Raw genomic sequence first — 1,103,455 nt, forward strand, 5'->3', positions numbered from 1 at the left:
AGAGAGCGAGCGCGAGGCGGAGGAGAGAGAGAGAGCGAGCGCGAGGCGGAGGAGAGAGAGAGAGAGAGAGAGCGCGAGGCGGAGGAGAGAGAGAGAGAGCGAGCGCGAGGCGGAGGAGAGAGAGAGAGCGAGCGCGAGGCGGAGGAGAGAGAGAGAGCGAGCGCGAGGCGGAGGAGAGAGAGAGAGCGAGCGCGAGACGGAGGAGAGAGAGAGAGAGAGAGAGAGAGAGAGCGAGCGCGAGGGCGCGAGGCGGAGGAGAGAGAGAGAGAGAGAGCGAGCGCGATGCGGAGGAGAGAGAGAGAGCGAGCGCAAGGCGGAGGAGAGAGAGAGAGAGAGAGAGAGAGAGAGCGAGCGCGAGGCGGATGAGAGAGAGAGAGAGAGAGAGAGAGAGTGAGCGCGAGGCGGAGGAGAGAGAGAGAGAGAGAGAGCGAGCGCGAGGCGGAGGAGAGAGAGAGAGAGAGAGAGAGCGAGCGCGAGGCGGAGGAGAGAGAGAGAGAGAGAGAGAGAGAGAGAGAGAGCGAGCGCGAGGCGGAGGAGAGAGAGAGAGCGACCGCGAGGCGGAGGGAGAGAGAGAGAGAGCGAGCGCGAGGCGGAGGAGAGAGAGAGCGAGCGCGAGGCGGAGGAGGAGAGAGCGAGTGCGAGGCGGAGGAGAGAGAGAGAGAGAGAGAGAGCGAGCGCGAGGCGGAGGAGAGAGAGAGAGCGAGCGCGAGGCGGAGGAGAGAGAGAGAGCGAGCGCGAGGAGAGAGAGAGCGAGCGCGAGGCGGAGGAGAGAGAGAGAGCGAGCGCGAGGAGAGAGAGAGAGCGAGCGCGAGGAGAGAGAGAGAGCGAGCGCGAGGCGGAGGAGAGAGAGCGAGCGCGAGGCGGAGGAGAGAGAGAGAGCGCGAGGCGGAGGAGAGAGAGCGAGCGCGAGGGTGAGGAGAGAGAACGAGCGCGAGGCGGAGGAGAGAGAGAGAGAGAGCGAGCGCGAGGCGGAGGAGAGAGAGCGAGCGCGAGGCGGAGGAGAGAGAGCGAGCGCGAGGCGGAGGAGAGAGAGCGAGCGCGAGGTGGAGGAGAGCGAGCGAGCGCGAGGAGAGAGAGAGAGAGAGCGCGAGGCGGAGGAGGAGAGAGAGAGAGAGAGAGAGAGAGAGAGAGCGCGAGGCGGAGGAGAGAGAGAGAGTGAGTGCGAGGCAGAGGAGAAAGAGAGAGTGAGAGAGTGAGAGAGTGAGAGAGTGAGAGAGTGAGAGAGTGAGAGAGTGAGAGAGTGAGAGAGTGAGAGAGTGCGAGGCGGAGGAGAGAGAGTGAGTGCGAGGCGGAGGAGAGAGAGTGAGTGCGAGGCGGAGGAGAGAGAGAGAGAGAGAGTTAGTGCGAGGCGGAGGAGAGAGAGTGAGTGCGAGGCGGAGGAGAGAGAGAGAGAGGCGGAGGAGAGAGAGAGAGAGAGAGAGAGAGAGAGAGTGTGAGTGCGAGGCGGAGGAGAGAGAGAGAGTGTGAGCGCGAAGCGGAGGAGGAAGAGAGAGAGGAAAGAGCGCAAGGCGGAGGAGAGAGAGAGAGAGAGAGAGAGAGAGAGTGTGCGAGGCGGAGGAGAGAGAGAGAGAGAGAGAGAGAGAGCGCACGAGGCAGAGGAGAGAGAGAGAGCGCGCACGAGGCGAGAGAGGAGGAAGAGGAAGAAGAAGAAGAGTTGAGAGAGCGCGCGAGGGGCGGGAAAGAGAGAGAAAGAGAGAGGGCACGAGGCGGAGGTGGAGATGGGAGAGAGAGAGAGAGTACGAGGCGGAGGAGAAAGAGGGAGGGAAAGAGAGAGAGAGAGAGCGCGCGCAAGGCGGAGGAGGCAGAGAGCGCGCGCAAGAGGCGAGAGAGGGGTGGAGGTGGAGTAGAGAAAGAGAGAGCGAACGAGGTGGAGGAGAAAGAGGGAGGTAGAGGTAGAGAGAGAGAGCGCGCGAGAGAGAGAGCGCGCGAGAGAGAGAGGCGGAGGAGAGAGCGAGGCGGAGGGGAGAGAGAGAGAGGGGCAGAGGGAGAGAGCGAGGCGGAAGAGAGAGAGAGAGAGAGACCGAGACCAAGGAGAAGCGGAGGCGAGAGAGAGCGAGAGCGTGTGAGGGGAAGAGGGAGTGCGTGTGGCGGAGGGGCGTGAGAGCGTGTGAGGCGGAGGGGAGGAGAAGAGAGAAAGCGGCGGAGGGGGAGGGGAGTTAGAGAGATAGCGATAGATAGAATGTGTGTGGTGAGGGAGGAGAGGGAGAATGTGTGGTGGGGGAGTGTGTGTGTGTGTCTGTTGGGGAGGGAGAGGGGGAGAGAGGGAGGACTGGGGAGGGGGAGGAGAGGGAGTGGTGGAGGGGTTTGAGGGGGAGAGCGAGAGAGAGGGTGGGGAGGGGCGGAGAGAGAGAGGAGGAGGAGAAGACGACGACGAGAGGGTTGAAGGATGAGGAGAGGAGGAGAGAGTGTTGAGGAGGAGGAGGAGCTTGGAGCATGTCAGAGTGGGGGGGTGTTGAGAGGGAGAGCGGGATGAGGGGGGAAATCTTCATTACATGCTTTTATGAGAAAGACATAATCCTTCATTGCCCAAATAGCGACAGGAAGACTAAGCAATTATCTCTCCCTTTGCTTTGAAGTTTAAACTGGGACAAAGAAAAAAATATCAAAAAGGTATTATCACAATCGTTCACAATAGTTAAAACTGTCAATCAAAAAAGGATTCAAAGATGTATGTGGGTGTGCTTGTGTCTGGAGGCTCTTAAGATATTGCACTGGACAGTACTGTACAACAATCTGATATTCAAACTTCCTCTAAGAGTTGGATTAAAGGTTTTAAAAATATTGTGTTGCAGATTTAAAGAGAACCAAATGGGTCTGATTTTCCCCTTGGGTATAATAATATAACATCAGTATAACTAATGGTGTGCAAAAATTTGCAATTTTACATTTGCTACATAAATAATGGTACTTTTATTTATCCAGTGCTCTCGTGCCACTTCAAACCAATCGTTGACTCACTGTACTGGAAATGAATGGCATCAGAATTTTGAGAGCTAGGTAAGTTGTCATTCCTAATGAATATGAATGTTATTTTTGAAACTGAGACTTAAAGTATATTAACTTCTCAGCTGAAAAGAGCAGTTTTCTTGAATGTTACATTATGCACAAAGAGAAAATGACTATTTTTAGTTTGATGTTTATTAAAACATCCTTCCCCACTTCCTCAGGTACTCTGGGTTTGTATTCAGTACCAACACATCCCAACTTCAGTGTTTATGTCCTGCTTGGGGAAGGAGTGGCACAAAAGGTTCTTTTGCAAAGGGGAATTCGGACTCATTGTCTACATTATTAAATTCTGAAAGTTCTGTTGATAAACTGGAATTTGTTTGACTCCTATTACCAAGATCTTGTATATATAGATTTGTGGAGCTACAATAAGAACACCTTTAGAATTCAGTTGACATCTTGTGGATATGACCTTCAACAGCAAAATAATGCCTTGGCAATACTCCATTCAGTACATCTGATAAGTTGGCTTAGAACTAGATGTGCTCTGAGGAAATCTATCGTAAAATTATAGCGTTTAAAAATCAAATCTGTCAGCATTGGTGAAATGTTAGGCATGGCAATTGTTATGGGCCATTGAAAGGGTACAAATTTAAGATAAAAGAATTGAAGGAGGTCTTTAGATTTTTTTTTTACAGAGGGTGGTTAAATGTGAAATTCTATGTGAAATTAATTAATTTTAACAGGAATTGGATAGAATTAGAAACTATTATAGTGTGTAGGGACTAAGCAGCAAATTGAGATGAGATGAATTGTAGAAAAGAACACTAGTGCAGACTTGATTGTTTGGAAAGCCTGTTGCGGTGCTGGAGCATTCAATGGGCCCAAATTTCCCCAGCCGCCTAAAGCGACGTAGTTCGCTGTGGTACGCCGATTTTGTGGGGCAAAAAACGCGCCGAAAATTTACCTTTTTAATTTGTCCGCTCCTTCATTGTTCTGGTCCCGTGGCGTGGCGCTGCAAAGCCTGCTGGGGGATGGAGCTTCGGCCGCGCTTGCTCTGCGCAGCCGGCAGAGGGACGGGGCTTGGGCCCAGCATCGTCTCGAGTGCCGGCAGAGGGACGCATGTCTGTTTCAACGTGCGCACGTACGCAATGGAGTCGGAAGCTTGGCAATCGGCCAATTAAAGGGAGAGCATCCTCAGTGCCTCAGCATTATTGGCAATGGACCATATAATGGTAGGGTGTGAATAGTGATTTTTGGGTGGCTGAGGGAGTGGAAAGGACTGCTGCATAGATGCAAGAAAGGTGAGAACTGTGATTTTTCAAGATAACCTGAGTGTAAGTCCAATACACCAATGATGCAAGAGCGTGCAACAAGAACAAAGAATTTCCTCCACGAGGAAGTGGAGAAACTAGTCACTGTCATTGAGGACAAATGGCTGGATATCAGTAAGAGTGGACCCACAAAAGTTCCACTCAAAGAAATAAGAAGACAATGGAACCAAGTTGCAGAAGAATACTCTGCAGGGGTGAATACCGCAAGACCTGGAAGCCAGTGCAGGATGTTGGTCAAGTAGTGAGTGTAAGTAATATCTTCATCTTTAAATGGAATTGCAATTGTAAATGTGACCATCTGTATATGTCCCACCCATCAGAAGCACACCATGTGTGAAAAGTTATATTTTCATCTTTGCAGAAGAAATTGTCCCACAACAAAAGGGAAAGATTTAGAACAGGAGGAGGGCCGCCAAATCTGCACCAACTATCACCCCTGGAACAGAGGGTTGCTGCCTTGCAGAAAAAGAATCAGTTCTGCACAAGCTGGACCCACACACGAGGGTGAGGGTGAGTCATTAAAATGCATCGTCACCCTTCAAATCAACCTGCTGACTGGCTTGCTACGCGTGAGACTACTCATGCACCCATCCTGTCCCCTCCTGTGCTGCTAACCATTTGACTGTTCTGTTGTATTTTGCAGAAGATGACGACAATCCAGAAGATCCAGATGCGTGCTCTCCAGACCAAGGCGGGTGAGGGGAGAAGGGGTCCATGGAAAGTGTTCACAGGAGAATGCTGATCGTGATATGGATCAGTCCATGGTACAGGGCATCACACTGCCAGAAACCTCCATGAGCTCCGTGGCGACATTCCATGGTTTCACACCTTCCGAGGTTGCGGGTCCCAGTGGCGGTGGTGAAATGCATGTTGGAACACCCAGTGTCCCACTGTCCCAGCCTGCGCCTCGCACTGGAGGGGTGCCACTAGGCAGACCCACGGCGAGGGGAAGGAGAAGCCGACCAGTCTCTCCTGAGATGCAGCCTTCAGCAGATGTTAATCAGGTTATGTCATTGGGTGAGGAGACCAATGCCCTTACAAGATCACTCATGACGACCGTCAGTGGGGTGCATGATGAGGTGGTGACACTGTCGGGAGAAATATCAGCACTGAGATGGGAACTGAGGGCGGGCATTTCAGAGAGTGTGCAAACGAAGGCAGATGCCATGAGGGAGCTAGCTCCTACAATAAGGGCACAAAGGCCGGATACTCAAATGCCACTCTCACTTCAATCCACGCACCAGCCACCGGTGAGACCCAAGCCCGGCCCCCTCCTCACCACCATCACCGACCCTATGAGGAAGTGCACTTTCCCCGAGATGTGGGTGAGGGGTGCAGCTTTTCTTTGCTGTTGTTGTTATTGAATTGCATTGTAAACGTTCCAATAAAAGATATTTTGCATTAAGACTGAATCATGTTCCATTATCACCACACAACATTTAGGAACAACTGTTTAAAAAAAAACATTCCTCACCCCTACAGTATGCTTGCCTGCTGCCTCTAGCCAAAGGGCTAGCAGATGCATTCTGCAGTTGACAAGGCAGGACTGCTCTATTTTCAGTAGCTGATTTATCTTTCCTTTATTTTTGATGATGTGAAGATGTTGTGCTAAAGATGTTGTGATGTGCTGATGCTGTAAAGATGTTTAGTGCTTTAGAATCCTCTAACTCACCACCCCCCCCCCCCTCCCCCACCCATCCCCAATCTCTGGCTACCTGTGCTGATTTCGTAAATGTAGGTAAGGTTTTTCTGTGCCTATAAAAGTGGCCACATATACTGGCCTAAGTTAGTTTGGAGTAACTTTTAGCTGGCCAAATTTGCTTCTATGGCCAAAAGAGACGTAAGTGGCTGGTAACGCCCCCTTTTGGAGAAAAAAACTAAACAAAAAAAAACTTAACTGACTTACACTGGAGCAAGTTAAATGGGGGAATTTGCAATTTTTAAGTTACTCCAAAAAAAGCTGGGCAACTCCTGGGGAAATTTGAGTCCTATGATTCTAAAGGTGCCAGATTGCAAACGTTTGGAGCTGTGTTGTCTTTTTAAGAGTGACATGCATTAAATGTAAGTTTTTAATAGTGTAATGTAACACTTCTAATGAGGTCCAGTCTAGTAGATGTTGTCTTCATTGTGATTAAAATCTGGCAGGCAACAAAGTACTGATGCTGTGTGTGATTTCTTATGAAAAAATTAGCTGCACACTAAAGGCTGACTGGTATTAAAAACTTACATTTTAATGCATGTCACTCTTAAAAAGAAAACACAGCTCCAAATGTTTGCCATCTCTGTCACCTTAGAATCATAAAATGCTACAGCACGGCAACAGGCTATTCAACCAATCAAGTCTCCTGAAATACATTCTCTAAATCTGAATTTTAGCATAAGTGATGGTTACCTTTATTTTGTGCAGTTGTTTCTCCTAAGAGTGAGGCCACAGTTTTACTTGCTTCATCTACAGCAATGTGGATTTTAGGCTCAATGCTGGGTGCCATGTCTCTGGCCCTTACTTTTACAAGCACCCTAGTGCCATCCCAGACTAGGTCCAAAGTTGCAGAACCATTGATGTACTGCTTGACGCTCAAGTTGAGATTTGTTCTCCACACTTGATCCATTATCAATAATATGTTCTTTCATCTCCAAAGCACCTCCATCCCTACCTTTTTCCCACTGAAACCAAAATCCATGCCTGCTTCATTTGAGGATTAACCTGCTAATCACCCTACCTTCACATTCCACCAACTACAACTGAGTCATAACATCTAAGTTTATGTTTCCTCCCTCTCTCCCATCCTTGCCTTGCTTCACTGGCTCTCATCCCAGTGAGTTGATTTTCAGATCCTCAACGATCACTCGCCACGGTTTCCACTCCATCTATCACATCATTGGTGGATGCTTTTCCAGCTATTTTGGAATCGCCACCTTACATCCCTCTATCTTGACACCCTCTCTTTCAAAAGTTTCCCCCAAAACACTTTGTTTAACCCATGTTCTGTGTACCCTTGTCAGCTCCTACTTGGTGTCCACATTTTCAACACCCTGTTTGAGGCATCGTTCTGTAAATGAGAAATGTAAATTGTTTTTTGTTGCTGTATGTTTATAATTTTACTTGGCTCCTTTCTGCCACAGTACATTTTCCCAATCAAGAGGAAAAAAAGTGCAAGTCTAATCACACCAGATGAGTGATGTCCACCAACAAATAATGCACCTGGTCGGCAATGAGTGCTTGCTTCATATCTCCATCATCATCATCATAGGCAGTCCCTCAAGTACCTTGCTGCCACACCAAAAAGGGATGAGTTCACAGGTGTTTCAATGAAGGACCTAATATTCCAGGTCCCAAACTACATTTTGAAAGGTGGAAAATGCTTGTGCATAGATTTTTTTTTTAACGTGTGGTGGCCATTGCACATAAACCTCCACACAGGCTTGACAGAGCTAGGTCTTGTTCCAGTGCCAAGGATTAACCAGGATGACTGGAGACCAGCTCTGCTGCATGGACCACAGTGTGGGTTGGTCCTGTTGGGCCTACACCTCTTCTGGACCCCGAACTCACGCTTCGTGATTGGTTAATAACAAACATATGTATATTTTTTACTAAAAATGTGTTGGCAGAAAAGCATACAAGTTGTGCATTATCTTATAACAATTCTTGGAACTAATATCCTCACAGATGTGGAGATGCAAACTCCAATGGACAGCTGCTAAGAGTTGCCTCCAGTATTCATAAAATGGCTCCCTCACACCGAGGCCAAAGTGTAGCCCTCCCCTCCCCTCCCCCTCCCCGGTACAGATCAGGTAAAAAGTGCAGAGCAGCTGTGGAACCTGTGGGGCAGTAGCAGTTACCCAGCGAGCCATTGGGGGAGCTAGAGTGGGAGTATACTGTTGTCTCTTTTGGTGTGTCTCCCCAAATCCCTCAACCCCACCCACCTTCTTCCCAAATCATAGAATCATAGAAATTTGCAACACGAAAGGAGGCCATTTCGGCTCATCATGTCCACTCCGGCTGACCAGGAGCTATCCAGCCTAATTCAACTTTCCAGCTCTTGGTCCGTAGTCCTGTAGGTTACAGCACTTTAAGTTCATATCCAAGTATCTTTTAAATGTGGTGAGGGTTTCTGCCTCTACCACCCATGATCACCTCATCGGCGGGCCCAGGCACGGCGGAGGAGCAGAAAGGTCGTAGCAGAGGTGCGGCAAATGAGGGTACGGGGCCCAGGCGAGCCGACACTGCGATATATGTGCGCACTAGGTCCGTGCAGCAGGCGTCCTGGTTAACCCTTGCCACTGGATAAAGGCCTAGCTCTGTCCAGCCCATGTGGTGGCTGATGTGCAATGGTCATCACACATTAAAAAAATCCATGCACAGGCATCTTCCACCCCTGGAGTTCAGGACTGGAATATCGGGTCCTTCATTGAAACATCTGTAAACTTATCCCTTTTGGCGTGGAAGCAAGTCATCCTTGTTCGAGGGACTGCCTATGATGATGTTGACAGCATGGAAGAAGGCCATTCGGCCCGTCAAGATGGGCCGGCTCTCTGCAAGAGCACTTCAGCCAGTCCTTTCCCCGTAGCCCTGCAAATTTGCGTCTTTCAGGTACTTATCTAATTCCCTCTTGAAAGCCGTGATTGAATCTACCTCCACCACCCTTTCAGGCAGTATATTCCAGATCCTAACCACTCGCTGCGTAAACATTTTTTTTCTTATGTTGCCTTTGCTTCTTTTGCCAATCACCTTAAATCTGTGCCCTCTGTTTCTTGACCCTTCTGCCAATGAGAACATTTTCTCTCTATCTACTCTGTCCAGACCCTCATGATTTTAAACACCTCTATCAAATCTCTCAATCTTCTCTGTTCTAAGGAGAATAACCCCAGCTTTTCCAGTCTATCCATGTAACTGAAGTCCCTAATCCCTGGAATCATTCTCGTAAATATTTTCTGCATCCTCTCTAAGGCCTTCACATCCTTCCTAAAGTGTGGTGCCCAGAATTGGACGCAATATTCCAGTTGAGGCTGAACCAGTGTTTTATACAGGTTCATTATTTCCACGCTTTTGTACTGTATACCTCTAGTCATGAAGCCCAGGATTCCATAAGCCTTTCTTAACTGCTTTCTCAACCTGTCCTGCCACCATCAACGATTTACGCATATATACCCCCAGGTTACTTTGTTCATGCACCCCCTTTAGGATTGTAACCTTTGGCTTATATTTCCTCTCATTTGTTCTACCAAAATGTTCCACTTTGCACTTTTCTGCATTAAGTTTCTTCTGCCATATGTCTGCCCATTCCGCCAGCCTGTCCATGTCCTCTTGAAGTCTATCACTATCCTCCTCGCTGTTCACTATACTTCCAATTTTGTGTCATCTGCAAATTTTGAAATTATGCCTTCTACACCCACATCCAAATCATTAATATATATCAACAAAAGCAGTGGTCCCAGAACCGATCCCTGGGGAAGACCACAGTATACCTTCCTCCAGTCCAAAAAACAACCATTCACCACTACTCTCTGTTTCCTATGACTTAGCCAATTTCATGTCCATGCTGCCACAGTCCCTTTTATTCCATGAGCTTTAACTTTTCTGGCAAGCCTATTATGTGGCACTTTGTTGAACGCCTTTTCGAAATGCATGTACATCACGTCAACCGCATCAACCCTCTGTGATCTCATCAAAAAAACTCGGATCAAGTTGGTGAAACACAATTTGCCTTTAACAAATCTGTGTTGGCTTTCCTTAATTAATCCACACTTGTCCAAGTGACTGTTAATTTTGTCCCTAATTATTGTTTCTAAAAGCTTACCCACTATCGAAGTTAAACTGACTGGCCTATAGTTGCTGGGTTTATCTTTACATCCTTTTTTGAACAAGGGTGTAACATTTGCAATTCTCCAGTCCTCTCGCTCCACACCTGTTTCTAAGCAGGATTGGAAGATTATGGCCAACACCTCCGGGATTTCTTCCTTCATTTCTCTCAGCATCTTAGGATCCATCCCATCTGGTTCTGGTGACTATACATATAATGGCCTAGAATTTGCAGTCAATGATGAAGCAAAGGCGTTCACCGCTGGCCCTGAAGAAAGCTGCCCATCTCTGTGGTGAGAAGTTTGTCTTTTTCGAAGCGCAAGTGATTCCAGTGCAATGTAGTGGTGATTCTCTAGTGCGATCTGCTGTGATAGCAACAAGCTGTCTAGGCACCCAATCACATTGCAGAATTCTCACAGATTGGGAACTAGGAAATGAGAATCTGCTTTTAGCCCAACTTTTAAAAATATCTTAGAGAACAAAACACAGATCGCGACTCTCACATGGGGATAAGGGAGAACCTGAAATATAATGAACAAACTTAAAAGTTTCTTAAAAATTGTCATCTTTATTAAAATCGATAAATTTGACACTCCACAAATTAGTTTTTCAGGGCCATAGCGTTTGTTTCCCCTAATCCAACAAGGCCTAACACTTAATGGGGTATTTCACCACACTATTACCTCAGGAAAGCCAAGTTTTTGTCAGTTTTGTTGATTACACCAATTGCCATCTATGGAGGGTGGCGGGGGTGCAGGTAGTTCAGCGCAGCCAGTGTTGGCCCAGTGAATGACTGACTGCAACTTCAGGGTTTAGGCATTTAGATATGCAGGCGTAACAATCTGAAGTTATAGGGCTGGGATGAGGTACGACAAGGTGAATTTAGGGAGCTTAGGAGTTATATTAAAAAGTAGGACCTCAAACGTAGTAATCTCAGTGCCACGTGCTAGTCAGAGTAGGAATCGCAGGATAGCTCAGATGAATATGTGGCGTGAGGAGTGGTGCAGAAGGGAGAGATTCAAATTCCTGGGACATTGGAGCCGGTTCTGGGGGAGGTGGGACAAGTACAAACTGGACGGTCTGCACCTGGGCAGGACCGGAACCAATGTCCTAGGGGGGAGTGTTTGCTAGTGCTGTTGCGGAGTGGTTAAACTAATATGGCAGGGGGATGGGAATCTATGCAAGAAGACAGAGGGAAGTAGAATGGGGGCAGAAGCAAAAGATAGAAAGAAAAAAAGTAAAAGTGGAGGGCAGGGAAACCCAAGGCTAAAACCAAAAAGGACCACATTACAGCAAAATTCTAAAGGGGCAAAGTGTGTTAAAAAGACAAGCCTAAAGGCTTTGTGCCTCAATGCGAAGAGTATTTGTAATAAGGTGGACAAATTAATTGCACAGGCAGCAATTAATGAATATGATATAATTGGCATCACGGAGACATGGCTCCAGGGTGACCAAGGCTGGGAACTCAACATCCAGGGGTATTCAACATTAGGAAGGATAGACAGAAAGGAAAAGGAGGTGGGGTAGAGTTGCTGTTTAAGGAGGAAATTAACGCAATAGTAAGGAAGGACATTAGCTTGGATGATTTGGAATCGGTATGGGTGGAGCTGCGGAATACTAAAGGACAGAAAACGCTAGTGAGAATTGTGTGCAGACCACCAACAGAGGTTGGGGACAGCATCAAACAAGAAATTAGGGATGCGTGCAATAAAGGTACAGCAGTTATCATGGGTGACTTTAATCTACATATAGATTGGGCTAACGAAACTGGTAGCAATACGGTGGAGGAGGATTTCCTGGAGTGTATTAAGGATGGTTTTCTAGACTAATATATCGAGGAACCAACAAGAGGGCTGGCCATCCTAGACTGGGTGATGTGTAATGAGAGAGGACTAATTAGCAATCTTGTGCGAGGCCCCTTGGGGAAGAGTGACCATAATATGGTAGAATTCTTTATTAAGATGGAGAGTGACAGTCAATTCAGAGACTAGGGTCCTGAACTTAAGGAAAGGTAACTTCGATGGTATGGGACATGAATTGGCTAGAATAGATTGGCAAATGATACTTAAAGGGTTGACAGTGGATAGGCAATGGCAAACATTTAAAGATCACATGGATGAACTTCAACAATTGTACATCCCTGTTTGGAGTAAAAATAAAACGGGGAAGGTGGCTCAACCGTGGCTAATAAGGGAAATTAAGGATAGTGTTAAATCCAAGGAAGAGTCATATACATTGGCCAGAAAAAACAGCAACCTGAGGACTGCAAGAAATTTAGAATTCAGCAGAGGAAGACAAAGGGTTTAATTAGGTGGGGGAAAATAGAGTGTGAGAGAAAGCTTGCGGGGAACATAAAAACTGACTGCAAAAGCTTCTATAGATATGTGAAGACAAACGTAGGTTCCTTGCAGTCAGATTCAGGTGAATTTATAATGGGGAACAAAGAAATGGCAGACCAATTGAACAAATACTTTGGTTCTGTCTTCACGAAGGAAGACACAAATAACCTTCCAGAAATACAAGGGGACTGAGGGTCGAGTGAGAAGGAGAAACTGAAGGAAATCCTTATTAGGTGGAAAATTGTGTTAGGGAAATTGATGGGATTGAAGGCCGATAAATCCCCGGTGCCTGATAGTCTGCATCCCAGAGTACTTAAGGAAGTGGCCCTAGAAATAGTGGATGCATTGGTGATCATTTTCCGATTATCTTCATCTATCGACTCTGGATCAGTTCCTATGGACTGGATGGTAGCTAATGTAACACCACTGTTTAAAAAAGGAGGAAGAGAGAAAACGGGTAATTATAGACCGGTTAGCCTGACATCAGTCATGGGGAAAATGTTGGAATCAATTATTAAAGATGAAATAACAGCGCATTTGGAAAGCAGTGACAGGATCGGTCCAAGTCAGCATGGATTTATGAAAGGGAAATCATGCTTGACAAATCTTCTGGAATTTTTTGAGGATGTAACTAGGATGTATTTGGACTTTCAAAAGGCCTTTGACAAGGTCCCACACAAGAGATTGGTGTGCAAAATTAAAGCAAGTGGTATTGGGGGTAATGTACTGATGTGGATAGAGAACTGGTTGGCAGACAGGAAACTGAGAGTTGGGATAAATGGGTCCTTTTCAGAATGGCAGTCAGTGACTAGTGGGGTGCCGCAGGGCTCAGTGCTGGGACCCCAGCTCTTTACAATATACATTAACAATTTAGATGAAGGAATTGAGTGTGAAATCTCCAAGTTTGCAGGTGACACTAAGCTAAGTGGCAGTGTGAGCTGTGAGGAGGACGCTAAGAGGCTGCAGGGTGACTTGGACAGGTTAGGTGAGTGAGCAAATGCATGGCAGATGCAGTATAATGTGGATAAATGTTAGGTTATCCACTTTGGGGGCAAAAACACGAAGGCAGAATATTATCTGAATGGCAGCAGATTAGGAAAAGGGGAGGTGCAACGAGACCTGGGTGTCATGGTACATCAGTCATTGAAAGTTGACATGCATGTTCAGCAGGCGGTGAAGAAGGCAAATGGTATGTTGGCCTTCATAGCTAGGGGATTTGAGTATAGAGCAGGGAGGTCTTACTGCAGTTGTATAGGGCCTTGGTGAGGCCTCACCTGGAATATTGTGTTCAGTTTTGGTCTCCTAATCTGAGGAAGGACGTTCTTGCTATTGAGGGAGTGCAGCAAAGGTTCACCAGACTGATTCCTGGGATGGCAGGACTGACATATGAGGAAAGACTGGATCGACTGGGCCTGTATTCACTGGAGATGAGAAAGGTGAGAGGGGATCTCATAGAATCATATAAAATTCTGATGGGACTGGACAGGTTAGATGCAGGAAGAATGTTCCCGATGTTGAAAGTCCAGAACCAGAGGACACAGTCTAAGGATAAGGGGTAAGCCATTTCGGACAGAGATGAGGAGAAACTTCTTCACTCAGAGAGTTGTTAACCTGTGGAGTTCTCTATCGCAGAGAGTTGTTGATGCCAGTTCATTGATATATTCAAGTGGGAGTGAGATGTGGCCCTTACGGCTAAAGGGATCAAGGGGTATGGAGAGAAAGCAGGAAAGGGGTACTGAGGTGAATGATCAGCCATGATCTTATTGAATGGTGGTGCAGGCTCAAAGGGCCGAATGGCCTACTCCTGCACCTATTTATCTGTATTTCTATGGATTTTCAGCCTTGCTCATTTTGGTGCAGTAATGGTGGCAGAGCGGTAAAGTTTGCGCCTCAGTCAGCAAAATTCGGCAAAAAATGAGGTCCCATGATCGGGGTGCAAAATCAGGCGTTGCACAAGGAACTTTTTGCGCCCCAGCCGAAAATTGTGGCATTAAAAAAATTTTTAAAAAGTCTTGTTGATTTGAGGAACTTCAATGTTGCACAGTGCCCTGCAACATAATGTTGTGTCTGGTTTTATTTTGGTGGGGGGAATTTTTGTTACTTTGTTGCAGTAAAATTTATGATTCATCCTTTGCCATTGGTGTCTTGTGTATCATTCCAACGTTCACAGAGATGTGCCATTATGGGGCCACATAGCATGTCTAGTATTAGCTCCATCCCTCAGTTTCCTTGATTTAGGAGGATGGTCCATTACGAGCTGGTGACGTGCGCGTGTTGGTCCGGCAGCATCTCCACACTGCCTCCCCCGTGGATGGGGTGGTTATCAAATGGGGACCTTGCCTGGCTCCTCTTCATCGTCCTCCTCCTCCTGAGGTGGGCCTGCAATCTCGACTGGCAAAGCCTGCTCCCTCATGATGGCCAAGTTGTGCAAGATGCAGCACACCACAATGAATTCGGATACCTGTTGAGGGTAGTATTGAAGGCTGCCTCCAGAATGGTCCAGGCATCGGTCTGCCTGCAGGAGATAGCATAACTCTGACAGCACTTTCTTTCGCAGATGCAGCCTTCTCACACACTGCTCATCAGAGAGCTGGAGCTCTGAGCGTTGGTGCTTGTAAACCCGTGGGTGGTAAGCTTTCCTCCCCAGACATCTTTGGCCTCTCCTCGTCCGTGGGCCAACATGGCCTAGAGCCCTTCATCTAGCTTGATGCCGCCTGGCAATACTAGTAATGCCCCCATTAAATTCGCTCACTAAAGTTGTAAGGGCACTGTAATGGCAGATAAAAATGCCGTTTGCAAGGCTGAGCTTCACGCAGTGTGCTGTGCGCAACCGTTGCAGTCAATGTGACCTGCAATGTAGGAGCCTCATCCTTCCATTTAAATATGATGCCAATATCGCCTGCTGCACCCTGGGACGTTTCCTAGGGTGGGTGTTAAATGAGTTATTGGGACTGAATTTTGCATCCGGGGTGGTAGCGGAGTGTTGAACGATGATTGACGTCATGATCTCAGTGAAACTAGAGGGCGGGACGGTAAGTTTATGTGCCGCTGCAAGCCATGAGCTGAATTTGCCGGCAGGGTGGTAGTAGCTGGATGCTTGGCGTTGCGCCTAGAAACACCATTCCGGGCCGCAAACAGAAGCACAACCGAGCCGAAAATCCAGCCCATGGTCTGTTTCAAAGGGGTAATAACAGCGAACACTGTTAGTTCGTCGTTATTGGGCTGGAATTTACGATGGGCAATATGTTAAATTATTGTTTGAAACTTGTCATTTTACTGTGTAATTCAAAGTTTGACTAAAGAGTAAAACTGGTTGCAATCTTGAAAAACTTCTATTCATAATTCAGTACCTACTCATGTATTTTCAGGGATTCCAAGGTAATATCAAAATAGGAGATAGAGTTAATTCCTTAGAATACCAAAGGAAGTTACTAAGGGATATTGATGAGGTTGGGAAATGGGCTTAAAAAGTGGCAAATACAAAGAACTGCTTGAAATATACATTTTTTCATTAGCACATTGTAGATTATGGGATAATATGCTTGAAGTGTTCAAAATTCTGAAAGGATGGGTAGGGTAGATTGAAGCAGACTTGTTCCAGTAGTTGGGTCTAGAACGAGAAGCCATAGATATAAGGTTAAATGTGAGAAATTTGGGGCAGGAGAAACATTTTTACACACAATATTGTGAGGATGTGGAACTATGTCAACATTTAAAATTAGATCGTCTGGGTGGATGAAGGAAAAGGGGTTGAAAAGATCTGGAAATAGGGTGGGTAAATGTGGTTAGAACTATTTGCTCGATTGGAGGTTTCGCAGCAACATGGACTGATTAGGCCGAATGGCCTGTTTCTGAGCTGTAATTTCAACGCATAAGGTTTGCCATGTTCCTGAAAATTTGTCATGTATTTTTCTCTAGTGATGACGGGAAAGTTGTGGGAACATTGACATTCTTGAACTTTCAAATGTTTACTCCGTACACTCAAATTCACATTGTAGTTTTAAAATACTGTTTGAATCTCTGTTAGCCTGTTACATCATGCACTTTACAGTATTACAGTGGAAAATGTTGACATTTCTTATGACTCGATTTAAAATTACAATTGTAGCACAAATGTATTATTTGCGATTAGGTACAAGCTGTTGTATAACATAACTGGATTTATTTGGTTAAGAAAGAGGATGTCAACTGAAGGTATAGGAGTGCAGTATTTCATGAATGTTTAGCTTCCACATTTTTGATCCTAAGAAATCTAGTTATAATCCCACTATGTACTACTATTGTCTGCTGTAAGAATTGTGATTACTTGTTTTAAGCTTAATAACTAACTTTTCTCTAATCTGTATTTTTTTTAACTTGAGATCATAACATCTATTTGTTTCTGTTCCTGCAGTTGGCCAAGAACTCTGATTTTGACTTAAGAGAATACTGCTATACCTATCGTAATGATCCCCATAGGTCTCTACTAATGTTTGATGATGTTTGTTTGGTATGGCTACTGCTGATGAATCCTATATGGACGGGCAAATTGGGAGTTTTGTGTCCTATCTGCTCGGCATAGTGGAAAAATGGACTGGCTTGGAAATCCTAGAAGGCTCCTTGAATTACCTGGACTACCTCCTGTGGGTCTTCACTCCCCTCATCATCGTCTTCATTCTGCCATTGTTTCTTATTCTGTTCCTGTACCTTTCCATTCTTTTTCTGCACGTGTACAAAAGAAAGAGAGAGCTGAAAGAGGCTTATTCGAATAATGTTTGGGATGGCGCTCGGAAGACTTTGGCAACTCTGTGGGATGGACATGCAACTATATGGCATGGTAAGCAGTTGTCATTTTTAATATAATTGGTATGTTGCTATCCTAACTAAAATGTTGGTAGAAATACTTTATAAGGAGTGAACTTGACCTTGTACATGTCGAATGTTATAATCTGGAGAACTTATTTTGTATGCAATGAGATGATTCTGAAGTTATGATAAGCTAGTTTATGTTCAGTAAAATATTTTCTATTAATCTTGAAATATATTGACCACATTAGGTGTTAATATCTTGAGTTCAGAACATAAGAATATAACAATGTTTGGCAGTTAGAAAGGTTTGTGCCTAACAAGCCCAACTTTCTGATCTCATTACCATTACTTGTCTTCTTGTCAATGCTTTCCCCTTGAAAGCATTTACACTTTGTTTAAATGACCTGCCTTAGTATCTTATTCCAGAAAGCCAATTTTGCTTTTTATTTCAAAAATACTCCTTCTGAATTCCTTCGTTAGTCTGAATTTCTTAACTTTCAATTTTCATCCAGTGTTTGAATTGTTTTGCCTGCATCACCGTTTTCCGTTTCCTTTTGTATTTCAAAAATGTTGATTGGGTTAACTGGAAGTCCCCTCTTTTTCAAAGGAAAATAAATAACTTGCCTGATGTTCCCTCATTGACTGGAGGTATCCACAGTAGTCCAGATGGAATCTGACCAATTCTTTGTATTCAACAATCCTTCTGCTAATGCAACCCAATGCCTTATTTTGTTTTTTAATTTGCAGCTAAACACTGGGCTGACAGTTTCAGAGAATAATCCACAATAACCCAGAAGCTTTTCCTGATCAGATCACTGTACAACTCTTCCATTTAACACATGTTCCTTGCTCTTTCTCGAATGCTAACAGTTATCCAAATTGAATCATTTGCAACCTACTGGCCAATTATTAAAAAATCCCAATCCTTCTGAATTTGGTTGTATTTTTTAAATATTTAGTGCGTACTTTTTTGGTATGATTAGCAACTTGGAGGGGCATTCATCTATCATTAAAAATACAAGCAGTCCCAGAATTGAACCATGAAGTGCTCTGCTGTAACCTCTTTGTAGCTTTAAAAGTTTCCTGTTTTTAAGCCAATTATCTATATGCCATATTTTAACTCCTGTTCCAGAACTCCTTGTGCTTAATTGTCGAAGATGCTCTTTTAAATGAGATTATAAATGTGAGATTCTGTGTGTGTTCAGGCGGATTCCATGACACTGTTCAAAGAACAATGAATTCTCCCAGTGTCTTGACCAACATTCATCCATAAAGCAGCACCGTCAAGAGATTAGTCATTTATCTCATTTTATGTGCAAATTTGCTACTACTTTGTGACTACATTGCAAAAGCGCAATTATTTTCCTTAACTAGTCTTTAATCATTGATGTGAAGCATTGTCAAAAACTTTCTGAAAGTTTAATGTAAATCAAATGCAGTTACTTTGTATATGATGCAAGTGAAAAACATCAACAAGCTAGTTAAGTATCACCTCACTGCCTGAAAATATGCTGTTTATTCTTCAGCTCGGACACTGAATCCACTGGAGGTCTGTTTTCCCACGAGCAAAAGTCTAAAGGGAATTGTGCCAAATGTGTACAGTGACATGCTGTTCAACATTAATTTTGAGACTAGTTCAGTCTGCTAGCTTGTTTCACGATGACGTGTAACTATTAGGATTAGTAAGAATTCAGATTGTAACTAAAGTATGTTTATGTAACAGGTACATTAAGTGAAGAATTGACTTACAAACATGTCTCATTGTAGGTAATTGCAAATATGGCTGTGATTAGCTGACCCAATGTCTACAGATTAACGACTTGTATTTATATTGTGTCTCAACATAGCAACATTTCAAAGTACTTTACAAATAGATATAGGAAAAATGGAAGCCAGGCTGGAAGGGAGTGGTGACTGAAAGCTTGGTCAAAGAGGTGGGTCCTGGGAAAGTTTTTAAAGTCAGAGAGGTTTCGGAGGCAGTTACAAAGAATAGGGACAAGGCAGCTGAAAGCTCTGCCACAATCGTGGGGCAAATTGGATGTGGGGGCGGGAGGGAGGGGGGAGGAAAGAGATGCTGCAGTGCACAAAATGCTGAAGTCAGAGGGCTGAAGGTACCTGTATATGAGTCTTGAGGAAAGTGGAGATATAGGCCCCAAGTTTCGACATGATTTGCCCCTGATTTTTAGGAGCAACTGGTGTAGAACGGAGTATCTTAGAAATCTGAATTCTCGTCATTTAGTTTGCTCCAGTTCTAGTCAGTTAGAACAGTTTCACTTTAGAACAGAATTTTTTTTCCAAAAGGGGGCGTGTCCGGCCACTTAAGCCTGTTTTCAAAGTTTCGGCAGTGAAAACTTAGTCCAAACTAACTTAGAATGGAGTAAGTGAAGATTTTTGTAAGCTCGAAAAAACCTTGTCTACACTTTAGAAAATCAGGCGTAGGTTACAAATCAGGCGTAGGGAATGGTGGGGAGAGGGTTTAAAGGGAAGTTTACAAACATTAAACACTTCAGTTTTACAAATAAAGAGCCATCATCAATAATAAATGATAAATACATCAATAAATCAAGCAATAAATCAATCAAAAAAATTAATAAGAAATAATTTTTTTTTTTAATCAATAAATAAAACATTTTCCACTTACCGACTGCAGCACCGGGAGCCCTCCAACAGTGTGCTGGGATGCCCCCCCAGTGTGTCTCTGTTAGTGTCTCTATCTCTCTGTCTGTCTGTGTGTGTCTCTCACTCTCTGTCAGTGTCTGTGTTTCTGACAGCGAGGGGAGGGGGAGGAGGGGGATAGAGGGAGAGAGGGGGGGAGCAGAGGGAGGGATGGGGAGAGGGGGGAGAAGGAGGAGATGGGGGGGGAGGGAAAGGAGATGGGGGGGAGGGAAAGGAGATGGGGGGGAGGGAAAGGAGATTGGGGGGGGGAAGGAGAAGGGGGAGGGGGGAAAGGAGAAGGGGGAGGAGGCTGAATGAGCCTGGCCCGAGACTTCGGGCATGGCTCGTCCCCAGCACCAGATTTACAGGTAGGTGGCGTTGGGTCGGGTCGGGGGGAGCGCGGGTCGGTGGGGTGTGGGAGGGAGGGAGGTTTGGTTCGGGTCGGGGGGGGGGAAGGGAGGTCAGGGAGGGAGGGAGGGAGAGGGAGGTCAGGTCGAGGGGAGGGAGGTCAGGTCGGATCCAGTCCGGGGGGATGGGGGGGGGGAGCGCGGGTCGGTGTCGGTTCCGGTCCGGAGGCGGGGGCGGGGGGGGAAGCGGGAAACGGGAGTCAGGTCGGTGTCGGGTCCGGTCCGGAGGCGGGGGAGGGGGGGAGCGGGAGTCGGGTCGGGTCCAGGGAGGGGGGGAAGCGGGAGTCGGTGTGTCGGGGTCGGGTTCGGTCCAGGGGCGGGGGAAGTGGGAGTAGTGTCGGGTCCGGTCCGGAAGCGGGAGTCAGGTCGGGTCGGGAGGAAGCAGGAGCTGGCCGTGGGAGGAGCCTTATTCACGAAGACCCAGTGAGGCCATTCGGCCAGGGCTAGGGGCTGCGTGCTTCGGCACCTCCCACACAGTTTTGGGCGCCTGGAGCTTACTGCACATGCGCGCCCACTGTAGCGCGCATGTGCAGAGGTCCCGGCACTGTTTTCAGCGCAGGGACCTGGCTCCGCCCCCTACAGCTCGTGCTGCGCTGCGCCGAGGGCCAGAGGACCTGCAGGGAGCTGGAGAATCTGGAGGTTTTTTTTAGGCGCACTTTGTGGCGCGAAAAACGGGCGTCCAGGTCGGGACTGCGCCGTTCTAGGCGCGGCTCGAAACTTGGGCCCATAGGGTGGAGTAAGGACACAGGGGAATTTATAAAGGAGGGTAAGGATTTTAAATGTGATATGGAGAATCTATCCGTGGCCCCCTCCTATTTCTCATCTATATGCTGCTCCTTGGCGACATCATCTGAAAACACGTCGTCAGTTTCCACATGTACGCTGACGACACCCAGCTCTACCTCACCACCACTTCTCTCAATCCCTCCATGGTCTCTAAATTGTCAGACTGCTTATCTGACATCCAGTACTGGATGAGCAGAAATTTTTTCCAATTAAATATTGGGAAGACTGAAGCCATTATCTTTGGTCCCCACCACAAACTACGTTCCCTAACTACTGACTCCATCCCTCTCCCCAACTTCTGTCTGAGGCTGAACCAGACTGTTCGCAACCTAGGTGTCATATTTGACCCTGAAATGAGCTTCCAACCACATATCTGCAGCATAACTAGATCGCCAATTTCCAGCTCTGTAACATCGCCCGTCTCCACCCTTGCCTCAGCACATCCGCTGCTGAAGCCCTCATCCATGCCTTTGTTACTTGGCTGGCCTCCCACATTCTACCCTAAGTAAATTGGAGGTGATCCAAAACTCGGCTGGCCGTGTCCTAACTCGGACCAAGTCCTGCTCACCCCTGTGCTCGCTGACTTACATTGTCTCCCGGTTAAGCAACGCCCCGATTTTAAAATGCTCATCCTTGTTTACAAATCCCTCCATGGCTTTGCCCCTCCCTATCTCTGTAATCTCCTTCAGCCTCACAACCCCCCCCGAGATGTCTACGTTCTCTAATTCTGCCCTCTTGAGCATTCCTGATTATAACTGCTCAACTATTGGTGGCTGTGCCTCCAGCTGCCTAGGCCCAAGCTCTGGACCTCCCTCCCTAAACCTATCCACCTCTCTATCTCTCTTTCCTCCTTTAATATGCTCCTTAAAACCTACCTCTTTGCCCAAGCTTTTGGTCATCTGTAATTTCTTTTAATGTGGCTCGGTGTCAAATTTCTTTGTTTTCTTATAACATTCCTGTGAAGCGCCTTGGGATGTTTTACTACGTTAAAGGCGCTATATAAATACAAGTTGATAGGGAGCCACTGTAGGTTAGCAAGGACGAGAAAGTGGGACTTGGTATGGCGCAGAGTTTTGGACAAGTTGGTGTTTATGGAGGGTGGACGATAAGAGACCAGCAAAGAGAACATTGGAGAAATCAAATCTGGAGATGACAAAGGCATGTATAAGGGATTCCGCAGCAGAGGGGCAATGTTGTGGTGATGGAAGTAAGCATTCTTAATACAGGATTTAAAGCTCATCTCAGCACAGGACACCAATTACAGAAAGTTTGGTTCAGCCTGAGAAAGTGACTCGGGAGGGGGACAGCATCAGAGGTAGTGAGGTGGAGTTTATGGTGGGTCTGAAGATAGTGGTGTGTTTTTTTTCCTGATGTTTAGCTGGAGAAAGTTGTTACGCATCCATGACTTGATGTTGAAAAGACATTCGGATAGCTTGGAGATGGTCAAGAGAAGTGGAGGAAATGTAGAAAGGCTGGGTCCATCTATCCATTGGCTTCTGCGTGGTCCTAACTCGAGTATCGCATATGAGATTCTTGACCCACTTACTAGAGAAGAGTAGTTGAGTTGGTTTTCGATTCCTATCTTTGGATAATCTTCTAGGTACACTGAAACCAAGGTTAAATACAACTACCTGCCCTTTATGATTGCACCTATTGGACACAAATACCCCTGCTGGACATCAATCCAGCATTCAGAGCTAATGTTCAGGCCTCTGCTTGTCAGGGCTGCCTAGATTGGGGCCTGAACCCAACCCTTCTAACTCAGGCAGTAATACTACCACTGAGCCAGTGGTCACTTCCTTCCGAGCACTAGAACTGTGTTGTATGTCAGCCACGTCCAGTGGGGAGCGAAAGGCTTGGTAGTAGGAAGGTCCAGGTGGAAAGTCTTGGCAGCAGGAAGGTCGATCTGGAAGGTGGTGAGGAGCAGACATGGTAGGGAGATGGGCAGGGGCCCAGGTAGCTGCCCTTGCAGCATGGGTTTTAATCTTACTGTGGCAATTATAGAGGAATCTCGCTGCTGTCAACCACTGGGAAAGTCATCACAAGAATCCTACTTAATCACCATCTCGCTGTGGCTGAAGAGCTCCTCCCAGAGTCACAATGTGGATTCTGTCTACTAAGGGGTACAACAGACATGTTCTTCACCGCGAGACAACTACAAGAGAAATGCAGGGAACAGCACCAACCCTTGTACGTGGCCGCCTTTGACACTGTCAACCGTGAGGGACTATGGAGTGTCGTCCTCCGTTTTGGTTGCCCCCAAAAGTTTGTCACTATCCTCCGCCTGCTCCACGACGACATGCAAGCCATGATCCTGACCAACGGATCCACCACAGACCCAATCCACGTCTGGACCGGGGTCAAGCAGGGCTGCGTTATCGCACAAACTCTCTTCTTGATCTTCCGTGCTGCAATGCTCCATCTCACGCAACAAGCTCCCTGCTGGAGTGGAACTAAACTATAGAACCAATGGGAACCTGTTCAACCTTCATCGCCTCCAGGCTAGATCCAAGGTTGTCCCATCCTCTGTCATCGAACTACAGTACACGGACGACGCTTGCATCTGCGCACATTCAGAGGCCGAACTCCAGCCATCATCAACATTTTCACAGAGGCGTACGAAAGCATGGGCCTTACACTAAACATCCATAAGACAAAGGTCCTCCACCAACCTGATCCCGCCACACAGCACTGCCCCCAGTCATCAAAATCCACGGCATGGCCTTGGACAGTGTGGACCATTTTCCATATCTTGGAAGCCTATTATCAGCAAGGGCTGACATTGATGACGATGCCAGCGCACTTCGGTCGCCTGAGGAAGTGTGTTTGAAGACCAGGACCTCAAATCTGGCACCATGCTTATGGCCTACAGGGCAGTAGTGATACCCGCCCTCCTATATGGCTCAGAGACGAAGTACCACCAGCGCTGCCTCGTCAAGATCCTGCAAATCCTCTGAGGATAGACGCACCAACATCAGTGTTCTCGCTCAGGCCGACGTCCCCAGCATCGAAGCACAGACCACACGCGACTAGCTCCAGTAGGCAGGCCACATCGTCGACGTGCCTGACATGAGACTCCCTAAGCAAGCGCTCTACTCTAAAGTCCTACACGGCAAGCGAGCCCCAGGTGGGCAGAGGAAACGTTTCCAGGACATCCTCAAAGCGTCCTTCTTAAAGTGCAACATCCCCACTGGTACCTGGAAATCCCTGGCCCAAGACCACCCAAAGTGGAGGAAGAGCACCCGGGAGGGCACTGAGCACCTCGCGTCTCGTCGCCAAGAGCATGCAGAAATCAAGCGCAGACAGCAGAAGGGGCGTGTGGCAAACCAGACTCCCCACCCACCCTTTCCTTCAACCACTGTGTGCCCCCACCTGTTAGAGACTGTAATTCCCGCATTGGACTGTACAGTCATCTGAGAGCTCACTTTGAGTGGAAACAAGGCTTGAATCCAAAATTGGCTGAGGCAGGAAGCAAAGGGACTGGAAGGATGTTTCCAGTGGGGAGCCACAGGGCTCAGTACTGGTTCCCTTGCTTTTTGTGGTATACATCAATAATCTAGACTTGGATATAGGGGGTATGGTTAAGAAGTTTGCAGATGATACAAAAATAGGCTGTATGGTTGATAATGAAAAAGAAAGCTGCAGACTGCAGGAAGATATCAATCAACTGGTCAGGTGGGCAGAACAGTGGCAATGGAATTTACCCAGAGAAGTGTGAGGTAATGCATTTGGGGAAGGCTAACAAGGAAAGGGAATACACATTAAATGGTACATTGAGAAGTGTAGAGGAACAAAGGGACCTGGGAGTGCATGTCCACAGATCCCTGAAGATAGCAGGCCAGATGGATAAGGTGGTTAAGAAGGCATACGGAATACTTACTTTTATTAGCCGAGGCATAGAATACAAGAGCATGTGAGTTATGCTTGAACTATATAAAACACTGTTCAGGCCACAGCTAGAATACTGCGTGCAATTCTGGTCACTGCATTACAGGAAGGACTGTGGTTGGGAAAATGTTGGAGTCCAATATTAAAGAAGCAGTAGCAGGACATTTGGAAAAGCAAAATTCGGTCAGGCAGAGTCAGCATGGATTTATGAAGGGGAAGTCAAGTTTGACAAATTTGCTGGAATTCTTTGAGAATGTAACAAACAGGGTGGATAAAGGGGAACCAGTAGATGTGGTGTATTTGGACTTCCAGAAGGCATTTGACAAGGTGCCACATAAAAGGTTACTGCACAAGATAAAAGTTCACGGGGTTGGGGGTAATATATTAGCATGGATAGAGAATTCGCTAACTAACAGAAAACAGAGAGTCGGGATAAATGGTTCATTCTCTGGTTGGCAATCAGTAACTAGTGGGGTGCCGCAGGGATCAGTGCTGGGACCCCAACTATTTACAATCTATATTAACAACTTGAAGAAGGGACTGAGTGTAACGTAGCCAAGTTTGCTGACGATACAACGATTGGAGGAAACGCAATGTGTGAGGAGGACACAAAAAATCTGCAAAAGGACATAGACAGGCTAAGTGAGTGGGCAAAAATTTGGCAGATGGAGTATAATGTTGGAAAGTGTGAGGGCATGCACTTTGGCAGAAAAAAAAATCAAAGAGCAAGTTATTATTTAAATGAAGAAAGATTGCAAAGTGCTGCAGTACAGCGGGACCTGGGGGTACTTGTGCAAGAAACACAAAAGGATATTATGCAGGTGATCAGGAAGGCCAATGGAATCTTGACCTTTATTGCAAAGGGGATGGAATATAAAAGCAGGAAAGTCTTGCTACAGCTATACAGGGTATCGGTGAGGCCACACCTGGAATACTGCGTGCAGTTTTGGTTTCCATGTTTACGAAAGGATATACTTTGGAGGCAGTTCAGAGAAGGTTCACTAGGTTGATTCCGGGGATGAGGGGGTTGACTTATGAGGAAAGGTTGAGGAGGTTGGGCCTCTACTCATTGGAATTCAGAAGAATGAGAGGTGATCTTATCGAAATGTATAAGATTATGAGGGGGCTTGACAAGGTGGATGCAGAGCGGATGTTTCCACTGATGGGGGAGACTAGAACTAGTGGGCATGATCTTAGAATAAGGGGACGCCCATTTAAAACAGAGATGAGGAGAAATTTCTTCTCTGAGGGTTGTAAATCTGTGGAATTCGCTGCCACAGAGCTGTGGAAGCTGGGACATTGAATAAATTTAATACAGAAATAGACAGTTTCTTAAATGATAAGGGGTTAGCCAAACTGGAAGCAATACAGTGGAGGAGGATTTCCTGGAGTGCATAAGGGATGGTTTTCTAGACCAATATGTCGAGGAACCAACTAGGGGGGAGGCCATCTTAGACTGGGTGTTGTGTAATGAGAGAGGATTAATTAGCAATCTCATTGTGCGAGGCCCCTTGGGGAAGAGTGACCATAATATGGTGGAATTCTGCATTAGGATGGAGAATGATACAGTTAATTCAGAGACCATGGTCCAGAACTTAAAGAAGGGTAACTTTAAAGGTATGAGGCGTGAATTGGCTAGGATAGATTGGCGAATGATACTTAAGGGGTTGACTGTGGATGGGCAATGGCAGACATTTAGAGACCGCATGGATGAATTACAACAATTGTACATTCCTGTCTGGCGTAAAAATAAAAAAGGGAAGGTGGCTCAACCGTGGCTATCAAGGGAAATCAGGGATAGTATTAAAGCCAAGGAAGTGGCATACAAATTGGCCAGAAATAGCAGCGATCCTGGGGACTGGGAGAAATTTAGAACTCAGCAGAAGAGGACAAAGGGTTTGATTAGGGCAGGGAAAATGGAGTACGAGAAGAAGCTTGCAGGGAACATTAAGGCGGATTGCAAAAGTTTCTATAGGTATGTAAAGAGAAAAAGGTTAGTAAAGACAAACGTGGGTCCCCTGCAGTCAGAATCAGGGGAAGTCATAACGGGGAACAAAGAAATGGCAGACCAATTGAACAAGTACTTTGGTTCAGTATTCACTAAGGAGGACACAAACAACCTTCCGGATATAAAAGGGGTCAGAGGGTCTAGTAAGGAGGAGGAACTGGGGGAAATCTTTATTAGTCGGGAAATTGTGTTGGGGAAATTGATGGGATTGAAGGCCGATAAATCCCCAGGGCCTCATGGACTGCATCCCAGAGTACTTAAGGAGGTGGCCTTGGAAATAGCGGATGCATTGACAGTCATTTTCCAACATTCCATTGACTCTGGATCAGTTCCTATCGAGTGGAGGGTAGCCAATGTAACCACACTTTTTAAAAAAGGAGGGAGAGAGAAAACAGGGGATTATAGACCGGTCAGCCTTACCTCAGTAGTGGGTAAAATGATGGAATCAATTATTAAGGATGTCATAGCAGCGCATTTGGAAAATGGTGACATGATAGGTCCAAGTCAGCATGGATTTGTGAAAGGGAAATCATGCTTGACAAATCTTCTGGAATTTTTTGAGGATGTTTCCAGTAAAGTGGACAAAGGAGAACCAGTTGATGTGGTATATTTGGACTTTCAAAGGCTTTCGACAAGGTCCCACACAAGAGATTAATGTGCAAAGTTAAAGCACATGGGATTGGGGGTAGTGTGCTGACGTGGATTGAGAACTGGTTGTCAGACAGGAAGCAAAGAGTAGGAGTAAATGGGGACTTTTCAGAATGGCAGGCAGTGACTAGGGGGCCCCAGCTGTTTACATTGTACATTAATGATTTAGACGAGGGGATTAAATGTAGTATCTCCAAATTTGCGGATGACACTAAGTTGGGTGGCAGTGTGAGCTGCAAGGAGGATGCTATGAGGCTGCAGAGTGACTTGGATAGGTTAGGTGAGTGGGCAAATGCATGGCAGATGAAGTATAATGTGGATAAATGTGAGGTTATCCACTTTGGTGGTAAAAACAGAGAGACAGACTATTATCTGAATGGTGACAGATTAGGAAAAGGGAAGGTACAACGAGACCTGGGTGTCATGGTACATCAGTCATTGAAGGTTGGCATGCAGGTACAGCAGGCGGTTAAGAAAGCAAATGGCATGTTGGCCTTCATAGCGAGGGGATTTGAGTACAGGGGCAGGGAGGTGTTGCTACAGTTGTACAGGGCCTTGGTGAGGCCACACCTGGAGTATTGTGTACAGTTTTGGTCTCCTAACTTGAGGAAGGACGTTCTTGCTATTGAGGGAGTGAGCGAAGATTCACCAGACTGATTCCCGGGATGGTGGGACTGACCTATCAAGAAAGACTGGATCAACTGGGCTTGTATTCACTGGAGTTCAGAAGAATGAGAGGGGACCTCATAGAAACGTTTAAAATTCTGACGGGTTTAGACAGGTTAGATGCAGGAAGAATGTTCCCGATGTTGGGGAAGTCCAGAACCAGGGGTCACAGTCTAAGGATAAGGGGTAAGCCATTTAGGACCGAGATGAGGAGAGACTTCTTCACCCAGAGAGTGGTGAACCTGTGGAATTCTCTACCACAGAGAGTAGTTGAGGCCAATTCACTAAATATATTCAAAAGGGAGTTAGATGAAGTCCTTACTACTCGGGGGATCAAGGGGTATGGCGAGAAAGCAGGAAGGGGGTACTGAAGTTTCATGTTCAGCCATGAACTCATTAAATGGCGGTGCAGGCTAGAAGGGCTGAATGGCCTGCTCCTGCACCTATTTTCTATGTTTCTATGTTATGGGGATCGGGGGGGGAAGTGGAGCTGAGTCCATGATCAGATCAGCCATGATGTTATTGAATGGCGGAGCAGGCTCGAGGGGCTGTATGGCCTACTCCTGTTCCTATTTATGTTGTGTTCTTATGTGATTGCACTGGAGACGGTACAGAGCAGATTTCCGAGGATGTTGCCGGGAGTGGAGCATCTTAGCTATGAGGACAGATTGCATAGGCTGGGTTTGTTTTCGTTGGAACAGAGGAGGCTGAGGGGAGACCTTATTGAGGTGTATAAAATTATGAGAGGCCTAGCTATAGTGGATAGAAAGAGCCTATTTCCCTTAGCAGAAGGGGCATAAATTTAAAGTAATTGATAGAAGGTTTAGAGAGGATTTGAGGGGAAATTTCTTCACGTAGTGGGTTGTGGGGGGTCTGAAACTCACTGCCTGAACAGGTGGTAGAGGCAGAAACCCTCACCGCATTTAAGTAATACTTGGATGTGCACTTGAAGTGCCACAACCTGCAGGGTTACGGACCTAGAACTGGAAAGTGGGATTAGGCTGGATAGCTAGCCAATTGTTGGCCGGTGCAGACACGAAAGGCGGAAAAGGCCTCCTCCTGTGCTGTAAACGTCTATGATTCCTCGATTTCGAGGGACTGCCTGTGATGATGATTTTGTCTCCACTCACTGGGGCTTGGATACTTCACCTTCTGGCTTATAGGCAGGAATGCTGCCACTAATTCCAAAAACTCACTCGTATAGCTTAGTATTGTAAGTGTGGAAGCTGACTCTATGCTTGCGGATTATACTAAAGGGCAGTATGTAGATAAGGAAGAGAGGGTGGGGTGTGAGGATAAATCCTTGGGGTCATCTGGAGGTGACAGTGGGGAAGGGGAGAGAAGTCAATGTTGGAAATGCACTGGCTTTGATCGGATAGATAGAAATTGACCTATCAAGGGCAGTCCCATGGAGGGAGACAGTGGCAGAGAGGCTTAGAGGAGGATGGCATATTGAACACTGGAAAGGAGAGGAGGAAGCACTCGCCATAGTGACCGTGAATATCATTCATAACTTGAGCCGGGCCATTTTCAATGCTGCAAGGGCAGAAGCTGTACTGTAGAAATTCAAGCAGGGAGCAGTAGTAAAAATGGATACTAAGCTGGGAGGTGGTCACACATCTAACAACCTAGGGTAGGATGATAGTGGGAGAAAAGAGATAGGTAATTTTTTTTTAGGGGAAGCTGATAGTTCTGACAGTACGCGAGGAAAGGGAACCATTGACACTGTTAGCTAGTCTGGGAGCCATAACAGTGTGCTGTTTAGACTGAAGTTGAGTGGTGAGTGGATTGAGGGAGCAATGTGGATCTTATGGATAAAATGTGTTTGCTAGAACAGCGAGAATAGTTGGGAATCTGCAAGAGATGGGATTCCTGAACTAAAATGGTTGGAAGACTCTGGAGGTAGAGATTAGTCGGCAGAAAGAATCAGCTGTATTTCTTTTGTATTACTTATTCAAATAAAAGGCCTAAAGATGATCTTGGAGTTAAAGAAATTTATGAGCTCCTCACATTTGACATTTGAGTAGACAGGTTCGGGGAGTGCAGTTGGTCATGGGAAAAGGAGCCTCGGATTATCCTTGCACTCTCGGATGATCCTCGCGTTGTTTTGGCTGAAGAGAGTGAAGCATGAAAATGCTTGATGTGACCAAATTGGACCTAGCGATTAGATCAGTTGTGACAGGCCATGTTTGCATTTGTGCCTCTTTGATTTATGGGAGAAATACTTTGTTGCAGCATGGAAACAGGCCATTTAGCGCAACCAGTCATGTTGGTGTTTATCCTCCATGTATAAATAGTTCTTAGCACGTTTACCCACTCTGATTCCATTTCTTTTCAACTCCTTTTCCTTCACTTATCCAGTCTAATATTGAATGTTGACATAATTAACACCTCATGCACTAACCCTGTATATGAATTCTACATCCTCACAATTGAAGCCGGGAAAGCAACTAGTAGGAGAGAGTTATTGATTTGCTGGAGATGACATGAATGGCAGAGGCAAGGGAGCAATTAAGCAGGCCATCCGTTGCAGAAGTGATTTAATGGGAGGAGGTGAGGGACTTGAGAATTTGTGAAAGAATTGGGGGAAAGCTTTTTCCATGAGTGATTGGTGACCACATGCATTTAGACAGAATCTTTTAAGTAATAAAGAAAAGTACCACGGCATTTCACAACTGGAACCAAAAAGAAATGGATCCCAAACCAAGGCAGTCTAGTTGAAAGGTGGGTTTTGAGAAATTTTTAAAGAGAAGTGGATAGGTGGCAGGGTTTAGGGAGAGTGGGACCAAGGAAGTTGAAGGCTCAGCTGCCAGTGGTGGGATGAAGGGGGAAACACCCAAGTTCAGGGTCATAGGACAGAAGAATTTGGAGGAAACGAGCTGTATATTCAAAAAAACAGCTATTGAGCAACCTAACATGGCCAGAATCAACAAGAATTGTAAAATGAGTGGTGCTGAAACTCTGAAAATGTAATTGAGATTTTTGACATGTTGGTATTAAAAGGATTTTAATAGTATTAACTCTCCGGGTCCCCTTTTATTGTGAACAACATCTATTATAAATTGCAAGCTATTAAAAGTCAGCGGGCTCAATTTTCCCCAAAGCATTTTTTTGGCGTACTTGAAGAGCGATGCCCGATTTTTGGGTGCCTAAGTATGCCAAAAGAGAAGATTCTAAGTTTCCCCATTGGATTTCTTCATTTTGGCGAGGCCTAACCCGACCTTTAGTTTTGGGGATGGAGATGGTAACCAGGGACACAATGCAAGCTGAAGCACACAGGCAGCTCCCAACATATTAAAAGAATTGAAAAACACATAGCAGCAACTTACCTCCAACTCCGTCTCTGTCTGCCTCTCTCTCTCTCTGTCTCTCTCTCTCTTCCCCTCTCTCTCTCAACTTAGGCCAAAAAGAGCAGCCTGCTCAAAAACAATGGCGCAAATCACTGGGGAGAATTGAGCCCAGTGTGTTTAATGGACTTGTACACAATTCAATTCAACAATCCCACTCAGGTACTTCCTTCAGACATATGCAAACAACCTCCTTATTAAATTATAAATCACCTAATATTTGACTGTTTTCTTGGAAGATTAAGGATGATTTTGTCCACATTGTCTCATAATCTGACTAATTTCAGGAACTTGGCATATCTGCAAGAGCATGTTCAGTAATTTCAAATTATTTCAGAAAATAAACTGGTTTGGTTCCCAAAGACCAGAACGCAATGAAACAACAAATTTTATTTCTTGAACTTAATCGAGTAATCAAGCAAACTTCAATCTTGTCCGCACAAAGACCCATAATGTTCAGTTCTACAAATGGCCAACTGCCATATGTATTCAATACCCTGTTAATAAACTTGTGCTGGTTGCATCTATCGGCCTGTACCATCATTTATTAAATGTGAAAGGGAATAAGTATTTTCATATTCATTCAAGTGATAGGGTTTTGTAATTCACTTAGCAAAACGTAAATGTTTTCTATGGAAAGGAACAGACCACTGAAGACTTGATAGATAATGGCAGATCTGGAAATGAACGTACAGTAGGTACTGTTTTCTTGATTTGCTTGGCAAGTTTAGACAAGTAGAAATTATAAATCGTAAAATAATACAAGTTGAATTGAAGTAGTAATAGCAATCTATAATTAAAGCAATATAATGTACAGAATATAAATTGTACAGTGGCTCATTTTCCTTGTCAAAGTAATGACATTAATGTACTCAGACATCAATACACAATCCAATGTAATTGTATTTTAAATTACTGTCTGAAGTCTCCATTAATGCTTATCTGCTACTGCTAGCTTGACATATATAACTTAAAGTTCTGCTGCATTTATTGCCCAGATCAAAACAATTTTGTAAACTATTATTTTAAGGACTTAAATGCCTTCTTATACAGTCTACAAAAAACTATATAAGCATAAGGAGCTTTTAAGGAGCTCTTTCATAGTGCGCAACAAAAATATATTCCAGTGAAAAAGAAGGGCGGCAAGAGAAGGGATAACCAAGGAAATAAAGGAAAGTATCAAATCAAAGACCAATGCGTATAAGGTGGCCAAGGTTAGTGGGAAACTAGAGGATTGGTAAAATTTTAAGCAACAGCAAAGAATGACTAAAAAAGCAATAAAGAAAGGGAAGATAGATTACGAAGGTAAACTTGCGCAAAACATAAAAACAGATAGTAAAAGCTTTTACAGATATATAAAACGGAAAAGAGTGACTAAAGTAAATGTTGGTCCCTTGGAAGATGAAAAGGGGGATTTAATAATGGGAAATGTGGAAATGGCTGAGACCTTAAACAATTATTTTGCTTCCGTCTTCACAGTGGAAGACACAAAAACCATGCTAAAATTTGCAGGCCACAGGAATGTGGGAAGGGAGGACCTTGAGACAATCACTATCACTCGGGGGGTAGTGCTGGACAGGCTAATGAGACTGAAGGTAGACAAGTCCCCTGGTCCTGATGAAATGCATCCCAGGGTATTAAAAGAGATGGCGGAAGTTATAGCAGATGCATTCGTTATAATCTACCGAAATTCTCTGGACTCTGGGGAGGTACCAGCGGATTGGAAAGCAGCTAATGTAACGCCTCTGTTTAAAAAAAGGGGGCAGGCAAAAGACAGGTAACTATAGGCCAGTTAGTTTAACATCTGTAGTGGGGAAAATGCTTGAAACTATCATCAAGGAAGCAATAGTGGGACATCTAGATAGGAATAGTGCAATCAAGCAGACGCAGCATGGATTCATGAAGGGGAAATCTTATTTAACTAATTTACTGGAATTCTTTGAGGATATAACGAGCATGCCCTTCTCTTGCCGCCCTTCTTTTTCACTGGAATATATTTTTGTTGCGCACTATGAAAGAGCTCCTTAAAAGCTACTTATGCTTTTATAGTTTTTTGTAGACTGTATAAGAAGGCATTTAAGTCCTTAAAATAATAGTATTAAGGATGTCATAGCAGTGCATTTGGAAAGAGGTAATATGATAGGTCCAAGTCAGCATGGATTTGTGAAAGGGAAATCATGCTTGACAAATCTTCTGGAATTTTTTGAGGATGTTTCCAGTAGAGTGGACAAGGGAGAACCAGTTGATGTGGTATATTTGGACTTTCAGAAGGCTTTCGACAAGGTCCCACACAAGAGATTAATGTGCAAAGTTAAAGCACATGGGATTGGGGGTAGTGTGCTGACATGGATTGAGAACTGGTTGTCAGACAGGAAGCAAAGAGTAGGAGTAAATGGGGACTTTTCAGAATGGCAGGCAGTGACTAGTGGGATACCGCAAGGTTCTGTGCTGGGGCCCCAGCTGTTTACACTGTACATTAATGATTTAGACGAGGGGATTAAATGTAGTATCTCCAAATTTGCGGATGACACTAAGTTGGGTGGCAGTGTGAGCTGCAAGGAGGATTCTATGAGGCTGCAGAGCGACTTGGATAGGTTAGGTGAGTGGGCAAATGCATGGCAGATGAAGTATAATGTGGATAAATGTGAGGTTATCCACTTTGGTGGTAAAAACAGAGAGACAGACTATTATCTGAATGGTGACAGATTAGGAAAAGGGGAGGTGCAAAGAGACCTGGGTGTCATGGTACATCAGTCATTGAAGGTTGGCATGCAGGTGCAGCAGGCGGTTAAGAAAGCAAATGGCATGTTGGCCTTCATAGCGAGGGGATTTGAGTACAAGGGCAGGGAGGTGTTGCTACAATTGTACAGGGCCTTGGTGAGGCCACACCTGGAGTATTGTGTACAGTTTTGGTCTCCTAACCTGAGGAAGGACATTCTTGCTATTGAGGGAGTGCAGCGAAGGTTCACCAGACTGATTCCCGGGATGGCGGGACTGACCTATCAAGAAAGACTGGATCAACTGGGCTTGTATTCACTGGAGTTCAGAAGAATGAGAGGGGACCTCATAGAAACGTTCAACATTCTGACGGGGTTAGACAGGTTAGATGCAGGAAGAATGTTCCCAATGTTGGGGAAGTCCAGAACCAGGGGACACAGTCTAAGGATAAGGGGGAAGCTATTTAGGACCGAGATGAGGAGGAATTTCTTCACCCAGAGAGTGGTGAACCTGTGGAATTCTCTACCACAGAAAGTTGTTGAGGCCAATTCACTAAATATATTCAAAAAGGAGTTAGATGAAGTCCTTACTACTAGGGGAATCAAGGGGTATGGTGAGAAAGCAGGAATGGGGTACTGAAGTTGCATGTTCAGCCATGAACTCATTGAATGGCGGTGCAGGCTAGAAGGGCCGAATGGCCTACTCCTGCACCTATTTTCTATGTTTCTATGGTGGATAGAGGTGTACCGATGGATGTGGTATATTTAGATTTCCAAAAGGCATTCGATAAGGTGCCACACAAAAGGTTACTACAGAAGATAAAGGTACGCGGAGTCAGAGGAAATGTATTAGCATGGAAAGAGAATTGGCTGGCGAACAGAAAGCAGAGAGTCGGGATAAATGGGTCCTTTTCCGGTTGGAAATCAGTGGTTAGCGGTGTGCCAGGGATCAGTGCTGGGACCACAACTGTTTACAATATACATAGATGACCTAGAAGAGGGGACAGAGTGTAGTGCAACAAAATTTGCAGATGACACTAAGATTAGTGGGAAAGCGGGTTGTGTGGAGGACTCAGAGAGGCTGCAAGGAGATTTGGATAAGTTAAGCGAATGGGCTAAGGTTTGGCAGATGGAATACAATGTTGGAAAATGTGAGGTCATCCACCTTGGGGAAAAAAAACAGTAAAAGGGAATATTATTTGAATGGGGAGAAATTACAACATGCTGTGGTGCAGAGGGACCTGGGGGTCCTTGTGCATGAAACTCTGAATCCCAAAAGGTTAGTTTGCAGGTGCAGCAGGTAATCAGGAAGGTGAATGGAATGTTGGCCTTCATTGCGAGAGGGATAGAGTACAAAAGCAGGGAGGTCTTGCTGCAACTGTATAAGGTATTGGTAAGGCCGCACCTGGAGTACTGCATGCAGTTTTGGTCACCTTACTTAAGGAAGGATATACTAGCTTTGGAAGGGGTACAGAGACGATTCACTAGGCTGATTCCAGAAATGAGGGGGTTACCTTATGATGATAGATTGAGTAGACTGGGTCTTTACTCCTTGGAGTTCAGAAGGATGAGGGGTGATCTTATGGAAACATTTAAAATCATGAAAGGGATAGATAAGATAGAGGCAGAGAGATTGTTTCCATTGGTGGGGGAGACTAGAATTAGGGGGCACAGCCTCAAAATACGGAGGAGCCAATTTAAAACCGAGTTGAGAAAGAATTTCTTCTCCCAGAGGGTTGTGAATCTGTGGAATTCTCTGCCCAAGGAAGCAGTTGAGGCTAGCTCATTGAATGTTTTCAAGTCAAAGATAGATAGATATTTAACCAATAAGGGAATTAAGGGTTACGGGGAGAGGGCGGGTAAGTGGAGCTGAGTCCACGATCAGATCAGCCATGATCTTATTGAATGGCGGAGCAGGCTCGAGGGGCTAGATGGCCTACTCCTGTTCCTAATTCTTATGTTCTTATGTTCTTCTAATTAAACCGACTTTATCCTCCCTTGCCATAAAATACATACATTCTTTAGTATTAGGCTAACTCTGTTCCTCTTTCCTCAGGTTATGAAGTTCATGGATTGGAAAAGATTCCTAATGCGGGGCCCGCTCTGATTGTTTATTACCATGGGGCCATACCTGTAGACTATTACTATTTTTTAGCTAAAGTAATTATCCAGAAAGGAAGAACCTGCCACTCTGTAGCTGACCATTTTCTTTTTAAGTTACCAGGTATATTTTACTTTATTTCTGCACATTCTTGCTGGGATAATATGTTCTGCAAAACAGGTCATAATATCAAATTTTAATGATGCAGGCTTTACAAAAATTGAAATTACATAGGAAGTACCAATTGTCTGAAGTATATATATTATGACAATTTCCTGTTGTAAATATTTTAGAAAATCTGTAAAAGATAATGTTATGGAATGAGATTGCAGATAGCATAGATAGCCTCGTTAAATAAATTCAAATATTTTGTCTCTCTCCCATTTTAAATACTTTTGAAGCAAAGTAACAAGCAAAATGGCTGTATGGATCAAACATGTAAATATTGTCATCCCAAAAATTTGTGAAATATTAACTCGAGTTTAGTTTGAGCATGATCTGAAGAAAATTTCAGTTAACTTAAACTGTAGACTTAAGTGACAGGTTAAAATTTAACAATGAGTCTATCTCTTTAAAAAGGTTGAAATGTAAAGTGCTGTAGAACTCATATTCACAAAATTGTGTGTCGGGGCTTGTTCACTTTCCAACCCTCCATGCCACAATTTTATCCAAAATATGGAGTCAGTGGGAAAAAAAAAGCTGTCCATGATGTGTATTTTGTGTAAGAGCAGATGCACCGTTCTTCAGTCTCTCTTCTCTTTTGTACTGACTCAGCACATCAAAATTTAATACTGTCTTTGGGGGAGAGCCATTGCTGGGAACTGAAACATTAAACAAAAGTATGAGAGGTGAATTGTGTGCAGGTACAGATTTAGAAAGTGTGAAGTTGGTAGAACGGAAGAAATGAGAGAACAAGTAAACAAAGATTTGGAGATTATAATGCTTTTCCACGAGGGAGAAATCCTTGCATAAACTCTGCAAAACTGATTGACACCAGAGTATGTGTGCACTTTGTAAAAGACTGAAGGAAGACTTTTACTAATCTTTCACCTTGGTGTTGATAACATTGTGCGTGTGTATCTGTGCACATGTGTGCATGGGGATGCAAGAGTGAAAACAATGTTTTTCATCTGTTATATTGCTATGGGTAGTACTGAACTGAAACCAATCCATGAACTTTTCCTTTGTGTCATACTGACAACAGGAATGTTTTACAAGAATGTTACACTAAACAGTTATATCTTCAGCTGAAGAGGATTAAAAAAAATGCTTTTACCAGTTTAAAACTGGATATGTTGGTCTTCAAATGTACAAACATAAGCAATTTATGTATGATACTGATAATCTTTGAATGCTATTGTAAATTATATTGGAAGAGAATGGAAGGATTGGTTCATCATTCTAGAGAAATTCTAGACTATGCCCCCTAGTTCTAGATCATTCTAGATATTAGGAGAGTCACATTATTGAAAATCAAGCGATATGAGGTGAAACAGCAGTTGATCCGAATATTAATGCTATAGAAGGTAGAATTGTGAAAATATGTTGGTTTATCAGCAATACAGCGTGGAATTTCCTGGAATTTTCCGGCATATGCCGAAACATCAGTAATTGCGAATTTCTTCGATGGTTTGCACTGCTTTCAAGATACGTCTGCTGAAGTCCTCTTTTACTCATTTACATAGCTCCTCCCCCATATATCTGAACATAAGAACTAGGAGCAGGAGTAGGCCATACAGCCCCTTGAGTCCACTCTACCATTCAATAAGATGATGGCTGATCTGATCTTGGCCTTAACTTCACTTTCCTGCCTATTCCCCATAGCCCTTGATTCCCTATAGTTAAAGAATCTGTCTATTTCAGCCTTGAATATATTCAGTGACTCAGCCTCCACAGCTCTCTCGGGTAGAGAATTCCAAAGATTCTCATCTCCGTCTTAAAATGGGCGATCCCTTATTCTGAAACTATACCCCCTGGTTCTTGACTCTCCAGCCAGGGGAAACAGCCTCTCAGCATCTACCCTGTCAATCCCCTTCAGATTCTTTTATATTTCAATGAGATCACCTCTCGTTCTTCTATGATACAAAGCTAGATGGGAATGTAAGTTGTGAGGAGGATGCAAAGAGGTTTCAAGGGGATATAGACAGGCTAAGTGAGTGGGAACATGGCAAATTGAATATAAAGTGGAGAAATGTGAAGTTATCTACTCTGGTAGGAAAAGTAGAATATTTTTTAAATGGTGAGATTGGGAAATGTTGGTGTTCAGAGAGACCTGGGTGTTCTTGTACACGAATCACTGAAAGTTAACATGTAGGTACAGAAAGCAAATGGTATGTTGGCCTTTATTTACAAGAAGATTTGCGTATAAGAGTAAAGACGTCTTATTGCAATTATATAGGGCACACTGGAGTATTGTGTACAGTTTTGGTCTCCTGACCTAAGGAAGGATATACTTGCCATAGAGGGAGCACAACAAAGGTTCACCAGACTGATTCCTGGGATGGGGGAATTGTCCTATGAGGAGAGATTGAGAAGACTAGGCCTATATTCTCTAGAGTTTAGAAGAATGAGATGTGATCTCATTGAAACGTACAAAATTCTTACAGGGCTTGACCGGGTAGATGCAGGGAGGATGTTTCCTCTGGCTGGGGAGTCTAGAACCAGGCGTCACAGTTTCCAAATAAGGGGTCGACCATGTAGGACTGAGATGAGGAGACATTTCTTCACTGAGGGTGGTGAATCTTTGGAATTTTCTACCCCAGAGGGCTGTGGGGGCTCAGTCATTGAGTATAAATGGATATTAAGGGAATCAAGGCATATGTGGATAGTGTAGGAAAGTGGAGTTGAGATAAAAGATCAGCCATGATTTTATTGAATGGCGTGGAGCAGGCTCGAGGGGCCGAATGGCCTACTCCTATTTTTTATGTTCTAAGCACCAGAGAGTATAGGTCCAATCTACTCGATTTAAAATTTACACTTTCTGTGGCTTGAATGTTCTTTCTATAGCCGGTCCCCCAAGGTCGTGAAAGATGCTGTATAAATGCAAGTCTTTCTTTCTATAAGGTATTCCAACTGACCTAACTCATGTTTTGTACAAATTTATTAGTACTTTTATACTCATGTGCTTTTTATGGCTTTATCTATCTGCAGCTGTACTTTCAGATAATTATATTTTGTTTCTGTTTCTATTTGCTCCATCTCATCCCTTCATAATTTCAAGCATGGTTATCAAATCATTCCATAATCTCCATTGATTTAACAAGCAGTCTTTGTATTATATTTCCTTGTACCAGATAATTTCAGTGATCACTGGCCACTTCCCAATGACAACAAAGAGGGGAGTCCATTACCTCCTGTATATGGGGAGAGAAGTCATTTGCCTTTGAGGATCACCCCTCCTTCTCCCCACCATAGGATGCAGGAATTTAAGCAGCTGGCACAGGCCTGAAATCTATTGGGTGGATAGACAGCAAAATTGGCAGAGCTGTGAGAGCAGTCTCCAATCCATAATCACACTTCGATCAAGTATGTTGTGTTGGCAGATAAATAATTATTTTTTAATTACCTTTTCAATGTAGTTGAATTATTATACTATTGTCTGTCTTTGAAGTTTAAACAAACTCAAACTATTGTGCCCAGAAATTATGGCCCCAAGTTTCCACATGATTTGCTCCTGATTTTTAGGAGCAACTGGTGTAGAACGGAGTATCTTAGAAATCTGAATTCTCGTCATTTAGTTTGCTCCAGTTCTAGTCAGTTAGAACAGTTTCACTTTGGAACAGAATTTTTTTTTCAAAAGGGGGCGTGTCCGGCCACTTACGCCTGTTTTCAAAGTTTCGTCAGTGAAAACTTACTCCAAACTAACTTAGAATGGAGTAAGTGAAGATTTTTGTACGCTCGAAAAAACCTTGTCTACACTTTAGAAAATCAGACGTAGGTTACAAATCAGGCATAGGGAATGGTGGGGAGGGGGGTTTAAAGGGAAGTTTACAAACATTAAACACTTCAGTTTTACAAATAAAGAGCCATCATCAATAATAAATGATAAATACATCAATAAATCAAGCAATAAATCAATCAAAATAAATTAAGAAATAATTTTTCTTTAAAAAAAAAATCAATAAATAAAACATTTTCTACTTACCGATTGCAGCACTGGGAGCCCTCCAACAGCGTGCTGGGATGCCCCCCCCCTCCCCCCCCCACCAGTGTGTCTCTGTCAGTGTCTCTATCTCTCTGTCTGTCTGTGTGTGTCTCTCATTCTCTGTCTGTCAGTGTCTGTGTTTCTGACAGCGAGGGGGGGGAGCAGAGAGAGGGATGGGGGAGAAGGGGGAGGGATGGGGGAGAAGGGGATAAAGGGGAGATGGGGGGGGGAAGGAGATGGGGGGGGAGTCGGGTCGGGTCCAGTCGGGGGTGGGGGGAGCGGGAGTCGGGTCGGGTCCAGTCGCGGTGGGGGGTGACGGGCGGGAGTCAGGTCCGGGGGTGGGGGGGGTTGGGGGCGTAGTGGGAGTCAGGTCGATGTCGGGTCGGGTCCGGTCCGGAGGCGGGAAGCGGGAAGCGGGAGTCGGGTCGGGAGGAAGCAGGAGCTGGCCGTGGGAGGAGCCTTATTCACGCAGCCCCAGTGAGGCCATTCGGCCAGGGCTAGGGGCTGCGTGCTTCGGGCCCCTCCCACACAGTTTCGGGCGCCTGGAGCTACTGCACTTGCGTGCCCACTGTAGCGCGCATGTGCAGAGGTCCCGGCACTGTTTTCAGTGCAGGGACCTGGCTCCGCCCCCTACAGCTCCTGCTGCGCTGCGCCGAGGGCCAGAGGACCTGCAGGGAGGTGGAGAATACGGAGGGTTTTTTTAGGCGCACTTTGTGGCGCGAAAAACGGGTGTCCAGGTCGGGACTGCGCCGTTCTAGGCGCGGCTCGAAACTTGGGCCCATTGTCTCTAGAGATTGTATCTTAACAGGTCATACTGGTCAGAAACATCTATTTTTAGATAGTTATAAAGATGTACTATGGTTGACTGATATCTGAAAAACATTATTATCCATTTCATTATACCGTTGAAATATAGGGATGCCGATGTTTTGCCTAAAAGTTTTAGGAGTTTTACGTTGGGATAGCACTGTCAAAAGTAGATGTGCAATTCTGCGATCAGATGTAGAGAATGCAGCCGCTGGAGTTCTAGTGTTACTAGAATGCACTTTTTTTTGCAAGTGGTTATTGTGAATTGCTTTTGTGTTAGTTGCCTCCTGTGCTGTCCCATTAAACACTGCTGCATGTCAGTTCACAAGTAAATGAGCTTTTTGATTCTAGTTCATAGACCCACATTTTATTTTAAATCTCCTGGGGAAAATAGTGGTTTGGCCCCAGCTGGAGTATTGTCTAATTCTGGGCACCACACTTTCTCTCCCTCTCTCTTAGGCAGTCCCTCAGAGTCGAGGATGACTTGCTTCCACACTAAAAATGAGTTCTCAGGTGACTGAGACCTACAGTCTGTCACAGGTGGGGCAGACGGTGGTTGAAGGAATGGGTGAGGTGCCTGGGTTGCTGAACGCTCCTTCCACTGTAGACGCTTGGCTTCTGCTTGTCCTAGGCGAAGAGACTCGGTGTTCAGCGCCTTCCCGGATGCTTTTCCTCCACTTTGAGCGGTCTTGAGCCAGGGATTCCCAGGTGTCAATGGGGATGTTGCACTTTTTCAAGGAGGCTTTGAGGGTGTCCTTGGAGCTTTTCCTCTGCCCACCTGGGGCTCGCTTGCCGTGTTGAAGCTCTAAGTAGAGCGCTTGTTTTGCGAGTCTCGTGTCAGACATGTGGACGATGTGGCCCGTCCAACAGAGCTGATCGAGTGTGGTCAATGCTTTGATGCTGGAGATGTTGGCCTGAGTGAGAAACCCAACGTTGCGCCTTTCCTGCCAATGAATCTGCAGGATCTTGCGGAGGTGGCATTGGTGGTACTTCTCCAGTGTTTTGAGGTGCCTGCTGTACATAGTCCATGTCTCTGAGTCATATAGGAGGGCAGGTATCACTACTGCTCTGTAGACCATGAGCTTGGTTTGAGGTCCTGGTCTTCAAACACACTCTTCCTCAAGCGACCGAAGGCTGCACTGGCACACTGAAGACAGTACTGGACCTCGTTGTCTATGTCTGCCCTTGTTGACAGTCCCAACCTCTGTCGTCAAACTACAGTACGTGGACGAAGCTTGCGTCTGCGCACACTCAGAGACTGAGCCCCAAGTCATAGACAACATGTTCACTGAGGCATACGAAAGCATGGGCCTTACACTAAACATCCGTAAGACAAAGGTCCTCCACCAACCTGATCCGCCACACAGCACTCTTTCTCCCCCCCCCCCCCCCCCCCCCCCAAAATCAGCAAGATCCACTGCACGGCCCTGGACAATGTGGACCACTTTCCATATCTTGGGAGCCTATTAGCAAGGGCAGACATGAACGACAAGGTTCAACACTGCCTCCAGTGCACCACCGCAGCCTTCGGCCACCTGAGGATGAGAGTGTTCGAAGATCAGGCCCTCAAAACTGCCACCAAACTCATGGTCTACAGGGCTGTAGTGATACCCGCCCTCCTGTATGGCTGAGAGACGTGGACCATATACAGTAGACACCTCAAATTGCTGGAGAAATACCACCAACGATGTCTCCGCAAGATCCTGCAAATTCCCTGGGAAGACAGACGCACTAACGTTAACGCCCTCGATCAGGCTAACATCCCCAGCATTAAAGCACTGACCATACTCAACCAGCTCCGCTGGGCAGGCCACATTATTCACATGCCTGACACAAGACTCCCAAACCAAGCGCTCTGTTCTGAACTCCTACACGGCAAGCGAGCCCCAGGTGGGCAGAGGAAACGTTTCCTTGATAAAATGCTACATCCCCACCAACACCTGGGCGCCCCTGGCCAAAGACCACCCCAAGTGGAGGAAGAGCATCCGTGAGGGCGCTGAGCATCTAGAGTCTCGTCGCCAAGAGCATGCAGAGAACAAGCGCAGGCAGCGGAAGGAGCGTACGGCTACCAGTCCCACCCACCCTTTCCTTCAACGATTGTGTCCCACCTGCGACAGAGACTGTAATTCCCTTATTGGACTATTCAGTCACCGAAGGACTCACTTTTAGAGTGGAAGCAAGTCTTCCTCAATTTCGAGGGACTGCTTATGATGATGTTGACAACAGGCTCCCGAGGTCGTGGATTTTGATAACTGGGGGGGGGCAGTGTTGTGTGGCGGGGGCAGGTTGGTAGAGGACCTTTATCTTACGGATGTTTAGTGTAAGGCCCATGCTCTCGTAAACCTTGGTGAAGGTGTTGACGATGGCTTGGAGTTCGGCCTCCGAGGAAGGATGTGAAGGCTTTGGAAAGGGGACAGAAGAGATTTACTAGAATGGTTCCAGGGATGAGGGAATACAGTTACGTGGGTAGACTCGAGAACCTGGGATTTCCTTGGAGCAGAGAAGGCTAAGAGGAGATTTGATAGAGGTGTTTAAAATCTTGAAGGGTTTAGATAGAGTTAGTAAAATGAAACTGTTTCCAATGGCTGAAGGGTCAATAATGAGAAGGCACAGATTTAAGGTGATTGACAAGAACCATAGGTGAAATGATGGGAAACTTTTTTAGCAACGATGGTTAGGATTTAGAATGCATTGCCTGATAGGGCGGTGGGTATAAAGCCAATAGTAGCCTTCAAAAGGGAATCGAATAAATACTTGAAGGAGAAAAAAATTGCAGGGATATGGGGAAAAAGAGGAGTGGGGGCGAGTGGAACTAACCTGATTGTTCTTCGAAAGAGCCTGTGTGGACTTGATTGGCTGAATGGACTCCTTCTGTGCTGTACTATTCTATGATTCTATAAATGGGAAAGATACCCTGTGCGCATCATGTTGTAATAAAACCATACTTGTACACACACGATTGATGGGTAATTAAAAACAGAAAATGCTGGAAATACTCAGCAGGTCAGACAGCATCTGTGGAGAAAGAAACAGATTTAACATTTCAAGTCGATGACCTTTCATCAGAACCGTGGGTGCCCAGGCTGCAAATTGGCCTTGTCTAAGAGCAGGAACATCAGATTAAAATATAAATTGGAGAGGTTGGCACACGTGCATGCCAGTCTCCCAAGGCTCACACTGTAAGTTAGAACTAGCTTACAATTTCTTAAATTTATAAATTTCCAAACCCATAGATCGCCAATATTTTATTTCAAAATCTGTTACCAAGTGCCTAGTCACATCCAAACTGATTAGGGTGTATTTACTTTTCATGAAGATCTTCTGAACTTATTTTATTTCATAGAAATTTTTCGAGTTGAGTAATAAACAATCTTTCATTCTATTTAGAAAATGTCCTTCACTTAGATGAAATGTCCTTGATCTAAGTAACTCCACATTAGCCTGTGGGGTTAGTAACAAACATCAGAACCAATGTTACATCCTGAAAGTACCCATTTTTTGTCTTCTACAGAAGCAGCGATTAGCACAGCATTTGCAATTTGTGTTATAAATTGAGCCGATCTTGAACTTGAGATGTTTATGCCACACAATCTCTCAGTCCATTGTACAGTGGCAGTTGCTATTGAGAATAAGTTGTTTTAATCTGGGACAGATGCTGCCCATGTCGAGATGTGTCTCCTCTCTGCAGCATCTGGGTGGGATATTTGAGAATGGCTGTGCATTCTTGCAATAAGTCTTTGCACAATCTTTTTATACACAATCTTATTGCAACATATAAAGGATTTTGTGATCTGCTATTTTCACCAGTAAATAATGTGTGTAATAATTGAAGGAAGAAAGCGTAGTACCACCATCAGTTGGCCAATTGATCGACTCTTCCTTTTCACCTTTTGATTCCATGGCTGTTGCTATGCTCTCTGACATTAAGTCTTGGACGAGCCAGATCATTCTTTAGCACTGACCAGACAAAAGACATCTAGTTCACTTCCCATCAGCAACTTTACACCTCACATGCTTATTCCACTTTCCACACTGCTGCTATTGCTGCTTCAGATTAACCAGACAGGTGCACAGACTCCGTAACCTGTCAGTTTTGAGCTGAGTATTAAATCATGTATGTTGGCAAGATGGTTTAGTTCCATCTCTGGAGCATCATCCCATTGCCACTGAAATCCTCATCCAAACCTTTGTGACTTTGAGAGTTGATTTCTCGAATGCTTTCATTACTGGCCTCTTCAGCTCCATCCTACAAATAAAATATGCAAAACTCTGGTGTACATCCTGTCCTTCATATTCCCCACCCTATTTGTGTTGATCTCCACTGGCTCCCTGACTGACAAACGATCAACTTTAAAACCTGGCCCATGTGATCCCAGGTGTGCTTGCGAACCACATGCGCCCTGGGATATGTGGGCCTCTACGCATGTAGATCGATCTTCACCTTACCAGTACAATTTTCTACAGCCTTGGATAACAGCACTCCAACTTGAACTTCGACTGTTGCCCTTCCACTGTATCATTGATGCAGAGTCACCAGTCACCACTTGTCTTATACTGCGGAATTTCCTTCTTAAAAGTCTTCTCCTTGCCGCGCTTCACCCACTTTCCACAATCTCCTTAAAAATTATCCTTTTGATGATGCCTTTGGTTACTTCCCCTTAATGAATTCCTGCTCGATAACCACCACTCCCCCTGTAAAATACTTTAGGATGTTTTGTTGCTGAAAGATACTTGGATAAATGTAAATTGTAAGGTTGAGCTAAATTTTTGTAGGATATACATAATGTCTAATATCAAGGTAGGTGTTGGTGGCTGGCTTCAAATGAAGCAAGAATGTTATGTAATTAATAAGCAGTAAATCAATAAATAGAAGAGCTCAGGTTAGAGTAGGTCAAATGTAGTTACTTTTGGCAGCCTAATCGGTGTTATACATTTAACTCTTATTTGCGACTAGAATTTGCGGTCAGAGGCTTTCCGTGGGCAGAAGCCTCTGACCAGCAGAAAATCTACGCACTTACCTTCTGCTTCGGGATCCACAGAGACTCGCGCTCCTGGGCCTCTGTGCATACATGCGTAGAGGCCCACGTATCCCAGGGCGCATGTGATTCGCAAGCACACCTGGGATCACATGGGCCATCTCAACCAATGAAAGAAGGGAATCCTCATTCATGCTTATGGGGATTCTGTATGCAAGTATGAATGGGGATCACACAAAAAATACATTTAGCATAACAAATAAATTAAAAGAATACATTACATATTTAAAATTAATTGAAATACAATATAATTAAACATTTAAAGCAAAAATTTTACCAGGCGTAAGAATTTCACGGGCATTCGCTGGGCAGAAGTTGAGCAAATAGCGCAACTCTCCACCCACGGAGACCCTTTTTCCAGGGATGCAGGTGATCTGTCAAGAAAATTCTTGACGGATCACAAGTTCCAGGTTTTAGCGCATGCCTAAACCCAGAACTTGTGCGGCCCTTACGGGCGCATACGCACCCGTAGGGGCCACAAATTACGGCCCTGTAATATTCGGTCAATACTATAAGATTTTGTGATGTCTTTAATTTTTTTTCACATTTGTCACTGCTCTTTTTGGTAGTTAATAGTACACAGGTTTCTAAATTTCTTTTTCAGGCTTTAAATTATTGTTGGAAGTTTTTAGTGTTATGCATGGTCCACAAGAGGAGTGTGTCAAAGCTTTGAAAAATGGTCACTTGTTGGCCATCTCACCAGGTGGAGTCCGTGAAGCACTCTTTAGTGACGAGACATATAACCTCTTTTGGAGTGGTCGGAAGGGATTCGCTCAAGTGGCAATTGATGCTCAAGTGGTGAGTATAGTTAAGCTATGAATTTTTTCTTTAGAGAATGTATCATTTACTTCAGTCTGTATTTTGTGTCTGTCTTTATACTTGAAAAATGTTCTTCCCCCAAAGGAAATCCCTCATAACTACTTATGTTTGCTGCTATCCTTTCTAGCCAAGAGGTGTAGCTTCCATTGTAGCTTCCATTGCCATGGTGATTGCCAAGCAGAGTGGTTACAGGTGCCAGTCCAGATACTTAAGCACAAAAATCTAGGCTGACACTCCAGTGCAGTTCTGAAGGAGGTGCTGTCTTCTGGATGAGACGTTAAACCAAATGGACGTAAAAGATCCCATGGCACTATTTCAAAGAAGAGCATGAAAGTGTGACTGCTGTATTCAAGAGTTAACTGCAAATACCTTTTCATGTACTACTGTTAATTTAAAATTAATTTTTACTCATTCAGCAAAATTAGTAGTATGAATTGAGCAATTTTAATAAAACAGCAGATGTGATTGTGTTTGCATTTCAATTTGAATTAACAATTTGAAGAAACTTTAAACTAGTAGACTGTAATTTAATCAATGTAGATACATTTTAGAAAGATTCTGTTTTAGTTGTAATTTCCGATGTCCTGGACAATATTTATCCCTCAATCAACACTACAAAAAAAATTTATTTGGTCATTATCACATTGCTGTTTGTGAGAGCTTGCTGTGCACAAATTGGCTGCTGCATTCCCTACATTACAACAGTGACTACACTTCAAAAGTAAAGTGCTTGGAATGTCCTGAGGTCGTGAAAGGTGCTATATAAATGCAAGTCTTTATTTTGTAACATGAAAATGCAGTTTTAAATAATCTGTGGTCCCCATCTCAATTAATTTGTGGCCAGTGGTGCAGCATAGTCAGTGGTAGAAAATGAGCTTGCATTGGTGATTCTCCAATTACGGGTTTTAATCAGTCTCAGTCTTCTTATTAAGGGGGACCAACCAGTAAGAATCTAATTTGAATTACATCAGCAAAGCCCAGAGAAATTATTGCCTATCCTTTCTCTCAATTGGGGAATGGCATGTGGCACAGAGGACTAAATAGTGAAAACTGACTGGTAAAAGTGCTTACAGCAAGAAAAATATCTTTGTGAAAGTATCATTTTGTATCAAATGACTTGGAAGATTGGGACTGAGTGTAACGTAGCCAAGTTTGCTGACGATACAAAGATGGGAGGAAAAGCAATGTGCGAGGAGGACACACAAAACCAGTAGATGTGGTGTATTTGGACTTCCAGAAGGCATTTGACAAGGTGCCACACAAAAGGTTACTGCACAAGATAATAGTTCACGGGGATGGGGGTAATATATTAGCATGGATAAAAGATTGGCTAACAAGCAGAAAACAGAGTCGGGATAAATGGTTCATTCTTTGGTTAGCAATCAGTAACTAGTGGGGTGCCACAGGGATCAGTGCTGGGACTCCAACTATTTACAATCTATATTAACGACTTGGAAGAAGGGACTGAGTGTAACGTAGCCAAGTTTGCTGACAATACAAAGATGGGAGGAAAAGCAATTTGTGAGGAGGACATAAAAAAGCTGCAAAAAGACAAAGACAGGCTAAGTGAGTGAACAAAATTTGGCAGATGGAGTATAATGTTCGAAAGTGTGAGATCATGCACTTTGGCAGAAAAAAAATCAAAGAGTAAGTTATTATTTAAATGGAGAAAGATTGCAAAGTGCCGCAGTACAGCGGGACCTGGGGTTACTTGTGCATGAAACGCAAAAGTATGCAGGTACAGCAAGTGATCAGGAAGGCCACTGGTATCTTGGCCTTTATTGCAAATGGGATGGAGTATAAAAGCGGGGAAGTTTTGCTACAGCTATATAAGGTATTGGTGAGGCCACATCTGGAATACTGCATGCAGTTTTGGTTTCCATATTTACGAAAGGATGTACTTGCTTTGGAGGCAGTTCAGAGAAGGTTCACTAGGTTGATTCCGGTGATGAGGGGGTTGACTTATGAGGAAAGGTTGAGTAGGTTGGGCCTCTACTCATTGGAATTCAGAAGAATGATGTGTGATCTTATCGAAACGTATAAGATTATGAGGGGGCTTTACAAGGTGATGCAGAGAGGATGTTTCCACTGATGGGGGAGACTAGAACTAGAGGGCATAATCTTAGAATAAGGGGCCGCCCATTTAAAACTGAGATGAGGAGAAATTTCTAGTCTGAGGGTTGTAAATCTGTGGAATTCGCTGCCTCAGAGAGCTATAAAAGTTGGGACATTGAATAAATTTAAGACAGAAATAGACAGTTTCCTAAACGATAAGGGGTTATGGGGAGCGGGGGAGAAGTGGAGCTGAGTCCATGATCAGATCAGCCATGATCTTATTGAATGGCGGAGCAGGCTCGAGCGGGTCCTATGGCCTACTCCTGTTCCTATTTCTTATGTTCTTATGTTTATCTACATTATACTGCATCTGCCATTTGTTCTTATGAGTGATTTCTGTTACGTGGATAGACTGAAGAAGTGGATGTTCTCCTTAGGGCAGGGAAGGCTAAGAGGAGATGTGATCGAGGCGTTTAAAATCATGAAGCCTTTAAATAGAGTAAATAAAGAGAAACTGTTTCCAATGGCTGAAGGGTCGATAACAAGAGGGCACAGATTTAAGGTGATTGACAAAAGAACCAGAGGCCACATGAGGAAAAACTTTATTATGCAATAAGTGGTTAGGATTTGGAATGCACTGCTTGATAGGGTGGTGGAACCTGACGACTCCCAGTGATCCAGAGACACAGAATGTTCACAGCGCCTGGTCTGCACTCAAGACCTCCATAAATAGCACCTGTGAAGAGATGCTTGGTCACTCGACCAGGAAACGTCAAGACTGATTCGACAAGAACGATCAGGAGAGCCAAGAGCTAATGAGCCGCAAGTGCAAGGCATTCTTGAACTGGAAACACCAACACAACTCGAGAGCAAGAAAGCAGCTCTATAGACGTCTGAAGGCCGAGGCCCAACAAAAAAGTCCTGACCGAAAGAACAGATCGTGGGTGGAGAAAGAGCAGGAGATCCAGCAACTAACTGACAACCACGACGTGCATGGATTCTTTAGCGCAGTCAAGACCACCTATGGCCCAAGCACCCAAGGTCCTACCCCACTGAAGGCCAAGAACAGAGAGGTACTCATAAAGCACAGAGGGGCAGTCAGTGCCCACTGGAAGGAGCACTTCAAAAATCTCCTTAACCGAGACTCTGTCTTCGACGTGAGTGTCCTCGACTCCATCCCGCAGCATGCTACCCGCCACCACCTCAGCACAACCCCAGCCCGGCATGAGGTTAAAAATGCCATCCGACAGCTGAAGAACAACAAGGGCTCAGGAGCAGATGGAATCTCCACCGAAGCACTAAAGCAGGGCGGAGAAGCACTATTGGCGAGAATACATGAACTCATTTATCTTATTTGAAATGAGGAGAGCATGCCAGGCGATCTCAAACGTTGTAATCGTGACCATCTTCAAGAAAGGTGACAAGTCCGATTGCGGTAATTACAGAGGAGTTTGCCTGCTGTCTGCCACAGGGAAAGTCATTGCAAGAATCCACCTCAATCACCTTTTTCCCAGTGGCTGAAGAGCTCCTCCCAGAATCGCAATGCGGATTCCACCCACTAAGGGGCCCAATGGACATGATCTTCACCACACGTCAAATTCAAGGGAAATGCAGTGAACAGCACTAACCTATGTACATGGCCTTTGACTGCACAAAGGCCTTCGACACTGTCAACCGTGAGGGATTATGGAGTGTTCTCAAATTCGGCTGCCCTCAAATGTTTGTCACCATCCTCCGCCTGCTTCACAAGGACATGCAAGCCGTGATCCTGACCAACAGATCCACTACAGATCCAATTCACGTATGACCGCGATCAAGCAAGGCTGTGTCATCGCACCAACACTCTTCTCAAGCTTCCTTAGTGCAATGCTCCATCTCGCCCTCAGTAAACTCCCCGCTGGAGTGGAGCTAATCTACAGAACAAATGGGAAATTGTTCAACTTCAGTCACCTACAGTCCAGATACAAGGTCATCCCATCCTCTGTCATTGCATTACAGTATGCAGACGACACTTACGTCTGCACACACTCTGAGGTCGAACTCCAAACCATCATCAACACCTTCACTGAAGCGTACAAGAGCATGGGCCTTGCACTAAATATCCGTAAAACAAGGGTCTTCTACAACCTGTCCCTGCCACATAATACTGCCTCCCTGATTATCAAAATCCACGACGAGGCCTTGGACAACGTGGACCATTTTCCATACCTCGGGAGCCGACTGTCAACATGGGCAGACGACGATGACAAAGTCCAACACCACCTTCAATGTGCCAGTGCAGCCTTCGGTCACCTGAGGAAGGGAGTGTTTGAAGACCAGGACCTCAAACCCAGTGATACCTGCCCTCCTATATGCTTCAGAGACATGGACCATGTACAGCAGGCACCTCAAAGCACTGGAGAAGTACCACCAACGCTGCCTCTGCAAGATCCTGCAAATCCATTGGCAGGATAGGCACACCAACGTTGGTGATCTCGCTCAGGCCAACATCCCCAGCATCGAAGCATTGACCACGCTCGATCAGCTCTGATGGATGGGCCACATCATCCACATGCCCGATTCAAGACTCCCAAAACGAGCGCTGTACTAGGAGCTCCGACACGGCAAGCAAGCCCCAGGCGGGCAGAGGAAACGCTTCAAGAATACCCTCAAAGCCTCCTTGGAAAAAGTGCAACATCCCTACCGACACCTGGGAATCCCTAGCCCAAGACCGCTCAAAATGGAGGAAAAGCATCCGGGAAGGCGCCTAACACACGGAAGTCAAACGCAAACAGCGGAAAGAGCGCACGACAACCCAAGCGCCCCACCCACCCGTCCCTTCAACCATCATCAGTCACCTGAGAACTAAGTGGAAGCAAATCATCCTCGACTCCGAGGGACTGCTTAAGAGAAGGTGGATACAGATTCAATAGTAGCCTCCAAAAGGAAATTGGATATATACTTGAAGGAGAAAAAATTGCGGGGATGTGGGGAAAGAGCAGGGGAGTGGTACTAAGTGGATTGCTATTCAAAAAAGCTGGTGCAGACTCACTGGGCCAAGAGACCTCCTTATGAGCTGTACTATTCTTTGATTCTATTATAATGTTATTTGCCACTTTAATGTAAAAAGGAAAGACTTGCATTTATATTGCACCTTTCATGACCTCAGGATGTCCTGAAGCGCCAATGAAATACAAAGAAAGACTTGCATTTATACTAATGTATTAATATGTGATCCTGTGAAGATGTATATGGTTGGATGACAAGACATTGAAGGGCTGGAGGGCATCGCTCCAAAGGGACATGATTTCAGTTAGACAGGGCAAAGGATCACGGGTATTCGGGACAGGATCTTCTACTCGCAGTTAGAAACATAGAAACATAGGAAATAGGTGCAGGAGTAGGCCATTCGGCCCTTCGAGCCTGCACCGGCATTCAATATGATTATGGTTGATCATGCAACTTCAGTACCTCACTCCCGCCTTCTCTCCATACCCCCTGATCCCCTTAGCCGTAAGGGCCACATCTGACTCCCTCTTGAATATATCCAACGAACTAGACTCAACAACTTTCTGTGGTAGAGAATTCCGCAGGCTCACCACTCTCTGGGTGAAAAAGTTTCTCCTCATCTCGGTCCTATATGGCTTACCCCTTATCCTTCGACTGTGAGCCTTGGTTCTGGACTTCCCCAACATCGGGAACATTCTTTCTGGATCTAACATGTCCAATCCCGTCATAATTTTATATGTTTCGATGAGATCCCCTCTCATTCTTCTAAATTCCAGTGAGTATAAGCCTAGCCGATCCAGTCTTTCTTCATATGTCAATCCTGCCATCCTGGGAATTAGTCTGGTGAACCTTCGCTGCACTCCCTCAATAGCAAGCACGTCCTTCCTCAGATTAGGAGACCAAAACTGCACACAATACTCAAGGTGTGGTCTCACCAAGGCCTGTACAATTGCAGTAAGACCTCCCTGCTCCTATACTCAAATCCTCTTGCTATGAAGGCCAGCATGCCATTTGCTTTCCTTACTGTCTGCTGTACCTGCATGCCTACATTCAGTGACTGATGTACCATGACACCAGGTCTCGTTGCACCTCCCCTTTTACTAATCTGTCACCATTCAGATAATCTGTCTTCCTGTTTTTGCCACCAAAGTGGATAACCTCACATTTATCCACATTATACTGCATCTGCATGCATTTGCCCATTCATCTAACCTGTCCAAGTCACCCTGCAGCATCTTGGCATCCTCCTCACGGCTCACACTGCCACCCAGCTTAGTGTCATCTGCAAACTTGGAGATATTACATTCAATTCCTTCGTCCAAATCATTAATGTATATTGTAAATAGCTGGGGTCACAGCACTGAACCTTGCGGCACCCCACTAGTCACTGCCTACCATTCTGAAAAAGACCCGTTTATTCCCACTCTTTGCTTCCTGTCTGCCAACCAGTTCTTTATCCACGTCAATACATTACCCCCAATATCATGTGCTTTAATTTTGCACACTAATCTCTTGTGTGGGACCTTGTCAAAAGCCTTTTGAAAGTCCAAATACACCACATCCACTGGTTCTCCCTTAGCCACTCTACCAGTTACATCCTCAAAAAACTCGAAGATTTGTCAACCAAGATTTCCCTTTCATAAATCCATGCTAAGTTGGACCGATCCTGTCACTGCTTTCCAAATGCGCTGCTATTACATCTTTAATAATTGATTCCAGCATTTTCCCCACCACCGATGTCAGGCTATCCGGTCTATAATTCCTTGTTTTCTCTCTCCCTCCATTTTTAAAAAGTGGGGTTACATGAGCTACCCTCCAATCCATAGGTACTGATCTTGAGTCCATGGAATTTTGGAAAATGACCACCAATGCATCTACTATTTCTAGGGCCACTTCCTTAAGTACTCTGGGATGCAGACTATCAGGCCCTGGGGATTTATTGGCCTTCAGTCCCATCAGTTTCCCGAACACCATTTCCTGACTAATAAGGATTTTCCTCAGTTCCTCCTCGCTAGATCCTCGGTCCCCTAGTATTTTCGGGAGTTTATTCGTGTCTTCCTTAGTGAAGACAGAACCAAAGAATTGGTTCAATTGGTCTGCCATTTTCTTGTTCCCCATTATGAATTCACCTGATTCTGACTGCAAGGGACCTACATTAGTCTTCACTAATCTTTTTCTATTTACATATCTATAGAAGCTTTTGCAGTCAGTTTTTATGTTCCCTGCAAGCTTACTCTCATACTCTTATTTTCCCCCTCCTAATTAAACCCTTAGTCCTCCTCTGCTGAATTCTAAATTTCTCCCAGTCCTCAGGTTTGCTGCTTTTTCTGGCCAATTTATATGCCTCTTCCTTGGATTTAACACTATCCGTAATTTCCCTTGTTAGCTACGATTGAGCCACCTATCCTGTTTTATTTTTACCCCAGACAGGGATGTACAATAGTTGTAATTCATCCATGTGATCTTTAAATGTCTGCCATTGCTTATCCACTGTCAACCCTTTAAGTATCATTCGTCTGTCTATCCTAGCCAAATCCCACCTCATACCATCGAAGTTTCCTTAAGTTCAGGACCCTAGTCTCTGAATTAACTGTGTCGCTCTCCATCTTAATGAAGAATTCTACCATATTATGGTCACTATTCCCCAAGGGGCCACGCATGACCAGATTGCTAATTAATCCTCTCTTGTTACACAAGACCTAGTCTAGGATGGCCTGCTCTCTAGTTGGTTCCTCGACATATTGGTCTAGAAAACTATCCCTTATACACGCCAGGAAATCCACCTCCACAGTATTGCTACCAGTTTGGTTAGCCCAATCAATATGTAGGTTACAGTCACCCATGATAACTGCGGTACCTTTATTGCACGCGTCCCTAATTTCCTGTTTGATGACATCCCTAACCTCCCTACTACTGTTTGGTGGTCTGTACACAACTCCCACTTACGTTTTCTGCCCTTTGGTGTTTTGCAGCTCTACCCATTTAGATTCCACATCATCCAAGCTAATGTCCATCCTTACTATTGCGTTAACCTCCTCTTTAACCATTAACGCTACCCCACCTCCTTTTCCTTCCTGTCTATCCTTCCTGAATATTGAATACCCCTGGATGTTGAGTTCCAAGCCTTTCTTTATCCTGGAGCCATGTCTCTGTAATCCCAATTACATCATAACTGTTAACAGCTATCTGCGCAGTTAATTCGTCCACTTATTACGAAAGCTCCTCGCATTGAGACACAGAGCTTTCAGGCTTGTTTTTTTTAACACTCTTTGCCCTTTCAGACTTATGTTGTAATGTGGGCCTTTTTGATTTTTGCCCTTGATATCTCTGCCCTCCACTCTTGCTTTTCTCCTTCCTACCTTTTGCTTCTGCCCCTTTTTTACTTCCTGCTGCCTCCCTGCATAGATTCCCATCCCCCTGCCATATTAGTTTAAACCCTCCCCAACAGCACTAGCAAACACCCCGCCTAGGACATAGGTTTCGGTCCTGCCTAGGTGCAGACTGCCCGGTTTGTACTGGTCCCAACTCCCCCAGAACCGTTTCTAATGCCCCAGGAATTTGAATCCCTCTCTTCTGCACCATTCCTCAAGCCACGTATTCATCAAGCCACGTATTCATCTGAACTATCCTGCAATTCCTACTCTGAGTAGCACGTGGTACTAGTAGCAATCCTGAAATTACTACCTTTGAGGTCCTACTTTTTAATTTAACTCCTAGCTCCCTAAATTCAGCTTGTAGGACCTCATCCCATTTTTTTTTACCTATATCGTTGGTACCTATATGCACCATGACAGCTGGCTGTGATCCCCCTCCCCCTCCAGAATGCCCTGCAGCCGCTCCGAGACATCCTTGACCCTTGCACCAGGGAGGCTACATATCATCCTGGAGTCTCGGTTGAAAGGGTTGTACTTCACATCAGGTTGTACTGCACACTAAGCAGCAATAAGATTCAGAGACTGGTCATAACTTGTGAGCTCCGAGCTAAATAAAAGGGCATGAAGAAATTAAGTCCACCAGCATGCCACTCTCCCAAAACCCCTCAGCGTAATTCCAGCAGGAAGGGATGCATTTGTACCTTCACTATGATTTTATGCCAGTCTTCCCCTATTTTGATGCTTATGAAGGTAATGAGGATCTTTTTCCTTACTACTTCAGATTCTCCACTGTTATCTGGTGATTTAAGTCCCACTCCCAGGCCTCCTTTAGACTTTAGGTTGTTTGCTGATGTGCTAGTGAATAGATTGTATTGGTTGGAGGGGAATTCTTTATTTGAAAGAACCAGGGAATGGGACTAACTGGATTGCTCTTTGAAAGAGCTGGCACAGACTCAATGGGTCAAATGGCTTCCTTCTGTGCTGGATCATTCTATGATTCTATAAAAGTCTGTGGGTAAGTATAATGAATGGCTAGCATCATTTGTTCACAACTGACCACAATATCGACAATGTTCTTAGTACTGATATATAATGAGATTTTTCATGATTAAACTATGAAGAATTACCCATTTTCTAACTCTGAAAACTGCTAATGTTCTGTGTTTTGTACTCTGAGGTACTGTTCTAAGTAACTCCCAAGTTCTAAAGAATCTGATTGGCATGCAATTATAATAAGAGTTTTGACTAGGCTCAATATCTGGAATCCCCCGATTGAAAAAGTCAGCAGACATGTTGGCTACTGGATAAAATTCACATTCTCTCCGCTTTTTTTATTTTGGCAATTTTAAAAATCAGGCCGATTGATTTTTGTTAACATTTTGTTTTAACACCGTTATAATCAGTGATGCAATATGATCGCATTACCAATCATGCCATCATGGACCATTAACTAAGCTATTAAATTATCTTGCAATACCACTTGCCAGACACCAGTATTGTTTTTAAAACTTTGAATTTATGAAGGAGGTGATCTTCATATTATTCCAAATGGACAGTTTTGCAAAGGACATTTAGCTTGAAATAATGTTTCAAAGAACCCTGAGAACGGGATATGAGCAAAATTTTAAATGGGAATTTTTGTAATAATAGAACAAATTTGGGAAGCTGCCATGCTGCAAGCGTTCATCGGTTGGGGACAGAGTTTACAAGTTTCCAATACATGTTTACAACATCTGAAACAGATTGCTGAAGCCAAATTAAGCTCATGATCTGGGGTAGATCTGGGATCGTCATTTTGCAATTTCCTGCAATTTTAAAGCGGCCTGTGAACTTGTCAGATTTATATTGAGCTCAGACATGGAGCTAAGTCTTTGCCGGGTCGTCCGTCAAATTAATATATTTATAGGAATATAGGTTCCAATTGCAGGATACAATAAATCATCAACTATTCCCATTGTGTAAATTTACTCTTGCCCTGCTCGTAATGTGCCTCCGAACTTAGTATCATTTGCAAACATGGAGGTACAACTCTCTATTCCTTCATCTAAGTCATTGATAAATATGGTGAAAAACTGAGGCCCCATTGAAAATCCCTGGGGAACACAACTGGTCACAGCCCGACAGAGTACATTCTCTTTATCCTTACTTGGTCTCGTACTTCCTAACCAATTACCAACCCATATCACAAAGTTACCTTCAATGCCTTCTGGAAGTCCATATAGACAACATCCATAGACACTTTCCTATCCATCATGTTAGTTACCTCCTTAAAAGATTCAATTAAATTAGTAGACATGATCTACCCTTCACAAATCCATGAAGGCACGACTGCTGATTAAAGTTGGGGATGCGCAAGTGGCCAGAATTGGAAGACTGCAGAGATCTGAGGACTGTGGGGCTGGAGGAGGTTACTGTGATGTGGAGGGGCGAGGCCATGGCGGGATTTTGAAAACTAGGATTAGAATTTTTAAATCGAGGTGTTGCCAATAGTGAGTCTCATCATATTGAACTTGTTCACGTGCTCAGTAACTCTGTTCCTGACAAACACCAAAAATTCAGTTCCCAAGCCAACGACTCCACCCCTCTCCCTGGCAATTATCTGAGGCTGAACCAGACTGTTCACAACCTTGGTGTCATATTTGACCCTTAGATGAGCTTCCGACCACAAATCCGCTCCAGCACCAAGGCATCGACTTCCACCTCCATAACATCACCCTGTCTCTGTCCCTGCCTCAGCTCATCTGCTGAAATACACATCCATGCCTTTGTTACCTCTAAATGGGACTATTCCAATGCTCTCCTGGCCAACCTCCCATCATCCACCCTCCATAAACTTGAACACATCCAAAACTCTGTTGTCCGTATTCTAACTCACACCATCATCCCTGTACTTGCTGACGTACATTGGCTCCCGGTCTGGCAACACCTCAATTTAAAAATTCTAATTGTTTTCAAAATTCCTCCATGGCCTCGCCTCTCATCACTCTAACCTCCTCCAGTCCTACAATCCTCAGATCTCTGCGGTCTTCCAATTCTGGCCACTTGCGCATCCCCAACTTTAATCGGTAGCCATGCCTTCAGCTGCCTGGACCTTAAGCTCTGAAATTCCCTCCCTAATCCTCTCTGCCTTGCTACCCCTCCTCCTCCTTTAGGATGCTCTTTAAAGCTCTTTGACCAAGCTTTTGGTCTTCTGTTCTAATTACCTTATGTGGCTTGGTGTCAAATTTTGTTATCATTTTTGTAAAGTACCCTGGGATATTTTACTACGTTAAAGATGCTATATAAATGGAAGTCGATAATGATTGATTCCATTAGCTTCCCCACAACTGATTTTAAACTGACAGGTGTGGTGTTTCCTGCTTTATCCCTCCTACCCTTCTTAAATAATGGAGTGACATTTGCAAGTTTTCAATCCAAAGGCACAATTCCTGAATCCAGATGATTAATGCATCACAATTTATTCGCCTATTTATTTTACAACCTTGGGATGGATCCTGGAGATTTGTGTATTTTAAGTACCATTATTTTGTCCATTCTCATTTCTTGTATTAAATTCACTATGCTCCTTCCCTTTTAGGTTCCATTGTACAACTGTGTTACAGGGTTCCTGTGTCGTGGGCACTTGACCCGTCAGTGATTCAGCTTGGGAATTCCAATTGGTTACTACCAAGCTTTAGTGTATCATTAGCCGAATCAATCATACATAATGGGCCAAAAATTGGGGCATCTCCAGGTATGATGTGCGCACGCACCCGAAGAGGCCTCGCAAATGCCGGCTCTCGGTGCGCAATGCGCATGCGCCAAGAACCGGCTTTTGCGATCTGTCAAAATTCCCTTTGACAGATCGCATGCATCCCCGCAGGAAAGACATTCGTGGGCAGTGAATGTCCTTCAAACTCTTACGCCTGTTAAAAGCAGGTGTATAGCTTACTTTTACCAATGCAAGAGTTTTAAACATATAAATTAAATGGTATTACTTATTTTTGTTAAAAACCCTGTCTCTGAAGGTAAGTTAATTTTTAACATTAAAACATTGTTTTTTAAATTTCAAGAAAATACATTTTTTTCAAACATTTAATTTCATGCAGTTTCTATCAATTTTAAAAAAGTAGTGTTTTTTTAATTTATATTTGTGTTTTATTTGATTTTAGGTGTGTTCTCATTGATTGTGAATGATAATACATAATGATTAGGGGCCCAGGCCCATGTGATTCCAGGATATGATGCGATCCTGGAAGACATGTTCCCATACACTGGACTGCAAAACTAGGCCCCCGAGCGCAATCCTACGTTCCTCCGGGATATCACCAGATATTTTCATTGTTAAAATTTTGGTCGGAGGCATTCGTCCACAGGAAGCCTCTGACCACAATTTCTCCCCCCCGCCCCGGCCCCCAGTATATTCAAGCAACATTTGATAATCAAGGCTGGTATTGCCGGGTCCAAGTCTCTGGACAACAACGCAGCATGGTCAGTCTTGTTCAAATCTGCTGTATTTCATTCTGTTCATACTCTGTCATTTATACCCCCTTTCTTTATGGTTCTTTGGAGCATGCCTACTTTTGCATCAGCCGAAATGCATTGGCCCCACTCACTCTAGTTTCAACCAGTCATTATCTTACACAGACTACTGTGTCCTTGCTTGTGTAGATTTAGATATGACCCCTCTCTAATCAACTGTCAAAGCATGTAATTAAAAAGTTAACAGTTAACCTAGTTAAGTCTATCTAACGGTTAATGAGGTATCGTACATATCCTGATGGGCTCCACTTTGTCCAGATTCAACCATCTAACAGTATAAAGGTTACCTAACAACTTATATTTTATCTTCCACTTCTATGTGAAAATGGATACATTGGCTAGGATTTTGTGGTCAGCAGCAAACAAACAGCGCTAGCCATTCATTATACTTACACTTGCCTACAGACTTTCCGTGGGCTTTTGCACTGGAAGTTGCGGATATTAGACATCAAAAACAGCACAGCACCCTCTACATGCAAGTAATGATGTGTCTCCTTAACCAATCAGATTGAAGAAAACCTTGCTGAGACATGCAGAGTCTGAACCAGGAAGTGTCAATTAGAATATTTTATTCACTGCCAAATTATGTACAGAAAGCAAAATAAAGAGAGGAAACAATGGGATAAAGGCAAAGAAAAAGTTAGACACACAATTATTTTAAAAATATATCTTTTTTAAAGTCTCCAACAATAATTAAAATCTGAAGGAATGAGACTCCACACTTGTAAAAGTTAATTTTCAGTGCCAGAGAGGTTGTTTGGCAGTAATTAAGACTAATCACGATGTTAAAATTTCACTTACACATGCATGGACAAGCCCTAACTTTTTCTGGCGTGTTTAGTGGGCAAATACCCCAACTTCACGCCATTGCATGTATTTGAATGCTGAGTCTCAACGAAATACCGGTGTAGCAAAGCTTCTGGAGGGGCAGGGCAACTCGGACAACAACTTCCTAATTTCCGCGTTTAACTGCACATGTGCGGACGCTGGAAGTTGATGTCCGATTTACTCAATAATAGTGAGTGCCGATAGCCTCACCGTTATTTCTACTGTAAAATCCAGACTAAAGTGTTAATTTAACAAGTCTACCATTTCCTTATTGTTCATTACAGTTTCACCTACATCTGTCTTTAATGGGCCCACATTCCCCTTTCTCACACTCTCAATATATTTTCAAATTTTTTACTGTTGGCTTTGATATCACTTGCACATTTCTTTATGCACCTCATGACTTTCTCTGTATACCTTTGTTGCTTTTTCTAGCTTTCCCAGTCTGCTGGATTTCCACTTTTTCTTGCATTTGTGCAAGTATTTTCTTTTAACTTGATACAGTCTCTTAGCTGGTTAGGCATCAGCTGGAGTATTGTGTCTAATTCTGGGCATCACACTTTAGGATGGATGTCAGTGCCTTGGAGTGGGAATAGAGATTATTAAAATGGTACCAGGACTGAGGAACTTGAGTTATGTGGAGAGACTGGAGAAGCTGGGTTTGTTCTCATTGGCGGTTAAGAGGAGAATTGACAAGTGTTCAAAATCATGAATGGTTTTGATGGAGTAAATAAGGAGAAATTGTTTACAGTGCCAGAGGGGCAGTAACCAGCGAACACAGATTTAAGGTAATTGGCAAAAGAACCAGAGGGGCGATGAGAATTTTTTTTCTATGCAGCGAATTATTACGATCTGGAAAACGCTGCCTGAAAGAGTAGTGGAAGCAGATTCAGTCGTAACTTTCAAAAGGGAATTGGATATGTATTTGAAACGGAAAGTTTTACATATCTATGGGGAAAGAGCAGGAAAGTGCGAATCATTGGGTGGCTCTTTCAAAGAGCTGGCACAGGGATGATGGGAAAATTGCCTTCTGTGCTGTATGATTCTATGATCTCATTTGATGACCATGGTTGCTGAACTACACAAGTAATGTCTTTGCCATTTAGGGGTATGTGTTGCTTTTGTATTGTACCAAATAATTCTTTGAATATTTCCCAATTTGTTGTACCCATTAACAGCTTAGCCCAGTTTACTGTGGTCAATTCATTTCTCATCCTTTAAAAATTTGCCTTACTTAAATTTAATAACTTGATTTGTGAATCTTGCATCTCCCTCTCAAACCTAATATAAAATTCAATCATAATGGCCCTGAAATTCCGGTTGGAGGCTTCCTTCAGATGAAAGCCTTCGGACCCGCAAGTTTTCTACGAATGTACCTGGTGGTCCCAGAGGTGCCTTTGATTCCGGTCGGAGGCCTTCTTTCCACGTGCATCGCAGCACTCCCCTGTCTTCGAGGTACCCAAGCGTAAGCTGGAGTCACATGGGCCTGGACAACCAATCACGGTGCAGTATTCTCATTGATAGTAATGGGAAGTTCCCACTACTATCAATGAGAAAACCCCCTAAAACAGCCAAACACAACATAATAAATAATAAAAAAACCTTATATTTAAAATTAATTGAAATTAAATTAAATGTTTTAGAAACTTTTAAATGTTTTAAAATGTTTGAGGGTTAAAAATAAACTTGCCTGAATGGACAGGATTTTTAAGATTAAAAATTAGTGATAACATTTAATTTTTACATTTTAAAACTCTTACACTGTTAAAAGTAGGCTATGCACCTGCTTTCACCAGGTATAAAAGTTCCAAGGACATTCCCTGGACAAAATCTCACCCGCGCGAATGTCCTTGCTGTGGGGATGTGGAAGATCTGTCGAGATATCTTGACAGATCAGAAACGCCGATTTTCGGCACATGCGCATTGCATTCTGTGCTGAAAACCGGCTTTTGCAGGGCCGGAATTTTACGGCCATTATGTTCACTGTGCGCAAGATTGTTACTCTCAGATTGTTAACTAATTTTGGTTTGTTACTTATCACAACATCTAGTATAGCCCATACCATGTCGGTTCTGAAACCTAATGGCCTGGAAATTGCGGCCTCCTCGGGTCCGTACGGAGTTTCTACGGACCCGGGAATGCATAGGAAAAGCCGGTTTTCAGCACACAATGTGCATGCGCTGAAAAACAGCTTTTCCGATCTGTCAAATTACTGGCTTGACAGATCCTCCACATATCAGGAGCGAGGACATTTGCAAGGGCAAGATTGCGGAATTTACCCATGTTGGGGTAAAAAGAAGTCTTCTCTTCCTCAAGGTAGACTCCCTGATATAAGGAATCGACACCCGCCCTCTCGTATATCGACCAAGGAATCACTCAGACGAAACCTCGGTTAACCGGTTTTTATTCAAGCATGCTAGGGAAGGGTTCCGATGAACACTTCCCTGATCAGAGGTTTTACAATTACAATTATACAGTTTTTTGAGGTGTGCAACCCGCCTACAAAACCACCGATTGACCTACTGCTATCAGCGAAGTTACATTGATTTGTTGACCCTTATCAGACTGCCTCTGAGTGGTTCTTCCCCACCTGTCCATCTCCCATCACACGTCGCCCTTCTGAAATATGTTATTCGGTGGTGTCAACTTTACACACAATCTGAAACATGTGTCAGATCAATTCACTACCTTCAGTATCCACTTTAGTGACCATTTTTTATACCCTTACAATCCCCCCTAATGACCTGTGGCTATATGCCCAAGATAGGCCATTTCCCAATTAATTCCTCATGGGTGAGCCTCTAGGGTTGTCCTTTCGCTTGGGTAGCGCTACTTCCCGAACTGCAGGATCCACCTGTTGGCTTTCCCATTAAGGTTATACTAGATAAGTCCTTTCTGCTGGACTGTCTATATTCCCTTTATTCAATGTTTTAACTATAGTTCAGGCTATGTCCTGCCTGTTATGTCGGTTACACCTTTTACAGCTAACAGTAGCAAGGTGACCAGTGTGATCCCTTGCACTACAACCACTACATTGAGTCCAGCATAGTTCATGTACCAAGCTATCTAGCCAACATTTTCTCAGTGTTTGAATTATCCCCCGCCTGGGGTATCCTCTATTTCTTCCATCTTTCCTGATCTTCCCCCACTTGGGGTCTTCTCTATGTTGCTTCAGATATTCTCTTTCATTGTGTTCAATTCACTGCTCCAGTCGAGTTTGTTCCTCATTCAGTTCGGGTATCGGTTTTCCTTGCAGCCCGATGGCCTTCTCATACCCTTCTCGGATAGTGTCTATCATTGTCTCATTGATGTTTTCCTCTTTCAGTTCAGGGTTTATAACGTATCCATGTGTCTTGTCAAGCGGGGTAAAGCAGATGTCAGTATTCATGGTGGCGCATTTGGCCATATCCACAGTCGTCTTTGATCATTCGTAGTGGATCTCAACATGAAACAACTTGGTTATTTTTATAACAATCATCTATGCTGAGACTCTTAGTACTGTTGCTCTCTTCAATTGCATATCTGGATTGTCATGATACTGCACACAAGTTTGATTTCTTATATCCTCTTATTTGTTTGGTATAGGGGATCTCCCTTTGTCACATCATACTGTGGTATAGATTTAAATGTCCGGTTACACATCTGACCTTTGGGACCCAAACATGACACTTTCTCTGCACCTCACTTGCATGAGTCATGTTTTGTCCAAGGTCCAGTTGGTAAATACATCAAATGTTATCCAATCCGGCATCTTTCCATTTTGAAGTTCTAGGTTATACATAAGAACATAGAAATAGGAACAGTAGGAACAGGCGTAGGTCATACGGCCCCTTGAGCCTAATCCGCCATTCAATAAGATCATGGCTGATCTCATCACAGACTCACCTCCACTTCCCTGCCCATTCCCCATAATCCCTTATCTCCTTATCGTTTAAGAAATTGTCTATTTCTGTCTTAAATTTATTCAATGTCCCAGCTTCCACAGCTCTCTGAGGCAGCGAATTCCCCAGATTTACAACCCTCAGAAGAAATTTCTCCTCATCGGTTTAAATGGCGACCCCTTATTCTAAGATCATGCCCTCTGGTTCTAGTCTTCCCCTAATATGTCTTTACTATACAGTATAAATGCACATGAGGCCCATACTTGAGAAAAGGTCACTCTATGACGAGTAACCTTTATTAGCCAGCACTGAACTGATGAAGGTGGGTGGAGCTTCCCCTTTTTTACCTGAAAGTCCAGGTTAGGAGTGTCTCCCACAAGTTCACCACCTAGTGGTCAATGTTCTCATGGTATACAGCTTAGGTCAGTTTATACATGGGTTACAATGATAGTTGAATACATTACATCACCTTACCTTCCCCCCCCCCCCCCCCCCCCAAAGTCTTATTGGGATCACAGGTTAAGTCTCTCTGGTGGTTTGTGCTCCCTTGTAGAGCACCTGAGTTGGGGCTCCGGTTGTTGGGCACTGGCCTGAGTGTCTGCTGTTTGCGGTGCCTCAGGCCTGTCCGGACTGCCCACAGTGATTGGGCTCTCCTCCGCTTGGTTCCGGTGTTCGGTCACCTGTGGAGGAGTGAACTCTACATCGTGTTCTTCCTCTGCTTCTATTGGGTTGCTGAACCTCCATTTTGTTTGATCCACGTGTTTGCGGCAGATTTGTCCATTGGTAATTTTAACTGCCAGAATCCTGATCCACTGTTTGGCAAATACAGTGCCTGCGAGCCATTTAGGCCTTGCAGCGTAGTTGAGGAACAAGACAGGGTCATTGACATCAATACATCGCGTCCTCGCATTCCCGTCATGGTAGTCACATTGTGACTGGGGTCTGCTCTCAACAATTTCTTTCATGGTGGGGTGTATAAGGGATAACCTGGTTTTGAGCGTCCTTTTCATTAGCAGCTCTGCGGGTGAGCGAGTGCGGTCGGGATCTTTTGGCCAACAGGAGGCGTGATAAGCGGCTTTGTAGGAAACCCCCATGGATTCTGAGCATCCCCTGTTTGATTATCTGCACTGCTCGTTCCTCCTGGCCGTTTGAGGCCGGCTTGAACGGTGCCGTTCTGACATGGTTGATACCATTTCCTGCCATGAAGTCCTGGAATTCAATGCTTGTAAAGCACAGGCCATTGTCGCTGACCAAGACGTCCGGTAGACCATGGGCGGCGAACATTGCCCGTAGACTTTCTACCGTGGCAGAGGATGTGCTTGAATTGAGAATGTCACACTCGATCATTTGGAGTAGGCGTCTACTACCATCAAAAACATTTTTCCCATGAAAGGACCTGCGTAGTCCACATGGATGCATGACCATGGCTTGGTGGGCCAGGACCAGGGACTAAGGGGGGCTTCCCTGGGTGCATTGCTCAGCTGGGCATACGTGTTGCACCTGCGAACACAAAGTTCCAGATCTGCATCTATCCCTGGCCACCAAACGTATGACCTGGCAATTGCCTTCATCGTGACAATGCCCGGGTGCTCATTGTGGAGTTCTCTGATGAACATCTCTCTGCCCATCTGGGGCGTGACTACTCGGTTTCCCCATAGTAGGTAATCGGCCTGAATCGAGAGTTAATCCTTGCGCCTGTGAAATGGTTTGAATTCCTCAGGGCATGCCCCGTACGTGGCTGCCCAGTCCCCATTCAGGACACATTTCTTGACTAAAGACAGTAGCGGGTTTCTATTTGTCCAGACTTTGATCTGACGGGCTGTCATGGGTGAGCCTTCGCTTTCGAAAGCTTCAACAGGCATGACCATCTCAGCAACATGCTCGATTGCCCCCTCGGTGGTGGCTAGTGGGAGCCTGCTGAGTGCATCGGCGCAGTTTTCAGTGCCCGGTCTGTGCCGAATTGTGTAGTCATAGGCTGGCTAACGCAAGTGCCCAGCTCTGTGTGCGGGCCAATGCATTTGCATTTGTGGCCTTGTCGGCCAAAAGGGACATTAGGGATTTGTGATCTGTCTCCAATTCAAATTTCTTGCCAAACAGGTACGGGTGCATTTTTTTTTTACAGCATATACACATGCAAGCGCTTCCTTTTCTACCATCCCGTAGCCCCGTTCTGCCTGGGACAGACTTCTGGAGGCATAAGCTACCGGCTGTAACTGACCCTTGGCATTAACATGCTGCAACACACACCTGACCCCATAGGATGACGCATCGCACGTTTCTTACATGGGTCATATAGATTGTTGGAGCAAAACAAATTGTGTGCTCTATCAAAAGCCCTTTCCTGGCTGTTGCCCCAGGCCCATTCGCGACATTTGCCTAGGAGCACGTGTAGCGGCTCTTAACAGCATGCTCAATTTGTGAAGAAAGTTATCAAAATAGTTCAGGAGCCCCAGGAATGAATGCAGCTCCGTCGTGTTAGGGGTCTGGGTGTTCTCTGGATCGCTTCTGTTTTGGACGCAGTAGGTTGCTGCTACCCTCATCCCCAGGAATTCTACCTCTGGAGCCTCCAAAACAAGTATATCCTTTCGTAAATATGGAAACCAAAACTGCATGCAGTACTTCAGGTGTAGCCTCATCAATACCCTGTACAGCTGGCACAAGACTTCCCTTCTCCTGATACTCCATGTCCTTTGCAATTAAGGCCAAGATTCCATTGGCTTTCCTGATCACTTGCTGTACCTGCATACTAACCTTTTGTATTTCATGCAATAAGTACCCCCAGGTCCTGCTGTACTGTGGCACTTTGCAATCTTTCTCCACTTAAAAATAACTTGCTCTTTGATTTTTTTCTGCCAAAGTATATTATACTGCAAATGCCAAATTTTTGCCCACTCACTTAGTCTGTCTATATTCCTTTGCAGATTTTTTGTGTCCTCCTCACATATTGCTTCTTCCATCTTTGTAGCATCAGCAAACTTGGCTATGTTACACTCAGTCCCTTCTTCCAAGTCGTTAACATAGATTGTTAATAGGTGGGGTCCCAGCACTGATCCCTGCGGCACTCCACTAGTTACTGGTTGCCAACCAGAGAATGAACCATTTATCCCAACTCTCTGTTTTCTGTTGTTAGCCAATCCTCTATCCATGCTAATATATTACCCCCAACCCCATGCTTTTATGTGGCACCTTGTCAAATGCCTTCTGGAAGTCCAAATACACCACATCCACTGGTTTCCCTTTATCCACCCTTTTTGTTACATCCTCAGAGAATTCCAGCAAATTTGTCAAACATGACTTCCCCTTAATAAATCCATGCTGACTCTACCTGACCGAATTTTGCTTTTCCAACTGTCCTGCTACTGCTTTAATAATGAACTCCAACATCTTCCTAACCACAGATGTTAGGCTAACTGGTCTATAGTTTTCTGCTTTTGTCTGCATCTTTTTTTAAATAGAGGCATTACATTTGCAGTTTTCCAATCTGCTGGGACCTCCCCAGAATCCAGGGAATTTTGCTAAATTACAACCAATGCATCCATTATCCCTGACGCTACTTCTCTTAATACCCTAGGATGCAAGCCATCAGGTCCAGGGGATTTATCTGCCTTTAGTCCCATTATCTTACTGATTATCACCTCCTTAGTGATTGTGATTGTGTTAAGTTCACAATGTTTCACATGTTTCCTTCCGCAGGCCCGATTATACATGCTCCGACCTGGGCTTCCCTGGCTAGTGTACCTGTCTCCGCCACTCCCTTGGCTGCCTCGTTTGCTCATTTCTTAACAATATCTTCATGTTTTATTGGCCCTCCTCCTGAAGTCATGTATCCCTGTCTACTCCAGGCTATCATATAATCATGCACTTCTCCAAAAGCATACCGACTGTCTGTATAGATGTTTTCTCTTTTTCCTTTAGCCATCCTCAGAGCCTCAGTGAGAGCCACTAATTCAGCCACTTGAGCCGATAGGCCCCCTTCTAGCCGTCCTTCCCTTCTAACCTGTCTGCTGCTATCTACCACTGCCCATCCCGTCTGTGGTGTCCCGTTGATATAGCGCCGAGACCCGTCTACGTATAGATCCATGTCTGCCTCCTCAAGCGGGGTTTCACTAGCCTGACTACGTCCCTGTCAGGCTACACTGATGCTCCTCTCCCTGTATAATGATCCACTCTGCAGGGTTGTTACAGTTATCTTTTATTGTTACCGTCCTGTTGCAGTAAGAGCATTGCTTCCCACCTAGCTCTTCTTGCGTCGAATACTGTTTTTATCCTTCCTGTGTTAAGCACTTCTACTAAGGTATTCTGGGTACGTAGGATAACGTGTCCCGACATTACTATGCCACTGGCCTATGCCTGGCCCCATGTAATTGAGTCACCACTGCGTTATGATCTTTACTGTGGTATGTATAGATGTGGAAGGGCCTATTCTGGTCGGGTAATCCTAGGGCTGGAGCACTTTACAAATGCCGTTTCCTGATCAGGGCCCCAGTTTACTGGCTCTTGGGAGGGTTTCCTCCCTTTGACCAGGTCCTGTATAGGTTGGACCATCTCGGCATATTCGGGAATAAAATTTTGGCAGTAGTTGAATAGCCCTAGTACCTGCCTGACCCCTTTCACGGTCCCTGTCCTTGAGCATTTGTCTTTTCCCTTGTGTTATGATGTATTCTCGATATGTTACTTCACTCTTTCCATATTAAAGATTACACATTTTTTAAAATTCTTTATAATTCTTACAATTTTATTTTCCTTCTGGCACGTGGGAAAACAGTCACTTCCAATTCAGAAACCCAAATTAATAATGTCCAGTATTTTTTAAATTCCATGCAGCGATACTAAAGTTGTTTGGTGAACTAAATAAAACAGCTGTCAGTGGAAAGGGTTAACTCCTTTGCAGGTTTGTAAGAAGGCCTGATGTCATTACGTGATTTCGCGTAATTCTTTTTTAAAACCTTTTCCCAATATTAGAATACGGCATTAATTTTAAAAAGGTTTTCAAACCCGAAATTTAAATCTCCTTTACTGAAGTAGAAACTTTCCCGTGATTTAAAATAGCATTTTCCAAAACAACCAAATGGCAAAAATCATCAACATAGTGTCTTTTATCTCTTTTCCAATGTGGTGAAGGTTTCATATTCATACTTTGAAAAGAGACCGGAATTTCACCGTGGCCATGATGGAAGTCCGGTTTGCATTGGTTAATTACCCTCAATAATCCAATTAAACCAATATCTTTTTCATAGCCAATATAAAACAGTTACGTCATTTTGCATCGTTAATTTAAATTACATAAGACAATCGCAAATTTTTCTTACTCCAATTAAACGTTCAATTTGTTTTTCTTTTAGCAATTGTAGCTTCAAGGTTGCATGTTTTATCTTTTGTTAAACAACCCATCCTGTGTGCATTTCATTTTCTGTAAATAATCCAATTAACTCTGCATCTGCGTTTCTAACTTAATAATCTTTTGATGGCCTTCCTCCAATCTATCGTTAAACATTTTTGTTTTCTCTTTCTCGGCACAAAAGCTGCAGCTTCTATGTCGGTTTTAACTTGTAAGTTTTTTTGGGGGATTATTTTCACATTCTTTCCTGCTAGCATTTATACTCAAGACCCTTGTGGTCCATATCTCAGATTCCCCCTGGTCTTCATTTCATCCCACCTGCCAGTTTTTCCTAACGATCCTGGGGTTGGCACCCACCGTCCCTTTAGGTTGTATTCTTTCTTGTGTGCGCTGTGCACGATCAATACAGGCTTCTCCCTGTTATTACCGTATCACCGTCACACTTCAGGACACACACCTATCCTACCTTGGTTTCCGTCCTTTCATGGCTCGCTATAACTTAATTATCCAGATTACCCCCTCTTAGTTCTTTATGCAGATTACCTCCTTCCCCGTCAATGCTACAGTTCTGCAGGTTGTACAAAAAAGCATACTCACTGCAATATCAGCAGCCACATCCTGGGATCGGAGTGTCTGCACCCTTCTCGCAGGGCCAAATGTTGGGGTAAAAAGAAGATTTCTCTTCCTCAAGGTGGTCTGCCTGATATAAGGAATCGACACCCGCCCTCTCGTATAGCGACCACGGAATCACTCAGACGAAACCTCGGATAACCGGTTTTTATTCAAGCATGCTTGGAAAGGGTTCCGATGAACACTTCCCGATCAGAGGTTTTACAATTACAATTATACAGTTTTTCGAGGTGTGTGACCCTCCTACAAAACCACCGATTGGCCTCCTGCTATCAGTGAAGTTACATTGATTTGTTGACCCTTATCAGACTGGCTGAGTGGTTCTTCTCCACCTGTTCATCTCCCATCACATGTCACTCTTCTGGAATGTGCTATTCAATGGTGTCAACTTTGCCTCAGTTCCTCATGACGTGTTGATTAACTTTGTTTTCCAGGATGGTGCCTCCTTATCCCTCTTCCAAGAACTCTAATCAAAACTACCAGTCAATACCAGCCTGTTCCCATGCTGCTATAATCTATGTTCCCAAATATTTTACTGTCCTTGTTCTGTACTGAATATGTAAGTTTCCATGAGTCTGTACTAAGGTTAATACAACGGATGGTTCATTAACTATCAAGCCTTCTTAAAACCCATTCAAGCAAGTGTATAAGTGTGCTTTACATACAATCTGGACCATGTGTCAGATCAATTCACTACCTTCAGTATCCACTTTAGTGACCATTTTTTAATCCCCTTACAATGCATATCTTGCCCAGCAAATGCCCTCAAAGCTCTTGCACCTGATAAAAGCAGGCACATAGCCTAATTTTATAGGTATGAGTTTTAAAACACACAAAAACATTGTTAAATAAAATGTTAAAAACATGTTATTGTTAAAAACCCTCCCCACTACGGTAAGTTTATTTTAAACTATATTTCAAAAAACTTTTTTAAAAATCGGAAAAATATATATTTTTTAAATACATAAATAACTAATTAATTTAAATTAATAAAAATATGTTGTGCATTTTTTCTATCTTTTATTATTGGTTATTAGTGTTTGGGGGGGGGTTCTCAGTCATCATAATGGGAACTCCAACTTACAGAGTTCCCATTATTATGAATGAGAATATACTGCACCTGATTGGCTGCCCAGAGCCATGTGACTCCAGCTCCAGGCCTGCGCACGTCCTGACGTGCACGCGCTGCGACGTGCAGTCAGGAGAGGCCTCCGGACCGGGATCTCATGTAGCATCTTTTTTCTAAAATATATTCGAACGCCCACGGGAAGGAGAAACCGAGATTTCTGGGCCGTTGTTCTCGAAGACTTTCCCAAATACATTCTAGAAATTTATTGACTTTACTACTGGAGCTATTCTGCTTTTTCCAGTCTGTGAAAGTTCAAATCTCCCATTATAACTACATTGTTTTTGCTACATGTTTTCCTGATCTCTGTATTTATACATCCCTCCCACTACAGCACTACTGTCAGGAGGTCTGTTGACAATTCCCACCAGCATCCCTTGTTTTAGTTCTACCCAGTCTTCCTTACTGACATCTTTTCTTTATACTGCTGTAATTCATCTACAAATCCCACACAGTCTTACCCCCTATCTCTGCAACATTCTTGAGTCCTTTATCCCCTCACAAGTGCATCCTTCCTTCTTTCCATCCCTCACCACCACTAGTGACACAACGTAAGCTGCATCGGATCTACTCACTGGAGCTTATTATCTAAGCAACTCTGGTTCTTCACTTTTAAAAAAAAAACTTTTCAGAAGTCTTTCTTTTCATCAAGCTTTCAGTCACTCCTCCTAAGCTCTTCCTTTCTGGCTTGATCTTAGTTGACTTTAAAAACACTAAAATGCAATTGTGTATATAATTAATAGTCTTGCATCTGCAAGGCAACTATTTAAAGTTAGTTGGGAGCCACCTAACAGCGAAACAATCAAATTGCTCTGATTTTCTTCAAATCCTTTGAGCAGCAATGTTGTTTTCTCAGGCACCCCAGTACATATACCTAAAAATTAAATTTATACCAAAATAAGTCGACTAAAATTATATATTTATGGAAAAGAAACACTAAACCTACCTATAAAGTTCGATAAATTTATGTTACTGATGCTTCCAAGAAGTTTTCACTGCAAGCCCTGCCCTTCATCGGCCTGGCGCCTTTATTCTGCTAAGTTCCGAGAAGTTCTAGCTTCTTTTGATAAATTGTGTGTGTGTGTGAGACAGATGTACATTATGGGTGTTATAATGTCACCCCTCTTTTGTGGAACTGTAGTACGTAGAGTGCAGTACAACTACTTCTATCGCAATACTACAACTAGGCAGCACACATGCAAATAATATTGAAGTACTAACAGCAGGAAAAAAGCATGTATTTCATTAAAATTCTGCTCTCCGATGCGCTGTTGAAAATAGTTTTTTATTTTGGTTGCTGAGGGGTCTGATGGCAGCATCCGGGTCAGCAGAGAGGTTTTTTTAATGCTGAGCTCAGACATTGCTGCCAGAATCAGTCAGTCAGACCTGGGCTATCATCTATTTTGTGATGCAAGCTTATGCCAAGAAGTTCTATAAATTCACCATGGTTTGGGATCCTGTTATAGTGATTAATTTGTCCAGCAGTCCAAATGATCACTAACCAATTCATCATTATGTCAAAAGGTGTCAGTTTCCAATGCATGCTGGTAATCTCATGATTAATTTTGTATATGGTACATTTAAGCAGCAGATATTGTACTATATCTCCTCTGATATAGTACAATAAGAGAATGTTAATACTGCATCTTGAATTTTGTTCCATTCTTGGCTCTTGAAGGTATCCATTTAGGTACAAAATAATTCGATGAATCATTATTTTACAGCATTATTTGTGTTAATTGGTTAAACCGTATATTCCTAAAAGATTTTATGATCTGTAATATGCTTTTGTAAAAGGTTTTAAATGGTTCCTTTTGTTTTCCATCTTTAGCCCATTATTCCTATGTTTACACGGAATATTCGAGAAGGATTTAGGACATTTGGATGTTTTGGTAAGTAACGTCTTCGCTCCTGCTGTCGATCTAAATTGTATTTACGTAGAGGACACTAACAATATTCCAACAGTGGATAGTCAAGGGGCTATAGGGGAGAAAGAACTTAATACAATCACAATCACTAATGAGGCGGTACTCAGTAAGATAATGGGACTTAAAGGCAGATAAATCTCCTGCACCTGATGGCTTGCATCCTAAGGTCTTAAGAGAAGTAGCGGCAGGGATATTGGATGCATTGGTTGTAATTTACCAAAATTCCCTGGATTCTGGGGAGGTCCCAGCAGATTGGAAAGCTGCAAATGTAATGCCCCTATTCAAAAAAGGAGGCAGAGAAAAAACAAAACTATAGAAACATAGAAAATAGGTGCAGGAGTAGGCCATTCGGCCCTTCGAGCCTGCACCCCATTCAATGAGTTCATGGCTGAACATGCAACTTCAGTACCCCATTCCTGCTTTCTCGCCATACCCCTTGATCCCCCTAGTAGTAAGGACTACATCTAACTCCTTTTTGAATATATTTAGTGAATTGGCCTCAACAACTTCCTGTGGTAGAGAATTCCACAGGTTCACCACTCTCTGGATGAAGAAGTTTCTCCTTATCTCGGTCCTAAATGGCTTACCCCTATAGACCAGTTAGCCTAACATCTGTGGTTGGGAAAATGTTGGAGTCCATTATTAAAGAAGCAGTAACAGGACATTTGGAAAAGCAAAATTTGGTCAGCTTTATGAAGGGGAAGTCACATTTGACAAATTTGCTGGAGTTCTTTGAGGATGTAACGAACAGGGTAGATAAAGAGGAACCAGTGGATGTGGTGTATTTGGACTTCCAGAACGCATTTGACAAGGTGCCACACAAAAGGTTACTGCACAAGATAAATGTTCACGGGATTGGGGTTAATATATTAGCATGGATAGAAGATTGGCTAACAAACAGAGAGTCGGGATAAATGGTTCATTCTCTGGTTGGCATTCAGTAACGAGTGGGGTGCCGCAGGGATCGGTGCTGGGTCCCCTACTATTTACAATCTATGTTAACGACTTGGAAGAAGGGACTGCGTGTAACATAGCCACGTTTGCTTTTCCTCCCATCTTTGTATTGTCAGCAATGTGTAAGGAGGACGTAAAAAAGCTGCAAAAGGACACAGACAGGCGAAGTGAGTGGGCAAAAATTTGGCAGATGGAGTATAATGTTGCAAAGTGTGAGGTCATGCACTTTGGCAGAAAAAAATCTAAGAGCAAGTTATTATTTAAATGGAGAAAGATTGCAAAGTGCTGCAGTACAACGGGACCTGGGGTACTTGTGCATAAAACACAGAAGGATATTATGCAGGTACAGCAAGTGATCAGGCAGGCCAATGGAATCTTGGCCTTTATTGCAAAGGGTATGGAGTATAAAAGCAGGGAAGTCTTGTTACAGCTGTACAGGGTATTGGTGAAGCCACACCTAGAATACTGTGTGCAGTTTTGGTTTCCATACTTACGAAAGGATATGCTTGCTTTGGAGGCAATTCAGAGAAGGTTCACTCGGTTGATTCTGGGGATGAAGGTGTTGACTTATGAGGAAACGTTGTGTAGGTTGGGCCTCTACTCATTGGAATTCAGAAGAATGAGAGGTGATCTTATCGAAATGTATAAGATTATGAAGGGCCTTGACAAGGTGGATGCAGAGCGGATGTTTCCACTGGTGGGGGAGACTAGAACCAGAGGGCATGATCTTAGAATAAGGGGCCACCCATTTAGAACTGAGATGAGGAGAAATTTCTTCTCTCAGAGGGTTGTGAATCTATGGAATTCGCTGCCTCAGAGAGCTGTGGAAGCTGGGACATTCAATAAATTTAAGACAGAAATAGACAGTTTCTTAAACGATAAGGGGTTATGGGGAGCGGGCAGGGAAGTGGAGCTGAGTCCATGATCAGATCAGCCATGATCTTATTGAATGGCGGAGCTGGCTCGAGCGGCCGTATGGCCTACTCCTGCTCCTATTTCTTATGTTCTTATGTATTTTTGAATGTATTTAATGTGCAATTCAGCTATTAGCTGTGTACTTTACAGTTTAAGTACACAGGGGGATTAGGAAAAGGGGAGGTGCAACAAGACCTGGGTGTCATGGTACATCAGTTATTGAAAGTTGGCATGCAGGTCGAACAGGCGGTGAAGAAGGCAAATGGCATGCTGGCCTTCATAGCGAAAGGATTTGAGTATAGGAGTCGGGAGGTCTTACTGCAGTTGTACTGGGCCTTGGTGAGGCCACACCTTGAATATTGTGTTCAGTTTTGGTCTCCTAATCTAAGGAAGGACTGTCTTGCTCTTGAGGGAGTGCAGCGAAGGTTCATCAGACTGATTCCTGGGATGGCAGGACTGACATATGAAGAAAGATTGGATCGACTAGGCTTATATTCACTGGAATTTAGAAGAATAAGAGGGGATCACATAGAAACATGTAAAATTCTGATGGGATTGGACAATTTAGATGCAGGAAGAATGTTCCCGATGTTGGGGAAGTCCAGAACCAGGGGTCACAGTCTAAGGATAAGGGGTAAGCCATTTAGGACCGAGATAAGGTGAAACTTCTTCACTCAGAATTGTGAACCTGTGGAATTCTCCACCACAGAAAGTTGTTGAGGCCAGTTCGTTAGATATATTCAAAAGAGAGTTAGATGTGGCCCTTATGGCTAAAGGAATCAAGGGGTATGGAGAGAATGGGGTACTGAAGGTGCATGATCAGCCATGATCATTTTGAATGGTGGTGCAGGTTCGAAGGGCTGAATGTTCTACTCCTGCACCTATTTTCTGTGTTTCTATGTTTCTATGTTCCACCATATTAATGTTTTGATGATTTATTCACATTGACGTGCTCTTTATACTTGAATATCATCGTGGAACAATTAACTCATTTCCCATTTACTTGCATTTAATTTTAATCCAGTTCCATTATCTAGTGGTGTGCCCAGTATTTTACATAACACATGACCAGCAGTGCAGTGACATTTGACAAAAAAGAACAACATTTGCAGCAGTATTAGTATCCAGTGTGGCAAAGCAACCATAAATATTACTGATTTAGTAGTTTTCTTAACTTAACACAACAATTTGGTTGATATAGATCTTTAGATCTAGTTGAAAGTAACCTGTTTAATTTAAAGAATTATTAACCATTCTCTCAAGATGTGTTAATAGTTTCATTATTCAAATTGTAATGTATGCCTGTATGACAATCTAGTGGCTTACCTGGTTGAATGTTGTGTACAGTGTTTTAACCTGCAGCATAACTTTGTATTTTTAATCTTCAACAGGTATATGTAGATGGTTGTACGACAAATTTAGGTGGCCATTTGTTCCTATTTATGGAGGTTTTCCTGTACAGTTTTGCACCTATTTGGGAGATCCTATTCCTTATGATCCCAATATTACTGCTGCTGAGCTGGCTGAAAAGGTAACTTATTTCCCTCTTACAGTGTGTTATACAATTGGGCACATCGTCATTTTGAGAAAAAATCTACAACATTTCCAAAATAGCCATTTTTGAATCCCCACTATCTCTATCCTGAAGACAAATACTTGATGAACTTCACAGCTAAGTGGCAAGATGCTATGACTTGTACCTGCAGTCTTCATGAGTGCAGTGAGTTCCTAATTTGTGCTTAGTAATTGAGATCCCAAGTAGACCCAAGTGCTTCCCACAAGCAGAGGGAAACTGCAGAGGGTCCATCTGCATTCTTGTCACACAGTGCCCAAAGACCAGTTGGTGATTAAAATAGGCAAATTAGTGTAGGAAGACTACCTGTACCCCATAGTTTACTGTGGGCAGACATCATAAATTGGGCAGAAAGACTATTTTTAAATAGATGGGAGGGGGGGATTGAAGAATTTGCATAAAACTAAGTACTTGCCCAAATATGTATCGAAACAGGTGGACTGAAAACTGTAATATGCTTATAGCACATCAGCTCAGGTGATTTGTAATGCACTCACATAATGTTATCTTTTCATCTTTCTAGGCAAAGCAAGCTGTGCAGGGCTTAATAGACAAACACCAAAAAATACCAGGAAATATACTACGGGCCCTTTTAGAACGTTTTCACTGAAGCCAAAAAAATGAATGACTACACTTTTGAGAACACATTTTAGTGAAAACTTTTTTACAAACATTTTCTTTTCATTCTCAAGTATCTATATCTATACAAATACTGAATAATGCCTCCTGTTATACATTAAAATTATTTTGTTGAAAAAAGTCTTTTGCACCAGTATTAATGTCCTTGCCTGATTTCCTAAGTTTAGTACTGAATGTGGCATAGCATGTTGGATTGCCATTATGCAGTGTCATAAAGTGGAGAGACGCAGGTTCAATTGCCCCTTTCCATTACGTTCTTGATCTCCATGTGATATTGTGAAGAGACACTGAGCAAAGACTAGACGCCTCCCTTTGGCTACCGAGGATAGGTTGCCATGAGTCCTGGCGCCATATACCTTTAGAAGTTGGCTGGGGAATAGCATTGGCGGAGTACTGGGAACAAATCTGCCACTGGAGATAGGTGGCTTAGCATGATCTGTGTATGGGGGAAAGATGAGGATGAAATAGATCCATTTTATACAATCTGGAGGGAAAAAAACTCTAAAGAGAACAAAACTCGTGCTAAAAACTGTACACCAGATGAAGTACTGGAAATTTTTGAAAATCAGTCTATCAGAACATACTCGTGTAACTTGCATTCTCTGCCATTTTTTATTTTTTAATTAGATGGTCATCTGCTCACCTATACGTTGCCCATTAGTGTAGCTCATGCACTACATAACATCTCAGTAAAATAAACAGTCCTCTCCCAATAGTATGCTGTGTAGCAGGTGGTGAGGGCTGTAGTTCTCATTGGTTTGGGACATGTTTGCATACCAATTCAAGACCTTCCCTAAAGTTGAGTCCAACCATCTGTTTGCATATATTGGGAATGCTCAAGGCAATTACTAGTGATGGAAAAAAAACTCTTCCGTTTATCTTGGCCTGTTTTAATGAGTTATAATCTGTGTAACTTAAGTCAGCTCCCAATCTGAGTTTAAAGGATTTTGTACTGCCTCTGCATTTCCAGGGTATACAGTGAATCCAGTATAGCCTCAAAGTTGTGGAAACAAACACAAAATTGCAATCTATTTGCAAAAGTTACTGTATATTGAAGGTTGCAATTACTGTTAATTTTGGAATTAAATCTGGAAGCATTCTGATCAATTTGGGAAATTGTGCTACATATTTTAAGCTTTTAGAGGAAAAGGGAAGATTGGCACAAAGTAATTATATCTGTGTTCCAGACACATCAGTTCATTTATCATGGCTATCCTGATTATGTTTAAATATGAATAGAAGAGAATATTGAAAATTGCAGTGTTTGATTTTTTTTATACAGTTGATTTAAGAACATGTTGGAATTCTGGTTGTAGTCGGGATATATCTAAAATCATCAAAAAGAAAACGTGAACAAGATACATAAATGGCATTCATTCTAACTAAATTCTTTGGCACAAATATTACACTAATCAGTCTATTTAATTTATAAAATGTATTTAATTAAATGTGATAACTGGCCTTCTAGATCCTCCAACTTGTGCTCGCCTCAGCGTTGGTGGCTGTGCCTTCAGCCGTCTGGGCACCACAATCCGTAATTCCCTTGTTAAACCACTCCACATCTCCTTTAAGGCCCTCCGTAAAACCCACCTCTTTGATCAAGCTTTTGGTCATCCCTTCTAATATCTCCTTTGCTTCAGCGTCCATTTATGTTTGATTATGCCTTGGTGAATCAGCTTGCGACATTTTTCTACATAATGTAAATGCAAGTTGTTGTAGACGTCTGAGCTGCATTCAGGGTAAGGGCTAGAGGTATATCAGCATATTCAAGCTGAAGAATTAGGTGTTGTGCAAGGGGATATAGAAAATACAGGTTTATCCAACAAATAGGCACCAGAATGAGTTATTAGAATATAGGGTACTTGTATTCAAAACTATATCTGCCTAAATGTCCAGTTAATAATTGTTAAAGCAAATGAAGCAGTCATGAGATGGATCATTTTCATCAGCACTTATAATTTAATGACCAGATACTGTCAAAAAAATATATTGTCTGAATCAAATGGATGCTCCCATCTTTACGCCATAACTGGAACCACCATCTACCATTTTAACTTGCGTTGTCCTCCAACCATGCTTGACAACCTTGACTCATTTCTGCTGAAAATAATCCTCCAAAGCACACACAAGGATACAAATATTGTTTGGTCCTTAAACCTTCAATTTAAAAAAAGTGTTCAAATTAATCTGTGTTAACAGATCCTTCCTCTCCTCCATACCTACTTCTCAACCCAAAACACTAGATTGTAAAATTCTTTGATCTTTCAATCCTGCCATACCTCCATTAGCCAGAATAACCACAGTACATTTCATGTACATCTCCAAAATGTTTAGTAATATTTTAAACTCCGTATGCAATTTTTTAAGCAGAATACTTAAAGGGAACAGAGTAATTGTAGTTTCTGTTATCCTTGTGAGAGAGACCTACATAATTCACTCAAACTGCCATTGCCCTTATTCAGATCAAGCTTTTTTTTGTCTGTGCTGTCTAATGTCTCCATTCATGTCAATCAGGGTCACAGACACAAAAAATCTGTGAAAAGTGGCCAAAATCGGGGACACTTTGTTTTACAATGGGTCCCCAGGATTTTTCAAATTGTCCACTAATAGTTATTTTTGTACTGCAACTTGTGTTTCTTGTCAGTTAATGCCACTTTGTGGTGTCCACAAATACAGGTAGAAACGGAAGGATTTTTGATTGGAGTGCGCAATTTTTTTTCATTAGGGCATTTTCTTTACATGGATAGATTAACACATTGTATTTTAGTGGTACAGGTGCAGCGCCCGAATTCGGGACTGAGGGTGTTCCATATTCTGTGTTTTTCCGGACTTTGGAACGTTTTTCTGACGTCACGAATCCTGAAACACCGAGCCCAGGTTCGGGTATTTCTGGATTTCAGAACATCAAAGGGGGGTGGGGTGCTCGCCAAGGAGTTGTTCAGGTGGGGCCTGAGGTCTAGCAGCGGCCGGGCAAGGGGAGGCGAGGCCCGAGGTCGGGCAGCGGCAGCACCTCGAGGTCGGCGGGTCCGGATTCAGGAACATTTTACGGATTCCAGATGACCCTGCCACTAATTGGTCTGGATTCCGGAACTCCTGATTTTGGATGCTACACCTGTACGTATTTTAGCCTTAGCCCATACACCATCAACATGTACAAAGTGTGAAAAGCAGAATTTAAGGAATTTGGCTTCATTTATTATCTCCACTGGCCAGCTCTTGTAACTTGAAAAATGTCTTCGAGGATACTATAGTCCCCAGAAAGTTTAAAAATTCAGAACTGATAGAAATACTTAAAAAAAAAAATAGCATCTTTTACGACATTAGGTGTCCCAAAGCACTGCACAATTAATTACTTTTGAAGTAATGTAGCCAATATGTACACAGCAAGGTCCCACAAACAGCAAACGAGATAAATACCCTATTAATCTGTTTTTGGAAGTGTTGAGAGTGATAAGTGTTGAGAGGGATAAATATTGTGCAGAACACAGGAACTCCTCTGATCCTTTTAGAATAGTGCTAATGGAATATTTTACATCCACTTGAGCAGGCAGATGGGGGCTGGGTTTAACATCTCATCTAAAACAGCACTGCCGATAGTGCAGCACTCCTTTAGTAGTACACTGAATTGTCAGCATCAAGTTAATGGAGTGGGGCTTAAACCTACAACCTCCTGACTCAGAGGTGAGAGTGCTACAGCTAAGCCAAGCTGTTACTTAGAAATTGACCTGCAAAATTGGGGGATTCCAATTGAATTCAAATAGTTACGGGGTATGGCTTTGCTAATTTTCAACTTTGGGAGGATAGATTGAAAAAACGTTACGAACGTTTTTTTAATCCTAATATCATTAATTCTTGTGAAGATATGTTTGAATCAGTTCCTAGGGCCTGAAATTGGTGGACATATCATCCGCCGACATACTGCCCAAAATCGCGAAATTCATCAAAAAATACCTACATACTGCCCAGTGGAAAATTCATCAGCGACATACCGCTGGGTAGTATGCATACCGTCCGCCCATGCACATCACCTACATACCCACCCAAAATTGCAAAATTCACCACTTACCACCGACATACCGCCGACCCTGCAGAGACTGCCCTGGAAAAGGTGGTTTTAAGTTGATCTTCTGTCGGCGATATGCATCTTTACCTGTGAAAGTATTTTTATCTCTCTCCTCCCAGTCTCTCCCACCCCGGTCTCTTCCCCCCCCACAGCGATCTCCCCCACCCGCCCCCTCCCCCACGGTGATCTCCCCACGGCGATCTCACCCCCTCCTCCACAGCGATCTCTTTCCCCCCCCCCCCCCACAGCGATCTCTTCCCCCCCCCCCCCCACAGCGATCTCTTCCCCCCCCCCACAGCGATCTCTTCCCACCCCCCCCACAGCGATCTCTTTCCCCCCCCCCCACAGCGATCTCTTTCCCCCCCCCCCACAGCGATCTCTTTCCCCCACCCCACAGCGATCTCTTCCCCCCCTCCCACAGCGATCTCCCCCTCCCCCACAGCGATCTCCCCCACAGCGATCTCCCCCTCAGCGATGTCCCGCCCCCTCCCCCACAGCGATGTCCCGCCCCCTCCCCCACAGCGATGTCCCGCCCCCTCCCCCACAGCGATGTCCCGCCCCCTCCCCCACAGCGATGTCCCGCCCCCTCCCCCACAACGATGTCCCGCTCCCTCCCCCACAGCGATGTCCCGCCCCCTCCCCCACAGCGATGTCCCGCCCCCTCCCCCACGGCGATCTCCCCCCCCTCCCCCACGGCGATCTCCCCCCCTCCCCCACGGCGATCTCCCCCCCTCCCCCACGGCGATCTCCCCCCCTCCCCCACGGCGATCTCACCCCCTCCCCCACGGCGATCTCCCCCCCCCCCCCCCACGGCGATCTCCCCCCCCCCTCCCCCACGGCGATCTCCCCCCCCCCCCCCCACGGCGATCTCCCCCCCCCTCCCCCACGGCGATCTCACCCCCTCCCCCACGGCGATCTCCCCCCCCCCCCCCACGGCGATCTCCCCCCCCCCTCCCCCACGGCGATCTCCCCCCCCCTCCCCCACGGCGATCTCCCCCCCCTCCCCCACGGCGATCTCCCCCCCTCCCCCACGGCGATCTCCCCCCCTCCCCCACGGCGATCTCCCCCACGGCGATCTCCCCCCCTCCCCCACGGCGATCTCCCCCTCCCCCACGGCGATCTCCCCCCCCCCCCCCACGGCGATCTCCCCCCCCTCCCCCACGGCGATCTCCCCCCCCCTCCCCCACGGCGATCTCCCCCCCCTCCCCCACGGCGATCTCCCCCCCCTCCCCCACGGCGATCTCCCCCCCCTCCCCCACGGCGATCTCCCCCCCCCCCCCCACGGCAATCTCCCCCCCCTCCCCCACGGCGATCTCCCCCCCCCTCCCCCACGGCGATCTCCCCCCCCCTCCCCCACGGCGATCTCCCCCCCCTCCCCCACGGCGATCTCCCCCCCCCCCCCCACGGCGATCTCCCCCCCCCTCCCCCACGGCGATCTCCCCCCCCCCCCCCACGGCGATCTCCCCCCCCCTCCCCCACGGCGATCTCCCCCCCCCCCCCCACGGCGATCTCCCCCCCCCCCCCCACGGCGATCTCCCCCCCCCCCCCCACGGCGATCTCCCCCCCCCTCCCCCACGGCGATCTCCCCCCCCCTCCCCCATGGCGATCTCCCCCCCCTCCCCCACGGCGATCTCCCCCCCCTCCCCCACGGCGATCTCCCCCCCCTCCCCCACGGCGATCTCCCCCCCCCCCCCCACGGCAATCTCCCCCCCTCCCCCACGGCGATCTCCCCCCCCCTCCCCCACGGCGATCTCCCCCCCCTCCCCCACGGCGATCTCCCCCCCTCCCCCACGGCGATCTCCCCCCCTCCCCCACGGCGATCTCCCCCCCCTCCCCCACGGCGATCTCACCCCCTCCCCCACGGCGATCTCCCCCCCTCCCCCACGGCGATCTCCCCCCCTCCCCCACGGCGATCTCACCCCCTCCCCCACGGCGATCTCACCCTTCCCCCACGGCGATCTCACCCCCCCCTCCCCCACGGCGATCTCACCCCCCCCCATGCCGATCTCCTCCCCTTCCCCCCCCCCCACACAGCGATCTCCTCCCCCCTCTCACCCACACACGGCGATCTCCCCCCCTCCCCCACACAGCGATCTCCCCCCCTCCCCCACACAGCGATCGTCTCCTCCCCCCTCTCCCCCACTACTTTCTCTTCCCCCCCCCCCCCCCAGAGCGTTCTGTTTCCCCCCCCCACCCCCAGTGTTCTCTTCGCTACCCCCTCCACAGTGTTCTCTTCTCCCCCACCCCCCCCCCCCCCACTCACGGCCATCTCTCTCCTACCACCCCCCCCCTCACACACACAGCGATCTCCCCCGCCCCCCACAGCAATCTCTTTCCCCCCCCCACAGTGTTCTCTTCTCAACCCCCCCCCCCACACGGTTCTCTTCTGCCCCCCGCCCCCACATCGTTCTCTTCCTGCCCCCACAGCATTCTCTTCTCTTACCCCCCCACCCCCACAGCGTTCTCTTCTCTTCTCTACCCCCCCACACAGTATTCTCTCCCCCTCCCCACAGCGATTTCTCCCCCCCCCCCCCCCCACATCTCTCCACCTACTACACTCGGCTCAACATATCACCGAGAAAAAAGTGCCAAAAATCGCGCGCAATCCGTCACGGCGGTATGAAACGACATACCACCGAGAAATGGGCGAACCATCAGTTTTGACCAATTTCGGCTCCCATGTATTTAAAGGTGAAGAATGATAGTTAAGAGTTGCTCTTCTAATAGACAAGAAGTCTGCTAAAATATAATCAGTAAATTTAGCACCGATCAATTCTGGTTTAAAGGGCATTTGCAGTTTCTAATTTTTTTTCAATTCACATTTGACTTATTTTACTTATCGTTTCCATCTACCTTCCCTTTATATATAATCCATGCAATTTTTAAGATGTAAAAAACATACCATCTCTCGCAATGCTTTGGTATAATTGGCAACAGGAAGGTTTTTTCAAGACTGAATCACATTGTCTACTTTTACAAACTAGTAGTAGTTATTTGTCGGTGTGCTCGAATAATCAGTGGAGATATTTCAATGCTGTAGAATAGTCCAGTTTTGGTTGTTGTGCTTACAGAAAAGAGAGACAGTGAAAGTCCAAAGAATGATGGTTGGAAATAGACCTAGATAATTAAATTATAGTCTAAATAATTAACCTATTTCCAAAGCTGAAATTCCACATGACTGAATTTTAAAATCATTTTCCTAGCACATAATCTTTCGGTGTCAGAAAGTAAGCATGAAAAGAATGGCCACTAGCTTTAGTGAATACAGCAAGTTTATTTCTGGTATTGCTGCCAGTTGTGCAAGATTCACACATCAGGAGCTAGCAGCACCAGCACAATACAAAAGAGTGACCCGTATGCTGGTTTTCACTGCACTCCCTGTTCTCAAAAGCTCAGCTTCAAAGACACAGTGCTTTCTATTCTTTCTATACCTTCTGTTATCAGAATTTCTGATGTTACTGTGAGTATTCCTTTTTGGAAATTGAGTGGATGTTACACAATCCACTGTTACCGTCCTGGGAAAATTAATACATTTAAAAGTTGAACATTTGAGCAATATCAGTATAATGTTCCATGTGAGCAAATCCTGCATATAGATGAATCAAAACATTCCACATCTATCAATCACTGATTCAGTGATGCTGGTAATTCTTTTACCAAGCAGTTAATTGAATTATTTAAAGCTTGAATGTATTTGTGTGATGTTTTATAGTGTTTGTGTGCAGCATATAAAATACTCCTGCATTCAACATTTTCATGTTCTGATGATGGAACATGGACTAAATTAAATGTGAACCTTTTTCTTCATTAATTTGTCAGTTATGTCAGTGTATATCGACCTGTGTATTCTGTTTGCTATAATAGTCCATTGATTGGTTTTAAATAAAAATCAAAAGGTATGTTTATAAATATTTTATATAAAATAACAAGATGGTCTGGAATGGATTACTCAGGTGAACATGAACAGAAGTTGGATTTGAGCTTAGGAATCCAAACCTACTCTGGATGACGTATGTTTTTGTATTATATTCTGGATGTTGATTATGTATGTATTTTAAACCTTTTTCCTACTGAAGTTTAAATGTCAATTATTATAACAGTATCACTTAATTGTACAGGAGAGGTTTTTCCATGTTTCCTCCTAGACTATCAAAATGTCATTTTAAAACAAATTTGTGGTGATTTCTGTGTGTTTTAAATCTTTGGCTATTTCAGGATTGTGTCTTTATCATCCTGTTTCTTTTAGCAAGGTTTCACCTTATTTCCTTTAATACTTTGCTTGTAATTGTGTTCGTGGTGAAAACTATTTTAAATCTTGTCCTAAAACACAAAAAAAAGTATTTTGTTTACCTATTTATACTATTTGTAGTTGAGTGGTTCATGGTAGAAATACATTTTAATTGGTTCATTTGGCAGTGCAAGTGCCAACTTCTGCTATCTGTAATGTGCTGTTTAAGTGCCAAGGATGTCCTCACCTCCCCATTGAAATATAACTTTACTGTACATGATGTCTTTTTCGGGGGCTTTGTACAGGATGGTATAAAAATTAAAATTCACTAGCCATGTCCTTCAAAAAGAACAGATTTTATTTTAGCATCCATTTTGTTCGAGTGTTCCTGAATATTTATCTTTGATTTTAAAGTGTGTTGACCCCATTGAGAGAATTGCTAGCCTGGTAAAAAGGAACCTAAGTCAAAATAACAATTATGACAGCATCCTGAGTTACTAACTGATTCAAGATCCTTAATGCAGTCATTTTTGTATGCCAGTTTCCGATTGTCTTTCAGAACTTACTGGCCCTGAAATTCTGGTCGGAGGCAATTGCCTCTGACCGGAGAATTTTTCCAAAAGTACCTGGTGGTACCGGAGGAGCGAGAGATTCCGTTGGGGTGGCCTTCTCTTCCCGTGCTCCTGTCCTCCAGGTTCCCACGCAGAAGGTGCAGTCACATGTGACTGCTCAACCAATCAGGTAAAGTATTTTCAATTAATAGCACTGGGAACTCCGTATCTACGAGTTCTCAAACTATTAATTGAGGAAAAAAAACCCAAGCACAGTAACACCAATTGAAAAATAAAAAAACACACCTCACATAATTAAAATGAATTGAAATTAAAGTTAATAAATGGCGTAGAACTTCCACTTTCTCCTTCCTGCGGGCGTTCGACTAGATTTTAGAAAAAAAATGCACATCTACCTGAAGCTGCTGCGCCCACTTGAGTTTGCGATCCACAGGCCTCCTCTCCCTGCGAGTCACAGCGCGTGCACGTAGGGACGTGTACCCGGTCACCCAATCACAGGTAAGTATTTTCTCATTCATAATAGGAACTCTGTAAGTTGGAGTTCCCATTATTAGGAATGAGGAACCCCCCCCCTCCAAACACCCAAAGCTACATATTTAAGATTCATTTACACTACATATTTAAGATTCATTTAATGTCTTATAAAAAATATATATATTTTCCCGATGTTTTTTAAAAGTTTTTTTAATTATGCCTTAAAATAAACTTACTGTAGTGGGGAGGGTTTTAACAATAAATATGTTTTGATAACTTTATTTTAATATGTTTGTGTGTTTTAAAACAATTGTGCCTGTAAAAGTAGGCTATGCGCCTGCTTTTTCAGGCGCAAGATATTTGAGGACATTTGCTGGACAAGATATGGATAAATACTGCAATCTTGCCCTTGCAAATGTCCTCGCGCCCGGGATCTGGAATATCTGTCAAGCTCCAGCTTGACAGATCGGAAAAGCTGGTTTTCAGTGCATGCGCATTGTGTGCTGAAAACCGGCTTTTCCGTTGCCTTCCCGGGTTCATAGAAGCTCTATATGCGGGGAGGCCGGAATTTCTGGGCCACTATTTTGACTCTCCCTCCCAACCCCCCAACAAAAATGGGCATAAAAGGTAGTGCTAATTGTAATTAATTTAACAGTGCTTTTTAAAGAGATGCTAATGCAACTCCCTTTTAAAGTAATTAAAGTATGCCACTGTTCAACATTATATCAAAGTAATTTATGTTTTTAAAAAGTGAAAATGTGGCAAATTATTTGCTAACTAAAATATCCCGAAGACAAATAAAATTTCTTTAATAATTAAAAGGTAGCAATATTAGTTTGCAGTTTAATTATTAAAACCTTGGGCTTAACTGAAGAGATCAGTACACACCAGAGGTTTGAAGCAATGCATATTTTGGAGTTTAGTGGAAGAGTCACTAGGATGTGAAATTTGTCATTAATTACAATCTTGGGATTTGCTTTGTTTTTTTTTGGATTGGACTAATGAGCATGCATATGAAAACGCTATTGGAAGTTATTCCCAATAGTCAGTTTTAAAGTGGCTTCATTTGCCCTCAGTATGCCACCTATTAATGAAACAGACAGACCAATATGGTCCCAGATGTGATCCTCAGTCTTTGCTTAATTACCTGATCTCAGCTGGACCAAATGTTATGGATGATAGAATTGGCATCAGTGGCCCCTCCCCCAACAGCCGAGCTAGGAAAGTGGGGAAAGGAAAAGAATCATTGAAGGTGCTTATTTCTTATCCAGTAACCCCACTTGCAAAATATGTGGACTACATGTACCTATGAAGACTGCCTCCTGGTTAAGTAGTCTGATATTCAATGTCTAGGCACAAACTTAGATTGGCCACCAGAGGGTTGCCATTATAGGTAGAATTGTACCTCCCCATGGGACACCACCTTTAGGAGAGGAATAAAGAAACTGGACAGGTTGGGGCTATGTTGTGAGGGGCACCAAGCTTCACGTCCAATGTGAAGGATCCAATATTTTGCCAGTTTCTGCAAAATGTTTCAGACAGCAGGAGTTTATACTTGTATTGTTGGCACAATGGTATTAGCACAAGCTTTGTCAAGCTAAGATTATTTAATTTTTACCAAAGAGAAAGAATGTTAATGTGGCACTTGTACCATTCAGGGACTGGGTTGTATACAAAGTAAAATGTATTAAATCCAAAATGATTAATTTTGAAGCCTTCACTACTGTGAAGTGAATGTGTTTTTTCCCTGCTTTTTTAGAAAGTGTCATGATGTGAAAACTTTTATGGATTTACCAATGTGCTGGGATGATGGGAATTGAGGCAATCCAAAAAAAAGTGAAGGAAGTTGCCCTCCCAAGGCTGCACAAGCTATTGGCATCAGAGTTTAGACTTGCATATAACAAATGGCCACTTGACTGAATAGGACAAAACAGTATGTCAGCAAGGGTTGGTGTGTGAAGTAATACAGTACCACAATGTTGGTCACTATGCCATTGTTTTTAACAACCAATTTTCATGTGATTGGCTGGACAGTTCATAAATTGGAAAGCAATTCGGCTACCTTGATTATTAAGAGTGATTTTATGGAGTCTGAATGGGGAGGGTTTTCTATTGAAATGGCGATGTCTTGCGATAAAAAAATTTCCAAACATCTGAAGAAGGCAATTCATCTCACTTTTTTTCCATTCAGAATTTGTTTTTGTACGATATTTGTATTGAATATCTAAAGTTTAATGTGTATAGGTACTGTGTGACTAATGCAATTTTAAAATTCTGTGTGAATCCAGTGCATTCTAACTGAACAAACATCTAAGACAACTTTAATGATTTTATATCACTCCTCACATAAAATAATGTATCTGAGACATTAGATAACATTGAAAACATCAGTTTTGTTGGAGTATAGAGTTTTTTTGAACTGCCATTGCAATGAATGTGAAAAATATTTTAATATGTTTACCTTGGTAAGTTAGAGTAATATTTTAATTTATCTACAATTGGCACCCTATTTAAATTGTCTGTCATATAAAAGTTCATCCATCAGCCTTTCAGCAAAACAGTATTTTATCAGTATGAAAATTTTCTACTGGTATGGCAAAGGAAATAGTTTAGATCATCTGATACTGACTGTAGCCTGAATTCCATCTTGAGCAATACAAGATACGTGTATGGTGACATGCAGCCACTGTACTGACCACCTGCTCCCCTATCAGTAGGCTTCAGAGCTTTGTACTCTGTGGCAGGAATTGAAGATTAATATCTCATTCATATTAACGAGCCATTTTGTGACTAGCACTTTAAAGTAACCAGACATGCACAAATCTTACCATACATTGTGAGTGCAAGGTTATTTTTATGACTTTTCCATTTGAGCCAGGAGTTTCCCAATATTGGGAGAAGGTCTGTATTTGTCAGCAACAGCAGGAGTGAATTTCTGGCTTGAATGGACAGGTAGAGAGGTCAGCAGTTTCAGCCAGCCCAATTTGGTGGAACTGGTGCAAGTGCTTCTGCCAGCAACCATTTACCCTTGCTGTTAGAGGTATCCATTGAAGCTCTCAAACAGTGCTGATAGTGGCACTGTTCATATATTAGTATCTGATGGCGCATTACTGTTTGAGGCAGCCATGTACTATTGGCGTATAAAACTAGCATAGTTGTAATGATATGTGTTTCTGCCTCAGAACTCAGATACATTCCTGTCATTAATCACACCAACTTCCCCCCATTACCAACTGCTCAAACTAGGCTTGTATAATTTTTGTTCTACTGATTCTTCAACCATGACAAAAAAATGTACACAAAATTGCCAGAGCATGGGTTCAAAATTTAAGTCTGTGAAAAGCCACTGCTATCCGTGAGCTTCATTTTGATTTAAATTTTGGGACAGTGTAAATGCTGGGCACCAATGACTGTGACCTTTAGATTGGCCAGTCCTATCTAGATTGCAAGCAGTTTAAGTGGCATGTGATGTCACAACACTGTCATCTGTTTTGTGCAGTTTTATTATTCAGTACTGAATGTCTGCTGTGGTGAAATGGAAGTGGACATTGTGACCTCACTAATGTGAATACAACTTTGCACAGTGATGCATAACTTAATTGTTTAAAATTAACTGTTACTGGTCTTTTGTATTGATGTTTAGAAATGTTTTTAGTTGATTAAGTACTTGATTTAATGATTTTAATGGCAAAATTCATTTGATCATCGTAAAATACAGCTTACTTTGCAATTTTTAAAGATGCTTGTTTTTACTTACAACATTCCAATAAAATTTGATTTTTAGCTGTCAATTCTTACAAGTTTCTGATTGCTGAAAAGATTATTCACATAACTTTGTTGTTGGGTATTTGTCTGTGCTGTGTACTATTCGCCAACCAATGCAATCAGGTGATCTGCTCCCAGACCCTACAAATGGAGTGGTGAAGAACAGACTAGGAGCATCTTAAAGGTAGAGAGGCTTAGAGCAATTAAAAAGGGGACCAAATTGAAGAGCAGCAAGGGATGGTCTCAATCTTATGAAAGAAGTTCATGAACTACTCGCACTTGTTGGAGGTGAGGGTGAAGGAGGCAGGGGAGAGGGGTTTAAGGAGTTGGTTGATAGTGCAGAAAAGAAGCCGGATATTATCTTTGCATTTCAGGATGATACTGGAGTAGTGAGCAGTTTTGGCATGAGGAAAGCAAACCCCAATAGTGCTTGCTATGGTCCAGCCAGATCTGGAAATGGTTAAACCAGTTGTGTGCTATAAACGTTCAAATCTACATCCCGTTGACTTAAGGGAGCAAAGATGGGGGCTGTACCAAAGCGAGCAACCAGGATGTGTGAGAATGTAGAATCATAGAAATTTACAGCACAGAATGAGGCCATTTCGGCCCATCGTGTCCGTACCGGCCAATAAGAGGCTTTCCAGCCTAATCCTGCTTTCCAGCTCTAGGTCCGTAGCCCTGCCAATTACAGCACTTCAAGTGCACATCCAAGTACATTTTAAATGTGAGGATTTCTGCCTCTACTATCCTTTCAGGCAGAGAGTTCTAGACCCCACAACCCTCTGGGTGAAGAAATTTCCCCTCAAATCCCCTCTAAATCTAACAATTATTTTAAATTTATGCCCCCTGGTTGTTGACCACTCTGCTAAGGGAAATAGGCCCTTTTAATCCACTATATCTCGGCCCCTCATAATTTTTTACACCTCAATGAGGTCTCCCCTCAGCCTCCTCTGTTCCAAAGAAAACAAACCCAGCCTATCCAATCTGTCCTCACAGCTAAGAGTCTCCACTCCCGGCAACATCCTCGTAAATCTCCTCTGTACCCTCTCCAGTGCAATCAAGTCCTTCCTATAATGCGGTGACCAGAACTGCACGCAGCACTCTAGCTGTGGCCTACCTAGTGTTTTATACAGTTTAAGCATAACCCCCCCCTGCTCGTGTATTCTATACCTCGGCTAATAAAGGCAAGCATTCTGTATGCCACCTTATCTACCTGGCCTGCTGCCTTCAGGGATCTGTAGACATGCACTCCAAGGTTCCTTTGTTTCTCTATATTTCAGTGCCCTACGATTTAATGTGTATTCCCTTTCCTTGTTAGCCTTCTCCAAATGCATTCCCTCACACTTCTCCGGATTGAATTCCACTAGCCACTGTTCTGCCCACCTGACCAGTTGATTGATATCTTCCTGCAGTCCGCAGCTTTCTTCATTATCAACCACACAGCCGATTTTAGTATCGTCTGAAAACTTCTTAATCATACCCCCGATATTCAAGTCTAGATCATTGATGTATACCACAAAAAGCAAGGGACCTAGTGCTGAGCCCTGCGGAACCCCACTGGAAACAGCCTTGCTGTCACAAAAACACCTATCAACTGTTACCCTCTGCTTCCTGCCTCTGAGCCAATTTTGGATCCAACTTGCCACTTTGCCCTGGATCCCATGGGCTTTTATTTTTGTGACCGGTCTGCTATGTGGGACCTTATCAAAAGCCTTGCTAAAATCCATATACATAATATCAAATACACTACCCTCATCAACCCTCCTTGTTACTGCCTCAAAAAATTCAATCAAGTTATTCAGACATGATCTTCCCTTAACAAATCCATGCTGATTGTCCTTGATTAATCCGTGTCTTTCGAAATGAAGATTTATCCTGTCCTTCAGAATTCTTTCCAAAAATTTTCCCACCACCAAGGTTAGGCTGACTGGCTTGTAATTACTCGGTCTATCCCTTTCTCCCTTTTTAAACAAAGGTACCACGTTAGCAGTTCTCCAGTCCTCCGGCACCACACCTGAAGCCAGAGAGGATTGGAAAATGATGGTCAGAGCCTCTGCTATTTCCTCTTTTGCTTCGCTTAACAGTCTTGGATACATTTCATCCGGGCCTGGGGACTTATTCACTTTCAAAGCTGCTCGACCCCTTAATACCTCCTCTCTCACTGTTTATTTCATCTAATATTTCACACTCCTCCTCCCAGATAGCAATGTCCGCATCAACCCTCTCTTTTGTGAAAACAGACACAAAGTATTCATTAAGAACCATACCCACGTCTCCTGTCTCCAGACACAGATTACCCTCATGGTCTCTAATAGACCCTATCTTTTAGTTATCCTCTTGCTCTTAATATATTTATAAAACATCTTTGGGTTTTTCTTGATTTTACTTGCCAAGGATTTTTCATGCTCTCTCTTTGCTTTCTTAATATATTTTTAATTTCACCCCTGCTCTTTCTATACTCTCCTAGAGATTCTGCAGTATTTAGCCCGCAGTATCCGTCGTAAGCCTCCCTTTTTTTCTTTAGCCTACTCTGTATGTCCCTCGACATCCAGGGGGCTCTAGATTTGTTAGTCCCACCCTTTTTCTTTAAGGGCACATATTTGGTCTGAACCCTCCGAATCTCCTCCTTGAATGCCTCCCACTGCTCTGACACTGATTTACCATCAAGTAGTTGTTTCCAGTCCACTATGGCCAAATCACCTCTCACTTAGAAAAATTGGCTTTTCTCTAATTTAGAACTTTTATTCCTGGTCTATCATTGTCCTTTTCCATAACTACCTTAAATCTAACTGAATTATGGTCACTAGCATCTAAATGCTCTCCCACTGATACCCCTTCAACATGCCCAGCTTCATTCCCTAAAACTTAAGTCCAGAACCACCCCCTGCCGCGTTGGGCTTGCTACATACTGGATAAATAAGTTCTGAATGCATTTTAGGAATTCCGCACCCTCTATACCCTCACACTAATTTTATCCCAGTTAATATTGGGGTAGTTGAAATCCCAGACTATTACTGCTCTATAGTTTTTGCACTTCAGAAATTTGCCTACATATTTGCTCTTCTAGCTCCCTCTTACTGGGGGTCTATAGTACACTCCCAGAAGTGTGATCGTCCCTTTTTTGTTTTTCAGTTCGGTATTGATTAAAGAAACTATTACATCTATTACATATGTTTGATGCTCCCTCTAACATATCATCCCTCCTCTCTCCCATCTGAAAATCCTGTAACCAGGAATGTTGAGCTGCCATACCTGCCCCTCTTTTAGCCATGTCTCTAATAGCTATAATATCATACTCCCAAGTGTCTACCTGTGCTCTCAGCTCATCTGCCTTATTCGCTATACTCCTTGCATTGAAGTATATACCACTTAGTACAACCAAACCTCCTTGCTGACTACTTTTTAGACCTTGTTTCCTCTGTCCTTTAAATTCACTTTCTACATTTTTGCTTTCCAATTCCAGCTTTACTTCCCTCCCTACTGAATCTATTCTCAAGTTCCCATCCCCCTGCCAGGCTAGTTTAAACCCTTCCCAACATTCCCAACAGCATTAGCAACCCCCCCCCCCCCCCCCCCACCATCTCGCGAGCATATTGGTCCCGGCTCTGTTGTGGTGCAACCCATCCGGCTTGTACAGGTCCCACCTCCCCCCAGAAACCCTCCAATGCTTCAGGAATCTAAAGCACTCCCTCCTGCACCATCTCTCCAGCCACACATTCATCTGCTCGAATCTCCTATTTCTTTATTCACTAGCTCGAGGTACCTTGAATAATCTGGAGATTACTACCTCAAGGTACCATGAATAATCCAGAGATTACTACCTTTGTGGTTCTGCTTTTTATCTCTTCTAGCTCCCTAAACTCTACCTGCAGGACTTCATCCCTCTTTCTACCTATGTCATTGGTACCGATATGAACCACGACCTCTGGCTGTTCATCCTTTCCCCCCAAAATGTCTTGCAGCCGCTCGGTGACATCCTTGACCCTGGTACCAGGGAAGCAACATACCATCCTGGAGTCATGTCTGTGCCCGCAGAAATGCCAGTCTGCTCCCCTGACTATTGAATAACCTACCACTATAACTCTTCCATTCTTCTTCCTTTCCTCTCTTTCCCCCCCCCCGCCCTTTGGTGGACTTGGCTCTGGCTGCACTCCATAGAGGCACCATCACCCTCACCAGTACTCAGAAGAGAATACCCGCTGGAGAGTGAGATGGATTCAGGCTGGAAACCCGGAGCTCGAGCTGCAGTGGCTGGTGACACTTCTTGCACATATGATCGTCCAGGTTACGCAAAGCGTCCAGGACTTGCCACAGGGCACGAGATGTGCATTCCACAGGACTGAGCTGCCATGCTTCTATTTAATGGACTAAGATCTAACCCAGCAGAAATAAACTTTAAAAAAAAAACACCAACTTCTCACCAATCCGTTCTTTCCATCTATTTTATAGCAGAAATAAACTTAAAACTTAAATATATAATGGGTTTTACTGGGGACAAAGGCATTAAATTGGTAGGTGAGTGTGTGATTGATCGGTAGTTGCAGACGTAATGTGAATGGAGGACCAAAGTCTAGACAGTTGGGAGTTTGAAAGTGCCACTAAGCGACTTGGGGTAGTTTTTTCCCCCCCCCCAGGGCTTGGACGCAGAAAGAAGTGAGAAGGGGATGCGAGTGGTGAGAGATAAAAGCAAGTAATCAGAGATGACCTTGTCAGTGATTGAGATGACAGGAATAGAAAAATCTTTGCTTTTCACAATGTTACCCAATCTGAAAAGGAATGATTTCAAAAAGGAAAGAGAAGAAAGACTCATCTAATGAAGAATTGCTTCTGGATTAAAATCAATTTAATAAGGAAGAAAATGGGGACATGTGTCTTTTCAAATAAATAGCCTGACCATGAAATTATTTGGGAAAAACAGAAGATGTTGGAATTGCACAAAAGGCCAGTCAGCATCGTAAAGGGAAAGATGTTATGGTTTTAGTTGGGATACTTCATCTACCCTTATTGGTTTTGGGTGTAAACTCAAAATATTAACCACTCGTTATTAGATGCTGATAAACCTGTAGTCTATTTGGAGTGTTCAATTTCAAATTTCTAGCATTCATTTTTTATCTACTTATAATTAATAATTGTGCCATTATTATAGAAATAATTGCTGTTGAAGAAATATAGTTAACCATTGACATTGCAATACAAATGATTTCTAGTCACGTAACAAACCCAAGGGTGCTTAATATGTTTCAACTCTGGCTTAAAATGTTATTGTCACAAATTTTGAAAATAATTTACATATATTTGTGATTCCATAATTTATATAAATATGTAAGAATGAAAAAGCCAGGAACTCGAGACACATTGACATCACTTTAATTACAGATAATGTCTTAACTAAATTAGTGTAATTTTGCTGGTTCCAATATATAACATCTGTTTGTACCCACCGGCCTATCAAGTGCCCCACTTTGGGATGCATGGACATAAAAAGCATCGCTGAGAATTGCAGCAGCAGCAGCATACACACCAGATCTACAGAAAACCATACTCATAATCACACCCCAACTCCCAGCCCAAATTCGATGATAGATTTTTGTTAAACAAGGGAATTAAGGGTCACGGGACCAAGGTGGGTGGATGAAGTTAAACAGATCAGCCATGATTTAAATGAATGGCTGAACATGCTTGAGGGGCTGAATGGCCTACTCTTGTAACTATGTTCCAAAGCCTTCAATGCAAATTGAAAGGTATGGTCTCCCTGTTAATTCTCACAGAAGAATAATCAGAACATACACAAGGCTGTAACAACAGATGCCATGACAAGTGCTTTAAGCAGAAAAGGGCTGAAGAGTTTATTGATAACATCTATTTAAAGGAACGTTTTCTCTGGCGTAAGTTAACCAGTTCACTCAGTTTGTATTTTCTCCTACTGTTCAGTTTTGATGGTGTCCAGCATCAAGGGACCTTGCTGAACATTGAGGTAGGAAAACAAATAACTTCAGATTTGGATTTAATGCAAATATCTTGTATCAAAATTCATTGGGATAGGTTTTTTCACCACCACGATTTTTATGGTGGATCTGGGAAGGCTGGAAATGTAAAACAGCTTGGGGAGGCACTCGGCTGCATTGCTGCCTGCCTGTGAGCCTGCTGTGACCCAAAAAACCGCGCTGGCCCATATAGATAGGTGTTCTCTAACAAAATGAAAGAAACACAGCCTTTGCTCCATTTTCTGACATTTGCATTTGGTTGAGCTCTGGCAACCAGCAGTCAGCAGAGAGGGCATTGGATCTTGCCTGTGAAAGCTCTCTAAAAATGCAGCCCTTCAGAGGCCTCATCAAGTACGAGGAAGATTCTCCCTTACCTTTTGAAAACATATTTAGCAGGCAACACACTGGCCACAACTTTTTTGCTGCAGCAGTAGGTCCCTGGGAGCATCTCATGGGCAGTCAAAAGTGTCCACCCACCTCACTTCTAATGGTACAACCGCCAAACGGAAACCTTAGTCCAATAGCTGAATTTTGGTTATTTAGATTACACAGTAATACACCATGCATGTTCAGGAGCCCCAGAAAGTAAATTGCTGCCTCTTACAGATAGCAGAAAGTTAGGGAAAAGTACAGTCACATTATTAACTTTTTGTTGAATAAAACTCACTTGGCCATTACCACATGTTTGAGTCTGATTAGAAGAACCCCTAAAACCATAGATTTAACTAGGATTCAACTGTCAGAGAAAAATAGCTTTGAAACCAAAAATTACAAATCAATTTCTATTTTCTATATATTTTACCCATTGTCTCTTTGGAAGTCCAATTTTCTCTGCTGTGAAACAGAAGCAATTAATCTTACCTTTCTTTTAACCTTTGAAACAGTAAGAGCCTGTAACCTGCAACATACAGCTTTGGAAAATGATTGCAATTTTTTCCAACTGAGGTGGATCCTGCATTTTACAAATTGTATTCAACAAAGAGTGGAGGCCAATTTTGCAATTAATTTTCCAGAAGGAGAGACTGACAGGAAATCATTTTTGGCAGCGATTGAGAATCAGGAGTGAATGGATTTCAATTGAAAGGTTCTGGACAGCTGATTTTCAATGAAGATAATGAGATTATTGAAGGAAATAAAGTATGATAAATTATCTTCAATTTTATTCACTATGGTTGTATGGCTCAACATTGATGAATGACCTATGATACAGCTTTTAACTTTACATTTATCATGTTTATGAGAAAGTGAAAAAGAATCTTAAAATCCATTGTCTATGAATTCATAAACTATGCAGTAAATGATTGAGAAAACTTGGAAAAAATCTAATTTTAAGAGAATTAACACATCTGCATCATGAGGACAACACTGATACATTTGACTATTTCAGTTCTGTGTAATGGTAAGCATTTTAAGATGGTTAGTGCACTGTTACAAAATAGTAATGCATAGGTTCACAAATGTAATTGATCACATGGAGGGATAAGGAAAGTCAGAGATGAAAAAAGCACATTCAGCTTATTAGATCTCATTCCTCATTTCTTTCAGCAGAAAATAGTCTTCATCTTGATCTCCATCGGGAGTGATGGCTAGATACTACTCCATAGCAATAGAAGAACAATTCACTAGGAGTGAGTCAACCAAAGTTATTATATGAATTTCCTTTTTGCTGGTTATAGAATGGCTTGGGGCAAGTTGCATACCTGTTGTTTTGAAAATGGTGCATGGCCATGGAGGAGGAAAGCCCAAAGAGACAAAGGAAAGTGATTACTCTCCTGAGTAAACTGCAATACACTCTAGTAAATTAAAAATTGTACAATTTATCATTCAACTGCAGGACTGAAAATTATAAAATTGGAGGTTCAAAATACCTTACAGGATTGAAGGACATCGTATAATCTAGATAATATGGCTATACCTGCCAGATAAAGGTAAATATATGCCACATAGATATATCTAAACCTCTCTGCTTTTCTACCTCTCTCGCCTTTAAGGCGCTCCTTAAAACCAAGCTTTTGGTCACCTGTCCTAATATCTACATCGCCCGTCTCCGGCCTTGCCTCAGCTCATCCGCTGCTAAAGCCCTCATCCATGCCTTTGTTACCTCTAGACTTGACTATTGCACTGCACTCCTGGATGGCCTCCCATATTCTACCCTATGTAAACTAGAGGTGATCCAAAACTCAGCTGCCCATATCCTAACTTGCACCAAGTCCCGCTCACCCATCACCCTATGCTCGCTGACCTGCATTGGCTTCCACAGTTAAGCAATGCCTTGATTTCAAAATTCTCATCCTTATTTTCAAGTCACACCATGGCCTTGCCCCTCCCCTCTCTGTAATTGAGTGTAATATCTCCAAGTTTGCAGATGACACTAAGCTGGGTGGTGGTGTGAGCTGTGAGGAGGATGCTAAGAGGCTGCAGGGTGACTTGGACAGGTTAGGTGAGTGGGCAAATGCATGGCAGATGCAGTATAATGTGGATAAATGTGAGGTTATCCACTTTAGTGGCAAAAACACGAAGGCAGAATATTATCTGAATGGCGGCAGATTAGGAAAAGGGGAGGTGCAACGAGACCTGGGTGTCATGATACATCAGTCGTTGAAAGTTGGCATGCAGGTACAGCAGGCGGTGAAGAAGGCAAATGGTACATTGGCCGTCATAGCTAGGGGATTTGAGTATAGGAGCAGGGAGTTGTACAGGGCCTTGGTGAGGCCTCACCTGGAATATTATGTTCAGTTTTGGTCTCCTAATCTGAGGAAGGACGTTCTTGCTGTTGAGGGAGTGCAGCGAAGGTTCACCAGGCTGATCTCCGGGATGGCGGGACTGACATATGAGGAGAGACTGGATCGACTGGGCCTGTATTCACTTGAGTTTAGAAGGATGAGAGGGGATCTCCTAGAAACATAAAATTCCGGCGGGATTGGACAGGTTAGATGCAGGAAGAATGTTCCCGATGTTGGGGAAGTCCAGAACCAGGGGATACAGTCTAAGGATAAGGGGTAGGCCATTTAGGAATGAGATGAGGAGAAACTTCTTCAGAGAATTGTTAACCTGTGGAATTCTCTACCGCAGAGAGTTGTTGATGGCAGTTCATTGGATATATTCAAAATGGAGTTAGATATGGCCCTTACAGCTAAAGGGATCAAGGGGTATGGAGAGAAAGCAGGAAAGGAATACTGAGGTGAATGATCAGCCATGATCTTATTGAATGGTGGTGCAGGTTCGAAGGGCCGATTGGCCTACTCCTGCGCCTATTTTCTAAGTTTCTATGTTTCTATATAATCTCCTCCAGCCCCCCGCCCCCCGAGATGTCTGCGCTCCTCTAATTCTGCCCTCTTGAGCATCCCTGATTATAATCACTCAACCATTGGTGGCCGTGCCTTCTGTTGCCTCGGCCCCAAACTTTGGAGCTCCCTGCCTAAACCTCTCCACCTCTCTACCTCTCTTTTCTCCTTCACAACACTCCTTAAGACATACCTATTTGACCAAGCTTTTGGTCACCTACGCAAATTTCTACTTATGCAGTTTGGTGTCAAATTTTCTATCATAATACTCCTGTGAAGTGCCTTGGGACGTTGCACTGCATTTAAGGCGCTATATAAATACAAGTTGTTGTTATTATCTCCTTATTGGGCTTGGTGTCAAATTATATTTGATAACACTCCTTTGAAGTGCCTTGGGACATTTTACTATGTTAAAGGTGCTTTTTAAATGCAAGTTGTTATTACTGTTGAGATATGAACCAACTAATCCAGCTCCATCTACAAATGCACAAGGTAGATTTATCCAGGAGCAGCGGATCCAAGAGGAACAGATAACATCTCGACAGATTGAGGTTCATCACCCCAACGTCCCAGAAGTCAACACGATCATCACAGGAAAAGACGATACAACCAGATCAACTAAACTGCTCCCAAGGATGAAGTTGTATGAGTTCCGGAAATATTGCTAACTACCAACATATAGGGCCCGAAATTGATCGACATACTGCCCGCTACGCGCTGAAAAATACAAGTTTTGTCAAAAAACAGATACATACTGCGAGATATATCATTGACATACCGCCGAGCGGTATGCACATCATCCGCCATGTAGAACTGCCCGCATACCGCCCAAAAAGTGAAAGTTTCCTGACATACCACCGACATACTACCGGAGCTGCATACCATCCTGGATAAGATGGTTTTACTTGATCTTAAGTGGGCGGTAGTGTTCGGTGCCGCTATTTTGAAATTGGGAACAGTCAGCAAAAGCAGCACCTAAGTATTTCAGAGGTGAACAATGACATTACAGTGTGACTTACAGTGGGAAACGTATTTATATTGGTACTGAGTACATTATTAAGATAGAAGGCATTTGAGTTAACATTTTTTTGATTGTAAAATCATTTGAGTTTATCTCAGGATAGTTGAGATTCTGGAGATTTAAAAAGAATGGGGCCTGTACTAACCTTAGCCTATATAGCTGACTACCTGTCTAATGCAGGATCCAGATGGGAGAAGGTTTATTGAGCAGAATTATTAGGGTAATGGAGGAGGTCGCAGATTGATGAGGAGGAGGAGGCCTTGCCCCCAAAGGATTTTCAGGGAGAAGCGCTCATACTTGGACCTGACCAATTGACAGTGCGTTCGAAGGCTGCGCTTCCAAAAAGAGATGATCAATGAGATTTTCGAGCTCATTAAGGCAGACCTGCAGCCCAGTACCACCAACATTACTGCACTCTCTGTCGAGGGGAAGGTGGCCGCGGCACTTTCCTTTTATGCATGCAGCTCTTTTCAGGCATCAGCTGGGGACATGTGCTATATTTTTCAGTACGCTACTCATCGCTGCATTCAACAGCTAACCGAAGAACTGTATGCACGCCGGATGGAATTTATAAACTTCCCAATGACCAGGGAGGCTTAGAATGAGAGGGCTTTGGGTTTTGCACGCATTGCCGGCATCCCCAAGGTGCTGTTGACTGTACCCATATTGCCCTCCGAGCACCATTGCAGGAGGTGGAGGTGTACCAAAACTGTAAGGGATTTCACTCCCTCAATGTGCAGCTCCTCTGCGTCCATATGCAGCGCATCATGGCAGCGAATGCCTATTTTCCAGGGAGCATCCATGATGCGCACATCTTGCGTGAGAGCACTGTGCCTGACCTGTTGAAGTCTGAGCCACAAGGTAAATGCTGGATGCTGGAGGACAAAGGGTACGGCCTCGCCACCTGGCTCTTGACCCCCCCTGCGGAACCCTCAGTCAGAAGCCGAGCAACGATATAATAAGAGCCATATAGCCACACGTAATATTATCGAAAAGACAATTGGAGTGCTGAAGCAGTGCTTTCAATGCTTGTACCACTCGGGAGGCAGGCTACAATACCACCCTGAGCAGGTTGCTCAGTTCATAGTGATGTGCTGCATGTTGCACAATTTAGCAATTATGCAGGGACAGGAATTGACACAGGGGACTGCGGGACCACCTGAGGAGAGAGTGCAGGAGATGGAGGAGGAAGAAGAGAAAAATGAGGGGGACGAGCTTCCAGATGAACCTATGGCATCATCTCTCTCCCCCCACCCACTCCCCCCAACACCACAACGGAGGGCTCATGGAGCGTATACCACTGCAAAATTGTTATGTCAGCAGCTCATAAATGAAACCTTGGCTTGAATGTGGAGAGCTGCATTTGATCTTTTCCTGCACAGTGTGTGGGTCCCTGATGGCTGTTACCCCAAAAGTTTGACATTTTACAAGAGTGCTTAAATTCATTTGAAATGTTTATGTAAAAAATGTAAAAAATATAGAACAATTGTAAAACTTTGTAAAACTAAAACTATAACTTTGAAAAACTTTAACAACTTTAACAACTTGAAATAAACTTTTAAAAATCAAACTTCAACTATTTTAAATTAACAATGAACAATTGACTATACAACAAAGCACCCTTTACTGTACACGACCTCGACCGCGTACTCCAACACCCTTCGGACTCACCCTCCCTTTCTTACTCCCACCCTTCCTTTTCCCACTGCTCCTGAGCCCAGACCTCCCTGTGGTGGTACCAAGCCGGCATGCAGCAGTGCACCCAGAGTGCTGTTGCTGTCATTGGGGGTGAGACATTGCAGGCGCAATGAATGGGGCCTCAGGAGAAGCTCGTGATCCAGAAGGTACAGCTTCAGGGCTGGAAGTTGCTGTCGGCTCCTCATCCTCAGGTGCTGTTGACCCGACTACCATGGCACGGGGGTATTCCGTGCCATATCCCGATCCCGACGATTGCTACATAGCATAGACAGAGTCGGTGGTTCACTCCATCGCGGTGATCAGAAGCGACATATCCTCCGACTGCCGTTCTGATAGCGCCACAATATTTCCGGTTATTGTAGCCATGGTCTTGAGCAGCTCTTGACCTATGTCGACACTGGCCTGTGATAGATGCACCATGTCCTGGTACGCGCCTATCTGTCTTGCAGCAATGGACCTTTGCTGCACCAACCTCCGTCGCTGCAGCAAAAGTGCTGCAATGCTGCGGGTGCATTGCTGCACACCGCTTGGTCCCGCAGAATCCGAGGAGGCATGGGGGAATCCCCTGAATATAGAGTCGGTGGTGGAGGATGTTCCAGCTGGCCCAGATGTAACTGTTATCTCCTCCTCCATCTCCACCCCCACCTCCACTGGCTCCAGGATCAGCTTCTCTTCCTCTTCATCATCTCTGGCAGGGGTGACGTCGGAAGAGGGCTGGGTGACGCCAGAGTTGGAGGCAGTGGGTCTCTCGTCGGATCTCTCTGCGGAGGTCTGATCTGAATCCTCCAAGTCTGGAAGTACAAAACAATATTTAAAAGTGCTTGGCACCAGGGGAGGGGTCAGGGTTACATGAGTACATGAGTACAGTGACGTAGCGCAGTCTCACTTAAATGTCCACCACTGCTGCATTACTGTATAACATATCGCAGACAGACAATACATATATACATATATATATGCATTGCGTTACATGCTCCCAACATTGCAGTACAATAAACTTACTTTACATCACACGAGGCCAACATTTCAGTTACAGTTACATTACATGACATTTCACGATTGCAACACAGACCGGGAATTGTATTGAACTGACCGTCCTGTGTGGGTGGGTGAGCTCCAGTGGTGACACGGTTGCTATCCCGACCAGCGATAGGGCTCGGATCTCAATCTGCATCAAGGGTTCTTGCGTTGGGGGTCCTCCCCCGTACGCCACTGATCCGCTGCTATTGCAGATGTCTTCTTCTTCAGAAAGTAAAATAAATGAAAGTAAAAATCTTCAATCCATTTAACATCACAGACACAAAGGTTCACATACACACACAGACACATACACAGATGCACACACTGGGTTGATCCTCTTGTCATTGCCTGAAAGCATAAATACATCACTGTAATCTTGGGATAAATAACATCATCCATATGACACTGAACCTACATTTACATGGTACATGGCACATGGGGGGTGCATAAATAAAATCATTACTTACTCTTGCTACCCTCACCAGGTCGTTCCACCTCTTACGACACCTTTCTCCAGTGCGTACCATTGTACTTGGGAAGGAGACAGCCTCCCCGATCTTGCCCCATATTTTGTTGTACAGCTTTGTGGGGGTTTTCCATGACCACCCTTTGTTATGTCAGTGCATCTCTCCGTGATGTTCACTAGCAGGGCAGGTAGTTCCATTTCATCAAAGGCAGGCGCCCTTAACCTCCCATCCTTCCCGATATTCCTGCGCTTAGACTTCTTTTTTAACATTTCCATTATATTTATATTTATTATATTTATTATACAATTTTTTATTTATAAAATATGTATTTTATTATTGATCTTGTATTATTATTATTTGTTATTAATATAATTTGTCTCTGGAATTTCTGATGAAAACACTGACCCTCGAATACTTTGCTGCTCCTGCTCACTGCTTCTCCCTCGACTCCCAAAATCGTGGGGAAAAAGCATACAAGAACATATGAACATAAGAAATAGGAGCAGGAGTAGGCCATTTGCCCCTCGAGCCTGCTCCAACATTTAATAAGATCATGGCTGATCTGATCAGAGACGCAGCTCCACTTCCCTGCCGCTGCCCATAACCCTTTACTCCCTTATCGCTCAAAAATCTGTCTATCTCCGCCTTAAATATATTCAATAACCCAGACTCCACAGCTCTCTGGGGCAGAGAATGCCACAGATTTACAACCCTCTGAGAGAAGAAATTCCTCCTCATTTCAGTTTTAAATGTCCCTTAGTTTTAATTTCCCTATGAGTGGAAATATCCTCTCTGCAGCCACCTCGTCGAGCTCCCACATTCTCTTATACATTTCGATAAGATCACCCCTCATTCTTCTGAACTCCAATGTGTATAGGCCCAACCTACTCAACCTATCTTCATAAGTCAACACCTCATCTCTGGAATCAACCTAGTGAACCTTCTCTGAACAGCCTCCAATGCAAGTATATCCTTCCTTAAATATGGAGACCAAAACTGTACGCAGTACTCTAGGTGTGGCCTTACCAATACCCTGTACAGTTGTAGCAGGACTTCTCTGCTTTTATACTCTATCCCCCTTGCAATAAAGGCCAACATTCCATTTGCCTTCCTGATTACTTGCTGTACCTGCATACTAACCTTTTGTGTTTCATGCACAAGGATCCACAGGCCCCTCTGTACTGCAGCACTTTGCAATTTTTCTCCATTTAAATTATAATTTGCTTTTCTACTTTTTTTCTGCCAAAGTGGATCACCTCAAATTTTCCTACATTATACTCCATCTGCCAAATTTTTCTTCACTCTCTTAGCCTGTCTATATCCGTTTGCAGATTTTTTGTGTCCTCCTCACAATTTGCTTTCCCAAACATCTTTGTATCATCAGCAAAGTTGGCTACTTTACACTTGGTCCCTTCATCCAAATCATTAATATAGATTGTAAATAATTGAGGCCCCAGCACCGATCCCTGCGGCACCCCACTAGTCACTGCCAACCGGAAAATAACTCAGTTATCCCGACTCTGTTTTCTGTTAGTCAATCCTCTATCCATGCTAATATATTGCCCCCAACCACATGAACTTTTATCTTGTGCAGTAACCTTTCATGTGGCACCTTATCGAATGCCTTCTGGAAATACAAATACACCACCTCTACTGGTTGCCCCTTATCCACCCTGCTCGTTACATCCTCAAAGAATTCTAGCAAATTTGTCAAACATGATTTCCCTTTCGTAAAACCATGCTGACTCTGCTTGATTGAATTAAGCTTTTCCAAATTACTTTCATAATCTATCTTCCCTCTCTTTATCATTTTTTTAGTCGTTCTTTGCTGGCTTTTAAAAGTTTCCCAATCCTCTGGCCTCCCACTAGTCTTGGCCACGTTGTATGCCCTTGTCTTCAATTTGATACCATCCCTTCTTTCCTTAGTTAGCCATGGATAGTTATCACTTCTCTTACAGTCTTTCCTTCTCATTGGGATATATTTTTGTTGCGAGTTATGAAATATCTCCTTTAATGTCTGCCACTGCTCATCAACCATCCCATACTTTAATCTATTTTCCCAGTCCACTTTAGCCCTCATACCTTTGTGGTCTCCTTTGTTTAAGCTTAGGACACTGGTTTGAGAACCAACTTTCTCACCCTCCAACTGAATTTGAAATTCAATCATGTAATGGTCACTCATTCCTAGAGGATCCTTTACTACAAGATCATTTATTATTCCTGTCTCATTAACAGTACCAGATCTAAGATAGCTTGCTCCCTGGTTGGTTCTGCAACGTACTGTTCAAGGAAACTATCCCAGATACAATCTATGTACTCTTCCTCAAGGCTACCCTGGCCAATTTGCTTTGTCCAATCAATATGAAGGTTAAAATCGCCCATGATTATTGCTGTTCCTTTATTACAAGCCTCCTTTGGGAGTCTTGTGTTGGGCACGCGCTCTACTTGGAACTACTGCACGGCAAGCGAGCCCCAGGTGGGCAAAGGAAACGTTTCAAGGACACCCTCAAAGTCTCCTCGATAAAGTGCAACATCCCCACCGCCACCTGGGAATCTCTGGCCAAAGACCGTCCTAAGTGGAGGAAGAGCATCCGGAAGGGCACTGAGCACCTCGAGTCTCGTCGCCGAGAGCATGCAGAAAACAAGCGCAGGCAGCGGAAGGAGCGTGCGGCAAACCAGACTCTCCAGTCACCCTTTCCTTCAACGACTGTCTGTCCCATCTGTGACAGAGACTGTAATTCCCATATTGGACCGTATAGTCACCTGAGAACTCATTTTTAGAGTGAAAGCAAGTCTTCCTTCATTTCGAAGGACTGCCTATGATGATGACAAGCCTCCATTATTTCTTGATTTATACTCAGTCCAACATTCTAGGTACTGTTAGCGGGCCTATAGACTACGCCCACCAGTTACTTTTTACCTTTATTATTCCTTATCTCCACCAAAATTGATTCAACATCTTGATCCTCTGAGCCAATATCGTTTCTCACTAATGCACCGATCTTATAGCAACACAGAAAATAGGAGCAGTAGGCCATTCAATATGATCATGGCTGATCCTCTCTCTCAACACCATATTCCCGCTTTTTCCCCATACCCCTTGATGCCTTTTGTTTCTAGAAATCTATCTATCTCCCTCTTAAATATAGTCAGTAACTTGGCCTCCACAGTCTTCTGTGGTAGAGAATTCCATAGGTTTACCACCCTCTGAGTGAAAAAATTTCTCCTCATCTCGGTCCTAAATTTCCTACCCCGTATCCTGAGACTGTGACTCCTTGTTCTAGACTTCCCAGCCAGGAGAAACATCCTCCCCGCATCCAGTCTATGCAACCCAATCAGAATTTTATACATTTCAATGAGATCCCCTCTCATTCTTCTAAACTCTAGTGAATATAAGCCTAGTCGATGCAGTCTTTCTACATATGTCAGTCCTGCCATCCCAGGAATCAGTCTGGTGAATATTTGCTGCACTCCCTCAATAGCAAGAATATTTTCCCTCAGATTAGGAGACCAAAACTGCACACAATACTCAAGGTGTGGTCTCACCAAAGCCCTGTACAACTGCAGCAAGACCTCCCTGCTCCTATACTTAAATCCTCTCGCAATGAAGGCCAACATGCCATTTGCTTTCTTAACTGCCTGCTGTACCTGCATGCCTACTTTCAATGACTGATGTACCATAACACACAGGTCTCGTTGCATCTCCCCTTTTACTAATCTGTCACCATTCAGATAATAATCTGCCTTCCTGTTTTTGCCACCAAAGTGGATAACCTCGCACTTATCCACATTAAACTGCATCTGCGTATAGATTGGGCTAACCAAACTGGTAGCAATACTGTGGAGGAGGATTTTCTGGATTGTATAAGGGATGGTTTTCTGGACCAATATGCCGAGGAACCAACTAGAGAGCAGGCCATCCTAGACTGGGTCTTGTGTAATGAGAGAGGATTAATTAGCAATCTTGTCGTGCAAGGCCCCTTGGAGAAGAGTGACCATAATATGGTAGAATTCTTCATTAAGATGGAGAGTGACACAGTTAATTCAAAAACTAAGGTCCTGAACTTAAAGAAAGGTAATTTCGATGGTATGAGACGTGAATTGGCTAGGATAGACTGGCGAATGACAATTAAAGGGTTGACGGTAGTGGCAGGCAATGGCAGACATTTACAAATCACATGGATGAACTACAACAATTGTACATCCCTGTCTGCCGTAAAAATAAAACGGGGCAGGTCGCTCAACCGTGGCTAACAAGGGAAATTTGGGATAGTGTTAAATCCAAAGAAGAGGCATATAAATTGGCCAGAATAAGCAGCAAACCTGAGGACTGAGAGAAATTTAGAATTCGGCAGAGGAGGGCTAAGGGTTTAATTTGAAGGGGGAAAATAGACTACGAGAGTAAGCTTGCAGGGAACATAAAAACTGACTGCAAAAGCTTCTATAGATATGTGAAGAGGAAAAGATTAGTGAAGACTAATGTAGGTCCCTTGCAGTCAGAATCAGGTGAATTCATAATGGGGAGCAAGGAAATGGCAGACCAATTGAACAAATACTTTGGTTCTGTCTTGACTAAGGAAGACCTCCCGAAAATACTAGGGGACCGAGGATCTAGCGAGAAGGAGGAACTGAGGGAAATCCTTATTAGTCAGGAAATGGTGCAAGGGAAATTGATGGGATTGAAGGCCGATAAATCCTCAGGGCCTGATAGTCTGCATCCCAGAGTACTTAAGGAAGTAGCCCTAGAAATAGTAGATGCAATGGTGGGTATTTTCCAACATTCCTTGGACTCTGGATCAGTTCCTTTGGATTGGAGGGTAGTTAATGTAACCCCACTTTTTAAAAAAGGAAGGAGAGCGAAAACAGGGAATTATAGACCGGTTAGCTTGACATCGGTAGTTGAGAAAATGCTAGAATCAATTATTAAAGATGTAAGAGCAGCGCATTTGGAAAGCAGTGACATGATCGGTCCAAGTCAGCATGGATTTATGAAAGGGAAATCATGCTTGACAAATCTTCTAGAATTTTTTGAGGATGTAACTAGTAGAGTGGATAAGGGAGAACCAGTGGATGTTGTGTATTTAGACTTTCAAAAGGCTTTTGACAAGGTCCCACACAAGAGATTGGTATGCAAAATTAAGGCACATGGTATTGGGGGTAATGTATTGACATGGATTGAGAACTGGTTGGCAGACAGGAAGTAAAGAGTGGGAATAAACGGGTCCTTTTTCAGAATGGCAAGCAGTGACTAGTGAGGTACCGCAGGGTTCAGTTCTAAGACCCCAACTATTTACATTCTATATTAACGACTTGGAAGACAGGATTGAGTGTAATGTAGCCAAGTTTACTGACGATACAAAGATGGGAGAAAAGCAATGTGTGAGGAGGACACAAAAAATCTGCAAAAGGACATAGGCAGGCTAAGTGAGTGGGCAAAAATTTGGCAGATGGAGTATAATGTTGGAATGTGTGAGGTCATGCACTTTGGCAGTAAAAATCAAAGAGCAAGTTATTATTTAAATGGAAAAAGATTGCAAAGTGCCGCAGTATAGCGGGACCGGGGGTACTTGTGCATGAAACACAAAAGGATAGTATGCAGCTTCCGCAAGTGATCAGGAACGCCAATGGAATCTTGGCCTTTATTGCAAAGGGGATGGAGCATAAAAGCCGGGAAGTCTTGCTACAGCTATATAAGGTATTGGTAAGGCCACACCTGGAATACTGTGTGCAGTTTTGGTTTCCATATTTACGAAACTATATACTTGCTTTGGAGGCGGTTTAGAGAAGGTTCACTAGGTTGATTCCGGTGATGAGGGAGTTGACTTATGAGGAAAGGCTGAGTAGGTTGGGTCTCTACTCATTGGAATTCAGAAGAATGAGAGGTGATGCAGAGAGGATGTTTCCACTGGTGGGGTAGACTAGAACTAGAGGGCACGATCTTAGAATAAGGGGCCGCCTATTTAAAACAGAGATGAGGAGAAATTTCTTCTCTCAGAGAGTTGTAAATCTATTGAATTTGCTGCCTCAGAGAGCTGTGGAAGCTGGGACAGTGAATAAATTTAAGACAGAAATAGACAGTTTCTTAAATGATAAGGGGATAAGGGGTTATGGGGAGCGGGCGGGGAAATGGAGCTGAGTTCATGATCGGATCAGCCATGATCTTATTGAATGGCGGAGCAGGCTCGAGGGGTCGTATGGCCTACTACTGTTCCTATTCCTTATGTTCTTATATTATTCCATTTGCCTTCCAAACTGCTTGCTGCACCTGCATGTTTGCTTTCAATGACTGGTGTACAAGGACACCCAGGTCCTTCTGTACATCGACACTTCCCAAGCCATCACCATTTAAATAATACTTTGTCCTTACGTTTTTCCTACCAAAGTGGATAACTTCACATTTATCCATGTTATACTGCATCTGCCATGTGTTTGCCCACTCACTCAACCTATCTAAATCACCTTGTAGCGTCTTTGCATCCTCCTCACAACACACAATCCCACCTAGTTTTGTTTTGTGAATAGCTAGGGCCCAAGCACTGATCCATGTGGTACTCCACTAGTCACTGCCCGCCACCCCGAAAAAGACCCATTTATTCCTACTCTCTGTTTCCTGTCAGTTAACCAATTTTCAATCCATGCCAATACATTACCCCCAATCCTATGTGCTTTAATTTTGCACGCTAACCTCTTACGTGGGACTTTATCAAAGGCCTTCTGAAAATCCAAATACACTACATCCACTGGTTCTTCCTTATCTATTCTATTAGTTATATCCTCAAAAAACTCCAGTAGGTTTGTCAAACATGATTTTCCTTTCATACATCCATGCTGACTTTGTTTAATCCCATTGATATTATCTAAGTGTGCCATTATCACATCCTTTATAATAGACTCCAGCATTTTCCCTACTACTGATGCCAGGCTAACCGGTCTGTAGTTCCCCGTTTTCTCTCTCTCTCCTTTTTTAAATAGTGGGGTTACATTTGCCACCCTCCAATCTGCAGGAACTGTTCCATAATGTATAGAATTTTGGAAGATGACAACCAATGCATCTACTATTTCCATGGCAACCTCTTTTAGTACTCTGGGATGCAGATCATCTGGCCCTGGGGATTTATCTGCCTTCAGTCCCATTAGTTTCTCCAGAACTATTTTCTTACTAATAATCATTTCCTTTAATTCCTTTTGCTCACTGGACGCTTGGTTCCCTAGCATTTCTGGGACGTTATTTGTGTCCTCTTCCGTGAAGACGGAACCAAAGTATTTATTTAATTGATCTGCCTTGTTCCCCATTACAAATTCTCCCATTTCTGTCTGTAAAGGACCTACATTTGTCTTCACTAAACTTTTGCAGTCGGTTTTTATGTTACTTGCAAGTTTATTCTCATACTCTATTTTCCCCCTCTTAATCAATCTCTTGGCCCTTTTTTGTTGAATTCTAAACTGCTCCCAATCCTCAAGCTTGGCAACTTTGTATAACTCCTCTTTGAATCTAATACTATCCTTAATTTCTTTTGTTAGCCATGGTTGGGCCACTTTTGCTTTTGTGTTTTTATGCCAGAAAGGAATGTATAACTGTTGCAATTCATGCATTCGTTCCTTAAATATTAGCCATTGCCTATCCACCATCATGCCTTTTAATGAATCTTCCCAATTGATCATAGCCAATTCATTCCTAATACCTTTGTAGTTTCCTTTGTTTAGATTTAGGACCCTAGTTTCGTATTGGACTACTTCACTTTCCATCTTAATAAAGATTTCAATCATGTTATGGTCACTCTTCCCTAAAGGACCCCGCACTACAAGACTATTAATTAATCTCTTCTCATTACACAATACCCAATCTAGGATAGCCTGTTCCCTAGTAGGCTCCTCAACATACTGGTCTAAAAAACCATCTCGTACACACTCCAGGACTTCATCTACCACAGTATTATTACTAATTTGGTTTGGCTAGTCTATATGTAGATTAAAGTCACCTACGATTATTGTAGTACTATTGCTGTACGTTTCTCTAATTTCCTGTTTGATGCCATCCCTCACACTACCACTACTATTTGGAGGCCGATAGACAACTCCCACCAATGTTTTCTGCCCCTTGGTGCTCCTTAGCTCCACCCAGACTGAATCCACACCTTGATTTTCTGAGCCAATATCCTTTCTCACTATTGCTCTGATTTACTCTCTACAGCCACCAGAGCACTCATCACCTGGAGTCCCAAGGGATTCCATAATCCCTTGGGAGCACAGGTATTTAAGGAGGCTTCACAGGTTGGAGAGGCACTCTGGAGACCTGCAATAAAAGACTAAGGTCACATTTTACTTTGAGCTCAGTGTTCAGTTTGACTCTTTCTCCATATACAACAACTGGTGATGAGATACAGATAGCGAACCCAAAGATGCAGAGAACAGTGGGCATCCTGCAGAAATTCTTGGAGGGAGATGATTGGGAAACTTTTGTGGAGCGACTCGACCAATACTTCGTGGCCAACGAGCTAGATGGGGAAGAGAACGCTGCCAAACGAAGAGCGATCCTCCTCACTGTCTGTGGGGCACCAACATATGGCCTCATGAAGAATCTGCTCACTCCAGCGAAAACCACGGAGAAATCGTACGATGATTTGTGCACACTGGTCCGAGAGCATTTGAACCCGAAGGAAACCGTTCTGATGGCGAGGTACCGGTTCTACACCTACAAAAGGTCTGAAGGCCAGGAAATGGTGAGTTATGTCGCCGAGCTGACGCCTTGCAGGACATTGCGAATTTGAAGGACATTTGGAGCACATGCTCAGAGACTTTTTTGTACTTGGCATTGGCCACGAAACCATACTTCACAAACTTTTGACTGTAGAGACCCCAACATTGAGTAAGGCCATAGTGATAGCCCATGCATTCATTGCCACCAGTGACAATACGAAGCAAATCTCTCAGCACACAAGTGCTGCTACAAGTACTGTGAACAATACTTGTTTTCGAATCGTAACGTACAGGGCAGGTCACACGTACCTGAAACTACACGTCCGCAGGTGTCTCAGAGTCCACCATTAATGGTGATGAATGCAAGACCATTAACACCTTGTTGGTGCTGCGGGGGTGATCACAGTTTCCATTCACGCCGATTCAAAGAGTATGTTTGCAAGGGCTGTGGAACAATGGGACACCTCCAATGAGTGTGCAGGCAAACTACAAAGCCTACTAAACCTGCCAACTACCATGTTGCAGAGGAGGACAAATCCACGGAGGATCACGACGAACCAGAGGCTCAGATCGAGGAGGCAGAGGTACTTACGGTGCACACATTCACCACGAATTGTCCCCCGATAATGCTGAATAGTGAACGAAATGGAGTCATGGTGTCAATGGAGCTGGACACGGGCGCGAGCCAGTCCACCATGGGCAAAAAGACTTTCGAAAGGTTGTGGTGCAACAAGGCCTCAAAGCCAGTCTTAACTCCAGTTCGCACGAACTTACACGAATGAACTGATTTCTGTAATCGGCAGTGCTACCGTAAAGGTTTCCTACGATGGAGCGGTGCACAAGCTACCACTCTGGATGGTACCGGACGATAGTCCCACGCTGCTCGGCAGGAGCTGGCTGGGAAAGAAATGCTGGAACTGGGACACTTCGTGCTATCGGCCGCTGCCGACACTTCGTGTGCCCAGGTCTTAAACAAATTTCCTTCACTGTTCGAACCAAGCATCGGAAATTCCAAGGAGCAAAAGTGCAGATCCACCTAATTCCGGGAGCGCAACCCATCCATCACAAGGCGAGAGCAGTACCGTACATGATGAGAGAAAGGGTAGCGATCGAGCTAGGCTGGCTGCAAAAAGAGGTCATCATTTCCCCGATCGAGTTCAATGACTGGACCAGTCATATCATCCCAGTCCTCAAGGGAGACGGTATCGTCAGAATCTGTGGCGATTACAAAGTAACTATCAATCGTTTCTCCCTGCAGGACCAATACCCACTACCAAAGGCCGACGACCTCTTTGCAACGCTGGCAGGAGGAAAGACTTTCATGAAGCTGGATCTGACTTCAGCCTACATGATGCAGGTATTGGAGGAATCATTGAAAGCTCTCACCTGCATCAACACGCACAAAGGTCTTTTTGTTTATAACAGATGCCCATTTTGAATCCGATTGGCGGCGACGATATTCCAGAGAAACATGGAAAGCTTACTGATGCCGATCCCGCACACCGTGGCCTTCCAGGACAAAATCTTGGTCACAGGTTGGAACACAGCCGAGCATCTGTAGAACCTGGAGGAGGTTCTTAGTCGACTCAACCGTGTGGGGCTCATGTTAAAGCACTCGAAGTGTGTTTTCCTGGCGCCTGAAGTGGAGTTCCTTCGAAGGAGGATTGCGGCGGATGGCATGAGGCCCACCATCGCGAAGACGGAGGCGATCGAGAACGCACCGAGGCCACAGAACGTGCGGTCGTTTCTGGGACTCCTGAACTACTTTGTTAACTTCTTACTGGCTCTCAGCACACTGTTAGAACTACTGCATGTCTTACTATGAAAAGTGGACGAATGGGTTTGGGGCAAAAGCCAAGAAAATGCCTTTGTAAAAGCGAGAAAATTGTTATGCTCAAACAAATTGCTTGTGTTGTATGATCCATGTCAGCATTTGGTACTAGCATGTGATGCGTCATCATATGGCGTTGGGTGTGTATTGCAACAAGTTAATGATTTAGGGAAACTGCAATCGGTTGCTTTAGCATCCAGTAGTCTGTGTAAGGCTGAGAGAGCCTACAGCATGATTGAGAAAGAAGCCTTCTGTGGGGCAATCGAGTAGTGGTCCCCACGAAGGGCAGAGACACCTTCGTCAATGACCTCCACAGTACCCACCCAGGCATCATAATGATGAAAGCGATAGCCAGATCCCATGTGTGGTGGCTTGGTATCGATGCGGACTTAGAGTCCTGCGTTCACAGATGTAATACATGCTCGCAGTTAAGAAATGCACCCAGTGATGCTCCGCTATGTTTATGGTCTTGGCCCCCCCAAACCATGGTCTATGGTACACGTCGACTATGCAGGCCTGTTCTTGGGTAAAATATTCCTTGTGGTTGTAGACGCGTACTCCAAATGGATTGAATGTGAGATAATGTCAGCTAGTACGTCCGCTGCCACCACTGAAAGCCTGCGGGCCATGTTTGCCACACACGGCCTACCCGATGTCCTGTTTTACCAGTGTTGAGTTCAAAGAATTCATGACCCGTAACGGGATCAAACATTTCACATCTGCCCTGTTTAAACCAACGTCCAATGGTCAGCCAGAGAGAGCAGTGCAAACCATCAAGCAAGGCTTGAAGAGGGTAACTGAAAGCCCACTGCAGACTCGCCTATCCCGAGTCCTGCTTAGCTACCGCATGAGACCCCACTCACTCACTGGGATCTCACCTGCTGAACTGCTCATGAAAAGAGCACTCAAGACAAGGCTCTCGTTAGTTCACCCTGATCTACATGAACAAGTAGAGAGCAGGCGGCTTCAACAAAGTGCATACCATGATAGCGCAAATGTGTCATGCGAGATTGAAATCAATGATCCTGTATTTGTATTTGTATTAAATTATAGACAAGGTCCCAAGTGGCTTCCCGGCACTGTCGTGGCCAAAGAGGGGAGCAGGGTGTTTCAGGTCAAACTTTCAAATGGACTCATTCACCGGAAACACTTGGACCCCAAATCAAACTCAGATTCACGGACTATCCTGAGCAACCCACCTTGGACCCTACCTTTTTTGATCCCCCAACATACACACCAGTGGCAACCAGCACCACGGTTGACCACGAAGCAGAACCCATCATCCACAGCGGCCCAGCAGGGCCCAACACACCAAGCAGCCCAGCAAGACCAGCTGCACAGCAGCCCAGCAAGGGCCCAACAAATGATTCAACAACACCAGCTTTCACACCGAGACGATCAGCCAGGGTAAGAAGGGCCCCAGATTGACTCACATTGTAAATAGTTACACTATTGACTTTGGGGGGGGGGAGTGTTGTTATATATGTAAACTTGTACTTACTCTGTACAGCCACCAGAGGGCTCATCCCCTGGAGTCCCAGGGGATCCTATAATCCTTTGGGAGCACAGGTACTTAAGGAGGCTTCACAGGTTGGAGACGCACTCTGGAGACCTGTAGTAAAAGACTACGGTCACACTTTACTTTGAGCTCACAGTGTTCAGTCTGACTCTTTCTCCATACACAACACTGACCACGTGTCAATTCTAAAGTATTTAATCTAGAGGGTGTGGCTGCCTCCTGGAGCAAAAGGTCCAGGTAACTTTCTCCCTCCCTGATGTCTCACAATGTCTGTAGCTCGGACTCCAGCTCCTCAACTCAGAACTGAAGTTTGTCGAGACGCAGACACTTATCGCAGATGTAGTCGCCCTGGACCAAAATGTCCAGAAGCTCCCACATATTGCAGCAGCAACACATCTCCTGTTTTCCCATTATTTTATTTAATTTATTAGTTTAGCGTTAATCAAGTATTTACCCTATATAGTTTATTAAATTAGTTAAACAAATAAAGGTTCGTTTTCAGTATTTAGTTATATGCTATATGTTAATTTAAAAGAAAAACTTAGCCCACAATCACTACCAATCACTTACCTGCCTTACCTGTGATGTCACACAGCAGAGTTCTCCTCACCCGGAGCCGTGTGATCTCCTGGGCGAGGCACAGAACCAGCTAAAAGCCCAGATCAATTGGGGAAAAAATCTGGGAAAATTCCTCTCCGACCCAACCAAGCAATCGAAACTAGTCCAGGAGATCACACTGGCCGTATGCTGTGGTCTGCTGTAGCTTTTATTCCCACTCTTGAACCTCGGTCTGCTCCCGCTCAGGTATGCTACCACTCTGCAGAAAAAGTTAGGAAAAATAAGGCAAAGCAACACCTCCCACCCCCACTTCACCAAACTCTCCCACTTACCAAACTTGTTTTCTCACTCTGAGCTGATGCACTCCTTTATTAACAGAGCTATCCCACCTCCTTTTCCTTTCTGTCTGTCCTTTCAAATTCTCAAATACCCCTGAATATTTTAGTTGCCAGTCCTGGTCACCTTGCAACAATATCTATGTAATGATCATACCCATTTGTATCTATTTGTGCCTCCAATTCATCTATGTTGTTATGAATGCTTTGTGCGTTCAGATATAGAGCTTCTAATTTTTTTTTTTTTTTCCCATTTTCTTCCTGCTTTGACCCCACTTTTTGATTCACCTTTATGTTTATACATTCTGTCCCTTCCTGGCACACTCTGGTTTTCATTTCCCCCAGTGCTACCCTGCTTTATTGCCTTCCCCTTGTTCTTTGACTTTTTACATTTTCACTCACCTGAATCCTCCCCCCACTAATTAGTTTAAAGCCCTCTCCACAGCCCTAGTTATTCGATTCGCCAGGATCCTAGACCCAGCACGGTCTAAGTGGAGCCTGTCCCAACGGAACTGCTCCCTCTTACACCAGTACTGGTGCCAGTGTCCCACGGACCAAAACCCATTTCTCCCACACCAGTCTTTCAGCCATGTGTTTAACTCTCTGATCTTATTTACCCTATTCAAACTTGCTTGTGGCTCGGGTAGTAATCCAGAGATTATTATCTTTGTGGTTCTGCTTTTTAATTTGGCCCCTTGCTGCTCATACTACCTCAGCAGAATCTCCTTCTTTGTCCTATCTATGTCATTGGTACCCACATGGACTACGACAACTGGATTTTCCCCCTCACACTCCAAGTTTCTCTCCAGCCCTGAGGAGATGTCTTTAACCCTGGCATCGGGCAGGCAACACAGCTTTCGGGACTCACGCTCTCGGTTGCAGAGAACCGTATCTATTCCCCTAATGATACTTTCCCCTACATGTTTCTTTTTACTCCCTCTACTTGAATGGCCTCCTGTACCATGGTGCTGTGGTCAGTTTGCTCATCCTCCCTGCAGTTCCTGCTCTCGTCCACACAGGGAGTAAGAGCTTCGAACCTGTTGGACAAGAGCAAGGACCGAGGCTCCTCCATCACTCCATCATGAGTCCCCATACCTTCCTCACTCATAGTCACACCCTCCTGTCCCTGACCACAGATCAAATTTGAATAAATTACTCTAATTGGTGTGTCTAGCTCCTGGATCGCGGAGTCCAGGTAACTCTCTCCCTCCCTGATGCTCGGATTCCAGCTCATCAACACGGAGCCGAAGTTCTTCGAGCTGCAGATGTGGTCTCCATGGGCCTCAATGGGGTCAACCAGCTCCCACAAGCAACAGCAGAAACACATCGCCTTTGCTGCCATCTCTAATGTATTTAATTAATTAGATTTAGTTTTTAGTTATTAATCCCGGCCTCTAATCGAAGGCCCTTAATTTAAAGCAAGAAATGAGAGAGAAAAACTCACCGACCAATCACTTCCCTGCTTTCCTGTGACATTGAATGTTGTTGCCCTGTCTGCCTTTGTCACCCTCTCTTACCTGCTCACGCTGCTCCCTGTGCTGGGGCTGGGCTGCACACTCTTTTATGCTCTGCAGTTGCTCAGGTGTTCCCTCCTTGGTCGGGGTGTCGGCACTGTGTGATGAGGCTGCGCTGCTTTATGTAAAAAAATGGCGAAAAAAAAAATTCGCGCATGCGCAGTGCAGTGCCACACCGTCCATCGACAAGAAAGTCGATCATGATCGACTATAATGCTGCACACTGCCCGCTGCACACCGCTCGCATACCGCTGAAAAAATGTTGCGGAAACTAGCGGTGTTCGGTCTCGGCAGTACTCCGGCAGTTTTAAACCACACACCGCCGGAATACTGCCGAGCAATGGGTGGACCATACATCCTGATGAACTTCAGGCCCATAGACTCTATTCAGTAGACTAGCTATCTAATGCTGTTAATTCATCAGCTATCAAAGGAGTCTAATCCTAACTCACTCTCACCAATTTATATCAGTCTCCAACACTGATTTTAGCTGCAAATTGATAATCAGCACGCTGTTAATGTGAATCACTGTGATACAATTGAAAATTTGTATAACCCGTTATTCATTTTTAATCCAATCTACTAATTATTTGCATACTCAAAAATCCCTGGATTCTGGGGCGGTCCCAGCAGATTGGAAAACTGTAAATATAATGCCATTATTTAAAAAAAGGAGGCAGACAAAAAGCAGGAAACTATAGAAACATAGAAAATAGGTGCAGGAGCAGGCTATTCGGCCCTTCGAGCCTGCACCACCGTTCAATATGATCATGGCTGATCATGCAACTTCAGTACCCAACTCCTGCTTTCAGTCATTGGGAAAATACTGGAGTCCATTATTAAGGAAGCAGTAGCAGGGCATTTGGAAAAGCATAATTCAATTAAGCAGAGTCAGCTTGGTTTTATGAAAGAGAAATCATGTTTGACAAATTTGCTGGAGTTCTTTGAGGATATAACGAGCAGGGTGGATAAGAGGGAACCAGTGGATTTCTAGAAGGCATTCGATAAGGTGCCACATAAAAGGTTACTGCACAAGATAAAAGTTTACGGGGTTGGGGGCAATATATTAGCATGGATAGTGGATTGGCTAACTAACAGAAAACAGAGAGTTGGGATAAATGGGTAATTTTCCAATTGGTAAACAGTAACTAGTGGGGTGCCGCAGGGATCGGTGCTGGGCCCTCAACTATTTACAATCTATATTAATGACTTGGATGAAGGGACCGAGTGTAATGTTGCCAAGTTTGCTGATGATACAAAGATGGGTGGGAAAGCAAATTGTGAGAAGGACACAAAAAATCTGCAAAGGGATATAGACAGGCTAAGTGAGTGGGCAAAAATTTGGCAGATGGAGTATAATGTGGGAAAATGTGGCTTTGGCAGAAAAAATAGAAAAGCAAATTATAATTTAAATGGAGAAAAATTGCAAAGTGTTGCAGTACAGAGGGACCTGGGGGTCCTTGTGCATGAAACACAAAAAGTTAGTTTGCAGGTACAGCAAGTAATCAGGAAGGCAAATGGAATGTTGGCCTTTATTGCAAGGGGGATAGAGTATAAAAGCAGGGAAGTCCTGCTACAACTGTACAGGGTATTGGTGAGGCCACACCTTGAGCACTGCATACAGTTTTGCTCTCCGTATTTAAGGAAGGATATACTTGCATTGGAGGCTGTTCAGAGAAGGTTCACTAGGTTGATTCCGGAGATGAGGGGGTTCACTTATAAATATAGGTTGAGTAGGTTGGGCCTATACACATTGAAGTTCAGAAAAATGAGAGGTGATCTTATCAAAACATATAAGATAATGAGGGGGCTAGAGAAGGTGGATGCAGAGAAGATATTTCCAATCATAGCAGAAATTAAAACTAGGGGACATAGTCTCAAAATAAGGGGCCACCCATTTAAAACTGAGATGAGGAGGAATTTCTTCTCTCAGAGGATTGTAAATCGATGGAATTCTATGCCCCAGAGAGCTGTGCAGACTGGGTCATTGAATATATTTAAGGCGGAGATAGACAGATTTTTGAGCGATAAGGGAATAAAGGGTTATGGGGTGCGGGCAGGGAAGTGGAGCTGAGTCGAAGATCAGATCAGCCATGATCTTATTAAATGGTGGAGCAGGCTCGAGGGGCCAGGTTGCCTATTCCTGCTCCTATTTCTTATGTTCTTAACTGCTGCTAATTATCATTCTGAGATTAATAAACAATTCTTGTCTGTGCCCTCAAAAAATGTAAATACTGGAATCGGTACCCCAAATATTTATCAAGGCACCAGATGAGTCTTCAATCCCTTTACCTTAACACTTCATCAAGGAAGTATTTGGGGTTTACCACCCAGCTTACGCCTTGGAGTGAATGCTGCCTAGATTCAGTTCAGTAAACATTCTTCCTCTGTAACCTCTCGTTCTTTCTCTCTGTTGGAGATGCACTTTTTGCCTTTTACAGAGATCTCCTTTTACATACACTTGAAAAATACTGCCAAAAATTAGTGAATGAAAGCAAACCCTTATATATTTTCAAAGATACCTCCTCAATTCAATTGACCTATCTGAGTGACATGTCTTTGAGGAGTTCACCTCTTTGGTATCAATAACCTAACATAATTTACATTTGTTATCCTAATGACCTTACATTAATGATGCATCAGTACATACCAGGTGATAATTTCACTCCCTTGATTTTCAGTCTCTTCTTAACAATAGGGTCTTTTTTGCTATTTCAAGTAAGGAGTGCCACGCTTGTATCTATTACCAAGCTATCTCAGGGTCTGTGGCCTTGGTGTTTTATGCTTTTCTAGTTTCTGGCAGAATGCCTTGTTTCATATGGATATTCAGTTTTTAGCCTTTTGCTTTCCCATAGTGTAGTCTTCTACTGATTCTATTTTGAGGACACATTTAAGACAATTTTCAGGATAATTTGTCTACCTACACCAAATGCTTCCTGTTTATAAATAAAACACACACAACCCAAGAAATATTACATTCAAATTATATTATTTATATTGTACTTGTCTTAATTCAGGTGTAGAGAGTATTGCTATAAAAAGAAAAAAGAAAGGACTTTCACAGCCACTTACTTTTGAAGTGTAGTCACTATTGTAATGTAAAAAACACAGCAGACAATTTGTACACGGCAAGCTCAGACAAACAGTAATAAGATAATGAGCAGATAATCTGGCCAACTCCTCTGCTCTTTGAATAGTGCCATTGAATTTTAGCTAGAAATTCACCGACTTTGCAACTGTTTTTTGGTGCTATTTCACCATATTTGATGAAAAACCGGTCAGCGGAAATTTCAGTGACGTTTTGCAGTGGTGGTTTTCAAATACCGCTCGGGAGAGGAGCGCCGCCGTGCGAGATCCGAAATAGCATTTTCACCAAAAATGTAGCTTTCTGCACACCTGTATTTTGCACAAAAAATACCAACATGTACAAAGCTGCGTGTAGCCCTTGGAGCAGCGGTAAGCATGAAGACCTGCAAAAAAGGTAAGTTAAAGTTTTTATTTTTTAATTCTTTTTCAGTGATTCGATAGATAAGTATCTTGTAAATGTTTTGTGAATTTTGTTTTTCCAATTTTTTTTTTTAGGTGCTTTTCCGCCCTCCCAAGGCCCAACTCGCAGTGGTATTGGCTTCAGACTACAGCTGGCGAGGATTACGCCATGAATCTTCATGTATCGCTGATTTTTACCGCTGCACAAATTAAAGCTTGAATTTCTGGCCTGATACCAAAGCGATATTAATAATTTTGGCGAAAAAATACCGTTTTCACTGAGAACCGAATTTCTAGCCCATATATATGTTCAGCTGAGAGGGCAGTTTAACATCTCATCCAAAAAAATCACAGTGCAGCATTCCCTCAGTGCAGCACTGGAGTGTCAGCCTAGATTTTGTGCGTGGCTCTGTAATATATATATAAAACCAAAATTTAGGAATCCTTGATTATTCACCAATTTATATCGTTCACTGGAGTGTGAGGAATGCCTTTCGTTTTGGTGGATAATAGAGTTTCCACTACAGAACAATTATATGTAGACTACTGTAATTTTTACTACAGAATAAAAAAAAACTATGGAAACAAAACTGGATGAATTGCAGAAAAAGAAAATCATACAATTTGGAATAGCTAATAAGTTCAATATTGCTCAATAATTCTAAAACAGTATGGGATAGCAATTTTGCCTTTAATAATTACAAACTAAATAGGGGAACATTTAAAATCATTAATTCTGCTACATTTGACAAATGAATAAAAACAGTATTTAAAATATGCTGCCTTACTTTAGAACAATTTTCAAAGATTCAAATGTCCAGGTCACAAAGGTAGCTAGGAGTGGTGTGTTGCATATGAATTTATCCAACAAATTGTGTATTCAGATATCAGTGCATGACAGGTCATTTCAAACTATGGCAATTTAGCAGATTAAACGGAGTAATGCTGGAGGAGAAAAAATCTCATTAGGTTTATTTGGTAGCAATAGTATTGGCAATCCTTCACAATGTCCCAGCTTCATGAATCAGGTTAACGATGCATTAATACTCAGAAATACCGGGTGGCAAATTCAAGACCCATCCAAAGAGAAAATGTTACCACAGCACCAATTGTCATGATACACAATTGCATTGAGCACCAATGTAGATACAAATACTTAAACAAATATTAAAGTGGCTGCAGTTAGTGATTCTAGCAGAGACCATGTCAACATTAAGGATAGGTGAAATAAGTGGCTGAAGAAAAAGGGAATAAAGGGATACAGAAACAAAGCAAGCATATGAGATTAGGACTATTGCTCGTATGGGAAATAAAAGCCAACAGGAGTTGTTTAGGTAAAGTGGCTTGTTTCTGTGGTAATTTCTCTGTAATTCGATGCAAGAAGCATGGGATGAAACACAGTGATAATGGTGCTCTCGGCTCATAAGGGGCCAGCAGGTAGTGGCCAGCGGTCCAGCATTGTTGAATGCTGTTCTGGAGTTGTCTCGGATACAGACCTTACTGGACTACTTTCCAACAGATATTGAACACGTGGTTTGTGTTTGGCAGTCACTTGCCTTGATTTTAACTTAACATTAGAAGGTTAATTTGGCTGCACTGTAATCTGCAGTTGGTCAGGGAGCAGCATCAGTGAAGACTTTAATTACACGAGCAAAGCTGCAGTAGGAGTATCTTTCATGAATGCTGGCACAGCTGCTATGAGGCTTTGAGACTACCAAGGTGCAGTCACGTCTGCCTTCAATTCACTTGGAGGAAGATTACAACCTTGTGAGAAAAATTCTGAAAATTCAGATGCGCAGTGCACTATGTCCAGACAGATGAGTGGGACTGTAAGGAAATGCCACCCAGTAATGGCATGCCTGGAGTTGCAAAGGAGCAGCTGGTTCCCACTCATGTCAGTGACAGTTCTGTGCTATTACATTTTCCTGCACAAGTGACTATGGGAACTCCCTTCAAAAGCTATGAGACAAGTGGTGACTCAAACAAAGGAGACTCCTAAAATGGATGCAGTTTTATCAGAGTTAGTCACTGATAGAGTTATCAAGCCTTCTGTATCTAAGACAGCTTATGGTAGACTCCTTCCATGGCTAAGGAAAGTCTTAAGGTTAGGACATATACATAAGTTACATCAGATGTTCACTACTTACAAAGCATGCCAGAAAAACTACTGATGCAATTTGCAGTTTATCATTGTTTTGAGAGAAAATTTGGCAATGTTCTAAAAGAAAAGATGACAGAATGTACACTGTCACCAGCAAAAACTACTCAGGCAAAGCAACTCGCAGACACACCTGCAGGTAGCGCTGGCTGCAGTGGCTGATCTAATGCTTGTGGCTGCTGTGCACCAAAGATCTCTTGGTTTCCATGTTGTACAGCTGCTCCTTAGATGACTCTGTCCATATCAATTTTGTGCTGCATACTCTCAATTTTTCAAACTTCTCTGGGCATACTGTAAGAACTTACAGATTGATCGATGTTGTGTACATAAATAAACAGACTAACTGGAACATGAGTAATGTAACTAACTGTGTGCTTTATAACAACATCCAAAATGGTGTCCCAAAACCAGCATGAACCAGAATGTTTACAGCAACTGTGAATAGCTCCCGCAGGGTCCTAATGCCTGTCTAGTGGGCTGTAACAAACAAATAGAGTATGAACACAACATAATTCCTCCATTTTGAAAATATAGTCTATGAACAGACAAAGTCTTTGAGGTAGCCAGGCCATGTTCTGATACGCTGAGACCAGCGTGTGGAGCTTGCGGTGTTTGATCGAGGTTTTCGGTTGGGAAACAGAACGGTGCCTCTGTTCCATCCTGCTGGTCTGTGGCCTGTGAATTGGGATCAGTCTACAAGCATTCCATCGAGTTCCATCATTGAGCTCATAGATGTGAGGGCTGAACTTTCGCCCGATCTGTTTTGGAGGCGAAAGTGAAGATACGAGCTTATGACTATAGTTTGGGCGCTTAACTCTGACCCAATCTCCATTCTTCAGTTGGGGCTTTTGAGCGCGTTGTTTTGTGTCAGTGTACGACTTTGCTTTTCGTTGATGTTCCGAAATCTGGGATGCGAGTGCGGTTATCTTCACGCTAGGTTTGGTTGGGGGTTTGAGAATGTCCAGTAGCCAGCGAAGATTCCACCCAATCATGAGCTCAGCGGGTGTCTTCCCCGTTAGCGAGTGCTTTGTCGAATGGTATGTGCGGAGAATGGTTTGAACCGCTTCGTCAAATGTTTGGCCTGCTGCGAGGTTGGCTTTCAAACCCTCTTTGATGCCATGGTTAAATCGCTCAACACCTCCGTTGCTTTGAGGATTGTACTGAGCAGTAAAGCAATGCTCAATAGCATGGCGAGTGAGGAAATCCGTGAACTGGTCGGACACAAACTGTGGTCCCTTGTCAGTGATTATGACCTCTGGGAAGCCTCACTTTGTGAACCTACACTGCAGAATATTGATGATCGTTGATGAGGTCACTGATTTATGGCCATTTGGAATGCAGGTCATGTACTACAACAAGGAACCGCTAGTAATGTGGAGCTGCTTCAACTGGACCGAAGATATCCAACTGAAGTTGTTGCCATGGTCTTTGTGGCCATGGAATGGGCTTCATTGGCGCTGGTCAGATGTTTGTGGCCTTTTCGCTCAGACTGCATGCTTTGCAGTGTGAGACAAACTCCTCGATGTGAGTGTCAATCCCAGGCCACCACGCTGAATCGCGACATCTCTGCTTCTTGAGGACAATGCCAGGGTGAACATGGTGTGCCAATGAGAGAACACGCTGTTGAAGCGACTTGGGAATTACTGCTCTATCACCATGAGCCAGGCAACCATTGTTCCAAACGGAAAATTTATTGCGATGTCTGTGAAAGGTTTTCAGCTCATCCGGAATTTGCTTAGGCCACTCAGTCTGGAGGAAGTGGCTCACGTGCTGGAGCATAGCATCACACTGTGATTCGGTTTTGAGTTCGTCTCAGGAGACAAGGTTTCTGATGGACTGAGTAATGATCGACGTGTCATATGTGTCGCCATCTGTGAACAAGTCACCACCAGAGTCCGAAGCAGGTGTCGAGCGGCTGAACATGTCAGCTATGTGGTTGTGACTGTACATCAAAATTATACTGATGAAGGCGATCTGGCCATTGGCTGATTCGTAGTGGTCTGGGACTGCCTATGATGATGATGACGATGATGATGATGATGAGTGGTCTGTGCACAGACCCACTTGTAGCGAGTAGCGTAGTTACTGCTTGGCTCCATACGGAGGGTAAATTTCCTGTCATAGAGGTAGATGTGCCAGTGCTCACATTTGTAGATGCAAGCGAGTGCTTCATGTTCCTCTGTAGAGTATTTATGTTCTGCAGACGAGAGCATGCGCGTGGCGAAGGTTATTGGACGTTCCAGGCCGTCAATCCATTGCGAGAGCACAGCACCCATGGCGCTGCCTGATGCATCCATGGTGACGTACGTAGTGGCATTCGGATCAAAGTGTGCGAGGATAGGAGGGGATGTGATTTTCTCCTTAAGCGTGGTGAATGCCTGAGCCTGGGAATCTGTCCATTCCCAAGGATGTCCTTGCGAAGCAACTTGCGAAGTGGTTCAGCAATGTGTCCGCGTAGTGCGGGACGAACTTCAGATAGAAGTTGCAAGTGCCGAGGAATGATGAAAGTTCTTTGATGTTGGTAGCCTCCTGCATTCGCTGCATCGTATCAATGTTGTCAAGCGTCGGCTTGACACCTTGAGCTGTGACTCTGTAGCCCAGAAAGTTTATTTCTCCAGCAGCGAATGTACACCTATTGGCATTAAGTGTAATGTTATGTGTAGCAAATCTAGCCATAACTGTGTGAAGTCGCTAGTCATGTTCTTCCATTGTCTGTCCACGAACGACGATAGCATCAAGCCGATTGAGGGTTTGAATATGCCTGCTATTGAAGCAGCCAAATATGCCTGCTAGCATAGTAGTGACAATCTATTGAAATGCACTTGGTGCAGAAGATAATCTGTAGGGCATGCTTCAATACTGATACAGACTATCATGTGTCGTGACTGCCATGAGCAGTTTGCTGTCCTTCACTAGGGGTATTTGCATATCGAGTAACTGTGGCGCATATCGAGTTTCTTGAAAACTATTGAGCCGTGGAATTCTGAAGACAGTTCGTTGATGGTAGGAAGAGGGCACTTGTCAGGGATGATGGCCTTTTTGACCTCTTTCAGTTCGATGCATAGACGGATCTCCCCATATTTACGCCAAGCAATGACTAAGTTCGAGATCTAGGGTGAAGAGTCGATGCTCTCAATGATTCCCTAAGATTCGAGTCGCGTTAATTCTGCGGATACTTGGTTGCAAACCGCGAATGGGAGACAGCAAAGTTGCTGCGTAACCGGTTTGATGGAAGGGTCAATGCGGGGACAATGGCAGAATTTTGTTGTCACTCCAAACCCTGTGCTTGTCAAAGTCCACCATGTACACAGGTGTGCCCGCTGGGTCGTAAACTTTGAACCCAAGCTTGTCAAAAAGGTTAACAACCATTAAGCTTTGTTTCTTCGTGACATAAAAGGAAAGGTTCTCCAATGTTATGTCCTTGTAGTATATAGGGACAGATATGACCCCAAGTAGCTCAATTTTGGAGTCACAGTACTCATGTAGAGTGGAAGTTGCGGGCTGCAGTTGACAGTGCGTGAAGTGGGTTTTGTACACAGCCTTGCTCAAAATGGAGACTTTGGCTCCAAGATCAATGAGGAGGCAGCAGTGCATGCCGTCAATGTTTATATCATACTCCTTGAATTTAGCCGAACTGATGTGCGAAAAGTCACTGACGGTGTAAACCATACTGGGTTCATCACTATCGGGGTTGTCCACATGTCGCGATGAGCGACAGACACTAGCAAAATGGTTCATTTTACCACATGTAGCGCGTTTCTTCCCACATGCAGCGCAGTTAGGACTCTTTACTGAGTGTGATTTGTCCCCACAGTTAAAGCAGTAGGAGTTAGGCCCGTGATCTGCAGTGGGTGGCTTATTACTAGCCCTGGATCTCTGCTGTGATTTCCACTTTGGACGAATGCCTTGCACATGGGCTGTCACTGACGTCTGCTGCATCAGGGAAGCAGGGGAGCTGATCGCTTTTGAATCAGAAATGCTGATTCGATTTGGATGGCCAAATTAGTTGCTTTATCCAATGTCATTTTGTCATGCTCCATTTGCAAGCGTTCCCAAATGCAGGGGAATGCTGTTTTCTCAATAATTTGATCCATGATCATTTCCTCTGTAAGTGTTCCAAAGTTACACATAGCGGCTAGTTCAGTTAATGAAATGATGTACTGTTTGATTGGTTCACCATTCCCTTGCCCCCTTTGATGAAATTTGTATCTCTCCATCATGATACTTTTATTTGGCCCAAAATATTTCTCTAGGGCGCTTACCGCTTTGTCGTAGTACTCCGCGTCTTCGATTTGGCCAAAGATGCATTGGTCTTCGGTGCTGAGGCAGTGGATAAGTATTGCACGGTGGCAAGCTGGTGTAACCCACTCGCCGTGATATACGTAGAAAAGTTTTTTATCCCTCTCGGCCCCGGAATTGGAAGGTCCCTGGGTGTGGAGAGGAAAGGCGGGGGGGGGTGGGGGGGGGGTAGAGAGGTTAATTTGATTCATCCTTGTCACCAAATTATGTGTGTACGTAAATAAACAGACTAACTGAAACAGGAAACATAGAAACATAGAAAATAGGTGCAGGAGTAGGCCGTTCGGCCCTTCGAGCCTGCACCACCATTCAATATGATCATGGCTGATCATGCAACTTCAGTACCTCATTCCTGCTTTCTCTCCATACCCCTTGAGCCCTTTAGCTCTAAGGGCCACATCAAACTCCCTCTTGAATATATCGAACAAACTGACCTCACCAACTTTCTTTGGTAGGGAATTCCACAGGTTCACAATTCTCTGAGTGAAGAAGTTTCTCCTCATCTCGGTCCTAAATGGCTTACCCCTTATCCTTAGACTGTGACCCCTGGTTCTGGACTTCCCCAACATCAGGAACATTCTTCCTGCATCTAACCTGTCCAATCCCGTCAGAATTTTATATGATTCTATGAGATCCCCTCTCATTCTTCTAAAATTCCAGTGAATTTAAGCCTAGTCGATCCAGTCTTTCTTCATATGTCAATCCTGCCATCCCAGGAATCAGTTTGGTGAACCTTCACTGCATTCCCTCAATGGCAAGAATGTTCTTCCTCGGATTAGGAGACCAAAACTGTACACAATATTCCAGGTGTGGTCTCACCAAGGCCCTGTACAACTGCAGTAAGACCTCCCTGCTCCTATACTCAAATCCTCTCGCTATGAAGGCCAACATGACATTTGCCTTCTTCACCACCTGCTGTACCTGCAAGCCAACTTTCAATGAGTGATGTACCATGATACCCAGGTCTCATTGCACCTCCCCTTTTCCTAATCTGTCACCATTCAGATAATATTCTGCCTCCCTGTTTTTGTCCCCAAAGTGGATAACCTCACATTTATCTACATTATACTGAATCTGCCATGCATTTGCCCACTCACCTAACCTGTCCAAGTCACCCTGCAGCCTCTTAGCAAACTCTTCACAGCTCACACTGCCACCCAGCTTAGTGTCATCTGCAAACTTGGAGATATTACATTCAATTCCTTCATCCAAATCATTAATGTATATTGTAAATAGCTGGAGTCCCAGCACTGAACCTTGCGGTACCCCACTAGTCACTGCCTGCCATTCTGAAAAGGACCCGTTTATTTCTACTCTTTGCTTCCTGTCTGCCAACCAATTCTCTATCCACGTCAATACATTATCCCCAATACAATGTGCATTAATTTTGCACACTAATCTCTTGTGTGGGACCTTGTCAAAAGCCTTTTGAAAGTCCAAATACACCACATCCACTGGTTCTCCCATGTCCGTTCTACTAGTTACATCCTCAACAAATCTAGAAGAATTGTCAAGCATGATTTCCCTTTCATAAATCCATGCTGACTTGTACCGATCCTGTCACTGCTTTCCAAATGCGCTATTACGTCTTTAATAATTGATTCCAACATTTTCCCCACTACCGATGTCAGGCTAACCAGTATATAATTCCCTGTTTTCTCTCTCCCTCCTTTTTTAAAAAGTGGGGTTACATTAGCTACCCTCCAATCCATAGGAACTGATCCAGAGTCTATAGAATGTTGGAAAATGACCACCAATGCATCCACTATTTCTAGGGCCACTTCCTTAAGTATTCTGGGATGTAGACTATCAGGCCCTGGGGATTTATCGGCCTTCAATCCCATCAATTTCCCTAACACAATTTCCTGACTAATAAGGATTTCCTTCAGTTTCTCCTTCTCGCTAGACCCTCAGTCCCCTAGTATTTCTGGAAGGTTATTTGTGTCTTTCTTAATGAAAACAGAACCAAAGTATTTGTTCAATTGGTCTGCCATTACTTTGTTCCCCATTATAAATTCACCTGATTCTGACTGCAAGGGACCTACATTTGTTTTCACTAATCATTTTCTCTTCACATACCGACTTTTGCAGTCAGTTTTTATGTTCCCTGCAAACTTACTCTCGTACTCTATTTTCCCCTCCTAATTAAACTCATAGTCCTCCTTTGCTGAATTCTAAATTTCTCCCAGTCCTCAGGTTTGTTGCTTTTTCTGGTCAATTTATATGCCTCTTCTTTGGATTTAACACTATCCCTAATTTCCCTTGTTAGCCACGGTTGAGTCACCTTCCCATTTTTATTTTTACGCCAGACAGGGATGTACAATTGTTGAAGTTCATCCATGTGATCTTTAAATGCCTGCCATTGCCTATCCACTGCTAGTCTATCCTAGCCAATTCACGTCTCATACCATTGAAGTTACCTTTCCTTAAGTTCAGGACCCTAGTCTCTGAATTAACTGTGTCACTTTCCACCTTAATGAAGAATTCTACCATATTATGATCACTCTTCCCCAAGGGGCCTCACACAACAAGATTGGCAATTAATCCTCTCTCATTGCACAAGACCCAGTCTAGGATGGTCAGCTCTCTAGTTGGTTCCTCTACATATTGGTCGAGAAAACCACTCCAGGAAATCCTTCTCCACCGTATTGCTACCAGTTTGGTTAGCTCAATCTATATGTAGATTAAAGTCACCCATGATAACTGCTGTACCTTTATTGCACACATCCCTAATTTCCTGTTTGATGCCATCCCCAACCTCACTATCACTGTTTGGTGGTCTGTATACAACTCCTACTAGCATTTTCTGCCCTTTGGTGTTCCGCAGCTCTACCCATACAGATTCCACATCATCCAAGCTAATGTCATTCCTTACTTTTGCGTTAATCTCTTCAACCAGCCACCCTACCCCACCTCCTTTTCCTTCCTTTCTGTCTACCCTTCCTGAATATTGAATCCCCTGGATGTTGAGTTCTCAGCCTTGGTCACCCTGGAGCCATGTCTCCATAATCCCAATTATATCATATCCGTTAACAGCTATCTGCGCAGTTAATTTATCCATCTTATTACGAATGCTCCTCGCATTGAGACACAGAGCCTTCAGGGAGCCTTGTTTTTTTAACACTCTTTGTCCTTTTAGAATTATGACGTAATGTGGCCCTTTTTGATTTTTGCCTTTGATTTCTCTGCTCTCCACATTTCCTTATCTCCTTTCTACCTTTTGCTTCTGCCCCCATTTTACTTCCATCTCTCTTCCTGCATAGATTCCCATCCCCCTGCCATATTAGTTTAAACCCTCCCCAAAAGCACTAGCAACCACTCCCCCCAGGACATTGGTTCCGGTCCTGCCCAGATGCAGTTTGTACTGGCCCCACCTCCTCCAGAAACGGTTCCAATGTCCCAGGAATTTGTATCCCTCCCTTTGCACCATTCCTCAAGCCACGTATTCATCTTAACTATACTGCTATTTCTACTCTGACTTGCATGTGGCACTGGTAGAAATCCTGAGATTCCTACCTTTGAGGTTCTACTTTTTAATTTAACTCCTAACTCCCTAAATTCAGCTTGTAGGACCTCATTCCGTTTTTTTACCTATATCGTTGGTACCTATATATACGACAACTGGCTGTTCACCCTCCCCCTCCAGAATGCCCTGCAGCCGCTATGAGACATCCTTGACCGTTGCACCAGGGAGGCAACATACCATCCTGGAGTCTCGATTGCGGCCGCAGAAACGCCTATCTATTCCCCTTACAATAGAATCCCCTATCACTATAGCTCTCCCACTCTTTTTCCTGCCCTCCTGTGTAGCAGAGCCACCCATGATGCCATGAACTTGGCTGCTGCTGCCTTCCTCTGATGAGCCATATCCCCCAACAATACCCAAAACGGTGTATCTGTTTTGGAAGGAGATGACCGCAGGGGACCCCTAACATACCTTTCTTCCACTGCTTTGCCTGATGGTCACCCATTCCCTATCTGCCTGAGTAACCTTTACCTGCGGCGTGACCAACTCATTAAACGTGCTATTCACGACATCCTCAGCATCGCGGATGCTCCAGAGTGAATCCATGCGCAGCTCCAGTGCCGCAATGCAGTCTGTCAGGAGTTGCAGCTGGACGCACTTCCTGCACACATAGCAGTCCGGGACACTGGGAGCATCTCAGACTTCCCACATAGCACAGGAGGAGCATGACACAGGTCTGGGCTCTCCTGCCATGACGTAACCCTTAAATTAACTTAATTTGTCAACAATGTCAAAGGTTACCGACTGATAAGGAAATAAAAAGAAAAAGAAAAAGATTAAATACTCACCAATCCACCAGCCAATCACTTACCCGCTTGGCTGTGACGTCACACTTTGATTTCTTTTTACTTTTTTGTTTTACCTTCGGCCTCTGCACATGCTGGCCCCCGACGATCTGCCGCTGCTTCCAGTTGCTGCCGCTGCGCTGTGTAGTCCCGTGCCGCTCCTCTCGCGAGGCTGGCCCTCGATGTAACTAACTGTGAGCTTTATAGCAACACCCAAAATGGTGTCCCAAAACCAGCATGAACCAAAATGTTTACAGCAATGGTGAATAGCTCCCACAGGGACCTAATGCCTGTCTAGTGAGCTATAACAAACAAATAGAGTATGAACACAACAACCGAAGCAAATGAAGTGTTACTTCTGCACCACAAGTATCTGCTTAACAAAAGATCTGGACTGCCCTTGTGCATTTGTGCATTTACTCCCTGGAGTAGCGGAGTTATGCAGAAGTATCACCAGCCATGGCTGCACTATATAGTTCATATCATCACCTACCCTACGTCTCTTTCAAAGAGTTGTCATGTTTGCCTCAAAATAAAAGTATCATGTGCACACCTTGGGAACCGTGCATTGCATATAAATGTGATCATTTATGTTGGTTTACTGGCCCAGATTTTCCAGTCAGCAATGAAGGCACTTTGCAAGCCTTTCATAAGAATATAAAAGCATAAGAAATAGGAGCAGGAGTAGGCCGTAAGGCCCCTCGAGCCTGCTCCGCCATTCAATAAGATCATGGCTGATCTGATCATGGACTCAGCTCCAACTCCCTGCCTGCTCCCCATAACCCCTTATCCCCTTATCATTTAAGAAACTGTCAATTTCTGTCTTAAATTTATTTAATGTCCCAGCTTCCACAGCTCTCTGATATATTCAAGAGGGAGTTAGATATAGCCCTTATGGTTAAGGAGTTCAAGGGGTATGGAGAGAAAGCAGGAAAGGGGTACTGAAGGAATGATCAGCCATGATCTTATTGATGGCAATGCAGGCTTGAAGGGCCGAATGGCCTACTCCTGCACGTATTTTCTATGTTTCTATGAAGCGAATTCCACAGATTCACAACCCTCTGAGAGAAGAAATTTCTTCTCATCTCAGTTCTAAATGGGTGGCCCCTTATTCTAAGATCATGCCCTCTAGTTCTAGTCTCCCCCACCAGTGGAAACATCCTCTCTGCATCCACCTTGTCAAGCCCCGTCATGATCTTACACGTTTCGATAAGATCACCTCTCATTTTTCTGAATTCCAATGAGTAGAGGCCCAACCTACTCAACCTTTCCTCATAAGTCATCCCCCTCATCCCTGGGATCAACCTAGTGAACCTTCTCTGAACTGCCTCCACAGCAAGTATAACCTTTTGTAATTATGGAAACTAAAAATGCACACAGTATTCCAGGTGTGGCCTCACCAATACCCTGTACAGCTGCAACAGAATGACCCTGCTTTTATACTCCATCCCCTTTGCAATAAAGGCCTTTGCATGCCAGACAGGAGACTCCCAAAGCAAGCGCTCTACTCGGAACTCCTTCACGGCAAACGAGTCAAAGATGGGCAGAGGAAATTTTACAGGGACACCCTCAAAGCCTCCCTGAAAAAGTGCAACATCCCCACTGACACCTGAGAGTCTCTGGCCAAAGGCCGCCCTGAATGGAGTAAGTGCATCCGGGAGGGCCTTTCATTACGCTTACAGCTGCCCATAGACTTTTCGTGGGCTTTTCATCAGCTGCTTACGGTAATTGAGATCCTTTTCAGCATGACACTCTCTAAAGGGGATCTGTGGCGTGTGTGAACAGGTCAAGCAACAGCCTGTCTCCTCAACCAATAAGATTGAAGAATCCTCAATGAGACACACAGATTGTAAACCTGGGAGAGGCTGAAAGCATTGATGATGACATATAAGAACATAAGAAGTAGGAGCAGGAACAGGCCATATGGCCTTTCTAGCCTGTTCTGCCATTTAATACGATCATGGCTGATCCGATCATGGATTAAGCTCCATCATCATCAGAGGCAGTCCCTTGGAATTGAGGAAGACTTGCTTCCACTTTTAAAATGAGTCTTTAGATGACTGAACAATTCAATATGAGAACCACGGTCCCTGTCACAGGTGGGACAGATAGTCGTTGAGGGAAAGGGTGGGTGGGACATATTTGCCAAACGCTCTTTCCGCTGCCTCCGCTTGATTTCTGCATGCTCTCGGCGATCAGACCCGAGGTGCTCAGCGCCCTCCCGGATGCACTTCCTCCACTTAGGGCGGTCTTTGGCCAGCGACTCCCAGGTGTCAATGGGGATGCTGCACTTTTTCAGGAAGGCTTTGAGGATGTCCCTGTAATGTTTCCTCTGCCCACTTTTGGCTCGTTTTACGTGAAGGAATTCTGAGTAGAGCGCTTGCTTTGGGAGTCTCGTGTCTGGCATGCGAATGATGTTGCCTGCCCAGCGGAGCTGATCAAGTGTGGTCAGTGCTTCAATGCTGGGGATGTTGGCCTAGTCAAGGACGCTAATGTTGGTGCGTCTGTCCTCGCAGGGGATTTGTAGGATCTTGCGGAGGCATCATTGGTGGTATTTTTCCAGCGACTTGATTTCTCCATGGACTCAGGTCCACTTCCCTGCCCGCTCTCCATAACCCCTTATTCGCTTATCGATTAAGAAACTGTCTATCTCTCTCTTAAATTTATTCAATGTCCCAGCTTCCAGAGCTCTCTGAGGCAGCAAATTCCACAGATTTACAATCCTTAGAGAGAAGAAATTCCTCCTCATCTCAGTTTCAAATGGGCGGCCCCTTATTCTAAGATTATGCCCCCTAGTTCTAGTCTCCCCTATCAGTGGAAACATGCTCTCTCCATCCACCTGTCAAGCCCCCTCATAATCTTGTACGTTTCGATTAGATCACCTCTCTTTCGTCTGACTTCCAATGAGTAGAGGCCCAACCTACTCAACCTTTCTTCATAAGTCAACCGCCTCATTACTGGAATCAACCTAGTGAACCTTCTCTGAACTGCCTCCAAAGCAAGTATCTCATTTCGTAAATATGGAAACCAAAACTGCACGCAGTATTCCAGGTGTGGCCTCACCAATACCCTGTATAGCTGTAGCAAGGCTTCCCTGCTTTTATACTCCATCCCCTTTGCAATAAAGGCCAAGATTCCATTGGCCTTCCTGATCACTTGCTGTACCTGCATACTAACCTTATGTGTTTCATGCACAAGTACCCCCAGGTCCTGCTGTACTGCAGCACTTTGCAATCTTTCTCCATTTAAATAATAACTTACTCTTTGATTTTTTTTCTGCCAAAGTGCATGACCTCACACTTTCCAACATTATACTCCATCTGCCAAATATTTGCCCACTCACTTAGCCTGTCTATGTCCTTTTGCAGATTTTTTGTGTCCTCCTCACACATTGCTTTTCCTCCTATCTTTGTATAATCAGCAAACGTGGCTACGTTACACTTGGTCCTTTCTTCATAGTCATTAATATAGATTGTAAATAGTTGGGGTCCCCGCACTGATCCCTGCAGCACCCCACTAGTTACTGATTGCCAACCCGAGAATGAACCATTTATCCAGACTCTCTGTTTTCTGTTAGTTAGCCAATCCTCTATCCATGCTAATATATTACCCCCAACCCCATGAACTTTTATCTTGTGCAGTAACCTTGTCAAATGCCTTCTGGAAGTCCAAATACACCACATCCACTGGTTCCCCTTTATCCACCCTGTTCGTTACATAAGAACATAAGAAATAGGAACAGGAGTAGGCCATACGACCCCTCGAGCCTGCTCCGCCATTCAATAAGATCATGGTTGATCTGATCATGCACTCAGCTCCACTTCCCTGCCCACTCTCCATAACCCCTTATCCCCTTACCGTTTAAGAAAATGTCTATTTCTGTCTTAAATTTATTCAATGTCCCAGCTTCCACAGCTCTCTGAGGCAGCGAATTCCATCGTTTTCAACCCTCTGAGAGAAGAAATTTCTCCTCATATCTGTTTTAAATGGGTGGCCCATTATTCTAAGATCATTACCTCTAGTCCTCGTCTCCCCATCAGTGGAAACATCCTTTCTGCATCCACCCTGTCAAGCCCCCTCATAATCTTACACGTTTCGATAAGATCACCTCTCATTCTTCTGAATTCCAATGAGTAGAGGCCCAACCTACTCAACCTTTCCTCATAAGTCAACCCCCTCATCTCCGGAATCAACCTAGTGAACCTTCTTTGAACTGCCTCCAAAGCAAGTATATCCTTTCATAAATATGGAAACCAAACTGCAGGCAGTATTCCAGGTGTGGCCTCACCAATACCTTATATAGCTATAGCAAGACTTCCCTGTTTTTATACTCCATCCCCTTTGCAATAAAGACCAAGATATCATTTGCCTTCATGATCACTTGCTGTACCTGCATACTATCCTTTTGTGTTTCATGCACGAGTACCACTAGGTCCCGCTGTACTGCGGCACTTTGGAATCTTTCTCCATTTAAATAATAACTTGCTCTTTGATTTTTTTCTGCCAAAGCGCATGACCTCACACTTTCCGACATTATACTCCATCTGCCAAATTTTTTCCCACTCACTTAGCCTGTCTATGTCCTTTTGCAGATTTTTTGTGTCCTCCTCACACATTGCTTTTCCACCCATCTTTGTATCGTCAGCAAACGTGGCTACGTTACACTCAGTCCCTTCTTCCAGGTCGTTAACATAGATTGTAAATAGTTGGGGTCCCCGCACTGATCCCTGTGGCACCCCACGAGTTACTGGTTGCTAACCAGAGAATGAATCTTTTATCCTGACTCTCTGTTCTTTGTTAGTTAGCCAATCCTCTATCCATGCTAATATATTACCCCCAACCCCGTGAATTTTTATCTTGTGCACTACCCTTTTACGTGGCACCTTGTCTAATGACTTCTGAAAGGCGAATGGAATGTTGGCCTTCATTGCGAGAGGGATGGAGTACAAAAGCAGGGAGGTCCTGCTGCAACTGTATAGGGTATTGGTGAGGCCGCACCTGGAGTACTGCGTGCAGTTTTTGGTCACCTTACTTAAGGAAGGATATACTGGCTCTGGGGGGGGTACAGAGACGATTCACTCGGCTGATTCCGGAGATGAGGGGGGTTACCTTATGATGATAGATTGAGTAGACTGGGTCTTTACTCGTTAGAGTTCAGAAGGATGAGGGGTGATCTTATGGAAACATTTAAAATAATGAAAGGGATAGACAAACTAGAGATAGAGAGGTTGTTTCCACTGGTCGGGGAGACTAGAACTAGGGGGCACAGCCTCAAAATACGGGGGAGCCAATTTAAAACCAAGTTGAGAAGGAATTTCTTCTCCCAGAGGATTGTGAATCTGTGGAATTCTCTGCCCAAGGAAGCAGTTGAGGCTAGCTCATTGAATGTATTCAAGTCAGAGATAGATTGATTTTTAACCAATAAGGGAATTAAGGGTTACGGGGAGCGGGCGGGTAAGTGGAGCTGAGTCCACGGCCAGATCAGCCATGATCTTGTTGAATGGCGGAGCAGGCTTGAGGGGCTAGATGGCCTACTCCTGTTCCTAATTCTTATGTAAGTCCAAATACACCACATCCACTGGTTCCCCTTTATCCACTCTGTTCGTTACATCCTCAAAGAATTCCAGCAAATTTGTCAAACATGACTTCCCCTTCATAAATCCATGCTGATTGCCTGACCGAATTTTGCTTTTCCGAATGTCCTGCTACTGCTTCTTTAATAATGGACTCCAACATTTTCCCAACCACAGATGTTAGGCTAATTGGTCTATAATTTCTTGCTTTTTGTCTGCCTCCTTTTTTAAATAGGGGTGTTACATTTGCAGTTTTCCAATCTCCTGGGACCTCCTCAGAATCCAAGGAATTTTGGTAAATTACAACCAATGCATCCACAATCCCTGACGTTACTTCTCTTAAGACCCTAGGGTGCAAGCCATCCGTCCAAACAGGTTCCCATCCCCCTGCCAAGCTAGTTTAAACCCTCCCCAACAGCACTAGCAAACCCTCCCCCCGCAAGGATATTGGTCCCGGCTCTGTTGAGGTGCAACCGGTCCGACTTGTACAGGTCCCACCTCCCCCAGAAGCACTCCCAATGCCTCAGGAAACTAAAGCCCTCCCTCCTGCACCATCTCTCCAGCCACGTATTCATCTGCTATATCCTCCTATTTCTGAACTTTCTGTAGCTCGTGGCACTGGGAGTAATCCGGAGATTACTCCCTTTGAGGTCCTGCTTTTTAATCTCTCTTCTAGCTTTCTAAACTCTGCCTGCAACACCTGAGCCCTCTTCCTACCTATGTCATTGGTACCGATGTGGACCACGACCTCCGACTGTTCACTCTCTTCCCCCAGAATGCCCTGCAGCTGCTCAGTGACATCCTTGACCCTGGCACCAGGGAGGCAACATACCATCCTGGAGTCACGTCTGCGGCCACTGAAACGCCTGTCTGCTCCCCTTACTATTGAATCACCTACCACTATAGCTCTTCTTCTACTTCCCCCCCTCTGTGCAGCTGAGACACCCGTGGTGCCATGGACTTGGCTCTTGCTGCACTCCCCAGAGCCACCATCACCCTCACCGATACTCAGCACAGAATACCGGTTGGAGAGCGAGATGGACTCAGTGGACTTCTGCACTATCTGCCTAGTCCTCCTCTTATGTCCAGGGGTGACCCACTCCCTCTCTGCCTGCACACTCTTAAGCTGTGGGGTGACTGCCTCTAGAAACGTGCTATCCACATTGCTCTCAGTCTCACGGATGCATCGCAGGGACCCCAGCTTTAGCTCAAGCTCCAAAACACGGAGCTCGAGTTGGTGCAGCTGGAGACACCTCCTGCACACATGGTCACCTCGGCTGCACAAAGAATTCCAGCAAATTTGTCAAACATGACTTCCCCTTCATAAATCCATGCTGACTCTGCCTGACTGAATTATGCTTTTCCAAATGTTCTGCTATTGCTTCTTTAATAATGGACTCCAACATTTTCCCAACCACAGATGTTAGGCTAACTGGTCTATACTTTCCTACTTTTTATCTGCCTCCTTTTTTAAATAGGGGTGTTACATTTGCAGTTTTCGCCCCAGAATCCAGGGAATTTTGGTAAATTACAACCAATGCATCCACAATCCCTGCCGCTAATTCTTTTAAGACCCTAGGATGCAAGCCATCAGGGGATTTATCTGCCTTTAGTCCCATTATCTTACTGAATACCACCTTCTTAGTGATTGTGTTAAGTTCCTCCCCCCTATAGTCTCTTGACTATCCACTGTTGGGATATTGTTAGTGTCCCCTACCGTAAAGACTGATACAAAATATTTGTTCAGAGTTTCTGCCATCACCATGTTCCCCATTACTAATTCCCCGGTCTCGTCCTCTAAGGGACCAACATTTACTTTAGCTACTCTTTTCCTTTTCATATACCTAAAGAAACTCTTGCTATCTGTTTTTATATCTTGTGCTAGTTTACTTTCATATTCTATCTTCCCTTTCTTAATCATTTTTTTAGTCATTCTTGGCTGGCTTTTAAAAGCTTCCTAATCTTCTGTCCTCCCACTAGTTTTGACCACTTTGTATGCCCTTGTTTTTAATTGGATACCGTCCTTCATTTCATTTACACCCTTTCCTTCTCACTGGAATATATTTTTCTTGAGAGTTGTGAAATGTCTCCTTAAATGTGCTCGACGCTTCATTGGCCGTCCTACACTTTAATCTATTATCCCAGTCCACTTTAGCCAACTCTACCCTCATATCTTCATAGTCTCCTTTATTTAAACTTAGTATGCTGGTTTGAGATCCAACTTTCTCACCCTCCATCTGAATTTGAAATTCAACCATGTTATGTTCACTCATTCCAAGGGGATCCTTTATTAGGAGATTGTTTATTAATCCTGTCTCATAACACAGGACCAGAGCCTGCCCCTGGTTGGTTCCGTTACATACTGCTCAAGGAACCCGTCCCTTATGCAATCTATGAACTCTTTCTCAAGGCTACCCTGACCAATCAACATGGAGGTTAAAATCACCCATGATTATTGCTGTTTTTGCAAGCCCCCACTATGCTCAAACCTAATCCTTCTTTTTACATCCTACTTCCCCCTCATCAAAGATAACGAAGAACTACCAGCAGCGCAGCCTGTGCAGCAAAACGTAGGAGAGTGATGGAGAAGAAGAGACATGGTCATTCGATCTGACACTCCCAGGCACCAGCTCAGAAAATGGCAATTATCGTACTTTAGAGGGTAGAGGCGGGATCTGCATGTGTGAGTCACCGGGCATGAGTGGCTGCAGCCAGGTTAGGGCGAAAGGATAACGCAGGTGCCAGCTCCCCAGAGGACGAGTTCGCACATGAGTTTTGCTGCACAGGATTCAGATGAGGACTTCAATGGGGCGGCCTTCAGAAAAAGAGTGATGGCATGCTCACAAAAATCCTTGCTTCAATGGCAGGTCTGCCAGAGAGCCTCTTGTCAGTGTCAAGCAGCATGAAGGGACCCGGCTCCAACAATGCACAGGGCTTTGCGTGGAATTTGGAGCCCATGATTTTCAGGGTGGAAGTGATGGGCAACTCCATTAGAGCACTTGCAGACCCAACCAGGATGCTGGGTGTGATGGGCGATGTCGCAGCTTCCATTGCAGCACAAGCAGAAGCGACCTAATGTCTGAGTGCTGCAGCGGAAGCTCAGGATGCTCTCCTGCTGGCTCAGCTTGCTGCTATGCATGCTCAGACTGCTGCCATCATGACTGGGTTTATGAGTCTAGAAAGGGGCTTGCAGGGTCTCACAGCAGTCCAGCAATCTGTTCTTCAACCGATGGCTAGGAATGCTGTTGCTTGCCCTGTTCACTCATTTCCCATATCTCCTCTAGAAGATGCCCCTCTGAAATGGCTCCACAATTACTGCAAGTTGCTGCACAAAAGCCCACTATAAGGCCTCAATTTTGGCCGAGCCCGTTTTTCGGCACAGTTACCGGAGTTGCGTCGCTTATCTACGTTCCGAGGCGCGCCGAAAAATGTTGTTGCTACTTTGGCCGCTGTCCATCCTCTCCACTGCAGTTGCGCAGCATGGCCAGTCGAGCCTGGGGTGGAGCTAGCGTTCTGCGCCGAAAACTGTACTGGGATGTCTGCACATGCGCAGTGGAGTCCGCTGGTGATGTCCGCGCATGAGCAGTAGCACTGCGAGTCTGCAACAACAGTAGGTCTCTCTCCGTTTCAGAGCGTGGCAATGTTCTTCCTCCCTGTGTTGCTCGGCTCCTTCAGGTAAAGTTCTCTGCATTTATTCTGCCTCCTTTGTTGGGCTAGGGGTGGGCAGAAAAGAGTTATGAGGTTGATCTTTAGTGTCAGGGGTCTGAGTTGTGAGGAAACACTTGAGAAACAGGCTTTTCAACTTGGTGGTGATTTTAGCGAGATAAAGAAGATTATAAATAATAGAAAATGTAAATCCAGAATATTACTTTAAAATAAATTGGAAACATAAGACAAGGGGACACGGGTTCAAACTGGTAAAAGTTAACTTTTTGATTGCCATCAAAGTTCTTCGCACAGTGCGTGATCAACACATGGAATTAGACTCCCAGGCATAGTGGTGGAGGTGAAAAGTCTGGGTGGCAGACAGAGCACAATCAGTTCTCCTGCCCGCCCCTAGCCCTTACCGATTGGCCTCCTGGTGTGATCGATCTCTTAGAAATCACCGGCAGGCAGGAGCACTAAAAGATCGATCGCACCGGGAAGCCACTCGGCCGGGGCTCGGGGGCGGGCAGGAGAATTGATTTTGCTCCTGCCTATTTCTTATTCAATTGTTAGTACTTTTTGTTTGCAAGGTTTGGTGGTTTGTAAGGCTTGGTGGTTTAGGTGCAGGCAGATCCTCTACGCTTCCCGCCCCTATCCCAGGCCGAATGGCCTCCAATGTACCGACCTGCCCGATTTCTTTAACTCTCCATAAGGGTTTTCTGAAGTGGCCACATACGCTGGCCTAAGTAGAAATGGAGTAACTATGAGCTGGCCAAAGTTGCCTAAATGGGCAGAACTGGCATAGGTGGCTGGTAATGCCCCCTTTTGAGAAAAAAAAACTAACCTAAAAAATTGTAACTAACTCAGTTACGCTGGTGCAAATTGATTGGTGAAAATGGGGATTTTTAAGTTACGCCAGAAAAACCAAGTTACTCCAAAAAAAATAGAGCAACTCCTGGCCAAAATTGAGCCCTAAGTCTCTGGGCAACTGTAGGTGTAATGAACGGCAAGTGATATTTGTTCTCCGTTGATTCCAACATTCGGGAAACTTAGCAAACTGAAAAATATATTGCCCTTGATTCTGACTTGTGCATTTATGGTCGTTTAATTTAGGTCAGTTTGGCCTCATTAGTATCAGGTGCTACTCAATGTTTGTTTCTTTGACCTTTCCTGAAAATGCCAATACAATTCACATGCTTCAAAGCAATTGTTTAGAGAAAGACAGGTGTTACTCTAGTTAGCACAGAATTTAAAACAAGCTGGCACACAAGTAAATGGTATTAAATTAAGAGTAATGGTTAGTAATACTTATGGTTAGTAATACTTATTTATATTTTGGCCATTTGGCTTCTGGGAGAACTTAAAGATGAATTTTTGTTAAATAAAAATGATTAACAGCACAGCTATCCGCTATAGCAATTTTGTTGAAGATAAGTTACTGATGACAGATAACTATTTAATGAACAATTAATGGAGTTTCAGATTCCATCTGATACAGTTTGACTTATTGTCTATGGAGTGAACCGAATTGGCTGAAGACTGGCTTCTGTGATGGTGGGAACCTCAGAAGGAGGCTGATATGGATATTCACTGATATTCACTTTAATATCTATGTCCCTTTGTAACTTCATGCTCCCATCTACGCATTTTACTGTGCCTCCTAATGTTGTCATCTGCAAACTTGGATTTATCTCAGTCATTTATGTATATGGTGAAAAGTTGAGCCACCAGTGCAGATCATCACCAAGAGTGGTTCGGTAGCACCACTACTGACCGAGTTGGCCGAGTCCTGAAGGACATATCTACCATTCTGGGCCCATAGCAGGTGGTGAAAGAAACAACACAAGGGAAAAACCTACTTGACCTTGTCCTCACCAATCTACCTGTCGCAGTTGCATCTGTCCATGACAACATTGGTAACAGCAACCACCGCTCAGTCATTGTGGAAACTAAGTCATGTCTTCACACCGAGAACACCATCCATCGTGTTGTGTGGTTTTACCACCGTGCTAAATGGGATAGATTCAGAACAGATCTAGCAGCTCAAAACTGGGCATCCATGAGGCGCTGTGAGCTATCAGCAGCAGCAGAATTGTACTCATGGTCCGGCATATCCCTCACTCTCCCATTACCATCAAGCTAGGGGACCAACCTTGGTTCAACGATGAGTATAGAAGAGCATGCCAGGAGCAGCACCAGGCATACCTAAAATGAGGTGCCAAACCAGTGAAGCTGCAACACAGGACTACATGCATGCTAAAAAGTGGAAGCAGCATGCTATAGACAAGGCTAAGCGATCCCACATACAAAGGATCAGATTAAAGCTCTGTAGTCCTGCCACATCCAGTTGTGAATGGTGGTGGACCATTAAACAACTAACAGGAGAAGGAGGCTCCATAAATATCGCCATCCTCAATGATGGTGGAGTCCTGCACGTGATTGCAAAAGATAAGACTGAAGCATTTATAACCATCTTCAGCCAGAAGTGCCGAGTGGATGATCCATATCAGCCTCCTCCTGAGGTTCCCACCATCACAGAAGCCAGTCCTCAGCCAATTCAGTTCACTCCATGTGATATCAAGAAAAGGCTGAGTGCACTGGATACAGCAAAGGCTATGGGCCCCGACAACATTCCGGCTGTCGTGCTGAAGACTTGTGCTCCAGAACTAGCTGCGCATTTAGCCAAGCTGTTCCAATACAGCTACAACACTGGCATCTATCAGACAATGTGGAAAACTGCCCAGGTATGTCCTCTCCACAAAAAGCAGGACAAATCCAATCTGGCCAATTATCAGCCCATTAGTCTACTCTCAATCATCAGCAAAGTGATCGAAGGTGTCGTCAACAATGCTATCAAGAGGCACTTATTCACCAATAACCTGCTCACTGATGCCCAGTTTGGGTTCTGCCAGGACCACTCGGCCCCAGACCTTATTACAGCCTTGGTCCAAACATGGACAAAAGAGCTGAATTCCAGAGCTGAGGTGAGAGTGACTGCCCTTGACATTAAGGCAGATTTGACCAAGTGTGGCACCAAGGAGCCCTAGTAAAACTAAAGTCAATGGGAATCAGGAGGAAAAAGTTCCACTGGCTGGAGTCAAACCTCGCACAAAGGAAGATGGTTGTGGTTGTTGGAGGTCAATCATCACAGCCCAGGACATCAGGAGTTCCTCAGGGCAGTGTCCTAGGCTCAACCATCTTCAGCTGCTTCATCAATGACCTTCCCTCCATCAGAAGGTCAGAAGTGGGGATGTTTGCTGAAGACTGCACAGTGTTCAGTTCCATTCGCAATTCCTCAGATAATGGAGCAGTCCATGCCCTCATGTAACAAGATCTGGACGACATTCAGGCTTGGGCTGATAAGTGGCAAGTAACATTCGTGCCACACAAGTGCCAGGCAATGACTATCTCCAACAAGCGAGAGTCTAACCACCACCCCATGATATTCAATGGCATTACCATTGCCGGGTCCCCCACCATCAACATCCTTAGGGTCACCATTGACCGGAAACTTAACTGGACCAGCCACATAAATACTGTGGCAACAAGAGCAGGTCAGAGACTGGATATTCTGCGACGAGTGTCTCACCTCCTGACTCCCCAAAGCCTTTCCACCATCTACAAGGCACAAGTCAGGAGTGTGATGGAATACTCTCCACTTGCCTGGATGAGTGCAGCCCCAACAACACTCAAGAAGCTCGACACCATCCTGGACAAAGCAGCCTGCTTGATTGGCAGCCCATCCACCACCTTAAACATTCACTCCCTCCATCACCAATGTACCGTGGCTGCAGTGTGTACCAGCTACAAGATGCACTGCAGTAACTCACCCCGGCTTCTTCGGCAGCACCTCCCAAACCCGCGACCGATACCACCTAGAAGCACAAGGGTAGCAGGTGCATGGGAATACCACCACCTCCATGTTGCCCTCTAAGTCACACACCATCCTCACTTGGAAGCATATCGCCGTTGCTTCATCATCGCTGGGTCAAAATCCTGGAACTCTCGCCCTTACAGCACTGTGGGAGTACCTTCATCATAAGGACTGCAGCGGTTCAAGAAGGTGGCTCACCACAACCTTCTCAAGGGCAATTAGGGATGGGCAATAAATGCTGACATTGCCAGCAATGCCCACATCCCAGGAATTAATTTTTTTTTAAATCCCTGTGATTTGTCACATCCTGTCATTAAATTCTACTGTGGTGTAATGCTGCAACCCGGTTCCTACCTCCCAACCCATATCACAAGGTTACTTCCAGTAATGTGCACTTTTATTTTTGCTAATAATATCTTGTATTGAACTTCATTAAATGCCTTCCAGAAATCCATACGGACAATATCCATGCACTCCCCCATCCACCATGTAAGTGACTTACTCAAAAGAATCAACTAGATTGGCCAGATATAACCTACCCGTCACAAATCCATGCTAACTTTCTTTGATCAGCTCATATTTGCCCAAGTGCTCAGTCACACTGTCTCTGACAGTAGATTGCAAGGGTATGGTATTATAGTGCTTATGTTACTGGGCTAGTAATCGAGAGGCCTGGACTAACAATACGAAGACTAGAGTTCATATCCCACCACGGCAGCTAGTATCAGTAATGGTGACCATGGGCTAGAATTTCCAAACAATCCACCCAAAATATCGCTAAGATTCCCAAAATTATCGCCGGCGAAAAATTCCTCCCCAAAAAGAAATAAATCCGGCCAGCGAAAAACATGGGCATTCCACCCCGATTCTCGGTGAAAAAATGGAATCTTGGGCCGATTGGGCAGTTCTTAAAGAAAATGACCGATAATTAATAAATTTACTAAAAATTTACACCGAGGCTGTGGGTTGGGCCTAGGAGGAGAAAAACACAAAAAATATATATTTTAAATGTTATGTATGTAAACTTTATAATAGTGTAAGACTTGCTACCAGGGGGAGCACCTGTTGGAGACCCAAGGGTCATCTGCACACTTAGTGCAAGCAAGTATAAAAGGTTGTCTGCTATGCTGATTCTTCACTCTGGAGTTAGATTAAAGAGACCAAGGTCACATCAGTTTGAGCATACAGCACAGTCTTGTGGAGTTATTCTGAACATACCAATTGGCGACGAGTAACAGATCATGAACTTTCACGCGGTTATGACTGCCGTTGGTATTCTTGAAAGATTTGTTGAGGGTGATGATTGGGAAGCCTTCGTTGAGCATCTTGACCAGTACTTCGTGGCCAATGAGCTGGATATGGACAGTAATGCGGTCAAGCGCAGGGCGATTCTCCTCACCGTTTGTGGGTCCACGATATATGGCCTCATCAAAAATCTGCCAGCACCAACGAAACCAACGGAGAAGACATATGAAGAGTTGTGCACGCTGGTTCGGGAACACCTCAAGCTGAAGGAGAGCATCTTGATGGCCAGGTATCGCTTTTATACGCACCACCGCTCTAAGGGCCAGGACGTGGCAAACTATGTCGCCGACCTAAGATGCCTTGCAGGACCATGCGAATTTGCCAGATTTTTGGGGGAAATATTGCGGGACTTTTTCGCGCTTGGAATCGGCCATGAGGTCATTCTTCGCAAACTGCTGTCAGCCGAATCCCTAGATCTGAGCATGGCCATCACGATAGCACAGGCTTTCAAGTCCATGAACAATAATACTAAGCAGATATCTTCTCAGCATCAAAGCTCACCGGCAAGTATTGTTTAAATAACGCCTTCAGCATGCAGAACTGTACATGGCAGGGCCAACACGCCGGCAGAGGCCAGACTTAGGATGACTCAGAGTCCGCCATGGGGCGTGAATGCTAATCCATTAACACCATGTTGGCGCTGCGGGGGTAATCATAGAGCCCATCAATGTCGATTCAAGCATTACGTGTGCAAAGGCTGCGGAACAATGGGGCACCTCCAGCAAATGTGCTGGCAGAGTTGGCAGAAGATGACCGATCCGGGGCGGATCACGCTGAACGCTGAGAGAGGCAACTCAACCCGAGGCTGAAGAGGAAGTGTATGAGGTACACACCTTCACCACCAAAAACCCTCTGATAATATTGAAAGTCATATTAAACGGCATTCCAGTTTCCATGGAATCGGACACGGGGGCGAGTCAGTCAAGTATGAGCCAGAAGGCTTTTGAGAAACTGTGGGGCAACAAGGCACAAAGGCCAAAACTAAGCCCAATTCATACAAAGCTGCGCACTTACACCAAAGAGCTCATACCAGTCATTGGCAGTGTGACAGTGAAGGTATCGTACGATGGAGCTGTGCATGATTTATCACTATGGATTGTACCAGGCGATGGCCCAAGCTGTTCGGCAGTAGCTGGCTAGGAAAGATCCGATGGAACTGGGACGACATCAAAGCGCTGTCTTCGGTGGATGTCGCTTCGTGGGCTCAAGTGCTAAACAAATTTCCGTCGCTATTTGAGCCAGGCATCGGCAACTTCACAGGCGCCAAAGTGCAGATCCATCTAGTCCCTAATACATGGTCCATTCATCACAAGGCCCGAGTGGTTCCATATATGACGCGGGAGAAAGTTGAGATCGAACTGGACAGACTTCAATGAGAGGGAATTATATTGCCAGTCGAGTTCAACGAGTGGGCCAGTCCAATTGTTCCGGTGTTGAAAAGCAATGGCAAGGTCAGAATCTGTGGAGACTACAAAGTAACGATCAACCGAGTCTCGTTACAGGACCTGTACCCCCTACCCAAAGCGGAGGACCTGTTCACAACGTTAACAGGGGGGAAGTCGTTCACCAAGGATCTAATATCTGCTTGCATGACACAGGAGCTGGCTGAATCTTCAAAAAGATTGACATGCATCAACATACACAAAGGTCTGTTCATATATCACAGATGCCCTTTAGGGATTCACTCGCTTGCTGCCATCTTCCAGAGGAACATGGAGAGTCTGCTGAAATCGGTTCCGTGCACCGTTGTGTTCCAAGACGACATCATGATCACTGGTCGTGACACCACCGAACACTTGCACAACCTGGAAGAGGTTCTAAAGCGACTGGACAGAGTGGGTCTCAGGCTGAAATGCTCCAAGTGTGTTTTCCTGGTGCCAGAGGTCGAATTTTTGGGGAGAAAGATTGCGGCAGACGGCATCAGACCCACGGACTCTAAGACGGAGGCCATCAAGAATGCACCCAGACCACAGAATGTGTTCGTTCCTGGGACTCCTCAACTATTTTGGTAACTTTCTACCCAGGTTGAGCACTTTGCTGGAACCTTTGCATTTATTGCTACGTAAGGGTGATGACTGGGTTTGGGGTAAATCTCAAGAGACAGCCTTTAATAAGGCCAGAAACCTGCTATGTTCTAACAAGTTACTTGTATGGTATGACCCGTGTAAACGTTTAGAACTAGCTTGTGATGCATCTTTGTACGGGGTCACTTGTGCGTTACAGCAAGCCAATGTGTCAGGCAAACTGCAACCAGTTGCATTTGCGTCCAGAAGTTTCTCTAAGGCTGAAAGAGTCTACAGTATGGTTGAAAAAGAAGTATAAGCATGTGTATACGGGATTAATAAAATGCACCAGTACCTATTTGGACTCCGGTTCGAGCTCGAAACCGACCACAAACCGCTCACTTTGCTGTTTTCAGAAAGCAAAGGTATTAACACCAATGCTTCGTCCCGCATCCAAAGATAGGCACTAACATTATCTGTGTATGACTATGTAATCCGCCACAGACCAGGCACTGAAAACTGTGTTGATGCCCTCAGTTGGCTGCCATTGCCCACCACCAGGGTGGAAATGGTGCAACCCGCAGACTTGCTTCTTGTAATGGATGCTTTTGAGAGTGAGGGGTCACTCATCATGGCTTACCAGATCAGGACCTGGACTAGCCAGGACCCTGTGCTGTCACTAGTAAAAAAAACCGTGTCCTTAATGGGAGCTGGTCAGCTGTTCCCAGAGAAATGCAAGACGAAATTAAGCCGTTTTACCGACGCAAGGATGAAATGTCCATCCAATCGGATTATCTGCTATGGGGGAATCGCGTGGTTTTGCCAAAAAAAGGCAGGGAAACGTTTATACACGACCTACACAGTACCCACCCAGGCATAATTATGTTGAAGGCTATCGCCAGGTTGCACGTTTGGTGGCCCAGCAGTGACTTGGAATTGGAGTCATGCGTACACCAATATAACACTTGCTCACAGTTGAGCAATGCACCAAGAGAGGCCCCACTGAGTCTGTGGTCATGACCCTCCAAAACGTGGTCCAGGGGCCACGTAGATTTCGCTGGCCCCTTTCTAGGAAAGATGTTCCTAGTAGCAGTGGACGCTTACTCCAAATAGATTAAATGTGTAATAATGTCATCATGTACGTCCACTGCCACCATTGAATGCCTCCGGGCCATGTTCACCACCCATGGTTTGCCTGACGTCCTTGTTAGTGACAATGGACCACGTTTCACCAGCTCGGAATTCAACGAGTTCATGACCCGCAATGGCATCAAGCATGTCAGGTCTGCCCTGTTTAAGCCGCATCCAAGCCGAACGGGTAGTCCAAACTATCAAACAGAGCTTGAAACACATGGACGGTTCCCTGCAGACCCGGTTATCTCGGATTCTACTCAGCTACCGGACGCGATCCCACTCGCTTACCGGGGCTCCCACTGCAGAATTGTTAATGAAGAGAGCACTCAAAAATAGGCTCTCCTTAGTCCACCCGGATCTCAATGATCATGTAGAAACCCGGCGTCACCGGCATAACATGTAACACGATCGCGCGGCTGTATCACGTGACATTGAGGTTAATGACTCTGTAATTGTTCTTAATTACGGTCATGATCCCAAATGGGTTGCTGGCACTGTTTTAGCCAACGAGGGGAATAGAGTGTTTGTTGTCAAACTTCTGAATGAACAAATGTGCAGAATGCATTTGGATCAGACCAAACTGCGATTCACTGACAACCAAGAACAGTTTGAAGAGGACATTACCATCATTGATCCACCAACACACACACAACCAGCAATCGACCTCACGGTCAATCACGAGGATGAACCCACCACGCCCGACAGTCCAATCAGACCACTGCGCTGCAGTGCAGCAATGATCCAACCAACTCATCCATGCCAGGACTTCAACTCAGGTGATCAACCCGGGAACGCAGAGCCCCAGATTGCCTCAACTTATAAATAACTTGTATCTAAGACTTTGGCGGGGAGTGATGTTATGTATGTAAACATTATAATAGTGTAAGACTTGCCACCGGGGGGAGCACCTGTTGGAGACCCAAGGGTCACCTGCACACCTCGTGCAAGGGAGTATAAAAGGTTGTCTGCCATGCTGATTCTTCACTCTGGGGTTAGATTAAAGAGACCAAGGTCACATCAGTTTGAGCTTACAGCATAGTCTTGTGGAGTTATTCTGAACATAATAAAAAACATAAAATAAAAAATCATAAAAACATTCTCAGGACCCTTTTCACTTAAATCACTACAAGAAAATGTAAAAATAATTAGCAAAAAACCAATTACTTACCTTTTCTTGCAGGGCTACTTACCTACCGCCCAGCTGCGCCGATTCTTGTAGGCGTTTATTTTTCAACTTACCTATGGGTCATCGCTGAGCCAAAAATCACGACATGGTGATCTATGGACAGTGCCCACCAGTGGTCCGTTCCCCAACGGTACATCGAAACCGTCGGAGGAACTCAGCTGGGGAATTTTTCGCCGACCCGGTTCTCGCCCAAAACGGCCAATGCTGCCGAGAAACCGGGTGGTGAAGCATTGGAAATTCTAGCCCTGTGAAATTACCAGATTGTCATTTGGTTCATTAATGCCCTTTAGGGAAGGCAATCTACCGTATTTACCTGGTTAGGCCTATATGTGACTCCAGACCCACAGCAATGTGGTTGACGCTTAACTGCCCGCTGAAGTGGCCTAGCAAGCCACTCAGTCATACTAAACCACTACAAAGAAGAAAATCGGATGCACCACCCAACATCGACCTAGACACCAGATACGACAAAGGCACACCCAGCCCAGTCAACCCTGCAAAGACCTCTTCACTAACATCTGTGGACTTGTCTCAAAATTGAGAGAGCTGTTTCACAGACTAGTTAAACAGCAGCCTGACATAGTCATACTTTCAGCCAACTTTCCCAAACTCCTCCATCACCATCCTGGGGTTGTCCTGTCCCACCAGCAGGACAGACCCACCAGAGGTGGTGGCACAGTGGTATACAGTCTGGAGGGATTGGCCTGGGAGTACTGAACATTGACTCTAGTCAAACGTGGGCAAGGAAACCTCCTGCTGATTACCACCCACCGCCTTCCCTCAGCTGATGAATGGAAGAGGCTGGAAGAGGCACTGAGGGTAGCAAGGGCACAGAATGTACTCTAGGTGGAGGACTTCAATGTCCATCACAAGAGTGGCTCGGTAGCACCACTACTGACCAACCGAGCTAGCCAAGTCCTGAAGGACATAACTGCCAGACTGGGCCTACGGCAGGTGGTGAGAGAACCAACATGAGGGAAAAAGCTATTTGACCTCATCCTCACCCATCTATCTGTCGTGGATGCATATGTCCATGTCAGCATTGTAGTCATTGCGGAGACAAAGTCCCATCTTCACACTGAGGGCACTCTTCATGTTGTGTGTCATTGTGCTAAATGGGATAGATTCGGAACAGATCTAACAGCTCAAAACTGGGCGTTGTGGGCCATCAGCAGCAGAATTTTCACCACAATCTGTAACCTCATGGCCCAGCACATCCCTCACTCTACCATTACCATCAAGCCAGGGGACCAATCCTGGTTCAATAAGGAGTGTAAAAGAGCATGGCAGGAGCAGCAACAGGCATACTTAAAAATGAAGTGCCAAACTACAAGATAGAACTGCATACATGCTAAACAGTGGAAACAGAGCTAAGCGATCCCACAACCAAGGGATTAGATCAAAGCTCTGCAATCCTGCCACATCCAGTCATGAATGGTGGTAAACAATTAAACAAATAGAGGGAGGAGGAGGCTGCAGGAGCATCCCCAACCTCAAAGATAGTGGAGCCCAACACGAGTGCAAAAGGCAAGGCTAAAACATTTGCAACCATCTTCAGGTTGAGGGAGTGATCCATCTTGGACTCCTCTTGAGGTCTCCACCATCACAGAATTCAGTCTTCAGCCAATTCGAGTCACTCCACGTGATAGCAAGAAACGGCTGAGTGCACTGGATACAGCAAAGGCTATGGGCCCCGACTACATGCTGGCTGTCATGCTGGAGACTTGTGCTCCACAACTAATTGCGCCTCTAGCCAAGCTGTTCCAGTACAGCTACAACACTGGCATCTATCCGACAATCCAATCCGACCAATTACTGCCCCATCAGACTACTCTCAATCATCAGCAAAGTGTGGAAGGTGTCGTCGACAGTGCTATCAAGCGGCACTTACTCAATAATAACCTGCTCACCGATGCTCAGTATGGATTCCGCCAGGACCACTCAGCTCCAGACCTCATTACAGCCTTGGTCCAAACAAGCTGAATTCCAGAGGTGAGGTGAGAGTGACTGCCCTTGGCATCAAGGAGCCCTACTAAAGTTGAAGTCAATAGGAATCGGGGGAGAACACTCCGCTGACTGGAGTCATACCTACAAAGGAAGATGGTTGTGGTTGTTGCTTGCTGACCTACATTGGCTCCCGGTCCAGCAATGCCTTGATTTTAAAATTCTATCCTTGTTTTCAAATCCCTCCATGGCCTTATCCCTCACTATCTCTGTAACCTCCTCCAGCTCTACAATCTTCCAAGATCTCCAAGCTCCTCAAATTCTGGCCTCCATCTCCAATTTTCGCTCCCCCTCCCCCAAAATAAGAGGGAACATTGCCCCCTGCCCTAGCCCTGACTTTGCATCTTTCTCTAGTTTTCCCCCTATCACCCCTCATGCCCTCTCCAAGCTCGTTTTCATTCACTGCCTGCTTTCTTGACCGTATTCCCACTAAACTGCTGAACACCCAACTTCTGTTCCTGGCCCCCATGCTAACTGATGTTGTAAATGGTTCCCTCTCCTCAGGTACTGTTCCCCTCTCAAATGTGTCTTCTCAAAAAACACACCTTGACCCCTCTGTCCTTGTAAATTACCACCCCATCTCCAAATTTCCTTAGCTCTCCAAAGTCCTCGAATGTGTTGTCACCTCCCAAATAATGCCCATCTTTCCCGCAACTCCATATTTGAACCTTTCCAATCAGATTTCCAGTCCTGCCACAGCACTGACGCGACACTAATTAAAGCCACAAATGATATTCTCTGTGACTGGGTCTGTGACCATGGTGCACAATGCTTCCTCATCCTTCTCAACCTATTTTGCATAATTGACAACACCATCCTGCTCCAATGTCTCTCCTCCATTATCCAGCTGAGTGGGATTGTCCTGGCCTGGTATGTCTCTTACCTATCCAGGCGCAGCTAGCAAATTTCCTGCAATGCCTTCTTTCACTGCCCTGACACCATTGCCTCTGGAGGCCCGCAAGATCTATCCTTGGCCACTTCCTAGTTCTTATTTACATTATGTCCCTCAGCGATATAATCCACAAGTATGCTGACGATACCCAGCACCCTGTCAACACAACCTCTCTCGATCCCTCCATAGCCTCTGTGTTATCAGATGGCTTACCTGACATCCAGTGTTGGATGAGCAGAAATTTTCTCTGATTAAAAATTGAGAAGACCAAAGGCATTGTCTTTGGCCCACACCGTAAAATCTGTTCCCAAGCCATTGATTCCAACCCCCTTGTTGGGCCATTGCCTGAGACTGAACCAAACTGCTCGGAACCTCGGCATTCTATTAGACCCTTAGCTGAGCTTCCTACCCCATATCCTTGCCATCACAAAAACCACCTACTTCTACCTCCGTAGCATCCTCCATCTCCATCCTGCCTTAGCCCATCTGTTGCTGAAGCCCTCATCCATACCTCTGTTACCTCCAGACTTGACTATTGCAATGCTTTCCTGTCTGGCTCATCCAAAACTCTGCTGCCCATATCCTAACTCAAACTGAACCCCATTCACCCTTGACCCCTCTGCTCGCTGTCCTACATTAGCATCTGATCCACCAATGCCTTGTTTTCAAAATTCTCATCCTCATGTTCAAATTGCTCCATGGTCTCATCCCTCCCAATCTCTTTAATCTCCTCCAGCCCTACAACCTGCCAAAAACTTGGTGTTCCACCAACTTTAGACTCTTATATTCCCTTGAATATAGAAGGTTAAGGGGTGATCTAATTAAGGTGTTTAAGATTGCTACAAGATTTGATAGGATAGAGAAAAACAATTTCCTCTGGTGGGAGAGTTCAGAACAAGAGAACATAACCTTAAAGTTAGAGCTAGTTCGTTCAGGGATGATGCCGGAAAGTACTTCTTCACACAAAGGGTAATGTAAATCTGACACTCTCTCCCCAAAAAGCTGTTGAGGCTAGGTCAATTGAAAATTTCAAAATTGAGATAGATAGACTTTTAAGTATGAGTATTAAGGGTTACGGAACAAAGGCTGGTAGATAGAGTTAAGATACAGATCAGCCATGATCGAATTGAATGGCAGAACAGGCTTGAAGGGCTGAATGGCCGACTCCTGTTCCTATGTTTCTTCGTATGTTTGTACATGCCCCGCTTCCTCTGCACAACCATTGGCGGTCGTGCCTTCAGCCATCAAGACCCTAAGCTCTGGCAATCCCCCCCTAAACCTCTCCACCATTCCATCTTTCCCTGTCCTCCTTTAAAATGCTCCTCAAGACTGAACTCTTTGGCAAAACATATAGTCACCTCATACCTCCTTTTTTAATTTGGTGTCAATTTTTGTCTGACTTTGTTCCTGTAAATCGCCTTGGGCCATTTTACTGTGTTAATGGCGCTATATAAATGCAAATTGTAATTAAACAGGGTTATTAAATTGTGAGCAGTAAAAGGAATAAAACCCCAGTTTCATTTTTTATTTTAGTTCCTGTGGCTCTGTGCAGTGTTATCAAGATATTAATTTGTAATTGTGCAAAAGAAACAGTTTTTATCTTGAAACTTGGACAAGCTGGTAAAGTGATGATGTACGACCTCACTCACTAACTTCCACTGGAGTGAAGAGATGTGTAATGAAGGTATAAACATGTGCTAAAATTCCTGGTTACTTCAGTAATTTTTAAAATCCAATGAAATTTGATTTGGATTATGTCACTTTGTATAGATCAGTTACCAATACTTCTTTCAGAAATGTAGCTTTAAAAAACTCAACATTTGAAAATAACTTATTATCTACATGCCACAAATTTAAGCTAAGAGAATGTGGTTCTGCAAAAGCATTGTACTTGGTTAATCTTTAAAACTATGGCTGCGATTTCGCCGCCCATGGCTAGTTGGGCACGGCCAGCATTAATGCCGTGTGGAAAAGTGTTGTGTATGCAAAAACTCAATAGACTGAATACTGTAAACCCCGAACAGGTACAAACCTGGCTCTACTTTATTGGGGCCCAAAGTGATTACATTACAAGATGGCTGGCCTTTTATACCTCGGCCGCACACACGTGCGCATGGCCCAATGACCTCCGACAGTGGCGCCACCTGGTGGCTAGTAAACCCAAACATACATACATGACAATATCCCCCTTTAAGATATTAGTAATGGTCTTTTTACAAATTGAGACGGTCCAGGGCTTTCCGCTCCCGTGTTGAACGTTTAAATTCAACTCCAGCCTTGGGCGAGTGTTCTGAGTCTGTTATGACTGGGGGCTGGGTAGCCGATCTGATGGGAGTGGCAATGACCACGTCAAGGATTGAAAGTCCAGATTCATTGACCATGTCAGTGATTGAAAGTCTAGATTCATTGATGACAGCGGAGTCTTCTGATGACTGAGGGTAGGTTGGTTGGTCACTGATAGTGTTGTCCTCAGATTGTTCCAGTTCATCCGTGTGCCGTAGCTTTATCTGATCGACATGTTTCCTGCATGTCTGCCCATCCTTGAGTTTAACGATAAACACTCTGTTACCCTCCTTGGCTGTAACAGTACCGGTGATCCATTTAGGACCTTGACCATAATTCAATACATACACAGGATCATTGATAGAAATGTCGCATGACACGGTAGCACGATCATGATACCATTACTGACTTTGATGTCTGTATTCCACACGATTATTCAAGTCAGGGTGTACAAGAGAGAACCTGGTCTTGAGACCTCTCTTCATCAATAGTTCAGCAGGGGAGACCCCGGTAAGCGTATGGGGCCTTGTCCTGTAAATAAGCAATATGTATGACAAGTGAGTTTGCAGTGAACCTTGAGTTACACATTTCATACTCTGCTTGATGGTTTGGACTGCATGCTCTGCTTGTCCATTGGATGCAAGTTTGAATGGTGCTGACCTCACATGTTTGATACCATTGAGTTTCATGAACTCTTGAAACTCCATACTGGTGAAGCAAGATCCGTTGTCGCTAACAATGATGTCAGGCAGACCATGCATAGCAAACATGACACAAAGGCTCTCAATGGTAGCTGTGGATGTGCTAGATGATATGATTGTACATTCTATCCACTTCGAATAAGCATTCACCACAACTAAGAACATCTTTCCCAGGAAGGGATCTGCAAAGTCGATGTGGATCCTGGACAATGGTTTAGATGGCCATAACCACAGACTCAGTGGCGATTCTGCTGGTGCTTTACTAAGCTGCATGCAAGTGTTGCACTGATGCACACATGATTCCAGATCAGAGTCAATTCCAGGCCACCATACATGCGACCTGGCAATGGCTTTCATCATGACAATACCCGGATGCGTGCTATGTAGCTCATGCATTAATTTGTCTCTCCCTTTCTTGGGCATAACAACACCCCCACAGTACACAATCTGATTCAATGGATAGTTCATCTTTGCGATGGATGTTGGTCTCTTCACACATTTGCTTAGGTATGGCAGACCAATCACCACTGAGGACACAACACTTCACAACCGATAATATCGGGTCCTGGCTGGTCCAGGTCTTAACTTGTTGGGCAGTGACAGGGGTTCCTTCACTTTCAAAAGCATCCATAATCAACAGTAGGTCTGCCAGTTGTGGCGTTTCCACCTCTGGTGTGGGCAACGACAGACGGCTCAATGCATCGGCACAATTCTCAGTGCCAGCTCAATGGCGAATGACATAATCATAGGCAGATAATGTCAGCTCCCACCTCTGGATGTGGGACGATGCATTGGTATTGATACCTTTGTTTTCCGAAAGCAATGAAATGAGTGGCTTATGATCTGTTTCCAGTTCAAAGCAAAGACCAAACAGGTACTGATGCATCTTTTTAACCCCATACACACAGGCTAGTGTTTCTTTCTCTACCATGCTGTAGGTTCTTTCCGCCTTTGACAAACTTTTTGAAGCATATACAACAGGTTATAATTTGCTTGACTCATTAGCTTGTTGGAGCACGCAACCAACACCATATGATGAAGCATCACAGGCCAATAGTAGATGCTTACACGGATCATAATGTACCAGCAGCTTGTTAGAGCAAAGCAGCTTAGTAGCTTTCTCAAAAGCTCTATCTTGAGACGCACCCCAAATCCAGTTGTCGCCTTTTCTTAGCAGCATGTGCACTGGCTCTAATAAGGTGCTCAATCTAGGTAAGAAATTACCGAAGTAGTTGAGTAGACCAAGGAACGAACGCAGCTCCTTCACATTCTGAGGCTTGGGTGCATTTTTGATGGCCTTGGTTTTCGAGTCTGTAGGCCTGATACCGTCAGCAGCAATTTTCCTCCCCAGGAATTCGCACTTCGAGCATTTCAATCTGAGTCCCACTTTGTCCAGATGATGTAGAACCTCTTCCAGGTTGTTCAGGTGTTTGGCAAAGTCACGACCTGTGACCAGTATGTCATCTTGGAACACGACGGTTCTGGGGACGGATTTCAGTTGAATCTCCATGTTCCTCTGAAATATGGTTGCAGCCGGGCGAATTCCAAAAGGGCACCTGTTGTAGATAAACAGTCTTTTGAGTGTTGATGCAGGTGAGTTTCTTCGACGTGTCGACCAGCTCCTGTGTCATGTAGGCTGACGTCAAATCCAGTTTTGCGAATGACTTCCCCCCCGACTAGCGTTGCAAACAGGTCATCAGCCTTCAGTAACTGGTATTGATCCTGTTTTGAAACTCGGTTGATCGTAACCTTGTAGTCTCCACAAAACCTTGACAGTGCCATCACTTTTCAACACAGGAAAAATGGGGCTGGCCCTTTCGTTAAATTTGACCGGTGATATGATTCCTTCACGCTGGAGTCTGTCCAGTTTGATTTTGACTTTCACCCTCATCATGTACGGAACTGCCCGAGCTTTATGATGGACGGATCTTGCATCCAAGTCCACGTGGATCTGCACCTTGGTTCCCGTGAAATTGCCGATGCCTGGTTCAAACAGCAATGGGAACTTGCTCAGCACTTAGCACATGGTATATCCTCCTCCGACGACAACGCTTTGATCTCGTTCCAGTTCCATTTGATTTTTTCTAACCAGTTCCTGCTGAACAGCGTTGGACCATTGCCTGGAACAATCCATAACGGTAAATCGTGAACCGCACCATCATATGACACTTTAATTGTGGCACTGCCAATCACCGTTATGAGTTCTTTAGTGTAAGTACACAACTTGGCATTGACTGGACTCAGCTTAGGCCTCACAGCCTTAGTATCCCACAGCCTGTCGAATGTCCTCTGGCTCATTATTGATGGACACGGGTGCGAGTCAAATTCCATCGACAGTGGCATACTATTACATTATCGGTCCATACACTTCCTCCTCTGGTATCTCGGATTGCATATACGGATCCGCGCTAGACTGGTCATCATCCTCCATGTGGTGTGTCGCAGCACGCTTGCTCAGCTGCGGACACATGCGCTGGAGATGCCCCACTCTTGAACAGCCTTTACAAATATACTGTTTAAACTGACACTGATGATGCCGATGATTTCCCCCACAATGCCAACATGGTGATATTGGATTCATTCCCATTGGCGGACTTTGGGCAGCCACAGATTTTTCGTACGCAGTCGGGTAGGCCTTGCCATGTGCCGCTCTACCGAATGCCAAATCAACCAGCAGTGCTGATTTAAGTAATACAGTTGCAAAGGCTGTCTGAGAGTGGGACATCTCCAGCGCAAGTGTCCGCAGATGAGCAAGCATGCTGTGACACACCACGTGGAGGATGATGGTCAGACTAGCATGGATCCGGATACGCAATCCGAGATACCAGAGGAGGAAGTGTATGGACTATACTCATTCCTAACTAAGAGCAAACCGATAATGATCAACGTGAAATTTAATGGGGTGTCGGTATCGATGGAACTGGACAGGGGGGCGAGTCAATGGATAATGAGCCAGAGGGCATTTGACAAGCTGTGGGATACTAAGGCTGAGAGGCCCAGGCTGAGTCCAGTCAATACCAAGTTGCACACGTATACAAAGAACTCATAACGGTGATTGGCAATGCCACAATGAAAGTGTCATATGATAGCACGGTTCACGAGTTACCACTATGGATTGTCCCAGGCAATGGCCCAACGCTGTTCAGCAGGAACTGGCTTGAAAAAATCAGATGTGACTGGAATGACATGAAGACATTATCGTCGTTGGAAGATACATGTGCCCAAGTAATGAGCAAGTTTCTCTCGCTGTTCGAACCAGGCATTGGCAACTTCATGGGAGGCAAGGTGCAGATCCACGTGGACTCGGATGCAAGACCCGTCCATCATAAAGCTCGGGCAGTTCCGTATATGATGAGGGAGAAGATTGAAATCGAACCAGACAGACTCGAGCGTGAAGGGATCATATCACCGGTTGAATTTAATGAATGGGCCAGCCCCATTGTTCCTGTGCTGAAAAGTGATGGCACAGTCAGAATCTGTGGCGACCACAAGGCTACAATCAACAGGGTTTTGAAACAGGATCAGTACCTGTTACCGAAGGCTGATGACTTGTTTGTAATGCCAGCCGGGGGGAAGTCTTTCATTAAACTGGACTTGACGTCGGCCTACATGACACAGGAGCTGGTCGAGACATCGAAGAGACTTATGTGCATTAACACGCATAAAGGACTGTTTATTTATCACAAGTGCCCTTTTGGAATTCATTCGGCTGCAGCAATATTTCAGAGGAACATGGAGAGTCTACTGAAGTCCATTCCCAGAACCGTCGTGTTCCAAGATGACATCCTGATCACAGGTCGTGACTCCGAGGAACATCTGAACAACCTGGAAGAGGTTCTACATTGTCTGGACAAAGTGGGACTCAGATTGAAACGCTCGAAGTGCGTCTTCATGGCATCAGAGGTCGAATTCCTGGGTAGGAAAATTGCTACTGACAGCATCAGGCCCACAGACACGAAAACCAAGGCCATCAAGAATGCACCCAAGCCACAGAATGTGACGGAGCTGCATTCATTCCTGGGTCTACTCAACTATTTCGGTAAATTCCTACCTAAATTGAGCACCTTATTAGAACCACTGCACATGTGCTAAGAAAAGGAGACAACTGGGTGTGGGGTGCCTCTCAAGACAGAGCTTTTGAGAAAGCCACTAATCTGCTTTGCTCAAACAAGCTGCTGGTACATTATGACCCATGTAAACGTTTAGTATTGGCCTGTGATGCTTCGTCATATTGAATTGGTTGCGTACTCGAACAAGCTAATGAGTCGGGTAAACTTCAATCAGTCGCATATGCTTCAAAACGTTTGTCTAAAGCGGAAAGAGCCTACAGCATGGTAGAGAAAGAAGCACTAGCCTGTGTGTATGGGGTTAAAAAGATGTATCAGTACCTGTTTGGTCTTCCATTTGAACTGGAGACAGATCACAAGCCGCTCATTTCACTGTTCTCTGAAAACAAAGTTATCAATACCAATGCTTCATCCCACATCCAGAGGTGGGCGCTGACATTATCCGCTTATGATTATGTCATTCACCATAGACCTGGCACCGAGAATTGTGCCGATGCTTTGAGCCATCTGCCGTTGCCCACACCGGAGGTGGAAACGCCAAAACCGGCGGACCTATTGTTAGTTATGGATGCTTTTGAGTGAAGGAACCCCTGTCACGGCTCAACAAGTTAAGACCTGGACCAGCCAGGACCCGATTTTATCGGTGATGAAGAGTTGCATTCTCAAAGGTGATTGGATGGCCATACTCAAGCAAATGTGCAAGGAAACCAAACCTTACATTTGTAGCAAAGATGAACTGTCTATTCAGTTGGATTGTATACTGTGGGGCAATCGTGTTGTTATGCCCAAGAAAGGGAGAGACAAATTTGTGCGTGAGTTGCATAGCACACATCCCAGCATTGTAATGATGAAAGCCAACGCCAGGTCTCATGTATGGTGGCCGGGAATTGACTCCGAGCTGGAATCATGTGTGCATGCAGCTCAGCAAAGCACCAGAAGAATCGCCACTGAGTTTGTGGTTGTGGCCGTCCAAACCATGGTCCTGGATCCACTTAGACTTTGCAGGTCCCTTCCTGGGGAAAATGTTTTTAGTTGTGGTGGATGCATATTCGAAGTGGATAGAGTGTATAATCATGTCATCCAGCACATCCACAGCTACCATTGACAATCTCAGTGTCATGTTCGTGACACATGGTCTGCCTGACATCATTGTTAGCGACAACGGATCGTGCTTCACCAGTCAGGAGTTTCAAGAGTTCATGAAACTCAATGGTCTCAAAATGTAAGGTCAGCACTGTTCAAACCTGCATCTAATGGGCAAGCAGAACATGCTGTCCAAATCATAAAGCAGAGTATGAAGCGAGTAAGGGTTACTGCAGACCTGCCTGTCATGCATACTGCTTAGTTACAGGACAAGACCACACATGCTTACCAGGGTCTTGCCTGCTGAACTAATGATGAAGAGAGGTCTTAAGACCAAACTATCTCTTATACACCCTGACTTGAATAAGCATGTTGAATATAGAAGACAAAGTCAGCAAGGGTATCACGAACGCGCAGCTGTGTTACACGATATTTTTGTAAATGATCCTGTATATGTTCTGAATTATGGTCAGGGTCCCAAGTGGATCAGTGTTACTGTCATGGCCGAGGAGGGCAACAGAGTATTTATTGTCAAGCTCAAAAATGGGCAAACATTCAGGAAACATATGGATCAAACAAAGCTACGGCACACAGACGAACCGGAATAGTCAGAGGAAGAGACAATTGACAACCAAGCAACCCTACCCCCAGTCATCAGTGGTCATCAGTGAATCAGGACTTTCAATCGCTGACATAAGAACAAAAGAATTAGGAACAGGAGTAGGTCATCTAGCACCTCGACCCTGCTCCGCCACTCAACCGCTGATCTGGCCGTGGACTCAGCTCCACTTACCCGCCCGCTCCCCATAACCCTTAATTCCCTTATTGGTTAAAAATCTAAATATCTGTGATTTGAATACATTCAATGAGCTAGCCTCAACTGCTTCCCTGGGCAGAGAATTCCTCAGATTCACAACCCTCTGGGAGAAGAAATTCCTTCTCAACTCAGTTTTAAATTGGCTCCCCCGTATTTTGAGGCTATGCCCCCTAGTTCTAGTCTCCCCGACCAGTGGAAACAACCTCTCTGCCTCTATCTTGTCTATCCCTTTCATTAATTTAAATATTTCTATAAGATCACCCCTCATCCTTCTGAACTCCAACGAGTAAAGACCCAGTCTACTCAATCTATCATGATAAGGCAACCCCCTCATCTCCGGAATCAGCCTAGTGAATCGTCTCTGTACCCCCTCCAAGGCTAGTATATCCTTCCTTAAGTAAGGTGACCAAAACTGCACGCAGTACTCCAGGTGCGGCCTCACCAATACCCTGTACAGTTGCAGCAGGGCCTCCCTGCTTTTGTACTCCATCCCTCTCGCAATGAAGGCCAACATTCCATTCGCCTTCCTGATTACCTGCTGCACCTGCAAACTAACTTTTTGGGATTCATGCACAAGGACCCCCAGGTCCCTCTGCACCACAGCATGTTGTAATTTCTCCCCATTCAAATAATATTCCCTTTTACTGTTTGTTTCCAAGGTGGATGACCTCACATTTTCTGACATTGTATTCCATCTGCCAAACCTTAGCTCATTTGCTTAACCTATCTAAATCTCTTTGCAGCCTCTCTGTGTCCTCTACACAACCCACTTTCCCACTAATCTTTGTGCCATCTGCAAATTTTGTTACACAACACTCTGTCCCCTCTTCCAGGTCATCCATGTATATTGTAAACAGTTGTGGTCCCAGCACCGATCCCTGTGGCACACCACTAACCACCGATTTCCAACCCGAAAAGGACCCATTTATCCCAACTCTCTGCTTTCTGTTAGCCAGCCAATTCTCTGTCCATGCTAATACATTTCCTCTGACTCCGCGTACCTCTATCTTCTGCAGTAGCCTTTTGTGTGGCACCTTATCGAATGCCTTTTGGAAATCTAAATATACCACATCCATCGGTACACCTCTATCCACCATGCTCGTTATATCCTCAAAGAATTCCAATAAATTAGTTAAACATGATTTCCCCTTCATGAATCCATGTTGCATCTGCTTGATTGCACTATTCCTATCTAGATGTCCCGCTATTTCTTCCTTAATGATAGCTTCAAGCATTTTCCCCACTACAGATGTTAAACTAACCGGCCTATAGTTACCTGCCTTTTGTCTGCCCCCTTTTTAAAACAGAGGCGTTACATTAGCTGCTTTCCAATCCGATGGTACCTCCCCAGAGTCCAGAGAATTTTGGTAGATTATAACGAATGCATCTGCTATAACTTCCGCCATCTCTTTTAATACCCTGGGATGCATTTCATCAGGACCAAGGGACTTGTCTACCTTGACGTCCATTAGCCTGTTCAGCACTACCCCCCCTAGTGATAATGATTGTCTCCAAGTCCTCCCTTCCCACATTCCCGTGACCAGCAATTTTTGGCATGGTTTTTGTGTCTTCCACTGTGAAGACCGAAGCAAAATAATTGTTTAAGGTCTCAGCCATTTCCACATTTCCCATTATTAAATCCCCCTTCTCATCTTCTAAGGGACCAACATTTACTTTAGTCACTCTTTTACGTTTTATATATCGGTAAAAGCTTTTACTATCTGTTTTTATGTTTTGCGCAAGTTTACTTTCATAATCTATCTTTCCTTTCTTTATTGCTTTCTTAGTCATTCTTTGCTGTCGTTTAAAATTTTCCCAATCTTCTAGTTTCCCACTAACATTGGCCACCTTATACGCATTGGTTTTTAATTTGATACTCTCCTTTATTTCCTTGGTTATCCACGGCTGGTTATCCCTTCTCTTACCGCCCTTCTTTTTCACTGGAATATATTTTTGTTGAGCACTATGAAAGAGCTCCTTAAAAGTCCTCCACTGTTCCTCAATTGTGCCACCGTTTAGTCTGTGTTCCCAGTCTACTTTCGCCAACTCTGCCCTCATCCCACTGTAGTCCCCTTTGTTTAAGCATAGTATGCTCGTTTGAGACACTACTTCCTCACCCTCAATCTGTATTCAAATTCAACCATACTGTGTTCAATGAAAATGGACTTTCAATCCCTGACATGGCCATTGCCACTCCCACCAGGTCAGCCACCCAACCATCAGTCACAACATACTCTGAACACTCACCTAAAGCTGGAGTTGAACTGAGACGGTCAACCCAGGAATGTAAAACACCGAACCGTCTCAATTTGTAAAAGACTGTGTTAATATCTTAGAGGTGGGTATTGTCATGTATGTGCTTTTGGGATCACTAGCCACTATATGGCCTCACTGTTGGAAACCAGTGGGCTGCACGTACGTGTGTGCAGCCCAAGTATAAAAGGCCAGTCATTTTGTATATGAGTCACTTTGAGCCTTAATAAAGCAGAGCCGAGGTTATACCTCTTGAAGTTAAACAGTATTCAATCTAACAGTTATTGCGTACACAACAGTAACATTGTAAGTGTCTGCTTTTAACTCTCTTAAGTCGCATTCAACTACCTTCTAACTATCTTAATTAACTGGCCTGCCGTTTGCTGTCGGGTCTGTGATCCACACGCATTCCTGACAGGTCAGAAACTCAGACAGAGATGGGTTTAGAGCAGGATCCTGACGTGCTGTCAATCTCGGCCATTTTGAATGCGGGCCCGCCTCCAAATTCGCACTCGCAGGGCTGGGAAGATTCCGGCCTATAAGTATGAAGTTAAAGTGTGAATACAGCTGTAAAATCCACAGTGCCAACTGACTCCTTCCGCAACATATAATTAAGCAACATAGCTCTGTAGTCATGGGATACCAGCTTGTGCATTGGCGAACTGAGGTTGAAGTGCAGCAGATAGAGCAGCACATAACATTTTAAGCTCAATTGAATATTCAGGTCTCTGCGGATAAGTTTAGATTGGTCAGTTTCTTATGCCATTATTATATTTTTTCAATTGTCGGGTACATTGATCTCTAAAATACAAAGAATAGGATCTGTGTGGTGGTGAAATTCTAGTTCTATTACATAGATATTGCTGTAAACGTTTTTTACCTGACAAAATTGTTCATGTTTATAAACAAATGTGAATTCAATGTATTAACAAATATTTGAATAAGCAAATTGAATATCATATTATAATACCATGGCTCAGTGGTAGCCAAGGGCTCAAGCCCCACTCCAGTGACTTGAGCACATAATCTAGGCTGACACTTCAGTGCTGAGTACTGAGGGAGTGCTGCACTGTTGGAGGTGCTGGCTTTTGGATGAGGTGTTAAAGCAAAGCTCTTCTCAGGTGGCCGTAAATGATCTCATGTGTAGGGATACAGATGTTCCAGTGATTTGTGAACCTGGACAGTAGGAAGTCTAAGAAAGTCACACTACTTTGTTCTTTAGTTAATCAAAAGTTATATTTAATGATTTAACAATCCACACAAGCTTAAAGCAATGCATACGACCTTAACCAAGACTTTAAGTATCAAGGCAGTAGAGTGATCAGTTCTCTTCACTCTAGAGATCTTTCTCCTGGTTGGACGTCCTCCTCTAGGCAAAGCTTCTTCAGGCTCCCTCAACTGCAGTGCCGCACCTGCCACAATGTCTCATTTTGATATGGTTCTTGCTTGGGGTGTGAGTAAAGGTTAATGGAAGTCACATTTTGGCCAGCCATCCACTATTGCTAGGCATCAAAGATGGACAGTTGGCTATTTGTTCGTGTGTCACTAAACTTGCCGAGATTGTGTGAAAGACAGGTGCAACCCATCAACCGTCTTACACTATCCTGCCCAGACAGTAGTGCCTTTACTTGTTTCTCCCAAAGATTCCAAGCATTGATTTAAGTTTACTCATTTTGTTCTTGTCAGTTGTTTTCCGACTGTAAAAAGTAGAAAAGTGGCTGTGCAGAAAGTATGTGTATTATGGTGTGCCAAAGTGTTGTCCCCCTGAGCATCATGTGCTAGTTTGATGTCCTTTACCTTGTGCTCTCTTCCTATGTAAAATTCTAATGGAAGGAAGAGGTGCTGAGACTATCTGCAAGATCTGCAAAATAACTCCTGGAGGTTCTGCTGACAAGCTAGCTCTATTGGCTTTAGCTCTTGAGGGCCAGCAATTGCTGCAGACATATCTTGTGCTAACACCTAGCAGCCTAACATGGTTTGGAAGTATCAGTAGCCACTTGTGCAGAGTCATATGCGTTACCAGTGCTGACAAGAGAGGCAGGTATCTCTCTTTGTGGTGCTGCATGCTCCTGATAAATCCTCAGAGTGACCTGAGAACTATGCAAATAGAGCCATAAAATCCCATTGCTCATTAATATTTACATTAATGGCTATCTGTAATTTTGTTCCAAGTATGCCAAAGCTGGTAACTAGAATGTTTTGGATTGTTGTCTATAAGACATCAATGTTAACATCCATGAGAAATGTGTGTCCTATTTGTGTGTGTAAACAGAAATTCCACTGCAGATGTCATAAGTTGGCAAAGATAATTTGGAGGCCAGATACATGCTTCATGATAGCACCCATAGAACAACAACAACTTATATTTATATAACACCTTTAACTTAGTGAAACTTCCCAAGGTGCTTCACAGAAGTAGTATGAGATAAAACATTTGGAACACTGAGCCACATAAGGAGAAATCAGGGCAGGTGGCCAAAAGCTTAGTCAAAGAGGTAGGTTTTAAGGAACATCTAGAAAGAGGAAAGAGAGGAGAGAGGTTTAGGCAGTGAATTCCAGAGTTTAGGGCCTAGGCAACAGAAGGCACGGCCATCAATGGTTGAGTGATTATAATCAGAAATGCTCAAGAGGGCAGAATTAGAGGAGCGCGGACATCTCGGGGGGTGTGTGGGGGGGGGCGGGGTTGGGGCTGGAGGAGATTACAGAGATAGGAATGGGAGAGGCCATGGAGGGATTTGAAAACAAGGATGAGAATTTTGAAATTGAGGCATTGCTTAACCGGGAGTCAATGTAGGTCAGTAAGCACAGGGGTGATGGGTGAGCAGGACTTGGTGCGAATTAGGACACAGGCAGCCGAGTTTTGGATCACCTCTAGTTTATGTAGAGTAGAATGTGGGAAGCCAGCCAGGAGTGCGTTAGAATAATCAAGTCTAGAGGTAACAAAGACATGGATGCAGGCTTCAGCAGCAGATGAGCTGAGGCAAGGGTGGAGACGGACGATGTTACAGAGATGGAAATAGGCGGTTTTAGTTAAGCTGCGGATATGTGGTCGAAAGCTCATTTCAGGTTCAATTATGACACCAAGGTTGCGAACAGTCTGGTTCAGCCTCAGACAGAAGTTGTCATCAGTGGTGAGGGAACGGAGTTCATGGTAGGGACCGAAAACAATGGCTTCGGTCTTCCCAATATTCAATTGGAGAAAATTTCTGCTGATCCAGAACTGGATGTCGGACAAGCAGTCTGACAATTTAGAGACCATGGAGGAGTCAAGAGAAGTGGTAGTGAAGTAGAGCTGGGTGTCATCAGTGTATATGTGGAAACTGATGTTTTCGGATGATGTCGTCAAAGGGCAACATGTAGATGAAAAATAGGAGGGGCTCAAGGATAGATCCTTGGGGACACCAGAGGTAACGATGCGGGGGTAGGAAGAGAAGAGAAGCCACTGCAGGTGATTCTTTGGATAAGATTAGATAGATTAGATAGATAAGAATGGAACCAGGTGAGTGCAATCCTACCTAGCTGGACGACGGTGGAGAGGCGTTGGAGAATGATAGAGTGATCGACCATGTCAAAGGCTGCACACAAGTCAAGAAGGATGAGGAGGGATCGTTTGCCTTTGTAACAGTCACAAAGGATGAACTGCGTGTGTGTGTATCTCACACTCATACTTCATGAATATCACCCTCCAGCAGGTCACCATGTGTTGGCAGTAGTGGGATGCTGCATTTATTGTGCAGGCCATGCTGAAGATATGTGCTACTGAAGGGTCTTACTGGGAGATCCAGCTATTACACCTGCCTCCGCATCAATTATATCCTCTAGGGTCTTGCAACCAATCACATTAGCAATTACCTCTTCAAACATGGATAGTATGCAGATCTGGCCATTCTACTTCCAGTTGCCTGTGGTTCCTTTTTACTTAATGCCAACTTATTCTGCAAAAGGAAAAATATAGTAATTGGGTCAGTGAGTTCTCGATACAGTAATATTGTACACAAACAAATTATGGTTAAAAATATTAAAGCTGCTGCACCGCTATTTGAATGAGCTGTCATTCTTCATCTAGACAAATCATGATGTTATTTCCTGCGGAGGAAAAGTCTTTATGAGTACATCATTCACGGCTATCAGATGAAAGTTACAACAAGCCATTATGCCCTAATAAGGGCAACCGTGATACTATGCAGGTACAGCAAGTGATCAGGAAGGCCAAAGGAATCTTGGCCTTTATTGCAAAGGGGATGGAGTATAAAAGCACAGAAGTCTTGCTATAGTTATACAGGGTATTGGTGAGGCCACAGAGATGAGGAGAAATTTCTTCTCTCAGAAGGTTGTAAATCTGTGGAATTCACTACCTCAGAGAGCTATGGAAGCTGGGACATTGAATAAATTTAAGACAGAAATTGACAATTTCTTAAATGATAAGGGGATAAGGGGTTATGGGGAGCGGGCGGGGAAGTGGAGCTGAGTCCATGATCAGAGCAGCCATGATCTTATTGAATGGCGGGGCAGGCTCGAGGGGCCATATGGCCTACTTCTGTTCCTATTTCTTATGTTCTTATGTTCTTATGACAAGGTGGATGCAGAGAGGATGTTTCCACTGATGGGGGAGACGAGAACTAGGGGGCATAATTTTAGAATAAGGGGCCGCCCATTTAAAACTGAGATGAGGAGAAATTTCTTAAGAGGGTTGTAAATCTGTGGAGTTCGCTGCCTCAGAGAGCTGTGTAAGCTGAGACATTAAGTAAATTTAAGACAGAAATAGACAATTTCTTAAATGATAAGGGGATAAGGGGTTATGGGGAGCGGGCGGGGAAGTGGAGCTGAGTCCATGATCAGATCAGCCTTGATCGTATTAAATGGCGGAGCAGCTCGAGGGGTCGTATGGCCTACTCCTGCTCCTATTTCTTATGTTCTTATGTGATCTCAACTCAGAACACCTAGCTTTGCACTGCTCTTCAGGTCATATATTTTTTTTGCACTTCCCATCAAGTGTGTTGGGTAGCTGATATTGCATTCACCATGTCAGTTATGTGTTGCTATGCTTACATAGGCCCCAAATTTCCCCAGCCGCTCAGAGCGGCTTATCTCAAAATGGTGCGCCGACTTCCTGGAGGAGAAAAAACGGCAAAAATCTACCTTGTAATTTGGCTGCTCCCTCGTCGTCCGGATCCGTCGGTGGGGAGTGCGGAGCTTCAGCCACGCTTGCTCAGCGCGGCCAGCAGGGGGGCGGGGCTTGGGTCCAGCGTGTCATGCAATGCCGGCTCCAGTCTGCGCGCATGCGCAGTGTAACAGGAAGCTTGGCAATCGGCCAATTAAAGGGAGAGTGTCCTCAGAATAAGTGGCTATGGAGCATATATAAAGGTGAGGTCTGAATATTGATTTTTGTGTGGCTGAGGGAGTGGAAAGGAGTGCTGGATAGTGTAAGAGAGGTGTAAGTGTGATCTTTGAACATTACCTGCGTTTGAGTCCAATAGACGAATGGCATAAGAGCGTGCAATAAGTACCAAGAATTTCTTCCATGAGGAAGTGGAGAAATTAGTAACAGTTATTGAGGAGAAATGGCTGGAGCTGGATATCAGCAAGAGTGGTCCGTCAAAGGTCTCCAAGGAAATGAGGAAAAGGTGGAACCTCGTAGCCGAAGAATTCTCCGCTGGGGTCAACACTGCAAGATCTGGAAGCCAGCGCAAGAAGAAATGGCAGGACATTGGTCAAGTAGCGAGTGTAAGTAATATCTTCATCTTTAAATTGAATTGCAGTGGAAAATGTGAGCATCTGTATGTGTCCCACCCATCAGAAGCGCACCATGTCTGACATTATAGAAACATAGAAACATAGAAAATAGGTGCAGGAGTAGGCCGTTCAGCCCTTCGAGCCTGCACCACCATTCAATAAGATCGTGGCTGATCATTCCCTCAGTACTCCTTTCCTGCACCCTCTGCACCCTTGATCTCTTTAGCCATAAGGGCCATATCTAACTTCCTCTTGAATATATCCAATGAACTGGCATCAATAACTCTCTGTGGCAGGGAATTCCACAGGTTAACAACTCTCTGAGTGAATAAGTTTCTCCTTATCTCAGTCTTAAATGGCCTACCCCTTATCCTAAGTCTATGTCCCCTGGTTCTGGACTTCCCCAACATCGGGAACATTCTTACCACATCTAACCTGTCCAGTCCCGTCAGAATCTTATACGTTTCTATGAGATCCCCGCTCATCCTTCTAAACTCCAGTGAATAAAGGCCCAGTCGATTCAGTCTCTCCTCATATTTCATTCCAGCCATCCCTGGAATCAGTCTGGTGAACCTTCGCTGCACTCGCTCAATAGCAAGAACGTACTTCCTCAGATTAGGAGCCCAAAAGTAAACACAATATTCCTGGTGAAGCCTCACCAAGGCCCTGTACAACTGCAGTAAGACCTCCCTGCTCCTATACGCAAATCCCGTAGGTATGAAGGCCAACATACCATTTGCCTTCTTCACCGCCTGCTGTACCTGCATGCCAACTTTCAATGACTGATGAACCATGACACCCAGGTCTTGTTGCACCTCCCCTTTTCCTAATCTGCTGCCATTCAGATAATATTCTGCCTTGGTGTTTTTGCCACCAAAATGGATAACCTCACATTTATCCACATTATACTGCATCTGCCATGCATTTGCCCACTCATCTAACCTGTCCAAGTCACCCTGCAGCCTCTTAGCATCCTCCTCACAGCTCACACTGCGACCCAGTTTAGTGTCATCTGCAAACTTAGAGATATTACACTCAATTCCTTCATCTAAATCGTTAATGTATATTATAAAGAGCTGGGGTCCCAGCACTGAGCCCTGCGGCACTCCACTAGTCACTGCCTGCCATTCTGAAAAGGCCCGTTCATCCAAACTCTCTGCTTCCTGTCTGCCAACCAGTTCTCTATTCACGTCAGTACATTACCCCCAATACCATGTGCTTTGATTTTGCACACCAATCTCTTGCGCGGGACCTTGTCAAAAGCCTTTTGAAAGTCCAAATACATCACATCCACTGGTTTTCCCTTGTCCACTCTGCTAGTTACATCCTTAAAAAATTTCAGAAGATTCGTCAAGCATGATTTCCCTTTCATAAATCCATGCTGACTTGGACTGATTTTGTCACTGCTTTCCAAATGCGCTGCTATTTCATCCTTAATGATTGATTCCAACATTTTCCCCACTACTGATGTCAGGCTAACCGGTCTATAATTATCTGTTTTCTCTCTCCCTCCTTTTTTTAAAAGTGGTGTTACATTAGCTATCCTCCAGTCCATAGGAACTGATCCAGAGTTGATATAGACTGTTGGAAAATGATCACCAATGCATCCACTATTTCTAGGGCCATTTCCTTAATTACTCTGGGATGCAGACTATCAGGCCCCGGGGATTTATCGGCCTTCAACCCCATCAATTTCCGTAACACAATTTCCCGCATAATAAGGATATCCTTCAGTTCCTCCTTCTTAGTAGACCCACTATCCACTAGTACATGTGGAAGGTTATTTGTGTCTTCCTTCATGAAGACAGAACCAAAATATTTGTTCAATTGGTCTGCCATTTCTTTGTTCCCCATTATAAATTCACCTGAATCCGACTGCAAGTGACCTACGTTTGTCTTCACATATTTATAGAAGCTTTTGCAGTCAGTTTTTATGTTCCCTGCAAGCTTCCTCTCGTACTCTATTTCCCCCCTCTTAATTAAATCCTTAGTCCTCCTCTGTTGAATTCTAAATTTCCAGTCCTCAGGTTTGTTGCTTTTTCTAGCTAATTTATATGCCTCTTCCTTGGATTTAACACTATCCTTAATTTCTCCTGTTAGCCACAGTTGAGCCACTTTCCCCATTTTAGTTTTACTCCAGACAGGAATGTACAATTGTTGAAGTTCATCCATGTGATCTTTAAATGTTTGCCATTGCTTATGCACCGTCAACCCTTTAAGTGTCCTTTGCCAGTCTATTCTAGCCAATTCACGTCTCATACCGTCGAAGTTACCTTTCCTTAAGTTCAGGACCCTAGTTTCGACTTAACTGTGTCACCCTCCATCTTAATAAAGAATTCTACCATATTATGGTCACTCTTCCCCAAGGGGCCTCGCACAACAAGATTGCGAATTAGTCCCTTCTCATTACACATCACCCAGTCTAGGATGGCCAGCTCTCTAGTTGGTTCCTCGACATATTGGTCTAGAAAACCATCCCTAATACACTCCAGGAAATCCTCCTCCACCACATTGCTACCAGTTTGGTTCGCCCAATCAATATGTAGATTAAAGTTGTCCATGATAACTGCTGTACCTTTATTGCACACATCCCTTATTTCTTGTTTGATGCTGTGCCCAACCTCACTACTACTGTTTTGTGGTCTGTACACAACTCCCACTAGCGTTTTCTGCCCTTTGGTATTCCACAGCTCCACCCATACCGATTCTACATCATCCAGGCTAATGTTCCTCGTTACTATTGCATTAATTTCCTCTTTAACCAGCAATGCCACCCCGCCTCCTTTTCCTCTCTGTCTATCCTTCCGAAATGTTGATTACCCCTGGATGTTGAGTTCCCAGCCTTGGTCACCCTGGAGCCATGTCTCCGTGATGCCAATTACATCATATCCGTTAACTGCTATCTGCGCAGTTAATTCGTCCACCTTATTCCGAATACTTCTCGCATTGAGGCACAGAGCCTTCAGGCTTGTCTTTTTAACACACTTTGCCCTTTTAGAATTTTGCTGTCATGTGGCCCTTTTTGTTTTTTGTCTTGGGTTTCTCTGCCCTCCACTTTTACTACTCTTCTTTCTATCTTTTGCTTCTGCCTCCATTTTATTTCCCTCTGTCTCCATGCATAGGTTCCCATCCCCCTGCCATGTTCGTTTAACTCCTCCCAAACAGCACTAGCAAACACTCCCCCTAGGACATTGGTTCCGGTCCTGCCCAGGTGCAGACCGTCTGGTTTGTACTGGTCCCACCGCCCCCAGAACCGGTTCCAATGCCCCAGGAATTTGAATCCCTCTCTTCTGCACCATTCCTCAAGCCACATATTCATACATATTCATCTGAGCTATCCTGCGATTCCTACTCTGACTAGCATGTGGCACTGGTAGCAATCCTGAGATTACTACTTTTGATGTCCTACTTTTTAATTTAGCTCCTAGCTCCCTAATTTCGTCTCATAGGACCTCATCCCGTTTTTTACCTATATCGTTGGTACCTATATGCACCATGACAACTGGCTGTTCAACCTCCCTTTTCAGAATGTCCTGCACCCGCTCCGAGACATCCTTGACTGTTGCACCAGGGAGGCAACATACCATCCTGGAGTCTCGGTTGCGGCCACAGAAACGCCTATCTATTCCCCTTACAATTGAATCCTCTATCACTATAGCTCTCCCACTCTTTTTCCTGCCCTCCTGTGCAGCAGAGCCACCCATGGTGCCATGAACTTGGCTGCTGCTGCTCTCCCCTGATGAGTCATCCCCCTCAACAGTACCCAAAGTGGTGTATCTGTTTTGCAGGGGGATAACCGCAGGGTACCCCTGCACTACCTTCCTTGCACTGGTCTTCTTGTTGGTCACCCATCCCCTATCTGGCTGTGTACCTTTAACCTGCGGTAAGACCAACTCGCTAAACGTGCTATTCACATCATTCTCAGCATCATGGATGCTCCAGAGTGAATCCACCCACAGCTCCAGTGCCACAATGCGGTCTGTCAGGAGCTGGAGGTGGATACACTTCCCGCACACATAGTCGTCAGGGACACAGGAAGCGTCCCTGACTTCCCACATAGTACAGGAGGAGCATAACACATGTCCGAGCTCTCCTGCAATGTCTTAACCCTTAGATTAACTTAATTTGGCAACAACAATGCTAAAGATTACTTACTGATAAAGAAAAGAAAAAGAAAAGCTACTTACCAATCACCAGCCAATCATTTACCCCCTTGGCTGTGACGTCACCTTTCGATTTTGCTCTACCTCATTTTTGCCTTCCCTCCCTGCAGCTGCACCAGCTGGGCCCTCCGACGCACCTCGAACTCCCGAGCCTTTTATAGTCCACTGCCACTGACTCCCGCCTCTCCGACGCACCTCGAACTCCCCGAACTGCCGAGCCTTTTATAGTCCACTGCCACTCCGACTCCCGCCTCTCCGACGCGCCTTGAACTCCCCGAACTGCTGGGTCTTTTATAGTCCACTGCCACTCCGACTCCCGCCTCTCCGACGCGCCTTGATCTCCCCGACCTGCTGGGTCTTTTATAGTCCACTGCCACTCCGACTCCCGCCTCTCCGACGCACCTTGAACTCCCCGAACTGCTGGGTCTTTTATAGTCCACTGCCACTCCGACTCCCGCCTCTCCGACGCGCCTTGAACTCCCCGAACTGCTGGGTCTTTTATAGTCCACTGCCACTCCGACTCCTGCCTCACCGACGCACCTTGAACTCCCCGAACTGCTGGGCCTTTTATAGTCCACTGCCACTCCGACTCCTGCCTCTCCGACGCACCTTGAACTCCCCGAACTGCTGGGTCTTTTATAGTCCACTGCCACTCCGACTCCCGCCTCTCCGACGCACCTTGAACTCCCCGAACTGCTGGGCCTTTTCTAGGCTGCTGCCGCTTCGACTCCTGCCTCACCGACGCACCTTGAACTCCCCGAACTGCTGGGTCTTTTATAGTCCACTGCCACTCCGACTCCTGCCTCACCGACGCACCTTGAACTCCCCGAACTGCTGGGCCTTTTATAGTCCACTGCCACTCCGACTCCTGCCTCTCCGACGCACCTTGAACTCCCCGAACTGCTGGGCCTTTTATAGTCCACTGCCACTCCGACTCCTGCCTCACCGACGCACCTTGAACTCCCCGAACTGCTGGGCCTTTTATAGTCCACTGCCACTCCGACTCCCACCTCTCCGGCACACCTCGAACTCCCCGAACTGCTGGGCCTTTTATCGGTCACTGCCACTCCGACTCCCACCTCTCCGACGCACCTTGAACTCCCCGAACTGCTGGGCCTTTTATCGGTCACTGCCACTCCGACTCCCACCTCTCCGGCACACCTCGAACTCCCCGAACTGCTGGGCCTTTTATCTTTGCAGAAGAAATTGGCCCACAACAAGAAGGAGAGAACTGGAACAGGAGGATGTCCGCCAAATCTGCACCAACTGACACCCCTGGAACAGAGGGTTGCTGCCTGGCTGACTCACACTGGCAGAAAAATAATAAGCTCTGCACAAGCTGGACCCACACGCGAGTGTGAGGGTGAGTCATTAAAATGCATAGTGGCCCTTCAAATCAACCTGCTGACCGGCCTGCTATGCGTGAGACTACTCATGCCACCCATCCTGCCCCCTCCTGTGCTGCTAACCATTTGACTGTTGTGTAGTCTTTTGCAGAAGAAGATGACACTCCTCAAGATCTGAGGATCCAGACCAAGGTGGGTGGGGGAACGAGGGGCCCATGGAAATGTGTGCTCAGGAGAATGCTGACAGCAATATCGATCATGACATATCACAGGGAATCACACAGCCAGAACCCTCCATTAGCTCTTTGGCAACCTTCCATGGGTTCACACCTTCCGAAGTCGAGGGTCTGAGTGGTGGTCGGGAAATGCAGCTTGGGACACCCAGTGCCCCACCATCCCAGCCTGCGCCTCGCACTGGAGGGGTGCCACTAAGTAGATCCACGGCAAGTGGAAGGAGAAGCCGACCAGTCTCTCCTGAGAGGCAGCCGTCAGCAGAAGTAAATCAGGTTTTTTCATTGGGCGAGGAGACCAATGTCCTCACAAGCTCACTCGTGGTGGCCGTCACTGGGGTGCATGGTCACCACACTATCGGGTGAAATCTCTGCACTAAGACGGGAAGTCAGGGCGGGGATGGCAGAAGCCATGAGGGAGCTGGCTTCTGCAATAAAGGCACAAAGGCCGGAGGCTCAAACTTCACTCCTACTTCACTCCACTCACCAGCCACCGGTCAGACCCAAGCCGGGCCCCCAACCTCCTCCACCACCATCACCGACCCTATAAGGGAGTGCATTTGCCCCGAGATGTGGTTGAGGGATGGGTGCAGACTTTCTTTTCTGCTCTGGATGTTGTTGTTGTTGTTTGTATTATTGATGTGCACTGTAAAATTCACAATAAAAGATATTTTGCTTCAAAACTGAATCATCCTCCATTAGGACCATGCAACATTTAGGGTCAACTGTAAAAGCAAAAATCCCTCACCCCTACAGTCATGTGTGCCTGTCACCCCTAGCCCTGGCGGGAGGGCTAGCTGGTGTGTTCTGCAGTCGGCAAGGTAGGACTGCTCTATTCTCTGTAATTGATTTATCTTTCATTTATTTGTGGTGATGTTGTGCAGCTGTTGTGCTGAAGATGTTGTAATGTTGTGCTGATGTTGTGAAGGTCTTTAGAGCTTTGGAATCCTCTAACTCACCTCCTCTCGCCCACCCCCCCCCCCCCCCCATCTCTGGTTACCTGCGCTGATTTCATAAATGTAGGTAAGGTTTTTCTGTGCCTACAAAAGTGGCCACATACACTGGCCTAAGTTAGTTTGGAGTAACTTTCAGCTGGCCAAATTTTCTTCTATGGCCAAAACAGGTGTAAGTGGCTGGTCACACCCACTTTTGGAGGAAAAAAAACTAAACTAAAAGAAAACCTAACTACCTGACTTACACTGGAGCAAGTTAAATGGGGAAATTTGCAATTTTTAAGTTGCTCCAAAAAAAGCTACTTACTCCAAAAAAAGCGGGGCAACTCTTGGGGAAATTTGAGCCCATAGAGTGCTGTGGGCTGTTATATTCTCCAATGACGTTGCCTTGCAATTGTCCTTCCACAAGAATATGCAGGATATTATTAGTGAACCTGTCACCTGGGACCTTCCATTACTAGTTGAAGTCCAAAACTTTACAGGGTTGAATTTCCTTCCCTAATTCCATATAGGTCAGGCAGTGCACTGTTGGAAATTACCCAACTTGTATATGCAAACAGCATAGTACTGGATAGTAATGAGAACTGTGAATTCCGACTACAAAATTCCCTGAATGTGATCACTCACCATATTGAAGCCCAATGGCTCCATAGTCACTGTCTGTGCATTAACTGAGAGATACCTCACCGGGTTCAAGACCTATGGTACTATGGGCTCTGCTGCAGATGCTCCTAGATTTGCTGTGCATTCCACAGCAGACTGCAATGCAATTATTCATCCATACTTCCACAGCTGCTGGACTCCTCCATACTCCTAGCGAGACCTAACAGGTTATTTTGAACTCAAGTGACTCCTGTAGAAGATTCTGCTCAGACAGAAATTTCCTTTTATAAGCAGGTCATCTGAAACTATAATTCCTCGATATTGTAGCAAAGGCATGAAATATAAGTCAAATAAATCTATTTGCAACTGTTGCTGTAGTGCCAGTTTTAAATGGCATATTAAAAGCAGGGTGATTTCTCCAGCAAAATGCAATGAGTAGAAGTTTGTTCGGTTTACATACTGACAAACTCTGGTATTGGCCCTGAGTAAAGGTTATCAATGGGACTTCAGCAAATGCTTTCAATGTGCTTTACTCAGTTCAAGATAGCAGTGTTGTGGTACAGATGTGCTGTTCTTCTATAAATCTGTAGAAATTTAAAACATGGTAGACCTCAAATCTTACCTCAGTGGTACAGAGTGAGCTTGCAAAAGTAATTTCAGATACAGTCATATGTATAACTTTTCAGCTGTGTTTTAATAGGGGCATTTTCAGATATAGCCCTATTCAGATTGTGCACTCATAAAAGGTTTGGCAGATCAATGGTATATAGATGGAGAAGGTTAACTTATTGATAATTTCAGTTGATAAGAAGATGCATAATTTGTCCTTTTCAATCCGAGTAAGTTAGTAGTAATTGTTTTACTGCACACCTTGTAACAATCGGCGATAGGATTTTGAATTTGGTATGCATAGGCCCATAATACACCCAGAAAATTAAGCAATGTCATATTTTATGCTTAATGGTGTTTTTGAGGGGTTTTTTTTCCAGAAAATTTTCTCCCTTCATCTCCTACTAACTCCTACTGCTGTGTGATTCTACAAGTACTGTAGCACCCTTAATACGTTCGTATGTGAGCATAGACAGTAAATTCATTTGACAGCAAAGGGCATCACACCTGAGCATCTTACCCGACATTTGCAGACAGTGCACATTCCAGCAGGAACAAGACAACAATCAGGAGTGGGAATCTTGGTTGTGGTTTTCCTTTTGAAACTAGCCTGAGGTGCTGAGCTCCATTGTAATTACCCAATTGCTGCACTATGTGAGATCAGCTAACTCAGCATAGACCTGAAATCGAACCTGAATCTGTTGGTCTGGATAATTTAGTACCAAGCAGAGTGGTTTCATATGCACTATGCTATTAGCGTGATCTTCATAGTAAATCTTGTGTTATTATAATGATCACAGCTGAATTACCTTTCCACTATCATCCTTTTATCTATCTACCAAGGTAAGTGCTTAGGCCGTTCCAAGCTGCTATCATAAATGTGCTGTCCACTGTGATTGCAACATAAAGGAGTTTGTAATTTCTACACTGTTGTAGGGGAGGGGGGAAGCGAAACACAGGGAAAAGCAGAAAATCTTAGAGTGAGCTGATCTGTGTTGTTTTTGTACTTTCAGCAGTCTGCTGAAGAGTGACTTTAACAGAAGCGTAAGAGAGGGCCTCTTAATCCCTTCTTGATGAGGGAATTATACATGGTGTGGAGTAGATTATAAAAGCTGGACAGAAAAAAATTGTGTGTGTTTAAAATCAGTCCTATTTTAACATCAAATCTTCATGGCCATTCACAAGGGGAGCTATAAAAGCAAACAATGAGCAGTTGCGATTTGATTACAAATGTACCACAATTTCTGATAAGAAATCATTGGTCATTAGCCTTTTCTAAATTTGAAAAAAAATGTTTATTTTGAGCTCTTACCCTGAAACAATGATTTGATTGGATAGATAAATAAAGTTACTGAAATATAGTACTGTAGTCCTGTGCACAGAGACATGAACACAAAATCTAAGCTGACATTGCCAATGCAGTACTGAGGGAGTGCTGCACTGTCGGAGGTGTAAACTTTCGGATGAAACATTAAACTGAGGCCCCATCTGCCCTCTCAGGTGGACGTAAAAGATCCCATGGCACTAGTTTGAAGAACAGATGAGTTCTCTCTGGTGTTCTGAATTATATTTGTACCTTAACCAACATCTAAAAACCGATTATCTCATTGCTGTTTGTGGGATCATGCTGTGTGCAAATTGGCTGCCACATTTCTGACATTACAATAATGACTACACTTCAAAAAGTACTTCAGTGAAGCATTTTGGGAAGTCCTGAGGTTATTGTAATATATTTATGCTTGGGGTCACCTGACACCAAAAGGCGCCACTGTCGAATGTCATGTAGGTAATTCAGGAAGTCAATTCTTGTACTTATCCGAAGTGGGAATAAAAGAGATCGGGTACACCCCCGAGGCAGTTTATAATAACAGGATTCTTGTGTCATTACACTGGCGACGAGGTAAACTAAGAACTTTCCTATTTACAATGGGCACTATTGGAATTCTGCACAATTTTGTGGATGGCGAGGATTGGGCGGATTTTGTCGACCACCTGGATCAATATTTTGTTGCCAACAAAATAGGCTGATGCAGTCCATCGCAGGGCGATTCTCCTCACCGTCTGTGGTCAGAAGGTTTACAGCATCATGAAGAACCTCCTCTCGCCTTTACATCCAACTGCCAAGTCTTACGAGGAATTGTGTGATTAGTGCATGACCATCTAAAGCCAAAAGAAGGGATCATCATTTCACATTATCGCTTCTACATGCATGTCCGTGCTGAGGGCCAGGACGTATCGGGATTCATCGCCAACCTACGACGTCTTGCTGAGCTGTGTAAGTTTGGGAACATGCTGTAAGACATGTTGAGAGACTTTTTCATGATAGGCATCAACCATGATGTGATTCTTCGGAAGTTATTGGCCGAAGAGAAACTGGACTTGAAAAAGGCCATTGCGATTGCCCAGGCATCCATGACGACTGATGAGAACTTGAGGCAGATATCATCCAACGGTCGGAGCTCCACGACAGGCTTGCCAGGTACTGTAAACAAGATTGTGTCGTCTTCTGGCAAAGCTGCTCATGGCAGGACAAAGTCAACTATTTACATGAAACCTGTAGCTGCTCAGAGCCTGACAACTGGTACGAAGCTGAGTTCACCCTGTTAGCATTGTGGGGGGAATCATCGACCTCATCAGCGTCGGTTTAAACAATACTCTTGTAATGGCTGTTCGAAAGTGGGACATCTCCAGAAAATGTGCCCATAACTGAGCAAGCATGCTGCTGCTGCTCATCAAAATGTTGATGATGACCAGTCCAGTGCTGGCTTTGATACACAATCTGAGGAGGAATTGTATCGTTTGTATCCGTTATCATCAAAGTGCCAGCTGATAACCGTTAATGTATAGCTGAATGGCGTGCCTGTATCAATGGAGCTGGACACAGGTGCAAGTCAGTCGATCATGAGCCAAGTGACATTTGACAAGCTGTGAGACACTGAGGCTATGAAGCCTAAGCTGAGTCTAGTCAAGGCCAAGTTGCATACTTACACTAAGGAACTCATACCTATGATTGGCAATGCAGTAGTCAAGGTGTCGTATGATGGCGTGATCCAAGATCTACCATTACGGATTGTCCCAGGTAATGGTCTAATGCTGTTTGGTCAGAATTAGCTCGAGAACATCAAGCTGAACTGGAGTGATGTCAAAGCGTTGTCCTCGGTGGATGACACTTCTTGTACTCAAGTGTTGAAGAAGTTTCCTTCTTTGTTTGAGCCTGGCATTGGTAATTTTTCTGGAGCCAAGGTGCAGATTCACCTGGATTCTGATGCAAGACCTGTCTATCACAAAGCTCGGTCTGTCCCTTATATGATGAGGGAGAAGGTTGAAATTGAGCTTGAAAGACTCCAATGTGAAGGGGTCATATCAGCTGTTGAGTTCAATGAGTGGGCCAGTCCTATTGTTCCTTGTTGAAGAGTGATGGCAATGTCAGGATTTGCGGAGACTACAAGGTTACGATTAACCGATTCTCGAAACAGGTTCAGTACCCGTTATCGAAGGCTGATGACCTATTCACCATGTTAGCTGATGGAAAGTCATTCACTAAGCTAGATCTGATGTTGGCCTACCTGACACGGGCTTGTCAATAATTTGAAGAAACTGACCTGCATTAACACCCATAAAGGACTGTTTGTCTACAACAGGTGTCCTTTCGGAATTCATTCGGTTGCAGCCATATTCCAGAGCAATATGGAGAGTCTATGTGTCAAGTATGTATGCTAGGGTTTACTAGCCACCAGGTGGCGCCACTGCTGGAGGTCATTGGGCTGTGTGCACGTGTGTGCGGCCCAGGTATAAAAGGCCAACCATCTTGTAATGTGATCACTTTGGGCCCTAATAAAGTTGAGCCAGATTTGTACCTGTTTGGAGGTTACAGTATTCAGTCTATTGAGTTATTGCATACACAACATTTGGCGACGAGGTAACTAGAACCTTCGCATGCAAAAATGAGCACAATTGGAATTCTGGAGCCTTTCGTGGAGAGAGAAGATTGGGCAGCTTATGTAACCCACTTGAACCAGTACTTCGTGGCCAACAAAATGGAGAAAGAGGCAGACGCAGATCGGCGCGGGGCGGTCCTCCTCACGGTTTGCTGTCCGAAAATCTATGGACTCATAAAAAAATCTTCTCTCGCCTTTCAGTCCAACGGACAACGATTATGAAACATTGTGTGCTCTGGTACGTGACCATTTCAAACCAGATGAAGGCATCATCATCTCAAGATATCGAGTCTATACGCACATTCGTTCTGAGGGCCAGGATGTATCAGAATTCGTTGCCGACCTAAGATGTCTAGCTGGACCGTGTAAGTTCAAAACTGCGTTGACAGACATGCTGCGGGACTTCTTTGTAATCGGTATCAACCACGGGGTGATCCTGCGTAAGCTACTGGCGGCAGAGACGCTTGATTTGAGCAAGGCCATCACGATTACCCAATCATGCATGACGACGGACAAAAGCTTAAAGCAGATATCATTGAAAAATCAGAACTTGGCAAGTATTGTAAACAAGATAGTATCGTCATTTGGCCGAGCTGCACATGGCAGGGCCTACCCGACTGCATATGCAAAACCTGTGGCTGCTCAAAGTCCACCAACGGGAGTTAATCTGATATCACCGTGTTGGCGTTGTGGGGGAAATCATCGGCCTCATCAGTGTCGGTTTAAATAGTATATTTGTAAAGGCTGTTCGAGAGTGGGGCATTTCCAGCACATGTGTCCGCAACTGAGCAAGCGTGCTGCGACACACCACATGGAGGATGATGACCAGTCTAACGCGGATCCGGATATGCAATCCGAGATACAAGAGGAGGGAGTCTATGGACTGTATTCATTCCTAACAAAGAGCCAACCGATAATGATTAATGTAAAACTTTAAGGTGTGCCGGTATCAATGGAATTGGACATGGGTGCGAGTCAATCAATAATAAGCCAGAGGACATTCGACAGGCTTTGAGGCCTAAGCTGAGTCCAGTCAATGCCAAGTTACGTATGTACACTAAAGAACTCATAACGGTGATTGGCAGTGCAGTAATCAAGGTGTCGTATGATGGTGCAGTTCACGATCTACTGTTATGGATTGTTCCAGGCAATGGTCCAACTCTGTTTAGCAGGAGCTGGTTAGAAAAAATCAAATGGAACTGGAACGAGATCAAAGCGTTGTCGTCGGACGAGGATAATCCATGTGCTCAAGTGCTAGGCAAGTTCCCCTCGCTGTTTGAACCAGGCATCGGCAATATCATGGGAGCCAAGGTGCAGATCCACGTGGACTCGGATGCAAGACCCATCCATCATAAAGCTCGAGCAGTTCCGTACATGATGAGGAAGAAGGTCGAAATCGAACTGGCCAGACTCCAGCGTGAAGGGATCATATCACCGGTCGAATTTAACAAATGTGCCAGCCCCATTGTTCTCATGTTGAAAAACGATGGCACTGTCAGGATTTGTGGAGACTACGAGGTTACAATCAACCGAGTTTCGAAACAGGATCAATACCCATTACCGAAAGCTGATGACCTGTTTGCAACGCTAGCCGGGGGGAAGTCGTTCACAAAACTGGATCTGACATCGGCCTAAATGACACAGGAGCTGGTCGACACGTCAAAGAAACTTACGTGCATTAACACTCTTAAAGGACTGTTTATCTACACCAGGTGCCCTTTTGGAATTTGCTAGGCTGCAGCTATATTTCATCGGAACTTGGAGAATTTACTGAAGTCCATCCCCAGGACCGTCGTGTTCCAAGATGACATACTGGTCACAAGTTGTGACTTCGCCAAACATCTGAACAACCTGGAAGAGGTTCTACATCGTCTGGACAAAGTGGGACTCAGACTGAAACACTCGAAGTGCGTCTTCATGGCACCGGAAGTCGAATTCCAGGGGAGGAAAATTGCTGCTGATGGTACCAAGCCTACGGACTCGAAAACCAAGGCCATCAAAAATTGCACCCAAGCCTCAGAATGTGAAGGAGCTGCGTTCATTCCTTGGTCTACTCAACTACTTCAGTAATTTCTTAGTTACAGGATAAGACCCCATACGCTTACCGGGGTCTCCCCTGTTGAACTATTGATGAAGAGAGGTCTCAAGACCAGGCTCTCTCTTGTCCACCCTGACTTGAATAATCATGTGGAATACAGACATCAAAGTCAACAAGGGTATCATGATCGCGCTACTGTGTCACGTGTGTGCGGCTGAGGTATAAAAGGCCAGCCATCTTGTAATGTGATCACTTTGGGCCCTTATAAAGTAGAGCCAGATTTGTACCTGTTCATAGTTTACAGTATTCAGTCTATTGAATTATTGCATACACAACACTACTGAAGTCCGTTCCTTGAACTATCGTGTTCATTCCAAGATGACATTCTGCTCACAGGTCGGGACACTGCTGAACATCATAACAATCTTAAGGAAGTTCTACATCGTCTGGACAAAGTGTGACTTGGGCTGAAATGTTCGAAGTGTGCCTTCATGGTGCCTGAAGTTGAATTCCTTGAAGATTTCTTCTGATGGAATCAGGCCTACTGATTCAAAAACCAAGGCCATCAAAAATGCACCCAAACCTCAGAATGTGACAGAGCTGCATTCGTTCCTTGGGCTACTCAAATACTTTGGTAGTTTCTTATCCAGATTGAGCACTTTATTAGAGCCACTGCATTTGCTACTCAGAAAAGGTAACAATTGGGTCTGGGGTATGTCTTAAGATGGAGCATTTGAGAAAGCTAAGAGACTGCTCTATTCAAACAAGTTGCTTGTTCATGATGATCCTGTTGTGTATGGAGAAAGAGTCAGACTGAACACTGTGAGCTCAAAGTAAAGTGTGACCTCAGTCTTTTATTGCAGGTCTCCAGAGTGCCTCGCCAACCGTTTAAGACTCCTTAAATACCTGTGCTCCCAAGGGATTATGGGTCCCTTGGGACTCCAGGGGATGAGCCCTCTGGTGGCTGTACAGAGTAAATACAAGTCCACATATATAACAACACTCTTCCCCCCCAAAGTCAATAGTGTAACTATTTACAATGTGAATCGATCTGGGGCCCTTCTTGCCCTGGATGATCGTCTCGGTGTGAAAGCTGGTGTTGTTGAATCATTTGTTGGGCCCTCACTGGGCTGCTGTGCAGCTGGCCTTGCTGGGCTGCCTGGTGTGTTGGGCCCTGCAGGGCTGCTGTGGATAATGGGTTCTGCTTTGTGGTCAACCGTGGTGTCGGTTGCCACTAGTGTGTATGTTGGGGGATCAAAAAAGGTAGGGTCCAAGTTGGGTTGCTCAGGATAGTCCGTGAATCTGAGTTTGATTTGGTCCAAGTGTTTCCGGTGAATGAGTCCATTTGAAAGTTTGACCCGAAACATCCTGCTTCCATCTTTGGCCACGACAGTACCGGGTAGCCACATGGGACCTTGTCCATAATTTAATACAAATACAGGATCATTGATTTCAATCTCGCGTGACACATTTGCGCTATCATGGTATGCACTTTGTTGAAGCTGCCTGCTCTCTACCTGTTCGTGTAGATCAGGGTGAACTAACGAGAGCCTTGTCTTAAGTGCTCTTTTCATGAGCAGTTCAGCAGATGGGATCCCAGTGAGTGAGTGGGGACTCGTGCGGTAGCTAAGCAGGACTCAGGATAGGCGAGTCTGCAGTGAGCCTTCAGTGAGCCTTCAGTTACCCTCTTCAAGCCTTGCACTGCTCTCTCTGCTTGACCATTGGATGCTGGTTTGATCGGGGCAGATGTGACATGTTTGATCCCGTTACGGGTCATGAATTCTTTGAACTCAACACTGGTAAAACATGGCCCGTTGTTGCTCACCAGGACATCGGGTAAGCCATGTGTGGCAAACATGGCCCGCCGGCTTTCAGTAGTGGCAGCGGACGTGCTAGCCGACATTATCTCACATTCAATCCACTTGGAGTACGCGTCTACAATCACAAGGAACATTTTACCCAAGAATGGGCCTGCATAGTCGACGTGTTCCCTAGGCCAAGGTTTGGAAGGCCAAGACCCTAAACTTAGCGGCGCCGCCCTGGGTACATTGCTTAACTGCGAGCATGTATTACATCTGTGAACTCAGGACTCTAAGTCCGCATCCATACCGAGCCACCACACATGGGATCTGGCTGTCGCTTTCATCATTACGATGCCTGGGTGAGGGCTGTGGAGGTCATTGATGAAGGTGTCTCTGCCCTTCTTGGGGATCATTACTCGATTGCCCCACAGAAGGCAGTCTGCCTGAATAGACATTTCATTTTTGCGCCGTTGGAACGGCTTTATCTCTTCCTGCATTTCCACTGGGACACTGGACCAGCTCCCGCGAAGCACACATCTTTAGACTAGAGATAATAAGGGGTCCTGGCTTGTCCAGGTTTTGATCTGCCGGGCAGTGACGGGTGATTGCTCACTCTCAAATGCTTCCATAACCATGGCTAGATCTGTGGGCTGCGCCATTTCCACCCCCGTGGTGGGTAATGGCAGCCTACTGAGAGCATCGGCGCAGTTATTTGTGCCTGGCCTGTGGCGGATGGCATAGTTGTATGCGGACAACGTGAGCGTCCATCTCTGGATGCGGGCCGATGTGTTTGTATTTATCCCTTTACTCTCAGAAAACAGGGATATAAGTGGCTTATGGTCAGTTTCCAATTCAAATTTTAGCCCAAACAGGCATTGATACATTTGCTTTACTCCATAGACACATGCTAACGCTTATTTTTCAATCACGCTGTAGGCTCTCTCAGCCTTAGACAGACTCCTGGATGAATAAGCAACCGGTTGCAGTTTCCCGAAATCATTAGCTTGTTGCAATACACACCCGATGCCATATCACGACGCATCACATGCTAGTACCAAACACTTACATGGATCATACAACACAAGCAATTTGTTTGAACATAACAATTTTCTCGCTTTTACAAAGGCATTTTCTTGGCTTTTGCCCCAAACCCATTCACCCCCTTTTCGTAGTAAGACATGTAGTGGTTCTAGCAGTGTGCTGAGACCCGGTAAGAAGTTACCAAAGTAATTCAAGAGTCCCACAAATGACCGCAGCTCCGTCACGCTCTGTGGCCTCGGTGCGTTCTCAATTGCCTCCGTCTTCGCGTTGGTGGGGCTGATGCCATCCGCCGCAATCCTCATTTGCAAGAACTCCACTTCAGGTGCCAGGAAAACGCACTTCGAGCGTTTTAACCTGAGCCCCACGAGGTTGAGTCGACTAAAATCTCCTCCAGGTTCTGCAGGTGCTCGACTGTATTCCGACCAGTGACCAAGATGTCATCCTGGAAAACCACGGTGTGCGGGACTGACTCAGTAAACTTTCCATGTTTCTCTGGAATATCGCCGCCGCTGATCGGATTCCAAACGGGCATCTGTTATAAACAAAGACCCTTGAGCGTGTTGATGCAGGTGAGGGCCTACGATGATTCCTCCTGTTCCTGCGTCATGTAGGCTGAAGTCAGATCCAGCTTCATGAATGTCTTTCCTCCTGCCAGCATTGCACAGAGGTCGTCGGCATTTGGTAATGGGTATTGTTCTTGCAGGGAGAAACGATTGATAGTTACTTTGTAATCGCCACAGATTCTGACGGTGCCGTCTCCCTTGAGGACTGGGACAATACTCGCTGAAATGATCGGTGAAATGATGCCCTCTTGTTGCAGCCGGTCTAGCTCGATCTCTACCCTTTCTCTCATCATGTATGGTACTGCTCTCGCCTTGTGATGGATGTATTGCACCCCTGGAATTAGGTGGATCTGCACTTTTGCTCCTTGGAATTTCCCGATGCCTGGTTCGAACAGCGAAGGAAATTTATTTAAGATCTGGGCACACAAAGTGTCTTCAGCGGGCGATAGCGCTCGGACATCGTCCCAGTTTCAGCATATCTTTCCCAGCCAGCTCCTGCTGAGCAGCATGGGACCATCGCCCGGTACCACTCAGAGTGGTAGCTTGTGCACCGTTCCATCTTAGGAGACCTTTACGGTAGCACTGTCGATTACAGGAATCAGTTCTTTCGTGTAAATTCTTAGTTTCGTGCGAACTGGAGTTAAGACTGGCCTTGAGGCCTTGTTGCACCACAACCTTTCGGAAGACTTTTTGCCCGTGATGGACTGGCTCACGCCCTGTCCAGCTCCATTGACACCTGGAGTCCATTTAGTTCAACATTCAGCATTATCGGGGGACAATTCATGGTGAATGTGTGCACCCCATGTACCTCTGCCTCCACTATCTGAGACTCTGGTTCATCGTGATCTTCCATGGATCTGTCCTCCTCTGCAACGTTGTGGTTTGCAGGTTTACCAGGCTTAGCAGCTCGACTGCACACTCGTTGGAGGTGTCCCAATGTTCCACAGCCCTTGCCAACGTACTCTTTGAATCGGTATGAATGGAAACGATGATCACCCCCGCAGCACCAATAAGGTGTTAATGACCTTGCAATCATCACCCTTGATTGTGGACTCTGAGTCATCTGCAGATGTGCAGCTGCAGGTATGTGTGACCTGCCCTGTATGTTACGATTTGGAAACAACATCACTTTGTTTACAGTACTTGTAGCAGCACTTGTGTGCTGAGAGATTTGCTTCGTATTGTCACTGATGGCAATGAACACCTGGGCTATCGCTATGGCCTTACTCAAGGTTGGGGTCTCGACAGTCAAAAGTTTGCGAAGTATGGTTTTGTGGCCATTGCAAAGTACAAAAATGTCTCTGAGCATGTGCTCCAAATGTCCTTCAAATTCGCAATGTCCTGCAAGGCGTCTTAGCTCAGCGACATAACTCACCACTTCCTGGCCTTCAGACCTTTTGTAGGTGTAGAACCGGTACCTCGCCATCAGAACGCTTTCCTTCGGGTTCAAATGTTCTCGGACCAGTGTGCACAAATCGTCGTACGATTTCTCCGTGGGTTTCGCTTGAGTGAGCAGATTCTTCATGAGGCCATATGTTGGTGCCCCACAGACGGTGAGGAGGATCGTCCTTCGTTTGGCCACGCTCTCTTCCCCATCTAGCTCGGTGGCCACAAAGTATCGGTCAAGTCGCTCCACAAATGTTTCCCAATCATCTCCCTCCGAAAATTTCTCCAGGATGCCCACTGTTCTCTGCATCTTTGGGTTCGCTATCTGTACCTCATCGCCAGTTGTTATGTATGGAGAAAGAGTCAGACTGAACACTGTGAGCTCAAAGTAAAGTGCAGGTCTCCAGAGTGCCTCTCCAACCTGTGAAGTCTCCTTAAATACCTGTGCTCCCAAGGGATTAGGGGATCTCTTGGGACTCCAGGGGATGAGCCCTCTGGTGGCTGTACAGAGAAAATAAAAGTCCACATATATAACAGATCAGTGTAAGCGTCTTGTATTAGCCTGTGATGCTTCATTATATGGTGTTGGCTGTATATTCCAACAAGCCAAATCGTCGGTAAACTACAACCTGTTGCGAAAGCTTCGGGAAGTTTATCAAAAGCAGAATGAGCTTACGGTATAAGAACATAAGAACATAAGAAATCGGAGCAGGAGTAGGCCATATGGCCCCTCGAGCCTGCTCCGCCATTCAATAAGATCATGACTGATCTGATCATGGACTCAGCTCCACTTCCCCGCCCGCTCCCCATAACTGCTTATCCCCTTATCGTTTAAGAAACTGTCTATTTCTGTCTTAAATTTATTTAATGTCCCAGCTTCCACAGCTCTCTGAGGCAGCGAATTTCACAGATTCACAACCCTCAGAAGAAATTTCTCCTCATCTCAGTTCTAAATAGGCGGGCCCTTATTCTAAGATCATGCCCTCTAGTTCTAGTCTCCCCCACCAGTGGAAACATCCTCTCTGCATCCACCTCGTCAAGCCCCCTCATAATCTTATACTTTTCAAAAAGATCACCTCTCATTCTTCTGAATTCCAATGAGTAGAGGCCCAACCTACTCAACCTTTCCTCATAAGTCAACCCCCTCATCCCCGGAATCAACCTAGTGAACCTTCTCTGAACTACCTCCAAAGCAAGCATAACCTTTCGTAAATATGGAAACCAAAACTGCATGCAATATTCCAAGTATGGCCTCACCAATACCTTATATTGGTGAGCAAGACGTCCCTGCTTTTATACACCATCCCCTTTGCAATAAAGGCCAAGATTCCATTGGCCTTCCTGATCACTTGCTGTACCTGCATACTATCCTTTCGTGTTTCTTGCACAAGTACCCCCAGGTCCCGCTGTACTGCAATACTTTGCAATCTTTCCATATTTAAATAATAACTTGCTCTTTGATTTTTTTCTGCCAAAGTACATGACCTCACACTTTCCAACATTATACTCCATCTGCCAAATTTTTGCTCACTCACTTAGCTTGTCTATGTCTTTTTGCAGCTTTTTTATGTCCTCCTCACAAATTGCTTTTCCTCCCATCTTTGTATTGTCAGTAAACTTGGCTATGTTACACTCAGTCCCTTCTTCCAAGTCGTTAATATAGATTGTAAATAGTTGAGGTCTCAGCACTGATCCCTGTGGCACCCCATTAGTTACTGATTGCTAACCAGAGAATGAACCATTTATCCTGACTCTGTTTTCTGTTTGTTAGCCAATCTTCTATCTATGCTAATATATTACCCCCATCCCCATGAACTATTATCTTGTGCAGTAACCTTTTGTGTGGCACCTTGTCAAATGCCTTCTGGAAGTCCAAATACACCACACCCACTTATTCCCCTTTATCCACCCTGTTCGTTACATCCTTAAACATGACTCCCCTTCATAAATCCATGCTGACTCTGCCTGACCAAATTTTGCTTTTCCAAATGTCTTGTTACTGCTTCTTTAATAATGGACTCCAACATTTTCCCAACCACAGATGTTAGGCTAACTGGTCTATAGTTTCCTGCTGTTTCTTTGCCTCCTTTTTTGAATAGGCGCGTTACATTTGCAGTTTTCCAATCCGCTGGGACCTCCCCAGAATCCAGGGAATTTTGGTAAATTACAACCAATGCATCCACAATCCTTGCCGCTCCTTCTCTTAAGACCCTAAGATTCAAGCCATCAGGTCCAGGGGATTTATCTACCTTTAGTCCCATTATCTTACTGAGTACCACCTCCTTAGTGATTGTGATTGTGTTAAGTTCCTCCCCTCCTATAGCCCCTAGACTATCCAGTGTTGGAATATTGTTAGTGTCCTCTGCCGTAAAAACTGATACAAAATACTTGTTTAGAGTTTTTGACATCTCCATGTTTCCCGTTACTATTTCCCCGGTCTCCTCCGCTAAGGTACCAACATTTACTTTAGCCACTCTTTTTTTCTTTTTATATACCTATAGAAACTCTTGCTATCTGTTTTTATATTTTGTGCTAGTTTACTTTCATAGTCTATCTTCCCTTTCTTAATCATTTTTTTAGTCATTCTTTGCTGGCTTTTAAAAGCTACCCAATCTTCTGTCCTCCTACTAGTTTTGGCCACTTTGTATGCCCTTGTTTTTAATCAGATACCACCCTTTATTTCTATAATTAGCCACGGATGGCTTTCTTTTCTTTTGCACCCTTTCCTCCTTCCTGGAATCTATGTTATGTTCCTCCCCCCCTATAGTCCCTTGACTATCCACTGTTGGAATATTGTTAGTGTCCCCTACCGTAAAAACTGATACAAAATACTTGTTTTGAGTTGCCGCCATCTCCATGTTCCCCATTACTAATTCCCCGGTCTGTGTGTATGGTGTAACACAGCTTTGGACTGTGTGTATGGTGTAACAAAGTTGCATCAGTACCTATTTGGTCTCTGTTTTGAACTCGAAACTGATCCCAAGCCACTCATTTCATTGTTTTCTGAAAACAAAGGTATTAATACCAATGCATCATCCCGTATTCAGAGGTGGACGTTGACATTGTCTAGCTATAATTACATTATTCGTCATAGACCCGGTACTGAGAATTATGCCGATGCACTGAGTTGTTTGCTTTTGCCTACAGCTGATGTGAAAACGCCTCAACCCGCAGATCTAATGTTGGTAATGGATGCTTTTGAGAATGATAAAACTCCTATCACTGCTCAACAAGTTAGGATCTGGACCAGCCATGACCCTATTTTGTCGGTTGTGAAACGTTGTGTCCTCAGTGGTGATTGTTCTGAAATATCTACAGAGATTTGTAAAGAGACCAAACCTTACACCTGTCGCAAAGATGAGCTGTCCATTCAGTCAGATTGTTTACTGTGGGGTAATTGTGTCATCATGCCTAAGAAAGGTAGAGAAAGATTTGTATGTGAGCTACATAGCACTCATCCCGGTATTGTTATGATGAAAGCCATTGCTAGGTCTCATATATGGTGGCCTGGAATCGACTCTGATCTGGAATCATGTGTGCATCAGTGTAATACTTGCATGCAGCTAAGTAAAGTACCAGCGGAATCGCCACTGAGTCTTTGGACGTGGCCATCTAAACCAAGGTCGAGGATCCACATTGATTTTGCGGGTCCAATCCTTGGAAAGATGTTTTTTGTTGTGGTGGATGCATATTCAAAGTGGATAGAGTGTATTAGTATATGACATCCAGTATATCTGCAGCCACTATTGAGAGCCTACGTGTCATGTTTGCTACTCATGGTTTACCTGACATTGTTGTGAGCGACAACGAATCTTGTTTCACAAGTCTTGAGTTTCAGGAGTTCATGAAACTCAATGGTATTAGACATGTGAGGTCAGCTCCATTCAAACCTGCTTCTAATGGTCAAGCAAAGCGTTCTGTTCAAACTATCAAACAAAGTATGAAACGTGTAACTCAGGGTTCATTTCAAACTCGTTTGTCATGTATATTGCTCAGTTATAGGACAAGACCTCATACTGTTACTGGTGTTTCCCCTGTTGAACTCCTGATGAAGAGAAATCTCAAGACCAAGCTTTCACGTGTTCATCCTGATTTGAATGATCGTGTTGAAAACCGACGTCAAAGTCAGCAATTATATCATGATTGTACTACTGTGTCACAAGATATCTCTGTCAATGATCCAGTGTTTGTACTGAACTATGGTTGAGGTCCAAAATGGATCGCTGGTACTGTTACAGCTAACGAGGGTGACAGAGTGTTGTGTCATGCTCAAGAATGGCCAAACATGCAGAAGACATGTTGACCAGTTAAAACTGCGGCACACAGATGAACTGGAACCGTTTGAGGAAGATCCTATCAGTGACCCACCAACTATCGTTCATTCACCCGAGGCCTCTGTTGTCATTCCTGAACCCAGACCTTATTACCACTCCCACCAGAACTGTTACTCAAACTCCAGTCACAACTGACTTAGAACGTTCACCTCGAACTAATGTTGAACTAAACGATCAACTCGTGAGCAGAAAGCCCCAGATTGTCTTGTATTGTAAAGTGACTGATACAAAGATCTTGAAAGGGGGATGTTGTAATATATTTTTGCTTGGGGTCACCTGACACCAGAGGGCGCCACTGTCGGATGTCATGCAGATAATACAGGAAGTCAACTCTTGTACTTATCCGAAGTGGGAATAAAAGAGATTGGGTACACACCTGAGGCAGTTTATTATAACAGGACACTTGTGTTATTACAGTTAAGAAAGGCACTATTGGTAAAGAAACAATAACTAATAACAACAACAATAATAGCATAAAAGAGGGTCATGGCTGGGATATTGTAGCATTTCTGAGGTGACTATAAGATCATGGGAGGAGAAGCAATTTTACCAGATGTGCTGACGATGACAAGGAAGGAAAATGTGCCATAATTTCGGCCACAGAAGCTGATTAAGAGGGTAGTCTCAGTGCTATGGATAAATGGAAACCAACTGAAGGAATTAAACCAGGGATTTGTGGATGCAGTGGAGACTGGAATTAGGCAGTATTCTGTTTCAAGGTGTGAAGATTCTTCCTGTTCTGAAGTCCTATAATCAGGGTATCAATAATGGTCTAAGTCAGCAGCCACCAATATCAGAATGACAAGACTCTGCATTCTTGTTATTCATCTAACACCCTGCATCATAGGATGACTGGGCAAGAAGAGAGAGATGTAAGTTAAAAGAGATCATTTTTGTGACTGGGTGGAGCTGGGGGAAAGAAAAGAAATGACAGATTAATTTTAATTAGCAGAATCTCTTTAGCAGTTCTATCGATAATGCTAAGTAAGGAACATAGCTCTGTCTGTGTATCAGGATACTTCACTTTGTATCCAATTTCTGAGAGAAAAATTCCACATAACTTACATTTGGGAACAGATAAAAGTCATGTTGCCCCATCTTATTTCATTGTAATCTAGATGTGAGGCTTGCGCCTGACATTCTGCTCAGGCCTCTCTATTTTTCCATCTTTTTAAATTTGAGGAGAATTCTGCAGCTCATTGGCTGCAAATCATTTGATCTCAGAATAATTTAGACTGTAGATTTTGGTTATGAAAAAGTGCTTTCTATTTCACAATTACCAACAGCGAACCCCTGAGCCAATACTCTGGTACAGGCATTAATACTCTAAGTTAATAGCTTCGATTCATCTGGTTGAATCCAACATAACATTTCTCCTTCCTAATTCATTTAACTGAGGAAAATACATCACAGATTACTTTTGTTCATTTTAACTACAAGTTTGAGAGATTGATAACTAATCCTCAGTGATCCCTTTATTACCGCAGTCTCATTTCAGGAAAATTCTTATCTTTTGCTTGGTAAATAAAATATATGGTTACATTTCAAGCTTTTCATGTGCCTAGCATAAAAGTCAGCTACCATAGGCAAGCACCCTTGCTCCCTATGATCCATGACCAAATGCACAAAGTAATATAGCATTGCATGCCCTGGACAAACAATAGACTCATTTATCATTATCGTCTCTGGATTTATACCTGGATTTCAACTATACATCCACATTACTTCACAAGATGATTAATACCAGTCACACCAGGCACTTTTGTATTAGATTGAATTACTGAACACATTGATTCACAGATAGAGTCTTTCATGGAAGTAATAAGTGCAGCCAGTTTGTCAAAGTCAGCTCAAATAACACAGTAGTTTTGTATCACTTCATGAAAGAATGGCACGATTTTGAAAAGTGCAGATGAACAGAGAGACCTCAGCGTCCATATACACAAATCCTTAAAGATCGCAGGGTAAGCTGATAAAGTGGTTAAAAAAGCATATGGATTACTTGGGTTTATAAATCAGGGAATAGAATATAAAAGCAAAGAACTTCATAAATCACTGGTTAGGCCTCAGCTGGACCATACTTCAGGAAAGATGTAAAAGCTTTAGAAAGGATACAGAGGAGGTTTATCCACCACTCCCAGCCACGATCACCGACCTCCCCCGTGGTGACTGATCCCCCCCTCCCCCAAATCCCCAGCTCTGCCCCCCCCCATTCTGTCTCCAACCCTCCACGTTCACCCCCGACCCTACAAGCCACGCTGTACCCACTACTCCCCCCCACCCCACCCCCACATTCTCTACCCCAGCAGCAGAAAATGACTTGATGCCCAGCTGCGGTCTCTTTTGGAATGTTCCCCGCCCAACAGGGAGCCAAGCCTGTCGATCAGGTTGGCTTCTGTGCAGGGATCCTGTTGGAAAAAGGACACTTGTGCTTTGGAGTCAAAACTCCACAGAGTTCGGGGAAACTGAGTTTCCTGACCAGAACTTCTTCCCCCATTTGGAAATCCCGCCCCAGTAAAGATCAGGGCATAAGAGTCTAAAAGGAGTAGAGGAGCAAAGGGATGTGGGGTACATGTCCACAAATTATTTTTTAAAAAGCAACTCAAGTTAACAAGGTCATAAAATATGCAAACAAAGCAGCAAGATTCCTTTCCAGAGGAATAGAATTCAAAAGCAGACAAGTTATGTTAAACGTGTAGATAAACTTGGTTAGACCACACGGAGTACTGTGCACAGTTCTGGTCTCCGTATTACATAAAGTATATAGAGGCAATGGTGAAGGTGTAAAAAAGGCTTACAAGGATGATACCAGAACTAAGAGATTATAACTATCAGGAAAGACACAGAATGATGCTCTTTTCTCTAGAAAATAGAAGGCTGAGGGGTGACCTTGTAGAGATTTTTAAAATGATGAAGGGGCTCGATAGGGTAGTCATAGAGAAAATCCTCCCACTTGTGGGGCAGTCCAAAACTCGGGGCCATAAATATCAGATAGCCACGAATAAATCCAATAAACAATTCAGGAGAAACTTCTTTACCCAGATAGTGGTTAGAATGTGGAACTTGCTATGGTCATCATCATCATCACAGGCAGACCTTCGGGGTCGTCGATGACTTGTTTCTACACTAAAAATGAGTACTCAGCTGACTGATGAACACATTTTAAACAGTGACGATGCCTGTGCGTGAATTCTTTTAACGTGGGGTGCCATTGCACACCAGCCACCACACGTGCTTGACGGAGCAAGGTCTTGGTCCAGTGGCAAGGGGATCCAAGACAAGTGGAAACCAGGCTCCTCCGCACGTGCCAATAAATACATACAAACTCAAACATACTCCTACTGTCCTCCTTCCATCCTCCTTTCCACAGGACCTCTCTCGACGTGGAATTCATAGTAAGCAATGTGAGCCTCACCTCACAGCCTCACTACGGGCCCGTGCTGCACCTTCTCTTGTTCTTGTCCACGCTGCTCCATCTCTGGCTCTGACCTCTCGGCTCCTCTGCGCCTCTCCTCTCCGCTTCCAATCTCTGGACCTCGCCAGTCCCAACCTCCAGACCTCGCCCATCCCGACCACCGCTCCTCGTCAGTCCCTCCCTCCATTCCTCAACGCTTCCGACCTCCACTCCACGCGGCTTCCGACCTCCGCTCCACGCGGCTTCCGACCTCCGCTCCACGCCGCATCCGACCTCCGCTCCACGCGGCATCCGACCTCCGCTCCACGCGGCATCCGACCTCCGCTCCACGCGGCATCCGACCTCCGCTCCACGCGGCATCCGACCTCCGCTCCACGCCGCATCCGACCTCCGCTCCACGCCGCATCCGACCTCCGCTCCACGCGGCATCCGACCTCCGCTCCACGCGGCATCCGACCTCCGCTCCACGCGGCATCCGACCTCCGCTCCACGCCGCATCCGACCTCCGCTCCACGCGGCATCCGACCTCCGCTCCACGCCGCATCCGACCTCCGCTCCACGCCGCATCCGACCTCCGCTCCACGCCGCATCCGACCTCCGCTCCACGCGGCATCCGACCTCCGCTCCACGCCGCATCCGACCTCCGCTCCACGCCGCATCCGACCTCCGCTCCACGCCGCATCCGACCTCCGCTCCACGCGGCATCCGACCTCCGCTCCACGCCGCATCCGACCTCCGCTCCACGCGGCATCCGACCTCCGCTCCACGCCGCATCCGACCTCTGCTCCACGCCGCATCCGACCTCTGCTCCACGCCGCATCCGACCTCCGCTCCACGCCGCATCCGACCTCTGATCCACGCCGCATCCGACCTCTGCTCCTCGCCGCATCCGACCTCTGCTCCTCGCCGCATCCGACCTCTGCCCCACGCCGCATCTGACCTCTGCTCCACGCGGCATCCGACCTCTGCTCCACGCGGCATCCGACCTCCGCTCCACGCGGCATCCGACCTCTGCTCCTCACCGCATCCGACCTCTGCTCCTCGCCGCATCCGACCTACGCTCCTCGCCGCATCCGACCTCCGCTCCACGCGGCATCCGACCTCTGCTCCTCACCGCATCCGACCTCCGCTCCACGCCGCATCCGACCTCCGCTCCACGCGGCATCCGACCTCTGCTCCTCACCGCATCCGACCTCTGCTCCTCGCCGCATCCGACCTCTGCTCCACGCCACATCCAACCTCCGCTCCTCGCCGCATCTGACCTCCGCTCCTCGCCGCATCTGACCTCTGCTCCACGCCGCATCTGACCTCCGCTCCTCGCCGCATCCGACCTCTGCTCCATGCCGCATCCGACCTCTGCGTTGTTGATTCTGCTGCTGTAGTGGCTAGCATTTTTTGATTTGCCCACAGCTCCAGCCTCGCGCTCCAAACTGCTCCTCTCACTGTCCCATGAAGTCGGGCTTTTTTTGATTTGCCCGAGTGTGGTTGAGGTGCAGTTGAGGCAAATAGCATAGATGTCTTTAAGGGGAAGCTAGATAAGTGTTCTATATGCAGACTATAGATATACTCTCTGTGTAGTCACTGTATAGTTGCATAAGATGAAGACTTGTTTACCTGATGTACTATCAATAAGGTTTACACTGTGTATATACATGCTGGCACCACTAGAGGGTGCAACTGGTGGAGACCGGGTTTCCTGCCGTGGTGGCAGGGGCTGTATAAAAGGGGAGCCACCATGCGGCTGCCTCACTCTGGAGTTACGAAAAAAGGACCAAGGTCACTACAGTTTGAGTACAGCACATTGCCTCATGGAATCATTCATATGTACATTACAGACATAATAACCGCCGACGAGAATACGGACTTTCACGTGATTATGGTTACCTTTGGCACACTAAAAGACTTCGCAGTGAGTGATGATTGGGATGCTTTCACGGAAAGGCTCCAGCTATGTGTCGTGGCAAATGACCTGGCAGGGGAGACAGACACATTGGCGGAGAAGCACAAAGCTATACTGCTGACCAGTTGTGAGCCCGAGGTCCCGCCTCATCAGGCGCCCATGAAGGCCAAGAACAAGACATACAATGAGCTGACTGAACTAATTCGCGACCAACTAAAACCAAAAGAGCGCATCCTCACAGCCAGGCACAGATTCTACACTTACTGCAGACCTAAGGGCCAGGAGATTGCAAAATATGCTGCCGACCTCAGGAGACTTGCAGCACCGTGTGATTTTGGCACGCACCTCAACAAAGCATTGTGAGACATCTTTGTTATAGGAATTGGCCACAAGGGCCTCCTTCACAAGCTATTATCTGCCGACACCACAGTCCACCTGCAGAAGACCATCAGCATCAGTCAGACGTTTATGACCTCAACCTGCAGCACCAAGCAAATTATTCATCCTGTGGACTCAAACCCAGAAAGTACTGTACACAGAATGGTGCCTTTCACAGGCAAGACTGTAGAATGTGGCTCTGCCCAGGGCAGAGAGCACAGACCTCAGGGTTCCAGAACTCGGAGTCCGCCGAGGGGTACTAATCGAGTAGCACCATGCTGGCATTGCGGAGGAAACCATAGGGCTCACCAGTGTCAGTTTGCTGAGTATGTATGCAAAGCCTGTAACACAAAGGACCACCTCCAGTGTATGTGTAAAAGAAATGTGACTCACCGTCTAACAGAGGAGTCAGTAGATGACTTTGAATCCAGCGGGGAGTATGGTGTTTTGGTCAAAGAAGCAGCTCAGCCCCAAGAAGAAGTGTATGGAGTGTATACCTGCACCACCGATTGTCCTCCAGTGAAGATGGAAATCAAGATAAACGGCATTCCAGTCTTCATGGAAGTGGACACAGGAGCGAGCCAGTCAGTGATGAGCCAGGATGCCTTTGAGAGGCTATGGAACAAAAAACGACCCGAGCTGCTTCCAGTACAGGAAAAGTTGCGCACCTACACCAAGGAGCTGATCCCAGTCCTTGATAGTGCGGATGTAAGTGTAATCCATAATGGCGTGGTGCACAAGTTGCCGGTGATGGTCCAACGCTACTCGGAAGAAGGTGGATGGGGAAGATCCAGTGGAAATGGGAAGACCTCTTCACTCCAGCAATCAATGCCCCCCATGTTCCGAGGCAGAGCAAAACCTCACCTTCGCTTGGGCCAGGCACCAGAGAACAGACCAGCGCAGCACCTGAGGCACAGACCCTCCATCACAACTGCGTGGCAATGACCCGACTGGAACAACCTAAAAGTACCTTCCCAGCTCCAGTGGCAGGACTCCTGGGGAGGAAGATTGAATTCACAGGCACTCTTCCAGCTTTTGTGGCAGAATCGTGGGAGAGAAGGATCAAGGCAGTCGACCTCGAGGACAGAGGAAAGATGGCATCCCTGCTGCAGCGAGGTGCAGCATGGCGTGGCAGGGTTCTCTTAAAGGAGACCTGCAACCAACTGAACTTAAAGAGACATTGTATGCATGGCAATCAATGTAACGAACTGATTAAGAATGTAAAGAACAAAATGTTGCGAGATATCGGGATTAGAGTGTCCCCAAAAGTAGCAACCAAGCGAATTTGGGAGGGTAAAGGCGTTGATCCTGGTACCCTGCCCCAGGTTTATCCCACGCTGCAGGCACGCGATGGCACTATTCGCCACGGACCTGGAAATGAAAACGGCGCCGATATGCGCTGTCAGACGCCGTTGCCCACCACCCGGAGACGGCGCAGCCCCCAGACCCAGTCGCTACCTCCGAGAGCGAAAGATCAGAACCAACGAGCTAACCAAATGGGACCTGGAACAGCCACGTTCCCAACACCGTTAGAGAGCAGGCAGAAGATTTTGCAACCCTCAAAGGAGGACAGGGAGGCCACACACGTCTGTGGCTCTGCCCACCACAAGGCAACGGCAAAGGCCCTGAGTCCTGTCAAGGTGAACCAAGCCCACCCCGCTAGCAGGGGGCTCAATGCCACCATCAGATGACTAGGACTCCGTCCGGTTGCTCTGGAACTAGCGTCCTCGCATACCTGTACTGCTACCTCAGTACTGACCATGTCTGAACCATGAATGCAATCTACTCAATCCTGATGCATGACGATAAAACGTAATGAATGTAAGTCACTGAACCAAGATGCCGCGATACAAACTGTAAAAAAAAAAAATTTTTTTTCTTCCTTTCTTTGTACTTGCACTGTGTCTGATCCTGTATGTTATTGTAACGGGCCAGCTGCATGATCTCGCTGTGGGGGGTGGTGGGGTGGAAATGGATGTATGTAGCCATTGACACATGCATAGATCACACCCAGAACCCACTGGAACCTCCACTGCATCATTGAACCATCCAAACTGGTAACCACTACCCAACGTTGTGGCAAAAGGACTTGGGGGTTAACAGGGAGAGAGCCAAGCCAAAGCACAGCCAAGGTGCAAGGGCTATTGGCACTTAAGTCTGGGGACAGCTAAGCCAGAACACATAGTGCAAAGGTAATTGGCACAAAGGACTTGGGGGAGAGTGATGTTATATATGCAGACGATAGATATACTCTCTGTGTCGTCACTGAATAGTTGCATAAGATGGAGACTTGTTTACCTGATGTACTATCAATAAGGTTTACATGCTGGCACCACTAGAGAGTGCAACTGGTGGAAGAATGGGGTTTCCTGCCCTGGTGGCAGGGGCTGTATAAAAGGGGAGCCACCATGCGGCTGCCTCACTCTGGAGTTACAAATAAAGGACCAAGGTCACTACAGTTTGAGTACAACACATTGCCTCGTGGAGCCATTCATAGGTACATTATAGACATAACAATAAGTACACGAGGAAGAAAGAAAGAGACAGTTTTATATGAGGTAGGTTGGTAGGTGGCTTGTGCAGAGCATAAACACTGGCACAGATCAGTTGGGCCGGATGTTCTTTTTCTATACTGTAAATTCTATGTAAACTCCTCTGCGGCATTCAGTTTCAGTCAAGTTTTGCCAATGTAGCTGCCACATATATTTTACATTGTATTACACTCTATTTACAGCACAGAAACAGGCCATTCAACCCAACCGGTCCATGCTAGTGTTTATACTAAACATGAGACTTCTCACACGCTACCTATGGTATTGCATAGTATTTACAGCACAAAATACTTTTGTTTATTATTTCCATATTGTGTCCTGCTTTTACATATATAGATGAATGGCTGGGAGAGCTTACAAGTTAGATTGCCATTGAGGGGTTCTGAATACCTCAGTTTTGAGGTTAAGATATAGCTCATAGCCCTCACTAGGTTCATCTGCTTTTCTGTTTTCTGGCTCTAATTCTCATTATGCATTTTGCAGCATAGTAAAATTCGTATTTTTTTTTATTGCTGCCAACTTTTGCAGTTTTATTTTTTTTTACTGCTGAACATTTTCTATCTACTTTCATTTCTTCTATTCTTATTAAATTGGACATTCCAGAAGTAGATGAAGTTATGGCATGTTATTTTAATTACTGAGAAAACCAAGTTATCTTTGAGCACAGTGTTAGCCTCTCTTCTAAAAGGTAAAAAGTTCCCTTCAGTTACAAACATTCAGCTCCTTAGCTTGTTAATCACACTGCAACTATGCTGGGGATAACAAGATGGCTGGGAAAGTGAGTGGAAGGGATGAGATGTCATAAAAAGCCTTTGTCCGCAGTTTCAAGGCAAATGCCACTTTAATAGGGAGTTAGATATGGCCCTTATGGCTAAAGGGATCAAGGAGTATGGAGAGAAAGCAGGAATGGGGTACTGAGGTGAATGATCAGCCATGATCTTATTGAATGGCGGTGCAGGCTTGAAGGGCCGAATGGCCTACTCCTGCACCTATTTTCTATGTTTCTATGTTTCTATGTTTAAATGCTACTGATGAAATATTGTAGCTTTGTTTGAAAAGCTGCAGAGGTAAGCCACCCTTTGCTCGTAACTCATTGTGGCAGAGGAATAGAGCAAATGAGGATGACCTCTGAAAAGATGTGGTGGAGCTCTTGTGATTGTAGCAGGGTCACAGGAGTTGTCACTGAAGTCAAATCCAGCCGGGACTGAAGGGATGAAAGTCTTCTTTATTTTATGGCTCTTAATGGTTTATGTGAATGATTGTGGACAGTCTTGACCTAATTTCCGATGGGGTAGACCCACAGTGCAAAGCTACCCACAATTTTACACAGTCGCTGAACAATGGCTATTTGTGCATGCAGAGGAGCAGATGGAGCGTGAGGCTGGAGCTGTGGGCAAATCAGAAAAAGCTAACCACCGCAGCAGCACAATCAACAACGCATAAGTCGGAAGCGGTGAGGAGCGGAGGTCGGAAGCGGTGAGGAGTGGAGGTTGGAAGCAGCGAGGAGCGGAGGTCGGAAACGACAAGGAGCGGAGGTTGGGACCGGCGAAGTCCGGAGGTCGGGTCCTGCGAGGTCCGGAGGTTGGGACCGACGAAGTCCGGAGGTTGGGACCGGCGAGTTCTGGAGGTCGGGTCCTGCGAGGTCCGGAGGTTGGGACCGACGAAGTCCGGAGGTTGGGACCGGCGAGTTCTGGAGGTCGGGTCCTGCGAGGTCCGGAGGTTGGGACCGGCGAGGTCCGGAGGTCGGGATCGTTGAGGTCGGGAGGTCGGGACCGTTGAGGTCCGGAGTTCGGGATCGTCGAGGTTCGGAGATCGGGACCATCGAGGTCCGGAGGTCGGGACCGGCGAGGTCCGGAGGTCGGGACCGGCAAAGTCCGGAGGTCGGGACCGGCGAGACCCGGAGGTCGGGACCGGCGAGGCCCGGAGGTCGGGACCGGCGAGGTCCGGAGGTCGGGACCGGCAAAGTCCGGAGGTCGGGACCGGCGAGGCCCGGAGGTCGGGACCGTCGAAGTCCGGAGGTCGGGTCCGGAGGTCGGGACCGGCGAGGTCGGGAGGTTGGGATCGGTGAGGAGCGAAGGTCAGGACCGGCGAGGCCCGGAGGTCGGGACCGGCGAGGTCCGGAGGTCGGGATCGGCAAGTTCTGGAGGTCGGGACCGGCGAGTTCTGGAGGTCGGGACCAGCGAAGTCCAGAGGTCGGGACCGGCGAGTTCCGGAGGTCGGGACCAGTGAGTTCCGAAGGTTGGGACCGGCGAGGTCCGGAGGTCGGGACCAGCGAAGTCCGGAGATTGGGACCGGCGAAGTCTGGAGGTTGGGACCGGCAAGGTCCGGAGGTCGGGACCAGCGAGGTTCGGAGATCGGGTCCGGCGAACTCCGGAGGTTGGGACCGGTGAGGTCCGGAGGTTGGAAGAAGAGAGGAGAAGACGGACGAGGCATGGAGGAGCAGAGAGGTCAGAGTCCAGAGGTGGAGCAGCGTGGACAAGACCAAAGGAAGGTGCAGCACGGGCCTGTAGCGGGGCTGTGAGGTAAGGCTCACATTGCTTACTATGAATTCCATATAAAGAGAGGTCCTGTGGGAAGGAGGACGGAAGGAGGACAGTAGGAGTATGTTTGAGTTTGTGTGTATTTACTGGCACATGCTGAGGAGCCTGGTCTCCAGTCGTCTTGGATCCCCTTGCCACTGGACCAAGACCTTGCTCCATCAAGCCCGTGTGGTGGCTGGTGTGCAATGGCCACACCACGTTAAAAGACTTCACGCACAGGCATCTTCCACTGTTTAAAATAAATTCATCAGTCAGCTGAGTACTCATTTTTAGTGTGGAAACAAGTCATCCTCGACCTTGAGGGATTACCTATGATGATGATTTGAGCATGCATTAGCTGATTGCAAATCTCCATGTGTCTTGTTGCAACTTTTCCAGATCTTTCTGTTGATCTCAGAAACTTTCAGGGTCAAATTTATAAGAATGTACGACCCATGGAATGGGATGAAATCTTTTGGCCCAGCAATGCAACCATTTCCCTATTGTGCACTGTATTATTATTCAGTTACTACATTTGTTTTGTCTATTATTTATCGCTCAATCACCATCACTAAAAATAAGATAATCTAGTCATTATCAAATTGCTGTTTGTGGAACCTGGCTGTGTGCAGATTGGCTGCCGCATTTTCTACATTACAACAGTCACTATTGGTTGTACAGCACTTTAGGACATCCTGAGAATGTGAAAGGCGCTATGTAAATGTAAGTCTTTCTTTCGTACTTCAAAAAAAAATACGAAAAGGCATCAGTGAGTGCGGAGAACTGGATGGGACAGTGGGAATGGGCCCTGAACAATTTCTCTGATTGGTACTCTGTAAATGATGTATTGTAAGTGACACTTTAGTTCTATGGTTTACAGCAATCTTGTTCAAGATTTATTTCCATACATCCTGTCATTATTCTTCATAAATCCGTACCATAGTAACTAATTTGGTCCAAATGGAATGTAATTAATTTTTTGTGTTCTGCAAGGACAGCTTTTTTAATTTTCTCATTATATGTCTTTTATATTCACTTAATCTCAACTCAAACTGCCCTTTAATTCTCCATTATGTTCTTTTTTTTAAGAAAAAATACATGACTCGATCTTGAGATTGACTGCAAACATTGGATTGTAAATAAAGCTGATGGGAAATAAGATGTTTTGTTTATTTGTATTTTAAAATTATAAATGAAAAGATTTTGTACAAATTAAAGATCTGGAATAATTTTATTCTGAATAATGCAAATAATCACATCAATTGAAACAGAATTTGTAGTATGTGACTGCCAAACTTGAAGTAGGCATTCCTCTGCCAAGAATCACCCAAGAGGGCAGCCCGACCTGCATGAAAACACCAGCGGCAGGTCGGGGCCATAAAAGGAGCGGAGGTGCAGCGGCCCGGGAGCAGCGTGGAGGCCTGCCACTTCAGAGAGCAGCGCGAGCTGGTGCAGGAGGGTGATGACAGCAAAGTCTAGGTCGGTGATTGGAGCGTGGGCAGATACAGCAGGAGTAGCGAGAGACTGTAGAGGGACGTGGTCGGGACCCAGGAGAGGCGTGAGTTCGGGGCCAGAGGCCCAGGGGCAGCACGGACCAGCCTACACTGTGATATGTGTGCTCACTGGGTCTGTGCAGCAGAGCAGGTCTCCAGTCATCTTGGATAACCCTTGCCACTGGACCAAGACCTAGCTCTGTCAAGCCCGTGTGGTGTCTGGTGTGCAACGCACAGTCATCTTCCACTCCTCAGGATGTAGTTCAGGACCTGGAATATTAGGTCCTTCATTGAAACACCTGTGAACTCATTCTTTTTTTTGCTTGGAAGCAAGTCATCCTCGTTTTGAGGGACAGCCTATGATGATGATGATAGGTTTTTGGGCAGATCATCTGTTTGCAGCATCTAATTTCTTCCACATTGAATAGAGTGGTGGATTAAAAAAGACTCCTGCTAGTTAACTTGAAAATTCTCATAATTGCTTACACAAACAGCATAGCCTTAAATTAGTCTCTCTGAAACCAATAGTGGAAAATATACTGAGCTTCAAAATGCAGACAGGATTATGAATAAGTGTCACCATGATGTCCCACACAGACACCATACACAATCTATCAGTGCATCTATGCGGTACAGTCTTGTGAATCTACACAATCATGTTAGACCTTGCAGAGCCAACACATTCTGGTGTAGGGCCAGCGAAAAAGTAAGTTCAAGTGGACACTTGTTGCTTTATTAGGCATGTGTGTCACATTTGGGTTCATAAACCATCTTGAGGTTATCTTCATAGATAGAAGGGGCTCCCAGCAGTCTTAAGAACATAAGAACATAAGAATTAGGAACAGGAGTAGGCCATCTTGCCCCTCGAGCCTGCTCCGCCATTCAACAAGATCACGGCTGATCTGGCCGTGGACTCAGCTCCACTTACCCACCCGCTCCCCATAACCCTTAATTCCCTTATTATTGATGAGATAACTTTGGCTTTTACTGTAGGATTGAAACAACAAAGAAAAGTCAATTTTTAAAAAATCATTAAATAATTCTGTAGAAAAAAAATACAAAAGGTTCGGTAAGTTGTTGCTTTTCTTCTTAAAATATAATGGTGTGAACATTGAAGCAAGGTCTTATAGCTGGACCACGTGTTAAAAAGTGCTGGCGAGCAGTTATAATCACTGAATGTATACTTACTTTTCCCTTTGGCTTCTTTTAATACCAGATATTGAGCTGTATAATGTGATATAAGCTGATTTCAGTGATGCAATCAAATTGATTCAAAAAGTACAACATGTATGGGAGTATTAAAAAAAAATGCTGCCAATGATGCAATTTATTTGTTGATTTTAGAATGAATTTCTTCCGCTTCTCATCTCCTGACTGAATTGTTCTCCTGACATCTATATTTTATGGTGAACTGCTTTCATATAATTAACACTGACACCATTTTCTCTATAGCCGATTAAAGTGTACCCATGGTTGAGCAGAATTATTATCTGTCTGGTCTGAGGCCGCAGCCCCACTGTTCCTATGGAACTGCTTTAGGATGCAGCTTAACAGTGACATATCTAGAATTGAAAACTTACCTTGAGGATTTCCATGCAGATAAGGTAAATTGATGTTCCTTTTTTAAAAAAAATCAAGTGAACGTCCAGTGAGGGGGGATTATTTTGAACAGAAGTAATCTCCTCCAAACTTTCTTTCCACTTTGATAGATGTCAGAATGCAATTGAACTGAAAGTTAATAAATGAACTATTGTAGAAGCTGAAAGTACAAATTCCAAATCTCTAATTTCCTTATTAATGCATTTACAGTTTGGCAATTTTAAGAGCTTGTTCACAGACTCAGTCCAATGTTGATAGAACATAGAATAGTGATACAAGTTAAATACAACCCTTTAAAAGAAAAACAGAAAATACTGGAAACATGTATGGAGAGAACACATAAGTAGCCCCTTTGTCAAAACCCTCTAAGTATTGATGCAAACTACCTTATAATTTGTCTTCGTTTCCTTAAGTACCAAATTTGCATTGTGGACCACCCACCCGTCCCTCCAACCACCGTCTGCCCCACTTATGACAGTGATTGTAGGTCCCGCATTGGACTCGTCAGTCACCTGAGAACTCCTATTAGTGTGATAGCAAGTCATCCTCGACTCCAAGGGACTGCCTAAAAAGAAGAAGAAGATGCATGTACAGCAGGATATACAGAAGAAGAGACAGGAGCTTATAGCAAGGCAAAGCACTTAGGCAACATGAGCTTACCTGCTGATATTATGGTAACTTGGGGATAGACTCCCCAAAAAATTAAGCATAAGGGATTAGAATTTCCATGGGGGTTCCTCTAATTTTTGCTGTGGCTTCGTTGAAAGATCCATGAACATTTCAGAGAAACAATGCATGTGCTTTTTCTCCAGGGTTTCCACAGATCTTCCACCGAAGTAACAACTGACAATCAGGAGTACCCCTATGGAAATTAATGGCAAAAGTCTTTGGCACAGCAAGGGGTCTGCTTGATGCACAAATACGTGACCCTTACCACCTATAAACACTTTCTGTGCCTTAACATTTTGGAATAATTTCTGGAAAATCAGGTCCAAGATGGAAAGTCAATCTCAAAATAAAACAAACCGCAGTCCCTTTTTTTGCTTGCCCACTAGAAACTGTCGAATTGTCATCAGCAATGGATATCAAAAAGGACACAGACGACAAAATTCAGCTGCTAAAATGGCCACAGTATATTTATTCAATGATTTTGGTACCTTGTGCTGCAGTAAAATAAAAAGTTTACAAAAATTTTGAGATACAATATACAAAATTTCAAGTATTCCAATTCTTTACTTTAACAAGAAGAACAAAACAAATATGAACTAATACTTATTTGAAATAGTACCTTATATTTCCATCACCATAATGATTCAACTCACTCTACAGTCAAAATAGTAAATACACAATGCACATTCTGATACTTTTGTGCTCAAAACAGCTTGTTCTATTGCTGAATAGCATTACATTAGCAGTTACTAGCCAGTACCAACCTTTGCAGTCTGTAATATTAAAGGAATGTTTGATCGAAAGGGATTGTATTATTTTCAGTCATTTTTTAATTATTCACAGTAAGATCATTTCTTCCCACAAAATTCCAGGTGTATTATAAGAGGGTTATTAAAAGCACATTTGTTTTTCTACTGCACTATGGTACTTGCACTGACCTAAGTGTTCATTATACTATTGTGTAAACAGAAACCTAATTTTCCTTTTACCCCTAGGTATTTAAGGTTGATCGGCTGATGTATTTACCGAAAAATGAAAAAGCACTTTCAGAATCAAGTATAGTAAGCACCTTTTAGACCAATAAATAGCTCACTGAGATCAGAATATTAATATTTGGCAAGTGACAATATATTTTGAAATATAAATCCTTTCCATCCAGCTGATATTATTAGGATTTGAAGGGTGTATGTTCAGACATAAAAAGAAGCATTTGTTACATTTACATCGTAAGGAATGTAAAATTTATTGAAATATATAAAAACAAAAAATGTTCATGTAGTGGCACATAGAGTATGTAATGTTACATCTCTTGATTTCTACTTCCTAGTTAAACCTAATTACAATTGTGAAAGGGAACACACAGGTTAAATTTATGGGCGGGCTTAAAGCAGCTGTTGCGGATTAGTTGCCTGTTATGGAAATCACTCAATTTTCATTTCTAATTGGGAAGTTTCTTTAATGACCGGCTGATGCACAATGTCAGCTTAAGACCCAGGTAGCAAGTTGAAATTCTACCCCATTGTCATGTATCTGTACGCTACTTAATGCTGCATGAAAGAAAATGCGCACATTAAAAGTCTCAACTAAACCTACAAAGAAAAATCAGTGACTGAAAAATGCAAAGTCCATTCTTGAATGAATTACCACAAAATGAATTTCCAAACTGTATGCATAAAGTAACCCACAGTTGAGGTAGTTATAATGTAACAATATATTACAAAAAAAATAATTCTGCTGCAGCACAAAAAATACAGTACATAAATGGCACATTCACCTTGAGTTTAGTTTATATGGCAAATAACATCATATTCATTTGGATTTATTAACGATTGCTTCAGAATCAAAGTTTGTTCTTAACCTATGCCTTTAGATATAACAAGTAAAGTCTGAAGTCTAGAACGCAGGTTCCCTTTTGATTGACATATTCCTCTGAATACTGTATATTTCAGATATGTATGTATTGATCTCCCGTGGCACTGTGCATGGTGTTAAGAACAAGTGTCGTCTTCAGATGAATTGGGGCTAGAGAGTATGGGAATAATTGAACCAGGTACCCCAGATGCAATTCAATCCACATTTTAAACTCATACATTTTGTCCTTATGTTTATACTTTCTGGGGCCAAAATTCAGTCCCGCAGGAAAGCTGGCACAACTTACCTTTTTTTAAGAGTTTTTACCGCCGTTTTGGAAGAGGTCCCCTCTTTCGCGACATTCCGCTGTTTGTTTTTTTTTGTTAATCGGCCAGGAAGTCGGTCATAAAGGAGGCAGAAGTGCGGCGCTAAGTGCTGGTGAGGGGCAGAAGTGGATGTGGGCTGGATTCTCCGCTGCTGTCACTCAGCAGCGGAACGGTGGTAAAGTCATGCGCGTTTGCATCACCACGTATCTCGCCTCCGCTAAAGGGGTGAGAATCGGCCATCTATCGCGATCGGACACTGGACCACCAGGGAGGGTTTCGGCTGGGCCAGCGGCCTGCCACCCAAGAGGGAGTGTCAGGCTGCCTGTTGGCGGTCTGACCGAACCTGGGGGCACAATAGTCCAGCCAATATTTAAGTCGGCCGGCAAAAAAAATAAAATGGTGGCCGTGGCATTGGGCCCTGGCCTTTAATGGCCGCTGCACAGCCAGGGCAGAGAGAGAGCATACAAGGTGCACCGACAGAAAAAGCTGTCGGGGGCACTGCTCGGTGGTAATAAGATTTTGCTCGCTAAATTTCACGGGAGGTGGGAGTTTCCAGCGGTGTGTACACTTATGACGCACACACCGCCAGTCGGCAGTGGTGACACGGAAGTGGGGACCGCCAGAAAAGCCCTCAAGCTGAATTTAACTTGCGGCAGCCATTCAACCAGAAATCGGCGGCCGCTTGACTCCGCCGCATGGCTGCCACAAACGGGCGGTAACGGGCCTTATTGGGACCTGAATTTCGGCCCCCCATGTCTACATTTATAATGGAAGTGCTGCTGGCGAGGGACTCAATCACAGTGTATCAAGCTTACATACACGGTTTTTATTATAAATGTGGACATCAGAATTGATAACAGAAAAATAAAAATAAGGACTGAATGTATGACATTCAAATAGGAACTAAATTACATTGTGTGTCCTGTTCCAACAATTCCCTCCCAACCCTGCTTCATCTGAAGACAATACTTGGTGCTGAACTTTACGAACCTCAGCAGGTCCATGACAGGTGACTTTGGTGGCGGGTCCTGGCCTCACTGCTAGCTCCAGCCCACTGCATAGCATTATTTTCCCCTTATTTGTCTTGTTAAGCCCGCCCAGCACATTTGCCGGCCAACTGAAGGAAGCGGGTTTCCTTAAAGGGACCATATGCAAATTTATTTTGACATTTGTGCTGTCTACAGCAGTGAGGCAAACACTGACGAGCATTGCACAGCTGCACCCAAGCTCTACCCCGACTCCTTCTAAATGCTTATGGAAGGAGTCACAGCACACAGCACGGAGGTTCTCTTCCCTTCCAATGGGCAGAAGAAACCTCCCCAAGAGACCAACACAGCCTGGTTACACATTGCACAAGAAGACACAAGCAACAATGTCGTCAGGAGGACCAGGCTGTTGTGGCATGAACCTTTAAATTATCTCAGTAGATCACGAAATGTTACTGCAAAGCCACACTTAACCTTATCCTGCTGTGCCACTCGTCACATCCCCATTACTCTGCCTTCACTACCTTACTCCTGCACATCCTTACTCACAGCAATTTGCCTTGCACCTCCACCCATCCATCTCTATCTACATTGGCCTAGAAATCCCGGCCTCCCCGGATCCATGCGGAGTGTGTACGGACCCGGGAAGGCATTGCAAAAAAGCCGGTTTTCAGCGCACAATGCTGTTTTTCCAATCTGTTAAGCTCTGGCTTGACAGATCCAACGCATCTTGGCAGCCAAGACATTTGCATGGGCAATATTGTGTTATTTACCCACATCTTGCCCAGCGGATATCCTGAAAACTCTTGCACCTAGTAAAAGCAGGCACATAGCCTACTTTTACAGGTGTAAGAGTTTTAAAACATACAAAAACATAGTAAAATAAAATTTTAAAAACACATTTTAATGTTAAAAACCCTGCCCACAAGGTAAGTTTATTTTAAACCATAATTAAAATTTTTTTTTAAAAATCAGAAAAATGTGTATTTTTTAAAAGACATTTATTAACTTTAATTTAAATTAATCTGAAATATGTGGTGTATTTTTTCTATTTTTTATTTGTGTTTTGGTGTTTGGGGGCTGTTTCTCAATCATAATAATGGGAACTCCTACTTATGGAGTTCCCATTATTATGAATGAGAAATATTGTACCTGGATTGGCTGCCCAGTGCCATGTGACTCCAGCTCCTGCATACGGATGTCCCGACATGCATGTGCTCCGCTGCGCAGGGAGAGGAGGCCTGAGGACCAGGATCGCTGGTGGGCGCAGCAGAAACAGGTGGTGCAGATCTTTTTTACCTTTTTCTGTTGAGTGCCTGCAGGAACCAGAGGACAGTGATTTCTCGGTCATTATTACATCCTCATCTCACTAGCCATGCCTCACACTCACCCTCATCCAATCATACCAAATACCAACACACAAGGGTAGGCACTTGTATGTTTTAGCCAATGTTCATGTAAAGTTTCTGTTAATGTGCTGGCAAACATTGAACTCTTTATTTTCAACTTCTTGGACAGATTTCTGTGCACCTTTGTAAGTGGCTTAGGGAGTTGCAGTGAATGGTGAAACATAATGGTACCCCCCACAATGCTGATGGGTGTGAAAGGAATGGCTTGGGCATTGTAGGGATGCTTTACGGTATTGGTGTGAGGTGGTGCCAACCTGGCGCATCATGTGGCAGCCAGGGTTTACAGCATCAGGTGAAGTAAATTTGGTTATGGTGAGGCCATCCCTGGCAACTTGGGCAGCAATGTGGTTGGGCGCTAATGCCCAGTCTCCTGTTCAGCATCAGGTGATTGCGGAGAAGGTTGGTGCTGCTGGTGTGCTTGGTGATGCTGATGTTGGGGCTGATTATGGTCAGATACTGAGGACCAAGTTGCGAGAGTATAAAGTGCACCAATGCTGATGGAATAGATGGCAGGTGAAGTAGAGATTACAGAAGTGATCTATCAATGGTGGGAGAGATAATGAAGTCAAACTGGATGGGGACTTGTGTAAAGACTTGCAGCATTCTGAATCTGTAGTGGAAATTCAGTTTAGAGAAGCTAGTGGCTTAGGGTAGATACCTGAATCAGCTGGGAACTTTGACTTGACATTTAAAGCTGTCACTCTTCAGCTGAAACAATGGCAAGTGACCTCCCACCTCAGCTTCACAGACGAGGTCTAGGCACAGCGGGAAACGAGTGGGCAATCTGTCAAATTCAAAAAGCTGGGATAAAGCATTGTTAAATAGCTGTAAACAAGCCACTAATGATTTAAATTGCCTCCCAAGCCACCACATGTTGGGTCTGCTCAGCGCTGGCAGACTCGACATTTGGTAAATGCGCGTGGCGACGTGTTGACAGCGGGGTTCCCACCCGCTGACAAAATAAATACTTCATCAACTGGCCCAGTGACCCATGGAAAACTGCCCCCCTGGTCTTGACTTCACATGTGCAAGCTCTTGGGAGATCAACTACTGTGTAGGTATATAAATGTGTCTGTATGTATGCATGTGGATGTGTATAAAACTATATATAAGACTATTCATTCTCCTCTTAATCCTATAATTGACAGACTTTTAGAACCCAAAAGGAAAAGGAGGCGGGGTGGCGTTGCTGGTCAAAGATGAAATCAATGCAATTGTAAGGAAGGACATTCGCCTGGATGATGTGGAATCGGTATGGGTGGATCTGCAGAATTCCAAAGGGCAGAAAATGCTAGAGGGAGTTGTGTATAGACCACCAAATAGTAGTAGTGAGGTTGGGGACAGCATCAAACAAGAAATAAGGGATGTGTGCAATAAAGGTACAGCAGTAATCATGGGCGACTTTAATCTACACATTGATTGGGCTAACCAAATTGGTAGCAATGCGGTGGAGGAGGATTTCCTGGAGTGTATTAGGGATGGTTTTCTAGACCAATATGTCGAGGAACCATCGAGGGAGCTGGCCATTCTAGACTGGGTATTGTGTAATGAGAAGGGACTAATTAACAATCTTGTTGTGCGAGGCCCCTTGGGAAAAGTGACCATAATATGGTAGAATTCCTTATTAAGATGGAGAGTGACAGTTAATTCGGAAACTAGGGTCCTGAACTTAAGGAACGGTAACTTCGACAGTATGAGGCATGAATTGGCTAGAATAGACTGGCAAACGATACTAAAAGGGTTGACGGTGAATAAGCAATGGCAAATATTTAAAGATCATATGGATGAACTTCAGCAAATGTACATCCTTGTCTGGAGTAAAAATAAAACTGGGAAGGTGGCTCAACCATGGCTAACAAAGGAAATTAAGGATAGTGTTAAAGCCAAGGAAGAGGCATATAAATTGGCTAGAAAAAGCAACAAACCTGAGGACTGGGAGAAATTTAGAATTCAACAGAGGAGGACTAAGGGTTTATTAAGAGGAGAAAAATAGAGTACGAGAGGAAGCTTGCAGGGAATATAAAAACTGACTGTAAAAGCTTCTATAAATATGTGAAGAGAAAAAGATTAGTAAAGACAAATATAGGTCCCTTGCAGTCGGATTCAGGTGAAATTATAATGGGGAACAAAGAAATAGCAGACCAATTGAACCAATACTTCGGTTCTGTCTTCACACAGGAAGATACAAATAACCTTCCGAAGGTACTAGGGGACAGTGGGTCTAGTGAGAAGGAGGAACTGAAGGATATCCTTATTAGGCGGGAAATTGTGTTAGGGAAATTGATGGCATTGAAGGCCAATAAATCCCCGGGGCCTGATAGTCTGCATCCCAGAGTGCTCAAGGAAGTGGCCCTAGAAATAGTGGATGCATTGGTGATCATTTTCCAACAGTCTATCGACTCTGGATCAGTTCCCATGGACTGGAGGGTAGCTAACATAACACCACTTTTTAAAAAAGGAGGGAGAGAGAAAACGGATAATTATAGACCAGTTAGCTTGACATCAGTAGTGGGGAAAATGTTGGAATCAATCATGAAGGATGAAATAGCAACGCATTTGGAAAGCAGTGACAGGATTGGACCAAGTCAGCATGGATTTATGAAAGGGAAATCATGCTCGACGAATCTTCTGGAATTTTTTGAGGCTATAACTAGCAGAGTGGACAAGGGAGAACCAATGGATATGGTGTATTTGGGCTTTCAAAAGGCTTTTGACAAGGTCCCGCACAAGAGATTGTTGTGCAAAATCAAAGCACATGGTATTGGGGGCAATATACTGATGTGGATATGGAACTGGTTGGCAGACAGGAAGCAGAGAATCGGGATAAACAGGTCCTTTTCAGAATGGCAGGCAGTGACTAGTGGAGTGCCGCAGGGCTTAGTGCTGGGACCCCAGCTCTTTACAATATGCATTAACGATTTGGATGAAAGAATAGAGTGTAATATCTCCAAGTTTGCAGATGACATTAAACTGGGTGGCGGTGTGAGCTCTGAGGAGGACGCTAAGAGGCTGCAGGGTGACTTGGACAGGTGAGTGGGCAAATACATGGCAAATGCAGTATAATGTGGATAAATGTGAGGTTATCCATTTTGGGGGCAAAAGCACAAAGGCAGGATATTATTTGAATGGCGGCAGACTAGGAAAAGGGGAGGTGCAACGAGACCTGGCTGTCATGGTTCATCAGTCACTGAAAGTGGGCACGCAGGTACAGCAGGCGGTAAAGAAGGCAAATGGTATGTTGGCCTTCATAGCTAGGGGATATGAATATAGAAGCAGGGAGGTCTTACTGCAGTTGTACAGGGCCTTAGTGAGGCCTCACCTGGAATATTGTGTTTAGTTTTGGTCTCCTTGTCTGAGGAAGGACGTTCTTGCTATTGAGGGAGTGCAGCGAAGGTTCACCAGACTGATTCCAGGGATAGCTGGGCTGTCATATGAGGAGAGACTGGATCAACTGGGCCTTTATTCACTGGAGTTTAGAAGGATGATAGGGGATCTCATAGAAACATATAAGATTCTGACGGGACTGGACAGGTTAGATGCGGAAAGAATGTTCCCGATGTTGGGGAAGTCCAGAACCAGGGGACATAGTCTTAGGATAAGGGGTAGGCCATTTAGAATTGAGATGAGGAGAAACTTCTTCACTCAGAGAGTTGTTAACCTGTGGAATTCCCTGCCGCAGAGAGTTGTTGATGCCAGTTCACTGAATATATTGAAGAGGGAGTTAGATATGGCTCTTATGGTTAAGGGGATCAAGGGGTATGGAGAGAAAGCAGGAAAGGGATACTGAGGAAATGATCAGCCATGATCTTATTGAATGGAGGTGCAGGCTCGAAGGGCCAAATGGCCTACTCCTGCACCTATTTTTCTATGTTTCTATGAATCACCTAACCATCTCTCCTAATCTTTTCATCATTGGTGGTAACCTGCACTATGAGCCTTGCCCAACAGCTAGATTTCTCAATTTTAAAGAAAAGTAACGGAATTTACAGCCAACATTTTGTACACTATGGCCGGAATTTTCTATGGGGTGGCGGGTTTATGGCAGTGGGGGTGAGTCCGAGGCGGGCGGGAAACCTGTGAGGCCGGGTTTCCTGCAGGCCCTGTCGACTTTATTGGAGGGACCGGAGGATTGGGGCCAGCTTCTTCATCATCAATGGGAGGGAGGCCTGGGGTGGAGGGGGGGTAGGTGGTGGGGAGGCCTGCGGAGGTGATCGGAGTCCTTGTGGGGGGTGGTCTCCAATCGTGGGGGGTGTGTTAGGTAGCGACCCTGTATCCAGGAGGTCGGTATAAAGCCACTTACCTCCTGGACTCAACAGTCCCCGCTTCTGTTTAACTGCCAGGTTTTGTGAATTGTGTGAAACCATCCCCAGGCAGTTCAACACAAAATGGATGGGGAAAAAGAGGCTTCAAACCTCATTAAATTATGGTACCGCCCCTTGGGAGTGGTTTGGTCATCAACCTCCGTCCCACCTCCAGCAAAACTGGAAGTGGGTGGCTTGGAGGTCGGGGTTCCCATTTTTAACAATTTAATTGCCCCCACCCTCCCAACGCACCCTTTTTTTGGGGAAAATTCTGGCCTTTGTGTTTCCTTCCTTCCAATGTATATTCCTCATTTTATGCTTCTTCAATTTTGCTTTTGATTACTATAATATTTTGGTAGGGTTTTAGCACGACAAAATGTATATTTATTTTAGAGTGATTTTTCTGCCAGATTTTGCATTTTTCATTTTAGAGTGAAACAATTACACCAGTATTAGCATAAGGCACTGTCTTCATGAAAAAGTGTTAAGTAAACCTTGTTTTTTTGTTTAGAGTGGGAGAAATGCCAGGCTAGCCATGCTGCATTTTGTCCAGATGCTGTTATGAGGAAGTGCTTTATACATTGTGTATTTGCAAACAAATGAAAAAAGGGTTACCAAACATTTTTCACACAGACATTGTCCCTTATAAGCATCTAAAAAGGATACACTTGGAATTTTAGTACTGGAGCTTATAATAGTATCTAAAAAGATGGTTGAGGAATTAAACATCCAATACCTGTCCAGTGTCTTACTGCTTGTTACAGAATCAGAAAAACAAAAGTCCTTAACTTCACATTTTAGACAAATACTACATTTTGGATTATATTTTTAATGTTGGCCCTGAAATTCCGATGTTCCTGGGCCCATACAATGTATGTACGGACCCGGGAAGGCATTGAAAAAGCCGGTTTTCGGCGCGCAATACGCATGTGCTGAAAACTGGCTTTTCCGATCTGTCAAGTTTCTGGCTTGACAGATCATCCACAGATCGGGAGCGAGAACATTTGTAAGTGCAAATTTCTGATATTTACGTATACAAATGTCCTCAAAAATCTTGCGCCTGAAAAAGCAGGTGCATAGCCTACTTTTACAGGCGCAAATGTGTATAAAAACACAAAAACATATAAAAATAAAGTTATGGAAACACATTTTATCATTAAAAACCCTCTCCACAATGGTAAGTTTGTTTTTAAAAACTTTTTAAAAAATCGGCAAAATATATATTTTTTAAAGACATTAATAACTTTAGTTTAAATGAATGTAGTGTATATTTTCTATTTTTTATTAGTGCTTTGGGTATTTGGGGCTGTTTCTCAATCAATGTAATTGGAGTTTAGGACCTTAAGGAACTCCTATTACTATGATACTTTACCTGATTGGCTGCCCATAGCCATGTGACTCCAGCTCCAGGCCTGCGCACGTCCAGACGTGCATGCGCTACGACTCGCAGTCAGCTCAGGCCACAGCATCGGAAAGTCAAACGTGGGCAGCAGCTTTAGGTAGGTGTGTATTTTTTCTCTAAAATGCCCACGGGAAGGACAAAATGGAATTTCAGGGCCAATGTATATTAATGAGATTTAACATTAATTGTAATTGGAGAACTATAATAAAACAAACACTGGTGTCACTAACAATATAATATAAATCATAACAATGTCTCTACCATATTATTTTTATTCATAGCCTGACCTGCTAATAAACATGACCAGGATATATTTAAGGCTCAAAGATTTTCAAAAGACTCTGATAACTGTAGCATCAATAGAAGAATAAAAGTTTCTCAGAAGACTGTAATTCCAAGGAGATGCACTGAAAATAACTGAGTTTTTAATTTTTGATTTTGAACAATGGAAACTATTCTTTTAAGGGTGCAGCTCTGCTGCAGATTCTACCTTCACACCAGTACATGGTAAAATTGATGCAGGATCAGCAGTACTAAGCTATACTACAGACTCGACATCACTCTCTACCCATAAAAATCAGAACTCTGCACATGACTGTGAATATGCATGTCAGAGCTTCATTCATAGGCATCCAAATATCAGTTAAATTTCAGTGTTAGTATAGAACTAATAGGATAGACATATCTGTGCTAACATTAAAAAGGTGAAAAATTATGTTTAGTAAGTTCCCATGCAGTTAGCCCTGGGAAATGTTGCTTAATACTGCAGTCGTACTATGGCTGGCATAAAGTGGCTTGAGACTACCACTTCAAGACTTCAAGTGTGAAGTTGCCCAAATTCGATTTAAGCAACTTCACAGTGCAATTATACTAATTTTATATACATATAAAATATATATATATCAGCAAGAATCACTTTACATCAATCTAAAATGTGCACTATAACTGACCTAAGTAACACAAAATACACTGTACATTTCACATCAGAGTAACTATACATTACTCAGCAAGAATGCATAGCTAACAGGGACTTCTGATGCACTAAATTAAAAAGGCCACCCACTTGCAATTAGTTACAAAATTTGATGACTGCTTTAATTTCCTCACGTTATACAATACATTTATATTTCTTGTGTTGTAACTTTACCAAAGAAAGTCCTGCAATATCGATGGCAAAATTTTTGACAGGAAAAAGAAAAAAAAGCTGACCTGTAAAGCAGCATGTAGCTCAATAAAAAGGGAAATCACATCTAGAAACCCCTTCAGTTTTACCGTTTTTCTGTTTTGCATAGCTGATAGTGGAATTAACTAGTCAAGGTGAAAAATGCATATTTAAACCAAACTAAAAATCTGAATAATCAAAGATGCATATTTACAAGTGACTATACAATATATTACGAGAAACAAAAAAGCACAAAAACAGATTCACAAATGAAAAACAACATGACTCAATCTGTTACTAACGGTATCATACGTAATTTTTGGGTGCACACATTTACATTCACAGCACAAAATGGACCACCATTTAAACAGACAATACAAAGGTTAAGTTGAAGTGCAAACATGTACATAATTAGATACTAGTACAACCATATCAAAACTCTCGAATATCACAAAATTCCTTATGAATATTTTTACGTGAAAGACATTTTACACAAAAGACAATGACTGAACACAATTATTTATTTTGACTGTGCCCGTTATAGCATTATTTCTGTTAGTTCAGTCTTCATTACTTAGTTTTTATGCCTGCCACTCCTTTGCTGAAGTTGGCAAGGATGATGCAAATCATGATTTGTCTTTTGTTAAAACAATGTATTAAAAGAACAGAATGTAAATGTCCGTACAAATGCTTTGTAGAGCAGCATAAGCTGTTACTTTTATAGTGCTCTTTTATGTTTGCGTGTGCATATTTTTTCAATTTTGCTTTTTCAAATTTTCTCCTGTCTCCTGAAGCTGCTGACCTATGCTGGGCTATGGTTCTCTAGTGGAGGCAATCCTTTGGTACCTCACTCAAGTGGCCATTTTTCTCCACGCCAGCCTTGACAGTAATTGTGGGTGGACTATTCGAACTGTGAGAGCAACACAGCTGAGCCTGATCCTATTCTTACCTGATGGATATACATGTGCACTTTTTGGTAAGTGTCATGGGAGTGGGAATCTTGGGTGATTTTATTTCTTCTATGCCCATAGGTACTGAGGTAAATTATAGTTCTCCTGCTTCTTATCTGTGTTTTATTTTAGATATGCTTCAGACTCCCATTAAAACCATGTATAGCAGGGGAATAACTTAAATCAAGTCGGGGACAAAAAGAACAGCAGTTTGTAATTTAAAACAATCATATTGTGGCCTCATTTTAAATGCATGTTATAAATTCTTTCATAGTAAAACAAGTAAAGTGGGATGAGACTGTGGGATAATTTTATGAGTTGTTACTGCCGATGGAGAGCCTCACCCATATTGGACTACATATTGGAAATTTAGGAGTAGAAATGGTTGAAGAATCCGAGGTAAGTGTGTGCCCAAATTTCCAATATGGACTTCTGGCAGACGAAGCTCCTGTCAGCATTGCGGACCCAAAATTTCTCCATATCCCTACTTGTCATTCTTCACTGTCATCACATTATATCATCACCTGACTGAAAATAACAACTACAATGCGACACATTCACAGATTCAGAACCTCTGACGATGTAAGAGGAGTAAAATGTTGGAAACATTCAAATTAAATTTGGTCACATTAATCTGGAGCAGAGGGCAAATTCAGAAGTAAAAATTGCTAAGATCCAGACTGACCACTATTTAAAATTAGAGTGTAAAAATAAATGTAACTTAAATCATATGACTAAGAGGTCATGTGCTTCTTAGTTACCACTATAGCAATCTTGTGGTATGCATTGAAAAGCAAGCATAAAAACAAAACAACAATATTCTTACAATCAAAAACAATTAATTAAGCTGGATTTATAGAAAATGAATCAAAGTAAAAAATTAATGATTTCAGTACAATTTACCAAAACTGCTGTTACAATGGAGTTAAAATGCAAATTAAATGTGACTCATAGCAGCTTCTGAGGTTTTAACATAGTGTGAATTTAAGTGCAGCTATTAAATAATAAAATTGTTAACTAAAGTCAATATGCAAGTTTTGACTCTCCACAGCACAAGGCAACTCACATTCATTAGTCATTTTGAAACAGGTTATTTTGCATTATGGCAGGTTTGGTTATGTTCAAAGTATATATCTATTTATTCATTGTCGTAGAGTCAAAATCCTGGAACTCCTTATTTAGCAGCATTCTGGGAGCACCTTCACCACATGGACTGCAGCAGTTCAAGAAGAAGGCCCAGCACCACCTTCTCAGGGCAGCCAGGGATGGGCAATAAATGACAGCCTTGCCTGCAATGTCCACATCCCAAGACTGAAAATGTCAATATTCAGGCAAATATATTTTCATTATTTGAGTTGTGTAAAGTTGATCTTTCCACTTGGTGCAATGTAATAATGGATTTTGTTTCTAGACTGTTGTATTGTTTTTTCCTGTACTGTTGCTATTTTTTGAAGCAATTATGAAGGCCTACAGAGACACCAGTTGGAAATGGTTGAGGGGGTAAAGTGTGGAGGGCAGAAACTATAATATTGTAGTGAGTTGTGTTAAACTGCTCAAGTTTTGCTATTGCACTTTATCAAGAGATCCTTTTGCTATGTTTGAATAACAAGAAATCAAACAACAAAATGAGAACACTTGGAATATTGAAAAAGTTTAAAAGTCAAATTAGTGTCATCAATAAACAAATCAATACCAGCACTATGTGCTGGAAGCACAAAATGGCTGAAGGATAATTTTCCAATTGTGTGCTTCCAACAAGGAACCTCACTTGCCAACAGTACATCTTAAAATTTGGGCATGCCCTGCGCAAGATTTTCTGATTATTTAAGTTAATAGCCGGAAAATTGTGTGCAGCCGCCTTATTTTCAATTTCTGGAGTGTAGTCAGAGAATTACACCATATTATTCTTTGTGCTAATTTGTGGTGAGACAGATTTTAATATTACAATTATAAGCAGCTTCTGATATGTAGAAACTGTCATTTTACTCATGAGAGCTGGGGATAAATAATAGGTTAGCAGGGGCCATCGCAGCCCAATATTATTAGACTTAATATTTGAACAAGACTAAAAACAAATGTGGAGAACAGTTTGTTACATTGGGGATATGAGTTCTTCGTTGATGAAACATATACAATAGTAACAATAATAACTTGCATTTATATAGATCCTTTAACATGGAAAAACCTCCCAAGGCCCTTCACAGAAGTGTAAGGAAAAAAATTGATGCTGAGCCAAAGAGTGAAATAGTGGGAGGGAACCAAAAGCTTGGTTAGAGAGGGGCGTTTTAAGGAGGGTCTTAAAGGAGGAGTGGAAGGTGGAGGTTTTTAGGGGTTTGGGGAGGGAATACCACAGATTTGGGGCTAGACGGAAAATATGTGCAATTCTAAAAATATATTATGCTGAGAAATATCAATAGGGCCTATGTCTATCGATTCTGAGGGATGCCAGCCTTGTCACAAATTGTGGGAACAGGGTCATTAGCATGTTTGAGGTGGGTGCATGAGCAGTGCAAATCTGAACAGATCTGGACTGTTACAGCGCCGCCATACTGCTCCCCTCCAGAATTGATTACCATTTTGTTCAGGCACTTTGGGTCAGTTAGAAGACCTATAACAGAACCTACGGCTGCTCTCAGCAGGCATGGGATCCACTGGACCAATCAGATGGTTTACTGGGAGGACTTTCCTGGGGAAGCCCAAGAACTTCCCTGACATGCTCCCTTTTGTGGTGAGGATGAATAGAAAATCTTCTCTCTCCCACCCACTGGAATTTTCTAGCCACTTCTCCGTAGGAAAGAATCCTGGCAGAATGAGGTCCTGCCCTTTTTTTGGTCCCCTCTGGCAGCTACTTAGGAGATGAGCCTAGAACTTAGGTGGAATTTTGGGCCCGTCTTTTACTTTTCCAGTACCAAATTTGACCTGTTTGAAATGATTTTTACTAAAGAGGGTTGTTCTGGTAGGAAGCTTCTAGAAATCTCCAATGAAATACAGTGAAAGTCAAGGCTAACATCAAGTTCACAATATTTCCCACTGTTCCATGACACATGGAAAAAATGTCATCTTCAGTGTGTCTGATCTGAAAGTGTTGTTCTCTATGGCAGTGATCAGAGATATACTTTGTGATCTCTACCAGGATTTTTCTGCAGCTACAAAAACTTACTTTTGCTTCAGCCAGATAACTTAATCTTATTTGGTCACAGAAATAGGTTACAAGTTTTGCTTCCAAGTAGGTAATGGGGGAAAAATTGATTATAGCCTGGCGATATTTAGTGCCGGTGATTGCGATATTCAGTTTTAGCGCCCTAAGAGGGGAATGGAGCACTAAAAGCAGCAGTGTACACTTCACAATATCGGGGCGCTAACTTCAGAATGCTAACCAAGTTTGGGTGAAGCATAAAAATCATGTAGATGGCATGGAATGGCACCCCAGGAGAGGCTTCTCTTTCTGTGGCGTGATTAGCGCCAGGCAGTAAGTCCGACGAACTAACTGAATTTTGCTTCCGGGGTGCCAACTGGGGATTGCACAGTCATTGACTTCACCATTTCAGTGGCACTACAGGGCCAGGCGCTAAGTGTTTGTGCCACCGCTAAAAACCATAATGAAGTCCGCGGCCAGTGCTAAAATCGCTGCGCCCGGTCGATAAGGCATAAGTGTGCCCCTAACAGGTGGCGCTAATCAATTCAACTTCTAGCCCTAGTCTTTAATGTTTTTTTTCATTTTTGATTTCAAACAAACTGTATCTTCATGAATGAGTCCAATTGTTTTAGCTTTATGTACATGTGACATTAAACACAAGCTGTAGCACACAGGCCTTAATGGTGAATCTGTATTGTTGCACCTAAGTGGTGCTGATTGGGTTGTTCTTTTCCTCTTAAGACAATGAGAGAAGTATTTTTGTGAGAAATCAAATGAAAGGCAAAATGATGTCGGTCACAACCAAAGTTGAAAAAACCCAAAAGGAAGACAAGGTAAACTAGAACCTAGTGATTAGGCGATAGCAAGTTTGGGTTTTGGAAGTCTGAAGATTGTTGGAGGGAGCAAAAAGGGAGGGAAGGAACTTCACAACTTTGAGGTCCTGGCAAAGAATGAGTTTGAGTCGGAAATGTGCGATGAGTTTTGATTTCAACACAATGGGTTGTTGGAAGGAGGAAAGAATATGTAAGACTTCATATTTGTAGCTTTGAGAGAGGATCACGCAAAAGTTCAAAGGAACTCTTAACTATAATATTATAGATAAAATATAGAAGTACAAGAAGCAGTTGTGATGGAGGTTAGAAGTTGGAGGTTAGAAGTGAGTGCGGAATCACTAATCAGAAGACCAGGGCCCTGAAATTCCTGGAGTAATAAAAAGCCCAGCGGAGTGACAAAGGGCTTTATACCATGTGCTGTGACCTAGTAGGGAGGGGCTCTAGATGCATCTTCGTCCTGCCTCACTGACAATAATTGACCACTTTCGGGGCAGTTTCTGGGAATTCTGCACTTTACACCCTCGTAAGTCCCTCACACAAGTTGAGAGCTGCTGTGAGTCCCATTGGAGCCTTAAGAGGCTCCAAACTATTACTAGGGAAATGTGATCAATTCCAGAAAGACTGCTATTCTATCGTGAACAGAAGATCCAAAGAGGAGAATTTTGTTACACCCACTTTAAGGGCCCAACATTGGCCATGACTTGCATCAATTTTTTTTGAGTAAGTTGTTTTTTCTGGCGCAAGTTAGAAAATGCCATTTTCCCCCCAAAATTTGCTCCAGAGTAAGTCAGTTAGGTATGATTTTTTTTTAGGACAGTTTTTTTTTTCAAAAGGGGGCGTTCCCAGACACTTTCGCCAGTTTTGGCCATTTATGTCACTTTGGCCAGCAAAAACGTACTCCAAATCCACTTAGGGCAGCGTATGTGGCCAGCTCTGAAAAACATTGCGGGCAGTTAAGAAAAAGCAGCACACATTCAGCAGACATTAGGGCAGGGATAGGGGAGAGAAGGGAACTGGAGAGGACCTCAACAACGAAGCAGCAAACATTAAGGAAAAGCTCAAACCAATAAAATACAATACAAAAAAGAAGTAAATCCAACCTTAGCTTTAAAGTCTGCCCGGGAAATGCATTCGGCCCCCATAATTTTAGCAGTGATGGAGATGTGGGAGTTCCATTTGAGGTCAGTGGAGATAGTGAGGTCATGATTGGTGATAGATAAAGAATGGAGCCAACTGAGGCAGGTGGTGGTAATCATTGATTAGACCTGTAAGAACGTGCAGAAACTGTACCTCAGATTTTGTGGTGGGTCATGATCGCCACTAGCAGTGTGGCAGGCCAGGAATAGCACCCACCCAACATCATTGGCACTAATGGCATTATAATTCCTGAGGTCAGCTCAATTTAAAATAATTTAGACAAACTCCAGGCATTGTAAATGCTGATTAGGGAACATGAAATAGTATGTTGCTGCAGGATTTAAAGATCTGTAGTAGTTTAAAACACCAGGCACTCTCAAAATCACTTTGGTTATAGGAATGTTTGTGATTGCTATTCAAATGTTGGAGAGATCACCTGCAGGGCACAGAGCCCTCACTGTGCAGATTCTGATGTTGAAGTGCTGCTTCAGGTGGTTAGGCAGAGGAGAGTGGCTCTCTTTGGAACCAACAAAAGGAGGGCTCCAAGAAGAGCTGCAACAGCCCAGTTCATGGAGATGACTAGAGCTGTAAGTACCAATTCAACCACCTCATGCATGGGACTTCAGTGCCAGCCCCCGACCTATGTCTGTGTATGCGGCAGGAAGGAGGCAGTGTCGGGTCGTCCACGCAACAACTCAAGAGATGTAGCTTGTAGCGAGTCTGTTTCAGGAGTTACACAATTTTGATAATATCAACACACAACAGCTAGCCATCTCACAAACTCCTGCCACTTAGGCAGTACCTAGGAGACGCACTAGATTAGAATTAAGAATTCATAATAAGAACATAGGAACGTAAGAAATAGGAACAGGAGTAGGCCATACGGCCCCTCGAGCCTGCTCCGCCATTCAATAAGATCATGGCTGATACGATCATGGACTCAGCTCCACTTCCCTGCCCGCTCCCCATAACCCCTTATCATTTAAGAAACTGTCTATTTATGTCTTAAATTTATTCAATGTCCCAGCTTCCACAACTCTCTGAGGCAGCGAATTCCACAGATTTACAACCCTCAGAGAAGAAATTTCTCCTCATCTCAGTTTTATCTGGGCAGCCCCTTATTCTAAGATCATGCCCTCGAGTTCTAGTCTCCCCCATCAGTGGAAACATCCTCTCTGCATCCACCTTGTCAAGCCCCCTCATAATCTTATATGTTTCGATAAGATCACCTCTCATTCTTCTGAATTCCAATGAGTAGAGGCCCAACCTACTCAACCTTTCTTCGTAAGTCAACCCCCTCATCTCCGGAATCAACCTAGTGAACCTTCTCTGAACTGCCTCCAAAGCAAGTATATCCTTTCATAAATATGGAAACCAAAACTGCACGCAGTATTCCAGTTGTGGCCTTACCAATACCCTGTATAGCTGTAACAAGACTTCCCTGCTTTTATACTCCATCCCCTTTGCAATAAAGGCTAAGATTCCATTGGCCTTCCTGATCACTTGCTGTACCTGCATACTATCTTTTTGTGTTTCATGCACAAGTACCCCCAGGTCCCGCTGTACTGCAGCACTTTGCAATCTTTCTCCATTTAAATAATAACTTTCTTTTTGATATTTTCTGCCAAAGTGCATGACCTCACATTTTCCAACATTATACTCCATCTGCCAATTTTTGCCCACTCACTTAGCCTAAGCCTTTTGCAGATTTTTTATGTCCTCCTCACACATTGCATTTCCTCCCATCTTTGTATCATCAGCAAACTTGGCTACGTTACACTCAGCCCCTTCTTCCAAGTCGTTAATATAGATTGTAAATAGTTGGGGTCCCAGCACTGATCCCTGTGGCACCCACTAGTTACTGGTTGCCAACCAGAGAATGAACCATTTATCCCTACTCTCTGTTTTCTGTTAGTTAGCCAATCCTCTATCCATGCTAATATATTACCCCCAACCCTGTGAACTTTTATCTTGTGCACTAACCTTTTATGTGGCACCTTGTCAAATGCCTTCTGGAAGTCCAAATAGACCACGTCCACTGGTTCCCCTTTATCCACCCTGTTCGTCACATCCTCAAAGAACTCCAGCAAATTTGTGAAACATGACTTCATAAATCCATGCTGACTCTGCCTGACCAAATTTTGCTTTTCCAAATGTCCTGCTACTACTTCTTTAATAATGGACTCCAACATTTTCCCAACATCTGCTGGGACCTCCCCAGAATCCAGGGAATTTTGGCAAATTACAACCAATGCATCCACTATCCCTGCCACTACTTCTCTTAAGACCCTAGGGTGCAAGCCATCAGGTCCAGGGGATTTATCTGCCTTTCATCCCATTATCTTACTGAGTACCACCTCCTTAGTGATTGTGATACTTCACATACTGGCACCAAGGGGAAGCAATGTTTTAAAAGCACTCAACATTCATATACACAGCATGGATTGACAGTAAACATATAATGACACTAAAGCTTCTGTGTGTGTGTAGAGTTTGTTTTTGGAAAGGTGTGGAAGTTGTTTTCATGTGTGAAAGGTGTGAAGGCCGATAAATCCCCAGGACCTGATGGTCTGCATCCTAGAGTACTTAAGGAGGTGGCCTTGGAAATAGCAGATGCATTGACAGTCATTTTCCCAACATTCCATAGACTCTGGATCAGTTCCTATGGAGTGGAGGGTAGCCAATGAAACCCCACTTTTTAAAAAAGGAGCGAGAAAACAGGGAATTATAGACTGGTCAGCCTGACATCGGTAGTGGGTAAAATGATGGAATCAATTATTAAAGATGTCATAGCATCACATTTGGAAAGAGGTGACATGATAGGTCCAAGTCAGCATGGATTTGTGAAAGGGAAATCATGCTTGACAAATCTTCTGGAATTTTTTGAGGATGTTTCCAGTAGAGTGGACAAGGGAGAACCAGTTGATGTGGTGTATTTGGATTTTCAGAAGGCTTTCGACAAGGTCCCACACAAGAGGTTAATGTGCAAAGTTAAAGCACATGGGATTGGGGGTAGTGTGCTGATGTGGATTGAGAACTGGTTGGCAGACAGGAAGCAAAGAGTAGGAGTAAATGGGTACTTTTCAGAATGGCAAGCAGTGACTAGTGGGGTACCGCAAGGTTCTGTGCTGGGACTCCAGCTGTTTACATTGTACATTAATGATTTAGACCAGGGGATTAAATGTAGGATCTCCAAATTTGCAGATGACACTAAGTTGGGTGGCAGTATGAGCTGCGAGGAGAATGCTATGAGGCTGCAGAGTGACTTGGATAGGTTAGGTGAGTGGGCAAATGCATGGCAGGTGAAGTATAATGTGGATAAATGTAAGGTTATCCACTTTGGTGGTAAAAACAGAGAGACAGACTATAATCTGAATGGTGACAGATTAGGAAAAGGGAAGGTGCAACGAGTCCTGGGTGTCATGGGACATCAGTCATTGAAGGTTGGCATGCAGGTACAGCAGGCGGATAAGAAAGCAAATGGCATGTTGGCCTTCATAGCGAGGGGATTTGAGTACAGGGGCAGGGAGGTGTTACTACAGTTGTACAGGGCCTTGGTGAGGCCACACCTGGAGTATTGTGTACAGTTTTGGTCTCTTAACTTGAGGAAGGACTTCTTGCTATTGAGAGAGTGCAGCGAAGGTTCTCCAGACTGATTCCCGGGATGGCGGGACTGACGTATCAAGAAAGACTGGATCAACTGGGCTTGTATTCACTGGAGTTCAGAAGAATGAGAGGGGATTTCATAGAAACGTTTAAAATTCTGATGGGTTTAGACAGCTTAGATGCAGGAAGAATGTTCCCAATATTGGGGAAGTCCAGAACCAGGGGTCATAGTCTAAGGATAAGGGATAAGCCATTTAGGACCGAGATTAGGAGAAACTTCTTCACCCAGAGAGTGGTGAACCTGTGGAATTCTCTACCACAGAAAGTTGTTGAGGCCAATTCACTAAATATATTCAAAAAGGAGTTAGATGTAGTCCTTACTACTCGGGGGATCAAGGGGTATGGCGAGAAAGCAGGAATGGGGTACTGAAATTGCATGTTCAGCCATGAACTCATTGAATGGCGGTGCAGGCTCGAAGGACCGAATGGCCTACTCCTGCACCTATTTTCTATGTTTCCATGTTTCTATGTATTAGTTAGCTTAATGGGAACTAATTGAGTTGTTGAGCACAGTGGGCGACATTGTTGTAGCTGGGGCTGTTAATACAATGGCCAGATGTGGAAGTCAAGAGGTTTCTTGTATGAAATTGACACAAATCTCTTTTGTAGACAGTTTGAGATTTTCCTCCGCAAACTCTCAAGATTTCTTCTATTTTTCTGGCTAATTTTCTTGGGTCCCTTCCTCCTCTGCGGCCTCCATAATGGAGGGCAAGGGTAAATGGTAGCCACATGACACAAAGACAGATGGGAAAGTAGCTGGCAAAACATTCCCAGAAACCCCCCCAACAAAATTGAGTCAGGAATAAGGTTTCCACAGATCCTCCACCACAGTTACAGCAGACAATCGGGAGAATTTCCACAGCAATTCAACTCTTAAGATTTCTGGAAATCCTACCAATTTAGCTACTAGCTCTTGAAATTCACTCCTATCTTTACTCTTGTGCCTATTGACCTTGGACATCCATTTTATATGGGCGAGAACATATGGGCAGTAATTGGGGTAAAAATGAGAAACATGCAACTTATGACATCAACATATCATTAATGTCTCATTTGCATTTAGCCACCTATATATGGGATCTTCCCTGGCCAATAGAAATTACATTATTAAATAGAGCAGGTGCAGAAGTTGCTGGGCATTCCAACAGAATGGAACTCCTGCCCATTTTCTCAACCAGCTATCCAATTTATGCCACTACAGTGGGCGGCTTTTTTTGTTGTTGCCAACTATGATTTGAGGTAGCTCTGCCTTTGCCAGTATATACTGGCGTTTAGGTGGATTTTATTTGCTTTTAGCACAGCTTGACCAGATGTCATTCCTCTGTTGTTTGTTCCCTTCTTCGATAAAGCAAAGATAACAGGGAAAGAATTGTAAGAAACAAGATTTTAATTGCTCCATTGAAAGTCATGAAAAGGACCCAAGTGTAATAATTCAGCCTTTGCACCAAGAGAACTGGAGGTTGCGAGCACTGAGGGTGTGTGACCTGAAGGATGTTGATGAATCTTGAGGAAAATTATTAGCCAAAGAGTGGTCAGGGCTGGATAATGAGAGGAGAAGACCTGGGAAAGAAGACAATGCAGAAAGAACTCAGGATAAGCTATCAACTATAGCACATATAGAGTATTTTGAGATAAAACCTAATAATCATGAACTAGTTTTGGTGGAATGCTACATGACAGTGTTTAGAAGTCCGCAGTACAATTGCTTTGGGGATACTGAAAGCAATGATGAATGTTTCACCACAGCGTTCAAGTGCCGAGTTTCCAGAAGTGTGTAACATAGATAACTATCACTAGTAGAATGACCATTGACCATTGAAATGGGAATATTTGCAGGGCTATGGAGAAAGAGCAGGGGAGTGGGACTAATTGGATAGCTCTTTCATAGAGCTCGCACAGTTATGGTGGGCTGAATGGTCTCCTTCTGTGTTGTAGGATTCGATTCTGAATTACATTACATAGAATATATAGCACAGAAACAGGGTAGTCAGCCAAACTAGTCTGTGCTGATGTTTATACTCCACATGAGACTCCACCCATTTCATCCACCTCATCTCAGCCTTTCAGCATATCTTTCTATTTCCTTTTCTCTCATATGCTTGTCTACTTTCCTTTTGAAAGCACCTAAGCTATTTGCCTCAATTACTTCCTGTGGTAGCAACTTCCACATTCTTAAAAGTTGAAAAAGGTTCACAGACTTTTGACAGTAGTATTTTGATGATAAATAAATTATTTATAAAAATGCTCAGCTGTAAACTTTCAGTACAGAGAATAATTCAGGTGACAGGTTTTATTTCCAGCTACTGTGACACGAGTACAGAATTTCTGGGAAGAGTGATGCCCTCAGTTTGTAAAGCATGTTTGGTGGCCTTTTACTGGTATTTTGCATTTACATAAAAGGTTCCCTCCCCTTAAGACATGACTTTGATGCAAAATTCCTTAGAAGAGTTGGTTAATTAAATCAGAGACTGAGGCCACAGTCCAGTGAAAGACCTTTTGCTCTCACTATCCTAAGGCCATCTTGGGCAGAACATCTGTATATATTTACAGGCAAGAACATAGACCCTCCCCAAATGACATAATGGAATCTTTCTAGATTACTTTCTATATTAAATAAAATCAAAAATTTATTTGCTAATTAGTAACTTTATAAATTGTTTATTTATATATATATTTATGGACAAAGAAATAATGTCATAGGATTTTTACTACTATGTGTAAAGATTGCCATACTTTTCAGATCAGTCAAAAAGTCAGATATATTTTTGATTGATGGAAATATCAAATCATCAAATGGCGCAATATGTACCAATGTATTCCCCAACCTTTAATTTCTACACTGCAAATCATATTCCACGAACTTATGATAGCTATCTGTAGTATGCTATGTATTTTTAATATTGATCAACCTTTCAGTTTCAACGTTACCATATTTGCTGGAGAGCCAGAAATACAGGATTGGCATGTAATGACCTATTAGGGATGGAACTCATTTAATATCTGCACATTAGGTTATCCATGGCTGACATGTATAGCATACTGTACAATTGAAACATTGATGCAAATTATGGAAAATGGAAGAAATTGTAATATCTTACACTAAATTAACAGATGTAAAATATATTTTAACATGTAATATATACACTATATCAGAATAATCAAGAAAGCGAAATCCCGAAACAAGTTTTCTCTTAAAAACGCCCTTTTTTATAACAATGGAAAAATCTTTTTGTGAAAAGACAAAGCAATTTCTCTAAAACTATTCTTTGCATATTCCCTTTGAATTTAGATTCTTCGGACAAAAGCACTTGTACTGGTAAAACTATTAATAACTGAAATGTAAATAATGTACAGTAAGTAAAAACAGCTGCCACTGACAAGCAAAATCAACCTTTTCTAATGCAATATATTTTAAAACTACTCCCTACCACAGTGGCATCCAATTGATCATCACTGATTTATACGATTACATTACCACAGAATGCAGTGCCTTTGTACACTCTCAATAATGTCCATCAAAGTGGTAACAATTTTGCCAATCTTGCAACATTTTGCAAAAAGTTACACAATTAATTAGCATACTGCATCATCCCTCACTATTCTTTCCGTAGAGTACACATTTTGACTGCACGAATAGTAATTACAATGTGGGATTCGAGCCCAAATAGAGCTTCCAATACTGAGGAAGATATCATAGTCAGTTAGTGAAACTGGCTTCAACAAGAACTCTGTCCAGTAGCTGACAATCTCTATGGCAGTCTGTGCTTCCTTTCTATTCAGATAAGTATCTCCCACTGTACTAATGGTGTGTGCCTGCATTTGCAGAGGTTGAAATTAAATTGGATTTTGACTGTCTTGGTAAATTCACATCCTTTTCTTGGCTTTCACACTGAGATCATCACAAGCCTGTTTGATACCAAAAATCCAGGGCGATATGTTCCATCAAATTACTAAACAGCCACAAAGTGCAGGCTTGTGTTTTGGTGCAGACACCTTTACTTAAGCTTTATACATATATGTAGATACTTAAAATTCCATTTCAGTTCTCATGATGATACAATCCAGAATGGAAAGCTGCCAAGTTTGTTTTCAACGTCTGCATAAAATTTTGTTCACAATATCACGATTATCCATTTAAAAAGTTACTTTCTAGCATAGTTCACAATATAAAAAAATCAACAAAATCACATTTTTAACTCTTGATTACATAAATCAAAGAGACAAATGATGTTCATTTTTAGATACTAGAAAATGTGCATGTTCATACTGCCAGCAAATAATGCATTTTGAATTCTTGACAGTTTAGAGAAGCCCGATTTTGGTAAATTATGCTGGCAGAATTAGTTATAAGAAAATGATAATCATAGTAATATTTGACTGCCTCTCCAAGTTCATGAACATTGATGCTCATGGTGGCATATACATGAATGTACTGTGTGCATCAACATGATAAACCGGTTTAGAAAGAATAGGTTTACAATCTCACTAGATGCAGCACACAAAGGAAATCTTCCACCCACTGTTACCACTACAATCCTAGTTTCAACCTCTGGTTTGGCAACTGGTTTTCTTAACAAAATAACTTGTTAACTTATCACAGAGTTGTTTCATACTCCAGCCGTTCCTCAATGAGGGCTTCGTCTTTGTATTGGAGTTGAGGTGGCGAGGATGCACATTCAAATGCAAGGATGGCCTTTCGCAGACTTCTGTCCAAAACATGTCTGTCCCATGCTGGATACTTGTTTCTCAAAAGGTCAATTTTGATCACAGTTTCTTCTATCCGTGGAGTGCGAGAAGATGGTGTGGAAGGTGCAGTAGGTCTGACCTGAAAAACAGGCATACAACCATCCCTTTCTGTGAGTTTCTGTTCCCTGTTTTGGGACACAGCCCTCAAAGCATTTGCCGCTGTCTCTGCAGGCAAATTGAAAGTGGCCACAGGCTCCTTGCAAGCACAGCTTGGTGACTGGCCAAACCTTGGTCCATTTGGATGAAAAAAGGCATAATACATCAACATAAAAACGATTCCAGTCAAAAAACTACTAAAGACAACACAAAGCGCTGGTATGGCAAAAGCATCTGTTATTTGAGGTGCTCGGTACAAGTACCACAGAGCACTCAAGGCAGTGTTTTCCAAAAGGATTACAAAGTAGTAGATGAACAGCCGACACCGAGTCCTGCCCTCTTTAACATTGAACCAACTGAAAATGTAGATTATTCCCACAACCATGTCAAATACAATCTCCTCCCACTTGGTTATGCAGAACTCTGTTTCACAATGAACAATCCAGAAAGTCATGATGCACCAATGCAAGACAATGAAGATCCCAAAATAGAGCTGGAAAACTGATGCAAACAAGGCAAATGTGATGACTCTGGCTGCAATGGTGAAGAAATGCCAACAGAACTGAATGATAACAGCCAGGTAGCTGATGGGTTTTTTATCATTTCTGGAGTCACGAAGAGCCTTCTGGTAGGAAGCCAAGGCCCAGGCCAATGACACCAAGGACGCTGCAGCTGTAAGGCCTGTAGAAAAGATAAAAGTATACAAATAGTAAGTGATTTTAGATCATCAATGTCAGGCCTGACACTTTGAACAGAAGTGTTCCAGTAAAGACAAACATGACAAATTTGAGTTTAAATCTTTCTAAAAAGATCTTTCCAAAAAGTACCACTTCAATTACATAACATTTATTCAAAAATGAGTATTATAATACTACTGTCCATCAGTGTTGTAATATCTGATAAAAATATTTGGGCTCCAATTTTAAAGGGTAGGGTGTGCATGAGCTCCAAGGCAGGCGGCAAACACAGGGAGTTCGAGGACATGAAGGCCCGGCCGACCTTAACGGCTGGGCCACATTACCATAAATTTTCTCACTGACCTGTCCAAACCCGGCGTACAGGAGCGGGAATTCAGCGGCAGGAGGCCACAGCCCGGGATCCAAGTAAGTGGTGAGGGAGCTCTGGATGCAGTCGGGGTGAGGGGGGGAGCTATGGGGCAAATGAGGCCCAAGGCTTCCTTGTGAGGCCCAGAAGACACTCCTGCCTGTCCTAGCCCACAAGGAAACCTAAAATTAAATGTAATTACTAAGCTGGCCCACGATTCACCTCCTGGCAGGTTTGACCTTACGGGGAAGCCTGTACTGCTCCTCCACTCAGGCCTCCGAAGAATATTGTAGTTGAGTCCATGTCACATTATCAGGACCCGACCTGCATATTTAAAGCCAGACCCCTCTTCCTTCCTCGCGGGTGTCCCACTTGCTTGCTCAAAAGAGCAGGTTAACATCAGGAAAAGATGGGAAGGCAGCAAGATCAGAGGGGGTATGTGACTGCCCTCATTTTAACTGCCCCCCCCCCGTGGCCTGGTTTCCGCCAGTTTGGGGGAGGGGGAGGTCATGGGGAAGTGGGATGGGGGAGTTAAATTTCGGTGTTGGATTCTACAGAGTGCCATAGAAATACAATGTTCTAAGGATCAAGATTCACATCCTCTTGTAAAGACCGTTTTATAATTTATTTTAGTTCCTTCCCCTTTCTGTTTCTCCTGGGCCACACAGCAATTCCTGAAGGAGGGTGGGTAGATTATCAGTTCCCAGTTCCATGTTATTTCTCGGAGGTGTACTCATGGTATACGTTGGGGTTATAGAACCTTGATTTGTCTAAATTTACGAGGCTTCCACCTGCCTTATCCAGGCATCTCACCCACCTGCAAAACCCTGAAGGTTAATACTGCAAATGGTCAGGATCTGAGCGGGTTAAGTAACCTATTACATAGAAACATAGAAAATAGGTGCAGGAGTAGGCCATTCGGCCCTTCGAGTCTGCACCACCATTCAATAAGATCATGTACCCCTTTCCTGCTTTCTCTCCATACCCCTTGATCCCCTTAACTGTAAGGGCCATATCTAACTCCCTCTTGAATATATCCAGTGAACTGGCATCAACAACAACTCTGCGGCAGAGAATTCACAGGTCAACAACGCTCTGAGTGAAGAAGATTCTCCTCATCTCAGTCCTAAATGGCCTACCACTTATCCTAAGACTATGTCCCCTGCTTCTGGACTTCCCCAACATCGGGAACATTCTTCCCGCATCTATCCTATCCAGTCCCGTTAGAATCTTATACATTTCTATGAGATTCCCTCTCATCCTTCTAAACTCCAGTGAATAAAGGCCCAGTTGATCCAGTCTCTCCTCATATGACAGCCCAGCCATCCCTGGAATCAGTCTGGTGAACCTTCGCTGCACTCCCTCAATAGCAAGAACGTCCTTCCTCAGACTCGGAGACCAAAACTGAACACAATATTCCAGGTGAGGCCTCACTAAGACCCTGTACAGCTGCATTAAGACCTCCCTGCTTCTATATTCAAATCCCCTAGCTATGAAGGCCAACATACCATTTGCCTTCTTTACCGCCTGCTGTACCTGCGTGCCCACTTTCAGTGACTGATGAACCATGACACCCAGGTCTTGTTGCACCTCCCCTTTTCCTAATCTGCCGCCATTCAGATAATATTCTGCCTTTGTATTTTTGCCCCCAAAATGGATAACCTCACATTTATCCACATTATACTGCAGCTGCCATGTATTTGCCCACTCACCTAACCTGTCCAAGTCGCCCTGCAGCCTCTTAGCATCCTCCTCACAGCTCACACCGCCACCTAGTTTAGTGTCATCCACAAACTTGGAGATATTACACTCTATTCCTTCATTTAAATCGTTAATGTACATTGTAAAGAGCTGGGATCCCAGCACTGAGTCCTGTGTCACTCCACTAGTCACTGCCTGCCATTCTGAAAGGAACCCGTTTATCCCCACTCTCTGCTTCCCGTCTGCCAACCAGTTCCCTATCCACGTCAGTATATTACCCCCAATACCATGTGCTATTGGTTTTGAACTGCCCATCCACCCAGTTACCCACAGGCAGGCAAGTTTAAAATTGACCCCACTGAATTCCTTGGTGCTGTGGACTCTAACTGCAAGTCAATAACAAGACCTTTAGCTTCAGCATGATATTAAGAAATGTCAACGAGGTCAGAAATCTCTTTTGTATCATAAACTGAAATATGGGCTTGTTTTCGATATTACAGTGAAGCTGCTCCGATTATTTTTGATTTACCACAATATTGTGACTTATTGTGAGACTGGTTAATAAGTTTTGCATCAAATTCTTGTGTATACTATTTTAATGAAGTTGTTGACCTGTTTCTGGTTAGAAACTTTATAAAAAAGAGCACTCATGGGAATTTGAAGCAAACATGTCAATCAGTGTTTTAAAAATAGTACACAGATGAATTTCAACTTAATAGTTCTTAAACTAGTCAATCATTATGACAGCATTATTATTGTAATTGATTTCTCAGACTGTATTACTTTCACCTCACAATACACAATTATTTTCCCTCTCAAATACCTTCTATTTAGAGACGGGCTATGCTTTGAACAAGATAGGGATTTTTTTTATTGACTATTGTAAGCCTCATTTATACACACATCCTGATCTAATTATTCAAAGGCAATATTTCCTATTGGTTATACTGCACAATGGATTCAGTGGTTCAGTAGGATGAGCTGGATCTGGGCTACTCCTTGGAGGAAAAAACTCCTTCTGGGGATTTAGAGACGGGCCTGTTCAACAACACCAATAGCTGGTGTACCTTTTCAAAACTAGATATTCAAAAACATGGCAGTGATGAACCCTAAACTGTGGATAGTGTCTGAAAGAAGAAGTATTAAACACTAATTTGATTCTTTGATCTGGTCTTCCAAGAGTGTTTCTTTGTAATACAACTTTTAGTTTTGTGACTTAAATGAAGACATAAAGATACAGAAGAAAAATTGTGATTGTACTAGCTAACACAAGATCTCAAGTCCGACTCCTTAGATACTTGAATAAACCATTTACATTTTCTTCAATACCACATACAGTTGCTACTGTTTATAATTACCTTGCTAGATTCTATATTGAGAAAATTGGGTTCCATGTAACACACTAGAATCAGTGTTGTGGCAACTCAAGTTGCTAAAAAAGTTATTACAATAGTAATGAAAAATAACATTCTACGCTATGTGCATGTAACTATTGTCAATGACGAGAGACAAACCTAAGATACTGTGGAGCAAGGCATATATGTAGGAACGATTTTACAAATATGTACATCCAGCGGGGAGCCTCGCCCACTGACAGTGCATTTCAAAGAATTACAGGTGCATTCCCCATAATTTTCTATTCATTCATTGTAATGGATGGCAAATCTTTGATCTGCTGCTAGAGGGGAGGCTCTGTTCCAGATGGGCTCCTTTGTAGGATCAGACTTCTGGTGTGGAGTGGCCATTTCCTTAATCAGCCTGGCACAGTTAGTAGCACTTTCATGCCTCGGTCAGAAGATTTTAGGTTTGAGCCCCAGAATTTTAAAATCATAATCTAAACTGACACTCCAGTGTAGTACTGATGCATCTTTGGAAGTACTGTCCTTCAGCTGAGATGTTAAACCTGTCTGCTCTGATGGTTCAAGTGGATGTTAAAAATCTCATGGCAATGATTTCTCCTCTCTCAAACAATTTTGCTAACAAAAACTTTACCAGTCATTCATCTTGTAGCAACAAGACTGTAAGACTGTATCTGTAAGACACTGCTGGTGCAGAATGACTGCTGTGCTTTTCTACATAACAGTGAATTGCATGACAAAAGTAATTCATTATGTGAAGCACTTTGAGACAATGGGCCTGAGTTTGGTCAAACTTTAGGTCTGCCCGTTTTTCTGCGGTCCCCGGACGATGCGTGATTTTATTTTACCGGCTGCTACCACTGGGGCCGACTGGGCACGAGTTTCATCCTGGTTTTGTCGGCGGGAGCGACAGGCAGCGGGAGGCATCGGCCGGTAGTGGGCGGCAGCGGGAGTCGGTGGTAGGTGCAGGACTGTCGACTCAGGAAACAGCGGAGACCGTGTACTGCACATGCTCAAGATTTGGATTGTTTTGGTAGGTTTTTTTTGCCTGATGATCTCACTTTTCCTGTGATTGGGGCTGAGGGCTCAGCTGTGCAGGCGCATAAAATCTGGTAACTGACTTGCACCTGACAGTTGCAGAGGGAAGTGATTTAAAGAGAGAGGCAACAGAATCATCAGACATTCACCTTGAAAACCTATCATGAGTGATAGAAAAGCTGCCAGGAAGTCCAATGCAGGGAGGCTCAGAGCTCCCTGGTTTACTGATGATGAGCTGGAGGTACTTGTCTCTGAGGTGGAGCGCCGTTATAAAGACCTCACCTGGGGTGGTCGTGGCAAGCCAGCCCCGCCCCAATATAAACTAATTTGGCAGGAGATTGGGGAGGCCGTGTCCGCAGTGGGCAGCATGGTTCGGAATGGCGACCAGTGCAGGAAAAGATGGAACGATGTGGCAATGGCAGCAAGTGTAAGTAAACATCTTATTGTTGCACTCCCATACTACTCAAAAAGTATATGTGGCCATTGTGTTTGTGTGAGTGTGTATGTTGCATGTGCAAACCAGTTAAAGCTTGCAACTTTTATTTCTGCACGAATAGAACAGCCAACGCATCAAAGCAGTGTGGTACGGGAGGGGGCCCACCAAATGTCATCAAAGTGACTGACATAGAGGAGCGTGCCTTGGCGTTGATGGATGACCACCCCCGTGCCACCAAACATGGTGGTGCCGATCCCGTGCTACAGCATGATAAGTTTATCTGAATCTCTGGTCTGTGTTATGCTCATGTCATGCAAGGTCATGTAATGTGATGTAAAATGCATTTTAATGTACTGTGTGTTGGCCATTTAGGGTGTGATGATGTAGCCATGGTAGTCCTTGAAATAAGAATGTGACACGTCACAGTACTCATATCACCATTACCAACCCTCCCGCCACCCCGCGAAACACCAAAATGTTGTATTGTACTTGTAGATGATGATTCGGATAGCACCGACTTAGGCACCCCATCCACCTCTGGGATGCAAAGACCATGTGCAACATCAACACCGTCCACCTCGACCTCATCAGGAGCCCGCCACAGTAGCTCCTTCTGCCCGCCCCCCCACTCAACATCTCACATAGCCCCCGGATCCAACTCCGCCAGCCACAGAGATGAAGACCAGGAAGAAGAGCAGGGAGAAGGCCCAGTGTTTGTCCCACTTGAGCTCCAGGAGGTGGAAGAGGAGGACTCCACCCTCTTGACATGTGTGCCACCTGTGCACCCAACATTGGTATCGGGGTCCGAGTTTTTGGGCTTTGAGTCGGAGGAAGCGGGATCAAGTGTTGTGAAGCGCAGCACCCGTGCCGTTAAAGCCACCAAGCCGCATCCACCCAGGTTCATGCAGCAAGGAGATGATGCTGTAAGACGGGTGAAAGCAATGCAGGAAATGGTACAGCTGACGAGGACAAGCGTTGATCTAGGTCGAGAGCTGCTCCAAGCCGTGGCTGGGATAGCTGCCAACATTGCTATATTTTCAGAGCAGCATACTACCAGTATGTCGCAGCTGATCACCACTGTGCAGCGGACCGTTGACTCTGTTGATGCCATGCGGCAATCAATGGTCTCGGGCTATAGCATGGAACTCCTTGATGCCATACCAGCCAGGCCGACAGAACCAGAGGGTCCGGAGATGCCAGCGTCTTCCATCTCAGCGCCTCCATTCTCTCCCCGACAAACACGACAGCAGTGCTCCGGGTGCACTGCTGCACAATGTGATGGAGCCGACACAGTGAGGGGCAGGGGTGTGGGTCAGGGTGGGGATGGGCAACCCATCAAGTGGAGAATGGGGCTCACTTGGAGGGGTGGGGTGGGAGAGGTGGTGGGATTGGGTAGAGAGTTGGGTGTTGGCGATGTTTGTATATATTGTTCATGTTGCTGTTGGTCTTTTAGATGTTTCCTTTTGATGCTAAATGTACTGATTTTTGAAATGCTGTTAAATATTTTGCTTGACATGTTTGAATGCTCTGCCACTTTTGAATATTGTACAATTCAATACGAGACATTTTTGAACCACTCGTGGTCAATGTCTAACTTTTAGATAATGAGGGGTATGTGCTGAGAAACATACAAATGTCCTTTAAATGTAGTGCAGTGTGATAAATATCTTGCCTTATAGTTATGATGCGACTTTTTAATGAGTCCTGACATCACATCATTTAACTAAGACAAATAAGGGTCATCAATCTAGGATGGGTGGCTTTGAATGACAGATAGTTCCAGAACTTGGAAGCCAGACATTATGGTTGGCATTTGAATGTACAGTTTTTTAGGTAACAGATCGCCGAACCCCAACCCTAACATTATATGTTATTCAGTCAAATTATAACACTCAAATATATATAATATTTGCATCTTCTGTATTTGAGCTAATGTTGTTGTCAGGACCTCATCCTGGCACCGAAGAGAAACCCTACAGGATTTTATTATTGCCCATATACTTTCACATGAGCTCATAACCTCTGTACACTGATATTGTATCACTAAATCTGTTCTGTCTGCAATGGTGTCAAGACCCTTATAGCACAAGTCCATGGAGCCTTCACTATAATTGGGAGCGCATTTCCGCTTTCTACCCCACACCTGCCCTTCAACAAAGCATTTTACCTTCAATGTATCAATTTTTTCTGAGGGTCTAATATTGCTGCAGCGTTTATATCCGACTCAGGATGTGCAGCTCTGGACCGCTCTGCCCTAGTGTCCCTACCGTTCTCTCAAGAGCCAGGTAAGACCACCTTTTCCACGATGGTCTTTCTGGCGGGCGGTATCAGGATCTTACAGGAGCCTGAGGACCAAATTTGCATTTTTCCTGACTTTTGCTTGGGCAGGCAGTATGCACTACCACCGGTGGTACCTCCCAGATGAATCTTCCATGGGGCGGTAGTTGGACGGTAGGTCGGCGGTCCCCGAGTATTTTCTGTAAAAATGGCATTTTTAGGTGGTAGCTCGGCGGCTGTGGGCGGTAGGTTGACCAAACTCAGGCCCAATACAATATAAATACAAGTTTTATAAAGGTACAATACCGTTTCTATGCGTAAACATTTATACGTGTGAAACATTTTCTGTGACCATATCTAACTTTAAGCCTGGTGCAGGCCTGAAGTGAAGCAGAAATCAGAAGTCAGGCTTGACAAGATTAACTGAACTACCCGGAACTTTTCCCTACATTTGTACGAATAAAAGTGTTTAGTAATGATAAAATTGATTCTATGTAGGTGTTAAAAGTGTAGATTATACAAAAAGACAAGTTTGAAGAGACAAAGTGGATACCTTCCCCAAGTTAATGTCTCCTGGCTGGGCAGAGCTCAAAGAACAAAGGAAGCATGGCTTTGAAACTCACCAAACTAGAAAAGGTGTTAATTGGAAAGCCATTAACCTAATCAAGGAATGACACCGGGCCTTCAGACAGACACATGTATGAGGAGAAGCCAATCAGGAACAGCCCTGGAAACAATACCCAATCCTGAGGCTTTCTGAGAAAGAATGGTCTTAAGGGATGTAAAAAGTCAAACCAAAGATTGTTGGGTCTCTTCTCCTTAGCACATGATAAAGCAGGAACCTCCCTCCACAGCAGAAGTAAGGACCAACGCCATGTGCTTGCGTTTTGCCAGAGGGAAGTAAAGTAGACATTTTTTATTGTAACATCATTGTATCTGTTGTAACTACGTAGATCCGTAGGATAGCTGAGGACTCCTGTTTCTCTGATAGATGTGCATGTGTGTGTGTTTAATAAACTTATTCCAAATTGTTTTAAAAGAATTGGTCTTGCTGTCAATTTATTGCCAGAGATTTAGAAATCTTACAAAATTGGGGGCTCAGCCCGGATCTGGCAGGACAGCTTCTGATCATTCTTTTGAACAATTGGAAATCTCGGGCGTTGCGGATTCTAACCTGTGTTGCGAAACTATAAACTTTGAAACGGATCGGAAGAAGTTGCGTCTTAAGGAGCAGACGTCTCGATAGTTGGAACTGTTTAAGTGGGGACCCACCAGTAGTTAAATTCAAAAGACACAGGATGAAGGGATCAGTCATGTACAAAAAACCAGCAAAAAATATACAGGTAGTCTATGAGAAGAAAATATACAAAAAGGTATCCATAAAGGACATACAAGGGTTACCGTACTTCCGTAAGGGAAAACATGCGTCCTTTGGGGAGCTTATGGCATTTATCCAGGAGAAAGTAAATCGAGGAGAGCTAAGGCCAAAATGGGTAAATGGTCTCTTGGCATTCTGCGCACATTACTGCGCTCAGAGAGATGAGGAATTAATGGGGCAGGATGCAAAAGAGATCCATAATTTAAGGAAAGAGATACAAGATTTATAAGACCAAAGGGCAATAGAGAGACAAGATTTAAAAGAATCTCAAGTAAAAGAGGTTCGACTAAACGAAAAAGAGATTCAAAATATAAAAGAACAAAAGGAAGAAAGCCTTCAACTTATTCGGTAGTTAAAGGAGGGAGAAATATAGCACTTGAGACAAGAAATTGATCGATTAAACCACAGTATTCGGCAATTAGAAAGAGGGGCCAAACAGGCAGCTTCGTTGCTACAGCAACAAAGCCTTTCAAATTTAAATGCCACAGCAGCCGTCGTTGAAGCGAATGAAAACAAATTAGAGTTAAAAATATAAATTGGAAAACTTGGGGCTCTGGCAAGAGGTAGAAGATGCTAAGGGGGCATTAGGGAAGTAATTAAGAAGCCACATAGGGAGCAGACCAGTCCCGATGCCAACTAGAAATAGCGAGGCTAAAAAGTAAGTTAGGGGAGCAGCAGGGCCTGGTATCCACAGTAACACGGGGAGCCATAACAGAGACAGCAGAAGTGGACAAGGGGGAGACAGATTGGGAAGAGGAAGACAGTCAGTATAATCCCCAGGGTAGTAGTATAGGATGGGATACCTTGGAGACACAAGGGTCAACCGTAGCAGTACTTACCACTTCTTTACGATGTAATGCGCATGGTCACATCACCAGTAACCATACCAACTCACAATCCATATCTGGTGCTGACGCCACAGCGGGTAGCCACGAGTTGGGACCCATTAATGATGGGAATGACCCACTGGGGTTTAACAGGAGGTGGGCAAATTTCAGGAAAAGCCACCCCGAGTTAGAAGAGAGAGACTTAACACGAATCCTTCTCTTGGTCTGTTCCACTTCCTGCCAGACACAGTCCTCCAGTCTGGCACAGTGGCCGATGCAGTCATGACCGAGATTCTAAACCATTTAGGGATCCAAAACTTAAACTTAGTGGCTCTGCTTAATCAGACCAAGCAACACCTAGCAGAGACCCCTCAAGCCTTCAGTAATCACCTGTATGATATCTATGAACGTACCCAGAACCAGGCACCCACAAATGTTACAGTAGGAAAGAATCAGGAATAATTTAAATCGATGTTCCTGACCAACTCCATTCTTTAGTTAAAACCACCCTGGGCACAGTCATGAGGCCCACCAATCAGTGGACAGATATAGAGACCAGCACTCAAATAGCCTGGAAGGTGGTAAAAGACCAGTTAAAGGTAAATAAACCCACTGCAAATAAACCAGTGTCAACGGTGGAGGGATCTAGGTGTTACCCCTTTAAGAGACAGTGCTTTAATTGTAAAAAGGTCGGCCACCTAGCAAAAGACTACAACAGACCCAGACAGGCACCGGACCACAGTGCGACGCATAGATACCTCCCGAGGGATGAATCCGAGCCCTCTGGGATGGATTAACGATTGGACCAGTTGATAACCCTCATACAAACCAAATTGCCATGGGGTGGGGGATGCAAAATCATTTACCGGTGCACGCAATCAGTGATTCACACTCATAAGAGAGATCCCTTCAAGGATCCACCCTACGACAGGATCCGGCCCCCAAAGATTGGTCGGAAGTGGGGTTCTGACATGATGGTAGCGGGAGACCAGTAATCCTTGTTGTCTTAAAAGGGGGCCGGCAGCAGATTATGGATACTGGCTCAGCCGTTATCATCATCCACACCCCATACCCTGAACGCCATGCAGCGGTGGGCAAGGGTTGTATGACCCTTAAAGGGTTTAATGGTGATATAACCACCGTGTATACAGGGAAGGCCACCGAACTTCAGTTGGGAGGTCCCAGCACTGATGATGATGACCACCCCCAACAGAAAGAAAATTGTAGGGACTGATATGTTGGATCAGTTTGGCACAGTAATAGATTACAATTGGGACTGTGTTTAGATAGGATTGAGAGATAATGTGAGAGTGATAGAAATTTGAGATGCTCACTCGGTTTTTGCTATTAAAAAGCCATCTGAGTATGACGCTCCGGGGAGCGAAAATGAAGCTGCAAGCATGACTGTGAAAAAATGGCAGGTGAAGACCCCCCCCACTCATTCACTAAACAGTACCCCATCCCAAGGGAGAGTCACCCTTACATCCAAGACACCATAAAATGCCTAGTTGAGCAGGGTGTTGTCAGGACAGGCACTTTCACGACCAATTCACCCGCATGGCTGGTTAAAAAGCCTGATAGCAGCTGGCGACTGACTACTGATTACAGAAAGTTAAATTCTGTAACACCAGCCTGCTCACCGGTAGTAAGAGAAACTCCCATCATATTATCTCAAATTCCTGCTGGTTCCAAATACTTCTCGACCCTCGACATCGGCAATGGATTCTGGAGTATCCCTGTTAAAAGGGAAGACCAGTACAAATTCACGTTCATATTTGAGGACCAGAGCTACACCTGGACATGCCTGCCTCAGTGGTTTCACAATGCCCTGACGATTTTTCACAAAAGAATGGCTGCAATTTTAAAAGACTTTTCCCGCCCTACCTGCTTGCTGCAGTACGTGGACGACCTACTGCTGGCAACCGACAGCAGGAAGGAGTACCTGTCACTTTTGCACAAACTTTTGACATTGTTGACTCAGGCGGGACTAAAGGTGAATCCCCGTAAGGCTCAATTAGTAAAAGAAAGGGTCACCTTTCTAGGAGTGTTCATTTCTCCAGAGGGATCGTCCCCTGACTCTCACAAGGTGGAGATTGTTATATGTGTAAACTTGTATATACTCTGTACAGCCACCAGAGGGCTCATCCACTGGAGTCCCAAGGGATCGCATAATCCCTTGGGAGCACAGTTATTTAAGGAGGCCTCACAGGTTGGAGAGGCACACTGGAGACCTGCAATAAAAGACCAAGGTCACACTTTACTTTGAGCTCACAGTTTTCAGTCTGACTCTTTCTTCATACATACAGATAGATACAGATAGCGAACCCAAAGATGCAGCGAACAGTGGGCATCCTGGAGAAATTCTTGGAGAGAGATGATTGGGAAACCTTTGTGGAGCAACTCGACCAATACTCCGTAGCCAATGAGCTGGATGGAGGAGAGAATGCTGCCAAACGAAGGATGATCCTCCTCACCGTCTGTGGGGCGCCAACGTATAGCCTCATGAAGAATCTGCTCACTCCAGCGAAACCCAAGGAGAAATCAAATGATGATTTGTGTACACTGGTCCGAGAGCATTTGAACCCGAAGGAAAGAGTACTGATGCCGAGGTATCGGTTCTACACCTACAAAAGGTCTGAAGGCCAGGAAGTGCCGAGTTATGTCGCCGAGCTAAGATGCCTTGCAGGACATTGCGAATTTGAAGGATATTTGGAGCACATGCTCAGAAACTTTTTCGTACTTGGCATTGGCCACAAAACCATACTTCGCAAACTTTTGACTGTAGAGACCCCAACCTTGAGTAAGATCATAGTGATAGCCCAGGCGTTCATTGCCACCAGTGACAATACTAAGCAAATCTCTCAGCACACAAGTGCTGCTACAAGTACTGTGAACAAAGTGATTTTGTTTACGAATCGTAACATACAGCACAGGTCACACATACCTGCAGCTGCACGACCGCAGATGTCTCAGAGTCCACCATCAAGGGTGATGAATGCAAGGTCATTAATACCTTGTTGGCGCTGCGGGGGTGATCATCGTTTCCATTCATGCCGCTTCAAAGGATACGTTTTCAAGGGCTATGGAACAACTAGGACACCTCCAACGTATCTGCAGGCAAGCTGCAAATCCTGTTAATCCTGCAAACCACCATGTTGCAGAGGAGGACAGATCCACGGCGGATCACGACGAACCAAAGCCTCAGACCGAGGAGACAAAGGTACATGGGGTACACACATTCACCACAAAGTGTCCCCCGATAATGCTGAATGTGGAACTAAATGGATTCCCGGTGTCAATGGAGCTGGACATGGGCGCGAGCCAGTCCATCATGGGCAAAAAGACTTTTGAAAAATTGTGGTGCAGCAAGACCTCAAGGACAGTCGTAACTCCAATTCGCACGAAACTAAGAACTTACACAAAGGAACTAATTTCCGTAATCGGCAGTGCTACCGTAAAGGTCTCCTACTACAAACTACCACTCTGGGTGGTACCGGGCGATGGTCCCACGCTGCTCGGCAGAAGCTGGCTGTGAACGATACGCTGGAACTGGGACGACGTCCAAGCGCTATTGCCCAATGACGACACTTCATGTGCCCAGGTCTTAAACAAGTTCCCTTCGCTGTTCGAATCAGGAATTGGGAAATTCCAAGGAGCAAAAGTGCAGATCCACCTAATTCCGGGAGCGCGACCCATCCATCACAAGGCGAGAACAGTACCGTACATGATGAGAGAAAGGATACCGTACATGATGAGAGAAAGGCTGCAAAGAGAGGGCATCATTTCACTGATCGAATTCAACGAGTGGGCAAGTCCAATTGTCCCAGTCCTTAAGAGAGACAACACCATCAGAATCTGTGGCGATTACAAAGTAACTATCAATTGTTTCTCCCTGCAGGACCCACTACCCACTACCAAAGGCCGACGACCTCTTTGCAACGCTGGCGGGAGGAAAGAAGTTCACAAAGCTGGATTTGACTCAGCCTACATGACGCAGGAGCTGGAGGATTCATCGAAGGGCCTCACCTGCATCAACACGCACAAAGGTCTTTTTGTTTATAACAGACGCCCATTTGGAATTCGATCAGTGGCGGCAATATTCCAGAGAAACATGGAAAGCTTACTGAAGTTGGACCTGTGCACTGTGGTCTTCCAAGACGACATCTTGGTTACAGGCCAGGATACAGTCGAGCATCTGCAGAACCTGGAGGAGGTTCTTAGTCGACTCAACCGCGTTGGGCTCAGGTTAACACACTCGAAGTGCGTTTTCTTGGCACCTGAGGTACAGTTCCTGGGGAGGATGATCGTGGCAGACGGCATCAGGCCCACCAATTCAAAGACTGAGGCAATCGAGAACGCACCGAGGCCACAGACTGTGACGGAGCTGTGGTCGTTTCTAGGACTCCTGAACTACTTTGGTAACTTCTTACAGGGTCTCAGCACACTGTTAGAACCACTGCACGCCTTACTACGAAAATGGGGATGAATGGGTATGGGGCAAAAACCAAGAAAATGCCTTTGTAAAAGCTAGAAAATTGTTATGCTCAAACAAATTGCTTGTGTTGTACGATCCATGTCAGCGTTTGGTACTAGCATGTGATGTGTCGTCATATGGCGTCGGGTGTGTATTGTAACAAGCTAATGATTTTGGGAAATTGCAACCAGTTGCGTATGCATCCAAGAGTCTGTCTAAGGCTGAGAGAGCCTACAGCATGATTGAAAAAGAATCATTAGCGTATGGGGTAAAGAAAATGCATCAATACCTGTTCGGGCTAAAATTTGAATTGGAAACTGACCATAAGCCACTGATATCCCTGTTTTTTGAGAGGGGATACATACTAATGCATTGGCCCGCATCCAGAGATGGGCGCTCTCGTTGTCCGCATACGACTACACCATCCGCCACAGGCCAGGCACAAAAAACTGTGCCGATGCTCGCAGCAGGCTGCCGTTGCCCACCACGGAAATGGCGCAGCCCGCAGATTTAGTCATGGTTATGGAAGCATTTGAGAGTGAGCATCACCCATCACAGCCCGACAGATTAGAACCTGGTCGAGCCAGGACCCCTTACTGTCCCTAGTCAAAAACTGTGTGCTTCACGGGAGCTGGTCCAGTGTCCCAGTGGAAATGCAGGAAGAGATAAAGCCGTTCCAGCGGCGCAAAGATAAAATGTCTATACAGGCAGACTGCCTTCTGTGGGGAAATCAGGTAGTGGTTCCCAAGAAGGGCAGAGACACCTTCATCAGTGATCTCCACAGCACCCACCCAGGCATCGTAATGATGAAAGCGATAGCCAGATCCCATATGTGGTGGCCGGGTATAGTTGCGGACTTAGAGTCCTGCCTGCACAGATGTAACACTTGTTCGCAGTTAAGTAATGCACCCAGGGAGGTGTCACTAAGTTTATGGTCTTGGCCCTCCAAACCATGGTCTAGAGTCCATGTCGACTATGCAGGTCCGTTCTTTGGTAAAATGTTCCTTGTGGTTGTAGATGCGTACTCCAAATGGATTGAATGTGAGATAATGTCGGCAAGCACGTCCGCTGCCAGCACTGAAAGTCTGCAGGCCATGTTTGCCAAGCACGAGCTACCCGATGTCCTGGTGAGCGAAAACGGACCATGTTTTACCAGTGCCGAGTTCAAAGAATTCATGACCCGCAACGGGATCAAACATGTCACATCTGCCCCATTTAAACGAGTGCCCAAAGGTCAGGCAGAGAGAGCAGTGCAAAACATCAAGCAGGGCTTGAAGAAAGTAACCGAAGGCTCACTGCAGACTCACCTATCCCGAGTCCTGCTTAGCTACCGCATGAGACCCCACTCGCTCACTAGGATCCCACCTGCTGAACTGCTCATGAAAAGGGCACTTAAGACAAGGCTCTCGTTAGTTCACCCTGATCTACATGAACAGGTAGAGAGCAGGCAGCTTCAACAAAGTACATACCATGATAGCGCAAATGTGTCATGCTAAGTTGAAGTCAATGAGCCTGTATTTGTATTGAGTTATGGACAAGGTCCCAAGTGGCTTCCCGGTACTGTTGTGGCCAAAGAGGGGAGCAGGGTGTTTCAGGTCAAACTTTCAAATGGACTCATTCACCGGAAACACTTGGACCAAATCAAACTCCGATTCACGGAGTATCCTGAGCAACCCGCATTGGACCCTACCTTCTTTGATCCCCCAACACACACACCAGTGGCAACCGACACAACGGTTGACCACAAAACAGAACCCATCATCCACAGTGGCCCAGCAGGACTCACCACACCAGGCAGCCCAGCAAGGCCAGCTGCAGAGCAGCCCAGCGAGGGCCCAACAGACAATTCACCAATCCCAGCATTTGCCCTGAGATGATCAACCAGGGCAAGAAGGGCCCAAGTTTGACTCACTTTGTAAATGATTACACTATTAACTTTGGGGGGGTGGAGGTGCGGGGACTGTTTTTATATATGTAAGCTTGTATATACTCTGTACAGCCACTGGAGTCCTAAGGGATCCCATAATCCCTTGGGAGCACAGGTATTTAAGGAGGCCTCACAGGTTGGAGAGGCACTCTGGAGACCTGCAATAAAATACTTTTGAGCTCACAGTATTCAGTCTGACTCTTTCTTCATACATAACAGAGATAATACAGCGACTGCCGTTACCCACTTCCAAAACAGCCCTACGATCGTTCTTGGGTTTGGTGGGGTACCAAAGGAATTTTATCCCAGGCTTTGCAGAGTGCGCAAAGCCCCGTATGATTTGATAAAACTGCAGGGTGATGACATTCGTCTGGCATGGACTGATGCTCACAACCAGTCCGTGGCTAAATTAAAAACTGCAGTGATACAGGCCGCATGTCTGATCCCTCCTGATCCCATTCAGCCCTTTCATTTAGAGGTTGAGGCCACAGAACAAAACCTCACTGCAATTCTGTGCCAAACGCGAGCTGATCGACTACAGCCAATTGCATATGCGTCTAGAATCCTGCAGGGGGCAGAAAAGACATTTACTGAATGCGAGCGCCACCTACTGGCCGTCTTCTGGGCGGTACCTCACTTTACTTTTATTATTGGGTTACAGGCTACAATCCTGCACAACAGACACACACCTCTGAAATTACTGATGAAACCTGGAGATTCGCTAGTTTCCTCGCAGCGCCTCAGCAAATGGACATTGGAATTTATGGAAAGAGACATTGCTACCATTTCCAAACCCACCACATTGCTGCCACAATTTTTGATCTATGAGGGGGACCTGCATGAATGTCCGTTACCCCTGATTAACTTTGAGACCCATCCTGTTCAGAAAGAACCTATGCAGGGTGCCCCAGATGTCTACATCGATGAGTCCTCATATCACATTGAACAATCCCCCCACACCGGGTATGCTGTGGTATTGCCAGAAAGAACCATCCAGCGAAGATGCAACAGACAGTCTTCACAACATGCAGAAATCGCTGCACTTCTAACCATTGTGAAGGAAACCTCAGATAGACTCCTGAATATTTGGTACGATAGTGCCTATGCTATAATCACCATGCTCTCCTTGCCCTATACCATAAAAATAACTAATGTACGATAGACAGTAAGGCCCTGGTCCATGGGCCCTGGTTATGCCTGCTCTGGTCATACCTTAAACAGCAATCTCAGCTCTGCTTCATAGGAAAGGTAGCAGCCCATAGAAAAGGGAGGGAAATTCCAGAGCAGACAGAGCAGCCAAGGATGCTGCGACTGATGGGGAGTTAGAGGTATGGATGTTTAGCGTAAGGCCCATGCTTTCGTACACCTCAGTAAATACGTTGACTATGTCCTGGAGTTCAGCCTCGAATTTGGGCAGACTCAGGCGTCGTCCGCGAACTGTAGCTCAACAACAGAGGTTGGGGTGGTTTTGGACCTGGCCTGGAGACGGCGAAGGTTGAACAGGTTCCCACTGGTTCTGTAGTTTAGTTCCATTCCAGCGGGGAGTCTGTTGACTGTGAGGTGGAGCATGGCGGCGAGGAAGATTGAGAAGAGGGTTGGGGCGATGATGCAGCCCTGTTTGACCCCGGCCTGGACATAGATTGGGACTGTAAAGGATCCGTTGGTAAGGATCACGGCCTGCATGTCGTCGTGGAGCAGGCAGAGGATGTTGACGAACTTTTGGGGGCATCTGAAACGGAGGCGGACGCTCCATAGACCCTCGCGGTTGACAGTGTCAAAGGCCTTTGTAAGGTCGAAGAAGGCCATGTATAAGGGCTGGTGCTGCTCCCTTGCCAGCACAGCACTGCTCCCCAGTCATCAAGATCCACGGCGCGGTCCTGGATAACGTGGACCATTTCCCATACCTCAGGAGCCTTTTATCAACAAAAGCAGACATTGATGAGGAGATTCAACACGGCCGCCTGAGGAAAAGAGCGTTCGAAGACCAGGCCCTCAAATCTACCACCAAACTCATGGTCTACAGGGCTGTAGTAATACCCACCCTCCTATATGGCTCAGAGGCATGGACCATGTACAGTAGACACCTCAAGTCGCTGGAGAAATACCACCAACGATGCCGCCGCAAGATCCTACAAATCCCCTGGGAGGACAGACGCACCAACATCAGTGTCCTCGTCCAGGCCAACATCCCCAGCATTGAAGCACTAACCACACTTGATCAGTTCCGCTGGGCAGGCCACATTGTTCGAATGCCAGACACAAGACTCCCAAAGCAAGCGCTCTACTTGGAAGTCCTTCATGGCAAACGAGCCAAAGGTGGACAGAGGAAACGTTACAACGACACCCTCAAAGCCTTCCTGATAAAGCGCAACATCCCAACCGACACCTGGTAGTCCCTGGCCAAAGATTGCCCTAAGTGGAGGAAGTGCATCCGGGAGGGTGCTGAGTGCCTCAAGTCTCATCGCCGAGTGCATGCAGAAAACAAGCGCAGGTAGCAGAAAGAACGTGCAGCAAACCTGTCCCACCCTCCCTTATCCTCAACGACTGTCTGAACAACCTGTGGCAGGGACTGTGGCTCTCATATTGGACTGTTCAACCACCTAAGGACTCATTCTAAGAGTGGAAGCAAGTCTTCCTTGTCCGAGGGACTGCCTATGATGGTGAGAGGATATAGTTGTTGAGCCTTGGAATGCTGTTAGCAAGGCCTCCCCAACAGATCACCTAGATTTAAAATCCCTGCAGCAGCAATACTGGTCATATGCTGTTGTAAGCACCTGGTATAAGGAAGACAGACCCCTTCCTCAACCGACAGCCTGGGCTCCCAATGCCATACTAGCCACTGCCTCTGACTCAGATGAGCAGTTGCTGATGTTCAAAAGAAAGCCAAATGCCTGCCCGGTGGTGTGTGTTCCACCAGAGGTGGGTCAGGAAATACTCTCCCTCTTTCACTCCCACCCCACAGCAGGACACTATTCGGCCCTGGTAACCTTCTACAAGGTAGCATCCACAGCTTGGTGGTCTTCCATGAGGGAAACAATAAACCAATAGGTGGCACGATCCTTTCGCCTGCACAAACCGAGCCTTGCTTCAAAGCGTGCCCTTACCTCAAGGGCCATGGATTCACCTCCAGATAGACTTTATTGGGCCACTTCCACAGGTGCAAGGCAATTTTCAGCATGCCCCAGTGGTGGTGGATCAATTCACTAAATGGATCAAAGCATTCCGCTGCTGCTACAACACCGCAATTACGGTAGCCAAAATACTATTGAATCATGTGTTTTGTAGGTGGGGAGTACCAGTACAAGTGGACAGCGATCAAGGTTCACACTTTATCAGTAAAATTTTTACCCACCTGCAGGAAATATTAGGGATAAAACACAAATTACATATTGCTCACCACCCCCAATCGTCTGGGGGAACAGGACCCTCAAGTTAATGTTTAAAAAATTGTGCGCGGACCACCCCACTCAATGGGCTAACATGCTGCCAATGTGCTTAATGGCAATGTGGTCCACACCTCATAGAACAACAGGGCTCTCCCCATATCAGGCCATGACGGGGAGACTCCTGAGAACACCAGGCAGCTAACACTAACAGGGATGAGTCCCCTGACCATGAAAACATGAAGTTCCAAGTGGCTAGAACAAGTGTTAGATCACACTGATCAGATCAATCGATTTGTGGCCACCAAATTGGGGAAGTCAAAAAGACAAATTAAAAGGTACTTTGACAAAGTACGTCCCTTTGTATACGAGGTGGGAGACTCAGTAATTATTCCAAATTATGGGGAAAAGAAGCTGCCTTTGAGCCTGGGTGGAGGGGACCACATACGATTATAGACCGATTGAACCCCGCGGTTTATTTGATTCAGTTACCAGAGAAAAAGGGCGTTAAGTACAAGAAGTGGTTTCACATTAATCAGTTAAAAACTGCCAAAGAGTAAATACTGCACTGATCTTGTTTCCCACAGACCATGATACAGATCCTTATGATTGTCAGGACGACACTGGCCACGACCGAAGCCGAAGATGGAGAAGCGGGAGCTGCAGCATGTCTTACAAACATCATCAATATGCTTCAAGAAGCGATGGTGCACTGAAGATACGGGAAGGGGAGGGTCTCCACTGGAGATGTTATTGTATTAAAGTAAATCCCCTACGTGTGGCATACACCTTATGAGTGGGGACAGAGACAGGCCATGCACTTTTTTCTCTCTCCCTCTAAGTTTAAAACCCATTATACAGCAGTCATCCACCTCACAGAAACATAAATAGCAGAGCTATCAGAACCGTTTCAATGTTTATGCTATGTGAACCCCGAGGAGATAAACCATATGAGGAGTCAATAAGGATATTTCCCCCTCAAGGTGGGAAGTCTATAAGAATAAAAGTGTTTCGTAATGATAACATTGATTCTGTATGTATATATATATATGTAAGTGTTAAAAGTGTAGATTATACAAAAAGACAAGATGGAAGAAACAAAATGGATACTTTCCCCAAGCTCGTGTCTCCTTAAGTCACAAAGGAAGCATGGCTTTGAAACTCACCAAACTAGAAACGATGTTAATTGGAAAGCCATTAACCTAATCAAGGAATGATACTGGCCTTCCAGACAGACACATATATGAGGAGAAGCCAATTAGGAATGTCCCTGGAAACAAGACCCAATCCTGAGGCTTTCTGAGAAAGAATGGCCTTAAGGATATAAAAAGTCAAGCCAAAGATTGCTGGGTCTCTTCTCCTTAGCACATGACAAAGCAGGAACCTCCCTCCACAGCGGAAGTAAGGACCAACGCCATGTGCTTGTGTTTTGCCAGAGGGAAGTAAAGTATATCTTTTTTATTGTAACATCATTGTATCCGTTGTAACTAAATAGATCCATAGGATTGCTGAGGAGTTTCTCTGATAGATGTGCATGTGTGTGTGTTTAATAAACTTATTCCAAATTGTTTTAAAAGAATTGGTCTTGCTGTCAATTTAATGCCAGAGATTTAGAAATCTTACACGTTACAACAGTGAGTACACTTCAAAAGTACTTCATTGGCTGTAAAGCGCTTTGGGACATCCTGAGGTCATGAAAGATGCTATATAAATGTCAAGTTATTTTATTTCTAGGAAATTGGACATGTCAGATTGCATAGAATATTTCCAATGCTTTTGAAATACCATCCAAAAAGATGTACTGAATTTCTATTTTTTTATTTAAAGTAGTGGTGTCCAACCTTCTGGAGTTGGGGCTGAGATAATGGGCAGAATTTTAACTCCCCAAAATACATGGGTTTGGTTCAGTTGGGAGGTTAAAAAGCTAAAAAATCTGAAACAGGAACCCAATCTGCCTTGAACCCGCCCACTTCCGATTTTAACGGAGGCGGGATGAGGTGCGGCTGACCAATCCACTTGCAGGAAGTTGTTCATTTAAATATTTGAATGAGGCTGCTTGCCTTCATTTTAAAAGTGATTCTATTTTTAACCATAGGCAGCAGCATTTCCCTGGCTTCGGGAAACCCGCCAGGCGAAAGGAGGCGATATCTATAAGCAGTGCTTATGGCCTAGAAGGAGCTCCCAATAAACCCCTGTCACTCCCCCCACCACGATCGGAGCCTCCCGACCACCATTTACTTCCCCCGACCACCATCTGCTCCCTGCTGCGATTGAGTACCCCCTTCCCGATAACCATCTGCCCCTCCCCACGATCAGACAACCCCCATGATAGGATCCCTCCATCCGTGATCGGAAGACCCGCCCCCCCCCCCCCCCACTAGACCTACCTGCTCTTAGCCCAGCTCGGCTGTAGCCTTGTGCTGCAGGAATCCCTCTCCCCCCACCCCGCCCATCCATCAATCAGGCTGGCTAAGGGTGGGAAACCTGCAGAAAAACATTGAAAGACGCCTGCAGTTAAGAAATGCAGGATGCTTGGAAAACCCATTCTTCCGGATTTCCCGACCTCAAAAGAGTACCCTCGTTCCCTCCCCGCCTCTGAGCTAATATCCAGCCCAATGTGTCACAACCAGTCAGTGGGCCACATGTTGCACAGAAATGGCAATCCTCACATACAAAAAATCTGAGCCTGCAAACACAACAATGTTACACACCTCCCCCCATATACAATAAATCCTTATTGGTGCAAAAAGGCTGATTCCTGATTGGTCTAAATGCACCATTCAGGGAATAGTCTTTTCTGATCTTCCAGGCCTGGGAAGTTTAAAAACGGGGACCCAGCAAAAGTTAAAAACAACTTTGTGTGCATGGGCACAGAGATGAACCAGCAGTAACTTTACAGACTGAATAAAAGAAACTGGCAAGATGAAATTTGCAATAATTTGGGCTTGAAATTTATCAGGATGTAAGGTCCGCCCATTTCTTGGCGGTATGCTGGCAGTGCGTCGTTTAAAACCGCTGGAATACTGCCGAGATCGAAGAGTGCTAGTTTGGTGAAACTTTTTTCGGCGGTATGCGAGTGGTGTGCAGTGGGTGGTATGCAGTATTATAGTCGATCAAGATCAACTTTCTTGTCGATGGACGGTGTGGCACTGCACTGTGCATGCGGGAATTTTCTTTTCTTTTTTTTCACAGATGCTTTTTCCCTGTGATTTCAGGGGTCAGGGGTCACCTGCGCATGCACAGAGAGTTGGAGTCGAGGGAGAAAGAGTGAGAAGAAGCAGCAAAGTGTTCGAGGGTCAGTTGTATTCATCAGAGATTCCAGAATCAAATAATATTGATAACAGATAATAATTATACAATATCAACAATAATAATACATATTTTATAAATCAAAAATCATATAATAAATATAATAAATATAAATATAATAGAAATGCTGAAAAAGAAGTCTAAGCGCAGGCACATCGAGAAGGGCGGGAGGTTGAGGGCACCCACCTTCGCCGAGACGGAGTTACCGGCCCTGCTGGAGAATATCACGGAGAGATACTCTGACTTAATGAAGGGTGGCCGTGGAAAGCCCCCCCCGCCACTACCCCAAAGGAGTACAACAAATTATGAGATGAGATCGGGGAGACTGTCTCCTTCCCAAGTACAATGGTACGCACTGGAGAAAGGTGTCGTAAGAGGTGGAACGACCTGGTGAGGGTAGCAAGAGTAAGTAATGATTTTATTTATGCAACCCCCATGTGCTATGTACCATGTAAATGTAGGTTCGGTGTCACATGGATGATATTATTTATCCCAAGGTTACGGCGATGTATTTGTGGTTTCAGGCAATGACAAGAGGATCAACCAAGTGTTTTGATGTGTGTGTGTGTGTGTGTGTGTGTGTACGTGAACCTGTGTGTCTGTGATATTAAATGGATTGAAGATTTTTACTTTCATTTGCTTCACTTTCTGAAGAAGACATCTGCAATAGCAGCGGATCAGCGGCGTACGGGGGAGGACCCCCAGCGCAAGAACCCTTGATGGAGATTGAGATCCGAGACCTATCGCTGATTGGGGATAGCAACCATGTCACCACCAGCGTTGGAGCTGACCCACCCACACAGATTGGTCAGTTCAATATAACCCTCGGTCTGTGTTGCGGTCCTGTAATGTCATGTAATGTAACTGCAATTGTAATGTTGGCCTCATGTAATCTAAAGTAAGTTTATTGCACTGTAATGTTGGGCTCATATGATGTACTGCAATGTTGGGGACATGTAACGCAATGCATACGTATATGTATATTGTATATGTATTGTCTGTCTGCGATATGTAATGCAACAGTGGTGGACATTTAAGTGAGACTGCGCTACGTCACTGTACTCATGGATGCTCCCTGGAAAGTAGGCACTCACTGCCATTATGCGCTGTGTATGGTCACATACGAGCTGCACATTGAGGGAGCGAAATCCCTTATGGTTTCGTTACACCTCCGTCTCCTGTAATGGTGCTCGCAGGGCAATATGGGTACAGTCAACAGCACCCTGCATCTTGGGAAAGCCGGCAATGCATGCAAATCCCAAAGCCCTCTCACTCTGAGCCTCCCTGGTCATTGAGAAGTTTATAACTTCCATCCGGCGTGCATGCTGTCGAATGCAGCGATGAGTAGCATGCTGAGAAATGCAGCATATGTCCACAGCTGATGCCTGAAAAGACTTGCATGCATAAAAGGAAAGTGCCACAGTCACCTTCCCCTCGACAGAGAGTGCAGTAATGTTGGTGGTACTGGGCTGCAGGTCTGCCTTAATGAGCTCGCAAATCTCATTGATCACCTCTTTCTGGAAGCACAGCCTACGAACGCACTGTCAATTGGTCTGGTCCAAGTATGAGCGCTTCTCCCTGAAAATCCTTTGGGGGTAAGGCCTCCTCCTCCTCATCAATCTGCGACCTCCTCCATTACCCTGATAATTCTGCTCAATAAACCTTCTCCCATCTGGATCCTGCATTCGACAAGTAGTCAGCTATATAGGCTGAGGTTAGTACAGGCCCCATTCTTTTTAATGTCGATGTATGTCTGCCCTTGTTGATAATAGGCTCCCGAGGTATGGAAAGTGGTCCACGTTGTCCAGGACTGCGCTGTGGATCTTGGTGACTGGGGGGAAATGCTGTGTGGCGGGGTCAGGTTGGTGGAGGACCTTTGTCTTACAGATGTTTAGCGTAAGGCCCATGCTCTCGTACGCCTCAGTGAAGATGTTGACTGTCACGTATCCAGACATGTTTATTGCTTGTACTATTACATATGATGTGCCACCAGAGGGCACTACTATGGGAAACTTGTACACCAGCTGTATGGTCACTAAGGTGTGCCACCAGAGGGCACTGCAGTGGGAGACTTGTAGGTTACCTGTACAGGTGTGCCAGGCTTAGTATAAAAGGTAGGCCACCATGTGTGATCCTCACTCTGGAGTTATATTAAATGGACTAAGGTTACTATAGTTCAAGTGCAATACTTTGCCTCATGGAGTCGTTATCAGAGCATCTAAAGACATAACAATTGGCAATGAGATTACGGATTTTCACGCGAAAATGGCTAACTTTGGTACGTTGCAGCAGTTCACCGATGGGGATGATTGGAATGCCTTTGTGGAGAGGCTTGACCATTTCTTCACAGCAAACAACCTGGCAGGCGATGATCTAGCCACACTGGCTGATAAGTGCAGAGCTATCCTGCTAACCAGTTGTGGGGCCACCGTCTATGGCCTCGTCAGTGACTTGCAGGCACCAGCGAAGACAACAAACAAGACGTCCGAGGAGCATGTAACGCTGATCTAAGTACGACTCAAGCCCAAAGAGAGCAGCCTCACAGCCAGACACCGGTTTTGCACCCACCGATGGTCTGAAGGCCAGGAAATCGCGAAATATGCTGCAGACCTCGGGAGGCTTGCGGCACCGTGTGATTTCAGCAAACACCTCACCGAAGCACTGTGGGATATCTTTGTCATCGGAATCGGCCACGAGGGCCTTCTTCATAGGCTACTATCTGCGGATACCACAGTCACACTGCAGAAGGCCATCTCCATGAGCCAGGCATTCATCACCTCGACCTGCGGCTCTAGGCAGATGACTCATCCTCAGGACTCAAACCCGGCAAGTACTGTGCACAGAGTCGCGCCTTTTAGAAGCTGGACTATAGAAGGTGAATCTCCTCATGGGAGAGAGAACAGGCCCCTGAGTCCCTTAACTCTGAGGGAGGCTAATCGGTTAGCACCATGCTGGCGTTGCGGAGCAAATCACCGGGCTCACCAATGTCATTTTAAGGACTATGTGTGTAAAGGCTGCAGCACAAAAAGCCACCTCCAGCGAATGTGTAAAAGAAATAGGACTCACCGTGTTGTTGAAGAGTCTGCAGAGGGCCATAAATCCAGCGCGGATTATGAAGACGTGGTCAGAGAGGCAGCTCAGCCCCACGATGAGGTGTACGGAATGTTTACCTGCACCACCGAGTGTTCCCCATTGAGGATGGAAGTCGAGATAGATGGCGCTCCAGTCTTCATGGAGGTGGACACGGGGGCGAGCCAGTCAGTAATGAATCAAGAAGCCTTTGAGAGGCTATGGGACAATCAAGCTGAATGACCCAAGTTGATCCCGGTTCAGGCAAAGCTGCGCACCTACACCAATGAACTTATCCCAGTCGTTGGTAGTGCGGATGTAAAGGTACTCCATGACGGTGCAGTGCACAAGTTACCCCTGTAGATTGTTGCAGGCGATGGACCAACGCTACTCAGAAGAAGGTGGATGGAGAAGATCCATTGGAGCTGGGAGGATTTCATCCCTCCAGCGATTGACATCCCCCGCACTCAGAGGTGAAGCAAGCCCCCACCCGAGGTTGGATCCGGCACCAGAGAGCAGACCGTTCAGCACGACTGCCTGGAGATGATCCAGCTGAAACGACCTAAACGCACCTTCCAGGCTCCAGTGGTAGGACTCTGGAGGAAGAAAATCGGATCCAAAGGCGACTTTCCAGCTTTGGTGGCGGAACCTGGGGAGAAGAGAATCACAGCAGTCGACATCGTGGATGGAAGAAAGATGGCGCCCAAACCACGAGTGCAGCGCTGAAGAAAAAGATGGCGGCGACCAGACCACGAGGTGCAGCGCTGATGGAGCAACACGTGGTACCAAGCGAAGAAGATGGTTGGGGTAAAGATAGTAAGGCTCTCTTAAAGGAAGCCAGCAACCCACCACACTTAAAGGGACAGTTCCACATTCTCAATCAATGCAACAGCAACTGTGAATTAAATGTAAAGCTTGTAATTGATGATCAGAGTTTTATACATGTAATAAGCAAAGAAAAGTCATGCGATTAAGATCAGAGCTACAGTTTATCCACAATGAGTAATGAAACGTTGTGCGATGCAGGATTTCAACTGTATTCAGATAATGTAGTGGGCAAACACCCATCGGGAGCACACAGGTCCAGTGGGCTACCCAATGCTGTAGCCTGCATCCCTGGGACCAGAGTGATGCAGCACGGAGTGTGGCCACAAGCAGCTAATATAGACAAGCAGAGCAAGCGATCTCAGGAGGGCAACGGCACCGGTATCGATAACCTGCCCCTGATTGGCTCCACCTCTCAGGCACCCGAAGGCACCAACCGCCACAAGCCTGAAAGAGCAAACTGCGCGAAGGCGCAGCCCCCAGACTCTATCGCCACCAAGGCTACACCCGGGAACGAAGGGTCACCCGCAATGGTTCTCCCAAATGGGACTGGGACCAAACCAAACAATGTCCAGGCAAACGAGTCAGCAGTTCCCTGCGCACTGCTAGACGCCTGCTCCACAGGGAGCAGCTGTGACCCAGGGCGTAAGGAAAGGACGGGGAGGTCACAGACATCTGTGAACCTGCCCGACGCTAGGAGCAACGGCAAAGGCCCCGAGTGCAGGCAACTTGAGCCAATCGGATTCCCACCGCCAGCACTGGGCACCGCGCCGCCACCAGACTACCTGGACATCATCCAGCAGTTCTGAAACTAGCTTGTCCTCATGCACTGGTGTTGACACCAGTACTGATTCCAAGTATATATCAAGGATGTATCTCATCAGTCAAATGTACTTGCCTCAGAACTGTACCACAAATGTAATGATGTAAATGCAATTTTTTTTTTCTGGACTTCAATATATATGAATGTAATGAACCACTGGTATAATCTATATGTGGGAGGGAGAGAATGAAGTAGTCATGGACAAACATTCTCGCAAACAGAAACCAACAGCACCTCTACTGCCAAAACACCACCTACTCACCCAAGATGGAAACGACCCTGTAAGGGACAACCAGATAGAGCTAAGCCCAGAGCACAGTCACTGTATGAAGGCAATTTGCACTCAGGACTTGGGGGAGAGTGATGTCAGGTATCCATACATGTTTACTGCTTGTACTATTACATATGATGTGCCACCAGAGGGCACTACTATGGGAAACTTGTACACCAGCTGTATGGCCACTAAGGTGTGCCACCAGAGGGCACTGCAGTGGGAGACTTGTAGGTTACCTGTACAGTTGTGCCAGGCCTAGTATAAAAGGCAGGCCACCATGTGTGATTATCACTCTGGAGTTATATTAAATGGACTAAGGTCACTACAGTTCAAATGCAATACTTTGCCTCATGGAGTCGTTATCAGAGCATCTAAAGACATAACATTGACTATGACTTGGAGTCCAGTCTGAATGTGCGCAGACGCAAGCGTCATCCACGTACTGTAGTTCGATGACAGAGGTTGGGACGGTCTTGGATCTGGTATCGACGACGAGGTTCAACACCGCCTCCAGTGCGCCAGCGCAGCCTTCGGCCACCTGAGTAAAAGAGTGTTCGAAGATCAGGCCCTGAAATCTGCCACCAAGCTCATGGTCTACAGAGCTGTAGTGATACCCGCCCTCCTGTGTGGCTCAGAGACCATATACAGTAGACACCTCAAATCGCTGAAAAAATACCCCCAACGATGTCTCCGCAAGATCCTGCAAATCTCCTGGGAGGACAGACGCACCAACGTTAGCGTCCTCGATCAGTCCCCAGCATTGAAGCACTGACCACATTTGACCAGCTCCATTGGGTGAGCCACATTGTTCGCATGCCTGACACATGACTCCCAAAGCAAGCGCTCGACTCGGAACTCCTCCATGGCAAGCAAGCCCAAGGTGGGCAGAGGAAACGTTTCAAAGGACACCCTCAAAGCCTCCTTGATAAAATGCAACATCCCCACCAACACCTGGGAGCCCATGGCCAAAGTCCGCCCTAAGTGGAGGAACTGCATCCGGGAAGGCGTAAAAAATAAAACTGGGAAGGTGGCTCAACCATGGCTAACAAGGGAAATTAGGGATAGCGTTAAAACCAAGGAAGAGGCATATAAATTGGCCAGAAAAAGCAGCAAACCTGAGGACTGGGAGAAATTTAGAATTCAGCAGAGGAGGACAAAGGGTTTAATTAGGAGGGGGGAAATAAAGTATGAGAGGAAGCTTTCAGGGAACATAAAAACAGCTTCTATAGATATGTGAAGAGAAAAAGATCAGTGAAGACAAATGTAGATCCCTTGCAGTCAGAATCAGGTGAATTTATAATGGGGAACAAAGAAATGGCAGACCAATTGAACAAATACTTTGTTCTGTCTTCACGAAGGAAGATACAAATAACCTTCCGGAAATACTAGGGGACCGAGGGTCGAGCGAGAAGGAGGAACTGAAGAAAATCCTTATTAGTCAGGAAATTGTGTTTGGGAAACTGATGGGATTGAAGGCCCTTAAATCCCCAGGGCCTGATAGTCTGCATCCCAGAGTACTTAAGAAAGTGGCTCTAGAAATAGTAGATGCATTGGTGGTCATTTTCCAAGATTCTATAGACTCTGGATCAGTTCCTATGGATTGGAGGGTAGCTAATGTAACCCCACTTTTTAAAAAAAGAGGGAGAGAAAACAGAATTATAGACCGGTTAGCCTGACATCGGTTGTGGGGAAAATGTTGGAATTAATTATTAAAGATGTAATAGCAGTGCATTTGGAAAGCAGTGACAGGATCGGTCCAAGTCAGCATGGATTTATGGAAGTGAAATCATGCTTGACAAATCTTCTAGACGTAACTAGTAGAGTGGACAAGGGAGAGCCAGTGGATTTGGTGTATTTAGACTTTCAAAAGGCTTTTGACAAGGTCCCACATAAGAGATTAATGTGCAAAATTAAAGCACATGGTATTGTGGGTAATATATTGACATGGATAGAGAACTGGTTGGCAGACAGGAAGCAACGAGTGGGAATAAACGGGTCCTTTTCAGAATGGCAGGCAGTGACTCGTGGGGTACCGCAAGGTTCAGTGCTGGGACCCCAGCTATTTACAATATACATTAATGATTTGGACAAAGGAATTGAATGTAATATCTCCAAGTTTGCAGATGACACTATGTGTGAGCTGTGAGGAGGATGCTAAGAGGCTGCAGGGTGACTTGGACAGGTTCGGAGAATGAGCAAATGCATGGCAGATGCAGTATAATATAGATAAATGTGAGGTTATCCACTTTTGTGGCAAAAACAGGAAGGCAGAATATTATCTGAATAGTGACAGATTAGGAAAAGGGGAGGTGCAACGAGACCTGTGTGTCATGATACATCAGTCATTGAAAGTTGGCATGCAGGTACAGCAGGCGGTGAAGAAGGCAAATGGCATGTTGGCCTTCATAGCTAGAGGATTTGTGTATCGGAGCAGGGAGGTCTTACTGCAGTTGTACAGGGCCTTGGTGAGGCCTCACCTGGAATACTGTGTTCAGTTTTGGTCCTCTAATCTGAGGAAGGACGTTCTTGCTATTGAGGGAGTACAGCGAAGTTTCACCAGATTGATTCCTGGGATGGCAGGACTGACATATGAGGACAGACTGGATCAACTGGGCTTGTATCCACTGGAGTTTAGAAGAATGAGAGGGGATCTCATAGAAACATATAAAATTCTGACAGGATTGGACAGGTTAGAGGCAGGAAGAATGTTCCCGTTGCTGGGGAATTCAAAAACAGGGATCACAGTCTATGAATAAAGGGTATGCCATTTAAGACCGAGATGAGGAGGAACATCTTCACTCAGAGAATGGTTAACCTGTGGAATTCTCTACTGCAGAGAGTTGTTGAGGCCAGTTTGTTAGATATATTCAAAAAGGAGTTAGATATGGCCCTTACAGCCAAAGGGAACAAGGGGTATGGAAAGAAAGCAGGAAAGGGATACTGAGGTGGAATGATCAGCCATGATCTTATTGAATGGCGGTGCAGGCTTGAAGGGCCGAATGGCCTGCTTCTGCACCTAATTTCTATATTTCTATTCTGTGTACGGTACTTGCTGGGTTTGAGTCCACAGGATGAATAATTTGCTTGGTGCTGCAGGTCGAGGTCATGAACACCTGACTGATGCTGATGGCCTTCTGCAGGTTGACTGTGGTGTCAGCAGATAATACTTGCGAAGGAGGCCCTCGTGGCCAATTCCTATAACGAAGATGTCTCGCAATGCTTCGTTGAGGTGCGTGCCAAAATCATACAGTGCCACAAGTCTCCTGAGGTCGGCAGCATATTTTGCGATCTCCTGGCCCTCAAGTCTGCGGTGAGTGTAGAATCTGAGCCTGGCCGTGAGGATGCTCTCTTTTCGTTTTATTTGGTTACGAATTAGTTCAGTCAGCTCAACGTATGTCTTACCCTTGGCCTTCGTGGATGCCAGCAAGTCCCTGATGTGGCGGTAGACCTCAGGCCCACAACTGGTCAGCAGTATAGCCTTGCGCTTCTCCGCCGATGCGTCCATCTCCCCTGCCAGGTCTTTTGCCACAAAATATAGCTCAAGCCTTTCCATGAAAGCATCCCAATCATGACCCTCTACGAAGTCGTTTAGTGTGCCAAAGGTAGCCATAAATTGCGTGAAAGTCCGTATGCTCGTCGCCAGTTGTTATGTCAGTAATGTACCTATGAATGACTCCACGAGGCAATGTGTTGTACTCAAACTGTAGTTACCTTGGTCCTTTATTCGTAACTCCAGAGTGAGGCAACCGCATGGTGGCTCCCCTTTTATACAACCCCTGCCACCAGGGCAGGAAACCCCGGTCTCCACCAGTTGCACCCTCTAGGGGTGCCAGCATAGTATGTACACAGTGTAAACCTTATTGATAGTACATCAGGTAAACAAGTCTCTATCTTATGCAACTGTACAGTGCCTACACAGAGAGTATATCTATAGTCTGCATATATAACATTTACTAATACTAATTTCTTTAAGTTCCTCATTCTCGTTATACCCTTGGTGCCACATTATTTCTGGAATGTTATTTGTTTCTTCTACTGTGGATAGATACCAAGTATTCATTTAATGTCTCCTTATTATAATTTCTCCTGCATCTGCTTCTAAGGGACTCACATTTACTTTTGCTAATCTCGTCCTTTATACATATCCACAGAAGCTTTTACACTTTCATATTCTCTTTTCTCTTTTTTCTTCAATTTCTTGGTCACCCTTTGCTTAATTCTAAAATCTTCCAATCCTCAGGCTTATTATTCTTTTTGGCAACATTATAAGCCTCTTCTTTTAATCTAATACTATCTTTAAATTTTCTTGTTAGCCACGTTTGGACTACTAATCCTGTGGTGCTTTTATTCCTTCGGGGAATGTATATTCATTGTGAATTATGTATTAATTCTTTAAATGTTTGCCATTGCTTATCTACCATTATATCTTTTAATCTAGCTTCCAAATTTCCCTTAGCCAACTCGCCTCTCATAAGTACTTAGTTTGCTTTGTTCCGATTTAAGATCAAAATTTCTGATTTAACTAATTCACACTCAAACTCAATATAAAATTATATCATATTATGATCACTCTTCCCCAGAGGCTCTTTTCCTACAAGGTTATTTTCTTCATTACTGTTATTTTACTTATATGAATTTTATTGCGTCCCTGCCCTCGATTCAATATTGGTTTCCTTTGGATTTCCTACATGCTATCCTTTTCTTTTACTGTAAATACTTACACAAAGTAAATATTCAACATGTCCGCCATTTCCCCATCGTTATTGATAATACAAATTTCAATTTTTCAATGGCCAAAATTGCTTCTGACCACCCTCTTTTTCCTAATGTAACTAAAAATTCTTCATATGATTTTGATATCCCTTGCAAGTTTCTTTTCATACTTCCTTTTTGTAGCTCTTGCTGTCTATTCTGTGCCTCTTTGCTGTTCTTTTGTAGTTTTCCCTTTCGCCAGGATCTGTGCTATTTTTTGCATGTTTTTACTTTAGTTTTATGCTGTCCCTTACCTTTTTGGTCATCCATGCAAATAGAGCACTTGCCCCTCAGGGGTATAAACTGGTTCTGTATCAGATTAAATTATTTTTTGAACATCTCCTACTGATCCTCTGTCATTTTACCCATTAACAGATTTACCCAGTTTACGTGGACAGTCTCTGTCTCATCACATTGAAGTCAGCCTTACCTAAATCTAAAATCTCTGTAGCTGTTTTGCGTTTCTCCCTTTCAAACTGTACGTTGAACTTGATCATGTTATGATCACGTTTGGATAAATGTTCATGTACAGTTAGGCTATTAACTTAATCTGACTCATTATTCATTACTAAATCTAATATGACTTTCACCCTTGCTGCCTCTGGGACATATTGTTGTTGAAAACTATCGCGGACACACTCAAGAAATTCACTTCCTTTCTGACAGGTGCTAGTCTGCTTATTCCAATCTATATGAAAGTTAAAATCCCCCATTAAAACCACTCAGCCTTTACTACATGCTTCTTTAATCTCTGAATTTATACAATCCAGCACTTAGCACTTCACAGCTGCTGCCAGGGAGCCTATACATAACTCCCACTGCAGTCTTAAATCCTTCCCTATTTCTTAATTCTACTCATAAAGTCTCCACTGCCTGCTTACCTCTCTTTATATTCTCTCTTATCACTGAAGTGATTTATCCTTAATCACTAAGGCTACTCCTCTCCCTCTGCCATTTTCCCTATCTTTGCTGTAGACTTTATAACTTGGTAAATTTAATTCCCAATACTGACCATCCTTTGCAGCCACACCTCAGTAATGGCTACCATCTCAAACCCTCCAATTTGAATTCGTGCTTGCAGTCCATTTACTTTATTCCTTATACTCCGTGCTTTTGTATAAAGAACGCTTATTTGGGCCACACATCCTAGCCTGTACTTCAGCTCTAATGTTTTACTCACATGTTTCTTATTTCTCTCTCCTGGTTTAATCACTTTACATTGTTTGGTGTCCCCTTTACTTGTAGTGCCTAAAGCACAATTTCTGACTGTTACTCTACTCTCTCCCCTTTCGTTTGTTTTTGAACTACTAGTTGTACTACAATTTCCACCTGAGCACCCCCCCGTAGCCCCCTTCCCCTCCCGTTTACTGGTTTAAAGTCCTTGTGACTGCCCTATTTACCTTTCCACTAGGACCCTGGTGGCCTCTTACCTATCTGTCCTGTCCCTGACCATTAACCAGATCTGTACCACTATCTAACCTAATGGGTGTGACCACCTCAACATGCCCAGGTAGCACTCCCCCCTCCTTGATGCCCTGTAATAGCTGCACCTCGGACTCCAGCTCAAAACTTCTGAGCTGATGTTCCTTGAGTTACAGACACTTACTGCAGATATGATTGTCCGGGATCACGATGCACTCCACCAGCTCCCACGTATTGCACTTGAGTCACACCACCTGCAATGCATCCCTTTATAACCTTTATTTGTTTGTTTGTTTGTTTGTTTGTTTGTTTGTTTGTTTGTTTGTTTGTTTGTTTGTTTAATTAATTCATAGAAATTAAATAAAAATTTCATTAAAATTAGGGGCTTCTTTTTAAATTGCTCCAGTTCCTGTTGATTTATTCTGCTCTGCTCCTTGTTTATTTGTTAATTTGCTTATATATTTTATTATTTACTTAACTCTTATTTATTATTTCATTTATTAAATCTAGGCTGACACTTCAGTGCAGTGCTAGAGGAGCGCTAAACTGTCAGAGGTGCCATCTTTCAGATGAAACGTTAAACCGAGGCCCCGTTTGCTCTCTCAGCAAAAGATCCCATGGCACTATTTTGAAGATGAGCAGGAAGTTATCTCTGGTGTTCTGACCAATATTTATCCCTCAATCAACATAATAAAAACAGTTTATCTGGTCATTATCATTTTGCTGTTTGTGGGAGCTTACTGTGTGCAAATTGGATGCTGCGTTTCCCACGTTGCAACAGTGACTACACTCCAAAACTACTTCATTAGCTATAAAATACTTTGAGATGTCCGGGGTTGTGAAAGACGCTATATAAATGTAATCATCTTCTTCTATTTATATATGTCAGATTATAATTTAATGAAAATTCAGAACCCTTTAATGTTAGTATCCTCTATTTAGTTAATTTTAATCTTATCCCCATATCTGATTAATTAAGTAAACACTAAACTAATTATATAATAAATTATATATTTGACTTAGTTATAAAATAAATTAATCACTTAGCTGCAACTTTTTAGGCTCCACCACTCCTCTGGACATCACCTTTCCAAATTTACAATTCTTTTTTCAGGTTTTTCCCTGCGTCACAGAGAGACCGTTCCTCTCGTGCTTTATGGCCACCGCTCTCCACTCCTCTCACGCTAACACAAGGCACACCTCAGCTCCACATTTAAACCTAGGAGTCTGACTATCATCACGTAAGCGGGTAAAAGGATCAAATAAGCCAGCCATTAGTGAAGGTGGCATATTGTATATGCCAGTATATTTATACCGTTGTCTGCGGCTAAAAGTAAGGGGTTGTCTTATCCATGAATCAAATCCTCCATCAGGTTTCCTTCCTAGCATAATAATTTCTCGAGAGGGTGGACTTAGCAGCAACAGTAATGCATCATTGCACCTCTATCACCTTTTGTTTCACTTTGCTCCTTCAGGGCTGTGATATATAAATGGTAGCTTTCCCTCCTGACTTCAGCCCAGGCTCTCAGTGCTGATTTAAAATTGGAGAAAACTCAGCAAAATAAGACACAAAGAGAGCAGATCATACATGTCAATCTATAAACATTAAAACACTGAAAAATAGCCCCAAATAAAGGCCCCCGACTGAAGCCAGTGCTTCAAGGCTACCAAGTAAGTTAAATTCCATTTTTATTACTTTGGATTTTAGGATTTTATTGGTGTTTTAGGATTACATTCCACAATTCAGTTTGTTTTTCTGTGAAACCTAAAACCCATAGGCCTTATGTATGAGATACAAAACAAATACTTGGAGCATTAACTTGTTATGACTGAAGCTACCGCTATCCTCAATATTCCAACGGTTGCATTTTGGAGTGAAAAATCTGAAATACGCAAAAGTGCAATTTCGGCAGTGGCATATTTTGAAATGTTTCAAGGGAAAATGAGCTCTGGTAGTGCAACATTTATTTTCTAAGGGTTTTGTGGCATACCTCCTCCATTAAATTAGATTTTGAAGCATTTTGAAATGTTCTGTGGTTTTTTTGCTTGCCTGCTTTTACTGTTCTTTTATCTTTTCAATATACATTGTTGATTTTTTTTGTCCTGCTGTTAAAATTTATCCGTCTCATACATTTTTACCAGCTTGAGCAATGTCATGGAACTTAGTCCAAATGCTTCACTCCCAAATGAAGCCAAAACTTTCATTCCAATCACACCCTCAGTTCTGCCAGGATGCAAGCTCTTTGCTCCCATTTCAAGGCTGTGCCCTCTCCTTCCAACTGTACAAAGCAAAACTCAAATGCACCTTAAATACAAGTCTGGAGCATGCAAATTGCTGTCATTGCAATGACTGGATGGCACGAGAGGCCTAAGATCACTATTTGAAATTCGTGATCTGTCTGGGACAAGCCAAAGTTTAATTGTAAAAATCAAGACAATAGTCCAGTGTAGACAAAGTTGTGTCCCACAATGCCTTAGCACAGTGCTTTAGACAAACCAATGTATTACACTACTGGGGGGTAGATCTTGACTTTGTGTGATAGTATAAAACGGGTGATAGTGAATTAGCAGTCCGTTTTACATCTCTCTTGATTTTTATCTCCATGACTTCAATATGTTAAAAGTAAATATAATATATAATATAATATATGAAATTATGGGCTGGATTTTCAGCTTTGCCGTTTTTATGGCAAAAACGGAGGCGGGGCAGGAAATTTACCGCTCGATTAACGTTTGCGCTTTGTAGAGCAACTTTCGTCATTTGGGCCTGCACAAAGGGAGGCATTGTACTAGTTTTGTGGCGCAAAAACGGGATTCTCATCAACTTTAGTGCGGGGCTGGGAGCGCTCCGAGAGAGGCCTTGGGAAGGGGGAAAAATTCACAAAAACTTTCAAAAAACATTCCCAACACCCTTACCACACAAATCACTGCAACAATATAAAAAAATAAGAACTTTAACTTACCTTTTTTACAATTTATCCAACAACCCACTGCCGCCGGCAGGGCTGGACTGCTGTGTTTTCCCTGACAGTCATCGCGGGGCACGTTTCGGGTGATTGCGAGCCGTTGCACACCCGGCTGCCGCAAAAAACGACCCGAGGATCGCGCCCGGACTCAAAACAGCTGACCGCCCCATTTTTCGCCGCGGAGGGTATAAACCCGGCCAAAACCCGGTCACAAACAACCCGAAAATCCAGCCCAATTATATCAATACATGTCAGACTGTATAATAAATTCTATTAGTTCACTTCTCCAAAGTAATTTTCATACATTAGCCATTTAGGCCGTGATTTAGCTGACATTGGCAGGTCTGGGCGGGCGACGTCGGTGGTGGGTGCTGGCCCCAGCCCGCTGTCTGAAATGAATTTACCTTGATACGGCTTGGTAAGCTGGCCCAGCATGTTTCCCGGCCAATTAGAGTAAGCGGGTCTGGTGATGTCATTTGATGATGCGTTATTAGCTATTTTCCTTAAAAGAACCATGTCCAAATTTATTTTGCCATTTGTGCTCTGTGTTCTACAGCATTGAGGTGTTGCCAACACTGCACAGAGGTGCAGGGCTGCACCCAGGCTCTCTCATAACTCCCTCTATGTGCTTATGGATGGACTCACAGCACGCAAGGAGGTCCTCAGCCCAACCCATGGGTGGAAGAGACCTCCCTAGGAGGTCAACATAGCCTGGATGCACATTGCCGAGGAGGGCACAAGCAGGGATGTGGTCAGGAGGAGCTGGGTGAGTGACGCAACCTTTCAATGATATCAGTACATCACGAAAAATAAATAAAAGCCACACTCAACTTCATCCTGCTGTGCCTCATATCATATCCCCATCACTCTGCTTTCTTTACCCTACTGCTGGACATCCTTACTCACCCCCAACTTATCTTGCACCTCCTCCCATCCCTCTCTATCTACATTTTCACATCCATATCTCACTAGCTATCATGTGGCAGCCAGGTTGTACAGCATTAAGCAAAGTAAATCTGGCCATGATGAAGCCATCCCTGGCCTCCCGGCCACCAATGTGGTCAGGTGCTGATGCCCTCTGTCTTGTATAGCATTAGCTGATTGCGGAGAAGATTGGTTTTGTTGCTGGTGCTGTTGGTATTGGGGATTATCGTGATGGGATTCTGAGGACCAAGGTGAGACAGTATAAAGTGCACCAATGCTGATGGGATAGATGGCAGGTGAAGTAAAGATGACAGACACGATCCATCAATGGTGAGAGAGGTCAGACTGGATGGTGACTTGTGTAAAGACTTGTAGCATAGCAAATTTGTTGTGGAAATGCAGTGAGGAAGAGCTTGTGGCTGAAGGAAGATATGTCTGTAAGTTGGGAGCCATTACTGAGATGTGGTTTTCAAGGTGACCAAGACTAACTATTCAGGGTTATTTGACATTTTGGAAGGAAAGACAAAAAGAAAAATGAGGTGGAGTAGCTCTGTTAATAAAGGATGAGATCAGTGCGCTAGTGAGAAACGATATTGGCTCAGAAGATCAAGATGTTAAATCAATTTAGATGGCGAAAAGGAAGAATAAGGGGAAAAAGTCGTTGATGGGCGTAGTCTATAGGCCCCCTAACAGTAGCTACAGTGTTGGACGGAGTATAAATCAAGAAATAATGGAGGCTTGTAAAAAAGGAATGGCAATAATCATGGGCGATTTGAACCTGCATATTAATTGTACAAAGCAAATTGGCCAGAGTAGCCTCGAGGAAGAGTTCATAGAATGTATCCGGAATAGTTTCCTTGAACAGTACATTGCGGAAGCAACCAGGGAGCAGGCTATCTTAGATCTGGTACTGTGTAATGAGACAGGATTAATAAACAATCTCCTTGTAGAGGTTCCTCTAGGAATGAGTGACCATAGCATGGTTGAATTTCAAATTCAGTTGGAGGGTGAGAATGTTGGATCTCAAACCAGTGTCCTAAGCTTAAACAAAGGAGACTACAAAGGCAGACTATGAAGGCAGAGTTGGCTAACGTGGACTGGGAAAATAGATTAAAGTGTGAGACGGTTGATGAGCAGTGGCAGATGTTTAGGGAGATATTTTATAACTCTCAAAAAAAAATATTCCAATGAGAAGGAACGACTAAGAGAAGGGATAACCATCCGTGGCTAACTAAGGAAATAAGGGATGGTATCAAATTGAAAACAAGGGCATACAAAGTGGCCAAGACTAGTGGGAAGCCAGAGGATTGGGAAACATTTAAATGCCAGCAAAGAATGACAAAAAAATAATAGAGAGGGAAGATAGATTATGAAAGCACAAAATATAAAAACAGTAAGAGTTTCTACAGGTACATAAAAAGGAAAAGAGTGGCTAAAGTAAATGTTGGTCCCTTAGAGGACGAGACTGGGGAATTAATAATGGGGAACAGGGAAATGGCAGAGACTTTGAACAAATATTTTGTATTGGTCTTCATGGTAGAAAACACGAAAAACATCCCAATGGTGGATAATCAAGGGGCTATAGGGAGGAAGGAACTTAATAAAATCACTATCACTAAAGAAGTAGTACTCAGTAAAATAATGGGACTAAAGACAGACAAGTCCCCCTGGACCTGGTGGTTTGCATCCTAGGGTCTTAAATGAAGTGGCTGCAGCGATAGTGGATGCATTGGTTGTAATCTACCAAAATCCCCAGGATTTTTGGGAAGTCCCAGTGGATGGGAAAACCACAAATGTAATGCCCTTATTTTAAAAAGGAGGCAGACAGAAAGCAGGAAACTAAAGACCAATTAGCCTAATATCGGTCGTTGGGAAAATGCTGGAGTCCATTATTAAGGAAGCAGTAGCCAGGACATTTGGAAAAGCATGATTCAATCAAGCAGAGTCAACATGGTTTTATGAAAGGGAAAACAAAAGGGTGTAACGAGCAGGGGATAAGGGAGAACCAGTGGATGTGGTGTATTTGGATTTCCAAAAGGCATTCGATAAGTTGCCACATAAAAGGTTACTGCACAAGATAAAAGTTCACGGGTTTGGGGGTAATATATTAGTATGGATAGAGGATTGGCTAACTAACAGAAAACAGAGAGTCGGGATAAGTGGGTCATTTTCTGGTTGGCAAACAGTGACTAGTGGGGTGCTGCAGGGATCAGTGCTGGGATCCCAACTATTTACAATTTGTATTAATGACTTGGATGAAGGGACCGAGTGTAATGTAGCCAAGTTTGCTGATGATACAAAGATGGATGGAAAAGCAAATTGTGAAGATTCAAGAAATCTGCAAAGGCATATAGACAGGCTAAGTGAGTGGGCAAACATTTGGCAGATGGAGTATAATTGGGAAAATGTGAGATTATCTACTTCGGCAGAAAAAATAGAAAAGCAAATTATAATTTAAATGGAAAAAAATTGCAAAGTGCTGCAGTACAGAGAGACCTGGGGGTCCTTGTGCATGAAACACAAGAAGTTAGTATGCAGGTACAGCAAGTGATCAGGAAGGCAAATGGAATGTTGGCCTTTATTGCAAGGGGGATAGAATATAAAAGCAGAGAAGTCCTGCTACAACTGTACAGGGTATTAGTGAGGTCACACCTAGAGTACTGCATACAGTTTTGGTCTCCGTATTTAAGGAAGGACTTGCATTGGAGGCTGTTCAGAGAAGGTTTACTAGGTTGATTCCGGAGATGAGGGGGTTGACTCATGAAGATAGGTTGAGTAGGTTGGGCCTCTACTCATTGTAGTTCAGAAGAATGAGAAGTGATCTTATTGAAACATATAAGATAATGAGGGGGCTCGTCAAGATGGATGCAGAGAGGATATCTCCACCCATTAGGGGGCATGGTCTGAGAATAAGGGGCCGCCCATTTAAAACTGAGATTCGGAGAAATTTCTGAGGGTTGTAAATCTATGGAATTCTCTGCCCCGAGAGCTGTGGAGGCTGGGTCATTGAATATATTTAAGGCGGAGATAGACAGATTTTTGACTGATAAGGGAATAAAGGGTTATCGGGAGCAGGCTAGGAAGTGGAGCTGAGTCCATGATCAGATCAGCCATGATCTTAATAAATGGCAGAGCAGGCTCGAGGGGCCAAATGGCCTACTCTTGCTCTTATTTCTTATGCTCTTATGTTCTTTTACTTAAAGCTGTCAACTCATCAGCTGATTCAATGGCCACTGATCAGTCACGTCAGCTTCAGACATGGTCTAGCAACAGCTTGAAACCCATGAGCGAGCTGTAAAATACAAAAGGTCAGTTTAAATTCATTGTTAAGCATCTGTAAAAAAGCCACGAATCATTTAAATTGGCTTCTCCGCTGCTGCGTGTCAGGTCTGCTCAGCACTTACAGGCCCAAAATTTGGTAAAGATGCGTGATGGCAGGTTCACACTGGGGTCGTGACCCACTGTAAAAAAAAATACTTTCCCACCCAACCCATCACTGAACGTTCCCGCTGACCCCCTGAAAAATCTAATTCTTACTAACTGCAGCATAAGTTGCCTACCAACTCCTTCCATTAGCCCATAGTGTGCACAGGCCACACACGTTCGCCTTTTACTCAGGGTCTGTTCTGTTCTTTTTTAGTTGTTCCACTCTTGATGTGCATATTAACACTCTGGGCTCAATTTTGCCCAAGCCCGTTTTCTAGTGTATTGCCAGAGTTACGCCCGTCTTTCTAGGCCAGAAATGCGCCGTAAATAAATTGCCAAAGTTTCCCCAATGAATAATTCGAATTTGGCACCGTACAGCGTGTCCAGTTGCTTGGGGGTGGAGCCTGCTGTCTACGCCGAAAAATGATGCCGCACCTTCTGTGCATGTGCGGGGGGAGAAAGTTACGTTTCTGATGTTGTTGCAATGGACGCGCATGCTCAGTACAGCTCGAATTTGGTAATCGACCATTTTTAAAGAGCCAGTTGTGTGTGTGAGAAGGAGTGCTGTGTGAGAGCTTTGGAAAAATCGCAGCTGCAACAGTACAAGATACAACGCGGTGCAAGGAGCAAGACCGTCTTGTAGGAAGAAGTGGAGGCACTAGTTACTGTGATTGAGAATTGATGGCAGGAGCTGGACACCAGCAGAGGTCACATAAAAGAAGTGAAGAAATGCTGGAACCAAGTTGCAGAAGATTACTGTGCAATGGTGACCACCAAGAGATCTAGAGGCCAGTGTAAAAAGAAATGGCAGGACCTTGGTCAAGTAGTTAGTGTAAGTAATATTTTCATTTATTCAATGGAATTGCAATTGTAAATGTGACCATTTGTATTCCCACCCAGTAGAAAGACACCCTCTTTAAAAAGCTAGGTATTCTTCTTTGCAGAGGAAGGTGGCACATAGGGGTCACAGTCTAAGGATAAGGGGTAAGCCATTTAGGACCGGGATGAGGAGAAACTTCTTCACCCAGAGAGTGGTGAACCTGTGGAATTCTCTACCACAGAAAGTTGTTGAGGCCAATTCACTAAATATATTCAAAATGGAGTTAGATGTAGTCCTTACTACTAGGGGGATCAAGGGGTATGGCGAGAAAGCAGGAATGGGGTACTGAAGTTGCATATTCATCCATGAACTCATTGAATGGTGGTGCAGGCTCGAAGGGCCGAATGGCCTACTCCTGCACCTATTTTCTATGTTTCTATAATTAAAGGGAAAGAACTCGAACAGGAGGAGGCCCGGCAAATCTGCACCCACTGACACCCTTGGAAGAGAAGGTCGCTGTTTTGATGGGTCCTGCCTGAAGAAAAGCAATCAGTACTGCACAAGCTGGGCCCACACTCGAGGAAGAGGGTAAGTCCTGCAAATTCATCGTGGTCCTTCAAATCAGACTGCTGCCTGGCCTGCGATTTGTGAGCCTACTCATGCCACCCACCCTGCACCCTCCTCTGCTGCTAACCATTAGACTGTTCCGTTATATTTTGCATAACTTGAAGCCAACCCTGACGATGCAGAAGAAGATTCAGACGTGGACAAGCCTGAAGAGGAGAACATCTTCCAATCCAACTCTCCAGACCAAGAACATGGGGGTGAGGGTGAGGTGGAGAAGTTGGAGCTTGGTGAAGCTCCCACTGTCGGATTGACTTTGGAGGAGGTGCCGCTCATGGAGCTGATAGCCCCTTCCGTGACTAGTGGTTTGAGTGCTGGTGGGACATTCCATGGTTTCACACCGTCCCAGGTTGCGGGTCCCAGTGGTGGGGTGCAGCGAGCCACACCCGTGGGGAGGAGGAGAAGGAGAGCTCGACTGCACTCTCCTGAGGTGCAGATCTAACAGATGTGGTTCAGATGACGTCATTGTGTGCGGAGAGCATTGACCTTACCCGATCACTCCTGGACGCCATCAGCGGGGTGAGTGATGAGGTAACGGGACTGTCGGGAGAAGTAACGGCAATTACGAGAAATGGGAACAAGGTCCGGGACCATCAGTGAGGGAATCGTGGCCATGAGGGAGGGAATGTCAGAGGCAGCTGATGCGCTGTCAGTGGCCATCACAGAGAGACTGTCAGAGATTGTGAAAACACTGTCACTGACTGTGGTGTATGTAGCACACAAATCACTGACTTCACACGGTCTGGTGTAAGTCTAACTGCTGTGACCTTCGTCCTTTATTGTTCAGCTCCAGAGTGCCTCCCAGGTGTGGTGGTCAGCCTTATATAGCCCTTGTTACAGGTACTACCAGGGTTTCACACCGCAGCGCCCTCTGTGGTGTGGTATAGTACTTACATTACATTTAAGGTACTGGGACGATACACACATCTTAACATAACATCACCTTCCCCCCCCCCCCCCCACCACCTGGACGCAGGACAACGATACACACATCATTACATAACATCACACTTGTCCAACGGAAGGCAGGTGGGCATAGACAGTGCGTTAGTATGGTACATATTATCTGGTACATTAACTGGTTATTGACTGGTAGCGGAACCTTGATTTCCTTGTTAGCCGTTATCATTAATTGTACTTCATCCATTATTTTACACAAATACAGTGGCCATTCAGCATAAAAAAAAGTAATTCTTATTATAAATTCACTATCTCACATTAACATAGTTCATTTTAGACTCGCTCTGCCAAACAGAAGTCCTTTGTGGGGACCACCTCTTTGTAAGGCCCTTTTAAGACTCCCGGGTGCATTTCCTTTTTAAGGCGCCATCTTTGATGCAGGAGGATTCCACGAGGCTTCTCCTTGGGCGCCGCCATCTTTGATGCTCTGCAGCTCCGACACGATGCCGCCGCCATCTTCTTCTCCGCCGCTCCGGATGCCCTCCGCCGTCGCAGCCTCTGCTCCCCTCCGCTGCCACCTGACTTGCCGCCTCTCCAGCGGCCGTTGTGGTCTCTCCAGCGGCTGCACTTGCCGCGTCCCCCGCGGCCTCCGTAGCGGCCTCCCCTGCGGCTGCCATGGCCGCCGACCGACGCTACCAGCTCCTCCGCGGGGCCCGCCCAACGGCCTCTTGCTCAGCGGGGCCCTTCCGAACCGCCGGCCCCTGGATCCCTCAGCACCCCGCCCGCAGCGCCCCGCCGGCTCACCCCCCCCCCCCACTAGGCCCCTCTGTGCAGGGCTGCTTGCCTGTGGGGATTAAGGCTGCAGGGTCTCTGTGTGAGATCCGGGCCTGGGACTTGCCTGTGGGGATTAAGGCTGCAGGGTCTCTGTGTGAGGCCCGGGCCTGGGACTTGCCTGTGGGGATTAAGGCTGCAGGGTCTCTGTGTGAGGTCCGGGCTTGGGACTTGCCTGTGGGGGCTGGGGCTGCAGGGTCTCTCTGTGAGGCCCGGGCCTGGGACTTGCCTGTGGGGGCTGGGGCTGCAGGGTCTCTGTGTGAGGTCCGGGCCTGGGACTTGCCTGTGGGGGGATTGAGGCTGCATGATCTCTGTGTGAGGTCCGGGCCTGGAGCTTGTCTGTGGGTGGATTGAGGCTGCAGCTTCAGCTCGGTCGGCGCTGCTCTCTGGGAACCCGGGGCACGGCAGCATCCCGGGGAGCAGCAGCCTGTGGAGTGGTGAAGTCTTCCCAGCTCCCATGGACCGTCCCCATCCACCTCCGGCCGAGGAGTGTCGACCCATCGCCTGCAATGACCCACAAAGGTAAACCGTGCGTCTCGTCCCCGTGGGATACCTGCACCATCGCTCTGCCAAGAACAGGTATCAGTTCTCTGGTGTAGGTACGCAGCTTCACCGTGACCGGGACCAGCTTGGGTCGTGCAGCTGGGTTAATCCACAGTTTATCAAAAGTTCTCCGACTCATCAACGACGGACCCGAGCCCGTGTCCACTTCCATACTCACAGGGACTCCGTTGATTTTTACTTCACTTATCAATGGGGGCGAATCGTCGGTACACGTATACAGTCCAAGCACCTCATCTTCTTCTACCTGCTCCTCGTAGAACAGTGAATCATCCCCCATCTCCTCAGCCACATGGTGAGTCCGATTTCTTTTACACATGCGCTGAAGGTGGCCTTTAACGTGGCAGGTACTGCACGTATACTCCGCAAACCTGCACCGGTGAGCCCCATGGCTTCCTCCACAACGCCAGCATGGTGCTGCTTGATTGGCCCCCCTCGGCGGACTCTGAGCTCCAGGAACCCGAGGTCCATGCTCTCTGCCCCGGGCAGAGCCACGTTCTGCAGTTTTGTCCATGGTGGGCGCTATCCTGTGGACAGTGCCTGCCGGGTTCGAGACTGTGTGGATAATTTGCTTGGTGCTGCAAGTCGAGGTCATATATGCCCGGCTGATGGCGATGGCCTTTGTCAGAGTGACTGTGGGTTCCGTGGCCAGCAGCTTGTGAAAGAGGCTCTCGTGGCCAATCCCCATAACGAAAACGTCCCGCTAAGCCTCGTCAAGGTGTGCCCCAAAATCACACGGCGCCGCGAGTCTCCTGAGGTCCGCAGCATATTTGGTGACATCCTGGCCCTCGGGTCTGCAGTGATGGTAAAATTTGTATCTGGCCGTGAGGATGCTCTCCTTCGGTTTCAACTGGTCACGAATGAGTTCAGTCAGCTCCTCGTATGACTTGTCCCTGGAGCTCCCAGGTGCCAGCAAATCCCTGACGAGACAGTAAACCTCATCTCCACAACTGGAGAGCAATATCGCCTTACACTTATCTCTCATTGCGTCCGTGTACTCCGTCAGATCGTTTGCTGTGAAGTAGTACTCGAGCCTTTCCGTGAAGGCCTCCCAATCATTGCCCACGGTAAAATCCTTTAGCGAGCCCAGAGTAGCCATGGTTGCGTGGAGTTCGTCCGCTTCCTTGTCGCCAATGTGGTGTATGTAGCACACAAATCACTGACTCCACACGGTCTGGTGTAAGTCTAACTGCTGTGACCTTCGTCCTTTATTGTTCAGCTCCAGAGTGCCTCCCAGGTGTGGTGGTCAGCCTTTTATATTGCCTGTTGCAGGTACTACCAGGGTTTCCCACCACAACGCCCTCTGTGGTGTGGCATAGTACTTACAATACATTTAAGGTACTGGGACGATACACACATCATTACATAACACTGACCATGAGGGAGGGAATGTTGCAGGTAGTTCAGACAATTTTGCTCAACATGTTGGAGGGAATGTTACAGGTCGTTGAGACACTGTCAGGGTGCATGAGGGTCGGCATGATGGAGTTAGCTGCTGCAATAAGGGAACACGCCCAGACCCTGCGCCCATTGACATAATCAATTGTCACTTACACTCCAATCCCCATAACAGCCTCTGAAGAGCCCAAAGCCAGGCCCTCCAGTTGCCGCCTGCCGCCGATGCCCTCCCCCCTCAAAAGGTGCGCAATACCCGAGATCTTAGAAAGAATAAGCTTGGTACCAAGCCCAGAAACACTGCGCCACCACCTGCGGGCACAGCTGGTGGAGAATCCAAGACCGCAGCGGGTGGTCTTAGAATAAGGTGCAGGAGAGATGGGTGGGTGCAGCCTTTCTTTGTTGTTATTATTATTGTTTTTACTGTTGTATTTGTTCTCAAATTAAAAGTTTTTTCTAAGTTATGTAAATTTACAAGTTTAAAAGTTTGTAAGTAATCTTAACGTTTTTAAGTGATCTTGAAGAGTGATATTAAAATAAAGTTTGATACAAGAATAATTTTATTTAAGTTAAGTACAAAAGAACTGTTTGTTTAAACTTTTGAATAAAATATATTTTATATTAAAACTGAATCATTTCCATTATTTGTTCCATTAACACAACACAACATTACGGAACAGCTCCAAACAGTAAACATGGTCCATGTGGAATAGTTGTCACTGAGCCCTCAGGCATCAGTAAAGTGTTCATGGATGAGCTGCTGGTGCAAGACTCAAGCAATTATTAAAGGGGCACAATGGCCCGCCCTCCTCCGCCATCGTGCTCCGGCCTCAGGCACTTGCATCGCTTCCTCATCCTCGATGTCCTCCTCCTGCTCGTCATCTGCATCTTCCACATCATTATTATCAGCCACTCTTACCACAGGTGGGTCTTCCACTACCAGGTGCTGCTGCCTCATGATGGCTAAGTTATGCAGCATGCAGCACACAACAGTGAACTGATCGACAATCTCAGGGGAGTTCAGCAAGTAACGTCCAGAATGGTCCAGGCATCGGAAACGCTGTTTCAAGATGCCAATGGTCCTCTCTATGATGCTGCGCGTCGCAATGTGCGACATGTTGCATTCATGGTCAGCTTCCGTCTGGGTTATGTGTAGGGGCGTCATGAGCCAGGTGGCGAGGCCGTACCCCTTGTCTCCCAGTAGCCAGCTCTGCCCTTCTGGCTATTGCTGCTGAAACATGGCAGATATAACGCTGTCGTGTAGGATGAACACATCATGGGTGCTCCCAGGATATCTTGCATCGACTGATATGATACATGTCGTCACACATGAGCTGTACGTTCATGGAGTGGAAGCCTTTTCTGTTCCTGTACTTCTCGAAAGGTGCTCGCAAGGTGATGTGGGTACAATCAATGCAGCCCTGTACCTTTGGGAAGCCAGCAATTCTGGAGAAGCCCACAGCCCTGTCATGGATTGCTTGGGTGGTCTTTATGAAGTCATTACTCCGTGCATACAGTGCAGCTGTCACCTGGTGAATGCAGACATGTGTTGCATGTTGAGAGATGGCGCACACATCCCCAATTGTAGCTTGTAATGAGCCGGAAGCATAGAATGAAAATGCAGCTGTAACCTTCACTTCAACTGACAAAGCAGCCCTCCTGATGCTTCTAGATAGCAGGCCTGCTTTGACCAACTCACAGATCTCACTTACAACTTCTTTGCGGAAACGCAACCTCCCCTGATACAATCTGCATCGCTCAGGTGAAAGTACAAACGCCTGTTTCGATATACCCGAGGCCTTCTGCCCAGCACCTTACAGGCTCTGATCTTCCTGATGCAATGACGTCGAATCAACTGTCTCCTACGTAGCACCATGATGCAGAAGGCTCAAACAAGCTATGGCATTGTCAGTATTGTCCCCATACTTAGGGCTCAATTTTCCCGAGTGACTTGCGCTGTTTTTTTGGAGCAGGCTGCTTTTTTTGGCCGAAGTTTAAAAAACCAGTTTCCCCGATCAATTTGCACCAGTGTAACTCATTTAGTTATGATTTTTTTTGAGGTAAGTTTTTTTTTCAGCCAAAGTGGGTGTAACCTGCCACGCGCGCAAATTCTGGTCATTTAGGTAAGTTTGGCCAGCTGAGAGTTACTCCAGTTCTGTTTAGGCCAGTGCATGTGGCCTCTGCAGATAAACCTTCTGGAGAGTTAAAGAAATCGGCGCAGGTAAGGAAATTGGCGCAGGTAAGTGCAGCAGATGCCCAGACAGCAGCAGCAGGAAAGGTAAGAGAGCAGGGGGGTGAGGGAAGAGAGAGAGGGGGTTGGGGGAGGAAGCCTTTCCGGTGTAGTTAGGTGCGGGAACTGGGAGGGAGGAGGCCATTTGGCCTGGGCTAGGGGCGGGACCGGCAAGGCACTCGGGGTTGTGGGAGAGCGGGTGGGGGGGCGGGATCTGTAGTTGGACCGGCACTGGTAAATGACTCGGGTGGGGCGATGCGAGATCGGCAAGCCCTTCGGCCAGGGGTGGAGGAGCGGGACCGGCACCAGTATGGCACTCGAGGCTCGGGGCGGGTGGGGGAAGCAGACCAGGAGGCCCTTCAGCCTGAGACAGGGGCTGGGATCGGCACCAGCATCGGGAGGGTGGGGAGACTTTAATAATTGGAGGTAAGTTGCTGCAATATATTTTAATGTGAGTTTATGTTGATGCAATGTGTTTTAATGTGTTGCGAGCTGGCTGTATGTTTCACTTTCCAGCCTCGGCTTGCATTCTATCCCTGGTTACCGTGGCAACCCGATCTTTTTGGTGCAGATCAAGGCACCACCCTCCCCCCCACCCAAAACTAAAGGACAGGTTAGGCTGCGCCAAAATGAAGAACTCCAACGGGGAAACTTAGAAATTTTTTTTGCCGTACTTGAGCCCCAAAAAAACGGGGTAACTCTTCAACTATGCCAAAAAAAAGCTTTGCGAAAATTGAGCCCTTAAATTTAACCTTTGAAAGAAGCAGGAAAGCAGGCAGGACAGGTTCACAGTTCTCTCTCTCCCCAAGAGCTGCATGGATGGACCACATCCAAAGGTCTTGTGACATCTCCTCTCTTACCCCCCCCCCGGCCCCCAACTAATTGCAGCCTTGTGACTTCTCCCCTTCTCTCTCCCCTGCCCCCGCCCTCTTCCCCCCCCCCCCCCCCCCGCCACCCCCATTCATTGCAGTCTTCAGAAGCCTTCTGGTCGGCACCGAGCTCCCCGAGCTCAAAGCCTTCCGATTGGCACCTCTCTCTCTCTCTCTCTCTCCTCGCCCCCCCCCGCCATGGCTTGTTTCCTAGCCGAGCCCCGAGCCCCTGTGTCTGGGTGCGGGGTCGATTCTGCTGGCCAAAGCTACAACCCTCCAGCCCTGCTTCAAGACGTTCGCTGGTGGTGTGTGAATGAGTAAAAAAAGAGAACATTTCTGAAATCCAACAAATTTACATTTACTACATTGACAGGTTAAAAAAAAGTTGAACTTCATTATTGATTTTGACAGTCTTCTTGATTCCCTCCAAAATCTTCGATTTAAAAACAATGGCGTCTTTCAGCGCCGATTTGTCAATGTGCGCTGGTATTCTTAAGTGCCCAGAAGGTTTTTCGGGAGTGGCCAGATACGCCGACCTAGGAGGAAAAAATGTTGGCCAAACTGCGAAAAATTATAAAAACCGGCACAGACTATGACGTAAACAAAATTGGCCTAGAAAAATCGTAACTAAGTCAGTTACACCGGCGCAGATGGCAGGGGGAAACTTGGAAAAAAAAGTACGCCAAAAAAAAGGCGTGCGCCAAAAAAACAGCGCAAATGACTGGGGAAAATTGTGCCCATGAGCTGCTGAGATTTTTCTCTATGTTTCAAAATTAAACTAATTGAATGAGACCTGCTGTACACATAGAGATGACTGACAGCTTGCTGTCATAACAAAAAGACTACATTTGAAATTCTGCTCAATTTTCTTATTCATTTGGGTTAATGGTTAAACAGTGATCAAAAGATAAACTGCCGCGATGCAAAAACATTACTTAATAACTGGACGTTGATGAATCTACTCGAGTGCAATAGTTGGTACAGTATGTGCTGGTTTCAACTGTCAGGGCAGTTTTGGAGCAGTGTTTTAGCTCATTGTGGTTTCCAGTACTCTCAATCACTCTATATCGTTTGATCGACGTGACATTTTACTGAAATTTGTTGTGATATTTGGCATAGTGCTCACTAATGTCATTTGTATTGACACTTGCTGCTAACATTCACCATGGTGATTGCCAGTACCAAAAAAAGAGCCAATAAATTAAACATGTATAGTTCATGACATCTTCTGTACTTCAATTAGATTACAATAACATATCTCTCTCCCAGTTATAGATTGAAGAATTTGGGTTGCAGATTGCAGTGACCAGTCTGAACAATGCTTTTTAAACACAGAGTCGATGAGTGAGTGGCCTAAATATTTGTCAGTGTCTTTTCATGAATCTATCAACACCTCCTGTGACAGAAGCAGGTATGCGAACTCTCATACTTACCAATGCTTCCAGCTCCCATTTAAATGAGAGACCCTGGAGATTGATTAAATCGCCTCATAATCCTTTGTGCATTGTCTTTTCTGAGTATAAGTATCACACATGCACAATGGCCAATGAGGCATTGTCAGCAGGATTTAAAATGTCCGAGATCAGCGAGCTTTTGAGGCCCAGGGCAAATAGCACAAATGGAGGCCAGAAACGTCTACAGTTTGTGCACCAAGCAGATAGTGGGCAACTATGAGATATTTAAAATCAACAGCAGGAGCCAGTACTGAAATCTGGAGGAAGAGCTCTTGTTAAATAAGACAGCACTGGAGGAGTGGAGGAACACATGATAGGATTATATTGGTTGAAAGGTCAAAGCACAGCAATTTGTGAATTCCAGCAGACACGAAGGTGAGAATGTTGGAAGATACGGTATTACTCCTCGCCTTATATGAGTTGTAGGTTTTTCTACCTGTTTTCTTAAGGTGGGTTGCCTTATATGCATATATATGGTAATCATCCACCATGGCTAGCATTCAAGCAGAACCCAATCCCAGAGTGTGGCAATAATTCTCAGAGGGCTTATAATTCACATGCTGAGAGGATCAATGCTATACACGTGGGTGTAGAAAGATTTATATGGTGCCATTCACCAGTAATAACATCTGTAATAGGTCCCACTGGATTTTCTGCTCCAGTAGTTTCATGAGAAAAACAAAAAAATAGAGGAAGATTGGGTATACTGTTCACTTATTTCCCTGCTTAATGGAAATTCTAGAAGAAATTACTTTACTGCTGTAAACTAAGGCTGTGGGCTAATATATACACAATATGGCCCTTTAATGAACTTTATCCCAACTTCTATATACCTTAAACTGTGCACTCCCACTCCAAACAATTTTGCTGTGTCTGTGAACAAAGCCAAGTCTCCCTGGGGATGATTTCAATCTCTCTACTGCCATGCATTCGGCAATGAGAAACCTACCACCGGCTTTGTGCTTATAGCAAATTTTGGAACGGCCTGCAAAATAAATGGCCAGGGCTCCCGTTGTATGTGCTGTATATATAAAATGTACATAGGATCCCAATGCTATTTTCAACTGAAAACTGGTGGCACCCGCATTGCACAAGCCCCACACAATGGGCTCAAAATTGCCCAGAAGTTGCTGTGTTTTTTTTGGGACAATTTGATTTTTCTGGAGTATCTTAAAAATCCCTATTTTGCACTTTCAATTTGCGCCAGTTAGTGAGTTCGGATTTTTTTAGTTTAGTTTAATTTTTTTCAAAAGGGGGCGTTACCAGTCCATTTAATGTAACTCCAGATTGAGGATCACACATGGTGGCCTGCCTTTTATACTAGGCCTGGCACACTTGTACAGGTAACCTACAAGTCTCCCACTGCAGTGCCCTCTGATGGTGCACCTTGTAATAGTACAAGCAGTAACCATGTAGGATACGTGACAGTTAGTTTGGAATAACTATTAGCCGTTTTGGCCATTTAGGCCACTTTGGACAGCTAATAGTTAAATAGACTAAGGTCACTACAGTTCAAGCATAACACATTGCCTCGTGGAGTCATTATTAGAGCATCTGAAGACACAACAATTGTCGACGAGATTATGGACCTTCATGCGAAAATGGCTAACTTAGGTACATTGCAGCAGTTCGCCAATGGTGATGATTGGGACGCCTTTGTGGAGAGGCTCGACCATTTCTTCACAGCAAACGACCTGGCAGGCGACAATCTAGCCACACTGAATGATAAGCGCAGAGCTATCCTGCTAACCAGTTGTGGGCCCACCGTCTATGGCCTCGTCAGGGATTTGCTGGCACCAGCGAAGACAACGACCAAGACGTACGAGGAGCTTGTATCGCTGATCCAAGAACAACTCAAGCCCAAAGAGAGTATCCTCACAGCCAGCCACCGGTTTTATACACACCAACTGCCCGAAGGCCAGGAGATCGCGAAACATGCAGCAGACCTCAGGAGGCTGGCGGCCACGTGTGATTTCGGCGACCACCTCACCAAAGCGCTGTGGGATATCTTTGTCATGAGGGCCTTCTTCATAAGCTACTATCTGCGGATACCACAGTCACACTGCAGAAGGCCATCTCCGTGAGCCAAGCATTCATGACCTCGACCTGCAACTCTAGGCGGATGACTCATCCTCAGGATTCAAACCCGGCAAATACTGTGCACAGAATGGCGCCTTTTAGAGGCTGGACTATAGAACGTGAATCTTTTCGGGGAGAGAGAGAACAAGCCCCTGAGTCCCTTAACTCAGAGTCTGCTGAGGGGGGCTAATCGAGTAGCACCATGCTGGCATTGCGGAGGGAATCACAGGGCTCACCAGTGCCATTTTAAAGACTATGTATTTAAAGGCTGCAACACAAAGGGCCACCTCCAGCGAATGTGTACAAGAAATATGACTCGCTGTATTGATGAAGAGTCTGTAGATGGCCATGAATCCAACGCGGATTATGAAGCAATAGTCAGAGAGGCAGCTCAGCTCCATGATGAGGTATATAGCATGTTTACCTGTACCACCGAGTGTTCTCCATTGAGGATGGAAGTCGAGATAAATGGCGTTCCAGTCTTCATGGAAGTGGACAGGGGGGCGAGCTAGTCAGTAATGAATCAAGAAGCCTTTGAGAGGCTTTGGGACAATCAGGCTGAATGACCCAAGTTGGTCCCGGTTCAGGCAAAGCTGCACACCTACACCAATGAACTTATCCCAGTCGTTGGTAGCGCGGATATAAAGATACTCCACGACGGCGCGGTGCACAAGTTACCTCTGTGGATTGTTGCAGGCGATGGACCAACGCTACTCGGAAGGTGGATGGAGAAGATCCATTGGAGCTGGGAAGATTTCATCCCTCCAGCGATCGACGTCCCCCGCGCTCAGAGGCAAAGCAAATCCCCACCTGAGGTTGGATCCGGCACCAGAGAGCAGACCAGCACAGCACCCGAGGCACAGACCGCTTAGTACGACTGCGTGGAGATGATCCAGCTGAGACAACCCGAACGCACCTTCCAGGCTCCAGTGGCAGGACTCCGGAGGAAGAAAATCGGATCCCAGCTTCGGTGGCAGAATCCGGGGAGAAGAGGATTATCGCAGTCGACATCATGGATGGAAGAAAGTTGTCGCCCAAACCACGAGGTGAGGCGCTGAAGAAAAAGATGGCGGCGGCCAGACCACGAGGTGCAGTGCTGATAGAGCAACACGTGGCACCAAGTGGGGTAAAGATAGCAAGGGTCTCTTAAAGGAGGCCCACAATTCACCACACTTAAAGGGACAGTTCCACACTCAATTAATGTAACAGAAACTGTGAGTTTAGATGTAAAATGTGTAATTGATGATGAGTTGTGTACATGCAATAAGCAAGGAAAAGTCGCGCGATTGCGATCGGAGCTACAGGTTATTTACCATAAGCAATGAAATATTGTGCGATGTAGGATTTCAACTGCATACAGTCAATGCAGCAGACAAACACCCATCGGGAGCACACAGGTCCAGTGAACTACCCAATGTTGTAGCCTGCGTCCCTGGGATCAGAGTGATGCACCACAGAGTGTGGCCACTAGCAGCTACTATATACAAGCTGCAGAGCAAGCGATTTCGGGGGCAACGGCACCAGTATCGATAATCTGCTCCCGATCGGCTCCACCTCTCAGGCACCCGATGGCACCAACCGCAATCTGCGTTAAGGCACAGCCCCCAGACCCTATCGCCACAAAGGCTACACCCAGGAACGAAGGATCACCCGCAACGGTTCTCCCAAATGGGACAGGGACCAGCCAGGATCCCAAACCAAATAACACCAGCAAGCGAGTCAGCAGTTCCCTGTGCACTGCTAGACGACTGCTCCTCAGGGAGCAGGAACAAACCCGGGTGCAAGGAGAGGACAGGGAAGTCACAGGCATCTGTGAACCTGCCCGACGCTAGAAGCAATGGCAAAAGCCCCTAGAGCAGGCAACTTGAGCCAACTGGGTTCCCACTGCCAGCACTGGGCACCGCGCCACCACCAGACTACCTGGACACCATCCAGCAGTTCTGGCATTAGTTTGTCCTCACGTGCCGGTGCTGACCCCAGCACTGACTCCAAGTATATTCCAAGTATGTACCTCACCATTCAAATGTACTTACCTCACCACGTTACCACGAATGCAATAATGTAAATGCAAATTTTTTTCGACTTGAATGTATATGAATGTAATGAGCCAATGGCACAATCTGTATGTGGGTGGGTGGGGGGGAGAGAATAGAGTGGTCATGGACGCACAAACAGAAACCACCAGCAACTCTACTGCCAACGAAACACCACCTGCTCACCCAAGATGGAAACGACCCTCCAAGGGTCAACCAGATAGAGCTAAGCCCAGAGCACAGTCAATGCAAAGGCGATTTGCACTAAGGACTTGGGGGAGAGTGATGTCATGTATCCAAACATGGTTACTGCTTGTATTATAACAAGGTGTGCCACCAGAGGGCACTGCAGTGTGAGACTTGTAGGTTACCTGTACAGGTGTGCCAGACCTAGTATAACAGGCAGGCCACCATGTGTTATCCTCACTCTGGAGTTACATTAAATGGACTAAGGTCACTACAGTTCAAGCACAACACATTGCCTCGTGGAGTCATTATTAGAGCATCTGAAGACACAACACTAACTTAGGCCAGCGTCTGTACATCGGAGGCCACAAGAACTTAATGACTTGACTAAAGAATGTGAATAGGATCAAACAGCTATACAGGACATAATATGACAAACTTCGCAAAGTTAATTTATTATACAACAGAAGCATTCATGGAAGCTTAAATTACAAAAATAAAAGAAGTAAAGAGACAAAACATATTTACATAATTTTTTCAAAATATCCAAATAAGAAATAGAAATACCTCCTGCTCATAATTCTTATGTTCTCCCAGCTGCCTAAGCTCACCCACCATCATAGAAATATTTTACACCATATAGCCAGGAAATTTACTATTTGTTTTATGCTTTTAAATATTTTGAAAATTCAAGCAAAATTATTCCACCAAATCTAATGTTCAAGAATTGATTATGTTGTATTTGAAAGTATTTTCTATTAACTTGGTTGGAAAAGTATTTTCATCAACAGAGTTAAGGAAAGTCTTGAGTAAGCTCATTAAAATTACTGGCTACACAGTTATCACAGCCGGCCCCCACCCCCCCGGGATCAAAACTCTTCCCCACCCCCCCCCCCCGGATCAAAAGTCCCCTCCCCTCCACCGACCAAAACTCCCCCCTCCCCCGATCAAAACTCCCCCCCGGGATCAAAAGTCCCCTCCCCCACCGGATCAAAACTTCCCCCCCCCACCTGCCCCCCGGATCAAAACTCCCCACCCCGATCCCCGCTGCCCCAGCTTGGACCCTGCACCAACCTGCTTGTTGTGGCCTTCTAGCCCGGGAAGGCAGCGGGCCGGCCTGTGCGGCAGGCCACTCGGCCTGGGATAGGGGCGGGACGCATCAGGTCCCACACTGCAGCACGCACGCAGTGGCTGGGGGCAGAAGCTACTGAGCATGCGCGCAAACTCCAACGCGCATGTGTAGCGTTGCCGGCACTATTTCTGGTGCAAGGCCCTAGCTCCACCCCGCAATCTACTGGCCACGCCGCGCCAAGCCCCAGGAGAGGTAACACAGTGGCCAGAATCGGGGGAGATTTTTTCGGTGCCGTTTTCAGCCCACAAAGTCGGTGTATCTCTGGTGAGTATGCCGAAAAAAGGGGTGTGCCAAATTTGAGCCCATTGACACCGAGTGTTCAGCAGCCATAACAGCGTCCATTAAAGGCATTGCTGGAAGCTGCCCTGGAAAGGCCAAAATTCAAGTATTTGAAGAATCTTTGTGGGAAAGGATGAGCATAATCCTTCCAGCCTCTGACTAACCTTCCACTCTTGGCTCTGCCCGCCCCCAACCACCATTGACATGGCCTATCTCTTTAAGGGTTCCCTGCCGGCTCGGCTCTGCAAGTGAGCTGCTGGATCTCCCAACCCCCTGCACCCAAATCAACGAGCCATCAATCAGTGCTGGAACTGCACAGGCAGCATCAGTAGTCCTGTGGTCAGTTGGAAGGTGGTTTTATCGTGAAATCCATCCCGTATGCTGAACACTTCCGAAGTGAAGTGGAACTTTGTGACAACAGCCCTAAATTTCTCTTTCACGAGTTTGAAGCTATGCCTCCTAATCCAACCAGCAGAGTTTAAGTTGAAATAATGGCCCGGAATTTGCGGTGAGCAGCAAAGCACAGGCATTCGCCGCTGGCCCCAGGAAAGATCTCGCACAAAGATCTCGCGAACTCTGTCAGGAAGTTTGGGATGTGTAATTCAAATCAACATAGTGTTATGTCTTTAATACTCTTATGAATGACTTCACGAGGTCTGGTATTGTACTTGAGCTGTTGTGACCTTAGTCCCATTTATTGTAACTCCAGAGTGAGTCACAAGCATGGTGGGCAGCCTTTTATACTGGGCCCTGCACACCTATGCAGGTAACTCTCAAGTCTCCAATCGCAGTGCCCTCTGGTGGCACACCTTATGTGACTATACAGTTAGTATACTTGGTCTACATACGTAGTATCGTGGAAATCCAACAGTGCGAGTTGCTGTGATGTCAACAGGCTGTCGAAGCAGCCAATCAAAACGCAGAATTCTCACAGACCAGTGAACAAGAAAGTGAGTAAACTCTTAAAATTCTAACTTTTAAAAAATGTTACAGAGAGCAACACAAAGATTGGTGCTCTCACATGGGGAAAAGGCAAACCTGAAATAAAGATGAACAAACTTTTTAAAAGTTTCTTTTGTATTGCCCCGTTTGGGGGAGGTAACCGAGGTGAGGCAGGACTACCTGCGCCAGGCGCGAAGGTCCCGTCCCGGCCACGGAATTGAGGTTCACGCGCTTACCGCCTCCGAGAGGAAGTGGAGTGCAATGTGGATGCTCCACTTCCTCTGGGGGGCGTTAAGCGCGTGAATTTTCCAGTGCTACGCGGCCTCTCCGCGTAGTGCTCGCGTGAGCACAGGACCCTCCCCTTCCGTTGAAGGGAAGGGCATACTGAGAGCTCTGCAGTGGGGTGAGGGGCCTCCACTAGGCCATCGGGGATGCGGGGTGCTGTGGCCATAGCCCGGCACAGAGGTGGAGTGCCAGGCTGCACTATTGTGACACGGACACCACAAAATCAAAAAGGAAAGGCCGGACCGGTAAGTCGCCATGCATCTCCCCTTTACTTTTCACCCCGTAAGCAGGGTGTGGCCCGGTTTGCGACCTGTGAGGCTGGTGCTGACATCGCCAATGATAATGGGTCACTGCACATGCCGGTGACGTCATCAGTTTCCTACTTCTTATCCAAAATGCATGTATTTGTCCATCTGACTATTGTGTTCTGCCCTAGGGTAGGTCCTAATTCAAGTCTCACACAGGAGATTCTTCAGATAGTTACTAGGGAGAGGTAACTGAAGTGGTCCCCGTTGCCTTCCTCATGTTTTTTTTATCTTCAGAGGACCTTCTCCTAGGTGGGCTGCAACAAAAGCTAAAGCCTACCTTTTACGATGGGGCATGAGGGTGGGGGGGCACCCACATATAACTAGATGCAAGTACCCTAGCTGGATGTCAACCCAGTATTCAGAACCAGTGGTTTAGTCTCCAGTTGCCAGGACTGAAGTAGGACTCAAACCCAACTCGTCTGAAACACAGGCAGGAATACTACCACAGAGCCAGTGGTCACAATGTTTGGACATTATTAGTCAGTTGGATGTCACCCCATTATTTAGAGACCATGGGCTCAATTTTCCCCAATTCCATTTTCTGGCGTATTACCAGAGTTATGCCCATTTTTCTAGCCCAGAAATGCAGCAGAAATATTTTGCCAAAGTTTCCCCGATGTATAATTTGAATTTGGCACCGCGCAGCATGTCCAGTCGCCTCGGGGGGTGGAGCCTGCTGTCTGTGCCGAAAAACAAAGCCGCACCTTCTGCACATGTGTGGGAAAAAAAAGTAATGTTTTTGACGTCGTTCCAATGGACACGCCTGCTCAATACAGCTTGGATTTGGCAATCGGCCATTTTTAAAGAGCTAGTTGTGTGTGTGAGGAGTACCGCGTGAGAGCATTGGGAAAATTGCAGCTGCAGCAATACAAGATGCAACACGGTGCAAGGACCAAGAATTTCTTGCAGGAAGAAGTGGAGGCACTAGTTACTGTGATTGAGAACAGATGGCAGGAGCTGGATACCGGCAGAGGTCACATAAAAGTTCCACCCAAAGAAATGAAGAAATGCTGGAACCAAGTTGCAGAAGATTACTGCGCAGTGGTGACCATCACGAAATCTGGAAGCCAGAGTGAAATGAAAAGGCAGGACCTTGGTCAAGTAGTTAGTGTAAGTAATATTTTCATTTATTCAATGCAATTGTAAATGTGACCAGCTGTATATGCAACACCCAGCAGAAAGACACCCTCTCTAAAAAGTTGCATTTTCATCTTTGCAGAGGAAGGTGTCACATAATAAAAGGGAAAGAACTCGAACACGAGGAGGCCCGGCAAATCTGCACCCACTGACACCCTTGGAACAGAGGGGCGCTGCTTTGATGGGTCCTGTTGTGTTCCTAACACAGATGAGACTGCACACAGGGAAGTTAAAGTAACAGTGACCTCAGTCTTTATTAAGACACTCCAGAGTGAGGAAAAGGCTTTAGGGGCCGGCTTATATACTGTGCTCCCAAGGGATGCTGGGATCCCTTGGGACTTCAGGGGATGCACTCCCAGGTGGCGGAACATGGGAGTGCATACGTTACCGATACACAACATCATTTCCCCGCCCCGGTAAAGTCAAAGTGAAAACTGTTTACAAGGTGAGGCGGTCGGGAGCCTTTCTTTGCCTGGTGGACCGCCTCAGTACAAATGTTTGTTCTGGTGTGTTGGCTGTGCCCTCGCTGGGCTGGCTGGATGAGCCTGGCCTTGCTGGGCTGTTGGGCATGATGGGTTTGATGTCCTGGTCCGGCGTGGTGTCGTTGATCCTTTGGGTGTGTGTTGTGGGCTCGAAAAAGGTGGCGTCTGTTGTGGGTTGTTCAGGGCAGTCTGTGAACCGCAGCCTCGTTTGGTCCAGGTGCTTTCTGCAAATTTGTCCATTGTCTAGTTTGACTACAAACACCCTACTTCCTTCTTTAGCTATCACCGTGCCCGCGATCCACTTGGGACCATGTCCATAGTTTAGCACATACACAGGGTCATTCAGATCAATTTCCCATGACACAGTGGCACAACCATCATTTACATTTTGTTGCTGCCGCCTGCTCTCTACCTGATCATGCAGGTTGGGGTGAACCAGCGAGAGTCTGGTTTTAAGTGTCCTTTTCATGAGTAGCTTAGCCGGGGACACCCCTGTGAGCGAGTGGGGTCTCGTGCGGTAGCTGAGCAGTACTCGGGACAGGCGGGTTTGGAGTGAGCCTTCTGTGACTCGTTTGAGGCTCTGTTTGATTGTTTGTACTGCCCGCTCTGCCTGCCCATTGGAGGCTGGTTTAAACTGGGCCGAGGTGACATGTTTGATCCCATTACGGGTCATGAATTCTATAAATTCGGCACTGGTGAAACATGGTCCGTTGTCACTGACCAATATGTCAGGCACGCCGTGGGTGGCAAACATGGCCCTCAGGCTTTCAATCGTGGCGGTGGCGGTGCTTCCTGATATTATTTCACATTCAATCCATTTAGAAAAAGCATCCACCACCACCAGGAATATTTGACAGAGAAATGGGCCCGCATAGTCGACATGGATCCTCGACCATGGTCTGGAGGGCCAGGACCACAAACTTCGTAGTGCCTCTCTGGGTGCGTTGCTCAACTGAGCACACATGCTGCATTGCCGTACTCAGGACTCTAAGTCAGAGTCGATAACGGGCCACCACACGTGCGATCTGGCTATCGCTTTCATCATTACTATACCCAGGTGTATGCTGTGGAGATCTGAGATGAACGTCTCCTTGCCCTTTTTGGATAGCACTACAGGCAGTTACCGCACAACAGGCAGTCTGCCTGAAATGGACAGCTCGTCCTTTCGCCGCTGGAACGGCTTGATTAGCTCTTGCATTTCAACGGGGATGCTGGCCCAGCTCCCATGCAGTAGACAGTTTTTTACTAGGGACAGCAGAGGATCTTGGCTGGTCCAAGTCCTAATCTGGCAGGCCGTGACAGGTGATTTATAATTTTCAAACGCTTCCATGGCCATCAACAAGTCTGCGGGCTGTGCCACCATCAACAAGTTTGCAGGCTGCGCCATTTCCACCCCCATGGTGGGCAATGGTAGTCGACTGAGAGCATCCGCACAGTTCTCAGTGCCTGGCCTGTGGTGGATGGCATAGTTATACGCTGATAGCGCGAGTGCCCACCTTTGTATGCAGGCTGAGGCATTAGTATTTATCCCCTTGTTTTCAGCAAACAGGGATGTGAGAGGCTTGTGATCGGTTTCCAGCTCAAATTTGAGGCCAAACAGGTACTGATGCATTTTCTTTACCCCGAACACACACGCTAATGCCTCTTTATCAATCATGCTGTAGGCCCTCTCGGCCTTAGACAAGCTCCTGGAAGCATAGACGACAGGTTGCAACTTCTCCACAATGTTAGCTTGTTGTAATACACACCCGTACGACGATGCATCACATGCTAACACGAGTCTTTTATACGGGTTATACAATATAAGCAGCTTGTTGGAGCATAAAATGTTTCTGGCTTTCTCAAAAGCAATTACTTGTTTTTTTCCCCCATACCCAGTTCTCACCTTTACGCAATAACACATGTAGGGGCTCTAAGAGGGTGCTTAACCCCGGTAGGAAGTTACCAAAATAGTTGAGGAGTCCCAGGAACGACCGCAGCTCTGTGACGTTCTGTGGCCTGGGTGCATTCCTGATAGCCTCTGTCTTGGCGCCTGTGGGTCGAATGCCGTCCGCCGCAATCTTTCTCCCCAAAAACTCCACTTCTGTTGCCATGAAGACGCATTTCGACCTCTTCTGCCACAGCCCTATGCGATCCAGTCGCTGGAGGACCTCCTCCAGGTTTTTATAGGTGCTCAACGGTGTCCCGACCCGTGACCAATATGTCGTCCTGAAAAACCACCATGCGTGGTACTGACTTGAGTAGGCTCTCCATGTTTCTCTGGAAGATCGCTGTAGCCGATTGAATTTCAAACGGGCATCTGTTGCAGATGAACAGTCCCTTGTGCGTGTTGATGCAGGTGAGGCCCTTCGAAGACTCCTCCAGCTCCTGCGTCATGTAGGCCGAAGTCAGGTCGAGCTTGGTGAACATCTTGCCTCCTGCCAGCGTCGCAAATAGGTCATCTGCCTTAGGTAGCAGGTATTGGTCCTGTAGCGAGAAACGATTAATAGTTACTTTATAATCACCGCAAATCCTGACCGTGCCATCACTTTTGAGTACTGGAACAATCGGGCTGGACCACTCGCTGAATTCCGCTGGGGAGATGACGTCCTCGCGTTGCAGCCTGTCCAGCTCGATTTCCATTCTCTCCCTCATCATGTGAGGTACCGCTCGCGCCTTGTGGTGAATGGGTCGTGCCTCTGGGACCAAGTGGATCCGCACCTTCGCCCTGGAAATATTTTCAATGGCTGGCTCAAAAAGGGAAGGAAATTTGTTCAGAACCTGGGTACATGAGGCCTCATCGACATGTGATAGCGCTCGGATGTCATCCCAGTTCCAGCGGACTTTGCCCAGCCAGCTCCTTCCAAGCAGTGTGGGGCCATCTCCCGGGACAATCCAGAATGGCAGTTCATGCACCGTGCCCTCATAGGTGACCTTGACCATGGCGCTGCCCAGGACAGTGATAAGCTCTTTGGTGTACGTTGTCAGTTTTGTGTGGATGGGGCGCAGGGCTGGTCTGAGTGCCTTGTTGCACCACAGTCTCTCAAACATCTTTTTACTCATGATGGATTGGCTAGCGCCAGTGTCCAGTTCCATGGCTACGGGTAAGCCATTCAATTTTACGTTAAGCATTATAGGTGGACATTTCATCGAAAATGTGTGCACCCCATGTACTTCAGCATCTGTCTCCTCTCTCTGAGGCTCGAAATTGCTTTGGTCCACCATGGACCAAATCTTCCTCTGCCACGTGGTGGTTAGCAGGTTTTGCAGAGCTTGCAGCTCGTCTGCAAGCTCGTTGGAGGTGCCCCATTGTTCCACAGCTCTTGCAAACATACCCTTTGAAGCAGCATGAATAGGCTGAAAGGAAGCCTCCACAACACCAACAAGGTGTGAATTGCTTTGCATTCATCCTTTGTTGCAGTCTTTGAGTCATCTGGGTCACCTGAGGCCTGCAGGCAGTTGCAGACTCGTGGGTTCTGTCCTGTACATTTCTGCTCACAAACACAATTCCAGTTAATTTATGAACATTGCTAGCATTTGTGTGCTGAGAGATTTGTTTGGTGGACATAAACGCCTGTGCTATCGCAATGGCCTTACTGAGCGTCAGTATCTCTACAGTCCATAGGATGGTCTCGTGGCCAATGCCCAGTATAAAAAAGTCTCTGAGCATTTGCTCCAGGTAGCCATCAAGCTCACATTGTCCTGCAAGTCGCCTTAGCTCGACAATATAGCTCGCCACTTCTTCAGTTCACTGGCACGTGTAGAACTGATACCTCACCATCAGCACGCTCTCCCTCGGGTTAAGTTGCTCCCGAACCAGTGTACACAGCTCCTCATACGACTTATCTGTGAGTTTCACCGGAGCCAGAAGATTCTTCATGAGGCTGTAGGTTGGTGCCCCGCAGACCGTGAGGAGGACTGCTTTCCTTTTTGCAGCGCTTCCTTCTCCGTCCAGCTCGTTGGCTACAAAGTACTGGTCTAACCGTTCGACATAGGCTTCCCAGTCCTCACCCGCCGAGAACTTCTCCAGGATGCCCACAGTTTGCTGCATCTTTGTGTTGGATTTGTGTACTCGTCGCCAGTTGTTGAGTTTCTAACACAGATGAGACTGCACACAGGGAGGTTAAAGTAACAGTGACCTCAGTCTTTATTAAGACAATCCAGAGTCAGTAACAGGCCTTAGGGGCCGGCTTATATACAGTGCTCCTAAGAGATGCTGGGATCCCTTGAGACTTCAGGGGATGCGCTCCCTGGTGGCAGAACATGGGAGTGCATGATTTACAGATACACAACAGGTCCTGCCTGGAAAAAAGCAATCCGTACTGCACAAGCTGGGACCACACTTGAGGGAGAGGGTAAGTCCTGCAAATTCATCGTGGCCTTTCAAATCAACCTGCTGCCTAGCCTGCGATGTGTGAGCCTACTCATGCCATTCATCCTGCTACCTGCTCTGCTGCTAAGCATTTGACTGTTCTGTTATATTTTGCATAACTTGAGGCCAATCCTGATGATGCAGAAGAAGATTCAGATGTGGACGAGCCTGAAGAGGAGAATATCTTCCAATCCATCCATGGGGGTGAGGGGGAGGGTGTGGAACTGGATGAAGCTCCCACTGTTGTACTGACTTTGGAGGAGGTGCCGCTCATGGAGGTGACAGCTCCTTCCGTGACTAGTGGTTTGAGTGCTGGTGGGAAATTCCATGGTTTCGCACCTTCCAAGGTTGCGGGTCCCAGTGGTGTGGTGCAGTGAGGCACATGCAAGGCCCCACCTTCCGAGGTTGCGGGTCCCAGTGGTGGGGTGCGAGCCACACCCGTGAGGAGGAGGGGAAGGAGAGCTCGACCGTGCTCTCCTGAGGTGCAGAATCTAACAGATGTGGTTCAGATGATGTCATTGAGTGCGGAGAGCATTGACCTTACCCGATCACTCCTGGATGCCATCAGTGGGGTGAGTGATGAGGTAGCGGGACTGTCGGGAGAAGTAACAGCAACGGCACGAGAAATGGGAACGATATCCGGGACCAGCAGTGAGGGAATAGTGGCCACGAGGGAAGGAATGGCAAAGGTAGTGCAAACACTGTCACTGACCATGAGGGAAGGAATGTTGCAGGTCGTTGAGACACTGTCAGTGTGCATGAGGGACGGCATGTTGGAGGTAGCTGCTGCAATAAGGGAACATCCCAAGACTCCGCACCCATTGGCAGAATCAACTGTCACTCCCACTCCAATCCCCACACCAGCCTCTGAAGAGCCCAAAGCCGGGCCTTCCAACTTGCCTGATGCTGACGCCCCCCACCCTCAAGAGGTGCGCAGTACCCGAGATGTTAGAAAGAATAAGCATGGTATCAAGTCCAGAAACACTGCGCCACCGTCTGTGGGCAGGGGTGGTGGAGTGTCCTAGACCAAGCGCAGCAGGCGGTCTGAGAATAAGGGGGAGGAGAGATGGGTGCAGCCTTTCTTTGCTGCTGCTGTTGTTGTTATTATTATTGTTACTATTGTAACTGTTCTCAAATTAAAAGTTTTTTGTAAGTTATGTAAATTTACGTTTATAAGTGATCTTAAAGTTTAAGTAATCTTAAAGAGTGATATTAAAGTAAAGTTTGATACAAGAATAATTTTATTAAAGTTAAGTACATTGTAAACTTTTGAATAAAATATATTTTACATTAAAACTGAATCATGTTCCATTAACACAATACAACATTACGGAACAGCTCCAAACAGTAAACATATCCATGTGGAATAGTTGTCGTTGAGCCCTCAGGCATCAGTAAAGCGTTCACAGATGAGCTGCTGGCGCAAGGCTCGAGCAATCGTTAAAGGGGCACGATGGCCCGCCCTCCTCCGCCATCGTGCTCCGGCCTCAGGCACTTGCATGGCTTCCTCATCCTCATCGTCCTCCTTCTCCTCCTCCTCCTCGTCATCTGCCTCTTCCACATCATTATCATCAGCCACTCTCACCGCAGGTGGGTCTTCCACTACCAGCTGCTGCTGCCTCATGATGGTTAAGTTATGCAGCATGCAGCACACAACAGTGAACTGATCGACAATTTCAGGGGAGTACAGCAATTAGCCTCTGGAATGGTCCAGGCATCGGAAACGCTGCTTCAATATGCCAATGGTCCTCTCAATGATGCTGTGCATTGCAATGTGCGACATGTTGTATTGACGGTCAGCTTCCGTCCGGGTTACTTGTAGGGGCGTCATGAGCCAGATGGCGAGGCCGTACCCCTTTGTCTCCCAGTAGCCAGCTCTGCCCTTCTGGCTGCTGCTGAAACATGGCAGATATAATGGCAGGAAAGCAGGCAGCACAGATTCGCAGTTGTAGCTCTCCAGGTGTGTATGGATGGACCACACCCAAAGGTCTTGTGACCTCACCTCTCTCCACCTCCCCCCCCCGCCCCCCGAGGCTTGTGCCTTCTCTCTCTCCCTCCCCAAACCTTCCGATCGACACCTCTCTATCTCTCCTCTCTTCTACCCCACTCAGCCTTTACTAATTGTAGTCTTGTGACTTCTCTCTCTCCCTCTTCCCGGGCTCCAAGCCTTCTGATCAGCACCTCGCTCTCTCTCTCTCCTCCTCCTCCCCCACCACCCCCCCCGAGCCACTGTGTCTGGGCGCAAGGCCGATTATGCTGGCCAAACCTACAACCCTCCAGCCCTGCTTCAAGACGTTTGCAGTGGCATGTGAGTGAGTAAAACATTTACACTTCGACACTGACAGGTTAAAAAAAAGTTGAACTTTATTATTGATTTTGACAGTATTCTTGACTCCCTCCAAAATCTTTGATTTAAAAACAATGGCGTCTTTCAGCACAGATTTGTGAATGTGCGCTGGTTTTCTTAACTCACCAGAAGGTTTTTCGGGAGTGTCCAGATACGCCGACCTAAGAGAAAAAAATATTGGCCAAACTGCGAACAATTAAAAAAATTGACGTAAAAAAAAGCTGGCCTCGAAAAATCAAAACTAAGTCAGTTACGCCGCGCAGATCGCAGAGGGAAACTTGGAAAAAAAGAAATACACCATAAAAAACGGCGCATATGACCGTGGAAAATTGAGCCTATAATTCTAGTCTCCACTCGCTGGGGCTATCTGGACTGAGGCTTGAACACTTTTTCTGATGTATCCCCTTTACTACTTTATAATGAATTCAAATTGCATTAAATCACTACAGTATTTGATTTGTAAAAACCTTAATTTCTGTTTCTCAACTCTACTCTGACTCAGGGGTGGCAATGCTACTACAGTACTGCCATAGGCTCACTCCCTTGTATTTGTAATCAAATGGAAAAGGCACATCAAAAACATTTTCAGGAAGAAAATTGCCCCCTTAAACGTCAAGAGCATGCAGAAACCAAGCGCAGACAGCGGAAGGAACGTGCGGCAAAGCAAACTCCCCACCCACCCTTTCCTTTAACCACTTTCTGCCCCACCTGTTACAGAGACTGTAATTCCCACATACAACTGAGATCTCACTTTTTTAGAGTGGAAGCAAGTCTTCCTCAATTTTGAGGGACTGCCTATGGTAATGAAACTCATTGGAACACCCACTCACATAATACTTGCAGAGTAGAGTTGAGAAACAGAAATTAAGGTTTTTACAAATCAAATACTGTAGTGATTTAATGCAATTTGAATTCATTATAAAGTAGTAAAGGGGATACATCAGAAAAAATTGTTTAATGAGCAGTGTTTCAAATTGGGTACAAAAGGAGATTATAGAAAGTATTATAAATACAATTAACAATTACTTTTTGAATGTTGTATTGTGCACTGTTTGACTGGGTCACAGAAAATAAATCAATAATCAACACAGCCTCCATGGACCGGAAAGCAGCTAGATTTACATTTTTATTGGACTTTGTTGACTATTTTCCTGCTGGCTTCCTATTTATTGGGCCCCTTAGGGGCAAATATAAGATTTTAATGAGAAAATATGGACAATTCATGTTATAAATATAGGTAGCTGTCTGGTTTACATACTGCAAAATGATTAAATAATTATTAAGTTTGTTGCACTCTAAAATGTTTCAACTAAGAATTATATCACTTGGTGAAATGAGCCATCAACTCCAATTTCAAACAGGAAGAAACTTTCAAAGCAGATGCAATTTGTAAGAAAATGTAGACAAAAGGATGTTTAAATGATATATGCAGGAGCTGTCTTATTTACAAGCCAATAAGTGGTTCTTGTGCTCTGAATATAAAATGAAACCTGCAGTCTTGTTGCTTATGAGCACAGGAGCTACTTTTGCACACTAATTTAGATCATGTATAAAGCCATTATACTTCATGAATTTTTATTGGGATTGAACTTTGTCAGATGAACAGCATAAATGTAATTCTGATGATGCTGGAGTTTTCGGTGCATGGTGTGAAAGTCAGTGGGTGACGCTGAACAGTAACTTGTAAGGGGATATGCTAATTACACATGGCTAAACTTGATCATGGTGTAAGTGAGCCCAACTTAGGCTTGTTAGATCCTGATGAAAGGCAGGTAAGCCCTTAAATTCCATGAGTCCATACACACTGGTTTGGGTTCCTGAGCCAGGACTTGAGCCTGCTGAGCCTCTGTAGCGCACACATTGTGATGATTGGCAGGTTCAGCTCATTTAAATATCCATTGGTCATTTCTCTGGAGCATTTCTTGTATAAAATGGGAGTACTATGCTGGAGGTGCTTGGAAATAAGTACAAGTCTGATTAAGAATGCAGCAGCCGGGTGTGAGAGCAGCCAGTAGGAAAGTCTATAAGAAGGGAAGTGAGTTGATAGTCTGCTAACTGCGTTGGATGGCTTATGTATGAATTTGTGCCACTTTTAAAGAATCTCTTCTACTGGAAGATCTAGCATTGCAGGGAAGCAGCAGAGAAGAGCTCAAAATTTCAGTGAGACCGACTTACAAACCCACCTGGATGAGATTCAGCCAAAGAAGCCACAAAAAAGTGTATCTCTTGCAATGTGGAGGAAGATAGCAGTGACAGAGTGCCAAATGTCTCACCCCAGCAGACCAGTGCATGAAAATGTTCAATGACCTGAGAAGGACATGCAAGGTGACACACCACCCATTGTCCCTTTTCTTCCTTCTTCCCTGGGCAGCAATGTACTCTTCACCCTCTAAAATTAATAGCTGTACAAATAACCCTTCACACTGCTTTGTGGCTAAAAGGGGAACACTAACTTGGGATCTTACAATAAATGTCGCAACCTCCCCAAACAAATGCAAGCAGGACTTTTAAGGGCTGGATTTTCAGCATTTGAAATTTTGGGGCGGTAAGGGCCCATAATGCCTGGTCCTGATACTGCCTGGAAAAAGTTTGTGTCCTCGTCTGCAAAATGCGGCAAAAAATGAGGTTCCATGATCGGGGGGCGCAAAATTGGGCGTTACATAAGGAAGTTTTTGCACCCCATCGTGGTGTTAAAAAAGTTTTGTTGATTTAAGGAACATCATTGTTGCCCAGTGCCCTGCAACATAATGTCATCTATTGTATGGTTTTATTTTGGTGGGGGGAGTTTTTGTTACTTTGTTGCAGTAAAATGTTTGATCCTTTGCATTGGTGCCATAAGAACATAAGAAATAGGAGCAGGAGTAGGCCATTTGGCCCTTCGAGCCTGCCTCGCCATTCAATAAGATCATGGCTGATCTGATCATGGATTCAGCTCCACTTCCCCGCCTGCTCCCCATAACCCATTACTTCCTTATCGCTCAAAAATATGTCCATCTCCGCCTTAAATATATTCAATGACCCAGCCTCCACAGCTCTCTGGGGCAGAGAATTCCATAGATTTACAATCCTCTGAGAGAAGAAATTTCTCCTCAACTCAATTTTAAATGGGCGGCCCCTTATTCTAAGACTATGTCCCCTACTTTTAGTTTCCTCTCTGCATTCACCTTGTCGAGCTTCCTCATTATCTTATAAGTTTCAATCAGATCACCTCTCATTCTTCTGAACTCCAATGTGTATAGGCCCAACCTACTCAACCTATCTTCATAAGTCATCTCCGGAATCAACCTAGTGAACCATCTCTGAACAGCCTCCAATGCAAGTATATCCTTCCTTAAATACAAAGACCAAAACTGTACGCAGTACTCCAGTGTGTGGCCTTACCATCATCATCATGGGCAGTCCCTCGGAATCAAGGAAGACTTGCTTCCACTTTTAAAATGAGTCCTTGGGTGGTTGAACAGCCCAATACGAGAGCCACAGTCCCTGTCACAGATGGTTGTTGAGGGTAAGGGAGAGAGGGACAGATTTGCCTCACACTCTTTCCGCTGCCTGTGCTTGATTTCTGCATGCTCTCGGCGATGAGACTCGAGGTGCTCAGCACCCTCCCGGATGCGCTTCCCCACTTAGGGCAGTCTTTGGCCAGGGACTCCCAGGTGTCGGTGGGGATGTTGCACTTTATCAGGGAGGCTTTAAGGGTGTCGTTGAAACGTTTCCTCTGCCCACCTTTGGCTCGTTTGCCATGAAGGATTTCCGAGTATAGTGCTTGCTTTGGGAGTCTCGTGTCTGGCATGCGGACAATGTGGCCTGATCAAGTGTGGTCAGTGCTTCAATGCTGGGGATGTTGGCCTGGTCGAGGACACCAATGTTGGTGCGTCTGTTCTCCCAGGGGATTTGTAGGATCTTGCGGAGACATCATTGGTGGTATTTCTCCAGCGAGTTGAGGTGTCTACTGTACATGATCCATGTCTCTGAGTCATACAGGAGGGCGGGTATTACTGCAGCCCTGTAGGCCATGAGCTTGGTGGTAGATTTGAGGACCTGGTCTTCGAACACTCTTTTCCTCAGGCGGCTGAAGGCTGCACTGGCGCACTGGAGGCCGTGTTGAATCTCGTCATCAACGTCTTACCAATAACCTGTACAGTTGTAGTAGGACTTCTCTGCTTTTATACTCGATTCCCCCTTGCAATAAAGGCCAACACTCTATTTACCTTCCTGATTACTTGCTGTACTTGCATACTCACTTCTTGTGTTTCATGTACAAGGACCCCCAGGTTCCTCTGTACTGCAGCACTTTGCAATTTTTCTCCATTTAAATTATTTGCTTTTCTATTTTTTCTGCCGAAGTGGATTACCTCACATTTTCCCAACTTAGCCTGTCTATATCCCTTTGCAGATGTTTTGTGTCCTCCTCAAAATTTGCATTCCCACCCATCTTTGTATCATCTGCAAACTTGGCTACATTACACTCTGTCCCTTCATCCAAGTCATTAATACAGATTGTAAATAGTTGAGGACCCAGCACCGATCCCTGCGGCACCCCACTAGTCACTGGAAAATGACCCATTTATCCCGACTCTCTGTTTTCTGTCAGTTAGCCAATTCTCTATCCATGCTAATATATTACCCCCAACCCCATGAACTTTTATCTTGTGCAGTAACCTCTTATGTAGCACCTTATCGAATGCCTTCTGGAAATCCAAATACACCACATTCACTGGTTCCCCCTTATCCACTGTGCTTATTACATCCTCAAAGAACTCCAGCAAATTTGTCAAACATGATTTCCCTTTCATAAAACCATGCTGACTGTATTTGATTGAATCATGCTTTTCCAAATGGCCCGCTACAGCTTCCTTAATAATGGACTCTAGCATTTTCCCAACGACTGATGTTAGGCTAACTGGTCTATAGTTTCCTGCTTTTTGTCTGCCTCCTTTTTTAAATGGTGTCTTATTTTTTATTCCAATGTTCACCGGAGATGTGCCTTTATGGGGGCATATAGTGCGTCCAGTATTAGCTCCATCCCTCAGTTTCCTCCATTTAGGAGAACTGGCCTATTATGAGCTAGCGACGTGCGACTCTTGGTCCGGCCACATCTCCACACTGCCTACCCTGTGGATTGAGTGCCGTGACAGGTCAGAGTGCAAAGGTAAGAGTTTGGTAAGTGGGAGAGTTCGGGCAAGTGGGAGCGGGAGATGTTGCTTTGTCTTGTTTTCCCCACCAGTGCTGACTCCCCGACCTGGGAGGAAAAGAAAACAAAGTGTGACGTCACAGCAAGAGGTTTGGGGATGTAGGAGCGGCCTATAAAGCTGGTGCAGCTGTAGCAGGGAGAGAAGGCAAAAAAGAAGTGGAAAGAAATCAAACGGTGACGTCACAGCCAAGCAGGTAAGTGATTGGCTGGTGACTGGTGAGTAGTTTTTTCTTTTTCTTTTCTTTATCAGTAAGTAACCTTTAGCATTATTGTTGCCAAATTAAGTTAATCTAGTGGTTAAGTCATGGCAGGAGAGCTCAGACACGTGTTATGCTCCTCCTGTACTATGTGGGAAGTCAGGGACGCTTCCAGTGTCCCTGGCGACTACATATGCGAGAAGTGTATCCGGCTGCAGCTCCTGACAGACCGCATTGCGGCACTGGAGCTCTGGGTGGATTCACTCGGGAGCATACACGATGCTGAGAATGACGTGAATAGCACGTTTAGTGAGTTGGTCTTACCGCAGGTAAAGGTTACACAGCCAGATAGGGGATGGGTGACCAACAGGAAGAGCAGTGGAAGGAAGGTAGTGCAGGGGTCCCCTGCGGTCATCCCCCTGCAAAATAGATACACTGCTTTGGGTGCTGTTGAGGGGGATGACTCATCAGGGGAGGGCAGCAGCAGCCAAGTCCATGGCACCATGGGTGGCTCTGCGGCACAGGAGGGCAGGAAAAAGAGTGGGAGAGCGATAGTGATCGGGGATTCTATTGTAAGGGGAATAGATGGACGATTCCGCGGCTGTAACCGATACTCCAGGATGGTATGTTGCCTCCCTGGTGCAAGGGTCAAGGATGTCTCGGAGCAGGTGCAGGACATTTTGAAGGGGGAGGGGAAACAGCCAGTTGTCGAGGTGCATATAGGTATCAACGATATAGGTAAAAAAATGGGATGAGGTCCTGCAAGACAAATTTAGGGAGCTAGGAGCTAAATTAAAAAGTAGGACCTCAAAGGTAGTAATCTCAGGATTGTTACCAGTGCCACGAGCTAATCAGAGTAGGAATCGCAGGATAGCTAAGATGAATATGTGGCTTGAGGAGTGGTGCAGAAGGGAGGGATTCAAATTCCTGGGACATTGGAACCGGTTCTGGGGGAGGTGGGACCAGTACAAACCAGACGGTCTGCACCTGGGCAGGACCAGAACCAATGTCCTAGGGGAGTGTTTGCTAGTACTGTTGGGGAGGGGTTAAACTAATATGGCAGGGAGATGGGAACCTATGCAGGGAGACAGAGGGAAGTAGAATGGGGGCAGAAGCAAAAGATAGAAAGAAGAAAAGTAAAAGTGGGGGGCAGAGAAATCCAAGGCAAGAATCAAAAAGGGCCACATTACAGCAAAATCCCAAAGGGTCAAAGTGTGTTAAAAAGACAAGCCTGAAGGCTCTGTGCCTCAATGCGAGGAGTATTCGGAATAAGGTGGACAAATTAACTGTGCAGATAGCAGTTAATGGATATGATGTAATTGGCATCATGGAGACATGGCTCCAGGGTGACCAAGGCCGGGAACTCAACATCCAGGGGTATTCAACATTTAGGAAGGATAGACAGAAAGGAAAAGGAGGTAGGGTAGCATTGCTGGTTAAAGAGGAAATGAATGCAATAGTAAGGAAGGACATTAGCCTGGATGATGTTGAATCTGTATGGGTGGAGCTATGGAATACCAAAGGGCAGAAAACGCTAGTGGGAGTTGTGTACAGACCACCAAATAGTAGTAATGAAGATGGGGGTAGCATCAAACAAGAAATTAGGGATGTGTGCAATAAAGGTCCAGCAGTTATCATGGGCGACTTTAATCTACATATTGACTGGGCTAACCAAACTGGTAGCAATGCGGTGGAGGAGGATTTCCTGGATTGTATTAGGGATGGTTTTCTAGACCAATATGTCGAGGAACCAACTAGAGGGCTGGCCATCCTAGACTGGGTGATGTATAATGAGAAAGGACTAATTAACAATCTTGTTGTGTGAGGCCCCTTGGGGAAGAGTGACCATAATATGGTAGAATTCTTTATTAAGATGGAGAGTGACACAGTTAATTCAGAGACTAGGGTCCTGAACTTGGGGAGAGGTAACTTCGATGGTATGAGACGTGAATTTGCTAGAATAAACTGGCGAGTGATACGTAAAGGGTTGACAGTGGATAGGCAATGGCAATCATTTAAAGATCACATGGATGAACTTCAACAATTGTACATTCCTGACTGTAGTAAAAATAAAACAGGGAAGGTGGCTCAACCGTGGCTAACAAGGGAAACTAAGGATAGTGTTATATCCAAGGAAGAGGCATATAAATTGGCCAGAAAAAGCAGCAAACCTGAGGACTGGTAGAATTTTGTAATACAACAAAGGAGGGCAAAGGGTTTAATTAGGAGGGGGAAAATAGAGTATGAGAGGAAACTTGCTGGGAACATAAAAACTGATTGCAAAAGCTTCTATAGATATGTGAAGAGAGAAAGATTAGTGAAAATAAACATAGGTCCCTTGCAGTCAGATTCCGATGAATTTATAATGGGGAACATAGAAACGTATAAGATTCTGATGGGACTGAGATGCGGGAAGAATGTTCCCGATGTTGGGGACGTCCAGAACCAGGGGACATAGTCTTAGGATAAGGGGTAGGCCATTTAGGACTGAGATGAGGAGAAACTTCTTCACTCAGAAAGTTAACCTGTGGAATTCCCTACCACAGAGAGTTGTTGATGCCAGTTCATTGGATACGTTCAAGAGGGAGTTAGATATGGCTCTTACGGCTAAAGGGATCAAGGGGTATGGAGAGAAAGCAGGAAAGGGATACTGAGGGAATGATCAGCCATGATCTTATTGAATGGTGGTGCAGGCTCGAAGGGCCAAATGGCCTACTCCTGCACCTATTATCTATGTTTCTATGTTTATCCAATGGGGACCTCACCAGGCTCCTCTTTGTTGTCCTCCTCCTCCTGAGGTGGGCCTGCAATCCCCACTGGCAAAGCCTGCTCCCTCATGATGGCCAAGTTGTGCAACATGCAGCACACCACAATTAATTTGGATACCTGAGGGAAGTATTGATGGCTGCCTTCAGAGCGGTCCAGTCATCGGTCTGCCTTTATGAGATGGCGTATCTCTTTCAGCACTTCCTTTCGGAAGCACAGCCTTCTCACATACGGCTCATCAGAGAGCTGGAGGTATGAGCATTGGTGCCTGTAAGCCTGTGGCGGCTAAGCCCTCCTACCCATACATCTTCGGTCTCTCCTCATCTGTGGGCCGACATGGCCAAGAGCCCTTCTAACTTGATGCCGCCAGGGAGTAGCATGGAGCATGAGACATTGGCGAACTAATAATGTCCGCATTAAATTTTCTCACTCACCTTGAAAGCGCACTGGAATGGTAGATAAAAGTGCCGTTTGAAAGTCTGAGCTTCATGCAACGTGTTGTGCCCAACCATTGCAGTCAGTGTGACCTGTGATGTAGGAGCCTCATTCTTCCATTTAAATACGCTGCCAATACTGCCTGCTGCACCCTGGGAATGCCTGGTTTTTCAGACGTTTCCCAGGCCAGGCATTAAATGAGGTGCTAGGGCCGAATTTTGCAACTGGGGTGGTAGCGGAGTGTTGCACGATGATTGACGTTATGATCTCAGTGAAACTAGAGGGAGGGGCGGTAAGTTTTAGCGCCACCACAAACCATGAGCCAAATTTACCATCCGAGCGCTAAAAGCTGGACACCCAGCGTTCTGCCTAGAAACATCATTTACCGCCTCTCCGGGGCGCAAAGAGAAGCGCAACTGAGCCGAAAATCCAGCCCTAAAACCCTTCCTCCAACAGATTTTTTACATCAACTGTCCAATTCCAATTGCTTACCTTCGCTTAGTTCCCGCAATCTTGTTACAGAGGATGCCTGTGCAGAATGTCCATAAGAAGCAGGAGACCAGAAGGGACATTCCTGACATCAGGGAGCTCACCTCCGACAACAAGCAGGTCATGGAGCTGCTGGGAAGGTACTCTGCACCATCCACAGGAGATGGCTCGATTGGTGGGATAGTGTAAACACAGGTTAGTACATGCAGACTACACAGTGGCCATAGCATTCTTGTGAAGCAGCAAACAACCAATTGCCTCAATTTTTGTCTGTCTCCTTAATCCCAAGTAGGTTATTCTCACCCATTCTTAGTTTATTACCTCCTGGCCTGCCATTAAAGCAGATGATGAGGAACAGGAGAAAGGCACTCTTGAAGGGGAGGAGGGTAAGAGAAAAGGAAGTCATCCTTGTCCACTATGATGATGACAATGACGATGCAGGAGAGGATGTGAGGGCCAAGCCCAATCACAAGTAGCTAGACCAACCCAGATGTCATGGGTACTCGCCTGAAGAGAAGGATATTCTAGGAATAGTACATTCATTTGTAGGATCTGAAGTCAAGTCGTGATGCTGTGCAGTAGCTGAGAAGTGTGACTCTGGAATCTACACCCTTATTTGTGGTAACATCAGGGAAACATTTTCCTCATTGCAGGTATCAATATAGCGTGTGACATCTTCACTTTAAACTGCAGTTGTCCCCAATTTCAGAAGTGGCCAGGGATCATTCGGTACCTCCATCTCCACAGAAGAACAGACTACAGTCCTGAGACCTTTCGCTCAGCTCCAATAATTCATAGTCAAGGTTTCTGCATGCTTCCGGCTCAAAAGTTTCCCACTTCAATCAATATCAACAGAATTTTGCCTTATAAGTTATTCTGATATTAGAACTGCTGCAGAAATTATTACATACTGTATATTGCATCTGAAGTCAAGACCCAGAGTATTGCAAAGCACAGAAACAGGCCATTCGGCCCAACAGGTCCATGCCAGTCTTTATGCTCCACACGAGCCTAATCATTTACGATAATGCCCTCCAGCTTACTATCTTCTGATGCAACCATTTGATAAAGGTTTTGTCTTAAATGTGACCATCTAGCATTTCAATTCCATTTCATATCTGTCTCTCTGGTAACTTAACCTGGCATTTAGACTATTGATCAGCAGCACCACACTTAGCACAATAGTCGCCCTGATGAAAAGACTGAAGTATCTTCAGGAGCTTCAATTCAACTTTGCTAGCAGGTCTTTGCTGATTTAGAGGGGAGCCTGTTCTCAAGGATATTGCTAGAGATACAATCAGTCTCCCAATCCCACCAGTACCACGTCTAATTTAACTGCCCCAATTCTGGAAGGAGGTACCCTGCCATTATTCTTTTGACTCTAGGCGGCTGAAATTGGCCACCGCCCGAAACGGGGCGCACCCACTGATTTTTTAGATTTTTCTCCGCTGCAATATTCGGTACTTGGAAGGTTTTTTTTGGTCGGGGCGGATGTCATGGCGGCTGAGGGGCAGAAATGCCCTTGCAGCGGGTCGGCTGCCCCGACTAGTCATCTCTCCCCTTCAGTTAAAAGGGAGGAACACTGCGAGCTCTGTATATTTCTCACATAGGTTCATTGCACTACCAGGGAAGGTTTCGGCCAGGCCAGCAGCCTGGCACCCGATAAAGATGAATGAACCTTCATTCACGACCAGTGCTGCTGAGCCCATAAACTTTGCTGAGTGGAAGATGTATGGGGCTTGGAAGAGGTTTAGAGAGGTACGGGTCGATTTTCTTGATGAGCGTTTGAGTCATTTTGAAGGCATAGCCTCATGTGCATAATGCCAATGAGCTGCAGGCACTGAATCAGTGCTCACAGATGACTTGCTGGTCAATGGGGTTGGGTGGGAAAGGGGGGAGATGTGAATCTGCCAAGCCAGAATTTCAATGTTAAGAGGAGGAAGTAATTGCTCCTTCTGTCCCCACAAAAATCTTTAAAAAATAAAAACCTGTTTTAGGTGTGGCCTACAGTGATTCCTTTAAGGACTGTTCATTAGGCCACTTAACATTTGGTGCCAATAGATGGAGAGTGTGATGCATGCTCCGCCTATTGATTCCGCAAAATTGGATTGGGACCCTACTGTAGGCACAGGTCACCAAGTTGCTTATTACAAGTAGGTTCACATGTAAATCAGGCGGGCCCAAGGGCCACCCATGTGAAAGCTCCAACTAAAATGGTGGTGGGCAGATTGGGAGCGAGCTAGAGATGACTTTGAGTGGAGGCTGTGAAAATCAGAGTTGCAATATTGATTTGTCAAATTTTTAAAAAATATTACACGACCAGCATCCATTTGAAATCCTATAGGCAGAAGAACAAGAGCAGAAGCAGCCCAAAGAAGCAGATGGTGAAGGTGGCCAGCCAGAGAAAGAACATAGGAACATAAGAAATATGAACAGGAGTAGGCCATACGACCCCTCGAGCCTGCTCCACCATTCAATAGGATCATGGCTGATCTGATCATGGACTCAGCTCCACTTCCCCGCCCGCTCCCCATAACCCATTATCCCCTTATTGTTTAAGAAACTGTCTATTTCTGTCTTAAATTTATTCAATGTCCCAGCTTCCAAGCTCTCTGAGGCAGTGAATTCCACAGATTTAAAGCCCTCTGAGAGAAGAAATGTCTCCTTATTTCAGATTTAAATGGGCGGCCCCTTATTCTAAGATCATGCCCTCTAGTTCTAGTCTCCCCCATCAGTGGAAACATCCCTTCTGCATCCACCTTGTCAAGCCCCCTCATAATCTGATACATTTCAATAAGATCACCTCTCATTCTTCTGAATTCCAATGAGTAGAGGCCCAACCGACTCAACCTTTCCTCATCTCCGGAATCGGTCTAATGAACTTTCTCTGAACTGCCTCCAAAGCAAGTATATCTTTTCGTAAATATGGAAACCAAAACTGCATGCAGTATTCCAGGTGTGGCCTCACCAATACCTTATATAGCTGTCGCAAGACTTCCCTGCTTTTATACTCCATCCCCTTTGTAATAAAGTCCAAGATACCATTGGCCTTCCTGATCACTTGCTGTACCTGCATACTATCCTTTTGCGTTTCATGCACAAGTACCCCCAGTACTGCGGCCCTTTGCAATCTTTCTCCATTTAAATAATAACTTGCTCTTTGATTTTTTTCTGCCAATGTGCATGACCTCACACTTTCCAACATTATACTCCATCAGCCAATTTTTTGCCCAACTTAGCCTGTCTATGTCCTTTTGCAGATTTTTTGTGTCCTCCTCACACATTGCTTTTCCTCCCTTCTTTGTATTATCAGCAAACTTGGCTACGTTACACTCAGTCCCTTCTTCCAAGTCGTTAATATAGATTGTAAATAGTTGAGGTCCCAGCACTGATCCCTGCGGCACCCCACTAGCTACTGGTTGCCAACCAGAAAATGAACCATTTATCCTGACTCTATGTTCTCTGTTAGTTAGCCAATCCTCTATCCATGCTAATATATTACCCCCAACCCCGTGAACTTTTATCTTGTGCAGTAACCTTTTATGTGGCACCTTGTCAAATGCCTCCTGGAAGTACAAATACACCACATCCACTGGTTCCCCTTTATACACTCTGTTCGTTACATCCTCGAAGAACTCCAGCAAATTTGTCAAACATGACTTCCCCTTCATAAATACATGCTAATGAAAGGGATGAAGAAGGTCTGCCGATTTTGCTGAGGATCCGCTGGAGCTATTGTTACCAGAAGTCAGGAGAAGGATTTTTTTTAATGTAGTCGGCCATTTGCTCAGAGGCAGCAACAAGGTGGGGGGAAGTGGAACTGCTTGCTAGTGTTATGTCCTGTAGTCACCACATGGCACTTCAGTGTCATAAGAAATCTAATGACTTGACATGATTAGACAAGGTAAGACATGACAGCTACTCTTGCCAGGAGACATTTGGGCACCACTGTCAGCATTATAGCTGGTATATTAGCATTGAACAATGGAAAATTGTACGAGTTTCTGGCCTGTTTCCTTTGGCACCTTCCCTCCACACAGCAACATACATACCCTTAGTCTCACTGGAACATCTATAAACTGTAGGTGCACTGAGTTTGCTCATGATCACTTTGAAACTTTCAAATGATTTTCATCCTCAAATAGCAGCGTGCCCGTCACTACCAATGTCTGCTCCACTGTACAGTTGTTTTGTCTCGCACAGTGTTCACCTTATTACCACTTTAGAAGAGCACCAAAATGCCAGAGAAAGGAAGGTTGCGAGGGGATTTGGGAGTGAGAGGGGAGGGTTTCACTAGGCACTTGACCCGCATGAAGTGGAAGCAATCAATAACCTGGGAGATTTGATATAGAGGGAAATGGTGACAGAGAAGTGGGAGAGCAGTGACAGCAGTCGTCCTATTCTGATTTACCAGTCCTGGTCATCAGAAAATTCAATATCCAAGATGCATTCCTCTGAACTCTGAGAATTTATCTTCATCAAGTGAATGCTTATATTCATTGTGCCCATACAACACTTTAATTGTATCTCATGTTGGCAAGCTGCAGGTGAAGAGTCAGAGGAACCAAAGAACCATAGAAGTTTACAGCACCGAAGGAGATCATGTCTGTGCTGGCTCTTTGCTACAGGCAAGAGGAGGATGAAGATTAAGAACAAGCTAGTCACTCAAACCTCCAGCCGTCTTTCGATTCCGAGACCCCCTCCTCTGACAGCTCTAACCTTTCAGCACAGATTAGTTCACAGAGGGACCAATAGGTATACTAGTTAGAGGATTGCACAGTCTGAATTACTAAGCACTGGTTGAGTGAGGACTGCAACAGAAAGAGACTGTGGCAGAAGAGTTTGGTGACATCCATCTATAGCTGAGTGGATCCTGATTTCACTTGCCTTGCATTTAAAAGGAGGATGCTAATGGAGCATTGAAAACATGTGGACGTTCTCCAGAAAATACACATAACATATGGGAAAAGTCAGAACAGATGGAGAAGTCCACCACTGATGCTCGCTGTGCTATTAGGGATAGCTTTCAGTCACTGCAGGCCACTTTGCTAGGAATGGCTGTCACAAGTGCGCCTGTGAGAGACACTTTGATGGAGAAGATGCCAGGGCAGACATGGGTTGCTGTCTGACATCCTATGTCTCTACATTGGCAACCTTGCGTGACTGGGTAGAAACTCTACGGGTTTCAATCAATTAGAGAGAGCACTAGGCTGTAGTTTGTCTAATATTTGTTGTACCATTGCCAATGGTAATCACCAATCATCAGTTCCTTTGTTCAATGGATGCAGTGCCACAAGCCAGAGAGCAGGTGCTAAGACCCCTGGACCATGCTGCTCCTGGTCCATGAAGAAATTTCATGATTTATCGGGCATCCCATAGGGTCCGGCTACAATTGGAGAGCAGCAATCAGTGGCTGGTCCTTCTTAGGATCACAAAATTCAGTGAGAAATTTACCATAAGTGCTTTCTAAGAATCCACTTGATCAATAGCAGCCTGCCAATTCTCTCATTCCTGACATTAGGGGTGCCACCCAGAAGGAACACAACATTAGGAGGCTGAAAGTAGATCACTTAAAGGCACAAAGGAAAAGAATCATGGTGGATATTAGCTGTCAGGCTGTAATGGTTTCATGATTAATATGTCTTCACTGATAAATTCTACATATTTGTACACTTAAATGATGCTAATTTCTGACTGTAATTGGAAAGTCATCTCCAGGTGGAATGGTGGGACGGTGGGTCATGTAGAAGCTTTTTATCAGTTGAACTCATTCCAGATTAGATTATTCTTAATGATCTCATAGCTGGAGGAGATTGGTCATCATCCTAATTATCAGCTAAGGCAACACTATCAGCTGCATGGGCTATTTCATCTGGTTTCACTTTTTGATGCTTTTGTATCTATTGCTCTTGTCAGTGCCATATTATGGAGTATGCAGCACAGCACAATCCTGGATACTCTAGAAGGGACACTGCAAGGCTCCTCCTGACCAATCCAGACATCTGAAGTACAGTTTTAGAATCCATAAGGTGTACTCAATTATGACTCTGAATTAAATCTTATTGTAGCTCTTCTCAGCAGTGCCCTTGGAAAACACATGGGGATCATCAGCCATGGCTGGAGAGGGTATTTTAGGTCCCGCAAAGATCAGCCATATGTACAGTCAGTACCCTGAAATAGAGCTACTTTTGAATGAAAGCATCATAGGAGTTATTAGGCTCAATTTTTGGCCCATTCACTGCATCCAGGCAGTAAGGAATACATGTTTTATACGGGCGAGCTTTCCATTTAGCACCCAAAATGATGAGGGGGGTAGATGTCACAGTGAGTCATTAGGACGCAGGGATCTCACTTACATCTCTGTGTTCTTTGATGGGTGGGTGCTTCTCCAGCATAGTGGAACAGAGACCATAAAAACAACACCAGTCCTTTCTGAGGACCTTTTTCTGGTGCTGTGTGATCTTGTGCTGATCTGTGCACCTTCCCGCTCCACTTCTTCCTCAGCATATGAAGAGCAATAAATCCAAGTCACTTTATGCAGCACAATAATCCCTAAAAGGACTGTCACAACAATAATTAAACTAACAAAATAGAATTACAATATTTATAGGGGGGTACTTTTAACGCAACTTCTGCTTTATGTCTCACTCAGCTGTATCCTTTTATCAAAAACCCTTTGCCTATTAGAAGATATTGTGATTTATAGCTCTGCACCATAACCCTGAGTAGACCTGACATCGCCGGTTGGGTTGATGTTCCAGTTCATGTTCAGCTGATGTCAAATATAGGCTGAATGAGTGAGTGGCTGAATTCATTCAATGGAGATTGTCATCCACTTCTATTTTGGATGCTGATGCAAAGTCGGCAGTCATTAAATAAGTCCATAACCATTAAAAAATTAAATGTTGGCATATAGAAAGAGGAATTAACTTTACATTGAAAGTAATTCTCCATGGAGCATTTTTCTCCATAAAAATCAGTTACTGTCATTACTTGTAGGCTCACTATAATTAGATTCTAATAGTTAAGTTGCCTTTTACTTAAAGAACCTGGCTGATATTTTATATTGGAAAAAATCTAACAATGTAGAATTTAATTGTTAATTAACTGTCACTGCATTCTCGCCTGTGACAAGCATTTCTGTTAAATACTACTGGTGGTATCTAATTATCTTGTAGTCATGATTTCATTAAAACACGATATTATAGAAACAGGAAAGTAAAGGGTTACTGGAAAATTAACTAGTGAACTGTTAAATGTCCCAAGGAGGAAGTTCCAAGGATGATATCACTCGATTGAGGATAATTCAATGCAAGAAGTAGAACAGAAGGAGATAACTGTCTACCACCCACCAGTCAGAAGATTGTGTGCAACAGAACCATTGACTAAAAACATTTTAGTTTTCTATTTTTGAGACTGGAAATGTTGAAATAGATATGCTGCAACAGAACTTGCAGTACTTTCATTTCTTCTCTTTGTTGTAAGTGCTTTTGTGATTTATTCATTTATGTTGTACACAGGACAGGCAGTCACTGCTCAGACATGAAGCAAGAGAAAGCCCGGCAGGATGGGACTTCCACCCAGCCCACATGTTCACTGCTGCCACAGCAAATCTTCGGACTCAGATAATTTAAATATAGTTTGTCCAACTCCCAGCAGAGTGTCACAAGTGATTAGGCTTTTTGTGAGCGTGTTGATGGTAGGGGGGTGGGTGCAGGTAATCTTGTATTGACACAAGACTTTAAAGTTCTGCAGAATCTTAAAGGTTAGAAAGGAAAGGAAGGCAGGATGTCAGGAAGGGCCCATAGCGCTGACTGGCTTCAGGCCCCCTGCAGGCATTACATGATTCATGCTGACATTCATATTTTCTTTGCCAAGCACCAGCTCAGAGACAAGTGCCCAGGGGAGTTAAATAATGAGCATGAGGAGATCCACAGGGTGATGTACTGAATATGATTGTGCAAGAGGAGTTGGGGCGGGTGTGGAAGATGAAGACTTTGACATTCCTGTGTGGAGGGTCAGGGAACATCCTGAAGAGCCTGTGGTCCATGATCTCAAGTCCTGCTTTTAAGGGATGCTTGTAGAAAGAAAGAACTTGCATTTACATACCGTCACTGTTGTTATGTAAGAAAGCATTGCAACCAATTTATGTACAGCCAGGCCCCACAAATAGCAATGAGGGAGATGACCAAATAATCTGTTTTGGTGATGCTGGTTAAGGGATAAATTTTGGCCAGGACATCTGGAGAATTCCCCTGGCCTATTTTACATATTGCCAAGGGATCGTGAGCCGCAGATCTTGAGAGCGGGCCATGGTTTAACGTCTCATCGGAAAGATAGCACTTCTGACAGTGCAGCACTGAAGTCTCAGCCTAGTGCTCAGGTACCTGAAGTGGAGCTTGAACCCACAGCCTTCAGACCCGTCGGACTTTCCTGGCTCAGGGACATTTGCATGCATTGAACATGTGATTAACAATGTAACTGAGACACCTACCTCCGGAACCTCACCAGGTGGCTTGGCCACAATGAAACAGCTTGGGCCTTAAGACACTGGAAGCATTTTTGAGGCATTGTAAACCCCAGCCATTCAATATTTATTTAGTCATTAGTCCAATACACATGGGTTGGATGGTCCATCACTGACTAAGTACCCGTGCTTAGAAATAAAAGGATTTTAAAGATTGGTGGGAAAGATAGATGGCACGACTCCCATAATGACAGGCTCTTTCCACTTTATTTTTAGCTTGTAGCTTGCAGCTTGTATCTAGAGAGAGCTCTCTTTCCCTCTCGCTCTCACTCCACCAGGACCGATGTACCAGGAGGAAGCTGCAGTTCCGCAGAAGAAGCCGTCGAGACTGAAAACCAGGCAGTGACTTCCCACAGCTGAGCTGAGCGAGGAAACCAACTGTGTGTGTAGTGGTGAGCATGATCGCGAGTGTCCCAAGCTGGGTGAGACTAAGGGCTCAGGGTTTTCTCAGAAGTGAAGCTTTTCAGGGCTATTCTGGGGAGGAAGCTTCGACTGGGTAATTCGTTGGTAGGGGTAGAGTTAGAATCCACCAGGGAATTACTGCATGTTACAGATCTCATTTCTATACTGTATATATGTTGTTTGTAACCTGGATTTTATTCTCCACAGTGATTTCATTTAGTAGTGCATGTTTTTAGCCAATGTATGTTAGACCAAATAAAGTGAGTCCAATTTTTCACCGGAGCCTTCCTGTCCATGACTCATTTCATTTACACTCTGAATAATAATTCCCGGGTCTAGAACTTTCATAAGGCCGTCCATCTAGCAATTGGGCTGGGATCAAAACCGCTTACACGGCTGCCCTAGCAACACTGGATGCCCCCTACAACTAACGTAACTAAGGACACAAATGTGGAAATGACATCATATTACCTAATTTGTACATTTGCATGCACCCACACATTAGTGGGTGGACCTAGTATGTGACTGCCCCCAAATGGGCAAGAATATACGAGGGGCAGAAAAAGAGGCAAGGACCATACACCACCAACTTCTGCCCTGAATATGGCATGATGATGTTGAAAAGGCCATACAATTTAACCCCCTTCTGTTTGGTTGCAAAATTTTTGCTATGGTTTGAAGTGGCTGGAATTATATGTGAGTAATGGGAGCAGTGTAGCTTGCTGCACACAAAGGCAATTTTTGGCATGATGGAATTTCAGGAAGACAGTGTTGACAGGACTGTAGTTTTCAGGAGAAGGTAACCTGAATCAACTGATACCGAATGTCTCTGGGTTCTCCTGGACAGTCTCTTCCAGCTGCTGATGGTCAGCTTCATCCTCCTGATGCCTTTGGTTACCTTCCTCCTCTGTGGTTTCCATGACCAGCCCTCTTTGCGATGTGAAGTTGTGTACCATGCACCACATCACCACTATCCTTGGAACTTGTGCCAGACTGTACTGCCTTGGCTCACCAGAACAATTCAGGCAACTTTTGTGTGTCTTTAACATTCCAGTCACGATCTCTTGTAAGGGGTGATTTTCAGGGGGTCAGCTTTCCCTTCTGACCTTATATGAGCGGTTCCGAATCGCTCCCACACCCTTGGTTCTCGACACTGGAATTATGAAGGGACTGTGACAGACTTGGATAGACAATCGGTTTCAAGGTAGGAAGCAGGTATGGCTTTATTGTGTCTAAAAAGAAGTAAAAGGCACACCTTAAATAACACACACAGAATATTAATACCGATACACACTGAGGGATACAACACATTGAATAAAATGTCAAATTACAGCCTGTGGGGAAAAGAATACAGCTTAAACTCTAAATGGGGTAAAGAGGAGAATACAGATACATTTACACAAGTTATCCCAGCCTCTCCACCTCCCAATTCCCCTAACTAACTAAGTTATAGCTCTGGGGTTTCAGGGACCATGCTCACCAATCCCCTTTTGACAGTTGAAACTCCGGGGTTCGCCTTAGTTGTCCACGTTCTGTAGTCTGTACCCCTTGGTAGTGTAGGACCAGCTCATGAATGGAAAATCTTCGGGTTTTTTCGGTTTTGTCGGGTTGGTTCCGGTTGACTGTTTGGTTGGTCGCGATGGCCCACAACTTTCCGGCAGTCGTTTTGACAGCCTGTTTGCTGTCGTGGTGCTGTCCTTCTGGGTTTTAGAGATTCCTTTCGCCGATGTTTCGGGGTCCCACTTTTCGAGGCTGGTGTAGAACTTATGCAACGAGACTGCTAACTTAATAGTGTCTCTAGAAGCACACTTAACTGCCAAAACAGGCCTTCAATTATACTAAAACAGGCTTCCTTATCTTTGCACCAAATCAGTTCTTGGGCTTTGTTTAAACTGTTCTGTCCATTGATTTTTAAATGTCTCCTTTGTCAGTGTTTTTGGTGGGCTAGTCAGCAGTAACTCGATTAGGGTATGATAATGTGCTATCACTGGTTTTGCATTGTTTTAGGATTGTCCAGTTTCCTGACCATCTAGTTGGGCCCATGATTTCCATTGTGCTTGATTGGATAATTTGATTATCTCTTAGGGGGTGAATTGGTGTTGCACAGTTCCCCCCAGACAGTCTGGGATCCTTAATACACAAATTTGCTTCACAGAGGTTAGCCCCACCTCCTGTATTCGGTAACTCTTTTTCGCAGCCAAAATGTTGTAGAATCTTAAAATTGATATGCTCCTTCCCATAGATGTTTAGGGGATCTCAGGCGTTTGTAATTTAGGTCCATTTTGAATTCTCCTTAATTTGAGTCCAAACACTGGGGGGGGGGGGGGGTCTCCATGAATGCATCCCCTTTTATCCCCTGCAGGCTTCGTCTGCCCCTTTAAACTCATTTTAAAAATCCAGAAAGGGGTTCTTCTCCTCTGCAGGGGAAAGGTACCAGGAATCTTTTCAAAATATTGGTAAATTCTACACTCTAGTATAACCCAGATGGCAGAATGGTCTTAGTTGTATTCATGCTGTGCTTATGTTCTAGAGAAGTGCACAGGTATCATCAGCCAAAGCTGCAAAGGGTACTTTGTACCACCCAGGATCCAGTCAGACATTTGCCTTCTGTCTTGTAAGAGTGCTGGCACTATGATCTGTCTTGAACTCAAGGAATTACGGTAGCCATCATGAAATGAGCATTGATGTGAAGATGTGGGATTGGTAGTCACAAATTAGTTACATATTGGGTGGCAAAGATACTCAGTGTGGTAGTTACTTTGACAGCCACTGGCAGAGCCATGAGCTACAGGGAGGTGCTCTACAGGTCAGGTTACCGCTTGTGGCACAATTCATTGATGGCTACCCTTTGGAAGTGGAGCCCTCCTATGCACTACACCTAGGAGAGGTGCAAGAAGGAATGGTGGGTACTGTGGATTCTGCTGGCTGGATATGACTGGGCACACATACTCCATGAATGGTGTTGAAATAGTTAAGGATGAAGCTGAAAGACACCTAGCATTCTTGTAGACTTAATACTAGACCTGTCCAACCAATACTTAGCATCAATCAACAAAGCAAACAGGATGCTGAACTCCATAGCCAGAACAGTAAAATATGAGTTAGAGGAGGCAATGAACAAGAACGAATGAACTTGCCTTTATTAAGTACCTTTCACGTGCCTCAGAATGTCCCAAAGCACTTCACAACCAATGAAGTACTGTTGTAATATAAGGAAACATGGCACCCAATTTGTGATCAAACATAGTAGTGCTCTGGTCAAATCACACCTTGAGTACTGTGTCCAGTTCTGGTTGCCAATAAACAAGAGGGATAGTCAAGTTTTGAACGCAGAGCCGAGAAGAGATATGAGGCTGATTGGGAGTCTGAGTTGTGAGGAAAGACTTGAGAAACCTGAGCTTTTTTTTGGAAGGCATGCTTATAAAATTGCAGAAAATCTTTGGTGAGACATCTATGAACAGAAGCTGACATTCACTGCATTCCAGTAGAAGTTTCAGTACTTACCTGGTGTTCCTTTAATTTGTTGCTGCTGCTGTCATCAGTAAATGCTGTAGTTTAAAGGTTGCTCCTCAAATTTCCAACTCACCCTAGCACAGTGCTACAAAAGAGCTGTGCTCAAGCAACGGCAATTGATATTTAAATGAGTTGACTCTGTGGTTTACAGCGGGGTCAGCGGTGGAAATCCTGTCTTTTGCAGAGCAAATTCAGAGCAACTGGCTCTATAGCCAATATTATAATTCATTAAAAAATATCAGACAGTGTTCAAGAATTTCCACTTTATGTGCAATCGGTGAACCCCACACAAATTGCACTCGCTAGTTTTAAGAAGTGCTATTTTTGCTCAAGTTTCTGCTCAAACTCATTTGCATATCATCGAATATAAAATCTTCCATGAACCAGCGCAATCAGGCAGAGTTTTAGAATGTAATTTTTTAAAATTGCATTAAAAAATATTCTGTGATTTATTTAAGAGTGGTAACTTGGTGCAATTTTATTAATACAGCTGAAATATGGCTTATCGCAAAAATAAGCATTTTTAATCAGGTTGTCTAGTCCACCACCTGCAAGCAACCCAATTTTATTGTCTTTAAACGAATCATTTACTAGCTATATTGGTGTACAGTAGTCAGCTTCTCCATAAATGTTTTTAAAAATTAAAAGCTTTTAAAACATACCTTACATAAGAACATAAGACATAGAAGCAGGAGTAGGCCATTTGGCCCCTCGAGCCTGTTCCGCCATTCAAAAAGATCATGGCTGATCTGATCTTGACCTCAACTCCACTTTCTTGCCCACTCCCCATAACCCTTGACACCCGTGTCGTTCAAAAATCTGTCTATCTCCACCTTAAATATATTCAATGACCCAGCCTTCATAGCTCACTGGGGTAGAGCATTCCAAAGATTCATAACCCTTTGAGAGAAGACATTCCTCCTCACTTGCATTTTAAATGGGCGACCCTTTATTCTGAAACTATGTCCCCTAGTTCTAGAATCCCCCATGAGGGGAAACATCCTCTCTGCATCTACCCTGTCAAGGCCCCTCAGAATCTTATATGTTTCAATAAGATTACCACTCAGTCTTCTAAACTGCAATGAGTATAGGCCCAACCTGCTCAATCTTTCTTCATAAGACAACCCCTTCATCTCAGGAATCAACTGCGTTAACCTTCTCTGAATTGCCTCCAATGCAAGTATATTCCTCCTTAAACAAGGAGACCAAAACTGTATGCAGTACTCCAGGTGTGGTCTCACCAACACTCTGTACAGTTGTAGCAAGACTTCCCTACTTTTATACTCCATCCCCCTTGCAATAAAGGCCAACATTCCATTTGCCGCCTTAATTACTTGCTGTACCTGCATACTTAGTTTTTGTGTTTCATGTACAAGTACCCCCACATCCCTCTGTACCTCAGCGTTTTGTAGTCTCTCTCCATTTAAATAATAATTTGCTTTTATATTCTTCCTAGCAAAGTGGATAACCTCACATTTCCCACATTATACAGGTACAACATCCGAAATCCGGAATCCTCGGGGCTGAGTCTGTGCCGGTTTTTGGGTTTTCCCGGATTTCAGACAAGAAAACCAATAGTCTGAAATCTGGAATCTTCGCGACTGAATCCGTGCCGGATTTTGGGTTTCGCCAGATTTCAGACTTCACCGCGGCCCAAATCTGTGCCGGATTTTGGGTTTTGCCGGATTTCGGACCTTGCCGCAGCCCGAATCCGTGCCGGATTTTGGGTTTCGCCAGATTTCAGATTTCGACGCAGCCCGAATCCATGCCAGATTTTGAGTTTTGCCGAATTTCGGACTTCGCCACCAGCCGATCCTCTGCTCCTCGCTGCTCGCCGAAATGTCCGGTTTTTGGACAATTCTAGTTTTCGGAGTTCCGGATTCGGGATGTAGCACCTGTATTCCATCTGCCAATTTTTTGTCTGTTTAGAGTCCTTGCACATAATAAAAAACTTAATTATAAGAGTCCGCTCTAAGGCCCTTAAATGGACTCAATTAGTGGAAACTCGCCATGGTGATTAATTCGATCCAGGCTCATAGCCAGTTTTGTGGGCGATGCCAGTTTTTTGGGCAACGCCAGTTTCCAGCATGATGATTTTTAAACCAGTGCAAAAAGTCGCGGAGCCTCGATTTGCACTGGATGTAATTTGTGCTTGAAATTCCTCAATATCTTGCGTTGGTTTGACCGATTTCAGGCAAATTGCACTGAAAAAACAGGCACAACCTAGCAAACACTCCTGCCCATTATGTAAAGGCAAAGCATTAGAAAATGTAAAATTGAAACTACCAATGTAACCTTATCTTGCTGTAATTACATTTTCTCACCAGATGCGACGCCTCAGTTTTGTGTCTCTGAGCTCCACAACCTGTATTGGAGAGAAACGTCTGTGCTCCAACTGACTAATTCTGTGCTTCCCAAATTGTAGCAACTTTTGCTATTTAGCTATGAAATATGTAAATAAATAAGTACAGACTGTACGACTTCAAAATGGAGACTCAGTATGTATATATTTTCTTTTATATATCTATCTAAACCTTATTCAATATCGTGACTGCATGCCCTCGTCCAATTATCCCCACTCATTAGCCCTGCTTCACCTGAAGACCTCACTTAGGGGGGGAGATTGAGTAGCGCCCTGATTGGGGGTGGTAACAGCCGCGAGGTGGTATTTCCTGCGCCAGGCGCGGCAGTCCCGCTCCGCGACCTAAATTCGGGTTACCGCCCTCGAGAGCAAGTGGAGCGCAAAATATCTGTGTGGCGCGAACAAGTGGAAGGAATCAATGAGAGGCGCAGCACTGTGTGGTGGGACGCGTAGCATTGCCGCATAGACAGAGCCCTCCCCTTCATTAAAGGGAAGTGCCAAGCTGTCGACTTTGTGGGGGAAGAAACGGGGTGCCGTGGTATCAGCCCGGCGCTCAAGCGGAGTGATGGGCTGCAAGATTGCGGCACGCGATCCAATATGAAGCAGGCCGCGACCGGTAAGTGGGCCGATTTTTTTCAAAGTGCCAACTACCCATTAAATTTCGCCTCTCAAGCGGCCTACAGCCTGCTGAAGCCGTCACTGGCATCCCACACGCAGCTTCAGGAATCGCAACCGAATATTTGCTCCGGGGTGAAAACAGTTCACTGAGCACTGTGATGAGCAGAGCAGTGCGCTACCGGGTGAAAAGTCATTTGTGGGGTGCTATTGGGAGGCGCAAATACCTCTCGAGTGATCAAGTAGTTTACTCAAAAATTAAACGAATGACTTTATTAAATCGGCTTCACTCATACAACAAATTTTGAACCAACATGTTCACAGATTCTTTAATGTTCTTATTTTAAAATTAGGGAGAAATGTTTGTACTGTGGGGAATATATGCACTACAGGGTAAAATAAATTCTAGAAGTTATTTTTCTGTACACACATGATTGTTGTTATAGTAGTGAAAGAAGGGTGAACTTTGCGATGCCTGAGACTTGAGTTACAAAATTAGATAACCCAATCAGTCCTTCAGTAGACATTACTTTGAATAATTTACTCAATATTTTAACAATAGCATTGTGACCAACACATACCTCAAACATTTATATGTGAAATTGCACATTTGCTTATTTCCAGACTAGAGCTACTAGATACATTGTATATTTTTCATAATGTAACAATGAAATAACTCCCAACAAGTTTGCCCATATTACAACAAAAACAACAACTTGCGTTCATATAGTGCTTTTAACATAGTAAACGTCCAAGATGCTTCAGAGGAACATTATCAAACCAAATTTGACACCGAGCCACAGAAGGCGATATTAGGACAGGTGATCCAAAGCTTGGTCAAAAGTTAGGTTTTAAGGAGCACATAAAAGGAGGAGAGAGAGCCCTAGAGAGGCGGAGAGGTGTAGGTACGGAATTCCAGCATTTATGGCTTTGGTAGTTGGAGGCATAGCCATCAATGATGGAGTAATTAAAATCAGAGATGTGTAAGATGCCAGAGTTGGAGGAGCACAGAGTTGAAGGAGGGTTGCAGTGATAGGGAATGGCGAGGCCATGGAAGGATTTGAAAACATGGATGAGAATTTTTAAAGCGAGGCTTTCTGGACCAGGAGCCAACGTAGGTCAGCGAGCACAAGGGTGATGGATTAACTGGGATTTGGTATGAGTTAGGATAGAGGAAGCAAAGTTTTGGATAAGTTCAAGTTTACAGAGGGTCCAAGGTGAGAGGCTGGCCAGCAGAGCAATAAAATAGTCGAGACTCGAGGTAAAAATGGCATAACTGAGGGGTTCAGCAGCAGATGAACTGAGGCTTCACCTTCAACCTGAACTAAAATTAAGCTTTGAGCCTTTCACGGTACTAATCTCACTAATTTGCAGCCAGACCCAATAGTTTAAAAAGTGATTTATTTTGATATTTCATCTCTGAAAATGAAAATGATCCAGGTGTTAAAATGGGTTTTCAGTCTATCTTACTCTGATTTTTCACCATAAATCTCACTCTTAACATTTCACTGATGATGATGCTCTCAAAATGGCTGTTCCTCTTCTCCATTTATAGCATTTATACTTAATGGGCTCAATTTTGTCCAAGCCCGTTTTCTGGCCTATTGCCAGAGTTATGCCCGTTTTTCTAGGCCAGAAATATGCCGGAAATAATTTGCCAAAGTTTCCCTGATCTATCAATCGAATTTGGCACCACGCAGCATGTCCAGTCGTCTCGGGGGGGTGGAGCCTGCTGTCTGCGCCGAAAAATGATGCCGCACCTTCTGCGCATGGGCGTGAAAAAAAGTTACATTTCTGGTGTCGTTGCAATGGACACGCATGCTCAGTACAGCTCCGAGTTGGCAATCGGCCATTTTTAAAGAGCCAGTTGTGTGTCTAAGAAGGAATACGGTGTGAGAGCATTGGAAAAATCGCAGCTGCAGTACAAGATGCAACGCGGTGCAAGGACCAAGAATTTCTTACAGGAAGAAGTGGAGGCACTAGTTACTGTGATTGAGAACAGATGCCAGGAGCTGGACACCAGCAGAGATCACATAAAAGTTCCATCAAAATAAATGAAGAAACGCTGGAACCAAGTTGCAGAAGATTGCTGTGCAATGGTGACCACCACGAGATCTGGAGGCCAGTGTAAAAAGATGTGGTCAAGTAGATAGTGCAAGTAATATTTTCATTTATTCAATGGAATTGCAATGATAAATGTGACCATCTGTCTGTCCCACCCAGCAGAAAGACACCCTCTTTAAAAAGTTAGGTTTTCATTTTTGCAGAGGAAGGTGGCACATAATAAAAGGGAAAGAACTCGAACAGGAGGAGGCCCGGCAAATCTTCACCCACTGACACCCTTGGAAGAGTGCTTTGATGGGTCCTGTCTGGAGAAAAGCAATCACCACTGCACAAGCTGGGCCCACACTCGAGGGAGAGGGTAAGTCCTGCAAATTCATCGTGGCCCTTCAAATCAACCTGCTGCCTGGCCTGCGATGTATGAGCCTACTCATGCCACCCACCCTGCATCCTCCTCTGCTGCTAACCATTTGGCTGTTCCGTTATATTTTGCAGAACTTGAGGCCAAATCTGACGATGCAGAAAAAGATTCAGACGTGGACAAGCCTGAAGAGGAGAACATCTTCCAATCCAACCCTCCAGACCAAGAACATGGGGGTGAGGGGGAAGGTGAGGGGGAGGGGATGGAGCTGGATGAAGCTCCCACTGTTGTATTAACTTTGGAGGAAGTGCCACTCATTGCGGTGACAGCCCCTTCCGTGACTAGTGGTTTGAGTGTTGGTGGGACATTCCATGGTTTCCCACCTTCCAGTGGTGGGGTGCAGCGAGGCTAACGCAGGGTCCCACCTTCCGAGGTTGCGGGTCCCAGTGATGGGGTGCAGCGAGGCACACCTGTGGGGAGGAGGGGAAGGAGAGCTCGAGTGCGCTCTCCTGAGGTGCAGGATCTAACAAATGTGGTTCAGATGATGTCATTGAGTGCAGGGAGCACTGACCTTACCCGATCACTCCTGGACGCCATCAGTGGGGTGAGTGATGAGGTAGCGGGATTGTTGGGAGAAGTAACAGCAATGGCATGAGAAATGGGAATGATGTCCGGGACCATCAGTGAGGGACTAGCGACCATGAGGGAGGGAATGTCAGAGGTAGCTGATACGCTATCAGTGACCATCAGGGAGGGAATGTTGCAGGTCGTTGAGACACTGTCAGAATGCATGAGGGACGGCATGTTGGAGTTAGCTGCTGCAATAAGGGAACACACCCAGACCCCGCGCCCATTGACAGAATCAATTGTCACTCCCACTCCAATCCCCACAACAGCCTCTGAAGAGCCCAAAGCCGGGCCCTCCAACTTGCCGCCTGGGCCCTCCAACTTGCCGCCTGACGCTGACTCTCTCCCCACCCCCCCGCCCCAAACAGGTGCGCAGTACCCGAGATGTTAGAAAGAATAAGCTTGGTACCAAACCCAGAAACAATGCGCCACCGTCTGTGGGCAGGGGTGGTGGCGTGTCCAAGACCCAGCGCAGCGGGCTCGGAGAGATAGGTGGGTGCAGCTTTTCTTTGTTGTTGTTGTTATTGTTGTTACTGTTGTAACTGTTCTCAAATTAAAAGTTTTTTGTAAGTTATGTAAATTTACAAGTTTAAAAGTTTTTAAGTGATCTTAAAGAGTGATCTTAAAGTAAAGTTTGATACAAGAATAATTGTATTAAAGTTAGGTACAAAAGAACTGTTTGTTAAACTTTTGAATAAAATATATTTTACATTAAAACTGAATCATTTCCATTATTTGTTCCATTAACACAACACAACATTACACAACAGCTCCAAACAGTAAACATGGTCCATGTGGAATAGTGGAATACTCAGGCATCAGTAAAGCGTTCACGGATGAGCTGCTGGCGCAAGGCTTGAGCAATCGTTAAAGGGGCACGATGGCCCGCCCTCCTCTACCGTCGTGTTCTGGCCTCAGGCACTTGCATGGCTTCATCATCCTCGTCATCCTCCTCCTGCTCATCACCTGCATCTTCCGCCTCATTATCATCAGCCACTCTCACCACAGGTGAGTCTTCCGCGACCAGGTGCTGCTAGCTCATGATGGCTAAGTTATGCAGCATGCAGCACACAATAGTGAACTGAGCGACAATCTCAGGGGAGTACAGCAAGTAGCCTCCAGAATGGCCCAGGCACCGGAAACACTGTTTCAAAATGCCAATGGTCCTCTCTATGACGCTGTGCGTCGCAATGTGCGGCATGTTGCTTTCACGGTCAGTTTCCGTCCAGGTTACACGTAAGGGCGTCATGAGCCAGGTGGCGAGGCTGTACCTTTTGTCTCCCAGTAGCCAGCTCTGCCCTTCTGGCTGCTGCTGCTGAAACATGGCAGATATAATGCTGTCGCGTAGGATGAATCCATCATGGGTGCTCCCAGGGTATCTTGCATCGACTGACATGATATGATGCATGTCGTCACACACGAGCTGTACATTAATGGAGTGGAAGGCTTTTCTGTTCCTGTACATCTCGGAATCCTCCAAAGGTGCTTGCAAAGCGATATGGGTACAATCAATGCAGCCCTGTATCTTTGAGAAACCAGCAATGCTCTAGAAGCTCACAAACTTGTCATGGATTGCTTGGGCGGTCATGGGGAACTTTATAAAGTCATTACTCCATGCACACAGTGCAGCCGTCCCCTGGCAAACCTTTAAAGATCACATGGATGAACTTCAACAATTGTACATCCCTGTCTGGAGTAAAAATAAAACAGGGAAGGTGGCTCAACCGTGGCTAACAAGGGAAATTAAGGATAGTGTTAAATCCAAGGAAGAGGCATATAAATTGGCCAGAAAAAGCAGCAAACCTGAGCACTGGGAGAATTTTGTAATACAGCAGAGGAGGACAAAGGGTTTAATTAGGAGGGGGAAAATAGAGTATGAGAGGAAGCTTGCTGGGAACATAAAAACTGACTGCAAAGCTTCTATAGATATGCGAAGAGAAAAAGATTAGTGAAAACAAACGTAGGTCCCTTGCAGTCAGATTCAGGTGAATTTATAATGGGGAACAAAGAAATGGCGGACCAGTTAAGCAAATACTTTAGTTCTGTCTTCACGAAGGAAGACACAAATAACTTTCCGGAAATACTAGGGGACCAAGGGTCTAGTGAGGAGGAGGAACTGAAGGAAATCCTTATTAGGCAGGAAACTGTGATAGGGAAATTGATGGGATTGAAGGCTGATAAATCCCCGGGGCCTGATAGTCTGCATCCCAGAGTACTTAAGGAAGTAGCCCTAGAAATAGTGGATGCATTGGTGATCATTTTGCAACAGTCTATCGATTCTGGATTGGTTCCTATGGACTGGAGGGTAGCTAATGTAATACCACTTTTTAAGAAAGGACGGAGAGAGTAAATGGGTAATTATAGACCAGTTAGCCTGCCATCAGTAGTGGGGAAAATGTTGGAATCAATTATTAAAGATGAAATAGCAGCACATTTGGAAAGCAGTGACAGGATCGGTCCAAGTCAGCATGGATTTATGAAAGGGAAATCCTGCTTGAAAAATCTTCAGAATATTTTGAGGATATAACTAGTAGAGTGGACAAGGGAGAACCAGTGGATGTGGTGTATTTTGACTTTCAAAAGGCTTTTGACAAGGTCCCACACAAGAGATTGGTGTGCAAAGTTAAAGCACATGGTATTGGGGCTAATGTATTGATGTGGATAAAGAAATGGTTGGCAGATAGGAAGCAGAGACTCGGGATAAACGGGTCCTTTTCAGAATGGCAGGCAGTGACTAGTGGGTTGCCGCAGGGCTCAGTGTTGGGACCCCAGCTATTTACAATATACATTAATAATTTGGATGAGGGAATTGAGTGTAATATCTCCAAGTTTGCAGCTGACACTAAGCTGGGTGGCGGTGTGAGCTGTGAGGAGGACGCTAAAAGCTGCAGGGTGACTTGGACAGGTTAGGTGAGTGGGAAAACGTGTGGTAGATGCAGTATAATGTGGATAAATGTGAGGTTATCCACTTTGGTGACAAATACACGAAGGCAGAATATTATCTGAATGGTGGCAGATTAAGAAAAGAGGAGGTGCAACGAGACCTGGGTGTTATGGTACATCAGTCATTGAAAGTTGGCATGCAGGTACAGCAGGCGGTGAAGAAGGCAAATGGTATGTTGGCCTTAATAGCTAGAGGATTTGGGTATAGGAGCAGGGAGGTCTTACTGCAGTTGTACAGGGCCTGAGTGAGGCCTCACCTGAAATATTGTGTTCAGTTTTGGTCTCCTAATCTGAGGAAGGACGTTCTTGCTATTGAGGGAGTGCAGCGAAGGTTCACCAGACTGATTCCCGGGATGACAGGACTGACATATGAGGAGAGACTGGATCGACTGGGCCTGTATTCACTGGAGTTTAGAAGGATGAGAGGGGATCTCATAGAAACATATAAAATTCTGACGGGACTGGACAGGTTAGATGCAGGAAGTATGTTCCCAATGTTGGGGATGTCCAGAACCAGGGGACATAGTCTAAGGATAAGGGGTAAGCCATTTAGGACTGAGATGAGGAGAAACTTCTTCACTCAGAGTTGTTAACCTGTGCACTTCCCTACCGCAGAGAGTTGTTGATGCCAGTTCATTGGATATATTCAAGAGGGCGTTAGATATCGCCCTTATGGCTAAAGGGATCAAGGGTTATGGAGAGAAAGCAGGAAAGGGGTACTGAGGTGAATGATCTTATTGAATGGTGGTGCAGACTCGAAGGGCCGAATGGCCTACTCCTGCACCTATTTTCTATGTTTCTATGATACAGTCTGCATCACTCAGGTGGAGGTACGAATGCCTGTCTTGATATACCCGAAGTGGGTAAGGCCTCCTACCCAGCACCCTACGGGCTCTGATATTCCTGATGTGATGACGTCGAATCAACTGTCTCCTACTGTAAGAATTTGGTGTAAACTTTTGGACATTGCTGGGACACATTTTCTGTTACTGCAGAGAGCAGACAGCACTGACTTTGGACAGGTCCAAACATGCCCCACAGGAATACCCATCATGTGGCCAAGGAATCAATGGCTAAGATGATTGATGGACAGGGTCTTTGTCTTGCAATCAGTGAGACATTAAGTAAAGTGGCCGGGGTTTCAGGCCATCGAAAGACAAAGGAAAGCTATTCCACCACAGACTTGTCGGAGCCACACATCGAGGTACAGCCCAGTTGACAAAGGAACAGGCCATAGACTTGATTTTGTTTTTCAGTTGCACAGCCTCACGGGAAGAACAGTTAAACTTTTGGTGTGAGAAGATGCATTTTTGCAAATATAAGAGACGACGGTTGCAGCCATCTCTCTCTCTCTCCCCTCTTCTACGCCTGCTTGCGTCGTTCAACGCACAAGGACTGAGCACTCCGTCTGGGACGGAGAGAAGAAACCACCATCTATGAGCAAAGAGAGCCTCGCTATTTCGATTGGGAAGCTGACCTTGAGACTGAACTGGAATACCACAAATTGGTACAGAACCAGAAGATACGCCTCATCAGGAGAAGCAGCGAGTAAGCCAGAGGGGTAATTGGTGAGAATTTATCCCAGCCCACACATCTTTAAGACCACCGTATAGTGTGAAAGGGCGTCGTGTGTCCCAACAAAACCTTAGGGATTTTAGTGAGAAGGTTTTTGCAAGGATCATAAGTGTACGCACAATTCTTTGGACAGATCCGGTGTTACTTTTGAATCCGAGCAGGGGTGTTTTAGACGTGGGTCCTTCGCATTAGGGGTCTGTTCAGACAGGCCAGAGTTGTGTGTTGTACTGTGCTTGTTTGTTTTACATTACCAGGGTGTGGGTGCAGGTATGTGCTTTAACTTGAATAAAAGCATTGTGATGGTGGAGACCAAAAAGATCTGTCTATGACTGTATATTACTGTTCATGACTATAATTTCGGTGTCTAGAACTATTGTGAGAGGCGTGATTCGAAACCACCAAGGGCAAACCCACTTACAGAATCTGGTGACCACGGACAGGACTCCGGTATGAGTAAACAGACAGTTATGAAAGATCTCAAGGTCAAGAGATCGGCAATGGGGGATAGGATTTCCGGGTACGTATTCTGAAAAGTTAACCCTAACCCTAACCCTAACACTAACCTGTTAGACCTGTTGTGGGCTGAGAGTCCTGAGGACAAAGCCGCTGAGTGGACGGGGAGTAATGAGCACAAAAAGGCAAAAGAAAAGGCCATGTGGCTCCTGTGTTTGCAGAAACAATTCCAGCTGCTCAGGGAGCAGGTTGGTAAGCTGAAGGCAGAGCTCCAAGAGTCAGAGGAGTAGTCAGCCACAAGGGCCACGGTGGGGAACAGGTTAGTGGATGAGTTACGTGAAGAGAGGCAGGAAAGGCGTACTCAAGAGGAAACCTCCTGTAACACCGGGGAATACCTGCAAAGCTAGGTCACCAAGGTCAAGCTCAACGAGCAGGCTGTGCGGCAGGAGAATGCCCGCTTAACGGGTAAAGTTGATGGGCTGGAGGGGCAACTGAGAGATATTAAGACAGCTTACAGGATAGCTAGCAGTAGGAGGTTTGAGAATGGGAATCATGGATCCTGCCAAGAAAAAATCCAAAATTTGACTCAAGCTCTATCCAAAGCCAAAGGTATGTTTTGCTTGTTAGCCCAGGGGGAAGCTCGGGTAGACTGGGAAGAGAAAGGAGAAGGTGGCGAGGATTGGGGGCAGGGTAGGGACAACCGACCATCGCTTGAAGCGCCAAAGGGACTGATGTGGCCCATACGGCAGCAGAAGTTCGGCCCGCCCGTAGACGGCACGGGTCAGGGCGCGCTGCAAAGCGATTTCCTGGTTCCATTCACCACCCTGCTGCTGCAGAATATGATCTCAAGGGTGCCCAAGTTAAAGAAAGATGGGGATCCCTCAGTTCACTTCACCGAGGCGGACCAGGTTGAGGGGATTGACGGGTGTAGTGGGGCCGAGGCTCACAAACTGTTGCTGTTTTCCCTGGATGGGAAACTGTATCAGGCCCTGTCTGCCGAGACCAAACAGGGACAGGAGACCACAGCCGGCTTAGAGGAGGAAATCCTGAGAGCCATGGGTAGTCCATTCTCTCGGGTAGAGAGGATACGGCAACTGGCAGGGGAAGCACTCAGGCATTCGCGGACAGGCTCTGACCCGTCTACAAAATGGCCACGCGTGGGGTGCTCAACAGTGCAGTTTCTCAGTTGGGGCCGAGAAACTATTGGCTCAGGACCCTCATGGAACCTAAAAGCGGAGGCCTGGTTTGACTCCGAGGACCTCGCGAATATGAAGGCTGGAGTGCTCCATCACCTGAGCCTGACCTTTAAAACCGGTTCAGAGGAGGAGGTCAAACCAAGTAAGGGCAAGGTACATGAATAAAGGCCAGTGAGGGTAGTAAAAGGGAATGGCACCAGGAAAGGGGTAGCTCAGAGAGGGCTAGGATGTGTTTCGGGTGTGGGAAGACGGGACACTGGAGGAGAGACTGCCCGGCCCCGAGGAGGGGTCAAGGCAAAGGGGATCCTCCAGTGCCTGACGAAACCTGTCGAGGTGAAGGGACCGACCCCGGAACAATTGGATGTTCTGGTGGCCGCCCTTCGGACAGCTTTTGTACCAGAGCAGGGAAGGGTCGATGCTTCCGTGAGCAGAGAAATCCCGACCGTTCCGGTAATCCCACCACCCTGACTAGCGCGCACCCAGCCTGAGTACCTGTGTTCGCTCACGTACGATGAGTGGAGTGGACCATGTGTGAGGATGGGGGTAGAGAACGTAGAGGGGAAGTACTTGGTGGACTTGGAGCTTCGAGCACGGTGATCCATGCGAGTAACCCAACCGATTCACCCTCAGTCTCGTGGGGTTTACCGGGAACGAGCAGGCGGGGGCGATGTCCAGGCCGTTAGCCATAGATTTAGGATCCCTCCACACCAGGTGAGAATGAATCCCAATAAAGTGGGAACAGCCAGGGTCAGGAATCCTAGGGGCCGACTTTATGTTAGCCCACAGGAGTATAGTGGATTTGAGGAATCACTGCCTTTGGGCAGCAGTGGGTTCCGATAAGGAGAAAGAAGTTGTAGTGATCCCAAGGAAAGGGGAAGGAAAAGGCAACATGTGTACCGTGAAGCCGAAGGGGAGTTACGACCTAGAGCAATTGGGCACTACTACCCCGGTTGAGTACCAGGCTTACGTGCGGGACAACTTTGCATCGTTCGCCACACACAAGCACGACTGTGGTAGGGTGACGGGAGTGGAAGTCCGAGTACAGGGGGATCCCATGTCACAGCCACAGAAACAGTACAGTTTCCCCAGAGAGGCAGAGGCCAACTTGGAGACAGCACTGGGATCCCTGGTAGCACAGGAAGTGTTGAGGTCCGTAGCCACACACATGAACTCGCCACTTTGGCCGGTTAGGAAACAGGACCAGTCGTGGAGAGCTACCATGGGCTATCGGGTGCTCAACAAAAATACCCCAGCCTGCGCGCTCACAGTCGCGGCTGTGGTTGATCTGATTAGGAGTATTCCAGCAAACGCAACCACATTTACGGTGTTGGACACCTCAAATGGGTTTGGTCGATACCCTTCAAACGAGAAGACCAGTACAAGTTTGCCTTCACTTTTAAAGGACAGCAGTACACATGGACATGCCTTCACCAGGAATTTCATAACAGCCTCTCCATATTCCACCAGTGCATTGCAGACGCCTTAAAGGGTTTCAGCAGACCCCAGCAGTTGGTGCAGTATGTGGACAATTTACTTTTGTTCTCCAATGAGGGAGAGGAGCATGGTCCGCTGCTGGCCGAGCTGCTGAGAGAGACAGGGTTCAAGGTCAATCCTAAGAAAGCTCAGATCGGTCAGAGGGAAGTAAAATTCCTTGGGCTGACCATGAGGGCTGGGGAAAGGGCTATAGACGAGGCCAAACGGAAGGCAGTACAGGAGTTACCAGCCCCCACAACAGTGACGGGGGTGAGATCCTTCCTGGGGCTCACAGGGTACTGCAGGGATTTTATTGAGGATTACACCGCCACGGCAGCCTCTCTTATTCAGCTCCTCCACAAGGGAGTCAGATAGGGGTGGGATGGAGATTGCATGGCAGCGTTCAATCGCCTCAAGGGAGACCTGCAGACGGCACCCACATTAGAGGCGATTAATGGTGGGGAGGCGTTTTTGAAAGTAGCAGCCAGCGGGGACAGTCGGGGCGTGGTGTTGCTCCAGGAGTGACACGGCAAACTGAGGCCCATGGTGTACTCATCAAGAGTACTCATGGATCCAATTGCGAGAGGCATCTCCTAGCCACGCATTGGGCCGTAAAGCGCTCACAGCTCTTTATGGGTATTGTGTCTGTAAGCACTCTAGTAATGACTCCACGAGGCAAGGTATTGTACTTGAACTGTGATGACTTTAGTCCATTTATTACAGCTCCTGAGTGAGGGTACAGTATGGTGAGCTTCCTTTTATACCTGGTTACCCCTAGATCTCCACCAGTTGCACCCTCTGGTGGTACAAGCATAGTGTATACAGTGTGAAGTCACATCCAATAGTCTTATGTAACTGTACATTGAGTGTAGAGGGAGTATACTTATGTTATACATACACAACATCACTCTCCTCTAAGTCTTGTGCCACTGGCCTTTGCATTGTGTGCTCTGACCCTAGACTTGAGTGCCCAAAACCCTTGCACCTTGTCTATGCTTTACCCCAATCCGGTTCGCTGCTCGGCATCACGTGTTGCTCCATCAATGCTGCCCCTCGTGGTCTGGCCGCCGCCATCTTTACTTCAGGCGCTTCACCTTGTGGTGCGGGCGCCATCTTCTTTCTCTCTACAAGGTAGGCTGTGGTAATCCTTTTCTCCCTAGGTTCTGCCACGGAAGCAAGGAAGTCGTTTTCTGCATCGATTTTCTTCCGGATTCCTGCCACTGGAGCCTGGAAGGTGAGGTTGGGTCGTTTCGGCTTGATTATCTCGCAGTTGGGTTGAGCGGTCTGGGTCATCTCCATGGAGTCGAGTTGAGCGGCTGGTTTTTCAGGTGTTGTGCTGGATCTAACATCGGGGCCGCGGAGGACGTCGATCACCGGAGGCTGGAGGTTTTCCCAGCTCCGACGGATCTTTTTCATCCATCTTCTTCCTAGCAGCATTGGACCATCACCAGCAACGATCCACAAAGGTAACTTGTGCATTGTGCCATCACGGGATGCCTGGATATCCACGCTGCCAACGACTGGGATGGTATCGTTTGTGTCGGTGAGCAGCTTCACTTGGATCGGGATCATTTTAGGTCGCTCGACTGGATTGTCCCAGAGTTTTTCAAAGGCTGCCTGATTCATCAGTGACTGGCTCGCCCCAGTGTCCACCTCCATCGTGACTGGAACACCGCCACAGCGCCAGCATGGGGTTAGCCGGTTGGCCGGCCCCATGTGGCGGACTCAGGGTTGCGGGACTCGGGGTTCTGTTCTCTCTACCCTGAGAAAGGCTGCTAGCAGCAGCCCTGCCTCTGAAAGGCGCCAGTCGGTTCACAGTACTTGCCGGGTTAGAATCCTGGGGGTGAGTCAGCCGCTTGGAATCGCAGACCGAGACCATGAACGCCTGGCTCACATTAATTGCCTTCTGCAGGGTGACCGTGGTGTCCGCAGAGAGCAGCTTATGGAGAAGGCCCTCGTGGCCGATTCCAATAATGAAGATGTCCCGCAGCGCTTTGGTGAGATAGTCGCCAAAATCACACAGTGCAGCCAATCATCTGAGGTCTGCAGCGTATTTTGTGATTTCTTGGCCTTCGGGCTGCCGGTGGGTGTAGAACCGGTGTCTGGCTGTGAGGATGCTGTCTTTAGATTTGAGTTGTTCCTGTATCATCGTTACGAGCTCCACATATGTTTTGGTCGTTGTCTTCTCTGGGGCTAGCAAGTCCCTGACGAGGCCATAGACAGTGGGCCCACAACTGCTGAGCAGGATGGCTCTGCGCTTATCAGCCAGCGAGGTCGGTGTGTCTCCCGCCAGGTCGTTCGCAATGAAAAAGTGTTCGAGCCTTTCCACAAAGGCCTCCCAATCTTCCCCATCGACGAATTGTTGAAACGTGCCAAGGTTAGCCCTTTTCGCGTGGAAATTCGTATTCTCATCACCAGTTATTATGTCTGTAAGCACGCTAGTAATGACTCCACAAGGTAAGGTATTGTACTTGAACCGTGGTGACCTTAGTCCATTTATGACAGCTCCTGAGTGAGGGTACAGCATGGTGAGCTCCCTTTTATACCTGGTTACCTGTCGAGTACAGGTGCCCCCTAGGTCTCATAACAGAAGAACATAAGAACATAAGAATTAGGAACAGGAGTAGGCCATCTAGCCCCTCGAGCCTGCTCCGCCATTCAACAAGATCATGGCTGATCTGGCCGTGGACTCAGCTCTACTAACCCGCCCGCTCCCCGTAACCCTTAATTCCCTTATTGGTTAAAAATCTATCTATCTGTGATTTGAATAAATTCAATGAGCCAGCCTCAACTGCTTCCTTGGGCAGAGAATTCCACAGATTAACAACCCTGTGGGAGAAGAAATTCCTTCACAACTCGGTTTTAAATTGGCTCCCTCGTATTTTGAGGCTGTGCCCCCTAGTTCTAGTCTCCCCGACCAGTGGAAACAACCTCTCTGCCTCCTTCTGAACTCCAACGAGTAAAGACCCAGTCTACTCAATCTATCATCATAAGGTAACCCTCTCATCTCCGGAATCAGCCTAGTGAATCGTCTCTGTACCCCCTCCAAGGCTAGTATATCCTTCCTTAAGTAAGGTGACCAAAACTGCACGCAGTACTCTAGGTGTGGCCTCACCAATACCCTGTACAGTTGCAGCAGGACCTTCCTGCTTTTGTACTCCATCCCTCTCGCAATGAAGGCCAACATTCCATTCGCCTTCCTGATTACCTGCTGCACCTGCAAACTAATTTTTTGGGATTCATGCACAAGGACCCCCAGGTCCCTCTGCACCGCAGCATGTTGTAATTTCTCCCCATTCAAATAATATTCTCTTTTATTGTTTTTTTTTCCAAGGTGGATGACCTCACATTTTCCGACATTGTATTCCATCTGCCAAACCTTAGCCCATTCGCTTAACCTATCTAAATCTCTTTGCAGCCTCTCTGTGTCCTCTACACAACCCGCTTTCCCACTAATCTTTGTGTCATCTGCAAATTTTGTTACACTACACTCTATCCCCTCTTCCAGGTCATCTATGTATATTGTAAACAGTTGTGGTCCCAGCACTGATCCCTGTGGCACACCACTAACCACCGATTTCCAACCCGAAAAGGACCCATTTATCCCAACTCTCTGCTTTCTGTTAGACAGCCAATTCTCTTTCAAGCTAATACATTTCCTCTGACTCCGCGTACCTTTATCTTCTGCAGTAACCTTTTGTGTGGCACCTTATCGAATGCCTTTTGGAAATCTAAATACACTACATCCATCGGTACACCTCTATCCACCATGCTCGTTATATCCTCAAAGAATTCCTCATGTAAATTAGTTAAACATGATTTCCCCTTCATGAATCCATGTTGCGTCTGCTTGATTGCACTATTCCTATCTAGATGTCCCGCTATTTCTTCCTTAATGATAGCTTCAAGCATTTTCCCCACTACAGATGTTAAACTAATCGGCCTATAGTTACCTGCCTTTTGTCTGCCCCCTTTTTTAAACAGAGGCATTACATTAGCTGCTTTCCAATCCGCTGGTACCTCCCCAGAGTCCAGAGAATTTTGGTAGATTATAACGAATGCATCTGCTATAACTTCCGCCATCTCTTTTAATACCCTGGGATGCATTTCATCAGGACCAGGGGACTTGTCTACCTTGAGTCCCATTAGCCTGTCCAGCACTACCCCCCTAGTGATAGTGATTGTCTCAAGGTCCTCCCTTCCCACATTCCCGTGACCAGCAATTTTTGGCATGGTTTTTGTGTCTTCCACTGTGAAGTCCGAAGCAAAATAATTGTTTAAGGTCTCAGCCATTTCCACATTTCCCATTATTAAATCCCCCTTCTCATCTTCTAAGGGACCAACATTTATTTTAGTCACTCTTTTCCGTTTTATATATCTGTAAAAACTTTTACTATCTGTTTTTATGTTTTGCGCAAGTTTACTTTCGTAATCTATCTTTCCTTTCTTTATTGCTTTCTTAGTCATTCTTTGCTGTCGTTTAAAATTTCCCCAATCTTCTAGTTTCCCACTAACCTTGGCCACCTTATACGCATTGGTTTTTAATTTGATACTCTCCTTTATTTCCTTGGTTATCCACAGCTGGTTATCCCTTCTCTTACCGCCCTTCTTGTTCACTGGAATATATTTTTGTTGAGCACTATGAAAGAGCTCCTTAAAAGTCCTCCACTGTTCCTCAATTGTGCCACCGTTTAGTCTGTGTTTCCAGTCTACTTTAGCCAACTTTGCCCTCATCCCACTGTAGTCCCCTTTGTTTAAGCATAGTACGCTCATTTGAGACACTACTTCCTCACCCTCAATCTGTATTACAAATTCAACCATACTGTGATCACTCATTCCGAGAGGATCTTTTACTAGGAGATCGTTTATTATTCCTGTCTCATTACACAGGACCAGATCTAAGATAGCTTGCTCCCTTGTAGGTTCTGTAACATACTGTTCTAAGAAACAATCCCGTATGTATTCTATGAATTCCTCCTCAAGGCTACCCCGTGCGATTTGATTTGACCAATCGATATGTAGGTTAAAATCCCCCATGATTACTGCCGTTCCCTTTTCACATGCCTCCATTATTCCCTTGATAATTGCCCGCCCCACCGTGAAGTTATTATTTGGGGCCTATAAACTATGCCCACCAGTGACTTTTTCCCCTTACTATTTCTAATCTCCACCCACAATGATTCAACATTTTGTTCATTAGAGCCAATATCGTCTCTCACAACTGCCCTGATATCATCCTTTATTAACAGAGCTACCCCACCTCCTTTCCTTTCTTGTCTCCACCAGTTGCACCCTCTGGTGGTACAAGCATAGTATATACAGTGTGAAGGTACATTCAGTAGTCTTATGTAACTGTACATTGAGTGTACAGGGAACATACTTATGTTATACATACACAACAATAGGATCATCCCTGATCGTTCTACTAACCCACCATATTCCCACTCAGCTGTTATTAGATGGGAGGATAAAGGACGGCACGATGAACAGTGCTCGCATTGCCCGCTAGACTTTATTGCTTTCACAAATGCATCTGAGAGTGTAAGGCCTGAGTGAGCCCAAGTTGGCTGCCAACATGATCTACCCAGGGATGGTCTACAAGTGTACAGTGGAAGGGGTATAGGACGTGGACGTAGGATTCCGGACCGGGTTACACCCAACGGGCCACGAGATCTACATCAACAGGTCTAGTTCGGTAGTGAACGTAGAGCGTTTCACCGGGTCCGGGATTTATGACCTTATGGCTGGGAGAGCAAGGGCCATTAAACTCCCGAGCATCCTAAGCATCTAGCACACCGAACTGTTGGCATGGTGTATGGCATTATCCACGCCGATGAGTTCCCGGCCCCATACACCATCTGCTCGGATTCCATGTTTACATGTAATTCGTGTACCGAATACTTGGCCATCTGGGCTCGTCGCGGTTTCACATCCGCAGACAGGAAGCCCTTAGCTACAGCACCATTGCTGAGAAAGGTCTTGGAGGCCACAGGGACCCCGGGATGTCATTACATCCACAAAATAAAGACTCACTCTAAGACAGAGCCCAGAGGGGAAGGCAACCAAAAGGCAGACGAGTTAGCAAAGGAGGGCGCCAGGGAAGTCGTTTTTTGGGATCCATATTGGTCCAGCCCAGTAGCAGTGATCCGGGACAAAGTGGGGACACCAATGAGTGCAGGGGTAGCATTGGCCCCAGACTTGAGGCATGTCCAGGCACAGGATCCCGTTCTCAAGGTCATCCTGGTGCAGCAGGCTAAGGGCGAGAAGGTAGAAGATTCGTTCGGGGTAGTGGACATCACCGTAAAGGAGGGGCTGCTCTTTAAGGGGATCGGCGGATAGTTCCCGAGGTGCACCAGAGGGAATTCCTCCAGTTGGCCCACAGGGCCCAGGATTCGACACCCAGGGCAACGGTTAGAATAGGCAGGGTGGTAGCCGCAACTGAAGGAGAATGTCCGCGATTTTTGCGCGGACTATCTGCACTGCGAACAACCCTGATCCGCAATGTAGGAAGGTTCTCATGGGACACATGAGAAGGGTAGAGGGACCATGGCAGTCAGTACAGGTCGATTACATTGGGCCATTTCCCAACACAAAGGGGGTTATGTATTGTTTGGTCCTAGTAGACATGTTCTTCAAGTGGGTGGAAGCCTTTCCTTGCCGATCAGCCACAGCGTTGGTGACGGCAAGGGTTTTGGTAAGTGAAGTGTTCTCCAGGTGGGGACTGCCACAAATCGTGGAGTCTGACCAAGGGAGCCACTTCATGGGGCAAGTCATGCAGGCCACCTTGAAGGTTCTGGGGATAGAGGGCAAGTGGCATGTGGCTCACAACCCACAGTCATCGGGGGTTGTGGAGTGACTTAATTGGACCATTAAAGAAAGGCTGCGGAAGGAAACAGGGCCGTCCCCTGTCATGTATTTCACCAGTTATGTAACTGTAACTCATGCACACTATACCTGTACCCTTGAAATGCACACCCTGACCACAGCGGGTGAGCTTGCGGGAGACACTCCTCACCTGGGTTTCCAGGTATAAAGGGGGAGGTCCCACCCAGGGTCAGCACTCCTTGGTCCTGGAAATAAAGTGAAGGTCACAGAGTGACCATGTCTGATATATACATGCCTCGTGTGAGTTTGTAACAAGGTGCAGAGACACTACATCCCCGAAAAGGTGGGATGAGGTCCTGCCGTTAGTTTTGATGGGGATCCGAGTCAGCCTCTCCAGGATCACAGTGTACTCCCTGCATGAGCTCATGACCGGGAGGGTCATGCACACGCCCATCCATGTTGTGGCACCGGTTCTTACCGAAGGTCAAGTGAGAGAAGTAAACCAGGATAAGTTTGTCAAGAATCTGTACGAGAGGTTGAAGCAGATTCATTGGCAGGCAGCCAGTAACATGGGAAGCAGCACCGGAGTAATCGGTTGCTGCTCGAGCCCCAGAGAACGCACGAGTGGAAGGTAGGGGATCAGGTGATGATCTGAAACTACGCTCATGTAGGGACGTCTGAGCCACTGTATATGGGACTTTACAATATAGTGAATAAGGAAAGCCCCATGGTTTATGCAGTAAAACTTCCAAGGCACACGAAGTAGTTCCACGTGAACCAGTGTAAGTTGTTTAACCCGGGGGAAAGGTGAAGAAAGGAAAGAAACACCAAGGCGCTGTAAACAGCATGGTGGACGGGGGTCTTCCACCCATAGTTTGGGACAGCGAGGACCCCGTGGTGGGGGCTATAAGAAGGAGCAGCAGGATCCCATGGCCAAGGGCGCCTTGGACGCCTCCTTACACGCTGACCAGGAGCCGTAAAAGGCCCAGGCAAGAGGCGCCCTAGCAGGACACCCAGAAGCTCAGGTGGTATCTTCCTTCCCATGGCTGTCCATGTCCTCCACTGTATATTCTCTATCATCACCCTTGCCCATCATCCCTTCAGCGCATGCATACCCAGGGCAGTTTGCTGATGTGCATTCCATAGCCTGCACCCCCATGATGCACATGCGTTGTACCAATCCTTATGGAGTCCATCTTCACAGCTGCGATAGGCAGATTCCATGCACACTTTGTACTTTCTCTGCCCGTGCTTCTTCTTTTGTAGAAGGCAGCACACAACAGAAAGGAGCTGTTCACAACTGGAGGGGATTCAGCTTCCTTTCATGAACTCTCCCCATTTGAAAATTCAGGGCCACGACTTCCAGAATTAGGTAGGAGATGAGGAAGCAGGAGGCCCTGACAAAGGACAAGACTCGTACAATAACAATCCTTCCTTCACTTGCCATCCTTGGACCATCCACAAGCACTGACATACAAGCTGACATACATCTGCAAGCCAGACCAGTTGCCATGCTGTGAGCAGTTTCACACTAAGGTGCTCTAAGTTCTTTCATCCAACAGTCACCCTTTTCTGTCTTTGCAGTTATGTTAAAAGAAACTGTAATGGGAAACTCGCCGAAACAGTCACCCAGCACCTCACCGGGCACTATTTCATTGCATCTCACTCTGGTGAGCACCACCATAGATTCATCCTTCCCAGAGAATTTCATCAAATAGAGGGCAGCGCAGCAGGTGATGCATAGAGCAGAGTGAGCAGAAATAGGCAGAGGTAGTGGAAGAGGAGCAGGAAGCATTTTGCTGGAAGGTGAGGTCTCCTCCCTCCACAATTAGTGGCATCAGGGCTCTTAAACTCTGGGGCCCAGCTTTTAAAAGAAGGATGCTTTCAAAGCAAAAGACATTGTCGGTGCCATTGAAGGATGTGCTTGGGAGGTTTTAAGGGATGGTGGCAAGTGTGAAGCATTCTGTGTGGGGTTCTCAGGCACGGCATCAAAAGCATGCCGTCACCCTTGGGGTGAGAGTAAACCCCAGGGCCATCTGAAATGCAGCCCCTAATGGCAGAAAATGTTATGACTGCTCAGACATCTGTCATACAGACCTCCTCATTAGCCACAACAGAGGCATGACCGAATTTCTCCCTCAATATTTAAAAAACATTTTGCTTTAAAAAATATTCCTTTATATATTTAAGAGTGATAACTTGGTAAAGTTTGATTAATGCAGCTGAAAAATGGGTTCATCACAAAAAATAAGCTTTTTAAATTACATTAAATTCAACACCTGGGAGTAACCCAATTTTAAATGACTGAAAATGACTTAAAAAATATGCAAAACTATTTTTTAGTTAGATTGGGGTACAGTAGTCAGTTCCTTAGGAAATTTTTAAAAATTCATTCAAAACCCAAAAGTTTCAGCTTAATTTTTGGAGCCTTCTTTATGTTCTGCAAATGAGTATAATTAGTGGAAATTCCCACTGGAGAATACACCCTGGGGACAGGGACAGTGTTATGGTCGAGGCTTGGTTCTAGCATGATCATTTTTAAACTCGAGTTGCACTGAATTGCTATTTGCAATTTGTGCTTAAAATTTAGCAATCTTTTACACCAGTTACCCCGATATCAGAGGATTTGCTCCAAATTGCGCAATCGAGCGGAAACTCCAGGCCATAGGCCCCAAGTTTCGGCCCGCGCCGAAAACGGCGCACCTCCGAGCTGGACACCTGTTCTTCACGCCTAAAAGTGCGCTAGAAAAATCTTCGATATTCTCCGGCTCCTCGGAGCTCGATCTCAGCTTGGCGCGGCATGCTCGTCACAGCGGGGGGTGGAGCCAAACACTCGCGCCGATTCTGTAAGTAGTGGGGGGCGGGTCCAATTTAAATGAGCCAACGTGGTGCTGGAAACCCTGCGCATGCGCGTTGGAGCGTGCGCGCACGCGCAGTGTCAAACAAACATTGGCATTCGACCATTTTTAAAAGGACCGGAGCCACTGACGCCGCCCCTAAAGCATGGCCAAATGGCCTCAGCCCCCTTGAAAAGCTGCGTGTGTCCTGTGTTGATTCTTCGACTGCCGGCCAGTCATTGACGCCGCTGCTATCCCATGGCCGAATGGCCTCACGTCGGTCTGATGCTGTATCTTCGGCTGCCGTCGAGCCACGGATGCCGCCCGTTAAGTGTGGCCGAATGGCCTCAACCCCCTTGAAAAGCTGCGTGCGTCCGGTGTTGATCCTTTGGCTGCCGGCCAACCACTGACGCCGCTCCTATCCCATGGCCGAATGGCCTCAACCCCCTTGAAAAGCTGTGTGCCTCCGGTGTTGATCCTTCGGCTGCCGGCCAGCCACTAACAGAATAAAGGCCTGCCTGCAGCACCGCAGCTCAGCTCCAAGGCTGCTTGCTGCCGCTGCCGTCGAGACACTGACGCCACACCCCTGCCTGTCTCCAACATGAAAAGCCTGCCTGAAGCACAGCAGCTCGAAGGCTGCTGCTGTTTCACACAGGTAGGAACATGGTTTATTTAATCTTTTCTTTGCTTATAAATTTTTATTCAGGTTGGATTTATTTGTATAATATTTGTATAAGTATAACTAAGGATTGATTGTAGAATTTAATGACTTCCCTTCCCCCCCCCCTCCCTCCCCACCTCGTTCCCTACGCCTAATTTGTAACCTACGCCTGATTTTCTAAAGTGTAGACAAGGTTTTTTTGAGCGTACAAAAATCTTCACTTACTCCATTCTAAGTTAATTTGGAGTAAGTTTTCACTGCCGAAACTTTGAAAACAGGCGTAAGTGGCCGGACACGCCCCCTTTTGAAAAAAAATTTCTGATCCAAAGTGAAACTGTTCTAACTGACTAGAATTGGAGCAAACTAAATGCCGAGAATTTGAATTTCTAAGATACTCCGTTCTACACCAGTTGCTCCAAAAAATCAGGAGCAACTGAGGCCGAAACTTGGGCCCATAGTGTTTAAATAATCAGTAATGTTTTACATATTACATACTTCAGTCAGTAATAATATAGGCATTACATATTGGTTTAGGGATTACATACTGAAATCACTAATGGTATGTGCTGTACATCCAGTATCTAGTAATGGTATTGGCATTATATATGATAGCCAGTAAAGTTAAATTACTTACCTTGGTAGACTCTTCTTTCTTTAAATAGATGCATTATCCAAACACCACAAAATCTGTTCTTTTTCCAACTGGTCTTGAGGAGTCACATGTTTGATATTACAGAAAGTGATATCACAAGGATGCGTGTTGCGATGCGATTGGCAGTCAGCAAACCTAATTGTTACTTCATTTTGACCTATATCTACATTATCTAATTTGGCTGTGTACCTGACTTGGAGAAAGAAGCCACTATTAGAGCCTGTGGGGATAGATGAGATGGAGTGCATTATGTAGAGAAAGCACACGTGAAGAATGAAGAAGATGCTACCAATGTCAAAAATCCATCTTTTTCATTCAGCATTGTCCACACACCATGACAGCATACTAAAGTAGTACAAATTAGGAGGAGGGAAGTATCTACAATATGATTTCAACACTGGCTAAGAGGACAGATCTGCCAAAAGTTCAATTTTAGAAAGCTGCTAAATCCAGTGAACTGTGCTTCATAAATGTGTGGGAATTGTTATATTTTGCAGCATTAGATAGGGCAACAATACTTGACCGAGCAATACTCATCTTGCAACTTTGGATTTTGCAGATTTAATTCAGTTTTATTTTTGTGCAGAAGGTAATAGCAGTACATAATATATTCAACCATCCTCTTAGCTGCTTAGTTATGAGTTTTTCCAGGTTCTTGGGGCTATAGGAATGAATAATTGTCATGATTTGTTCAGAATTGTTACAGTTAATATAATACTGTGGGCCCTACAGGCATCAAGGTAATAAAGTTGTTCCTCCTGATTGGATTTCTAAGGAAGCTTGTAAAATATTGGTATAACAATTTCCTATCCTAAATGAAAGAACAAAGAGAGGCAACCATCAGTAGGAGTTTAGGATGGATTGAGAGAACTATCCAGTTTGGGAAGCAAATAAGGTCGAATTAATCTATAGCATGAGCCTATAATTGACTAAGTCTGTGGGGTGGAACTAATGTTACTAGTATTATGGTTTTCCAGGACAGTTACTTGGTGTTGCACTTGTGCCATTTATCTGGGGTTTCCGTGGCTCTTCTATCAAAGTTACAGCGGATGAGTGTGAGACCCCATTGTAAATTCACCCCTGTTGTGCCTAAGTTACGAAGCCTGTGCAGCTATTGTGCCTTAGGCTTATAATTAGGGACATCCTTGTGTTTTGTGTCAGTTAGGATGAAGGATTATATCTGAGATGTTAACTTTTTCCCCTTTCTCCACAGATTCTTCCCGACTTGCTGAGTGTTGCCAGTATTTTCCACTTGTGTTCCATTCCTGAGTTGTCAACTTTTTGGGAAGGCTGTGTCAACTTTGCTAGATTTCTAGGTTGACATATATGAAACTGGGTGAGCACATGCTCACTTGTGATTCCTTTCATGGTTAAATATCCTGTCAAAACTGTCTACATTTATACATAAAGAATAGCCACATAGGTGAGGTACGAGAAGACTGCCAGGAATCACAGGAATATACTTCAGCATGCATCACCGCCTTCAGGAAATGAGGGAAGACAATTGAAATTAAAAGTAAATGTTCAGCAATCAGTATATCCAGTTTATATAATACAGGTGGCCTCTTTAATCTATCAAAATGTATATTTGACAAACAATGCTGTACTTACAAAGTCACCACTGTACAGTATTCCACTTCTTGACTGTGGTTAAACCTTCTGCTGTCTGGTTAAATGCTTAAATCAATCAAGGCACATACAGAGGACAGGAGAATGCATTACATCACTGCTTGATTTCACAGCTGATTGTACACCAAATTTATCTGCATTCGGTTTTCCAAACCCCTGCTGAATGCACTATGCACAGAACAAAGATAAATAGTCCCAGTGCAGACCATACACACCTAACATCCTGCTGCAGTACAATATGAGCTGATAATTAATGTACTTTACAAAACAATGATTAACTCCCTTTATCCTACTTTTCCAGTGAATGAAAAGGACATGATTCTAACAGTAATTTATTCACTCAATTAAAAAGCTTCCATGTCTTCATCTTATATGCCAGCAACAAAAAATTGGGACAGTTAAACAGACAGCTGCGTCTATTTGTACAAACTGAAATGCAGCCATTTCTCTGATTGGCTCTCCATTTTCACATGATCTGTTGCTGATTGGTCCCTTTGGAGGATAAGCCACACCCCGAAGTTCCTCTGGGATGTGTAACTGGAACTGCCCAGTCCAAGTTCTGAGTGACCTTCCAATTTGTAATTCGATCCATTTTGATTTCAGAAGCCATAGAGGATAGATCTCCCCAAAAGCCACCAAGTTCCAGCCGAAGTCCATTACACCAGCACATGTGCTGCCTCCCACAGCCAAAGTCAATTACCCCAGAAGTGCTGCCTCCACCAGCTAAAGTCCCTTACCCCAGCACATGCTGCATCCGCCAGCCAAGTTCCAGCCGGTCCATTACCCCAGCGTAAGTGCATCCCTCCCTCAGCTGAAGTCCCTTATTCCAGCGAAAGTTTTGCCTCTGCCAGTTGAAGACCCTTACCCCAGCACATGTGCTGCCTCCCACAGCCAAAGTCCCTTGCCCCAGTGCAAACGCATCCCTCTCCCACCGCCAGCCCCCCCACAACCCTCACCCGTCCCATAGATGTGTGCGGATTGTTAACAGGTTTATTAGGTATGAAGTGAATAGTGACAGTGTCGTGACTTCTGGATTTCATCCACCCCAACGATGTCCCTTGTAACACACGCACCAAGCTTGCACGCACTCGGGGCTCAGGGCTGCGGGTGGCTCGGGGCCCACGGCCCGCTCAGGGCTTGGGGCTGCGGCTAGCTCGGGGCCCGCTCGGGGCTTGGGGCTTCACGCTGCGGGTGACTCAGGGCCCGCTCGTGGTGGGAGTTGTGTACAGACCTCCAAACAGTAGTAGTGATGTTGGGGAGGGCATCAAACAGGAAATTAGGGGTGCATGCAATAAAGGTGCAGCAGTTATAATGGGTGACTTTAATATGCACATAGATTGGGCTAACCAAACTGGAAGCAATACGGTGGAGGAGGATTTCCTGGAGTGCATAAGGGATGGTTTTCTAGACCAATATGTCGAGGAACCAACTAGGGGGGAGGCCATCTTAGACTGGGTGTTGTGTAATGAGAGAGGATTAATTAGCAATCTCATTGTGCGAGGCCCCTTGGGGAAGAGTGACCATAATATGGTGGAATTCTGCATTAGGATGGAGAATGAAACAGTTATTTCAGAGACCATGGTCCAGAACTTAAAGAAGGCTAACTTTGAAGGTATGAGGCGTGAATTGGCTAGGATAAATTGGCGAATGATACTTAAGGGGTTGACTGTGGATGGGCAATGGTAGACATTTAGAGACCGCATAGATGAACTACAACAATTGTACATTCCTGTCTGGCGTAAAAATAAAAAAGGGAAGTTGGCTCAACCATGGCGATCAAGGGAAATCAGGGATAGTATTAAAGCCAAGGAAGTGGCATACAAATTGGCCAGAAATAGCAGAGAACCCGGGGACTGGGAGAAATTTAGAACTCAGCAGAGGAGGACAAAGGGTTTGATTAGGGCAGGGAAAATGGAGTACAAGAAGAAGCTTGCAGGGAACATTAAGACGGATTGCAAAAGTTTCTGTAGATATGTAAAGAGAAAAAGGTTAGTAAAGACAAATGTAGGTCCCCTGCAGTCAGAATCAGGGGAAGTCATAACGGGGAACAAAGAAATGGTGGACCAATTGAACAAGTACTTTGGTTCGGTATTCACTAAGGAGGACACAAACAACCTTCCGGATATAAAAGGGGTCAGAGGGTCCAGTAAGGAGGAGGAATTGAGGGAAATCCTTATTAGTCGGGAAATTATGTTGGGGAAATTGATGGGATTGAAGGCCGATAAATCCCCAGGGCCTGATGGACTGCATCCCAGAGTACTTAAGGAGGTGGCCTTGGAAATAGTGGATGCATTGACAGTCATTTTCCAACATTCCATTGACTCTGGATCAGTTCCTATCGAGTGGAGGGTAGCCAATGTAACCCCACTTTTTAAAAAAGGAGGGAGAGAGAAAACAGGGAATTATAGACCGGTCAGCCTGACATTGGTGGTGGGTAAAGTGATGGAATCAATTATTAAGGATGTCATAGCAGCGCATTTGGAAAGAGGTGACATGATAGGTCCAAGTCAGCATGGATTTGTGAAAGGGAAATCATGCTTGACAAATCTTCTGGAATTTTTTGAGGATGTTTCCAGTAGAGTGGACAAGGGAGAACCAGTTGATGTGGTATATTTGGACTTTCAGAAGGCTTTCGACAAAGTCCCACACAAGAGATTAATGTGCAAAGTTAAAGCACATGGGATTAGGGGTAGTGTGCTGACATGGATTGAGAACTGGTTGTCAGACAGGAAGCAAAGAGTAGGAGTAAACGGGTACTTTTCAGAATGGCAGGCAGTGACTAGTGGGGTACCGCAAGGTTCTGTGCTGGGGCCCCAGCTGTTTACACTGTACATTAATGATTTAGACGAGGGGATTAAATGTAGTATCTCCAAATTTGCGGATGACACTAAGTTGGGTGGCAATGTGAGCTGCGAGGAGGATGCTATGAGGCTGCAGAGTGACTTGGATAGGTTAGGTGAGTGGGCAAATGCATGGCAGATGAAGTATAATGTGGATAAATGTGAGGTTATCCACTTTGGTGGTAAAAACAGAGAGACAGACTATTATCTGAATGGTGACAGATTAGGAAAAGGGGAGGTGCAACGAGACCTGGGTGTCATGGTACATCAGTCATTGAAGGTTGGCATGCAGGTGCAGCAGGCGGTTAAGAAAGCAAATGGCATGTTGGCCTTCATAGCGAGGGGATTTGAGTACAGGGGCAGGGAGGTGTTGCTACAGTTGTACAGGGCCTTGCTGAGGCCGCACCTGGAGTATTGTGTACAGTTTTGGTCTCCTAACCTGAGGAAGGACATTCTTGCTATTGAGGGAGTGCAGCGAAGGTTCACCAGACTGATTCCCGGGATGGCGGGACTGACCTATCAAGAAAGACTGGATCAACTGGGCTTGTATTCACTGGAGTTCAGAAGAATGAGACGGGACCTCATAGAAACGTTTAAAATTCTGACGAGTTTAGACAGGTTAGATGCAGGAAGAATGTTCCCAATGTTGGGGAAGTCCAGAACCAGGGGTCACAGTCTAAGGATAAGGGGTAAGCCATTTAGGACCGAGATGAGGAGGAACTTCTTCACCCAGAGAGTGGTGAACCTGTGGAATTCTCTACCACAGAAAGTTGTTGAGGCCAATTCACTAAATATATTCAAAAAGGAGTTAGATGAAGTCCTTACTACAAGGGGGATCAAGGGGTATGGTGAGAAAGCAGGAATGGGGTACTGAAGTTGCATGTTCAGCCATGAACTCATTGAATGGCGGTGCAGGCTAGAAGGGCCGAATGGCCTACTCCTGCACCTATTTTCTATGTTTCTATGTTTCTATGTGGCTCGGGTAGCTCAGAGGCTCGGCGGATGCGTGCGGCTGCTGCTGGAGGATCAGAGACAACATGGTGTTGGACACATACACAGAAAAGGGTAAGTGGGAATTGTGCTGGGGGTGGGGGGGGGGGGGGCGGGGAGTCGGTGATATTTATGCTAACTCTCGCTTCTGCGCATGTGTCAGGAGACGCTTGCACAGCAGGGAGATTTAGTACAAATAGTTACTCCGTAAACTGACCAGTGTGGGCAGCTCATCACTGAGTATCAACCTCATTAAGACTGCTTCTGTACATGTCTGTGTGGTGCCCTTGTACTGAACATGGTTCCATTTGAATGCTGTTGCTACGGGATACGAACTAGGACATTCCAGGCACTTTCAGACATCAGGTTGTTATTCAAAAATTATTGGTGCGATGACACCAAATTTGTATCTGATGTGGTAATCTGCACTTGCCATAGATTTCCTGTAGGTCCTATATTGCACTCATTTTATATTCAAAGAAGCAAACATCATAGGCTCTCGAGTGTAAGATATTACACTATTATGTATTAAAAGCATCTCTTTTGCTTGGTATGTGTTAAATACATAGTAAGAAGAGTAGGTCATGGTACAAAGCAGGATGATGTGCGATTGTTACTTGTACATTTTAGGTTAAGATTGAAATCTGCTGCATGAATTAGAGACCTGTGCTCAGAAGTATCAGAGTGTCTAAAAACTTCATGCAATTTCAACTATTTTGCAAACCAACTGCTGGGAAATTATATCGGAATTCATTTAAACAAACATATATACAACAACAACACATTTTATAGGATTATTTGCAAACTCCTCAAAACATGAAGATAAAAATACTGGATGGATATTATTCAAAAACAACAGCTCTTCACCTTCAATATCTACTCCTACTGGCTCAATAAATAACATCAATCAAGACGTAGGAATTCTTCAAAGATTTTCTCACAAGCAAAATGTGCTCTCAGCATCACTGGACTTTCCTGCATGAAACTGCATGTACAGTGGTGACTTTGTGGGTACAACATTGTTTGTCAAATATATATTTTGATAGATTAAAAAGGCCACGTGTATTAAATAAACTGGATATACTGACTGCTGAACGTTTATTTTCATGCATCTTTCATGCATCTTGCATGAAAATAACTGATTAATTTAAGAATATTATACTCAAAGACCAGAGACCACATTATTTATGCACTTATTTTCAGGGAAAACAAATCATGCTACCAGCCAATGAAAAAAATGCACATATGAAACCAAATCTTAAACCATATATTTATTGTGTTATCAAAAGAAGAATTTGTTGAAGTGTGTAAAATTGCAGGAGCATAAGTCAAAGGGGGAAAAATTGATTATACGTGGTTTTGAGGCACTAATATCGCCTGGTCGCTAATTTTAGTGCCGGGAGATTTTTAGTGCTGGCGGTAGCGAAATTGACTATTAGCACCCTAAGAGTGGAGTGGAGTGTTGAGGGAAGCATTTCACACTTTCTTAGGGCGCTAAGCCAGTAGTGCTACTCAAGTTGTGGCACTAATAAAATGGCAACATAGCGCTCAAGGAGAAGGATCGCTACAAAACATAAACACTTAAAATAAATTACACATCAACTAAGTTAAACATCCTTCCAAAAAAAGTAATATAATTGCAAATAAAATTAAGTAAAATGACTAAAACTTACCTGGTACACTAATCCCTTTCATTAGCGCTATGGGACAGCTCTGTACGGCAGCTTTCTCTGGTGAGATAGCGCTTAGCGCTAAGGCAGGCAAAAACAATCAAGTTGGCTTCCCGGGCGCTACCGGGCATTCCACACTGGCGCAACATTATCTGGCGCTAAGTATTAGCACTGCCGCTAAACTCCAATCAAGTTGGCAAGTGGCGCTAATATTGCTTAGTGCCACCCGCGAGGGGCGTTGCAGGGGCGCTAACCCTTTAGCACCCCTCTAACGCCCCTCGCGGGTGGCACTAAGCATTTCAATTCTTTTCCTATGAAAATTGTAATGCTCCTGATCATACAAAGTCTTAAAATATTATTGTACAAATACAGGAGTAACTCCTGTGTGCCATTAGTTTAACAGTAGCTACTATAAACAAGAGCATCGTCACACAGTTTAATCATAGAAATCATAGAAATTTACAGCACGGAAGGAGGCCATTTCGGCTCATCGTGTCCGCACCAGCTGACCCAGAGCTATCCAGCCTAACCCCACTTTCCAGCTCTTGGTCCGTAGCCCTGTAAATTACGGCATTTTAACATAGATACATAGAAAATAGGTGCAGGAGTAGGCCATTCGGCCCTTCGAGCCTGCACCACCATTCAATAAGATCATGGCTGATCATTCACCTCAGTACCCCTTTCCTGCTTTCTCTCCATACCCCTTGATCCCTTTAGCCATAAGGGCCATATCTAAAACTCCCTCTTGAATATATCCAACGAACTGGCATCAACAACTCTCTGCAGTTGAGAATTCCACAGGTTAACAGCTCTCTGAGTGAAAAAGTTTCTCCTCATCTCAGTCGTAAATGGCTTACCCCTTATCCTTAGAGTGTGTCCCCTGGTTCTGGACTTCCCCAACATTGGGAACATTGTTCCTGCATCTAACCTGTCCAGTCCCGTCAGAATTTTATATGTTTCTATGAAATCCCCTCTCATCGTTCTAAACTCCAGTGAATACAGGCCCAGTCGATCCAGTCTCTCCTCATATGTCAGTCCTGCATCCGTCTGGTGAACCTTCGCTGCACTCCCTCAATAGCAAGAACGTCCTGCCTCAGATTAGGAGACCAAAACTGAACACAATATTCCAGATGAGGCCTCACCAAGGCCCTGTACAACTGCAGTAAGATCTCCCTGCTCCTATACTCAAATCCCCTAGCTATGAAGCCCAACATGCCATTTGCCTTCTTCACCGCCTGCTGTACCTGCATGACTGATGTACCATGACACCCAGTCTCGTTGCACCTCCCCTTTTCCTAATCCTTAAGTGCACATCCAAGTATCTTTTAAATGTGGTGAGGCTTTTTCCAGAGCCCTCCCAGCCTGGTTCTGGACTTCCCCAACATTGGGAACATACTCCCTGCATCTAACCTGTCTAACCCCGTCATAATTTTAAACGTTTCTATGAGGTCCCCTCTCATTCTTCTGAACTCCAGTGAATACAAGCCCAGTTGATCCAGTCTTTCTTGATATGTCAGTCCCGCCATCCCGGGAAACAGTCTGGTGAATCTTCGCTGCACTCCCTCAATAGCAAGAATGTCCTTCCTCAGGTTAGGAGACCAAAACTGTACACAATATTCCAGGTGTGGCCTCACCAAGGCCCTGTACAACTGTAGCAACACCTCCCTGCCCTTGTACTCAAATCCCCTCGCTATGAAGGCCAACATGCCATTTGCTTTCTTAATCGCCTGCTGTACCTGCATGCCAACCTTCAATGACTGATGTACCATGACACCCAGGTCTCTTTGCACCTCCCCTTTTCCTAATCTGTCACCATTCAGATAATAGTCTGTCTCTCTGTTTTTACCACCAAAGTGGATAACCTCACATTTATCCACATTATACTTCATCTGCCATGCATTTGCCCACTCACCTAACCTATCCAAGTCACTCTGCAGCCTCATAGCATCCTCCTCGCAGCTCACATTGCCACCCAACTTAGTGTCATCCGCAAATTTGGAGATACTACATTTAATCCCCTCGTCTAAATCATTAATGTACAGTGTAAACAGCTGGGGCCCCAGCACAGAACCTTGCGGTACCCCACTAGTCACTGCCTGCCATTCTGAAAAGTCCCCATTTACTCCTACTCTTTGCTTCCTGTCTGACAACCAGTTCTCAATCCATGTCAGCACACTACCCCCAGTCCCATGTGCTTTAACTTTGCACATTAATCTCTTGTGTGGGATCTTGTCGAAAGCCTTCTGAAAGTCCAAATATACCACATCAACTGGTTCTCCCTTGTCCACTCTACTGGAAACATCCTCAAAAAATTCCAGAAGATTTGTCAAGCATGATTTCCCTTTCAAATCCATGCTGACTTGGACCTATCATGTCACCTCTTTCCAAATGCACTGCTATGACATCCTTAACAATTGATTCCATCATTTTACCTACTACCGATGTCAGTCTGACCGGTCTATAATTCCCTGTTATCTCTCTCCCTCCTTTTTTAAAAAGTGGGGTTACATTGGCTACCCTCCACTCCATAGGAACTGATCCAGAGTCAATGGAATGTTGGAAAATGACTGTCAATGCATCCACTATTTCCAAGGCCACCTCCTTAAGTATTCTGGAATGCAGTCCATCAGGCCCTGGGGATTTATCGGCCTTCAATCCCATCAATTTCCCCAACACAATTTCCCGATTAATGAGGATTTCCCTCAGTTCCTCCTCCTTACTAGACCCTCCGATCCCTTTTATATCCGGAAGGTTGTTTGTGTCCTCCTTAGTGAATACCGAACCAAAGTACTTGTTCAATTGGTCCGCCATTTCTTTGTTCCCCGTTATGACTTCCCCTGATTCTGACTGCAGGGGACCTATGTTTGTCTTTACTAACCTTTTCTCTTTACATATCTATAGAAACTTTTGCAATCCGTCTTAATGTTCCCTGCAAGCTTCTTCTCGTACTCCATTTTCCCTGCCCTAATCAAACCCTTTGTCCTCCTCTGCTGAGTTCTAAATTTCTCCCAGTCCCCGGGTTCGCTGCTATTTCTGGGCAATTTGTATGCCACTTCCTTGGCTTTAATACTATCCCTGATTTCCCTTGATAGCCACGGTTGAGCCACCTTCCCTTTTTTACTTTTACGCCAGACAGGAATGTACAATTGTTGTAGTTCATCCATGTGGTCTCTAAATGTCTGCCATTGCCCATCCACAGTCAACCCCTTAAGTATCATTCGCCAATCTATCCTAGCCAATTCACGCCTCATACCTTCAAAGTCTATTCACTCTATCCAGGCCTCTCATGATGTGATGATCAGAACTGCAGCTGTGGCTTAACTAATATTTTATACAGTTCAAGCATAACCTCCTTGCTCTTGTATTCCATGCCTCGACTAATAAAGGCAAGTATTCCACATGCCTTCTTAACCACCTCATCTACCTGCCCTACTACCTTCATGGATCTGTGAATCTGCACTACAAGGTCCCTTTGCTCCACTACACTTTTCGTGGCATACCATTAATTGTGTATTCCCTTGCCTTGGTAGACCTCCCCAAATGCATTAGCTCACACTTATCCGGATTGAATTCCATTTGCCACTGTTCTGCCCACTTGACCAGTACATTGATATCTTCCTGCAGTCCGCAGCTTTCTTCTTCATTATCAACCACACAGCCGATTTTAGTGTCATCTGCAAACTTCTTAATCATACCCCCAACATTTAAATCCAAGTCATTGATATATACCACAAAAAGCAAGGGACCCAGCACTGAGCCCTGCGGAACCCCACTGGATACAGCCTTCCAGTCACAAAAACACCCTTTGTTTCCTGTCTCCGATTCAATTTTGGATCCAATTTGCCACTTTGCCCTGGATCCCATGGGCATGTCTGCCATGTGAGACCTTATCAGAAGCTTTGCTAAAATCCATATACACTGCATCATATGCACTGCCCTCATCGACCCTCCTGGTTACCTCCTCAAAAAATTCAATCAAGTTAGTCAGACACAACCTTCCCTTGACAAATCCATGCTGACTGTCCTTGATTAATCTATGTCTTTCCAAATGAAGATTCATCCTGTCCTTCAGGAATTTTTCCAATAATTTTCCCATCACCGAAGTTAGGCTGACTGGTCTGTAATTACTCGGCCTATCCCTTTCTCCCTTTTTAAACAAAGGTACATTAGCAGTCCTCCAGTCCTCTGGCACCACACCTGTTGCCATAGAGGATTGGAAAATGATAGTCAGAGCCTCTGCTATTTCCTCTTTTGTTTTTCTTAACAGCCTGGGATACATTTCATCCGTGCCTGGGGATTTATCCACTTTCAAAGCTGCTAAGCCCCTTCATACTTCCTCCCTCACTATATTTATCTCTTCTAATATTTCACACTCCTCCTCCCCCCTCATCCCTCAAAGTCTAATCAAGTAGAAACAAACTCTATTTATACTTTGGTCCTGATCTGAGGAGCTGTGATGTAAAAATCCTATATCAAAAGGAAATTGTATTTGTTTTTGCTCTCAAAAGCACAATAAAAATGAACCACGGTATAAACAGAAGCTATGATTTGACAGTTCTGATATAGTCACATACCTGTGAACCTGACCAGTATAAATAATCAGCCCCTATCATTTGCTGACTTTTTCTATTTGTTCTCAGTATGCAGGTGCCAAATGTATATGGTTATGCGGCTAAAACTGTGACACAAAGAATGCTGTGTTTAAATGGTTGTGTTGAACTGGAGACGAAGTGTCTCCTCAGACTGGTATTCGATGGTTAGAAATGCTAATGTTTTGGTTCCCTGCTGAGGTGTTATAACAAAAGCAAAATACTGCGGATGCTGGAATCTGAAATCTCAGCAGGTCAGGCAGCATCTGTGGAGAGAAAAACAGACTTAATGTTTCGGGTCGACAATCCTTCGTCAGAACTGGTGAGTGTTCAGAAAGAACAAATTCTTAACAAGCACTGAAAGGAGGGGGGTAAGAAAGAATAAAAGGGAAGGTCTGTGATAGGGTGGAAGACAGGAGTGATTAGAGAAACAAAAGGGATGATGGGCCTAATTGAAATGGTAATGCCAGGAAAAACATTAGTCAAGATAGGGTGTGAGTGGCAGGATAATGACCAGCTGCCATTAGAGACAAGGAGCAAGAAAGAAAGAAAGAAACAGGCTCTGAAGGGTGTGATGGGGTGGGGGTGGGGGAAGGGAGCCAAAGATTGGCGGCGGTTACAGTCTGAAATTGTTAAACTCGATGTTGAGTCCAAAAGGCTGTAAAGTGCCGAAACGAAAGATGAGGTGCTGTGCCTCGAGCTTGCGCTGAGCTTCGTTGGAACAGTGTAGGAGACCAAGGACGGAGAGGTCAGAGTGGGAATAGAGTGGAGAAGTAACGTGACAGGCGACCAGAAGCTCAGAGTCACACTTGTGGACTGAATGGAGGTGCTTCGCAAAGCGGTCACCCAATCTACACTTGGTCTCCCCAATGTAGAGGAGACCACACTGTGAGCAGCGAATACAATATACTAAATTGAAAGAAGTACAAGTAAATCGCTGTTTCATCTGGAAGGAGTATTTGAGGCCCTGGATAGTGAGAAGGGAGGAGGTAAAAGGGCAGGTGTTGCATCTTCTGTGCTTGCACGGAAAGGTGCCGTGAGAAGGGGAGGGGTGCTGGGGATGACTGCAGAATTGACCAGGGTGTCGCGGAGGGAGCGGTCCCTTTGGAACGCTGAGAGGGGAGGGGAGGGGAAGATGTGCTTGGTGGTGGGATCACGCTGGAGGTGGCAGAAATGGCGGAGGATGATCCGTTGAACATGGCTGCTGGTGGGGGAAATGTGACGAGTTAATGTAAACAACTTGCTATGTCGTAAAGGCGATAATGACCCTAAAGCGAGCAGTTTTCTGCTATGGGCCTCAGAGGATAGGGGCAAAAGAGATAAGGCACGAATTTCAAAGGAAGAAACCCTGAGAAATTATACACAGAAAAGAAATGTGGCCAAAATCATGAGACATCTTTAGGGAGAGTTCTTGTTTCAGAATCGAAACAAAGAACTCGACACGGCATTGGATAGGGAGTTTTTAGGGGAACCTCTATAGGTCAAAAGGTCTTGCCAATATCCCACGTTAGGCCCATCCCTAAAAAAAGAATAAAAGTAGCCTCCTCAAGACTGTCCTCACAAACGATGTGAGAGGAGAGCGAAACAGAAGTTGGGCTGTTCAAACACTCTTTGAGCAAACCCATGCTTTATCGAAGGAAGCTCTAGACAAAGAGAAAGAGGCTGAAAGCCAGAGAACAGCTCACATGTGCCAGCCATATGTCCGATCAGATCGGTATCAGCTACTTGTATATTTTTGCTGTATAACTAATATGTTATATTCTGTCTTAAACTCTGATTAAACACAATATACCCATCATATTTGTTTACAGTCAATCCTGATTATTAAAGTGACCAGAGATAGCCTTAACTTGGCTATTTCTAACAACTGGCAAGGCCACATTCACTCACTGTTCCTAGATGCTCTGAGGTGGTGGTGCTGGTGGGCCACCTTCTTATATTGCTACAGTCCTCATGATGATGGTGCTCCCATACTGGTGTTAGGTTCCAGGATATTGACCAGAAATTTTGAAGGAACTTGCTTTATCTCCAAGCCAAGATGTGCATAACCTAGAGGTAATGGTGCTCTCATGACTCTGCTCCTGTTTTACTTCTTGGTGGTAGAGGTTACAGGACTGAAAGATGCTTCAAAATATGCTTTCTGAGGACTATTATTACATCCTGCAGAAAATACATACCTGGTCCAACCTCCATGTAACTCCAGTCCTACAATATGTGGTTGACGTATAATGTCTTCTGAAGTAGCCTAGCACACCACTCAGCTGTAAACAATTGCTACAGAAGACAATCATAAGAGAAATAGCAGACAGATCTATCAGTAATGACACAGAAATGGGACCAGCACAAGACTCAAGGTAAGTTTATTTGAAATTTCAGTGGCCTTCGTTGATCACAATTGCCATGTAGCATGGAAGTATTGTACTGCAGGAATGGAAATTGCAGGTGCAGGCCTTTAAAGTGCTTAAAAAGGCTGAAGAATGCAGCTGCAGGCTGGGAGAGCTAGCAAGACTGAGTAACAGTCATGCATGTATAGTAGATGGACGATGTGAGTATTTGTGGCACTTTAAAAGCATTTCTTCAAGTAGGAGATTTTGCAGAGCTACGCAAAGAAGGAAGCAGAGCATTGGAAAGAGGCACGCGAAGAAAAGTTTAAAGCTTTAATGACACTCAAACCCTCATCGATAAGATGCAGCAGCATAAAAAATAGGAGCAGGGGTATGCATGCTCCGCCATTCAATAAGATCATGCTGCAATAGAGCGAAAGGCTACGGCATGCCACAAAAGTGTCTTGTGTGCCATATGAAGGGAGGTGGCAGTGATACTGAGTACCGCATTCCTCCCTCCTAGTCCAATACTTGCAGACTAATGCTTGAAAAATTCAATGACTTGACAGCAGACAAACTAATACATTGGCCACTATGCATTTTCTTCCACCATGGGCTTTTACATTGCATTGTGGATAAGGGATTCACTACCTCGGGATCTTACAATATGTGCTGCCCACTCCTCTATAACAAATACTTATGTGCAGTAGCTTGAATCCCCTTCTTCCACTTTAACAGGATGAAGCCAACAGACCTATTACATCAGCTGTCTGATGCCACCTGGGAGATATCAAATGCAAATGCTAGCTTTCACCCATTTCCCCTTAACCTTATTACAGGAAAAATTGCACAAAATCCCTACAAAAGTCTGGGCATTATTGTAGACATTTTGGATATTATTGAGCTGACCTTCAATGAAAAGGTGGCCATGGAACAGCTGGGGAAGTACTCAGATTTAGCCATAGGGGATGGCGAGGTTGGTGGGATAGTGCAGCTGGCATGTTAGTGGGTGCATGCTTAGACAATGGGTGAGCATAACCCTCCTGGGATTGACAAAACAGTGAATGATGAAAAAGCTTCTGGGCGTGTGCTGTTTCACAAGTGCATCCTTTCACCTCATCTGGAATTCAGCTGTTGTGTCCTTGTTTGGACTAAGGCTGCAATGAGGTCTGGAGCCAAGTGGTCTTGGCAGAACCCAAATTGAGCACCAGTAACCAGGCTATTGGTGTGTAAGGCCCTTTGGCTGTTGATTGGAGGTAGGTTAATAGGACAGTAATTACCGGGTTGGATTGGTCCTGGGTTTTGTTGGCAGGACTAACGTGAGCAATTATCCGCATTGTCGGGTAGATGCCAGTGTTGCAGCTGTACTGAAGTTATTAGATCCTCAGAACACCATGTAAGAGGCACATAGGAGATTTTTTTTATTCGTTCCTGGGATGTGGGTGGCATTTATTGGCCTTAAACATATGGAGGTCAGCTGCCTCCTTGAACTGCTGCAGTATACCTGATGAATGTACTGCCATAGTGCTGTTAGGGAGGGAGTTCCAGGATTTTGACCCAGTGATGATGAAGAAACGGCGATATGTTTCCAAGTCAGGACAGTATGTGACTTGGAGGATAACTTGCAGGTGATGGTGTTCCCATGTGTCTGCTGCCCTTGTCCTTCTAGGTGGTAGAGGTCACGGGTTTGGGAGATGCTGTCAAAGAAGCCTTGGCGAGTTGCTGCAGTGTATCTTGTAGATGGTATACACTGCAGACATGGTGCACCAGTAATGCAGTGAATGTTTAAGGTGCTGGATGGGGTGCCAATCAAGCAGGCTGCTTTGTCCTGGATGATGTTGAGCTTCTTGAGTGTTGTTGGAGCTGCACTCATCCAGGTAAGTGGAGAGCATTCCATTAGACTCCTGACTTATGCCTTGTAGATGGTGGAAGGACTTTGAGGAGTCAGGACATGAGACACTCACAGCAGAATACCCAACCTCTGACCTGCTCTTGTAGCCACATTATTTGTGTGGCTGGTCCAGTTAAGTTTCTGGTCTATGGTGACCCCAGGATGTTGATAGTGGGGGATTTGGTTGAATATCATGGGGCGGTGGTTAGACTCTTGCTAGTTGGAGATAATCATTGCCTAGCACTTGTGTGGCGTGAAGTTACTTGCCATTTATTAGCCCAAGCCTGATTGTTGTCCAGGTCTTGCTGCATGCGGGCATGAACTGCTTTATTATCTGAGGATTTGTGAATGGCACTGAACACTGTGCAATTGTAGGCAACTATCCCCACTTCTGATATGATGGATGGAAGGTCACTGATGAAGCAACTAAAGATGGTTGGACCTACGGTGCTGCCCTGAAGAACTGTAGCAATGTCCTAGGACTGGGATGATTGACCTCCAACAACCACAAACATCTTCCTTTGCACTAGGTATGACTTCAGCTAGTGGAGAGTTTTCTCCTTGATTCCCATTGACTTCAATTTTACAAGGGTTCCTTGATGCCACACTTGGTCAAGTAAGAACATAAGAAATAGGAGCAGGAGTAGGCCATTTGGCCCCTCGAGCCTGCTCCGCCATTCAGAAAGATCATGGTTGATCTGATCTTGGCCTCAACTCCACTTCCCTGCCTGCTCCCCATAACCCTTGACTCCCTTATTGTTCAAAAATCTGACTATCTCCGCCTTAAATATATTCAATGACCCAGCCTCCACAGCTCTTTGGGGTATAGAATTCCAAAGATTCATGACCCTCTGAGACAAGAAATTCCTCCTCATTTCAGTTTTAAATGGCCGACCCCTTATTCTGAAACGATGTCCCCTAGTTCTTGATTCCTCTACGAGGGGAAATATCCTCTTTGCATCTTCCCTCAGAATTTTTTATGTTTCAATAAGATCACCCCTCATTCTTCTAAATTCCAATGAGTATAGGCCCAACCTGCTCAACCTTCCTTCATAAGACAACCCCTTCATCTCAGGAATCAACCTAGTGAACCTTCTCTGAACTGCCACCAATGCAAGTATATCGCTCCTTAATAAAGAGACCAAAACTGTACGCAGTAGTCCAGGTCACACCAATGTTCTGTACAGTTGTAGCAGCAGTTCCCGACTTTTATATTCCATCCCCCTTGCAATAAAGGCCAAAATTCCATTTGCCTTCCAAATTACTTGCTGTACCTGCAAGGTAACTTTTTGTGTTTCATGGGTACAAATGATTTCTTAATTTCAAAGGCATTCACTGTTTCCTTACCTCTGGAATTCAGCTCTTCTGTCCATGTTTGGACCAAGGTTGTAATGAGATCTGGAGCTGAGTGGTCCTGGTGGAACGCAAACTGAGCATCAGTGAGCAGGTTATTGGTAAGTAGATACTGCTTGATAGCACTGTCAACGACACCTTCCATCACTTTGCTGATGATTGAGAGTAGGCTCATCATCATAGGCAGCCCCTCGGAATCGAGGAAGACTTGCTTCCACTCTAAAAATGAGTCCTTAGGTGGCTGAACAGTCCAATATGAGAACCACAGACCCTGTCACAGGTGGGGCAGATAGTCATTGAGGGATAAGATGGGTGGGACAGGTTTGCTACACGCTCTTTCCGCTGCCTGCATTTTATTTCTGCATGCTTTTGACGATGAGACTTGAGGTGCTCGGTGCCCTCCTGGATGCACTTCCTCCACTTAGGGTGGTCTTTGGCCAGGGACTCCCAGGATTCAGTAGGGATGTTGCTGGGGTGGTAATTGGCCAGATTGTATTTGTCCTGTTTTTTGTGGATAGGACATATCTGGGCAGTTTTCCACATTGCCAGTGTTGTAGCTATACTGGAACAGCTTGGCTAGAAGCACGGCTAGTTCTGGGGCACAAGTCTTCAACATGACAGCCAGGATGTTGTCGGGTCCCATAGCCTTTGCTGTATCCAGTGCGCTCAGTGTCATGTGGATTGAATCGAACTTGCTGTAGACTGGCTTCTATGATGGTAGGGACCTCAAGTGGAGGCCAAGATGGATCATCCAACCGGCACTTCTGGCTGAAGATGATTGCACACGCTTCAGCCTTGTCTTTTGCACTCACATGCTAGGCTCCGCCATCATTGAGGATGGGGTTACTCATGGAGCCTCCTCCTCCCGTTAGTTGTTTAATTGTCCACCACCATTCACAACTGGATGTGACAGAACTGCACTAGGTGGCACTAGGTTGTCCAAGCACAGGCTCCAGAGATGCAGCCAGCAGTGGCTCCCTCCCAGAGAGGAGGGTCACGTAAGTCCCATGAGTTTTTTTTATAAGGAGCAGCCAGCCACCTCTTATGAAAGGAGCCTAGGAGAAGCAGCAGAATAGAATAATGAAGAAGGCATTTAGGGCCCGAACTTGGTGGAAACCAAGTGCCGGCCAAACGACAGCCGATGGCCGCCGAGAGACTGGGCGGTACTTTACCAGGAAGATCCATCTAAAAGAGATGGCAGTACCGCCCGGCAGCCAAATAATAGCTTACGCCATCAATCTGGGCGGCAGCGGGCGGGAGCTCCCAATCTCAGCGACAAATGCGTTCCTTGCCAAAGTGCCGCCGAAGATTGAGTCGGGGGGAACACCGAAAAATAAAAATATTCACAATTAAAAAAAAATTTAACACCTTTAGGGGACGCCATACAGGTAAAATCCTGAGAGAAATAAAATAAAAAAATGCTCACTAACCTTTTTTTGCAGGTCTTCATCCTTATCGTTGGGGTTAGATCTGCCTGCACGCAGCGATCCTTCCCCCCGCTGCCGCCGACTCCCGCCCGCATCAATATGCCAGCTCGGCGGGCAGGAGGTCACTTATGCGACTTGGCCGCCAGAAGCCGTTAACGCCATTTCCCGGCGGTACTCCCCTCCCGCCAGATGTAGACCTGGAGGAATCTGTCACCGAGGGGAGAGCGGCTGAAAAATGCGACGGCAGCCAGCAGCAGTGGGTGGTAAGGCCACCAATTTTGGGCCCTTAGACACCCAGGGGAAGCAAGGTGTCAGGAAAGAGTAGCATGGCTTGTGAACACTTTTCAGTTGCTTGTAATAAAGGAGAATGTGCACTTAATTCATGCTATTCATATAGATTGTCATGCAGGAAAAGGTGAAATTATGTCAAATTCAATTTATTCATATTATCCAGAATTGTATGGTCGTGTAAGTCCCAAGTGTCTTATGCAATGTGATGAGATAAATTCGGTTGCATTAGCTATTACTGAAATATTCTAATTTCATTATTTTGTTATAAATACAAATGAAATTAATGGGAACATAACAGGGCTAATTTTGAAACTTTGCGCTGCGCATGATTTTCTGCCCTGTAAAACCATCATCCCTGTGCTCGCTGACCTACACTGGCTTTCAGTTCAGCAATGCCTCAATTTCAAAATTCTCATCCTTATTTTCAAATGCCTCCATAGTTTCACCCCTCCTTAGCTCTGTAATCTCCTCCAGCCCCACAACCAAAATTCCCTGGATTCTGGGGAGGTCCCAGCTGATTGGAAAACTGCAAATGTAACCCCCCTAGTTAGAAAAGGAGGCAGACAAAAAGCAGGAAACTATAGGCCAGTTAGCCTAACATCTGTGGTTGGGAAAATGTTGGAGTCCATTATTAAAGAAGCAGTGGCAGGACATTTGGAAAAGCAAAATTCGGTCAGGCAGAGTCAGCATGGATTTATGATGGGGAAGTCGTGTTTGACAAATTTCTTTGAGGATGTAACAAACAGGGTGGATAAAGGGGAACCAATAGATGTGGTCTATTTGGACTTCCAGAAGGCATTTGACAAGGTGCCACATAAAAGGTTACTGCACAAGATAAAAGTTCACAGGTTGGGGGTAATATATTAGCATGGATAGAGGATTGGCTAACTAACAGAAAACAGAGAGTCGGGATAAATGGTTCATTCTTGGGTTGGCAACCAGTAACTAATGGGGTGCCGCAGGGATCAGTGCTGGGACCCCAACAATTTACAATCTATATTAACGACTTGGAAGGAGGGACTGAGTGTAACATAGGCAAGTTTGCTGACGATACAAAGATGGGAGGTAAAGCAATGTGTGAGGAGGACACAAAAAATCTGCAAAAGGACATTGACAGGCTAAGTGAGTGGGCAAATATTTGGCAGATGGAGTATAATGTTGGAAAGTGTGAGGTCATGCACTTTGGCAGTAAAAATCAAAGAGCAAGTTATTATTTCAATGGAGAAAGATTGCAAAGTGCTGCAGTACAGCGGGACCTGGAGGTACTTGTGCATGAAACACAAAAGGATAGTATGCAGGTACAGCAAGTGATCAGGAAGGCCAATGGTATCTTGGCCTTTATTGCAAAGGGGATGGAGTATAAAAGCAGGGAAGTCTTACTATAGCTATATAAGGTATTGGTGAGGCCACACCTGGAATACTGCATGCAGTTTTGGTTTCCATTTTACGAAAGGATATACTTGCTTTGGAGGTAGTTCAGAGAAGGTTCACTAGGTTGATTCCGGAGATGAGGGGGTTAACTTATAAGGAAAGGTTGAGTAGGTTGGGCCTCTACTCATTGGAATTCAGAAGAATGAGAGGTGATCTTATCGAAACGTATAAGATTATGAAGGGACTTGACAAGGTGGATGCAGAGAGGATGTTTCCATTGATGGGGGAGACTAGAACTAGAGGGCATGATCTTAGAATAAGGGGCTGCCCATTTAAAACTGAGATGAGGAGACATTTCTTCTCTCAGGTTGTAAATCTGTGGAATTCGCTGCATCAGGGAGCTATGGAAGCTGGGACATTGAATAAATTTAAGACAGAAATAGACAGTTTCTTAAATGATAGGGGATAAGGGCTTATGGGGAGCGGGCAGGGAAGTGGAGCTGAGTCCATGATCAGATCAGCCATGATCTTATTGAATGATGGAGCAGGCTCGAGGGGCCATATGGCCTTCTCCTGCTCCTATTTCTTATGTTCTTATGTAACCCCCTGAGATGTCTGCCCACTTGAGCATCCCTGATTTTAATTACTCAACCATTGGTGGCCGTGCCTTCTGTTGCCTAGGCCCCAAGATCTGGAATTCCCTGCCTAAACCTCTCTGCCTGTCTACCTCTCTTTCCTCCTTCAAGAGGCTCCTTAAAACCTACCTCTGCTAATTTCTACTTATGCGGCTCAGTGTCAAGTTTTTTGTCTCATAATACTCCTGTGAAGTGCCTTGAGACGTTTCACTATGTTAAAGTCGCTATATAAGTAAAAGTTGTTGTTTCTAATAAGTGATGTTGGCACCTGGCAAGCAAGTGCTCCACTCGCAGCACTTAGTTGGAAAATTATCCTTAAAAAAATTAATTCTCCCCTCCTCCCGTCACAAACTCCGTTCTATAGAAACATAGAAAATAGGTGCAGGAGTAGGCCATTCAGCCCCTCAAGCCTGCACCACCATTCAATATGATCATGGCTGATCATTCACCTCAGTAGCCCTTTCCTGCTTTCTCTCCATACCCCTTGATCCATTTAGCCGTAAGAGCCATATCCAACTCCCTCTTGAATATATCCAATAAACTGGCATCAACAACTCTCTGCGGTCGGAAATTCCACAGGTTAACAACTCTCTGAGTGAAGAAGTTTCTCCTCATCTCAGTCCTAAATGGCTTACCCCTTATCCTTAGACTGTGTCCCCTGGTTCTGGACTCCCCCAACATCGGGAACATTCCCTAGCCACCAACTCCATCCCTCTCCCAGCAACTGTCTGAGGCGAAACCAGACTATTCCAATTATTTGACCCCGAAATGAGCTTCCAACCACATAGCTGTGCCATCACTAAGATCGCCTACTTCCACCTCTCGTACATCGCCCGACTCCGCCCCTGCCTCAGCTCATCTGCTACTGAATCCCTCATCCGTGTCTTTGTTACCTCTAGATTTGGCTATTCCAACGCACTCCTGGCTGGCCTCCCACGTTCCACCCGATGTAAACTTGACGTAATCCAAAACTGCTGCCCATGTCCTAACTCGCACCAAGTGCCGTTCACCAATCACCCCTTTGCTTATTGACCTACACTGACTCCCGGTTAAGGAATGCCTTGATTTTAATATTCTTATCCTTGTTTTCAATTCCCTCCATGGTCTCGTCCCTCCCTATCTCTATAATCTCCTCTTGCCCATCATCCTTCCGAGATATTTGTGCTCCTCCAATTCTGCTCTCTTGTGCATCCGGGATTTTAATCACTCAATTATTGGTGGCCATGCCTGCAGGTGCCAAGGCCCCAAGCTCTGGAATTCCCACTCTAAGCCTCTCCACTTCTCTACCTCTCTTACCCTTTTACGGCGCTCCTTAACACCTACCTCTTTGATGAAGCTTTTGCTCATCTGCCCTAATACCTCCTTATGTGGCTCAGTATCAAATTTTGTTTTATAACTTTCCTGTGAAGCGCCTTGGGACATTTTATTATGTTAAAGGCTCTATATAAATACAAATTGTTGTTGTTATTGAAGAAGACCTGTGTGCGTACTGGTGGGTTATTCAATTCTAATCACAGCTCTCCCTGATCCTCCCCTTGTTAAACATCAGTAGGGGCCAAAGAATGTTCCTCTTCTCTAGCACAAAGTCCCATTTCTGCCTCAGCTGAGGTTAGTTAATTCAGCACAGAGTGCATCCTTCCCAGGACATATCATAGCATTTACCTATTGAACCATTAGGTGAAAAGAGTAATTATAATAAATGTTTACAATGATTCATTGTTAAGCTATTTCTAAGGCCCATCTGATAAAATGCAACATTAAGGTCCATTTTCTAATGGTAATACCGTTCCAACTACGTTTATTTTCTGACTTTGTGCTCCTGATGGGAGCCTCCTTTGCCCAGGGTACATATATAGATGTGCATTCTGCACAACTTTCCTATCTTTAATTCAAACTATTAGAAAATCATTCACAGAGCACACTTGATTTAACATTATGCAGACATAGCTCCCATCTGTGAATACAAATCTGAAAAAAATAACTCTTTTAGAGTACATTATAATGCAAAAAAGTGAACACTGAATAATAAGAAACATGGGCAATGTATTAACATAAATTAAACACAATGTAACATTTTCCCAACCTTGAAAATTCTATAAGACCATACAGTTTTGTTATCAATAAAGTACATTGGGCTAGAAATTTGGTACCGCCCATTTTGAGCCGTTAATCCTGTCGGGGTGGTAACTATGGCACCCCCGAAAGTTTGCACCGCCTACTGCGAAGTTAGGTTTCAACACCCAAAGAGGGAAAGGGAGCGCTAAATCAGTCGTTGCATAATTCTCTTAGGGCAGTGAAACCAAAAATCTCAGCAGTAAATTTCCAAAACAAATGCGGATGCTGCGAAGGCCGCTATACATCCCGCGGACAGCCAATTATTCAAGACGTGGTTAAATAAATGCGCAGTTCCAACTTCTCAGTCTGCTCAGAGCGGGAAAATGGAGGAGGAAACAGGTCACCAGTGTTGCCCACCGCTTCTCGCCCACGGCCATGGACGCATTGGTGGAGGCAGTGGGGAGGCGGTGGAACGTGCTCCAACCTTCAAGTGGAAGGAGGCCCATTTCTAGTGTCTTTAGAAGGCTATGGAGAGAGGTGGCCCAGCAGGTCTCCACCAGGAACACAGTGGCCAGAATTGTGACACATTGTCGCAAGAAGTTCAACGACTTCACTCGGGTCATGAGGGTGAGTACCCTTTTTATGGCAATGCCATAATGTGAACCTCGCTGTCTCACACAATGTCAAACTTTGCTAGACCTGCTCCTTCACTATGTGTACCAGGCCATGGTCTTCGTTGGTGAAGACACCATAAAAGTTCAGGTTCAGTTCAGCAACCATGCCCTGGCCATTCAAGCGGCACTGACCTTCTTGTTCCTTACTCAGCCTGACCCTTCCTCGCACTACCGTTTCACTCTTGTTATGCGTTCACAATACTTCAGCCTCATCCTTCATCTTAAGTAGTTGTCACCCAATCCCATCATTCACACAGCCACTCTGCGCAGCCACGCAGATTCAACTTAAGACCAGCCCACATCCATACAGTAGGAGCTATTCAACTACGTAAGGCACATGTGGCACACGATGAGCTGCACACTCACTCACACCTTCCTGTGTTTGTTATTGCAGTCGAAATTGGCACACAACAGGCGCAAGCAGAGGCGCACCGGAGGAGGGGAGCCTGACATCCAGGACCTCATGGAGGTGGAGGAGTGAGTGTAGTAGCAGTCGGTGAAGCCGAGCCCCCTGGGGCAGTGACGGTATGTTAATGCCCTTTGCATTTTATGTGAGACCCTTTCCCCTTGATACCACATGCCTTACTCTCTTTACATATAAATGTCCAATGCCATCTCCTTCTTCCCTTCCTGCCCCCTCTCCTGCTGCTAACCACAGTTATGTTGCTTTGTGCTTACAGATGATAAGCCAGAAGCGCAACAGTCGGCCTTTGAGCCCTCCAGTTCGAACAATGTGGGAGACGAGGAGGAAGTGGACAAAAGTGTTGTGACAGAGCGGGACCCTCCATCAGCTGCACCGAGTGTTGACAGCACCTTGGTGGACGGCACACCATTCCTGGGCTTTGAAGAGCCTGAGGCTCCTGGCCCCAGTTGCCTGCAGCAACAGCCAACGCGAGGGGAAGCTCTCGGGGGGGGGGGGGCCAGCTCCCTGGAGGGTCAGTCGGCCCATGAATCCTACTCAGAGACACTCAGATGTGGATCTGGACTTGGAAGCTATGTCAAGAGAGTCCATGGTAATGTACCGCGAGCTTATGGGTGCATTGGAAAGGATCCCGTAGTGCATGGATGCACGCTCGGAGGTTGGCAGAGGCCACCTCAAGCATTGCCCGTGCCTCTCAGCAGCCCATCGAGCCCATTCTTGATCAGCTCCAGAGGGAGATAGGCTCAATGAGTGACAGGGGAGTCCCAGAGGTGATGCCGCGTGCCATGGTTGATGTGGCAGCAGCTATCACATCACAGGCTGAAGCCCCACAAGGCCATTGTGATGTGATGCAGTCACTGGTTGCTGGCATCAATTCTCAGACTGCTGCATTTCAGGCTCGGTGTGCTGTGTGTCAGTCTCAGATTGATGCCACGCAAACACTGACTCCTACCATCCTCTCTGTGTTTCCCACAGTCCAACGGGGAAGTGACGGTGCCGAAGTAGGCCAGAAATCTGTGCTCCCACAAATTGCTCTGGCTGCTGAGGCTCTGCCCGGGGGAGTGGCAGTGGGCTGCTGGAAATGGAAGGTGCTGTCCTAGTTCAAGATGACAGCATTCCAGCTTCCAGCACTGCCACTCTGCTTTTGCATCTGCCTTATAGACACAGCAGCCTTCAAGCAGCCTTGCTGCAGGCACTGCGGCCCCAGTGGAGGAGCACTAGGCGTGGGCGAGAGGTTGAGGAAAGGGGTGGGAAATTGGAGGGCAAGTCTCATGGATAGATGTCCTCATCCTATAAATATTGTAAATACCTTGTTACTGTTGTTTGAAGCCTGCTATACGTGAATGGGTCTGGGCCTAATATGGCACATGGAAGCTGGTGTGGAATTACAAAATGGCAGGAGCATTTGTACACATATTGCTGAAGTTGATTGTGTATTATGCTGTTTCAAGGGGCATTTTAAAAATGTTTTATTAGTTGCTGGTGAGGGGTTTTTGGTGTGCTGTTTGATGCGAGACTTTTGATGCTGTTAATAAAATGTTAATTTGACCATTTGCATTCCTGTCCTGTGTATTAATGTGGAATTTCACTGAGATGTGCCATTATCGTAGCACATATCAATATCAGCTGCAACCGTCAACTTGCTCCATTCAAGAGAAGCGATGCATTATGAGCCGCTGACGTGTGGTTCTTGCAGTGGCAGCATTGCCATGGTGCCTCCTCCGTGGCTGCTGCTCCTCCTCCTTGTGTGGTTGACCATTCAGGGCCTCGGCAGGCTCCTCTTCCTCTTCCTCTTCCTCCTGAGGGGGGGCTGCAATCTCCACTGGCAATGCCTGGGCCCTCATTATGGCCAAATTGTGCAGCATGCAACACACCACAATGAATAGCGACACCTGTTGAGGGCAGTATTGAAGGCTGCCTCCAGAGCGGTCCAGGCATTGGAAACGCTGCTTCAGCATCCCTATTGTCTGTTCCATGATGTTGCGGGTGGCCGCATGGTTGTCATTGTAGCGATGTTCCACTTGGGTGGTAGGGTTGCAGTGGCGGGTCATTAGCCAGGTGGCTAGGCCGTATCCTTTATTCCTGAGCAGCCAGCCGCGCCCTTCCTGTAGTGGCTCAAACATCCGTGGCACATTGCTCTCATGCAGGATAAATGCATCATGTACACTGCCAGGATGATGGGCATTCACTGCGAGGATGTGCTGTGTGAGGTCGCATAGCAGCTATACATTCAGGGAGTTGTATCCCTTTTGGTGTCGCAAGACCTCGGCATTCTGGAATGGTGCTCGCAAGGCCACGTGTCTGCATTCAATAGCTCCTTGAACCATTGGGAAGCCCGCTATCCTAAAAAATCCACATGTCTGCTCATCCAGTTTATCCCTGATCATTAGGAACATTATGAATTCCATTCTCCATCTGTACAGAACCTGTGTCATGTCGTGGATGCAGCGATGTGCAGCGAATTGAAAGATGCTGCATATGTCCCCTGAAGCAGCCTGGAAGGAGCCGGAGGCATAGAAGGTCAGCGCCACAATGCCGATGTCAGGCTGCAGGTCTGGCTGCAGGAGATGGCATATCTCTGTCAGGACCTCCCTTCGGAAGTGCAGCCTTCTGAAACACTGCTCCTCCGACATGTCGCGGTATGAACGTTGCTCCTGGTAAACCTGTGGGGTCTCCTTAGTCGTGCGCCGACATGGCCAACAGCCCTTCTATCTTGACGCCGCCTAACAAGAGCATGTAGAAGGCGATGCTGGTGTGATAGGCATGCACCCATGTCATTCTCAAACTCAAGTTGCGAGGAATCTGTAAGGTCAGCTAAATCTGCCGTTGCAAAGTAAGAGGCTCATGCACCGTGCTCTGTCGAAGCGTTGCACTCACTGTGACCTCTGATTAATCCGGTTGCTCCTCCCTTCAAATAGACTGCAGGTATCGCCTGGTTTCTCCGGCGTGTTCAGCAGTGGACACTAAATGAGGCGGACACACTTAATTTTGCGAGCGGGACGCTAGCAGGTCATTGCACGCGTACTGACGTGGTGATCTGACTGAAGTCAGATGGCAAGGCGGTAGGGTTTTGTGCCACCTGAACCAAATTTCCTGGCAGGGCGCTACAACCTGCGCAGCTGGACCGGTAAGCCATTCGAGACGCAGTAATGCCCCTTTGGGCCGCTGAATGAGGCACTACATAACCAAATTTCTCGCCCATAGTTTTTAACAACTATTTTTATTATAAAGATCTATCATGCTTAATGATCAACAACAATGGAATGATGGTTCTGTGTTTTTAGTGAGTGATGGCCCAAAGATTCATGTCGAAGTGGACAAGTTGTACAACTATTATTGTAGTACCAAGCATTCACCAGTAGAGGGTCCTACTGAGTTACGTAAATATTACAGTACACTTTAGTGAAAGACTTGAGTACTGCAGTTTTCTATGACTGCCACTATAACTTTTACATCAGTTCAAAGTGGCTTTAAGTGTACGCTGATGCAAAAGTACTGATGTGACTTGGAAGTTAGACCTATCATCTACACCACTGCTGGAAGTAACCATGCATGTGGAATTTGCAATAGGTGCAGTGCAATTTCTGCCAATTGAAACCTTGGGGGACAATTTTAACCTAATTCGCCCATCGGGAAACTGATGAGATCAGGTGCAACGCTGGTTTTACACACCCACCCGATTTTACTCTCCATTGAAGTCATATTGGGCGGGGTATAAAACTGGCATACCACCCGAGCTCGTCAGTTTCCTGTCGGGTTTAAGATGTGCCATTAGTCCTGATGGGTCACCTTGAACTTCTTGAACTCAGTATGGAATCTTTTAAAAGATAGCAATAATTAGATACTCCTCACTGTGCTTTCCTAACATTAGAAGTTAATTTTCTGGGAGAGGAGCTCTGTGCAAATATGGATGCACCAAGCTCTCATCTGTTGATGAAAGTGTGATGTGCCGCATAATGCAGCTAGCAATATAATATGCGTTTTATGAGCATCGCACTGTAGAGATACTGATCTCAGACTGGTATCCGTGGGTACAGTAGCATAGTGGTTATGTTACTGGATTATGATCCAGAGACATGAATTCAAATCCCACCATGGCAGCTGAGGAATTTATCAGCAATGGTGATCATGTAACTAACAGATTTTGGTAAAAACCCATCTGGTTCACTAATGTCCTTTAGGGAAGGAAATCTGCCGACTTTACCATGTGACTGCAGACCCCCAAGATGAGGTTGACTCGTAACTGCCCTCTGAAATGGCCTCGCAAGCCACTCAGTTGCATTCAAGAAGTCAGCTCACCACCACATTCTCGAAGGCAATTAGGGATGGGCAATAAATGCTGGCCTTGCTGGCGACGTCCACATCCCGTGAATGAATTTTTAAAAAACATAGCATAACCTACATTTAAATCCAAGCCTGAGCTTATAGGCTATATTTTTCAATCAGATTTCCAATAGGGTCTTAGTTGGGCAACGTATTATTAGTAACATCTCGGCACTTAACATGCTGATCCCGCCTGATTTTGTTGGACAATGTAATTTATATAATGTGAATTTGGCCCCTCAAAGGTAAATGGCTGTGCAGGGGGACAAAAATGTTGGTAGTCTTTCCAGAGGCTACTAATATTTTTACAGTTTGTTTATGCCTTTGCAAAAGTAGTTTGGCTAACTAAGATGCCTGGCAAAACCCAAAGGCTGGAATAATAAATGTAGCGTGCATACGGCTAAATGATGGAGTGGCACCAATTGTTTGGTAGAGTGGAGGTGGCACAGCATAGGTATTAGTGAGGTGAACAGCATTGTCGCATTTCTGGAAGAAGACAGAGGAATACGAGTTGAGGATATACCTGACCATTATTGCCCCTGTCAATGTCAGCCGTATGGGACATGTTAGCTACAGGTTTCCTTGCAGCAGATAGCACAGCTGTGCATCTGCCAATTTCTGATCCAGACCCTGTGTAGCCATTCCTGCATGCTCATTGCCAGGTTGATGTGCACCTCCTGTCAATGTAGGTGAGAGGTACAGTCTGCCTCTGCTGCAGCCTGACCTGCCTGGCATTCCTCCATTGCTCCTCTTCCTCCAAAATGTAAAAGGAATACCCTTGGGAAACCCATTATCCTAATATTTTGAACACACCAATAAAAGGCAATGTCAGAACATTTGACACTAATCTATTGGACCAACTAAGTGGAACAGGAAAGATATTAAAAAAGCAAGAAACAATTCAGGAACAACGTCAAAATGTTGCTACAAATCTTACTATGGGGCTCTTTAAATGCACTTTAATAATAGTGGGCTAAGCTCCACAATGTCCAAATTTCAATTTGTCTAAATTTGCACAGCCTGCATCCTGTCACACACAAGTCCTGCTTGTCTATCAGCTCTCTCTTGTCAGCTTCCATTGGCTGTCTGCCTTCCACCTTTGGGAAAGTAAGCTGTGAGGAGAGCACAAAGAGCCTGCAAAGGGATATAGACAGGCTAAGTGAATGGGCAATAAGGTGGCAGATGGAGTATAATTTGGGGAAATGTGAGGTTCGTCACATTGGTAGGAAGAATAGAAAAACAGAATCTTTTTTAAATGGTGAGAAACTATTAAATGTTTTTCAGAGAGATTTGGGTGTCCTTGTACAGGAAACACAGAAAGTTAACGTGCAGTACAGCAAGCAATTAGGAAGGAAAATTACCTGCTGGCCTTTATTGCAAAGGGGTTGGAGTGCAAGAGTAAGGAAGTCTTATTACAATTGTACAGTGCTTTGGTGTGAACACCTGGGGTACTGTGCACAGTTTTGGTCTCCTTATCTGAGAAAGGACATACTTGCCTTAGAGGCAGTGCAATGGAAGTTCACTTGATTGATCCCTGGGATGAGAGGGTTGATTTATGAGGAGAGATTGAGTATATCAGGCCTAAATTTTCTGGAGTTTAGAAGAATGAGAGATGATCTCATTGAAACATAGAAGATTCTGAGCAGGATTGACAGCGTAGATGCTGAGAGTTTTTTTCTCCTGGCTGGTGAATCTAGAACAAGGGGGCATAGTCTCCGGATAAGGCGTCGGCCATTTGGACTGAGATGAGGAGGAATTTCTTCATTCAGAGGGTTATGAATCTTTGGAATTCTCTACCCGAAAGGGTTATGGATGCTGAGTTGCTGAGTATATTCAAGGCTGAGATAGATAGATTTCTGGACTCTAGAGGTATCAAGGGGTATGGATATGGGGATCAGGCAGGAAAGTGGAGTTGAGGTTGTAGATCAGCCATGATCTCATTGAATGGCGGAGCAGGCTCGAGGGGCTGTATGGCCTACTCCTGCTCTTATGTTCTTACCTCTGCAACCTCATTCAACCCTACTTTGCAGCGAGTGTCCTTCAGTCCCCCCTTGCAAACCTTTCGTCTCTCCATCCAAAATTGGTGTTACAACCTTCAGCTTTCCCAACCCTAGCCATTGGAATTCTTTCCACCTCTCTCACATTTAAAGTCTATGAAAAACCATCTTCATCCAAGTTTTCAGTCACATCTCCTAACTCTCCCACCATGACTCAGTGTAAGTTCCTTTGTTCCTGCTATAAAGTGTCTAAGTATATTTTTCTGTGTTAAACATAGAAACATAGAAAATAGGTGCAGGTGTAGGCCATTCAGCCCTTCGAGCCTGCACCGCCAGTCAATGAGTTCATGGCTGAACACGCAACTTCAGTACCCCATTCCTGCTTTCTCGCCATACCCCTTGATCCCCCTAGTAGTAAGGACTACATCTAACTAAAGGGGACATATAAATGCAAGTTGTAGTTGTTGTTATCATAGTTGTAACTACCTCTAACTCCAGTAGTCTATTCATGATGATTCTGTGTAAAAACATATCCTTCAAAACATTCCTTTATTATTTGATCTTTCTCCTATTGGTGCCATTACGCTGTTTCTGTTTTATTTACACATCCCTCTGCATGCTAATTTACATTCTCTCCCATTGTCCTATTTACTCTCTCTGCAATAACAATGATGCCAGATTGCGTTAGATGAAGCCTATCCCAGTTTAGCACCTTCCCTGTCCCAGAACCTGTCCCAATGTCCTAAGAATTTGAAACCCTCCCTTCCAGCCACTTTCTATTTTTCTCACCACATGTCTAAACTGTTTATCCCTCCGTAGCCAGCATATGACACCAGGAATAATCTTGAGATTTCTATCTTTGAGGTCTTGCTCTTTAATCTAAAACCTCAACCGCACCCCCTACTTCAAGAACTCCTCCCTCCTATTTCCTATGTCACTGACTCTCAAATGAATTATGACTTCAACATGTTTTTCTCAACTTTCCGATCATGTCCCTTACCCTGGCACCTGGAAGGCAACACATCATTCTTGATTTCTCCATCATGGCTGCATGTCAGCCTGTCTATTCCTCTAATTCTCATAGATGGTGGCATTGTTCTTTCCATGGCTAACTTCTTGCATCACAGTGTTAACTTGTTGCTCTTGATTACCCGGCCACATCACTTTGTCCTTATCCTCATCACAGGTGTCAGGAACAAACAATCTACCTATTAAACAAGTTTGAAACCAAAAGGTTTTATACTTAATCCTCATGTATCCTTTTGCTACCTCTCTGGGCAATCATCCAAATCCCCTCTGATTTGATATTCTTATCAAGCGTGGGGGGCCCATCTTTGAGAACATATATTTTCCAAAACCTCCTTCCTCCCTATTGTAATGCTCTCCTGGCTGACCTCCCACCCTCTATAAATTTCAACTCATCTAAAACTCGGCTACCTGTGTCCTAACTTGCACCAAGTCCCGTTCACCCCTGTGCTCGCTGACCTGCATTGACTCCCGGTCCAGCAATGCCTCGATTTTAAAATTCTCATCCTTGGTTTTAAATCCTCCCATGTCTTCACCCTTCCTTATCTCTGTAACCCCCTCCAGTCCTCCGAGATTTTGGCGATCCTCCAACTCTGCCTCTTGCACAGCCCTGATTTTAATCGCTCCACCCCTGGCAGCCGTGCCTTAGCTACCTAGGCCTTAGGCTCTGGAATTCCCTCCCTATCTTTCTCCACCTCTCTACTTCTCTCTCCTCCTTTAAGTCACTTGTTAAAACATACATCTTTGATCAAATTTTTGGTCACTTGTCCTAATATCTCCTTATCGGTGTCACATTTTCTTCGATAACAGTCCTGTGATGCGCCTTGTGATGTTTTCTGACTTTAAACCTGCTATACAAATGCAAGTTGTTGTTGGTGTAATACGTTTCTGAATGTAGCCAGTTAGTTCATGAGCTCTGCATTCAACTGCTCAAGCAATACATAAGAAATAGGAGCAGGAGTAGGCCATCCGGCTCCTCAAGCCTGCTTCGCCATTCAATAAGATCATGGCTGATCCAATCCTGGGCTCAGATCCACTTCCCTGCCCACTCTGCATTACCCTTCACTCACTTATTGCTCCAAAATCTGTCTATCTCAACCTTAAATATATTCAATGACCCAGCCTCCACAGCTCGCTGGGGCAGAGAATTCCACAGATTTACAACCCTCTGAGAGAAGAAATTCCTCCTCATCTCCGTTCTAAATGGGCGACCCCTTATTCTGAAACTATGCCTCCTAATTCTAGATTCTCGCACGAGGGGAAACATTCTCTCTGCATTTACCTTGTCGAGCCCCCTCAGTATCTTATATGTTTCAATAGATTAGCTCTTATTCTTCTAAACTCCAATGAGTATAGGCCCAACCTGCTCAAGCTTTCCTTATTTCAACCCCTTCATCTCAGGAATCAACCTCGTGAACCTTCTCTGAACTGCCTCCAATGCAAGTATATCCCTTCTTAAAAATGGTAACCAAAACTGTACACAGTGCTCTAGATGTGGCCTCACCATCATGTACAGTTGTAGCGGGACTTCCCTGCTTTTATACTCCACCCCCTTTACAATAAAGGCCAACATTCCAATTTGCCTTCTTGAATACTTGTACTAACTTTTTGTGTTACATGTACAAGGACCCAGAGATCCCTCTGTACTGCAGCATTTTGTAATTTCTCTCCATTTAAATAATAATTTGCTTTTTTATTTTTCCTGCCAAAGTGGATAACCTCACATTTTCCCACATTATACTCCATCTGCCAAATTTTTGCCCACTCACTTAGCATGTCTATATCCCCTTGCAGATTTTTTGTGCCCAACTTACAACTTGCTTTCCAAATGAGCCATTCAATGAGATCATGGCTGATCTTCAACCTCAACTCCACTTTCCTGCCTGATCCCCATATCAATATCCCTTGATACCTCTAGAGTCCAGAAATCTATCTATCTCAGCGTTGAATATACTCAGCAACTCAGCATCCATAACCCTTTCGGGTAGAGAATTCCAAAGATTCATAACCCTCCGAATGAAGAAAAGGTCCATTACCAGTCGATCGTCTCTGGCTGTCTCTGCAACTGTCATTAAGCGCACCATTAACAGGTGTTGATGGCCCCCTTACTGGCCGCATTGTCCATTGCGATGGCATGAATCGCCGTTCAGCTAGCCATTGTCTCTGTTGAATTCCCATTTGGATTCGACTACATGCTGGGGCATGTCCGACTGCCCTAGTCTGCCGAGAGAACTGTGTGCTGCGTTAACAATGTTGACTGCCTGGTCGTTTGCCGCATTTGAGCTAAGATTTTTGTCATGCATTATTCTGGTCTCTTCCTCCCCTGAGATAAATGTCTGGGCTATCAGAGCCGCCGCTTCAAAGGTCAAGTCTTTGGTCTCAATCAGTTTCCTGAAAACCTCAGCGTGCCCGATGCCCTCAATAAAAAAGTCACGCAGCATCTCCGCTCTGCATGCATCTGGGAACTTACATAGGTTCACCAGTCGCCGGAGATCTGCCACGAAGTCTGGAACGCTTTGCCCTTCTCGCCGCCAGTGCATGTAAAACCGGTGTCTCACCATGTGCATGCTGCTCGCTGGTTTAAGGTGTTCCCCGATCAACTTACTGAGCTCTTCGAACGTCTTGTCTGCCGGTTTCTCTGGCGCTCGAAGGTCCTTCATCAGGGAGTACGTTCTGGATCCACAAACCGTCAGGATATGAGCCCTGCGTTTGTCGGCCGAATCCTGTCCCAACCATTCCTTAGTGAAAAAGCTTTGCTGCAGTCGCTCAATAAAGTCGTCCCAATCATCACCAACACAGTACCTCTGTTCTGGGCTAATGTACAGCAAAATTGTAAAGGGTCAAAGTGTAATAAAAAGGCAAGCCTGAAAGCTCGGTGCCTCAATGCAAGGAGTATTCGGAACCCAGGAGAGGGCTCTGAGCTAGTTAGAGTGGGTGAGAGTGCAGATGAACAGGACCCCAAGAAAGAATGCAAAAGGCAGGAGGCAAGAGAGCAGAGTAGCACTCGGGTAAGTGTAAACCACAAGGTGATAGGAAGGGACAATATGTATGAATATAAAGGGGCTGCAGGAGGGGTCAAAACTAAAAATCCTGGTTTAAAAACTAGTATTAAAACACTCTACCTAAACGCACGCAGCATTCGAAATAAAGTAAATGAGTTGACGGCACAAATCATTACAAATGGGTATGATTTGGTGGCCATTACAGAAACGTGGTTGCAGGGTGGCCAAGACTGGGAATTAAACATACAGGGGTAACTGACAATTCGGAAGGATAGACAAGAAGGGAAAGGAGGTGGGGTAGCTCTGTTAATAAAGGATGATATCTGGGCAGTTGTGAGAGATGATATTTGCTCTAATGAACAAAATGTTGAATCATTGTGGGTGGAGATTAGAGATAGTAATGGGAAAAAGTCACTGGTGGGCATAGTTTATAGGCCCCCAAATAAAAACTTCACGGTGGGGTGGACAATAATCAAGGGAATAATAAGGGCATGTGAAAAAGGAACGGCAGTAATCATGGGGGATTTTAACCTACATATCGATTCGTCAAATCAAATCGCATGGAGTAGCCTGGAGGAGGAATTCATAGAATGCATACGGGATTGTTTCTTAGAACAGTATGTTACAGAACCTACAAGGGAGCAAGCTATCTTAGATCTGGTCCTGTGTAATGAGACAGGAATAATAAACGATCTCCTAGTAAAAGATCCTCTCGGAATGAGTGATCACAGTATGGTTGAATTTGTAATACAGATTGAGGGTGAGGAAGTAGTGTCTCAAACGAGCGTACTATGCTTAAACAAAGGGGACCACAGTGAAATGAGGGCAGAGTTAGCTAAAGTAGACTGGGAACACAGACTAAACGGTGGCACAATTGAGGAACAGTGGAGGACTTTTAAGGCGCTCTTTCATAGTGCTCAACAAAAATATATTCCAGTGAAAAAGAAGGGCGGTAAGAGAAGGGATAACCAGCCGTGGATAACCAAGGAAATAAAGGAGAGTATCAAATTAAAAACCAATGCGTATAAGGTGGCCAAGGTTAGTGGGAAACTAGAAGATTGGGGAAATTTTAAACGACAGCAAAGAATGACTAAGAAAGCAATAAAGAAAGGAAAGATAGATTACGAAAGTAAACTTGCGCAAAACAAAAAAACAGATAGTAAAAGCTTTTACCGATATATAAAACGGAAGAAAGTGACTAAAGTAAATGTTGGTCCCTTAGAAGATGAGAAGGGGGATTTAATAATGGGAAATGTGGAAATGGTTGAGACTTTAAACAATTATTTTGCTTCGGTCTTCACAGTGGAAGACACAAAAACCATGCCAAAAATTGCTGGTCACGGGAATGTGGGAAGGGAGGACCTTGAGACAATCACTATCACTAGGGAGGTAGTGCTGGACAGGCTAATGGGACTCAAGGTAAACAAGTGCCCTGGTCCTGATGAAATGCATCCCAGGGTATTAAAAGAGATGGCGGAAGTTATAGCAGATGCAGTCATTATAATCTACCAAAATTCTCTGGACTCTGGGGAGGTACCAGCGGATTGGAAAGCAGCTAATATAACGCCTCTGTTTAAAAAAGGGAGCAGACAAAAGGCAGGTAACTATAGGCCGGTTAGTTTAACATCTGTAGTGGGGAAAATGCTTGAAGCTATTATTAAGGAAGAAATAGCGGGACAGCTAGATAGGAATAGTGCAATCAAGCAGACGCAACATGGATTCATGAAGGGGAAATCATGTTTAACTAACTTACTGAAATTCTTTGAGGATATAATGAGCATGGTGGATAGAGGTGTACCGATGGATGTGGTGTATTTAGATTTCCAAAAGGCATTCGATAAGGTGCCACACAAAAGGTTACTGCAGAAGATAAAGGTACGTGGAGTCAGAGGAAATGTATTAGCATGGATAGAGAATTGGCTGGCGAACAGAAAGCAGAGAGTTGGGATAAATGGGTCCTTTTCGGGTTGGAAATTGGTGGTTAGTGGTGTGCCACAGGGATCGGTGCTGGGACCACAACTGTTTACAATATACATAGATGACCTGGAAGAGGGGACAGAGTGTAGTGTAACAAAATTTGCAGATGACACAAAGATTAGTGGGAAAGCGGGTTGTGTAGAGGACACAGAGAGGCTGCAAAGAAATTTAGATAGGTTAAGCGAATGGGCTAAGGTTTGGCAGATGGAATACAATGTCGGAAAATGTGAAATCATCCACCTTGGAAAAAAAAACAGTGAAAGGGAATATTATTTGAATGGGGAGAAATTACAACATGCTGCAGTGCAGAGGGACCTGGGGGTCCTTGTGCATGAATCCCAAAAAGTTAGTCTGCAGGTGCAGCAGGTAATCAGGAAGGCAAATGGAATGTTGGCCTTCATTGCGCGAGGGATGGAGTACAAAAGCAGGGAGGTCCTGCTGCAACTGTATAGGGTATTAGTGAGGCCGCACCTGGAGTACTGCGTGCAGTTTTGGCCACCTTACTTAAGAAAGGATATACTAGCCTTGGAGGGGGTACAGAGACGATTCACTAGGCTGATTCCGGAGATGAGGGGGTTACCTTATGATGATAGATTGAGTAGACTGGGTCTTTACTCGTTGGAGTTCAGAAGGATGAGGGGTGATCTTATAGAAACATTTAAAATAATGAAAGGGATAGACAAGACAGAGGCAGAGAGGTTGTTTCCACTGGTCGGGGAGACTAGAACTAGGGGGCACAGCCTCAAAATACAGGGGAGCCAATTTAAAACCAAGTTGAAAAGGAATTTCTTCTCCCAGAGGGTTATGAATCTGTGGAATTCTCTGCCCAAGGAAGCAGTTGAGGCTAGCTCATTGAATGTATTCAAATCACAGATAGATAGATTTTTAACCAATAAGGGAATTAAGGGTTACGGGGAGCGGGCGGGTAAGTGGAGCTGAGTCCACGGCCAGATCAGCCATGACCTTTTTGAATGGCGGTGCTGGCTCAAGGGGCTAGATGGCCTACTCCTGTTCCTCATTCTTATGTTCTTATGTTCTTATGCTGCTAATGGCCATGCTCGCGTGGTTTAAATCCCAGTTTCTTGTCGCCAATGGTGTCCTTATTATACAGTATAAATGCACACGAAGCCTATACTTGAGAGAAGGTCACTCTGTGACCAGGTACCTTTATTACCAAGACCTCAAGTGATGAAGGTGGGTGGAGGTTCCCCTTTTATACCTGAAAGTCCAGGTTAGGAGTGTCTCCCACATGTTCACCCCCTTGTGGTCAATGTTCTCAAGGTGTACAACTTAGATCAGCTTATACATGGGTTACAATGATAGTTGAATACACGACATAACCAATGCATCCACTATCTCTGCAGCCACTTCTTTCAAGACCCTCGGAAGTAAGCCATCAGGTCCAGGGGACTTGTCCACCTTTAGTCCCATTACTTTACCGAGTACTTTTTCTTGAGTGATAGTGATTGTTTTAAGTTAATTCCTTCTTATAGCCCCTTGACTATCTATTATTGGGATGTTTTTAGTGTCTTCTATCGTGAAGACGGACACAAAATATTTGTTCAAAGTCTCTGCCATTTTCCTGTTCCCCATTATTCATTCCCCAGTCCTATCCTCTAAGGGACCAACTTTAGCTACTCTCTTTCTTTTTGTATACCTGTAGAATTGCTTGCTATCTGTTTTTATATTTCTTGCTAGTTTACTCTCATAATCTATCTTCCCTCTCTTTATTATTTTTTTAGTCGTCCTTTGCTGATTTTTTTAAATTTCCCATCCTTGGCCTCCCACTAATTTTGGCCACTTTGTACACCATTGGTTTCAATTTGATACCATCCTTTACTTCCTTAGTTAGCCACGGATGGTTCTCCCTTCTCTTAAAGTCTTTCCTTCTCACTGGAATATATTTTTGTTGAGAGTTATGAAATATCTCCTTAAATGTCGGCCACTGCTTATCAATCGTCTTACACTTTAATCTATTTTTCCAGTTACTTTAGCCAACTCTGCTTTCATACCTTTGTAATCATCTTTATTTAGAATCAGGACACTCGTTTGGGATCTGACTTTTTCACCCTCCAACTGAATTTGAAATTCAACTAAGCTATGATCATTCTTTCCTCGAGTCCCTGCCCTCGTCCAAACAGGGAGCAAGAATCTCGTACCTGTTGGACAAGTGCAACACCTGAGGCTCCTCCAATGCTACGTCCTGGGTCCCCATACCTGCCTCACTCGTAGTCACCCTCCTGTCCCTGACCACGGACTAAATTTGAATTAATTAATCTAAAGGGTGTGACTGCTTCCTGGAACACAGCATCCAGGTAACTCTCCCCCTCCCTGATGTGTCACAATGTCTGCAGCTCAGACTCCAGCTCATCAACATGGAGCCGAAGTTCCTCAAGCTGCAGACACTAACTGCAGATGTGGTCACCGTTGACCTCAATGGGAGTCAACCAGCTCTTACATACAGCAGCAGTAACACATCACCTGCCCTGCCATCTCTAATGTACTTAATTAAGTTTTCACGTTTTTGAAAGTTTTGATTTTTAATCCCAATTACAACATTGTAACACTTCATTTATGCATGCTTCTCCTCAATACTTGGCAGATCCAGGATACTCTACATCATACCATACAGTACACCAGTGTAGCTCCTGATCCTGCCATTTCTATAATCCCAGCTACTCTGCTATTGACAAGTACTAGCCTTGGAACAATTTTTCTTACTTACCTATTGTAACCACACAGACGCAGGCCCATTGTGTCTCAGTCCTGAACTTCTCAGGCTAAATTTCTCGCTTAGCACAAACTCATTCTGTCGGTTTACTCAATCTGCCTGTCAGTGCTACCACACCCATTTATTTTATGGATGCAATTATTTGTACGATCAAAATGGTTGCATTACCTCTGATTGGCTTTCCATTATCACATGACCTGATTGCTGATTGGTCCCCTTGGAGGATAAGTCACACCCGGAAGTTTATCTGGGATGTGTAACTGGAACCACCCAGCCCAAGTTCTGAATGACTTTGCAAAGTGTAATTCGATCCATTCTGACTTCAGAAGCCAGAGAGGATAGATCTCTACCAACCCAGCAAAAGCCTCCAAAGTTCCAGCAGAAGTCTCTTACCCCAGCGCAAGTGCTGCCTCCATCAGCCGAAGTCCCTTACCCCAGCGTAAGTGCTGCCTCCATCAGCCGAAGTCCCTTACCCTAGCATAAGTGCATCCCTCCCCCAGTCCAAGTACATGACCTTACCCCGCCTCCCCACCATCGATGGAGCATTGTATGTGGGTCACGGATTGTTAACAGGCTTATTGGGTTTGAAGTGAATAGTGAGTGTTGTGACTTCTGGATTTCATCCGCTCCAATGATGTCCCTTGTAACATATACACCGAGCTTTCTGAGAAATCGGGTGTGGATGTAAAGGGGGTTGGAAGAACGTGATCCGTCTTCCCTAAGGTCTCTCTCTCCCCTGTAATTCCTGCCCCCACCCATGTCGCTCTCTCTCTCCCACCCCCTGTATCTCTCCACCTTCCCCCCCCGGTATCTCTCCACTTCTCGCCCCCCCCCCCCGCCCCCCGCCAGCTCACTCTCTCCCCCCGCCCCCCCCCAGCTCTCTCTCACCAAAGGTGCTCGCAAGGCGATGTGGATACAATCAATGCAGCCCTGTACCTTTGGGAAGCCAGCAATCCTGGAGAAGTCCACAGCCCTGTCACGCATTGCCTAGGCGGTCATGGGGAACTTTATGTAATCATTCCTCTGGGCATATAGTGCAGTAGTCACCTGCCAAATGCAAATATGTGTTGTATGTTGAGAAATGCCGCATGTATCCCAGTTGTGGCCTGGAATTATCTAGTTGCATAAAATGAAAGTGCAGCTGTAACCTAACTCACAAATCTCGGTTACAGCTTCTTTGCAGAAACGCAGCCTTCTCACACAATCTGCTTCACTCTGGTGCAGGTATGAACGCCTGTCTCGATACACCCAATGTGGGTATGGCCTTCTGCCCATCATCCTACTTGCTCTGAGATTCCTCATGCAATGATGTCTAATCAATCTTCTCCTCCGCAGCACAATCATGTAGAAGCCCTTCACGAGGTATGGCATTGTCAATATTGCCCCCATAATTTAATTGTAGCTTTGCAAGAAGCTCAAAACAGCAGGACAAAGCACTCAAACCTTCTTTCCTCTCTCTCTCCCCAAGGTCGATGCCCTAGTATGGACCACACCTTGGTCTGCGCATACGCCATAGGTTTGCTTAGAACGGGAAGCTAAGCATTCAATGAAGACATTTGGTCAATAAAGTCTAATGCAATTCTTTAATTTTAGATTTTTTTCAAAGTACCACTCTACCACTGATCGAACATCTCCTCACCGGGCTCGAGGGTTGGCCAGCAGAATCGCTCCCTCGCTCAGACACAGGGGCTCGGCGTCCACCACCCTTCCCCCTCTCCGGGCTTCCTTTGAAGCTGCTGTATAGCCTCAGGGTTCTCATCCCTTCAGTTCAGCTTCCCTGTGGCCTCACACTGCCTCATACTGCCACAGGTGGGAAACTAACTGACATCAGCGTTTTCCAACTAACTAACCTAACTCTAATTTTAACCTAACCCATCCGTCTAGGAACTGATGGAATCGGGTACAACATTGGTCTTACATCCTGCCTGATTGAAGTCAATGGAGAGTAATATTGGGCAGGGTGTGAAACCTGCTTTCCACCCAATCCTGTGGGATTCCCGTCCAGCACATTAGGTTAAAATTACCCCCCTATGATTTTGTATTTAGTAAATATGGCCCCAGTTCTTCCCTCCTTATCCAGCTAAATTATCCTATTCACCAGAATAGAATCTATTTCCTTTTTTATTATAAAGATCTCAGTCATATACCGGTGAAGTTTACATTTCTCTAATGAAGAAGGAGACCCAGTTCCCAAACCTATACTGATAACTGAGACTTGGTATTATCCTGGTAGCCCTCCTCTGGATATTCTCCGGGGCCCTAATATCCCCCAGCACATGCGGGGATTAAACTTGGGTGCAGTATTCTAGATGCGGTTGTAACAAGGTCTTGTACTGGGTAAGTATTGTATTTTTGGTTTTTTACATTACTGTTTTAGGTTAACATCCTTACATGCTATTCACTTTTTCTATAGCCTTGCAGCATTGGTTATGAACAATCTGTGCTTCATGAACTACAACCCCCATGTCCCTTACCTGCTTCACAGCCTTAAGATGGTAACCTTGTATGCTATTCATATGCCTGGAATTAGTGACCCAAATTATCCACATTGAAGGTTGACTGCCACACCCAGGCCCATTCCCCTCACAGACAATGATTTATCAAACTTTATCAAGCTGCCTCTGTTCTATGATATATATTTTTCTGCATGTTTGTGTGAAATCAGCACACCACTTTATTTGTGTGCTATTTGTTTTAACTTCATACATTGCTGCCTGTAATAATGTCCCACCCATGACAGAATTCTATGATTAACTAAACTGAGAAAGGCACTGTACAATATGCAATGAAAGTACCACAGCTAAGTTGAGATCAGTCTGTAACTGGTACCAACGCCATTGCTGTTTGCACTGGCTAATTATGGTGAAAACTAGACTGCAGGTCTGCACACTGTCACATCTCCTAGATCCAATGGTAGCAACCTATTGTCCACATCTAAAATAGAATATTAGTTACTTACAGTTTATGATTTTTCAAAGCTGAAATTACCAAGCATAAACTCTAGTTACTGCCAATGATACAATTTTTCTACACTATTCTACACTATTCCTGAATGAAAATCATATTTGACATGAACTGAACTCCAGGAAGCACCTCCCTAGTACACTAGAATGACATTTCCTATTCACACAATAGGGAATTAGATTACCTTTCTAAGTGAGATCATAAAAAATTACAGCACAGAAGGAGGCCATTCAGCACATTATGCCTGTGCTGGGTCTTTAGATGAACAGTCATGCTTAGTCCCACTTCCCCGCTTTTTGTCCTTAACCCTGTAAGTTCCTCATCCTCAACTCTCTTGTAAAATTATGTAAAGAATCAGCTTCCACCACCTTTTCAGGTAGAGCATTCCCAATCGTGATAACTCTCTGAGTGAAAAAATTACTCATGAACAAAATCAACAGCAGTTTTTGTGGTTGAGGCCGGGACCATCAAAACTCATTTCACTCTGGACCCTCAAATCATTTAATAGCCTGAGGTTTTTTCTGTTATTTTATAAAGCACCGACATTTTAAATGACAACTCACTGCAGTGAAGTAACACTACATATCTGATACAGTCTCTTAGAGAAACACAATAAGAATTACTTCAAATGTTACAAAGTCTTCCACACAAATGGCACTAAGTATTCTTTGGTTCGAGTAAATTAAGGAAAATATTTTTTTAAATGACAACTATCTATAGAATTAAAGAACAGCAGTGTATTTTCATGTGGGAGAGGTAATTACTTTCTTTGTATGAAAGACAAGCACAATTTATGCATAACATCGCTGTTCAAACACAACTGGGAATTCATATTAATTGTTGAATGTTGAAAGAGTCCATTTTAAAATAATCCAAATAGGTAAAGGAGTTAGGGCATAAAGACCAGGAAGATTCCAAGGCCCCAAAATTCAGTACCGCTGGAAAGCTGGTGCTCCCCCCCACCTTTTTGTGGCCATTAGCGCTGAAATGTTTTCGTGGCTGGGCCACCCGATATTCAGCTCCAAAAGTGAACAAATGGGTTCCAGTGTTATAGAACCCTTCCAAAGTGGACTTTTCAGTGGTGTGGATGTCTTAATTTGAGCATTATCACCACTGAGAAATTCAGCAAGCAGGTAAGGGTTTCTAATGAGCCAGCTGCTCCCTGGCCTTTTTAAAGACCAGGGTTTGCAGCAAGGCCTTGAGGGGGGAAGGAGTTTGGAAGGATGGCTGGTGTAAGGGGTGCAAGGAGAGCTAACAGGTTCACTGATATGGAGCTGGAGACACTAATGGACGGTGTGGAGGACAGAAGAGTACTGTTTCCTGACGTGGGGAGACCTGGCAGAGAGGCAGTACATAATGCATGGAGGGAGATTGCAGGGGAGGTGCCAGGCACCTCCATATATGTGAAGACACACCCTCCCAGGAGGGTGCTGGCCAGTCTGCACCCGGCCCTTCCAGGGTGGCGATGAGTCGATGCCTCCTAGCTCTGGGGCAACAGGGATCCTCCTCCTCCTCCTCAGATGGTACTGTTGGCTCAACCTCCAATGGCTGTCCCCTCATAATGGCCAGGTTATGCAGCATGCAGCAGACCACGATGATTATAGAGACCTGTTGAGAAGAGTACTGCAAGGTGTCACCAGAGCGGTCCAGGAACCGGAATCTCTACTTAAGGATGTCTATGCACTGCTCGATGATGCACTTGGTGGCACAATGAGCGTCATTGTATGGATGCTCTGGCGCAGTCCTGGGGTTCTGCAGAGGAGTGAGCAGCCACAGGGGATATCCCTTGTTCCCAAGCAGCCAACCGCAATCCTGATTCAGGCCGGTGAAGATGGCAGGCACACTGGTCTGGCGTAGAATGAAAGAATCATGGCTGCTGCCTTCCTTGCCTGCTGCCTGTCCGCAATGTACTGACAGTGATTCCTTACAGATTTTTAACCAATAAGGGAATTAAGGGTTATGGGGAGTGGGCGGGTAAGTGGAGCTGAGTCCACGGCCAGATCATCTATGATCTTGTTGAATGGCGGAGCAGGCTCGAGGGGCTAGATGGCCTACTCCTGTTCCTAATTCTTATGTTCTTATGTTCTTATGTTCTCCTGCATGCCACCCTGCTTCTGACCAGGTGTGCCAGGAGTCGCCCTCCCAACACTCCTCCCATCCTCAGGGTGAAACCTGCCAAGCAGGTCTCTGCAGCCCACTAAAGAGTCAGACCTGAAAGTTGTACCAAGTACAGGGGTATGTGCAAACCTCTGAGCAGCAATTAGCAGGTTTAATGGAGCCAAAACAATTAATAAAACTATATCAAGAGATAAATACTGCAGACCATGGAAAATGAAATAAAAACTAATAATTAATAAAACTATATCAAAAGATAAATACTGCAGATGCATGTTGAAAAATGAAATAATAATAATAATAAGTAATAAAACTTTTTACCTACCAAAGGGTCCCAGCGGTGTCGCGTTCGAGCACCGCATCGAAAACCTTGCGGGGGCACTACTGGGAAAAGTCCTACCTTTTCCTCGGTGAATTTCGCTGTGGTAATCCATTTCCAGCGATCCGCACACTGCAGAGCTCACCGCTGGAAACCTTCCTTTACTGCAGCTTCACCATGCTGTTTCCGGCAGAAATGAACACCGCTGAAATCCTCCCCGAGCTGAATATGGCTCGGGGAGGGAAAAATACCCGACTGCGGCGGCCGATCGATTTTTTCAGTCGATCGCCCAAACTCCGCGGTATCCGTCCCTTCGGGGATGGTGAATTTCAGCCCCCAAATTTATAATGGGGAACAAAGAAATGGTGGACCAGTTAAACAAGTACTTTGGTTCTGTCTTCACGAAGGAAGACACAAATAACCTTCCGAATGTACTAGGGAACAGTGGGTCTAGTGAGAAGGAGGAACTGAAGAATATCCTTATTAGGCGAGAAATTGTGTTAGGGAAATTGATGGATTGAAGGCCGATAAATCCCCGGGGCCTAATAGTCTGCATCCCAGAGTACTTAAGGAAGTAGCCCTAGAAATAGTGGATGCATTGGTGATCATTTTCCAACAGTCTATCGACTCCGGATCAGTTCCTATGGGCTGGAGGGTAGCTAATGTAACACCACTTTTTAAGCAAGGAGGGAGAGAGGAAAAGGGGTAATTATAGACCGGTTAGCCTGACATCAGTAGTGGGGAAAATGTTGGAATCAATTATTAAAGATGAAATAGCAGCACATTTGGAAAGCAGTGACGGGATCGGCCCAAGTCAACATGGATTTATGAAAGGGAAATCCTGCTTGAGAAATCTTCTAGAATTTTTTGAGGATGTAACTGATAGAGTGGACAAGGGAAAACCAGTGGATGTCTGGTGTATTTGGACGTTCAAAAGGCTTTTGACAAGATCCCACACAAGAGATTGGTGTGCAAAATTAAAGCACATGGCATTGGGAGTAATGTACTGACGTGGATAGAGAACTGGTTGGCAGACAGGAAGCAGAGAGTTGGGATAAACGGGTCCTTTTCAGAATGGCAGGCAGTGACTAGTGGGGTACCACAGGGCTCAGTGCTGGGACCCCAGCTATTTACAATATACATTAATGATTTGGATGAGGGAATTGAGTGTAATATCTCCAAGTTTACAAATGACACTCAGCTGGGTGGCAGTGTGAGCTGTGAGGAGGATGCTAAAAGGCTGCAGGGTAACTTGGACAAGTTAGGTGAGCGGGCAAACGCGTGGCAAATGCCGTATAATGTGGATAAATGTGAGGTTATCCAATTTGGGGGCAAAAACACGAAGGCAGAATATTATCTGAATGGTGGCAGATTAGGAAAAGGGGAGGTGCAACGAGACCTGGGTGTCATGGTTCATCAGTCATTGAAAGTTGGCATGCAGGTTCAGCAGGCGGTGAAGAAGGCAATTGGTCTGTTGGCCTTCATAGCTAGGGGATTTGAGTATAGGAGCAGGGAAGTCTTACTGCAGTTGTACAGGGCCTCGGTGAGGCCTCACCTGAAATATTGTGTTCAGTTTTGGTCTCCTAATCTGAAGAAAGACGTTCTTGCTATTGAGGGAGTGCAGCGAAGGTTCACCAGATTGATTCCCGGGATGGCAGGACTGACATATGAGGAGAGACTGGATCGACTGGGTCTTTATACATTGAAGTTTAGAAGGTTGAGAGGGGATCCCATAGAAACATATAAAATTCTGATGGGTCTGGACAGGTTAGATGCAGGAAGAATGTTCCCAATGTTGGGGAAGTCCAGAACCAGGGGACATAGTCTAAGGATAAGGGGTAAGCCATTTAGGACTGAGATGAGGAGAAACTTCTTCACTCAGAGAGTTGTTAACCTGTGGAATTCCCTACCGCAGAGAGTTGTTGATGCTAGTTCATTGGATATATTCAAGGGGGAGTTAGATATCGCCCTTACGGCTAAAGGGGTCAAGGGGTGTGGAGAGAAAGCAGGAAAGGGGTATTGAGGTAAATGATCAGCCATGATCTTATTGAATGGTGGTGTAGGCTCGAAGGGCCGAATGGCCTACTCCTGCACCTATTTTCTATGTTTCTGTGTTTACCGATTTTTAACAGTTAGTATATGCCAGCTGGGGCAGTGGTGGGGCTGCCACAACTAGCGGCAACATCCCTGGTTTGAGGAGTGGAATATTAAAAAAAAAATCAGCCTACACCCTATGATTATTTAGTGATACAGGCTGGAAAGGGTACATGTATGGGAGTCAGGTAATGACTCATTGTCTCAGCTGTAAGAACCCTATGCTCAAATAGTTTGCTGACTATTACCCATTGAGAAAGCTCCGAACAATAGAGGATTAGCTCAGCGTGAATACCTTAGTGCCACTGTGGCTCAGTGGGTAGCACTCACACCTTTGAGTCAAAAGGTTGAGGATTCAAATCCCACTCCAGGGACTTGAGCACAAAGAAATTTCGGCTGATATTGAGGGAGCACTGCACTGTTGGAGCTGCTGTTTGCTCTCTCAGGTGGATGTAAAAGGTCCTATGGGGAAGAAGAGCAGGGGAGTTATCCCTGGTGTCCTTGGCCAATATTTATCCCTCAATCAACATAACAAAAAGCAGATTATCTGGTCATTATCACATTGCTGTGGGACTTGCTTGTGTGCAAATTGGCTGCTGCATTTCCTCCATTCCAACAGTGACTGCACTCCTTTTCCAGCGAGGAGCCTTGCCCATCAGGAGTGCATATTGGAAGTCCGAGGCTATGGCTATTCAAATTAACATATTGTACACAACAATTGCCCTTTTACACACTCTTGCATTGTACCTAAGTTGCAAGGTACACCTTTTTTAAAGGTGAAGGTGGCAGCCAATGAACAGCATGCAGATGCTAAAGAAAGAAAGACTTGGATTTATATAGCGCCTTTCACAGCCACCGGATGTCTCAAAGCACTTTACAGCCAATGAAGTACTTTTGGAGTGCAGTCACTGTTGTAATGTAGGAAATGCAGCAGCCAATTTGCACACAAGCAAGCTCCCACAGCAATGTGATAATGACCAGATAATCTGTTTTTTGTTATGTTGATTGAGGGATAAATATTATTCAAGGACACCAGGGATAACTCCCCTGCTCTTCTTCAAAATAGTGCCATAGGACCTTTTACATCCACCTGAGAGAGCAAACAGCACCTCTAACAGTGCAGTGCTGCATTGGAGTATCAGCCTGGATTTCTTTGTGTCAAGTCCCTGGAGTCGGATTATGAACCTACAACCTTCTGACTTGGAAGGCGAGAATGCTACCCACTGAGCCACAGCAGCACTAAGGTATCCATGCTGAGGTAATCCTCTATTATTCGGAGCTTTCTCAATGGGATCAGCAGTCGTCGACTGGTTCTCCTGAGAGCCATCTGGTCAATGATTCCTCTCTTTCAAATAATGCGGGCATTGTGGACTGCTGCACAATGAAGACCTCATGGAAAGTGACCACTGACCTGAAATATGATGTTTTTGTGGTCAGATGTCAAATGGGCATATATTCAGTATAAATCCTTTCTTTTCATGAAGGGTTGATATGAAGGGCTCTGATCCCCAGAAGGGTACCATGTGCACATCAAGGAATCTTGCATCAGGTGAATATTGTGTGTCCAGTCCAGTTGGTATCTCATTTCCCCAGGAAAAGTGATGATAGTATTATCACTTGCAAACAAAGCAGTTGCTGCTCCTGATATACATGTGACCGATATCAGAGTGATTATTTGCACTAGTTTTTTGAGCCTCCTTCTGCGCCTGCATGCTCTAGATTCCACTCTCAATGCCTACGCATGCGAACCAGCGCCCCTCTCACATGCGGAGACTCCTCGAACCCAAAACCAGAACCGGAAGTGGGGCCTGTAATGCCCTGTTCCGACTGCGTTGTTCCGAACGCGTTGACCGAGTTGCGAGATCCTGACCGCTTTTACCGAGCTGCGAGCTTCCGACCACGTTGACCAAGCTGCAAGCACCCTTGCTGTTCCGACTGCATTGACTGCGCTGGGAGCTGTGCTTCTTCTTACGCAGTCCCCTGGAGTCGAGGATGACTTGCTTCACACTGATATGAGTTCTAAGGTGACTGATTAGACCAATGCGAGATCTACAGTCTCTGTCACTTAGGCTGGGCGGGAGAGGTAAGGAACAGGGAGGGGGTAAGGAACTTCAGCTGGGGGAGGCATGACCTTTGGCTGGGGTGGGGGGGCGCAAGGACTTAGGCTGGGGGGAAATCAGGAACTTGGGCTGAGGGGGGTCAGGAACTTGGGCTGGGGTTGTCAAGAACTTGTGCTGGTATGGGGGAGCTCCATTCTGTCTGGGGTCTGAAGACAGAATGGCTTGAATTACACTTTGCAAAGTCACTCAGAACTTGGGCTCAGCGGTTCCAATTACATATTCCAGAGAAACTTCTGGGTGTGTCTTATCCTTCAAGTGGACCGATCAGCAATTAAGTCATGTGATCATGGAGAGTCTATCAGAGACAATCAGAGCATTTTTCTAGTGCAAATAGCTGCGTTGGACAGATATTGCCTGGGGTGGCTTGGAAGGATGTGGTGGCATGAATGTTTTGTCCCGTGGTGAGCTTCACATCTTTGGAGAGAGTTGTCCCTGATTCCGATGTTGTGCACAGATCATTGAGCAACAGATAGCACAATTCTGCGGCAGCCTGTCCTGAGAAGCACATGAAGTGATGTCAAAACTCTTCTGATATGTGCAGCTCACCCAATAGTGGCAGGTGTGGCCAGAGCCTTGACGGGCTCATTGCCTCCACATTTAGTCGCCCCTGAAGAACTCCTCTGCCTCATTTCAGTTGTGCATTGCACTCAGAACTACCAAAGGAATACCATCCTCACCTCTTTGTAAAGTGTCTGTTACAAATTCAGGTCTTCTGGAGATACCTTCTTGGGTTCAGTGATATCAGTCACTTCCATTAGCAGTCTGAGTGTTATAGGAGTTGACTCACACAGCCCTATATTTACTTGTACAATACCAGGGACATAACAATAGTATCCCTATTTCTCATGCACAACAATGAAATCTGAGAGTGCACCAGGTAACTGCAATCAACTGCTAGGAACATACTAGGTAAAAGAATAAAAAGCAATGGCCTTGAAATACCACACTTTTTCCAGTATAGTTTCAAAATGTAATTGTGGTGAACAGGTTGTCACTTAATGCCAATGCCATCTCCCTCCTCATGGCATAAGTGACCTTTTTAGGCAAGTTCCTTGCTATGGACACCCATCATTCAGTCGCTTCTCTTGTTCTGTTTCATCCAACAGCATTTGCAATTTAAGCTCAGCAAAACTATGGCAATCTCTTCTCTGTTTCATATCCCGTTGCCTTCTTTGGTTGCCTCTGCAAGATTCTCATGTGTTAGACATTCTTGTAAAGTGGCACAAAATCAGCCATGAGACATCTAGTCAACCAGCTCACTGAGCCAAGGGATCTTCAGTAAGAACTGACTTTTTAAATGCTCCACTCCATTGCCATGTACCCCAAAACATGAATCCTATTTTATACAGGATTTATTGCAATGACTGCCACAATGGATACACAAATGAGCTGAATCATAAAATTCTGAAGCAAACAGCTCTCCAGGTGGTTGCAATTTATTTCCCATTGGCATAAGTGCACCACAATTAACTCCATGGAATTTCAGAGCCCATAGTTTCAACAGAAGTGTATGTAATGGGTATGGTATGTAGTGCATATGTTAATGGACGAGCAAATCAAAGGCCAAAACTAATATGATTATGTGAAAATGACAGGCAGGAAAACACCCACTCATCCATCCAGCCAGTCCCACTCAATTGTGATGCCTTTTGCTATACAATATATACATTCCCCACGCCACCCGAAAGCCATGTGATCTCTTGGGAGAGGCAAAATGAAAAGATAAAAAACCTAGACCAATTAAGGAAAAAAAATACTCTGATTGAAACTAGCCCAGGAGATCACATTGGCCCTGATTTACCTATCTCTTGAACGAGGTGACCTCCTCCCAAGTGCCTTGTTGTAAGTAACTGAAATACATTGCAAAGTTCTTTACACATCACCTGCATATTTTTTTCTCTTTCTCAAAGGATCATATGAAATGTCCGCTGTACAGTACTGATGAGTAAATAGGGAAAAGAATGAGTTCTGATAACATAAACATAAAAACATAGAAACATAGAAAATAGGTGCAGGAGTAGGCCATTCAGCCCTTCGAGCCTGCACCGCCATTCAATGAGTTCATGGCTGAACATGCAACTTCAGTACCCCATTCCTGTTTTCTCGCCATACCCCTTGACCCCCCTAGTAGTAAGGACTACATCTAACTCCTTTTTGAATATGTTTAGTGAATTGGCCTCAACAACTTTCTGTGGTAGAAAATTCCACAGGTTCACCACTCTCTGGGTGAAGAAGTTTCTCCTCATCTTGGTCCTAAAGGGCTTACCCCTTATCCTTAGACTGTGACCCCTGGTTCTGGACTTCCCCAACATTGGGAACATTCTTCCTGCATCTAACCTGTCTAAACCCGTCAGAATTGTAAACGTTTCTATGAGATCCCCTCTCATTCTTCTGAACTCCAGTGAATACAAGCCCAGTTGATCCAGTCTTTCTTGATATGTCAGTCCCGCCATCCCGGGAATCAGTCTGGTGAACCTTCGCTGCACTCCCTCAATAGCAAGAATGTCCTTCCTCAAGTTAGGAGACCAAAACTGTACACAATACTCCAGGTGTGGCCTCACCAAGGCCCTGTACAACTGTAGCAACACCTCCCTGACCCTATACTCAAATCCCCTCGCTATGAAGGCCAACATGCCATTTGCTTTCTTAACCGCCTGCTGTACCTGCATGCCAACCTTCAATGACTGATGTACCATGACACCTAGGTTTCGTTGCACCTCCCCTTTTCCTAATCTGTCACCATTCAGATAATAGTCTGTCTCTCTGTTTTTACCACCAAAGTGGATAACCTCACATTTATCCACATTATACACATTATTCACATTATATCCACATTCTATGGAACACATAAGGAATACAGAAAGGTTTCAGAATGACATCTAGGCAGGGTCAAAACTGTTCTCATTCTTAATAGTCCTTAACAATGATTTTGATGTTTTTTGAAATAGACATCACCTTGATCTGCTATAACAATATATATTCCAGTCTAATTTCTCATTCAACCCATATGCTTGTAGTTTGTGATTTACGATTTTAAAATGACTCACTATTGAATTTAAACTCCTTTCATTAGTAGCTTTTCAGGCAAAAGAACCAAGTATGTGGTTCTAACATCAATATTTATAAACTCTTAGGATTGAGGAAACAATTATCTGCAATCACACAGTAGATACGACTACAAATCTAGGTCAGAAATCCTAGGTGACCCCAGTTGCATTGGTTTGCTTGGGTTGGATCAAAACCAAGCGTTTGCTTTCAAAGCTGAGCGCTGGCACTTGAAGCTGAAATGTGGTGGTACTGTGCTATTTTTAGCAGCTCAGCTTCTTCCTGATGATTACATCACCACTAGCAGCACACTGCAGTTACAACACAGAAACAGCACAAAGAATAAGAGAGATTGGCTGTATTGTCTAGCTGTAGCTGTGCTGGGGCAGAGGGTGGGTGTTGGATTTCAGTTCGATGCTATAGTAGCATGGTAAATTATAAAGCCATTCCATAAAGAAGGGGATTGTGGTTTTGTTACACATACTGATCAAAACAATCTTCACCCAGGTTACAAATGCAGAATGTTGAAGCTTTGTGCAACCGTTGCTAATATATTCCAAATAAACTGCAACATCTTGTTACATTTTCACTTTTGCAGCAAAAATGTTGGTGCCCTCCCCAGAGGGGAGACTGGGAGTCTGACTGGTTCGACAGGGCAAGGTGAGGAGCAGGAGAACACGGCCCTTAACGACTTTCACTTCTAAGTCTCAATCACCCAGATCAAAGCATTGTTAAGAGTTCAAAGTAATTTTGGTGACTTCAGCTCGGCTCTGTGTGGAGAATAATCGATGTACTGCATTGAAAATATCCTTGATTCACCCCACAAAACGAATTGTTTCTGCTCGGTTACACTACACTGAGAGTGTCAAGAACAGGCACTTATTTTGACGTGGAGTGGAATGCTCTGTCAGACATTATCGCAACTTTGTAAAGAGCTCAGTAGTATTTCTGAGAAAGGTTACTGACACCTAGAATTCCCAGTACTGTCAGGGCGGCTTTTCTCATTTTCACTGTTCTCACACTTCTTCCAACAAGCACGAGAGCAAGACTAAACGCCTCCCATTGATACACTTGAGATTCTGTCATTTACGCGAGGGTGTGGAATGCACTGCCAGAGTTAGTGACTGAAGCAGAGATCATGGCAGGACATTTCAGAGTTGCCGCCGTAACTGCGGCGGAAGCGCTAATTCCGAACACAAGCGGAGTTTCCAGCACACCCGCAGGAGGAGTGAGAGCAGCTCTGAGGAAATTCCAAGTACATGTTAACATTTAAGAATGGGTTGGATAGGTGGTTGAAGGAAAGGGGAATAACGCGATATGGGAACAGAGTGAGCAGGTGGGATCAGCACTACTGCTCAGGTGGAGGATAAACACCAACACCCACTGATGGGTCGTGGCCCATTTATGGATCGTGAGCACCACATAATGTTATGTAGTCATGGTAAAACTCAGGTTTCAAGCACTCGTCTTCTGTAAATGGATCATTCCTTACCTTGGAGCGCCTCTAAACGATGGCTCTGAATCACGATGCACAGCTGCAGCACAAGCTGTGGAGCACTTTCCAAAAACGTCGCCAGCAGATGTAACATACTTACATCCGCATACTCATACACCATGTTCCAGTAAAAGCGCCAGCGGTCAAGCTCCCCACTCTGACGGCTTCGGATGCCAAGGTATATAGTGCGCAAATACCTAAAGAGAGAGAGAAAGAGAGTTAAAACCATGATGTTACAAATCAGACAACAATCTAACATCTGACTTCATATATGTGTTTCTGTGTGAATGTGTCTGTGTGTGAATGAGAGAGAGGAAGAGGGTAGTACATTCGCAGCTCGTTAAAAGGATGTAGCCACTTAAAGGTATGTCGGGCAAAGAAGCCAAAAGCTGGAAATCTTTCAAACTTATTTTTTGCTTTTTCAAATACTTTACGGTTCAAAAAAGTTGCTGGTCAAAAACCAGTGACAGCAACAATAGATACAGAATCAGGAATCGGAATGCAGCATAGTTGAGAAAGGGGACATGCTGCTGCATGAGGTGGGTGGGGAAGGGTTTCCCTATTTGGCACTCCAGAGCATTCTCCCTGCAGGACAGCAGTGCAGCAGGCCTGGCAGAAGGCACACAGGCTCAATGCTGTGTGCACCACCGACATGACTTAGAAGCAGATGCAAATGTAGATGGCATAACCTGAGGAACTTATTGCCCATTTAGTGCTGTCCCAGGCCAGGTCCTCACACAATCTTACAGCTCTTTCCCATGCTCCTGATGGGCACGCATTCAAGCTGCAATTGACAATTTGAAAGCCTTGAAGTACAGATCTTCAAAGGCTTTACACATCGTTCACTGTACCACAACCTAGTTTAATGATGCATGGCCACTTACTGAAACACAGGGTGGGTTGAAGCTCGGATACATGTTTGTCACTTTGTATGTGTTTCCCCCCCCCCCCCCCCACCCCCCACTTACAACATTTGAACATTATTGTATGCATCATGACAAATTAGCAGAAAATACAAGGGAACAGCCCTGAGCTGGAGGAGGGCTCGGGAATTACTAGCCTTACATTCTCTTGGAGGAGTTGATCGTGGACATCTTTGGAAATAAGAATATGGAGGAACTATGGAAATGTGAAGCCTAAGGCCTTCCCCAAGGGCTAGTGCCATCCATTTCTTATTTCTGGTCCCCCCTCTCACTCACTCACTAATTGAAGGTGAGCCAGCATTGCAACATTTGTTTCTTTTATATCATTGCAGGGCTGGAAGAGCAGTTGACAGCATTGTCAGTGGTCTAGAACAAGACAGCGCCTAACAGCATCCTGTCTCACTAATGCACATGTGAAGAGGAGCAAGTGATGGGGGCAGATGGTAATATAGCTACCATCAATGATCAATCTACTTTCAAAAATGCATCAGTATCTGAGCACATTAATACTCTCTGTGTGCTAATTTATGATGTTTAAGCATTCTAAAGTCAAACCTTTCCTAAATCTGTTCAAACAGCTTTTAAACCCCTAAACCGGAAAATATTAACAAGAACTTTGAAGCACAAGAGTAAGTAAAATAATGGTACTAGCTGAGGTGGCTCTTGTGAAATGTTGGAGCCCAAAAGCCTGTGGGGTTGATTTTAATCCTCTCTGCCCAGCTGTAACTATTTATTGGGAGAAGAGATGAAAATGCTGGCCATGCTGATCAATGTACCAGTCATCTGTTAATAAATCTATGGGTGGTACACATTGGCTGTATTGATCCCTATACTAGCAGGATAGGAGGTGAAGGCAGAAAAGTTGAGGGCATTGGTGATCTTTTCCTGCTACTGGCTGTGTAAATCCTATGTAAATCCTATGCAAGACCATCAGCAGGCCGGGGCCATCAGAGGGAGCAGCGTGTGGTGGCCTGGCCCGGATATCAGCATGGTCCCGGCCTGCAAGACCATCAGCAGGCCGGGGCCATTGGAGGGAGCAGCGTGTGGCGGCATACCACAGCAGGGAGCAGTGCGTGCTGCTGCAGGAGGACGACGGCTGGGAAGCCAGGTCGCTGATTGCAGTGTGGGCAGGCACAGCAGGAGGGGCGAATGAGCAGCAAGAATTTGTCGATGGAAGGGACCGGGGCCCAGGAGAGGCGTGAGTCTGGGGCCCAGAAGAGGCGAAGGCCCAGGGGCAGCACGGGCCAGCCCACACTGCGATATGTGTGCACGCTCGGTCCGTGCAGCAGAGCTGGTCTCCAGTTTATCTTGGGTAATCCTTGCCACTGGACCAAGACCTAGCTCTATCAAGCCCATGTGGTGGCTGGTGTGCAATGGCCACCACACGTTAAAAAAATCCAAGCACAGGCATCTTCCACCCTCCAAGATGTAGTTCGGGATCTGGAATATTAGGTCCTGCATTGAAACACCTGTGAACTCATTCCTTTTTGGCGTGGAAGCAAGTCATCCTCACTTCGAGGGACTGCCTATGATGATATGATGATGAAATCCTATGTTCTAAATCAGCTGCAGATGTCCTTGCAGTTGATGGTGCAGATGTACAACTAACTTTGTGCCGACCCAGAGCCTATGGAGACTCCTCAGTCACTTGCAGGTAGGTGTGCCAGGGTCTACAGATGTAGCTGGTAACATAATGGCACACACAGGTAGTCTGTCTCTGGTTCTTGCTGGTCTACCTGGCATACCTTGTTTCATATTTTACCATTTCAACTCCAAATAATTTTCTACCTGCCCTCTGTTGAACAAAATAGTTTATTGATTAGGAAGCCAACTTAAAGACAGTTGAAGAGCTGTGTAAACAGATTGAGGAAAGATTTTACTTTAGAATACTTAAACATCATGATTTAGCATATGTGAATTATTAAAGCAACAGTATGAAATATGTGAGTGGTAAAGCTCTCATAGCATGGCTCACCAGTAATAAACTAGCAAATTAAACAATTTATATTTATTAAATCCTGTCCACTAAAATCTCTTCTATTTAAAGTAGATCACCAGTCCTCTGTTAAGACCGTCAGGCATGATACTCCTCTCCCAGAGCTGTCCGAGTGCAATTTGGATGCATACCGAAAGAATTATGATCTCAGCAGCCTATCTTGCTGTCTGGCCTGATTTAAATAACACATCTGCACATTGGGTGAGCAGGATTTTCATGTGGACAGCTTCTGATGACAAATGGTAATTTTCTAAATTAATTTATGCCTGCTGGAAACTGATTTAAATGTCAGTTGTCTTCATACTTACCTATCTTTATATGTCCCCTGTGACTGGGTTTGTGCTGTTCAGCACCCCAAACTGCAGTCCTGGTGACCCTGCCATCTGCCTTGGAAGGTGGCACTATTGCGCCAAGCCATAGGTGGAGGAACAGGGGAAACAAATATGAGTTTGAAGAATGATGGTGCAGAAATAGGTAGAGGATACTGGCTTGACTGTGAAGCCTCTCTTTTTATTTCAGGTGGCATGGGGAAGTTGGACGGGGGATTCTGGCACTGTGCTAGGGACACAGGTGTCAATAAGATATTTATATTTAGTAATTAGACCTCTTGGCCTTACAGAGACAGGCTAATTGCACACAGTTGCACCTTTGCAAAAGAATCATATATTGTGCATTACATGGTATAATGCTCCAATCCTTATAAAACTGAATACTATCCAACTTATCATAAGCAGCATCATGGGAAATTCTCTAATAATTAAAAATAAATAAAGAGCACTCCAGTATGAAGCAGTTTTCAGTCACACACACCTGACTACGTCCAGAAGTTTTTTGCTCAGTTCGCCAATCTTAGTCTAGGCAGTGGAAGGAAAAAAACCAAAATTACCAGAATTTCCATTCCTAATCAAACTCCTGTGGCCCATGCTGGAAATAGGCACAATTGCACAAAATCTGGCTGATTGTGAGATCCTTTGAGTTAAACAGCCTGCTCACTATCCAGGCTCACACATGGGGCAAGGTACTGGAGGGCCGTAAGTGGCTGAGGAATTGTACTCCAGCTAATTAAACAACAGTCACAGCACTCGAAAAGTAACTCATTCTGTAAAACGCTTAGAAATGTTTCAATTACCTGATAAGGTGCTATATAAATGTAAGGTATTAGTCTACTTTTAATAAGACACTGCTTTCAGAAGAGGAGTACGGGAGATAATTGAAAATTAAACAATAACATTTTTGAGAGGAATTCATTTAAAGGCAGCCACAGGCATGTACCCAGGGCCTCCCACTGTGTGACACACTTCGTTAGGGCTTTAATGTATTGTATCACTAGTAATTCCCTATTTAACACATTTAAATCCACTGCTACATCAGGTTAATAGCTTGGGTTTCTTATTGTTAAAACCAAAGCACTTGAATCATAATACAGGTAATGCAATAATAAATGAGAAGGTCTGCACTTTATGCATTGTCCTCACACCATATATTGTTTTTGCTTCCTGCTGCTTGTCCAATGAGCACCACTTTACTCATAAGGGCACTGGCTTGCAGGATTATCTAAAGCTGAGTGGGAAGAGTCTCAGCTCCAGTGGCAGTCTGGCTGGTCAATCATCAACGTTGCCTTGGCATACTGCAAACCAGCCTGCTTCAGATTACAGTTGGTCTAATTTGGTTCCAATCTCCCATTGGCCAGTTGTGTCATCTTAGAGTCAACTTGACCCCAAAGTGACCTCGTTTATATTTCCTGGCCCCACCCCGAGACTGTCAATAATTGGTCATAAAACAGCTGACAGATATGCCTCTGAACTAAGCTAATGATCTGCACAATTGTGGTGTAACCAATTACTAACTAACTGTTATGTATACAATAAAGGTTCAAACTGAGTACTCTTTAATGAAGCAAGGTACAACCTTTGCTCTGCTTTATTTAGGCCTAAAATGGCTGGCCTTTTATACCATCATCGTGCTGCTCAGTGGCCTCCAACAATGACACCATCTGGTGGCTACAAACAGCATGTACATACATGACAATACCCTCCTCTGCGATCTTATCACAGTCTTTCACAGGTTGAGACGGTCTGGTGCTTTACGCTCCCGGGTTGACCGTTTCAGTTCGATTCCGGCCTTGGGTGAATGTACGGAGTCTGTTGTGGCTGATAGCTGGATGGCTGACTTGTTGGGGGCTGGCAGTGACCATGTCAGAAATTGCAAGTCCATTTTTATTGAACAAGTCTGTGATGGAAATTCTGGTTTTACTGATGACCTTTGAGTCCACTGAAGGCTGCTGGTAGGTTGGTTGGTCGTCGATGGTTTCTTCATCGACTGCTCTGGCTCGTCTGTGTGCCTCAGCTTTGTTTGATACATGTGTTTCCTGCAAGTTTGCCCATTCTTGAGCTTAATAACAAATACTCTGTTGCCCTCCTTGGCCATGATCGTAGCAGCAATCCATTTGGGCCTCTGACCATAGTTCAACACATATACAGGATCATTAACAGAAATCTCGCATGACACAGTTGCACGATAGTGGTACCCTTGTTGACTCTGTCTTCTGTTTTCAACATGATTACTTAAATCCGGGTGTATAAGAGATAACTTGGTCTTAAGACCTCTTTTCATCATGATTTCAGCAGGCGAGATCCCTGTGAGTGTGTGGGGTCTTGTCCTGTAACTCAGCAGTATGCAAGACAAGTGGGTCTGCAGTGACCCTTGGGTTAGTCTCCTCATGCTTTGCTTGATAATTTTTATTGCATGTTCTGCTTGCCCGTTGGACACAGTCTTCAACGGTGCTGACCTTACATGTTTTATGCCGTTAAGTTTTACAAACTCCTGAAACACCTAACTGGTGAAGCACGACCCATTGTCGCTCACCACTATGCCAGGCAGACCATGTGTCGCGAACATGACTTTGAGATTCTCTATGGTTGCCGTGGATGTGCTGGATGACATGATTATGCATTCTATCCACTTCCAAAAAGCATCCACCACCACTAAAAACATCATGCCCAGGAAGGGTCCTGCAAAATCTACATTGATCCTGGACTAAGTTTTGGATGGCCCATGACCACAGACTCAACGGCGATTCTGCTGGTGCTTTGCTGAGTTGCATGCAGGTGTTGCACTGATGTACGCATGCTTCCAGCTCAGAATCAATTCCTGGCCACCATACGTGGGACCTGGCGATGGCCTTCATCATCACTATACCAGGATGTGTGCTGTGTAACAAATGCACAAACTTCTCTCTCCCTTTCTTAGGCATTACAACTCGATTGCCCCACAATATGCAATCTGCTTGACTAGACAGTTCGTCCTTGCGACGAATGTACGGTTTGGCCTCCTCACACATTTGCTTAGGTATGGCAGACCAATCCCTTTGAGGATGCAACCCTTTGCCAGCGATAATATCGGGTCCTGGCTGGTCCAGGCCTTAACTTGTTGAGCCGTGACAGGGGTACCTTCACTCTCAAAAACATCCATGCTTAACATTAAATCTGCCAGTTGTGGTATTTCCACCTCCGGTGTGGGCAACGACAACCGGGTCAAAGCCTCGGCACAATTCTCTGTGCCAAATCTGTGACGAATGACATAATCATAGGCAAATAATGTCAACACCCACCTTTGGATGTGGAATGAACCTTTGCTCTCGGAAAACAACGAAATGAGCAGCTTGTGATTGGTCTCTAATACGAAACTCAGACTGAACAGGTATTGATGCATCTTTTTAACACCATACACACACGCTAAAGCTTCTTTTTCTACCATGCTGTAGGCTCTTTCTGCTTTCGACAAACCTTTGGATGCACACGTGGCAGGTTGAAGTTTCCCCGACTTATTGGCTTGTTGTAACACGCAACCAATTCCATATGACGATGCATCCAAAACTAAATGTTTACATGGGTCATAATGTACCAGCAGCTTGTTTGAGCAAAGCAGATTGGTGGCTTTCTTGAAAGCTCTGTCTTGCAATGCGCCCCACACCCAGTTGTTGTCTTTTCTCAATAGCATGCGCAGTGGTTCAAGTAAGGTGCTCAATTTAGGTAGGAAGTTACCAAAGTAGTTGAGTAGACCCAGGAACGAACACAGCTCCATCACGTTCTGCGGCTTGGGTGCATTCTTGATGGCTTTGGTTTTCACATCAGTGAGTCTGATGCCATCAGCGGCGATTTTCCTCCCGAGGAATTCGACCTCCGGTGCCATGAAGATGCACTTCGAGCATTTAAGTCTGAGTCCTACTCTAATGAAACGCAGTAAAACCTCTTCCAGGTTGTTCAGATGTTCCTTGGAGTCATGACCGGTGATCAGGATGTTATCTTGGAACACGACGGTTCTGGGAATGGACTTCAGTAGACCTTCCATATTCCTCTGGAATATTGCTGCAGCCGAGCTAATTCCAAATGGGCAGCTGTGGTAAATAAACAGTTCTTTGTGCGTGTTAATGCACATAAGTCTCTTCGACATCTCGACCAACACCTGCGTCATATAGGTCGACGTCAAGTCCAGTTTTATGAATGACTTCCCTCCGGCTAGCGTCGCAAACAAGTCATCAGCCTTCGGTAACGGGTACTGATCTTGTTTCAAAACCCTGTTGATCGTAGCCTTGTAGTCTCCACAGATTCTGACTGTGCCATCACTTTTCAGCACAGAAACAATGGGGCTGGCCTATTCATTAAATTTGACTGGTGATATGATCCCTTCACGCTGGAGTCTGTCCAGTTCAATTTTGACCTTCTCATCATATATGGCACTGCCCGAGCTTTATGATGGACGGGTGTTGCATTTGAGTCCACGTGGATCTGCACCTTGGCTCCCGTGAAGTTGCCGATACCCAGATCGAACAGCGAGAGGAACTTGCTCAATACTTGGGCACATGTATCTTCCTCTGACGACAACGCCTTTATGTCGTTCCAGTCGCATCTGATTTTCTCCAACCAGCTCCTGCCGAGCAGCGTTGGGCCATTGCCTGGAACAATCCACAACTTGTGAACCGCACCGTTGTACGACACATTAATTTCTGCACTGCCAATCACCTTCATCAGTTCTTTGGTATACGAGTACAGCTTGGCGTTAACAGGGCTCAGCCTGGGCCTCACAGTCTTAGTATCCCACAGCTTATTAAATGCCCTCTCATTCATGATCGATTAACTCACCCCTGTGTCCAGTTCCATCGATACCGATATCCCGTTAAACTTCACTTTAATCAAAATTGGTTTACTCTTGGTTATGAAAGAGTGCAGTCCATACACTTCCTCCTCTGGCATCTCGGATTAATTATCCAGATCCGCGCTAGTCTGACTCTCATCCTCCACGTGGTGTGTCGCAGCTCGCTTGCTCATCTGTGGACACTTGCGTTGGAGATGCCTCACTCTCAGACAGCCTTTGCAACTATATTGCTTAAATCAGTACTGGTGCCGATGATTTCCCCCACAATGCCAACACGGAGAAGTCGGATACATTCCCTCTGGAGGACTTTGGGCAGCCACAGGTTTCGCGAATGCAGCCGGATAGGCCCTGCCATGTGCTGCTCTGCCGAACGCCAAATCATTTGTGAACACAGCTGGATAGGCCCTGCCATGTGCCATTCTGCTGAACGCCGAATCAATCACATTTACAGTACTTGCCGAGGTTCGGTTTTTCACCGATATTTGCTTTAAACTCCTGTCCGTCGTCATACATGATTGAGCGATCTGGATGGCCCTTTTTAAATCCAACTCCTCCACCGCCAGAAGTTTGCGCAGGATCACCTCGTGGTTGATATCGATAACAAAGAAGTCCCGCAGCATGTCTGCCAACACCGTCCCGAACTTGCACGGTCCCGCTAGATGTCTCAGGTCGGCAACGAATTTCGCCGCGCTCTGGCCCTCCGATCGAATGTGTGTATAAAACCTGTATCTCGAGATGATGGTGCCGTCGTCTGGCTCGAGGTGCTCCCGTATCAATGTACACAACTCCTCATACGTTTTCTCTGTTGGATCACTAGGCATGAGTAGATTCTTTATCAGACCGTAGATCTTTGAACCACACACAGTGAGGAACACGACCCAGCGCCGATCTGTATCGTCGATTCCCTTCATTTTGTTGACCACGAAGTACTGGTTCAAACGGCTCACAAAGTCTGCCCAATCTCCCTCCACAAATCGCTCTAAAAATCCAATCGTGCTCATTTTGCAAACAAAGATTCTTGTATTCTCGTCACCAAATGTTATGTGTGCAATAAATGTTCAAACTGAGTACTGTTTAACTAAGCAATGTACTACCTTGGCTCTGCTTTATTTAGGCCCAAAGTGTCTGACTCACAAAATGGCTGGCCTTTTATATCAGAGCAGTACCATGTGCGTACATAACACTAACGCAATTACATTTCCAATTCCTGAAAATTGGTCGAGCACATTCCCTGTGAGAGTTATTGTAAGATGTAAGTTGCCGTGCATAGAAGGATCATGAGACGACATGTAAAGATCATGTGCAAACAAAAGCCTTGAGGATTACGGCAGTGGTCTAATTCCAATTCTGATCAGTATAAAAAGTCTATTGAATTGGCTTTAAAATTATTTCAACTGATTTTCTGATTATTCCTCCTCTTTCAAGTAACCTTAGCAATCTGAACAAAGGAGAATAGCAGACAGATGGTGCATTGCAGTTATGTCCACCTTTAATGCCTAGTTCTGGAAAAATTTAGTGCTAACGTCAGCACCTGAATCCTTGATATGCACTCACAGTTTTGTGAAGCTGTGTATCAGGAAAGCTAATGTGTAAAATTCACACCCATGTGATATGCGTTTGCACAGTCTCAACCCAAACCAGTGTTAGCAATTCTAATTCACACTCATTTTCATAATTCAGCATTAAATGGTATAATGGCACTCAGAAAGGATGCGGGTTTAGTAGGGGTGCTGTTCTAAGGCTGTTTGAGGCACGCTGTTAAGAGTAAAGGCAATGGTGCTTTATAGGACCTGGGTGTGCTCATTGCTGATGCTGGATGACAAATATGAAGAACTAATCCACTCCCCAGTACTGACATTGTTCATCTAATAGAGTATGCTTTTATTTAAAATACAGTCCTAACTGCTGCAGTCATTCTACTTCCACTACACTTGCATAGGGTGTCTGTGAGCAGTTTTTACAGTTTATTTCCCTGTTATAATATTTAGCTCTGGTGTGTCTGAGTAGCTTTTCTGTGCCTGCTGTTAGCAGCTTAAGTAGCTCTCATCTCTATTAGATTTCCACATAACTTGCTGCATAGTTTGACACTTCCGAATGAGACTGATTTCAAACTAATTGTACTAATAAAAATGATAGTAATCCTGTGATTACATAGCTACATAGTATTTACAGCACAGAAACAGGCCATTCAGCCCAACAGGTCCATGTTGGTGTTTATATTCTACACAAGCCTCCTCCTACACTTCTTCACCTAACCCCATCAACATATCCTTCTAGTCCTTTCTCACTCATGTGTTTATCTAGCTATAGACGAACCACTGCTGCAGCTGCGTTAGAATATATCTTTAAAAACAAGTTAGGGAACCATTCATATAAAATCAGAAAATGCTGGAAATATTCAGCAGGTCAGGCAGCATCTGTGGAGAGAGAAACAGAATTAATGTTACAGGTTGATGAACTTTCATCAGAGCTGGAAAGAGGTTAGAGATATAAAAGGTTTTAGGCAAGCGCAGAGGCAAGGAAAGGGGAGAGGTGAGGAAATAACAAAAGGAAAGGTCTGTGATAGGATGGAAGGCAAAAAAGATTAAATGACAAAAGGGATGATAGTGCAAGGCATCATTCTGTACAACCAGAGATTAACTAGATGCTGTGATTCACACTCTGTTGCTCCTTGTGGCTAAACTATGGAAGGTTAGTGCTTACGTTTTCATAAGAACATAAGAAACAGGAACAGGAGCAGGCCACACGGCCCCTCGAGCCTGCTCCATCATTCAATAAGATCATGGCTGATCTGATCATGGACTCAGCTCCACTTCCCGCCCGCTCCCCATAACCCCTTATCCCCTTATCGTTTAAGAAACTGTCGATTTCTGTCTTAAATTTATTCAATGTCCCAGCTTCCACAGCTCTCTGAGGCAGTGAATTCCACAGATTTACAACCCTCTGAGAGAAGTAATTTCTCCTCATCTCTGTTTTAAATGGGCGGCCCCTTATTCTAAGATCATGCCCTCTAGTTCTAGACTCCCCCATCAGTGGAAACATCCTCTCTGCATCCACCTTGTCAAGCCCCCTCATAATCTTATACATTTTGATAAGATCAACTCTCATCCTTCTGAATTTCAATGAGTAGAGACCCAACCTACTCAACCTTTCCTCATAAGTCAACCCCCTCATCCCCAGAATCAACCTAGTGAACCTTCTTTGAACTGCCTCCAAAGCAAGTATATCCTTCGTAAATATGGAAACCAAAACTGCATGGAGTATTCCAGGTGTGGCCTCACCAATACCTGATATAGCTGTCACAAGACTTCCCTGCTTTTATACTCCATCCCCTTTGCAATAAAGGCCAATATACCATTGGCCTTCCTGATCACTTGCTGTACCTGCATACTATCCTTTTGCATTTCATGCACAAGTACCCCCAGGTTCCACTGTACTGCGGCATGTTTGCAATCTTTCTCCATTTAAATAATAACTTGCTCTTGATTTTTTCTGCCGAAGTGCATGACCTCACACTTTCCAACATTATACTCCATCTGCCAAATTTTTGCCCACTCACTTATCCTGTCTATGTCCTTTTGCAGATTTTTTGTGTCCTCCTCACACATTGCTTTTCCTTCCATCTTTGTATCATCAGCAAACTTGGCTACGTTACACTCAGTCCCTTTTTCCAAGTCGTTAATATAGATTGTAAATAGTTGGGGTCCCAGCACTGATCCCTGCGGCACCTCACTAGCTACTGGTTGCCAACCAGAGAATGAATCATTTATCCTGACTCTCTGTTTTCTGTTAGTTAGCCAATCCTCTATCTATGCTAATATATTACCCCCAACCCCATGAACTTTTATCTTGTGCAGTAACCTTTTATAAGGCACCTTGTCAAATGCCTTCTAGAAGTCCAAATACACCATATCCACTGGTTCCCCTTTATCCACCCTGTTCATTACATCCTCGAAGAACTCCAGCAAATTTGTCAACAAGACTTCCCCTTCATAAATCCATGCCTACTCTGCCTGACCGAATTTTGCTTTTCCAAATGTCCTGCTACTGCTTAGTTAATAATGGACTCCAACATTTTCCCAACCACAGATGTTAGGCTAACTGGTCGATAGTTTGCTATGAGCCCATTTCATGCTACTGGCAAACAGCAATTTTGCCGGCAGTGAATACTGCCTAACATTTTGGATTGATCATCCATTATAAGAACATTGTAAGATGTGAACCCAGGGCCACTTATGTTAAGAATCTTTGGGGTGAAATTAGTCTTTTTTTAGAAAAATGTTATTTCACACACCAGGTATTAATTTAAATATTTTTCACACTAAAATAGAGTTTAATTTCACCCTGATTTACTATGATCAAGTTATACATAAAACAATTCAAGTTTTGTTACGAATAATAGTTTGGGCAACTTACACCACCCCCACCCTACCCCCCGGTTGTTTAGTGGATAAATATACTAAGCTATTGAGCTTGTAGATTAGAAAGATACTGAGTTTGATTCTTACTCTGTACTGAGCTGGCTGCATTCTGCAGCAGGGGTGCTTCCATTGGTCTTAGCACTCTGGGTTAAGCAGGGGAAAATAAGCCAGAGTTCTTGCTCCTGATTGCTATCCGGTGACCCCTGTTGGGTGTGGACACAATCAGATTGCACTATGGTGCCTTGCACAATTGGATACTTTCCAGCCTTTCATTTCAGCCTTGTACATAAAGAGTGGCTGTACCAGACTACAGCCAGCCTCTATGAATGCATCCTCCTCATCATGAGTCAGGGGATGAGGAGACAACAGGGAAGAAAGTTGGATTAAGAAAATAAATAATGGTTAGATGCTTCAGCAAATAGATTTCTTTAATCCTGCACAGAATTTACAAAGGAACTCAAAAATATCATTTCAGCATTTGTTTCACAACAAATCACAAACCAATTGACTGCACTTCAATATCTGAAACAATGACATTCAAGTTTCCGACCAGTGTGTTTCTCTTGCAGTGTTTCAGGTACAGCAAGGAAAACATGCTTAAATTTACTGACTCCAGCACTCCATTTTTGCTGCTGAAGATGTTGTCTGATCCAATAATCCATTTATTACTGGAACTTGTATTCTGTCAAAACATGGTAACTACATTATATTACCTTCCCCAAGTATCGCAATCCATACCTGCTGTTACTGTGATAACAGTCACTGGACTCTAATACACTGCATCAAACATTGGTATGCTTGCCACTCAATACCCCAAGGCTACAGCTCTGCATCCAAATCATGACATAGTACATAGTATATTTTGTATTTATTATCAAAACAGAAGATAAACATTTTGTTAGAATTACTTAAAGGTATAATTTTCCAATTTTGTGCTGCCTTACCTAACGAGAAATGCGAGAAAATAAGGGGAGCACAGCACATGAGTTTTCGATTATTAGGCTTGTGCCTAAATTTCCATATTTGCTCCAAAGGACAAGATTTCTTATCAAAAAATTACTCCTTACAAGTTAAAGATTGAAAAAGCTACTTATGTTGGAAGGTCACTATGTGGTAGATTTCTTTCCCCAAATCCTTTAGCATAAAGAAGTGAAAAGCCCTAATACCCTAAGGATTCAGTAACTATGAACAAAAGAACATAAGAAATAGGAAACATAGAAACATAGAAAATAGGTGCAGGAGTAGGCCATTCGGCCCTTCGAGCCTGCACCACCATTCAATAAGATCATTCACCTCAGTACCCCTTTCCTGCTTTTTCTCCATACCCCTTGATCCCTTTAGCCGTTAGGGCCATATCTAACTCTCTCTTGAATATATTCAACGTACTGGCATCAACAATTCTCTGCGGTTGAGAATTCCACAGGTTAACAACTCTCTGAGTGAAGAAGTTTCTTCTCATCTCAGTCCTAAATGGCTTACCCTCTTATCCTTAGACTGTGTCCCCTGGTTCTGGACTTCCCCAACATCGGGAACATCCTTCCTGCATCTAACCTGTCCAGTCCCTTCAGAATTTTATATGTTTCTATGAGATCCCCTCTCATCCTTCTAAACTCCAATGAATACAGGTCCAGTCGATTGAACAATTGAACAAATTCTTTGGTTCTGTCTTCACGAAGGAAGACACAAATAACGTTCCGGAAATACTAGGGGACCGAGGGTCTAGCGAGAAGGAGGAACTGAAGAAAATCTTATTAGTCAGGAAATTGTGTTAGGGAAATTGATGGGATTGAAGGCCGATACATCCTCGGGGCCTGATAGTCTGCATCCCAAAATACTTAAGGAAGTGGCCCTAGAAATAGTGGATGCATTGGTGATTATATTCCAACAGTCTATCAACTTTGGATCGGTTCCTATGGACTGGAGGGTAGCTAATATAATGCCACTTTTTTAAAAAGGAGGGAGAGAGAAAATGGGGAAATTATAGACCGGTTAGCCCGACATCAGTAGTGGGGAAAATGTTGGAATCAATTATTAAAGATGAAATAGCAGCGCATTTGGAAAGCAGTGACAGGATCGGTCCAAGTCAGCATGGATTTATGAAAGGGAAATCATGCTTGACAAATCTTCTCGAATTTTTTGAGGATGTAACTGGTAGAGTGGACAAGGGAGAACCAGTGGATGTGGTGTATTTGGACTTTCAAAAGGCTTTTGACAAAGTACCACACAAGAGATTATTGTGAAAAATTAAAGCACATGGTATTGGGGGTAATGTATTGATGTGGATAGAGAACTGGTTGGCAGACAGGAAGCAGAGAGTTGGGATAAATGGGTCCTTTTCAGAATGGCAGGCAGTGACTAATGGAGTGCCGCAGGGCTCAGTGCTGGTACCCCAGCTATTTACAATATACATTAATGAATTAGATGAAGTTTGCAGATGACACTAAGCTGGGTGGTGGTGTGAGCTGTGAGGAGGATGCTAAGAGGCTGCAGGGTCACTTGGACAGATTACCTGAGTGGGCAAATGCATGGCAGATGCAGTATAATGTGGATAAATGTGAGGTTATCCACTTTGGTGGCAAAAACATGAAGGCAGAATATTATCTGAATGGCGGCAGATTAGGAAAAGGGGAGATGCAACAAGACCTGGGTGTCATGGTACATCAGTCATTAAAGGTTGGCATGCAGGTGCAGCAGGCGGTGAAGAAGGCAAATGGCATGTTGGCCTTCATAGCTAGAGGATTTGAGTATAGGAGCTGGGAGGTCTTGCTGTAGCTGTACAGGGCCTTGGTGAGGCCTCACCTGGAATATTGTGTTCAGTTTTGGTCTCCTAATCTGAGGAAGGACGTTCTTGCTATTGAGGGAGTGCAGCGAAGGTTCACCAGACTGATTCCCAGTATGGCTGGTCTGACATATGAGGAGAAACCGGATCGACTGGGCCTCTATTCACTGGAGTTTAAAAGGATGAGAGGGGATCTCATAGAAATATAAAATTCTGATGGGACAGGACAGGTTAGATGCAGGAAGAATGCTCCCGATATAGGGGAAGTCCAGAACCAGAGGTCACTGTCTAAGTATAAGGGGTAAGCCATTTAGGACCAAGATGAGGTTAACCTGTGGAATTCTCTTCCGCAGAGAGTTGTTGATGCCAGTTCGTTAGATATATTCAAGAGGGAATTGGAGATGGTCCTTACGGCGAAAGGGATCAAGGGGTATGGAGAGAAAGCAGGAAAGGGGTACGGAGGTGAATGATTAGCCATGATATTGAATGGTGGTGGAGGCTCGAAGGGCCGAATCACCTACTCCTGCACCTATTTTCTATGTTTCTATGTTTCTATTGCCAACGACACATGAGAGCCAGCAGCAACATCTTGCTTCTGGCTTGGAGCACGTTCCCACTTCGGGATCGTCCTCTCCCGTACCCGTCCAAGCAGCGCTTCGGCTGTCATCCCCCCCCCCACTGCCTCCCCCAATGAAGCATTGCCTGAGGAACTCCTCGGCCAGGCAGCTTGGAGTCAGGAGCAGAAGGAGAAGGGGTAGAGGTGGGGAGGAGAAGCGGGGGGGGGGGGGGGGGGGATGTGGGGAGGGTTGGTTTTTAAAAAATACTTTTGATTTCAGACAAATGTTCAGTTTAAATGTTTTTAAATTACAAAACCTTGTTGCGCATTGGCTCAGATAGTGCACCATTACACGCTGGTGATTCCTTAACATAAAAGGGTATAATTACACTTAACTTCAATGAACTTAAACTTTAACTGTCACCAATGTGATGCACACCATTGATGTATGACCTGCACACCCAGCAGTGTGTCAGCCTTGTAAATTACACCAACATTCTTTCAAGCAAAGCGCTAATTTATGAGCTCCTGACATAAGAGTCTTGCAGCTATGATGCCACCACGGGCCCTTTCATGCGGTCTACAGAGGGGCGGAGGCATGGCTTCAGCGTCAGTCTGATTGTCTGGGCTGATGTCAGCATCCACCTCCTCATCCTCCTCTTCCTCTCTCTGGTGAGATGGACTGTCAGACCCTTCTGGCTATTCTTGTCCTTTCCTGATAGCCAAGTTGTGTAGCATGGAGCACACCACCATGAATTGAGCTACCTGCTCAAGGTGATATTGGAGCTCACCTCCTGAGTGATCCAGGCATCTAAAGCGCTGCTTAAGCACTCCAATGGTTTTCTCCATGATATTGCGAGTGGCTCTGTGGCTCTCGTATCGCCTCTCGGCTTTGGTATCATGAAGCGGGGGGGCCATCAGCTAGGTGGCGAGGCCATATCCTTTGTCACCAAGCATCCAACATTGACCTTATGACTGATTGTTAAACAAGTTAAATACAGTGCTCTCATGCAGGATGTGAGCATCATGGATGCTGCCCGCAAATTTAACATTCACTGCCATAATAATTTGCTGGTGGTCGATAACGAGTTGCACATTCAGGGAGTGGAATCCCTTGCGGTTCCTGAAAACCTCTGCATCCTGAAAAGGTGCCCGCATCGCGATGTGCATACAGTCTGTTGCTCCCTGCACCTTGGGGAAGTTAGTAATTCGGTAGAATCGTAAAGCCCTCTGAATCTGAGCCTCCCTGGTCACAGGGAAGCTGATAAAATCCATCCTGCGTGCGTACAGGGCTTCAGTGACCTGTCTAATGCAGCAATGTGTGGCATGCTGAAACATACCGCAAATGTCGCCAGCTGAGGCCTGAAAAGAACCCAACGCATAGAACGACAGTGTCGTGGTGACTTTGACCTCGACGGACAGTGCAGTACTGATGGTGCTGGCAGGCTGCAGATCTGACCTTGTGAGCTGGCACACCTCAGTGATAACCTCTTTGTGGAAGCGCAGTCTCCGAAGGCAGGTGGTGTCGGGCAAGTCGAGGTAAGACTGCTTCTCCCTCTACTTGCGGGCGGTCTAACGTCTGGTCCTCCTCATCAGTCTGGCACGTCTTATATTGGGCACATAATATTGTGGAGCATACCTTCTGCCATCTCAAGTCTGCAGCATGTAAGTGGTCATCAAGAGAGGGTGAGAAAGGACAGGCTCCATTCCAATAGCTATCTGTTTTCCACCAATTGGTCACAAAGAATGAATGTCCCGACAAAGTCACCTATTAAATTCCAATCATCCACAGTATGATAAAGATGTTTGTTCAGATGTCCACATCACGTCCAAACACCTCCAGAGTACATCCGAACTCCCGCCGAGGTTGAAGCAGAGCAGCAATTTAAATGATGCGATATGTGATTTAGAACATGGTGTCCATACTGCTGTGAGTAGTTCCGGTTCGTTCCAATTTTTCCCAGTGTTTTTTTGGGCGAGCGATATTGTGGGCGAGATGTGTGCGAGGTTGTGAAAGTGATGCTGGGCGATCTCCTGGGCATTAGTTTCGGCAAATGTGATCTTTACAACAAAATAAAGTGGCCGGTCGGTATTATTGAATCTCGGCATTAATTACGTGTGGAAAGTAACGCTTGCCGATATTATGGGTGTTAGTTTCGCCCATTCTGATCATTCCACCCAAAAAAAGTGGGCGTGCGGTCTGATTTTTTCCCAGCATTACGCACATGGAGAAAGTAACGCTCAGCAATAAGAGTCCAAAAAACGGACGTCAGTTTCCATTTTGTGGCTAAATGGGGGATATTATACCTCATTTCGGCGGTAAAATGGATGTGAAGTGGACGTTATGTATGCAAAAAATGTGTAAACTCTAGCCCCATAGAGTTACAACCCTCTGAGAGAAGAAATTCCTCCTCATCTCGGGAGCAGTTCGGGAGCAGCGGCCGGAGGAGCTGCTACGGCAGCCTATAAAGGCCCAGCGGCAGTCCGGGGTCGGCGGCAGTTCGGGAGCAGCTAGCTGCAGCAGGGTCAAATATAAGAAATAAGTAAAAAGTAATCAAAGGTTGACGTCACAGCCAAGAGGGTAAGTGATTGGCTGGTTGAGTGGTGAGTAGTTTTTCTTTTTCTTTATCATTTTTCTTGTTCTTAGCAGTAAGAAACCTTTGGCATTGTTGCCAAATTAAGTAATTTAAGGGTTAAGTCATGGCGGGAGAGCCCAGACCCATGTCACGCTCCTCCTATGCTATGTGGGAAGCCAGGGACGCTTCCAATGTCCATGACTACTATGCGTGCAGGAAGTGTATCCAGCTGCAGCTCCTGACAGACCACATTGCAGCACTGGAGCTGTGCATGGATTCAGTCTGGAGCATCTGCGATGCTGAGGATGTCATGAATAGCACATTTAGTGAGTTGGACACACCGCAGGTAAAGTTTACACAGGCAGATAGGGAATGGGTGACCATCAGGAAGAGCAGTGGGAGGAAGGTAGTACAGGAGTCCCCTGCAGTCATCTCCCTCCAAAATAGATATATTGCCTTGGGTACTGTTGGGGGAGATGGCTCATCAGGGGAGGGCAGCAGCAACCAAGTTCATGGCACCATGGGTGGCTCTGCTGCGCAGGAGGGCAGGAAAAAGAGTGGGAGAGTTATAGTGATAGGGGATTCTATTGTAAGGGGAATAGATAGGTGTTTCTGCGGCATCAAACGAGACTCCAGGATGGTATGTTGCCTCCCTGGTGTAAGGGTCAAGGATGTCTCAGAGCAGCTGCAGGGCATTCTGGAGGGGGTTGGTGAACAGCCAGTTGTCGTGGTGCATATAGGTACCAACGATATAGTAAAAAGCGGGATGAGGTCCTACAAGCTAAATTTAGGGAGCTAGAAGTTAAATTAAAAATAGTACCTCAAAGATAGCAATCTCAGGATTTCTGCAAGTGCCACGTGCTAGTCAGAGTAGAAATAGCAGGATAGCTCAGTTGAATACGTGGCTTGAGGGATGGTGCAAGACAAAGGGATTCAAATTCCTGGGACCTTGGAACCGGTTCTTGGGGAGGTGGGACCAGTACAAACCGGACGGTCTGCACCTTGGCAGACCGGAACCAATGTCCTAGGGGGAGTGTTTGCTAGTGCTGTTTGGGAGGATTTAAACTAATAAGGCTGAGGGATGGGAACCTATGCAGGGAGACAGAGGGAAGTAAAAAGGGGTCAGAAGCAAAAGGTATAAAGGAGAAAAGTAGAAGTGGAGGGCAGAAAAAACAAAGGCAAAAATCAAAAAGGGCCCCATTACAACATAATTGTAAAAGGACGAAGAGTGTTAAAAAAAACAAGCCTGTAGGCTCTGTGTCTCAATGCAAGGAGCATTTGTAATAAGGTGGATGAATTAACTGTGCAGATAGCTGTTAAGGGATAAGATGTAATTGGGATTACGGAGACATGTCTCCAGGGTGACCAAGGCTGGGAATTCAACATCCAGGGGTATTCAATATTCAGGAAGGATAGACAGAAAGGAAAAGGAGATGGGGTAGCATGCTGGTTAAAGAGGAGATTAACACAACAGTAAGGAAGGACATTAGCTTGGATGATGTGGAATCTGTTTGGGTAGAATGCGGAACACCAAAGGGCAGTAAACGCTAGTGAGAGTTGTGTTCAGACCACCAAACAGTAGTTGTGAGGTTAGGGATGGCATCAAACAGGAAATTAGGGATGCGTGCAATAAAGGTACAGCAGTTATCATGGGTGGCTTTAATCTGCATATAGATTGGGCTAAATACACTGGTAGCAATACTGTGGAGGAGGATTTCCTGGAGTGTATAAGGGATAGTTTTCTAAACCAATACGTCGAGGAACCAACTAGAGAGCTGGCCATCCTAGACTGGGTGTTGTGTAACGAGAGTGGATTAATCAGCAATCTTGTTGTGCGAGGCCCCTTGAGGAAGAGTGACCATAATATGGTAGAATTCTTCATTAAGATGGAAAGTGACAGTTAATTCAGAAATAGAGTCCTGAACTTAAAGAAAGGTAACTTCGATGTTGTGAGACATGAATTGGCTAGGATAGACTGGCGAATAATACTTAAAGGGTTGACGGTGGATAGGCAATGGCAGACATTCAAAGATCACATCGATGAACTTCAACAATTGTACATCCCTGTCTGGTGCAAAAATAAAATGGGGAAGGTGGCTCAACCATGGTGAACAAAGGAAATTATGGATAGTGTTAAATCCAAGGACGAGGCATATAAATTGGCCAGAAAAAGCAGCAAACCTGAGGACTGGGAGAAATTTAGAATTCAGCAGGGGAGGACAAAGGGTTTAATTAGGAGGGGGAAAATAGAGTATGAGAGTAAGCTTGCAGGGAACATAAAAATTGACTGCAAAAGCTTCAATAGATATCTGAAGAGAAAAAGATTAGTGAAAATAAATGTAGGTCCCTTGCATTCAGAATCAGGTGAATTTATAATGGGGAACAAAGAAATGGCAGATCAATTGAACAAATACTTTGGTTCTGTCTTCATGAAGGAAGACACAAATGACCTTCCGGATGTACTAGGGTACTGAGGGTCTCGTGAGAAGGAGGAACTGATGGATATCCTTATTAGGCGGGAAATTGTGTTGGGGAAATTGATGGGATTGAAGGCCTGATTGTCTGCATCCAAGAGCACTTAAGGAGGTGGCCCTAGAAATAGTGGATGCATTGGTGATCATTTTCCAACAGTCTATCTACTCGGGATCAGTTCCTATGGACTGGAGGTTAGCAAATGCAACACCACTTTTTAAAAAAGGAGGGAGAGAGAAAACGGGTAATTATAGAGCAGTTAGTCTGACATGAGTGTGGGGAAAATGTTGGAGTCAATTATTAAAGATGAAATAGCAGCGCATTTGGAGAGCAGTGACAGGATCGGTCCAAGTCAGCATTGATTTGTGAAAGGGAAATCATGCTTGACAAATCTTCTGGAATTTTTTGAGGATGTAACGATTAGAGTAGACAAGGGAGAACCAGTGGATGTGGTGTATTTGGACTTTCAAAAGACATTTGACAAGGTCCCACATAAGAGATTGGTGTGCAACATCAAAACACATGGTATTGGGGGTAATGTACTGGCGTGGATAGAGAATTGGTAGGCAGACAGGAAGCAGAGAGTCGGGATAAATGGGTTCGTTTTGGAATGGGAGGCAGTGACTAGTAGAGTGCCACAGGGCTCAGTGCTGGGACCCCAGCTCTTTACATTATACATTAATGATTTGGATGAAGGAATTGCGTGTAATGTCTCCATGTTTGCAGATGACACTAAACTGGGTGGTGGTGTGAGCTGTGAGGAGGATGCTAAGAGGCTGCAGGGTGATTTGGACAGGTTGGCTGAGTGGGCAAATGCATGGCAGATGCAGAATAATGTGGATAAATGTGAGGTTATCCACTTTGGTGGCAGAAACACGAGGACAGAGTATTATCTGAATGGTGGCAGATTAGGAAAAGGGGAGGTGCAACGAGACCTGGGTGTCATGGTTCATCAGTCATTGAAAGCTGGCATGCAGGTACAGCAGGCGGTGAAGAAGGCAAATGGCATGTTGGCCTTCATAGCTAGGGGATTTGAGTATAGGAGCAGGGAGGTCTTATGGCAATTGTACAGGGTCTTGGTGAGGCCTCACCTGGAATATTGTGTTCAGTTTTGGTCTCCTAATCTGAGGAAGGATGTTCTTGCTATTGAGGGAGTGTAGCGAAGGTTCACCAGATTGATTTCAGGGATGGCTGGACTGACATATGAGGAGAGACTGGATCAACTGGGCCTTTATACACTGGAGCTTAGAAGGATGAGAGGGGATCTCATAGAAACGTATAAGATTCTGACGGGACGGGATGTTCCCGATGTTGGGGAAGTCCAGAACCAGGGGACACAGTCTAAGAATAAGGGGTAGGCCATATAGGACTGAGATGAGGAGCAACTTCTTCACTCAGAGAGTTGTTAACCTGTGGAATTTCCTACCACAGAGAGTCGTTGATGCCAGTTCATTGGATATATTCAAGAGGGAGTTAGATATAGCCCTTATGGCTAAAGGGATCAAGGGGTATGGAGAGAAGGCGGGAAAGGGGTAGTGAGGTGAATGATCAGCCATGATCATATTGAATGGTGGTGCAGGCTCGAAGGGCCGAATGGCCTACTCCTGCACCTATTTTCTATGTTTCTATGATTCCACGTGTTTACGGCAGATTTGTCCATTGGTAAGTTTAACTCCCAAAACCCTATTCCCCTCTTTGGCAATCACAGTGCCTGCAAGCCATTTGGGCCCTGCAGGGTAATTAACGACAAAAACAGGGTAATTGATATCAATACATCGCGCCCTCACATTCCTGTCATGGTAGTCACATTGTGACTGACGCCTGCTCTCAACAATTTCTTTGATAGTAGCGTGTATAAGGGATTACCTGGTGTTGAGCGTCCTTTTCATTAGCAGCTCTGCGGGTGGAACCCCTGTGAGCGAGTGTGGTCGGGATCTGTAGGCCAACAGGAGGTGTGATAAGTGGCTTTGTTGGGAACCCCCTTGGATTCTGAGCATCCCCTGTTTGATTATCTGCACTGCTCGTTCCGCCTGGCTGTTTGAGGCCGGAACGCTTTGCCCTTCTCACCGCAGGTGCATGTAAAACCGGTGTCTCGCCATGTGCATGCTGCTCGCCGGTTTAAGGTGTTCCCCGATCAACTTACTGAGCTCTTCGAACGTCTTCTCCACCAGCTTCTCTGGCACTAGAAGGTCCTTCATCAGGGAATACGTTCTGGATCCACAAACCGCCAGGAGATGAGCCCTGCGTTTGTCGGCCAAATCCAGTCCCAACCATTCCTTAGTGACAAAACTTTGCTGTAGTCTCTCAATAAAGTCGTCCCAATCATCACCAACACAGTACCTCTCTTCTGTGCTGCTAGTGGCCATGCTCGCGTGGTTTAAATCCAAGTTTCTCGTCACCAATAATACGTCCTTACTATACAGTATAAATGCACACGAGGTCCATACTTGAGAGAAGGTCACTCTGTGACCAGTTACCTTTATTACCAAGACTTCAAGAGACAGATGGTGGATGGAGCTTCCCCTTTTATACCAGAAAGTCCAGGTTAGGAGTGTCTCCCAAAAGTTCGCCCCCTGTGGTCAGTGTTTTCAAGGTGTACAACTTCAGTCAGCTTATGCATGGGTTACAATGACAGTTGAATACATGACACAATCCATTTTGAAAAAGCATCCACCACCACCAGGAACATTTTACCGAGAAACGGGCCCACATAGTCGACATGGGTCCTCGACCTTGGTTTGGAGGGCCAGGACCACAAACTTAGTGGTGCCTCTCTGGGCGCGTTGCTCAACTGAGCACACATGCTGCACTGCCGTACACAGGACTCTAAGTCAGAGTCAATACCGGGCCACCATATGTGGGATCTGGCTATCGCTTTCATCATTACTATACCCGGGTGTGTGCTGTGGAGATCCGAGATGAACATCTCCCTGCCCTGCACTGTACGGTTACTCCACAAAAGGCAGTCTGCCTGAATGGACAGCTCGTCCTTTCGCCGCTGGAATGGCTTGATTAGCTCTTGCATTTCAACGGGGATGCTGACCCAGCTCCCATGCAGCACACAGTGTTTTACTAGGGACAGCAGAGGATCTTGGCTGGTGCAAGTCCTAATCTGGCAGGCCGTGACAGGTGATTTATCATTTTCAAACGCTTCCATGAGGTTAAAGTAACAGTGACCTCAGTCTTTATTAAGACACTCCAGAGTGAGTAACAGGCCTTATGGGCCGGCTTATATACAGTGCCCCCAAGAGATGCTGGGATCCCTTGGGACTTCAGGGGATGCGCTCCATGGTGGCGGAACATGGGAGCGCATGCTTTACAGATACACAACAGAAATCATGCTTGACAAATCTTCTGGAATTTTTTGAGGATGTAACGTAGAGTGGACAAGGGAGAACCAGTGGATGTGGTGTATTTGGACTTTCAAAAGGCTTTTAACAAGGTCCCACACAAGAGATTAGCGTGCAAAATTAAAGCACATGGTATTGGAGGTAATGTATTGACATGGGTAGAGACACGGTTGGCAGACAGGAAGCAAAGAGTAGGAACAAACGGGTCCTTTTCAGAATGGCAGGCAGCGACTAGTGGGGTACCGCAAGGTTCAGTACTGGGACCCCAGCTATTTACAATGTACATTAATGATTTAGACGAAGGAATTGAATGTAATATCTCCAAGTTTGCAGATGACACGAAGCTGGGTGGCAGTGTGAGCTGTGAGGAGGATGCTAAGAGGCTGTAGGCTGACTTGGACAGGTTAGGTGAGTGGGCAAAGGCATGACAGATGCAATATAATGAAGATAAATATGAGGTTATCCACTTTGGTGGCAAAAACAGGAAGGCAGAATATTATCTGCCTGGTGACAGATTAAGAAAAAGGGAGGTGCAACGAGACCTGGGTGTCATGGTACATCAGTCATTGAAAGTTGGCATGCAGGTACAGCAGGCAGTGAAGAAGGCAAATGGCATGTTGGCCTTCATAGCGAAAGGATTTGAGTATAGGAGCAGGGAGGTCTTACTGCAGTTGTACAGGGCCTTGGTGAGGCACACCTTGAATATTGTGTACAGTTCTGGTCTCCTAAACTGAGGAAGGACATTTTTTCATTGAGGGAGTGCAGCGAAGATTCACCAGACTGATTCCCGGGATGGCAGGACTGACATATGAAGAAAGACTGGATCGACTAGGCTTATTTTCACTGGAATTTAGAAGAATGCGAGGGGATCCCATAGAAACATATAAAATTCTGACGGGATTGGACAAGTTAGATGTAGGAAGAATGTTAACGATGTTGGGGAAGTCCAGAACCAGGGGTCACAGTCTCAGGGTAAGGGGTAAGCCATTTAGGACTGAGATGAGGAGAAACTTCTTCACTCAGAGAATTGTGAACCTGTGGAATTCTCTACCACAGAAAGTTGTTGAGGCCAGTTTGTTAGATATATTCAAAAGGGAGTTAGATGTGGCCCTGACGGCTAAAGGGATCAAGGGGTATGGAGAGAAAGCAGGAATGGGGTACTGAAGTTGCAAAAATGATCAGCTATGATCATATTGAATGGTGCTGCAGGCTCGAAGGGCTGAATGGCCTACTCCTGTACCTATTTTCTATGTTTCTATCTTAGTTTTAAATGGGCGGCCACTTATTCTGAGATGATGTCCCTGTAATAGGATAAGGAATTATCGACCGATTGTATGTAAAACTATGGTTGGAAAATTAACTTTAGATTTTGAAGGAATACATAGTCCAGGCTGAGAAGGCCAATAAAGTCAAATCTCTAAAAACAAACACATTCCAAGATGCAGAGATAACACATTCAAAGAAGCCAAATGCTCGGGAAGATGAAGGGATCAGCTCACACAGCAAGCAGTCTGATAAGGGTTAACAAATGATGCTGTGCTGTGATTGAACTGAAATTCCCGTCTTTCATGTTAACAAATGTTTCTGTGCTTTGTGAACTAAATGTTTCCTATGCTGTAACAAATTTGTTTCTGCCTTACATCTGTGTTAGTTGTGGCAGTTAAATCACTGTCACTTCAAAAGATATGTTACGGACCAGCTCACTAGGAATCTGTATAAAGACCGGCCAGACCTTTGGATTTTTGAAGATTCTGTCTTGGGCGACTAAGAACCGACCTTCCCCTGCATGCCGGAATAAAATCACTTCGAACCTATCTCTTTGAGTCTGTCATACATGGAGAGCAACAATCCATTATTTCAGTGGATCCACTAGGGAGAAAGGGAGATTTCTCCTCAACCCCCTCCAAGTTTTATTTTCCCCTATGTGGAAATATCCTCTCTGTATCCATCTTGTCGAGCCCCCTCATTATCTTACATGTTTCGATAAGATCACCTCTCTTCTGAACTCCAATGTATATAGGCCCAACCTACTTAACCTATCTTCATAAGTCAACCCCCTCATCTCCAGAATCAACCGAGTGAACTTTCTCTGAACAGTCTCCAATGCAACTATATCCTTCTTTAAATAAGGAGACCAAAACTATACGCAGTACTCTAGGTGTGGTCTCACCAATACCCTGTACAGTTGTAGCAGGACTTCTCAGCTTTTATAGTCTATCCCCCTTGCAATAAAGGCCAACATTCCATTTGCCTTCCTGATTACTTGCTGTACCTGCATACTAACTTTTTGTGTTTCATGCACAAGGACCCCCAGGTCCTTCTGTACTGCAGCACTTTGCTATTTTTCTCCATTTAAATTATAATTTGTTTCTCTATTTTTTCTGCCAAAGTGTATAACCTCACTTTCCCACATTATACTCCATCTGCTAAATTTTTGTCCACTCACTTAGCCTGTCTATATCCCTTTGCAGATTTTTTGTGTCCTTCTCACAATTTGTTTCTCCAAACATCTTTGTATCATCAGAAAACTTGATTACATTACACTCGGTCCCTTCATCCAAGTCATTGATATAGATTGTAAATAGTTGAGGATGCAGCACGAACCCTGCGGCACCCCATTATTCACTGTTTGCCAACCGGAAAATCACCTATTTATCCCGACTCTCTGTTTCTGTTAGTTAGTCCATCCTCTATCCATGCTAATATATTACCCCCAACCCCGTGAAATTTTATCTTGTGCAATAACTTTTTATGTCATCATCATAGGCAGTCCCGCGAAACAAGGATGACTTGCTTCCACGCCAAAAATTGATGAGTTCATGGGTGTTTCAATGAAGGACCTAATATTCCAGATCCCGAACTACATCTGAAGGATGGAAGATGCCACTGCTTCCTTAATAATGGACTCCAGCAGTTTCCCAATGGCTGATGTTAGGTTAACTGGTCTATAGTTTCCTGCTTTTTGTCTGCTTCCTTTTTTAAATGGGGCGTTACATTTGCGGTGTGAGGTGGATGTTGCACACCAGCCACCACACGGGCTTGACAGAGCTTGGTCTTGGTCCAGTGGCAAGGGTTATCCAAGACGACTGGAGACTTGCTCTGCTGCATGGACCTAGTGCGCACACATATCGCAGTGTGGGTTGGCCCGTGCTGCCCCTGGGCCCCTAGCCCCAAACTCACGCCTCTCCTGGGCTCCGATCACATCCCTCCACAGTCTCTCGCCGCTCCTGCCATAACTGCCCACGCTCCAATCACCGACCCAGAGCTTGATGATGTCACTCTTCGCTGCCGTCGCCCTCCTGCACCAGCTCGTGCTGCTCCCTGAAGTGGTCTCCACACTGCTCCCAGGCCGCCGCACCTCCGCTCCTTTTATGTGGCACCTTATCGAATGCCTTCTGGAAATCCAAATACACAACATCCACTGGTTCCCCTTTATCCATCCTGCTCATTACATCCTCAAAGAATTCCAGCAAATTTGTCAAACATGATTTCCCTTTCATAAAACCATGCTGACTCTGCTTGATTGAATTATGCTTTGCCAAATGCCTCGCTACTGCTTCCTTAATAATGGACTCCAGCAGTTTCCCAATGGCTGATGTTAGGTTAACTGGTCTATAGTTTCCTGCTTTTTGTCTGCTTCCTTTTTTAAATGGGGCGTTACATTTGCGGTTTTCCAATCTGCTGGGACTGCTCCAGAATCCAGGGAATTTTGGTGGATTACAACCAATGCATCCACTATCTCTACAGCTACTTCTTTTAAGACCTTAGGATGTAAGCCATCAGGTGCAGTGAACTTGTCCGTCTTTAGTCCCATTATTCCATTATTTTACCGACTACTACTTCATTGGTGATAGTGATTGGATTAATTTCCTCCCTCCCTACAGCCCCTTGATTATACACTATTGGGATGTTTTTTGTGTCTTCAACCATGAAGATCGATACAAAATATTTGTTCAACATCTCTGCTATTTCCCTGTTCTCCATTATTAATCATTCTCATCCTCTAGGGGACCAACATTTACTTTAGCCATTCTTTTCCCTTTTATATACCTGTAGAAACTCTTACTGTCGTTTTATATTTTGTGCTAGTTTATTTTCATAATCTATCTTCCCTCTTTTTATCATTTTTTTAGTTGTTCTTTGCTGGCTTTTAAAAGTTTCCCAATCCTCTGGCCACATTGTATGCCCTTGTTTTCAATTTGATACCATCACTTATCTCCTTAGTTAGCCATGGATGGTTATCCCTTCTCTTAATGGGCCCAAATTTCCCCAGCCGCCTAGAGCGGCATAGTTCGGGTTAGCACGCCGACTTTGTGAGGCAAAAAAAGCGCCAAAAATGTATTTTCCACTTTGGCCGCTCTCTCACCGTCCGGTTCCAATGGCATGGAGCTGCTCAACGCAGCCTACAGGGGAGCGGGGCTTGGGCCCAGCATCTTGTGGAGTGCCGACAGGGGGACGCATGTCCATTTGAGCGTGCACGCATGTGCAATGCGCGTTTCAGCGTGCGCGCATGCGCAGTGGAGCAGGAAGCTTGGCAATCGGCCAATTAAAGGGAGAGCATCATCAGTGCCTCAGCATTATTGGCAATGGACCATATATAAAGGTAAGGTGTGAATAATGATTTTTGGGTGGCTGAGGGAGTGGAAAGGAGTGCTGGATAGGTGGAAGAAAGGTGAGAACTGTGATTTTTGAACATTACCTGAGTGTAAGTCCAATACACGAATGATGAAAGAGCATGCAACAAGAACAAAGAATTTCCTCCATGAGGAAATGGAGAAGCTAGTTACTGTCATTGAGGAGAAATGCCTCGAGCTGGATATCAGTAAGAGTGGTTCCACAAAAGTTTCACCCAAGGAAATGAGAAGAGGATGGAACCTAATTGCAGAAGAATACTCCGCAGGGGTGATTACCGCAAGATCTGGAAGCCAGTGCAAAAACAAATGGCAGGACGTTGGTCAAGTAGTGAGTGTGAGTAATATCTTCATCTTTAGAAACATAGAAACATAGAAAATAGGTGCAGGAGTAGGCCATTCGGCCCTTCAAGCCTGCATCACTATTCAATATGATTATGGCTGATCATGCAACTTCAGTACCCCATTCCTGCTTTCTCTCCATATCCCTTGATCCCTTTAGCTGTAAGGGCCACATCTAACTCCCTTTTGAATATATCTAACGAACTGACCTCAAAAGTTTTCTGTGGTAGAGAATTCCACAGGTTCACAATTTGGGCCACATCTAACTCCCTTTTGAATATATCTAACGAACTGGCCTCAAAAGTTTTCTGTGGTAGAGAATTCCACAGGTTCACAACTCTCTGAGTGAAGAAGTTTCTCCTCATCACGGTCCTAAATGGCTTACCCCTTATCCTTAGACTGTGACCCCTGGTTCTGGACTTCCCCAACATCGGGAACATTCTTCCTGCACCTAACCTGTCCAATCCCGGCAGAATTTTTTATATGTTTCTATGAGATCCCCTCTCATTCTTCTAAATTCCAGTGAAGCCTAGTCGATCTAGTCTTTCTTCATATGTCAGTCCTGCCATCCCAGGAATCAGTCTGGTGAACCATCGCTGCACTCCCTCAATAGCAAGAATGCCCTTCCTCAGATTAGGAGACCAAAACTGTACACAATATTCAAGGTGTGCCTCACCCAGGTCCTGTACAACAGCAGTAAGACCTTCCTGCTCCTATACTCAAATCCTCTCGCTATGAAGGCCAACATGCCATTTGCCTTCTTCACCGCCTGCTGTACCTGCATGCCAACTTTCAATGACTGATGTACCATGACACCCAAGTCTCATTGCATCTCCCCTTTTCCTAATCTGTCACCATTCAGATAATATTCTGTCTTCCTGTTTTTGCCACCAAAGTGGATAACCTCATATTTATCTTCATTATATTGCATCTGCCATGATTTTTCCCACTTACCTAACCTGTCCAAATCACTCTGCAGCCTCTTAGCATCCTCCTCACAGCTCATACTGCCACCCAGCTTAGTGTCATCTGCAAACTTGGAGATATTACATTCAATTCCTTCGTCTAAATCATTAATGTATATTGTAAATAGCTGGGGTCCCAGTACTGAACCTTACTGTACCTCACTAGTCATTGCCTGCCATTCTGAAAAGGACTTGTTTATTCTTACTCTTTGCTTCCTGTCTGCCCACCAGTTCTCTATCCACGTCAATACATTACCCCGAATACCATGTGCTTTAATTTTGCACACTAATCTCTTGTATGGGACCTTGTCAAAAGCTTTTTGAAAGTCCAAATACACCACATCCACTGGTTCTCCCTTGTCCACTCTACTAGATTAAATTGAATTGCAATTGAAAATATGTCCCACCCATCAGAAGCGCACCATGTGTGAAAAGTTATATTTTCATCTTTGCAGAAGAAATTGTCCCACAACAAAAGGGAAAGACTTAGAACAGGAGGAGGGCTGCCAAATCTGCACCAACTATCACCCCGGGAACAGAGGGTTGCTGCCTTACTGAGTCACATCTGCAGAGAAAGAATCAACTCTGCACAAGCTGGGCCCACACGCGAGGGTGAAGGTGAGTCATTAAAATGCATCGTCGCCCTTCAAGTCAACCTGCTGACTGGTTTGCTACATGTCAGACTACTCATGCCACCCATCCTGCCCCGTCCTGTGCTGCTAACCATTTGACTGTTCTGTTTTATTTTGCAGAAGAAGAAGACACTCCTCAACATCTTGAAGATCCACCAGAAGATCCAGATGGGTGCGCTCCCCACCAAGACGGGTGGGGAGAGGAGGGGTCCATCGAAATATGTTCATGGGACAATGCTGATTGCGATATGGATCAGTCCATGGTACAGGGCATCAAACTGCCAGAAACCTCCATGAGCTCCTCGGTGACATTCCATGGTTTCACACCTTCCGAGATTGCGGGTCCCAGTGGCGGTGGTGAAATGCATGTTGGACCAGCCAGTGCCCACCGTCCCAGCCTGCGCCTCGCACTGGAGGGGTGCCACTAGGCAGACTCACGGCGAGGGGAAGGAGAAGCTGACCAGTCTCTCCTGTGATGCAGCCTTCAGCAGATGTTAATTAGGTTCTGTCACTGGGTGAGGAGACCAATGCCCTTACAAGATCACTCATGGCGACCATCAGTGGGGTGCATGATGAGGTAGCGACACTGTCGGGAGAAACATCAGCACTGAGATGGGAACTGAGGGTGGGCATTTCAGAGGTTGTGCAAACGATGGCAGATGTCATGAGGGAGCTAGCTTCCGCAATAAGGGCACAAAGGCCAGATACTCAAATGCCACTCCCACTTCAATCCACGCACCAGCCACCGGTGAGACCCAAGTCGGGCCCCCAACCGCCCCCCCCCCCCCCAACACCACCATCACCGACCCTATGAGGAAGTGCACTTTCCCCGAGATGTGGGTGAGGGATGAGTGCAGCCTTTCTTTGCTGTTGTTGCTGTTGTTGTTGTTGTTGTTGTTGAAGTGCTTTGTAAAATATCCAATAAAAGATATTTGCATTAAGACTGAATCATGTTCCATTAGAACTACACAACATTTAGGGACAACTGAAAATGGTAAAAATCCCTCACCCCTGCAGTCATGCGTGCCTGCCGCCCCAAGCACTGGCGTGAGGGCTAGCCGGTTCATTCTGCAGTCGGCAAGGTGGGACTGCTCTATTTTCAGTAGCTGATTTATCTTTCATTTATTTTTGCTGATGTTGTGCAGCTGTTGTGTCATTTCCCCGTGCCCCCCCCCCCCCCACCCCCTACACTGGCCTAAGTTAGTTTGGAATAACTTTTAGCTGGCCAAATTTGCTTCTGTGGCCAAAAGAGGCATAAGGTTCTAGTCACACCCCCTTTTGGAGAGAAAAAACAAAACTAGAAAAAAACCTAACTGACTGACTTACACTGGAGCAAGTTAAATGGGGAAATTTGGGCTTTTTAAGTTACTCCAAAAAAAGCTACTTACTCCAAAAAAAAAATGGGGGCAACTCCTGGGGAAATTTGAGCCCCATAGTCTTTCCTTCTCATTGGGATATATTTTTGCAACTGCTCATCAACCGTCCCATACTTTAATCTATTTTCCCAGTCCACTTTAGCCAACTCTGCCCTCATACCTTTGTAGTCTCCTTTATTTAAGCTTAGATCAGTGGTTTGAGAGCCAACTTTCTCCTCCAACTGAATTTGAAATTAAAACATGTTATGGTCACTCATTCCGAGAGGATCCTTTACTACGGGATCATTTATTAATCCTGCCTCATTACACAGTACCAGATCTAAAATAGCCTGCTCCCTGGTTGGTTCCTTAACATACTTCAAGGAAACTATCCCGGATACACTCTATGAACTCTTCTTCAAGGCTACCCTGGCCAATTTGCTTTGTCCAGTCAATATAGTTAAAATCGCCCATGATTATTGCCGTTCCTTTATTACAAGCCTCCATTATTTTTTGATTTATACTCTGTCCAAAAGTGTAGCTACTGTTAAGGGGACTATAGACGATGCCTACCAGTGACCTTTTCCCCTTATTATTCCTTATCTTCATCCAAACTGATTCAACATCTTGATCTTCTGAGCCAATATAATTTCTCACCAATGCACTGTTATTGTGCAACTCTACAGGGTGATTTTGGAATCCCACACTGCCAGAGAAAAGTTAAACTCATAAGGGAGTGTGGGTTAAGGAATTAGGGCTACAATGCTCTGGCTTCTCTCTGACACTCATTCCTTGTAAGAGCTGCACCCTGCTAGAAGTGTGGAATCACCCCATATAACCTATCCAGAACAATGTGACCATTAGCAATTTAAAATGTAAAACAATTGGGTGATTGATGTCTGCAACTCATAGCTCAGGAACTGCTTCTGAATTATGTCTGTCACACCTGCAATGGATGTGGAGAGCTTTTTGAGGTACAAAGTGAGGTTTGGTAAGTTCCACCTGTGTCAGCTTCATTCTTCCTAGACAGCAGATAATGGGGAGTGAGAGGCAGCTAATGTGGGCAGAAAGGGAAAGGAAGCCTGGATAGTGGGAACATTTCACTTTCTCCAGTCAGAGCCATCATAGCGTTGGATCATTTGGCAGGGATTTATTATTGTACCACGGTATTTTACAGATACTGTTCACTATTCCAATTCCTCCCATACTAGAACCACCACATTACACAAATGGTATATTTTCATTATGCCGGAGCTTTTCTCGGGATTGAGCCGGTTCACTTATTACCTTTGCAATAATTTTAAAACAAGATGTGGCCGTCTTTTGATGAGAGTATGAAGAACAGTTTTTGCAGCTCCTCCTCAACCATTATGTCGAGGAACCAACTAGGGGGGAGGCCATCTTAGACTGGGTGTTATGTAATGAGAGAGGATTAATTAACAATCTCATTGTGCGAGGCCCCTTGGGGAAGAGTGACCATAATATGGTGGAATTCTGCATTAGGATGGAGAATGAAACAGTTAATTCAGAGACCATGGTCCAGAACTTAAAGAAGGGTAACTTTGAAGGTATGAGGCGTGAATTGGCTAAGATAGATTGGCGAATGATACTTAAGGGGTTGACTGTGGATGGGCAATGGCAGACATTTAGAGACCGCATGGATGAATTACAACAATTGTACATTCCTGTCTGGTGTAAAAATAAAAAAGGGAAGGTGGCTCAACCGTGGCTATCTAGGGAAATCAGGGATAGTATTAAAGCCAAGGAAGTGGCATACAAATTGGCCAGAAATAGCAGTGAACCTGGGGACTGGGAGAAATTTAGAACTCAGCAGAGGAGGACAAAGGGTTTGATTAGGGCAGGGAAAATGGAGTACGAGAATAAGCTTGCAGGGAACATTAAGGCGGATTGCAAAAGTTTCTATAGGTATGTAAAGAGAAAAAGGTTAGTAAAGACAAACGTAGGTCCCCTGCAGTCAGAATCAGGGGAAGTCATAACGGGGAACAAAGAAATGGCAGACCAATTGAACAAGTATTTTGGTTCAGTATTCACTAAGGAGGACACAAACAACCTTCCGGATATAAAAGGGGTCAGAGGGTCTAGTAAGGAGGAGGAATTGAGGGAAATCTTTATTAGTCGGGAAATTGTGTTGGGGAAATTGATGGGATTGAAGGCCGATAAATCCCCAGGGCCTGATGGTCTGCATCCCAGAGTACTTAAGGAAGTGGCCTTGGAAATAGCGGATGCATTGACAGTCATTTTCCAACATTCCATTGACTCTGGATCAGTTCCTATCGAATGGAGGGTAGCCAATGTAACCCCACTTTTTAAAAAAGGAGGGAGAGAGAAAGCAGGGAATTATAGACCGGTCAGCCTGACCTCAGTAGTGGGTAAAATGATGGAATCAATTATTAAGGATGTCATAGCAGCGCATTTGGAAAATGGTGACATGATAGGTCCAAGTCAGCATGGATTTGTGAAAGGGAGATCATGCTTGACAAATCTTCTGGAATTTTTTGAGGATGTTTCCAGTAAAGTGGACAAAGGAGAACTAGTTGATGTGGTATATTTGGACTTTCAGAAGGCTTTCGACAAGGTCCCACACAGGAGATTAATGTGCAAAGTTAAAGCACATGGGATTGGGGGTAGTGTGCTGACGTGGATTGAGAACTGGTTGTCAGACAGGAAGCAAAGAGTAGGAGTAAATGGGTACTTTTCAGAATGGCAGGCAGTGACTAGTGGGGTACCGCAAGGTTCTGTGCTGGGGCCCCAGCTGTTTACATTGTACATTAATAATTTAGACGAGGGGATTAAATGTAGTATCTCCAAATTTGCGGATGACACTAAGTTGGGTGGCAGTGTGAGCTGCGAGAAGGATGCTATGAGGCTGCAGAGTGACTTGGATAGGTTAGGTGACTGGGCAAATGCGTGGCAGATGAAGTATAATGTGGATAAATGTGAGGTTATCCACTTTGGTGGTAAAAACAGAGAGACAGACTATTATCTGAATGGTGACAGATTAGGAAGGGGGAAGGTGCAGCGAGACCTGGGTGTCATGGTACATCAGTCATTGAAGGTTGGCATGCAGGTACAGCAGGCGGTTAAGAAAGCAAATGGCATGTTGGCCTTCATAGCGAGGGGATTTGAGTACAGGGGCAGGGAGGTGTTGCTACAGTTGTATAGGGCCTTGGTGAGGCCACACCTGGAGTATTGTGTACAGCTTTGGTCTCCTAACTTGAGGAAGGACATTCTTGCTATTGAGGGAGTGCAGCGAAGATTCACCAGACTGATTCCCGGGATGGTGGGACTGACCTATCAAGAAAGACTGGATCAACTGGGCTTGTATTCACTGGAGTTCAGAAGAGTGAGAGGGGACCTCATAGAAACGTTTAAAATTCTGACGGGTTTGGACAGGTTGGATGCAGGAAGAATGTTCCCAATGTTGGGGAAGTCCAGAACCAGGGGTCACAGTCTAAGGATAAGGGGTAAGCCATTTAGGACCGAGATGAGGAGAAACTTCTTCACCCAGAGAGTGGTGAACCAGTGGAATTCTCTACCACAGAAAGTAGTTGAGGCCAATTCACTAAATATATTCAAAAGGGAGTTAGATGAAGTCCTTACTACTCGGGGGATCAAGGGGTATGGCGAGAAAGCAGGAAGGGGGTACTGAAGTTTCATGTTCAGCCATGAACTCATTGAATGGCGGTGCAGGCTAGAAGCGCTGAATGGCCTGCTCCTGCACCTATTTTCTATGTTTCTATGTTTCTATTAATCAGCTAGATCCATTCTCTACCCATGAAGGATGAAACCACATCAGAAGTAGCAAGTGTTGCATAATTTTCCATATGTGGAAGACAAGATTTTCTCCCTACCCAGCTGAACTGTATGAAAAGACAACTGGCAATCCTTCTCCCAAGTAGCCTGGGACAATGCTGTACTCTCATTTCACAATTAGTACTCATGAGACATCTCTCATCTTTAGTATAAGAGATTGATTGACAAGATGTAGAAAAGTGTGCTCCATTATATTGCAGGCCAGCTGATTAATTAATAGAAGTTTGAACAACATAATGATAAATTTCTCACTTTACATCTGGACATATTGGGTGGGTTTCTTCTCTTTGGGACATAGTAGCAGTGGGCTGGATAGCCAACTGCTGCTCCAATGTCATTCCATTTCCCTGGGTTATTGGATATGTATTGCAGATTTATGGTGAGATTCCCAATGCTAAGAGAGAAGCAAAGAGTGAAGCTGCCAGAACCCGGCTGCAGAATCCCAGTGGTGCTGCAATGGGACAATACTCCAGCAGCAAAAGAGGTGACTATTTAAAGAGGCAGAAGAGCCACAAAGATAAACAAAGCCTTAGCTTTGTAGGTCTCTACCACCATTCCTTGACCTCAGGGCCACTATCCCGAGCCTATTGTCACCTTTGACATGACAGTCCTGGGAATGGGCCATGGTCCCAGGCCCAATACCACTGCCAACATTTGCGGGTGGTGGGCAGGGAAAGAATGGCAAGTGGCAGTCCCAGTAGGGAAGAAGGAAATTGTGGTTGGCCAGCATAGGCCTTACCACCAGATTTTGCCAGAATCTGTAACAGCTCATTAGCTCTCTGCAATGTGTGTTCATTAACTCAAATGATCAGGGTCAAGATTTGATGCAGAAAGTATCATTAAAAAAGTCTGAAGAATATGCATTATATATTGGATTAGTTGCCCTGCAATTCACTGCGCAGCAGAAGGACAGACTTTCAGGAGACTATTTGCTAATGCCAGTCACTTGAGAAACTATGGCCCACATTTTGCTGGAAAAAAAAATCACCGTTATTAATGTGCAAATCAGCCAGCAACTTGTAGCGAGGAAGAAATACCCCATCACTGGCCAATTTGTGCATTAATTGCCCATTAAACTTGCACAAAAAGTTCAGTCTTGTAATTAACATTGTAAGTATCCTTTAATGACATGATAATTGTTAATAACTGCTAATCATTCTCTTGTCCAGAATCCTTTAATGACATGATAATTGTTAATAACTGCTAATCATTCTCTTGTCCAGAAAGTGAGCATTTAAGTGTGGAGTCTCATTCCTTCAGGTTGTGAATTGTTTTGAGCTTTCAAAAATATTACATTTTTAAAAATGTCTTACTTTTCCTCACTCTTTATTCTCGCTATTTCTTAATCCAATTTTTCTTTCCGTCTCTTTCTTTCACTGTGTGTAAGTGACTTGACAATGGCCCGGATTGTGATGTCAGCGGAAAGTGAATGAATGGCATCAAACATTCGTTACACTTGTATTTGCCCATAGAATTTCTATGGGATTTTGCACTGGAACCTACTACCAATTAGAGAGACAAAAAGCACAGCGCCTTCTACAGAGCTTCTGGGATGAGTGTGAACAGGAAAAGCAACTGTGCATCTCCTTAACCAATCAGATTGAAGAATCATTAATGAGCAGCACAGAATTTGAACCAAGAAGTGTCATTTAAAATATTGAATTAAATGTCAAATTTTGTACAGAAAGCCAAATAATGAAAGAGAAGAAAGATTGGATTTAGAGAGACAGAGAGAGATAAAACAGACAAAAACAATAGTAAATAAAAAACAATAATTAACATCTGAAGGAATGAGAATCTACACGTAAAAACTAATTTTCAGTGCCAGAGAGGTTATTTGTCAGTAATTAAGACTTACCACACCATTTAAAGGGTACTTACAGTGGAATGGACAAGCCCTAACTTTTTCTGGTGAATTTGGTTCGTATCCATGGGATAAGTACAGCAATTTCATGCCATTATGGGGAGCCAGAAGATGAGATGCTGTTTTAAGAACGTAAGAAATAGGAGCAGGAGTAGGCCATATGGCCCATCAAGCCTGCTTTGTCATTCAATCAGATCATGGCTGATCCTCTACATCAATTCCACTTTCCCACCCTATCCTCATATCCCTTGATTCACTTAGTACCCAAAAATATATCGATCTCAGTCTTGAATATATTCATCGACTGAGCATCCACAGCCCTCTGGGGTAGAGAATTCACAACACTCTGAAAGAAGAAATTTTTCCCCTCAGTCCTAAATGGCCGACCCCTTATCCTGAGACTATGACCTCTAGTTCTAGACTCTCTAGCTAGGGGAAATAGCCTCTTAGCATCTGCCCTGTCAAGCCCTTTAAAAATGTTATACGTTTCAATGAGATCGATCACCTCTCATTCTTCTAATCTCTAGAGTATAGCTCATTCTACTCAATCTCTCCTCATAGGACAAACCCCTCATTCCAAGAATCAAAGTCTGGTGAACCTTCGTTACACTCCCTCTAAGGCAAGAATATCCTTCCTTAGGTAAGGAGACCAAAACTCACCAAAGCCCTATATAATTGCAGTAAGATCTCCTTACTGTTATACTCCGACCCCTTGCAATAAAGTTTTTGAGTAGCTTTTGGAGGAACGTCGTATCTCAAACAGCAACTTCCGGATTTTTAGCATTTAACTGTGCGGTGGCCAGATGTTGTTCTCTGATTTTCACATAAATAACGGTGAGCGCTGTTAACCTCACCATTACTTCTACAGCAAAATCTGGCCCATTGAATTTACCCACTCAAATTCACCCTCTTTTCTCAGTCCTTCTTCTGTTTTTTCTCAATCCTTAAATATCATTGCTTACAGTCCTGTAATTTGAATCATTAATGTCGAAGTATTTTGCTTAATTCTTTTAATTTATTGATTTTACTATAGAGTATTGTTTTAAATGTTTTCCCATTTTCTTTCTTTGTCTTCTGACTTGTACTGCAGTACAGTTCAAAGCTCCACATGCCGACCAAATCTGGTCAAGAATGGTGGTGACAAATTCATGGTGGCTTCATGAACATCCCCATCCTCAACTATATTGGAGCCAAGCACCTGAGTGCAAGAGAGAAGGCTCAAATACTTTCAAGCATTCTCAGCCAAAAGTGCCAAGTGGGCAATCCCACTTGATCTCCTTCTAATGTCCCACCAGCATTGGTGCCAGTGTCCAGGCAATTCAGTTTACGCCACATGACATTAAGCAGCTGTGCAATGCATTGGACACACCAAAAGCTATAGAACCTGAAAACATCCCAGCTGCAGTGCTGAAGACTTATGCATCAGAACCAGCTGGCCCTCTAGCCAAGCTACAGTGCAGCTATGACACAGGCATGTACCCAACAATGTGAAAATTTTCCTGGTAGGTCCAATTCACAAAAAGAACAAGTCCAACCTGGCCAATTATTACCCTATCAGACTATGCAGAGCATGGAGTGCAGCAGCATAGAGTGGCATTCGTGAGTTTGGGAAGTGGGTGAGTTTTAAGGGTTATTCTCTTTAAGCCATTTGGAGGCTGGAGTAAATTGTTAGTGGCAATTGCCAGTAGCTTCTAAGTAAGTAGCAGTTTAATTTAAAGGGGAAAAGTTAAATAGTTGGGGATCTTTCAGGTTTAGGCAGAGAAAAACAAGGTAACTCTCCAGTAGGAGGCAATTAGCAGCTAGTTAAAACCAGTTCTGTAAACAACTGACCAGTAGAGAGTCATCTGACCTAGATACAGTTTAAAAAGAGGCAGCTCATGCAGAGCATAGAGTGCAGCAGCATAGAGTTGCATTCATGAGTTTGGTAAGTGGGTGAGTTTTAAGGGTAAGTGGGGGTGACAGGTGCTGTTTTGTCTTGTTTTTCCTACCAGTGCTGACACAGCTGATAAGGAGTGCGAGGGTAGGAGACGGAGGCCCAGAGACCAACCCAACCAGCTGCAGACAACGATAGAGGGGTGCGAAATCGAGAGGTGACGTCACAGCCAAGCTGGTAAGTGGTTGGCTGTTCGACTGGTAAGTATAACTCTCTTTTAGACTGACTTTTAGATTAGTTTAATTGGCAGCGAACTACTAAGTAGCTGTTTGGTGTTTAAGTAAATTTTAGTAAGTAAATTAATTTAAGGGTTAAGTCATGGCAGGAGAGCTCGGACCCATGTCTTGCTCCTCCTGTGCTATGTGGGAAGTCAGGGATGCTTCCAGTGTCCCTGACTACTATGTGTGTGGGAAGTGTGTCCAGCTGCAGCTCCTGTCAGACCGCATGACGGCACTGGAGCTGCGGATGGACCCACTCTGGAGCATGCGCGATGCTGAGAATGTTGTGGATAGCACATTTAGTGAGTTGGTCACACCACAGGTAAGGGTTAGGACAGATAGTGAATGGATGACCAAGAGACAAGGCAAGAGCAGGAAGGTAGTGCAGGAGTCCTCTGCGGTCATCTCCCTCCAAAACAGATATACCGTTTTGGATACTGTTGGGGGAGATGACTTACCAGAGGAAGGCACCAGCAGCCAAGTTCATGGCACCATGGGTGGCTCTGCTGCACAGAAGGGCAGGAAAAAGAGTGGGAGAGCGATAGTGGTAGGGAACTCTATTGTAAGGGGAATAGACAGGAGTTTCTGCGGCCGCAACCGAGACTCCAGGATGGTATGTTGCCTCCCTGGTGCAAGGGTCAAGGATGTCTCAGAGTGGCTGCAGAGCATTCCGGAGAGGGAGGGTGAACAGCCAGTTATCGTGGTACATGTAGGTACCAACGGTATAGGTAAGAAGCGGAAAGACAAGCTGAATTTAGGGAGCTAGGAGTTAAATTAAAAAATAGGACCTCAAAGGTAGTAATCTCTGGATTGCTACCAGTGCCACGTGCTAATCAGAGTAGAGGGAGCAGGATAGTTAGAATAAATACATGGCTTGAGCAGTGGTGCAAGAGGGAGGGATTCAAATTCCTGGGACATTGGAACCAGTTCTGGGGGAAGTGGGACCTGTACAAAAGGGACGGTTTGCTCTTGGGCAGGACTGGAACTGATGTCCTGGGGGTAACATTTGCTAATGCAGTTCGGGCATGTTTAAACTAATATGGCAGGGGGATGGGAACCTATGCAGCGAGACAGGGCGAAGTAATATGGAGTCAGAAACAGATGGTAGAAAGGTAAAAAGCAATAGTGGAAAGCCGAGTAAATAAAGGCAAGAAACAAAAAGGGCCACACTACATCATAATTCTAAAAGGACAAAGGGTGTTAAAAAAACAAGCCTGAAGGCTTTGTGTCTTAATGCAAGGAGTATCTTTAATAAGGTGGATGAATTAACTGTGCAAATAGATGTTAACAGATATGGTGTGATTGGGATTACAGAGACGTGGCTCCAGGATGATCAGGGCTGGGAACTCAACATCCAAGGGTATTCAACATTCAGGAAGGATAGAATAAAAGGAAAAGGAGGTGAGGTAGCATTGCTGGTTAAAGAGGAGATTAATGCAATAGTTAGGAAGGACATTAGCTTGGATGATGTGGAATCTATATGGGTAGAGCAGCAGAACACCAAAGGGCAAAAAACGTTAGTGGGGGGTGTGTACAGACCTCCAAACAGTAGTAGGGATGTTGGGGAGGTCATTAAACAGGAAATTAGGGGTGCATGCAATAAAGGTGCAGCAGTTATCATGGGTGACTTTAATATGCATATTCATTGGGCTAACCAAACTGGAAGCAATACGGTGGAGGAGGATTTCCTGGAGTGCATAAGGGATGGTTTTCTAGACCAATATATCGAGGAACCAACTAGGGGGGAGGCCATCTTAGACTGGGTGTTGTGTAATGAGAGAGGATTAATTAGCAATCTCATTGTGCGAAGCCCCTTGGGGAAGAGTGACCATAATATGGTGGAATTCTATATTAGGATGGAGAATGAAACAGTTAATTCAGAGACCATGGTCCAGAACTTAAAGAAGGGTAACTTTGAAGGTATGAGGCGTGAATTGGCCAGGATAGTTTGCGAATGATACTTAAGGGGTTGACAGTGGATGGGCAATGGCAGACATTTCAAGACCGCATGGATGAACTACAACAATTGTTCATCCCTGTCTGGCGTAAAAATAAAAAAGGGGAGGTGGCTCAACCGTGGCGATCAAGAGAAATCAGGGATTCAGAAAGTCAAGGAAGTGGCATACAAATTGGCCAGAAATAGCAGCGAACCCGGGGACTGGGAGAAATTTAGAACTCAGCAGAGGAGGACAAAGGGTTTGATTAGGGCAGGGAAAATAGAGTACGAGAAGAAGCTTGCAGGGAACATTAAGACGGACTGCAAAAGCTTCTATAGATATGTAAAGAGAAAAAGGTTAGTAAAGACAAACGTAGGTCCCCTGCAGTCAGAATCTGGGGAAGTCATAGCGGGGAACAAAGAAATGGCAGACGAATTGAACAAGTACTTTGGTTCAGTATTCACTAAGGAGGACACAAACAACCTTCCGGATATAAAAGGGGTCAGAGGGTCTAGTAAGAAGGAGGAACTGAGGGAAATCCTTATTAATTGGGAAATTGTGTTGGGGAAATTGATGGGATTGAAGGCCGATAAATCCCCAGGGCCTGATGGACTGCATCCCAGAGTACTTAAGGAGGTGGCCTTGGAAATAGCGGATGCATTGACAGTCATTTTCCAACATTCCATAAACTCTGGATCAGTTCCTATGGAGTGGTGGGTAGCCAATGCAACCCCACTTTTTAAAAAAGGAGGGAGAGAGAAAACAAGGAATTATAGACCGGTCAGCCTGACATTGGTAGTGGGTAAAATGATGGAATCAATTATTAAGGATGTCATAGCAGCGCATTTGGAAAGAGGTGACATGATAGGTCCAAGTCAGCATGGATTTGTGAAAGAGAAATCATGCTTGACAAATCTTCTGGAATTTTTTGAGGATGTTTCCAGTAGAGTGGACAAGGGAGAACCAGTTGATGTGGTGTATTTGGACTTTCAGAAGGCTTTCGACAAGGTCCCACATAAGAGATTAATGTGCAAAGTTAAAGCACATGGGATTGTGGGTAGTGTGCTGATGTGGATTGAGAACTGGTTGTCAGACAGGAAGCAAAGAGTAGGAGTAAATGGGTACTTTTCAGAATGGCAGGCAATGACTAGTGGGGTACCGCAAGGTTCTGTGCTGGGGCCCCAGCTGTTTACATTGTACATTAATGATTTAGACAAGGGGATTAAATGTAGTCTCTCCAAATTTGCGGATGACACTAAGTTGGGTGGCAGTGTGAGCTGCGAGGAGGATGCTATGAGGCTGCAGATTGACTTGGATAGGTTAGATGAGTGGGCAAATGCATGGCAGGTGAAGTATAATGTGGATAAATGTGAGGTTATCCACTTTGGTGGTAAAAACAGAGAGACAGACTATTATCTGAATGTTGACAGATTAGCAAAAGGGGAGGTGCAACGAGACCTGGGTGTCATGGTACATCAGTCATTGAAGGTTGGCATGCAGGTACAGCAGGCGGTTAAGAAAGCAAATGGCATGTTGGCCTTCATAGCGAGGGGATTTAAGTACAGGGGCAGGGAGGTGTTACTACAGTTGTACAGGGCCTTGGTGAAGTTACACCTGGAGTATTGTGTACAGTTTTGGTCTCCTAACTTGAGGAAGGACATTCTTGCTATTGAGGGAGTGCAGCGAAGGTTCACTAGACTGATTCCCGGGATGGCGGGACTGACATATCAAGAAAGACTGGATCAACTGGGTTGTATTCAGTGGAGTTCAGAAGAATGAGAGGGGATCTCATAAAAACGTTTAAAATTCTGATGGGTTTAGACAGGTTAGATGCAGGAAAAATGTTCCCAATGTTGGGGAAGTCCAGAACCAGGGGTCACAGTCTAAGGATAAGGGGTAAGCCATTTAGGACCGAGATGAGGAGAAACTTCTTCACCCAGAGAGTGGCGAACGTGTGGAATTCTCTACCACAGAAAGTTGTTGAGGCCAATTCACTAAATATATTCAAAAAGGAGTTAGATGTAGTCCTTACTACTAGGGGGATCAAGGGGTATGGCGAGAAAGCAGGAATGGGGTACTGAAGTTGCATGTTCAGCCATGAACTCATTGAATGGCGGTGCAGGCTCGAAGGGCCGAATGGCCTACTCCTGCACCTATTTTCTATGTTTCTATGTAAAGTGTGGCATCTTTTTTTTAACAGCTACTCACCAATAACCTGCTAGCTGATTCTCAGTTTGGATTCCACTACAGCCAATCAGCTCCAGGTGACTTCACAGCCTTGATCCAGGCATGAGCACAATAAATGAATGGTGGAGGAGAGGTGAAAGTAACTAAATACAGCATTTAATTAACTAACAAAACTGAGGCCAATGAGAGCCAAGAGGAAAATCCTCCAGTAGATGGAGTCATATCTGACACATAGGAAGATGGTTATGGTTGTTGGTGCCCAAATGTCATTGTTGCAGGAGGTCCTCAGCCAGACCATCACTAGCTGCTTCATCAATGTCCTCTCCATCAAAAGGTTGCTGCACCAGATAAAAGTTCACAGGGTTGGGGGTAATATATTAGCATGGATACAGTATTGGCTAGCTAACAGAGAACAGAGAGTCGGGATAAATAGTTCATTCTCTGGTTGTAAACCAGTAACTAGTAGGGTGCAGTAGGGATCAGTGCTGGGACCCGAACTATTTACAATCTATATTAATGACTTGGAAGAAGGCTAAGTTTGCTGACGATCCAAAAATGGGAGGAAAAGCAATGTGTGAGGAGGACACAAAAAATCTGCAAAAGGACATAGACAGGCTCAGTGAGTGGGCAAAAATTTGGCAGATGGAGTATAATGTTGGAAAGTGTAAGGTCATGCACTTTGGCAGAAAAAATCAAAGAGTAAGTTACTATTTAAATGGAGAAAGATTGCAAAGTGCCGCAGTACAGCGGGACCTGGGGGTACTTGTGCTTGAAACATAAAAGGTTAGTATGCAGGTACAGCAAGTGATCAGGAAGGCCAATGGAATCTTGACCTTTATTGCAAAGGGGATGGAGTATAAAAGCAGGGAAGTCTTACCACAGCTATATAATGTATTGGTGAGGCCACACCTGGAATACTTCGTGAAGTTTTGGTTTCCATATTTACAAAAGGATATACTTGCTTTGGAGGCAGTTCAGAGAAGGTTCACTAGGTTGATTCTGGGGATGAGGGGTTTGACTTCTGAGGAAAGGTTGAGTAGGTTGGGCCTCTACTCATTGGAATTCAGAAGAATGAGAGGCGATCTTATCAAAACGTATAAGGTTATGAGAGGGCTTGACAAGGTGATGCAGAGAGGATGTTTCCATTGATGGGGGAGACTAGAACTAGAGGGCATGATCTTAGATTTAAAACAGAGATGAGGAGAAATTTCTTCTCTCAGAGGGTTGTAAATCTGTGGAATTCGCTGCCTCAGAGAGCTGTGGAAGCTGGGTCATTGAATAAATTTAAAGCAGAAATAAACAGTTTCTTAAACGATAAGAGGATATGGTTATAGGGAGCAGACGGGGACGTGGAGCTGAGTCCATGATCAGATCAGCCATGATCTTATTGAATGGCGGAGCAGGCCCGAGAGGCTATACGGCCTATTCCTGTTCCTATTTCTTATGTTCTTATGTTCTTAAAAGGTCAGTGGTGGTGCTGTCAATTATTGATTCTACAGTGTTTAGCTCTATTTGCAACTTCTCTGATAATAAAACAACCCATGCAAGCCGATATCAAGACCTGGATAATGCTCTATGGTACTGTCCACTTAACATTATCCATCAATGGTACCATAGTTGGCAATAAACATCGTGGGGGGTCACTATTGAGCTAAAGCTTAGTTGGTCCAGTCAACAGCATGGCTGCAAGAGCCAGGCAGAGCTAGATACTCTGTGGTGAATGGCTCACCTCCTGTACCCTGGCATCTGTCACCTGTTGAATGCAGGACTGCTCAGCTCCTTGGCTGATATTACAGAGGTCTCCAGTGCTTGACTGGAAGGAACCAGGGCTGTAGAAATTGAGGGCCAGTATCACCTTCATTCCCACTAATGAGGTCCTGTGAGAGGAAGACCATGGCTTCATGTCTTCATGAAGTATTTTGCAGAGGCAGCCAATTGGTTCCTAGGCGAGGTGCAAGGTGCCTCACGGCGACTAGGTAGGCCCAGAGGTCGGCGAGTCAGGAGTTCGGAAACCGGGAGTTCGGAGGCCTCGGAGGTCAGTGAGGTGAGTTGGTAAGTAGCTCTCTTTTCTCTATTTCTTTTAGGTTGGGAGTTCAGCGGCTGAGAGGTCGGGAGGTCACAGAGGTCGGTGATTTCAGGAGGCCACAAAGGTCGGTGAGTTCGGGAAGCCACAGAGGTAGGTGAGGTGAGTTGGTAAGTAGCTCTCTTTTCTCTATTTCTTTTAAAGTAGATTTTAAACTAGATAAGGCTAACTAGAGGGATGGCAGTGCAGCTCACTCCCGTGGAGTGCACATCTTGCGGCATGTGGGAGGTCCTGGACACTTTGCGCAGCCTAGACAACCATGTATGCAGGAGTTGTCTCCAGCTTCATCTGCTTCAGCTCCGCCCTTCGGAGCTGGAGCAGCAAGTGGAGTCAATAAGGTGCATCCGCAAGGCTAAGAGCTACGTGGATAGCACGTTTCAGGAGGTGGTCACCCCGCAGCTTAAAGGCGTGCAGGTAGAGGGGAAGTGGGTGACCACCAGACGTAGTAAGTGTGCTAGGTAGGTAGCGCAGGAGTCCTCCCGTGAATCCATCTTGCTTTCAAACCAATATTCAATTGTGAGTATCGGTAAGGACGATGGTGCCTCTGGGGAGTGCAGCCAAACCCAATTCCAAGGCACCACGGGTGGCTCAGCTGCACAGGGGGTTAGGACGAAGAACAAAAGAGCCCTAGTGATAATGGATTCTATAGTTAGGGGAACAGACAGGCATTTCTGCAAGCGTAGATGTGACTCCCGAATGGTTTTGTACCTTCCTGGTGCCAGGGTCAAGGATGTCACAGAGCGGATGTAGGGCATCCTAGGGGGGGGGGGGGGCGCAGGGGGAGGGTAAACAGCTAGAGGTCGTGGTCCATATCTGGACCAGCAACATAGGTAAAATAAGGGATGAGGTCCGACAGGAAGAATTCAGGGAGCTAGGAAGAAAATTAAAGGGTAGGACCTCAAAGGTAGTAATCTCCGGGGTACTACCGGTGCCACGTGCTAATGAGTATAAGAATAGAAGGATAGAGAGGATGAACACGTGGCTGGAAAGTTGGTGTAGGAGCGAAGGCTTTAAATTCTTGAGGCATTGGGGGAGATGAGACCTGTACAAACCGGATGGGTTGCACCTCAACAGCGCTGGGACCAATAACCTTGTGGGGAGTTTTGCTCGTGCTGTTGAGGAGTTTAAACTAGTTTGGCAGAGGGATGGGAACCTGAGAACGAATTCAAAAGGGAAGAAAGTAAAGCTGAAATTGGATAGCAAGAATCTAGAAAGTGAATCTGTAAGACAGAGGAAACAAGGTTTAGTAAGTACTAAGCAAGGAGGTCTTCCTGTGCTGAATGGTATATACTTTAATGCAAGGAGTATAGCGAATAAGGCGGATTAGCTAAGAGCACAGGTAGACACTTGGGAGTATGACATTATAGCCATTACAGAATCATGACTGAAAGAGGGGCAGGTTTGGCAAATCAATATTCCTGGCAACAGGATTTTTAGACAAGATAGAGAGGGGGGTAAAAAGGTGGGGGGGGCGGGTTGTGGTACTGATTAAAGAAAATATTACAGTGGTGAGGAGGGATGATATGTCAGAGGGATCATCAAATGAGGCCATATGGGTCGAATTGAACAATAAAAAAGTGGTGATCACACTGCTGGGCATGTATCATAGACTCACAAACAATGGGAGGGAGATAGAGGAGCAAATATAGAAACATAGAAAATAGGTCCCGGAGTAGGCCATTCGGCCCTTTGAGCCTGCACCACCATTCAATAAGATCATGGCTGATCATTCCCTCAGTACCCCTTTCCTGCTTTCTCTCCATACCCCTTGATCCCCTTAGCTGTAAGGGCCATATCTAACTCCCTCTTTAATATATCCAATGAACTGGCATCAACAACTCTCTGCGGCAGGGAATTCCACAGGTTAACAACTCTGAGTGAAAAAGTTTCTCCTCATCTCAGTCCTAAATGGCCTACCCCTTATCCAAAGACTGTGTCCCCTGGTTCTGGACTTCCCCAACATTGGGAACATTCTACCCGCATCGAACCTGTCCCATCCCGTCAGAATCTTATATGTTTCTATGATAGCCCCTCTTATCCTTCTAAACTCCAATGTATAAAGACTCAGTTGATCCAGTCTCTCCTCATATGTCAGTCCAGCCATCCCAGGAATTAGTCTGGTGAACCTTTGCTGCACTCCCTCAATAGCAAGAACAGCCTTCCTCAGATTAGGAGACCAAAACTGAACACAATATTCCAGGTGAGGCCTCACCAAGGCCTTATACAACTGCAGTAAGACCTCCCTGCTCCTGTACTCAAATCCTCTAGCTATGAAGACCAACATACCATTTACCTTCTTCACCGCCTACTGTACCTGTATGCCAACTTTCAATGACTGATGAATCATGACACCCAGGTCTTGTTGCACCTCCCCTTTTCCTAACCTGCCGCCATTCAGATAATATTCTGTCTTCGCGTTTTTGCCCCCAAAATGGATAACCTCACATTTATCCACATTATACTGCATCTGCCATGCATTTGCCCACTCACCTAACCTGTCCAAGTCACCCTGCAGCCTCTTAGCGTCCCCCTCATGGCTCACACCCCCACCCAGTTTAGTGTCATCTGCAAACTTGGAGATATTACACTCAATTCCTTCATCTAAATCATTGATGTATATTGTAAATAGCTGGGGTCCCAGCACTGAGCCCTGCGGCACTCCACTAGTCATTGCCTGCCATTCTGAAAAGGACCCGTTTATCCCGACTCTCTGCTTCCTGTCTGCCAACCAGTTCTCTATCCACGCCAGTATATTACCCCCAATACCATGTGTTTTAATTTTTCACACCAATCTCTTGTGTGGGACCTTGTCAAAAGCCTTTTGAAAGTCCAAAAACACCACATCCACTGGTTTTCTCTTGTCCACACTACTAGTTACATCCTCAAAAAATTCCAGAAGATTTGTCAAGCATGATTTCCCCTTTGTAAATCCATGCTGACTTGGACCGATCCTATCACTGCTTTCCAAATGCGCTGCTATTTCATCCTTAATAATTGATTCCAACATTTTCCCCACTACTGATGTCAGACTAACCGGTCTATAATTACCCGCTTTCTCTCTCCCTCCCTTTTTAAAAAGCGGTGTTACATTAGCTACCCTCCAGTCAATAGGAACTGATCCAGAGTCGATAGACTGTTGGAAAATGATCACCAATGCATTCACTATTTCTAGGGCCACTTCCTTAAGTACTCTGGGATGCAGAGTACCCGGGGATTTATCGGCTTTCAATCCCATCAATTTCCCCAACACAATTTCCCGCCTAATAAGAATATTCTTCAGTTCCTCCTTCTCACTAGACCCTCGGTCCCCTAGTACTTCCAGAAGATTATTTGTGTCTTCCTTCGTGATGACAGAACCAAAGTATTTGTTCAATTGGTCTGCCATTTCCTTGTTCCCCAATTTAAATTCACCTGAATCCGACTGCAAGGGACCTATGTTTGTCTTCACTAATCTTTTTCTCTTCACATATCTATAGAAGCTTTTGTAGTCAGGTTTTATGTTCCCAGCAAGCTTCGTCTCATACTCTATTTTCCCCCTCTTAATTAAACCCTTTGTCCTCCTCTGCTGAATTCTAAATTTCTTCCAGTCCTCAGGTTTGCTGCTTTTTCTGGCCAATTTATATGCCTCTTCCTTGAATTTAACACTATCCTTAATTTCCCTTGTTAGCCACGGTTGAGCCACCTTCCCTGTTTTATTTTTACTCCACACAGGGATGTACAATTGCTGAAGTTCATCCATGTGATCTTTAAATGTTTGCCATTGCCTATCCACCATCAACCCTTTAAATATCATTTGCCAATCTATCCTAGCCAATTCACGCCTCAAACCATCGAAGTTACCTTTCCTCAAGTTCAGGACCCTAGTTTCTGAATTAACTGTGTCACTCTCCATCTTAATAAAGAATTCTACCATGTTATGGTCACTTTTCCCCAAGGGGCCTCACACAACAAGATTGCTAATTAGTCCTTTCTCATTACACAATACCCAGTCTAGAATGGCCAGCTCCCTCGTTGGTTCCTCGACATATTGGTCTAGAAAACCATCCCTAATACACTCCAGGAAATCCTCCTCCACCGCATTGCTACTAGTTTGGTTCGCTCAATCAATATGTAGATTAAAGTCACCCATGATAACTGCTGTACCTTTATTGCACGCATCCCTAATTTCTTGTTTGATGCTGTCCCCAACCTCACTACTACTGTTTGATGGTCTGTACACAATTCCCACTTGCGTTTTCTGCCTTTTTGTATTCCGTAGCTCCACCCATACCGATTCCACATCATCCAAGCCAATGTCCTTTCTTACTATTGCATTAATTTCCTCTTTAACCAGCAATGCCACCCCGCCTCCTTTTCCTCTCTGCCTATCCTTCCTAAATGCTGAATACCCCTGCATGTTAAGTTCCCAGCCTTGGTCACCCTGGAGCTATGTCTCCGTGATGCCAATTACATCATACCCGTTAACTGCTATTTGCGCAGTTAATTCGTCCGCCTTATTCCGAATACTCCTCGCATTGAGGCACAGAGCCTTCAGGCTTGTCTTTCTAACACACTTTGGCGCTTTACAATTTTGCTGTAAAATGGCCCTATTTGCTTTTTGCCTTAGGTTTCTCTGCCCTCCACTTTTACTTTTCTTCTTTCTATCTTTTGCTTCTGCCCCCATTCTACTTCCCTCTGTCTCCCTGCATTGGTTGCCATCCCCCTGCCATATGTAGGCAAATTGCTGTGAAGTCCAAAATCATAGGGTAGTAAGAGTAGGGCATTTTAGCTATCCAAATATTGATTGGGACAAATTTAGTGTGAAGGGTATAGAGCGTGCGGAATTCTTGAAATGCATCCAAGAGAACTTTTTTAGTCAGTATGTAGCAAGCCCAACACGAGAGGGGGCGGTCTTGGATTTAGTTTTGGGGAATGAAGCTGGGCAGGTTGAAGGCATATTAGTGGGAGAGCACTTGGGTGCCAGTGACCATAATTCAGTCAGATTCAAGTTGGTTATGGATAAGGACAAGAATAGGCCTGGAATAAAAGTTCCGAATTGGGGATAAACTAATTTTGCTAAGTTAAGGAGTGATTTGTCCATGGTGGACTGGAAACAGCTACTTGTGGGTAAATCAGTGTCGGAACAGTGGGAGGCATTTAAGGAGGAGATCCGGAAGACTCAGGCCAAACATGTGCCCTTAAAAAAAAAGGTTGGGAAAAATAATTCTAGTGCCCGCTGGATGTCTAGGGACTTACAGGGGAGGATTAAGAAAAAAAGGGACTCTATGTCACATATCAACGCTTAAATACTATAGAATCTTTAGAGGAATATAGAAAGTTAAGAGGCAAAATTAAAAAGAATATTAGGAATGCTAGGAGAGAGCATGAGAAATTCTTGGCCAGTAAAATTAAGGAAAACCCGAAGATGTTCTATAAATATATTAAGAGTAAGAGGGTAACTAAAGAAAGGGTAGGGCCTATTCGAAACTAGGAGGGTAATCTTTGTGTGGAGGTAGAAGATGTTGGGAGGGTTTTTAACGAATACTTTGCATCTATTTTCACAAAGGAAAGGGGCAATGCAGAGACTGCTATTGAGGAGGAGTGTGATATTCTGGATAAAATAAATATAATGAGAGAGGAAGTATTAAGGGGTTTAGCAGCTTTGAAAGTAGATAAATCCCCAGGCCCAGATGAAATACATCCCAGGCTGTTGAGCGAAGTAAAAGGGGAAATAGCAGAGGCCCTGACCATCATTTTCCAGTCTTCTTTGGATCTGAGCATGGTGCTGGAGGATTGGAGGACTGCTAATGTAGTACCCTTGTTTAAGAAGGAAGAAAGGAACAGGCCGAGTAATTACAGGCCTGTCAGCCTAACCTCATTGGTGGGAAAATTATTGGAAAAAATCCTGAAAATCCCTTTCTTAAGGGAAGATCGTGTCTGACTAACCTGATTGAATTTTTTGAGGAGATAACCAAGAGAGTCGATGAGGGTAGTGTGTACGATGTAGTATATATGGACTTTAGCAAAGCTTTTGATAAGGTCCCACATGGTAGACTGGTCATGAAGGTTAAAGTCCATGGGATACAGGGCAGAGTGTCAAGTTGGATCCAAAAATGGCTTGGAGGTAAGAAGTAAAGGGTAATGATTGATGGATGTTTTTGTGACTGGAAGGATGTTTCCAATGGGGTTCCGCAGAGCTCAGTACAGGGACCCTTGCTTTTTGTGGTATATGTCAACGATTTAGATTTGAATATCGGGAGTATGATTAAGAAGTTTGCAGATGACACTAAAATTGGCTCTGTGGTTGATAATGAAGAGGAAAGTCATGGGCTGCAGGAGGATATCAACTGGTCAGGTGGGCAGAGCAGTGGCAAATAGAATTTAATTCAGAGAAGTGTGAGATGATGCACTTTGGGAGGGCTAATAAGGAAAGGGTATACACATTAAGCGGTAGGCCACTGAATAGTGTAGATGAACAAATGGACCTTGGAGTGCTTGTCCACAGATCCCTGAAAGTAGCAGGCCAGGTGGATAAGGTGGTTAAGAAGTCATATGGAATGCTTGCCTTTATTGGCCGAGGCATAGAATATAAGAGCAGGGAGGTTATGCTTAAATTGTATAATACTTTGTTAGGCCACAGCTGGAGTATTGTGTGCAGTTCTGGTCGGCGTATTATAGGAAGGACGTGATTGCACTAGAGAGGGTGCAGAGGAGATTTACTAGGATGCTGCCTGGAATGGAGAATCTTAGTTATGAGGACAGATTGGATAGGCTGGGTTTGTTCTCATTGGAACAGAGGAGGTTGAGAGGAGACTTCATTGAGGTGTACAAAATATTGAGGGGCCTGGACATAGTGGATAGTAAGGGTCTATTTCCATTGGTGGAAAGGTATATTATGAGGGGGCATAGTTTTAAGGTGGTTGGTGGAAGGTTTAGAGGGGATTTGAGGGCGGGGGGCTTCTTTACGCAGAGGGTTGTGGGGATCTGGAACTCAGTGCCTGGAAGAGTGGTGGATGCAGAAACCCTCACCACTTTTAAGAGATGGTTGGATGGGCACAAAGTGCAGTAACCTGCAGGGTTACGGACCTAGAGCTGGTAATTAGGATTAGACTGGATGACGTTTTGTTGGTCAACGCAGATATAATGGTAAGTACTGCAGGGAATAAAATACGGCCAGGGTGATCTCCTTGACTAGTTTCGATTGCCTGGATGGGTCAGAGAGGAATTTTCCCAGATTTTTTCTCCTTAAATTGGCCTGGGTTTTTATCTGGTTTTTGCCTCCCCCAGGAGATCACATGGCTCCGGTTGGGGTGGAGTGTACAATGTTTTAGTATAAGGAGTGTTGGAGTTGTGGTGAGATGGACTGGTTGGGCTGGGTGCTCTTTGTCTTTCCGTCATTGTTCATATGTTTGTATGTAACCTTTAGGACTGCTGACCAAGGGCTGTGTGGCTCTTTGTCGGCCTGCGCGGGCACGATGGGCCGGAATGGCCAACTTCTGTGCTGTAAATTTCTATGTTTCTATGACATTTGCTCCCTGTACACTCTCCTTGCGATGGGGGGCGGGGGAGGAGGGCGGTTGCAGTGAGATCGGTTCAGTCTCTTGCCATGGTGCCTGAAGTGCCATGCCTCCTCCCTCTGCTCCTCCTTCAGTTCTTCCATGAAAATGAGGAACAGGGGAATGCCCAGTGGAAAGGCCATTACTATGCTTTCACCTTATTTACGCATAGAAAGAAGGGTGAACTCCTGATATTAATTGCGTTCAGAAACTTAACAGAACTCCAGGTGGCAAAACTGCCAAAACTGACAGAATTAGAAAACAAAATCTCAGAACAATTTCCAGCATGCATGGGTGAAGCTCCACAGCTTTAATAGTTCCTTTGTTGGCCTCCAAAGCTGAGTCAGGTGATGGCCATAAATCATTGACTGATTATTTTCACGTTGATTTGGTCTCTCTGCGCATGTGCACTCAATCCGGTCGCGCATGCACTGTACCAACCGGTGCGGCGGCTGCGGCCTACACCGACAGGCTTTCCTTGACTCCGCACGGAGAAGGTCAGGGGATTTGATTGGGGTGAGGGGGGGGGGAAAGGAGAGGGGATCAAAGGTGGGAGAAGAGAGGGGATCGAAGTGGGTGGGGAGAGAGGAGCTCGGCGAGGAAGAGAGGAGCTCACAGCAGGAGGGTGAACTCGGGGTGGAGGGGGGAGAAGATCAGGAACTCGGCAGGGAGGGAAGATCAGGAACTCAGGGTGGGAGAGAAGTTCAGGAACTTGGGAGGGAGAAGATTAGGAATGCGGGAGGGGGGCGGGGGGGCAAGGAGAGAGGTCAGTAACTCGGGGGTGGTGGAAGAAGGTCAGGAACTCGGGGGGGGGCGGGAGAAGGTTATGAATTTGGCGGGGGGGGCAAGGTCTGACCCTCACTGGGGAGGAGCACAGTGAGAACAGTGGGGAGAGGGGAATAACGTGATTCAGGTCTAAAGGAGGGGAAGCGAGAGGAAATGAAAGCAAGAACATGATCCAGATGGGAAGATGGATCACGTTCTTCTGCCCGCTGGATCACATTCTTCCATCCCTACCCACTTTACACCTACATCACGTTCTCCCTCTCCTCCCCCCAGACCACAGCAGTTCAAGAAGGCAGCTCACTGCCATCCTCTCAAGGGCAACTACAGATGGGCAATAAATAAATGAATTTTAAAAAATTAGAGCGTATTCTGTGTTGGTCCTACCAAAATACATTACATTACAATTATGTGTTATTTGCCGGACTCGACTATTCCAATGTTCTCCTGTCCAGCTTCCCATTTTTCACCCTCAATGAACTTGATCTCATCCAAAACTCTGCTGCACATATCCTAACATACAGCAAGCAATGTTCCCTTTAAGCTGTGTGACCACGAGGCCACACAGCACTCTGGAGGTTTCACGCAGCTGACTCCACCGGCTTTTAAAAGGAAAAATTGCGCATGCATAGATTTTTGAATTGGCCACGCAGTTTGTTAAAGGAGCCGCTCGTCCCCGCAAAAATGACAGCGAACATTGGCAGCACATCCCATTCACCCATCACTCCTGTGCTTGTTGACATAGATTGGTTCATGGTCCTCCAAAACCTTGATTTTAAAATTCCCATCCTAATGTTGAAATCCCTCCATGGCCTCACCCCTTCCTATCTGAGCTCGGCAGTGTGAGTGCTGTGAGTGTCCCTAACCTGAGAGGGTGAGTCCTGTCGGTTTTCTGAAATCAGTAGTGTTAGCACTGTGAGCTCTTGTGCTTCCCTGTGAAATAACTGGATCAAGTTACACATCATTGGGATCTTGATTACTCTCCAGCAGGCAGGATCAAATTACACATTCCAGACAAACTGTAGAGGTGGGCACCAGAGGGACTGGAGTGCATCATCACGCCCGGCAACCAAATTTTAATTTGATTTTACGTTTCAAAGTTTAATTTGTTTTAATTGCCGGTGCTTTTGGTGTCCCCCTCCCCTTTTATAGGGGGCACTGGAAAAAATGTGATTTTAGCACCCAAAAAAAAAACCAAGAAAAAAAAGAAAAACACAAAAAAAAAACCACAAAAAAGAAAAAAAGGGCCTTGTAAATGCCTGCTGTGTCATCCAGGGCGGGTGGCACGGTTTCATGTTTATGTTTTTTTTCAGGTAAACTCCAAAAGAGTTTCCAGACAAACTGTTGGGTGTGTCTTGTTCTCCAAAGAAATCATCAGAAATCTGGTCTTGCCCTCCATGAGGACCAATCAGAAATCTAGTGTTTCAAATATAAGCGAGCTAAATCATGTCAATACCAGGTCAACCACGCCATTATTTTTCCATCTAAGTGGCTGCGGTGCAAAAATGGGCGTTAATCCAGTAAATTTGTGATTGACGAGAACAAAATTTTCTCGGCTTAGGCGAGGGTATCAGATGAACGCCGCAAATGTCCCAGCAAATGATGGTGCAACGCATCTCATGGCGCAACTCCCAACTCCACTATTTCATGGAACATTCACATTTCAATAATTGCGTACGCCATTACTGCACAGATAGATAGATTTTTAACCAATAAGAGAATTAAAGATTATGGGGAGCTGGCGGGTAAGTGGAGCTGAGTCCACGGCCAGATCAGCCATGATCTTATTGAATGGCGGAGCAGGCTCGAGGGGCTAGATGGCCTACTCCTGTTCCTAATGCTTATGTTCTTATACATCATTACTATGGTGCAAATTCCATCCCATTAATTTGATACCAGATTGATTCCAGTCATAATTGACACTTTGATTTTGGTAATTACGTATCATATTATAACATTATAAACTGCATTGATAAGGGTACTGGTTAGATTTTTAGCTGTAGGACAATATTGTTTTGCTCGAGGGTTGCACGCACAAATAAATTGTGCAGAGGCTGCATCTCGCAGAGAACTAAGTCACCATGGAAGCAACGTGGTTCTCCACAGGGAGGAAGGGGAAATTGGAGAATGGGCTCTGCCTGCATTACTTCACTTATCACCTCATGTGTAAAAGAAGGTCTGTCAGTTGTCTTGCCGAGGCAATAACAAGTTCTATTTTGGGGAACCAGTGAGGTTGTGGCAAGAAGCACAGCTTTGTGAACATAATGCGTAGTCAGATTCAAACCCCACTTGAGAATGACAGCTAAACCTACTTGAACACAACTTGGACATATGTACCCAAATTCTGATTTCACTGTCCTAAATACAAATGTTGTCCATTTGTGTGCAGTTCTCGTTTTTGCCAATCCTGGTTAGATACAACATTTTCCCCTGAGACTGAATACGTTAATATAAATTGGATGCAAGAAAATTTAAAACCTGCAGTTTACTTTAATCCTCATCAATGGGAAAATTATTCCTTTTGTCTGTGGATGAAGCTATGGCTTGTTAATTACTCTGTTATTCCCTTGGAGTACTACACTGCTCAATTGACTTCAGTTTCAAATTCTGCAGCAGGAGAACACTAACAGGTGCCATCATCAACACCCATTAATAGGCTGCAAGTACTTTATTGGCTTTGAAAAGAGAGAAGAGCTAAACCAAGACATCTGACACAATAGTGCAGTGCTGTGATTTCAAAGCTTTTCCTTAAAAACATGTTTCTTATATACATAAGTATAAAGGGGCTGAAATTGTCCCTCTCATTAAGGCCTGTTACCACCGCAAATCGGCGGCCACACTGCGGAGTGGAGTGGCCATCGACCTTTGGTGGAATGGCTGCTGATAGCCCAATTGCTCTCCCGAGTTTTCCCTGCGGTGCCTCGATCCCTCCACTGTTCCGCTGCTGCCGATCTGTCTTAAGCACGACATCACAGTGTGCACCGCCAATCTAACCCCCGACGGTGACATTGCCCTCGGAAAATCTTCGGCCCGCATGCCGTTGCCAAAGCAAGCTTTTTCCTGGTGATCCAGTGAGGCTGTGGCCTTCTGCAGTGGCAGTGCGGCTTCCCTTAAAGGGGAGGATGCACTGCCGCGGCCGTTTGGCTGACTGCCATGTCGGCCCGACAACTATGCCTCCGGGTTCGGCTGGACTACAAACAGGCAGCCTGACACCCCCTCTTGTGTGTCAGGACGCTGGCCCAGCCGAAACCCTCCCTGGTGGCCCAGTGACCCGAAGTTTTAGAAGCGTAGAGGCTCTCCCCTTTAAGTGAAGAGGTGAGCCGTGGTGACACCTCGCCATGGTGACACCTCGCTGTGATGATGTCATCGCGGCGGTCACTCCGCATTGCCCCCAACTTCCGCCCCTCAGTTGCTGTCCCCGCCGCGTATCCACCCCTCAGGTGAAGTCACCGCCCCCATTATGATTGAGTTCTGGATCGGAGAGAAAAAAACCCAGAGAGCCGAATGTCGCTCAAGAGGCGACCTGAACCCGAGCTGCGGTAAACACCATCGAAATGGGGTGGGAGCGCCTCGTTTCGGACAGGGGACAATTTCTACCCCAAACTTGTTATATATAGAATTGAGAAAATGTTAAGACATAAATTAGATGGGTTTTTATTATTCAATCTGATTTTGCTGTTTCTCTTGGACCTCCGAATCAGAAGATTGCAAGTCCCATGCCAAGGATTTGAGCACAAGTCCCACTCCAAGGATTTGAGCACAAAATCTAGGCTGACACTCTCGTGCAGTGCTGATGGAGCGTTACACAGTGCTGTTGGAAGTGCCGTCATTCAGATGAGACATTAAACCGAGGCTCCGTCTGCCCTGTCAGGTGGAAGTAAAAGATCCCATGGCACTATTTCAAAGACAAGCAGGGTACTTCTTCCAGGTGTCTGGGGCAACATTTATCCCTCAATCAACATCTAACAACAAATTATCTGGTCATTATCACATTGTTATTTGTGGGGCCTTTCTGTGATTACACTTTTAAAATACTTAATTGGCTGCAAAGTACTTTAAGAAAAAAAGACTTGCCTTTTCTCGTGCCTTTCACGACCACTGGACGTCCCAAAGCACTTTACAGCCAATTAACTACTTTTTGAAGTGTAGTCACTGTTGTAATGTAGGAAATGTTGGTGTCCTGAGGTTGTGAAAGGCGCTGTATAAATGCAAGTCTTTCTTTTGCTTATAAAAGGCAAGTTTAATAGATTCTAATAAATATCACCAGTAGCAGAGAAATAGCTTCTGAAAACATTGGTACAAATAATAAAAGTTTTAAATGAAAACTGCAGAAAACTGTGGTGGCATTTGTCAAAACCCAGTATTCACAAAGAACCTATACTTGCTCCATGCTATGTATGGAGACTCTTCAGCCGACAGATAAAATGTGGCAGCAGCTAGTTTTAGCTGGAGAAATGCAGAATTTTATTTTAAAAGCCCAAAATCAACATTAAAAAAGCACCCACTACTGCTTTTCACATGCCCTGTCCATCAAACAAGGCACTTTCAGTTACTTAAAACAAACAATAAGTAAATCTGCTGGATAAAATAGGAATTTTAATTTATTTATGCATTAGAAGTCCCCAAGGATTGACTGTTGAGGCAATAAATGTTAAGTGCATAGGAGCTTATATTTCATGTTGTACGGTAATAGCATCACAAAACAGGACAATGGAGATTAAAAACTGTAAGCTTTCAATTTTTCATCATTTGATTTGATAGGTAGATACATAGAAACTATTTCTTCTGAGGCAGGCATCAAGATTGAGGGGACATAAGCTTAAAATTAGAGCTCGGCCACTTAGGTGGGAAATCAGAATATACTTTTTCACAAAAGGGGTAGTTGAGATCTGGAATTCTCAACCCCAAAAGATTATGGATGCTAGGACAATCGGAACTTTCAAGACTGAGATTGGAAGATTTTTGTTAGATAACGGTATCAAGGGATTATGGAGCTAAGGTAAGTGTTGAGGTACAGATCAGCCATGCTTTAATTGAATGGCGGAGCAGGCTCAAGGGACTACTCTGTTTCTATGTTCCTATGTTTTCTTATTTTCTGTATATTCCCTCTCTCAGCTTGATAGGCTTTCTTAAGTTTATAGAATGTTTATAATTCGACCACAAATAAAAGCCACAACTGGTGTGTAATCAGTTGTCACATTTGAAATGAATCTGCTTTCTCTAGACAGATAACCAAAGTTTCATAGTTGTTAAAAAAAACATTCAATATAGTATTGACCTGAATAAATATTTTAAAATGCACCTTCTAGATTTTCTTTGAATAATTTTATAAAACAACCAAAAAGATTCTGGCCCTGAAATTCTGTGGAGGTTTTCCTGGTCTCCTGCCTTAACTTTGGTGGGAGACTGATGGAGCTCTTGGAGAAATGGTGTAAATGTCATTATCACATGTTTACACAATTACTCCAGAGATTCCCCTGTTATCCCACCAAATTTATAGTGGGAAACAGGAAGAACCGTTGTGGTATCTTAACTATCGAAATGCTACTCATGCATGCTGGGAATTTGTGCATACTGCACATACTCAGATTGTAGAATCTACCTTCAGCTTATTGAGTCACAGCTCAGGGCAAAAATTACAAACCCAAGCCTGGGGAGAGGCGACGACCTTCAACTAAAAACTTTAATAAATAATGTTAAAGATATTATCGTGAAGATATTTTAAAATTTTGCTTCAAGCTTCAGTTTGGACATAACATATCAGTTACTGAGAAAAGGATGGCAATCAAAAATATTTTCGAGAAGCATTTGAAGTGATTCAATTAATTCAGTTATTTTTTTTATTTTGATAGGTTCTTCTAACTGTCATTAAAGATTCCCCAAGTTCTTAGTCGGTTCTCACCAGCACTTTTCTATCCATTTACCTTGCTGTTGATTTGTATGTTTCTGACTTCTTTCATTTTGACTTGAGCCAATCAAGAAAATGTAATAAGCTTCAGAAAATGTTGGTACAAATAATAAAAGATTTAAATGAAAACTGTGACAATATTTATTAAAATCCTTTCTACCCAGTATTCACAAAGATCTTATACTTGCTTTATGCCATGTATGGGGGCTCTACATATCGAGTGTGGCATCAGCTAGTTTTGGCTGGAGAAATGCAGAATTCTCTTTTAAAAGCCAAAAATCAAAGTTAGAGCAGCCATTGTTTTTCACATGCCCTGTCTTTCAAATGAAGTATTTTCAGTCACTTAAAACAAGCAATAAATAATGTTCTAGCCATTTACCTTGCTATTGGTTTGTACATTCCCTACTTCTTTCATTTTGCTTTGAGCCAATTAAGAAAATATAACAAGAAAAGTGTGAGAACAGGAAATGTGACAAATAGGAAGTGTGTGCTAGATTCAACACTGTTAATATATTACTAGTGGATCTCATGTGACGTCAAGACAGAGTGTAGTTTTCAGATAAAGCAGGGATAGAGAGTGGGGAAAATTAGACCAAGGTGCAGACATAATTAAGTCTCCATTTTAAAGTCATAGTTGGTCCTTGGGCTAGAAATTGGCCTCCTTTGTGCCTCCAATTAGAACTTCCTGGGGGCGATAACAGGGCACTACCGGCTCTGCGACCGGGCGCGGCTAGATTACCGACGCCCGCGAACTTGCCGTGGAGGTTTGTGGTGGCAGTAACTCCTAGCACTATGATATCTTGTGTCCCGGAGATCGGATGTCATCCGGTCTGCAGTGCCCAGGCACCGCCCCGGATGCGAAATTCGGTTCCGCCACCTGCAGCATCGCCGGGCATCAACACCAACAGCTGGAGGAGGCGTTGTAAGGGAGGCCGGCCGCTTGGGAAGCGGAAGATAAAGGGATCACTGGTGAGGTAAGTGAAAACTCTTGTAACCACCCTCTGAGCAGTTTTGTTCCTTTTCTTCAGCCGCAATTGATCAGCCCTGCACTCTGTTAGAGTGCCTGGGGCTGAATGTCGCGGATCGCGGCTGCCGTCGACAACCATGGAAGTACATTTAATGCAGAGCCTGCAGCAATGGCCCTTCCCTTTAAGGGAGGGAAGGATACTCGGATCCCGGCAGTGTTGCATGGGACATTGTGCAGCGCTGCACCGCTACCACCCCTCCTGTGTGGTTTAGCGCTCCAAAGGTAGTGGTAGCGCGTGAGTTCGTGCTCCACTTCCCTCCTGGAGTGCTAAACCGCAAGTTTGCAGCTATTGGAATTGGGTAGCTCCCGGCGACACTTTTGCGCTACCGCAAAAAGTTAGCACGCAGTTTCTCCCCCCCTTATGTTGATATAATACTTTGATTTCATATTATATATAGTGAGACAGCAAAACTGATAGCAATTGGGAAAGCAGAGATATTGGGCTGAATCTTTATCTTTCCATTATGTTGGGTGTGGGGGGGTGGCGTGTAGCGGGTTGGTATCCTGGACATTCTATCAGCGTGTTCTGCAGTGGTTTTTTAACAAAACCTCTGCAATTGAATCAGTCATGTGGCTTGCCCAGTCAATTAACCGGGTCTGATGATGTCACGGATGAATCAACTTCACTGCAGCTATTTAAAGGAGCATTGCACAGATGACAGTTGAAGGTTGGTGGAGGTGCTGCAGAGGTTGGTGGGGTGGAACAGTGGATTGTTGTGAGACTAAGCTTGTTGTTTGACTATAAAGGTATAAAGATTTTTGAGCAAAAATGCAGACTTAGCACCAAAAGGATGTCTCCAACTTAAGTGATGCCTCTCTGGAAATCCTGCTCCAGGGAGTGAGAGCCCCGGTGATGGGAGGAAGAGGCCAGTGGCAGAGACAAACAGGGCATGGCTGGAGATTGCAGAAGAAGTGAGCAGCAGGAGTGTTGTCACCAGGTCCTGGATAAAGTGCAGGAAGAGATTTAATGACCTCATGAGGTCAGGAAAGGTGAGTATAATGCCACATTCAACTACATCCTAATGTGCCTGTCATCCCAACCCCATCATTCTGCCTTCCCAAGCCTACTCCTCGACGAGGCCAACATCCCCAGCATTGAAGCACTGACCACACTTGACCAGCTCTGCTGGGCAGGCCACATAGTTCGCATGTCAGACACAAGACTCCCAAAGCATGCACTCTACTCGGAACTCCTTCATGGCAAACGAGCCAAAGATGGGCAGCAGAAACGTTCAAAGCCTCCCTGATAAAGTGCAACATCCCTATTGACACCTGGGAGACACTGGCCAAAGACCGCCCTAAGTGGAGGAAGCGCATCCGGGAGGCCATTGAGCACTTCGAGTCTCATCACCGAGAGCATGCAGAAATCAAGCGCAGGCAGCGAAAAGAGCGTGCGGCAAACCAGTCCCACCCACCCCTTCCCTCAACGACTATCTGCCCCACCTGTGACAGAGACTGTAGTTCTCGTATTGGACTGTTCAGTCACCTAAGAACTCATGTTAAGAGTGGAAGCAAGTCTTCCTCGATTCCGAGGGACTGTCTATGATGATGATGACTCCTACACATCACTCCTCACACCAACCTATTTCGTACCCATCCCTCACTGTTTATGCACCTACTCACATCTCCATCTCACTATCCACCACTGACACTCACCCTCATCCTAATGCAATCATAGAAAGTAATGCCATAAAAGGAGGCCATTTGGCAATGCCATGCCACTCCTTCATGGTCACTCTCTACTGATGTAGCCCATCCATCCCTTACACTCATTCCACAAATCTTGCATAAAAGCCCTCTTGTTTCCCTCCTTGCAGGAGAAGGGAGCCCAGAACAACAGGGAGAGACAAGAACTGGAGGTAGCCCTTCAGTTACCACACAATTAACACCAGCAGAGGAAGAGGCGTTAGACATAAGCGGAGTTGTGGAGCTGCTGGGGATAGGAGATGGAGAGAAAGGGGCCTCCCACCAATTTGGTGACAGAATTAAATATCATACAGCCACATGGCATACAATAGTCACTCATGGTGACTTGATGTCAGAAGCCAGTGAAATATTATCATGTGCATAATGGTAACTTGAAACATTCTTATCATAACAGTTCTAATTCATGTCTCCCACAGATCCATCAAGTGCCTCCCCACCTCTCACTGTCCAGGAAGAGGACTCCTCAGAGGAAGCTGTGGTCTCTGAGGGTGCACGGTCACATGGCCAATGCACACCCAGAACCAGCACAGATATGCGCACCTCGGTGCGACCTGTGCAAGATAGAATAGTGATGACACCAGGTGTCTCACAGATCATAAATGAGCAAGAGCAGATGCTCGTGACAGGGATAGCAGTGGAGAATCCTGGCCGGAGAGCTCTGCTCAGCTGGGCACAGATGCTGAACCTCGGAGGCCGTCGATAAAGATTCTGGAGGAGCAGCAAAAAATGCATGAGGCTCTGGCATCGTTTACAGCTGTGATGTGCATGATTGTAGGGAGAATGAAGGAGTCCATCTTCAACATGAGCAGCACCATATCGCAGGCGATGGCTATGATGTGCTCTTCCATGGAAAGGGTGGCCACCTGCATACAGCAGCTAATGCGCCGGTCAATGGAGTCCATGCTTGCTGTGAACAACAGCTGGTAGACTCTGATCGCAGTCATCTGTAGGAGGGATACCAATGTAGTCTTGGCCGTTCATTGCAGCAAGGTGTTCTATAGCTCCTTGTTAGCAGGGAAATGTGGGTTGGCCAAGACAGGGATGATGGCGTGAGAGGACATGGAAGTGAGGTTCTGCTCAAAGCGTCAAATTTCTCTCCCGTTGGCTATCTCTCAGTCAGAGCCCCACATGCTGCCTCCAAACCCGATGGGCGAAACTGCCCCTGCACTAGTACAGGAGGAGCAGTCTTTGATAGGGCCCTCACAAGCTCCAAAGCCAAGAGGACATCCGCAAAATGTGTCTAAGCAGTCGCAGCAAGGAAGTGAGCAACCTGCCTCTACTTCTGCTGAAACCACAGGTGGTGCACATTGTAGAAGTAATAGGAAAAGAAAAATGACACAATTGTAGATGCACAAGGGTATGCACATGGTATGTTCCAAAATGTTAGAGGGTTAACATAAGAACATAAGAAATAGGAACAGGAGTAGGCCATACGGCCCCTCGAGCCTGCTCTGCCGTTCAATACGATCAAGGCTGATCTGATCATGGACTCAGCTCCACTTCCCGCCCGCTCCACATAACCCCTTATCCCTTATCGTTTAAGAAACTGTCTAGTTCTGTCTTAAGTTTATTCAATGACCCAGCTTCCACAGCCCCCTGAGGCAGTGAATTCTACAGATTTACAACCCTCAGTGAAGAAATTTCTCCTCATCTCAATTTCAAATGGGCAGCCTCTTATTCTAAGATTATGCCCTCGAGTTCTAACCTCCCCCTTCAGTGGAAACATCCTCTCTGCATCCGCCTTGTCAAGTCCCCTCATAATTTTATACGTTTTGATAAGACCACCTCTCATTCTTCTGAATTCCAATGAGTAGAGGCCCAACCTACTCAACCATTCCTCATAAGTCAAACCCCTCATCCCCGGAATCAACCTAGTGAACCTTCTCTGAACTGCCTTCAAAGCAAGTATATCCTTTCGTAAATATGGAAACCAAAACTGCACGCAGTATTCCAGGTATGGCCTCACCATCACCTTATATAGCTGTAGTAAGACTTCCCTGCTTTTATACTCTATCCCCTTTGCAATAAAGGGCAAGATACCATTGGCCTTCCTGATCACTTGCTGTACCTGCATACTATCCTTTTGTGTTTCATGCTCAAGTACTTTGCAATCTTTCTCCATTTAAATTATAACTTGCTCTGATTTTTTTTCTGCCAAAGTGCATGACCTCACACTTTCCAACATTATACTCCATCTGCCAAATTTTTGCCTACTCACTTAGCCTGTCTATGTCCTTTTGCAGATTTTTTGTGTCCTCCTTACACATTGCTTTTCCTTCCATCTTTGTATCATCAGCAAACTTGGCTACGTTACACTCAATGCCTTCTTCCATGTCGTTAATATAGATTGTAAATAGTTAGGGTCCCAGCACTGATCCCTGTGGCACTCCCTAGTTACTGGTTTACAACCAGAGAATGAACCATTTATCCCGACTCTCTGTTCTCTGTTAGTTAGCCAATCCTCTATCCATGCTAATATATTACCCCCAACCCCGTGAACTTTTATCGTAATCTTTTATGTGGCACCTTGTCAAATGCCTTCTGGAAGTCCAAATACACCACATCCACTGGTTCCCCTTTATCCACCCTGTTCGTTACTGCAGCAAATTTGTCAAACATGACCTCCACTTCATAAATCCATGCTGACTCTGCCTGACTGAATTTTGCTTTTCCAAATGTCCTGCTACTGCTTCTTTACTAATAGGCTCCAACATTTTCCCAACCACAGATGTTAAGCTAACTGGTTTACAGTTTCCAATCTGCTGGGACCTCCCCAGAATCCAGGGAAATTTGGTAAATTACAACCAATGCATCCACAATCCCTGCCGCTACTTCTCTTAAGACCCGAGGATGCAAGCCATCAGGTCCAGGGGATTTATCTGCCTTTAGTTTCAGTTCTATTTATGAGCCACATAAATGTATTTCTTTGCACCACTTTCCCGTCATATTCATTTTTGCCTGCTACCTGGGAAGTGGCCTTGTCAGTTGGAGTAAATGGTGAGGCATTACTTAACCAAGAGTAATGGGTGTGTGTGTGACAGGAATGGTTTGGTCATTTTAGGACTTCTTTGTGGTATTAAGGGCAGGGGGGGATGGTGGTTCAGCATCTGGGTGCCATATGGGTGCACTGGTGCAACTTAACTAAATCGTTCCATTATAAGGCCATCCCGGGCCTCCCGGGCAGCAATGTGCTAATGTCATCTCCATGTTCCTCATCTTCCTCTGAAGGAGAAGCTCTGCACTCTGTGCCTTGCTCCTCCTGCAGCTCCAATCCGTGCTGCTGCGTTATGTTGTGCAGTGTGCAGCATACGACGATCATTCTGGACGCCCTGACTGGTGTGTAGTGAAGGGCTCCTCCAGATCTTTCCAGGTATCTGAAGCACATCTTCAGCATCCCAATTGCTTGTTCTATTACACACATGGTCGTCATGTGCCTTTGATTATAACGCTCCTCTGCCTCATTGCTTGGCCTCCTCAAGGGTGTCATCAGCCCCTTCTTCAGTGGATAGCCCTTGTCTGCAAGCAGCCAACCAGTAAGTCTGGTCGGAGGCGCGAAGAGCTGAGGGAGGGTTGATTGGCGAAGGATGAAAGAATCATGACAGCCTCCAGGGAAACTGGTGCACACATGCATAATCATCTTTTTATGGTTGCACATTGAGGGAGTGATACAGGACTTTGTACAGGATTCCAAGCATGAGTCAAAAGAGGGATTTGAAAAAGTTACTGCAGTTTGCAGCAGATGCTTGGGGAAGCAGGAAAAAGCAAAAGGGGAATTTTGCAGAACCTACGCTAAGGAAGAAGAACCAAATTGAAAAACGGCATGGACCTAACGGTCATGTGTTTGCTGTGGAAAAATCAAACTCCACAAAATCAGGACTTTAATGATACATGGACAAACTCAAGTTTTAATGTAAATAGATAATATATATGGCAAAAATATTAAATTGCAAATTCTGATTTGAAAAATACATTAATTTCATTTAGAACGTTATAAAAATACCAACAGACCATTATTTCTTCAGAATAATTTCAGCACGAAAGAGATTTTATAGCAGGTGAAGGAAGACATTTTGTCACATCCTTTTGCAGCTGCGTCAACGATTCATTCATGTTTGGCAAAACTGATACAAATTTCTGAGGTGAGGCATTGAAAGATACCTCACTTTACAATTTGCTTTGTATCATAAATATGTGGTGGAACATTTAGGTGAAAAAGGCTTTTTCTGAGTTGATTCTTGGGCTTGAAAATATTTATTGAATTTTAAAAAAAATCAATGGGCTGGACTTTTGGCTATTTGTGTTTTCGCCCGTTTTCGGGCATAATTTGCGGCGGAGCAAAAAATTTAGCATCGGGCTAACGTTAGCGCCAGAGCGAGGAACTTTCACTGAATGAAAGTTCACGAGTAGCATTAGCGTTAACTCTGGCATTGCACCACAGACTTTGTGCGCCGGAGCCAAAAGTTCCACCGCCGAAAAAATCGGCCGTTCTGCGCATGCGCAAATTTTTTTCTCTCCCGTGCTTCTGGTCTGGTCTCTAGTCGCAAATGCTAATGCAGGGCATGGCCACGCGCATGCGCAGTACAACTGGGGCTGAATCAGCCATTTCACAATTGGATTTTTATCATGGAAGACGACGATTCCAGACAGCGTGCCAGGCGATTCAGCCACAAGGCTAGTGAAACTCTAATGGGGGCTGTGGAAAGAAGATGGCAGGACTTGCATCTTCGAGGTGGTTCTAGACCACTGCCATCCATATTTAAAAGGATTTGGAGGGAGATAGCAGAGGAGGTCTCTGCCTCAGACACTGGTCAGGACTGACACACAGTGCCGAAAGAAGTTTAATGATCTGACAAGGGTCATCAGAGTGAGTACCATTTTAATTCATGCACTTCTTCATTACTTGAATTATAAATTTGACACACTATTTGTTCTCATGCTGTTGGTGCCTCTCAGCACTCTGTGGGTTGCTTCCTAAAATGCATGACACATAGGTAGGCTTAGTTCGGCACCCTATTTGCCATGAATGATCATTACACATTATTAAAATTGCTTTCTGAGATCTTATGAGATGACTCCCCACTTCAATGTCCTCCTGATGAACCACGTGCAACTTCCAAGGCCATTAAACAGAGGACTCTATTACATTCAGACAGTATGGTATAAGTGCTTTGGTGGCTATCTATGCCACAGGAGCGGGTGGGCCCTCTTGTAACCATTCCCATAAGTCTCATAATCGCTGCAAGCAGGTGTGGACAGGCACCGGTCCACCTCAGACCCTGCTGCTCACGAACATTGAGGACAGTGTGGCAGGCCTCATCGGCGTCACAGCTTGGGCAGCTGCCATTGGGGGCACTGTCCCCTGCTCGGAAACTGAGGGTAAGTCCTGCACATTCCCTGGGCTGCGTTGGGACAATGTCCTGTAGTGCCTCTGGACTAGGGTTGGGGCAATGTCCTGCTGTGTCTCTTGACTAGGGTTGGGGCAACATCCTGCAGTGCCTGTGGACTAGATATAATGGAGTAGCGGTGGTCCTTCAAATGAGCCTGTGCTATGCAACCTTCCTCATGTCACCCTGCCCCATCCCCTGCTGCTTTCTACTTCCAGGTGACCAGTCACAGGCACAGCATTCCTCAAGGGACCACTCCACGGCAGGTCATCATCTGGAGGAGGAGGAAAAGGAGGATACCAATGAGCCGACTCCAGTGCAGCATAATTTTCCACCACCGGCACTCAGCTCCTCTGAGGATGACGTGATGTTCTCGGGATTCGAGGAATCCGAGGCTCCTGGGATCAGCGGCGTGCAGCAATGCAATGCTGGGGTTGAATTCCGCAGGCCATCTCCCTGGAAAGTGAGTTGGCAAAGTCGGTGTGCTGACAAGACAGGCAGATGTAGAACTGGACATGGTGGGAATGTCCAGGGAGAGCATCCAGATCAGCCGTCAGCTCCTTGATGTCTTGGGTAGGATTCCCATGAGTATCGACAGTCTGAAAGCGACCATTACGGAGGTAGGGTCACAGATTGTCAGTGCGAGCCGTGATACCAGCGAGGCCATCAATGCCCACACAGGGCTGGTGGCCTCCAGCAGTGACACTAGAGTCCCAGAGAGTGTGGCGCGAGCACTAGCAGAATATGGCGCATCGCAGGCACAAGTTCTGCTTCAGCTTGGGCAGGTGATGCAGTCCATGCCTGCCTCCATACTCTGCATTCCCCACTGTCACACGGGGAAGTGACAGTTCTGAAGCAGGCCAACAAGGTGCTCCGCCGGCGACTGAGTAGCTCCAGGGATATGGGAGGTGGTGTTATTCCTCCGGATGACAGCATTCCGTCTCCCCCCATGTCATGTATCTCACACTACTGTATATAATTGTATCTTACCATGCTATACATGACTGTAACTAGATATGACCTGTAACCAAAAGCATACTTTACCACCAGGGGTGCACTTGCAGGAGACACTGCATACCTGTTCCACACAGGTATATAAAGGCAGGTCTCAGGTGGGACTCGAGAACTGTGAAATAAAGGTGCAGGTCCAGAGTGACCTTGACTTCAGCATGTGCCTTGTGTAAGTCTGTACTGCAGGGTCAGGACTTTACAGTGGCGACAAGTTACGGGATCACAGAATCCATAGAATGGCTACCAATGGCTAAGATGAGAAATACAATGCTGGAGACAATTGGGAGGACTTTATAGAAAGGCTCCAGCAAAGCTTTGTAACCAAAGACTGGTTGGGCGATTATAAGGCAGACAAGAGAAGAGCCCATCTCTTGACCAGCTGTGGCTCAAAAACATACGCCTTAATGAAGGACCTGCTGGCACCCGAGAAACCAGCAAGCAAGTAGTTTGAGGAGTTGAGCACACTGGTGAGAGACCACCTGAAGCCAGTGAGCAGCCTACACATGGCCAGACACAGGTTCTACAACTACAGACGCTGTGTGGGCCAGAGCATACCCGACTTTGTGGCAGAACTTCGGAGGCTGGCTAGTTTATGTCAGTTCTCCGATGAACTAAGGAGAGAAGTACTGAGACTTTTTTATTGAAAGAATAGGCTACGCAGGCATATTCCGAAAGCTTATAGAGACCAAGAACTTGACCCTAGAGGTAGCAGCACTGGTCGCACAGACATTCTTGGCAGGAGAAGAAGAAATGAGGTTGATCTATACTGCAGGTACGACAACTAACGAAACATCGGAACAAGGGGTTCACAGCGTGAAACAAGCCGCTACCCCCACACACAGACAAAGGCAGGAGAGCAGGCCTTCAACAGCAGCGCCAGAAGCCATCAAGGGCCACATGAACAGCCGTTCATACCTCATCAACCCACAATGCGAGCAATCAACTACAGACTGAGAGAAGCTCAAGAGAGATCAGCCAGACGCAGTTCATCCTTCGGAAACAATGGAAGTGGTCTGTGCAGGAGATGTGGGGGAAGGCACTCAACAAGGGGGTGTCGATTTCAGCATGCTGTTCGCAGAAACTGTAACTATACAGGGCATCTGGCTCGCATGTGCAGAAAAACAGAAGCTCAGCTGGTATACGAATTGGAAGGGTCGGAAAGCGGACTAGAAGACGCCGGGGTACAATGGGTCAACACGATCAATGTCCGCTGTTCTTACAACAAGACGCCTCCAATAATGATGAGGGTCCTACTCAATGGGATACCCGTCAACATGGAACTGGACACAGGAGCTAGTCAATCTCTCATGAGCATCCAACAATTTGAACAGCTGTGGCCGCACAAAAGAGACAGATCAAAACTCACAAGGATCGACACCAAACTAAGGACCTATACCAAAGAAATCATCCCAGTCTTTGGCAGCGCCATGCTCCCAGTCACACACAAAGGGACGGTGAACTGACTTCCCCTGTGGATTGTCCCCAGAGATCTCCCAGCACTGTTGGGGTGAAGCTGGCTGGCAAAACTAAATTGGAAATGGGATGATGTTCACGCCATGTCGTCAGAGGAACGGACCTCCTGCTCAACAGTTCTAAGTCGTTTTGAACATCTCTTTCAGCCAGGTGTGGGCACCTTCAAAGGGGCTAAAGTTAAAATCTACATCACACAGGATGCCAGACTGTCGATCACAAGGCTAGAGCTGTGCCTTATGTGATAAGGGAAAAGATTGCACACGATCTGGACCGGCTTCTGCGGGAAGGCATTATCTCACCCGTGGAATTTAGCGACTGGGCAAGTCCCATCGTCCCCGTCATGAAGCCTGATGGATCCATACAAATCTGTGGGGATTACAAGTCTACCAGAAACAGAGTCTCCCTACAGGACCAATACCCGCTGCCCAGAGCAGAGGACCTATTTGCCACATTGGCTGGAGGAAAACTTTCCTCGAAACTCGATCTCACATCTGCGTATATGACGCAAGAACTGACCGAAGAGTCTAAGCTACTCACCACCATCAACACACATCGAGGCCTTTTTATGTACAATCGATGCCCATTCGGCATCAGGTCGGCAGCTGTTATATTCCAGCGCAACATGGAGAGTCTGCTCAAGTCCATCCCAGGGACGGTTGTGATTCAAGATGACATACTCATCATGGGCAGGGACACTGACTCTCATCTCCGCAATTTGGAGGAAGTACTAAATCGATTGGATCGGGTAGGCTGAAGAGTTAAGAAATCCAAGTGTCTGTTTCTCGTGCCCGAGGTTGAATTTTTGGGCAGAAGGATTGCCGCTGATGGAATCCACCCAACAGAATCCAAAACCGAAGCAATTCGTCTGGTACCCAGGCCCCGGAATGTCTCGGAACTGCGTGCCTTTTTCGGGCTACTCAATTACTTTGGGAACTTTATGCAGAACTTGAGCACGCTGCTGGAGCCTCTCCACGTGCTACTCAGAAAGGGGTGCGATTGGTTTTGGGGGGACGCCCAAGAATGCGCCTTCAATAAGGCACGCAACCTTCTATGTTCCAACAGTGTTTTAGCCTTTTTTGACCCATGTAAAAAGCTAGTTCTTACATGTGATGCGTCAACGTACGGGGGCGGGTGCATTTTACAGCATGTCAATGATGCGGGTAAATTACAACCCATTGCTTATGCCTCCAGATCACTTTCGCGGGTGGAGCGCGGGTATGGTTGAGAAGGAGGCGCCTGCGTGCGTGTATGGTGTCAATAAGTTGCATCAATACCTTTTCGGGGCCAAGTTTGCATTAGAAACCGACCACAAACCCCTCACGTCCCTGCTATCCGAGTGCTAGGCAATAAACAGCAACGCCTTGGCGCGCATTCAGCGGTGGGCACTCATGCTGGCATCTTACGACTACACAATAGGCACTGACCAGGCACAGACAACTGTGCCGACGTGCTTAGCAGGCTACCCCTGGCGACCATGGAAGGGTCCGACGAACAGGATTGTGAGATGGTCATAGCAATCAATGCCTTTGAATCCACAGGTTCGCCCATGACGGCTCGCCAAATCAGAGCCTGGACGATCAGCGACCCCACGTTATCCTTAGTCAAAAGATGTGTTTTAACTGGTGATTGGGCAGAGGCTCATGATGCCTGCCCTGAGGAGATCAAACCTTTCCATAGGTGCATGCATAAACTATCACTACAGGCAGATGGCCTGATGTGGAGCAGCCGAGTAGTTATGCCCTTGTGAGGTAGAGTGGCGTTTGTCCGGGAGCTCCACCACGAGTACCCAGGGATCGTCCTTATGAAGGCCATAGCCAGATCCCACGTCTGGTGGCCTAGCATTGACGCGGTCTTGGAGCTCCGCGTCCAGCGGTGCACCATTTGTGCCCAACTCAGTAATGCCCCCAGGGAGGCCCCCCTAAGCCCCTAGCCCTGGCCCACCAAACCATGGTCGCGGGTGCATGTAGACTATGCGGGCCCATTCATGGGCAAAATGTTCCTTGTAGTCGTCGATGCATTTTCAAAGTGGATCGAGTGCACCATTTTAAACTTGAGCACCACCTCCACCACTGTGGAGAGCCTTAGAACCATGTTTGCAACGCACTGAATTTCTGACATATTGGTCAGTGATAATGGTCCGTGCTTCACAAGCGCAGAATTTCAAGATTTTATAGTTGACCACGGCATAAATCACGTTAAGATGGCACCGTTCAAGTCGGCCTCCAATAGCCAGGCGGAGCGAGCAGTGCAAATCATTAAACAAGGTCCCATGCTACAGAGTCACCTGTCGCGACTGCTGCTGGCAAGCAGATCTCGTCTGCATTCGTTGACTGGGGTTCCCCCCACGCAACTATTGATGAAACGGACCTTAAAGACTAGGCTCTCGTTAATCGTCCCAGACTTGCATGAAATTATTGAGGCAAAGCTCCGGAAGCTAACTGAGTACCATGACCGAAATTCGAGGGGGAGGTGGAATGAGATAGGGGACAAAAAGTTTGTGCTAAACAGGCACCAAGGCAAACAACTGAACCACAACTAAGACGCTCCACGCGAGAGCGTAGACCACCTGAGAGACTGAATCTATAAAGACAATAAGACCTTGGGGGATGGTGATGTCATGTATCTCACACTACTGTAACTGTATCTTACCATGCTGTACATGACTGTAACTAGATATGACCTGTAACCACAAGCATACTTTACCACCAGGGGTGCACTTGCAGGAGACACTGCATACCTGTTCCACACAGGTATATAAAGGCAGGTCTCAGGCAAGTGTGGGACTCGAGAGCTGTGAAATAAAGGTGCAGGTCCAGAGTGACCTTGACTTCAGCATGTGCCTTGTGTAAGTCTGTACTGCAGTGTCAGGGCTTTACACCCTACTCAGTCGCCAACCAAGCATCAGCGACAGTTGTCACCCAAACCACCTGTGACTGGCAACACTGATGAAGACTAGCCAGTCAGAAGCCGGGCCTTCCACACCACAAGCTGATCCAGTGCATCCCCAGATGCCATCTCTCCCCCCAACACAGCAGTGCTTTGGCAGCCTTACTGCACGCCATCTTGGTGTCACTTTGATTAGGAGCAGCAGGCAAGGGAGGATGATGAAGAGAAAGGGGGCAAAAATAGTGCTGCATTATGTTGTTGAAGCTGGATGCATCATATGTTTTATGTTACAGTATTATTATGTTACAGATTATGTTACAGTATCACACTGGATTATGTTTTGATAACGTTGAATTATCACAATGCTGGATGCAGCTCATTTTATTTAAGACTCACAATGAAGGTTACAAAGTTTACAATGTTACAATGTTCAATAAATGTTTCCTTTACCGTAACCATTTCTGTGTGTAGTGTCTCATTTGCAGAATAAGAGGGGGAATAGTCAGCATGGTGCGATAGAGTGCCCAGGCAATGCTCATACATCCTTTCACTCTACAATCAAAGCATTCAATTATGAGCTGCCGACGTAACGCTTTTACAGCGGCAAAATCTCCACGATGACTCCCCTGTCGTTGTGGTGGTGGTGGTATGGGTTCCTTGCCAGGCTCCTTTTCCTCGTCTTCCTCCTCCTCCTCCCCCCCCCCGCCCCCCGGCCCCCCTTTCTCCTGTGGTGGTCCTGCAGTCCCCGCATGAGGGCTAAATTGTGTAGCATGCAGCACACCACAATGAACTCAGAGACCTGCTGAGGGGAGTATTGCAGGCAGCCTCCAGAGTGGTCCAGGCATCGGAAGTGCTGCTTGAGCACTCCAATTGTCTGTTCGATGATGTTGCGTGTGGCTGCATGGCTCTCATTATAGCGATGCTCGGCTTCTGTCTGAGGGTTCTGGAGGGAGGTCATGAGCCAGGTGGCGAGGCTGTAACCTTTGTCCCTGAGCATCCAGCTCTGGCCTTGTGGTTGAAGATGGAACACGCGTGAGACGCTGCTCTCGCACAAGATGAAAGCATCATGGATGCTCCCTGGATATTGGGCATTGACTGCCATGATGCGCTGAGTATGGTCGCAGATGATCTGTTCGTTCATGGAGTGGAATCTCTTTCGGTTTCGGAAAACTTCTGCATTCTGTAAAGGTGCTCGCAGGATGACGTGCGTGCAGTCAAGGGCATCTTGAATCTTGGGGAAGCCAGTAAATCATTCAAAACGTAAAGTCCTCTCACTTTGGGTCTCCCTGGTCATTGGGAAGTTTTGAAGTCCATCCTGCGTGCGTACAGTGCATTAGTCACCTGGCGAATGCAGCAATGTGTAGCATGCTGTGAGATGGAGCATATGTTCCCCGCTGATGCCTGAAAGGAGCCAAAGGCATAGAAGGCAAGTGCCACAGTCACCTTCACCTCGACGGGCAGTGCAGTCCTGTTGCCGCTGGTAGGCTGTAGGTCTGCCTGTAGGATCTGGCATATCTCTGACCACCTCTTTTCAGAAGTACAGCTCAGAGAGCTGGAGGTATGAGCGATGTTCCCTGTAAACTCGTGGGGGGGTAAGGCCTCCCCCCTTTACGTCTGCGACCTCTTCGATTACGTTGTAAATGATCATCAATAAGACTTCTTCCAGCTCAAAGCCGTATGAATGTAGCAGCCAGGATTACTGGCTCCCGACCTAGCATGGCCCCCATCTTTTAAAATGTCCTTAAATGTCCTTTATAAAACAAACTAGAAACTCACATAAATTTCACAATCAAAAATATTCAGTAATGCAACGTTCTCCTCCCAATGCTTTTAATTACTCACAACTGTAACTTTCTCCTCCGCCTTCAACATGGCGCCGTTAGTGCCTGGTGCGCCCTGGGTCTGGTTTTTCTGGGCGGTTCCCGGGCAGACGCTAAATTGGGCGAAATGCTCGAAAGTTCCGCCTGGACTGCTGGTGCGGCGATGCACGATGATTTACGTCATCCCAAAGGTCAAAACAGCAGCCGGGCGCTAAGTGTTAGCGCTGCCGCAAAACCATTGGCGAAGGTTCCGCCCAGGCGCAAAATCTTGAGCGCCTCGTTTCACGCCCAAAAATATCATTTTTGCGCCCTGCTGATGCACTAAATGGGGCGCAAATCAGCCAAAAATCCAGCCCAATAAGTTGTGAATTTCAAAAGTTGTGTCTACTGTGTAATTACCCCATGGACAGTGGAGTAATAGAAACTAATATTTAAAATTAATATTAAAATAGGAAATGTGGTTGTGTCAGTTCAAAGTGATCTTACATGTGGCTAAAAATATCATGTACCCTCCAGCAAATTTTATTATTTTAAATGCCATTGCAAGTGGATAACAAGTAAATTATCCCATCTATCATATATTAAACATCTTGTATATAGTGCACACTTTCTTGCGCATGTTAACCTTATTTTCTTGATCACAATCTTCGAGCTTATAGGGCTAATTCCCCAACCAGACAGCACAGCAGGAAATCATTAGTCCGCAGACCTTCATTCTTCATCCATTTAAATGATCTGCAAGCCTGTGATTTTTCGCCATGCTCCCTGCAAATGCTGCTCAACCTTTATATGTCAACATTAATAAAGTATTAACATTTTGTTGGTTGGCTCAAAGTAAAATGGGAATAAATCAGTACTGAAGAGCTGGACATCAATCAAAAGAACGTAAGCCTCTTGATAACCACCAATGAGAAGCAGGTGGGTGGATTGAGTGATATATTAAAAAATTAACAAGTAAAGGTGAAAAAAAGTAAACCAAATGTCATTCAAAATGCTTTTTGAAAAACTTTAAGTCCATAATTTTCTCTGCAACTGCAATTTCTAGTGCACAAAATTGTAAAGTCCTGTCCCCTCAGTACAGATTCACACGAGGCATGTAGTGAAGTCAAGGTCACTCTGGGCCTGCACCTTTATTTCACAGCTCTGGAATGCTGCACTTGCCTGAGACCTGTGCTTATATACCTGTCTCTTGCAAGTGCACCCCCGGTGGTAAGGTATGCTGGTGGTTACAGGTCATATCTTATTACAGTCATGTATAGCATGTTAGGATACAGTTATATATAATAATGTAAGATACATGACAAAAATAAAGTTTCAAACAACATAAAAACTCAAAAAACTACAGAAGAGAATTTCCACAGGGATTCTTCCGAACTCCATCTGTAACTATAACGGAAGATCGGTGAAAACTCTGGAGAAATGATGTGAACAACCATATCCATTGTTTCTCTGGGATTTCTTCTGCCAGATCTATGGCAAGAGGTCAGGACAACCCTCGTGGAATTATTAGGTATATATCTTTAATCATAACGATTAAATTTACCCAATGGGATTGAGGTCGTGGGGGAGGTTAAAGTGTTAAAAATCTGAATCCCAGCCAGAGCCTGCCTCCAACCTGCCCACTTCCGGTTTTATCGGAGGTGAAACGGGGGTGGGCAGCCAACCTACTGCCAGGAGAGATGTTGTCTATTTAAATATTATAATGAGACCTCTGCTATAACCTTCATTTTAAATTTAACTTTAGTTAATCTGGTTTTGTAGGCCTCATGAAACCCACCATCTAATGAAAGGCGAGAACTGCTGGATCCAGGAGGTATAGGTAAGTGCCTTTACACATACCTCCTGGATCCAGGGTCCCTGCCTAACCCAACCCTAGTGATCAGAGACGCCACATGAGGCCTCCCATGCCACCACTGTACTTGTTCTAGCATACCCCATGTTCCTCCGGCCACCCACCCAGCCCTCACGTGATCCCCCCCTCTCTGTGGCCTCGTGCTGGGCGATGGCAGCAACATCTACAGGGGATGTGAACCAGGCTGTAGGCCGCTCGTGCGGCTCTAGTTAAAGGGGAAGTGGCGGCCATGTTAAACAAAATTTTGCTGTTCTTCTTCGGCACCCCGTTGGGACCGCGATCGCGGGATCCGTGTCCCAATCGTTCAGCCCAACACTCTACTTGAGTGCCGGGCTTTTGGCACGGCACCCCCGCTCAAAGGTGGTCCATGGAGGCCCACTTCTTACGTGCAGAGTTTGCAGCTTGGGCCTTACCCTTTAATGAAGGGGAGAGTCCCTCCTATGCGGCCCAGTGCGTAGCACTGCGTCACGTTCCCAACCTGTCCCCCGCACTACCACTCCAGAAAGGAAGTGGAGTGTGTCCTTTCGGGGGGTGGTAACCCAAATTCTTCGAGCAAGGTGGGATTTCCATGCCTGGTGCAGAATGTCCCCCTTCCTGGATGCTACCACCCCCAAATGGTGCACAACACAATTTCTACCCATGAATCCTCAAAGCTTTATTTCAGGCCAATTTCACATTTAGAATAATAGCAACTGCTGCTTCTCTATTTTGAACTGCTCGTAGAAAGCAATGGGCCTGAACTTCACCATCCCCAAAGGGACGGCTACCGCGGAGTTTGGGCAGTCAATCAAAAAAGTCGATCAACCGCCGCGGTTGGGTACTTTTCAGCAGTGTTCACTTCCGCCAGAAATGGCGTGGTGAAGCCGCAGTTAAGGAAGGTTTCCAGCGGTGAGCTCTGCAATGTGTAGGCTGCTGGAAAGGGATTACCACAGCGAAATTCACCAAGGAAAAGGATTTCGATGCGGTTCTCGAACACGACACCGCTGGGGCCCTTTGGTAGGTAAAAAGTTTTATTACTTATTATTGTTTTTATTTCATTTTCCAGCATGTATCTGCAGTATTTATCTTTTGATGTAGTTTTATTAATTATTATTGTTTTTATTTCATTTTTCAGCATGTGCCCACAGTATTTATCTTTTGATATAGTTTTATTAAGTGTTAGTGTTTTTATTTCATTTTCCAGCATGCACAGTATTTATCTTTTCATATAGTTTTATTAATTGTTTTGGCTCCATTAAACCTGCTGAGTGCTGCTCAGAGGTTTGTACATACCCCTGTATTTTTGTACAACTTTCAGGTCTGACTCTTTAGTGGAGTCCTGTGGGCTGCAGAGACCTGCTTGGCAGGGTACACCCTGAGGATGGGAGGAGTGTTGGGAGGACGACACCTGGTACACCTGGTCAGAGGCAATGCGGCATGCAGGAGAAGGCATCACCAGCAACACCGTGCAGGCAGGCAGCAGGCAAGGGAGGCAGCAGCCATGATTCGTTCAGTCTGTGCCAGACCAGTGTGCCCGCCATCTTCACCGGCCCAAATCAGGATTGCGGTTGGCTGCTTGGGTACAAGGGATATCCCCTGTCTACTTGGCTGCTCACTCCACTGTGGAACCCCAGGACTGCGCCAGAGCATCCATACAATGACGCTCATTGTGCCACCAGGTATATCTTCGAGCAGTGCATAGGTATCCTTAAGCAGAGATTCCGGTGCCTGGCCCGCTCTGGTGGCACCTTGCAGTACTCTCCTCAACAGGTCTCCATAATCGTCATGGTCTGCTGCATGCTGCACAACCTGGCCATCATGAGGGGACAGCCGCTGGAGGTCGAGCCAGCAGTACTACCTGAGGAGGAGGAGGAGGAGGAAGCGCAGGAAGAGGAGGAGGATCCCCGTCGTCACAGAGCTAGGAGGCATCAACCCGTTGGCACCCTGGAAAGGCCAGGTGCAGACTGGCCAGCACCCTCCTGGGAGGGTGCGTCCTCACATATATAGAGGTGCTTGACACCTCCCCTGCAATATGTACTGCTGGTCTGCCAGGTCTCCCCAGGTCAGGAAACAGTAGTCATCTCCTGTCCTCCACACCGTTCATCAATGTCTCCAGCTCCATATCAGTGAACCTGTTGCCTCTCCTTGCACCTCTTACACCAGCCATCCTTCCAACCTCCTTTCCCTCTCAGGGCCTTGCTGCAAACCCTGGCAAAACCCTTACCTGCATGCGGTATTTCTCAGTGATGATAACGCTCAAATTAAGACAGCCACACTGCTGAAAAATCATCTTTGGAAGGGTTCATTAGTGGTGGAACACATTTGGTTACGTTTGGAGCTGAATATGGGGAGGCCTAGCCACAAAACATTTTCGGCAGTAATGGCCACAAAAAGATGGGGGGGCACCAGCTTTCCAGCAGTACTGAATTTCAGGCCCAATGTCTGTAATTAACACACCTGCGATTAACACTGTCAATTTCTTTGTTACAGAAAACAAAGCGAAGATTTTTTTATGTCTACAAAATATTTATTTCTCTCTGTCAAAAGGCTGAAGACTAATTCCCCTGAAGACTAATTCCCCCCCCGAAGACTAATTCCCCTGAAGACTAATTCCCCCGAAGACTAATTTCTTGAAGACTAATTCCCCCGAAGACTAATTCAGTTTATTTTACTAAGTGATTTAAGCTCAGTTGGAAGATGGGTTTGAATTATTGGATTCCTCCTGATTGACATAGATAGCTGCTCAATCATGTAATCTCCTATAGTCAGTTTGGTTTTCCTAAAATATTCAGTCTCTGCAGTTGGTGCAAAAGCTACCTTCTTCGAAGAGCAAATTTAATGCAATCATCATCCAATGAAATATCAGCTTATTCAATTCTTGTCCCAGAGGTTTTTATTTCATTTTTCTCTGCCTCTCTCCCTTTATCGCATCTTGAAGGTGCTGAGTGTTGCTGTGGATATGGTTCCATAGTTAAAATCAGATGCCCAGTACCACATCCTAGTGGCAAAAAATAACAAGATGTACTTAAATAGCACCTTCAACATAGCAAAATGTCTCAAGTTGCTTCATGGAGGTACGGAAGGGACACTGGGCAGGAGTTGGGAGAAGATATATGTGGACTAAAGCACTTGCACTATTTGCACTGTCGTACCAAGATCAAACTAGCAGTCAAAAGTTTGGCTCAGTGGCTAATTCTACTGTAATTATTTTTATTCAATCTATTTGTTTGACATAATCTGTGAGGAACTGTCATCCCTGATGGAAAAATCGATGCTGAGTAAAAAATAAAATCAACCATTCTTCAGTTTTTGATAAATAACAGCACTCTGCGTGATCACCTTGAAAAAAGTAAAAACAATCAATCACGTTTATTAGTCAAAGGGAGATATGGCACTTTATGGATTCACTCAGTCTGGCCCAGTATATTACCTACTGAGAAGAAAATCTAGTGAAGCAGATTGACCTCCACCTTTTATACCCTACATTAACCTCTTAGTCCCGTAGGCCAGCTCAGCTAACAGGTCGGGTTTGACCACTATTAAAAACACAGATATAAATTTGTCGAGTGCGCCTCATCATGTGGGCACAATTAGGAGGCAAAATTGGTAAGAGGTCCTTACTATCATGAAATAGGCAGGCCGTCAGCACTAGGTAAGCTATTGATTGGCAGGTCATCTAATCAGAGACATGACTATCGGGCGTCCCAGGTGCCATTTTAAGGCAACCTGCACCTCTGAAAGTGAAGATGAACTTTGGCTGCAGGCAACCAGAAGGCAGGCCAAGGAGAAACTCCAAAGGCCCCCTGCTTCTGAGATACATCACTGGAGGTCCTGATGGAAAAGGTCGGCCACAGGAGGGATGTCTTCTTCCCACCACGTGGCAGAAAGGTATCATGGCATGTTGTTTAGCAGCAGTGGGCACAGGTGGCAGAGCGGGTAAGTGCCATGAGCATTGACCTCAGGACATAGCTGCAATGCAGGAAAAAATGTCATGATTTGTCTAAGGTTGCTAAGTGAAGACTCCTAACACATATATCCTATCACTCTCTGCATAACCTGACATCTCAGCATTCACAACACTTCCCTCCTTTGATTACGAGCACTCTATTCATTGCAGAACACTTTGCTCAACCTCCTTCTGCTCCAATGCCACTCTCACCTTCTACTCTGCTCTGTAGTCATGCCTTCACCTCCTCACACCTCTGCCACCCTTCATACACCAGCACCAGTATTCAGCCTTGACACGCCCTTATCCTCAAAGCATATCAGCAGCTACAACTAATGCTCTCCCTTCTTTGTTGCAGGGTAAGCTGGTGAACAATATTCAAGAGGAGACGAGGACAGCAGTGAGAGAGCGTCCATTCAGGTCCTCTCCTCAATCGAGGAGGACGTTATGCAGATTGTGGGGATGGGTCATGTCAGGGGCAAGGGTGGAGGTTGCGTCCTGCAGAGTTCTTGGTTATTGTACACTTTTTCCCTTCTTACTGAACAGCCACCCATCTGTCTCTGCACTGAGCCACTTCCTATCCTCAGTGATTTCAACTCAACCCACCTTGCCTTCTATCTTCTGAATTCCAGGCCCACCAGTCCTTTCTTAACCTCTTCCTCCATATAAACTATCCTACCCACATTCCCAGTTCTGGCATTGAGGGATATTTGAGCCACGATAGGTCCCTATCATGTTTCGGCCTGTCAGCCACCTCTCCAACTGACCCTTTTGCATCCTCTGGCTCCTCCCTCTATTAATAGCTAGTTCACGTCGTGTTCTTGTCTTAAAGCATTTAAGGGTCATTTTTCTGCCTCTTAAAGTTAATGGACAGGAAATCAAAAGCTGTAATGTGAACATTTCTGATATATAGTCCAGGAGCAGGCCAGCAATACAAAAATAGTAAAATTACTCTTTAGTGCACGATGGCTTATACACTCTTTAATAAATAAAACTTTTCCATAAATAAACAAAAAACTCACTTAAAAATCATCTTTTGCACTGTTTCAATTTATTATATTAAAAAAATGGCCTAAGTTTCTTTGTTCATTCTACATTCTTCCCATTGGAGGAACAATGCCTCTCATCTACCACATTAGAGCGAATCTGACTTGAGACCCAGAAACGTAAAGTGAAGCAGGTCTCTTGAAATCCTAAGATGTTCTACAAATATATTAAGAGTAAGACGGTAACTAAAGAAAGGGTAGGGCCTATTAGAGACCATGAGAGTAATCTTTGTGTGGAGGCGGAAGATGTTGGTAAGGTTCTTAATGAATACTTTGCATCTATTTTCACAAAGGAAAGGGGCAATGCAGATACTGCTATCAAGGAGGAGTGTGATATTTTGGATGAAATAAATATAGTGAGAGAGGAAGTATTAAGGGGTTTAGCAGCTTTGAAAGTAGATAAGTCTCCAGGCCCGGATGAAATGTATCCCAAGCTATTGAGCAAAGTAAAAGAGGAAATAGCAGAGGCCTTGACCATCATTTTCCAATCCTCTTTGGATTTGGGCATGGTGCTGGAGGATCGGAGGACTGCTAATGTAGTATCCTCGTTTAAGAAGGGAGAAAGGGATAGACCAAGTAATTACAGGCCTGTCAGCCTAACCTCAGTGGTGGGAAAATTATTGGGAAAAATCCTGAAAGACAGGATAAATCTACATTTGGAAAGGCAGGGATTAATTAGGGACAGTCAGCACAGATTTGTTAAGGGAAGATCGTGTTTGACTAATCTGATTGAATTTTTTGAGGAGGTAACCAAGAGAGTCGATGAGGGTAGTGCGTATGATGTAGTATATATGGACATTAGCAAAGCTTTTGATAAGATCCCACATGGTAGACTGGTCAAGAAGGTTGAAGCCCATGGGATCCAGGGCAAAGTGGCAAGTTGGATCCAAAATTGGCTTGGAGGTAGGAAGCAAAGGGTAATGGTTGATAGATGGTTTTGTGACTAGAAGGATGTTTCCAGTGGGGTTCCGCAGGGCACAGTACTGGGTCCCTTGCTTTTTGTGGTATATATTAACAACTTAGATTTGAATATAGGGAGTATGATTAAGAAGTTTGCAGACGACACTAAAATTGGCTGTGTGGTTGATAACGAAGAAGAAAGTCATAAAAACATAGTCATGGGCTGCAGGAGGATATCAATCTACCGATCAGGTGGGCAGAGCAGTGGCAAATGGAATTTAATTCAGAGAAGTGTCAGGTGATGCACTTTGGGAGGGCTAATAAGGAAAGGGTATACACATTAAGCAGTAGGCCACTTCATAGTGTAGAGGAAAAGCAACGTGTGAGGAGGACACAAAAATCTGCAAAAGAACATAGACAGGCTAAGTGAGTGGGCAAAAATGTGGCAGATGGAGTATAATGTTCGAAAGTGTGAGGTCATGCATTTTGGCAGGAAAAATCAAAGAGCAAGTTATTGTTTAAAAGGAGAAAGATTGCAAAGTGCTGCAATACAGTGGGACCTGGGGGTACTTGTGCATGAAACACAAAAGGTACAGCAAGTGGTCAGGAAAGCCAGTGGAATCTTGGTCTTTATTGCAAAGGGGATGGAGTATAAAAGCAGGGAAGTCTTGCTACAGTTGTACAGGGTATTGGTGAGGCCACACCGGGAATACTGCATGCAGTTTTGGCTTCCATATTTACGAAAGGATATACTTGCTTTGGAGGCAGTTCAGAGAAGGTTCACAACATTGATTCCAGAGATGTGGAGGTTGACTTATGAGGAAAGGTTGAGTAGGTTGGGCCTCTACTCATTGGAGTTCAGAAGAATGTGAGGTGATCTTATCGAAATGTATATGATTATGAGGGGGCTTGACAAGGTGGATGCAGAGAGGATGTTTCCACTGATAGGGGAGACTAGAACTAGAGGGCATAATCTTAGAATAAGGGGCCGCCCATTTAAAACTGAGATGAGGAGAAATTTCTTCTCTCAGAGGGTTGTGCATCTGTGGAATTCACTGCCTCAGAGAGCTGTGGAAGCTGGGACATTGAATACATTTAAGACAGACAAAGACAGTTTCTTAAATGATAAGAGAATAAGCGGTTATGGAGAACGGGCAGGGTAGTGGACCTGAGTCCATGGTCGGATCAGCCATGATCGTATTAAATGGCGGAGCAGGATCGAGGGGTCGTATGGTCTACTCCTGCTCCTATTTTTTATGTTCTTATGAACAAATGGACCTTGGAGTGCTTGTCCACAAAACCCTGAAGGTAGCAGGCCAGGTGGATAAGGTGGTGAAGAAGGCAAATGGAATGCTTGCCTTTATTGGCCGAGGCATAGAATATAAAAGCAGGGAGGTTATACTTAAATTGTATAATACTTTGGTTAGGCCACAGCGGGAGGACTGTGTGCAGTTTTGGTCGTCGTATTATATGAAGGGCGTGATTGCACTAGAGAGGGTGCAGAGGAGATTTACTAGGATGCTGCCTGGAATGGAGAATCTTAGTTATGAGGACAGATTGGATAGGTTGGGTTTGTTCTCATTGAAGCAGAGGAGGTTGAAAGGAGACCTCATTGAGGTGTACAAAATATTGAGGGGTCTGGACATAGTGGATAGTAAGAGCCTATTTCCATTGGTGGAGGGGTCTATTACGAGGGGGCATAGTTTTAAGGTGGGTGGTGGAAGGTTTAGAGGGGATTTGAGAGGGGGCTTCTTTAAGCAGAGGGTTCTGGGGTTCTGGAACTCACTGCCTGGAAGAGTGGTGGATGCAGAAACCCTCACCACTTTTAAGTGATGGTTGGATGTGCACGTAAAGTGCCATTACCTGCAGGGTTACAGACCTAGAACTGGTAAATGGGATTATACTGTATGGCCTTTTGTTGGCCGACACAGTATTAATGGTAAGTACTGCAGGGAATTGAATACGGCCAGGGTGATCTCCTGGACTAGTTTTGATCGCCTGGATGGGTCGGAGAGGAATTTTCCCAGGTTTTTTTCTCCCTAAATTGGCCTGGGTTTTTATCTGGTTTTTGACTCTCCCAGGAGATCACATGGCTCCGGTTGGCGTGGAATGTAGAATGTTTCAGTATAAGGGGTGTCGCAGTTATGTGAGGCGGACTGGTTTGGCTGGGTGCTCTTTGCGTTTCTCTCATTGTTTATAGCTTTATATGTAACCTTCAGGGCTGCTGACCAAATGCCGTGCGGCTCTTTGTCCGCCGGCACAGACACAATGGGAAAAATGGCCTCCTTCTGTGCTGTAAATTTCTATGTTTCTATGTTTCTATCCTGAGGTGAAGGGAAAGTAAATCACCACTACACCTCAGTAACATATTACAGTATTGGACCATCTGCACAACTTTTTATTTCATTCCATGTGATGATACAAAGATGGGAGGAAAAGCAATGTGTGAGGAGGACACAAAAAATCTGCAAAAGGACATAGACAGGCTAAGTGAGTGGGCAAAAATGTGGCAGATGGAGTATAATGTTGGAAAGTGTGAGACTATGCACTTTGGCAGAAAAAAATCAAAGAGCAAGTGATTATTTAAATGGAGAAAGATTGCAAAGTGCTGCAGTACAGCGGGACCTGGGGGTACTTGCGCATGAAACACAAAAGATTAGTATGCAGGTACAGCAAGTGATCAGGAAGGCCAATGGAATTTTGGCCTTTATTGCAAAGGGAATGGAGTATAAAAGCAGGGAAGTCCTGCTATAGTTATACAGGGTATTGTGTCTGCGCAAATACAGAGGCTGAACTTCAGTACATAGTCGACGTATTTACTGAGGCGTACAAAAGCATGGGTCTTACGCTAAACATCAGTAAGACAAAGGTCCTCCACCAGCCTGTCCTCACCACACAGTACTGCCCCCCAGTCATCAAGATCCACGGCTCGGCCCTGGACAACGTGAACCACTTCCCATATCTTGGGAGCCTCCTATCAATAAGAGCAGGTATTGACAACGAGCTCCAACACCGCCTTCAGTGCACCAGTACAGCCTTCGGCCGCCTGAAGAAAAGAGTGTTTGAAGACCAGGCCCTCAAAACTGCCACCAAGCTCATGGACTACAGGGCTGTAGTAATACCCACCCTCCTGTATGGCTCAGAATCATGGACCATGTGCAGTAGTCACCTCAAGTCGCTGGAGAAATATCACCAACGATGTCTCCACAAGATCCTACAAATCCTCTGGGAGGACAGACGCACCAACGTCAGTGTCCTCAACCGGTCAACAATCCCCAGCATTGAAGCACTGACCACACTTGATCAGCTACGCTGGGCAGGCCACATAGCTGGACAAGAGACTCCCAAATCAGGTGAATTTATAATGGGGAACAAAGAAATGGCAGACAATTGAACAAATACTTTGGTTCTGTCTTCACTAAGGAAGTCACAAATTACCTTCTGGAAATACTAGGGGACCGAGGGTCTGGCGAGAAGGAGGAACTGAATGAAATCCTTATTAGTCAGGAAATTGTGTTAGGGAACTTGATGGGATTGAAAGCCGATAAATCCCCAGGGCCTGATAGTGTACATCCCAAAGTAGTTAAGGAAATGGCCTTAGAAATACTGGATGCATTGGTGGTCATTTTCCAACATCCTATAGACTCTGGATCAGTTCCTATGGATTGGAGGTAGCTAATTTAACTCCACTTTTTAAAAAAGGAGGGAGAGAAAAACAGGGAATTATAGACTGGTTAGCCTGACATCGGTAGTGGGGAAAAAGTTGGAACCAATTATTAAAGACATAATAGCAGCGCATTTGGAAAGCAGTGACAGGATCGGTCCAAGCCAGCATGGATGCATGAAACCAAAATCATGCTTGACAAAGCTTCTAGAATTCTTTGAGGATGTAACTGGTTGAGTGGAAAAGGGAGAACCAGTGGATGTGGTGTATTTGGACTTTCAAAAGGCTTTTGACAAGGTCCCACACAAGAGATTAGTGTACAGAATTAAAGCACATGGTATTGGGGGTAATGTATTGATGTGGATAGCGAACTGGTTGGCAGACAGGAAGCAAAGAGTAGGAATAAACGGGTCCTTTTCAGAATGGCAGGCAGTGACTAGTGGGGTGCCGCAAGGTTCAGTGCTGGGACCCCAGCTATTTACAATATACATTAATGATTTGGACGAAGGAATTGAACGTAATATATCTAAGTTTGCAGATGACACTAAGCTGGGTGGCAGTGTGAGCTATGAGGAGGATGCTAAGAGGCTGCAGGGTGACTTGGACAGATTAGGTGAGTGGGCAAATGCATGGCAGATGCAATATAATGTAGATAAATGTGAGGTTATCCACTTTGGTGGCAAAAACAGGAAGACAGAATATTATCTGAATGATGACAGATTAGGAAAAGGGGAGGTGCAACGAGACCTGGGTGTCATGGTACATCAGTCATTGAAAGTAGGCATGCAGGTACAGCAGGCGGTGAAGAAGGCAAATAGCATGTTGGCCTTCATAGCGAGAGGATTTGAGTACAGGAGCAGGGAAGTCTTACTGCAGTTGTATAAGGCCTTGGGTGAGGCCACACCTTGAATATTGTGTACAGTTTTGGTTTCCTAATCTGAGGAAGGACGTTCTTGCTATTGAGGGAGTGCAGCGAAGGTTCACCAGACTGATTCCCTGGATGGCAGGACTGACATATGAAGAAAGACTGGATCGACTCGGCTTATATTCACTGGATTTTAGAAGAATGAGAGGGGATCTCATAGAAACATATAAAATTCTGACAGGATTGGACAGGTTAGATGCAGGAAGAATGTTCCTGATGTTGGGGAAGTCCAGAACCAGGGGTCACAGTCTAAGGAAAAGGGGTAAGCCATTTAGGACCGAGATGAGGAGAAACTTCTTCACACAGAGAATTGTGAACCTGTGGAATTCTCTACCACAGAAAGTTGTTGGGGCCAATTCGTTAGATATATTCAAAAGGGAGTTAGATGCGAGCACCATTGGAGCAGGCCAGGGAGTAGAAGGAGCAGCGTGGCAGCATACCACTCCAGGGAGCAGCATGTGCTGGAGCAGAAGAGCAATGGCAGTGAAGAGTGACGTCATCAAGGTCCAGATCGGTGAGTGGGCAGGTACTGCAGGAACGGCAAGGTCAGGGCGAAGGAACAGCGAGAGACTGTAGAGGGATGTGATCGGGGCCCAGGAGAGGCGCGAGTTCGGGGCCCAGAAGAGGCACACTGCGATATGCGTGCGCACTATTGGTCCGTGCAGCAGAGCAGGTCTCCAGTCGTCTTGGTCAATCCTTGCCACTGGACCAAGACCTAGCTCTGTCAAGCCTGTGTGGTGGCTGGTGTGCAACGGTCACCACACATTAAAAAAATCCAAGCACAGGCATCTTCCACCCTTCAAGATTTAGTTCGGACCTGAAATTTTAGGTCCATCATTGAAACACCTGTGAACTTTTTGACGTGGAAGCAAATCATCCTCGACGCAAGGGACTGCCTATGATGATGATATGTGGCCCTTACGGCTAAAGGGATCAAGGGGTATGGAGAGAAAGTAGGAATGGGGTACTGAAGTTGCATGATCAGCCATGATCATATTGAATGGTGGTGCAGGCTTGAAGGGCCAAATGGCCTACTCCTGCACCTATTTTCTATGTTTCTATGTTTCTATGTTTCAAGCACTCTACTCGGAACTCCTTCACGGCAAACAAGCCAAAGGTGGGCAGCGGAAACATGACAAGGACAACCTCAAAGTCTCCCTGATAAAGTGCAACATCCCCACTGACACCTGGGTGTCCCTGGCCAAAGACCGTCCTAAGTGGAGGAAGTGCATCTGGGAGGGCGCTGTGCAACTCGAGTCTCGTCGGCAGCAAACCAGTCCCACCCACCGCTTCCCCCATCGACCACCTGTGACAGAGACTGTGGTTCTCGTATTGGACTGTACAGCCACCTAAGAACTCATGTTAAGAGTGGAAGCAAGTCTTCCTCGATTCCGAGGAACTGCTATGATGATGATTGGCGAGGTTACACCTGGAATACTGTGTGCAGTTTTGGTTTCCATATTTAAGAAAGGATATACTTGTGTTGGAGGCAGTTGAGAGAAGGTTCACTAGATTGATTCTGGAGATGAGGGGGTTGACTTATGAGGAAAGGTTGAGTAGGTTGGGCCTCTACTCATTGGAATTCAGAAGAATGAGAGGTGATTTTATTGAAATATATAAGATTATGAGGATGCTTGACAAGGTGGATGCAGAGAGGATGTTTCTACTGATAGGGGAGACTAGAACTAGAGGGCATAATCTTAGAATAAGGGACCACTCATTTAAAACTGAGATTAGGAGGAATTTCTTCTCTCAGAGGTTTGTATATCAATGGAATTCACTGCCTCAGAGAGCTGTAGAAGCTGGGTCATTGAATAAATTTAAGACAGAGATAGACAGTTTCTTAACCAATAAGGGAATAAGGAGTTATGGGGAGTGGGCAGGGAATGAACCTGAGTCCATGATCGGATCAGCCATGATCCTATTAAATGGCGAAGCAAGGGTCGTATGGCCTACACGTGCTCCTATTTCTTATGTTCTTATGTTCTTATGAAAAGAATGCTCCTTTGCCCAAGATAGCTAAAAGATCTAAGTCATTGACTGCTCTACACTTATCACCAAAACTCTATTATTATTTGCCATCCTTATTGAAAATTATTTATGTACGACTGATTTTAATACAATTATTAACAAATGCGGTTTACTATTATGAACTGTTCAGGTAGAAAAACCTGTAATTAGCAGCATTAGTACTATGTCTTCGAGATTCTCTCTTTTTTACCGTAGAATATCATATTCTTACTAAATGAAGTCAGCACATATCAGTGAGATTTCTGTATAAGCTCTGCATCTACAACCTAACAAAGTGGAAATTCACTTCTTGAACTTCACGAGAAAGACTCTTTACCATACAGAGAAGAGACAACTCCCCAAACTGCAAATCCACCATTTCCTCACTGAAAATCAATTCATAGAGATAGATACCACATATTTCACCGGAGCACCACAGTGTTTATGAAGCATTTACTGAACATTGAACTAAACAATAACATTTGGTGCAAATTCACGTCATTAAGATCAATTCATCTCACACAGATGTTGCACTTCACTTAAAACAAATCACTGTGGTAAGGAGCAGCAACAGCTGTGTGGTAAAATAATCTTGCAATACTCTGGTGTTAGGGGACAAGCTGCTGAAATGTAAGGACACAATTCTATCAGAATGTAGACTTAATGTAGGTTTAGCGATGAGCCTTTAATGGTAATTTCTTGATAAATCAAAAATGATTATTGTGTGCTCCAATTCAAGACTTCTTAGCTGCACAAATGGTCTCACGCTCTCTGCACCCAAGACAGCAACAAGTCTTGTCCATTAACTGTTCCACAACCTTCAATATTGCTTCACGATCTACCCTTATTGAAAATGTTTTGGTATGATTGCCTCAAAACCCATACAGGCAAGCTAATCGCTATCATTTTTTTTTCAAAGGAAACCTCTAAGTTGAAACTCTTTGCTTCAGACAGATAGGTGAAGTAGGGGCTTGTCAGTAACAGCAGCCGTGAGACTTGAGCCCTCAATCTTCAAATGTCAGCCTGGATTATGAACTCCAGTCTATGAAGTGGGACTTGAACCCAGAGCTTCTGGCTCAGAAGTGAAAGTGCTACCACTGAGCCACGGTTGACACCTTCTGCACAATAAATTGCTTTATGAAAGGCAGTGACTGTTATGTAGATAAGAACATAAGAACATAAGAATTATGAACAGGAGTAGGCCATCTAGCCCCTCGAGACTGCTCCGCCATTCAATAAGATCATGGCTGATCTGGTCGTAGACTCAGCTCCACTTACCCGCCCTCTCCCCGTAACCCTTAATTCCCTTATTGGTTAAAAATCTATCTATCTTTGACTTGAAAACATTCAATGAGCCAGCCTCAACTGCTTCCTTGGGCAGAGAATTCCACAGATTCACAACCCTCTGGGAGAAGAAATTCTTTCTCAACTTGGTTTTAAATTGGCTCCTCCGTATTTTGAGGCTGTGCCCCCTAGTTCTAGTCTCCCCCACCAATGGAAACAACCTCTCTGCCTCTATCTTGTCTATCCCTTTCATGATTTTAAATGTTTCTATAAGATCACCCCTCATCCTTCTGAACTCCAAGGAGTAAAGACCCAGTCTATTCAATCTATCATCATAAGGTAACCCCCTCATTTCTCGAATCAGCCTAGTGAATCGTCTCTGTACCCCTTCCAAAGCTAGTATATCCTTCCTTAAGTAAGGTGACCAAAACTGCACGCAGTACTCCAGGTGCGGCCTTACCAATACCTTATACAGTTGCAGCAACACCTCCCTGCTTTTGTACTCCATCCCTTTCGCAATGAAGGCCAACATTCCATTTGCCTTCCTGATTACCTGCTGCACCTGCAAACTAACCTTTTGGGATTCATGCGCAAGGACCCCCAGGTCCCTCTGCACCACAGCATGTTGTAATTTCTCCCCATTCAAATAATATTCCCTTTTACTGTTTTTTTTCCCCAAGGTGGATGACCTCACACTTTCCGACATTGTATTCCATCTGCCAAACCTTAGCCCATTCGCTTAACCTATCCAAATCTCCTTGCAGCCTCTCTGAGTCCTCTACACAACCCGCTTTCCCACTAATCTTAGTGTCATCTGCAAATTTTGTTGCACTACACTCTGTCCCCTCTTCTAGGTCATCTATGTATATTGTAAACAGTTGTGGTCCCAGTACTGATCCCTGTGGCACACCACTAACCACTGATTTCCAACCGGAAAAGGACCCATTTACCCCGACTCTCTGCTTTCTGTTCGCCAGCCAATTCTCTATCCATGCTAATACATTTCCTCTGACTCCGCGTACCTTTATCTTCTGCAGTAACCTTTTGTGTGGCACCTTATCGAATGCCTTTTGGAAATCTAAATACACCACATCCATCGGTACACCTCTATCCACCATGCTCGTTATATCGTCAAAGAATTCCAGTAAATTAGTTAAACATGATTTCCCCTTCATGAATCCATGCTGCGTCTGCTTGATTGCACTATTCCTATCCAGATGTCCCGCTATTTCTTCCTTAATGATAGTTTCAAGCATTTTCCCCACTACAGATGTTAAACTAACCGGCCTATAGTTACCTGCATTTTGTCTGCCCCCTTTTTAAACAGAGGCATTACATTAGCTGCTCTCCAATCCGCTGGTACCTCCCCAGAGTCCAGAGAATTTTGGTAGATTATAACGAATGCATCTGCTATAACTTCCGCCATCTCTTTTAATACCCTGGGATGCATTTCATCAGAACCAGGGGACTTGTCTACCTTCAGCCCCATTAGTCTGTCCAGCACTACCTCCCTAGTGATGGTGATTGTCTCAAGGTCCTCCCTTCCCACATTCCTTTGACCAGCAATTTTTGGCATGGTTTTTGTGTCTTCCACTGTGAAGACCGAAGCAAAATAATTGTTTAAGGTCTCAGCCATTTCCACATTTCCCATTATTAAATCCCCCTTTTCATCTTCTAAGGGACCAACATTTACCTTAGTCACTCTTTTCCGTTTTATATATCTGTAAAAGCTTTTACTATCTGTTTTTATGTTTTGCGCAAGTTTACCTTCGTAATCTATCTTCCCTTTCTTTGTTGCTTTTTTAGTCATTCTTTGCTGTTGCTTAAAATTTTCCCAATCCTCTAGTTTCCCACTAACCTTGGCCACCTTATACACATTGGTCTTTGATTTGATACTTTCCTTTATTTCCTTGGTTATCCACGGCTGGTTATCTCTTCTCTTGCCGCACTTCTTTTTCACTGGAATATATTTTTGTTGCGCATTATGAAAGAGCTTCTTAAAAGTCCTCCACTGTTCCTCAATTGTGCCACCGTTTAGTCCTTGTTTCCAGTCTACTTTAGCCAACTCTGCCCTCATCCCACTGTAGTCCCCTTTGTTTAAGCATAGTACGCTCATTTCTGACACAACTTCCTCATCCTCAATCTGTATTACAAATTCAACCATATTGTGATCACTCATTCCGAAAGGATCTTTTACGAGGAGATCGTTTATTTTTCCTGTCTCGTTACACAGGACCAGATCCAAAATGGCTTGCTCCCTTGTAGGCTCCGTTACATACTGTTCTAAGAAACAATCCCGTATGCATTCTATGAATTCCTCCTCCAGGCTACCCCTGCGATTTGATTTGACCAATCGATATGTAGGTTAAAATCCCCCATAACTACTGCCGTTCCTTTTTCACATGCCTCCATTATTCCCTTGATTATTGCCCGCCCCACCATGAAGTTATTATTTGGGGGCCTATAAACTACGCCGACCAGTGACTTTTTCCCCTTACTATCTCTAATCTCCACCCACAATGATTCAACATTTTGTTCATTGGAGCCAATATCATCCTTCACAACTGCCCTAATATCATCCTTTATTAACAGAGCTACCCCACCTCCTTTCCCTTCTTGCCTATCTTTCTGAATCGTCAGATACCCCTGTATGTTTAATTCCCAGTCTTGGCCACCTTGCAACCATGTTTCTGTAATGGCCACCAAATCATACCCAGTTGTAATGATTTGTGCCGTCAACTCATTTACTTTATTTCTAATGCTGTGTGCATTTAGGTAGAGTGTTTTCATCCTAGTTTTTAAACCATGATTTTTAGTTTTTACCCCTCCTGCAGCCCTTTTATATTCAGTGGCCCTTTTTGTTTCTTGCCTTTGGTTTTTCTGCCCTCCACTTTTACTCATCTCTTTTCTGTCTTTTGTTTTTGTCTCCTTTTTGTTTCCCTCTGTCTCCCTGTATTGATTCCCATCCCCCTGCCATATTAGTTTAACTCCTCACCAACAGCACTAGCAAATACTCCCCCTAGGACATTGGTTCCGTTCCTGCCCAAGTGCAGACCGTCCGGTTTGTACTGGTCCCACCTCCCCCAGAACCTGTTCCAATGCCCCACGAATTTGAATCCCTCCCTGCTGCACCACTGCTCAAGCCATGTATTTATCTGTGCTATCCTGTGATTCCTACTCTGACTAGCATGTGGCACTGGTAGCAATCCCGAGATTACTATTTTGAGGTCCTACTTTTTAATTTAACTCATAGCTCCTTAAATTCGTCTCGTAGGACCTTATCCCTTTTTTTACCTATGTCGTTGGTACCAATGTGCAGCATGACAACTGGCTGTTCTCCATCCCTTTTCAGAATGTCCTGCACTCGCTCGGAGACATCCTTGACCCTTGCACCAGGGAGGCAACATACCATCCTGGAGTCTCGATTGCGGCCGCAGAAACGCCTATCTATTCCCCTTATGATTGAATCCAATTGAATTTAAGATGAAATGTACTTTGCGATCAGGAGTGAATCACAGGCAAAAGGTAATGCCTGATGTATAGAATTTACATTTCTCAATAATCTTTTAATAACACAAACATCTGCCTACATCTGCCTATGAGGTCCTACGAAACGAATTTAAGGAGCTAGGAGCTAAATTAAAAAGTAAGACCTCAAAAGTAGTAATCTCGGGATTGCTACCAGTGCCATGTGATAGTCAGAGTAGGAATCGCAGGATAGCGCAGATGAATACGTGGCTTGAGCAGTGGTGCAACAGGGAGGGATTCAAATTCCTGGGGCATTGGAACCGGTTCTGGGGGAGGTGGGACCAGTACAAACCGGACGGTCTGCACCTGGGCAGGACCGGAACCAATGTCCTAGGGGGAGTGTTTGCTAGTGCTGTTGGGGAGGATTTAAACTGATATGGCAGGGGGATGGGAACCAATGCAGGGAGACAGAGGGAAACAAAAAGGAGGCAAAAGCAAAAGACAGAAAGGAGATGAGGAAAAGTGGAGGGCAGAGAAACCCAAGGCAAAGAACAAAAAGGGCCACTGTACAGCAAAATTCTAAAAGGACAAAGGGTGTTAAAAGAACAAGCCTGAAGGCTTTGTGTCTTAATGCAAGGAGTATCCGCAATAAAGTGGATGAATTAACTGTGCAAATAGATGTTAACAAATATGATGTGATTGGGATTACGGAGACGTGGCTCCAGGATGATCAGGGCTGGGAACTCAACATCCAGGGGTATTCAACATTCAGGAAAGATAGAATAAAAGGAAAAGGAGGTGGGGTAGCATTGCTGGTTAAGGAGCAAATTAAGGCAATAGTTCGGAAGGACATTAGCTTGGATGATGTGGAATCTATATGGGTAGAGCTGCAGAATACCAAAGGACAAAAAACGTTAGTGGGAGTTGTGTGGGAGAGAACTCCAAACAGTAGTAGTGATGTTGGGGAGGGCATCAAACATGAAATTAGGGGTGCGTGCAATAAAGGTGCAGCAGTTATAATGGGTGACTTTAATATGCACATAGATTGGGTTAACCAAACTGGAAGCAATACGGTAGAGGAGGATTTCCTGGAGTGCATAAGGGATGGTTTTTTAGACCAATATGTCGAGGAACCAACTAGGGGGGAGGCCATCTTAGACTGGGTGTTGTGTAATGAGAGAGGATTAATTAGCAATCTCGTTGTGCGAGGCCCCTTGGGGAAGAGTGACCATAATATGGTGGAATTCTGCATTAGGATGGAGAATGAAACAGTTAATTCAGAGACCATGGTCCAGAACTGAAAGAAGGGTAACTTTGAAGGTATGAGGCGTGAATTGGCTAGGATAGATTGGCGAATGATACTGAAGGGGTTGACTGTGGATGGGCAATGGCAGACATTTAGAGACCGCATGGATGAACTACAACAATTGTACATTCCTGTCTGTCGTAAAAATAAAAAAGGGAAGGTGGCTCAACCGTGGCTATCAAGGGAAATCAGGGATAGCATTAAAGCCAAGGAAGTGGCATACAAATTGGCCAGAAATAGCAGAGAACCCGGGGACTGGGAGAAATTTAGAACTCAGCAGAGGAGGACAAAGGGTTTGATTAGGGCAGCGAAAATGGAGTACGAGAAGAAGCTTGCAGGGAACATTAAGACGGATTGCAAAAGTTTCTATAGATATGTAAAGAGAAAAAGGTTAGTAAAGACAAACGTAGGTCCCCTGCAGTCAGAATCAGGGGAAGTCATAACGGGGAACAAAGAAATGGCGGACCAATTGAACAAGTACTTTGGTTCGGTATTCACTGAGGAGGACACAAACAACCTTCCGGATATAAAAGGGGTCGGAGGGTCTAGTAAGGAGGAGGAACTGAGGGAAATCCTTATTAGTCGGGAAATTGTGTTGGGGAAATTGATGGGATTGAAGGCCGATAAATCCCCAGGGCCTGATGGACTGCATCCCAGAGTACTTAAGGAGGTGGCCTTGGAAATAGTGGATGCATTGACAGTCATTTTCCAACATTCCATTGACTCTGGATCAGTTCCTATGGAGTGGAGGGTAGCCAATGTAACCCCACTTTTTAAAAAAGGATGGAGAGAGAAAACAGGGAATTACAGACCGGTCAGCCTGACATCGGTAGTGGGTAAAATGATGGAATCAATTATTAAGGATGTCATCGCAGTGCATTTGGAAAGAGGTAATATGATAGGTCCAAGTCAGCATGGATTTGTGAAAGGGAAAGCATGCTTGACAAATCTTCTGGAATTTTTTGAGGATGTTTCCAGTAGAGTGGACAAGGGAGAACCAGTCGATGTGGTATATTTGGACTTTCAGAAGGCTTTCGACAAGGTCCCACACAAGAGATTAATGTGCAAAGTTAAAGCACATGGGATTGGGGGTAGTGTGCTGACATGGATTGAGAACTGGTTGTCAGACAGGAAGCAAAGAGTAGGAGTAAATGGGGACTTTTCAGAATGGCAGGCAGTGACTAGTGGGGTACCGCAAGGTTCTGTGCTGGGGCCCCAGCTGTTTACACTGTACATTAATGATTTAGACGAGGGGATTAAATGTAGTATCTCCAAATTTGCGGGTGACACTAAGTTGGGTGGCAGTGTGAGCTGCAAGGAGGATTCTATGAGGCTGCAGAGCGACTTGGATAGGTTAGGTGAGTGGGCAAATGCATGGCAGATGAAGTATAATGTGGATAAATGTGAGGTTATCCACTTTGGTGGTAAAAACAGAGAGACAGACTATTATCTGAATGGTGACAGATTAGGAAAAGGAGAGGTGCAACGAGACCTGGGTGTCATGGTACATCAGTCATTGAAGGTTGGCATGCAGGTACAGCAGGCGGTTAAGAAAGCAAATGGCATGTTGGCCTTCATAGCGAGGGGATTTGAGTACAAGGGCAGGGAGGTGTTGCTACAATTGTACAGGGCCTTGGTGAGGCCACACCTGGAGTATTGTGTACAGTTTTGGTCTCCTAACCTGAGGAAGGACATTCTTGCTATTGAGGGAGTGCAGCGAAGGTTCACCAGACTGATTCCCGGGATGGCAGGACTGACCTATCAAGAAAGACTGGATCAACTGGGCTTGTATTCACTGAGTTCAGAAGAATGAGAGGGGACCTCATAGAAACGTTTAAAATTCTGACGGGGTTAGACAGGTTAGATGCAGGAAGAATGTTCCCAATGTTGGGGTAGTCCAGAACCAGGGGACACAGTCTAAGGATAAGGGGGAAGCCATTTAGGACTGAGATGAGGAGGAATTTCTTCACCCAGAGAGTGGTGAACCTGTGGAATTCTCTACCACAGAAAGTTGTTGAGGCCAATTCACTAAATATATTCAAAAAGGAGTTAGATGAAGTCCTTACTACTAGGGGAATCAAGGGGTATGGTGAGAAAGCAGGAATGGGGTACTGAAGTTGCATGTTCAGCCATGAACTCATTGAATGGCGGTGCAGGCTAGAAGGGCTGAATGGCCTACTCCTGCACCTATTTTCTATGTTTCTATGTTTCTATGTTTTGCTGCTAACACGTTTCACTATTAATAAAGCTTTTATTGAAATATTAACACTCCCTTGTTGAGATGTTTTGCCAGCACCAGTCAACTGAAATTCTTTCCTGCGCACACCCCATTCTTCATGAGATTACTTCCCAGCCCCTCCCCGACGAGAATAAATTGCCGGTTCCTCACTTGCTGATCTGTTTACTAGCTTCATCCCCATACCTCTGCTGAGAATACTTGCTCATACCCACCCACTAAGATTGTTTCCCACATTGTCTTCATCCACACATTGTGATCATTTGCTATTGCTACTATCAGCCCCCACCAACATCCACTCCGCACCCCCCCACGAGCTCCTCCCAGCTCTGCTAAGATTGCTTTCCACATCCTCCACCATGAGGTGATTTTGCTGCTTTTTCTTCCTCCATCATCTTTGTTTCCCATCCTTCCACACTTCACTTCTATCCCACTCTCCCACTCCTTCTCCAGATCCTTTCCTTTTCCTATCCCTCTCTCCCTTTCCGTTTGGGTCCAGTTACCTCCTTATTCTCTAATGCTGCTTGGTCTTGGTCTTGACTCCCCGTGTGAAACATCATGAAAAATTGACTAATATATTTTCTCTCTCTTATTTTATACATATATATATATAAACAATGACCCAGAGATTTCCCTAATAACTCCTTCTTCATAGCCAAAAAAGTAGTAATTTATAGTTATCCTCCGTTAAATGAGCACAGAATCATTTACTAGCAATTAACCTTTATTTTATCGGTGGTGGTGGGGGTACCATATCTTTAAAAGAAAACATACTTTTCCTATTACTGCTAATGCCCTCCAGTGTGCTATTTGTATATAATGAAACATATCTTTCTTTTATTGAGTAACCCTAAGTGAAAAGTCAAGATCCACAATGCTAACATCACAAAAGTTGAAATGAGTAGGAAAGATGATGAGATGAATCTAGGCGTAATCATTCGGCAATAGTAAACTTTGCCTGAATAGACAGCACGAAGAAAGGAAAGTTGAGGGATAAAAGGAATTCTGGGAGTCATAGAACCAAAGAAGTTTAAAGCACAGACGAAGGCCATTTGTCCCATCATGTCTGTGCCAGTTCTTTGTTGGAGCAATCCAAAACTATTTCCACTGTCATGCTGTCTCCCTCTGTATCTCTCTGTTTCAAATGTTTATCCTCTTTTCCCTTAAAAGATGCAATGGTCTCTGCCTCAACCTATGATGAAGAATTCCATGCTCTAACAATCTACTGTGTAAAGAAACTTCTCCTAAAACTCTCTCCTCTTCTTATTGACACTTTTAAAATCGATGACCCTTTGTTAATGAATCCCTAACCAAAGGAAATAGTCTTTGCCTATTCACCATATAAAATCCCTTCATGATTTTAAAAACCTTTATCAAATCTCCTTTTACCTTTGTCTGTTCTAGAGGAAATAATCCCAGTATCTCATCTCTCGGCAAAATTATAATTTCCCATATCTGGTATCATCCTGGTGAGTCTACATTATATGCTCTCCATGGTTTTAATGTCCTTTTTATAATTGGACGCCAAGGACTGCACACAGTATTCCAACTGTGGTCTAAGCATTGCTTTGTACAAATTTATGATGATCTCTTTGCTCTTATATTCTACGCTCCTATTTATAAAACCCAAAATGCTACTAGCCTTTGTTATGGCTTTATCTACCAGAAACACCCCTATGTTTGTTCATCGAGTGTATCTTATAGTTATTTTTCCTTACAAAATTAATTATCGTGTACCTGTCTACATTAAATTGCAACCGCTGCATCTCTGCCCATTCTGCTAAACTGTTCTATATCCTCCTGAAGTATTTTACAGTCCTTCTCACTCTTTCCCAAACCCCTTACTTTTGTGTCATCAGCAAAGTTTGATATTGTGCTCCCTGCACCCAAAATCAAATGATCAATGTATACTGAGAACAAAAGTGGATTTAGGACTTTGGTATGCTACTTCCAGCCCATCTCCAAATCAGCAACAATCATTAATTCTAACCTCTTTGTTTCCTGTTCATCAACCAACTGTCTATTCATGATGCTGCATCTTCTCTTATACCATGCGTCTGATTTTGATATAAGCCTCCTGAGAGACACCTTATCGAACTCCTTCTGAAAATCCATATACACTACATCTGCGCCATTGCATTTGTTAATCAAATTGGCCACTTTAGGCTGGCACTGACACGATGGGCCAAATGGTCTCCTTCTGTGCTGTAAATTTCTGTGATTCTATGGGCCCAAGTTTCCACATGATTTGCGCCTGATTTTTAGGAGCAACTGGTGGAGAACGGACTATCTTAGAAATCGCAATTCTCCACATTTTTTTTTCTGCAGTTCTAGTCAGGTAGAACAGTTCCACTTTGCAACAGAATTTTTTCTTCAAAAGGGGGCGTGTCCGGCCACTGACGCCTGATTTGAAAGTTTCCACAGTGAAAACGTACTCCAAACTAACTTAGAATGGAGCAAGTGAAGATTTTTGTAGAACTGAAAAAACCTGTTCTACACATTAAAAAATCAGGCGCAGGTTACAAATTAGGCGTCCAGAACGAGGTGGGGGGGAAGGGAACTCATTAAATTCGACAATAAATCCTTATTTATACTTATACAAATATTATACAAATAAATCCAATCTGAATAGAAATTTATAAGCAAAGAAAAGATTAAATAAACCATCTTCCTACCTGTGTGAAAGTGCTTCAGCCAGGGAGAATGCTGCAGCAAGCCTCACAAAACGAGGCAGCCGTTCCCGAACGCGGGGGGGGCGGAAAGGAAGCCGTTCCAGACGGCTGGCAGGCGGGCAGGAGGGAGGGAGGGGACCGACCAACCGACCGACTGACCGACCGAACGCAGCGGGGGGGGGGGGGGAAAGGGAGGAAGCCGTTCCAACGGCGGGAGGGAGGGAACCGACTGCCGACCAAACCGGGGCGGGGGGGGGAAGGAAGCCGTTCCAGACGGCGGGAGGGAGGGAGGGAAGGAGACAGAAGGCTGCAGGAAGCCTCAGAAATTGAGGAGCCATTTCCCGACGGCAAAAGGGGGAGGTCGTCGGGAAACAGCTGCCTCAACTTTCTGAGGCTTCCTGCAGCCTTCTCAGTGCTGATGGCAATGTGCTTTTATTAAAAAATGTTCAAAAACTAAACAGCTACAAAGAACTACAAAAATGACCGAGTGCCAATGTTTCCTTCACACTGCGCGTGCGCGAATGCTCCAACGCGCACGTGCAGCGTTGCCGGCAGGAAAAAAACTAACTTAAATAGTACCCGTCCCCTCCCACTTACAAAATCGGTGTGAGTGTAGGCTCCGCCCCCCCGGGCGCCGCGCCAAACAGACAAGGAGCTGCAGGGCTCTCCAGAATCGCACGTTTTTTTTCTGGCGCCGTTTTAGGCGTGAAAAACGGGCGCCCAGCTCGGAGGGGCCCCCGTTTTTTATCGTGTGGAAACTTGGGCCCTATGATTCTACAAATAAAACACAACGACATTTTTTAAACATATCATGGTTTTAACAAATCCATGCTGACCGTTCTTGATTATTCCATGTTACTCTAAATGATCTTGAATTATGAATTCTAAGAGTTTGCCTAAAACTGATCTAAAACTAATTAGTCTAAAGTTAACCCATTTATCCTTCTCTCCCTTTTTGATTAGAGGTGCCACATTGGCTGTATTCCAGTAGCCTGGCACAATTTGCGTATCTAATGATTTTGAAAAATTGTGGACATACCTGAGCATTGAAAAAGTCCACTGCTACAAGTTTGATTTCTCTGCACTGTGGTACATTCTCTATAGTTCACTGATCCTCTATTTACATTACAGAACTAATTTCAAAGGAAGCAGATTCATAATCTTACCCAGTTACTTACGCCAAATCCATCCTATTTATACTGTGGGCAGATTCAGCAACAATGGAACAATTATGCATGTGTAACCTTGTGCTCACATTACTACAAGTAACATTCTTAACTTTCCCATTCTGGCAATGGATCTTCTCCGATTAGTGTAAAAGGCTGTATGAGTTAGATATCTCAAAAGTACATTGCTGGCCTGTATCCATGGATACAAAACTTATCAGCAAGTGGCAATCATTTTCTTTAGTTGATAGTAGCACTTTGCTAAATTATCACCCAAGGTGGTGTTCCGTGCATCTGAATGCATGTATGCTGCACTACTTCTAAAGTGATACATTGCTTAATTTATATCACTGTTTCTGACAGTAGGCTGCCTTAAAGGGCAGTGTTGTCATGTAATTGGGATATTAAAGACACCAAGAACTGTGTACCCACAAAATAACCAAGTAGGACACCAGCCATGATGAGTTTCTGTTGTTATTTTTATTTATATAAAAACCTATCATAACTAATTTGTATCTGGAGTGCTCATGACTCAAATGTCTGTAATACACATGAGGCCCTGCAGGTTCGGGAACCAAATAAAACATCATCTCACTTCAGGACAGCAAACAATTTCTATTTGTTACATCTAGTTAATTGTTACCTATTCAACATCTAAAATGTTTTCCTGTTAAAATTTTAATATATGAATTAAGAGAACAAATAAATAGCAATGGGATTCAAGTCATCAACACATCTCAGGATTCAGATGACTTTCATTATACTTATTTGATGTATCACTGTCATATAAGCAACATAGGAACAGGAGTAGGTCATTCAGCCCCTTGAGCCTGTCCCGCCATTTCATTAGGTCATGTCTGATCTGCATCTTAACTCCAGCTACCCCCCTTGGTTCCGTAACCCTTATACAAAGTGACATCATCCAAATAAAATTCCAGTGGATTTAAAACATTTACTGAACAGGAGTTCCTAGGAATTTTAGTTCATGTTTATACCACCATTACACATCTTTTCAATCCAATGGAAGTAATTGAGTGAATTGGCACATCATCACTTAACCAACTTGCCCAAGTTTGAAGATAAAAACTGTTTCCTTTGCACAATTGCAAATTAATATCTTGATAATACTGCACAGAGCTACGGGAAGTAAAATAAATTCCTTTCATTGCTGACAATTTAGTAATCTTGTTTAACAACAACATGCAGTTATATAGCACTTTTAATGTAGTGAAACATCCCAAGGTGATTCACAGAAGTGTAATCAGACAAAAATTGACACTGAGCTAAAGAAGGAGGTATTAGGACAGGTGACTAAATGTTTGACTAAATAGGCTGGTTTTAAGGAGCATCTTAAAGGAAGACAGAGGGAGGTGGAATGGTGAAGAGATTTAGGGAGGGAATTTCTGAGCTTAGGGCCTTGATGGCTGAAGGCACGGCCCCCAATGGTAGGGAGAAGGAAGTGGGGCAAGCACAATCATACGAAGGAACATAGGAACAGGAGTAGACCATTCAACCCCTTGAGCCTGTTCCATAATTAGATCATGGCTGATCTATATCTTCACTCCATCTACCTGCCTTGGTTCCGTAACCTTAATACCCGTACCTAACAAAAATCGATCAATCTCAGTTTTGAATTTTTCAATTGACCTAGACTCAACAGCTTTTTGGGTGAGAGAGTTTCAGATTCCCACTACCCCCTTGTGTGACAAAGTGCTCCCTGACATCACCCTGAACAACCTAGCTCTAATTTTAAGGTTATGCCCCTTTGTTCTGGATTCCTGAAACCAAAGGAAATAGTTTCTCTCTATCTAGCCTATCAACTCCTTTAATCATGTTAAAAACCTCAATTAAATCACTCCTTAATCTTCTATGGTCAAAGGAATACAAACCTAATCTGTGCAACCTGTCCTCATAATTTAACCCTTTAACCCTGGTATAATTCTGGTGAATCTGCGCAGCACCGTCTCCGAGGCCAATATATCCTTCCAGAGTTGTGATGCCCAAAACTGAGCGCAGTACTCTAAATTGGGTTGAACCAGAACTTTGTATCACTGTAACATAACTTCCACCCCTTTGTATTCCAGCCACTTGAGATAAAGGCCAATATTCCAACAGCATTTTTAATAACACACTCTTAAATACTTAGCAACTTAAAGTGCACATCATAATGTATTAGAACATAATACTTCGAATCTCAGGTCTGGTTTGAGTTCAACTCAGCTTGATGGAAAAAAATTTACATTCAGCTTTCTGTAAGAATTGAAAATAAAATGAGTTTAGGCCCATAGCACTAAGCTACCTATAATTTGGCACTAAATGTAGTATCAGGCTCAAGCATGTCTGATGCGCTTAACAGAAATGTCACTTTGATGCAGCAGAGGATGCCCTACTGAAGTTGGAATTATAGCACATGGTTGGGCAATGTAGAATGGGCTTCACCCTATAATGTACACACAGTGTACCTGACCTATAATTGTTTGATGTCAATGGGCGCATTAATAAATATATAGGGCTAAAAATTTGGTTGCGTAGTACCTGTTGTTTGGGTGCTTTGGGTGCTGAATTGGATCCAAAATCGCGTTTGAACACAATTCTGGTGTGGGCCGCACCAGATGGCATTTTGGTGAGGGTGGTAGGACGGCCCTTAGGAGCGTCCGCCAATATATCAAGTAGGAATATTGTGGAGCCAATCAGCGTGTAACGCTGATTTGACGCCAGTGCTGCTATTTTCGTCATCATTGCTGGAACTAATGCCCTGTGTTAACCTTGCACAGCTGAACATGCGTTCAGCAGCAGGAAGGACCCAGCCCACCAGCGATATTTAAAGGGATCATCAACAACTTTCAGGTAACTTGCTTTTTGACTTCTATTGGCTCTGTGTAAGTTTGTCGAACTACTTGGAGCTTTCTAGAGTTGTTTAAAGGTAGTAAGGTGACAGGCAGTGGTGCTGCAATTGGAGAAGGACTTGCTTTTAACTTCAAGGGTTCTGGTCAGACCACTTGCTCCCAGTTATGGGAGCTCGAGTTGTCATTCCCCTAGGCCTGCAGCAGGACAAGGAGATGGAGCAGAGGCAGCAAAGAAGAAGACAAGCTGCTCACAGAGGGAGGAGAAAGAAGGGGAGACGGGCTCTGAGCAGGAGGCCCAGGGTCTTCTGAGATCAATTCTCTTACCTCAACCTGAGCCAGGTGCAGTTTGTGAGGCATCTGTGCTTTACAAAGGGCTTGCTCACAGAACTCTGCCACCTCTTGTATCATCATCATCATAGGCAGTCCCTCGGAATCGAGGAAGACTTGCTTCCACTCTTAAAATGAGTCCTTAGGTGGCTGAACAGTCCAATACGAGAACCACAGACCCTGTCACAGATGGGACAGATAGTCATTGAGGGTAAGGGAGGGTGGGACTGGTTTTTCCGCATGCTCTTTCCGCTGCCTGTGCTTGATTTCTGCATGCTCTCGGCGATGAGACTCGAGGTGCTCAGCGTCCTCCTGAGCAATTCCTCCACTTAGGGCGGTCTTTGGCCAGGGATTCCAAGGTGTCAGTGGGGATGCTGCACTTTATCAGGGAGGCTTTGAGGGTGTCCTTGTAATGTTTCCGCTGCCCATCTTTGGCTCGTTTGCCGTGAAGGAGTTACGAGTAGAGCGCTTGCTTTGGGAGTCTCGTGTGGTTAGTGCTTCAATGCTGGGGATGTTGGCTTGGTTGAGGACCCTAATGTTGGTGCGTCTATCCTCCCAGGGAATTTGTAGAATCTTGCGGAGATATCGTTGGTGGTATTTCTCCAGCGACTTGAGGTGTCCACTGTACATGGTCCATGTCTCTGAGCCATACAGGAAGGTGGGTATTATTACAGCCCTGTAGACCATGAGCTTGGTGGCAGTCTTGAGGGCCTGGTCTTCGAACACTCTTTTCCTCAGGTAGCCGAAGGCTGCATTGGCGCACTGGAGACGGTGTTGAATCTCGTCGTCAATGTCTGCTCTTGTTGATAAGAGGCTCCCGAGGTATGGGAAATAGTCCATGTTGTCCAAGGCTGTGCCATGGATCTTGATGACTGGGGGGCAGTGCTGTACGGTGAGGACAGGCTGGTGGAGGACCTTTGTCTTCGGATGTTTAGCGTAAGGCCCATGCTTTCGAACACGTCAGTAAATACGTCAGTTATGTCCTGTAACCTCTTGTAACACCTCTTGTAACCATGCCTTCAGCCTCACTACAGGGCAAGAACAGCACTGCGAGTGGCTGTGAAGGAATACCACGGCCTGAATTTGTTCACGTCGGGATCCTTCCAGGCTGGAGCAGGCGATATCTGTAACATTTCAGTTCGCCGTCTATATCTGCATAAGAGAGATGACAGAAGCTCTTTATGCCAGGAGAGAGGAGTTAATTGTCTTTTCTCTGACCAAAGAGAAGCAGGCAGTGCATTCACAGGGCTTTGACAGAACAGTGGACTTCCCCATGGTGCAAGGTGCCATCGACTGCATGCACATAGCTTTGCGGGCACAGTATCTAAATGCTGAGATGTACTGCAACCGCAAAGGTTACCACTCCCTGAATGTCCAGTTGGAATGCGACCATGCTCAGTATATCATGATGATGAATGCCCATTATCCTGGCAGAAGTCAAGATGCTTTTATTCTGTGCCCATCCACTGTTCCCTCAGTCCTTGAGCCACCAAGACAAACCAGAGGGTGGCTACTGGGTGACAAGGGCTATCCTTTCACCACCTGGCTCATGAAACCACTCCACAATCCACCCACACATGGCCAGAATTTGTACGAGAGCCATGATGCCACCCGAAACATCATAGAGCAGACCATTGGGGTGCTGAAACAATGGTTCTGCTGCCTGGACTGCTCCGGAGGACCTCGACTCATCCCGATTCGTGGTGGTCTGCTTCCACAACCTGGCCATCATGAGGGCACAGTCCTTGCCACCAGGGCTACGGCCACCAACTCAGGAGGAGGAAGAGGAAGAAGAGGAGATGGAGAAAGAGGAGTGTAAGAGGAGGAGGAGGAGGAAAATGGAAAGAAAAAAACACTGACGACTCTTTCTGGCCGGGATATCCGGGATCGGATCATTCGCTTGCGGTACCGGTAAACAAAACCCGAATTCCCCTTTCAACATGTGGCCCACACCTTACTTTCCCTCTATTACTGACTATCACAGTGTCCCCTTGGCCACAATGCTGAAATAAAACCATCACAAAGCAAACATTCGAATCCAACTTTATACATCGATCATTCCACTATTACATCAAAATATCATCTAATCACCCTTGTGCATTTCCTTAGTGCCTGTCTTGCATGTGCTTTTGCATGTCCTAGTGCTCCTATGCAGTGCTACCACAATGGCTGCAGTATAGTTAATGCTTGGCTGCTGACTTTCAGTGGGGGAGACTGCAGATGGAGTTGCAGGACAACCTTGAGAAGCACTGGGTCTAGTAGGCCCAACTTCGCACTGCACCACCTCAGCATGCGTGACAGCAGTTTAGACTGGCTCGCTGACAGGCAATAGCAAGGGCACTGGTGGAGTGGCAGTGGTGGGAGTACTAATGCTGTCATCCTGAGAGAGGACAGCAGGGTTGTCCTCCACGGATCCAGTGCCACTCCCCAGTGGCAGCGCCTCAACAATCTGCTGGAATACAAACTGCTGGACTGCGATGATACCCCCCTGCAAGCCCCTTTCAACACAGCTAAACCCAGCTGTGATGGCAGCAAGCTGAGCTGAGCTTGCCTGACTTCAGTCTAAGCTTCCATTGCAGCACTCAGAATTTGGGTGGTTTCTGCTTGTGCTGCTTTGGAAGCTGAAATTTCGACCATCTTACGCGACAAGATGGTTGAATCTTCAAGTACGTTAATGGATCTGCCCAGCCTCTCCACGCTGGAAAGGATGGGCTCTAAGCTCTGCCCAAAGCCCTGCGCAAGGTTGGAGCTGAACTCCTCCATGCTCCTTGACATTGCATTCAGGCTTTCTGGAAGTCCTGCACCAAGTATTTCATTGTGCATACCCATCAGCGTTCATCTCTAGGCTGCTCCATTGAATTCTTCATTGGAGTCCTTTTTAAAAATTTGTTCCTATCATGTGGGCATCGCTGGCAAGGCCTACATTTATTGCCCATCCCTAATTACCCTTGAGAAGGTGGTGGTGAGCCACCTTCTTGAACCGCTGCAGTCTGTATGGTGAAGGTACTCTCACAGTGCTGTTAGGGAGGGAGTGTAATATATTCTTTACTACATCACAAACACACACATACACAAGATGGCTTTAAAGGAACTTGTCATGTGACCTTGTCACATGATCCTTTTATTATATACCTCAGCAGTTGCATTACCACAGTAGTCCATTAGATGGAGAAGTAGTCCACTAGGGGGAGCTCTATATTACACTTTTCCCTCCTTAATGAAAAAGTAATCATAACAAAATAATCATCATACATAACTTGCATGGTATGCACAACAAATGGACTTATTTTTCCATATTTACAAATCAAACGTTGTTGTGTCCTTAGATACTCTAGTAATGACTCCACGAGGCAATGTGTTGTACTTGAACTGTAGTGACCTTAGTCCTTTATTTGTTAACTCGAGAGTGAGGATCACACCTGGTGGCCTGCCTTTTATATTAGGCCAGGCACACCTGTACAGGTAACCTACGAGTCTCCCACTGCTGTGCCGTCTGGTGGCACACCTTGTGATAGTACCAACAGTAGCCATGTAGGATACATGACAAACTTAACCACTGGCTTTCTGGGTCGCAGAGGATACCTTCGTTCTTGAACAGAACTTTCCAATCTTGGTGTCGATTCTAGGCTGACCCTGAGGAGAGTTTTTCTCCAAGGGCAACCCTTGATCTATATTTTGACTCCTTACAACTTCAGACTGTTTATCTGCGGGCCTCGGACTCAGACTTAAATTCTGACTTTCTCTTGAACTTGTTTCTAGTACATCTGATGTAGGATTTGCCACTGGTACTCTACTTGTAACAAGACTATCTGACTCATCAGAATGAATTGAATCATTGCAACTTTCAACTCCTTCCACATCTGTAGGTAAAATATGATCAATGTGAACAAACCTAACATTTCTATGATCAAACATCTTGACCAAATATGTGCAAGCACCACACATTTTCACTATTCTTCCTGGTAATCACTTTAACCATTTATGGTTATGGTTCTTCACTCTAAGTTTCTGATTCAATGTCATACTTCGCTCTCTTACTCTACCTCTATCATGATTCTCTTTCTGTCTTAATTATTTCTCTTCCACCGACTGTGCCAAGTTTGGCTTTAGCAACGAGAATGTGGTTCATGACTATCATTTGAAAAGCAACCCTGCTGGTGTCCTGCCAGTAGTTATATCAGGAGTATTAAGATAAGTAATTAGAAAATTTGTTCATTTGTGATCCAACGACAACTTCTGTTTCCTTGGATTTGAATCCAACATTTGCTTGATGAGGGCATGTTTTATAATTTGTACTATGCACTGTGCTGCACCATTTGAAGCAGGGTGGTATGGTGGAACTTTGGTATGTTTCACACAATTTCTGCTCATGAACTGTGCAAATTATTCTGAACAAAATTGCAGCCCATTATCAGACACAATGTCTTCTGGGAGGCCATATGAAGAAAATAATGTTCGCAAAATGTCTAATGTTTTACTTGTTGTTATTTTCCGCATTGGAAACACTTCTACCCACTTCGAATGACTATCAGTCACAATGAACAATCGTTCTTCTGGATCAGCAAAATCTTTGCCACACCCTGGGAGGCCATTTCCATGGCTGTAATGGTGCTGATGGTAGGTTCTTGCTTACCTATTGACATGTTGTACACTGACTAATGATGTACTCCATGGGCTAGTCTTTCCATTTTTGTGCAGATCATCCAAAAATGGGCGTTATTTCCAGCGTTGCCGGTAAATATGGGTTTTGAGATCTTCGGATTATCGCCCATTTTCAAAACCCCAACTTTCCATTTTATAAAATGGGCATTATCTCGAGCGATCTGAAATGGGCGTTAGCATTAAAATGTTTTTGACCTGCTGGCATAAAGTGTCAGCATCCATAGCACCTGCAGGGCAAAGGTCGCTTCCCACGTTTCAGGTCAGGGGTCATCATTACATGTGCAGAAGAGGGCGAGGGAGCAGAGAGGAACTGAAAGCATGTTTGGGTGTGGTGTGTGCTTGTTTGGCTGTTTTGGAAGGTAGGAGGGAGATTTTTCAGCAGTAAAAAGAATTCAGAGCACAAATAACGTTGTTCCCATCGAGTTTTTGGAGGAAATTTCTTTTTACAATGGAAGGGATGGAGGAGGCGACACAGCACACTGTGGTGACTGACGCTGGCAAAAGCAGTGAGGTGGGAGAGGAACAATTGGGAGGATGAAAAAGAGCAAGGAGATTCTCGGGCGAGGTAAATGCCTCCCTCCTGCAGGAGGTCAAGTCACGCTGGGGTCAATTGACTCAGGGTGGGTGTGGGAAGCCCACCCCAAAGGCCTACCAGAGGATATGGGCTGAGATAGCCGAGGTGGGCTCGTTGGCGACCAACGAGATGCGTGAGGGCAAACAATGCTGCAAGCGCTGGAATGACCTTGTCGTATCCGCCAGAGTAATTATTACATTTATTTACATTAACTTATATATTTATATAATTTGATTTGTAAGTGTAATGAGTGATTAAAATCAGATGTGGTGTCTTGCACTAATACCGGGAATGTTTTACTCAAAGCCTGCATTCACATCTTTAGGTAAAGAATGATAATTTTCATAATAATCATGATTACATCCGTCAGTTTTGTGTTGTATCAATCTCTGTGATAGTACCTAGCAATGATCTCATGCAATGATCTCATACCATGTCGTGCTGGTGTTATCTTTTGCACACGGTCTGATGTTGTAGTAACTGCTGTGACCTTGGTCGTTTATTATGTAACTCCAGAGTGTCCTTCAGGTGTGGTGGGCAGCCTTTTATACTCTGTCTCGCAGGTACTTTCGGGTCTCCCACCACAGTGCCCCTTGTGGCGCACCATTATAACTATACATTTAATGTACATGGACAATACATAACAGACCCCATTGCAGTTGCTCTCTGCTTTCCACCGATTGGTCACAAACAATGAATGTCCCGACGAAGACACCTATTCAATTCCAATCGGTCACAGAATGGTCACGATGTTTGTACAGATGTTCACATCAATTCCAACGACCTCCAGAGTACATCCGAACTCCCCCGAGGTTGAAGCACAGCAGCGTTTTAAAGGATGCGCCATGTGATGTAGAACATGGCGTCCATAATGCTGTGATTAGTTCCGGTTAGTTCCACTTTTTCTGAGTGGTGTTTTAGGCGAGCGATATTGTGGGCGATATGTGTGCGAGGTGGTGAAAGTGACAATCTCATGGCCGCTGATTTATGACAAGAGTTAATATTTTGATGCTAAAATGATTACTGTGATTAAAATGATTGAGATGATTGGTGAAAAGAATTAATATCACAATGCACAGTTAAAAGGCTTAATGGATCTATGACTAACATGATTAATGGATTAATGCGATTTCTGATTTTATGTGATTTATGCAATTGTTCAGCAGCTGCAGACAAGCCACAAAGGCAACTACTTTCTGAGAACAGAGGCACCAGTTGCCATACCTTGTCTCAGCACAGCCCATTACCTCGGGCAAAAAGGGGCAGTATGCCGCCACCACACCTCACCCAGTGAAGCTGGGATTTAATAACTGTTCAGTGTACCTGCAACCTTTTGATATAACTCTTCAACGCATACAAATGTACTGTCTATGTGTATCTGCTCTCTACTGGAGATTATGTTTGTGTACTTGTATCACCCATGTAAGGACTGCAAATACCACCTGCTTGTACCGGATCACAAGCATAATCTCTATATGGGGGGGAAGAGGGAAGTGGATGGTCATGGACTCACACACACAAATCAACCAGGATGAACAAGGCCGAGGTTACCGGCAATTTGCTTTTGGAACTGGGAGGGGGGGTCGGGGGGGGAGTGAGATGTTATGTATTGTCCATGTACATTAAATGCATTGTTACAATGGTGCGCCACAAGGGGCACTGTGGTGGGAGACCCGAAAGTACCTGCGAGACAGAGTATAAAAGGCTGCCCACCACACCTGAAAGGCACTCTGGAGTTACACAATAAAGGACCAAGGTCACAGCAGTTACTACAACACCAGACCGTGTGGAGTCAGTGATTTGAGTGCTACATACATCACAGGGTCTGTCCTTTCTCACCCTCTCTTGATGACCATTTATGTGGTGTATGTAGCACACAAATCACTGACTCCACACGGTCTGGTGTAAATCTAACTGCTGTGACCTTCGTCCTTTATTGTTCAGCTCCAGAGTGCCCCTCAGGTGTGGTGGTCAGCCTTATATAGCCCTTGTTGCAGGTACTACCAGGTTTCCCACCACAGCGCCCTCTGTGGTGTGGCATAGTGCTTACATTACATTTACGGTACTGGGACGATACACACATCATTACATAACATCACCTTCCCCCCCACCCCCCCCACCAGGACGCAGGACATCGATACACACATCATTACAAAACAATTTACATGCTTTCTTACCCTCTCTTGATGACCAATTTCCATCAAGATCGCCAAAGGTATGCTCCACAGTATTATATGTCCAATGTAAGATGTGCCAGACTGATGAGAAGGACGAGACGTTACACCCCTCGCAAGTAAAGGGAGAAGCAGTCTTACCTCGACTTGCCCGACACCACCTGCCTTCGGAGACTGCGCTTCCACAAAGAGGTTATCACTGAGGTATTCCAGCTGATAAGGGGAGATCTGCAGCCTGCCAGCACCATCAGTACTGCACAGTCTGTCAAGGTCAAAGTCACTACGGCACTGTCGTTCTACGCCTCGGGTTCTTTTCAGGCCACAGCTGGCGACATTTGTGGACTTTCTCAGCATACCACCCATTGCTGCATTAGACGGGTCACTGCAGCCCTGTATGCATGCAGGAGGGACTTGATCAACTTCCCTATGACCAGGGAGACACAGAGTGAGAGGGCTCTAGGATTCTCCAGAATTGCAAACTTCCCCAAGCTGCAGAGAGCAATAGACTGTATGCACATTGAGATGCGGGCACCTTTTCAGGATGCAGAGGTTTTCAGGAACCGCAAGGGATTCCACTCCCTGAATGTCCAACTCATTGTCAACTACCAGCAAATTATTATGGCACTGAATGCTCAATTTCCAGACAGCATCCATGATGCTCACATCCTGCGTGAGAGCACTGTATCTGACTTGTTTAACAATCAGTTACAAGGTACAAGGTCAATGTTGGATGCTTGTTGACAAAGGATATGGCCTCGCCACCTGGCTGATGACCCCCCTGCATGGCAACCACAACGAGGCCAAGAAGTGATACAATGAGAGCCACAGAGCCACTCGCAATATCATGGAGTAAACCATTGGCGTGCTTTAGCAGCACTTTAGATGCCTAGACCACTCAGGAGGTGACATCCAATACCAACCTGAGCAGGTAGCTCAATTCATGGTGTGCTCCATGCTGCACAACTTGGCTATCAGGAGGGGACAAGAATTGCCTGATGAGTCTGACAGTCCATCTCACCAGAGAGAGGAAGAGGAGAGCGAGGAGGCGGATGCTGACATCGGCGCACACAATCAGGCTGACACTGAAGCCATGCCTCCGCCCCCCTGTAGACCGCAAGAAAGGGCACATGGTGGCATGATAGCAAGAGTCTTATGTCAGGAGCTCATCAATGATCACTTGTGTTATTTACAAGGTTGACACACGGCTGGGTGTGCAGGTGATACATCAGTGGTGGGCATCACCTTGGTGACAGTTAAAGTTTAAGTTGATTGAAGTTAAGTATCATTATACCCTTTGATGTTAAGGAATCACCAGCGTGTAACGGTGCAGCTATCTGAGCCGATGCGCAACAGGTTTTGTTAAATAAAAAACATTTAAACCAAACATTTGTCTGAAATCATCAGTATTTTTGTAAAAACCAACCCTTCTCCCACCGCTTCTCCTCCCCACCTCTACCCCTTCCCCTTCCTCTCCTGACTCCAAGCCGCCTGGCCGAGGAGCTCCTCAGGCGATGCTTCATGGCGGGGGGGAGGGGATGATGGCCGAATCGCTGCTTGGATGGATACGGGAGAGGACGGTCCCGAGATGGGAATGTGCTCCCAGGCAGAAGCAAGGTGTTGCTGCTGGCTCACATGTGTGGTTGTCAATGGGGGTGCGGCACCTTGGGGTGCAGTGCTACGCTCTGGGACCGCTAGGAGCCCTCTGCCACCAGTGTTCCTGGCTACCAGCTCCAGGACCTCCACCATCCCTTCCATGTTATATCTTATTTGTTGGACAAAAACTCGGTGCCAACTATGTTCTTGGTGCTTAGTAGGCTTTTTGCTGCTGCTGAATCTCCCTCGTGCCTCCCACAACAGCCAAACAAGCACACACCACAGCCACACACGCCTTCAGTCTCTCTGACCTCCCTCTCTCTCTTTCTCCTCTTCTGCGCATGTCATGATGACCCTTGACCTCCTGAATTGCGGGAATCGAGCGTTGCCATGCCCTTGCTAAGGATGGTGATGCTTTACGGCAGAAGGTCAGCGAGATTTAACGCTACTGCCCATTTCATATCTCTCGCGGTAATGTCCATTTTCAACAATGGAGACTAGGTGCTTTGACTAGGGGCGAGAAGCCGACGATCTGAAAACCCGTTTTTACCGCCCACGCCAGAAATAATGCCCATTTTTGGGCGATAAGCACAAAAGTGGAAAATCTCGCCTATAGTGTCGCCACCTGGATTGAATTCAGGCGTTGATTGGCCATCTCAACGCCTCATGGTTATATTCGCTTCCAACGCACTCACTCAGACGGTGAGCCTGGCAGACTTTGTCGGAGCAGCTCGTCAGTGTGTCCACTGGTTCACGGACATTGCACCGGGTGCACTCCTTGATACCCTGGAGAGGTGTCGGCAGGTGCTGAGGGCAGAGGCTGGGAGGAGACCCCAACCCCAAACATACTGAAGGCTATGGAGGGAACGAGTAGAGTAAGTGTCTGCGAGTGACACGGTGCCAAGGACAGCAATGGAATATAGAAAATAGTGGAACGACCTGACATGGCTAGCGAGGGTGAGTATCTTTAAATTCAAACTTCAACATGCTTCGCTTTGACTTCAATATGCACTCTCTGCTCAATGTAGTGTTTCTGAATCCATGCTCTAAGTGGGTGAAGCCACAGTCAAGGTTCCCATTTGCAGCCTCATCCACTGCAAGGGCCTACATGCGCTGTTAATCTTGCTACTCGATTCTGCAGACCCATGACTGGAAATGGTGCGAAATTCTCGGGAGTATTGGTCTGCCATATCCATCAACATAGCTGTCCGACAAGCTAAATCAAAAGTCAATTTAGGGATTGTCATCAACTTTCTTCTGATTACTTCATTTTTCATCCCACAAACAAAGCGGTCACGCAATGTTCAGTCCTGAAAGTTTCCGAAATGACAGTGAATGGATAGCTTTTTAATGCTACAATGTACTCATTGATACTCTCATCATTCAACTGATTTTGTGTTCCAAAACGCTAACTTTCAGCAATTTCCAGGGACTCGAGACTGTAGTGCTGTTCTAATCTCCATCGGTGGTGTGTCCTTTGGCTTGACAGGAACAAACACATTTTTCAGGATTTCATAAACCTCAGGGCTTGCTTCAGTGAAGAAAATAGCCCGTTTTCTTTCTAATACGGTTTTCATCGTCGGGGACTTTGACTATACTAGTTGCGGTGAAAAACATTTCCAGCTGCTCCACATATGCTCCGAAAGTCTCTCAGTCATGATGGAACTCACCCAAGCACCCTATTATTCCCATACGTGTGGCCATCTGGACTCTGGCAGTTCAGCCAAGTATGCTTGTAATTTACCTTGGATTTTTAGCTGTGCTACAAAACAAAGAACCTCTCAAAGTTTCTCTTTTGTTTGACTAGATGATCCATCAACAAAAAATTCAGCTAGGGAATCTAATTATCCTATCCTCATTTGCCAGTGTGATATATTCTTTACAACACCATAAACACACACATAACACAAGATGGCTCTGCAGGAACTTGTCATGTGACCTTGTCACATGATCCTTTTATTATATATATCAGCAGTTGCAGTACCACTAGATGGAGCAGTAGTCCACTAGAGGGAGCTCTATATTACAGGAGTTGCAGGATTTTGACCCAGTGACGATGAAGGAATGGCGATATATTTCCAAGTCAGGATGATGTGTAATTTGGAGGAGAACTTGCAGGTGATGGTGTTCCCATGCACCCGCTGCCCTTTTCCTTCTAGGTGGTAGATATTGTGGATTTACAAGGTGATACCGAAGAAGTCTTGGCGAGTTGCTGCAGTGCATCTTGTAGATGTCACACATTGCAGCTACTGTGCGCTGGTGGTGGAGGGAGTGAATGTTTAAGATGATTGATGAGGTGCCAATCAAGAGGGCTGCTTTATCCTGGATGCTGTTGAGATTCTTGAGTGTAGTTGGAGCTGCACTCATCCAGGCAAGTGGAGTGTATTCCATCACACTCTTGACTTGTACCTTGTAGATGGTGGAAAGGCTTTGGGGAGTCAGGTGGTGAGATATTCGACACAGAATACCCAACTTCTGACCTGCTCATGTTGCCAAAATTTTTATGTGGCTGGTTCAGTTAAGTTTCTGGTCAATAGTGACTATCAGGATGGTGGGGAGTGTCAAGGGGTGGTGGTTAGACTCTTTCTTGTAGGAGATAGTCATTGCCTAGCACTTGTGTTGAGCGAATGTTACTTGCCACTTATTGGCCCAATCCTGAATGTTGTCCAGGTCTTGCTGCATTCGGGCATGAACCGCTTCATTATTTGAGGAATTGCAATTGGAACTGAACAACGTGCAATCATCAGCGAACATTGTGTGACCTTATGATGGAGAGAAGATCATTGATGAAGCAGCTGAAGATGGATGGGCCGAGGACACTGGCCTGAGGAACTCCTGCAATGATGTCCTGGGGCTGAGATGATTGATCTCCAACAACCACAAACATCTTCCTTTGTGCTATAAAGCACAATATTTTGACAAGTTGCTCATAAACAAAAGATAACCAACACACATTTGACTGACAATATTCAATATTCTTAAGCAATTAAATTAAGAATAAAGGGAACATTTTTTGTTTGGACCAGAATTATATATAATGGAATTGACAGGAAAATAATTTGGTATTAAAATGTAATGCTCAGATCGTGTATATTCCGTAGCAATAAACATTAGTGATCATGAAAATCGTGGATGATGTGGCATTCATGGTTGAATAGCTGGCGATGTGTTCAAGCTGTGACATGTGGATGTGAGTGTTGCAGCAGTGGTAAGGTTGTGAGGGTGAAGTGAAGCTATGAATGTGAGTTGTGAGTTGTGTTTCACAGATATTTTTGGTAGGCGAGTGATGTGGGTGTGGTGCATTGAGCATTGTGTGAAGCAAGTGGTTCAAATGATGGGATATGGCATCTGAAGATGAATTGACTGACCTTGACTACTCGTGTGAGGTCATTAAACTTCTTTTTGCACTGAGTCCAGCACCTTGGGGCTACACTTCTAGCATTTACCACAGTGGCTATCTGCTCCCACTGCGCTCTGGTCTGTTACCTGGATGGCCTCCTGGCCTTCTATGGTAAGGGGACCTCTCTCCTGCAGTTGACTTCCTGGACCAAGGCCACCAGTGTTGCATCGGGCAACCTAGGTGCACGTCCTCTCCCCTGTTGTGTCATCATTAGAACTTTCTTCTCCACTGTCTTCCCAGCCATTTCAATCACATGTTGCAGGCAGACAGCACCTCCCCTTTAAGTTGCGCAGGCTGCCTTTAAATAGTGCAGACTAGCTTTAATTGGAACTAGCTTTGCACGAACTTGGGCCCCCCTGCTGAGCATTCAGCCACTCCGCAATGAGTTCTGCAGTGGGTTAAACGCTACAATCATGCTACTCAGCAGGCAGCACAAAATTGCATGCTGCCTGCAGTCCTCCGAATAGACGTGGGTTGATAGTGCATCGCAATCTCTGTGCCCGTCTTTTGGGCCTTATCCAATTTCTCGCCTTAATTACCCAGCAATGATGGCCTTCAATTTGATGAGCACAAAATTCTCACCTCTGCCATAAAAAAACCTATTATGTATTTAGTCATGAGCAGCAGTAATAATTTATTGGATGAGTAAAGGTCTATTTCACAAAAGTGATTATTTTAAAATAATTAACATAAATTTGGAATAACCTTTGTGTTACTTTGACACCAGCTCCTCACACTATTCAGAACCACCCTTAGAATAAAGTGACATTCTCTAAAATGGCTCAATTGACTCTCTTCACTTAAAAACACATACCTTGAACTGAATTATCGCCACCATTCTGCAATGTTTTTTTTGGCCTACAGTTTTTTTTGGAGCAGACTAAAATCTGCAAGTTTCGCCAAAGTTTCTGCGCTATTCTAAAGTATGTTAGTTCCCGATTTTTTTACGTCACTGGAAACATCACCTGCTGGGTGCGGCATTTCTACCCATTTAAGCAAGTTTGGCCAAGTATGATTTTTTTCTAAAAATTTGCTTCAGCGGAGCCTGGGATAGGTGCGGGCCGGTGAGTAGTCCTTCCGGCCTGGAATAGGTGCGGGCCGGTGCTGGGGGGGGTGCCTTTCGGCCCGGGATTGCACCGGCACCGTAGAGATGAAAAAGAATTTATAAATGCTAAAAAGGAATAAATGAATTTCATATATTGAGATTTCAGTCTGTTGTCCCAAGTCTCACTTACTGATCTGTTTTACAAAGGGGAAATGCTTTCTTTGTGCCTCAGCTCTTCAGAGAATCCCTTGTTACTCTGGCAACCTTAGTTTTTCGGCACAGACCTTAAGCTCCACCTACAGTACTAAAGGACATCTGCGCCGCTCCAACATGAAAGGTTATGCTGGCGAAACTTGGAACTTTTTTTTGCCGCAGTTGGGCCACAAAAAAAAATCGGACGTACGTCTACAACTGCGTCAAAAAAAGTCCATGTGGAATTCTGGGCCCATAAAACCTGCAAAAGAATTATGGCAAACAACATTGAAGTAGAAGCTCCTGCCATTTGTGTAAAGAACTGACACAACTTATCACCAATGAGAAAACCTTTAATATTTATTTTCTGTTTTGATTATATTTTTAATTTATCTAATTTTTTGTACTGATCATCTGCCTGGGCTGCTTTAAGCAGGTACAGACCTGCTAAGACAAACACCAAGGTAATGAGCTCTTATGCTCTATTAGATCTTCAATATTTTCTCTGACTGATAATGAAAACTGCATTGCAAACACGATCACTTCATGCTGCTACTTCCTTTAGCAGCTCTGAATTCACCTCAGCAAAAAGATAAACCCAGGATGGGTAAAGCCAACACAAGCAAAGTCACAGAGTTCTCATATGCTGCTTTCACCATGAAATCTGCATAAAAAGGGTCCACTCATCTCGTAACTGCCTCGTAAATCTCCTCTGTACCCTTTCCAGTGCAATCTTGTCCACTCTCGACTTACCTGGATGAGTGCTCCAACAACACTCAAGAAGCTCGCCACCATCCAGGACAAAGCAGCCCACTTGATTGGCATCCCATCCACCACCTTAAACATTCACTGCCTCCACTACCAGCACACCGTGTCTGCAGTGTGTACCATCTCCAAGATGCACTTCAGCAACTTGCCAAGCTCTTCAACAGCACATCCCAAACCCATGATCTCTACCACCTAGAAGGAAAGTGTTGTGTTGGGGAAATTGATGGGACTGAAGGCCGATAAATCCCCAGGGCCTGATGGACTGCATCCCAGAGTACTTAGGAGGTGGCCTTGGAAATAGCGGATGCATTGACAGTCATTTTCCAACATTCCATAGACTCTGGATCAGTTCCTATCGAGTGGAGGGTAGCCAATGTAACCCCACTTTTAAAAAAAGGAGGGAGAGAGAAAACAGGGAATTATAGACCGGTCAGCCTGACATCAGTAGTGGGTAAAATGATAGAATCAATTATTAAGGATGTCATAGCAGCGCATTTGGAAAGAGGTGACATGATAGGTCCAAGTCAGCATGGATTTGTGAAAGGGAAATCATGCTTGACAAATCTTCTGGAATTTTTTGGGGATGTTTCCAGTAGAGTGTCCAAGGGAGAACCAGTTGATGTGGTATACTTGGACTTTCAGAAGGCTTTCGACAAGGTCCCACACAAGAGATTAATGTGTAAAGTTAAAGCACATGATATTGGGGGTAGTGTGCTGACATGGATTAAGAACTGGTTGTCAGAAAGGAAGCAAAGAGTAGGAGTAAATGGGTACTTTTCAGAATTGCAGGCAGTGACTAGTGGGGTACCGCAAGGTTCTGTGCTGGGGCCCCAGCTGTTTACACTGTACATTAATGATTTGGACGAGGGGATTAAATGTAGTATTTCCAAATTTGCGGATGACACTAAGTTGGGTGGCAGTGTGAGCTGCGAGGAGGATGCTATGAGGCTGCAGAGTGACTTGGATAGGTTAGGTGAGTGGGCAAATGCATGGCAGATGAAGTATAATGTGGATAAATGTGAGGTTACCCACTTTGGTGGTAAAAACAGAGAGACAGACTATTATCTGAATGGTGACAGATTAGGAAAAGGGGAGGTGCAACGAGACCTGGGTGTCATGGTACATCAGTCATTGAAGGTTGGCATGCAGGTACAGCAGACGGTTAAGAAAGCAAATGGCATGTTGGCCTTCATAGCGAGGGGATTTGAGTACAGGGGCCGGAAGGTATTGCTGCAGTTGTACAGGGCCTTGGTGAGGCCACACCTGGAGTATCGTGTACAGTTTTGGTCTCTTAACTTGAGGAAGGACATTCTTGCTATTGAGGGAGTGCAGCGAAGGTTCACCAGACTGATTCCCGGGATGGCGGGACTGACATATCAAGAAAGACTGGATCAACTGGGCTTGTATTCACTGGAGTTCAGAAGAATGAGAGGGGATCTCACAGAAACGTTTAAAATTCTGATGGGTTTAGACAGGTTAGATGCAGGAAGAATGTTCCCAATGTTGGGGAAGTCCAGAACCAGGGGTCACAGTCTTAGGATAAGGGGTAAGCCATTTAGGACTGAGATGAGGAGAAACTTCTTCACCCAGAGAGTGGTGAACCTATGGAATTCTCTACCACAGAAAGTTGTTGAGGCCAATTCACTAAATATATTCAAAAAGGAGTTAGATATAGTCCTTACTACTAGGGGGATCAAGGGGTATGGCGAGAAAGCAGGAATGGGGTACTGAGGTTACATGTTCAGCCATGAACTCATTGAATGGCGGTGCAGGCTCGATGGCCGAATAGCCTACTCCTGCACCTATTTTCTATGTTTCTAAAAGAGCAGAAGGTGCATGGGAACATCACCATTTCCAAGTTCCCCTTCAAGTCACACACAATCCTGACTTGGAAATATTTTGCTGTTCTTTCATCGTCACTGGATCAAAATTCTGGAACTTGCTAACTAATAGCATTTTGCTTCACTACACGGACTGCAGTGGTTCAAGAAGGCGACTCACCATCACCTTCTCAAGGGCAATTAAGGATGGTCAGTAAATGCTGGACTTGCCAGCGAGGCCCACATCCCGTAAATGAATTTGTAAAAATACTGTTGTTTCTTGAAGAGAAATAAAGAGGCTGTGAAAGACCCATTTTGATCTCCAGGTGCTTGAGGTTTTATTCCAGTGAATGAGTCTATGGAATGGAGGGTCTTCTTCTTCAGAAGTGGCTGGATTAACAGGCAGCTGAAATTACTCAATGTGATGTTACAAGCCTGCCAAATATCACAAAGGAGATGTCAGACCTCATCGATGGCATTTCTCTGCCATGAATGTAGAGGCAGAAACCCTCATCGTATTTAAAATGTACTTGGATATGCACTTTAAGTGCCACAACCTATAAAGCTACAAACCAAGAGATGGAAACTGGGATTATGCTGGATAGGTCTTATTCAGCCGGCACAGACATGATGGGCCGAATTACCTCCTTAGGTGCCGTCAACTTGTATGATTCTATGATTCTATGATGAACGGATATGAAAGGAAGATAGCCCTGATCAACTTTTGATTCTTTATGGCTTCTGTTGAAAACCAGTGCAAGGAAAGCAACCAGTGTAAGTTGCTATAAGACATTGTTTGGCATATTGTATGTTTTAAGTGATTTGGCATTGCATTACAGGGTTCCAATCCAAACATTCAATGTCTAAATGTCCATTTGGAATTATTGCTATGCACACAGGTTTTCAGGGGAATAATTTACTTGAATTGGAACAGTTCTGTACAAGGGGGATGCAGTATTTCTGCAAACCTGTGTGCATAGCAATAATTCCAAATGGACATTTAGACAATGATTGTTTGGATTGGAACCCAATAGTGCAATGCCAAATCACTTAAAACATACAATATGCCAAACAATGTTCTGCTGCTTGACATTAGAAGTACATAGCGCTCTGATAATGGATCAATGCAGCACTTGTACTTGCAAGACAAGATTCCCTTCAACTGGTGTGAACAGAACTGTACTGGTGATGGAACAAGGGAAAACAGGCCCCTTACTCTATTTGAGCAAACTGAGTTGAAAATCATTCATAGGAAAAGCATGGAAGGAATGCAGACAAATGAAGCTGGTGGGGCTTGCTTCAAACTTATTACTAATAACATAATATTTATACCATGTCGTGTTCCCCCACTGAATAACTTGAGTATCACACAAAATACAAAGCAATAATAGTACTACTGCAGTCTGGTTAATTGAGCGAACATCGTGACACTTCGTCCTTTTTTTTCCACAGAAAAAAAGGAACAGATGATCCTCCCGCCAGTGTATTGTAGTATTCTGCAGCAGAAGCACTGCCTCATCAAAATTCCAGCAGTGGCCAAAGAAGATGCAAATAGTGAATTAGAAGAGGAGAATAGGATAACTCATAGTACATGGGGAGGAGTAGGAAATGGTAGAGTCGATGGTATTGGCTACAGAAGGCCATATACCTGCTGAGTGAAGATTTGGCATGGTTATTGGTCCTGCTGCAGCATCTTGAGATTCAGGCCTCACAGGACTTACTTACAAACATAGATTGCTTTATGAGTCACCTAACTATGTGGAAATTACAATAAGACATAGAAAATAGGTGCAGGAGTAGGCCATTCGGCCCTTCGAATCTGCACAACCATTCAATATGATCACGGTTGATCATGCAACTTCAGTACCCCATTCCTGCTTTCTCTCCATACCTCTTGATCTCTTTAGCCGTAAGAGCCAAATCTAACTCCCTTTTGACTATATCTAACGAACTGGCCTCAACAACTTTCTGCAGTAGAGAATTCTACAGGTTCACAATTCTCTGAATGAAGAAGTTTCTCCTCATCGTGGTCCTAAATGATTTACCCCTTATCCTTAGACTGTGACCGCTGGTTCTGGACTTCCCCAACATCGGGAACATTCTTCCTGCATCAAACCTGTCCAATCCCGTCAGAATTTTATATGTTGCTATGAGGTCTCCTCTCATTCTTCTAAATTCCAGTGAATATATGCCTAGTCGATCCAGACTCTCTTCATATGTCAGTCCTGCCATCCCGGAATCAGTCTGGTGAACCTTCGCTGCACTCCCTCAATAGCAAGAATGTTCTTCCTCAGATTAGGAGACCAAAACTGTACACAATATTCAAGGTGTGGCCTCACCAAGGCCCTGTACAACTGCAGTAAGACCTCCTTGCTCCTATACTCAAATCCTCTCGCTATGAAGGACAACATGCCATTTGCCTTCTTCACCGCCTGCTGTACCTACATGCAAACTTTCAATGATTGATGTACCATGACACCCAGGTCTCGTTGCACCTCCCCTTTTCCTGATCTGTCACCTTTCAGATAATATTCTGTCTTCCTGTTTTTGCCACCAAAGTGGATAACCTCACATTTATCCACATTATATTGCATCTGCCATGCATTTGCCCACTCACCTAACCTGTCCAAGTCTCGCTGCAGCCTCTTAGCGTCCTCCTCACAGCTCACACTGCCACCCAGCTTAGTGTCATCTGCAAACTTGGAGATATTACATTCAATTCCTTCATCCAAATCATTCATATATATTGTAAATAGCTGGGGTCCCACTAGTCATTGCCTGCCATTCTGAAAAGGACCCGTTTATTCCTACTCTTTGCATCCCTGTCTGCCAACCAGTTCTCTATCCACGTCAATACATTACCCCCAATACCATGTGCATTAATTTTGCACACTAATCTCTTGTGTGGGACCTTGTCAAAAGCCTTTTGAAAGTCCAAATACACCACATCCACTGATTCTCCCTTGTCCACTCTACTAGTTACATCATCAAAAAATTCTAGAAGATTTGTCAAGCATGATTTCCCTTTCATAAATCCATGCTGACTTGGACCGATCCTGTCACTGCCTGCCACTGCGCTGCTATTACATCTTTAATAATTGATTCCAACATTTTCCCCACTACTGATGTCAGGCTAACCGGTCTATAATTACCCACCTTCTCTCTCCCTCCTTTTTTAAAAAGTGGAGTTACATTAGCTACCCTCCAATCCATAGGAACTGGTCTAGAAAACCATCCCTCATACACTCCAGGAAATCCTCCTCCACTGTACTGCTACCAGTTTGGTCAGCCCAATCTATATGTAGATTAATGCCAGTCATGATAACTGCTGTACCTTTATTGCACGCATCCCTAATTTCCTGTTTGATGCCATCCCCAACCTCACTACTACTGTTTGGTGGTCTGTACGCAACTCCCATTAGCGTTTTCTGCACTTTGGTGTTCCGCAGCTCTACCCATACAAATTACACATCAGCCAAGCTAATGTCCTTCCTTACTATTGCGTTAATCTCATCTTTAACCAGCAACGCTACCCCACCTCCTTTTCCTTTCTGTCTATCCTTCTTGAATATTGAATACCCCTGGATGTTGAGTTCCCAGCTTTGGTCACCCTGGAGCCATGCCTCCGTAATCCCAATTACACATATCCATTAACAGCTATCTGCGCAGTCAATTCATCCAACATATTACGAATGCTCCTCGCATTGAGACACAGAGCCTTCAGGCTTGTTTTTTTAAAAATCTTTGTCGTTTTAGAATTATGGTGTAATGTTGCTCTTTTTGATTTTTGCCTTTGATTTCTCTGCCCTCCATTTTTCCTTATCTCCTTTCTACCATTTGCTTCTGCCCCCATTTTACTTCCCTCTGTCTCCCTGCATAGATTCCCATCCCCCTGCCGTGTTAGTTTCAACCCTCTCCAACAGCACTTGCAAACACTCCCCCAGGATATTGGTTCCGATCCTGCCCAGGTGCAAACCGTCCGGTTTGTACAGCTCCCACCTCCCCCAGAACCGGTTCCAATGTCCCAGGAATTTGAATCCCTCCATCTTGCACCATTCCTCAAGCCACATATTCATCTTAACTATACTGCTATTCCTACTCTGACTAGCACGTGGCACTGGTAGCAATCCTGAGATTACTACCTTTGAGGTCCTACTTTTAATTTAACTCCTAGCTCCCTAAATTCAGCTTGTAGAATCTCATCCCATTTTTTACTGTATCGTTGGTATCTATATGCACCATGACAACTGGCTGTTCACCCTCTCCCTCCAGAATGCCCTGCAGCCGCTCCGAGACATCATTGACCCTTGTACCAGGGAGGCAACATACCATCCTGGAGTCTCGATTGCAGCAGCAGAAACGCCTATCTATTCCCCTTACAAGAGAATCCCTTACCACTATAGCTCTCCCACTCTTTTTCCTGCCCTCCTGTGCAGCAGAGCCACCCATGGTGCCATGAACTTGGCTGCTGCTGCCTTCCCCTGATGAGCCATCTCCCACAACAATATTCAAAACGGTATATCTGTTTTGGAGGGAGATGACCACTGGGGTCTCCTGCACTAGCTTCCTACTCTTGCTCTGCCTGATGATCACCCATTCCCTACCTGCCTGTGTAACCTTTACCTGTGGTGTGACCAGCTCACTAAATGTGCTATTCACAACATCATCAGCATCGCGGATGCTCCAGAGTGAATCCATGCGCAGCTCTAGTGCCGCAAAGTGGTCTGTCTGACGGGAGCCGCAACTGGATACACTTCCCGCACACATAGTAGTCGGGGACACTGGAAGTACAGGAGGAGCATGACACGAGTCTGGGCTCTCCTGCCATGACTTAACCCTTAGATTAGCTTAATTTGGCAACAATGCCAAAGGTTTACTACTGATAAGAAACGTAAAAAAAAATTAAATACTCACCAATCCACCAGCCAATTATTTACCCGCTTGGCTGTAACGTCACACTTCGATTCCATTTTACTTCTTTGTTTACCTTCTGCCCCTGTACCAGCTGGTCTCCTCCGACGGCCGCGCCATTTTATGGGTCTCCCGAACTGCCGCTCCCGCTCCAGTGGCCTCCTCTGACGGCTGCGCCCTTTTATGAAGAAGTATGGGGAAGAACTCTACCCAAATCTGTGCAGTTTTGATGCCACTAATGAACCACTGAGCCACAACTGACACCTAATTTAGCTGTATAATTTTGTGTTGGTAGCTACATACCAGCTATACATTGATGGAATAATAAGTCCTGCAGTTTATTATTGAGCATTGCATTGTGCACAGGGCTTTAATAGCAAGATGGATGCAATCAATAGCTCCATGAGAAGTCAGCCAACCTACGAAAACATATTGCCCTATCCTGCTGGGACTGTAGGGCTTTGGAAAATCAAAAGAAAATTGTTAGCAATGCAGAATAAGGCCTTATACACAGCAAACTGGCTGAGATTGCATATGTCACCAGAGGATGCCTGGACAGAAAGAAGAAATAAAGACTTGTATTTATATAGCACTTTTCACTATCATTGGATGTCTCAAAGCACCTGAAAGCCAATTAAGTACTTTTGGAAATGTAGTCACTGTTGTAATGTGGGAAACCAATTTGCGTACAGCAAACTCCCACAAACAGCATTTCAGAGCTGTCATGTTCCTGCCTTGTAGACCAAAGCATTCTTGCATAGAAGATAAGTGATGACCTACCTGTAGATACCTGAATATACTGTCATTTGGCATTTTGAAAAATCACCCCAAAGGTTTTCTATTGAACACCGTAGCTTCGAAGTTACTATTAGCAATATTCGTGGACAAATGCCTAATATGTTTGTTTGGCCTTCCTCTGTCTGCTGTTTTAATACTGATGCTAACTCGTTTAAAGAACATTCATCTTCCCATTAACACTGACCATTAGCCCACTTCAAATAAATGGGTTATCATCAGTTTTAGTGAACCGAAGAAGGTCATATGAGCTTGGCTCTGATAATATACCAGACAAAGGAATGGTGAGCACTGGTCCACTTGTCATGTATAGACATAAGGTCTGCCCACCAATAGGGAGCACTACCGACGGAGGTCCTCGGGTCATAGGTACACTCGTGCTGGGCCCAGTATATAACTTGAACTTCACTTTTGTATCTTCACTTCTGGAAGCCATTAAAGACTGACCAGGTTACACATAGTCACTGGCTCACAGTACGAAGTTAATTGTATCATTTCATACACCACAACTGGCGACGAGGCAAATACGAACCCATGCAAAAGTATGGCGAGCACAGCACGATTGAGTACTGTTGGAATTTTTGAGAGATTCAATGAGGGAGAGGATTGGGGAGATTTCACAGATCGCCTTGACCAGTATTTTGGGGCAAATGACCTGAACAAAGACAAGGATGCAGAGAAGCACAGGGCAGTTCTTCTCACCGTCTGTGGCCCCATGATCTACGCATTCATCAAGAATCTGCTCTCACCCACTCTTCCTACAGAAAAGGATTACAAAGAACTTTGTTCTCTAGTCCAGGGACATCTTAAACCCACGGAAGATATCCTCATATCGCTTCTATACGCACGTTCGTCCAGAAGGCCAGGACGTAGCAGCATTTGTTGCCGACCTGAGACGTCTTGCAGGGCCTTGCAAATTTGGGCCTGCATTGGAAGACATGCTGCGTGACTTTTTCGTGGGTCAACCACGAGGCGATCTTAAGTAAGCTGCTGGCTGCGGAGACACCAGACCTCAGCAAGGTCATCACCATCGCCTTTCATAAGAACATAAGAATTAGGAACAGGAGTAGGCCATCTAGCCCCTCGAGCCTGCTCCGCCATTCAAAAAGATCATGGCTGATCTGGCCGTGGACTCAGCTCCACTTACCCGCCCGCTCCCCATAACCCTTAATTCCCTTATTGATTAAAAATCTATCTATCTGTGATTTGAATACATTCAATGAGCTAGCCTCAACTGCTTCCTTGGGCAGAGAATTCCACAGATTCACAACCCTGTGGGAGAAGAAATTACTTCTCAACTCGGTTTTAAATTGGCTCCCCCGTATTTTGAGGCTGTGCCCCCTAGTTCTAGTCTCCCAGACCAGTGGAAACAACCTCTCTGCCTCTATCTTGTCTATCCCTTTCATTATTTTAAATGTTTCTATAAGATCACCCCTCATCATTCTGAACTCCAACGAGTAAAGACCCAGTCTACTCAATCTATCATCATAAGGTAACCCCCTCATCTCTAGAATCAGCCTAGTGAATCGTCTCTGTACTCCCTCCAAAGCTAGTATATCCTTCCTTAAGTAAGGTGACCAAAACTGCACGCAGTACTCCAGGTGCGGCCTCACCAATACCCTATACAGTTGCAGCAGGACCTCCCTGCTTTTGTATGCCATCCCTCTTGCAATGAAGGCCAACATTCCATTCGTCTTCCTGATTACCTGCTGCACCTGCAAATTAACTTTTTGGGATTCATGCACAAGGACCCCCAGGTCCCTCTGCACCGCAGCATGTTGTAATTTCTCCCCATTCAAATAATATTCCCTTTTACTGTTTTTTTTCCCAGGTGGATGACCTCACATTTTCCGACATTGTATTCCATCTGCCCATTTGCTTAACCGATCTAAATCTCTTTGCAGCCTCTTTGTGTCCTCTACACAACCTGCTTTCCCACTAGTCTTTGTGCCATCTGCAAATTTTGTTACACTACACTCTGTCCCTTCTTCCATGTCATCTATGTATATTGTAAACAGTTGTGGTCCCAGCACCGATCCCTGTGGCACACCACTAACCACCGATTTCCCGAAAAGGACCCATTTATCCTGACTCTCTGCTTTCTGTTCGCCAGCCAATTCTTGATCCATGCTAATACATTTCCTCTGACTCCGCGTCGCTTTATCTTCTGCAGTAACCGTTTGTGTGGCACCTTATCAAATGCCTTTTGGAAATCTAAATACACCACATCCATCAGTACACCTCTATCCACCATGCTCGTTATATCCTCAAAGAATTCCAGTAAATTAGTTAAGCATGATTTCCCCTACATGAGTCCATGTTGCGTCTGCTTGATTGCACTATTCCTGTCTAGATGTCCGGCTATTTCTTCCTTAATAATAGCTTCAAGCATTTTCCCCACTACAGATGTTAAACTAACCGGCCTATAGTTACCTGCCTTTTGTCTGCCCCCTTTTTTAAACAGAGGTGTTACATTAGCTGCTTTCCAATCCGCTGGTACCTCCCCAGAGTCCAGAGAATTTTGGTAGATTATAACGAATGCATCTGCTATAACTTCCGCCATCTCTTTTAATACCCTGGGATTCATTTCATCAGGACCAGGGGACTTGTCTACCTTGAGTCCCATTAGCCTGTCCAACACTACCCCCCTAGTGATAATGATTGTCTCAAGGTCCTCCCTTCCCACATTCCCGTGACCAGCAATTTTTGGCATGGTTTTTGTGTCTTCCACTGTGAAGACTGAAGCAAAGTAATTGTTTAAGGTCTCAGCCATTTCCAGATTTCCCATTATTAAATCCCCCTTCTCATCTTCTAAGGGACCAACATTTACTTTAGTCACTCTCTTCCGTTTTATATATTGGTAAAAGCTTTTACTATCTGTTTTTATGTTTTGCGCAAGTTTACTTTCGTAATCTATTTTTCCTTTTTTTATTACCACCTTATACGCATTGGTTTTTAATTTGATACTCTCCTTTATTTCCTTGGTTATCTACGGCTGGTTATCCCTTCTCTTACCGCCCTTCTTTTTCACTGGAATATATTTTTGTTGAGCACTATGAAAGAGCTCCTTAAAAGTCCTCCACTGTTCCTCAATTGTGCCACCGTTTAGTCTGTGTTCCCCGTCTACTTTAGCCAACTCTGCCCTCATCCCACCGTAGTCCCCTTTGTTTAAGCATAGTACACTCGTTTGAGACACTACTTCCTCACCCTCAATCTGTATTACAAATTCAACCATACTGTGATCACTCATTCCGAGAGGATCTTTTACTAGGAGATCGTTTATTATTCCTGACTCATTACACAGGACCAGATCTAAGATAGCTTGCTCCCTTGTAGGTTCTGTAACATACTGTTCGAAGAAACAATCCCGTATGCATTCTATGAATTCCTCCTCCAGGCTACCTCGTGCGATTTGATTTGACCAATCGATATGTAGATTAAATTCCCCCATGATTACTGCCGTTCCTTTTTCACATGCCTCCATATTCCCTTGATTATTGTCTGCCCCACCGTGAAGTTATTATTTGGGGGCCTGTAAACTATGCCCACCAGTGACTTTTTCCCCTGACTATCTCTAATCTCCACCCACAATGATTCAACATTTTGTTCATTAGAGCCAATATCATCTCTCACAACTGCCCTGATATCATCCTTTATTAACAGAGCTACTCCACCTCCTTTTCCTTCTTGTCTATCCTTCCGAATTGTCAGATATCCCTGTATGTTTAATTCCCAGTCTTGGCCACCCTGCAACCACATTTCTGTAATGGCCACCAAATCATACCCATTTGTAATGATTTGTGCCGTCAACTCATTTACTTTATTTCGAATGCTGCGTGTGTTTTAATACTAGTTTTTAAACCATGATTTTTAGTTTTGACCCCTCCTGCAGCCCCTTTATATTCATACATATTGTCCCTTCCTATCACCTTGTGGTTTACACTTACCCCAGTGCTACTCTGCTCTGTTGCCTCCTGCCTTTTGCATTCTTTCTTTAGGCCCTGTTCATCTGCGCTCTCACCCACTCTAACGAGCTCAGAGCCCTCTCCTGGGTTCCGAATACTCCTCACATTGAGGCATCGAGCTTTCAGGCTTGCCTTTTTATTACACTTTGACCCTTTAGAATTTTGCTGTACAGTGGCCCTTTTTGTTTTTTGCCTTGGGTTTCTCTGCCCTCCACTTTTACTCATCTCCTTTCTGTCTTTTGCTTCTGTCTCCATTTTGTTTCCCTCTGTCTCCCTGCATTGGTTCCCATCCCCCTGCCATATTCGTTTAACTCCTCCCCAACAGCGCTAGCAAACACTCCCCCTAGGATATTGGTTCCGGTCCTGCCTAGGTGCAGACCGTCTGGTTTGTACTGGTCCCACCTCCCCCAGAACCGGTTCCAATGCCCCAAGATTTTGAATCCCTCCCTGCTGCACCACTGCTCAAGCCACGTATTCATCTGAGCTATCCTGCAATTCCTACTCTGACTAGCATGTGGCACTGGTAGCAATCCTGAGATTACTACTTTTGAGGTCCTACTTTTTAATTTAGCTCCTAGCTCCTTAAATTCGTCTCGTAGGACCTTATCCCGTTTTTTACCTATATCGTTGGTACCTATATCACCACAACAACTGGCTGTTCACCCTCCCTTTTCAGAATGTCCTGCACCCGCTCCGAGCCATCCATGTTGCACCAGGGTGGCAACAAACCATCCTGGAGTCTCGGTTGCGGCCGCAGAAACGCCTATCTATTACAATCCCTTAAATCGAATCCCCTATCACTATTGCTTTTCCACTCTTTTTCCTGCCCTCCTGTGCAGCAGAGCCAGCCACGGAGCCATGAACTTGGCTGCTGCTGCCCTCCCCTGATGAGTTATCCCCCTCAACAGTACCCAAAGCGGTGTATCTGTTTTGCAGGGGGATGACCGCAGGAGACCCCTGCACTACCTTCCTTGCACTGCTCTTCCTGTTGGTCTTCCATTCCCTATCTGGCTGTGTACCCTTTACCTGCGGTAAGACCAACTCACTAAACGTGCTATTCACGTCATTCTCAGCATCGTGGATGCTCCAGAGTGAATCCATCCGAGGCTCCAGTTCCGCAACGCGGTCCGTCAGGAGCTGGAGGCGGATACACTTCCCGCACACGTAGTCATCAGGGACACCGGAGGCATCCCTGATTTCCCACATAGTACAGGAGGAGCATAACACGTGTCTGAGCTCTCCTGCCATGACTTAACCCCTCGATTAACTTAATTTGGCAACAACAACGTTAAATGTTACTTACTGATATAGAAAAGAAAAAGAAAAACTACTTACCAGCCAATCACTTACACCCTTGGCTGTGACGTCACCTTTCGATTTCTTTTTACTTTTTTGCCTTCTGTCCCCACTGCAGCTGCACTGGTACGCCTCTCGCTGACCCCGGACTCGCGCTGCTCCGAGCTCCCGCTTCCTCGACCGACTGCTCCACGCAGAAAAGCACGAAGCAGATATCGTGACAAAACAGGAACTCCATGGCTAGTACTGTGTACAAAATTGTATCGATGGCCGGCAGAGCTGCACATGGCAGGGCCTTCTCGACTGCGTCTGCAAGACCGGGAGCCGATCAAAGTTCGCCATCGAGGGCCTACTCTACTGTGTATGTGAGAACGGGAGCTGCTCAAAGCCCGCCATCAGGCGCAAATCCAAGTTCAACGTGTTGGCGTTGCGGGGGCAATCACCGACCCCATCAGTGTCGATTCAGGTAGTATGTATGCAGAGGGTGTGCGAAGACAAAGCATCTTCAGCGGATGTGTCCACAGCAGAGCAAGCGAGCAGTGACACACCACGTGGATGATGATCAATTCAGCGTGGATAGAAACATAGAAACATAGAAAATAGGTGCAGGAGTAGGCCATTCGGCCCTTCTAGCCTGCACCGCCATTCAATGAGTTCATGGCTGAACATTCAACTTCAGTACCCCATTCCTGCTTTCTCGCCATACCCCTTGATCCCCCGAGTAGTAAGGACCTCATCTAACTCCTTTTTGAATATATTTAGTGAATTGGCCTCAACAACTTTCTGTGGTAGAGAATTCCACAGGTTCACCACTCTCTGGGTGAAGAAGTTCCTCCGCATCTCGGTCCTAAATGGCTTACCCCTTATCCTTAGACTGTGACCTCTGGTTCTGGACTTCCCCAACATTGGGAACATTCTTCCTGCATCTAACCTGTCTAACCCCGTCAGAATTTTAAATGTTTCTATGAGGTTCCCTCTCATTCTTCTGAACTCCAGTGAATACAAGCCCAGTTGATCCAGTCTTTCTTGATAGGTCAGTCCCGCCATCCCGGGAATCAGTCTGGTGAACCTTCGCTGCACTCCCTCAATAGCAAGAATGTCCTTCCTCAGGTTAGGAGACCAAAACTGTACACAATACTCCAGGTGTGGCCTCACCAATGCCCTGTACAACTGTAGCAACACCTCCCTGCCCCTGTACTCAAATCCCCTTGCTATGAAGGCCAACATGCCATTTGCTTTCTTAACCGCCTGCTGCACCTGCATGCCAACCTTCAATGACTGATGTACCATGACACCCAGGTCTCTTTGCACCTCCCCTTTTCCTAATCTGTCACCATTCAGATAATAGTCTGTCTCTCTGTTTTTACCACCAAAGTGGATAACCTCACATTTATCCACATTATACTTCATCTGCCATGCATTTGCCCATTCACCTAACCTATCCAAGTCGCTCTGCAGCCTCACAGCATCCTCCTCGCAGCTCACACTGCCACCCAACTTAGTGTCATCCGCAAATTTGGAGATACTACATTTAATCCCCTCATCTAAATCATTAATGTACAGTGTAAACAGCTGGGGCCCCAGCACAGAACCTTGCGGTACCCCACTAGTCACTGCCTGCCATTCTGAAAAGTACCCATTTACTCCTACTCTTTGCTTCCTGTCTGACAACCAGTTCTCAATCCATGTCAGTACACTACCCCCAATCCCATGTGCTCTAACTTTGCACATCAATCTCTTGTGTGGGACCTTGTCGAACGCCTTCTGAAAGTCCAAATATACCACATCAACTGGTTCTCCCTTATCCACTCTACTGGAAACATCCTCAAAAAATTCCAGAAGATTTGTCAAGCATGATTTCCCTTTCACAAATCCATGCTGACTTGGACCTATCATGTCACCTCTTTCCAAATGCACTGCTATGACATCCTTAATAATTGATTCCATCATTTTACCCACTACCGATGTCAGGCTGACCGGTCTATAATTCCCTGTTTTCTCTCTCCCTCCTTTTTTAAAAAGTGGCGATGCAGCCTGAGACATTTGAGAGCTCCGAGGAGGAAGTATATAGCGTATGTGCGTTCCTAACAAAGAGCCAACCGATAATGATGGGGGAAAATTACTAACAAAGAGCTAACCAATAATGGTGGGGGTAAAATTAAACGGCATGACGGTATCCATGGAATTAGACACGGTTGCGAGTCAATCGATAATGAGCCAGAGGACTTTCAAAAAGCTGTGAGAGACCAAGGCAGAGAGACCCAAGCTGAGTCCGATAAATGCGAAGTTGCGTACCTACACCAAAGGGTTCATACCAGTGATCGGTAGTGCAGCAGTAAGAATGTTGTGTGAGGGAGCGGTTCATGATCCACCGTTATGGATTATCCTGGGCAACGGCCCATCGTTATTCGGCAGGAGTTGGCTCGAGAAAATAAAATGGAAATGGTACGATATCAAAGCTTTGTCATAAGCGGATGATGATTTCTGTGCTTAAGTGCTGAGCAAATTTCCCTCAGTGTTTAAACCGGAAATCGGCAGCTTGAAGGGAACCAAAGTGCAGATTCACCTCGGCCCAGACGCAAGGCCCATCCATCACAAAGCCAGGGCGGTCCCGCACATGATGAGAGAAAAGGTCGAGCTCAAACTGCACAGGCTACAACGCGAGGGTGTCATCTCACCGGTCGAATTCAATGAATGGGCCAGCCCCATTGTTCCAGTGTTAAAGAGCGATGGCATGGTCAGGATTTGTGGAGACTACAAGGTCACGATCAAACGAGTTTCAAAACCAGATCAGTACCCACTACCGAAAGCTGATGACCTGTTTGCAAGGCTAACCGGGGCAAAATCGTTCACCAAATTGGATCTAACATCAGCCTACATGACACAGGAACTGGTTGCATCATCAAAGAAACTTACGTGCATCTACACGCACAAAGGACTATTTATTTACAATAGATGCCCTTTTGGCATTTGTTCTGTGGCAGCCATATTTCAGAGAAACATGGAGAGCCTATTGAAAACCATCCCCAGGACCGTGGTATTCCAAGACAACATCCTAGTCACAGATCGTGACACCACCGAGCACCTGCACAATCTGGAAGAGGTTCTGCATCGTCTGGACACAGTGGGACTCAGGCTGAAACGTTCAAAGTGCGTTTTCATGGCACCAGAGGTCGAATTCCTTGAATGAAAGATTGCTGCAGACAGAATCAGGCCTACAGACACAAAAACAGAGGCTATCAAAAATGCGCCCAGGCCCCAGAGCTGCGTTCGTTCCTGGGTCTTATCAACTACTTCGATAACTTCTTACCCAAATTGAGCACAATATTAGAGACTTTGCACAAGCTGCTCAGGAAAGGAGACGACTGGGTGTGGGGTGAACTTCAAGACAGAGCCTTTGAGAAGGCTAGAAATCTGTTGTGTTCCCACAAGCTACTAGTACTGTATGACCCATGCAAGTGTCTAGTTTTGATCTGTGACGCGTCGTCCTATGGGGTCGGCTGTGTACTCCAGCAAGCCAATGAGTCTGGCAAACTACAACCAGTTGCATACGTGCCTCAAAGCCTGTCCAAGGTGGAAAGAGCCTACGGCATGGTAGAGAAAGAAGCTTTAGCATGTGTTTTTGGGGTAAAAAAAATGCACCAGTACCTGTTTAGGATTCGCTTCGAGCTGGAAACCGATCACAAGCCGCTTATATCGTTGTTCTTGGAACATAAAGGTATCAATACCAACACGTCGTTCTGCATCCAGAGGTGGGTGCTGACATTATCTGCCTATGATTATGTCATTCACCATGGACCAGGCACCGACAACTGCACTGATGCATTGAGCCGGTTACCGTTGCCCACACCAGAGGTGGAAACACCAATGCCCGCAGAGCTACTCATGGTCATGGATTCTTTTGAGAGTGAAGGGTTGCCAAGGGTCACTGCTCAACAAGTTAAGTCCTGGACCAGCCAGGATCCGATCCTATCAGTTATAAAATGTTCTGTTCTTAATGGGGAATGGTCGACCATCCCCAAGGAAATGGGTAATGAAACCAAACTCTACAGCCATCGCAAAGATGAGCTTTCCATCCAGTCTGACTGTTTACTGTCGGGTAATCGTGTTGTAATACCCAAGAAAGGCAGGGCAAGATTTGTACGGGAGTTACATAGTACGTATCCCTGTATTGTCATGATGAAGGCCATCGCCAGCTCCCATATTTGGTGGCCTGGCATTGACTCGGACTTAGAGTCATGCGTGCATCAGTGCATCACTTGCATGCAGTTAAGCAATGCTCCAAAGGAAGCTCCACTCAGTCTGTGGTCATGACCTTCGAAACCGTGGTCTAGAATCCACATCAACTTTGCGGGCCCCTTCCTCGGTAAAATGTTTTTTGTGTGGTGGATGCATACGCCAAATGGATAGAATGTGTGATCATGTCATCCAGCACTTCCACTGTCACCATTGAGAACCTGAGAGCCATGTTTGCCACACATGGTCTGCCAGACATCATTGTCAGCGACAACAGACCGTGTTTCACAAACCTGGAGTTTCAAGAGTTAATGAAACGCAATGGCATAAAACACGTGAGGTCAGCCCCGTTCAAACCCGCGTCTAATGGTCAAGCGGAGCGGGCAGTTCAAACCATTAAGCAGAGCCTGAAATGCGTAACTCACGGTTTCTTGCAGACACACCGGTCACGCATACTGCTTAGTTACAGGACAAGGCCACACACGTTCACCGGGATCCCGCCTGCGGAACTATTGATGAAGAGAGGCCTCAAAACCAGGCTCTCTCTAGTCCGTCCTGACCTTAACGATCATGTCGAAACCCAACATCAATGCCAGCAGTGGTATCAGAACCGCGCCGCAGTGTCATGCGACATATCTGTAAATGACCCAGTGTATGTACTTAACCATGGTCAAGGGCCCAAGTGGCTCCCGGGCAATGTTACGGATAAGGATGGTAACCGGGTGGATATGGTTAAGCTCAAGAATGGGCAGATGTGCAGGAAACACATTGATCAAATCCAGCTAAGACACACTAACGAACCGGAACAGTTGGAAGAAGACACCGCGAGCTTAGACGACCAACCAACTCACGTCCAGCCATCAGAAGAATCCACTGTGGTCAATGCCCAGCCCCAAGTCGTGAGAGACTCGGAAAGCACTGGGATTGTACTGAGATGGTCAACCAGGGAGCAAAGGGCTCCGGACCGTCTGAACTTGTAATATGGACTTTTGCCAAGAACTGGGGGGGAAATGATGTAATGTATGCACATAAGGTCTGCCCATCAACAGGGGGACACTACCGTCGGAGGTCCTAGGGTCATAGGTACACTCGTACTGGGCCCAGTTTATAACCTGAACATCATCTTTGTATCTTCACTTCTGGAAGCCATTAAAGACTGACCAGGTTACTCCTAGTCACTGGCTCACAGTACGGAGTTCATTGTATCATTTCATACACCACATCACTAATACAACTAAAGATCATTTTAATCATGTAAAAACATGCTTGCATCTGAGACAATACCATCTCAAATGATTTAGTGAGGTAAACTGCTGCTTCTGAACTCAGCTCTTGCGGAAAGCACATAGACAACGACTGGGTTTTGATAAAGCCCGACTGGTTCAAGGAGTTTAAAAAAATATATATATAATACTCCTTTACTTAACACAAGTCTGTACCTCTGCATGTAATACCATTACCACTGCAACCTCAATATTATTCCTTTATCTATGGTATAACCAGCTCTGTAACCCTATATTTGCGCCAGCATTCGTTGATCCAGTAACAGTTTCTCATTTGTTATTCTTGGTTTAAAACATTACAACTTTATTCATAGAAACATAGAAACATAGAAAATAGGTGCAGGAGTAGGCCATTCGGCCCTTCTAGCCTGCACCGCCATTCAATGAGTTCATGGCTGAACATTGAACTTCAGTACCCCATTCCTGCTTTCTTGCCATACCCCTTGATCCCCCTAGTAGTAAGGACCTCATCTAACTCCTTTTTGAATATATTTAGTGAATTGGCCTCAACAACTTTCTGTGGTAGAGAATTCCACAGGTTCACCACTCTCTGGGTGAAGAAGTTCCTCCGCATCTCGGTCCTAAATGGCTTACCCCTTATCCTTAGACAGTGACCTCTTGTTCTGGACTTCCCCAACATTGGGAACATTCTTCCTGCATCTAACCTGTCTAACCCCGTCAGAATTTTAAATGTTTCTATGAGGTCCCCTCTCATTCTTCTGAACTCCAGTGAATACAAGCCCAGTTGATCCAGTCTTTCTTGATAGGTCAGTCCCGCCATCCCGGGAATCAGTCTGGTGAACCTTCGCTGCACTCCCTCAATAGCAAGAATGTCCTTCCTCAGGTTAGGAGACCAAAACTGTACACAATACTCCAGGTGTGGCCTCACCAATGCCCTGTACAACTGTAGCAACACTTCCCTGCCCCTGTACTCAAATCCCCTTGCTATGAAGGCCAACATGCCATTTGCTTTCTTAACCGCCTGCTGCACCTGCATGCCAACCTTCAATGACTGATGTACCATGACACCCAGGTCTCGTTGCACCTCCCCTTTTCCTAATCTGTCACCATTCAGATAATAGTCTGTCTCTCTGTTTTTACCACCGTAGTGGATAACCTCACATTTATCCACATTATACTTCATCTGCCACGCATTTGCCCACTCACCTAACCTATCCAAGTCGCTCTGCAGCCTCACAGCATCCTCCTCGCAGCTCACACTGCCACCCAACTTAGTGTCATCCGCAAATTTGGAGATACTACATTTAATCCCCTCATCTAAATCATTAATGTACAGTGTAAACAGCTGGGGCCCCAGCACAGAACCTTGCGGTACCCCACTAGTCACTGCCTGCCATTCTGAAAAGTACCCATTTACTCCTACTCTTTGCTTCCTGTCTGACAACCAGTTCTCAATCCATGTCAGTACACTACCCCCAATCCCATGTGCTCTAACTTTGCACATCAATCTCTTGTGTGGGACCTTGTCGAACGCCTTCTGAAAGTCCAAATATACCACATCAACTGGTTCTCCCTTATCCACTCTACTGGAAACATCCTCAAAAAATTCCAGAAGATTTGTCAAGCATGATTTCCCTTTCACAAATCCATGCTGACTTGGACCTATCATGTCACCTCTTTCCAAATGCACTGCTATGACATCCTTAATAATTGATTCCATCATTTTACCCACTACCGATGTCAGGCTGACCGGTCTATAATTCCCTGTTTTCTCTCTCCCTCCTTTTTTAAAAAGTGGGGTTACATTGGCTACCTTCCACTCGATAGGAACTGATCCAGAGTCAATGGAATGTTGGAAAATGACTGTCAACGCATCCACTATTTCCAAGGCCACCTCCTTAAGTACTCTGGAATGCAGTCCATCAGGCCCTGGGGATTTATCAGCCTTCAATCCCATCAATTTCCCCAACACAATTTCCCGGCTAATAAGGATTTCCCTCAGTTCCTCCTCCTTACTAGACCCCCCGACCCCTTTTATAACCGGAAGGTTGTTCGTGTCCTCCTTCGTGAATACCGAACCAAAGTACTTGTTCAATTGGTCCGCCATTTCTTTGTTCCGCGTTATGACTTCCCCTGATTCTGACTGCAGCGGACCTACGTTTGTCTTTACTAACCTTTTTCTCTTTACATATCTATAGAAACTTTTGCAATCCGTCTTAATGTTCCCTGCAAGCTTCTTCTCATACTCCATTTTCCCTGCCCTAATCAAACCCTTTGTCCTCCTCTGCTGAGTTCTAAATTTCTCCCAGTCCCCAGGTTCGCTGCTATTTCTGGCCAATTTGTATGCCACTTCCTTGGCTTTAATACTATCCCTGATTTCCCTTGATAGCCACGGTTGAGCCACCTTCCCTTTTTTATTTTTATGCCAGACAGGAATGTACAATTGTTGTAGTTCATCCATGCGGTCTCTAAATGTCTGCCATTGCCCATCCACAGTCAACCCCTTAAGTATCATTCGCCAATCCATCCCAGCCAATTCACGCCTCATACCTTCAAAGTTAGCCTTCTTTAATTCAACTGCTCTAGGCTAAATGTTACTAAATAATATTATGTTCTACAGTAGGAACTAGACAAATACTATCGTAGGTTGCTAGGTTATCGCCTAGCAACCATAATAAGATATTAAGAAGCACTCAGACAGTGAAGGGCAATACAATTATCTTCCAGTAACTCTGGATGCCGAGTGAGGGCAAAGGGTTAATATAGCAGTCTGAACTTACGAGCCACTGGACACTGGGATTTCTAACTGATGGGAATTAAGTGAAAAATGTCCCATCTGTAGCATCATGAGCCCTTGACTTGAATACAAAACATTTAAATAAATCATTCATTGGCTGCTCCATTATGTGGATTTAGTACAGATAGAATCCCTACCCAGCACTGACTCCACTGGTTAAAGTCTACACAGCCAGCTGCGCTGGAACACCATGACAATTCAGACATGCAGTGTCAAATTAAGATGCCCAATGAATCCACACTTCAAAAGTTTAAAATAAAAATGTTTTGCCTTCAGACTTTAAAATGTATATTTCTGGAACCATCCAAGGGCAGAGCAAATGACCATTTTTCTTCTATTTTCTCTTTATTTTAAAGTATATTGGGTTCCATGTCAAGGAGTTTCAGGAGTAGAGCAGGAATTATGTTGGTACATTTGGCACACTTTGTGATGCTGATATATTTGCTACATTATAACTTTCTCTGTAGTGTTAAGAGAATAAATGATAGATACCCAAAGGATGCATTCAGGTGCTTGGTATAACAAAATTTACAATTATTTAACTAACTGACCATATTTCAAGTATTCTGATGCAATATGATATCTTTGTGAATGAGCTGTATAAGAGATAGGTGTCACCAACTCTGAAGAAATGTAACCGCTGGTGGACACTTCCCAGATATTATGGCATTTCAATATACTGAAGCATAGCAACAATGGGGGAAAAACACCTGTAAGTTCTGCCTGTTTTCACTTTTGTCCTTTTTGTTTTCCCCAAACCAATATCCTTATCTATTTTTACATTTACTATTTATTTTCAATCCACATTGTTTTTGGAATACTTTCTTTGTTCTTGAAAGGATGAAAAAAAGGGTGTACACTTACATGTATCCAGCAGGATCAGGTGGCACAGTGAGCTGAAACCCTGCCCTTTCACCCTTGGGATTGGCTTAAAATCCAGCCCAAGCAGATGGATAACAATTTGCTTCGATTTCAGCTGACAGTTACAGGTCTGAAGTTAAATGAGTTCAGCAGAGTCAGCCCTGCTCCCAATGGATGTCAGTTCACATTAGAAAAGTGCCTATAGGTCATTACTAATTGGGCCTTTCAGTCAGAGATCTCGAGGCTGAGTACTGCAATAAATGGAAATGTCAACTGGTGTAGCAGAGAATTCTCTGTTGTGGATGGGTATAAGGGAATACACCAGGAAAAGCTCTCAAAAAATCCTATTTGTGGGCCTTCCTTTATGAATGATGATAAAACAACATTTTTCTTTAACCCTAATTTTCTTTTTCTATTGAAGACATTGAGTGAAGCTTTCAACTTCGGTGAGGGTATAAAACAGGCAGCAGCAGACTGGTCGTCTGTTACACACCAATGGAAAGGAAAATCAGGTGGGGTGTGTAACAGGTGGTTGATTGGCTACTGCTCTCTTTACACTCCCGCTGAAGTTGACAGTTCCACCCATTGACTCTTGCCAGCTGTAAAGTTTCATTGATGCCCCCCACTCACCAATAACCCAGCCAATTGGCCATTTCTGTGAGCCCAGACAATGAGGTACTGACAGGATATTTTACCATGGGGAACAGCGTAGTTGAACACAAGCCCACCTTTATCCAACTTCCACATGAATCATTTCCAGCGGCAGTTACGAGCAGCATTCAAAAGTGATAACTTTGACTGATTTTGCGCTCTCCAGCCCAGGCCAATAAGATCCATTGTAACATTCCTACAATCTCTCTGGCTAAGGTCTGCAAGATTAGAAATTAAATTTACAATTTTCCTAATATGTACGGCTCAATTCCATGTCAGGAGGTACAATTATCAACAGAACCACTAAGGAAACTAAATATCTAAAATTTGATGTGTTACTATTTAACTTTCTAACATTTGGTTCACATCAATATACTTGTGACCACAAGATATAGCCTAATGTTTGGAAAGCTATCGTGCTCACCAATTATGTGGAGTCTGGGACGCTGAGCCCAGCACTCTCAAATGACAGTGCTGAGTGATAATAACATTTTATTAGACTAATATGCTGATGCTGTCATTCGAGTGGGCAGTACTTTTGCACTGAGATGAACAGTCTAAAATGAATTCCCACTAGGAAGGGAGGATACTGTTATAATAAAATGTTACTGGTACTGAAGCTGAAAAGGCAACTGGGAGTCATTGACTCACTGCCACACTCTACTACCAGACACTTCTGACATTTTAGAGTTTCTTCAGAGATTTAATCAAGCGAAATATATTTTTGTAAATGTTTTGTTTTTGATATGTTACTTAATGCATGATGCATGTGGCATGCACAAATGTTGTATAATAATGCAAGGTTCTGCTGCCAAGATTCTACATGGATCCAGTATAAACCACCTTACAGAAACACTGCTGTCAGTCAAGGAGACAGTGAGCAGGCAACAGCTTGCAAGCAAAATGTTAAAACAAAATAAAAATCGTGAATGCAACCAACATAAAGGCTGGAAAAAGAAGAACAATTTGAAAGTGATTAGGCTCTGTGTAGTAAAATCAAATAACTTGCAGCATTGCTTTATGACAGTTTATGACAAGTGCACAATCTGACGTGGCATTTCTGTCATCTAGAACAATTACAGGAAAACCCAACCTGACATAAAAAACAAAAAAGTGCTATAAATACACAGCGGGCTGGACAATGCCTGAAAGAGAAACGGTGTAAAGTGTTAGGTAGGTCTCTTCCTCTGAATGGTTCTATAAAAAAATAAAGACTGAACCGTAAACCTATTGTTTCCTTTTAGATGCCGATAGATGTGTTTGATGTGTCTTACCAGCATTTTCTGTTTTATTTCAGATTTGAAACCTTTGCGGGTTTTCTTGTTATCTCCTTTTTATGTATTTCAGAAAAGCTGATTTTTTTTATATTGAGATATCATTCATGTCTCGGTTTCTCACATTTATAATTTACAAAGTTGTAGGTCAGCAAGTAACATCTTTCCTAACTCTCTAACCTGTTCTATGAGCCCTCGTGCCTGCACCAAGTGATGTGGATGCCACAGACATACAGCATATATATCACTATCATCTCAGTTACATTTAAATAAATATCCCATGTATCAAATTGATTCAAATAGCAGCAACCTTGCTTCTGAATTAGAAGGTTATGGGGCAAGCATCACTCCAAAACTTGAGTCATTAACTTAGCCTGACACCTCAATGCAGTACTGAGGAAGTGCTCCACAATAGAGGTACTGTCCTTTAAATATGGATGCGTTATTTGTACTGCAAAAATGGCCATCATGCTCCACCTTTGTCTATGATTGGTCCACTTGGAGGATAAGCCACACCCTGAAGTTTCACAGGAATGTGTAACTGGAACCGCCCATCCCAAGGTCTCACTGACTTTGCAAATTGTAACCCGATTCACTTTGACTGACTGAAGTGACACGGGACAGAGATCCCCAGAAGACAGCAAGGGCCAGCCGAAGTGCCTTACCCCAGTCCAAGTGCATGCCTCCCCCAGCCAAAGTGCCTTAGCCCTGTGTAAGTGCATTCTTCCTCTCCACCGCCCCTCCTCCCCCCTACACACACACGATAGATAGGGCAGGTATTGTGTACAGATTGTTAACAGGTTATTAGGTATGAAGTGAATAGTGACAGTGTCGTGACTTCTCGATATCATCCACTCCAACGATGTCCGTTGTAAGGGGTTCGAAGAACGTGATCTGTCTTCCTTGAGTTCCCTCTCTCACCTCTGATTTCCCTCCCCCATCCGTGTCTTCCCACCACCCCCCCCGCCCACCCGTGTCTCTCCCCCCCAGCCTCTCTCTCTCTCCCCCAGCCTCTCTCTCTCTCCCCCAGCCTCTCTCTCTCTCCCCAGCCTATCTCTCTCTCTCTCCCCCCAGCCTCTCTCTCTCTCTCCCCCCAGCCTCTCTCTCTCTCTCCCCCCAGCCTCTCTCTCTCTCTCTCCTCCCAGCCTATCTCTCTCTCTCTCCCCCCAGCCTATCTCGTTCTCTTCCCCAGCCTATCTCTTTCTCTCTCCCCCAGCCTATCTCTCTCTCTCCCCCAGCCTCTCTTTCACCCTTCAGTCTCTCTCTCTCTCTCCCCCCAGCCTCTCTCTCTCTCCCCCAACCTCTTTCTCTCTCCCCCAACCTCCCTCTCTCTCCCCCAGCCTCCCTCTCTCTCCCCCAGCCTCCCTCTCTCTCCCCCAGCCTCCCTCTCTCTCCCCCCCCAGCCTCACTCTCAATCTCCCCCCAGCCTCTCTCTCACTCTCCCCCCAGCCTCTCTCTCACTCACCCAGCCTCTCTCTCACTCTCCCCCCAGCCTCTCTCTCTCTCCCCCAACCTTTCTCCCTCTCCCCCAGCCTCCCTCTCTCTCCCCCAGCCTCTCTATCACTCTCCCCCCAGTCTCTCTCTCTCCCTCCCTCTCGGCCCCCCGCAGCTCCTCTGCTTGCTGCGACACTCTCGGCTGCCCACCCGCCCTCTCGGTCGCAGGCCCGCCACTCTCGGCCCCCTGAGAGGGGTCGGGGTTGGAATGACTGAGAGTCCGGGGTGGTTGGGGGAAAGAGTCCGGGGGGAGAGAGAGTCCGGGGTGGGGGGGGGGGGAGAAGAGTCCGGGGCGGGGAGAGTGGAGAGGACCTGAGCAGGTGAAGAGAGTCGGAGCCTCATGTCCTGCTGCTCGACACCACATAGAGGGAATGATTCGGGGCCGGGAGGGTGAGGCTTGACAGTACAAATAGTTACACTGTCTAAATATTCAGGCAGACACTAATGTTATTTGTGAGATCTTGTTGTGTGCAAAATAGTTACCATGTTTGTCCACACAACAGTCACTGCACTTCAAAGTAATTGCATCGTATGTGAACTGCTTTGAAGCATTTCTGAGATATATGATGAAGAGCTAAAGAAAGAATTTGCATGTATATAGCACCTTTATATAGCGCCTTTCACGACCACCAGACATCTCAAAGTGCTTTACAGCCAATGAAATAGTTTTGAAGTGTATTCACTGTTGTAATGTGGGAAACATGACAGCCAACTTGCGTACAGCAAACTCTCACAAACAGCAATGTGATAAGGACCAGATAATCTGTTTTTGTTATGTTGATTGAGGGATAAATATTAGCTAGGACACCGGGGATAATTCCCCTGCTCTTCTTCGAAATAGTGCGATGGGATCATTTACGTCCACCTGAGAGGATAGACGGGGCCTTGGTTTAACGTTGCATCCGAAATACAGCCCCTCTGACAGTGCAGCGCTACCTCAGCACTGCACTGGAGTGTCAGCTTACATCTTTATGTGCACAAGTTCCTGGAGTGGGTCTTCAACCCACAACCTATAAGCAAATTAAACCTCCAATTTGTGCACTGCAAGGTCCCACAAATAACCAACAAGATAAGTGACCAAACCTGTCTTGTTGGAGGAATGACTGTTGGCCTGAACACCAGGAGAGCTCCTTGATATTCTTTGAATTGTACAATTGTATTTTTTACATTCACTTAAACAAGCAGATTGGACTTTGGTTTACAGTATCATCTAAAAGACAGACAGCACCTTTGACACCACAGCACTTCCTCAGAACTGCCCTAGATTGCCAATGTAGATTATGGATTTAAGTGCTGGAGTGGGTTTGAACCCACGACCTTGTGTTTCAAAGGTGAGAGTGCCACCAAATGAGCTAAGCTGACACTTACAAATGCAAACTTAAAAAAAAACTGCTTCATAACTTTAAACATTATAAAGTGAGAGTTCTGCACACACCCCAGTGTGTCTCAGTCACTTCAAGTTACCACATTTTATATGTGAGAATGGATGACTACAGGCAGTCTGGGCACAGTCATTTCCTGCACAAACTCCTGCAGTGACATCATGAATGAGGATAGTGGATTACGGGAATATTCCTCATTCATGATCTCACTGCACTAGATGTCAGTGCTACCTCGAGCCAGCAGCTGGGTGACTGAGAGATAACAATCGGTGTAAAGATATCTCTTTTTGTAATCCTTAAATATATAAGGGAATGCAGTGAGTATCCTTTTTAAAAATGCTACACGGATGCAGCAGAGCAAAAGACTTACAAGTTACCAGAAAAGTCAAAACTTGCAAGAAGTACAATCTTGTGAAAGCAATTGTGGCAAAACTATCTTAATGATTTTATGAAAAGTATCGCTGATGTTTCTGTACTGCTTCACTATTATATTTGGAATTGCAATTCATAACAAAATGATTAAGAGGTAATCTGAAGCCTGGAAAGCTTGTTGTCAGTATTGCTCACGAGGTAAAATAACTGAAGCTGAGAGGGGTGGGGGAGGATGGTAGGATAGGAATCATCTTTAGTTCTCTCGCTTCACATTGAAGTATCAGCATTTCAAAAGAGAAACCATCATCTTTCATGCAATGTTATTCATATAAATTTTCAAATAGAGCAATAAATCTGCCAGCAAAAACATTAAACCAGAATACCTTCTCATCTGTCAACCATGGGATCAGCAATGAGCCAAAAAAGGTCATGCAATTTCCAGCAGAACACATTTTCTCCATATCATTTACTCAGTAGTTGTTCCCAATTATTTATTTTAGGATGTTCTGCAAGGCAAATAAAAAAAATGTTCACAGAGCCAATGGGCAGCACTGAAATATACTGGGACAATTTTTCCAATTAGCACTCCTAGTGCGAGCTTTGTTCAACAGGACAGCAGACTGGACAATTCAGCCAATGGTCAGTGTGCTCAATGTGTGATGCTGTTGATTTTCCAGTATTAAAATTAATAACCAAAAAAGGGAAGGCTTGAATTTGGAGTCTAAACTCTGATTATCTATCTGCCCTCCCATGGAGTGAAATTCCTTGTTGGGAGTTCGAACTTGTAAAATTTATTCGATTATATTACAATACGCTAATAACTAACAACATAATAAAAGCATTATAATATTAATATTGTATCAGAATCAGGGTGCTGGCACAATGAGCCGAATGCCTTCTTCTGAGCTGCAATTTCTAAGATTCTAGCCAATATTTTAAGTAGCTAACTGCAGACTAAGGTACCAAGGTGGTCCTCACAATATCCTATTATTGACAGAGTGCATCAAACCTCATATACATATTTATTTCACAATTTCAAAAGTAATCATTTATTTTCTCCCACACCATACATTTATATTAAATCGATACAGTTCCAATATTGCAAAGTGAATTAAGATAAATGTACAATTTGCACATGAATTGAATTCTTCAGGATGATGGGTATTGACTAAATTCAGCCAGGCACTATGGTGAAAGGTTTAAAACTGGATGGGGAACAAGTTAAAAAAAAATAGCAAGTCGGGAGAAAGAAGAGAAGTTATTTTTATGCAAAAAATAATGGGTTCCCAGGGAAAACCATTGAAGTGAATAATAGAAATTGAATGACCAAGCATCAAGATGGAAAGGGGAGTTGAGGTATTTGGAGAGAAAGTGAATGTGGAATGGTCTGAAATCTATCAAAAGCAGTCAGACTTGTTAGGCGTAATGTTTATTTCTTGACCCTGAAAATATTTTTTTTCTTTGAGTAGGGGAGAATTCCACCTCCTTTTTCCACATAAGCATTTTGCACCCCTCAATCTTCATTGCTTCCCACTGTTGCATTAACCAACACAATTCTGTATTTGCAAAAACGTGGCATAGACATAGTTCTTACCATGCTAACTACTTATGTCTGAGATGGCATGTAGCACAAGAATAGAACTTCCCATTGAAGGTACCAAGCTAGTTAATGGACAAAGCTGGACTCTACTGTGGACAGCAGACTGTCATGTATCTGACATTATTATATATAACTGTATCCTAACATGCTATACATGACTGTAATGAGATATGATCTGTAACCACCAACATACCTTACCACCAGGGGTGCACTTGCAAGAGACAGGTATATAAGGACAGGTCTCAGACAAGTGCAGCATTCCAGAGCTGTGAAATAAAGGTGCAGGTCCAGAGTGACCTTGACTTCATTACATGCCTCGTGTGAATCTGTACTGAGGGGACTGGACTTTACAGTGGCGACGAGTTACGGGATTACAGAATCCACAGAATGGCGAACAACGGATCAGATGAAAAGTACAATGCGGGAGACAATTGGGAGGACTTTACAGAAAGGTTCCAGCAAAGCTTTGTAACCAAAGACTGGTTAGGCGACGATAAGGCAGACAAGAGAAGAGTCCATCTCTTGACCAGCTGTGGCTCGAAAACATACGCTTTAATGAAGGATCTGTTGGCACCCGAGAAACCAGCAAGCAAGTCATTTGAAGAATTGAGCACACTGGTAAGAGACCACCTGAAGCCAGCGAGCAGCCTACAAATGGCCAGACACAGGTTCTACAACGACAGACGCTGTGTGGGCCAGAGCATACCCGACTTTGTGGCGGAACTTCGGAGGTTGGCTAGTTTATGTGAGTTCTCCGATGAACTGAGGAGAGAAATGCTGAGAGACTTTTTCATTGCAGGACTAGGCCACGCGGGCATATTCCGAAAGCTCATAGAGACCAAGAACCTGACCTTAGAGGCAGCAGCACTGGTTGCACAGACATTCTTGGTAGGGGAAGAAGAAACGAGGTTGATTTACAATGCAGGTACGACAATTAACGAAATATCGGAAGAAGAAGTTCACAGCAGTAAACAAGCTGCTACCCCCAAACACAGACAAAACCGGGAGAACAGGCTCTCAACAGCAGGTAGAAGCCATCAAGGGCCACAGGAATGGCTGTTCACACCTCATCAACCCACAATGCGAGCAATCAACTACAAACTGAGAGAAGCTCAAGAGAGATCAGCCAGACGCAGCTCATTCTTTGGGAACACTTTGAACAAGGGAACAGGTCTGTGCTGGAAGTGTGGGGATGGGCACTTGGCAAGGGGATGTCGATTTCAGTAGGCTGTTGGCAGAAATTGTGATTATACAGGGCATTTGGCCCGCATGTGCAAAAAAATGGCAGCTCGGCTGGTATACGAATCGGATGGGTCAGAAAGCGGTCCAGAAGATGGTGGGGACAGTACCCGGGACACCAATGTACAGCGGGTCAACACGATCAATGGCCGCTGCTCCTACAACATGACGCCTCCTATAATGATGAGGGTCCGACTCAACGGGATATCTGTCAACATGGAGCTGGATACGGGAGCGAGTCAATCTCTCATGGACGCTCAACAATTTGAACAACTGTGGCCGCATAAAAGAGACAGACCAAAACTCACAAGGGTCGACATCAAACTAAGGACCTGTACCAAAGAAATCGTACCAGTCCTCGGCAGCGCATGCTCTCTGTCACACACAAAGGGACAGTGAACCGATATCCCCTGTGGATTGTCCCCGGAGACCCTCCAGCACTGGTGGGGAGAAGCTGGCTGGAAAAACTAAACTGGAAATGGGATGATGTCCATGCCATGTCACTAGAGGAACAGACCTCCTGCTCATCAGATATAAAGCAATTTGAACATCTCTTTCAGCCAGGTGTGGGCACTTTCAAAGTGGCCAAAGTCAAAATCTACATCACACAGGATGCTAGACCGGTCCATCACAAGGCCAGAGCTGTACCCTATGTGATGAGGGAAAAGATTGAACACAAACTAGACAGGCTTCTGCGCGAAGGCATTATATCACCAGTGGAATTTAGCGACTGGGCAAGTCCCATCGTGCCAGTCATGAAGCCTGATGGATCCGTACGAATCTGTGGGGACTACAAATCTACCATAAACAGAGTCTCCCTACAGGACCAGTACCCGCTGCCCAGAGCGGAGGACTTATTTGCCACATTGGCTGGAGGTAAACTTTTCTCAAAGTTAGACCTCACATCTGCGTATATGACACAAGAATTGACTGAGGAATCCAAGCTACTCACCACCATCAACACACATCGAGGCCTTTTCATGTACAATCGATGCCCATTCGGCATCAGTTCGGCAGCTGCCATATTCCAGCGCAACATGGAGAGTCTGCTCAAGTCCATCCCGGGGATGGTTGTATTTCAAGACGACATACTTATCACGGGCAGGGACATCGACTCCCATCTCCGTAATTTGGAGGAAGTACTAAAGCGGTTGGATCGGGTAGGCCTACGAGTCAAGAAATCCAACCGAGGTTGAATTTTTGGGCAGAAGGATTGCCGCTGATGGAATCCTCCCAACAGAGTCCAAGCAGAAGCAATTCGCCTCGCACCCAGGCCCCAGAATGTCTCAGAACTGCGCGCCTTTCTCGGGCTACTCAATTACTTTGGGAACTTTATGCAGAACTTAAGCACGCTGCTGGAGCCTCTCTACGTGCTACTCAGGAAGGGGTGCGATTAGTTTTGTAGGGACGCCCAGGAACGCGCCTTCAATAAGGCACGCAACCTTCTGTGTTCCAACAGTGTTTTGACTTTCTTTGACCCAGGTAAAAAGCTAGTTCTCACATGCGATGCATCAGCATATGGGGTCGGGTGCATTTTGCAACATGTCAATAGTGCGGGCAAATTAGAACCCATAGCTTATGCCTCCAGGTCACTTTCGCGGGCGGAGCACGGGTACGGAATGGTAGAGAAGGAGGCGCTCGCGTGCGTGTACGGTGTCAAAAAGATGTACCAATACCTTTTCGGGGCCAAGTTCGCGTTAGAAACCGACCACAAGCCCCTCACGTCCCTCCTATCCGAGAGCAAGGCAATAAACGCCAACGCCTCGGCGCGAATTCAATGATGGGCACTCATGCTGGCATCCTACGACTACACAATAAGGCACAGAGCAGGCACAGACAACTGTGCCGACGCGCTCAATAGGCTACCCCTGGCGACCAAGGAAGGGTCTGATGAACAGGACTGTGAGATAGTCATGGCAATCAATGCCTTTGAGTCCACAGGTTCGCCCATGATGGCTCACCAAATCAGAGCCTGGACAGCCAGCGGCCTCACGTTATCCTTAGTAAAAAGATGTGTCCTAACCGGTGACTGGGCAGAGGCTCGCGATGCCTGCCCCGAGGAATTAAAACCCTTTCACAGGCGCATGCATGAGCTATCACTACAAGCAGACTGCCTGATGTGGGGCAGCCGAGTAGTCATGCCTCTGCGAGGCAGAGAGGCATTTGTCCAGGAGCTCCACCGCGAGCACCCGGGGATCGTTCTCATGAAGGCCATAGCCAGGTCCCACATCTGGTGGCCTGGTATTGACGCGGACTTGGAGCTCTGCATCCGAAGGTGCACCATTTGTGCCCAACTCACCAATGCCCCCAGGGAGGCTCCACTGAGCCCCTGGCCCTGGCCTACCAAACCGTGGTCGCGGGTGCACGTAGACTATGCGGGCCCATTCATGGGCAAAATGTTCCTCGTAGTTGTAGATGCATTTTCAAAGTGGATCAAATGCACCATTTTAAACTCGAGCACAACCTCCACCATTGTGGAGAGCCTCGCAACCATGTTTGCAACGCACGGAATCCCTGACACTTTGGTCAGTGACAATGGTCCATGCTACACTAGCGCAGAATTCCAAGACTTTATAATTGACCACGGCATAAATCAGGTCAAGACGGCACCGTTCAAGCCGGCCTCCAACGGCCAGGCGGAGAGAGCAGTGCAAATCATTAAACAAGGCATGCTTAAAATCCAAGGTCCCACGCTGCTGGGTCACCTGTCGCGACTGCTGCTGGCATACAGATCTCATCCGCACTGTTGATGAAAAGGACTTTAAAAACAAGGCTCTCATTAATCCTCCCAGACATGCAGGAAATCGTTGAGGCAAAGCGCCGTAAGCTGACTGAGTATCATGACAGAAATTCGAGGGGGAGATGGAATGAGATAGGGGACAAAGTGTTTGTCCTAAACTATGGCAGGGGTCCCAAATGGCTTGCACGGACAGTAACGGGCAAGGAAGGAAACAGGCTACTGGTAGTACAAATGGACAATGGCAAAACCTGCCGGAGGCATGTAGACCAAGTCAAAAGCAGATTTACCAACAACACTGCGGAACCAGAGGCAGACTACAATGTGGAACTCGCACCACACCTGGTGGACAGACAGAGGGAACAACCTGAGGAAAGGACAATCCCAGACAGCCCAGGCGAGTCAACAACGATCACACCAATCGAAACAGACAGCCCAGGCAAGATACCAGCAACCACACCCAAAGAAAAACAGACACCAACTGAACCACAACTCAGACGCTCCACACAAGAGCGTAGACCACCTGAGAGATTGAACCTATAAAGACAATAAGACCTTGGGGGAGGGTAATGTCATGTATCTTACATTATTATATATAACTGTATCCTAACATGCTATACATAACTGTAATAAGATATGACCTGTAACCACCAGCATACCTTACCACCAGGGGTGCACTTGCAAGAGACAGGTATATAAGGACAGGTCTCAGGCAAGTGCAGCATTCCAGAGCTGTGAAATAAAGGTGCAGGTCCAGAGTGACCTTGACTTCACTACATGCCTCGTGTGAATCTGTACTGAGGGGACAGGACTTTACGCAGACAAATTAAAATGCACCCTGCTACTGAGAATGCGGGCACTCACTAAACAGGAATCCCATATTCTGCTACTGCAGATAGGCAATTTTAACTAAAAGATAACTGACATGCTCAATTACTTAACTGATATTATTAGTATCAAGCAGTGAGAACCCCAAAACTCTATATTCTTTGAAAAAAAATGAAATTGTGTTTTTGACAATAATTTTATTGAATAAACTGTACTTCAATCTAAAATAGTTTATTTTTATGCCAAGTATTGTAGCCCCAAAGTGACGCAGAATAATTTCAAAAGACTTTAAAGCCAAGATTTTTACTAACGTTCAATTTCATTTCAGTTTCTTAATAAATACTTCAAAATCTATGGGTTGGATTTTCTTGTCCTTTGCGCTCTGGGTTTTGTCCCAGAGCAACATGAAAGGTGGCAGTGAGGTCTCCCGCCACGATCTTCCGGTCGGGTTTTGTGGCGGCACTGAGCAGGAGCGCTCGGAAGTGCAACCCCCCTGGTTGCAACACCGGCACGAGTTTTGAGTCTTGCCCAAGCCATCCGCTCAGATGTCATCATCATCATCATCATCATCGTGCGCCCGCAATGACTGCCTGAGAAATCAGAGCAGTCCAGCGATCCCGTCGGTGGAGAGGAAGGCAATGGATTCCAAAAGTAAGTGCGAGTGTTTTTTGTTTTAATTTTTTGTGTGATTTGTGTTGTAGTGGCATGGGCAATGTTTCAGGAATTTTTGGGGGGTTTATTTTTAGGTCCCACTCCCCCCACCCCCACCAGGCCTGTCTCGGAGCGCTCCCTGGCTGGCTCTTTAGCTCGAGACTTTCCGTTCCTTGTGCCATGAGAGGTGTACAATGCCTTCCTTAGTACTGCGCCCCCTGACGCAGAGCCCAGATGCCCAAACTTAAATACTAAAGCGCAAATTATTCCCGGCCGCTAACTTTCCCGCCCCGCCACCATTGTCGCCCCAAAAATAGAAAAGCCTAAAATCCAGCCCATTGATTCTGCATGTGTTGACCAGCAAACACAGCAAAGAGGAACAGCCTGTGCACAATCCTTAAGTGCAAATGTACATACAAATTTAAATTGTTTCTAATTACTTACATCAATTATAGCATGGCCTACTTATAAGGACATCATATTTAAAGAAAAAAACGCATCCAATTTCCCAATTCGTTTAACATGCAAATGAATGAAAAGCACCATTAGAATTACATTACTACTCACCTACAGTGAAAAGCAGCGCAGTAAGATTCCACTATTTATCCTGGCAGTGTTGGACCTCGTCGTCAATGTCTGCCCTTGCTGATTGTAGGCTAAGCTTCCACTATTTATCCCGGCGGTGTTGGACTTCGTCATCGATGTCTGCCCTTGCTGATTGTAGGCTAAGCTTCCACTATTTATCCCGGCGGTGTTGGACCTCATCGTCAATGTCTGCCCTTGCTGATTGTAGGCTCCTGAGGTATGGAAAGTGGTCCACGTTGTCCAGGGCCGCGCCGTGGATCGTGATGACTGGGGGCAGCGCTGTGTGGTGGGGTCAAGTTGGTGGAGAACCTTTGTCTTACGGATGTTTAGTGTAGGCCCATGTTTTTGTACGCCTTGGTGAAGATGTTGGTGATGGCTTGGAGTTCAGCCTCTGAATGTGCGCCGACGCAAACGTCGTCTGCATACTGTAGTTCGACAACAGAGGATTGGATGGTCTTGGATCTAGCCTGGAGGTGACGAAGGTTGAACAGGTTCCCACTGGTTCTAGTTTAGTGCCACTCCAGCGGGGAGCTTGTTGAGCGTGAGATGGAGCATTGCAGCGAGGAAGATCGAGAAAATGGTTGACGCGATGACGCAGCCCTGCTTGACCCTGGTCGAGATATGAATTTGGTCTGTGGTGGATCCATTGGTCAGGATCTCGGTTTGTATGTTGTCGTGGAGCAGGCGGAGGATGGTGACAAACTTTTGGGGGGCAGCCGAAACGGAGAAGTACTCTCCATGGTCCCTTGCGGTTAACAGTGTCAAAGGCCTTTGTGAAGTCATAGAAAGCCATGTACAAGGGTTGGTGCTGTTCTCTGCATTCCTCTTGCAGTTGTCGCACCATGAAGATCATGTCCGTTGTACTCCGTAACGGACGGAATCCACACTGTGACTCCGGGAGAAGCTCCTCAGCCACATCGATGACGAGGTTCAACACCGCCTCCAGTACCACCGATGATGTCTCCGCAAGATCCTGAAAATCCCCTGGGAGGATAGACGCACCAACGTCAGTGTTCTCGACCAGGCCAATATCCCCAGCATCAAAGCAGTGACCACACTCGACCAGCCCCGTTGGGCAGGCCACATTGTCCACATGCCCAACTCAAGACTCGGAACTCCTACATGGCAAGCGAGCCCCAGGTGGGGCAGAGGAAATGTTTCAAGGACACTCTCAAAGCCTCCTTGCAACATCCCCACCGATACCTGGGAATCCCTGGCCAAAAATCGCCCAAAGTAGAGGAAGAGCATCCGGGAGGGCATTGAGAACCTCGGGTCTCGTCGCTGAGAGCGTGCAGAAAACAAGCGCAGGCAGCGGAAGGAGCGTGTGGAAAATCAGACTCCCCACCCACCCTTTCCTTCAACCACTGTCTGTCCCACCTGTGACAGAGACTGTAATTCCCATATTGGACTGTACAATCACCTGAGAACTCACTTTTAGAGTGGAAGCAAGTCTTCCTCGATTCGAGGGACTGCCTATGATGATGATTTATCCTATAAAAAACAATAGATTTCACATGGAAATGAATGCCACTGTGAGAAAGGACTTAATTGATCTGTGCATAGAGTGGATCACTTAAACACGCTTTCTGAAAATATTCTCAATCTCCTACTGCTTCTCACTGCCTTGCCACTGCTCCTTGGATGATCTTCCTCATCTGAACTAATCCCTCAGATTTACCCTTCACCCCTCTCCCTTGGCTCCTGGATTTCACTCCCACTGCTGCACATGCTTCTGTTCATCCAGCAGATCCGCTGGTCCCCACTGTTAAAACCTGAGGCTAATACGCACCTCGACTGGACCTTGGGATCAACCTCTGTTGGTTAATGGCCAACTCTCCGCTCCTTCTTGGCTCTTTGAATCCATTGGGCAACATCCACCAGGTCACAGATATTACTCGCTAGGAGCTCATGAATCCATTCCTTCACTGCCACTGACTTCAAATTTAGATGTTAGTTTGTAGCTGCCCAAGGTGACTCTACCGTGCCTGCAAATGGACTTTATTCCCCACAGGCCTTAAGGCTTTGGACTGTTTGATATTATATCCTCTCTTCTATCAGTTTACAATCACTACATGACTCCCGTGATGACTCCCATGCCTATGTAATTGATCTCCATTTTCATACAGACTTTAATTGCTTCTCCGCACCTGAGTCCATTACTGCTTCGCTCGCTTAAGTCCAAGGGGTGCAGACATGAGCGTATATGTTGCACAACTGGTTTAGCTATTCTAGGATCATCCTGGAATGATTTCTACTTTAAAGATGCTTTGTAAATACGAGTTGCTGTTGTTGTTCTACTATAGCAAATTCCATACTGGTGAAGAAGATCTTAATGAGTATGTCTTGGCTGTAACTTTGTACTATATTGCAATACTGGACTGTTTTAAGAACATAACAAGTGTTACAAGACAAAACTACCAATTTTTTCATTGTTAAAGATTTCCCTTTCTGCATCCCTATAGGACTGTCATTTTCGATGTGTTTCCAGTGGTATTAATTTACAGATAAGGATATTAATTGTCTACTAGTACAGGATATTTATTTTTGACATTTTGCAGTCCTGTTAAATACTAGGAATCAAAGTAATTTGGTCACTTAAAAAACTTGCTGAGTGATGGTAAACCCAAGTATAGCACATATAGGAAATAACAATGATTGAATGTACTTGTCTTGTAAATTGTTACTTCCTGCTACGCTTGGTCGCTTTGTTGTTCCCATTATCGATTACAGCAGATATTGACTGCCTTTACTTTCATGACTAAATTCTATTGACAAGTGACTGAACATCCATCTGGGGCATATTTTCATGCTGGAAGTGTTGGCATCAATCAGCTGCTCTTGGCAGTCCTTTAATACCCAGCAGATTTATCTGGCTGATCTTATCATCTGCACTAACAGAAAGCTTTGGGATTTACAAAGACCAACATCTGTTTCAGCACAATCAGCTTCTGCCATAGTGTGCACTATTGATCAGAAACCTTACCATTTAACATTAGTAGTTGCAAATTTTTTTGAAGGCCAAAGGTTGATTTTTTTTTAAAGGGAAGCTGTGAAGAAACTGATAGGGCATGCTGATACATCGATGTGCTGCATCTATTGTGCAGCATGAATTTCCAATCCTAGGCTGGTTGGATGGAGGAAGAGAATAAGCACTGGATAGGCCAACCAAGATCAGTATCAATGGGTCTAAGACAATTAAAGATCTTCCTTCCTCTCTCCCTGGTCCCAAAAGCACAGGGTACCATAATGACCAATGAAGTATTTAATCATCTCAGTCGATCCCTATCCCTATAATCTCCAGTCCTGTACCCAAACAGATATTTAGTCAGCTCTTTTTTGAAAGAGTTCGTGGTGCATCGGCGAGAGGCTCGGGAGGTGCGTGGAGAGGCCTTTAAAAAGGCCCAGCGTCCGTGAGTCGTCCGGAGTTCGTGGTGCTTCGGCGAGAGGCTCGGGGATGTGTGGAGAGGCCTTTAAAAAGGCCCAGCGTCCGTGAGTCGTCGGGAGTTGGTGGTGAGTCGGCGAGAGGCTCGGAGGTGCGTGGAGAGGCCTACTGGTGCAGCTACAGGGAGGCAAAAAAGTAGACAGAAATCGAAAGGTGACGTCACAGCCAAGGGGGTAAGTGATTGGCTGGTGATTGGTAAGTCGTTTTTCTTTTTTCTTTTTCTTTTCTTTATCAGTAAGTACCCTTTGAACATTGTTGTTGCCCAATTAAGTTAATCCAAAGGTTAAGTCATGGCAGGAGAGCTCGGACACGTGTTATGCTCCCCCTCTACTATGTGGGAAATCAGGGACGCTTCCGGTGTCCCTGACGACTACATGTGCGGGAAGTGTATCTGCCTGCAGATCCTGACAGCCCGCAGTACGGCACTGGAGCTGCGAGTGGATGAACTCTGGAGTATCCACGATGCTGAGAATGACGTGAATAGCATGTTTAGCGAGTTGGTCACACTGCAAGTAAAGGATACACAGCCAGATAGGGGATGGGTGACCAACAGGAAGAGCAGTGCAAGGAAGGTAGTGCAGGGGTCCCCTACGGTCATCCCCCTGCAAAACAGATACACCGCTTTGGGTACTGTTGTGGGAGATGGCTCATCAGGGGAAGGCAGCAGCAGCCAAGTTCATGGCACCATGGGTGGCTCCGCTGCACAGGAGGGCAGGAAAAAGAGTGGGAGAGCGATAGTGATATGGAATTCAATTGTAAGGGGAATAGATAGGCGTTTCTGCGGCCGCAACCAAGACTCCAGGATGGTATGTTGCCTCTCTGGAGCAAGGGTCAAGTATGTCTTGGAGCGGGTGCAGGACATTCTGAAAAGGGAGGGTGAATAGCCAATTGTCGTGGTGCATATAGGTACCAACGATATAGGTAAAAAACGGGATGAGGTCCTACGAGACGAATTTAGGGAGCTCGGAGCTATATTAAAAAGTAGGATCTCAAAAGTAGCAATCTTAGGATTGCTACCAGTGCCATGTGCTAGTCAGAGTAGGAATCGCAGGATAGCTCAGATGAATACGTGGCTTGAAGAGTGGTGCAGAAGGGAAGGATTCAAATTCCTGGGGCATTGGAACCGGTTCTGGGGGAGGTGGGACCAGTACAAACCAGACGGTCTGCACCTGGGCAGGACCAGAACCAAGGTCCAAGGGGGAGTGTTTGCTCGTGCCGTTGGGGAGGAGTTAAACTAATATGGCAGGGGGATGGGAACCTATGCAGGGAGACAGAGGGAAATAAAAGGGAGACAGAGGCAAAAGATAGAAAGGAGAATAGTAAAAGTGGAGGGCAGAGAAAACCAAGGCAAAAAACAAAAAGGGCCACATTACAGCAAAATTCTTAAGGGACAAAGTGTGTTAAAAAGACAAGCCTGAAGGCTCTGTGCCTCAATGCGAGGAGTATTCGGAATAAGATGGACGAATTAACTGCGCAGGTAGCAGTTAATGGATATGATGTAATTGGCATCACAGAGACATGGCTCCAAGGTGACCAAGGCTGGGAACTCAACATCCAGGGGTATTCAACATTTAGGAAAGATAGACATAAAGGAAAAGGAGGCGGGGTGGCGTTGCTGGTTAAAGAGGAAATTAATGCAATAGTAAGCAAGGACATTGGCTTGGATGATGTGGAATCAGTATGGGTGGAGCAACGGAATACCAAAGGGCAGAAAACATTGGTGGGAGTTGTGTACAGGCCATCAAACAGTAGTAGTGAGGTTGTGGACAGCATCAAACAAGAAATAAGGGACGTGTGCAATAAAGGTACAGCAGTTATCACGGGCAACTTAAATTTACATATAGATTGTGCTAACCAAACTGGTAGCAATGCGGTGGAGGAGGGTTTCCTGGAGTGTATTAGGGATGGTTTTCTAGACCAATATGTCGAGGAACCAACTAGAGAGCTGGCCATCCTAGCCTGGGTGATGTGTAATGAGAAGGGACTAATTAGCAATCTTGTTGTGCAAGGCCCCTTGGGGAACAGTGACCATAATATGGTAGAATTCTTTATTAAGATGGAGAGTGACACAGTTAATTCAGAAACTAGGGTCCTGAACTTAAGGAAAGCTAAATTCGAAGGCATGAGGCGTGAATTGGTTAGAATAGACTGGCAAATGATACTTAAAGGGTTTTCAGTAGATAGGCAATGGCAAACATTTATAGATCACATGGATGAACTTCAACAGTTGTACATCCCTGTCTGGAGTAAAAATAAAACAGGGAAGGTGGCTCAACCGTGGGTAACAAAGGAAATGAAGGATAGTGTTAAATCCAAGGAAGAGGCATATAAATTGGCCAGAAAAAGCAGCAAACCTGAGGACTGGGAAAAGTTTAGAATTCAGCAGAGGAAGACAAAGGGTTTAATTAGGAGGGGGAAAATAGAGTATGAGAGGAAACTTGCCGGGAACATAAAAACTGACTGCAAAAGCTTCTGTAGATATGTGAAGAGAAAAAGATTAATGAAGACAAACATAGGTCCCTTGCAGTCGGACTCAGGTGAATTTATAATGGGGAACAAAGAAATGGCAGACCAATTGAACAAATACTTTAGTTCTGTCTTCACGAAGGAAGACACAAGTAACCTTCCGGATGTACTAGGGGACCGAGGATCTAGTAAGAAGGAGGAACTGAAAGATATCCTTATTAGGCGGGAAATTGTGTTGGAGAAATTGGTGGGATTGAAGGCTGATAAATCCCCGGGGCTTGATAGTCTGCATCCCAGAGTACTTAAGGAAGTGGCCCTAGAAATAGTGAATGCATTGGTGATCATTTTCCAACAGTCTATCGACTCTGGATCAGTTCCTATGGACTGGAGGTTAGTTAATGTCACACCACTTTTTAAAAAGGAGGGAGAGAGAAAATGGGTAATTATAGACTGGTTAGCCTGACATCAGTAGTGGGGAAAATGTTGGAATCAATTATTAAGGATGAAATAGCAACACATTTGGAACGCAGTGACAGGATCAGTCCAAGGCAGCATGGATTTATGAAAGGGAAATCATGCTTGACAAATCTTCTGGAATTTTTTGAGGATGTAACTAGTAGAGTGGACAAGGGAGAACCAGTGGGTGTGGTGTATTTGTTCTTTCAAAAGGCCTTTGACAAGGTCCCACATAAGAGATTTGTGTGCAAGATCAAAGCACATGGTATTAGGGGTAATGTACTGGCGTGGATAGAGAATTGGTTGGCAGACAGGAAGCAGAGAGTTGGGATAAATGGGTCCTTTTCGGAATGGGAGGCAGTGACTAGTGGAATGCCGCAGGGCTCAGTGCTGGGACCCCAGTTATTTACAATATACATTAATGATTTGGATGAAGGAATTGAATGTAATATCTCCAAGTTTGTCGATGACACTAAACTGGGTGGCGGTGTGAGCTGTGAGGAGGATGCTAAGAGGCTGCAGGATGATTTGGACAGGTTAGGTGAATGGGAAAATACATGGCAGATGCAGTATAATGTGGATAAATGTGAGGTTATCCACTTTGGTGGCAAAAACACAAAGGCAGAATATTTTCTGAATGGCGGCAGATTAAGAAAAGGGGAGGTTCAACGGGACCTGGGTGTCATGGTTCATCAGTCATTGAAAGTTGGCATGCGGGTACAGCAGGCGGTGAAGAAGGCAAATGGCATGTTGGCCTTCATAGCGAGGGGATTTGAGTATAGGAGCAGGGAGGTCTTACTGCAATTGTACAGGGCCTTGGTGAGGCCTCACCTGGAATATTGTGTTCAGTTTTGGTCTCCTAATCTGAGGAAGGACATTCTTGCTATTGAGGGAGTGCAGCAAAGGCTCACCAGACTGATTCCAGGGATGACTGGACTGACATGATGAGAGACTGGATCAACTGGGCCTTTATACACTGGAGTTTAGAAGGATTGGAGGGGATCTCATAGAAACGTATAAGATTCTGACAGGACGGGACAGGTTAGATGTGGGAAGAATGTTCCCGATGTTGGGGAAGTCCAGAACTAGGGGACATAGTCTTAGGATACTGGGTAGGCCATTTAGGACTGAGATGAGGCGAAACTTCTTCAATCAGAGAGTTGGTAACCTGTGGAATTCCCTGCTGCAGAGAGTTGTTGATGCCAGTTCATTGGATATATTCAAGATGGAGTTAGATATGGCCCTAACAGCTAAAGGGATCAAAGGGTATGGAGAGAAAGCAGGAAAGGGGTACTGAGGTGAATGATCAATCATGATCTTATTGAATGGTGGTGCAAGCTCGAAGGGCTGAATGGCCTACTCTTCCACCTATTTTCTATGTTTCTATGTTTCGATGTAAATGAATCTCAAGAATTGGGTGCACGTACATTGTGTTGTTTAAATCTTACAACAATTAATCGCTAAGTTATCGAGGACAAAACACACAGTGGGAAAGATCAACAAAAGTATGCTGCCAGCCAAACAGGGAAGGAAGCAATGATTAATCTAGCTCTGGGGAATGAAGTAGGGCAGGTGGAGCATGGTCCAGTCGGGGAGCATTTGGGGAACAGTGATCATGATATCATCCGGTTTAGAATAATTATGGAACAGAACAAGAGACAATCAATTGTAAAAATACTTAACTGCAGGAGGGCTAATTTCAGCGAGTTCAAAAGGGAACAGGCCAAGGTGGATTGGAATCAAAAATTGATAGGCAAAACAGTAAATTAACAATGAATCAATGTGGAGATAGTTTGGGTACAGAGTAACCACATTCCTACAAGAGGGAAAGGAAGGACATCCAATGCTAAAGCTCCTTCAATAACTAAAAATATAAGCCTAAAAATTCGAGTGTGACACGAAAGCTCCTGGTGCCACCGCGTCTACGGGTTAACGGCCACCGAAAATGGTGGCATGAAAAATTCGTGCTGCCGACTAATGATTATTAGCCCAGCGCTAGACTGACTGTGTAACGCCCTCCTGGTGCCGTTCATCCCGGCATCAGACCCAATGTGGCATCCTGAAATATCATTGCAACTTCGCACAGCATCTAAAAGTGAGGCTGTGATTTCGCAAAACATTGTGGGATGCTGAAAGGGCAATGCATTGTCGTTTTCTTAAAAGGGCAATGACTTCGAAAATGATAAAAATAAAAATGATGTAAAAATATGTCTTTTTCAGCCCTTACAGCTCAACTGTTCTGAAAAAAAATTACATTTGAAATAAAATTCCCAAATGAGAGTCTTCAGCTCTTAAAGCTGAATTCCCTTCTGCACCTCAAAAAATAGGAAAAGTGCTTCAGCACTAACATAAATGGCTCAGCAAGTCAGGGAAGGGGCACCCAGGGTCTCGCATGTAGCACTACAGCTTTGTGCAGGGGGTCAATACTGCAAGCGAGGTCCTCTACACACAGGGGCCAGGAGGCACCCAGAAAGAAGAATGTGGAACCAGATCACAGAGGCCATCACTGCCAGCAGTGTCATCCCCACCACCTGGTCAGTGAATATATCTTCAAAAGCCATCTACTACCAATTGCATCACTCGCCTTACACGCTTTTCAATGCACAACTCGCCCCGCCCCGTCCTTCCTCAATCACTCACCTAACAACAACAATCGGTACCAAACACGAGGTACATCTCCCTTTCCTAATTTCACCTAATGTACTTGGAAGAGACGGTGCTGGCCATTCTTGGCAGGAGCATGGCTGAGCCCTTGGCCAGCGGCAGGGAGGAAGAGATACAAGATACTGATATCCTCATACATTATCCTCCTTCTCACATGCACCTCTTGCTTTCCCACTCTCCCATCATCACAATGCCACCCTTGTGCCTTCCTCATTTCACACATCCAAAAAATGCAGCCTGCCAAGCCACTGGTTGACCAAGAGGGAGAGAAGGAGAGGAAGAAGAGGGAAGAAGGAAAAGAAAGAAGGAAAAGAAAGACGAAGGAGGTGAAGAAGAAGAAACACTGTCAATCGATTTCACATTCCTCAAGGTCGACCAGCAAGGCTATTTGCAGTGTCCCCTACTGAAGTCAGAAGCCTTCCACCAGCCAGGCTGCTGCCATTGGGGTAGCACTGTGTGATATCACTAGGATAGGCAAAGGCACACACAAGACAGTCACTAAGGGACTGCATAAGGATGATGAGTTGATTTATTGATGACATATTTGATGGATAAGAACATAAGTACAGAAGAAATAGGAGCAGCAGTAGGCCATTTGGTCCCTCGAGCCTGCTCCACCATTTAATAAGATCATGGCTGATCTGATCAATGACTCAGTATAAAGTTGGATTGGAAATTTTGCTTTGTGGTGGCTTTTATTTCAGCATCGTGGCCAAGAGGACGATGTGATGGGCAGTAACAGATTGAAGGTAAGGTGTGGGACAAATATTGAAAGGAGAATTGGGGTTGTGGTCAATGGTACTGCAGGTAGATCATTCCATCTTGGATATCCCTGCCAGAAAGGGGCTGTCTGGGATGCATACTTCATTCTGCTTCCTCCTCTTCTGGTTCTTCCTCTTCCCTCTGTGAGTGGATGGTGTAAATCTAAAATAATAGCATAAAATGCTGGAAATACTGAGGTCAGGGAGCATATTGACCTGAGACATGAACTCTGTTTCTCTCTCCACAGATGTTGCCTGTGCTGCTGAGAATTTGCAACATTTTCTGTCTTCTCAGTGGCCTTCCTTTACCATCTGAGGCCTTGCAAGCATCCAGCAGCATTTTCTACATGTTATGTATGGAGAAAGAGTCAGACTGAACACTGTGAGCTCAAAGTAACATGTGACCTTAGTCTTTTATTGTAGGTCTCCAGAGTGCCTTGCCAACCTGTGAGGCCTCCTTAAATACCTGTGCTCGCAAGGGATTAAGGGATTCCTTGGGACTCCAGCGGATGAGCCCTCTGGTGGATGTACAGAGTAAATACAAGTTTACATATATAACAACATCCCCCTCCCCCTCCGCCCCCAAAGTCAGTAGTGTAACTATTTATAATGTGAGTCGATCTGGGGCCCTTCTTGCCTTGGTTGATCGTATCGGTGTGAAAGCTGGTATTGTTGAATCATTTGTTGGACTCTCACTGGGCTGCTGTGCAGCTGGCCTTGCTGGGCTGCCTGGTGTGTTGGGCCTTGCAGGGCTGCTGTGGATGATGGGTTCTGCTTCGTGGTCAACCGTGGTGCCGGTTGCCACTGGTGTGTGTGTTGGGGGATCGAAAAAGTGTCCAAGGTGGGTTGCTCAGGATAATCCATGAATCTGAGTTTGATTTGGTCCAAGTGTTTCTGGTGAATGAGTCCATTTGAAAATTTGACCCAAAATACCCTGCTCCCCTCCTTGGCCACGACAGTGCCAGGAAGCCACTTGGGACCTTGTCCATAATTCAATACAAATACAGGATCATTGATTTCAATCTCGCGTGACACATTTGCGCTATCATGGTATGCAATTTGTTGAAGCCGCATGCTCTCTACCTGTTCACGTAGATCAAGGTGAACTAACAAGAGCTTTATCTTTTCATGAGCAGGTGGGATCCCAGTGAGCGAGTGGGGTCTTGTGCGGTAGCTAAGCAGGACCCAGGATAGGCGAGTCTGCAGTGAGCCTTCAGTTACCCCCTTCAAGTTTTGCTTGATGGTTTGCACTGATTCTCTGCCTGACCATTTGACGTTGGTTTAAACGAGGCGGATGTGAAATGTTTGATCCTGTTATGGGTCATGAATTCTTTGAACTCAGCACTGGTAAAACATGGCCCGTTGTCACTCATCAGGACATCGGGTAAGTCGTGTGTGGCAAACATGGCCATAGGCTTTCAGTAGTGGCAGCGGTCGTGCTAGCCGACATTATCTCACATTCAATTCACTTGGAATACGCGTCTACAATCACAAGGAACATTTTACCCAAAAATGGGCCTGCATAGTCGACGTGTACCCTAGATCACGGTTTGGAGGGCCAAGACCATAAACTTAGCGGCGCCTCCCTGGGTACATTGCTTAACTGCGAGCATGTATTACATCTGTGACTCTAAGTCTGCATCGATACTGCGCCACCACATGTGGGATCTGGCTATCGTTTTCATCATTACAATGCCTGGGTGGGTACTGTGGAGGTAATTGATGAAGGTGTCTCTGCCCTTCTTGGGGCCCACTACTCGATTGCCCCACAGAAGGCAGTCTGCTTGTATAGGCATTTCATCCTTGTGCTGCTGAAATGGCTTTATCTCTTCCTGCATTTCCATTGGGACACTGGACCAGCTCCCATGAAGCACACAGCTTTTGACTAGAGATAATAAGGGGTCCTGGCTTGTCCAGGTTTTGATGTGCTGGGCAGTGATGGGTGATTGCTCACTCTCAAATGCTTCCATAACCATGGCTAGATCTCCGGGATGCGTCATTTCCAACCCCGTGATAGGCAATGGCAGCCTACTGAGAGCATCGGTGCAGTTTTCTGTACCTGGCCTGTGGTGGATGGTGTAGTTGTATGCGGACAACGTGAGCGCCCATCTCTGGATGCGGGCCAATGCATTGATATTTATCCCTTTACTCTTGGAAAACAGGGATATAAGTGGCTCATGGTCAGGTTCCAATTCAAATTTTAGCCCAAACAGGCATTGATACATTTTCTTTAACCCATTGACACACGCTAACGCTTCTTTCTCAAGCATGCTGTAAGCTCTCTCAGCCTTAGACAGAATCCTGGATGCACAAGCAACCGGTTTCCCGAAATCATTGGCTTATTGCAATACACACCCGATGCCATATGACAATGCATCACATGCTAGTACCAAACATTTACATGGATCATACAATACAAGCAATTTGTTTGTGCATAACAATTTTCTCGCTTTTACATAGGCATTTTCTTGGCTTTTGCCCCAAACCCATTCATCCCCTTTTCGTAGTAAGACATGTAGTGGTTCTACCAGTGTGCTGAGACCCGGTAAGAAGTTACCAAAGTAGTTCAGGAGTCCCAGAAACGACCGCTGCTCCGTAATGTTCTGTGGCCTCGGTGTGTTCTCGATTGCCTCCGTCTTCGCGTTGGTGGGCCTGATGCCATCCTCCTTCCCAAGAACTCCACTTCAGGTGCCAGGAAAACACACTTCGAGCGTTTTAACCTGAGCCCCACGAGGTTGAGTCGACTAAAATCTCCTCCAGGTTCTGCAGGTGCTCGACTGTATTCCGAACAGTGACCAAGATGTCATCCTGGAAGACCACGGTGTGCGGGACCGACTTCAGTAAGCTTTCCATGTTTCTCTGAAATATCGCCACCGCTGATCGGATTCCAAATGGGCATCTGCTATAAACAAAAAGACCTTTGTGCATGTTGATGCAGGTGAGGGCCTTCGATGATTCCTTCAGTTCCTGCGTCATGTAGGCTGAAGTCAGATCCAGTTTCCTGAACGTCTTTCCTCCCGCTAGCGTTGCAAAGAGTCATCAGCCTTTGGTAGTGGATATTAGTCCTGCAGGGAGAAACGATTGATAGTTACTTTGCAATCACCACAGATTCTCCCTTGACAACAGGAACGATTGGATTGGCCCACTCGTTGAATTCTATCGGTGAAATAATTCCCTCTCTTTGCAGCCCGTCCAGCTCGATCTCTACCCTTTCTCTCATCATGTACGGTACTGCTCTTGCCTTGTGATGGATGGGTCGCGCCCCCGGAATTAGGTGGATCTTCACTTTTGCTCCTTGGAATTTCCCGATGCCTGGTTCGAACAGCTAAGGAAATTTGTTTAAGACCTGGGCACACGAAGTGTTGTCAGTGGGCGATAGCGCTCAGACGTCGTCCCAGTTCCAGCGTATCTTTCCCAGCCAGCTCCTGCCGAGCAGCGTAGCACTGCCGATTACAGGAATCAGTTCTTTTGTGTAAGTTCTTAGTTTCGTGTGAACTGGAGTTAAGATTGGCCTTGAAGCCTTGTCGAACCATAATCTTTCGAAAGTCTTTTTGCCCATGATGGACTGTACCGCAGCAAGCCACTACTTCAATAAACTCAAAAAATTCTGGTCCAAAAACTTAAATGAAAACTTACCTTTAAGAGGTGCTGACAGTGTCTCTGTCAATCTGGGGAATGCTGTTTTTTTTTCGTGAGCTTAGGACCCAGCGCTGAACTCAGCGCTAAGGTCCAAGTTCGCCGAGGTGACATTAAGTTGACGATGCACGACAACTGACGTCACCCTCTCCCTAATTTACAGTTACAGGGCCATCGTTTTTACCGCCACCAGCTGACGAATGAGCGGTGACTGCTGTGTTTTCGCAAAATTATGCTGGTAACAGGTGATGTAAAACACTTGAATTTTGACTAAAATGAGACAAAAAAAGAAACCTTAGGATAAATGTATGGTTCATAATATAGTCGAGAACCAAAATGAATACAGAAAGTACAGAGCAAATCTAGAAAAAGGAATAAAGGTGCAAAGAGATTTTAGGAGAATAGATTAGCAGCTAACATGAAAGGGAACCCAAATCTCTTTTATAAATGTCATGTATCTCACATTACTGTATATAACTGTATCTTTCCATGCTATACATGACTGTAACGGGATATGACCTGTAACAATAAGCATACCTTACCACCAGGGGTGCACTTGCAGGAGACATTCCATACCTGTCCCACTGAGGTTTATAAAGGGAGGTCCCAGGCAAGTGCAGCACTGGAGAGCTGTGAATTAAAGGTGCAGGTCTTGAGTGACCTTGACTTAAGCATGTGTCTCATGTAAGTCAGTACATTAGAATCAGGACTTAACAGTGGCGACGAGTTACGGGATCACAGAATCCACAGAATGGCTACCAACAGCTCAGATGAGAAATACAATGCTGGAGACAATTGGGATGACTTTATAGAAAGGCTTCAGCAAAGCTTTGTGACCAAAGAGTGGCTGGGCGACGATAAGGCCGACAAGAGAAGAGGCCATCTCTTGACCAGCTGTGGCTCAAAAACATATGTTTTAATGAAAGACTATGCTTTAATGAAAGACCTGCTGGCACCCGAGAAACCAGCAAGCAAGTCATTTGAGGAGTTGAGCACACTGGTGAGAGACCACCTGAAGTCAGTGAGCAGCCTACACATGGCCAGACACAGGTTCTACTACTACAGACGCTGTGTGGGCCAAAGCATGCCCGACTTCATGGCGGAACTTCGGAGGCTGGCTAGTTCATGTGAGTTCCCCGATGAACTAAGGAGAGAAGTACTGAGAGACTTTTTTATTGAAGTAATAGGCCACGCAAGCATATTCTGAAAGCTTATAGAGACTAAGAACTTGACTGTAGAGGCAGCAGCACTGGTCGCACAGACGTTCTTGGCAAGCGACGAAGAAACGCGGCTGATCGATACTTCGGATACGACAACGAACGAGACACCGGACAAGGGGTTCACATTGTGAAACAAACCGCTACCCCCACACAAAGACAAAGGCAGGAGAGCTGGCCTTTAACAGCAGACAGTGGCGCCAGAAGCCATCAAAATCAAGGGCCACATGAACGGCCGATCACACCTCATCAACCCACAATGCGAGCAATCAACAACAGATTGAGAGAAGCTCAAGGGAGATCAGCCAGACGCAGCTCATCCTTCGGAAACAATGGAAACGGTCTGTGTTGGAGATGTGGGGAAAGGCATTCAACCAGGGTGTGTCGATTTCAGCATGCCGTTTGCAGAAACTGCAACTGCACAGGGCATCTGCCTCGCATGTGCAGAAAAACAGCAGCTCGGCTGGTATACGAATCGGAAGGGTCGGAAAGCGGACCAGAAGACAGTTGGAACAGTGCACTGGACGACGAGGTACAGAGGGTTACCACGATCAATGTCCACTGTTCTTACACCAGGACGCCTCCAATTATGATGAGGGTTCTACTCAACAGGATAGCCGTCAACATGGAACTGGACACGGGGGCCAGTCAATCCCTCATGAGCATTCAACAATTTGAACAGCTGTGGCTGCACAAAAGCAACAGACCAAAACTCACAAAGATCAACACCAAACTAAGGGCCTATACTAAAGAAATCGTCCCAGTCCTTGGCAGCGCCATGCTCTCGGTCACACACAAAGGGATGGTGAACCGACTTTCCCTGTGGATTGTCCCCGGGGATCTCCCAGCCCTGTTGGGGAAAAGCTGGTTTGCAGAACTTATTTGGAAATGGGATGATGTTCACGCTATGTCGTCAGAGGAACGGACCTCCTGCTCAACAGTTCTAAGTCGTTTTGAACATCTCTTTCATCCAGGTGTGGGCACCTTCAAAGGGGCTAAAGTTAGAATCTACATCACACAGAATGCCAGACCGGTCCATCACAAGGCTAGAGCTGTGCCTTATGTGATGAGGGAAAAGATTGAAAATGAACTGGACCAGCTTCTGCGGGAAGGCATAATTTCTCCCGTGGAATTCAGCCACTGGACAAGTCCCATCGTCCCCGTCATGAAGCCTGATGGATCCGTGCGAATCTGTGGGGATTACAAGTCTACCATAAACAGAGTCTCCCTACAGGACCAATACCCGCTGCCCAGAGCAGAGGACCTATTTGCCACGTTGGCTGGAGGAAAACTTTTCTCTAAACTTGACCTCACATCTGCGTATATGACGCAAGAACTGGCCGAAGAGTCTAAGCTACTCACCACCATCCACACACATCGAGGGTTTTTGTGTACAATCGATGCCCATTCGGCATCAGGTCGGCAGCTGCTATATTCCAGCGCAACATGGAGAGTCTGCTCAAGTCCATCCCGGGAACGGTGTGTTTCAAGATGACATACTCATCACGGGCAGGGACACCGACTCCCATCTCCGCAATCTTGAGGAAGTACGATGTTGATTGGGTCGGGTGGGCCTAAGAGTTAAGAAATCCAAGTGTCTGTTTCTCGCGCCTGAGGTTGAATTTTTGGGCAGAAGAATTGCTGCTGATGGAATCCGCCCAACCGAATCCAAAACCAATGCGATTCGCCTGGCACCCAGGCCCCGGAATGTCTCGGAACTGCACGCCTTTCTCGGGCTACTCAATTACTTTGGGAACTTTATGCAGAACTTGAGCACGCTGCTGGAGCCTCTCAGAAAGGGGTGCGATTGGTTTTGGGGGGACGCCCAAGAACGCGCTTTCAATAAGGCACGCAACCTTCTATGTTCCAAGAGTGTTTTAGCCTTTTTTGACCCAGGTAAAAAGTTAGTCCTTAAGTGTGATGAGTCAGCATACGGGGTTAGGTGCGTTTTACAGCACGTCAATGATGCGGGTAAATTGCAGCCCGTTGCTTATGCCTCCAGGTCACTTTCGCGGGCGGAGCGCGGGTACAGTATGGTTGAGAAGGAGGTGCTCGTGTGCGTGTACGGTATCAAAAAGATGCACCAATACCATTTTGGGGCCAAGTTTGCGTTAGAAACCGACCACAAACCCCTCACGTCCCTACTCTCCAAGTGCAAGGCAATCACGCCAACGCCTCGGCGCGCATTCAGCGGTGGGCACTCATGCTGGCGGCTTACGACTACACGATAAGGCACAGACCAGGCACAGACAACTGTGCCGACGCGCTTAGCAGGCTACCCCAGCGACCACAGAAGGGTCCGACGAACAGGACTGTTAAATGGTCATGGCAATCAATGCTTTTGAATCCACAGGTTCGCCCATGACTGCTCGCCAAATCAGAGCCTGGACGACCAGCGACCCCACGTTATCTCTAGTTAAAAGATACGTTTTAACCGGTGACTGGGCAGAGGCTCGCGATGCCTGCCCCGAGGAGGTCAAACCCTTCCATAGGCGCATGCATGAGCTCTCACTACAGGCAGACTGCCTGATGTGGGGCAGCCGAGTAGTTATGCCCTTACGAGGCAGGGAGGCATTTCTCCGGGAGCTCCATCGCGAGAACCCGGGGATCATCCTTATGAAGGCCATAGCTAGATCTCATGTCTGGTGGCCTGGCATTGATGCGGACTTGGAGCTCTGCGTCTGTCGGTGCACCAATTGTGCCCAACTCAGTAATGCCCCCAGGGAGGCCCCCCTAAGTCCCTGGCCCTGGCCCATCAAACCGTGGTCGTGGGTGCATGTAGATTCTGTGGGCCCATTCATGGGCAAAATGTTCCTCGTGGTCGTTGATGCATTTTCAAAATGGATCGAGTGCATGATTTTAAACTCGAGCACCACCTCCACCACTGTGGAGAGCCTTAGAACCATGTTTGCAACGCACGGCATTCCTGACATATTGGTCAGTGATAATGGTCCGTGCTTCACCAGCGCAGAATTTCACTATTTTATAGTTGACCACGGTATAAATCACATTAAGACGGCACCTTTCAAGCTGGCCTCCAATGGCCAGGCGGAGCAAACAGTGCAGATCATTAAACAAGGCATGCTCAGAATCCAAGGTCCCACGCTGCAGAGCCGCCTGTCGCGACTGCTGCTGGCATACAGATCTCGTCCACATTCATTGACTGGGGTTCCCCCCGCGCAACTATTGATGAAACGAACCTTAAAGACCAGGCTCTTGTTAATCCTCCCAGACATGCATGAAATTGTTGAGGCTAAGCGTCAAAAGCTTACTGAGTACCATGACCGAAATTCGAGGGGGAGGTGGAATGAGATAGGGGACAAAGTGTTTGTGCTAAACTATGGCCGGGGTCCCAAATGGCTTGCAGGGACAGTAACAGACAAAGAGGGAAACAGGCTACTGGTTGTACAAATGGACAATGGCCAAACCTTCCGGAGGCATGTAGACCAAGTAAAAAGTAGATTCACTGATAACACTGAAGAACCAGAGGCAGACTACAATGTGGAACTCACACCACACCTGGTGGACAGACAGGTGGAACAACCTGAGGATAGGGCAGTCTCAACAGACAGCCCAGGCGAGATACCAGCAATCGCACCGAACGAAACACAGGCACCAAGGCAAACAACTGAACCACAACTAAGACGCTCCACACGAGAGCGCAGACCACCTGAGAGACTGAATCTATAAAGGCAATAAGACCTTGGGAGATGGTGATATCATATATCTCACATTACTGTATATAACTGTATCTTACCATGCTATATATGACTGTAACTGGATATGACCTGTAACAATGACCTTATCACCAGGGGTGCACTTGCAGGAGACACTCCATACCTGTCCCACTGAGGTATATAAAGGAAGTTCTCAGGCAAGTGCAGCACTGGAGAGCTGTGAATTAAAGGTGCAGGTCCTGAGTGACCTTGACTTAAGCATGTGTCTCGTGTAAGTCAGTACATTAGAGTCAGGGCTTAACAATAAACATGTAAATAGTAAAAGGGGAGTTAAAGGAAGGGTGGGGCTGATTAGAGACTAAAAAGGCAATATTCTTGTGCAGGTAGAGGGCATAGCTGAGATACTAAATGCATCTGTCTTCACTAGAGAAGAGGTTACTGTCAATGTAGCAGTCATCATCATAGGCAGTTCTCGAAATTGAGGAAGACTGGCTTCCATTCCAAAAGTGAGTTCTCAGGTGACTGAACAGTACAATACAGGAATTACAGTCTCTGTCTCAGGTGGGACAGACAATTGTTGGAGGAAAGTATGGATGGGGAGTTTGGTTTGCTGCACGCTCATTCTGCTGCCTGCGCTTGTTTTCTGCATGCTCTCAGCAATGAGACTCAAGGTGCTCAGCGCCCCCCTGGATGCTCTTCCTCCACTTAGGGCGGTCTTTGGCCAGGGACTCCCAGGTGTCGGTGGGGATGTTGCACTTTATCAAGGAGGCTTTGAGGGTGTCCTTGAAACGCTTCCTCTGCCCACCTGGGGCTCGCTTGCCCCAGTAGCAGTAGCAGTAAAGGAGGTAGAGGAAAATGTAGCAGTAAAGGAGGTTGTAGTAGTGATATTGGATCGGATAACAATAGATAAAGAGGAGATAGTTGAAAAGTTAGCAGTACTCAAAGAAGAAAAGTCACATAGTCTGGTTGGGATACATCCTAGGTTACTGAGGGAAGTAAGAGTGGAAATTGTTGAGGCTCTGGCCACAATCTCCCAATCCTCCTTGGTGGTGGTGCCAGAGGAATGTTACAAATGTTACACCCCTGTTCAAAAAAGCGGAGAGTGAATAACCTGCCAACTATAGATCAGTCAGCCTAATGTCGGAGGTGGAGAAACTTTTAGACATTAATCTGGGACAAAATTAATTGGCACTTAAAAAAGTATGGGCTAATAAATGAGTTAACACAAATTTGTTAAAGGCAAATCGTGTTTGACTAACTTGATCGTAGTTGTTTGATGAAGTAATGAAGAGGGTTGATGAGAGTAGTGTGGTTGATGTTGTGTATTTGGGGGTAGATTTTCCGGTGATTTGCACTTCTGTTTTTATGCCGGAGGGGTGGCAATGGCAGCAGTGAGCTCTTCTGGGCAGGCGGTCAGCTTCCAGCGCCCCCGGGGGTTTCCGGGGATGGTTTTGAGGGGGCGCAAAGTAGTACCACCCAGAGGGGTTGAACCAGTGTGAAACGCCCCTGGTTGCGACACCGGCTCAGTTTTTGCCCGACCCGTACGGCCCCGCAGTGCGCCATCCTGGGGCCGTCTGTGAAAGCGGGTGGTCCAACCTACACCAGCTGCAGTGAGGTAAGTAATGCCGACCTCAGGTAAGTGTGACTGTTTTTTCTTTTAATTTTTTTTGCGATTTATGTTATGGTGGTGTTGGCTATGTATTGGAAATGTTTTTTCAGGAATTTTTTTCTCCCCTGACCTCTCTCAAATGTTCCCGGGCTGGCTGTTTAGTTTGGGATTTTTAGTGCCCTCAGAGAGGGAACACCTCCCTTCGTGCTCCACCCCACATTCAGAGCCCAGCTGCCCAATTTTGATGACAGAGGCGCAAACTGTTCCCGAGCGCAAACTTTACTGTCCCCTGCCCATAAATCAGCAAAGCCAAAAATCCAGCCATGGACTTTTAAAAGGCATTTGACAAAGTACTTAATAATGGACTTGTAAGCAAGATTAAAGCCCATGAGATTAAAGGGACAATGGCAGCATAGATACAAATTGGCTAAGGGACAGAAAGCAGAGTTGTGGTGAATGGTTGCTTTTCAGACTGGAGGGAAGCGTACAGTGGTGTTCCCCAGGGGTCAGTATTAGAATCACTGCTCACTTAGATAGATGTTGATGACCTAGACTTGGGTATACAGGACATAATTTCAAAGTTTGCAGATCATACAAAACTCGTAAATGTAGTAAACAATGAGGAGGATAGTAATAGATCTCTAGAGGATAGATAAACTGGTGAAATGGGCAGACACATGGCAGATGAAATTTAACACAGAGAAGGGTGAAGTGATACATTTTGGTAGGAAGAATGAGGAGAGGCAATATGAATTAGATGGTACAAATTTAAAGGGGGTGCAGGAACAGACCTAGGTGTGTATGTACACAAATCATTGAAGATGAAAGGATAGGTTGAGAAGGCCATTAAAAATGTATATGGGATCTTTGGCTTTATTAATAAAGGTATAGAGTACAAATGCAAGGCAATTATGCATAACCTTTATAAAACACTGATTTGGCCTCAGCAGGAGTATTGTGTTCAATTCTGGACACCACATTTCAGAAAGGATGTCAAAGGGTGCAGAGGAGATTTACTAGATGGTTCCAGGGATAAGGGACTGTGGAGAGACTGTAGAAACTGGATTGTTCTCCTTAGAACAGAGAAGGGGCTAACTAAGGAAATAACAGATGGTATCAAATTGAAAACAAAGGCATAAATATGGCCAAGACTAGTGGGAGGCCAGGGGATTGGGAAATTTTTAAAAGCCAGCAGAGAATGACTAAAAAAAATGATTAAGAGAGGGAAGATAGATTATTGAAAGTAAACTGTCACAAAATATAAAAACAGATAGTCAGAGTTTCTACAGGTACATAAAAAGGAAAAGAATGGCTAAAGTAAATGTTGGTCCCCTGGAGGATATGACTGGGGAATTAATAATGGAGAACAGGGAAATGGTAGAGACATTGAATAAATATTTTGTATCGGTCTTCACGGTAGAAGAGGCTAAAAACATCCCAATAGTGGATAATCAAGGGGCTATAGGTAGGAAGGAACTTAATACAATCACTATCACTAATGAAGTAGGACTTGGTAAAATAATGGGACTAAAGGTGGACAAGTCCTCTGGACCTGATGCCTTACATCCTAGGGTCTTAAGGGATAGTGGATGCATTGGTTGTAATCTACCAAAATTCTCTGGATTCTGGGGTGGTCCCAGCAGATTGGAAAACCGCAAATGTAACACTCCTATTTAAAAAAGGAGGCAGACAAAAAGCAGGAAACTATAGACCAGTTAGCCTAACATCTGTCGTTGGGAAAATGCTGGAGTCCATTATTCAGGAAGCAGTAGCGGGACATTTGGAAAAGCATGATTCAATCAAGCAGAGTGAGCATGGTTTTATGAAAGGGAAATCATGTTTGACAAATTTGCTGGAGTTCTTTGAGGATGTAACAAGCAGGGTGGATAAGGGGGAATCAGTGGATGTGGTGTATTTGGATTTCCAGAAGGCATTCGATAAGGTGCCATATAAGAGGTTATTGCACAAGATAACATTCACGGAGTTGGAGGTAATATATTAGCATGGATAGAGGATTGGCTAACTAACAGAAAACAGAGTCGGGATAAATGGCTCATTTTCTGGTTAGCAAACAGTGACTCGTGAGGTGCTGCAGGGGTCGGTGCTGGGTCCTCAACTATTTATAATCTATATTAATGACTTGGATGAAGGGACCGAGTGTAATGTAGGCAAGTTTACTGATGATACAAAGATGGGTGGGAAAGCAAATTGTAAGGAGGACACAAAAAATCTGCAAAGGGATACAGAAAGACTAAGTGAGTGGGAAAAAAATTGGCAGAAATGTGGAAAAATGTGAAGCTATCCACTTTGGCAGAAATAATAGAAAAGAAAATTATAATTTAAATGGAGAAAAATTGCAAAGTGCTGCAGTACAAAGAGACCTGTGGGTCCTTGTGCAGGAATCACATAAAGTTAGTATGCAAGAACAGCAAGTAATCAGGAAGGCAAATGGAATGTTGGCCTTTATTGCAAGGGAGATAGAGTATAAAAGCAGAGAAGTCCTGCTACAACTGTACAGGGTATTGGTAAGGCCACACCTGGAGTACTGTGTACAGTTTTGGCCTCCGTATTTAAGGAAGGATCTACTTGCATTGGAGGCTGTTCAGAGAAGGTTCACTAAGTTGATTCCGGAGATGAGGGGGTTGACTTATGAGGATAGGCTGAGTAGGTTGGGTCTACACACATTGGAGTTCAGAAGAATGAGAGGTGATCTTATTGAAACTTATAAGATAGTGAGGGGGCTCGACAAGGTGGATGCAGAGAGGATATTTCCACTCATAGGGGAATCTAAAACTAGGGGACATAGTCTTGGAATAAGGGGTTGCCCATTTAAAACTGAGATGAGGAGAAATTTCTTCTCTCAGAGGGTTGTAAATCTATGGAATTCTCTACCACAGAGAACGATGGAGGCTGGGTCATTGAATATATTTAAAGCGGAGATCGACAGATTTTTGAGTGATAAGGGGGTAATGGGGAGCAGGCAGGGAAGTGGAGCTGAGTCCATGATCAGATCAGCCATGATCTTATTAAATGGCGGAGCAGGCTCGAGGGGCCAAATGGCCTACTCCTGCTCCTATTTCCTATTTCTTATGTTCTTATGTTCTTATGTTCTGGGAGATTTGATAGAGGTGTTCAAAATCATGAACGGTTTTGATAGAGTAAATAAGGAGAAACTGTTTCCAGTGACAAAAGGGTCGGTAAATAGAGGACACAGATTTAAGGTGATTGCAAAAGAACCACAGGTTGGCATGAAGATTGTGTTTCACACAGCGAGTTGTTGTGACCTGGAATGCACTGTCTAAAAGGCCAGTGGAAGCAAATTCAATAGTAACTTTCAAAAGGGAATTGGATAATTGAAGGAAAACATTTGTAGGGCTATGGGGAAAGAGCAGGGGAGTGGGAGTAATTGGACAGCTCTTTCAATTAGCCGGTACAGACGCGATTGGCCAAATATCCTCCTTCTATGCTGTATCATTCTATGACTATGACTAAAAACACCATGGAGTCATTTTAACCTCACCCATTTGATGAGAAACTGTCAGCATCGGAAGAGCTGCCCCTTTCACAACCTGCCTGATATTACTTTGAAGTCAAAGGAAAGTATAATTGAGCAGGTTGTGAAATGGGCAGCTGATCTGATCGCATCAGTTTCTGACTGGGCAGGTTAGATTAAAATTACCTCCACTGGCTCATCCAGACTAAATGCATAAGCATCACCATGTAAAGTATTTGCCTGCTTAATCGTACTATCCACACATGCACTAACTATATGCATATTTTAGAGCAGCTTTGTACTGAATATGGACATTAATTGAAAGAAAAATAAAGCTAACAGAGGTCCTACTCCTTTTCTTCATTCAGCCATTAACCCCTCTGCTTTCCTACATACCCATCTGCATTTAATTTAGGGGACTTATTCAAACTTTTCCCAATCATTTGTTTCATGGCTGTGATGATACTTCCAAATCTTCCTGTTCATTAAATTCACTGTCTGGAATTAAATACATTTGCTCATGTGTAATTCTGCACGAGTTGTTAATCTTTGGCCTTTAACAAGCCCTTAATAGGCAAAAAGCTGCTTCATTGTACAGTTTTCTAATTTTCTCTCATGGACCCATTTTTACATTGGAACAACCTCAGTGCTGGTCCAAGCATGCATGAATGCTTGCTACCTGTATAGTACTACTATTTACATATCCTACCTTTTCACTAATCATGACCAAAGGAATATATTTTGCAATGTATTGCCAAAGCCTCACAAAGGAAAGCAGAAGAAAAATACACTGATTTCTTATTGCAATATAATTTTTAATCAAAATCAAGGGAGAGAAAGTCCAAGCATGGGGTCATCTGAAGGTATGCTCTGAGAGGTTTCGTTGTTACTCTCATAATGCATCCTTAATGATTAGTTACACAGTGATCTTGAGAACAGCCTGGGATCAGTTCAGCTGCTTGCCATTTCACAGATTTGTGCCAGCAAGCAAATGCAACATACCACACAAAGCTCCCATTCCAGTGTTCAAAATATAGACAATAATTCAACCTCCATTGTCAAATGCAGCATAAGCAGTAGCTAATAAGATATTAATTTCAGAAATAACCCATCTCCCACCTTATTACAAAGCATGACAGCATTCACTCATAATGAACTGAATCAAATAATGTAGAAACGGGAACTAAAAATTATAGTGGGATCCATATGATTATCCTCCATGTCTGTTTCCATGACAATCACTAATGAAGCTGCACAGGGTTACGAAGATGTACTATACTTCTTGGAGAAGAAATTCAGTTACCAATACAGCTGCTATTTTATTTACCAATAGCTGAGATTTTGTATGTAGGAAATTATAATCACTGGCTTGTACATTGTAACACTTACATAATGTAATGTTTTTTTCCCTATATTTTAAGAGACTGTACTGCTCAGGATGGTTCCTGGAATTGTGAGATGAGAGGTATGCTACACTCTCAAATCAATCTGTAGACAAGGACCTATGTTCCACATACACTGATCTTACAACTTGGACCTCGTAAATTTGAGAATTGAATTTCAGACCCATGGAATACAAATCCATTTTTAATTAATGCAAACACTCATCGCTTGAAGCATCTGACCTCTACAACTTGTCTCACTGCCCTGAGTTGAAATCAGAGAATTATTGTGTCGTGAACCACAGATAGAGATCGCATCTGCCCACATGGCCAGTAAATTTTAACAGACCTTCTTATGTAGCTCACAGTGTCTCCTTCAGCTCTCATGGTAGACAGTCTCTTCCAGTGTCCATGCTGACAATCTGGCCGTCTGAGCTTTTGGAAACAAATTCTATTACAGTACTTCAATATAAAACAAAAGGCGGCGCGGGTTAAAATGAAAACATTTGCACCCATGAAGATTGATCCAGTAACTAACTTCAGAGAATGAAACAATACAATCAGCAATTGATTTTACTCTTCTGTTTGTCAGTTACTGAAGGGTTGAAGAAAATAGAACTGGACTGGACTGCTTTTCTGTCCTAATTAAATTTCAGAAATATAGTGACATCAATTTGAACTTCTTTCTACATGTTGCTGCAAATGATTTTCGATATATAAAATGACAATGCTATGAAAACAAATGAAATTCCTGCAACCCAACAGAGAAATGCAGGAGGCATAGAGAGCTTGAATCACATACACACAAAAATAGCATTGATTTCCAATACAAAGGAACTGTGGAATTAATAACAGCAGCAGTAATTTTACAGGTGAGCTATTTACCTGGTCTAAGTAGGGAGCTTTTTCTTGGTTTTGAAATCGCTTCTAGTCTGGGTGTTGAGCATATTGTGTAAGTAACCAAGCAAATGCATGGCTGGCTATGTTGTCAGCCTTGGCACTCTTGTTGCTGAATCAGAAGAACAGAGGTTCAAGCCTCACCTTAGGGACTTGAGCTCATAATTTAAGTTGATAGAGTACAGTACACATGGAGTGCTGCACGGTCAGTGATACTGTCCCCGATTTTAACTCACCCCACCTGGTGGAACCTGGCCGGCGGTTGGGCAGGGAGAAGTTAAAATAAGGTGTGTCACTTACTCCCTCTGGTCCTGCTGCCTTCCCACTGTGTCCTGATCTTAACTTGCTCTTTTGGCAAGCAGACGGTACACTCGCAGGAAAGCAGTGGGGTTCTTTAAATGTACATATCGAGACGATGATATCATCAGGACCCGATCTGCAATTTAGTTGGAGGCCTGTGTGACGAAGCAGTGACAGCTTCCCCGTCAGGCCATAGCTGCCGGGAGGTAGATCGTGGGCCACAAGAGGCCCAACTAGTAAGTTTTAAAATGTTATTTTAGATTTCCTTGTGGGATAGGAAGAACAGGAGTGCTCCTGCAAGCCTCATAAGGAAGCCTTCCTTTCCCCAGGTTTCACCCCCGCTTACAGCCAGAGCTCCCCTTCCACACGGCTAGAACCACTGCCCCCCCAATCGCCTCATGACCCCCGCTGACTGCTGTGGACCATTTCTGCAACTGCAGCTTCCTGATGCCCATTTCCTGTTCCCACCCACCGACCCGAATCTGGCCAGGGTTTGGTGAGGCTCTGGGAACATTTATAGAAATGAGGCCCAGCCATCAAGTCCGGCTGGTCCTTCACATTCCGGACTCTCCAGATGTGCGGCTTGCGTCAGGGTTCACATTCAGCATACTGGCCCCTCAGCAAAATCAGGTCCACTGTCTTTCGGATGAGAGATTAACCTGCGGCCCTGGTTACTCATTCAGGTGGATATAAAAGTATTTACGGCACTATTCAAAACAAGAGCAGGGGAGCTCTCCTGATGCTCTGGGGAAAATTTATCCTTCAAGAAACATCTTCCTTGGGGTAGAGTTTCCACTAGGTTGCACTGGTGTTTCCAGCGCAATGCACCCAAAATCGACCAAACCAGCACAAAAGATCAAGGAATTTCTAGCACAACTTAGATCTGATGCAAATTGAGTTTCTGTAATCTTTTGCACTGGTTTAAAAGCATCGCGCTATAAGCCGTCCTTGCCCGGAAAACTGCCCATGGCTCCAGATCGAATTAATCGACGTGGTGAGTTCCCACTAATTGTACTCATTTGCTGGCCTTTGAGGAGGCCCTTTAAAATTAAGCTGTCATTTTTTGGCGCAAGGGCACTAATAGGCATCTTTTATTTTATTTGATAAATCCATTTTCAGCTGTATTAATAACATTGAACCAGGTTATCACTCTTACACATAATCAAGGAATAATGTTTTATGTAAGGGGCAAAAACACAATTACATTCTAAAAGGCTGTCTGAATGCACTGATTCATGGAAGATGTTATGTTTGTGATTATGCAAATGAGCTTGAGCAGAAACGTGAACCATAACTAGCACAATTTGCTCTTGAATTATCGATTGCTCCCAAAGTGGAAACTCTATCCCATATGGTCATTTATCTAATTGATGTTGTATGGGATTTAGCTGTGTGCAAATTGGCTGCTACGTTTCTCTGCATTACAACAATGATTACATTTTAAAATTGGCTGTGAAATGCTTTGGGATATCCTGAGGATATCAAAGGTGCTATATAAATGCTAAGTCTTCCTCTATGGTTTTGAAACTCTGCTGCATGATATCAGTAATGAAAATGTTAAATACATTCTATGAAATACTCTTGCCAACTTTTTACCAATTATGTTAATCCATTTGATCAAAATGAGTCTGATACTAAAATGACATTGTCCAATTTCAACCCTTTCAGAATGCTTTGCCCTTTGTTCAGCAAGTCTAGAGCATTGCCAGAGTCCGATATCAATAAAATAGGGTTTAAATTAAGCTCTTAGCAAAGGTGTGTAATTGTTGAATAAAACAAGTCATTTAATTGCAGCACGCACAACTTTTTAATGTTAGCTTTGAATTTCTGACCTTTTCCACACACCTTGTGAATAGTTTAATTGCCTCGGCTATTGCATTAATTTGATAATTGCAGAATAGAGGTGCTGCAAACACTGACAAGCACTGCACAAAGGTGCACGGCTGCACCCAAGCTCTCCCATGTCTCCCTCCATAGCACGCGGGAAGGTTTTCTTCCCTACCAATGGGCGAAAGAGACCTCCCCAGGAGATCAATACAGCCTAGTTGCATATTGCGGAAGAGGACACAGTAGGGATGTTGTCTGGAGGAGCTGGCTACAGTAGCACAAACCTTTTAATGATCTCAGTCGATCACAAAACGTAACTGCAAAGCCACGCTCAACCACATCCTGCTGTGCCACTCAACACATCCCCATTACTCTGCCTTCCCTACCCGACTCCTACACATCCTTACTCACACCAACTTACCTTGCACCTCCACCCATCCCTCTCTATCTACATTATCACAGCCCCATCTCACTAGCCACCCCTCACACTCACCCTCATCCTTGTCCAATCATAGCAACTAACAATACGCCAGGGTATGCATTTGGGTCTTTTAGCCAATGATCATGTAAAGTTTATGTTAATGTGTTACCAAACATTGAAATATTTATTTTCAACACTTTGGACAGATTTGTGTGCACATTTGGAAGTGGCATAGTGAGTTGTAGTGAATGGTGAGACATAACGGTACCACCACCCCCCCCCCCCTCACCTCGCAATGGTGATGAGTGTGAAAGGAACGGCTTGGGCATGGCAGGGATGCTTTATGGTGCTGGTGTGGGGTGGTACCAACCTGGTGTATCATGTGGCAGCGGTGTACAGCATCAAAAGAAGTAAATCTGGCCATGGTAAGGCCATCCCCAGCTCCTGGACAGCAATGTGGTCACATGCTGATGCCCTGTGTTCTGTGCAGCACCAGGTGATTGCGGAGCAGGTTGGTGTTGTTGGCAGTGATGCTGGTGTGCCTGGTGATATTGGTATTGGGACTGCTCATGGTGGGATTGTGAGGACCAAGGTGAGATTTTTTCAAGGGCACCAATGCTGCTGGAATAGATGGCAGGTGAAGTTGAGATGACAGAAGCGATCTCTCAATGGTGAGAAAGGTTGCTCCAAGGAGGTGACAGTGGATAGAGAGTTTACTCTAAACACTTCTAACCTTTCTAAAGTTGAAAAATGTATTTCAAATCCTGAAGGCTCCAGCTTCTAACATTGGAAAGTGAGCAGCTGTGAATGGTAGCTTTGATACCACTTTTACAGCTGTCACCTATTCAGAGCAATGGAGAGTCACCCGACGTGAACCCCGAGCACCGTGAAACTTGTCAAAAAGTTGGAAAAATGGAAAGTAGATGGTAAAATGTTATTTTAGTATCTATTAACAACCTCTTAACTATTCCAATTGGCTCAGCCCCCGCTTAGTGTCAGGTCTATAAGGCACAGGCAGACCCGGCACTTGGGAAACTGACAAGGAGGCGAGTTCACAGCAGGATCATGACCAACTATCAATCTTTTAGATTTTGTTAGCAGACCCGCCTCTGAACCTGCACTATGAGCACCAGCAAGTTTCCGGCCATAGAATCTTACTGTACAGAAGGAGGCCAGTCAACCCATCATGTCTTGCTGGTCCTTTAAGAGAGCTGTCCAGTTTAGTCCCACACCCAACAGTAGAAACAGTTTCCATTTCCTCACCTTGAAGAAATCAAATCAGTCATATAAAAAAGTATAATATTATTTCTTCAGAATATTGTGTGGTGAATTAAGACAATTGTTCAGCTCCAAATAACTATTCACTTACAATTTTAAATACGCAGCATTGGAAAGGTGCAGAATGTTATGTTCATAGATTTTCAATGATTGTGCGTATTGTGAAAGTTGCATAAGTCTTCAATATAGAAAGGGTTAAAAGACAATTGAAAAGGGATACTTCGAACCACTTATCATAGTACAGAACAAAGGGAAAATATGCAATTTAACCAGACCATGCAGACCCAACTAGATGGGAATAAGCAAAAGAAAATCAGTTAAGTAACAGAACCAATAGGTCGCGTTACATATATGCTAAAAGATCAGACCCGATATTTTCCTCTGTGCATTAATTTTAATACATTTGTAAATGGGTTGTTTGTGAATACAATTCTGAATTTTCTAAAAGTAATACCGAGGAAACATATTGGAGTAGATGTGATTAAATAAAATAATTCTAGAAATCAATTATATTAACTAACAACCCCTAATGATATTAGATTCAGGACTCTTGTTCAGTATGTCAATTTTTCTTTACAAATTGGAGTGCTCTCTAAATGAGATTTGTGTCTGAGTTGTTGTACCACCACTTGTTAAATGGGCCAGAGAGAGTCTGGAGGTCACAAAGAGGAACATAGGAAAGTACATGACCAGCAGAGGCTCTGTGGTCCATTTGGCCTTTCCCAAAAACCTTTTGGTAATATAATTTTGCTGGCTTTATTCTTAAATACATTTTTGTTATTTAGTGTTTTGTTTATCCCATTTGCACTCATCTTCCACATGAAATGTCTTCAGAAATCTCCAGTCCAATGTCATAAGGACATTTTTATGCAATGGATTCACAACTATTAGAAGCTAGATTGATATAGGCTTTTAAACAGCTGTCATATGGAGAAGGCTTCCATCCAACCAATCTGTCTGAGTTCAATTTAAGTCAAAATCCCAGAGGAAAAAAGATCTTGTTTTGACCAACCGCATCATCTAATCAGGGTAATGAGGTTGGACTTCAGTTACTGTAACTGTAATTGCAATACAATGCAGCAATTTAATTGTGTCCTATTGCTATCCTGAGTAGTGCACTGATCAACAAACCCTGCATGATTTTCTCAAATTATATACCTATTATAATAGGTATATAGTTTGAGGAAAACATACAATTCCTGCCACACATGACATGTTCTATTGTAAAATGTACAGTGGCAATGACATTTTACTGGGTTAGCATGGACACAGGTCCTGACCAGTACTGATAAATTTGTTTGCTGTCATCTGAATCATATTATGTTTATTTAACAAGATTGTGGCAGTGTTATATTTATGCTTTGGACAAAGAAATCTTGGGTGTGGATAGCCAACACATTACAGATGCATAGTACACAGTACAGTGAAACACAGCAATATATTTATCGTATACTTAAAGGACCCTAGATGTCGAGATATAGGGCAGGATAAGTGACAGTATCTACACTACCCAACAGTATTCGGAAAGGTACGCCACTCTTCCAACAGATCTGATGATATTTTTTCATTGTTCTTTCTTTCTGATTGTGGCTCATCTTATATTCACAATGGGAACAGAATCTGATTCTTGAGCATTTAATAAGAAGGTCTCAAATCCTCTTCATTCCCTCTTAACTGCTACAAATCTGAGATTTATTAAACCCAAGACAAAAAAAATACTTGCTTATCCAGTTACAGAGAAAATGGGCAGGATTTTAACTTGGAGGCAGGTAGGGAGCGGCGGGCAGGTGGCTGGAAACCTGGGAGAATGAGTTTACCTTAACATTCTTTTTCTGTTTCCCGCCGACAGTCAGTCAGATTGAGAGTCTGTCTGGCTGTCGGGTGGGTAGGCCTGTGGCTCCAGGCCGCAGCCGGGGAGCAGAGAGCAGAGAGCAGAGAGAGAAAGGGATCCGAAGTCAAAAGCGGAGGCGGGGGGTGGGGGGGGGGTGGGCGGCGATGAGTCAGAGATCGGAATGGGAGGGTCCAAAAGCCAGAATCAAAGGGGGTCGGCAGGCCGGAGATGGGGAGCGTCGTCGGAGATTGGAGATCACGGGGACCGGTGGCCAGAAATTTGAGACCAGAGGGGGCATCAGAGGCCGGGGGGGGGGGGAGGTGGGGGTGGGGGGGGATGCAAAATCGGAGATTGGAGGCCTTGTGGAGGGGTGAGGGGATCGGAGACTGGGGGCAGGGGAGGGGGAGATTAGAGGTCTTGGGGAGGTGGTCGGAGGCCGGGGGGGGGGGCTTGGAGGCCTTGGGGGTGGGGGAGTGATGTCTGATCACAGGATGTTGGCGAGGCAGGTATGCTGGATCCAGCAGGTAAGTGGAAAGGCACTTACCTCCTTGGTCCAGCAGTCATTGCTTTCCTTTAGCTGCCGGTTCCCCAAGTCCTGGGAAATCCGGCCGCCCATGGTTACATTTAAAATGGTGCTTCCAAATGAGGCAGACAGCCTCAATATATTTGAACTACCAAATCATCTCCTAAGAGTGATTTGGCCATCCAACCTCCATCCGGCCTCGGTTAAAACTGGAATTGGGCGGGCTTGAGCCAGTTGGGGGTCGGGATTCAGACTTCTAACGCTTTAACCTCCCACCCGACCTAAACCCACCTGTTTTTGGGGGGGTTAAAATTCCTCCCAATGATTCATGGAATTAAAGAGGACCAATAAGATTGTGTTCCCCAAAATACCCTGTTGTGGTTTCAAGCGGATGTAATGCTTAAGAGAATTGCCTAGCAGTCACATATCCTTTTAGACCAATCTCAATTCTTGCCAGATGGCTATGACTGTAATAAACCCTGCTTAAGATGTTATGCTGAATGTGTCAAGCAGTATTTCCAGTGACTCTACGCAAACCATTGCAAGTATTTATCTTCAGCTTTCTCTCAATATCTAAAGACAAATCTCCAGTTCATAGGCCACGAGAAGTTTTAACAGCCTGAAGACTCATGATATATTTTAAATTTGAACAAAATATTCTGCATTCTTGTGCTTCTCCAGGCAATATATTAATTTGGAAGGTAATTTGGTTAGAAATTTCCAAATATCTCCCTCAGGGAAAAACTCAGAAAGGAATTTCCCCTCCCAACAAAATGCTATGGATGGCTGGCACAATTAATTGAGAACCAATATAAAAATAATTTTAAAGTTATTTAATTTTCCTCTACGTCTCAAAAATTAACACAGGATCCCAGTCTTCAGATTGGTGTGAAAATATTGCTGAAACATGCAAAAGGGTAACATGTAACAGTAACTGAATATTGGTATTACTATCATATAGTTATTACAGGCAGTTAATTTTATGTTGGTCAAATTATCGTATTAAATCTTTCTTTATTCCATTTGCAAACGCAAATCTAAGTTTTAGCTTGAATTGAAATGCTCACATTTACAGCACCTGTAACTGTGGCTGCAAATTCTGGTCTTTAAAAGAACTTTAAATAGCAAAATGTAGATGCTGGAAAATCCACAATTATAGCATCCACACTTCAGGAATAAAGCTAACAATGTCTTATATTTGAGACTGTGGTATACAAAAGATGTTACAATGGGGATTGAGGAAGCAGTTTTAAATGAGAACAGGTAATTTTAAACACACACAGTTGCCCTACTCATGATTTCAAAAAGAAATGCTAGTTAAGTTATTTGAAGAATTTTATTCACCCATGTACATCAGATTTACTGCACTTCATACAAGTTAAGAAATTATTACTGGTCCAAATTAAAACTTCTATTTTGGTTCACTTGCAATTAGTGATCATAAATACGTTTGTTGTATTTTCCACCTGATTTCAACTGCAGGCATGAATAAAAAGTGAAGGGCTCATCTGACAGGAACAATTAAAAAGCAACAACCTGCTGAGTATCATCTGTTCGCTCCTTAGCAATTGGACGACTCAGCTCCGACCTCCCCCAAAGCACTGCTTCAGTCAACACTTCTCTCTTTGCACCATCTTTCTGACAGGTCCACCAGCAACACTTGGGAATATGAGGAGTGATGTGAATCCTCCTCCCACACACATGTACTTACACCTACGAGTAGTTATGCAAAGGAATAAAATGTGTATTAACAACTAACCATCTGGACCCGATGCACAATATGTGATGGTATGGAAGGCCCTTGACACTGGTAGACCTGCTCCTTGTGGAATACAAATAACTATTTTGACCTTCATAAATTATCAAGAAAAGTAACCGGCAATAATATACATTGAATAGAACCCTAGTGGAAGAACAGGCTTAATTAATTAGCAAAAAAAAAGAGGTTCACTCCTTTTAAACAAACTCTGCAAGAAGGATTTAAAAAAAAACTTTGCTAATGAGGATTTCATTTTCTTTCATAATCAAAATACTTTGGAGTTTACAGCCCTGCAGGGCTTACTTTATTATTTTGTCAATCAAGTTTAGGTTCCAGTAAAATTTTAGATGCGCTGGCACTGGTGTTAACTAGTTTCTGGAAGTGAAAAGTTAGCTGGGAAAATAAACATTTCCACTATAGCATAACTTCCCATTGGACAGAAATGTAGTTTAAAAAAAGATACATTGAATATAAGAACTATGCAAAGAGTTTTTTTTTAGGAGCTTATAGACCGTGGGCCTGTTTCCTTGCCTAGATTTTTAGTTTTGTAGTCTCCGAGTGGGAAGTACCGAGAACCATGCTGAATACGTTAAACATATGTATCTGAAGCAAAAACCAAATGTTCCCAAATCTGAACATTGAGGGTTACCGAGAAAGGGCCTGAAACAAAGAAAATCATAAAAATAGTTGCTATGGACTTTATTTTCCCTAGCAACAGTGACATATCAGTGCTACTGCTAAATTTAAGCATGGATAGTGTAAGAATTGGTAAAAAGAAGTATCACTGAGGACATCTGAGGTCTGGACGCATCATATGGTGCAGTTATATATAAATCTAAGTTTTGTTTTCATATCTGTTACTAAGAAAGAAGTGTACCATGGCAACCATTTATTTCATACACACTTATTGGCATTTCAGATGGACACCCTCACTCATTTGTCAACGATATAATTATAATAATAAAAGTAATAGGATTGATTTTTTTTTTAAAGATAGAAGTACTGAAAAAACAAAATAGATCTGAAAAAAGTAAGAGGCTAAAAAGGAATCATCATCAGAATCAAGGGTATCTGTTCCCTCTGCCCTAGAAGTCTCGGGCAAAGATGCAACATTCTCACAACCTACACATGAACAGATGTTGGTGCAAGGTAACTTGTTGAGAAGACAAGAGCACCTTCCTTGTGCACACTGGGTCTTTTTGCATCAACAATGTGCAAGCTCCACTACACTTGCTGGTGCCGGAGGAAGTGTCATCCAGTCTGTGACAATTACATCATCTTCAAGTTTCCACCCATGGTCCTCTGGAGATTGGATTTCTGGCATGTTCTCAAGACATCCCATGAAATGCATCACAGGCTGTTGAGCGAAGTAAAAGAGGAAATAGCAGAGGCCTTGACCATCATTTTCCAGTCCTCTTTGGGTCTGGGCATGGTGCCGGAGGATTGGAGGACTGCTAATGCAATACCTTTGTTTAAGATGGGAGAAAAGGATAGGCCAAGTAATTACAGGCCTGTCAGCCTAACCTCAGTGGTGGGGAAATTATTGGAAAAAATCCTGAAAGACAGGATAAATCTGCATTTGGAAAGGCAAGGATTAATTAGGGACAGACAGCACAGATTTGTTAAGGGAAGATCGTGTTTGACTAACATGATTGAATTTTTTGAGGAGGTAACCAAGAGGGTCGATGAGGGTAGTGCGTATGATGTAGTATATATGGACTTTAGCAAGGCTTTTGATAAGGTCCCACATGGTAGACGGGTCATGAAGGTTAAAGCCCATGCGATACAGGGCAACTACTCAGGAAGGATAGACAGAAAGGAAAAGGAGGTGGGGTAGCGTTGCTGGTTAAAGAGGAGATTAACGCAATAGTAAGGAAGGACATTAGCTTGGATGATGTGGAATCTGTATGGGTAGAGCTGCGGAACACCAAACGCTCGTGGGAGTTGTGTACAGACCACCAAACAGTAGTAGTGAGGTTGGGGATGGCATCAAACAGGAAATTAGGGATACGTGCAATAAAGGTACAGCAGCTATCATGAGTGACTTTAATCTACATATAGATTGGGCTAACCAAACTGGCAGCAACACGGTGGAGGAGGATTTCCTGAAGTGTATAAGGGATGGTTTTCTAGACCAATATATTTCAAGGAGCCAACTAGAGAGCTAGCCATCCTAGACTGGGTCTTGTGTAACGAGAGAGGATTAATTAGCATACTTGTTGTGCAAGGCCCCTTGAGGAAGAGTGACCATACTTTGGTAGAATTCTTCATTAAGATGGAAAGTGACGCAATTAATTCAGAGACTAGGGGCCTGAACTTAAAGAAAGGTAACTTTGATGGTATGGGACGTGAATTGGCTAGGATAGACTGGTGAATGATACTTAAAGGGTTGACGGTGGATAGGTAATGGCAGACATTTAAAGATCACATGGATGAATTTCAACAATTGTACATCCCTGGATGGTGTAAAAATAAAATGGGGAAGGTGGCTCAATCGTGGCTAACAAGGGAAATTAGGGATAGTGTTAAATCCAAGGACGAGGCATATAAATTGGCCAGAAAAAGCAGCAAACCTGAGGACTAGGAGAAATTTAGAATTCAGCAGAGGAGGACAAAGGGTTTAATTTGGAGGGGAAAAATAGAGTATGAGAGTAAGCTTGCTATGTGAAGAGAAAAAGATTAGTGAAGACAAATGTAGGTCCGTTGCAGTTAGGATCAGGTGAATTTATAATGGGGAACAAACAAATGGCAGACCAATTGAACAAATACTTTGGTTCTGTCTTCACGAAGGAAGACACAAATAACCTTCCGGAAATACTAGGAGACCGAGGGTCTAGTGAGAAGGAGGAACTGAAGGAAATCCTTATTAGTCAGGAAATTGTGTTCGTGAAATTGATGGGATTGAAAGGCTGATAAATCCCCAGGGCCTGATAGTCTGCATCTCAGAGTATTAAGGAAGTGGCCCTAGAAATAGTGGATGCATTGGTGGTCATTTTCCAAGATTCTATAGACTCTGGATCAGTTCCTATGGATTGGAGGGTAGCTAATGTAACCCCACTTTTTAAAAAAGGAGGGAGAGAGAAAACAGGGAATTATAGATCGGTTAGCCTGACATCGGTAGTGGGGAAAATGTTGGAATCAATTATTAAAGATATAATAGCAGTGCATTTGGAAAGTAGTGACAAGATCAGTCCAAGTCAGCATGGATTTATGAAAGAGAAATCATGCTTGACAAATATCTAGAATTTTTTGAGGATGTAACTAGTAGAGTGGACAAGGGAGAACCAGTGGATGTGGTGTATTTGGACTTTCAAAAGGCTTTTGACTAGGTCCCACACAAGAGATTAGTGTGCAAAATTAAAGCACATGGTATTTGGGGTAATGTATTGACGTGGATAAAGAACTGGTTGGCAGACAGGAAGCAAAGAGTAGGAATAAACGGGTCCTTTTCAGAATGGCAGGCAGTGACTAGTGGTGTACCGCAAGGTTCAGTGCTGGGACCCCAGCTATTTACAATATACATTAATGATTTGGAAAAAGGAATTGAATGTAATATCTCCAAGTTTGCAGATGACACTAAGCTGGGTGGCGGTGTGAGCTGTGAGGAGGATGCTAAGAGGTTGCAGGATGACTTGGCAGGTTAGGTGAGTGGGCAAATAAATGGCAGATGCAGTATAATGAGGATAAAGGTGAGGTTATCCACTTTGGTGGTTAAAACATGAAGGCAGAATATTATCTGAATGGCGGCAGATTAGGAAAAGGGGAGGTGCAACAAGACCTGGGTGTCATGGTACATCAGTCATTGAAAGTTGGCATGCAGGTACAGCAGGCGGTGAAGAAAGCAAATGACATGTTGGCCTTCATAGCGAGAGGATTTGAGTATCGGAGCAGGGAGGTCTTCCTGCAGCTGTACAGGGCCTTGGTGAGGCCACACCTTGAATGTTGTGTACAGTTTTGGTCTCCTAATCTGAGGAAGGACATTCTTGCTATTGAGGAAGTGCAGCGAAGGTTCACCAGATTGATTCCCGGGATGGCAGGACTGACATATGAAGAAAGACTGGATCGACTAGGCTTATATTCACTGGAATTTAGAAGAATGAGAGGGGACTTCATAGAAACATGTAAAATTCTGATGGGATTGGACAAGTTAGATGCAGGAAGAATGCTCCAGATGTTGGGGAAGCCCAGAACCAGGGGTCACAGTCTAAGGATAAGGGGTAAGCCATTTCGGACCGAGATGAGGAGAAACATCTTCACTCAGAGAATTGTGAACCTGTGGAATTCTCTACCACAGAATGTTGTTGATGCCAGTTCATTAGATATTTTTAAAAGGGAGTTAGATATGGCCCTTATGGCTAAAGGGATCAAGGGGAATGGAGAGAAAGCGGGAATGGGGTACTGAAGTTGCATGATCAGTCATGAACATATTGAGTGGTGGTGCAGGCTCGAAGGGCCGAGTGGCCTATTCCTGCACCTATTTTCTATGTTTCGATGTTTCTAAAGTGGCAAGTTGGATCCAAAATTGGCTTGGAGATAGGAAGCAAAGGTTAATGATTGATGGATGTTTTTGTGACTCGAAGGATTTTCCAGTGGGTTCCGCAGGGCTCAGTGCTGGATCCCTTGCTTTTTGTGGTATATATCAACGATTTAGATTTGAATATAGGGAGTATGATTAAGAAGTTTGCAGACGACAATAACATTGGCTGTGCGGTTGATAATGAAGAGGAACATCATGGGCTGCAGGAGGATATGAATCTACTGGTCAGATGAGCAGAGCAGTGGCAAATGGAATTTAATTCAGAGAAGTGAGAGGTGATGCACTTTGGGAGGGCTAATAAGGAAAGGGTGTACACATTAAGCGGTAGGCCACTTAATAGTGTAGATAAACAAAGGGACCTTGGAGTGCTTGTCCACAGATCCCTGAAAGTAGCAGGTCAGGTGGATAAGATGGTTAAGAAGGCAAACGGAATGCTTGCGTTTATTGGCCGAGTCATAGAATATAAGAGCAGGGAGGTTATGCTTAAATTGTATAATACTTTGGTTAGGCCAAAGCTGGAGTACTGCGTGCAGATCTAGTTGCCGTATTATTGGAAGGGCTGATTGCACTAGAGAAGGTGCAGAGGAGATTTACTAGGATGCTGCCTGGAATGAAGAATCTTAGTTATGAGGACAGATTGGATAGGTTGGGTTTGTTCTCATTGAAACAGAGGAGGTTGAGAAGAGACCTTTCTGTGGTATGCAAAATATTGAGGGGCCTGGACATAGTGGATAGTAAGAGTCTATTTCCATTGGCGGAGGGGTCTATTACGAGGGGATATAGTTTTAAGGTGGTTGGTGGAAGTTTTAGAGGGGATTTGAGGAGGGGCTTCTTTATGCAGTGGGTTGTGAGGACCTGGAACTCGCTGCCTGGAAGAGTGGTGGATGCAGAAACCCTCACCACTTTTAAGAGATGGTTGGATGGGCACAAAGTGCTGTAACCTGCAGGGTTACCGACCTAGAGCTGGTAATTGGGATTAGACCGGATGACCTTTTGTTGAACGGCGCAGATATAATGGTAAGTACTGCAGGGAATAGAATATGGCCAGGGTGATCTCCTGACTAGTTTCAATTGCCTGGATGGGGCGGAGAAGAGTTTTCCCAGTTTTTTTTCTCCCTAAGTTGGCCTGGGTTTTTATCTGGTTTTTTTGCCTCTCCCAGGAGATCACATGGCTCCAGTTGGGGTGGAGTGGAGAATGTTTCAGTATAATGGGTGCTCTTTGCCTTTCCATCATTGTTCATAGGTTTATATGTAACCTCTAGGGTTGCTGACCAAGGGCCGTGAGGCTCTTTGTCCGCTGGTGCGGACACAATGGGCCGAAATGGCCTCCTTCTGTGCTGTAAATTTCTATGTTTCTATATTTCTATGTTTCTTACATCGCTTGTGAATTGCAGACAGGTAATTGGCACACTGTATATGCTTGTACAGTGAATCTTTATTTGGGGGCAAGCGCTTCTCTGCATAACTTTTGGTCTTGAACATTTGACATCTGGCCTGGTTCACATCTCTGCATCCACTCTACCCCCAGAGTTCACAAGTGTATGTCTCTAGTTCTTCACAGAGTGATTGCGAAACAGCAAACAAAGTCCCTAACTTCTCAAATGTCGAATAATGCTTTTTGCTGGCGATCAGAACTTTCGCTGATTTCACCTTCCACATTCCATACAGAGCACTCACTGAATCACATCCTGAAAAACAGTGAAAACCTATGAGAGCAGCACATACATCTTTCCCAAAGTGATCAAAGATGTGATAAACATCTTGTAAAGTCCTGTCCCCTCAGTACAGATTCACATGAGGCATGTAGTGAAGTCAAGGTCACTCTGGACCTGCACCTTTGTTTCACAGCTCTGGAATGCTGAACTTGCCTGAGACTTGTCCTTATATACCTGTCTCTTGCAAGTGCACCCCTGGTGGTAAGGTATGCTGGTGGTTACAGGTCATATGTTATTACAGTCATGTATAGCATGTTAGGATACAGTTATATATAATAATGTAAGATACATGACATCACCCTCCCCCAAGGTCTTATTGTCTTTATAGGTTCAATCTCTCAGGTGGTCTACGCTCTCGTGTGGAGCGTCTGAGTTGTGGTTCAGTTGTTTGCCTTGGTGTCTGTTTTTCTTTGGGAGTGGTTGCTGGAATCTCGCCTGGGCTGTCTGTTTCGATTGGTGTGATTGTTGTTGACTCACCTGGGCTGTCTGTTGGGATTGCCCTTTCCTCAGGTTGTTCCCTCTGTCTGTCCACCAGGTGTGGTGCGAGTTCCACATTGTAGTCTGCCTCTGGTTCCGCAGTGTTGTTGGTAAATCGCTTTTGACTTGGTCTACATGCCTCCGGCAGGTTTTGCCATTGTCCATTTGTACTACCAGTAGCCTGTTTCCTTCCTTGCCCATTACTGTCCCTGCAAGCCATTTGGGACCCCTGCCATAGTTTAGTACAAACACTTTGTCCCCTATCTCATTCCATCTCCCCCTCGAATTTCTGTCATGGTACTCAGTCAGCTTACGGCGCTTTGCCTCAACGATTTCGTGCATGTCTGGGAGGATTAATGAGAGCCTTGTTTTTAAAGTCCTTTTCATCAACAGTTGCGCGGGGGGGATCCCAGTCAGTGAGTGCGGACGAGATCTGTATGCCAGCAGCAGTCGCGACAGGCGACCCTGCAGCGTGGGACCTTGGATTTTAAGCATACCTTGTTTAATGATTTGCACTGCTCTCTCCGCCTGGCCATTGGAGGCCGGCTTGAACGGTGCCGTCTTGACATGATTTATGCTGTGGTCAATTATAAAGTCTTGGAATTCTGCGCTGGTGAAGCACGGACCATTGTCACTGACCAATGTGTCAGGGATTTTGTGCGTTGCAAACATGGTTGCGAGGCTCTCCACAGTGGTGGAGGTTGTGCTCGAATTTAAAATGGTGTATTCGATCCACTTTGAAAATGCATCTACAACTACAAGGAACATTTTGCCCATGAATGGGCCCGCATAGTCTACATGCACCCGAGACCACGATTTGGTAGGCCAGGGCCAGGGGCTCAGTGGAGCCTCCCTGGGGGCATTGGTGAGTTGGGCACAATGGTGCACCTTCGGATGCAGAGCTCCAAGTCCGCGTCAATACCAGGCCACCAGATGTGGGATCTGTCTATGGCCTTCATGAGAACGATCCCCGGGTGCTCGCGGTGGAGCTCCCGGTCAAATGCCTCTCTGCCTCGCAGAGGCATGACTACTCGGCTGCCCCACATCAGGCAGTCTGCTTGTAGTGATAGCTCATGCATGCGCCTGTGAAAGGGTTTTAATTCCTCGGGGCAGGCATCGCGAGCCTCTGCCCAGTCACTGGTTAGGACACATCTTTTTACTAAGGATAACGTGAGGCCGCTGGCCGTCCAGGCTCTGATTTGGCGAGCCATCATGGGCGAACCTGTGGACTCAAAGGCATTGATTGCCTTGACTATCTCACAGTCCTGTTCGTCAGACCCTTCCATGGTCGCCAGGGGTAGCCTGCTGAGCGCGTCGGCACAGTTGTCTGTGCCTGCTCTGTGCCTTATTGTGTAGTCGTAGGATGCCAGCATGAGTGCCCACCGTTGAATTCGCGCCGAGGCGTTGCCGTTTATTGCCTTGCTCTCGGATAGGAGGGACGTGAGGGGCTTGTGGTCGGTTTCTAACGTGAACTTGGCCCCGAAAAGGTATTGGTGCATCTTTTTGACACCGTACACGCACGCGAGCGCCTCCTTCTCTACCATTCTGTACCCGCGCTCCACCCGCGAAAGTGACCTGGAGGCATAAGCTATGGGTTGTAATTTGCCCGCACTATTGACATGTTGCAAAACGCACCCGACCCCATACGCTGACGCATCGCTTGTGAGAACTAGCTTTTTACCTAGGTCAAAGAAAGTCAAAACACTGTTGGAACACAGAAGGTTGCGTGCCTTATTGAAGGCGCGTTCCTGAGCGTCCCCCCAAAACCAATCGCACCCCTTCCTGAGTAGCACGTGGAGAGGCTTCAGCAGCGTGCTTAAGTTCTGCATAAAGTTCCCAAAGTAATTGAGTAGCCCGAGAAAGGCGCGCAGTTCTGAGACATTCTGGGGCCTGGATGCCAGGCGAATTGCTTCTGTTTTGGACTCTGTTGGGCGGATTCCATCAGCGGCAATCCTTCTGCCCAAAAATTCAACCTCGGGTGCAAGAAACAGGCACTTGGATTTCTTGACTCGTAGGCCTACCCGATCCAACCGCTTTAGTACTTCCTCCAAATTACGGAGATGGGAGTCGATGTCCCTACCCGTAATAAGTATGTCGTCTTGAAATATAACCGTCCCCGGGATGGACTTGAGCAGACTCTCCATGTTGCGCTGGAATATGGCAGCTGCCGACCTGATGCCGAATGGGCACCGATTGTACATGAAAAGGCCTCGATGTGTGTTGATGGTGGTGAGTAGCTTGGATTCCTCGGTCAATTCTTACATCATATATGCAGATGTGAGGTCTAATTTTGAGAAAAGTTTACCTCCAGCCAATGTGGCAAATAAATCCTAAGCTCTGGGCAGCGGGTACTGGTCCTGTAGGGAGACTCTGTTTATGGTAGATTTGTAGTCCCCACAGATTCGTACGGATCCATCAGGCTTCATGACTGGGAGACGATGGGACTTGCCCAGTCGCTAAATTCCACAGGTGATATAATGCCTTCCCGCAGAAGCCTGTCTAGTTCGTGTTCAATCTTATCCCTCATCACATAGGGTACAGCTCTGGCCTTGTGATGGACCGGTCCAGCATCCTGTGTGATGTAGATTTTGACTTTGGCCCCTTTGAAAGTGCCCACACCTGGCTGAAAGAGATGTTCAAATTGCTTTATAACTGTTGAGCAGGAGGTCCGTTCCTCTAATGACATGGCATGGACATCATCCCATTTCCAGTTTAGTTTTGCCAGCCAGCTTCTCCCCAGCAGTGCTGGTGGGTCTCCGGGGACAATCCACAGGGGATGTCGGTTCACTGTCCCTTTGTGTGTGACAGAGAGCATGGCGCTGCCGAGGACTGGTACGATTTCTTTGGTATACGTCCTTAGTGTGGTGTCGACCCTTGTGAGTTTTGGTCTGTCTCTTTTATGCGGCCACAGTTGTTCAAATTGTTGAGCGCCCATGAGAGATTGACTCGCTCCCGTATCCAGCTCCATGTTGACAGATATCCCGTTGAGTAGGACCCGCATCATTATAGGAGGCGTCATGTTGTAGGAGCAGCGGCCATTGATCGTGTTGACCCGCTGTACACCGGTGTCCCAGGTACTGTCCCCACCGTCTTCTGGTCCGCTTTCCGACCCATCCGATTCGTATTCCAGCCGAGCTGCCGTTTTTTTGCACATGCGGGCCAAATGCCCTGTATATTCACAATTTTTGCAAACAGCCTGCTGAAATCGACATCCCCTTGACCACTCCCACAACTCCAGCACAGACCTGTTCCATTGTTCAAAGAGTTCCCAAAGAATGAGCTGCGTCTGGCTGATCTCTCTTGAGCTTCTCTCAGTTTGTAGTTGATTGCTCGCATTGTGGGTTGATGACGTGTGAACGGCCGTTCCTGTGGCCCTTGATGGCTTCTGCCTCCTGTCGAGAGCCTGTTCTCCTGGTTTTGTCTGTGTGTGGGGGTAGCAGCTTGATGATTTCTGCCTGCTGTCGAGAGCCTGTTCTCCCGGTTTTGTCTGTGTGTGGGGGTAGCAGCTTGTTTAGTGCTGTGAACTTCTTCTTCCGATATTTCATTAGTTGTCGTACCTACATTGTAAATCAGCCTCGTTTCTTCTTCCCCTACCAAGAATGTCCGTGCAACCAGTGCTGCTGCCTCTAAGATCAGGTTCTTGGTCTCTATGAGCTTTTGGAATATGCCTGCGTGGCCTATTCCTTCAATGAAAAAGTCTCTCAGCATTTCTCTCCTCAGTTCATCGGAGAACTCACATAAACTAGCCAACCTCCGAAGTTCCGCCACAAAGTCGGGTATGCTCTGGCCCACACAGCGTCTGTAGTTGTAGAACCTGTGTCTGGCCATGTGTAGGCTGCTCGCTGGCTTCAGGTGGTCTCTTACCAGTGTGCTCAATTCTTCAAACGACTTGCTTGCTGGTTTCTCGGGTGCCAATAGATCCTTCATTAAAGCGTATGTTTTCGAGCCACAACTGGTCAAGAGATGGGCTCTTCTCTTGTCTGCCTTATCGTCGCCTAACCAGTCTTTGGTTACAAAGCTTTGCTGGAGCCTTTCTATAAAGTCCTCCCAATTGTCTCCCGCATTGTACTTTTCATCTGATCCGTTGTTCGCCATTCTGTGAATTCTGTAATCCCGTAACCCGTCGCCACTGTAAAGTCCTGTCCCCTCAGTACAGATTCACACGAGGCATGTAGTGAAGTCAAGGCCACTCTGGACCTGCACCTTTATTTCACAGCTCTGGAATGCTGCACTTGTCTGAGACCTGTCCTTATATACCTGTCTCTTGCAAGTGCACCCCTGGTGGTCAGGTATGCTGGTGGTTACAGGTCATATCTTGTTACAGTCATGTATAGCATGTTAGGATACAGTTATATATAATAATGTCAGATACATGACACATCTATTGTACACGTGTTGTTTCCTCTTCCTGTGTGAAAGTAGAGCTTGGCATCAATGTCCTTGCAGAACACCAAGCACAGTACAAAGACATCAGTGTCAGGACTGTTTATGATGACATGTTCACTGGAACTGGCAGCAACTGCGCTGTGAATCTACAGTTGTGTTGGAGAACAGCGCTGGGCTTGGTACCACCTCCAGATCTGTTTTGCTATCATTCTGATGTATAGCATGACACTCACTTCCGTGTCCATCAAAGAGTATTACATCATCAATAATCTCCTTTGCAGACTTGCACTATCTTTCATAGAGAAACTGGAGAAGATTTTCCTTGTTGTCACCACAAGATAGAAATTTTGTCCACTGCTTTGGAATTTTCTGGTCAGGAGAGAATATTTTGGTGATTTGCGTTCCTCCAATTGACCTCCATCACTTTCACCACTTTTGATGCTGTTGGTCTGGAACAAAGTGGATCATTCTGGACTTATCCATCTTTGCTTGTCTCACAAGAACTTTCAGTACTTGGTCAGCAAACTGTCCAAATGTTGATTGTGGTTTCATGACTTGAATCAATGCCATAGAATCTCACACCCATGTTGAACCACTTAGAATCCCATCAATGGTAGGGGTTGGGGTGACTGACCCCTCGAGAAAGTGTAAGAACTTGGCTTTGTTTGTCTTGATGAGGGATCCATCATGATTAGCTCGAGGCAAGGGCAATGGTCCTAACATATGAACCAGCATCTCGTCGATGTTCACTTTTCCCACTGTTCCAACAACTATTATTCTGGCAAATAAGTTCCAATCTCTCTATTCTTTACTTTCGTTATGTTAGATTTTTCTGAGTCCTTGAAAGTCTTCAGTTTCATCTTCTTGACAGGTCATGAAAGCTGACATCTTGGTTTTGTAGTCGCTTCTGACAAAAAGTTATGAATGCTTGCTCTCCCTTTTCCTCGGCCTCTGTAAGATCTTTAACTACAGGTGCTGATGCAACTTGGCCTGATGTGATGTGATACAACTGATCTGTCTCCAAGGAAGGGTCAAAAGGATTAACCATATTCTGAATGGCGCCCATGACATTCCTCACATCCTTTTCAGCACGCTCCCTTCTTGTCTTGTCCAAGTCAACGCGAGATCTTGTTGATGTTATATGACCAGCCATCTCTTGACATTCTCTGCTTATAGCAGCACTCTCATACTGTGACAAGGTCCATCTTCGTACAGCTCCCTTGTTGAGAGCCATCATCATCATAGGCAGTCCTTCGGAATCGAGGAAGACTTGCTTCCACTCTTAAAATGAGTCCTTAGGTGGCTGAACAGTCCAATACGAGAACCACTGTCCCTGTCACTGGTGGGATAGTTAGTCATTGAGGGTAAGGGAGGGTGGGACAGGTTTGCCCCACGTTCTTTCCACTGCCTGTGCTTGATTTCTGCATACGCTCGGCGACGAGACTCGAGGTGCTCAGCGCCCTCCTGAATGCACTTCCTCCACTTAGGGCGGTCTTTAGCCAGGAGCTCCCAGGTGTCAGTGGGGATGCTGCACTTTATCAGGGAGGCTTTGAGGGTATCCTTGTAACATTTCATCTGCCCACCTTTGGCTCGCTTGCCATGAAGGAGTTCCGAATGGAGCTGTTGATTTGGGAGTCTCGTGTCTGGCATGCAGACAATGTGGCCTGCCCAGTGGAGCTCATCAAGTGTGGTCAGTGCTTCAATGCTGGGGATGTTGGCCTGGTCATGGGTGCTAATGTTGTTGCATCTGTCCTCCCAGGGGATTAGCAGCCCTCTCATGCTGTGACAAGGTCCATCTTTGTACAGCTCCCTTGTTGAGAGTCATCATCATTAAAGGCAGTCCCTCGGAATCCAGAAAGACTTGCTTCCGCTCTTAAAATGAGTCCTTAGGTGGCTGAACATTTGTCTTGGAGTCGCGGTACAAGTTCTATAACTTGATCACATGCAGTCTGAGAGAAGCCATATTTCTGCTGCCTCTGGGCAACAAACTGTTCTGCAACAAACTAGTTCCACTAAATTTCCACTGATGAACACCCGTGAAAAATGTTATCCAGCTAGAGTAAGAAAAAAAAGGTATGTTGCCTTTGGCTCCCGCAATTACATGCATGCAGGACGCCATTGTTTCAGTGCATGCAGTCACTGACTCTAATCGATCTAGTACAGAGATCGTGATTGGCTGATTTTGCGGTACTGAAAAATATAGCAGTTGTGATTGGTCATTTAAGTAGCTCGTAATTACGTCATCACTCTGGGTTTTGATGCGATTTCTGTCTATTTTCTAATGAAAATTTCTGCAAAATGCTCACTTTTTGAAGATGGGAACGGTGATTTTTGTGATAAGTGGCCCCTTAAATAATATTAGTGTGAATATGAAGAATTTCCATCGAGGGGATTATGGAAAAGCAATTTTTGATACTCTGCCCACGGTCTATTAAAAACATACTATTATCCAGCTAAATAAGGCATTGCGCTGGAATTTGCATGCAAATCGCCCCCGCCCGATCCTTAGCGGTATTCCGGTGGATGCGCCTTTTCAACCGCCAGAATACCGCTGGTGCACACTCCTGAGGTTTTCGGGTGGTCGATGTCGGCGGCGACGAAGCGGTGCGGGAGCGGAATGCAGTCGGCGATCAGCTTACCTGTACAAAGGAAAGCTGAACCGCTGTCTGACAGGGCTAGAAAAGCTTCTCTGTGCATACGCGGCCATTCTCCCGCGATTTCGGGGTCAAAGGTGAAGAGAAGGGCAACACTCAACATTTTGAAGCTGCAGAGGTTACTGCATGTCAGTGGGAGAGGAGCTGTGAGGATTTGTTTGATTTTTTGGGAATTCTTTACTATTTTCACAATTACATAATATTATAAAAGAATATAATTAATAATAAGTAATAATAATTATAATAATAAAAAATCTTAAAAATAATAATTAATTAATTAATTACATTGAAATATATATATATATACAAATCAATATGCAAAGAATGGAGAAACAAGTCATGTGAGTGGAGAGGGAGTTAGGTGGGAGAAAAAGGACCACTCATTTCTCAGAGAAAGCCCAGGAGGTATTGGTGGACGAAGTGGAGGCCCGTTGGAATGAGTTAACACAGGGTGGGTGAGGGGGAATCGTCACCGTTTGTGTATCAGCAGTTATGGTGAGAGATCACTGAGGCGGTGTTCTCCGCTGTGCCCGTGATGCGGGGGCCGAACCAGTGCCGCAAACGGTGGAATTACATCGTTGGGTCTGCGAGAGTAAGTATTAACTTTTATCATGCATGCATTGACGATTTACTCTTGAATAGTGGCATGTTTTATTATGTTGTAAAGCTTTTTATTTCCCATCATCGATCTCATTGTGTTAGTCCTCTGTATTTTAATGTGTTCGTCATGCAACATTTGCATGCTAACAATATTTAATTTGTGCAGTCGACGAAAAGACCGGGGTATGTGTACCAATATATCGTGTATTTATGTATGTGTGTGCTCGGTATTAGTAGCTGTCAAATTAGTTCACATAGTTTTTGCCACCTTTGCAGAAAAAATTAGCTGGCATTAGGGCAGAGCCACATAAAACAGGCGGTGGTCCGCACAACACTATTCCTCTCACGGACCTTGAGGAACCCGCTGCAGCCCTCACGGGGGCATATGATCGCACCACCACGTGTGTTGGTGCTGAACCAGTTGTCCCGGAGGGTAAGTTTTCATAATCCCTGGACTGTACTGCGGTTATGACATTCAATGTTATGGCAATATAATGTAGAATGTAATGTAATGGTGGGACCAAGAAATGTTGTTAGTTGTGACATGATTTTTTTGTTTGATCACACTGTGCCACTTGGAAACCAAACTGTTTTGGACTGGAGTTCTGTTATGTCATGTACTTTCTCTATCCTTTGCTTATGATACTTTGATGTAATGATTCGGAGTAAAAAATGTTTGTTCTCCACATTAACCTGCATAACGTGAATTGCTCTTATGTTACCTCTGACTCCTCCCCTCCCCTGTCGCCAGCCATTAATGTTATGTTTTTACAGTTGCAGAGGTGGAGCCGCCTGCCGCTCCCAGAGAGGAGTCATTGCAGGGGAGACAAAATGAAGAGATGGTGGTGGAGGAGACGGAGGAGATGGTGCTGGAGGAGCTGCAGGAAAACACTCCTCAAAGCATTGTAACACTGCTGTTGCATGAGGAGGGAGGAGTGGCTGGACTTCAAGGGTCATTTCTACCTGCGGCCACTGGTTCCGTGTTGAGTCCGAGGAAGCGGGACCAAGCGGACTGCAACAGCGCACACCGACCCCCGTGGTGAATCGCAGCGGCTGATCTGCCGAAGTGGGAATGATGCGCGACAGGCAGATGCTAGCCTGGACATGGTGGGACTGTCCAGGATGAGTATCGACTTGATTTGAGGGCTCCTCCAGTCCATTGCTGGATTGTCCGAAAACATCGCGGCTTTACCAACCCGCCAATCGGAGAACATGGCAGAGCTGATTGCCGTGGTGAGGGAGAACACCCAGACCGCCAATGCCAATGCAATGCAGCAATCGACGGTTGTGGGATATGGCACTGCACCCCAAGGTGCCATACCACGAATGGTGACAGCATCTGATTGTCGGGAGGAACCAGTTTCCTCTGACTTTGAAGATGGGTCCTTAGCTCCTCCATCTTCTCCAGAACCACCAAACATAGCACTGCTATTCTCGCCCCACCCCCACCCTTCAACAATCACATTCGAGGTGCTCTGCTGGTGCAGAACGTTCTGGTCCTGATGTGGGCAGGGCCAGGGGTATTGTTAGCGGGAGAAGGAGGAAGGGTTCAGGGCCAAGGGTCAGAGGGGGATTGGGGAGGAAAGGCGTTGGGAAAGCTGGCCACAGGTAGAATTGTGGGAAGGTGCAGGGTCTTATCAGTGCTGTTTATACTGTTGTTGATGTTGTTGTTGTTGCTGTTTGTTGGTTATAATGTTTGTTGTTGTCAAAATTTGTATTCATAAAAAATATGTTATTTGATTATATTGTTAACGGTTTAAAAAATGACTACTTTTATATAAAATTTTATTCAACTAAACCATTATTGTACTGTGTCTCACTCACTTCTGGGAAGGGGAAAATATATCCCATTTGACAACTTTTAGGAAAGACAACTTTAAACATGTGATTGACGATGACCTAGACCCAACTGACTGGGGTTTTCTTGAGTCTTGTGGACATCACGTAACTGGGTAAGCCACTTACAATGCAACAGCTCTACTAACCTGTCAGCATTCTCACAGGTGCGTACATTACAGTTGTGATACCTGCTACAGTTGAATAGCCCCACGACCACACTGTCATGCCACGTGAAGAATGGTTACTTGGATGTACACCTAGGAGTGACTCCCTTCTCACCCCCCGTCCTCAGGTCTCCCTTGTACATCCACTGATTGACTCTTTTCTCCCCCCCGCCCCCCCCAACCACCCCCCTCAGGTCTCCTTGTACACTCAGTAACTGACTCCCTTCTCCCTTCCCCCCCGTCCCCCCTCCCCTCAGTTGGTTATGTACACACAGTGACTTGAATGAGGCCCCATTGCGTGGACACAACCCCTCCCTCTCTGTATGAGACAGTGATCCCCTTTCTCTGTGTTAGCCTGTACTGGGAGTTAATTCAGTGCCTGGTGTATGTCTGAGACAATGAGCTTCTTTGAATACCCCTTAGAATATGAGAACTTTTTGATTACACAATCCAATCATTTGCAAGGCTTTTAGAGGTCACAATCCTTCATAGACTTCCTGATACAATGAGTACACATTGGTCTGGTAATGTTCCAGTCCACCACAGAGGCGAAGTGTCAATCAGCTAATACAAAACCAATTTATAGCTGAAACTCAGCATATATGTCAGCCCAAAGCCTACTGAACAAAAGGTTCTCCCAATTACATTCAAATGATACATAAGTTCATTTTCTACATAGAATCACTTAAGTACAGTAGTGGTAGTCATGTTGTCGAAACCTCACACATCTGTTAATATGTACAGCACATAGCATTACATTTGCATCAAAAATGGCTTTTCTTCATTACCCACTATCTTGTGGTCCACTGTGAAGCTGCAAGCAAAATGGAGGGAGTCATAACGCTGGGCCCAAGTCAGATAAATACTCCAGAAATGGGCGGTATTCAGCGCAGCGTTAACGGGCGATAGTGGGCCTTAAAAAACAGGTTTTAATGGAATTTAGGGCCGAGGGGGAATTTTCTAACTTTTTTGGATCTCCAAAGTGGGCGGGCGATTTGCAGCAACATCGGCGGTAATGGTAGGCCCAAATTACCGATGGCACTAATCGGGAGCTGAAAGAGGTGGTAATTTACATTTTATGAAAATGGGCGGTAACTGGGCGATTTGAGAGGAAATTCTAGCCCATTTACTTTACTTTTCTTCTGTACATGCTGGACTGATTTACATCCCCTTCACTGGGTATGATTGGGGCGGTACTCCAACGAAACCGTGGCGCAGCACTTACTGTTCTGTTCCGGCCGACATCTGACCTGTCGTGATTTTGGAGCAGGTCGGGAAATAGGTGAGCAACGCTCCTGCCTGAAACAAGCAGAACCCTACTCGATATATGTAAATTGGGGTTATGTACACAGGACCCGGATACAATTTTGGGCTTCTTCTGGGTAGAGTACACACAGCGCAAGCTCACTTCCAGTGGAACTGAACGTAGACTGGCTCCAGCTCCTACTTCTTATGTTCTTAAAGGGACACTGCAGGAAAGTTCTTGCAACGATTTTTGTGAAACCAAGAGGAGAATTCATATTCCTCTTGGCTCCATAAAACCGCCCTACTATCACCTGCCCCCCCCCTTTTATTGTGCGCCTGCCGGTTTGGCTCTGTGGAGGAGCTGCTAGAATCCGGCCTCCTCTCCAATTGCTGAGCTACGTATTTGCAACTAACCAAGTAGGCAGCTTGCCCATCGAATTAAAATGAAGCCGACCATGAAAATGGTTTGGGCCCTCGCCAGTGACACCAGGCAGTCATCCCAATCGCTACACCCATGTTTGCCCAATGTCCACCCCATTGAAACTTCAGATTTGGAAGGGTTGATATTCATCTTCACCACCTGGGTTGTAATATGGCAGTAAGATTGCCCACCCAACAGAACCCGATTGATTCTTTATTGGGTGGACTCTGCAGTGGGCGGGTTCTGCAATGGGCGGGTTCTGCAGTGGACGGGTTCTGCAGTGGGTGAGTTCTGTAGTGGGCGACTCTGCAGTGGGCGGGTTCTGTAGTGGGCGACTCTGCAGTGGGCGGGTTCTGCAGTGGGTGACTCTGCAGTGGGCGGGTTCTGTAGTGGGCGACTCTGCAGTGGGCGGGTTCTGCAGTGGGTGACTCTGCAGTGGGCGGGTTCTGCAGTGGTCGGGTTCTGCAGTGGGCGGATTCTGCAGTGGGTGACTCTGCAGTGGGCGGGTTCTGCAGTGGTCGGGTTCTGCAGTGGGCGGGTTCTGCAGTGGGTGACTCTGCAGTGGGCGGGTTCTGCAGTGGGCGGATTCTGCAGTGGGTGACTCTGCAGTGGGCGGGTTCTGCAGTGGGCGGATTCTGCAGTGGGCGGGTTCTGCAGTGGGTGACTCTGCAGTGGGCGGGTTCTGCAGTGGGCGGATTCTGCAGTGGGCGGGTTCTGCAGTGGGTGACTCTGCAGTGGGCGGGTTCTGCAGTGGGCGGATTCTGCAGTGGGCAACTCTGCAGTGGGCAACTCTGCAGTGGGCGACTCTGCAGTGGGCGGGTTCTGCAGTGGGCGGATTCTGCAGTGGGCGGGTTCTGCAGTGGGTGACTCTGCAGTGGGCGGGTTCTGCAGTGGGCGGATTCTGCAGTGGGCGGGTTCTGCAGTGGGTGACTCTGCAGTGGGCGGGTTCTGCAGTGGGCGGATTCTGCAGTGGGCAACTCTGCAGTGGGCAACTCTGCAGTGGGCGACTCTGCAGTGGGCGGGTTCTGCAGTGGGCAACTCTGCAGTGGGCAACTCTGCAGTGGGTGACTCTGCAGTGGGCGGGTTCTGCAGTGGGCGGGTTCTGCAGTGGGCAGGTTCTGCAGTGGGCGGGTTCTGCAGTGGGTGACTCTGCAGTGGGTGGGTTCTGCAGTGGGCGGGTTCTGCAGTGGGCGGGTTCTGCAATGGGCTGGTTCTGCAGTGGGCTGGTTCTGCAGTGGGCGGGTTCTGCAGTGGGCGGGTTCTGCAGTGGGCTGGTTCTGCAGTGGGCGGGTTCTGCAGTGGGCGGGTGATCCGCTCTGCAATATTTTTGGCCAAGCAGTAAAGATGAAAATATATTCTGGGAATTCCAATCAAAAGACCAGCCATAGATTGGATGATTTTATGTTTATTTTAACTGTGTTAATAACAGTTCAGCCTCATACATAATTATTTAACATCCCGGTAATACTATAATAAGGGCATTGTGGAATATTTTTAATATGTCCTTACTATACAGTATAAATGCACACGAGGCCCATACTTGAGAGAAGGTTATTCTGTGACCAGTAACCTTTATTAGCCAGCACTGAAGTGATGAAGGTGGGTGGAGCTTGCCCTTTTATACCTGAAAGTCCAGGTTAGGAGTGTCTCCCACAAGTTCACCACCTAGTGGTCAATGTTCTCATGGTATACAACTTAGGTCACTTTATACATGGATTATAATGACAGTTGAATAGATGACATCATCTCCCCCCCAAAGTCTTATTGGGATCACAGGTTAAGTCTCTCTGGTGGTTTATGCTCCCTTGTAGAGCGCCTGAGTTGGGGCTCCGGTTGTTGGGCGCTGGCCTGAGTGTCTGCTGTTTGCGGTGCCTTAGGCCTGTCCGGACTGCCCACAGTGACTGGGCTCTCCTCCACTTGGTTCGGGTGTTCGGTCACCTGTGGAGGAGTGAACTCTACATCGTCTTCTTCCTCTGCTTCTTCTATGGGGTTGCGGAACCTCTTTTTTGATTGATCCACGTGTTTGCGGCAGATTTGTCCATTGGTAAGTTTAACTACCAGAATCTGATTCCCCTCTTTGGCAATCACAGTGCCTGCGAGCCATTTAGGCCCTGCAGCGTAGTTGAGGACAAAGACAGGGTCATTGACATCAATACATCGCATTCCCGTCATGGTAGTCACATTGTGACTGGCGCCTGCTCTCAACAATTTCTTTCATGGTGGGGTGTATAAGGGATAACCTGGTTTTGAGCGTCCTTTTCATTAGCAGCTCTGCGGGTGGGTCCCCTGTGAGCGAGTGTGGTCGGGATCTGTTGGCCAAAAGGAGGTGTGATAAGCGGCTTTGTAGGGAACCCCCTTGGATTCTGAGCATCCCCTGTTTGATTATCTGCACTGCTTGTTCCACCTGGCTGTTTGAGGCTGGCTTGAATGGAGCTGTTCTGACATGGTTGATACCATTTCCTGCCATGAAGTCCTGGAATTCAATGCTTGTAAAGCACGGGCCATTGTCGCTGACCAAGACGTCCGGTAGACCATGGGCGGCGAACATTGCCCGTAGACTTTCTACCGTGGCAGAGGATGTGCTTGAATTGAGAATGTCACACTCGATCCATTTGGAGTAGGCGTCTACTACAACCAAAAACATTTTTCCCATGAAAGAACCTGCGTAGTCCACATGGATGCATGACCATGGCTTGGCGGGCCAGGACCAGAAGCTAAGGGGGGGCTTCCCTGGGCGCATTGCCCAGCTGGGCACATGTGTTACACCTGCGAACAAAAAGTTCCAGGTCTGCATCTATCCCTGGCCACCAAACGTATGACCTGGCAATTGCCTTCATCATGACAATGCCCGGGTGCTCATTGTGGAGTTCTCTGATGAATATCTCTCTGCCCATCTGGGGCATGACTACTCGGTTTCCCCAGAGTAGGCAATCGGCCTGAATTGAGAGATCATCCTTGCGCCTGTGAAATGGTTTGAATTCCTCAGGGCATGCCCCGTACATGGCTGCCCAGTCCCCATTCAAGATATATTTCTTGACTAAAGACAGTAGCGGGTCTCTATTTGTCCAGACTTTAATCTGACGGGCTGTCAAGGGTGAGCCTTCGCTTTTGAAAGCTTCAACAACCATGACCATCTCAGCAGCATGCTCGGTAGCCCCCTCAGTGGTGGCTAATGGGAACCTGCTGAGTGCATCGGCGCAGTTTTCAGTGCCCGGTCTGTGCCGAATTGTATAGTCATAGGCGGCTAACGTGAGTGCCCACCTCTGTATGCGGGCTGATGCATTTGCATTTATGGCCTTGTTGTCGGCCAAAAGGGATGTGAGGGATTTGTGATCTGTCTCCAGCTCAAATTTCCTGCTAAACAGGTACTGGTGCATTTTTTTTACAGCATGTACACATGCAAGCGCTTCCTTTTCTACCATCCCATAGCCCTGTTCTGCCTGGGACAGACCTCTGGAGGCATAAGCTACCGGCTGTAACTGACCCTTGGCATTAACATGCTGCAACACACACACCCGATCCCATAGGACAACGCGCCGCACGTTAAAACAAGTTTCTTATATGGGTCATAGAGCGTTAACAGATTGTTGGAGCATAACAAATTTCGTGCTCTATCAAAACCCTTTCCTGGCTGAGCCCCAGACCCATTCGCGACCTTTGCGTAGAAGCACGTGTAGCGGCTGTAACAGCGTGCTCAATTTGGGAAGAAAGTTACCAAAATAGTTCAGGAGCCCCAGGAACGAACGCAGCTCCGTCGTGTTACGGGGTCTGTGTGCTCTCTGGATCGCTTCTGTTTTGGACGCAGTATACTTACTATACAGTATAAATGCACACGAGGCCCATACTTGAGAGAGGGTCACTCTGTGACCAGTAACCTTTATTAGCCAGCACTGAAGTGATGAAGGTGGGTGGAGCTTCCCCTTTTATATCTGAAAGTCCAGGTTAGGAGTATCTCCCACAAGTTCACCACCTAGTGGTCAATGTTCTCACAGTGTACAACTTAGGTCAGTTTATACATGGGTTACAATGACAGTTGAATACATGACAATTTTCCTAGAGTATTAAACAGATAAGAATTTGCATTTAGATAGTGCATTTCACAACCTCAGGGCATTGCAAAGCGCTTTACAGCCAATGCGGAAGCCAATTTGCGCACAGTACGCTCTCACAAACAGCAATGAGATAATGAACAGATAATTAGTTTAGTGATGTAAGTTGAGAGATAAATATTGGCCAGGTACTGGGGAGAAGTCCCCTGCTCTTCCTTGAAATAGTGCCATGAGATCTTTTACATCCACCTGAGAAGATAAACTGAGTCTCCATTTAAAGTCTCATCAGAAAGATGGCAGCTCCGAAAGTGCAGCACTCCCTCTGCACTGCACTGGAGTGTCAGCCTGGATTATGTGCTCAAATCTCTGGAATAGGACTTGAACCCACGACCTTCTGACTCAGAGGCTACCACTGAGCCAAAGCTGCCACTCAATACTGCTAGATTCCAAGAGACTCCTGGCTTTGAGATTTCATTGCTTCTGGCACTTGCAGTTCTCAATTTGTCTCCTTTGTCCTGGCATGAAAGATCCACAGAAAACTAGATAAGAGGAATCCAGTTGCACCGTTAGAAGTATTCTGCTTCAACGTGCGATACTCGATTTTGTGATCGTACTGAAACAATAAAATAGCCTATCTTTCCATTCTGGAAGCTGCCATAGGTGGAATTGCCGCCTTTGGGCCTAGGATAGCTAGTAACGGTTTGTGATTGGTTACTTGTGTGAATTGGCATCCCAAAAGAAATCGATGAAACTTTTTAATACCAAATATAATCGCCAAAGCCTCTTTCTCAATCTGGGCATAATTTTGTTCATTTTTATTGAGCATATGCGATGCAAAGGCAATCGGCTTTTCCTGCCCATCATTCATAACATTGCTGATCACTGCTCCCACACAATACCCAGAGGCATCACATGCTAGTCTTAGTTCACGAATCAGATTAAAACGGATGAGAAGAACACTACTGCTCAAGCGTCGCTTGCATGTATCGTATGCATTCTGTTGCTCTTTGTCCCATATCCAATGCACCCCTTTCTTTAATAAATAATGGAGTGGTGCAAGCACCATTGCTAGTCCAGGAAGAAAATGAGCATAATATTGGACCATGCCGAAAGAGAATCGCAATTCAGTAATGTTTTTCAGTTCTGGAGTCATCATGGTGGCTTGCACTTTCTCCTTAACCAGTTGGAGACCATTTTCATCAACCTGTAATCCTAGATAAACCACTTCACGCTGTATGAATGCATATTTACTCGTCTTCAGCTTCAGATTATGGTCATTGTACCATTTGAATACTTCTAAGATTTTCAGGTTTTCCCTCACTGTGCCGGTGGCTATCAACACATCATTTTGATTGCACAAACAGTGATTCATTCCCTGTAAGATTTGGTCCCATCATCATCATCATCAGCATTATCGGCAGTCCCTCGGAATCGAGGAAGACTTGCTTCCACTCTTAAAATGAGTCCTTAGGTGGCTGAACAGTCCAGTACAAGAACCACAGTCCCTGTCACAGGTGGGGCAGATAGTCTTTGAGGGAAAGGGTGGGTGGGGAGTCTGGTTTGCCGTACGCTCTTTCCGCTGCCTGCGCTTGATTTCTGCATGCTCTCGGCGATGAGACTCGAGGTGCTCAGCGTCCTCCCGGATGTACTTTCTCTATTTAGGGCGGTCTTTGGCCAGGGACTCCAAGGTGTCAGTGAGGATGTTGGACTTTTTCAGGGAGGCTTTCAGGGTGTCCCTGTAACATTTCCTCTGCCTTTGACCTTTGACTGTGAAGGAGTTCAGAGTAGAGCGCTTGCTTTGGGAGTCTCATGTCTGGCATGCGAATGATGTGGCCTGCCCAGCGGAGCTGATCAAATGTGACCAGTGCTTCAGTGCTGGGGATGTTGGCCTGGTCGAGGACGTTGATCCATGGTACCCTGGAATATCTTTGGTGAGGACTTGATACCATAGGGCAACTTAGTGTATGAATATAAACATTTGTGTGTGCTGACTGTCAGATACTGCTGACTACCCTGGTCAACGTTGAGTTGAGCATAGACGTGGGAGAGATCCAGTTTTGAGAAGACATTGGCTCCTGCCAGTTCTGCATACAGTTCCTGTGATGTTGGTAAAGAGTACTGGTCATCATCAACTGCTCGATTCAGGGCAATTTTATAATTCCCACAGAGCCGTACAATTTTGTCTGCCTTTGGAATTACAATGAACAGGGTGGCCCAGTCACTCCTATCAGTCTTCAGTAAAACTCAATTTTTCTCCAACTTATCAAGCTCTCGCTCAACCTGCGATTTTAATGCATATGGTGACTGCCTTGGTCTACAAAAAATAGGTTTGATATCCAACCTAATTCGAATATGTACGTTGTAATCCTTGATGCCCTCATATGAGTCCTCAAACATATTAGCATATTTCTCCAGTAGATAGTTAACCATTTCTGTACAGACGCTGTACCAATCCAAACAAAGCACTCTTAGCCAATCTTTGCCCATAAGTGTCAACCGATTGACGGATTTTACTAAAATAATAGGTAATCTTGCTTGTTGCCCTTGGTATTGTACTATACATTCCATTTGTCTAAGCGTCTGCAGTTTTTCCCCAGAATATGTTTTCAGCTCTGCTGAGCTCGCTTTTAGTGGTATGCCCCTGAAATTCTTGTAATACACATCCCGACTCATTATTGAGCAATCAGCCACTGTATCTATTGTCATTTTAATCCATCGATTATTAATCAGTACTAACATTCTGAAATCCTGACATAAGGAATGTACTGTCTTGCCCATCACTACATATACACCAAAAGCTTCACTGTTCTGATCAGTTTCCACACAGTGAAGCCTTTGATTATCGTTGGGCCTGCCCTTGGATTTATATGTGGCTCTGATGTGTCCCCTTACTTGTCACCGGTAGCATCTTGCCCAATTGAACCGACGCTGTTGTGCGGTATGCTTGCCATGACACCTCTGACATCTTGGTTTCATAACTCTCCCTCCGACTAGGGTTCATGCTCTTCTGCGTTTCTACAGCCCGGGTGACTGTGAACTGCTACTGTTGCCGGTAAAGAGTGGAATCCCTTAACATTTTTCTCTGTAGATGATATTTTTCTCCTCTCCATGGAGGTGGCTATCTTGCAAACTTTCTCAAAAGAGAGATCATCTATACCTAACAATTTTGATCGGATGCATTCATCCATTAGTCCACATACAAAGTTATTTCAAAGAACCCTATTTAGGAATCCTCCAAAATTGCAGTGTAGAGATAATCTTATTATGGCAATGATGTATTCACTGATGGTTTCATCAGGTCTTTGGTTTCTCATTGTGAACTTATAGCTCTCTGATATTTCTAAAAGCTGCGGGTCAAAATGATTCTCCAATATCTGTAGTATGTCTGAGTATGAAGCATCCTTAACTTTTCTTGGGGTGAACAAATTCACGAAGACAAGCATAATTCTCTGCACCAATCATGACTGACAGAATAGCTTTCATCTTCTCGTGCACTGCTTGATTGCTTAATTGCGAATCTGCCACACCTGCTGAAACTTCATTGATGTCATTCACTTTAAAAAAAATTTGCAATCTTTCATTGTAGGATCTAAATAATTCCTTATTCCTGTCAAAGGCTCCCAAATTACTGATAACTCGTCACATCCATATTGCCTTCTTAGCTTAATAGCCGTTAATCACTCTCAATAATCTTGAATTGCTTTTCAATGATGCTAAATAGTTTTCCATGAGCTCTTTTTGTCAGTCCAACAGTATTCAGTACTCACAGAAAAAAAAAACAGACTGTCATTTGGGAATCACAGTGCCGGTGTATCTTCTTGCTATGCTCCACTTGCATTTGCCTTCTCATAAAAGGAAATTCCAACAAAAATTACTTCATGAAGAAACTGCCATCTTCTTCGCCAGTTTGTAAAGTATTTGCTTCATGGGTTCTTTGCTAATAAACCAGTTCTTAATAGTAATGTGTTACTATGAATTCTTAAACAAATGGTTCAACAATCACACTACACATTACCAGTTCAACTATTTTAGTTGTGCACTTTAAACAAATGCCCCCTGCAAGGGGAGTCACATTCCAAAATAATTTTTTTTCCAGTGCCTCTTTTTTCTTTTTGGGTTTTTTTTGTTTAGGGCACTAAAAACAGAAATTATACAAGTGCCCCCTGACGAAAAGGGGGTGGGAGGGGGCACTAAAACCGGCAAATTAAACAATTAAACTTTAAACTTAAATGATCAAATTTAAATTTGGTTGCCGGAGGTGATGATCCACTTCCTCCAGTGTCCGCCTCTCAAGGAAGGCAATAAGGAAGGCAACGAGCATACCAGTAGACACCGCGTGCTCCATCTCCAGGGGCACCCTGGCATGAACAAAGCTATGGAAGAGAGGCAGGCAGTTGGGCTAAATGACCCCCTCAACTGCCCGCTGCCTGGACTTGTCAATGGTCACCTTGGCCAAGCCCAGGAGCAGTACTACGAGGAGGCCCTCCGACCTTCCCGCTCCCCTCCGCACAGGGTGCCCAAAGATCAGAAGCATGCCAGAAGTTGAGGAGCAGCCCCTTCAAATAATGGAAGAGGGGCTACAATCTCACACACTGTACATACACATGGAACATGGACTCCGCCAGACCATAGAAATTGTAGGCGGCCTGGGAGTCCGTGAACCGACTTAAAAACTTATTGCACGAACTGCCCTGTGCAAGACCCTCCAGGCCAAGTCCCCAATAAATAAAGGGAGGACTCCCATGTAGAGAGCCCTCCATTAGGAATCCCGCCTCCTCTGGACGGCAAGACGGTGCACCATGGCATGTCCAGACGGCATCAACAGCTCTACAACTATTTTAGTTGAACCTGTAAATCAAATGCCCCCTTATTAAAAGAGCACCAAGACTGACAAATGAACAAATTAAACTTTAGACATTAAGCAGATCAAATTAAAATTTGTTTGCCGGGGGTGATGATGCGCTCCAGTCCCTCTGGTGCCCACCTCTCATGGAAGGCCATGAGCGTACCGGTGGATACCGCGTGCTCCATCTCCAGGGACACCCTGGCTCGAATGTACCCACGGAAGAGAGGCAGGCAGTCAGGCTGAATGATCCCCTCGACTGCCCACTGCCTGGACCGGTTGATGGCCACCTTGGCCATGCCCAGGAGCTAACCAACGAGGAGGCCATCCGACCTGCCCGCTCCCCTCCACACAGGGTGCCAAAGATCAGAAGTGTGGGACTGAAATGCAACCAGAACTTGAGGAACAGCCCCTTCAAATAATGGAAGAGGGGCTGCAACCTCACACATTGAACATTTTTGTGGAACACGGACGCCTCCAAACCGCAGAAATTTCAGACGGTTTGGGAGTCCGTGAACTGACTTAAGAATGTATTGCACGACCTGTCCTGTGCAACACTCTCCAGGCCAAGACCCCAATAAATAAAGGGAGGACTCCCATGTAGAGAGCCCTCCATTAGGGACCCCTGTCTCCTCCGGATGGCAAGACGGTGCACCATGGCATGTCTGGACGGCATCAACAGCTCTACAACTATTTTGTTGAAGACAATAAACAAGTGCCCCCTGATTAAAGGTGGGGGCGGTGGGGGGCTGGGGGGTGGGGGGGTGGCAAACTCTAGAAACTTTCATTCCTGTGCCCCCTTGTTTTTTTTTGAGGGCACCAAAAACGCAAATTATACAAGTGCCCCCTGGCTAAAAGGGGGGTGGGGGCGGGGAAGATACTAAACCCGACACGATAAACAAATTAAACTTTGGCAGTAACTTAAATCAAATCACAAATTTGGTTGCCGTGGGTGATGATGCACTCCAGTCCCTCCGTTGCCCACCTCTCGCGGAAGTACACGAGTGTACCAGTGGACACCGCGTGCTCCATCTCCAGGGAGACCCTGGCTCGGATGTAACCGCGGAAGGGAGGCAGGCAGTCGGGCTGAATGACCCCCTTGACCGCCCGCTGCCTGGACCGGCTGACGGTCCCCTTGGCCATGCCCAGGAGCAGTCTTACGAGGAGGTCTTCTGACCTGCCCGCTCCCCTTCGCAGAGGGTGCCCAAAGATCAGGAGTGTGGGACTGAAGTGCAACCAGAATTTGAGGAGCAGCCCCTTCAAATATTGGAAGAGGGGCTGTAACCTCGCACACTCAGTAAAAACATGGAACACGGACTCTTCCAGGCCGCAGAAATTGCAGGCGGCCTGGGAGCCCGTGAACCGACTTAAAAACTTATTGCATGGGGCTGCTCCGTGCAACACCCTCCAGGCCAAGTCCCCAATAAATAAAGGGAGGACTCCCGCGTAGAGACCACTCCATTGAGGACCCCCGCCCTCTCCGGACGGCAAGACGGTGCGCCATGGCGTGTCCGGACAGCATCAACAGCTCTACAATAGCCAACTCTACAGCAGATGAAGCAGCACTACTTGAATGTTACTAACTATGATGTACTTGCATCAATGCCAAGTCTCCTTGTAGCAGTCCCTGTAGCTATTTACTTTCACCAGCAGTACTAAGTAAGATCACAGAACTGTTAAGAGATATCAGTCCCTACTGACTGTGGCTGCTGGAGGCTGTCTCTTCACCTTGTTCTCTGAACTGAGAACAGCGGGTATTAATTGTGTTTTTAATCTGACTCTTACTGTTGCCTGTAATAGATGTCCAAGTAAGTTGAAATTGACTTTGATGGAATCTTGGAGTTTGGATTCCAAATCCTCTATAGCAGCGGGGAAGATATTACCTAATATAACTGCACATTGCATTTGAACTTTCCAGCATTTATACTGATTAAGTGCCTTGTTAGCTGCTTGAAAAGCATTACACGATCATTACAGCATGTCAATTGTTTTTTGTTGCTGATAACAATTTATGTTCTCAAGAAGGATACATTTCAAAAATATGCCTTCCTGCAATATTGTTAGTGGTTAATTTTTTTTCCTGGTTTGAAAAAGAAGGCATTTTCAAACTTTTACAAGGTAAGAATTTTGACTCCTGCACAAGGCCTTTTACTGGTAAATTGAAGTTATTTTGGCCATTGTACAGATATTTGACATCATGTTACTTCAGTGTTACCAAATGAATGCTACTTTATAACTGGAACAGAATGTAATCCCAGATGGATAGGATGTTTTTGCTTAACAACAGGGTGCAGCTGGAGAGAGCAGGAATAACTAGGTGATGTCTGCGTACACTGACAGATTTGGATAGACAGATACCAATGAGGAAGGCCATTTGCCTATCTTAGTTTATAAATCTCACAATCCCTGGTCACTTCATCCAGCTGTTGCTTACAAGATTCGAGTTTTAGTCTCTACTGCCTTACTCAGAAATCCATTTCCACGTGTTGATCACTCTTGTATGAAGAACTCCCTAAATTTGCCTATTATTACCTGTGCCTATTTGTTTTAATGTCAAGGCATAAATTGTTTTACATTTTTTATACTGTTTACTATCTTATATATCTCTATTAGGTCATCTCACAGTCGCCTCCTTTCAAGGCTGAAAAACTTAAGTTCCTCCAATCTTCCTTCATAACTCAGTGCCTGAACACTGGTGATCAGTCTCTTCTCTGCACTGCCTCCAGGGCTTTAATGTCACCCTTGTGTCTTGGTGATCAAAAGCAGCCACAATATTCAAGGTGCAGTCAGACCACAGCAACGTACAGTTTATGTATGACTTCCTCTGATTTATTGCATTGCCTATATAGTTCAGCATGCTCTGTTGATTACTGCTCCATAATGATTAGGCATGTTGAGTGTCAAAGCTACTAAAATCGTCAGGTCTCTTTCAACTGTGTCTATTAGAGGAGAAGTTATGGCAGCCATTTTAATTTCCTATGTATAATACTTTTACTTGACCTTATTAAGTTTCATTTGCCATTGTTCCAATTTATATATTAGGCTGGAATTCTGGGCTAGGCCTTCTGGGGGTGGATTTTGGGTTAGAAACTTCCACCTGCTCCATAATGGAATGCCTGCCTCAGATGGGAGGAGGTTGTAGGGGAGGGATTTAGCCTCTCCACAATGTAAGTTGAACCAAGATCTTCAAAGATTTACAGTGCTGTAGCTGTTGACAGGTTTCCCAAAAGCAGTCGATCACAGTGCTTTCAGGAAACTGGCCTTCAAAAATTTTAATTCACCCACCTCCCCGGATGCATTAGCAACACTAGATGCTCATCATTATAGGCAGTCCCTCGAAATGAGGATGACTTGCTACCACGCAAAAAAGGATAAGTTCACAGGTATTCCAATGAAGAACCTAACATTCCAGGTCCTGAACTACATCCTGAAGGGTGAAAGATGCCTGTGCATGGATTTTTTTAACGTGTGGTGGCCGTTGCACACCAGCCACCACACGGGCTTGACAGAGCAAGGTCTTGGTCCAGTGGCGAGGATTACCCAAGCCGACTGGAGACCTGCTCTGCTTCACGGACCTAGTGCGCACACATATCGCAGTGTGGGCTGGCCCGTGCTGCCCCTGGGCCCCTGGCCCCGAACTCACGCCTCTCCTGGGTCCCGACCACGTCCCTCCACAATCTCTCGCCACTCCTAGATGCTAGGGAAACACTGGCATCCCTTGTACCCAGTGTTGAGGAAACAAAAATGGTATAAAATGGTCTGACATATTTCGCTCATTTTTCTGTGTCAATTTGTGTGGTGTTATAAAACACCCACTCATTTGTGGACAAGCATATCCTGCACCCACCTCCACATAGGCTGCAATTTCTGATAGCAGCAAAAAGAGGTGGGGACGTAGTGCCTTTGGTGTTGCAGGAATTCCACCTGCGCCTCTAACCCCAGATGGTTTCTCCTTCCCCCACCCCTAGCCTTGGGTAATTCTTGCCTCTGAGGAGTATACCTGGAGTAGGAGTGACAAATTGGCATGGTGGGCCTCCAAACCCTCTATATAGATGGTAGCCTCAATGCTGCCAGTATAACTTCACTATATTTTTCCTTTTGCTTTTGAATGTGGCACTCAGCAATCAATTGAATAAGATCTTGGGCTCATTAAATGTTAAATGGCCCCCGTGCCACCCATAGCAATGCTGGCTACCAGAGCTATAATAATAATAACTTTTATTTATATGCACCTTTAACGTAGTAAAATGTCCCAAGAGCTTAGGGCCCAGGCAACTGAAGGCATGTCTACCGATGGTTGAGCAGTTATAATAAGGGATATTCAAGAGGCCAGAATTTGAGGAACGCAAACATCTTGTGGGGTTGTGAGGCTGAAAAAGATTACAGAGATAGGGAGGGGCAAGTCCATGGAGTGATTTGTAAACAAGGATGAGAATTTTGAAATTGAGGCATTATTTAACTGTAGGTCAGAAAGCACAGGGGTGATGGGTGATCTTGACTTGGTGCGGTTTAGTACACGGACTGCTGAGTTTTGGATGACTTCAAGTTTACATAGTGTGGAATGTGGAATGCCGGCCAGGAGTGAGTTGGAGTAGTCAAGTCTAGAGGTAATAAAGGCATGAATGAGGGTTTCAGCAGCAGAAGAGCAGAGGCAGGGGCGGAGGCGGGCAATGTTACAGAGGTGGAAAAATTATGGGACTAATGACAAGAAATTCAACAGATTCATTTTATTTCCACCATTTATGTGTTCTGAAAATACACATACCCATAATTTGGCAGACATCTTCTATGTCCTCATCACTTTTTTAAAGAAATCCCAGAAGCAGCTGGGTGAGGAGGGAGCTGGTGGATTGGGTTCCATTGCATTTCCTGTCCAAGCCTGTCTGAGGTACATCATGGGCCCGCATAACTTAAATGGAAAATCTAAGCCCAAATCAGCGTTATGTACTTTTTGTGTTATACTGAAATAAGAAGTGTAATCTATATGCAATAAAATAAGAGTGATTCAAGGTATCTGTGGTGAGACTGCCTAGGCAAAATTAACTAGAAATGAACTACAACCAGAACCACTGGATGTGGTGAATTTGGATTTCCAGAAGATATTCGATAAGGTGCCACATAAAAGGTTAGCACAAGATAAAAGTTCACGGGGTTGGGAGTAATATATTAGCGTGGATAGAGGATTGGCTAACTAACAGAAAAAAGAGAGTCGGGATAAATGGGTCATTTTCCGGTTGGCAAACAGTAATTAGTGAGGTGCCACAGGGATCAGTGCTGGGGCCTCAACTATTTATAATCTATGTTAATGACTTGGATGAAGGAACCAAGTGTAATGTAGCCAAGTTTGCTGATGAAAGAAAGATGGGTGGGAGAGCAAATTGTGAGGAGGACACAAAAAATCTGCAAAGTGATACAGACAGGCTAAGTGAGTGGGCAAAAATTTGACAGGTGGAGTATATGTGGGAAAATGTAAGGTTATCCACTTTGGGAGAAAAAATAAAAAAGCAAATTATAATTTAAATGGAGAAAAATTGCAAAATGCTGCAGTACAGAGGGACCTGGGGGTCCTTGTGCATGAAACACAAAAAGTTAGTATGCAGGTACAGCAAGTGATCAGGAAGGCAAATGGAATGTTGGCCTTTATTGCAAGGGGGATAGAGTATAAAAGCAGAGAAGTCCTGCTACAACTGTACAGGGTATTGGTGAGGCCACACCTAGACTACTGCATACAGTTTTGGTCTCCGTATTTAAGGAAGGATATACTTGCATTGGAAGCTGCTCAGAGAAGGTTCACAAGGTTGATTCCGGAGATGAGGGGGTTGCCTTATGAAGATAGGTTGAGTAGGTTGGACCTATAATCTTTGGAGTTCAGAAGAATGAGAGGTGATCTTATTGAAACATGAGGAGGCTCGACAAGGTGGATGCAGAGAGGATATATCCACTCATAGGGGAAACTAAAACTAGGGGACATAGTCTCAGAATAAGGGGTCATCCATTTAAAACTGAAATGAGGAGGAATTTCTTCTCTCAGAGGGTTATAAATCTGTGGAATTCTCTGCCCCAGAGAGCTGTGGAGGCTGGGTCACTGAATATATTTAAGGTGGAGATAGATAGACTTTTGAGGGATAAGGGAATAAAGGGTAATGGGGAGTAGGCAGGGAAGTGGAGCTGAGTCCATGATCAGATCAACCATGATCTTATTAAATGGTGGAGCAGGCTCGAGGGGCCAAATGGCCTACTCCTGCTTCTATTTGTTATGTTCTTATGGTCTTATAATCTGCTTGATGTATTATTGCAACCAGACACAGGTGAATTTTGAAAATTTCCATGTATTCTGATGTTGATGTTAAAAGGAGAATGAGACAGCATGTACTTTTTTATAGCTTCAAAAATTCCACTGCTATTTGGACAGAGATAAGCAAAACTGGTTTACCAGATTGAGGAGCAGTGTGAGCAGGTAACATAACTTTGCACTACCCACTAACATTGACATTGGTACCAGTGTCAAACTGGCCCCGACATTACTGCACACATTGTAATGTGCTCAACATTTGGTTTGGTTCCACATTTTCTGTTTAATATTTCTGATGGGTCTAAAATCCCATCCACTCAGGCATCTCATCAAAAGGCACAACAAAGTATTAGCTAGAAAAATTCAATTGTACCACTTTTGAATACATTAAAACCTATATTTTTTGATACAAGTGTGAACTCAGTGGGAGGGAGATGCAATGGATTTTGCAACCACCACATCTATTAAGTGTTAATCTGTTGCAACTTCAGAACCAGCTTCATTTATCTGAAATGGTACTTCTGTGCGGTTGCAGGGTTTAAAGTCCTGCAGCACATTCATAGGGAAGGCTTTTTTGCGGCAAATTTTCTAGCTTTTGCATGGGGGCCATGGATGTGCTGTAATATTCATTGATGCTTCAGTGTGAATATTGCTGTAGCACGTGAGGTGGCCATCATTGCCACTCCAGGGCACAACCTCAGGAGAGTAGCACCAGGTGCAATAGATGGCAGACCTGGTCAATTCAGAGAGCATCATTCAGAGGGACCAGATGTAATTGAGTAAGTAGTTTGGAGACGTCACTAAGTCAGCCTGTTCATCACTACTTGATGTGACGTAGGTATGTCAATTATGCATGATGTATCATAGTTTTTGCTCACCATCACACTGCTTTGCAGTAATTTGAATGATTATTAGGCACGCACATTAAGTGCAGGGAACACTTTGAACCAGCAGCCAGAAATGCTGAAATGAAAGGAATTTAGGGAACGACTGGATGGATGAAATAGAATGGCTTTCCTTATCCATAATTATTCTGTGATCTTTTGATTACCAATCATTTTATCCAATATTTCATAATATAAAAATGAAGCTCTAGTCTGATTTTGGCAAAAGCATTCTACCTACATGCTCTGCCCAACTGGAAGTTGTTGGGTAGCGCATTATTGGAAAATGTTTGCTCCTGTCATCTCTTGAAACCAAGCCATGACTATCAGACATTTTCCATGAACAAATGTTTGCTTTATCCAAGAGTTTTTGTTTCTTTTGCTTTCTATGGGCCCAACATTGCCTAAGCCGTTTTTTCGGCACAGTGACCTGAAGCGCGCCGACTTTGCACGCTGGAAACGGCATCGGGAAAAAATCGCCCCATCCTCACTGCTGTTCACAGTTCCCAGAGTCCTGGCGTGGCGTGCATGCTGAAGTGGGGGGCGGAGCCAAACACCAGCGCCGAAAACAGTGCCGGCACCTGCGTGCATGCTCAATAGAGGCAAAACTTGGCACTCGCCCATTTTTAAAGTGGATCGCAGCTGTAATTGTTTCCCTGCCAGGAGAGCTCTCAATAGAAATAGCTGGTGTGCTGAATGTAAGCTGCAGTAACGTCTGAAATTAACTGTTGCATGCCTGGAAAAGTGTTTGCGGTCACTGCAAAAGTGCTGTTAAGTGTTTCAGAGGACTTTGTGTTTTGAAAAATCACAGCTTGACTAAGTGCAGTGGAAAAGTGTGTCACAGCATTGCAAAAGTCCTGTTAGTGACTCCGAGCAGTTGCAGCAATAATACAGCAACGTCCACCAAGAACAAAGAATTTCTTGCATGACGAAGTCGAGGCACTAGTTACTGTCATTGAGAACAAATGGCAGCACCTGGATACCTGCAGAGGTCACACAAAAGTGCCACCCAAAGAGATGAAGAAACGCTGGAACCAAGTTGCAGAAGAATTCTGTGGATTGTGATCAACAAGAGATCTGGAAGGCAGAGTAAAAAGAAGTGGCAGGTGCTTGGTCAAGTAGTTAGTGTAAGTAATATTTCCATTTATTCAATGTAATTTCAATTGTAAAATGTGACCAGCTATATATGTCCCAACCAGCAGAAAAACACCCTCTCTAAAAAGTTGCATTTTCATCTTTGCAGAAGAAACTGGCCCACAACAAAAGGGAAACAACTAGAACAGGAGGAGGACTGGCAAATCTGCACCCACTGACACCCTTGGAAGAGAAGGTCGCTGCTTTGATGGATCCTGCCTGGAGAAGAACCATCAGTACTGCACAAGCATGTGAGTGAGTGGGTAAGTCATGAAAAGTCATCGTGGCCCTTCAAAGCAACCTGTTGCCTGGCCTGCTATGTGTGAGCCTACTTATGCCACCCATTTCACTGTTCCACTATATGTTGCAGAACTTGAGGACAATTCTCCTGATGATTGGGCTAACCTAACTGGTAGCAATGCGGTGGAGGAGGATTTCCTGGAGTGTATTAGGGATGGTTTTCGAGACCAATATGTCAAAGAACCAACCAGAGAGCTGGCCATTCTAGACTGGGTGATGTGTAATGAGAAGGGACTAATTAGCAATCTTGTTGTGCGAAGCCCCTTGGGGAAGAGTGACCCTAATATGGTAGAATTCTTTATTAAGATGGAGAGTGACAAAGTTAATTCAGAAACTAGGGCCCTGAACTTAAGGAAAGGTAACTTTGATGGTATGAGGCGCGAATTGGCTAGATTAGACTGGCAAATGATACTTAAAGGGTTGACGGTGGATAGGCAATGGCAAACCTTTAAAGATCATCTGGACGAACTTCAACAATTGTACATCCCTGTCTGGAGTAAAAATAAAATGGGGAAGGTGGCTCAACCGTGGCTAACAAAGGAAATTAAGGATAGTGTTAAATCCAAGGAAGAGGCATACAAATTAGCCAGAAAAAGTAGCAAGCCGGAGGACTGGGAGAAATTTAGAATACAGCAGAGGAGGACAAAGGGTTTAATTAAGAGGGGGAAAATAGAGTATGAGAGGAAGCTTGCCGGAAACATAAAAAATGACTGCAAAAGCTTCTATAGATATGTGAAGAGAAAAAGATTAGTGAAGACAAATGTTGGTCCCTTGCAGTCGGATTCGGGTGAATTTATAATGGGGAACAAAGAAATGGCAGACCAATTGAACAAGTACTTTGGTTCTGTCTTCACAAAGGAAGACACAAATAACCTTCCCGATGTACTAGGGGTCCAAAGGTATAGTGAGAAGGAGGAACTGAAGGATATCCTTATTAGGCGGGAAATTGTGTTAGGGAAATTGACGGGATTAAAGGCCGATAAATCCCCAGGGCCTGATAGTCTACATCCCAGAGTACTTAAGGAAATGGCCCTAGAAATAGTGGATGCATTGGTGATAATTTTCCAACAGTCTATCGATTCTGGATCAGTTCCTATGGACTGGAGGGTTGCTAATGTAACACCACTTTTTAAAAAGGGAGGGAGAGAGAAAACGGGTAATTATAGATCAGTTAGCCTGACATCAGTAGTGGGGAAAATGTTGGCATCAATCATTAAGGATGAAATAGCAGCACATTTGGAAAGCAGTGATAGGATTGGTCCAAGTCAGCATGGATTTATGAAGGGGAAATCATGCTTGACAAATCTTCTGGAATTTTTTGAGGATGTAACTAGTAGAGTGGACAGGGGAGAACCAGTGGATGTGGTGTATTTGGACTTTCAAAAGGCTTTTGACAAGGTCCCACACAAGAGATTGGTGTGCAAAATCAAAGCACATGGTATTGGGGGTAATGTACTGACATGAACAGAGAACTGGTTGGCAGACAGGAGGCAGAGAGTTGGGATTAACGGGTCCTTTTCAGAATGGCAGGCAGTGACTAGTGGAGTGCCGCAGGGCTCAGTGCTGGGATCCCAGCTCTTTACAATATATATTAATGATTTGGATGAGGGAATTGAGTGTAATATCTCCAAGTTTGCAGATATTACTAAACTGGGTGGCGGTGTGAGCTGTGAGGAGGACGCTAAGAAGCTGCAGGGTGATTTGGACAGGTTAGGCGAGTGGGCAAATACATGGCAGATGCAATATAATGTGGATAAATGTGAGGTTATCCACTTTGAGGGCAAAAACACGAAGGCAGAATATTATCTGAATGGCGGCAGGGGAAAAGGGGAAGTGCAGCGAGACCTGGGTGTCATGATTCATCAGTCAATGAAGGTTGGCATGCAGTTACAGCAGGCTGTAAAGAAGGCAAATGGTATGTTGGCCTTCAAAGCAAGGGGATTTGAGTATAGGAGCAGGGAAGTCTTACTGCAGTTGTACAGGGCCTTGGTGAGGCCCCACCTGGAATATTGTGTTCAATTTTGGTCTCCTAATCTGAGGAAGGACGTTCTTGCTATTGAGGGAGTGCAGTGAAGGTTCACCAGACTGATTTCTGGGATGGCAGGACTGACATATGAGGAGAGACTGGATCGACTGGGCCTGTATTCACTGGAGTTTAGAAGGATGAGAGGGGATCTCATAGAAACATATAAAATTCTGACGTGACTGGACAGGTTAGATGCAGGAAGAATGTTCCCGATGTTGGGGAAGTTCAGAACCAGGGGACATAGCCTAAGGATAAGGGGTAAACCATTTAGGACTGAGATGAGGAGGAACTTCTTCACTCAGAAAGTTGTTAACCTGTGGAATTCTCTACCACAGAGAGTTGTTGATGCCAGTTCATTGGATATATTCAAGAGGGAGTTAGATATGGCCCTTGCGGCTAAAGGGATCAAAGGGTATGGAGAGAAAGCAGGAACGGGGTACTGAAGGAATGATCAGCCACGATCTTATTGAATAGTGGTGCAGGCTCGACGGGCTGGATGGCCTACTTCTATTTTCTATTTTCTATGTTTCTATGTTTCTATGATCCAAATCAAGATTCAGACGTGGACGAGGTTGAAGAGGAGAGCAGCCCTCCAGAACAACATGGACATGAGGGGCACTTTGAGTGGATGTGGGAGGGGTTCGATGACAGGAGTGTTCTACTGAATCTTGAGGAGGTCAACATATCTCACTTGCCAGGCTCTTCCGTGATTAGTGGTTCGACATTTTATGGTTTCCCACTGTCCGAGGTTGCAGGTCCCAGTGGTGGTGGTGATGGTGATGTGCCGCAGCATTGCACACCGTTGGCCCCACCTTCCGAGGTTACAGGTCCCAGCAGTGGTGGTGGTGGTGCTGGTACAAATCAGCAGGGAACACCCAGGGTCCCAAGGTCCCAGCCTGCGCCTCCCAGTGGGATGCCATGAGCCAGATCCAGGGGGAGAGGAAGGAGACATGGATCACACTCTCCTGAGATGCAGAATGCAACAGATGTGGTTCAAATGATGGCATTGGGTGGGGAGAGCGTTGAGCTTACCCGATCACTCCTGGACACCATAACTGGGGTGAGTGAGGAGGTAGCGGGACTGTCGGGAGAATTAACAGTAATGGCACGGGAAATAGGAACCATGTCCGCTAACATCAGTGAGGGAACGGTGGCCATGAGGGATGGAATGTCAGAAGTAGTGGAAAGGACAATCGTTGCAATGACCAAGGCCATGAGGGAGGGAACGTCTGAGTTAGCTGCTGCAATAAGGGAACACGCCAGACCCCACGCTCATTGACAGAATCAACTGCCACTCCCACTCCAATCCCCGCACCAAGCTCTGAACAGACCGAGGCCGCGCCCTCCAGCTTGACGCCTGGGCCCTCCAACTTGCCACTTGGACCCTCCAACTTGCCGCCTGGGCCCTCCAGCTTGCTACGTGACGTTGACACCCCCCACCTCAAGGTGTCCAGTGGCCGAGATGTTAGAAAGAAGAATCTTGGTGTGCAGCCCAGAAACACTGCGTCACCGCCTGCGGACAGGGGTCATGGAGAACCCAAGACCAAGCGCAGTGGGCGACCTTAGACTAAGGGGGATGAGAGATGGGTACAGCCATTCTTTGCTGCTGATGTTTTTGTTTTTGTTGTTTATGTCACTTCACTCACTGTTCTAACTGTTCTCACATTGGGTGTTTTTTGTCATTTATGTAACTTTGCACGTTTATAAGTGAACTTAAAGTTTAAGTGATCTTAGAGTATAACTGTTCTCACATTGGGTGTTTTTTGTAAGTTATGTAACAGTACAAGTTTATAAGTGATCGTTACGTTTAAGTGATCTTAAAGAGTCAATTTTGATACAAGAATATTTTTATTACACTAAAGTTAAGTACATTGCAAAGTTTTGAATAAAATATATTTTACATTAAAAATGAATCATGTTCAATTAATACAACACAGGAACAGCTCCAAAAAATAAACGCTCCTCTCCCTACCCCCACCCCTCCCAGCTTCCCCGTTGTATCGAGGCCAGCATCTCTCTCTCTCTCTCTGGCTACCTCACCCCCTCCCCTCTCTCCCGTCCCCGTGACATCATGTCCAGCAGCTGTGACTTCTCCGGTCGCTTGGCGGCCCCCCCCTCCCACCCCCTCCGGTGAGATGGCATCCAGAAACTCGCACTTCTCTGGTGCGCGTCTTCCCTCCCCTATCCCAGGCCAAATGGCCTCATGCACAGGCCGGTCCGCCGCCTTTCCTGGGCAGACTTCAAAGATTAAGGTAGGATTTACTTATTTTTTAATTGTATTTTAATGGTTTGAGCTTTTCCTTGCTGTTTGGTGCTTGGTTGTTGAGATCCTCTCCAGTTCCCTTCCCTCCCCTATCCCTGCTCTAATGTCTACCGAATGTGCGCTGCTTTTTCTTCACTGCCCGCAAGGTTTTTCAGAGCTGGCCACATACGCTGACCTAAGTGGATTTGGAGTAAGTTTTTTCTGGCCAAAGTGGCATCAATGTCCAAAACTGTCATAAGTGTCTGGGAACGCCCCCTTTTGAAAAATAAATTGACCTAAAAAAAATCATACCTAACTGACTTACTCTGGAGCAAATTTTTTGGGGAAAATGGCATTTTTTAAACTTACACCAGAAAAAACAACTTACTCCAAAAAAATTGATGCAAGTCATGGCCAAAGTTGGGCCCTATGAACCTACATCACATATTGCTGAAGCACATTGATTTTGCTAAATTACATTTACTGCACTCATATACAGCACATTTGACTGCACCATTCTATTCTGAATCATTTTGAAGTATCTTGCTTTGTGAGATACAATTTACATACTTGCCAAATCTGTGTTCAGAGGTTGATGGGTTGGAGTAATATGTCAACAGGAAATAATAATGGAGTAGAAATTCCGACATCCCGGGCCCGTACGAAGTGTGCATGCGCTGAAAACCGTTTTTTCCGATCTGTCAAACTGGAGTGGGATTTATGCATATCTTGTCCGGCAAATGTCCACAAAAATCTTGCGCCTGAAAAAGCAGGCGCATCGTCTATTGTTACAGGCATAAGAGTTTAAAAACCTATGAAAACATGATTAAAATAAAACTAAAAAACATATTTATGTTAAAATTCTGCCCACTCAGGTAATGTTATTTTAAACCTTAACCCTAACTTTTTAAAAAAATCGACAATTTTTTTTCTTTAAAAAACATGTGTAACAACTTTCATTTCTATTAGTGTATTGTGTGAGGTGTTTTTTTTAAATGTTTTATGTAGTGTTTGTGCATATTGGGCTTTATCTCATTCATAGTAATAGGAGTTTTGTAACTTACGAATCTCCTATTACAATGAATGAGAAAATACTTACCTGTGATTGGGTGTCCAGGCACGTGACTCCTGCGCATGTCCCTACGAATACCCGCTGCGACGCGCGGGGAGAGGTGGCCTGTGGATCGCGATTTTGAGTGGGCGCAGCAGCTTCAGGTAAGTGCGCATTTTATGTCCATTATTTAGTACTTTGCCCACGGGAAGTCCTCGAGAGGAATTTCTGCCCCAATGTTTTTATTTTGAAAAACTCTAACTGCTTCCTCACAGAGTTTAAATTTTGTTAAGTCTGTAAGGATCTCTTCCAAGTGTGTCCAACATTGCAATTTGCTCCAAAGTTCAATTGTGTTTAATCTTTAAGACAAAATATCAAGTCAGTGTCTAACTTTGGAAGAAAATAGCACTGACACAAAAAGCAATTAATGCATTGGGAAAACATGAGTAACATGAGAGATAATGGAACAAGATGACTAACTTAATTGAATTTTTTGAGGAGGGTTGATGAGGGTAGTGCATTTGATGTAGTGTATATGGATTTTATCAAGGCTTTTGATAAGGTCCCACATGGTCATGAAAGTAAAAGCCCATGGGATCCAGGGCAAAGTGGCAAGTTGGATCCAAAATTGGCTCAAAGGCAGGAAGCAAAGGGTAATGGTTGATGGGTGTTTTTGTGACTGGAAGGTTGTTTCCAGTGGGGTTCCGTAGGTCTCAGTACTAGGTCCCTTGCACTTTGTCGAATGTAGCAATGATTTAGACTTGAATGTAGGGGTTGTGATTAAGAAGTTTGCAGATAAAACTAAAATCAGCCGTGCAGCTAATAACGAAGAAGAAAGCTGTAGACTGCAGGATGAACTGGTCAGATGGGCAGAATGACGGCAAATGGAATTCAATCCGGAGAAGTGCGAAGTAATGCATTTGGGGAGGGCTAACAAGACAAGGGAATACACATTAAATGGTAGGACACTGAGAAGTGTAGAGGACCAAGGGGACAGATCGCTGAAGGTAGCAGGCCACATTGATAAGGTGGTTAAGCGAGCATACGGAATATTTGTCTTTATTAGCTGAGGCACAGAAGACAAGAGCAGTATGGTTATGCTTGAACTGTATAAAACACTAGTTGGGCCACAGCTAGAGTACTGCATGCAGTCCTGGTCACCACATTACAGGAAATATGTGATTGCACTCGAGAGGGTACCGAGGAGATTTACGAGGACTGGAAAATTTTATCAATGAGAAAAGATTGGATAGGCTGGGTTTGTTTTCTTTGAACAGAGGAGGCTGAGGGGAGACCTAAGGAACATACGAAATTGCAGCAGGAGTAGGCCATTTTGCCCCTCGAGCCAGCTCCACCATTTAATAAGATCATGGCTGATCTAATCATGGACTCGGCTCCACTTCCCTGCCCGCTCCCCATAGCCCTTTACTCCCTTATCGCTCAAAAATCTGTCTATCTCCACCTTAAATATATTCAATGACCCAGCCTCCAAAGCTCTCTGGGGCAGAGAATTCCACAGTTATACAACCCTCAGAGAAGAAATTCCTCCTCATTTCAATTTTAAATGGGCGGCCCCTTATTCTGAGATTATGCCCCCTAGTTTTAATTTCCCTATGAGTGGAAATATCCTATCTGCATCCACCTTGTTGAGTCCTCTCATTATCTTATACGTTTCGATAACATCAGCTCTCATTCTTCTGAACTCCAATGAGTATAGGCCCAACCTACTCAATCTATCTTCATAAGTCAACCCCCTCATCTCTGGAATCAACCTAGAGAACCATCTCTGAACAGCCTCCAAAATCCAATATCCTTCCTTAAATACGGAGACCAAAACTGTATGCAGTACTCTAGATGTGGCCTCACCAATACCCTGAACAGTTGTAGCAGGACTTCTCTGCTTTTATACTCTATCCCCCTTGCAATAAAGGTCAACATTCCATTTGCCTTCCTGATTACTTGCTGTACCTACATACTAACTTTTTGTGTTTCATGCACAAGGACCTCCAGGTCCCTCTGTACTGCAGCACTTTGCAAATTTTCTCCATTTAAATTATAATTTGCTTTTCTATTTTTCTGCAAAAGTGGATAACCTCACATTTTCCTACATTATACTCCATCTGCCAAATTTTTGCCCACTCACTTAGCCTGTCTATATCCCTTTGCACATTTTTTGTGTCCTCCTCATAATTTGCTTTCCCACCCATCTTTGTATCATCAGCAAACTTGGCTACAATGCACTCGGTCCCTTCATCCAAGTCATTAATATAGATTGTAAATAGTTGAGGCCCCAGCACCGATCCCTGCGGCACCCCACTAGTTACTGTTTGCAACCGGAAAATAATCCTAACTCTCTGTTTTCTGTCAGTTAGCCAATTCTCTAACCATGGTAATATATTACACCCAACCCCGTGAACATTTATCTTGTGCAGTAACCTTTTATGTGGTACCTTATCAAATGCCTTCTGGAAATCCAAATACACCACATCCACTGGTTCCCCCTTATCCACCCTGCTCATTACATCCTCAAAGAAATGCAGCAAATTTGTCAAACATGATTTCCCTTTCATAAAACCATGCTCACTCTGCTTGATTGAATTATGCTTTTCCAAATGTCCTGCTACTGCTTCCTTAATAATGGATTCCAGCATTTTTCCAACGACAGATGTTAGGCTCATTGGTCTTTATCCTACTTTTTGTCTGCATCCTTTTTTCAATAGGGGCATTACATTTGTGGTTTTCCAATCTGCTGGGACTGCTCCAGAATCCAGGGAATTTTGGTAGATTATAACCAATGCATCCATTGTCTGCAGCCACTTCTTTTAAGACCTTAGGATGTTAGGGGATTTGTCTGCCTTTAGTCCCATTATTTTACTGAGTACTACTTCTTTAATGATAGTGATTGTTTCCTCCCTCCCTATAGCCCTTTTGATTATCCACTATTGGGATGTTTTTAGTGTCTTCTACTGTGAAGACTGACACAAAATATTTGTTCAATGTCTCTGCCATTTCCCTGTTCCCCGTTATTAATTCCCCAATCTCCTCCTCTAGGGGACTGTAAGGGGATAAAAGATTGTCACTAAAGTGGATACTGAAGGTAGTGAATTGATCTGAATGTATAACTGTAATTGGAAAATCTTTGTTCTGGGAAGTGTTCATCGTAACCCTTCCCAAGCATGCTTGAATAAAAACCGGTTAAACCGAGGTTTCGTTTGAGTGATTCCGTGGTTGCTATACGGGTGGGCAGATGTCGATTCCTTATATCAGGGAGTCCACCTTGAGAAAGAGAAGTATTCTTTTTACCTCAACAGGGACCAACATTTACTTTAGCCATTCATTTCCTTTTTATACACCTGTAGAAACTCTGACTATCTGTTTTTATATTTTGTGCTAGTTTACTTTCATAATCTATCTTCCCTCTCCATCATTTTTTTTAGTTGTTCTTTGCTGACTTTTAAAAGTTCCCATTCCTCTGGCCTCCCACTTGTCTTGTCCACCTTGTATGCCCTTGTTTTCAATTTGATACCATCCCTTATTTCCTTAGTTAGCCATGGATGGTTATCCCTTCTCTTACAGTCTTTCCTTCTCATTGGGATATATTTTTGTTGCGAGTTATGAAATATCTCTTTAAATGTCTGCCACTGCTCATCAACCATCCCATACTTTATTTTCCCAGTCCACTTTAGCCAACTCTGCCTTCATACCTTTGTAGTCTCCTTTTTATTTAAGCTTAGGACACTGGTTTGAGATCCAACTTTTTCACCCTCCAACTGAATTGGAAATTCAACAAGGTTATGGTCACTCATTCCTAGAGCATCCTTTACGAGGAGATCGTTTATTAATCCTGTCTCATTACATAGGACCAGATCTAAGATAGCCTGCTCCCTGGTTGGTTCCACAATGTACTGTTCAAGGAAACTATCCTGGGTACACTCTATGAACTCTTCCTCAAGGCTACCCTGGCCAATTTGCTTTGTCCAATCAATATGAAGGTTAAAATCGCCCATGATTATTGGTGTTCTTTTTTTACAAGCCTCCATTATTTCTTGATTTATACTCTGTTCAACAGTGCAGCTATTTTAGGGGGCCTATAAACTACACCCACCAGTGACTTTCTCCCCTTATTATTCCTTATCTCCACTCAAACTGATTCAACATCTTTATCTTCTGAGCCTTTTGAGCTTATTGAGGTGTATAAAATTATGAGGGGCCTAGATATGAAGGACCTATTTCCCTAAGCAGAGGGATATAGATTTAAAGTAATTGGTATGAGGGTTAGAGGAGATTTGAGGAGAAATCCCTTCACCCAGAGCGTGGTGGGGGTCTGAAACTCACTGCCTGAAAGGATGGTAGAGACAGAAACCCTCACCACATTTAAAAAGTGCTTGGATGTGCACTTAAAGTGCCGTAATGTACAGTGTTATGGACCAAGAGCTGGAAAGTGGGATTGGGCTGAATAGGTCATTGTCGGCCAGCGTGGACACAATGGGACGAAATGTCTTCCTTCCATGCTGTAAATTTCTCTGATTCTATGATTCTATGATGGGAACAAATTTAACTGGATAGTAATCTGGCAGAATGGAAGGCTACCTGAAGTCTACCAGAAACCGCCTGATTGCGATCATTTTGAAATCAATGTGATCCATATCGGATGGATTCAACAAGAAGCAGGTGAGGCACTCCGCCAGATGCCCTACCACCGACCTCGCAGCTGAGCAGCAAGGACACCTGATGGAAACTAGAAACGGGAGGGTTCCTTCTTTAAAGATGCAGATTTGGCTCCGATGACAAAATCAAGGCCCAACTACTATTTTAACTGCGGGTCTAAAGAGGTAGTGGCTGTGGCTTTCCCACCAGGCTAACCTAGTGGGAAGAGAAGTCAGCCTAAAGAGGTAACTTTAAAAAAAATTAACTTTCCACAAGGTCTTCCCTGCAGCCCTCCTTCCCTCATTGAGCAACCCTACCCAAGTGCACAGGGACAGATCCTTCAGTCCAAGCCTGCAGTCTTCGCCGTCACCCAACATTGCACTCCCGCCTGACGGCCAACTGCGGCTTTCGGATGCTTTTGAAAACTGGATGGAGGATTAGAAATGGGGCCCGAGAGAAAAAATCTCCCAGGCCTTACGCTGCGGCGTTCAGGGAAGTTTGACGCCCAATTGGGCAGTGCCCAATTCTCGCCCCATGTTAAAATCGGCGTCTGGTGTTGAAAAACCTTCAAACAGGCTAAATGGAGATGGGCTCTTGAAAACATTTTCCTTCCGTATTTTTGAAAGAAACTAAAGGCACAGAAACTAAAGCCACAGAACCCTAGTTTTAAGCAGCATCGTTTATCATGGAACTGCAGCTGCACCAGCCTCTTTAATACTGCTGTGCCTTTAGGACCCAAGAAGCATACCTCTCCGCTGTGGGTCTGTGCCCAATAGTGCACCTTGTAGGCGCCCACTCTATTCGAATGAGGCAGAAGAAGTTTGGGTGCTAAGGTCCAGGTCCTTGTCGCATTGTTCATGCCAAATTGCATTCCGGAGGAAGGAAAATCTCCTCTTATTTGTCTCATCAAATCCACTTTATCCACCGTCCATGTAGAACTTGTACCCAACCCATTTAATCCACAAATAAAACTTCCTACCACATTAAACTGAAATTTCTGTCAAGCCCACAAAGCTAATGAAGCAAATCTCCAGGATTCTAATTCCAACATTACAAGTTGCAATTGGAGTTTTTAAGTCTTGCTATTATATTTTATCAAATGGCAAAATAAATGCACTTAATACTGACTGAGCACTCTTCAATGTGATGAGATGACTACCACAGATTATACATGCAGAAACATACTGCTAAACCATGTACTGTAGGAGTCAATTTGAATGACAGTTGGCTAAATACTAGAGTCACGGCTTGGAAGAGACTATAGGGGAGATTCCATGATGTTTCCACCAGGGAGTGATACTCATTTAATGTTTGGGAAGTCACGGCCAGTGATTTTCTGTTCATTAACCTTAATCACCCTTTACATTTATAACAAGAAGCATGGCTCACAGAAAATTCACCACTCACGTTTTCCAGCTGGAATTTTGAAATGTAGTCAGTATCCTGATTATGTGCACCACTTCTTTTGGACTACAATCAGTTTCATTGTAATCTAAAGCAATCAGAAATAGTATTTCCCAGCAAATAGTCAAATGTCTTTGCAAAAATGCAGTGAATAAGATATGCACTAGGGGTCGGATTATTTGTGTACTCAATGCAAAGGAAAGCTTGATTAAATTCCTTATATTTATTAGTTTAAACACATTTTCATTATTATTTAGTTAGGGAGAGTGATATTTAATTTAGCCACAAAGACAAGAAGTTGAGTGCATTAAATTAGTATTTTCAAATATTTACTTTTATTTTTGAAATATTTATTTTTCTTATGGAATTTTCTCCAAGTAATTGTGCTGAATTGCAGACAGTGTTAATGGTGGATCACAGATGTAGCAATGCAAGTGGCTATCACTTTCAGCTATGTGAGAGGAACAGAAAGAGTAAACCACAAAACCACACATTGGGTTGAAGTAAATGACTGAAGACCTGTGCAAGTGCAAAGAGATTTGTGGTTCCCATCTTTCTGGTATTTTCTACTTGTCCCCAATGCACTTTGATAGACAAGCCCACATTATGAAATTAAATTTGATCTTGTACACACTGTGGGGGTAATTTTGACTTTGGAGTGTAGTGTAAAATGGGTGAAATCGATTCAGCCACCCATTTTAAATTATCGCCCAAATTCAAAATGACCCCCAGTATCTAGAGTGTACTATGCCCAGGATGAATAATGAATCCTTTTTAACCACAGACCTCTGAAATCAATGGAAAATAGCAAAAACTGACAAACTATATTCAGGTTAAATGCGACTAATTATTTTTATTGCAAGACAGAAATAACACAGAAGCAAAATGAATCAATCATCAGAATGATTAATAACTTAAAAACATAGACACATAGAAAATAGGTGCAGGAGTAGGCCATTCGGCCCTTCGAGCCTATACCACCATTCAATATGATCATGGCTGATCATGCAACTTCAGTACCCCATTCCAGCTTTCTCTCCATACCCCTTGATCCCTTTAGCTGTAAGGGCCACATCTAACTCCCTTTTGAATATATCTAACAAAATGGCCTTAACAACTTTCTATGGTAGAGAACTTGTATTTATATAGCACCTTTAACATAGTAAAATGTTCCAACGCGCTTCATCAGTCAAACTTTGACACCGAGCCACATAAGGAGATATTAGGACAGGTGACCAAAAGCTAGGTTAAAGATGTAGGTTTTAAGGAAAGTCTTAAAGAAGGTAGAGAGGTGGAGAGGTTGAGGGAGGGAATTTCAGACTTAGCACCTAGACAGCTGAAGGTTTGGCCACCAATGGAAGTGAGAAGAAATTGAGGATGTACAAGAGACCATAAATAAATAGAGGAATGTAGAGTTCTCAGAGGCTTGTAGTGTTGGAGGAGGGGCAAGATCATGGAGGATGAACACAAGGATGAGAATTTAAAGGGGTCTAAGTTGCCCTCAACAGGAAAATGGGGAGACCAATTCGAATTATCAGGAAATTTACTGCCCGGTGGGAGTCAGAGGGAAGAGCCGGAAAATTCGGCTTTTTATCTCCGACGCTGCCTCCCACACTTTGGGGCTTTGTTTGAGATGGTGTAGGGGCAGGTTTGCGTCGGGAGTGGGGCGGTGATGACGTCAGCGCGACGCGGGCGTGCTGCATTGTGCTGACGTGTCGCAACGTCCCTCCCCTTCACTTAAAGGGGAGGTAATCGTTGCGAGGCCAACGTGGAGCTCACTGGGCCGCCAGTGGCCTGGCACCCAAGAATGCGAAGTTGTCGGGGACACCAACCGGCGGAGGCCGGGCTCCTACGGGGCAATTTTTCCTGCAGAAAAGGGGTTGCCGCCGGGTGGTAAGGGGTCGGCACGCCGGGCGTGTTGGAAATACAGGGTGCGGCTGAAGCCTGTGGGCAATTCTGGATGGGTTGGCCTCGCTGCCTGCCCCCGGGTGGAAAGGCCTTACCGCCACATTAGAGGCGGTAACGGGCCTTAAAGAAGAGGGGCAATTTTCCCCCCCTAAAACGCCGGATCGTGCGTTTATATAGGTCACGGGGGGATGGGTGAATGGGACTTGGTATGAGTCAGGATAGGCCAGCAGATGTGCTGAAGTTTATGGAGGGTGGGAAATGGGAGGCCTGAGAGGAGAACATTGAAGTAGTTGAGTCTGGATGTAACGAAAGCATGGACGAGGGTTTCAGCAGCAGATGGGCTGAGGCAGGGGCGGAGATAGGCAATATTACAGAGATGGAAGTAAGTAGTCTCATAAGGATATGGGGTAATAAGATCAGCGCATGGTCATATAGGATGTCAAGGTTGCGAACAGTTTGTTTCAGCCTCAGACAGTGGCCAGGGAGGGGATTGGAATCAATGGCTAGGGAACAGAGTTTGTGGCAGGGGCCAAAAGACAATGGCTTCGGTTTTCCCAATATTTAATTGGAGGAGTTTTTTGCTCATCAAATACTGGATGTCGCACAAGCAGTATAAAAAATCAGAGACATTGGGTGAGGGGGGTTGGGTTGATAGAGATGGTGTTTGTTAGAGCTGGGTGTTGTCAGAGTACATGTGGAATCTGACGTTGTGTTTTTGTATGTCACCGAGGGCCATCACGTAGATGAGAAATAGGAGTGGCCAAGGATAGATCCTTGGGCAACTCCAGTGGTAATGGTGCGGGACAAGGGCAAGAAGAGAAGCCATTACAGGAGATTCTCTGGCTATGATTTGATAGGTAAAAGTGAAACCAGGCGCGTGCAGTCCCGCTAAGCTGGACCATGGAGGAGAGGCATTGGAGGAGGATGGTGTGGTCAACTGTGTCAAAGACTTCAGACTGGTCGAGAAAGGTGAGGAGGGATAGTGCACCATGGTCACAGTTACATATGAGGTGATTAGTGACTTTGATAAGAGCCATTTCAGTGCTGTGGCCTCTGGTTAGAGAGGTTCAAATATGGAGCTGCAGGAGAGATGAGAATGGATTTGGGAGTGACAACACATTCAAGTTTGGAGAAGAAAGGAAGGTTGGAGATGGGGTGGTAGTTTGCAAGGAAAGGGGCCAAGGGTGCTTTTTTAAGGAGGTGGATGATGACGGCAGATTTGAAGGGGAGGGGAACAGTACTGGAGGAGAGGGAACTGTTTACAATATCAACTAGCATGGGGGCCAGGAAGGGAAGTTGGGTGGTCAGCAGTTTAGTGGGAATATGGACGAGAGAGCAAGAGGTGGATCTCATGGTCAAGATGAGTTCAGAGAGGGGTTGAGGGGAGATAGGTGAGAAATATGCAACTTCAGGGCTCGGGCAAGGGGATGGAATAGTTGATTTCTCAGCAGTACATTCACACAAAGTTAAAAATAATAAAAGTCAAGGATCTTTTGCAGTTATCTGCAGTGAACATAGTAATTTTGCAAGTGTCCTTGATGTAAAGCTTTCGCATAACATAAGAACATAAGAACATAAGAATTAGGAACAGGAGTAGGCCATCTAGCCCCTCGAGCCTGCTCCGCCATTCAAAAAGATCATGGCTGATCTGGCCGTGGACTCAGCTCCACTTACCCTCCCGCTCCCCATAACCCTTAATTCCTTTATTGGTTAAAAATCTATCTATCTGTGATTTGAATACATTCAATGAGCCAGCCTCAACTGCTTCCTTGGGCAGAGAATTCCACAGATTCACAACCCTCTGGGAGAAGAAATTCCTTCTCAACTCGGTTGAGAGATACTTCACAGAGATCTCTGTTAACTTTGCAGTACAATAAAAGCTTAATTGACCAGCAAGGTCTCTGTTCCCAGTTAAATATATCTTATACATCCGGGCACAAAAAGAAAACATAATTCATAATTAATCAAAGCTAACCCACTGTGAAATATGTCTTGCAGTGAAAGTCCGATCTATCAAGTAAGGATTTCACAGGTAACCAAACTCACAGCTCTTTATCTACAAGTCTGATAAACCAATCTCCAGTTGAGACAGACATCTTAGATTTTTTTCTCATAATATCCCATTCTCATACCAGTCGAAGTAAATAGTTAAACTATTTGTGCTCAAAGAGGATTTCCCCATCATCCCCAATACAGAGAAACAACGACAAAGGGCAAACTTACCCCAGAATGCAGCTGCAGAAGCCATTTTAAAATTGCTGCAATATTGGCAAGCTAACAGTTTCTCCAAAAATGTGCAATTTGGCCATTCATGTGATCTAAAACAGGACTGCTCTCCCATCTGTTACCCCTGTATTGGGGTCATCAGTGGAAGCAACAGTGGATGTGAGAAGCTTCTGGTGATCCAGTCAACTTCAACTTGAGGGATAAGCATTATTAATGTTACAGACATAGTGCAATATTGTAACTAGAAAAGATGGTTGGCCTATGGTACTAGTTGTTTATTGCAGTGGCTACTAAATTTGTATCTTTTAATCTAAAAAGAAATTTAAACTGTCTGCTGAGGCACAGAAAGAGATTTCTACTTGCTAGTATTATAGCTTCTTGTTAAAATAAATCCAATGGTATCGTCACCCAACTCCACATATATTTAATCACCAGCATTATATAATCCAACTTCATAATCTCATGAGAACTGCTATAAATGATCTTCAAGGAACAGTTAAATGCCAGCCCAAAGCAAGGAACAAACATTTACTTCAGATGTATTTTCACTTTATAGATAATGTTATAAAGATGAACTGTGGAGTACTTGATACTATAGATATGTGCTCTCATTAAATAATTGGTGAGAACTTCCTGTAAGTAAGAATTCTGATGTTGTTGGAGAAGTCAAATTTATATAGAAACATTGGACGAGATTGTCCTACTGATGGTAGCCAGAAGCAATTTTTACTATTAGTACAGAGATCTGCCTATTCTTCCTAGGCTAAGCAGAACTTGCAAACAGGAAATAAGAAAAAGGACCCTGACTTTTTGTACAGGAATTAGCTGCTATTGCTGATAAAAGGAAAACTACTGAGGATGGTTCTGCAGCTGCAGCACTTACTGGGAAGTGGAAGTATCATATAGAGTAAAGTTCATAAAGGAACTTGGTTTCTATGATTTTTCTCCATTTGACAATAGACATGTTCAAGTGTATATCAAAGATAAATGAATGAGGAAGAAGTTATTTATCCACAAGTAAATAAATAGGGAAATAAAAGTCTTTCAGGCCACCTTAATTGGCAGTTGTTTAGGTCCAAGTACAAAATATAGTCAGATAATTTTCTTGCGTTATATTAGAACACTTCAAAAAAGTACTTGAATAGCTGGGAAGCACCTTGGGCCATCCCGAGGTTGTGAAAGGTAATATATAAATGCAATTCTTTTCTTTCTTTTCGCACGTTCTATCGGGAAGCTGTCTTCTTTTCAATCCTTAAAAGGAATGATAATTTAAGGACTTGTCACCAATGATACTCCAAGATCTTTTCAAAGTATTCTGCAAATGCTTTTATTATGTTAGGAAAAATAATAGCAATATAGAATAAAGACATAAGCCAGAATTTTGCTGGCGCTCAGAGGACGAGATCGGTGGTAGGTCAGCTATTAAATTTAAAATGATTTACAGCGGGTCAGGATCCCGCCATCACACTACTTTCCCAGATGTCAGGTCAGTCGATGCTCAACAGACCCGACACTCAGCAGCAATGGAGGCAATCTAGGTCATTCTGACTTTATTAACAGCCGATTAAAAAGAATTTTGAGTTGAAATTACCATTGTACCAGGTTGTCCATAAGGTTTACGCTGCTCGGGGATCATGTCAGGTAAGGACATCAGGAGTTGTGCAACCATGAATTCATTTTTTATTTTGACAGCTGCAATTGTGCTATTAAAGCTTCCAGAAAAAATGTCTAACCCCCACTCAATCTAAAATGTGCGATGATGCTACAGAGGGGTAGAACATTAATGGAAACAGGATCTGCCCTAAGTTTCCCTCCTCTTGCAGGATACACAAATTCTTTGTCAAAAATCACTCAGAATTCTTCGGTTGTAATCTTTTCCTTCATCAAGGTTCTCACCAGAAATACATTTAAAAATGTTCTAAAACATATATCTATTCAACAAACTTTCCATAGTCCTTGGTGAAATCAACAAACGTATTAGATTAAATCCCTTAGCTCTTCAAATGGCTTAACAGGTAAATGTAGCACTTGGTGATGCTGAACCATACAATCCCAGAAGGTCCCAGGTTTCATCCCTATTCCGTATCAAGTTAACTGATCTCAATCAGGGCAGCAGATCAGGTGCTCCAATAGAGTAGAGCAGACCAAGCCTAGGGAGGAGAAAAATTAAGTTTGTACTTCTGATTGTTGTGCATTGATTCTTATTCTGCATGTACAATTGTTGGGTGAGAACAAGATTGGATTCATCTATGATGCCCCACCATCAATAGCCTGATGACATTCCCTGTCTAAGTTTATACATAAAGAAGGACCACTTGGGCGAGGTAGTGGAGGGCGGTTGGCACCTGTGGAACTACAGCCCAGTATGATTTGGTAGGGATGGCATAAGAGAGTAAAAAATAACCTGCAATTGTATAGCACTTTATCATGTATCCCAAAGTACTTCACATACCATGCATTACTGTCACAGTTGCTACGTAAAGGAATACAGCAGCCATTCTGTGCACGGTGAGCCTCCACAAACAGTCATGAGATGAGTGATCAGTTAATCTATTTTTGGTGGCACAAGGGAAGAATATTGACTTGGAGACTTCATGGATTCTTCAATGATCACCTGAACAGTACAAGTTGGCTACAGGTGAATGTCTCAGTCAAAGGACGGCACCTTCAACCAGTATCACAGAAATATCTGCCTGGATTACGTACATATTTCCTAAAGTGTGGGTAAAATCCCCAACATTCTGAATTAAAGATGAGCTTGCCAATAACTGAGCCAAGCTGACACCAAGGGCTCTATAAGGGTGGAATACAGGTGGGGGCAGTTAAAATGGTGAAGGGAATATACCTACTTCTTCCCCTCCCCATGCTGGCCGATTGTAATATTAAATTGCAGGCGGCAAGTACAATCAGTCCAAGCCGCCTGGGGTCCTCTTTAAAGATGCAGATCGGGCTCTAATGACATCATCAGAGTCGAATCTGCCATTTTAACCTGAAGCCTGAGTGGGGGAGAAGTGGTTGCTTCCTCACCAGGCCAAACCTGCTGGGAATATCAGCCAGGGCCAGAAGATTCCCAGAAAAGTAAATTTTTATATTTTTTGGTTAGTTTCTTTGTGGCGGGAGTGCTCCTCTGGCCCCACAAGGAAATCTTGGGGGCCTCTCCTGCCCTGGATATCCTGGCCCAACCTGGATTCCCGTCCTAGAGCCATGGCCCTTGCCCCTGGGTTCTTGGCAGCACTTCCGCCATTGATTTTAACGAGCAAGCAGCCAACTCCCACGGACATCCTGGCTATTTCGGTCGGGAAGCCAGCAAGTGCCATGCTAAAGAGGCCTGGCCATTAAAATTGTCTTTGCCTATCTGTTGCCGCTTCCTGATTTGGGTTTGAAAGGTGCTGTGGCCCACAGCCGCCATGACCGATGGCCCAGGCCCATCCAGGCCAAAGATAACAATAAACTGCGCCAATAATCAGCTCAAAAAGGAGAACATTTGCTTCAAGATATAAGGTAATCAATCTGGTTTAGGGTCTTCCCACATAGTCAAACTTGAGATCACAAGGGAGAGGAAATGGAACCTGTTTCTTACCACTCCTGGCACAGGGAAATAGTGCTTTCACACTATGCATCACTGCACTTTTTTTTTCTCAATTCGATACAAGTGATGCATTAAGACGTTTCAGTGCAATAATGTGCATTTGACCTGCATGTCACCTGAAACATCCCCAGCATCGAAGCATTGACCACGCTCGATCAGAGCCGATGGACGGGCCACATCGTCCGCATACCTGATACTAGAATCCCAAAACAAGCGCTCTACTCAGAGCTCCGACATGGCAAGCGAGCCCCAGGTGGGCAGAGGAAATGCTTCAAGGACACCCTCAAAGCCTCCTTGAAAAAGTCCTACCGACACCTGGGAATCCCTGGCCCAAGACCAAAAGGGAGGAGAAGCATTCGGGTAGGCGCCGAACATCTCGAATCTCTTCGCCGGGAGCAAGCGGAAACCAAGCGCAAACAGCGGAAGGAGCGCACGACAACCCAAGCACCCCACCCCTTCAACCACTGTCTGCCCCACCTGTGAAAGAGACTGTAGGTCCCGCATTGGACTCAGCACTTACCTGAGAACTCATATTAGTGTGGAAGCAAGTCATCCTCAACTCCGAGGGACAGCCTAAGAAGAAGAACGGGTGACTGGCTTCGTCATAAGCACTCTTTTTAAAACATTCCACTTTAATGTTACATTAAAATCCTTCACCAACAAGTTACAAATCCTGATTCAATAAAAAGGTAACAGATGTTTTTTTAGAAATTTATGGATGGTCATTCCCCCAACCAATAATATTAATAACATTGTAAAGCTTCTATCAAAGTTGGCAGAGAGTAACAAATAGCCTCATTCAGCTTGTATTCAAAGTAAGACCTTAGAGGAAGATACTTCTCCATATCTTGGATTGTTTGTGATATGTCCTTACTATACAGTATAAATGCACATGAGGCCCATGCTTGAGAGAAGGTCAGTCTGTGACCTGTCCTTTATTCCATAGCACTCAAGTGATGAAAGTGGGTGGAGCTTCCCCTTTTATACCTGAAGGTCCAGGTTAGGAGTGTCTCCCAAAAGTTCACCACCTAGTGGTCATTGTTCTCACTGTGTACAACTTAGGTCAGTTTATACATGGGTTACAATGCTGGTTGAATACATGACATCACCTCCCCCCACAAAGTCTTATTGGGATCACAGGTTAAGTCTCTCTGGTGGTTTATGCTCTCTTGTAGAGCGCCTGAGTTGGGGCTCCAGTTGTTGGGCGCTGGCCTGAGTGTCTGCTGTTTGCGGTGCCTCAGGCCTGTCCGGACTGCCCACATTGACTGGACTCACCTCCCTTTGGTTCCGGTGTTCGTTCACCTGTGGTGGAGTGAACTCTATATTGTGTTCTTCCTTTGCTTCTTCTATGGGGTTGCTGAACCTCCTTTTTGATTGATCCACGTGTTTGCAGCAGATTTGTCCATTGGTAAGTTTAACTACCAGAATCCTATTCCCCTCTTTTGCAATTACGGTGCCTGCGAGCCATTTGGGCCCTGCAGTGTAGTTGAGAACGAAGACAGGGCCATTGACATCAATACATCGCGCCCTCGCATTCCTGTCATGGTAGTCACATTGTGACTGGCGCCTGCTCGCGACAATTTCTTTCATGGTGGGGTGTATAAGGGATAACCTTATAGCGTCCTTTTCATTAGCAGTTCTGCGGGTGGAACCCCTGTGAGCGAGTGTGGTCAGGATCTGTCGGCCAACAGGAAGTGTGATAAGCGTCTTTGTAGGGAAACCCCTTGGATTCTGAGCATCCCCTTTTTGATTATCTGCACTGTTCGTTCTGCCTGGCCATTTAAGGCCAGCTTGAACAGTGCCATTCTGACATTGTTAATTCCATTGCCTGCCATGAAGTCCTGGAATTCAGTGCTTGTGAAGCACGGGCCTTTGTCGCTGACCAAGATATCCGGTGGACCGTGGGCGGCGAACATTGCCCGTAGACTTTCCACCGTGGCAGAGGATGTGCTTGAATTTAAAATGTCACACTCGATCCATTTGGAGAAGGCGTCTACTACAACCAAAATCATTTTTCCCATGAAAGGACCTGCGCAGTCCACATGGATGCGTGACCAAGGTTTGGTGGGCCAGGACCAGGGGCTAAGGGGGTCTTCCCTGGGCGCACTGCCCAGCTGGGCACATGTGTTGCACCTGCGAACACAAAGTTCCAGATCTGCGTCTATCCCTGGCCACCAAACGTGTGACCTGGCAATTGCCTTCATCATGACAATGCCCGGGTGCTCATTGTGGAGTTATCTGATGAACACCTCTCTGCCCATCTGGGGCATGACTACGCGGTTTCCCCACAGTAGGCAATTGGCCTGAATCGAGAGTTCATCCCTGCGCCTGTGAAATGCTTTAAATTCCTCAGGGCATGCCTCGTACGTGGCTGCCCAGTCCCCATTCAGGACACATTTCTTGACTACAGACAATAACGGGTCTCTATTTGTCCAGACTTTAATCTGATGGGCTGTCACAGGTGAGCCTTTGCTTCCGAAAGCTTCAACAGCCATGACCATCTCAGCAGCATGCTTGGTAGCCCCCTCAGTGGTGGCTAGTGAGAGCCTGCTGAGTGCATTGGCGCAGTTTTCGGTACCCGGTCTGTGCCGAGTTGTATAGTCATAGGCGGCTAACGTGAGTGCCCACCTCTGTATGCGGGCCGATGCGTTTGCATTTATGGCCTTGTTGTCGGCCAAAAGGGACGTTAGGGGTTTGTGATCTGCCTCCAGCTCAAATTTTCTGCCAAACAGGTACTGGTGCATTTTCTTTACCACATATACACATACAAGCACCTCCTTTTCTACCATCCCTTCGCCCCTTTCTGCCTGGGACAGACTTCTGGAGGCATAAGCTACCGGCTGTAACTGACTCTTGGCATTGATATGCTGCAACACACACCCGACACCATAGGACGATGCATCGCATGTTAACACAAGTTTCTTACATGAGTCATATAGCATTAACAAATTGTTGGAACATAACAAATTGTGTGCTCTCTTAAAAGCCCTTTCTTGGCTGTCCCCACAGACCCATTCGCGATCTTTGCGTAGGAGCACGTGTAGCGGCTCTAGCAGCGTGCTCATTTGGGAAGAAAATTACCAAAATAGTTCATGAGCCCCAGGAATGAACGCAGCTCCATCGTGTTATGGGGTCTGGGTGCTCTCTGGATTGCTTCCGTCTTGGACGCAGTAGGGCTGATCCCATCCGCTGCTACCCTCATCCGCAGGAATTCTACCTCTGGAGCTAGGAAGATGCACTTCGCCTTTTTCAGTCGCAGCCCTACCTGGTCTAGTCTGTGTAGCACCTCCTCCAGGTTGTGGAGGTGTTCTTCAGTATCACAACCCGTGATGAGGATGTCGTTTTGAAAAACCACTGTCCCTGGAATCGACTTGAGGAGGCTTTCCATATTTCGTTGGAAGATCGCGGTGGCCGAGCGAATCCCGAACGGACATCTGTTGTACTCAAACAACGCCTTGTGTGTCGTCATGATGGTCAGCTTCTTCGACTCACTCACCAGCTCCTGGGTCATGTAAGCTGAGGTCAGGTCCAATTTTGAAAAAAGTTTGCCACCGGATAGCGTCGCAAAGAGGTCCTCCGCTCTCGGTAGCAAATTTTTTGCAATGCACTGTAACCATCAAGTCTAATTTTGAACTATATAACATAATACAAAGCACAGTATCAAAATGACAATGACTCTTTGAGAGCATAGAAACATAGAAACATAGAAAATAGGTGCAGGAGTAGGCCATTCGGCCCTTCGAGCCTGCACCACCATTCAATAAGATCATGGCTGATCATTCCCTCAGTACCACTTTCCTGCTTTCTCTCCATACCCCTTGATCCTTTTAGCCGTAAGGGCCATATCTAACTCCCTCTTGAATATATCTAATGAACTGGCATCAACAACTCTCTGCGGCAGGGAATTCCACAGGTTAACAACTCTCTGTGAAGAAGTTTCTCCTCATCTCAGTCCTAAATGGCCTATCCCTTATCCTAAGACTGTGTCCCCAGTTCTGGACTTCCCCAACATCGGGAACAATCTACCCGCATCTAACCTGTCCCGTCCCGTCAGAATCTTGTATGATTCTATGAGATCCCCTCTTATCCTTCTAAACTCCAATGCATAAAGGCCCAGTTGATCCAGTCTCTCCACATATGTCAGTACCGCCATCCCGGGAATCAGTCTTGTGAACCTTCGCTGCACTCCCTCAATAGCAAGAATGTCTTTCCTCAGATTAGGAGACCAAAATTGAACACAATATTCCAGGTGAGCCCTCACCAAGGCCCTGTACAACTGCAGTAAGACCTCCCTGCACCTATACTCAAATCCTCTAGCTATGAAGGCCAACATACCATTTGCCTTCTTTACCACCTGCTGCATATGCCAACTTTCAATGACTGATGAACTATGACACCCAGGTCTCGTTGCACCTCCCCTTTTCCTAATCTGTCACCATTCAGATAATATTCTGTCTTTGTGTTTTTGCCCCCTAAGTGGATAACCTCACATTTATCCACATTATACTACATCTGCCATGCATTTGCTCACTCACCTTATCTGACGAAGCCACCCTGCAGCCTCTTAGCGTCCCCCTCACAGCTCACACTGCCACCCAGTTTAGTGTCATCGGCAAACTTGGAGATATTACACTCAATTCCTTCATCCAAATCATTGATGTATATTGTAAAGAGCTGGGGTCCCAGCACTGAGCCCTGCAGCACTCCACTGGTCACTGCCTGCCATTCGGAAAAGGACCCATTTATCCCGACTCTGCTTCCTGTCTGCCAACCAGTTCTCTATCCACGTCAGTATTTTACCCCCAATACCATGTGCTTTGATTTTGCACACCAATCTCTTGTGTGGGCCTTGTCAAAAGCCTTTAGAAAGTCCAAATACACCACATCCACTGGTTCTCCCTTGTCCACTCTACTAGTTACATCCTCAAAAAATTCCAGAAGATTTGTCAATCATGATTTCCCCTTCATAAATCCATGCTGACTTGGACCGATCCTGTCACTGCTTTCCAAATGCGCTGCTATTTCATCCTTAATAATTGATTCCAACATTTTCCCCACCACTGATGTCAGGCTAACCAGTCTATAATTACCCGTTTTCTCTCTCCCTCCTTTCTTAAAAAGTGGTGTTACATTAGCTACCCTCCAGTCCATAGGAACTGATCCCGAGTCGATAGACTGTTGAAAAATGATCACCAATGCATCCACTATTTCTAGGGCCACTTCCTTAAGTACTCTGGGATGCAGACTATCAGGCCCCGGGGATTTATTGGCCTTCAATCCCATCAATTTCTCTAACACAATTTCCCGCCTAATAAGGATATCCTTCAGTTCCTCGTTCTCACGAGATCCTCGGTCCCCTAGTACTTTCGGAAGGTTATTTGTGTCTTCCTTTGTGAAGATAGAACCAAAGTATTTGTTCAATTGGTCTGCCATTTCTTTGTTCCCCATTATAAATTCACCTGAATCCGACTGCAAGGGGAATACGTTTGTCTTCACTAATCTTTTTCTCTTCACATATCTATAGAAGCTTTTGCAGTCAGTTTTTATGTTCCCGGCGAGCTTCTTCTCGTATTCTATTTTCCCCCTCCTAAATAAACCCTTTGTCTTCCTCTGCTGAATTCTAAATTTCTTCCAGTCCTCAGGTTTGCTGCTTTTTCTGGCCAATTTATATGCCTCTTCCTTGGATTTAACACTATCCTTAATTTCCCTTGTTAACCACGGTTGAGCCACCTTCCCCGTCCATCTTCCACCTTCCCTGCATCAGCAACAGGATTTTTGATTTCGACTTAAAAAATACGGCTCAAATGTTACCATGGAAAAAAATTAGGGCTGGATTTTCCGTCCCTTTGCATTGTGGGTTTTTCCCTGGAGCGGCGTGAAAGGCAGCGTTGAGGTCTCCTGCGCCCCGTTGCGATCCTGTGGTTGGGTTTTGTGGCGGCACGGAGCAGCACCGCCGGGAAGAGCTGTGCTGGGTGTGCAATGCCTCTCGTTGCAATACTGGCAGTAGTTTGTACTTTTCCCCGATCCGTCCGCCCGGAAGTGCGCCCGCAATGACCACCTTGGAAATCAGTGCGGTTCAGCATAGCCGGCAACGGTGAGGAAGATAAAGTACTCCACAGGTAAGTGTGAGTGTGTGTTCTTTACATTTTTTTTAGCGATTTGTGTTGTGGTGGCGTGGACAACGTTTTGGGAATTTTTTTTGTCAAGGTTTCAGCCATCCCCCCCCCCTCCCCCCGCCGCCCCCCACCCCCCCCCCCCCCCGCACCCCAGGCCTCTCTCACAGTGCACACGGCCTGGCAATTTAGTTCTCGAGTTTCCCATCCTTGTGCCATGAAAAGTGTTCAACGCCTCCCTTCGCGCTATACCCCCTGATGCAGGGCCCAGATGCCGAAACTTCCTTACCAAAGAGAAAACTATTCCCGGCCAGCAACTTTCCCGCCCTACCTACGTTTTCGCCCCGAAAACCAAAAAGTCTAAAATCCAGCACTCGGTCTATAATTATTTCACATCATCACATATACATCCTGTTTTCGTAAGGAAGGCAGAACCAGATACTGTACATGTTTAAGAAATTGTACCCTGAAGTACGAACAGTTGCAGCACATTCCTATTTTCAGTCACTGAGTCCTGCAGGTCTGCTGTGCACATGCATTGGTTTCTGGTCATGGGGAAAGATCAGTGTAAATGCCAGATTTGTCTTTCAGCAGAATTATGTACCTAAAACCATTGCACTACCACAGCCTTGCGACAATCATTTCTTCCTTCCATAGAAAATTTCACAACCCTCTTTGTCCTAAAGAATGGAACTAATAAGAACATAAGAACATAAGAAATAGGAACAGGAGTAGGCCATACGGCCACTCGAGCCTGCTCCGCCATTCAATACGATCATGGCTGATCTGATCATGGACTCAGCTCCACTTCCCCACCCGCTCCCCATAACCCCTTATCCCCTTATCGTTTAAGAAACTGTCTATTTCTGTCTTAAATTTATTCAATGTCCCAGCTTCCACAGCTCTCTGAGGCAGCGAATTCCACAGATTTACAACCTTTTGAGAGAAGAAATTTCTCCTCATCTCAGTTTTAAATGGGCGGCCCCTTATTCTAAGATCATGCCCTCTAGTTCTAGTCTCCCCCCATCAGCGGAAACATCCTCTCTGCATCCACCTTGTCGAGCCCCCTCATAATCTTATACATTTTGATAAGATCACCTCTCATTCTTCTGAATTCCAATGGAGGCCCAACTTATTCAACCTTTCCTCATAAGTCAACCCCCTCATCTCCGGAATCAACCTAGTGAACCTTCTCTGAACTGCCTCCAAAGCAAGTATATCCTTTCGTAAATATGGAAACCAAAACTGCAGGCAGTATTCCAGGTGTGGCCTCACCAATATCCTGTACAGCTGTAGCAAGACTTCCCTGCTTTTATACTCCATCCCCTTTGCAATAAAGACCAAGATACCATTGGCCTTCCTGATCACTTGCTGTACCTGCAAACTTTCCTGTTGTGTTTCATGCACATGTACCCCCAGGTCCCGCTGTACTGCAGCACTTTGCAATTTTTCTCCATTTAAATAATAACTTGCTCTTTGATTTTTTTCTGCCAAAGTGCATGACCTCGCACTTTCCAACATTATACTCCATCTGCCAAATTTTTGCCCATTCACTTAGCTTGTCCATGTCCTTTTGCAGATTTTTTTGTGTCCTCCTCACACATTGCTTTTCCTCCCATCTTTGTATCGTCAGCAAAGTTGGCTACGTTACACTCAGTCCCTTCTTCCAAGTCATTAATATAGATTGTAAATAGTTGAGGCCCCAGCACCGACCCTTGCGCCACCCCACTAGTTACTGTTTGCCAACTGGAAAATAACCCATTGATCCTGACTCTCTGTTTTCTGTTTGTTAGTCAATCCTCAATCACCACATCCACTGGTTCCCCCTTATCCACCGTGCTCATTACATCCTCAAAGAATTCCAGCAAATTTGTCAAACATGACTTCCCTTTCATAAATTCATGCTGACTCTGCCTGACTGAATTTTGCTTTTCTAAATGTCCTGCTACTGCTTCTTTAATAATGAACTCCAACATTTTCCCAACCACAGATGCTAGGGTATCACTTCTCTTTACCTTTAATTGCTGCCTCAGAACAATCCTGGGTCACTACTGTTCAAATTTTCAAAACCTTAAATCATCAAAGGCAGCAAAATAAAATTCTATAAGTTGCGATCCTGTTTCATTTTCCAGGTAATGCTACTGAAAAGGCATAAAAGATATGTACTTGTTAAGGTCTTTCAATTAAGAATCACAGAGAATAATCCTGCTGTGGGGGTAAATGCAGCTCATGTTATGGTACTGAAAGTGCAGATTGAAAAGGTGCAAAGTTAATTCCCTGCCAAGTTACCTGATCTCTGATCAATCTAAACTCATCCCAAGTACTATACCTAGGGACCGAAATTGCCCCCCGACTAAGAGTAGGCGCACTTACCGTTTGTCATCCCAATCCATGACGCGTCACAACGTCCCTCCCCTTCAGTTAAAGGTGAAGGCCGCTGCGAACTCTGCACGGAGTTTACTTTGGCCCACTGAGCCACCGGGGAGGGTTTCAGCCAGGTCAGAGGCCTGGAACTCAAGAGGGGGTGCCAGGCTGCCTATTGACAGCCCAGCCGAACCCATGGCCACCATTGTCAGGCCGACCTTGGAATTGTCCGACAAATAAAGTAAAATGGCATCCGTGGCAGTGTGCCCTCTGCTTTAAGGGCACACACAGCTTCCCGCAGGGGAACCTGTCAGTGGCAGTGAATGGCAGCAGCTCTGCTTCCGCGGGGCAATTTCCACAGGGTTCCTGTTGTTATCCGGTGACTGCTGTGGGAAAGTTTAGGGTATGAACAGGCTTGGTTGCAAAGTCCCCAAAAGACAAAAAAAAAGCTTGCTGATATATTCACAATCTATATTCTTGCATGAAGAATGGTCACTTGGACAAGATACTAGAGGGCTTTTTGCCCTAATGAAACTGCATCATGACACAAGTCACCACTCTCAGAGGGAAGAAAAGAGGACATTGCAGAAGGAACAAGCAATTTGGCAAGGATTTCTTCCCTCTCCTTCCATTAGATAGCCCCATATTACACACCAGATCACTCCCGATGTTTCTGTGGAACTGGTCAGGAGGTGCTCAGGAACGTCCATTGATGACTCGACCGCAAAGTTATCCTGGTTCCTTGTAAAGAGGCAACCATCCTGTGCTCAATACTTCCCTGGTGGCACCACTGACACTGGGAACTTACCACATGTGGCACAAACATGCATACTGTCATTCCCTGGGACCACACACTCTGTGGGCAGGACATGGAAGTATTTAAAAATATATATTTGCCATGACTGGAATGGTGACAATATTTTAAATAAATAAGTAAATGTACAACAGAAGTTGAGTGTGGGCACTGCAATTTTCTAAAAAATCAGACCTATAATCTTTGGCTGAAAGCAAGGATTATTTGGGTTGCATGAAACAAAATCCCTCAAGTTACAAAATGTACATAAGAGGTAACAGTCTCTATAATGCCCTAGTTGCACTGATCAACCATCAAACTACATCTTTAAGTTAATGAAAGTCATTTCAATAAATTCCCAGTAAGCATTCTATGTCAGATTCATATAACTTTCAAAATTAACCGGGACAGAGAGATCAAATAATTAAGGATTTACACACAGACATGTACAGTGCAGTTTTGTAATGCATCTAATTTTACATACAGAGATCTTTGCAGAGAGGAAAAGTCAGTATTATCTGCTTTCTGAATTGGGGAAAAAAAGGAAAAAGGACAAGAACTCAATTACTCATCCTGCCCACCCCAGGACTATATATCCACTCTACTCTCAACCATAAAGGAAAACACAACTAAAGAGTTCTAGCAAACAGATTATGGGAACAATGGTGTTTCTTACACTTGCGACGAAAGCCTTTATAACTCACTTATGCAACAAATGTTTTGTCACCCACTTCCCTACCTGATATAAAAAGGACATTCAGAAAAGATCTGGGCATGATCTTACGGAGTGGCCCAGAAGTTTCAGAAACCATCCAGACTAGTTTATAATCAGCACTTGATCCCAACATTTCATTATTATTTTTACAACAATGCTTTTTGAACATATATACTGTGTAGTACAGGGAAAGGAGTGTTATTCTATTTCACTGTGGCTGTGATGGTACATCTAGGTGGCTAAAGTGCCACGTGTCAAGGCGGAGCTCAGTGCCCAAGAGGCTCTAGGTCATGGTGGTGAAGACAGCCGATATGCTGAGTATTGCTCGATGACATCCACACTGAACATTTATTGAGAATGATGTAATCAGATGAAGTCTATCAAGTGATGAATAGTTGATTTAAAAAATAAAATGGCTTCATTCACCCAAGGATGATAGAATCTTGCATCTCCTCATGTATATAATAAATCATCTATCCTTTAACTGAACATTTAAAATTGGTACACATATATGCAGATTTAAAAAAAATCAAAATTGTTGTTCTGATTTCTTGGGTTTGAGCCTAGAACCATCTTTAAGTGATAAATTATACCAGCACTGGTCAACAGATTATTGGTCCGCAAAAATTCATTTTAAAATGCTCATCTGCCGTCATCAGAAAATAATTGTGGGATAGATTGTCGATAAAACTCTCAGCCACAGTCTCTGGGGCAGATAATTAAGTGGTGGGCTTTATGCATGTTCACCATTAGTCAATTATTAAATCGAGTTTAGGCCATGCTTTCAAACAGATCTCATTTCTTGGCAACAGTAATGCCGGACTAACAGAAACAAGGCCTTTATACAGTAAAAGCTCCTGTGCAAAAATCCTATAATAATTTGATATGTCTTATTATAAGGCAAGACTTACATCCATTATCAATGAAGCCATGAGGGTTTGTTACCTACTTAATTAAAATGATACACATTATCATGAACTGAACACTCTCTTTCATTAGTTAGTAGTCCATGTAGAAGGTACATCCAGTAAGAGACTCTGGATAAGAATCTATCCTTGTTACAGTGCTGCAGGTTTGCATTGGCTCCCCAGAACTCTGACACACTGCTGAGAATATTTTTGCAGTATGTTCTATTTCCTCCTCCTCTGCCCTCAACTATTCAGTATCAATGCAGAATTTTAGTGGTATGCTACTGGGAATGGGGTTTGAACCAGGTAAATGGACAAGGTGTCATGAGCTACCAAAAATTTCCTGTTACTTTAGGATGTTTTCCAGATTGTCTTCCAGACAGTGTAGGTCATTATTTATTTTTGTCAGTAAAATCCCCTCAAAATTAGTAATAAGTCTGACATACAGAATATTTCCTGTCAGAAATTGCATTTATGATAATGGGGTTATGCCCCTCTATCAGCATAACCTTCGATTCCCATCTCCCTTATATGCTTATCTAACCACCCCTTAAATGCATCTATTCTATTCGCATGGATAGAGGATTGGATAACTAACAGAGAACAGAGAATCGGGATAAATGGTTCATTCTCTGTAGGCAACCAGTAACTAGTGGGGTGCCACAGGGATCAGTGCTGGGACCCCAACTATTTACAATCGATATTAACGACTTGGAAAATGGGACTGAATGTAACGTAGCCAAGTTTGCTGATGGGAGGAAAAGCAATGTGTGATGAGGACACAAAACATTTGCAAAAGGACATAGACAGGGTAAGTGAGTGGGCAAAAATTTGGCAGATGGTGTATAATGTTGGAAAGTGTGAGGTCATGCACTTTGGCAGAAAAAGTCAAAGAGCAAGTTATTATTTAAATGGAGAAAGATTGCAAATTGCTGCAGTACAGCGGGACCTGGGGGTGCTTGTGCAGGAAACACAAAAGGATAGTATGCAGTTACAGCAAGTGATCAGGAAGGCCAATGGAATCTTGGCCTTTAATGCAAAGGGGATGGAGTATAAAAGCAGGGAAATCTTGCTACAGCTATATAAGGTATTGGTGAGGCCACACCTAGAATACTGCGTGTAGTTTTGGTTTCCATATTTACAAAAGGATATACTTGCTTTGGAGGCAGTTCAGAGAAGGTTCACTAGGTTGATTCTGGGGATGAGGGGGTTGACTTATGAGGAAAGGTTGAATAGGTTGGGCCTCTACTCATTGGAATTCAGAAGAATGAGGGGTGATCTTATCGAAATGTATAAGATTATGAGGGGGCTTGACAAGGTGGATGCAGAGAGGATGTTTCCACTGATGGAGGAGACTAGAACTAGAGGGCATGATCTTATAATAAGGGGCCACCCATTTAAAACAGAGATGAGGAGAAATTTCTTCTCTCGGAGGGTTGTAAATCTGTGGAATTCGCTGCCTCAGAGAGCTGTGGAAGCTGGGACATTGAATAAATTTAAGACAGAAATAGACAGCTTCTTAAACGATAATGGGACAAGGGGTTATGGGGAGCGGGCGGGGAAGTGGAGCTGAGTCCATGATCAGATCAGCCATGATCTTATTGAATGGCGGAGCAGGCTCGAGGGGCCGTATGGCCTACTCCTGTTCCTATTTCTTATGTTCTTGTGTTCTTATTCTCTTCAACCACTCCCCGTGGCAGTGAGGTCCACATTCTCACCACTCTCTGGGTAAAGAAGTTTCTTCTGAATTCCCTATTGGATTTCTTGGTGAGTATCTGATATTGATGGCCTCTAGTTATGCTCTTCCCCACAAGTGGAAACACTCTCTCTGTATCTACTCTATCAAAACCTTTCATAATTTCAAAGATCTCTATTAGGTCACCCTTCAGCCTTCTCTTTTCAAGAGAAAAGAGACCCACCCTGTTCATCCTTTCCTGTATTAAAAGTATTTAAAATACTACCCCATAAACATTTTGAATAAATAAATTCAGTATTTATTTCTACTAACTGTTTAAAGAAATTCTTAATTTGAATAATTGTGGGTTAGCCTACTAAATGCTGATCCTGGTCATCTCATGGCATGTTTCAGGAGACAGAGAACCTTTGTATGCATTTGATGCTCCCAGATTGACATTTCGGACTAGAACACAAAGCAATAACAGATGTTTCAGTCATAGGCAGTCCCTCGAAATCGAGGAAGACCAGCTTCCACTCTAAAAGTGAGTTCTCAGGTGACACTACAATCCAATACGGGAATTACAGTCTCTGTCACAGGTGGGACAGGCAGTCATTGAAGGAAAGGGTGGGTGGGGAGTCTCCTTCCGCTGCCTGCGCTTGCTTTCTGCATACTCTCGACGATGAGACTTGAGGTGCTCAGCACCCTCCTGGATGCTCTTCCTCCACTTAGGGCGGTCTTTGGCATGGGACACCCAGGTGTTGGTGGAGATGTTGCACTTTATCAAGGAGGCATTGAGAGTGTTCTTGAAATGTTTCCTCTGCCCACCTGGGGCTCACTTGCTGTGTAGGAGTTCCGAGTGGGGCGCTTGTTTTGGGAATCTTGTGTCGGGCATGCGGACAATATGACCTGCCCAACGAAGCTGGTCGAGTGTGGTCAGTGCTTCGATGCTGGGGATGTTGGCCTGATCGAGAACACTGACGTTGGTGTGCCTGTCCTCCCAGGGGATTTGGAGGATCTTGCGGAGACATCGTTGGTGGTATTTCTACAGCAATTTGAGGTGTCTAACGTATATGGTCCATGTCTCTGAGCCATACAGGAGGGCGGGTATCACTACAGCCCAATAAACAGATGTTTATTGACACACCAATTATCTACATTAGCCAATCACTTCTCCCCTGATTGGCAGACCTAACACGGCAGATCTCCAATTGGTTGACTTGATTGAAAGTAGCCCCTGCCCTCCCCCTTCTCCCAGTCCATAAGGTGAACCCAAGGTTGTTCACTTTAAAGATGAATCAAACCAACATTAACAATTTTTGAAGAGTTGTCAGCACCAAAAGCACAGTTACAAATTCGGAATTTCTTTAATCTGTTCACAGACTGTAATATTGCGATGAGCAGAATTAATCTTCCATTTATTTTACTGGCAAAGTTAAAAAGCAGAATCCTCCAGTGTAGTCACTAACCCGGGCAGTATTTTCAAGCTGTCATGCATTACAGTACTCAGCTGGTGTTTCAGAGGCTTTCCAGTGAATGCATCCAATCTGGCACTGCCGACTTACTCCCTTGAGCAACAAAGTCCCTAATGACAATGTGATCACACAGAGCTGCCATTTTTAGAACAATACTCAAAGAAATTAAACAAAGTCAGCAAATACATGGGGAGAAATATAATTATTTGTTTCTAGACATGTAAAAACAGTAGAAGATTAAAATAAGGTCAATTGTTAAATTGTTAAATGTTAAAGACAAAAGCTATTTATAGATCCTTAAGGCTTTAGTGTTTCTAAATTTCTACTATTAGATAACAAGTGATCTTAATAATGGCCCTGAAATTCCAGCCTCCCCGGGTCTGTACGAAGTTTCTACGGAAGCAGGAAGGCACCGGAAAAGGCGGTTTTCAGCGCGCAATGCGCATGTGCTGAAAACCGGCTTTTCCGATCTGTAACGTTTTTGGCTTGACAGATCCTCCACAGATCAGGAGCGAGGACATTTGTAAGTGCAAATTTCCAATATTTACACGTACATATGTCCTCAAAAATCTTGCGCCTGAAAAAGCAGGTGCATAGCCTACTTCTACAGGCACAAGTGTTTTAAAAAACACAAACATATATATAAATAAAGTTATTAAGACATATCTTATTAAAAACCCTCCCCACAATGGTAATTTTATTTTAAAACATTTTTTAAAAATCGGGAAAATATATATTTTTTTAAGACATTAATAACTTTAATTTAAATGAATGTAGTGTATATTTTCTCTTTTTTATTACTGTTTTGGGTGTTTAGGGGGGGCGTTTCTCATTCATAGTAATAGGAGTTTAGGACCCTACGGAACTCCTATTACTATGAATGAGTATATAATTTACCTGTGATATGTCCTTACTATACAGTATAAATGCACACGAGGCCCATACTTGAGAGAAGGTCACTATGTGACCAGTTACCTTTATTACAAAGAACTCAAGTGATGAAGGTGGTGGAGATTCCCCTTTTATACCTGAAAGTCCGGGTTAGGAGTGTCTCCCACAAGTTCACCCCCTTGTGGTCAATGTTACCGAGGTGTACAACTTAGGACAGCTTATACATGGGTTACAATGATAGTTGAATACATGGTATCACCTTCCCCCTAAAGTCTTATTGGGATCACAGGTTAAGTCTCTCTGGTGGTTTACGCTCCCTTGTAGAGCGCCTGAGTTGGGGCTCCGGTTGTTGGGTGTTGGCCTGAGTGTCTGTTGTTTGCGATGCCTCAGGCCTGTCCGGACTGCCCACAGTGACTGGGCTCTCCTCCACTTGGTTCCGGTGTTCGGTCACCTGTGGTGGAGTGAACTCTACATCGTGTTCTTCCTCTGCTTCTTCTATGAGGTTGCTGAACCTCCTTTTTGTTTGATCCACGTGTTTGCGGCAGATTTGTCCATTGGTAAGTTTAACTTCCAAAACCCTATTCCCCTCTTTGGCAATCACAGTGCCGGCAAGTCATTTAGGCCCTGCAGCGTAATTAAGGACAAAATTAGGGTCATTGACATCAATACATCACGCCCTCGCATTCCTGTCATGGTAGTCACATTGTGACTGATGCCTGCTCTCAACAATTTCTTTCATAGTAGGGTATATAAGGGATAACCTGGTTTTGAGCATGCTTTTCATTAGCAGCTCTGTGGGTGGAACCCCTGTGAGTGAGTGTGGAGGGATATATTGGCCAACAGGAGGCGTGATAAGCGGCTTTGTAGGGAACGCCCTTGGATTCTGAGCATCCCCTGTTTGATTATCTGCACTGCTCGTTCCGCCTGGCCGTTTGAGGCCGGCTTGTATGGTACGGTTCTGACATGGTTGATTCCATTGCCTGCCATGAAGTCCTGGAATTCAGTGCTTGTGAAGCACGGGCCATTGTCGCTGACCAAGACATCGGTAGACCATGGGCGGTGAACATTGCCCGTAGACTTTCTACTGTGGCAGAGGATGTGCTTGAATTTAAAATGGCACACTCAATCCATTTGGAGTAGGCATCTACGACAACCAAAAACATTTTTACCATGAAAGGACCTGCATAGTCCACATGGATGCGGGACCATGGCTTGGCGGGCCAGGGGCTAAGGCGGGGCTTCCCTGGGTGCGTTGCCCAGCTGAGCATATGTGTTGCACCTGCGAACACAAAGTTCCAGGTCTGCATCTATCCCTGGCCACCAAACGTGTGACCTGGCAATCATGACAATGCCCGGGTGATCATTGTGAAGTTCTCTGATAAACACCTCTCTGCCCCTCTGGGGCATGACTACTCAGTTTCCCCACAGTAGGCAATCGGCCTAAATCGAGAGTTCAACCTTGCGCCTATGAAACAGTTTAAACTCCTCAGGGCATGCCCCGTACATGACGGCCCAGTCCCCATTCAGGACACATTTCTTAACTAAAGACAATAGCAGGTCTTTATTTGTCCAGACTTTAATCTGATGGGCTGTCACAGGTGAGCCTTTGCTTTCGAAAGCTTCAACAGTCTTGACCATCTCAGCATCATGCTCAGTTGCCACCTCAGTGGTGGCTAGTGGGAGCCTGCTGAGTGCATCGGTGCAGTTTTCAGTGCCCGGTCTGTGTTGAATTGTGTAGTCATAGGCGGCTAACGTAAGTGCCCACTTCTGTATGTGGGCCGATGCATTCGGATTTATGGTCTTATTGTCGGCCAAAAGGGACGTTAGGGGTTTGTGATCTGTCTCCAGCTCAAACTTCCTGCCAAACCGGTACGGGTGCATTTTTTTTACTGCATATACACATGCTAGCGCTTGCTTTTCTACCATCCCTTCGCCCCTTTCTGCCTGGGACAGTCTTCTGGAGGTATAAGCTACCGGCTGTAACTGACCATTGGCATTCACATGCTGCAACATACAGCCGACCCCATAGGATGGCACATCGCACGTTAGAACAAGTTTCTTACACGGGTCATATAACGTTAACAGTTTGTTGGAGCATAACAAGTTGGGTGCTCTATCAAAAGCCCTTTCCTGGCTGTCCCCCCAGACCTAATCGCAACCTTTGTGTAGGAGCAGGTGTAGTGGCTCTAACAGTGGGCTCAATTTGGGAAGAAAGTTACCAAAATAGTTCAGGAACCCCAGGAACGAATGCAGCTCCATCGTGTTACGGGGTCTGGGTGCTCTGTGGATCGCTTCCATTTTGGACGCAATGGGGTCTGATCCCATCTGCTGCTACCCTCCTCCCCAGGAATTCTACATCTGGAGTGAAGAAGATTCACTTTGCCTTTTTCAGTCACAGCCCTACCTGGTCCAGTCTGCGTAGCACCTCCTCCAGGTTGTGGAGGTGTTCTTCAGTATCGCGACCCATGATGAGGATGTCGTCTTGAAAAACCACCGTCCTTGGAATCAACTTGAGGAGGCTTTCCATATTTCGCTGAAAGATCGCAGCGGCCGAACGAATCCTGAAAGGACATCTATGATACTCAAACAACCCCTTGTGTGTCGTGATGGTGGTCAGCTTCTTCGACTCACTCGCCAGCTCCTGGGTCATGTAAGCTGAGGTCAGGTCCAATTTTGAAAAAAGTTTGCCACCGGATAGCGTCGCAAAGAGGTCCTCCGCTCTCGGTAGCGGGTACTGGTCTTGGAGTGACACCCGATTGATGATGGCATTGTAATCGCCACATATCCTGACCGACCCATCTGCCTTGAGCACCGGCACGATCGGGCTCGCCCAGTCACTGAATTCGACTGGCAAGATGATGTCTTCCCTCAGCAGGTGGTTCAATTCGCATTTTATCTTTTCCCACATCATGTACGGCACCGCTCTGGCCTTGTGGCATACTGGCCTGGCATCCGGCTTTATGTGAATCACTACCTTGGTCCCCATGAAAGTGCCGATACGGGTTGAAATAATGAGTCAAATTTATCCAGGACCTGTGAGCATGATACTCGCTCCACAGAAGAAATTGCATTGACATCGCCCCATTTCCAGTTCATGACAACAAGCCAACTCCTCCCCAGTAGTGCGGGACAGTCCCCCGGGACAATCCAGAGTGGCAACCTGTTCTCCGAATCTTTGTGGCCATGACTACCGTGGCGCTGCCTAGCACCAGAATGATCTCCTTTGTATATGTCCGTAGCTGTGCGTCAATCGGCAATAATTTTGGCCTCCTGGCCTTGGACACCCACAACCTTTCGAACTGTTTGATACTCATCAGGGACTGGCTGGCCCCCGTATCTAGCTCCATTGATACTGGGATGCCATTGAGGAGCACTTTCATCATTATCGGTGGCGTCCTGGTATATGAACTGTATATGTGCTCCACATGAACTCGCTGAAGTTCAGCTTCCAGCGATTTCCCTCAGTATTCATTTGGCCTCGTAGGGCTTACATTGGGCCCGTCCTCCTCGTACATCAACCTGGCTGCAGGCTTCCTGCACATACACGCCAAGTGACCACTGACGTTGCAGTTTCTGCAGGTATATTGCTGATACCTGCAAGCTCTGGCTGGGTGTATGCCTTCACACCTCCAGCATGAGCTGGAGGCCCCGTTGTTGGAAACAAAAGGTCCATTACCAGTCAATCATCTCTGGCTGTCTCTGTAACTGTCCTTAAGCGCACCATTAACAGGTGTTGATGGCCCCATTATTGGCCGCATTGTCCATTGCGATGGCATAAAGCGCCATTCAGCTAGCCATTGTCTTTGTTGAATTCCCCCTTTGGGTTTAACTACATGCTGAGGCATGTCCGATTGCCCCAGTCTGCCTAGAGAACTGTGTGCCGCATGAACAATGTTGACTCCCTGGCCGTTTGCCGCATTTGAGCCAAGATTTTTGTGATATATCATTCTGGTCTCTTCCTCCCCTGAGATAAATGTCTGGGCTATCAGAGCCGCCGCTTCCAAGGTCAAGTCTTTGGTCTCAATCAGTTTCCTGAAAACCCCAGCGTGCCCTATGCCCTCATTAAAAAAAGTCTCACAGCATTTCCACTCTGCATGCATCTATGAACTTACATAGGTTCGCCAGTCGCCGGAGATCTGCCACAAAGTCAGGAACGCTTTGCCCTTCTCGCCGCCGGTGCGTGTAAAATTGGTGTCTTGCCATGTGCATGCTGCTCGATGGTTTAAGGTGTTCCCCGATCAACTTACTGAGCTCTTCAAACGTCTTGTCCACCGGCTTCTCTGGCGCTAGAAGGTCCTTCATCAGGGAGTATGTCCTGGATCCACAAACTGTCAGGAGATGAGCCCTGCATTTGTCGGCCGAATCCTGTCCCAACCATTCCTTAGTGACAAAACTTTGCTGTAGTCTCTCAACAAAGACATCCCAATCATCACCAACACAGTACTTCTCTTCTATGCTGCTAGTGGCCATGCTCGTGTGGTTTAAACCCCAGTTTCTCGTCGCCAATGATATGTCCTTGCTATACGGTATAAATGCACATGAGGCCCATACTTGAGAGCAGGTCACTCTGTGACCAGTTACCTTTATTACAAAGACCTCAAGAGATGAAAGTGGGTGGAGTTTCCCCTTTTATACCTGAAAGTCCGAGTTAGGAGTGTCTCCCACAAGTTCATCCCCTCGTGGTCAATGTTCTCGAGGTGTACAACTTAGGTCAGCTTATACATGGGTTACAATGATAGTTGAATACATGACAACCTGATTGGCTGCCCAGAGCCATGTGACTGCAGCTCCTGGCCTGCGCATGTCCCGACATGCACATGTTGCGATGCACAATCAGGAGAGGCCACAGCATCAGAAAGTCGAACATGGGCAGCAGCTTAAGGTAGGTGCGTATTCTTTCTCTAAAATTCCCGCGGGAAGGCCAAAACGGAATTTCAGGGCCAATAGGTACAGAAAGCAATAGACAGGTTACAAAATTAAATGTCACAACTATCTATTACCTTGTAAACTACATTATTTTCAGTCAATGACTCATTGATAACTATCCTACTTGTAGAGGGTAGTAAGTGCAGTTATTTGCGCCGTTAATTCTAGGATGACACACTTTTGATGGAAGATTGGAATTGATCTATGGCAGATGGAGCCAGGTCAGTCTGTAGTATTTCAGGGTGCTTATAATAATTGACCAACTAGCCTGGCTCATTGATGGGACAAATGAGCTTGCCACTGCAGTTTTGGCTTCTATCCACATAATTAGCTGCAAGTCAATGCCCAAATAGGAAGGATGGTCTTAGTTGGTCAAACACTGAGAAGCACAACAGTTCCTTTTACTGGTAAGCAATGTGGTTTTAGCTTATTAAAACTCCAGCTGTATCTTTATGCACACTCGAGAGTTTCTGCCATTTGCTCTTTCCAACCTGTGTCTACATTCTTTGCACTCAGTGAGAGTGGGTAGGTACAGGGAGAGAGTGTGCATTCCAGCTCATAGAAATGAAAACTCTGCTTCGAGATTTCTCAGTAGTTTGGCTTGGAAATGGCCCACATGTGTCACCTGATTAAGGAGATCATTATGATAATTAGCATTGGTTTTGAGTTACCCAAAACATATTTGCAAGTAACTTTTCAAGAAACATAAAAGTAGTTTGTGTGTCTACATTTTTGCTGCTGTAGTTCACTCATGAGGAATAGTGATACAGCAAGTTGATTCCATTTGTGAGAAGGCATTTCTCATAAACAATACCGAAATCCCAGAATGGGACTTTCCATATTTCCTTAGGGATGAGATCATCAGCCACAGGGATTGGAACTACTTTTCTCCTAGTCTCATAGTTCCCACAGGCATATAGGTCTGGGGTAGATATTTTAGATTTTAAAAAACACAGGCCTAGAAATTGGACATAACCACGAAATGGGCAGTGTTAAGGCCTAACGATGTTAAGTTGTGCCACTTCAGAATGGTCTAGGTAGCAAACAAAAGTCCTGCTCATTCCTCATTAACACGATTTATAGTCATGATTTCAGCTCATTGGCTTAACACTCAGCAGGTAAACCAATATCGGGGCCAGACTAATTCCCAGTCATGTGGTCTGGGGGGGGTGGGGGGGGCTGAATTGCAGGACCTCAGCCAGCTTAAGGAGAGAATTCTGCAGAGCATTGGGCGGCACATCGTAGAGGCAGTGGCAACCGGAGAGGTTAAACCCCTTGGCGACAAAAATAGTATGGTCACTCCTAATCCTTCTTTTCACATCCCACTTCCCCCTCAGTGCACAATCTCATCTCACTTTCAAGCTGCTGATACTGTATTCATGCCTTTCTGGCTTACTCCTTGTCCCCTCACCATAACCCCTTTCTGCTTTCAAATAATCGACAACAAACACTGACCCAGCCTGTTCCCGAGGTGATGCAAGAGAGCGAGGCGGGAGAAGAAGAGAAAGGAGACAACACTGCGTCACTGCATCTGTCACTCACAGACACCAGCTCAGAAACTGGCACTATGCGTACTTTAGAGACTAGTGTAGTAGCGGGATCTGCACAGGGTGAGGCACCAGGCACGAGTGGGCTGCAGCAAGGCAGGGGGAAAGGGTAGCTTGGGGGCCAGCTCCCCAGAGGGAGAGTTCGTGCGAGAGTTCTGCTGCACAGGACTCAGATGAGGACCTCGAAGGGATGGCTTTCAGAAGAAGAGTGATGGGCATGCACACTGAATTGATAGGTGCAATGGCAAGCCTGCCAGAGATCCTCGTGGCAATGTCAAGGAGCGTAGAGTTCGCCTCCAACATTGTACTCTGCTCAGTGCAGCGTTTGGAGCCCAGAATTTCCAGGCTGGAAATAATGGAAGACTCCCGAAGAGACCATGTCAACCCAGATGTGATGCTCTGTCTGATGTCATGGTTGCCATTGCAGCACAGGTGGAAGCGACGCAACGTCTTAGTGCTGCAGCAGAAGCGTAGACAATTTTCATGCAGTGTCAGCTTGATGCGATCCAAACTCAGACTTCTATCATGCAATCTCAGACCACTGTCATGCAGTCTCAGCTTGATTCCACCCAAGCTCTGACTTCTTACACCGTGGCTGGGTTTACTAATGTCAACAAGGGATTGCACAGTCACAGATGCCCAGCAATCTGTGCTTCAACAGATTTCTTGGAATGCTAAGGCGCCATCCTGGTGCAGTGGCAGTGGGTCTGTGGAGCAGGATCCTGCTGTCCTCCCTCAAGATGATTGCAATCCTATTCCCACCACTGCCACTCTGCCATTGCCCTTATCGCTCAGCCAGACTGCTGCCGCCCTTGCCAAGGTGGTGCAGTACGTAGCCGGGCCTACTCGGGCCAGAGCTGCTCGAGGTCGTCCTGCAAAGCAATCTGAAGTCTCCCCATGGCAACTCAACAGCCTTCCACCAGCCATGTTGCAGCCACTGGGGAGAGGGGGGGTCCCTCTTAGGAGCAATAGAGTAGGAAAAGGCACACAATCAACAAGCACTAATGGATTGCACTAAGGTGATTAGTTCACATTTTTGCTGTAAATGTGTGTGGTGATTTTTGATAAATTTTGCTCGGGATCTTTTTTGATGTCTCTCATTTCAGCTTTGTGCTCAGTAGGACACTGTGATATTCTGTGACAGAGCGATTAAATGATGGGGATATGTTGAGCAATGGGGATCTGGGGTTTCATTCATTGGAATCGGAGTCTGATTAGCCATCTGTTTAACCGTTCATGGACAGCTGTCCAGAAGGGGGATTAGTTGCCCGCCTCCCCCCTCCCTCCTCGTCCTTTTACACCTCCTCCTCCTCTGGAGGTGGTCCCACAATCCCTGGAGGCAAGGGCTGCGCCTTCATGATGGCCAAGTTGTGAAGCATGCAGCAGACTACAACAAAATGGAACACCCACTCTGGTGTGTACTGGAGTGCTCCTCCCGAGCGGTCAAGAACTGTTGCTTCAGTAGCCCAATGCTCGAATGTGTTCTTGCTGGAAGCATGGTTCTCATTATATGAGTGCTGGGCACAAATGTTGGGGTTGCACACGCCCCCCCCCGAGATATCTGCGCTCCTCAAATTCTGCCCACTTGAGTATCCCTGATTATAACTGGTCAACCATCGGTGGCCATGCATTCAGCTGGCTAGGCCCTAAGCTCTGAAACTCCCTCTCTAAACCTCTCTGCCTCTCTACCTCTCTTTCCTCCTTTAAGACGCTCCTTAAAATCTACCTCTTTGACCATGCTTTTGGTCATCTACCCTAATTTCTTCTAATCTGGTTCAGTGTCAAATTTATTTTTTTATCTTATAATACTCCTGCGAAGTGCCTTGGGATGGTATATAAATACAAGTTGTTGTTGTGGAGAGGAGTCATGAGCCAGGTGGAGAGCAGATAGCCCTGGTTTCCGAGCAGCCACCCTCGAGTTTTCTGTGGTGGCTGAAAGATTGCTGGCACACCGGACTGACGCAGGATGAAGGCATCATGGCTGCTACCAGAATAGCAGGCATTGACCATCAGGAATTTCTGGGCGTGGTCGCACACCAAGAGTGCATTAAGTGAGTGGTAGCCTTTGCGGTTACGGAACATTTCAAGATTGTTATACGGCATCCGTAAAGCCACATATGAGCAGTCAATGGCGCCCTGCATCATGGGGAAGCCAGCTATCCTGACAAAGCAACTTGCACTCTTGTCCTGCTTCTCTACTCAGAGAGAAGATAATGTAGTCCCTTCTCCTGGTGTAGAGAGCCTCAGTGACTTCCTGGATGTAGCGATGGAAGGCAAACCGTGCGATGTTAGCTATGTCTCCTACTGCAGACTGGAAGGATCCACTGGTGATGAAATTGAGGGCTAATATGATCTTGACTGTCACTGGAAGAGCCATGGTCGCCCTGCTGTCAAGCTGCAAGTCTGGTTGCAGGAGATGGCAGATTTCTGAGCACCTGCTTGGTGATGCGTAATGCACTGCTCCTTAAATCAATACAAGAAAAGCGCTCTCAGAAGAGCCTAGGTGGACAAGGCCTCCTGTTGAGAGCCCTCCTGGCCCTCCACCTCCTCCCTCAGTGAGCATCTTCTTGTCTTCTTCGCTGCCTCTGCTCCGTCTGCCGAAGATACTCGAGAGTGAGGGGGACTGCCAGTAGAGCCCCCATGACTGTGAGCAAGTGTTGTGAGCAGAAGCCTTTAAATAATAAAGGTGTTCTCCACTTGCAACAACACTCCCTGTTACCTTAGAACCGTGAAAGAGTTAATAAAGCTGGCGGAGTTGCAGAAAGTTGCATAGAGCCAGTCAAATTGCAGAAACATGTCAGCTGTGAGTGATTGCTGATGATTCCTTTAAATAACGCTGCTGGAGCCTGCTTCTTGCTTCTAAAATCTTGCTCAGCTTGTCATAGTTAAGGCATGCTGTTTGTGATATCTTCTGTACGACCTCACAAACACACAGTCTCTAAGATGGCTGATACCTTCAGGAATCTGTCAGGTGACCTGTTCCCTCTTTATTGGTGTAAACAGCAATGGCTGCATTACCACAGTAGTCCACTGGGTGGAGCTATATATATTACACTTCTACCTCCTTAATGAAGTAGTAATTATAACAACAATCATCATATATAACTTGTATGGTTATACATAACAAAAGATTGGACTTATTTTGCCATATTTACAAATCAAACTTACGACTGGTTTTCTGTTTCGAACAGAACTTTCCAAACATGGTGTCGAACTTAGACTCATTCTAGGCTGATCCTAAGGAAAGTTTTACTCCAAGGGATGCCCTTGATTTATATTTGAACTCTCTAAACTTCAGACTGTTTGTCTGCCTGACTCGGACTCAGACTTAAATTCTGACTTTCTCTTGAACTTGTTTCTAGCACATTTGATGTAGGATATGCTGCTAGTACTGTACTTGTAATAAGACTATCTGATGAGTCAGAAATGATCAAATCATTCCAACTTTCAACTCCTTCCACATCTGTAGGTAAAATATGATCAATGTGATCAAACCTAACCTGTCCATGATCAAACATCTTGACTAAATATGTGCGAGGACCACATTCTTCACCACTCATCCTGATAACCACTTTAACCATTTATGGTGATGATTCTTCACTCTCACCTTCTGATGTAATTTTACACTTCCCTCTTTTACACTACCTCTATCATGATTCTCTTTCTGTCTTAAATGTTTCTCTTCTACAGACTGTGCCAAGTCTGGTCCGTGGCTGTCGTTTGAGAAACAACTCTGCTGGTGTTCTACCAGTAGTTGTATGAGGAGTATTATGAAACATAATTAGAAAATTAGCCAATTTGTGGCACAATGACAAATGTCATTTCTTTGGATTTGGATCCAACATTTCTTTGATGAGGGCACGTTTTACAATTTGTACTGTGCACTCTGCTGTACTATTTGAAGCAGGGTGGTATGGTGGAACCTTGGTATGTTTGGTTGTGAACTGTGCAAATTCTTCTGAACAAAAGTGTGGTCCATTATCAGACACAATTTCTTCTGGGAGGCCATAAGAAGAAAATAATCTTCGCAAAATGTCTAATGTTTTACTTGTTATTTTCTGCATTGAAAACACATCTACCCACTTTGAATGGCTATCAATCACAACTAACAATTGCTGTCCTTCTAGCTCAGCAAAATCGATATGTAACCTTTGCCACACCCTGGAAGGCCATTTCCATGACTATAACGGTACTGATGGTGGTTTCTTGCTTACCGATTGACATGTTGTACACTGACTAACGCTGTATTCAATATCTTTATCTAGACCTGGCCACCATAATTAACTGCATGCAAAACTCTTGGTCAAGCACATTCCCAGGTGCTGGTCGTGAAGATCTTCTAATAATTTTGACCTGAATTTATTTGGTATAACCACTCTTGCATCCTACATGATAGAATCTTTATCCACTGATAATTCATTCCTATGAATGGATAATGGATGAATATTTTTCTTTGATACCTGGTTTGGCCAGCTATTTGCGATATAGTCATACACCTTTGACATAACTGGGTTACGTTTGGTTGCTCTACCAATCTCTTCAGCTGTGACTGACAGTTCATCAATGTATGAAAAATAGAACACTTCTTTTATATTGGGTGTAGTTTGTGATGGGGATGGCAACCTGGACATAGCATCAGCATTACCATCTGACTTAGGTACAACAATGGATGTAGCCCAATTTCTTAGATTTACCTTAGAGATAATGTTCTCAGGAGTCGAAATTCATTACAGCCATTTTAGAGGTGTTGTCACCGCATGAGAAAATGTTAACGTCTCGCTTCAGGCACGATCCCCAAACACAGGTGTAACTTGTGATGGGGAAGACAATCTAGCCATAGCATCGGCATTACTGTGATCAGCTGATCATCTGTATTCAATGTCATATGTATATGCTGACAAAATCAAAGCCCATCTCTCATTCGGGCTGTAGCTACTGTTGGAACTGCGGACTTTGGATGGAGGATTGCTATCAGGGGCTTATGGTCTGTAATAATGGTAAATTTACAACCATACAAGTATTTGTGGAATTTCTTGACCCCAAAAATTAATGCCAAGCTTCCATTTCGATTTGAGCATAATTACGCTCACTGGCACTGAGAGTGTGTGAAGCAAAAGCAATTGGTCTCTCCCCCCATTATGAAATACGAGAGAGCCACTGCCCCAACTCCATTCAGAGAGGCGTCACATGCTAACTTGATTTCCTTAGCTACATCATAGTGAACTAACATGGTGCTCTCTACCAACTGGCTTTTACACTCCTTGAATGCTGCATCATATTGTTCTGACCAGTTCCAATGGATTTGTTTTTTCAATAGTTCATTCAGTGGATGTAATGCTGTAGCCAAATTTGGTAGGAACTTCCCATAATAGTTCAAAAGACCCAAAAAAGATTGAAGTTCAGTAACATTCTTGGGAGTGGGTGCATTTCTAATTGCATCCAGCTTTCCCTTGGTTGGATGTAAACAATCTTTGTCTACTCTGTACCTTAAGTACTCTACTGAGTTTTGAAATAACTCACACTTGTGAGCAGTCACTCGTGCTCTGTGCTTCTCTAGCCATTTGAGCAATATGTTATTATGGATTTGCCTGTTTGTTGCTGAAATTAGTATGTCATCTAAATAACATACTACCCCTTCAATGCCTTGCAAAATCTGGTTCATTACTCCTTAAAATATGGCGGGGGCGGAAGACACTCCAAATGGTAGCATATTAAACTGATATAGGCCTAGATGAGTATTTATAGTCAAGCATGACTTGGACTCCTTGTCTAGTTCAAGCTGTAAGTAGGCATTTGTAAGATCTAACTTTGAGAAGATCTGACCACCTGTCAGCATTGTGAACAAATCTCCTGCATTTGGCAATGTATAGGGGAAATTACCCTCTTGAACCTGCTTCATGGTTACTTTATAATCCCCACACAACCTTACCTTACCATCAGACTTAGGTACAACAACAATGGGTGTAGCTCAATTACATAGATCTATCTTAGAGATGTTCTCAGTCTCTAGACTTTTGAGTTCTTGCTCAACGTTCTCCTTGAGTGCATATGGTACAGGACGTGGCTTGCAGTAAACTGGTCTTAGGTCCTTCTGTCCGAACCTCACCGGAACAGACCTCAAATGACCATGCCTCGCAGTTTTGGCACCTAGCCCCTGCATTCCGGCTTCAGCCAGCGGCCCTGATCTTTCAGCCATCCGGAAAGGAGTGAAGAGCTGTCCCACAAGCCAGCAACATAACATGGAACTACTCGAGCCTCCGTCTTCTCGAGCCGGCAACCAATAGAGGGGAGCCAACTCTCGACCTGACAATGGACATTACCATCACTCTCACTCATCAGCACCAGCCTGCACATGAGTCCGATGTTTATGAGGGGGACCCTATCATGTTTCAGCCATGGTGCCACACGTTCGAAGCCATGGTAGATCAGGCGGCCACACCAGCCACGCAGAAGCTTACCTTTCTCGTCAAGTACACAAAGGGGGAGCCAAAGTAATTGGTAGAAAGGATCTGACACTGGTACATTGCAGAGCTTGAAACGGCCTACCAGGAAGCGTGGAAGGAACTAGAAGAGAGTTTTGGCAACAAGTTGAGGATCACAACATCCATCCTTGAAAAGCTCGACAAATTTCCGAAGTTCAGGGTGGACGAAGGCCATAAGCTTCGCGAACTTGAAGAATTATGCACGGACATCACAGCACAGATGGACGACTTGCCTGAATTGAGGCTGCTCAACTATCCCCACTATCTTCAGCCGACACTCAGAAAACTCCCGACCTACTTAAACAACAAATGGAGGGAGCATGTATCAGAGCATATGAGCGATACCGGCAGCTACCCTCCTTTTGCTAAGCTTTTCAATCCTTGTCATTTTTAGACAGGGAGTGTATTGGTTGGAGCCAGTTTAATCCTGGACACAGTAGGTGTCATGAAGTACTCCAGCCACAGGATGGCATTTTTCCAATTGGACAGAAAAGAACAAAGAGAAAGCAAAACCAGATACAAAACCAGCAGCAGCAGAAAAGAGCTTCCATTTTGGCTCAGACTGTTTGAACTTTGTGATTAAAAACAAACCTTCTGCTGTATTAAACCTTTCCAGAAGTACAGTGATGTAAGTAACTTTTTCCTCATCCAATTGTTCTGCAATTGTAGTATTTATATGTGATGTACAGAAAGAGATAAGTAACTTCTCTTGATTACCACTTGTATTTGATTGTTAATGTTGAGTTACAAGAATGTTAGATCTGTCTTTTATTTTTTATCAACAGTTTTCACACTACATTATTAAAGGATTTGGATTCTGAAGCTCTGACCTTTGGCCATATTTCTTGGTGTAGTGTTGAAGCTAGCTGGAGAATCAGAGCTATGCTCGTGGTATGCTACACTCTGGCAGCAACCGGTACAGATAACTTTCAGCAATTTCCAGGGGCTCAGGACTGTAGTGCTGTTCTGACTTCCTTAGAATCTCCATAAGTGATGCATCCTTTGGTTTGATGGGAACAAGCACATTTTTCAGGGTTTCATACACCTCAGGGCCTGCTTCAATCAGGAAAATAGCCTGTTTTCGTTCCAACACCACCTGGTTATGGTTTTCATCATCGGGGACTTCGATGATACTATTAGCGGTGAAAAACATTTCTAGCTGCTCCACATATGCTCTGAAAGTTCACAGTCGTGATGGAATTCACCCAAGCGCCCCATTATTCCCATAGGTGCAGCCATCTGGATTCTTCAGTTCAGCCAAGTGTGCTTGTAATTTACCTTGGATTTTTAGCTGTTTTGCGATCACCAAGCGGGACCCACTGCCAGCTGATGGACAAGGTATCAGGAAGGCAAATGGAATGTTGGCCTTTGTTGCAAGGGGGATAGAGTATAAAAGCAGAGAAGTCCTGCTACAACTGTATAGGGTATTGGTGAGGCCACACCTAGAGTACTGCATGCAGTTTTAGTCTCTGTATTTAAGGAAGGATATACTTGCATTGGAGGCTGTTCAGAGAAGGTTCAGTAGGTTGATTCCGGAGATGATGGGGTTGACTTAAAAAGATATGATGAGTAGGTTGGGCCTTTGCTCATTGGAGTTCAGAAGAATGAGAGATAATCTTATTGAAACATATAAGATAATGAGGGGGCTAGACAAGGTGGATGCAGAGAGGATATTTTCACTCATAGGGGAAACTAAAACTAGGGGACATAGTCTCAGAATAAGGGGCTGCCCATTTAAAACTGAGATGAGGAGGAATTTTTTCTCTGAGGGTTGTAAATCTATTGAATTCTCTGCCCCAGAGAGCTGTGGAGGCTGGGTCGTTGAATATATTTAAGGCGGAGATAGACAGAATTTGGAGCCATAGGGGAATAAAGGGTTATGGGGAGTGGGCAGGGAAGTGGAGCTGAGTCCATGATCGGATCAGCCATGATCTTATTGAATGGCGGAGCAGGCTCGAGTGGCCGGGTGGCCTACTCCTGCTCCTATTTCTTATGTTCTTATGTCTGCTATTTCTTTGCTCGATTATGGTATTATCAGGTGGCGGTAAACCACCCAATTTCTAGGCCACAGTCTTAAAACAAAAATACTACAAATTCTGCCTTTATTCAACAAGTAAAAAACAAATGTTTTGGGGCTAGTTTAGATGTATAGCTCTGAAGATTCCTGGAGTCCACTGGTAAGTGACTCACACTTGGAAAAATATAAATCATTTTTTATGATTGATTTAGTATATTCTCTATTGATAACACTTGAAGTGTGGAAATAAAAGTGCTACTCCCACAGTGATAATACCATAAAAAAGCAGGGACATCTCCACATGCCAAGTTAATACAGTGCTCATGCTACTTATTATTCATTCATGCTTCTGCCAAACTTCTCCATACCCTCCCGACACTGATTGTTTGTTTAACTACGGTCACATAGCCAACTGTCGCCTTCCAGTAGTTAACCCAAGTGCCATTCTTTTGGATAATGTTACCCTAACCTGTCTGCTGGAATACTGATGCAATCAGATTGCTGTCCATTTTACACCCTCGCCCAGTATTACTTTGAAATCAATGGAGATCAGGTGGGTGTAAAATGAGCAACCGATCCGATCCCCTCAGTTTCCTGACAAGCGGGCAAGGTGAAAATTACTCACTTCATGCGTGAGTTGTATAGTGAGTCAGCAGCCTTTTCCTGAAAGGGAGAATCATAGCCAAGCTCAATTATGTCCTCATCCAAAGTCATCTAAAGATATTTCCAGCAGGAGTTAGGAGTGGAATTCTTAGCTCATTTTCCCCTCTCTAATTAAAAGAGACAGAGGACAAATTGCAACATCTCCACTGCCAACCCTTCTGAGATCTGCTAACTCACCATAGACTGGGGATTAAATTGGTACATTCCTTGTTTTTATGGCTCAGCTACTCCTGGCTTAACCAGCAGAGGTATCAGGGAATAGGTCAATCCACATTATCAACTCAATACTTCACAGATTTTTGTTTCCACAATGATTGTTCAGGAGTCACCTCACTTTGGGAAATAAAACTATCATCGATTCTCAGTATCTTCAACATACCTGGATTATTAGGGCTTACTTCTAGAATGAACTGCAGGTCCTGTGAATCTCCTGCATTTACAATATTTAGTTCCTGGCTTTATATTGCTGTTCTCATTACATACTATTATCATTCTCAGGGAAATTTTATTTGAAACTGGTGGGATAGTTTCATAGTACATTGACTATACAGCAAAACTATCAATAGCAGGCACCCAGTGGATGCTAGGTGGCTTCCCACAGAAAGTGAGAAAAGGGAGCAGAAAATAATCAAACAAAGAAGCATTCTTGTATTACTCTAAGTTACCAGTATCAGAGTTGTACTGGCAGAGGCTAGGACAGAGTGTGAAATAAGGCACAGGGTCAACTTGAGAAAACAAGTTCTTTAATAAAAACAGAAAATGCTGAAAATACTCAGCAGGTCAGGCAGCATCTGTGGAAACAGAAATAGTGCTAACATTTCAGGTCGATGATCTTTCTTTAATAAAATGGTCTTATCAATACTTTGTAAATAGAATTATTGTAACATAGTGATGCAAAATGTTGGGGCTGGGCCGAAGGGTGGCATGGCACAAGTTCAAGCCAGTTGTAAGCCCACATAGCCATATCACTATGGAGAAGTGGCGAGCATGGAATAGGTATTTCCCCACAGAGGGAATGTTGCCTAGTTGTTTTCATGAGGCTCCATCTGCTCAATCATAGATCAGACTTACCAGAGGCCTGGGAGCAGGTCACCTGCCAGCCTTTCTGGCTGGATATAGATCAGGGCATGGAAATACTCGGGGAGGAGGGTAAGATGATTCTTTTTTTTCCCCAACTCAGTATGTGGGCATAACTGGCAAGGCTATCATTTATTGCCCAATGTTAGTTGCCTTGCGAAGGTGGTGGTGGTCCTGCTTCTTGAACTACTGCAGTGTGTGTGGTGAAGGTGCTCCCACAATGCTGTTAGGTTGTAGTGGATTGATACACAGACACTTTGGTGTCAAACACTTTGGTAAGGATCTAGTGTCACATATAGGCCAGACCAAGTAAGGACAGCAGGTTTCCTTCCCGAATGGAAATTAGTGAACCAGTTGAACTTTTTTTTTTTAAAAACGACAATCCGACAACTTCACGGTCACTTTTACTGATGCTAGCTTTCTATTTCCAGATTTCTTTTTAAGCTGAATTCAAATTCAAACTGTCGTGGTAGGATTTGAACTGAAAATGAGACTCATCAGACTTAAACTACAATCTCCGCAGATCCTAAAATTGTCCAACAATTAAACTTCTTAATCAGCTCCAGCACATAATACAGAGTCCAAAATTCATGAGCTTCAAAATTTAATCAGAGCTGTCTTTTTAAGTTTTTGTGGCATTGAATGAGATTTGTTAAAAAGGTAGAATACAAGGGACCTGCCAAAACCAATATACCGTTGGAGGGGTTCCTGATAAATGGCCTCTCAAAGGTCTCTGACAAGTCACATATATAATAAGTATCAAACGCTGAGCATTGTGCTGTACTCTTTTCACATCAGTGCTCTCAAATTAAAAAAACAGGAGCTGCCGTAATTACATAAAGGTGAAAATGACAAGAAATCATACTTTTTAAATTTGTGCCTTAAAATGCATTGTGTAAACTGTCACTAAACTAACAGTTTTTTCTTTCATTAAGTTTCATGTCAAACTGCTAACATTGGATACATTTCTGTTAATTTACAGAAAGCTCACAATATAATGCAGGCAATTAAAAAAAAATATATGGATATAAAATCTAAAATACTAAATATTTTTGTTCTGTAAAAATCTACACACATAGGAATACAAGTTAAGAAAAATATAAGATTTATTCACTTACTGCATTTATAAATGTCATTTTTTTAAGTTTACCAGGAACGTCCTGCAACATTGCTCATACTAAGAGAGTGAATATACTGTTTTATAACATGCTTGTTATATCACGCAACACATGATGTATTATTCTGCTTCTAAGTCGCATTTTATATAATGCTTTTCACCACCACCGGACGTCTCAAAGCTCTTTACAGCCAATGAAGTAATTTTGGAGTGTAGTTACTGTTGGAATTTAGGAAACGCAGCAGTCAACTTGCGCACAGCAAACTCCCACAAACAGCAATGTGATAATGACCAGATAATCTGTTTTTGTTATGTTGGTTGCAGGATAGATATTGGCCATACACAAGGGATAACTCCACTGCTTGTCTTCGAAATAGTGCCATGGGATCTTTTACGTCCACCTGAGAGGGAAGACGGGGCCTTGCTTTACTGTCTCATCTGAAAGATGACACCTCCAACAGTGCAGCACTCGCTCAGCACTGCATTGGAGTGCAGCATGGAAGCAAGTCATCCTCATTTCGAGGGACTGCCTATGATGATGATGATGATGATGGAGTGTCAGCCTAGATTTATGTACTCAAATTTCTGGAGTGGGACTTAAACCCACAACTTTCCAACTCAGAGGCGAGTGTGCTACCCACTGAGCCACTTAAGGTTACAATGTCTAATTGCTGTCAGTAAACATAGCTTGAGGTCACTCAGAGTTTAATTGCTGTTTGGTGAGGGAAGTTTGCTGATTGAAAGTTGCTTGTGAGTTTCTGGCTCCAACTCAGAAAAAGAAAAATTAAATAACTATCTTTCTTTCTCTTTTTTTAAATACTTTAGACACTTTAAAGTGTGATGGACATTCTCAACACTTGGTGGTACGGTAGGATAGTGGTTATGTTACTGGATTAGTAGTCCAGAGGTTTGGACTAATGATGGCGGAAGTTATAGCAGATGCATTCGTTATAATCTACCAAAATTCTCTGGACTCTGGAGAGGTACCAGTGGATTGGAAAGCAGTTAATGTAATGCCTCTGTTTAAAAAAGGGGGCAGACAAAAGGCAGGTAACTATAGGCCGGTTAGATTAACATCTGTAGTGGGGAAAATGTTTGAAGCTATCATTAAAGGAAGAAATAGCGGGACATCTCGATAGGAATAGTGCAATCAAGCAGACACAGCATGGATTCATTAAGGGGAAATCATGTTGAACTAATTTACTGGAATTCTTTGAGGATACAACGAGCATGGTGGATAGAGGTGTACCGATGGATGTGGTATATTTAGATTTCCAAAAGGCAAGCGATAAGGTGCCACACAAAAGGTTACTGCAGAAGATAAAGGAACGCGGAGTCAGAGGAAATGTATTAGCATGGATCGAGAATTGCCTGGCTAACAGAAAGCAGAGAGTCGGGATAAATGGGTCCTTTTCGGGTTGGAAATTGGTGGTTAATGGTGTGCCACAGGGATCGGTGCTGGGACCACAACTGTTTACAATATACATAGATGACCTGGAAGAGGGGACAGAGTGTAGTGCAACAAAATTTGCAGATGGCACAAAGATTAGTGGGAAAGCGGGTTGTGTAGAGAACACAGAGAGGCTGCAAAGAGATTTAGATAGGTTAAGCGAATAGGCTAAGGTTTGGCAGATGGAATACAATGTCGGAAAATGTGAAGTCATCCACCTTGGAAAAAAAACAGTAAAAGGGAATATTATTTGAATGGGGAGAAATTACAACATGCTGCGGTGCAGAGGGACCTGGGGGTCCTTGTGCATGAATCCCAAAAAGTTAGTTTGCAGGTGCAGCAGGTAATCAGGAAGGTGAATGGAATGTTGGCCTTCATTGCGAGAGGGATGGAGTACAAAAGTAGGGGCGTCCTGCTGCAACTGTACAGGGTATTGGTGAGGCCGCACCTGGAGTACTGCGTGCAGTTTTGGTCATCTTACTTAAGGAAGGATATACTAGCTTTGGAGGGGGTACAGAGACGATTCACTAGGCTGATTCCGGAGATGAGGGGGTTACCTTATGATGATAGAATGAGTAGACTGGGTCTTTACTCGTTGGAGTTCAGGAGGATGAGGGGTGATCTTATAGAAACAACTAAAATAATGAAAGGGATAGACAAGATAGAGGCAGAGAGGTTGTTTCCACTGTTCAGGGAGACTAGAACTAGGGGGCACAGCCTCAAAATACGGGGGAGCCAATTTAAAACCGAGTTGAGAAGGAATTTCTTCTCCCAGAGGGTTGTGAATCTGTGGAATTCTCTGCCTAAGGAAGCAGTTGAGGCTAGCTCATTGAATGTATTCAAATCACAGATAGATAGATTTTTAACCAATAAGGGAATTAAGGGTTATGGGGAGCGGGCGTTTAAGTGGAGCTGAGTCCACGGCCAGATCAGCCGTGGTCTTGTTGAATGGCGGAGCAGGCTTGAGGGGCTAGATGGCCTACTCCTGTTCCTAATTCTTATGTTCTTATGTTCTTATGTTCTTATACCGGATCGGGTGTGTGTTACAACAGGCTAACAAATTGGGGATTTTGCTACCGGTCACTTATGCATCCAGGAGTTTGTCCAAGGCCGAAAGGGCCTACAGCACGATTGAAAAAGAGGCTCTGGCGTACGTTTACGGGATTAAAAAAATGCACCAGTACTTGTTTGGCCTCAAGTTTGAGCTTGAAACTGACCACAAGCCGCTCATATCGCTGTTCTCTGAGAGCAAAGGGATTAACACCAATTCCTTTGCCCGCATCCAAGGATGGGCACTCACGCTGTCGGCATACAACTATGTAATCCGCCACAGACTGGATACAGAGAACTGCGCTGATGCTCTGTCAGATACCATTGCCCACCACCAGCATGGAAATGGCACAGCCTGCGGACTTGCTCATGGTAATGGATGCATTCGAAACTGAAAAGTCACCCGTTATGGCCCGCCAGATCAGGACCTGGACCAGCCAGGATTCTTTACTGTCCTTGGTAAAAAAAACTGTGTCCTCCATGGGAACTGGTCCAGCATCCCAGCGGAGATGCAGGACGCGATTAAACCGTTCCACAGGCACAAAGACGAAATGTCCCTGCAGGAGGGCTGTCAGTTGTGGGGCAATCGCGTGTTCTTGCCCAAGAAAGGCAGAGGTACGTTCATTTGTGAACTGTACAGCACCACCCAGATATTGTAATGATGAAAGCCATAGCCAGATCCCATGTGTGGTATCGACTCAGATTTAGAGTCATGCATGCGCCAGTGCAACACTTGCTCTCAGCTGAGCAATGCACCCAGAGAGGCACCGCTAAATATGTGGTCGTGACCTTCCAAACCGTGGTCGAGGATCCACGTGGACAATGCGGGCTCATTTCTTGGCAAAATGTTCTTGGTTGTCGTGGATGCTTATTCAAAATGGATTAAATGTGCAATAATGTCTGTAAGCACGTCCATGGCCACCATTGAAAGCCTACGAGCCATGTTTGCTAGGCACGGCCTGCCTGATGCCTCGTCAGCAACAATGGGCCGTGTTTCACCAGTGCTGAATTCAAGGAATTCATGACCCGCAATGGGATCAAGCACGTCACATTAGCCCCGTTCAAGCCCGCATCCAATGGCCAGGCAGAACAGGCAGTTCAGACCATCAAGCAAAGCTTGAAACGCGTGTCGGAAGGCTCCCTGCAGATCCGACTGTCCCGAGTGCTGCTCAGCTACTGCATCAGACCCCACTTATTCACCGGGGCTGCCCCCAGCAGAGCTGCTCATGAAAAGGTTGCTCAAAACAAGGCTCTCTCTTGGCTACCCTGATCTCCATGATCACATGGAGGGCAGGCGGCATCAACAAAGTGTGTACCATGACCGCGCAAATTTGTCACGCAATATTGAGGTCAATGACCCTGTGTTTGTACTCAATTATGGACATGGTCCCAAATGACTCGCTGGCATGGTAACAGCCAAAGAGGGGAGTAGGATGTTTCAGGTCAAATTGGCCAATGGACTAATGTGCAGAAAACATTTGGCCAAATCAAATTGCGGTTCACCAACATCTACGAACGACCCGAAGAAGACACCACCAACTTTGACCCTCCGACACACACACACACAAAGTGGCAACCGACATTATGGTTGATTACGAAGCCGAACTCACCATCCCCAGCAGCCTGGCAAGGCTGGCTACCCAGCAGCCCAGTGAAGAACTAACCAACTCGCCCACATCCACATTTGTACCGAGACGATCGACAAGGGAGCGAAAAGCCCCAGATCGTCTCACCTTGTAACTAAGTGTACTATTAACTTTACGAGGGTGTGATGTTATGTATTTAACCACTTGGAACCTGTATCACACTACCACCAGAAGGCCTACCTGTTGGAGTCCCAAGGGATCCCAGCATCCTTATATACAGTTGGGAGCACTGTATATAAGCAGGCCATCCACGAGGTACCTGCACTCTGGAGTCTTATTAAAGCTGCTAAGGTCACACTTGCTCATTGTTCACAGTACTCAGTTCCATCCTTTATTATGAACGTATCTGCCGGCGACGCCATTTTTTTATTGTCGGCCGAGTGCCAGATTGGCCTGACAATTATGTCCTCGGATTCGGCTGGGCCGCCAAAAGGCAGCCTGGCTCCCCCTCTTGCCAGGTGGCCCAGTGAACCAATGTGAAAAATATGCAGAGCTCGCAGCGGTTTCCCCTTTAACTGAAGGGGAGAGATGTTGTTACGCGCCAATGCAACATGGCACGTCCATGTCGTGCTGACGTCATCAGCGACACACTGACATCATCAGTGCGGCAGATTTCCTTCCCTAAAGGACATTAGCAAACCAGGTCCATTTTTACAACACTCCAGTAGTTTCATGGTCACCATTACTGATACTAGTTTTTAATTCCAGATTTATTTAATGAACTGAAATTAAATTTCCCAGCGGCCGTGTTGGGATTTAAACTCGCATCTCTGGATAACATAAGAATTAGGAACAGGAGTAGGCCATCTAGCCCCTCGAGCCTGCTCCGCCATTCAACAAGATCATGGCTGATCTGGCCGTGGACTCAGCTTCACTTACCCGCCCGCTCCCCATAACCCTTAATTCCCTTTTTGGTTAAAAATCTATCTATCTGTGATTTGAATACATTCAATGAGCTAGCCTCAACTGCTTCCTTGGGCAGAGAATTCCACAGATTCACAACCCTCTGGGAGAAGAAATTCCTTCTCAACTCGGTTTTAAATTGGCTCCCCCGTATTTTGAGGCTGTGCCCCCTAGTTCTAGTCTCCCCGACCAGTGGAAACAACCTCTCTGCCTCTATCTTGTCTATCCCTTTCATTATTTTAGTTGTTTCTATAAGATCACCCCTCATCCTCCTGAACTCGAACGAGTAAAGACCCAGTCTACTCAATCTATCATCATAAGGTAAACCCCTCATCTCCGGAATCAGCCTAATGAATCGTCTCTGTACGCCCTCCAAAGCTAGTATATCCTTCCTTAAGTAAGGTGACCAAAACTGCACGCAGTACTCCAGGTGCAGCCTCACCAATACCCTGTACAGTTGCAGCAGGACCTCCCTGCTTTTGTACTCCATCCCTCTCGCAATGAAGGCCAACATTTCATTCGCCTCCCTGATTACCTGCTGCACCTGCAAACTAACTTTTTGGAATTCATGCACAAGGACCCCCAGGTCCCTCTGCACCGCAGCATGTTATAATTTCTCTCCATTCAAATAATATTCCCTTTTACAGTTTTTTTTCCCCAAGGTGGATGACCTCACATTTTCCGACATTTTATTCCATCTGCCAAACCTTAGCCCATTCGCTTAACCTATCTAAATCTCTTTGCAGCCTCTCTGTGTTCTCTACACAACCCGTTTTCCCACTAATCTTTGTGTCATCTGCAAATTTTGTTACACTACACTCTGTCCCCTCTTCCAGGTCATCTATATATATTGTAAACAGTTGTGGTCCCAGCACCGATCCCTGTGGCACACCACTAACCACCAATTTCCAAACCAAAAAAGACCCATTTATCCCGACTCTCTGCTTTCTGTTTGCCAGGCAATTCTCAATCCATGCTAATACATTTCCTCTGACTCCGCGTACCTTTATCTTCTGCAGCAACCTTTTGTGTGGCACCTTATCGAATGCCTTTTGGAAATCTAAATATACCACATCCATCAGTACACCTCTATCCACCATGCTTGTTATATCCTCAAAGAATTCCAGTAAATTAGTTAAACATGATTTCCCCTTCATGAATCTATGTTGCGTCTGCTTGATTGCACTATTCTTATCTAGATGACCCGCTATTTCTTCCTTAATGATAGTTTCAAGCATTTTCCCCACTACAGATGTTAAACTAACCGGCCTACAGTTACCTGCCTTTTGTCTGCCCCCTTTTTTAAACAGAGGCGTTACATTAGCTGCTTTCCAATTCGCTGGTACCTCCCCAGAGTCCAGAGAATTCTGGTAGATTATAACTAATGCATCTGCTATAACTTCCGCCATCTCTTTTAATACCCTGGGATGCATTTCATCAGGACCTTGAGTCCCATTAGCCTGTCCAGCACTACCCCCCTCGTGATAGTGATTATCTTAAGGTCCTCCCTTCCCACATTTTTGTGTCTTCCACTGTGAAGACCGAAGCAAAATAATTGTTTCAGGTCTCAGCCATTTCCACATTTCCCATTATTAAATCCCCCTTCTCATCTTCTAAGGGACCAACATTTACTTTAGTCACTCTTTTCCGTTTTATATATCGGTAAAAGTTTTTACGATCTGTTTTTATGTTTTGCGCAAGTTTACTTTCGTAATCTGTTTCCTTTTTTATTGCTTTCTTAGTCTTTCTTTGCTGTCGTTTAAAATTTTCCCAATCTTCTAGTTTCCCACTAACCTTGGCCACCTTATACGCATTGGTTTTAATTTGATACTCTCCTTTATTTCCTTGGTTATCCACGGCTGGTTATCCCTTCTCTTACCGCCCTTCTTGTTCACTGGAATATATTTTTGTTGAGCACTATGAAAGAGCTCCTTAAAAGTCCTCCACTGTTCCTCAATTGTGCCACCGTTTAGTCTGTGTTTCCAGTCCACTTTAGCCAACTCTGCCCTCACCCCACTGTAGTCCCCTTTGTTTAAGCATAGTACGCTCGTTTGAGACACTACTTCCTCATCCTCAATCTGTATTACAAATTCAACCATACTGTGATCACTCATTCCGAGAGGATCTTTTACTAGGAGATTGTTTATTATTCCTGTCTCATTACACAGGACCAGATCTAAGATAGCTTGCTCCCTTGTACATTCTGTAACATACTGTTCTAAGAAACAATCCCGTATGCATTCTATGAATTCCTCCTCCAGGCTACCCCGTGCGATTTGATTTGACCAATCGATATGTAGGTTAAAATCTCCCATAATTACTGCCGTTCCTTTTTCACATGCCTCCATTATTCCCTTGATTATTGTCCGCTCCACCGTGAAGTTATTATTTGGAGGCCTATAAATTACGCCCATCAGTGACTTTTTCCCCTTACTATCTCTAATCTCTAATGACGATGCATCGCAAGCTAGCACTAATCGTTTACAAGGGTTATACAGGCCAAGCAGTTTGTTTGAACACAACAGATTTCTGACTTTCTCAAAGGCAGCCTCTTGTGAATTCCCCCATACCCAGTCGTCTCCCTTGTGCAGTAGCACATGTAGGGGTTCGAGCAAGGTGCTTAAACCAGGTAGGAAATTACCGAAATAGTTAAGGAGTCCCAGGAACGACCACAGCTCCGTCACGTTCTGTGGTCTCGGCATGTTCTTGATGGCCTCGGTGGGTCTGATGACGTCTGCTGCGATTCTTCTTCCCAAGAACTCGACCTCCGGCAGCAGAAAAACACACTTCGAGCATTTCAACCTGAGTCCCACATGATCCAACCGACTAAGAACCTCTTCCAGATTCTTCAGGTGCTCAATCGTGTCCCAACCTGTAACCAGTATGTCGTCCTGGAAAACCAGAGTGCAAAGAATCGACTTTAGCAGGCTCTCCATGTTCCGTTGGAAGATTACCGCAGCCGACTGAATCCCGAACGGGCATCTGTTATAGATGAACAGACCTTTGTGCGTGTTGATGCAGGTGAGACCTTTCGAAGATTACTCCAGCTCCTGCATCATGTAGGCCGAGGTCAGGTCCAACTTGGTGAACGTCTTCACTCCAGCCAGGGTCGCAAATAGGTCGTCTGCCTTGGGTAGCGGGTACTGGTCTTGCAGTGAGAAACGATTAATCGTTACTTTATAGTCCCCACAAATTCTGACTGTGCCGTCCTCTTTAAGTACCGGGACAATCGGATTGGTCCACTCGTTGAATTCCATCGGCGCAATGATGCCTTCTCGCTGCAGCCCATCCAGCTCAATTTCCACTTTCTCACGCATCATATATGGTAACACCTGTGCCTTATGGTGGATGGGTCGCGTACTGAGAACCAAATGGATCTGCACTTTCGCCCCCGTGAAGCTTCCAATGACTGGCTCTAACAATGATGGAAATCTGCTCAGAACCTGGGCACATGAGGCGTCATCGACAGACGAAAGCGCTTGGATGTCATCCCAGTTCCAGCGGATTTTTCCCAGCCAGCTTCTGCTAAACAGTGTGGGGCTATCCCCTGGCATGATCCACAGCAGGGGTTTGTGTACTGCTCCATCATAGGAGACTTTGACTTCTTCACTGCCAATTACAGGGATTAGTTCCTTGGTGTAAGTCCTTAATTTGGTGTGAATGGGGCTGAGCTTGGGCCCGTGTGCCTTGTTGCACCACAGCCTGTCGAAGGCCTTTTCACTCATTATAGACTGACTCACACCTGTGTCCAGTTCCATAGATACTGGAATTCCGTTCAGTTCAACTTTCAACATTATTGGTGGACATTTCGTGGTGAATGTGTGTACCCCGTACACTTCTGCCTCCTCGGTACGAGTCTCCAATTCAGCCTGATCCACAGTGGATCGATCTTCCTCTGCAACGTGGTGGTTTGCAGGGTTTGCAGCTCGCCTGCATATTCACTGTAGGTGTCCCATTGTTCTGCAGCCGTTGCACGCATAGTGCTTGAAGCGGCATCGATGGGCCCGATGATCACCTCCACAACGCCAACAAGGTGTTAACTGCCTCGCAATAATGATTGATGGCGGACTCTGGGTCATCTGAGGTCGTGCAGCAGCAGCCAGCGTGTACGTTCTGCCATGTATATTCCTGCTCGAAAACAATATTACTTTGTGCACAGTACTGGCCAAAACCTCTCTTCTCTGCAAAATCTGTTTGGTGTTGTTGTTGGTGGACATAAATGACTGGGCTATCATTATGGCTTTGTTTAGATTCAGAGTTTCAACAGTCAACAGTTTATGAAGCATTACCTCATGGCCAATGCCCAGTACAAAAAAGTCTCTCAGCATTTGTTCTAGGAATCCCTCAAATTCGCAATGTCCTGCGAGGCGACATCGCTCGCCACTTCCTGGCCCTCCGACCATTGACACATGTAGAATCGATATCTCGCCATCAAAATGCTTTCCTTCAGATTTATTTGCTCCCAGACCAGCGTACGCACTTCTTCATAGGATTTAGTTGTTGGTTTTACCGGAGCTAGAAGATTCTTCATGAGGCCATAGATTGTTGCCCCACAGACAGTAAGGAGGATTGCCCTTCATTTGGCAGCGTTCTCGTCCCCTTCCAGCCCATTGGCCACAAAGTATTGGTCGAGTCTCTCCACGAAGGCCTCCCAATCGTCCCCTTCAGAGAACTTCTCCAGGATACCAACTGTTCTTTGCATTTTAGCGCGGTTGTTCTGTACCTCGTCGCCAATTGATACACTCATAATAAAGCATGAAACTGAGTATTGTGAACAATGAGCAAGTGTGACCTTACCTCCTTTAATAAGACTCCAGAGTGCCGGAACCTCGTGGGTGGTCTGCTTATATACAGTGCTCCCAAGGGATGCTGGGATCCCTTGAGACTCCAACAGGTAGTCCCTCTGGTGGTAGCGTGGATCAGGTTACAAGGGGTTAAATACATAACACCGACAGTGCCACCTCCCCTTTAAGTGTGGCCGCGCCACCAACCAACAAGAAGTGCACCGACAGGAAAAGCTGTCATGGACATCGACATCAATCGGCGGTGGCGGCGCTCCCACGGGGCTATTCCGCAAAAGGGATATTTTCCGCAGTGCAATTTTGTGAAGGGGTGGCCGCCAGTCGTTAAGGGGTTGACATGTGCACGCCGAGGTGGGAAAACGGGCGGAGCAGTCCCAAAAACCGCTTCGACCCTGAGAAAGGGCAATTAAAAAAATGGCGGCCCCTCTGTGGAGACTCGGCAGCCATTCTGCACCACCCCTTTCAGGCTGTCTTTACAATAGAGTCTTAGAATTACCAGGTCTGGGACCAAATTCTATAGAACAGGAGATAATAGGTCCTGAAGTTGCTGGCGAAAGGCCTTGAGAAAGAACAAGAGCCAGATATGATGGAGGAACAGCTTTCTTATTCTGTTGTATGCCGATGATTCGTCAGCCATGAAGGTATGGCATCTTGAGGACCAGTCAATCACCCCTTGCCCATCAAAGGTAGGAATGGGGAATGGGCTGACTCTATTTTCCTTTGTCTGAAAGAAACTCAACGCCCTATTGCCCACTTCACCCTTTGGAAAGACTGCAATAGAGTAGATACCAATGTCAATATCGAACCCTGTAACCGCCCTCAAAAGTGGCATAAAAGGTGGACCACTTACGAGTGTTAGGCTGCAAAGCACCAGGAGCAAGGCCCAGCGTCGACTCAGGAGGCCAGCAGGGAGTCGAGGAGGTGGTGCGGGATGTCGGAGAGGCCTACAAAAGGCCCAGTGTCAAGTCGGGAGGCCAGCAGGGAGTCGAGGAGATGGAGCGGGACGTCGGAGAGGCCTACAAAAGGCCCAGCATCGAGTCGGGAGGCCAGCAGGGAGTCGAGGAGGTGGAGCGGGATGTCGGCGAGGCCTGCCAGTGCAGCTGCAGCAGGGTGAGAAGGCAAAAAAATAAAACGAAATTGAAAGGTGACATCACAGCCAAGGGGGTAAGTGATTGGTGAGTAGTTTTTCTTTTTCTTTTCTTTATCAGTAAGTAACCTTTCAGCATTGTTGTTGCCAAATTAAGTTAATCTAAGGGTGAAGTCATGGCAGGACAGCTCGGACACGTGTTATGCTCCTCCTGTGCTATGTGGGACTACATTTGCGGGACGTGCATCTGCCTGCAGCACCTGACAGACTGCATTGCGGCACTGGAGCTGTGGGTGGATTTACTCTGGCACATCCACGATGCTGAGGATGTCGTGAATAGCACGTTTAGTGAGTTGGTCACACCGCAGGTAAAGGGTACACAGCCAGATAGGGGATGGGTGACCAACAGGAAGAGGAGTGGAAAGAAGGTACTGCAGGGGTCCCCTGCGGTCATTCCCCTGCAAAACAGATACACCGCTTTGGATAACGTTGAGGGGGATGACTCGTCAGGGGAGAGCAGCAGCAGCCAAGTTAATGGTACCATGGGTAGCTCTGCTGCACAGAAGGGCAGGAAGAAGAGTGGGAGAGCGATAGTGGTAGGGGATTCTATTATAAGGGGAATAGATAGACGTTTCTGCGGCCACAACCGAGACTCTAGGGTGGTATGTTGCCTCCCTGGTGCAAGGATCAAGAATGTCTTGGAGTGAGTGCAGGACATTTTGAAGAGGCAGGGTGAACACCCAGTTGTCGTGGTGCATATAGGTACCAACGACATTGGTAAAAAACAGGATGAGGTCCTACAAGACGAATTTAGGGAGCTAGGAGCTAAATTAAAAAGTAGGACCTCAAAAATAGTAATCTCAGGCTTGCTACCAGTGCCACGTGCTAGTCAGAGTAGGAATCGCAGGATAGCTCAGATGGTACGTGGCTTGAGCAGTGGTGCAGAAGGGAGGGATTCAAATTCCTGGGACATTGGAACCGGTTCTGGGGGAGGTGGGACCAGTACAAACCGGACCATCTGTACCTAGGCAGGACCGGAACCATGTCCTAGGGGGAGTATTTGCTAGTGCTGTTGGGGAGGGGTTAAACTAATATGGCAGGGGGATGGGAACCTATGCAGAAAGACAGAGGGAAGTAGAATGGGGGCAGAAGCAAAAGATAGAAAGAAGAAAAGTAAAAGTGAAGGGTAGAGAAACCTAAGGCAAAAAACAAAAAGGGCCACATTACAGCAAAATTCTAAAGGGGCAAAGGGAGTTAAAAAGACAAGCCTGAAGGCTCTGTGGCTCAATGCGAGGAGTATTCGGAATAAGGTGGACAAATTAACTGTAGAGATAGCAGTTAACAGATAGATGTAATTGGCATCATGGAGACATGGCTCCAGGGTGACCAAGACTGGGAACTCAATATCCAGGGGTATTCAACATTTAGGAAGGAAAGGCAGAAAGGAAAAGGAGGTGGGGTGGCGTTGCTGGTTAAAGAGGAAATTAATGCAATAGTAAGGAAGGACATTAGGTTGAATGATGTGGAATCTGTATGGGTGGAGCTACGGAATACCAAAGAGCAGAAAACGCTAGTGGGAGTTGTGTACAGACCACCAAACAGTAATAGTGAGGTTGGGGACAGCATCAAACAAGAAATTAGGGATGCGTGCAATAAAGGTACAGCAGTTATCATGGGCGATTTTAATCTACATATTGATTGGGCTAACCAAATTGGTAGCAATGCGGTGGTGAAAGATTTCCTGGAGTGTATTAGGAATGGTTTTCTCGACCAATATGTCAAGGAACCAACTAGAGGGCTGGCCATCCTAGACTGGGTGATGTGTAATGAGAAAGGACTAATTAACAATCTTGGTTTGCAAGGCCCCTTGGGGAAGAGTGACCATAATATGGTAGAATTTATATTAAGATGGAGAGTGACACAGTTAATTCAGAGACTAGGGTCCTGAACTTAAGGAAAGGTAACTTTGATGGTATGAGACCGTGAATTGGCTAGAATAGACTGGCGAGTGATACATAAAGGGTTGACGGTGGATAGGCAATGGCAAACATTTAAAGATCATATGGATGAACTTCAACAATTGTACATCCATGTCTGGAGTAAAAATAAAACGTGGAAGGTGGCTCAACCATGGCTAACAAGGGAAATTAAGGATAGCGTTAAATCCAAGGAGGAGGCATATAAATTGGCCAGAAAAAACAGCAAATCTGAGGACTGGGAGAATTTTGTAATACAGCAGAGGAGGACAAAGGGTTTAATTAGGAGGGGGAAAATAGAGTATGAGAGGAAGCTTGCTGGGAAAATAAAAACTGACTGCAAAAGTTTCTACAGATATGTGAAGAGAAAAAGATCAGTGAAAACAAACGTAGGTCCCTTGCAGTCAGATACAGGTGAATTTATAACGGGGAACAAAGAAATGGCAGACCAGTTAAACAAATACTTCAGTTCTGTCTTCACGAAGGAAGACACAAATAATCTTCCAGAAATACTAGGGGACCGAGGGTCTAGTGGGAAGAAGGAACTGAAGGAAATCCTTATTAGGCGGGAAATTGTGTTTGGGAAATTGATGGGATTGAAGCCGATAAATCCAAGGGGCCTGATAGTCTGCATCCCAGAATACTTAAGGAAGTAGCCCTAGAAATAGTGGATGCATTGGTGATCATTTTCCAACAATGTATCGACCCTGGATCTGTTCCTATGGAATGGAGGGTAGCTAATGTAACACCACTTTTTAAGAAAGGAGGGAGAGAGAAAACGGGTAATTATAGACTGACATCAGTAGTGGGAAAAATGTTGGAATCAATTATTAAAGATGAAATAGCAGCACATTTGGAAAGCAGTGACGGGATCGGTCCAAGTCAGCATGGATTTATGAAAGGGAAATCATGCTTGACAAATCTTCTGGAATTTTTTGAGGATGTAACTAGTAGAGTGGACAAGGGAGAACCAGTGGATGTGGTGTATTTTGATTTTCAAAAGACTTTTGACAAGGTCCCACACAAGAGATTGGTGTGCAAAGTTAAAGCACATGGTATTGGGGGTAATATACTGACGTGAATAGAGAACTGGTTGGCAGACAGGAAGCAGAGAGTCGGGATTAACGGGTCCTTTTCAGAATGGCAGGCAGTGACTAGTGGAGTGCCGCAGGACTCAGTGCTGGGATCCCAGCTCTTTACAATATACATCAATTATTTGGATGAAGGAATTGAGTGTAATATCTCCAAGTTTGCAGATGAGACTAAACTGGGTGAGCTGTGATGAGGACGCTAAGAAGCTGCAGGGTGTCTTGGACAGGTTAGGTGAGTGGGCAAACGCGTGGCAGCTGCAGTATAATGTGGATAAATGTGAGGTTATCCACTTTGGTGGCAAAAACACAAAGGCAGAATCTTATCTGAATGGTGACAGATTAGGAAAAGGGGAGATGCAACGAGACCTGGGTGTCATGGTACATCAGTCATTGAAAGTTGGCATGCAGGCACAGCAGGCGGTGAAGGCGGCAAATGGTATGTTGGCCTTCATAGCTAGGGGATTTGAGTATAGGAGCAGGGAGGTCTTACTGCAGTTGTACAGGGCCTTAGTGAGGCCTCACCTGGAATAATGTGTTCAGTTTTGGTCTCCTAATCTGAGGAAGGGCGTTCTTGCTATTGAGGGAGTGCAACGAAGGTTCATCAGACTGATTCCCGGGATGGCAGGACTGACATATGAGGAGAGACTGGATCGACTGAGCTTGTATTCACTGAAGTTTAGAGGGATGAGAGGGGATCTCATAGAAACAGATAAAATTCTGACCGGAGCGGACAGGTTAGATGCAGGAAGAATGTTCCCGATATTGGGGAAGTCCAGAACCAGGGGACATAGTCTAAGGATAAGGGTTAAGCCATTTAGGACTGAGATGAGGAGAAATGTCTTCACTCAGAGAGTTGTTAACCTGTGGAATTCTCTACCGCAGAGTTGTTGATGCCAGTTCATTGGATATATTCAAGAGGGAGTTGGATATTTTCAAGAGGGAGTTAGATATGGCTAAAGGGATCAAGGGGTATGGAGAGAAAACAGGAAAGGGGGACTGAGGTGAATGATCAGCCATGATCTTATTGAATGGTGGTGCAGGCTCGAAGGGCCGAATGGCATACTCCTGCACCTATTTTCTACGTTTCTATGACCCTGGAGAGGAACCAGGCAGCAGTGGCCCACGAGTGGAGCATCCGGATCCGAACAAAGGTTACCCCAGGCGGTGTGGAGTGGAAGAGACCCCAGATGGGGTGGAAGCTTCCTTCAAGACTCCTATGAAGAAAGCACAAACTCTACCAAGGACAGCCGGGTGATGAATTCTCATTGTGTACTGTAAACTACTGCTATATGTGCTGAACTTTGTGTAATACCTAATAAAATACCAGATTGGAGTCACGTCGAACAATTGTGAAATGGTGCAAAAACCCTGACACCCGACCACATTACTGCCAGTCAGGGATGACCTCACGATGACCAGATTTACTTTACTTGACGTTGTACACCCTGGCTGCCACGTAATATGCCAGGTTGGTACCACCGAACACCAACACCATAAAGCATCCCTATAATGTCCAAGCCATTCCTTTCACACTCATCGCCATTGTGTCTCACCATTCACTGTAACTCACTAAGCTACTTCCAAAGGTGCACACAAATCTGTCCAAGAAAACAAAGGGTTGAAAGTAAACTTTTCAATGTTTGACAGCACACAAACAGAAACTTTACATGAACATTGGCTAAAACGCTCAAGTGCGTACCCTTGTATTAGTTGGTATGATTGGACTAGGATGAGGGTGAGCGTGAGGGGTAGCTGGTGAGATGAGGATGTGATAATATAGATAGATAGAGAGGGATGGGTGGAGGTGCAAGGTAAGTTGGTGCGAGTCAGGATGTGCAGGAGTAGGGTAGGGAAGGCATGAGTGGCACAGCAGGATGATATTGATTGTGGCTTTGCAGTAACATTTTGTGATCCACTGTGACCATTGAAAGGTTTCTGCCACTGCAGCCAGGCCCTCCTGATGACATCCCTGCTTGTACCCTCCTGTGCAATTTGCAACCAGGCTGTGTTGATCTCCTGAGGAGGTCTCTTCTGCCCATTAGAAGGGAAGAGAACCTCCCTGCATGTTGTGACTCCCTCCATAAGCATATGGAGGGACTCATGGGTGAGTCTGGGTGCAGCTCTGTGCATGGTCCCTTAAACGAAACCAACCGGCTGATGACGCATCATCAAATGTTGTCATCAGCCCCGCTTCCTTCAATTGGCCCGGAAAATAGGCCTGCTGGGGAAAATCATTTCTACACAGCGGGTTGGAGCCAGCAGTAAGGTCTGGACCCGGCACCGACCCTGGCCACACCGGACTTGCTGAGGTCGGCGAAATCACAGCCTGAGACATGTCCGCTGGCCATTAAATTATGGGGGTTTGACAGCCGAGTCTGATCCTGTCCTCACACAGTCTTCACACAGTTGCAACTTCCAGCAGGAGTCACAGGTTGAGGACCACTACTGATTTCTTTCCCCTCTCTGGACCGAGATGCTGAAATCAATTGTAATGCTTATTCTGCTGCCTCAGTTAACTCAGCAGAGATCAACAAACTAATCTGGAACTTCCTGATCTATAGAGCTCAGTTTCAGTTGGCAGAGTGGATTTATCAATTGAGTCATTGGAGGAGCCTTGAAGTTATAGGGGCAAAAATTGATGGCCTTACCGCCGACTGCCGCCGAGATCGGCCGACATTCCTCGTCGAGTTCCGATCTGTGCCAGTTTGCACTTGGGCTGGAGCGAGCGGGAGGGGAAAACCACGGGGAACTGCCAGCTGATGTCAGCGGACAGCCGAGTGGCGTAAGTGACCTCCCGCTTGCCGAGATGCCAGATTGGTGCAGGCGGGAGTTGGCACCAGAAGGGGGAAGGACCACTGCATGGAGGCTGGTCTATCCCCGACGGTAGGTATGAAGACCTACAAGAAAAGGTTAGTGAAGATTTAAAAAAAAAAATTCTTAGTGACTTACCTGCATGGGGTCGCCTGAAGGTGTTCTGAGTTTTTTTTGGCATTGATTTTTCTTTTCAGCTCTTCGACCCTCTGTGGGCCCGACTCCATCCTCGGCGGCATTTGGGCGGCAAGAGCCTTTGCCGTCGATATTGAGAGCTTCCGCCCGCTGCCGCCCAGATTGACGACATAGGTCCCTTTTTGCCGAAACTCCCGCCCAAAGTACCGTCAGGTATCTCAGTGGCCATTGGCGGTCCTTTGGGTGGCACTCGGGCGGCCCTTGCCTTCACCAATTTCGGACCCATAGTATTGAGTAAAACAGAGGCCTCAGCTTATTGAAAGGAGTGATTTGACATGAAGCGCTGGATTTTCGGATCTTTTGTGCCTCGGCGGGGCAGTAAATGCTATTCCTGGGCGTAATGCCGGGCGTCCAGGAGTTACAGCTCGGCCGGTAGATTTGGCTACTGATTCGTGCCGGCACAAAAATTTACCGCCCATTTTTAGTGTGATGATGACGTCAGTCATCGCGCAACACTGTCTGAGCGCCCGGATGGAACTTTCGGCCTTAACGCCTCATTCAACACACACAACAGGAAACGGCTGAAAAAAATCAGATGGTCCCAGGGTACAGCAGACGGTATTGACGGCATATGTAAACAGAGGCTGGAGGATCTTATAGTACAGCTGTCAGTGACTGCCACAGTTGCACGCAGAAAGCTCCGCAAGGCTGCGAGTTGCAAATGGCACTTTTATGTGCCATGACAGTTTCCTTACAAGGTCAGTGAGAGATTTGAATGGGGGAAATACGAATTCACCAGCATATCATGCGGGTTGCTATTGGCAGGCAGCTTCAAGCTAGAAGAAGGATTCTTGGCCATGTCGGCCCGCGGATGAGGAGAGGCCGAAGATGTCTGGGGAGGAGGGCTTACCCCCATGGGTTTACAGGGACCATCGCTCATACGTCCAGCTCTCTGAGGCACAGTGCGTTAAAAGGCTGCGCTTCCGAAAGGAAGTGCTGACAGAGATATGCCAACTTCTACACTCCAACTTACAGCCAACCAGCACCAACAGGACTGCGATGCCCATTGAATTGAAGGTAACTGTGGCAATAGTCTTCTATGCCTCTGGCCCCTTCCACGCTACAGCAGGGGACATATGCAGTATCTCTCAACACACTACACATAGCTGCATTCACCAGGTGACAAGGGCTCTGTACGCCCGGAGAATGGACTTCATAAAGTTTCCAATGAGCACGAACACCCAGAATATGGGTTTGGCAGAATTGCAGGCTTCCCGAGCATTCAAGGAGCCATTGACTGTACACACGTGGCTTTGCGAGCACCATTAGACAAAGCAGACGTATTCAGAAACTGTATGAGATACCACTCCCTAAATGTCCAGTTTTATAAAAATTAATAAGAAACAATACCCCTCAACAACCCCAAATGATACAATGATCAAACAAAACCAAACTAAACAATAAACTGCGTTCTGCAGTAAGTCAGTCCAAAAGAAGTTAATTGTTCAGAGACAACTATTTACATGTCTACTCATTGTACAGCTATGCATCAGCACAAGCTTGTGCCACCACTTAATGCCTCTTTGACAGATATTTCCCTCTCCTTCCCTTCCTCCCCTTCCCATGCCTGCTGCTCTTCCTCAATGAGACCTCAGTGACAACGTTTGCTAGAGGGCTGCTGTGTTGGGGGACGGCAGACAGTGCAGATGGTGTATGAGGCGTCCTGGACCAGCTCTTGGCCTGGAAGGCCCGGCTGTGGACGGCTGCACCTCATCATCGGCAGAGCAGTCACTGGTGGCTGGGGTATATACCGTGAATGGTGCATTGTTAGCGAGTCAGTGTTGGGAGCCAGAATTCTGTCATGCTGATGAAGGACAACACCTTCCATTTCCAGGGAGCCACTGACACTCCGACAGGGCTGGGCCTCAGCATCCGGCGCATGATGTGTTTCCACAACTTGCTGATCTGCTTCGGCACTGTCCCTTCCCCATTGGACAGTGGGGAACACAGAGAGGATGGCAGCAGTCATCGACCGCATCACATCACCAAGCTGCAGCGTAGCTTGTGCCTGCGATGTGCTCAAGGCTGCGACATGATCAATGGCATGCACCACACACTCTGGAACGCCACTGTCGCTGCTGGAGGCCACCAGCCTCTGTGTGTGAGCAATGATGGCCTCGCTGGAATCCTGAGTTGCACCGACAATGCGTGATGCTGCCTCCGCAACAGTCGCAGAAAGCTTGTCAATGCTCTCTGGGATCCAACCCAATGCAACTATGAGCTCACGGTGCATTCCTGTGTTGTCCATGGACATTCCACCAAGTCCAGTTCCATGTCTGCCTGTCAATGAGCATACCTACTTTTCTGACTCACCCTCTGGAGAGCTGACCTGCGAGATTCCCCTCTCGCACTGCATTCTCTCGCACAACTGGGGCCAGGAGCCTCTGAAGACTCAAACCCCTGAAAATTGTCATCGTCCCCAGATGTCGTGTCTTGAGTTGGGGCAACTGATAAGCTCTGCGGCTCAGTAATCTGAGTTGTCTCAGCAGCCTCGTCATCACCGCCATGGCCAGATGTCGAGGCGTCATGGTGCGATTGTGGCTGTTCTTCTGCAAGCACAAAAAAACATACATGTGGTTAGCAACAGGGGAGGGGGCAGGGTTACATGAGGAAGGTGGATTGCACATGTTCATTTGAAGGCCCGCCGCCACTTCATTATACATCTGAATGCATTCTCTTCAGTAGCGCACTCTATTTACACACCCTCAATCCCCGAAGGTTTTCAGTATCTGTCTGAACATCAATGAGTGGCAGAATTTGAGGCGGACCCCCGCCTGTATGCAGCTGCTCCCTCCTGCTGTGAGAGTGCTTCGACTGCAAAGAGAAAAATAGTAGGGGATCAGAAAGGGTTCCTCTACTGTTGTGCCACATATGTCTAACATACTTCATTCGGTGACACTGTGTGGATGTTCCAATTACTTCACTTCAATCTGTGTGGATATTGCTCGAGCTTTGTGAGCGACTGTTAGGAGGTGAGAGGGATGTAACATAAGGGCTGCAGGTGATCTTTATGAAACCCATAGCAGCAGTGGGAGTGTATTGCAAGGAAAGTTCTCAATGATTGAGGACCAAGTTTATGTGCATCGATCATTAAGAGGCAATGGGTGGAGAAGTCATCTTCATCTTTCTTATGCATTGTGAAACCCACTCCATAGACTGAAAGACTTTTAAGAGGGGCCATCAAAAAGACATCAAAAAGTGTCTGAGATTCATGAAGGAAGAATAGGACGCATACATATTTATGAATGGTACTCACCCTGACTATTCTGGTCAGGTCATTGAACTTTTTCCTACATGGTGTCCCAGTTCTGGGCATAGTGTTTGCTGTAGAGACCTCCTGGGCAATCTCCTTCCACAGCCTTTTAAAGATTGGTGGCGGCAGTCTGGCTCCCCCAGCAAGATGGAGTGAGGCCCACCTCCTCTCTACTGAGTGCAGTAATGCCTCAGTGGCCTCATTTGAGAAGCGCCTGGCATGCTGCTTTCCCTCCTGCTCCTCCATCTCTGCAGAAGTGGCTGAAGTGGGGGCGGTTCATTGCACAGGAAGCTGCTGCACCCAGAATTAGTGTTTGCACCCGGGGAAAAAAAACTGCGCATGCACAAAATGGCCACCTCCTTTACCGCCGCGAGTTTCAGCTCGGGCGCACAAAGTCCGTTGTGCAATGCAAGAGTTAACGCCAATGCTCCTCCATCTTAAATTTTTGGAGAATCTTGAAGTTGAGAGCGCAAACTATTTTCAGGCGGTATCTTTACCGCCCTGCCTCGATTAACGCCACAAAATCGCAAAAGCCCAAAATCCAGCCCTAAGAGTCTATCAGCAATAGGAATTGAACTGTGGACTGTTAGTCAAAGATTCTCACCTCTGAGGAAAAAACTGGCACTGTGAGTGACCTGAGTTTATCACTCATCTCTTAATGTCAAAGGTCAGGAAGCTTGATGCCTTACCATCTTCTTGGTCTGGAGCATAGTCATGAGGAGGAGAGGAGAAAATAATTTAAAATGAAGGATATGAAATGCAAATTGTTTTTGAAGATCATTGGATGTTTAACAACAAGAAAAACACATGAAAAGATAACAGATTGTATACAATAGTCCATGATAAAATCTTCAGTAATACATTATGAAACACTCGGCGATTGGGCTATGATTTTAATAAAATTAAGTTCAAATTTCTCTAATTCTCTACAATTCAACTCAAATTTTACCTAAATACAGAGCAAGGAATTCTTAACAAAATATGGAACTCAATGCTATTTGCAAACAAAGCAGATAGCAGTAAATTTCAAAATCTACTTCAAACAGATAATCTTAAAAATGGATCATGTTTTTGATACAATATTTGGTAAATTAAAGTTTTGATAATGAACTTAAAACAATTACATCGGATTACATTGAATATACAGGACAGAAACAGGCCATTTTGCCCAACCAGTCCATTATACTCAACCAGTCTATGACATTGTTTATGCTCCACTTGAGCCCCCTTCCGACTTTCCTCATCTAACTATCAGCATAACCCTCGATTCCCATCTCCTTCATATGCTCATCTAGCCTTCCATTAAATGCATCGATACTATTCGCTTCAACCACTTCCTGTGATAGTGAGTTCCACATTCTCACCACTCCCTGGGTAAAGAAGTTTCTTCTGAATTCCCTATTTGATTTATTGGTGATTATCTTATCTTGATGGCCTCTAGTTTTGTTCTTCCGCACAAGTGGAAACACGCTCTCTGTCTGTCTGTCCACTCTATTAAAACCTTTCATAATTTTAAAGACCTCTATTCAGTTATCCATCAGCCTTCTCTTTTCTAGAGAAAAGAGACCCAGCCTGTTCTCCTTTCCTGACAGGTATAATCTCGCATTTCTGGTATCATCCTTGTAAAGCTTTTTTGCATCACCTCAAGTGCCTCTGTATCCTTTTTAGAGTATGGTGACCGAATTGTATACAGTACTCCAAATGTGGTCTAACCAAGGTTTGATACAATTTGATCATAATTTCTCCTCTAGAAATAAATCGTATTGTTTTGTTTGCTTTTTTATGGCCTTATTAACATGCATCGCTACTTTTAGTGATTTGTGTCTTTGTACTCCCAGATCCCTTTGCTCTTCTACCCCACTCAGATTCCAATTTTACAAGTAATATGTGACTTCCTTATTATTCTTACCAAAATGTAATACCTCACAATTATCTGTGTTGAAATTTATTTGCCAATTATATGCCCGTTCTACTAGTTTATTAATGTCTTCTTGTAAATTGTTGCAGTCTTCCTCAGTATTAACTAGCTCCCCAATCTGGTGTCATCCACAAATTTAGAAATTGTGTTTTTGATTCCAAAGTCTAAACCATTAATATAAACGGAGTGACTCCTGCCAATGAACCGGAAGCTTTCTGCGCATAACTGTCAGGTCCTAAATTTATAAAATAACGTTCACCACAACAGACAGAAGATCCGAGAAGTGCTCCGGCTTCTTCACCAGCCCGCTCCCTTCCCTGCTTTCTGACCAGCCCACTCCCTTCCCTGCTTTCTGACCAGCCCGCTCCCTTCCCTGCTTTCTGACCAGCCCGCTCCCTTCCCTGCTTTCTGACCAGCCCGCTCCCTTCCCTGCTTTCTGACCAGCCTGCTCCCTTCCCTGCTTTCTGACCAGCCCGCTCCCTTCCCTGCTTTCTGACTAGCCCGCTCCCTTCCCTGCTTTCTGACCAGCCCGCTCCCTTCCCTGCTTTCTGACCAGCCCGCTCCCTTCCCTGCTTTCTGACCAGCCCGCTCCCTCCCCTGCTTTCTGACCAGCCCGCTCCCTTCCCTGCTTTCTGACTAGCCCGCTCCATTTCCGGCTTTTTAAAATCTTCCTGGCTTTCTCAACAACCTATCTCCCTTCCCGGCTTAAATTTTTTTTTAAACGAATGCGCTCCCATGACAAACCAGCAGCACGCATGCACAGATCGCTTCCGGTTCGTTGGCAGCAATTGCGTCCCAATATAAATTGTGAACAACACTGGTCCCAGCACTGATCCTTGTGACCCCCAACTTTCCATTTTCTGCCACTCTGAATAGCTACCCTTTATCCCTACTCTCTACTTTTTGTCTTGACCAGTTAGCATTCTGCTACTTGTCCCCTGACTCCACATGCTCTGACCTTATTCATCAGTCTATTATGTGGTACCTTATCGAAGGCCTTTTGAAAATCTAAGATAAATTAAATCTACTGAATTACTCTTGTCCACTCTCTCTGTTCCCTCTTTAAAGAATTCAATGAAGTTGGTCAAGCAAGACCAAGATTTCCCTTTTGAAATCCATGCTGACTATTCATTATTACTTTTTGATTTCTAGATGTTCTTCTCTTTTTACTTTTAGTAGGGATTTCATTTTCTAAAATACCACCATGGTAGGCTGACTGGCCTACAGGTATTATGTTAGCTATCTGCTAGTCCTCCAGCACTACACCTTTTTCGAACAAATTATTAAATATGTGTAATTGTGCCTCTGCTATCTCTTCCACGTTGTCCTCGGGAACCTACTATCAGCAAAGGCAGACATCGATGATGAGGTCCAACACCGCTTCTAGTGTGCCAGTGCAGCCTTCAGTCACCTGAGGAAGAGTGTTTGAAGACCAGGACCTCAAATCTGGCATCAAGCTTATGGTCGACAGGGCAGTAGCCCTCCTATATGGCTCAGAGACGTGGACTATATACAGCAGACACCTCAAAGCGTTGGAGAAGTACAACCAGCACTGCCTCCACAAGATCCTGCAAATCCACTGGGAGGATAGATGCACCAACGTCAGTGTCCTTGCCCAGGCCAACATCCCCAGCATTGAAGCACTGACCACACTCGACCAGACTCGACCAGCTCCGCTAGGCGGGCCACATCGTCCGCATGTCAGACAGGGACTCCTTAAGCAAGTCCGCTACTCGGAACTCCTACATGGCAATTGTGCCCCAGGTGGGCAGAGGAAACGCTTTAAGGACACCCTCAAAGCCTCCTTGTTAAAGTGTAACATCCCCACCAACACCTGGGAATCCCTGGCCCAAGACCGCCGAAAGCGAAGGAAGAGCATCCGCGAGGGCGCTGAGCACCTCGAGTCTCGTTGCCGAGAGCATGCAGAAACCAAGCACAGGCAGCGGAAGGAGCATGCGACAAACCAGGCTCCCCACCCATCCTTTCCTTCAACCACTGTCTGCCCCACCTGTGACAGAGACTGTAATTCCCATATTGGACTCTACAGTCACCTGAGAACTCACTTTTAGAGTGGAAGCAAGTCTTCCTCGATTTCGAGGGACTGCCTATGATGATGATATCTCTTCCCTCGATTCTTTTAAAATACGCGGATATAATCCATCCAGACCAGGGGTTTTATCCTCCGAGTATTATTAGCTTATTTAATATTTTTCCTCTTATTTTAACTGTGGTTATATCGGGCCCAACTTTACCCAGGAGTTGCTCCGTTTTTTTTGGAGCAACTAGATTTTTTTGGAGTATCTTAAAAATCGCAATTCTACCCATTTAATTTTCTCCAGTGTAAGTGAGTTAGTTAGGTTTTTCTTTTAGTTTCGTTTTTTTTTCAAAAGGGGGCGTTACCAGCCACTTACGCCTGTTTTAGCCATTTAAGCAAGTTTAGACAGCTAAAAGTTACTTCAAACTAACTTAGGCCAGCGTATGTGTCCACTTGTGGCCACACAGAAAAACTTTGCGGTGAGCTAAGAAATCAGTGCAGGGAAGTACATTTAAAGCACCAAAAACAAATAAAAAATACAAGGAAGCTGAGAGGACCTGCACCTAGCACCAAGACTTACAAAGCACTAAACAACTCGATTAAAAATGGATTGGTAAACTGGCAAATATTTACAGGACTTGCTATAATGTAAGAGTTTCAGCCAAACTATTTTACAGAATTCCTTTTGAAAGCAGATGAAGAGTAAACTTGAAAGTAAATCAAACAAGAATTTAGGACCACATAATTAATCAATAAATAAATAAACAAACAAATAAAAAATAGAAGTCCTACCTTCAGCAAAGCTTTACTGCAGAAAAACACGAGCAATTGGGTACTGTTGCACAGAGTCTATACGTTTCCTGCCCGGCTGCCGGTCAAATGGACAGTCATACTGGTGGGTGGGAGGGACCACCAGCGGCAGGAGACTGCAGCCTGGGACCCTTGGTTTTGATCCCCTTGGGTTTGGTCCCCAGTACTGGGAAGGGAGCATCAGCCCTGGTTGGCAATTAGAAAGGCTGGGGGGATGCCGGCGATTGGGAGACCTGGTGTGGCGGGGGGGGCGGGGGGGTGAAGCTACCGGTTGGACGGGGAGGCAGGGAGGCCTGTGAACGGGCAGGGTGGGATGGGGGGAGCAGGGCCTCCACGTCCCTGGCCATGCCGGGTTCTTTGACCGATAGTTTGACCGATTTTGGCCTCTGACGCACCTCCCCTGGCTGTCAGGTGGGTAGGCCTGCGGCTCCAGGCCACAGCTGGCGCCTGCTATCGGGAGGGGAGCTGACATCGGGATGGGTGGGGGGAGACATGTCCGATCGTGGGGGGAGTCAGCTGATTACAGGGGTCTGATCATGGGTGGTTTACAGGTAAGCTTGGTGGGCCAGAGGTAGCACTCCTGCTCCTCCTGACCTACAAGCAGTGCTGAAAGGCACTTAACCTGTTTCATCCAGCCAATCTCATCTCCCTTCAGCAGCCGGGTTTCCCAGGTCAACGTGTGTGTGGCTGGATAAGGCAGCGGGGCATCGATGAGGGAGCCCATTTGGCCAGGGCTAGGGGCGGTGTACTTCGGGCCCCTCCCACACAGCCTGCAGAGATTGTGGGGGCAGAATAGCTACTGCACATGCACGCTAGTGCAGAGGTCCCAGCACTGTCTTCAGCGCCGGGACCTGGCTCCGCCCCCCACTGCGCCACACCAAGGGCATGCAACGTTCCAGCAGCGGGGAGAATACCGAGGTAAGTTTTAGGTGCGGTTTTTCTTCTACAAAGTCGGCGCACCTCACGGAAGTGCACAGTTCTAAGCGGCCGGGGGGGCAAACTTGGGCCCGTCATCTAATCTCATCTTCCGATGTCATGTCTGCCTTATCTGTCTCCCTGGTAAATACTGAAGCAAAGTAATTATCTAATATTTCTGACATTTCGTTATCGCTGCCTGTGATTTTATCCTGACCATCCCTTAGTGGCCCTATTCCCATCCCGACTTTCCTTTTTTTTTATTTATGTGCTTGTTGAATATTTTATGTTTTATGTTCCTTGATAATTTAATTTCATAGTTCCTCTTTGCCTTCCTAATTGTTTCTTTGACTTCTCCCCGAATCGCTTCATATTTTCCCTTGTCACTGCTCTCCTCTGCTGTCCATGCACTTAGTATATCTCTTCTTCTTCTTAGGCAGTCCCCCGGGGTCAAGGATGACTTGCTTCCACACTAATATGAGTTCTAAGGTGACTGATGAGACCAATGCGGGATCTACAGTCTCTGTCACAGGAGGGGCAGGTGGTGGTCGGGAGGCCAAGACCAGCAATGAGGTCGAGAGGTCATCCAGCAGCGAGGTCAGGAGGTCGAGACCAGCAATGAGGTCGGGACCCGAAGCCAGAGCGTGAGCGGCTGGAGAGAGAGTGAGAAAAAGCACAGCAGAGCCTGCGAATGAAGAGCATCGTGCTGGAGCTGGAGTTGGGGTACAGTGTCAGTATTATATGGACAAACTGACAAGCTGCTCCAAGCTCAACATGCTCACCCACACTAGGATCTCTGAAAATCAGGGTGAGAGGACCTGAGAGAGGGAGGGAGGGGGTTAGTGGGAATGTGTGTGTGTGCTAGACCCATGCAGCAGATCCTGTTTTCAATTGTCTTGGGTCCCCTTGCCATTGGACCAAAACCTTGCTCTGTCAAGTTCGTGTGGTAGCTGGTGTGCAACGGCCACCCCACGTTAAAAGAATTTATGCACAGGCATCTTCCACCCTCTGGAATGAATTCGGAACCTGGAACGTCAGGACCCTTAGGGACAATCCTGAACATCGCACTGCTACCATTGCCTGGGAACTCAGACATACTTAGTGTATGCCTTTATCCTTACCCTCAAATTTTTCCCTTATGTCTTTATTTATCAATGGTGTCTCATTAGTCTTTAGCTTGTTCTGGTTTTTTAGTGGAATATATTTTTCCTGGACTTTGGTGAACACCATTGAATTGATTCCCATTGCTGTTCTGTACCATTGCTTACCAATATTGTTGTACATTTTATTTTCCCAAGTTCTATTCTCAGACCCCCAAAATTGGCTTTTCTCCAATCTACTAACCTGTTTTTTGTCATACTTATGTGCTTCTCATTTATTCTATTTTAAAAAATTTGTTCCTGGGATGTGGGCAGCGCTCGCAAGGCCATCATTTATTGCCCATCCCTAATTGCCCTTGAGAAGATGGTAGTGAGCCACCTTCTTAAATCACTGCAGTCCTTTTGGTGAAGAAATTCCCATAGTGCTGTTAGGGAGGAAGTTCCAGGATTTTGACCCAGCGACGATAAAGGAATGGCGATATATTTCCAAGTCAGGTTGATGTGTAACTTGGAGGGGAACTTGCAGGTGGTGGTCCTTCTAGGTGGTAGAGATCACGGGTTTGGGAGGTGCTGCCGAAGAAGCCTTAGCGAGTTGCTGCAGTGAATCTTGTAGATGGTTCACACTGCAGCCACGGTGCTTTGGTAGCGGAGGAAGTGAATGTTTAAGGTGGTGGATGGGGTGCCAATCAAGTGGGCTGCTTTGTCCTGGATGGTGTCGAGCTTCTTGAGTGTTGTTGGAACTGCACTCATCCAGGCAAATGGAGTGTATTACATCACATTCCTGATTTATGCCTTGTAAATGGTGGAAAGGCTTTGGGGAGTTAGGAGGTTAGACACTCGCTGCAGAATATCCAGGATATTGATGGTGGGGGATTCGGCGATGCTAATGCCGTTGAATGTCAAGGGACGATGGTTAGACTCTGGCTTGTTGGAGATAGTCATTGCCTGGCACTTGTATGGCGCGAATGTTACTTGCCTAAGCCTGAATATCATACAGGTCTTGCTGCATTCGGGCATGGACTGCTTCATTATCTGAGGAGTTGTGAATGGAAATGAACACTCTACAATCATCAACTAACATCCCGACTTCTGACCTTATGATGGAGGGAAGGTCATTGATGAAGCAGTTGAAGATAATTGGGTCTAGGGCACTGCCTTGAGGAATTCCTGCAATGACGTCCTGGGGCTGAGATGATTGTCCTCCAACAACTACAACCATCTTCCTTTGTGCTAGGTATGACTCCAGCCATGGAGAGTTTTCCCCCTGATTCCCATTGACTCCGTCAAATGCTGCCTTGATGTCAAGGGCAGTCACTCTCACCTCACCTCTGGAATTTAGCTCTTTTGTCCATGTTTGGACCAAAGCTGTAATGAGGTCTGGAGCAAAGTGATCCTGGCGAAAGTTCCTACAGGATTTATTAACAGTAAGCAAGAACCTGAGGGCGAGGGTCATTTTCTGCTTCAGCTGTCCCAGTGCAGAGACTCCCCAACCAATATGTAGTAGGAGACTGTGCAGATTTCCCATCTAGTACAGATTGGAACCCATGGGCTACATCTGTGCAATATGCAATGCACTATACCCACCCGCGTGCGCAAGTTGAAAATGTACCCTGGGGACTGTGGCTGTTTTTTTCCCTTCCCTGGTTTAGGGGCATTGAGGCCATTTGTTTTACCCTCACCTTGCCCAGCAGATCACCCATCACATCATATATCATAGATCAAACCTGGAATATTCCTGGTCTGTATATATACCAGTTTTATACTGATGCATTTACCAACTGAGCTTTTGGCAAGTTCAAAGGATTACTTAATGACAAACTACCTATTTGTTTGAATGTTAAAAACCAACCAATAATAGTATAGTTAAGGTAGAAGAAATAAGCTTGATTAATCTTTTTCCATTCCATGCCTTCTTAAAAGTTATACCTGCAACTTTTATGGTGGGAGGGCAAATAGGACATGATTGCTTGCAAAAGTCACATCCCTAGGTTCACAGATGATAAAACTTATGCACCAGAATCATGATATGCAAGAATCCTGTGTTCCATTAAATTTAGACACAGTGGTTACAACAACTGTGTCAGCTGACATTGCAATGTTTCTGCTGCACAAATTTGAAAATTAATTAAAATAGTGAGCTCTATCAACTCTCTCACCTTCATTTGGATTTTGACATGAGACGTCATAATCTCCCAACTGAGGATCACAATCTTCTGCAGATATGCACAATGCCAGTGATTCTTGGCATTATTTGTGGTTTATTTTGCTGAGAAGCATAATCACTTTGGAGATATAGCCACCCCAACATTTATAGCAAATGCCCCCATTAAAACCACAAACACTACAGGCTTAAATCACTACAATTATGAATGCTGGGATAGCCTTGTCTCCATTGCTGCATCTTGCTTTCTCTCACTTCCCAGCAAGAGAAACAAAAATGGAAGATTTACAAATTCCAGTCAGGTAGGTATGCTGTGAAGAAAGAGAGAGAAATACAGAAAATGGAAGATATAGAAACACACAAAAAAAGAGAAATGTAGAGAAAATAGAAAAAGCCCACTCAGGGGTACTTATAATCATGTTTAGGTTCTTGGTATGAGTGGCCACCTCAAGTATATGCATTATCACTGAATGTCTCACACCTATGATCCGGAAGTCATGTATGAGGAAAATAACAGGCGAATTTTCAAGAGTTAGAGGAGTCTGGAGGTGCAAATGCATGCTGTCATTTTACCTCTGGGCGCAGGTTACAATCTAGTCCAAACTTAATAAGAGCATAGGAATTGCTAGACTAAAAAGGACCAAGGTCCTTTAGTTCATCTTCTACCATCCTGGTAGTTGCATAATATAACGATAATGCAATTGTTGACTAATCATGTCAATCAATCTCTAATAGGATGAAAGTCTCTTCATTCTGTTGGGAGTAAGGATCCTATATGAAATGAGTCAGAACAATCTAAACTCAGTTCTCAGTGTACACAAGCTCAAAGCAACAACAAAAAAAAAAAAATGTTTTGTTTATCAAACTGGTTAGCAGAAAAATTCACATTAGTACATTAGGGGGTCACCTCCTGAGGTGTAGGTTAGCACACATTGTTGAGGTAGAATAGAGAAAGCTTTACACTATCTGAATCATATCCGACCTGACCTGGGAATGCATCATGCCAACATTGGCTGACAAAAGTGGAAAAAGTTGTATTTCCCAGAACCAACACCTCTAACCTCAATAAAATTTAAAACAACTGAACATACGAATAATGATGGGCAGGTAAGGACCCTCTGGTCCATCGAGCCTGTCCCACGCAATTGCGAATCCTTGTGTATCACAATATATACTCTCCACCCCACCCAAAACCATGTGATCTTCTGGGAGAGGCAAAAAAACAGATTAAATAATCTGAGAAACTCCTCTCCGACCCATCTAGGCAATCAAAACTAGTCCAGGAGATCACTCTGGCCCTGAATTCCCTGCAGAACCTACCTTCTCTAAGAGGTAATCGCCATCCCAGCCAGAAATATGTCCAGCTCTCACTTGAAGTAACACAGTGAACCAGCATCTATCGCGCGAGACGGCAGCTTATTCCAGAGGTCCACTATTCTCGAGGAAAAGAACCACCTCCTGAGATATAACTTAGATCTGGCTTTATACAATTTAAATGTGTGACCCCTGGTCCTTCCTAACCTATTTAATTGGAACAAACTATCAACTGGAGCATATTCCCTTCATTATCTTATAAACCTCAATCAGATCACCCCTAAGTCGATGGGCTCAATTTTCCCCAAAGCATTTTGTTGGCATACTTGAAGAGTTACGGCTGATTTTTTTGGGCCTAAGTATGCCAAAAAAATTCTAAGTTTCCCCGTTGGATTTGTTCATTTTGACGTGGCCTAACCCGAACTTTAGTTTTGGGGGCGGAGCCTTGATCTGCACCAAAAAGATCAGGCTGCCATGGTAACCAGGAACACAATGCGAGTTGAAGTATACAGCCAGCTCCCAACACATTAAAGAATTGACACACACACACACACACCTCCCCGCCGCACCCCTCCCCACCTCCCTTCGGGCGGGGTTGGAGGTTAAGTTGCTGCTATGTGTTTTTCAATTCTTTTAGTGTGCTCGGGCAGCTGCTGCGCCGATTTCCTTACCTGTGCCAATTCCCTTAACTCTAGGGAAGGTTTTTCAGCAGAGGCCACATATGCTGTCCTAAGCAGAACTGGAGTAACTCTCAGCTGGCCAAACTTCCCTAATTGGCGTAGGTGGCTGGTTACGCCCCCTTTGGCTGATAAAAAAACTGACCTAAAAAAATCGTAACTAACTGACTCACACTGGTGCAAATTGATTTGAAAAACCACAGTTTCCCCACTTAGGCCAAAAAGAGCAGCCTGCTCTAAAAAATCACTGGGGAAAATTGAGCCCTATGCTTCTCTAAAGTGTAGAATCCCAACTCTTTTAGCCTATCTTGATAACTAAGATGCTTTAAACTGGGAATTAATCTAGTGGCCCTCCTCTGCACCCTTTCCAAAGCCTCAATAGAGCCCACCATGTGAGGAGACCAAAACTGGACACAGTATTACAAGTGCGGATTGACCAAAGTCTTGTGCAAGGTCAAAATAGTAAATAGGGTGTTGGGGTGTATCCATAGGACAATTGTACTCAATTGTCCTATGGATACACCCCCACACCCTATTTACTCTAGCATTGCTCATGCACTAGAATGCCCAAATCTCTTTCTGTCTTTATCTGGCACAGGCACGATGGGCCAGATTCTATGATTCTATGAAATCTGATTGTGTGGAATCATTTTTGAAAGGCAGAGAGAAATATCCCAGGAAAGAAATATTGGAATTGTGTCACCTTCTTTAATGCATTTGCCCTGTCCATATGCATAACACTGCAATTATCCAAGTAATACATTATTTTCCAGTCATGAGCCCAATTTCCCAACACATTAAGATCCACCTGAAGCCGACTAGCATCATCTACAATCCTAATACTCGCACAGATCTTAGCATCATCGGCAAATTTGCAGATCATTCCCAACACCTACATCCAGATTTATTTTTAAAAACAGTAAAGACTAATAGTCCCAATACCAATCCCTGTGGAACCCCACTGGTGACCAGTCTCAAAACAGATCCAAATCCATCTATAACTACTTTTTGCCTATGTCCTGCCAGCCAGTTCTCAAACCATCCTGAGGAAGCACAGGTATTTAGAAATGCTGATAGATATTTATGGTATTGACATGATCACTTAAAACAGATTGAGACAGTTGATGATGATAATTCTCAGCATACTCATTCTGAAACAACACACACAGTTCCAAGATTTCTTTCCTGTGAAATTTCTCTGTGCCTTTCAAAAATGATTCCACGCAATTCATAGATTTCATAGAATCAGAGAATGTGGCCCTTCGTGCCTGTGCCAACTCTTTGAAATAGCTATCCAATTAGTTTCACCCCCCTGTTCTTTCCCCATGGCCCTACAAATTTCTCCTTTTCAAGTACATACCCAATTCTCTTTTTGAAGTTGTTATTGAATCTGCTTCCACTACCCTTTCAGGAAATGCATTCCAGATGGTAACAACTTGCTTCATTAAAATCATTCTTCTCATTTCCACCCTGGAATTTTTCTCAGTTACCTAAGTCCGTGTCCTCTAGTTACCAACCCTTCTGCCAGCGGAAACAGTTTCTCTCTATCTACTCTATCAAACCCTTCATAATTTTGAACACCTCTATCAAATCCCCCCTTAACCTTCTCTGCTTTAAGGAGAGAATTTAATTAGCTCTTTACTTTAGAGACAGCACATGTACTAATTGTGTATTACTGGACAGCAATTCTATGACTTGACATTAATTTAGTGTGAACCCATACTCCTGAACTGCGGAGAGTAAATATTTGTGATATATATTAATCCACACACTCAGCATTAACATTTTATTCTTGTTAAGTGTTTATTAAGCAAAAATTAATGTGGAATTTGCAAATTTACTCAGTATTTTCTGCATTCCCATATTATGCTAATTTCCCTTATTTAAAGCTAGCATGAAAGCACTGGGAGAGCTGATAGAGTTCCACTGATTATGAGGTTTTTTATGAGCTCTGCAAGATAGGTATTGTACGGTCGACCACTGCTATGTATGTTGGGAGTGGGAAATGCAGCAAGCACCAGGAGAGTAAGACCCAGGAGCTTTGAGGCTACAGGAGATGGACTTACAGTACTCACTACTTTCTGATGCAGCGTGAGTCGTCCTGATATGACATGTACTTGAGGAACAGAGTGTAAGGAGGGTGCAACTTAATAGGGATATGATCTCAAATTGTGTCAGCTCCTGGGTTCAACCCAGCCGTCAGGAAACTGTCTCAATGGAAGTGAAAGTGACAACTGCACTCATCCTATATTTTGCTGAATGGTTCCAAGCCCCAACAGGAGACATCACTCAGATAAGCCAGTATTCAGTTCAATGCTGCATCACTGAGGTAATAAATCCTGCCAGGCATCAAGTTCAGCATGGCATGTACCACCAGCTGGATGTACAAACTCAGTCTTACCAGTTCTGAGACATTCCCCACTACAGAGTGACACTAATTGCTCTCACATTGGCATGCATGAAGATGCGACAGTGCTTCCCCTTTCATCAAAAGAAAAGGTTACTGCTCCCTCAAAACTCAAATGGTATATGACCACTAGTAGAAAATTCTGCAAGTTAATGTTCATTTTCCAGGGAGTGCTCATAATGCACACACTTTTGGGGAAATCAAGGGATCCCCAACTCTTTAAAGGGAAAGACAGAAAGCAAAATTGGCATCGGAGACATAAAGATTACCCGCTCTACAGTACCTTTGCTGAACCCCTCCTTGGATCAGTTATGAAAAGGCCACCCATGATATACATTAGCAACTTAGAAATATAACAAAGCAAACATTTTGCCTTCTAACACAATTTCTAATCTTTAAACTATACAAGTAGTGCCTTGAAGTTTAAAGCACTATAATTGTAGTTTGTTACATGCTGCACAATGTTGCCCAAAAGACGTATGCATACTTGCAGCAAAAGAATAGATTCAGAAAGACGAGCCGCAGGAAAATGGTGGGGGAACTTGATCCCCATGCCGAACACCAATCAGTGTCCAAGTAGAACAGATCTGACAAGGCACTGATTAATGTTTTTATTTAATTGAGACCTGCATACTGTCCTTCTTACAAACAGAAGAAAAGAATTCAGGAGTTTGGATGTATCTTTTAACTGCAATTACCCAGTTTTGTTTTTAACCCTGTGTTTCTTGGCTGTCACTCCAGTGCAGTGCTGAGGGAGTGCTGCACTGTTGGAGGTGCCGTGTTTCAGATGAGACGTTAAAGCGAGGCTCCATCTGCCCTCTCAAGTGGATGTCAAAGATCCAATGGCACGATTTCAAAGAAGAGCAGGGGAGTTACCCCGGTGTCCTAGCCAACATTTATCTCTCAATCAACCTAACATAAACAGATTATCTGGTCATTATCACATTGCTATTTGTGGGAGTTTGCTGTGCGCAAGTTAGCAGCCGCGTTTCCCACATTATAACAGCGACTAACACTCCAAAAGTACTTCAATGACTGCAAAGCACTTTGAGATGTTCGGTGGTCAGGAAAGGGGCTATATTAGTGCATATCTTTCTTTTTCTTTTTTTATTCTCCGGTGGCTATGTGTAAAATATTTTGTTTTCACATTGAAAAGAGCTGACTGCAAGCTTATATTGCTTTTATTTGAATATTTGCTTTTATTAAAGTAACAGCGCATGTGTCAATACATTATAAATTGATTTAACATGATCCTTTTGTGAATGCGTGCATCATTTCCTTTCTCGTGTACTACTTTTAAATGATATCCTATTGGACGGAGTAGATATGAACAACTCCTGAGAAAACTTCAGAGCATTTGCACACATCCGCTGGGCACCTACTTTTGTGTATTACAAACTCAGATGATCTTGCCTATGTACCAGGAATAATATGCCGTATGCGAGCTGTGTTGGTTTGAATGCTTTGAAGTACTTTTCCTCTTGCTTGCCCAGAGTCAGATGCTGGCAAAGGAGTGGCTTGAGAAGCACTCACCCATTCCTGTGATTTTGTATGCATACTACTACTAGGGGTCAATTCTTGAACACAGCCATTAGTCCTTGTGCTAAAGTCACACCAGAACCAAACTTAACTACATTTTGGACGATTGCCCTCAATACTATGACATAATCATCATCAAGAATATTTTTGAGAGATGATCCAACTATGCTCACAGTCTGCCTGCCTGAGGTCATCTGTGTAGATTTCACTGATGCTACTCATTTGTAGTCCACAGAGTAGGTGACCCTTGCTGCATAATACTGCCCAACTGGGTAAAAGAATCTAGGACTCTATCCAGATCACCTTGCGTTGTCCCATACAATGAAGCAAGTGAATCCAGAACTCTATCCAGACCAGCATGCATTGTCCCACACAATGAGGCAAGTGAATTCATATTAAGTTCATGCTTGTGAAACACCTGCCATTTCTTCAGTAGCTTAATGAATCATGAAGCGACCTAGAAGGACTATATATCTCACCTCAACAACAATCAGTCCTTCTCCATCTTTCACATCTGCCTGCTCTTCACCCATTATCAGTAACTCATTTTTGTTCCCCTCTGGGATGGTGCTTGCTTCAAGTGATGTGAATGACACAGAGAGTAGATTGTGTGCGATGGTCCCATTGAATCAGCTTCCTCCTCCTGGCTTGTGGGAAAAAACGATGGCAAAGAAGTTGTACATGGGCATTGCTGTGTGGAATTTTGTTGCTGTGACTCTATTTATTTTGTTTCACGCTGGAACACAAACAAAGTTTTGAGCCTGATAAAAGTGAAAATCATTGCTCCAGTAAACATGTGCAACTATCATTGCACAAAACAGAATTATCATCTCTTCGAACCTTTGCATCCCTCAGACTCTGTACAGCTTCGCAGCCTACGACATCCATAGTAGCTTTCTTGTAACAGGAAAGGGTTTTCATCTTTTGCATGCCATACCAGTCCTGGCACGGTAGCGCTTGTTGAAGCCATCTTCTTCTGCAAAGAAAAGTATGCATTGCTTGAGATGCAACTTTGCAGGGAGAAGCAAACATTCACAACTAAAATAAATTGTGAAATACCATGCTAGCAGAAAATGGGAAAAAAAGTTAGTGTTTTTGTTCAATCAGTTCTATCTGTGTATATGGACAGTTAGTGAACAATTTTCTCAGTGACTAATAAGCAGGTGAAATGGTTCAGGCAAAAATAGCTGACATCTGCAAACCCTTTAGAAAGAAATTACTACTGATGTAGGATAATTGCCACCCAGCCATATATAGAAATGTGAAGTAATTGATGATCCTACCCATACACAGCAAAGTGACATAATTTGACAGCAATCTTCACTGCTTACCTTAGCACTTTTTTTCAATTTGGACACCTTCTTTCACACATCACTCCAGATGTGGCTAGTTGTACACACAATGTTGACCTTTTACATGATTGTTTCCCATGCCTGGACCTCGGTTTAGTGGTGGGTCATCCTTCTGATGTGCAGAGGGCTTTTCCATTCTCTCCTGCTGTTAACAATGATCTGAAGGACCTTATAAGTAAAGTGAGCTGTTCTACGCCTTACCCCCTCCAACTTGATCACTCCACAGCTGGATTGACGAACTGAGCATGATTTATAACATGGACAATCTTGTTAAGGGGGTTAATGGGTGGTGCAGTATCATTATTACAGTTTTTTTAATGATTGGTTGCTCAGTTGCAATCTTTCTACGATTGTGAAATGAGTGCACCTGTGCGATTCTGTGAGTGCACAACAAAAATCATGGCATGGTTACAGCACAGAAGGAGGTCATTTGGCCCATTGAGCCCATGCTAGCTCTCTGCAAGAGCACTTCAGTTAGTCCCCACTACCTCCACCCTTTACCCGTAGCCCTGCAATTTTGTTCCTTCAGGTATTTATCCAATTCCCTTTTAAAAGCCATGATTGAATCAGCCTCCGCCACCCTCTCAGGCAGTGCATTCCAGATCCTAACCACTCGCTGTGTAAAAAAGTTTTTCCTTATGTCACCTTTGATCCTTTTGCCAATCACCCTAAATCTGTGCCCTCTGGTTCTCAACTCTTCCGCCACTGGGAACAATTTCTCTCTATCTACTCTGTCTAGGCACCTCATCATTTTGACCACCTCTATCAACTCTCCTCTCAACCATCTCTGCTCCAAGGAGAACAACCCCAGGTTCTCCAGTCTATCCACGTAACTGAAGTCCCTTATCCCTGGAATCATTCTTGTAAATATTTTCTGCACCCTCTCTGAGGCCTTCACATCCTTCCTGAAGTGCTGTGCCCAGAATTGGACACAATACTCCAGTTGAGAGGTTGGACCAGTTTATAAAATGGGAGAAAAGAAATTAACGAATGAAATCCGTAGATGATCCAACACTGGGCACTACGAAAACTGCTCCTGGTTCTAGAAGCAGTGTGGTAGTTCTGCCAGCTTGGCTCCATTTGGCCAAGCAGCTTGACCTACATAGTTGCTGTGCCTAATGACACAGTGCCTGTGTGCAAAGGTCAGCTGGGGCTGGAGTCTGAATCAATCGTTCAACACAGGTGAAACACTGCACCTAGTATTCTCAGTTTGTCAGCTCTGATATTTAGCTGTCAAAGCTTTCTTTTGTGTTATGTAAATATTTAAAGTGATAATGTAATTTACCCAAAGAAGCATTATTATATTATGAAAACCTCATTGCATACATCATATTCACAGTATCAGCTTCCCAAATAAGCTCCTCCCCATCAATTTGACAAAGGTTATTTTTTGAACCAAACTCCACGTTTTTATTTTTCTTGCCTCTCTTTGTCATTGTATGTGATCCATCTATCCAACCAACTGAGAACTGATACAATATGTTAACAGATTAGCATATTTCGTACTTCGTCTTCATCATCTTGCTGTGAAAATGTGAGTTCCAAATCTCATTTACACATTTACACAAAGCGTTGCATTTTATTCAGTTCTAATTCTAAATTTGGAGTTCATTTTGGTGATCAACAAAGGCTCATTTAATTAATTGTGTACTGGAGCAGGTTAATTTACAAAACTTTATAACAAAAAAAATAATTTTTTCTTGACATATCTATTAACCTATATACAATATTATATAATCTCAATCTTTTTATTATAAGATATACAATTCATTATTTACAAACCAGATCCGTCTTTCGAATACCTCAACAAAAAGTCAACACGGTGAACATTTATACACATATATAATTCATGATACATTTGACTACCATATACCTAAGAGCACAGGAGAATTTATTCTTCTTGCTGTACAAAGCCACACTTTGTCCTTAGTCACTGGTAATTTTGGACTGCTGTCTCTACTTCTAAATATATATAGTCTCACGGATTTCTAATAAACCATATACTTAAAAAAAATGCAGTAAATTATTTTATAGCCACTAGAACTAATTCAGAAAGCATTTCAGCACCATCCTACAATGATCTAATGAATGTATTTCCATTGCAAAGTTCAGTTTACTCTATAGTATAAAACATTAATCGGCTTGAAAATTAGTTCAAATTTTTCTATCTGACATTTCACTATAGACCCCCTACAGCTTTTTCATGCAATGTAATTACAGCTTGTGCCATAAATTCACAGTTTTACATCAACTTATTATTTGGCACTATGTAATTTATCCAACTCTTTTTTTTCTCTCCCTTCCTTCATTGCAATATGTCTATTAATTTCATTCAGCAGAAAACTAAAGATGTATAATGGAAATAAAATGAGTAGCTGCACTGCCTAGCTTATGAGGAAATCTGTCAACATTCAAACAAAAGGTGATAGCTATTTTATGTTGGGTTTATTTGTCCACAAAGTGACCCAAACATCACATTCTAGTATAGAATACTACACAACCACCTTCTTGAAAATGTCACTTCAGCTTTTTAGACAGAAGCAGATAATTTTTCACTGGTAAAAATATTTATATTATAAAAAAAGGGAGTAGTTAATACAAAAAATAGGACAAATGCATCATTGATTACCTAGAAATGACCAGTTGCATTGGACTCCCTCCTCCCACAAACAGACCATGAAGAGAAGATGGAACAGGGTATATAACAGTGACTAAGCAAAAGGTCACGGTAGCAACCTCAATCCAAACCACATACAAGAATGAGTTTAGCAAGGAAAAAAGTACCTCTAGTGGCAAAACTGAAGTTATACATCAACACAATTTAAAACACTTCCAACACATACTATGAAAAAGTATTCATATTTAAGCTTTAAAAAAATTATTCATGTACAAAATAGCTGATTTTAAACTCCCCTTTAAAAGCAAACCATCAACCACTAAAGGCTGCAGGTTTGCTCTTGTCTTCTGGAAAATTACTCTCAGAATTGGGCTAAATTTTCCACATGGGGTGATTTTTTTTGGCACAGTTGAAGAGGTATGTACGACTTTTTTAGCGGCCCAAATGCGGCAAAAAAAGATCCAAGATTCGCCAGAATTAACTTTGAATTTGGAGCGGCTCAGATTGGCCTTAAGCTTTGTGGGTGGAGCTTAAGGCCTGCGTCAAAAACTGATGTTGCTAGGGTAACGAAGGACTCTCAGAAGGGCTGAGGTTAGAAACTGAAAAAGGGACGAGGCTGGGCTGGAAACTGAAGCCGCTGCCTTCCCGGCCCGAAAGAGCCCCGCACCAGTCTGCTGCCTTTTGGCCCGGGGTGGCAGCGGGCCAGTGTGGAGTCCTTTAGGCCCTGGGTGGCAGTGGGCCAGCCCGCACCTATCCCGGGCCGCAATGACACACCCCCCCACCTACCTGCCCTGTCTTCAGCCTCCTGGTCTGCTCCCCTGCCCCTAGCCTGGCCAAAGGGCTTGCCGGGGCCTTCTCCCGCCTCTAACTCAGGCCAAGTGGTCTCCTCCATTCCGGTCAAAGGTTTCCCCCCATCCCCTCTCCCTCTCCCTCCCCCTACCTCTCTCTCCCTCCCCCCACCTCTCTCTCCCCCTCTCTCTTACCTTTCTTGCTGCTGCTGTCCGGGCATCTGCTGCGCCGATTTCCTTACCTGCGCCGATTTCCTTACCTGCGCCGATTTCTTTAACTGTCCGCAAGGGTTTTTTCGCGTGACCACCTATGCTGACCTAAGTAGAACTGGAGTCATCATCATCATAGGCAGTCCCTTGAAATGAGGATGACTTGCTTCCACACCAAAAAAAGAATGTGTTCACAGGTGTTTCGAATGAAGAACCCGAACTACATCCTCAAGGGTAGAAGATGCCGGTGCATGGATTTTTTTACACACCAGCCGCCACACGGGCTTGACAGAGTTAGGTCTTGGTCCAGTGGCAAGGATTACCGAAGACAACTGGAGACCTGCTCTGCTGCACAGACCTAGTGCGCGCACATATCGCAGTGTGGGCTGGCCCGTGCTGTCTCTGGACCCCTGGCCCCGGAGTCACGCCTCCCCTGGGCCCCGATCACATCCCTCCACAGTCTCCCACAGCTCCTTTGTCCCGATCTGGCCGCTCCTGCTGCATCTGCCCATGCTCCAATCACTGACCTGGACCTTGCTGACATCACTCTTTGCTGTCGTTGCCCTCCTGCACCAGCTCGTGCTGCTCCCTGAAGTGGTACGCCACCACGCTTTCCGGGGGCAGTCGCTCGTTGCTCCTTTTATGGCCCCGACCTGCCGCTGATGGTTTCTCGCAGGTCGGAGCTGCCACACTTTCCAGGGGCTGCCGCTCGCCACTCCTTTTATGGCCCTGACCTGTTGCTGATGGTTTCTCGCAGATCGGGGCTGCCACGCTTTCCAGAACTGAAGTAACTATTAGCTGGCCAAAGTTGCCTAAATGGCCAGAATTGGCATAGATGGTTGGTAATGCCCCCTTTTAAGAAAAGAACGTACCTAAAAAAAACGTAACTAAGTCAGTTTCACTGGTGCAAATTGATTGAGGAAACTGGGGATTTTTAAGTTAGACCAGAAAAAACAGCCTACTCCAAAAAAATCTGGAGCAAATACTGGGGAAAATTGAGCCCATTAACACTGTTTCTCTCTCCACAGATGCTGCCTGACCTGCTGAATGTTTGCAGCATTTTCTCTTTTTAGTTCAGATTTCCAGCATCGTAGTATTTTGCTTTTGTTAAAATCTTCATCTAGTTCCGTTGCCTCGTGTTACGTCTTTAAGGTGAGAAGTTATTTTACATTTTTTAATTGGTCAGTTGTGGCATTGATAAAGATGTGTTACAAAATCACAGAAGGACTGGATTAAGTGTAACAAGCACTTAAACAATATAGTATAATTATAATTTTTATTGGGCATTTTATGGAAGATCCTGAACTTCATATGGTTGAATACTGATAAGTTTAAAATGTATTGGCTCCCAAACAGTTCAAACAGTAATTTGATTTAAGTAAAAGCAATTTCATCTAAATAGAAAGCATACACAAAAATGGTTAGACTTTTAAAAAATGTGTTCTTTCATCTACAACTTTAACAACAACAACTTGTAGTTATATAGCACCTTTAATGTAGTAAAACATCCCAAGGCGCTTCACAGGAGTATTACAAAACAAATACATTTGATACCGAGCCACATAATCATAGAATCATAGAAATTTACAGCATGGAAGGAGGCCATTTCGGCCCATCGTGTCCACGCTGGCCAACAAGAAGCTATCCAGCCTAATCCCTCTTTCCAGCTCTAGGTCCGTAACCCTGCAGGTGCACATTCAAGTACTTTTTTAATGTGGTGAGGGTTTCTGCCTCTACCACCCTTTCAGGCAGTGGGTTCCTCTGCATGAAAAAATTTCCACTCAAATCCCCTCTAAATATTACTTTAATTTATGCCCCCCTGGTTGTTGACCCCCTCTGCTAAGGGAAACAGGCCCTTTCTATCCACTATATCTAGGCCCCTCAATGAGGTCTCCCCTCAGCCTCCTCTGTTCCAAGGAAAACAAACCCAGCCTTTCCAATCTGTTCTCATAGTTAAGATTCTCCACTCCCAGCAACATCCTCGTAAATCTCCTCTGTACCCTCTCCAGTGCAATCACGTCCTTCCTGTAATGCAATGACCAGAACTGCATGCAGTACTCCAGCTGTGGCCTAACCAGTGTTTTATACAGTTCAAGCATAACCTACCTGCTCTTATAATCTATGTTTCGGCATCTGTGGACATGCACTCCCAGATCCCTTTGTTCCTCAAACTTCTCAATGTCCTACCATTTAATGTGTATTCCCTTTCCTTGTTAGCCCTCCCCAAATGCATTACCTCATACTTCTCTGGATTAAATTCCATTTGCCACTGTTCTGCCCACCTGACCAGTTGATTGATATCTTCCTGCAGTCCGCAGCTTTCCTCTTTATTATCAACCACACAGTCTATTTTTGTATCATCTGCAAACTTCTTAAACATACCCCTTATATTCAAGTCTAAAAAGACATTACGGCAGATGACCAAAAGCTTGGTCAAAGATCTTGGACAAAGAACTTTCAGTAGATTGACTACATTCACTGGGGAGTAAAACCTGGACAGTTGAGCAATGTTTTTGTTTGCATTGGGAATGTTATTCAAGAGAATTTCATTGTTATAGAGTGTTATGCTTGTATCATGTACATAGTTATCTGGGGTAGGCTGCAATCTACATTGCTGTACAGTAGCAATTGAGAATTTTTTCTAATGCTTTACAAATATAGGAATCTGGTGAATACTAAGTTAAAGTGTAGTTTATGTTGTACATGTATTTAATAGTTAGGGACCATTAAGGGATAATTCATGCAAGTGAATTATGAAATATTTTAAATCTGTATAGTCCCCATGCTTGCAGACTTTGGGGACAAATTGCCCTGCGCCTCGATTGGGGGCGGTAACCTGCTTGGGGCGGAATTCTTGCAGCCAGCACAGAAGTCCCGCCCCGGCTGCTGAATTGAGTTTAACCACCCCGCAAAGGAAGTGGAGCGCAATATTGCATGCTCCACTTCATTTAAGGGCGGGACCAGCGTTGACACCCACTCGCTGTAGCCTCATGGGGCCATTTCCCCCACGGGGTGGAAAGGAGTCAGCACACGCCGCTGAGGGGTCACTGTGCACGGCGATGAGCGACCTGGGGTGCTAACCGCGGTGCTACCTTGACAGCACCTTCACAAACTCCCGTGCAATTTCCCGGGAGCTGGTAGCACTCTCCCCACCCCCTGACCCTTGGGCAAAAAGTGTCTTGCCCCCTCCTCCCTCAGAGATGCCAACGAACCTCTCAGAATGGGGCTATATCACCCCTTTAGTATTTAATCGAAGCATCAAGACACGTATTCCTGATGAAAGTCAAGTGAAAGGTATCATTATTGTCTTACAGTTTAGAAATGTCGACATACCTTTGTATAATGCATGGAAAAATTGGATTTGAAATTAAAGTGTGTTGGTGATTATGGCCTAGAGTAATGAACACATTTTACCTTAGGGTTTTATAATGGTGTACTGCCTAACATATTACTAGGCAGGTGATAAATTATGTTGCATTTCTCGACTGATCAACAGTGCCACAGAAGCGTGGATCATGTCATAACTGGTAGACACCAATTACATCACACAGTACAATTATAACTTAATGGTCTGTGATGTGAAAAATCAGTTTCACACACAACGTGAGTAATGGCTATTGAATAACTAGAATATAGAACTGAGCAGCTGTGCCTTATTAATGTTCTTTCACTTGTGAAATTAGCTCATGCCACAAAGCAGTTCTGAACTGTGCTCTTTCAAACTTATGAAAGGACAAAGGTAATGTATTGGGCTGCCAGTAATATATCTCCCATTTCACTTCAGAATTTTCTATTAGGATTAATCCATCTCACCTACTCTTCATTCACAGCTGTCTTTGTCATTCAACCCCAAATTACACTTTATTTATATTTTCAGCTTCTGGTATGTAAATTTAGAATATATTTTTACATTGGTGTGTAACATATACAGCTATTCAGGTTTTTGGTACCTACAATACAGACATTTTGCAGAAAAACAACCAAAGATCAGGTGTAGAGCTGAAATATTGTAACTTATCACAGTGCTGACTCCGAGCAAATTAAGTAAAATCGTTTTCAACATTAATGAAACTTTTAGATTGATTTATACATTTTAGTCTCCAGTTACATAGCATTCTGTTACTTGACTGAACCTTCTCACAAAGCTACTATTTGGAGTAGGAGCAAATACAAAATACATGATGTCAAATACATCTTTCACTTCTTCCATAAAGCTTCAAAATCCACTCTGAGAAATCACTATTTTGTGGACAATTTACGTTAGTGCAATTGCTTTACTTAATGCCTAAAATTCAACAAAAATGTACTTTATCTTTAAAGCAATGTAGTAAACTTCACCATGATGCGATTTAATACAGTTGAAAATTAGAGTCACCTGTCAACATTAATGATCTTAGAAACGAATGATCTGCTCTAAATGTATGAACAAAGACCAGCCCTCCTGTTCACAATACCGTCAACCTCTGTCCTCCCCAGCTGTTTGAACCAGCTGATCCACAGACTATCCACTGGGCACACATTTTAAACAATAATATTCTCTCAGTGACATTTAATCATACTTGTAACTAAGAGACAGCGATCATCCCTGCTCTCAAATAAATGTCGAATAACAAGTAGAATGTTTCCAAATACTAGCTGCAAACACAAGCAGCGCGCTGATTTGTTTTCGCACATGTACCAGACTCACGAAGTGCAACGCATAATCTAACACAGAGCATAATCACAAAATTACTGGTTGACTGTAAACGAATTGAAGTATCCAACAGTAATAAGCAATGCAGCAGTGTTGCTGATTAATTATAGGGGAGTTGCTATCACAATAATCTATTCGTAGCCCAAAGAGACACTACAATTAATGTAGACACCATACATAGGTCCGTTTAAAACTCAATCTCATCAGTACAGTATTCCTAAAAAGCTTCAATTATAACATAATGTAATGCTTGCATTAAGTTGGCAGCGTGTATGTATTTTATAAAGTGAGCTCAACGTGCTAAAGTGTCTTGCATAATATTTTTAAGTACAGTTCTTATTAAAACGATTAGCATATCTACTGGACGACATGATGTGCACAGAAATAACATTTTACTTAAGGAAGTCGCGGTGTATTTACAATGTACATTTCATTGAGGCTACTAACTACCATACCCAATATTTATGACGGCTATTACTGCAATGATACCGATATTTACTATTAACCTCCCAAAACTGTGCCAGCTGAACAATGTTCGGATGCTAGACCTGCATTGGCAACAGCCGTGCTTTAAAATGCACTATCTGCAAATTTCAAAGAATGGTCCCGAGCGTTACATGTGAACACTTCCGGTCTCACGAAAGGTATGACAACATTCTTTGGATGCTGCAGAATTGTATCCTTACAAAGCATTACAGGAGCCAGCAGAGCTACACCTATCACAAATCTCATTTGCAGCATTATTCCAAATGGTTATTTTTATACACTGGTTTTATACTAAAATGTTGTTTATCCAGCACGACCAACAAACCATCAGCATCTGAGTATTTCTACATTTGCAAAGATTCAGATCTGAACAGAGCAAGTGTCGGGGGCATTTGCAGTGCAGTGTCTGAATGGCAATTACTGAGGGGCCAGCTTACTTTCGCAGAATTCGGTTTGTTTTATTGAAGGTGCTGCATGCTTTTCTTTCCCGACAGCTATTGCTACAGCCATTTGGCACATTGAGTGCGAGTTACCTCCAGAGCTGTCCGAGCTGAAGGATGTGGATGAGCGACTGCAGGAGCCAGACGCAGAAGGAACACGAGGATGCCTTGTTGCCTTTGCTGGTGTTATTGGTCCTGGTGGCTGAGGGCTGCCGCTGTGGAGATCGGGCATCGGTCTCGCCGCCTACCCCGGCACCGCTCAACACTTTGCCATCCGCGGGGCTGGTGCTGTTGGCACCGGCTCCGTTGTTCGCGCCGAAGTCGTGGATGAACCACCTGAAACTGAAGACCTGCACGGCCAGGGAGCCCAGCACCACGAAGAAGAGAGTCAAGCCGAACCACCAGTACCGGGAGTGCAGGTAATAGTCCACCGCCAGCCACACGTCCGTGCCAACGTCGGAGAAATAGACGGTGACGGCGGCCACGACCCACAGCCCGTCCCACAGTGTGTACCTCTGGTCGTGGGCGAGGCGGAGGCAACGAGTCTGGCACAGCCCGGTGCAGCAGCGGGAGGACAGCGCCACTGAGCCGGGCTCGGCGCTGCCCCGCTCCCGTCCCTGCTCCTGCTGGTCCTCCTCCTCCTGCTGCTGCTGCCCGTGCTCTGGGTGCTGCCCCGAGTGCTCGGAATTCTGCAAAGGAGTAAAAGCCACGTCGCTCTTCTTCTTCATCTTTAACAGTCCATCCGACTTGGCAGCCATCAGACTGACTGGTCCCTGTCCTCCTCCCCCTCTTCCACTGCCTCTATCTCTATCCCCCTCTCCCTCCTTCCTTCCTTCTCTCTCTCACCTCACCCTCTCTCTGTGCTGTCAGTGAATAGGGCGACCTCCACTTCCGGTATGTAAGACTGCTTATACACCACCAAGCTTCCGCTATCTCTCACTGATGGAGAGACCTGCCCATCTCACAGCAGAAAGGCAACTCCAACTGCTCACGCTGAACGGGCGTTCGCACAAACTTCACTTCTGAAGAAAGGTTCCCCAAGCTGAGAGGTTACCTTATTCTGTCCTCGCCACAGATGCTGACTGACTGACTTGCTGAGTGTTTGCAGCATTTTCTGTTTTTGTTTCAGAATTATTCCAAATTACGCAGGAATATACAATGAAGGTAACTCTTAGAACATTCTTACTTTAGAGCCCTCACTGTAGATCTGATTATTGTACAATAATTTACAAATGTATTCGTTGCACTTTTGCTCTTACAGTGAATCCCCCCCCCCCCGCAATAAGGCTGTTTAGTTGAAGACACCTGCTTTTTTATTTCAAGCAAAAAAGCATTGGCAGAGGAAACAAAATAATCACTAGTAGCACACACAAAATAATCATTGGTATGACAAGCAAAATAACATTGTAGAGTAACTATATGTTCAAATTAGTAATTTTGCCAATATAATAAAACTGAAAATTAGTGACGTATTGATATCTGCCAATAGATGTCGCTAGCAGAAATATTTGTTTTGAAGTGTGCTAAAGATGTCTAAAGGCTGCAAATTATTACCGCTGCAAGTTTGGCTCTATTTTGATTCCTTGAACCTGATATTAGATTCCTAGAAATTGGACACAAACATTTAAACGGGCTAAAAATATGAACAAAACGCAAGATATTGCAGATGTTGAAAATCTGAATGCAAAAAAATAATGCTGAAACAATCAGCAGGTAAGGTAGCATCTATGGAGAGAACGTATTTCAGATGTGGATCCTTTGTTAGAACTGGAAGATATTACAGATAACAGCATTTGAAAATTAACAGGACAAGGGGTAAGGGAAAACACACAGATGTGTACACACAAACACAGGAAAATAAATAGAATGATCTGTAAAGTGTTTAAGTGCAGAACGGGAGATAGTTAAATGGTAGGAGCAATATGAGCATGATACGATTAATGTGTGTGAATACCTGAAAGAGGTGGACGATTGGCAAGTAGAAAGGGAAGCATGAAACACTGGCAAAGCGGTGTGCAAGCTGCAGTAGCTTAGTAGAAGAAGATAACCACGGTTCAGAACACACGGCGATACCCAGACCCCAGCACCAACCCACTTCCCCCCGAAATGATGGCGCACACATTTCACATTGGCAGCACTTCATGGCAGAGAGAAAAAGGGAGCTATGGTTAAGATCTGAAATCGTTAAAGTCTGTTATGGCCAAAGGACTGCAAAGCCTCTAGATCAAAGATAAGAAGGCTAAATTGGACAGGACCCAAAAATGGGTGGAAGGATCACGATTCGGGATTAACTCACGCCCATTGCTTCCGATGCAGGTAGCATGCCAACTTCGTGATGCCTGCTAATTAACATGATTGCCGCATGCAGCAAGTGTGAACCGCGCTGTTGAATGGCTGCACTATTCACCAGGGGAGCCAAAATTGTGAGAGACTAGTGCCACTTAAAGTTAGCTTGCACGACTTAAAGCCAGCCTGCACCTCTTAAAGGGTGCTGTTAAATTGTGTCTGGAACAGGTGGTAGGAGTCATTGTGGAACTCATTCTGAAATGGAAAAAGACTGAATAACGGCACATTATGGCAGAAAGTGGGCTCCAACATTTCCTGACTCTGCACTGGAGGCATTTGTGGAGGAGGTGGAGAGAAGAAGAGATATGCTCTAGCTACATGAGGCCAAGAGGCCTTCCAGACAAATTCTCAGAAGGCAGTGGAATCAGACAGCCATGGTGGTCAATGCTGGAAGTCAAGCCTCGATAGCCTGGATGCACTGCCGCAAAAAGTTCAATGACTTCGGACGAGTGGTCAAGGTCAGTAAATGTATCTTCAAATGGCATATTCCACCATCTGCACCACTGGCCTCAGCCCTGCCCAATGCACCACACCCAATCATTTTGCTAACAACAATCTCGATTAATCAGGGCTCATATCTAACATTCATAACTTTACCTCACCCTCACACATTTAGCACTGCTGCAAGTCTCACAACCTGCACACACTGCCAACTATTCAATCCTGCCAGCCACATCACCAAACCACATTGCATGACACTCACTGGTACAATTCCCTCTCTTGCAGGATAAGATGGTGCACAACTGGAGCAGTAAGACCTAACGGGCACAACTGCACGTCCTTATCCCCATGGAGGAGACGGTGCTCACCATGACTGGAACGGCCATTGCTGGGGCCGTGGCCAGTGGCGAGGCTGAAACCATAAAAGATGATGGTATCTGTTGTGCATGGAGAAAGAGTCAGATTGAACACTGTGAGCTCAAAGTAAAGTGTGACCTTAGTCTTTTATTGCAGGTCTCTAGAGTGCCTCTCCAACCTGTGAAGCCTCTTTAAATATCTGTGCTCCCAAGGGATTATGGGATACATTGGGACTCCAGGGAATGAGCCCTCTGGTGGCTGTACAGAGTAAATACAAGTTTACAGATATAACAACAATCCCCCCGACCCCCACAAAGTCAATAGTGTAACTATTTACAATGTGAGTCGATCTAGGGCCCTTCTTGCCCTGGTTGATCATCTTGGTGTGAAAGCTGGTGTTGTTGAATCATTTGTTGGGCCCTCGCTGGGCTGCTGTGCAGCTGGCCTTGCTGGGCTGCCTGGTGTGTTGGGCCCTGCAGGGCTGCTGTGGATGATGGGTTCTGCTTCATGGTCAACCGTGGTGCCGGTTGCCACTGGTGTGAATGTTGGGGGATCAAAAAAGGTAGGGTCCAAGGCGGGTTGCTCAGGATAGTCCGTGAATCTGAGTTTGATTTGGTCCAAGTGTTTCCGGTGAATGAGTCCATTTGAAAGCTTGACCTGAAACACCCTGACCCCCTCTTTGGCCGCAACAGTGCCGGTAAGCCACTTGGGACTTTGTCCATAATTTAATACAAATACAGGATCATTGATTTCAATCTCGCATGACACCTTTGCGCTATCATGGTATGTTGTTGAAGTCGCCTGCTCTCTACCTGTTCATGTAGATCAGGGTGAACTAACGAGAGCCTTGTCTTAAGTGCTTTTTTCATGAGCTGTTCAGCAGGTGGGATCCCAGTGAGTGAGTCTGGTCTCGTGCGGTAGCTAAGCAGGACTCGGGATAGGCGAGTCTACAGTGAGCCTTCAGTTACCCTCTTCAAGCCTTGTTTGATGGTTTGCACTGCTCTCTCTGCCTGGCCATTGGACGCTGGTTTAAACGGGGCAGATGTGACATGTTAGATCCCGTTACGGGTCATGAATTCATTGAACTCAGCACTGGTAAAACATGGCCCATTGTCGCTTACCAGGACATTGGATAGGTCGTGTGTGGCAAACATGGCCTGCAGGCTTTCAATAGTGGCAGCGAACGTGCTAGTCGACATTATCTCACATTCAATCCACTTGGAGTACGCATCTACAACCACGAGGAACATTTTACCCAAGAACGGGCCTGCATAGTCGACGTGTACCCTAGATGGTTTGGAGGGCCAAGACCATAAACTTAGTGGCGCCTCCCTGGGTACATTGCTTAACTGCGAGCATGTATTATATCTGTGAAAGCAGGACTCTAAGTCCACATCGATACTGGGCCACCACACGTGGGATCTGGCTATCGCTTTCATCATTACGATGCCTGGGTGGGTACTGTGGAGGTCATTGATGAAGGTGTCTCTGCCCTTCTTGGGGACCACCACTTGATTGCCCCACAGAAGGCAGTTTGTCTGTATAGACATTTTATCTTTGTGCCGCTGGAACGGCTTTATCTCTTCCTACATTTGCACTGGGACACTGGACCAGCTCCCGTGAAGCACACAGCTTTTGACTAGAGACAATAAGGGGTCCTGGCTTGTCCAGGTTTTGATCTGTCGGGCAGTGACAGGTGATTGCTCACTCTCAATACTTCCATAACCATGGCTAGATCTGCGGGCTGCGCCATTTCCACCCCCGTGGTGGGCAATGGCAGCCTACTGAGAGCATCGCGCAGTTTTCTGTGCCTGGCCTGTGGCGTTTTGCGTAGTTGTATGCGGACAACCTAAGCACCCATCTCTGGATGAGGGCCAATGCATTGGTATTTATCACTTTACTTTCGGAGAACAGGGATATAAGTGGCTTATGATCAGTTTCCAATTCGAATTTTAACCCAAACAGGTATTGATGCATTTTCTTTACCCCATAGACACACGCTAACGCTTCTTTCTCAAGCATGCTGAAGGCTCTCTCAGCTTTAGCCAGACTCCTGGATGCATAAGTAACCGGTTGCAGTTTCCCGAAATGATTCGCTTGTTACAATACACTCCCGACGCCATATGACAATGCATCACATGCTAGTACCAAACGCTTACAAGGATCATACAACACAAGCAATTTGTTTGAGCATAACAATTTTCTCGCTTTTACAAAGGCATTTTCTTGGCTTTTGCCCCAAACCCATTCATGCCCTTTTCGTAGTAAGACATGCAGTGGTTCTAACAGTGTGCTGAGACCCGGTAAGAAGTTACCAAAGTAGTTCAGGAGTCCCAGGAACGACCACAGCTCAGTCATGTTCTGTGGCCTCGGTGCGTTCTCGATTGCCTCCGTCTTCGCGTTGGTGGGCCTGATGCGGTCCGCCGCAATCCTCCTTCCCAAGAACTCCCCTTCAGGCACCAGGAAAGTGCACTTCTAGCGTTTTAACCTGAGCTCCATGCGGTTGAGTCAACTAAGAACCTCCTCCAGGTTCTGCAGATGCTCGACTGTGTTCCGACCCGTGATGAAGATGCCGTCCAGGAAGACCACGGTGTGCGGGACCGACTTCAGTAAGCTTTCCATGTTTCTCTGGAATACCGCTGCCACCGATCGGATTCCAAACGGGCATCTGTTATAAACAAAAAGACCTTTGTGCGTGTTGATGCAGGTGAGGGCCTTCGATGATTCCTCCAGTTCCTGCGTCACGTTGGCTGAAATATGATCCAGCTTCGTGAATGTTTTTCCTCCCGCCAGCATTGCAAAGAGGTCGTCAGCCTTTGGTAGTGGGTATTGGTCCTGCAGGGACAAACGATTGATAGTTATTTTGTAATCGCCATAGATTCTGACGGTGTCGTCTCCCTTGAGGACTGGGATGATACGACTGGCCCACTCGTTGAACTTGATTGGAGAAATGATGCCCTTTCTTTGCAGCCGGTCTAGCTCAATCTCTACCCTTTCTCTCATCATGTACGGTACTGCTCTCGCCTTGTGATGGAAGGGTCGTGACCCCGGAATTAGATGGATCTGCACTTTTGCTCCTTGGAATTTCCCAATGCCTGATTCGAACAGCGAAGGAAATTTGTTTAAGACCTGGGCACACGAAATAGCGCTCGGATGTCGTCCCAGTACCAGCCTATCTTTCCCGGCCAGCTCCTGCCGAGCAGCATTTGACCATCGCCCGGTACCACCCAGAGTGGTAGCTTATGCACCGCTCCATCGTAGCAGACTTTTACGGTAGCACTGCCGATTACAGGTATCAGTTCTTTTGTGTAAGTTCTTAGTTTCGTGTGAACTGGAGTTAAGACTGGCCTTGAGGCCTTGTTGCACCACAACCTTTTGAAAGTCTTTTTGCCCATGATGGACTGGCTCGCGCCCATGTCCAGCTCCATTAACACCAGGAGTCCATTTAGTTCAACATTCAGCATTATCGTGGGACACTTTGTGGTAAATGTGTGCACCGTATGTACCTCTGCCTCCTCGATCTGAGGCTCTGGTTCGTCGTGATCCTCCATGGATCTGTCCTCCTCTGCAACATGGTGGTTTGCAGGTTTAACAGGCTTTGCAGCTGACCTGCACACTCGTTGGAGGTTCCACAGCCCTTGCAAACATACCCTTTGAATCGGCATGAATGGAAACGATGATCACCCCCGCAGCGCCAACAAGGTGTTAATGGCCATACATCCTTGATGGTGGACCCTGAGACATCTGCGGACATGTAGCTGCAGGTATGTGTGACCTGTCCTGTACATTACGATTCGAAAACAACATCACTTTGTTCAAAGCAATTGTAGCAGCACTTGTGTGCTGAGAGATTTTCTTCGTATTGTCACTGGTGGCAATGAACGCCTGGGCTATCGCTATGGCCTTACTCAAGGTGGGGTCTCTACAGTCAAAAGTTTGCGAAGTATGGTTTCGTGGCCAATGCCAAGTACAAAAAAGTCTCTGAGCATGTGCTCCAAATGTCCTTTAAATTCGCAATGTCCTGCAAGGCGTCTTAGCTCGGCGACATAACTCGCTATTTTCTGGCCTTCAAACCTTTTGTAGGTGTAGAACCGGTACCTCGCCATCAGAACGCTTTCCTTCGGGTTCAAATGCTCTCGGACCAGTATGCACAAATTGGCGTACGATTTCTCCGTGGGTTTCGCTGGAGAGAGCAGATTCTTCATGAGGCCATACGTTGGTGCCCCACAGAGAGTGAGGAGGATCACCCTTCGTTTGGCAGCACTCTCTTCCCCATCTAGCTCATTGGCCACGAAGTATTGGTCAAGTCTTTCCACAAAGGTTTCCCAATCATCTCCCTCCAAGAGTTTCTCCAGGATGCCCACTGTTCTCTGCATCTTTGGGTTCGCTATCTGTATCTCATCGCCAGTTGTTGTGTATGGAGAAAGAGTCAGACTGAACACTGTGAGCTCAAAGTAAAGTGTGACCTTAGTCTTTTATTGCAGGTCTCCAGAGTGCCTTTCCAACCTGTGAAGCCTCCTTAAATACCTATACTCCCAAGGGATTATGGGATTCCTTGGGACTCCAGGGGATGAGCCCTCTGTTGGCTGTACAGAGTAAATACAAGTTTACATATATAACAGTATCCTCATACATAATCTCCTCCTTCTCACATCACACTTCCTCCTCATTCCATAATCTCTTTTGATTTACGAGCTGCCGATATTGTAAGCATACACTTTTAACTCACCCCCCACCCCCATCCCCCCTCCCTTCACCACAACCCTACTCTTGTGCATTTCTCCTTTCAAATACTCAAGAACTGTAACCTGGCCAGGCAGGAAAGAAGAGCAACAGCAGGAAGAGAAAGAAGACAGTGATGAAGAAGAAACACTGTCACTGGATTTCATACTCGCAACCATCAGCTCAGATACTGACACTGCGCATAATTTAGAGGATAGCCTAGAGGTGGGATCTGCACGTGGGAAGACACCGGGCATGAGTGGCCTGCAGCCAGGGCAAGAAGGCAGGGTAACGTAGGTGCAAGCTCACGGGAGGGTGATGTTGTACACGTGTTTTGCTGCAGAAGAATTAGATGAGCACTTCGATGGGGCAGCCGCAGAAAGAGATTGATGGGTATACACAATGAAATGCTTCATGCATTGGGAAGCCTGCCAGAAAGCCTGCAATGCCAAGGAGCATGGAGGAGTCCAGCACCAGCTTGGCACAGGGCATTGCACAGAGCTTGGAGCCCATTCTTTCCAGCATGGAAATGATGGCCAACTCCATTAGCACACCTTAGGCCCAACCATGATGCAATGTCTGATGGCCGATGTCACAGCTTCCATTGCAGCACAAGCAGAAGCCACCCAACTTCTGGGTGCTGCAGTGGAAGCTCAGATTTCTGTCATACTAGATCATCTTGCTGCCATGCAAGCTCAGACTGCTGTCATCATGACTGAAGATACCAGTGTTCAAAGGGGCTTTCAGGGAGTCACAGCAGTCCAGTAATCAATCCTCAAACAGATTACAAGATTGCTGAGGCGCCGCCCCAGGGGAGTGGTAGTGGCTCCGCGGAGCATGAACCTGCTGTACTCTATCAGGATGACAACTTTCCTCTGATCACTGGTACTTCACCAGTGCACTTGCTGTTGCCTGTTTGAGGTCATCCTCGATGGTCGTACTCCAGCTGGCGTTTCAGTTGTGGTACATCTGAGAGTTGATATCTGGCGTCCGCACAGTGATGTGCATGCAGTCAATGGCACACTGCATCACGAGCACCATCAGAGCAGGCCGGGGAATGGAAGGAGCAGCATGGTGGCATACCACAACAGGGAGCAACATGTGCTGGAGCAGGAGAGCAACGGCAGTGAAGAGGGACGTCACCAAGATCCAGGTCGGTGATTGGAGCGTGGGCAGGTACAGCAGGAATGGCGAGGTCAGGACGAAGGAGCAGCGAGAGTTCGTAGAGCGATGTGATCGGGGCCCAGGAGAGGCATGAGTTCGGGGCCCAGGAGAGGTGAGGGCCCAGGGGCAGCACGGGCCAGCCTACACTGCGATATGTGTGCGCACCTGGTCCATGCAGCAGAGCTGGTCTCCAGTCGTCTTGGTTAACCCTTGCCACTGGACCAAAAACTAGCTTCTGTCAAGCCTGTTTGGTGGCTGGTGTGCAACGGCCACCACAGGTTAAAAAAGTCCATCCACTCTTCAAGATTTAGTTCTGGACCTGAAATTTTGGGTCCTTCATTGAAACATCTGTGAACTTTTTGACGTGGAAGCAAGTCATCCTCGATTGGAGGGACTGCCTATGATGATGCATCATGGGAAGTCTGCAATCCTCCAGAAGCTATGTGCTTGTGCCGCCTGCTTCTCTCTGACAAGAGAGAATGAAATGTAATCAGCTAGAATAGAGAGCCTCAGTGACCTCCTTTACGCAACAGTGGACAGTAAACTGCGAGATGTTGCAAATAACTGCAGCTGCAGCCTGGAGAGAACCCGATGCATAAAAGTTCATGGCCACGGTCACCTTCATAGTCACTGGCAATGCACTCCACATCCTGCTCTGAAGTTGCAGTTGTGGCTGCAGCAAATGGCAGATTTCAGTAAGGATGTCCTTACTGAAGCATACACACCTCGCACACTTCCTCACTGAGGTTCAGGTAGGAGAATTGCTCCCTGAGCACCCTGGGTGGATTTTGCCTTCTGTTGAGAGCCCTTTCCCCCTCCTCCCTCTTCCAGCAGCATGCCCTGCTCTGTGTCGCCTCTGTTCATTCTCTCAGTTATGCTGCATTCCAAGGGGACTGCCTATACTGCACCCATGTCTGGGAGTAACTGGATCGTGCAGAAGCCTTGAAGTCAGTACAAATCCTTCGGCACCTGCCACACCGCTCCCTGTAAGTTTTATTAACCTTAACAAACTCTAGAAAGCATCAAACACTTGTACAATCGCAGCAACAGCCAGCAGAAATGAGTCAGCAACTAACCTGAAAGTAGTTGATGATCCCTTTAACTAGCGCTGGTGGTGGTGGGGACGGGTTGGTCCTTCCTGCTGCTGAATGTGTGTTTAGCTGTGCAAGGATGTCAGCTGGAGTGTTGAGCTCCAAAATGGCAATGCTGGCATCAAACCAGTGATCTGCCTACTCTGTATACATCCGGTGGACGCGCTCTGTGTACGCACTAATGCCCTCACCAATATGATGTGATTTGCACCAGAAATGTTCTGTGCTGTGGATTTTTGACCTCTTGGGGCACTCATACCACCCAAAAAACAGGTGCTGTGGATCCGAATTTTGCACCCAAGGTGTTGTTCCTTAAGCTTGCTTTAAGCTTCTTTGGAAAATTGTAGAAGGGCAAAGAGAGATGAGAATGGGATTGTGACAGAGAACTGAAGTTGCAACTGATAGGATGCTTGGGGTTACACTAATGGACTGAATAGAGGTGTTCAGCAAAGCAGTCATTTAATCTGCATTTGGTCTCCTGAGTTTAGAGGAGACTGCATCATGAGCAATGAATACAATCTACTAGGTTCTAATTGAACAAATACTTTGGTTCTGTCTTCACTAAAGAAGACATGAATAACCTCCCGAAAATACTAGGGGACCGAGGGTCTAGCGAGAAGGAGGAACTGAGGGAACTGAGGGAAATCCTTATTAGTCAGGAAATGGTGTTGGGGAAATTGATGGGATTGAAGGCTGAAAAATCCCCAGGGCCTGATCGTCTGCATCCAAGAGTACTTAAAGAAGTGGCCCTCGAAATAGTAGATGCATTGGTGGTCATTTTCCAACATTCCATGGACTCTGGATCAGTTCCTATGGATTGGAGGGTAGCTAATGTAACCCCACTTTTTAAAAAAGGAGGGAGAGAGAAAACAGGGAATTATAGACCGGTTAGCCTGACATCGGTAGTGGGGAAAATGCTGGAATCAATTACTAAAGACGTAATAGCAGCGCATTTAGAAAGTAATGACAGGATCGGTCCAAGTCAGTGTGGATTTATGAAAGGGAAATCATGCTTGACAAATCTTCTAGAATTTTTTGAGGATGTAACTAGTAGAGTGGACAAGGGAGAACCAGTGGATGTGGTATATTTGGACTTTCAAAAGGCTTTTGGCAAGGTCCCACACAAGAGATTAGTGTGCAAAATTATGACACATGGGATTGGGGGTAATGTATTGACGTGGATAGAGAACTGGTTAGCAGACAGGAAGCAAAGAGTGGGAATGAATGGGTCCTTTTTAGAATAACAGGCAGTGACTAGTGGGGTACCGCAAGGTTCAGTGCTGGTACCCCAGCTATTTACAACATATATTAATGATTTAGACGAAGGAATTGAATGTAATATCTCCAAGTTTGCAGATGACACTAAGCTGGGTGGCAGTGTGAGCTGTGAGGAGGATGCTAAGAGGCTGCAGGGTGACTTGGACAGGTTAGGTGAGTGGGCAAATGCATGGCAGATGCAGTATAATGTGGATAAATGTGAGGTTATCCACTTTTGTGGCAAAAACAGGAAGGCAGATTATTATCTGAATGGTGACAGATTAGTAAAAGGCGAGGTGCAATGAGACCTAGGTGTCATGGTACATCAGTCATTGATAGTAGGCATGCAGGCACAGCAGGCAGCAAAGAAAGCAAAGGGCATGTTGGCCTTCATAGCGAGAGGATTTGAGTATAGGTGCAAGGAGGCCTTACTGCAGTTGTACAGGGCCTTGGTGAGACCACACCTTGAATAGTGTGTACAGTTTTGGTCTCCTAATCTGAGGAAGGGCATTCTTGCTATTGAGGGAGTGCAGCGATAGTTCACCAGACTGATTCCCGGGATGGCAGGACTGACATATGAAGAAAGACTAGGCTTATAGTCACTGGAAGTTAGAAGAATGAGAGGGAATCTCATAGAAGCATATAAAATTCTGACGGGATTGGACAAGTTAGATGCAGGAAGAATGTTCTCGATGTTGGGGAAGGCCAGAACCAGGGGTCACAGTCTAAGGATAAGGGGTAAGCCATCTAGGACCAAGATGAGGAGAAACTTTTTCACTCAGAGAATTGTGAACCTATGGAATTCTCTACCACAGAAAGCTGTTGAGTCGTTGGATATATTCAAAAGAGAGTTAGATGTGGTCCTTACGGCTAAAGGGATCAGTGGGTATGGAGAGAAGGCAGGAGTGGGGTACTGAAGTTGCATGATCAGCCATGATCATATTGAATGGTGGTGCAGGCTCGAAGGGCCGAATGGCCTGCTCCTGCACCTATTTTCTATGTTTCTCTGTTAGGGAAAGTACAGGTAAACTGTTGTCTCACCTGGAAGGGGTTTTTGGGGCTTTGAACACCGTTGGAGGAGGAGGTGAATTGACAATGCGTAGGATGGTACTGAGGGAAAAGATTCATTATCTGAGGAGTTGTAAATGGAAGTGAACACTGTGCAATCATCAGCAAAAATCTCCACTTCTGATCTTATGATGGAAAGAATGTCATTCATGAAGCAGGTGAAGATGGTTAGGCCTAGGGCACTGCCATGAGGAACTCCTGCAGTGATGTCCTGTGGCTGAGATGATTGACCTCCAACAACCACAACCATCTTCCTCTGTGCTACAAAGCACAATATTTTGACAAGTTGCTCATGAACAAAAGATAAAGAACACACATTTGACTGACAATATTCAATGTTCTTAAGCAACTAAATTAAGAATAAAGGGAACAATTTTGTTTAGACTAGAATTACAAATAATGGAATTGACAGGAAAATAATTTGGTATTAAAATGTAATGCTCAGATTATTGTGTATGTATAATATAAGTATGCTCCCTGTACACTCAATGTACAGTTACATAAGACAGTCATGTTATGTTATCCTTCAGCTTTAGTGTTAGAATGATCCCTCCCATTTGTTGTATGAAATTTCAGCCAAATTACAGATTCTGCACTTTATTAACCTGAAAATATTTCTAACGAAAAGAAAATGTGCTTTTGAAAAAAAAATTAGCAATGTACCTTCACACTGTATACACTATGCTTGTACCACCAGAGGGTGCAACTGGTGGAGACCTAGGGGTCACCTGTACAGATATAAAAGGGAGCTCACCATGCTGTACCCTCACTCAGAAGCTGTAATAAATGGACTAAGGTCACCACAGTTTAAGTACAATACCTTACCTCACGGAGTCATTACTAGAGTGCTTACAGACACAATAACTGGCGACGAGATTACGAATTTCCACGCAAAAAATGGCTAACCTTGGCACGTTTCAACAATTCGCCAATGGGGAAGATTGGGAGGCCTTTGTGCAAAGGCTCGAACACTTTTTCATTGCGAACGAGCTGGCGGGAGACACACCGACCTCGCTGGCTGATAAGCGCAGAGCCATCCTGCTCAGCAGTTGTGGGCCCACTGTCTATGGCCTCGTCAGGGACTTGCTAGCCCCAGAGAAGACAACGACCAAAACATATGTGGAGCTCGTAACGATGATACAGGAACAACTCAAATCTAAAGAGAGCATCCTCATAGCCAGACACCGGTTTTACACCCACCGGTGGCCCGAAGGCCAAGAAATCACAAAATATGCTGCAGACCTCAGACGATTAGCTGCACTATGTGATTTTGGTGACCACCTCACTGAAGTGCTACGGGACATTTTAATTATTGGAATCGTCCACGAGGGCCTTCTCCACAGGCTGCTCTCTGCGGACACCATGGTCACCCAGCAGAAGGCAATTAATGTGAGCCAGGCATTCATGGTCTCGGTCTGCGATTCCAAGCAGATGACTCACCCCCAGGACTCTAACCCGGCAAGTACTGTGAACCGACTGGCGCCTTTCAGAGGCAAGGCTGCTGCAAGCAGTCTCTCTCAGGGTAGAGAGAACAGAACCCCGAGTCCCGCAACCCTGAGACCGTCACATGGGGCCAACCAGCCAGCCCCATGCTGGCGGTGGAGGAAATCACAGGGCCCACCAGTGCCGCTACAATGACTATACTTGCAAAGGCTGTAACAGAAAGGGCCACCTCCAGCGAATGTGCAAGAGAAATTGTACTCACTGAGTCGATGAAGAATTGGCTGATCATCTGGACTCCAGCGACAATGAAAAGAGAGTCCAAGAGGCAGCTCAGCCCCACGAAGAGGTGTACAGAGTGTATACCTGCACCACCGAGAGCTCTCCGTTGAAAATGTAAGTTGAAATCAACGATGTTCCAGTCACAATGGAGGTGGACACAGGGGCGAGCCAATCGCTGATGAATCAGGCGGCCTTTGAGAAATTCTAGGACAATCCAATCGAATGACCGAAAATGATCCCAATCCAAGTGAAGCTGCTCACCAACACAAACGACATCATCCCAGTCGTTGGCAGCGTGGATGTCCAGGTGTCCCATGACGGCGTGATGCACAAGTTATCTTTGTGGATCGTTGCTAGTGATGGTCCAACGCTGCTAGGAAGAAGATGGATAAAACAAATCCATTGGAGCTGGGAGAACCTCCATCCTCCGGCGATCAACATTCTACATGGTCCCAAATTTGGATCCAGCACAGCACCTGAGAAACCAACCGCTCAACTCGACGGCATGGAGACGACACAGACCGCTCAACCCAATTCACTAAATATATTCAAAAAGGAGTTAGATGAGGTCCTTACTGCTAGGGGGATCAAGGGGTATGGCGAGAAAGCAGGAATGGGGTACTGAAGTTGAATGTTCAGCCATGAACTCATTGAATGGCGGTGCAGGCTAGAAGGGCCGAATGGCCTACTCCTGCACCTATTTTCTATGTTTCTATGTTTCTATGAGATGATCCAGCCGGAACGACCCGACCTCACCTCCCAGGCTCCAGTGGCATGACTCCAGAGGAAGAGAATCGGGTGCAGAAGGCAACTTCCCTGCTTCCGTGGCAGAATCTGGGGAAAAAAGGATCATCGCAGTCCGCACCACGAGGTGAAGCACCTGAAGTAAAGATGGCGGCGGCCAGACACGAGGGGCAGCGTTAAGGGAGCAACACGTGATGCCGAGCAGCGAAACGGATTGGGGTAAAGATTGCAAGGCCCTCTTAAAGGAGACCGGCAACCCATCACAATTAAAGGGACAGTTCCACTCTTTATACAGCGATGCCGGTGATACACACGTAAACAATATAATTGACAAATGCAAATATGAAAATTTAACTAACCATGTTAAGTCGGGCGATTGCGGTCGGAACCAATGTAATATGACTGTAAATGAAGTAATGATGTACGATGTCGGGTTCTACATGTACGTCGACAAAAACAAGGGCAACCTCCCGTCGGAAGCACCCAGGTCCAGCGGGCTATCCGATCATGTAGCCTGCGGCTCCGGACCAACGTGATGCCCCAAGGAGTGTGGCCACACACAGAGGGAGCATACCAACTGCAGGGCCAGTGATCAGCGGATGGCAAAGGCACCACTACTGGTACCCTGCCCCCGATCGGCTCTACTTCTCTGGCCACCAGGGCCAGTACCAAGAGCAAGAGGCTAGCACCCTGCAGCTTTCCCAACGGGACCTGGGACAACCAGGCCCCTACCATCACTGAAGGCATCAGGGAGACACCGCAGCCCTCAAAGGAGGACAGGGAGGTCACACACCCCTGTGGCTCTGTCCCCCACTAGGCAACGGCAAAGGCCCTGAGATTCAGCCAGGCGAGCGATCCGAACCCACCTAGCTGGCAGGGGGCACAGCGCTGCCATCAGACAACCTGGACACAGTCCAGGCATTCTTGAACTAGCGTCCTCACCCACCTGCACCTACACAACCCAGGGGCAAGACTGTGATATCACGTATGTACCTTACCTGTGAAATGTACTTGTTCCACTACTGCAGAACCCAAACAGTGATGTAATCAATCCTATGTTTTTTTGTTCTTTCTTTCTGTCCATGTATGCACATGCAGGTGTTGAGCCACACACATGGAGCTCGGCTTGAAAAGAAACCCGGGGGGGGTGGGGGGTGTGAAAGCCGAACTGAAGGGATGAGAACCCTTACACTATGCCACTATGTAGCAAGCAGCATCAAATGAGCCCTGGGGGGAGAGGGGCGTAAGGGTGGAAGCCGAACTGAAGGCATGAGAAGCCTTACACTATGCCACTATGCAGCAAGCAGCATCAAATGAAGCCCAGGGGGGGAGGTTCCCGATCTAAGCAAGCCCATTGCGCATGCTCAGACCTGAGTGTGGTCCAAACTAGAGCATTGACCTTGGGGAGAAGGACAACAAAGAAGCTTGTCCTGCCTGCCATTTTGAGCTTCTTGCAAAGGTACAATTTAATCATGGGGGTAATACTAACAATGCCATACCTAGTACAAAACTCTGCATGATGGTGCTGCGGAGGAGACAATCGATTCGACGTCATTGCATGAGGAACCTCAGAGCACCGAGGATGATGGGCAGGAAGCCTTACCCACGTCGGGTATAGCGAGACAGGCATTCATACCTGCGCCTGAGTGCTGTAGACTGTGCGAGAAGGCTGCGTTTCCACAAAGAAGTTGTAACTGAGATCTGTGAGTTAGTAAAAGCAGACCTGCAACCTAGAAGCATCAGGAGGACTGCTTTGTCAGTTGAAGTGAAGGTTACAGCTGCACTTTCATTCTATGCATCTGGATCATTCCAGGCCACAACTGGGGATGTGTACACCATTTCTCAACATGCAACACATATCTGCATTTGGCAGGTGACTGCTGCACTATATGCCCGGAGGAATGACGACATAAAGTTCCTCATAACCACCCAGGCAATGCGTGAAAGGGCTGTGGGCTTCTCCAGGAATGCTGGCTTCCCAAAGATACAGGGCTGCATTGATTGTACCCACATTGCCTTTCGAGCACCTTTGGAGGATTCAGAGATGTACATGAACAGAAAAGGCTTCCACTCCGTTAATGTACAACTCGTGTGTGACGATATGCATCGCATCATGATGCGTTCATCCTACGCAAGAGCACTATTTCTGCCATGTTTCAGCAACAGCCAGAAGGGCAGAGCTGGTTACTGGGAGACAAAGGGTATGGCCTCACCACCTGGCTCATGACGTCCCAACGTGTAATCCGGATGGAAGCTGACCAGGAATACAACACGTCACACATTGCGACAAGCAGCATAATAGAGAGGACCATTGGCATCTTAAAGCAGCGTTTCCAATGCCTGGACCATTCCGGAGGCTACTTGCAATACTCCCCTGAGATTGTCGGTCAGTTCACTGTTGTCTGCTGCATGCTGCACAACTTAGCCATCATGAGGCAGCAGTCGCTGGTAGTAGAAGACCCATCTGAGGTGAGAGTGGCTAATGATGAGGAGGAAAATGCAAATGATGAGGAGGAGGAGGAGGACGAGGACAACCATGCAAGTACCTGAACCCGGAGCATGACGGCAGAAAGGGTGGCCATCGTGCCCCTTTAACGATTGCTCGAGTGTTGCGCCAGCAGCTCATCCGTGAACGCTTTGCTGCCTGAAGGTTCAGCGGCAACCATCCCAAATGGACCATGTTTACTGTTTGAAGCTGTTCTGTAATATTGTATTGTGTTAATGGAACAGTTAATGGAAATGATTCTTCTTTACTTCAAAAAGTTGTGTTGATAATGGAACAAATAATGGAAATGATTCAGTTATAATTTAAAATATATTTTATTCAAAAGTTTAACAAACATTTGTTTGTACTTAACTTAACTTTAATAAACATTTTCTTGTATCAAAATTTAAAGTTTTCAGTTAAGATCACAAAAAACTTTAAGATCACTTAAAAACTTTAAGATCACTTACAAACTTTTAAACTTGTAACTTTACTCTCTCCTCCACCTTATTCTAAGACCGCCCGCTGCGCGTAGTCTTGTTGACTCCAACCCTGCCAGCAGGCGGTGGCGAAGCATTTCTCGGGTTGGTACCAAGCTTATTCTTTCGAACATCTCGGGTAATGCGCACTTCTTGATGGGGGAAGGGCAGCTGGTAATGTGGAAGGCCCGGCTTGGGCCTCTTCGGAGGCTGGTCTGGGGATTGGAGTGGGAGTGGCAGTTGATTCTGTCAATGGGCGCAGGGTCTGGGCATGTTCCCTTATTGCAGCAGCTAACTTTGGCATTCCTTCCCTCATGTGCCCTGACAGTGCCTCAACTACCGCAACATTCCCTCCCTCATGTTCACTGACAGCGCATCAGCTACCTGAGACATTCCCTCTCTCATGTTCCCGGACAGTGTTCCCATTTCTCGTGAGAGTGTTGGGTGATGAGGTATCGACAGTCCCGATACCTCATCACCCACCGCACTGATGGTGTCCAGGAGTGATCGCTTAAGGACAATGCTCTCTGCACACATTGCCATCATCTGAACCACATCTGTTAGATCCTGCACCTCAAGAGAGCATTGTCGAGCTCACCTTCCCCTCCTCACCCTGGATGTGCCTCGCTGCATCCCACTGGGACCCTCAGCCTCGGATGGTGGGGCCCTGGGTGTGGCTCGCTGCATCCCATTAGGACCCGTAGCCTCTGATGGTGGGGCCATGAGTGTGCCTCACTGCACCCCAGTGGAATCCCCAGCCTCGGACTGTGGGAAACCATGGAATGTCCCAGCAACACTCGTACCACTCAGGAAATGGGCTGGTACCTCAATGGGCGGCACCTGCACCTCCTCCAAAGTAGGGGGCTTTATCTATCCCCTCCTCCTACCCCTCCCCCTTGCCCCCGTGCTCTTGGTCTGGAAGGTGGAATTGGAAGATGTTCTCCTCTTCAGGCTCGTCAGTATCTGAATCTTCTTCTGCAGTGTCGGGATTGGCCTCAAGTTCTGCAAAATATAAGAGAACAGACAAGTGGTTAGCAGCAGAGGAGGGTGCAGGGTGGGTGGCATGAGTAGGTTCACACAGTCCATTTGAAGGACCATGATGAATGATAGCACATTGCATCAACCGAAGCGTAGCTGACGGAGACATCCCCATGAACCGTAGCATGGCTAGCCCCCCCCATACTTAACATTTAGCAAAGCCAGACTGTGGAATTTGCAGGACTTACCCGCTCCCTCAAGTGTGGGCCCAGCTTGTCAAGTGGTAGTTGCTTTTCTCCAGGCAGGATCCATCAAAGTAGCGACGCTCTCTTCCAAGGGTGTCAGTGGCTGCAGATTTCCCGGGCTTCCTCCTGTTCGAGTTCTTCCCCGTTTGTTATGTGCCGCCTTCCCTGCAAAGATGAAAACCTAACTTTTTAGAGAGGGTGTCCTTCTGCTGGGTGGGACATATACAGCTGGTCACATTTACAATTGCAATTCCATTGAACAAATGAAAATATTACTTACACTAACTACTTGACCAAGGTCCTACCATTTCTTTTTGCACTGGCCTCCAGACCACAGGGTGGTCACCATTGCACAGTAATCTTCTGCAAGTTGGTTCCAGCGTTTCTTAATTTCTTTTGGTTAAACTTTTATGTAACCTCTGCTGGTGTCCAGCTTGTGCCATCTGGCCTCAATTACAGTAACTAGTGTCTCCACTTCATTCTGTAAGAAATTCTTGGTCCTTGAACCATGTTGCATCTTGTATTGCAGCTCCGATTTTTCCAATGAGAATTAAAGTTCTCACACACAACTGGCTCTTTAAAAATGGCCGAATGCAGACCGGGAGTTGTACTGGGCATCCGCGCCCATAGCAGTCACATCAAAAATGTCCTTTTTTTTTCAGTCCCCCGAAGTTACAGGACAGGCTGCGCAGTGCCAAGTTCAAAAAATAGAACGGGGAAACTTGGTACTTATTCTTTTGGAGTAGTCGGGGCCAGAAAAAAACGGCGTAACTCTGGCAATACGCCAAAAAACAGCATTGGGGAAAATTGAGCTCTATATCTACATCACTCAACATACAATTATAAATTGACAATGCAAGATGCAGGTCTCAAAGCAAAGACTCACACTACCTTCACTAAAAGAACATGAATGCTAGATGGCTGTGGTTGTGTATTTGGTTGCCTAGTTACCTTGTGATTCGAATCAAAATTAAGGATATTTTTCCAACCCCAGACCTGGCAGGGGATTTACGATCAATGTTTGAATCAAGGAAGAGCCAATTTGTAAGTGTACGCAATCAAATGTATTTTCTTTCAATTTAAAACCGTCTCTAGTTTCTTGGATAAACTTTCATATCTATGAAAGATATCATACAACAACAACAACATGCACTTATATTCTTATCATGGATAAGAAGTCTGTCTGCTGAAAGAAAAAAAATGACCAAAAATTGATTAGCGAATTTAAGGATACATTTGTCATGGCTGTGGTCTCTGGTTTATTACCTATCATTATAGGGCCATCACAAATGAACGTAGCCTAGAATGCTTGATGTAATAAGGAAAGAATCCCCTTGTGGACAACTGGAAGATAGTTCTTGGCAAAGGTAAGCATTTTAGGGGGTTGGGGTTTACTTAAGCCACTTGGAGACTGAAATGTTGGTTCTGAATATAGAAAGAGCAATTGGAAGTATTTAAACTAAGTGTCACTGAAGCCAATATAGTTAATGATGTGAGGGTGAAATTGGTCTTGGGGGTCAGCTCAAACTGGGCGGTATCGCATCGGCCACCTGTTTTACACCATTGAAGTCAAAGCAAAAGAAAATTGGGTGCAGTGTAAAACCGATGCCAGATCACCCAAGGCAAATTTCACCTTGTGTTTTAGTATTGGCGCAGTGATAGTATTTTTGCCTTTAACTCAGAAGATTGTAGGTTCAGGCCCAACACCAAGGCCTTCTGAAATAGTCTGGAATGCATTTGAGACTCAAAGCTACAGGGAACAACTGGCCAATTTACTGCAACTGTTTTCCTATACATTTCTGATTGACCACAAGAAGCATCAGAACTAGTTTTACTGTCCTTTGTAAATGAGACTGGGCTGGAAATGAGAAGAATATTGGCTAATAAGGAGCAATAGAATTAAGGCTTGAAAATCATGTCCAGTTCTTGAAATCCTTCAAAGTGCTGTTAATGTCTATGGGGTTTAATTGTAATGGTTTACTGCATACTGCATGACTCTAGCTTATAAAGAGGTTTCCTCATGGAAGCCCTGGAGGACAGAGATTCCCATGGGCAGCAAGGGGATCAGCAAGAGAAGCAGCAGCAGTATGCAGTGAATGTGGAGGGCAACCAGAGGCGCCATGAGGAAAAAGTTTTTTACACAGCGAGTTATGATCTGGAATGCACTGCCTGAAAGGGTGGTGGAAAAGATTCAATAATAACTTTCAAACGGGAATTGGATAAATACTTCAAGTGGAAAAATCTGTAGAGCCATGGGGAAAGAGCACTGGAGTGGGACTAATTGGATAGCTCTTTCAAAAAGCTGACACAGGAACGATGGGCCGAATGACCCCCTTCTGTGCTGTATCATCCTATGGGTTAAAATTCGGGGGGTTAGTGCCACCAGATTCAGCATAAAAATTGGCGGCTGCCACACTATCGCTCGTTGCCAGCAGGTCCCGTGGCAACCGCCATTTTTGGCAGGTCAGCAGTGCCACCACTGTTTGTACTTACCAAAAGTATTGTAATGAGTCAGAGCGAGACGTCAATCGGCGTGCAATGCCACGTTGATGCACTCTCATCCATTTTGGATTTCACCGCTCCTATTGCCGCCCTCTCAGAAGCACACTAGTGCGTGCAGCCGCTAAAAGTGTTTCTGCAACGTTAACGGCCATGAGGAGTCTGGCAGGACTTGGCAGATTGTATATGAGGATGGACGCTGACTAATGGAAAACACCTCAGATGCACATCGGAACTTCAAACACCTCCTTTGCCAAGGTTCTTCTTTTATATTTTTATTTTTTTGCCCATCAGTCGGGGGAGAGTGGGGATTGCATTTTCTGGTGGCTTTCTGGGAGGCGTACAGTGTTTGTGGGTCAGTAAATCAATGATGAAACCTTGTGGAACAAGCTTTTGGTTCAGAACTGAACAGCTGCACAAAACTGTAAATCCCTCGGCAGATTCCCAGCAAATAAAAAGAAACACATTCCTAAAGAGTATCAGATTGCCTTGAACTCCATTGCAACATTTGAAAGTCATCTCTGATAAGATCTTTTTAATTTTATGACAGCATTACCAAATCGTTACCCCCTACCAAATCTGTACTCAACTGCTTAGGATTTTAAGAAATTATAATAAATGTATTCAACATTCCATAACTAATTATTTATCCAATAATTATCTTGTGTCGAGTATGCAAGACCCACTAAAACCTGGCATGGTTACTACACATTTAAACACCTTTAAAAGTAACCATTGGAGAAAAATTAGTGTTACAGAGAACACAGATGCATTCATTTCATGAACTATTAAAAAATCAACAAACATTGGGTGGCAGGTAAAATTTTAGTAGCAAGTATGGCAACTTTCCATGCATGGCCTACAGGTTCACTACTTTCTTCACTGTTTCCCTTCACTGTAGCAGGTGACAGGCACGACCTTCTGCATCCTGCTGAGCTTAACACTGGAAAGAGAACATTACACCACAAAATCAACGCAATGCTGATGTTAATTCGCAGGAAGCACCAAAATACCGGTGCTGCCTGCGCTCTCTTGGTGGGTGGTCGTTAGCCTTGGCCAGCACTGTTACTGGCAGGGTTTTAGACCAAAGATTCTGCAGAGAAAGTGGACAAGCTGTTGCCGGATGCAAACATATCCGTGCCATTCCGATATGAAAGACCTTCCCTTCCTTACCACAGCTGGCCACTGCATTAACAGCCACGTCTACATCTCCTTTCCATCATAATTATGCCATCTCTGTGCATATAAACTCACATAGCTCTCATTCATGCCACCTGATGAAACCAACTTCCAAACTTTGCCAAGAACAATGTTTGCTTGTACAACAACTTTAATGCAACCGTAATTTTCATGAAAACCTATACCGAGCGTGTTCTTCTACCCACCTTGCTTCTCCATGGTGCACGTGTGTGAATTGTGAACTCTTAAACTTAGTCTTGTGTTCGTATTTCTCCTCGGAACTACCTGTGTGACAAGAGAGCAAAACAGCAACAACTTGCATTTATATAGCACCTTTAACATAGGACTACATCCCAAGGCACTTCACAGAAGCCTAATTAGACAAAATGGACAATGAGCCAAAGAAGGAGGAATTAGAAGCGGTGATTGAAAGCCTGGCCAGAGGGCAGGTTTTAAGGAGGATCTTAAAGAGGGAGAAAGTGGTGGAGAGGTTTAGAGAAGGAATTCCAGAGGTTAGGCCCTAGATGACTGAAGGGCAGCCACCAATGGTGGGGCAAAGTTTGTAGGAGAATGCATAAGAGGCGAGAGTTGGAGGAATGCAGAGATCTCAGACAGTTTTAGGCGGTGACAAAGATAGGGTGGAGCGAGGCCATGGAGGGATTCGAACACAAGGTTGAGAATTGTAAATTGGAGGCATTGATAGCCAATGTAAGATCCAATGATCTTATTGAATGGAGGATCAGGCTCGAGGGGCCAAATGGCCTACTCCTGCTCCTATTTGTTATGTAAATAAACGCGGACAGGGATAATGGGTGAGTAGGACTTGGTGTGCATTAGAATATAGGCTGCAAAGATTTGGATGAGCTGAATTTTATTGAGGGTTGAGAATGGCCAGGAGAGCATAGGAATAGTTAAGTCGAGAGATAAAAACAGCATGGATGAGGTTTTTGGTAGCAGATGGTCTGAAGCAGGGGCGTAGATGGGCGATGTTACAGAGATGCATTTATGCAGTCTTTGTGCTGGAAAGAATATAGTGGCGGAAGCAGAGCTTCCCGAGGTTGCGAACAGTCTGGCTTAGCCTGTGACAGTGGCCTGGGAGGGGGATGGAATTGGGAGAGAGGTGGGAGAGAGGGAACAGATTTATGGGGGCAGGGGTCTGAAAACAATGGCTTTGGTTTAATTGAAGGAAATTGTGGTTGATCGAGGATTGGATGACAAATAAACAGGCAGTGGAGAAGGTGATGGTGAAGTAGATCTCGTTGTCGTCAGCGTACATGTACAAGCTGATGTCATGTCTTCGGATGATGTTGCTGAGGGACAGCATGTACATAAGGAATAGGAGGGGATCAAGGATCGATCCTTGGGGGACTCCAGTAGTAATCGTGTGGTTTGGGAAAAGAAGCTATTGTAGGAGATATTCTGGCTATGATTAGATAGGTAAAAGTCGAACCAGACAAGGGCAGTCCCACTCAGTTGCACAGCAGCGAAGTATTAGGAAAAATGACATGGTTAACTGTGCCAAAGACTGGAGAGAGGTCAAGAAGGATGTGGAAGCGTAGTGCACTATGGCCAAAATTACAGAGCATGTCATTTGGGTCATTGATTAGGGTTGTTTCAGTACTATGGTGGGATGGAAAACTGATTGGAGAAGTTCAAACATGGATATGAGAGAACCTAGAGAAAGATGCAGTTTCATGGCTGGTATATGTGCAGACTATAGTAATACTCTCTGTGTAGTCACTGAATAGTTGCATAAGATGGAGACTTGTTACCTTATGTACTATCAATAAGGTTTACACTGTGTATATACTGTTCTGGCACCACTAGAGGGTGCAACTGTTGGAGACTGGGTTTCCTGCCCCTGTGGCAGAGGCTGTCCACCAGAGGGCATTTCGGTGGGATACCTGAAGGTCACCTGCATAGGTGTGCAGGGCCCAGTATAAAAGGCTGCCCACCATGCTTGTGACTCATTCTGGAGTTACAAATAAAGGACCAAGGTCACTACAGTTTGAGTACAACACATTGCCTCGTGGAGTCATTCATAGGTGCATTACAGGCATAACAACTGGCGACGAGAATACGGACTTTCACGCGATTATGGCTACCTTTGGCACACTAAAAGACTTTGCAGAGGGTGATGATTGGGATGCCTTCGCAGAAAGGCTCAAGCAATATTTCGTAGCAAACGACCTAGCAGGGGAGACGGACACATTGGCGGAGAAGTGCAAGGCTATACTGCTGACCAATTGTGGACCCGAGGTCTACCACATCATCAGGGATTTGCTGGCACCCACGAAGGCCAAGGATAAGACATACGATGAGCTGACTGAACTAATTCGCGACCAACTAAAACCAAAACCGAGCATCCTCATGGCCAGGCAAATTCTACACTCACCGCCGACCTGAGGGCCAGGAGATTGCAAAATATGCTGCCGACCTCAGGAAACTTGCGGCACTGTGTAATTTTGGAATGCACCTCAACGACGCATTGCAAGACATCTTCGTTGTGGGAATTGGCCACGAGGGCCTCCTTCACAAGCTATTATTTGCCGACACCACAGTCAACCTGCAAAAGGCCATCAACATCAGTCAGGCGTTCTTGACCTCGACCTGCAGCACCAAGCAAATTATTCATCCTGTGCAGTCAAATCTGGCAAGTACTGTACTCAGAATGGTGCCTTTCACAGGCAAGACTGTAGAACGTGGCTCTGCCCAGGGCAGGGAGCACAGACCTCAGGGTTCCAGAACTCAGAGTCCGCCGAAGGGTGCTAATCGAGTAGCACCATGCTGGCGTTGCGGAGGAAACCATAGGGCTCACCAGTGTCGGTTTGCTGAGTACGTATTGCAAAGCCTGTAACACGAAGGGCCACCTCCAGCGTATGTGTAAAAGAAATACGACTCACCATCTAGCAGAGGAGTCGGTAGATGACTTTGACTTCAGCGGGGAGTATGATGATTTGGCCAGAGAGGCAGCTCAGTCCCAAGAAGAGGTGTATGGAGTGTATACCTGCACCACCGATTGTCCTCCAGTGTAGATGGAAGTCGAGATAAACGGCGTTCCAGTCTTCATGGAAGTGGACACGGGAGCGAGCCAGTCAGTGATGAGCCAGGATGCCTTTGAGAGGCTATGGAACGAAAAACGACCCGAGCTGGTTCCAGTACAGGAAAAGTTGTGCACCTACACCAAGGAGCTGATCCCAGTACTTGGTAGTGCGGATGTAAGTGTAATCCATAATGGCGTGGTGCACAAGTTACCTCTGTGGATTGTTGCAGGTGATGGTCCAACACTACTCGGAAGAAGGTGGATGGGGAAGAGCCAGTGGAAATGGGAAGACCTCTTCACTCCAGTAATCGATGTCCCCCGTGCTCAGAGGCAGAGCAAAACCTCACCTTCGCTTGGGCCAGGCACCAGAGAACAGACCAGCGCAGCACTTGAGGCAGAGATCGTCCATCACGACTGCGTGGCAATGATCCGACCGGAACGACCTAAACGTACCTTCCCGGCTCTAGTGGTAGGACTCCTGGGGAGGAAGATCGAATTCTCAGGCACTCTTCCAGCTTTTGTGGCAGAATCGCGGGAGAGAAGGATCAAGGCAGTCAACCTCGAGGACAGAGGCAAGGTGGCGTCCCTGCTGCAGCGAGGTGCAGCGTGGCTGAAAAAAAAGATGGCCTCGACCATATCACGAGGTGCAACGCTGAAGGACTAACATGTGGTGTCTAACAAAGGATTTGATTGGGGTAAAGCCAACAGGGTTCTCTTAAAGAAGACCTGCAACCAACTGAACTTAAAGAGACATTGTATGCATGGCAATCAATGTAACAAACCGATTAAGATTGTGAACAAAATGTTGTTACGAGATGTCGGTACCAATCCTAATGTAAAGAACAAAATGTTGTTGCGAGATGTTGGGAATAGAGTGGCCCCAAAAATAGCAAGCAAGCGAATTCGGGAGGGTAAAGGCGCTGATCCTGATGCGCTGCCCCAGGTGTCCCCCACAAGTTATAGGCCAGCGACCTCAGGAGGGTGAAGGCACTGATCCTGATACTCTGACCCAGGTCTATCCCATGCTGCAGGCACCCGATGGCACTGTTCGCCACGGACCTGGGAATGAAAACGGTGCCAATACACGCAGTCGGCCACCGTTGCCCATCACCCGGGTGGAGACGGCCAGCCCCCAGACCCAGTCGCAACCTCAGCCATGTCCGGGAGTGAAAGGTCAGAACTAATGAGTTTCGCAAACGGGACCTGGAACAGCCAGGTTCCCCAGACCATTAGAGAGCAGGCAGAAGATTCTGCAATCCTCAAAGGAGGACAGGGAGGCCACACACATCTGTGGCTCTGCCCACCACTAGGCATCGGCAAAGGCCCTGAGTCCTGGCTAGATGAGCGAACCAAGCCCACCCCACTAGCAGGAGGCGCAGCGCCGTTATCAGACGATTAAGACCCCGTCTGGTTGCTCTGGAACCTGCGTCCTCGCATACCTGTACTGCTACCTTAGTACTTACCATGACTGAACCATGAATGCAATCTACCCAATCCACGACCGCAAAATGTAACGAATGTAAGTCACTGAACCAAGGTGTCACGATACAAACTGTAACTTCCTTTCTTTGTACTTGCACTGTGTCTGATCCTGTATGTTAATGTAATGGGCCTGCTGCATGATCTCACTGTGTGGTGGGGTGGGGGAGAATGGATGTATGTTGCCATGAACACACACATGGATCACACCCAGAACCCAATGGAACCTCCACTGTATCATTGAACCATCCAAACTGATAATCACTACCCAACGTTGTAGCAAAAGGACTTTGGGGTTAACAGGGAGAGAGCCAAGCCAAAACACAGCCAAGGTGCAAGGGCTATTGGCACTTAAGTCTGGGGAGAGCTAAGCCAGAGCACATAGTGCAAAGGTAATCGGCACTAAGAACTTGGGGGAAAGGGATGTTATATATGCAGACTATAGTTATACCCTCTGTGTAGTCACTGTGTAGTTGCATAAGATGGAGACGTGTTACCCGATGTACTATCAATAAGGTTTACACTGTGTATATACTGTGCTGGCACCACTAGAGGGTGCAACTGGTGGAGACCGGGGTTTCCTGCCCCTGTGGCAGAGGCTGTCCACCAGAGGGCACTGTGACAGGAGACCTGAGGGTCACCTGCATAGGTGTGCAGGGCCCAGTATAAAAGACTTCCCACCATGCTTGTGACTCACTCTGGAGTTACAAATAAAAGACCAAGGTCACTACAGTTTGAGTACAACACATTGCCTCGTGGAGTCATTCATAGGTGCATTACAGACATAACAATGGCTATGGCGGGAGGAACAGAGGGTGGGAACCTTGGCCTGCTGAGCAATGGGAAGGGGGAACGCAGCAGAGACAGCTGAACAGATGGTCTCAATCTTAGTGACAAGGAAGTCCATAAACTCCGCAAACTTGATGTTGGAGGTGAGGGTGTAGGAGGCAGGGGAGCGGAGTTTCAGGAGAAAAAGTAACAGCTGAAAATTACAGGAAAGTCAATACAGGTTGAACCTCCCTTATCCGGAACTCCCTTATCTGGAACCACCCCTTGTCCAGAACCATTCCTGGCCACCGGGTGGCCCATGCGCAGAATTTTGACTTGAATAAATTGAAGTCCTTCCTCACTGCCGACTCCCGCAATCGCTGGCCTGACCCCACGATCCACCGTACCCTCCCCATGATCTCTCTGCCACACTCCCAGCCTCAAGCGAGCCAGCCCCGATATCCCCTTGCTCAATACCTGTACCATCTAATTTAACGTGACCACCCCTCGTCTGGAAAAATCCCTTATACGGAACAGGCCAGGTCCTGAGGGTTCCAGATAAGGGAGGTTCAACCTGTACAATTCATTTTTTTAATTAAACTAATTTAAACATTTTGAGCAAAATACATTTTTAGGTGTCAAAACAACACTTGGTCTACAATTGTCTTTATTCGATAAAAATATATATTAACAACATGATTATGTACTTAATTGATTTTTTAACAATATTGAACTCTATTGTCAAATCATATTTGTGTTCCAGTATTTATCATTTAACTTTTAATTATTAACATAACAGTAATTGTGGCAACATTTTTAAAACTTCAAAATTAAAATGTCTACTTTTTAAAAGAAAGCTTAAACATTTTTTGGTTTATTATCAAGCATCATATTTTCTGAAACTAGCATAGTTTATTTTCTGCCATGAAACTAAATGTTTTTTTTAATTAAAGAAAGATTTATTTAAAAGTCCTCATTATCTTTATACAAAGTATACAGTAGAGGCCTGCTTTCGTGTGCTTATTTAGAACTGACTACATTTACCAGAAAGATCATCAAGAAAGGAATATCACAAGAATCAGATCAGAACCTAATGATGTTTGGATTTCTTTTGCAAGTTTATTTATAAAGGTTAATTGAAAAAACTTGGCACATAAGTATTTTACCTCACTGGTTTGTACTTGATTTTCAATGCTTTGTAGATATATCATTGTCGTTGTTATCAGTCTAATGGGCAGATTTTTTATTTTCTTGCGTAGTTTTCTGGAAAAGAATTTAAGAATATAATTTTAATGAACAGTACATTAGCTAAACTGATAGTGAACTGAAAAATACATGACTGCAAGCTATATATTGGGTAATGGGTAGTCAGTTAATGAAAACATTCATTTAATGGTAACATTTGCTCAGACACCCATTCGTTCCACACATGTTAAAATGAAAAACAACTTAGGTAGGAGTTAATGACCCGGATCTTGCGGTGGTAATGATGGCGAACTGTAAGCATTCGCTGTCATTACCTCTCTGAAATTGACCATAACTTCAGGATTTAGTACATGTCATTCATTGCTCCGACAGAGGCTGCGCTGAGGAACTACCCATAGCCGGCAATCAATGAAATCAGTTGAACTGACAAAAACTTAAGCTTTTCCAATCCAATTATACTCTTAAACACCCCATTAAAAATTACGCCTTGTTGGAATAGGTGTAACTGGGGTTTTAAAGGTGTAGTGATTGCTGAATAAAAGTTCTGACCCTGAAAAACAAATTTTATATTTGTGGAATGTCAAATTCTTCCATTATGATAGAAAATTATTATATCTTTTAAATAATAAAATATATATTTTTTAAAAGTTTGTTTATGATATTTCAGCATCTACCTTAACCCCCACATGTCCTGAAATTCTCACTGCAGAACCGCAACTCTTTTCCTTCCTATGACATTGGTTCCCACATGGACCACAATTTCTGGCTGTTCCTCTTCCCCCGCTCAAAATGTTCTGCACCCTCTCAGTGATGTCCAAAGGATTTGCATTAGGTGATAAGAGGATTTAAGTTGGGCACCAGGATGAAACATTTGAGAAACAAGGTGCACAGAGGAATGGGAGAGGAGTAAAAAATAGTTCAGAAATAGGAGCAATCAGAAAGGGAGCAAATGTGAAGCAGTCTAAGATGGAGTGCATGTACGTAAATGCAAGGAGCATGGCAAATAAGGTTGGTGAGCTGCAGGCACAGGTGGTGTTCAGAGGGACCTGGATGTCCTTGTACACAAATCACTGAAAGTTAACATGCAGGGACAGCAAGCAATTAAGAAAGCAAATGCTATGTTGGCCTTTATTACAAGAGGATTTGAGTATAAGAATAAAAGGGGTACAAATTGACCCCCGCCCAAAATGAGGCGCTCCCATCCCGTTTCGGTGTTTTTTACCGCAGCTGTGGTTCAGGTCAACTCTTTCGCAAAATTGCGCTGTTTGTGTTTTTTTGTTTTGATCTGGAAGTCGGTTATAATGGGGGCGGTGACTACACCTGAGGGGCAAAAATGCAGCGGTGACAGCAACTGAGGGGCGGAAGTTGGGGGTGGGCTGCGGAGCCACCGCTGAGATGACTTCACTTAAAGGGGAGAGCCTCCATGCTTTTAAAACTTCAGGCCACTGGGCCACCAAGGAGGGTTTCGGTCAGGTCAGTGGCCTGGCACCCAAGAGAGGGCGGGCGCCGATTTGGGGTGGTAAATGGCTTTAAGGAAAGGGGCAATTTCAGACCCAAGATGTCTTACTGCAATTATATAGGGCCCTGGTGAGACCATACCTGAAAGGATATACTTGCCATAGAGGTAGTGCAACAAAGGTTCACCAGACTGATTGCTGGGATGGGGGGATTGTCCTATGAGGAGAGATTGCGTAAACTAGGCCTATATTTTTTAGAGTTCAGAAGAATGAGAGGTTATCTCATTGAATCATACAAAATTTTTACAGGGCTTGACAGGGTAGATGCAGGGAGGATGTTTTCCCTGACTGAGGCGTCTAGAACCAGGGGTCACAGTCTCAGAATAAGGGGTCGGCCATTTAGAGCTGAGATGAGGAGAACTTTGTTCACTCAGAGGGTGGTGAATCTTTGGAATTCTCTACCTCAGAGGGCTGTGGAGGCATAGACGTTGAATATATTCAAGACTGAGATCAATGGATTTTTGGATATTAAGGGAATCAAGGGATATGAGGATAGTGCAGGAAAGTGGAGTTGAGGTAGAAAATCAGCCATGATCTTATTAAATGGTGGAGCAGGTTCGAGGGGCTGAATGGCCTACTCCTGTTCCTATTTCTTATGTTCTTAAGCCACATGGGACTAAAATATGGTGGTAATACCAGAGACCTGCCTCAAAGAAGGGAAGGATTGGGAACTTAAGATTCCTGGCTCCAAGATATTCAGGAAAGATAAGGAATGAAAAAAAAGGAAGGGGGCAAAAGTACTGGTAAAAGAAACTATAAAAACACTGCAGAGGGTTGATATCGTTGAAGGGCGAAGGACAGAGTCTATTTGGCTGGAATTTGGTTGGTATTTTCATGCTTGATTGTACCTTGTCCTTTTCCATAACTATTCTAAACCTGATATTATGATCACTGTTCCCCAAATGTTCTCCCACTGAAATATGCTCCACTTGCGTCACTTTATTCTCCAGAACTAGATCCAGCACTGCTTTTTTCCTCGTTGGGCTAGAAACAAACTGATCAAGAAAGTACTGACGTAGATAAAGAACTGGTTGGCAGACAGGAAGCAGAGAGTCGGGATAAACGGGTCCTTTTCAGAATGGCAGGCAGTGACTAGTGGGGTGCCGTAGGGCTCAGTGCTGGGACCCCAGCTATTTACCATATGCATTAATGATTTAGATGAAGGAATTGATTGTAATATAAACCAAGTTTGCAGATGACACTAAGCTGGGTGGCAGTGTGACCTGTGAGGAGGACGCTAAGAGGCTGCAGAGTGACTTGGACAGGTTAGGTGAGTGGGCAAATGCATGGCAGATGCAGCATAATGTGGATAAATGTGAGGTTATCCACTTTGGTGGCAAAAACACGAAGGCAGAATATTATCTGAATGGCAGCAGATTAGGAAAAGGGGAGGTGCAACGAGACCTGGGTGTCATGGTACATCAGTCATTGAAAGTTGGCATGCAGGTACAGCAGGCGGTGAGGAAGGCAAATGGTATGTTGGCCTTCATAGCCAGGGGATTTGAGTATAGGAGCAGGGCGGTCTTACTGCAGTTGTACAGGGCCTTAGTGAGGCCTCACCTGGAATATTGTGTTCAGTTTTGGTCTCCTAATCTGAGGAAGGACATTTTCGCTATTGAGGGAGTGCAGCGAAGGTTCACCAGACTGATTCCCGGGATGGCAGGACTGACATATGAGGAGAGACTGGCTCGACTGGGCCTGTATTCACTGGAGTTTAGAAGGATGAGAAGGGATCTCATAGAAACATATAAAATTCTGACGGGACTGGACAGGTTAGATGCAGGAAGAATGTTCCCGATGTTGGGGAAGTCCAGAACCAGGGGACACAGTCTAAGGATAAGGTGTAAGCCATTTAGGACTGTGATGAGGAGAAACTTCTTCACTCAGAGAGTTGTTAACCTGTGGAATTCTCTACCGCAGAGAGTTGTTGATGCCAGTTCATTGGATATATTCAAGAGGGAGTTAGATATGACCCTTACAGCTAAAGGGATCAAGGGGTATGGAGAGAAAGCAGGAAAGGGGTACTGAGGTGAATGATCAGCCATGATCTTATTGAATGGTGGTGCAGGCTCGAAGGGCCGAATGGCTCACTTCTACACCTATTTTCTATGTTTCTATGTTTCTATAAGTAAGTGCTCTTGTACACATTTCAGGAATTCCTCCCTCTCTTTGTCCTTTACACTGTTACTGTCCCAGTCTATATTAGAATATCTGAAATCCCCCATTATCAATTACGGAACAATGAAGGAACTATTATGCCACTGGGTGTATAGGCCACCAAATAGTGCGAAGGAGATAGAGGAGTAGATTTCAAGGCAAACTATAAACATAAGAACATAAGAAGTCGGAGCAGGATAGGCCATACAGCCCCTCGAGCCTACTCCGCCATTTAATACAATCATGGCTGATCCGTTCATGGACTCAGGTCCACTTCCCTGCCCGCTCTCCATAACCTCTTATTCCCTTATCATTTAAGAAACTGTCTATTTCTGTCTTAAATTTATTCAATGTTCCAGCTTCCACAGCTCTCTGAGGCAACATATTTCGCCGATCCACAACCCTCTAATAGAAGAAATTTCTCCTCATCTCATTTTTAAATGGGCGGTCCCTTATTCTAAATCATGCCCTCGAGTTCTAGTCTCCCCTATCACTGGAAACATCCTCTCTGCATCCACCTTGTCAAGCCCCCTCATAATCTTACACGTTTCGATAAGATCACCTCTCATTCTTCTGAATTCCAATGAGTAGAGGCCCAACCTGTTCAACCTTTCCTCATAAGTCAACCCCCTCATCTCTGGAATCAATCTAGTGAACCTTCTCTGAACTGCCTCCAAAGCAAATATATCCTTTCATAAATATGGAAACCAAAACTACACGCAGTATTCCAGGTGTGGCCTCACCAATACCCTGTACAACTGTAGCAAGAGTTCCCTGCTTTTATACTCCATCTCCTTTGCAATAAAGACCAAGATTCCATTGGCCTTCCTGATCACTTGCTGTATCTGCATACTAACCTCTTGTGTTTCATAGAAAGATATAAGAGCTGCAGATTAGTGATAATGGAGAAAAAGGGGGAGGAATTCTTGAAATGTGTACAAGAGAAACAGTAATTAAACAATGTGCAGACTTCAAAGAGGAGATGGTTGAGGTAGGCATATTCCTACGAGGGAGGGTAGCCAAAGCTAGAGCTCCCTGCATGACTAAAGATTTTGAGGTTAAAATGAGATAGAAAATCGCTGATTATGACTATTGTCTGGTTCATAGTACAGGAGAGAACCACGCTGAATACAAAGTACAAAGAAAATTTTAAAAAGGGAATAAAAGGGGCAAAGAGAGCATATGAAAATAGATTAGTGGCTAATAAAATGGAACCAAAAAGTATTTTATAAATAGATAAATAGTAAAAGATTAGTTAAAGGAAGGGTGGGACCGATTAGGCACCAAAAAGGAGATCTTCTTGTGAAGGCAGAGGACAAGACTGAGGTATTAAATGAGCAATTTACATCTGTCTTCACAAGAGAAGAGGATGTTGCTAATGTATCAGTCAAGGAGGAGACAATAATAATATTTGATCGAATAAAAAGAGATAAAGAGGAGGCACTTAAAAGCTTGTCAATCCTCAAAATAAAAAAATCACCTGGTCTGGATGGGATGTATCCTCGGTTGCTCAGGGAAGTAAGGGTGGAAACTGCAGGCAATCTGGCCACAATCTTCCAAACCTCCTTGGATATGGGGGTTGTGCCAGCGGACTGGAGGATTGCAAATGTTACACCCCTGTTTAAAATAGGGGAGAGGCATAAATCCGGCAACTACAGGTCAGTTAGCCTAACTTAATTTGCGAGACAACTATTAAGAGTCAAAAATTGGCCAAGGGACAGAAAGCAGGGGGTAGTGGTGAACGGTTGTTTTTTTAGAATGGAGGGAAGTATACAGTGGTATTCCCCAGGGGACGGTATTAGGACCATTGTTCTTTTTGATATATATTAATGACCTGAACTTGGGTACACAGGAGATAATTTCGAAGTTTGCAGGTGATACAAAACTCAGAAATGTAGTAAACAATGAAAAGAATAGTAACAGACTTTAGGAGGACATAGACAGATTTCTAAAAGGGAAAAACACATGGCAGATGAAATTTAATGCAGAGAAATGTGAAGTAATACATTTTGATAGGAAGCATGAAGAGAGGCAATATGAACTAAATTGTACATTTTTAAAGGGGATGCAGGAACAGGGTGTATGTGGACAAGGGAGAACCAGTGGATGTGGTATATTTGGACTTTCAAAAGGCTTTTGACAAGGTCCCACACAAGAGATTAGTGTGCAAAATTAAAGCACATGGTATTGGGGGTAATGTATTGACGTGGATAGAGAACTGGTTGGCAGACAGGAAGCAGAGAGTAAGGATAAATGGGTCCTTCTCAGAATGGCAGGCAGTGACTAGTGGGGTGCCGCAGGGCTCAGTGCTGGGACCCCAGCTATTTACAATATATATCAATGATTTAGATGAAGGAATTTAGTGTAATATCTCCAATTTTGCAGATGACACTAAGCTGGGTGGCGGTGTGAGCTGTGAGGAGGATGCTAAGAGGCAGCAGGGTGACTTGGACAGGTTAGGTGAGTGGGCAAATGCATGGCAGATGCAGTATAATGTGGATAAATGTGAGCTTATCCACTTTGGGGGCAAAAACATGAAAGCAGAATATTATCTGAATGGCGGCAGATTATGAAAAGGGGAGGTGCAACGAGACCTGGATGTCATAGTACATCAGTCATTGAAAGTTGGCATGCAGGTACAGCAGGCGGTGAAGAAGGCAAATGGCATGTTGGCCTTCATAACTAGGGGATTTGTGTATAGGAGCAGGGAGGTCTTAATGCAGTTGTACAGGGCCTTGATGAGGGCTCACCTGAAATATTGTGTTCAGTTTTGGTATCCTAATCTGAGGAAGGACGTTCTTGCTATTGAGGGTGTGCAGCGAAGGTTCACCAGACTGATTCCCGGGATGGCAGGACTGACATATGAGGAGAGAATGGATCGACTGGGCCTGTATTCACTGGAGTTTAGAAGAATGAGAGGGGATCTCATAGAAACATAAAATTCTGACGGGACTGGACAGGTTAGACAGGAAGAATGTTCCTGATGTTGGAGAAGTCCAGAACCAGGGGTCACAGTCTAAGGATAAGGGATAAGTCATTTAGGACCGAGATGAGGAGAAACTTCTTCACTCAGAGAGTTGTTAACCTGTGGAATTCTCTACCGCAGAGAGTTGTAGATGCCAGTTCGTTAGATATATTCAAGAGGGAGTTAGATATGGCCTTGATAGCTAAAGGGATCAAGGGATATGGAGAGAAAGCAGGAAAGGGGTACTGAGGTGAATGATCAACCATGATCTTATTGAATGGTGGTGCAGGCTCGAAGGGCCGAATGGCCTACTCCTACACCTATTTTCTATGTTTCTATGTTTCTATGTACACAAATCTTTGAAGCTGGCAGGCCAAGTTGAGAAGGCTGTTAAAAAAGCATATGGGATGGTTGGCTGTATTAATAAAGAAACAGAGTACAAAAGCAAGGACGTTATGCTAAACATTTATGAAACACTGGTTAGGCCTAAGCTGTAGTATTCTGTTCAATTCTAGGTACCACACTTTAGGAAGGATGTCAAGGTGTTGGTGAGGATGCAGAAGAGATTTACGAGAATGGTACCAGGGATGACAGACTTCAGTTATGTGGAGAGACTGGGTTTTCTCCTTCGAGCAGAGGAGGTTAAGAGGAGATTTGATAAAGGTGTTCAAAATCCTGAATGGTTTTTATAGAGTAAATATGGAGAAACTGTTTCCAGTTGCAGAAGAGTCGGTAATCAGAGGACACAGATGGAAGGAGATTGGCAAAAGAACCAGAGATGACTTGAGGAAACCTTTTTTTATATAGCGAATTGTTATGAATTAGAATGCACTTCCTGAAAAGGTGGTGGAGACAGATTTAATAGTAACATTCAAAAGAAAATTGGATAAATACTTGAAGGAAGAAAAATTACAGAGCTATTTGGAATGAACAGGGAAGTGGGATTAATTACGTAGCTCTACCTAAAAGCCGGTATAGGCCTGATGGGCTGAATGGCTTCCTTCTGTGCTGTATCATTCTATGATTCTATGATCTTGCAAGAAATTAATTGATGTCAATTCCTGGATATTTATAGAATGTATTGCTTCAAAAATCCAAACATATAATTTTTAATGTAGTTTATTTAAGGGGAATGAATGACTAAACAGAATATTTTACTTGCTTCAGAGGTGTTGACATTGACAGACTGTGAATTAAATATATTCAAACCTCCTAAATAAAGCTGTACCAAAGTCCCGGTATCCAAAGTGAGCCATCTGAAAAAAATCAAGTTTATAAAATGTTATATTGATTATCAAACAATTCAAAGCATAAATCACATTGCAGATGAAATAATTAGACACCACAAGGGTTAGAGTAAAAATAAATAAAATACTCTATAACATTCAAGGTAAATTGTTGAGTGGTTTATGTGGTTTCATATTGACTTTTAAGTATATCAACAGTCAGCCATAGTCCCTCAACACATTCATTTCAATGGGTGGAAAATCTTGGCGAATATCTACCTGAATTTATGATATTCGTTCCTTTATTGTCTTGAATAAAGTGGTATATTTTGGGGAATTCCAAGAAGTTGGACTGCCCAGATTGCAATGTTGTGGGGAGGTGCTGCCAATTGAAGATATTGGTATCTTTATTCAGATGCAGATGATTTTTTAATTTACTTTGATGAGAATGTGTTCCTTATCAGAACTCGTCTGACACGTCTTGGGCCAGGCAGAGGATAAGCCTGTGGATCTTACTCACTCCTACATCATCAGTATTTCTTTCTACATCCCCCCTCCCCCCTCCGCCCCCCTCCCACCCCAACCCCTCTTTAACCCTTTCAGTGGTTTCTCCTCTTCCTTCATAGAATCAGAGAATGGTTACAGCACAGTAGAAGGCCATTCGGTCTATCAAGCCTGTGCCGGCTCTCTGCAAGAGCACCTCAGCTAGTCCCACTCCCACGCCCTTTCCCGTAGCCCTACAATTATTTTTCTTTCAGATATTTATCCAACTTTCTTTTGAAAACCACAATTGAATCTGCCTCCACCACCCTTTCAGGCAGTGTATTCCAGATCCTAACCACTTGCTGCGTAATTTTTTTTTCCTGATGTCGCCTTTGGTTCTTTTGCCAATCACCTTAAATCTGTGTCCTCTGGTTCTCGACCCTTCTGCCAATGGGAACAGTTTCTCTCTATCTACTCTGTCCCGACCCCTCATGATTTTGAACATCTCTATCAAATCTCCTCTCAATCTTCTCTGCTGTAAGGAGAACAACCCCAGCTTCTCCAGTTTATCCATGTAATTAAAATCCCTCATCTCTAGAATCATTCTCATAAATCTTTTCTCTAAAGCCTTCACATCCGTCCTAAAGTATGGTGCCCAAAATTGAACACAATACTCCAGTTGAGGCTGAACCAGTGTTTTATACAGGTTCATCATAATTTCCATGCTTTTGTAGTCCCTCTATTCATGAAGCCCAGGATCCCATAAGTTTTTTTTACTGCTTTCTCAACCTGCCCTGCCACCTTCAACGATTTATGCACATATACCCATATTTTTCTGTTCATGCACCCACTTTAGGATTGTACCCTTTAGTTTATATTTCCTCTCCTCATTCTTTCTACCAATATGTATCATTTCACACTTTTCTGCGTTAAATGTAATCTGCCACATGTCCGCCCATTCTACCAGCCTGTCTATGTCCTCATGAAGCCTATCAATATCCTCCTCACTGTTCACTATACTTCCAGGTTTTGTGTCATCTGCAAATTTTGAAATTGTGCCCTGTTAACGCAGATCCAAGTCATTAATATATATCAAGAAAAGCAGTGGTCCTAGAACCGACCCCTGGGGAACACCACTGTATACCTTCCTCCAGTCCAAAATACAATCGTTTACCACTACTCTCTGTTTCCTGTCACTTAGCCAATTTCGGATCCATGCTGCCACTTTTATTCCATGGGCTTCAACTTTGCTGGCAAGCCTATTATGTGGCACTTTGTCGAACACCTTTTGGAAATCCAAGTGCACCATGTCAACAGCACTGGCCTCATCAACCTTGTCATGTATTCAACTGTCATTTGTAACCCATGTATAAACTGACCTAAGTTGTACACCATGAGAACATTGATCACTAGGTGATGAACTTGTGGGAGACACTCCTAACCCTGGACTTTCAGGTATAAAAGGGGAAGCTCCACCCACTTTCATCACTTCAGTGCTGGCTAATAAAGGTTACTGGTCACAGAGTGACCTTTTCTCAAGTATGGGGCTCGTGTGCATTTATACTGTATAGTAAGGACGTTTTATTGGCGACGAGAAATTGGGATTTAAACCACACGAGCATGGTCACTAGCAGCACAGACGAGAGGTATTGTGTTGGTGATGATTGGGATGATTTTATTGCGAGATTACAGCAAAGTTTCATCCCTAAGGAAGGCTGGGACAAGATTCGGCCGACAAACACAGGGCTCATCTCCTGACGGTTTGTGGATCTAGGATGTACTCCCTGATGAAGGACCTTCTAGCGCCAGAGAAGCCGGCGAACAAGACTTTTGAAGAGCTCAGTAAGTTGATTGGGGAACACTTTAAACCGGCAAGCAGCATGCACATGGCGAGACACCGGTTTTACACGCACCGGCGGCGAGAAGGGCAAAGCATTCCAGACTTCGTGGCAGACCTTTGGCGACTGGCGAGCCGATGTAAGTCCCAGATGCATGGAGAGCGGAGATGCTGCAAGACTTTTTTATTGAGGGCATCGGGCACGCTGGGGTTTTCAGGAAACTAATTGAGACCAAAGACTTGACCTTGAAAACAGCGGCTTTGATGGCCCAGACATTTATCTCAATGGAGGAAGAGACCAGAATAATGTTTGACAAAAATCTTGGTTTAAATGCAACAAATGGACAGGGAGTCAACATTGTTAATGCAGCACACAGTTCTCCAGGCAGACAGGGGCAATTGGACATGCCCGAGAATGTAGTCGAACCCAAAGGGGGAATTCAACAGAGACAATGGCTAGCTGAACGATGATTCATGCCATCGCAAGGGACAATGCGGCCAGTAATGGGGCCATCATCACCTGTCAATGGTGCGCTTAAGGACAGTTACAGATACAGTCAGAGACGATTGACTGGTAATGGATCGTTTGTTTCCAACAACAGCTCATGTTGGAGGTGTGGAGGCATACACACAGCCAGAGCTTGCAGGTATCAGCAATATACCTGCAGAAACTGCAACGTCAGCGGTCACCTGGCTCATATGTGCAGGAAGCCTGCATCCAGGTTGATGTACGAGGAGAACGGGGACGATGTAAGCCCTACGAGGCCAAATGGACACTGGGGGAATTCACTCGAAGCCGAAGTTCAGCGAGTTCATGTGGAGCACATATACAGTTCATACACCAGAATGCCACCAGTAATGATAAAATGCTCCTCAATGGCATCCCAGTATCAATGGAGCTAGACACAGGGGCTAGCCAGTCCCTGATGAGTATCAAACAGTTTGACAAGTTGTGGGCGTCCAAGGCCAGGAGGCCAAAATTATTGCCAATTGACGCACAGCTACGGACATATACAAAGGAGATCATTCCAGTGCTCGGCAGCGCCACGGTAGTCGTGACCCACAAAGATTCGGAGAACAGGTTGCCACTCTGGATTATCCCAGGGGACGGTCCTGCACTGCTGGGGAGGAGTTGGCTGGCTGTCATGAACTGGAAATGGGGCGATGTCAATGCAATTTCTTCTGTGGAGCGAATATCACGCTCACAGGTCCTGGACAAATTTGACTCACTATTTCAACCCGGCATTGGCACTTTTAATGGGGACCAAGGTAGTGATTCACATAAACCCGGACGCCAGGCCAGTACACCACAAGGCCAGAGCGGTGCTGTACATGATGCAGGAAAAGATAGAAGGCAAATTGGACCGCCTGCTGAGGGAAGGCATCATCTCGCCAGTCGAATTCAGTGACTGGGCAAGCCCGATTGTGCCGGTGCTCAAGGCAGATGGGTCAGTCAGGATATGTGGTGATTACAAGGCCACCATCAATTGGGTGTCACTCCAAGATCAGTACCCACTATCGAGAGCGGAGGACCTCTTTGCGACGCTATCCGGTGGCAAACTTTTTTCAAAATTGGACCTGACTTCAGCTTACATGACCCAGGAGCTGGCAAATGAGTCGAAGAAGCTGACCACCATCACGAGACACAAGGATGTTAATTTGGGATTCACTCGGCCGCCACGATCTTTCAACGAAATATGGAAAGCCTCCTCAAGTCGATTCCAAGGACAGTGGTTTTTCAAGACAACATCCTCATCATGGGTCGCGATACTGAAGAACACCTCCACAACCTGGAGGAGGTGCTATGCAGACTGGACCGGGTAGGTCTGCGACTGAAAAAGGCAAAGTGCGTCTTCCTAGCTCCAGAGATAGAATTCCTGGGGATGAGGGTAGCAGCAGACGGAGTCAGACCTACTGCATCCAAAACAGAAGCGATCCAGAGAGCACCCAGACCCCGTAACACGACGGAACTGTGTTCGTTCCTGGGGCTCCTGAACTATTTTGGTAACTTTCTTCCCAAATTGAGCACGTTGTTATAGCCGCTACACATGCTCCTACGCAAAGGTTGCGAATTGGTCTGGGAGGACAGCCAGGAAAGGGCTTTTGACAGAGCACGAAATTTGTTATGCTCCAACAATCTGTTAACGCTATAGGACCCATGTAAGAAACTTGTTTTAACATGTGACACGTCGTCCTATGGGGTCGGGTGTGTGTTGCAGCATGTTAATACCAAGGGTCAGTTACAGCCGGTAGCTTATGCCTCCAGAAGTCTGTCCCAGGCAGAACGGGGCTGCGGGATGATAGAAAAGGAAACGCTTGCATGTGTATCTGCTGTAAAAAAAATGCACGAGTACCTCTTTGGCAGGAAATTTGAGCTGGAGACAGATCACAAACCCCTAACGTCCCTTTTGACCGACAACAAGGCCATAAATGCAAATGCATCGGCTCGCATACAGAGGTGGGCACTCATGTTAACCACCTATGACTATATAATTCGGCACAGACCGGGCACTGAAAACTGCGCCGATGCACTCAGCAGGCTCCCACTAGCCACCACCGAGGGGGCAACTGAGCATGCTGCTGAGATGGTCATGGCTGTTGAAGCTTTCGAAAGCGAAGGCTCACCCGTGACAGGCTGTCAAATTAAAGTCTGGACAAATAGAAACCCGCTACTGTCTTTAGTCAAGAAATGTGTCCTGAATGGGGACTGGGCAGCCACGTACGGGGCATGCCCTGAGGAATTCAAACCATTTCACAGATGCAAGGATGAACTCTCGATTCAGGCCGATTGCCTACTGTGGGGAAACCGAGTAGTCATGCCCCAGATGGACGGAGAGATGTTCATCAGAGAACTCCACAATAAGCACCCGGGCATTGTCATGATGAAGGAAATTGCCAGGTCACACGTTTGTTGGCCAGGGATAGATGCAGACCTGAAACTTTGTGTTCGCAGGTGCAACACGTGTGCCCAGCTGGGCAATGCGCCCAGGGAAGCCCCCCTTAGCCCCTGGTCCTGGCCCGCCAAGCCATGGTCACGCATCCATGTGGACTACGCAGGTCCTTTCATGGGAAAAATGCTTTTGGTTGTAGTAGACGCCTACTCCAAATGGATCGAGTGTGACATTCTCAATTCAAGCATATCCTCTGCCACGGTAGAAAGTCTACGGGCAATGTTCGCCGCCCATGGTCTACCGGACATCTTGGTCAGCGACAATGGCCTGTGCTTTACGAGCATTGAATTCCAGGACTTCACGGCAGGAAATGGTATCAACCATGTCAGAATGGCACCGTTCAAGCCAGCCTCAAATGGCCAGACGGAACGAGCAGTACAGATAATCAAACAGGGGATGCTCAGAATCCAGGGGGGTTCCCTACAAAGCCGCTTATCACGCCTCCTGTTGGCCAATCGATCCCGACCACACTCGCTCACAGGGGACCCATCTGCAGAGTTGTTAATGAAAAGGACGCTCAAAACCAGGTTATCCCTTATACACCCCACCATGAAAGAAATTGTTGAGAGCAGGCGCCAGTCACAATGTGACTACCATGACGGGAATGCGAGGGCGCGATGTATTGATGTCAATGACCCTGTCTTTATCCTCAACTACGCTGCAGGGCCTAAATGGCTCACAGGCACTGTGATTGCCAAAGAGGGGAATAGGATTCTGGTCGTTATACTTACCAATGGACAAAACTGCCGCAAACAGATGGATCAAACAAAAAGAAGGTTCAACAATCCCACAGAAGAAGCAGAGGAAGAACATGATGTAGAGTTCACTCCTCCACAGGTGACGAAACACCGGAACCAAGTGGAGGAGAGCCCAGTCACTGTGGGCAGTCCGGACAGGCCTGAGGCACCGCAAACAGCAGACACTCAGGCCAGCGCCCAACAACTGGAGCCCCAACTCAGGCGCTCTACAAGGGAGCGTAAACCAGCAGAGAGACTTAACCTGTGATCCCAATAAGACTTTCGGGGGGAGGTGATGTCATATATTCAATTGTCATTGTAACCCATGTATAAACTGACCTCAGTTGTACACCATGAGAACATTGACCACTAGGTGGTGAACTTGTGGGACACACTCCTAACCTGGAATTCAGGTATAAAAGGGGAAGCTCCACCCACCTTCATCACTTCAGTGCTGGCTAATAAAGGTTACTGGTCACAGAATAACCTTCTCTCAAGTATGGGCCTCGTGTGCATTTATACTGTTAAGGACATATTAAACCTCATCAAAAATTCAATCAAGTTGGTTAGACACGATTTGCCTGTAACAAATCCGTGCTGACTTAAATCTGTGTTAATCCATACTTGTCTAAGTGACTGTTAAATTTATCTTTGATTATTTTTTCTAAAAGCTTCCCCACTACCGGGTTAAGCTGACCGGCCTATAGTTGCTGGGTTTATCTTTACACCAATTTTTGAACTTGTGTCTAACTAGCATTTCTACAATCCTCTGGCACCACGCTTGTTTCTAAGGAGGATTGAAAATTATAGCCAGTACCTCCCCGATTTATTCCATCACTTCCCTCAGTGTCCTAGGATGCATCTCATCCAGTCCTGGTGACTTATCTACTGTAAGTATAGCCAGCCTTTCTAGTACCTCGTCTTTATCAATTCTTATCCAATCCAGTATATCCTCTACCTCCTCCTTTACTATGTCTATGACAGCATCTTCTTCCTTGGTAAAGACAAATGCAAAGTACTCATTTAGTACCTCAGCCATACCCTCTGCCTTCATGCGTAGGTCTCTTTTTTGGTCCCTAATCGCCCCCCCCGCCCCCCCCCCCCATCCTCTCTTACTACCGTTTACTATTTATATACCCATTTGCTGCCATTCTATTCTCATACCCTCTCTTTGCCCCTCTTATTTTCTTTTTCACTTATCCTTTGAACTTTCTATATTTTGCCTGATTCTCAGATGTATACTCGACCTGCCATCTGTCATACGCGCTCTTTTTCTGCTTCATCTTACTCTCTATCTCTTTCGTCATCCAGGGAGCTCTGAGTTTAGTTTCTCTACCTTTCCCCCTAGTGGCAATGTACCTCGACTGTACCCGAACTATTTCCTCTTTAAAGGCAGACCATTGTTCCACTACAGTTTTGTCTTCAATCTTTGATTCCAATTTATCCGGGCCAGATCTGTTCTCATCCCACTGAAAACTGCCTTCCTCCAATTAAGTATTTTTACTCTTGACTGCTCCCCATCCTTTTCCATAGCTAATCTAAACCGTATGATACTTTGATCACTTCAACCAATTCCTCTCTTCAGTGCATAATTGTGCAGCAGCCAATGGCTATTCCCAATACTTGTGTTGTGACATGCTGCAGAGAACCACCAGATCTGTGCAGACAGTGCAATTATGCTTTCAGTATTCCAAAGGTGTATTCTGTTATGCTTCTGGTGGCCACATGAACCTCGTTGTATTTCTCCTCAGTTTTACTGAAAGGAATCCCGACTGGGATCATTAGACAGGATTGGAAAGGGTAACCTTTATCTCACAGAATCCATCCACTGCTATGCCTTTAATTTGGTAAAAAGCTGGTACTGTTGATTTTTTTTCATTATAAATGCATCATGGTAACTACCAGGGTACTTCACATTGATGTGTAAGATCTTATACCTGTGGCCACATACCAGGTATATAATGGGAATGTTAACCTGTGCTAATAGAATGAGTGGCAGGGAGGGGAGAATTCAGGCTACTGTTCCTTAAGTTTGCATTGGCCTGATTGGGCTATTATTTGAGGCCAAAGATAGAAAGATCAGAGTGAGAATAGGGGCATGGAGTTGAAGGGGCAGAATTTGCGGTCAGTATAACGGCGGACTCTCAGAGTACCCTGTCGTACCGTCTTTGAAATCGACCGTAAGTTCTGGATTTTGCATGTGCAAAATCCCAAACTTGCGATTGGTCAAGTTCCGACTTGACAAATTATCCGTTGTGACTGTATTGTCCTCATTGCTGGTGCAGAGTTGGGCTAACTGTCTAGCAATTATGCAGGAACATTTTACGGCTGGTGAAAACAGGCGCAGGAGCCCGTTTGAACAGCGTAAGGGGATGGGTGAAGCATCAAAACAGCAGCTTGAGTGCTCGAAAAGGGATTTGTGTTTATTTTACCATATACTTTGCTGAAACTGCATGTTTTACAGCACATCAGGGCAATGAAGTCCAGTGAATGGGTTTGACTGCATGTCATGACCAACTTCCTCAGAACTGCAAGATTTAAGTTAAATTAAGCAGGGCTGTCATTTCAGTGCATTTAATTGAAGATTGTAAATACAATCACTGCATTTACATATTGTGGGTGCTGAGCTTAACCAGAGATAAATAGACCATGTTCACTTGATTATTATGGACTACCACTGTTATCCCATGAGTCAGATAAATGTTGTAACGTGTGAATTTAAAATTTGATTGATGTCAGGCAGCAGAGATTTCTGTTTCCTGATTGACGCACCACCCCACATGATCCCAGGTACGCTTACACACACATTGCACCCCTGGAATCCGAGGGCTACTGCACTGCGCACAACTCCGCAGCGAAACAATGCAAGTTTTCGAAGGGGGCCTCGCACCAGGTAAGTGTGGATTTCTTTCAGAGGTCGGTGGCATAATCCTTAGTTATGCCGCCGAACACAATTTCAGGGCCATTTGAAGTGTTGAGCAACAGGGAGGCAAGGATCATGCTTGTAAACTGGAAAAGATGTTTGTGAAGTGGTCACCCAATCTCGCAACAGGAACAGAATACTAAATCAGAAGAATTACATGTAAATTATCTCACATGGACAGTAATGTTGAAAAGTGTTCCATCTGTTACAGTTCAATGGGAAAGAGTATGGAAGCCTTGCTGATATCTCTTCCTTTGCCGCCACCTCTTGACTGGCCATTGATATTTTATCTTATGTAGCCACTGACCTGCAATGGCTGTTTTATGTGAGTCACTTGCCACAGAATACCTAACCTCTGACCTGTTCTTGTAGCCACAGTATTTATGTGCTTAGTTCAGTTAAGTTTCTTGTCAATGGTGGGGGATTTGGCGATGGTAATCCCATTGAATGTCAAGGGAAGGTGGCTAGACTCTGTCTTGCTGGAGATGATCATTGACTAGCACTTGTGTGGTGCGAATGTTACTTGCCACTTATCAGCCCAAGCCTGAATGTTGCCCAGGACTTGCTGCATGTGGGCATGGACTGTTTCATTATCTGAGGAGTTGCGAATGGAACTGAACACTGCGCAATCATCAGCGAACATCCCCACTTCTGACCTTATGATGGAGGGAAGGTGACGCTGAAGATGGTTAGGCTTAGGAACACAATGACGGAAGATGGTTAATGACATAACCAGGTCAAACAACAACAACGTGAATTTATATAGAGCCTTTGACATAGTAAAATGTGCCAAGATGCCACTTCTTCTCGGAGTAGAGGATGACTTGCTTCCACATTAAAAATGAGTTCTCAGATGACTGATAAATCAGATGCAAGAACTACAGGCTTTGTCGCAGGTTGGGCAGACAGTGGGTGAAAGGACATTGGTTGAAGTGCTTGGGTTGTCATGTGCTCCTTCCGCCATTTGCGTTTGGTCTCCACTTGCTCCCAGCGAAGAGACTCGAGGTGTTCAGTGCCTTCCCGTATTATTCTCTTCCACTTTGAGTGATCTTGCGCCAGGGATTCCCAGGTGTCGGTGGGGATGTTGAACTTCTTCAAGGAGGCCTTGAGGATGCCCTTGAAGCATTCCTTCTGCCCACCTGGGACTCGTTTGCCATGTCGGAGCTCCAAGTAGAGTGCTTGTTTTGGGAGTCTTGTATCGGGCATGCGGACGGTGTGGCCTGTCCATTGGAGCTGATTGAGCGTGGTCCGTGCTGCGATGCTGAGGATGTTGGCCTGAGCGAGAACACTGATGTTGGTGCGGCTATCGTGCCAGTGGATTTGCAGGATCTTGCAGAGGTAGCAATGGTGGTACTTCTCCAGTGCTTTGATGTGCCTGCTGTACATAGTCCATGTTTCAGAAGCATATAGGAGGGCAGGTATCACCACTGCTCTGTGGACCATGAGCTTTGTGCCGGGTTTAAGATTCTGGTCTTCAAACACTTTCTTAGGCGGCCAAGGGCTGCGCTGGCACACTGAAGGCGGTGTTGGACCTCATTATCAATGTCTGCCCTTGTTGACAGTAGGGTCCCATGGTATGGAAAATGGTCCATGTTGTCCAAGGCCTCATCATGGATTTTGATCATCGGGAGGCAGTGCTGTGTGGCGGGTGCAGGTTGATAGAGGATCTTTGTTTTACGGATGTTTAGTGTAAGGCCCATGCTCTCGAACGTTACGGTGAATGTGTTGACGATGGTTTGCAGTTCGTCCTCCGATTGAGCGCAAACGCAAGCGTCATCTGCATAATGTAATTCAATGCCAGAAGGTATGACCTTGGATCTGGTCTGAAGGCAACGGAGGTTGAACAGTTTCCCATTTGTTCTATAGATTATCTCCACTCCGGCGGGAAGCTTACTGACGGTGAGATGTAGCATTGCAGCAAGGAAGATCGAGAAGAGCGTTGGTGTAATGATACAGCCTTGCTTCACCCCGGTTCATACATGAATTGGGTCTGTGGTGGATCGGTTGGTCAGGATTGCATGTCATCATGAAGCAAGCGGAGGATGGTGACAAACTTTTGAGGACTGCCGAACTTGAATCACTCACAGTTGACAGTATCAAAGGCCTTTGTCAGGTCAAAGAAGGCCATATACAGAGGTTGGTGTTGTTCCCTGCATTCCTCTTGAATTTGTCGTGCGGTGAAGGTCATGTCCATTGTGTCTCTTAGTGGGCGGAATCTGCATTGCGACTCTGGGAGGAGCTCTTCTGCCACAGGATGATTGAGGATGATTTTTGCGATAACTTTCCCTGTGGTAGACAGCAGGGAAATTCCCCTGTAATTACCGCAATCGGACTTGTCACCTTTCTTGAAGATGGTCATGATTATAGCATCTCTGAGATCCTCTGGCATGCTCTCCCACTTCCAAATAAGAGAAATTAGCTCATGTATTCACGCCAATAGTGCTTCTCCACCATGTTTTAGTGCTTCGCCGCGGGTTCCATCTGCTCCTGAGACCTTGTTATTCTTCAATTGTCAAATGGTCTTTTCAACCTTATGCCGGGCTGGGGTTATACTGCGGGATGGAGACGAGTACACTCACATCGAAGACAGTGTCTTGGTTAAGGAGATCCTCGAAGTGCTCCTGATAGCGAGCACTGACTGCCTCTCTCTCCTTGATGAGCACTTCTCCCTTTTTGGAACGCAGTGGGGTAGGACCTTGGATGCTTGGGCCGTAGGTGGTCTTTACTGCACTGAAGAATCCACGTATGTCGTGGTTGTCGGCTAGTTGCTGGATCTGCTGTGCTTTCTCCACCCACCATCCATTCTTTAGATCGCGAGTTTTTTGTTGGACCTCTGCCTTCAGTTGTTTGTAGATCTGCTTTCTTGCTCTTGAGTTGTCTTGCTGTTTCCAATTCAAGAATGTCTTGCGCTTGCGGCTTATTAACTGCTGGATCTCCTGGTCATTCTCGTCGAACCAGTCTTGGTGTTTCCTGGTCGAGTGACTGAGCGTCTCCACATAGGTCGTAATTATGGAGGCCTTGAGGGCAGACCAGGCGCCGTTAGCACTCTGCAGCTCTGGATCACTGTGAGTCACCAGGTTGGTAGTGAGGCGCTTTCTTAGCATGGTCTTTGAGTGCTCCAGCGTTGATTTTCCTGTGGCATTATTTCTGTTGCCGCTGCTATTTTTGGGCAACATTGATGGATATCACTGAGTGGATTAGGAGGTGGTCCATCCAGCAGTCGTCAGTTCCTGACATGGCGCGGGTGATGCGCACATCTATGTGGTCCCTCGCTCGGACGATGACGTAGTCTACCAGATGCCAGTGCTTGGATCGAGGGTGAGTTGGTTTTCCCTACTATCATGCATGTACTTTTGGGATCACTAGCCACTAGATGGCGTCACTGTTGGAGGCCATTAAGCTGCATGCACGTATGTGCAGCCCAAGTATAAAAGGCCAGCCATTTTGTATATTAGTCACTTTGGGCCTTAATAAAGCAGAGCCAAGGTTATACCCCTTGGCGTTAAACAGTACTCAGTCTAACAGTTATTGCATACACAACATTTGGCGATGAGGCAACAAGAACTTTTGCATGCAAAAATGAGTACAATTGGATTGTTGGAGCGATTTGTGGAAGGAGAAGATTGGGCAGACTTTGTGAGCTGTTTGAGTCAGTTCTTCATGGCCAACAAAATGAAGGAGGTCGGCGACGCAGATCGGCGCTGGGCGGTGTTCCTCACGGTTTGTGGTCCAAAAATTTATGGTCTGATAAAGAATCTACTCCTGCCTGTGAGTCCAACAGAGAAGACATATGAAGAATTGTGTACACTGGTACAGGACCACCTTAAGCCAGACGAAGGCATCATCATCTTGAGATACAGATTTTATATGCACGTTCGCTCAGAGGGCCAGAATGCGGCGGAATTCGTTGCCGACCTGAGACGTCTAACGGGACCGTGTAAGTTCGGGGCTGTGTTGACAGACAAGCTGTGGGATTTCTTTGTAATTGGCATCAACCATGAGGTGATCCTGCGTAAACTACTGGCAGTGGAGACGTTGGACTTGAACAGGGCCATCCAGATGCATGACGACGGATAGAAGTCTAAAGCAGATATCAGTGAAAAATCGAAATTGGGAAAGTACTGTAAATATGATTGGTTCAGCGTTTGACAGAGCGGCACATGGCAGGGCCTACCCAACTGCGTACGCAAAATCTGTGGCTGCCCAAAGTTCGCCAGTGAGAATGCATAGATTTCTCTGTGTTGGCGTTGTGGGGGAAATCACCGGCACCAGCAGTGCCGATTGAAGCAATATAGTTACAAAGGCTGTCTGAGTGTGGGGCACCTCCAGCGCAAGTGTCCGCAGATGAGCAAGCGTGCTGCGACACAACACATGGAAGATGATGGTCCGACTAGCGCGGATCCGGATACACAATCCGAGATACCAGAGGAGGAAGTGTATGGACTGTACTCATTCCTAACTAAGAGCAAACCGATAATGATCAACCGATAATGGGGTGCTGGTATCGATATTGATGGAACTGGACACGGGGGTGAGTCAATCGATAATGAGCCAGAGGGCATTCGACAAGCTGTGGGATAATAAGGCTGTGAGGCCCAGGCTGAGTCCAGTCAATGCCAAGTTGCGCACATACAACAAAGAACTCATAACGGTGATTGGCAGTGCCACAATTAAAGTGTCGTATGACGGTGTGGTTCATGAGTTACCGCTATGGATTGTCCCAGGCAATGGCCCAATGCTGTTCGGCAGAAACTGGCTTCAAAAAATCAGATGCGACTGGAATGATATCAAGGTGTTGTCATCGGAGGAAGATACCTGTGCCCATGTACTGAGCAAGTTCCCCTCGCTGTTCGAACCAGACATCGGCAACTTCACGGGAGGCAAGGTGCAAATCCACGTGAACTCGAATACAGTTCCGTATATGATGAGGGAGAAGGTCGAAATCGAACTGGACAAACTCCGGCATGAAGGGATCGTATCACCAGTTCAATTTAATGAATGGGCCAGCCCCATTGTTCCTGTGCTGAAAAGTGATGGCACAGTCAGAATCTGTGGAGACTACAAGGCTACGATCGACAGGGTTTCGAAACAGGATCAGTACCCGTTACCGAAGGCTGATGACTTGTTTGCAACGCTAGCCGGGGGGAAGTCGTTCACCAAACTGGACTTGACGTCGGCCTACATGACACACGAGTTGGTCGAAGAGACTTACGTGCATTAACATGCATAAAGGACTGTTTATTTATCACAGGTGCCTTTTTGGAATTCGCTTGGCTGCAACAATATTTCAGAGGAACATGGACAGTCTACTAAAGATTGTTCCCAGACCGTCGTGTTCCAAGATGACATCCTGATCACAGGTCGTGACTCCGAGGAACATCTGAACAACCTGGAAGAGGTTTTACATCGTCTGGACAAAGTGGGACTCAGACTGAAATGCTCGAAATGCATCTTCATGGCATCAGAGGTCGAATTCCTGGGGAGGAAAATTGCATCAGGCCCACAGACGCGAAAACCAAGCCGCAGAATGTGACTGAGCTGTGTTCGTTCCTCGGTCTACTCAACTACTTCGGTAACTTCCGACCTAAATTGAGCACCTTATTAGAACCACTGCACATGCGGCTAAGGAAAGGCGACAACTGGGTCTGGGGTGCGTCTCAAGTCAGAGCTTTTGAGAAAGCCACTAATCTTCCTTGCTGTAACAAGCTGCTGGCACATTATGACCCATGTAAATGTTTAGTATTGGCCTGTGATGCTTTGTCATATGGAATTGGTTGCGTACTCCAACAAGCTAATGAGTCGGGTAAACTTCAACCAGTCGCGTATGCTTCAAAAAGTTTGTCTAAAGCAGAAAGAGCCTACAGCATGGTAGAGAAAGAAGCACTAGCCTGTGAGTATGGGGTTAAAAAGATGCATCAGTACCTGTTTGGTCTTCGGCTTGAACTGGAGACAGATCACAAGCCGCTCATTTCATTGTTCTCTGAAAACAAAGGTATCAATACCAATTCTTCATCCCCGCATCCAGAGGTGGGCGCTGACATTAACCATTTATGATTATGTCATTCGCCATCGACCTGGCACCGAGAATTGTGCTGATGCTTTGAGCCGTCTGCCATTGCCCACACCGGAGATGGAAACGCCACAACCGGCGGACCTATTGTTAGATATGGATGCTTTTGAGAGTGAAGGAACCCCTGTCACGGCTCAACCAGTTAAGGCCTGGACCAGCCAGGATCCGATTTTATCGGTGGTGAAGAGTTGCATCCTCAAAAGTGATTGGTCTGCCATACCCAAGCAAATGTGCGAGGAGACCAAACCTTACATTCGTCACAAAGACAAACTGTCTATTCAGTTGGATTGTATACTGTGGGGCGATCGTGTTGTTATGCCCAAGAAAGGGAGAGAGAAATTTGTACGTGAGCTACATAGCACACATCCCGGCATTGTAATAAAGAAAGCCATCGCCAGGTCTCATGTATGGTGGCTGGGAATTGACTCTGAGCTGGAATCATATATGCATCAGTGCAACACTTGCATGCAGCTCAGAAAGCACCAGCGGAATCGCCGCTGAGTCTGTGGTCGTGGCTGTCCAAACCATGGTCCAGGATCCACATCGACTTTACAGGTCCCTTCCTGGGGAAGATGTTTTTCGTTGTGGTGGATGCATATTCAAAGTGGATAGAGTGTATAATCAGCCAGCACATCCACAGCTACCAATGAGAATCTCAGTGTCATGTCCGCGACACATGGTGTGCCTGACATCGTTGTTAGCGACAACGGATCGTGCTTCACCAATCAGGAATTTCAAGAGTTCATGAAACTCAATGGTATCAAACATGTAAGGTCAGCACTGTTCAAACTTGCATCCAAAGGGCAAGCAGAACGTGCTGTCCAAATCATAAAGCAGAGTATGAAGCGAGTAACCCAAGGGTCACTGCAGACCCGCCTGTCATGCATACTGCTTAGTTACAGGACAAGACCACACACGCTTACTGGGGTCTTGCCTGCTGAACTAATGATGAAGAGAGGTCTTAAGACCAAGCTATCTCTTGTACACCCAAACTTGAATAATCATGCTGCTCCACCTCTGGGCTCCAACCTCTCTGCTCCTCCATGCCTCGTCCATCCCGACCACCTCTTCTCTCCACTTCTGACCTCCTGACCTTGTCGGCTCGACTTCTGGACCTCGCTAGTTCCGACCTCCTGACCTTACCGGTCCCGACCTCCAGACACCACCGTTCCCGACCTCCGCTACTTGTCGGTCTCTCTCTCCGATCCTCGCCACTTCCAACCTCCACTCCTCATCGCTGCTGACCTCCACTCCATGTCGCTTCCAATCTCCGCTCCTCACCGGTCCTGACCTCCGCTCCACGTTGCTTCCGACCTCCGCTCCTCGCCGCTTCCGACCTCCGCTTCTCCCGCTCCTGCTCCTGGGTCTCAACCCCTCCACTGGGCTCCACCATGCTCCAAGAAATGCAGCCAATCAGCTACCTCGATTTTGATGATGTCTAATTTGGTCACCCACTTTGGATTTGTCGCCCTCTCGAGACCTTTGTTGATTCTGCTGCTGCAGTGGTTAGCTTTTGTTCTAACAGCTGATAGGTCCAGTCTCGAGCCCCAACTGCCCACCTGATTCCTTCATGAATCAAGACGCTTCACAGGTCCGTTAGCAAACAAGATTTGACACCAAGCCAAATAAGGAGATATGAGGACAGCTGATCAAAAGCTTGGTCAAAGAGATAGGTTTTAAGGAGCGTCTTAAAAGGAGAACATAGAGGTAGTGAGGTGGATAGGGAGGGAATTCCAGAACCTAGGGCCCAATCAGCTAAAGGCACGGCTGCTAATGGTGAAGCAATTAAAATTGAGTATGCGCAAGAGGTCAGAATTGGAGGAGCACAGAGATCTTGGGGGGTTATAGAGCTGGAGGAGGTTAGAGAGATAGGGAGGGGCGAAGCCATGGAGGGTTTTGAAAACAAGGATGAGAATTTAAAAATCGAGTACAGTAAATTTTTGGTGGTGTGCGTAAGAGTTAGCCACACCATCAAGAATATACTGTACTCAGCCTGTTTTCCACCTTCCCTTCACTGTGCTTCAAGAGTTTTCCATTAATGTCCAAGAGGTTCCATGTGGGCTTTAAATCCACTGACCTGCGCCTGTAACTGTAAGTGTTCCTTTACTCACGAACTTATACATCTGGATCCCAATAAAAGTCTGACATTATATGTAATTGCTTATTTCATGCACCTGGCGGCAACCCATTATGATCTGGATTGACACCTGCTGCCACCTGGATTGGAAAGCATTTCCTGGCTACCAGAGGACTATTGTACTGTCTACAATCTTCTTAAAAAGGAGAAGACAGATCATAGCACAAAAGAAATGCTGATCAACAGCAGTGTTCCCACCTCCCAACTCCAGGCCTCTCAGCTTCGATCAGGAGGAAGCAATGGAGCTTCTGGGGAGGCAGAAAGACGATTCCAATTTTAGTCTCTTTACTGCCCCACTTTCCCAAATCGCAAACTAACACTTATTGCCGAGACCCACCACTTGCCATTTTCGAGTGGACCTCAATATAGTCATCCAGCGCTTCCACTAGAAACAGGCAGAAGCCTAATTATTTCGTGCAAAGTCAAGTCCTGTGACTAAAATCATAGAATCATAGAAATTTACAGTATGGAAGGTGGCCATTTTGGACCATCGTGTCCGTGTCGGCTGACAAAGAGCTATCCAGCCTTATCCCACTTTCCAGCTCTTGGTCTGTAGCCTTGTACATCCAAGTACTTTTTGAATGTGGTGAGGGTTTCTGCCTCTACCATCCTTTCAGGCAGTGAGTTCCAGACCCCCACCATCTTCTGGGTGAAAAAAATTCCCCTCAAATGCCCTCTGAACCTCCTACCAATTACTTTAAATCTATGCCCCCTGGTTGTTGATCCCTCTGCTAAGGGAAACAGGTCCTCCGTATCTGCTCTATCAGCACCTCATAATTTTATACACCTCAATAAGGTCTAACCTCAGCCTCCTCTGTTCCAAAGAAAACAAACCCAGCCTATCCATTCTTTCCTCATAACTAAAATTCTCCATTCCTGGCAACATCCTCATAAATCTCCTCTGTACCCTCTCTAGTACAATCACATCTTTCCTGTAATGTGGTGACCAGAACTGCATAGAGTACTAGTGATTGGAGCATGGGCAGATACAGAAGGAGCGGTGAGAGACTGTGGAGGGATGTGATCGGGGCCCAGGGGAGGCGTGAGTTCGGGGCCAGGGGCCCAGTGGCAGCACGGGCCAGCCCACACTGTGATATGTGTGCACACTGGGTCCGTGCAGCAGAGCTGGTCTCCAGTTGTCTTGGGTAATCCTTGCCACTGGACTAAGACCTAGCTCTGTCAATCCCGTGTGGTGGTTGGTGTGCAACGGCCACCACACGTTAAAAGAAATCCATGCACTGGCATCTTCCACCCTTGAGGATGTAGTTTGGGTTCTTCTTTCGAAACACCTGTGAACTCATCCTTTTTTTTGGCATGGAAGCAAGTCATCCTCATTTCGCGAGACCGCCTATGAGATGACACAGTACTCTAGTTGACACAGTGGCTTGACTAGTGTTTTATACAGTTCAAGCATAACCTCCCTGTTCTTGTATTCTATGCCTCAGCTAATAAAGTCAAGTATTCCGTATGGACTGAGTGTAACGTAGCCAAGTTTGCTGATGATACAAAGATGGGAGGAAAAGCAATGTGTGAGGAGGATATAAAAAATCTGTAAAGGATATAGACAGGCTAAGTGAGTGGGCAAAAAATTGGCAGATGGAGTATAATGTTGGAAAGTGTGAGGTCATGCACTTTTGGCAGAAAAAATCAAAGAGCAAGTTATTATTTAAATGAAGAAAGATTGCAAAGTGCTGCAGTACAGCGGGACCTGGGGATACTTGTGCATGAAACACAAAAGGATAGAATGCAGGTACAGCAAGTGATCAGGATGGCCAATGGAATCTTGGCCTTTATTGCAAAGGGGATGTCGTATAAAAGCAGGGAAGTCTTGCTACAGCTATACAGGGTATTGGTGAGGCCACACCTGGAATACTGTATGCAGTTTTGATTTCCATATTTACGAAAGGATATACTTGCTTTGGAGGCACTTCAGAGAAGATTCACTAGGTTGATTCCGGAGATGAGGAAAGGTTGAGCAGGTTGGGCCTCTACTCATTGGAATTCAGAAGAATGAGAGGTGATCTTATCGCAACGTATAAGATTATGAGGGAGTTTGACAAGGTGGATGTAGAGAGGATGTTTCCACTGATGGGGGAAACTAGAACTAGAGGGCATGATCTTAGAATAAGGGGCCACCCATTTAAAACTGAGATGAGGAGAAATTTCTTCTCTTAGAGGGTTGTAAATCTGCGGAATTCGCTGCCTTAGAGAGGTGTGGAAGCTGGGACATTTAATAAATTTAAGATAGAAATAGACAGTTTCTTAAATGATAAGGGGATAAGAGGTTATGGGGAGCGGGCAGGGAAGTGGAGCTGAGTCCATGATCAGATCAGCCATGATCTTATTGAATGGCGGAGCAGGCTTGAGGGCCGCATGGCCTACTCCTGCTTAGGTTCTTATGTTCTTCTAAACTACCTGATCTACCTGGCCAGCTACCTGCAGAAATCTGTGGACATGCACTCCAAGGTCCCTGTGTTCCTCTACACTTGTCAGTGTCCTACCAATTAATGTGTATTCCCTTGCCTTGTTAGCCCTCCCCAAATACATTACCTCACACTTCTCCAAATTGAATTCCATTTGCCACTGTTCTGCCCACTTGACCAGTTCATTTATATCTTTCTGCAGTCTACAGCTTTCTTCTTCATTATCAACACACAGCCAATTTTTGTATCATCTGCAAACTTCTTAATCATACTCCCTACATTAAATTCTAAATCATTGATATATACCACAAAAAGCAAGCGACCTAGTAATAAGTCCTGCGCAACCCCACTGGAAACAGCCTTCCAGTCACAAAAACACCCATCAACTATCCCCCTTTGCTTCCTGCCTCTGAGCCAATTTTGCATCCAACTTGCCACTTTGCCTTGGATCCTATAGGCTTTTACTTTCGTGACCAGTCTGCCACGTGGGACCTTATCAAAACCCTTGTTAAAATCCATATATATAACATCAAATGCATTACCCTCATCGATCCTCCTTGTTACCTCTTCAAAATATTCAATCAAGTTAGTCAGACACAACCTTCCCTTAACAAATCCACGCTGACTGTTCTTGATTAATCCGTGCCTTTCCAAATTAAGATTTATCCTGTCCCTCAGAATTTTTCCAATAATTTTCCCACCACCGAAGTTAGGCTGACTGACCTGTAATTACTTGATCTATCCCTTTCTTCCTTTTTAAACAAAGGTACATTAGCAGTCCTCTAGTCCTCTGACACCACAGCTGTAGCCAGAGAGGGTTGGAAAATCATGGCCAGAGCTATTTCCTCTGCTATTTCCTCTTTTGCTTCTCTTAACAGCCTGGGATACATTTAATCCGGGCCTAGGGATTTACCACGTAGATCGAACTCCAATGTAATTTTGGAATGTATGGCTCCCTCATAGTCCAGGACCTGCCCACTGCCCCCAAGTGGAAAGCAGCCACAACTAACATCCCTTGGATTGGACATGGGAGACTTGGAAAATCGATTTGGTGAGGATTTTTTGTCTGCAGGATAAGTATTGTTGGGCTCCTTACACCTTGCTAAAAATCCTCCCAAGTGCTAATTTTCCTGTCTGCTGCTCTTCCCGCCACTCAAGCCCTCTCAGGTGGATGTAAAGATCCCATGGCACGATTTCAAAGAAGAGCAGGGGAGATCTCCTCGGTGTCCTACCTGATATTTATCCCTCAACCCACATGATTAAAACAGATTATCTAGCCATGATCATATTGCTATTTGTGGGATATTGTGTGCAAATCAGCTGCCGTCTTTCCTACATTACAACAGTGAACATACTTCAAAAGTACTTCATTTTCTGTAAAGAGATTTGGATGTCCTGAAGTTGTGAGAGGTGCTATATAAATTCAAGTGCTTTCTTTCTTTCCTTCCTTCCTTTCTCTAGGACCAGACATTATTTGTGCTACAACACAAATCTTCTTGTGACACCTTCTACTTCAAGTCACAAATGTGCCTCTACAACCCATTCCATCCTCTCTTATTCTCCTCATCTGGATTTCACGAAGCAAAAAGAAGCAAAGGTGGACAAAGAAAATCTGCCAGACTCGCCTGCTTCTTTTCCTGCCAACACTGAATTGCACACACTGTCATTCAACCTCTTTATGTTAAGTACCAGCCCAAATATATCCAGCTCAGAAGGGACAGTAGGCAGAGCTAGAAAGGAGTGCACATGGGCAGGAGAGGCTGGGCGTGGAAGTTGAGGAGCAGATGTTCTTTACAGGCCGGCCAACGAGCCTTGGGACCCAAATCTCATGTATTCCTTTTTTTAAAAGAAGGATGCATGCAGAGCATCACCAGTATGTGCAGGCACTGAGGTTGGTTTCTCAGAATCTGCAAGTGATGCAAGGCATTTGCCACTCCATGATGGATGGCTTCCCAGCACAGCAGACCACCCTAGAACATGTGGCAGTTTCAGGCAGTTCTGCAATGAACTTTCCCACTATAGAGGTCCCAAGAACAGTCTGTGCTTGCTCCATGGATGTTCACACCACTGCTGTAATTGCTGGGATGCAAGATTCAGAGAACTGGTTCTTTTGGACTCCAAACTATTGGGACTAGAATATAAAGTATCACACAGGCCTTTAGCAAAATAATTGTTAATAGTCCTGTAAAGTCCTTACTCTACAGTATGAAACCACATGAGGCACATTCTGGGAACAAGGTCACTCTGTGACCATAACTCTTTATTCACAGGACTCCAAAGACGATGACCCTGTGTGGGACTTCCATTTTTACACCTGTGATGTCAGGTAAGGAGTGTCTCCGACAAGTTCGCCCCTTGTGGTCAAGACGTGCATCTAGGTTGAGTGCATACAGTAATACAGTGGTGTTACATTGTGGTTACATACATGACATCACCTACCCCCCCCAAAGTCTTATTGGGATCATAGGTTTAGTCTTTCAGGTGGTCTACGCTCCCTCGTGGAGCGCCGCAGTTGGGGCACTGGTTGTTGGACACTGACGTGAGTGTCTGTCACCTGTGGTGATTCCAGCCTGTCCGGGCTGACCACAGGGACTGTGCATTCTTCTGATTGCTCTTGTTGCTCATTCGCTGGCGGTGTTGTGAGCTCCATCTCATGGTCTTCTTCAGGTTCCTCCGTGTCGATGCTGAACCTTTTTTTTGCTTGGTCCAGATGCTTACGGCATTTCTGACCATTGTTGAGTTTTACCACGATTACCCTATTCCTCTCTTTGTCAATTATAGTGCCCTCAAGGCATTTGGGCCCCATGGCGTGATTGAGGATGAATACAGGATAATTTATTTCTATACATCTCCCCCTCGAATTACGGTCATGGTACTCGTTTTGTGACTTGCGCTTGCCCTCAACTATGTCGGTCAGGACTGGGTGAATGAGGGACAACCGAGTTTTGAGTGTCCGTTTCATTAGTAGCTCTGCGGGTGGAACCCCTGTGAGTGAGTGCGGTCGGGATCTATAGGCCAGCAGGAGACGCAATAGGCAGCATTGTAGGGGGGGTCCTTGAATCCTGAGCATACCTTGCTTAATGATTTGGACTGCACGTTACGCCTGGCCATTGGATGCCGGCTTGAACGGCGCAGTCCTGACGTGGTTGATGCCATTGCCCGACATAAACTCTCGGAATTTGTAGCTTGTGAAACATGGGCCATTATCACTAACCAGGATGTCCGGCAAGCCATGGGTTGCAAAGATCGCACGTAGGCTTTCCACAGTGGTGGATGATGTGCATGAATTCAGAATGATGCACGCGATCCATTTCGAGTACGCATCTACCACAATAAGGAACATCTTTCCCATGAACGGGCCCACGTAGTCAACATGAATGCGTGACCGTGGCCTGGTGGGCCAGGGCCACGGGCTGAGCGGGGCCTCACTGTGGGCATTACTCAGCTGAGCATACGTCGTGCACCTGCGAACACAGTGTTCCAGGTCTGAATCAATTCCAGGCCACCAAACGTGTGACTGGCAATGTCCTTCATCAGTACAATGCCTGGGTGCTTGCTGTGGAGTTCCCTGATGAATGCCTCCTGCCCTTCTGGGGCATAACTACCCGGCTGCCCCATAGTAGGCAGTCGGCTTGGATGGAGAGCTCATCCATCCGTCTGTGGAACGGTCTGACCTCCTCAGGGCATGCTCCGTGTGCGGGCGCCCAATCCCCAGTCAGGACACATTTCTTAATCAGGGACAGGAGGGAATCTCTGTTTGTCCAGATTTTGATCTGGCGGGCTATGATGGGGAAGCCTGCGCTGTCAAAGGCATCGACAGCCATGACCATCTCAGCGCTTTGCTCCACTGCCCCGTCAGTGGTGGCCAGTGGAAGCCTGCTGAGCGCGTCAGCACAATTTTTAGGGCCGGGCCAGTACCGGATGGAGTAGTCATAAGCAGCCAGCGTGAGAGCCCATCGCTGTATTCGAGCTGATGCGTTGGCATTGATAGCCTTGCTGTCTGACAATAAGGATGTTAATGGCTTGTGGTCCGTCTCTAATTTAAACTTCCTGCCAAAGAGGTACTGATGCATTTTTTTTACCCACAGACACATGCAAGTGCTTCCTCCTCAACCATCCCATATCCTCGTTCTGCTTGAGAGAGCGACCTGGAGGCACAAGCCACAGGTTGTAGTTGACCCTCAGCATTGCCCTGCTGCAACACGCACCCAACCCCATAGGATGATGCAGCACATGTCAGAACCAATTTTTTAAAATGGGTCGTACAGGGTCAACAACTTGCTTGAACAAAGTAGGTTTCGCGTCCGATCAAAAGTCCGTTCCTGACAGTCCCCTCAAAACCAATCGCAACCCTTACGCAGGAGCACGTGTAGCAGCTCCAACAACGTGCTCAAGTTCGGCAGAAAGTTCCCAAAATAGTTCAACAGTCCCAGGAATGAACGCAACTCCGATGTGTTGCAAGGCCTGGATGCTCGTCGAATCGCCTCTGTTTTGGATTCGGTGGGCCAAATCCCATCTGCAGCAACCCTCCTGCCCAGAAACTCAACCTCAGGAGCTAAGAACAAACATTTAGACTTTTTGAGTCGCAGGCCTACCCAGTCCAGTCGGCGTAGCACCTCCTCCAGGTTGTGGAGGTGTTCCTTGGTGCCTTGAGCTGTGATGAGGATGTCGTCCTGGAATACAATCATTCCAGGAATGGATTTAGCAGGCTTTCCATGTTTCTTTGAACAATCGCGGCCGCTGATCGAATGCCAAATGGGCACCTGTTATAAACAAACAGTCCCTTGTGCGTGGTGATGGTGGTCAGTAGTTTAGATTCGTCGGCCAGTTCCTGGGTCATATAGGCTGACGTGAGGTCCACCTTGGTGAACAACTTACCGCCTGCCAGCGTGGCGAAGAGGTCCTCCGCTCTCGGGAGCGGGTATTGATCTTGTAGGGACACCCGATTGATGGTGGCCTTGTAGTCGCCACAGATCCTGACAGAGCCATCCGCTTTTAGGACGGGAACGATGGGGCTCGCCCAGTCGCTGAATTCAACAGGCGAGATGATGCCCTCTCTCAACAGCTGGTCTAATTCACTCTCGATCTTTTCACACATCACATACGGCACCGCTCTGGCTTTGTGGTGCACTGGCCTGGCGTCCGGGATGATCTGTATCACTACTTTAATGCCTTTGAAAGTCCCGACGCCAGGTTGGAATAGTGAATCAAATTGTTGTAGGACTTGTGAGCACGAACTTCGCTCCACAGATGACATTGCGTGAACATCCCCCCATTTCCAGTTCATCTCGGCTAACCAGCTCCTCCCCAACGTGCGGGACCATTGCCCGGGACAATCCAGAGTGGCAGCCGATTCACTAACCCATTGTGTGTGACAGCCAACATTGCACTGCCTAGCACTGGAATGATTTCTTTAGTGTAAGTCCGTAACTGTGTCTCAATACGTGCTAATTTGGGTCTACTGGCTTTAAGTGGCCATAGCTTCTCAAATTGCTGAACTCCCATGAGTGATTGGCTGGCCCCAGTGTCCAGCTCCATGAGTACTGGGATACTGTTTAATAAAACCCTCATCATCATTGGTGGTGTTTTGGTGTATGAACTGTGAATATTCCCCACATGGACCCGCTGAACCTCGGCATCCATCGATTTGCCCCAAAAGTCATCCTGCATCAAAGAACCCTCTTCTGGTCCATCCGCCTCATATATTAGTTTGGTTGCAGACTTCCTGCACATTCGAGCTAAGTGGCCACTGAGATTGCAGTTCCTGCAGATAAACTGTTGAAATCTGCAAGATCTGGCTGAGTGTTTTCCCCCACACCTCCAGCATGAGTTAAAGTTTCCATTGTTGGGAACAAAGGGACAATGGCCAGGCATTCCGCGCTGACTGTCCCTTTGACTGCTCTTAAGTACCCTATTAGTGGGTGTCAATGGCCCCATCCCGGGCCGCATTGTCCACTGTGATGGCGTGAATGTCCGTTCAGCCTGCCATTGTCTGTGTTGAAGTCCTACTCTGGGGTCTATTGCTGCCTGGGGAGTGTCGGACTGCCCCTGCCTGCTTGCGGGGCTCTGAGTCGCATTGATGATGTTGACTCCCTGATCCATCACCGCGTTAGAGGCAGAATTGCGCGCGTATATTATTTTCGTCTCTTCCTCCCCCGCCATGAAAGTTTGAACCATCAACGCCGCCGCTTCCAAAATCAAATCCTTGGTCTCAATGAATTTGCGGAAAATTCCCACATGACCGATGCCCTCGATAAAGAAGTCCCTTAGCATCTCCCCCCTGCAGGCGTCTGTGAACTTACAGAGGCTGGCCAAACGCCGGAGGTCCGCTACGAAGTCTGGTATGCTCTGTCCTTCACGACGTCGGTGGGTGTAGAATCTGTGTCGGGCCATATGTATGCTACTTGCTGGTTTGAAATGCTCCCCGATCAATTTGCTAAGTTCTTCAAAGGTTTTGTCCGCCGGCTTTTCGGGTGCTAGTAAGTCCTTCATGAGCGCATAAGTCTTTGGTCCGCAGCTGGACAAAAGATGAGCCCTTCGCTTGTCGGCCGCTGCATCCCCCAGCCATTCTTTCGTAACGAAGCTTTCCTGAAGCCTCTCGACAAAATCGTCCCAGTCTTCCCCAACACAGTACCGTTCCTCTGTGCTTCCGGTGGCCATTCTCGTGGGTCGTGAATTCCTGTTTCTCGTCGCCAATGTAAAGTCCTTACTCTACAGTATGAAATCACATGAGGCACATTCTGGGGACAAGGTCACTCTGTGACCTGAACTCTTTATTCACAGGACTCCAAAGACGATGACCCTGCGTAGGACCTCCCTTTTTATACCTGTGATGTCAGGTAAGGAGTGTCTCCCACAAGTTCACCCCTTGTGGTCAAGGCGTGCATCTAGGTTGAGTGTATACAGTAATACAGTGGTGTTACATTGTGGTTACATGCATGACAAGTCCCACTGTCAGTGGCCATATCGAGCTAGTCCCCGTACTAGTGGCATTTCAGGAAAGCAGTCACATTATGGTGCTTTCTCCAAGGACAGCAGCATATGTGCCTTCCTGCCAGCACCCTCAGATACTTGTACATTGAAGAATGCAGGGCGAAGCTGCCCTTGTAGCAGCACCAGAGATGCAGCTTGCAGCAGGCACATCTCAGAACTTAGCTGCCAGGAGATGAAAGCCATCTGAATCCCAACAAGCTCATATTGAGAGGCAACAGAAAATGTAGACAGGACTATTCATGCAGTGGGCAGGTGTGGTCGCCACAAAAGTGTCTCCTGTAACAAATTGGCATGAATGTGTCTTACATCCTCTGTTCCATCTTCATGTTGTTAATGCTCATCTGCTTGATTCCCCTGCTGCCTTTGGGTGCTTTCCTCCTCTGAGACCTCCATCAGGAGGACTCTTTGTAGAACCTGACTATTTGCAGAGCCTTCCAGACCAATCAGACACCTGAAGCATACTTTTAGAATTATAATTGTGTGCTCCATTATGGATCTGGTGGAGGAATGGAACTCCTTGTAGCAGTGCTCAGTTGGTCCTAGGAAAGCGCACGGGTGTTTTCAGCCATGACTTTTGACAATTACTTTAGTCTTTCATGATCCAGTTGCCTTTCTGGTACACCGCAACATAACATTTCCAAACAGTGGTAATCTTGACAGCCACTGGCAGTGGCTGCAGTGTTTATAGCTGTTTTTACAAATCTTGCAGCAAACGCTGAATATTTAGTAAGTAGTAGTAAATATGTACCTATGGTGGAGTTAGGCTGCAAGGTCATGTTGCGTCACTTCCAACTCTTATTTTCTGTTGCTGAATATTGCAGTATTCTGAGACTGGGAATTCCTGAACTCATCAGAATTTCTGCTCACAGTGTGCAGAGGCATTCAATCACTTAGAGCAGCAGCACTTGAAAGCAGGAACTGGGAACCATGCCTTGGAAATTCTGACTGTCCTGATATTAGTTTAAACTGCTTTAGCAAAGCCTAATTATCTTCATACAATTTGCAATTGTATCACGTCACTCTTGCTATAGTCTACACTTCATTGCAAAGCCCTGTTTATTTGATCCTGAATAGTACATTACATAAAAAAGGTTTACTATAGTGAGAAATTCACATCATTAATAATCTGACGATTTGAGTTCTGATGACAGGTCCCCAGCCTGAAACATTCACTCTGTTTTTCTCTCCACAGATGCTGTCTGATCTGTTGAGTATTTCCAGCATTTTGTTTTTATTTCAGATTTCCAGCATCTGAGTACTTTGCTTTTGTAATCACGTCATTAATTTACCATATTTTATTAGAATATTTGACTCAAATATATTATTGTAATCATTTTTCTGTTTGTAGTAAGTATCAGATAGTGTATCAGTATTTTTTTATATCAAGCAATTTAAATTTAAATATCCAAACTTCTCAGATCTAATCTCACAAACAAACCTAAAAGGCTGTTGTGCCTAATGTTCTGCTTGTTAAAAACAAACTCATCTTTCATAGTAGCCAAAAATATTAATAATAATGATTTATGGTTTCTCATTAAACAACTCTAGCGTAAATTAAATAAAATAAATAGAAAGAATTGAAATGGAATAATAATAAAAAGTAAACTGTTTAAATATGGTATTTTTAAAAGTTCAACAGTAGCCAAAAGTAAAGCAATTCAGGTACGTATAACATTTTTAACACACCTGTTACATGGAAAAACATAGTTTTCATCAGTTACTTGATTAGTTATCTCAATCTTTTCAAGGAACCATCCACTTCCTGTAAATAAATATTTAGTATTTAGAAACTTTGACAAGCAGATAAATTCCATCAAGTATATTGCAAATGTAATTGCTACATCAGGTAAAGCGTACCAAATGGGATTAAGATTTTCTTCAATACTCTGCTTACCAGGTTTACCCCCATCGTGACCAATTTCAATTTTGTACAGGCTACCCAGTAGATCTGTTTTGATTTTGAATTTGTCAACGTAAGAAATTATCAGAGGAATACATAACAAAAGATTAAACAGTACAAAGTATAAACAGTACATTTTTCTTCTCCAATCAGTTTGAGGTGTTTCCTTACCTGTTGTTTTCTAAATGGATTCTGATGATCAGGTGTTTCTGTTAAAAGAATCCTGTTTGAATGTGCCTTGTCACCAAATAAAGCAATATAAACATTGACTATTATACAGTCTCCAAAATGATCTCCAGTGTAGACTTTGACCGAGTATTCATCGAATGTTTTTGAAGCTATACTGCTATTTAAATCCTTAACTTGGGGCACTTGTGGTTGTGCGTGTCCCTTGCTAAGCATGCCAGACAATGGAACTTTCTTTATAATGGGTGGCTTTCTGGAAACAACAGCAATACGCCTAGAAGTGAAAACACAATAGACAATTAAATTAAGTGGAAATAATAGCTTGAAAGGAAACTGCAGATTGTCTGCTGTGTTTGCCTACAAAACAACAGTGATAAAACTTCAAAAGTAATTAATTTTGTGTAAAGTGCTTTGGGAAGAAAGACTTGCATTTATATAGTGCCTTTCACAACTACAGATCTGGTCCTATGTAATGAAACAGGATTAATAAACAATCTCCTAGTAAAGGATCCCCTTGGAATAAGTGATCATAGCATGATTGAGTCTCAAATTCAGATGGAGGGTGAGAAAGTTGGATCTCTAACCAGCGTACTAAGGTTAAATAAAGGAGACTGTGAAGGTATGAGGCAGAGTTGGCTAAAGTGGACTGGGAAAATAGATTAAAGTGTGGGACAGTTGATGAACAGTGGTGTACATAGAAACATAGAAAAATAGGTGCAGGAGTAGACCATTCGGCCCTTCTAGCCTACACCGCCATTCAATGAGTTCATGGCTGAACATGCAACTTCAGTACCCCATTCCTGCTTTCTCGCCATACCCCTTGATTCCCCCTAGTAGTCAGGACTTCATCTAACTCCCTTTTGAATATATTTAGTGAATTGGCCTCAACAACTTTCTGTGGTAGAGAATTCCACAGGTTCACCACTCTCTGGGTGAAGAAGTTTCTCCTCATCTCGGTCCTAAATGGCTTACCCCTTATCCTTAGACTGTGACCCCTGGTTCTGGACTTCCCCAACATTGGCAACATTCTTCCTGCATCTAACCTGTCTACACCCGTCAGAATTTTAAACGTTTCTATGAGGTCCCCTCTCATTCTTCTGAACTCCAGTGAATACAAGCCCAGTTGATCCAATCTTTCTTGATAGGTCAGTCCCACCATCCCGGGAATCAGTCTGGTGAACCTTCGCTGCACTCCCTCAATAGCAAGAATGTCCTTCCTCAGGTTAGGAGACCAAAACTGTACATAATACGCCAGATGTGGCCTCACCAAGGCCCTGTACAACTGTAGCAACACCTCCCTGCCCCTGTACTCAAATCCCCTCGCTATGAAGGCCAACATGCCATTTGCTTTCTTAACCGCCTGCTGTACCTGCATGCCAACCTTCAATGACTGATGTACCATGACACCCAGGTCTCGTTGCACCTCCACTTTTCCTAATCTGTCACCATTCAGATAATAGTCTGTCTCTCTGTTTTTACCATCAAAGTGGATAACCTCACATTTATCCACATTATACTTCATCTGCCATGCATTTGGCCACTCACCTAACCTATCCAAGTCACTCTGCAGCCTCATAGCATCCTCCTCGCAGCCCACACTGCCACCCAACTTAGTGTCATCCGCAAATTTGGAGATACTACATTTAATCCCCTCGTCTAAATCATTAATTTACAGTGTAAAGAGCTGGGGCCCCAGCACAGAGCCTTGCGGTACCCCAATAGTCACTGCCTGCCATTCTGAAAAGTACCCATTTACTCCTACACTTTGCTTCCTGTCTGACAACCAGTTCTCAATCCATGTCAGCACACTACCCCCAATCCCATGTGCTTTAACTTTGCACATTAATCTCTTGTGTGGGACCTTGTCGAAAGCCTTCTGAAAGTCCAAATATACCACATCAACTGGTTCTCCCTTGTCCACTCTACTGGAAACATCCTCAAAAAATTCCAGAAGATTTGTCAAGCATGATTTCCCTTTCACAAATCCATGCTGACTTGGACCTATCATGTCACCTCTTTCCAAATGCGCTGCTATGACATCCTTAATAATTGATTCCATCATTTTACCCACTACCGATGTCAGGCTGACCGATCTATAATTCCCTGTTTTCTCTCTCCCTCCTTTTTTAAAAAGTGGGGTTACATTGGCTACCCTCCACTCGATAGGAACTGATCCAGAGTCAATGGAATGTTGGAAAATGACTGTCAATGCATCCGCTATTTCCAAGACCACCTCCTTAAGTACTCTGGGATGCAGTCCATCAGGCCCTGGGGATTTATCGGCCTTCAATCCCATCAATTTCCCCAACACAATTTCCCAACTAATAAGGATTTCCCTCAGTTCCTCCTCCTTACTAGACCCTCTGACCCCTTTTATATCCGGAAGATTGTTTGTGTCCTCCTTAGTGAATATCGAACCAAAGTACATTTAAAGAGATAATTCAGAACTCTCAAGAAAAATATATTCCAGTAAGGAGGAAAGGAGGTCAGAGAAATGAAAGTCATCCGTGGCTAAATAAAGAAATAAAGGACGGTATCCAATTAAAAACAAGGGCATACAAAGTGGCCAAAACTAGTGGGAGGACAGAAGATTGGGAAGCTTTTAAAAGCCAGCAATGAATGAGTAAAAAAATGATTAAAGAAAGGGAAGATAGACTATGAAAGTAAACTAGCACAAAATATAAAAACAGATAGTAAGAGTTTCTATAGGTATATAAAAAGAAAAAGAGTGGCGAAAGTAAATGTTGGTCCCTAAGAGGACGAGACCGGGGAATTAGTAATGGGGAACATGGAGATAGCAGAAACTCTAAGCAAGTATTTTGTATCAGTTTTTATGGTGGAGGACACTAACAATATTCCAACAGTGGATAATCAAGGGGCTATAGGAGGGGAGGAAATTAACACAATCATAATCACTAACGAGGCGCTGCTCAGTAAGATAATGGAACTAAACATAGAAACATAGAAAATAGGTGCAGGAGTAGGCTGTTCGGCCCTTCGAGCCTGCAACGCCATTCAATAAGATCATGGCTGATCATTCCCTCAGTACCCCTTTCCTGCTTTCTCTCCATACCTCTTGATCCCCTTAGCCGTAAGGGCCATATCTAACTCCCTCTTGAATATATCCAATGAACTGGCATCAACAACTCTCTGTGGTAGGGAATTCCACAGGTTAACAACTCTCTGAGTGAAGGAGTTTCTCCTCATCTCAGTCCTAAATGGCCTACCCCTTATCCTAAGACTATGTCCCCTGATTCTGCACTTCCCCAACATCGGGAACATTCTTCCCGCATCTAACCTGTCCAGTCCCGTCAGAATCTTATACGTTTCTATGAGATCCCCTCTCATCCTTCTAAACTCCACTGAATAAAGGCCCAGTTGATCCAGTCTCTCCTCATATGACAGTCCAGCCATCCCTGGAATCAGTCTGGTGAACCTTCGCTGCACTCCCTCAATAGCAAGAATGTCCTTCCTCAGATTAGGAGACCAAAACTGTACACAATATTCCAGGTGAGGCCTCACTAAAGCCCTGTACACTTGCAGTAAGACCTCCCTGCTCCTATACTCAAATCCCCTAGCTATGAAGGCCAACATAACATTTGCCTTCTTCACCGCCTGCTGTACCTGCATGCCCACTTTCAGTGACTGATGAACCATGACACCCAGGTCTCGTTGCACCTCCCCTTTTGCTAATCTGCCGCGAACCAGATAATATTCTGCCTTCGTGTTTTTGCCCCCAAAATGGATAACCTCACATTTATCCACATTATACTGTATCTGCCATGCATTTGCCCTCTCAACTAACCTGTCCAAGTCACCCTGCAGCCTCTTAGCGTCCTCCTCACAGCTCACACCGCCACCCAGTTTAGTGTCATCCGCAAACTTGGAGATATTACAATTAATTCCTTCATCTAAATTGTTAATGTATATTGTAAAGAGCTGGGGTCCCAGCACTGAGCCCTGTGGCACTCCACTAGTCACTGCCTGCCATTCTGAAAAGGATCCGTTTATCCCGACTCTCTGCTTCCTGTCTGCCAACCAATTCACTATCCACGTCAGTACATTACCCCCAATACCATGTGCTTTGATTTTGCACACCAATCTCTTGTGCGGGACCTGGTCAAAAGCCTTTTGAAAGTCCAAATACACCACATCCACTGGTTCTCCCTTGTCCACTCTACTAGCTACATCCTCAAAAAATTCCAGAAGATTCGTCAAGCATGATTTCCTTTTTATAAATCCATGCTGACTTGGTCCAATCCTGTCACTGCTTTCCAAATGCGCTGCTGTTTCATCCTTAATGATTGATTCCAACATTTTCCCCACTACTGATGTCAGGCTAACCGGTCTATAATTACCCGTTTTCTCTCTCACTCCTTTTTTAAAAAGTGGTGTTACATTAGCTACCCTCCAGTCCATAGGAACTGATCCAGAGTCAATTGACTGTTGGAAAATGATCACCAATGCATCCACTATTTCTAGGGTCATTTCCTTAAGTACTCTGGGATGCAGACTATCAGGCCCCGGGGATTTATCGAGCTTCAATCCCATCAATTTCCCGAACACAATTTCCCGCCTAATAAGGATATCCTTCAGTTCCTCCTTCTCACTAGACCCACTGTCCCCTAGTACATTCGGAAGGTTATTTGTGTCTTCCTTCATGAAGACAGAACCAAAGTATTTGTTCAATTGGTCTGCCATTCCATTATAATTTCACCTGAATCTGATTGCAAGGGATCTACGTTTGTCTTCACTAATCTTTTTCTCTTCACATATCTATCGAAGCTTTTGCAGTCAGTTTTTATGTTCCCTGCAAGCTTCCTCTTGTACTCCATTTTCCCCCTCTTAATTAAACCCTTAGTCTTCCTCAGTTGAATTCTAAATTTCTCCCAGTCCTCAGGTTTGTTGCTTTTTCTAGCCAAATTATATGACTCTTCCTTGGCTTTAACACCTTAATTTCCCTTGTTAGCCATGGTTGAGCCACCTTCCCCGTTTTATTTTTACTCCAGACAGGGATGTACAATTGCTGAAGTTCATCCATGTGATCTTTAAATGTTTGCCATTGCTTATCCACCGTCAACCCTTTAAGTATCCTTTGCCAGTCTATTCTAGCCAATTCACGCCTCATACCGTCGAAGTTACCTTTCCTTAAGTTCAGGACCCTAGTTTCCGAATTAACTGTCCCACTCTCCATCTTAATAAAGAATTCTACCATATTATGGTCACTCTTCCCCAAGGGGCCTCGCACAACAAGATTGCTAATTAGTCCCTTCTCATTACACATCACCCAGTCTAGGATGGCCAGCTCTCTAGTTGGTTCCTCGACATATTGGTCTAGAAAACCATCCCTAATACACTCCAGGAAATCCTCCTCCACCGCATTGCTACCAGTTTGGTTCGCCCAATCAATATGTAGATTAAAGTCGCCCATGATAACTGCTGTACCTTTATTGCACACATCCCTTATTTCTTGTTTGATGCTGTCCCCAACCTCACTACTACTGTTTGGTGGTCTGTACACAACTCCCACTAGTGTTTTCTGCCCTTTCGAAGACCGCAGCTCCACCAATACTGACTCCACATTATCCAGGCCAATGTCCCTCCTTACGATTGCATTAATTTCCTCTTTAACCAGCAACGCCACCCCGCCTCCTTTTCCTTTCTGTCTATCCTTCTGAAATGCTGAAAAACCTTGGATGTTGAGTTCCCAGCCTTGGTCACCCAGGAGCCATGTCCCCGAGATGCCAATGACATCATACCCGTTAACTGCTTTCTGCGCAGTTAATTTATCCACCTTATTTCGAATACTCCTCGCATTGAGGCACAGAGCCTTCAGGCTTGTCTTTCTAACACACTTTGCCCCTTTAGAATTTTGGTGTAATGTGGCCTTTTCTGTTTTTTGCCTTGGGTTTCTCTGCCCTCCACTTTTACTATTCTCCTTTCTATCTTTTGCTTCTGACTCCATTTTATTTCCCTCTGTCTCCCTGCATAGGTTCCCATCCACCTGCCATATTAGTTTAACTCTTCCCCAACAGCACTAGCAAACACTCCCCCCAGGACATTGGTTCCGGTCCTGCCCAGGTGCAGACCATCCTGTTTGTACTGGTCCCACCTCCCCCAGAACCGGTTCCAATGCCCCAGGAATTTGAATCCCTCCGTTCTGCACCACTGCTCAAGCCACGTATTCATCTGAGCTATCCTGCAATTCCTACTCTGACTAGCATGTGGCACTGGTAGCAATCCTGAGATTACTACTTTTGAGGTCCTACTTTTTAATTTAACTCCTAGCTCCCTAAATTCATTTTGTAGAACCTCATCCCGTTTTTTACCTATATCGTTGGTACCTATATGTACCACAACAACTGGCTGTTCACCCTCCCTTTTCAGAATGTCCTGCACCCACTCCTAGACCAGGGAGGCAACATACCATCCTGGAGTCTTGGTTGCGGCCGCAGAAACGCCTTCTTATTCCCCTTACAATTGAATCCCTTATCACTATCGCTCTCCCACTCTTTTTCCTGCCCTCCTGTGCAACAGAGCCAGCCATGGTGCCGTGAACCTGGCTGCTGCTGCTCTCTCCTGATGAGTCATCTCCCTCAACAGTACTCAAAGCGGTGTATCTGTTTTGCAGGGGGATGACCGCAGGGGAGCCCTGCACTACCTTCCTTGCACTGCTCTTCCTGTTGATCTTCCATTCCCTATCTGGCTGTGGACCCTTTACCTGCGGTGAGACCAACTCACTAAATGTGCTATTCACGTCATTCTCAGCATCGTGCATGCTCCAGAGTGAATCCACCCACAGCTCCAGTTCCGCAATGCGTCAGGAGCTGGAGGCGGATACACTTACCGCACACAAAGTCGTCAGGGACACCGGAAGCGTCCCTGACTTCCCACATGGAACAGGAGGAGCATAACATGTGTCCAAGCTCTCCTGCCATGACTTAACCCCTAGATAAACTTAAATTGGCAACAACAAAGGCAGATAAATCACCTGGACCTGATGGCTGGCATCCTCGGGTCTTAAGAGAAGTAGCGGCAGGGATTGTGGATGCATTGGTTGTAATTTACAAAAATTCCCTGGATTCTGGGGAGGTCCCAGCAAATTGGAAAACTGTAAATATAATGCCCCTATTCAAAAAAGGAGGCAGACTAAAAGCAGGAAACTATAAACCAGTTAGCCTAACATCTGTGGTTGGGAAAATGTTGGAGTCCATTATTAAAGAAGCAGTAACAGGACATTTGGAAAAGCAAAATTTGGTCAGGCAAACTCAGCATGGATTTATGAAGGGGAAATCATGTTTGACAAATTTTCTGGAATTCTTTGAGGATGTAACGAACAGGGTGAATAAAGGGGAACCAGTGGATGTGGTGTATTTCGACTTCTAGAAGGCATTTGACAAGGTGCCACACAAAAGGTTACTGCATAAGATAAAAGTTCATAGGGTTGGGGGTCATATATTAACATGGATAGAAGATTGGTTGACAAACAGAAAACAGAGAGTCGGGATAAATGATTCATTCTCTAGTTGGCAATCAGTAACAAGTGAGGTGCCGCAGGGATCAGTGCTGGGACCCCAACTATTTACAATCTATATTAACGACTTGGAAGAGGGGACTGAGTGTAACGTAGCCAAGTTTGCTGACGATATAAAGATCGGAGGAAGGGCAATGTGTGAGGAGGAAATAAAGAGCCTGCAGGAGGACATAGACAGGCTAAGTGAGTGGGCAAGAATTTGGCAGATGGAGTATAATGTTGGAAAATGTGAGGTCATGCACTTTGACAGAAAAAAATCAAAGAGCAAGTTATTATTCAAATGGAGAAAGATTGCAAAGTGCTGCAGTACAGCGGGACCTGGGAGTACTTCTGCATGAAACACAAAAGGATAGTATGCACGTACAGCAAGTGATCAGAAAGGTCAATGGAATCTTGGTCTTTATTGCAAAGGGGGTGGAGTATAAAAGCAGGGAAGTCTTGTTACAGCTGTACAGGATATTGGTGAGGCCACACCTGGGATACTGCGTGCAGTTTTGGTTTCCATATTTACGAAAGGATATAGTTGCTTTGGAGGCAGTTCAGAGAAGGTTCACTAGGTTGATCTGTGGAAATGTATTTGCATCTAAGCTGATACCATACAGTATTTGTGTGCCCCTTGCAATATATATTGCAAGGGGCACACAAATACCGTGAGGTTCCACCGAGATTGCATACTCTCTGTCCTGTGAGTAAAACGGATACAGGCATAGTGCCTCTCGAGTGAAAGGCTTCAGTGGCCAAACAAGGTGAGCCTTTTGCTCACAAGAAGGTTTCTTCACTGTTGAATCGCATATGTAATCTGTTGTCCACAGGGGAGGTACTGCAATCTACAAGACTCGACATTTAAAAGCTAAGTAATTTTTTTTTTTAACCACTTATTCTCAGCTTGCAAGCAGAAGGGAATGGGTTCTGGAAAAAATCTCGAAACAGCCCGGGGAAGGTTTCAGTAGGTAAGGGAGCGCTAGTCGATCGAAAAAGGTTCTTGAAGGTTCTTATATGATAAGATTTTTATTGTTTTAAAGGAAAAGCGCTAATCGATCGAAGGTTCTTATGTGATAAGATTTTTATTGTTTTTAATTCGGAAGGGGTTCTTATGTGATAAGAGTAGAGAAAAAAAAAAGAAAGCGCAATCGATCAAAGGTTCTTATGTGATAAGAGTTTGGGTATGGAACCATAAGTTTTATCAGTTTTTTTATTAGGATAAGTTAAGGACTCGGTCTGTAGTGGCGTATAACGCAGACTGAGAATATTGTTTGTTGTCCTTGTTATACTGTTGTGTGCAATACCTTTGTGAGAGATTGCCATTAGAGAAACGGGAAGAGTCACTAGGGAAAATTGTGATTCAGAAAAAAAAACACAAGGATTGATTAAGAGAAGAAACAGTAACTGATTGATCAACTACGGTTGGTTCGTGCCAACATATCTCACACCCAGACTGAGCCCGAATTAAGAGCCTTTTCAGGCCACGTAACGGCCAGGAGAAGTGGGCATAGAGAACTCGGTTGGCCAAAAGGATTGTGAGATCAGAAACTGGAAAATCTTAAATCATCCAGAATGGGGGCTGGAGCAAGTAAACCACCACCAAAAGGGACCCCAGCCCATTTTATGCTCCAGAATTGTGGTCAGTCTTCAATTGACCACCGAAGAGAATGGGTAAAGTGGACTAAGGGTGAAAACAGGCCATTTCCACCCGATGGTTCATTTAATTTAGAGAGAACAACATGTCTAGAGGAGTGTCTTATAAACAGAGATCCAGGTAGAAGGGAAAAAAAAAGGAAAGTAATAGAAAAGGCCTGGGTTCCGATTCTTCAAGCCCATGTAAAATTAACAGAGGAAGTAACTCAAATGTAAAAAAAAAAGAGAACGTGATAGTGACTTATGGATTAAAAAAAAATAAAGCTAGCCAAAAAAAAAGCTTTATTGAATGGAGAGAGACTTTTGTGAATGTCTTGTCTTTGAATGAGAGTGCTTCTGTGTTTTTTCTTGTATCTGGAAACCTGTTTGGAAAGGTTGTGGAGCTGCCTGTTTGTTTTAGCTCCACCCACTTTTTCAAACAAAGTGAAGTTTTTTAACCCTTCATAGTGTTGTCCTGTATGTGGGAAGTTTAAGACATTTTAAGTTAGAAGCGCAGGTGTGGATTTATTCGGATGAGAAGTTACGGAGCTAGGAAATGCACAAAGGATAGGTTTGTTGAGACATGGTCTTGGTGGTTAAAAGTTGTAATGCCTTGGGAAGTTGTAATGCCTTTTTTTTTTAAAAAGCCTTTGTGGGTCTCTCGAGATGCAGGCTGGGGGAATACACTCTCATTGTCCTTGGTGTAAAATCTTGGTACAAAAGCTTCCAGCTCAGTAAGAGGATTTTTTTTTAGATAAAGAGTGGCAGTACAATATTTGAATTGGGATTTTGAGATATTTCAGGTGATCTCCTTGATCAACATTTTGGGTGTATTGGAAAAATCTTGGGTTTGGAAGCCTTTTAATAAAATTATAAAACAAGTACTTTACATTCTGTGATCTGTGAATCACTATAAGCATAAATGAGAAGTCCGTGTAACACACCGATTCTTCCGGTTCAGAAGCCCAATAGTGACAAATGGAAGTTTGTCCAAGACCTACGAGCTGTGAATGAATCTACCATATTCTCACAATGCTTAAAGAAGGATTTGGAATGAAGTATCCCGGAATGCTTTCCAGAATCTTAAACAGTCCCTCACTTCAGCACCCGCCTTGGGATTACCAGATTACACTAAGCTATTCAACTTATTTGTGCATCACAAGTCGAGTTTTGCACAATCTGTTTTGACTCAGTTACATGGGGACAGGCAGCGACCGGTAGCGTATTTCAGTACCCAACTAGACCCAGTGGCACGCGGACTACCAGGATGTCTTCCTTCTCTGGCAGCAGCTTATTATGCTATGCAACAGGCTCAGACAATAACTCTAAATCATCAGACCATTTTGTATATCCCACACTCTGTCGAGATCTTACTTACTAAATGTGCCACCCAACACCTAACCTCCGCAAGAACCACTAAATATGAAGTTGAACTGTTATCAAATCCGAACCTTATAATTGCTCAGACCCGCCACCTACTATTAATGACATGCTGACTTTTCAGACACAGGCCAGTACGGAGGTGGTGGTGACCTGGACGAAGGATCTATGTTATAAAAATCCAGAATGAATATGGGTTCACCATGACGGCTGCATAGTGGCGCTCAGATCCTTACTTCCATGGATTGCTCGATGTGTTCATACATTCACACATGCAGGCAAAGGGGGATTGGCAGATTATATTTTGGCAACTTGGTATGCACCAGGTATTTCGGCAATTGCAAAACAAATCTGTTAAAATTGTGTTACCTGTCAGACAATGAATCCGGGTAAGACGGAAAAAGTAGAATCTGCCTCCCACCCAAATCCAGTCGGGCCTTTTGTACATTTACAAATGGATTTTATTGAATTACCTATGTGTATGGGATTCAAGTATGTATTAGTTATTGTAGATGTGTTCTCTAGATGGATTGAAGCCTTTCCATGTAAAAAGGCCGATGCCACTACTGTTGCTAAATGTTTGTTAAAAGAAATCGTACCGTGCTTCGGAATCCCTGCTAAGCTTTCTAGTGATAACGGGTCACGTTTCGCAGGAACTGTTATAAGAGAAATGTGTAAAACTTTGCAGATTAATCAACGTTTTCATTGCAGTTATCATCCACAATCAGCTGGACTTGTTGAAAGATATAATGGAATGCTTAAAAATAAGCTGGCAAAACTATGCAATGACACTGGACTGAAATGGACAGAACTGCTGCCCTTAGCTTTGATGGTAATGCGATCTGCAACCAACAGAACAGGCCTATCACCACATGAGATAGTTATGGGACGTCCCCAACGACTACCTTTTACAGCACCATTTACTGCAAAACAGATGGACATCCACAAAATGGAGGAAAATATGTTGAATTATTGTATTGCACTAACCAAATGTATTTCCAGCTTTCATTCACAGGTAAAGGAAGCCCAAGTCAAGCCAGCGGAAGGGAAGTGTCATAACCTGGAGCCAGGGGAATTCGTTTACATCAAGATTTTTAAAAGAAAAAAGCAGTCTACAGCCAAGATTCGAAGGACCATACCAGGTCTTGCTGGCGACCAATACTGCAATCAAGGTAAAGGAAAGACCAACATGGATCCACGCATCCCATTGCAAACGGGCACCTGACCAGGAGGAAGGGAAGAAGGAACCAGAGGAACAGAAAAAGGAAGACTGAATAAGGAACTGTATGGACTATGGGGACTGATGGTGCTGGGCTTGACAGGGTTTTACTTTACATTATTGATTACACCAGGGGTACAGACCCACCACCGAAGGGAATTGCAAGTAAACATATTTATGGCACTGAGTCATAGGTATGCTCAAGAAAAAAACTTGTCAAGTTGTTGGATATGTTCCCATGTACCTGTCCACTCCGAAGGGGGTATTCCCCTGAGATCTGTCCCCTTTAATGAATCAGAAATGGTAGAATGGTTGACAGTGCAAAATAGGACAAACCTAACTAAGGGGCCAGAAACGAAGGAGCAAACAGAATGGAGGTCGGCAGGGTATAAACTTACAGCCTTCCAGAGATGGTACCAGCCCAATTATGATAATAACCATCAGCCTCCCTTCCTAAGCATTACTCCCAGAATAGAAAATCCTGAAGGTATAATATGCCTAGTGAGTAATGAAACTAAAGGACCAGAAATGGGACGCAGCAAGTGTTCCCAAATGATTAAATGGCAAGCCACAACTAATCCCACTGAGAGAAAGATAGCAACTGTTGGCTGGACAACGGTCCATAACAAAGCCCCAGGTGAAGGGTGGGAAGGTGAGACCACTCGAGTAGGGATAGTGCGAAAGAACCAGGAGCTGACATCCTATAATTGCACCTACTTTATTTGTGGCCATAAAGCCTACCCATGGTTACCAGCCAACTGGACAGGGTCCTGTTACTTAGGATATATGGTACCCCTTATCAGATCAGTAAAGACTCTAAGGGAGGCCTATGGAAGTCACAGATTTAAACGGGATTTGACGTGGCTAAACAGAATATTCAAGGTAATGGTGCCACCCTATGGAATAGCATCGACCGAATGGCAGTTACAGGAACTGGCTAACTTAGTCGAATCAGTAGCCAACACAACTTCCCAAGCCTTTGAAGGGGTAAATTATGAAATGGTAGCTATTCGAACAGTGGCTCTCCAAAATCGTATGGCCTTAGATTATCTCCTAGCCAAGGAGGGAGGGACATGCGCATTAATAGGTGAAGAATGCAGTACGTATATCCCAGATAAATCAGAAGAAATCGGCAGTCTAGCTGAATACATCAGGAAAAAGGTGATAGAGTTTAAACAGACAGTTGGCCAGGGCGGTATCACTTTGTGGGGTTGGGCATCGGGATGGTTGGGATCCCTAGGGAAATCTGTGGTACAGGGTTTGATCATATTCCTGCTGATAGTCTTCGCCCTGTATCTATTATTTGTCGTCATTAAGTGTTGCTGTGCCAGGGCGGGAGAAACGATGTTACCTACCGAGACCACGGCTAGAGTTATGGTAGCAACAACTGCTGAAGGCTCTTGTGTGGAAATGGAAATGGAGAGACTGTACAAAATCAGAATGGATTAAGTTGTCCTTGTGAAAGACAAAATGGGGGAATGTGGAAATGTATTTGCATCTAAGCTGATACCATATGGTATTTGTGTGCCCCTTGCAATATATATTGCAAGATGGAGTCCTGGTCCTTCCAGAACTTTCTGCATAAAATCAGTCAGCTTGCGTAAACAGCTAAACTTGGTTGGAGATGGCTGATGGCCAGCAGACAGCTAGGAGACAAGTCATGCTGAGACAAGCACCCCCCCCCCCCCCCATGGTGCTCTCCTATTGTCTACATGACAAGAGTTCCATGTCACCCCACCCTTTTCTATGTACTCAAACCACCAGCCACTATCTCTTGTAGAGACCTCATCCTTTTGATGTAAACGATAAACTGACCAGGAAATTGAACAATCCTGACACAATACAAGACAGGTGATAGCCCATTACCTCATTCTCATGGAGTAATGGCTGGCTGGCCAACTGATAACCCTGACAAAAGGAAATATCTGTAAACCATGTCAGGACCAGGATATAGTAATTAACTCTTTATCTGTAGTCACTGACTGCGAGACAGAGCAATACACAGGGAGAGGTCATAACTTGGGTTTTACTGTATAACTATCTTGTGAAACTGTACCATTTTGGAGGTGTCCACTTAGCCCTTGACTGAGTGTGACCTGCCCCTTGCTAGCAAGTAAATTAAAGAAACTTCTGCCGGAGCTGTAAGTGTCGGAGTCATTCTTTTCGGAGGTCGAGATTTCGACAGATCCCAGGGATGAGGGGGTTGACTTATGAGGAAAGGTTGAGTAGGTTGGGCCTTTACTCATTGGAGTTCAGAAGAATGAGAGGTGATCTTATAGAAACATAAGATTATGAGGGGGCTTGATAAGGTGGATACAGAGAGGATGTTTCCACTGATAGGGGAGACTAGAACTCGAGGGCATGATCTTAGAATAAGGGGCCGCCCATTTAGAACTGAGATGAGGAAAAATTTATTCTCTCAGCGGGTTGTGAATCTGTGGATTTCTCAGCCTCAGTGAGCAATGGAAGCTGGGGCATTGAATAAATTTAAGACCAAAATAGACAGTTTCGTGAGTGATGGGGGGATAAGGGGTTATGGGGAGCGGGTGGGGAAGTGGAGCTGAGTCCATGATCAGATCAGTCATGATCTTATTGAATGGCAGTGCAGGCTCACAGAGCCTTATGGCCTACTCCTGCCCCTAGTTCTATGTTGTTATGTTCTCAAAGCGCTTTAAAGCCAATTAAGTATCTTTGGAGTGTCGTCACTGTTGTAATGTGGGAAATGCCGGATAAATGCAAGTTCTTTCTATTTGTACACTGACAGAGCTGTGCCTATGCTGAAAGTGGGTCTCAAATCTTATTGTGAAAAACCTCCAGGAGTCTTATTGCTATATTTTCCTCCATTTGGCTGCCCGTTTAGTGGTGTAGCTGAGATGGCCAATAGAGTGAAATTATGGGGTTGAGGCCCAACACCAGATCTCTGTCCCAAAGGTTTACCAGCAGATCTTCCTTCAGCCATGCTGGGGGTGGACAGCTACTGCACCCTCTCCCCATCATATGCGAGTAATGCTGGGTCTGCGGGCACGGGGGGGTGGGGGCTGGGGTTTGGTGCAAGGCCACATTCCCCTCTACTATTGCACAGTGGCCTTTGGTAATAGCTGACACCTCAAGGAAGTGATGTTATATGTCTACTTATGGCGGGCTCCATCATCGAAGGCCAGAAGTAGCCTGAAAGGAGGTATCTACATTTTATTATTTAAGCTTTAATAAAAGTTTTCTTAATTTTATTTGTCCTTTATAATTTTTGACAGGTTTTTAAGTATTTAAGTGTATATTTCATTGTTTTTCCAGTGTTTTTAAAATGTAATTGCAAACTAGACTTTGGGAACCAATGGGCTCTTCCCTGATGCTCCACTGTTCCTCTGCTTTGAGGAGGAAGAGGAGGATTAGAAAGAATGCTAGGATGAACAGCGACAGTAGGTAGGAACCACCATAACAATGCCTCCTATCTGCAAATGTAGGTGACCCCTGTCAATCCTTGAGAAGACTGCCCTTCCATCACAAAGCAATAACTGAGCTATGCCAGCTGCCAGACAGCTGTGGGCACAGCTCATAAAGGAAACCTTCAGCTGAATAGGATCTGAGGCCAATGCCAATTGAGCCCTCCCTACAGTTTCCTTTTGACTTGTGACACTACATCAATGGTTCCCATTTGCTGGAGAAATACCACCAACGATACCTTCGCAAGATCCTACAAATCCCCTGGGAGGACAGACGCACCAACATTAGCGTCCTTGACCAGGCCAACATCCCCAGCATTGAAGCACTGACCACACTTGATCAGCTCCACTGGGCAGGCCACATCGTTTGCATGCCAAACACGACACTCCCAAGGCAAGCGCTCTACTCAGAACTCCTTCACGGCAGAGGAAGCATTACAGGGACACCCTCAAAGCCTCCATGAAAAAGTGCAACAGCCCCACTGACGCTTGGGAGTCCCTGGCCAAAGACTGCCCTAAGTAGAGAAAGTGCATCTGGGAGGGCGCTGAGCACCTCGAATCTCATCGCCGAGAGCATGCAGAAATCAAACTCAGGCAGCGGAAAGAGCATGCGGCAAACCAGTCCCACCCACCCTTTCCCTCACCGACTATATGTCCCACCTGTGACAGAGACTGTGGCTCTCGTATTGGACTGTTCAGCCACCTAAGGACTCATTCTAAGAGTGGAAGCAAGTCTTCCTCGATTCCGAGGGACTGCGTATGATGATGATGATGATGATGATGGGTTCCCATTGGATCATTCTATGACTCTTTCGCACAGGCATTCCCCTATCTTTCCCCAAATAGAGGGAAGAGGATTACACTGACAGATTTAGATGAGGAAAAACGGGAGGAGGCTCGAGAGGAGCATAAACGGCGGCATGGACCGGTTGAGCCGAATGGCTTGTTTCTGTTCCGTATATCTTATGTAATCCTATGTAAATAATTCTACACATATCCCATCAGTGACAAAAACATTTTACTGACAACAAATCTGCCAAACCACTTACTATTTAAAGCTACTGTACCTCCCCTTGATGTTTACTATTGTGTGCCCTTTCAGTTTTAGCCTCCTATACCTACTACAGTGGCAAAAGGTTCTAAGGTCATTGACGATTTGTAGCACGAGTCTTGGAAGATTAAGGTGGTACTTTATTGGCTTTATGTAGCATCATATGGAATAGAACCCAGGTTTCAGGAGGCACTGGGGATGAGGTAACACTTACTGCCAAGGCCTATGTCGCTAAAATTCCCTTGATAACGCTGTCCATTAATGCCGGTGATGGACGGCAAATGGGCGGCAAAGGCCTACCGTCAGCGGTAAGTAGCGTCCACGCCTTCATTGAAATTGAGTTGGTCTTTGGTAAAGGCGCCAAGAGGTAACGCTGCACCCTCTAATGCCACCCACGTGGTAATGTCAACCAATGTGCAACACTCCCTTGGCGCCATTGTCGCGATATTACTTTTCTACGGTGGCCTTACCAGCAGGCGTTCATACAGCCTGCAAAAAGTGGTGTGAACATAGCGGATCTCTGGTGGAATCACCAAGCGATCAAGACAATTTAAAAAAATTATTTATTTCAACATTTATTTACTAGTTGTACAAGTGGGGAAGTATGTGTGTGGGTTGGAGAAGCTTCATTTTTTTTCTTCCTGTTTTTCCAGCTGGCATGCCAGCAGCCTTCCATCGCGAATTGAGTCGGCCTCCTGAGCTTTCGCCCCGTTGGCTCCCGAGGATGAGTGTGCAATGTCACTTTTAGCGCTGCTCTCTCAACTTTGGGTGTAAAAACTGAATTTGGCATTTTGAGGCTGCACCTAACGCCTGGCGCTAAAATTAGCAGTCAGGCAGCGACACCACCTCAAAAATGGCCATAACTAATTTCAACCCCAATGTCTTCCATAGACCTGGATCATGCCCTTTGTAAGTCGAGTCATAGAATCATTACGGTACAGAAGGAGGCCATTCAGCCCATCGAATCTCTGTAGAGCAATCCAGTTCGTCCTATTCCCCCGCTCTATCCCCATAGCCCTGCAAGTTTATTTTTGCTCGTGCCTATCCAATTTCCTTTTGAAATCATTGATCGTCTCTGCTTCCACCACCTTCATTGGCAGCGAGCTCCAGGTCATTAGCACTCACTGCATAAAAAAGTTCTTCTTCACATTCCCCCTGTATCTCTTGCCCAAAACCTTAAATCTGTGTCCCCTAGTCCTTGTACCATCAGCTAATGGGAACAGCCTTTCTCTGTCTACCTTATCTAAACCCGTCATAATTGTGTATACCTCTCCTCAAATCTCCCCTCAACCTCCTTTGCTCTAAGGAGAACAACCCCAGCTTCTCCAACCTAACCTTGTAGCTAAAATCCCTCATCCCTGGAACTATTCTGGTAAATCTCCTCTACACCCTCTCAAGGACCTTCACATCCTTCCTAAAGTATGGTGACCAGAACTGGACGCAATACTCCAGTTGTGGCCTAACCAGAACTTTCCAAGGTTCAGCATAACTTCCCTGTTTTCGTACTCAATACCTCTATTTAAGAAGCTCAAGATCTCATCTGCTTTGCTAACTACTCTCTCACTATGCCCTGCCACCTTCAAATATCTATGCACATGAACTCCCAGGTCCCTCTGTCCCTGCACACTTTTTAGAACTGTGCCATTAAGTTTATATTGTCTCTCCATATCCCTTCTGCAAAAATGCATCACCTCACACTTCTCTGTATTAAATTCCATCTGCCTCTTGTCTGCCCATTCTGCCAGCCTATCTATGTCCTGTTGCAGTCGATTGTTATCATCCTCACAGTTTGCCATACCTCCAAAAATGTGGCTCTTTCTGCACCCGTATTCTGCGCTCAGAATACCGACAGGGTAAAACCTGTCATGCAGCCCTGCCAGCAGCGGTAAGTATGATAACCTGCAAAAAACGTAAGTTAAAGTTTTTATTTTTTAATTATTTTTCAGCAAGTAGATCGATAAGTGTTTTGTGAATGTTTTGTGAATTATTTTTTTTGTTTTCCCCTCGCAAGGCTTCTCTCGCAGCACAAATGACCCCGCACTAAAGTTGGCGAGGATCGCGTTTTGTCAAAAGATATTTTGACAGATTGCAAAAGCCGGTTCTCGGTACATGCGCACTCGCGTGCCGGGAACCGGCATTTGCGAGGCCTCTTCGGGAACATGCGCACATCATATGCACCCGGAGAGGCTGCAATTTTCGGACCAGCGAGTTGTGGTGAATGGCTGTTTATGGACTGGAGGGAGATGTACAGTAGTCTTCCCCAGGGTTCAATACTAGGACCATTGCTCTTTTTGATATCCATGAATGACTTGGACTTGGCGGTACAGAGCACAATTTCAAAATTTGCAGATGACACGAAACTTGGGAGTGCAGTAAACACTAAGGAAGATAGTGATAGACTTCAAGAGGGCAGACAGGCTGGTGGAATGGGAGATACATGGCAGATGAAATTCAATGCAGAAAAGTGTGAGGTGATATATTTTGGTTGGAAGAATGAGGAGGGACAAAACAAGCAAATTGGTACAATTTTAAAGGGGGCGCAAGAACTGGGGGTGTTTGGTTCACAAATATTTGAAGGTTAACAGGTTAACAATGTAGTTAACAAAGCATATCAGATCTTGGGGTTTATAAATAGAGGCATTTAATGGGCTGGATTTTTGGATTTGGGCGAAAACGGTAGCGATACGTGAAAATTACTATTTTCGCTGCGTTACCGATTTTAGGCCGACCTTTCAGACTTTGGGGTCTGCGCCAGGAGGGAGGTGTTGCACAAGTGTTTGCGGTGCAAAACGCGATCCTCACCTACTTTAGTGTGGGGCCATTTGCGTTACGAGAGAGGCCTTGTGAGGGGGAAAAAAATTGAATAAAACATTCAAACAACATTAGCTACCAAATTGCTGAAAAAATATTAAAAGATAAAAACTTTAACTTACCTTTTTTGCAGGTTTTCTAACTGTGTTTTTGCAGGTTTTCTAACTGTGTTTTTGTAAGTTTTCTAACTGCTGGCAGGGCTGTACTGAGCTGTCGCTATTCTGGTTGCGGCGTACGGGTCGGGAGAGTGCTGAAACTCAGATGGTAATGCAATCCGCGTCATTACACGTCCAGCGCACCTCTCCCCAGCGATAGTTCCTATTGCCGCCACAAATAAGGAGCCGAGGATCCCGCCCGGATTTTGCGACTGGGTTTTCACTGCGGAGGGTCAAAACATGGCGAAGACCCGGTCACAAACCACTCAAAAATCCAGCCCATGGTGTGCAAAAGCCAGGACGATATGCTGCACCTATATAAAACACTTCTTCAGTACCAGCTGGAGTACTGTGTGCAATTCTGGGCACCTCATTTTAGGAAGGACGTGAAGGCTTTGAAGAAATTGACCAGAATTGTTCCAGGGATGAGGGATTAGAGTTAAGTGGATAAACTGGAGAAGCTGGGGTTGTTCTCCTTTGAGCAGAGAAGGCTAAGAAGAGATTTGTTTGTTACAGGTTACAGTCTTTCACAGGTTGAGACGATCCAGTGCTTCACGCTCCTGGGTTGACTGTCCCAGTTCGATTCCGGCCTTGGGTGAATGTGAGGAGTCTGTTGTGGCTGGTGGCTGGATGGCTGATTTGTTGGGGGTGGCAGTGGCCATGTCAGGAATTGCAAGTCCATTTTTATTGAACAAGTCCGTGATGGAAATTCCGGGTTCACTGATGACCCTCGAGTCCACTGAAGGCTGCTGGTAGGTTGGTTGGTCATCGACGGTTTCTTCATCCGACTGCTCTGGCTCGTCTGTGTGCCTCAGCTTTGTTTGATCCATATGTTTCCTGCAAGTTTGCCCATTCCTGAGCTTAATAACAAATACTCTGTTGCCCTCCTTGGCCATGACCTTACCAGCGATCCATTTGTGACCCTGACCACAATTCAACACATATACAGGATCATAAAGAGAAATCTCGCGTGACACAGTTGCGCGATCGTGGTACCCTTGTTGACTCTATCTTCTGTATTCAACATGATTACTTAAATCTGGGTGTATAAGAGATAACTTGGTCTTAAGACCTCTTTTCATCATGAGTTCAGCAGGCGAGACCCCAGTGAATATGTAACTAAGCAGTATGCAAGACAAGCGGGTCTGCAGTGACCCTTGGGTTACTCTCCTCATGCTTTGCTTGATAACTTGCACTGCATGTTCTGCTTGCTGGTTGGACGCAGGCTTGAACGGTGCTGACCTTACATGTTTTATGCCGTTAAGTTTTACAAACTCCTGAAACTCCTGACTGGTGAAGCATGACCCATTATCGCTCGCCACTATGTCAAGCAAACCATGTGTCGCAAACATGACATTGAGGTTCTCTATGGTTGCCGTAGACATACTGGATGACATGATTATGCATTCTATCCACTTCGAATAAGCATCCACCGCCACTAAAAGCATCTTGCCCAGGAAGGGACCTGCAAAATCTACATGGATCTTGGTGCTTTGCTGAGCTGCATGCAGGTATTGCCCTGATGCACGCATGCTTCCAGCTCAGAATCCTGGCCATCATACGTGGGACCTGGCGATAGCCTTCATCATCACTATACCAGGATGTGTACTGTGTAACAAATGCACAAACTTCTCTCACCCTTTCTTAGGCATGACAATTCGATTGCCCCACAATATGCAATCTGCTAGAATAGACAGTTTGTCCTTGCGACGAATGTACGGTTTGGCCTCCTCGAACATTTGCTTAGGTATGGCAGACCAATCCCCTTTGAGGATGCAACCCTTTACCACTGATAATATTGGATCCTGGCTGGTCCAGGTCTTAACTTGTTGAGCCATGACAGGGGTACCTTCACTCTCAAAAGCATCCATGATTAACATTAAATCTGCTGGTTCTGGTGTTTCCACCTCCGGTGTGGGCAACGGCAACTGGGTCAAAGCATCGGCACAATTCTCTGTGCCAGGTCTGTGGCGAATGACATAATCATAGGCAGATAATGTCAGCGCCCACCTTTGGATGCGGGATGAAGCGTTGGTATTGATACCTTTTGTCATGTATCTTACATTATTAGATATAACTGTATCCTAACATACTATACATGACTGTAATAAGATATGACCTGTAACCACCAGCATACCTTACCACCAGGGGTGCACTTGCAAGAGACAGGTATATAAGGACAGGTCTCAGGCAAATGCAGCATTCCAGAGCTGTGAAATAAAGGTGCAGGTCCAGAGTGACCTTGACTTCACTACATGCCTCGTGTGAATCTGTACTTAGGGGACAGGACTTTACAGTGGCGACGAGTTACGGGATTACAGAATCCACAGAATGGCGAACAACGGATCAGATGAAAAGTACAATGCGGGAGACAATTGGGAGGACTTTATAGAAAGGCTCCAGCAAAGCTTTGTAACCAAAGACTGGTTAGGCGACAATAAGGTAGACAAGAGAAGAGCCCATCTCTTGACCAGCTGTGGCTCGAAAACATACGTTTTAATGAAGGATCTGTTGGCACCCGAGAAACCAGCAAGCAAGTCGTTTGAAGAATTGAGCACACTGGTAAGAGACCACCTGAAGCCAGCGAGCAGCCTACACATGGCCAGACACAGGTTCTACAACTACAGACTCTGTGTGGGTCAGAACATACCCGACTTCGTGGCGGAACTTCGGAGGTTGGCTAGTTTATGTGAGTTCTCCGATGAACTGAGGAGAGAAATGCTGAGAGACTTTTTCATTGAAGGAATAGGCCCCGCAGGCATATTCCGAAAGCTCATAGAGTCCAAGAACCTGACCTTAGAGGCAGCAGCACTGGTTGTATAGACATTCTTGGTGGGGTAAGAAGAAACGAGGTTGATTTATAATGCAGGTACGACAACTAACAAAATATCGGAACAAGAAGTTCACAGCACTAAACAAGCTGCTACCCCCACACACAGACAAAACCGGGAAAACAGGCACTCGACAGCAGGCAGAAGTCATCAAGGGCCACAGGAACGGCCGTTCACACCTCATCAACCCACATGCGAGCAATCAACTGCAAACTGAGAGAAGCTCAAGAGAGATCAGCCAGACGCAGCTCATTCTTTGGAAACACTTTGAACAATGGAACAGGTCTGTGCTGGAGGTGTGGGGGTGGGCACTTGGCAAGGTGATGTCGATTTCAGCAGGCTGTTTGCAGAAATTGTGAATATACAGGGCATTTGGCCCGCATGTGCAGAAAAACGGCAGCTCGGCTGGTATACGAATCGGATGAGTCGGAAAGCGGACCAGAAGATGGTGGGGACAGTACCCAGGACACCGATGTACAGCGGGTCAACACGATCAATGGCCGCTGCTCCTACAACAGGATGCCTCCTATAATGATGAAGGTCCTACTCAATGGGATATCTGTCAACATGGAGCTGGATACGGGAGCGAGTCACTTTCTCATGGGCGCTCAACAATTTGAACAATTGTGGCCGCATAAAAGAGACAGACCAAAACTCACAAGGGTCGACACTAAACTAAGGACCTATACCAAAGAAATTCATACCAGTCCTCGGCAGCGCCATGCTCTCTGTCACACACAAAGGGACAGTGAACCGACTTCCCCTGTGGATTGTCCCCGGAGACCCCCCAGCACTGCTGGGGAGAAGCTGACTGGAAAAACTAAACTGGAAATGGGATGATGTCCATGCCATGTTATTAGAGGAACGGACCTCCTGCTCATCACTTATAAAACGATTTGAACAGCTCTTTCAGCCAGGTGTGGGCACTTTCAAAGGGGCCAAAGTCAAAATCTACATCACACAGGATGCTAGACCGGTCCATCAAAGGCCAGAGCTGTACCCTATGTGATGAAGGAAAAGATTGAACACGAACTAGATAGGCTTCTGCGGGAAGGCATTATATCATCTGTGGAATTTAGTGACTGGGCAAGTCCCATCGTCCCAGTCATGAAGCCTGATGGATCCGTACAAATCTGTGGGGACTACAAATCTACCATGAAGAGAGTCTCCCTACAGGACCAGTACCCGCTGCCCAGAGCGGAGGACTTATTTGCCACATTGGCTGGAGGTAAATTTTTCTCAAAATTAGACCTCACATCTGCTTATATGACACAAGAATTGACCGAGGAACCCAAGCTACTCACCACCATCAACACACTTCGAGACCTTTTCATGTACAATTGATGCCCATTCGGCATCAGGTCGGCAGCTGCCATATTCCAGCGCAACATGGAGAGTCTGCTCAAGTCCATCCCGGGGACGGTTGTATTTCAAGACGACATACGTATCACGGGCAGGGACACCGACTCCCATCTCCGTAATTTGGAGGAAGTACTAAAGCGGTTGGATCGGGTAGGCCTACGAGTCAAGAAATCCAAGTGCCTGTTTCTCGCACCCGAGGTTGAATTTTTGGGCAGAAGGATTGCCGCTGATGGAATCCGCCCAACAGAGTCCAAAACAGAAGCAATTCGCCTGGCACCCAGGCCCCGGAATGTCTCAGAACTGTGCGCCTTTCTCGGGCTACTCAATTACTTTGGGAACTTTATGCAGAACTTAAGAAAGCAGGCGGTTAAGAAAGCAAATGGCATGTTGGCCTTCATAGCAAGGGGATTTGAGTACAGGGGCAGGGAGGTGTTGCTACAGTTGTACAGGGCATTGGTGAGGCCACACCTGGAGTATTGTGTACAGTTTTGGTCTCCTAACCTGAGGAAGGACATTCTTGCTATTGAGGGAGTGCAGCGAAGGTTCACCAGACTGATTCCCGGGATGGCGGGACTGACCTATCAAGAAAGACTGGATCAACTGGGCTTGTATTCACTGGAGTTCAGAAGAATGAGAGGGGACCTCATAGAAACATATAAAATTCTGACGGGGTTAGACAGGTTAGATGCAGGAAGAATGTTCCCAATGTTGGGGAAGTCCAGAACCAGGGGTCACAGTCTAAGGATAAGGGGTAAGCCATTTAGGACCGAGATGCGGAGGAACTTCTTCACCCAGAGAGTGGTGAACCTGTGGAATTCTCTACCACAGAAAGTTGTTGAGGCCAATTCACTAAATATATTCAAAAAGGAGTTAGATGAGGTCCTTACTGCTAGGGGGATCAAGGGGTATGGCGAGAAAGCAGGAATGGGGTACTGAAGTTGAATGTTCAGCCATGAACTCATTGAATGGCGGTGCAGGCTAGAAGGGCCGAATGGCCTACTCCTGCACCTATTTTCTATGTTTCTATGTTAAGTACGCTGCTGGAGCCTCTCCATGTGCTACTCAGGAAGGGGTGCGATTGGTTTTGGGGGGACGCCCAGGAATGCGCCTTCAATAAGGCACGCAACCTTCTGTGTTCCAACAGTGTTTTGACTTTCTTTGACCCAGGTAAAAAGCTAGTTCTCACATGCGATGCGTCAGCATATGGGGTCGGGTGCATTTTGCAACATGTCAATAGTGCGGGCAAATTACAACGCATAGCTTATGCCTCCAGGTCACTTTCGCGGGTGGAGCACGGGTACGGAATGGGAGAGAAGGAGCTGCTTGCGGGTGTGTACCGTGTCAAAAAGATGCACCAATACCTTTTCGGGGCCAAGTTCACATTAGAAACTGACCACAAGCCCCTCACATCCCTTCTATCCGAGAGCAAGGCAATAAACGCCAACGCCTCGGCGCGAATTCAACGGTGGGCACTCATGCTGGCGTCCTACGACTATACCATAAGGCCCAGACCAGGCACAGACAACTGTGCCGACGCGCTCAGCAGGCTACCTCTTGCGACCACGGAAGGGTCTGACGAACAGGACTGTGAGATAGTCATGGCAATCAATGCCTTTGAGTCCACAGGTTCGCCCATGACAGCTCACCAAATCAGAGCCTGGACGGCCAGCGACCACACGTTATCCTTAGTAAAAAGATGTGTCCTAACCGGTGACTGGGCAGAGGCTCACGATGCCTGCCCCGAGGAATTAAAACCTTTTGACAGGAGCATGCATGAGCTATCACTACAAGCAGACTGCCTGATGTGGGGCAGCCGAGTAGTCATGCCTCTGCGAGGCAGAGAGGCATTTGTCCGCGAGTTCCACTGCGAGCACCCGGGGATCGTTCTCATGAAAGCCATAGCCAGATCCCACGTCTAGTGGCCTGGTATTGACGCGGACTTGGAGCTCTCCGTCCAAAGGTGCACCATTTGTGCCCAACTCACCAATGCCCCCAGGGAGGCTCCACTGAGCCCCTGGCCCTGGCCTACCAAACCGTGGTCACGGGTGCACGTAGACTATGCGAGCCCATTCATGGGCAAAATGTTCCTCGTAGTTGTAGGTGCATTTTCGAAGTGGATCGAATGCACCATTTTAAACTCGAGCACAACCTCCACCACTGTGGAGAGCCTCGCAACCATGTTTGCAATGCACGGAATCCCTGACATATTGGTCAGTGACAATGCTTCACCAGCGCAGAATTCCAAGACTTTATAATTGACCACGGCATAAATCACGTCAAGACGGCACCGTTCAAGCCGGCCTCCAAAGGCCAGGCAGAGAGAGCAGTGCAAATCATTAAACAAGGCATGCTTAAAATCCAATGTCCCACGCTGCAGGGTCACCTGTCGCGACTGCTGCTGGTATACCGATCTCATCCGCACTCATTGACTGGGATCCCCCCCGCGCAACTGTTGATGAAAAGGACTTTAAAAACAAGGCTCTCAGACATGCACGAAATCATTGAGGCAAAGCGCCATAAGCTGACTGAATACCGTGACGGAAATTCGAGGGGGAGATGGAATGAGATAGGGAACAAAGTGTTTGTACTAAACTATGGCAGGAGTCCCAAATGGCTTGCAGGGACAGTAACGGGCAAGGAAGGAAACAGGCTACTGGTAGTACAAATGATCAATGGCAAAACCTGCCGGAGGCATGTAGACCAAGTCAAAAGCAGATTTACCAACAACACTGCGGAACTAGAGGCAGACTACAATGTGGAACTTGCACCACACCTGGTGGACAGACAGAGGGGACAACCTGAGGAAAGGGCAATCCCAACAGACAGCCCAGGCGAGTCAACAACAATCACACCAATCGAACCAGACAGCCCAAGCAAGATACCAGCAACCACACCCAAAGAAAAACAGACACCAAGGCAAACAACTGAACCACAACTCAGAAGCTCCACGCGAGAGCGTAGACCACCTGTGAGACTGAACCTGTAAAGACAAAAGACCTTGGGGGAGGGTGATGTCATGTATCTTACATTATTATATATAACTGTATCCTAACATGCTATACATGACTGTAATAAGATATGACCTGTAACTGTCAGCTTACCTCACCACCAGGGGTGCACTTGCAAGAGATAGTTATATGAGGACCGGTCTCAGGCAAGTGCAGCATTCCAGAGCTGTGAAATAAAGGTGCAGGTCCAGAGTGACCTTGACTTCACTACGTGCCTCGTGTGAATCTGTACTGAGGGGACAGGACTTTACACCTTTGTTCGTGGAAAACAACGAAATGAGTGGCTTGTGATCGGTCGCTAGTTCAAACCTCAGACCGAACAGGTATTGATGCATCTTTTTAACACTGTACACACACGCTAAAGCTTCTTTTTCTACCATACTGTAGGCTCTTTCTGCTTTAGACAAACTTTTGAATGCAGACGTGACAGGTTAAAGTTTTCCTGACTCATTGGCTTGTTGTAACACACAACCAATTCCACATGACGATGCATCACAGACCAAAACTAAATGTTTACATGTACCAGCAGCTTGTTCGAGTAAAGCAGATTGGTGGTTTTCTCGAAAGCTCTGTCTTGCAATGCGCCCCACACCCAGTTGTTGCCTTTTCTCAATAGCATGCGCAGTGGTTCAAGTAAGGTGCTCAATTTCGATGGGAAGTTACCAAAGTAGTTGAGTAGACCCAGGAACGAACGCAGCTCCGTCACGTTCTACGGCTTGGGTGCATTCTTGATGGCCTTGGTTTTCGAGTCAGTAGGTGTGATGCCATCAGCAGCGATTTTCCTCCCGAGGAATTCGACCTCCGGTGCCAAGAAGACGCACTTCAAGCGTTTAAGTCTGAGTCCCACTCTGTCCAAATGCAGTAGAACCTCTTCCAGGTTGTTCAGATGTTCCTTGGAGTCACGACCGGTGATCAAGATGTCATCTTGGAACACGACGGTTCTGGGAATGGACTTCAGTAGACTTTCCATATTCCTCTGGAATATTGCTGCAGCCGAGCAAATTCCAAACGGGCACCTGTGGTAAATAAACAGTCCTTTGTGCGTGTTAATGCACGCAAGTCTCTTCGACCAACTCCTGCGTCATATAGGTTGACGTCAAGTTCAGTTTTGTGAACGACTTCCCTCCGGCTGGTGTCACAAACAAGTTATCAGCCTTTGGTAACAGGTATTGATCTTGTTTCGAAACCCTGTTGATCGTAACCTTGTAGTCTCCACAGATTCTGACTGTGCCATCACTTTTCAGCACAGGAACAATGGGGCTGGCCCATTCATTAAATTCGACCGGTGATATGATCCCTTCACGCTGCAGTCTGTCCAGTTCAATTTCGACCTTCTCCCTCATCATGTACGGCACTGCGCGAGCTTTATGATGGACGGGTCTTGCATCTGAGTCCACGTGGATCTACACCTTGGCTCTCGTGAAGTTGCCAATACCCGGTTCGAACAGCGAGGGGAACTTGCTCAATACTTGGGCACATGTATCTTCCTCCGATGACAACGCCTTTATGTCGTTCCAGTCGCATCTGATTTTCTCCAATCAGCTCCTGCCGAGCAGCTTTGGGCCATTGCCTGGAACAATCCACAGCGGTAACTCGTGAACCGCACCGTTATATGACACATTAATTTGTGCACTGCCAATCACCTTTATCAGTTCTTTGGTGTACGTGCGCAGCTTGGCATTAGCAGGGCTCAGCCTGGGCCTCACAGACTTAGTATTCCACAGCTTATTAAATGCCCTTTCGTTCATGATCGATTGACTCGCCCCTGTGTCCAGTTCCATCGATACCGGTATCCCGTTAAACTTCACGTTAATCAAAATTGGTTTACTCTTGGTTATGAAAGAGTACAAACCATACTCTTCCTCCTCTGGCATCTCGGATTGCGTATCCGAATCCGCGCTAGTCTGACTCTCATCCGCCGTCTGGTGTGTCGCAGCTCGCTTGCTCATCTGTGGACACTTGCGCTGGAGATGCCCCACTCTCAGACAGCCTTTGCAACTATATTGCTTAAATCGGCACTGCCGGTGCCAATGATTTCACCCACAACGCCAACACAGAGAAGTCGGATACATTCCCGCTGGCAGACTTTGGGCAGCCACAGGTTTTGCGAACGCAGCCGGATAGGCCCTGCCATGTGCCGCTCTGCCGAACAGCGAATCATTCGCAAACACAGCTGGATAGGCCCTGCCATGTGCCGCTCTGCCAAATGGCGAATCAATCGCATTACAGTACTTGCCGAGGTTCGGTTCTTCACTGATAATTGCTTTAAACTCTTGTCCGTCGTCATACATGATTGAGCGATCTGGATGGCCCTTTTTAAATCCAACTCCTCCACCATCAGAAGTGTGCTCAGGATAATCTCGTGATTGATACCGATAACAAAGAAGTCCCCCAGCATGTCTGCCAACATCGTCCCGAACTTGCATGATCCCGTTAGACGTCTCAGGTCGGCAACGAATTCTGCCGCACTCTGGCCCTCCGATCGAACGTGTGTATAAAACCTGTATCTCGAGATGATGATGCCATCGTCTGGCTCCCGTACCAATGTACACAACTCCTCATATGTTTTCTCTGTTGGATCACTGGACATGAGTAGATTCTTTACCAGACTCTAGATCTTTGAACCGCACACAGTGAGGAACACGGCCCAGCGCCGATCTGCATCATCGACCCCCTTCATTTTGTTGGCCACGAAGTACTGGTTCAAACGGCTCACAAAGTCTGCCCAATCTTCTCCCTCCACGAATCGCTCTAAAAATCCAATCGTGCTCATTTTGCAAACAAAGGTTCTTGTATTCTCGTCACCAAATGTTATGTATGCAATAAAGGTTCAAACTGAGTACTGTTTAACTAAGCAAGGTACAACCTTCCTTCTGCTTTATTTAGGCCCAAAGTGCCTGACTCACAAAATGGCTGGCCTTTTATACTTGAGCAGCACCATGTGTGTGCTGCTCAGTGGCCTCCAACAATGATACCATCTGGTGGCTACAAACAGCATGTACATACATGACAGTGTTTAAAATCATGAAGGGTTTAGATAGAGTAAATAAAGAAGAACGGTTTCCAATGGCTGAAGGGACGGTAACCAGAAAGCACAGATTTAAGGTGATTGGTAATTTAAGATTTAAAGAACCAGAAGCGACATGAGGATAAACTTTTTTACGCATCGAGTGATTAGGATTTGGAATGCACTGCCTAATGGGTGGATAATTGGGGAAAGAACCAGAGGGTAAATGACAAGAAAATTTTTTATGCAGTGAGTTGTTATGATCTGGAATGCACTGCCCTAAAGGGTGGTAGAAGCAAATTCAATAGTAACATTCAAACGGGAATAGGATATACACTTGGAAAGGAAAACATTGCAGGGCTATGGAGGAGGAACAGGGGAGTGGCCTAATTGAATCGCTTTTTCAAAGAGCCGGCACAGGCATCAGGTGCTGAATAGCCTCTTTTGGTGCTGTATCATTCTAATATACACAGGATATGTTACTTACTCATTTAGTGTAAAAACATAAATCTTCTTTGGGTAAGAAACTTCAGTTACATATAACTCCTTCATATATATCTTGAGACCTGAAAAAGAAATTCAATAATTCTAACAGCAATTCAAAGTTAATTAATTTCTTAAATAAACAAAATTGTGTAAAATTATGCAGTAATTTTAAATTTAGTGGGGTATGCGGTTCGCATGTTTTCTAGATCCTAAAAGGGTGCTATGAAGTGAAATTTTGCAGCCAGATGTTCTGCGCTGGAACGGTGCCTGACACCATATTGGCTCGAACCCTCAATAACGTCCCTGATGCCTGCCTGAAACAAACACAGACATCATTTAAATGGATTAATAAAGGCCAGCGCTTGAATCAGCTCCCTTTTGTGAAATTATTGTGTGTGCTCCTGAAATATCAATTCCTCAGCCCGGTCAGCGACTCATGTTGAACAGTCAGCCAGCAGCTTTCACAAGCAGTATTGATAGGGATCCTTACCTCCATTAAGGCAAGTCTCTGGTTAGTTGTTTTGGGCTTATAGGGTGCTTTGGGTTCATGTATTTGGCTGATTTGTTCTGTTTGTTTGTGAGATAATTTTGCACAGTAAGTTTGTGGAGGCTTGGAACTGTTTTACAGGAGTGCTTGTTCTCAGTAGATGAGCATGGAAATGCTGCTGGACTTACCCTTGATGCTCCCAAATCAGAATGTGCAGCAGCAAGAAAGGCAGCAAAGATCTGCACAGGCTGCAAAAAGAAAGCAAAGGAGGGGCAAGAGCGTAGGAGGCCTTCCAGCATGTGGGTATTCCGGAGCAGAATGTCATAATTGAACCTCACAGAGGCAAAGTGTGTAAGATAGTCACTGTTGAAGCGAGAATTGGAGCCCAATACCAGGGCTTGCACTGCACTGCCTGTGCCAGTGAAGGTCAGTGTGGCTCCAAGGTTTTATGGTCATGGCTCCTTCCAAACTGCTTCTGGGAACATCAACATCAGCCAGTTTACTGTGTACACGGCGATTCGTAAGTTAACTGGTGCTCGGTTTGTGATGCAACAACAGTTCATTAGCTTGCCCATGAGGTTGACAAGCAGAAAGAAAAAGCACTGGGATTTGCTCACGCTGCTAGATTCCCGCAGGTGCCGGGCATCATAGACTGCACAAACATTGCTGTGTGTTTTTCATCATGAACCAAGACTGATTCTCAACAGTAATGATTTTCCTTCGCTTAATGTTCAACTTGTTTGTGACCACAGGCAGGGAGTCCTGCACGTCTGTACCCAGTTTCCTGACAGGCTTTCATACTTTGCCACTCCTCAATACTCCCTCTGTTCCACCCAAACCACTGGGTGGCAGGCTAGCTGTTGGGAGACAAAGGCTATCCTTTCACCAATTGGCTCACGACACCTCTCAGGAATCCAGACACACATGCCAAGTGCCAACATAATGAGAACCATACAACCACTAGATTCTGATTGAGCAAACCATTGGCATCTTGAAACAACCTTTCAGCTGTCTGCACAGCTCAGGAGGCGTTGTTCAATATAGCTCAGAGCGAGTGACAAAAAATAAAGACATGATTTATATCGCGCCTTTCACAACCTCAAGACGTCGCAAAGCATTTAGAGGGAATGATGCACTTTTGAAGTATAGTCACTGTGGTAATATAGGGAATGCAGCAGTTAATTTGCACACAGCAAACTTCCACAAACAACCAGATCGTATGTTTTACGTGTTGGTTGAGGGATGAATGTTGGCCAATGGTACTTTTATATCCACCTGAGAAAGCAGACAGGGCCTCAGTTTAACATCTCATCATCTCTTGTGTGTATGGCGCCTCCGACTGTGCAGCTGTACCTCACCAATACACAGAAGTGAATAAAGGACCAAAACAGTGACAGCTCACTCAGAAGGTGAGCAATGGGTAACTATGAAATAGAGATCTTTCATGATTTGAATGGTGGTTTGGGCGAGGTGAGGGAAGGGAAGGAGACTATAAGCCATTACATAGGGTGACTCCAATGCTGTTATTGTATTCATCAGGAAACACCTGTGAACTCATAGTGTAGAAGTGGGTCATCCTCGATACGAGGGCCTGACTAATACTATATACTAGTAGCCAGGTAGCAGTCATATGTTATTATACCAAAAATTAATCGTGGGATAGAAATCCTCGGAGCACTTCTGCACTGTCAGATGTTTGGTGGATTGGGACTTCTACCTGCCCATTTGTCTTCACCCTAACCCCATTAGTCACTTCAATAACAGGCATGGGCGTTTTTACCAGTAATGGTACTACAGGGTCCCTCCCCACAGAGTAAATGCTATGCCGCTACAGCACCTCCATTGAGGGAGGGGAGGGTCGTGGGCTAGTCAAGCCCATGTATACACAGGAACCGATTTAAAGTGATTGCTACTCTATTGATGTTTTGCTTACAGCCTAACAGGAATTGATCCTTCTGAGATCGATTCCCTTTGAGACATGGCATTGTTGGCCCGATATAAGATCCTTGTATGGCAAATAGGCCTGCTTCATGTCGAGTGTGGCGGATGCCAGATGGATTTTATGCCCACATTACTGGTTACTAGGAGATCGAGCTGCATATGGAAATTAATTAAAAGGACAAAATAATATGATTTATAGGTCTAGAAATTCTCTGCAGTAGCGCCGGCTGTTCATACCTTGCTTCTGCCTGCTTCCAGCGCGGGATACGACGAAAGTCATTTTGGAGAGGTCGGCAGCACTACCTTGCCTGCCCTAGCCTCTCCGACGTAACTGTAAGTGTGCAGATCGTGACTTTAATTGACGTGCAATGCCTGCTTTGATGCAAGACTGCGATTTTGGACATTGTTTCACGCCATACCGCCCTCTCCTAAGGGAGAATGTGTGTGCAGCAGTTGTACAGAATCACTGCCAGCGCTTCTTTCAAGTACGTTTCGATTGCAACATTTGGACTTTAAAAAAAATATTTTATTGGAGTAGAGGCTTGATGCAATACATTTAAAAAGTTGTTAACGTGAGAAGGGAATGCTGCTGGATGCTTGCATAGCTTTGGATTTTAAAGAAAGGTCTCTGAGAATACCGCTTCTCAAAGTCCTGGGGGCTTCAGTTGCAGTTCCCTTTGGGCTACAACATCACATGGAGATGAATCAGAGCGAGCAAAGGGGACAAGCTGCTCACAGAGGGAAGAGGAGGATACAGAAGAAGAGGCAATGGAAGGAAGGATGCATCTCAGACAGCCCGTTTCTGGCCAGGCTATCCGGGCTTGAATCATCCACCTCTGCTACCAATGACCACAACCCCAATTCCCCTTTCAACATTTGTCCCACAACTTACCTTCTCTCTGTAACTGACCATCACAGCGTTCTCTTGGCCAAAATGCTGAAATGAAAGCCACCACAAAGCGAACTTTCCAATCCAACTTTATCCATCTACGCATCCAATATTACATCAAAAAATCAACTCATCACCCTCGTACTTTCCCTTAATGACTGTCTTGAGTGTGCCTTTGCCTATTCCTAGTGATGCCACGCACTGCTACCCCAGTCATCATCATAGGCAGTCCCTCGAAATTGAGGAAAACTTGCTTCCACTCTAAAAATGAGTTCTCAGATGACTGTACAGTCCAATGCGGGAATTACAGTCTCTGTAACAGGTGGGGCAGACAGTGGTTGAAGGAAAGGGTGGGCGGGGAGTCTGGTTTGCCGCACGCTCCTTCCGTTGTCTGCGCTTGGTTTCTGCATGCTCTCGGCGATGAGACTCAAGGTGCTCAACGCTCCAGATGCTCTTCCTCCTTTGAACTTTGGGCGGTCTTGGGCCAGGGATTCCCAGGTGCCGGTGGGGATGCTGCACTTTATCAAGGAGGCTTGAAGTGTTTCCTTTGCCCACCTGGGGCTCACTTTCCGTGTAGGGGTTCCGAGTAGAGCGCTTGCTTAGGGAGTCTCATGTCGGGCATGCGGATGATGTAGCCCACCCAATGGAGCTGGTCGAGTGTGGTCAGTGCTTCGATGCTGGGGATGTTGGGCTGGGCGAGAACACTGACGTTGGTGCGTCTATCCTCCCAGTGGATTTGCAGGATCTTGCGGAGGCAGTGGTGGTGGTACTTCTCGAGCGCTTTGAGGTGTCTACTGTATAATGTCCACGTCTCTGAGCCATATAGGAGGGTGGGTATTACCACTGCCCTGTAGACATAAGCTGCAGCATGGCTGGTGGAAGGCTGCTGACTTTCAGTGCGAGACACTGCAAATGGCCTTGCAGGAGGACGTCGAGCAGTTGGTGGCTGGGAGTGTCAAATCGAGTGATGGGGTTTCTTCTTTTTTTTCACTCTCCTCTCCATCTTCTTGGTGAACCAATGGCTGGGCAGTCTGGATTTCTTGGGTGCATGAAATGCGGAAGGCACAGGGCGAGTGAGTGGAGGGTGGGAAAACAAGAGGTGCATGCTTACACCATCTTGTACATCAGATTTTGTGGGATGAGGGGAAAGTGGGATGTGAGAAGGAGGATAACATATGACGATACCGGCATCTTGCATTTTTTCAGCTCTGTCACTGGCCAAGGATTCAGCCATGATCCTGCAAAGAATGGCCTGCACCGTCTCCTCCATCGGGTGACGTGAAGCTAGGAATGTAAGTTTATGGTAGTTGAGTGATGTGGGCGGGAAGGAGAAGGGTCCTGCATTGAGAAATATGTGAGGCTGGTGGTGCAGTTGGTAGGAGATGGCTTTTGAAGATGCATTCACTGACCTTGACCACTCGTCTGAGGTCATGTAACTTCTGTGGGCACTGCAGCCAGGTCCTGGGGGTGACACTGCTGGCAGTGACAGCCTCGGCAGTATGGTCCCACATTCTTATTTCTGGAGGGCCTTCTGGTCCTCTGGGTAGAGGACGTCCCGTCCGGTTTGAAATGATTTTAATGGTTTTTTTGAGAAGGCAATTCACCTTTAAGAGCTAGAGTTTGCTCATTTTTGAATTCTTTGAATTTTTTTTGCAGAGGGCGGTTCACCTTTCAGGGCTTGAGGCGGCTTTCTAAAATGACAGATTTACTATAAAAAAATGCAGTCTCACTCCAGGGATGCTGCAGGTGTAGTGTATGAAATGATACAATGAACTGTGTACTGTGAGCCAGTGACTAGGTGTAACCTGGTCAGTCTTTAATGGCTTCCAGAAGTGAAGATACAAAGGTGAAGTTCAGGTTATATACCGGGCCCAGCACGAGTGCATCTAGGACCTCTGACGGTAGTTGGTGAGCAGACCTTATGTACATACATTACACCATTCACCCCCCCCCAGTTCTTGGCACAAGTCCATATTACAAGTTCAGACGGTCTGGATCCCTTCGCTCCCTGGTTGACTGTCTCAGTGCAATCCCAGTGCTTTCCGAGTCTCGCAAGACTTGGGGCTGGGCATTGACCACAGTGGGTTCTTCTGATGGCTGGACATGAGTTGGTTGGTCGTTTAAGCTCGCGGTGTCTTCTTCCAACTGTTCCGGTTCGTCAGTGTGTCTTAGCTTGATTTGATCAATATGTTGCCTGCACATCTCCCCATTCTTGAACTTAACCATATACACCTGGTTACCCTCCTTATCTGTAACATTGCCCGGGAGCCACTTGGGCCCTTGACCATGGTTAAGTACTTACACTGGGTCAGTTGCAGATATGTCGCATGACACTGTGCCGCGGTTGTGATACCATTGCTGGCGTTGACGTCGGGTTTCGACATGATCGTTAAGGTCAAGATGGACTAGAGAGAGCTTGGTTTTGAGGCCTCTCTTCATCAGTAGTTCCGCAGGCGGGACCCCGGTGAACGTGTATGGCCTTGTCCTGTAACTGAGCAGTATGCATGACAGGCATGTCTGCAAGGAACTGTGAGTTACGCATTTCAGGCTCTGCTTGATGGTTTGAACTGCCCGCTCCGCTTGACCATCGGACGTGGGTTTGAACGCGGCTGATCGCATGTGTTTTATGCCGTTGTATTTCATGAACTCTTGAAACTCCAGGCTCGTGAAACACGGTCCGTTGTCGCTGACAATGATGTCTGGCAGACCATGTGTGGCAAACATGGCTCTCATGTTCTCACTGGTGGCAGTGGAAGTACTGGATGACATGATCACACATTCTATCCATTTGGAGTATGTATCCACCACCACAAAAAACATTTTACCGAGGAAGGGGCCCACAAAGTCGATGTGGATTCTAGACCACGGTTTCGAAGGCCATGACCACAGACTGAGCGGAGCTTCCTTTGGAGCATTGCTTAACTGCATGCAAGTGCTGCACTGATGCACGCATGACTCTAAGTCCGAGTCAATGCCAGGCCACCAAACATGGGACCTGGCGATGGCGGTCATCGTGACAATACTGGGATGCGTACTATGTAACTCCGTACACATCTCGCCCTGCTTTTCTTGAGCATTACAACACGATTACCTCACAGTAAAGAGTCGGACTGGATGGAAAGCTCATCTTTGCGATGGCTGTATGGTTTGGTTTCATCACCCATTTCCTTGGGGTTGGTTGACCAGTCCCCGTTAAGAACACAATGTTTTACACCCAATAGGGTTGGATCCTGGCTGGTCCAGGTCTTAACTTGTTGAGCAGTGACAGGTGACCCTTCACTCTCAAAGGCATCCATGACCATGAGCAGCTCTGCAGGCATTGGTGATTCCACCTCCAGTGTGGGCAACGGTAACCGGCTCAATGCATCAGCACAGTTGTCGGTGCTTGGTCTATGGCGAATGACATAATCATAGGCAGATAATGTCAGCGCCCACCTCTGGATGTGGGACGACGCATTGGTATTGATACCTTTATGTTCCGAGAACAACGATGTAAGTGGCTTGTGATCGGTTTCCAGCTCGAAGCGAAGACCAAACAGGTACTGGTGCATTTTATTTACCCCATAAACACATGCTAAAGCCTCTTTCTCTACCATGCCGTAGGACAGGCTTCGAGATGCGTATGCAACTGGTTGTAGTTTGCCAGACTCATTGGCTTGCTGGAGTACACAGCCGACCCCATAGGACGACACATCACAGGTCAAAACTAGACGTTTGCATGGGTCATACAGTACCAGTAGCTTGTGGGAACACAACAGATTTCTAGCCTTCTCAAAGGCTCTGTCTTGAAGTTCACCCCACATCCAGTCATCTCCTTTCCTGAGAAGCTTGTGCAAAGGCTCTAATACTGTGCTCAATTTGGGTAAGAAGTTACCAAAGTAGTTGAGAAGACCCAGGAACGAATGCAGCTCCGTCACATTCTGAGATCTGGGCGCATTTTTAATGGCCTTTGTTTTTGCATCTGTAGGCCTGATTCCATCTGCAGCAATCTTTCATCCAAGGAATTCGACCTCTGATGCCATGAAAATGCACTTTGAATGTTTCAGCCTGAGTCCCACCTTCTCAGACGACGCAGAACCTCTTCCAGATTGTGCAGGTGCTCGGCGGTGTCACGACCTATGACTAGGATGTCATCTTGGAATACCAAGGTCCTGGGGACGGATTTCAAAGGCTCTCCATGTTTCTCTGAAATATGGCTGCTATCGAACGAATGCTAAAAGGGCACCTGTTGTAACTAAATAGTCCTTTGTGCGTGTTGATGCATGTAAGTTTCTTTGATGATGCAACCAGTTCCTGTGTCATGTAGACCAACGTTAGATCCAATTTGGTGAACGATTTTCCCCTGGCTAGTGTTGCAAACAGGTTATCAGCTTTCGGTAGTGGGTACTGATCTTGTTTTAAAACTCGGTTGATCGTGACCTTGTAGTCTCCACAAATCCTGACTGTGCCGTTGCTCTTTAACACCGGAACGCTGGGACTGGCCCATTCATTAAATTAGACCGGTGAGATGACCCACTCATGTTGTAGCCTGTCCAATTCGAGCTCGACCTTTTCCCTCATCATGTGCGTCTGGGCCTAGGTGAATCTGCACCTTGGCTCCCTTGAAGATGCCAATTCCCAGTTCAAACAGTGAGGGAAATTTGCTCAGCACTTGAGCACACAAATCATCATTCACTGATGACAAAGCTTTGATACCGTAGCATTTCTGTTGTGTATCTGTAAAGCATGCACTCCCATGTTCTGCCACCAGGGAGCTCATCCCCTGAAGTCTCAAGGGATCCCAGCATCCCTTGGGAGCACTGTATATAAGCTGGCCGCTAAGACCTGTTCCTCACTCTGGAGTGTCTTATTAAAGACTGAGGTCACTGTTACTTTAACCTCCCTGTGTGCAGCCTCATCTGTGTTAGGAACACAATAATTTCCATTTTATTTTCTCAAGCCAGCTCCTGCCGAATAACGATGGGCCGTTGCCCAGGACAATCCATAATGTAGATCATGAACCGCTCCCTTGTACGATACTCTTACTGTTGCACTACCGATCACTGGTATGAGCTCTTTGGTGTAGGTACGCAACTTCGCATTTATCGGACTCAGGTTGGATCTCTCTGCCTTGGTCTCCGACAACTTTTTGAAAGTCCTCTGGCTCATTATCGATTGACTCGCACCCGTGTATAATTCCATGGATACCGGCACGCCGTTTAATTTTACCTCCATCATTATCGGTTGGCTCTTTGTTTGGAATGCACGTACACTATACACTTCCTCCTCAGACCTCTCAAATGTCTCGGGCGGCATCGCCAGATCCATGTTGAATTGATTATCATCCACGTGGTGTGTTCGAGCTCGCTTGCTCCACTGAGGACACGTCCGCTGAAGATGCCCCATCTTCGCACACCCTCTGCATACATACTGCCTGAAGTGGCACTGATGGGGTCGGTGATTGCCCCCGCAATGCCAGCACATTGAGCTTGGATTTGCGCCTGATGGCGGGCTTTGAGCAGCTCCCGTTCTCGCATATGCAATCGAGTAGGCTCTCGATGGCAAACTTTGAGTGGCTCCTGTTCTCGCATACGCAGTCGAATAGGCCCTCAATGGTGAACTTTGAGCGGCTCCCGATCTTGCAGACTGTTAAGCTCATAATAAAGTAATGCAACTGAGTACGGTAGACAATGAGTAAGTGTGACCTTAGCACCTTTATTCAAACTGCAGAGTGCCGGTACAGCATGGGAGGCCTGCTTATATACAGTGCTCCCAAGGGATGCTGGGATCCCTTGGGACTCCAACAGGTGAGCCCTCTGGTGACGGTATGATACAGGTTGCCTCGGGTTACATACATAACACAAACGCAGTCGAGTAGGCCCTGCCATGCGCAGCGCTGCCGGACGTCGATACAATTTTGTACACAGTACTTGCGGTGGAGTTCCTGTTTTGTCGCGATATCTGCTTTGTGCTTTTCTGCATGGACATGCAAACCTGGGCGATGGTGATGACCTTGATGAGGTCCGGCGTCTCCGCAGCCAGCAGCTTACTTAAGATCGCCTCGTGGTTGACCCCAATCACGAAAAAGTCACGCAGCATGTTTTCCAATGCAGTCCAAAATTTGCAAGGCCCTGCAAAACGTCTCAGTTCGGCAACAAATGCTGCTACATCCTGGCCTTCTGGACGAACGTGCGTATAGAAGCGATATCTGGATATGAGAATTCCTTCCGTGGGTTTAAGGTGTTCCTGAAATAGAAACATAGAAACATAGAAAATAGGTGCAGGAGTAGGCCATTCGGCCCTTCTAGCCTGCACCGCCATTCAATGAGTTCATGGCTGAACATTCAACTTCAGTACCCCATTCCTGCTTTCTCGCCACACAGTTCTTTGTAATCCTTTTCTGTAGGAAGAGTGGGTGAGAGCAGATTCTTGATGAGTGTTGTATATGGAAAAAGAATCAGACTGAATACTGTGAGCTCAAAGTAACGTGTGACCTTAGTCTTTTATTGCAGGTCTCCAGAGTGCCTCTCCAACCTGTGAGGCCTTCTTAAATACCTGTGCTCCCAAGGGATTATGGGATCTCTTGGGACTCCGGGGAATGAGCCCTCTGGTGGCTGTACAGAGTAAATACAAGTCCACATTTCTAACAACATTCCCCCCGCAAAGTCAATAGTATAACTATTTACAATGTGAGTCGATCTGGGGCCCTTCTTGACCTGGTTGATCGTCTCGGTGTGAAAGCTGGTGTTGTTGAATCATTTGTTGGACCCTCGCTGGGCTGCTGTGCAGCTGGCCTTGCTGGGCTGCCTGGTGTGTTGGGCCCTGCAGGGCTGCTGTGGATGATGCGTTCTGCTTCGTGGTCAACCGTGGTGTGGGTTGCCACTGGTGTGTGTGTTGGGGGATCAAAAAAGTTAGGGTCCAAGATGGGTTGCTCAGGGTAGTCCATGAATCTGAATTTGATTTGGTCCAAGTGTTTCCGGTGAATGAGTCCATTTGAAAGTTTGACCCGAAACACCCTGCTCCCCTCTTTGGCCACGACAGTGTCGGGAAGCCATTTGGGACCTTGTCCATAATTTAAAACAAATCCAGGATTATTGATTTCAATCTCACGTGACACATTTGTGCGATCATGGTATGCACTTTGTTGAAGCCGCCTGCTCTCTACCTGTTCATGTAGATCAGGGTGAACTAATGAGAGCGTTGTCTTGAGTGTTCTTTTCATGAACAGTTCAGCAGATGGGATCCCAGTGAGAGAGTGGGGTCTTGTGCGGTAGCTAAGCAGTACTCGGGATAGGCGAGTCTGCAGTGAGCCTTCAGTTACCCTCTTCAATCCTTGCTTGATGGTTTGCACTGCTCTCTCTGCCTGACCATTGGACACTGTTTCAAATGGGCAGACGTGGCATGTTTGATCCCGTTATGGGTCATGAATTCTTTGAACTCAGCACTGGTAAAACATGGCCCGCTGTCACTCACAAGGACATCGGGTAAGCCATGTGTGGCAAACATGGCCCGCAGGCTTTCAGTAGTGGCAGTGGACGTGCTAGCCGACATTATCTCACATTCAATCCACTTGGAGTACGCGTCTACAACCACAAGGAACATTTTACCTAAGGACGGGCCTGCATAGTCAACGTGTACCCTAGACCACAGTTTGGAGGGCCAAGACCATAAACTTAGCGGCGCCTCCCTGGGTACATTGCTTAACTGCGAGCATGTATTACATCTGTGAACGCAGGACTCTAAGTCCGCATCGACACTGGGCCACCACACGTGGGATCTGGCTATCGCTTTCATCATTACGATGCCTGGGTGGGGACTGTGGAGGTCATTGATGAAGGTGTCTCTGCCCTTCTTGGGGACCACTACTCGATTGCCTGACAGAAGGCAGTCTGCCTGTATAGACATTTCATCTTTGCGCCGGTGGAACGGCTTTATCTCTTCCTGCATTTCCACTGGGACACTGGACCAGCTCCCGTGAAGCACACAGCTTTTGACTAGAGATAACAAGGGGTCCTGGCCTGTCCAGGTTTTGATCTGCCGGGCAGTGACAGGTGATTGCTCACTCTCAAATGCTTCCATAACCATGGCTAGATCTGTGGGCTGCGCCATTTCCACCCCCGTGGTGGGCAATGGCAGCCTACTGAGAGCATCGGTGCAGTTTTCTGTACCTGGCCTGTGGCGGAAGGCGTCGTTGTATGCGGACAACTCAGAATGCGAGCTGATGCGTTAGTACTTATCTCTTTACTCTCGGAGAACAGGGCTATAAGTGGCTTATGGTCAGTTTCCAATTTGAATTTTAGCCCAAACAGGTATTGATGCATTTTCTTTACCACATAGATACACGCTAATGCTTCTTTCTCAATCATGCTGTAGGCTCTCTAAGCCTTAGACAGACTCCTGGATGCATAAGCAATCGGTTGCAGTTTCCCGAAATCATTAGCTTGTTGCAATACACACCCGACGCCATATGACGACGCATCACATGCTAGTACCAAACGCTTACATGGATCATACAACACAAGCAATTTGTTTGAGCATAACAATTTTCTCGCTTTTACAAAGGCATTTTCTTGGCTTTTGCCCCAAACCCATTCGCCCCCTTTTCATAGTAAGACATGTATTCATTCTAGCAGGGTGCTGAGACCCGTTAAGAAGTTACCAAAGTAGTTCAAAGAGTCCCAGAAACGACTGCATCTCCGTCACGTTCTGTGGCCTCGGTGTGTTCTCGATTGCCTCCGTCTTCACGTTGGTGGGCCTGATGCAGTCCGCCGCAATCCTCCTTCTCAGGAACTCCACTTCAGGTGCCAGGAAAACGCACTTTGAGCGTTTTAACCTGAGCCCCACGCGGTTGAGTTGACTAAGAAACTCCTCCAGATTCTGCAGATGCTCGACTGTGTTCCGACCTGTGACCAAGATGTCATCCTGGAAGACCACGGTGTGCGGGACCGACTTCAGTAAACTTTCCATGTTTCTCTGGAATATCGCCAGCACTGATCGGATTCCAAATGGGCACCTGTTATAAACAAAAAGACCTTTGTGTGTATTGATGCAGGTGAGGGCCTTCAATGATTCCTCCAGTTCCTGCGTCATTTAGGCTGAAGTATCCAGCTTCGTGAACCTCTTTCCTCCCGTCAGCGTTGCAGAGAGGTCGTCGGCTTTTGGTTGTGAGTATTGGTCCTGCAGGGAAAAACGATTGATAGTTACTTTGTAATCACCACAGATTCTGATGGTACCGTCTCCTTTGAGGACTGGGACAATAGGACTGGCCCACTCGCTGAACTCGATCGGTGAAATGATGCCCTCTTGTTGCAGCTGGTCTAGCTCGATCTCTACCCTTTCTCTCATCATGTATGGTACTGCTCTCGCCTTGTGATGAATGGGTTGCGCCCCCGGAATTAGGTGGATCTGCACTTTTGCTCCTTGGAATTTCCCGATGCCTGGTTCGAACAGCGAAGGAAATTTGTTTTAACACCTGGGCACAGGAAGTGTCGTCAGCGGACGATAGCACTCGGACGTTGTCCCAGTTCCAGCATATCTTTCCCAGCCAGCTGCTGCCGAGCAGCGTGGGACCATCGCCTGGTACTATCCAGAGTGTTAGCTTGTGCATCGCTCCAATGTAGGAGACCTTTACGGTAGCACTGCCGATTATAGGAATCAGTTATTTTGTGTAAGTTCTTCGTTTCATGCGAATTGGAGTTAAGACTGGCTTTGACGCCTTGTTGCACCACAACCTTTCGAAAGTCTTTTTGCCCATGATGGACTGGCTTGCACCCGTGTCCAGCTCTATTAACACTGGGAGTCCATTTAGTTCAACATTCATCATTATTGGGGGACAATTCGTGGTGAATGTGTGTACTCCATGTACCTCTGCCTCCTTTATCTAAGATGCTGTTTCGTCATGATCCTCCTCTGCAACATGGTGGTTTGCAGGTGTAACAGGCTTAGCAGCTCGCTTGTACACTCATTGGAGGTGGCTCATTGTTCCACAGCCCTTGCAAACGTATCCTTTGAATCGGCATGAATGGAAACGATGATCACCCCCGCAGCGCCAACAAGGTGTTAATGGTCTTGCAGTCATCACCCTTGATGGTGGACTCTGAGACATCTGCAGATGTGTAGCTGCAGGTATGTGTGACCTGCCCTGTACGTTACGATTCGCAAACAACATCACTTTGTTCAGAGTACTTGTAGCAGCACTTGTGTGCTGAGAGATTTGCTTAGTATTGTCACTGGTGGCAATGAACGCCTGGGCTATCGCTATGGCCTTACTCAATGTTGGGGTCTCTACAGTCAAAAGTTTGCGAAGTATGGTTTCGTGGCCAATGCCAAGTATGAAAAAGTCTCTGAGCATGTGCTCCAAATGTCCTTCAAATTTGCAATGTCCTGCAAGGCGTCTTAGCACGGCGACATAACTCGCCACTTCCTGGCCTTCAGACCTTTTGTAGGTGTAGAACTGGTACCTCGCCATCAGAACGCTTTCCTTCGGGTTCAAATGCTCTCGGACCAGTGTGCACAAATCGTCGTACGATTTCTCCATGGGTTTCACTGGAGAGAGCAGATTCTTCATGAGGCCATATGTTGGTGCCCCACAGATGGTGAGGAAGATCGCCCTTCATTTGGCAGCACTCTTCCATATCTAGCGTGTTGGCCACGAAGTATTGGTCGAGTCGTTCCACAAAAGTTTCCCAATCATCTCCCTCCGAAAATTTCTCCAGGATGCCCACTGTTCTTTGCATCTTTTGGCTCGCTATCTATATCTCGTCGCCAGTTGTTGTGTATGGAGAAAGAGTCAGACTGAATACTGTGAGCTCAAAGTAACGTGTGACCTTAGTCTTTTATTGCAGGTCTCCAGAGTGTCTCTCCAACCTGTGAAGCCTTCTTAAATACCTGTGCTCCCAAGGAATTATGGGATCCCTTGAGACTCTGGGGAATGAGCCCTCTGGTGGCTGAACAGAGTAAATACAAGTCCACATATATAACAATGAGTGCATAGATCGTGGGGCCACAGACGGTGAGAAGAACTGCCCTGCGCTTCTCTGCATCCTTGTCTTTGTTTAGGTCATTTGCCACGAAATGCTGCTCAAGACGATCCGTAAAGTCTCCCCAATCCTCTCCCTCATTGAATCTCTCGAGAATTCCAACAGTACTCGATCATGCTATGCTTGCCATACTTTTGCGTGGGTTCGTATTTGCCTCGTCACCAGCTGTAGTGTATGAAATGATACACTGAACTTCGTACTGTGAGCCAGTGACTAGGTGTAACCTGGTTAGTCTTTAATGGCTTCCAGAAATGAAGATACAAAGATGAAATTCAGGTTATATACTGGGCCCAGCACGAGTGTACCTATGACCCAAGGATCTCGGACGGTAGTGCCCCCCTGGGCAGACCTTATGTACATACGTTACAACAGGGATGCGACACTTCATAGGAACAACAGTAGGCCATTGAGCCCCTCGAGCCTGTTTCGTCATTCAATTAAATCATGGCTGATCTACGACCTAACTCCATATACCCGCCTTTGGCCCATATCCCTGAATACCTTTGGTCAACAAATATCTATCAATCTCAGATTTAAAATTAACAATTGCTCTAGCATCAATTGTTGTTTTTGGAAGAGAGTTCCAAACTTCTACCATCCTTTGTGTGTAGAAGTGCTTCCTAATTTCACTCCTGAATGGTCTGGCTCTAATTTTTAGACTATGTGTCCCCAGTCCTAGGCCATGATCTCGCCTACCAAGGTGGACTCAGTGCGGTCAAGGTAGGTGACGGGCTGTGACTCCTCTCCTGGTTCTATGCCAGCTTCCCCCACGACTTTCCCCTGATTGTGCTTGTTAAGCCCGCCCATCAAGGTACCTGGCCAATTAAACGGAAGGGGGTCTGATGACACCATTTGATGAGATGTCATCAGCTGGTGGGTCTTCCCTTCCAATGGGCAGAAGAGACCTCCCCAAGACACCAACACAGCCTGATTGCACATTGCACAGGGGGGCACAAGCAGGGATGTCATCAGGAGGACCAGGCTGCAGTGGCGCAAACTTTTCAATAATCTCAGTAGATCACAAAATGCTGCTGCAAAGTCACATCCAACCTCATCCTGCTGTGCCACTCATCATATCCCCATCACTCTGCCTTCCCTACCCTACTCCTGCACATCTTTACTCACACCAACTTACCTTGCACCTCCACCCATCCCTCTCTATCTACATTATAACATCCCCATCTCACTAGCAACCCCTCACACTCACTTACATCCTTATCCAATCATACCAACTAACAACACACCAGGATAGGGACTTGGGTCTTTTAGCCAATGTTCATGGAGAGTTTCTACCAATGTGTTGTCAAACATTGAAATATTTATTTTGAACACTTTGCCATGGACAGATTTGCAGGCACCTTTGGAAGTGGCTTAGTGAGTTGTAGCGAATGATGAGACATAACGGTAGCCCCCACAATGGTGATGAGCATGAAAGGAATGGCCTGGGTATTGCAGGGATGCTTAATGGTGCTGCTGTGGGGTGGTGGCAACCTGGTGTATCATGTGTCAGCCAGGGTGTACAGTGTCAAGTGAAGTAAATCTGGTTATGCTGAGGCCATCCATGGCATCCCGGCCAGCAATGTGGTCAGGTGCTGATGCCATGTGTCCTGTGCAGTATCAGGTGATTGCGAAGAAGGTTGGTGTTGTTGTTGGTGATGCTGGTGTGGTTCGTGATGTTGGTGTTGGTGCTGATCGCGGTGGGATTCTGAGGACCAAGGTGAGACTTTTTCAAGGGCACCGATGCTGATGGAATAGATGGCAACTGAAGTTGAGATGACAGAAGCAATCGGTCAGTGAGAGAGGTTGCTCCTCCCAAGGAGGTGACACTGGATAGAGAGTTCACGGCAACACTTCAAACCTGAAAGGTGTATTCCAAATCCTGAAAGCTCCAGCTTCCTTGATTGGAAATTGAACAGCTCTGAATTTGTAGCTTTTATACCAGTTTTTCAGCTGTCAACTATTCACAGCAATGGAGAGTCATTGAGAACCCGACACACTTACCTGACGTGTTCCCTGAGGGACGTGACCCTCGTCAAAAACTTGGAAAAATCCTTTGGACCAAGTAAAATGCTGCTTAACTAGCACAATTGCTTGTTACGTCGCTTAGTGCTGGGTCTGCAAACCGCAGGCAGACCCAGCACTTTGGAAATTCACAAGGAGGCGGGTTCAGAGCGGGATCCTGACCCTGTCAATCACAGCCATTTTGACAGCGGCCCGCCACCAAAGTTACGCTCGCAGGGCTGGTAAGATTCCAACCTATATGCCTCCAGATTTAGTTTTGTTTCCCTTTATTTTTGCCTGTCACTTCTTTGCCCTCTCTCCTCTCAACTTGGGCAAAGGTGTCAAAGTATTGAAATGTTTTATGAGCCTTTCCAGAGGCTGCATGGGTATTTGACCCTAATTCTGACATTTCTTTTTAATTGTCTGCATCTTTTTCCATTTCACCTGAATTGCAATTTTCCATCATAGCAGTGGGCTACCACCCTGTAGATGTCCAAGTCAACGCTTGGAGCTGTGAAGAATTGTGTAACAAAGCTGACTCAGTAAAATTGCTGTTCTGGCTAGATTTGAATCAGCTCTTAATCATTCAGGATTGACTTAGACTGATGTATAAAATCTGACCCCACTGTGAGAGAATTGGAGAGAACAAAACCAAAGCTCAGCTGACATTCACTTGAGACTCCTGTTTGTGCCAAATTCACCAGTTTTGGCTCGGCCGCCTGAGAGAATAGGAGGGCAAACTGACCAGGGAGAGGACAAATACTTCTCACACTGCTTGCATGTACCTCCTGACACAACAATCAAAAAAAATACATTCTTGTAATCTGTGGAGATATGTGAAAATCATTCTTGCTTGGCTATAGAGAGCAACAAATATGCGAAGGCTAAATTGTGGATGAAAGAAACTAGGGCAACATGAAAACAATTAAGAAATATATTGTTCTTCTATGTTGACAAAAACAAAACTTACTCTTTATACTGCTGATATACAACTCAAGGGTGTGTAGTTCTCCCAGCTGCACAGCACTAATTTCAAACAAATAGGACTGAAAAAAAACACGCAACATCAATATCTTAAGCGAAAATGTATCATGACATAATAAGAACAGCTATTATATAATTTTTTTAAGTGTGTGCTCTCTGTTACATCAAGTACCTGTCTATCTCCTGTTTGTTTGCGCAAAGGTTTGAGAAGGCTTCTGTCTCCTGTATCACCATTGTCCCCATACAAACACAAAGAAACAGTAGCAGGATGTTCTATGTCCAAAAAGTCACTGCAGTACATTTTTATCTGATATGTCAGAACTGTAAAACAAAAAGAATTATAGAAGAGGTAGCAATATTGTACCAACAACACTGAAATATAGATCAATTAAATTGTATTTATTAATACCACAGACATTGTTGTGACACAATGCTGTAATAATATTGCATTTCCAATATTTTCCCCAGACCTAGCTTTTTTCTATGTAACTAAAATTAAATTTAAAAATGTAGGGTCGATTTTCGTTCACATAGCTGTCTGTTTTTGGGTAGTTTGGGGTATTGAAAAGAGACAAGTAGTGTGGTGTATCTTACTACGCAATTGTGTTTCAATCAATTGCCACCATAATTTTACTCCCAGGAAATGAAAGTCACATTTACGGCCCATCCTAAACTTTCCCTGCTGCATGTAAATAGGGATTGGTGGGCATGGCCAAGTAATCTCCACAATTTTCCACAAATAGCGACCCGAACATGACCATGGGAAAAAGTGGCAGCAGGAGCAGCATGGCACTATCCCAGAGACAAATACCACATATAGTCGGAGAATTTTATTCCATGTTTGCAGAGAATTATTTGGACATTAACTTTTCATTGTTTAGGCTCAGGAACTGCTCTGGACAGTTATCTATCCATTTACAGTAAGTTTCAAAGAAACTCTTCTTGTGTTACAAAATCTTTTTTGTAACTTTTATCGATTGCTTTCTCTTAACCTTACCACCTCAGGGAGTGGGATAAGGCACAATGGAATGGTGGTATAGGGAAGTGTGTGTAGAATATCAAGTGCATTGTGAATATTCATCCATATATTAAGTTACACTGTCAGAGCATGTGGGTCTGTTAGTGCATCATACTTCTAGCAGTTCCTCAGGACATGCATGGGTAGTCATGACTGATTTACCTTGGCCAACCTTGTGAGGTCATTAAATGGGTTCCAGCATTGGCTTGCCATTTGTAGGGTGGTTGAGGTGGCACTGATTGCCTATGCCTGCATCACCACATGTGAAGCTTCCAATCAGGAGTAGCAAAGTGCTCTTATGTTTGCCAATAACACCTACATAGATTAGTCTGAAAATTTGGGGGCTCTTACCACGATCAATGCAAACTAGTTTCTGCTTTCTCTTTTCGTCCAATTTAAGTGGTTTGCATCCTTTAATCAGTCGCAGTCTTTTAAATGCTACAGCTAATGTGTATTGTCCTCCCTCCCAACAGTAAACCAGTTAGGATTGTGAATACTGCTGTAAACTTCTACTGCTGTATATGCAATGAGGTCCCCTGCAGGAAAATATTGTGAGTTCCTGGTGGTATCATGTGCGTGGGCAGAGGTCTTGCCTCACAAATAAACCATACATCAGAGGGAAATCTAACCTATAATGTCATAGAATTGTTATACATCATGACAATATTAGTTGATTCAGTAGAACAAGCATCTTAAATCAATTCCCATCAGAGCACAGCAAATACTTTCTACTGTAGGGTTATCATGTGATTTCTCTCTTGTGGAACAAACTCAATTTTTAAAGAAACGTTAGGTAGCATAACAATAAGATGTAGCTAGATACAAAGGTAGAACTTGACTTTGTGTGATAGTGTAAAATGGATGATAGAGTATCGGCAGTCCGTGTCTTCGGTCCCCTGCCACAAAATTTGTTCCCTAGCCACTGACTCTGTCGTTCTCACTGGTCACTGTCTAAGGATGAACCAGATTGTCTTATTTGACCCTGAACTGAGCTTCTAAGCCCATATCAAAAACAACAACTCGCAGTTATATATTATATATTCCAGATTCCAGTTTCCGCAGTATTTTGTTTTCGCATTCATATATTGACTTTAGCATAGTAAAGTGGCCCAAGGCACTTCACAGGAGCAATTAAATTTGACACAAAGCCACATAAGGAGATATCAGGACAGTTGGCCAAAATCTTGGTCAAAGAGATAGATTTTAAGGAGCATCTTAAAGGAGGAGAGAGAGGTAGAGCGGCAGAGAGGTTTAGGGAGGGAATTTCAGTGCTTAGGGCCTAGGCATTGAAGGCACACCCGTCAATGGTGGAGCAAAGGAACTCAGTGGTGTGCGAGAGATCAGAATTGGAGGAGTTCAGAGATCTCGGAGGGTTGTAGGGCTAGAGAAGATTACAGGGAAAGGGAGGGATGAGGGCATAGAGGGATTTGAAAACAAGGATGAGAACTTTTAAATCCTCTCTATCACGAATACCGCCTACTTCTACCTCCATAACATTGCCCGTCTCTGCCCTTGCCTCAGCTCATCTGCTGCTGAAATCCTCTGTTCCCTCTAGACTCGACTATTCCAATGCTGTCCTGGCCAGCCTCCCACCTACTACCCTCCATAAATTTGAGCTCATCTAAAACTCTGCTGGCTGTATCCTAATTTGCCCCAAGTCCTACTCGGCCTTAATTCCTGGGCTTGCTCATTTTCATTGCTTCCAGTCCAGCTATGTCTTGATTTTAAAATTCTCATCCTTGTGCTCAAATCCCTCCAAGGCTTTGTTCCATCCTATCTCTGCAACATCCTCCAGTCCCACAACCGACCCAGATCTCTATGCTCCTCCAATTTTAGCCTCTTGCATATCCCAGATTTCCTTTGCTCCATCATTGGTGGCCGTGCCTTCAGCCGCCTAGGAATTAAACTCTGGAAGTTCCCCCCTAAACCTCTCTGCCATCTCTCCTCCTTTAAGTCATCCTTAAACTTATTTATTTAACCAAGCTTTTGGTCACCTGTCCTAATATCTCTTTATGTGGCTAGGTGTCAAATTCTGTCTGATTATGCTCCAGTAAAGCGCCTTGGGATATTTTACTATGTTAAAGGCGTTATATAAATGCAAGTTGTTGTTGTTGTTGACTATGTTTGAAATTGACCCCCTTTATAAGAGGGCTGACCAATCCGTGAGCGAGTTTTTTGAGATTGTAACTAGCAGGGTAGATAAGGGGATACGTGGATGTAGTGTATTTCGATTTTCAACACTCATTCAATAAAATACAACACAAGCGGTCATTACAGAAAATTAGGGATCATGGAATTGGGGGTAATATATTAGCATAGATTAAGGATTGGTTAATCGACAGAAAACAGGTCATTTTCGGGTTGGCAGGCTATAACTATTGGGGTACTTCAAGGATCAGTGCTTGGGTCTCAGCTATTTACAATCCACAACAACTTGTATTTTGTTAGATCTCTTAATTTCCAATGAAATACGAACTCCGATTGTAGTTTTAATGTAACTTTATTTCTGGCAGACAGCAACAAGCTTCTGTCTTTAAGCCAGGTCTTTGTCCTTCTGAGACCACATGGTCAAAATGGCTGTACTTATACCTGGATCAATTTACAGAAAAGAACTCACCTTCTTTGACCTTATTGGCTCAATTAATAGTCTTTTAACCTTTTAATTGGCTCGCTACCCAAGATCCTAAAATGTCAAGTTGATTGATGACTTAATGCAACATGCTGAACTTAACGTAGTCATTGGAGTCTGTGTTTTCTCAACCTGTCTAAATGCAGCCTGTTTGAATTCTCTATCATATTTATATAGCACTTTTAACATAGGAAAACATTCCAAGGCGCTTCATAGGAGTATTATAAGCCAAAAAATTGACACCAAGCCATGTAAGGAGAAATTAGGGCAGATGAAAAAAAGCTTGCTCAAAGAGGTTTTAAGGAGCGCTTAAAGGAGGAAAGAGAGGTAGAGAGGCAGAGAGGTTTAGGCAAGGAATTCCAAAGCTTATGGCCTAGGCAACAGAAGACATGGCCACCAATGGTTGAGTGATTATAATCAGGGATGCTCTAGAGGGCTGAATTAGAGGAGCGCAGATATCTCGGGGGATTGTGGGGATGGAGGAGATTACAGAGATAGGAACCGGTGAGGCCATGGAGGGATTTGCAAATAAGGATGAGAATTTTGAAATCGAAGCATTGCTTAACCGGGAATAAATGTAGATTAGTGAGCACAGGAGTGATGGATGAACGGGACTTGGTGCGAGTTAGAACATGGGCAAGTGAGTTTTGGGTGACCTCAAGTTTACGGAGGATAGAACGTGGGAGGCCAGCCAGGAGTGCCTTGGAACAGTCAAATCTACAGGTAACAAAGGCATGGATGAGGGCTTCAGCAGCAGAGGAGCTGAGGCAAGGGCAGAGACGGGTGATGTTACGGAGGTGGAACTAGGTGGTCTTAGTTATGCCGCTATCTATATCAATGACTTAGATGAGGGGACCGAGGGCAATGTACCCAAGTTTTCTGATGATACAAAGTTAGGTGCAAAAGTAAGCTGTGAGTTTAGAAGAATGAGAGGTCATCTCATTGTAACATATAAAACTCTAAGGGGCTTGATAATGTAGATGCTTGGAGGATGTTTCCCCTGGCTGGAGTGTCTCGAACGAGGGGTTACAGTCTCAGAATAAGGGATCAGCTATTTAGGACTGAGATGAGGAGAAATGTTTTCACTCAAATGATGGTGAATCTTTGGAATTTTTTATCCCAGAGAGCTGTAGATGCTCACTTATTGAGTATATTCAAGTCAGAGATCGATAGATATTTGGATACTAAGGGAATGAAGGGATATGTGGATAGTGCAGGAAGGTGGAGTTGAGGTAGAAGATCAGCTGTGATCTTATTGAATGGCGGAGCAGGCTTGAAAGGCCGAATGGCCTACTCCTGCTCCTATTTCTTATGTTCTTATTTCAATTGGAAATAAATTTATCTTCTTGACTGACTCAGGCCATAACCCCAGCCTAGAAACGAACTGTGAGCCTCACTCACTTCGTTCCACCCAAATGAATTCAAGAATCTTGCATCCAATGAAGTACTTTTGAAGTTCAGATCATCAGTGCACAGGAGATTGGACAAATCAAATTGGCAAAGGTAGCCTTGAGGAAGAGTTCATAGAGTGTATTCGGGATGGTTTCTTAGAACAATACATTGTGGAACCAACCAGGGAGCAGACTTTTTTTAGATCTGGTGATGTGTATTGAGACTGGATTAATTAATGATCTCATAGTAAAGAATTCGCTTGGGAAGAGTGATCATAGCATGGTTGAATTTCAAATTCAGTTGGAAGGTGAGAAAGCTAGGACTCAAACTAGTATCCCAAACTTAAATAAAGGCAATTACAAAGGTGTGAAGGCAGAGTTGGCTAAAGTGGACTGGGAAAGTATATTAAAGGGTAAGACGGTAAATAAGCAGCGGCAAACATTTAAGGACATAATTCATAACTCTCAGCAAAGATATATTCCAGTGAGAAAGAAAGACGCTAAGAGAAGGATGAACCATCTGTGGCTAACTAAGGAAGTAAAGGATGGTATCAAATTGAAAACAAAGGCATACAATGTTGCAAAGAATAGTGGAAGGCCAGAGGATTGAGAATTTTTTAGAAACCAGCAAAGGATGACTCTGCTCGTAACTAAAGTCTGAAATTGGTGCTGACCTGCTTTTTTCTTCCACTCAGACCCCTGTGCTGCTGGAGCCTACTCCACTTTGCCAGTTTTCCTGGTTCTAATTCTACCTACTAATCCCTTTTTACCTCTTCTCACACTCTAAGTGCCTTGTATATGTCTTTTATTTCTTAAATTTTTCTAATTTATGTCTCATTTTGTTTCCTTCGCATATCACTTCTGCTCTTTAACCATTTCATGATCCCCACCATGGCACTTTTCAGGTCATTCTATGTCTTTACTGTGTATGTGTGGTCATGTGTGCTTTCCCCTTATCTCTCCCTTGTTCTGTTTCTTTTTAAATGATGTTCATCTGTAATATCTTTTAGTTCCGAGTAAGGGGTTATACCTGAAAGGTCAACTGACTTCTCGACAGAAGCTACCTGACCTGCCGAGTGTCTCCAGTGTTTTCTGTTTTCGTTACACAATACTAATACAATTTTAAAACTAATAAATGCTACTTTAAAACTAATAAATATTTCTTGCCAATTTATTTTCTTCCCCTGTGTGTGAAGTTTTTGTTAAGTATGGAAGAACTCCACAAGACTGAGTACTGTGAGCTAAAACTGATGTGACCTTAGTCTCTTTAATACAACTCCAGAGTGCCTAAGCAGCATGGCAGACAACCTTTTATACTCCCTTGCATGAGGTGTGCAGGTGACCCTTGGACCTCCAACAGTTGCCCCTCTGGTAGCAAGTCTTGCACAGTTACAATGTTTACATACATGACATCACTTCCCCTCAAAGTCTTTGATACAAATTATTTACAAGTTGAGACTATCCAGGGCCATACACTCCCTGGTTGATCGTCTGAGTTCAAACTCTGGCATAGGTGAGTTGGTCGGACCATTGCTACATTGCACTGCAGCTGGTCTGACAGGTCTGTTGGGAATGGTGGGTTCATCCTCTTGAGGTCGATTGCTGGTTGGGTGTGCGTTGGTGGATCGATGATGGTGATGTCCTCTTCAGGTTGTTCCTGGTTGTTGGTGAACCACAGTTTGGTCTGATCCAAATGCTTTCTGCACGTTTATCCATTCAATAGTTTGACTATAAACACTCTATTCCCCTCCTTGGCCAAGACAGTGCCAGCGGCACACTTAGGACCATGACGGTAATTCAGGACAAACACAGGGTCGTTAACATCAATGTCACGCGATACAGCTGCGCGACTGTGGTACACGTTTTGCCGGTGATGCCGGGTTTCCACATGATCATTTAGATCCGGGTGGACGAGGGAGAGCCTGCTTTTGAGTGCTCTCTTCATTAACAATTCTGCAGGGGGAACCCCAGTGAGCGAGTGGGGTCACGTCCTGTAGCTGAGCAGAACCCGAGATAAGCGGGTCTACAAGGAGCCTTCCGTCATGCGTTTCAAGCTCTGCTTGATAGTTTGGACGGCCCGTTCCATTTGACCATTGGATGTGGGCTTAAACGGGACAGACCTGACATGCTTGATGCCATTGCAGGTATAAACTTGTTGAATTCCGAGCTGGTGAAACACAGTCCATTGTCACTGACAAGGACTTCGGGCAAGCCATGGATGCCGAACATAGCCGGAGGCTTTCAATGGTGGCAGTAGATGTGCTGGATGACATGATTACGTATTCAATGCATTTAGCGTAAGCATCCACTACAACTAAAAACATCTTTCCGAGAAAGGGGCCAGCAAAATCTACGTGGATCCTGGACCACGGTTTGGAGGGCCATGACCACAGACTCAATGGAGCCTCCCTTGGTGCATTGCTCAATTGTGAGCACATGTTGCACTGGTGTACGCATGACTCTAAGTTTGAGTCAATGCCGGGCCACCAAACATGCAACCTGGCTATAGCCTTCATCATGACTATGCCTGGGTGGGTATTGTGTAGGTCGCGTATAAACGTTTCCCTGCCTTTTTTTGGCAAAACCACGTGATTACCCCATAAGAGACAATCCGACTGGATGGACATTTCATCTTTGCGTTGGTGAAACGGCTTAATTTCATCTTGCATTTCCCCGGGAACGGCCGACCAGCTCCCATTGAGGACGCAACTTTTTACAAGTGATAGCACAGAATCCTTGCTGGTCCAGGTCCTGATCTGGCGAGCAGTGACAGGCGATCCCTTGCTCTCAAAAGCATCCATGACCAGAAGGAAGTCTGCGGGCTGCGCCATATCCACCCTGGTAGTGGGCAATGGTAGCTGACTGAGGGCCTCAGCACAGTTCTCCGTGCCTGGTGCGGAATAGTCATAGGCGGACAATGTTAGTGCCCATCTTTGGATGCGGGACGAAGCTATACATATGCTAACACCTCTTTCTCAACCATACTGTAAGCTTTTTCAGCCTTTGCAGACTTCTAGACGCGTATGCAACCAGTTGAAGTTTGCCCGATACATTGGTTTGCTGTAACACACAGCCGACCCCGTACGAAGATGCATCACAAGCTAGCACTAATCGTTTACACGGGTCATACAGTACAAGTAACTTATTAGAACAAAGTAGGTTTCTGGCCTTCTCAAAAGCTGTCTCTTGAGATTTACCCCAAACCCAGTCGTCACCCTTATGTAGCAACATGTGCAAAGGTTCCAGCAAAGTGCTTAACCCGGGTAGAAAGTTACCAAAATAGTTGAGAAGTCCCAGGAATGAACGCAGCTCCATCACATTCTGTGGTCTGGATGCATTCTTGATGGCCACTGTCTTTGAGTCCGTGGGTCTGATGCCGTCTGCTGCAATCTTTCTCCCCAAAAATTCGACCTCTGGCGCCAGGAAAACATACTGGAGCGTTTCAGCCTGAGTCTCACTCTGTCCAGTCGACTTAGAACCTCTTCCAGGTTGTGCAGGTGTTTGGTGGTGTCACGACCGGTGATCAGGATGTCGTCTTGAAACACAACAGTGCACGGAACCAATTTCAGCAGACTCTCCATGTTCCTCTGGAAGATGGCAGCAGCTGAGCGAATCCCAAAAGGGCACCTGTGGTAAATAAACGGTCCTTTGTGCATGTTGATGCACGTCAATCTTTTCAAAGATTCAGCCAGCTCCTGTGTCATGTAGGCAGAGGTTAGGTCCAGCTTGGTGAACGACTTCCCCCCTGCTAACGTTGCGAACAGGTCATCCGCTTTGGGTAGCGGGTACTGGCACTGTAACGAGACTCTGTTGATTGTTACCTTGTAGTCTCCGCAAATTCTGACCATGCCATCGCTTTTTAACACCAGAACAATCGGATTGGCCCACTCGTTGAACTCGACTGGCAATATGATTGCCTCTCGCTGATGTCTGTCCAGTTCGATCTCGACTTTCTCATCATATATGGAACTGCTCGAGCCTTGTGATGAACGGGCCTTGCATTGGGGACTAGATGGATCTGCACCTTGGCGCCTGTGAAGTTGCCAATGCCTGGTTCAAATAACGACGGAAACTTGCTCAGCACTTGGGCGCATGAGGCATCATCCACTGAAGATAGTGCTTTGACGTCATCCCAGTTCCATCGAATCTTTCCCAGCCAGCTTCTGCCGAATAGCGTTGGGCCATCGCCTGGTACAATCCACAATGATAAATCATGCACAGCTCCATCGTACGATATCTTAACTGCCGCACTGCCAATGACTGGTATGAGCTCTTTGGTGTAGGTGCGCAGCTTTGTCTGAATCGGGCTCAGTTTGGGCCTTTGTGCCTTGTTGCCCCACTATTTCTCAAATGCCTTCTGGCTCATAATTGACTGACTTGCCCCCGTGTCCAACTCCATTGATACTGGAATACCGTTCAATTTGGATTTCAGCATGATAGGAGAGCTCTTGGTGGTGAAGGTGTGTACTCCATACACTTCTTCCTCGGATTGAGTTGCCTCTCTTGTTAGTTCTGCGTGATCTGCGCCGGATCGATCATCCTCTGCTGACTCTGCCACGTGGTGAGTCACAGCTGCAGACATGTAGGCCCTGCCATATGCAATTCTGCCTGCTAGCCACGTTATTTTAAGCATAGTACTTGCCGGTGAGCTTCGATGCTGAGGAGATATCTGTCTGGTTTTATCGTTCGTGGACATGAAAGCCTAGGCTATCGTGATGGCCTTGCTCAGGTCTAGGGATTTGGCGGACAGCAACTTGCGAAGTATGACCTTGTGGCTAATGCCAAGCACAAAAAAATCCTGCAGCATTTCCCCCAAAAATCTAGCAAATTCGCAAGTTCCCGCAAGGCGTCTCAGGTCGGCAACATAATTCGCCACGTCCTGGCCCTCGGAGCAGTTGTGCGTGTAGAAGCGATATACCTGGCCATTAAGATGCTCTCCTTCAGCTTGAGGTGGTTCCGAATCAGCGTACACAACTCTGTGTATGTCTTCTCTGTTGGTTTCTCCGGTGCTAGCAGATTCTTGATGAGGCTGTACATTGTGGGCCCACACACGGTGAGGAGAATCGCCCTGCACTTGATTGCTTTATCATCCCCATCCAGCTCATTGCCCATGAAGTACTGGTCGAGACGCTCAACGAAGGCTTCCCAATAATCACCCTCTACAAATCTCTCTAAAATACCAACGGCAGTCATGACCGCGTGAAAGTTCATAATATGTTTCTCATCACCAATTGTTAAGTATGGAAGAACTTCACAAGACAGAGTACTGTGAGCTAAAACTGATGTGACCTTAGTCTCTTTAATACAACTCCAGAGTGCCTAAGCAGCATGGCAGATAACCTTTTATACTCCCTTGCACGAGGTGTGCAGGTGACCCTTGGGCCTCCAACAGTTGCGCCCTCTGGAGGCAAGTCTTACACAGTTACAATGTTTACATACATGACAGTTTTTAATTGCAATCTCTGTATCCCTCAAGAGTAAAACAGTGATGGAAACATTGGCTTTTAAACTCCACAAGATTTTTACTGGTGTCTCATTGTAATCCCAGCAGGAACCGAGCAGAACCCTGAGGAAATCAATGTAAACAGCCTGTTTCTGCTGTTTACACAGTTTCCCTGGGGGTTCTGCTGGTCTCGGGCTGGAGTTGTGGCAGGAAACCAGCAGAGGCCCCACAGAATTTCAGGGCCATTGTGATTAAAGTACTCAGTTATGTAACTTTACGAGACAGAGAGGAATATAATACAAGGATATTTTTATCAGAATGTTATACTTACCAGACATGGTAGGTTTTTGTGGCCATTCTATAGGGAACTCAAGCCATTTGTCACCATTTGAATACACAGGAAGGCTCTCAATAATTGAGTAGCTAAATGTGGCTAGATTAGTTACATTTTGCATCTTAAAATAGCGAAGTAATATTGGAGATGTTGTTTGAGTTGATTTTTTCCTTGGTTTTCCAAGTCCCAGACGAATCTTCCAGGGGTTGCCTATGTCTTCTGGGAGATTAATCTGGAATTCCAAAAGTGTATTGAAGGCTGTGTATTATTATGTTATTTTAGAATGAAATCTTAGCAGTGTCTTTAAAGACCAAAATATTTCCTTTTTGAATGCAGCACAATTTTACCACAATATAGTTAATTGTTATTGTCATAATTTTTGGCGCCACAACTTGTTGGCATCCCAACTGCAAACACATTAATATTGTTACATCTAGCCAAGGCCAACCATCTAATAATATTGTTACATTAATAAAAAATTGAGTGCCGACTCCACAATTGTAGCAATTAAGCCTTTAAATGCTCACACAAAGACCACGATTTCGCCACACGCGGCAGGATCGATGCGGTCGTGATTGGTGGCGTGTGGTAAGCCCACTCCCGACTCGAACCCGTTCTCTGTCACGAATCTTCTGTAGCTGGGGCTTGTTAAGCCCGCCCTGTGGGCTTCCCAGCCAATTAAGAGGAAGCTGGTCTGATTTCATCATTTGATCACGCGTCACCAGCCAGTTTCCTTAACGGGATCATGCCTGTAATGATTTTGACAGTTCTTCTGTTCGTGTTCTGCAGCATTGAGGTGCTGCAAACACTGAGAAGCATGGCACGCAGATGCACGGCTGCACCCAGACTCTCCCATTACTGCCTCCTGATGCTTATGGAGGGAGTCACAGCACGCAGGGAAGGCCTCTTCCTTTTGCATGGGTGGAAGGGACCTCCCCAGAAAACAGTCAGGTTATTCATTGCACAGGAGGGCACAAGCAGGGATGTCGTCAGGAGGAGCTGCTGCAGTGGCGCAAAACTTTCAATGATCTCAATGGATCATGAAACGTTACTGCAAAGCCACACTCAACCTTATCCTGCTGTGCCACTCATCACATCACCATCACTCTGCCTCTCCTACCCTACTCCTGCACATTCTTACTCTCACCAACTTACTTTGCACCTCCACCCATCCCTCTCTCTCTATCTGCATTATCGCTTTCCCATCTCACTAGCCACTCCTCACACTCACTCTCACTCTCATCCTTGTCCATTCATAGCAACTAAGAACACACAAGGGTAGGCACTTGGGTCCTTTAGCTAATGTTCATGTGAAGTTTATGTTGATGTGTTGTCAAACATTAGAATCTTTATTTTCAGCACTTCGCGCTCTTGGACAGATTTGTGGGCACCTTTGGAAGTGGCTTAGTGAGTTGTAGTGAATGGTGAGACATAAGGGTACCCCCTGCAATGGTGATGAGTGCGAAAGGAATGGCTTGGGCATTGCAGGGATGCTTTATGGGGCTGGTGTGGGGTGGTGCCAACCTGGCGCATCATGTGGCAGCCAGGGTGTACAGCATCAAGTGATGTAAATGTGGCCATGGTGAGGCCATCCCTGGCATCCCGAGCAGAAATGTGTTTGGGTGCTGATGCCCTGTGTTCTATGCAGCATCAGGTGAAGGTTGGTATTGCTGTTGGTGATATTGGTCTTGGGGCTGATCGTGGTGGGATTCTGAGGACCAAGGTGAGATTTTTTCAAGGGCTCTGATGTTGCTCGAATAGATGACAGATGAGTTTGAGATGACAGAAGTGATCTGTCAATAGTGAGAGAGGTTGCTCCAAAGAGGTGACAATGAATAGAGAGTTCACTGCAAACACTTCCAAACTGCATACAGGTCAAAAGTCTCTTACAAAATTCAACTGTACTTGCCAAAAAAGGCCATTTACCTGTTGACCCTTATTCAATTTACTGTCTGCTTCCTCAGGTTCTCCAATCTAAGGGAGGTTTCCAGAGACAAAAGCATCTTAAAAGTGTCACTCTAACTCAGTGCTCCTGCGATGTAAGGACAGGAAATTTAGTGGGAGGGCCGGAAACACATTTTATTAATATCCCAACTCCATGTCTGTGACTATTGTAAGTGCAGATCCTGCTCCAAACTCCTGGGGAACCCCAGAAATCCTGGGGAAAATAAAAACTGTGGAGGCCTGATATATTGGATCTCTGCATCCTTTTCATCTCCCCAGCTCCTAGGAAATGAGCATTGGTCAGGCTTTAATGAGAGCAATATGTCCAATAATGTGAGTGGAACATTGTAATTTAATACAGTCAAATGTATTGTAGTGCACAAGTGAAAATCTGAAAGACATTTTGAAAATACACAACATATCTTTTAGTATTAGATTAATATTTTAGATGGCGGCTCTTCATCAAAACTGCTGTGTTTTACCCAAGACCACTCAAAATGGAGGAGAAGTATCCAGAAAGGCGGTGAACACGTCGAGTCTCTTCGCCGGGAGCACGCGGAAGCCAAGCGCAAACAGCGGAAGGAGCGCACGACAACCCAAGCACCCCACCCATCCGTCCCTCCAACCACCATCTGCCCATCTGTGACAGAGACTGCAGGTCCCACATTGGACTCATCAGTCACCTGAGAACTCATATTAGTGTGGAAGCAAGTCATTCTCGACTTCGATAGACAGCCTAAGAGGAAGAAGATTTGTCACTAGTAGTCTATAAATATTTTCAGCATCTCAGTTGCTTGCCATGCAGCTACTTACTTCTTATGGGGTCAAGTTTCGGCCTGAGTTGCTCCTATTTTTTTGGAGCAACTGGTTTAGAATGGAGTATCTTAGAAATTGCAATTCTCGGCATTTAGTTTGCTCCAGTTCGAGTGAGTTAGAACAGTTTCATTTTGGAACAGATTTTTTTTTTCAAAAGGGGGCGTGTCCGGCCACTTATGCCTGTTTTGAAAGTTTAGGCAGCGAAAACTTACTCCAAACTAACTTAGAATGGAGTAAGTGAAGATTTTTGTACGCTCAGAAAAACCTTGCCTACACTTAGAAAATCAGGCGTAGGTTACAAATCAGGCGTAGGGAAGAGAGATGGGGGGGGGTGGGGGAAGGGAAAGGGAAGTTTACAAACATGAAACACATCACTTTTACAAATAAAGAGCCATCAATAATAAATGATAAATAAATCAATAAATCAACCAATAAATCAATCAAAAAAAATTAATAAAAAATAAAAAAATTAAAAAGTCAATAAATAAAAAATTACGTTTCTACTCACCGACTGCAGCACTGGGAGCCTTCCAACAGCATGCTGGGACGGGGCCCGCCCAGTGTGTGTCTCTTTCTCTCTGTCTGTCAGTGTCAGTGTCTCTTTCTCTCTATCTGTCAGTGTCTATGTGTTTCTGACAGCGAGGGGAGGGGGGGGGAGGAGGAGGGGAGAGGGAGGGAGAGGAGAGGTGGGGAGAGGGAAGGAGGGGGGATAGGGGAGGGAGGGGGTAGAGGGTAAGAAGAGAGGGAGGGAGGGAAGGAAGGGAGAGGAGAAGAGAGGGAGAGGGAGGGAGGGGGAGAGGGAGGGAGAGGGAAGGAGGGAGGGGAAGAGGAGAGAGGGGGGGTGGGGAAGAGGAGAGAGGAGGGGGGGAGAGGAGAGGGAGGAGGCTGAATGGGCCCGGCCGACATGAAGAAGCCGGGCCGAAGACTTCGGGTGGGGCCCGCCCCCAGCAAGATGCCGGGCAGGCGGGCCCTGCCGAAGGAAGAGGGAGCGGAGCCGGAGCGGAGCCAGAGCAGAGTGGGAGCTGGGGCGGGGGGGTGTGGGGGAGCGGGCAGCGGAACGGGAGCTGGGGGGGGTGTGAGCAGCGGAACAGGAGCTGGGGGGAGTCGGGCAGTGGAGCGGGAGCTGGGGGTGTGAGCGGGCAATGGAGCAGGAGCTGGGGGGGGCTCGGGCAGCGGAACAGGAGCTGGGGGGGCTCGGGCAGTGGAGCGGGAGTGGGGGTGGTGGGGTACGGTGAGAGAGCCAGAGGGAGCGTGAGCTGAACAGGGGAGGAAGCTGGAGCCACAGCCAGAGCAGGAGCAGAAGAGGAGGGAGTTGCAGTCCGATTTTTGCAGTCCCAGTGAGCCCATTCGGCCAGGGCTAGGGGCGGTGTGCTTCGGGCCCCTCCCACACAGTTTTGGGCTCCTGGAGCTGCTGCACATGCGCGCCCACTGTAGTGCGCATATGCAGAGGTCCCGGCACTGATTTCAGTGCAGGGACCTGGCTCTGCCCCCCACAGCTTGTGCTGCACTGCGCCGAGGGCCTGGGTCGACCTGAGGGAGTGGAGAATACCGAGGTAAGTTTTTGGCGCGATTTTGAGCCCGGAAATCAGGCGTGGCTTGCGGGGCTGCGCCGTTCTCGGCGCAGCCTGAAACTTGACCCCTATAAAACTATAATTACAGGTTTGTTACTTAGCTTCTCTTATGAAGCACACTTAAAACATTTGTTTCAGACTGAGAATGATGGTATATGGGCTCAGTTTATTGTCTGACTATGGAGCACAAAATATTTACACTATGCAATTATTGATTCTCAAAATTAATTTCCAACTACAAAAAGTAGAAAATTTGTAATTGTGAAATGATTGTGCAATTAAACAAATAAAGAACTTGCATTTATATCGTGCCTTTCTCGGCCTCAGGATGACCCAAAGCAACCAATTAAGTATTTTGAAGTATAACCACTGTTGTAAGGGAGGAATTATCAAAACTCTTTGAAAAGAAGTCATCAAGATCAGTTTGGTGATCACATCCTCCTCTGTTCACATCTTGTGCAATCAGCATATTCTACTTTGATCTCAGTTTAACCTGGCTTTATTACTAAAACTTGAAATTTGTGGAAATTTCATGCAGTTCTTATTAGATATTATGCAGAAAATTCCAAGAATACCGGGGCTATATGGCTATTGGAGTCCCCCAAGTATATATCCTTGGATCCCGCCTCTTTCGACATGGCAACATTATCTATGTGTATGCTGATGGTAACCAGCTCAACCTCTGGCAGAGAATAGTGCCAGAGGACTGGTGGACAGCTTACATTATTCCTATATTCAAAAAGGGATCTTGAACAAATCAAAGGTACTACAGACCAGTTAGCTTAGCATCAGTGGTAGGAAAGATAGTGTAATCTTTACTCGAAGATGTAATAGAAAACATCTAGAAGCCAAAAATATAAAAAAGAACAGTCAGCACACATTTCAAAAAGGAAGGTCATGCTTGACCAACCTTACTGAATTCTTTGAAGAAGTACTGGAAAGAGTAGACAAGGGTAATACAGTGGATGTAAGATACATGGACTTTCAAAAGGTCTTCGACAAGGTTCCGTATAATAGACTCATGACTAAGGTCAGAGCATGTGGACTCAGGGGCTAAGTAGTGGAATGGATAGCAAAATAGAAAACAGAAAGTAGGTGTTAAAGGTGATTACTCAGACTGGCTGAAAGTGGCGTTCTACAGGGATATGTGCTGGGACCACTGTTGTTCATTATATACATAAATGTTTTGGACTTGGGAATTGAAAGAGCAATATCAAAATTTGTGGATGACACTAAATTGGAGGTATAATTAATACTGAGGAAGACTGCAACAAAACAACAACAACTTATATTTATATAGCACCTTTAACGTAGTGAAACATCCCAAGGTGCTTCACAGGTGTATGATGCGATAAAAATGTTGACACCGAGCCACATAAATAGAAATTAGCGCAGGTAACCAAAAGCTTGGTCAAAGAGGTATGTTTTAAGGAGCGCCTTAAAGGAGGAAAGAGAGGTAGAGAGGCGGAGAGATTGAGGCAGGGAGTTCCAGAGCTTGAGGCCTAGGTAACAAAAGGCATGGCCAGCAATGATTGAGTGAATATCATCAGGGATGCTCAGGAGGGCAGAATTAGAGGAGTGCAGACATCTCAGGGGGTTGTGGGGCTGTAGGAGATTACTGAGATAGGGAGGGGCGAGGCCATGGAGGGATTTGAAAGTAAGGATGAGAATTTTGAAATCGAGGTGTTGCTTAACTGGAAGCCAATGTAGGTCAGTGAGCACATGGGTGATGGGTGAGCGGGACGGTGCAAGTTAGATCACGGCAACCAAGTTTTGGATCACCTTTAGTTTATCTAGAGTGGAATGTGGAAGGCCAGTCAGGAATGCGTTGGAATAGTCAAGTCTAGAGGTAACAAAAGCATCGATGAGGGCTTCAGCAGCAGATGAGCTGTGGCAATGGCGGAGACGGGCAATGTTACGGAGGTGGAAATAGGCGGTCTTAGTTATGCTGCGCATATGTGGTCGAAAGCTCATTTCAGTGTCAAATATGACACCAAGGTTGTGAACAATGTGGTTCAGCCTCAGGCAGAAATTGGGGAGCGGAATGGAGTTAGTGTCTAGGGAACGGAGTTTGTGGCAGGGACCGAAAACAATGGCTTCGGTCTTCCCAATATTCAATTGGAGAAAATTTCTGCTCATCCAGAACTGGATGTCAGACAGGCAGTCTGACAATTTAGAGACTGTGGCGGGGTCGAGAGAAGTGGTAGTGAGGTAGAGCTGGGTATCATCAGTGTTCATGTGGAAACTGACATTTGGAAAATACAAGACATTTGCAAATTTACAGATTTGGCGTGTGAATGGAAAATTTCACGATAGATAAGCGTGTGGTGATGCATTTTGGAAGGAAGAATAAGGAGGCCACATACTCCTTCGAAAATAAGGCTGTGAAATTTGATGTTCTAGTGCCGACTGTTCAGGCCGGTTTTGTGAAAAAATGGCGGCCACCTTGCTTCTGGCACAAGACATGGCGGCCGCCATTTTGGAGAGGTTGGCAACGCTGCCATTGACTGCGCTTGCCTCTCCCATGTAAATATGTAAGATCCTGACGTCAATCGGTATGCAACGCCTTAATTTACAGACATCTGCTATTTTGGACATCGCCGCACTTCATACAGTCCTCTTCTAACCACACACAAAAGAACATACTTGCAGCAGTTGTACAGAGACGCTGTCAGCGCTTCTGATAGGGACACATAAATCTTTCAGCCAAGTGTCAATTTCAGCTTTTTGAATGTTTTTAAAATATTTTATTGGCATGGTGCAATATATTTTAAAAGTTGTTAAAGTGTACAGGGAGTGCTGCTGGACCCTTGCAAGGCTTTGGATGTTGAAGGAAGACCTCTGAGAAGACCACTTGCTCCCAGTCCTTGGGGCTCTAGTTGCAGTCCTGCTTGGACTGCAAAATCATATGGAGATGAAGCAGAGTCAGCAAAGGGACAAGCTGCTCATAGAGGGAAGAGGAAGAAGCAGAAGATGAGGAAGTAGAAGGAAGGAGGCAACCCAGACAGCCCCTTTCTGGTCGGGATATTCCAGATCAAATCATCTGCATCCAGTACCAGTGACCATAACCCTAATTCCCCTTTCAACATTTGTTCCACACCTTACTTTCCCTCGTATACTGACTATCTCAGCGTCCATTTGACCACAATGCTGAAATAACTGCCATCACAAAGCACAACTTTCCAATCCAACTTTAATCATATATGTACCCAATATTACATCAAAGAATCAACTAATCACCCTTGTGCATTCCCTTCGTGAGTTTCTTGCATGTGCCTTTGCCTATCCTCGTGACATCACACAGTGCTACCTCAGTGGCTACAGCATGGCTGGTGGAAGGCTGCTGACTTTCAGTGGGGGAGACTGTAGATGGCCTTGAAGGATGACCTTGAGGTGGCTGGGAGTGTCAAATTGAATAAGAGTGTTTCTACTTTTTCTTCTTCACTCTCCTCTCGCTCTACTTGGTCAACCACTGGCTGAGCAAGCTGGATTTCTTAGATGTCTGAAATGAGGAAGGCACAAGGGTAGGTTTGTGGTGAGGAGAGAGGGGTAAAGCAAGAGGTGCATGCTAACACCATGTGCAGCTTGTACATCAGAAAGGTATTGTGGGATGAGGGGAAAGTGGATGTGTGAATCAAGATAACCTATGAGGATACCGGCATCTTGTTTTTTTTCTACCACTGGCCAAGAGCTCAGCCATGCCCCTGCCAAGAATGAACTGCACTGTCTCCTCCAAGGGGGTGAGGTGAGGCTAGGAATGGGAGATGTGTCTCGTGATTGGTACAGATTGTTGGTAGGTGAGTGATTGGTGGGGGAGTCATGCATTGAGCAGTGTGTGTAGTTGGTAGGAGACATCTTTTGAAGATGCATTCACAGGCCTTGACCATGTGGCTGAGGTCATGAAACTTCTTTCGGCACTGAAGCCAGGTCCTGGGGTGATCCTCTTGGCAATGATGGCCTCGATGATCTGGTCCCACATCCTTCTTTCTTTCTGGAGGGTCTCCTGGCCCCCTGTTGGTAGAGGACCTCTGTTCCAATGTTGACCCCCCTGCACAAAGCTGGAGTGCTATGTGAGACCCTGGGAGCCCTTTCCCTGGCCTGTTCACCTATTTTGTTAGTGCTGAAGCACTTTAACCATTTTTTACATGCAGAAGGCAGTTCAGCTTTAAGAGCTGAAGACTGCCTAGTTTGGAATTATTTTTTATGGTTTTTTTCAGAAGGCAGAGCTTTTTCAGAGCTCTAAGGGCTAGAGACAGCTTAGTTTTGAATGAATTTCTGTTTCAGAAGGCAGTTCATTTTTAAAGGCTCGAGAGTGCTTTCAAAAATGAAAGCCTTGTTTTAAGAGAATACAGCCTCGCTCCAGCGACACTATAGTGGTGTGACATTGCGCCTCCTGCTGAGTGCACAGCCTGAAGCAGCACATTCATCGCTGGGGTATGTGCCAAATTAATTGAACTCAGCAGGCAGCACCAAATTAACATGCTGCCTGCACTTTCTAAATGGGTGCAAGCAAATCTTGCCCCTCGGTGCCACCCTCCATTTTCGGGCCTTATTGAATTTCTAGGCCTAAGAGTTTAAATGGGGAAGAGGTGCAAAGGGATCTAGAGGTACAGATTCATAAATCATTAAAAGTAGCAATGCAGGTTAAAATAGCCATATAAATTGCAAACAAATCACTGGGGTTCATTTCTTGAGGAACAGAATTCAATAGTAGAGAAGTTACGTTAAATTTATATCGAATGTTGGTTTGGACCACACTGTGCACAGTTCTGGTCTCCATATTACAAAAAAGATATGGAAGTACTGGAGAAAGTTAAAACCTTTATTACAAGGATGATATCAGAACTGAGCGGGTACAACTCTCAGAATAGCCTGAAAAGCCTGGGGCTCTTTTCTCCAGAAAAGAGAAGACTGAAAGGTGATCTAATAGAGGTCTTTAAAATTATCAAGGCAATCGATAGGATAGACATAGAGAAGATGTTTTCACTTGTGTGGGAGTCCAAAACTAGGGGCCACAAAAATAAGATAGTTACTAATAAATCCAATAAGGAATTCAGGAGAAACTTCTTTACTCAAAGAGTGGTGAGAATGTGGAACTCGCTACCACATGGAGTGATTGAGGCGATTAGCATAGATGCATTTAAAGGGAAGCTAGATAAAGAAAGACTTGGGTTTATATAGTGCCTTTCATGACCACTCAAAGCGCTTTACAGCCAATTAAATACTTTTGTGGGCCGAAATTCAGTAGCGCAAGAAAGCTGGTGCACCTATGATTTTTTTTCTGTACTTACCGCATGGATCCATGATGCGGGCGGATGAGGGATTTTCAGGACTTTGCCATTTTTTCACCACTGCTGCAAGTTTCATACTCACATCTCACACCTTGCATGCGATGCGAGCTATTCAACCAGGACAGACACATCACCCAAACACATTGCACCAGACTCACTGACACACTTCCCTTTCACTTGCAGGCCAAGGTTGCTCATAATCGGAGAGAGCAGGAACAAACAGGCAGGGGGCAAGAATATCTGCACAACCTAACCCCCATGGAGGAGATTGTGCTGGAGATAATTGAGGAGCCATCACTGAGGCACAGGGCAAGGCTGAACCATTGATGATGACAGTCTGTTCATACCTAGTCCTTTGTCTCACATTCCATTTCCCCCTCATCCCACAATTACTTCTCACTTACAAGCTGCTGATGGTGTATGCATGGACATTTTACTCGCCCCCCACTCCCTCTCCTCACTACAACCCGACCCTTGTGCCTTTCTCCTTTCAGATACCCAAGAACTGCCAGCAGTCCAACCTTTCAGCAAGAAGTAAAGTGATGGAAAAGAAGAGGCACCATCATGCCATCTGACACTCACAGACACCAGCCCAGAAAATGGCACTGCATGTACTTTAAAGGGTAGTGTAGAGGCAGGATTTGCATGTGGTGAGTCACCAGGCATAACCAGGCTGCAGCCAGGCCAGGGGGAAAGGATAGCACAGGTGCCAGCTCCCTGGAGGGTGAGGTCACAAACAAGTTCTACTGTACAGGACTCAGATGAGGACTTCGATGGGGCGGCCTTCAGAAGAAGGGTGATGGGCATAGAAATGCTTGGTGCAATGGCAGGCCTGCCAGAGAGCCTCTTTGTCACTGTCAAGGAGCATGAACGAGTCCGACTTCAACATTGTACGGAGCTTTGTGCTGAGCTTGGAGCCCATGATTTCCAGGCTGGAAGTGATGGGCAATTCCACTAGAGAACTTGTGGACCCAACCATGATGCTGAGTGTGATGGGTGATATTACAGCTTCCATTACAACACAAGTGGAAGCGACCCAACATTTGGCAGTCGAGGAGGCGGGAGATCGAGAGGCCTATAAAAGGTCCGAGAGTTTGGGAGCAGCGGAAGTCGAAGAGGCGGGAGATTGAGGCCTAAAAAAGGCCTGCAAGTTCGGGAGCAGAGGCAGTTGAGGAGGCGGGAGATCGAGAGGCCTATAAAAGGCCCGAGAGTTCGGGAGCAGTGGCAGGCGAGGAGGCGGGAGATCGAGAGGCCTATAAAAGGCCCGAGAGTTCGGGAGCAGTGGCAGGCGAGGAGGCGGGAGATCGAGAGGCCTATAAAAGGCCCGAGAGTTCGGGAGCAGCAGCAATCGAGGAGGCGGGAGATCGAGAGGCCTATAAAAGGCCCAAGAGTTTGGGAGCAGAGGCAGCCAAGGAGGCGGGAGATTGAGAGGCCTATAAAAGGCCCGAGAGTTCGGGAGCAGTGGCAGGCGAGGAGGCGGGAGATCGAGAGGCCTATAAAAGGCCCGAGAGTTCGGGAGCAGCAGCAATCGAGGAGGCAGGAGATCGAGAGGCCTATAAAAGGCCCGTGAATTCGGGAGCAGCGGTAGTCGAGGAGGCCAACTGCAGCAGGGGCAGAAGGTAAACAAAGAAGTTGAAAGAAATCATTAGGTGACATCACAGCCAAGTAGGTAAGTGGATTGGTGAATATTTAATCTTTTTTTTTCTTCTTTTTATTTCCTTATCAGTAGGTAACCTTTGACATTGTTGCCAAATTAAGTTAATCTAAGGGTTAAGTCATGGCAGGAGAGCCCAGACCCGGGTCATGCTCCTCCTGTGCTATATGGGAAGCTGGGACGCTTCCAGTGTCCCTGACGACTACATGTGCAGGAAGTATATCCTGCTGCAGCTCCTGACGGACCACATTGCGGCACTGGAGCTGCGCATGGATTCACTCTGGAGCATCTGCGATGCTGAGGATATCGTGAATAGCACGTTTAGTGAGTTGGTCACACCACAGGTAAAGGTGACACAGGCAGATAGGGAATAGGTGACCATCAGGTAGAGCAGTGGAAGGAAGGTAGTGCAGGGGTCCCCTGCAGTCATCCTCCTCTAAAACAGATACACCGTCTTGGGTGCTGTTGGGGGGGGATGAATCATCAGGGGAGGGCAGCAGCAGCCAAGTCCATGGCACCATGGGTGTCTCTGTTGCACAGGAGGATAGGAAGAAGAGTGGGAGAGCTATAGTGGTAGGGGATTCTATTGTAAGGGGAATAGATAAGCGCTTCTGCGGCCGCAACCAAGACTCCAGGATGGTATGGTGCCTCCCTGGTGCAAGAGGCAAGGATGTCTCAGAGCGGCTGCAGGACATTTTTGAGGGGGAGGGTGAACAGCCAGTTGTCGTGGTGCATATAGATACCAACGATATAGGTAAAAAACAGGATGAGGTCCGACAAGCTGAATTTAGGGAGTTAGGAATTAAATTAAAAAGCAGGACCTCAAAGGTAATAATCTCAGGATTGGTACCAGTGCCACGTGCTAGTCAGAGTAGGAATTGCAGGATAGCTCAGATGAATACGTGGCTTGAGGAGTGGTGCAGGAGGGAGGGATTCAAATTCCTGGGACATTGGAACCAATCTGGGGGAGGTGGGACCAGTACAAACTGGACGGTCTGCACCTGGGCAGGATCAGAACCAATGTCCAAGGGGGAGTGTTTGCTAGTGCTGTTGGGGAGGGGTTAAACTAATATGACAGTGGGATGGGAATCTATGCAAGGAGAGAGAGGGAAGTAAAATGGGCAGAAGCAAAAGATAGAAAGAAGAAAAGTAAAAGTGGAGGGCAGAGAAATCCAAGGCAAAAATCAAAAAGGGCCACATTACAGCAATAGTCTAAAGGGACAAAGTGTGTTAAAAGGGCTCTGTGCCTCAATGCGAGGAGTATTCGTAATAAGATGGATGAATTAACTGCGCAGGCAGCTATTAACGAATATGATATAATTGGGATTACGGAGACATGGTTCCAGGGTGACCAAGGCTGGGAACTCAACATCTGGGGTATTCAACATTCAGGAAGGATAGCAGAAAGGAAATGAAGGTGGGGTAGCGTTGCTGGTTAAAGAGGAAATTAATGCAATAGTAAGGAAGGACATTAGCTTGGACGAGGTGGAATCTGTATGGGTAGAGCTGCGGAATACCAAAGAGCAGAAAATGCTAGTGGGAATTATGTACAGACCACCAAACAGCAGTAGTGAGGTTGGGGACAGCATCAAACAAGAAATTAGGGATGCGTGCAATAAAGGTACAGCAGTTATCATGGGCGACTTTAATCTACATATACATTGGGCTAACCAAACTAGCAGCAGGAGGGTGGAGGAGGATTTCCTGGAGTGTATTAGGGATGATTTTCTCGACCAATATGTCGAGGAACCAACTAGAGGGCTGGCCATCCTAGACTGGGTGATGTGTAACGAGAAAGGACTAATTAGGAATCTTGTTGTGCTTGGCCCCTTGGGGAAGAGTGACCATAATATGGTAGAATTCTTTATTAAGATGGAGAGTGGCACAGTTAATTCAGGGACTCGGGTCCTGAACTTAAGGAAAGGTAATTCGATGGTATGAGACGTGAATTGACTAGAATAGACTGGCGAATGATACTTAAAGGGTTGACGGTGGATAGGTAATGGCAAACATTTAAAGATCACACGGATGAACTTCAACAATTGTACATCCCTGTCTGAAGTAAAAATAAAATGGGGAAAGTGGCTCAACCGTGGCTAACAAGGCAAATTAGGGATAGCGTTAAATCCAAGGAAGAGGCATATAAATTGGCCAGAAAAAGCAGCAAACCGGAGGACTGGGAGAAATTTAGAATTCAGCAAAGGAGGACAAAGGGTTTAATTAGGAGAGGGAAAATAGAGTATGAGAGGAAGCTTGCTGGGAACATAAAAAGCTTCTATAGATATACGAAGAGAAAAAGATTAGTGAAGACAAATGTAAGTCCCTTGCAGTCAGAATCAGCTGAATTTATAATGGGGAACAAAGAAATGGCAGACCAATTGAACAAATACTTTGGTTCTGTCTTCACGAAGGAAGACACAAATAACCTTCGGGAAATACTGGGGGACCGAGGGTATAGCGAGAAGGAGGAACTGAAGGAAATCCTTATTAGTCAGAAAATTGTGTTAGAGCAATTGATGGGATTGAAGGCCGATAAATCCCTCGGGCCTGATAGTCTGCATCCGAGAGTACTTAAGGAAGTGGCCCTAGAAATAGTGGATGCATTGGTGATCATTTTCCAACAGTCTATCGACTCTGGATCAGTACCTATGGACTGGAGAATAGCTAATTTAACACCACTTTTTAAAAAAGGAGGGAGAGGGAAAATGGGGAATTATAGACTGGCTAGCCTGACATCAGTAGTGGGGAAAATGTTGGAATCAATTATTAAAGATGAAAAAGCAGCGCATTTGGAAAGCAGTAACTGGATCGGTCCAAGTCCGCATGGATTTATGAATGGGAAATCATGCTTGACAAATCTTCTAGAATTTTTTGAGGATGTAACTAGTAGAGTGGACAAGGGGGAGCCAGTGGATGTGGTGTATTTGGACTTTCAAAAGGCTTTTGACAAGGTCCCACACAAGAGATTGGTGTGCAAAATTAAAGCACATGGCATTGGGGGTAATGTTTTGACGTCGATAGAGAACTGGTTGGCAGACAGGAAGCAGAGAGTCGGGATAAACGGATCCTTTTCAGAATGACAGGCAGTGACAAGTGGGATGCTGCATGGTTCAGTGCTGGGACCCCAGCTATTTACAATAAACATCAATGATTTAGATGAAGGAATTGAGAGTAATATCTCCAAGTTTGCAGATGTCACTAAACTGAGTGGCGGTGTGAGCTGTGAGGAGGATGCTAAGAGGCTGCAGGGTGACTTGGACAGGTTAGGTGAGTGGACAAATGCATGGCAGATGCAGTATAATGTGGATAAATGTGAGGTTATCCACTTTGGGGGCAAAAACACGAAGGCAGAATATTATTTGAATGGCGGCAGATTAGGAAAAGGGGAGGTGCAATGAGACCTGGGTGTCATGGTACATCAGTCATTGAAGGTTGGGATGCAGGTGTAGCAGACGGTGAAGAAAGCAAATGGCATGTTGGCCTTCATAGCTAGGGGATTTGAGTATAGGAGCAGAGAGATCTTACTGCAGTTGTACAGGGGCTTGGTGAGGCCTCACCTGGAATCTTGTGTTAAGTTTTGGTCTCCTCATCTGAGGAAGGACGTTATTGCTCTTGAGGGAGTGCAGCAAAGGTTCACCAGACTGATTCCCGGGATAGCAGGACTGACATATGAGGAGAGACTGGATCGACTGGGCCTGTATTCACTGGAGTTTAGAGGCATGAGAGGGGATCTCATAGAAACATATAAAATTCTGACGGGACTGAACAGGTTAGATGCAGGAAGAATGTTCCCGATGTTGGGGGAGTCCAGATCCAGGGGTCGCAATCTAAAGGTAAGGAGTAAGCCATTTAGGACCGAGATGAGGAGAAACTTCTTCACTCAGAGTTGTTAACCTGTGGAATTCTCTACCGCAGAGAGTTGTTGATGCCAGTTTGTTAGATATATTCAAGAGGGAGTTAGATATGGCCCTTACAGCTAAAGGGATCAAGGGGGTATGGAGAGAAAGAAGGAAAGGAGTACTGAGGTGAATGATTAGCCATGATCTTATTGAATGGTGGTGCAGGCTCGAAGGGCCGAATGGCCTACTCCTGCACCTATTTTCTATGTTTCTATGTAACATTTGAGTGCTTCAGTGGAGGCTCAGACTTTTGCCATGCAGGCTCAGTTTGCTGCCACACAAGCTCAGACTGCTCCCCTGTAGTCTCATCTTGCTGCCGTGCAAGCTCAGACTGCTGCCTCCTTGACTGGGTTTATGGGTGTGGAAAAGGGCTTGCAGAGTCTCACAGCATCCTCTGACTTGCACTCCCTTTCAGGGTGGCTCTCTACTGGGAATGCAGAATTAACTCATTTGCCTTTATATATTTTCTGTGAAGCGTCTTTGGGACATTTTACTACATTAAAGGTGCTACATAAATGCATATTGTTGTTGCTGTATATGTTGAAGTCCTGCTGCATAACTCAGAGAAAAAAATGCTACCAGCTAAGCCAAAATGACAGTTAATTCCGAGAAACAAGTGTCATATGCGAATAAGGACATCCTTCGCCCAGTTCTTACTCTATTCCAGTTTACCAGTGGGCTTACTAACATTACAAAAACAGATACCATTCTGCAGTGTATGCATTAATAACTTACCTCAAATATCACAAAGTCCATATAACGAGATAGTTGAGTCACCAAAGGAATAGGATTAGATTTTTTCACTGTTCCATATATTACCATTTCCAAATCAATTGTATTCACTGATTTTGCATTGTCATTGAGACTTGACAGATAGAGTTTCCATTTGCCACCTGGATCAAGATCAACATCCAATATCAAGGATTGCCATGTCATTTTAATTTTACAAAAACAGTGAAAGATTTGCATTGCCCAGCAATGTACCTGATTTAAGCTGTTGCCAGGATGGAGGTTCTTGGTAATCTTGGCTTAGCTGAATTTCTAAATTAATTGAGAATATTTTTTGGTTAAAGCACGTTTGTCTTCTGTATAATTTCATAATCAGTTTTGTTTCACAGGCTCTGCAATATGAAGTTAGTGACGGAGAAGGAAAATTTACTCTGTGTGCTAAGTGCATCAAAATCATAACACATTTGTAATGCGCTACATCTCGCACACAGTGGAAATCTTTGCCTCAGTGATTTAATGACTTGTAACAACCTTTAGTGGTATCTCCACCAAAGGTCTGGGGGGGGGGCTTCTGATGCACTGCTGCCATAAGTCGGACAGGAGTGTAATGGAAAGGCTGGGAAATAGGTCGAGACCCAGATACAATTGGCCATCACCTTCACTGCCAGTTTGACAGGGCCCTATTTGGGGCGGAACAGCTGTTTTCCCTGCCAATCTTTCCTTGCCCTTTTCATAACTACTCGAAACCTGTGTTTCCCAAATGCTCCACTACTGAAACAAGATCCATTTGTCCCACTTCATTCCCCAGAACCAGATCCAGCTCTGCTTGCGTCCTTGTTGGCCTGTAAACATACTGATCAAGACAATTCCCCTGTACACATTTCAGGAATTCCTCCCCCTCTTTGCCCTTCACACTGTTATTGTCCCAGTCTATATTAGGATAATTGAAGTTCCCCATCAGATTTTGCCCCTTTCTGCAATTTACCTGTAAATTTGTTCCTCTATCTCCTTCCAACTATTTGGCAGCCTATAGTATATACCCAGCTATTGATCCTTAATTCTGAACAAATAGATTCGGTCTTTGAATCCTCAAGTACATCATCCCTTTCTAGTGCTGTAACAGTATACTTGATCAATGCTGACACTCCTTTCCCTTTTTTCATTGCCTATCTTTCTTGAATATATTGTAGCCAGGAATATTGTACCCATTCCTCCCCTTGTTTGAGCGAGGTCTCAGTTATTGCCACGATATAGCATAGGAGGCCATTTGTCCCATCGTGCCTGTGCTGGCTTTTTGGTAGAGCTGTTGAATTAATGGGCCCAAGTTTCGGCCTCAGTTGCTCCTGATTTTTTAGAGCAACTGGTGTAGAAAGGAGTATCTTAGAAATTCAAATTTTCGGCATTTAGTTTGCTCCAGTTCTAGTCAGTTAGAACAGTTTCACTTTGGAACAGAATTTTTTTTTCAAAAGGGGGCGTGTCCGGCCATTTACGCCTGTTTTCAAAGTTTCGGCAGTGAAAACTTACTCCAAACTAACTTAGAATGGAGTAAGTGAAGATTTTTGTTTGCTCGAAAAAACCTTGTCTACACTTTAGAAAATCAGGCGTAGGTTACAAATCAGGCGTAGGGAATGGGGGGGGGGTTTAAAGGGAATTTTACAAACATTAAACACTTCAGTTTTACAAATGAAGAGCCATCATCAATAATAAATGATAAAAACATCAATAAAACAACCAATAAATCAATCAAAAAAAATTTATAAGAATTTTTAAAAAAAAAAATCAATAAATAAAACATTTTCTACTTACCGACTGCAGCACCGGGAGCCCTCCAACAGCGTGCTGGGATGCCCCCCCCCCCCCTCCCAGTGTGTCTCTGTCAGTGTCTCTATCTCTCTGTCTGTCTGTCTGTGTCTCTCATTCTCTGTCTGTCAGTGTCTGTGTTTCTGTCAGTGAGGGGAGGGGGAGGAGGGGGGCAGAGGGAGAGGGGAGGCAGGGGGAGGGGAGGGGGAGAGAAGTGGGAGGGGGGGGAGAGAAGGGGAGAGAAGGGGGAGGGGGGGAGAGTAGGGGAGGGAGAGAAGGGGGAGGGAGAGAAGGGGGGGAGGAGAAGGGGAAGGGGGAAGGAAAAGGGGAAGGGGAAAGGAGAAGGAGGGGAAAGGAGAAAGGGGGCAAAGGAGAAGGGGGGGAAAATGAAAGGAGGGGGGGGAAGGAGAGGGGGGGAAGGAGAGGGCGGGGGGAGGCTGAATGGGTCGGGCCCGGCCGGGCCCAAGACTTTGGGCAGGGTCCGTCCCCAGCACCAGATTTACAGGTAGGTGGCGTTGGGTCGGATCGGGTCCAGGGTCGGGAGCGTCGGTCGGGTCGGGTCGGGGGGGGGCTGGTGGGAGGTCGGTCGGTTCGGTTCGGGTCGGGGAGGGGGGGGGGGAGGGTGAGGGAGGTCAGGTCAGGTGGGGGGGGGTGTTGGGTCCGGTCCGGTACAGGGGTGGGGGGGGGGGGGGGAAGCGGGAGTCGAGTCGGGTCGGGAGGAAACAGGAGCTGGGCATGGGAGGCAGCCTTATGCACGCAGTGCCAGTGAGGCCATTCGGCCAGGGCTAGGGGCTGCGTGCTTCGGGCCCCTCGCACACAGTTTTGGGCGCCTGGAGCTACTGCACATGCACGGCCACTGTAGTGCGGATGTGCAGAGGTCCCGGCACTGTTTTCAGCGCAGGGACCTGGCTCCGCCCCCAACAGCTCGTGCTGCGCTGCGCCGAGGGCCAGAGGACCTGCAGGGAGCCGGAGAATCTGTAAGTTTTTTTTAGGCGCACTTTGTGGCGCGAAAAACAGGCGTCCAGGTCGGGGCTGCGCCATTCTAGGTGCGGCCCGAAACTTGGGCCCAAACTCTCTCCCCTGCTCTTTCCCCATAGCCATGAAAAAAAATTCCCTTCAAGTATTTATCCAATTTTCTTTTGAATGTTACCATTGAATCTGCCTCCACCACCCTTTCAGATCGTGCATTCCAGATCACAACAACTTGCTGTGTAAAAAAATGTTTCCTCATGTCCTCTCGTTCTTTTGCCAATAACCTTAAATCTATGTCCTCTGGTTATTGACCCTTCTGCCACTGGAAACAGCTTCTCCTTACTTACTCTACCAAAACCATTCATGATATTGAACACCTCTACAACCCCAGCTTTTCCGGTCTATCCACACAACTGAAGTCCCTCATCCTTGGGACCATTCTAGTAAATCTCTTCTGCACCCTCTCAAAGGCCTTGACATCCTTCCTAAAGTGTGGTGCCAAGAATTGAAAACAATACTCAAGCTGGGGCATAACTAGTGTGTTATAATGCTTTAGTATAAAAGCCTTGCTTTTGTACTCCATTCCTCTATTAATAAAGCCACAGATCATATGTGCTTTTTTAACAGTTTTCTTAACTTGCCCTGCATATTCAAAGATCTGTGCACAGACACCCCCAGGTCTCTCATTCTGTACACCCTCTTTAAAATTGTACCATTTTGTTCATGTTACCTCTCCTATTCTTCCTTCCAAAATGTATTACTTTACACTGCTCTGCGTTAAATTTCATCTGCCGTGTGTCTTCCCATTTTACCAGTCTGTCTATGTCCTGCTGAAGTCTGTTACTATTCTCCTCATTGTTAACTATATAGCTACTTATGCCTGCAGCTCACCAAACTTATTTACCACAGTCTCTGCCTTTATGCACATGTACTCCAAACTGCCAAATTAGTTTAAATTATCCCCCACAGCAGCAGATAACCTCACTGCCAGGACATTAGTCCCAGCCCTGTTGAGGTGCAAGCCATCCATCTTGTACAGATCCCTCCTGCCCCAGAATTGGTCTCAATATCGCAGGAATTTGAAGACCTCCTGCTTACATCATTTGTTCAGCCACGCATTAACATGTCTTATCTTACTGCTCCTATACTTATTAGCACATGGCACTGACAGTAATCCAGAGATTACCAATTTTGAGGCCCTGCTCTTCAAATTCCTTCCTAGCCCTGGAAACTCTGCTTGTTGGACCTCAACCCAATGTCATTGATTCCAACATAAGAACATAAGAAATAGGAGCAGGACTAGGCCATTTGGCCTCTCGAGCCTGCTCCGTCCTTCAATAAGATCATGCCTGATCTTCTACCTCAACTCCTCTTTCCTGCACTATCTCCCATATCCCTTGATAACCAAAAATGTATCAATCTCTGTCTTAAATATACTCAACGACTGAGCTTCCACAGCCAGCTGCCTCAGGACAAACCAATCTTGCAGTGGGGCATCAAACAGAGCATAGCGCCTGTTCAGGCATGGGCACTGCAGGCTAATTTTTTGGGCTTTACTAATATGACGGGCAGTATACTTCCGGTTCGTAATGAGCATGTGCAGAAAGAGGAGGATAGAGCAGATGAATACATGGCTGGAGAGATGGTGCAGGTGGGAGGGCTTTAGTTTCCTGAGGCATTGGGACTGCTTCTGGGGGAGGTGGGACCTGTACAAGCCGGACAGGTTGCACCTCAACAGAGCCGGGACCAATATCCTCGCGGGGGTGGGGTGGGGGGTGCGGGGGGGCGCGGTTGCTAGTGCTTTGGAGAGGGTTTAAACTAGCTTGGCAGGGGGGATGGGAACCTGAAACTAGATTCAGTGAAGAGGGAATTAGAAAGAAAAAATAAAGAAAGTGAGTTTGAAGGAGAGAGGAAACAAGCAAGAAAAAGGGTAAAAAAACAAACTTAAAGGCACATTGTCTAAATGTACATAGCATTTGTAACAAAATAGATGAATTGATGGCACAAATTGAGACAAATGGGTATAATCTAATAGTCATTACAGAGACGTGGTTGGAAGGTGACCAGGACTGGGAATTAAATATTCAGGGGTACTTGACAATCCAGAAGGATAGACAGAAAGGAAAAGGAGGTGGGGCAGCACTATTGATAAAGGATGGAATCACTGCAATAGTAAGAAAAAATATTGACTCAAATCATAGGGTTGTTGAAACAGTTTGGGTGGAGATAAGGAACAATAAGGGGAAAAAGTCACTGGTGGGTGTAGTCTATAGGCCCCCTAACAGTAGCAACTCTGTTGGTCAGAGCATAAACCAGGAAATATTGGGGGCTTGTAAAAAGGGTGGGTGTAGTCTATAGGCCCCCTAACAGTAGCAACTCTGTTGGTCAGAGCATAAACCAGGAAATATTGGGGGCTTGTAAAAAGGGAACAGCAATAATCATGGGTGATTTTAACCTCCATATTGATTGGACAAATCAAATTGGTCAGGGTAGCCTTGAGGAGGAGTTCATAGAGTACATAAGGGATGGGTTCCTTGAGCAGTATGTAACGGAACCAACCGGGGGCAGGCTATCTTAGATCTGGTCCTGTGTAATGAGACAGGATTAATAAACAATCTCCTAGTAAAGGATCCCCTCGGAATGAGTGATCATAGCATGAGGGTGAGAAAGTTGAATCTCTAACCAGTTTACTAAGCTTAAATAAAGGAGGCTATGAAGGTATGAGGGCAAAGTTGGGTAAAGTGGACTGGGAAAATAAATTAAATGGTAGGACGGTTGATGAACAGTGGTGTACATTTAAGGAGATATTTCACAACTCTCAGGAAAAATATATTCCAGTGAGGAGGAAAGGATGTAAGAGAAAAGATAGCCATCCGTAGCTAACTAAATAAATAAAGGATGGTATCCAATTAAAAACAAGGGCATACAAAGTGGCCAAAACTAGTGGGAGGACAGAAAACTGGGAAGCTTTTAAAAACCTGCGAAGAATGACTAAAAAAATGATTAAGAAAGGGAAGATAGACTATGAAATAAACTAGCGCAAAATATAAAAACACATAGCAAGAGTTTCTATAGGTATATAAAAAGGAAAAGGGTGGCTAAGGTAAATGTTGGTCCCTTAGAGGAGGAGACCGGGGAATTAGTAATGGGGAACATGGAGATGGCAGAAACTCTGAACAAATATTTTGTATCAGTCTTTATGGTAGTGGACACTAATAATATTCTGACAGTGAATAGTCAAGGGGCTATCGGGGGGGGGGGGAGGAACTTAACACAATCACAATCACTAAGGAGGTGGTACTCAGTAAGATAATGGGACTAAAGGCAGATAAATCCCCTAGACCTGATGGCTTGCATCCTAGGGTCCTAAGAGAAGTAGCGGCAGGGATTGTGAATGCATTGATTGTAATTTATCAAAATTCTTTGGATTCTGGGAAGGTCCTAGCAGATTGGAAAACTGCAAATGTAACACCCCTATTTCAAAAACGAGGCAGACAAAAAGCAGGAAACTAGAGAGCAGTTAGCCTAACATCTGTGGTTGGGAAAATGTTGGAGTCCATTATTAAAGAAGCAGTAGCAGGACATTTGGAAAAGCAAAATTCGGTCAGGCAGAGTCAGCATGGATTTATGAAAGGGAAGTCATGTTTGACAAATTTAATGGAATTCTTTGAGGATGTAACGAACAGGGTGGATAAAGGGGAACCAGTGGATGTGGTGTATTTGGATTTCCAGAAGGCATTTGACAAGGTGGCACATAAAAGGTTACTGCACAAGATAAAAGTTCACGGGGTTGGGGGTAATATATTCGCATGGATAGAGGATTGGCTAACTAACAGAGAACAGAGAGTAGGGATAAATGGTTCATTCTCTGGTTGGCAATCAGTAACTAGTGGGGTGCCGCAGGGATCAGTGCCGGGGCCCTAACTATTTACACTTTATATTAACGATTTGGAAGAAAGGACTACTGAGTATAACGTAGCCAAGTTTGCTGATGATACAAAGATGGGAGGAAAAGCAATGAGTGAGGAGGACACAAAAAACCTGCAAAAGGACATAGACAGGCTAAGTGAGTGGGCAATAATTTGGCAGATGGAGTATAATGTTGGAAAGTGTGAGGTCATGCACTTTGACTGAAAAAAAATCAAAGAGCAAGTTATTATTTAAATGGAGAAAGATTGCAAAGTGTCGCAGTACAGCGGGAGCTGGGGGTATTTGTGCATGAAACACAAAAGGATAGTATGCAGGTACAGCAAGTGATCAGGAAGGACAATGATATCTTGGCCTTTATTGCAAAGGGGATGGAGTATAAAAGTAGGGAAGTCTTGCGACAGCTATATAAGGTATTGGTGAGGCCACACCTGGAATACTGCGTGCAGTTTTGGTTTCCATATTTACGAAAGGATATACTTGCTTTGGGGGCAGTTCAGAGAAGGTTCACTCGGTTGATTCCGGGGATGAGGGGGTTGAGCTCGGAGGAAAGGTTGAATAGATTGGGCCTCTACTCATTGGAATTCAGAAGAATGAGAGGTGATCTTATCGAGATGTATAAGATTATGAGGGAGCTTGACAAGGTGGATGCAGAGAGGATGTTTCCACTGATGGGGGCGACTCGAACTAGAGGGCACGATCTTAGCATAAGGGGCCGCCCTTTTAAAACAGAGATGAAGAGAAATTTCTTCTCTCAGAGGGTTGTGAATCTGTGCAATTCGCTGCCTCAAAGAGCTGTGGAAGCTGGAACATGGAATAAATTGAAGACAGAAATAGATGGTTTCTTAATCGATAAGGGGATAAGGGGTTATGGGATGGGGCAGGGAAGTGGAGCTGAGTCCATGATCAAATCCGTCATGATCTTATTGAATGGAGGAGCAGGCTCGAGGGGCCGTATGGCCTAATCCTGTTCCTATTTCTTATGTTCTTATGTTCTTATGGCTCACCATAATGGAGGCTGTTCAAGGCCAGAAAAAGGGGCACTACGCAAACAAATTTCTAGGCAATATTTTTTAAACTTACAGGTGTTTCAGCATTTAAACTCTAATAGAAAATCAATTATGTTTTAAGAATTCACTAACCTGTAATTGGTAAGATTAATGTTGACACACTCTTTGTATCTTCTGAGTTATACAACCATTCATGAGCCATAAATACAGCTTCTATCATTGCATACTTTCCTTCTCTCACAATAATCTTCTCCAGGTACAAATCAGAACCTCTTTCCATTTGAATTGTTAGTACCTGAAGCTGCCCTATATCAACTGCCTCAGCTAACAATTTGTTAATCTGCAAGATTTAATATAAATTGAGAAAATGAAATCCTGCAATAGTAAAAATATTTGATCACAATATGGTGGTTGTGGGTTTCGTGCTACTATGCACATATAAACCCTGAGTGATAATAGTTTTGTGGTAGTCAATGGATACTGCTTGCATGGTTTGTGGTTCCCTGACAAGATTCTGATTCGTTAATTTTAGTAAGTGTTGCAAACCAAAAATAAATTCATCATATAAGCCCCAAAAATATACAAGGTGTGATCCAGTTACACGAAGATGGCGCCTGCCAGTGCTAACACTGTCAGTGTATATGGGATCAATGGATGGGCATCCAATGTGCATGGAGCCGACGGATGTCCACAGCACTATGGACACCCACACACCCGAAGCTCCTGGAAATTCGGGTACCAGCCTGCCATGGGGATGGAAACACCCCCTATCAAGACATGATTCACAACCCCCATCAACCAATTACAAAAGGGGCCAATACCACAACTTTGAAAACTAAGTTGTCATTGTTCAAGGGTCCTGGCCACTTCCCTGACCTGGATCCCCTGGTGGGACCCGCACACCTTTCTGGAAGCTGGTACATCTCTATGTAATGGGTGTACCGGCATACATTGGGTCCTGTCTGGGTCAAGGACCTAACAGCTAAAAATTTGGGGGCTTCTATGCCTTGGCTAATAAAAGGCAAGTATCCCGTATGCAATCTTAACCACCTTATCTACCTGGCCTGCTACCTTCAGGGAACTGTGGACATGCACTCCCAGGTCCCTCTTGTCTTCTACACTTCTCAGTGTCCTACCATTTTTTTTTGTGTTCCCTTGCCTTGTTAGCCCTTCCCAAATGCACTACCTCAGACTTCTCTAGATTGAATTCTATTTGCCACTGTTCTGCCCATCTGACCAGTCCATTGATATCTTTCTGCAGTCTACAGCTTTTTTCTTAATTATCAACCACACGGCTAATTTTTGTATCATCTGCAAACTTCTTAATTATACCCCCTACATTCAACTCCAAGTCATTGTTATATACCACAAAAAGTAAGGGACACAGCACTGAGCCCTGCGGAACGCCACTGGATACAGCCTTCCAGTCACAAAAGCACCCATCAACCATTACCCTTTGATTCTTGCCTCTGAGCCAATTTTGGATCCAACTTGGCACTTTGGCCTGGATCCCATGGGTTTTTACTTTCATGACCAGTCTGTCATGTGAGACCTTACTAAAAGCCATACACACTACATCAAACGCACTACCCTCATCGACTCTCCTGGTTACTTCGTCAAAAAATTCAATCAAGATAGTCAGACACGACTTTCTCTTAACAAATTTATGCTGACTGTCCTTGATTAATCGTGTCTTTCTAAATGAAGATTTATCCTGTACCTCAGAATTTTTTCCAATAACTTTCCCACCACCAAGGTTTGGCTGACTGTCCTGTAATTACTCGGTCTATCCCTTTCTCCATTTTTAAACAAAGGTACAACATTAGCAGTCCTCCAGTCCTCTGGCACCACACCTGTAGCCAGAGAGGATTGGAAAATGATGGTCAGAGCTTCTGCTATTTCCTCTTTTACTTCGCTTAACAGTCTGGGATACATTTCATCCGGGCCTGGGGATTTATCCACTTTTAAAGCTGCTAAACCCCTTAATACTTCCTCTCTCACTATGTTTATCTCATCAAATATTTCACACTCTTCCTCCCTCATTGTAAAGTCTGCATCGCCCCTCTCTTTTGTGCAAACAGATACAAAGTATTCATTAAGAATCATACCTACGTCTTCCGCCTTCACACACAGATTTCCTTTATGGTTTCTAATAGGCCCCACTCTTTCTCTAGTTATCTTCTTGCTCTTCATGTATTTATAAAACATCTTTGGGTTTCTCCTGATTTTATTTGCCAACATTCTTTCATGCTCTCTCTTGGCTTTCCCGATATCTTTTTTAATTGCATCCTGCAATTTTTACACTCCGCTAGAGCTTCTGCAGTATTGAGTTCTCAGTATCTGTCATAAGCTTCCTTTCTTTTCTTTATCTTACCCTGTATGTCGCTTGACATCCAGGGGGCTCTAGATTTGATAGCCCGACCCTTTTCCTTCAAAGGAACATACTTGCTCTGTACCCTCAGGATCTTTTCCTTGAATGCCTCTCACTGCAATGACACTGATTTACCATCAAGTAGCCGTTTCCAGTCCCATCTCAGCTTAGCAAAATTGGCTTTACCCAAATTTAGAACTTTTTTTCCTGGTCCTTTTCCATAATTACCCTAAATCTAACTGAAATATGATCACTAGCGCCAACATGCTCTCCTACTGATACCCCTTCCACCTGCCCCTCTTCATTCCCCAAAACCAAGTCCTGAACCGCTCCCTTCCATGTTGGGCTTGTTACATACTGGATAAAGAAGTTCTCCTGAATGCATTTTAGGAATTCCACACCCTCTGCACCATTCACACTACCTTTTTTCCAGTTAACATATCATCCCATCTCACAGCTGTAATTGTTTCTTTAATTAATACTGCGACCCTCCCTCCTTTTTTAGCCCCCTCTCTATCCTGGTTGAAAACCCAGTAACCAAGAATGTTGAGCTGTCATACCGGCCTTTTTTCAGCCATGTCTCAGTAATAGCTATAATATCATACTCCCAAGTGTCTTTCTGTGCTCTCAGCTCATCTGCCTTATTCCCGAAACTCCTTGCATTTAAGTATATATTGTTTAGTGGTGTCAAACTCCCTTGTTGACTATTTTCCAACCCTTGTTTCCTCTTTCTTCCAAATTCACGTTCTGCTGCCCAATTCCAGCTTTGCTTCTCTCCCCACTGAATCTAATGGGAATTTTAGTGAGTACGGGCAAAAATTCATCCAGGAAGCAATTCTTAATTTCCCCACTGTCACTTCCAGGTAAAAATGACATTGAATATTCAATGTGTACATCCAAATATATTCAGGTGAATTGAAATGAAGTGCAAATGATAGCAATATGTCATTCAATGTATTCTCCATCTTTTGCCTGAAAGCAATGCTAGGAATGGAGTGTGTTCCTGGCATAGTGTTGCTATCATACGTGAAGGGGATTTGAAATTTAAAGCCTTCGCACAGGAGTGTAATTGATTCCCCTGGCCCTAGTTTTTTTTTAAATTTAATTTGTGCTGAGATCTTCAGCAGTGATTGCCATCCTATCCCCAAGCAGGCTCACCAGTACAGGCAGGAACTGCTGAAAGGCTTGAGTCTTACAGATAATCATGGGTTGAGTTTGAGTGTGATTTTCTGACATGCACTCCTATTGTGGAGAAGGAATGTTCTGGACCAATGGTGTGCAATTTGAAAATATATACCTTTTTATATAATATAAAAGTTCCAACGAAGCTCAATGTAAGCTCAAGGAACAGTACCTCATCTTTCGATTAGGCACTTTTCAGCCTTCTGGACTCAACATCGAGTTCAACAATTTCAGATCATAACCTCTGCCCCCAGTTTTTCAGACTGCAGCTGATGATGATTCTGCCATTCCCATTTACATCTCTTCTAAACCCATCTTTTTTTCCTTTAATTGTCCCATTACCATTTCCTTTTGCCTTGTACAATCATACCTTTTGTCATTTAATCTTTCCACTCTATCACAGACCGTCCCATTTGTTCTTTCCTCCCCTCCTGCCTTCCCCTGCCTCTGCACTTGCCCAAAACCTGTTATAACTCCACTTTTTCCAGTTCTGACAAAATGTCATCGACCTGAAACATTGGGGCCAAGTATCCACTGACCCTTAGAATAGCGCCTATTATTTACCTTCGTATTCTCCACACAGTCCGATTGATCTAGGCCCTTGGCACAGCGCAGCAGAACATGTGGGGAGGGCAGAGCCAGGTCCCGGCGCTGAAAACAGTACCAGGACCTCTGCACATGCGCACTAGGGTGTGCGCGCATGTGCAGTAGCTCCTCGCCCCCAGATTCTGTGTGCGTGTGCGCCAGGCTGTGTGGGAGGGGCCCAAAGCACGCCGCCCCTAGCCCTGGCCAAATGGGCTCCCCGGCGTGACCTGCAAGGGAACAGTGGACTGTGAAAGCACAGACGACTATGGAATTTAACCTCAGTGGGTGTTCAACCTGATAGTGAGTTCAGCATCTAGGTATAGTTGGGCAGGACTTTTTTTTCGATAATTAATACTGGTGTGAAGTGAGTAAGTGGAGTTGGATTCTTGCAAGAGTTTTGTACTAATGGAACTTCAGGCTCACAGGGCAGGCTTGTCTGTTTAACATTGCCCCCCCCTCCTCTTCCCCCCTCCTCTTCCACCTTCCACTTGCCCCCTCCTCTTCCCCCTTCCTCTTTCCCTTCCCCCTTCCTCTTCCTCTTCCCCTTCCCCCTTCCTCTTCCCCTTCCCCCTTCCTCTTCCCCCTTCCTCTTCCACCTCCTCTTCCCCCTCCTCCTCCCCCCCGTCTCCTGCCCCCTCCTTTCCTCGACCTCCTCTCCCCCCTCCTCTCCCTTCCCTCTCCCTTCCTCCCCTCTCCCTCATCCCTGCTGCCTTCCCTTCACATAAAGGTAGGACTTCTATGTTTTAGTTGTTACTGATTGATTGATTGCTTATTACTTTGGTCTTGGTGCTTTAGGTGCGGGGTTCCTTCTATTTTTTATTTGTTAATTAATTGCTTATTACTTTTTGTGCTTTGTTTAGTGCTTTGTAAGTCTTGGTGCTTTAAATGTACTGCTTTGTTTATTGCTTAGTTCTTTAAATATATTTATGCTTCTTTAATGTTGTTGTGAAGGTGTTTAGTGTTTTGGAAAATCCTCTACCTTCCCTTCCCCCCAATCTCTAGCTACCTGCGCCTGATTTCTAAAGTGTCCGCAAGGTTTTCCAGAGCGGACACATATGCTGGCCTAAGTGAGTTTGGAGTAACTTTTCGCTGTCTAAACTTGCCTAAGTGGCCAAAACAGGTGTAAGTGGCTGGTAACGCCCATTTTTGAAAAAAAACTGAACTAAAAAGAAACTGAACTAACTCACTGAAACTGGAGCAAATTAAATGTGAAGAATTGTGATTTTTAAGATACTCCAAAAAAAACTAGTTGCTCCAAAAAAGTAGGAGCAACTCCTGTGGAAACTTGGGCCCATAAACTCTGTTTCTCTCTCCACGGATGCTTCCTGGCCTGCTGATTATTTCAAGCGTCCTCTATTTTTACTTTTTATATATACACCCATATTATGCAAAGAAAAAATATAAAACAATACTGCAAGTCCTGGGTTTCCCAACACAATGCAGGTGGGTGATCACAATTTTCCGCAAGATTTTTGTTAAATTCAAAAGAGTTGTTAGGTCGCTGGATCTGAAGGCTGCAGTAGAGGTTTACACGAACCGCAGTGACCTTTGGGTTGTATAATGAATTCTTTGAAATAAAATTAAACCTATGTGTGCCAAAGATGATAATTACATTTTGAATGTAAATAACTTTAAACTGGGGAGGTTTATAAAGAGGCTTGTCTGGCATCAATACAGGCTTATGTTTTATGTTGTAACTGCATGCCTGTAGTTCAATGATTGGATCAGGCCAGTCCTAACTTTATCTGTCTATCAATACACAGTGAAAATTAAAATCCAATTATTTTTTAACCATAATGCACAGGTTTTCCTACTATTCCTTCTGTTCCTGTTTCCGTGTTGAGTTTTCTTTTGCCTGTATCTCCTGAGGTTCCTTTTAAAGTGATGTACACATCAGAATCTGTTCCTAATTTATTGGATGATCCAGTGATGGTGAATATCATGTATTCCTTCACTGTAAAACACAACAACGTGTTTTCAATTTTGGACATCTTGACAACAAGTTAATAATGGATTGCGTGAACTGATATTCAATACATTTCAAATATTGTTTAGATGTACTGTTCATCTAGTGATATACCTAACAGAGCTACAAACCTATCAGAAAATCGGTGCTGCTTTTGATGAAAGGGAGTTCCAACACTTTGGATCCTTCAACTTGTGATAAATTGCGCAGGAACAAAAACTCTAACACCTCTTTTGTATTTTGGTGTTGAAGCTTTACCTAAGGGAATTAAGCAATTGCAGTGATTTTGCAAATTAATCTTGTAGGAAATATTAAAATAGAATCAAATATACCTTAAATATGAAGAAAATAAATTGAAAGATGGCAGTGGAAAGAATTATTAGTTATAAATGTTAGGGATTGTGATCAGCTATTACTGCCCACAGGCATTTTCACAACATTACCTTCTGACAATGCCACAAATCTTCATTCCTGGATTCCTCTCTTTGCAGCCTTACTTTAGTGATGGCTCCTAATTGCTCATCTATGTCTAATGAGGTTTTGTGTGTAGAACGTCCCTTCAAAGACCCTTTTTTAAGAATTATGGGAGCAGCTGAGCCATTCTTGCAACAAACTGTTAGTGTTATCTCAACATCTGTGCCACTGTTTGGCATGTCACTAGTGACAACAAAGACATCCCAGCTCCCTGATGAATGGACAAAAATATTGGGGCAGAGTTAATCATATGGTATCAGCAATAGTAATCATGAGATAGACTTATATTTGTATACATTGATTCAGATACAAAATAGAAGGAAATTCGCACAATCCATATCAATAATAAAGTCACTGCTGTTTTGACTTTATGCTGTTGTATTATTTGTCTACTTATCTTGATGCGACCAGGACATACATCCAAGGATTAACAATAGTAGCTTTCTGCAAAACGTTGTTTAAACTAATACAGTAATCAGCTCTTGATTAGTCAACCCATTTGACTGACCAAAGGTTTGAAGAATAAAAGCAGGCAGCTCGGTTTTTGATTACCTTGTATTATAATAATGAAACCAGTGACTTGAATTGGTGAGAACAGAAATCCTTGGCCTGCTTCGCAGGCATAAATGTGGCCAGGAGACGCCACTAACCTCTGCGCCAATGAGTTCAGTAACTGATAGTGTAATCATATTATCTGTATGTATAGTGCTAGATTGTATTTCTATTGATTAGTACTTATATTTTAGAAAGAATTATGCTTAAACCAAACAGGTGTTTGAAATATGACTGAAGCTGGATTTACAGAAGGGAAAAAAGCAGCCATGGTTTTTGCTTCTGATTTCTGCTCAGTGGCTCCCGCTAGAAAGTATGTGTGTGGACGCCAGATTAACAATTAAATGAGCTCTGTTGTGATGATGCCCTTCATAGTTGAATTGCCGAATAATGCTCACGTGAAAATGCCAATGCACATGAAGTTGCACTTCAGAATGAATCAATGAAGTAGAAATTAGCCCTTGCCCGAACAGAGAGGCCTGTTGCCAGTCTGAAATTGGGCCTTGGGCCTCATCTGCATACTTAGCATGATCAGCAAGTGCCTCAAGCAGCTCACCCCATGAGGCCGTTGGCAGCTTTCCTCAGATAAGCTACGGGATGGGGCTTGGATTGGGCAGTGGTGAGGGCAGCCAGGATTGTGGAGTCGCTGGGAGCACTTCTACTCCTCCTGGATCCACAGAAAAAGTAATTACTGAACAATTATCTTTTGCTGGCGGCTGCTGAAAAATTCTGATGCCTGTCCCAATCACTGATAACTTATTTTATAAAGATGTCCTTAAATGACGTTGGGCCCATCATTGTCAAATTTTGGAAACTTCATGCCTGTCTTAGGAGTCCGCCTGAGATGCCTAAAAAATGGTCCCTACAAATTTAGCAGTGGAACCAATGGCTGCGCAGATTGGGCCCAGGATGTTCCACTGGTAAATTGCTATGCATTGTGCCCATTTTACCTCCAAAAAACAAGCACAAGTATACCGATTTCTACCCCAATGTCTTCAGAAATGGAGGGATTAAAGGGCAAAGAGCTGGGGAAAAACACCAGATCATTCATGCAATGCAAGGCTCTTATATCATGCATAGTTTGTTTGTACTATCATGTACTGAGTTCAACAGTTCAAGTGGCTATACAAAGGCCACTAGCTGCATAAGTAACTCATCAAAAAGTGTGATTAGGCCAGACATTCATTTGGTAGATTACTGCTTATGTAAAGGCATTTTGCCTCGCCTCTTAGTCGGCAATGTAGGTCACTTATGTTGTGTATGAAACAGTATTTTTACATGTCCTGCACTTTATTTTTCCACAGCCCATCATCTATACAAACTTGAGGTTAACCAGCAGGGGTCATTTTAAACCAACTAGGTAAGGGGAAGAATCATGGGCCCAAAATTCGGATCCTTAACGCACATTTTTTTGCCACTATGAGTGCCGTTTTGGTTTCAAAATGGCATCCGTGGCATGCGTCTGCTGGAAGCATAAAGAACAGGTAGATCATGATGTCAATCAGCCAGTGGTGCCGTTTTGGAGCTCAACGCTCCAGCTAACACCCTCTCTTAACTTTGCACAGCTGAACAAGTGTTCAGCAGCAGCAAGGACTTACCATGAGGGATATTTAAACTTTCATCACCTACTTACAGGTTGCAGATTGATTATTTCCTGACTTCAAGGCTTCTGCACAAACCAGTTGCTGTCATTTCTCTTTGAATACATCATGCTGGGAGAATGAGCAGAGCCAGCACAGAGCAGGACAAGCTGCTGGCAGAGTGGGGAGGAGGAGGGGGAGAAGGGCTTTCAGCAGGAGGCCATATCCACCCAGGTTGTTGAGGGAGCAATTCTTCAACCTGGACCTCAGTGAGGAACAATGTGTGAGATGTCTGTGCCTCAATAAAGATGTCCTCACTGAAATCTGCCACCTGCTGCAGCCACAACTACAACCTCAGAGTAGGGTGGGGACCGTTTGGCAGTGGCTGTGAAGGTGATCGTGGTCATGAACTTTTATGCTTCTGGCTCCTTCTAGGCTGGAGCTGGAGATATTTGGAACATTTCACAGTACGCCGTCCACTGTTACGTAAGGGAGATCACTGACGCTCTCTCTTCAAAGAGAGCTAACTACATTCATTCTCTCTTGCCAGAGACCAGCAGGCAGAGCAAGCATGTGACTTCGCTAGGATTGCAGGCTTTCCTATGGTACAGGGTACCATTGACTGCACGCAGATTGCTTTGCGAACGTTGCATGTCAACTCTGACATATACCAGAAGGGGTTCTACTCTCTCAACGTCCAGCTGGTCTGCAATGAAGGCATCCTGGCAGCAGTCACGATGCCTTCATTGCAATCTTACCTTTCCTGTAATGTCGTGACCAGAACTGTACACAATACTCTAGCTGTGGCCTAACTAGTGTTTTATACAGCTTTAGCATAACCTCTCTGCTCTTATATTCTATGCCTCAACTAATAAAAGAAAGTATTCCATACACCTTCTTAACCACCTTATCGACTTGTTCTGGCAATTAAGGACGGGCAATGAATGAATTAAAAAAATGCCGTGAATGAATAAAAAAAGACAACCAGAGCCTTTGTAGAAAATCTGTACTTAATCCACACAAAGGAGTAAAAAAGTAATTCAGTAAATTATTTTATCACAAGCAGAAAAATAAAATCTCATGGTTTGTTTATTTAAGAATAAGAATGTTTTCTACATGCAACCTAGTATGTTCTTTGCTATGTGCATGGGAAATGTGAGGATGTTGAATTATAGTGGACATTTGTAAAAATTACTGAATATGATTTGAAGTGCAAAGAATAATAAACATGGTATTGATCTATATTTCAATCAATTAAATGCAATATTTTCCATAAAGATAATTCTGAATATTGTGCATCAGTGTTGCAATATCTTGGTATGCCTGTTTATATATCACAAATGCTAGGAATTGGATTGAGGCATCTGATTCACCATTCAAGCCCTTCTTGATTTCAATTGGGCTATAAAAGGGAATATAAAAGGGAAGGTGTGAAGTACTTCCCTGCGGGGAGAATAAATGGACAGTAAAAGCAGCTCGGCTGTTCTTGCGCATCCAAGTTTCTGATTCATTAGCACCATACACAAAGGCTTTCAAGCAGGATTATCTACTTCCTCTCACTGCCAAGAAATAGGGCATATTGCAAAGATAATTAAAATACTGGAACAAATAAAAATGGGGAAATTATAAACAAACACTCTATCATCAAATATCTTAAACTATTAACTGAAAAATTATCTTATTATTTGAGAAATTGAAGCAAATTGTATATAGAATAATATCAATTATGGCTAACAAAATAATTAATTGCTAATAACACAAAACCTATTCACAAATCTGTAGAAGAAATAATAAAAGTACTGAAATAATAAAAGTATGTTTTTACACTGTAGTTATTAAACAATATATTTAGAAAGCATAGGAATGGAAAACTTATCTGACATCATACCCTGAAAATTTTCTGTCATTTTTATATTGCTGACTTTTCCAAGGAGCTTTAACTTCTTTTTTGTTTGTCTGTCAGCAACTTCACTGTCTAGCCATTGTTGGCATGGATACACATACTCATTGGCTTCACTGATCTCTATTGGTTCCATTATACTGATTGTCTCTAGATACCAGCCAGCCCCATATCCAGCACTGTTGTGTTCAACATGCACTTGTGTTAATACCCAGTTCTACAGCTTGTATGTGAAAGATGTTGACCTAACAAAAGAAATATACAAAGTGCAACAAAAAATAAACAAACAAATTGTGTGGAAGACAGGAGATGTTTGTAGTTGAAAAAAATCTATAATATTTTGAAGATACTTGCAGTATTTGATATCAACAGCCATGAACACATATATGAATCAAAAATATATGCACTGCGAATTTCCCTGGAGGTTCTCCCAATCGACCACTGTAACTTTAGCAGAAAATCGGCGGAACCCCTGTTTGCATGGTTTTACAGATTTTCCACTGATCACCCAGTGAGGTTATAGCAGCTGATTGGGAGAACCCTTGAGGAAATTCCTAGCAAAAATGTCAATAGTAACATGACCATAAATGCGCCGGCCCTGTGTTTGTTTTCAGTGCAGCTTCCTTACCACTGGAAGTGCAGTATCAGTGAATGTAAATATTTCATTCATTCATTCCAACTTTATTTAATATGTGACATTTTACTATCTGCTTTACTTCACCCGTCTTAAAACACTGCATCTTATAGGAATTGATTTTCCTCTCCAAAGCACCTGCAGAACATTCAATTTCTAGGGGCAAAGGAGAGGAAAAGATTCCTGCTGCTGCAAGCTCTCAAGCATGTAGCTGTACTTGCATTCTCGTTTCAGGAGGGGGGCCTGCACTGGGAGCACCTCGTTAGTCATGGTAATAACATGAAACTGCAGATGGAGCACACTTAGGTACACCCCACTTTCCTGGTGCCAGATACGGGAAGGACAGGTAAATTGACATGAAACATTTTCATATAACTTATACTCCAATTAAGTATATGCCTGTTGGCAGAAGTTTTTTCAATGTAAAGTTATCTTTCCCAAATGAAAATATAAGGCTAGAAATTCCTTAGCACCAACTTTTAAAAAATAGAAAAAGTAGCTAATGATTCTCTCCTGCCTAGCGCTCCTAGAGGGAAGTGGAACAATAAATCAAGCTCTAATCACTTCTCTTAGGGCGCTAAAGTCCGAGAGCAGGATGATAGCGGCAGAGCACTGAACAATTTGCAGCGCATTGCTAATGGCATCAGAGGCTGCTTCCCTCGCTTAAAGGGAAGAGTCAATGATGGTGCACAACCTACTTGTCGGCAGTTCTGCGTTGCAAGGCAATCTGCATGACTATCATTACAGCCCCAAACACTCTCACAAAGTGGAGGGCTTGGACATCTTGCAACAATGAAACATCAAAAACTTTGAGCAGGCAGCAGACTGGTGCAATAATAACGTTTCCCTACCTGAAAACCATTCCCTTTAATTAGCGCTCCCCAAGCGGTCAGCTGAGTTGACAACACCTTCTCTTCCTGCCGTTGTTCACACCCGGCGATACAGCAGAGGGTGGGTGGCAAATTCACATCTGGGGCGGTAACGGGGCGCTGCGCACTTTATGTCGTCACGATCTGCGAGACGTTAGAGGCCTAGGCAATAACTGCCACTGAAGTTCGTGGGTGTCACTGCATTTGCTGTGTCCAGGCGCTAACGGGAGGTGCTAAGTGCTGAATTTCTCCCCCCATAGAAAGTTAAAAGTATTGCTCATGGTACATTTATGATGTACCCATGGAATATGGAAGAGTACCAATGTGTCTAAGATAAAGTAGCTAATGTGGCCATCAGGCATGAAGAAAACTGATTGGTTTAAATTTCACATTTTCTAAAAAAACACTTAACTAAAGCTCACTTTCCTATTTCTCAAAAATTCAAAACAGAGAACCAATCATATTCATTAATTTCTTTTCAAAGTTTTTTCAGTAGCCAGGTTGGTTCTCCACCCACGCAACAAATACAATTTGTAACATAATAAATATATTTTAAAAAATCAATAATTTTGAAAAAAAATCACAAAACCAATGCCATCTGCCAACATCTCCGACACCTTCTCCCTTCAGACCTTTTCTCTCTCAGGGACTTAGACTTGCTTAGTGTCCTATTCCCAGAACTTCAACATGGAAATGTTTATTAAAGTGAGGACCTTAGATCATGATATTTCCATGACTCGGCATATGTACAATTTAAGATCGTAGTGGCCTTCATTCCTGCTTTCTTTCAACCCCGCAGTGACAATGCATATGTGGTTACTAAGTTTTCCCCTGACCTCCAGGTGCTTGATACCCACAAGAATTAATTCATTAATTGGATTATTCACCACAGCACTGAAACAGAAAAACTTTTCAACAGCACCTGCTCCTAAACTAGAGCATGTGAAATAATCTGTTTGGAGATCAGAATACTAAAGAGGAAGGGTTTGGTAATTGAAAAGTAATCAGGTGATGGCTAGAGAAATCTAGCAATAAGATTATTCTTAACATTTGGGAAGCTAAAAATATTTATGAAAGCGAGGGCATACTTGCTGAATAAATTGATACTAAAGGATTTCTAATATTCCTAATGTTTCTGGTGGAGGAAAGAAAAACAACAGTACAGAATAAATGAAAATGATGAAACACCGTGCATACCACACTAATGTAGATGGACCAGCGAATGCACCATAGCCATCCTACTGCTCTGCTCTCCAGCCTATGCCCCAGACTGCACATGAACAACATCATGCAAAATTTACTGGTATATTAAAAAAATCTGCTACCTTGTCGAAGAGTTTCTAAATTGTAACTGTTATGGAACAGGTTGCTCAGAACTCTTCACACTGGACAAGAGCCACTACGCTGGCATATCATAAACATTTTGAGCAAAGATCACCATCCTGTCTTGTCCTGAACGATAATCCTCAAATCTCTACTAATTTCAGTCCTTGTCATGTTCCCACCCTTTGAACCTCATTCTGTTGACAATGCAAGATTTATTTAATGAAAATGGTGTGTGTAGCACTTTATACTTTCATTATGATGTAATCCTTGCTAATATAAAAAATCTGTAAATTCTCTTTTTGTTCCCATTAATTTCAAGTTGCCACGTTTAGCTGGGCACTAGTATCAATAATAAAATCTGTCAGAAAACATCTCCGCTTAGTTACCCAAGAGATTGCCACCCTAATTGGGAGATATTCATGCTAGCAAGATTTATCACAGGTCCAATAAGCAAGGAAATAAATGAGAAACTAAAATACAAATATCTTTTACGAGGTTGGACATTTCTTTATAACCCTTACATTGAATGTACTCCCACTACTTATTTTCTCTTTTAAGTGCATAATTTTGCACTTCATATCTACATAATATATTGAATTTTCTATGTGTGTTTCACACTCCTTATTTGGGTATCACCATTCTTTGAGGCCTGGGCTTCATTTGAATGGGACTGTCAAACGGGCATCTCGATGTATCTTGCCGGTTTCGGAACTGAGGAATTTTGGCTGGTTCCCATGCCAAACCCACAGACAAATAGTGTGTGGGGTTGGGGGTAGCCAAAGTGTGTGTGGGGGGATGGGGGCGGGGAGGCGGGAGTAGGTGATCCAGGGCCAGCAGCAAATGCACTATGTTTGTAGAGCCAGGGGTGCAAACAAGTAAAAATGTTTTGCAGTCTTCTTCCTTTTAGGGAAATTCACCAAACAAGAAATAATCTTGAGGGATAATTCTATCTAAAGCTAGAAGCCTTTAAAATAAAGAACAATAAATGTTGACACAAGACCAATCCAAAGTAATGAGTCTCTGTATAATAGCACAAAGAAACACAGCAATTCATTGTTAAAATTCCTGAATTAGCCTTCCTCAGATATGTTCAAAGTTAACACTGTCTTTTAGTGGCGTAAGTTAGATCGATTGATTCTCAGGTATAAATAACTGAATTTGGGACTGATGATATCATCCATGATTTGCATGGTTGCACCTTAGCTCAAGGTGGATGCATCTTACACCATCCTTCACTACCGGGGACTTTAGGGCAGAACTTAAATGTAGTGTAAAACTGGCAGATCCTCTCTCCTCCCCAAATTCCATACCTACTTGGATAGTTCTGCTGGGTTTGAGTCCTGTCAAACCATTGAAATTTAGAGACCCATTTCTCACACTTGTGGAACACTCACTGAGACACTGTTGGGGACTCTGTCCTTTGTATTCAAGAGGTAAAATATAGAGTTAATCACCACCTGCTGAAAAGAGGTTTCTGAAGCATGCATTAGTCTATGGAAAACTTGTGACTTCTCAGTTGGTACTGTGCATACAATTGTTTTTTGTATCAGTAAGTTTGCGAGATATCAGTTTTTCTTATAAATGTCCCTCCTTTCTATTGTTATACCACCTAATATTACAGTTATCAGACCTCAGGAGTTTTTTTTACAGACCATAATTCACTCTAACATTACTATTTTTCTTTACAAATAAGAAAATAAGCAATAGGAGCAGGAGTAGGCCACCTGGCCCCTCGAGCCTGCTCCGCCATTTAATAAAATCATGGCTGATCTGATCATGGACTCAGCTCCACTTCCCTGCCCACTTCCAATACCCTTTATTCCTATATCGCTCAAAATATCTGTCTAACTCTGCCTTAAATATATTCATTGACCCAGCCTCCACAGCTCTCTGGGGCAGAGAATTCCATAGATTTACAACCCTCTGAGAGAAGAAATTTCTCCTCATCTCAGTTTTAAATGGGCGGCCCCTTATTCTAAGATTATGCCCCCTAGTTTTAGTTTCTCTTTTGAGTGAAAATATCCTCTCTGCATCCACCTTGTCTAGCCCCCTCATTATCTTATATGTTTTGATAAGATCACCTCTCATTCTCATTATGCACAAGATAAGGGGCTCAATTTTCCCAAACCCATTTTCTGGCGTATTGGCAGAATTACGTCAGTTTTTCTAGGCCAGTAATGTGCCAGAAATATTTTGTCAAAGTTTCCCCGATATATTATTTACGAATTTGATGCTGCGCATTGTGTCCAGTCGCCTCTGGGGGTGGAGCCTGCTGTCTGCACCGAAAAACAATGCCGCCTCTTCTGTGCATTTGCGGGAAAAAAGTTACGTTTTTGACGTCGTTCCAATGGGCATGCGTACTCAGTACAGCTCAGATTTGGCAATCGACCATTTTTAAAGAGCCAGTTGTGTATGTTACAAGGGTTGCGTGAGAGCATTGGAAAAATCGCAGCTGCAGCTATACAAGATTTCAAGATGCATCGCAGTGCAAGGATCAAGAATTTCTTACAGGAAGAAGTGGAGGCACTAGTTACTGTGATTAAGAACAGATGGCATGAGCTGGACACCAGCAGAGGTCACATAAAAGTTCCACTAAAAGAAATGAAGAAACGCTGGAACCAAGTTGCAGAAGATTACTGCGCAGTGGTGAACACCAAGAGATCTAGAGGCCAGTGTAAAAAGAAATGGCAGGACCTTGGTCAAGTAGTTAGTGTAAGTAATATTTTCATTTATTTAATGCAATTGTAAATGTGACCAGCTGTATATGCCCCACCCAGCAGAAAGACACCCTCTCTAAAAAGTTGCATTTTCATCTTTGCAGAGGAAAGTGGTACACAATAAATGGGAAAGAACTCGAACAGGAGGAGGCCCGCCAAATCTGCACCCACTGACATCCTTGGAAGAGAGGATCACTGCTTTGATGGGTCCTGCCTGGAAAAAAGTAATCACCACTGCACAAGCTGGGCCCACACTCAAGGGAGCGGGTAAGTCCTGCAAATTCATCGTGGCCCTTCAAATCAACCTGCTGCCTGGCATGCGATGTGTGAGCCTACTCATGCTATCCATCCTCCACCTCCTCTGCTGCTAACCATTTGACTGTTCTGTTATATTTTGCAGAACTTGAGGCCAACCCTGATGATGCAGAAGAAAATTCAGATGCGGACGAGCCTGAAGAGAAGAACATCTTCCAATCCATCCATGGGGGCGAGGGGGAGGGGATGGAGCTGAATGAAGCTCCCACTGTTGTGCTGACTTTGGAGGAGGTGCTGCTCATGGAGGTGACAGCCCCTTCCATGACTAGTGGTTTGAGTGCTGGTGGGACATTCCATGGTTTCACACCTTCCGAGATTGCGGGTCCCAGTGGTGTGGTGCAACGAGGCACACCCAGGGCCCCACCTTCCGAGGTTGCAGGTCCCAGTGGAGTCTTGCAGTGAGGCACACCCAGGGCCCCACCATCCCAAGCTGTGGGTCCCAGTGGTGGGTTGCGAGCGACAGCCGTGGGGAGGAGGGGAAGGAGAGCTTGACCATATTCTCCTGAGCTGCAGGATCTAACAGATGTGGTTCAGATGATGTCATTGAGTGCAGAGGGCATTGACCTTATGCGATCACTTCTGGATAACATCAGTGGGGTGAGTGATGAGGTAGCGGGACTGTCAGGAGAAGTAACAACACTCTCACGAGAAATGGGAACAATATCCGGGACCATCAGTGAGGGAATAGTGGCCATGAGGGAGGGAATGTCAGAGGTAGTGCAAACCACGTCACTCTCCATGAGGGAGGGAATGTTGCAGGCCATTGAAACACTGTCAATAACTGCTGCAATAAGGGAACATGCCCTGACCCCGCGCCCATTGATAGAATCAACTGCCACTCCCACTGCAATCCCCATACCAGTCTCTGAAGAGCCCAAAGCCAGGTCCTCCAACTTGCTGCCTGTGCCCTCCATCGCCACCTGAGCCCTCCAACTTGCCGCTTGACGCTTATGCCCCCCACCCTCAAGAGGTGCTCAGTACCCGAGATGTTAGAAAGAATAAGCTTGGTATCAAACCCAGAAACACTGTGCCACCGTCTGTGGGCAGGGGTGGTGTTATGTCCAAGACCAAGCGCAGTGGGCGGTCTGAGAATAAGGGGGAGGAGAGATAGGTGCAGCCTTTCTTTGCTGCTGTTGTTGTTATTATTATTGTCACTGTTGTAACTGTTTTCAAATTAAAAGTTTTTTGTAAGTTATGTAAATTTTTGAGTGATCTTAAAAAGTGATCTTAAAGTAAAGTTTGATACAAGAATAATTTTATTAAAGTTAACTTATTGTAAACTTTTGAATAAAATATATTTTACATTAAAACTGAACCATGTTCCATTAACACAACACAACATTAAGGAACAGCTCCAAACAGTAAACATGTCCATGTGGAATAGTTGTTGCTGAGCCCTCAGGGTCTCCTCTCTCCCCCCTCTCCCCCCCACCCCCCTTTGTGTCTTGTGACTTCTCTCTCTCCCTCCCCCTCCCCGGGCTCCAAGCCTTCTGATCGGCATCTCTCTCTCTCTCTCCTCCTCCTCCCCCTCCCCCCCACCCCACGGCTTGTTTTGTAGCCGAACCCCGAACTGCTGTGTCCGGGCGTGAGGCCGATTCTGCCGGCCAAACTTACAACCCTCCAGGCCTTCTTTTAGACGTTCGCTGGTGGCGTGTGAGTGAGTAAAAAAATGAGAAAACTTGTGAAATCCAACAAATTTATACTTCTACGTTGACAGTTTAAAAAAAAGTTGAACTTTATTATTGATTTTGACAGTGTTCTTGACTACCTCCAAAATCTTCAATTTAAAACCAATGGCATCTTTCAGCGCCGATTTGTCAATGTGCGCTGGTTTTCTTAACTCACCAGAAGGTTTTTCGGAGTGGCCAGATACGCCAAGCTAAGAGAAAAAAATGTTGGCCAAACTGCGAACAATTGAAAAAACCAGCGCAGACGTCAAAAAAATACTGGTCTAGAAAAATCGTAACTAACTCAGGTACGCCGCCGCAGATTGCAGAGGGAAAATTTGAAAAAATAAATACGCCAGAAAAAACGGCTCGCACCAAAAAAACAGCACAAATGACCGGGGAAAATTGAGCCCATAGTGCTTATTCACACCTGGCTAGTTGTGAGGATTGCATACTCCATGACCATATACAAGATAGTTTTAGAGTTTATCATGAAAGTTCTCAGCAACACCACATGTGCGACAGGGAGACCCAGTAATAGAAGCAGGAATATTTTTCAGTACGTATATTAAACTGTTTGATAACTGAAACTTTATTTACAGGAGTATTGTTACCAACCTGATGTTTTTCAAATGGTGCAGAGCGAGTAAGCCTGAGTTTCCTTTTGCAAGTATCTCCATGCTCACCAAACAACATAATAGAAACATCTGCATCAGTACCTGCTGCAGGAAGGTTCCCTGTGAACATACTTACTGAATACAAGATATCTGCAGGAAGCAGAGAAACAGTTAGTCTATTATAGTTTCATCTAATGTATTGAGAACTGTGAAAGAATACAATGATAAGACAGTCACTCATTATAGCTTAAGTGAATGTAGGAAGCAATAAACATTGGGGTAGAATTTCCTGGATCAGTGAAATCATCAATTATAGCTGATGAATACGCCAGTTTCCGTGCCAACATTGCCAATGACAACTCATGCCAGAGATCTCATTAGCATACACTTCAATGTACAAATCAGCGTGAATTCCGATATCGGCAATAACTAAAGCACTGATGGTCCCCGGGAAATGTCTCCCTGGATATGCTGCTAGGTACTGCGAGAACCCGGAGGGATATACTGTTCCCTAGCAATGGGAGGAAGAAGCTGGCTGGGGACATCAAGAAGGTGTGGTTGGAGGTGGCACAAGAGGTCAGCAGCAGAAGGGTTGTGCCATACTCCTGGATACAATGCAGGAGGCGGTTCAATGACCTAAGCAGGGCAGGAAAGGGAAGAGCAATGGCACATTCACCTATATAGAATCATAGAAATTTACAGCACAGAAGGAGGCCATTCAGCCCATTGTGTCCATGCTGGTCGACAAAGCTATCCAGCCTAATCCCACTTTCCAGCTCGGTCAGTACCTTGTAGGTTATGGCAATTCAAGTGCCTATCTAAGTAGTTTTTAAATGCTTTGAGGGTTTCTGCCTCTACCACCATTTCAGGCAGTGAATTCCACACCACCACCACCCTATGGGTGAAAACAAATCACATCCTGATGTGCATATCACCTCAACCTCCTCACTCTGCCTTCTCAAGCCTTCTCCAGCACATCACTCCTCAGATCAACTTACCTTGCAGGTACAAACATCCTTCTCTGCCTATGTACCTCCTCACATCCACATCTTCCATCCACCACTGACACTCAACCTCATCCTTATGCAATTTCATTCCTCTCCCTCATATTCACCCTCAAAATATTCTCTCCATTTATCCATTCAACACATGCTATTAATCTCACTCATAGGTTTCTTCAATCGCTCCTTGCAGGTAATGAGTGTAGAGGAGCAGGCACTGGAAATCAGTGGTGTCTCAGTGTGTCTGTCAGTTGGAGATGGGGGCCTCCCCAGCTTCCTGGTGACAGAATTAAATATCAGACAGACACAAGGCATACAACACTCACTCATGTTGACTTGATGTCAACAACGAGTGAAATATGATCATATATATAATGATAACTTCAAACATTCCTGCGTTGACAGTAGGCAGTACTCATTCATTTATTTTATCTTCCACAGGACCTTCATGCATCCCGCAGGAGATGATCCAGTTGGTTGATGACAGCGACGACTCCTCAGAGGAGGTTAATCCCTCTGAGGGTGCACCATCACAGGCTCATGCAAACCATGCACCAGCTCAAATACTTGCACTTCAGTGGGACCAGTAAGACAGATAGTTGGGTGTTCACCTGGTGATTCACACTTCACAAGTGAGGCCACAGGATGCTCCAAGCATTGCTCAGATGGATGCAGATGTTGTACCTTGGGGCAGTCGATGAACGATTCTTTTAGGGCAGCAGCAGAGAATGCGTGATGTACTGGCGGACTTTCCAGCTGCACTGTGCACGCTTGCAGAGAGATCAGAGGAGTCTGTCTCAAGCTTGAATAGCATGTTGCCGCAGGCGTTCACGATTATCTCTTCGTCTATGGAAAGATTGGCCACCTGCACAGAGCATCAACGCGGCAATCACACGAGTGTATTCAGGCATACAGCAATGGCTTTCACACTATGAATGCCACCTTAAATAGGATGACTGATAAACTAGCCTTGGCCAGTCAGCATCCCACTGTCTGTCGAAAAGTGCTCCCCAGCTCATTGCTAGCAGGGAAGTACGGCTGGGCTATGAGAGGCATGATGGTGAAAGGGGACATAGAAGTTGTAACCCCGCACAACAATAATAACAACTTGTGGGAGTGGGAGAGCTACAGTGGTAGGGGATTCTATTGTAAGGGGAATAGATAGGCATTTCTGCGGCCGCAATCAAGACTCGAGGATGGTATGTTGCTTCCCTTATGCAAGGGTCAAAGATGTCTCAGAGCGGCTGCTGGGCATTCCGGAGGAGGAGGGTCGTGGTGCATATAGGTACCAAAGATATAGGTAAAAAACGGGATGAGGTCCTACAAGCTGAATTAGGGAGCTAGGAGTTAAATTAACAAGTAGGACCTCAAAGGTAGTAATCTCAGGATCGCTACCAGTGCCACATGCTAGTCAGAGTAGAAATAACAGGATAGTTAAGATGAATACGTGGCTTGAGGAATGTTGCAAAAGGGAGAGATTCAAATTCCTGGGACATTGGAACCGGTTCTGGGGGAGGTAGGACCAGTACAAACCGGATGATCTGTACCTGGGCAGATTGGAACCAATGTCCTAGGGGGAATGTTTGCTAGTGCTGCTGGGGAGGATTTAAACTAATAGGGCAGGGGGATGGGAACCTATGCAGGGAGACAGATGGAAGTAAAATGGGGTCAAAAGCAAAAGGTATAAAGGAGAAAAGTAAAAGTGGAGGGCAGAAAAATCAAAGGCAAAAATCAAAAAGGGCCACATTACAACATAATTCTAAAAGGACAAAGAGTGTTAAAAAACAAGCCTGAAGGCTCCTTGTCTCAATGCGAGGAGCATTTGTAATAAGGTGGATGAATTAACTGCGCAGAAAGCAGTTAACAAATATGATGTAATTGGGACTACGGAGATATGGCTCCAGGGTAACCAAGGCTGGGAACTCAACATCCAAGGGTATTCACTATTCAGGAAAGATAGACTGAAAGGAAAAGGAGGTGGGTAGCATTGCTGGTTAAAAAGGAGATTAACGCAATAGTAAGGAAGGACATTAGCGTGGATGAGGTGGAATCTGTATGGGTAGAGCTGCGGAACACCAAAGGGCAGAAAACGCAAGTGGGAGTTGTGAACAGACCACCAAGCAGTAGCAATGAGGTTGGGGATGGCATTAAACAGGAAATTAGGAACACGTGCAATAAAGGTACAGCAGTCATCATGGGTAACTTTAATCTACATATAGATTGGGCTAAGCAAACTGGTAGCAATACGGTGGAGGAGAATTTCCTGGAGTGTATAAGGGATAGTTTTCGAGACCAATATGTCGAGGAACCAACAAGAGAGCTGGCCATCCTAGAGGATTAACTAGCAATCATATTATGGTCACACTTGGGGCAGAGTGACCATAATATGGTAGAATTCTTCATTAAGATGGAGAGTGACACAGTTAATTCAGAGACTAGAATCCTGAACTTAAAGAAAGGTAGCTTCGACGGTATGAGACGTGATTTGGCTAGGATAGACTGGCGAATGATACTTAAAGGGTTGATGGTGGATAGGCAATGGCAGACATTTAAAGATCACATGGATGAACTTCAACAATTGTCCACCCTATCTGGCGTAAAAAAAGAAACGGGGAAGGTGGCTCAAGCGTGGCTTACAGGGAAATTAGGGACAGTGTTAAATCCAAGGAAGAAGCATATAAATTGGCCAAAAAAAGCAGCAAACCTGAGGACTGGGAGAAATTTAGAATTCAGCAGAGGAGGACAAAGGGTTTAATTAAGAAGGGGAAAATAGAATGAGAGTAAGCTTGCAGGGAACATAAAAACTGACTGCAAAAGCTTCTACAGATATGTGAAGAGAAAAAGATTAGTGAACAAATGTAGGTCCCTTACAGTCACAATTAGGTTAATTTATAATGAGGGAACAAAGAAATGGCACACCAATTGAACAAATACTTTGGTTCTGTCTTCACTAAGGAAGACACAATAACCTTCCGGAAATATGATGAGACCGAGGGTCCAGCGAGAAGGAAGAACTAAAGGAAATCCTTATTAGGCGGCAAATTGTGTTAGAAAAATTGATGGAATGAAGGCCAATAAATCCTCAGGGCCAGATAGTATGCATCCCAGAGTAATTCAGGAAGTGGCCCTAGAAATAGTGGATGCATTGGTGGTCATTTTCCAACATTCTATAGACTCTGGATCAGTTCCTATGGACTGGAGGGTAGCTAATGAAACCCCACTTTTTAAAAAGGGAGGGAGAGAGAAAACAGGGAATTATAGACCGGTCAGCCTGACATCGGTAGTGGGGAAAATGTTGCAATCAATTATTAAAGCTGTAATAGCAGCGCATTTGGAAAACAGTGACAGGATTGGTCCAAGTTAACATGGATTTATGAAAAGGAAATCGTGCTTGACAAATCTTCTAGAATCTTTTGAGGATGTAACTAGTAGAGTGGACAAGGGGGAGCCAGTGGATGTGGTGTATTTAGACTTTCAAAAGTCTTTTGACAAGCTCCCACACAAGAGATTAGTATGCAAAATGAAAGCACATGGTATTGGGCATAACGTATTGACGTGGATAGAGAACTGGTTGGCAAACAGGAAGCAAAGAGCAGGAATAAACGGGTCCTTTTCAGAATGGCAGGCAGTGACTAGTGGGGTACCGCAAGGTTCAATGCTGGGACTCCAGCTATTCACAATATACATTAATGATTTAGACGAAGGAATTGAATATAATATCTCCAAGTTTGCAGATGACAATAAGCTGGGTGTGAACTGTGAGGAGGATGCTAAGAGGCTGCAGGGTGACTTGGACAGGTTAGGTGAGTGGGCAAATACATGGCAGATGCGGTATAATGTAGATAAATGTAGATTACACTTTGGTGGTAAAAACAGGAAGGCAGATTCTGATCTGAATGGTGACAGATTAGTAAAAGGGGAGGTGCAACGAGACTTGGGTGTCATGGTACATCAGTCATTGAAAGTTGGCATACAGGTACAGCAGGCGGGGAAGAAGGCAAATGGCATGTTGGCCTTCATAGCGAGAGGATTTGAGTGTAGGAGCAGGGAGGTCTTCCTGCAGCTGTACAGGGCCTTGGTGAGGCCACACCTTGAATATTGTGTGCAGTTTTTTTCTCCTAATCTGAGAAAGGACATTCTTGCTATTGAGGGGGTGCAGCGAAGATTCACCAGACTGATGCCTGGGATGGCAGGAATGACATATGAAGAAAGACTGAATTGACTAGGCTTATATTCACTGGAATTTAGAAGAATGAGAGGGGACCTCATAGAAACATATAAAATTCTGACGGGATTGGACAGTTTAGATGCAGGAAGAATGTTCCCGATGTTGAGGAAGTTCAGAACCAGGGGTCACAGTCTTAGGATAAGGGGTAAGCCATTTAGGACTGAGATGAGGAGAAACTTCTTCACTCAGTGAGTTGTCAGCATGTGGAATTCTCTACCACAGAAAGTTGTTGAGGCCAGTTCGTTAGATATATTCAAAAGAGAGTTAGATGTGGCCCTTATGGCTAAAGGGATCAGGGGGTATGGAGAGAAAGCAGGAATGGGGTACTGAAGTTGCATGATCAGCCATGATCAGATTGAATGATGGTGCAGGCTCGAAGGGCCGAATGGCCTACTCCTGCACCTATTTTCTATCTTTCTATGTTTCTATATAGCACCTTTTACGTAGTAAAACGTCCCAAAGCACTTCACAGGAGTGTTATAAAGCAAACAAATTTGACACCGAGCCACATAAGACAAAATTACGGCAGATGACCAAAAGCTTAGTCAAAAGCTAGGTCTTAAGGAACATCTTAAAGGAGGAAAGAGAGGTAGAGAGGCAGAAAGGTTTAGGGAGGGATTTCCAGAGCCTGAGGCCGAGACAATTGAAAACACGGCAACCGATGTTTGAGCAGTTATATTCAGGGATGCTCAAGAGGGCAGAATTTGAGGAGCACAAACATTTCGGGAGGTTGTGGGGCTGGAGGAGATTACAGAGATAGGGAGGGGCGAGGCCATAGAGGGATTTGTAAACAAGGATGGGAATTTAAAAATTGAGGCGTTGCTTAACTGGGAGCCAAAATAGGTCAGCGAGCACAGCGGTGATGGGTGAGTGGGACTTGGTGTGAGTTAGGACATGGGCAGCCACTTTTTGGATGACTTCAAGTTTACGTAGGGTAGAATCTGGGAGGGCTGCCAGGAGTACGTTGGAGTAGTCAAGTCTAGAGGTAGATGTTGCGTATCTGTAAAGCATTCACTCCCATGTTCCGCCACCAGGGAGCGCATCCCCTGAAGTCCCAAGGGATCCCAGCATCCCTTGGGAGCACTCAATATAAGCCAGCCCCTATGCCCTGTTCCTCACTCTGGAGTGTCTTCATAAAGACTGAGGTCACTGTTACGTTAACCTCCCTGTGTGCTGTCTCATTTGTGTTAGGAACACAATAACTGGCGACAAGTATACGAATCTAACGCAAAGATGCAGCAAACTGTGGGCATTCTGGAGAAGTTCTCGGAGGGTGAGGACTGGGAACCCTATGTCGAATGGCTAGACCAGTACTTTGTAGCCAATGAGCTGGACAGAGAAGGAAGCACTGCAAAAAGGAGAGCGGTCCTCCTCACGGTCTGCGGGGCACCAACCTACAGCCTCATGAAGAATCTTCTGGCTCCGATGAAACCCACAGATAAGTCGTATGAGGAGCTGTGTACACTGGTTCGGGAGCATCTTAATCCGAGGGAGAGCGTGCTGATGGCGAGGTATCGGTTCTACACGTCCCAGCGATCTGAAGTTCAGGAAGTGGCGAGCTACGTCGCCGAGCTAAGGCGACTTACAGAACAATGTGAGTTTGATGGCTACCTGGAGCAGATGCTCAGAAACTTTTTTGTACTGGGCATTGGCCACGTGACCATCCTACAAAAACTTTTGACTGAAGAGACACCGACCCTCAGTAAGGCCATTGCGATAGCACAGGCATTTATGTCCACCAATGATAACACCAAACAAATCTCTCAGCACACAAGTGCTCGCAATGTTCATAAATTAACTGGAACTGTGTTTGCGAGCAGAAATGTACAGGGCAGAAACCATGAGTTTGCAACTGCCAGCAGGCCTCAGGTAACCCAGATGACTAAAGAGTCCACAACAAAGGATGAATGCAAGGCAATTCACACCTTGTTGGTGTTGTGGAGGCTTCCATTCAGCCTATTCATGCAGTTTCAAAGTGTATGTTTGCAAGAGCTGTGGAACAATGGGGCACCTCTAATGAGCTTGCAGATGAGCTGCAAGCTCTACAAAACCTGCTAGCCACCACGTGGCAGAGGACAATCAGTCCATGGTGGATCAAAGCAATTTTGAGCCTCAGAGAGAGGAGGCAGATGCTGAAGTACATGGGGTGCACACATTTTTGACGAAATGTCCACCTATAATGCTAAATGTAAAATTGAATGGCTTACCCGTAGCCATGGAACTGGACACTGGCACCAGCCAATCCATCATGCGTAAAAAGATGTTTGAGAGACTGTGGTGCAACAAGGCACTCAGACCAGCCTTGAGCCCCATCCACATGAAACTGAGAACATACACCAAAGAGCTTATCACTGTCCTGGGCAGTGCCATGGTCAAAATCACCTACGAGGGCACGGTGCACGAACTGCCACTCTGGATTGTCAGGGCGATGGCCCCACACTCCTTGGAAGAAGCTGGCTGGGCAAAATCCGTTGGAACTGGGATGACATCCGAGCACTATCACATGTCGATGAGGCCTCGTGTACCCAGGTTCTTAACAAATTTCCTTCCCTTTTTGAGCCAGGCATTGGAAACTTTTCTGGGGTGAAGGTGCGGATCCACTTGGTCCCAGAGGCATGACCCATTCACCACAAGGCGTGAGCGGTACCTCACATGATGAGGCAGAGAGTGGAAATCGAGCTGGACAGGTTGCAACGCAAGGGCATCATCTCCCCAGCGGAATTCAGTGAGTGGGCCAGCCCGATTGTTCCAGTACTCAAAAGTGATGGCACGGTCAGGATTTGCGGCAATTACAAGTAACTATTAATCGTTCTCACTACAAGACCAATACCCGCTACCCAAGGCAGACGACCTATTTGCGATACTGGCAGGAGGCAAGACGTTCACCAAGCTCAACCTGACTTCGGCCTAAATGACGCAGGAGCTGGAGGAGTCTTCGAAGGGCCTCACCTGCATCAACACGCACAAGGGACTGTTCATCTTCAACAGATGCCCGTTTGGAATTCAGTCAGCTGCAGCGATCTTCCAGAGAAACCTGGAGAGCCTACTCAAGTCGGTACCACGCACAGTGGTTTTTCAAGGCGACATATTAGTCATGGGTCGGGACACCGTCGAGCACCTACAAAACCTGGAGGAGGTCCTCCAGCGACTGGATCACGTAGGGCTGCGGCTGAAGAGGTCGAAAAGCGTCTTCATGGCAACAGAAGTGGAGTTTTTGGGGAGAAAGATCACAGCGGACGGCATTATGCGCACAGATGCCAAGACAGAGGCAATCAGGAATGCGCACAGGCCACAGACGTCATGGAGCTGCTGTCGTTCCTGGGACTCCTTAACTATTTTGGTAACTTCCTACCGGGGTTAAGCACCCTCTTAGATCCCCTACATGTGTTATTGCGCAAAGGTGAGAACTGAGTATGGGGAAAAAAAACAAGTAATTGCTTTTGAGTAAGCCAGAAACATTTTATGCTCCAACAAGCTGCTTGTATTGTATAACCCATGTAAAAGACTTGTGCTAGCATGTGACACGTCGTCGTACGGAGTTGGGTATGTATTACAACAAGCTAATGTTGCGGGGAAGTTGCAACCTGTCGCCTATGCCTCCAGGAGCTTGTCTAAGGCCAAGAGGGCCGACAGCATGATTGAGAAAGAGGCATTAGCGTGTGTGTTCAGGGTAAAGAAAAGGCATCAGTACCCGTTTGGCCTCAAATTTGAGCTGGAAACCGATCACAAGCCCCTCATATCCCTGTTCGCTGAAAACAAGGGGATAAATACTAATGCCTCAGCCCGCATACAAAGATGGGCACTCGCGCTATCAGCGTATAACTATACCATCCGCCACAGGCCAGGCATCGAGAACAGTGCGGATGCTCTCAATCGGCTACCATTGCCCACCACGGGGGTGGAAATGGCGCAGCCCGCAGACTTGTTGATGGTCATGGACGCATTTGAAAATGATAAATCACCTGTCACGGCCCGCCAGATTAGGACTTGGACCAGCCAAGATCCTCTGCTGTCCCTAGTAAAAAAACTGTGTACTGCATGGGTGCTGGGCCAGCATCCCCGTTGAAATGCAAGAGCTAATCATGCCATTCCAGCAGCGAAAGGACGAGCTGTCCATTCAGGCAGACTGCCTGTTGTGATGTAACCGCGTAGTGCTACCCAAAAAGGGCAGGGAGACGTTCATCTCGGATCTCCACAGCACACACCTGGGTATAGTAATGATGAAAGCGATAGCCAGATCCCACGTGTGGTGGCCCGGTGTCGATTCAGACTTAGAGTCCTGTGTACGGCAATGCAGCGTGTGTGCTCAGTTGAGCAACGTGCCCAGAGAGGCACCACTAAGTTTGTGGTCCTGGCCCTCCAGACCATGGTTGAGGATCCATGTCAACTATGCGGGCCTGTTTCTCGGTAAAATATTCCTGGTGGTGGTGGTTGCTTTTTCAAAATGGATTGAATGTGAAATAATGTCGGGAAGCACCGCCACCGCCACCATTGAAAGCCTGAGGGCCATGTTTGCCACCCACGGCCTGCCTGACATACTGGTCAGTGACAACGGGCCATGTTTCACCAGTGCCGAATTTAAAGAATTCATGACCCGCAATGGGATCAAACATGTCACCTCGGCCCCGTTTAAACCAGCCTCCAATGGGCAGGCAGAGCGGGCAGTACAAACCATCAAACAGAGCCTCAAATGAGTCACAGAAGGCTGACTCCAAACCCGCCTATCCCGAGTACTGCTCAGCTACCACACGAGACCCCACTTGCTCACAGAGGTGCTCCTGGCTGAGCTACTCATGAAAAGGACACTTAAAACCAGACTCTCGCTGGTTCACCCCAACCTGCATGATCAGGTAGAGAGCAGGCAGCAGCAACAAAATGTAAACGATGGTCGCGCCATTGTGTCATGGGAAATTGATCTGAATGACCCAGTGTGTGCTAAACTATGGACATGGTCCCAAGTGGATCGCGGGCACGGTGATAGCTAAAGAAGGGAGTAGGGTGTTTGTAGTCAAACTAGACAATGGACAAATTTGCAGAAAGCACCTGGACCAAACGAGGCTGCGGCTCACAGACAGCCCTGAACAACCCACAGCAGACACCACTTTTTCGAGCCCACAACACACACTCAAAGGATCAACGACACCACCCCAGACCAGGAAATCAAACCCATCACACCCAACAGCCCAGCAAGGCCAGGCTCACCCAGCAGCCCTGCAGGGCTAACAACACGCCAGCCCAGCGAGGGCACAGCCAACACACCAGAACAGACATTTGTACCGAGGCAGTCCGCCAGGGAAAGAAAGGCTCCCGACCGCCTCACCTTGTAAATAGTTTTGACTTTGACTTTGGTGGCGGGGGGGAGTGATGTTGTGTAACTGTAAAGCATGCACTTCCATGTTCCGCCACCAGGGAGCGCATCTCCTGAAGTCCCAAGGGATCCCAGCATCCCTTGGGAGCACTGTATATAAGCCGGCCCCTAAAGCCTGTTCCTCACTCCGGAGTGTCTTAATAAAGACTGAGGTCACTGTTACTTTAACCTCCCTGTGTGCAGTCTCATCTATGTTAGGAACACAATAGTAACAAAGGCATGGATGAGGGTTTCAGCAGCAGATGAGCTGAGGCAGGGGTCGAGACGGGCAATGTTACGGAGGTGGAAATAGGCAGCTTTAGTTATGCTGCAGATATGTGGCTGGAAGCTAATTTCAGGATCAAATATGACACCTCGATTACGAACAGTTTGGCTCAGCCCCAGACAGAAGCGAGGGAGAGGGATGGATTCAGTGGCTAGGGAACACAGTTTGTGGCGGGACCAAGGACAATGGCTTCGGTCTTCCCAATATTCAATTGGAGAAAATATCTGCTCATCCAGTACTGGATGTCGGACAAGCTATCTGACAATTTAGAGAGCATGTAGGGGTCAAGAGAAGTGATACTGCGGTCGAGCTGGGTGTGGTTAGCGTACATGTGGAAACTGATGCCGTGTTTTCTGATGATGTCGCCAAGGGGCAGCATATAGATGAGAAATAGGAGGGGGCCAAGGATAGATCCTTGAGGGACACCAGAGCTTCCACTTCCACCAATGCACAAAGCATCCACTTCACACCTGTTGTCCCCCTCAGTCAGTATCCCGCATGCGGCCTTGTGTCCCGATGGCCAAGTCTACTCCTGCATAGTTACAGGTGGAGCAGTCTTTGCTAGGGCTCTCATGGTCTCCAAAACCTGGAGGACATTGGCCAAGAGCATCTCAGCTATCAGGGCATGGATCTGAGCAGCCTGCCTCTATCTGTGCTGAAGCCACAGGGGTTGCACATCATAGAAGTGGCAGGAAAAGGAAGAGCAAGGATTTTTAGTTGCACAAGGGTATGCACATGGTTGAGTTTCACATTTTTAGAATGTTAAGTTTCAGTTTCAGTTATATATATGAGCCACATAAATATGATTGTTTTTCACCACTTTCATGTATTGCCCATTCTTGCTTGCTGGCTGACAAGTGGCCTTTTCAGTTGTGTGCCAATAAATGGGAAGACATGAATTGATGTCAAGCAATAGGAGGCTGTGAAAGGGAGGCATGGTTGTTTGCAGGACTGCTTTGTGTTAGTGGCATTGGTTGGGCGGGAAAGTAGCTTTTGCATGTGGTTGTTAGATGCGTGCACTGGTGGAACCTAAGTGAATCTTGCAATAATGAGGGGATCCCGAGCATCAATGTGCACTGCTGATGGTTATAACCTGCAGCACCTTCCACCTCCTTCATCCCCTCCTCTTCATATACCTCCTCCTCTTCCTCAGAATCATCTAAGGAGGCACTATGCTCTGCGCCTTGTTTCCTCCTGCGGTTCCAAACCTCTGGAGGCCCTTGCTGGTGTGTACTGAAGGGCTCCTCCAGATCTGTCCAGGCACCTGAAACACATCTTCAGCATGCTGATGGCTTGTTCGATGCCACATCTGGTGGTCATATGGCATTCATTGTATCATTCCTGTGCCTCATTCGTTGGGTTACTAAGAGGTGTCATCAGCCACATTTTAAATGGGCATCCCTTGTCTCTGAGCAGCCAGCTTCCTAGTGCAAAGATGTTTGGGAGGGTGGACTGACGCAGGATGAAAGCATCATGGCAGCTGCCTAGGAATGTTGCACAAACCTGCATGAAGATCTTTTTGTGGTTGTACATCAGCTGCACATTGGTGGAATGGAAGCCAGTGTGGTTGATGAACACTCATGGGTGATCAATGAATGCCTTAATTCCCACATGCATACAGTCAATTACACCCTTCACCTGTGGTAAGACAGCCAGAGATGCAAACCCAAGCACTCGCTCATTCTGACTGACATGTGGCAATTAAGGCATCCATTGATCATAGGCAAAGTTGACATAATTGCCAGCCTTGGCAAAGAAGCAATCAGTCACCTGTCTTATGCATTTGTGTGCCGCCGACTACGAGATCCTGCAAATGTCTCCGGATGAGCCATGGTTAAAAAAAAGTCCAGGGGCAAAAAAGTTGAGGGCGGTGGTGATTTTGGCAGCCATTGGTAAAGCATGGCCACCAGGTCCAGCTGGCAGTAGATCTTGTTCCAGAAGGCTGCAAATATCAGCCATCACCTGACGCAACACCCTGAGACACTGGTGTTCCAACATGTCGAGGAAGCTTATCCTCTGTTTGTAGACTCTGTGTGCCAAGTATAGCCTCCTGCCAGCTGCACCTCTCTGCTGATCTCCTCTTCCCTGTGGAGCTACAGGTCTGTGAGCAGCAGGCTATTGCTGGTGCAAGTGCTGCTGTTCCCTGCAGCTCCTGCTGATGCTGGTGGTCATCTTGGTCTTCATCTGAGGTCCAAAGTAACACAGTGTAAGCGGCACCCATGCTGATATGTTTGATCAGAGCTCCAAAGTGCAGATCAGATCTTTGAACCTCCAAAGTGTAGATGACACCTCCAAAGTGCGTAAAGTAACCTCTCAGCACAAGTACTGTGAACAAATCCTTTTACATAGCAGGTAAGAAAGCAGCTGTGAGTACGCAGTACTTACTGGCATATTTCCCACATTACAACAGTGACTACACTCCAAAAGTACTTAACTGGCTGGTGCTTTGAGGCTTTCAGATGTTGTGAAAGGTGCTATAGAAATGCAAGTCTTTCTTTTATTTCTGTCATGGGTTCAGCCCCCTGAATTGCTGCTGTGTTCTCGCCTTGCTTTCACTGATGAGTTCCAGGAAGCCCGGGAAATCCGTGAAGCCAAAGTTAAACTCCAAAACCCATGTTAATATCACTGTAATTGACCTGCTAACATATAGAAATTTACAACCCACCTCTCCCGAGGGAGATGCTCACACGCAGCCAAACACGCTGCAGTTAAATGGGCAAGTCGGCGGGTTGGAGTCGGTGGCCCGACATGTTTGCATTTTTCCCGCATTTCATCTGCACCCAAGCACCATATTAAATCCCCCCTGTTCATTCTGTTTCTCTCTCCACAGGTGCTGCATGACCTGTTAATTGTTTCCCAGCATTTTCTTTTTTTATTTTCGTTCTTTTATTACCTTTGTAAAGAAACATAAAGAACTAAATGTGATATATTCTTTACGACATCACAAATACACACCTACAAAATAGCTCTACAGGAACTTGTCAGGTGATCTTGTCACATGTGCTTTTATTGAATTTGCATCAGCAGTTGCATTACCACAGTAGTCCACTAGGTGGAGCAGTAGTCCACTATGTGGAGCTCTCTATTACACTAAAATGGAAAATCTTTACAATTAGAATGTAGGAATTAAGACAGTCTATGTGTTGCTCAGCAATGCAGAAGGTTCTGAACCTCGAGATATGTTTCTTTGAAATTGAACCTTCTATAAAAGTTCCATAGCTTATAATGTTTATTCTCAGAGCACTTTGCGTGGGGAGGGGATTCCGAAGTTGGGAGCATTCAGTCGCTCAACAGCTGCTCCACCAGCTGACTATTCTATGCTTCTGACTTCATATAATCATAGAATCATACAGCACAGAAGGAATCCATTCAGCCCATTACGCCTGTGCCAGCACTTTAGTAGAGCTATCCAATTACTCTCACTCCCCTGCCCTTTCCCCATTGCCCTGAAATGTATTTTTCCTCACGTGTGCAGCCAATTCCCTTTTGAAAGTTACTATTAAATCTGCTTCCATCACCCTTTCAGGCAGTGCATTCTAGATCATAACAATTCGCGGCGTAAAAAGAATGTTTCCTCATGTCGCCTCTGGTTCTTTTGCCAATAAATGTATATCCTTTGGTTACCGACCTTCCTACCACTGGAAACAGTTTCTCCTTTGCCCAGAAATCCCGGTTTCTTCTTCCCGCGGGTGTTCGACTAAAAATAGGACAGAAGATGCGCACCTACCTTTTGGTCGAATGCTCGCCAGAGATCCCGGAGTCGATGCCTCCTCTTCTTGCGCAACGGAGCACGTTCACGTAGGGACGTGTGCAGGCCTGGAGCTGAAGTCACATGGCTCTGGGCAACCAATCAGGTCTAGTATATTCTCATTCATAATAATGGGAACGAAGTTGGAGTTCCCATTATTATGAATGAGAAACAACCCCTAAAACACTAATATAAAAGTTTTTTTAATTATGGTTTAAAATAAACTTACCATAGTGGGGAGGGTTTTTAACAATAACCTGTTTTTAAAATTTTATTGTACAATGTTTTTGTGCGTTTTAAAACTCTTATGCCTGTAAAAGTTGGCTATGTGCCTGCTTTTATCAGGCGCAAGAGTTTTGAGAACATTTGCTGGGCAAGATATGCATAAATCCCGCAATCTTGCCCTTGCAAATGTCCTCGCTCCCGATATGCGTGAGATTTCAGTGCACATGTGTGCTGTGCGCTGAAAACCAGCTTTTCCAATGCCTTCCCTGGACCGTAGAAACTCCGTACGGACCTGGGGAGGCCGGAATTTCTGGGCCCTTATTTACTCTACCAAAACCATTCATGATTTTGAACACCTCTATCAAATCTACCCTTAACCTTCTCTGCATGTTCCTATAAGGCTAATTGTAGTGTCACTGGGATCATCATAGACTAAAAGGGGTCATGTGGGGTGTCCAGTCTGCATCACATATCCATCTTCACCACTGAAGGAATGGACTGAGATTGGTGATGCAGGGACTATTTCCACTGGAGCAGAGTATTCTATAAGAACATTTAATAGAGGATTTTAAAACAACAACTTGTACTTATATAACGCCTTTAACATAGTAAAATGTCTCGAGGTGCTTCACAGGAGTATTATAATACAAAGATTTGACACCAAGCCACATAAGGAGAAATTAGGGCAGAAAACCAAAAGCTTGATCAAAGAGATAGGTTTTAAGGAGCGTCTTAAAGGAGGGAAGATGAGGCTGAGAGGTTTAGGGAGGGTGACACGAGAATGTGATTGGTGCTATATTAATATACTCAAGCAAGAATGAATTTATTTTGGAGTCTTAATCGCAACATGATAATATTGTAGGAGGAGAAAGAGAAGGAGGCGGAGGATATAGGAAAGTGTTTTTGGAGCGTGGAAGGAAGAAGGGAGGAAGATTCAGTACAGTGATGAGCTGAGTAGCGTCCACAGATCAAATAATGCAACATTTTCTGGAGAGATGTTTATTGAGATGTGCTGACACAAGAACCTATCTGACAAACCACTCTCCACATGACCAATGTTTAATGACCGGGAGACTCTCAGCTGATTTCACCATCCTAACTCCCAAAATGGTGTCTCATGACAGCTCCGGGATGTCCAGCCTGGGACCATCTGGTTCAATGGGATTCTCAGCAGACATGCCAAAGGTGAGCCCTTCTCACAGAGTGAAATAGTGCAGCACACAGTAGGCCACCATCATCCTTACCACCATGCATGACATATTCTGTAGATGCCTCCTGACCTGCCCAAGAACTTGAAGGAAGCTTTGTGTACCCCAATGGCTCACTTGATCACTAATTGTGTCGATGAGTGTATTCGGTTGGAGCATTCCTCTGCAGTGTTGTGGGTTATGCAAATGAGTCATACTTCAAAGGCCTTGTCCCCCAGAATTCACCCATCCATTTGGTCCTACCTGGTGAACAAGTTGGTGATAGTCCCATGCCGAAGAATGAAGGCATTATGGCAGCTTCCTGGGATGCTCAGCATTAACGTGGAAAATCCTTAGAGAAGTATCACTGACTATTTGAACAACAACAACTTGTATTTATATAGTGCCTTTAACACAGTGAAGTATCCCAAGGCGCTTCACAGGAGTATTATGCGCTAAAAATTTGACACTGAGCCACATAAGTAGAAATTAGCACAGGTGACAAAGAGGTAGGTTTTAAGGAGCATCTTGCAGGAGGAAAGAGAGGTAGAGAGGCAGAAAGGTTTAGGCAGGGAGTTCCAGAGCTTAGGACCTAGGCAACAGAAGGCACTGCCACTGATGGTTGAGCGATTATAATCAGGGATGCTCAAGAGGGCAGAATTAGAAGAGCGCAGACATCTCGGGGGGTTGTGGGGTTGGAGGAGATTACAGAGATAGAGAGGGGTGAGGCCATGGAGGGATTTGAAAATAAGGATGAGAATTTTGAAATTGAGGAACATTCAAAGAATGGAAGCTTTTCCTGTTATTGAAAGAGATGGCGTTATCCACTGATGCCTTGAGCATCACATGCATGCCATTGATAGCCCCCTGCACTCTGGGAAACCCATCGAGCTGATAGAATTTGATGGTCCTGTCCCTTTGCTCGGCTGGTAACATCCCATATTGAATAAAGTCAGTTGCCCCTCCATACAAGGAATCTTTGTTCTGGTGCAGAGTACAGCTATGAAGCATGTACAGATGAGTAGGAACTTACAAAAAGACTGGCATAAAAGATCAAGGAAGCTCTGGCGTATTGTTCAAATGGGTATAATTCACTTATGCTCGAATTTCCTTTTACGCTTAATATCAGCGCTACACCCTTCTTATGCCGCAGTTTGGGTCTAACTTTCCAGGAAATTCTACAGATTTGTTTAAAGCTATGATTATATTGACATATAACTTCTGCATTATTACCTAATAGGATTCCTTTGTGATCCTTAAATCAATACTATTTAAATGGTACTTGTAATAGTAGCCATTAGTATTGCATGTCATATTGGTAAATATTGGCCAACAAAATCAACGTGCAGTACCCATGCCTAAAATAAGTGTTAGACTCTTTGCATATGTAAATAAGAGGCTTAATGCCTGTTTGAGACCCCCACTGAAAGACTGGTTTGCCCTGAGGCAGTCAGCCCCCTGCACTCAGGAAAACCAAGTCTATATGTGTCCTAATAGTCTTTAAAAGGACAGCCTGTTAGGATGCAACAAACAAGTTAAGTTTTTAAAATATGCTTATGTGAATGTGGAGTCAGAAGGAGTGTTCCTCCTGAAGCTACATTCAAAGAATAGAGCCACTGCCGGCCATCGCTACCACACAACAATCGCCATAACTACCCTCATCGATCACCATCGCCTGCTGCTAACCCCTCCCCCATTGCTAACTCCACCTGCCAATCGTGGTCGCTTACTAACTGCCGCTAACCACCCCTGCAAAGAATGCCACCGCTAATCCCCCCACCCCGCCGATCACCAACACTAACTTCCCGTGGGTGGGGTGGCTTGACCCATCCACCTCCACGGAGGTGTGTGGGGGACCTGACCCATCCACCTCCATGGCACGAACCTGGTATTGCAGTACTTCCAGGAACGGTGCAGTGGCTCTAGGCCTTTTGGCTAAGAGCATTGGCGCAGAGTGATCCTTGAATGGGCCCAAGGTGACCTCTGGCGTTTGTGATTTGACAAAGAATTGGAACGATTGGCTACAAATTTCAAAAAAAAAAAAAAAACTTCCCTCTTTCCCGCGGATCGGCGCCATTACTTCCCGACCTAGTCGCCCCTCTTCGTCACTTATCTGAGGGCCATCTTCAATTGTGCCTCACCGGCGAGTTGTCTGTTCATCTTGGCAGCTCGCCAACTTGATGTAAATGAATCCGGAGGCCCAGTACCGAGGGTGCCTCAGTCTTTACCATTCAGGTGCCGGGAAGGATCCCTGCGCCCAAATTTCTAGACCAACAGCTCTTATGTATGTATCAGGAGAAACACATCTGAGCTGGGAAGATATCATGAAATACGGCAAGACAGGTCCTAATCAGATGAAAGTTTCACAGGTAAGATTATAAAATATTAAATTCTAAATATATTATAAAACATATTTTGGAATGCTTACCAGCCCTTTGATAAATATATATTTTATTTACCTCTCAATGGTTGTCAGTCTGGCCGAACAGCTGCCAGTTCTGTCACAGTTTCGGATCCATGTTCTTCGAACAACCAACAACGTGTGGTGTTAAATCCCAGTTCCTGTTTTGTCTTAAGGTTCTTCATACGTAACTGGGATAATCCAGATTTATTGTATATGTTTAGATTTGCAGCCGGCAATAGTGAAAGAACAAATTTTTCCAAGAAATTGTTTCAACAATTTTTCTTAAGTCTCTTACCTTAAATAGTCTTATTCCCCTATAGAAACATAGAAAATAGATGCAGGAGTAGGCCATTCGGCCCTTCTAGCCTGCACCGCCATTCAATGAGTTCATGGCTGAACATTCAACTTCAGTACCCCATTCCTGCTTTCTCGCCATACCCCTTGATCCCCCTAGTAGTAAGGACCTCATCTAACTTCTTTTTGAATATATTTAGTGAATTGGCCTCAACAACTTTCTGTGGTAGAGAATTCCACAGGTTCACCACTCTCTGGGTGAAGAAGTTCCTCCGCATCTCGGTCCTAAATGGCTTACCCCTTATCCTTAGACTGTGACCTCTGGTTCTGGACTTCCCCAACATTGGGAACATTCTTCCTGCATCTAACCTGTCTAACCTCGTCAGAATTTTAAATGTTTCTATGAGGTCCCCTCTCATTCTTCTGAACTCCAGTGAATACAAGCCCAGTTGCTCCAGTCTTTCTTGATAGGTCAGTCCCGCCATCCCGGGAATCAGTCTGGTGAACCTTCGCTGCACTCCCTCAATAGCAAGAATGTCCTTCCTCAGGTTAGGAGACCAAAACTGTACACAATACTCCAGGTGTGGCCTCACCAATGCCCTGTACAACTGTAGCAACACCTCCCTGCCCCTGTACTCAAATCCCCTCGCTATGAAGGCCAACATGCCATTTGCTTTCTTAACCGCCTGCTGCACCTGCATGCCAACCTTCAATGACTGATGTACCATGACACCCAGGTCTCTTTGCACCTCCCCTTTTCCTAATCTGTCACCATTCAGATAATAGTCTGTCTCTCTGTTTTTACCACCAAAGTGGATAACCTCACATTTATCCACATTATACTTCATCTGCCATGCATTTGCCCACTCACCTAACCTATCCAAGTCGCTCTGCAGCCTCACAGCATCCTCCTCGCAGCTCACACTGCCACCCAACTTAGTGTCATCCGCAAATTTGGAGATACTACATTTAATCCCCTCATCTAAATCATTAATGTACAGTGTAAACAGCTGGGGCCCCAGCACAGAACCTTGCGGTACCCCACTAGTCACTGCCTGCCATTCTGAAAAGTACCCATTTACTCCTACTCTTTGCTTCCTGTCTGACAACCAGTTCTCAATCCATGTCAGTACACTACCCCCAATCCCATGTGCTCGAACTTTGCACATCAATCTCTTGTGTGGGACCTTGTCGAACGCCTGAAAGTACAAATATACCACATCAACTGGTTCTCCCTTGTCCACTCTACTGGAAACATCCTCAAAAAATTCCAGAAGATTTGTCAAGCATGATTCAGGTAAGGATTTAGTAACAGGAAGGAAACTTTTATTATTTCACCAATCCCTTCAAGGCTCACCTATAAAAAGGGTTTAAAGTATACAGGGTTTCAGTGTCAATAAGGCAGAACTAGCGAGCAGTAATTACCAACAAATTGAATTATTTTCAGTAAAAAGCTAAAAATATCAGAAGGCAGCACAGGTTCCTTATAGAGAGATTGATTATGCAAACCTGTTAAGGGACCAATTCTAGTCGAGAATGATGGAGACGGTTGTAAGAAATGCAATGGTTAAGATTTCTAGCATGTGTTTTTGGGAGTGGGAATGTTCAGAAAGAACATAAGAATTTGGAGCAGGAGTAGGCCATTTGGCCCCTCGAAGCTGCTCCGCCATTTAATAAGATCATGGCTGCTCTGATCTTGGGCACAGCTCCATTTCCCTGCCTACTCCCCATAACCCTTCGCTCCCTTATCACAAAAATCTGTCTATCTCCATCTTAAATATATTCAATGACCCAGCCTCCACAGCTCTCTGGGACAGAGAATTCCACAGATTTACGACTCACTGAGAGAGGAAATGCCTCCCCATCTCAGTTTTAAATGGGCGACCCCTTATTCTGAGACTATGCCCCCTAGTTCTGGATTCCCCCAGAAGTAGAAACATCCTCTCTGCATCTACCTTGTCGAGCCCCTTCAGCATCTTATATGTTTCAATAAAATCACCCCTCATTCTTCTAAACTCCAAGGAGTATAGGCCCAACCTGCTCAATCTTTCTTCATAAGTCAACCCCTTCATCTCAGGAATTAACCTGGTGAACCTTCTCTGAACTGCCTCGAATGCAAGTTTATCCTTCCTTAAATACGGAGACCAAAACTGTAATGGTGTGGCCTCACAAAATCCTGTACAGTTATAGCAGGACTTCCCTGCTTTTATACTCTATCCCCCTTGCAATAAAGGCTAACATTCCATTGGCCTTCCTGATTACTTGCTGTACCTGCATACTAACCTTTTGTGTTTCATGCACAAGGACCCCCGGGTCCCACTGTACGGCAGCATTTTATAGTTTCTCTCCATTTAAACAATAATTAGCTTTTTTATTTTTCATGCCAAAATGGATAATCTCACTCTTTCCCACATTATACTCCATCTGCCAAATGTTTGCCCACTCACTTAGCCTGTCTATATCCCTTTGCAGATTTTTTGTGTCCTCCCCACAACTTGCTTTCCCACTCATCTTTGTATCATCAGCAAACTTGGCAACATTACACTCGATCCCTTCATCCAAGTCATTAATATAGATTGTAAATAGTTGAGGCCCCAACACTGATTCCTGTGGCACCTCACTAGTTACCATTTGTCAACCAGAAAATGACCCATTTATCCCCACTCTCTGTTTTTTGTTAGCCAATCCGCTATTCATTCTAATATATTATCCCCAACCCCGTGAGTTCTTAACTTGTGCAGTAATCTTTTATGTGGCACCTTATCGAATGCCTTCTGGAAATCCAAATACACAACATCCATTGGTTCCCCCTTATCCACCCTGCTCATTACATCCTCAAAGAATTCCAGCAAATTTGTTAAACATGATTTCCCTTTCATAAAGCCATGCTGACTCTGCTTGACTGTATTATGCTTTTCCAAATGTCCTGTTACTGCTTCCTTAATCATGAATTCCAGCATTTTACCAATGACAGATGTTAGGCTAACTGGTCTATCATTTCTGCTTTCCGCCTCCTTTTTTAAATAGGAGCGTTACATTTGCGGTTTTCCAATCCACTGGGACCTCTCCAGAATCCAGGGAATTTTGGTAGATTTCAACCAAGGCATCCACTATATCTACAGTCATTTCTTTTAAGACCCTAGGATGCAGGCCATCAGGTCCAGGGGACTTGTCCTCCTTTAGTTCCATTATTTTACTGCTGCTGGCTCCATTCCGCTGTGCAAAAAGATTTTCCATTGATGGGGCCTGTCAAGCCTGCCCAGCGCTTTTCCTGGTCCAATTAGAAGAAGCGGGTCTGGTGATGTCATTTCATGATGCGTCATCAGCCGATTTTATTAAAGGGACCATGGCCACATTTGTCTTGACATTGGTGTTATTAGTGTCCTACAGCATTGAGGTGCTGCAAACATTGACAGTGACTGCACAAAGGCACAGGGCTGCACCCAAGCTCTCCCATGACTTCCTCCATATGCTTATGAAGGGAGACACAGCATGCAGAGAGGTCCTCTTCCCTTCCCATGGGCGGAAGAGACCTCCCCAGGAGATCACCAGAGCCTGATTGCACATTGCAGAGGAGGGCAGAAGCAGGGATGTGGTCAGGAGGACCTGGGTGCAGTGCTACAAATGTTTCAATGATCTGAGTAAATCACGAAACATTAGTTCAAAGCCACACTCCACCTCATCCTGCTGTGCCTCACATCACATCCACATCACTCTGCCTTCCTTAGGTAAGTGAAACAAGGCTGCTAAGCATCAGTCAACTCAACGCTAATCATTTTAATTAGGTCCTTCACCACTGCTGGTCAGGTCTGCTCAGCATTGTCAGACCCGACATTGTCAAAGGATCTGTGAAAAAAAACACTTTCCCACCAGACTCACCACCTATCCTGCCCGCTAACCTCCCAGAAAATCCCGTCCAATTAATTATTTTTGAATTCAGTGACTGTTTTGATATTGGCAATTGTTTGTATCAGCAATGTCCCACAAAAATGACCAGTTAATCTGTTTTATTTGGTGGCATTAGTTTGAGGGAGGATGTTAACTGCGACATGAGAGAACTCCCTGCCCTTCTTCCAATAAACATCAAAATAGTTAAATGTCTCATCCAAAAACCAACATTTCTAACAATGCTACAGTCTTTCAGTACTGCTCTGGAGTGTTAGCCTAAATTGCATACTAAAACTCAAGAATGAAGTTTGAATCCAGATCTTCCGATGCAGAAGCAAGAGTTACCAATTGAACCAAGTAGAATGCTCCTCAATCCTATTGATTTAATTCAGCGCTGAGATCAGAAGGATCTACTTCAGTTATCATTTTTCTGTCCTTGTGGGGACCACAAAGTAGTCATACTAGAATAAACAGCTTTATAGTGGGGTACAACTGTAGTCAATCCAGTATTAGATTGCCACAGGACCAAGACCTAGTTCTGTCAAGCCCATGTGTAGCTGGTGTGCAACGGTCACCACACGTTAAAAAAATCTTTGCACAAGCATCTTCCACCCTTCAAGATGTAGTTCGGGATCCGGAATATCAGGTCCTTCATCGAAACACCTGAGAACTCATCCCTTTTTGGCGTGGAAGCAAGTCATCCTCGATTCGAGGGGGACTGCCTATGATGATGAGATTGGCATGTGATGTTTGGCCACATTGAGTAGGTAGTCAAACAAAATTTTGGCTTTACACTATTTCCAGCATAACTCCAATTGATGCAAACCCAATGTTTCAAACCTTAAAAGAACCATGTTTAAAATTCTATGACAGGATGAGCCAATGGGAAAGAGCATTGAGGTGCTGTGAACACTGACAACCACTGCACAAAGGTGCACGGCTTCACCCAGGCCCTCCCATGACTTCCACCATATGCTTATGGAGGGAATCGCAGCACGCAGGGAGGTTCTCTTCCCTTCCCATCCTGCTGTGCCAATCATCATATCCCCATTCTTCTGCTTCCCTACCTACTCCTGCACATCCATACTTACACCAACTTACCTTGCACCTCCACCCATCCTTTTCTACATTATCACTTTCCCATCTCACGAGCCACCCCTCACACACGCCCTCATCCTTATTCAATCATACCAACTAACAACACACAAGGGTAGGTATTTGGGTGTTATCACTAATGTTCATGTAAAGTTTTTGTTCATGTATTGTCAAACATTGAAATCTTTATTTTCAACACTTTACCTTCTTGGACAGATCTGTGTGCACCTTTGGAAATGGCTTAGTGAGTTGTAGTGAATGGTGAGGCATAAGGGTACCTTCCCCCATCCCAGTGGTGATGAGTGTGAAATGAATGGCTTGGGCATTGTAGGGATGCTTTATGGTGTTGGTGTGGGGTGGTGCCATCCTGGTGCATCATGTGGCAGTGCCAAGTGAAGTCAATCTGGCCATGGTGAGGCCATCCCTGGCCTCCCAGGCAGCAATGTGGTCAGGTGCTGATGCCCTGTGCAGCATCAGGTGACTGCGGAGAAGGTTGGTGCTGTTATTGGTGCTGCTGGTGTGCCCAGTGATGCTGCTGTGCCTGGTGATGTTGGCATTGGAGCTGATTGTGGTGGGATTCTGAGGACCAAGGTGAGATTTTTTTCAAGCGCACCGATGCTGATGGAATAGATGGCAGTTGAAGTTGAAATGACAGAAGCAATCTGTCACTGGTGAGAGAGATTGCTCCAAGGAGGTGACATTGGATAGAGGGTTCACTTCAAACCTCCATAAAGCTGAAAAGTGTATTCCAAATCCTGAAAGCTCCAGCTTCTAAGATTGGAAATTGAACAGATGTGAAATGATAGCTTTTAAACCATTTTGCAGCTGTCAGTTATTCACACAATGGAGAGTCATTGAGAACCCGACACACTTACCTGACATGATCCCCGAGCACCAGGAACCTCGTAAAAAACTTGGAAAAATCGTTAGGACCTGGTAAAATGCTGCTCAAATACCTTTAATACCTAGCTTTTGCAGAAAAAGATAATGTAATTTTTTTTTATCTCCAGTGTTCTTTTGTTATTAAGAAACAGTATTGTGGGCTCCCCCTATTCAGTAATTTTGTTTGGTCTGGCAATCGCATATCCAAACAACCGCACTGAAAAAAAAAATCCTGACGATGCCATTGCCCTTGTTAACTCTCCAAATGCCGCAGGTTCCATGTTTTTGGGTTTGTACTTTAGAGGGAAGAGTGTGAGTGAAGGTGTGTGCTGATAAGTGCTGGCATGGTCAGATGTACTAGGACATGACTTATTATCACCTACTATATTTAATGAAACAGAAGAGGTTACAATGGTGTCCTAATGAACAGCCTTCACACTTAGCTTTCAGTAGAGGGAGTTACATGATTAATGTTTCAATAAATATTTTGTTGTCAGTTAGTGAATGAGAGATTAGATTGAGAAGGAAAAGCAGCAGAACCATCAGTTGACAGCTTTCCTCTGACTTCCCCATCTCTTTTGAGACCGTCACAGACTTGAACTTTCTTTTCACTGCTTCTGGAGGATTTGGACCCTGTTACTCTTCACCCATTCTTAGGTACAGGTATGCCATTCCCTCAGGTATACCCTTGTATGCCATTATTACAGAGATGGAGGATTAGCACAGGATGGAGCAAAGGAAAGTCAGGGAGCAGGAAGGAGCCCATTTGATATTACACCCTTTAGAATATTGAGGCAACACAGGCCATATGAGAACATTTGTGAGGAGATGTGCTTACGAAGAGTGCACTTCACCAAATAGGTAATAGGGCAGCTCTGCCATGTATTGCATGAGGACCTGCAGCCACAGTCAGCTGCCCACACTGCTCTTTCTGTAGCTATGAAGGTGAGCAGGAGTTCGGGAGGCGAGCAGCCTATAAAGGCCCGAGTGTCATCGGAAGCGGCCACAGGAGCGGGAGTTCGGGAGGCGAGTGACCTATAAAGGCCCAAGTGTCGTCGGAGGCAGCCACAGGAGCAGGAGTTTGGGAGGCGAGCGGCCTATAAAGGCCCAAGTGTCGTCGGAGGCAGCCACAGGAGCAGGAGTTCGGGAGGCGAGCGGCTTATAAAGGCCTGAGTGTCGTCGGAGGCAGCCACAGGAGCAGGAGTTCGGGAGGCAAGCGGCCTATAAAGGCACGAGTGTCGTTGGTGGCCAGCCGGTGCAGCTGCAGCAGGGGCAGAAGATAAACATAGAAACATAGAAACATAGAAAATAGGTGCAGGAGTAGGCCATTCAGCCCTTCTAGCCTGCACCGCCATTCAATGAGTTCATGGCTGAACATGAAACTTCAGTACCCCCTTCCTGCTTTCTCGCCATAACCCTTGATCCCCCGAGTAGTAAGGACTTCATCTAACTCCCTTTTGAATATATTTAGTGAATTGGCCTCAACTACTTTCTGTGGTAGAGAATTCCACAGGTTCACCACTCTCTGGGTGAAGAAGTTTCTCCTCATCTCGGTCCTAAATGGCTTACCCCTTATCCTCAGACTGTGACCCCTGGTTCTGGACTTCCCCAACATTGGGAACATTCTTTCTGCATCTAACCTGTCTAAACCCGTCAGAATTTTAAACGTTTCTATGAGATCCCCTCTCATTCTTCTGAACTCCAGTGAATACAAGCCCAGTTGATCCAATCTTTCTTGATAGGTCAGTCCCGCCATCCCGGGAATCAGTCTAGTGAACCTTCGCTGCACTCCCTCAATAGCAAGAATGTCCTTCCTCAAGTTAGGAGACCAAAACTGTACACAATACTCCAGGTGTGGCCTCACCAAGGCCCTGTACAACTGTAGCAACACCTCCCTGCCCCTGTATTCAAATCCCCTCGCTATGAAGGCCAACATGCCATTTGCTTTCTTAACCGCCTGCTGTACCTGCATGCCAACCTTCAATGACTGATGTACCATGACACCCAGGTCTCGTTGCACCTTCCCTTTTCCTAATCTGTCACCATTCAGATAATAGTCTGTCTCTCTGTTTTTACCACCAAAGTGGATAACCTCACATTTATCCACATTATACTTCATCTGCCATGCATTTGCCCACTCACCTAACCTATCCAAGTCACTCTGCAGCCTAATAGCATCCTCCTCGCAGCTCACACTGCCACCCAACTTAGTATCATCTGCAAATTTGGAGATACTGCATTTAATCCCCTCGTCTAAATCATTAATGTACAATGTAAACAGCTGGGGCCCCAGCACAGAACCTTGCGGCACTCCACTAGTCACTGCCTGCCATTCTGAAAAGTACCCGTTTACTCCTACTCTTTGCTTCCTGTCTGACAACCAGTTCTCAATCCACATCAGCACACTACCTCCAATCCCATGTGCTTTAACTTTGCACATTAATCTCTTGTGTGGGACCTTGTCGAAAGCCTTCTGAAAGTCCAAATATACCACATCAACTGGTTCTCCTTTGTCCACTTTACTGGAAACATCCTCAAAAAATTCCAGAAGATTTGTCAAGCATGATTTCCCTTTCACAAATCCATGCTGACTTGGACCTATCATGTCACCATTTTCCAGATGCACTGCTATGACATCCTTAATAATTGATTCCATCATTTTACCCACTACTGAGGTCAGGCTGACCGGTCTATAATTCCCTGTTTTCTCTCTCCCTCCTTTTTTAAAAAGTGGGGTTACATTGGCTACCCTCCACTCCATAGGAACTGATCCAGAGTCAATGGAATGTTGGAAAATGACTGTCAATGCATCCGCTATTTCCAAGGCCACCTCCTTAAGTACTCTAGGATGCAATCCATCAGGCCCTGGGGATTTATCGGCCTTCAATCCCATCAATTTCCCCAAAACAAAGAAGTGGAAAGAAATCGAAAGGTGACGTCACAGCCAAGGGGGTAACTGATTGGCGGGTGATTGGTAAGTAGTTTTTCTTTTTTCTTTTCCCTATCAGTAGGTAACCTTTATCATTGTTGTTGCCAAATAAAGTTAATCTAAGGGTTAACTCATGGCAGGAGAGCTCGGACTCTTGTCATGCTCCTCCTGCGCTATGTGGGAAGTCAGGGACGCTTCCAGTGTCCCTGACAACTACATGTGCAGGAAGTGTATCCTGCTGCAGCTCCTGACAGACTGCATTGCGGCATTGGAGCTGTGCATGGATTCACTCTGGAGCATCCGCGATGCTGAGGGTGTCGTGAATACCACGTTTAGTGAGTTGATCATACCGCAGATAAAGGTTACACAGACAGATAGGGAATGGATGATCAACAGGACGAGCAGTGCAAGGAAGATAGTGCAGAGGTCCCCTGCGGTCATCCCCCGACAAAACAGATACACTGCTTTGGGTACTGTTGGGAGAGGATGTCTCATCAGGGCAGGGCAGCAGCAACCAAATCTATGGCACCGTGGGTGGCTCTGTTGCACAGGAGGGCAGGAAAAAGAATGGGAGAGCTATAGTGGTAGGGGATTCTATTGTAAGGGGAATAGATAGATGTTTCTGCGGCTGCAGTTGAGACTCCAGGATGGCATGTTGCCTCCCTGGTGCAAGGCTCAAGGATGTCTCGGAATGGTTTGCAGGACATTTTGAAGGGGGAGGGTGAACAGCCAGTTGTCATGGTGCATATAGGTAACAACGATATAGGTAAAAAATGGGATGAGGTCCTACAAGTTGACTTTAGGGAGCTAGGAGTTAAATTAAAAAGTAGGACTTCAAAGGTAGTAATCTCAGGATTGCTACCAGTGCCATGTGCTAGTCAGAGTCGGAATCACAGGATAGCTCAGATGAATACGTGGCTTGAGGAGTGGTGCAGAAGGGAGGGATTCAAATTCCTGGGACATTGGAACCGGTTCTGGGGGAGGTGGGACCAGTATAAACCGGACGGTCTGCACCTGGGCAGGACCGGAACCAATGTCCTAGCGGGTGTGTTTGCTTGTGCTATTGGGGAAGGGTTAAACTAATATGACAGGGGGGTGGGAACCTATGCAGGGAAACAGAGGGAAGTAGAATGGGGGCAGAAGCAAAAGATAGAAAGAAGAAAAGTAAAAGTGGAGGGCAGAGAAACCCAAGGCAAAAATCAAGAAGGTCCGCATTGCAGCAAAATTCCAAAAGGGCAAAGTGTGCGAAAAAAACAACCTGAAGGCTCTGTGCATCAATGCGAGGAGTATTCGTAATAAGGTGGATGAATTAACTACACAGGCAGCTATTAACGAATGTGATATAATTGGCATCACAGAGACATGGCTCCAGGGTGACCAAGGCTGGGAACTCAACATCCAGGGATATTCAACATTTAGGAAGGATAGACAGAAAGGAAAAGGAGGTGGGGTAGCGTTGCTGGTTAAAGAGGAAATTAACGCAATAGTAAGGAAGGACATTAGCTTGGATGATGTGGAATTTGTATGGGTGGAGCTGCGGAATACCAAAGAGCAGAAAACGCAAGTGGGAGTTGTGTACAGACCACCAAACAGTAGTAGTGAGGTTGGGGACGGCATCAAACAAGAAATTAGGGATGCATGCAATAAAGGTACAGCAGTTATCATGGGTGACTTTAATCTACATATAGATTGGGCGAATCAAACTGGTAGCAATACAGTGAAGGAGGATTTCCTGGAGTATATTAGGGATGGTTTTCTGGACCAAAATGTCAAGGAACCAACTAGAGGGCTGGCCATCCTAGACTGGGTGATGTGTAATGAGAAAGGACTAATCAGCAATCTTGTTCTGCGAGGCCACTTGGGGAAGAGTGACCATAATGTGGTAGAATTCTTTATTAAGATGGAGAGTAACACAGTTAATTCAGAGATGAGGGTCTTGAACTTAAGGAAAGGTAACTTCGATGGTATGAGACGTGAATTGGCTAGAATAGACTGGCAAATAATACTTAAAGGGTTGACGGTGGATAGGCAATGGCAGACATTTAAAGATCACATGGATGAACTTCTACAATTGTACATCCCTGTCTGGAGTAAAAATAAAACGGGGAAGGTGGCTCAACCGTGGCTAACAAGGGAAATTAAGGATAGTGTGAAATCCAAGGAAGAGTCATATAAATTGGCTAGAAAAAGCAGCAAACCTGAGGACTGGGAGAAATTTAGAATTCAGCAGAGGAGGACAAAGGAATAAATTAGGAGGGGGAAAATGGAGTATGAGAGGAAGCTTGCTGGGAGCATAAAAACTGACTGCAAAAGCTTCGATAGATATGTAAAGAGAAAAAGATTCGTGAAGATGAATGTAGGTCCCTTGCAGTCAGATTCAGGTGAATTATAATGGGGAACATTATAATAAGGGACATTATAATAATGTGTGCAGGAAGACACAAATAACCTTCCGGAAGTATTAGGGGACCGAAGGTCTAGTGAGAAGGAGGAACTGAAGGATATCCTTATTAGGCGGGAAATTGTGTTAGGGAAATTGATGGGATTTAAGGCCGATAAATCCCCGGGGCCTGATAGTCTGCATCCCAGAGTACTTAGGATAGTGTCCCGAGAAATAGTGGATGCATTGGTGATCATTTTCCAACAATCTATCGACTCTGGATCAGTTCCTATGGACTGGAGGGCAGCTAATGTAACACCACTTTTTAACAAAGGAGGGAGAGAGAAAACGGGTAATTATAGACCAGTTAGCCTGACATCAGTAGTGGGGAAAATGTTGGAATCAATTATTAAAGATGAAATAACAGCGCATTTGGAAAGCAGTGACAGGATCGGTCCAAGTCAGCATGGATTTATGAAAGGGAAATCATACTTAACAAATTTTCTGGAATTTTTTGAGGATGTAACTGGCAGAGTGGACAAGGGAGAACCAGTGGATGTGGTGTATTTGGACTTTCAAAAGGCTTTTGACAAGGTTCCACACAAGAGATTGGTGTGCAAAATTAAAGCACATGGTATTGGGAGTAATGCACTGATGTGGATAGAGAACTAGTTGGCAGACAGGAAACAGAGAGTAGAGATAAACGGGTCCTTCTCAGAATGGCAGGCAGTGACTAGTGGGGTGCCGCAGGGCTCAGTCCTGGGACCCCAGCTATTTACAATATACATTAATGATTTGGATGAAGGAATTGAGTGTAATATCTCCAAGTTTGCAGATGACACTAAGCTGGGTGGCGGTGTGACACTAAGGAGGACGCTAAGAGGCTGCAGAGTGACTTGGACAGGTTAGGTGAGTGGGCAAATGCATGGCAGATGCAGTATAATGTGGATTAACGTGAGGTTATCCACTTTGGGGGCAAAAACATGAAGGCAGAATATTATCTGAATGGCAGCAGATTAGGAAAAGGGGAGGTGCACCAAGACCTGGGTGTCATGGTACATCAGTCATTGAAAGTTGGCATGCAGCTACAGCAGGCAGTGAAGAAGGTAAATGGTATGTTGGCCTTCATAGCTAGGGGATTTGAGTATAGGAGCAGGGAGGTCTTACTGCAGTTGTACAAGGCCTTGGTGAGGCCTCACCTGGAATATTGTGCTCAGTTTTGGTCTTCTAATCTTTCTATTGAGGGAGTGCAGCAAAGGTTCACCAGACTGATTCCCAGGATGGCTGGACTGGCATATGAGGAGCAACTGGATCAACTGGGCCTTTATTCACTGGAGTTTAGAAGGATGAGAGGGGATCTCATAGAAACATATAAAATTCTGACGGGACTGGACAGGTTAGATGCAGGAAGAATGTTCCCGATGTTGGGGAAGTCCAGAACCAGGGGTCACAGTCTAAGGATAAGGGGTAAGCCATTTAGGACTGAGATGCGGAGAAACTTCTTCACTCAGAGAGTGGTGAACCTGTGGAATTCCCTACTGCAGAGAGTTGTTGATGCCAGTTCATTGGATATATTCAAGAGGGAGTTAGATATGGCCCTTACGGCTAAAGAGATCAAGGGGTATGGAGAGAAAGCAGGAAAAGGGTATTGAGGTGGATGATCAGCCATGATCTTATTGAATGGTGGTGCAGGCTAGAAGGGCCAAATGGCCTACTCCTGCACCTATTTTCTATGTTTCTATGTTTCTATGATAATTACACTCAATTCTTGTGGCACAGTCTCATTTGAGGCTGTCATGGGGATCTATGTAATATCAGACAGGGTGACAGGCAATGCATTCAGCAGTTGAATGATGCACTTGACATTTGGTATCACAGCATTACAGAAAGGAAACAGTGAAATAGCCACGTGGGGCCAGACTTTCCACTTTATGCAGATGACCCAAAATTTTCCAGCGTTGGCAGTAAATATGGGTTTTGAGATCGGCAAATTATCAGCCATTTTCAAAACCCCAACTCTCCATTTTATAAAATGGGCGTTACCGCGAGCGATCTGAAATGGGCGTTAGCGTTAAACTTTTTTGACCTTCTGCCGTAAAGTGTCGGGTCCATAGCAACAGCGTGGCAACAGTCGTTTCCCACGTTTCAGGAGGTCAGGTGTCATCAGTACATACGCAGAACAGGAGAGAGAGAGAGAGAGGGAGCAAAGAGGAACTGAAAGCGTGTATGGGTGTGATGTGTGCTTGTTTGGTTGTTTTGGGAGGCAGGAGGGAGATTTACCAGCAGCAAAAATATTGCTGAGCACAAAGAATGTTGTTGCCACCGAGTTTCTGTCAAAAAAATCATAATTAAAATGGAACATAAGAACATAAGAAATAGGAGCAGGAGTAGGACATATGGCACCTCGAGCCTGCTCCGCCATTCAATACGATCGTGGCTGATCCGATCATGGACTCAGGTCCACCTCCCTGCCCACTCCCCATAACCCCCTTATTCCCTTATCGTTTAAGAAACTGTCGATTTCTGTCTTAAATTTATTCATTGTCCCAGCTTCCACAGCTCTCTGACGCATTGAGTTCCACAGATTCACAACCCTCTGAGAGAAGAAATTTCTCCTCATCTCAGTTTTAAATGGGCGGCTCCTTATTCTAAGATTTTGCCCTCGAGTTCTGGTCTCCCCTATCAGTGGAAACATCCTCTCTGCATCCACCTTGTCAAGCCCTCTCATGGGGCCCAAGTTTCCACATGATTTGCGCCTGATTTTTAGGAGCAACTGGTGGAGAACAGACTATCTTAGAAATCGCAATTCTCCACATTTTTTTTTCTGCAGTTCTAGTCAGGTAGAACAGTTCTACTTTGGAACAGAATTTTTTCTTCAAAAGGGGGCGTGTCCGGCCACTGATGCCTGATTTGAAAGTTTCCACAGTGAAAACATACTCCAAACTAAAGTAGAATGGAGCAAGTGAAGATTTTTGTAGAACTGAAAAAACCTGTTCTACACATTAAAAAATCAGGCGCAGGTTACAAATTAGGCGTCCAGAACGAGGTGGGGGGGGAAAGGAAGTCATTAAATTCTATAATAAATCCTTATTTATACTTATACAAATATTATACAAATAAATCCAACCTGAATAAACATTTATAAGCAAAGAAAAGATTAAATAAACCATCTTCCTACCTGTGTGAAAGTGCTTCAGGCAGGCCTTTCGGGACCGAAGGCTGAACGGGCCGGCCCGTGACTTCGGGCAGGGCCCGTCCCCAGCACCAGATTTACAGGTAGGTGGCGTTGGGTTGGGTCGGGTCGGGGAGGTTCGGTTCGGTTCGGGGGGGAGGGGGAGAGGGGGGGAGGGAGAGAGGGGGGGAGAGAGAGAGGGAGAGAGAGGGGGGGAAGAGAGAGAGAGAGAGAGAGAGAGAGGGAGGGAGAGGGAGAGAGAGGGAGGGAGGGGGGGAGAGGGAGGGGGGGAGAGGGAGGGGGGGAGAGGGAGGGGGAGAGGGAGGGGGGAGAGGGAGGGGGAGAGAGGGAGGGAGGGAGGTCAGGTCGGATCCAGTCCGGGAGCGGGAGTCGGGTCGGGTCCAGTCGGGGGGCGGGAGCGCGGGTCGGGTCCAGTCGGGGGGGCGGGGAGCGGGAACAGGAGCGCGGGTCGGGTCGGGTCGGGTCCAGTCGGGTCGGGTCCAGTCGGGGGGGCGGGGAGCGGGAACAGGAGCGCGGGTCGGGTCGGGTCGGGTCCAGTCGGGTCGGGTCCAGTCGGGGGGGCGGGGAGCGGGAACAGGAGCGCGGGTCGGGTCGGGTCGGGTCCAGTCGGGGGGGCGGGGAGCGGGAACAGGAGCGCGGGTCGGGTCGGGTCGGGTCCAGTCGGGGGGTGGGAGCGCGGGTCGGGTCGGGTCGGGTCGGGGGGGCGGGGAGCGGGAACAGGAGCGCGGGTCGGGTCAGTCGGGGGGGGGGGGGGCGTGGGTGTCGGGTGTCGGGTCTGGTCCGGAGGCAGGGGGGCGGCGGGGAGCGGGTGTCGGGTCTGGTCTGGTCCGGGGGGGGTGGGAGCGGGTGTAGGGTCTGGTCCGGAGGCAGGGGGGGCGCGGGGAGCGAGTGTCGGGTCTGGTCGGGGGGGGAGCAGGAGCTGGCAGTGGGAGGAGCCATATTCACGCAGCCCCAGTGAGGCCATTCAGCCAGGGCTAGGGGCTGCATGCTTCGGGCCTCTCCCACACAGTTCGGCATCTGGAGCTACTGCACTTGCGTGCCGACTGTAGCGCGCATGTGCAGAGGTCCCGGCACTGCTTGTGCTGGCCGCGCCGAGGGCCAGAGGACCTGCAAGTCGGTGGAGAATACCGATGATTTTTTTAGGCGCACTTTGTGGCACGAAAAACGGGCATCCAGGTCGGGACTGCGCCGTTCTAGGCGCGTGTGGAAACTTGGGCCCATAATCTTACACGTTTCGATAAGATCACCTCTCATTCTTCTCAATTCCAATGAGTAGAAGCCCAACCTACTCAACCTTTCCTCATAAGACAACCCCTCATCTCTGGAATCAAGCTTGTGAACCTTCTCTGAATTGCCTCCAAAGCAAGTGTATCCTTTCGTAAATATGGAAACCAAAACTGCACACAGTATTCCAGATGTGGCCTCACCAATACCCTGTACAACTGTAGCAAGACTTCCCTGCTTGTATACTCCATCTATTTTGCGACAAAGGCCAAGATTCCATTGGCCTTCCTGATCACTTGCTGTACCTGCATACTAACCTTTTGTGTTTCTTGCACAAGTATCCCCAGGTCCTGCTGTACTGCAGCACTTTGCAATCTCTCTCCATTTAAATAATAACCTGCTCCTTGATTTTTTTTCTGCCAAAGTGCATGACCTCACACTTTCCAACATTATACTCGATCTGCCAAATTTTGCCCAGGGAAGGGATGGAGGAGGCGACCCAGCACGCTGTGGAGACTGACGAGATAAGGGAAGTGATCTGCGTTGTCCAGGGCCGTGCCATGGATCTTGATGACTGGGGGGCAGTGCTGTGCGGCGAGGACAGGCTGGTGAAGGACCTTTGTCTTACTGATGTTTAGTGTAAGGCCCATGCTTTCATACGCCTCAGTAAATACCTCAACTATGTCCTGGAGTTCAGCCTCCTATCAACAAGAGCAGGCATTGACGACAAGATCCAACACCACCTCCAGTGCGCCAGTGCAGCCTTCGGCCGCCTGAGGAAAAGAGTGTTTGAAGACCAGGCCCTCAAATCTGCCACCAAGCTCATGGTCTACAGGGCTTTGGAATACCCACCCTCCTGTATGGCTCAGAAACATGGACCATGTACAGCAAACACCTCAAGCCGCTGGAGAAATACCAGCAACGATGCCTCTGCAAGATCCTACAAGTCCCTTGGGAGGACAGACACATCAACATTAGCGTCCTCGACCAGGCCAACATCCCCAGCATTGAAGTACTGACCACACTTGATCAGCTCCACTGGGCAGGCCACATCGTTCGCATGCCAGACACGAGACTCCCAAAGCAAGCGCTCTATTCGGAACTCCTTCTTTGAAAACGAGCCAAAAGTGGGCAGTGGAAATGTTACAAGGACACCCTCAAAGCCTTCCTGATAAAGTGCAACATCCCCACTGACACCTGGGAGTACCTGGCCAAAGATCGCCCTAAGTGGAGGAAGTGCATCCAGGAGGGCCCTTGAGTCTCGTCGCCGAGAGCATGCAGAAATCAAGCGCAGGCAGCTGAAAGAGCGTGCGGCAAACCAGTCCCACCCACCCCTTCCCTCGACGACTGTCTGTCCCACCTATGACAGAGACTGTGGTTCTCGTATTGGACTGGACAGCCACCTAAGAATTTATGTTAAGAGTGGAAGCAAGTCTTCCTCGGTTCCGAGGGATTGCCTATGATGATGGAGACTGACGCTGGCGCAAACGAGCAAGGAGATTCTCCAATGAGGCAAATGCCTCCCTCCTGCAGGAGGTGGAGTCATGCTGGGGTCAATTGATCCAGGGTAGGCGTGGGAAGCCCATGCCAAAGATCTACCAAAGGATATGGGCTGACATAGCCAAGGTGGTCTCGTTGGCCACCAACGAGGTGCGTGAGGGCAACCAAAGCCGTAAGCACTGGAACGACCTTGTCGGTTCCGCCAGAGTAAGTATTACATTTACTTATATGTACTTATATATTTATATCATTTGAATTGTAAGTGTAATGATTGATTAAAATCAGATGTGATGTCTTTCACTTATACCGGGAATGTTTTACTCAAAGCCTGCATTACGTCTTTAGGTAAAGAATGATAATTATCATAATAATCATGATTAAATCTGTCAGTTATGTGTTGTATCAGTCTCTGTGACAGTACCTAGCAATGATCTCACACAATGATCTCATGCCATGTCGTGCTGGTGTTACAGAAGAAGCTTTCGAGGTATAGGGCTGAGCAGAGGCGAACGGGTGGTGGGTCACCAGTCATCAGCGACCTCACCGACATCGAGAAGCGGGTGCTGGCACTAGTGGGGAGCCACCCCCGGTCTACCATGCAAGCAGCAGCAGAACCTGATGTGATGCCATGTGAGTAAAGTATACACCATTGTGTGATGTAAAGTCAATAGATGCCACACCCACTAATATCCGAACAATAATATATGATACATGATTGATAAAGGTGTTCTCTAAATAATGATGGCCTTATGAGAATCATTGCAATGCAGAATTTGGTCATGGTCATGAAATGTAATGTTTGTGATGATTTTGATAGCAGTGGTGCTTTTGTCGTGCATATGTTGTGTGCAGTGTTGGAATCACCTTGTGACCCTAGCACCCCACTGTCCTCAAATAACCTCATTTATGTTTTGTAGCTCAGCCAGCAGCACGGCGCCATGCAACACCACCGAGTTTAGAAGCTGGGGGTGCGGGTCCAGAGTCGCCGGACGATTGTGCATCTGGTGCTGAGGAACCCCGATTCTCGCCCGTGGAGCTGCTGGGTGCCTTCTCCACAGACGAGAGTGCGAACTTCGAGGAGCCTGCATCACCAAGCTCCATAATGCAGTCAACACCTAGTGCTCCTGCGGCCATTCCCTCCTCCACCATGGAGGTAGCGGGCCCAAGCACCTTGCCACAGGGCACCCGAGGTGTCTCCAGGATGGCGTCGACCACGCGGAGCTGGTTCAATGCAGCAGGTCTGCTTCATGAGCGACAGATCTGAACGGGGACATGGTACACTTGTCCAGCAGGAGTGGTGACATATGTCAGCAAATCCTACAGACAATGGGAGTCATATCCCAACAGATGGCCAGCATGTCCACCACCATGACGGAGTACGTGCTGGGGATGGCAGTGACCCTGGAGGTGATAGCCAGGAACACTGGTGGCAGAGGCCTCCCAGTGGTCCCAGAGTGCGGCACTGGACCCCAAGGTACTGCACCCCCATTGCCAATGACAGATGAGAGCCACGAGGAAGATCTTGCTTCTGGCTCGGAGCACGTTCCCACCTCGGGACCGTCCTCTCCCTTATCCGTTGAAGCAGCGGTTCTGCCATCATCCCCACCAATGAAGCAGCGCCTGAGGAGCTCCTCGGCCTGGCGGCTTGGAGTCAGGAGGGGAAGGGGTAGAGGTAGGGTGGAGAAGCGGGGGGAGGGAAAGGAAAGTTAGATGCATGGCCACAGGTGTTGTCTTGGTCACAGTATTTTTATATTGTTGCTGCTAGTTTGTTGGGAGGTTTGGGGGGGGGTGTGAACCTTGTTTTTTGCATTTGTGTTCTATGTTTGTGAAGTGTTGTTGGAAATGTTCAACATTGAATGAATGATATAAAAGTCATAAATCTGTTGTGCTGGGGTGGGATGTTTTTTACAGTTATAATTATGATTTCATACAAATGTTTTCATTAAATGTTTTTTACTTAGCATAACCTTGTTGCGCATTGTCTCAGATAGATGCACTGTTACACACTGGTGATTCCTTAACATGAAAGGGGATAATTAAACTTAACTTGAATCAACTTAAACTTTAACTTTCACCAAGTTAATGAACAGCATCCATGGATGAGCTGCAAACACAGCAGTGTTGCAACTTTGTAAATACGACCAACGTTATTTCAAGCAAAGCGTTCATTTATGAGCTGCTGACGTAAGAGTCTTGCAGCTATGTAGCCATCACGGGCCCTTTCCTGCGGTCTAGAGGGGGTGGGGGCATGGTTTCATCATCAGCCTGATTGTCAAGCCCGAGGTCAGCATCCACCTCCTCATCCTCCTCTTCCTCTCTCTCCTGAGATGGACCGGAAGTCCCTTCTGACAATTCTTGTCCCCTCCTGATAGCCAAGTTGTGCAGCATGCAGAACACCACTAAGAATTGAGCTACCTGCTCAGGGTGGTATTGTAGCTCGCCTCCTGAGTGGTCCAGGCATCTAAAATGCTGCTTAAGCACTCCAATGGTTTTCTCGACGATATTGCGTGTGGCTCTGTGGCTCTCATTGTATCGCTTCTTGACTTTTGTGTGGGTGTTTTGCAGGGGGGTCATCAGCCAGGTGGCGAGGTCATATCCTTTGTCACCAAGCATCCAGCATTGACCTTATGGCTCACTGGTAAACATGTCAGATACAGCGCTCTCACGCAGGATGTGAGCATCATGGATGCAGCCCAGAAATGTTGCATTTACTGCCATTATAATTTGGTTGTGGTCAACAATGAGTTGCACATTCAGGGAGTGGAATCCCTTTCAGTTCCGAAAAACCTCTGCATCCTGAAAAGGTGCCCGCGTGGCGATGTGCGTACAAACTATTGCTCCCTGCACCTTGGGGAAATTTGCAATTCTGGAGAATCCTAGAGCCCTCTCAGTCTGTGCCTCCCTGGTCATAGGGAAGCTGATAAAGTCCATCCTGTGTGCGTAAGGAGCTTCAGTGACCTGTTGAATGCAGCAATGTGTGGCATGCTGAGATATAGTGTAAATGTCGCCAGCTGAGGCCCGGAAGGAACCCGATGCATAGAAGGCAAGTGCCACAGGGACCTTGACCTTGACCTCGACGGACAGTTCGGTCCTGATGGTGCTGGCAGGCTGCACATCTCCCCGATGAGCTGGCATATTTCACTGATAACCTCTTTGCGGAAGCGCAGTCTCCTAAGGCATGTGTTATCGGACAAGTTCAGGTAAGACCGCTTCTCCCTGTAAGTGCTTGGGGTGTAAGATCGCGTCCTCCTCAGCAGTCTAGCATGTCTTTGATTGGGCACATAATGCTGTTGAATATACCTTCTGCCATCTCTAGACTGCAGCATGTGCATGGTCATCAAGACAGGCTGCGAAATTACAGGCCCCATTACAATAGCTCTCAATATTATACCAATTGTTCGCAAACAATAAATTTACCTACTAAGACACCTAAAATAACTTCAAATAGTCCACAGTATGATAAGATGTTTGTTCAGATGTTCAAATCACCTTAAAAGACTTCCAGAGTACAGCAAAACTCCCCAGAAGTTGAAGCAGCCTTTTATATGAACCAACCTCTGATTAACAAAATGGCGTCCATACCGCTGGGTTTAGTTCAGGTGAGAGCAACTTTTTCACAGCAGGCTTTTCTTCGAGCGATATTTTCGGCGATATGTGGCCGAGGTGCCGAAAGTAATGCTCGGCGATATAATGGGTGTTAGTTTCGGCCATTCTGATCTTTACGACAAAAAAAAGTGGGCGGGCGGTATTATTATTTCTCTGCGTTAATTACATGCCGAAAGTAATGCTGGGTGATAAGTGAGCGATACATGGGCATTAGTTTCCATTTTATGCCTAAATGGGCAATATCTGGGCGATATACCTCATCTCAGCGTTAAAATGGACGTTAAGCGGGCGGTATCAATGCAAAACAAGTGGAAAGTCTAGCCCTTGGTGTTTTTTGGGGTTGACAGTTTTCCCAAGGTCCAGGGTGTAATAGAGGTCACTCAGATTGCTTTGAAAACTCCTGCAGAAACCCTCCCCAACAGGAAGGGCTTCCATTCCCTGAATGAGACGATTGTACGTGACAACATGCAAAGGATCCTATAATTCAAGAAAAGATATGCTGCATGTTATTACTATGTATTCAGCTCTTGAATTTTGTCCCTCTCAAATCTCTTTAAGGAAGAAAATCATGTCAATGGATGGCTTCTGGGTGACAAACCCGATGGCCTAACTCCATGGATAATGCCCTCACTAAGAATGGCCTCCAAAAAAAGCAACTACAAAGAGGCACATTCCTCTACAAGAGTTGTCATCAAAATTATCATTGGAATATGAAAGGAGCACTTTTGTTGCCTGAACAGGTTGGAAGTAGCTCTGCAGTATGCTCGGGAGCATGAGTCATACATAGTTGTATACAAAAAGCCCTGAACTTGGGCAATGTGCACGAAGTAGCATTGGAGCCATAAGTACATGGAGGGGAACATCACAATGACCTTCACTCGGAGGACTCCTCAGTGACTGCTTCAACGGGTATCAGAACACCACTAACGTCTTCTCTTTAACACTGCGAACCTTTGACAGCAGTGCCTCCACCCCACACCCCCCTCCCCCTGCCGCCAACTTCAAGCAAAGGACCAGGGGGCTGAAATTCCCCTGTTCTGTGCCTCCCATCAGCACCTCCGGGGACACAAATGGGGCCGAAAGTATTTTCGCCTGGTGGGGGCGGAGCGCTACTAGCTCCCGCAGAATTGTGTGGGAGTTCGCGCAGGCATGAACACAGTTGCGCCGCGCCCATGCCGATAGCGCCCCGGGCCGCTGTGCCTCCGGCGATTACATCATCGTCGCATGTGGCGACCCCTCTTCGCCCCATGGCGGAATTGTCTAGCGCCCGGTGAGGCCACCACGGGCAATGCTCACGCCAGTCTCGCAGATCACAACTGGGACAGTGACCCATCGCGGGACAAACCTTACGGGCAATGCCCACGCCAGTCTCGCAGATCACCAACTGGGACAGTGACCCATCGAGGGGCAAACCTTAAAGGGGAGATGCGCTGCGCCATGCGCCGACATCTTGATTTTTTCCCGACTCACCGGTCGGGCCGTTCGCCGCTTCTTTCTCGTGGTCCAGGCCGCTTTCGTGCTGCCCAGCACTCCGTCCCCTTTGGATTGGTGGCCCTGTGGAGGCCTTAAAATGGTCTGCAGAATTCGCAGTGACCCTCCCTTTAACGGAAGGTGAGGGGCGTTGAAACGCATCATCGCTATGCAGAGAATCTGCGTAGCACTGCCGAATCCATCCGAATAGCGCCCCCAAACCCGCCCAAAGGGAAGTTGAACACACGACATTGCTTTGACGTGCGGTAACTGGAATTTCATGGCCGGGATGGGACTTCTGGGCCGGACATAGGAGGTCCCGCTTCACCTTGGTTATTGCCCCCAAATGATGCGGAACCGAATTTCACCCCCCAAACCTTCAATCCAGTACCAATTTTTGGCCAAGCATGACCATGCCAATGATCATCACCTGACTGAATAAATCAGCATCAAATAAATGCATCCTTTCCTGTAAAACATAGAAACATAGAAAATAGGTGCAGGAGTAGGCCATTCGGCCCTTCGAGCCGGCACCACCATTCAATATGATCATGGCTGATCATTTTTGCAACTTTAGTACCCCATTCCTGCTTTCTTTCCATACCCTTTGATCCCTTTAGCCATAAGGGCCACATCTTACTCCCTTTTGAATATATCTAACGAACTGGCCTCAACAACTTTCTGTGGTAGAGAATTCCACATGTTCACAATTCTCTGAGTGAAGAAGATTTTTCTCATCTCAGTCCTAAATGGCTTACCCCTTATCCTTAGACTGTGAGCCCTGGTTCTGGACTTCCCCAACATCAGGAACATTTTTCCTGCATCTAACCTGTCCAATCTCGTCAGAATTTTATATGTTTCTATGAGATCCCCTCTCATTCTTCTAAATTCCAGTGAATATAAGCCTAGTTAATCCAGTCTTTCCTCATATGTCAGTCCTGCCATCCCGGGAATCAGTCTGGTGAACTTTCGCTGCATTCCCTCAATAACAAGAATGTCCTTCCTCAGAGTAGGAGGCCAAAACTGTACACCATATTCAAGGTGTGGCCTCACCAAGGCCCTGTACAGCTGCAGGAAGACCTCCCTGCTCCCATACTCAAATCCTCTCGCTATGAAGGACAACATGCCATTTGTCTTCTTCACCGCCTGCTGTACCTGTATGCAACTTTCAATGACTGATGTACCATGACACCCAGGTCTCATTGTACCTCCCCTTTTCCTAATCTGTCACCATTCAGATAATATTCTGCCTGTTTTTGCCACCAAAGTGGATAACCTCACATTTATCTACATTATACTGCATCTGCCATGCATTTGCCCACTCACCTAACCTTTCCAAGTCACTCTGCAGACTCTTAGCATCCTCCTCACAGTTCACACTGCCACCCAGCTTTCTGTCATCTGCAAACTTGGAGATATTACGTTCAATTCCTTCGTCCAAATCATTAATGTATATTGTAAATAGCTCGGGTCCCAACACTGAACCTTGCGGTACCCCACTAGTCACTGCCTGCCATTCTGAAAAGGACCCGTTTATTCCTACTCTTTACTTCCTGTCTGCCAACCAGTTCTCTATCCACGTCAATACATTACCCCCAATACCATGAGCTTTAATTTTGCACACCAATCTGTTGTGTGGAACCTTGTCAAAAGCCTTTTGAAAGTCCAAATACACCACATCCACTGGTTCCCCCTTGTCCACTCTACTAGTTACATCCTCAAAAAATTCTGGAGGATTTGTCAAGCATGATTTCCCTTTCATAAATCCATGCTGACTTGGACCGATCCTGTCACTGCTTTCCAAATGCGTTGCTATTACATCTTTAATAATTGATTCCAACATTTTCCCCACTACCGATGTCAGGCTAACCAGTCTATAATTCCATGTTTTTCTCTCCCTCCTTTTTTAAAAAGTGGGGTTACATTTGCTACCTCCAATTCATAGGAACTGATGTATGATGCTAATCTCAATGAATAACAAACGTAAGGAAACTACATATTCTAATTTAATACGACAAACTTCAAAACGAACAGAAGTCAAACTACTCTTGTCTAATACTGTGCTTTCCTTGGGTGGATAAAAATGCCCATCTTTCACCTATTTTAATGCTTATTTTGGATGCAATCTGAGGGGCAGTATCATAATAGGTGGTTAGCTGCTTATTTCTACAAAAGGTTCATGAGACTAAGGTGGTCCGGGGGACGTGGGCACAGCGCAGCCAGTGTTGGAACAGTAAATGACAGACACTGCCAGTTCATTGTCATCAGCACCGTAAATTTTGGGCCATAGAGAGTAAAATGAAACAGAAAAAGGAGTCTTATGATCAATGTCAGATTCATAATACAGTCAAAAATCAAGCAGAATACAGAAAATAGAGGAGAACTGAAAACGGAAATAAGAGGGGTAAAGAGTGTATGAAAAAAAATTAGTGGGTAATACAAAACAGAACACAAGTCTTTTATAAACATATAAAGAGTAAAATGAGAGTCAAAGGAAAGGTGTACCCAATTAGGGACCAAAAAGGAGATCGTCTTGTTGAAGTAGAGAGCATGGCTGAGGTACTAATAGGCTTCATTTTCTGCAGTGATTTGCGCTGTTTTTTTGCGCAGGCTGCTTTTTTTGGCCTAAGTTAAAAAACCACAGTTTTCCCAATCAATTTGCACCAGTGTAACTCGGTTAGTTACAGCAGCAGAAAAGGTAAGAGAGAGGGGGAGAGAGAGGTGGGGGGAGGAAGAGGGGATGGGGGGAAGCCTTTCGGGTGTAGTTAGGTGCGGGGACCGGGAGGGAGGATGCCTTTCAGCCTGGGATAGGGGGCGGGGGAGTGGAGCGTGAGGCCACTCGGCCTGGGCTAGGAGCAGGGGAGTGGACCGGGAAGGCGCTCCGGGCCAGGGTCGGGTAGGGGAATGGACTGGCAAGCCCTTCAGCCAGGGCTAGGGGCGGGGGAGCAGACCAGCAAGATACTCGGGGCTAGGGTTAGGCAGGGGAGCAGACCGGCAAGCCCTTCGGCCAGGGGTAGGGGCGGAGAAGCGGACTGGCAAGGCACTCGGGGCCAGGGTCGGGCGGGGAAGCAGAACCGGCTTTAATAATTGGAGGTAAGTTGCTACAATATATTTTAATGTGCTTTTAAGTTGATGCACTATGTTTTAATGTGTTTTTAAATTGATGCAATGTGTTTTAATGTGTTGGAAGCTGGCTGTACGTTTCACTTTGCAGCCTCAGCTCACATTGTGTCCCTGGTTACCGTGGCAACCCAATCTTTTTGGCGCAAATCAAGGCTCCACCCCCAAAACTAAAGGACAGGTTAGGCTGCACCAAAATGAAGAAATCGAACGGGGAAACATAGAAATGTTTTTTTGGCGTACTTGGGCCCCAAAAAACCGGGCATAACTCGTCAAGTACGCCAAAAAAAAGCTTTGGGGAAAATTGAGCACTAAATGATTACTTTGCATCTATCTTCACTAAAGAAGAGGATGCTGCCAATGTCACAGTCGAAGAGATAGTAGAAAAATTGGGTAAGATAAAATAGATAAAGAGATATTTAAAAGGTTGGCAGTCCTCAAAATAGAAAAGCCACCTGGTCCAGTTGGGTGCATCCTAGGTTGCTGAGGGAAGTAACGGGTGGAATTGTCAGAGGCTTTGGGCACAATTTTTTAATGCTTCTTAGATATGAAGAGGACTGGAGGGCTGCAAATGTTACACACGGTTTAAACTACAGGCCAGTCAGCCTATCGTTGATGATGGGGAAACTTCTCGAGACCATAATCCAGGACAAAATTAATTTTCGTTTGGAAAAGCATGGGTTAATAGACGACAGCCAAAACAGATTTGTTAAAGGCAAACTTGATCGAGTTCTTCGATGAAACGATGGAGAAGTTTGATGAAGGAAATGCAGTGGATGTTGTGTATATAGACTTTCCAAAGGCATTTGATAAAGTATCACATAATAGATTTGTTAGCCAAATTGAAGCTCATGGGATTAAAGGGGCATTAGCAGGATGGGTAAAAAATTGGCTGAAAGTCAGAAGCAGAGAATAGTGGTGAATGGTTGTTTTTCAGACTAGAGTGAAGTTTGATGACCTGAACTTGTGTGTAGAGGGTGTAATTTCAAAGTATGCAGATGACACAAAACTTGTGTATAGGCAGACACATGGCAGATAAAATTTAATGCAGAGAAGTGTGAAGTGATGAATTTTGGGAGAAAGTATGAGGAGAGGCCATACAAACTAAATGGTACAATTTTAAAGGAGTGCAGGGATAGAGAGAGCTTAACCAATCAGATTGAAGTTATGCTAAACTTTTATAAATCATTGATTAGACCGCAATTGGAACATTGTGTTCAATTCTGGGCACCACACTTTAGAATGATGTCAAGGTCGGAGAGGGCTCAGTGGAGATTTACCAGAATGATACCAGGAATGAGGGAATTCAGTTATGTGGAGAGAATAGAGAAGCTGGGATTGTTCTCCCTGGAGCAGAGAAGATTAAGGAGAGATTTAAATGAGATGTTCAAAATTATGAGGGGTATTGATAAAGTAAATAAGGAGAAACAGTTTGTACCGAGAGGGGGTCAGTAATCAGAGGACACAGATATAAGATGTAAGGGGGTAAAAAGTATGGTAAATAGTCAGGTTAAAGGATGTAGTTCATGCTTTTGTGCTTATTTTTTTTAAAACCTGCAGAACAGCTGAAAGAGCCAGAGCAAGGTCAAAACTGTAGAACAACACATTCCAATAGACTGAGATCGGCTTCACATGATATGGGAGATGGAAAGGTTGCGAGACCACTCAGCAGCCAGTCTGACAAGGGTTAATGAATCAATGTAGCTCCGATGATTAGTTGTAGACCAACCAGTAGTCATAGATAAGTGTTCACGAAGCCACCATGCCTTGAAAACTGTATAACGGTGTGTGTAGAACCCTTGTTCATTGAAATTCATGTCTCGGGCGACTGAGGCTGAGAGCTTCCCCGGCATATGTTGGAATAAAGATCGTTTCGAACCTATCTCTGGAGTCTGTCATCAATCAGGGCGTAGATCCTCTATTTCAGTGGGTCCGCTCGAGAGAGAGGAAGATTTCTCCACAACAACTGGCGTAGTCTTGGCAGGGTCCTTCAGCACCTGAGTGTGGCCAGCAAAGGCAAACCAAAAGGGGTGAGTATTTTAAGTTACCACCTAATAGTTAGGGTTCAACCCAATGCTGGTCACCTGGTAAGACCGAGGTATCCGAACAAATTTGAGACAGACCCAGAAGAAGGTGCGATCGGGTCGTAGCGTACCTGTAAAGCTGCGTAACTATCGAGCAAACCACAGAGTCAGATCTATTAAAGAGCAGAAAAGCAAGTCACGCAAGAACCACCCAAAAGCAGTGGTAGGGAGAAACCTGCTAGGTTTACGATTTTAAAGGGATGGCCAAAACAACCATTGAGGATCCGAGGGGTCGATAACTCAGTTCTTAGTCGAGAGAGAAAAAAAAGAGAAAGATGTGAAAGTGTATGTGTGTATGTGGAAGTTTTCCTGACTGTGGAATGTTTGGGGTGGGAGTTAATGAATTTTCATTTGTCTAAAAGCCTGTCTTTTAAAAAGAAAACAGAATCTTTGTTTGTTTTAGCTCCCCCACTTTTCGGATATGGAGCTGAAAGCTTTTTTAACCCTTTGTAATGTTGTAATGGAAATGGGAAAGTATGAATAAATGTTCATTGTGTATCTGGAATTGAGCTAGATTTTAAGTTCAAAACTCAGGTGCGGATTTATGATTTTTGCTAGGAAAAATAAAAGTTGCCGTTTGGTTGTTTGGAAAATTTTATTTTAAATTTTGGGTTTGGAAATGGATAATACTGGACAGTTTGGAAATAATGCTAGAAAGTTTAGAAGCAACCTAAAATGCCGTATTCTCTGAAGAGAGACAGTCATGCTTGAGGTGGGGAGATCGAGATGAATTGCGAGCACTTGTCTCTCATATCAGGGAAGGTTTTAAAAAGAATTACGTGAAATCACGTAATGACGTCATGCTTGAACTGTAGAAAACTCTAATTGGGTCACAGCTGGAGTGCTGTGTGTGGTTGTGTTCATCACAATGCAGGAAAGATGTGATTGCACTGGAAAGGGTGCAGAGGAGATTAACTAGAGTGTTGCCAGTACTGGAGAATTTTGGCAGTGTGGAAAGATTAGAGATGCTGGGTCTGTTTTCTTCGGAACAGAGGAGGCCTGAGGGGAGACTTTATTGAGGTGTATAAAATTAGGTGGGGCCTGGATAGAGTGATAGGAAGGTTCTGTTTCCCTAGGCAGAGAGCAACAACCAGAGGGCATTGGTTTAAAGTAATTGAGGGGAGGTTTAGAGGAGATATGATAGGAAATTTCTTCACTCAGAGGGTAGTGGGGGTCTGGAACTCACTTACTGAAAGGGTGGTAGAGTCAGAAAGCCTCACCACATTTAAAAATACTTGGATGTGCACTTAGAGTGCTGTAACCTAGAGGGATCAGAAATTGATTGATTAAAGGAATGATGGATAAATAGTCATCACAGAATCAAAAGGAGAAAAGGCAAGATCATGTTTCTTTCTTACTGTTCTAGTGTTTATCTTTGATGTTTCAGTAAAGTTTTAGGAAAGCATATGCGACTGTTTCTTTGTGTGGCTGTGGTTCCTCCCCTTTTTCCAAGTGGTATTGGTTCGTTTAAGATTGGCATTATTGAGGTTAATTAACCTATTACAAATCAAACTTTTAAAATTTTGGTTGGTGTAATTGTGAGGAGAGTTTTTAGTTCCGGACATAAGGCATTTCACATCAATAATTCGTATGGTTTAAAAACAAATTCTAACCAATGTGTAACTGGTGAGAAGTGCTATTGTGAGCGAAGTTGTTTTTCTGAATGTTTATTTTGAGAATAAAAACACAGAGGGCTAGAACCTCCATTTTTGTGTTTATCGTTCAAAAATGGGCATTATATCCGGTGAGGGCGTGAAAAAAGGGTTTTCAAATCGGCGGCTTCTCGCCCATTCTCAAAACAACTAGTTTCCATTTTTGAAAATGAACATTACCGCGAGCAATATCAAATGACCTTCTGCCATAAAGTGTGGCCGTCCTTAGCAACGGCATGGCAACGCTCGATTCCTGCGATTCAGGAGGTCAAGGGTCATCATGACATGCGCAGAAGAGGAGACTGAGAGAGAGGGAGCTTGGGGGCACTGAGAGCGTGTGTGGCTGTGGCGTGTGCTTGTCTGGTTGTTGTGGGCGGTATGATGGAGATTCACCAGCAGCAAAAAACCTACTAAGCACCAAGAACATAGTTGGCACCGAGTTTTTGTCCAACAAATAAGATATAACATGGAAGGGATGGAGGAGGCCCTGGAGCTGGTAGCCAGGAACACTGGTGGCAGACAGCTCCCAGTGGTTCCGGACACCGCACTGCACCCCAAGGTATCACACCCCCATTGCCAACCCCCACACATGAGAGCCAGAAGCAAGATGTTGCTCCCACCTTGGGACAGCCCTCTCCCATAACCGTCCAAACAGCACTTTGGCCGTCACCCCCCCACCCCCAAAGAAGCATCGCCTGAGGACCTCCTCGGCTAGATGGCTTGGAGTCAGGAGGGGAAGGGGTAGAGGTGGGGAGGGGAAACATAGAAACATAGAAAATAGGTGCAGGAGCAGGCCATTCAGCCCTTCTAGCCTGCACCGCCATTCAATGAGTTCATGGCTGAACATGAAACTTCAGTACCCCCTTCCTGCTTTCTCGCCATAACCCTTGATCCCCCGAGTAGTAAGGACTTCATCTAACTCCCTTTTGAATATATTTAGTGAATTGGCCTCAACTACTTTCTGTGGTAGAGAATTCCACAGGTTCACCACTCTCTGGGTGAAGAAGTTTCTCCTCATCTCGGTCCTAAATGGCTTAGCCCTTATCCTTAGACTGTGACCCCTGGTTCTGGACTTCCCCAACATTGGGAACATTCTTTCTGCATCTAACCTGTCTAAACCCGTCAGAATTTTAAATGTTTCTATGAGGTCCCCTCTCATTCTTCTGAACTCCAGTGAATACAATCCCAATTGATCCAATCTTTCTTGATAGGTCAGTCCCGCCATCCCGGGAATCAGTCTGGTGAACCTTCGCTGCACTCCCTCAATAGCAAGAATGTCCTTCCTCAAGTTAGGAGACCAAAACTGTACACAATACTCCAGGTGTGGCCTCACCAAGGATGGGCGGGGGGGCGGAGGGTTGGTTTGTACAGAAATACTGATGATTTCAGCCTAATGTTTGGTTTAAATGTTTTTTATTTTACAAAACCTTGCAGCACACTGACTCAGATTGCTGCACCATTACACGCTGGTGATTCCTTTACATCAAAGGGTATAATCACAGTTAACTTCAATCAACTTAAACTTTAACTGTCACCAAAGTGATGCCTACCATTGATGTATGACCTGCACACCCAGCAGTGTGTCAGCCTTATAAATAACACCAACGTTCTTTCAGGTAAAACGATCATTGATGAGCTCCTGACGTAAGGCTCTTGCAGCTATCATGCCACCATGGGCCCTTTCATGCGGTCTACAGGAGGATGGGGGCATGGCTTCAGCATCAGCCTGATTGTCTGATTGTCAGCATCCGCCTCCTCATCCCCCTCTTCCTCTCTCTGGTGAGGTGGACTGTCAGACTCATCAGGCAATTCTTGTCCCCTCCTGATAACCAAGTTGTGCAGCATGGAGCACACCACCATGAATTTAGCTACCTGCTCAGGGTGGTATTGGAGCTCGCCTCCTGAGTGGTCCAGGCATCTAAAACGCTGCTTCAGCACTCCAATGGCTTTCTCCACGATATTGCGAGTTGTTCTGTGGCTCTCATTGTATCACTTCTCGGATTCAGTGTGGGTGTCATGCAGAGGGGCAATCAAGCAGGTGGCGAGGCCATATCCTTTATCACCAAGCATCCGCATTGACCTTGTGGCTTATTGTTATTCAAGTCAGATACAGTGCTCTCACACAGGATGTGAGCATCATGGATGCTGTCTGGAAATTGAGCATTCACTGCCAGTATAATTTGCTGGTGGTCGACGACCAATTGGGCATTCAGGGAGTGGAATCCCTTGCGGTTCCTGAAAACCTCAGCATCATGACAATGTGCCCTGGTCTGTGCCTCCCTGGTCATAGGGAAGCTGATCAAGTCCCTCCTGTGTACAGGGCTTCAGTGACCTGTCTAATGCAGCGATGTGTGGCATGCTGAGAAATTCCACAAATGTCTCTAGTAGAGTGGACAAGGGAGAACCAGTGGATGTGGTGTATTTGGACTTTCAAAAGGCTTTTGACAAGGTTCCACACAAGAGATTGGTGTGAAAAATTAAATGACATGATATTGGGGGTAATGTACTGATGTGGATAGTGGTTAGCTAACAGGAAGCAGAGACTCAGGATAAATGGGTCCTTTTCAGAATGGCAGGCAGTGACTAGTGGGGTGCTGCAGGGCTCAATGCTGGGACACCAGCTCTTTACAATATGCATTAATGATTTGGATGAAGGAATTGAGTGTAATATCTCCAAGTTTGCAGGTGACACTAAACTGGGTGGCGATGTGAGCTGTGAGGAGGATGGTAAGAGGCTGCAGAGTGACTTGGACAGGTTAGGTGAATGGGTAAATGCATGGCAGATGCAGTATAATGTGGATAAATGTGAGGTTATCCACTTTGGGGGCAAAAACACGAAGGTCATTATCTGAATGGTGGCAGATTAGGAAAAAGGGAGGTGCAACAAGACCTGGGTGTCATGGTACATCAGTCATTGAAAGTTGGCATGCAGGTACAGCAGGTGGCGAAGAAGGCAAATGGTATGTTGGCCTTCATAGCTAGGGGATTTGAGTATAGGAGCAGGGAGGTCTTAGTGCAGTTGTACAGGGCCTTGGTGAGGCCTCACCTGGAAGATTGTGTTCAGTTTTGGTCTCCTAATCCTGAGGAAGGACATTCTTGCTATTGAGGGAGTGCAGCGAAGGTTCACCAGACTGATTCCCAGGATGGCTGGACTGACATATGAGAAGAGACTGGATCGGCTGGGCCTTTATTCACTGGAGTTTAGAAGGATGAGAGGGGATCTCATAGAAACATAAAATTCTGACGGGACTGGACAGATTAGATATAGGAAAAATGTTCCCGATGTTGGGGAAGTCCAGAACTCGGGGACACAGTCTAAGGATAAGGGGTAAGCCATTTAGGACTGAGATGAGGAGAAACTTCTTCACTCAAAGAGTTGTTAACCTGTGGAATTCCCGTCTGCAGAGAGTTGTTGATGCCAGTTCATTGGATATATTCAAGAGGGAGTTAGATATGGCCCTTACGGCTAAAGGCATCAAGGTGTATGGAGAAAAAGAAGGAAAGGGATACTGAGGTGGATGATCAGCCATGATCTTATTGAATGGTGGTGCAGGCTCAAGGGCCGAATGGCCTACTCCTGCACCTATTTTCTATGTTTCTATATTTCAATATGATCATGGCTGATCATGCATGTCAGTACCACATTCCTGCTTTCTCTCCATACCCCTTGATCCCTTTAGCTGTAAGGGCTACATCTAACTCCCTTTAAAAAAGATCTAACGAACTGGCCTCAACAACTTTCTGCGGTAGAGAATTCCACAGGTTCACCACTCTCTGGGTGAAGAAGTTTCTCCTGATCTCGGTCCTAAATGGCTTACCTCTTATCCTTAGATTGTGACCCCTGGTTCTGGACTTCCCCAACATCAGGAACATTCTTCCTGCATCTAACCTGTCCAATCCCGTCAGAAATGTACATGTTTCTATGAGATCCCCTCTCATTCTTCTAAATTCTAGTGAATATAAGCCTAGTCTGCAGAGAGCAAAATTCACCAGAGCCCCCCTGTGTTTGGGCTCATTCGAAAGGAAATTTAATTTGGGACTATTTACCGAAAAGTTTAGAACTCTAAAGTGCTTATGGAAGAAACTACGAACTTTAATAGAATTATGAACTTTTACAAGACAAATTCAAGCCTGTGGGCGGACCTAGGGAACAAAAGAAGCCCACTTGATTATTGGAACTGTCTGGGTGTGAGGACTGAGTTAACCAGTCTGGAAGAATGAGGATTTGAAAATCTTCCTCCACAAGAGACATTACCATCACAGTATCACCGAGAGATAGCTCCCCATCAACATGGGTCTGGACAAACCATTTCAGCATATACATCACAAAGAGGCCCAATCCAGCCTGTATGCGAAAGACTAAGCACAAAAGGACATTTCAATTACCAAACTAATATTTCCATCAGGAAACAGTTTTCGAACATCAACCCACCCACGACATATCAACTTTAACGAGCCCGACAAAATATTACAAAGAAGAACCAAGCCCGCCAAAATTATACAAAGGATTGTCGACAGATTGGGTGGCAAGATTAGAACACTGAAATCGTATAACTGGCCACTGTTTTCAACAGAGGTTAGAGAGAGGAGAGAGAGAGAGAGAGGGGAGAGACTCTCTAGCCTCGAAGTCTTGAAGTCCTGAAGGAAGGAAGAACATCACCATCTACCATTAACTATCAAAAGGATTGGTAAGCATAAGTCCTTGCCTGCCCTGGAGTCTAACCTAGCTAGAATTAGGTATTGGGAGGTATAATTTTACTGCAACCCCCTTTGAATGTGTAGTGTATGGTACATTATTAGAGTGATTTTAAGTTTGACCTCGTACCTTTCCTTGTACTGTTCTTTATTAGAGTGATTGTAAGTTTGGCCATGTATTTTCTTACTCGAGTAATAAGCCTGTATTACCTTGATTGCAATAAAACCAAAGTTCTTTGCATCAAACCAGTGTCCTCTGCACTTTTTGTCACACCTCACAAAATAAATCCAGAATAAAGAACCCAAGGGAGGGGGAGTGATTTGAAACCGCTCAAGTCGGTCAGAAGGGAACCTGACCCCCTCATAGAGACCACCCCCCGCCTCCCCCCCTGCCCTTACAAGTCGATCCAGTCTTTCTTCATATATCAGTCCTGTAATCCCGAGAATCAGTCTGGTGAACCTTCGCTGCACTCCCTCAATTGCAAGAATGTCCTTCCTCAGGTTAGGAGACCAAAGCTGTACTCAATATTCAAGGTGTGACCTCACCAAGGCCCTGTACAGCTGTAGTAAGACCTCCCTGCTCCTATACTCAAATCCTCTAGCTATGAAGGCCAATGTGCCTTTTGCCTTCTTCACCGCCTGCTGTACCTGTATGCCAACTTTCAATGACTGATGTACCATGACACCCAGGTCTCGTTGCACCTCCCCTTTTACTAAACTGTCACCATTCAGATAATAATCTGCCTTCCTGTTTTTACACCAAAGTGGATAACCTCACATTTATCTACATTATACCACAGCTGCCATGTATTTGCCCACTCACCTAACCTGTCCAAATCACCCTGCAGCCTCTTAGCATCCTCCTCACAGCTCACACTGCCACCCAGCTTAGTGTCATCTGTAAACTTGGAGATATTACATTCAATTCCTTCATCTAAATCATGATCTTGCGACTGGACTGGAATACCACAGTTTGGTACGGACCCAGAAGATTCGCCTCATTGGGAGAAGCAGTGCGTAAGCCAGAGGGATAATTGGTGGGCATTTATCCCAGTCCACGGATCTTTAAGATCACTGCATAGTGTGAAAGGATGTCGTGTGTCCCAACCAAGCTTTAGAGGTTTTAGCGGGGAGATGTTTTAGACGTGGGTACTTCGCATTAGGGCCAGACTGTGTATTGTACTGCATTTGTTTGTTTTACACTACCAGGGTGTATTTTTACTGGGTGCAGGTGTGTGCTTTAACTTTAATAAAAGCATTGCCAGTACACGGACCAAGGTACCCATCCCTGACTCATTCATCTGTTCAGTACAGTAATTCCAGCGTTAGAACTATTGTAAAATGGGGGTGCTTGGAAAACACCTAAGAGAAACCACTTACAGAATTTGGTGACCACAGGCAGGATGCTGGGTGTACTGAACAGAGAGTTATGGAGGATATTGAGGCCAAGAGATCGGCAATGAGGGCTAGGATTTCCTCATATATCTTTGGGAAAGTTAACGTAACACAACGGTGGGTACTAGACCTTTTGCGGGCTGAGAGTCCGGAGGACAAAGCTGCTGAGTGGATGGGGAGTAAGGAGCATAGAAAGGCAAAAGAAAAGGCCATTTGGTTCCTGTGTCTGCAGAAGCAAATCCAACTGCTTAGGGAGCAGGTTGGTAGGCTTAAGGCAGAGCTCAAAGAGTCCGAAGAGCAGTCAGCAGCAAGGTCCATGGTAGGACCAAGGTTTTTAGATGAGTTGAGCGAAGAAAAGCAGAAGAGGCACACTCAGGAGGAAACCTCCCATAACAAAAGCGAGTACCTGCAGTGTCAGGTAACAGAGGCCAAGCTCAATGAGCTGGTCGCACGGGAGGAGACCGCTCGTCTAACGGGTAAAATAAACGGGGTGGAGGGGCAACTGAAGGATATTAAGACAGCGTATAGGGTAGCCACCAGTAAGGGTTTTGAAGTGGGAATCACGGGCCCTGCCAAGAGAAAATCCAAAGCTTTACCCACGCTCTATCCAAGGCCAAAGGAATTGTCTGCCTAATGGCCCCAGGGATGAGCCCAGGTGGACTGGGAAGAGGAAGGGGAAGACAGTGAGGATTGGGAGCCGGACAGGGGTGCACGACCTCTGCCAGAGGCGTTGGGACCCATGCATCCCATATGGCAGCGGAAATACGGTGTGCCCATAGACGGCCAAGGTCAGGGGACACTGCAAAGTGATTTTGTGGTCCCATTCACAACCCCACAGCTGCAAAATATGATTTCAGGGGTGCCCAAGCTTACCAACGAAGGAGACCCATCGGTCCACTTCACGGAGGTGGGAGGGATTAATGGGTGTAACAAAGCAGAAGTTCAGAAGCTGCTATTATTTTCCCTGGAGGGGAAGATGTATCAGGCCCTATCTGCTGAAAGCAAAAGGGGGCAGGGAACCATAGAAGGCTTAAAGAAGGAAATCCTAAGAGCCATGGGTCATGCCCAGGGCAGTCCATTCTCCAGGGTGGAAAGGACGCTGCAACTGGCTGGGAACGCACCTCAGGCTTTTGCAGAGCGGCTCTGGCCGGTCTATAATAAAGCCTGTCATGGAGTTCTGGACCGAGCGCAGTTGCAGGGAGAGCCAAGGAACCATTGGCTCAGGACCCTAGGGTCAAAGAGTTTGCCCCGGATTAGGGTAAAGTCCGAGAACTGGTTTGACCCTGAGAATCTTCAGAACACGGAGGCCGATGTGCTCCATCACATGAGTCTGGCATTTAAGGCCAGCATGGAGGAGGAGGTCAAACCAGTTCAAGGGAAGTTTCATGAGATGAAGCCCAGTGCGGGTAGTAAAAAGGAATGACGCCAGGAAGTGGGTAGCTCAGCGAGGGCTGGGACGTGTTTCGGGTGTGGAAAGACGGGACACTGGAGGAGAGACTGCCCAGCCCCGAGGAGGGGCAAGGCAAAAGGGACCCTCCAGTGCCTAACGAAACCTGTCGAGGTGAAGGGACCGACCCCGTAACAATTTGATGTTCTGGTGGCCGCCCTTCGGACAGCTTTTGTACCAGAGCAGGGAAGGGTCGACGCTTCCGTGAGCAGGGAAATCCCGACCGCTCCGGTAATCCCACCACCCTGAACACTCAGCCTGAGTACCTGTGTTCGCTCACGTACGATGAGTGGAGTAGACCATGTGTGAGGATGGGGGTGGAGAAGGTAGAGGGGAAGTATTTGTTGGACACCGGGGCTTCCAGCTCGGTGATTCACGCAAATAATCTGACTACCTCACCTTTGTCTAACAAGGTTCTACACAGTCTGGTGGGGTTCACAGGGAACGAGCAGGCGGGGTCGATCTCCAGGCCGCTAGCCATCGATTTAGGATCACTCTACGCAAAATGGAAGTGCGTCCTGCTGAAATGGGAGCAGTCGGGATCAGGAGTCCTCGGGGTCAACTTTATGTTAGCCCACAGAATCATCGTGGATTTGAGGAATCACTGTCTTTGGGCAGCAGTGGGTTCCAATAAGGAGAAAGAAATGGTAGTGATCCCAGGGAAAGGGGAAGGTAAAGGCACAGTGTGTACGATGAAGCCGAAGGGTAGTTACGACCGAGAGCAATTGGTCAATAATACCCCGGTCGAGTACCATGCTTACGTGCGGGACAATCTCTCATCATTCGCCACACACAAACACAACTGTGGTAGGGTGACAGGGGTAGAAGTCAAGGTACAAGAAGACCCTATGTCCCGACCGCAGAAACAGTATCATTTCACCAGGGAGGCAGAGGCCGACTTAGAGACGGCACTGGGATCCCTACTAGCCCAAGAGGTGTTGGGGCCCATAGCCCCACACACGTGAACTCTCCACTTTGGCCAGTTCGGAAACCGGACCAGTCGTGGAGGGCCACTGTGGACTATCGGGTGCTCAACAAGAACATCCCAGCTTACGCACCCACTATCGCGGTTGTGGCTGGCCTGATAGGGAGCATTCCAGCATCCGCAACCACATTCATGGTGCTGGATATATCGAACGGGTTCTGGTCAATTCCTCTCAAAAGAGAGAACCAGTACAAATTCGCCTTCACATTTAAAGGACAACAGTATACCTGGACATGCCTCCCCAGGGTTTCCACAACAGCCCCTCCATCTTTCACCAGTGTATGGCCAACAGTTTAAAGGGTTTCAGCAGACCCCAGCAGTGGGTGCAGTATGTGGATGAATTGCTTTTGTTCTCCGAAGAGGGGGAGGAGCATGGTCTGCTGCTGGCCGAGCTGCTGGAGCTGTTGAAGGACACCGGGTTCAAGGTCAATCCCAAGAAAGCTCAGATCGGTCAGAGGGAAGTCAAATTCCTCGGGCTGACCGTAAGGGCTGGGGAAAGGGCTATAGACGAGGCCAAATGGAAGGCGGTACAGGAGTTACCAACCCGAATGACCGTGACAGGGGTGAGATCCTTCCTGGGGCTCACGGGGTACTGCAGGGTTTTTATTGAGGATTATGCCACCACGGCAGCCCCTCTACTTCGGCTCCTCCACAAGGGAGTCGGATGGGAGTGGGATGAGGACTGCATGGCTGCGTTCAATCATCTCAAGGGAGACCTGCAGACGGCACCCGCAATAGGGATGATTAATGGTGGGGAGGACTTCTTTTTAGAAGTAGCAGTCAGCGGGAACAGTTTGAGCGCAGTGTTGCTTCAGGAGCGGCATGGCAAACTGAGACCCATGGTGTGCTCCTCAAGATTCCTCACAGATGTAGAACGGGGGTACTCCAATTGTGAGAGGCATCTCCTTGCTACGCATTGGGCCGTGAAGCATTCCTAGCTGTTCACGGGGTCATCCCAGATCATTCTACTAACCCACCATACACCCACTCAGATGTTATTAGATGGGAGGATAAAGGATGGCACGGTGAGCAGTGCTCGCATTGCTCGCTGGACTTTATTGGTCTCACAGATGAATCTGAGAGTGCAAGTTCTGAGTGAGTCCAAGCTGGCAGCTCACATGATCTAAGCAGGGACGGCCCATAAGCGTTCGGTAGAGGGAGTGTGGGACGTAGACATAGGATTTTGGGCTGGGTTACACCGCACGGGCCGCGAAATATATGTCGACGGATCTGTCGGTGGTAGCAGGGGAGTGTTTCACCAGTTGTGGGATTTATGACCCGACGGCAGGCATTGCAATTGCCATTAAAGTCCCGAGCACCCTGAGCGCTCAGCACGCCGAACTGTTGGCGGTGGTGTATGTCGTTACCCACGCCGACAAGTTCCCGACCCCATACACCATCTGCTCGGATTCCATGTTTACATGCAATTCGTGCGCCGAATACTTGGCCATCTGGTCTTCTCGCGGTTTCACATCCGCAGACGGGAAGCCTTTAGCAACCAAACCACTGCTGCAAAGGATCTTGGAGGCCACGGGAACCCAGGGAAGCCATTACATTCATAAAGTAAAGGCCCATTCGAAGACAGAGCCCAGAGGGGAAGACAACCAAAAGGCTGATGAGTTAGCCAAGAAGGGAGCCAAAACAGGAGAGTTTTGGGACCCACATGGGTCCAGCCCAGTAACAGCGATCTGGGACAAAGGGGGAACACAAGGGAGTGTAGGGTAGCATTGGCCCCGGACTTGAGGAAAGTCCAGGGACGGGATCCCGTCCTCAAGGTTGTCCTGGAGCAGCTGGCTTGGGGAGAAAAGGTAGAAGGCCCATTCGGGGTAGCGGGCATTACCTTAAAGGAGGGAATGCTTTTCAGGAGAGATCAGTGGGTGGTCCTAGAACAGCACAAGAGGGAATTCCTCCAGATGGCCCATGGGGGCCGAGAAGCGGGACACCCAGGGCCGGAGACTACCTGGCAGAGGGTAGAACAGGCAGGGTGGTGGCCGCAACTGAGGGAGGATGCCTGCGATTTTTGCGCAGACTGTCTGGTGTGCGCAGCGAACAATCCCGATCCCCAGAAAAGAAAGGTTCCCACGGGACACACGAGAAGGATAGAGGGACCATGGCAGTCAGTACAGGTCAATTACATCGGGCCATTGCCCATCACAAAGGGGGTTACAAGTACTGTTTGGTCCTAGTGGACGTTTTCGCGAAGTGTGTTGAAGACTTCCCTTGCCGATCAGCCACAGCATTGGCGACGGCAATGATCTTGGTGAGGGAAGTGTTCTCTAGGTGGGGACTGCCACAGACCGTGGTGTCCGACCAGGGGAGCCACTTCAGCAGAAGAGGACAAAGGGTTTAATTAGGAGAGGGAAAATAGAATATGAGAGTAAGCTTATAGGGAACATAAAAACTGACTGCAAAAGCTTCTACAGATACGTGAAGAGAAAAAGATTAGTGAACACAAATGTGGGTCCCTTACAGTCAGAATCAGGTGAATTTATAATGGGGAAGAAAGAAATGGCAGACCAATAGAACAAATACTTTGGTTCTGTCTTCACTAAGGAAGACACAAATAACGTTCCGGAAATACTGGGGGACCGAGGGTCTAGCAAGAAGGAGGAACTAAAGGAAATCCTTATTAGTCAGCAAATTGTGTTAGGAAAATTGATGGGATTGAAGGCCGATAAATCCCCAGGGCCTGATAGGTTGCATCCCAGATTAATTAAAGAACTGGCCCTAGAAATAGTAGATGCATTGGTGGTCATTTTCCAATATTCTATAGACTCTGGATCAGTTCCTATGGACTGGAGGGTAGCTAATGTAACACCACTTTTTAAAAAAGGAGGGAGAGAGAAAACAGGGAATTATAGACCAGTCAGTCTGACATCGGTGGTGGGGAAAATGCTGGAGTCAATTATTAAAGATGTAATAGCAGCGCATTTGGAAAGCAATGACAGGATCGGTCCAAGTCAGCATGAATTTATGAAAGGGAAATCATGCTTGACAAATCCTCCAGAATTTTTTGAGGATGTAACTAGTAGAGTGGACAAGGGGGAACCAGTGGATGTGCTGTATTTAGACTTTCAAAAGGCTTTTGACAAGGTCCCACACAAGAGATTAGTGTGCAAAATGAAAGCACATGGTATTGGGGGTAACGTGGATAGAGAACTGGTTGGCAGACAGGAAGCAAAGAGTAGGAATAAACGGGTCCTTTTCAGAATGGCAGGCAGTGACTAGTGGGGTACCGCAAGGTTCAGTGCTGGGACCCCAGCTATTTACAATATACATTGCTGTTTGGACGAAGGAATTGAACGTAATATCTCCAAGTTTGCAGATGACACTAAGCTGGGTGGCAGTGTGAGCTGTGAGGAGGACGCTAAGAGGCTGCAGGGTGACTTGGACAGGTTAGGTGAGTGGGCAATTACATGGCAGATGTGGTATAATGTAGATAAATGTGAGGTTATCCACTTTGGTGGTAAAAACAGGAAGGCAGAATATTATCTGAATGGTGACAGATTAGTAAAAGGGGAGGTGCAACGAGACCTGGGTGTCATGATACATCAGTCACTGAAAGTTGGCATACAGGTAGAGCAGGCGGTGAAGAAAGTAAATGGCATGTTGGCCTTCATAGCGAGAGGATTTGAGTATAGGAGCAGGGAGGTCTTACTGCAGTTGTACAGGGCCTTGGTGAGGCCACACCTTGAATATTGTGTACAGTTTTGGTCTCCTAATCTGAGGAAGGACATTCTTGATATTGAGGGAGTGCAGCAAAGGTTCACCAGGCTGATTCCCGGGATGACAGGACTGACATATGAAGAAAGACTGGATCGACTAGGCTTATATTCACTGGAATTTAGAAGAATGAGAGGGGATCTCATAGAAACATATAAAATTCTGACGGGATTGGACAGGTTAGTTGTAGGAAGAATGTTCCTGATGTTGGGGAAGTCCAGAACCAGGGGTCACAGTCTAAGGGTAAGGGGTAAGCCATTTAGGACCGAGATGAGGAGAAACTTCTTCACTCAGTGAGTTGTCAGCATGTGGAATTCTCTACCACAGAAAGTTGTTGATGCGAGTTCGTTAGGTATATTCAAACGGGAGTTAAATGTGGTCCTTACGGCTAAAGGGATCAAGGGGTATGGAGAGAAAGCAGGAATGGGGTACTGAAGTGCATGATCAGCCATGATCATATTGAATGGTGGTGCAGGCTCGAAGGACCGAATGGCCTACTCCTGCACCTATTTTCTATGATTCTATGTTTCTATGTTTCACAGGGCAGGTCATGCAGGCTACCTTGAAAGTGTTAGGGTAGAAGGGAAATGGCATGTAGCTCACAACCCACAGTCATCAGGGTTTGTGGAGCGACTTAATCAGACCATCAAAGAAAGGCTGCGGAAGGAAACAGGACCATCCCCGAAAAATTGGGCTGAGGTCCTGCCGTTTATCCTGATGGGGGTCTGAGCCAGCCTCTCCAAAAGCACAGGATATTCCCCGCTTGAACTCATGACTGGTATGGTCATGCGCATGCCCACCCATGTTCTGGCGCCGGTTCTCACAGCGGGGCAGGTGAGAGAGGCAAGTTTGTCAAGAATCTATTCGAGCACTTGAAACAGATTCATTGGCAAGCTGCCAGCAACATGGGGAAGAAGCACCAGAGCAATCGGTTGCTGCTTGAGCCCCGGAGAACCCACGAATGGAAGGTAGGGGATCAGGTCATGGTCCGCAATTACGCTCGGGTGGGCATGTTTGAGCCTTTGTACATGGGAGCCTACAGCATCGTAGATAAGGCCAGTCCCATGGTGTACGCGGTTAAACTTCAGAAGCGCACAAAGTGGTTCCATGTGAAACATAGAAACATAGAAAATAGGTGCAGGAGTAGGCCATTCGGCCCTTCAAACCTGCACCACCATTCAATAAGATCATGGCTGAACATTGAACTTCAGTACCCCATTCCTGCTTTCTCACCATACCCCTTGATTCCCCTAGTAGTAAGGACTTCATCTAACTCCTTTTTGAATATATTTAGTGAATTGGCCTCAACAACTTTCTGTGGTGGAGAATTCCACAGGTTCACCACTCTCTGGGTGAAGAAATTCCTCCTCATCTCGGTCCTAAATGGCTTCCCCCTTATCCTTAGACTGTGTCCCCTGGTTCTGGACTTCCCCAACATTGGGAACATTCTTCCTGCATCTAACCTGTCTAACCCCGTCAGAATTTTAAACGTTTCTATGAGGTCCCCTCTCATTCTTCTGAACTCCAGTGAATACAAGCCCAGTTGATCCAGTCTTTCTTGATAGGTCAGTCCCGCCATCCCGGGAATAAGTCTGGTGTACCTTCGCTGCACTCCCTCAATAGCAAGAATGTCCTTCCTCAGGTTAGGAGACCAAAACTGTACACAATACTCCAGGTGTGGCCTCACCAAGGCCCTGTACAATTGTAGCAACACCTCCCTGCCCTTGTACTCAAATCCCCTCGCTATGAAGGCCAACATGCCATTTGCTTTCTTAACCGCCTGCTGTACCTGCATGCCAACCTTCAATGACTGATGTACCATGACACCCAGGTCTCTTTGCACCTCCCCTTTTCCTAATCTGTCACCATTCAGATAATAGTCTGTCTCTCTGTTTTTACCACCAAAGTGGATAACCTCACATTTATCCACATTATACTTCATCTGCCATGCATTTGCCCACTCACCTAACCTATCCAAGTCGCTCTGCAGCCTCATAGAATCCTCCTTGCAGCTCACACTGCCACCCAACTTAGTGTTATCCGCAAATTTGGAGATACTGCATTTAATCCCCTCGTCTAAATCATTAATGTACAGTGTAAACAGCTGGGGCCCCAGCACAGAACCTTGCGGTACCCCACTAGTCACTGCCTGCCATTCTGAAAAGTCCCCATTTACTCCTACTCTTTGCTTCCTGTCTGACAACCAGTTCTCAATCCATGTCAGCACACTACCCCCAATTCCATGTGCTTTAACTTTGCACATTAATCTCTTGTGTGGGACCTTGTCGAAAGCCTTCTGAAAGTCCAAATATACCACATCGACTGGTTCTCCCTTGTCCACTCTACTGGAAACATCCTCAAAAAATTCCAGAAGATTTGTCAAGCATGATTTCCCTTTCACAAATCCATGCTGACTTGGACCTATCATATTACCTCTTTCCAAATGCACTGCGATGACATCCTTAATAATTGATTCCATCATTTTACCCACTACCGATGTCAGGCTGACCGGTCTGTAATTCCCTGTTTTCTCTCTCCCTCCTTTTTTAAAAAGTGGGGTTACATTGGCTACCCTCCACTCCATAGGAACTGATCCCGAGTCAATGGAATGTTGGAAAATGACTGTCAATGCATCCACTATTTCCAAGGCCACCTCCTTAAGTACTCTGGGATGCAGTCCATCAGGCCCTGGGGATTTATCGGCCTTCAATCCCATCAATTTCCCCAACACAATTTCCCGACTAATAAGGATTTCCCTCAGTTCCTCCTCCTTGCTAGACCCTCCGACCCCTTTTATATCCGGAAGGTTGTTTGTGTCCTCCTCAGTGAATACCGAACCAAAGTACTTGTTCAATTGGTCCGCCATTTCTTTGTTCCCCATCATCTCAGTCCTAAATGGCCTACCCCTTATCCTAAGACTGTGTCTCCCGGTTCTGAACTTCCCCAACATCGGGAACATTCTACCTGCATCTGACCTGTCCCGTCCTGTCAGAATCTTATATCTTTCTATGAGATCCCCTCTCATCCTTCTAAACTCCAATGTATAAAGGCCCAGTTGATCCAGTCTCTTCTCATATGTCAGTCCTGCCATCCCGGGAATCAGTCTAGTGAACCTTCGCTGCACTCCCTCAATAGCAAGAACGTCCTTCCTCAGATTAGGAAACCAAAACTGAACACGATATTCCAGGTGAGGCCTCACCAAGGCCCTGTACAACTGCAGTAAGACCTCCATGCTCCTATACTCAAATCCCCTAGCTATGAAGGCCGACATACCATTTGCCTTCTTCACCGCCTGCTGTACCTGTATGTCAGCTTTCAATGACTGATGAACCATGACACCCAGGTCTCGTTGCACCTTTCCTTTTCCTAATCTGCCACCATTCAGATAATATTCTGTCTTCGTGTTTTTGCCCCCAAAATGGATAACCTCACATTTATCCACATTGTACTGCATCTGCCATGCATTTGCCCACTCACCTAACCTGTCCAAGTCAACCTGCAGCCTCCTAGCGTCCCCCTCACAGCTCACACTGCCACCCAGTTTATTGTCATCTGCAAACTTGGAGATATTACACTCAATTCCTTCATCCAAATCATTGATGTATATTGTAAAGAGCTGGGGTCCCAGCACTGAGCCCTGCGGCACTCCACTAGTCACTGCCTGCCATTTTGAAAAGCACCCGTTTATCCCGACTCTTTGCCAACCAGTATCAATCCACGTCAGTATATTACCACCAATACCATGTGCTTTAATTTTGCACACCAATCTCTTGTGTGGGACCTTGTCAAAAGCCTTTTGAAAGTCCAAATACACCACATCCACTGGTTCTCCCTTGTCCACTTTACTCGTTACATCTTCAAAAAATTCCAGAAGATTTGTCAAGCATGATTTCCCCTTCATAAATCCATGCTGACTTGGACCGATCCTGTCACTGCTTTCCAAATGTGCTGCTATTTCATCCTTACTAATTGATTCCAACATTTTCCCCACTACTGATCTCAGGCTAACCGGTCGATAATTATCCGCTTTCTCTCTCCCTCCCTTTTTAAAAAGTGGTATTACATTAGCTACCCTCCAGTCCATAGGAACTGATCCCGAGTCGATAGACTCATGGAAAATGATCACCAATGCATCCACTATTTCTTGGGTCACTTCCTTAAGTACTCTGGGATGCAGACTATCAGGCCCCGGGGATTTATCGGCCTTCAATCCCATCAATTTCCCTAACACAATTTCCCGCCTAATAAGGATATCCTTCAGTTCTTCCTTCTCACTGGACCCTCGGTCCCCTCGTACTTCCGGAAGGTTATTTGTGTCTTCCTTCGTGAAGACAAAACCAAAATATTTGTTCAATTGGTCTGCCATTTCTTTGTTCCCCATTATAAATTCACCTGAATCCGACTGCAAGGGACCTACGTTTGTCTTCACTAATCTTTTTCTCTTCACATATCTATAGAACCAGTGCAAGTTGTTTAACCCGGGGGAAAGGGCAGGAAACAGAAAGAAGCAACAAGGCACTGTCAACAGCATGGTGGACGCGAGTCTTCCTCCTATAGTTTGGGACAGTGAGGAGCCCATGGTGGTGGTGGTTAGGAGGAGTAACAGGATCCCACGGCCAAAAAGCAGCGTGGTCGCCTCCTTACGCACCGCCGAGGAGCCGTAAAAGGCCCAGGGTCGTAGAGAGCTAGCGAGGCCACCCAGAGACGGGTGGCGGCATATATAGTTTTCCTTCTCAGTTTTGTGTTTTACAGAGTATGTGTTTGATGAAGCCAGACCTGTGGAGGTATACCCACTCACAGAAAGGTTGTTGTTTCTTTGTATCTTCACAGGATGCTGAGAGAGAGATGGAGACAACCCTGGCAATCGTTCTTTGGAGTTGGCCAGAACAGGGTACAGCAGGAGGGGGGACGTTGAGTTGTCCTTCCTCTATGGATGTACTGGGGAGAACGGACCCACCTTGTCACAGGGGGATAGGACAGGAGACACGGACAGGATGGTAGCCTCTTTCCACGAGGGAAGGTGGTGTCAAATTCGACAAAATACTCCAGACACGCCAAGTTCACATATGGGGACGCTTCAATACTGTGTCCTAGACTGAAGGTCACAGCCACACGGGTTGGGGTGACCGAGGGCAAGCACGTATGCTTGAAGTGCAAGGCATACATTCCCCTGGGACGGTGGTGGTGGCTCAGGAAATTGAGTCAGGACATGGGGAACCAGACAGCGGACTGGGAATGACTGGAGAACGCTATATACCGATAGATCACGGGGTCAAAGGGGTGAGTGGAAGTGTGCTGGGACAAGTGGTGGACAGAGGAACAGGGAATTTATGTGTGTATGTGGGGATCGGAGAGGATCTGCCCAGCAGGTGTGTCGATTGCCTTTTCGAGGCAATGGCAGGACGCTGGGGCTGGAATCAGATGGGATTGGAGTATGGACTCCTGCGTGATCCCAGACCCTCCCAACAAAATAAATGCCACTGAACTTGTAGCACACAAGAGGAAGCCCCTGCCCACAGCCCCACTGGTACAGACGACAGAAGTTAGGTGTCCAGCCACCACACCAGGCCCAGGGAATGGTTTAGTTTTAGTCCTGACTGGAAAGGTTTTATTCCAGAGGGTGCATTACGCAGTCGCATTAGTTATTTTAAACCTAACTGGGGTACATCTGCCCGAGTGGTGTCCAAAAGAAACTGAGCAGCTGTATGAGGCGCTCATTAAAGAAATGTTCCGCCAGTTCTTTGAACTCAGTTACAGGGATGTGAGTCGGGAAATGTTGTACGATATGGGAGTGTACAATAACATTGTTCCGGGGAGGCAGATGCGAGGGGTGCTCAATGATGTCACTACGGCGTTTAGCTTGAGTACATCTCTTGTCAATAGTATGGACGACGTGCAGCTGCTGATGCAGATCAGTGGTTTAAAGGACCAGCTGTGGAAAATTCTGGGGGAAGGGAACAGGGTGATAGGGTCAGAGTTAGAGGAGGACCAGACAATGACCATTTAAAGAAGGTTATCGCAGAGCTGGAGACACACGCAAAGACCGTAAATGCATTCATACGGGAGGACAGGAATGTCTCGGCGCAGGGAGCACGAAACAAAGTGTGCGTATTGTACAGTGCCTGGTTGCTGAGCGATGGGCGCAGTAATTTAGAGGACCTCCAGAAAGATTGCGTTCCGTCATGGATCAGCAACCGGCACCTCGCAGTGCTCAGCCCGTACAGTAATTCGATGAGTCCGTGTCAGCTCCGTCTAGCCTCCGAAGTCTACCCAGTCCCAGTGGATTGCGGTTGGTCCAACCACACAATCATGGGGATAGTGTTGCGTATGCCGGTAATGGGTGGAGAACATTGGGGTCATACGGGAAGGGGTGCACGTGCAGTATCATGCGGTCCCACTGTTAAGCTCATAATAAAGTAATGTAACTGAGTACTGTAGACATGAGTAAGTGTGACCTTAGCTCCTTTATTCAAACTCCAGAGTGTTGGTGCAGCATGGGAGGCCTGCTTATATACAGTGCTCCCAAGGGATGTTGGGATCCCTTGGGACTCCAACAGGTATGCCCTTTGGTGGCAGTATGATACAGGCTACCTAGGGTTGCATACATAACACTCACCATTTGTTATGAAGTGGGAGCAGCGTGACCGGCACTGATCTCAAGGGGTGCCAGAGCAGGGGTGCACACGTCATATTGTGTCCCCAGCATTTGAACGCGTTCGATCGGCCGAAGTGCGGGTTTGAATCCGAGAGTCGAGAGCCCATCAATTGCACCATGGAGGTGAGGGCCCAGAGCCACATTCCACCTCAGGTAGCATACGTGGGCGGCAGGACATACTGCGTAACCACGAGTGTGGACCGGTATCGAGTGCACCAGGACACTTGGTGTCCAGTCACCGACAACATTTTCTGCTTCAAACCCACGCCGAAGTTCAAGTGGCATAGGAGCGTATTATTCCGATCCCAGAACCATCCACAGTACACATTACGGTAAATGACACGATCCCGAACCTGCAACAGTACATTACCCAGTTCGGATATCAGATTCCTTTCCTGCCAGAACACCTAACAACGTTATTAAAGGCCGTCGAGCTATCCCAAAAACATTATTTCACACTGGAACAGACAAACCGGGACACAGTGGAAAGAATTAAAGGGATAAATTCCTCCCCCTGGTGGGACCTTGGTATAAGTGTGGAGGTTCCTCCATGGATCCGGATATGCCCACATGCTCTTGTCATTGTATAGTTTTTGATTGTAATATACCTGTTGTGTATTTCTTGTCAAAAGAGAAGTCAGGTGCTCTGGAGTCGATAGGAGGCTGTAGTTAACAAACCTTGACTGTAACTTTCTGTATCTATATGGTAACAGTGCGATGCACGGTTGTATTTCAGGGATGTAGTCGGGGTGCTAAAAGTAAAGTATATAGGGTTGGTTAGACCACGATGTGTTTTCACCAGCAGACGTTTGATATTCCAGAAGGATCCTTGAAATATCATAGGGGCAAGTGTAAGATTCGGCAAAAACATCGGCGTAAACTTTTGGACTTATAAGTTTTGAACTTTGCTGGGACACATTCACTGTGCAGCAGAAGAGCTAACCTGGGCAAGTCCAAACATGTTTTAACTTGAATACACATCAGCTGGGCAGGAATGAGAATGGCTGAAAGCAGATTAATTGGGTGCCTTTTGTTATGGAATGGGAACTCATCAGTGAGACATTAAGTAAGGTGGTCGGTGTTTCAGGCCATTGAAAGACAAAGGAAAGCTATTTTGACCACAGACTCATCGGAGCCACCCATCGAGGGACAGCCCAGTTTGACAAAGGGGTAGGCAAAGACTTGATTTTTGCTTTTCAGTTGGACAGCCTCAGGCTGGTCTAAGAGAAGGAAGTTGGAAGTCGTCTCTCTCTCTCCCCTCTTCTACGCCTGCTTGCAACGCACAAAGACCGAGCACTCCATCTGGAATGGAGTGAAGAAACCACCATCTACGAGCCAAGAGAGCCTCGCTACTTCGACTGGGAGCTGATCTTGAGACTGGACCTGAATACGGACGCAGAAGATACGCCTTATCGGGAGAAGCAGCGAGTAAGGCAAAGGGGTAATTGGTGAGCATTTATCCCAGCCCATGGATCTTTAAGTGTGAAGGATGTCGTGTGTCCCAACCAAGCTTTAGAGGTTTTAGTGGGGAGGTGTTTTAGACGTAGGTACTCCGCATTAGGGGCCTGATTAGACAGGCCAGACTGTGTATTGTACTGCACTTGTTTGCTTTGCACTATCAGAGTGTGTTTTTACTGGGTGCAGGTGTGTGGTTTAACTTTAATAAAAGCATTGCCGATACTCGGACCAAAGTACCCGTCCCTGACTCATTCATGTGTTCAGTACAGTAATTGCAGTGCTAGAACTATTGTAAAGTGGGGGTGCTTCGAAAACACTGAACAGAAGCCAGTTACACAGCAAGTAATCAGGAAGGCATGTGGAATGTTGGCCTTTATTGCAAGGGAGATACAACATAAAAGCAGAGAAGTCCTGCAACAACTATACAGTGTATTGGTAAGGCCACATCTAGAGTACTGAGTGCAGTTTTTGGCCCCCATATTTAAGGAAGGATGAGGGGGTTAACTTATGAAGATAGGTTGAGTAGGTTGGACCTATACACATTGGAGTTCAGAAGAATGAGAGGTAATCTTATTGAAACATATAAGATAATGAGGGGGCTTGACAAGGTGGATGCAGAAAAAATATTTCCACTCATAGGGGAAACTGAAACTAGGGGACATAGGCCTAGACTTTCCAGTTTTTTTGCATCAATACCGTCCATTTAACGTCCATTTTAACGCTGAGATGAGGTATAATGCCCAGATATCAAAACAAAATGGAAACTAATGCCCATGTATCGCTCACTTATCACCCAGCGTTAACTTCGGCATGTAGCTAATGCAAAGAATTAATAATACCGCCCACCTACTTTTTTTTGCAGTAAAGATCAGAATGGGCGAAACTAATGCCCATATCGTCGAGCGTTCCTTTTGGCACATCGGCCACATATTGCCAAAAATATCGCTCGCCGAAAAACCCGCTGAGTAAAAGTTGCTCTCACCTGAACTAAACCCAGCGGTATGGACGCCATGTTGTAAATCGGAGGTCGATTCATATAAAAGGTTGCTTCAAGTTCTGGGGAGTGTGGGTGTACTGTGGAGTTCTTTTAAGGTGATTTGAACAGCTGAACAAACTGTGAACGATTTGAATTTATTTTAGGTGTTTTAGTAGGTAAATTTATTGTTTGTGAACAATAGGCATAATACTGATTGTAATTGTAATGGGGCCTGTAATTTCTCAGCCTGTCTTGATGACTACGCACATGCTGCAGACTAGAGATGGTAGAAGGTATATTCAAGAACATTATGTGCCCAGTCAAAGAGGTGGCACACTGAGGAGGAGGACGAGAACTTACACCCACGCACTTACAGGGAGAAGCGGTCTTATCTGAGACAATGCGCAACAAGGTTACGTGAAATAAAAAACACTTAATGAGAATATTTGTATAAAATCATAATTATAACTGTAAAAAAAAACAACCCCACCGCACAACAAATTGATGACATTTATATCATTTCAAACAAAACTTCATAATCAAAGATCACAAATGCAAAAAAACAAGGTACCCCCCTCCCCCAAACCTCCCAACAAAATAGCAACCACAACATAAAAATATTGTGACCAATACAACTCCTGTGGCCATACACCTCACTTTCCTTTCCCTCCCACCGCTCCTCCTCCCCACCTCTACCCCTTCCCCTCCTGACTCCAAGCCGCCAGGCCGAGGAGCTCCTCAGGCGCTGCTTCATTGAGGGGGATGAAGACAGAACCGCTGCTTGGACAGATACGGGAGAGGACGGTCCCGAGTGGGAATGTCCTATGAGCCAGAAGCAAGATCTTCCTCCTGGCTCTCGTGTGTCGTTGGCAATGGGGGTGCAGCACCTTGGGGGGGGGGGGGGCAGTGCTGCACTCCGGGACCACTGGGAGCCCTCTGCCACCTGTTCCTGGCTATCACCTCCAGGGCCTGCGCCATCCGCGGCACGTCCTCGGTCATGGTGGCGGACATGTTGGCCAACTGTTGGAATATGCCCCCCCATTGTCTGTAGGATCTGCTGACCTATGTCAACACTCATAGAAACATAGAAATTAACAGCGCAGAAGGAGGCCATCCCGGCCCATCGTGTCCGCGCCGGCCGACAAAGAGCCACACGGCCCTTGGTCAGCAGCCCTAAAGGTTACATATAAACCTATGAACAATGACGGAAAGGCAAAGAGCACCCAGCCCAATCAATCTGCCTCACCACAACTGCGACATCCCTTACACTAAAACATTCTACACTCCACCCCAACCGGAGCCATGTGATCTCCTGGGAGGCAAAAAACCAGATAAAAACCCAGGCCAATTTAGGGAGAAGAAATCTGGGAAAATTCTTCTCCGACCCATCCAGGCGACCGAAACTAGTCCAGGAGATCACTGTGGCCATATTCTATTCCCTGCAGTAATTACCATTATATCTGCGCCATCCAACAAAAGGTCATCCAATCTAATCCCAATTATCAGCTCTAGTTCCGTAACCCTGCAGGTTACTGCACTTTGTGCCCATCCAACCATCTCTTAAAAGTAGTGAGGGTTTCTGCATCCACCACTCTTCCAGGCAGCGAGTTCCAGATCCCCACAATCCTCTGCGTAAAGAAGCCCCCTCCTCAACTCCCCTCTAAACCTTCCACCAACCACCTTAAAACTATGCCCCTTCGTAATAGACCCCCCCAACAATGGAAATAGATTCTTGCTATCCACTATGTCCAGGCACCTCAATATTTTGTACACCTCAATGAGGTATCCTCTCAACCTCCTCTGTTCCAATGAGAACAAACCCAGCCTATCCAATCTGTCCTCATAACTAAGATTCTCCATTCCAGGCAGCATCTTAGTAAATCTCCTCTGCACCCTCTCTAGTGCAATCACGTCCTTCCTATAATACGGCGACCAGAACTGCATGCAATACTCCAGCTGTGGCCTAACCAAAGTATTATACAATTTAAGCATAATCTTCCTGCTCTTATATTCTATGCCTCGGCCAATAAAGGCAAGCATTCCGTATGCTTCTTAACCACCTTATCCACCTGGCCTGCTACCATGTCCCCGCTCAGAGCTGCCACTCGGGTGCCCTGCGGCAAGGTGCTTGGGCCCACTCCCTCCACAGTGGAGGGTGGCATGGCCGCAGGAGCACTAGATGTAATCGGTGTTGAATGCATTAAGGAGCTTGGCGATGCAGGCTCCTCGAAGTTGGCACTGCCATCCATGGAGACGGCATTCTGCAGCTCCACAGGCGAGAATCGTGGCTCCTCAGCACCAGATGGAGGATCATCCAGCGACTCAGGCCCTGGACCCCCACCTTCAGGGCTTGATGGTCTTGCATGGGGCCGCGCTGCTGGCTGAGCTACAAAACATAAATGAGGTTATTAGAGGAGAAGGGGGTGCTAGGGTCACAAGGTGATCCCAGCGCTACACACAGCATATACATGACAAAAGCACTACCGCTATCAAAATCATCACAGACATCACATTTCATGACTATGACCAAATTCTGCATTGCAATGATTCGCATGAGGCCATCATTATTTAGAGAACACTTTTATCATTCATCTATCATATATTATTTGTCGGATATGAGTGGGTGTGCCACCTATTGACTTTACATCACGCAATGGTGTATACTTTACTCACGTGGCATCACATCAGGTTCTGCTGCTGCTGGCGTGGCCGACCGGGGGTGGCTCCCCACTAATGCCAGCACCCGCCCCTCAATGTCGGTGAGGTCGCTGATGACTGGTGCCCACCACCCGTTTGCCTCTGCTCAGCCCTATTCTTCGAAAGCTTCTTCTGTAAAGGGTAACGCAGCACGACATGACATGAGATCATTGCGTGAGATCATTGCTGGGTACTGTGACAGAGACTGATACAACACATAATCGACAGATTTAATAATGATTATTACGAAAATTATCATTATTTACCTAAAGACGTACACCGCGACCACTGGCTTTGAGTAAAACATTCCCGGTATAAGTGCAAGACATCAAATCTGATTTTAATCACTCATTACACACATGCACCTTGTCCATTGCCGATGAGACCACCTCGGCTATGTTAGCCCATATCTTCTGGTAGACCTTTGGGGTGGGCTTCCCACGCATACCCCGGGTCAATTGACCCCAGCGTGACTCCACCTCCTGCAGGAGGGAGGCATTTGCCTCGTTGGAGAATCTCCAAGCTCGTTTTTGTCCTCCCAATAGTTCCTCTCCCACCTCACTGCTTTCACCAGCATCCTCAGTCTCCACAGTGTGCTGTATCGCCTGCTCCATCCCTTCCATATTAAATATATTTTTTTCCCCCAAAACTCCATGGAAACAACATTATTTGTGCTCACAAGTCTTTTTGCTGCTGGTAAATCTCCCTCCTACCTCCCACAACAGCCAAACAACCACACAACACACCCACACACACTTTCAATTCCTCTCTGCTCCCTCTCTCTCTCTCTCCTCTTCTGCACATGAATTGATGACCACCTGACCTCTTGAAACGCGGAAAACAGCTGTTGCCATGTCGTTACTATGGACGCCGTTTGTCGCCCGCGGGGACGCAGGTCAGGGATTTTTCGAGGTTGGCGTAAAAACCCTCTTTGGCCTCATCAGTTGCATCGAGTGTCGGGGTGTATGCACTGATGACTGTGGCGCACTGATTCTGGGATAGGGTGAGTCGAAGAGTCATGAGGCGTTCGTTAGTCCTGCAGGGGGAGTCTTTGAGGCGGTCAACCAGCTCGTTTTTGATGGCGAAGCCGACTCCGTGGAGGCGGCGTTCTTCTTCTGGTTTCCCTTTCCAGAAGAAGGTGTAAGCTTCACCTTGTTCCTTGAGCTGGCCTTCCCCTGCCCGCCGGGTCTCGCTTAGGGCGGCGATGTTGACATCGAAGCGTCTAAGTTCCTGGGTGACTATCGTGGTGCTGACGTTCCAGGTCCTGAACTCCATGTTAACGGAGTGGAAGATGCCTGTGCGTGAGTTCTTTAACATGGGGTGGTCGTTGCACACCGGCAACCACACGGGCTTAGCTGAGCGAGGTCTTGATCCAGTGGCAAGGGAGTCCAAGACGACTGGAGACCAGGCTTGTTACTTGCGGCGAGATGTTGGCCACAGGCTCGTCGTTGGATAGCGCCCTTGGTGATAGGTGATCCGAGGCCTGGATGGGGACAGGCATTGGGAGGGTCAGTGGCCCACCGGGGTTCAGGGTGGGAAGGCAGGGGGGTCACAGCCTTGGTACTCACCACGTATGGAGGTGGAGAAGAGGCTAGGTCGCCAGTGGGGAAGGAGAGCTCCAGTCGTCGCTGAAGGAGATGGGGAGGCCAGTCGCCGAAGTGGGAGAGGGGGACCCGGTCGTTGTTGAGGAAGAGGTCGTCTGTCGCCACGGGAGGTCCAGCCATCGTCGAGAAGGCCCAGACTCTGTCGTGGAGGAGAGGCCCATCCGCCGCTGGAGGTGTTCCGATCGTCGCTGGAATGTTGGGGGGGCGTCGGTGCCTAATATCCAAGTCCAGTTCGAGGGTGCTGCCTCCAGAGGTCGCTGGGGGATGTCGGAGGTAGGTGATGGGTGATGGGAAGCCTGCAGTAGGCCTCATAGTCAACAAGCTCCCTGCTGGAGTTCAACCTGCACCGTCTCCAGGCCAGATCCAAGAGCACCCCAACCTCTGTCGTCGAGCTACAGTACGCGGATGACGCCTGCATCTGCGCACATACAGAGGCCGCACTCCAGGACATAGTCGACGTATTTACTGAGGCGTATGAAAGCATGGGCCTTACACTAAACATCCATAAGACAAAGGTCCTCCACCAGCCTGTCCTCACCGCACTGCACTGTCCCCAGTCATCAAGATCCATGGCCCGGCCCTGGACACCGTGGACCACTTCCCATATCTCGGGAGCCTCCTATCAACAAGAGCAAGCATCAGCGACGAGCTCCAACACCGCCTCCAGTGTGCCAGTGCAGCCTTCGGTCGCCTGAGGAAAAGAGTGTTTGAAGACCAAGCCCTCCAAACTGCCACCAAGCTCATGGTCTACAAGGCTGTAGTAATACCTGCCCTCCTGTATGGCTCAGAGACATGGACCATGTACAGTAGACACCTCAAGTTGCTGGAGAAATATCACCAACGATGTCTCCGCAAGATCCTACAAATCACCTGGGAGGACAGGCGCACCAACATCAGCGTCCTCACTTAGGCTAACATCTCCAGCATTGAAGCACTGACCACACTCGATCAGCTCTGCTGGGAAGGCCACATAGTCCGCATGCGAGACACGAGACTCCCAAAGCAAATGCTCTACTCGGAGCTCCTTCATGGCAAACGAGCCAAAGGTGGGCAGCGGAAACGCTACAAGGAGCCTCCCTGATAAAATGCAACATCCCCACTGACACCTGAGAGTCCCTGGCCCAAGACTGCCCTAAGTGGAGGAAGTGCACCCAAAAGGGCACTGAGCACCTCGAGCACCTCGAGAATATGCAGAAATCAAGCGCAGACAGCGGAAAGAGCGTGCGGCAAACCAGTCCCACCCACCCCTTCCCTCAATGACTATCTGTCCCACCTGTGACAGAGTCTGTGGCTCTCGTATTGGACTGGACAGCCACCAAAGAACTCACTTCAGGAGTGGAAGCAAGTCTTCCTCGATTCCGAGGGACTGCCTATGATGATGGACTGTGGACGCCGACAGTTTATGGTAAAAGGTCAAAAATTTTAACGCTAATGCCCATTTCAGATCGCTCGCGGTAACGCCCATTTTATAAAATCGAAAGTTGGGGTTTTGAAAATGGGCGATAATCCGGCGATCTCAAAACCCATAGTAACTGCCAACACTGGAAATAACGCTCATTTTTGGGCGATCTGCACAAAAGTAGAAAGTCTAGCCCATAGTCTCAGAATAAGGGGCCGCCCATTTAAAACTGAGATGAGGAGGAATTTCTTCTCTCAGAGGGTTGTAAATCTATGGAATTCTCTGCCCCAGAGAGCTGTGGAAGCTGGGTCATTGAATATATTTAAGGCTGAGTTGAACAGATTTTTGAGCTAAAATGGAGTAAAGAATTATGGGGAGCGGGCAGGGAAGTGGAACTGAGTCCATGATCAGATCAGCCATGATCTTATTGAATGGCGGAGCAGGCTCGATGGGCCAATGGCCTAATCCTGCTCCTATTTCTTATGTTCTTATGTTCAATGGGGAGGGCGCTTGCAGGAATGTTACAGGCTGCCCACCCATGACTTCCCACCATATGCTCCGCTTCCCACTTGGAGTGAAATAGTGTGGAATTGGCCTTCATATGTGTTACTCCCCAGTTTTTTCTGAAATCTACATTGGTAAGCCTGAACAATATCAAGAGAAAAAACTAATTTAAATCAACAATGTTTATGCTAATATTTTATTTTATAGTAACTTTCAAAAGGAAATTGGATGTATGTTTGAAACGTAAAAAATTTCGGGGCTTTGGGAAACAGCAAGGGAATGGGACTAATTAGCTAGCTCTTTCAAAGAGCGGCACGATATTGCAGGCACGAATCTGCACTGTAAGACTGGAAATTGGCAACCTACACAGAACATGCAGCTCACACATAGGAGTCAAAATTCAGTAGCAATTACGCAGCAGATGTTATTTTGTGATTTAATTTCCATAAATTACTTTTTCCTAACATACAAAGCTCTATATAAACCAGGTATTCATTTTCTTCACTATTTCTTCCTCAATATTTACTGCCAGAAACTGATTAACTGGTCTCTCATCGCATTGCTATTTGTGGGAGCTTGCTGCGCACAAAATGGCTGCACATATTAATTGCATATGAAGTGCTTTGAGATAATTCTGAGATGTGATAAGGTGCTGTGCAAATACTAGGCTTTCTTTCTTTCGCTTGTTTTTCACAAAATTATTGGCCCAAAATTTCATGTGGCAGGGCAATGAATGACACCCGCTGTTAGTTAGATTTACCTGTGCCCGTTTAATGTCAACAATATTTTGCACTGCAAGTTGCTGGAAGTGCAAGATGGAAACGGCACAGTGCCCCCTTCAGGACATCTGAGATCTGAGTGAACAGGGTAAGCAAGTGTGTATTTCTTTAACCAATCAGATTAAACATTGTGAAATTAACAGTACAAGGAGTGAGAAGGATGTATAAATTGGAATGGATGAATTCAATGTCAAATCAGGTACAGAAAGAGAAATACAGATTGGATTAGTAGAGAAAAAAAAAGAAACAGGTAAAAAAAAGTTTTATTTTATATTTAAAAAAAAAATCTCCAACAGCAATTAAAACCTGAAGGAATGAGACTCCACGTTTATAATGGGTCATTTTCAGTGCCAAAGAGGTTGACTGGCAGTAATTAACACTTATCACATCATTAAAGTAGTACTTAGACTTGAAATTACTTGACTTAACTGACTGTGGCTAGTTTACTGCGTATCTATCGTGCAAGTTCAGGAACTTCACGCCGCTCAATGGATTTGAATGGGGAGCAAGAGAGTGAGATGCTGTTTTCGCAAAGCTAACAGGGGACTGACGCATCTCCGACAGCAACAATTCAATTTACACCTTTAACTGTACATCTGCCCTCACCTAAAGTTGCTGAGGCATTTGCGTATAATTACCGATGAGTGCTATCAGCCTCGCTATTATTTTGACAGCAAATTTTGGGCCATTGTGTAATGTTTTACTGCATATGAAAAAGGGGGAGAAATTCCCCAGCGGCAGAGCGGTAACCGACTCGAGGTGGAACTTCCTGCGCCTGGCTGCGAATTAGCGTTTACCGCCCCTCAGAGGAATTGGAGCGCAATCTCGCCCGCTCCACTTCCTCTTGTGGCGGGTTCTGGGGCGTTCTTGGGACGTATTGGACAGCATTACGCGACTGCTCCGTGTAGCGCTGACGGCGCATTAACTTCCCTCCCCTTCAATTAAAGGGGAGGGCCACTGCGCACTCTGCACAGCCTCTGATAGCCTCCACTGGGGCACCAAGGCAGTGTGGTGCCGAGGCCGCAGCCCGACATCCAAAACGGAGTGTGGGCTGCACGATGGTGGCTTGGACCACGCAAGGGAGACAGAAGTCGGTGAGTCGGCCAAACAGGTACGATGGCGGCGCTCCCAACCTCCCCTTTAACTTCTGCCCCGTGAGCGGAGGTCAGTCCGGTTTGTGACCCGTGAGGCTGGCACTGACGCCACTCCCCGGGCGCAGGGCAATATCCGCCCTGGGGTGGAAATGGGTTGGTGCGCTAAGGGTTCATCATTGCCGGTTGCATGGCGCTAGCAGCGGAGTGTGGCGTTACCGTGGCAGTGCCTCCGCTAACTCCCACGCAATTTCACAGGAGTCAGTAGCACCCCTCTATGGGCGAAAACTGTTTCGCACCCTGTTACCGCCCTCCGGAGGTGCTAACAGGCATTGCTAAATCGGGCAATTTCGACCCCACTGTCTTAACTGCTCAGATTAGCTTAACATTTTTGGTAAGTATTGTAGTAATAAAGTTGAAATACATAAAGGGTGATAGTATGCTCTTTATGCTAAGGCTATCATCAGAAGAAAAAATAGGTAAACATTCAAAATATTTGAGCACTTCTTTTTTTTTAAATTAACTAACCACAAATGGGAGATTTTTCATATTATCAATTTCCAGCAAAGGAGATTTACCCTTTGTTCCAAATACTATCATGGAAATTTCTGCTTTTTGCATTAACTCTCCACTGTCAGGCATCATAAGCATCCACATGTACCATTGTTCTTTGCGGTCAATTGTAACATGCTTCAATGGGTTCGTGAAAATCATATCAGATTCTGAATAAAAACAAAGAAACAGAACTGTTATAAAAATAATAAATACTAGTTGATCTCCAATGCATTGCAAACGGGGAGTCAAGAACAAGTATAGTCCTGATGTGACACCAGTTAGATGGTGAAAGATAATTGGATCAGAAGTGTGCAGCCATAATTAATTTGTCATTTTAAAGTCGTCCATTCTGACCATATATTTATTTACAGTGATATATTCCTACGTCCGCAATTATTATAAAAATTGCCTAAATAAACTTGTAATGTTGTAATTAACCTTCCTGGAAAAGTTGACAAGAAGTTTGCACAGAGGTAACATTTTAATATAATGTACCTGGATACATCCGATCCACAAGAAAAGCAGGCACCTACCCATATCTTCGGACTCTTCTGGTCCTGGGCCTGCAGGCGTACGCCTGCGTAAAGGCCCACCTATCTCAGGGGCGCATGCAGTTCGCAAATGTCCTTGGGATCACATGGGCTGGCCCAACCAATCAAAAAGGGGATTCCCATCATGCTTATGGAGATTCCATTTACATCATAAAGAAATAAAGGAGGGTATCCAATTAAAAACAAGGGCTTACAAAGTGGCCAAAACTAGTGGGAGGACAGAAGATTGGGAAGCTTTTAAAAGCCAGCAAAGAACGACTAAAAAAATGATTAAGAAAGGGAAGATAGACTATGAAAGTAAACTACCACAAAATATAAAAACAGATAGCAAGAGTTTCTATAGGTATATAAAAAGGAAAAGATTGGCTGAACTAAATGTTGGTCCCTTAGAGGATGAGACCGGGGAACTAGTAATGGGGAACATGGAGATGGCAGAAATTCTGAACAAATATTTTGTATCAGTCTTTACGGTAGAGGACACTAACAATATTCCAACAATATTCAAGGGGCTATAGGGGGAGGAACTTAACACAATCACTAAGGAGGTGGTACTCAGTAAGATAATGGGACTAAAATCCCCTGGACCTGATGGCTTGCATCCTAGGGTTTTAAGAAAAGTAGCGGCAGGGATTGTGGATGCATTGGTTATAATTTACCAAAATTCACTGGATTCTGGGGAGGTCCCAACAGATTGGAAACTGCAAATGTAACGCCACTATTTAAAAAAGGAGGCAGACAAAAAGCAGGAAACTATAGACCAGTTAGCCTAACATCTGTGGTTGGGAAAATGTTGGAGTCCATTATTAAAGAAGCAGTAGCAGGACATTTGGATAAGCAAAATTCGGTCAGGCAGAGTCAGCATGGATTTATGAAAGGGAAGCCACGTTTGACAAATTTGCTGGAGTTCTTTGAGGATGTAACGAACAGGGTGGATAAAGGGGACCCAATGGATGTGGTGTATTTGGACTTCCAGAAGGCATTTGACAAGGTGCCACATAAAAGGTTACTGTACAAGATAAAAGTTCACAGGGTTGGGGGTAATATATTAGCATGGATAGAGGATTGGCTAACTAACAAAGAACAGAGAATTGGGATAAATGGTTAATTCTCTGGTTGGTAACCAGTAACTGGTGGGGTGCCGCAGGGATCAGTGCTGGGACCCCAACTATTTACAATCTATATTAATGACTTGGAAGAAGGGACTGAGTGTAACGTAGCCAAGTTTGCTCATGATACAAAGATGGGAGGAAAAGCAATATGTGAGGAGGACACAAAAAATCTGCAAAAGCACACAGACAGGCTAAGTGAGTGGGCAAAAAATTTGGCAGATGGAGTATAATGTTGGAAAGTGTAAGGTCATGCACTTTGGCAGAAAAAATCAAAGAGCAAGTTATTATTAAAATGGAGAAAGATTGCAAAGTGCTACAGTACAGCGGGACCTTGGGGCACTTGTGCATGAAACACAAAAGGATAGTATGCAGGTACAGCAATTGATCAGGAAGGACAATGGTATCTTGGCCATTATTGCAAAGGGGATGGAGTATAAAAGCAGGGAAGTCTTGCTACAGTTGAATAGGGTATTGGTGAGGCCACACCTGGAATACTACATGCAGTTTTGGTTTCCATCTTTACGAAAGGATATACTTGCTTTGGAGGCAGTTCAGAGAAGGTTCACAAGGTTGGTTCCGGGGATGAGGGGATTGACTTATGAGGAAAGGTTGAGGAGGTTGGGCCTCTACTCATTGGAATTCAGAAGAATGAGAGGTGATTATTGAAACGTATAAGATTATGAAGGGGCTTGACAAGGTGGATGCAGAGAGGATGTTTCCACTGATGGGGGAGACTAGAATTAGAGGGCATGATCCCTCTATGAATAAGGGGCCACCCATTTAAAACAGAGATGAGGAGGAATTTCTTCTCTCAGAGGGTTGTAAATTTATGGAATTTGCTGCCTCAGAGAGCTGTGGAAACTGGGACATTGAATAAATTTAAGACAGAAATAGACAGTTTCTTTAACAACAAGGAGAGAAGGGGTTATGGGGAGCGGGTGGGAAGTGGAGCTGAGTGCATGATCAGATCAGCCATGATCTTATTGAATGGCGGACCAGGCTCGAGGGGCCGTATGACCCACTCCTGTTCCTATTTCTTGTGTTCTTATGTTCTTATCATCATAGGCAGTCCCTCGAAGCGAGGATGACTTGCTTCCATGCCAAAAAGAGATGAGTTCACAGATGTTTCAATGAAGGACCTAATATTCCAAATCCCGAACTAAATCCTGAATGGTGGAAGATGCCCGTTTTTTTAACGTGTGGTGGCCGTTGCACACCAGCCACCACACGGGTTTGACAGAGTTAGGTTTTGGTCCAGTGGCAAGGATTACCCAAGACAACTGGAGACCAGCTCTGCTGCACGGACCTAGCATGCACACATATTGCAGTGTGGGCTGGCCCATGCTGCCCCTGGGCCCTCAGCTCTTCTGGGCCCCGATTTACAAACAGAGTCCCCATAAGCATAACAGGAAAGTCATAAAAAACACACTTTCACACAATCTAAATAAAAATAAATCATTACATGTTTAAAATTAAAGTACAATTTCATTAAACATTTAAAACAAACATTTTATTTTTTGAAAAATAAATGAAAACATTTTTAAAGGGGCTAAAAATAATCTAACCTAGTTTTAAAGGTTTTTGAATGTTTAAATGATTTAAACAAATGTATTGTAATATTTATTTAAACCCTTATGCTGGTAAAAGAAGGCCTTACACCTACTTTTACCAGGCGTAAGAGTCTCATGGGTATTCACTGGGCAGTAGTTGGGCAACCTTGCGCCAACGAATGTTCATTTTCTTTGAATTTATACGATTGACAGATCGCAAGTTTCGCCTTTTCACGCATGCGCATCGTTTGCGGAAACCCGTAACTTGCAGGACACTTTTGACTGTGTACATACACCGTCATAGTCACCCGGAAAATCTGGGCCATTATAGATATATACAATACATTCAAACAAAATTCAAAAGTTATTTCATAAAAACACTTTCTTTGTTTTTTTTTACAAGAAATAGTTGATTTCAATAGGTAATAAAATAAGCCACATAATTGTTTCTTGTCAGACAATCCAATGGATAATGCTATTATTTTATAAAGAAACATGATTATGGTCTTATAAAAATAATACAAACAGCTCATTTATTTACGATAGACTATTAAACAAATACAAATGCCCTTCTTTTGGTTTTCCCTATAAGGACCTGCATTTAAGACAGTGAATACTACTGTCAGGATTAATTACTATTTTGTGCACGAAGTTAATGATTACAATTCATTTGGTAGGATATATTCATGAGTTACAATACCTTTAAGATGGATGATTACTTCAGAGAATTCATCTTCCTTCTTATGTTTGCCAATCCAGCCATTATGGATAAACGTATATCTGGAAACAGGCAATACCCCCTCTGTTATCATAACTTTCTCCAGGAACCAATGATCTGATTATGAAATACAAACAAAAATAATTCAAATCATAGTAAAATAAATTGACATCAGCGAGAATACGACATAAAGGGGTGACTTTCATCTCCCAACAGAAACAGGTGAGAGGTGGGCCGGGTAAGAGCAAAAGCTACTTGGGGGAGCTGGCGGATGACCCATCCCCTTATATACAAGGTTGAGGCAAGTTGCCAGTATGAAATGTGCTCCACATGTGCTCGCAGATTAGGAGGCGGGAAATCAGGTATTACTGCAGGTTCTTAAGGGCATGCAGTAGCTAAAAGCACCTTAACAGAGTTATTTTTTTCTGGCCAAAACAAGGAAGCAAAACTGCAGGTCTACAGGAAGATGTCTATGGGCAAGAAAAGCTCACAAGATCTTCAGAGATACCACAGGGATGCTCGTGGAGCAAGGCTACAATAGAAAGGAGCTCCTTTTCCCCATGGATGGTTAATGCATACCATCACAAATTGGTGAATGAGCACGGCGAGAGCTGGCACAATACGTGAATGCTATCAGCATTTTCTTCAAGCCCGGCTGCAGTATCAAAAGAATTTCAATCATCTCACCAGGTGTGCCAAGACAAGAAACCTCTTTGCATCTCTCATACTTTCTGTATAGCTCTGTAAGACCATACCTTTGCCTCAGCAGTATCCATGCTTCCCACCCTCACCTACCATGGACTCACCATGAGTCAGCAGGGAAGACTTCACTGCGCTTTCTTACTGTTGTACTCAGGCTGGAATTTTCTGTACCTGAGAGGGTCGGGTGCGGGCGGTCACCATGGTGGGTCATGACCCCATTCCTGATACCATGCCGTTCCTCATATCGACTTTGCGTTAATGGGGCCTATTAAGGCCACAATGCTGTTTCCCGGCGTTATTAAATGTTGCAGGTCTGATGATGTCATTGATGACGCGTTTTCAGCCGAGTTATTTAAAGGAGCCAAGGCCACATTGCATTTGAAGGTTCATCTAGGACAGTGCAGGTAACGCACTGCACAATTGGACTGCTGGAAAGAATGACAAATAGTGCACTGAGACAGAGGGCTGCACCCAGGTTCTCCGATGACTCTCTCCATATGCTTGAGGAAGGAGTGAGAGCTTGTAGGAAAGTCCTTTTCCCTTCCATTGCATGGACGAGAACTCCCCAGGAGTCAAAATGAGCCTGGTTCCAAATAGCAGAGGAGGTAAACAGCAGGGATGTGCTCAGGAGGACCTGGGTGCAGAGCCAGAAATATTTCAATGATCTCATTGGATCAGGAAAGGTGAGTGCAAAGCCACACTCAACTTCATCCAGCTGTGCCTCTCATCACATCCACATCACTCTGCCTTCCCAACCCTGCTCCTGCACATCCTTACTCACACCAACATATGTCCACCCATCCCTCTCAATCTACATTATCACATCCCCATCTGACTAAACACCCCTCACACTCACTCTCATCCTAATGCAATCATACCAACTAACAGCACAAAAGGGGGCCACTTGGCTTTGGCATGTCACACCATCATAGTCTCCCTTACGGCCAAAGGTATCAAGGGGTATGGAGAGAAAGCAGGAAAGGGGTACTGAGGTTAAATGATCAGTCACAATCTTATTGAATGGCGGTGCAGGCTTGAGGGGACGAATGGCATGCTCCTGCACCTAATTTCTATGTTTCTATGTTTCTAAAGATGTAACCCATCCATTCCTTACATTCATTCCATCACTCTCTCTCAACCTTCTCTTCTTTCCCTCCGTGCAGGAAAAGAGAGCCCACAATAAGAGGGAGAGGGAGAAAACCGGCGGCGGAACACCATCATTAGCGATGCTAACATCAGCAGAGGAAGCTGCCTTGGAAGCTTCTGGAGCCACCGAGTTACTGGAGGTGGGAAATGGACAGAGGGGAACAACCTGGTGACAGAGCTAACAATCATTCAGTTACATGGCATACATCAGTCACTCATATGGGGACTGATGTCAGCAGCCACTGAATGCTCATCATGTGCATAATGGTCTCTGTACCCATATGACATATCTAACTCATCTCTTTACTCTCCAATAGGTCCATCAAGATCCCCACCCCCAGCCCAATGTCCAGGAGGAAGATGACTCCTCAGAGGAGCCTCCAGCCTCTGAAGGCGCATCCAGCACCAGCACAGCTTCGTACACCTCAGTGGGTGTTACGTGAGATAGAGTAGTGTTGTCACCTCGTGTTTCACAACGCACAAGTGAACGTCACCAAAAGCGTCTAAGCAGTCGCAGCAGGGAAGTGAGCAGGCTGCCTCTACCTCTGCTGAAGCCACAGGGGTAGCACCACGTAGAAGCACGCATAAGAGAAAGGTGAAACACAAGTAGATTCACAAGGGTAGCCATTGGGTGTTTTGTTAAATGATTCTGTAAAGTTTCTGTTACTATGACGTCACACGTAAAAATCTTTATTTTCACCACTTTCTGGTCATGGACAAATATGTATTCACCTTTGGAAGTGGCGTAGTGAGTTGGAATGAATGGTCAGACATAACGTTACCTCCAGCAATGGTGGTCAACGTGAAAGGAATGGCTTGGTCATTGTAGGAATGCTTTATGGTTTTGCTGTGGGGTGGTGCCAACCTGGCACAGCATGTGGCAGCTATATGGGTGCAATGTGTAAAGTTAAGTAAATCTAGCCATGATGAGCCTGACCTCCTGGGCAGCAATGTGCTCGGGTGCTGGTGGGATCTGGACCACAGGTTCCTCCTGCTCCTCCTCATCTTCCAGCTGATGCTCCTCCCTCCTTCTCCTCCTCCTCCTCTGAAGAGGCTGTGCAGTCAGTGTCTTGCTCCTCATGGAGCGCTAATCCTTGCTGCTGTGCAATGATGTGCAGGGCACATGATGATTCTGGAGACCCTAGCAGGTGGATAATGAAGGGCTCCTCCAGATTTTGCAAGGCATCTGAAGCGCATTTTCAGCATGCCTATTGTATGATCTATGACACATCCGGTGGAAATGTAGATTTCATTATATCTCTCCTGTCCCTCAGCACTTGACCTCCTCAAGGGTGTCATGAGTGACATCTTCAGTGGATACCCTTTGTCTCCAAGCAGCCAGATGGAAATTCTGTTTGGAAGAGCAATGACTGAGGGAGGGTGTACTGGCACAGGACGAAAGGGAGTCAAGGGTTATGGGGAGCGGGCAGGGAAGTGGAGTTGAGGCCAAGATCAGATCAGCCATAATCATATTGAATGGCGGAGCAGGCTCGAGGGGCCAAATGGCCAAATGGCCTACTCCTGCTCCTATTTCTTATGTTCTTATGAAAGAGTCATGGCAGCAGCCAGGGAATTTGGCACACATATGCATGATGATTTTCCTATGGTGGCGGTTGACAAACACTTCTGGGTGATGATGGGGGTGCCCTGATGGCCACATGTGTGCAGTCGCTGACGTCTTGCACCCGCGGCAAAGCTGAGCGCCCGCTCAGTAAGACTGGCTTCATCAGTAGAAAAGTTGATATCATTGGCTGACTTGTCAAACAGGGCATCGGTGACCTGTGTGATGCATCTGTGGATGACACTGCGAGATGCCGCAAATGTTTGCTGCAGATCCCTGGAAAGAGCCTGAGGCGAAGACGTTGAGGGCGCTGGTGACTTTGACAGCCATTAGTAAGGCATGTCCACCCTATCCTCTGGGCTGCAGGTCTTGCTCCAGCAAGCTGCAAATGTCTGCGGTGACCTGGCGCAATAGCTTGAGCCTCCTTTAGCACTGCTGCTCAGTCATGTTGAGGAAGCTCCTCCTCTGCCTGCATACTCTGTGTTGAGGGTATCGCCTCTGGTGTGGTGCAGCATCAGGTGGTTGAGAAGAAGGTTGGTGGTGGTGTTGTTGGTGCTGCTGGTGTTGGGGCTCATTGTAGTCCGATTCTGAGGACCAAGGTGAGACAGTATGAATGGCACCCATGTTTATGTAATAGATGGCAGGTCAAGTAGAGATGTCAGAAGCAATCTGTCAATGATGTGATAGGTTTTACCAATGAGGTGACAGTGAATGGTGACTTTGCTGGAAACATTTGCAGCCTGCAGGGAGCTAAATCTGTGCTGGCAATGCAATCAGCAACAGCTTTTGCCTGAGGAAAGTGATCAGCTGTAAGGTGGGAGTTTTTATTGTACTTTCCATGCTGTGCAGTAATGAGCTGCATCAATGACTACTCAACTTCCATCTCAGGTTCCTACATTACAACAGTGATTACACTTCAAAAGTACATTATTGTCTGTAAAGCAGTTTGAGATGTCCAGTGGTCATGAAAGACGCTATATAAATCCAAGTATTTTTTTCTTTCACGTTGACAGACGTGGTTCCTGAGCTGCATGATTCCTGTGGTCATCCAGTGAAATTTGAAAGGTAGGGTTAAAAAGATTCTTAAAGGTCTGACAAGTACCTAATAATGATTTAAATTAGCTCGCCAGCCTCTGCCGTTCAGGTTGCTGCCATGCCAGCAAACGCGCCCAAGTGAAAGTCATGCGTGGGATGATGGCGGGTTCGTAACCCACTGCAAGATATTTCAAATTTCCCACCTGACCCACCTCCGATCGCGCCCGCATGACCCCAAGAAAATTCTAGCCTCACACTCTCAAAAGCTGCTATTGACCTCACAACTACTTCCCTCGCTTGGCCACATGCTCACTCTGGTGATCTGGGTCAAATATGTTAATATCCCTTGCCCAGGGCACATATTAACCCACTTCCACTCTTCATGTGGGAGAAGCTGACACATAACAGGAGAGTACCAGCTCAGCAGAATGTCCAACCACACTGCAAACACACACCCCTATGGAAAATGTTACATTCGACAACATAGGAAGAAGCACAGCAGTCAACATTGGAGATGGCGAGGCTCGAGACCTGGCACAGCACAATGTGTTAATATCTTCTGTCCTTTTCTCTTTCTACTTAACACTTCCATTCATATATTCATACACTGACTGTGACAATCTCATGGTATGTTGCACCGATCTGCTAGTACTTACCCCTGCAACTACATCCTAAACATTAGAAACATAGGGCCCGAAATTGATGGCCGTACTACCCATTGCCGCCGACATTCCTGTTCAAGTTGCACCCAGTGCTACTTTCCATTTGGCATCGAGCGGGAGGGAGGGGAGAACCGCCGGGAGCCGCCCACTGATGTCAGCGGATGGCCGAGTGGTGCAACTGACCTCCCGCCCACTGAGATGCCATATTGATGCGGGGCGGGAGTAGGCGCCACAACGAGGAAGGACGGCTGGCTGGAGGCTGTTCTATCCCCGATAGTGAGTATGAACAGCTGAAACAAAAGATTAGTAAACATTTTTAAAATGTTTTCTTTACTTTGACTTACCTGGATGGGGTCCCGTGAAGATGTTCCGATGTTTTTTTTTGCTGATTTTCCTTTTGAGGTTTTCGACCCTCTGTGGGCCTCACTCCATCCTCGGTGACACTTGGGCGGAAAGTGCCTTTGCACGAGATTGGGAGCTCCTGCCCATATGGCCGACGTAAGTCCCTCTTTTGCTGTCCGCCACCCTTTCAAGGACCTTTTTGACGAAAACCCCTCCCAAAGTACCTCGGCGGCCATCGGCGGTCCCTTGGGTAGCCATTGGGTAGGTGGGGGCCTTCACCAATATCGGCCCCATAGAAACATAGGGCTAGACTTTCCATTATTATGCAGATCGCCCAAGAATGGGCGTTATTTCCAGCGTTGGCAGTAAATGTGGGTTTTAATAGCGCCGGATTATCGTCCATTTTCAAAATCCCAACTTTCGATTTTATAAAATGGCCGTTTCCGCGAGCAATCTGAAATGGGCGTTAGCATGAACTTTTTTGACCTTCTGTCATCAAGTGTCAGCGTCCATAGCAACGGCATGGCAATGGTCGTTTCCCGCGTTTCAGGAGGTCAGGGGTCATCATTACATGTGCAGAAGAGGAGAGAGAGAGAGAGCGAGCAGAGAGGAACTGAAAGTGTATGTGGGTGCGGTGTGTGCTTGTTTGGCTGTTTTGGGAGGTAGGAGGAAGATTTTCCAGCAGCAAAAAGAATTCAGAGCACAAATAACATTGTTCCCACCGAGTTTTTTTGCGCAAATTGTTTTTGTACAGTGGAAGGGATGGAGGAAGCAACACAGCACGCTGTGGAGACTGACGCTGGTGAAAGCAGTGAGGTGGGAGAGGAACTATTGGGAGGACAAAAAAGTGTGAGGAGATTCTAGGACGAGGCAAATGCCTCCCTCCTGCAGGAGGTCGAGTCACACTGGGGTCAATTGACCCAGGGTGGGTGTGGGAAGCCCACCCCAAAGGTGTACCAGAGGATATGGGCCGACATAGCCGAGGTGGTCTTGTCAGCGACCAACGAGGTGCATGAGGGCAACCAGTGCCGCAAGCGCTGGAACGACCTTGTCAGATCAGCCAGAGTAAGTATTACATTTATTTACATGTACTTATATATTTATATAATTTGAATTGTAAGTGTAATGAGTGATTAAAATCAGATATGATGTCTTGAACTTATACCGGGAATGTTTTACTCAAAGCCTGCATTCACGGTGTACGTCTTTAGGTAAAGAATGATAATTTTCATAATAATCATGATTACATCTGTCGGTCATGTGTTGTATCAGTCTCTGTGACAGTACCTAGCAATGATCTCATGCAATGATCTCATGCCATGTCGTGCTACATAAGAACATAAAAATTAGAACAGGAGTAGGCCATCTAGCCCCTCGAGCCTGCTCCGCCGTTCAACAAGATCATGGCTGATCTGGCCGTGGACTCAGCTCCATTTACCCGCCCGCTCCCCATAACCCTTAATTCCCTTATTAGTTAAAAATCTATCTATCTGTGACTTGAATACATTCAATGAGCTAGCCTCAACTGCTTCCTTGGGCAGAGAATTCCACAGATTCACAACCTTCTGGGAGAAGAAATTCCTTCTCAACTCGGTTTTAAATTGGCTCCCCCGTATTTTGAGGCTGTGCCCCCTAGTTCTAGTCTCCCCGACCAGTGGAAACAACCTCTCTGCCTCTATCTTGTCTATCCCTTTCATTATTTTAAATGTTTCTATAAGATCACCCCTCATCCTTCTGAACTCCAATGAGTAAAGACCCAGTCTACTCAATCTATCATCATAAGGTAACCCCCTCATCTCCGGAATCAACCTAGTGAATCGTCTCTGTACCCCTCCAAAGCCAGTATATCCTTCCTTAAGTAAGGCGACCAAAACTGCACGCAGTACTCCAGGTGCGGCCTCACCAATATCCTATACAGTTGCAGAAGAACCTCCCTGCTTTTGTACTTCATCCCTCTCGCAATGAAGGCCAACATTCCATTCGCCTTCCTGATTACCTGCTGCACCTGCAAACTAACTTTTTGGGATTCATGCACAAGGACCCCAGGTCCTTCTGCACTGCAGCATGTTGTAATTTCTCCCCATTCAAATAGTATTCCATTTTTTTGTTTTTTTTCCCAAGGTGGATGACCTCACACTTTCTGACATTGTATTCCATCTGCCAAATCTTAGCCCATTCGCTTAACTTATCTAAATCTCTTTGCAGCCTCTCTGTGTCCTCTACACAACCTGCTTTCCCACTAATCTTTGTGCCATCTGCAAATTTTGTTACACTACACTCTGTCCCCTCTTCCAGGTCATCTATGTATATTGTAAACAGTTGTGGTCCCAGCACCGATCCCTGTGGCACATCACTAACCACCGATTTCCAACCGGAAAAGGACCCAATTATCCCGACTCTCTGCTTTCTGTTAGCCAGACAATTCTCTATCCATGTGTTGGAGCGGATTTTTGGACATATACTTGACTAGTATACGGGACCAAACATTTGTTTTTATTTTCCCCTTTAATGAATTTTGTAAGGGACAATACTGATGCATTATGCTTTATATAAAAAAACACAGTTAGACTTCAAGGTATGCTGGCCTTGAGTTATGGAGATAGGAAAGTGAGATAATGAACGATTGGAGAGATAAGTGGGATGTTTGTCTATACCGGTGCCAAAAGGCCTGCACTTGTTTATAATGCCCTGTCACAATGCAGGCTGGTTTATATCAAGAGCTCAGCCTTGGATAGTAAAAGCTTTGCAAACCTTGTAATGCAATGATTAGACTTAAGGACTAGTGCTAAAGCATGTGATGTAAAGTGACGTAATTTGTAAGATAAAAGAACCTCACTGGAGATACCAAATTGAGAAGTGGTTCAGAGACAGGGGTCTCTAACACTTCTCCCAAAGCTTTGTCTCCGATTTAATAAACCTCTCTTTATATATTATACAGTCTTGGAAATATTTTTCCACAACAAAATGGCGTCACGAACAGGATGCTGTCCGATCAGACGTGATCACTTAAGACAGTATCTGGAATCTGGCGTTAGAGACTGAAAAGAGAGGTGTACGGGCACGACGGGATAGTGTATAAGATACAAGTAAGTAGATAGCGGGAAGAGGCTGACTAACAAGTTTGAGTTGTCCCTTTAGTAAATAAGGTCGGTGCGGAAGGGAACTGATCAATCCAACCTAGAGCCGAAAACTCCGGTGGTAAGGAAACACGCTAGCTTTGTTGCGAAGACAAAGGGTCTCCATAGAATAGTCGTGGCCGTGAGTATTACAGAAACAAAGAGAAACGTCCGAGACTGGCGAACATGGAAGGTAAGGAAGGGAATGTAAAACGCGGGCTGCCCGGGTCATTAATTAATTCCTATCATTAATTGTAACTTGTGTAATTACGTAATGCCATTAAAAAAAACTGATAGTGACTATCTTAAGTGACATATGGATCCAGACATAAGCTTTGTTGAATAAAGAGAGACTTTTGTGAGTGTCTATTTTGAATGAAGAGAGTACTTGAGTGATTTTGACTGCGGTATGAATGAAAGCCTGTTTGGGAAGGTGTGGAATTGCCTGCCTGTTTTAGCTCCACCCACTTTTTCCAAACAGAGTGAAAAACATTTTTTAACCCTTCGTAGTGTTGTCCTGTATGTGGGAAGTTTAAGAAACTGTGAACCTTATGGTATTACATTTTAAGTTAGAAACGAAGGTGTGGATATATTCGGATGATAAGTTACAGAGCTAGGAAATGCACAAAAGATAAGTTTGTTGAGTAAAAGATAAAAAATACATGGTCCCGGTAGTAAAAAAAAAAAGAATTTATTTGACACGCTCACTTACTTGTCGAAAGAAAACATGCAATTGGGTTGAAAGACATAAATTTAGTCTAGGAATGAGATAAAGAATGCCTTTTAAAGCACTCCCATTTTCCTTTGTGTAAAACCTTGACACGAAAGCTTCTAGCTCAGTAAAAAAAAAGAGTTTTAAATTTAGAAATACCTTCAGGGATCAGGTCAAACTCCTGGACGAGTGGTGAGCTATCTGTGAAGGTGTAAAAGGGACTTTTGAAAAAGGCTAAAACAGTAAGCTTTAGCAGTTTAGAAAAGAAAAAGATAAATCAGGAAACGGTCTCTGCCACAGGAACAGGAGAAGGGCAGAAAAGGGGGACTTGCCATAATTGTGGAAAACCGAGCCATTTTGTCAGGGAATGCAAAGGGAAAGGCAGTGAAAAGCAATGTACGTATTGTGGTAAGAAAGGGCACCTGGAAGCGACATGCTATGGTAAAAATGGCTATCCTAATAAGGCAAGGACCCTGTCAGAACAGGAATACCAGAAGTGGCAGGCGTACAAAGCCACCCGGTGATGTCCGGCGGCCCCTGTACAAAGTAAAAAGGAGGGAAGGATATATGTGTCTGCACTAGTAGGGGGCCGACAGTGTGAGATGCTAGTGGACACGGGAGCCTCAATATCCATTACCAATATGCCCCTTCCCGTCACCGACAAGAAGGCTCTGATAAACGGAATAGATGGACGGCCCACACTGGCCTACCTGAGCACCACCCAATTGGTGGAAATTGATAACTTATATATACTCATGAGATTTTACGTATGCAAGAATCGTGAGGGAACAATATTGGGGAATGATGTAATGAGGGAATTTAAGGCCCTGATTGATTGCGGCAAGGGGAAACTAACATGGCCAAAGGCGGATGGCAGTAAGGGAGATTTAGGACAGATAGCCCACCATGTGGAAAGTATAGGTGTAGCTACAGCCACAAAAACTGACTGGCTTATCGGGACTGGAGGGTATGGAGGCATATGTGCCTCTGTGCCCGGGGTCTGGGCACAGACAAAATTGGATACTGGAAAGGCGAAGATGGATCCTATTAAAGTCCCTGGAACACCTCATAAACCGCACCGACAATAACCTATAAGACCTGAAGCTAGAACAGCGGTTGTAGAAATAGTAAAGGGCTAGTGGAAAAGGGTATCTTAAAAGAAACAGTTGGCCGGTAGGGAAAACAGATGGGAGTTATAGACTCACTATCGACTACACTGCCCTTAACAAGGTCACCCCCAAATTACACCCGATAGTGGCCAGCCCCTCCACAATCCTTAATGGATTATCCCCTGAACATAAGATCTTTATAGTCCTAGACATAGCCAATGGTTTTTGGGCCCTTCCCCTCGACCCAGAATCACAAGAAAAATTTGCCTTCACGGTGGAGGATAAACAATATACTTGGACCCGATTACCACAAGGATTCCATAATAGTCCTGCCATATTCCATCGAGTCATGAGTGATACACTAAAACAAATAGAGGTACCGGCAGGAAATAGTATTTTACAATATGTCGACGACATATTAATAGCCTCAGAAACCAAGGAAGGACATCAGGCAACCCTATACTTAGTATTAAGGGCTCTGGAAATGGCGGGCCTTAAGGTTAACCCCAAAAAGGCCCAAGTAGGGAAATCCCAGGTCCTGTACCTAGGGTACTGCCTCTCAAAGGGGCTGAAAGAAATGCCCTCAGATAGGAAAAAGGCTGTCAAGGACACGCCTAGACCAGTAACGGTAAGGGGGGGTGAGGAAGGTACTGGGCCTCTTTAATTATAGCCGGAACTTTATCCCTGATTTTGCAAAAATTGCTGAGCCAATACAAAGATTAGTGAAAGGGGGGAAACCAGCCCTAGACCTCATAGAGTGGGGCCCTGAACAAGAACAGGCGTATAGTAAACTCAAGTCAGAACTAGTCTCCGCACCTGGATTGGGACTGCCTGATATGGGTAAGGATTTCCACATCCACTGTAACAATGAAGGTGGATTCTATATGGTCGTGGTCACCCAAGATCACGGGGATAAAAGGAGACCTATAGCCTATTACTCGATCACTGAAAGCTCGGTGGTGACAGGGTTATCCAGATGTATAGCCGCGCTAGATTGCGCAGCTTGAGCGGTAAAAATTAAGCGAGCCTGTGGTGATGACTGGAAACATCATTCTCCACACTAAACACACATTGGTAGAAATGTTAAACACAGGAAAACTGAGAACCGTATCTAATATGAGGCGGCAAAGTGGGAAGCAGTCCTCTTAACACCCAACAAAGCGGTAACCATAATTAGGGATGTAGGAAACAACCCCGCAGAAGGTATGATGGGTGAAGGGGAACCCCACTTTTGCGAAGAGGTATGTGAGGATATGGAAGAGGATAGAATAAAAGACGCCCCCCTTCAAACTGCAGAACAAACCTTGTTTGTGGATGGCTCACGAAAATACGTAGAGGGACTACCTCGTACCGGATGGGCCGTAGTTAACCAGGATCTAGAGACAGTTGAATCAGGGCGAATTAATGGGAGGTCGTCAGCTCAAGTGGCAGAACTGGTAGCCCTCACCCGGGCACTGGAATTATCGGAAAATAAGATTATTAATATCTATACGGACAGTAGATATGCATTCGAGGTAGTACATGATTATATGACAGCATGGGGGAGAAGGGGTTTTATCACAACTAGTGGACATCCCATAAAGCATTAGCTTTAGCAGCCAGTAATAAACCAAAACAGGTAGCGGTTATTAAAATTAAAGCCCACAGGAGGGAGCCGGACCGAACCAGTCCAGATTGGCTGAGTCACCAGGGAAATAAAGTTGCAGACGTCGCTGCACAGAAGGCATTAGAACAGGAAGAGTGTGAGGAAGCCTCAGTCAGTGCCGCTGGGGCCCGAGACAAACAGATAAGTATTGAGAAACTACACCAGGACACTTCTGAGGAGGAAATAGGTATGTGGACAAAGCAGGGCGCAACGCAAGGGAAGGATAATGTTTGGAGATGAAACGACAAGGTAATGGCGCCTGAATGCATACAGAATACCTTATTGGAGTTGCATCATGACCTGTCTCATTCAGGATGAGAGGCCATGACCGGGAGTCTTGGGAGAGATTGGTGGTGGAAAGGGATGGGGAGAGATATTGTCAAATATTGCCATCGATGCGTTACGTGCGCACAATATAATCCAGGCAGGCCCATTAAAATTAAGATGGGACACCAGCCCCGTCCACGGGGGCTATGGGAACACGTACAAATTGATTTCACCAGGCCCTTTGCCCCCATCCCATGGAAAAAGATATTGCCTAGTGATTATAGATCAATTTACCCGGTGGGTGGAAGCTTTCCCCACACGTGATTGCACTGCCTCAACAGTGGCAAGGATATTGACTGAGCAGGTGATTCCCCGATGGGGAGTGCCTCTTCAAATAGATTCCGACCAAGGCACCCACTTCACCGGAAAAATTGTAAAAACAATATGCCAGCTGATGGGCATAAAACAAAAATTCCACATCCCCTACCACCCGCAGAGTTCTGGAATGGTAGAGCGCATGAACCATACACTTAAGAACGCCCTGGCAAAGGCCATGCAAACGTCAGGAAAAACGTGGACAGAAGTATTATCCATTATATTGATGAAGTTAAGAGCCACGACAAACCGGACAACCGGATTAACCCCTTATGAACTAATGACAGGAAGGGCGATGCAATTACCAGAGAACATCATAACAGGGGGGGCCGATGTAGGCCCATTAATAGACAAAATAAAACAGTATGTTTTGGAACTAAGTACTCAATTAAAAGGGATGCGTAAATTAGTTAGGGACAATCAGGAAGAAAGAGACGCGGAAGCAGAGCTTACAAAGCTCCCTGAAGTCTCGTTGGCAGGAAGTCGCGTTATGGTAAGGGTCCTCCTGGGAAAACCGGGGTTTGCCCCATAAATGGATAGGACCGTATGAGGTTATAATCAGCAGGGACACTTGTGCCTGCATCGATGTTAAAGGGAGCGGACAATGGAAGCATTGGACCCAGCTTCAGGTTTTTGAACCAGCCGTTTAGCACAAGTATTAGTTGTTGTTGTTTGTCTATTTACAGATTGACAGCGAGAGATTCTTCAAGCAAGCCATTTGGTCATTTTGCCTTTGACTATTTGTTAAATATAGAGTAATAAGATGATGAAACTATATATTGCGATCGGTGTGATTATCATAGTTCGTGTTAGGTCCGGCCTGCTAGCTAGACCGAAACGAGAGTTGCATGTAAATACCTTTTTGTACATGTCTTATGTTTATGCGCAAAATGAGAACTTTTCTAGTTGCTGGGTATGTTCGCACATCCCCATACATAGCAAAGGAGGCATCCCTTTGAGGTCAATCTCCCTTAACATTTCGGAAGTAGCGGAGTGGGTAATGCGACAAAACGGCACAGGGGAAGTAAATGATATTTGGAACCAGAGTGGGAATAAAGAAACATGGAGATCGGGGGGTTACCTTTTGGATGCATTGACGGATGGCACCAGTCGGAATACAATAGGTCGGTACGACCCCCGTTCCTGATTTTGACCAACACCTCAGGAGTTGGAAGGCCCACTGCTGACATTTGTTTCACTAGAAACCTGACCGGTGAGGAAACAGGTTTTGTTGCAGGATACTTTAACCTCGCCAGGTGGAACATAATAGCCAGCGAAACAACAAACCAGGGTTCTTTGAAATAGAGGGTTTGAAGAATCAGACAAGTAGTCAGGACTGGGACCCTAAGATTAGGTGGTGATGGGGGGCTGAGAGAGAGATTGGGATCAAATCTAACATCATATAATGGCACTTATTTTGTGTGTGGGCATAAGGCATACCCATGGTTGCCACAGGACTGGAGGGGGTCCTGTTATTTGGGATATGTGGTCCCTTTTGTTAGACGGGTACATACTTTAGCAGAAGTACAAACACCAGGTCGACTAAGACGAGATCTTACCCCGGTAGAGAGGCTATTTGGGGTCATGATGCTCCCATTCGGGATAGGACGCACCATGGATGAATTACGTAACCTAGAGAGGGTACTGGAACAGATAGTTAACGACACTGCTGAAGCAATGGCGGGCATAATGACTGAAATGGTAGCCATACGCACAATGGTACTCCAGAACCGAATGGCCCTAGATACTAGCACAAAGTGGGGGCACATGTGCCTTGATTGGAGCTGAATGTTGCACTTACATTCCCGATAATTCAGAAAACATAACCAACCTCGCTGATCACATAAGAAGGGAGGTAAAGAAGTTATCCACAACAGCAGGAGAATCTGGCTGGTTTGACTGGCTGTTAGGGGGATCCTGGGGGTCCTATCTTATGCATGGAGTAATTATTCTGGTTGTAATAATAATTACTTGCTGTCTGATTATCGGGTGTTTTAATATCTGCTGTAAAGTTATGATGGCTCGACTGATGCCAGTAGCCAGTGTAATCGCCGAAGAAGAAGCACACCTGATGGAAATACCTGAAGACACCAAGGATGAAGAAACAGATGACGTTGACACCGACCACTATCTTTGAAGGGTAGCCTCGAGCTACAGGCAAGGTGGACATACGGAACATCAGGGAAGTAACATACCCCAAAGGACGAATATATGACACCATGCTAATATCATTGTGGTCATCTGGATTTCGTGAACATCCTCCAGGACCAAAAGGGGGAATATTGTTGGAGCGGATTTTTGGACATATACTTGACTAGTATACGGGACCAAACATTTGTTTTTATTTTCCCCTTTAATGAATTTTGTAAGGGACAATACTGATGCAGTATGCTTTATATAAAAAAACACAGTTAGACTTCAAGGTATGCTGGCCTTGAATTATGGAGATAGGAAAGTGAGATCATGAACGATTGGAGAGATAAGTGGGATGTTTGTCTATACCGGTGCCAAAAGGCCTGCACTTGTTTATAATGCCCTGTCACAATGCAGGCTGGTTTATATCAAGAGCTCAGCCTTGGATAGTAAAAGCTTTGCAAACCTTGTAATGCGATGATTAGACTTAAGGACTAGTGCTAAAGCATGTGATGTAAAGTGACGTAATTTGTAAGATAAAAGAACCTCACTGGAGATACCAAATTGAGAAGTGGTTCAGAGACAGGGGTCTCTAACACTTCTCCCAAAGCTTTGTCTCCGATTTAATAAGCCTCTCTTTATATATTATAGTCTCGGAAATATTTTTCCACAACACCATGCTAATACATTTCCATTGACCCCGCGTACCTTTTACAGAAGAAGCTTTCGAGGAATAGGGCTGAGCAAAGGCGAATGGGTGGCGGGTCACTAATCATCAGTGACCTCACCGACATCGAGGAGCGGGTGCTGGCACTAGTGGGGAGCCACCCCCGGTCGGCCACGCAAGCAACTGCAGAATCTGATGTGATGCCATGTGAGTAAAACATATACCATTGCGTGATGCAAAGTCAATCGGTGCCACACCCACTCATACCCAATCAATAATATATGATAGATGAATGATAAAAGTGTTCTCTAAATAATGATGGCCTCATGAGAATCATTGCAATGCAAAATTTGGTCATGATCATGATTTTGATAGCGATGGTGCTTTTGTTGTGCATATGCTGTGTGTAGCGCTGGGATCACGTTGTGACCCTAGCACCCACTTCTCCTCTAATAACCTCATTTATGTTTTGCAGCTCAGCCAGCAGCGCGGCCCCATGCAAGACCACCGAGCCCAGAAGGTGGGGGAGTGGGGCCGGACTCGCCAGACAATCCTCCATCTGGTGCTGAGGAGCCCCGATTCTCGCCTGTGGATCTGCTGGGTCCCTTCTCTATGGATGAGAGTGCTGACTTTGAGGATCTTGCATCACCATTGATGTATGAGATGCAGACAAAGCAGTGTTGCAGCTTTGTAAATGCCAGCAACGTTATTTCAAGCAAAGCGCTTATTTTTGAGCTGCTGACGTAAGAGTCTTGCAGCTATGTAGCCACCACGGGCCGTTTCCTGTGGTCTAGAGGGGGGCGGGGGCATGGTTTCAGCGTCAGCCTGATTGTGTGGCCCGAGGTCAGCGTCCACCGCCTCGTCCTTCTCTTCCTCTCTCTCCTGAGGTGGACAGGCAGTCCCTTCTGGCAATTCTTGTCCCCTCCTGATAGCCAAGCTATGCAGCATGGAGCACACCACCATGAATTGAGTTACCTGCTCAGGGTGGTATTGTAGCTTGCCTCCTGAGTGGTCCAGGCATCTAAAGTGCTGTTTAAGCACTCCAATAGTTTTCTCGACGATATTGCGTGTGGCTCTGTGGCTCTCACTGTATCGCTTCTCGGCTTCTGTCTGGGTGTTACGCAGGGGGACGGTGGCGAGACCATATTCTTTGTCACCAAACATCCAGCATTGACCTCGTGGCTGACTGGTAAACATGTCAGATACAGTGCTCTCACGCAGGATGTGAGCATCATGGATGCTGCCCGGAAATTTTGCATTCACTGCCATTATAATTTGCTGGTGGTCGACAACATTCAGGGAGTGGAATCCCTTTCGGTTCCGAAAAACCTCTGCATCCTGAAAAGGTGCCCGCATGGCGATGTGCGTACAGTCTATTGCTCCCTGCACCTTGGGGAAGTTAGCAATTCAGTAGTGCTATGTCTCAAATAAAGCAATGTGACTGAGTACTGTAGACTTGAGTAAGTGTGACCTTAGTCTCTTTATTCTGACTCCAGAGTGCTCGCACAGTATGGGTGACCTGCTTATATGCAGTGCTCCCAAAAGATGCTGGTATCCCTTGGGACTCCAACAGATGCACCCTCTGGTGGTGGTAGAATGCTGGTTACAAGGTGTTGCATACATAACAGGTAGAACCCTAGAGCCCGCTCAGTCTGTGCCTCCCTGGTCATAGGGAACCTGATAAAGTCCATCCTGTGTGCATAAAGGGCTTCAGTGACCTGTCAAATTCAGCAATGTGTGGCATGCTGAGATATACCGCAAATGTCGCCAGCTGAGGCATGAAAAGAACCCGATGCGTAGAAGGAAAGTGCCGCGGTGACCTTGACCTCGACGGACAGTGTGGTCCTGATGGTGCTGGCAAGCTGCACATCTCCCCTGATGAGCTGGCTTATCTCACTGATATCCTCTTTGTGGAAGCGCAGTCTCCTAAGGCACGTGTTATTGGACAAGTTCAGGTAAGACTGCTTCTCCCTGTAAGTGCGTGGGGTGTAAGGTCTCGTCCTCCTCAGCAGTCTGGCACGTCTTAGACTGGGCACATAATGCTGTTGAATATACCTTCTACCATCTCTAGTCTGCAGCATGTGCGTGGAGGTCCCCATTCCAATAACTATCAGTATTAAACCTATTGTTCACAAACAACAATTTTTCCCACTAAGACACCTAAACTAAATTCCAATCGTCCACAGTATGATAAGATGTTTGTTCAGATGTTTAAATCACCTTTAAAGAACTCCACAGTACCTCAAAACTCCCAAGATGTTGAAGCAGCCTTTTAAATGAAGCGACCTGCGATTTAGAAAATAGCGTCCATACCGCTGTGTTTAGTTTAGGGGAGAACAACTTTTTCACAGCGTTTTTTTCGGCGAAAACGATATGTGTGCGAGGTGCCGAAAGTAACACTCGGCGATATTTTGGGCATTAGTTTCGGCAAATCTGATCTTTATACCAAAAAAAAGTGGGCGGATGGTATTATTATTTCTCAGTGTTAAGTACATGTCAAAAGTTACGCTGGGCATTAAGTGATCGATACATGGGCGTTAGTTTTCATTTTGTGCCTAAATGGGCGCTATCTGGGCGTTATACCTCATCTCAGCATTAAAATGGATGTTAAGTGGGCAGTCTGGATGCAAAAAAGGGAAAGTCTAGTCCCTTTGTCACCAAGCATCCAGCATTGACCTTGTGGCTGACTGGTAAACATGTCAGATACAGCGCTCTCACGCAGGATGCGAGTATCATGGATGCTGCCTGGAAATTTTGCATTCACTGCCATAATAATTTGCTGGTGGTCGACAACGAGTTGCACATTCAGTGAGTGGAATCTCTTTTGGTTCCGAAAAACCTTTGCATCCCTGAAAAGGTGCCCACATGGCGATGTGCGTACATGCTCCCTGCACCTTGGGAAAGTTAGCAATTCAGTAGAATCCGAGAGCCCTCTCAGTCTGAGCCTCCCTGGTCATACGGAAGCTGATAAAGTCCATCCTGTGTGCATAAAGGGCTTCAGTGACCTGTCGAATGCAGCAATGTGTGGCATGCTGAGATATACCGCAAATGTCGCAAGCTGAGGCCTGAAAGGAACCCTATGCGTAGAAGGAAAGTGCTGCGGTGGCCTTGACCTCGATGGACAGTGCGGCCCTGATGGTGCTGGCAGGATGCAGATCTCCCCTGATGAGCTGGCATATCTCGCTGATAACCTCTTTGTGGAAGCGCAGTCTCCTAAGGCACGTGTTATCGGACAAGTTCAGGTAAGACCGCTTCTCCCTTTAAGTGCGTGGGGTGTAAGGTCTCGTTCTCCTCAGCTGTCTGGCACGTTTTAGACTGGGCACATAATGCTGTTGAATATACCTCTGCCATCTCTCGACTTCAGCATGTGCGTGGTCATCAAGACATTCTGAGAAATGACAGGCCCCTTTCCAATAACTATCAGTGTTATACCTGTTGTTCACAAACAATAATTTTTCCCACTAAGACACCTAAATTAAATTCCAATTGTCCACAGTACGATAAGATGTTTATTCAGATGTTCAAATCACCTTAAAAGAACTCCATAATACATCAAAACTCCCCAGAGTTTGAAGCAATCTTTTAAAGGAAGCGACCTGCGATTTACAAAATGGTGTCCATACCACTGTGATTGGTTCAGGTAAGAGCAACTTTTTCACAGCGGTTTTTTCAGCCACGTCTCTGTAATGGCTATAATGTCATACTCCCAAGTGTCTACCTGTGCTCTCAGCTCATCCGCCTTATTCGCTATATGCCTTGCATTGAAGTTTATACCATTTAGCACAGGAAGACCTCCTTGATTACTACTTACTAACCCTTGTTTCCTCTGCCTTAAAGATTCACTTTCTAAATTCTTGCTTTCCAAATTCAGCTTTACTTCCTTCCCTACTGAATTTTTTCTCAGGTTCCCATCCCTCTACCAAGCTAGTTTAAACTCTCCCCAACAGCACTAGCAAAACTCCCCGCGAGGATATTGGTCCTGGCGCTATTGAGGTGCAACCCGTCTGGTTTGTATAGGTCCCATCTCCCTCAGAAGTGGTCTCAATGCCTCAGGAATTAAAATCCCTCCCTCCTACACCAACTCTCCAGCCATGCATTCATTCTCACTACCCTTCTATTCTTGTACTCATTAGCACGTGGCACCGGTAGTAACCCGGAGATTACTACATTTGAGGTCCTACCCGTTAATTTTTCTCCGAGCTCCCTCAATTCAGCTTGCAGGATCTCATCTCTCTTTCTACCTATGTCATTGGTGCCAATATGGACCACGACCTCTCGCTGTTTCCCCTCTCCCCCAAGAATGCCCTGCATCTGCTCTGTGACATCCTTGGCCCTGGCACCAGGGAGGGATCATACTATCCTGGAGTCATGTCTACGGCCGCAGAAATGTCTCTTTATTCCCCTAACTATTGAATCCCCTACTATTACAGCTCATTTATTCTTTGTCACTCCCCCCTGTGCAGCTGAGCAAACCGTGCTGCCTTGGACTTGGCTCTGGCTACACTCCCCAGAGGCACCATCGCCATCACCGGTGCTCAGAAGAGAATATCGGTTGGAAAGTGAGATGGACTCGGGGGAGTCTCCTGCACTACCTGCCTAGCGTTCTTCCTCCGTCTGGTGTTTAGCCACTTCCCCTCTACCTGCAAGCTTTTAAACTGTCCTGCTACTTTTATTTTTAGGTCAATCAGATGACTATCACCAGCACTGATAGAGGATAACCCTGAAGATAGTGCACTGCCACTAGCTCTCACCCTGCCAAGCACCAGCACGGAAATCAGCAGCCAGAGTAATTGAGATGAATTCGAGGGGATTGCACTGGGAGATGCACCAAGCACAAATGAGGAGCAACAGGTGCAAGTGGTAAGGAAGGTGAATGAAAGAATTCATTGGAGGACAAGCTCACATCTTAGCTCTGCTGGAGAGGACAGAGATGCAGACTTCTAGGACCGAGTATTTAAAGGAAAAATGATTTCAGTGCCTCAGCAATTGCTGAATGCAATGGACTGCCTGCCAGGGAGCTTTGATGACATGTTGGAGAGTGTGGAGGAGTCCACTACCAACTAGTGGGGGATTCTATGTGTGGCTTTGACTCTCAGCAGTCAACCATAAAGTGTGTGGTCACCTCAATGGATATTGCAGCTGGGCCCTCCCTGCAGGCGTGTGTGGCATCAGTAATAACATTGCTTAGGGATGCTCATACTGGGGCAAAGCAGGCTCTGGTTGGACAGGCTTTGGGAAGCTGGAACAGTGAATAAATTATGGCTTCACTCAGATCACAGATCTCCTAGAACCTGCTCTACTGCTGATTAATAGATGTGCTGACCTGCAGCCCAGTAACAGGGGTAGTCATGCAATGGGAATGGAACATGGTGTAATCTCTCATGAGCCCAACATCTCTGTGCCCTCACGACCCCCTGAACCAATGTCTGCCCTGGTGTCTAAAAGCCAGCTGGGTGAGATTGCTGTAACTGACACTGAGTTGTTACTGCCTGCAGCTGGCTGTTCTCAGGCCTGAGCTTCATGATGTCACTGATCATAAGCATCACTTGAACATAAGAACTAAGAAATAGGAGCAGGAGTAGGCCATACGGCCCCTCGAGCCTGCTCCGCCATTTAATACGATCATGGCTAATCCGATCATGGATTCAGCTCTACTTCCCTGCCCATTCCCCATAACACCCTATTCCCTTATTGGTCAAGAAACTGTCTACCTCTGTCTTAAATCTACTCAATGACCCAGCTTCCACAGCTCTCTGAGGCAGAGAGATTCACAACCCTGTGAGAGAAGAAATTCCTTCTCATCTCAGTTTTAAATGGGCGGCCCCTTATTCTAAGATTATGCCCCCTAGTTCTAGTCTCCCCTATCAGTGGAAACATCCTCTCTGCATCCACCTTGTCAAGCCCCCTCATAATCTTATACGTTTCGATAAGATCATCTCTCATTCTTCTGAATTCCAATGAGTAGGGGCCCAACCTACTCAACCTTTCCTCATAAGTCAACCCCCTCATCTCCGGAATTAACCTAGTGAACCTTCTCTGAACTGCCTCCAAAGCAAGTATATCCTTTCGTAAATATGGAAACCTAAACTGTACGCAGGATTCTAGGTGTGGCCTCACCAATACCTTATATAGCTGTAGCAAGACTTCCTTGCTTTTAGACTCCATCCCCTTTGCAATAAAGGCCAAGATTCCAGTGGCCTTCCTGATCACTTGCTGTACCTGCATACTAACCTTTTGTGTTTCATGCACAAGTACCCCCAGGTCCCGCTGTACTGCAGCACTTTGCAATTTTTCTCCATTTAAATAATAACTTGCTCTTTGATTTTTTTTCTGCCAAAGTGCATAACCTCACAATTTCCAACATATACTCCATCTGCCAAATTTTTGCCCACTCACTTAGCCTGTCTATTTTCTTTTGCAGATTCTTGTGTCCAACTCACACATCGCTTTTCCTCCCATCTTTGTATCGTCAGCAAACTTGGCTACGTTACACTTGAGACCTTGAATGAGTCAGAACAGCCTCTCCTCTCCCATGTTAAACATTGGGGGAGTACCTCACAGAAGAACTAGAGTATGGTTTTATGAAAGGGAAATCATGTTTGACAAATTAGCTGGAGTTCTTTGAGGATGTAATGAGCAGGGTGGATCAGGGGGAACCAGTGGATGTGGTGTATTTGGAAAGCATTCGATCACGTGCCACATAAAAGATTATTGCACAAGATAAAAGCTCATGGGGTTGGGGGTAATATATTAGCATGGATAGAGGATTGGCTAACTATAGATATGTAAAGAGAAAAAGGTTAGAAAAGACAAATGTAGGTCCCCTGCAGTCAGAATCAGGGGAAGTCATAACGGGGAACAAAGAAATGGCAGACCAATTGAACAAGTACTTTGGTTCGGTATTCACTGAGGAGGACACAAACAACCTTTCGGATATAAAAGGGTTCGGAGGGTCTAGTAAGGAGGAGGAACTGAGGGAAATCCTTATTAGTCGGGAAATTGTGTTGGGGAAATTGATGGGATTGAAGGCCGATAAATCCCCAGGGCCTGATGGACTGTATCCCAGAGTACTTAAGGAGGTGGCCTTGGAAATAGTGGATGCATTGACAGTCATTTTCCAACATTCCATTGACTCTGGATCAGTTCCTATGGAGTGGAGGGTAGCCAATGTAACCCCACTTTTTAAAAAAGGAGGGAGAGAGAAAACAGGGAATTATAGACCGGTCAGCCTGACATCGGTAGTGGGTAAAATGATGGAATCAATTATTAAGGATGTCATAGCAGTGCATTTGGAAAGAGGTAATATGATAGGTCCAAGTCAGCATGGATTTGTGAAAGGGAAATCATGCTTGACAAATCTTCTGGAATTTTTTGAGGATGTTTCCAGTAGAGTGGACAAGGGAGAACCAGTTGATGTGGTATATTTGGACTTTCAGAAGGCTTTCGACAAGGTCCCACACAAGAGATTAATGTGCAAAGTTAAAGCACATGGGATTGGGGGTAGTGTGCTGACATGGATTGAGAACTGGTTGTCAGACAGGAAGCAAAGAGTAGGAGTAAATGGGGACTTTTCAGAATGGCAGGCAGTGACTAGTGGGGTACCGCAAGGTTCTGTGCTGGGGCCCCAGCTGTTTACACTGTACATTAATGATTTAGACGAGGGGATTAAATGTAGTATCTCCAAATTTGCGGATGACACTAAGTTGGGTGGCAGTGTGAGCTGTGAGGAGGATGCTATGAGGCTGCAGAGCGACTTGGATAGGTTAGGTGAGTGGGCAAATGCATGGCAGATGAAGTATAATGTGGATAAATGTGAGGTTATCCACTTTGGTGGTAAAAACAGAGAGACAGACTATTATCTGAATGGTGACAGATTAGGAAAAGGGCAGGTGCGAAGAGACCTGGGTGTCATGGTACATCAGTCATTGAAGGTTGGCATGCAGGTACAGCAGGCGGTTAAGAAAGCAAATGGCATGTTGGCCTTCATAGCGAGGGGATTTGAGTACAGGGGCAGGGAGGTGTTGCTACAATTGTACAGGGCCTTGGTGAGGCCACACCTGGAGTATTGTGTACAGTTTTGGTCTCCTAACCTGAGGAAGGACATTCTTGCTATTGAGGGAGTGCAGCGAAGGTTCACCAGACTGATTCCCGGGATGGCGGGACTGACCTATCAAGAAAGACTGGATCAACTGGGCTTGTATTCACTGGAGTTCAGAAGAATGAGAGGGGACCTCATAGAAACGTTTAAAATTCTGACGGGGTTAGACAGGTTAGATACAGGAAGAATGTTCCCAATGTTGGGGAAGTCCAGAACCAGGGGACACAGTCTAAGGATAAGGGGGAAGCCATTTAGGACCGAGATGAGGAGGAATTTCTTCACCCAGAGAGTGGTGAACCTGTGGAATTCTCCACCACAGAAAGTTGTTGAGGCCAATTCACTAAATATATTCAAAAAGGAGTTAGATGAAGTCCTTACTACTAGGGGGATCAAGGGGTATGGCGAGAAAGCAGGAATGGGGTACTGAAGTTGAATGTTCAGCCATGAACTCATTGAATGGTGGTGCAGGCTAGAAGGGCCGAATGGCCTACTCCTGCACCTATTTTCTATGTTTCTATGTTTCTATGTTTCTAACAGAAAACAGAGAGTCGAGATAAATGGGCCATTTTCCGGTCGACAAACAGTGACTAGTGGGGTGCCGCAGGGATCGGTGCTGGGGCTTCAACTATATACAATCTATATTAATGACTAGATGAAGGGACTGAGTTTGCTGATGATACAAAAATGGGTGGGAAAGCAAATTTTGAGGAGGCCACAAACAATTTTCAAAGGGATATAGACAGGCTAAGTGAATGGGCAAAAATTTGTCAGATGGAGTATAATGTGGGAAACTGTGAGGTTATCCATTTTGGCAAAAATAATAGAAAAGCAAGTTATAATTTAAATAGAGACAAATTACAAAGTGCTGAAGTACAGAGAGACCTGGGGGCCTTGTGCATGAAACATAAAAAGTTCGTATGCAGATACAGCAAGTAATCAGCAAGGCAAATGGAATGTTGGCCTTTATTGCAAGGGGGATAGAGTATAAAAGCAGAGAAGTTCTGCTACAACTGTACAGGGTATTAGTGAGGTCACACCTGGAGTACTGTGTACAGTTTTGGTCTCCGTATTTAAGGAAGGATAAACTTGCATTGGAGGCTGTTCAGAGAACATTCACTAGGTTGATTCCGGAGATCTTCCGGTTGACTTATGACGATAGGTTGAGCAGGTTGGGCCTATACACATTGGAATTCAGAAGAATGAGAGGTGATCTTATTGAAACTTATAAGATAATGAAGGGGATGCAGAGAGGATATTTCCACTCATAGGAGGAACTAAAACTAGGGGACCTTGGACTAGAACCTCCACTTTCGTGGTTATCGCCCAAAAATGGGCAATATTTCCGGCGTGGGCAGTAAAAAAGGGTTTTTAGATCGCCGGCTTCTCGCCCATTCTCAAACTACCTAGTCTCCATTTTTGAAAATGGGCGTTACCTTGAGCGATATAAAATGGGCAGTAGCGTTAAATTTTTGTGGCCTTCTGCCGCAAAGTGTGGCTGTCCTTAGCAACGGCATGGCAACGCTCAATTCCCGTGATTCTGGAGGTCAAAAGTCACCATGACATGCGCAGAAGAGGAGACAGAGAGAGAGGGAGCTCAGAGGGACTGAAGGCGTGGCTGAGTGTGGTGTGGCTGCTTTAGGAGGAAGGAGGGAGACTGTGGAGCTTTACAGCAAGTAGACAAACAAAAAGTAGGTGTTACCAGCCACATATTTGACCGAATCTGGCCTATAATGGAGAGAGAGGAGGAGTCATCACAGCACGCTGTGGAGACTGACGCTGGAGAGAGCAGTGAGGTGGGAGAGGAGCACATTGGAGGCCACAAAAGAGCCAGGAGGTTCTCGGACGAGGCAAATGCCTCCCTCCTGCAGGAGGTCGAGTTACGCTTGGGTGATTTGACACCGGGAGGTCGTGGGAAGCACACCCCCCAAAAGGCCTACCAGAAGATATGGACCGAGATAGCAGAGGTGGTCTCGTCGGCGACCAATGAGGTATATGAAGGCAACCAATACCACAAATGATGGAACGACCTTGTGGAATCCGCAAGAGTAAGAATTATGTTGATTTACATGTACTTATGTATTTATATAATTTGATTCGTAACAGTCATGAGTGACTATCAGCAGATGTGAGGTCTTGCACTTTTACCGGGAGTGTTTTACTCAAGGCCTGCGGTCACACGGTACGTCTTTTGGTAAAGAATGATAATTATCATAATAATCATGATTACATCTGTTGTATCAGTGTCTGTGACAGTACTTAGCAATGATATCACGCAATGATCTCATGCCATGTCGTCCTGTCACCTTTTACAAAAGAAGCTATCGACGATGAGGTCCGTGCAGAGGCGAACGGGTGGGGGGCCACCAGTCCCCAGTGACATCACTCACATGGAGGAGCATGTGCTCGCACTCGTGGGGAAGCACCCACGAACAGCCATGGATGCATCTGCGGACCCTGAAGTGATGCCACATGAGTAAATCTTACACCATTGCGTCATGTAAATCTATAGATGCCACACCCACTCATGTCCGAACAATCATTATATGATAGATGATTTCTAAAATTGTCATAGAAATAATGCTGGCCTAATGAAAATCATTGCAATGAACAATGTATTGATGGTCATGAAATGTGATGTCTGCAATGATTTTGATAACGGTGGTGCTTTTGTCGTGCATATGCTGTGTGTAGCGCTGGACTCACCTTGTCACCCTGGCACTCCCTCCTCCTCTAATAACCTCATTTGTGTTTTGTATCTCAGTCAGCAGCGCGGCCCGAGGCAAGACCACAGAGGCCAGAAGGTGGGGGCGCGGGGCAGGAGTCGGCGGATGATCCTACTACATCTGGTGCTGAGGAGCTCCGATTCTCGCCCGTCAATCTGCTGGGTCTGTAGTCCACGGATGAGAGTGCGGACTTCGAGAAACCTGCATGGCCACGCTCCAGAGGCCATTCCACCCCAAGGCCATCTCGTGGTCCTCTGGTCATTCCCGCCTCCACTCTGGAGGTACCGGCCCCGAGCACATCACCACAAAGCACCCCATTTGTCCTCAGGATGGTGCCGACCCCGCGGAGGCCTTGTGGATGGGGCAGGTCTGTTCCACCAGCACGACATGAGAGCGGAGAGATGGTACAGTTGTCCAGAAGGATATTGGTGACCAGCTCATCAAAGCATTGGGGGGCATATCCCGACAGCTGGCCACCATGACTGAGTACATTCCGTGCATGGCGGAGACCCTGGATGCGATAGCCAAGAACACTGCTGCTACAAGTCTCCCAGTGGTCTCCGAGTGCGGCACTCCATCCCTAGGTTCTGCACCACCACTGCGAACGACAGATGAGAGCAAGGACCAAGATCCTGCTTCTGGATCAGAGAATGTTGCCCCCTTGGCACCCACCCCCGCTCCCGTACCCGTGCAACCAACGCATCTGCCTTCATCCCCTCCAATTAAGCACTGCCTGAGGAGCTCCTCAACCAGGCGCCGTGGAGCAAGGAGGGGAAGGGGTAGTGGTGGGGAGAATAAGGGGAGTGGGGAAGGAAAGTGAGGTGCATGTGCTCAAGTGATGGTGGTGCTATACCTCCTTCTGGCTGTATGCAATTTGTTGCCATGCTCCTGCTTTGCCTTTGTATTCTGTGTTGCTCGACATGTTGAACATGTGATTTATGTCAATGGTGGAAAAAGTGGGGTGTGGGCGGGGTTTGGGTGTTATTGGCTGTTGTTGGTATCAAATTTTTGTTATTGAAGATAACCTTGTTGCACATTGTCTCAGATAGCTGGACTGTTACACACTGGTGATTCCTTACCATGAAAGGGTTAAATACAACTTAACATCAATCAACGTAAACTTTAACTGGCACCAAGGTGATGGGCACCATTGATGTCTGAGCTGCACACTCACACAGCAGTGTGTCAGCATTGTCACTCACATCAGCGCTCTTTCAGGAAAATCTTTCAGATATCAGCTCCTCACGTAAGGGTGGGATTTAACAAATGCCAGCCACACCGCTGGCATTCGTTCCGGTTAGTTCCACTTTTTGTGGACGTTTTTTTGGGCGACCGATATTGTGGACGATATGTGTGCGAGGTGGTGAAATTGGCGTTGGTTGATCTCATGTCCGATCTTTACGACAATAAACTGTCAGCGGGCGATAATATTGAATCTCACCGTTAATTCCGTGTGGAAAATAACGCTGGGTGATATTATGTGCATTGATTTCGCCCATTCTGCTGATTCCACTGCAAAAAAGTGGGCGGGCGGTGATATTTTTTCCCAGCGTTAAGCACATGGGGAAAGTAATGCTCAGTGATAAGTGTCCGAAAAATGCCCGTCAGTTTCCATTTTGTGCTAAAATGGGCGAAATATGGACGTTATACGTCATTTCAGTGGTAAAATGGGTGTTAAGTGGGCATTAAGCATGCAAAAAAAGTGAAGGTTCTAGCCCCTGGTCTTAGAATAAGCGGCCGTCCATTTAAAACTGAGATGAGGAGAAATGTCTTCTCTCAGAGGGTTGTGAATCTATGGAATGCTCTGCCCCAGAGAGCTGTGGAGGCTGGGTCATTGAATATATTTCAGGCAGAGATAGATAGATTTTTGAGTGATAAGGGAATAAAGGGTTATTGGAAGCGAGCAGGGAAGTGGAGCTGAGTTCATGATCAGATCAGCCATGACCTTATTAAATGGCAGAGCAGGCTTGAGGGGCCAAATGGCCTACTCCGGCTTCTATTTCTTATGTTCTTATGTTCTTAGTAAGTTGAAGACAGGCGCTGTGAGCTCAAAGTGAGTAAAATTATAATCCATTTTTTAACTCTATGGGCTGGAATTTGATCACCATTTCCACCTGGTTTCTTGGCGGTATTTCTATTTTTTCCTTGAATACCGCTCGTTGCAAGTTTCATCAAAGTCTTCTGCCGGCGGTTTCGAAATACTGCTGAGAAACGGACCAGCGACGTGGAAAACTGAAAAAACCGCCACCGCCCAAGTTTGGTGGTAGGAGTGTTCCGTAGTAGAGGGATAAAATACCACCCACGAGAAACCAGCCAGAGCAGCCCTTTGATCAACGGTGGGTAAGAAACCCTGCAAAAAAAGGTAAGTGAAAGTTTTTTTAAAAATTCTTTTGCAGCGATCCGTGCAGAACGGTCCTGTGAATGTTTTCCATTTTTTGTTTTTTGGAAAAATACTTTTTGTGTTTTCCCCCCTCCCTAGGCACAACTCACAGCATCAAATATATTTTGAGTAAGTACCGCCCAATTTGACCAGGATCGCGTTTTCTACCGAGAATCTGCGTGTAAGACCGATTTTTCCCGCCGGGTGGAAATTTTTTTATCAATTTTTCACCGGCCGTAATTTAAGAATCATTACAGCTTTTAGGGCTGTAATCCGGCAGTGCCGGATTTTGATCAAATTCTACCCCTTCATGCTTTACCCTATAGCAGCATAGGATCCCTTTAAATAGCTTTTGAAATGGCCTTTTGGGGACTTGTACCATCCATGGTTGATAGGCGAAGTAGGAAATGGCATTAGTCAGGTGGTGAGGTTGGAAAATGGCATTTAGGACACTTATCTCTAATTTGAATTCATTCATGATGTTAGAATGCACTTCGTCGCACAAAGGGGAGTGGAAATCTGGGACTTTCTCCCCCAAAAAGCTGTTGAGGCTAGGCCAATTTAAAATTTCAATACTGAGATTAATTGCGTCTTGTTAGGCAAGAGTATTAAGGGTTATGTAACCAAGGTGAGTAGATGGAGTTAAGGTACAGATCAGCCATGATATAACTGAATGGTGAAAGGCTCAAGTGGCTGAATGGCCTCCTTCTGTTCCTATGATGTTCCCCTTGTCATGTATCTTACATTATTATATATAACTGTATCCTAACATGCTATACATGACTATAATAAGATATGACCTGTAACTACCAACATACCTTACCACCAGGGGTGCACTTGCAAGAGACAAGTATATAAGGACAAGTCTCAGGCAAGTGCAGCATTCCAGAGCTGTGAAATAAAGGTGCAGGTCCAGAGTGACCTTGACTTCACTAGATGCCGCATGTGAATCTGTACTGAGAGGACAGAACTTTACAGTGGCGACGAGTTACGGGATTACAGAATCACAGAACGGTGAACAACGGATCAGATGAAAAGTACAATGCGGGAGACAATTGGGAGGACTTTATAAAAAGGCTCCAGTGAAGCTTTGTAATCAAAGACTGGTTAGGTGACGATAAGGCAGACAAGAGAAGAGCCCATCTCTTGACCACCTGTGGCTCGAAAACATACGCTTTAGTGAAGGATCTGCTGGCACCCGAGAAACCAGCAAGCAAGTCGTTTGAAGAATTGAGCACACTGGTAAGAGACCACCTGAAGCCAGCGAGCAGCCTACACATGGCCAGACACAGGTTCTACAACTACAGACGCTGTGTGGGCCAGAGCATACCCGACTTTGTGGTGGAACTTCGAAGGTTGGCTAGTTTATGTGAGTTCTCCGATGAACTGAGGAGAGAAATGCTGAGAGACTTCTTCATTGAAGGAATAGGCCACGCGGGCATATTCTGAAAGCTCATAGAGACCAAGAACCTGACCTTAGAGGCAGCAGCACTGGTTGCACAGACATTCTTGGTAGGGGAAGAAGAAACGAGGTTGATTTACAATGCATGTACGACAACTAACGAAATATTCCAAGAAGTTCACAGCATTAAACAAGCTGCTACCCCCACACACAGACAAAACTGGGAGAACAGGCTCTCGACAGCAGGCAGTGGCACCAGAAGCAATCAAGGGCCATAGGAACGGCCGTTCACACCTCATCAACCCACAATGCGAGCAATCAACTACAAACTGAGAGAAGCTCAAGAGAGATCAGCCAGATGCAGCTCATTCTTTGGGAACAATGGAAGCAGTCTGTGCTAGAGGTGTGGGGAGGTGTGGGGATGGGCACTCATCAAGGGGATGTCGATTTCAGCAGGCTGTTTGACTCCAGAGTGCTCACGCAGCATGGGAGGCCTGCTTATATGCAGTGCTCCCAAGGGATGCTGGGATCCCTTGGGACTCCAACAGATGCGTCCTCTGGTGGCGGTAGAATGCTGGTTACAAGGTGTTGCATACATAACAGGAAACAAGGCAGCCAATTTGGGCACAGCAATGTTCAACAAACAGCAACGTGATACAACCAGATAATCTGTTTTGTTGATTTTGGTTAAGGGATAACTATTGGCCAGGTCAAATGGTGAATAGACTCCCAAGCATGGCAGTTAATACATAACAATTCTGCAATAAACAATGTATTCAATCTTGCAAAAAAATAGAACATAAAATAATCGCATAATATCTATGTTGCATCAATGCTGATTATGTGATTTCAAATTGACTTAAAAAAGATTGTGATTAGAAATACCTTTTTTCTGGCTATTGTATCCAATAATGACATGGTATAGTTTCCCGAGGCAAACTGCACTGAACTTGAATATGTCCACCTGAAAGGACAGAAAATTAGTAATAGCGTAAATACTCTTTAATTCTGTGTGTTTATCTAAAATACAAGATGATGTTGGTTAATTGAAGTATCTGTTGGAAATAAAGGGCCCAAAATTGGTGAAGGCCAAGGCCCACCCAAGTGCCGCCTAAAGGACCGCCGATGCGGTACTTTGCCAGGAAGATTCCTCGAAAAGTGGTGGCACTCCCGCCCAGTGGCAAAATAACGGCTTACGCCATCAATCTGGGTGGCAGCAGGCAGGAGCTCTCAATCTCAGCAGCAAATGCAATTGCCGCCCAAGTGCCGCCGAGGATAGTTGGGCCCAGGGAGGGTGGAAGACCTGAAAATGAAAATCATCACCAAGGAAAAAAGCACTGGAAGACCTTCAGGGAAGCCCATACAGGTAAGACACTGTAAAAAAATAATGAAAAGATGTTCACTAACCTTTTTTTGCAGGTCTTCGTACTTACCGTCGGGGTTGGACCTGCCTCCACGCAGCGGTCCTTCCCCCTGTTGCCGTCGACTCCCGCCGACTCCTACCCGCACCAAACTGGCAGTGGGCGGTTCCTGCCGGTACTCCCCTCCAGCCGGCTGCAGCCGGGTGGAAACTGGCACAGAGGGGAGATCGACATCAAAACTCGGCAGCAGTCGGCGGCATCCGCCGGCAGTGGGCAGTAAGGCCACCAATTTCGGGGCCTATGTCACTGCAGGTTTCTGATGGCTGTTGTTAATGCAAATACCATCAGTACTAATTTAGATACTCTGAGAGCTAATTTCTCCCTGAGAAGTTCTTCCCTGGAGAGTGGTTCCACTAACCAGCACCATCTCTAAAAGATTTTTCTCAAATGTTGCACAATTAAAATAAAGTTGAAATGGGCAGTGTCATGGCGCAACAATGTTATGCTGCACCAGGTCAAAATGGTCTCGGCAGCACGTAAAATTCATACTGAGTCCTGATTAACATGATTTTGGCCTAGATCCCAGTGCTAAAACCATTGCTCGTGGGCTTCCTGCTCACAGGTGGGCCAATATCAGGTCCAGCTTAATTCCCAGCCATGTTTTGCACAGGCTTTATTCCGTACTTAAAGGGGAGGTGCATTAATGCTACAGCATCTCATTGTCAATCCAGTTCCAACTCCACCTGGAAGCAGATGGTAGTGAAAGCAGATGGCAGGGGTTCAGCACAGGGAGAGAGCCTGAAGATTCTCAGACATGGCTTTTGAGGCATTGCTGGTTACCATGGAGAGGAGGCGGGCTGTCCTCTTCCCGCAGACTGGCAGGACGCCCTTGCCCCTTACATCTCAAAAGCTCTGGCAGGAGATAGCCATCTAAGTGATGGCCAGCACTGTGGTCTCCAGGTCGGTGACCCAGTGCCGCAAGGAAGTTAACGACCTCACAAGGCAGGTCAAGGTGAGTGAAGGCTGCAGCATACGCCATATCGCACCATCTGCACTACAAGCCTCACACACTGCTCAATGCACCACACACCTAGCACTCACTTACCAACAATCTCTACCTATCACTACTCAGACCTCACAATCATAGCTTCACTTAACACTTATAACCTTACCACTGCTGCAACACTCACACCCACATCTTACACCTTGCACACACTGACAGCTATTCAACTATGGAAGGCACATCACCCGAACACATTGCACCACACTCAGTCACACACTTCCCTTTCTCTTGCAGGCCAAGGTCACACATAACAGGAGGGAGCAGTGGCAGACAGGCTACTGGTGAGTCCCGCGGCGGTCGCCATTTTCGGGTGGCCGGCAGTGCTGCTTGCCTAAATTATGTACATGTTGTAGATCATGATGTTGGTGAGTGTGCAACGCTCACTTGACACCTGATCTGCAAGATTCGACTTCGCCGTTCCACTTACTGGCACATCTAAAGTGCAACCAGCTGAGCAAATATTGACAAGCAGGAGGAGCACGTGCTGGAGATCATTGAGCAGCAGATCACGGAGGCCATGGCGACCGGCGAGGTTGAATCCCTTGAGGACAACAACGGTATGCTCATTCCTAATCCTTCTTATCATATCCCACTTCCCCCTCATCCCACAATCTCTACTCAGTTTCAAGCTTGCTTTCCCACCTCTCCGCACCATAACCCGACTCTTGTGCTTTTCGTTTTCAGATAATCAAGAATAAACCCCAGCTCAGCCCATCCCCGATGGAGGAGAGTGGGGGGGGGGAAGAAGAAGACACAACATCACTGTATCTGTCACTTGCATACACCAGCTCAGAAACTGGCACTGCGTGTACTTTAGAGGCTCGAGTAGAAACGGGATCTGCACAGGGTGAGGCACCAGGCTTGAGTGGGCTGCAGTAAGGCCAGGGAGAAAGGGTAGCTCAGGAGCCAGCTCCCCAGAGGGCGAGTTCGCGCATGTGTGCTGCTGCACAGGACACAGATCAGGACCTCAATGGGGCGGCCTTCAGAAGTGTGACGGGCATGCACACCGAATTGCTAGATGCAATGGTATGCCTGCCAGAATCCACCTTTAACATTGCATGGGGCTTTGCACAGAGCTTGTGACCTAGGATTTCCAGGCTGGAAACTACTCAGAGAGAAACAAACGTGGTCCCTTCTGCTGGTGTAGAGAGCCTTGGTGACCTCCCAGATGCAGTGATGGATGGTGAACTGTGCGATGTTAGCTATGTCTCCTGCTGCAGACTGAAAGGATCCACTGGCGAACAAATTGAGGGCCACAGTGACCTTGACTGCCACTGGGAGAGCCGTGGTCACACTGCTCTCATGCCGCAGGTCTAGTTGCAGGAGGTGGCAGAGTTCTGTGACCACCTCCTTGGTGAAGAGGAGCCTCCTAATACACTGCTCCTGGCTTAAGTGGATATAAGAGAAGTGCTCTCAGAAGACCCTAAGTGGGTAATGTCTGTTGAGAGGCTAATAGTCCTCTTCCTCCTCACCCTATATGTATTGTCTTATCTTCTTCACTGCCTTCCCTCCCTCTCCTGAGATACCTGAGCGTGAGGAGAGCTGCAAGTAGAGCCCCCATGACTGTGAGCAAGTGCTGTGAGCAGAAGCCTTTAAGTAAGAATGAAGGCATTCTCCATTTGCAACAACACTCCCTGTTACCTTGAAAGAAGTTTATAAAGGTGCTGGAGTTGCAGAAAGTTGCACAGAGCCAGTCCAACTGCAGAAACAAATCAGGTACAAGTTATTGCTGATGCTCCCTTTAAATACCGTTGCTGGAACCTCCTTCCTGCTTGTCAATGTTTGCTCAGCTGGTTGCATTTTAGGCGTGCCAGTAAGTGGAACAACGAAGTCTAAACTCGCAGATCGGGTGTCAAGTGAGCGTTGCACACTCACCAACATCATGATCTACAACATCTACATAATTTAGGCAAGCAGCACTGCCGGCCACCTGAAAATGGCGACCACCGCGTGACTCGCCAGTAGCGGGCAGAAGTGTGGCGGCCGTCAATTTTTCCCTGACTCTGGCGGAGACAGGTGGCGCTAAACTCCTGAATTTTTAGCCCATGTTCTTCAGTGTATAAAATCTACATTAACCCTATCATTTCTGAAGTCAATGGAATTTGAATTGATCAATTTCTTCTGAAAACAAATTTATTACAATATTCATTTATCATTGTCTACATCATATGCATTTTATACAATTGACATTCAGAACTCTAATTGCAATGTAACTTGTAACAATAAAACTTTGCTTTCATGGATAATGCATTTGGAAAATGGATTCAAAAGTGACCTTTTAATTAAATCCACAATAATACTGGAGGACAAAAATTGTGTGGATGGTTAAACTTGGAAATTGTACAAGGATAACACACTGAAGAATACAGCAAGTTCTTTTCAGCTGTTTATTCTCTCAGTTTAAAAAAATATATTTGTTTTTATTATTTCTCCCTCTGTTTAAGTCTCTGTACCAATCATACTCTGTTGCAAAAAGCATAGACAGCCATGTCCCTTAAGCTTGCCAAGGCATTTGAGTGGCCATAGGTAAACCATCTCCCTGTAAGGATACAGTTGGCTGACATGGGGTCCTTTGCTCTGTTGGAATGGTTAAACTTAGGAACTTGCGATATGAAGATCTTCTTTATCTTCATGGATATTAATGAAAACATTTCCAAGTGCACCTGCATTCACTATATCTCCAGTATATATGTGAATGCTATATTCCATAACTATATTATGGGTTACAGTACAGTTAGCTAACTGTTAAAATGTGTAAGTGAAGAGCATTATCCTCAAAAAGTAATGTTAACAATGGATCCAAAGCTATATCCTGCTTCTCAGATGGAACTCTGCAGCAAGAAAGGATAGAATTCTGTGGCAAATATGCAGCACATTTTTACAAAATATTTATGTAAAATATGGTGCAATCAAAAAATAACTAATTGTGTATGGCATAACCATTAATTTTGCTTCAAGTTCTATTTTTCCTCATTAATTGTGACAATTAGAGATGAGAATTTTAGACAGTTACTTTACTTGACTACTTTAGCATGTTTTTCATCCTTAAATGGCAATAGTGTGCTCATTAGAATAGTTGAAGCTGTTTAATGCATGCAGAGCAGTTCCATCTAAGGAGCATGGGTAAAATTGCAGTTTTCAATGTCTTATCCTGTTTATTATGTGGGAGAACCCACTCCAGAAGGAAGAGCAGGCTCAATCACCCGACATAGAATCGGAGCATTAGAATGAATTATAAAGAGGGAAGCTAAATCTACAGTCCATTCATAATTCTGCTCACATAATTTTAAAGAACACTGAATAAAATCTACTTATTAACTAATTTCAGTCTGTTGCATTTAGTTATGAGTGAAGCTAAATCAATACTCAGGCAAGTTTTACAATACAATCAAAAGTGAAAGAAAACTATATAATTGTTGGTCTTGTGATGAAAATTGAATGTAACAGCAGAAATTGCACAACTTTTCAAAAATGAATTTGATTAATACAAGCAAAAAAAATGGTAACACCCACTCACAACCAGAATGCTAAGAACTTCATCTATTCAAACTTACCTTCCCTTTATCAAAAGTAACAATTTCTGAATTAGATTTTGTCAGCCACTGTTCTCCGGAGTCTCCTTTGTCCCCATGGATGATAATGAAAACTGTTCCAACAGCACCTGCGGTCGCTTTATCTCCAGTATATATGTGAACACTGTATTCCACAACTAAATTATGGGTAACAATAGTTAGATAGCTCTTAAAATGTATAAGCTAAGAACATTGTGCTTCAAAAATAATATTAATAATGAAGTTCTAAAACATTCATAATGCTGATTAAAGATACTGCAGGGCTAAAAATTGGACATGGACAGAAAACGGGCAATGTTATGGCCCAACAATATTAAACTGCGCCAGGTCAAAATAGTCTAGGTAACACGCAAAGTTCATGCTCAATCCTCATTAACATAGTTATAGTGCTGATCTCAGCACTAAAACCGCTGTTCATTGTCTTTCCGCTCAACAGGTGGGCCAATATCAGGTCCAGTCTAATTCTCAGTGTGACACAGGCTTCATTCGGTAATTAAAGGGGAGGTGCTTTGATATCAATCCAGTTCAAACTCCACCTGGAAGCAGACGGTACTAAAAGCAGATGGGTGAGCTTCAGCACAGGGAGAGAGCCTGCAGGTTCTCAGACGTGGCTCTTGAGCCACTGATGGTGGCTGTGGAGATGAGGCGGGCTGACCTCTTCCCGCAGACTGGCAGGAAGCCCTCATCCCACACATCTCGAAGGATTTGGCGGGAGACAGTTGCCTATGTCCCCAGGCCAGTGATCCAGTGCTGCAAGAAGATTAATGACCTCAAACAGCAAGTCAAGGTGAGTGAAGGCTTCAGCAAATGCCATATCCCACCATCTACACCACAAGCGTCACACACTGCTCATTGCACCACACCCCATCACTCACCTTTCAACCATCTCTACCTGTCTCCACTCAGTCCTCTCAATCATAGCTTCACTTATGCTCACAACCTTACCACTACTGCAACATTCACACCCATATCTCAGACCTTGCACACAATGAAAGCTATTCAACTATGGCAGGCACATCACCCAAACACATTGCACCACACTCACACACTTCCCATTCTCTTGCAAACCAAGGTGGCGCATAATCATCCAGAACAACAGCAGACAAGCGGGGTGGAAGCTGCCATGCAGAGCCTTGGCCAACTGGAGGAGCGAGTGCTGGGAATCATTGGGCAGCAAGTCATGGAGGCCGTGGCAACTAGCGAGGTTTAAGCCCTTGGGGGTGACAACAGTATGCTCATTCTTAATCTTTCTTCTCACATCCCACTTCCCCCTCATCCCACTATCTCTTCTCACTTTCAAGCTGCTGATGCTGTATGCATGCATATCTTGCGTTCCACCTCTCCTTCTCTCACCATAACCTGACACTTATGCCTTTCTGCTTTCAGATAATCAAGACCAAGCATCAGCCCATCCTGTTCCTGAGGCGATGGAGGAGAGTGAGGGGGAGAAGAAGAAGACAAAAAGGGCCTGAAATTGACTGGTACCCTGAAAGGACGGCTACCGCGGAGTTTGGGTGGTCGATCGAAAAAAATCGATCGGCTGTCGCAGTCAGGTACTTTTCCCTCCCCAAGCCATATTCAGCTCGGGGAGGATTTCAGCGGTGTTCACTTCCGCCGGAAACGGGGCCGTGAAGCCGCAGTAAAGGAAGGTTTCCAGCGGTGAGCTCTGCAGCGTGCAGACCGCTGGAAAGGGATTGCCACAGCGAAATTCACTGAGGAAAAGGTAGGACATTTCCCGGCAATGTCCCCCGCGAGGTTTTCGATGCGGTGCTCGAACGCGACACCGCTGGGCCCTTTGGTAGTTAAAAAGTTTTATTACTTATTATTGCTTTTATTTCATTTTCCTGTATACATCCGCAGTATTTATCTTTTGATATAGTTTTATTAATTATTAGCTTTTATTTCATTTTTCAGCTTGCGCATTATTTATCTTTTGATATTGTTTTATTAATTATTCGTGTTTTTATTTCATTTTCCAGCATGCACCGTATTTATCTTTTCATATAATTGTATTAATTGTTTTGGCTCCATTAAACGTGCTGAGTGCTGCTCAGAGGTTCGCACATAGCCTGTACATTTGTACAACTTTCAGGTCTGACTCTTTCGTGGGCCTGTGGGCTGCAGAGACCTGCTTGGCAGGGTTCACCCTGAGGATGGGAGGAGTGTTGGGAGGGCGACACCTGGTACACCTGGTCAGAAGCAGGGTGGCACGCAGAAGAAAGTGTCGCCGTCAGCACCATGCAGACAGGCAGCGGGCAAGGGAGGCAGCAGCCATGATTCATGCATTCAGCGCCAGACCAGTGCGCCCACTGTCTTCACCGGCCTGACTCAGGATTGCGGTTGGCTGCTTGGGGACAAGGGATATCCCCTGCCCACTTGGCTGCTCACTCCTCTGTGGAAGCCCAGGACAGTGCCAAAGCATGCATACAACGACGCTCATTGTGCCATCAGGTGCATCATTGAGCAATGCATAGGCATCCTTAAGCAGACATTTCGGTGCCTGGCCCACTCTAGTGGGACCTTGCAGTACTTTCATCAATGGGTCTCCATCATCATTGTGGTCTGCTGCATGCTGCACAACCTGGCCATCATGAGGGGACAGCCGCTGGAGGTCGAGCCAGAAGTACTATCTGAGGAGGAGGAGGCGCAGAAGGAGGAGGAGGAGGATTCCCGTCGCCCCAGAGCTAGGAGGCGTCGACCCATCGCCATCCTGAAAGGGTCGGGTGCAGACTGGCCAGCACCCTCCTGGAAGGGTGTGTCCTCAAATATATGGAGGCGCTTGACCTCCCCTGCAATCTCCCTCCATGCATTATGTACTGCCTGTCTGCCAGGTCTCCCCAGGTCAGGAAACAGTACTCTTCTGTCCTCCACACCGTCCATCAGTGTCTCCAGCTCCATATCAGTGAACCTGTTGGCTCTCCTTGCACCTCTTACACCAGCCAACCTTCCAAATTCCTTCCCCCCTCAGGGTATTGCTGCAAACCCTGGTCTTTAAAAAGGCCAGGGAGCAGCTGGCTCATTAAAAACCCTTACCTGCTTGCTGAATTTCTCAGTGGTGACAACGTTCAAATTACAACAACCAAACCGCTGAAAAATTCACTTTGGAAGGGCTCATGAGGGCTGGAACCTATTTGTTCACTTTTGGAGCTGAATATGGGGTGGCCCAGCCACGAAAAAATTTCAGCGCTAAAAGCCACAAGAAGCTGGGGGGAGCACCAGCTTTCCAGCGTTACTGAATTTCGGGCCCAATGTCACTGTATCTGTTACTCGCAGGCAACAGCTAAGATACAGGCACTGCACGTAATTTAGAGGCTAGTGTAGAAGTGGGATCTCCACAGGATGAGGCACCGGGCATGAGCGGACTGCAGTAAGAGGGAGATGATTGGCAAACCTTCGTGGAGCGACTCGACCAATACTTCGTGGCCAACGAGCTGGATGGAGAAGAGAACGCTGCCAAACGAAGGGCGTTCCTCCTCACCGTCTGCGGGGCACCAACATATGGCCTCATGAAAAATCTGCTTGCTCCAGCGAACCCACGGAGAAATTGTATGATGATTTGTGCACACTGGTCCGGGAGCATCTGAGCCCGAAGGAAAGCGTTCTAATGGCGAGGTACCGGTTATACACCTACAAAAGGTTTGAAGACCAGGAAGTGGCGAGTTATGTCGCCGAGCTAAGACGCCTTGCAGGACATTGCGAATTTGAAGGACATTTGGAGCACTTGCTCAGAGACTTCTTCATACTTGGCATTGGCCATGAAGTGATACTTCGACAACTTTTGACTGTAGAGACCCCAACCTTGATTAAAGCCAGTCGTTCATTGCCACCAGTGACAATACTAAGCAAATCTCTCAGCACACAAGTGCTGCTACAAGTACTGTGAACAAAGTGATGTTGTTTTCAAATCACAATGTACAGGGCAGGCCCCACATGCCTGCAGCTGCACATCCGCACATGTCTCAGAGTCCACCATCAAGGGTGATGAATGCAAGGCCATTGTTGGTGCAGTGGGGATTATCATCGTTTCTATTCATGCCGCTTCAAAGGGTATGCTTACAAGGGCTGTGAAACAATGGGACACCTCCAACGTATGTGCAGGCAAGCTGCAAACCCTGTTAATCTTGCAAACCACCATGTTGCAGAGGAGGACAGATCCATGGTGGATCACGATGAACCAGAGCCTCAGACCGAGGAGGCAGAGGTATATGAGGGGCACACATTTACCACAAAGTGTCCCCCGATAATGCTGAATGTTGAATTAAATGGACTCCCGGTGTCAATGGAGCTGGACACAGGCACAAGCCAGTCCATTATGAGCAAAAAGACTTTCGATAAATTGTGGTGCAACAAGGCTTCAAGGCCAGTCTTGACTCCCATTCGCACGGAACTGACAACTTACACTAAGGAACTGATTCCCGTAATCAGCAGAGCTACTGTAAAGGTCTCCTACGATGGAGCGGTGCACAAGCTACTACTCTGGGTGGTACTGGCCGATGGTCCCACGCTGCTCGGCAGGAGCTGGCTAGGAAAGATACGCTGGAACTGGGATGACATCCGAGCGCTCTCGTCCGCTGATGACACTTCGTGTGCCCAGGTCTTAAACAAGTTTCCTTCGCTGTTCGAACCAGGCATCGGGAAGTTCCAAGGAGCAAAAGTGCAGATCCACCTAATTCCGGGGGCGCGACCCATCCATCACAAGGCGAGAGCAGTACCGTACATGATGAGAGAAAGGGGAAAGCTCGAGCTGGACCGGCTGCAACGAGAGGGCATCATTTCACCGATCGAATTCAACGAGTGGGCCAGTCCAATTCTTCCAGTCCTCAAGGGAGACGACACCGTCAGAATCTGTTGTGATTACAAAGTAACTATCAATCATTTTTCCCTGCAGGATCAATGCCCACTACCAAAGGCTGATGACTTTTTGCGAAGTTGACGGGAGGAAAGACGCTCACGAAGCTGGACTTGACCTCGGCGTACATGACGCAGGAGCTGGAGGAATCATCGAAGGGCCTCACCTGCATCAACATGCACAAAGGTCTCTTCATTTACAACAGATGACCGCTTGGGATTCGATTAGCCGCGGCGATATTCCAGAGAGACATGGAAAGCTTACTGAAGTCAGTCCCGCACACCGTGGTCTTCCAGGACGACATCTTGGTTACAGGTCGGGACACTGTCGAGCATCTGCAGAACCTGGAGCTCAGGTTAAAACGCTCGAAGTGCGTTTTCCTGGTGCCTGAAGTGGAGTTCCTGGGGAGAAGAATGGCGGCGAATGGCATCAGGCCCACTGATTCGAAGATGGAGGCAATCGAGAACGCACCGAGGCCACAGAACGTGACGGAGCTGCGATCGTTTCTTGGACTCCTGAACTACTTTGGTAACTTCTTACCAGGTCTCAGCACACTGTCAGAACCACTGCACACCTTACTGCATAAAGGAGATGAATAAGTTTGGGGCAAAAGCCAAGAAACTACCTTTGTAAAAGCTAGAAAACTGTTATGCTTAAACAAATTGCTTGTGTTGTATGATCCATGTAAGCGTTTGGTACTGGCATGTGATGCGTCGTCGTACAGCGTCGGGTGTGTATTGCAACAAGCTAATGAATCTGGGAAACTGCAATCGGTTGCTTAGGCATCCAGAAGCCTGTCTAAGGCTGAGAGAGCCTACAGCATGATTGAAAACGAAGCGTTAGCGTGTGTTTATAGGTAAATAAAATGCATTAATATCTGTTTGGGCTCAAATTTTAATTGGAAACTGACCATAAGACACTGATACCCCTTTTTTCCGAAAGTAAGGGGATAAATACGAATGCATCGGCCCACATCCAGAGATGGGCACTCACGTTGTCAACATACAACTACGCCATCCGCCACAGGCCAGGCACAGAAAACTGTGCCGATGCTCTCAGTAGGCTGCCATTGCCCACCACAGGGTTGGAAATGGCACAGCCCGCAGATTCAGTCATGATTATGGAAGCATTCGAGAGTGAGCAATCACCCGTCACAGCCCGACAGATTAGAACCTGGACGAGTCAGGACCCCTTACTGTCCCTAGTAAAAAATTGTGTGCTTCACGGGAGCTGGTCCAGTGTCCCAGTGGAAATGCAGAAAGAGATAAAGCCGTACTAGTGGCGCAAAGATGAAATATCTATACAGGCAGACTGCCTTCTGTGGAGTAATCGGATAGTGGTCCCCAAGAAGGGCAGGGACTCTTTCATCAGTGACCTCCACAGTACTCACCCAGGCATTGTAATGATGAAAGCGATAGCTAGATCCCACGTGTGGTAGCCTGATATTGATGTGGACTTAGAGTCCTGCGTGCACAAATGTAACACGTGCTCGCAGTTAAGCAATGCAACCAGGGAGGCACCACTAAGCTTATGGTCTTGGCCCTCCAAACCGTGGTCCATGGTCCATGTCGACTCTGCAGGCCCGCTTTTGGGTAAAATATTCCTTGTGGTTGTAGATGCGTACTTCAAATGGATCGTGTAGTGTATGGAGAAAGTGAGCTCAAAATAAAGTGTGACCTTAGTCTTTTATTGCAGGTCTCCAGAGTCCCCTTCCAACCTGTGAAGCCTTCTTAAATACCTGTGCTCCCAAGGGATTATGGGATCTCTTGGCACTCTGGGGAATGAGCCCTCTGGTGGCTATACAGAGTAAATACAAGTATACATATATAACAACATACCCACCCAAAGTCAATATGGTAACTATTTACAATGTGAATCGATCTGAGGCCCTTCTTGCCCTGGTTGATCGTCTCGGTGTGAAAGCTGATGTTGTTGAATCATTTATTGGGTCCTCGCTGGGCTGCTGTGCAGCTGGCCTTGCTGGACTGCCTGGTGTGTTGGGCCCTGCAGGGCTGCTGTGGATGATGGGTTCTGCTTCGTGGTCAACCGTGGTGTCGGTTGCCACTGTTGTGTATGTTGGGGGATGAAAAAAGGTAGGCTCCAAGTTGGGTTGCTCAGGTTAGTCCGTAAATCTGAGTTTGATTTGGTCCAAGTGTTTCCGGTGAATGAGTCCATTTGAAAGTTTGACCCGAAACACCCTGCTCCCCTCTTTGGCCACGACAGTACCGGGAAGCCACTTGGGACCTTGTCCATAATTTAATACAAATACAGGATCATTGACTTCAATCTCGCTTGACACATTTGCGCTATCATGGTATGCACTTTGTTGAAGCCACCTGCTCTCTACCTGTTCATGTAGATCAGGGTGAACTAACGAGAGCCTTGTCTTAAGTATTCTTTTCATGGGCAGTTCAGCAGATGGGATCCCAGTGAATGAGTGGGGTCTCGTGCGGTAGCTGAGCAGGACTCGGGATAGGCGAGTCTGCAGTGAACCTTCAGTTACCCTCTTCACGCTTTGCTTGATGGTTTGCACTGCTCTTTCTGCCTGACCATTGGTCTAAATGGGGCAGATGTGACATGTTTTTCCAGTTACGGGTCATGAATTCTTTGAACTCAACACCGGTAAAACATGGCCAGTTGTCGCTCACCAGAACATCGGGCAAGCCGTGAATAGCAAACATGGCCCGCAGGCTTTCAGTAGTGGCAGCGGACGTGCGAGCTGACCTTATCTCACATTCAATCCACTTGGAGTACGCGTCTACAACCACAAGGAACATTTTACCCAAGAACGGGCCTGCATAATCGACGTGTACCTTAGACCACGGTATGGAGGGCCAAGACCATAAACTTAGCGGCGCCTCCCTGGGTACATTGCTTAACTGCGAGCATGTATTACATCTGTGAATGCAGGACTCTAAGTCCGCATCGATACCGGGCCACCGCACGTGGGATCTGGCTATCGCTTTCATCATTACGATGCCTGGGTGGGTACTGTGGAGAACATTGATGATAGTGTCTCTGCCCTTCTTAGGGACCACTACTCGATTGTCCCACAGAAGGCAGTCTGCCTGTATAGACATTTCATCTTTGCGCCGCTGGAACGGCTTTATCTCTTTCTGCATTTCCACTGGGACACTGGACCAGCTTCCATGAAGCACACAGCTTTTGACTAGAGATAATAAGGTGTCCTGGCTTGTCCAGGTTTTGATCTGCCAGGCAGTGACGGGTGATTGCTCACTCTCAAATGCTTCCATAACCATGGCTAGATCTGCGGGCTGCGCCATTTTCACCCCCGTGGTGGGCAATGGCAGCCTACTGAGAGCATCGGCGCAGTTTTCTGTGCCTGGCCTGTGGCGTAGTTGTTTGCGGACAACGTGAGTGCCCATCTCTGGATGTGGGCCGATGCGTTGGTATTTATCCCTTTACTCTTGGAAAACAGGGATATAAGTGGCTTATGGTCAGTTTCCAATTCGAATTTTAGCCAAACAGGTATTGATGCATTTTCTTTACCCCATAGACACACGTTAACGCTTCTTTTTCAATCATGCTGTAGGCTCTCTCGGCCTTAGACAGACTTCTGGATGCATAAGCACCCGGTTGCAGTTTCCTGAAATCATTAGCTTGTTGCAATACACACCCGATGCCATATGACGACGCATCATATGCTAGTACCAAACGCTTACATAGATCATACAACACAAGCAATTTGTTAGAGCTTAACAATTTTCTCACTTTTACAAAGGCATTTTCTTGGCTTTTGCCCCAAACCCATTCGCCCCCTTTTCGTAGTAAGACATGTTGTGGTTCTAGCAGTGTGCTGAGACCCAGTAAGAAGTCACCAAAGTAGTTCAAGAGTCCCAGAAAAGACCGCAGCTCCGTCACGTTCTGTGGCCTCTGTGCGTTCTCGATTGCCTCCGGCTTCGCGTTGGTGGGCCTGATGCCATCCGCCGCAATCCTCCTTCCCAGGAACTCCACTTCAGGCACCAGGAAAACACACTTAGAGCGTTTTAACCTGAGCCCCATGCGGTTGAGTCGATTAAGAACCTCCTCCAGGTTCTGCAGGTGCTCGACTGTGTTCTGACCTGTGATCAAGATGTCGTCCTGAAAGACCACGATGTGCGGAACCGACTTCAGTAAACTTTCCATGTTTCTCTGGAATATCGCTGTTGCTGATCGGATTCCAAACGGACATCTGTTATAAACAAAAAGACCTTTGTGCGTGTTGATGCAGGCAAGGCCCTTCGATGATTCCTCCAGTTCCTGCGTCATGTAGGCTGAAGTCAGATCCAGCTTCGTGAACGTCTTTCCTCCCGCCAGCATTGCAAAGAGGTCGTCGGCTTTTGGTAGTGGGTATTGGTCGTGCAGGGAGAAATGATTGATCGTTACTTTGTAATCGCCACAGATTTTGACGGTGCTGTCTCCCTTGAGGATTGGGACAATAGAACTGGCCCACTCATGAACTCGATCGGTGAGATGATGCCCTCTCTTTGTAGCTGGTCGAGATCGATCTCTACCCTTTCTCTCTTCATGTACGGTACTGCTCTCGCCTTGTGATGGATGGGTCGCACCCCCAGAATTAGGTGGATCTGCACTTTTGCTCCTTGGAATTTCCTGATGCCTGGTTCAAACAGCGAAGGAAATTTGTTTAAGACCTGGGCACACGAAGTGGTGACAGCAGGCGATAGCGCTCGGATGTCGTCCCAGTTCCAGCGTATCTTTCCCAGCCAGCTCCTGCCGAGCAGCATGGGACCATCGCCTGATACTACCCAGAGTGATAGCTTGTGCACCGCTCTATCGTAGGAGACCTTTACAGTAGCACTGCCGATTACAGGAATCAGTTCTTTTGTGTAAGTTCTTAGTTTCATGCGAATTGGAGTTAAGATTAGCCTTTAGGCCTTGTTGCACTACAACCTTTCGAAAGTCTTTTTGCCTATGATGGACTGGCTTGCGCCCGTGTCCAGCTCCATTGACACCGGGAGTCCATTTAGTTCAACATTCAGCATTATCGTGGGACAAGTCATGGTGAATGTGTGTACCCCATGTACCTCTGTCTCCTCTATCTGATGCTCTGTTTCGTCGTGATCCTCCTCTGCAACCTGGTGATTTGCAGGTTTAACAGGCTTAGCAGCTTGCTTATACACTCGGTGGAGGTGTCCCATTGTTTCACATCCCTTGCAAACGTATCCTTTGAATCGGCATGAATGGAAACGATGATCACTCCTGCAGCACCAACAAGGTATGAACGGCCCTGCATTCATCAACTTTGATGGTGGACTCTGAGACAGTTGCGGATGTGTAGCTGTAGGTATGTGTGACCTGTCCTGTACATTACGATTCGAAAATAACATCACTTTGTTCACAGTACTTGTAGCAGCACTTGTGTGCTGAGAGATTTGCTTAGTATTGTCACTGGTGAACATAAGAACATCAGAATTAGGAACAGGAGTAGGCCATCTAGCCCCTCGAGTCTGCTCCGCCATTCAACAAGATCTTGGCTGATCTGGCCGTGGACACAGCTCTACTTACCCGCCTGCTTCCCGTAACCCTTAATTCCCTTATTGGTTAAAAATCTATCTATCTGTGATTTGAATACATTCAATGAGCTAGCCTCAACTGCTTCCTTGGGCAGAGAATTCCACAGATTCACAACCCTCTGGGAGAAGAAATTTCTTCTCAACTCGGTTTTAAATTGGCTCCCCCGTATTTTGAGGCTGTGCCCCCTAGTTCGAGTCTCCCTGACCAGTGGAAACAACCTCTCTGCCTCTATCTTGTCTATCCCTTTCATTATTTTAAATGTGGCAATGAACGCCTTGACTATCGCTATGGCCTTACTCAAGGTTGGGGTCTCTACACTCAACAGTTTGCGAAATATGGTTTTGTGCCCAATGCCAAGTACGAAAAAATCTCTGAGCATGTGCTCCAAATGTCCTTCAAATTCGCAATGTCCTGCAAGGCGTCTTAGCTCGGCGACATAACTCGCCACTTCCTGGCCTTTAGATCTTTTGTAGGTGTAGAACGGTACCTCGCCATCAGAACGCTTTCCTTCGAGTTCAAATGCTCTCGGACCAGTATGCACAAATCGTCGTATGATTTCTCCGTGGGTTTCGCTAAAGTGAGCAGATTCTTCATGAGGCCATACGTTGGTGCCCCACAGAGGGTGAGGAGGCTCGCCCTTTGTTTGGCAGCGCTCTCTTCCCCATCTAGCTCGTTGGCCACGAAGTATTGGTTGAGTCACTCCACAAAGGTTTCCCAATCATCTCCCTCTGAAAATTTCTCCAGGATGCCCACTGTTATCTGCATCTTTGGGTTCGCTATCTGTATCTCGTCGCCAGTTGTAGTGTATGGAGAAAGAGTCAGACTGAACACTGTGAGCTCAAACTAAAGTGTGACCTTAGTCTTTTATTACAGGTCTCCAGAGTGCCTCTCCAACCTGTGAAGTCTTCTTAAATACCCGTGCTCCCAAGGGATTATGGGATCCCTTGGGACTCCGGGGAATGAGCCCTCTGATGGCTGCACAGAGTAAAACAAGTCCACATATATAACAGATTGAATATGAGATAATGTCGGTAAGTACGTCTGCTGCCACCACTGAGAGCCTGCAGGCCATGTTTGCTCAGCATGGACTGCCTGATGTCCTTGTGAGCAACAATGGGCCTTGTTTCACCAGTGACGAGTTCAAAGAGTTCATGACCAGCATCCAATGGTCAGGCAGAGAGAGCAGTGCAATCTATCAAGCAGGGCCTGAAGAGGGTAACTGAAGGCTCACTGCAGAGTCCTGCTTAGCTACTGCACGAGACCCCACTCGCTCACTGGGATTCCACCTGTTGAACTGCTCATGAAAAGGGCACTTAAGACAAGGCTCTCGTTAATTCACTCTGATCTACATGAACAGGTAGAGAGCAGGCAGCTTCAACAAAGTACATATCATAATAGCGCAAATGTGTCACGCAAAATTGAAATCAATGATCCTATATTTGTGTTGAACTATGGACAACGTCTCAAGTGGCTTCCCGGCACTATTGTGGCCAAGAAAGGGAGCAGGGTGTTTCGGATCAAAGTTTGAAATGGACTAATTTACTGGAAACACTTGGACCAAATCAAACTTAGATTCATGGACTATCCAGAGCAACCCACTTCGGACCCTACCTTTTTTGACCCTCCCCAACATACACACCAGTGGCAACCGACACCGCGGTTGGCCATGAAGCAGAATCCATCACCCGCAGCAGCCCAGCAGGACTCACCACACCAGGCAGCCCAGCAAGGCCAGCTGCACAGCAGCCCAGCGAGGGCCCAACAAACGACTCACCAAAACCAGCATTTGCATCGAGACGATCAACCAGGGAAAGGAAGGCCCCAGATCGAATCACATTGTAAATAGTTACACTGTTAACTTTGCGGGGGGAGTGTTGTTATATATGTAAACCTGTATATACCTTGTGTAGCCACCAGAGGGCTCATCATCTGGAGTCCCAAAGAATCCCACAACCCCTTGGGAGCACAGGTACTTAAGGAGGCCTCACAGGCTGGAGAGGTACTCTGGAGACCTGCAATAAAAGACTACGGTCACACTTTACTTTGAGCTCACAGTATCCAGTCAGAATCTTTATTCATACACAACAGAACCAACCAGGATGAATCACAGCATTATGGATGCCATGTTGTAGATTACATGACGTGTCCTTTAAAAGGCTGCTGTGCTTCAACCTCAGCGGAGTACTCTGTAGGCCATTGGAATTGATGTCAACATCTCTAAAAACATCTTGACCAGACTGTGACCGATTGGAATTGAAGACGTGTGTTTGTCGGGACATTCTTTGTTTGTGAGCAATCGGTGGAAAACAGAGAACTACTGCAATGGGGCCTGTACTTTCTCACCCTCTCTTGGTGACCAAATAGATGCAGCAGACGCGACATCGCTGAAGGAACACTGCACTGCATTATGTGCCCAATGAACAAAGTGACAGACAGATGAGGAGGACCAGACATTATACCCCCCGTAAGTACAAGGAGAAGCATTCTTACCTCGACTTGCCCGACACCACCTCCCTTCGGAGACTGCACTTCCACACTGAGGTATGCTAGCTGATAAGGGCAGATCTGCACTGTCCGTCGAGGTCAAAGTCACCGCGGCACTGTCGTTCTATGCCTCGGATTCTTTTCAGGCCGCAGCTGGCGACATTTGCAAAATTTATCAGCATGCCACACATCGCTGCATTAGACAGGTCACTGAAGCCCTGTACGCACGCAGGAGGGACTTGATCAGCTTCCCTATGACCAGGGAGACACAGAGTGAGAGGGCTCTAGGTTTCTCCAGAATTGCAAACTTCCCTAAGGTGCAGGGAGCAATGGACTGTATGCACATCGCAATGCGGGCACCTTTTCAGGATGCTGAGGTTTTCAGGAACCGCAAGGGATTCCACTCTCTGAATGTCCAGCTGGTTGTTGACCACCAGCAAATTATACTGGTTGTGAATGCTCAATTTCCGGGCAGCATCCATGATGCGCGCATCCTGCGTGAGAGCACTGTAGCTGACTTGTTTAACAATGTCACAAGATCAATGCTGGATGCTTCGGGACAAAGGATATGGCCTCGCCACCTGGATGATGACCCCCCCCGTGTGACACTTACACTGAGGTCGAGAGGTGATACGAGAGCCACAGAGCAACTCGCAATATCGTTGAGAAAACCATTAGAGTGCTGAAGCAGCGCTTCAGATGCCTGGACCCCTCAGGAGGCGAGCTCCAATACCACTCTGAGCAGGTAGCTCAATTCATGGTGGTCTGCTCCATGCTACACAACTTGGCTATCAGGAGGGGACAAGGATTGCCTGATGAGTCTGACAGTCCATCTCACCAGAGAGAGGAAGAGGAGGACGAGAAGGCGGACGCTGACACCGGGCCAGACAATCAGGCTGATGCTGAATCCATGCCCTCGCCCCCCTGTAGACTGCATGAAAGGGCCCATGGTGGCATGATAGCTGCAAGTGCCTTATGTCAGGAGCTCATCAATAATCGCTTTGCCTGAAAGAACGTTGGTGTTATTTATAAGGCTGACACATTGCTGGGTGTGCAGGTCATACATCAATGGTGGGCATCACCTTGCTTAAAGTTTAAGTTGATTGAAGTTAAGTGTGATTGTACCCTTTGATGTTAAGGAATCAGCAGTATGTAATGGTGCAGCTATCTGAGCCAATGTGCTGCAAGGTTTTGTGAAATAAAAAACATTTAAACCGAACATTAGTCTGAAATCATCAGTATTTCTGCACAAACCAACCCTTGCCCCACCCGCCCCCCCCCCCCCCCCCCGCTTCTCCTCCCCACCTATACCCCTTCCCCTTCCCCTCCGGATTCCAAGCCGCCTGGCCGAGGAGGTCCTCAGGCAATGCTTCATTGGCGGGGGGGATGTTGACGGCCGAAGTGCTGCTTGGACAGGTACGACAGAGGACGGTTCCAAGGTGGGAGCATGCTCTGAGCCATAGGCAAGATGTTGCTGCTGGCTCTCATGTGTGGTTGGCAATGAGGGTGCATCACCTTGGGGTGCAGTGCTGCGCTCCAGGACCACTGGGAGCCCTTTGCCACCAGTGTTCCTGGCTACCAGCTCCAGGGTCTCCTCCATCCCTTCCATTTTATATATTATTTGTTGGACAAAAACTTGGTGCCAACTATGTTCTTGGTGCTTAGTGGGCTTTTTGCTGTGGGTGAATTTCCGTCGTTCCTCCCACAACAGCCAAACAAGCACACACCATGGCCACACATGCTTTCAGTGCCACTGAGCTCCCTCTCTCTCTGCCTCCTCTTCTGCGCATGTCATGGTGACCCTTGACCTCCAGAATCGTGGGAATGGAGCATTGCCATGCCATTGCTAAGGCCACACTTTATGGCAGAAGGTCAGAAAAATTTAACGCAATCGCCCATTTGATATCGCTCAAGGTAACGTCCATTTTCAAAAATGTAAACTAGGTGTTTTCAGATTGGGCGAGAAGCCGGCGATCTGAAAACCCTTTTTTAATGCCCACGCCGGAAATAACGCCCATTTTTGGGCGCTAAGCTCAAAAGTGGAGGTTCTAGCCCAAAGGGTTGCACAAGGATGCTTTGTTAATATTGTATGTATAAATTGATTGTTGATAAATGTTATAATTTTGTTTGGAATCATTCATGATGGCTCTCATTTCAGCTTTGTGCCCAGGAGGATGTTGTGATATTCCATGACAGAGGGATGGTTTGAAGGGGATGTGGTGAACATTGAGGATCTGGGCTTTCATTCTTTGGAATAGGAGTCTAATGAGGCGTTTACGGACAGCCCATCTGGAAGGCGGATTGGCTGCCTGCCTCCGCCCTTCCTCCTCGTCCTTTTTCTCCTGCTCATCTTCCTCTTCCTCCTCCTCCTCTTCTCCCTCGTCCTCCTCTTGAAGTGGTCCCACATTCTTTATTGGTGAGGGCTGCGTCCTCATGATGGCCAAGTTGTGAAGCATGCAGCAGATCAGCATGATATGGGACATCTGCTCCACTGAGCACTGGAGGGCTCCTCCCATGTGGTCAAGGCAGTGGGCATATGGTCTGCTCGATGATGTTCCTGGCTCTCATTATATGAGTTCTGGGCATGAGTGTTGGGGTTGCGGATGAGAGTCATGAGCCAGGTGCAGAGCGTATAGCCCTTGTCTTCAAACAGCCACCCTCAAGTTTCATGTGGTGGCTGGAAGATTGCTGGCACACTGGAATGACGCAGGCCTGTGACCTCCCGGAGCTAAAGTGCTGAATGGCAAAATGTGAGATGTTAGCTATGTCTCCTGCTGCAGACTGGAAGTATCCACTGGCGAAGAAATTGAGGGCCACGGTGACCTTGAGTGCCACTGGGGGAGCTGTGGTCACACTGCTCTCGGGCTGCAGGTCTGATTGCAGGAGGTGGCAGAATTCTGTGGCCACTACTTAGTGATGCAGAGTCTCCTAATACATTGCTCCTTGCTAAATTGGATATAAGAGAATTGCACTCTGAAGCAAGGTATGCAAGACGATTAAGGCCTCCTGTTGACAGCTCTCCTGGTCCTCCTCCTCCTCCCTCTGGGCACATCTTCTAGTCTTTTTCGCTGCCTCTGCTCCCACTCTCGTAGATACTCGAGCGCAAGGGGGACTGCCAGTTGAGCCCCCATGACTGTGAGCAAGTGGTGTGAGCAGAAGCTTTAAATAAGAATGAAGGTGTTCTCCACTTGGCCCAACAATTCCTGTTACCTTAGAACCTTGTAAGAAGTTAATAAGGCTGCTGGAGTTGCAGGAAGTTACACAGAGCCAGTCAAAATGCAGAAACATGTCAGCTGCAAGTTATGGCTGATGAACCCTTTAAATACGGCTGCTGGATCTTCTTTCCTGCTTCTCAACACTTGCACGATTACACCCTTCCACTCTGAAATTCTCTTCCTAAGTCTCTTAACCTTACAGAAGCCTCTTCAAAATTGATTTATTCACCTGCAACATCACTTATCTTTCCTCACACTTCTAACTTCTCCTGCTACTGAAGTGCTTCTGAATATTTCTCTATAAATGCAAGTTGTTATTTATGTAACTACCCATTAACAGATGTACAGGAGGGCCATCTATGCACCAATTTTCCTTTTTTTCTATGCACTGTTTAAAAATGAAGAAAAAAAATTATGAGCAGAAAAGAGTATTTTGGTCATCTGGGATGAGGCTGGAGATGCATGTGGAAAAATAATTCCAGTCAAACAGATGTTACATTGGGGTTAATTTTCTGAATTTTCACCAACCCATGCATTTTCCATCCCCATGATTTTCCATCCATTCATTTTAATGAACAGAATATCAAGAGCAGCTGCCTATCATTTCGCGAATTCACTGGCTACAAGGCGAGGCTCCCACCAACAGTGTGAACTCGAAAAATTGGCTCTATTGCATAATCGGCAATCAATCGTATACCACCAGAAATATTTCACTGTTCAAAGCGATCAATACAAATAATTTAATTTCTACTGGTAGGTAAAAATGCATTGGAAAGTCAATGGCAAGTCAATTAGACAGTATAAAATACAGCACCAAAGCAGGCTCATGAGGCTGAAAGGTAAACTCCCACTCAATAAAAAATCAACCAAGTGAATCATTCAAAGGTAAAATGGCCAATGCCTTATATTTGGCATGGGCTGTATATATGAGGAACAATTTAGATTGTGTCTGTATGATTGCAATTAATGAATCCTATGGATTCTTATTTCTGTTTGTCAGCTTGATTGCTATACTCAAATTAATAAATCAATATTTGAACCGATTTGCCTGTATGTACCAATTATTTGTTAGCAACAAACTGCAAATCATTGTGGAGAAAAATGTTCTGCAGCTTGTTAATGCAAGAAAACTGGGAGAGGATTAACAGAGTATTTCCTTTTTATTTATTTATTTATTACTCTTTTTCTCCCCCTATTAGAATTTCTAACATTCACTTTTATGTTTTCTACAGCTCTCTGAAACACATAAATTTATATGAGCAGAAAAAGTACTCTCACGGTATTCAGTACCATACTCATTTTCCTTACTGCTATATGCATCAAGAAATTGCAAATTTCTGACCCTTTCTTATTCCTTCTGGCGTAGTTTGAGATATCTTATATAATAAGGGATGGTGGTTATAGCTTGTGATACTTTGAAGGGAATTTTTATCTGTCAGCCGCCCACTTCTTGCCTGTAAAACGGGCAACCAGCAGAGGAGAATCTGATGGGCACTCTGGACACCCCTTTGTTTGCTTAATTCCATTTTTCAGGCAGGCATTTAAACTGGCTGGAAGGCTGCAAATATGTTTATCCTTGGCTTGCTGTGGTGTAGGATATTAACAATTATTTGAGTTAGCCGTGGCCAAAAGTGCCTCTTTCTATAAGGCCCGTGGCCGCCTGCAAGCGGCGGGCACGGATTGGTGCGGACTGGCTGGCGAGTCGCTGTGGAGGGGCCACCATTTTTGATATTGCCCTCCTTTACTTTTGCAGCAGAGTAAGGGACTACTCCGCCTGTTTTCCCGCCACGTCGTGCACACGCCAAACCCTTACCGACCGCCGGTGGCGACCTCTTTGTGAAATTGCCCCACGGGAAATTGCCCCTATCGAAAATTCGACAGCTTTTGCTGTCAGTACACCGATCCTCCGACCTAGGAGGGAACACCACCGGAGGAGTAGCAGGGATGGGGAATCAGCCCAGCTCCAGCACACAGCCAGCCACCACAGAGCGAAGCGTGAGCAGATCAGAGAGGGCAACAAAGGTGAAGGAGTCGAAGGTCGGGGCCCAGGAGGAGTCGGAGGTCAGGGCTCAGGAGAAGTTGGAGGTCGGAGGTCGGGGCCCAGGAGCAGTCCGAGAATCGGGGCCCAGGAGGAGTCGGAGGTCAGGGCCCATGACGAGTCAGAGATCGGGGCCCAGGAGGAGTTGGAGGTCGGAGGCTGGGTGGCCGGGGCCCAGGAAGAGATGGAGAGTCAGGGCTCAGGAGGAGACGGAGGTCGGGGCCCAGGAGGAGTCGGAGGTCGGGGCCCAGGAGGAGTCAGAGGTCGGGACCCAGGAGGAGTCGGATGTCGGGGCCCAGGAGGAGTCGGATGTCGGGACCCAGGAGGAGTTGGAGATCGGGACCAGGAGGAGTCGGAAGTCGGAGATCCCAAGGAGAAATGTTCTGTGGAATGGAGGAAGGAGGACAGTAGGAGTATGCGTGTGTGTACGAACTAGGCCCATATAGCAGAGCCTGGTCTCCAGTCATCTTGGATCCCATTGCCATTGGACCAAGACCTTGCTCTGTCTGTGTGGTAGCTGGTGTACAACAGCCACTCAACATTAAAATAATTCACGCACAGGCATCTTCCACACTTTAAGATGAAGTTCAGGACCAGAAACGTCAGGACCCATATGGACAACCCCAACAGCTACATACCGGAACGCTGCACCGCTATCGTTGCCCATGAACTCAGGCGCTTCGACAGAGACGTTGCCACCCTAAGCAAGACTCGGCGGGCAGGGGATAGCCAGCTCAAAGAACACAGTGGTGGCTACACCTTCTTCTGGAAAGGTAAACCAGAAGAAGAATGCCGCCTCCATGGGGTAGTCTTCGTCGTAAAAAACAAGCTAGTAGACCGTCTCAGAGGGACCCCTTGCGGGAGAAGCGAATGCCTCATCATTCTTTGGTTCACCCTAGCCCAGAACCAGTGCGCTGCAGTCTTCAGCGCGAATGCCCCAACACTGGAAGTTACAGACGAGACCAAAGAGGAATTGTACTCCAGCCTTGAACAATCCCTGTCCCGAGTCCCAACGGGTGACAAGCTGATCCTCCTTGGCGATGTCAAAAGACTGGATCGGCGAGGCTTATATTCACTGTAATTTAGAAGAATGAGAGGGGATCTCAAAGAAACATATAAAATTCTGACGGGATTGGACAGGTTAGATGCAGGAAGAATGTTCCCGATGTTGGGGAAGTTCAGAACCAGGGGTCACAGTCTAAGGATAAGGGGTAAGCCATTTAGGACCGAGACGAGGAGAAACCTCTTCACTCAGAGAATTGTGAACCTGTGGAATTCTCTACCACAGAAAGTTGTCGAGGCCAGTTCGTTAGATATATTCAAAAAGGAGTTGGATGTGGCCCTTACGGCTAAAGGGATCAAAGGGTATGGAGAGAAAGCAGGAATGGGGTACTGAAGTTGCATGATCAGCCATGATCATATTAAATGGCGGTGCAGGCTCGAAGGGCCGAATAGCCTACTCCTGCACCTATTTTCTATGTTTCTATGTTTCTATGCCAGAGTTGGAAAGGACACTGACATCTGGGGAGGTGTGATTGGGGGTAGGGAAAACGGTACCCTCCTCCTGATGAAATGCTTAGAACACGGCCTCGTCATAACTAACCCTGTTCCATCAGAAGGACAAATATAAGGCCTCATGGCAACACCCTCGCTCCAAGCACTGGCAGCTGCTAGACGATGTCATCGTCCGAGCGAGGGACCACAAAGACATGCGCATCACACGCGCCATGACAGGAGCTGACGACTGCTGGACGGACCACCGCCTAATTCGCTCTGTCATCACCATTCCCATTACAGCAAAACAGCGACGGCAACAGAAACAATGTCTAAGGAAATTCAACGCTGGAGCACTCAAAGATCCTGCTAAGAAAGCCCTATTCAGCCAGCCCCTCACTGCCAACCTGGCAACTTCCAGTGACCCAGAGATACAGAGTGTCCAGAGAGTCTTCCCGCAAGGCCTCCATAATTAGCTCCTGCGCAGAAACGCTCGGTCACTCGACCAGGAAACACCAAGACTGGTTCGACGAGAACGACCAGGAGATCCAGGAGCTAATATACCGCAAGTGCAAGGCATTCTTGAACAGGAAACAGCAACACAACTCGAGAGCAAGCAAGCAGCTCTACAGACATCTGAAGGCTGAGGTCCAACAGAAAACCCGTGACCTAAAGAACAGATGGTGGGTGGAGAAAGCACAAGAAATCCAGCAGCTAGCCAAAACCAGGATGTGCGAGGATTCTTCAGCGCAGTCAAGACCACCTACGGACCAAGCACCCAAAGCCCTATCTCACTGAGGGCCAAGAACGGAGATGTGCTCATCAAGGATCGAAAGGCAATCAGTGCCTGCTGAAAGGAGCACTTCGAAGATTTCCTCAACAGAGACTCTGCCTTCGACATGAGTGTCCTCGACTTCATCCCGCAGCATACCACCCGCTGCCACCTCAGCACAACCCCAGCCCGGCATGATGTTGAAAAGGCCAACTGAAGAACAAGGCATCAGGAGCAGATGGAATCCCCGCCAAAGCACTAAAACATGGCAGAGAAGCACTACTGGTGCGGATTCATGACCTCATCTCTCTTATCTGGAAGAAGGAAAGCATGCCAGGAGACCTCAGAGACGCTGTAATCATGACCATCTTCAAGAAAGGTAACAAGTCCAACTGCGGTAACTACAGAGGAGTCTCCCTGCTGTCAACCACGAGGAAAGTCATCGCAAGAATCCTCCTCAACCGCCTTCTCTCTGTGGTTGAAGAGCTCTTCCCAGAGTCGCAATGCGGATTCCGCCCACTAAGGGCACAATGAACATGATCTTCACCACGCAGCAAATACAAGAGAAATGTAGGGAACAACATCAATCCTTGAACATGGCCTTCTTTGAACTCACAAAGGCCTTCGACACTATCAACTGTGAGGGATTATGGAGCATCCTCCTCCGATTCGGCTGCATAAGAACATAAGAACATAAGTATATAAGAATTAGGAACAGGAGTAGGCCATCTAGCCCCTCGAGCCTGCTCCGCCATTCAACAAGATCATGGCTGATCTGGCCGTCGACTCAGCTCCACTTACCCACCCACTCCCCATAACCCTTAATTCCCTTATTGGTTAAAAATCTATCTATCTGTGACTTGAATACATTCAATGAGCTAGCCTCAACAGCTTCCTTAGGCAGAGAATTCCACAGATTCACAACCCTCTGGGAGAAGAAATTCCTTCTCAACTCGGTTTTAAATTGGCTGCCCCGTATTTTGAGGCTGTGCCCCCTAGTTCTAGTCTCCCCGACCAGTGGAAACAACCTCTCTGCTTCTATCTTGTCTATCCCTTTCATTATTTTAAATGTTTCTATAAGATCACCCCTCATCCTTCTGAACTCCAACGAGTAAAGACCCAGTCTACTCAATCTATCATCATAAGGTAACCCCTTCATCTCCGGAATCAGCCTAGTGAATCGTCTCTGTACCCCGTCTAAAGCTAGTATATCCTTTCTTAAGTAAGGTGACCAAAACTGCACACAGGCCTCACCAATACTCTATACAGTTGCAGAAGGACCTCCCTGCTTTTGTACTCCATCCCTCTCGCAATGAAGGCCAACATTCCATTCGCCTTCCTGATTACCTGCTGCACCTGCAAACTAACTTTTTGGGATTCATGCACAAAGACCCCCAGGTCCCTCTGCACCGCAGCTCAAAAGTTTGTCACTATTCGCCACCTGCTCCACGATGACATGCAAGCCGTGATCCTGACCAACGGATCCACCACAGACCCAATCCACGTTCGGACTGGGGTCTAGCAAGGCTGTGTCATCGCACTAATGCTCGGAGAGTCGGAGGAGGCGGCCACAGGAGCGGGAGTTCGGGGAGTCAAGAGGTCTATAAAGGCTCGAGAGTCGGAGGAGGCAGCCACAGGAGCGGGAGTTCAGGGAGTCAAGTGGCCTATAAAGGCCCGAGAGTTGGAGGAGGTGGCCACAGGAGTGGGAGTTCGGGGAGTCGAGAGGCCTATAAAGGCCCGAGAGTCCGAGGAGGCAGCCACAGGAGTGGGAGTTCGGGGAGTCGAGAGGCCTATAAAGGCCCGAGAGTCGGAGGAGGCGGCCACATGAGCGTGAGTTCGGGCAGTCGAGTGGCCTATAAAGGCTCGAGAGTTGGAAGAGGCTGCCACAGTAGCGGGAGTTCGGGCAGTCGAGCGGCATACAAAGGCCGAGAGTCGGAGGAGGCTAGCTGGTGCTGGTGCAGGGGCAGAAGGTAAACAAAGAAGTAAGAAGAAATCGAAGTGGGACATCACAGCCAAGCGGGTAAGTGCTTGGCTGCTTGGTGAATATTTGATCTTTTATTTTTCTTAGCAGGAAGAAACCTTTGGCATTGTTACAAATTAAGTTAATCTAAGGGTTAAGTCATGGCAGGAGAGCCCAGGCCCGTGTCATGCTCCTCCTGTGCTATGTGGGAAATCAGGGACACTGGTACTACATTTATGGGAAATGTATTCAGCTGCAGCTCCTGACAGACCGCATTGCAGCTTGGAGCTACGGATGGATTCACTCTGGAGCATCCGTGATGCTGAGGATGTCGTCAATAGCACATTTAGTGAATTGGTCACACCGCAGGTAAAAGTTGCACAGCCAGATAGGAAATGAGTGACCATCAGGAAGAGCAAGGGAAGGCAAGTAGTGCAGGGGTCCCCTGCGGTCACCTCCCTCCAAAACAGATATACCATTTTGGGTACAGTTGAGGGAGGTGGCTCCTCAGAGGAAGGCAGCAGCAGCCAAGCCCATGGCACCAGGAATGGCTCTGCTGCACAGGAGGGGAGGAAAAAGAGTGGGAGAACTATAGTGATAGGGGATTCTATTGTAAGGGGAATAGATAGGTGTTTCTGCGGCCGCAAACGAAACTCCAGGATGGTATGTTGCCTCTCTGGTGCAAGGGTCAAGGATGCCTCGGAGCGGTTGCAGCGCATTCTGGAGGGGGAGGGTGAACAGCCAGCTATCGTGGTGCATATAGGTACCAACGATATAGGTAAAAAATGGGATGAGGTCCTACAAGCTGAATTTAGGGAGCTAGGAGTTAAATTAAAAAGTAGGACCTCAAAGGTAATAATCTCAGGATTGCTACCAGTGCCACGTGCTAGTCAGAGCAAGAATTGCAGGATAGCTTGAAGAATGGTGCAAAGGGGAGGGAATCAAATTCCTGGGACTTTGGAACCGGTTCTGGGGGAGGTGGGACCAGTACAAACCGGATGGTCTGCACCTGGGCAGGACCGGAATTGATGTCCTAGGCGGAGTGTTTGCTAGTGCTGTTGGGGAGGGTTTAAACTAAAAAGGCAGGGAGATGGGAATCAATGCAGGGAGGCAGAGGGAATAAAAAGGGGGCAGAAGCAAAAGGTAGGAAGGAGAAAAACAAGAGTGGAGAGCAGAGAAATCAAGGGTAAAAATCAAAAAGGGCCACATTACAACATAATTCTAAAAGGACAGAGTGTTAAAAAAAGAAATCTGAAGGCTCTGAGTCTCAATGCGAGGAGCATTCATAAAAAGGTGGATGAATTAACTGTGCAGATAGTTGTTTACGGGTATGATCTCATTGGGATTACGGAGACATGGCTCCAGGGTAACCAAGACTGGGAACTCAACTCCAGGGGTATTCAATATTCAGGAAGGATAGACAGGAAGGAAAAGGAGATGGAGTAGCGTTACTGGTTAAAGAGGAGATTAACGCAATAGTAAGGAAGGACATTAGCCTGGATGATGTGGAATCTATATGGGTAGAGCTGTGAAATACCAAAGGGTAGAAAACGTTAGTGGGAGTTGTGTACAGACCACCAAACAGTAGTAGGGAGGTTGGGGACAGCATCAAACAGGAAATTATGGATGCGTGCAATAAGGATACAGCAGTTATCATGGGTGACTTTAATCTACATATTGATTGGGCTAAGCAAACTGGTAGCAATACTGTGGAGGAGGAGTTCCTGGAGTGTATAAGGGATGGTTTTCTAGACCAATATGTCGAGGAACCAACTAGAGAGCAGGCCATCCTAGATTGGGTCTTGTGTAACGAGAGAAGATTAATTAGCAATCTGGTCATGCGAGGCCCCTTGGGGAAGAGTGACCATAATATGGTAGAATTCTTCATTAAGGTGGAGAGTGACACAATTAATTCAGAGACTAGGGTCCTGAACTTAAAGAAAGGAAACTTCGACGGTATGAGACGTGAATTGGCTAGGATAAACTGGCGAATGATACTTAAAGGGTTGACGGTGAATAGGCAATGGCAGACATTTAAAGATCACATGGATGAACTACAACAATTGTACATCCTTGTGCGGTATAAAAATAAAAAAAGGAAGGTGGCTCAACCATGGCTAACAAGGGAAATTAGGGAAAGTGTTAAATCCAAGGAAGAGGCATATAAATTGTCTAGAAAAAGCAGCAAACCTGAGGACTGGGAGAAATTTAGAATTCAGCAGAGGAGGACAAAAGGTTTAATTAAGAAGGGGAAAATAGATTATGAGTGTATGCTTGCAGGGAACATAAAAACTGACTGCAAAAGCTTCTATAGATATGTGAAAAGAAAAATATTAGTGAAGACTAATGTAGGTCCCTTGCAGTCAGAATCAGATGAATTCATAATGGGGAACAAGAAAATGGCAGACCAATTGAACAAATACTTTGGCTCTGTCGTCACAAAGGAAGTCATGAATAACCTCCCGAAAATACTAGGGGACCGAGGGTCTAGCAAGAAAGGGGAACTGAGGGAAATCCTTATTAGTCAGGAAATGGTGTTAGGGAAATTGAAGGGACTGAAGGCCGATATATCCCCAGGGCCTGATAGTCTGCATCACAGAGTACTTAAGGAAGTGGCCCAAGAAATAGTAGATGCATTAGTGGTCATTTTCCAAAATTCCATGGACTCTGGATCAGTTCCTATGGATTGGAGGGCAGCTAATGTAACACCACTTTTTAAAAAATGAGGGAGAGAGAAAACAGGGAATTATACATTAGTTAGCCTGACATCGGTGGTGGGGAAAATGCTGGAGTCAATTATTAAAGATGCAATAGCAGCGCATTTGGAAAGCAATGACAGGATCGGTCCAAGTCAGCATGAAAGGGAAATCATGCTTGACAAATCTTCTAGAGTATTTTGAGGATGTAACCAGTAGAGTGGATAAGGGAGAACCAGTAGATGTAGTGTATTTGGACTTTCAAAAGGCTTTTGACAAGGTCCCACACAAGAGATCAGTGTGCAAAATTAAGGCAAATGGTATTGGGGGTAATGTATTGACGTGGATAGAGAAATGGTTGGCAGACAGGAAGCAAAGATTGGGAATAAGCGGGTCCTTTTCAAAATGGAAGGCAGTGACTAGTGGGGTGCCGCAGGGTTCAGTGCTGGGACACCAGCTATTTACAATATACATTAATGATTTAGGCGAAGTAATTGAAGGTAATATCTCCAAGTTTGCAGATGACACTAAGCTGAGTGGCAGTGCGAGCTGCGAGGAGGATGCTGAGAGGCTGCAGGGGGACTTGAACAGGTGAGGTGAGTGGGCAAATGCATGGCAGATGCAGTATAATGTGGATAAATGTGAGGTTATCCACTTTGGTGGCAAAAACATGAAGGCAAACTATTGTCTGAATGGTAACAGATTAGTAAAAGGGGAGGTGCAACGAGACCTGGGTGTCATGGTACATCAGTCATTGAAGGTAAGCATGCAGGTACAGCAGGCAGTAAAGAAAGCAAATGGCATGCTGGCCTTCTTAGCGAGGGGATTTGAGTATAGGAGCAGGGAGGTCTTGCTGCAGTTGTACAGGGCCTTGGTGAGACCACACCTTGAGTATTATGTACAGTTTTGGTCTCCTAATCTGATGAAGGACATGCTTGCTATTGAGGGAGTGCAGTGAACGTTCACCAGACTGATTCCCAGGATAGCAGGACTGATGTATGAGGAAAGACTGGATCGGCTAGGCTTATACTCACTGGAATTTAGAAGAATGAGAGGGGATCTCATAGAAACATATAAAATTCTGATGGGACTAGACAAGTTAGATGCAGGAAGAATGTTCCCGATGTTGGGGAAATCCAGAACCAGGGGACACAGTCTAAGAATAAGGGGTAAGCCATATAGGACCGAGATGAGGAGAAACTTTTTCACCCAGAGAATTGTGAACCTGTGGAATTCTCTGCCACAGAAAGTTGTTGAGTCCAGTTCGTTGGACATATTCAAAAGGGAGTTAGATGTGACCCTTACGGCTGAAAGGATCAGGGAATATGGAGAGAAGGCTGGGGTGATGTACTGAGGTTGAATGATTAGCTATGATCATATTGAATGGCGGTGCAGGCTCGTAGGGCCGAATGGTCTGCTTGTGCACCTAGTTTCTATGTTTCTATGTTTCACGATCTTCCTTGCTGCAATGCTCCATCTCACCCTCAGCAAGCTCCCCGTTGGAGTGGAGCTAAGTTACAGGACAAATGGGAAATTGCTCAACCTCCGTCACCTCCAGACCAGATGCAAGGTCGCCCCATCCTCTGTCATTTTTTTTGAATTACAGTAGCAGATGACGCTTGCGTCTGCGCACACTCGGAGACCGAACTCCAAGTCATCGTCAACACCTTCACCGAAGCATACGAGAGCATGGGTCTGACACTAAACATCCGTAAGATAAAGGTCCCCTCCCAACCGGCCCCCGGTTATCAAAATCCATGAAGAGGCCTTGGACAACGGGGACCATTTTCCATACCTCGGGAGCCGACTGTCAACAAGGGCAGACATCGATGACGAGGTCCAACACTGGCTTCAGTGTGCCAGTGCAGTCTTCTGTCACCTGAGGAAGAGAGTGTTTGAAGACCAGGACCTCAAACCTGGCACCAAGCTCATGGTCTACAGAGCAGTAGTGATATCCATCCTCCTATATGACTCTGAGACATGGACTATGTACAGCAGGCACCTCAAAACACTGGAGAAGTACCACCAACGCTGCCTCCGCAAGATCCTGCAAATCCATTGGCAGGATAGGTGCACCAACGTTATTGTTCTCGCTCAGGCCAACATCCCCAGCATCGAAGCATTGGCCAAGCTCGATCAACTCCGTTGGACGGATCACATCGTCCGCATGCCTGACTCCCAAAACAAACGCTCTACTTGGAGCTTCGACACGGCAAGCGAGCCCCAGGTGGGCAGAGGAAATGCTTCAAGGATATCCTCAAAGTCTCCTTGAAAAAGTGCAACATCCTCACCAACACCTGGAAATCTCTGGCTCGAGACCACTCAAAGTGGAGGAAAAGCATCTGGGAAGGCGCTGAACACCTCGAGTCTCTTCACCGAGAGCAAGCTGAAGCCAAGCGTCGACAGCGGAAGGAGTGCATGGCAACCCAGGCACCTCACCCACCCATTCTTTCAACTACCATCTGCCCCACCTGTGACAGAGACTGTAGGTCCCGCATTGGACTCTTCAGTCACCTGAGAACTCATAATAGTGTGGAAGCAAGTCATCCTCGTCTCCAAGGGACTGCCTGAGAAGAAGAGTGGCTGTGCGGCACGGCCGCCCTTCAAGGGGAGGTGGCACTACCGGCGACTTCATTTTATTTTTTATTGTCGACCGACTGCCAGGTCAGGCCGACAATTATTCTTGCGGATTCGGCCGGGCTGGCGCCCCTCTTGGGGGGCCAGACCGCTGGACCGGCCGAAACCTTCCCTGGTAGCCCAGTGTTTGCCACTAAAGTGGCTGCAGAGTTCGCAGCAGCCCTCCCCTTTAACTGAAGGGGAGGGACATGGTGACGCGCCAGCGCGACGCTGATGACTTTGAGCATCAGCCACTCTGACCCACTCCCACTTTCGCCCTGCTAGTGGCGGCTACTCCGATCCGACCTCACTTCCGTCCCTTTCCCCATACTAACACCGCTCTGAACGGCAACATCAACCAAAAAGCTGAATTTCTCCAGATTGTCCGCTCCTTGCATTGGGGTGGATGGAACACTTCAAAAGTGTTAGGTGCGACCCGTTTCAGGCGGTGGTCAATTTCAGTCCACTCATGTCTGGAAGCATGTTTAGGGTGTAGGACTGTAGATATGGATTGCATTGAAGTTATTGTTGGCTTACCTAGTGGTTATCTGAGGCAACAGTGTTGAATGAGCTTTGGCTACAGTTGTCCAGGTCTCCCCAGGACCATGATTGGAACATGGGCAGGTATAGTAGGAGCAGCGAGAAATTGCAGAGAGATGTGATCGGGGCCTAGGAGAGGTGTGAGTTCGGGCCCAGAAGAGGTGTGTGCCCAGGGGCAGCACCAGCCAGCCTGCACCGTGATAGTGTGCACACTGGGTCTGTACAGTAGAGCTGGTCTCCAGTTGTCTTGGTTATTCCTTGCCACTGGATCAACACCTAGCTCTGTCATAGAAACATAGAAACATAGAAACATAGAAAATAGGTGCAGGAGTAGGCCATTCGGCCCTTCTAGCCTGCACCGCCATTCAATGAGTTCATGGCTGAACATGCAACTTCAGTACCCCATTCCTGCTTTCTCACCATACCCCTTGATTCCCCTAGTAGTAAGGACTTCATCTAACTCCTTTTTGAATATATTTAGTGAATTGGCCTCAACAACTTTCTGTGATAGAGAATTCCACAGGTTCACCACTCTCTGGGTGAAGAAATTCCTCCTCATCTCGGTCCTAAATGGCTTCCCCCTTATCCTTAGACTGTGTCCCCTGGTTCTGGACTTCCCCAACATTGGGAACATTCTTCCTGCATCTAACCGGTCTAACCCCGTCAGAATTTTAAACGTTTCTATGAGGTCCCCTCTCATTCTTCTGAACTCCAGTGAATACAAGCCCAGTTGATCCAGTCTTTCTTGATAGGTCAGTCCCGCCATCCCGGGAATCAGTCTGGTGAACCTTCGCTGCACTCCCTCAATAGCAAGAATGTCCTTCCTTAGGTTAGGAGACCAAAACTGTACACAATACTCCAGGTGTGGCCTCACCAATGCCCTGTACAATTGTAGCAACACCTCCCTGCCCTTGTACTCAAATCCCCTCGCTATGAAGGCCAACATGCCATTTGCTTTCTTAACCGCCTGCTGTACCTGCATGCCAACCTTCAATGACTGATGTACCATGACACCCAGGTCTCTTCGCACCTGCTCTTTTCCTAATCTGTCACCATTCAGATAATAGTCTGTCTCTCTGTTTTTACCACCAAAGTGGATAACCTCACATTTATCCACATTATACTTCATCTGCCATGCATTTGCCCACTCACCTAACCTATCCAAGTCGCTCTGCAGCCTCATAGAATCCTCCTTGCAGCTCACACTGCCACCCAACTTAGTGTCATCCGCAAATTTGGAGATACTATATTTAATCCCCTCGTCTAAATCATTAATGTACAGTGTAAACAGCTGGGGCCCCAGCACAGAACCTTGCGGTACCCCACTAGTCACTGCCTGCCATTCTGAAAAGTCCCCATTTACTCCTACTCTTTGCTTCCTGTCTAACAACCAGTTCTCAATCCATGTCAGCACACTACCCCCAATCCCATGTGCTTTAACTTTGCAATTAATCTCTTGTGTGGGACCTTGTCGAAAGCCTTCTGAAAGTCCAAATATACCACATCAACTGGTTCTCCCTTGTCCACTCTACTGGAAACATCCTCAAAAAATTCCAGAAGATTTGTCAAGCATGATTTCCCTTTCACAAATCCATGCTGACTTGGACCTATCATATTACCTCTTTCCAAATGCACTGCTATGACATCCTTAATAATTGATTCCATCATTTTACCCACTACCGATGTCAGGCTGACCGGTCTGTAATTCCCTGTTTTCTCTCTCCCTCCTTTTTTAAAAAGTGGGGTTACATTGGCTACCCTCCACTCCATAGGAACTGATCCAGAGTCAATGGAATGTTGGAAAATGACTGTCAATGCATCCACTATTTCCAAGGCCACCTCCTTAAGTACTCTGGGATGCAGTCCATCAGGCCCTGGGGATTTATCAGCCTTCAATCCCATCAATTTCCCCAACACAATTTCCCGACTAATAAGGATTTCCCTCAGTTCCTCCTCCTTACTCGACCCTCTGACCCCTTTTATATCCGGAAGGTTGTTTGTGTCCTCCTCAGTGAATACCGAACCAAAGTACTTGTTCAATTGGTCCGCCATTTCTTTGTTCCCCGTTATGACTTCCCCTGATTCTGACTGCAGGGGACCTACGTTTGTCTTTACTAACCTTTTTCTCTTTACATATCTATAGAAACTTTTGCAATCCGTCTTAATGTTCCCTGCAAGCTTCTTCTCGTACTCCATTTTCCCTGCCCTAATCAAACCCTTTGTCCTCCTCTGCTGAGTTCTAAATTTCTCCCAGTCCCCAGGTTCGCTGCTATTTCTGGCCAATTTGTATGCCACTTCCTTGGCTTTAATGCTATCCCTGATTTCCCTTGATAGCCACGGTTGAGCCACCTTCCCTTTTTTATTTTTACGACAGACAGGAATGTACAATTGTTGTAGTTCATCCATGCGGTCTCTAAATGTCTGCCATTGCCCATCCACAGTCAACCCATTCAGTATCATTCGCCAATCTATCCTAGCCAATTCATGCCTCATACCTTCAAAGTTACCCTTCTTTAAGTTCTGGACCATGGTCTCTGAATTAACTGTTTCATTCTCCATCCTAATGCAGAATTCCACCATATTATGGTCACTCTTCCCCAAGGGGCCTCGCACAACGAGATTGCTAATTAATCCTCTCTCATTACACAACACCCAGTCTAAGATGGCCTCCCCCCTAGTTGGTTCCTCGACATATTGGTCTAAAAAACCATCCCTTATGCACTCCAGGAAATCCTCCTCTACCATATTGCTTCCAGTTTGGTTAACCCAATCTATGTACATATTAAAGTCACCCATTATAACTGCTGCACCTTTATTGCACGCACCCCTAATTTCATGTTTGATGCCCTCCCCAACATCACTACTACTGTTTGGAGGTCTGTACACAACTCCCACTAACGTTTTTTGTCCTTTGGTATTCTGCAGCTCTACCCATATAGATTCCACATCATCCAAGCTAATGTCCTTCCGAACTATTGCCTTAATTTGCTCCTTAACCAGCAATGCTACCCCACCTCCTTTTCCTTTTATTCTATCTTTCCTGAATGTTGAATACCCCTGGATGTTGAGTTCCCAGCCCTGATCATCCTGGAGCCACGTCTCCGTAATCCCAATCACATCATATTTGTTAACATCTATTTGCACAGTTAATTCATCCACTTTATTGCAGATACTCCTTGCATTAAGACACAAAGCCTTCAGGCTTGTTCTTTTAACACCCTTTGTCCTTTTAGAATTTTGCTGTACAGTGGCCCTTTTTGTTCTTTGCCTTGGGTTTCTCTGCCCTCCACTTTTCCTCATCTCCTTTCTGTCTTTTGCTTTTGCCTCCTTTTTGTTTCCCTCTGTCTCCCTGCATTGGTTCCCATCCCCCTGCCATATCAGTTTAAATCCTCCCCAACAGCACTAGCAAACACTGTCAAGTGGCTGGTGTGCAAAGGCCACCACACATTTAAAAAATCCACACGCAGGCATCTTCCACCCTTCAATATGCAGTTCGGGACCTGGAATATTAGGTCCTTCATTTAAACACCTTTTTGGCGTGGAAGTAAGAAGGACTTGTCTTCACTTGGAGATAATTATGTAAGAAGCGCAGGACCCATATAAATATCCTCTTCAGTTCTTTACATAATTCCAACAGATGCTCTTGAAGCCAAACAAAATTGCCTGAACCAACATTGCAGGCGGATTGAGAGATGCTTGTGCTTCCTGCTGCTATATTGCAACCTTAGGAGGCTATTTAATACGTGAAAACCGGGCACTGTGCGGTCGGTTTCTAGGCCAGTATGTCACATATAATCAACATTACACAGAACAGCATCAAACAACTATAATTCTGTTTTCTCTTCCCAGCACTAAATTAAAGAGAAGGTGTGACTGTCTTCTCTTTTCATTAATATCTGACTTAATGAATGAACCTGGCTCATGGGCAAAACTGCTGTATACAGCTTGAATTAAATTATTTTCGTGAAAGAGTATAGAAATAATTCAGATTCCAAATCCTGCTACAATTCATTATGGGCTTTTGGCTAAATATAAACCTTTTGATTCACTGTCAGAATGAAGGACCACTTAGATACTATAGTGGCATATACAACCACTCAAGGGGTAGCGTTTAATTTCCTGAGCCCAAACTCTTCAATGACAACAATATGTACAATGATTGATGTGTCGCATTCACCATTTTCACAAGGCAATTGAATGGCTGTTATTTGATTATGTTTATTGAGCTGGAGTTAGTACAAAAGCTCAGACATATTACGGCCAATTGAGGCATTGTTAACTGAAGATGAGATGTAGTGCAGCCAAATGCTGTGTAACACTGTCTCTATTCTTCTTTTAAACACCAACCTCAAAGAACATTCTTTACGACGTGTTTTTTTTCCATTTTCCACATTAGCTATCCTTATTTACATTTCTGAGTGTAATGGCTAATTTTGTTAACAAATTATCATTGTTTCATGTTGTGGAACCATATCACTAAAAACTGAGTTCAGATTGCTCAAATACACTTCATTTAGGACCCTTAAGGCTCGAGAGCTGCATTAGGTAAAATTGATGGCTGTGCTGAAGGTATTAATAACATTATCTATGAGACAGCTCGTTGAGTTTAGCAGCTGAACGATACAGACAAGGAGGGTCCCCAGTTTCACTCACAGTATGTGAGTGGCTGGTCTCAGCTACGGTAGCAGCAGGGGTGCTATAATCGGAGCAGGCCGGGGAGCGGAAGGAACAGCGTAGCGGCCTGGCCCAGCAGTCTGCGCGGCCCCGGCCTGCAAGCACCATCGGAGCAGGCCGGGTAGAGGAAGGAGCAGCGTGGCGGCATACCACTCCAGGGAGCAGCACGTGCTGGAGCAGGAGAGCAATGGCAGCGAAGAGGGCGATTGGATTAAACGTCACCGAGATCCAGGTCACTGATTGGAGCGTGAGCAGGTACTGCAGGAGCGGAGAGGTCGGGGCGAAGGAGCAGCGAGAGATTGTAGAGGGACGTGTTCGGGGCCAAGGAGAGGCGTGAGTTCGGGCCCAGAACAGGCGAGGGCCCAGGGGCAGCACGGGCCAGTCCACACTGCGATATGTCCGTGCAGGAGAGCTGGTCTCCAGTCGTCTTGGTTAATCCTTTCTACTGGATCAAGACCTAGCTCTGTCAAGCCCGCATGGCGGCTGGTGTGCAACGGCCACCACGCATTAAAAAAATCCACACACAGGCATCTTCATTCCTTCAAAATTTAATTTGGGACCTGGAATATTAGGTCCTTCAGTGAAACACCTGTGAACTTTTTGGTGTGAAAGCAAATCATGCTCGACTCGATGATGATAATCGATTTCAACACCCAGGGATTAGAAAAAGGAACAACTTTATCTCACCCCCATCATCACTAAGCATTCCTTTACATCAACAGCCTTACCTTCTCAATGTCTTGCCGTTATTCTTCTGAGTTCCACCCAACATAAACTTCAACTTGTCCAAAGCCTTACCACCCACAATCTATCGGTCATCAAGTTCCTATCCCTGTTCTTGCTCACCGACTTTAGCTCCCTGTTCCGAACGCACTGACTTCAAAATCCTCACTGATGTTTCCAAATCCCTCCACCATTGCCCTATGCTATCTCCGCAATCCCTTTCAACCTGAAATCCCAATTTGACTCTGACCTACTATAACCCTCCCCACCTACCCCTCCTCCCCCCCCATCCATTTCACCATCTGTAGTAAAGCCTTCAGTCATCGCAAGCCTATAATTTAGAGCTGTTTTACCAAAATCCTCTGCTTTGCAACATCTCTCCTCACTTTCACACCTGGGTCTTCAACCATGTCTTTGGTCACTTCTGTTATGTAGGTATGTAAACATCACCAATATGTAAAACTTGCCATTAGGGAGCACACCTGTGGGAGACCGAAGGGTCACCTGTGCAAGCAGGTATAAAAGGTGATTCACCATGCTGCTTCTCCTCTCTGGAGTCTGAATAAAGAGACTAAGGTCACAACAGTTTGAGCTTACAATACAGGCCTGGGGATTTATTATGAACACAAAAAAGTGGCGACGAGCAACGAATCACAAACTTTTATGTGGTTAACGGCTGCCGTTGCTGTTCTTGAGAGATTTGTTGAGGATGTTGATTGGGAAGCCTACGTTGAGTGCCTCGACCAGTACTTTGTGGCCAATGAACTGAACAAGGATGAGACGGTGATCAAGCGCAGGGCGATTCTCCTCACTGTATGTGGGTCTTTGATATATGGCCTCCTCAAAAATCTGCAGGCACCGGTCAAACCAACGGACAAGTCTTGCACAGAGCTGTGCACGCTGGTTAGGGAACACCTCAAGCCGAAGGAGAGCATCTTAATGGCCAGGTATCACTTCTACACACGCCATCGCTCCGAGGGCTAGAACGTGGCGAGTTTTGACACCGCCTAAGACGCCGTGCGAGACAGTGCGAATTTGCAGGATCTTTAGGGGAAATGTTGCGGGACTTTCTTTGCTTGGAATCGGCCATGGGGTCATTCTTCGCAAACTGCTATCTGCCGAATTCTAGATCTGAGCAAGGCCATCACGATAGCCCAAGCCTTCATATCCACGAGCGAAAGCACGAAACAGATATCTTCACAGAATCGAAGCTCACCGGCAAGTACTGTGCATAAAGTAATGTTTTCAGCAGGCAGAACTGTACAGGGCAGCGCATACACGACTGCAGAGGCCAGACCTAGGCCTAGAGTGACTCAAAATCCGCCATGGGGCGTCAATGTGTATCCATTAGCACCATGTTGGCGCTGCGGGGGCAGTCATAGAGCTCATCAATGTCGATTCAAGCCCAATGTGTGCAAGGGCTGTGGAACAATGGGGCACCTCCAACGAATGTGCAAATGACCTGTGACTCACCATGTGGCAGAGTCAGGAGAGGACGACCGATCCAGAGAGGATCACGCTAAATGAGCAGAAGAGGCAACTCAACCTGAGGATAGAAACATAGAAACATAGAAAATAGGTGCAGGAGTAGGCCATTCAGCCCTTCGAGCCTTCACCACCATTCAATAAGATCATGGCTGATCAATCACCTCAGCACCCCTTTCCTGCTTTCTCTCCATACCACTTGATCCCTTTAGCCGTAAGGGCCATATCTAACTCCCTCTTGAATATATCCAATGAACTCGCATCAACAACTCTCTGCGGTCAGGAATTCCACAGGTTAACAACTCTCTGAGTGAAGAAATTTCTCCTCATCTCAGTCCTAAATGGCTTACCCATCATTCTTAGACTGTGTCCCCTGGATCTGAACTTCCGCAACATCGGGAACATTCTTCCTGCATCTAACCTGTTCAGTCCCGTCAGAATTTCATATGTTTCTATGAGATTCCCTCTCATCCTTCTAAGCTCCAGTGAATACAGGCCTAGTCGATCCAGTCTCTCCTCATATGTCAGTCCTGCCATCCCGGGAATCAGTCTAGTGAACCTTTGCTGCACTCCCTCAAAAGCAAGAACGTCCTTCCTCAGATTAGGAGATCAAAACTGAACACAATATTCCAGGTGAGGCCTCACCAAGGCCCTTTACAACTGCAGTAAGACCTCCCTGCTCCTATACTCAAATCCCCTGGCTATGAAGGCCAATATACTATTTGCCTTCTTCACAGCCTGTGTACCTGCATGCCAACGTTCAATAACTGATGACACCCAGGTCTTGTTGCACCTCCCCTTTTCCTAATCTGCCGCCATTCAGATAATATTCTGCCTTTGTGTTTTTGCCCCCAAAGTGGATAACCTCACATTTATCCACATTATACTGCATCTGCCATGCATTTGCCCACTCACCTAACCTGTCGAAGCCACTCTGCAACCTCTAAGTGTCCTCCTCACAACTCACACCACCACCCAGTTTAGTGTCATCTGCAAACTTGGAGATATTGCACTCAATTCCTTTATTTAAATCATTGATGTATATTGTAAAGAGCTGGGGTCCCAGCACTGAGCCCTGCAGCACTCCACTAGTCACTGCCTGCCATTCTCAAAAGGACCCATTTATCCCGACTCTCTGCTTCCTGTCTGCCAACCAGTTGGTTCCGTTGGTTTAACCTGTGCCAGCAAATTTTTGAAGAGTATTCGGAATAAGGTGGATGAATTATCTGCGCAGATAGCAGTTAACGGGTATGATTTAATTGGCATCACGGAGACATGGCTCCAGGGTGATCAAGGCTGGAAACTCAACATCCAGGGGTATTCAACATTTAGGAAGGATAGACAGAAAGGAAAAGGAGGCAGGGTGGCACTGCTAGTTAAAGAGGAAATTAATGCAATAGTAAGAAAGGACATTAGCTTGGAAAATGTGGAATCGGTATGGGTGGAGCTACGGAATACCAAAGGGCAGAAAACACTAGTGGAAGTTGTGTACAGACAATCAAGCAGCAGTAGTGGGGTTGGGGACAACATCAAACAAGAAATTAGGGATGCATGCAATAAAGGCACAGCAGTTATCATGGGTGACTTTAATCTGCATATTGATTGGGCTAACCAAACTGGTAGCAATGCGGTGGAGGAGGATTTCCTGGAGTGTACGAGGGATGGTTTTCGAGACCAATATGTAGAGCAACCAACTAGGTAGCTGACCAGCCGAGACTGGGTGATGTGTAATGAGAAAGGACTAATTAGCAATCTTGTTGTGCAAGGCCCCTTGGAGAATAGTGACCGTAACATGGTAGAATTCTTTATTAAGATGGAGAGTGACACACTTAATGCAGAAACGAAGGTCCTGAACTTAAGGAAAGGTAACTTTGACGGTTTGAGGCGTGAATTGGCTAGAATAGACTGGCAAATGATACTTAAAGGGTTGACGGTGGATAGGCAATGGCAAACATTTAAAGATCACATGGATGAACTTCAGCAATTGTACATCCCTGTCTTGAGTAAAAATAAAACGGGGAATGTGGCTCAACCGTGGCTAACAAGGGAAATTAAGGACAGTGTTAAATCCAAGGAAGAGGCATATAAATTGGCCAGAGAAAGCAGCAAACCTGAGGACTGGGAGAAATTTAGAATTCAGCAGAGGAGGACAAAGGATTTAATTAAGAGGGGGAAAATAGAGTACAAGAAGAAGCTTGCCGGTAACATAAAAACTGACTGCAAAAGCTTCTATAGATATGTGAAGAGAAAAAGATTAGTGAAGACAAATGTAGGTCCCTTGCAGTCGGATTCAGGTGAATTTATAATGGGGAACAAAGAAATGGCAGACCAACTGAACAAATACTTTGATTCTGTCTTCATGAAGGAAGACACAAATAACCTTCCGGAAGTACTAGGCGACCGAGGGTCAAGTGAGAAGGAGGAACTGAAGGATATCCTTATCAGGCAGGAAATTGTATGAGGGAAATTGATGGGATTGAAGGCTGATAAATCCCCGGGGCCTGATAGTCTGCATCCCAGTGTACTTAAGGAAGTGGCCCCAGAAATAGTGGATGTATTGGTGATCATTTTCCAACAGTCTATCAACTCTGGGTCAGTTCCTATGGACAGAAGGGTAGCTAATGTAACACCACTATTTAAAAAGGGAGGTAGAGAGAAAGCGGGTAATTATGGACCAGTTAGCCTGACATCAGTAGTGGGAAAAATTTTGGAATCAATTATTAAGGATGAAATCGCAGCGCATTTAGAAAGCAGTGACAGGATTGGTCCAAGTCAGCATGGATTTATGAAGGGGAAATCATGCTTGACAAATCTTCTGGAATTTTTTGAGGATGTAACTAGTAGAGTGGACAAGGGAGAACCAGTGGATGTGGTGTTTTTGGACTTTCAAAAGGCTTTTGACAAGGTCCCACACAAGAGATTGGTGTGCAAAATCAAAGCACATGGTATTGGGGGTAATATACTGACGTGGATAGAGAACTGGTTGGCAGACAGGAAGCAGAGAGTCGGGATAAACGGGTCCTTTTCAGAATGGCAGGGAGTGACTAGTGGAGTGCCGCAGGGCTCAGTGCTGGGACCCCAGCTCTTAACAATATACATCAATGATTTAGATGAAGGAATTGAGTGTAAAATCTCCAAGTTTGCAGATGAAACTAAACTGGGTGGCAGTGTGAGCTGTGAGGGGGACACAAAGAAGCTGCAGGGTGAATTGGACAGGTTAGGTGAGTGGGCAAATGCATGGCAGATGCAGTAGAATGTGGATAAATGTGAGGTTATCCACTTTGGGGGCAAAAACGTGAAACAGAATATTATCTGAATGGCAGTAGATTAGGAAAAGGGGAGGAGCAACGAGACCTGGGTGTCACGGTTCATCAGTCATTGAAAGTTGGCATACAGGTACAGCAGGTGGTGAAGAAGCCAAATGCTATGTTGGCCTTCATAGCTAGGGGATTTGAGTATAGGAGCAGGGAGGTCTTACTGCAGTTGTACAGGGCCTTGGTGAGGCCTCACCTGGAATATTGTGTTCAGTTTTGGTTTCCTAATCTGAGGAAGGATGTTCTTGCTATTGAGGGAGTGCAGCGAAGGTTCACCAGACTGATTTCTGGGATGGCTGGACTGACATATGAGGAGAGACTGGATCAACTGGGCCTTTATATATTGGAGTTTAGAAGGATGAGAGGGGATCTCATCGAAACATATCAGATACTGACGGGACGCGACAGGTTAGATGCGGGTAGAATGTTCCTGATGTTGGGGAAGTCCAGAACCAGGGGACACAGTCTTAGGATAAGAGGTAGGCAATTTAGGACTGAGATGAGGAGAAATTTCTTCACTCAGAGAGTTGTTAACCTGTGTAATTCCCTGCCGCAGAGAGTTGTTGATGCCAGTTCATTGGATATATTCAAGAGGGAGTTAGATCTGGCTGAGGGGATCAAGGGGTATGGAGAGAAAGCAGGAAAGGGATGCTGAGGGAATGATCAGCCTTGATCTTATTGAATGGTGGTGCAGACTCGAAGGGCCGAATGGCCTAGTCCTGCACCTATTTTCTATGTTTCTCTATCCACGTCAGTACATTACCCCCAATAAAATGTGCTTTAATTTTGCACACCAATCTCTTGTGTAAGACCTTGTCAAAAGCCTTTTGAAAGTCCAAATACACCACATCCACTGGTTCTCCCTGGTCCACTCTATTAGTTACATCCTCAAAAAATTCCAGAAGATTCGTCAAGCGTGATTTCCCTTTCATAAATCCATGCTGACTTGGACCGATCCTGTCATTGCTTTCCAAATGTGCTGCTATTTCATCTTTAATAATTGATTCCAACAGTTTCCCCACTATTGATGTCAGGCTAACCGGTCTATAATTACACATTTTCTTTCTCTCCACTTTTTTAAAAAGTGGTGTTACATTAGATACCCTCCAGTCCATAGGAACTGATCCAGAATCGATATACTGTTGGAAAATGATCACCAATGAATCCACTATTTCTAGGGCCACTTCCTTAAGTACTCTGGGATGCAGACTATCAGGCCCCAGGGACTTATCGGCCTTCAATTCCATCAATTTCCCTAACACAATTTCCCACCTAATAAGGATTTCCTTCAGTTCCTCCTTCTCACTAGACCCTCAGTCCCCTAGTACTAGAACATAGGAACATAGGAATTAGGAACAGGAGTAGGCCATCTAGCCCCTCGAGCCTGCTCCGCCATTCAATAAGATCATGGCTGATCTCGTCGTGGACTCAGCTCCACTTACCCGCCCTCTCCCCATAACCCTTAATTCCCTTATTGCTTAAAAATCTATCTATCTTTGACTTGAAAACATTCAATGAGCCAGCCTCAATTGCTTCCTTGGGCAGAGAATTCCACAGATTCACAACCCTCTGGGAGAAGAAATTCTTTCTCAACTCGGTTTTAAATTGGCTCCTCTGTATTTTAAGGCTGTGCCCCCTAGTTCTAGTCTCCCCCACCAATGGAAACAACCTCTCTGCCTCTATCTTGTCTATCCCTTTCATGATTTTAAATGTTTCTATAAGATCACCCCTCATCCTTCTGAACTCCAAGGAGTAAAGACTCAGTCTACTCAATCTATCATCATAAGGTAACCCCCTCATTTCTCGAATCAGCCTCGTGAATCGTCTCTGTACCCCTTCCAAAGCTAGTATATCCTTCCTTAAGTAAGGTGACCAAAACTGCACGCAGTACTCCAGGTGCGGCCTTACCAATACCTTATACAGTTGCAGCAATACCTCCCTGCTTTTGTACTCCATCCCTTTCGCAATGAAGGCCAACATTCCATTTGCCTTCCTGATTACCTGCTGCACCTGCAAATTAACCTTTTGGGATTCATGCACAAGGACCCCCAGGTCCCTCTGCACCACAGCATGTTGTAATTTCTCCCCATTCAAATAATATTCCCTTTTACTGTTTTTTTTCCCAAGGTGGATGACCTCACACTTTCCGACATTGTATTCCATCTGCCAAACCTTAGCCCATTCGCCTAACCTATCCAAATCTCCTTGTAGCCTCTCTGAGTCCTCTACACAACCCGCTTTCCCACTAATCTTAGTGTCATCTGCAAATTTTGTTGCACTACACTCTGTCCCCTCCTCTAGGTCATCTATGTATATTGTAAACAGTTGTGGTCCCAGCACTAATTCCTGTGGCACACCACTAACCACTGATTTCCAACCGGAAAAGGACCCATTTATCCCGACTCTCTGCTTTCTGTTCGCCATCCAATTCTCTATCCATGCCAATACATTTCCTCTGACTCCGCGTACCTTTATCTTCTGCAGTAACCTTTTGTGTGGCACCTTATCGAATGCCTTTTGGAAATCTAAATACACCACATCCATCGGTACACCTCTCTCCACCATGCTTGTTATATCCTCAAAGAATTCCAGTAAGTTAGTTAAACATGATTTCCCTTTCATGAATCCATGCTGCGTCTGCTTGATTGCACTATTCCTATCCAGATGTCCCGCTATTTCTTCCTTAATGATAGTTTCAAGCATTTTCCCCACTACAGATGTTAAGCTAACCGGCCTATAGTTACCTGCCTTTTGCCTGCCCCCTTTTTTAAACAGAGGCATTACATTAGCTGCTCTCCAATCCGCTGGTACCTCCCCAGAGTCCAGAGAATTTTGGTAGATTATAACAAATGCATCTGCTATAACTTCCGCCATCTCTTTTAATACCCTGGGATGCAATTCATCAGGACCAGGGGACTTGTCTACCTTCAATCCCATTAGTCTGTCCAGCACTAGCTCCCTAGTGATAGTGATCATCTCAAGGACCTTCCTTCCCACATTCCTATGACCAGCAATTTTTGGCATGGTTTTTGTGTCTTCCACTGTGAAGACGGAAGCAAAATAATTGTTTAAGGTCTCAGCCATTTCCACATTTCCCATTATTAAATCCCCCTTTTCATCTTCTAAGGGACCAACATTTACTTTAGTCACTCTTTTCCGTTTTATATATCTGTAAAAGCTTTTACTATCTGTTTTTATGTTTTGCGCAAGTTTACCTTCGTAATCTATCTTCCCTTTCTTTATTGCTTAATTCGAGATTCTTTGCTGTTGCTTAAAATCTTCCCAATCCTCTAGTTTCCCACTAACCTTGGCCACCTTATACGCATTGGTCTTTGATTTGGTACTTTCCTTTATTTCCTTGGTTATCCAAGGCTTGTTATCTCTTCTCTTGCCGCCCTTCTTTTTCACTGGAATATATTTTTGTTGCGCATTTTGAAAGAGCTCCTTAAAAGTCCTCCACTGTTCCTCAATTGTGCCACCATTTAGTCCTTGTTTCCAATCTACTTTAGCCAACTCTGCCCTCATCCCACTGTAGTCCCCTTTGTTTAAGCATAGGACGCTCGTTTCTGACACAACTTCCTCATCCTCAATCTGTATTACAAATTCAACCATATTGTGATCACTCATTCCGAGAGGATCTTTTAAGAGGAGATCGTTTATTTTTCCTGTCTCATTGCACAGGACCAGATCCAAAATGGCTTGCTCCCTTGTAGGCTCTGTTACATACTGTTCTAAGAAACAATCCCGTATGCATTCTATGAATTCCTTCTCCAGGCTACCCACTGCGATTTGATTTGACCAATCGATATGTAGGTTAGAATCCCCCATAACTACTGCCGTTCCTTTTTCACATGCCTCCATTATTCCCTTGATTATTGCCCGCCCCACCATGAAGTTATTATTTGGGGGCCTATAAACTGCGCCGACCAGTGACTTTTTCCCCTTACTATTTCTAATCTCCACCCACAATGATTCAACATTTTGTTCATTGGAGCCAATATCATCCCTCACAACTGCCCTGATATCATCCCTTATTAACAGAGCTACCCCACCTCCCTTCCTGCCTATCTTTCCGAATCGTCAGATACCCCTGTACGTTTAATTCCCAGTCCTGGCCACCTTGCAACCATGTCTCTGTAATGGCCACCGAATCATACCCATTTGTAATGATTTGTGCCGTCAACTCATTTACTTTATTTCTAATGCTGCGTGCATTTAGGTAGAGTGTTGTCATCCTACTTTTTAAACCATGATTTTTAGTTTTTACCCCTCCTGCAGCCCTTTTATATTCAGTGGCCCTTTTTGTTTCTTGCCTTTGGTTTCTTTGCCCTCCACTTTTACTCATCTCTTTTCTGTCTTTTGTTTTTGTTTCCCTCTGTCTCCCTGTATTGGTTCCCATCCCCCTGCCATATTAGTTTAACTCCTCACCAACAGCACTAGCAAACACTCCCCCTCGGACATTGGTTCCGTTCCTGCCCAAGTGCAGACCGTCCGGTTTATACTGGTCCCACCTCCCCCAGAACCTGTTCCAATGCCCCACGAATTTGAATCCCTCCCTGCTGCACCACTGCTCAAGCCACGTATTCATCTGTGCTATCCTGCAATTCCTACTCTGACTAGCACGTGGCACTGGTAGCAATCCCGAGATTACTACTTTTGAGGTCCTACTTTTTAATTTAACTCCTAGCTCCTTAAATTCGTCTCGTAGGACCTTATCCCTTTTTTTACCTATGTCGTTGGTACCAATGTGCACCACGACAACTGGCTGTTCTCCCTCCCATTTCAGAATGTCCTGCACTCGCTCGGAGACATCCTTGACCCTTGCACCAGGGAGGCAACATACCATCCTGGAGTCTCGATTGCGGCCGCAGAATCGCCTATCTATTCCCCTTATGATTGAATCCCCTATCACTATCGCTCTCCCACTCTTTTTTATGCCCTCCTGTACAACAGAGCCAGCCACGGTGCCATGAACTTGGCTGCTGTTGCTCTCCCCTAATGAGTCATCTCCCTCAACAGTACTCAAAACAGTGTATCTGTTTTGCAGGGGAATGACCAGATGGGACCCCTGCACTACCTTCTTTGTACTACTCTCCCTGCTGGTCTTCCATTCCCTAGCTGGCTGTGGATCCTTCTCATGCGGTAAGACCAACTCACTACACATGCCACTTATGTCATTCTCAGCATCGTGGATGCTCCAGAGTGAATCCACCCTCAGCTCCAATTCCGCAACGCGGTCCATCAGGAGATGGAGACGGATACACTTCTTACACACGTAGTCGTCAGGGACACCGGAAGCGTCCCTGAGTTCCCACATGGCACAGGAGGAGCATATCACGTAACCGATCTCTCCTGCCATGCCTTAACCCTTAGATACCCTTAAATTGGTAATAACAATGCTACAGTTTACTTACTGATATAAAAAGAAAAAGAAAAGCTACTCATGAATCACCAGCCAATCACTTACCCCATTGGCTGTGACGTCACCTTTTGATTCCTTTCTGCTTCTTTTTTGCTTTCTCTCCCACTGTAACTGCACAAGTACGCCTTTATAGGCCACTCCGACACTGCTCCCACCTCTCACCAACTGCCGCTGGTGCTCGAGCTCCCGCTGGGCCTTTATAGGCTGCTCCGACGCTGCTCCCGCCTCTCACCAACTGCCGCTGACTCTCGAGCTCCCGCTGGGCCTTTATAGGCTGCTCCGACGCTGCTCCCACCTCTCGCCAACTGCCGCTGGCTCTCAAGCTCCCGCTGGGCCTTTATAGGCCGCTCCTACGCTGCTCCCACCTCTCGTCAACTGCCGCTGACTCTCGAGCTCCCGCTGGGCCTTAAAAGGCCGCTCCGATGCTGCTCCCACCTCTTGACAACTGCCGCTGACTCTCGAGCTCCCGCTGGTCCTTTATAGGCCGCTCCGATGCTGCTCCCACCTCTCACCAACTGCCGCTTCAAGAAGGTTATTTGTGTCTTCCTTCGTGAAGACAGAATCAAAGCATTTGATCCACTTGTCTGCCATTTCTTTGTTCCCCATTATAAATTCACCTGAATCTGACTGCAAGGGACCTACGTTTGTCTTCACTAATCTTTTTCTCTTCACATATCTATAGAAGGATGAAGAGGAATTATATGGGATACACACCTTCACCACCAAAAGCCCTCCGATAATGTTAAAAGTTGAACTCAATGGCACTCCAGTCTCCATGGAATTAGACACGGAGGTGAGTCAATCAGTTGTGAGCCAGAAGGCATTCGAGAGGCTGTGTAACGACAAAGCACAATGACCCAAGCTGATCCTGATTCAGGCAAAGCTGCGCACCTACACCAAGGAACTGATACCAGTTATTGGTAGTGCGGACATAAGTGTATCCCATGAGGGAGCGGTGCACGTTTTACCACTGTGGATTGTTTCAGATGATGGGCCAACGCTGCTTGGTAGAAGGTGGATGGGGAAGATTCGTTGGAACTGGGAAGACCTCTGCGTACCTTCTCCAGCGAACAATGTCTCCCCTGCTCAAAGGCTAAGCAATGCCCCACCTTCAGCTGAACCAGGCATCGAAGTGCAGATCCCCGAGGCACAGGCCGCTCATCACGATCACAAGGAGGTGAAGATCAACCGAGCAGCAGTACCCACCACTCAAAGCTGACGACCTCTTTGTGATGATGGAAGAGGCTCCAGGTCGACTATGCAGAGTGGGACTCTGGCCGGAACGATCCGAATGAGTATTCCCGATGCCGGTGGCAAAATCCCTGGGTAGGAAGATCGCGGCAGTCGACATCACGGACACGGACGAGGGTGCGTCCAGACCACGGGATGAGAGTGCGTCCAGACCATGGGATGAAAAGGCTTCCAGACCACAGGATGAAAGTGCGTCCAGACCATGGGACGAGAGAGCATCCAGACCACGGGATGTCGCCGCAACGGAACAGAGGTATGTGTAGCCCAGCAAAGAAGACGACTGGGTTTGGGGCAAAGGTAAAGGGACGGCCGCTGAGAAGGCCAGGAACCCACTACGTTCCAATAAGTTATTTGCACTGTGTAACCCATTCTTTCGCGGCCAATGATGTACTATCATATGGGGTCGGGGGGATCTTAAAACAAGCCAAAGTAGCGGGCAAATCCCAACCAGTTGTATCTAACAAAGTATTCGTAGCAAGTGATGTGTTACCACACAGGGTCAGGCATGTTGTGCAGCAAGCCAAAGTAGTGGGTGAGCCCCAACCGGTTGTACATGTATCCAATAAGTTAACCAATGCTGCAGCTTGGGTTCACGGGACAAAACAGACGTACCAAAGCGTGTCTCAATATTTGCTCGAGTCAGACAAGCTGCCCATCCCACAGTTTTGGCAGAGCAGAGGCATTATAACCAATGCGTTGTTTCGAGAATGTCTAACACTATCTGTGCACTGTAACATGATCCGCCACGGGCCAGGCACTGAGAGCGGCATTAATGCCCTCAGTTGGCTACCGTTGCCCACCATCGGGGTGGAAACGGCGCAGCCGGCAGACCTACTCGTTATCGTGGAAGTGTTAGAAAGTGAGGGGTCAACCGTAACAGCCCCCCAGTTTACGAACTGGACCAACCAGGATCGCACGCTACCGCCGGCCAATGGTGAACCGCTAGACGGGATGTTGCAACTTATCCATCGCAAAGACAAAAGGCTCATCCCACCTGATTGCTCCCTATGTGGCAACCCTGCAACATTGCAAAGTAAGGCAGGGAGGCTACACACAGTCAGTGGTCCGGGGCCTCCACACCATTGTCCAGGATCCATGGGGACCAGGAGGCCTCCAGCCACTACTGAAAGTCTCAAGGCCATGTCGGCCATCCTGGGCTTGCCAGACCTTAGGGTCAGCGACAATAGTCTGGAGCAGGCAGCCCAAATCACAAAGCCAAGTACCACACATGTCACGGTAGACTCGCTACACAGTCACCAGACAGAATCACTCAGAACCGAGCCTTCCATATGCTATCAGCAGAGAATGTACCATGAACACACGGCTCCTTCACGCGACATCAGAATAAATGATGTAGACCATGTTCAGGGCCCCAGATGGGCTGCTAGCACGGTATTAGCCAAAGTGGGGGAATGAAGTGTGTATGATGAAAATGGAGCGTTTGATTGTGAACCCAGGTACTGGACAAATGTGAACTACAGATAACCAGGAACCACGGTGAAAGGACCTGGCCCCCAGTGACCCACTAACACAATCGACCTTGCCGTCAACCAAGAGGATGAACCAACCACGGGTCAGGACTTCAATTCAAGCGATCGACCTGGAGACGCAGGGTGCCAGATTGCCTCAACTTGCAAATAACGTACATGAGACTTTGGGGGGGGAGTAATGTTATGTATGTATGGAAACCTCACCAATATGTAAGACATGCCACTAGGGGGCACACCTGTGGGAGACCTAAGGGTCACCTGTCTACCCTGGGGCAAGCAGGTATAAAAAGTGATTCGCCATGCTGCTTCTCCACTCTGAAGTCTGAATAGTCACAACAGTTTGAGCTTACAATACAGTCCTGTGAATTTATTCTGAACACAATAACTTCCTTAATTCTTCTCCTTCTGCTGGAAGTCTATTTCTCCTCCCCAGTTGCCATTTTGTAAAGCACCTTAGGATGTTTGGTGCATTAAGGATGAGACATACGTACAAATTGTTGTGCTGTTGGTGCTGCTGCTTCTGGTCACCACCCAGTGATCTCTGCTGGAATTACGTGTGTGTGTGGACAGGATGGGACTGGACTGTGATGCCTCCATGATTAAATAATTTACCAGTACTGTAAAGGATCATTAAAAATGGTCAGTTGGCTGAGGCATTGGAGGGTGACTGATGCTCATGAAACGAATCCATTGCACGGAGTGAATCCCTTCAAGAGGGAAGAAAACTGATGAGATTAACCAGGCTTGTTATTAGTGATGGAGGAGATTCTATAGGCCTTGTGTGTGTCCAAGATGCTGTTCAGCCATTGCAACTTTCCTGGGATCCTCACTGGAGCACTTTATACTTAAAACTGGTGTGTTTCCTTATCAGGAAGAGGAGCTGTGCTTCTTGGAAGAAGCTCCACTTAAGGAGCTTCAGTTTCCTTTGGATTACTGCTAATTCTTTGGTGGTTTTGGAGTGATAGATAGAATAAACTGGGATGGTGATGCCTACCACCTCAAAACCACTGGTACCAGAATTAACCTACCAGAAAATAGCCAGTCTTCTTTAAGGCCCAATGGGAGCCCACTATTTAAATGGGGTTAAGTCAGTGTTACTGAACCCTCCCAAACCCGACCCAAGATATTACTGCCACTATATAAGTGGTGGTATGAGCACCACTAATGTATCCCTGAGTTGGCTACTGCGCTGAGGAGGCCATTTTGTTTGTTGAAACTGATGGTTGGTGTTACCTTGCCTGCAGATCAATCTGTTTAGTACTTTGGAGGACTGTCAGGACTTTTGATTTTACTTTTTGTTAGATCTGTAAACAATACAGTTTTGGACAGGAAACATGGATATATCAGTGGAAATTCTTCTATTCCTATATGATGTAGAAGAGGAAGATGAGATGATGGAGGCACCTCGAATAAGACATTACAGAAGGTGTATTTTCCCTATGTACTTAACCCACTTACCAGGGATTACAGATCAAGAAAGTCTTACTTAGTCAATGTCTCAGAAGACCGCACTTCCTCTTGGAGGCTATTGGAAATACATGTTAACTGTTGGATGAAGCCCTGCAGTGTACCAGTCAAAGTAACCACTAACTGACTGACTTGAACTTCTATCCTTCTAGGTGACATCTGGTGACCTTTGACACATTAGTCAGACAGCTTCTCACCAGTGTATCAATAAGGTCACCAGTGCCAGGAGGGCCATACAATTCATTCCCTTCCCAAAGGCAGAGTCTCGATTGAGGAGATCTTCAAAGTGCTCCTTCCAGCGGGCCCTGACAGCCTTGGTGTCTTTGATGAGTGTTTCCCCATTCTTGGCCAGAAGTGTGGTGAGGCCTTGGAAGTTTGGACCGTAGGTGGCCTTGATTGCAATGAAGAATCCTCGCATATCATCGAAACATAGAAAATAGATGCAGGAGTAGGCCATTCGGCCCTTCTAGCCTGCACCGCCATTCAATGAGTTCATGGCTGAACATGCAACTTCAGTACCTCATTCCTGCTATCGTGGCTATCGACCAGTTGTTGTATCTCCTGTGCTTTCTCTATCCACCACCTGTTCTTTAGGTCCTGGGTTTTTTGTTGGACCTCAGCCTTGAGCCGTTTGTAATGCTGCTTTGCAGCTCCCGAGTTGGGTAGTTGCTTGAGCCTCAGAAATGCTCTGCGCTTACGATCTATTAGTTCTTGGACCTCCTGATCATTTTCATCAAACCAGTCTGGTGTTTTCTGGTTGAGTAACCAAGTGTCACTTCACAGACACTGATTATGGAGACCTGGAGAGCAGACCAAGCGCTGTGGGCATTCAGCATCTCAGAGTCATCAAGGCACGCCAGATTAGCTGTGAGGCGCTGGCTTTATTAACTGGGTCTTTAAGTGCCCCGGCATTAACTTTTTTGCAGCACTGCTTCTGCTGTCCTCTCTGCTTTGGGCCTATGTTTATATTGATGATGGATCAGATTAGGCAATGGTCCGTCCAGCAGTCATCAGCTCCTGTCATGGCGCGGGTGATGCACACATCCTTGCGATCCCTGGCTCGGACGCACACCACTATCCCCCAGTCATCAAGATTCATGGCGCAGCCCTCGACAACATGGACCACTTCCCATACCTCGTGTAAGGGATAAATTGTAAGAGTTGCAAATAGGTGGTTAGAATTATGCTGAAGGTAGTGAACTAATCAATATTAGGAGGGTCTGAGAATTGCCTATGTATGTAACACTTGCTTATGCAGGTATAGCACTGAATTAAACTGTATCCTTAACCTTAGTAACACTTAAACAGCCAAAGTCAGCAGTTTTTTGATTAGAAGTCTCAAAGGAAGAGATAAGGAAGCAGGTATTTTGGTACAGTTACTCTAGGCAACACAAAGACTGGAGTAGAGGGCAAATAATGGAACAACACAATATGGGAGATGGACAATTACATGTACCACTCAGAGACAGTCTGATAAGAGTCGACAAATCAATGTAACTTCACTGATAGCAATAGACCTATTGATTTTGTAGGAGGGTAGCTCCTCTCCAAAACCTGAATAAATTGTACTCAAAATCTCATGTATTTCGGAGGTTTAGACTGAACCTTCCTGTGCATTGCCCGTAATAACGCCGGTAAATCCGAGGTTTCATTTGTTTACTTCCGTGGTCATTATACGGTGGGAGCTGGGCGGGGTGTCGATTAACTATATCAGTTAATCCACCCTGAGGAAGAGAAGCCTCCTTTTACCCCAACAGACAGGCGAGGTGTCGATTAACTATATCAGTTAATCCACCCCGAGGGAGAGAAGCCTCCTTTTTACCCCTCCACCTTGGGAGCCTTTTATCAACAAAGGCAGACATTGATGCGGAGATTCAACATCGCTTTCAGTGCGCCAGTGCAGTCTTTGGCCGCCTTAGGAAAAGAGTGTTCGAAGACCAGGCCATTAAATCTACCTCCAAGCTCATGGTCTACAGGGCTGATAGTAATACCCGCCCTCCTGTATGGGTCAGAGGCATGGACGATGTATAGAAGGCACTTCAAGTCGCTGGAGATATATCACCAACGATGTTGCCGCAAGATCCTACAAATCCCCTGGGAGGACAGGCGCACCAACATCAGTGTCCTCGACCAGGCTAACATCCTCAGTATTGAAGCACTGACCACACTCGATCAGCTTCGTTGGGCAGGCCACATAGTTCACATGCCAGACACGAGGCTCCCTAAGCAATTGGTCTATGCGGAGTTCCTTCACAGCAAAGAAGCTAAAGGTGGGCAGCGGAAACGTTACAAGGACACCCTCAAAGCCTCCCTGGTAAAGTGTGACATCACCACTGACACCTGGGAGTCCCTGGCCGAAGACCGCCCTGGGTGGAGAAAGTGCATCCGGGAGGGCATTGAGCTCTTCGAATCTCAATGCTGCGAGTGTGAAGAGGTCAGGCACGGGCAACGGAAGGAGAGTGCGGCAAATCAGTCCCACCATCCCCCCTTGCCCCGACGAATATCTGTCCCACCTGTGACAGGGTCTGTGGTTCTCGCATTGGACTGTTCAGCCACCAAAGGACTCACTGTAGGAGTGGAAGCAAGTCTTCCTTGATTCCGTGGGACTGCCTATGATGATGATGACCCTTCCCAATAGAATCAGAGAAATAGTGACCGAGAGCGCTATTCAGTTCTACAGACTGACAGGGTTTCCACAGTTGCAAGGAGTAATTGATGGAACACATCTGCCACGGAAAGCATTATATTGCAACTCCCTCAACAGGAAAGGCTTTAATTCTTAATGTGCAACTGATGTGTGATGCCAATCACCTTATCATGCACGTGAATGCCCCATATCCAGGAATCTGTCATGCAACAATCTACCACACCAGCTTTGGTGATTCTGAGCATATATCAAGATGTTTAATTGGCAATCAGGGCTATCTCCTGCAGCCATGCTTATGACGCTAGTAAGGCTTTCACAGACAGAAGAAGACAGCAGATATAATGAGGACCATGCCAGTACAAGAAATACCATAGAACAGGCTATAGGCATTCACAAGTCTCATTATAAGTGCCTGGATACATCTAGAGGAGCCCAACGACAGGCTCCAGAATAATTGCAGAGAATCATAATGAAGAAAGGTACGCTGGTTCCAGAAGCTGAAGGGGGTTATAATGAAGATGAGGAGGGGTGGCACCTCTATCCACACAGCCTGAGGTGGGTGTGCAGGCAGGAGAGGACATGGAATAGGAAAGTCAGCATCCAGAGAAAAAAAGAGACAGTGCAAGGATTTCAATTAATAAAAGTTGACTCTCCAAATAAGTCATTGCAAACCCATCTGTTCTCTCACCACACCCTCACAAAGTCCTTCAATGTCAAAGAATTCTACTTATTTTCTTCATAACACAGAAATCTATATTGTTCCTGCCATGAGCTCCCAAAGGTTTTGTTATGTTTGCAATAAAGGTACAAACTGAGTACTATTTAACTGAACAAGGTACAACCTTGTTCTGCTTTATTACGGCCCAAATTTCCTGACTCACCAAACGATTGGCCTTTTATACCAGAGCAGCACCATGTGTGTGCTGCTCAGTGGTCTCCAACAATGACACCATCTGGTGGTTACAAACAGCATGTACATACATGACAGGTTTACAAGCATTTACAGAAATGAACTCAGAACTCTATGTGGTCAGGCCATGTTTACTTTACAGAACATTCACCAAAAGATGCTTGAAAATCCATTCATCCTATCTGCACTGTTTCCACCCTTTGTGCTAGAAACCTTGCTTGCTCGAGCTGTTAGTCTGATACTTCTATGAGGTGATGCCTGAGTGCTATGAGCTTGAGCAGTGTATGACTGGGAAATTTCCCCTCTTGTCTTAGAGGCCTGAGATGACTTTTGTGTCAGGATGAAGTTGTACCAGACTGTCCAGTTTCCAGCAATCTTTTTCTTGCAGTGTCAAGGGGTGCCAGGTCCGTATCTGAAACTCCTTCCTGTGCAGACATTAAATGGGGTTTTAAGAACACAGGCTGATTGCTACTCTCTGGGGAAGTAGTGACATCTGTGGCAAGTGACTGAAAGATGTATCTGTGGTAGAGGATTTTGACTGGCAACAGTGTCCAACAGTTCATCCTTTTTTGCCATTAATTCATCCAGCAACACCTCCATGGATGCATCAGAGAATCTGGAACCCCGTCTGCTGCTGACCCCCTCAGGCTGCTGCTCCTTCAGACATTTTTCATTCCCCATGCTCAAAAATTATTGTCTTCCTTTTAAAGGCTGCACCAGCACTGGATTTCCTTCCCTCCCAGCAGTGGTAACCCTATGAGTAGAGGTTTTGCTGCTTCAAACCCACCCTGCATGGCAATCACAAGCACTGGGAGGAAACTTCAGCAGTTTAGTGACAGAGTCACATGAGCAGGCGGTGGCTTTACTCAACCTCTAACCTGCCAAGAGAAAGATAATCTAGCCCCAGGTCTGGAAGCACTGTGTTTAGGGAGTATCACAGTAGAGTAGATTTTCAGTGGATCAGACAATCATGATAAGTAATTGTTCCAAATTCAGCAAGAATCACTGGGAAGATTCTGTGACGTTAAACTAACATTCTAAAAAAGGATTTGTTTATTTACTTGTTCCATTACCACCCCCTTTTGCTCTCACCATCATCCCTTTTGTCATTTAAGCACTCTTGCCTTCCACCCTATCACAGACCTTCCTTGGCTTAAAACCTGTTACAACTCTAACATCTTCCAGTTCTGATGATAGGTCATCGACCTGAAATGTTAACTCTTTCTCTCTTCACCAATGTTGCCTGACCTACTGAGTATTTCCAACATTTTCAGTTGTTATCTCTAAAAATGGGTGGTGTGATTGACTGCATTCCAAAGGTGAACTGGCCAGAAGGGTGCATCCAAGGTAGGCTTGAATGGACTGATTCTAAGGTACAAAAAATAGCAACCTGTGTTTCAGCAACAGTGTTCATAACATGTATTATACATGCAGGCTGCATGAACAAGGAAAAGTATATAAAATGTTTACTGGACTCCAAAATATATGTCGAGAAGCTTATTTGTAACTGCTTTCTGTGCAAGTCATTCAGTTGGTGGGAAAAGATTACACTTGGGAAAAACTGACATAATCTTGATTGCCACATTACATATATATGCAACCTAAATAAAGAATGTTAACATCCAAGCTTCCCATTTGACAGTCAGCACTTGTCACAGACAGACAATTAGCTCAACTGTCAGCCAAAAAAACACTGCTGGTTAAGGACTGTTTCAGTCACAGTGGTTTTAATGGGAAGTGCATAAATAGCGATTGTGGAAGATAACTATGGCTGTGTATGAAATACGGCTGCTAAAAGATAGCAATGAATTCATAAAATAAAACCCAATAAAATTAGAGATTGCTAATGATATACCGAAAATTAGATTAATCTTTGCTTACCAGGAAGAGGATATTCCAAAGGATTCAGTGCAGGGAGTTCTCTGCTCTGAATATCATTGAGTTTAAAACTCCAATTAAAAGCAAACCATAGTTCCTCTTTGGTAGCTGTGCACTTCATATTGATAGAATCTAATTTCCATGACTGCCTCAGGCCATTAGGTTTGGGAGTGACACGAAGCTTGTAAACTAACCCCATGCCTGCCAATTCAGCCTACAAGATAAGAGTAATTAATTCAAATTTTTATAAAATTAACATGAATTAATATCAAGCATTGGGAACAGTTAAATGCCTTATAAATATAGAGAATGGGCTCCCCCTTTAGCTCAGCAGGTTTATTAGCAGTAGCTGAGCCAGAAAGATCCCAGGTTTAGTCTCTGACCCATGTTGAATTCGTTGATCTCAGTTTAGGTAGTGATAAGGATTCTACATTTGGCATCAGTGCCTCTGAATTAGGGAGGGGAAGAGTCAACCAGAATTCTTGATCTTGATTATTATGCAGTACCGCCTGCTTGTATGCTGGCAGCAGCTGAGCCCAGGATGTGTATAGCTCTTATGGCTGAATATCCTGCTAAGACTCACTGCCGAGTTTCACACATGAACAACAGTAACTTGTGTCAAGTATTGCTGGACAAGCAACCTGTGACTGTGGATATGTAGCCCAGCAAGGAATCAATGGCTTCAGGAGAGGAATACAGGAAGAAAACATAAGAGAGAAAAAAATATGTATTTTACCTTTCCTTGTGTTGTTTCATCTACAATTCCAATTGCGAACTTCCTCCGGCCATCTTTCCCATAAATAGTCATTATTATCTGCACACGACCTTTCACATCTGAGCTTGAGATATTCATCATCCATACATCTGATGATTGCTGCAATAGATCCTTGGGGTTGACAAAAAGTCTTTCACCTACAAATTCAAATTAAATTACCAAACATTTTTTCCAATGACAATTTATTTGAAACATGAGCTAAAAATTCAGGTGCTCTACACACCTGTTGCCATCAAAGTTTAGCGAAAAGATGGCGGCTGCCACTCTTTCGCCAGCTGGTGGCAGGTCTCATGGTGTCCGCCATTTTACGAGAGCCGGCAGCGCTGTCGGCAAGAACGATGGCCCTGGAAATTTAAATTAGGGAGACGTGACACCAGTCGCCTCGGCAAATTTGGACCTTAGCACTGAGTTCAGCACAGGGTCCCAAGCTCGCCATAAAAACACTGGATTTAGCAGACTCACAGGCCTAGAAATTGGACTGCGACACCAAGGAGAGAAAAATTCATGCTGGGGACTACAGATTAGTAGCCCAGCGCTAACTCACCTCCTGGTGGTGTTAGTCCAGGCATCAGTGCCGAATGTGGCATCCAGAATTGTCATTGCATCTTCCAACAGCCTCTGGAAGCGAGACTATGAGTTCGCTAGGCATTGCTTAAAAGGGCAATGCCTTCAGAACTGATGAAAAAAAATGGTAAAAATTGCAATTTTCAGCCCTTACAGCTGTACTGCTTGAAAAAAAATTAACATTTGATAAACATTTCTGAATGGGAGTCTTCAATTCTTAAAGCTGAATTCCCTTCGGTCATGTATTTAACTGTCATTGTAATTCATGTATAAACTGACCTAAGTTGCACACCGTGAGAACATTGACCACTAGGTGGTGAACTTGTGGGAGACACTCCTAGCCTGAACATTCAGGTATAAAAGGGGACGCTCCACCCACCTGCATCACTTCAGTGCTGGCTAATAAAGGACTGGTCACAGTGTGACCTTCTCTCAAGTATAGGCTTCGTGTGCATTTATACTGTAGAGTAAGGACATATTATTTTCAACGAGAAACTGGGATTTAAACCACGCGAGCATGGCCACTAGCAGCACAGACGAGAGGTTCTGTGTTGGTGATAATTGGGATGATTTTATTGAGAGACTACAGCAAAGTTTCGTCACTAAGGAATGGCTGGGACAGGATTCGGCCGACAAACACAGGGCTCATCTGACGATTTGTGGATCCAGGACGTACTCCCTGATGAAGGACCTTCTAGCGCCAGAGAAGCCGGCGGACAAGACTTTTGAAGAGCTCAGTAAGTTGATTGGGGAACACCTTAAACCGGCGAGCAGCATGCACATGGCGAGACACCGGTTTTACACGCACCAGCGGCGAGAAGGGCAAAGCGTTCCAGACTTCGTGGCAGACCTCCGGCGACTGGCGAGCCTAAGTTCCCAGATGCATGCAGAGCGGAGATGCTGCGAGAATTTTTTATTGAGGGCATCGGGCACGCTGGGGTTTTCAGGAAACTGATTGAGACCAAAGACTTGACTCTGGAAATGGCAGCTTTGATGGCCCAGACATTTATCTCAGGGGAGGAAGAGACCAGAATGATGTTTGACAAAAATCTTGGTTTAAATGCAGCATACGGACAGGGAGTCAACACTGTTCTCCAGGCAGGCAGGGGCAATCGGACATGCCCGAGCATGCAGTTGAATCCAAAGATGGAATTCAACAGACACATAGGCTAGCTGAACGGCAATTCATGCCATCGCAAGGGACAATGCAGCCAGTAATGGGGCCATCACCACCTGTCAATGGTGCGCTTAAGGACAGTTACAGAGACAGTCAGAGATGATCGACTGGTAATGCACCTTTTGTTTCCAACAATGGCTCATGTTGGAGGTGTGGAGGCAAACACAAAGCCAGAGCTTGCAGGTATCAGCAATATACCTGCAGAAACTGCAACATCAGTGGTCACTTGGCGTGTATGTGCAGGAAGCCTGCAGCCAGGTTGATGTACGAGGAGGACGGGGATGATGCAAGCCCTACGAGGCCAAAAGGACACTGGGGGAAATCGCTGGAAGCTGAAATTCAGCGAGTTCATGTGGAGCACATATACAGTTCATACACCAGGATGCCACCGATAATGATGAAAGTGCTCCTCAATGGCATCCCAGTATCAATGGAGCTAGACACAGGGGCCAGCCAGTCCCTGATGAGTATCAAACAGTTCGACAAGTTGTGGGCATCCAAGGCCAGGAGGCCAAAATTATTGCCAATTGACACACAGCTACGGACATATACAAAGGAGATCATTCCGGTGCTAGGCAGCGCCACGGTAGTCATGACCCACAAAGATTCGGAGAACAGGTTGCCACTCTGGATTGTCCCGGGGGATGGTCCCGCACTGCTGGGGAGCAGTTGGCTGGCTGTCATGAACTGGAAATGGAGCGATGTCAATGCAATTTCTTCTGTGGAGCGAATATCATGCTCACAGGCCCTGGACAAATTTGACTCACTATTTCAACCCGGCATTGGCACTTCCATGGGGACCAAGGTAGTGATTCACATTAACCTGGACGCCAGGCCAGTACACCAGAAGGTCAGAGCGGTGCCGTACGTGATGCGGGAAAAGGTAGAAGGCGAATTGGACCACCTGCTGAGGGAAGGCATCATCTCGCCAGTTGAATTCAGTGACTGGGCGACCCCGATTGTGCCGGTGCTCAAGGCGGATGCGTCGGTCAGGATATGTGGCGATTACAAGGCCACCATCAATCGTGTGTCACTCCAAGACCAGTACCCGCTACCGAGAGTGGAGGACCTCTCTGCGACACTATTCAGTGGCAAACTTTTTTCAAAATTGGACCTGACCTCAGCTTACATGACCCAGGAGCTGGCGAGTGAGTCGAAGAAGCTGACCACCATCATGACACACAAGGGGTTGTTTGAGTACAACAGATGTCCGTTCGGGATTCGTTCGGCCGCCGCAATCTTTCAACGAAATATGGAAAGCCTCCTCAAGTCGATTCCAAGGACAGTGGTTTTTCAAGACGACATCCTCATCATGGGTTGTGATACTGAAGAACACCTCCGCAACCTGGAGGAGGTGCTACGCAGACTGAAAAAGACGAAGTGCGTCTTCCTAGCTCCAGAGGTAGAATTCCTGGCGATGAGGGTAGCAGCAGACAGGATCAGACCTATTGCGTCCAAAACAGAAGCGATCCAGAGAGCACCCAGACCCCGTAACACGATTGAGCTGCGTTCGTTCCTGAGGCTCCTAAACTATTTTGGTAACTTTCTTCCCAAATGGAGCACGCTGTTAGAGCCGCTACACGTGCTCCAACGCAAAGGTCGCGATTGGGTCTGGGGGTTCAGCCAGGAAAGGGCTTTGAATAGAGCATGCAATTTGTTATGTTCCAACAATCTGTTAACATTTTATGACCCATGTAAGAAACTCGTTTTAACTTGCGACGCGTCGTCCTATGGTGTCGGGTGTGTATTGCAGCATGTTAATGCCAATGGTCAGTTATAGCCGGTAGCTTAATCCTCCAGAAGTCTGTCCCAGGCAGAACGGGCCGACGGGATGGTAGAAAAGGAAGCGCTTGCATGTGTATATGTTGTAAAGAAAATGCACCAATACCTCTTTGGCAGGAAATTTGAGCTGGAGACAGATCACAAACCCCTAACGTCCCTTTTGGCTGACAACAAGGCCATAAATGCAAAAGTATTGGCCCGCATACAGAGGTGGGCACTCACGTTAGCCGTCTATGACTATACAATTCGGCACAGACCGGGCACTGAAAACTGCGTCGATGCACTCAGCAGGCTCCCACTAGCCACCACCGAGGGGGCAACTGAACAAGCTGCTGAGATGGTCATGGCTGTTGAAGATTTCAAAAGCGAAGGCTCACCAGTGACAGCCCATCAGTTTAAAGTTTTGACAAATAGAGACCTGCTACTGTCTTTAGTCAAGAAATGTGTCCTGAATGGGGACTGGGCAGCCACCTACGGGGCATGCCCTGAGGAATTCAAACCATTTCACAGGCGCAAGGATGAACTCTCGATTCAGGCTGATTGCCTACTATGGGGAAACTGAGTAGTCATGCCCCAGATGGGCAGAGAGATGTTCATCAGCGAACTCCACAATGAGCACCCGGGCATTGTCATGATGAAGGCAATTGCCAGGTCACACGTTTGATGGTCAGGGATAGATGGAGACCTGGGACTTTGTGTTCGCAGGTGCAACACGGGCGCCCAGCTGGGCAATGCGCCCAGGGAAGCCCCCCTTAGCCCCTGCTCCTGGCCTGCCAAGCCATGCTCATGCATCCATGTGGACTGCGCAGGTCCTTTCATGGGAAAAATGTTTTTGGTTGTAGTAGATGCCTACTCCAAATGGATCGAGTGTGACATTCTTAATTCAAGCACATCCTCTGCCATGGTAGAAAGTCTACGGGCAATGTTCGCCGCCCATGGTCTACCGGACGTCTTGGTCAGTGACAATGGCCCGTGCTTTACAAGCATTGAATTCCAGGACTTCATGGCAGGAAATGGTATTAACCATGTCAGAACGGCACCGTTCAAGCCGGATTCAAACGGCCAGGCGGAATGAGCAGTGCAGATAATCAAACAGGGGATGCTCAGAATCCAAGGGGGTTCCCTACAAAGCCGCTTATCACGCCTCCTGTTGGCCAATAGATCCTGACCACACTCGCTCACAGGGGTCCCACCTGCAGAGCTGCTAATGAAAAGGACGCTCAAATCAAATAAACTTACCAATGGACAAATCTGCCGCAAACACGTGGATCAAACAAAAGGGAGGCTCAGCAACCTCATAGAAGAAGCAGAGGAAGAAGACGATGTAGAGTTCACTCCTCCACAGGTGACCGAACACCAGAACCAAGCGGAGGAGAGCCTAGTTACTGTGGGCAGTCCGGACAGGCCGGAGGCACCGCAAACAGCAGACACTCAGGCCAGCGCCCAACAACCGGAGCCCCAACTCAGGTGCTCTACAAGGGAGCGTAAACCACCAGAGAGACTGAACCCAATAAGACTTTGGGAGGGAAGTGATGTCATATATTTAACTGTCATTGTAATCCATGTTTCAACTGACCTCAGTTGTACAGCGTGAGAACATTGACCACTAGGTGGTGAACTTGTGGGAGACACTGCTAACCTGGACTTTCAGGTATAAAAGGGGAAACTCCACCCTCCTTCATCAGTTCAGTGCTGGCTAATAAAGGGCTGGTCACAGAGTGACCTTCTCTCAAGTATGGGCCCCGTGTGCATTTATACTGAATTGTAAGGACATATTACCTTCTACAACTTAAAAAATGGGAAAATTGCTTCAGCGCTAACACACATGGCTCAGCAAGCCATGGAAGGGGCATACACACAGCACTCCTGCTTTATGCAGGGGGCCAACACTGCAAGAGAGTCCTTTACTCACAGCGGCCAGGAGGTTCTCCAGAAAGAACAATGTGGGACCACATCACCGAGGCCGTTACTGCCACCACCAGTGTCATCCCCATGGGGAAAATATTGGAATCAATTATTAAGGATGAAATAGCAGCGCATTTGGAAAGCAGTGACAGGATCGGTCCAAGTCAACATGGATTTATGAAAGGGAAATCATGCTTAACAAATCTTCTGGAATTTTTTGAGGATGTAACTAGTAGAGTGGACAAGGGAGAACCAGTGGATGTGGTGTTTTTGGACTTTCAAAAGGCTTTTGACAAGGTCCTACATAAGAGATTGGTGTGCAACATCAAAACACATGGTATTGGGGATAATGTACTGACCTGGATAGAGAACTGGTTGGCAGACAGGAAGCAGAGAGTCGGGATAAACGGGTCCTTTTCAGAATGGCAGGCAGTGACTAGTGGAGTGCCGCAGGTCTCAGTGCTGGACCCCAGCTCTTTACAATCAATGATTTGGATGAAGGAATTGAGTGTAATATCGCCAAGTTTGAAGATGACACTAAACTGGGTGGTGGTGTGAGCTGTGAGGGGAACGCTAAGAGGCTGCAGGGTGACTTAGACAGGTTAGGTGAGTGAGCAAATGCATAGCAGATGCAGTATAATGTGGATAAATGTGAGGTTATCCATTTTGGGGGTAAAAACGTGAAGACAGAATATTATCTGAATGGTGGCAGATTAGGAAAAGGGGAGCTGCAACGAGACCTGGGTGTCATGGTTCATCAGTCATTGAAAGTTGGCATACAGGTACAGCAGGCAGTGAAGAAGGCAAATGGTACATTGGCCTTCATAGCTAGGGGATTTAAGTATAGGAGCAGGGAGGTCTTACTGCAGTTATCAGGACCTGGAATATTGTGTTCAGTTTTGGTCTCCTAATCTGAGGAAGGACGTTCTTGCTATTGAGGGATTGCAGCGAAGGTTCACCAGACTGATTCCTGGGATGGCTGGACTAACATATGAGGAGAGAATGGATCAACTGGGCCTTTATACATTGGAGTTTAGAAGGATGAGAGGGGATCTCATAGAAACATACAAGATTCTGACGGGACAGGACAGGTTAGATGCGGGTAGATTGTTCCCGATGTTGGGGAAGTCCAGAACCAGGGAACATAGTCATCGGATAAGGGGTAGGCCATTTAGGACTTAGGTGAGAATAAACTTCTTCACTCAGTGAGTTGTTAACCTGTGGAATTCCCTGCCGCAGAGAGTTGTTGATGCCAGTTCATTGGATATATTCAAGAGGGAGTTTGATATGGCCCTTACGGCTAAGGGGATCAAGGGGTATGAAGAGAAAGCAGGAAAGGGGTACTGAGGAAATTATCAGCCATGACCTTATCGAATGGTGGTGCAGGCCCGAAGGGCCGAATGGCCTACTCCTGCACCTATTTTCTATGTTTCTATCACATGGCTCCAGTGCCCAATGAAGCTTCATGACCTCAGACCAGTGGATAAGGCCAGTGAATGCATCTTCAAAAGCTGTCTGCTACTAATTGCATCACTAGCCTCACACACTTCTCAATGCACAACTCCCCACCCACCCCCGAATCACTCACTTACCAACAATCTGTCCCAATCACAAAGCACACCTCACATTCCCAGTTTCACCTCATCCCCTTGGAGGAGACGGTGTTGGCCATTCTTGGCAGAGGCATGGCTGAGCCCTTGGCCAGTGGCGGGGCTAAAAGGATACAAGATGCTGGTATCCTCACACATTATTATCCTCCTTCTCGCAAGCACCTCTTGCATTCCCACCCTCCCCTCATCATAACTCCTTGTGCCTACCTCATTACACACAGCCAAGGAATGGAACCAGCCCAGCCAGTGGTTGATGAAGAAGAGGGAGGAGAGTGAAGAAGAAGAAACACTGTCACTCGATTTCACACTCCTAGCTACCAGCTCCTCAAGGTCAACCAGCTAGGCCATTTGCAGTGTCCCCCACTGAAAGTCAGCAGCTTTCACCAGCCATGCTGCAGCACTGCATCAATAGGATAGGCAAAGGCAGTAACTAAGAGAATACATATGGATGATGAGTTAATATCTTGATGTCATATTGGATGGATAGATTTTTCTTTTATTTGTTCACTGGCAAGGCCAACATTTATTGCCCATCCCTAATTGCCCTTGAGAAGGTGGTGGAAGGCTTTCCTAACAGTTTGATACAATTGAGTGGCCATTTTAGAGGGCAGTTAAGAGTCAACCACATTGCTGTGGGGTCTGGAGTCACATCTAGCCAGACCAGGTAACGACAGCAGATTTCCTTCCCTAAAGGGCATTAAAAACCAGATGGGTTTTTACCATAATCTAGTCGTTTTTACTTAACTAACTGAATTTAAATTTCTCAGCTGCCGTGGTGGGATTTTAACTCATGTCTTCTGATCATTAGTCCAAGAGTACTTACTAGTCTAGTAACATAACCACCATGCTACCATTCCCTTGGATTTGAAAGTTTGCTTTATGGTGGCTTTTATTTCAGTATCGTGGCCAAGCGGACACTGTGATTGTCAGTATCAGAGGGAAGGTAAGGAGTGGGACAAATGTTGAAAGGGGAATTGGGGTTGTGGTCACTGGTACCATAGGTGGATGATTCCATCCTGGATATTCAGACCAGAAAGGGACTATTTGAGTTGCATCCTTCCTTGTGCTTCCTCCTCTTCTGCTTCCTCATCTGCGGCTTCTTCCTCTTCTGCATTTTCCTCTTCCCTCTGCGAGCTGATGCTGTAAATCTGAAATAAAAGCATGAAATGCTGGAAATACTCAGCAGGTCAGGCAGCCTCTTGACCTGAGATGTAAACTCTATTTCTCTCTCCATGGATATTGCCTGACCTGCTGAGTATTTCCAGCATTTCCGGTCTTCTGCGAGACCTTCCTTTACCATCCGAGGCATTCAAGCATCCAGCAGCACTCCCTGCACACTTAAAAAGCTTTTAAAATGTATTGCAGCAAGCCACTACTTCAATAAAATCAAATAAAAATCCAATCCAAAAGCATAAATGGAAACTACCTGAAAGATCTCTGTGTCCCATAAGAAGAGCTTTCAGCACCTCTGTGAGTCTGCTGAACACTAGGCTTTCATGGCGTGCATATGATCCAGCATTGTCCACGTTCGCCGAGGTGACATTAAGTCGACGTGTGATGTCACCTCTCCCTAATTAACATTCCTACGATCATCGCATTTACCAGTAGCTCTTCCGGCCCTCGTAGAATGTCGGACACTATGAGACCTGCTACCAGCTGGCGAAAGAGCAATGGCCGAAGTTTTTTGGCAAAATTTTGATGATAACAGGTGGCATAAGCCTCCCGAATCTTCAGCCCAAGAAGTCTTACTGTGATTATATAGGGCCTTGGTGAGACCACACCTGGAGTATTGTGTGCAGTCTTGGGATTAAAAATTGGAGAGCTCTAAAAACCTGCCGGTTCTAGCTGCCAAAATTAATGGCACTGGCAGGACCGGGATACTGGTGCTGGGCCATTCTCGTCGCAGTAGTTGCAGCAGGAGACCCAATGTAGCCTAGTGCCATTGCAGCAATTACAAGACATTCCTTAAAGCAAGGCTGTCATTTTAGAAAGCAGTATGATCCCTTAAAGTGGAACTGCCCACTAAAATGAAAAAATAAAAATCATTTAAAAATAGGCAGGATTTCCATCTGAAAAAAAAATAACATCAAAAAGAGTTCCCAAATGGGAATATTCAGCTCTTAAAGCTGAATTTCCTCCTGCACCGAAACAAATGGTAAAAGTGCTTCAGCACCAACACAAATGGCTCAGCAATCCAGGTAAGGGGCACCCAGGGTCTCGCACACAGCACTCCAGCTTTGTGCAGGGGGTCAACAGTGCAAAAAAGGCCCTCTACCCACAGAGGCCAGGGGACCTTCCAGAAGGAAGGTTGTGGGACCAGCAGTGTCACCCCCACCATCTGGCTCCAGTCCCCAAAGAAGCTTCCTGATTTCAGACCAATGGTCAAGGTCAGTGAATGCATCATTAAAAGCCATCTCCTACCAAATACACCACTAGCCTCATACAATTCTCAATGCATGACTCTCCACTTGAATCACTCATCTACCAACAATCTGTACTAAACACAAAGCCCATCTCGTATTCCTAGCTTCACCTGACATGCAGGCCATTCTTGGCAGGGGCATGGCTGAGCCTTTGGGCAGCGGCAGGACTGAAATGATGTTGGTATGCTCATAGGTTTCTCGCATGCACCTCCTGCTTTCCCGCCTGCCCTTCACCACAACTCCACCCTTGTGTCTTCCTCATTTCACACACCCAAGAAATGCAGCCTGCCCAGCCACTGGTTGACTAAGAAGAGGGAGAGGAGAGTGAAGTAGAAAAAGAAGATACATTGCCACTCAATTTCACATGCCCAGCCACCAGCTCTTCAAGAGCGACCAGCAAGGCCATTTGCAGTGGCCTTCCACCAGCCATGCTGCAGCCACTGGGGTAGCACTGTGTGACATCAGTAGGATAGGCAAAGGCACACACAAGACAGACACTAAGGGAATGCATAAACGTGATGAGTTGATTTTGTGATATCAAATTGGATGGATAGATGCATAACATTGGATTGGAAAGTTTGTTTTGTGGTGGATTATGTCTCAGCATTGTGACCAAGAGGATGCTGTGATGGTCAGTAACAGAGGGAAGGGAAAGTGTGGGACAAATGTTGAAAGGGGAGTTAGAGTTTTGATCACTGGGACTGCAGGCAGATCATTCCATCCCGGATATCCTGGCCAGAAAGTGGCTCTCTGCGTTGCATCTTTCTTTCTGTTTCCTCCATTTCTTTTTCCTCCTCATCTGCTTCTTCCTCTTCTGCTACTTCCTCGTCTACATCTTCCATCTTCTGCGTCTTCCATCTTCTGCGTCTTCCTCTTTCCTCTGCGAGCGGATGCTGTAAATCTAAAATAAAAGTATAAAATGCTGAGAATATTCATCAGGTTAGGCAGCATCTTGACCTGAGATGTGACTTGCTGAGTATTTCCAGCATTCTCAGAGGTCTTTCTTTACCATCCGAGGCGTTCGTTAGAGTGCCAATCACCATTTTTCTTCAGGATTGCAGTACAAATGGATGGTGGTAAGTAGCCCAATTTCAAAAGTCAAGTTAGGAGTTGTCAATAACTTTCTTCTGATCGCATCATTTTTCATCCCAAAAACAAAGCGGTCGTGCAATGTTCGGTCCTGAAAGTTTCTGAAATGACAGTGAATAGATACATTTTTTAATGCTGCAATGTACTCACTGATACTTTCGTCGGTTAACTGATCTCATATTCTGAAATGATAACTTTCAGCAATTTCCATGGCTGATCTGATCATGGACTCAGCTCCACTTCCCCGCCCGCTCCCCATAACACCTTATCCTTTTATTGTTTAAGAAACTGTCTATTTCTATCTTAAATTTATTCAATGTCCCAGCTTCCACAGCTCTCGGAGACAGTGAATTCCACAGATTTACAACCCTCTGAGAGAAGAAATTTCTCCTGATCTCTGTTTTAAATGTTATTCTAAGATCATGCCCTCTAGTTCTAGTTTCCCCCGTCAGTGGAAACATCCTCTCTGCATCACCTTGTCAAGTCCCCTCATAATCTTATACATTTCGATAAGATCACCTCTCATTCTTCGGAATTCCAATGAGTAGAAGCCCAACCTACTAACCTTTCCTCATAAGTCAACCCCCTCATCCCCGGAATCAACCTACTGAATTTTCTCTGAACTGCCTCCAAAGCAAATATATCCTTTCGTAAATATGGAAACCAAAACTGCACGCTGTATTCCAGGTGTGGCCTCACCAATACCTTATATAGCTGTAGCAAGACTTCGCAGCTTTTATACTCTATCCCCTTTGCAATAAAGGCCAAGATACGATTGGCCTTCTTGATCACTTGCTGTACCTGCATACTATCCTTTTGCGTTTCATGCACAATTACCCTCAGATCCCACTGTACTGCTGCACTTTGCAATCTTTCACCATTTAAATAATAACTTGCTCTTTGATTTTTTTCTGCCAAAGTGCATGACCTCACATTTTCCAACATTATACTCCATCTGCCAAATTTTTGTCCACTCACTTAGCCTGTCTCTGTCCTTTTGCAGGTTTTTTGAGTCCTCCCATCTTTGTATCGTCAGAAAACTTGGCTACGTTACACTCAGTCTCTTCTTCTAAATCGTTAATATAGATTGTAAATAGTTGGGGTCCCAGCACTGATCCCTGCGGCACCCCACTAGGTACTGGTTGCCAACCAGAGAATGAACCATTTATCCTGACTCTCTGCTTTCTGTGAGTTAGTCAATCCTCTATCCCTGTTAATATATTACCCCCAACCCCGTGAACTTTTATCTTGTGCAGTAACCTTTTATGTGGCACCTTGTCAAATGCCTTCTGGAAGTCCAAATACACCACATCCACTTGTTCCCCTTTATCCACCCTGTTCGTTACATCCTCGAAGAACTCCAGCAAATTTGTCAAACATGACTTCCCCTTCATAAATCCATGCTGACTCTGCCTAACCGAATTTTTCTTTTCCAAATGTCCTGCTATTTCGTACCATTTTGAGTCATCAGACAACCGAGGTGAATCGCCTGCAGGTTTGCAGGTTAAAAGTAAAAAGAAGTTGGGCCCTAAGGCCTCACCAACTGGCAATGGTAACAGAGCATTGAAGTCGTACTATCGGTGTCTGGGAAAACACATTGCTCAAAATTGTCCATATGTGAAGGCAGAATGTTTCTTCTGCAGGAAAACTGGGCACCTTGCGAAGACATGCAGACTGAAGAGTAAACCAACTTTCAAGGCTATAAGTAGAAATCCCCGTGGAGTACAAAGCATGGAAGAAAAGCAACAGGATGAAGAGGTACAAATCATCAGGAGCACGAGTGTATCTAACAGCGATTCAAAAAGTATCATCATCCAAGTAGATGTTGCAGGAACAAAGATACCCATGGAAATCAACACTGGTGCATCCGTGAGCGTAATACCGGAATTGCTGTATTTCGACAAATTGCATGATTTCCCATTGGAGAAATTCAAGATAGAGCTGCGAGGCTACTCAGGAGGGAACATTCCTGTGGTAGGTTGTATCACTGTACTGGTGAAATACAAGGATCAATTTCAGAGCTTGCCTCTCTTAGTAGTGGCATGAGACAAGCCTGCCTTACCAGGAAGAAATTGGTTGGGATCACTGAAGCTGGATTGGAGTGAGATTTTTCGTGCTGAAACGAGATTTGCATCGAAGGATGATGTCATCAAGAATTATCCGAAGGTGTTCTGTGAAACAGGCAGTCCGATCCAAGGCTTCAAGGCGAGTGTCAGGGTACAGAAGGACACCAGCTTGGTTTACTGCAAGCCACATCCCATACCATATACACTCAAGGAGAAAGTTGAGTAAGAACTTAAAAGACTAGAGACTGAGAACATTTTCTATAAGGTAGATCTATGTAACTGAGCTACACTCATTGTTGTTGTACCCAAGTCCGATGGTAAGGTAAGATTGTGTGATGATTATAAAGTAACCGTAAACCAGGTTCTAGAGGGTAATCTCCCCAATACATTGCCAAATGTAGAAGATTTGTTCACAACACTGACAGGTGGTCAGATCTTCTCCAAGTTGGATCTCACAAATGCTTACTTACAATTTGAATTAGATGAGGAGTCCAAGTCATGCTTGACTATAAATACTCATCTAGGCCTGTATCAATTTAATAGGCTACCATTTGGAGTGTCTTCCTCTCCCACCATATTCCAAGAACAATCAGATTTTGCAACGAATTGAACGGGTAGTATGTTATTTAGATGACATACTAATTTCAGCACCAAACAGGAAAATACAGAATAACATATTGAATGAAGTTCTCAAACGGCTAGAGAAGCACAGAGTTCGAGTGACTGCTCGCACGTGTGAGTTATTTCAAAACTTAGTGGAGTACTTAGGGCACAGAGTAGACAAAGATGGTTTACATCCAACCAATGGAAAGCTGGATGCAATTAGAAATGCACCCACTCCCAAGTATGTCACTGAACTTTGATCATTTTTGGGTCTTTTGAACTATTATGGGAAGTTCCTACCAAATTTGGCAACAGTGTTACATCCACTGAATGAACTATTAAAAAAACAGGTCGATTGGAAGTGGTCAGAAGAATGCGATACAGCATTCAAGGAGTGTTAAAAGCCAATTGGTAGGGAGCACCATGTTAGTTCACTATGACGTATCTACAGAGATCAAGCTAGCATGTGATGCCTCTCCATATGGAGTTGGGGCAGTGATCTCTCATGTAGTACATAGTGGGGAGGAGAGACCAATTCCTTTTGCTTCATGCACTCTCAGTGCCAGTGAGCGTAATTATGCGCAAATCGAAAGGAAAGCTTTGGCATTAACATTTGGGGTCAAGAAATTTCACAAATACTTGTATAGTTGTAAGTTTACCATCGTTACAGACCATAAATCGCCTGACAGCAATCCTCCATCTAAAGTCCCCAGTTCCAACATTTGCTGCAACCTGAATGCAGAGATGGGCTTTGATTTTGTGAGCATATACATATGATATTGAATACAGACAATTAGCTGATCATAGTAATGCTGATGCTATGACTAGACTGTCTTCCCCATCACAAGTTACACTCGATAGGGAAGAAGTGTTCTATTTTTCATACATTGATGAACTGCTAGTCACAGCTGATGAGATTGGTAGAGTAACCAAACGTGACCCAGTTTTGTTAAAGGTATATAATTACATCACAAATGGCTGGCCAAACCAGGTATCAGAGAAAGATATTCATCCATCCTTCATTCGTAGGAATGAATTCTCAGTCGATAAAGATTGTGTCATGAGTGGTTATACCAAATAAATTCAGATCCAAACTATTTGATATCTTCATGACCAGCACCTGGGATTGTGCTTGACCAAGAGTTTTGCACGCAGTTACTTATGGTGGCCAAGTCTAGATAAAGATATAGAGTACATCGTTAGTCAATGTACTACATGTCATTCGGTAAGCAAGAAACCACCATCAGTGTCAATACAGCCATTGAAATGACCTCCCAGGGTGTGGCAAAGGTTACATATCGATTTTACTGAACTAGAAGGACAGCAATTGTTCATTGTGATTGATAGCCATTCGAAGTGGGTAGGTGTTTCCAATGTGGAAAATAACAAGTAAAACATTAGACATTTTGCGAAGATTATTTTCTTCATATGGCCTCCCAGAAGAAATTGTGTCTGATAATGGACCACAATTTTATTCAGAAGAATTTGCACAGTTCACAAGCAAAAATGATGTGAAACATACCAAGATTCGACCGTACTAATGTAACGCTCAGTACAAATTGTAAAACATGCCCTCATCAAACAGATGTTGGATACAAATCCAAAGAAATGACAGTTGTCATTGGACCACAAATTGGCTAATTTTCTAATTACATATCGTAATACTCCTCATACAACTACTGGTAGAACACCAGCAGAATTGTTTCTCAAATGACAGCCACGAACCAGATTCTCGTTGTTAACATCAAACTTAGCACAGCCCACAGAAGAGAAACAATTCAGACAGAAAGAGAATAATGATAGAGGTAGAGTAAAAGAGAGAATTGTGAAATTGAATCAGAAAGTGAGAGTGAAGAACCATCACCATAAATGGTTAAAGTGGTTACCAGAATGAGTGGTGAAGATATGTGGTCCTCGTACAAGATGTTTGATCATGGACAGGTTAGGTATGTTCACATTGACCATATTTTACCTACAGATGTGGAAGGAGTTGAAAGTTGGAATCATGCGATTATTTCTGATGCATCAGATAGTCTTATTACAAGTACAGTACCAATAGCATATCTTACATCAAATGTACTAGAAACAAGTCCAAGAGAAAGTCAGAATTTAAGTCTGAGTCTGAGTCAGATAGACAAACAGTCTGAAACATAGAAATATAGAAAATAGGTGCAGGAGTAGGCCATTCGGCCCTTTGAGCCTGCACCGCCATTCAATGAGTTCATGGCTGAACATGCAACTTTAGTACCCCATTCCTGCTTTCTCGCCATGCCCCTTGATCCCCCTAGTAGTAAGGACTACATCTAAATCTTTTTTGAATATATTTAGTGAATTGGCATCAACAACTTTCTGTGGTAGAGAATTCCACAGGTTCACCACTCTCTGGGTGATGAAGTTTCTCCTCATCTCGGTCCTAAATGGCTTACCACTTATTCTTAGACTGTGATCCCTGGTTCTGGACTTCCCCAACATTGGGAACATTCTTCCTGCATCTAACCTGTCCAAACCCGTCAGAATTTTAAACGTTTCTATGAGATCCCCTCTCATTCTTCTGAACTCCAGTGAATACAAGCCCAGTTGATCCAATCTTTCTTGACATGTCAGTTCTGCCATCCCGGGATCCAGTCTGGTGAACCTTCGCTGCACTCCCTCAATAGCAAGAATATCCTTCCTCAAGTTAGGAGACCAAAACTGTACATAATACTCGAGGTGTGGCCTCACCAAGGCCCTGTACAACTGCAGTAACACCTCCCTGCCCCTGTACTCAAATCCCCTCGCTATGAAGGCCAACATGCCATTTGCTTTCTTAACCGCCTGCTGTACCTGCATGCCAACCTTCAATGACTGATGTACCATGACACCCAGGTCTCGTTGCACCTCCCCTTTTCCTAATCTGTCACCATTCAGATAATAGTCTGTCTCTCTGTTTTTACCACCAAAGTGGATAACCTTACATTTATCCACATAATACTTCATCTGCCATGCATTTGCCCACTCACCTAACCTATCCAAGTCACTCTGCAGCCTCATAGCATCCTCCTCGCAGCTCACACTGCCACCCAACTTAGTGTCATCCGCAAATTTGGAGATACTACATTTAATCCCCTCGTCTAAATCATTAATGTACAATGTAAACAGCTGGGGCCCCAGCACAGAACTTTGCGGTACCCCACTAGTCACTGCCTGCCGTTCTGAAAAGTAACCATTTACTCCTACTCTTTGCTTCCTGTCTGACAACCAGTTCTCAATCCATGTCAGCACACTACCCCCAATCCCATGTGCTTTAACTTTGCACATTAATCTCTTGTGTGGGACCTTGTCGAAAGCCTTCTGAAAGTCCAAATACACCACATCAACTGGTTCTCCCTTGCCCACTCTACTGGAAACATCCTCAAAATATTCTAGAAGATTTGTCAAGCATGATTTCCCTTTCACAAATCCATGCTGACTTGGACCTATCATGTCACCTCTTTCCAAATGCGCTGCTATGACATCCTTAATAATTGATTCCATCATTTTACCTACTACCTATGTCAGGCTGACCAGTCTATAATTCCCTGTTTTCTCTCTCCGTCCTTTTTTAAAAAGTGGGGCTACATTGGCTACCCTCCACTCCATAAGAACTGATCCAGAGTCTATGGAATTTTTGAAAATGACTGTCAATGCATCCGCTATTTCCAAGGCCACCTCCTTAAGTACTCTGGGATGCAGACCATCAGGCTCTGGGGATTTATAGACCTTCAATCCCATCAATTTCCCCAACACAATTTCCTAACTAATAAGGATTTCCCTCAGTTCCTCCTTCTTACTGGACCCTCTGACCCCTTTTATATCCGGAAGGTTGTTTGTGTCCTCCCTAGTGAATACCGAACCAAAGTACTTGTTCAATTGGTCTGCCATTTCTTTGTTCCCCGTTATGACTTCCCCTGATTCTGACTGCAGGGGACCTACATTTGTCTTTACTAACGTTTTTCTCTTTACATATCTATAGAAGCTTTTGCTGCCCATTTTAATGCTCCCAGCAAGCTTCCTCTCGTACTCTATTTTCCCTGTCCTAATCAAACCCTTTGTCCTCCTCTGCTGAGTTCTAAATTTCTCCCAGTCCCCGGGTTTGTTGCTATTTCTGGCCAATTTGTATGCCACTTCCTTGGCTTTCATACTATCCCTGATTTCCCTTTAAATCCACGGTTGAGCCAACTTCCCTTTTTTATTTTTACACCAGACAGGGATGTACAATTGTTGTAGTTCATCCATGCGGTCTCTAAATGTCTGCCATTGCCCATCCACTCTCAACCCCTTAAGTATCATTCGCCAATCTATCCTAGCCAATTCACACCTCATACCTTCAAAGTTACCCTTCTTTAAGTTCTGGACCATGGTCTCTGAATTAACTGTTTCATTCTCCATCCTAATGTAGAATTCCACCATATTATGGTCACTCTTCCCCAAGGGGCCTCGCACAACGAGATTGCTAATTAATCCTCTCTCATTACACAACACCCAGTCTAAGATGGCCTCCCCCCTAGTTGGTTCCTCGACATATTGGTCTAGAAAACCATCCCTTATGCACTCCAAGAAATCCTCCACCACCATATTGCTTCCAGTTTAGTTAGCCCAATCTATATGCATATTAAAGTCACCCATGATAACTGCTGCACCTTTATTGCATGCACCCCTAATTTCCTGTTTGTAGTTGTAGAGAGTTGAAATGTAAATCAAGGGCATCCCTTAGAAGAAAACTTTCCTCAGGATCAGCCAAGAATGAGTCGAAGTTCAACACCATATTTGGGAAGTTCTGTTTGAGAGCTAAAGTATCCTCTTTGAAACAGAAAACAAGTGGTTAAGCTTGATTTGTAAATATGGCAAAATAAGTCTCTATCCTTTGTTATGTATAACCATGCAAGTTATGTATGATGATTGCTTGTTATAATTATCTTCATTAAGGAGGGAGAAGTGTAATATATATATAGCTCCATCCAGTAGACTACTGTGGTAATGCAGCCATTGCTGTTTACAACAATAAAGAGGGAACAGGTCACCTGACAGGTTCCTGAAGTTATCAGCCATCTTAGAGCCTGTGTGTTTGTGAGGTCGTACAGAAAATATCACACTCACAGTCCCCCGGGGGCACATGGAGATGAAGCAGAGGCAGCAAATGAGACACATTGCTCGCAGAGGGAAGAGGAGAATGCAGAAAATGAGGATGCAAAAAAGCAATAAGCAGAAGAGGAGGAAGCAGAAGATGAAGGTGCAGAAGAGGAGGAAGCCAAAGGAAAAATACATCCCAGACAGCTGATTTCTGGCTTGGATATCTGGGATCGAATAATCCGCCTCCGGTGACCACAACCCCAATTCCCCTTTCAACATTTGTCCCATACCTTACCTTCCCTCTGTTACTGACCATCACTGCATCCTCTTGGCCACACTGCTGAAATAAAAGCTACCACAAAGCAAACTTTTCGATCTAATATTATCCATACATGCACCCAATATGACATCAAGAAATCTACTAAACACCCTTGTTCATTCCCTTAGAAACATAGAAAATAGGTGCAGGAGACTGTCTTGTGTGTGCCTTTGCCTGTCCTAGTGAACAGTTCTTCTTCTTCACTCCCCTCTCCCTCTTCTTGGTCAACTACTGGCAGGGCAGGCTGGATTTCTTGAGTGTCTGAAATGAAGAAGGCAAAAGGATAGAGTTGTGGTGAGGGGAGGGTGGGAACGCAAGAGGTGCATGTGCACCTTGAAAATCAGAAGGTATCGTGGGATGAGGGGGAAGTGGGATATGAAAAGGAGGATGAGGATACCAGCATCTTGTATTCTTTCAGTCCTGCCAAGGCCTCAGCAATGCCTGTACCAAGAATGGCTAGCACCCTCTCCTCCAAGGGGGTGAGGTGAAGCTAGGAATGTACGGTGTGCTTTGTGTTTGGCACAGATTGTTGGTAGATGAGTGATGGGGGTGGTCGTGCATTGAAGTGTGTAAGGCTAGTGGCACAGTTGGTAGGAGATGGCTTTGGAAGATGCATTCACTGACCTTGACCACTGATCTGAGGTTATGAAACTTCTTTGGGCACTGGAGCCAGATCATGGGGCCAGCACTACTGGCAGTGAAAGCTTCATTGATCTGGTCTCACATCATTCTTTCTGGAGGGCCTCCTGGCTCCTGTGGGTAGAGGTCCTCTCTTGCACAAAGTTGGATTGCTGCATGCGAAACTCTGGGTGCCCCTTCCCTGGCTTGTTGAGCCATTTGTGTTAGTGCTGAAACACTTTTAAAATTTTTTTATGTGCAGAAGGCAGTCCTGATTGACGAGGTGAAGACTGCCATTACGGAATTATTTTTAATATTTATTTTTTTCGGAAGGCTAACGACTGCCTATTTTTAATTATTTTTTTTACATTTTAGAAGATAGCTCCCCTTTGAGGACTCGGTGCTGCTTTCTAAAATGTCAGGCTAGCTTTAAGACAAAGCTGCCTTGCTCCAGGGACACTATGATCATGCTACATTGGGCCTCATTACTGCTGAGACCATCACTCATTACACAATAGGTTTTGCGCTCCGATCATTTAAATCAGCAGGCAGCACCAAAATACCAGTACTGCCTGCGCTCTTTTTGCAGGCGGCCGTTAACCTTGGCACATTTTCGAGCTTAATCGAATTTCTATGCCAAGGTATCTGTCACATGCTTTGTATATCTATGAATAGCTGTTTGGCTCATATTGGTGATGTCACCAGTAGTAACCTAGAATGAATCCAAACCATCAAAGCTGTGACCTTGGCAGTCCTGGCAATGCCTTGCAAACTGAAATTCCACAGGCATTGCTCCTCTTAAAAATGCAGGCTTGTGCATGTGTGTTTGTAGGTTCTGGTGCAGGGTACTAGTAGATGGGTGCAGAATGTCTCTTTTATAACCTGACTTGGCTAGTCTCTGTTAGTCTCCTCTTGTTCCCCCCAAAAAATATTGATAAAAGTAGAGTCCCATAGGCTCGCATAGTGGCGTTATTGTAGCTGTTTGAAAAAAAGGCTACACCTGTACAGCAATTGTCAAAAAGGCATCTAAACATCTAACAACAGAATAAAAACAAGAAAAACAGTTGAGAAATAGCCCAAAATTTTTGCAAACAATCTTCCTACAAGCCTCTTTAAATTAACTTCTCTATATAGCTGTAACAATGCTGAGTGACTGCGCTGTGTGAGATGGATCTGTGGCTCCTCCTATTCCTGAGCAAGAGGGGAAAGTATAGAAGGCGAAGCTTAGAAAAGTCTCTGGAGAGAGAATCAGGCACATGCTAACTTATGGGTGGCTGACCAGCAAAGCACACAGGCCAGTCAAACACTTCGGCAGCGAGGCGGTCACCACGATTTTGAAGCCTGGGCCTCGTTTAAATTTGACCCATGAGCTGCGGATGCCACACGGGCATCCCCTGGCAGCTCATTGGTTTTATGGCACAGGAATGTTGGCCGCTGGCAGACCGGCAGTAGCTGCAGGTAGGTCCTGGGGAAGAGGGGTGGGGGGAAAGAAAGGCCTCCTTCTGTGCCATAAATTTCTATGATTCTGTAAGAACAGGATGGGCGGGGGATGGGGGAGGTGGCGAGCCCGCAACAGCAGCAGCCCGCAGTATTTTTGTGGGGCCCAGAGAATCAGAGAAGCTGCTGAACTAACATCAGAATTATTGTGGTGGAGCAGGAGAAGCTCCAAGCAAATTCCCTTTTAAATGACTGCAGAATGTAAGGCAAGGCTGCTTTAAGGGTACCTCTGGTGGGTACACAACTGCAATTTCTATAGACACAGGGTAATAATATAACACGCTGAAATTTCTGAGGCAGCATTACTACACCTACAAATGCCCAATTATAGAGACTTAGTGTCCCCAGAAAAGCCAGGGCAAACACTAATTGGGTGCAAGGCCTTTGCCCCTTGGTTTCTCGCCTCCTCTGAGACCTGTGTGCACTTGTACTGTGTGCCAATAGATAGTAATATGTCTCCAATTATCTGCAGAATAACTCCACGAGGCCTAGTGCTGTGCTTGAACTGCTGTGACCTTAGTCTCTTTATTGTAACTACAGAGTGAGGCAGCAATGTGGTAACCAGCCTTTTATACAGCTCCTGCCTGGGCCTCTCATAGTTGCACCCCATAGTGGTATCAGCATAGTATATACAGAGTATACATATATGACAACATTCCTCCCCAAAGTCTTTGATGCGAGTTAGTTACAGGTTGAAGCGATCCGGAACTCTGCGCTCCCTGGTTGATCGTTTGAATGTCACTTCTGGCATGAGTGAGTTGATCGGGCCACTGCTGTCTTGCAGCGCTGTTGGTCAGATTGGACTGTTGGAGATGGAGGGATCATCCTCGTGGTTGGCAGCTAGGTCTATTGCTGATTGGGTGTGTAGGTGGATCGCTGAAGGTAAGGTCCTCTCCCGGTAGTTCCTGGTTACCTGTAAATCGCAATTTAGTCTGGTCCAAATGCTTTCTGCACGTTTGTCCGTTGAGAAGTTTGACAACAAATACTCTATTCTCCTTCTTGGTGAAAACAGTGCCAGTGACCCATTTGGGGCCATGACCATAATTCAGCACAAACTCCGGGTCGTTTACAGTGATGTCGCGTGATACAGCTGCACGATCATGGTACATGTTTTGCCGATAACGCCTGGTTTCTACCTGATCATTGAGGTCAGGGTGGACTAAGGAGAGCCTGGTTTTGACTGCACGTTTCATTAGTAACTCCGCAGTGGGGACCCCGGTGAGCGAGTGGGGTCGTATCCTGTAATTGATCAGCACCCAGGATAGGCAGGTTTGTAAGGAGCCTTCCGTAACGCATTTAAAGCTCTGCTTTATGGTTTGGACTGCCCGCTCCGCTTGGCCGTTGGATGCGGGCTTGAACGGGGCATACCTGACATGCTTGATGCCATCGCGGGTCATGACTTCATTGAATTCCGAGCTGGTGAAACATGGACCATTGTCACTGAACAGAATGTCGGGCAAGCCATGGGTGGCAAACATGGCCCTGAGTCTTTCAACAGTGGTGGTGGACGTGCTGGATGCCTTAATTACACATTCGATCCATATAGGTGTCCACTACAACGAAGAACATATTTCCTAGAAAGGGGCCCACATAATCTACGTGGATCCTGGACCATGGTTTTGAGGGCCAGGACCACAGACTAAGTGGAGCGTCCCTGGGGGCATTGCTCAATTGTGAGCAAGTGTTACACTGTCGCACGCACGACTCCAAGTCCAAGTCAATGCCGGGCCAGCAGATGTGGGACCTGGCGATAGCCTTCATCATGAATATGCCTGGGAGGGCATTGTGTAGGTCGTGTGTGAAGGTTGCCCTGCCTTTTTTTGGCAGGACGACGCGGTTGGTCCATAAGAGGCAATCCGATTGGATGGACATTTTGTCTTTACGACAGTGAAACGGCTTTATCTCGTATTGCATTTCTCTTGGGACCGCTGACCAGCCCCCATTGAGGACGCAACTTTTTACAAGAGATAACACGGGGTCCTGGTAGGTCCAGGTCCTGATCTGGCTGGCCGTTATGGGTGGCCCTTCGCTTTTGAAGACGTCCATGACCAGGCACAGGTCTGCAGGCTGTGCCATTTCCACCTCGGTGGTGGGCAACGGTGGCCGGCTGAGGACATCAGCGCAGTTCTCAGTGCCTGGCCTGTGGCGGATTTATAATCGTAGGCCGACAGTGTTAGTGCCCATCTTTGGATTCGCGTCGAAGCATTGGTGTTTATGCCTTTGCTTTCCAAAAACAGTAAGATTAGGGGCTTGTGCTCGGTTTCTAACTCGAACCTGAGTCCGAACAAATACTGGTGCATTTTTTTTACCCCATAGACATCGGCCAAAGAATCCTTCTCGACCATACTGTTGGCTCTTTCGGCCTTGGATAGACTTCTAGACGCATATGTAACCGGTTGGAGTTTGCCCGCTACATTTGCCTGCTGTAAAACACACCCGACACTGTACGACGACATGTCACATGCTAAAACTAGACGTTTGTAATACAATACAAGCAACTTGTTCGAACACAGCAAGTTTCTGACTTTGTTGAAGGCGGCCTCTTGATTTTGACCCCAAACACAGTCGTCTCCCTTGTGGAGCAACTTGTGCAACGATTCGAGCAAGGTGCTCAACCCTGGAAGAAAGTTATCGAAATAGTTGAGGAGACCCAGGAACGAGCGCAGCTCCGTTTCATTTCGTGGTCTGGATGCATTCTTGTTGGCCTCTGTCTTCGAGTCTGTGGGCCTGATGCCGTCTGTCGCAATCTTCCACCCTAGGAATTCTACCTCTGGAGCCAGGAAGACACACTTGGATCGTTTCAGCCGGAGTCCGACTCTGTTTAGTGGACTAAAAATCTCTTGCAGGTTGTGCAGGTGTTCGGTGGTGTCGCGACCAGTGATTAGGATGTCATCCTGAAATACAACGGTGTGTGGAACCGATATCAACAGACTCTCCATGTTCCTTTGGAAGATGGCTGCAGCCGAGTAGATCCCGAAGGGGCACCTGTAATACGGCTGAGTCATATAAGCGGAGGTTAGATCCAGCTTGGTGAACGCCTTTCCCCCTGCTAATGTCGCAAAGAGATCATCGGCTCGGTTGATCATTACCTTGTAGTCGCCGCAGATTCTGACCGTGCCATTGCTCTTAAGTACCGAAGCAATCGGGCTGGCCCACTCGTTGAATTCGACTGGTGATATGATTCCCTCGCGTTGAAGCCTGTCCAATTCGATCTCCACTTTCTCCCTCATCATGTAAGGGCCCTCTCCAGCCTTGTGATGAACAGGCCGTGCCTCGGGGACCAAGCGGATCTGCACTTTGGCGTCTGTGAAGTTGCCAATGCCTGGTTCAAATAGGGATGGGAACTTGCTCAGCACTTGAGCACAGGAAGTATCGGCCACTGAAGAATGGTGCTTTGACATCTTCCCAGTTCCACTGAATCTTCCCCATCCAGCTTCTGCTAAGTAGCACTGGCCCGTCGCCTGTTACAAACCACAGTGGCACATTCGCACTGCCGATAACTGGGATCAGTTCCTTGGTGTAAGTGCGCAGCTTTGTCTGAATCGGGCTCAGCTTGGGTCTTTGTTCTTTGTTGCCCCACAGCCTCTCAAATGCCTTCTGGATCATAAGTGACTGACTCGCCCCCGTGTCCAACTCCATGGAAACAGGAATGCCATTTACCTTGACTTTCATCATCATGGGGGTACTTTTGGTAGTGAAGGTGTGCACCTCGTGCACTGCTTCCTCGGGCTGAGTCGCCTCTGTAGCTTGTACTTTATGATCCTTGCTGGATCGGAAACCTCCTGCCGACTCCTATGACACGTTTTGAGTTGCAGTTCTTTTGCACATTCACTGTGGGTGGCTCTTTTGGCCTCAGCCTTTGCACACATAGTGTCTGAATCGACACAGATGGGCCCGATGGTTACCCCCGCAATGCCAACATGTTAAACGATTCACATTTACACTCCTTGGCGGATTCTGAATCGGATTAATTCTTTGATCAACAGTTATTTTCTGCACAGTACTTGCCAGTGAGTTTTGATTCTGGGAGAATCTCAACGTTCAGGTCGTGAACACCTGGCTTAAGGTGATGGTCCGCTTTCACATTCCATCTTCGTCGCCAGTTAATATGTTTCTACTTCATCATCATCATCGGCAGTCTCTCGGGATCGAGGAAGACTTGCTTCCACTCTTAGCATGAGTTCTTAGGTGGCTGTACCGTCCAATACGAGAACCACAGTTTCTGTCACAGGTGGGACAGATAGTCATTGAGGGAAAGGGTGGGCAGGGAGCCTGGTTTGCCGCACGCTCCTTCCGCTGCCTGCGCTTGATTTCTGCATGATCTCAGCGACGATACTCGAGGAGCTCAGCGCCCTCCCGAATGCACTTCCTCCACTTAGGGCGGTCTATGGCCAAGGACTCCCAGGTGTCAGTGGGGATGTCGCACTTTATCAGGGAGGCTTTGAGGGTGTCCTTGTAACATTTCCTCTGCCCGCCTTTGGCTCGTTTGCCATGGACGAGTTCCGAGTAGAGCACTTGCTTTGGGAGTCTCGTGTCTGGCATGCGAACTATGTGGCCTGCCCAACGGAGCTGATCAAGTGTGGTCAGTGCTTCAATGCTGGGGATATTGGCCTGGACGAGGACGCTAATGTTTGTGCGTCTGTCCTCCCAGGGGATTTGTAGGATCTTGCGGAGACATCGCTGGTGGTATTTCTCCAGCGACTTGAGGTGTTTACTGTACATGGTCCACGTCTCTGAGCCATACAGGAGGGTGGGTATTACTACGGCCCTGTGGACCATGAGCTTGGTGACAGTTTTGAGGGACTGATCTTCAAACACTCTTTTCCTCAGGCAGTCGAAGGCTGCGCTGGCGCACTGGAGGTGGTGTTGGATCTCATCATCAATGCCTGCTCTTGTTGATAGGAGGCTCCTAAGATCAGAGAAGTGGTCCACGTTGTCCAGGGCCACGCCGTGGATCTTGATGTTTGGGGGTCAGTGCTGTGCGGCGAGGACATTTGTCTTACTAATGTTTAGCGTAAGGCCCATCTGTACAATAACTCCACAAGGCCTAGTGCTGTGCTTGAATTGCAGTCTCTTTATTGTAACTGCAGAGTGAGGCAGCAATGTGGTGACCAGCCTTTTATACAGCTCCTACCTGGGCCTCCCACAGTTGCACCCTCTAGTGGTACCAGCATAGTATATACAGAGTATACATTATATGACAGACAGGAACAGAATTTTAACCCCAAAAATACAAACTACAAAGTTGTTTTTTGCTTGAAAGAAATTCAAATTATTCAGTATTTTGAGTTAAGCAATTTAAATAAAACAACAGAGGCATTTTTGCTTGCAAAAAAATTTAATTAAGCAACTTTGAATGAAAAGAAATAGATTAACTGTTGATAAATAATTGGGTTGTTTTTACAGGCATTTGCAATTTAGCACCGCAGAAATGAATGTAGAAAAATAAAAATGTCTATGAATTGTGCTTGCTGTTAAGTGAATTCACTTGTATAAGCGTTATGAGGAGAATTAGAAATCATAGAAATTTACAGCACGGAAGGAGGCCATTCGGCCTATTGTGTCCGAATTAAGCAAGGACTTTGAAGATTACAGATATGGAGTCATGCATTCATAATTTGAAGCGTCACTATAGATATGAAGCTTACCTAACAAAGTAAATTCACGAACAGTTTGTTTATTTCCAATGTGGTCATCCAGCCAGCTCCAGCATGGGAACACCCATTCTCTGTTTGAATCCTTTGATTCGCGTACTATTATCATCTTCAGATACATTCCAGCACCATAGCCCTCTCCATCGTGACCTAAGATCACCTTTGTCAGTTGGCCTAAAGATACTGCTTTCACCAAAAATGAGTCAATCTGTAAGTTATGATGAAAATGTTGTAAGTGCAGGTAAATTTAATTATATGATCAGTTGCTCTGGCCTTTATGGTTCCCATTTTGTTCCAATTTCATCAACTGATTTTAATTTCTTAAAAACAGGTTTAACTGTTCAATAAATGTACAGTACCTTATTTGGTTGAAACTTTTCTCCAAGTAATAAAGAATTTTCCAGCTTCCTAATTCCAGTGTCTCCTCTTTCCCCATGCAGTGTAACAAATACATTAGCATACGTTTCAGCTCCCCAACAATCACCAGTATGCACATCAACAAGGTAGTTGTTCACTATAAGATAAAAAGGTTACATAAGTGCACCATGGTCGAACACCCAGTCTCTGAACATCCTCGGGTTTTCTGTCAGTCTCCTGCCCTAACTCTGGTGGCAGGTAGCGGAACTCACCAGGAAAAAATCAAGAACCTGGTTAGACGAAGTCGCTACTGTTCCTGCGATTTCCGAGTACAAACTGGTACAACCTCTGCCAGCCAGTTACGTGGCAAATATTGTCAGTAAGCAGCGGCAAGGACTCCCTCCACCTGGAATTTCTGTTTCTCGGCCTCATTCGGAACTCAGCAAAGTACTGGAGGCTGGTACATCGTGTGAGATGGCGTACCAGCCTCGAGATGGGTGGAAGGGGACCCCACTGTGGGATGCAGGCCTGGTAAGAGACCTGGATCTCCGAAGAACTGATTTTACGAACATGTATTGAGAGAGGTTCCCCACCAGTAGGGTGCATTTGTAAAATTCACCCTGTAACGTGCACTTTTCATTTTCCAAATGTTAGAGTAAATAATATAAAAATACATACAAGAGGTCATTTTACCATTCCACTCTTCCAGCTGGAAGCTTCCTCCACACTGGGAGACCAAATTTGTAAAATTATTCTTATAATGCACATCTAAGTTTTGGACCCATCATTTAATGAAAAATGTTGTGTATTTTCATGTGGAAAATGAAGAAATATTTTGAAAACTGCAATATATTCAAAGGCTTAAGTACAGATTAGAAGTTTAAATTTGTTTCTAAAGGAAATGGTCAAATATTTGAGAATTCCAAGTGCAAGTTGAGATTATGGGCCATGAAATAGGTATAACATTTTTATAATGGGTACCTGAGCAACAAAAGAACACTTTACACAGCACCAGTTTCAAATGTCATAAAATCCTGTTTGATAGTATAAAATCTGGTGCCTTTCTCAGACTATCAGTCTTTCTAGTCATTTAGGAAAACCATAAAACTATCTTTCCAATCTCTCTATTTATAATTGTTATTTGAAAAGCAGCATTTAGCTTATTACTGACATAATGGGGGTAATTTTCAACTTTGCCGCCTGGTTGGTAACCTGAAATTAGTGGAACAAAAATCAGGTGGGTTTTATGAAGGGCAGATTCATTCCACCACGATACCAACCAGATGGCAAAGTTAAAAACGACCCCAATATTGCCAACATTGGGAGTGAATTTCCACACAGTGAGTTGCACCATTTCATTGCCATTGAAAAAAAGATCTGTGCCTATGGATGGTCGAGAGAGGTTATGCAAGAGTTTACTGGGTCAACTTATTTGCATATCCATTGGAGTAGCCATTGGCATAAAATTAGTGTAATTTGCTAAAGTGCATCAAAATTAGAGTTCAACCTTTAAAATGATACTGGCTGAACATTGCAATAGTAGATTGGGGACCAGAAGGTAAGTAAGGAACTGTGCTTGGCTCACTCACCTCACTGTCAGTTAACTTCATCGAGTGTCTCATGAATCTTTGTCGACCACTTTCAAAAATATCTACTTAAGAAGCAGCTGGCACACACAGCCAAACCAGACAGCAGGGCCTGGACATACAGGCAGAGAAGAAGCTGCCACAGTTTCACAGTCTTACCTGCAAACCCTCACTGAGGAAATTGAGATCAGGAGACACAGGCCAAGAAATTGGATATGCCCCAAAAGCGGGCGGTGTCTTGGCCTGGTCAAAGTGGTCTACGCAGCACACAAAATTCATGCTCAGTACTCATTTACCTGATTATAGTTCTAATCTCAGTGCTAAAACTGCTGCTCATTGGCTTACTGCTCAACAGATGGGTCAATTATCGGGTGCAGTCTAATTCCATGTCATGTTTGGCCTAGGCTTTATCCAATACTTAAAGGGGAGGTGCATTGATGCAACAGCATCTCATTGTCATTCCATTTGGAGCACCACTTGGAAACACAACCAACTAGAAAGAGATGACTGAGCGGCAGCAGAGTAAGAGAGCAAGATGCTTCTCAAGCACGGCTCTGGAGGCACTGATGGTGGCCGTGGAGAGGAGGTGGGCTGTCCTCTTCCAGCAAGCCGGCAGGAAGCCATCGTCCCATATGTGCAGAAGGCTGTGGCAGGAGTTATCTGATTATGTGACGGCCAACAGTATGGTCCCCGGGTCCTCTATCAAATGCTGCAAGTTTGTTTAATGACCTCAAACGGCAGGTCAAGGTGAGTGAAGGCTTTAGCAAAGGCCATATCCCACCATCTGCACCACAAACCTCACATGCTGCTGAATGCACCACACCCACGTCATTCATCTACCAACAATCTCTACCAAACACCACTCAGACCTCAATCATAGCGTCACTTCACCCTCACAACCTTACCACTGCTGAAAAACTCACACCCACTTCTCACACCTTGCACACATGGATAGCTATTCAATAATGGCAGACACATCACCTAAACACATTGCACCACACTCATTGACGCACTTCCTTTTCTCTTGCAGACCAAGGTCGGCACAATCGCTGGGAACAGCAACAGACAGGCGATGGGCAAGCTGCGATACAGGCCTTGAGCCAACTGGAGTGCTTGAAATCATTGAAGGGGAAGTCATCAAGGCCGTAGCAATGGGCGAGGTTGAAGCCCTTCTGAACAACCACAGTATGCTCATTCCTAATCCTTCTTCTCACATCCCACTTCACCCTCATCTTCTGATTTACAAGTTACTGATGCTGTGTGCATGAATCTCTTGCTTTCCTGCCCCCCTCCCCTCACCATAACCCGACGCTTGTGCCTTTCTGCTTTTGGATAACCAAGAAAAAGCAGCAGCACAACCTATCCCTGAGGTGATGAAGAAGAGCGAGGGGGGAGAAGACACAGCATCACTGCATCTGCCACTCACAGACATAGCTCAGAAGGTGGCATGATATGTAATTTAGAGGGTAGTGTTGATGCAGGATCTGCACAGGATGAGGCACCGGGCATGAGTGGGCTGCAGCAATGCCAGGGGATAGGGTAGCTCAGAGGGCGCGTTCGCGCATGAGTTCTGCTGCAGAGGACTCAGATGAGGACCTTGATGGGGCGGCCTTCAGAAAAAGGCTGATGGGTATGCACACCGAATTGCTAGGTGCAATGGCAAGCCTGACAGAGAGCCTCTTGACAATGTCAAGGAGGATGGAGGAGTCCGCCTCCAACATTGGCCGGGGCTTTACGCAAAGCTTGGAGCCCATGATTTCCAGACTGGAAATGATGGAAAACTCCAGGAGAGACCGTGTCGAGCCAGAAATGATGCTGCGTGTGATGGGCGATGTCACGGCTGCCACTGCAGCACAAGCAGAAGCGGCCCAATGTCTTAGTGCTGCAGCGGAAGCGCAGATTCCTGGCTCAGCTTGCTACCTCGCAAGATCATCCAGTCTCAGTTTGTTGCCACTCAAGCTCAGTCTGCTGCATTGTAGCTGTGTTTACCACTGTCGAATGGGGCTTGCAGGATGTCGCAGCAGGCCCCAACAGATTGCGAGAAATGCTGAGGCTCTGTCTCAGGGGAGTGGCAGTGGGTCTGTGGAGCAGGACCCTGCTGTCCTCTCTCAGGATGACAGCATTCCTATTCCCACCACTGCCACTCCGCCATTCCCCTTGCCGTTGCCTGTCAGCCAGCCAGCCCAGACTGCTGTCGCCCATGCTGAGGTGCCACAGTCTACAGTCGGGCCTTCTAGGTTCAGAGTTGCTCGAGGTTGTCCTGCAAGACCATCTGAAGTCTTCTCCATTGAAAACCAGCAGCCTTCCACCAGCCAAGCTGCTGCCACTGGGGGAGCACTTCGTAGGAGCACTGGAGCAAGAAAGGGCACCCAAATGACATTTACTCAGGGATTGCACAACGATGATTAGTTGATATAGTATGTGTTCATTGATCACGTGATCAATTTATTCATTTTGTTTGGAATGTTTGTTTTGTGGTGGCTCTCATTTCAGTTTGTGCCCAGGAGGACACTGTGATGTTCTGTGACAGAGGGATGGAAGGGTGGGGATATATTTGTTGAGGATGTGGTGAGCAACGGGGATTTGGGGTTTCATTTTCCGCAATTGAAGTCTGATGAGGCGTTCAGCCTGTGCCAAAGGGGAATTTGCTGCCTGCCTTCACCCTTCCTCCTCCTCCTCCTCTCCCTCTTCCCCTTCCTTGCTGTCAGGGGCTGCGCCCTCATGATGGCCAGGTTGTGAAGCATGCAGCAGATCCCAACGAAATGGGACACTCACTGTGCCAAATACTGGAGGGCTCCTCCCGATTGTTCAAGGCAACGGAATGGTTGCTTCAGCAGCCCGATGGTCTGCTTGATAATGTTCTTGGTGGCAGCATGGCTCTCATGAGTGCTGAGCACGAGTGTTGGGGTTGTGGAGCGAAGTCATGAGCGACATGCAGAGGGGGTAGCCTGTGTCTCGGAGCAGCCACCCGTGGGTTTGACATAGTGGCGAGCAGATTGCTGGCACACTGGATGAAGGCTTCATGACTGTTGCCAGGATAGCAAGCACTGACCACCAGGAAATGCTGGGTGTTGTCACACAACAACTGCACATTAAGTGAGTGGTAGTCTTTGCGGTTATGGAAGGTCTCAGGATTGTTATGCGATGGCTGCAAAGCCATTTGTATACAGTCGATGGCGCACTGCACCACAGGGAAGCCCGCAATCCTGGCAAAGCCATATGCGCACTCCTCTTGCTTCTCGCTGCTCAGAGAGAAGAAAACGTAATCTCTTCTCCTGGTGTAGAGAGCCTCTGTGACCTCTCGGATGCAGCGATGGACTGAGAACTGGGAGATGTTAGCTATGTCTCCTGCTGCAGTCGGCAAGGATCTGCTGCCGAAGAAATTGAGGACCACAGTGACCTTTGAAGCCACTGGCAGAGCTGTGGTCACACTGTTCGCAGGATGCATGTCTGGTTGCAGAGTTCTGTGATCACATCCTTGGTGAAGCGTAGCCTCGTAATACACGACACTTCGCTTAAGTGGATATAACAGAAGTGCTCTCGGAAGACCCTAGATGGGTAAGGCCTCTTTTTGCGAGCCCTTTCAGCCCTCCTCCTCACTCTGCTTGCATCTTCTCATCTTCTTCGCTGCCTCTGCTCACTCTGCCGAAGATACCCGAGCGCGAGGGGGACTGCCAGTAGAGCAAAAGTCTTTAAATAAGAATGAAGGTGTACTCCACTTGCTCCAATACTCCCTGTTACCTTAGAACCTTGAAATAAGTTAATAAAGCTGCTGGAGTTGCAGAAAGTTCTACAGAGCCAGTCAAACTGAAGAGAATGTCACCTTTAAATAAAGCTGCTGGAGCCCACTAGCTGCTTGTCAATGCTTCCTCAGCTGGTCACAATTAAGACATGCCAGTAAGTGGAGAGGCGAACTGGAAACTGCAGCATGGGTATCCAGTGAGCGTTGCATACTCACTGATCTGATTCATTGCCATCATTATAGCGAGCGCGGAAATCGGAGGCCACTGCAGGATCTGCCGACAGTGGGCAGGAATGCAGTGGGCAGCAATTTTTTCCCGATTCAGATGGTAACAAGCGCTAATCCCCCACAAATTCTTAGACCACAGACTGTTGGGTATCCATGGCAGGAGATCTACCATCTGGAGAGAAGTGGCACTGGCACTAAGTGATAATTCTCAACTGCATAACTGCAGATCAGCGCCACAAGACGTTCAATGATCTCAACAGGGCTGGCAACAGACTTTCCTCATTTATTCCTTAGCCACCCTGGGCATCAGCACGCTTCACCCTCAAAAAGTAACAGCTGTACAATTACCCCTTCACAATACACTCTGGTTAAAGGGGGTTCTATCTCGGAATCTTGCACTATTGCTGTCCATCTCTCCTAACAGCAATTACTTACCTGCTCAACCCTAAAACCCCTTCCTCCATTTTAACTGACTGATACACCTACATCTCTTACTTCAGCCCACCCTTGCCACACACTTCTCAATTTCTAGCATTCCTCTGTTCAATTTGTTGCAGGAGAAATTGGCATACAATGCGCATCAAGGGAGAAGCAGTGGATGTGGTATATTTGGACTTTCAAAAGGCTTTTGACAAGGTCCGCACAAGAGATTGGTGTGCAAAATCAAAGCGCATGGTATCGGGGGTAATGTATTGACGTGGATAGAGAACTGGTTGGCAGACAGGAAGCAGAGAGTCGGGATAAACGGGTCCTTTTCAGAATGGCAGACAGTGACTAGTGGAGTGCCGCAGGGCTCAGTGCTGGGACCCCAGCTCTTTACAATGTACATTAACGATTTAGATGAAGGAATTGAGTGTAATATCTCCAAGTTTGCAGATGACACTAAACTGGGTGGCAGTGTGAGCTGTGAGGAGGATGCGAAGAGGCTGCAGGGTGACTTGGACAGGTTAGGTGAGTGGGCAAATGCATGGCAGATGCAATATAATGTGGATAAATGTGAGGTTATACATTTTGGGGGCAAAAACACGAAGGCAGAATATTATCTGAATGGCGGCAGATTAGGAAAAGGGGAGGTGCAACGAGACCTGGGTGTCATGGTTCATCAGTCACTGAAAGTGGACATGCAGGTACAGCAGGTGGTGAAGAAGGCAAATGGTATGTTGGCCTTCATAGCTAGGGGATTTGAGTATAGGAGCAGGGAGGTCTTACTGCAGTCGTACAGGGCCTTGGTGAGGCCTCACCTGGAATATTGTGTTCAGTTTTGGTCTCCTAATCTGAGGAAGGACATTCTTGCTATTGAGGGAGTGCAGCGAAGGTTCACCAGACTGATTCCAGGGATGGCTGAACTGTCATATGAGGAGAAACTGGATCAACTGGGCCTTTATTCACTGGAGTTTAGAAGGATGAGAGGGGATCTCATAGAAACGTATAAGATTCTGACGGGACTGGACAGGTTAGATGCAGGTAGAATGTTCCCGATGTTGGGGAAGTCCAGAACCAGGGGACATAGTCTTAGGATAAGGGGTAGGCCATTTAGGACTGAGATGAAGAGAAACTTCTTCACTCAGAGAGTTGTTAACCTATGGAATTCCCTGCCGCAGAGAGTTGTTGATGCCAGTTCATTGGATATATTCAAGAAGGAGTTAGATATGGCCCTTACGGCTAAGAGGATCAAGGGGTATGGAGAGAAAGCAGGAAAGGGGTACTGAGGCAATGATCAGCCATGATCTTATTGAATGGCGGTGCAGGCTCGAAGGGCCAAATGGGTTATTCCTGCACCTATTTTCTATGTTTCTATGAGAGGCAGGCCACCCAAGGGGGTACCCCAATCCTAAAACAACACACCCGTGTCAGTCCATCTGCTGCTGAAACTCTCATTCATGCCTTTGTCACCTCCAGATTTGACTACTTATATGCTCTGCAGGCTAGCACCCCATCCTCCATGCTCTGTAAACTTGAGCTCATCCAAAACTCAGCTACAGGTTCCCTATCCCGCACTAAACCGCACTCACCCATCACTCCTGTCATTTCTGACTTATATTGGCTCCCAGTCTCGCAATGCCTCCAATTTAAAATTCTCATCCTCATGTTTAAATCCCTCCAGCAGAGTGCCCACTAATAGCCTGCCCTTTCCTCTACCAAAGTTTCTTTGAACTCCTCTGATATCCAGGCAGAGAAAGCATGCCTTTAAAACCCCAATGGTCCTCTAGATAAACAATCTGATAGAGGCATAAGGCCTTGTTGTGGTGCTCCTCTGCTGCAGTTCAGGCATCACTTAGTGGGGTCCTTATCCATGGAAGCAGGATCCCACTAAGAAATGCCTGAACTCTCAAATCCATGCTCATCTTCCTGAACCTCCGGGGAAGTGGGGGGTGCGGGGGCGGTGGGGGGGGAGGAATTTTAAAGCAAAGGTTAAAACTTCAAAGATCTGAAACCTGGCCCCAATCCACCCATTTCCAGTTTTAGCGGAAGCGGGTTGGGGGGTGGGTGACTAACTTGCTCTTCAGAGGCAAGTTCATCCTTCAAATATTTTAATGAGGCTGCGAGCCTCAAATTTTACCAAACTTTTACTTTTAACGCCTGCGGGCCAGGTTGCCCAGGGCTCGGAAAGCACAGCAACTGAAGGGAGGCAAAAAGGACTGGATCCATTTAGGTAAGTGGCTTTACAGCACTGTTTATGGGCCAGGAGAGTCAGGTGTGCCCCCAAGGTAATCTGCTTCCCTCCCCACAATCCTCCGACCCTCCCTCCCTCAAATGGACCCACCCTCTGGCAATCGCACTCCAAGCCCGATCTACGCGATCTCCTCTCCTGTATCTGTCCCCCTATCTACTCCGGGCCCATGATGTCCTCTCTGCACCCCCTCCATGTTCTCTCCACCTCCCCTCTCTCCCCCCGATGTACCAATCCGCCAATACCTCCAGTGTCCTTCCAAGGCCTCCACGATGTCCCCCAAGCCCATGATCTCGCCTTCCCTCCTCTTCACTCTCCGCTGCAGTCTGGTGCTGCAGTCCCTCCTGCCCGACAGCCAGCCAATCTGGTTACCTCCTCGAAAAATTCAATCAAGTTAGTCAGACACGACCTTCCCTTAACAAATCCATGCTGACTGTCCTTGATTAATCCATGTCTTTCCAAATGAAGATTTATCCTGTGCCTCAGGATTTTTTCCAATAATTTTCCTACCACTGAGGTTAGATTGACTGGTATTGTAATTACTCGGTCTATCCCTTTCTCCCTTTTTAAACAAAGGTACAACATTAGCAGTCCTCGTCCTCTGGCACCACACCTGCAGCCAGAGAGGATTGGAAAATGATGGGTTTGGCCTCTGCTATTGCCTCTTTGGCTTCTCTTTAAAGCCCAGGATACATGACTGAAATAGAATTGAATATCAGAGGCTGTGTATAACGGGCGGCCGATCCGATACCACCCGTGTTGTGCACAGCCCAAGACAAATTTCTAGACCTATATAAATTTAAGTAATAATTTAGATATTATAATTACAGTATATAATAAATTAATAACCATAACTGCACCTGTCCTTTTGTCACCTCAACAAATTATCCAAATGTACCGTTGCCCTTATCCTAATCCCAAATATATGTAATGGAGGAGCACAAGAAAAACTGCTTATATAAAAACATTTATTGTATTCTTGGGATAACTGAAATATGTGCACACTGTCTATATTTCATGATCCTCTCACATGGAATCTGCATACTTCTCCACCTGTAAGCATGTGCCAGTGATGGTGCTCTCTCTGCTCAGCAACTGTTAGCAGTACCACTTCCTAAGCATTACTTTGCAACTGTGGACTTTCAGAGTGTTGGTGGGAATGTGTGAAAGAATCAGTGGTACTCCCTGATGGCATGCCAGCAGGGGGAATGTTTCAAATAATCGCTGTGGGGGTGATGATGGAGGGGAGCGGGGATATGCTGCCTTGTAGTGCAGTGCCTCTATATTGCTCATTATCTCAGTCAATGAGGTATATCTTTCAGCCAGCTAGCACATTATGGATGTCAGAGAATGAGGTAATCATCTCTGAGATGTGAGTATTCAGGTGAGTCGTGGAGGTCATTGTGATGGATACCTCCATGATGTTGAGTCTTTTTTCTAGCCCATAACATTTACTCTCAGTTTCTCTTCTTGGGACTCATGTTTGGGACATTTTGATCCCTCATTGGTCCCTCTAGATCACTTTCAGATCATGCATGGTCTATCAACTCCATGCATTGTATGCGTTCTCCTGTGATGAGATTTACTGTGTTGCGCAGGTGAATCCAGCTCTGTCTCTATGCTGGTAAATTGATGATCGCTTTTTGATTGTCTTCTGTTGCTGCTAGTGATCCAGTTAATGCTTCAGGTTAATCTATGGAAACAGATATTAATTAATTACTTTATAAGTGAAGTATGTGAGTCCATAGTATTGCTTGAATATACTTTTTAAGGTGAAGGACCAAAGACTATAGTGCAGGATACCACCAATATTGACAAAAGTAAAAGCGATGAAATACATTAGAAAGCAATGATTAACTGGCATTAATATTGGGTCTTAAAAGTCCACAGATTGCAGGAAAAAGGGAAGAGGTTCAAAATTCCATAGTATTCAGGAAATGGTGAAGAATTTTGAAGTAAGAAGCTATGGCGGGGTCTTGATTTCAACACAGTGGGGGTGTAGGAAAGAGGAAGAGTAAGTAGAATGGTGTATTTGGAGCTTAGAAGCAAATGCAGGAGGAGATTTCAGAGGAGTACACAATGGGAGAACCAGTGAATGTGGTGTATTTGGACTTTCAAAAGGCTTTTGACAAGGTCCCACACAAGAGATTAGTGTGCAAAATTAAAGCACATGGTATTGGGGGTAATGTATTGACGTGGATAGAGAACTGGTTGGCAGACAGGAAGCAGAGAGTCGGAATAAATGGGTCCTTTTCATAATGGTAGGCAGTGACCAGTGGGGTGCCACAGGGTTCAGTGCTGGGACTCCAGCTATTTACAATATACATTAATGATTTAGATGAAGGAATTGAATGTAATATCTCCAAGTTTGCAGATGACACTAAGCTGGGTGGCGGTGTGAGCTGTGAGGAGGATGCTAAGAGGCTGCAGGGTGACTTCAACAGGTTAGGTGAGTGGGCAAATGCATGGCAGATGCAGTATAATGTGGATAAATGTGAGGTTACCCATTTTGGTGGCAAAAACACGAAGGCAGAATATTATCTGAATGGCGGCAAATTAAGAAAAGGGGAAGTGCAACGAGACCTGGGTACATCAGTCATTGAAGTTTGGCATGTAGGTACAGCAGGCGGTGAAGAAGGCAAATGGCATGTTGGCTTTCATAGCTAGAGGATTTGAGTATAGGAGCAGGGAGGTCTTACTGCAGTTGTACAGAGCCTTGGTGAGGCCACACCTGGAATATTGTGCTCAGTTTTGGTCTCCTCATCTGAGGAAGGATGTACTTGCTATTGAGGGAGTACAGCGAAGGTTCACCAGATTGATTCCCGGGATGGCAGGACTGACATACGAGGAGAGACTGGATCAACTGGGCTTATATCCACTGGAATTCAGAAGAATGAGAGGGGATCTCATAGAAACATATAAAATTCTGACGGGACTGGACAGGTTAGAGGCAGGAAGAATGTTCCCGTTGCTGGGGAGTTCCAGAACTAGGGATCATAGTCTATGAATAAAGGATAAGCCATTTAGGACCCAGTTGAGGAGAAACTTCTTCACTCAGAGAGTGGTTAACCTGTGGAATTTTCTACCGCAGAAAGTTGTTGAGGCCAGTTCGTTAGATACATTCAAAAGGGAGTTAGATATGGCCCTTACGGCCAAAGGGATCAAGGGGTATGGAGAGAAAGTAGGAAAGGGGTACTGAGATTGAATGATCAGCCATGATCTTATTGAATGGCAGTGCAGGCTCGAAGGGCCTAATGGCCTGCTCCTGTACCTAATTTCTATGTTTCTATGTAAAAGCTATCAATAAAATAGAGAAAGACAAGAAAGTTGTAAAAGAGAAAGAGGTTGGAGATTAGCACCTGGAATATTTTCAGGGGTTCTCCTGTAGGACACTAGGATAGATGGCCATTTATGTAATTTCTATGGTGCTTCTGCTGTTCTCCCACCAAAGTTATGGCAGGGGATTAGGAGAACCCTATGGAAATTCAGGATCTAGATGTGAGAGAGTGATCACCTATCAGACAACAATCTTTTTCTTGCATCTTATCCAGGAGTATGAGGGGTAAAAAAAAGAGCGCTTCCAGGGTGTGCAAACGGCATTCGATTCTCCAGAAAGTTATTGCCGGTTACAGTAATCGCTAGTGAAACTCTCAACACTCAACCTTGGAGTCGTATTTGACCCAAGATGAACATCCAACCACATACCCGCGCCATCACTATGACCACCTATTTCCACCTCTGTAACATCGCCCGATCTGCCTCTGCCTCAGCTCAGCTGCTGCTGAAACCCTCATCCATGCCTCTGTTATCTTTAAACTTGACTATTCCAACTCACTCCTGGTCAGTCTCCCATCTTCCACCTCCCATAAACTTGAGGTCATCCAAAACTCTGCTGTCCACGTCCTAACTCGCACCAAGTCCCATTCACCTATCACACCTGTGCTTGCTGACTTATGTTACATAATGCCTCGATTTTAAAATTCTCAGCCTTGCTTTCAAATCCCTCCATTGCCTTGCCCCACCCTATCTCTGTAACATCCTCCAGCCCTATAACCCTCAGAGATCTCTGCTCCTCTAATTCTGGCCTCTTGCGTAACCCCGATTTTATTCGCTCCACCATTAGAGGTCGTGCCTTAAGCTGCCGAGGCCCTAAGCTCTGGAATTCCCTCCCTAAACCTCTCTACCTCTCTTTCCTCCTTTAAGACACTCCTTAAAACCTACCTTTTTGACATCTGCCCTAATATCTTCATATGTGGCTCGGTGTCAAATTTTGTTTTATAACACTCCTGTGAAATGCCTTGGAATGTTTTACTACATTAAAAGTGCTATATGTTGTTGTTGTTCAGATTTAAAATCCTTTCTTTTGTCTGCCTCAGGTGATCCTGGCAATTGCTGCATCTTATATTTCTCATTCTAACTTATCACTAGTGTATTGCAAGCATAAAGTAGGACATTTGGAACTGCAGCGTCACTGATAATTAAATATATTTAAAACTGCAGTCTAGGGAATTTGTGACTGGATTGCAGAAAGTGCTAAATCGTGTTTGGGAACGTGGGGGCATTGAGCTTGGGATGGAAAACTGGTGCAAAAGGCATCTGCCTTATTTTGTTGGCCAGTCAATAAAGTTGCCCTGACTTTAGGCCCCAAAAACAACAAAAATGGCATAGAATTTCAGGGCCCCTTTCACCAATTGTTTAGTTTTCCATAATTGACATTTGATTTCAAAATAATTAAGTGTCATACTTTTAACTGAATTAATCATTGTCTGCGTTTGTTCAAAAGAGGCTAGGATCCTCCTTTCCAGCCTACAATTCAAAACCGGTTTGAACCAACCTTACAACATAACATATGTATCAAATTTGCTTTTTACTGTAATTGCCTTTAAGTTCCTTTTGTATTGTAACTGGGTACACACACTTTATATTTGTGGAGGTTGAGCTCCTGGCTTCAAAAACACAAGATATCAAATTACACAAGATCCAGAGCCTCACAATCTTGTGATAAAGATTGTGAGGCTCTGGCAGTTACTGCAATGGAGCGTTTGTTTTGTACCAAACAATAAAATATCAGTTATTCATTTTGAGACCAAAGCCTAAAAATTGCTGTTTATTATATAAGTGGATGAAAGCATATAGCATTCCTTTATCTGTTATTTAAATTTAGGTGTTCATCTGCTTAAAATAAATGGCTTAATACCCGAGTTAAAACAGGGGACAGAGGAATATTGCATAAATATCACTAACAGACAGAAAAAAAGTAGTGGTACACCAACAAATAAGAGTTAAGAACAAGAAAGGTATTTTGTTCATTATATGTGGTTTACTATTATGTTTATATTTTTCGGTTCAGTACAATGGGGTATATTCTCTCATATGGGGTTGTAAACGCATCAGAAAAAAATATATAAAAGGTCTACTCCAAAATGCTGGAAACTATTATATAGTATCAAGAATCAAAAAAAAAATCTGGGGTGAGTCCCCTAGACTACATAGGAAAATAAATGCTGTACATAATATACAATATACACATTTCAAATTTGCCACTAAATCAATGGAAGAAAAGGGACCGTAGCAGCATGGCTACAAAATTGGCTAAGTGACAGGAAACAGAGAGTCGTGGTGAATAGTTGTTTTTCGGACTGAAGGAAGGTATACAGTGGTGTTCCCCAGGGGTCTGTACTAGGACCACTGCTTTTCTTGATATATATTAATGATTTGGATTTAGGTGGACAGGGCACTATTTCAAAATTTGCGGATGAAACAAAACTTGAGCAGTGAGGAGGATAGCGATAGACTTCAATAAGACAAAGGCAGGCTGGTGGAATGGGCAGACACGTGGTAGATTAAGTTTAACGCAGAAAAGTGTGAAGTGATACATATTGGTAGGAAGAACGAGGAGAGGCAATTTAAACTAAAGGGTACAATTCTAAAGGGGGTGAAGGAACAGAGAGACCTGAGGATAGATGTGCACAAATCATTGAAGGTAGCAGAGCAAGTTGAGAAAGCGGTTAAATAGCATATGGGATCCTGGGCTTTATAAATAGAGGCATAGAGTAGAAAAGCAAGGACGTTATGATGAACCTGTATAAAACACTGGTTCGGCCACAAATGTAGTATTGGGCCCAAGTTTCGGGCCGTGCCTAGAACGGCGCAGCCCCGACCTGGACGCCCGTTTTTCACGTCACAAAGTGCGCCTAAAAAAAACTTCCAGATTCTCCGGCTCCCTGCAGGTCCTCTGGCCCTCGGTGCAGCGCAGCACGAGCTGTAGGGGGTGGAGCTAGGACCCTGCGCTGAAAACAGTGCCGGGACCTCTGCACATCCGCGCTACAGTGGGCGCGCATGTGCAGTAGCTCCAGGCGCCCAAAACTGTGTGGGAGGGGCTCGAAGCACGCAGCCCCTAGCCCTGGCCGAATGGCCTCACTGGGGCTGCGTGCATAAGGCTCCTCCCACGGCCAGCTCCTGCTTCCTCCCGACCCACCGGACTGGACCCGACCCGTGCCCCCCCCCCCCCTGCCCCCGACCCGAACCGAACCGACCTCCCTCACCCCACCCGCCCCGACCTGACCCGCGCTCCCAACCCCGCCCCCCCACCCGGACTGGACCCGACCCGACCCAACCAGACCTCCCTCCCCCCATCCCCGACACGAACCGACCCACGCTCTCTCTCTCCACCCCCGCTACCCGACCCGTGCTCCCGACCGCAACCCCCCCCCCGACCCGACCCGACCCGCGCACCTGACCCCGACCCGCGCTCCCCCCGACCCGACCCGCGCTCCCGACCCCGGACCCCGGACCCAACCCAACGCCACCTACCTGTAAATCTGGTGCTGGAGACGGGCCCTGCCCGAAGTCTTGGGCCCGCCGGGCCCAGCCCGTTCAGCCTCCCCCCCCACTTCTCCTTCCCCCCTCCCCCTCCTTCCCCCTTTCCCCCCTTCCGCGCCTTCTCCTTCCCCCTTCTCCTTTCCCCCCTTCTCCTTTCCCCTTCTCCTTTTCCCCCTTCCCCTTCTCCTCTCCCCCACTTCTCCTTTCCCCCCTTCTCCTCTCCCCTTCTCCTCTCCCCCTTCCCTCTTCTCCTTTCCCCCCCTTCTCCTTTCTCCCCCTTCTCCTCTCCCCCTTCCCCTTCTCCTCTCCCCCCTTCCCCCTTCTCCTTTCCCCCTTCTCCTTTCCCCTTCTCCTCTCCCCTTCATCCCTTCTCCTTTCCCCCCTTCTCCTTTCCCCGTTCTCCTTTCCCCTTATCCTCTCCCCCCCTTCCCCTTTCCCCCTCTTCCCCTTCTCCTCTCCCCCTTCTCCTTCTCCTCTCCCCCCTTCCCCTTCTCCTC

General features: G+C 45.5%; 2 protein-coding genes across 7 annotated transcripts in view; one reads left to right on the forward strand and one right to left on the reverse strand.

Moving 5' to 3' along the window:
* The window catches only part of tmem68 (transmembrane protein 68), a 98,209-nt gene extending 17,713 nt beyond the window's left edge, over window positions 1-80,496 (forward strand). For 4 of the 6 annotated variants that reach the window (XM_070892255.1, XM_070892246.1, XM_070892239.1 and 1 more), the window contains exons 2-8: window positions 2,923-2,997; window positions 16,813-17,235; window positions 36,386-36,553; window positions 47,022-47,215; window positions 73,809-73,869; window positions 77,166-77,305; window positions 77,871-79,107. In XM_070892255.1, the coding sequence (XP_070748356.1) occupies window positions 16,911-17,235; window positions 36,386-36,553; window positions 47,022-47,215; window positions 73,809-73,869; window positions 77,166-77,305; window positions 77,871-77,957 (975 nt within the window). In that variant the 5' untranslated portion in view covers window positions 2,923-2,997; window positions 16,813-16,910 and the 3' untranslated portion in view covers window positions 77,958-79,107. Of the gene's footprint in view, window positions 1-2,922; window positions 2,998-16,812; window positions 17,236-36,385; window positions 36,554-47,021; window positions 47,216-47,363; window positions 47,572-73,808; window positions 73,870-77,165; window positions 77,306-77,870 lie in introns of those variants that run through there. The other 2 variants (XM_070892266.1, XM_070892276.1) reach the window with 2 other exon arrangements.
* Window positions 80,497-234,771: 154,275 nt separating this feature from the next.
* Window positions 234,772-723,830, reverse strand: xkr4 (XK related 4). The gene is made up of 3 exons (XM_070875743.1): window positions 723,132-723,830; window positions 401,760-401,959; window positions 234,772-236,036 (listed from the first exon to the last, which is right to left on the reverse strand). Exons 1-3 carry the CDS (start codon window positions 723,794-723,796, stop codon window positions 235,108-235,110), a joined length of 1,794 nt encoding a protein of 597 aa, XP_070731844.1. The 5' UTR covers window positions 723,797-723,830; the 3' UTR covers window positions 234,772-235,107.
* Window positions 723,831-1,103,455: the final 379,625 nt, after the last annotated feature.

Source organism: Pristiophorus japonicus, chromosome 1, assembly GCF_044704955.1.
Source record: "Pristiophorus japonicus isolate sPriJap1 chromosome 1, sPriJap1.hap1, whole genome shotgun sequence".
NCBI classification, from domain to species: domain Eukaryota; kingdom Metazoa; phylum Chordata; class Chondrichthyes; family Pristiophoridae; genus Pristiophorus; species Pristiophorus japonicus.

Bases quoted from the DNA above. Each gene is read 5' to 3' on its own strand.
- xkr4 (XM_070875743.1), bottom strand. From the start codon at position 723,796: ATGGCTGCCAAGTCGGATGGACTGTTAAAGATGAAGAAGAAGAGCGAC. The intron at 401,960-723,131 runs GTAACTCGCACT...CTCTCTCTTTAG, and splicing joins CAGCTCGGACAGCTCTGGAG to GTATTTGCGCACTATATACC. The intron at 236,037-401,759 runs GTAAGGAATGAT...TCTTTTCTACAG, and splicing joins TCGTTTAGAGGCGCTCCAAG to GCCTTACAGCTGCAGCGTCC.